The sequence below is a fragment of the Puma concolor genome, chromosome D4 (assembly GCF_028749965.1).
Source record: "Puma concolor isolate L17-30 chromosome D4, mPumCon1.1.hap2, whole genome shotgun sequence".
Lineage (NCBI taxonomy): Eukaryota > Metazoa > Chordata > Mammalia > Carnivora > Felidae > Puma > Puma concolor.
Genome location: NC_141679.1, coordinates 71,707,461 through 72,860,893, shown reverse-complemented (window position 1 = coordinate 72,860,893; position 1,153,433 = coordinate 71,707,461). Strand labels below are relative to the sequence as shown.

The 1,153,433-nt window shown below is 39.5% G+C and overlaps 10 protein-coding genes, 2 long non-coding RNA genes, 2 other non-coding genes and 3 pseudogenes across 25 annotated transcripts; 12 read left to right on the top strand and 5 right to left on the bottom strand.

Annotated features, from left to right (window-relative positions):
* Window positions 1–26,904: 26,904 nt before the first annotated feature.
* On the top strand, window positions 26,905–112,750 carry SHOC1 (shortage in chiasmata 1). Its single transcript, XM_025912656.2, has 28 exons — window positions 26,905–27,103; window positions 29,983–30,063; window positions 32,408–32,531; window positions 37,553–37,640; window positions 44,434–44,618; window positions 53,999–54,161; window positions 57,326–57,422; window positions 59,249–59,399; window positions 60,344–60,445; window positions 61,518–61,623; window positions 66,346–66,431; window positions 67,166–67,408; window positions 71,266–71,682; window positions 73,376–73,504; window positions 76,330–76,503; window positions 79,477–79,581; window positions 83,205–83,383; window positions 84,837–84,909; window positions 90,880–90,946; window positions 92,169–92,347; window positions 93,864–93,981; window positions 95,299–95,410; window positions 97,144–97,265; window positions 101,607–101,700; window positions 104,997–105,128; window positions 107,355–107,504; window positions 108,375–109,335; window positions 112,510–112,750. Exons 1-28 carry the CDS (start codon window positions 27,035–27,037, stop codon window positions 112,608–112,610), a joined length of 4,608 nt encoding a protein of 1,535 aa, XP_025768441.1. The 5' UTR covers window positions 26,905–27,034; the 3' UTR covers window positions 112,611–112,750.
* On the top strand, window positions 73,856–75,674 carry LOC147574995 (phosphatidylinositol 3,4,5-trisphosphate 5-phosphatase 1-like; annotated as a pseudogene).
* A 6,946-nt stretch (window positions 112,751–119,696) lies between the features above and the next one.
* GNG10 (G protein subunit gamma 10) lies at window positions 119,697–126,184 on the bottom strand. Its single transcript, XM_086683706.1, has 3 exons — window positions 126,029–126,184; window positions 121,668–121,799; window positions 119,697–120,641 (listed from the first exon to the last, which is right to left on the bottom strand). Exons 1-2 carry the CDS (start codon window positions 126,107–126,109, stop codon window positions 121,674–121,676), a joined length of 207 nt encoding a protein of 68 aa, XP_086539832.1. The 5' UTR covers window positions 126,110–126,184; the 3' UTR covers window positions 119,697–120,641; window positions 121,668–121,673.
* A 9,492-nt stretch (window positions 126,185–135,676) lies between these two features.
* On the bottom strand, window positions 135,677–155,530 carry DNAJC25 (DnaJ heat shock protein family (Hsp40) member C25). The gene is made up of 4 exons (XM_025912796.2): window positions 155,120–155,530; window positions 142,247–142,399; window positions 139,457–139,927; window positions 135,677–136,893 (listed from the first exon to the last, which is right to left on the bottom strand). The coding sequence occupies exons 1-4, from the start codon at window positions 155,450–155,452 to the stop codon at window positions 136,771–136,773; spliced, it is 1,080 nt and encodes a 359-aa protein (XP_025768581.1). The 5' UTR covers window positions 155,453–155,530; the 3' UTR covers window positions 135,677–136,770.
* Window positions 155,531–176,676: 21,146 nt separating this feature from the next.
* Window positions 176,677–176,749, top strand: TRNAT-CGU (transfer RNA threonine (anticodon CGU)). Its single transcript has one exon. It is a non-coding gene; the product is annotated as a tRNA-Thr (tRNA).
* Window positions 176,750–181,156: 4,407 nt separating this feature from the next.
* On the top strand, window positions 181,157–207,762 carry PTGR1 (prostaglandin reductase 1). 4 transcript variants are annotated; one of them, XM_086683704.1, is made up of 11 exons: window positions 181,157–181,290; window positions 181,627–181,783; window positions 183,829–183,944; window positions 185,340–185,385; window positions 187,335–187,391; window positions 191,780–191,947; window positions 196,016–196,133; window positions 196,856–197,011; window positions 199,880–199,988; window positions 203,626–203,744; window positions 207,511–207,762. In XM_086683704.1, the coding sequence occupies exons 3-11, from the start codon at window positions 183,839–183,841 to the stop codon at window positions 207,619–207,621; spliced, it is 990 nt and encodes a 329-aa protein (XP_086539830.1). In that variant the 5' UTR covers window positions 181,157–181,290; window positions 181,627–181,783; window positions 183,829–183,838; the 3' UTR covers window positions 207,622–207,762. The 4 variants fall into 4 exon arrangements, with proteins under 4 accessions (XP_086539830.1, XP_086539831.1, XP_025767856.1 ...); XM_086683705.1 differs by lacking the exon at window positions 181,157–181,290 and having other exon boundaries at window positions 181,626–181,783; XM_025912071.2 differs by lacking the exons at window positions 181,157–181,290; window positions 181,627–181,783 and adding an exon at window positions 181,951–182,204.
* Window positions 207,763–214,631: 6,869 nt separating this feature from the next.
* Window positions 214,632–236,536, bottom strand: ZNF483 (zinc finger protein 483). The gene is made up of 6 exons (XM_025925509.2): window positions 236,426–236,536; window positions 234,053–234,594; window positions 232,049–232,137; window positions 230,990–231,116; window positions 230,515–230,610; window positions 214,632–226,537 (listed from the first exon to the last, which is right to left on the bottom strand). Exons 2-6 carry the CDS (start codon window positions 234,438–234,440, stop codon window positions 224,988–224,990), a joined length of 2,250 nt encoding a protein of 749 aa, XP_025781294.1. The 5' UTR covers window positions 234,441–234,594; window positions 236,426–236,536; the 3' UTR covers window positions 214,632–224,987.
* Window positions 236,537–249,289: 12,753 nt separating this feature from the next.
* On the top strand, window positions 249,290–357,256 carry ECPAS (Ecm29 proteasome adaptor and scaffold). 4 transcript variants are annotated; one of them, XM_086683701.1, is made up of 50 exons: window positions 249,290–249,588; window positions 257,306–257,409; window positions 274,156–274,286; window positions 280,299–280,415; window positions 282,119–282,237; window positions 283,375–283,524; window positions 286,894–287,062; window positions 289,950–290,089; window positions 293,817–293,898; window positions 296,052–296,171; window positions 299,633–299,718; window positions 299,967–300,045; window positions 302,073–302,122; window positions 303,113–303,179; window positions 303,272–303,394; window positions 305,432–305,535; window positions 305,931–306,054; window positions 307,031–307,111; window positions 308,367–308,592; window positions 308,987–309,078; window positions 311,895–312,029; window positions 312,800–312,962; window positions 313,417–313,589; window positions 315,199–315,300; window positions 318,704–318,827; window positions 323,798–323,943; window positions 324,354–324,408; window positions 325,225–325,339; window positions 326,042–326,110; window positions 329,122–329,239; window positions 329,523–329,690; window positions 332,420–332,499; window positions 333,105–333,210; window positions 333,978–334,025; window positions 335,086–335,207; window positions 337,078–337,228; window positions 338,164–338,229; window positions 339,636–339,725; window positions 340,803–340,869; window positions 341,687–341,778; window positions 341,859–341,925; window positions 342,162–342,353; window positions 342,966–343,174; window positions 343,982–344,025; window positions 344,122–344,314; window positions 347,312–347,450; window positions 349,409–349,514; window positions 349,950–350,038; window positions 352,742–352,813; window positions 354,133–357,256. In XM_086683701.1, the coding sequence occupies exons 2-50, from the start codon at window positions 257,388–257,390 to the stop codon at window positions 354,270–354,272; spliced, it is 5,523 nt and encodes a 1,840-aa protein (XP_086539827.1). In that variant the 5' UTR covers window positions 249,290–249,588; window positions 257,306–257,387; the 3' UTR covers window positions 354,273–357,256. The 4 variants fall into 4 exon arrangements, with proteins under 4 accessions (XP_086539827.1, XP_086539828.1, XP_086539826.1 ...); XM_086683700.1 differs by lacking the exon at window positions 249,290–249,588 and adding an exon at window positions 249,810–250,207; XM_086683702.1 differs by lacking the exon at window positions 257,306–257,409.
* Window positions 357,257–370,278: 13,022 nt separating this feature from the next.
* LPAR1 (lysophosphatidic acid receptor 1) lies at window positions 370,279–732,768 on the top strand. 2 transcript variants are annotated; one of them, XM_086683698.1, is made up of 20 exons: window positions 370,279–370,456; window positions 407,762–407,975; window positions 425,359–425,449; window positions 428,171–428,333; window positions 432,708–432,761; window positions 445,265–445,338; window positions 446,940–447,046; window positions 450,006–450,139; window positions 480,429–480,582; window positions 482,844–482,941; window positions 483,033–483,081; window positions 483,684–483,755; window positions 484,312–484,384; window positions 512,004–512,101; window positions 521,721–521,871; window positions 585,542–585,696; window positions 639,674–639,914; window positions 650,131–650,290; window positions 674,406–675,153; window positions 681,842–683,331. In XM_086683698.1, the coding sequence occupies exons 18-20, from the start codon at window positions 650,246–650,248 to the stop codon at window positions 682,051–682,053; spliced, it is 1,005 nt and encodes a 334-aa protein (XP_086539824.1). In that variant the 5' UTR covers window positions 370,279–370,456; window positions 407,762–407,975; window positions 425,359–425,449; window positions 428,171–428,333; window positions 432,708–432,761; window positions 445,265–445,338; window positions 446,940–447,046; window positions 450,006–450,139; window positions 480,429–480,582; window positions 482,844–482,941; window positions 483,033–483,081; window positions 483,684–483,755; window positions 484,312–484,384; window positions 512,004–512,101; window positions 521,721–521,871; window positions 585,542–585,696; window positions 639,674–639,914; window positions 650,131–650,245; the 3' UTR covers window positions 682,054–683,331. The 2 variants fall into 2 exon arrangements, with proteins under 2 accessions (XP_086539824.1, XP_086539823.1); XM_086683697.1 differs by lacking the exons at window positions 370,279–370,456; window positions 407,762–407,975; window positions 425,359–425,449; window positions 428,171–428,333; window positions 681,842–683,331 and adding an exon at window positions 730,326–732,768 and having other exon boundaries at window positions 432,742–432,761.
* On the top strand, window positions 371,305–373,454 carry OR2K2 (olfactory receptor family 2 subfamily K member 2). Its single transcript, XM_086684708.1, has one exon. The coding sequence runs from the start codon at window positions 371,352–371,354 to the stop codon at window positions 372,342–372,344; it is 993 nt and encodes a 330-aa protein (XP_086540834.1). The 5' UTR covers window positions 371,305–371,351; the 3' UTR covers window positions 372,345–373,454.
* On the bottom strand, window positions 399,501–400,137 carry LOC112849640 (uncharacterized; annotated as a pseudogene).
* Window positions 732,769–733,595: 827 nt separating the features above from the next.
* LOC147574991 (uncharacterized) lies at window positions 733,596–746,933 on the top strand. 2 transcript variants are annotated; one of them, XR_015242950.1, is made up of 3 exons: window positions 733,596–740,158; window positions 745,528–745,690; window positions 746,565–746,933. It is a non-coding gene; the product is annotated as an uncharacterized LOC147574991 (long non-coding RNA). The 2 variants fall into 2 exon arrangements; XR_015242949.1 differs by lacking the exon at window positions 746,565–746,933 and having other exon boundaries at window positions 745,528–746,529.
* Window positions 746,934–749,454: 2,521 nt separating this feature from the next.
* On the top strand, window positions 749,455–887,277 carry LOC147574990 (uncharacterized). The gene is made up of 5 exons (XR_015242948.1): window positions 749,455–749,999; window positions 751,856–752,021; window positions 789,191–789,358; window positions 844,437–844,517; window positions 886,761–887,277. It is a non-coding gene; the product is annotated as an uncharacterized LOC147574990 (long non-coding RNA).
* On the bottom strand, window positions 779,209–877,013 carry MUSK (muscle associated receptor tyrosine kinase). 3 transcript variants are annotated; one of them, XM_086683696.1, is made up of 15 exons: window positions 876,577–877,013; window positions 865,783–865,909; window positions 860,272–860,423; window positions 855,067–855,194; window positions 853,665–853,806; window positions 834,345–834,374; window positions 827,184–827,308; window positions 817,018–817,177; window positions 808,848–808,854; window positions 799,090–799,353; window positions 795,733–795,908; window positions 789,155–789,356; window positions 788,471–788,662; window positions 786,379–786,527; window positions 779,209–785,180 (listed from the first exon to the last, which is right to left on the bottom strand). In XM_086683696.1, the coding sequence occupies exons 1-15, from the start codon at window positions 876,653–876,655 to the stop codon at window positions 784,498–784,500; spliced, it is 2,616 nt and encodes an 871-aa protein (XP_086539822.1). In that variant the 5' UTR covers window positions 876,656–877,013; the 3' UTR covers window positions 779,209–784,497. The 3 variants fall into 3 exon arrangements, with proteins under 3 accessions (XP_086539822.1, XP_025782162.1, XP_086539821.1); XM_025926377.2 differs by lacking the exon at window positions 834,345–834,374 and adding an exon at window positions 795,043–795,066; XM_086683695.1 differs by lacking the exon at window positions 834,345–834,374.
* A 34,438-nt stretch (window positions 887,278–921,715) lies between the features above and the next one.
* Window positions 921,716–923,299, top strand: LOC112850429 (S-formylglutathione hydrolase-like; annotated as a pseudogene).
* A 21,134-nt stretch (window positions 923,300–944,433) lies between these two features.
* On the top strand, window positions 944,434–1,149,868 carry SVEP1 (sushi, von Willebrand factor type A, EGF and pentraxin domain containing 1). Of its 2 annotated transcripts, XM_086683693.1 has the most exons (48): window positions 944,436–945,484; window positions 971,177–971,432; window positions 974,426–974,602; window positions 1,003,373–1,003,531; window positions 1,004,880–1,005,059; window positions 1,013,871–1,014,050; window positions 1,020,230–1,020,427; window positions 1,026,044–1,026,162; window positions 1,029,321–1,029,450; window positions 1,032,605–1,032,712; window positions 1,033,693–1,033,824; window positions 1,034,677–1,034,871; window positions 1,038,191–1,038,312; window positions 1,040,205–1,040,313; window positions 1,044,294–1,044,458; window positions 1,045,020–1,045,253; window positions 1,047,140–1,047,301; window positions 1,048,768–1,048,929; window positions 1,056,168–1,056,329; window positions 1,056,733–1,056,824; window positions 1,057,908–1,058,004; window positions 1,059,640–1,059,753; window positions 1,060,804–1,060,917; window positions 1,061,725–1,061,926; window positions 1,065,190–1,065,347; window positions 1,066,201–1,066,402; window positions 1,068,219–1,068,394; window positions 1,071,683–1,071,807; window positions 1,072,865–1,072,988; window positions 1,074,194–1,074,364; window positions 1,075,356–1,075,529; window positions 1,076,658–1,076,777; window positions 1,078,184–1,078,360; window positions 1,078,587–1,078,671; window positions 1,079,572–1,079,763; window positions 1,080,696–1,080,863; window positions 1,098,177–1,098,849; window positions 1,106,895–1,109,686; window positions 1,111,625–1,111,850; window positions 1,114,084–1,114,239; window positions 1,126,915–1,126,978; window positions 1,130,200–1,130,373; window positions 1,132,266–1,132,442; window positions 1,136,159–1,136,329; window positions 1,138,147–1,138,242; window positions 1,140,142–1,140,237; window positions 1,145,054–1,145,147; window positions 1,149,708–1,149,868. In XM_086683693.1, exons 1-48 carry the CDS (start codon window positions 944,954–944,956, stop codon window positions 1,149,727–1,149,729), a joined length of 10,713 nt encoding a protein of 3,570 aa, XP_086539819.1. In that variant the 5' UTR covers window positions 944,436–944,953; the 3' UTR covers window positions 1,149,730–1,149,868. The 2 variants fall into 2 exon arrangements, with proteins under 2 accessions (XP_086539820.1, XP_086539819.1); XM_086683694.1 differs by lacking the exon at window positions 1,132,266–1,132,442 and having other exon boundaries at window positions 944,434–945,484.
* On the top strand, window positions 1,145,367–1,145,476 carry LOC112851748 (U6 spliceosomal RNA). The gene has a single exon (XR_003222811.1). It is a non-coding gene; the product is annotated as a U6 spliceosomal RNA (small nuclear RNA).
* Window positions 1,149,869–1,153,433: the final 3,565 nt, after the last annotated feature.

The following is a 1,153,433-nucleotide window of genomic DNA, read 5'->3' as shown; positions in this document are numbered from 1 at the left end:
GATTTTGGCTCCTGGTTTTCAAAGACAAGCTTCTGAACTTAAAAATACTTTCACTTTCAAACAGCCCAATGATTACAATTTAAAAGTCTGCGCTTGCAAGCCTGTTTTCTCTGCTATCGATTTCCACAGGCTACTTTAGAATTCAAAGCCAAGAATTTGACTTTTTGTTCTTGGCTGTATAGGCCCATCCCTCTAAAACAGTACCTTTGGAAACAATTGCTGCCACCCAATAGTTTGTTCAAGAAAGCTAGGAAGAGGGTAGCTTGTTCAAAAAAGTACAAGAATCAAAAGGAAAACAGCCTTCAACATCTCAAACTATTTTACAGCTGTTCTCTTGGCTGTAACACAGATCATGGATACAAAGTGTGTTACTTAGTTACTGGGGGTATGAAACCAGTCAGCCAGAGAAAAGCCTGAGATAGTTTCTCAAAACCAGAGTACAATAGAACATCAGAGAGCTCCAAAAGCTGAAAACTCAGAAAAATAGGATACTCATGCATCCTGGGATCAGGATCCTAGCTAGGCAAATACCACTGGCATTGATAGCTGGTACTGGTGACTGACTTTGACCTATTCTCTATGGGCTGGTCAGGACACAGCATGGAAGTGAACTGCCTTACATCTTAAAGTGTTCCTGGTATCTCTCTATATAACATCTTAGCCTAAAGAGACTCAGCAGGACCACATACTTTTGATGCACTTATCCTTTGATTATCTAAAAGTACTTATTAGTAGGTTATTGTTTAGGAAGGAATTTTCTCAATAGATTGTGTGTGTGTGTGTGCGCACGTGTGTGTGTTTGAGACACACGCACACACACAGATAGAGAGACAGGTTGATTGTAAACACGATTTGCTCTTGCATAGCAAGAAACAACAACAAAGCCCACTTCTGAATACCACAAGCACAAACATAGGAAAGAACCATAAAATTGCTAATGGTTAACAAAGGTTGACTGTACAAGGCAATTGTGATTTGAGATTCAGAGTTTATTGAATTCTAGTCTTCATCCTTGCCCTTAACTTGTTGTGGCTTTGGCTAGGTCACATTGTTTCGGTGCTCATGTTCCTTCACTTGAAAAATGAGGTTAATTATGAGTGCCAGCCTCACTTTCAAAGTGGTTTGTGGTTGTTGACTATTTGATTAGCAAGCCTTTCAGTACTAAGAATGATCAATATAAACCATCTATATTTTTTACTAGTAACTGTATGGGTGGAGATGTAAATATCACATATCAGAAGTTTTTGACAAAAAGAAATTATGTGAGGGTCACTCTCCTTCAAGTGCCAGGTCACCAGAAATAAATGTTCTCCCCATGAATGACTTTCTGGGAAAATAAAAACTTTAAATCTCAGGACCCTAAAAGGAAATGCAAATTGAGTTCATCATCTTCATAATATTAGTTTTTGTCATTCTTGTAATGTCTCCTGTGGCTTTGGGGAATCCTACCAGGGTCTTTGCTTCCCAGACTCTCCATGTTTCTAGAAAACAGGTCAAGAAACAGGAACTACTTTTCCCAAGCAGATAGAGACAAATAATCTTTTTTTTTTTGCAGGTTTATTTCGAGAGAGAGAGAAAAAGTGAGGGATGGGTAGGGAAAGAGGGAGACAGAGAACCCCAAGCAGGCTCTGCACTGTCAGCTCACAGCCCAGTGCGGGGCTTGATCCCACAAACTGTGAGATCATGACCTGAACCCAAATCAAGAGTCGTACGCTTAACTGACCGAGACACCCAGGCACCCCAGGACACATAATCTTTTTAAAGTTAATGGGCACTCATGTGAATGAATGTTCCATATCATGTGACATCAGGATGGCTAACTACTCCCTGGCCTACAGACAATGTTCACTTAGAACCAATTTTGTCATCTGAAGGCTCCCAGGGTAACCAGCACAAGAGGGAAAGGACCATTATGTGCCAGCACACTACTAGAGCTGGTGCATACCTGATCTCATTTATTTCAACAACAACCCTCGGACTATTTTGCATTTGAAGAAACTTAATATTACAGTTTAAGAACCTTCTTCCTATGACCACACAATTAGAAAGTGACAGAACCAGCATTCAGACTCAGACCTATAGGACTCCAAGCCCAGGTTTTTCCTGAGGTAATATATGAAAAGTATTTATAACAGTCCCTGATTCATAGTAAGTCCCATGTAAATCCTGGCTATTCTTTAAGTCATTATTACATAATACAGGGTTTCTCAAGGGTGCCTCCTCTTTCTTCTGACAATGATTCCCATGTGCTGGCACAAGTGTGGAGACACTACTTAAAGATGACTTCATTCTGTAGGGGAAGAAAAATTTCCCCTTCTTCCTTTCTAGGTTCTTTGGGTTGTCTAATGATTAAAATGATATAAGACATTAAAAAGAGAAAAACAAGTCTAATTTTGCATATACAGAAGCCCCAAAGATATGACATTTGAGGGCAAATCAAGCAGTTGAAGCTTATATGCTGTCCTGAGCTAAGGAATGGGATAAGGGCTTGGGGCTTCAAAGGTGAGGAGGGTAATTCACAGGATGATAAGAAGAGATGTTTGGCAATTAGATGTTTGCCCTGCCATACAGATAGGTCTTTTAGATAAAAAGTTATCTCTGGTAAAGGAACCCTCATGCACTGTCAGTGGGAATGTAAATTGGTGCAGTCACTGTGGAAAACAGTATGGAGGTTCCTCAAATAATTAAAAATAGGGACACCTGGCTGGCTCAGTCAGTGGCGCATGCAACTCTTAATCTCAAGGTCTTAATCTCAAGCCTCATATTGGGCATGGAGCCTACTTAAAATAAAAAAAAAAATTAAAAATAGAAATACCATACAATTCAATAATTGCACTACTGGCTATTCACTCAAAGAAAATGACAAAAAAATATATGCACCTTATGTTTATTGAAGCATTATTTAAAATAGCCAATATATGGAAGCAACCTAAGTGTCCATTGACAGATGAATGGATAAAGGAGATGTGGGATATATATGTATATGTACATACATATACATACATATACATATGTGTATATATATGTATATATATATATATTATGGAATATTACTCAGCTATAAAGAAAGAATGAGATCTTGCTATTTGCAACAACATGAATGGACACAGAGGGTGTTATGCTGAGTGAAATAAATCAAAGATGAACACCATTTTGCATTTATATATGGAATCTAAAAAACAACAAATTAACAAAACAAAAAAGCAGAAACAGACCCATAAATACAAAGAACAAACAGGTGCCTGGGTGACTCAGCAGGTTTAGCCTTGGACTCTTGGTTTCAACTCAGGTCATGATCTCATGGTTTATGAGATCAAGCCCTGCCTCTGGCTCTATGCTGACAGCATGGAGCCTGCTAGGGATTCTCTGTCTCCATCTCTCTCTGCCCCTCCCCTGCTCATGTGCACATGCATGTGCACTCTTTCTCTCTCAAAAATAAATAAATAAACATTAAAAAAAAAAAAGAATTGATGGTTGCCAGGGGGAGGGGTGGGGGGAGGAGCAAAATGGGTAAAGGTGCGTGGGACATACAAGCTTCCAGTTACGGAATGAATAAGTCACAAGGATGGAAGGTATAGCATAAGGAATATGGTCAATGGTATTGTAATAGCATTGTATGATGACAGATGGTAGCTACACTCGTGAGAATAATGTATACAGTTGTTGAATCACTATGTTATACACTTAAAACTAATGTAATATTGCATATCAACAAAAAAAGAATATACTACTTCAATAAAAAATACATTAAAAAGTTATTTCTGGTAACAGCTCTCCTTTTGGGTTAGGTCCCTTATCTAAAATTCTTTTGGATATTTAGGAGAAAGGTAAAAGTTTTTGAGTCTTCTGGGTCTTAACTGACTTCAGCTCAAAATAATCCATATTTTGATTATTTTGTGGCACATTCTGCTTCCCTTCAATTCCAAGATCCCATTCATATCAGGAACTTGAGAACAAGTATTTGTCCAATTTATAGGTAAATTTGTCCAATTTACAGTTTCCCACTTAAAAAGCCAGGTTCCCACCTAAAAAGTCAGTTTTTGAAAGTTGTTTGAAAGTACATCTTTTTTCCATCATTTGCCCTCCCTCTGACCTTTATGTCTGATGTGAAGTTAATGACATTTTTTTGAAGTCCCCAGAGGGCACTGGGCTGCCTGTCACAGGTTTACCTCTTCCTTTAACCTTATGAAGACATGATTATATCTTGTGACAATCATGGTGTGTGCATCTAAAACTTTCAGCATGGATATACAAATTTATGAATAAGGCAGATTTGTTCTCCCTTTGCTTGGCGGAGATATGAAAAGCCATGTGACTGCCACATAGGATAAAATCAAGAGTACTTGCACCACAAAAAAGAAATGGTAATTATGTGACATGAGAGAGGTATTAGCTAATGCTACAGTGTTAATCATATTGCAGCACATAAACGTATCGAATCAGCATGTTATACACCTTAAACATACACAATATTATGTCAATTATGCCTCAACAGAAAAAAATCAAGAATATTTTATTAATCTACAAGTTATTCTGCATAAAACTTCATGTGATTTCAAATGAACACGTTCTAATACTGTTGACTTTTTACACGCCAGAAAGGGGCCATAAAGTTCCTTCTCTAAAGGAAAATAGGGAATATAGACTAACTTTTTACATAAATGCTGTACCTCCAGCAGTCATACTGGTAGCCAGTCTGGAGTTCCCACAAAACTACATCTGTTTTGCTAGTAACTATAGAGAGCAGCTAAAGTTCAAGTATGTGTGAAACTAGTTTTAATGTTTTATTCACCTCATATTCTTGTAGATAAGAATTAGAAAAAGTGGTTGGGATATTGAAGGAAACAGAAAACCTTAGGGAAACTGGGTTGAGGAAGAAAAGTGAGAAAGATGCGGAGAGAGAAATTCTCCAGAACTACTCATCCTTCATTTGTGAAATCCTGACTCTGTTTACACAAAATGTAGTTTATAATTAGAGTAACTGTATTACCTGGTTTGCCTGGGACAACCTCAGTTTGTTCCTGTTGCCCTGGTGTGATTATGAATTTGCTTCTTTTGTTCTCAAAAGAGTCAGGTTTTGGCAATAAATTATATGATCACTTTGTTTATAATCTAATCTCCAAAATTCTGGTTTCATATCAATGTAGCAGTTTTTTAACTATCAAAGATTAAATTTCAGCAAGTCAAAATTTGTATTTACAGGGTGCCTGGGTGGCTCACTCAGTTAAGCGTCCGACTTCAGCTCAGGTCACGACCTCACAGTTCATGGGTTCAAGCCCTGTGTCCAGCTCTGTGCTGACAGCTCAGAGCCTGGAGCCTGCTTCAGATTCTGTGTCTCCCTCTCTCTCTACCCCTCCCCTGCTTGTGCTCTGTCTCTCTCTCCTTCAAAAATAAATAAACATTAAAAAAAAATTTTTTTAATTTGTGTTTACATCTATCCTTCCTCACCTACAGGTGATTACATAAATGTTGTTGGCACCATTCTAAGAAGATTCTGGCAAACATTCCTGAATTAGCTGAATTAATATAAGTTAAATAGCTGTAGTAGAACTTAGAGATCATGTACTGTCCTATCATACAAAATATTCTGTCTCCTTAGGTTGTCACATGAAATCCAAAGTCAAAATATGTAGAGGATTATTTAGGACTGTCTTCTTTTCTTTTTTGGTCTTGTCTTCTGCCTTCACACCTGACTGGTTGAGGGAGGATGGTGTAAGGGTTGAGAATAGTCCTATTCCATAAAACAGATGTGTCTGCTGGAATAGAGTAGTGCTGGATCAAACCTCAAGCAGACAACATAGCTTAGCAACAACAACAACAACAAAACGGAGTAGTAGTAGACAAACTGCTTCCGTAATCCTTATTGGACAAGGCCTACCTGCCTGGGATCAGCCTCTTATCGTTAGGTGGTCCTCAGGAGAAAATTAGTGAAATCTTTCAGCATTCATACTTCAACCTAAGGTACTTTTACCAAAGAGCCAGATCAAATTACTGTTGGCTAACAGGAACCTCAGTACTTATCAATCATGGGGTGATTATACTACAATGTCCTTTAAATTCCCTCAATTCTGGATTTAGTAGAAGTCTCCATAATTATAGGAAATCAGTAACAGGCCACCTGAAGCCTAAAGAAGCATTGTTTTCTTATTTTTTCCTAACCAGGGTTTTTGATTATTTTAAGATTTTTGCACTGAATTCTAAGGTATGGTTTTTCCTCCCACAACTAGCAATGTTCTGACACCAGCTGGGTAACCTACAACTTAATTCAATTCTGATGCTATCTACCCAAAGATAGCATCAGATCCCACATGTTAAAGGCTCAGATCTACAAGACTGCACACGCACCCCCCCAACACACACACACACACACACACACACACACACACACACACTTCAGACACCAATCTCAAGTCCAGGTAGTCACCTGTGCTTCTGACCTACTGGATATAGATTGGAGATTCCAACGACTCCTCCTTAGTTTCCATTAATTTGTTCTAGTGGCTCACAGAAGTCAGAGAAACATTTTACTTACTACATTACCAGTTCATTATAAAAGGATTTAAGTCAGAAATAGCCAGATGGAAGAAGTTGCATCGGGCAAGGTCTGGGGAAAGGGGCACTAAACTTCCATCCCCTCTCTGAGCATGCCACCCTCCCACAATCTCCACATGTTCACCAACCTGGAAGCTCTCTGAATCCTGTCCTTTGGGGCTTTAATGGAGGCTTCATTATGTAGGCACAGCTGATTAAATCATCAGCAGCTGCTGCCTAAACTCCATTGCCAGCTCCTCTCCCCTTCCCAGAGGTCGGGGAGGACTAGGCGAAAGTTCCTACCCTCAAATCACGTGGTTGGTCCCACAGGCAACCAGCCTCTAGCCCTAAGTGCTTTCTAAAGGCTGCCTCATTAACACAATACAAGACACCTTTATCTCCATCATCACAGTTAATTCCAAGGGTTTTAGGAGTCCTATGCCAGGAACCAGAATGAAGACCAAATATATATTTCTTATAAATCCCAATATCACAGCTGCATTCTTTCTGGGATATTTCATAGGGATATTTAGTATACATTTCCTTTGGGGAGAGCTATACTCTTCCTAACTTCCTCTCGTCTCAGGAATCTTGTATGTATTGACAATCCAATTAATTTTTCCATTGCATTTTTCAATCCTCTCCCTACACTCTTAAGACATCTGTACCCTGGTACCACTGATAATTTCCCTGAGGCTGTAACTGCTAATACTCTCACTTTGCTGCTTAAGTTAGAAGCAACCCATAATCTGTGTTACATAAAAGCAGAAAAGAATAACAGGAATATGAGGAGGAAAGTCAAAAGAAGAGGAATAGAAGTGGAAAAAAGTTCTTTTTTATTTTTTTTTTTACTTATTTTGAGAGACAGAGAGAGAGAGAGAGGGAGCACGAGTGGGGAGGGGCAAAGAGAGGGACAGAGAACCCCAAGCAGGCTCCATCCACAATGCCAGCACAGAGTCTGATGCAGGGGTCTTGAAAACTGTGAGGTCATGATCTGAGCCGAAACCAAGAGTCAGATGCTTAACTGATTGAGCCACCAAGGTGCCCCGAAGAAAAGTTTTTTAACAAAAGAATACATTGAGGAAAAAAGATGCATATATATATATATATATATACACACACACACACACGTACATATACATACACACATATATATAAGATGCATATATATATGATCCTAAATATGTATGTATGAATGTATGATGTCACTTATATGCAGAATCTAAAAAATAAAATAAAAAACAAACTTCCAGATACAAAGAACAGATTGGCTGTTGCCAGGGCAGAGATTGTGGGGCTGGTGAAATGAGTGAAGGTGGTCAAAAGAAACAAACTTCCAGGGGCTCCTGGGTGGCTCAGTCAGTTAAGTGTCTGACTTTGGCTCAGGTCATGATCTCATGGTTTGTGGGTTTGATCCCCAAGTCAGGCTCCGTGCTGATAGCTTGCAGCCTGGAGCCTGCTTCGGATTCTGTGTCTCCCTCTCTCTACCCCTCCTCCACTCATGTTCTCTCTCTCTCTCTCTCAAAAATAAATAAACATTAAGGGAAAATAAGATATAGTTGCCTGGGTGGCTCAGTTGTTTAAGTATCCAACTTTGATTCAGGTCATAATCTCTCAGTTTGTTAGTACGACCCCACGTAAAGCTCTGTGCTTACAGCTCAGAGCCTGGAGCCTGTTTGGGATTCTGTGTCTCCCTCTCTCTCTGCCCCTCCCCTGCTCACGCTCTCTCTCTCTCTCGCTCTCTCTCAAAAAAAAAAATTTTTTTTTTAAAGGAAAAAAAAGATAAAAAAAAGATAAAAAAAGAAAAAACTTCCAGTTGTAAAATAAATAAATCCTAATTTATTTGGATATAATAGGATAAAATTATTTTATTATCCTAATTTATTAGGATAATAAATTACGATATAATTTATTAGGATGTAATATACAGCATGGTGACTATAGTTAACAATACTGTACTGTGTATTTGAAAGTTAACAGAATAGATCTTAAAAGTGTTCATCACACACAAAAAATTGTAACTGTGTGGTCAGATGAATGCTATGGATGGACTTATTGAGGTGATTATTTCACAACGTATACAAATATTGAATCATTATGCTGTGCACCTGAAACTAGTATAATGTTACATGTCAATGGTATAAAAAAAAACCACACATACACAAATCATAAGACCCAGCCATTCACTCCTAGTTATTTATCCAAGAGAAATGAAAACACAGCCACACCAAGACTCGTACACAAACATTCATAGCAGCTATATTTGAATAGCCACTAAATAACTTACGTGTCCATCAATACGTGAAACAAATTACCATATCTTCATTTTATTTTTTATTAAGATATAACTGACATGTAATATTGAGCAAGTTTAAGGTGTACAATGTGTTGATTTGATATTTATATATTGCAACATGATTACCATCATAGCTTTAGCTAAAACTTCCAACACATCACATAATTATCATTTCTTTTTTGTGTTGAGAACATTTAAGATCTAGTCTCTTAGCAATTTTGAAGTATATAACACAGTATTGTTGACTATAATCACTATACTGTCCGTTAGATCTCCAGCTACTATCTGTATTGGTAGCAGAGGCAAAAAGCTAGTGAAACAAATGCTAAGTGAATGGGCTCATATTCCAATACTGTCCTCATTCTCTGACATTTACTAGCCCTCCCCTTGTCTGTCAGTGTTAGCAGAGCATGCTATTAGGTTAAATAGATCCAGAATATATGGAGATGACAATTCCTTCTTATTCGATTTCACGAGGCTACAGAAGGAGCAGTTTCCCTGTTAAGAGTGCCTTGAAAGCAATGTTACATTAACTAGAAAAAAGTACAGAGAACATAATAGAATGCAAGTAGATTTGTGAGGAAAATTTACATGTCTTTTGGTTACTTTTTTCACTTCACTTATTCCAACAGAAATTTGAGGAAGCATACCAATCAAATTATAAATTAAAAAACAAAGACCTGCTAAGTTAAATGAGAGCACTCAGGCTAAATATAGTTATTGCAATTGAAATTTTTCTCTGAAATCATAGGCAACTAAGTCCTAAAGGAAAATGTCCTAGGTTCGGTAGCCATTACAGGGGGTATCCTCTATTTCTCTGGCTTCATGTCTCCATGCAGAATTTCAGTTAGAATAAAACTCCTGGCCTTTCTCTTCACCTCTAACTTAACCATGGGAAGAGTGACTGACTAGATTAGTACTTTTGATTAATAAATAAATTAATACATTCTATTAATAAATACATTAGCATCTTCTAGGCTCCCGACAGAGGAGGTTAACACTAGTGTGTTCTCTACCATATGGTAAGAAGCTAGTGCTTTCCAGGGAGGTTGCCCAACTTTGCTTCCAACAGGAAAAGGAAGTTTGATTTTTTTCTAAGGTGAAATATTGAGAAGTCCAGTCTAGACATCAAAATCGTGTCCTCCAATACAGCTTTTTATAGTAATTGGCTAACATTTTTTATTTCCAGTTTTGTTCTGTGTATAACTCTCAGTGGATTTTGCCAAATATTTATATATCAGGCTTCCAAAACACAGAACTAAATTTTTTTTAATGTTTATTTATTTTTGAGAGAGACAGAGACAGAATGTGAGTGGGTTAGGGGCAGAGAGAGAGGGAGACACAGAAGCAGAAACAGGCTCCAGGCTCTGAGCTGTCAGCACAGAGCCCAACACGGGGCTCGAACTCACAAGCTGTGAGATCATGACCTGAGCTGAAGTCGGACGCTCAACTGACTGAGCCACCCAGGCACCCCAACACAAAACTAAATTGACTGTATCTCAAGAGTTCACAATTTGGTAGGGGAGACAAACAAGTTAACCAGCATTTATAGAACAGTATAGTAAGTCTGTAATAGAGGTAAATACAAGGTATTGTGGAAGTGTATAAGAGCAGTATCTTCTTAGCCTCAGGTAAGGCGGTGTCAGAGAAGGAGACCGAGATGACTTAAGTTGAGTCTTTAAAGAGAAGTAGGAGTTTCCTGGACAGAGAAGAAGATGTTCTAGGCCGAGATGATCAAACAAAGTAGCAAAGCAGGATAATATTAGGAGAAAAACGCCATGAAATATTTAAAGATTTACTTGTTATTTAGCTGCAAATCATTAGAGGCTCATGTCTTAATATACTGAGCTATATTTGCATTCCTGGAATAAAATCTATTTGGATCATAGTACATTCAACTTTTAAAATGCTGTTATATTCAATTTGTTAATGTTTTATTTAGGATTTCTGCATTTATTTCATTATTAAGATTGGCCTATAGTTTTTTCTTCTGCTATTCCTCACTAATCTGGTTTCATAGTTATGTTAGCTTTGTTTAATGAGTTATAATAAAGTTTTTCATCTTTTTCAATGTTCTATAAATAACATTGCTCCTAAAAGTTTTGAGAGAATCCATGTTTAAAAACATCTTGACCTAGTGGTAGAACTTTGGTAACATTTCCCATTTCTTCTATGTTGTTGACTAATTCAAGTTTTCTGCCTCTACTTGTATCACTTTACATAACTTATATTTCTTAGATAAGTTGTCAAAATTTTCACTTTATTGACAGGTTAAACTTTGAGTATTCTTATAATTTTTAAACTTCTTGGATATTTATGTTTCTGTTAATTCCTTTTTTGTTTTTACATTTTCAGCTGTTTTTTCTTTCTTCAGTTTTGCAAGAAGATTGCTTGTCCTGTTAGTATTTTCTTTTTTTATTATTTTTATTAAAAATCTTTTTAACATTTATTTAGTTTTGAGAGAGACAGAGTGCAAGTGGGGGAGGGGCAGAGAGCTGGAGACACAAAATCTGAAGCAGGATCCAGGCTCTGGGCTGTCAGCACAGCTGACACACGTGGGCTTGAACCCACAAACTGTGAGATCATGACCTGAGCTAAAGTCGGATGCTTAACCAATTGAGCCACCCAGGCGCCCCAGTCCTGTTAGTATTTTCAATGGACTAGTTGTTGATCTTATTTATCTTACTTGACCTTTCAAATGCATCACATACACATTTTCCTCTCATCACTTGGCTCTAAGTGACACAAAATTCTTAAAAAAGAAGTTATGAGAATGACAATAATTCACAGGAAAGGGGAGCCCTCTGGAGGCTGAAATTTCAAAATTTAGTGTTGATTGAGATTGCACTCCATAATCAAAATTAACAAAATGACCACCCATAAGAAGAGAATAGAAAAAAATCCCCTTTTTAATAATAGTATATAAAACACAAATAAACAAATAACAAGAAATGTGTATAGCATATATATACACATGTAATCATAGGTAGTACTTATGGAGTACTTACTATGTGCCAGATACTGTCTTCAGTGTTTTAGATACATTAATCCATTTAATCTTCATGATAACTCTAAGAGGCACTATTATCATCGCCCATATTATAGGAGAGGGGAAATAAAGAACAAACACAAAAAGGTGAAAGAACAGGTTACATGGCTAGTAAATGGCATAGCTGAGTTTGAAACTCAGGTGGCTGATTCTTGCATATAAGTACTAGAGCACTATATTCTACTGAAGTATGCATGCACATACACACAAACACAGAAATTGTAAAATTATAAAATTATTGCAGGGGTTCCTGGGTGGCTCAGTCGGTTGAGCATCCAACTTGATTTCAGCTCAGGACATGATCTCATGTTTCCTGAGGGAGCCCCATTTCAGACTTGGGGTTGACAGCATGGAGCCTGCTGTGGGATTCTCTCTCCCTCTCTCTCTCTGCCCCTCCCTCACTTACACACACACACACAGACCCTCTCTCTCTCAAAATAAATAAATATTAAAAAATAAAACAAATGTGGGGCGCCTGGGTGGCTCAGTCGGTTAAGCGTCCGACTTTGGCTCAGGTCATGATTTCACAGTTCTTGAGCTTGAGCCCCGCGTCGGGCTCTGTGCTGACAGTTCGGAGCCTGGAGCCTGCTTCGGATTCTGTGTTTCCCTCTCTCTCTGCCCCTCTTCTGCTCTCTCTCTCTCTCTCTCTCTCAAAAATAAATAAACATTACAAAAATTTTTTAAATAAAATAAAGCAAATGTTAAAAAAAAATTAAAGTAATTGGGGAAAATGACATAAGACTTGAGTAAATGGAAAACCATATCAGGTTCTCTGATTCTGAAGACTCTATATTAAAATGTGTCAATTCTCCAAATGAATCCATCACTTTTATTTCATCTCAATCAGAATCCCAGAAAAAGAAAATGTGGGATCTTGACAAAATATTTCTTATGTTTATTAAGAATAAACCTTAGAGGATAGCCAGGAAACTTAAAAAAAAATTTATTCGTTCCAACATTTTTTAAAGTTTATTTATTTTTAGAAAGAGAGAGAGAGGCAGAGAGAGAAGGAAACAGAGAGAGAAGGAAACTGCCTTGTCAGTGCAGAGCCCAACTCAGGGCTCGATCCCATGAACTGTGAGATCACGACCTAAGCAGAAATCAAGAGTTTTTTTTCCTATTTTTCCAAATTTTAATTTAAATTCTAGTTAGTTAACATATAGTATAATATTGGTTTCAGGAGTAGAATTACGTGATTCATCACTTACATACAACACCCAATGCTCATGATAACAAGTGCCCTCCTTAATACCTGTCACCCATTTAGTCCATTCCCCACCCACTTCGCTCTGTCAACCCTCAGTTTGTTCTCTATTGTTAAGAGTCTCTTATGGTTGGCTTCCCTCTCTCTCTTTTCTTTTTCCTTCCCATATGTTTATCCATTTTGTTCCCTAAATTCCACATGAGTGAAATCAAATGGTATTTGTGTTTCTCTGACTTGACTTATTTTGCTTAGCATAATACACTCTAGCTCCATCCACATTGTTGCAAATGGAAAGATTTCATTATTTTGATGGCTGAGTAACATTCCATTGTGTGTGTGTGTGTGTGTGTGTGTGTGTGTGTGTGTGTGTGTGTGTGTGACTTCTTTATCCATTCATCAGTTGATGGATACTTGGGCTCTTTCCATAATTTGGCTATTGTTGATAATGCTGCTATAAACATCAGGGTGTGTGTACCCCTTTCAATCTGTATTTTTGTATCCTTTGGGTTGGGTAAATACTTAGTGCAATTGTTGGATTGTAGGGTAGTTCTATTTTTAACTTTTTGAGGAACCTCCATACTGTTCTCCAGAGTGGCTGCACCAGTTTGCATTCCCACCAACAGTGTAAGAAGGTTCTCCTTTCTCTGCATCTTCACAAACATCTGTTTGTGGCCATTCTGATAGGTCTGAGGTGGTATCTCATTGTGGTTTTGATTTTTATTTCTCTGATGATGAGTGATGTTGAGCATCTTTTCATGTGTCTGGATGTCTTCTTTGGAAAATATATATTTTAGCCATCTGGATGACTTCTTTGGAAAATATCTATTCATGTCTTCAGCCCATTTCTTAACTGGGTTATTTGTTTTTTGGGTGTTGAGTTTGATAAGTTCTCTATAGATTTTGGATACTCATCCTTTATAAGATGTCATTTGCAACTATCTTCTCCCATTTCATAGGCTGCCTTTTAGTTTTGTCGTTGTTTCCTTCAATATGCAGAAGTTTATCTTGATGAAATCCCAATAGTTCATTTTTGCTTTTGTTTCCTTTGCCTCCAGTGACATGTCTAGTAAGAAGTTGCTCCGACCGAGGTCAAAGGTTGCTGCCTGTGTTCTCCTCCAGGATTTTGATGGTTTCCTATCTCACATTTAGATCTTTCATCTATTTTGAATTTGTTTTTGTTTATGGTGTAAGAAAGTGGTCCAGTTTCATTCTTCTGCATGTTGCTTTGCAGTTTTCCCAACAACATTTGTTGAAGAGACTGTCTTTTTACCATCAGATATTCTTTACTGCTTAGTCAAAGATCAGTTGACCATATAGTTGTGGGTCTATTTCTGGGTTTTCTATTCTGTTACATCAATCTGTGTGTGTGTGTGCGTGCGCACGCGTGCCAATAACGTACTGTCTTAAACTACAGCTTTGTAATATAGCTGGAAGTCTGGAATCGTGAAGCCTACAGCTTTGCTTTTCTTTTTCAAGATTGTTTTCGCTATTCGGGGTCTTTTGTGGTTCCATACAAATTTTAGGATTGTTTGTTCTAGCACTGTGAAAAATGTTGGTGGTATTTTAATAGGAAAAGCATTAAATGTGTGGACTGCTTTGCATAGTATAAATATTTTAACAATGTTTTTTCTTCCAATCCATGAGCACAGAATGTTTTCTTTTCTTTGTATCCTCTTCAATTTCTTTCCTAAGTGTTCTATAGTTTTCAGCATACAGATCTTTTACCTGTTAGGTTAAAATTATTCCTAGGTATCTTACTGGTTTGGTGCAGTTGTAAATGGGATTGGTTCCTTGATTTCTTTCTCTGCTGCTTCATAATTGGTGTGTAGAAATGCAACAGATTTCTGTACACCGATTGTGTATCCTGCAACTTTGCTGAATTTATGTATTACTGCTTCCAACATTTTTGTGGAGTCTTCTGGGTTTCCTACATAAAGCGTTATGTTGTCTGTGAATTGTGAAAGTCTGGCTTCTTCCTTGCCAATTTGGATGTCTTTAATTTCCTTTTGTTGTCTGATCACTGAGGCTAAGACTTCTGGTACTATGTTAAATAGTAATGGTAAGAGTGGACATCCCTGTCTTATTGCTGACCATAGATGAAAACTTCTCAGTTTTCCCCACTGAGGATGATATTAGTTGTGGGTCTTTCATATATGGCCTTTATGATGTTGAGGTATGTTCTATCTATCCCTACTTTGCTGAGGGTTTTTATCAAGAATGGATGCTGGATTTAGTCAAATGCTTTTTCTGCATCTATTGAAAGGATCATATCATTCTTATCCTTTTTTTACTAATGTAGTGAATCACACTGATCGATTTGTGAATATTAAACCACTCCTGCAGGCCAAGAATAAATCCCACTTGATCGTGGTAAATGAAAGAGGAGAGATCACAACCAGCACCACAGAAATACAAACAATTTCAAAAGAAGATTATGAAAAATTATATGCCAACAAACTGGGCAATCTGGAAAACATAGACAAATTCCTACAAACATACAAACTACCAAAACTCAAACAGGAAGAAATAGAAAATTTGAACAGACCCATAACCAGCAAAGAAATTGAATCAGTAATCAAAAATTCTCCCAACAAACAATAGTCCAGGGCCAGATGGCTTCCCAGGGGGATTCTACCAAACATTTAAAGAAGAGTTAATACCTATTCTTCTCAAACTATTACAAAAATAGAAATGGAAGGAAACTCATTCTGTGAGGCCAGTATGACCTTGATTCCAAAACCAGACAAAGACCCCACTAAAAAGGAGAGTTATAGGCCGAAATCCTTGATGAACACGAATGCAAAAATTCTCAACAAGATACTAGCAAATTGAATCCAACAGTACATTAAAAGGAATTAAAAGAAAAAAGAATAGTGAATGAGACTGCTGCCCAGAAATTAAAATTTTAATAATTAAAACCATGTAAATTAATAAATAAAAACAGCTCAGGAGTAAACCATCAACAGAATAAATTAAAACTCTGGAAGAAAACCTGGGTGGCTCATGGTTCACGAGTTCAAGCCCTGTATTGGGCTCTGTACTGACAGCGCAGAGCCTGCTTTGGGATTCTCTGTCTTCCTCTCTCTCTGCCCCCCTGCCCACCTCAAAATAAATAAATAAACTTTAAAAAATTCTGGACAGTTTATATATATGTAAGAATTTAGTATATGGAAGTATATGATAAAGATGTAATTTAAATCAGAAGGGAAAATCAATAAATAACTCATTGAACTATTTAAGAAAATATTAAATTAGAAACCTATTTCATGCCTTATACACATACATAGAAACACATACACATACTTAAACACAATCCCAGGGATTCTAAATGTAAAGAATGACATGATAAAAACAGTAGAAGAAAATATATTAGAGTATCTGTATAATTTTTGGGATAGAGGTGACCTTTCTAAACATGACCCAAAAAGTAGAGACAATAAGGAAAGAGAATGATAAATGTACCTACATAAAAATGAAAAACAAAAATTGAAAAATTATTCTGAATTTTTTCCTACTTACTGATTTTAAATCACATAAAAGCTTGTTTGTCAAAGTCATGTGGCACAGGTGTTCTTAAGTGGATAATAATACAGACTTCAACCTAATGTTACCTAAGATATTTTATCACAATGGGTGGGTTTGTTTTCTTTCTGTCTAAATGAATAATAAGTATTATGTATGAGTATGAGTCACATCCTAAAGTGCTCTTATTCTTGTTGGCCAAGAAATCTCTCATGACTTTCAACATCAAAGAATATGTTCTTAACAGACATTTACTCATTCATTCAGCTCATATTCAGTACTACTAAGACCAAGGCATAGAGCTAGGATATACTGGGGAATCAAACTTCTAAAGTCCTAAGTAGTATAGTAGAAAGAACCCCCAATTAAAGACAAAACTCTTGCGTTAGAGTTTGGGTCATCCTGGAATATTTCTGCCCTTTGGCAGGTCACTTGATCTCTCTGAGCCTCAATTTTCTTATCTGTTAGTAAAGTATAATAATACCTTGGAGAACTGCTCTGAAGATCAGACCCAAACAGGCAAACATTTATTGAGCTCTTGCTCTTTGCCAGGTTCTTAACATATATGAAAGAGTGCTTGTAAAATTCTACCCAAAACTATGTTACTATCACATAACAAGTTCCTGCTGTAAAGGAGGCAGGAATAGAGAATGAGCAAAAAAGCATATACGTAATTTATAATAACAAAATTTGTGAGAAAAATTTCACCAGGAAAAAACAAAAAAAGGAAAAGATCAGAGGTTAGGGAAGTCGGCTGGGAAGCTTGAGTTGGGCTTGAAAGTGGGTCACTATTTGGAACGCTAGAGCCATGTGAGAAGGATAACAAAGACAGAGGGTATGATATGAGTGGGAGCAAATAGGAGAAAAGAAAGCAAAAAGAGTATGCAGAGACAACAGTACTTTAACAAGAATATAGGGTGGATGAAGGTCAGCAGTACCTGGAAAAAACTTGGAGACAGATCACAGAGACCTGAAGGCCAAACTCAGGAATCTGGACTTGATTCCTTAGGGAATGAAGAGTTGTATACAGACTTTGACATAAGACTGACTTGGTTTTAAATTGGCTCCTCACTTCCTACCTAGCTATAGAGTTTTGAGAAAGTCACTTAACCTCTCTAATCCTCAGTTTCTCATCTATATGATGGAGATATTAATAACTGATTTAAGTCAAGTTCCAAGCACAGTATCTTGTAAATAAAAGATGCTTTATATGGCATGGTTATTATGTACAGGCATTGGTTGACTACTAGAGGACTTTGATGAGAGTAGTTGACAAAATCTAAATTCTACAGCACTATGCAGACTTAATTAGAGGCTGGGTGAACAGTTAGGAGAAAAGTATAGGAGTCCTAAGAAATACAGATAATTTAACAAAAGATCAAAAATAAGAGTTTTAAAGAACATTTTAAGATGGGATATAATTAAGTACTTTTTAGACACAGAGAGAATCCATTATAGGGGAGAGATTGAAGATATACATGAGAGGAAATAATCTATCAACTAAATTCTGGAGATGGTGAGTGGGTAGGATATAAAGAATCCAGAGGGAACAGTACTCTGATTTCTTATCTGTTTTATTCTGTGATACAGAATGCATTTTTGTCAGTAGCATAAATAATTTGGAAAATAGGGTAGGACAAATATTGAAAGAGATTAGTCTTGAAAAGAAAGAACAATACTTATCCAGAGAAAGAAGAAAATGCCAAATGAGACTATATAGACATTTTGAGACAAAAAAGTGAAAAGTGAAGGAACACAATTTCTCCTTCAAGAAGAAGGTGAACTCATCTCCAGGGAATGGGGTAAGTGGTTTATATATGAATAGAAGAATGTGGATATAGTTTAGTCTTTAATCAGTTAAGATCAGGATTTCTCAACCTTGGCACTAGGCCAAGGCACTAGGCACTAGGTTGACAGTTTGGGCTGGATAATTCTTATTTAAGGGAGGTGGTGGATTTTCCTCTTAATTTTAGGATGTTTAGCAGGATCCTGGCCTCTGCCAATAGACAGTAGCACCCCTTCCCCAAGTTGTGACAACCAAAAATGTCTCCAGATATGCCCAAATGCCCTCTGGGAGGCAAAATCACCTCAAATGAGAACCACTGATCTAGTTGTTGGAATATAACAAGGGGCCTAAAGATATGGACATTGTCTTGAGACTCTATTTCTCAAATCTCGAACATTGCTGGCACATACATATATACATATATATGTGTATATATGTGTGTGTATGTGCGTGTATGTATATATATATATACACACAAGGAGAAAAAATGATTGAGAGTTGGCATTGGAGGACAAGCTGAAGTTGCATAACATATATATGTAGTGGAACCAATGAGCCTGATATTATGGTTTTATTATTTTCTCCCCAAATTAAAGAGAGTCCAGATGTGGAACAGGTGAGAGAAATCAGGAAGCTAGAAGCCAAAACAGAAATATATTTAAAAGATGAAGTGGTCAATAGTGTTAGATATTGCTTCTGGCTATTATTTTTTTTTTTCTCTCCTGTAAAAGACAACACAAGTTACTAAACTATTAAGTTTGTACATACCAAGCACATAGTAGGTGTTCAAAATTTATTTGTTAAATTAACTTACATTGTGAGGTAAAATATTGGGTCTAAATTCAAAATATGAATTTTGACTGGGTGGCTCAGTCAGTTAAGTGTCCAACTCTTTATTTCAGCTCAGGTCATGATCTAACGGTTGTGACATAGATCCCCACGTCAGGCTCTGTATTGGGCTCCACACTGGGCAAGAAGCCTGCTTGAGATTCTCTCTTTCCCTCTGCCTCTGCCTGTCCTCTGCTTATGTGCGTAAGTGCATGGGCATTCTCTCTGTCTTTCAAAAAAAAAAAAAATGAAGTGGTGAGAATTGCTGTTTATGAAACAACATTAAGACTTCTTTTGGAGAGAAAAAGAGAAATAGTTTTCCCATCTCTTATAGGGATGATATTGGCTACCCTGGATATTTGTTATAACTTATTGTAGTTTGAATTTGCAGTTTAGGTCTTGAGAAGTTATTTATTTTATAAGTCACTTTATTTTCCATTAGGTACACAGTGGTGCTGTTATGTTTTTGTGGTTCAAACAGCTAGATTTCCCATAGGTGTGGTTAATCTGGTGAAATAGCTAAATGAGTTATCTACTCAATTACTCTTCTGTATCTCTCCAACTTATTTATTAAAGCAATAAAACATTATTTCCCTTTTAAGATCCTGTAACTCTTATGACATTAATTTCCTCAGGGAATAACTAGTTATTTATGAAAATATCTTATTTTCCCTGTCACATTGACAAGAGTAGAGTCATTTGCTCTCCCCAGCTAGCATATTCTTGGCATATAATATGTGCTTGAAAATAACTAATGGATAAGTTGATGACTGAACAATTTCACCTCCCTGTGTGGAAGTCAGAAGACCTGTGTTCCTGTCCCCCCTATGTAATTTTGGGCAAATGGCTTAATTTCACTGGACCATAAAATATAAGAAGCGTTAGGACAAACATTACCCAAGGGAAATGCTAAAGTGTAGATAGAGTTAGCTCTTCCATTTTTCAGAAGGAAATGGACCGTTTACTCCAGCGTAAGTCTTCTTTGAGGGAACAGAATCAAGTCTAAGCATGGATAAAGTTTTTATCCTGGCCAGAAGCTTAGCTTAAGTGAATTTTTCAATATGTGTAAAAGATATGATACACATATGAGATATGAGATTGCTCATAATTGGAAAAATTTTGAAGGGTTCAACATATGGAAGAGAAAGGTGATAGCGTTTAGAGAAAGAGATGTTTCAAAAGTAGGCTACAATAACATTTGGCTTCTGTATTTGAAAAAAATATAAACTACATGAATATGAAATATTAGGCTTCCCTTCTATACTTGTGAAAATTTCTTTACATGTTAATGCTACCAGTTTATCATTATATTCTAGTTTAATTAGATTAAATATGTTTTGCCAAAATATATGTCTCATCCTACTAATGTAAAATAGTCCCTTACTGATCAAAAGATAGTATGTGAGACTACACCCACAAATTAGCAACCACAAGACAAATTACTTATGCAACACATTTGTGCAATATTATTTCATTCCATATATCCAGATTTTCTGCATAATCTGATTCAGACTGACCTGCAACTCTGTCTCAAATTGATTATCTGCCATATTTATGTCATGTTCACTTTGGCTGATGTGTGTGTAATATTTCATACACATTAATGCTCCTGTAAAAATGCTGAAAGCCTATACTTAATACAAAATGCAAGAAAATTTTTGATTATTTCAAAATGACCTAGTGCCAAATTTTAAGTAGTGAATTAAATATCTATTTTAGAGCATTAAGGAATTATGCTAGTATTACAAAGTGTATAAAGATAATTAAAATGTGGTCCATGGTCCACAATCTGAAGAAAACAACAATCTGATAGGAGAGGTGGACATGAACAAAACAATTATAATGTAAAGTATGAAAACTGCCCAAAGTGGGATACTGAGAAAAACTATAAGAGTGCCAAAAAGGTAACAACTAATTCTAAGTGGGAGGAGGAAACATTCAAACTAAACCCTATAGAATAAATAGGGTTAAAATGTATGATCAGAATACAAATAAAACAGCAGGAACAAAGACCTGGAATTCAGAGGATCTGAGAGATATTCAAAGAATGGCCAATTGTTCAGGATTCCATAGTAAATGGGGTTGAGTAATTGTTCTATGCTAAGAATTTCAGATTTCATCCTGTATTTGATAAATTATGAAGTTTGAGCAGGGGAGTGATGTTCTCAGTTGTTTCAGAAATGTCACCCTGGCGGCAGTGTACAGAATTGCCTGAAGAAAAGAAAATTGAAAAATAAGAGCAACAGGGGTGCTTGGGTGGCTCAGTCTGTTGAGCGTCTGGCTTCGGCTCAGGTCTGATCTCGCCATTAGTGAGTTTGAGCTCTACATCGGGCTCTGTGCTGATAGCTCAGAGCCTGGAGCCTGCTTCAGATTCTGTGTCTCCCTCTTTCTCTGACCCTCTCCCTCTCACACTCTGTGTCTCACTCTCTCAAAAATAAATAAACATTAAAAAAATGAGAGCAACATCAAACAAGGATTTGTAAGCTTCTCAAAGGCTAAGATGTGTTTTCCTTATTTTGCATCTTCAGTGTCTAACATTGTGCCTGGCACAAAGTATGTTCTCAGTAAACCTGAAACATCACTACTTTGTCCTCAACAGCATAACATGTGAATACAACAACAAAGCCTGTATTATTATAAGACATTTCCACAAATGTGTGGAATTGATCTGAAGAGTAAAGGGTTTTTCCAGCTTCCTTTATGTCTCCTCAGCTTAGTTTATATTCAAGTGTTTTAAACATATTTTATTTCCATCTAGATACAAAATGAGGGGGGGCTGGGTGGCTCAGTCAGTTAAGTGTCCAACTCTCGATTTCTACTCAGATTGTGATCTCATGGTTGGGAGCTTGCATTGGGCTCTGCACTAGGCATGGAGCCTGCTTGAGATTCTCTCCCTCCTTCTCCCTCTGCTCCTTCCCCATGCATGCATACTCACTCTTGTTCTCTCTCTCAAAATAAATAAACTTTTAAAAATATATAAATAAATAAATAATAGATACAAAACAATAGTGCAAATAATGGTGCATTAAAATTTAATTAAAATTGGGGCGCCTCGGTGGCTCAGTCGGTTGAGCGTCCGACTTCAGCTCAGGTCACGATCTCACGGTCCGTGAGTTCAAGCCCCGCGTCGGGCTCTGGGCTGATGGCTCAGAGCCTGGAGCCTGCTTCCATTCTGTGTCTCCCCCTCTCTCTGCCCCTCCCCCGTTCATGCTCTGTCTCTCTCTGTCTCAAAAATAAATAAAATGTTAAAAAAAATTAAAAAAAAAATTTAATTAAAATTTATAGGGAAAAGTAATTGTTCTAAGTAAGATTCTTTTCAGATGCATCATTTTAGAAATGATGCAGATATATCTGAGGAAAAAAAATACCACAGATGACTTAGATATGATGAAATTCACTACAGATATATAAAGAAAACTAGTTCTATAAATTTCCAAAGATAAGCAGGAGGAAAATCTTCATAAAATACATGTCAGAACAAAAACAAATATTCCTTTTAAAGAGTCTATGGCCTAGCTAAAAGCATGAACTCTGAAATAGGCTACTTGGATTTGCAATTCTGTTTCATACTTTCTAGTTGTTTAATCTTGGGAAAGATACTTAAGTTTTCAATGTCCCAGGTTTTTAATCTGTAAACTGGGGTTTGTAATATAGTATCTAGTTTATAAGTAGTTGCAAAGTGTTTAGAATAGTGCTTGGCACATAATAAGTACTCAATAAAGTTAGCTATTTTTATTATTTTTAATGTGGCAGAAACTACTATATATTTCTCAAAAAAATCTGTTCTTTGCTTCTTATTTAATAATAGAATCTCCAAGTTGTAACTATGCACACAACTGTCCAGAATAAACAATAAATCTTTTAGCCTTTATTACAGCTAAGAGTGACCAGCTGACTAGGGCCTAACCAACAAAATGTAAGCAGAAGTGGCATGTGGCAGCTTATGGGAACTTTCCTTGAGAGACCACTAGATACTTAACATATACTCAAAATTAAATAATCTGAAGCTGCTAAAGGTTGGTAAGGTTACAGAACACTAGGAACTCTCAAACATTGCTGGTGGGAGTGGAAATTGGTACAATCAGTTTGGAAAGCAGTTTGCCATTATTGAATAAATGTGATAATATGAGCACTTGATAATCCCAGAAATTCATTCCTAAAATTATATTCCAGAAAAAACATTTATGTATGCTAGGATATATGTATAAGGATATTGAGAGCAGCATTATTTGTAATCACCCAAAACTATAATAATCCAAAGGTCCAACAACAGTAGAATGGATAGGGGCACCTGGGTGGCTCAGTTGGTTGAGTGGCTGACTTAGTTTTGGCTCAGGTCAGGATCCCAGCATTGTGGGATTGAGCCCCACATAGGGATCTGTGTTGAGTATGGAGCCTGCTTAAGATTCTTTCTCTCTCCCCATCTGCCCCCTCCCCCACTCCTGTGCTCTCTCTAAAATTAAAAAAAAAAAAAAAAGAGTTAAAAAAAGCAGAAGGAGGGGCGCCTGGGTGGCGCAGTCGGTTAAGTGTCCAGCTTCAGCCAGGTCACGATCTCGCGGTCCGTGAGTTCGAGCCCCGTGTCAGGCTCTGGGCTGATGGCTCAGAGCCTGGAGCCTGTTTCCGATTCTGTGTCTCCCTCTCTCTCTGCCCCTCCCCCGTTCATGCTCTGTCTCTCTCTGTCCCAAAAATAAATAAAAACGTTGAAAAAAAATTAAAAAAAAAAAAAGCAGAAGGAATAAATTGAGGTATGTTTATACAATGTATTCAGCAATGAAATTGAATTGACATATATACTTACCAAAGCATCCACTGAATAGAAGCAAAACCAAACTAACACATACAGCAATATTTAAAAATAAGCAAAACTATATCATTTAGAAATATATACTTGGGTGAAACTAAAGAAAAGAAAAGCAATGATTACCATAAAGTCAGGATTATAGTAATCTCTAGGTCTAGGGGAGACTTCCTCAAGGGAGAGCTGTGATTAGAAAAGGAAACACAGCTTCTGAAATTCTTGTAATACTCTGTTTCTTTACTTGACTGGAGGTTGCATGGATGTTTTAAACTACAGATTGTCTTACGCACTTTCTGTTATGAACATTATATTTCACAATTTTAATTACAGATATATAAAGAAACATTGCACCCTGGGCCTCTCCTCTTTTTCATTCCTTCTTCCATCTTGCTGACTGAACCATAAATACTGCCACCTGAGACCATGAAAACAAGGACCACAACACAGGAATATCAGAGTAATAAACTGGATGATTAAGTCCCTGAGGACCTTGTGGGGCACAGCTGTCATATCAGACTTGAACCTTTTACTTCTGTACCTCATTTACATGACAGAGAAATACATTTCATATTGCTTGGAAATTTTCTGTTATTTATATAGTCAAATGTGATACTAACTAATGTACCTATATACAAGATCTTCAAAAGACAACCTACTGAATAGAAAAATTGCCTGATATTGTACACACACACACACAATTAGGCAATTAATGGAATTCATGGAAGAAGACATCCAAAGGGCCCATAAACATCTAAAAAGTATTTAAACTCAGCAGTAATCAGAAAAGTGAAAAAACAATAATGAGATAGTATTTTTCATGTGTCAGACCAGCAAACATTTTTAAAGAGCAAAATGTTCATTTCTGTCGAGTATTCAGGAAAATGATCCCTCTCAGGCACTGTTAACATAAATTGCTATACATTTTTGGAAGGTAAATTGGCAATATCTATTAAATTGGCAATGTTCTTACCATTTGAGCCAGTGAAGCAACACAAATCTATACCACAGGAATAAGAGCAATAATATTCAAAACCGTATGTCTAAGAATTCTTATTGCAGCATTATTTTCAAGGTAAAAAAAAAAACCTAAAAACAATCTGTTAAATCCTTCAGTAGTAGAATGGATAAATTATGGCATATCTTTACTCTGAAATATTATGCAGCTGTTAAAAATGAGTTAAATATATATATATCTTGATCTGGAAGTTTCTTCAAGATGTATTGCTTAGTATGGAAAATAAGTCACCCATTTTTATATAATTGGCTAGACTATTTTGTGTGCACATGCCCATATAAATTTGTATGAACATGCAAGAAGGTATAAAAAGATACACCCCAGATTGTTAACATTGGTTACCTAAGAATAGGGTTAGTAATAGAGATTACTTTTTCTGTATTCACCTTTGGATGGTTTTACTGGTTACAATGAGTATAATTATGTGTTACTTTTGTAATTTTTACAAAATTATTTAATTCAAAATTAGTTTTAATAAAAGGTATACATCCAGGAATGCATAGTAATATACCCCAATGCCAAATGAACATCTTTATATTGATTATTGCTAAACATGAAATCCCTATCAGTGAAGCAAACCACACCAACCTGTGCAAAATAGAATGAAGTCTGTAACTTGAGAGAATAAGATGGCTCATCCACTGATGTTTCATGATTAGTACTTTGCTAACAATGAACTGGAAAGACACCCGTGTGTTAGTGAAATAAATACATGCTACCTCCTGTAATATTCTGGGAAGAAATTTAATGCCAAGCTATGTCACAGAAAGGAAGAAGGAGTTAAGAAATACAAAGAAAGAAACAATTCTTCCTTATCAGGTGGGTCTAGTGATTCCTAAGTGAGCGTGCTTGTGAAGGGGTGGCTATCAATCAAAGTGTACAATCTGCGTGTCCCAATTCTAGCTATGCTCCTGCTCCTCCTCAAATGCTCTTCTGCCGTCAAGGCATGGCCAACACCTAGCCAGACACCTGAGTCACGTTTGCCCCCTCCCTTTTCCTTTCCTCTCTCCCTGATTCTGGTGGCTAAATCTTCTCTGTTTTATTTCTGCTATGCTTCTGCCCTTGCTCTTCTTCTGGCCCTGTCCTGTTTGTCCAGGATTAGCTAGTAATATTGGAGCTGCTACTACTAATGAAGTCCAGACTCCTTTGCCTGGTCTTCCCTACCTTTCATACCAGCTCCTTCTAGCTTCCCGCCCTTCTCCACAGCCACCCTCCGCTTGGTGCCGCAAAGGTTTCTCTCGCCGGGGCGCCCGGGGCGGAAGTGCCTGAAACCGGGGGGGCGGGGTGGGGGCGGGGGCGGATGCGGGGGGCGGGACCTGGCCTGGCTGGCCAATGCCAGTGCTGAGCCCAGGGCCAGAGGTCACATGTTCAGTAGGCCGGAATTTTCTCCGGCGAGGGCAGGTACGCGGCGATTTTAGCTGAGGTAGAATCCCTGAGAGGCTTAGGAGACAAGGGAGGGAAGGTGTTCTTGAGCTGAGGGGAAGAAAAGCGCAGGATGGGGCTAACGTATGGCAGCTCCAAAATTTCTGGAAAACCTATTTTTGAGGTCCAGTTAATATGGCTCTGTGGAGACAAGACTCCAGAACCAGGGTCCACGTAACCTAATTAGGCGAGAATAGAGTGTGCGAAGGGCACAGAAAGGCCAGTGGGATTTCAACCCACTAATGAGAAGTTGTATAGATGATATAGTATGAGAAACTACGTGAACCTCGCTTGCTCTGGGATTTTACATGGTTAAAGTGTGGTTTTAGGCAATGGATTGAGGAAGGGGAGAAATCTCCATATGTCTTAGGCTGGTGGGAGGAGATGGGATGCCAGCCCTAAAATTCACATTCGCTTGTCTGTGGTCTTAAATAATTTTGGGAATAATATTCGATTATACATATGTACACTTTAACTATATACAATTTTTATTTCTCAATTACACTTCAGTAAAGCTGGGTGGAAAAAAGTTTGTGCCTTACTTCTCTGGCCTTGTGCATAAAAGCCTGACCTAATTATTTATATGCATTTCTATTTTGGCCCAGATACCTGTCAGGAGGTAGCACAAGAGACAGAAAATTTTCATAAACAGGTAAGGAAAAATATTTCAGGAATTGCTGCAATTCAAAAGTTGATTTTTTTTAATGTTTATTTATTTTTGAGATAGAGACAGAGCGTGAGCGGAGGAGGGTAGAGAGAGAGAGAGGGAGACACAGAATCCGAAGCAGGCTCCAGGCTCTGAGCCGTCAGCACAGAGCCTGACGCCAGGCTTGAACTCACCAACTGTGAGATCATGACCTGAGCCGAAGTCGGACACCCAACCGACTGAGCCACCCGGGTGCCCCAAAAGTTGATTATTTTAAAAATACCTTCTCTTTAACCATGATTTTGCTTGGTTTCAGGCCAATTTATCTCTCTTCCTATTTTTCCACTATTATAAGATGGGTTCAGATACCTGTAATGCAATGAAATAAAGTTGACAGGTGAAAGAAATTTTATGAATATATATGGTGTATAGTATCTTATTTAAGTTCTATATGTTCAGCATGAATTTAAACGATTAACTTCAATACAACAGTAATTATTATTTAAGGTAGCTGTTGAGAATGATGAATCTGAAGCTGATAGAGGTACTAGGCTTCACAAGAAAGGAAAATTTAAGATAAAAGCTGACAATAACTGAATGGATAAACTAAGTAGAGTTGGTTGTTTTACTTAAAAAAAATTTTTTTTTAATGTTTATTTATTTTTGAGACAGAGAGAGACAGAGCATGAACAGGGGAGGGTGGGAGAAAGGGAGACACAGAACCTGAAGCAGCTTCAGGCTCTGAGCTGTCAGCACAGAGCCTGATACGGGGCTCCAACTCACGGACTGTGAGATCATGACCTGAGCTGAAGTTGGATGCTTAACCAACTGAGCCACCCAGGTGCCCCAGTTTTAAATTTTTGAAGTGACTTCTAGAATGAGGCACAGGGGCGCCTGTGCCCCTCTCTCTGTCTCTCAAAAATAAATAAACATTAAAAAAAATTTAGAATGAGGCATAATCAGATAATGTTTTATGAAAGCACAATATCAAGAAGCGGAAATTCTAAATTAATATTTGCCTCAAAGATCAAGGACGGACTGTGTGGGAAGGGTATGGAAGTACAATGACTGGAAATATTTCCAGAGAAGTAATCACCAGTAAAAAAAAAAATGCTATGTTGGCATTGTTTAATTAAGAGTGAAAGAGGACTCCAACACTATTCCCTACATTTGTTGATACCACAGAATCAAACAATATTAGAAATAACCCAAATAACTTACTGGGTTTGTTTTCATTGGAAAGCTTATTGTAATATACAAAATGGCTTCTGATTCATTAATCAAATAAAGTAATTGTATTCACTAACAAGTTTGCTCTTAGTTTTTATAGTACAGTAGTTGAGTAGTTAAGAATGTTCACTTGATGATGATTGAAAATAATAGATTCATAGTCAATTAATGTAGATGTACTCTTAAGGTCTTCTGGTGCAGTACCTTCAGTATAGATAAGGAAACAGGTAAACCTTAAACAAATATAAAATAATAATGAAACTAAGGCAAAACCATTTGGATGAAAATGTTTATTTTACTCACTAAAAACTTACAAACAACCATATGAAGACTTCCTAGCTTACACCTGAATTCCCCAAAACATTTTAAGTGACTGATTAAAAGGCTGAAAACTATCTGATAAACTAGACTCTGTCCTAGAGTGACCCTTCCAGCCTATAACTGCTGTAGTTCACACATAAATGAGAATCATCTTAGACTCTTTCAGCATTCCAAATTTTACTTACTGTTTCATTAGATGAATTTGTTTATTTATCAATAATGACACATTGACCTAGGAATAATATGTCATAGTGGCTTTATTCCAAATGAGCTATTAGGAAATTCTAACTTCAGCCTTTTTTTTAAATTTTTTTTAAGTTTTTATTTTATTTTTTTAGTAATCTCTGTTTCCAGCATGGGGCTTGAACTCATGACCCCAAGATCAAGAGTTGAATACTCTTCTGACTGAGCCAGCCAGGTGCCCCTGGGCTTCTTATTTTTTACTTTTATTTTTTTTTTAAGTTTATTTATTTTGAGACAGAGAGAGAGAGAGAGAGAGAAAACGCACACGTGAGCAGGGGAGGGGCAAAGAGAGAGAGAGGGAGAGAGAAAATCCCAAGCAGGCTCTGTGCTGTGAGCGCAGTTGTCGATCTCATGAACTGTGAGATCATGACCTGATCTGAAATCAATAGTTGGACACTTAAAGCCATCCAGGTGCCCCATGGGCTTTTTATTTTTTAAGGAAGAGCAGAATTTCCCAAATTCTATTCCTCCACTTCAGCAAAGTTTTGCCTGTGGTTATGCTATTTCAGCACTACTTAAGAAATATGATTCTCTTGAGAAAACAACTGTACCAGTCTTGCGAATTCCTGCCTCTTTTGCAACAAAATGATCACAGTATATATTTCAATCTACCAACCAGAAGTTGTGTGGATTAAACAATATATGAACATATATGAAAAATATATGAACAATTTTATATCAACATGTTATTTTCATATTAGATTTAGATCATAGTAATAAATGTTATTTTTAGAGTTAACTTTTTTTTTTAATATAATTCAGCATCTTTTTAAAAATGAATGAACCAGGGGCACCTGGGTGGTTCAGTAGTTAAGCATTCAACTTTGGCTCAGGTCATGATTTCACGGTTTATGGGTTCGAGCCCTGCATCAGGTTCTGTGCTGACAGCTCAGAGCCTGGAGCCTGCTTTGGATTCTGTGTCTCCCTCTCTCTCTCTGTCCCTCCCTTGCTTGTGCTCTCTCTCTCTCAAAAATAAATAAACATTAAAAATAAAATAAAATGAATGAACCACAGTTTTGTGATTAAGAATGGTTTTCTACTCCTTGCTTTGCTATTTTACCAACATTTAACATTAATTTTTTTATTTCCAGATACTGAAATTTGAACGACTTTCAGAGAAAGAAGATATGTTTTCAACATTCAAATATTGTGCAATAGACTATTTATATGAGGTAGAGTGTTATTGGATCACTGACTACTAAGAATTATGATATAAAAAGTGCATTTATTACATGATTATGATAATTTTATAGTAGTCCTTAGATTAATCCTTATTCTAATTACTTTGAGATTTAAAATTTCTTCCCACTTTTTAATTTTTTTTAATGTTTATTTATTTTTGAGAGAGACAGAGACAGAATGCGAGTGGGTTAGGGGCAAAGAGAGAGGGAGACACAGAAGCAGAAGCAGGCTCCAGGCTCTGAGCTGTCAGCACAGAGCCTGATGCGGGGCTTGAACTCACAAACCGTGAGATCATGACCTGAGCCGAAGTCGGACGCTCAACCAACTGAGCCACCCAGGTGCCCCGCTTCCCACTTTTAATATACCTTTAAAATACCACTTTTGGAAAGAAATTATTGACAATGTAACTGAATTTGAAGCTGTCAGCAGAAGAAAATAGAAACTCTTGGCAAATTTGGGCTCCTTTTATGAACGTTCTTGAGTGATCTTTCTTGAAAAGAATGGAGGGAAAGCAGCCCTAGTTATCTTTATGAGAAAATAACAGTAACAGCGTGTATTGACCACTTAACTGTGGGACAGATACTTTGCTCTTTTCTTGGATTATGTCATTTGACCATCATAACTAGTCAAAGAGCTAGATGCCAGGATTACATAGGTTTTAGAATTTTACAGGTTAAGAAATTGATGTCTAGAGAACTTAAATAGCTTATACAAAGCTGAGATTTAAGTCCAGCACATTGTTAAGAAACTAAATGGAATAGTCATCATACAACAATTCATTGTTCTTAATGATCTTAATTGACTAGCAATATTTTGATTTTCTTTATAATCTTGACCTCATTACCAGGAAAAAAAATTACTCCAATATAATTAAAACTGTTAACGTTTTATAGGAAAAAAGAGATATTTGGACATTTTCAAGTTTTATTTTTTTGATAACTGAGGGAGGTAAATGTGTTGTTATAACATATACATGGTAGGGAATCAGAAGTCATTGTTAAACAAATATATTTATAAATATATTGGCCACTTCAAAATTAGTCTGTATTCAAACATCCTCAGAATTTATCCTTGTTTATGGTATCTTAGTTTCTTCCTGGTGGATCGCACTCCATGGTATAGTACAAATATGATACTAATCAATGGCAAATCTTGAAAAAGTTGTAGGATTTTGTAAAGTTCATGAAAACAGTGTTGAGGCACCACTTAAATAACAGGTAAAGCTATTGTCAAATGAAGATCTTGCAATATTAGATTAGTTACAGATAAGAGGAAGACAATGGTTTGAATATTAAAGGAGTCAGAGATGCCTTGGGAATATTTTGCTTAAATATTTTTAAAAAATATCTTCTTTATGATCAAAGGTAAAGTAATGACTAATATCATGCGTGTCATATAATATAGCTTATGGGAAAATTCTGACAAAAAAGCAATTATGATTATAAGCTAATTATAAACAACATTTTGTTTAGATATAAAATTTAATTTTTATAACTTTATTTCATTTTTTTTGGACAAAGTATAAATCAAGCTTTTTGGTTTTTTTACTATGCATCTTTGGTCTGCATTTTATTTAAATTACTTTAACTCATCTTTCCATTTAGTTTTGGGTGATCAAGACCTCTTATTTAATATGTATAACACCTTCAGCAAACTCTTGGGAAGTGATGCAAGAAACTATCATTTGTCCTAATTAAAAGAATAATGAATTCTGTGGGAGGTTGAGAGTCACTGAGGAAAAGCTTCATAGAGGAGATATTGCTTTAGATGGGCCTTGAAAGATAAATAGGATTTTGATAACCTGAGAATAGCAGGACATTTTTCCAAGGCACACTGTAGACCACAGGGTTGAAGAAATACTTTTTGTTTATTGATATTTTTTTAAAGATAAAGACATATTTGCTGGTTGTCACAAGTTTAATAATTTGTAGACATAGAAAATCAAATTAAGACAGCTATATTGTACTGCTAAGTGAGAAAAAAGCACATTGCTAAGTGGCATACTGTATAAATGATGTGGTCTCATATTTGTCCAACATACACACACACACACACACACACACACACACACACACACACACTCACACACACAGATTTTAGCCTAACCTACTAAGAGAATTTTGTGGAAAATATGCCAAAGTATAACTGATATTGCTAGGGACCTTGACTGTCTCAGTTATGTGTTTCTGTGTTATTTGATATTTTATAATGAGCAGGTATTGCTTTTAAATAAAAATAATATAAATTGAAAAGAATAGAGAATTTTAATATTCTGAACACTGATAGTTAAATCTGATAAACATATTAAAAGATTTTATAATCTTTCTTACATAGAATATAGTTAGAAAGAAGTTTTGCAGAGATGCTTTGTTGCTTCGAATCCCTTCATGTTTATATCAAGATGGAAATTATTATGCAGGAGTTATTGATAATAAGTATAGAAGGCCATGGATGAGAGGTATGTTTTATTTTTATTTCTCAAAAATCTATTTTAAAAATGATTTTAGAGTTTAGCACAGTAAATTATTAAGAAAATACAGTGCTTTCCTTATAAAATAAAAATGCATTGCATTTATTCATATCAGAACTCCAAGAAGGTTACAAATTAACATTTTTATGACAATTTAGGTGACAAAGTAGGGAATTGGGAAGCTTATACTAGATATGAATAGAACAAATAAAAAATATGTAGGTGATGAAATCTTAAAATATTCTAGCCTTGTAAACACTTATTGTATTATATAATAAGGTCTTGCTTAACTGTAGGAGGGCTACTTTAAAATGTAATGATACAATGAATATAAAACTATTTTTTTCTATTTTTTTAAATTTAATTTACATTCAAGTTAGTTAGCTTATAGTGCAACAGTGATTTCAGGGATAGATTCCTTAATGCCCCTTACCCATTTAGCCCATCCCCCCTCCCAGAACCCCTCCAGTAACCCTCTGTTTGTTCTCCATATATAAGAGTCTGTTATGTATAAAACTACTTTTAAATGTTTATGTACAAAATGTTATTTTTTGCTCTTATCATGTCATGGATTTAAGAAAGAGGAAGCCTTCCATAGAGGAGTCAAGTCAGTTAACAACATTTATTCAGCATGTATTATGGACCAGGCACTGTTTTTTGGGTGCTAAGGACAGTGGCTAATAAGACAAAAATAGCTCCTTCCCTTAGTGAGTTTTCAGACTGGTAAGAAGGATGCAGCAATAAAACAATTAAATATATACACTAATGTCTGGTATAAATAAATGTGTAGAGAAGACACAATAGTGTAATGTGATATGAAATTTGGTAGGGAGCACTATTTCCTAGGATAGTTAGGGAAGGGGGCAAACAGTTGAGTGGAGTTCTGAATGATGAGAGGGCAACAACCATAAAAAGATATGGGGGAGAAGGCTTTCAAGCAAATGCAAAGTTCCTGACTCAGGAATAAACTTGATGTGTGTAATAACCAGAAAATTAGGCCATTGTGACAAGTTAATGAAAAGGGGTATCTGAGAAGTAGGCAGCTTTTGAAAGATGTAAGATGTTGTAGGCTATAATATGGAGTTTATTTGTTTATATTATGGCTAATGTGGTAAATCATTTCCAGTTTTTTTTTTTAATTTTTTTTTTTAACATTTATTTATTTTTGAGACAGAGAGAGACAGAGCATGAACGGGGGAGGGTCAGAGAGAGGGAGACACAGAATCTGAAACAGGCTCAGGCTCTGAGCTGTCAGCACAGAGCCCGACGCGGGGCTCGAACCCACAGACCGTGAGATCATGACCTGAGCCGAAGTCGACCGCTTAACCGAGTGAGCCACCCAGGCGCCTCCAGTTTTTAAAAAGGGAGTGACATAACCTGATTTATGCTTTAGAAAGATCATTCTGGTTGTTTGGAGTATGGAAAGGCAAGAATAGAGATGGTAGAATCAATCAGAAAGCTGTCATATTGGTTCAGGATCTAGACTGCTTAGTAAATCTACCCTCTATATAGAAGATGATAGTGGCTTGAACTAGGCTTATAGTAATGGAGGTGTGAGAAGTGTTTGAATTGAGCCTATTTTAGAGGTCTAACCAACAGTGAGAGGATTAAAGAAAAAATAGAACAATAAAGAGTTTCCTCTAGGTTTTTGACCTGAGCAAGTGGGTGGATGGTAGTGCTGTTTCCTAAGATAAGGAAAGGCTCGTGGGGAAGCCAAAATGTGGCTGGAGTTAGTAGCTCTGCTTTGGCTGGGTCAAAATGCCTATTTAGGCATCTCAATGAAGGCATCAAGAAGGCAATTAGTTATATTAATATTGAGCACAGCTAGAGTTTCGGGTTGGAGTTATCATATATAGATTATACATAAATTTATGGAACTGGATGAAGTCACTGAAAGCATGAGTATGTATAGAGCAGAGAGCCTAGGACAGAGCCTCAGAACATTCCAACAGTTAAAAGGCAAAACTAGATTAGATGACAAGTGAGATAGAAAAACCAGATATTGTGGAATTCTAAAAAAAAAAAAAAAAAGTGTTTCAAGCAAGATTAAGTGGTCAAAAGTACTGGTTCCTGTTAAAGTATCAAGTAAGATGAAGATAGTGACCATTAGTTTGTCTAAATGTAGGTCATCGATGTCCTTGGTAAGAGTAGTTTAACTGGAACATTTGGTATGGAGGCCTGATTGGAATATGCTGAGCAAGAATGAGAAGTGGGATGTGAGGTGGTGAATATAGGCAAATCTTTTGAGGAATTTTGCTATGAAGTAAAATAGAAAACTGAGGCACTAGCTGAAGGAGAAGTGCAATAAAAAGAGGGTTTTTTTCTTCTTTTTTTTTTAGATGTGTGATTAAAAAAAATATGTGTCATAAGTAAAGAGACTATAAAATGTTTGTTTGCCAGTGGAAATGATCTTGGTAAAAAAGAGAGAAACTAATGATGTAGGAAAGAAAAAGGGTAGCTTAGTAAAGGGGGATAGTATCAAGAGCACAGTTGGAGGAGTTGGTATTATATAGAAGCCAGAATATTTCTTCCATTATGATAGATAGGAAGGCAGAGTTTGTAGGTACTTAGTCCAATGAGATGGTAGAATTGGTGGTAGAAGATGAGGTAGTTCTTCTCTGTATCAGTTTTCTATGTGAAGTCATGGCCATAGACTGAGACTAGGTAGGGGATGAGTATCAAAAATTTGAGAAATGAGGGGCGCCTGGGTGGCGCAGTCGGTTAAGCGTCCGACTTCAGCCAGGTCACGATCTCACGGTCCGTGAGTTCGAGCCCCGCGTCAGGCTCTGGGCGGATGGCTCAGAGCCTGGAGCCTGTTTCCGATTCTGTGTCTCCCTCTCTCTCTGCCCCTCCCCCGTTCATGCTCTGTCTCTCTCTGTCCCAAAAATAAATAAACGTTGAAAAAAAAAAATTTGAGAAATGAAAGTGTTACATAATTGTCTTTTTTTTTTTTAATTTTTTTTTTAACATTTATTTATTTTTGAGACAGAGAGAGAGCATGAACAGGGGAGGGCCAGAGAAAGAGGGAGATACAGAATCTGAAACAGGCTCCAGGCTCTGAGCTGTCAGCACAGAGCCTGATGCAGGGCTCGAACCCACAGACTGTGAGATCATGACCTGAGCCGAAGTCGGACTCTCAACCAACTGAGCCACCCAGGCGCCCCACATAATTATCTTAAAGAATGAGAAAGCCAGTTTGATTAGGAAGGCATACTATTATCATCTGTCAATGATGGATGCCTATTTGAAATTTATGGTCATGGGTGGCACAGTCAGTTAAGCCTCTGACTCTTGATCTCGGCCCAGGTCATGATCTCACATTTTGTGGGTTTGAGCCCCACATCAGGCTCTGTGCTGATGGCTGGGAGCCTGCTTGGGATTTTGTCTATCCTTCTCTCTGCCCCTCCCTTGCTTGTGCGTGCTCTCAATCTCTCCCTCAAAATAAATAAATGAAAACTTTAAAACTTAAAAAAAAATAAATTTGGGTCATAATCTGAAATGAGTTCATTCAGCATGACTGGATGACTTTTTTTCCAATAATTTTTAGCTGTCCTAGTGTGTGTACACAAGGTGGAGAGTGGGGGTTTTCCTGAGTGAATACAAGGGAAAAAGAGGCAAGGGAATCAAGAGTCTTTTAAAGGGAGTAGTTATGGGACTGGCTATGGAGACTAAAGTGTGTAAGAAACGAAGTGAGGACATGAGGGAGGATGAATATTGTAAAAATGGAATGAATCTCAATCAGACTGGAAATAAGAAGAAAAACAGTTTTCATGAAACTGCTTCTCTAAAAGTACAAAAGGAAAAAATTAGTTTATCATTTATTCCTATTTCTTTTCCTCTTTTTAAAAATATCAATAACATTAACAGCCAAAATTTAATGGATATTATTTATTGGATATTATTATTTATTTATTCGATATTATTGGTATGTCAGGAATTGTTCTGATAAATTTATATGTTTCATCCCATTTAATCTTCACAACAACACAATGAAAAGGCAATTATTATTATTTCTAATTTGTAGATAAGGACACTAAGATACAAAGCAGTTAAGAGATTTACCCAAGATCATACAGTTAATAAGTAGCAATACATGTATTAAAATCTAGGCAGGATAATTCCAGAATCTGTACTCTATTTTTTTTCTTTTTAAGTTTATTTTTATTTGAGAGAGAGAGAGCTGGGCAGAGGCAGAGAGAGAGAGGGAGAGAGAGAATCCCAAGCAGGCTGTGCACTGTCAGCAGAGAGCCCAGTGGCGGGGTTTGATCCCACAAACTTTGAGATCATGACCTGAACTGAAATCAAGAGTCAGATACTTAACCAACTGAGCCACCCAGGGGCCTCCAGAACCTGTACTCTTGACCACTACACTTTCATATATTTTTTTTAATGACATGCAAACTCAGACATTAAGTAATTTGTCTAAAATAATAACTAGTAAGAAGTAACATTGGTGGTAGAATGCAGCTCCTTTGACTCTTAACTTCACTCAGTCACTTCCTCTGACATTAGTATATGACATGATCCTTCTTTTAGGAAACCAAGGGTCGAATTTGAGAGACAAGCTATAGACACCTAAAATTTTAAAATATGGCTGTTGTGATTATGTACCAGAGTGAGTGCTACTGACAATATTATGGCCCTTCGAGGGGAATATATCAGAGTGAGCTGAAATGGTTAATAATAAAAGCTTTATGAGGAATAATACAAGTTGTTGAACAGGAATATCTAGGATGGTAAGGCTGTATGAGCAAAAGAGAGATTGTAAAGATGAGGATGGTATGTGCAGGTGGTATTGTTCTGACTATAGTTGAGGGGTTTTTTTGGGGGGTGAGTTGTAATAATGAGAATGATTATTTAAATCTCTGGAATCTGGTATAATTCTGGGAAAAATTACATTTGTGAACAAAGAAAGATAACACCATGATATAAAAGATTCATATTTAGCTTCCTTGTATTAAGTGTAAAAGAAAATTCTAGAAGCTAATATTTACCATTCTGCTTTCTAGCTTCAGCTGTTTCAGTGCCGGGAGTGACAGATCTCTCAGTCTTGGATCAATGGAAAGCAAGTCTCTTTGTGGAGGATTTTCTTGAGAAGTATGTGTCCTTAACCTCAATCTCCCTTTACATCTAGGAGATAAACATTAAGTTCTCCAGACTCCTGAAGAGAAAAGATCCTTTCCTTTGTACCCTAACAGATTTTATTCTTTTATCTGAAGAAAAAGCCCTAATCTGAACCACAAAGGGGGATTTATACCCTCTTTGAAAAATTTTTTTTTGTTTATTTATTTTGAGAGGGAGAGAGAGAGAGAAAGAGGGATCCCAAGCAGGCTTCTCACTGTGACAGCACAGAGCCCAATATGGGGCTTGAACTCACGAACCGTGAGATCATGACTTGAGCCAAAATCAAGAGTCAGTTTCTTAACTGACTAAGCCACCCCTCCACCCTGACTTATACCTTCTTTTTATCTTCTCATTTATCACATATTAACTGTTCTCTATGCACTTGTGTTGCAAAAGACACATGAAAATAAAGCAAATATGTTATGCTTTTAATTAGTAAGGAAACTTCTTATAGAAAATGTCTATAGAACACCTTATATTAAAACCAGTTTTTTGGGGGCACCTGGGTGGCTTAGTTGGTTAAGTGACTGACTCTTGATTTTGGCTCAGTCATGATCTCACAGTTCATGAGATTGAGCCCTGTGTTGGGCTCTGTGCTGACAGCATGGAGCCTGCTTGGGATTCTCTCTCTCCCTTTCTCTCTGCCCCAACCCTACTCATCCTCTCTCTCTCTCTCTCTCTCTCTCTCAAAATAAATAAATAAACTTTAAAAAATAATAAAATAAAGTAAGTCTTTTATCCTATAGTATAAATGCAGATTTAAGGCTATTTTCTAACATACTTTGTCAAAACATTACTTATTATTAGTTCAGTCATTCGTCAAATATTTATTATATATCATCCTATGTGATGCAAGTCTCTGCTCTCAAAGAACACAAGAAACTAGGGAGTAGAGATTTATAAACTAATTACAATACAATATGGGAAGTATAATGACAGAGGTAGGAACACAGAACATAATATACGGAAGAACATCTAACCAAGTCTACATTATTAATATAGACATAAATTAGAGATTCCAGTGCAAAGCTAAAGAGTTTGTTGCTTTACTTTGTACAAAGAGTGCTGATCAGGGGGGCACCTGGGTGGCTCAGTTGGTTAAACATTTTTGTTGTTGTTGTTAAGTTAGCAAATATACAGTGTAGTCTTAGCTTCAGGAGCAGATTCCTGTGATTCATCACTTACGTACAACACCCAGTGCTCATCCCAGCATCTGACTCTTGACTTTGGCTCAGGTCACGATCTAATGATTCATGAAATGGAACTCCACATCAGGCTCATTGCTGACAGCGCAAAGCCTGCCTGGGATTCTCTTCCTCTGTCTCTGTCCCTCCCCTGCTCATGTACATGCATGCATGTGTTTTCTCTCTCTCTCTTTCTCAAAATAAACAAATAAACTTAAAAAAAAAAGAGTGCTGACCTAGGAAGGATATAGTTATTATTCTTGTTTTCAGGTTTTTAATAATTTAAGTTGTCCTTAGTTGTGCTGGAAAGAAACAAATTACCTATTTAAATGTGTCCAGACTCAAAATCCTGAGAAGCCCATTTTTTTTTGAGAGAGAGAGAGAGAGAGTGTGTGTGAGCTGGGGAAAGGGGCAGAGAGAGAGAGACAGAGAGAATCCCAAGCAAGCTCCATGCCTAGCATAGAGCCAGACATGGGGTTTGATCCCACAACTCTGGAATCATGACCTGAGCTGAAATCAAGAGTTGGATGTTCAACTGACAGAGCCACCAGGTGCCCCCCAAATACCATTTCTATCATCTAGGAATTTAAAAGTCAGATTAGGAAGATAATATATAAACATTATTTGTAATTAAAAATTATAAATTAATTATAACAAAAATTAACCTTGTAAGGATTAAATGATAATATGACTATCATGAAGTCTATCACAAGGCCTAAGGCCAACACAAGGTATGTATTGCATGACTAAACTGAGCTGTGAGGAAGCAGGAAGATGTAGTTAAAAGAGCTCTGCTCCATGAAATCCAAAAGATGTGGATTTCAAGTCTTGATTTGAAACGTCAAAGTCAAGTACTACTTACTTTGACAAGTTCTTGTCTCTCTGTGACCCTCATTCTCTTTGTCATTATAATGATGCTGGAGCAGTGCTTCTCAAACTTTAATGTGCATATGAATCACCTGAGGATCTTATTAAAAATGGAGATCCTGATTCAATTGGTCTGTGTTGGGGCCTGAGATTCTGCACTTCTAATGTGCTCCTAGGTGTGCTAATGCTGCTGGCCCAAGAACCTACTTTAAGTAACAAGAAACAAGATGATCTCTAAGATCTCTTCACCCTATGAGTTAGATTGGTAGCGCTGTGCATTTATAAGCAGGAGAGATCAGCTTCACAAAGAAGTAGGAACTGAGCTTGAGCTGGACATTGAAGGAGAAAGTAACTAGAGAGAAATTATTTCAGCCAAAGGAAACAGCATATTTGAAAGCATATCAAGAATATACAGTAAGTTCCAATAAAGGCAGTGATCTGGCTACTTTGATTCAAACAAGATTCATGTATGAGAGAAATGGGAGGCCCTGAAAGAATGGACACCTCACCATATCTGACCTTACATTCATTTTGCAGCACCAAGATAGAGTCCATGACAAAGAAGGTAGACCTGTGGCACCACCTAGAATCACATTTACATTTCTTGGCTTCTCTGTAGCTAAACATAGCCATGTGACTAAGTTCTTCCCAATGGAATATTAAGCAAAAGAGGCTTATTCAAGCTCTGGGGAATGTCCTTGAAAGGAAGCAGCCGTGTTTTTCTCCTTCACTTTTCTCCTTCCCAATGCTGGAATAGAGATGTAATGACTGCCTACAGCAACCAGCTTGGATCATACTGACAAGAACTAAACGTAGGAGTCAATGAGTGGAACAAAAGGATACTGCATCCCCTCTACCACCACACCACTCTCCCAGCATTTCCATGTGGTCGCTAATCCAGAAGCTCTTTGAACCCCATCTTTTTGGTTTCCTATGAAGGCTTCATTATACACACATGTTTGATTAAATCGTAGATCATTGGCAATTGATTCAACCTCCAACCCTTGTCTCCTCCCTGGAGAGCAGAGGGATGGGTCTGAAATTCTAGCCCTCTGATCACATGATTGGTTCTCTGAGCAACAGGCAGTTTTCCAAAAGTCACCTCATTAACATAACCAAATATACCTTTATCACTTTCAATACTTAGGAAATTCCAAAGGCCTTAGGAGTTCCTTGCCATAAATAGAGATGAAGAGAAAATATACATTTCTTATTATAAAACACAATATGGGGCACCTGGATGGCTCAGTCGGTTAGGCATCTGACTTCGGCTCAGGTCATGATCTCATGGCTCGTGGGTTCGAACCCCACATCAGGCTCTGTGCTGACAGCTCAGAGCCTGGAGCCTGCTTTGGATTCTGTGTCTCCCTCTCTCTCTGCCCCTCCTCCACTTGTGCTCTGTCTCTCTCTGTCTCTCAAAAATGAATAAATGTAAAAAAATTTTTTTTTAAATAAAACACAATATGACACATACAATATGGGATCTTTTGTGCTGGCTTCTTTCACATAACAAAATGTTTTCAAGGTTCATCTGTGTTGTAGCATGTATTGACACTTCGTTTTTTGGGGGGCCAAATAATATTCCATTGTGTGGACATAGCACATTTTATTTATCCATTTTTAGTTGATAGACATTTAGGTTGTTTTCAGTTTTGGGCAAGTATGAGTAATGCTGCTATCAAGATCTGTGGATGAGTTTTTGTGCATACATATCATTTAATTTCTCTAGTAGTGGAATTGCTAGATCACATGGTAACTCAGTGTTTAACTGTTTGAAGAATTGCCAAATTTTTCAAGCAACTGTACCATTTTGCATGTCTACCCACAGTGTATGAAGGTCACAATTTGTTTACATCCTTGCCAACACTTATTGTTTGCTGTCTTTCTGATTATAGCCATCCTAATGGGTGGCTCATTGTATGTCATTGTACTTTGATTTGCATTTCCCTCATGGCTAATGATGTTTAGCATCTTTTTATGTAATTATTGGCCTTTATCTTCTTTGAGAAAATGTTTATTCAAGTTCTTTGCACATTTTTTAGTCGGTTTATATGTCTTTTTATAATTGAATTTTAAGGGTTTGTTATGTATTCTAGATACAAGTCTCTTATCAGATACATGATTTATAAATATTTTCTTCTGTGGATTGTCTTTTTGCTTTCTTGATGGTATCCTTTGGAGCGCATTTTTTTTTTTATTTTGATGAAGTCCAATTTATCCATTTTTTCTTTTGTCACTTGGGCTTTTGGCATCATATCTGAGAAGGCTTTGCTTAATCCAAATCATGAGGATTTACTCCTCTTTTCTTCTAGGACTTTGCCTGGAATTTTTTTTTTTAAGACACAAATCAGATCATGTTATAACTTACTGACCATATGCCATTGCATGTAGAGTAAAATCCAAAGTTCTTGCCAGATGTTATAATGTCCAACATGATCTTGTCCCTGCCTATGTATCTAACCTTATTCTGTTCCAGTCACCCTGTTCTTTCTGCTTTTCTTAGAATATGCCAACCTTGTTCCCCAGAGTACCCTACGATTATTCAGGTAGCTGTGGAATTATCAGCTCCTCACCTGGCCGTTCACTAACTACCCTCTCTAAAATATACCTCTTACCAACCCTCTGGCTGTTACTTGAAGTCCTAATATTTTATTCATAACAGTTTTCCCCCACCTGACATTATGTTATTTGTTTGTTTGTTTGTTTATCATCCTACTAATAGGTAAACTTCATGAGGGTAAGAACACTTTTGTTTTACCACTCCATTCTCAGTGCCTAAAATGGTGTTAGCACATTATAGATGCTCAGTAAATATTTCTTTTAGATTAAGGAATTAGTGAATTGGAGTGGATGAACTTACCCAAGTACCATGATATGGAAAGACAGCAAACACCATCTAGACTGGAAGCCTGGGAAATACCAGTATCTACAGGTTAGGCAGAGGAGGAGACACCAGTGAGCAAAGAATAGATAATATTGGACAAGGAGGTAGGAGGAGATCCAGGAAATACTTTTCTTCATAGAACATTTATATCTAGGGAAAGAGATTTCTCTGGGTTTTCTCAAAACGGTACTACCAAGGATTATTACAAAGTGCTCACCCTACCAGTAATATTTAAAACCAAAAGGATAACTGTGATATAAGTGCTAAACTTAAGTGTATAAAGATTCACATAGGAATCAATGGTCTTATGAGTAATATGGACCTGGGTGAGTTGAAAATTTTTTTCTTGTACCTTGCATTATCTTAAAGAGTAAAGGAGAAACTTTAGAGAATTTTCTATATGTGATTTGAAGATATGGCATATTCATTTTTCTCCAGTTACATTGGGGAGTTATATTGATTTTGGTTCTCTCAGTCTGTGTAGGGAATCAGTGAGGCTAAAATAGTTTAGGATATCAGGGAGAAAAAGGTATATTAGAATATATAGCTAAAAGGTGTATTAGACTGTGTAGCCAATAATATATTTATTTGTTAGAAAATTCATTAAAAAGATCTCTTATAAGGGGGCACCTGGGTGGCTCAGTTGGTTAAGTGTCCAGCTTCAGCTCAGGTCATGATCTCACAGCTTGTGAGTTCAAGCCCTGCATCAGGCTTGCTGCTGTCAGCGCAGATCCTGCTTTGGATCCTCTGTCTGCCCCCCCTCCTTCCTCCCCCAATCATGCTTTCTCTCTCTCTCTTTCTTTCTCTCTCTCTCAAAACTAAATAAACATTATTTAAAAAATCTCTCATAAGTCCAAATATCCCAATGTTACAGACAGTGACAGATATACCTGGATGAATCAGCAAACAGGCAAAGTATGGGCAAAGTCAAGGGAGACAAAAAATGTGCCCAGATTAAGCAACTACAGGAAGTTGTTAACACTCTAAGCTTGAAGCAGCAAAAGGACTGAGCAGTAATCAACCCAGTAAGAACTGCAGCTAGTTATAGGAGAGGGGCTGTCTGACAAGAGATGTAACCATTGGTAGAAGAATGCAGCCACTTTGAAACTGGCCCAGAAGAGAAGGATTTGGGAAGAATAATATCCAGACCTCTCTTCCCACCTTTGATCTCCTGCCAGTGCTTCCTATTGGCTTCCTATTGGCTGAACCCAACCAGAAGCCAGAGGGCAAGAGAGTTTAGTTTGGTCATGGAGATCAGCTTCCTAGTTTGAAGAACAGAATATAAAATGTTGGATAGTGATATGGAAAAGCAGACATTGAATACCCAACACTATGGCAATTTGGCAATGCATGGCAAATCTGCATACCTTTAACCTCATCATTTCCGTTTTTAGGAAACATTTTGAGAAAACAATTAGGCAAGTGCATAAAGATATTCCTTGCATTATAATAGCAAATGATTACAACAAATTTAAATTGCCAATAATAGGGAACTGTTTGAGTCAATTATGGTTTACCAATACAATAGGATCCTGTTCATGTGTTCAAAAATAAAGTGAGTGTACATTGATTGATATGTAAATGTACTCATATTTTATTGTTTACCAGAAAAGGCAGGTTTCATATGTGCATGAATCCACTTTTGTGTAAAAATATTCAAAAGTAATTTAAAAAGTACACAATTTTTTAAATCTCTTGAGTATTGGGGCTATGGGTAATTTTTCTCTGTGTCTGTTGGAATTTTGTAATTTTACAATGAACATATACTATTTGTTAAATAAAGATGCTTTAAAATGACATACATAAAATCAGTAATTTTATACTGTCATAGAAAAACAATCACAGGAATGGTGACCCAGATTAACGGTGAATTTGAGGAAGTTGTTCCAAGTTCAAACCCAAACTCTCAAAGTGAAGTAGAGGAAACCAGTTTATACACCCATGAGGACTACACTGAAGTCTTTACACTTGTCAGCGGTTTAGAAAAATATCCAGCACTTCAAGCACAGAATGAAGGTAAAACATTTGTTATTTCTATCATTATAAAACATATCTTAGTAACATACAGTTGTTCATTTTGGTGAATTTTTTTTAATTGGATTTTTAATTTTTCTATTTTATTAAAGGTATCCACCTGCAAAATTATAATTCCAAGCTTTGCCACATTATGGAAATACTTCTCTTTCATCTTCATCCCCTTTTTGTGAATTTGGTTGTTTTTGGAGTTTATGTGTGCTGGGCCTCAAAATAGCATCAGGGACTTGATCATAGTGTGTTCACATCATATTACTACAATGATATTAGCATCTGTGCAAGGATCTGATGACACAGCAACCTGGTATAACTTTAAAGTAGTAGATTATTAAATGATGGCTGTATTTTATTTTCCAAAATATACTAAAGATTTTCTGTCTCATCTAATTTATGTGAAACTATAATTCAAAGTAGAGATGGAATAGTTGCAGTATTAGATCAGGAAATTCACCTAGTTTTTACAAACTTACCATAAATAATAATTAAAGTACATTTTATCCAAATTATATTCCAAATTTTCATCTTCCTAAAAGGTGTTGAATTCTTCCAGCTTGCTGAGAACTACTTTTCTTGTATGTGGAACAGCCTATTCCCTTTTAAAATAAAAAGACTTAAAGTTTAAGGTATGCTATAGCTTGAGCTACAATAACCTAACCGATAAATAATATATAATAATTTGGTCCTTTTACTACTGTTTTTATGCAAATACATAAATTGTGTATAAGATTTTTAATGTTGGCAAACAGGTGTGTGATGATATAGAGTTAAATCCCTCTTATAGTTTGAGATGAAAGAGAGTAAGAAATTTCATTAAAGACTAAACTTGAGAGAATGATGTATTAGGAATAATCTGAATTTGGAGTCAGAGGATTTGATCATAGTCTGAATCTACTCTTAAAAAGTGGTGCAATTTGGGGACGGTTATTAAAAATTATGGTTTTCAATTTTCTTCTATAATTTCTTTTAATTCTTCTAATTTTCTTATAAAAATGTGGGGATTCAGGGGTACCTGGGTGGCTCAGTCAACTGAACACCTTACTCTTGGTTTCAGCTCAGGTCATGATTTCAGGGTTGTGAGATAGAGCTGTGTATTTGACTTCACGCTGAGTGTGGATCCTGCGTAAGATTCTCTCTCTCCCTCTGCCCCTCCTTACTGCTTGTGCACTCTCTTTCTCTAAAAATAAAAAAATAAAATTAAAAAAAATAATAGAAATATAGGGATCAACTAATATATATGTACATGTAAAGAGATGGTGTATAAAAATAACAGATACACAAACATAGCTATTATTATTAATGTGGAAAACCAGAAGTTGTTATTGGCAAACTTCATAATATCTACCATCAACTAGAGTCAGAAGCTTCTTTAACTACTATTCACTGAATGAAAATATGCTTGGGTCGGGTGCCTGAGTGCCTCGGTTAAGTGTCCGACTTTGGCTCAGGTCATGATCTCATGGTTCATGGGTTTGAGCCCAGTGTTGGGCTCTATGCCAGCTCAGAGTCTGGAGCTGGCTTCAGATTCTGTATCTCCCTCTCTCTCTCTGCCCCTCCCCTGTTTGGGCTGTCTCTCTCTCTCTCAAAAATAAGTAAACATTAAAAAAATTTTAAGAAATATGCTTGGGTTTCCTAAATATATATCCTATATTGCCTTTGGGGTCTTATGTCATTAGATATCATTTTATAAATTTACATTTGCAATTTGATTTATTTTCTTTGCAGCTATATTGATTGCTGCCAGATTTATAGATACTTTGGTCTCAATGTTTAAATCAAAAGGAATGCATTATGCTTTGAAATTCAGCTGCTACTGTAAATTCTCTGTCTTAAAAGAATGTCATTAATTACTAAATTATAAGTTGATTTCAAAACATATATTTCTTTAAGACAAAAACAGTGGGTAATTTTCTTTTATTGTTTGTTGGTTTGTTGATATGTAGTAATTTTGCTACAACATTCACATGTTATTTGTCAGTAAATGTAATAATTTTATGCATATCCTTTTAGACATCCCAGTAATATATAATCAAATGTAAATGTAGCTTTATTTTTAATTTAATGTAATATAATTTAATTTAAAAATTTCTACGTTTTTATTTAAATTCTAGTTTAATATTGGTTTCAGGAGTAGAATTTGGTGATTCATCATAACAAGTGTCCTCTTTAATACCCATCACCCATTTATCTCATCCCCCATCCACCTCTCTCCATCAACCCTCAGTTTGTTCTCTATTGTTAAGAGTCTCTTATGGTTTGCTTCCCTCTCTCTCTCTTTTCTTTTTCCCTACCCATATGTTCAGCAATTTTGTTTCCTAAATTCCGCATGTGAGTGACATCATATGGTAGCTGTCTCTCTCTGACTTATTTCGCTTAACATAATATCCTCTAGCACCATCCACATCATTGCAAATGGTGAAATTTCATTCTTTTTGATGGCTGAATGATATTCCACTGTATATATAAACCACATCTTCTTTGTCCATTCATCAGTTGATGGACATTTGGGCTCTTTCCATAATTTGTTTTTGATAATGCTGCTATAAACATCAGGGTGTGTGTACCCCTTTCAATCTGTATTTTTGTATCCTTTAGGTAAATACCTAGTACTGCAATTGCTGAATTGTAAGGTAGTTCTATTTTTAACTTTTTGAGGAACCTCCATACTGTTCTCCAGAGTGGCTGCACCCATTTGCATTCCCACCAACAGTGTAAAAGGGTTCTCCTTTCTCTGCATCCTTGCCAGTATCTGTTGTTTTCTGTATTGTTAATTTTAACCATTTTGATAGGGTGTAAGGTGATATCTCATCGTGGTTTTGATTTGTATTTCCCTGATGATAAGTGATATTGAGCATCTTTTCATGTGTCTGTTAGCCATCTGGATGTCTTCTTTGGAAAAATGTCTATTCATGTCTTCTGCCCATTTCTTAATTGGATTATTTGTTTTTCAGGTGTTGAGTTTGATAAGTTCTCTATAGATTTTGGAGACTCATCCTTTATCAGATATGTCATTTGAAAATATGTTCTCCCATTCTGTAGGCTGGCTTTTAGTTTTGTTGTTTCCTTTGCTGTGCAGAAGATTTTTATCTTGATGAAGTCCCAATAGTTCATTCTTGCTTTTGTTTCCTTTGCCTCTGGTGGCATGTCTAAGAAGAAGTTGCTCCAACTGAGGTCAAAGAGGTTGTTGCCTGTGTTCTCCTCTAGGATTTTGATGATTTCCTGTCTCACATTTAGGTCTTTCATCCATTTGAATTTATTTTTGTGTGTAGTGTAAGAAAGTGGCCCAGTTTCATTCTTCTGCATGTTGCTATCCAGTTTTCCCAACACCATTTTGAAGAGACTGTCTTTTTTCTATTGGATATTCTTTCCTGCTTTGTCAAAGATGAGTTGACCGTATAGTTGTGGGTCTATTTCTGAGTTTTCTATTTTGTTCCATTGATCTATGTGTCTGTTTTTGTGCTGATACCCTACTGTCTTGATTACTGCAGCTTTGTAATATAGCTTGAAGTCTGGAACTGCGATGCCTCCAGGTTTGCTTTTCTTTTTCAGAATTGCTTTGGCATTTGGGATCTTTGATGGTTCCTACAAATTTTAAGATTGTTTGTTCTAGCACTGTGAAAAATGCTGGTGGTATTTTGATAGAGATTGCATTAAATGTGTAGATTGCTTTGGGTAGTATAGATATTTTAACAATGTTTTTTCTTCCAGTCCACGAGCATGGAATTCTTTCCCATTTCTTTGTGTCCTCTTCAGTTTCATTCATAAATGTTCTATAGTTTTCAGAGTAAAGATCACTTTATTTTTAATTTTTTAAGAAAGTTGCACATGCATTTAGTTTAGAGAGGCAAATAGTTATTCAAAGTTTATAATAAAAAGCATCAGTCTCTGGCTTCATCAACCACCCATATATTTTTCCAGCTTTATTGAAGTATAATTAATAAATAAAAATTGTAATATATTTAAAGTGTACAATGTGGTAACTCAACATACATATACATTGTGAAAGATTCCCATTCATTGAATTAACACATCCATCACTTCACATATTCACTTTCTTCTTCTTCTTCTTCTTCTTCTTCTTCTTCTTCTTCTTCTTCTTCTTTTGATAAGAACACACTTAGGTTCTATTCTTTTAGCAAATTTCAGTTATACACTACAGTATTATCAATGATAGTTACCATGTTATACATCAGATCCTCACACCTTATTCTGGAAGTTTGTCTGTTTTACCAGTCTCTCCCTATTTCCCCACAGCCCAGCCCCATGGCAACCACCATTCTACTCTCTGTTTTCATGAGTCCTACTTTTTTTTTAGATTCAACATATAAGTCATACCATGCAGTATTTGTTGTTCTCTGCCTTGTTTATTTCACTTAGCAAAATGTCCTTTAATGTTCATTCATATTGCAAATAGCAGGATTTCCTTATTTTTTAAGGTTGAACAATATTTGTGTGGGTGTGTGTGTGTATAAAACATATTTTCTTTAAAGCACATTTTCTTTATCCATTCATCTATGGACAGACACTTACATGGTTTCCATGCCTTGGCTATCGTGAATAATGCTACAGTGAGAGTGTCTACAGGTATCTCTTTATGACATTGATTTTGTTGGCTGTCTGTTTCTGACTTTACATTTATATCTTTTTTTTTTTTGTCTTATTATGCTGACTAGGACCTCCAGTACATTGTTCAATTCAAGCAGTGATGGTTGCTGTCTTTGTCTTGTTCTTGACAGTAAAGAAGATACTCTAATGTTTCACCATTAAGAATGATGTAAATACCATTTCAGTGGTGAATCATTTACAGTGTTTACATCAGTTTCAATGGTGAAATGTTGAAAGAATTTATTGGGCTGAGGAAGCTCTTTCTGTTCTGAGTTTGCTAAGAGCTTTTGATCATGAATGAGGACTGAACTATGTTTTCTACGTCTATTAAAAAATATGTACATTCTAAATATATAGAATATCCCTTTATTAAAAACTTCCAAATCTATAATCTAAACATAAATCATTTTACTCTTGAGATCATATTTTGTCTGTATTATATTATTTTTAAATATTAACATTGGGAACATTTCAGCACATAGTTATCTTCAAAAGCATGGCTTTTCAAAATAAGTCAGACAAAGACAGATATCATATGATTTCATTCATATGTGGAATTTAAGATACAAAACAGATGAGCATAAAGGAAGGGAAGCAAAAATAAGATAAAAACAGGGAAGCAAACCATAAAGAGACTCTTAAATACAGAGAACAAACAGGGTTGCTGGAGGGGTGTTAGGTGGGGGGATGGGCTAAATAGGTGATGGGCATTAAGTGGAGCACTTGTTGGGATGAACACTGGGTGTTCTATGTAAGTGAGAAATCCCTAAATTCTACTCGTGAAATCATTATTGCCCTCTATGTTAACTAACTTGGATTTAAATAATAAAAAAAAGCATGGCTTTTAATGACCCCAGTTTTAAATCTTATGTATGTATCATACATCTCCCAATTTGAGGACACTAATGTTTTTTTTAGTTAAAAAAATTTTTAATGTTTATTTATTTTTGGGAGACTGTGCATGAGCAGGGGAAGGGCAGAGAGAGAGGGAGATGCAGAACCTGAAGCAGGCTCCAGGTTCTGAGCTGTCGGCATACGAGTTGTGAGATCATGACCTGATCTCACTGACCTGAACCAAAGTTGGACACTTAACCGACTGAGCCACCCAGGCACCCCACTAATGTTGTTTTTAATTTCAAATATGTACATGAACGTATGCTTCCATTTCCAATTCTTTCCTTGGAGTGAATTTGTGGAAGTGGAATTATCTGATATATGTATTTCTTTTAGCTATTTGTCCACTAGCATGATATGAGGATACCCTGTTCACAGCAACCTTATCATCATTGGGTATATTACTACTAATATTATGTTAATATATTTTAACCAATGTGATGGACAAAAATTATGTTTTTACTTGTATTTTAAAAATTATTCATGTTTACTGGCCATTTATATATTTTTATTTTGTGAAATGATTCTCACTTTTATCTATTTAAAAAAATTTTTTTACATTTATTTATTTTTGATAGAGACAGAGCACAAGTGGAGGAGGGGCAGAGAGAGAAGGAGACACAGAATCTGAAGCAGGCTCCAGGCTCCAAGCTGTCAGCACAGAGTCTGATGCGGGGCTTGAACTCACAAACTGCAAGATCATGACCTGAGCTGAAGTCAGATGCTCAACTGACTGAGCCACCCAGGCACCCCTATCTATTTTTCTATTATATATATTAAATATAAGAATAGAAGATATATTTGTTAAAAGATATATTTAATATATTTGAAATTAACTAGTTTCATTAGTGTTTTCTTTTAAGGTTTCTTTCATTGCTTTTATACTTAGAAAATTCTTCCTTAAATTAGGTAAATATTTATTCATATTTTCTTTAAGGTTTTCCTTAAGACTTTGGTATATCTTTAAAAGTACAGATATCAGGGTGCCTGATAGTGCAGTTGGTTAAGCATCCAACTTTGGCTTAGGTCATGATCTTATGTCTTGTGGGTTTGGGCCCGTGTTGGGCTCTGTGCTGACAGCTCAGAACCTGGAGCCTGCTTTGGATTCTGTGTCTGCCTCTCTCTCTGCTCCTCCCCCACTCATGCTCTCTTTCTCTCTCACTCAAAAAATGAATAAACATTAAAAATATAAATAAAAAAAATAAGAATAAAAAATGTTTTTTCCAAATGTGTTGGCAGTTGTCTCAGTTTCATTTATGGAATAGTCTTTCCTTTCTCTACTGTTTAGAATGCCACTTACAAAATATGCTAAATCCTTGCCCACATTAGAATGTTTCTGGATTTTCTATTATATTCTATTGATTTATCTGTAATTGTATCATACAGTTTTAACTATTTAATATATAATTATAACATGTATTAATAGTATATATGTTTTTGCTTTTAAAATTTTTTTCCCTACTCTCATGTCCTTATTCTTCCAGATTTACTTTCAGTAAATCGGTTTTCCACATTCCAAAACAGATCTCTTGACAAATTGAAATGTCATTGGGATTTTTACTTTTTTTTTTTTTTTTTTTTTTTTACCATAGTTAGTCTTACTAGCCAGGAAAATGGTTTATCTGGGCTTTTATTCAGTTTTTAATGGTCTTCATTAAAGTTTTAGTTTCCTGCATATACTTTCTTGCTCATTTTTGTTATGTTGCTTCTTCAATGTTTGTATACTTGTCACCATTATGAATGAATTTTTCCATTAATTTTTGAGGTTTTTATATGTTTGAAAACCATAGATTTTATTTTTTTTTTATCAGACACCTAGTGAACTCCTTTATTTGTTTTCATTTAGTTATCTTGGGTTTCCTAGGAAGACACAAGAATCTTCTGCCAAGAATAAACTTGTCTTTCGTGTCAGTAGACCTCTATTTTCTGTTGCTTTTCATAGTTAACTAGCTAAAATTTTGTTTCTTTATAACAATTTAACACTCTTTTACAATAGAAGAAAACAGTCTCCTCATATCCATGTTGGTACATAGAAGAGCTGTAAGAAAGTAAGAACTCCAGGAAATGTTGTATAACCTTAAGACTATAGGAAGTAGTACCCTTCCTAAAACAATTATTGTGTGGTTACAAAGAACATTGGTTATGGTGTGATGCTGCCCTCAAGTGGCTCTTTCAAAAAAGGGTGCTTGGAAAACAGGACTTCATAACTGATAGATGTTTCCATGCACTCACAGAAATAGTAGGATGAGCCGTTGGAAGGGAAGATGGCTAGAGGGCCTGTGTTTGGAAGTGCAAGGTGGAGACAGGGATATAAACAAATGCTGTTTGTGGTTTTGCTATGAATATGACTTCGTTAATACTTACAGAATGGATGTATGAATGAACAATCTTAAATGGTCTCACATAGGCCCTATTTAGACATTGAATTGATTGGGTGGCTTTCTTTGGTATATAAAAGAACTATGCCATGAAATTGAGAACTCTTGGCCATGAAATTATTAGGAACTTAACAGGTTCAGTAAGTAATCTCTTAGGGGGCCAGTTTATAGAACAAGTTTTCTTGGCATTTCAAGGTAGCACCAGGCAAAGGGATGTTTCCTGGCTGCCTTCTTAACACCACATATTTATTAAACATATGCATACCAATGATGTAATTGGTTATGGGAGACATCACTCCATGCTATTTGTCTCTCATGCCATTCTAAAAGTACCTAACTGAAAGGCCACTACCCAGAACAAGAGACTGTTGCTCCTCCCTCAGTGGGGCTTTTGCTTTTGAAATTTGGCTTTCTGAGCAGTTTTTCATCTGAACTTAGATTTTCCTTTTCCTCTTTCCACTCAGGATCTCACTGAAGAACAGGAGCAAGTTTTATGTTCTCTCCCTTGGCTCAGAAACTGTTTAAAGCACTGACACAGTTGGCTAAGATTTTAAAATAACTTGAACATCTTAGGGTGGGGATAGGAGAAATTTATTCCAGCAATTAACTGTTAGCTATAGTATTTCCTAATATATAATATGTATCACACTTCTCAAGTAGATCTTGCCATATAACTTCCGTTGTAAAATTGACTATAATTTTCTACTTCTAATTTACAATAGAAACAATTTTTTTTTTTTTTTTATCATTGCAATGATAGAATCTGAGTTGATCTCATTCGTAGGTTTTGTAGACCATCTCCATTCTCTACATCTCAGAATCTCTGGGGATGAATTAGAGACTTTAAGAGGTAAAATGATTCAGGGCACCCGGGTGGCTCAGTTGGTTAAGCTTCCGGCTCTTCACTTCGGCTCAGGTCATGATTTCTATGGTCTGTGAGATTGAACCCCTCATCGGGCTCTGCACTGACAGTGTGGAACCTGCTTGGGATTTCTCTCTCCCTCTCTTTCTGCCCTTCCCCCACTTGCTCTCTATCTCTCCAAGTAAATAAAAAACTGAAAAACAAACAAAAAAGAGGTAAAATGATGCAAAGAAAAGACTAGGTTCAGAAAAAGTCAAATGCTTTTATTTCTTTACAACTTTGCTTAGGCTACTCCTGGTTGTTTTGAAGCATAAGGCCGTAAGATATTTTCCTCCCTTGATTAAACTAATCTCTGTTGAAAAATAAAAAATGAAGCATTACAACTCTTTCAGGATGTTTGGTTACTACTCGGTGTACTAAGTAATACTAAAATCTATTGAGCTTTTACCTATATGCTAATCCTATGCAGCATGCTTTATATGCACAATACAATGAAGAACTAAGGACTTTAAAGTGTGTTTGAAAATCCCACCTATATCTAATGGCTGACTGCAGTAACTATCTAGATCCCGTTGTGTAACTTTTAGATTTTTTTCTTATTCCTTTACATGTCTTTTTTTTTCCAGATTTTTCTATTGATGAAGAAATAATTTTTGTAAATAGCTTGATGTCCTATAAAAGTCAGCTACCAACTTTGCATACTCTGTTGAGTAGGCTAAAACTATATTTGATAAATGACCCCATTTTAGATTTCAAAGGACAGATCTTCACAGAAGCTAATTTCTTCAGGTACTTAATTGTCCAATGTTGATTTTATATATATATATATACATATATATATATATATATGTATATATATATATACATATATATGTATATATATATTATATTTGGCATTTAAAAGAATTTAAGTTTATTGATTTAATTAAGATAGACCTGTCTTTAAAATTATCAACATTAAATATAAAACTTTTTCTACTTAAGTTTACCGAAATCAAAGAAGTTCATATTATCTCTGTTGCAATTTGTTAACAAAAATACAACTTAAAATGATTGTTAATACTGTCTCAAAAGATTTTATGGGTAATTGTTTTTGTTTTTGTTTTTGTTTTAATTTACATCCAAGTTAGTTAGCATATAGTGCAACAATGATTTCAGGAGTAGATTCCTTAATGCTCCTTACCCATTTAGCCCATCCTGCCTCCCACAACCCCTCCAGTAACCCTCAGTTTGTTCTCCATATTTATGAAGCTCTTCTGTTTTGTCTCCCTCCGTGCTTTTATATTATTTTTGTTTCCCTTTCCTTATGTTCATCTGTTCTGTGCCTTAAAGTCCTCATATGAGTGAAGTTATATGATATTTGTCTTTCTCTGACTAATTTTGCTTGGCATAATACCCTCTAGTTCCATCTATGTAGTTGCAAATGGAAAAATTTCAGTCTTTTTGATTGCCAAGTAATACTCCATTGTATATCTATATACCACATCTTCTTTATTCATTCATCCATCGATGGACATTTGGGCTCTTTCCATACTTCGGCTATTGTTGATAGTGCTGCTATAAACATTGGGGTGCATGTGCCCCTTCAAAACAGCATTCCCGTATCCCTTGGATAAATACCTAGTAGTGCAGTTGCTGGGTCACACAGGGTAGTTCTATTTTTAATTTTTTGAGGAACCTCCATACTGTTTTCCAGAGTGGCTGCACCAGTTCGCATTCCCACCAGCAATGCCAGAGATCCTCTCTTTCCACAACCTCGCTAACATTTGTTGCCTGAGTTGTTAATGTTAGCCATTCTGACAGGTGTGAGGTGGTATCTCATTGTGGTTTTGATTTGTATTTCCCTGATGATGAGTGATGTTAAGCATTTTTTCATGTGTCAGTTGGCCATCTGGATGTCTTCTTTGGAGAAGTATCTATTCTTGTCTTTTGCCCATTTCTTCACTGGATTATTTGTTTTTTTGGGTGTTGAGTTTGATGAGTTCTTTATAGATTTTGGATACTAACCCTTTATCTGATATGTCGTTTGCAAATATCTTCTCCCATTCTGTCAGCTGCCTTTTAGTTTTGCTGATTGTTTCCTTTGCTGTGCAAAAGCTTTTTATGTATGTATGTGTGTGTGTATGTATATTTATGTATTTTTGAGAGAAAAAGAGTGTGAGAGGGGGAGAGGCAGAGAGAGAGGGAGACACAGAATCTGAAGCAGGCTCCAGGCTCTGAGCTGTCAGCACAGAGCCCGATGTGGGGCTTGAACTCATGAACCATGAGATCATGACCTGAGCCAAAGTCAGATGCTTAATCTACTGAGCCACTCAGGCACCCCTATTTTTTATAATTTTTATTTTTTTAAGGTTTATTCATTTTTCAGAGATAGAGCATGAGCAGGGGAGGGGCAGAGAGAGAGGGAGGCACAGAATCTGAAACAGGCTCCACGCTCTGAGCTGTCAGCACAGAGCCTGATGCAGGGCCCGAACTCACGGACGGCGAGATCATGACCTGAGCTGAAGTGGGACACTCAACCAACTGAGCTACCCAGGCACCCCAGATGTTTTTTATTTTGATGAGGTCTCAATAGTTCTTTTGCTTTTGTTTCCCTGGCCTCTGAAGACGTGTTGAGTAAGAAGTTGCTGCAGACAAGGTCAAAGAGGTTTTTGCCTGCTTTCTCCTTGAGGATTTTGATGGCTTCCTGTCTTACATTTATGTCTTTCATCCATTTTGAGTTTATGTTTGTGTATGGTGTAAGAAAGTGGCCCAGGTTCATTTTTCTGCATGTCGCTGTCCAGTTTTCCCAGCATCACTTGCTTAAGAGACTGTCTTTATTCCATTTGATATTCTTTCCTCCTTTGTCAAAAATTAGTTGGCCATTCATTTGTGGGTCCATTTCTGGGTTCTCTATTCTGTCCCATTGATCTGAGTGTCTGTTTTTGTGCCAGTACCATACTGTCTTGATTACAGCTATGTAATACAGTTTGAAGTCCAGGATTGTGATGCCTCGTGCTTTTCTCCTGGTTTTCTTTTTCAAGATTGCTTTGGCTATTTGGGGTCTTTTCTGGTTCCATACAAATTTTAGGATTGGTTGATCTGGCTGTGAAGAATGCTGGTGTTATTTTGATAAGTATTGCATTGAATATGTAGATTGCTTTGGGTGGTATTGACATTTTAACAATATTTGTTCTTCCTATCCAGGAGGATGGAATGTTTTTCCATTTTTTTGTGTCGTCTTCAGTTTCTTTCATAAGCTTTCTATAGTTTTCAGTATATAGATTTTTCACCTCTTTGGTTAGATTTATTGCTAGGTATTTTATGGTTGTAAATATTTTTTTTAAATTTTTTAATGTTCATTTATTTTTGAGAGAGACAGAAAGAGAGAGAGAGAGAGAGAGAGAGAGAATGAACACCTGAAGTAGGAAGGAGCAGAGAGAGGGAGACACAGAATCTGAAGTAGGCTCCAGGATCCGAGCTGTCAGCACAGAGCCGGATGCGAGGCTTGAACCCACAGAATGGCGAGATCATGACCTGAACTGAAGTCAGACGCCCAACCGCTGAGCCACCCAGGTGCCCCAAGTTGTAAATATTTTTTAAAGGAGAAAATATTCTGGGCACCTGGGTGGCTCAGTCGGTTAAGCATCCAACTCTTGATTTTTAGCTTAGATCATGATCCCAGGGTCATGGGAACAAGCCCCAAGTTGGGCTCTGTGCTGAGCGTGGAGCCTGGGTAACATTCTCTCTCTCTCTTCCTCTGCCCCTCCCCCACTTGTGTGAGCTTTCTCCCTCTAAAAAAGAAAAATAAAAGTAAAAATATTCTTCATGTGCTCACAAGTCTAGTTGTTATCAATATCTTATCATTGCTTTACCTCAACTCCAGTTTTAATCATTGTGTAGTTTGATTGACTACATTTAGTATGTACCTTGCTTTTAGTAAACACTAACTTAATGTTTCATTTTTTGTTAAGGGAATCTTTCTCTTTTCAAGGAGATTTGAAAAATTTTGTGAAAGAAGATTTTTACATGGATAAAGAAAACTTTTGTCAGGAAAAACTAGAAGATACAGTAGGTTTAAATGAAACTGTAATACTTGCTTTCAGTAGTATTTTTGTAAAAGTTAGTAAAGCACACTTTTATAAATTTTAATACATTGACCATCTACTACTGTCAAGTTTAAAAAGATTTGGTAATGAGTTGAATATATTAATAGTGGAGTCAAATTTAAGATAATGGTTCTAATCTTTAGCCACACATTGGAATTACTTGGATAGTTTTAATAAAATACTGAAGCCTAGGTCCTACTCAGATATATTCTGATTAAACTCATCTGTTTTGCAGCCCAGGTATAATGAATTTAAAAACCTTCTTAATGATTTTAATAAATATACCTGGTATAAGACATTAGGTGGCCATGTTCTAATTTACAAAATGGAGACAAGCTATAATTGTTGATTTTGATTTATGAGTTAAACACAAAACAGCACACACTATGTAAGAGAAGTGATCTCACTGAAATAGTAAGAATAAATATAGTCTGAGACTTCATTTTAGGTGCTGCCAATGGTTAATAAGGAAGATAGCATCTTTCATATTAAAGATCAAATTTTGGGGCACCTGGGTGGCTGAGTCGGTTAAGTGCCTGACTCTTGATTTCGGCTCAAGTCATGATCTAATGGTTCCTGAGTCTGAGCTCCATAGCAGGCTCTATGCTGACAGCATGGAGTCTGCTTGGGATTCTCACTCCCTCTCTCTCTGCCCCTCCCCTGCTCACTCTCTCTTTCTCTTTCTTTCTCAAAATAACTTTAAAAAAAAAGGTCAAATTTCTCAAAAGCACCCCCTCTTTTTTAGTATACAGTTCCAATAGCACACAAAATTGTTATTATGATATTAGTACAAAGAATTTTAGCAATTGAGAGTAAAAACAGCTTTTTGCAGCATAGCAAACTCAAAAAACTAGGCCCACATAGATTAGGTGCATTTATAAAATTACTTTAAACATTTTTTTGAGACAACTAAAAATATTGTATATTTGGGGCTTAAAACATTCAAAGGAGATAGATATATCCATATCTTAAGGCATTTAAAGGGTTTCCTTACAATTCAAAATTTTAACACACATGGTGAAAATATTAATTCACTTATTATCCCCTTTCTCTAGTCCCCCTCTTCCTCACCCATTAGCTCTGAGAATTATGCACATAGAATCCAGTTCTGTAGGAATTAAAGAGAAGTGTATTTAATGAAGTGCAGTGAAGATCCATTCCATTTCATTTACCCCTTTTACTTCTCCCCAGTCACCATCTCTGATCTGCTGCAGTTATTGCTTTTAATGTAGAATTTTTAAAATTTGTTATTAACCCAAAAGAAGATATTTCTGCATCTGAGGATATTGTATATCACTAGTGTAATCAGTAGCCATAAAAGACATTACTCAGAACATTGCTTATAATACATTTTTGGCTAGTATACCTCTGTTTTTTTAAAGTGTTTGCATAACATTAAAATTTTTGAATGTTTAGTTTAAAATTTGGTATACCAATTAGGGGTGCCTGGGTGGCTCAGTTGGTTAAGTGTCCAACTCTTGATTTTGGCTCAGGTCATGATGTCACTGTGAGGTTGAGCCCTGCATTGGGCTCTGAACTGACAGTGCAGAGAGCCTGCTTGGGATTCTGTCTCTCCCTCTCTCTCTGCCCCTCCTCCACTTATGTGAAGATGCTGTCTCTCAAAATAAATAAATAAACATTATAAGTAAATAAATAAATCAAATTTGGTACACCAGTTAAAGTTATAAAATTATATAAATTTAATATAAATTATATATATCTGTTTATGAATCCAGAAATATTTATCTGGAAAATCTCCCTAAAAACTTGTTTTACATATTATTTCAGCCATCAATTTTGCTTGAGTGTGAATTCTTAATACCTACAAGCCTCAAACAAGAAGTTGATATTCCATCACTCACCAAACTAAAGGAATCGTTAAACTTAATGCCAGAAATAATAAATTATGTAGATGAAAATGAAAAGCTTTTCAAAAGAGGTGAGAATAAATTTAAAAGTATATTACTTGTAAAACTACTTAATAATGTTTGTTGTAAAAATGTGTTGATTAAACTGTTTTCTGAACCTCCAGATTTTTGAAGTGTCTATAGTTTACATGGTGGAATCTTAGAATTATTGTTGATGAGATTCTTTTCTCATTGTCTTTCTCTTTATATACTTGCAAACTTAAAACCTCTCTGAAATTAACCATGTCAAGATAATTATACAAATAAAGCTAAATCACCTATGACTTATTCTAATTTTTTAAAATTGTTTTCTTATAAACAATGACAAAGTACTAACAACTCTTAGGCTGAGTTTAGTTATATAAGGAGAAGCACAGAGTGAGGTTATGACTCATGGAATCAGATGACTGGGAGAATCATAACCTAAAATGTAGATGTTTTTATCCCAGTTAGATTTAGTAAATATTGTTGAATTCTTTCTAATGACAATTTAAGCCCAAATATTTAACTACCTTTTTATTTAATTCCAGTTGAAATCATCAAAGATTATAATATTACAAAGGAGGAAAGGGAGATTTATGATGTCCATTAAGGACAGGGATGCTTGCCATTAATAGATCATAGACTTAAAGGAATCCTTGCAGACAAGGCTAAATCAAGTGAATTACTGATCAATCTATAAGTCAAAGCAAAGGAATGAAAAGTCAGTCTAAGAAAGTTGATCAAATTCATACCAGAACTTGAAAACATAGTAGAGCTTAAAACTGCAGAGTGGCCCGCTGGCTTGTTAGGAGGACAAAATCTGTGAATGCTAATGTAAAGGACAAGTGACTTTACTGAAGTGTTACACTCCCAGCCTTCAGTTGGCTCTGATGGTATACTAAGTAAAACAGAGTCACTGCCACAGTGGAATGAGAAAGATTACCAAAAAACTGATGTAATAGTTATGCTGATAGTAAACTTTCTTCCTTTTCAGATCTTACTACCAAGCATGGAATTGGCATTGAGGATATAAAATGCAGCTCCACAGAGATTTTGGCCATTCAAAGCTATGGTGAACCGGAGTACAATCAACCAGGTAGAAATTTTGAATAAATCATTGAGTTTATCAGAGATTACCTCTATGTGATGTAAAAGTACAATACATTCACATATAAGGTCTACTATGAGACAGTTTTCACATTTAAAACTTGATTATTGCAATCCAAGTTGTCATTTTTTTCTCTTATCTATCCATTTACATTTGTTATGATAATTAACTCTATCCTTCTGGCATCAAAACTGAATAATATACAGAGGGAATTAAAAGATTGAGGAAGAATGGAGGAAATAGCATTAATATTAAGATCAGAAATCTTATAATATTATAGTTCAGTAAATAAAATTTTATATTTTATCTCAGTGTTAGTAATCTTGCTGACCCTTGTTATACTTTTGTAAATTTGACTTTTTAATCACCCAAAACAATCCTATCATTTTTATTATTATTATCCTACCAGATTTGGACTCTGAATCATCTTTTGTTCCACTGTAATGCCAAATTGTGTTGCTTCTTAACTATGTTGATGGTACTGTTATTTAGTTACATTTTGGAAGTTATATTTATGAAAGTGATAGAAACACACCGACTACTTATGAATAAATGAGTTTCAGTTTCTCAAGCCCACCCTATAAATCTGTAACTCTGTGTTGGGCCACCTAGACTCTAGTTGTATTAAGGTAAAGTATTAGTCGCCATTAATACTATTTACTTAACTTCACCAATATTTCGTATGGAGATAAAAGTAGTACTGTCTCTGTAGTACTGACAACATAAGTTTCAGAATTAAAAGCATTATTACATATAAGACTCTTAGAGTTTATTTCATACTATAAACTCAATATAGTTGTCAGTGTATTTTTTTTAAATCACCACTATCACAGTTGAGATACCATGAGATAAATGTGTAAGTCCTTATATGGAAATTTAAAACTATCATTTTGTATTTCAAGTAACCCAAATGTCTTTTTACTAAAAAATTATTTTTGAAAATTTTTATTGTAACAGAATGATCAACATAATAGTTATTTATAAAAAAAGTTCTAAATTATACCTAATTTTATTTAAGGTTTATGTAATTTGTTATTTTTTAAACTTTTATGTATTCTAGTCGAGTTAGAAATGCCACTAACTCATCTATATCAAACAAACCAACATTCTTCCATGACTTCATTAACAGGACTTCAGACATTTCCATTTTCTCCTAGTGAAAAAATGTAAGTAAAGAACTTACTACATTTTACCTACTAAAATGTAAGTAAAGAACTCAAATTGTGGGACACCTGGGTGGCTCAGCTGGTTAAACACCGGATTCTTGATTTCCATTCAGGTCATGGTCTCAAGGTCATGGGACTGAGCTCTGTGTTGGGCTCTGTGCTGAGTGTACAGAGCCGGCTTGGGATTCTCCCTCTCCCTTTCTCTCTGCCTCTCTGCCTCTCTCTCTCTCTCTCTCTCTCTCTCTCTCTCAAACTAAAAATAAATAAACATTAAAAAATATATATTAGCAGGGTTGGATTCATTCTAAGATGTCTTTCCTTGGCTTCTAGATAACTTCTTATGGTCTTTCCTCCGTTTGTGTCTGTCCTAATTTCCTAATCTTATAAGGACATCAGTCATATTGGATTAGTAGCCATCTTAACCACCCACCTCATTTTAACTTAATTACCTCTTTAAGTCCGTCTCCAAATACAATCACATTCTGAGGTACTGAGAGTTAAGGCTTCAGTATATGAATTTTGGTCACAATTCAGCCCATAATAAGCAACCAAGAGCCCTGAACTAGAGTCAGATTGCCTGACTGTATCACTTATTAGCTCTGTGACCTTAATTGCCCTGTGCCTCAGTTTCCTTATCTGTAACATTGGGATATTTATAGTATATACCTTTCAGGGTTGTTATGAGGCCTTTTAAGAGATTTTCAAAGCTTTCTGACCAGGAATAGCCAAGGACCACAGGGCAGTGTGGACAGGGGTCCCTCCATAGATTTGGCTGTCAAATTACTCCTCTAGGAGTACTAGGGGTCACATCCCATCTCTAATAGATGACATCCACTGACCTTGTTTACCTGCCAATGTACTATTGGTGTTGGGGGAAGTAGACATGTAGAACCAAGTATTGATCCACAAATCTGTTCAATTCCCCATTGTTTCTGTACAGTATAGTCTGTAATCTCAGAATTGACATTGTAGGGCTGGATCATTGTATTCTAGTTTGAGCCAAAATTGTATAGATAGCTTAATAGCCAGCATTTTTGCCCTCCAGGGGAGTCTTAGATACCTTTGGTTGTTATCTTCTACCATGTGGCATATATGTAACTTATTTTCTAAATTAGATTAATCTGCTATCCTGGAATTGTTGATCCATTCCCCTGCTCTGAGGCTAGTTACAAAACTAGGAGCATAACCAGTAGAGTCCCTTTGTTCCCCACTGTAATCCTGAAACTTAATGAGTGACGAGTCCAAAATAATATATTTTCAGAAAAATTACAAGAAAGTATAAAAATATCTGATGAATTGTTCCCAGAATGGACACTTTGGGAGCTGAGTATTGAGTTTTGAGTTCTTATACTGAGTTTTGAGTTCTTAGCTATGATTGACTGATATATCAGAGAACACTGCTGTTGGGTTACTTGGGAGTAACTCATCCCTAGCTACTCAAGATTTCTATTAATGGTCTCAGGAAGGTGTCACAGCACAAGATGGAGGCGTCTGGTATTGAGGATCCCAATTACCTTGTTTTGGCAAAGAATTGTGTCATTTGGGGGATAAATTGGTGATATACAGAACTCTACAATGAACCAGAACTGCCCATATCAGATATGAGCTCTAAAAAATAGCATCGAACAAGTACAGAAACTACATATAATTTGTTTAAATACTTTCAGTCCCTTTGCTGAGGTGCAGATATTTATTTGTAGGATGTAAACTGTCTTTTTTAGTGCTCTTTTACTCCATATACCCTAATCCATCTGTTAAGGCAGATTGGCAATCAGAAACAGAAACTAGCAGAAATTTAGTACAATCTTGAATTTCAATCTGATATTAAAAGTATTTACTTAACTATAATAAACTCCTTTTAATTACACAAGTTATAGATCTAATTGTTATAACTCAAATGTCTAATTAGAATTTATGAAACTTAAGTCTTTCCTATGTTTTATGCTTTCCCTAAAGTTAGAACAAAGAAGGCTTTTTTAAATTAGCCAAATGTTTCCAGTTTTCAAAGAGTTTGTAAGGAGAACATGAACCCACCTAGTCTAGAGAAAATGCAAACAAACTTGCAATGCTTCAAGTTGAGCTCTGTTGTGTTTGGGAGAAAAAAAATTTAACCAGAAATATATTTTACTTTTATGTTGTTAAGCTACAGATATCTTTTCATGTCAGTATTTTTGACTACCTTATCCTCTCCTTTTTAGCTGCTCAAACATAATTCACACACCATGCATGTTATCCATTTAAAGTATAAAATTCAATGGCTTTTACTATATTCACAGTTGTCCAACCATCTAATTCCAGACTTTATCACCTCAAAAAGAAACCCGTATCAATCAGCAGTCATTTCACATTTCCCAGACCTTTACCCTCACCATTAGGCAAGCGCTAATCCACTTTCTGTCTCTACAGACTTGTCTGTTCTGGACATTCAATAATTTTTTGTAGTTTACAAAATATAAGTTTTACAATTCTTGTGTTAAATTTACTCCTAAGTATTTTGTTGTATTGTAGGTTAAATAGTTTTCTAAATTTCATTGTCAGATTGTTCATTGCAAATATATAAAAATACAAGTGGCTTTAGTATATTGCTCATGTACTATACCTGCCATCCTGCAGAACTCATTTATTAGTTGTAATAGTTTTATAGTGGACTCTTCAGGATTTTCAACATATAAGATCATGACATCTTGCAAATAAAGTTTTACCACTTCTTCCTTTAAATAAATAAATAAATAAATAAATAAATAAATAAATAGCCCAAAGGTTCTAGGGCCATTTGAAACAACTTAAAGAAGTTGTCTCACCACTGCTACATTCATTAGCAAGAGATAAATCACTTTCATTTGGTTTATGAATATAAAAATCTTAAAATTCCTATATTCAAAAGAGATTTATACCTCAACTGTGAATCTAAAAACAAAGAAAAAAGTTAAAATTAAAAAAACAACAGAAGGAAAAAATAATATGTAATGTTATTGTGCTCTTAACTTGCTTTTATGTCCCCAATTACTTTTATTTCAGAACACATTTTTGCGGAAATAAACCCAGTTAATAAATATTTTGAGTGATTACCACATGTCAAGCTCTATGCTAGATTTTTAAAAAATTTTTTTCAATGTTTATTTATTTTTGAGAGGTAGAGAGTACGAGCGGGAGAGGGCCAGCGAGAGAGAGATACACACACAGAATCCGAAGCAGGATCCAGGTTCCGAGCTGTCAGCACAGAGTCCGATGTGGGGCTTGAACCCACAACCGCAAGATCATGAACCTGAGCCAAAGTTGGACACTTATCCAACTAGCCATCCAAGCGCCCTTCTATGCTAGATTTTATGGAGCTAAAAAGAAAAGTCTGTGTAGCATCAGACTTTATTTCCACACTGATTACTGAATTGTGAACATATTTTTATATATGACCAAACAATATATCAAATGCAGACATGTCTTCAGAAAGTTCCATTAAGAGTGAGAATATTTGTTTATATTATGGTCTCCTGATGGACTTAACTTGCTTTCCTTTTGTTTTAAAGTAATTGCTTTACTTTACTTGGCTCAGTTGGTTAAGCGTTCAACTTCAGCTCGGGTCATGATCTCATGGTTTGTGAGTTTGAGCCCTGCATCGATTGGGCTCTGTGCTGATAGCCCAGAGCCCAGAGCCCGGAGCCTGCTTCGGATTCTGTCTCCCTCTCTCTGTCCCTCCTCCACTCATTCTCTCTCTCTCTCAAAAATAAATAAACATTAAAAAATTTTAAATTAATTGCCAATAATCTGAGGTGTCTGGTTTTCAAAGAGATCTTGGTAAGGTTCGAGAATTATCTAGAATCTCACATTTTGCCACCACATGCTAAATTTTTGGATTATGTGGGTAAATTGGATAGCTTAGACATAAAACCTAGCTTTCTACTGCACAGGACTGTCAACTAGCAATACTTATAATTAGCATACTCACATATGTTTTGTATGAACAGAGAAACAGAATACCATCAATTTTTGTCTTGGAGTAAGAGATTTGCAGCCATAGATTAAGGGGTTTATGGATTAATGGTATCTTCCCTATCAAGGCTAGTAACTTCATAGCTACTGATAAACTGTGATATACACTAATTGTCATGCATATTTCTTCCTTTCTCCTCCTAGCACCCTGTAACATGCAAACAGACATAAATCATTCACTCACACACACACCAAGAATGAAGGACCTGAACTAAACTTTAGGACTAAACTTTTACCTTCCTGAGAAGGTAGAAAAGACAGAACTGTTCTTTCATTTCATAATTCTGACTCTCAGCCAGCAGAGGCTCCAGAATTTGTTTAAAATGGACTTGGGGACAAGCCCATTTTGTAAAAACTTGTGTTAAAGCTACTGTTTTGTATGGAAAACACAGTAATTTTACCTAAATTGTATTTTTATTTGGGGTGGTTTATAGGGTTGGTGCTGGCACACTTCATAGTTGGAAGTGTTCCACTGAGGGAGCTAGAGGAAGGAGTAAGTTATTGGCAAGCAGGAGCAATTCAGGTAACACACTGCCACACCTTCCCAGGGGGAGGAAAACCAAGTATTTGAAATTTGGCTTATGGAACTCTCTACTTAGCTTTACACACTTACAGAGTTAATTTTTCACTCCTTTCGAATGTAAAAAATACTTAGAAAAAGAACTTTCTTAAACTTTTCTTATGCAAAAAGCCTCAATATTATCAATGTATTAAGCTTTAACTCTTCTTTTTCAGTAGTTTGCTTACTGCTGAAGAATCGGCTACCAAATACCATATGGTGTGGCAGTTAGAAAGCTCTTTGAAACCATTTTTGCTTACAGGTAAAGATTAATTGACTTTGAATGCTAAACGAAAAGTAAAGGTGAAACCGTGTAATCAGTAGAAATGTATTGTCAGTTTTGTTATTTCTTTATTATTGTTACTGTCATTATAAAAATCACAGTTCTAAATTAAGGTTTCGAAATTTTTCATTTTAATTTTGGGTAGATGCTTATAATGCAGATAATAATATTAAGTAGTTGTGCTACTTTGATTCCTCCCTACATTATGATTTGCACTATTTAGTTTAAAGTAATGAGGGAGAAATCTCTGTGCCACAATATATAAGATGATAGCCATCATGAAATCTGATCAAATATATCTTCTTGTTTAGGTTCATTATAATAAATTAGAATCTCAAATTTAATTTAATTAATTAAGTTCTTCAAAATTAATTTAATTCTTCAAAATTTTATTAAATATATTAATTTAGTAATTACTAAAATGGTCAAAATAATGGTTCTATCTCCTACTAAATATTAGAATAATTTTAACTTCATGATATTTCCATAGATTGAAAAACATCCCTTATGTAACTTCAACTGCTAGAGTATTACAAATATTAGCATCTTGAAGACAAAATACTAGCTATAACTTCAATTTTGACTTTTTTCCCCAATGTGTGAAAATCTATTTCATAAGCAATTTTCAGTGTGGTTCTATTTATTGTGTTTTTCATCTCTTTTTCTCTGTGGACTGTCTCTTTTTGTTGTTTGGTTTGTTATTGTTTTGTAAGTGCCAAGAGCTGAAGAGCCCAATAGTCAATATTCAGTTACAGATTTGAAAAAGATATTTTCTATTGAAGAAGAAAGCCTTGTAGTTGATCCTGTAAACCCAGAGTGGTGGGAAAAAGAAGGACTAAATCTAATGGAGACAGAAACTTTGGAACATCTGAATACATATTTGTGTCATGATGATCTATCTGCTGATGATACTAAAATGGAGATATTTTTGCCTACAAAAGTACTTCAATTTGAGTGTAAGTACATAATAGTAAATATCACTTGTGTGAATTATTCAGAATGAGAAAATGTTTGATACTGGCTTTCCATTAGGTGATTGGGAAGATATAACTAAATTCCAGCATTCAGTATTAGTTCTGGCTCTGCCAGAATTTATAACTTTGAGCTTCACAAAGCCCCACTTTCTGCCTTGAAAAAAAATGAAGTTTGACTAGCTCATCCTAAAATCATTTACTGTCCTAAAATTCTGTAGTCTCAGTTTTTAAATTTCTAGCCATTTTCAATTAAAGTGACTTTGTTTCTTTTTATAAGTGATTAATTGCCAGCTCAATGTTTGTCTACATCAGCTTAGACACAAACCAGCACTGTTATTTTTTGATCTGACAGGGGAACTCTGGGTATTCAATAATATGTAGTAACCTGTGTTCAACAATATATAAGCTTCCTTTGTTACCAAAGAGTTTGCTCAACATTTTAAGTTACTTATACAATTATACAATTTAAGACAGCAAAAAATGTCTTGTAAGTACCTATTTTTCAAGTATTTTGGTTGCTATATGTGCCACTATAGTAAATGGAGTATTCTTAGTCTGAATTATACTTTTTTGAAGTATTTATGAATTATTTTTAAATCTTTGTGCAATAGTTACTAAATTTAGATCTTAAAGAAGTTGGTAAAGCTCACTTTTAGTTTATTATAGAGTAAATAATATATTTAAAAGTGAATTTTAGAAATTGTGTATATTAGGAGACTGCTCTAAGGAGATAGGAATTGGGGCAAGAATTGTTATCAGCAAAGAGATGTTTCAAAGACAGAAGACAGAGGGCTTTGGTAGAAGGGAGGATAGATAGACTATGTTAAAGAAATGCACACCAGTCTATCCTAAGGCCTAGATGATTACTCAGGGTAGAAGAATAATTTTAAAAGATATTAAGTCAGATTGCTAGACAAAGAAAAAGGAGAGGAAGATTTTATGGGGTCTTCAAATTTCCAGAATAATGTATTAAATCTATAAGACTAGTAAACTCTTTATTATGATATGTAACTATTTTGAGGTTAAAATAAAACATATGATTCACCTTGATATCCAATAGAATTATGATGATAGTTTAATTCTGAAGTCTAAAAAGCAGTAATAGTATCAAGAACTCATTACCAAGTTGTCAGGATAGGGCTGGTTAAACAGTAGAGGAAAATATTCAGAAAAGTGAAATGATAAACAGTTCATATTTGCCTACTAAACATACCAGGATATCTCTAGAAAATATCTCAGAGGTTGCAAACTGGTAGCACTCAGGTCCTGGTATTTTATTTAGTTACCAACATTTACAATTTGGAGGGTTACACATAAATGACATGTATTTTGAGATTGTCTTTAAAATTTCAAAGACCAGACCCTTAGTCTTATATGGCAACAACTGCCTGGAGCCAATAGCAGCTCACCACTTTAGACAGGCCTATAGCAGCTCACCCACCTCCAATTTGCCACAGTTCCCAGCACTCATAAATTGAGGCCAGGTGTTAATTGGCATTTAGCATTACTTTTGCATTTTTATCTTACATTTAGTGTAATTAAGAGGAAAGTAAAATGTTTCTGATACCAGTATCTCTAATAAAAGCAAAAACAAAAACAATTATTGCAAGAAAAAAGTTCTACATTTTGGAAGAAAAAAGTTCAAAATTTATCATCCTAAAGATTATGATTTAGGGGCTCCTGGGTGGCTCAGTCATTTAAGTGGCCAACTTTGGCTCAGGTCATGATCTTGTGGTTTGTGGATTCCAGACTCATATCCGGCTGTGTGCTGACAGCTCTGAGCCTGGAGCCTGCTTCAGATTCTGTGTCTCCCTCTCTCTCTGCCCTGCCCCTGCTCGCACTGTCTCTCTCTCTCTCTCTCTCTCTCTCTCTCTCTCTCTCTCTCAAAAATGAGTAAACATTTAAAAAAATTTCAAACATTTAAACATTAAAAAAAAGATTATGATTTAAGCATATACTTCCCTCAGTAACATACCTTATTTATCTGGGCCTATAGGCATTTAAGCTTTTTTGCAAATTTTATAAGATATAATATACATATAATTAAATGTACCCATTCTAACTGTACAGTCTTATGGATTTTGACAAATGTGCATACCAATGAAACTACCACCACAATGAAGATATAGACTATTTCTATCAACCAAAAAGTTCCCCGTGCTCCTTTGCATTCTGTAGTTCCCACCCCTCTCTTCTTCTAACCTTCACCCCTGACCCCAGGTAACCACTGGTCTACCTTCTGTCACTATGTATTAGTTTTCCGTATTCTAGAATTTCATTTATGGAATCATATAGTAACTCCTTTGTGTTTGGCTTCTTCCACTCAGCATAACATTTTTGAGATTCATTTACAATGCTGTATGTATCGCTATTCACTTCTTGTTACTGAAGAATTTTTCATATGGATGTACTCCAGTTTGTTTATCCACTCTCCTGGATTTATTTCCCAGGTTTTTACAGGGAAAGTTAGGAATAAACCTTCTATGAATCTTCTTATTGAAGTCTTTTTGTGAACATATGTTATCATTTCTCTTGAATGAATACCTATGAGTACAATTACTGGGTCTTATGGTAGGTGTATATTTAACTTCATAAGAAACTAGTAAATTGTTTTCCAACGTGGTTGCAAGATTGTGCATTCACATTAGCAATGTGTGAGAGTTCTAGTTATTCTATATCCTTGCCAACAGTTGGTATTGACAGTCTTTAATTTCAGCCATTCTAATGGTGTGTTGTAGTATCTCATTGTGCTTTTAATTTGTATTTTCCTGATGACTAATGATGATGAACATCAGTTAACATGGTCATTGGCCATTTGTATATCTTGCTTTAAAAAATATATATTATAGGGACTTCTAGGTGGCTCAGTCAGTTGGGTATTCAACTCTTGGTTTTGGCTCAGGTCATGATCTTGTGGTTCATGGGTTCGAGCCCTGCATTGGACTCTGCTGACAATGCAAAGCCTGCTTGGGATTCTCTCTCTCTCCCTGTCTCTGCACCTCCCCTGCTCACTCGCTCTCTCTCTCTCTCTTTCAAAATAAGTAAATAAACATTAAAAAATATATTATAGCTTTACTGAAATACAATTCAAATGCCATACAACTCTAAAGTACACCATACAGTGGTTTTTAGTATAGTCACAAAGTTGTGTAATCATCACCATGATCAATTTTAGAACATTTTTGTCATCGCTCAAAAGAAATCTTGTACCCATTAGCAGTCACTCCCCATTTTCTACAGCTGTGGAACCACTAATCTATTCTCTGCCTGTATAGATTGCCTATTCTGGATGTTTCATATAAATGGAATCATACAATATGTGGTCTTTTGTGACTGGCTTTTTTCATTTAGTATGTTTTCAAGATTCATCCATGTTGTAGCATGTACATATCTTATATGAAGTATTGTTCAAATATTTTGTCAAATTTTAAATTGGCTTTGCTTTTTAAATATTAAACTAGGAGAGTTTTTTATATATATTGGATACAGTTCTTTTCAAGTATATGTATTATAAGTATATTCTTCCGATCTGTCAATTGCTTGATACCTAAGTTTTTGACCTTTAGACTTAATTCTAAGCCTATTGGCAATAGGAATTTTCTGGAATTCTTTACCTGGTAACCTAACTCCAGTAGTAAGAAAAAAAGGTGCAGAAATTTTGCCCTTTTAAAAAATTTATTTTATTCAGGTCAAAATTGATTTTCAAAGCAATAAACAAAGTACTTTTAAGGATCAAATTATATTAATAAGAACCTATAAATAAAAGTTATCCTAATACCCTAGCAGAGCACCCATTTATTCATGGATGTCATTTGGATATTTTTATTTTCTGTTTTCAGCATGGCTAGAATATAAAAGTTGTTCCTCACCTATTGCACTTATTAATGAGAAATCTACAAATGATCGTTTATTGCTCCCACAAAAGATTTCATCTCTGGCAAAAGAAATACCAGACCTGTGTTTTTCTGATGACTATATATCTGTTAAAAGACCAACAAAACAAGAAAAACCAAAGAATGATCTAGAAGTAGTTTATAGAATAAGCCAAAATAAAGAAAATGAAGATTACTTGGAACTTAACTGCACAGTACCATCTATTGAATCATCTTCCTCTCCAAAAATTGAAAAATCATCTTTTAAACAAGGTAGAAAATGGAAGAATGATTTGGACCTTTTGAATGACTTTATTGTACTGCGAAATAAACATAGAACTTGCACCTCAAAGACTGAACTCACGGGCAGTAAAGAAAATGATGGTGGGTAACTTAGTAATAGTTTGACATAAATATGATAGCTTTAAGGACTAAATATATAATTTACTACAGAAGGTAAGGAAATAAAGCTCTTTCAAATAGAATATATTATTTTTCAAAGCCAAAGAAAACATCTTTCATTCATGATACTTATTGAGTATGGAGATCGATGTGGATATTTGTATATGTATTTAGACATAGATGTAGATACGAATTTTCCAAAAAATTTAAAAGTGCATTTGAACTTGTGAAAAAGTCACTATTTGTAAAACTTGATTCCTACAACTTGGCCATACAGATTCATGGTATTTCTAACTTTTGTTGATTGTTCTGCCATTGTTTTTTCTCTTTTAGCTGACAGTTCTCAGTATTATAACTTATAATGTGTACTTGAGAACATTTTGCCCATTTGATTGTTTATTACTCTTTTTAACTTTAACAAAGAGTTTCTGTCTGAGTTGTAACTGTTTTACATTCACTGCTTAAAACCATATCAAATGTAGTATGTGTCCTATCATTTCACTTCCGGTAAAAAAGGAAAAATAGGTATTCTAGAATATGTTTGACATAAGTTACTCAGAAGAATTAAGTACAAGAATATATATGCGTGAGAGTCACAGCATACTTAGGTCTTACCATCTTATATATTGTTAATGTGGAATTCTGCTGTCCACAGCCAGCCCATTTGATTCTCAAACTAAGCTCCTTTTTCCAACTTAGCCTTTGTTAGTAATAAAGGTAGTGTTTTGGTATATATATTTTACTTCTTCCCTTATTTTATAATTAATTCAGGGGCAACAAAGAATGTTACAACTTATTAGGCCCCCTCAAAAACTCTAGTAATTAGTATTATTTAATCATAACTATTCCAATTATTTATAGTTAATGAAAAATATACTTGAAAATAATAACATAATCTAGTTTAGGATATTTTATTCCATTGTTTTCACCATATATTTAAAGTTCATATTTTAAAATGTTTCAAGGTAGTATTATGTTTCTAAAATTATCTGGTAATCATATTATTAATAGATAACTTTGCTATCTAGTTAAAATAAGTAACTATAAATAAATTAATTAGTTATATATATTTTGTAATCCTCCACACTACTTAGAAAAGAAGGAAGACAACTGAACTGTATGCCAGGCACTAAATTACATATTAGAGATAAATATGATACTGTTGCTGACCTTGAGAAGCTTATAGGCTCAGAGAAAATGCCTGAGACCTAAAGGGTGAGTGGTAAGAATTGACCTAATTAAAAAAGGTTAGAGATAGGGAGGGCTTGGGGCATAGGAAAGAATTAATAGCAGAAGGAAGGGTATATGGAAAGTCACAGAGAAATGAAGTTGAGCTGTATGTGCCTTTTAGGTGTCAGGAACTGTACTTGGTATTTATTCCTTATAACAGTATTCACAATAGGTATATTTATCTGTATTTTACATATGAGGACACTGAAGCTAGTGTCAGAATTGACACTGAAACAGTGATTTGATGCCAAGATTCTTTCTGTTATGGTCATTCAGCTTCCTACCCAGCACTGTTGTTACGTCCATTGACCTGAATAGTTGTTCACTTTAATACTGACATATTTCAAGGAAGAACTTTAACAATTATGATCATATTATATCAAAGCATTTTAAGTAAAGTGACATTAAGTTTCCCTGAATAATGCAAATTAATATTTTTTATTAGAATTTCAAGATAAAGAAGAACATTCCTTGACTCTTCAAGAAGAAAGTCCCATTGTTTGTACTAATAAAGTCATAGAGAAAATAAGTCAGGAAAGGAAAGTAGACAAGGTCATTGAAATTCAAGCATCAGGTATGCTGTATGCTTTTAAAGTGCATTCAAATTAAGTGAACTTGAAGCCTTTTCTGAGTATCTAGGACATACCTGATTTTCCATGTTATTTTCTTCACTTGTTTCAGATGTTTCATCATGCCATTCCTACTTTCAAGTTATTCCTGGGCCTGGAACGCCCCCATTCACTGCCTCTGCCCCTTTCCATTGCCCTACTCCAGTCCACTCAGTGTTATTTCTCCCTTCGTTTAAACTTCTGCTTCTCTATATTCATCAGACAACAGCAGACTACAGCTGCTCACACCGTTCTGCCCAGTCTGGAAAAATGAACTGATGTTGCTTACTCCCTCTATTCTTTTACCCATTGTCAGCATGATGTTAAAAAAGCTACCGCCGTTGGGGCACCTGGGTGGCTCAGTTGGTTAAGCATCCAACTTTGGATCAGGTCATGATCTTGCAATCCGTGGGTTTTAGCCCTGCACTGGGCTCTGTCCTGACAGCTCAGAGCCTGGAGCCTGCTTCAGATTCTGTCTCCCTCATCCTCTGCCCCTCCCATGCTTGTGCATACCTCTCTTTTTCTCTCTCTCTCAAAAATAAATAAACGCTTAAAAAAAATTTTTTTTAAAGCTATTGTTTAAATGATTAAACAATACTGATTAAAATGTTTGCTTCTTCTGAGAAGAATATTCTTCGACTCCTAAAGAACAGCCTGCTTAAGAATATCATGCTCAGTCTCCTGCTCCCAGCAAAGTCACCCAGACTCTCCCCTCCCTGGAGTCTCTGCAGAGGCTGTTTGACCAGCAGCTCTCCCCTGGCCTCCCTCCATGGCCTCAGGTGCCTGGTGAGGCCAATCCAATCAACATGGTGGCCAAGGTTAGCCAACTGACGAGTATCTTGACCTCCATTGAAGACAAGGTCAAGGCCTTGCTGCATGAAGGCACCAAGTCTCCCCATCAACGTTCCCTCATCCTTCCTGTCACCTTTGAGGTAAAGTCAGAATCCCTGGGGATTCCTCAGAAGCTGCAGCTCAAAGTTGATGTTGAGTCTGGGAAACTGATAATTAAGAAGTTCAAGGATGGTTCTGAGGACAAGTTCTACAGCCACAATAAGATCCTGCAGCTCATCAAGTCTCAGACGTTTCTGAACAAGTTGGTGATTTTGGTGGAAACTGAGAAGGATAAGACCTTGTGGAAGGAATATGTTTTTGCTGATTCCAAAAAGAGAGAAGGTTTCTGCCAGCTTCTCCATCAGATGAAGAATAAGTACTTAGAGCAAGCAGAGCCAGACATGATCACCATCTTCATCAGCACCTGGAACATGGGTAACACCCCCCCCCCCCCAAGAAGATCACGTTCTGGTTTCTCTCCAAGGGGCAGGGAAAGACTCAGGATGACTCTGCCGATGACATCCCTCATGACATCTACGTGATCAGCACCCAGGAAGACCCCCTGGGAGAGAAGGAGTGGCTGGAGATACTCAGACACTCCCTGCAAGAAATCACCAGCATGACTTTTAAAACAGTTGCCATCCACACCCTCTGGAATATCCAAATTGTAGTGCTGGCCAAGCCAGAGCATGAGAACCCCATCAGTCACATCTGCACCAACAATGTGAAGACGGGCATCGCCAACACACTGAGAAACAAGGGAGCCGTGGGGGTGTCATTTATGTTCAACAGAACCTCCTAGGGCTTTGTTAACAGCCATTTGACTTCTGGAAGTGAAAAGAAACTCAGGCAAAACCAAAACTATATGAACATTCTCTGGCTTCTGCTCTGGGAGACAAGAAACTGAGTCCTTTTAACACCACTCACCGCTTTACCCACCTCTTCTGGCTTGGTGATCTGAACTACTGTGTGGACCTTCCCACCTGGGAGGCAGAAACCATTGTCCAGAAGATCAAGCAGCAGCAGTACGCAGACCTCCTGTCCCATGACCAGCTGGTGATGGAGAGGAAGGAGCAGAAGGTCTTCTTACACTTTGAGGAGGAAGAAATCACGTTCGTGCCCACCTACCGTTTTGAAAGACTGACTCGGGACTAATACGCCTACACTAAGCAGAAAGCCACAGGGATGAAATACAACCTGCCTTCCTGGTGTGACCGAGTCCTCTGGAAGTCTTACCTGCTGGTGCATGTGGTGTGTCAGTCCTATGGTCATGATCTCACGGTTTCATGAATTCAAGCCCATGTTGGGCTTTGTGCTGACAGCTCAGAGCCTGGAGCCTGCTTCGGATTTTGTGTCTCCCTCTCTCTCTCTGCCCCTCCCTCGCTCACTCTGTCTCTGTCTCTCAGAATAAATGAAAAATAAATTTTAAAAATTCAGAGCAAAAACAAGAATATGCTCATTATTAACATCAATAAGAAAATATGACACTTTTTTAATATCTTTTCATTCTCTTCAGTTTTATTTACAACCTTTAGATGGTAATGCAAATCTTTATTGACATTCTAGTGAAAACTAGAAACAATTTGTCATTGTTATAAATTTGTTTGGCTTAAGGTTGTAAGCTAATTTCAGTGGGGGGAGAAGAAAAAAATTATGTGGTTCTCTTTATATGGCTCTTCATACTTGCCATGCCAAATTAGTTAATGAATAAATATTTTCTAATAAGCAGGATAGTCATAAAATTATACTAATTCTACAGAGGGTTTTTGGTTTTGTTGTTATTAGTTTATTTAGAATAAATATTCTAAAATGAGCCTCTGTACAATCTCTTGATCTTTACTCAGAAAAGAATTAGGATGGAGTTCAGTTTTCCAAGAAGTGACATGTTTAATTGGTTTGTCAAAAAGAGCAAGCATACCATCCTTATAAAACACTATCTTTAATGCTTTTATTTTCACAGATAGCCAGTGCCAAGCATTCTGTCTCCTAGAAGCAGCAGCTACTCCTGTCTTAAAAAAACTTGTATGCCTCTGTACTCTCCCTGCTGCTAATTGGACATTTGCCACTGTCATTTTTGATGAAACAAGATTCCTCTTAAAGGAACAAGAAAAAGTAATAAGTGATGCTATTCAAGGTGAGTACAAATAAAAATCATACTATTTAAAAGAATATAAAGTTATGGATTATTGTATCAAATGAGTAAAAATTGAATATAGAAGGTATAGTAATTAGTCATGGATGAAGGCATAACTGTAATTCAGCATATGACAACCATAAACCAATACTGGAGGATCAGCTAAGTGAGGAGAAATAGGTAATGAATATCATCTGGCTTTGCTTCTCAGTGATACTTCTAATTGGCATATATTACTTGACAGGTTCCTATTGCCCCCAAACCAAATTAACCCTATTATTGTTAACATCTGAACCACCTAATTCCCTCCCAAAAGTGGGGTGGGGGGGAGGTAAAAAAATAGATTAATTAAAGTCACTCCTTAACTTTTGCTTCTGGACAAGATGGAGAAACAGGGATTGGATTTACCCTCCTTCAAGGAGGAAAAAAAAAAACCAAAAACAAAGGTGAAATACATGAAACCAGTTTTTAAGACCCTACACATCAGGCAGTGAGGCAGTGATTCCTGAGAGATGGGAAACAAGGTCAGCCCTACCATTGCCCTAGCTTACTGCCTTGAAAGAGTTGCCAGGCCATAGCACAGGGAGAGGTACCGGGGCAGAGTCAAGTGGACAGTCTGCACTGAGGAAACAGAACTGAGTGTCCAGGGAGACCAAAGGCCATGTAGCCTCTTGGCTAGAGGTCAAAGGATAGAATATTAGAGAACAGAGAGCTTCACACAGAGTATTCGGCAGAGTACTGATCAAAGAGTGTATATGAGGAAACCACTTGAGGTTGGGGAAGGAAACCATCTGATGGGATTAGAGGGAATAGCACCCTGCATTCACACAGGGCAGGGAATAATGCCTGCTACCACCAGCTAGGCTAGAAAAACTCATAATTCATGGGGCACCCAACAAGATAGAATTCACAGTGTCTGACATCCAATCAAAGATTATCAGGCATAACAAGAGACAGGAAAACACAACCCATAATGAGAATAATCAATCGAAGCAAACTCAGTACTGACAAAGATGTTAGTATTATTAGAGAAGTACACTAAAACTTTTTATAACTGTGTTCCATATGTTCAGTAAGTTAGGGACATATAAAGGACACAAATCAAGTTTCCAGAAATGAAACTACAATGCATGAGATGAAAAAATGCACTAGATGGGATTAGTGGCAGATTAAATATTGCAGAAGAAAAGATTAGTTAACTTGAAGACATAGCACTAGAAACTAAAATAAAACACAGGTAAGTAAAAAAAAAAATCTAAAAAAAGAAAGAAAAGAGCATCAGCGAGCTATGAAACAACTTCAGATAGCCAGACATAATAGCAACCAGAATTCTCAAAGGAGAGGTAAAAAGAGGGTAAAGAGAAAAATATTTGAAAAAATAATGACTGAAAGCTTTCCAAACTTAGTAAGAACTAAAACCCATAGATCCAAGAAACTCAGTGAACAGCAAGCACAAGAAACATAGTAAAGCCACACCGAGGCATATCATAATCAAATTGCTCAAAACTCGCAGTAAAGAGAAAATTGTAGGAGCAGCCAGAGGGAAAAGAAAAAGTATGTTACATAAGGAAAGCAAAGATAAGGATGACATAATTTCTTGTCAGAAATAATTCAGGTGAAAAGACAGTGGAGTAAAATCTTTAAAATACTGAAAGAAAAAAACCTTAGTTGTCTACACTAGGCAAAAACATATTATAAAAGCAAAGGTAAAATGAAGATGTTTTCAGACACATGAAAGCTGAAAGAATTCATCAGCTGCAGATTGGCATGATAAGAGATGTTCAAGAAATGTTCTCCTAAAGACAGAAGAAAAATGATACCAAATCTTGTTTCTCTGCCCTGTTCTTATCCATTCCAGGTCATGATTGACTTGTTTCCACAAGTCCTTAGAGGGGCTGAATATACTAACCCATAAATGGTTCTCCTGTTGCCCCTTGTTCCCAGTGACTACTTCTTATTTGCCTTGATCTTCACTAATTGATTAGATGAGCAATTTTCAAATTTTTCAGCAGAACGTTTTGCACAAATAAATATTTCATGGGATCCCATTATATAAAACATGGAAAAGTAGAGCTTCTCTGGTTGAATTGGGGCAGTGGGCCTAGACTCCTATCTTCTTGGTTTCACTTTTGCACATAGTAAAATCCAATCTATCATCTTCAGAAAGCTCTGGAACTACATGGAACACATTAAGTAGCCAATACATCTCTTGTATTGTAAATACACCTCTTGTTTGAGTCATATCTTTGGACAAATATTCCCAGGTGCCTACCTCCATTTCAAGGTATTGCTTTATGTTATGATCCCCATCTTTCTTTTCACCAGTTGGCAAGTTATGAGTTGAATTTGCTTTTTGTTTCATAACTGGGAATCACTGGCCTTTTTTCCTACCAAGAGTAGAAATAATTGAATATCCTTTGTAAGCAACAAGAATATGAACACTAAGGTTAGCTGTCTGGGTTTGAATGCCAGCTCCACCACTTATTTATTCACAAATTGACCTTAGAGGGGCGCCTGGGTGGCTCAGTTGGTTAAGCATCTGACTGTAGATTTCTGGTCACATCATGATCTCACAATTTCGTGAGATTATGCACTGGTAGCACAGAGACTACTTGGGATTCTCTCTCTCTCTCTCTCTCTCTCTCTCTCTCTCTCAACCCCTCCCCCACTCACGCTGTCTCTGTCTCTCTCAAAATAAATAAATAAACTTAAAAAAAAAAACAAAAACAAAGTGACCTTGGACAGTTACTTAACCTTGTTCAGACTATTTCCTCATCCATAAAATGAGGATCATAATAAACTTGTCTGATAGGGTTATTATTATAGATTCAATGAAATAACCAGCTTACCTACAGCCTGGCATAGAGTAAGCACCTGATAATGAATGTTAGCTATTATTGTTAAGCATTCTGATACATGTTCTAAAATTCTGATGTGTATCTTATGTTTTTAAATATATTTCTGCTTGCTTAGGTATGAATGATGAAAGAGAAATGACATACAAGCATGCTGCTCTCTTACATCTTCTGGTAACAATTAGAGATGTCCTTTTAACATGCTGCTTGGACACAGCATTGGGTTAGTGGGATAAATTTTTATTTCCCCTTTTAGTCCTATTGAAATATTTTTATTTCCTCTTTTACTTGCACATTAAGCACTATATACATTTTGACATAATTCTAATAGAATGTATATTTTATGCTGCCTATATTCATTGAAAGAAATCATTTGTAATAAATACCATCATTTAAAAAAATAGGTTTAGGATTCTCTAATCTAGGCCTGAATTGTAGACTCATAATGGCCTCAAGCAGATTTGATTATATAATCATTTTCATGCACTACTTTTTAATGTAAGATGATATTTTGGCATGTACATTTTAGGTCCTTATTGAATGTCGTGGCTTTGAATCTTTGCTAGGTGAATATAACTAATATAACCAAATTATTAGTAGTAAGATATTTTACAATTTTTTTAGTTTTACATGTAAATTAGGATATGAATTACTTGAGAAATAAAAATCAAACTATTTGAATATATTACAAAATGTTAAGATTTTGGAAATTATTTCCAAACTATCAAAATCATTAAAATATCTGTCTCAATACATTACTACTGCTTTAGGCCCCTTATTGCAGGATTATTTAGATTTGTTTAGTAATGGTATACTTATAGAATTGTTTTATAATTTAGAATTTCTAGAACCTATTTAAAATATAAAGTGAAAATAATTTTTCTCTGATCTGTGACCCAGAGGTTTTGTCTAATCTATGACCCAGACAACTATTTCTCTAATCCACGGTTTTGGTAAATACTGAGCAGCAATAAGTTACAGCTGTCCTCCCTCTAAGCACTGGAAATAATAATATTTGGCCAAGTATTGTATTAGTATTATCTGGTCAAGTATTATAACTATGTTACAGCTACCTTTAGAAATCCTAACATGTTGCTTTTCCTTTCTTCTCCAATTAAACCACATGGGTATTGATGCTGGATCAGGTTGTTTTACCTCCATCCCAAGAAAACTATGGATTAGGGACTCCAGCCCTAGTTTACAGAACCTGCAATTGGTGTAAGGGTGTAATGTCACATGTCCTTCTATTTAGTCATCTGTTTTCATTATACTTATCAGCTTCCATGAAAGGTCACCAGTCCTACCAAAAGCAAGGCTGATTATTAAAGCATAATAATAAGGCAGAATATCAGAATCTAAAACATCTGAGCTCTCCGTGCTATAGAGAGAGTGCAGTTGTGACTCACTGCTGCTCAAACTTACTAGTATTAGAGAATTAGAATTAGAGAAATAATATTTATGGAGGATTATTTGAAGTATATTCACCTTTAAGTACTCTTACGATCTACACAAGGATTAAGTGACACCATTAAGAACTATGTATTTGGGCTGAATGATTTTTGCTCCTCAAAAAAATACTTTTGCTCAATCAAACTTGGTCATTGCTATTTGGCTACCTTGAGGAATACTCTAGAAGTAAAATTAAAATTCTTGTTGGCAAGCAAACTTCTTAAGCCCTAGGTCCCAAGCCATAAGGAATAACCAAGACACTTTGGACATTTTTAGTGGAGAGATTTCTCACTCTAAACCTCTCAAAGTCAAAGAGTGAATTAGGTTGTCCTCTTTTCTTTTTTTCTTTGCATAGTGGCAGAGAAAGAAAGGTCCATGGGGGTCTGGCTGCCTGCCCTGTACCCTTCTAGAATTCTGTTTTTTTCTCCCAGCTGCCAATTTGTTACCTCTCCCAAGCTAGCAAGGTAATGACTTTCAAGATTAAAGGTATAGTCTCACTTCTGGGCTTTAACCCATAAATAAATTCAGTATTGTGTAATGGGTACTGTAGTAAAGATAGGTACTAATGATACAAAGGATGGAGACTGTTACCTTTAAGCTGAATGTTTATTTAAAAATAAATAAACTCGGGGCGCCTGGGTGGCGCAGTCGGTTAAGCGTCCGACTTCAGCCAGGTCACGATCTCGCAGTCCGTGAGTTTGAGCCCCGCATCGGGCTCTGGGCTGATGGCTCGGAGCCTGGAGCCTATTTCCGATTCTGTGTCTCCCTCTCTCTCTGCCCCTCCCCCGTTCATGCTCTGTCTCTCTCTGTCCCAAAAATAAATAAAAAACGTTAAAAAAAATTTTTTTTTTAAATAAAAAAATAAATAAATAAATAAATAAATAAACTCCTGGGTGGCTCAGTCTGTTAAACTTCTGACTTCAGCTCAGGTCATGATCTCATGGTTTGTGAGTACCAGCCCCACTTCAGACTCTGTGCTGACAGCTCAGAGCCTGGAGCCTGCTTTGGATTCTGTGTCTCCTCTCTCTCTGCCCCTCCCCTGTTCATGCTGTGTCTCTTTCAAAAATAAATAAACGTTAAAAAACTAAAAAAAAAAAATAAATAAGTACGAGTTTGCTAAGTAAATAAAGTATGAAAGGGTACTATAGGCAGAATTAAGAGCCCATAAGAATGACCCAGTGGGTGTGCTGCATACAGTTCCATGTAGTTAAAGTGAAGAGTACAAGGTAGAAAGCGGTAAGAACTAAGCATGAAGACATAAAAAAGAGCCAAATCATGAATAGCCTTGTAAGCTGCACAAAAGAGCTCAGACCTTATTCTGTAGATGATAGGGTGCCATTGAAATAGGGATGGTACTGGATTAGGCTTCTCATTCAGAAAGTTAGATCCAGAGAATCAGCAAGAGGTTTGGAGATTAGAAGGCAGAGAGAACATGGGACGCCTGGGTGGCTCAGTTGGTTAAGCGTCGGACTTCAGCTTAGGTCATGATCTCACAGTTCTTGAGTTCGAGCCCCGCGATGGGCTCTGCACTGACAGCTCAGAGGCTGCTTGGGATTCTCTCTCTCTCCCCTCTCTCTCTATGCCCCTTCCCCACTTTCTTGCTTTCTCAAAAATAAACTTAAAAAAAAAGAACATAAGTCAGTCTAAATTGCCCATCAGTCAAGCTGTACTAATGTAAAATTTGAATATGCATATAAATATAAAAATGTGAACATAAACATAATTTTAAAATATATTATTTATTGCCAAAATATTCAGTGAACACCTGACCTACATAAGTTACTATGCTAGGTGCTTTTCAGTAATTCACAGAACTCACTGTGTTGTGGAATTGCCAGGAGAGCTTTTAGGCAAAAAACCCCGGGATACAATCTAAATTTACTGAAGATGAACTTGCAAGGATAGGTCACAGGATTCTGTGTTTGGAAACTGCTTGTAGTGGGTCTGAATTTAGGCTCTGCTGTTTTTGCAGTTATACAAATAAATTATGCATAAATATCATGGATTTATCCCAAGAGCTTATAGGCTGAGATTGTCATATACATAAAGAACCAAAAATCAAGTACAATCTATTTATTCTACAGATAAAATACTAAGAAAATTCCAATGGGGTGGCATTTCCATAGGACTTGCATGTAAGTGTAGATCAAGCCAGAAGGCAGGAAAAGATGGGATATATTCGAGTATGTTGTGGTAGCTTAAAAGGAGACATTTGGTACATAATTTTAAGCTTTACTCAATTTTAAGGTTTCTATTAATCGATATCTTTGATCAAAATCATAAAAGGATTAAAGTAAATTTTAGTTGTTATGACTCTTGTTTCCTTTTAATTTTTACCATGGAGTTTCTCAAAGAATGAAAAGATATGCCTTTTCCCCCTACTTTTATTTTTAACAGGATATTTGTCAAATGCAAAAGATATCTACAGAAGCATTTTAGGCTCCTATCTGGACAACATTTGGAGACAGCTGGAGATTGTACAGTTTGTTAGGGAAAAAAAGCCTGAAACCAATTACAAGATACAAGAACTGCGATGCCAGATACTAAATTGGATGCAGAGTGAACAGCAGATTAATGTAAGTACTGGAATAAAGCAGATAACGGTAATCAGCTTAAGTAAGAATTGGATTGGTGATGGGCATGAAGGAGGGCACTTGTTGGGATGAACACTGGGTGTTATACGTAAGTGTTAAATCACTGGATTCTACTCATGAAACCAATACTACACAACACATTAACTAACTTGAATTTAAATAAATTAATTTTAAAAAAGGAATTGGATATAAGATAGATTTTTGCATTTAACTCTGCAATTATGAAGTAGTCTAGACTATTTGGTCCCTTGACAGTTTTCTCCTTAAGTAAGTTAACAAAACAGAATCAGACCAAGAGAAAGGATGATTTTGCATCATTGTTCATATGTCTTGAATTTAAAAATACTTTAATTTTTATTATACAGAGTTCTCTATGGATTGACTCTCCAAATCTCAAAATTGTTGTCTGGTACTTTTAAGTTCATGGGCATATACCAGATAACAAAACTACAATAATTTATTTTTAGATATTGAGCCAGAATCTCATCTCATATGATTCTACAAAAAAAGCTCTTAGTTTATGCCTTGGATTATATTGGGGATTTTTGCCCACGCTACTTCAAGCATATGAAGGTTGCATTACTAAAGATTTAAGAGGGGAAGCCTGAGTGCTTCAGTTGGTTAAGCACCTGGCTTGGGTCATGATCTCACAGTTCATGAGTTCGAGCTCTGCATCAGGCTCTATTCTGACAGCCTGGAGCCTGCTTTGTATTCTGTGTCTCCCTCTCTCTCTGCCCCTTCCCTGCTCATGCTCTGTCTGTCTGTCTGTCTGTCTCTCTCTCTCTCTCAAAGGTAAATAAACATTTAAAAAAAAGACTTAAGAAGAAATACTTTCTTAAATGTTTTCAAGCTGAAAAATGTTTGAAATACTTTACACAAAATCTGGATGTAAATGTGGCCTTCTTCTTCTTCTTCCTCTTTGCCCCTCCTATATCTTTATCCCCAACTCTGTGGTTACTTGGATAACTTGCCTAAGTCATTAAAATAAAGTAAAATAATCAGTAAGAAATTTAAAAAATTGAAATTGATTTATTGTCCTCCCCCCAACCCCGTGCCAAAAAAGAGCTGTGATGGTAAGTAGGAAAGTATAGCAGCAAATCATTGGTTTTCTCTAACAAATTCAAACTTGTCTGAGTCGAATTTAACACTAACAATGCAGGCAGAGACAACTTATATATACAATCACCTATATGGAAGTACATGAATGCTAAGAATGCCCTACCCTAGAATATTTTCCTCATTGATATTTGATCTTACCAGAATTTATTCCTCTGTGTTTAAGCACTGACATCTTTTATAACACATATTTACTTGGTAATCTTATTGTCATTATTTTCATGTAACCAGTGAAGCTTTTTTTTTTTTTTTGTTATAGTAGCATAACTATGAAAAGAATAATTATGCAGAGATATATGAAATTCTTATTTTTGACCAGGTGCTGATTATAATAAGAATGGACTCAGATGGTGAGAAACATTTACTCATTAAAATCCTTAACAAAATGGAAGGTAGGGAGATTTATTTATTTATTTATTTGTTTATTTATTTATTTATTTATGGCAGTTGGGAGTCTTAAATTATGCTTCATTTGATAACAAATGTTTGAACATATACAAATGTAGTGATCTAAGTGTTTAAGATATAATAACATACCATAAAATTCATCCTTTAGAAGTATATAATTCAGTGGGATATAACCAGTTTTGAAATAAATCTGGACTTTAAGTCTGCAATATAAATATACTGTAATGTACTTATACATACATTATATATCATATGTATTTATTATTATCAATTAACACCTTTTATTATCTACTAGTTGCTACATAATACTGTATACTTACAACTCTATACATCAGTTTTAGTAAATAAAGAAACTAAAATTCATAAAGGTGATGTAGCATGCCACATCTCATAGGTAGCAAGTAAGGGAATCAGGATTTCATCTAAGGTCTGTCTTGTTCTAGTGTCATTCTTCAACTCTTCTACGCATTATTGCCCCCTCTGCCAATTCTTTCCACCTTGTGCTATGGTTTACATATTGCTTATATTTAAACTCTTCTCCTTTTTCATCTCCTTGTCTTTTTTAATGTTTATTCATTTTTCAGAGAGACAGACAGAGTGTGAGTAGGCGAGGGGCAGAGAGAGGGAGATGCAGAATCAAAGCAAGCTCCAGGCTCTGAGCTGTCAGCACAGAGCCCGACATGGAGCTTGAACTCATGAACTGTAAGATCATGACCTGAGCCTAAGTAGAACGCTTAACCAACTGAGCCACCCAGGTGCCCCAATTTCATCTCCTTGTCTTAAGTGAAACCCTGCTTTCCCCAGATGATATGGCTTCCCCTGTATCCCTCTCATAAAAAAGCTGATAATTCTCTCATATATATGTGTGTGTGTATATATATATATATATGTATATTATAGCCTTCCTTTCTAATATATATATACACACACACATATATATACATATGTATATGTACACATATGTATGTATACATATATATGTATGTACACATACATATATATATGAGATACATGAGATATATGAGATATATAAGATATGTATATATCACAGGGATGAGAAGGTTAATTTCTTGTTTTATCCTTTCCAAAACATTATTCCTCTATCTCTGAGGTTATGCCATATTGCCACAGCATTTTCTACCATTCCAACTGCCATCCTCTAGTTACCACCTGAACATTCCCTGTCATCTGTGGACAGTTCTGCACCTGGTTCAGGGTATTCTTTTCACTCCTAGTCCTGCCATTATCCTAGGGGTCTTTAACATGAATGATGATTCAACACTCTGACCTTATAGTTTTGTTGACCCCCACAGCAAAAATGATATTCATTCCTTGGCTATGCCATCAACCTTGTAATAATGCAGAACTGTGCTACTTCTGAACTTTAAACTCTGATATATTGCTCTCTGTCTACAGCTACATTAACTCTTTCACGATGTTCAGCATCTTAGAGATCTGTAATCTGTTGACTCCTTTTTTGTTTCACTTTCTTCTCTTTCCAGACTTGGTGATGTGCCCATGACTCTAATCAGTCTTGTCCTTCTAATGTACCTTCCATTTAAACCTTAGCTCTGAATCCATCAAGACATTTAACTTCTCTGTTTCTATACCTGAGCTCCTGAGCATTATTAGAAAAAATAAAATAGTTTGGTACCACTACAAACTTATCTTCTCTGAACTTATATGGGCTGTTAATACCTCTTAACAACCATTCTGTATGTTCTTAGTTCCCATTCTTATCCACCTAATGGCTATACCACAAACCCCCACTATGCTACTCATCCCCTCATTATTTCTTCTTTTTACTTGAGAGAGAGAGAGAGACAAAGTGTGAGTCAGGGAAAGGGGCAGAGGGAGAGAGAGACAATCTCAAGCAGGCTCTGTGCTGTTAATGTGGAGCCCCATGTGGGGCTCTATCCCACAACCCAGGTTTCATGACTCCTCATCCCCTCATTTTTAAGAGAATTATGCAGGGTACCTGTGTGGCTCAGTTGGTTAAGTGTCTGACTCTTGATTTTGGCTCAGGACATGATCTCACAGTTCGTGAGTTCAAGCCCCATGTCATTCTCTGTGTGGACAGTGCAGAGCCTGCTTGGGATTTTCCCTCTCTCTCTCTCTCTCTCTGCCCCTCCCCTGCTCATGTGCGTGTGTCTCCCTCCCCCCCCCCCCCGCCAAAATAAGTAAATAAACATTAAAAAAAGAGAATTATGCTTTTTAATGTCCATTAATGGGGTAAGAATCTTCAGTATTCTTCCCTACCATCTACAAACTTACCTAATTTCTTCTTTTACCTTTTCCTCCTTTCTTTATAAAGGAGGTGAACCTCCTCCTTTTGAAAACCAATTTTTCATTTCTGCTTTGGATCCTATCTCTTCCTGCATCAGTGTGTTCCTTAAGTTATTCTATAGCCCAGCCTTCCTTTCTAATGACTCTCCCTTAATCTTTAAGCCCTCTGGTCTTCTTTTTTTTTTTTTTTTAAGTTTATTTATTTATTTTGAGAGAGACAGAGACAACGCAGGTGGGGGAGAGGCAGAGAGAGAGGGAGAGAGAATCCCAAGCAGGGTCCATACTGTCAGTACAGAGCCCAACTCAGGGTTTGAATTCATGAAACTGTGAGATCATGGCCTGAGCCAAAACCAAGAGTCAGACACTTAACCGACTGAGCCACCCAGGCACCCCAAGCCCTTTGGTCTCAAAAATAAAATAAAACACCACACTCAACCTATGTCATTCTTTTTTTACTATTTATTTTCCCTCTATAAATTGCATCTTTGACCATCTCCCAATATATTTCTTTGCTGTAACCCTACCAAACTTTATCATGCTGTTTCCTTTCTCCATGCCCTTATGCCTCCTGTTCTGCTATAATGGTGCTCTTCTCCCTTCTTTAACAGCTAACTCCTACACATCCTTTAAAAATCAGTTAAAACATTTGTTCAGGAAGCCTTGATTTAAATGCTTTCCTTTGTGATTTCAGGGTATTACGTGCATACTTCTAAGGCGCTACGTACCATCCTGGACTGTACCAACTGATTCTCTTGTCTGCTTTCCTCACTAGTATGTCAGCTTCTGGAGGATAAGCACTATGCCCTAATTTGTATTCCCAGCATCCACAAAAATGCCTGGAATATAGAAGGAACTTAATAAAAATTAATAACTGGATGAGCTAATGAATGCCTCTCTATATACCTAGTAGACTGGGACTAGTGAAAAAGATTAAACTGAACCATATACACATATTACAAATGTCTGCTTATCAGTGCAGTTAGCAAAATTAACTATTAAATTATAGTAATGTGAGAATGGAAGATTCTTTCAAGCAGAACTGTATTAGGTGCTATTTCTTTTTTTTTTTTTTTTAAGTTATTTATTTTGAGAGACAGCGAGTGGGGAGAGTCAGAGAAAGAGGGAGAAAGAGTGAATCCCAAGCAGACTCCTCACTGACAGCATAGCGCCTGATTCAGGCCTCAGACTCACAAACTGTGAGATCATGACCTGAACCAAAACCAAGAGTCCGATGCTTAACTGACTGAGCTTCCCAGGTTCCCCTATAAGTGCTACTTCTTGATGACATTATCATGTGTCTAGAGTCCAAATTTGCAAACTTGGATCTTATTATTTGTTCAGTTTTCCAGTCCTGGGCAGATGAGGTCTTATCTACTAAATTCACAAGATATTTCTAGTATGAAATTGGTAAAGCATTAGTTAACAATTGTGAAGCTGAACCTGCTACAACTGTCTGGAATCAGGCTAGTTGAAAACATTTTTTTAAGTTAGGAAAGTGATGAGCAATGTTAGCATTATAAAACCAAGGGATCTGGGTAACTGAAGGAATATTTTTGTGAAGAAGCTGAGGAAATATTTCTGATATTTCTGCCCCACAGAGAAGAATACTTAAACCTACTTAATGGGGCAACTTTCCCTTTAATACACCTAAGACACATGGACAAATTATTAGTGTATATGTCACTTCTTATCTAGGCTTCATGCTGAACATGCCTATTTCTTTGGCTTTTGGGATTATATCATCACTACTCTTCCAATTTCTTTCAACAAGGTCTACTAACACAAAAATATTAACTCTCTAAGCTGAAAAAATGTTTTTACTCCTTCTAACTAGCAGCTGTCCTCTCTGTCTAGGAGTAAAGACCTTTTTTTTTCTGTCTAGTGTTAGAAAATAGAACTGTGGTTTCATCGTCTATGTTTTTGGAAGATCCTAGCAGTTCACTTAGTAAGTAATCTGCTTTGGGATCATAGCTAAGACAAATCAGGTAAGGAGATTAGATTTTATTTTATTTTATTTTATTTTTAAATGTTTATTTATTTATTTTGAGAGAGAAAGCTGGAGTGGGGTAAGGGCAGAGAGAGAATTCCAAGCAGGCTCCATGCTGTCAGTGCAGAGCCTGATGCAGGGCTTGATCTCATAAACTGGGAGATCATGACCTGAGCTGAAATCAAGAGTTGGATGCTTAATCGACTGAGCCACCCAGGTGCCCCTGGAGATTAGATTTTAAATAATATGATCTTGGGGTGCCTGGCTGGCTCAGCCGGTAGAGCATGTGACTCTTGATCTCAAGGCTGTGAGTTCAAGACCCACATTGAGTGTAGAGGTTACTAAAAATAAAAATTTTTAAATAATAATAATACCTTGTAAATTTATATACAGAAGACAAATAGTACCCATCCTCTTCTTATTTCTACCAAAACTATTGTCATATTAAGCCAAGTAAACATGAGTAAGTAAGCATTACTTTGTTATTATTACATCATGCCTTTATGAACTTTACAACTGATGAAAGTATACCAATAGAGTGTAAGTTTTATTTTAACTGGAACTAGCTATTCCTAAACCAGTTATGCCTACCAAAAATAAACTGTATGTGTGGGTAAAGAATTTTTGAAATTAATTTTTTGTTAAGAAATTAGTAATATAGAAATTTAAGTTATAGTTGAGAAGCAGAAGTGAATCTAATGTGCAGGTGGCATCCAATAGATCTTCTGTTTCTTACACAACCAATAAAAAGGAAAAAACGGGGGCACATGGGTGACTCAGTAGGTTGAGCGTCTGACTCTTGATTTCAGCTCAGGTCATGCTCCCAGGGTCATGAGATCGAGCCTTGAGTTGGGCTCCGCAGTGAGTGTGGAGCCTGCTTAAGATTCTCTCTCTCTCTTTCTCTCTCCCCATCTGCTCCTCTCCCCTGCTTGTGCCCTCTCTTTCTCTAAACAAACAAACAAACAAAACAACAACAACAACAAAAACCAAAAAGTTAAGGTGGTAATTTTTTAAAAAGGAAAAAATGACATCAAAATGTAGTCTCTTGCTGTTTCATTATGTACTTAAATTTTTCAGTAGAGAAAAAAAGGTGAAATCAACCATGATTTTTAACAAATAAAATTAAATGTACAGAATTGATGAGTATCTTATTTGGTTACTTTAAAATTAAGGTTTTGGGGGCGCCTGGGTGGCGCAGTCGGTTAAGCGTCCGACTTCAGCCAGGTCACGATCTCGCGGTCCGTGAGTTCGAGCCCCGCGTCAGGCTCTGGGCTGATGGCTCAGAGCCTGGAGCCTGTTTCCGATTCTGTGTCTCCCTCTCTCTCTGCCCCTCCCCCGTTCATGCTCTGTCTCTCTCTGTCCCAAAAATAAATAAACGTTGAAAAAAAAAATTAAAAAAAAAAAATTAAGGTTTTGATCCACTCTATTATTTTACATCATAAATTCAGACTTTCCATGCTTATACACACAAAACATACACACATACCGGACATATTGCCCATGCGTCAAACTTTGATACCACAGACAGAAAAATAATCCAGAAAATTGTATTTTAAGCAGTTTCCTTGTTTACAGATCTTTAATTCATTGTTATGGTAGTGAAATATATGAACACCTAAAACTTATATATAAACAGAACACTGAAAAAAACCTTTTTTGTATTACTCTTCTTTTCTAACAGGTTTAACACTGACTGTCTTACAAAACAAAAGAAATGATTTTCTGGAATCTGAAGGTGTTTTAAATGGGTAAACATGTATTTATTCATCTATGGGAAATAAACATACCAGTTTCACAGATTTCTTCACAATTTCTCCTGGAATTTAACTTTTTAAAAAGGCTTAATAAAACCTGAAATTAATCAATATCTCTCTCCTCTTCCTGAAAAATGTATTATATTAGAACACTTGAACTCAGGTCATTGCCTTATGTATTATATATTATTGTTGTCCAGAATTTTAGTTCAGTCTTGTTTCAATATCCCTGAATTATCATTGTTATTTTTAGTACAGGAAGTACCCATTTAGACTTACCCTTGTTTATACCAGTTTTGGGGTTTTTTGCTCAGCATTGTTTCTTATATCTCCTTCCTTTCTTTGGAGTTCTCTTTCTTCCTGAAGTATATCCTTTAGAAATTTGTTCAGTGAGAGCATGCTAATAATAAAATTCAGTGTTGACATGTCTAAAAATGTTTTTATTTTGCCTTATTTTATGTAGAAATTATTTATTTCCAATACTGAGATCCAAATTATAAAAAGAGGTGTAAATCAAGTAGAAGCTCATAAAAGCACTTATGTCTATTATCTATCTGGATTGCTCTATATAGAGAATATCAGTAGAGATTTTTCATTATAGCAAGTGCTATTATATGGAATCTGAAGATGGAAAAGATAAACTTATGATATTTAAGTATCCATCTTTTGTTGTTGCTAAAGCATCTGTGAAGCTCACTGAGAAAAAGAAAAACCATTTCAAAGTTGTCAGATAATATTCTATTATATAGATCCTCAAAGATGAAAACCTCACATGTATAAGAGAATGAGATTGATTTCTCATGGTGATTTGTCTGTTATTGATAGGACTCAGTTAATAGTCCTTTGCATTTGGGGATGTGAAGTAGTCCTGTTTTTTTAAAAAAATGTATGACCATCAGGGTGCTTGGCTGGCTCAGTCAGAAGAGCATGTGACTCTTGATCTTGGGATCATGGGTTTGAGCCCTACATTGGGTGCAGAGACTACTTAAAAATAAAATCCTTAAAAAAAAAAAATGTATGACCATCAAAAGGAAAGATAAAGAGAGATTAGCACAACTGGAGAACAAATCAACAGAAAATACACCAGTGCCTTTCCAAGATAAGCAGGCACAGACTAGAGAAGAATAAACTAGCCAAAAACAGTTATCTTTTTAGCCTTCAAAGTAAATAATGACACAAATATAATTCCATTTTCTTGGCTTTCCTTTGTCTTCAGTACAAGTTCCTGTGTAGTTGCACATAATCAATATATTGGAGCAGATTTCCCCTGGAGTAACTTCTCATTTGTGGTGGAATACAATTTTGTAGAAAACTCTTGTTGGACTAAACACTGCGAGAAATTGAATATTCCTCACATGGCCTTTAAAGTGATTCTTCCAGACACAGTATTAAAGAGTAAGGATATAAACTAAAGTCCTTTTGTTGCTGAGGTAGAATGGAAATTGTCTGTTTTCTGTTTCTGATCTGTGGAGAGAGAATGAGCTATGGCATTAGAGGACTTGAGTTCAAGCTCTAACCTCACCACTCAGGTGTGACGTTGGGCAGGTTCTTTCCCTCTTACCTCATATTCATTTGTAAAGTAAGCTTTACTGATGATATCTGTCTTCATCTCTTTACCTTCTAAGTTTTATTTATAATAGCCGAATTTAATTATGATTATATCGCATTTTTTTGTATTTATATCGCATTTTGTATTCGTATCTCATTTATATCATATTTTTAATTGAATTTTAGGGGAAATTTTGTTGTAGTATGTTGACTGATTCAGAAAACTTAATATGCAACAAAAAGTTACACACAGACACTTAGAGAAGACTCTAAAACCACTTTGTATATCATTTGGCTTCTCTGTATTTCTCAGCAACCCTTCACATGACTCAGATTGTGAATTCTCACATCCATTAAGCTTCACATGACTCAGATTGTGAATTCTCACATCCATTAAGTAAAAAAAGCCTGTACATTTTTAGTCCCAGGGCATTCCTTTCAATACTTGCCATAAATTACTTTCTATCCACCTCAAATCTGAGTGGGAAGTTTGAATTCTGAGACATTCTAGTTCAATTCTAAAATACAGTCACCATAATGGTTACTTTGGAATTTTTGATAAACAGAATTAAATGTTAAATTGATTAAATAATTGAAACATGGCCCAAGAAAAGATAAAAGCATCCTAGTTTATAGGTAGAGGCTTCTTCCAGTCTCTTGAAGATGAACTTAATTTATTCAACCATTCCTTATTTGGAGCATTTACAACACTTCAGTTTTCCACTACTGTACTACAAGATTTATAGTAGTTTATTATATAATTTTATATACTGTTCTAAGAAGTGAAATGAATTGCTGGGTCAAAAGTATATACACATTTACATATTGTCAAATATCCTTCCAGAAATGCTATCTCAATTCATATTTGTGCAGAAAGTGTAAGAGAATCCTTTTCCCAATATCTTTATAGTAAGTAGGTATTATTATTCTAAGTCTTTGACAGAATTATAGGCAGAAAATATTTTATAGTTATATTATAGTTAATTAATTATAGATAATGTCTTGATTATCCATATCTTTTCATACATGAAATGATCTTATATAGCCATTCTTTTGTAAATTGCCTGTTAATGTTCTTTGTCCATTTATCTATTGAGGTATTTATTATTTTCCTATTGATCTGTATCATATAGTAGTTTTAGTAAATTCTGTTAACTGTGTTTTATTTCTAGGTAATAGGATAACATATGCTTTTTATTTTATTCTTCAGACCTTTCTTTATTCTGATTTCTGATTTTTTACAGTGAATATGTTTTATTTTTATACTGCTCCTTGAACATACACTTGTTATTCTCATGTTTAGTAAAAAAGAAAAAGAGCTGAAAGATGAGAAACAAATATTTATAAGCTTTCTCTCATTTAGGAAGAACCTTGCTGGATAGTTTTGGGGGCTTTCTTTTGGAAATTCAGGTTCCATATGTGTTTTTTGCATCTGAAGGACTTCTTAATACTCCAGAAATTCTTCAGTTGCTAGAATCCAAGTAAGTTATTGATTTCATAACTTTTAGCAAGGGTATATATATTCTAAATGACTAACCATTATGCTATATATGCAGTATTATTATTTCTCTCTGATTCAAGCCTGCAATTATATCATATGAATAGTTTTCCAAAGAGTTTATGTCAAGTTACACTTCTCTCCCTGTAGTACACCATCATAATTACTGAATGTTATCTTTTTTGGCAATATACATCAATCTTGTGGAGAAAAAAATGTTTCATTATTGTTTAAATTTATGTTTTAATTTCATTTCTTTTGTTACCAGCAAGTACGAACACTTTATGTGTCTTTTTCTTCTGTGAATTATATGGTCATATCTTTGGGTCATTGATAATATGGAGAATGAGTGTTCTTATTTAGAGGGCCTTAAATACTGCCTGGGAAATAGGACTATGAAGTTCTAAATAAATTCTCAAATTTTTAGACTTTAAGTACTGAGGTCAGACCAGCACTGAACATTTTAAAATCATATAAAACACTTTATCACAGCATACAAGTTGTCACAGAAATATTAGACATTGGGCTATATATCAAGGAGGAATAACTGAGCTGTGACCTTAATTAAAATACAGATCTAAAAATAAATAAATAAATAATACAGATCTATTTTCCATGCTTTTGTTTTTAAATCTCAAGGCTATAGGGCATTCACAGAAAACTATGAGCTTACAAAAGGTAGTTAAAATCTAGGCCAGTTTTAAGGAAAGAGAAAAGAAAATTCTGAAAAATGCAGAATGTTTTAGTCTATTACAAAGTGTTTTGATTTCATGAATTATTATTTAAAAAGCTGGAAGAAATTGGTCAATACATTTATAATAGTATTATGTGCAGTAATATTTAGTAAAATACCTACGGCAATGCATATCTTAACGAATTTTTCATATATACTGAATAAATCATAATTTAATTCCTCAAATTTATAAAGTAGAATAAATTGATATATGAAAGAAAAAGTGCAGTCGTTAAAATAATTTAATATGCAAGAGGACAATACAGACTTTCTTAAAGAATTTTTCTGGGACGCCTGGGTGGCTCAGTCGGTTGGGCGGCCGACTTCAGCTTAGGTCATGATCTCAGGGTTCGTGGGTTTGAACCCTGTGTTGGGCTCTGTGCTAACAGCTCAGAGCCCAGAACCTGGAGCCTGCTTCGGATTCTGTGTCTCCCCTCTCTCTCTGCCCCTCCCCTGCTCACGTGTCTCTCTGTCTCTCAAAACTGAATAAACATTAAAAAAATAATAAAACAAAAGAATTTTTCTTAGTCATTTCATGATGTCACCTAAAAATATGGTATTTTACAGCTATAATATCACACTAGTGGAGAGAAGCTGCAGTGAGTCACTGAAACTCTTTGGAAGTACAGAGTGTTATGTAGTGGTAACAGTTGATGAATACACCGCCATAGTTTTGCAGGTAAAACTAGACAGTAAGAAATACAAGCCAAATATCTGTGTAATTTATTATTAGCTCTACTATAGAGAGCTTAACTATAATATTAGTGATTTCTTCCAAAACTTTACAAATGGACCACAAGTACTAAAATCATCACTATACAAAATTACTATTACCAAACTTCTTCAATGCCTTGTAATTTTTAACATACTTTAAGAGGACAAAGCAAATACAGAATCTTTAATGTTATATATTGACTATTTTAAAATATATTTATAGAATAATTATAGTGTTGAAAACCTGAAAAATCAAATCCTAGCTACTATGCTTCTTAACAGGTGGTAGTATATTTTTTTTTTTCAACGTTTATTTATTTTTGGGACAGAGAGAGACAGAGCATGAACGGGGGAGGGGCAGAGAGAGAGGGAGACACAGAATCAGAAACAGGCTCCAGGCTCCGAGCCATCAGCCCAGAGCCCGACGCGGGGCTCGAACTCACGGACCGTGATCGTGACCTGGCTGAAGTCGGACGCTTAACCGACTGCGCCACCCAGGCGCCCCTACAGGTGGTAGTATATTAATCCATGATTAGTGATATGAGATTTCCTCTAAAGTAAGTGGGGGTTACCTATAAGTAAGCTGATTAAAAAAAAAAGATTCTCGTTAAAAAAATCCCTATAGTTTGGAATTTAAGATTTACAAATTCTTGGGGCGCCTGGGTGGCACAGTCGGTTAAGCGTCCGACTTCAGCCAGGTCACGATCTCGCGGTCCCTGAGTTCGAGCCCCGCGTCGGGCTCTGGGCTGATGGCTCAGAGCCTGGAGCCTGTTTCCGATTCTGTGTCTCCCTCTCTCTCTGCCCCTCCCCCGTTCATGCTCTGTCTCTCTCTGTCCCAAAAATAAATAAACGTTGAAAAAAAAATTAAAAAAAAAAAAGATTTACAAATTCTTGACTGAATCTCCTTGATATGTTTGCTTGATTGGAGTACAAAGAAATTAATTCAGTAGGGTGGGAGTGGGGAGCAGAAACCAAGTTTGATGGTATGGAGTATAAATTAATGGCAAAGATTATGATAACGTAAGTCTGATTTAATGAGCAGATGTTAACAATATGGAATTATATGATGGAAACACCAGGCTCTATTAGAGGGTTTCTTGAGAGATACCATGTCTTACATATTTGAAGTTTTTAAAAAACAATTATTTGGGGGAAATACTGTTTAGGAAAACTTTTAATTCAGTTACATAACTTACTGTCAGAGTAAGACATTTCCTGAATCATTCACTCTATAGAATTTAATTGTGTTAAAGGAAAAAGGGAATGATGGGCCATTAGAGAGCAATTCCTGGAAGTCCGTTGACTGCTTCCTTCCTTAAGTAATAAGCAATCAGTGCAGATTATCCCATGGGCTTTTAAATGTATTTTATTTTGCCCTTATGAGTAGCCAGATCTCTATCTATAAAGGACCTTGCCTGAATAGGGACACTCTGTAGGTGGCTTTCTTCGTATCTAGGACTTTGGGAGATTCATGAGCTGTCCTTGCTTAAGCTATCATTCGCTGTTTGACATCTACTACATAATTTTCCCCCTACTACTTCCAGTGTGATTTTAATTTCTCCATAAAATGGGAGCCCATACTCATGTTTCTTCTCAAGTTATAATTTATATATCATGGATTCTTAAAATAGGGTAACAATAACTTCAAAACAACTGTTCAACCTAGTGAACCTTTTTATTTTATTTATTTTCTGGTAGGACCTAAAAGAATTGAATTGTGAGAAGGCATCGGACAATATCATTATGAGACTGATGGCATTATCATTCCAGTACAGCTATTGTTGGATAATTTTATATACCAAAAAAACATTAAACTCAGAGTAAGTAAACATTTCTTTATCCAAAGTTACATTTATATTTAAGTTATTTGGTCCTCTTCTTTGAATAAAAATCGTTATGCAAATTTTCCACTTGCTCATCTAGTTCGCTTTAAGTCAGGGATCCTCCAGGTGGAGGAGCCATGCCCATAGGAATTTGGGATGGCCATAGGAATTAGGATTTGGGAGATGATGTATTTCCCCTAGACGTTCTGTGCAAATCACCCTCCCCTCCTCTACTTCACTAAGAATTGCAGCTTTAAGTGTCATGTTTTATTACTTTTTATTTCTGAACTTGTATGTTAAAAGAGGTCATTAAGTCACTCTCTAAAATCTTATTAAATATACCAACAAAATAGCATCTTTTGGGGCAGCTGGATGGCTTGGTTGGTTAAGCGTCCGACTCTTGGTTTCAGCTCAGGTCATGAACCCGCGGTTTGTGAGTTTGAGCCCCACATCGGGCTTTGTGCAGACAGTGTGGAACCTGCTTGGAATTCTCTCTGCCCCTCCCCTGCTTGCTCTCTCTGTCTCTCTGTCAAAATAAATAAATAAATTAAAAAAAAATTTTTTAAATAGCATCTTTCTATACTTTCTGTCATTGATGTGCTTAACTTAAAAATTACAAAAAAATCCATGCCGAGACACTGGCTTAATTTATCATTATATGTCTCTCCTTCCCCTCATCTCTACATTTTATGAACCCACTGCTTCCACTTCCTTTTTTTCTCTGCAGTCTGGCACTTCTTCCTACATCTGTACTCATCTCTGTCTCTCAGGGCAACTCATCATTCATGGCTCTCTCATGATCAGCTCCAAAAATATTTTCATCTTCCACTGCTCTAAAGCGTTTAAGCCTGTTGTCAGTGCCTTCTTACTCGAAGCCCTTCAGTCCTATGATGAGTCAATGTTTTGATCTTCCATCTCTCTAACTACTCTTTCTCTGTCTGTACCTCTTCTTCCTTGTCCCAGTCTTCAGATACATCTGAATTGTCTTCTTTCTTCTATTTGATCCACTGAAATCTTCCCCACTCCCATGGATTCAGTTACCATCATTCTGCATATAAATTATGATATATACATCTGCAGCTGCAGTCTCTCTTTGAAATTGCTGACATGTATCTCTAATTTTCTGTTAAATATTTCCACCCTGATATTTTATAGGCTCTCAAACTTAACATGTTCCACGGTGAATTTATTATATTCTCTATCCTCTTCAAAACAATATCTCCTCTTTTCTGCCCTTTAGCTATTTATGACCATTGCCTTTCTTTTAGTCACCAAGTTTAGAAAACAAATCCTATAGATTTAACCACTATCTCTTTTTTTTTTTTAATTTTTTTTTTTAACGTTTATTTATTTTTGAGACAGAGAAAGAGCATGAACAGGGGAGGGGCAGAGAGAGAGGGAGACACAGAATCTGAAACAGGCTCCAGGCTCTGAGCTGTCGGCACAGAGCCCGACGCGAGGCTCGAACTCATGGACTGTGAGATCATGACCTGAGCCGAAGTCGGACGCTTAACCGACCAAGCCACCCAGGCGCCCCATCTCTCTTTTTTTTTTTTTTTATTAATCCCCTCTCTCCATTTATGTTACCAGCATCTTAGTTCAGATTCTTATTATTTTATGTGGACTGTTACAATAGACTACCAACTGCTTTCCCACCTCCAGATGGCTCTCAGTGTTACTCTCCATAATCTGTCAGACATCCAATTAATATTCCTAAAACCAGGCTGTTAACTGTTTCACTCCGATAAAAAGCCTTCACTGACTTTCCCATTATCTACTGAATACATACATACTATTCACCCAAATATTCAAATTCTTCAGAGTATAATCTCAACTTATATTTTCAGCTTAGTTTTCACTGCTTTCCATTTCAGCTAGAAGGATTTCTCATTGGCTTGCAAATATGGTCCTGGTTTTCCTACTTCTACTTTTGCCAATACATTTCTCTCTTTCTATGATACTCTCTACTTCCTCTAACTATTTCATCTGGTGAAATTGTGCCTATTTTTCAGAAACTATCCCCAAATACCACTTTCTCTATTCAGTCTTTCCTTAATACCCGCCCCCCAACTCACACATACAAATAGATATTTAGTTGTGACCTCTCCATCCTTTGAACTCCTTAGCTCTTTGTCTTTTCCTCATCTTTGATATTTATCACATTTTGTTTTGTATTATCATTTTAGAGTACTTGCTTTATGGCACCTCATATTGTTTCATATGATAGATGCTTAGTAAATATTCCTTGACTGAATGAATGCATCTTTCCTACTAAATTGAAAACTAGTCTCATTCATTTTTTAAATCTCTACAGTTATCATGCAACACATACCACATCACTCACAGAAGTTTTAAAAATATTTAATTTAGTTATTAGAGAAGGTAGAGACATCTTACCTTATTTGACATGGCCTGTGTGACTTTTTTCTTTATTGACTTTTTGCTTGACTCCATTTTTGTTTATCTACTGTTCTGAGCTCTTTGTATATGATTATTATTAAGTGGAAATAAGTTTAAGTTAGAATATAAGAGTCCAAACTCCCTGGTTCTTATTCCTTTTTCTATTAACAATAACCTTTGGCAAGTCATTTAACCTTGCTTTTCCTTTCTACCAGAATTGAAAAAGAAAAATAATAATTTAGATCTAAAATCTTCATTTTGAATATTAGTAAAGTCTCTGAAGCATTTTAAGCTTGGAACTTGCTTATAAAGCATTAAAGCTTTATCAAGATCTTGGAAGTATTATAGAGATAAAACTGCTTTGAAAAAAATTTTAAGTTGTTTTTAGATTGCTTTCCACATATGTTCTAGAGGTGCAATTGAAGTATAAGCAAAAAAGAGGAGATTCACACTTATTCTTACCCAGATTTTCAGGGAAACAAACCCCACTAATTATGTAATAGCCTGAGATAGTTTTATGTTCAGGATGTGACGAGCTATTTATTCACAATAAGATGTTATTATAAAATGTAATTATTTTCAGACTTCTAGGTATCTCAGCTCTATATTTTTAGATTTATAAAAACATTTAAGAAGTATCTTAATCAACTGACCAAATGAGGAAAATTCAACATACAAAATAAAATTGCTTGAGTTACCTTAGTAGTTCATATCATTAGTTCCTGCTTGAAAAATGTGTTAGGACTCCTGAGGACTACTCCCAGGTTTGATGATTTGATAAGAAGATTCACAGGACTTGGCATAGACTTGGACTCATGGCTATGATTTATTATAGTAAATGGTTACAAGGCAAAATCAGCGAAGGTAAAAAGTGCATGGAGCAAAATCCAGAAGAAGCTAGAAGGAAGCTTCCAAGAATCCTAGCCTAGTGGAGTCACACAGAATGTGCCTAATTTCCGCAGCAAAGAGTTGTGACAACACTTATAAAATATCATCTGCCAGGGAGACTCACTAGAGACTCAGTGCCCAGGGCTTTTACTAAGGACTGGTCGAGTAGGCACTGTCTGCCTAGCACATACCAAAATTCTAGACTCCAAGAAGGAAAGCAGGTGTTCAGCAGAAACCACATTGTTTGTACTGTTTAGGCACAGTGAGTGACTCTTATTGGTCACTCTTATGAAATAGCTCACCTGAGAAAGAAACTAGCTGGGGAAACAAGAGCCAAGAAATTAAGAGAGCCCTTATCTCAATGATATTGAGACCCTGGATCCGACAGTGTCTTCCCTGGACTTCTTAGTCATATGAGCCAATAAATTTCCTTTTTGCTTCTTAGGGTATTTAAAGTGGATAAAGGTAGTAGAAATATCTATCCAAAGCTTAAGACTCACATCTGATCTGCTTAATAACCATAGAAGAAGAAAAAAAGTAGTTTTTTAAAAAATTGAGATATAATTGACATACCACATTGTGTAAGTTTAAGGTCTACAACATGCTGACTTTATGTATTTATATACTGCAATATGATTACCCATGTAGGGTAATGATCTTTTTAAAAAGCGTTTTTTTCTAACAGTTCAGGAAAAAAGAGCCAGGGAGGAGTCTAGTGAGCCTGGCTCTGGTCACATATTCATATCTGAACCTGGTACTTTGGCCAGGGAGATAGAATATTTTAGTTTGTGTCAGTCAGCTAGCCATCCCTGAGTCAGTAAGGGTATGAGTTAAACTCTCCTCAGACACACTCTCAGCATCCCCTAGATTTAACTGGATTGTTAAAGAATGGAGGTGGAGCCATCTTTTCAAAAGAATGCTGAGCCTACCACACTAGCATTACTTTAGCCAGATTATTCTAATAATATGAAATGTCAAAAGGAAATGAACTTCTAATAAGTAGAATCAGACATCAAATGAGTACAAGAATAGTAATATAATCTTTTTTAGGTACCATCTTACAGAAAAGGCACTTCATCATCTAGCACTGATTTATGCAGCTTTGGTTTCATTTGGGCTGAAATCAGAAGAACTGGATGTAAAGGTATTTTTTCTTACATGTTTGTTTTAATAAACCAAAATTATACTCAAACTCAAGTGCCCAGCTAGTAAACTAAAAAATTCTTAAAAGCCTTTTAACAGTTTTCAAATTAATAAATATTCTTTCCATTTAAACTTCTGTTCTAAAAGCCTTTAATGAATTTAAAGTCATATTTTATCTGTTAATTACTATTTGGCAGGATATGAATAAAAAATATTTGTTGATCAAAAATGTTTGCTTATGAAAGATACACTCTTTTTATCTGCTGTAATCATCTCTAACCAGTGTCTTTTCTTTGTTTTCAATGTCCCACTCTGAAATTTAGACACTTCCCCCAATTCAGGGCTCGGTCCTCTTCAGTTATCACTTTATACTCTTTCCTTAATAAACTCAGACATTCCCACAAATTTAGCTTTGATTTCTGAGTATAATCCTTAAAAATTTCCTGATTTTTCTTTAGATCTGTACCTGTATTCTAGCATTCTACTGGAAATCTTCACATGAATATCCCACAAGTGCCTCAAACTCTGCATTTCCAAAACAAAACTTCTCATTCTCCCCAAACTTAGTTTATGGCATTACTATTGTAACCTAATCAGTAGTAGGTTACTATTGTAACATAATCAGTCTTTAGAACATGTCCCTCTATCCTACTCCTGCTATTTCCCAAATTCAGGCCTTTGGAGTTTTAAGCAACTTCCTGACTAATGTCCTTATTTCTAGTTCTACTCCAGTGCATCATATATATTGACATCACTTATATTTCTGAAATACAGCTGTGAATATTTCACCTCCTGGGCTGTAAGCTCCTGAAGGAAAGGAAACATGTTTACTTGTTTTCATATATATTCCTGGCACCCAGCACAGTGCCAAGTACGTAGTAGGCTCTTAATAAATAGTTGTTACGTTGAATTTTCTTGCTCACAAGACCTTCCATAGCTTCCTACTTTATTGAAAGAGAGATCAAACTCAGCTGGTTTCAAATTTCACAATTTGGCCCCTAGTAATCCTTCCTTTAGCATCATTCTACTCACCATTTCCTGAATATGACCACACTATCACCTTTAAGCCATTGCACTAACATATCATCCCAGCCTGTCTCTTCCTTCCCCCTAACCACCAGCCTTCATAGTTCTGTCTGTTTTTGCCTGGCTCAAACACTACCTCCTTTAAGAAATGTGCCCAGTTACACGGCTCAGGTTATGATCTCATGGTTTGAGGGTTTGTGCCCGTCAGGCTTTGCACTGACAGTGCAGAGCCTGCTTGGGATTCTCTCTCTCCATTCTCTCTGCCCCTCCCCCGCTTGTGCTGTCTCTGTCTCTCTTAAAATAAATAAATAAACTTAAAAAAAATGTTCCCCAGTTATACCCTCTCAGGATAAATCTCTCCTCCCATTCTCCCAGGCGCACTTTATGCCTTTATTATAGTATAAGGTATTCATTCATGTACCTTCCACCCTGGAGGGTAAAAACTAGGCCCTTTTTCTTTGTAAAATGTATAGCATCTAGCACATTACTTTATAAACAGTAAAAATATTCAACAAACATCTACTAAATAAAATTAAATCAAAACACACTAAAATATGTCACCAATACTCAAGTCTCCCATTCTTCTGACTTAATAACATTATTACATAAAAGGGGCTCCCTAGACTCATATTATTTTAGAATATATTGTTGCTTTACCTCACTGTATTTAGTAGTATAGTTTTTGGCTTTTTAGAGCACATCAGTTATGGGTTTAAAAAATTTTTTTTCAGGCATCTGAAGAGCCTAGCCATAAAAGAAACATGAGGAAGTTTAAGTACATTTTCTTAAACTAAAAGAATATACTGCTATTAGTGTTAGGCTATGTTTTATTCTAATGTCAAAAAAAGGTCTATGTCTTTATGAACTCATTTTGCAGAAAAATGCATAGATAAACACATATGCAAAATTTTGAAAACAGTGTTAGGGGGTTTCTGAATCTCTCAAAGCCTAGCCATGAGCTCCAGAATCCTTGCTCTAATAAATTAAGGTAATATTCATTATCATCACCATAAAATTGTGCCTTTATACATTTATATAAATGTGTCAAATCTTCTCAAAACATCCAAAACTGAAATAAAATTAATTTGGAATCAAACAGTGTTGTTTCTATACACTCTATATGTACTTAATACAGTTTAAAGAAAATCCTTCTTTAGAATACATGTATTCCCTACAGGTATGTATTAACAGTCTTGTATTTGTTACTCTTCTTGTGAAATAAAAAATTGTCAGGGGCGCCTGGGTGGCGCAGTCGGTTAAGCGTCCGACTTCAGCCAGGTCATGATCTCACGGTCCGTGAGTTCGAGCCCCGCATCAGGCTCTGGGCTGATGGCTCAGAGCCTGGAGCCTGTTTCCGATTCTGTGTCTCCCTCTCTCTCTGCCCCTCCCCCGTTCATGCTCTGTCTCTGTCCCAAAAATAAATAAAAAAAAAATTGTCATAATGATTTTATAAGGTTTCTACAGTCTCTATTTCTTGAATTTTCACTACAGGACAGGGTGTTTGTATTTCTAAGATATGACTGTTTAGGGCAGTATTCTTTATCCACATTAAACTGCTAACCCATGGACTATACTTCCTTCAACTGAATCTAAAAGATGAAGGTAAAAATAGAACTGAAAGCAGAAGAAAAAGGCTGGCATTTCGAAAGAGAAGGGCCTGGAGGAAAACACAACTGAAAGACAGGAAGTAGGAAATATTAAGAAACTTTTTTTAAAGTTTAGTACACAGAGCATAGTATCAAATAAGCCAATATTGGGTGAACAATTCCCAAAATACTCTAAATCAAAACTTTTTTTCTTTTCAAATACACATCATCTTCATCTGTAAATATCCTTTTTTAAAAAAGTATTTGAAAAAGCTTGCAGTATATTTTTAAAATTCTTATTTTTGGTAACTATTAGAGTTAACTTGGAAAAGCAAAATATTAAATATTATTAATGATAATCTAAATTGCTTTGCTTCTAACATAGGTGAAATATAAAATCAAATATGTTATTTTAACAAATTATTAATAAATGCCAAATGGAAGTAAAGAAATTTAGTTCCAAAAATTGGAAAACTATAAAGATACCACGTTTAAAGAAGGGAAGAAAATTGCTTAGACTCACAAAATATGCTGGATTTCACATAGATACTTTAATAAGTTATATCTAAAATTATATTCAAAGGTTAAAATCAGGGCTTTTTCTTCTAATTACAAACAGTTTTTGCAAGATATATTTTGCTCCCTAATATTTCCTATAATCTAACATATAGAAAATATATTTTAGCTTGTACTTGCCCCAGGAGTGGAAGAGGCTGCACTGATAGTTCGACAAATTGCTGATCACAGTTTAATGACCTCGAAGAGAGATCCTTATGAATGGTTGGATAAATCCTGGCTTGAAGTTTCACCATCTAAGGTTCATCCCCTAAATGTGTAAATTAGATATTTGCAAAGCAAGTATAGATACATATACTTGAATTCTCTTTTTGGTTGCATATTTTTGTCCTATAATGTTTGCATAAGCATATAGAACAGTAACCATAATGTACAGTATTTATTTAGATCATTTTCCAGAATCATGGGTATTTTGCAACTTGACAGAAGTATTTTAATGAACTTTTAATGCCTAATATTTTTAAAACATAACTTTTTCTAATTCATAAATTTATACATTTAAGAGTGGTAAATATGATAATAGCAAAATTCCATCATTGCCTTTGTCAGTAATTAAGTTACATAATCAAAACTGAAAGTAGAGTTGTAAAATATTCGTAAGATTGAATAGTAACTTTTTAGAAATTCCTTCAGGTTAAGCATAATATGTCTAAGTTCTCATACCAACCTTATATCTCAGTTTCCTTTATTTTTTTAATATATTCAAATCATGAAACCATAAAAAAAGAATAATAGAGCTTTTTATTTACTAACATGGAATGACCTTTAAGCTATATTAAATGAAAAATGAAGTTGTGGCATACAGTTTGTATCCTACCACTTGAACAAGGGGAAATTAATATTTATATGTGTTTGTAAGTAAATAAAATATCTCTGGAAGAGATCATGATAATGCTATCAAGAAATGATAACATTAGTTATCTCCAGACAGGAAAACTGGGGTAATGGGGGGCAGGAAGATGAGAGTTTTTACTGCACACCTTTTTTGATAAGTTTATTTATATATTTTTCGAGAGAGACAGAGGGCACAAGTGAGGGAGGGGCAGAGAGAGAGAGGGAGACACAGAATCTGAAGCAGGCTCCAGGCTCTGAACTGACAGCAGAGAGTTGGACATGGGGCTCGAACCCACAAACCATGAGATCATGACTTGAGCCACAGTCAGACGCTTAACTGATTGAGCCACCCAGACACCCCTACTGCACATCTTTTAGTACCCTTTGAATTTTGAACCATGTGCCTATTTTGCCTATTCAAAAAATAAAATTATAAAGCAAATAAATATTCGTGTATTCATATACATTAAAAAATATTCATGTATATTAAATCACAGAATTTTTATATGCCTAAGCAAAACATAGTACTATTGGCAAGTATGGGTATAATTAATTATGGGATGTATATATGTCTGCAGTTTCCCTATTACCAAGGCATGTCTAATCTACTCACATGTCTGTCATTTGATTTTATCAAAGAGGGTGCAAAAAGCCAGTATATCCCAGAAAGAAGAGGGAATATGACAATAATAAAAGATGGCTGCTATATTTCTAGATTATTATGAGATCTCTCTGGAACACATTTTTAGGCCATCAAGGTCAGTTCTGGTTGATAGAAGTTCTTCCTCTATTCTTCACAGCAAGGCTTTCCTGAAACTACAACATCTGTTAGATATCATAAACATGGTTCATCTTAAATCAAATAGTGATAGTAACATATGGCCTACAAAGGATGAGCTAAAGAAATCTTGAGGTACTAAAGTCCCTGAAAACGTTTTCATTAGACAATTTACCATTAGAGGGGTGCCAGGGTGGCTCAGTCAGTTAAGCACTGGACTCTTTGGCTTAGGTCATGATCTCACGGTTCATGCTTGAGAATCTCTCTCCTTTCTTTCTGCCCTTCCCCAGCTCGTGCTCTCACTCTCAAGATAAACAAACATTTTTTGAAAAAAGAAAAGAAAATCTACCATTATATAATACAATTGTCATTTGAAGGAGATGAACTGTAACAGGTTTTTTGGATGAATGATTGAAATGAATGAACTTTAAGATCTTTCCCAATTCTGAATGCATATGAATCTTTTTTTCAAATATTTTCATTTATTTTTGAGGGGGAGGGGAAGGGCAGAGAGAGAGGGAGACAGTGGATCCAAAGTGGGCTCCATGCACAAAGCAGGCATCATACTGTCTCCATCAGCAGAGCCTGATGCTAGGCTCGAACTCATGAACCACGAGATCATGACCTGAGCTGAAGTCAGATGCTCAACCTACTGAGCCACCCAAGTGCCCCTGAGAGCATATGAACTCTAACTGACAAAGAAGTTTCTTTCCCTACTAGCCATATTTTTTCCCCAGCATCTCAAATTGAGTGGTAGGTGCAATGACAAAAATTTTAATCTTCTAGATTGAGCAGAATAAAATGGGTTATTTTCAAAGGACCAGTGGCTGATTTTTCCTTTAAACTCTTTTCTAGGAAGAAATGTACTTACTTGACTTTCCATGTATTAACCCATTGGTGGCTCAGCTCATGTTAAATAAAGGACCATCACTGCACTGGATATTATTAGCAACTCTTTGTCAGCTTCAGGAACTTTTACCTGAAGTTCCAGGAAAAGTCTTAAAGGTTAGTTATTTGAATTCCATATTCTTATATGAATGTATTTCCTTTCCATTTGAGTATGGATTTTTGCCATAAACATTTTCAAAATGGAGGTATCCAAGTTTAATTGTTTTTGACTTCACATATTGACAAAGAAATTATGTACTTGAGGGGCACCTGGGTGGCCCAGTCAGTTAAGCCTCTGACTTAGGCTCAGGTCATAATCTCGTGGTTCACGAGTTTGAGCCCTTCATCTGTGCTGACAGCTCAGAGCCTGGCGCCTGCTTCAGATTCTGTGTCTCCCTCTCTCTCTGCCTCTCCCCTACTTGCACACACTCTCTCCCTCTCAAAAATAAATTTAAAAAACTTAAAAAAAATAATTTACTTGAACTAAATTTCTTAGAATTCTCATTGACTGTCAATCACATTATACATTTAAACCTATCTTACATAGATAATTCAGTACAGTCCATTTATCACACTTTAAATTATTTTGAAATGTTATTGTGCCCACTAATATGCAGTCACATACTCTATTCACATGTGTTTACATGCTCTCTTCCAAACAATCCTGATGCCCTTCATTATAGTAGTAAAGAGAACTTTAACTTTAGCCTTATTGTAAAAACTCTAATTTTTTATCAAGCAAATGACATTCATGTATAATTTGTGTAACTAAAAATTCTATTACAAGTGATTAGAAAAGAAATACAAATCATAAGTTTTTCTTTTAATGGAGCCTAATTATGTTATGTTCTTATTATATGGATCACTGTAATACCCTACTTATTTATATTTTGCTTTCTTTCCATATAGATAAGTGCTGTTATTTATATTTACTTGACTGATGTGTATATTGTATTTGTATTACATTAATTTAAAAAAATTTTTTAGCATTTTTGTAGCATCACTTCCTTATTCAAGATTAGTTCTTCTTCCATAACAAAATCACCTCAAATTCCATCACCTCGGGAAAACGGGAATCAGGCTAGTACCATTACCTCCCAGAGTTCAGCTTCTGGCTCTTCAAACTCTGTCTTTCAAGAATATAATGAATACCAGAATTCAGACATAGGAGCCACAGTGCACAAAGACACAAACATCACTTCAAACTATAACTCTTCCCTTACGCAACTCAGAGAAATGCCATGCATTTTATCACCTGTGACTTCTTATAATCAGGCCAGCTACTGGAAAGACTCCAGTTGTAATCCTAATATAGTACATAATCCTTTCCTAATTAATATAGGATCAAGGAACATGGCTGGTAACTGCTTTCAAAACTGGAATGATTCAGAGTCAGATGTTTTTTCTTTGGATCTAACACAAATGAACTGTGAAAATATAATATCACCAATTGACACTCAGAAGAGAGTTGCCCCTACTTTTATAAATAATCAGAAAAAGGGAACACATGTTGCAAAAGGACCTATAAATAAAGAAGTATGTACCCCTAACTTTTCACTGGAAGGCTCTCAATCTCCTCTTCCCTGGAACTTCAAGAAAAATGTATGGGAACAACAGAATCACTCATTCAACTTAGAATATGGTGAAAAGCAGACTACATGTGACAAATGGTACTCTCAGAAAGATAATTTATTCACTAATCAGCAGAAATGTCTTTCGGATGAGGTAGAAAGCTTCCTTCATCAAAGTTCAAATGCTGGGACTAAAAAGACTTTCTGGAGAGAATTACCATCTGTCCCCAGTATGGATTTATTTTGCGCTTCTGATCCTAATGTAAATCAAAAAGAATTCAGCAGTCTTTATTTCCACCAAAGAGCTGGGAAATGTTTAGGACAGAAAAGGCACTCTGAATCTTCATCTAACTCAGGAGACAAAAAATCATTACCAGGTAACACTATCTAAAGTTAATAAAACTACTGGCAGATGTAATTTTAAAAGATAGAACCATCTCTAAACTAAAAAAAGAATTTTTGTTTGTTTGAATTACTATACTTAAAAATCTTCACTAGGGGCACCTGGGTGGCTCAGTTGATTGGGCGTCTGACTTTGGCTCGGGTCATGATCTTGCAGTTCGTGGGTTTGAGCCCCACATCGGGCTCTGTGCTGGCAGCTCGGAGCCTGAAGCCTGCTTCAGATTCTGTCTCTCTCTCTCTCTCTCTCTCTCTCTCTGCCCCTCCCCTGCTCATGCTCTGTCTCTCTCTCTCTCAAAAATGAAAAAACTTAAAAAAAATTTTTTTTTAAATCTTCACTAACTTTGGGGTCAAAAAGAAAATCAAAAGTCTAATTATAGACATCTAAGAAAATAAATGTAAACAAAATATGTCAAATTCTTGTAGCTTTAGATGAACTAAGCATTAAGGGCGCCTGGGTGGCTCAGCTCGTTAAGCGTCTGACTTCAGCTCAGGTCATGATCTCATGGTTTGTGAGTTCAAGCCCTGTGTGGCACTGTCACTACAGAGCCTGCATAGGTTTCTCTCTCTCTCCCTGTCTCTGCCCCTCCCCCAATCACTCATTCTTTCAAAATAAATAAATAAATTTGAAAAAAAAAAAAGTTAAAATAAATTGCAGTGATGACTTGAGGCTGTCAATCCTGAGTGCAATCACTGATAGAAAATAATAAAAGAGTACCTCCCAACTTGTATAGTGGACCCTTGAACAACACAGGTTTGAACTGCATGGGTCCACTTACACATGGATTTTTTTGATAAATACAGTGTGGTACTGTAAATGTAGTTTTTCTTCCTTTTGATTTTCTTAACATTTTCTTTTCTCTAGCTTATTTGATTTTAAGAATACAGTATATAATACATATAACTTACAAAATGTGTGTTAATTGACTATGTTATCAGTAAGGCTTCTGGTCAACAGTAGATTATTAGTAGTTAAGTTTTGGGGGAGTCAAAAGTTATAGATTTTGGGGGCACCTGGCTGGTTCAGTCAGTAGAGCATGTGACTCTTGATCTCACAGTCATGAGTTTGGGCCCCACGTCAGGTACAGAGATTACGTTTTTTAAAAAGTTACAGGGACTCCTGGGTGGTTGAGCATCAGTCAGTTGAGCATCTGACTCTTGATTTCAGCTCAGGTCATGCTCCCAGGGTTGTAGAAGCGAGTATGGAGCCTGCTTAAGATTCTCTCTCTCTCCCTCTGCTCTGCCCCTCTCCCCTGCTTATGCTCTCTCTCTCTCTCTCTCTGAAATAAATTTAAAAAATAAAGTATTTAAAAAGTTATGTATAGAATTTGGGGGGGGGCCTGGGAGCAGTCAACCTCCCTAACACCCACATTGTTCAAGGGTCAACTGTATAAGCCTCAGGATTCACAAAACTTGGATTTGGTCCTGTTTAATAGTCATAATTTGTTTTGTTCCTGATTTTAATGAGAAGTATTATCTCCCAAATTTTGTAAGAACTTTTGTGAGGAACAGATGCTGAATTTTATCCAAACATTTTTGGCACCTAGTGGGGAAAATCACACATGTTTTCTCCATTGACCCATTAATGTCAATGATTACATTAACAGGTTTACTAATATTAAATAATAATTGTCATTCTGTGATAAACTTAATTGGCTTTTGAAGAGTGATTCTTTTAATATGCTGTTGAATATGGTTGCTAATATTTATTTTTTTCATTATCTACATTCAAAATGCAATTAACCTGTTGTGTTCTTTATTTGTGCTGTCACACTCTGACATGAACTTTATTCCAGCTTCATAAATGAACTGAATGAAAATTCCATTTTTTTTTTCCATCCTGGACCAAATCAAGTATGTGAATTACTATATGTTCTTAAACATAGGGTATCCCAGTGTATAAGATAATCCTCCCATTTTCTCAGTGAGATCTTAGAAATTATTTCTAATAACTTTTTTTTAATGTTTTAAATGTTTTAATGAGAGAGAGAGAGAGAGAGAGAGAGAGAGAGAGAAATAGCAGGGGAAGGGCAGAGAGAGAGGGAAACACAGAATCTGAAGCAGGCTCCAGGCTCTGAGCTGTCAGCACAGAGCCTGATGCTGGGCTTGAACTGGTGAACTGTGAGATCATGACCTCAACCTAAGCTGGATGCTTACTGACTGAGGCACCCAGGCACCCCTCTAATAACTTTAATATTTAAACTTTTAGGGATATGGATGGAATAGTAAAATGTCTACCTACATTTTAATTCATTAACTTAGTTATAAATATATTTTCCAATCATATATTAAATAAATAATGGCTTAGAAATATTTTTTTCCACTTTCAAATTTCTTCCAAAAAATAATTTTATTCAAACAGGTCACATGAATCTTTGATACTAGTATCATTAACACTATGGAAACTTTTGACTTTTTACTGTGGTTTCCCATAGCACATCATTACCTTCCACTGTTTAAGATGCAACACTTTTAGAATTGATGTTAATGCAGCCCTAGACAATTTATCCAAAGCCATTGGCATAACCTCAAGATAATGTTCTATTTGTCTTATATTACAGATGTGTATTTGTGACCTCTATGATACAATTACCTACTACATTGCTTTTTAAATATGCTTATAATGGCATCCAAATCTTGTAATTATGAGATTATATCCCCAGGAATAATTACCAAAACAGTTTTAAATATTTTAGCCTACTTTTTTACTGATTTAATCAATCAGCCTCTGTAAGTATCCAAATCTAGGATATTTCAGGCTAATGTGTCATATTTAATACAGTCATAGGTGAGTCCATACATGATCACCACCTATCACATATCAGACCTCAGGATAAATTCTACAACATTACAGATTTGAGTTAAAGAACAGGCTTAATGAGTGAAAACTTAAATGAAGGAGTCTTAAATCCAGGGAGATTTAATGATTTGTGCAAAGCATGAGTATACAATATGTATACATGGCACTAATCAGTATTGGGCCATTAGGTACAGGTGCAGTTATGCTAAAAATGTAATTTTTATAGTCATTTTATCTCAGTTTGGAAATTTTAACACTTTGTAGATAGATGAAGAGATAGGATGCACTTGAATAACTGGAAAAAATAGCTATGTCAGAAATAAAATGGTTTTCCTTTTTCTCCTTTTAACAGATCTCATGTGTTCACAACTACCACAATTCAAAAAACGGCGTCTAGTGTATGAAAAAGTCCCTGGTACAGTTGATGGACAAACTCGTCTGAGGTTTTTTTGAAAGAAAGGACAGTGTTCTGTGCCACATTCCTTTGTTTTTGATGAAAATCCAGTAACAAAATGATAGATTTGCTCATTTATTAAAGAAAATTCTGTCGTTAGATGTTCTTGGTGTTATCCATATTAAAATTTCAAAATATATATTCTGCCCTATAGTTTACATCTTTGTAAGTAAAATATTCTAATTAGCATAATTGTCATAACATCCAAATATCTTCCAGATTCACCCGAACATTGCAAAGCTTTTTTTTAGAGCAATAGTTACAACATATATTTTTAGAACAATAGCAATATATACATTTTAGTATATATATATATATATATATATGGGATATTTAGTTGTCTTCTGAAAGCCATGCTGCTTCCCACCTTTCTTCCAGCAAGCCTTTTTAATTTTTTTTTTATTTTTTAATGTTCATTTATTTTTTTGAGATAGAGACAGAGTGTGAGCAGGGGAGGGGCAGAGAGAGGGAGACACAGAATCCGAAGCAGGCTCCAGGCTCTGAGCTGTTAGCACAGAGCCCGACGCGGGGCTCAAACCCACAAACCGTGAGATCATGACACCGGCTAAGCCACCCAGGCGCCCTTCTTCCAGCAAGCCTTTTTTAAATGAGCCTCCATCTCAGTCTGACCATTTAAGTCAAGAAGTTAAGATCACCAGAGTTGACCCTACATCACCAAGAAAGGGCAAAGTTAATGTTAGAGAACTTCCTATTTAAAGTGTTACCTTCAGGGGCACCTGGATCGCTGGGTGGGTTAAGTGGCCAACTTCAGCTCAGGTCATGATCTCATGTGAGTTGGAGCCCCGAATTGTGCTCTCTGCTGTCGTCACAGAGCCCACTTCAGATCCTCTGTCCCTCTTTCTCTCTGCTCCCTCCCTGCTCATGCTCACTCTCCTTCTCAAAAATAAACATTAAAACAAATTTTTTAAAATAAATAAATGGTTGCCTTCATAAACAAAAATTTAAAACAAATTACTAAGAAAATATTTGCTACCTACATAATAAAAAAAAGATTTACATTCCTAATATTCAAAGAATCCTACAAATTAATAGGAAAAAAGACAACCTAATAGAAGTGTGGGTAAAATATATGAATAGATATTACACAGAAGAAACAAAAATAATCAATAAACATTTGAAACAATATGTAGCTCCATTACTGATTAGGCAAATGCAAAGGAAAACAGAACACCTATCAGATCGGCAAAATAATATTCAGTGTCAGCATATTGGAGAAAGAATATTTTCCTATATTGTTAGTACAGTATTTTTGGAATACAGTTTGTAAATATATACTTAAGTTTACTTATTTATTTTGAGAAGAGTGTGTGTGTGTGTGTGCACACAAGCCAGGGAGGGGCAGAGACAGAGGGATAGAGAATCCCAAGCAGGCTCAGCGCTGTCAGCACAGAGCCCTACGTGGAGCTCAGTTTCACAAACCGTGAGAGCATGACCTGAGCTAAAATCAAGAGTGGGACACTTAACTGACTGAGCCACCGAGGTGTCCTTGTGTATTTTTTAATGGACAGTTGTAGCTTTCTAATTACTATGGTATTTATACTACATTGAATACTTTTTTAAAAGATGTAATAATTTTATTCTAAAATGTCAGAATTTCTAATAAAATTATATTCTTTGCAACTATTCAAAGTTACAATAAAACTTTTATATGTCATCTCTAAAAGAGATATAATGGGTTTTGACATTATTACAGGTGGTACACCAGCAAAAATGTTTGAAGACCATATGCATACTCTTGGTCCTGCCTTCTGAAACTCACCCTATTACTCCCAAAATTGACCTCTATCTTTTTAGATCCAAGAGACACTCAATATCACCTTACTTGACCTCTCTTCCATATTTGATACTGTTAATCACGTCCTCATTTTTTCCCCTAATGTTTATTTATTTTTGAGAGAGAGAGAGAAACAGAACATGCACCAGAGAGGGGCAGAGAGAGAGGAAGACACAGAATCCGAGGCAGGTTCCGGGCTCCAAGCTGTCAGCAGAGTCCCATGCAGGGCTCTAACTCAGGAACCATGAAATCAGGACCTGAGCTGAAGTCGGTCGCTTAACTGATTGAGCCACCCAGGTGCCCCATCACGTCCTCATTTTTGAAACAGGCTTAACACCACCTCTTACTTTCCTCCCACTACTCTCCTCTTTGTTACACTTTTTTTGCTTTGGGTTTTTGCTTCCGTATGTAGGGAGTGGAGACTTTAAAGAGAAACTATTTCTGGAAATCTAATTGGAACTTCTGTTCTACTTTCTTAAAGTTTTGGAAGGATTGCTTCTAAGGTAAGGCTAAGGTTTCTCAGCTTGCAGATCTCCTTTATCCTACTTTTAATCAGCTTCCAAAGGAGAGGAATTTCTTCATAGGCCATAGACTGTGGCAAACCTTGAGGTTAGGCTATCAACACCTACTTCCCTGCTTGCCTACCAAATGGAGTGGAAGTATGGGTCTTCCTGTGGGCATTTCTCAATGGCGCTTGCTGTTTAAGGACATATTCTGCCTGGGCCTTGGAACAGCCTCTGTCAGAGTTATTGGGAAGGAAGTTTTGTGTTAGGAGTCAGGGAACAGTGATAAAGTGAGCTCTGCTCCATCAGAGCAGTCCCTGGGAGCCACTGTCACATAACAGGTTGGGCTGATCCATGGAAGCCTGAAGGGTCTTCTTAGGCCCTTGTTAGGGGACCAAAAGTGTCAGTCCAGCCTCCCAAATACCCTGTTACATGGAATTGTTTGGAACAGCCCCACCTTCTCAGGTTGGTTCTTGCAATGGAAACTTCGATTTTTTTCTCTGAGAGCATTTCCCAGTGAGGCTTTTCATATTCTAAAGAGACTTACTTGCTCTTAGATCCATTGCTGGTGATAGTGCTGCTCACTTTTGAGGGCTTTTGAACCAACTTACTTCAGGTTTCTAGGTCCAGCCCTAACTGTATAGGCCTCACCAGAATATCAGCTGTCCCTTCCAACTGTGTATGGACATAGATACTCCTTCCCTTGCCACTGAGACTCAGGGTACAAATGGAAATCAACACCAGGGTGATCCATGCCTTGCCTCTCACAGTCATAGCTTGATTATCCTCCCCAAATAATAAGCCAGCCCTCAAACAAGGGATACAACAATTTCAATAAATAGAGCAGCCTCGGTTGGTGAGCTGAGGTGGGGTGGGAGGTAGTACAAACGAGCAATCCAAAATGAAGACTGAAAAAGTACATGTTTTTCTGATTTTTGCTTTTTTATTCAGTTTATGATTTTATCATACAAGATTTTTAAACTTAATACTTAAATTGAATTGCTTGTTTATTTAAGTTCATTATTTAAATTTTATATAGTCAAGTGTACACACTTTCCCCCCTCCTGGGTTTCCTGCCTTGCTTAGGGAGACCTCTTTTACGCTAGTTATATAACTATTCCCCTAATTTTTCTTCTAATGTTTTTGTATTATCCTTCTTTAACCTATGTGGATTTTTTTTTTTTTTACATAATACAGGCCAATTTTATTTCCTTCCAAATGGACAGCCAATAATGCCAGCACCATTTAAGTAAATGATACTTTCCTACTGAATAGACAAAAAATCTATTACTAAGCTGTTGCCTATTCCTATCCCACAATATTATTTTCTTTTTAATTTTTTAAAAATCATAGTTTTGATTCAGCATCTTGAAGTAAGTTTTAATACCCATTAAGGCATGTTTCACCCTCCCATGTTTTATACATGCATACACACACACACAGAGTTTTAAAAACTATTCTTGGACACTTCATTTTCCGTATGAACCTTCTGATATTTTAACTAATTTCCCTTTAAAAATATAGGAATTCCATTAGTTTTATATATGAGTTTTAGTAAGATTGCATTTTAATGGAATTGTTTTAATATCCCCAAATTTTAGACCCTGTTAATAAAACGTTTTATTAATCTTGCACTTTGTTAAGTGTATTCTTAAGTATTTTTATAGTTTTGTCCTTAAAGTCAAAATGGGATATAATGCCCATTTCCAACTAGCTATTGCCAGTGTAGAAAATGCTTTTAATTCTTCTACATAAACTTTGTATGCAGCCAGCCCCTCACACTCTATCACAAATTCAAGTATTTATTTTCTTATATCCTCATCAGTTTTCAAAATGTACAATTGTATATAATCCATAAATAGATATTTCTTCTCAAATGTTTACCCCATTTCATTTTTTCATCTCACTGCATTAGGTAAGACCTCTAAAGCAATGCTGAACAATAGTAGTGATAGAATGTATCCTTGTCTTGGGTGCCTGGGTGGCTCAGTTGGTTAAACGTCTGACTCTTGATTTCAGCTCAGGTCATGATTTCACTGTTTGTGAGATCACGCCCCATATTGAGCTCTGCACTGACAGCACAGAGCCTGCTTGGCATTTTCTCTCTCCCTCTCTCTCTACCCCTCCCCTGCTCTCAAAATAAATAAACGTTTAAAAAAAAAAGTATCCTTGTTTTGTTCTTAACATGCTGCTGAATGCTTCCACATTTCAACATGTAGTATGAAATTTGCCACTGCTGCTGATAAAATCTTTATCATCTTTCTTCTTCTTCCTATTTCACTAAGCCACGTAGTTCTTATCCAGAACAGCTATTGAATTTTGTCAAATGACTTGTTGGCATTGATGCTCTTCTTTAAACCACTTATGTAATGAATTATAATGACAGATTTCCATATATTGCACTAGCTTTGTCAGATTGTATCTTCTCTTGAATTTGATTTGCTAATATTTAGGACAAAGCTATATTCCTAAGTGAGACATCTATGGTTTCTTGTACTGTCTTATCAAGTTCTTGCTAAAGGAGAAACTGGAACCAAGAAAATATGTATGTATATGTGTGTGTGTGTGTGTGTGTGTGTGTGTATTACGTATCAACGGCTGTACATAATAATGTGTACAACTTAATGAGTTTGGGGGTAAGTGTACATTTCTGAAACCATTATCACAATCTATGCCATAAACTTACCCATCACCTCCAAAAGTTTCCTTCCACCCTCTTTTTATTTTTTAATTTTCTTTATTTTATTATTTTTATTTGTTACTTTTACTTTTTGTGGTAAAAACACCTATCATAAGATCTACCCTCTAGGGGAGCCTGGGTGGCCCAGGTGGTTGAGCATCTGACTCTTGATTTCAGCTCAGGTCATGGTCCCAGGATCCTGGGATCAAGCCCAGCGCTGGGCTCCACACAAAGCATGGGGCCTGCTTGAGATTCTCTCTCTCTCTCTCTCTCTCTCTCTCTCCCTCTGCCCCTCTCCACCACTCATGCTCTTGCTCTCTTTCTAAAAAATTAAAAAAAATTTTCTTTAAAGATCTTAGTAAATTTTAAGTATATAATGCAATATTTTTTATTAAAAATTTTTTTAATGTTCATTTTTTGAGAGAGAGAAAGAGTGTGTGCAAGCAGGGGAGGGGCAGAGAGAGAAGGTCACACAGAATCCAGAACAGGCAGGCTCTAAGCTATCAGCACAGAGCCTGATGCCGGGCTGGAACCCACAAATCATGAAATCATGACCAGAGCTAAAGTCGGACACTTAAGTGACTGAGCCACCCAGGTGCCCCTATAATGCAATACAGTTAACTATTGGCACTGTGCTGTACAGTAATCTCTAGGACTGACTTATCTTGTATAACTGAAAATTTGTTTTTTAATGGAGATTTTTTATTTATATTTATGTATTTATGAAATTTATTGTCAAGTTGGTTTCCATACAACACCCAGTGCTCCTCCCAACAGGTGCCCTCCTTAATGCCCATCACCCACTTTCCCCTCCCTCCCACCCCCTATCAACCCTCAGTTTATTCTCAGTTTTTAAGAGTCTCTTATGGTTTGCCTCCTTCCCTCTCTGTAACTTTTTCCCCCTCCCCCTCCCCCATGGTCTTCTGTTAAGTTTCTCAGGATCCATGTAAGAGTGAAAACATATGGTATCTGTCTTTCTCTGTATGGCTCTTATTTCACTTAGCATAACACTCTCCAGTTCCATCCACCTTGCTACAAAGGGCCATATCTCATTCTTTCTCATTGCCAAGTAGTATTCCATTGTATATATAAACCACACTTCTTTAGCCATTCATCAGTTGATGGACATGTAGGCTCTTTCCATAATTTGGCTATTGTTGAAAGTGCTGCTATAAACATTGGGGTACAAGTGCCCCTATGCATCAGCACTCCTGTATCCCTTGGGTAAATTCCTAGCAGTGCCATTGCTGGGTCATAGGGTAGATCTATTTTTAATTTTTTGAGGAACCTCCACACTGTTTTCCAGAGCAGCTGCACTAGTTTGCATTCCTACCAACAGTGCAAGAGCGTTCCCGTTTCTAATGGGAGATTTTTTTAATGCTTGTTGTTAAGACAAAGAATGGAACATGTTTAAATATTGACAGAAAGGATCCAATAGAGGAGTTGAAGATAAAAGAGAAAGGATAATTGACAGTGTAATGTCAGAGAACGTGAAACAGATCCAGAGAATAAATAGGATTATTTAATACACCTGAATTTTGATCAAATAGAAGAGACTCAGATCACTTAGATTTCGAAGTTTAGTGGCCGAAGTTAAGGGAGTTTCCATATGATGGCTTCTATTTTTTCTATAGTAACACTAATTATGCTAAAAGATATTTTCATTTATTTATTTATGGATTTATACATAACTATTTCAAAGTGCAGGGGTGCCTGGGTGGCTCAGTCAGTTAAGTGTCTGACTCTCGATTTCAGCTGAGGTCATGGTCTCCCGGTCCTGAGATTGAGCCCTACATCAGGCTCCATGTTATAGGCTGAGCATGAAGCCTGCTGGAGATTCTCTTTCCCTCTCCCTCTCCTCTGCTTGTGCTCTCTCCAAAAAAAAAAAAAAAAAAAAAAATTAAATATAAGTGTAAATGTTGCCAGAAATTGAGATTTCTCAGCAAGTTCTACATCTTTTTTTTTTAAACAAAGTTCTACAAGCACTTATAAACAAAAATTTCACTTCCCGCTTCCAGCACTCAATTTCACAAGGCAACAAAAGTCCATGAAGCCTTAAAACAAACAAAATCAGACACAAAATGTTGCTGCCATAGAAAACGATGAATTAAGCAAAAAATTTTATTTCCAAGCTCATCAAAGATAATTACAAACACAAATCAAGTATCCTTTTAAAAGCGTCCCAAATTAAATCAAAGGCACATCATCAAAGTAAAACCTACTTGTGACAGTAAGAATTCATTTAGGCTGTAATATTTTCACATTATTTTGTTTTTAATCATTTGCAATGTTCTGAAGATCACATTTAAACATTTTTTTTAAAGACCTAATGTATTTTTGTTTTGTTTTTTTAAATACAACCACAACTATAAAATAGAGGAACTTAAGAAGACAAAGACCAAATCTGGTTCATACACAGGATGGGGCAATCTCATACACAACACAACATGAATCTTTCCAAACAAGTTTGCTAAGAAATAGCTCCCATGTTTAGTGTTACAAATAAAACAATCTTCTCATTTAGGAAAATCAAGACATCATTTGATTGATAAAGCCTATTCTTCCCCTAGTTTTATACTTGCTTGTCTTTATTTAGAAACTGTAAATTCACAAGAAAAGAACAAGTTTTGTGGTATAAAAAATCTTAGGAACAACAAATTACAAATATTCATTTTTTTAACAAACAAAAATGTTTTCCTTCCCAAAATGTAAACATCCAGTAAATAAAACAAACATAATTTCCAGGTATAGAAACACCAGTAATTTGCTTATTAAAGAGGTGTATTTGGTGGTAACATTTTTGTCTTAAATATAAAAGAACTTTACCAAAAGAATCAGGCCATTATTATTTAAAGTCTACTCTTTCACCCAGTTTCCTTATCTGAGTAGAAATTCATCAATTTCTATAGAATTTTGGCTATAGGACCAGGCCATAGGAAAGGTATGAAATATCTAAAAGTCATTTGGCTGGAGAAAAGTGTTTTCTTGAGACTTGGAGGCAGTTATTCATCACTTTGCGCTTAAAAGCATTCCTCAGTGAACTTCTTCCCTACTGGAAACAGAATTGGGTAGGTTTTCACTTTAGTAAGATTTATACATAAAATTAACTAGTCATCATTTCAGGTCACTTTAGTGTTGTCTAAGTACAAAGTAACAATATAAAAAACATCCAAGCCACACCACTGAATGAGTAACATCCATTAAAGTGCTTTATAAAAAGGAAAATGCTATGCCAACATAAGACTATTAACACCATAAATGTGAACATTTTCCATCAAGAGGTACAATAGTATCCGATAGTATGATTACTTCCTTCTTGTTAATATGAATAATTTCCTTTTGCAAATATATGAAAAAAGACCTAAGATGATTACTCACTGTATGAAAACCCTCAGAACACATAATTTGAAATGTGTTGGCCCCAAAAGACTCTAGTAATCTATACCTTGACCTCTTCCAAAAAAAGGAAAAAAAACAAGTGAAAATGTGAATGAAACCCCATACAACACATTAGAACCTATGAAATTTCTAATATGCCACCAAAGAGAGGTGTTTTCATTTCAGTAATCAATTTTTAAAGTTCTTTTAACTCTACCCACACTTTTCCCTAATAGCTACATTTCTTCTTCCATTAAAACAGATCTATTGTGAAAGCCTCCAGGAAAGAAATCACAGCTGGCGGTAGGAACAAGACTCCACTGGGGAGTCCTTAGTCCCCAGAGCAGCAAGTCAGCTGATAGCACCGAGCATCAAATCACAACTCTGGGATGGTGTCAGGACAGAGATGGTGGGATTAAGGTCACGAAATTACTATCAGCCAACTCGGTTAAAGAGCTCAAGTACAGAAGGATATTAACATCTCAGGAGTTAGTACCAAAGAGGATTGAGACTCTCTTAATGAGATGTATTCCACAGGCAGCCACCTAGACTCACCTTCAGGGAAAGTTGTGCATTTTGCTATTTTTACTTTAATTCCCCCAACAATAGTAGATATTGAAAACTCTGTTGCCCAAGCCCTTGGGGAGCCCTGGGATAATGCCACAGCCCCTAGACAGCATGGTGGTGTATCATTACTCACCAGCCTTTAGAATAAAGCACAGGATCTGGGCTCCCGGAAGGGGTTGCTTCCAGCTGGAACACCTACCAGCAGGGCGTCCTTGCAGGCATTCTGCATGCAGTACTGTTGAAGCTCTGCAGCTGCCTGCGAGACCTGAAACAAAGGGACCACAGCTTGACATGCTGCTCACAGCCAGAGCCATCTGACAGCCATTTGATAGTCTGAGAAATGATCCCACAACTTGATAAAGGCCACACATCCTGTGATCTCCACAAGTCTCTTTTTTGATGAAAGTTCTAATACCTGAACTCGAAAGGGAAATGTTACCATTTCTATGATTTAGGGTTGCTTCTTCAATAAAGATAAAGCTGCATCTTTGATCCATTTACAATCCTAGTTTTGAGACTGAGTTTGAGTTTTGGTAAAGAAAATAGCTCATTCTAGCACATCTGTTACAAATTTTCACTTATATAAAAAAGCATGCATTGATATATTCAGGTTTGCCATGTGAGCAAACTGTTTAATGTTTACAAGGCTGGCGCCTTATCCAGTCTGCCCAAAACAAGTGACAAGTTTTCTCCACCATGCTTTTGAAGCAGGATAGCTTATTGGTTATAAGCACAGCCTCTGGAACCAGACTGCCTGGACTCAAATTCAGCTCCATCACTACCTGTAGGATCTTGGGCAAATTAACTTAATTTCTCAGTTTTTGTTTTCTCATCTGTGAAATGTATTTTGTAACAGTACCTGACTCAGTGAGTTGAGACAATTAAATGAGCTAAATGCATGTAAAACACTTAGAATAGTGCTGACACACAGTCAGCAATACATTGTGGTAGACTGCAAGAACAGTCACAATATTTTGCAGTTCCTCTCACCAAAAGGTAGAGTCTGTACCCAACCCTTGAATCTGGGCTGGCCTTGTGACTTGCTTTGACCAGGAAAATGTGGCAGAAATAATGGGCAAGTTCCAAGCCTACACTTCAAGAGCCTTTCCAACTACTCTTGCTGTGGTTTGAACTCTAAGACCACCATCCAATGAGCCCAGGCTAGCCTACTGGAGATCGTGTGGAGAAGAATCAGTGAGCCAGCTCCCACCACCTGCCTACCAACCTCCAGACATGTAAGTGAAACTATCCTGGATCATCCAGCTACCAACCAACCCTCCATTTGATTGCAGATCCATGGAAGAGCCCAGCAAAGAGCAAGCAGCAGAACCGTACAGCTGAACCCAGCTCAAACTGTAGACCTAAGAATTGTGAGTTAATAAATGTCGCTTTAAATCACTAAGTTTTAGAGAAGTTTATTAGCTTGCTTTTCCCTCACAAGAAGTTCTGACATTTTCATGTTAATTATAATTGGAACTAATGGTTATAAAATAAGTTATTTATTCAAAAGGAATTTAGAACCAATTATGCTCATGCTTACTAACTCTATATCAGAGGGAACAGATGAACTCCACACATGATGGGTAGGAGGAGACTACCTTCCTGGATCCCTGGAGAAATGGGACTAACTGGACCCCATCCTACAGAACATGGTCAAAAAGTTGAGGGGATATGCAGAGAAAAATAAGAGAAAATTAAAGGGTGCAGCATTTCTCTAGCACTTTTATAGAAGAGACTCTGGAGGGGGTGGAATACAAGCCCAAACACTTAGAAGTTGTCACTGCCATTGGAGGTGGGATACCCAAAGTATATGACTTTCCTTCATTTGAGTCCATGCTTACACAGCAACTTCTGAGAGAATTCTCCAAAACAGAGAAGGGGTCCTTGGAAGGATATGGAACATTCCAATCACTGGGAAGCGATGCCTTCCATTATATGCTAGAAAATTGATGTCCTGGTTTAATTACCAGTTAGCAAGTCTGCTCAAGAGAAGACATCTCTGGGTGTGCTGAGGGCATCCATTCATCACTGAGCCCTGAAATGAGGCAAACTAGACCTGGAATGTTGTGACTCCCAAAGGTGCTGCCTGAAAGAAGCCCACCAAACACCTGAAACCATACTACCGTGAGAACACCCCACAAATAAGCTTATTATCTGTGTGACCTTGAGCAATTGACTTGAATTCTCTCAGTCTGTTTCATCACCTATAATTATTTTTTAAATGTAGAAAGTATCTTCCCTGTCTAGTCCACAGGGTAGGCAGGCATCTGGCTCACAGGTCTCCTTTCCATCTCAGAGGCCAACATCATCTTGAACATTTTTCGACAATCCTAGTTTCAGTTCCCTGACCTCCTTTCCTCAAACAACCTTCTCCCCAATGCCAAGTTACAGCTAAACCTGTAACTGCTCCACATCTGAAATTTTACACTTCAACATCCTACTTTCTGATCACTATCTCTCCTACCCATCCAGAATGCCGCTTCCTTTCTTCTTACTATTCAAAGGGTTTTACATGCATTTAGCTCATTTAATTGTCTCATCAACTCGCTGAGTCAGGTATTATTACAAAAATACATTTCACAGATGAGAAAACAAAGACTGAGAAATTAAGTTAACTTGCCCAAGATCCTACAGGTAGTGATGGGGCTAAATCTGAGTCCAGGCAGTCTTTGACCTCAGGGAGAACACCTCCTCCCCTTTTGCCCTCCCCATCACCAGCAGGCTGACTCAGTTTCTTCTCTAACCAGCCTAGGTTCAGCCTCTTCCTGGCTAACCCCTCAAACTCCTTGCCCTACATCCCCACCTCCATCTTTCCAGCATACTTCCCCTGATAACGCACTACTTGGATCAACTACTATTCACCTTGAGTACTCCGAATCCCCAAGCAGGACAATCAGTCTCCAATCTCAAAGTAGCTGGGTCTTTAGAGTCATAAGGTGTCTACGGATGTGCCTGGTTGGGGATCCTCTTCCATTCCCAGCAGCACTTTCCCCACCCTCACTCTTGTGATTCCATTAGCTCCCTCCCCTCCGCCCTGGAGGTAAACTTCACAGAGAAAATCGTCATCCTACAAGTCCTTAAGTCTGTATGTCTAGAAACATCTATCTTCATACATGTCCGGATTTCCTTTCTTCCCATCTCAGAAGGTGTGCCTCCAATCCCATACCCCCACAGAGTGTCTCCTCTACCTCCAATTCTCCTTCTCTATTTGTTCCTCCTCAACCTAAAAATCGTTTGTTCCCTTCCCTCAGCCTCGAAATAAGGCTTTTCATTTTCTAAATTAAAAAAATAAAAGTTGTTTCCTCTTCAAAACCATGATTTCTTTTTTTAAAAAAGTCTGTCTACCCTATTACAATCTAGATTCTGCTTCTACTACCTATGTTATTAAAACCTCTTCTGTGGTCCGTAATTCTTTACCTTGTTCTATAATCTTCACTTATGGTCTGAAATTATTTTACTTGTTGGTTAACGTGTTTATTGATGATCTTTGCCACAATTATCAGCATATTCTCAGCACCTAATACAGTGCCAAACACAGACAAAAGGCACTATGGAGGTACTTGGAATATCACAGCAGGGTGTATTCATACATACGGACATACATTCTACATATGAACATAGGCTGAATACGTGTTCACGCATACAAACATACATACCCTCGTTGCTCAACACAATTACACAACAGATGCTTTCCAATCAACTGACTAAACACTGGCCACAGTGACTAAGATCCCAATTTTTGAAAATCCCTCTTTCCTCACTTCCTCTTGGTTCTCTCTCAGTCACATTTTGGCTGGTCCTGGGCTCCACACTCTGATTTCTTCGTTAATACACTGTTTTCACCCCCATACATTCTAATGACCTCTTTCAGCCTCTTGTTCTCTGAGCTGTGAGCTTCAAGCCCATGCGGCCCAACACATGGAAATCTCCGCAGAGTCCACAAGTCCAACACTGAACTCCATATTCCCCGATCCCGCTCTCCCTCCTGTCTGCCGTGGTGCAGGCAGGGCCGGGCCCTACACCCGTCACCACGCCGAAAACCTGAGCCCCGTCTTCCCGCTCTCGCTCTCGTCCCATCAACCCATCAGCGAGGCCGGTCCTCGTCGCCCCGCAGGCCGGCACCAGCCCAGCCAGGCGAGCCGCGCGGCGCGGGCATCCCGGGTCTGCGCGCGTGCGCCCCACGCCGCACCTCCTCCCACACCCCGAGTCACCTTCTGCGCCGCCAACAGGGAGACGCCCCCAGGGCACTCGACCCCGAGGGCGCGCCCGTCTCCCCCGACCCACCAGGCCCTGCCTCCTCCCTCGGGCCCGCGTCCCCGCCGAGCCGCGACATCTAGCCGGGGCCGGGCCGCCGTCCTCACGGCCGCCATCGCGACCGAGCCAGGGCGAGAGGCAACCGGCCTCTTCTCTCACGGCTCCCGGGCGGCGGCGGCCGCCGCAGGGAGGGAGGGAGGTCCCCGCGCCCTGACCAAAAGGCGCCGCCGCCCGCCTCACCTTGATTCTCTCCACGCCAGCCTCCAGCTTGAGCTGCTCCACCAGGCGCTGCAGGGCGTTCACGCTGGCCCCGGAAGACATGGCGGCGGCGCTGGGCTCCGAGGGCAGGGGAGCCGGGCTGCGGGAGCCGCCAGGCCCCTAGCGCGAGCACCGCCCCGGGGCGGGGAAGCCGCTGCGCCCGCCCCACCGCCCGCTGCCCCGCCTCTCCCGGCGGTCGCCCCCCGCTCGACCGGAGCTGCAGGTAAGCGGCAGTGTGGGGTTCCCGAATCACCTGACACTTAACTCTCTCTGGTCTCTAAACATGCAGAGTACCCGCTCTGAGCCTGGAAGCAGAGCCGCTCTGCGGGCCCACGCGGGGCTTCTGGAGGAGCGAGCGCGACCTGAAGGGGGGTGGCAGGGCGGTGGGGACCGGGAACGCGGAGACGCACCCCTGAGAAACCGGAGCCGTGACTCCGTGTGGCTGCAGCTAAGGTGGCAGAGGAGTTGAAATAAGCTCATGAAGGCTCCCATGCCACGCTGAGATATTAGCTGGGAGAGACCAAGAACGGTTGGTAGGCGCCCCATGAAGCGGTAACAGGTCTGGAAATCACCTGGTACCGTTTCACGGGAATCCCGCCAGTTGACTGGATAGGAAGTAAGGTCAGCAGGGCAAAAATCCCAGGCCCTGACATCTTTGCGGAACGTGTGGAAGAAAATTAAATTCAGCCCCACCCCACCCCCACCCCCGTCCCGTCTCACCATTTAGTTATAACCATTGTTTCTGTTGTGCTGCATTCTTTTTATTTTTTTCATTGTGTACCTGGGTTTGTTTTACAAAACTGGCATCATTCCTATGTGTAAAATATATGTTTTGTGTTAATCTTTTCACTTATTGTATCATGAATACTGCCTTTATTATACATCATTGTACAGTGGTAGATCTGTGAGCAACACGGGTTTGAACTGTGCGGTTGCACTTATTCGTGAATTGTTTTCAGTGCAGTACTGAGAAATATTTTCTCTTCCTTATGATTTCCTTAATGTTTTATTTAGCTTTGTTGGAAGAATGCAGTATATATTACATACAGCATACAAAATACGTGTTAATCAACTTTGTGTTATTGATAAGGCTACCAGTCAACAGGCTATTAGTAGTTAAGTTTGGGGGGAGTCAAAAGTTATATGTGGATTTTTGACCGCATGGGATCAGTGCCCCTACCTGCCCGCCTTTGATACAGTTGTTCAAAGGAACTGTATTTGTCAGAACCCACGTAAACTGAGTAATGCAAAAACATAATATATTGGCTTGTGTACCTGAAGAGCCCAGGCACTTTAAAGTAGTGGATTTAATTGCCCAAATAGTAGCTTTGGGGCTCTCTCTCTTGGCTCTGCTTTTTCTGAGTGTTGGCCTCATTTTCTTCAATGGTAAATAGACTCTATAAGAGGTGCTGTGAAGAAAGTTATCTGTGTTTTTATTGTCCTAGCCTAGCAGACTCAGGAGCAAGAGCGCCTCTTTTCTCGTTGTTCCAACAAAACCCCATACTGGATCTCATCAACCTTATGCAGTCATGTGCCCACCCTGAACCAGTTATTATTTGAAAGCAAGCATTGTGTAGTCAGAATGCTCAGATTAGCTGTGCCTGGCCAGGAGGAGGAGGAGAGATGCACCACCGGACTTCCCCATTTAGGACTGAGCCACTCATTCCCCCAGCCGCTGGGAGTAGCCACAGCTGATGCCTCAGCTAAGTCCCTCTCTGGGAACTGCCCTTAGCTGAGAACCATCCCTCCCAGTGTCAGCTCTCATCCACATTGACATGGGATGTATAAAACCCGAACCCCAACCCCATTGCCTCAAGTTGGAACAACACTGAAAGATGATCCACAGCTCCTTGCTGGGATCATCTGAGGTCTTTATGGCAACTACTTCACGGTTCAATTCCTCCCTTTGCCCAATCCCCACTCCCTAGACTTTCCCACAGGTGTTGATTTTCACACTCCCCAGTAAACTTTCTGCATGAATATCTCCATCTTAGAGTCTATTTCTCTGAAAAACCCAAGCTAAGATACCCAGACTACATGAACTGAGAAGGGTAGAGGAAGAGTGGTTGCTCAAAGAAAGAACAGGGTGCTGATACCAGAAGGGGGCCAGGAACAGTGAGAAAAGATATACCCTACATCCATTATTTTTAATGAGTGCATGGTATTCCATTGTACAACTGGATCATAATTTACCTACTGCCCTATTAACACTATGATGACCACCTTAAACATACAGCTTTGTGCGTTTTTTTTTTTTTTTGGTTGCATTCCTAAAAGTGAAATTGGTGGATTAAGAATATAAACAGTTTCTTAAACTTTTCCCTCCTGTATCCTCCAGAAAGTGGTAGTATGTGCTATTCCCACCAGAAGACTGCTTATTTCTCTGCACAGGCGCAATTCTACATTGTGGTCTTATCTTTATCAACCTAATAGATTGGTATGGCATCTCAAATCTTTTAAATATCTTGAGTGTTGAGACTGAACATTTCTTTGTGTGTGTGTGAACTATGTGTTTAGTTTTTCGGGTGTTAAAGTTTTTCTTATGATGAGCAGATTTGCAAATTTTGAAGCCCTCTCTAGTGACAAGTTCCCTCACCACAAAGAACTTAAAATACATGCTAGTCAAAAGGTGAAAATACATGTTAAAAACATTACTAGATTGATGAGCAATACAGAATAGAATGGTCATGGGTCAAAAAGATGTGGCAAAGAACTCAGAGCAAAGGTATAGACCGGAAGGATTAGAGAAAACTCCTCATAAATGGCAGGACCTAGACTTTGAAAATATGTGTCCTGCACAGGGCACAGGGGAAGGGGAAAGCATTTCAACAATGGGAGAGCAGGCCATGTACAAACGGAATGAATGAATGAATGAATGAATGAAGGCTCTAGGCAGTAATAGAAGATACACAGCTGTTAAGATTCAAAGTCACAGAAAACCTCAAAAGAAACAAAAGTTTGTGGCAAACAGTGGGATAGCCACAGGGTAATAACACATTTTAGAAGTATTAATCCAGGATGAGGATACAAAATGAACTGAAGTTGAGGAAACAAAATGACTTCAATAATGGCTTTTTGTTTTGTCTTTTTGGTGGAGAAAGTGGCTGGGATGAGGCCTTAGACAGGACTATGAAGGAAGGATGGAGAACAAATTCAAAAGACTAAATCAGGTGTACTGTATGGTGCTTATAAAATGCAAAGGAAAGGGAGGAAAGGGTTCTGAAGCAGAGTGGGCTAGAATTGGTGCCTGTAACAGATGTCAGGAAACAGGCCTAGGTTTGAAGAGAGGAGTAAAAAAGAGGAGTTTGGTTTAGGAGAAGCCAAGTCTTCAGCTGTAATGCTACATGCCTCTAGGCTGTTGGAAATGTTGTGGCAAGATGGTGATGTGGGAGACATCTCACAATGAAAGCTGAAGCAGTGAGATTATCTCTAATTAGAAAAGGCAGCTTTGGGGCTGCCCACACTGAGGGGACACATAGTACTTGTGTATCAGCCATAGGTAGATGTGTCCCACCTCCTTCCTTCATGCTATATACACCCACCATCTCTGCCCACCTCGGTATGACTGATTGTGCTGCTCTTGGAGAGTGGTCGAATGTAGAAAGAAACACCAAAGTTTTAGCATACAGCCTCCCACAGTGATCCACAGACAAGCAAGCTTGGTGCCACTTGTAATTGAGGAGGGCAGACCATCTGTGTTTTGCTTTGTACTTTACCAAAATGTCTTCTCGTCCATTATTTTTGCATCATGGAACTTCAGAGTGAAGAGACTCAGATAACGTAGTCCATCCCAATTATACTTATTTATTTTTTAATGTTTATTTATTTTTGAGAGAGTGCGCATGTGGCCAGCACAAGCCAGGCAGGGGCAGAGAGAGAGAGGGAGGCAGGGTATTGGAAGCGGGCTCCTTGCTGACAGCAGAGAGCCCAATGCAGGGCTCGAATCATGACCTGAGCAGAAGTCAGACGCTTAACTGACTGAGCCTCTCAGGCCCCTCATCCCAATTTTAGAGGTGAGGAAAACTAAGAGCCACTAAGGAAAGTGACTTAACTTGTATCTCACAAAGTGGGAGTAGGGAAAATAACTTTCATTTCAGCTTTCAAGAGAAGTCACTGCTCATCTGGAGGAGTAGAATCTGTTCCCACAGATGTAGTTATTTCTAGAGCTCTGAAAGGAGCTGAGGCCTGGGGACAAAGAATCCTTTCCCTCAGCTGAAATGAACAGATCACCAATTTATTATTTTAATTTTTTTAAGTGTTTGTTTATCTTTTGAGAGAGAGAGAGCACGCAAGCAGGGGAGGGACAGAGAGAGAAGGAGAGACACAATATGAAGCATGCTCCTGCACAGAGCTTAACGCAGGGCTCGAACTCACAAACTGTGAGATTGTGACCTAAGCCGAAGTTGGACATCTAACCAAATGAGCCACTCAGGCACCCCACCAATGTATTATTTTAAAGAATTTGTTACACATTTTTTTCTTGGTTAAAATAAGAATGTATAATACAAATCAAAACCACAATGAGATACCACCTCCCATCTGTCAGAATGGCTAAAATTAACACAGGAAACAACAGATGTTGGCAAGGATGTGGAGAAAGGGGAACCCTCTTACACTATTGGTGGGAATGCAAACTGGTGCAGCCACCCTGAAAAACAGTATGGAGTTTCCTCAAAAAGTTAAAAATAGACTTACCCTACAACCCAGCAGTTGCACTAAGTATTTACCCAAAGGATACAAAAATAGTGATTCAAAGGGGCACATGCACCCCAATGTTTATAGCAGTATTATCAACAATAGGCAAATTATGGAAAAAGCCCAGATGTCCATCAACTGATGAATGGATAAAGATGTGGTGAGTGTATACACACACACACACACACACACACACACACACACACATACATACACAATGGAATATTAGTCAGCCGTGAAAAATAACAAAATCTTGCCATTTGCAATGCCATGGATGGAGCTAGAGTGTATTATGCTAAGCAAAATAAGTCAGAGAAAGACAAATACCATATGATTGCACTCATGTGGAATTTAAGAAAAAACAAATGGATATAAGGAAGGGAAGAAAATAAAAAAAGAGGGAGGGAAGCAAACCATAAGAAACTTTTAATTATGGAGAACAAACAGGGTTGGTGGAGGGACATGGGTGGGGGACAGGCTAAATGGGTGATGGGGATTAAGACACCTGTTGTGATGAGCACTGGGTGTTATATGTAAGTGATGAATCACTAAACTGTACACCTGAAACCAATTTTACCATATATGGTAACAACTTAGAATTTAGTTGAAAACTTGAAATAAAATAAGAATTTAAAAATTTCCACTGTTTCTAAGAATCTCAGTACTTTTTAGAAGTGTCAGTGTTCTGGGGCTCCTGGGTTGGTTAAGTGTCCAACTCTTAGCCAGTTGGTTAACTGTCCAACTCTTGATTTCAGCTCAGGTCAAGTTGGGCTCTGCACAGACACCGTGGAGCCTGCTTGTGATTCTCCCTCTCCCTCTCTTTATGCCCCTCTCCTGCTTGCACTCACTCTCTCTCTCAAAATACATAAACAAACATTTTTTTTTTAAAAAGTGTCCTTGTAGAGGCAAATGTTTTGTTTCCCTTTTATGATGTACAGTTCTTCACCCTCTGACATGTGTTTTGTCACTTTTTTTTTTTTTTTTAACCAACAGTGGGTTATTTTTCCAGAAAAGGGGCTTCAAACAACTCTTCTCCATAAAAATAATGATAAAATGGGAAGGTACGTCTTTCTGCCAATGTTATGTCAAAATGACAATACTATATGCCTTCGGTTTTCTAAAATAATTTAAAAGAAACAGGAAAACACATCAACAACTGTATTTCATGTGACATAGTGTAATGTACCATAAAAGTTATTTCACTTCCTTATACCCATTGCATTATTTTTAGAACTTAGAACCATGAATCAGGAGCTAAACACTCACCAGCAGGTTTGTAGATTCAGCTTCTCCCAAGAAGATTTTCACAGGCATTTTTGAGACTTTAGGAGGCAGTGGAACTTAAGGATACTTGTCCTTTTGAACAGACATTCCAAGCATGCCTCTATATCTCATTGATAGTGTCCCTGTAGTAAAGGTAGGCGTTAAACCACCAAGTGGCTGATCACTGTTTGTTGTCTCTGAAAGTTTGGTTTTCTTTGAGTTGTCCTCTCAGCTGATTCACCCTCTATTCCAAAGGCAACAGGGTCAGGTAGCTGCCTCTAAAATCTACAGTTCCAACCCTGAGGAGCACTTTTTCACTCTAGCACAGTGCCTTGCCCAAGGTAAGGGATTCAGATACCCATTAAAGGAATAAAGAAACAAGGGGTTTGTAGTCATCACTAAATACTCTCCTGTTAACATAGATTTTGACAAATGAAAATGATTTCCCTGTTTCCTCTAAAGGCAAGAAAAAACTCATTTATTGAACACTTAATATATGCCAGCACTTTATCCCTATCTTGTTTAATTCTCACAAGAGTCCTGTGAAGTAGTTAGTAACCCTAGTATTAAAAATAAGAAAATGAAGTTCGGAGCTTACCCTGCCCAAAGTCAAGCTACTGGTCAGTTGCAGAGCCGGAAAACAAATCTTGGTCTATCCAGCTACAAAGCCTGAGCCCTGCTACTGCATCTGGCTCACTCTTCCTGAGGTTATAAAAGAACTGCCAAATGAGAGGGAGTTTCTCCATCCCCTAATGACACCCAAGAGGAGTCTGTAAAAAAACCCCTAAGTCACTGACTTAAGACCATGTGATCCATTCCATACATAATTGTCAAAGATACTCTGAATCCTTTAAGTACTAAGAATCTGATAAAAGTTTACAACTAATTATGTTCCCTTTTTAAAATACCCATAACATTTCTCAATTGCAGGCAATCTAATCTATGTCAGACCCTAAACCTGTATGAATTTGCAGGCTTATAGTATTTTAAATCCTAATTATCTAAAAGATCCCCTCATTTCACAGATGAGGAAACCAGAAAGGTTAAATAATTTAACAAATTTTATTTAGTTATTAGGTTCTAGATTTGGCCTTTCCCATACTTAAATATGAAGAGTATCACATTTTGGAAATAAAATACACTTTATCCATACACTAGTTTGTGTCAGTACTGATATTTATCTCCCTCAAATGTACAATTACAACTGAACAGAGATCATGTCTAATTTAATGTCTTAAAGTAGCTATATCTATTTTAATAATGTCTAATAAAAGCCATTTCTCTTTACTTTCCACAAAACCTTCAGTTTAGGGCCAGCAGACTGGTTCATAATACTTACTTGAATGTTAGCTTAGCTTAGCAATGGCTTCCTTCCACTCAAGCAAAATATCTCCAAGGTTTGGGTGTTAAAAGGTTTACTGCGGGGCGCCTGGGTGGCGCAGTCGGTTAAGCGTCCGACTTCAGCCAGGTCACGATCTCGCGGTCCGTGAGTTCGAGCCCCGCATCCGGCTCTGGGCTGATGGCTCGGAGCCTGGAGCCTGTTTCCGATTCTGTGTCTCCCTCTCACTCTGCCCCTCCCCCGTTCATGCTCTGTCTCTCTCTGTCCCAAAAATAAATAAAAAAAAAAAAAAAAAAAAAAAAAAAAAAGGTTTACTGCACTGTCCAAAAGGGAAAAAAAAAAAAAAAAAAAAAGAATCTCAAAGTAAATGAACTATGATTTTCTAAACATAAACTCAATAGTACTAAAATACTTGTTAATTCTTTCAACTATTTTTTCATGTGACACTTAAAAATCCTACCTAACAATCATAGTTTTTAAGATAATACACATGGTACCTACCTAATAGATGTGCTCTGAAACAGCAACTTATGATTGGCAGAACTTGGAGAATTCATAAAGAAATAAGACCACTGAGGAAAGGGTTAGTAGTGGAATCTGTTATGAAGATATTTGACATGAATATAATCCTAAGAATAATTTTAGCACAGACCTCAAAAGTATATGAAGTGATAGCAATGAATAGCTATGCACTATAGACATGTAAACGTCCATCAAAAAGAAATGGTTATAGCCTTTAGATGAAGCATAAGGAAAAATTTCTAACTACTGAGGTGGGATCCTCTACCCAGGATTCTTCTCCAGATGGTTCTAAAATTCAGAAGCTTTTGTGGGCTTTTTGGTGGGGGGTGGGCAGAGTATGGAGACAATAAAGATACCCAGAGTACTTGAATAACTCTTATAAAACAACTAATGGCTCTTTCTTCACTTTAGGATTTTGAAGCATAGTTCTTTTGTTGAGAGAGGAAAAGAGAAAAATCACAGTCCTTCTGTTAAGGAGAGTCCATTTATCTTCACCCATGCAATGATCCTGATTCCAAAAGAGCAGCCAAACTTTTACTATGTGAGCAGGCTTGTGGGGGCAATTCCAGAAATAGCTTTCTAGAAAGCCATGGAAAATACAACAGTCTAGCAGATATGCAAAATAATATCCAGGGGTGCCTGGGTGGGTCAGACAGTTAAGCGTCCCTTCGGCTCAGGTTCTCATGGTTCTTGAGCTCAAGCCCTGCATCAGGTTCTGTGCTGACAGCTCAGAGCCTGGAGCCTGGAGCCTGGAGCCTGTCTCAGATTTTGTCTCCCTCTCTGCCCTTCCCCCACTCACACCGTCTCTCTCTCTCTCTCTCTCTCTCAAAAACAAATAAGCATTAAAAAAATAATAAAAAAATATATCCAACAGTTTCTATCAGCCAACCTTTATGAATGCTAACATTTCCAGTCCTTTTATTATTCCTTACTACTAGGTAAGAAGTACCTAGAATACCATATGTTTCTTTGAAATTTTAACACAGGGGCAAGTACCTATATTTCTTTTTGGTCCCTACAACCTATGGCACATATTTCTGTTCTTAGATGATAAACACTATTGTGTGTTAAATATAATAATGAATTCTAAGACAGGAGGTCGCTAACTGCAGATAACCTCAGCATCTCTGAAAGACATTTATCTATGGTTGGGCATTTTTGAGGTTTGAAACATAGTTACCTATAATTTAGCTCTGTAATTTCTCCACCCTCCTAAAAATGAATACATGTATGAACCACTTTTATCTGAACACTTTTATCTAAAGTTTACAAAAATATAAATATTTCAGAATTTTAGAACTGTAAAAGGATCCTACTGATAACTAGTTAAGCTCCTCCCCCAATTTTCCATTTAATGAGGCAACTGAGGCCCTCACTCATAGGTTAAACGACTGACAAGGATAAAACCCTTCCCTCCTTGCCTCTTTGTATATGTCACATTTAGGCTGAGCTCCTGAAAGCACTAGTTTACTTTTGCTAGAAACAGAGACTTTGCATCTCTATTATCTACACTATTCTTTTAAAACTATATGATACAAAAGCAGTTACCTTAATCTTTGATTTAAAATGTCATACCTTGGGCACCTGGGTGGCTCAGTCAGTTGATTTCAGCTCAGATCATGATCTCACACTTCATGGGTTCAATCAACCCCCATGTTGGGCTCTGCGCGGACAGTGCAGAGTCTGCTTGGGATTCTGTCTCCTCTCTCTCTGCCTTCCCCTTGCTCATGCTCTCTCTCTCACTCTCTCTCAAAAACAAATAAACTTAAAAATATATATATATATATAAATTAAATGTCATACCCACAAACTTGTGACGTATTGCAACCATTTTATTAATATGAAGCACTGAGATACATCCTTTAACAGGAGTATTGATTCACTACCATGATTGTGTATCGATACTCTGATGCAGTATCATACTTGCTTCAGTCAGATTATGTGTGAATTGCTTTCACTTCCACATGTATAAAACATATATATTTCATTGTTTGAAAGAACAGCACACAGCCATGCACCTCCTCTTTCTGGTTTAAATGCATGTAAATACACTCATGTACACTGGATTTTTCATGGCTCAAAGACTTCATAATACATGAACAACTTTTCAGTACACTATTTCTGCTCCATCTTTTTTTTTCTTTAACTGAAGGGGTGGGGGAAGCAAAACTGTGGTACAAAAGACCTTTTTACAAGGTCTCTTCTGGAAAAATGTTTGAGAATAGTTTTAGTCCTATAATGACTGTAATCAAGATCATCCTACAAGGACATGAAGGTAGATTCACTCTCCTGGAGAGTTTCTGATCTTATTAAGAATAGTACGACAGGGGGAAAATAGTATAAACACATTCTGGCAGAAGACTCTCCTAGAGAGATATTTTGAACATATTTCAATCCTAGAATGACTGTAATGAAAATGACATGACAGTTGAAATCATTTTGCTGAAGTTCGTGTCTAAAGACACAGTGTATTTAAATGCTGTTGTAATTTTTTATGTTTTGTGAAAATATGAGGCCATGGAAGCAGAAAAAGGTAGCACTAGAACAAAGAATAAGGAAACACTTTTAAAGAATAAACACTTAACACATAAAAATTTTAAATGGTATCTAATAAATTTTCATGTCAAATATTTTAACTAAAGATACAAATTTTAAATGGCAACTAATAAATCTTCATGTCAGATCATTTAACAAAATCCACAAATAGATTATAAAAATTGAACAATCATAAATGTCTTATATATAAAGTTTTAAGGGAAAGTTTAAATTTCTATATTATTCTGTTTAATCAGATATTTGAGGAATTTTAAGTACTGCTGAGGAGCAGTTTTTACAATTCTAAAATAATTCAGCTATGAAAATAATATCACAATTAAGGTTTGGCACAGTAGCATTCCAGCAATCCTCAGTCATCCACAAATGTTAACCGTCCAGGCCCTTCATTCTTCATCCATCTCCTGTATCGCTTCCATCTAGGGTCATTTGCCAATTTTTTCTTTAGTTCTTCCTCTTGTTCTTGTTTATAAACCTGTAAGTATAAATAACCCTAAATGACTTTACTATCCAAAGGGAAACATGTGTCATTACTTTTACAGCATATTAATATTTTTCAAATATAACTTCAGGTAAAAGTTTCCTGTGAATATACACAGTCTTCTGAAGACCATTGCATCTAAAAATACTAAGCAATTAAGCACCTTAACATTCAGGGTTAAATTAAAAAAATTTGTACAAGAACTTAGTAATTTTTGTCACTGATTTCTGTAACCTGAGAATACATTCGTTTCCTTACTGAAATCATACATCAGCTGAGTTTAAAGGGTGTAAACATTTCCTCTCCACAATTAACATCCAATATTAGAGAACCACACTATTACTTTAATACAATACTCTGAAAATTTAACTGATGACTTTCAGTATTTGTTAATGCTAACGAAGGGAAAAAATGACCTTTTATATACACTTGTCTCCAAATTGAACTTACATCTACTTTTATCTTCGAAGAGAAGTTTTGGTTTTTCAAAATATTTTACTAAGGTTCCCAAAGAGGGCTAAATAAGCCACAAAGGTATAGAACAAAGAAGATCTTCATGGATGTCAGCTGAAGCTAAATGGACAAGTTTTCATAACCAGTTTCATCAAATTGTAGAAAGAAATGATTTTACTACCAAATTTTAGGAGGTAATGACTAAGATCACCTCATATAATTAACATATGATAATTCAGCCCAGGATAGTACTCCATGGAAAATATAGTTTTGTAAACTGGGCTGCTTACCCTACTTAAAAGAGAAAACTTTTCAAATAATTCAGGAACAAAACAGTATGTTACCTTCCATTTTTATGTTATTTACAAGCAAGCTAACTACATCTACTTGCGAAAACATTCTGGCAATTCATAGTAAGTTAAATATAATTCAGACTGGAACCCTGCCTTCAGTAAAATCTATTTAGGACACCACCTATAAAAAGGAATGTTGGGGTGCCTGGGTGGTTCAGTCAGTTGAGCATCTGACTTTGGTTCAGGTCATCATCTCATGGTTCATGAGTTCAAGTTCCAGTCTCGTGGTTCATGAGTTCGAGCCCTGCATCAGGCTCTCTGCTGTCAGCGCAGAGCCTGCTTTGGATCCTCTGTCTCCCTCTCTCTCTGCCCCTCCTCCGCTCACGTGTGTATAAGCATATGTTCTCTCTCAAATAAATAAATAAACTTAAAAAAAAAAAAAAGGAATGTTTATGAAACTAAAAAAACCAAACACACTTCAGATTTCTTAAGAAGGTCTCACTGTATTATTTTTTTGTTTTGTTTTAAGTAAACTCTACCCAATGTGGGACTCAAACTCACAACCCTGAGATCAAGAGTCACATTGGGGCACCGGGGTGGCTCAGTCAGTTAAGCTTCAGACTTCACCCAGGTCATGATCTCGTGGTTCGTGGGTTCTAGCTCCATGCCGGGCTCTGTGCTGACAGCTCAGAGGCTGGAGCCTGCTTCGGATTCTGTGTCTCCCTCTCTCTGTGCCTTCCCCCACTTGTGCTCTGTCTCTCAAAAACAAACATTTAAAAAAAATAGGAAGAAAAAGAGTCACATGCTCCACTGTGGTGCCTGGATGGCTCAGTCAGTTAAGCGTCTGACTTTGGCTCAGGTCATGATCTCAGTTTGTGAGTTCAAGCCCCATGGCAGGCTCTGCACTGACAGTGCAGAGCATGCTTGGGATTCTCTCTCTCCCTCTTGCTGCCCTCCCCCTTTCGTGCTCGCTTACTCTCATAAATAAATAAATAAATAAATAAATAAATAAATAAATAAATAAATAAATAAATAGGTAGATAAATAAGTAAATGAGTAATAAGTAAAGTTACATGTTCTACCAACTGAGCCAGCCAGGCACCCCATCACTGTGCTTTATTCTTATATTTAATAACATCAGTCAATTAATTTTACCCCAAACCTAATATAATATCATTATGATGAGATTACTAGTTCCTCTAGGACTTTAGCTAAGCAGCTGCTCACTTCAAGGTAACTAGTATAGATGACAATTATGTAGCATTTATTAAACTGCCCAAAATTTAGAGACATTTTTTTAAATAAAAGTTAACTTTTCATAATATGTTATTTATTATACAGAAGATTCTGTGCTCATTTATTTTGAAATGAAGTTATTTCAACAAAATTTCCATCTCTTATTCCTTCTCTGTTTTGTTTTTTTTTAATCTCTGGCTAAGTTTACATGACTGAAAGAAAATTTGGGGAAGAACAAATTTCAATTAGAGCAAATAACAGAAAGTTGTTGTGACACCCTTGCAAACATAAATATTATCCCACTGCAGTTTAACACAACAAATTAGACCCTTCTTAAGATTTTCAGCATGAGTCAATTAAAGTATTTGAAGTTCATCTTTTAAGACAAATTACAGGTTAAAAACCCATTGTCCCACTACCAAATATAGTCACACTTCCAATAAAAATTGAATCTTTATTATTTAAATCTTGGATTTCAGAAATTGGAGTGCATTTCTGTGATCCGTTCTCATACACCAAATTTTAACTTCAAAAGTAAGATAACACTAAAATCCCAGCAGAGAGTAATTACTCACCTCATAATTCTCTTTTATCCAGAGCTCCCGTTTAAGAAAAGTTTCTTTCTGATGATCTTCTAGACTATCAAACTGAGACTTTGACATCTTCATGGATTTACGTATGATATACAGTCTTTCTTCTTCCCCATATTCTTTGCCTTTGATGTTAAAGTTATAGATCCACCGGCAATACCAGACTATATATGAACACAGGTGAAAAGGTGCTAAGAGAATCTGAAACAGGAGAAGATCACATATCTGTGGTTTCTGATAGCCTCCCTTTATATCTATTTTACTTTTTATAATGTTTTTTATGATGCTCTCTTCCTTGTCACGAATTTCCTCTTTGGACTTTTTGTTTCTGCCCTTCTCTTTGGCTTTTCCAAGCAACCCCTGCTGCTTGGCAATCTCCATGGCTTGGATACGGTATTTGGGCACTGTGGCTAGGTAGCTGATTGCCTTGTCGTAGCTGTTCCACCAGCTGAAAAACTGGAATATTTAACAAAGAAAAATGGGTCATTTTTACTACCAAAATGCATCTTGGTGAACACCTCCCCCTCCCACCAAAGCCATTCTGATTAAAAATAGGGATCTCAAGGGGCGCCTGCCTGGCTGGCTTAGTCTGTAGAGCATGCAACTCTTGATCTCGGGGTCATGAGCTTGGCATAGAGCTTAACTTAATTAAAAAAAAATCGGGACCACAATCATGTTTCTCTGTAAGTAAAAGATAAAATTGAACAATACCCCCATGTACATGGGATCTCAGGCTAGATAAATCAAGTAAGCCCTGAGCTGGGCCAAAACAGCCATTAATTCAGACAGGAGATAACCAAGATCAGAAGATAAATCCATGGAATCACACCATACCTTTCATTTCACATCTTTACGAAATGACTTTCCCTAGATCACTATTAAAAAATCTCTCTTTCTCTCTCTCTTTTTAAGACTGTGAGACTGTGATCTACATTCTGGAGGACGAGTTAACTGGCAAAACTAGCCAGTGAGTAACTTGTTTAAAAAAGAGATCACAGGATATAGACTCAGGCAACTATATTCATTCCCATCTCTTTCCTAAACCATCTAGATATATCACAGCAATGCTCATTATATTCTGAAGTAAAAGATTCAAATATGTTTGAACTCGTATTTGACTGGAAAACATCTGGGACACCTGGGTAGTTCAGTTGGTTGAGCATCTGGCTTCGGCTCAGGTCATGATCTCTCTTTCTCTCAAAACTAAATAAACATTAAACACACACACACACACACACACACACACACACACACACACACACACAGACTGTGACTGTAAAACATCTAACTTATTTCATAAATATATACAAAGCATTTTGTTAATTGTCAGAAAAAGCCCTTCTCCTCACTATTCCACACATTTCATTTGCTGTTTTACTGAATGAATATTGCAGTTACACCAATAATATCTTGAAATATTATAGTAGCAATCTATTAGGACTAAGGAAAAGAAATGTTACTAGGATATCACATTATCTAAAACACAAAGGTAAAATTATCCCTGCTTTCCCCTTTGAAGGGAAAATACTTCTGCAAAAGCGGATACATTTAAAATGCACGTTAGTTTTCAACAGGATTTCTATTTGTCATATAAAGTGACTCTCATTTCTGGGAATTAAGCTGGAGCAGCAGTTTTCAGACTAGCAAATTGCTTCATTCTAATCATTTGACATGTTCTTTTCCTCTAGAGAACATAACAGGTGTGGTTAGTTTAAGAATAGTAGGAAAAACTCACTTCAAGCTGAAGTTAAATTTTTGTGACATTTAGAAGAACATGAAAAGTTACTACAGCTCTTTTAATCTGTTTCAGTAGTTTTCAGCCTAAGCAAGAGTGCCCTTAGTAGGCAGTGGAAATGTGTGGGACATTTTTGGTTGTTATAGTAATGGCAAGCACTTCTGGTATTTTGTGGATAGCCACCAAGACTTATTAGTTCATAATAAGAAGTTCAGGTTTGGGGGGCACCTGGGTGGCTCAGCTAGTTAAGGGTCCGACTCTGGATTTCAACCCAGGTCACGATCTCACAGTTCCTGGGTTCGAGCCCCATGTTGGGCTCTCTGCTGACAGTGTGGAGCCTGCTTGCGATTCTCTGTCTCCCGCTCTCTCAAAAATAAATAAATATTTTTTAAAAAATAAAGAAAAAGTTCAGGCTTTCCCTAAATTTAATGAGAAATCATTGAAAAGTCCTACAAAAATAATGATATGATCAGGTTAACATTCACTCTGGCTGTTGGGGGGGAAATACTCTAAATGGAACAATGAGAAAAAGATCTATTGTTGAGTTTTTTATAGTTAAATAATGACATTCATCATTAATTTCTTGGACTTCCCATTTACAATGATTCCAATGTTATCGATTGGTTGAACAAATGAATATTTTTCTAGTCTAAAAAAATTAGTCTCAACGGCAAGTAAAATTTTATAAGAATTTAGAAGTATAAGTTTTATAAGAAGGTACTTCTAGGGGCTCCTGGATGGCTTAGTCAGTTGACTGTTTGACTTTGGCTCAGGTCACGATCTAGCAGTTCATGAGTTTGAGCCCCGCGTCCGGCTCTGTGCTGACAGCTCAGAGCCTGGAGCCTGCTTTGGATTCTGTGTCTCCCTCTCTCTCTGTCCATCCCCTGCTCACACACACACACTCTCTCTCTCTCACAAATAAACATTAAAAAAAAAATTTTTTTTTTAAAAAGGTACTTCTAATTCAGTTTTAATGCCCAGTACTAGGCAATGTGCACTCAAGCACACACATGAAGACATACACCTCCATTAATACCAACCTGAAACACTGAAATAGCACATACACTGACCAAAATCACAACTCTAACATCCACTTTGGGGGCTAAGCGCCTGCTGTAGTAATGATAGTAATGGCTATAGTACTCTTCTGGGTGATCCAGCATGTAGTCATAATCTTTTCGTGTTTCTTCATCCTGTAAAATAACAAGATACTCAATTTCATAGGACATTTCATTAAATGGACTTAGTTTATAATCTGTTAAGTCAAACAGAATTTTATAATCATGTAAGATTAATCTGAATAAAAGAACTGAAACTATCAAAATAAAAAAATTTCCCACCACCCTTCAAAGGCACACAAAAATTTGTTTCTAGAACTTTAATATTAGGTATAAAGCATAATAAAAGTAATCTCTCCAAATTCGTAAGTATTGTTAGTCCTCCTGAAAAAATAAAAACATTTTAATAGCAATTAACCATGATGTTTTAGGCAGCGTTATGGTGCTAATAAGGATGTTGTCACGTTCTTTTAACTTCAGAACATGTTGATACCTACTTTCAATAATTATTCATAGGAACAAATGTTTATCTCTATTATAGATATTTGCCATCATTTTCCAGCCTTGTGTAGAAATTTTTCTGTTGAAAGCAATGATTAAGACAACAAAAAGCAGACAAAGCCAGTCTGTGCCTTATAAAACTGAATTATGCTCATCTCCAAGAAACACTGATGCAGTATAATGGTAAAAAGTTTAACTTTGTGACTTCAAGTGAAATCTTTAGCCTCTCTGAGCCTCACTCTTCCTCATCTGTAAAATAGAGATAATATCTACCCTTCTAATTTTACAGGGTTATTTCAACATCAAGTGATACATTATAAAAAAATGTTACAAATACAGAGTATTTTACTATTATATTGTCACAGCCCAGTTCATAAATAAGGTAACATACACAAACACGTTGAAAAAAAAAATCACAGCATTCTGAAATGCTGCTCTGAATGTTCACAAATAAAACATTTCTTAAAACCTCTAACTTTAATCAATTTCAAATAGAGATAAATGCCAATCTCTTACTGAGCTACATAGGTTGAAGAACTCTACACAGGGTTATGATTTGCTTCTTTATCACACAGGAAACCTATTTTGTCTTTCTTTTTTTTTTAAGTAAACTCAGGGTGCCTGGGTGGCTCAGTCAATTAAGCGTCTGACTTCAGGTCATGATTTCACAGTTGGTGGGTTTGAGCCCCACATCAGGCTCTGTGCTGACAGCTCAGAGCCTGGAGCCTGCTTCGAATTCTGTGTCTCCCTCTCTCTCTGCCCCTCCCCCTCTCATGCTCTGTCTCTCTCTCTCAAAAATAAACATTAAAAAAAAAAAAAAATTAAAGTAAACTCTTCCCCCAATGGGGGGCTCAAACCCATGACCAGAGATCAAAAGTCGCTTGCTCTACCAACTGAGCTAGCCAAGCGCCCCCTATTTTGTCTTATGTCCAAAGAATGTTAAAGAGTAAAACCACAACAAATTCTTTACTCTCTGTAAGGGAGGGAGTACAACAGAAACCATTATGAAAATTAAAAATCTTATTTAACCTAGAGGCTGTCTTTCTAGCATGAATTATTTAATATTCATAAAATTGTAAATTCTTAACTAAAGGCATTTCAAAATCTACACCCAGTGCTCTACTACCACAGATGAAGGCTCTGGGGTCTACTCAGGACCTCCTGACTCTTCCAACGTATAGTTTCTGAGATGTGAAATGAGTTTGCTAATGACAATATCTCCTCTGTACCCATTAAAATCATTATATGTTTTCTAATAAGAATTGTGAGTTTGAGCACATTCTCAGTGACAATTCTCTTAAATTCAGTACATTCAAACTATTTTTTACCTCTGACTAGAATTTGAAACCAAATAAACTAGTATCTAGTATAATGAAATTTAAATATATTCAAAGTCTACTCTATAGCACTATTTGGAGGGCCAGTATGAGAACTGTCTGTTATTTAGAGAGGGCTGAGTTCAGGCTGTTTTTATTTCCAAATTCACTCTTTGAATGTTCTTTTCTGTTAAAAAAAAAAAAAAAGATTTTCTTGTGGCAATTGGCACATGCCTCAACACATGGCATTGGCACATGCTGTCAATCCATTATTCTTTCTATAAGGCATATTTTATAGCTTCTAACCTAAAAAGGGCAAAACTTTATAGGTCATACAGATAGCTCTGAAGACTAAAACCCACATATCTTGATGTATCTCATTTTGAGTACTTTAAGGCATCTTTTAAGAATTTTTCCATTCTCCCTCTAGTTTTTGCTTTTTGGACTAATTTTATAGAAATGTTCTGCTTTTGGCCTGAAATCTTTGACTTTTCATTCAGCCTCCCAATCTTGGTAGATGCCTTTTGAAATGCATTTTCTTCAAACACAATTCTTCATGCTCCAACTCGATTACATGTAGTAGTTTTGAAACTAACTGCCACACTGATCAGATTCCTAAAGAACTCCAGCCAGCATCATTATCTACACAGAGCCCTTTGCCCAGCCTGACTGTACTCCTCCTGGTTAAAGTATACAGCACTGTCTTTGAGTGTGACTGAAATCTGCTATGTGAATGTCATGGGTCCAACAGTTATCCTCCCGTCTTTGTTCTCTTAGTGAAGGTCACAATCCATAGAATGCAGATATCCCTATTCAAACATTTCACCCAGATCTTCTACCACGGTCACCATCTTCTCACTGGTCCCTAAATTTGTGACTTACTTCATTGAATCCTGAGCTCTTCTAATAGGATGGTCAACTAATGTTCCAGCAACCAGCCACTCCAAAATCTGAACCTTGTGTCTGGCCTCTCTGCTGCAACCAGAGCCTGTGAAGTCTATTCAGAGCCCTCTAATGAGGTCTCAAATTAATTCCTGCAAAAGGTTTCAGGATCAAGTCTGACTTCACAGGATGGTTTTCTTTTCTTTGGGGTCACCATAAATTTATGACCCCGTTTTTGTCACAATTAAAGACAAGAAAGGTTGGCCACCTCCTTGTTATAGGATTTAATCAGCCAGAATCTTTACTCTTGGGTTTATAGCTTTCTCTCCAGATTGAAGAAAATTATCTTAGGCTGAGGTATGCATAATATACCTTGGAAGGTATTCAAGGTTGGCACAAATTGGAGAGTTAGTTTTCAACAGTCTAAGTCAAAATTCTACTCTCTAGTAGCCTACAAAGTTTAGAATCAACCTAGTAAGAATACTAGGTTACCAACGATACCAGGAATACTAGCAAAAAAGGATACCAGGAATACTAGCAAGGATACCTGGAATACTAGCAAAAAAGAAAAGACAAGAGGCTGAGACCCAATTGAAAGCTACAGGTACGTACATATTTTAAAACCATTATATTTATTTTTTCTCCCACCCATCCTGGAACTCAGTCCTCAATCTCCAGTGATTCCCTGTGGCTAGTAAGTTAAAATTTCTTGACATGCAACAAGGCCTCCATAACTAGTGCACTCTTACCTAGCAACATCTCATCACTTGCCCCTCTTTTGCCCATAGCAAACATCAGATAGTAATTTCTGAAATTTGCTGTGTTCTTCCAGTACAGCATGCCCTTTCATACCTATGTCTTTGAACATATAATTCTTTCTACCTCAAATGCCCATCCCTTTCTTCCAACCTCATGAGCTCCTATTAATCCTTTAGGACACTCTTATTACATATGTAACCTATTTATTATAGCACTTATCACATTGAAATCATTCGTTTTTTCTTTTTGCTTGAGTGAGAACTTCTGGAAGATAGGTAGGGTGACACATTAATCTCTGTATATCCAAGACCTACCATAGTGCCTGGCATTCAGTAAGTGTCATTTAAAAAATGAGTAAAATTTTGTAAAGGCTCTCCCTCACTATACACAGGTCTTCATCTCACCAGGAAGGCCGGTGATTATTTCACAAAAACTTGGGCTTAGCAGAAATGACTGCTTGATTTCATAGCTTATGAAAATATGCTACTGTGGCTAAAACAGCTTAAACCTTAAAACAGTTTAATGTCTTACCTTTCAATAAGGTAGTATTTTTTCTTTCAGCAATTTTGTGGATCTTAAGGTCCCAGGGTCAGGAGATTCCAACTTCTTTCCAAAACCAAAACCTTTATACTTGTTTCTTCCTCCTCTCTGTCCTGAGCCTTGACCAGCAGGGCAATAAGCTCCTTGTTTCTAATCTCTACAGGAAAAAATGGTGCTTCTGCTGGTGTCCACTCCACTCCCAATCCTCTTGGGCATATGCAGGAGGACTGGAACAGAACCACCAATATCTAGATCAAAAGTGAACAAGAGGAAACCCACAAGCAAAGAAAGCACTGAATCCTTCCTTCTCTTATGAAAATGATCATTCCCCCCCCCACCTCCCCAGAGGCAAAAATATATTATGTTCTTGCCCTTGAAGAAATAATGAACTGTTTGGTCTCAATATACATAAATTGCAATAATTTGTATTGCAGCCACTTATACATTAAAATTTTTCTGTTACACAGATAGTAGAAACCATTTTAGGTTGGATGTTAAAGGCCAGGAATCAATAGTATATTAAAAAAAAGTAGTAATATTTTTGTTCATTCTTAAAAATATATATTAATCCCATTTTAAAAGAAATACACACACACAAATGATCCTTTAAAAAAAATAACATCTGTTCCTACATTTTTATCCAGGCCATTACATCCTACTACAGAGGAAGGAAATTTACTGCTGTCAGTTTCATTTCTCTCCCTGCTTCCTGACCCCAGTCACTATGCCACTGTCTTCCCATGTCTTCTCTTCTTTCCACATGTGACCTCAACAACTTCCACGATTTGCAGTATCACCTACATACTAGTGATACTTGGATTTGCTTTTCCTGTGTCCTCCTATTTTCAAATGTCTCCTAAGCATTTCCTAAATATAACATAACTATCTCAAAACAAACATGCAAATCTGTCCCTCCGTGTCAGTTAATAGTATAGTATCACCATCTACTTGGTAACCTGAGCTTTTAAAAACCTTGGTTATTTTCAAATCAGGGGCATAATTACACGGGGCATTAAGCCTGTGCTCAATTCAAAGGAGGATAAAAAGACAAATAAGATAATGTCCTGGTCTCAAGAACTCTTCCATTTAGAACAATCTAGCAAGAAAAATGCAATTTGATGTGCTAAGGAAGAAAAGACTAACTCTGCCTGAGACCACTGGTAACAGAAACCACAGCAGAGAAGAAATAAGTACTGGATCTTGAAAAGCAAGTACAGTGTAAAATCTGTTCCAGCCACAGGTAACATCAAGTGTTGAAGTACAGAATCATCAATGAATTTAATGGATTCAGTGAAGGTTGCACAGTAGGGAAATTTAGGAAGAAAGTGTAGTAAATGTGCCCAGGAAGACAGATTTGGATAAGAACCATGGAGAGAACCTTGTATGCCATGCTGAAGTGCTAGAGTAGCATTGTCTATGCTATTCAAAAACAAAATGTTTTAAAGCATGAGAACAATACCACTAAGTAGAAGTGTTTATTTTTGAAAGCTAACTCTGACAATATCGTGCTTAATGGAATGAGGGTGCCTGGCTGGCTCAATCCGCTAAGCATCAGACTCTTGATTTCAGCTCAGGTCGTGATCTCATGGTTCAAGAGTTCGAGCCCCATATGGGGCTCCATGCTGATGGTGCAGAGCCTGCTTGGGATTTTTTCCCTCTCTCTCTGCCCCTCTCCTACTCATGTACTCTTGCTCTCTCTCTCTCTCTCTCTCTCTCAAAATAAATAAGCTTAAAAAAAAAAAAAAGAACAGGATATCAAGTTTAGAGAAGATGCTAGAGAAGATAGTGGAAGATTCTGAAAAGGGAAGAAAAAAATTACTGGAATCTTTTCAATTCTTGGAGCCTCCTGGGATTATCTATTCCTGAAGGAGGGTTGCACCTTTATAGGGACAGAAGTAACATGTAGAAAACTGGAAGTAATGCAGATAATTCTTCTTCACAGAAAGATAAATTGTGTCCAGTGGAATACAACTGACTATTGCCTTGTCATACTGGCCAGTTTTACAGGCACTTTAGTGTTCCCTGTTCGTGAATGTGTGGCAATTTTTCTCTTTTGAACTGATTTTAATATCTTAGTGGTTCCTTCATTAATTAAATAAAATCTGACAATGTTCATTTTGTGTTTATATGAGTCATAATTACATCCTCTTTTAAAATGTATGCTTTAACAAACATAACAAGATTGACTTCTCAAATGTCTAATTTTGGGTAACTATGCTACAAAATGAGACACAACTGAAAATATGAACCTAGAGAACACAGATTTTAGAGTTGTCACAGGTGTAGTTAAGTTTCACCAGGAAGAGATTAGAAAACAAAAATAAAAAAGAGTACCCAAAGGATAGAACTCTCAGGAAAAGCAATGTTTAAGGTGTTGGCAGAAGAAAAGATTATAAAGACTGAAAAGAAATGACTAGAAAGACAGGTGAAAAGGGAGAGAATAACACTGAGGGTGTTTAGGGAGAACAGCTTAAAGAACTATATGATCAGCAACATCAAATGCCACAGATCACACCAGGAGGGAGAAAGGAAGAGCAGCTCTCAGATCTGACACCTAGAGCACCACTGTTCACCTGAAGAACAATTCCAGTATGTGTGCTGATACACGTCAGTCTACAGCAGCTGGAAGGAAAAGGAGGTGAGGAAGTAAAGATAGCCAACAGTGAAAAAAGAAGAAAGATGTGACAGTAGCTTTGAAAGAAGCAAAATTAAGTGAAAGGAATGTGAAATGAACCAACTAAGAGATTTTCAAGTTACCAAAGAAGAATGACAAAATTCCAGAAAATGGTGGAAATGAATTCAGTCAAAAACCTCTCCGTCTTCCCTAACCCATTCTCAATATTGTTCTCAGAATTTTCTTACTGAGAGAAACATCAGGTTGTGTTATTTCTCCTCTTTAAAACCTCTGGTAACTATTTGATACATAAAGTTCGAATTCCTGAACACAGATTAAAAGGTTGTTCATTATCTGATCCCAAACTATGTTCCAGTCTCCTGAAACATCTCCTTACCATATGCCTGACAGGCTTCTAACCTAAAAGTAGTGGATCCTCTAAAATCTGTGAAAAATGCTATAAGGGTCTCTGTGCTGTGAATATCTCAAAATGTTCTTTTTACCCATGATAAATCTGCACAGGCTAAATTAAAATCTCAAGTGCTCAGTTTCTGGCCAGAATTCTATCAACTCAGTTGTTTTTGTGTTAATCAAAAGCTCTGATTGGGTGTTGATAACATCATGTGTCAGGTAGTCACAGAACTAAAATTAAATACATCTGGTATACAATCAGTCTTTGCCATAAGTAGGGAATAACAGTTGAAATTAAGGGATCAGTAAAAAATAAACTTATGGACTCACAGCAGAAATAGTGTGTGTGGTTCATAAGGTACCACACCCTTCTGGGCCCATGGGAGAAATCACTATTGAACATGTCCTCCTTCCTTCTCACTAAACCCAGACAAGATCTCAAAACCTTTACAAGTATTTCAGGGAGTCATAACCAATCAGAGTTGACATGTAAAATGAAAACTATCTGCCATCAAGCTTAATTAAGTTGGCTGTTTATCAGCATCACAACTGTATTCAAAATTTACATGTTTTTTATTATTTTTATGAATACCCAATTATTATGAATGATTGATTAATCTGGATAGATGCTAGGAAAGAAAAACAATAATTCTAAGAAATGCAGTTAATTGTTCCTCAAAACAAGGAGTACTTCAGAGAAATATAATAAAAGTGATCATTGGTGGAGAAAATACTATTATAATACCTTACCAAACTAGATCTCATTCCTGGAATGAGTCTTACATACTCATGACTCCATGTTTTTGTTGATCAGGTTTTCCCTCTACCAAAAATATCCCTTCACTGTCAACTGTTGGTGACTGTTCTAGATCCAGATCAAAGAGTACATTCTTCTCCAATCCCCAAAGAAGAAATAATTGTGTCCTCTCAGTGCTGCAATATAACCTACACATTTTATTATATAACTTAAATAAATAATAACCACACAATAAGTACCTGTCTCCTTGTTATGTTAAAAGATTAAAGGCAAGAACTGTGCCTTCTTCATTGTTATTGTCTCCTCCCTCAGCGCCTCCCTCAGTACCAGTTACAGAAAGGACTGAATAAGAGAATAAACTAAGGAAGAACAATAAACAGTCACATAAAAGGGTAGGGTGTTCAGAATCCCCCCCTTATGCCCAATTCTTCATAAGTGCTAAAGCTCTGCTACACCAACTAGACTGATAGAAAACTAAAGTGTTCTTGTGACTTCCCTGCCAAGACAAGGCTAAAGTAGTAAAAGGCTCTCACTACAGATCTCCTACCTTATCAGATAACATTCATGCCAAGATCTTTTGGCAATACTGCCAAGATCTTTTCTGTTCTTTTGTGATTTTGCAAAATGGTGTCAAATTCTATTTTCCCATTTTCTAAGTGCATTCTTTCCACCTGTTCCCTCATCTGCTTACTTCTATGCCTTCCGTATTCCATCTACTTCATCCAATTGTTATCTATATTCAAAAAGGGTTAATGTTTTCACTCAAAAAAACAGAATTTATCCTTAAAAATAGATGTGCATTTTCTCTCATGCGGGAACTTTTCATTCATAGCCATCCAATCTACTTTATCTATACCACTCTTTAAAACTACAGTTAATTTAGGGTAAAATACCAAAGTAGGCTTCACATAACAAGGTCACAATGTCAGAAATCCACTTTCAATTTCCATTCAATCTGAATCTATCTCCAAATATGAGTTTTCATTTAACAAACATTCATTATCTGATGTGCCAGACACTGAGCTAGGTTCCATGGATATACATACAAAAAGGCAAGGAGATGGTTTAGTGAAGAAAGGAGGGCTACTCCATATTTACAGTGCAGTGTGATAAGTGCTATATCCACATAAAAAGATTCAATGTTGACACAGCAAGTAAGAGTCCATTTACCTAACTTCCAAAGTCCACAAATTCCCTGAATCCCAGTAGTCGAATACACTAAATACTATTTCATTGTCTTAACTTTGCTTATATGATGAAGCAAATATAACACAGTGTGTAAAATCATAATGGTTTGACGTCCTGCTGAGAACTGCATTTTTAAGTTATTTGAAAATCTGAACTAAGCATGACTTGATGAAAGCATCTGACCAGTGCCTTCGCCTTCCACAATTACCCATCCTTCTTTTTCTGGTTTTCCTCAGTATCTCTGCGCACAGGTAGAATCTGTGTTGCTAAAATAACAATGACCAAGTGTGAGATCTCCTGTCTTACCAACTGTATTTAAATCCCATTAGTGTACTTATTTTTTTAACAACCGCCATCTTAAAAAGCCTCTCTCTCTCAAAGAGGTATTTATTTGACCAAGACAACTTCAGGCATAAATCCACAAGAATTCACAAATATAAGTTCCCATTTTGGTGACGTATTTTATTATCAACATTCAGAGATCCTTGGTTATTAGAAGTTTTGATGGGAAACCACTATAAGCTTATAATGAAGATATAATGTAGCTTCTTATATCACATATATTAAAAATATTAAGAGACTTGAACAGACTAATAATAAGAGAAATCAAAAGGTTATCAAAAAATTATGGGGGAAGAAAAAAGACTCCTAGCTCCAATGAATTTATAAGTAATCATTTCAGATTTCAAGAAAGGAAAAATTTCTTTTAGATACACTGTTTCAAGATGGAATCTACCTGTGCATTTTACAAAGCAAATATAAAATCAACTTCTTCCATATGCCAGGAATAACTGCACATGGCTATGAAGGAGGACACAGTCTTCCCAAGTCCCTTCCTCTTTCTGGCTGGCTTTGTACATAGTACACCTCTCACAGGGTTTACTGTTATTCTTTATGGAGAAAGATACAGCGCATACCAAAACTAGCAAACAGAAAAGAAGTGGTCCCAGGTAGGCATCTGCTACCTCCATGAGATGATACGTGGAATTCTAGATAGGCTTCTGCACCTCCTTATTCCAGAGCCACTGGAACCTACCAACTCCTCCCACTATTCTATCTGATCTGCTCTTAGCAAAGGCCATGTGAACCTCTTATCCCTCACAAGCCCTGATTCCAGCCTGCAGATATAACTCAAGTAGTAGTTACATCCCCATTGCCTCAAAGGGATAATTTGAAGGCTGAGGCTGTCCAAATTGGATGACCCCAGTTCACTAGATCTTTGCATTACCCAGAAATGAATTCTCTGGCCACTTACTCACAGTTTTTCATTATGACGGAAATAAAACCTGACCACCCTGTTTGTTTTTAATAACTTCCACATACAGCAAATCAAAGTCCTTTTCTTTATTCCAGGAGAGGGAATCTGCAATGAAGTTTGAAAAAGAAAAGTTTCTGGAAGTGTTCCACTTAGAAGTCCATCTCTATAACTGTAAAACTGGTTTCATAGAGCTGAGCTAGGTCTGATTTTCAGGGTCCAAACCATCCCTAGACATCCCTTTCCTCTGACAGTAACTCTGAATGGGGCTGGGGAAACTACTGCACATTCTCTCACTCCCTCCTCCATCAGCACAACTCCAATTGTTTCCTGTTTGGAGACATTTGTAGTACTGCAAACCTCTTGTTGGAATCAAAATTAAAAGTGTTACTTTTGGGGTGCCTGGGTCACTCAGTCAGTTAAGCGTCCAACTCTTGATTTCAGCTCAGGTCACAATCTCATGGTTCATGAGTTCCAGCCCCATGTCAGGTTCCACACTGACAGTGCGGGAGCCTGCTTGGGATTCTCTCTCTCCCTCTTTCTCTCCACCTCTCCCCAACTTGCTCTTTCTCTCTAAATAAATAAATAAACTTGAAAAAAAATTAAGTGTTACTTTCTCCAGACATACCAGTTTTTAACTGCCAAAAAGTGCACAAATTATTTCATTGAGCTTTCATTAGCTAACCAATCAACCCTAAACTGTAGGGGTAAAACCTTTTAGAGGCAACCAATGCAGATCTGCCAAATCAGCCTCCAAATATGTGTCTGCAAGAAAATGGCAAGAATAGTTAAGAATCTTGGGGTTCCTCCCAGCAAGAATTTATCTACCATCTCTCATTCTTGGTTCTCGTTTACTAACATGCTCACCACTCTCATGCCAAACCATCTCCAACCCCAGCATAAGGCAACAGTTGCCAGTGTTTCTGCTGCCCTCTCTTCTGGAAGTTCTCCATCCCTCCAGTGCTTCCTTATATGCCACCAGGTCCTTCTGCCCGTTTGTCTGAACCACTAGATTTCCTCACTGCAGAAAAACACAGATTGGGGCTTTAGATGCTGGGTTGTCCTGGATGGAGAAGTTCTTTCCCATTTTTGGGAAGTCTTTCTTCAATCACTCTATATCCTAAATAATAAGCAACTAAACCCTCTGGTATCTGCACTTTCCCCATGCCCCACTCATTTCTTCAGTTAATTGCCAGTAAGAATTACAATCTAAACAATGCTAGTCATAATTTAGCAAACTCAGCACACTCATTAATATGACTCCGTATTATATAAACTGCTCTGGAAAGCATGAATGAAAAGCCTTTAACTCCTTGTTTCAGTATTTTCAGCTCTGGGAAGCTAATCTATAAAAATAATCCATGGTTAAATTACAGTATACCCAAAGTAGTCATTAAAAGCAGACAACATAGCAACATGGAAAACTTTGACTCCAAAAAAAAAAAAAAAAAAAAAAGAGGGGGGCGCCTGGGTGACTCAGTCAGTTGATCACTCCACTCTTGATTTCGGCTCAGGTCATGATCGCAGGGTTGCGGGGCAGCTCAGAGCTGAGTGTGTGTGGAGCCTGCTTGAGATTCTTTCTCTCTCTCCCCCTCTACCCCACCCCCACCCACCGCAAACACACTGGTGATCTCCCTCTCAAATTAAAAAAAAAAAATATATATATATATATATAAATATATATAAAAGTATATATGTATATATACATATTTATATATATATTTTTTTAAGGCTGGAAAGAAGTACCTTACAATTGCTGTAAATTGCTGGTACATTTGCATGATGGGGCCCTTGAAGCAGTAACATTTCCATCCAATAGGAGTTATACTTGTGATTCCTTATATGGTTTGATTTTTGCAGTAGGAGAAGAGAACAGGATCAGGCTAAATCTCCCCATCCCCAAAGGACTCCATAAAGCCTTTGTCAAATGACTACACACATATTCACAAACTTTTCCTGTCAAAAATTCTCAGAGTCTTGAATCCCAAGTCATTAAGCACCTATTTACAGGTCCTATACAGTGGATTTCTCACACTTACTCATAATAACCCTCTGAGGAGGTATCTCGGCTTTACTTTTGCATATGAAGAAACAGCTACTGTGACATATTGAGTCACTATCCAAGGTCATACTTGGGGTGTAGGAGCCAAGAGTCAAATATCCGGTCTTCTGACTGCTTGTTCATTGTTTTGTTTTTCTAGATCCGTAAACCCACGCTAAATGGCACATTTAATACCATGCCCAGAAATCAAGTTTCTGTCATGTCAAATTGGCGCCATCACAGTCATTCAATATTGGAGACCTTTCCTGTGTTCTATCACAGATCCCGGTAATAACAACTACCTTGTTTTACAACTGTAAGCTACACGTTTTTAAAGCGCTTTCACTAAATCCTTAGATGCCCAAAGCTTTGCAAAACTGTAACAAAAAAGGAGAGGGCTGTCCCCCAAGGCCCGAGGGGGCTCCCATCTTTGTCAATGAGCCGTATGGGTTCTTTCGCGGGGCCACGTAGGAAATCACGAACATCCTAGATAGGAGTCGTGGCGGTGGCCGCGCCCGGAGTCGGGGTCACCGAGAACCCTGCTCCGCAGGCCAGGAGTCTTCGCAACCCATCTGCTCCCCCAGACCTCACCTTAAGAGTCTCGTAGGCTGTCGCCACCAACAGGAAGGCCTCTTCGGCGCTCTGCGGCGTCAGTCCCGGGCCCTCATCGCCAGGCTCAGGCCGGTAGCGGTCGGGGTGGTAGCGCCGGGCCAGCTGGCGGTAGGCCCGCGCTATCTCCGCCTTGCCTGCCGTGCGGCTCACGCCCAGCACCTCGTAGCAGTCGCGCGTGCCGCAGTAGAGCCCCTCCACCAGGGCCCCCGCGGGCCGCACCAGCAGCAGCACCAGCAGCAGGGGCGGCAGCAGCACCAACCAGCGCCGGCCGGCAGCCCCGGCTCCCCGGCGCGGAGCGAGCGGCGCCGCCATCCCGGCCTCGGCCGCTGCTCCACCACCCCAGCACCTCTGCCGCACACCGCCGTGCGCCGGGCTCCGCCTCCCCGACCTAACTCCACATCAGCAGGCGCCGCCTCCGCGCAGGCGCACTGGGCACTGCTGCGACAAGCACTTGTTTCGCGACCGTTGCTAGGGGAGAAGGACGCCTCATCCGCCGGGCCGCTTCCGGTATGCAGCTGACCTCTTTCCTAGCCTCAGCTGCTGGAGGATTTGTTGTTAGACTTAAAGGATGTCTCAGTGTCGCACGTAACCAGTGTGCGCAAAGTGCTTTACGTAACGTCCACGGTACCCTTCACACGCGATCTTTTGTACAGCCTTACTTCACCTGCGTCAGTTGGTAGTCTGGCTCTCTTACCGTATGGTTATCGCCATGAAGATGTGTGCACAGGGTTTTAAAGCGAGTCCCGAGCCCCAGACGCCTTCCTTTAGTCCCGTGCTGTCTTTCCCAAAGGAAGATGAACTTAGAGATTCTAGTCACTCTCTGCCTGCTGGGGACCCTTAAAGGGTTTCTCAGCCTCCACACTGGTAACATTTTGGACAAGATAATTATTTGCCAAGTAAAGGGCTGGCCTATGCATTGTAAAATGGTTAGCAGCCCTGACCTCTACACGCTAGTAGTACCACCTATCTGAGCGTGACAGTCAAAAATGTCTCCAGATATTGCCAAATGTGTTCTGGGTGTAGAAAAACAATACAGGCGGCTCACTTAAATTTGAATCTCTGACACAACAAATAATTTCTTAGTGTAATTGTATCCCAAATATTTCATGGGACTATACAACAATATGAAGAACTTTGCCTCAAAAAATGTGTTTCTATCATTCGCTTAGTACATATTTATTGAGTCTCGAATAGGAGCTAGGCACTGTTGGAGGCTCTGGGGACATAGTGGTGAGTAAGGTAGACAAAAGTTCTTGATCTCAGGGAATATATATTCTGGTGGAGGATGACAGACAATGAACAAGAAAATAAGTAAACTTTAAGATATAATAATTTCCTTTAAGAAAATGAAACAAAGAAAAGATACACATATATGTATGATATATAGCATACATACATAGAAGAGAGAGAGAGAATTAATGAAACACATAGGAAAGTCACCTAAGCTGAAATTATTAGAGCCAGGGTCAATTGTTAGGGTCAATTCCAGGACATCTAAACTGACTTTGAAGGACAAATAGAGGATGACTTGAGGAATGGGAGTTAGGGAGTTTTGGGATAAGGGAGTTGTGAAGGAAGTACCAAGAAGGGGAAAGAGACAGGCAAGAAGAGAACATGAAGCTTTTCAAGAAATAAAATATAGTCCATAGGACTGGGATGGGAATGAGGAGTGAAGGGGATGAAACCAGAAGCAGCCAGATTGTGAGGGGACATTTTATTCCATGTCGAAGAAGTTACTTTTTATCCTAAGAGCAATGGAGAGCCAGAGTGGAATTTTAAGTAGTAAAATGACACCTTCAAATTTGCACTTCAGAAAAATTACTTTGCTGAGAAAATAAGTTGGGAGATGTCAGGACGACCATTATGAGACAGTTTTAAGAGTCCAAGTAAGAGATGCTACAGGCTCATTTCAAGGTAGTACACTGAGAATAGAGAAAGCATAGTGAAAAGTTGAGGCACTTTCGTGAAACAAAATGGGCAGTTTAGGATCATTGGTTCTGGAGAAGCTAAGGAGAGGAATAAGTCATGATAATGCCCACATTTCTGGATTGGACAGCCAGGTGCCATCTCTAAAATAAGGAACACAGAAGGAAAGTGGGTTTATGGTGTAAGATGATGCATCCATTTGGGACATACTGTGTTTGAAATTCCATCCATGTCCACATCAGAGCATGGCACGTCCATATTTGAAACATTTGATGATTCTCATTGAACCTCACATCCCATGAGGCTCTCAGATATGCAGATTTCCCAGTCCACTTCCTCCATGCAAGCTCTTCTTATAGAAGCTCATTGCTACCTGTTCAGGCTCTCTTTCCCAACTGGAAGAACTTGCTGTTCTACCTTGAGTTAAAGGAAATTTTCTACATTACAAATGTGATAGTGTTACTCTCACTCGAATTTGCCCTCAGATTAGAGTTCAAATACTTTAGCAGGCTCTCAAGATTTATCTAGGGCCTCATACACTCTGCTTTTGCTCACACTGGTCTGTCTGTGTAAAATATCATCCCTCCCCTGCTGCAGTCCCCTCCAACCCCCTATATCCTGCAGGACTTAGAGATAGTTCTCTTCTATTTGAACTCTCCCCTTGTCGTGTCATAGTCCCACAGCTGATTTGGAGCTTTGTACTCAAGATCAAACTAGCAGAGGGAAAGCTCACTTCAGAGCAGACAGAACTGTGGTGGATATTAATTTAGTGCCTCTGAGTTGCAATCTCACAATTCCTTGCCCTGGGGAACAGGACTCTGCAGACTGCATTTCCCCCATGGCCACCTGACTGTTAAACTCTACCTACAGAGGGTGCTGGGGCACACTGCAAGGCTGGAAAAGAAAAAGAGCATTGCATTTTTTTTCTCAAACAGATCAATATACAAAATTCCCTGTTCAGCACCACTTTCTTTGCCACCATGTTGGTGATGGCTCCTACTATGGGTTGATTCATGTCTCCCCCCAAAAGACATGTTCAAGTCCTAACCTCTTGTACCTGTGAATGTGAACTTTTTGTTGGAAATAGAGGCTTTGCAGATGTAATTAGTTAAAATAGAGTCATGTTGGAGGTGCCTGGGTGGCAGTTAAGTCAGTTAAGCATCTGACTTGACTTTGGTTCAGGTCATGATCTCATGGCCATGGGATGGAGTCCAGAGGCTGACTCTGTGCTGATAACACAGAGCCTGCTTGGGATTCTCTCTCTCTCTCTCTCTCTCTCTCTCTCTCTCTCTGTCCCTCCACCTCACGTGCTTTCCCTGTCTCTCTTTAAATAAACTTTTTTTAAAAAATGAAAAAAAGAAAATGAAGTCATGCTGGATACAAGTGGGTTCTAATCCAACAACTCTTGTCCCCTTAATAAGAAAGCGGCCAGACACACAGGGAAAATGACCATGTGAAGACAGAGGCAGAGATTGGAGTTATGCTACCCCAACCCAGGGAATGCCAAGGATTGTCAGCAGCTGCCAGAAGCTAGGAGAGAGGCATGGAAAGGTTTGCTCTCAGAGGCCCCAGGAGGAACCAACTCTGCCAACAGCTTGATTTCAGAATTATAACCTCAAGAACTGTGAGAGAGTAAGGGTCTGTAGTTTTAAGCCAGCCAGCTCATGGTGATTTGTTACAGCAGTCCTAGGAAATGGATAAATCTCCAGTCAGGGTCTTAGTCACCACACGGGCGGCAGCTGTTAGCTTTCAGCAGTTTCTTCGCCGCAGCAGCAGGCAGCCTGCTTCGGTGATAACCACACTCTCTCCTCAGAGCCAAAGGAATTACAGTAATATATAATAAATGCATGCTTAATGGATGATGAAAAGTTCTGGAACTAGATCATGGTGATGGCTGCACAAAATGGCTAAGATGGTAAATTTTATTAAAAAGAAATAGTAAATACGGGGTGCCTGGGTGGCTCAGCCGGTTAAGCAACCGACTTCAGCTCAGGTCATGATCTCATGTTTCGTGAGTTCAAGCCCCACGTCAGGCTCTGTGCTGACAGCTCAGTAGCCCTGGAGTCTGCTTCAGATTCTATCTCTCTCTGTTTCTGCTCCTCCCCCACTCACACTCTGTCTCTGTCTCTCTCTCAAAAATAAACATAAGAAAGAAAGAAAGAAAGAAAAAGAAAGAAAGAAAGAAAGAGTAAATGCAAAGGGTAACAGCTACCCCTGAGGCTAAGGGGAAAAGGAAACAAGGAACTCAGAAACTCAGAGGAGTGTCTTGCCCCACATCTGAGATTAATTCTTTTTATTGAGGTAAAATACACATAAAATTTACCATCTGGACCATTTTTAAAATGTACAGTTCAGGGGCACCTGGCTGGCTCAGTCGGAAGAGCGTGCAACTCTTGATCTCAGGGCCATGAGTTTGAACACCATGTTGAGTGTAGAGATTACTTAAAATGAATTAATTAAATTAAAAAATAAAATTGAAATAGGGCACCTGGGTGGCTCAGTTGGTTAAGCATCCGACTTTGGCTCATGTCATGATCTCACATTCGTGGGTTCAAGCCCGGCATCAGGCTCTGCACTGACAGCACAGAGCCTGCTTTGGATCCTCTGTCTCCATCTCTCTCTCTCTGTGCCTCCCGTGCTTGCTTACCTGCTCTCTATTTCAAAAATAAATAAACATTTTAAAATAAATAAATAAATAAATAAATAAATAAATAAATAAATAAAATGTACAATTCAATGGCATTAAGTACCTCAACAGTGGCCTACAGCCATTTCCATGATCTAGTTCCAGAACTTTTCATCACCCCAAAAAGAAATGCTGTATCTGTTAAAGCATGCGATGCATTTACTACTTCTTTTGCTCTGTACCCGTTAGAGCTCTCTTTAGCTCCCTTTTAGTCACTATGGCTGGCACCATGAAGGAGTATCCCTAATCCAGGGTTAGAACTCCGAGGGAAGGTAAGGCAAACCAGAGGGCAGCCAAGGAGGGTCACAAAAAGCCAGGCCAGACAAGGGTCAGGGGGCTACATCCTGGTAAGAATTACCCTACTCAGAGAGGTGAAAAAGGTGCTCTAAAAGTGTTGACCCAGCTATGTCTCACTTCTTCTCTCTCACTATAGGAAACTCCATGAATCAGAATCTGGAATAAAATATCAGGAAAACTCCTATATGGGTAGTAAATTGGAAAATTTGGATGAGATGCAAAAGTTCCTAGAAATATATAAAACGCCAAGATTGGTGTTTATGTAAATATGAAGGAAACTGTAAAGTCATCAAATTTTGGGGGTTTGAGGCTGTTATTACCTGTGACTCAACTGCTTAGGTAAAAACATGTTCAATAAATCAGAAAAATCATCTGGGTAGGTTTGGTTGACCACTATAACCTATCTGAGTAATAATATCTTAAGCCAAAATATCCTTATTACTTAAACTCTGGCCTTTGGTTCCACTTATTATAGTCCAAAGTTCAATATTAGATGATCACAGATGGAATTTTGAGATGTAGTTTCTACAGACCAATTATCTGTACCTTGAATTTCTTCCTAAGGTATATGAAAGGAGAAATACTAAGCATGGTAAATAGTGATTTCTTCACAGATAACCCTTTGCCAAATGACTTCAATGAGTTAGTAGGTTCATAGGCTAACCAAGTTTGTGATTAGCAACTTGATGACAACTGTATTTAGGATTCTGGTAATTGAGATTGAACTCTACATCATTTCTAGGTTTTGATAAACCATAGTGGAAAGTCATATGGAACACAATTGATTTTATAGCGTCAGCATGGTCTTGAGACTTCCATAAACTTTATTTCACTTGATGTTAACTTGTTACATTTGGAATAAGCACACAAACTTGTTCCAAAATGTAAGTCTCTATTAAAAGTAACATTTGAGGGACGCCTTGGTGGCTCAGTTGGTTAAGCCTCCAACTCTTGATCTCAGCTCTGGTAATGATCTCACGGTTCATGGGTTTGAGCCCCACATTGGGCTCTGCACTTACAGCATGGAGCCTACTTGGAATTCTCTTTCCCTCTCTCTGCCCCTACCCCACTTGTGCTCTCACTCTCACTCTGTCTCTCAAAATAAATAAATTAACTTAAAAAAAATAAAAGTAACATTTGAAATTTTATAAGTACAAGCATAATTAATTTACACACATAGCAGAAAGTCTCAAAATTTAAATCACTCCCTTCAAAGTGGAGGAAGAAATGCCTTAATTCACATATATTTAAAAAATGAAATTATGGTTTAAAAAGCTAAGTCAACTGGAGTATGGTGGTGACTTAAACAATACGACACCAAAGATGCGATCCATGAAAGAGATAATTGATAAGCTACACTTCATTAAAATTAAAAACTTATGCTCTGTGAAAGCAAGCTCAAGAGAATGGATGAGCCACAAACTGAGAGAAAATATTTGCAAAAGACACATCTGATGAAGGACTGTTATCCAAAATATACAAAGAACTCTTAAAACTAAACAAAGAGAGGGGTGCCTGGCTGGCTCAGTCAGAGGAGCATGCAACTCTTGATCTTGGGGTTGTGAATTTGAGCCCCACATTGGGTGTAGAGATTGATTAAAAATAAAAATCTTAAAAAAATAAAACACTCAACAATGAGAGAACAGATAACCTGATTAAAAGGTGGGCCAAAGATCTTGACATCTCACCAAAGAAAGTATATCAATGTAAAATTAGTATATGAAAAGATGCTCTGCATCATATGTCCTCAAGGAAATACAAAACAAAACAACAATGAGATATCACTACATACCAATTAGAATGGCCAGAATCTGAAACACTGCCAACACCAAACACTAGCAAGGATGTGGAGCAACAGGAGCTCTCATTGGATGCTGGTGGAAATGTAAAATGGTACAGATGCTTTGGAAGACAGTTTGATGTTTTCTTATAAAGCTAAACATACTCTGGGACACTGGCTGGTTCAGTTGGTAGGGCATGCCACCCTGGACCTCACGCTCATGAGTTTGAACCCCACATTGGGCATAGAGATTACTTTAAAAAAAAAAAAAAAAACAGGCACCTGGGTGGCTCAGTCAGCTAAGTGTCCAACTTGGACTCAGGTCATGATCTCACTGCCCATGGGTTCAAGCCCCACTTTGGGCTCTGTGCTGACAGCTCAGAGCCTGGAACCTGCTTCAGATTCTGTGTCTCCCTCTCTCTCTGCCCTTCCCCCACTTGCGCTCTTTCTCTCTCTCTCTCTCTCTCTCTCTCTCTCTCTTTCTCTCTCAAAAATAAATAAACATTAAAAAAAAAACACTGCACTAAGTATACTCTTACCATATATTCCAGCAATTGCACTCCTTGGTATTTACCCAAAGGAAGTGGAAATTTATGTCCACACAAAAACCTGCACATAGATGTTTATAGAAGCCTTATTCATACTTGCCCAAATCTGGAAGTACCAAGCTGTCCTTCCGCAGGTGAAATGGATAAACTGAAGTACCTCCAGACAATGGAACATTATTTAGTATTACAAAGAAATGAGCTGTCAAGCCATGAAAAGTCATAGAGGAAGCTTAGATGCCTATCACTAAGTGAAAAAAGCCAATCTTAAAAGGCTACATATTGTATGATTCCAGCTATATGACATTCTGGAAAAGGCAAAACTATATATGGAGACAGTAAAAAGATCAGTGGTTGCCAGGCAAGAGGGAGGGATGAAAAGGCAGAACACAGAAGATTTTTAAGGCAGTGAAAATGTTCTGTATGACACTGTAATGACAAGTACATGTTATTATACATTTGTCCAAACAAATAGAATGTACAACACCAATAATGAACACTAGTATAAACTGCATTTGGGGCGATTATGATGTGTCAATGTAGGCTCCTTAATTGTAACCAATGTACCACTCTGGTAGAAGACGTTAATAATAAGGGAGGCTATGCATATGTGGGGGCAAGGTCCATATGGGAAATCTCTGTACCTTCTTCTCAGTCTTGCTGTGAACCTAAAATTGCTCTTTGAAAACGTCTATTAGGGGCGCCTGGGTGGCTCTGTCGGTTAAGAGTCCGACTTCAGCTCGGGTCATGATCTCGCGGTTTGTGAGTTTGAGCCCCGTGTCGGGCTCTGTGCTGACAGCTCAGAGCCTGGAGCCTGCTTCAGATTCTGTGTCTCTCCATCTCTCGGCCCCTCCCCTGCACATGCTCTGTGTCTCTCTGTCTCTCAATAATAAATAAATGTTAAAAAAATTTTTTTAAGTCTATTAAAGGGGTGCCTGGGTGACTCAGTTGGTTAAGCATCCAACTTTGGCTCAGGTCATGATCTCATGGTTCATGAGTTCTAGCCCCACATCTGACTCTGTGCTGACAGCTCAAAGCCTGAACCCTGCTTCAGATTCTGTGTCACCCTCTCTGCCCCTCACCTGCTCACTCTCTGTCTTTCTCTCTCTCTCAAAAATCAACATTAAAAAAATTTTTTTAAGAACTAAAAAAATTCTATTAAAAAACACTAAGGGGACACCTGGGTGACTCAGTCACTTAAGCGTCTGACTTTGGCTCAGGTCATGATCTCATGGTTCATGAGATCAGTCAGTGCAGAGCCTGCCTGGGATTCTTTCTCTCTCCCTCTCTCTCTGCCCCTCCCCTCCTCAAAATAAAAATTAACTTTAAAAAGAAGCCACTAAGGCCATGCCTTCTAATTCTTTGTATTCTTTTAGTGTCTTTATGTAATTAGCATTCAATAAATACATTTCAACTGATGCACAAATTGATTCATCTACCAGGTGAATAATCTGGGTAAAATAATTTAGAGTCGATTGGCTTTTTCTGTGTCTCCAATGGTGAAACAGTAAAGATAAGAAACTGCTCTAACTAGAGCAGTGGGGTGTTGTAATTCACACTCCCAGATAGATGACATTTGTACCACTATGCTAGATGACTACTGGTCAGTCTGGCCAAAAGTCACCTGAAGTGAGAGAAAACCTTGTTATAATTTCTGGTATAAGACTTTTAAAAGGTCTTCCCATTCAAACTGAGCATACTTTTTTTCACACTTACATTGAATTGCTTGGCCCAAAAGTTGACTTGAATTAAGTGAACAAAAGTTACACCTACATACCCCCAAATCAATAAATGGTTGAAAAACAACCATTCTATATACAACTTGGGATATTATAGTGTTTTAAAGTTCTCTATACTTCTAAGGCAAGGAATTGGTACTATAAGATCTTTTTAAAAGATTTTTAAGAATGTCCTAAAACTAGGAAGGCAAAAAAAAAAAAAAAAAAGGCTAACTCAAAACCAGCATTGCTCTTGAACTTCATTTTGGTCATATCTGTTAGCCCAGAGGTCTGGTCATGTGAGTGAGGTGATTTATGGAGTCAGAACACCACCAATTTCATTGCCAAACCCATTTTTTTTTTTAAGTTTATTTTTTTGGGGACAAAGAGAGACAGAGCATGAACAGGGGAGGGGCAGAGAGAGAGGGAGACACAGAATCAGAAACAGGCTCCAGGCTCCGAGCCATCAGCCCGGAGCCTGACGCGGGGCTCGAACTCACGGACCGCGAGATCGTGACCTGGCTGAAGTCGGACGCTTAACCGACTGCGCCACCCAGGCGCCCCGCCAAACCCATTTTTAAATTTTGTCAGACTCGTATGAATATACCCTCTCTCTTGTTTTCTTTACATATGCCTATCTTTTTAAAAATTAATATCTGTTTCTTCCTTATCTCTTCTACCAGCCACCCACTTGAAGAATGGGAGAGTGGTAGTATCTGACTGTATTAATTCTTGCTTTTTTAAACATCCATTTGCCTTTTAACTATTTAGCCCATTCAGTCACTAATGTGGAGAAACTCATTTTACAATTCTCCCCTCCTCTGTTATTCTTATTGAAGGCAAGGACAAAAATTACACAACACACACACCACACTCTTACTGGGCTTATATCCTGGACCTGCTAGGTCATCAGGAAGACAGAAGCCAGTTGTGTATTTGCTGACCACCAGGAAACCACAGATAAAATCTCATTGAGCAGAAATTCTGGAGAGAACTCAACCTGGCCCTGTACCTCTAACTGGTTCCAAAGCACCCAACAGAGACTGATGCCAGTTCCAAATTGTCCACTAGAGGATGCTACCCATTCATGCACAGTCTGTTATAAATGTCTGATGGATAAACCCCATAATTTACAATGGTTTCTGTTTTTCTTAGCCTTCCCTCAGAATTCTTGAATGAAGCACTTTTTTAAAACCAAGCATCTAATAAGGGAAACGAAACCTGATTGGTTGCATAGACAAAAGGGGAAAGCTAAACACAGTTCCAGCACCCACTCCCTGGCATGCTTCATAACAGGATGGTGGTTACGAGGATTTTGCACCAAACATAATTTAAACACTGGCATTGGCTCTGTTTTTAAAGGGAGGAAAAACATTTCCGATGTACAAACATATATCTATTTACTTTTTGTCGAAATAATGTGTAAACTTAGGTAAACAGTCACTTCAGAAATATTCTCCATGTTAAGTTTTTACATGGGAAGTTTAAGGACATATGAATTTACTAATTAGCATAATACCCACTCAGATATGGATGGCTCCTGAGTGGAAGCAGGGGATATAAATTTGAGAGCCTTTAGTCTACAAGGGGTTTTTGCCTTTTTATTTGTTGTCGAAAGTACTCTAGTTGATACAAGAGGTTGATTATGCAGGAGAAAAGAAATAACCTAAGTAGCCTAAGAAGTTAGAAGGGATGCAATCCAAGTTCATGAACCTTCAGTAGGAGGAGATGGCTTCCCCCATCATCAGAGGAAGAAAAGGGAAGATGTGTGCACATGCAGAGAAATTTGTAACTTTGACCATGAAAAGTCAAGGTCTCTGATCTAATGGTTTCTATTTTCTTAATGAAACCTAAGGTAAGATTATCTCTTATGGGATAAGACTTGAGAATAGAAGTGAAAATATAAAATTGTTATCACACTGTGTGAGAAAGCAAATTTACTGGAGAATGACTGGGATTGTTGGGTGGGGTTGAGCCAAACCACTGGTTGTGTGGTTTTCTCCAGTAATGTTTAGCTGCTCATGAGCAGATGTGAAAAAGGCAATCATTTTTACTCAGGGTTAGTATTATGCCAAGGTGACTGATAAAGGAAGAGAAAAGCAAGGAAGCTGAAGGCATTTGCTAGGCAGTAATTATAGTGAAGAACCTTGGAATTTTACCTGAACTAAGTTGGACTAAAATTCATACCCACTATGATAATGGTAATTAAAAGTCAGAATGTCAAAACCAGGGAAAGAAAAGCACATAAATAAAAGAACCCATAGGTTATTAAATTTGAGCTTTATGCCCTGCCGACTCTGCGAACGCCTCATTCCTTGTTCCTTTCCTGTCAAGAGGCTTTTCACGGAGCCTGACAAGTGTAGTGAAGGCAGTAGCAAACACCAGCATTGCATTTCAGCCTCAGCCAAAACAAACATGCCCAGAAGGGTCTAGCCAGAGCCCTTAGCCTCTGCTATGGGACCCAGCCAAGAGATGTTTCTTCTCCCAAGCCTTCCAGAAAGATCAAAGACCATAGACTGTTTGTTTGTTTTTAATTTTAGAGAGTAAACACAAGCAGGAGAGAGGGGTAGAGGGAGGGAAGGAGAGAGAGAGAGAGAGAGAGAGATTGAGTCCCAAGTAGGCTTCACGCTCTAGCCTAATGTGGGGCTCAATCCCACGATCCTGGAATCATGACCTGAGCCGAAATCAAGAGTCAGATACTCAACTGACTGAGTTGCCAGGTGCTCCTATAGGCCACTTTCTTACTGATTCACTTTTTCCTGGCCAAAGGCTTCTAGCTGGGCGTGTAGAACTCTAGCAGGGAGGTGGGTGTGTGTCATTAAACCCCACTCCCACACAAGCAGAATTTGGGAGGGCTAACATGGGGCTTGTGGGATGCAGGCAGGATGAGATTGTCCCATGGCCATGTGGAGGTGAGGATGAAAGGTGGAATTGGGTGGAGCAGACAGCTAAGCATCAGGGAGATGATACCCAGTACAAGATAAGGAGATAGCAATCAGAGACCCCAGAACAGATTACATGGCTTCAGAATTCCAGACAGGATTGGGAGACATTTCCTGGGATGATGGAGCAAAACCCACAATGATGTGTGAAGAGTATTAGGGGCTACAAGGCCATTTAGATTACACACACTCTGTCTCACACCCAGGTCATCATTAACAAAGCAGAACTTGTATTTCTGTGGGTTTCCCACATAGAAAGCTTTAACGCAATACTTCTCAGTCTGTAAAATATGCATCTGAATCATCCAAGAATCTTGTTGAAAATGTAGTTTCTGAATCAGTAAGTCTGAAGTGGGACCTGAAATTCTGCATTTCTAACAAGCTCACAGCTGGTGCTGATGCTGCTGATCAAGGGATCACATTTGGAGGGGCAAGGCTCTGGTGATCCATCCCCACAGCCATCCTCTGTGTACTGGGACTTACCAGGAGTCCAGCCTCTCCGGAACAACATTCTCTTGTTATCTATTCTGTGCCCTCGTTAAACTTGGCGTGACAAAGAATGGTAAAAGACAGAGTAAATACACTGGGATCCAAAGGGCTTTGGTCTGACAACTTTCATCATTTAAAGAAAATGTTTATTCATTTTGAGATACAGAAAGAGAGTGCAAGCAGGGGAGGGGCAGAGAGGGAGGAAGGGAGAGAATCCCAAGCAGCCTCCTCACTGTCAGCACAGAGCCTGCCATGGGGCTGAATTTACCAACTGTGAGATCATGACCTGAGCCACAATCAAGAGTCAGACACTTAACTGACTGAGCCACCCAGGTGCCCCCAACTTCCATCATGTTGAGAGAACTCAAGTAACTGTGCTCCTCCTTCAGGCTTGAAGATATGTAAATCATGATGGAAGAACCAGGCAGTGTCCACCACTTAGGTTTTCTGTCTGGAGCTAGTACCACTAATCATTGTTCTAATAGTGTTTGACACACACACACACACACACACACACACACACACACACACACACACACTCAGGGTTTCCTAGATGTCCTTCTTGGTGAGTTGTATTTCTTTTAGGCCTGGGTCAGCCATCAGGATGTCATTGGTACTGAGTGGACTGAGAAGTAACAGGGACAAAACTATATAGTTGCTCTGAAGTTGGGTGTTTGGGAAGAAGATACTAGGAATTGTGCATCACACACCAGAATCAATGAGGAAGGGGTCAGTTGAGATATTGGAGGGAGTTCAGAAATGCCAGTTCTCTTAAAACACTCTTTACTCTACCCCTTGGCCACCGATCAGTGATTTTGGATAATGGCCAGATAGATTTAGATTCCATGGGTCATTTGGAGTATCCTTCAAATCAGGAGATAAGATGGGGACCATAATTGTATGTGGAAGAAGCTGGATGGTGCCATGGTTGTACAGTAAGATAATTATGAATTGAATCCTTTAAATATTCATTTAGAGATAGGAGTGAAAAATGAAATTACTTTTTATAATCACTTTTGTTTGCCAAATTGTGCTTCCTTATATATGAGTGCATGCTTTTGTACTTTGTAATTGTCAGGAACCGTGAAGGGGTTGAGATTTTTACCTTTCTTTGCAAGCTAGCAAGTTAGCCTGCCACAGTTTCACAGATGATGGCAGAAGACACAGACTCCTTGGTCAGAGAAAAAGGACTTTATTATTTATAGCCCAGCAAGCAGCATGAAGTTCATGTTCACATTGGCTTCCCACCTGCACCCGACCCTAGCCCACAGGGGCAACATAGGGGAGCCCAGGTGAATACTGCACGTGCAGTGGCTTGATATCACAGCAGAGGAACTCTGAGCTTAGGAAACCCAGCTCCGTGCTGAATGTGGAGACTGCTTGGGATTCTGTCTCCCTCTCTCTCTCTGCCCCTCCCATGCTCACTCTCTTTCTCAAAATAAATACGTAAGAACTTTAAAAAGTTTTTTAAAAGATGGGGCACCTGGGTGGCTCAGTCGGCTAAGCTCGGGTCATGATCTTGTGGTTTGTGGGTTTGGGCCCTGCATCGGGCTGTGTGCTGACCACCTGGAGCCTGCTTCTGATTCTGCGTCTCCCTCTCTCTGCCCCTCCTCCACTCATGCTCTGTCTCTATCTCAAAAATAAATAAAACAAAACATTAAAAAAAATTTTTTTAAGTTTTTAAAAAGAAAATTATGCTACGTGAAATAAGCACATCACAAAAAGACAAAAGCTATATGACTTCACTCATAGAAGACATCTAAAGAGGTCAAATATGTAGACATAAAAAATAGACTTGTGGGTACCAAGGGCTAGGGAGAGATGGCAATGGGGTGTTGTCATTTGGAGGGTATGGAGTTTTAGTTTTCCAAAAATAGTTCTAGAGACCTGTTGCACAATAATGTGAATATAGTTAACACTATGGAAATGTACACTTAAAAATGACTTAGATGATAAACTTTATGTTTTGTGGTTCTTTTCCATAATTTTTAAAAATGTTAAAACCATTTTTTGCTTGCCAGCTATATAAAAATTGTAGGCCGGATTTGACCAGAGGGTCATACACAGTTTGCCAGCTCCTGTTCTAACCAATAGTACATATTCAGATCTCACCGGCTGTTTCTATCATGCAGTTAGAGCTGTCTTGCAATCCCCATTCCAACCCAGTTTCCTGCACTGCATCTAAGTGTCATGTCTCTTAGTTCTTTGATCTAGAAAGTCAATCTTTCAGGCTTTCCTTGACTTCCATGACCTGGACACTTTTGAAGATCACAAGCGAATTATTTTGTAGAAGGTCTTCTTTCAATTTGAGTTTTCTGTTTCCTCATAATTAACTCCAGGTATGCATTTCTGTCAGGATACCACAGAACCGATGCAAGGTCCTTCTCAATGGATAATATCAGAAAGAACAAGATAACATCTGTCTCATTATTGTTAATGTTAACTTTGGCCACTTATCTGCCAGGTTTTTATACTGTAAAGTTACCTTTTCCCCTAATAAATAATGTGTGAAGAGAAACTTTTAGGTGTATTCTTTTCTGAAACAAACTTTCACCTATTTGTTTTATCTTCCATGATTTTTGCCTGAACCAATGATTAATACGATGGTTGCAGAATGGTGACATTCTAATTTTGTCGTTCCAACCACATTTATTTTTAAAAATTTTTAATGTAGGGGCGCCTGGGTGGCGCAGTCGGTTAAGCGTCCGACTTCAGCCAGGTCACGATCTCGCAGTCCGTGAGTTCGAGCCCCGCGTCGGGCTCTGGGCTGATGGCTCAGAGCCTGGAGCCTGTTTCCGATTCTGTGTCTCCCTCTCTCTCTGCCCCTCCCCCGTTCATGCTCTGTCTCTCTCTGTCCCAAAAATAAATAAACGTTGAAAAAAAAAATTAAAAAAACAAAACAAAATAAAACAAAACAAAATTTTTTTTAATGTTATTTATTTTTGAGAGAGAGAGAGAGAGAGAGAGAGAGAGACAGACCATGAGTGGGAGAGGGGCAGAGAGAGAGAGAGGGAGACACAGAATCTGAAGCAGGCAGGCTCCAGGCTCTGAGCTGTGAGCACAGAGTCTGATGCAGGGCTCAAATCTGCAAGCAGTGAGATCATGACCTGAGCCAAAGTGGAACGCTCAACCAACTGAACCACCCAGGTGCCCCCCAACCACATTTACATTCTTACTATAAAGAAGATCTTTCTCTCGCTCTCTTTTTTAAGTTTATTTATTTATTTTGAGAGAGAGAGAGGGAGAGAAAGAATCCCGAGCAGGCTCCATGCCGTCAGCACAGAGCCCAAGCCAGGTCTCAATTCCACAAACCTCGAGATCATGACCTGAGTAGAAATCAAGAGTCAGATGCTTAACTGACTGAGCCACCCAGGTGCTCCAACGAAGATCTTTCTTTGCTTCTACATTTATAAACTCATGGAAACTTATTTTATGGGCAATAAAATATGTTAATTCCACTAATGTATGAATCGTTATTGTTAATCATATGGGTGCTAATCTGTCAATTTCATTACTTGTTTTGATGCTCAAATTGTCTTAGAATCGGCCAAGGGAAGCTCCTTTAAGATGGTTCTGTATCCTTTTAACATGTTCCATGTCCTTTTTTGTTCCCATCATATTTTATGTGTTTTCTTACTTACTGGTACCAAAAGGTATTTCAGGTTCATTTTGTATTTTCTCTGTCCCAGTCCCAGCCACAGCCTTCATGCGACAGAAAGGAGCTCTGCCACGGAATTACATCAGACACCAGCCAAGTGGAGAGGAAGGTGGGAGGAGGGACTAAGAGAGGAAACCAAGATGAGAGAGTAACATTCCAAGACAAGTATATTTGTATGTACAAAATAACATTACTAATAGTTGTTTACAGAGATCCCATAAGTGTGATCTTTCCCACATTTGTTCTTGCCTACAAGAGGAATCCATCTCACTTATATTGGTAGGTAACATGGAACAGTGAAAAGTGCAGGGCTTTGGAGCATGTTAACTCGGATTCAAATCTCAAGCCTCCTACTGACTAGCTCTGTGAGCTTGTCTAACTGATTTCACCTCTTAGAACTTCAGGTTCTTTAGGCTTCTGAGGAAGATAATAATAATATTTGCTTCTCTGGACTGTTATGAGGATTATAAATACTAGATACTGGGGTGCCTGTGTGGCTCAGTCAGTTGAATATCTGACTCTTGATTTCAGCTCAGGTCAAGATCCCAGGGTTGTGGAAAATAAACTCAAAATGGATGAAAGATCTAAATGTGAGACAGGAAACCATCAAAACCCTAGAGGAGAAAACAGGCCATAACCTCTTTGACCTCAGCTGCAGCAACTTCTTACTCAACACATCTCCAAAGGCAAGGAAAATAAAAGCAAAAATGAACTATTGAGATCTCATCAAGATAAAAAGCTTCTGCACAGCAAAGGAAACAATCAACAAAACTAAAAGGCGACCGACAGAATAGGAGAAGATATTTTCAAATGACATATCGGATAAAGGGTTAGTATCCAAAATCTATAAAGAACTTAACAAATAATAAAATAAATAATAAAAACAAATAATCCAGTGAAGAAATGGGCAGAACACATGAATAGACACTTCTCCAAAGAAGACATCCAGATGGCCAACAGATACATGAAAAGATGCTCAACATTGCTCATCATCAGGGAAATACAAATGAAAACCACACTGAGATACCACCTCACTCCAGTCAAAGTGGCTAAAATGAACAACTCAGGAAACAAGAGCTCCTGACGAGGATGTGGAGAAATGGAAACCCTCTTGCACTGTTGGTGGGAATGCAAACTGGTGCAGCCACTCTGGAAAACAGTGTGGAGGTTCCACAAAAAATTAAAAATAGAAGACCAATGGAATAGAATATAGACTCCAGAATTGGACCCAAAGATTTATGGCCAACTAATCTTTGACAAAGCAGGAAAGAATATCCAATGGAAAAAAGATAGTCTCTTTAACAAATGGTGCTGGGAGAACTGGACAGCAACATGCAGAAGAATGAAACTAGACCACTTTCTTACACCATTCACAAAAATTAACTCAAAATGGATGAAGGACCTGAATGTGAGACAGGAAACCATCAAAACCCTAGAGGAGAAAGCAGGAAAAAAACCTCTCTGACCTCAGCCACAGCAATTTCTTACTTGACACATCCCCAAAGGCAAGGGAATTAAAAGCAAAAATGAACTATTGGTATCTCATGAAGATAAAAAGCTTCTGCACTGCAAAGGAAATAATCAACAAAACTAAAAGGCAACTGATGGAATGGGAAAAGATATTTGTAAATGACATATTGGATAAAGGGCTAGTATCCAAAATCTATGAAGAACTCACCAAACTCCACACCCGAAAAACAAATAATCCAGTGAAGAAATGGGCAGAAAATATGAATAGACACTTCTCTAAAGAAGACATCCAGATGGCCAACAGGCACATGAAAAGATGCTCAACGTCGCTCCTCATCAGGAAAATACAAATCAAAACCACACTCAGATATCACCTCATGCCAGTCAGAGTGGCCAAAATGAACAAATCAGGAGACTATAGATGCTGGAGAGGATGTGGAGAAACAAGAACCCTCTTGCATTGTTGGTGGGAATGCAAACTGGTGCAGCCACTCTGGAAAACAGTGTGGAGGTTCCTCAAAAAATTAAAAATAGACCTACCCTATGACCCAGCAGTAGCACTGCTAGGAATTTACCCAAGGGATACAGGAGTACTGATGCATAGGGGCACTTGTACCCCAATGTTTATAGCAGCACTCTCAAGAATAGCCAAATTGTGGAAAAAGCCTAAATGTCCATCAACTGATGAATGGATAAAGAAGTTGTGGTTTATATACACAATGGAGTACTATGTGGCAATGAGAAAGAATGAAATATGGCCCTTTGTAGCAAGGTGGATGGAACTGGAGAGTGTTATGCTAAGTGAAATAAGCCATACAGAGAAAGACAGATAGCATATGTTTTCACTCTTATGTGGATCCTGAGAAACTTAACAGAAACCCATGGGGGAGGGGAAGGAAAAAAAAAGAAAAAAAAGAGGTTAGAGTGGGAGAGAGCCAAAGCATAAGGACTCTTGAAAACTGAGAACAAACTGAGGGTTGATGGGGGGTGGGAGGGAGGGGAGGGTAAGTGATGGGCATTGAAGAGGGCATCTTTTGGGATGAGCACTGGGTGTTGTATGGAAAGTAATTTGACAATAAATTTCATATAATAAAAAATAAAAAATAAAATAAAATAAAAAAAGAAGATGTGGTTTATATATACAATGGAATACTACTCGGCAATGAGAAAGAATGAACTCTTGCCATTTGCAACAACGTATATGGAACTGGAGGGTATTATTTCTAAGTGAAATGTCAGAGAAAAGACAGATATCCTATGTTTTACTCATATGTGGAATTTGAGAAACTTAACAGAAGACCGTGGGGGAGGGAAAGGGGAAGAAATAGTTTCAAACAGAGAGGCAAACTATAAGAGACTCTTAAATACAGAGAACAAGCTGGGGGCTAACTTTGGTGGGGGGGGGTGATAGGCATTGAAGAGGGCACTTGTTGGGATGAGCACTGGGTGTTTATTGTATGTAAGTGATGAATCGTGGAAATCTACTCCTGAAGCCAAGAGCACACTGTTTATGCTGTATGTTAGCTAACTTGAAAATAAGTTATATTAAAAAAAAAAAGATCCCAGGATTGTGTGATTGAACCCCACGTTGGGCTCCCCACTGAGTGTGGAGTCTGCTTAAGATTCTTTGTCTCTCTGCCCCTCTCCTCCTCTTGTGCTCTCAATCTATCTCTTTCTCTAAAATAATTTTTTTTTTAATTTAAAAAGAAGAAAGAAATACTAGATACCAAAGGCTCCTAGTTGGTGCTGCACCAGCCACACGTCATAGTTCTGTGTGGGAAGAGGCATAATTGTTATCTCTCCAAACATAGTGTCTTATGTTTATTAAGGGATTCTTTCACTTATGAGACTAATATTACTATCCAGTTTTCTAATAATTTCACAAGCCTTATCTCACTGGACCAATGCAATGGAAGTTGTAGAAAAGAAAGGGAAGACAGGTCTGTCTGTTTTTAAAGTGCATCGCCATAGAAAGCCATCAAGTAATTTCCACGAAACAGATAACGACTTTTGCTTTTTATGCTCTACACATCTGTATTATCTAAGTTATTTGCCCAGATACATACTCTTATTATTTGTGTGATTGTATTGTTTTAAGTGGAGTGTTCCCTCAGCTCGCTAGATCAGAGCTCTTTGAAACCTAACATCAGAGCACTGAATTGAGTAAGATTTTGTCCTAAAGCAAAGTAAGGGAAAATCTTCCTTAATCCTTTAAGACATATTCTAACTCTGTGTGATGATGTAACAGCCTTGATTGAGCTTAATCATCATGACACTCACTTCATTCATAAGCCTGAGCCACAATGACTGACTGAGAAAGAGATTCTGGTTGGCCCAGAGTGGTCACATCTTATCCATACCTTCCATTTAATGTCAAGAAAGTAAGTGTTCAAGGCAGACTTTGTTCCTGGCACTTTCTTTCTATAACTCTTATTTGCTTTACAAAGACTTTTCATACCTGTGATTTTATCAGCTTTTCCAATATTCAATATCAGAGAGTGTCTTTCTCATTTTTGAACTCTGATGTACCTTACCTGAAACATGCTTTGTTCACAATAGGTACTCAAGAAGTAATTTTTTTTTTAATTTGAGTATACTTGACATACTGTGTTACATTGGTTTCATGTGTACAACTTAGTGACTTGACACACTTATACATTATGCTGTGTTCACTACAGGTATAGCTACCTCTGTCCCATTACATCACTATTACAATATGATTGACTCTATTCCTTATGCTGTGCTTTTTATTCCCATGACTTATTCATTCCATAACTGGAGGCTTATATCTCCCACTCTCCTTCACCCATTTTGCCCAATGCTCGCCTCCCTCCCTTCTAGCAACCATTGATTTGTTCTCTGTATTTATAGTTCTGATTCTGCTTTTTGTTTGTTTATTCAATTTTTTTAGATTCCATCTGTGAGTGGAAGGAATCATATGGTATTTGTCTTTCTCGGTCTGACTTATTTCACTTAGCATAATACCCTCTAGGTCTATCCTTGCTGTCTCAAATGACACAGTCACATCCCTTTTTATGGCTGTGTAATATTCTGGTGTGTGTGTGTGTGCGCACATGTGTGCTGTTTTCCTTGTACATTCATCTATTGATGGACACTTAGGTTGCTTTTATGTCTTGGTTATAAATAATGCTGCAGTAATGTAGGGGTGCATCTGTCTTTTCAAGTTTGTGTTTTTATTTTCATTAACGCCCAATAGTGGAATCATTGGATCATATAATATTGCTATTTCTAATTTTTTGAGGAACCTCCATACTGTTTTCCACAGTGGCTGCACCAGTTTACATTCTTACCAACAGTGCATGAGGGTTCCTTTTTCTCCACGTCCTCATCAACACTTGTTGTTTCTTGTTTTTTTTTCCTTGTCTTTTATTTTATCCATTCTAAAAGGTGTCAATAAGTATTTTTTAATGGCTTAAAAAAAAAAAAACAAGATACAGAAGAGGGGAGGGAAATGAAGATGTTTTGGAGGCTTGCCACTTGCCGGTACTTTATGTCCCATGTCACAATTTTTTCAACAATCTTGTTTAATAATGTAGTGAGCACTGCAGATATTTCCCCAAAATCTAGTCCATGCATGCCGGGTAAGCTTTGGAAATTCTCACCCCACAGGCAGAAGGGGCTTCTTGACCAATAGTCATGATTGTCCTCTCTTTATCTAGAAGAAAGATAGCCTTGATAAATTCTCACGACAGGAGCATGGTGGTACAGGCTTATCTTGTTCCATTCCCCAGATGTAGGGCTGCATTCAGTGGTTCCAGAAACCAAAATCACAATGGCTTGAAAACCTTTTTATTTATTTTTTTCATATAACAAGGAGTCCAAAGTAGAAAGTCCAGAGCTTCTGCAACTGCTCAGGAAAACAGACACCTTTTCTCTTCTTCTACTGCTGTCTGTAGTGAAAGGCTTTCTTCCATAGTCACAAAATGTTTGTTGTACCACTGGGCAGTATCTCCACATCCCAAGCAGGAAGAAAGACCAAGGACAAAAGATGCATATCTGGGGGTACCTGGCTGGCTCAGCTGGTAGAGCATGTGACTCGTGATCTCAGGGTTGTGAGTTCAAGCCCCACATTGGGCTTAGAGCTTACTTAAAAAAAAATCATGTCTATTAAGTTTGTCCCTTTTCATCTTAATCAGGAAAACAATAACTTTCCTAAAAGCCCTACCCATTAGGTATTAGAGTTCTGTTTCTATCTTACTGACTAGAACTGTGTCAAAACCCCAGCTGCAGGGGAATCTGGAAAGCAGAGTTCTTTAACTGGGCACACTGCTACCCTGAACAAAATTAGGATATGTTTGTAGGAAAAATGAGGGGTAAGTGGATATTGGACAGGCAATACCAAGCATGAAATATTTTTCTAAGTGTTTATATCTGGCTCTTTGCCATTAATTGTACATGCTTGCCACTTTGGTTATTTTGCAATGTTTCCGTTGGATAATAGAGAAAACCATAAACTCTCTGCATCCCAAATCAGAAAGGATATGTTGCAATTGGATGTCACCATATGGGCCAGATATTTTAGAGGAAAAAGAGGGACATAGGTTGTCTTGTGTCTGTGGAGCTGGACTGTGGCAAAAGCTTTCTGTCACCCTGCTAAGAAGAGAGGTATCCTAATTTCTTCACTGTTCATATTTGATTTTGGACCTCAGGGCCCGAGGATTGAGTTCTTCATACTCATCATAATTTACGGTGTATCATCATCACTGGTCTGTCCAAAATTCTCTCTCTCTCTCATTAATTTATGTACTTAAAAGACCCGTCCTCTACTCTTCTCCTCCTTCTACTATAGACAATTAGAGTGGTGTGTTTAATGTATAGTTGTCTTTTTTTGTAAATGTTCTTGCATAATGCATATTGGAGGTTATACTTGTATTTATTTTTTATTTTTTTAAGATTTTGTTTTTAAGTAATCTCCACACTCAATGTGGGACTCAAATTCATAACCCCAAGATCAAGAGTTGCATGTTCCATAGACTGAGCCAACCAGGCACCCCTCTGGGCATATACTTTTAATTTGTAGAAATGATATTGAGTTATATGCCCCACTGTGTTGGGGCATATGATGTTCTTTTCTTAGGCAGCATTGGGTTTTTAGGATCCATCCAAGTTGCTTTATGTACATCTAACCCAGTGCTTCTGATTGCTGCATTATACCTCACAGTGTGCATCCATCTACTTTTCATACATACATTTTGTTATGAGCTGAACTGTGTTCCCCCAAAATTCATATATTGAAGCCCAACCCCAGTACCTGAGAATAAATCGTATTTGGAGATAGAACCTTTAAAGAGTTAATTACAGTTCAATGAAGTCATAAATGAGTGAGCTTTAATCTACATGATTGTATTTGGAGACAGGACCTTCAAAGAGATGAGTAAATTCAACTGAAACTTTTAGGTGGGGCTCTACTCCAAAATGACCTGTGTTCTTAAAGAAGAGAGACACAGCAGGGATGTGTGTACACAGAGAAAAACTATGTGAGGACACAGAAAGAAGGTGGCCATCAGCAAGCCACGAAGCATGGGCTCAGGAGAAACCAAACTTGCCAACACTTTGATCTTGGACTTTCAGCCTCCATAACCATGAAAAACTAAATTTCTGTTGTTTGAGCCACCCAACCTATGGTATTTTGTTATGGCAGTTCTAGAAATCCAACATACTTTCTCAGAGACACCCAGATTTCTTTCAATTCTTCTGTTGAAAGCCTTCGAAGCCAACAAACAAGGTTTCCTACAAAACTGACAATACTGTACTGCTAACGTCTGATTATTACTTAATGCCATTTTATGTTGAAAACTGAGAAGTCTTTCTCTTGGAGTTCTGAATCTTTCAGTGCCTTGTTAATTGAAAGCCTGGCAAAAGGAAAAGAGGAATCTTATCCCTGATGACATATGATAGGTTTAGGTAACCCAGGCCCAAGCTTTTCAGTCTTTAATTGGCCAGAGATTGGTTTAGAGACATTTCAGTCAATGAGAGGTAGAGGACTCTGGCTAGGAATTTTGTGACATGGTATTTTTCTTTCCTTTAGGTTAGTGGAGCTGCTGCAGCCATTCTGTTACCATAAGGGAAGCAAGCTTTAGGATTATGCTGATGCCACATAAAGCTGTAGGTAAGGATGAAATATGCCAGGTCTTGATTCAGACCAACCCTGAAGCCCATTCTACTTCTGCACTTTTCAGTCGCATGAGCCATATTTTTTAAGCCAATGTGAGTGAGTCCTCTGTAACTTGGAAGAAAAAATATTCTAAATGATACTACAGGTAGGTACAAGGGTACAAATGTGAATAAAATCAGATCTCAGCCGTTTGTGGGCATAAATTCATTTGCACTGATCAGTTTGGCAAAAAGTGAATACAACAATAACACCAGTCCTGATTATTGGCTTTAGGTAACAGAAGCTCACATACATTGATGGTAGGAATGTAAATTGCTGGGGCATCTCGGTGGCAACTCTTGATTTTGGCTGAGGTCATGATCTCACAGTCATGAGATCAAAGTCTCATGATCTCACAGTCATGCAGATCAGCCCGAGTTGGGCTCTGCACTGAGGGCATGGGGCCTGCTTGGGATTTTCTCTCTCCTCGCTCTCTGCCCCTCCCCCAAGCTCATGCGCACATGCTCTCTCAAAAATAAATAAATAAACATTTTTTTTTAAAGAGAGGAATGTAAATTGCTATTTATTTTTGGAAAACAAGGTTATTAGGCTTAACCTTTTGAAATTGTGATTTCTTTAGGTCACAGTGGTTGAGTATCAATAGTTTCATGTGATTCAACTCAATATATAAAAAACACATATTCTTTGGAGTGCCTGGGTGGCTCAGTTGGTTGAGCTTCTGACTTCACCTCAGGTCATGATCTCATGGTTCATGAGTTCGAGCCCCGCATCTGGCTGTGTGCTGACAGCTCAGAGCCTGGAGCCTGCTTCAGATTCTGTCTCCCTCTCTCTCTGCCCCTCCTCTGCTTGTGCTCTGTCTCTCTCTCAAAAATAAATAAAAACATTTTTAAAAAATTTAAAAACACATATTCTTTGACCTAACAATCTCAGTTTTGGGAAACTAGCCTATAAGGATAAAATCATTATAATATAAAGCTCTTCCTACATAGGCATTTATTGCAACACTGTTGATAGTGACAAAGCAAAGCAAGATTAGAAACCATTTCAAAAAAAAAAAAATCTCAACATTGAGGAATAAAGTATCATACACCCAAAGTATGAAATATTATCTAAGAACTATTTCAGTAATGAGTTATATCTGTATCTCTTTACTTGGAGACAGGTCCCTGATGTTAAATCAGAAAAAAAAAAGAAAAAAAGATGCAGAAGGAAAAAAAAGAAAAAGGAAAAAAGATACAGAGTACCATGTTGACAATGATCCCAGTGATGTCAAAACAGGGGAAAACGTCTTCTCTATGTATATGTCTGCCTGGCTACAGAGAAGGGAATGAAAGGTAAATACTGCACTGGTAACATGAGTTAGCTTAGTGAGAGGGTAATGGAGGAAATTAAGGGGTAGTTTTAAAATTCCTTAAACATCTTTGCATTGTTTCACTATTTACATGACATGGCTGGCAAGAATTGGGCTAGAAGATGGGGATACATGATTGAATCAGACACAATGTGGGGCTCCTGGGACTGACTTAGGGTCAACGGGGAAGTCCAAAGATTTTGTTACTGGGAGCTAGGTTTATTGCGTTTACCACACACCTGTGTGGTAATCTCTAAGCACTTGAGCTTTATGAACTCATTTTGTTCTTTAAAAAGAGGGGCGCCTGGGTGGCGCAGTCGGTTAAGCGTCCGACTTCAGCCAGGTCATGATCTCGTGGTCCGTGAGTTCGAGCCCCGCGTCAGGCTCTGGGCTGATGGCTCAGAGCCTGGAGCCTGTTTCCGATTCTGTGTCTCCCTCTCTCTCTGCCCCTCCCCCGTTCATGCTCTGTCTCTCTCTGTCCCAAAAATAAATAAACGTTGGAAAAAAAAAAATTTTAAAAAGACACGTAAGGGGTGCGTGGGTGGCTCCATCTGTTGAGCTCTGGACCCTTGATTTCCCCTTAGGTAAGATCCCAGGATCACGTGATCCAGCCCCTGCTCAGCACGGAGCCTGCTTGGGATCCTTTCCCCCACTGGTGAGCTCTCTCTCTAAAAGAAAAAAGAAACGGGGGAGAGAAGATATTTAATGTTCATAAAGCACTATTTTTCTTTTAATGTCTTATTTATTTTTTTAAACACCCAACATGGGGCTGGAACTCAGACCCAAGATCAAGAGTCGAAGGCTTTGCGGGGTGGGCAGCTAGGGGGAGCCCCCATAAAGCACTGTCTTATCCCCATTTTGCAGAGGGGTGAATTTAGGCAGGAAGAGGCTGAGGAACTCCCTCAAAGCTGCACCACTAGGAAAAGGGAGACACACCAGCTTCGAATCAGGGTAGCCCAAACCAGCACTTTGGCTTTGTGTACATTCCCTCCCTTAGACCACCTCTCCTCTCCTCCCCGAGTCCCAGAAAGGCCCTGTGAAGGGCTAGATGTTCTGACTCGGAGGTCGCCTCAGTGAAGAGCACTCACTCCTGCCTGGGGGAATCTGACCACAGCTCACAGACGTTGGGACCTTTGTATCGACTTGTGAAAGGTAAACAGGTGTTCATTAGGGAGACTTGGGGACTGGGCACGGGGTGGAGGTGTGGACACCAGGCAAGCTGTGATCTGAGGAGGATCCTGCGGATCGAAAGCAGCACTCGGCCAGACCTGGGCTGCGGCCGCCGGGGGACCCTGCGTTTGGCTCTTTCCTTCCTGAACGGTGGACGCCAAGGCTCGTTCTTCTAAACGGAGTCTTTCCACCGGATTGCCACTTAGGACGCTAGTGGAAGCACAGTTCCACCTGGGCAGGGCTCCAATAGAGGCCATTATCATTGGAATCACGCCCTACACACACACTTGTGGGTAATCCTGGCTTTCCCTTCCGAAGCCCTCTGCGGGCCCGGGCTCCACCACTCTTGCAGGAGCAGCTCCGCCCCTGCAGGAAGCCCCACCCCCTCCCGGGACACGCCTGGATTTAAGGTGGAAGGTCCGCTGCACAACCTCAAACACGTTCTGTGTCTAGGTAGTGGAGCCCGCGTATTCTCGTAAGTAAACATCCTCACCGTTTTTTCCTGCTGATTTTCTAGAATTCCCTATTGTGGAGCGTTTGCGCGTTGCTCTCCCTCACCTCTTGCTGCATAACCTCTGAGTCTTGGGCTAGGAGGAAACTAGAAAGCCAGTTGTCTGGATCGGTTCCTCCCAGTCCCAGCACGTTCTTGGAGAAATCAGAGACCTACTGGAGGGAAGGGCACGGCCTGTCTGCCTTCCGGGTTCTCAGCATAGCTGCCCAACCCCGGCGGCGGCTGGCCAAGTAACTTGTGGAACCGCGGAACTGGGACAAGTGTGGAAGGACAATTAAGATAGGGGTCGGAATTCGGTTAGTGGGCACGGGTGTGTGCAGGCCGACGAGGTGGGAAGCTAGGAGCAAGCGCGCCTGCGGACTCTGCACCTGGACATCTCCCTCTGGTGGGTGGGACTCCGTGAACTCTGCGGCCTCTTCGGCTACACTCTTTCCGGGGTGGGGGGGCTTCTGGACTGGCAGCGAGTTCAGAATTCGCTCTCAGCTGCCTTTTTGGGAAAAGAAGTAGAAGAGCAGGACTACGGATCCGCCCGCCGGGATCGCTCCCCTGGCAATGCAGAAATGTCCAGGGCCCTGCTGTTACCCCAAACTGGGGTCTCCTCTTGGTGGGTGTTCAGTGAAAAGACACAACCGAGCCAAAGAATAGGAAAAGTAGGGGGTATAGCTCAGGGGTAGAGCATTTGACTGCAAAGAATAGGAAAAGGAAGGATTTTATTTGCGAGTAAAGGAGAACACCAGGGATGTTTCCCAAAGTAGTGTCTCCCCGAACAAGAAAAGTGAGGAGGTTTTAAGCTAATGATACATGCATATTCATGAAGGGGCTCTGCAAAGGCAAATTCATTATGAATTGGGTCAAAGGTCATCCTGAGTCGACGCAGTCCAGGTCCTAGTTGATTGAAGTCTTGAGGGTCAGCAAGGGTGGGCATCGTCAGTTCTCTGGCTCCAATTAGCCCGGAATTTGAGTGCTCAAAGGGTTTCAATCTAGCAAAGAACAGCCCAACCATGTGCATGAGGTCAGTCTTTGCTTTTGAAACAGCGCTGGGAGCTTTGGCATTGATTTATTGTCTCTGATAAGGTTAGGCTATTCTCTGGCTCGGCAAAGACGATTTGTTTCCATAAAATCCTTAACTTCTGAGGTTTTTGCATTCCTTTGTAATTCTAACACCTCCTAGGAAATTCTGAAGGAGGTGCACTTGGGTAAGTAGTGTCAGGAGGGCCTAAAATGACTTCTGTGTCGGCAAAGCTCTATTTCAGCTTTTTATATCCGTCAACCCCTCTTTCTGCTTACATTGCTGGGGGACAGGCCTGTCAGCTGGCAGTACACACGTGAGGAAGGAGAGGCTCCCACATGATGCGGGGTAGATCGGTCCAAGCAAAATGTCCTGATCCCAAAGCTCAGGGCAGCCTGGATCATCTCTCTTGGTTCCCTGTGAAGGCAAGTTTAAACCCTGGATTTCCCTTTTGGTGCCAGAGTAAATTCACCACTGAGCAGAGCAGCAGCGCCACGCCGTGGTGTTCAGCAGGATGAGACTGTTTGCCTTAGAACGTTGCTTTATCCGGCTGAAAGATGTGAGTGTTCCTCCCTTCGGTTCTTTGTGTTTGACACTCTTTCTCAGGATTCGCTCTATGTGAGGTGAGAAACAGAATATTTGCACATGAGGTGGCTGTTGAGTGTCCTGGTGAAACCTTAGCGGTAGCTGAGAAGAATTTCTGTGTTGGTTTACATTTTCCCTTGCCTTGGAGAGTTCTGAGGAAGCCTCAGTTTCCTCATTGGTACTGGCAGTGACAATGCCTATCTAATAGGGAACTTAGGAGGATAAAATGAGATAATGCATTTGAAGTGTTTTGCACAGCAATGGAAATATAATAAATAATAAATGTGGTTGGTATTAAATGATAATGAAGAGAAGTAGATGATGAGTAGACCCTCCTGTCTTCATTGCAATGGCTAGGAAGTCTTAATAATCCAGTCACTTCGTGGTAGCTGACTACATCTTTACTGTGTTCCAGGAACTTCAGGATGGTTTATGCTAAGAGCTGGACCCTGAAGAAGCACTTCGAAGGCAGCCCCACTCATGGTAACTTTGAGCTGAAAACAGTTGAACTCCCACCCTTAAACAATGGAGGTAAGTCCTAAGATTTGAGTTGGAAAATACTGTATCAGTTAGCCTTTGCTTCATAACAAAAGTACCTCAAAGTTTAGTGATGTCAAACAGCAATCATTATTTGCTCACAATTCTGTGAGTTGGCAATTTGGGCTGGGTTAAGTTGGTGGTAACTCTTCACGTCTCATCTGGGCTGACTGTTTAATGTAGGATGGGCCCTCCTCATATGTCTGGTGGTTAGCAAGCTTTCTGCTGAGGTGTGTGTCTCAGTTCTTCTAGTAGGCTGACTTGAGCTCTTTGTTTTCACAGTGGCCTCATTGATCTAGAACAGTAGGAGTTGGCAGGCTCCAATGTGCAAGTACTTTCATGCCTCAAGTTATATCATGTTTGCTAATATGCAAAGCAAGTCACATTAGCCAAGTCCAGATTCAAGGATTGAGAAATAGACTTCTTGTTGGGAGGAGTGGCAAAGAGGCCCCACACAAAGAGATGGGAGGCATTTGTGACAATTTTGCAATCTGCCACAGAGACTTTTTCAGGGTGTTCTTGTGTGAAGCCTTCATGTCATGTGGGATCCCTCTGATTTCCTGAATAATTGAAACTCACGGTTGGATACATTGTTCATGACTTTGACCAGACTCTGGGGAGGATTTCCTCTCTGTCCTGGCAAGCCTGATGATGGGGTAAGCAAGTGGGGAAAGCAATACCTAGCAGCTGTGTGCAAAGCTCAGATTATCCTATACACAGACAGGAGGGATAAACCCTCTTCCTTCATTGAAGAGTCTCCCATCCCCTTAGGGAAAGTGAAAGGACAAGGTAAACCTAAAGAAATCTAGGGGAGAGAAATGGCAGCACGTGCCATAACATGTTTGGAGATTAGCTTTGTAGAACAGACAATAAAAGGTGTTTACAGGTAGGTAGGCAGGCTTTGAGAAAAGGACATGCAATCAAATAGCATGGCAAAGTTCAGTCCCATCTAAATTGGGGTAGCCAGGACTCAGATTCAAAATTCCAGAGAATGTGTGCATGAGGTCACTGCAACAGAATATAGATTCTTTAATACTGATGGGGGCTGTTAGTGAAACCTTATATGATCATTGTAACATAGTGATTACAAATGTGGCCCTGATCAAGTTCCTTAACCTAGGCCTAAATAAAATGAAAACAGTAATCGTTGAGAATATCATCTAGAATAATCCATGTAAAGCATGGAGTGCTGAGTAAATAACGTGATGATGATGATGATGATCTGGGCTGGACCAAATGTGAGAGCCCCTCTTGTCTCTTCCATAGAAAGTACTGATGGAAGGGCAACCTTGAAGCAGAAAGGTTATCTGTGTTTATTTAGAGTGCCAAAGTCAAGGAAGGCATCGAGTGTTGAGTATCTAATTGCCTATGGAATGCTTTATTTTGTAGAGGTCCTGCTGGAAGCTTTGTTCCTCACTGTGGATCCTTACATGAGGTATTATTTTCCTCCTAAAAATTCATGTATTGTGTTTGGGACCTTGTTTTGAAATAGTCCATCTTTTATTTAATTAGTTAATTGATTAATTAATTTTTTTAATTTAAAAATTTATAATGTTTTTTTAATGTTTATTTATTTTTGAGAGAGAGAGAGAGAGAGAGAGAGAGAGAGAGAGCGCGCGCGCGAGCGGGGGAGGGGCAGAGAGAGAGGGAGACACAGAATCTGAAGCAGGCTGCAGGCTCCAAGCTGTCAGCACAGAGCCTGATGCGGGACTCGAACTCACAAATCATGAGATCATGACTTGAGCTGAAGTCAGATGTTCAACTGACTAAGCTACCCAGGCGCCCCTGAAATAGTCCATCTTTTCAAATATCCAACTGATTGTCATTTCCCCCTGTTGTTCCAGTATAATATCAGCGATAAGATTCATGGATGCTCATTCTGCCAGCAAAGGTGTGAGAAGGTTGACGAGGGATTACCCTGCCCTGTATTTTACCATCATCTCCTATCTTAATGTACACAATTTGCCTCAAATTGCTTATCAGAATTGCTTCCCAAAAAATTAAGACAAATCCAATTTGTCCATTTTACTACTGGCACTTATTTGTGTAGAGGAAGATGGTAAGACTAAAATAAGGTTTTCTTGACTTCCATTTACCTGTATTCCTGTAATCAAATGTGTGTACTCAGGAAACAATTTGAGGGGGGAGGGAATAAAAGGCCTTTATGGGGCACTAACTTCTCAGTGGTTTTTGCCTAGGTAAATAATGTAGTCATCATTCTTTAAAATGATTTTCAGAGCTGATCAATAGAGATTCAAATTTAATGTAAAAAATGTTTCAAAATGTTAACTAGCATCCCTTTATGTGTGGCGAGTACGATTCTGCAATAATAATTCTAATTTGTAGGTTTTCCCCCCACAATACCAACCAATTCTCTGATAACCCCTGGGTGTCCTACAATTCGACTCAATTCTAACAGTACCTACAGTTAGATAGTGTCAGATCCCACACGTGAAGGAGTCAGTCCTACAAGACTGCCCCCACACACTTCAGATGCCAGACTCAAGTCCACATTGTTACCTGTACTTTGGAGTTTCCAACGACACCTTCCTTGCTAGAGTGGCTCATAGATAGAACTCATGAAGCTAGTTTACTCACTAGATTACTGGCTTATTATAAAAGGATATATAACTCAGGAAAAGTCCCATGGAAGAGATGCATAGGGCAAAGTATGTGGGGAGGGGTAAGGAGCATCCATGCCCTCTCCAAGGGCACTACTCTCCCCAGATCTCCTTGTGTTCACCAGCCCAGAAGCTCTCTGAACGTATTTTATGAAGGCTCATTACATAGGCACAGTTGATTAAATCATTAACCATTGGCAACTGATTTGACTTCTAGTCCCTCTCCCCTTCCTGAGATCTGGATAAGGGAAATGAAAGTTACAGCCCTCTAATCACATGGTTGGTTCTGGCAACCAGCTCCCATCCTTAGGTGCTTTCCAAAAGTCACTTCATTAACATAACAAAAGATACCTTTATCAGTCTCATTAATTAGGAAATCCCAGGGGTTTAGGTGCTCTGCCAGAAACAGGATATAGACAGAATATAATAATTCTAATTCTAAATCACAATATCACAGCTTGTGATTTGAGTAACAAGTACCCAGTGGTGTCTTTGTCATCTTTTAAGTCATTGGTAGAAACTCAACCCCAGTGGAATATGATGGTAAGATTCTCATGTTCATTTCCCAGAAAAATACTATCAGAATGCTTCTTTGGGGTCACAGAGCAGAACTACTTACTTCTAGCAGCTCTCCCGCATTTCACCCAGTTATATTACCTTCATGTATCAGCACACACTTTCCCACTGATTTTCCATTTGGCTTGAAACTCAAGATGGTTTTCCCTTGATGCTCTTATGTATTAAGAATTTTTTTTTTTTCCAGAGTGGCAGCCAAAAGATTGAAGGAGGGTGATACGATGATGGGGCAGCAAGTGGCCAGGTATTTCTATTTGTCCCAGCGCTTGAAAAATACATCTCTCTTTTACCTTCTGTTGGGTCCTGAGTCTGTCCATCGCCCCTACAGTTTCTTCAGCCTGTATGGTTCACTCACTGACCTTGGAAGCAACTTGGGACATCTTGCCCCTTTCCTGTGGGGGAGGGACGACTGTGAGATTGTCATCACTGCAATTTCACTTTGCTAGTCTTGCTTTTAATTAGTTAAAAAATTGCATTTGTCCAGTTTATGACTATAGTAAAAATTCCAATGAACCACAATTTTTTATTTTGGGAACTGAAAGTTCCTCCATCATCTGAGCCTTAGAGATGACTATTGTTAATGTATTCTTATTTCAAAAATTGTTCAGTACACAAACCAATGTCTATAATTTTTTTAACTAGCAGTATTATATGCCCTTCAGCAAATTTATTTTTCTCACTTAATATGGATATCTTTTGTTGATAGTATATAAATATACTACCTACCTTTTAATGGCTGCAAATTATTCCACTGTTATCTGTCATTTAAGTAATCTATTCCTGATAGCAAATGTTTCCTATTTTTTTCTATTACAAATGGTTCTGCAGGGAATATACGTACATCTTTATGTGCATGTCTGTGTATTCTTTGCCTACTTGGATAAATATTGCTTCACATTAAATTCCCAGAAGCATAAATTCTAGGTCAAAGGAGATGCACATTTTTAATTTGAGGATTTAATGTCAAATTGCTCTTCAAAAATATTGTATGAATATCCACTCCCACTGATAGTATTAAAGAACCTTTCTCATACCAAATAAATGCCCATTGCTTACCATCAATTTTGGCAATCTGAGGTGAATTCACGATACTTCATGCTTAGTTTAATTTCCATTTCTTTCATATTAGTGATGTTGACATTCTTTTTGTAAATTAATTATCAATTTTTTTCTGTGAATTATGTTTATGTCCTTTCCTTTCCTCCTTTAGGTCTTTTTATCTTTTATTAGTGATTTGTACAAGCCTTTTTATATGTTAGGAATAGGAGTGTTGCAAATATCTGTGTCTTTATCTTTATCTCTCCCCTGTGTCCAGTCATAATTTAAAATTTTTATGTGATACAATTATTAATATTTGTAATTGTGGCTTCTGGGTTTCATTTCATCATTAGAAAGGCATCCTCCCCTCCAAAATAACTAAAATATTTATTCATGTTTTCTTCTGGTATTTTATTTTATTTTAAGTGGACTGGCACTGACAGCAAAGAGCCCAATTCCAGGCTCAAACTCATGAACCATGAGATCGTGACCTGAGCCAAAGTTGGATGCTTAACCAACTGGGCCACCCAGGTGCCTCTCTTCTGGTATTTTATATGCTAATTTTTTATAATTAAATCTTCAGATCCTTTAATTTTTATTTTGGAATATGGGTGAAGTATTTACTTTATGTCCAAGTGACAAGCCAGTTATAACACCATTTATTGAAATTATATTTGGATTTTTGGGATTTCAATGACTTTATAGATTCATTTAGAGGAAATGTGTTATCTTTAGTACATTTTTCTCCAGGCACAAAGTATACCTCTCCATTTATCCATCTTTGTCTTATGGCCCATTAACAGTTTTCTTCATATAGGTCGTATATGATGATCAAAGATATGAACAACATACTGTACTGTATATGAACAACAGACAGTACTGAGGGATGGAAATGTTGTTATGATACGCTTATACCCTGAAGGTGGAAGCAAAAGTTGGCATAACCTTCTGGAAAAGAATTTGGCAATATGCATGCAACAAGAGTTAACAAATGTTTTAATAGTCTCTGACCTAGTAATTCCATTTATAGAAATATTGCCTAGGAAAATTATAAATTCATATTTACGAATATTAATTGAAGTATAATTTAGAAAATACTGGAAATAACCTAAGTGTCTAATACTGGTATAATAAATTCATCTCAGGTTTTTTTTAGATTTTATTATTAAAATTTTTTCTTTTTAACGTTTATTTATTATTGAGAGACAGAGAGACACAGAGCGTGAGCAGGGGAGGGGTAGAGAGAGGGGAAGACACAGAATCCTAAGCAGGCTCCAGGCTCTGAGCTGTCAGCACAGAGCCCAACATGGGGCTGAAACTCACAAACTATGAGATCATGACCTGAGCCAAAGTTGGTCACCTAAGCAACTGAGCCACCCAGGTGCCCCTAGATTTTATTATTAAGTAATCTCTACACCTAGCGTGGCATTCCAACTCCCACCTCCAAGATCAAGAGTTGCTCACTCTGCTGACTGAGCCAGAAGGGCGCCCTGAAATTCATTTCAATTTTTAAAGGATTCTTACTAACATGAGAAAAAGTATAAGTCATATATGCTAGTGTAGAGAGAGAAAAGCTGGCTTGCAAAACATAAGGTGATTTCAATTATGTAAATATATATAATAAACATTTTTAAAATGCACTTATTTTCTTTTCAAGTATAATTAACATACAGTGTTATATTAGTTACAATATAGTGATTCAACAATTTTATACATTACTCATTGCTCATCCCAATAAGTGTACTCCTTTAAAAAAAATTTTTTTTTAATTTTATTTATTTTGGGGGGCCTGGGTGACTCAGTCGGTTGGGCACCTGACTTTGGTTCAGGTCATGATCCCACAATTTGTGGGTTTGAGCCCCGTGTCAGGTTCTGTGCTGACAGCTCGGAGCCTGGAGCCTGCTTCAAATTCTGTGTCTCCCTCTCTCTCTGTCCCTCCCCTGCTTGTGCTCTGTCTCTCTCTCTCTCTCTCTCTCAAAAATATTAAAAATTAAAAAAAAATTTTTTTCTTTATTTTGAGAGAGAGAGCAAGCAGGGAAGGGCAGAGAGAGGGAGAGAGAGAATCCTAAGCAGGCTCTGCACTGTTAGCATGGAGCCTAATGCGGGGCTCAATCCAATGAACCAGGAGATCATGACCTGAGCCAAAATCAAGTCAGATGCTTAACCGACTGAGCCACCCAGGCCCCCCAATAAGTGTACTCTTAACCCCCTTCACCTATTTTACCCATCTCCTCACCCACCTCCCTTCTGGCACCATCAGTTTGTTCTCTATATTTAAGGATCTATTTTTTTGTTTGTATCTTTTTTTTCTTTGTTCATTTGCTTTGTTTCTTAAATTCCACACATGAGTGAAATCATATGGTATTTGTCTTTCTGACTGACTTATTATTTCACTTAGCATTATACCCTGTAAATCCATCCATGTTGTTGCAATTGTAAGATTTCATTCTTTTTTATGCTGAGGAATATTCCATTGTGTGTGTGTGTGTGTGTGTGTGTGTGTGTGTGTGTGTGCGTGCGCGCGCGTATCTTATTCCATTCATCTATGGAAGGACACTTGGGTTGCTTCCATAGTTTGGCTATTGTAAATAGTACAGCAGTAAACATAGAGGTTCATATATCTTTTTCAATTAGTGTTTTCCCATTCTTTTGGTAAATACCTAGTAGTGGAATTACTGAATCATATGGTAATTATATTTTTAATTTTTTGAAATTCTATACTTCTGTCCACAGTGGCTGTACCAGTTTGCATTCTTATAATACACATTTTAAAATATATCATTAAGATTGCCATAACATATCCCAAAATATTAGCAGTTATCTTTGTATTATGGGATTAGAACTGATTTTTTATTTTATATATTATAACTTTTCTAAAATAAATGTGTTACATAATTTTATGATCAAGGGAAAGACAGTAAAAAAAAAAATGGTAACAGTGGGAGAAGATGGGAGAATAAGAATCAGCAAATGAGACAGGAAAGGAGCAGCTTAGAGGGAGAGGCAAAAAGCCCAGTGAAGGCAGTATTGTGGAAACCAATGAAGAAGAGTTTGGGTAGCCCAGAGTGCTGAATACAGTTGAAAGGTGAAATCAGATGATGAGTGAAGAGTGTCCACTAGATTTTGCAATCAGAAATTGTGACTTTAGTGGAGTAACAGGGGTGGAGGCCATGTTGCATTGGGTTGTCAAGTGATTGGGCAGTGAAGAAGTTTGAATATAAAAGGGAAAGGGGGCAGTGGAGAGGACAATGTTAAATATTCAGGAGAGAGGAGGGGCTAGGAGATGGAGGGTGGCCCCTGAAGAACAGAACAGAACACCTTGAACCAGAGGATGTACACCTCTTGCTTAAAGAGAAGTGGGTGAGGACAGAGACAGATGTTGAACCAGTTCAGAGAGTTCCTCCCTAATGGCCCATATTTTTTTCTCAAGGAGGAGGAGAAACCAATGGCTAGGAATAAGATGGAGAGATGTGGTGGGGTATTCAATCATGGAATATTAACTTCCATGCCCTTTTAGGAATACTAACCATGCAGCATCCTAACTCCCTTGAAAGAAAAGAGGTTTCCCACATCTTAATGTGCTTTATCTTTCAGAGTTGTGGAAAGTAAAAACTCAGCCTTCCCAACAGGAACTATGGTAGTGGCTTCTTCAGGCTGGACAACTCACTCCATTTCTGATGGGAAAGATCTGGAAAAACTGCCTGCAGAGTGGCCAGACACATTACCAGTGTCTTTGGCTCTGGGAACAGTTGGCATGACAGGGTGAGTTTCATGGGTATGTTTCATTTATTTGAATATCTGACATTCTGGTTTTCCAAAATAGTTTGTCTAGAATGTGGTCAACAAGAAGAGACCCAAGACATTCTAGGCTCAGGGGCTGGTTAGAGTAAATGGTGGGACTGAGAAGGGAATAAGATGGGTTAGAGTTGGCCTTGGACTAAAGGAAAGAAAGGGAAAAATCCAGCCAGAGACCCTCAGAACCAGAGAGCGGCAGTGAGAAGCAGCATGGGGCATGATCCCTCTTTAGCAGCTGGCAAATGGTAACACAAAGGGACCAGCTCCTTTTGTCCCTGGAAGAGTCTTGGCTTCAGGGTCTCTGTCTCCATTTCAGAGTTTGAAAAGGGGAAGAGAATTCAATATACCTTGGCTTTTCTGCGCTGTCTCTCATTCCTCACCTTTCCCTATGCACATCTGAATCTCCTGAGGTATAAAGAGATCTGAAGTTTAAATGAGATGAATCACAAGTATGGTTGCACAGTCACTCAGCTGGCACAGACTTAAACTCCACAAGAGTCCTTTGGCCTTGTCCCTCAGGAAGACTCCTGGTCAGTTCATCCTATCTCAGCTGTACTTTAGGCTCCAAATTTCCTTTTGTGGCCTGGAGAAGCAAGGTCAATTGAATTCCTTTTGGAATCCCCCAAAACTTTTTTAGCCTGAAATTCATGTATTTCCTTTCTTTCTCTAAGTTATTTGATCTCTTCCTCCCTCCCTCCCTCCTTCTTTTTCATACTTTGAAGGACTTCTAAAGAATGAACTGGATATGTATACCTCACATGATCAGCTTCTAGCAAAAACCAGTCCCATACACCCCAACTTCATATTGCACTCAGATTATGACCTCCTTAGTATTGCTGTGACCAAGAGGCAATGTTGAAATTAATGTGAAATTATAGGGTGCTTAATACCTTTTTGCTTTTTTTTTTTTAGTCTTCTTTTAAAGTTTATTTATTTTTTGAGAGAGAGAGAGAGCATGAGCAGAGGAGGGGCAGAGAGAGGGAGAGAGAGAATCCCAACACAGGGCTTGATCTCCCGAACCTTGAGATATGACCTGAGCCAAGATCAAGAGCGGGACGCTTAACTGAGCCCCCCCAGGCGCCCCCTTCTTACTTTCAAATAAGCACTGAATAGAATTATAGCACTTCCAGGTCCTGCCTACCTGCCCCATAACCTCTACGAGGGAGAACTTCTCCTCCCACCTTGTTATCCCACCTGTCGTTCTAAGTTGTGAGCCAGGTGTAGGAATGCAGGGGTGAAGGCAGACATGAGGAAACCTTGGAGCAAGTCTCCCATGACTTAGATGGGGAGAAAGTAATCTGTAAAATATTAGGAGATTTGAATCCTAAAACAGAGGATAACTTACTCATTTGTGTGTACTTCTCATTCACCCTGTTCCAAACCCCCAAGGAGTGCATTTTTACTCCATAAACAATCAACTTCATACCATTGGTTCTCACTGATTGAGGGAGAGGCATTATCCCATGCTTCTAACCTTCTCTAGTGACACACTGCCCATTCTTTGAGCAATTCCTGCCTTCTGGACTACTTACCAGTGGGATGGGTCGGCCCTTCAAGAGTGCTAGAACTTCTGCTATAGACCATAAAAGAAGTTGAACTTTAGGGTGCCTCGGTGGCTTAATGGGTTGAGCGTCCAACTCTTGATTTTGGCTCAGGTCGTGATCTCATAATTTGTGAGACTGTGGGGATCTCTGCTGACAGTGTGGAGCCTGCTTGGGATTCTCTGCCTCTCTCCCTGTCTCTTCCCCACTCCTCCCCCTCTCTCTCGCTCTCTCAAAACAAATAAATAAACATTATAAAAAAAGAAGTTGTGGGGCGCCTGGGTGGCGCAGTCGGTTAAGCGACCGACTTCAGCCAGGTCACGATCTCGCGGTCCGTGAGTTCGAGCCCCGCGTCAGGCTCTGGGCTGATGGCTCAGAGCCTGGAGCCTGTTTCCGATTCTGTGTCTCCCTCTCTCTCTGCCCCTCCCCCGTTCATGCTCTGTCTCTCTCTGTCCCAAAAATAAATAAACGTTCAAAAAAAAAAAAAAGAAAATTAAAAAAAAAAAAAAAAAAAAGAAGTTGAACTTTGAAACCTAGGGTGCCTTTCAGCTGTCCAGGCTCCAGAGATTTAGCATTCCCTCCAGGTTTGCATTATTTCCTTCAGTGGACCTCTGTTTTCTCAGTTAAGCTGGAGGAGTTCATGTGTTTTGCTCTCCAAACTGTTATATGTTAAGTCCCCCCTTAGTCCCAAAGGTACCTTTAATTTTTCCTCTAAGATTGCTTTACTGTTGGCTTCTCCATTTTACTTCTAAAAGGATATGATGTTTGGGAGAGGCCTTGTGTCTTCTAGGGCAGTATGTCTAATTGAGAGGTGATTTTAGGGTTTCTAGAAGGGAGATCGGGGTTGGGGGGTGGTAACGATTGTCATGAGTGGAATGATATAATCAGAAAATGCACCTTCTGCTTCTCTTTTGAGGTTATGCTAGCTCACCCAGTGTGCTTTGGTTTCGGCATTCATTAAGGTGGTGGTTCTCAGTTGCTTAAATTCCTAAGAATCACCTACTCTTATGAAATTCAGATGTTCATGTCCCAGTATTTCTGGACCAGTGGGTCTGAGGTGGGGACTGGGAATCTAAATTTTTAATAAAACTCCGGGTGATTCTGAGGCAGATGGTGCTCCATTCATCTTTTGAAAATTACTGGGAATATTAGCTTTTGGATCCTCAGAAAATGTGTAGATTTCTATGCCTTTCACTGCCTTGCCTTTAATGTCCAACTCTAATGGGTCCCCGGATATAGGCAAAGGCTAATGTATAGTTTGTTTCTTATAGAAACAACTTTACATGAATTTGTCTGAAATTTTGCAAGTGGCTTAGCAATTGCCACAGGGGATATAGATTTCTTTGACTCAGACTCAGGGGCGTGATTATAAAACTCAAAAATTTTTCTATTGCTGTACTTCATCTCTATCCCAAGCCTGCATCTTGGCTTGTGTAGTAAAACAGAGCCTCAGTTTAATTTAGTGATTTCTCACATTGTTCAGGTTCAAAACTCAGAATTTTCTTTTTCTTCTCCCCAAGATTGATGCAGAGCTTCCAAGGCTAACAGATTCCATGTCAACAGGGGGGCGACAGCAACTTCTTGATCTTTTTTTTTTTTTTAACTTATAAAAAATGTTTATTTTTGAGAGAGAGCGAGTGCAAGCGAGGGGCAGAGAGAGAGGGAGACAGAAGATTTGAAGTGGGCTCTTTGCTGATAGCAAAGAGCCCAACGTGGGGCTCGAACTCATGAGCTGTGAGATCATGACCTGAGCCGAAGTTGGACGCTTAACCAACTGAGCCACCCAGGTGCCCCAATAACTTCTTGGTCTTGATCTATCTTAGTCTTATGCTGTTCTCCTGCTTCAAAGTGTGACTTTTCCCACTGAGTCCTCAGTGACATCCCCTTCCAAGCTGGCCATCCAAGCTGGTGGTTTCTTCACTCAGTTCTTGTCAGTACTCTCTGAGCTGCATCTTTGCAGACCCCATAGTTTTTTCCCTGCAAGCTAACTTCAACATCTCACTTAGGATGAGATGGGGAAATTTCAGAAGCTCTTCCATACCACTTAGGAGCCATGGAAAACTCAAGGTGTTTCTCTTGGATCCTCTCATCTGCTCTATGGTTATGGCACCATGATGACATGGAGGCTTTCCCCATGAAGTTCACCATCTCCCCAGGGCGTATATAGGAATGAGGCACAAGCCCTCTATTCTAGGACCCCCAGAGTCCTAGAATCTTCTTTTGCTCTTGAGACTTGGCCTAGGGATAAACAGGGTGCAGCGCCTTTCCAACCAACTCTCCATTTCTTCTCTGGTTCCCATCATATTTATTCCTATCTAGGAGCGAGGAAGGAGGAGGTGGACCATTAGTGGCTGGTAATATTCAATTCCTATATTTTCTGTCTTTTATTGGACCCATGGCACTGGGCTGTTGAGAAGGCCTTCAGGATATATCTGAACAACTTATAAGAGAAAGCCACAAATCAACCCACATATTTTTAATTTTCTTCCCTCAGGCTAACAGCCTACTTTGGCCTACTTGACATCTGTGGTGTGAAGGGTGGAGAAACAGTGATGGTTAATGCAGCAGCAGGAGCAGTGGGCTCTGCTGTGGGCCAGATAGCTAAGCTCAAGGTAAGTGTCTTCTTCCATTACCCAACATTTACTCAATACCCACAGTGTACACTGAGAATACAACAGTGAACAGAGCAGACCTTCTCTGATCTCAGGGAGTTTTGTTTAGTGGGTCTTGCTTGGAAGTTGAAGATACATTAAGAATGCAAGAGAGATTTCTGAAGTGCTACTCTCTGTGTACCAATACAATCTCTAGCTCATCCTGAAAGTGCTTTTCAGAATGCTCTCCAGTTCCTCTATGGTATGATTAGACAGGTTCTATCTAGTCCAATGCTTGAGCCCAAATCAAATAATAAAGGGGCAGTCACCAGGAGAAGTGACAAGATGGCTGAGAGTTCCAGAGCTGAGCCCAAATTATAGTCTAAAGCACCACTGTTCCAAAAGATAGCATGCAAGTCACTGCAAGAGAAGACCCAAAATAAAGAAATGAGAGTCAGATGAATAGGTTGTCAAGTCAGTAAGTTGAAACGAGCTGTAAACCACATAAACATAGACCAGAATCTGTTGGTTGGTCAGAGACAAGCTAAAGTTAACGTTGGGTTGTAGGCTGATTCAGGGACCAATTTCACCTATGGGTCTGTTGGCCCATTATGGTATCTTCATGTATGTGGTTCAGCACCTAAGAGGGTGTTCTTGGGGAACCTGACCATACTAGGCTAGGAAGGTGAGTTAGTCCATGCTTTTGGCTTATAAATGGTCTCCATTTTTTTCTCCCCATTTAGGGCTGCAAAGTTGTTGGAGCAGCAGGGTCTGATGAAAAAGTTGCCTACCTTAAAAAGCTTGGATATGATGTTGCCTTTAACTACAAAACAGTAGAGTCTTTGGAAGAAACTTTGAAAAAAGCCTCTCCTGATGGTTACGATTGTTATTTTGATAACGTAAGCACGAAATGGACTTAATATCTTATTTACTAACAAAGTACTATACAAGGGAATAGCCTTCTAGAGTTCCATCTAAAATATATAAAGTACATATGCCTTTAATAAACAGCTTTATTGAGATATAATTCACCCATTTTGAAGTGTTGAATTCAGTGGTTTTTAGCATATTCACAGAATTGTACAACCATCACCACAATGAATCACCACCCATTTCCCCCCCAAAGTGCCTTTTGTGACTGGCTTCTTACACTGTACATTAGCATGTTTTCAAGGTTCATCCATGTTGTAGTATGTATCAGTACTTCATTCCTTTTTTATGGCTGAAAAATAATATTCCATTGTATGGATATACCACATTTTATTTATCCATCAATCGATTGATGAGCATCTGAGTAATTTTCACCTTTTGGCTATTACGTATAATGCTGTGAACATTCATGATCTTGGGTATATGCCTATAAGTAGAATTGTTGTATCATGTGATGACTCCATATTTAACATTTTGAGGAACTGACAAACTATTTTGCAAAATGGCTGCACTATTTTACATTCCCACCAGCAGCGTATGAGGGTTCCAATTTCCCTACATCCTCGCCAGCACTTACTATCATTTTGATTATGGCTATACTAGTTGGTTTGAAGTCGTATTTCACTGTGGTTTTGATTTGCATTTCCCTAATTGCTAATGGTATTGGGCATCTTTTCATGTGCTTATGAGCCATTTATATATCTTCTTTAGAGAAACGTCTACTCAGATATTTTGCCCATTTTTCAATTTGTTGAGTTTTAAGAGTTTTTAAAATTTGTTTTAATGTTTATTTATTCTTAGAGACAGAGCATGAGTGGGGGAGGGGCAGAGAGCAAGGGAGACCTAGAATCTGAAGCAGGCTCCAGATTCTGAGCTGTCAGCACAGAGCCCGATGTGGGGCTTGAACTCACAGACCTTGAGATCATGACCTGAGCCGAAGTCGGTCACTCAACCAACTGAGCCACCCAGGCACCCCAAGAGTTCTTTTTTTTTTTTTTTTAATATATGAAATTTATTGTCAAATTGGTTTCCATACAACACCCAGTGCTCATCCCAAAAGATGCCCTCTTCAATACCCATTACCCACTCTCCCCTCCCTCCCACCCCCCATCAACCCTCAGTTTGTTCTCAGTTTTTAAGAGTCTCTTATGCTTTGGCTCTCTCCCACCCAAGAGTTCTTTATAAGAGTTATGATAGGTCCCTCATCAGATACAGTCAATTCTCAGTATTCCTGGTAGTTATGTTCTATCAAGTCACCACGAACAACGAGCATTGCTTCTAGGGCAAGTATGTACATACATGTATATATTTTACCTCCATTGCAATCTTAAATCCTAGAAACAACTCTTCCTACAGCTTTTCTTTTCTTCATTTTTTAAAAGAGAAAAGGAGGTTCAGAAGTGTTAAGAAGTTTGCCTACGGCTGCCCCACAAACTGATCCTCCCAGAGTTGGGATTCAGACCCCATCCAACCAACCCCAGAGCTGGAGCTTTTTGAACTACTCTGTACTGTGCCCTTCTGCCTTCCCCCCTTGGTAATCTCTGGGAGAGGTGAAAAAAGGAGAGAGAACCTCAACTTTTTTTTTTTACTTTAGCTGGGAACTTTGTGCATCTTTCACTGCTTTAGGCACGTCTGCAAATGAGCAGGAAAGCCCTGTGAGTGTTGATTTGAGGGATATAAATAAATGTTAGCAAGTAGTCTCTTTCTCAACTACGGAATATACCAATAATAAGGATTGACTGAATATGGTTTGCAATAATTTTCTCCTATTCTGTGAGTTGTCTTTCACCTTCTCTTTTCTTTTCTTTCACTTTCTTGATGGTGTCCTTTGAAGCACAAAAGTTTAAATTTTTTAAAAATGTTTATTTATTTTTGAGAGAGAGAGAGAGAGAGAGACAGAGCGCAAGGAGGGGAGGGGCAGAGAGAGAGGGAGACACAGAGTTCAAAGCAGACTCCAGACGCGGAGCTGTCAGCACAGAGCCTGATGCAGGACTCGAACTCACAGACCACTAGATCATGATCTGAGCCAAAGTCGGGCACTTAACCAACTGAGCCACCCAGGAGCCCTGTAGAAGTTTTAAATTTTGATGAAGGCTGATTTATGTCTCCTTTTGTTGTTTGGGCTTTTGATGTCATGTCTAAGAAGGCTTTACCTTATCCAAGGTCACAAAGATTTACTCCTATGTTTTCTTGTAAGAGTTTTATGCCTTTAGCTTATACATTTAGGCCCATGATACATTTTAAGTTAATTTTTATGTATTGTGTAAGGAGGGGTCCAATTTCATTCTTTACCATAGCCAGTAATTGTGCACCAGTTGTTGAAAAGACTGTTTTTTCCCCCTATTTCATTGTGTTGGGACTTTGTCAAAAATCAATTGACCATAAAGTCAGAGTTTATTTCTGGACTCACAACTTAGCTCTGTTGATCTATATTTCTGCTCCCATGCTGTCTTGATTGATACAGTTTTGTAGTAAGTTTTGAAATTGTCAAATATGAGTCTTCCAACTTTGTTCTTGATGTGTCTTCCGACTATTTTTTTCCATGGTTTTAGATAGGGGCAAAGAGATTATTGAACTGGTCAGAAAACCCCAAAATATAATAAAGTAAAATGTATAAGTTATATATGGTACGTTCCTACAGTAAAACAGAAATGTCCAACCTCACATGTCCCTTTCAAGTGCAATTTTCTGCACTGTTGTGCTAATTCAGTCTGATTTTTTTCCTTCTAAAATAAATGTTATGAAATGGTAATTGTGACTTAATGATTCTCCTGAATCTTCTAGTGTTCAGATTAAAGTGGATTGTTTTTTGTTTTTTGTTTTTTCATCCTGTTTAGGTAGGTGGAGAGTTTTCAAACATTGTTATCCCCCAGATGAAGAAGTTTGGAAGGATTGCTATTTGTGGGGCCATCTCTGTGTATAATACTACTCGCCCACTTCCCCCAGGTAATGAGCTCATGCACACGACCACAGATGTAGAAAGACTGGAAAGGAGAAAATTCACGGATATGGTATATAGGCCAGTGACTATCAAAATATTAAAAAGACTTCCTGATAATAATTTTCTTTTTAAAAAATAATTAAAAAATAATTTTCTCCTTTTTCCTCTTTTTAAAAAATTTGTTTAATGTTTATTTGTTTTTGAGAGAGAAAGAGAGAGAGAGAGAGAGAGAGAGAGAGTGTGTGTGTGTGAGCAGGGGAGGGGCAGAGAGAAAGGGAAACACAAAATCCGAAGCAGGCTCCAGGCTCTGAGCTGTCAGCATAGAGCCCAACCTGGGGCTTGAACTCACGAACTGTGATATCATAACCTGAGCCAAAGTTGGACACTTAACTGGCTGAGCCACACAGGCTCCCCAGACTTCCTGATATTCTTGATGAAGTAGTGTTTATTAAACTAAAACTATGTATTTTTATATGTTTGTGCTAAATAACTTATGTTCGATTTTGATATAGAGAAATAACAGAATCTGAAAATAGGGAAGAACTGTTGATAATTGTTAAAAGTTTTAATTGTTTACCTATTGTTTTGGGCAAAGTTGTGAAAAGACAGCCATGCTTTGATTTAGAGACAGAACACCTTGGCCTGGCTGGTGCAATATCAGGGTTCTTTAGGATATTCAGAACATTGCTGGAGGAATGGGGATTGGAGAGGATGACTCAATGTGGGTGAAGCAAACAGCAGGCCGCCATTTCCTTCCGACAGTGGAGGGCAGTGCCTCCTAGAGCTTCAGGACACACTGGCTCCCCCAGACTGACAATTTCCATGGAAAGGGAGAGGAGCATGCATTTCCCCTCTGTTCCTGGACTGTCCTTATTTTGTTTCTTTTGTGCATCCATCTCCACTTCTCCACTCTTCCTATGCTGAGACTGCCTGCCCTCTGCCCTCTTTATACCCACAAAGGTCTAAAAGCAGTATCAACTAGAGAACTCTATTTGTGAAATCCTAACTCTCTGAGAGATGTTGTGCAGGCCTCTTGTTTTATGAATGGGGAGATGAATGGGCAAGAAGGCCAGAGGCTCTTTAAATCCTATTAGTAAGAGACTCAAAGACAGGCCTTCTGCACTCCTCGTACAGAGTCCTTTCCTACTACAACGATTTTGTGCTGTTGGTGAGATTATAGATTGACCTGTGGTCCAAAAAAAGAAAAAAAAGAGCAAAAGGAATCTTAGAGATTATCATCAAGATCTGGGATGATAACCATAAATAAATTTGGCTTCTGTGATGGGCTTCACTCATGGGAATGAAACCCTACAGCCCTGCTAGTTAACAATCCCACAACTGCACTGAGATAGGTGAGCGAGAGTGGAAGGGACTGAGAAAGGACAGCTTGCAGACTCCCTCTTGGGCTGGGAAAAATCAAAGATACTACCATCTCCAAAAAGACTCCAGGTGCACTTGGCAGTCTTATTGCTATGGACTTTTCCCCCCTCTATTTTTCTAATTGAAGCTAAGCTAGAATCCTGGGAAATCTTCTGCCTGTCCGTTGAGCAAAGCACCAGGATGCATTTTCTTGACCATAGTCCAATAAGGTACAGCCAAATATTTGGGTCCAGTAACTTGATCTTGTCTTGTTAGCAATTAGATTGGAAGTTGAAGGTCTTTGAGACGTCAGCTGGCCTTGTCCATTCATTTTAGATGAGATCCTGCCCTTCCTCTGAGCTCCAGAAATTCTAACATATATCACTGTTAGGATAGCTCAGAGGTAATTATTTGCCCCAGCATTAATGCCACATTCAAATGCCACATTCTTCTTGCTCCCAATAAAGAAACTATATTCCCATCAGGGTGGATAAGCCCAAAAATGGTATTTCATCCTCTCCCAAGATGAGGAAATGAGGATTCCAGTTCTTAACCTAAAGAGAAATATGGTTGGTGTGCATCTCCTAAAGAAGCACCCTCTCTGCAAGGGCAACCTGACATTTGGACATGCTGCTGTCTTGTGTCACCCTCATATCTCACTCCTCTTGCACCAGTTTCTTTTGGTTCAGGATAAGGCCTTATTTTTCTGACTGCTAATGTGACTTTCTCCAAAGTAGGGAGTAGGAACTTTCAGCTTGAGCGATGCCAGTTATCAAGGATGCCGCAAATAAATTCTGCCAGTCACCTTGGCTCATCTGGTGCTGAGGTTTCAGGGGCATGTTTACCTGACTTACTGAAACTTTTAAGACTATGTTCAGGTGTCATTCCCTCAGTTTCTGGTCACTCAGGATCCTTGGGAAAATAAGCCAGGCAACCAACACAACCTTTTCTCTCTCACACAGAAAAGTACTACCTTTTTTTTTTAATGTTTATTTACTTTTGAGAGAGAGAGAGAGAGAGAGAGAGAGAGCGTGCGCGCGCTCGCGCGTGTGAGTGGGGGAGGGGCAGAGAGAGAGGGAGACAGAATCCAAAGCAGGCTCCAGGCTCTGAGCTGTCAGCACAGAGCCCGACATGGGGCTCGAACCCATGAACCATGAGATCACGACCGGAGCCGAAGTTGGATGCCCAACTGACTGAGCAACCCAGGGGCCCTGAGTACTACCTTCTTGATAGGCTGCAGAGTAGGCTGGTACTTTTTCTAGGCTGGTGGTTCTCAAAGTGTGGGCCCAGGACTAACAGCATCACCATCTCCTGAGAATTTGTTAGAAATATAGATTCTTGGGACCCATTCCATAGCCACAATCAGAAACTGGGGGAGGGGCCAGCAATCTCTTTTCATAAGCCTTCCATGTGATTCTGAAAAAGAACATTCTACATGTCGGGAATATCAGGGTATTTATGGTTGATTAGCACAGGAACATTTTCACGTTATCTTCAGGACCCACTTCTGTTCCATAGAACACTGTTCTATGGACTGCCATTGGGCAGTGTTTGGTGGGCCTTGCTTCTGGCATGTGCAGGCTGAACATTCCCTGGCTTCCTTGCACAGAAGCCTGTGCAAGGACTGAGTGTGTATTAGTTTCCTATTGCTGCTGTAACAAATTACCACAAATTTAGTGGCTTAAAACAACACAGATTTATTGCCTTATAGTTCTGGAGGTCAAAAGTCTAACATGGATCAGCAGGGCTGAATTCTTTCTGAAGGCTCAAGAGGAGAGTCTGTTTCCTTGCCTCTTCCAGCTTCTAGAGGCTGCCTGTATTCTGTGGCTCATGGTCCCTACCTCCATCTTCAAAGCCAGCAGCACAGAATCTTCCAAAGTCTGTCTTTCTCTCTCTTTCACTCTAATCTGTACTTCCATCATCACATATTTTTTCCTGACTCTGACTTTTCTGCATCCCTTCCAAGGACCCTTGTGATTATATTGGGCCCACCTGTATAATACAGAATAATCTCTTCATCTAAAGGCCCTTAACTTAATCATGTCTGCCAAGTCCTTTTTGCCATGTAAGGAAGCACATTCATAGGTTCTGGGAGTTAAGATATGGCCACCTGTGGAGACCATTATTCTGTCTACCACAGAGGGCATGTTGATTTTTGGACAACCTCGTGGATCAGAAAAGAGTGGAGAAATCTAGAACAGTGATGTGACTTATCCTGCTTGTGTTTTCACCACGGCCACCTCCCTGGACCCTGGCACCTAAATGTGTCCGCCTTTTTCACAGGCCCACCCCCAGAGAATATCATCTATCAGCAACTCCGCATGGAAGGGTTCATTGTCACCCGCTGGCAAGGAGATGTCCGTCAGAAGGCTCTGAAAGACTTGCTGACATGGGTCTTAGAGGTGAGGAGCTCCAGAGCCACTCCCCCAGTTGTACACTGGATCCCATTCTCTTCTGACATGATAGGCTTCATTTCCACTGCAAATCCAGGTGCATCTCACTGTTCCCCCTTTTAGAACAAAATACCAGGAAGTGTTTGTTTTTTAATGTGGTTTTTTTTTTTTTTTTTTTTTTGAGAGAGAGAGACAGACAGACAGACAGAGTGTGAACAGGGGAGGGGCAGAGAGAAAGGGAGACACAGAGTCTGAAGCAGGCTTCAGGCTCTGAGCTGTCAGCACAGAGCCCCATGCAGGTCTTAAACTCAGGAAGCATGAGATCATGACCTGAGCCCAAGTGGGACACTTAACCAGCTGAGCCCCCCAGATGCCCCAGGAAGTGTTGACACTCAGTGTCTGCAGTTCCTCTCTTTCCATTCTCTCGTGAACCCACATATCAGGCTTTTGTACTCTTGCCGCTCCACCATAATTGCTTTGGTCAAGGTTGACGATGTCCTGATTGTGAACTGCAGTGGTCAGTTCTTAGTATCACTTGGCTCTGGGGGGTGTTTGACAGAGGTGATCACATTGTCCTTGGTACACTTTCTTCCCATGCCTTCCCTTGTCTCTTGGTTTTCCTCACAGATTTGTCCTTCTCAGAGGACCTCCTCCTCTGCTAACTTCTTTTTTTCCTCTGCAGATCAATAATAGAGTGTCCCAAGGTATGGTCACTGGACTTCTTTTCTTCTCTGCCCACAATCTGTCTATCCCTTACTTAGCTCATCCAGGCTCTTGGCTTTAAATATCATTGGTATGCTGACAGCTCCTGAATGTCTGTCTCCAGCCTGGATCTCTCCCCAGGGCTCTGGGCTGCTCAACAGCTGCACTTAGATATGTAATACACATCTTCGACTCAACACGTCAAAAACTAAATATGTCTTGATCTTTCCTGCCAAATCCATTCCATATACAGACCTCACCATTTCAGTGACGGCAATTCTATCCCCACCCCCACCCCCCCAGTTGCTCAATCCAAAAACCTTGAAATCATCTTTGATTCCTTTCTTTCTCTCAGACCCACATTTAATCTGTTGGGAAATTCTGGTGGCTCAGCCTTCAAAATATACACAGAATCTGTCCAGCTCTCCCACCTCTACTGCCACCACCCTGGTCCAGGCCACCTTCTTATCTAGCCTAGTAGCCTCTGTCTGGCCTCCCAACTTTGTGCCCCAACAGACAATTCCCAACACAGCTGCCAGTGTCATCTTTTAAGGCATAAATCAAACCATGTCATTCTTATGCTCAAAACTCTGCAAAGCTCCCCATTTCACTTACAATAAAACCTACGAGGGGCGCCTGGGTGGCTCAGTCGGTTGAGCGACTGACTTCGGCTCAGGTCTTGATCTCACGGTTTGTGAGTTCGGGCCCGCATTGGGCTCTATGCTGACAGCTCAGAGCCGGAGCCTGCTTCTGATTCTGTGTCTCCCTGTCTCTCTGCCCCTCCCCCACAGGCACTCTGATTCTCTCTGCCTCTCAAAAATAAACTAATAAAAAAAAAAAACCTACGAGATTGTACATGATCTGGCCTCCATTACCTAATTTCATTTCTTAGGGTTCACTCCTTGCTTTCTTTGCCCAATCCCTCCCCACTTCCCTCTGCCGTCTGTAACTGCTTCCTTAATTCACTCATCTCCTTCAAGTCATAACTACATTCTGAATGAGGCAACTTTTAAAATGGCCCTATTTTATTTTTTTTTATTATTTTTTAAATATTTGTTTATTAAATATTAATAAGAGAAAGGGACAGAGTGTGAGCAGGTAAGAGGTTAGAGTGAGAGGGAGACACCGAATCCGAAGCTGGCCCCAGGCTCTGAGCTGTCAGCACAAAGCTGGATGCAGGGCTCAAACTCATGAACCACCAGATCATGACCTGTGCCAAAGTTGGACGCTTAACTTGACTAAGCCACCCAGGTGCCCCATAATGCCCCTATTTTAAATTGCAGTCCCCCTCCATTCTTGATCCTCCTTATCTTACTTTTACCCATAGAAATTATTATATTTTAACATGATGTATACTATAATTCATGTATATTTATTGCCCATCGCCCTCCTGTGAGAATGTAACCTCCATGAAGGCAGCAACATTCATGCGTTTTTTTCTGATGTATCCCCACCACCTAGAATAGTGTCTGAATCAATGTAAACTCTAGATGAATATTGTTGGATAAATGTTGGAGAGGCATATATTTGGGGCTGTGGCTCTTCCAGGTCCCAAATTGGCATCTTCCTATAGCCATGGCTTTCAATCCACAGGAAGAAGCCAATCCTGTCCTATGTTGTGATACTTTTCCCATCTTTCACAATTTGCAGTTTTAGTCAACAGAATTCTGAATAACCAAGGAGCATTATTTTAGTTTTGGAGGGGAAAAGTGATATCACACTTCTAAACTCTTGGCTTTATCATCCTTTCCCAATTCAAATAGATTGCTCCTCTGGCAGCCACTGGAGCTTGGTGTTTTTCCCAGTCCAACGCTTGGAGTGCTGAGCTGGGCTCTTTCCAGGAAGCTGGGAAGAGCTGAATGATTTTCAAGCTCCCAGTGTGGAGCCTCTTTGTCCCTGTTGGTGAAATCTGATCTAGCCCTCCCATGATGGCAACTGACAACAAGAAACCACTGTGCTGGTCTTCCTAATGCCTCCTTCTAACAGAGTGGACCTAATTACAGTTTTGTTTTCAGTAACTAGTGAATTGGCCTAATTTCTCTCTCAACTACTTATTTTTTTTTCTCATCTCTTTTTCTTCTTGAAAATATACTTTTCTTTTAGAATAGTTTGAGATTTATAGAAAAATCACAAAGATGGTACAAAGGGTTTCAATATGCCCTGTATTCTGCACCTTAATTTACCATATTATTATCACCTATATATTAGTATTCATCCTCTACTTTTAACTTATAAACTTTTGATTACAGCATTTGCCCCTTTACAGGTTCTTTGCCTCCTTTAAGAACAGAAAAGAGCTGGGGCTTCCTAGTCAAGGCCTCCTCAAATCCCAGCCTCCGTACTTATCAATTAGTTGAGTGACCCCAAGCAAATTGTCCCTCCATAAATTCATAAAGGGTACTAAGCCATCACTGGAATATGTTAAGAAAATAAATGGTATCCGGTAACGCCAGTCTCCACAGAAGACCCTTTATAAAAACCTTGAAAATGTAAATTAGTTCCACTTAGTAGACTGCCTTGTAGCAGAGAAATGGAAAAACCCTCACTAAATAAGCCCTTCCCTCCCACATTCCTAAGTGAATGTTCAACACATATTGAAAGAATCTGGGCTTGAAGGGAGGACGAATTATTAGATTGCCATGGTATTTACAATTCCTGAACAGGCTCTGCCGCTTCAGGGGTCAAAGAGAGGTAATGATGCTACATCATGAAGCTACTGGAAGGATTAAAGTGGATAATACTCTGGAAGGGGGCCCCTTTTTCCATCTTCTTCCACCTCTTCTGAGATCATTACATTATTAAACTTTTCCATGTGATTTACTTATAAATTGCTTAATCACTTTCCTGTAGCATTTCTTCTATTGTTATACTGTGACCTAACACCCGTTACCAAACTTTTATGTGTACTTTGTGGCTCATGCCACTAGATTGACTATTCGCTCATGGTGGATTGGGCCTCCCTCTTAGATGTCCAAGATAATGATGTTCCTGATAAATTTGTTGCTATGATGAGAAAAGTATATCATTCAGAATATGAAATTAATCTGTTCTATTTGTTGTCATTTTGATACAGGGTAAAATCCAGTACCATGAATACATCACTGAAGGGTTTGAAAACATGCCAGCTGCGTTTATGGGAATGCTGAAAGGTGAAAATTTGGGGAAAACAATAGTGAAAGCATGAAAAAAAAAAGACACATGGAATCTAGAATTCATTTGGATGATTACCACGTCTTTTTAACCATTTAGTAAAAATACATACTGCCTTCATTATCTAAAAATTGTAATGAGTTTGATCTATCTAATAAAACACATTTAAGTGGTATGTAATTAGCAACAGAGAGTGAAAATTTCATAGTGAACAATGGCCAGTCATGTCACTGCCTACTACAGCTCCTTCTAGGTTAAGGGAGAAAATAATGGCTTAGAGGCCAAAAGTTTACTGCCTCTGTGACTTTGGAGTTTTTTTTTTTTTTTTTTTTTTTTTTTTTTTCCGATCTGTAAAGTGAGGATAGTAACATCTGCGTTATGTACATATTATAAATGTATTTAAAATACCAGCATAATGCCTGGCCTATATTAGGTACCCAGTAAGTGTTAGTTATCTCCCTGCAGAAATCAGTGAATTTGAAGTCATAAAATTATCACTCTTATTGCTTATGATTACATGAGCAGAAATAATCATTGCTCATGGGGGTCTCAGGGCAGCCCAAACTGGTTCTCTGCAGCTGAGTCTAATAATATGACAGACCAAGGAAGGGATTTATCATTCCCAACAGCTACAAAAAGATAGCACATGGGGATATAAGCCTCCAAAGTGATTGAGAGTTAAATGAAGACCACTTTCAAGTTCTTTTTTTTTTTTTTTTTTTTTAAATATACTCTCTACACCCAACGTGGGGCTTGAATGCATGACCCTGAGATCAGGAGTCAGAAGCTCTATTGACTGAACCAGCCAGGTGCCCACCCACGAACACTTTAGAGCTTTAAAGCATTACTGAGGAACACAAAGACTTAAAATTTGGAAAGGTACCATGCTTTTGGATAGGAAGATTCAGAATTATGAAGATGTCAATTCTGCCTCCAAATAGGGTAAGGGGTAAATTAGACCACAGTGAAAAATGGAAGGGAAAAAATGGAAGAAGAAAATGTGTGTGTGTGTGTGTGTGTGTGTGTGTGTGTGTGAGAGAGAGAGAGAGAGAGAGAGAGAGAGAGAGAGAGAGAGAAACCTCAAGAAGGATGTAATAAACAATTGATAATATGATTTGTCTCCAGAGAAGAGAACTGGGGAGTGCCTGAAGGCAAGAAACTTTACACTATATAACCTTTTGTACTTTTTGAATTCTAGGTCTTACAAATTATCCACTATTTAAAATACAATTAAAAAATAAAAATCTTCACCTTTCTGGGTCCCCCATACAGGGATGAGATAAAACTCAGGCAAGTGTGGGGGTATCCCCAAGATGGGCACCCCTGCTTTTTTTGTTTGTTTGTTTTTTTAACTCTCAAAGATATCCAGACTGAGCCTCCAATAATTCCTCAATTATAGTTTAAGTTTTCCTGCCATGGGACTACTGGTTCCCATGGAGATTTCTGCTCTTGGGCTTTGACTCCAATCACATGATTCTCTGTGTCTGTCTGACTTTCTAAATTTGGGGGCAGCAGTTTGTGACCTCAGTTCTCTGCTGTATCTAAAGAGAGTTGATTTTTCAATTTCCTCAACTTCTTTCTTGTTAGGACAGAGTGATGACTTCCAAACCCAACATGGGCTGGCCCAGAAATTGGAAGCCAAGAGCATTTGTTTTTAATTTTGAAAATACTTATCTTTTTTTCCTTTATGGTTACTGATTTTATTTTTTTTTATTTTATTTTAAAGATTATTTATTTTGAGAGAGACAGAGACAGGGTGAGTAGGGGAGGGGCGGAGAGAGAGAGGACCCCAACCAGCTCCACACTGCCAGCAGAGCAATGCAGGGCTCGAACCCATGAACCATGAGATCATGACCTGACCTGAAACCAAGAGTTGGACGCTTAACAGACTGAGCCACCCATGTGCCCTGATGGTTACTGATTTTAGTTTCTCGCCTAAGAAATCTTTGCCTAGGTCAAGGTCATGAAATTTTTCTCCCATGTTTTATTCTGTAAGTTTTACAGTTTTAGCTGTTATGTTAGATCTGTGACAGCAGAGAATAGGGGATTGAGGCTGACTGCAAAGAAGCAAGAGAGAATTATCTGGGGGCGATTTCAGTGTCCTGTTGGGGGTGGGTATTACATAAGGGGAGACATTTGTCAAAACTCATGAAGTGGTACATTTAAATGTGCATCTTATTGTATGTAAATTATACCTTACTACAGTTAATTTTTAAAAGGAAGAAAATATGTCCAGTACGAAAGGTAGGCTGTAAGACAGGAGCTTGCTTGCTACCAAACCGCTGCAGACTCCTGACTTACGTGCAGAGAGAAAGAAATATGATAAACAGCCAGCGTAAGGCCAAAGTCTGTAAGATCTACAACCACAAGGTATGTACTTTGTGGAAAAGCCTCCTAAATGGGAATTAATATTTTCAACTTAAGACAGGATGAACACAGGTCTTCATGTTTCCCCCACTCCCATCTACTTCTCTGTCTGGAATTTATCTTGGTCCCCACTGTAAGATACATATCCCTCTTTATTTTTTCCAAGTTAGGAGCCAGTTTTTCCTACATCATTTATGGAATACTCCCATCTACCCTTCACTGATTTCAAACACATCTTTTACTGTGTTTTCTATTCATAGGTACTTGGTTCATAGCTAGACTAACCCGCTCAACTGATCTTTGTGTTTCATTATTTTGTCACTACTGGGAATAGGATTTTTTCTTATTACACTTTTTATTAGTTATTCCTATAGCTTGGGAAAGTTTTTCTTTTTTTAATGTTTATTAATTTTGAGAGAGAGTGTGTGCACGTGCACAGGCAGTGGAGGGAGAGAGAGAGGGGGAGAGAGAATCCCCAATAATGTGGGGCTCAGTCTCACCGTGAGATCATGACCTGAGCCAAAATCAAGAATCGGACGCTTAATCGACTGAGCCATTCAGATGCCCCAGGGCTTGGGAAAGTTTTTAAATAATCTGTCAATCTATGCACAGTTATGCATTTTTGTAATAGGGTATTACAAGAGTGCTCCTTTTTAAAATATTTTTTAAAATTTATTCATTTATTTGAGAGAGACAGAGACATGGTGAGCAGGGAAGGGGCAGAGAGAGAGGGTGAGAGAATCCCAAGCAGACTCCATGCTGCCAGTGCAGAGCCCGATGCAGGGCTCGAACCCACAAAACCATGAGATCATGACTTGAGCTGTAACCAAGAGTCAGATGCTTAACCAACTGAGCCACCAGGTGTCCCGAAAAGAGTGCTCTTTTAAATACAGTATTTCGGATTAACTTATTTAAAATCATCACTGCAGTGTTTTAGCCTGATGCTAACAGCATAATCCAGAACTGCTTCCAGGTAGCTAATTGGACTTGATATGATACAACTGATTGCACCAAAAATGTGCTTTTTTCCAGCATGTAATATGTTCTGTGAACTTGTGCATATCCCAGGAATAGAATTTTTTTCAGTGAAATTTCAATAGTAAAGTGACAGACATTTCCAGATGAAGAACCAGGCAGGACATTACCACTGACAGCATATTATTAGCCCAACTGAAAAATTTTAAGATCTATAGGGCTTCTGGTTTTAAGGGAGTAAAGAATTCTGCTTTGTCCTCTGGAAAATCATCCAAAATAACATAAGGCATAACAAAAATACAAACTCCAGTGGCACCCGGGTGGCTCATTTGGTTAAGCATTCAATTCTTGATCTCAGCTCAGGCCTTGATCTCTGAGTTTTGAGTTCAGGCCCCACATTGGGCACTGCACTGGGCATGAAGCCTACTTAAAAAAAAAAAAAATGCAAACTCCATTTAAGAAAAATAAAGAGGAACCAGTAGGATTTTTGTAACCAATTGTTACAAAAAAGGTTAATAACAAGTGATGGCAAAGAGGTAAAAAATTGATTCTAGCAGTACTCATACATTGCTGGTAGGGATGTAAAATGGGGTGGCTGCTTTGGGAAATAGTTGAGCAGTTCTTCAAAATGCTAAACAGAATTGCCCCATGAACCATCAATGTGACTCCCAGGTATGCACCAAATAGAACTGAAAACATATGTCAACACAAAAACTTGTACACAAATGTTCATAGCAGCATTATTCATAACAGCCCGAAGAAGAAACAAGCCAATGTCCAATATGCTATAATGTGGCATATTTATAATGGAATATTATTCAGCCATAAAAAGGAATGAAGTACTGATACATGTTACAACAGAAGATCTTGAAAACCTTAGGCTAAAGTGAAAGAAGACAGAAACAAAAGGCCATTCATTGTAGGATTCTGTTTATATGAAATGTCCAGAACAAACGGGCACATTTAGAGACAGAAAGTAGATTTAGTAGTTGTACAGATGGGACCGGGAGGAGTAGAAAGTGATGACTAATAGGTATGGAATTTATTTGGGGGGAAATAAAAATATTCTTGAATTATATAGTGGTGATAGTTGCACATCTTTGTGACTATACTAAAAACCCCTAAATTGTACACTTCAAAGAAATGAATTTTTGCAGCATTATTCACGATAGCCAAGGTATGCAAACAACCTAAGTGTTTGTATCCATATGAACGGATAAACACACACACACGCACGCTAATATCCTTCAGCCATAGAAAAGGAAATTCTGTCATTTGCAACAGTATGCATGAACTGGAGGGCATTATACTAAGTGAAATAAGCCAGTCAGAACAAGACAAAATACTGTGTGGCATTACTTATATGTGAGGTCTAAAAAAAAGAAAAAAGTCAAACAATTTTATTTATTTATTTTGATAGAGAAAGCACAAGTCAGGGAGGGGCAAAGAGAGGGAGAGAGAATCCCAAGCAGCTTCTGCACTGTCAGCACAGAGCCTGATGCGGGGCTTGAAGTCACGAACCATGAGATCATGACCTGAGCCAAAGTCGGACATTTAACTGACTCAGCCCCCCAGGCGCCCCGTAAGTTCTGAGAACCCAGTGTATAACATGATGAATATAGTTAATAACACTGTTATTATATAATTGAAATTTGCTAGGAGAGTACAACCTAAATGTTCCCATCAAAAACTGGTAAATATGTAAAGTGATGGATGTGCTAATTAACTCGGTGGTGGTGGGAGGAATAACTTCACAATGTATATGTACACCAAATCATCACTTTGTATGCTTTAAATATCTTACAATTTTGCTGATTTTTACTTCTATAAAGCTGAAAAAGTGAAATTTTGATGTGAATTATATCTCATTAGAGCTGTTGTAAAAAATTACACACATGTAACTGCAAACAATATTACATGAAGACACATGTTGTTTACAGGAACTTTTGTTGTCAGCACAGAAAATAAGGCACACCTGCATTTTTTAAAAAATGTTTTTATTAAAAAATTTTTTAATGTTTATTTTTGAGAGATAGTGTGAATGGGTAAGGGGCAGAGAGAGAGGGAGACACAGAATCTGAAGCAGGCTCCAGGCTCTGAGCTGTCAGCACAGAGCCTGACGCAGGGCCCGAACTGATGAACTGTGAGATCATGCTGGGGAGGGGCAGAGAGAGGAAGAGAATCCCAAGCAGGCTCCATGCTGTCAGCACAGAGCCCAATGTGGGGTGGATCTCACCAGCTGTGAATGACCTGAGCTGAAATCAAGAGTCTGATGCTTAACTGACTGAGCCACCCAGGCGCCCCAATGCCTGCATTCTTTCAAAGGGTACTGATGAGACCTATAAAGATTTGGGAAGTGAAGGCATCAGGTTCTCTGGAAGTGAGGAGGCAATTGGGGGCTAAAATGAAAGCTAGTGCTTAAAAATATGTGTAAGGATAAAAAAAATTAAAAAAAAAATATGTGTAAGGAGCAGTTCAAGCTCACAATGCCACTCCTACCTTACATGGTAAATGATTATCCATCCCTCCATAAACCCCCCAGAAAACCAGTATGATCTCTCACCAAGTGGAACTTGAGAGGCTCTTCAGTTGGATCCCCTGGCCCTGGAGGAAGGTGGAAATGAAATGTCAGGCTGCAAACAGATTAAGTGGAAGTCTATATAAGGGGGGTGAACTCTCAACTCCCATCCCACAATGCAGCATTTCTTCTGCCTATTCCACAATAGCCAGGTGTGTAGCCCCTGGCAGAATAGCTCCTTCTCTGGAAAAACTAGGTCCTTCTGGAGAAATTACACTGCTCCAAGGATGACTAACAGACACTGACATTTGGGCAATTTCCCCGAGGCGAAACCTAAGTGAACACCCAATCATCTTTCTGTGAAGCCCACAAATTGACCTGCTGCTCCCAGGTACTCAGTTTGTAACCCAGAGCCCCTGGACTTCAAGGTGTGAACACTCATCAACAGACTTTGGATTATCTCCCTGGGGGAAAGAAGGTATGTACTGGGCGGGGGTGGGGGGGGGGGAGCAGGAGGGTGGGCGGGGAGAATGAAAGGGTATAGTGATCAGGACAAATAGTGGCAGAAGCAATCTATGTACTCACAATGAGGGCAAGACAATTTCCCAGCCTCCTTTGCAGTTAGTGTCATGTGACTGATTTCTGGCCAATGGGAGAGCAAGGAAGTGATTTCTAAGCTACATGTTCCCAAAGTTTCTTGGTTAGAGCATTCTTAGCACCACAATCGTCTTTTCACAAGAAAAGAAATACCAAACTGTCCCATGTGCTAAATAAGTTCCAAATAATAAGACAGTAGTATCTGGTACTATGCCCAATAGTTGTATCTGTGTTTCTCTAAAATTTAAAATATCCTGGAATCCCCTAAGAATTCTCTACAGTGACCTGGGACACAGTGGCACCCATTTGGGACCCATGTATATAATGCTCCCCATTCTGGCTTTCTCTGCTTCTGGGACCTCCAGATGGTACAGCTACAAAACACTGGAATGCAACACAATGTAGGATGCCTGCTTGGGAAATGAACGGTTATCAGTTAAGCACTTTGATCTGCTGGGCTCTCTGTGGCTAGTACTGCTTACTCTGACTCTGTACTGTCCAATATGGTAGCTGCTGAAGGCTTCTTAGGACTGCAAGTACAGACAGTGCCACATTCTGAGGCTTAAAAAACTGAAGCAGAGTCAATGTTTTTCCATTAAACACAACTTTATTGTTTTTGTAGAACTACAATTCACTTTAACTGTTGCATCGCATAGGATGTTGTACTGTAATGCTTGTAGAGGGACGTGCATTATTTCTAGTATTACAGATAAACACTTCAATCTACACAGTTATCAACGGATTGTTTCAGTTCAGATGATTTTCTTCTATGCACTGAAAGAACATCACAATGTGTTTACTTGGGCATGTTATGTAGCTAGCACAAGTTAAAGCATACCTATGCAGACAGCACAGTTACAGTGACATCTATGCAAATCCTAACCACCAACTGAGATACTATTTTAACTTTTTTCTAGATAAAAAAATAAGGGAAAATATTTAAATTTCAAAATGAAGGCATGTTACTGAGGCAGAATTCAGTGCAATACAGAAGCTAGTACTACAACTAGTACAGGAAAGACAAAAGGGGGAGAGGGTATAGTGCACAATCGATGAATGGCCATTGCAACTTACTGCAGGCACAGCAAAATGAAGAAGCTGTTTGTTGTATACAAATGTGTTAGATACAGTAGACAATATTTAAGACAATAGCTAATATTTGTCATTTTCAGCAACAATCTAGTGAGTTTAAGTATTCTAACAGCAAAAAAAAAAAAAAAAAAATTCCACAAAATTAGTTATATGAAATGAGCAATTTCCATCAAAAAAATTTAAACAGTTTTTAACAGGATTTTGAACTTGTCAACTTGGCCAGCTATGCAATAGTTGAATTCTTTAACACATACACAAGAAATCTTACATGGAGAGACGATAAAAAGAAATTATGTTAGTTATGGTAATTTAGAAATTATGAAAGACTTAAAAAGACATTTACAAAAATTGAAATTTTCAATTAACTCTCTAAACAAAGTTGTTCATAGAATACAAGAAGTTTCTAATACTATCAAAGATCAATTGATTTAAAATTCAGAAAGTTCCAAGTATTTACTTTTAGCTTTGGATGAGTCATGTACTAAGACAGTGCCCATTGAAAATCTGGTACATTCTGTCTCAAAGAACATCCAAATTTACAAAGAAATGTCAATTCATTGCCTAAAAACTCAAACTCATGACAGGTATTTTTGACGTTTTTCCATCTGTCAAAGAAGAATTTCAGCTAGAGACAGAAAAACGAGTTTCTATCATAAGAATGAGACTCCAGCTATGTTAAGTCAAAAGACCAGCTGTATTAGAATTTTAAAGCAAGAGAATGATGTTTCCCTCATTGCTTTGTTCCAGTGTCTGATAACTCTTGAAAATATTTGTGTTCAGTTTTCTCAAGGAGACTCTTAAAGAGAGTCAAGAATACAGATGTTAAAATTCTTCAGTATATAATGTGCAAATGCTACAAAATTATCATTGCCAGGTTATGGAACTGGTGAGGATAATGTTTTTAATGATCTTGTGTTCTCTACCAATGTTCCTTGGTTGAGTTAGAAAAGAATTTTTACAAAGATTTCCTGTACTAGGAATTTCAATTTAAGGTTTTCTTAAAATGAAAGGAATGCTTGCCATATATTCAATAATCATGGACAAAAAGTGGCAGTGTGATTCATATTTCTCCTTAACTGAACGCTGCATGTGAATGAGCTAAATATGAAACTCCTTAGAACAGGAAAAACTTGTACCTACTTAGGTAAAATAATTTAGTTAAAATTGAAACACTTCATAATACAAATAAAAAATGACAATTGTACACATTTTTCTAACATTGGTCAATATGTAAATTTTAAATGTAATCAATAGTATTCTGTGTAAGTTGGATGCCAAAAAAGAAAAAAGCAAATGTGAAGAATGGTTTGTTGATTGGATAAAACTTAGTTTTATTTCCATTTCATGCAATTATTTTGCCAAATTTGATGTTCACAATACTGAGTGGACACAAGAGTTAGTGAATTTACTTAAATAATTTTCAAAATGATTGCTTTTGCTTCAAAATCAAATCAATTCTTCCAATAAAACAATGAGCAGTTTTGTCAATGTGGATGCAAATATCAAAGTAATGTTTTTGATATTTGATCCAGTTATTGGAAAACTTTAAGTACATTTACATTAACATCAAGATATGTTTGGAAGAACTAGGTGAATCTACTTTTCAATGCTAAGTTTTATAAATCTAAATATAGATCAAGTACTTCAAAGGAAAAATTTAGTATATGAATTAAGATGTGCTGCAACTTTTATACAATATACACTGGGTTTTGGAGACAATGCAAAAAATATGTCTCGTCAATTTTTACACTGGTTGTATGTTGAAATAATATGTCTCTAAAATATATTGTTCACCTCATCTGCTTTGCTTTTTAAAAGCAGCTACTAGAAAATTTGAAATTACATGTGTGGCTCACATTATGCTATCGGACAGTGCTGCATGCACTAAATGAAATACCTTCCATTCAGCTCTTTAGAGCCCTCTTCTTAAATGCGAATAGTCAAAGCTCTCCAGACATTTGAGGAAAGCCTCCAATGTGAAAGAGAGAAAACAGATTAAAAGCAACTCAGAGCAAAGACAGATAATGCAGGGAGCAGAAGAACATGGAATAAAGACACTATATTAGCATCCTCAGAGAAAAGAAATTCACCCATGAAACAAAAAAGGAAAATAGAATCAGAAAATGCACTTAGAATTATAAATGCGACAACACAAATAAAACATTCAAAACATTTAGTAGTAGAGTTGCAAGATAAAGCTAAAGAAAATTTCCAGAAAGCAAGATAAAGATCAAAGACATGAAGGAAGTGATGACAGGGAAGATGGCGGAGAAGGAAGAGCCAGGAACCCATCTGTGCACGTAGACAACAACTGTACTGGAAAAAGGTAGCTAGTGAGAATTCTGGAATAGAGGAAGTCTATTTTAAAACTTACAGCTCCCAGGGGAACTCCTGACTGGTACACTGCAATGATTAGTGGTGGATTCTAGCCTTCAGGACAGTAGGAGCCACTCATTCTCTACTGGCCAGCCCAGGGGGAGGCAGCTGTGGAGACGAAACCCACATCTGTAGTTGGGCTTGCTGGTGCCAGAGGAAGTAATAAAAACCTCTGTCTCTAAATGTCGGAGTTCTGGGTTCGGACTGTGGGTGGCCGCTTCTGATCATGAAGGAAGAGCACAGAAGCCAACTACCATTCTTCCAACCCCCACTGGCTCAAGTAGCTTCCAGAGGATTAAGGGACAGGACCTGGGTTTTTTTTAGACATTGAGAAAAAATTTGATATATGGGAGAATTTAGAATACCATGGACTCCTCCCAGGGAAATACAGAGTCAGAAGAGAGCTGAGAAAAGTTTAAGCATTCACAGACTGATCCCCAGCACAGAGACATGCTAAAACAATAAAAAAGACAACTCTGAAAAGAGGGAAAGCCTGATTTCCAGAGCTACCGTACTGTAAGATTCAAATGTTGAGTTTTCAACAACAACCAAAAAAAATCACAAGGCATACAAAGAGACAAAAAAGTATGACCCATTCAAAGGAATAAAATAAATCAACAGAAAATGTACCTTGGAAAGCCCAGAGGTCACACTTGCCAGACAAGACCTTTAAAACAATGGTCTTAAAGATGCTTTGAGAGCTAAAGGAAGGTTCTGATGAGGTTGGCAAATCCAGTGAGAAAAATGAAGATTCTTCAAAGAGAAAAAACTAGGGATTATGCATCCATTAATTACTACTTTAGAGGAATGCTCTCCTTGGTCTCATTTCATATGGGACATCTTGACAAACATCTTGAATACCAATGGCAAAAAACCCCAGAAAAGCTGCAGATATTTAGCAAAGCTTGTAGATTATCAGAACCACTCTGTAGGGGTAGAGACCTGAAGACTCTAACCTGGAAGGACCTCTCAACCTTAGAACCTATGAGAGAGAGAGCCCAGCAGAGAGATCTCACCAATGTTCTGAGGGTAGGAAATATTTTGCCAGTAATTTGCAACTTACTAAGCATCAGATTAACTCAGGAGAGACATTTCACAAGTGCCCTGGTTTGGGGAAAAGATCCCTTACATCAGATCATAGAGACATCCATATTTCCACAGAAAGGAGAGACCCTATGAACGTGCTATCCTGTATAGACAACAATTTGACGGTGTATTTCCAGAATCTTAAAATTTTTGTTTCTCTCTTTGCATCAAGCTGTTCCACAACGGAAAAACAATTCTGAGGAAAACACAAAACAAAAAAAACAGCAAAAACAGAAGTTCTCTATCAGCAAACACATGCACACATGAAGAACCTCTACTGGTTCCCCACTGCCCTGGTAACAAAACACAAACTCCTCACCAGGGCTGGAAAGAAAGGTCTTTACAATGCAGGGCCTGCACCGTGGCAGCAAGGAACACAACGGACTCCTATCCCCAAGCATCAGAGCCACCTTTCCTAGGTGTTCCCACGTGCTATGTTTACATTTCATTTTTAGCAATGAACACAGTTCATTTTCGCTGTTAAATGCAACCATACTGTGACCTGCAACCTACCTGCCCTCCAACACACATCAGTCTTACACATAAGACTGGATTTCTGCAGGAATATTCTGGGGAATATTCATTCATCTCATCTCTTAAAGTGCACTGTATATATGAAGCCTTAATAAACGTAGCATTTGTGAAAACGAACCGAGGCATATCTCATTTAATTGTGCTTCACAGATTGTGGTGTTTTTTGTTTTCACAGAGTGAAGATCTGTGGCAACCTGTGTTGAGCACGTCTACCAGCACCATTTTTCAAACAGCATTTGCTCGTTTTAGGTGTCTTATTTTGGGAATTCTCACAAAATTTTAAACCTTCCCATTATTATTATAGCTGTTATGGTAAACTATGATCAGTGATCTTCAATGTTACTCATGTAATTGTCTTGGGGTGCCAAGAACCACACCCACATAAGACAACGAACACCAACGATAAACGCTGTGCATGTTTCTGACTGCTCCATCGACCCTCTGTCCCCATCTCCCTGTCTTCTGGCCTCATTATTCCCTGAGACATGATACTCAAATTAGGCCAATTAATAACCCTCCAGTGGCCTCGAAGTGCTCAAGTGAAAGAGTCACACATTTCTCACTTTCCATCAAAAGCTAGAAATGATTAAGCTTAATAAGGCAGGCACGTTGAAAGCTGATAGGCCAAAAGCTAGGCCTCTTGCCCCAGTTAGCCAAGTTATGAACGCAAAGGAAACGTTTTTTGAAGGAAATTAAAAGCAGCGCTCCCATAAGTACATGAATAAGAAAGCAAGGCAGCCTTACTGCTGATATGAAGATCAAACCAATAACATTTCTTTAAGCCAAAGCCTAATCCAGAGCAAGACTCTAACTCCCCTCAATTCTCTGAAAGCTGAGAGAGGCGAGGAAGCTGCAGAAAGAAAAGTTTGAAGCTAGCAGGAACTGGTTCATGAGGTTTAAGGAAAGAAGCTGTCTCCTTAACAGCAAGCGAAGCAGCACATGCTGATGTGGAACCTGCAGGAAGTTATCCAGGAGATCTAGCAAGACAATTTAATGAAGGCGGCTACATTAAACAAATGATTTTCAATACAGACCAAACAGTCTTATAAGAAAACGCCACCTAGGATTTTCATAACTAGAGAGAAGTCAGTGCCTGGCTCAAGGGAAAGGCTAACTCTCATTTGGTGACTAATGCAGCTGGTGACTGCAAGTTGAAACCAATGCTCATTTACCATTCCAAAAATCCTAGGGCCCTTAAGAATCACACTAAATCTTCTCTGCCTGTGCTCTATACATGAAACAACAAAACCTGGATTGCAACACAACTGTTTACAAGATGGTTTTGTTTTGTTTTTTTTGTGAGCGAGACAGCATGCGCGTGCGAGCGGGGGCAGGGCCATGGGAGAGGGAGAGAGAATTCCAAACAGGCTCCCTACTGTCTGCACAGAGCCCCATGTGAGGCTCAATCCCATAACCTTGAGATCATGACCTGAGCTGAAATCAAGAGTCGGATGCTTAACCGACTGAGCCACCCAGGCACCCCTACCACATGGTTTTTACTCAATTTTCTAAGTCCACTATTGAGATCTGCTCAGAAAAAAAAAAAAAAATTCCTTCAAAGTATTACTGCTCAAAGACAATTTACCTGGTCACCCAAGAGCTCTCACGAAGATGTATAAGACTTGTTTTTATCACTGCTAACAGTATCTACTCTGCAGCCCCTGGATCAAGGACTAATTTCAACTTCCAGGTCTTATTATTTATTTAACAAACACGTTTTGTAAGGCTATAGCTGCCACAGATAGTGATTCCGCTGATGGACCTCGGCAAAGTAAATGGAAAACCTTCTGGAATGGATCACCATTCTAGATGCCATTAAGAACATCTGCTTAGAACTAGGGACTCTATTTTATACCACTAACGATAGCCAAAATGGTGGAAACAACCCAAATGTCCGTGGATGGATGAATGAACAAAATATGGTACATCCATACAATGGAACATCATTCAGCCTTGAGAAGTAATGAAATTTTGACACATGCTGTATCATGAACCTTAAAAACATTATGCTAAGTGTAAGAAATCAGACACAAAAAGACAAATATTCAAATTCAGAGAGACAGCAAGTAAAATAGTGGTCACCAGGGGCTGTGGGCAGGACAGAATGAGGAGTAACTGTAATAAGTGTCCATTTAGGATGACAGAAAAGTTCTGGAGATAGACAGTCATGAAGATTACACAACAATGCGAATGCACTCCATGCCACCGAATTGTACTCCCAACAAGGGCTAAAAGGCTCAACTTTATGTTCTGTGTATTTTACCACACTAAAAACTAACTCAAAAATAAGTAAATAAAAGTAGACTCACTGACAGGAGAAGCTTTTATCTTGTCCTGTGAGCTGAAAGAAGTTTCTTCAACAGAAACTCCGTAAGAAGAAACATTTTTAAAAGCAAGATCTGCATTTTAAATTAGAATGTGTTAAAGGGCTGATTTTAATACCCATCAATGTATATAAAAAGCATAAAGTCAAATACTGGTTAATAAAAACAAATCTATAAGGAATCAAAAAAAGTTTAAAATCTCTTGATGAGCTGATAGGGCATAAAAATGAATTTAAGTACTTGGATGATGGCCCAGATCAAATATCCTTTAGGCAATTACACAGAAGTAGTTACTGAAAGCAAGCTTTTGATAAATACCATGCAGCAGGGTTTGAGGTCACTCTCTGTGGCTAGTACCTGGTATTTAGAGAGTTCATGCCATGGCCGAGAAGACTTTTACGTAGACTAAAAACCATGACAACTCAATAAGGCAATTTTTTTAATGGAAAAAAAAAAACACTTGAATAAATATTTTCCCAAAGATTTATAAATAGTTAAAGAACACATGACAAGACTCTCACCATCATTAGCCACCAGGGAAATGCAAATTAAAACCACAAAGAGATACCATTTCAAATACCTAGGAGGGCTCTCATAAAAACAGATAATATAACCAGGGTTAGTGAGGATGTAGAGACACCTGACAGACTCAAGGCTTCAGCTGCCTCATCAGTTAGAAATTATTATTCAGACTCTGTCCATGAAATTCTTAAGAAATAATCCACTAACATCTACACACTCTATTCCTTTGAGGTGTAATTTTACAATGAAAACTTAACTGAAGAGTCACTCTGTATGATTTTTACATTCTTTTCCTAAATTTTTCTGTCAATGGAATCTCTTTAGATTTTAGGATCTGTATTTCCCAGATTGTATGGGACCATACAGTGCTGCTCAGAAAGCAACATGATGTACTCGCTTGAGAAGACAATTTGGCAATTTCTTAAAAAGTTAAACAAAAATTTACCAGATGAGTCAGCCACTCAGGCATCTACCTAAGAAAAATGAAGACATGTCTACACAAAGACTTATACATCAATGTTCAAAGCAGCATTCTTTTTAACAGCCAAAAATTGTAAACAACCCAAATGTCCTTCAACTGGTGAATGGACAAAATAGGGTATACCCATAAAATAGGGTATTATTTAACAATAAAAATAACGGACTGATACACTATAATATGAAATTAGAAACATGTTAATGAAAAAAAAAGACCACATATGACCCCATTTGTATAAAATGTCCAGAAAAGGCAACTCTACGGACAGCGTAAACCGATTAGTGGTTGCCTGGGACTAAGAGTAGGCATAGGGATTAACTGTAAACAGGCACGAGGGATCTGAGGTTATAAAATGTTCTAAAAATGGATTACGGTGATGATTGCACAACTCAGTGAATCTGCCAAAACTCAATTATACCCTTGAAATGACTTTTATATGTAACTTACACCCCAAAAAACTTGTTAAAAAAAACTATGTTCCAGATTCCCAACAATGGTATAAAACATCCTCTTATGAATGTTGGAGAATGTTGGTAAACATCCTGGAACAAGCCTCTTCTCAAGAATTTTAAATACTTCCCTTCACATACTCTATCTTTTCAGAAAAAAAAAACCAAACCAGGGTTTATATATGTTCACAAAAAACACTGAGACCAGATTGAATGATTCTCATAAACCATATTCCTTTCATGGCTAGAATGTCTCTGGTTGGTCCACTGAGCAATTAACTATGCAGATCAATTTACCACTCAGCAGTATCTGAACTACAAGCTTTGGGGTGGGGAGAGTTGGGGTACAAGGAAGAAACCAACAGTATAATCCAGAGGTAGCACTGCAAACCCACACCTATTAAATCACAGCAAATATTGCTGAGTCTCCAGTAAGCATGAAAGTTCTTCTTCCATAAGCCAAAAGTTTTCTGGTTTCATTCTCTTTCATATAACAGCTGCCTCAAACTTCAACTTGAGGAACTTTTTAGTACCACTGTTGAATCAGTAGGGCACCTCCAGAACCCTATCACCTGAGACGTAACCCAAATGGACTCAGGGCTCTAGTTCCTTTTTCAGTTAGAAATTGTTATTCACACTCCACCAATGAGATTTCTAAGTAACAATCCACTAGTATCTGCACACTCTATTCCTTTCAGGTCCAGTTTCAACAAGAAAATGTAACTGAAAAGTTTTTTTTTTTTTTGATTTCTACATTCTTTTCCTGAATATCCGTATCAATAGAGTCTCTTTAGATTTTAGGATCTGCATTCTCCACATGGTAGAGGATCATAGTATCAAGTTCCTATAGTGGGCAAGTCAGGTCCTATAAATGAGAGAACTTGGCAAGTAGAAGAGTGGATTCCCCATGTAAAGGCAGCAGGCACCACACCAAACCAGCTGACTACTCCACTGAAATATGGGCCAGCGTGGTCACCCCTTGCAATTTTTCAAGGCAAGCCTTTATTTTTTTAAATATGAAATCTAATTTTTAAATGGTGACAACTCCACCAACATACATACACACATCCCTTATCGTGCAGACCAACGAAACCATATCAAATGGCCCATTCTTAGCTCGTGACCTTTGCCATACACAATGTTTGCACTCCAATTACAAGGAGCTATACTTACTATAAGCAAACTTTTAAAAAAATATAATTCTATTTTGCAAAAGACAATCCATCCAGAATAGCTCTGCTTTCAGCACCCATTTCTTCCCCTACCACCCCCCTCCCCAGCCCCCAACCTATTTTCCGAGGACTGGTACTCTCATGGCTGAGATGGCTCCCACGCATGCCCTCTAGATTCCTAAGCCCCTTACTCAAAGTCCAGAGGAAAAAACAGGTTGGGATACTTTGTCCAATTAAAATGCTCCCTGAAAACACACCTGCGTGAGCTTCACTGACTTGTTCCTGCTGACAGTCTAGGGATTTGGCATCAAGTATTCCAAGAGTATACTTCGTTCTCACCATGCTAGAAGCTCAGGCTCTTGAGTAATTTCCTACCACAGAAACTTGAAAATTCCAACGAGCCAAGTGTTTAGCTTATTCCCACAGCTTCAGAGAGGATCAGAGGTAAACTCAGAAATCATGAGCCTCAGCCACTTCATTGTACCAGTAAAGAAACTCAAATTTAGAAAGGGCAAATGACATACCCCAAGGTGATATAGCGAGGTGGTTGGCAAACTGGAACAGAATTCGACCAGTTCTTGCTAGAAGCTAAGAGAAACCTCTTGAAGAGAAATGGTTAAGTGGGTCTTGTGCACCGCTTCTTGCTTTTTAAATCTGCGTTTGGCCTTTTAGAATCATTGCCCATCTCGCCTGCGTTCTTCACTTTCAATGTGACTTTGCCAACCCAAATTAGGATTTGCCAAAGAAGCGTGCATGGGAGAAAGTGTTTTTCCTAGCTGCCAACCCATCAAAGTTGTGGCTGCAGATCAAGGCTGTGGTAGTTTACACCCCAGGTTTTTAATAAGGGACAATTTGGTGAGATTCCACCACCCCCACCCCCCACCCGCACCCCCTTACAGTATTTCAAGAACTACTCTCCAGAGTGAAATCCCCGATGTCTGATGAGGCCTGAGTTACTCTTAAATGTCTTTTCACATTCGTTACATTCATATTCTCTCCTTCCGGTATGAATTTTTAGGTGTTCTACCAGGATTGAGCTGCGGCTGAAGGTTGCTCCACAGTAGTTACATTCATAGGGCTTCTCTCCAGTATGAATTCGATGATGTTCATTGAGAGATGAACTCTGACTGAACGATTTTCCACACTCTTTACATTTATAAGGTTTTACACCAGTATGAATTCTCTGATGACGACTGAGGAGCGAATGGGTAGGGAAGGCTTTCTCACACTGGGTACACTTGTAGGGTTTTTCTCCCGAATGAAGCCTCTGGTGATAAATGACAGATGTAAAATGGCTGAAAGTCATCCCACAGTCATTACACAAATAGGGTTTTTCTCCAGTGTGGATTCTCTGATGTCGAGTAAGGCAAGAATTCTGTCTAAAGGCTTTTCCACATTCACCACATTTATAGGGTTTCTCTCCAGTATGAATCCTCTGATGTTTGGAAAGGGATGAGCTGTGACTGAAGGACTTTCCACAATTGTTACACGTGTAGGGTTTTTCTCCAGTATGAATTCGCTGATGTTGAATAAGAGATGAACTGTCACTGAAGGGTCTCCCACATTCTTTACATTTGTAGGGTTTTTCTCCAGTATGAACTCTCTGATGTTTAATGAGGTGGGCACTCAGGGTGAAAGCTTTTCCACAATCATCACATTTGTAGGGTTTCTCTCCACTATGAGTTCTGTGATGTGGCGTGAGGGATGAACTGTCACTGAAAGCTTTTCCGCATTCATTGCACATATAGGGTTTTTCCCCTGTGTGAATTCTCCTATGTTTGGTCAGGGAGGCACTATAGCCGAAGGCTTTTCCACATTTGCTACATTTGTGGGTCTTCTCTCCCATCTCAGCTCCCTCATCTTTATCTGAGGATGCATCTTGATGTAGATTTTTCCAACATTTTTCACATATAGTGCAGTTTCTTCTCTTAGTAAGGGACAAGCTTCGTGTAAAGGCTATCCCACAGTTACTGCATTTCTGGGCCTTCCTCCCCAAATTCCTCCCCATTTTCTGATGTTTCTGATGTTCAGTAAGAGATGAAGAGTGACCTAGGGCTTTCCTGCCTTCGTTACATTTCCGTGGCTTTTCTCCAGTGTGTTCTTTGCGGTTCATAAGGTCTGAATGAAAACTGAAGGGTTTCTTGCATTCATTATACTTCCGAGATTTCTTCCTTAAGTAGACTCTCAGATGTTTAATTATGTCCGAGGTTTGTTTGAAATTACTTCCAAAGGGGCTCTTATCTGGGTCAAATTCCTCACCCTTACTGCCTCTCCCATGAGTTTTCTTTTGTGTGACTGCGCCTTGTGAATATTCCTTACTGCTACGCTTCCGGGATTCTCCCATTAAGCCATGATCCCCACCCATTAGGCATCTTTCTATTATTTTATTTAAAGTTGATTCATCCAGGAGAGCATCTTGATTTTGAAAGGATTCCTTCAATTCACCTCTAGGTTCACACTCTAAAAGAAATAATAAATAGGGTATGTCCTGTTGCAGTAAAGGGAGCTATCATATTTGGGACTGAAACAGGAATACAGATAAATAGTAAGGACTATGAACAGTAGGTACGTGGCTTGGACAGTTCTCAGAATCTTACAAAACAGAGAAGAGAAAAGTAATATAGGAAAACTAGGTAAATATAGGGATTAGGAAAAATGTTGAGGAAAATGAAGAATTTATGCTTTATAGTTAAAATAAAGCTGCATGTTCTCACCCTCATTTCAAATTTCTGTAATATGTTCAAACTCACTCTCTCTACAATCTACCCTTTTTCCAAATAATGGCGACAGTGCAAACATTTATTGAATACTTAGTAAATGCCAGGTCCCACATCCGGCACTTGTATTTCACTTAATCTACACAGCAACCCTATAAAGTAGGTCCTGTCATTATCCCTATTTTGTGGATGTGACAACCTAGGCACATGGACTGTAAGGAGCTTACCCAAAGTCACATGTAAGTGGCAGATTTTAATCTAGTCTGGCTCCAAAGCCCATAATTTATTTTTAACCATTTTATTTATTTTTTAATGTTTATCAAAGCCTATACTTTTGATCCCTATACTACACTGCTTCTCAAAGCAGCCAAATAGCACTAAGTTTATAGAAAATGTTAATCACATCACAGACATGTAACATCAACTACGCTAGACTTTCACACGTTACCCCAGTCTGGCCCTATCAATCTTATGGATACACTCTACTCAGGCATCCATTCGCTGTCCCTACACACTATGGTGGTGTTCTCAATCCTATTCTCTCAGTCTTTGTACTACCTGAAATGCAATCCCAAGCATTCACTATTCACTATTCAACTATTCACTGTTACAAACACATAAATTTGACAGGGCCTAGGGTTCAAGTCCCACAATCTCCACAGCCTTCTCTAATACCATATTCTATTTACACCCTTCTCAGAACTTTGAATTCATTTACTAGCCATCATCATTCAACTTGGCTCTTAATCATAAGATCACACTGTCACTTTCGTAAAACTATTATTATTTTAATGTTTATTTATTTTGAGAGAGAGGGTGAGCACGAGTGGGGGAGGGGCAGAGAGAGAGAGAGAGAGAGAGAGAGAGAGAGGATTCCCAAGCCGGGCACAGGGCTCAAATTCAAAAACCATGAGATCACGACCTAAGCCAAAACCAAGTCAGACACTTAACCAATGGAGCCACCCACATACCCCTCATGAAACTATTTTTCAAAGCACTAACTATAAAATACAAAAATTCTATTACCCAGAAGCTAACCAATGTTAAAAATTCTGTGTATTTTTTAAAGACACTTTTCTCTATATTTTAAAATAAATCTTTTGTATACATTTAAAAGTAAAACCATGTATAACATGGCATTACTTTTTTCATTCATAATTCCTTCCCATCTCATGGATAATGCTTCGTAAGAATAATTTGAATCAGTAGTAATTCATCATTTAGATGCATTACAGTTGAGACATTCCCATACTGAATGTTTATCAAATGATTAATATATATTCAGAAAACAGTCATAAAAGTGGAGTTACGGAACCAAGGGTAGAAAGGTTTTACCACCATATGAAAGATGATGAACACAAGTATTTGAGTCCTCCTCTCTGGTCAAATGATCTTTCTTTAAATCTTTACAAATTTGATGGATAATAAGTAGATCTGCTGCTTTAAATGTATATTTCATTTTTGACCAGTGACTGGGAACATTTTTTCAAATTTGCAGGTATTTAAATTTTAGTTTTGTCAGTTATTTTTAATTTTGTCAGCTATCTGCTCAAGTTCTTCACCCATTTTTCGAACAGACTCAGCATTAGAAAAATCAGTTCCTTGCTGATTTACTTAAGTATTTTATGAATTATAACTACTGTCTCTGCTTTGTCCGTCATCTCCAGTCTGTTGTAAATAACTTTTTAAACAAGGTGTACATCTACATGATGGTTCTGGGGTGGAGAGGTACATATTTATATCATTTATATTAAACATAATATTCTTTATTTGTGTATCTATACTGAAAAGAGCCAACAGGTTGACTTTGGTTAAGATGGAATAGAGGGGCACCTGGGTGGCGCAGTCGGTTAAGCGTCCGACTTCAGCCAGGTCACGATCTCGCGGTCCGTGAGTTCGAGCCCCGCGTCAGGCTCTGGGCTGATGGCTCGGAGCCTGGAGCCTGTTTCCGATTCTGTGTCTCCCTCTCTCTCTGCCCCTCCCCCGTTCATGCTCTGTCTCTCTCTGTCCCAAAAATAAATAAAAACGTTGAAAAAAAAAAAAAAAAAAGATGGAATAGAGATGGGGCGCCTGGGTGATTTAGTTGGTTAAGCGTAGGACTTCGGCTCAGGTCATGATCTCATAGTTCGTGGGTTTGAGCCCCGTGTCAGGCTCTGTGCTAACAGCTTGGAGCCTGGAGCCTCCTTTGGATTCTGTGTCTCCCTCTCTCTCTGTCCCTCCCATGCTCACGCTCTCTCTCAAAATTAAATAAAAATATTAAAAATAAAATAAAATTTAAGAAGATGGAATAGAGGTAAGGGGCACCTGGGTAGCTCAGTCAGTTAAGCATCCAATTCTTGATTTTGGCTCAGGTCACTATCTCATGGTTTTGTGAGTCCAAGCCTGTCAGGCTCTGTGCTTACCCTGCAGAGCCTCCTTGGAATTCTCTCTCTCTCTGCCCCTCCCCGCCTTTCCCTGTCTCTCTCAAAATAAATAAATTATATAAAATAAAAGGTGGAACAGAGCTAAGTGAAATTATTTAATATAAAAAAGTATTGTAATAAATTATTTTTAAATGTAAATTTAATACATTTATTGTTAAATATAAAGGAAGGATAAAGAAAAAAAATGTAATCCCTCAAAGATAACCAGGGTGAACATGAAAGCTCTCCAGACATTAAAAAAAGCTATCCATAGCTATATACTTAATACCTGTACATGTAACATTTTTTTGCTTTTAACAAAGATGAGATTATACTCTACATATTGTCCACTGGATGAATTCCTACTTTTCCTTCAAGATTCAACTTAAACGTGAAAAAAGCTGTCGCTCCTGTATTTCCCACTGTTCCTTACACATGCATTATTATAGTACACATCCCGTTACTAACACCTTTTGTTCTGATACCCATATTATAGCATCCACACAGATGCACTTCACACATCTCCAACTCTGGGACACTTACTTACCAGTCCCTGAAGCTGCCCTGAATATCCACCACCACATTCATGCCAAGGCCACTTTCCCATAAGCCGCTCCCAGTCCATGGCAAGTACAGCAGGGACACTTGGGCAAGTCCATTTCTTGTGAGACTCAGGAATCTGACGGGCAGGTGATTCCAGTTTTTGGCCTTGCCAGAGCTTTTTTAAGTTTATTTGTTTGTTTATTAATTTATTTATTTTGAGGGAGAGCACAAGTGGGGCAAGAGCAGGGAGAGAGAGGGAGAGAGAGTCCCAAGCAGGCTCCGTGCTGTCAGCACAGAGTCCAATGCGGGACTCGAAATCACAAACAGTGAAATCAGGACCTGCACCAAAATCAAGAGGTGGACGCTCAACCAAGTGAGCCACCCAGGCGCCCCCTTGCCAAAACTTTCTTAAGCAGCACTGCAGTCTAAGATACTTCCTACCCAACCTTTCTCCCTTCCCTCTCTCACTCACAGACGTTACAGTCACACTATGCTCTTGAAAGCTCCTCTAGCCTCTTCCAATAATCCCCATTTTCCTTCACTGAAATTCTCCCCAGTAAGTCTCTGGCATAGCTAATCGTGTCTTGGCATCCACTTCTCAGAGGACCTACACCAACAGTCTCCTCACTAAAATGAATATTCCAGGAAGGCAAGGGGTATATTCTAATCACCTTTCCATTTTAGCATCTAGCCCACCCAACATTTCAAAAGCTCTTCACAAATGACTTGGCTAAACAACCGTTTTAATTTCTTTATCTGCTTTTCACCAACTCACCTGGTCTGGAGCCTTTTGAGACTTCTTTTTCCAGTAGCCATGGCAGTTCAACCCACTTAAGCTGGGAAATCAAATCTAATTTGGACACTGCAAAGCCTGCTCATAGAGAAAAGAATACCAAATGACTGTTTTCTGCATAGAACAAAAATGTTCCAACATTCACACACAGCCTCTGGTTCTCTAGGGAAAAGAAGCTTTCACATACAGACATCAACACTGGAATATGAGGAGGAAACCAAGGAAGGTATGCCCCTTGATGACAGCACAGTGATACTCAACATTTCCAGCTCAATAAAGCAGAACTCTTTTTTTTGGAGAAAACATTGCAGAAAGTACATTTTCAGAACACACTTTTAGGATCAGTCATGGTCAACCCTGCATGCCTAGCCAAAACAGTTAATAGCATTTACCTTTCAATAATAGTGAACAAAAAGATACACAGCTTGTATGTTAGATCATGAAGAGATATCTTTACCCAAAAATTCTAGGTTCCTAAAGTTCTCCAGTAGCACTTCCTTAAAGAGCTCCTTTTGATAAGGCTCCAGTTTTCTCCACTCTCCTCTGGAAAAGTTCACAGCCACATCCTTGAATGTTATGGACTCCTAATGAACACACAAAACACAGTCTTTTTGCATCGGCTTAACATTCACAGGTCCTGGGGATTAAGAACTGGGTATGCTTTTGCGAGCTATTATGAGTCTATTTTAGCGGTATTATTTACTATTGTGAATAAGAATTTTTTTCTAACCGATAATTATTGGTCTATAGAAAGCTTATCGACTTGTAACCAGCCACTTTTCTCAACTATTACGAGTTTTAGTACTTATTCAGTTGATACTCAGAGGTTTACAAATAGACCTTGTCATCTGCAAATAACACACGTTTGTCTCTTTCACACCAATACTTACCTCATTTCCTTTTTACCTTACTGCATTGGCTAGAATATTCAAGAAATACTCATTAACAGCAGCATGATTAGACAGCCATATCTTTTTACAGGAGAGTTGCTTTTTGTTTTCCAACACTGTTCAGCTAGAGTTTTACTGTGTTAAGAAAATATAACCCTATTTCCACTTGACTAATTTTACCAAGAATAATTTAAGAATTTTAGTAAAAATATTTTGTTGGTTTTTTTTATAATTTTTTTAAATGTTTATTTATTTTTGAGAGAGACAGAGTGCGAGCAGGGATGGGCAGAGAAGAGAGACACACACAGAACCTGAAGCAGGCTCTAGGCTCTGAGCTGTCAGCACAGAGCCCAAGGCGGGGTTCAGACTCATGAACCATGAGATCATGACCTGAGCTGAGGTCCGATGCTTAACCGAATGAGCCACCCAGGAGCTCCACAGAGCTGTTATTTTCATTAGAGTCAGACTTGTGACAAATTCTGGTAACTGAAATAAAATAGCATCTGAAGAATGAGCTCGAAGAATATGAAGAAAAGGGAGACTGTCTTCTTTAATATTTTTATACCACTCTGTAGGACCTCAGTAAGTACTCACTAAAGAATGAAAACCAGTGAAGGGAAGCTTACCCGGGACTCAGCACTTGGAAGGACAGAAACCATTTTATTTTCTTCAGGGTTCTCCTCTTCAGAAATAACAGACTCTTGAGAGGCTGGATCTAAGAAGGGGAGAGAAGAACACTCTGGTCTTTCAAATGTGTTCCTCAGACTAGAATTTCTTACAGGTCTCTCTGGATAAAAACGTCAGAAGAAACAGTTTTTCCCTACTCTTTAAAACAGAGATAAAAGCCACAGATACACTCTTAAAATCCAAGCTCTTGGGGTGCCTGGGTGGCGCAGTCGGTTAAGCGTCCGGCTTCAGCCAGGTCACGATCTCGCGGTCCGTGAGTTCGAGCCCCACGTCAGGCTCTGGGCTGATGGCTCGGAGCCTGGAGCCTGTTTCCCTGTTTCTGATTCTGTGTCTCCCTCTCTCTCTGCCCCTCCCCCGTTCATGCTCTGTCTCTCTCTGTCCAAAAAATAAATAAAAAAACGTTGAAAAAAAAAATAAATAAAATCCAAGCTCTTTCCCCTACCCCATAAAAAAGCCTTTCGATTCCTAAGCTCACAATAACTGATTTCATTCAATCCATACACCTACAGTTTTATGAATTTAAATGGCATACTAATTATTCTTTTAAAATATTCATAGGATGTTTTAAGGTAAAAAAGCATTTTGTTTTATGTGTTAATTTGTTTTCTTCACAGTCCTAGCACAATGCCTTGTAGAGTCATTTATTGAATGAGAGAACCAAGATGGTCTCAGGAACAGACCCTTCTTCTGGGGTCACCAGCAGATTCCTAAAGACTGAAATCAGGAAGCCAAACTATCAACTAAATATATTACATACCTGGCAATGTCAACAGCTCTTCTAATAAGAGAAAAGTATTTTTTAAATCATGCTTCACTTTCTTATGAAAAGAATTTTAGGCAGCTTATTGATTAGACAATCAACAGAAATTAAGAATCAGAATTATATAATCAAAGAGAAAGAAGGGACCATTTTAAGGAAACTGTTCTTACAGAAGGCTAAAGCAATCAATTCATGAACTTCTTTACTGCAGGGGCTTCCATATAGAGGCCCTAATTTTGGAGAAGCACCACACTGCAATGACAGACAAGTGAGAGGAAAGTCAGGAAACCCAAATGTTGAATATGCCTTTAGCTGTGCAAGCACAATTCAAGTCTGTGGTGGTAAATGCCACTTCTGTGGAACTCTGGGTAGAATACAAACTTGTACATATGTGTTGAGAGTCTTATGGTAACTCATATGTTACACATATTTGGAACATTGTAGGATATTAGAGGGATTTTATAAAAGCTGAACCACATGCCCTCAAAGGGCTATTCACCCTAGAAGTCTTTTTATCCATATCTTACAATGATAAGTTATAATTCATAGTTTATACATTTATAATAATGTAGGCATAAAAGTATAAGTCAGCTGTTCCTCCCTTAAGGCTGTGAACTGCATTATCCAATAGGGTAGCTGCTCACCACGTAAGGCTATTTAAATTTAAGATTCAATTCCTTATTTGCCTTCGCCACATTTCATATGTTCAACTTGAAGAGCAAAACCGTGCAGAACACATTTCCATCATTGCAGCTATCGGGCAGCCCCGTTCTGGAAACGTGCTCCTGCACCCGCTGAAGGCAGAAGTTGAGGCCTGGGCAGGATGATATGCTTGTGACTCCAAACACATTCAGATAATTTCCTTCTCTCCCATGTTCTAAGAGTCCCTCTTACTCAAGGGGAAGAGGAAAGAAATTAGTATTATGCCTTGACCTGTTTAACCCTCACAAAAGACTTAGAACAGACAGGAACCCCTTTTTTACAGATTAAAAAAAAAATGAAAGTTCAGAGAGGTTACATAGCTTGCCCAAGATTCTACAGTAAAAGGTGAGGCTGATCCAAACCCAGTCCCAACCCCAAACCTGGACTCCTATTTTAGCAATCAACTGCTTTCTTTGGAGGAGTTTACTTTCACACCTTGAGGAAATTACTCCCTCTTCCTCCCACCATCTATGATTCTCACCTTCCTTTTCTTCAAGTGTTTGGGTCAAATCCTCTATGAGGGTCACTACTTCCTCACTACTCTCAGGACGTTGTGACTTTACCCATATCCTGATCTCCCCAGGCAAAATGGTCAGGAATTGCTCAAACACCAAAAGCTCTAAAATCTGTTCTTTCGTGTGGATGTCTGGTCTCAGCCACTGAATGCAGAGCTCCCAGAGCTGATTCAGGGCTTTTCTGGGTCCAGCCACTTCTGAGTAACAAAACCACCTGAACCTCTGTCTAAAAGTCTCTGGGTCAGTCGCATCTCCTCTCCGGATAGCTTCTTGATCCCCAGGAGTATCCATTCTTAGGACCTTGTTTGGTTCACTTGAGGCCAGAGTTTGAGGGTCCGGGGAGATGGCTGTCATCTCGTCCAAGGTACTACAGCTTGCAAAATGTATCACCAGCAGGAATACAGTCCCCTTCAGGCTCTAGGTGAATTAACAGTACAGTCCACCGACAGGCACTAGGGACAGCAAAATATCAAGGATTCCAGGCATTCAGCTTATGGTCTTGCAGAAACTGTCAAGAAATAAAAGATATTAAACAGGTAAAACAATTACTTCTAAAAACATTGTTCTTGGTATGGTTCACAGACATAAACGTACATAGAGGCCAGCAACAGCCCTGCCCAACTGCTACATTAAAGAGCAATTTTCTTTGTGGGGGAAAGGCTGGGGAGTTAATTTAAGGGTAATTAAAGATACCCACCAAGAAAACGGTTTCTTCAGACTAAAGACTCTTCATAAGCAAAACACATCAGAAAAGGCACACTGCTAGAAGAGAATCCAGTCACAAATTTATTCTATTCCTCCTGTCCTGTTGCAGTGAATGGCCACATATTCCCAACAGGTGTTCAACTCAGAAGCCCGATTTCGTATTTGCCTCTCAAACTTCTCACGTAATCAACAACCAAGTTCTGGCAGTTTTATTTCTTAAAAACCTCCCCATTCTACCTTTTTTTTTTTTTAATGTTTATTTATTGTTGAGACAGAACATGAATGCGGGAAGAGCAGAGAGAGAGAGAGGGAGACACAGAATCTGAAGCAGGCTCCAGGCTTCAGCTGTCAGCACAGAGCCTGATGTGGGGCTGGAACTCACCAACAGCAAGATCATGACTGGAGCAGAAGTCAGACCCTTAACCGACTGAGCCACCCAGGTGCCCCGATCCTACTTAAACTACAAATGTACGGGTACCTTCAATCCAGTCTCATGCTGCAGCCTAAGGATCCCTTCTAATTTGCAAAATAGGGACCTATCACTCCCCAGCTGTCTCAGGGTGAAATTCAAATGCAGAGGCCATGTATTGATGATCTAGAGACCTGCCCTGAGAACCTCACCTCTTGAGCTCTAGCTGCCCCTGATGGATGCTGCAGCCATAAAAAAAACAAAAAACAAAAACTATATCCCCTTTCATCCTTTGCACTAGTGCTGTTCCCTCTCCTAGGAATGCTGTCTTCTTTCTCTGCTACCAAACTTTTACTCATCCTTCAAAACGACTCCTTTCAACTGTCACCTCTTGCACAAAGGTTTCTCTGATGCCCAAGTGCTCTTTTGCACAGAGCCTATCGTGTGTTACACGCATGCTTTCATTCTGCAAATAACTGGAGATCAGGAAACTATGACAAGCGTGGAGAGATCTGGTGGGGTCCTCACCCTCAGAGAGCACCCAGGAGATGAAAATACAGTCTGAGATGTACTACATTGCGGCAAGTGAAAGCCCTCTCCTCCTACTGCAAGTATACCAATAATTTCCCCACCTCTGAGCACAGAGCCCGGCACACACGAATGCATGACGTCATTTATTCCTTCGCCAAATATTAGGCACCTACCACGTACCTGACGCCGCTCTGAGCACCTGGGGCTCTGTGGTGACTAAGACACTCGTCTAGGTCTCCAGGGAGCCTACAATAGAAGCTCCGCGAAAATATGACGCAGGCAGGCAGAAGTTCTCAAAGGGGGTGGGGGGCGGATGAAGACGTGGTTATCACGACTGGAGGAGGAGTGCTAGTGGTACCTACCTAGCGAGTAGACCTAGGGATGCTGCTAAACATCCTGCAGTCACCGCAATGCTCCCTTCCCCCACGCACACACATAAAGGAATTTTCCCGCCGAAAAAGTCCGCGTACCCAAGTTAAGGGAGAATGGAAGCAGGGAGGGGATGGAGGAAAGCTCCGTCATTCAGGACAGTGCCCACCTCCCCCAGAAGCTGCAGCATCGGGAGTGCACTGGGAGATCGCTCGGCTCCCCACCCACCCACCCACCCCACCAAGAATGCACCCAGCCCGGGTGCATCCTTGCAGCCGGCGACCTGGCCGCGGCCGCCAAATCAGGGGCCCGGGACAACCACTACCTGCATTAGCACCCGCAGTCAGGACCAACGCCACCGCAATGAGCTTCTAGAAGCTGGTCCTGCAGGAGCTGCGCGCGCAAGCCCGCGAAGAGCCACTGCGCCTGCGCAAGGGCGCAGAACTACGATTCCCGGAATGCGTTTGTCCTGCTTTGCGAAAGTCCTGTGTTTTCCATAGGCTCCCACCTGGCCTGTTGCGCATGGTCATTGGGAAACGGCTGGTGGGCTCGGCCACAGAATTATTGCTGCGCCAGAGGCCTGAAGGCCTAGAACCATCTCAGGTTTTCAGATTTATGATGCTCGGTCTCCTAGGTAACCTCAAACCATCCCTCCTCCTTCCTCTCCCTACCCTTCCCTTAAATCCAGGCTGGAAAAACCCACTGCAGAATGCATATTAGTGATGCATTCTATGTAAGCCATAATTAATGCCACAACTCGAATTTAACAAATATTAATTTTATGACTTTCACACCTGCCACCATGGTGCAAACCACCATCATGCCTCCCCTGGATTATTGCAATAGCCGATTGAATGCACTTTTCTTCCCTTGTCTATTCTTTACACGGCAGCGGGAGAGATGGTTTAAAAACGTGAAACAGATTATGTCCCTCCTCTGCTTAAAACCCTGAAAAGGTTTCCCATTTCACTCAGAGTAAAAACCCAAATTTTAACAGTGGCCTACAAAGCTGGATAGAATCTGATCGATCACCCATAACCTCCCTGACCTCTTCCTGGACTTCCCTGCTCCGGTCACAATGACCTCCTTGCTCTCTCCTTCCAACCTGCCTGGCATTTCTGGCTGCATGCTCTTGCTGTAGGCAGCTATATGGCTCACTCTCCTACCCTTTCGTATCATGTTCTTGGTGAAGCTCTCCCACCACCATAATGCTTAAATTGGAACCCATCCATCTCCACTCCTGTTTCCCTTCCTAACATATAATTTTCTAATTTGTTTACTACTTACTGTCTTGTTTTGTTTTTTGTCTGCCTTCTTCACTAGAATACCAATTCCACAAGAGTAAGGATTTTTATCTTTTATCTTGTTCCATGAGAAACAATCTCCAGGCCTTATAAAACAGTACCTGGTGCTTAGTAGGTGGTCAGTAGATTTGTTGAATTTAGAAATGGGCGCTTGCACAGATTACTGGGGACCTTGCAAAAAGGGCTGAGGAACTCAGGAAGGATTGTTTGGAAGGTTCTAATGACTAGATGGCTTTTGGAAGGGTGGAGTGAGTTAGGAGAGAAAAACATTCTAGACTGAGAGAGCAGGGTGAGTCAGGGCCCTGAGACTTTTTTTTTTTTTTTTAATTTTTTTTTTCAACTTTTATTTATTTTTGGGACAGAGAGAGACAGAGCATGAACGGGGGAGGGGCAGAGAGAGAGGGAGACACAGAATCGGAAACAGGCTCCAGGCTCTGAGCCATCAGCCCAGAGCCCGATGCGGGGCTTGAACTCACGGACCGCGAGATCGTGACCTGGTTGAAGTCGGACACTCAACCGACTGCGCCACCCAGGCGCCCCATAGGGCCCTGAGACTTTAAAAGGACAGAGCAGGCTCAACTAATTGAACCACTGGGTTCATCTCACAGGCAGCAAGGCAAGCTGAAGAAACTGCCCACAGTCAAAACGAAGCTATCCCAGTCCCAGGTCTTGAGTACATACTCTTCTCCTCTACCCACCTCTCCTTGTCAGGCTGAAAATGGGACATCAAGGAGAAGCTGGAGAAAACAGAGGGACATGATATAAAATTGGCTTGCAGGTTTAACTGGGCAAGTCAGAGGAACTTTAATTAGTGGTTCTCAAACAATGTGTACCTTAGACACACATGATATTCTTCATTTGAGTACAAATTTTGGGACCTTCCCCTCCACAACTATTGTAGGTGATCCTTGGACTATACTTTGAGAAACACTACACAAGTTGAAATGTTCTGTAATTAAGTGACATGCTGCATATGAATAAATTACTAGGAAAAAATGATTCCTTGGAACTGGTGACCAAACTAACTTTTGATTAAAAGCAACCATCGCGGTAAAGAGTGATGGGTTGTGCATCAGTAAAGAAAGAGAAAAACCACATATCAATGAGTTTCACTTATAAGCAATCTGGTGGGATCTCTAGTCAGGATAAGCACACAAGGGAACACTTAACCAAATAAGTGGGCTTTTTTGTTTGCTTGTTTTTTAGCTGTTTTAGCTTCAGGATGGAGAAGAGATTGGAAAGAGGTAAAGCTGGAGGCAAAAAGCCTAGTTTTGTCAGGACGTTGTGCAATAATCCAGGTGGTTCGATGAAGGTGGTCTAATTGGTGGTGAACTAAAAAAGACCCAGGACATAGTAGTAGTAGGACTTGGTGATTTATTGCAAGTGTGGATAGGTAGGAACAAAGAAATGATCAAAATGATGCACTAAATGGTAGATAATATTTTGTAAAGATGCTTGCAATGATATCTAGCCCATCTAGAAATATATTATTACAATGTGATGTTGATGTTGAAAGGAAATACCTGTTTCTGTCCCTTCAGCCTTGAGTGTTGCAACAAGCTGACAAAATAGTTGCCTTCCTTTTGGCAATTCCTTCACATGTATTCACTTTTAATAAACGTCAGAGGATACAAATGAATATGGAATGAGAGCTGAATGCAATTGGATAATAACGGTCAGGACAAAAAATGGATCACAGTGGGTTACTTAATGCTTATCGTCTCATAAAAGACAGCATAGAAGTTTCCCTGAGAGTCAAACATTTTTCTGGTACTAAATTCCAGGAAAAGGTATTCCTTGGGTATAGGAAATTGGAAAACATAATGGTCAATTTCTTCAAATGGATTTTTAGAAATGTGAAAAATGTTACTAATGAAGTAAAATAGCTCTGTTAGCCTGAGTAAAATCTTAAGGGAAAGCATTACCTCTGAAGGCCAGTGGAGCTAGCTGAGCTGAAGGAAACGCATTGTGGAAGGTAGAAAAAAATTGAACAGTACCTTTGAAATTATGAGGAGCGGTTTTTCCAACCTGGAATTCTATTCTAGCCATCCTGAGTATTTAAGTTGGAGATTAGAGACATTTTTAGACATGCAAGTCCCCAACGTTCATTTCCTAGTCTCCCTTTCTCAAGAGGCTCCTAAATGAGACATCAGCAAACTACGGTCCCTAATCCAAATCAGCCGTTTTTGTAAGTAAAGTTTTGTTGGAACATGGGCAAGCTCCTTTATTTATTTAGTGTTTATGACTGCTCTCATGTTATAATGGCAGAGTTGAGTAGTTGTGAAGGAAACTCTATGGCGCACATAGCCTAAACTATGTATTAGCAAGCCCTTTACAGGAAAAGTTTGCCAATAGGGTGTATTTAAAGGAGTAGAAAGGGGAAATGATGGAAACAAACTTTAGACAGATGGAAGAAAAATGAATCAAGGGTGACAAGAAAGGGTGGAATTGCAAGAAATGTTTAATGTTTGATGTTTGAGAGATGTTAATGAGGCTAAGCTGTCTTGAAAAACCACTAAAATATACTATAAGATGGAGGAGTATGCAAAGTGGGTGAATATGGCCAAAAGGTGCAAACTTCCAGTTACAAAAAAATAAAGTCCTAGGGATATAATATACAGTATGGTGACTATAGTTAAACTGTAGGGGCGCCTGGGTGGCTCAGTCAGTTAAGCATCCGACTTCGGCTCAGTTCATGATCTCATGGCTCTTGAGTTCCAGCCCTGTGTTGGGCTCTCTGCTAACAGCTCAGAGCCTGGAGCCTGCTTCCGATTCTCTGTCTCCCTCTTTCTCTGACCCTCCCCTGCTCTGTCTCTCTTCCCTTCAAAAATAAATGAACATTTAAAAACCCCAAAACTGTATGGTATGTTTGAAAGTTGCTAAGAGAGTAGATCTTAAATATTCTCATCACAAGAAAACTTTTAAACTATGTGTGGTGATGGATGTTAACTGAACTTATTATGGTGATCATATAGTAATACACATATATTAAATTATGTTGTACACCTAGAAGGAATATGATCTTATATGTCAATTATATCTAAGTTATAAAATATATATGCATTAATAAATTCTTTGTATTTATAATAAAATACATACAATATAAAATATATGTATAAAGCATATGTGTATATACATATTAAATTTTAAGAATTAAAACATAGAGGGGCGCCTGGGTGGCTCAGTCGGTTAAGCGGCCGACTTCGGCTCAGGTCACGATCTCGCGGTCTGTGGGTTCGAGCCCCGCATCGGGCTCTGTGCTGACGGCTTAGATCCTGGACCCTGTTTCAGATTCTGTGTCTCCCTCTTTCTCTGACCCTCCCCTGTTCATGCTCTCTCTCTCTGTCTCAAAAATAAATAAACATTAAAAAAATTAAAAAAAAGAATTAAAACATAGAGAAGGGACGCCTGGGTGGCTCAGTCAGTTAAGCAGCAGACTCTTGGTTTTGGCTCAGATTTTGATCTCATGTTTCATAGGATTGAGCCCCATGTCAGGCTCTGCACTGACAGCACAGAGCCTGCTTGAGATTCTGTCTTTCTTCTCTCTCTGCCTCTCCCCCTACTTGAACGTGCACGCATGCACTCTCTCTCAAAATAAGTAAACATTAAAAAAATTAACGGGTGCCTGGGTCGCTCAGTCAGTTAAGCATTTGACTTGGGCTGGGATCATGATATCACAGTGAGTGTGAGCCTCTCCTCGATCCTCTGGCCCGTCTGCCCCTGTCCTGCCCATCACATGCACGTGTGTGCATGTCCGCTAGCTCGTGCGTGCGCTCTCTCTCTCTCTCTCTTTCTCAAAAATAAATAAAACATTTTTTAAAAATTAAAAAAAAAAAACCTTAGAGAAATCATGGTAAACCTCCAGAGTAACAGTGATCTTTATTAGGGTAAAGTGAAGAAGACACAAGCTGGAATGCAAAGGATTAAAGGCTGAAGACTTTTTACCAAGAGATGCCTTGGAGAAAGTAGACTAAAGCAAGTAATAGAGAGGAAGTGGCAGATTAGAACCATTTTAAGGAGAGTGAATATTTGCTATTTAGATTAGCGGGAGGTGGTTACTATTGTTTGTCTTATTGTTCAACTTTCCCTTTCTCCTTCTATTAATAGTCCCAGGGGCACCTGGGTGGCTCGATCTGTTAAGTGTCCGGTTCAGGTCATGATCTCACGGTTCATGGGCTTGATGCCCTCTTTGGGCTCTGTGCTGACAGCTCAGAGCCTGGACCCTGCTTCGGATTCCATGTCTTCCCCTTTCTCTGCTCTTCCCTGGCTGGCACTCTGTCGCTGTCTCTGTCTCTCTCTCTCAAAAATAAATAAACATTAAAAAAAATTTTTTTTTAAATAGTCCCAAGTCTCCATCAGTGGGGACAAGTGATCCAAACTAAATCAATCAACTCTCCCATCCCAGGATTTTAAACTTGACACTGTCAAAGGAATCAGACTTTTTTGTGTTTGGATCAGCTATATCTTACTTTCTCCAGGTATGAGAGAGAGTCATTCGAAATACTCTTGATTTGACAAAAGAACCCACACAATATATATAGTATGCCTAAGATTAGTTAACTCATTTATAGCACGAATGAGATAATTCGATTACATAAGATGGTAGTCTCTTGTTTTTTATGAAATATTAAAGAAGCAATAATCATAAAAACAAGAAACAGAGCAGATCTAGATCTGAAACCTAAACATGACCTCTGCCACTCACGAGTTGGTCTCTTATTTAGTATCTCCTCTAGGCATCAGAATGTGTGTGTGTGTGTGTGTGTGTGTGTGTGTGTGTGTGTGTGTGTGTTAATCATCTCTTTTGTTGTTGAGAAACAACAACAGAATAGACCAACAGAATACTTTGGGTTCCCAAAGAATTTATGTCAATAAAGTTATTTACCTTTCATCTACTATCATTTGCCCCTATGGTTTCTTTTATTTTTAATCAAGGTTGAATCAAAGTTTGGAGCTTATAATTCTTATTCCACAACATCCAGAAATGAAAGGCTGTGCTGTTGCTGAATCATCTGGTTGCAATTCCCTGAGGGATGATCTTCAAGTTCCTGGTCCAGAGATCCTGGTTGCTGCCCAGTTCTTATCCTTTTGGAACATATTTGTTTCATTATTTCTTGTTTCTGTGAACTACTCCAGTACTCTTCTTCAAATATTGTTCTACTTACATGAGTTGGGTTCTGTGCTGGGAACCAGAGAAACCCTGACTGATACTACTCAGTGACAATCTGCAGATAGTGAATAAAAGTGAGGGAGAAAGTAGAATTATGGGTTACTCTCACGTCTCTGTTTTGGTCAACTGAATGCTGGTTTCACACACTTTGAGGGATACAAGAAGTTGGTTTGAGAAGGAAAATATGTTCAGTTGTGGATATATTGAGTTTGAAGTGCATGTAGCACATTTAGGTGGACATGTCCAAGAGAACTTAACTGGAGAGAGAAAGTAGTTATATAGTAAGTGAAGATGAGGGAGTGGGGAATGCAAAGAAAGAGCGGGTAGACTGTCAAATGGTCTGAGATTAAAACTGAAGTGAAGTGCCAACTTCAAAGGGGTGGCAGAGAATGAGAGGACAATGAAGGCAACTGATAAGTGGAAAAGAATCAGGAGGAAATTGTGTAGGGAAAACCTAGCAGAGGGGAGTTTTGAAAGGGAGGATGAGTCCATAGTTCAAACAAGATCAGGATGAAAATGTCCATCAGAGTTTGCTATTGATTAGTTTCAGGGAGGTCCAGTGGGTTGAGGACAGAATACAGGAGCGGCTTGAATATGAGAATGGGTAGAGAAGGGTGGGGTAGGTTATTTTTCTAAGGAGAAACTAGGGACAGAGTAGGATAAGAAGAAAGAACACTCAAGATGAACTATGCTGAAGCTATGGTCCCCTGGGAGTAGGGAGGGATAACTTGGAATACAAGGACATGGATAGTGTTAAGAGAATCAATCTGTAGATCATATACATTTTTCATTTAATTTGTTTTGCCTAAGAATGCTGTAAAGTCAAGGTGTCCATGGGGTGCCTAACTGGCCCAGTCAGGAGAGCATGTGACTTTTGGTCTTAGGGTCATGAGTTTGAGTCCCACACGGGACATAGAGATTACTTAAAAATAAAATCTTAAAAAAAAAAATAGAGTCAAGGTGTCCTATTTCACAATGGCCCTTCTCTGACTTTCCAAAACAAGCCACACCTCTCAGCTACCTCCAGTCTAAGTATGGTTGATTACCCCCAGGGAAGAGCTTCAAGTGACATCAAAGGGACAATTTGATATACTAAATTAGGTAATGAGGAAGTGAATAACTATACCTAGATATTTTTTTTCTTTCCAAAAGCCCCTACCCCTACAACTCTCAGAAGTTGTAACATAAAAATATGCCAATCACTAAGAGTTGAAACCTCTAAAAAATTGTAATATATTTATGTTGTTTTGACAAGTTGTGTACTACTATTAATTATGGTTATTCAATCATCATAATTCTTTAGATGGCCACAGAAAAAATTTAAATACTTTTAAGTTATATATCATTTTTGTTGAAGAAAAGGGTACTTTCAAGGACTTTCAAGGTTAAAACTATATTGCATTAGTATAAATTATCATGGGAGGTGTACCTCAGTGGCTCAGTTGGTAAAGCATCTGACTCTTGATTTTGGTTCAAGTCATGATCTCAGGGTTTGTGAGATGGAGCCCCACATCTGGCTCTGTACTGAGCATGGAGCCTGCTTGGGATTCTCTCTCTGTCTCTCTCACTCTCTCCCTTTCTCTGCCTCTGTTCCTCCCCTGCTCGTGTGCGTGCCTGTGCGCACACACACACTCTCTCTCTCTGAAAATAAATACATAAACTTAAAAAAAATAAATTATTGTGTGGGAAGAAACATGTTGGTGTAGAAGTTCAAGGAGCAAATGTAATTATGTAAAATTTCTGATTATTAAGAGCTTGTTCATGTATTTTTTAAATGTTTATTTATTTTTGAGAGAGAGCGAGTGCACAAGCAGGGGAAGGGCAAAGAGAGAGGGAGACACAGAATCCGAAGCAGGCTCCAAGCTGTTAGCACAGAGCCTGATTCAGGACTTGAATCCACGAACCTTGAGATCGTGACCTGAAGTCAGAGGTTTAACTGAGCCACCCAGCACCCTATTCATGTATTTTTAAATAGAGGATAGTAGGCATCAAATCAATATCTTAATTAGATCCTATATATATGTACTTTTAAATAACGGAAGGGTTTTTATTTTAAAATGCTAATATTGGGGTGCCTGGGTGGCTTAGGCAGTTGAGCCTCAGAATCTTGATTTCAGCTCAGGTCACGATCTCAGGGTCATGGGATGGAGCCCCACTCAGCGTGGAGCCTGCTTAAGATTCTATCTCTCACCTTCTGCCCCTCTGCCTCTCTCCCCCTGTTCTTGAGTGTGCTCTCTCTTAAAAAAACAAAACAAAACTAATATTTACAATAGAATCTGTTGTCAAAGTTTCTCCTTTTCAACTATTTATAAGGGAAAATTTGAGATGTCAATCTAAAAATGTGAAAATGGATTACCCAAATTTCAAAAATTTGGGGCAGGAGGAAGAATGTGAACCAAAAGGTTTGAAACCACCATCTAAAGAAAATCAGAAGATCTTCTGGTATAGGGATAAGTTTTATCCGTAGAGAAAATGTTGCCTTATCTTCTAAGATGCAAGGTGTAGTACTGTATTGAACCAGGTCAGCTTTTTGCCTTTTTCCAGAGATATTTGGGAGGGAAAAATAAAGTGAATGATAAGATTTGCCAAAGGTTGGGGATCGATTGGCACTGTATTTTTAAGATAGAAACCAAGGGAAGAAAGACTTGAATTCATTACCATCTTTGGGGTTCAGACTGAGAGTGGAGCACATGATACTTAGAGGAAACACAGACCAGAGAGTAGTGGAAATGTTTGAGGCGATGGGGAGGATCCAAAATGTACTTTAAATCCACAGGAAGTGGGGAGTACAACAGTGGAAGGATTCTACATGGCAGTTAGGGCTGATGTTTTGGAGTTTGATTTTTAGAAAACAGAATTTTTTGAGCCATGACATGGTTTTATGTGTAGTGAAACATGTTTTTAATAACTGAAAAGAGCAGAGATGAAGATCATTAGCGTTGTGGATTCTGTTGGCAGACTGGACCCAGTATCCAACTTCTTCGGCAACCAAAATGAATACTGTATGAGACACATCTCTGCAGAACTTTGGCTTCTCTAGAGATCCTTGGGAATGGATCATTGAATCATTTGGGATAACTAGATTTTCTAGATAGTTTAGAATCAATCCTTTTAGGCATCTAAAATTGCTTATTAGAATCATTTTGGATGAACAGCTTTTTAAGATATACTCTGTACTTCCTTGATTTTTGATGCTGATATAGTAGACATCATTTTACTGTTTCTTGATGTCAGGATGATCACCATGAACATCAGTTATTCAGGTGAAATGACGTCAGGGCCTCTTGGGGGTGGTGCTTTTTGTACTTAACAAATAACACCAGCATGTTTTGCTTTTTGAGCTCTTATAGCTTCTATTTATAGTTTTCCTCCTTTTTCTCTTGTTTTTAGGGTGTCTAGTAGCTCTTCTGTCTTCCTAGTACTTGCCCAGAAGAATGCTCTCTAATACTCTGTTTCTAATTTGCTTTGACTACGGAAACAAGACTATTTACTTTGTTAGAATTATGCTTGCATTTAGTGTGATTAGGGCCTAACAGAGGGAGAGGGGACTTCTAAATCTAAAAGATGTAAGTTTTTAGTTCTTGGATTTTTTTTTTTTTTTTCAACGTTTATTTCTTTTTGGGACAGAGAGAGACACAGAGCATGAACGGGGGAGGGGCAGAGAGAGAGGGAGACACAGAATCGGAAACAGGCTCCAGGCTCTGAGCCATCAGCCCAGAGCCCGACGCGGGGCTCGAACTCACGGACCGCGAGATCGTGACCTGGCCGAAGTCGGACGCTTAACCGACTGCGCCACCCAGGCGCCCCAGTTCTTGGATTTTGTGATACATTATTTTGGCTTCCCAGGGGCCTCTTCTCTGCCCCTCCCCCCCCCCCCCCCCCCCCCCCGCCGCCATTCACCCCCTTCCACAATTCCTTCTTGTCTGTTTTGGAAATTGAAGTAAATTCTAGATAGGAAGTACCTCAAGGCCACTATTCAAAACCAAAGTGTGTAGTAAGAATATGAAGCTATTTGGTGGGGAAAATAAACTACAACTAGTATGAAGGGGGAAAGCAACTATGAAAAAGCTTAGAGACTATTTATTTATTTATTTATTTATTTATTTATTTATGGGAAAAGCTTATAGCTTTAAACTCTAGCGATTAGAAGCAGCATTGTAAATTGCTATAAAGTACTGTATATAATGAGATGTTAAAGGTGTCTTTTTTTGCCTAACAATCCTATCTCTACATATTTCTGTCTCTCTATATAACATGTGACTTAGCTGATATATGTATAAGAATTTTTTATGGTAGTATTTGCTTGCAATAGTAACAAAAATTGTTGACAACCTAAATGCTCATCAGTAGGGGAATGATTAAATATTGTCATGTACTCATCATGCAGCCATTTAAAAGAATGAAGTAGGGGCACCTGGGTGGCTCAGTCGGTTAAGCATCTGACTTCACTCAGGTTGTGGTCTCGCAGTTTGTGAGTTTGAGCCCAGCATCTGGCTCCCACTGCTTGGGATTCTCTCTCTCTCCCTCTCTCTCTCTTCCACTCCCCTACTTGCACTCTTTCTCTCTCAAAATAAATAAATAAACTTAAAAAAAATAAAAGAATGAGGTAGTTCTTTTTTAAAAAATTGTTTTAACATTTATTTTCAAGAGACAGGGAAAGACAGAGTGCAAGTGAGGGAGGGGTAGAGAGAGGGGGAGACACAGAATCCTAAGCAGGCTCCAGGCTCAGAGCCCGATGTGGGGCTCAAACCCACCAACCATGAGATCATGACCTGAGCTGAAGTCAGACGCCCAACCAACTGAGCTATCCAGGCACCCCAAGAAGAAGGTAGTTCTGAACAGACCATAGTGGTGAAGAACGATTCACACTGCCTAGGTTCAAATTCCCACTCTACCCCTTTCTAGTTTGTGGCATTTTAGATTTGTTCCTCCATGATCTGGTGTCATTAAAAATCCCTACTTCATAAGATTGTTGTGAGAACTAAGTGAATTCAACCATGTAACCCCCCCATGTTTATTATTGAGAGAGTGAGGGGGGAAAGCAGGCTCCATACTGACAGCAGTGAGCCCCATGCAGGGCTCAAACTCACAAACCGTGAGATCGTGACCTGAGCTGAAGTTGGTTGCTCAACTGAATGAGCCACCCAGGCACCCCAACCATGTAAAACACTTTAAAACAGTGCCTGGCACAATTAGTATTAGCTATTATTGTCACTACTGGTATGGAAAAATACCTGTGATATCTTGTTTGGTGAAAAGAAAGTTACATAATAGTGTATGTAGTAGGATTCCATTTTTGTTAAAATAAACATAAATCTGTGATTTGCACGTGTGGACTCTAAAAATTTCTACATAGAACTTATGAGATGCTAGTTTTGTCTATAAGTTAAAATTGCCTAGCAAACTTTTTTTTAAAACTTATATTCTATGGGTTTTTTTTTTTGTTGGTTTTAGAAGAATCTATTTGAAGTTACGAGACGTCAACATTTCTCCAAACCAATCCTTAGTGCAGCTACTTTATATATTCATAGTCGGAAAGTTTGGGTGCATCAAACAGGATTCTTTCCAGGGAGTAGGATGAGGGGATGGTGGACAGTGAGATGGGGGACAGCCTTTATTTTATACACTTCCATATTGTAGTCTTGGCAAATAGTTTGTTATGCAGTGACTTTGTGCCAACATCGAACTAAAGAGCCAAAATGTCCTCAAAAAAGGAATTGGTTAATTTAACGTGCTATGAGGTCATTAATAAAAAAAGAGTAGTGATGTAGACCTTTTTGAATTAACATGGAAGATTGTGTGTGTGTGTGGGGGGGGGGGAAACTGATGCAGAACTTCATTGTTGAGTATGGGCCTGTCTCTATCCTAGTCGCTTTTGAGGGTGTAGATATGTGGCCCCGGAGCACTCGCGCCCAACTGTACCTGTTAACCACATTTCTCTCTGGGGAGAAAATGGTGGGAGAGGAAGGGATGTGCAAGAGGAAGGCCCTTCACTTTTAATTTTGTGACATTCTGAATCATTTGAAATGTTCCCAAAGATCATGTATAATTTCCTTATTAAAGCAATAAAGGAAATAGATGTCTTTAATGTCGTATAAGTACCTTGTACTTGCCTCAGTACAAGGCAAGTACAAGATGTACTTGCCCACATCTGGAATGACATATAGTCATTTTTCAAGACAGTAACCAGGGCTTTATAGATTTCTTTTAGGAATAGACGCAATTTCAATCTATTTAGGGTCTTGATTTCTTCCTTTTATACAAAAAAAAAAAAAAAAAAGGGATCTGATCTTGTACCTAATTTGTTGTGACAGTGCCACCACTTAAAGTACAGCAATTATGCAACCCCTTAATTTGAATTGCATTTTGCGAGTGTTTTTCACGTACACGACCTCACGGACCAACTTAAGCCGTCAAGTTAAAATCGGCATATTGAAAATAAATCACTCGGGCTACCTAAAAGAACGTAGGTATTACAAATAAAAAAAAAGTTCATGTAAGCATATATACTTGAATTTGAACTTTAAACATATAGGTTCACGTAACTTTTGGTAGGGTTTCGCGGCTTTCCTTCACTCGGCGGTCCTAGTTCTGAGAGGATCGAAAAAGTACACTTTCTCACTGCCTTTTAGTGAGAAGTGGAGCCGGGGGAGCCGGGTCCCGGGCGCTCCACGCGCCGGGGCCGAGAAGTTCGCGGGAGGCGCAGGGCGGGGCTTCCTCCCGCCGACTCGCAGCCCGGCTCTACTTCTCCGAGTCCACGTCTCTTCCTTTGGACAGACGTGTTTCTTCAGGTCGGGACCGGCCAACGTGACAGCCGCAGACCTTTCAAAAGGGAGCTTGGGCCCTGCCTCGAGGATCTCCCCCGGCCCCGGCAGCGCGGGCCAGCCGGTCAGGCCCCTCCCGGACTGCGGCGCGCGGCCCCTCGGGCCCGAGCCCGCCGCCGCCTCGCCTCCGGGCGCCCACCTCGCGGCGCCGCGCGCAGCATCCCCGGCATGGAGACCGGCTCGGATTCAGGTCAGAGGCCCGCGCGTCCGTGCCGAGCCACGGCCGCCGCAGGCTGCTACGGCGCGGCGGGGCGGCTAGGCCGGGCCGCCCGCGCAGGCCGCCGCGTGCCGGGTCCGCGCGGGGAGCGCTCGCGGGGCGGGCGGCGGCAGGTGGGCAGGACGAGCCGCGAGCGAGCGAGCGAGCGCGGGCGGGCGGGCGCGCGAGGGGCCCGGCGGGGGGGCCGCTGGGAGGATGGCTCAGCTCTTTCTAAATATAAAACCGGCGTGAGTTGGACGAGCGCGGCGCGGAGCCGCAGAGCCGCCGGGCGGGCCGGGCGCACCGGGACTCGGCCGACAGACGGCGGCGGCTCCGCAGAGGCGCGAGGCGGTGGGAGCGCCCGAGTCGCGAGCTCGCGGGGGACCGCGAGATCGACGCGTGCTGCGAGGAGGACGCAGGAGGCGGCGGCAGGCGGGCCTCGTGGGCGCAGCGCGGCCCGCGCCGAGCGACCGGAGGCGGCTCCCGGCCCCTGCCGCACCGCGAGCGGCGAGCCCCCCGCGCCTCGCGTCCGCGCCCTCCCGCTCCGGCCCCTCCCTCCCTCCCTGGCGCAACATGGCTGCGGCCGCCGCCTCCGCCTCCCAGGACGAGCTGAGTAAGTGCCACCGCGAGCCCGCGGCCGCGAGTCGGAGCCGGCGCTGCGCAGGGCCGGGGGCGGCGGCCGGGGCCGGGCGGGCAGGCCGGGGCGCGCTGCCTCCCGCCGGGTGCCGGGTTGGGTGGGTGGGCGGGCGGCGGCCGCGGGGGGCTGGGGCGCTCGGGCCTGGCGGGCGGGCGGGGCGCCGGCCGCCGGCGCTTGTAGGCCTCAGGTTTGCACCGTCACGTTGCGAAATTGAAACCGGAGCCCCGGGCGGAGCCACCTCTGCCCGCGATCCGCCCCGGCCCGGGGGTGGGGGCAGCCCAGCCCCCTGCTCGCGACGCTCGGGCGGGCGGACCGGCTGGGGGCCCAGGGTGGCGGGCAGTGTCGGCCCGTCCCGTCTGACCCCGCCGTGGCCCCGAGTCCCAACTGTTTGGGGAGTTCTAGAAATGTAGATTTGGCGGGGAGGAAGGGAAGAAGGTGCCTTTCTGTGACACCTTAGAAATCAGCGGAAAGGTCAAGAATAGGCGGTGACCCTCAGGTGGAGCAGGAAGGACGGGAGGGCGGAGAGAGGGTCGCCGTGCTAGACGCAGGAGGAACCGCGGGGTGACAGAGGTTTCAGAAAGGAGAGCCAGCGCACACTCGACCGTAAACGGTGCAATTTTTCAGGGGCCGGCGATCTAGGTTCGGGGAGAGCTGTGGCCACCCTGTATCCCAGGCCGCCCCGCCCGCCGCCCGGGTTCACCTCGATGCTTTGTGGGAAGTGTAGTTCCAAGGCGCCGCAGGCCCACGCTGGGGTCATAAAAATTGAATTTTCCTAGAACATGTAAGATGATTTCTGATTGCGTTTGGGGGTGGTTAGATGAAATGCTTACGTTGAGCGTTTGTTTCCTCAGCGCTGCCCTTCAGTTCATGACAAAAACAAGAACGGTGTTACTTAGGGATGATGCGAGTTTTAAATGGAATGTACCATGGGCGAGGTGTCGCAAGCCTTGTGAAGTTTTTGTTACAGTCCCTTCGGAATTTCCATCCGAAAGTAGTTATAAACATAATAATTTCTGTTTCTTTGGTGCTTGGCAGTTTGAAGCTACTTTTATATGTACGTGATCTCACTCTTGCCCTCATAACAACCTTGTGAAGTAGGTAGGTAGGAATTATCCTTGTTTTAAAGAGGAGGCAGGTTTAGAGAGATTAAGTTGCTGCTTTGACATAAAACTGGTGTAGGCGGAGTAATGTTTGTTCATTTTGAAGTTGAAATACACAGTTGGTGTGACCCTGGGCGTGATGGAGAGTCTGAGTGGACAAGGTCTCCTGGTGTGTTCAGAGATAGACGTGGTTTGAGAGCCAGAGTTGATTGTTCCTCTGTCAATTCCAAGCTGGAGCACCCTTCCAGGCCTCCTGGGGAGATCAGGTCCCTGATTTTTTTCTTCCATTTTTGTTGTTGTTATTGTGGTAAAATACATATAACATAAAGTTTACCATCATAACCACTTTTAAGTGTGCAGTTCAGTGGTGTTAAATACATTCATATTGTGCAACCATCACCACCATCCATTTCCAGAATTCTTCTCAACTTGCATTACTGAAACTCTGTACCCACGGAACCTTAACTCCCTATCCCACCCCACCTTCCTCCAGCCCCTGGCAACCACCATCCTGCTGTCTCTGTGATTTTGACCTCTCTAGGTATCTCATACAAGTGGAATCATACATGGTTTGTCTTTCTGTGACTGCCTTATTTCACTTGGCATAATGTTCTCAAAGTTCATCCATGTTGTAGTATGTGACAGTATTTTCTTCATTTTTAAGTTGAATGATACTCCATTGTGTACATATATCACATTCTCTCGTCCATTCATCTGTTGTTGGACACTGGGGTTGCTTGTGCATCTTATCTGTTGTGAATGATGCTGCTATGAACATGGGTGTACAAGTATTTCTTTGAGATTATGCTTCCAATTCTTTTGGGTATTATATGCAGAGGTGGGATTGTTTGATCCTATGGTAATTCAATTTTTAAGTCTTTGAGGGACCACCATACTTCCACTGTGGTTGTATCATTTTACGTTCCTACCAACAGTGCGCAAGGGTTCCAGTTCTTCCACATCCTCACCAACACTTGTTATTTTCTTCTGTATTTTTGAAAGTAGCCATTGCAATGGGTGTGAGGTGGTCTATTTAAATTGTTATACTGCATGGTATCTGGGTTCCTGATGTACCACTAAACACTTAAAATCTGAATTACCATTTGGAATGGAGGACACAACTAGAAGAAGAATTGGGTATCATTCTGTATGGCTGATGTACATGTGTAGATGCACTGTGCTTCTGTATATTAGGTACCTGTTAAGGTGCTAGTAGTCCTTCTGGTTAAGGAACTTATGGTTTTAGCAGCTACTGGAAAAGTTAGGAGCAAATAATTCCAGTCCTTGCTTTTCCATTTTTTTGTTTGGTCACATCATCAATCATCAACCACAAATGTCTGTTGACTTGGTTTCTGTACTTCAGAAGAGATTAAATGCTTGGCAGCTGGTACCTTAGAATAATTTAACTTGAAATTAAATACATAAGTAAGTGGCTAAGAAGTTTCAAATAAGCCACTTTTAGTTTTAGAATGGCTATAATAAAAGAGATGGCTGATGGAAAGATGCTTTATAAGATTTTTTAAAAAGGAGCCAAGAATCTGAATATTTGCTGGTTATTATTTTTCAGTAGTAGATGAAAATAAAAGTGAACTATTGGATGTCTGCATTATTTTTTCCCCTAATATTTTATTGTAAAAATCTTCAAAAATACAGAAAAGTTGAAAATAAGCATTTATATATTCACTACCTGGGTTCTGCATTTGATATTTTATTAGCTTTATCATGTATCTGTCCAACTTTCAATCCACCTTTACAATTTCACTTTAATTATTTTATTTTTTATTAAAAATTTGTGGTAAAATACACATAACAAAACTTAATCATCTTTATACAGTTGAGTGGCATTAAGTACTCAATCCATCCTTTTTAGATGCATTTCAGAGTAAATTGGAGCTATTTGTAAACATCCCATTCAGTATTTCAGGACTAACATTAAGTGCTTTATGTATATTCTTTTATTTGTCAAAGTAATCCTAAGGGGTAGGCAAAATTATTATTGCTGTTTTATGTAATGGAAAACAGACTTTTTAGGTTCCCCAGGTCCTGCAGCAAATGAGTTGGAATTGAATCCCAGGTGTCTCAGACTCCAGTGTGCACTCAACCAGGCTTTAGGCTGTATTACCTCTGTGCACCATAGAGTGTTCATGTGGACAAAAAGATCTAGTCAGATGGGCTGCTAAAAATCTTAGCTGGATGTTACTATTACAATTATTTGACTACTGTTTAGCATTGCTGTGGGGTGCAAAAGAAACACCACAGTCCACGAGTGGAATTATAATACTGCTGAGAAGAAGGAAAAATAACTGTAAACAACTATGTTAAGGACCAAAATGTATGCTTACATAATATAGATAATGCTAAAATAATGCTATCTGTGTTTCCTATGTCTGCTATTTAGAGATGTATGGCTGGTAACAGTGGGTTTCTATAGATTTCAAATCAGTATTTTCTATTTTTGTATTTGAGGTGACATGCGTGCCATAAATTTAAATTAAATCTACAGGTGCTTTCAGTTGTATCTGCCACCGCACTTTGCAGGAGCTCCTGAGAAGCAGAACTGTTAGGTTTCTCTTTTATTTCATTTTTATTGATTGATTGGTTGATGAGTATCATTGACACATGAAAGGTAAGCAGGACAGTCTTGGGCTGGGATATCTTAGAATCTGTTATTCTTTCACAAATATCATGTAATTGTCACTATGAGTCAGGTGATTGTAAAGCTTAATGTTTACCAAAAGCTTACCATGTGTTCTAGTCACTTTGTACATATTAAATGAATCCTTGCAGCAACCCTGTGAGTTTAGTCCTATTATTGTCTCAGTGGTGGAACTTCCTTCATGTTACAGAGTTAGGACTTCAATTCAGATTCTCTGATTCCTGTTTATATGTTAATTCCGACTGACTGCTGTATTACCATCTCTGAAAGGGAGAATATACAGTTTATAACAAGAGCAACATGTTTCCCCCCCCACCCCCCCACATCGTAATAGCCTCTGGAAGAAATCTGCTGTAGTGTATAAAATGTGGTAGTATTCTGATGTTTATTGAATAGAAATAGTAGATTTTTGGGTGAGATGCAACCACGGAGAACAGTTAGTTCTGATTGTTAAAGAGAGTTCTGAAATCTAGATTGTAAATTACTTGAGATCATAGTCTGTAATTTTTTTCTTTATATTCAGGGTGCTATAACTGTTTGGAATGAAATGAAATTCAGTGCAGAGCATGTGGGCTAGTTTTTCTTCTAATATCCTCTGTCAGTTCATGGAAAAGTTGACATTGTAGTTATATTGCAGGAGTGGATAGGGAGACTTCTGATAGAAGGAAGGAAGCATTTGTGACTTTTCACCTGGTCAGCAGTTGAGGGGTTTCATATTCTGGGCTTCATAATTATAGGGCATCCTTAGAATCTGATCTTCATTGGGATAAAGACAACTCAAGGAGTAATGACCTGTAATCTTAAGGCACACTGACACTATTCAATTTGACCATTTGACATAACCATGGGGCACTTCACTTGCAAAAGTTGGCCAGATAATCAACATGTCAGATACCTTCTGAGAGAGGCTCTGCCAGTGCCAGGAATCCTAGTGGCTTTTAGAGGATGAGATGTGGGAAGCTGTCTGTGTAGGTGAACGTGATTCTGTGGTCATACTGAAATAGCCCTAGAGACAGCCATCCATGCAGCTGAGCTGATCTTTGTAAATCAAACCTGTATGGTTTAAATTTTGGTTACTTAGTCACATATGAAAAGTTAAAGTGAAAATAATGATATTTCTATTTTTTATCAACTTCTAATTCTTAATTTTCACCCCATTCTGTTTTGAATTAAGCTTTCAATAAACTAATATTTAATAAAGGCCAGTGTCAGTGAGAATAGTTGGCACAGGGACATTCGAACTTGTTCAGAAGATAGATGTTAAAATTGTAGGCACTTCCAGGGTGCTCAGATGGTCTGATCCAAGTTTCTGGTCTCTGGTTTCAGGCCTGGCCAGTCTCTGCCTTGATGCTTGTCATCTTATGTGGCTTGTTTTCCCCACACATTTTCCAGTTAAATAAGACTTTAAAAATTGACCAACTTCTGGTCTTGTCCTCATAGGGCTTATAATTCAGTGTAGGGACAGGTTTATATATGAATATAAATAACTCATATGAGGCATAATATGAAAAATGCCTAACACAGTTCTTTGGAAATTTCAAGTGAGAATAGCATTCCAAGTTAAGAGAAAAATAGATTAAGCTAAGACACAGAGGTTAGAAAATGTTGTGCATTTTCAGAGAAAGTGTGAGTGAGTCTGATGTACTGGAGTAGGCGTGCTATGGCTGTGAGGTGCTGGGAAAGGAGATAAAATTTGTAGTTTGATACTTGGCCCTTTTTACCTTTTATGTTCTTCTTACAATTTGGGATCTTGGACAAATAATTTTACCTTTCTAGGTCTCAGTTTCCTTCTCATAAAATTGGGATAATAAGAAATACTCATAGTGTTGTTATGATTAACGTATGTGAAAATGCACTGTCTAAACAATTAAGCTATATATAAATTATTATTATTATTCAGGGGGGGTGCAGTAGGAGATGGAGCTGGGAAGATAGGTTGGGACCAGCTTGTGTGGGAATGCCAACATAACTAGTTTGGACTTTGTTCTGTAGACAGAAGAGGACCATCAAAGGCTTTTAAGCTGGAGTGTAACATGAGTAGATCTGTTTTATAAGGATAACAGGTGGCAGTGGCGTAACATTGATTGTAAGAATCCAGAGACCAAGAGCGCAAGACTGATTAGGAGGGTATCACCGTGGCCAAGTGAAGGAAACAAAGGGTCTGAAGTGGGAGAGTGAAAGTGGATTTGGCAAGAAGGTGATATATCCTACAATCCCTAACGTAGGCAGAAATTATTGGCCAAGTAGATGAGCATTATTTAAGAGAGGGAGGAGTTAGAGATGATTCTAAGAATCTACTGGAGAGATTGCGGTGGAGTGGAGATTGTAGTATTTAGACAGATGTAGGGAGGTGGAAGTGGAGAAAAGAGAACAGGTTTGTGTTCAACAGAGTATTTGTTGAGTGAGTAAGTTGAGTTACTGGGGCGCCCATGTTATGTTGTTTGGGGAGACAGTTTTCAACAGTAACAAAAACATCTGGTGTTGGAGTCAGAGATGGCTTTGAATCCTGGCTCTCCTGCAGTCGATTAATGTCCTTGAACAGAGACCTAACTTCTGGGCTTTGGTTTTCTCATCTGTAAAATGGGTTAATAACAAAATCTATTTCACAGAGTTGTTATAAGAGGGGGAAGAGATAATACATGTTAAGAACTGGGCATAGTGCTAGGCTTGTGGATTCCTGTGTATAGGAACTTAGGTTCTGAAGCTTGGTAGAGTGTGGGGGTGATGGTAGAGTCATGGGAATGGACACATTGTCCTGAGGACAGCTGTCTGGTGCTATATGTAGGGGTGAGAAGAAGACAAAGAAGAACCAGGGAAGGGGATCAGGAGTGCTGAGTGAGGGCAGAGGTTCCCAGGGTTATGAATATTAACCACTTACATCCTCAGTTGTAATGTACTAATAATGTGTACCTACTAATACTCATCTTGTAAAAATGTTATATAATTACACTTTCTTCTAATTTTAATGTAAGGCTTTGTATGCTGATGATTTATATGTATATGTACACATATACATATATGATAAATGTTGTATTGGTATTCCAGTTTTTTTAGTCTTCTGTGAATAATTACCAGTGTATTTTTTTTTAAGTATTCGCCTATTACTTCTATACAATAAATTTTGTTTGTGGACATATTCCTTACTCCTTCTCCAATTTGATAATCACTGTAATTTTTTTCCTCCTCATTTTGAATTTACAAAGCAGGGCATCAAATTAGATCTTAGCATAGAAATGAAAAGTGCTTTTTTGTTTTCTTAATGGTAGCTGTGAGTATAAATCTTTTAATTGTTTTCTTTCCTGGTGTTCTAAATAATAGATTCTTTATACAATTGCATGTGTACGAGTGGATGAACGTACCACTGGTGATCCAGAGGATTTTTGTCAAGACTGGATAAACCATGTATCACATTGATTGTAGAGGTTAGTAGTTCCTTAGTTCCTTAGGATGTGTGCGTTTTTTTGTAGTAGCATTTAAAAATGCATAGGTTATCAAGTAGCATTTTCCTGCCAAGATCTTCATGGGTTTTTCTCCTTTTCTAGCTATCTTAAGAGAGTTGGTGAAGTTCATGTTAGTTTATATATTCCTGAAGCCTCTATTCTCTGTCATTGCACAAACATAAATTTAAAAAATCAGCAAGAGAGAGAAAAAAGATAAAACTTGAAGACATTGCTTAGCTGTGTGCACAAGGAAAAATCTGTATGAGTGTTCGTTTACAAGTGGTATTGTCTGCCACAGCCACAAAAGATGATTTTACACGCTGCAGGAATATTATCCTGGAGTTAATTGTTTTATTTGTAAAAAAAAAAAAAAAAAAAAAAAAAAAAAAAAAAGGCGTTAAAAATGGCATCATGATAGTAATTGGATATTCCTAATTCTGCCTTTTTGACATCTGTGATAGAAAAGCCACTTAATTCTACTTCATTCTGAGGCTGAATACGTATGGTGTCAGTGTCCTTCTTGGATGATATTGGATAGTCCTTTGATTGAAACTCTATATGTTCACATTGCAACTCTCTGATCTCATGAGCTCAATATCCAGTGAGTACCTGGGATTTTGTGGCTTCAACTCAAAGTTCATTTTGTTGCTGTCTTCTATTGCATTCCCCTTCCCCCAGTGCATTCTGTTTTTCAGTATGTATATTGCTGATGATGTGTATGATGCCTGAATTCATTTAGGTGGAATTTTGAGGGATAGAATGAATGGAATATTTTATAAATCAAAGTTCAACCTCAGAGTCAACTTTGGTTTATTTTTGCTATCTTGGTTCCATTTTAGAGAAATGGAAAATTGGGAGGTTGGAGGAATTGTAGAAGAGAAATGGGGACATTGTTCATTTGCTTCTAGATTCTTTCTCTGTCAGTGTTTTTGGGCCTGTGACAGATGTGTTAATGAAATTAATGATCTACTGAAGGCAAGCAGTATACCACAAATGCTGGAATTTAAATAGTGACTTAAATAAGGAATATTCTAGTGTTTACACATCCAAATGAGCATTATCCTAAGTAATTAACTGCTTTGGGTGGATCTTCACTGTCACATATTTGACTTTTATGTAGTTTGACCTCTTGCATAGTATATTGTCTCCTCCAAGCTGGCTTTCATAAGCTGAACTAATCTTTCTGTTCATCAGTTTACTAACACTGATTTCTAAGTGGACACCTGCCAGCTGCTGTTTCTGGGGGAAAGGACTTCCTTGGGAGGTGGGAGTGGTTGTGGAACTTAGTGCATCTAGAATCTGACACTTATTCATTAAATCTAGGTAATAGATGAGGGCTTCTGTCTCATCACTTGGCCCAACCCTGCCAAGCTAACCTAGTCACTTCTTCCTTCCCTCCGTGTGTGTGTGTGTGTGTGTGTGTGTGTGTGTGTGTGTGTGTGTGTGTGGAGGGGGTAGTAGAATGTGTATGTGAGAGCAAGAGGGGGTAGCCTTGCTTTGGGCTATGCTGGGTTAAAGTAGCCTGACGTCATATGCAGGTGGCTAGGACTTCTGAAGTGGCAGGAGAAGGAAGACTCCTTTTCCCTTTCCTGCTCAGAATGTAGTCCATAGTGCATCCTGGTGCAAGGCTTTCAATATTGCACTATCTGCCTGGGCCCTGGGGGGTAAGACTGGTGGGCTAGGGGACAGGAAGATGGTCTGTCTGATTGCCTTAGTTTGGGGGTAAGGGGTACCAGCAGGGACTGTGTCAGCAGGAACCTTTTGCTCTGAACCTTGTTGCTTGCAGAGATTTACATCTGTCACCCCTTGGGGCTGCCCTGGCTGGAAGGAGGCAACTCTTGCAGCAGCCATGATGGAATGGGTCCTCTCCCCACCACCCGACCTTTATTGGTGTTTACTACTGGACTTCCTGACATTCTCCTTTTAATTTAAAAAATTTTTAAGTTTATTTATTTATTTTGAGGCGGGGAGGGGCAGAGGGAGTGACAGAGAGGAATCCCAAGCAGGCTCCGCACTGCCCAACATGGAACTTGGACTCACCAACCATGAGAGCATGACCTGAGCCCAAATCAAGAGTCGGACACTTAACGGACTGAGTCACTCAGGTGCTCCCTGACATTCTCCTTTTAAGTACGTTTGCATTTAATATGTTTTTTTAAAGGTAGAGAATGAGGGCAAACATATTTTTAAAAACCTAGGAGTAGAGATCAAAATTGAAAGCATTACTTCTTGCTGGCCTCATTTGGATTTGGTCAAGTATTAGAGTGGCATTTAGTGAATCAAAATGGCATATAGAAATTAATAGATGATGTGGACTTTATCAGTTAGTATTTGGTTAGATTTATACTTCACAGGATTGATCTACCTGAAAAGATTATTACATATAAAATCTAGATGGCAGTTAGGCTTTCCTTCCTCATCACAGTTTTATTTTTTTATTTTTTATTTTTTTATTTTACAATATATGAAGTTTATTGTCAAATTGGTTTCCATATAACACCCAGTGCTCATCCCAAAAGGTGCCCTCCTCAATACCCATCACCCACCCTCCCCTCCCTCCCACCCCCCATCAACCCTCAGTTTGTTCTCAGTTTTTAAGAGTCTCTTATGCTTTGACTCTCTCCCACTCTAACCTCCTTTTTTTTTTTTCCCCCTTCCCCTCCCCCATGGGTTTCTGTTAAGTTTCTCAGGATCCACATAAGAGTGAAAACATATGGTATCTGTCTTTCTCTGTATGGCTTATTTCACTTAGCATAACGCTTTCCAGTTCCATCCATGTTGCTACAAAGGGCCGTATTTCATTCTTTCTCATTGCCACGTAGTACTCCATTGTGTATATAAACCACAATTTCTTTTTTTTTTTTTAAATTGTTTTTAACGTTTTATTTATTTTTGAGACAGGGAGAGACAGAGCATGAACAAGGGAGGGTCAGAGAGAGGGAGACACAGAATCTGAAACAGGCTCCAGGCTCTGAGCTGTCAGCACAGAGCCTGATGCGGGGCTCGAACTCACGGACTGTGAGATCATGACCTGAGCTGAAGTCGGCCGCTTAACCCACTGAGCCACCCAGGCGCCCCAAACCACAATTTCTTTATCCATTCATCAGTTGATGGACATTTAGGCTCTTTCCATAATTTGGCTATTGTTGAGAGTGCTGCTATAAACATTGGGGTACAAGTGCCCCTATGCATCAGTACTCCTGTATCCCTTGGGTAAATTCCTAGCAGTGCTATTGCTGGGTCATAGGGTAGGTCTATTTTTAATTTTCTGAGGAACCTCCACACTGCTTTCCAGAGCGGCTGCACCAATTTGCATTCCCACCAACAGTGCAAGAGGGTTCCCGTTTCTCCACATCCTCTCCAGCATCTGTAGTCTCCTGATTTGTTCATTTGGCCACTCTGACTGGCGTGAGGTGATATCTGAGTGTGGCTTTGATTTGTATTTCCCTGTCCTCATCGTAGTTTTAGTCTCAGACTCCTAACTGCAGAAGTCGTCAAAGTCCAGAGGTGGTCATCCTTCCTTCACTACCGCATCCCCCTGCCCCATCACATCCTATTTTTGTACATGTCCTATACTTACGCTTTTCTTAGCTGTTAGGGTCCCATTTCTGAAAATGATTATTTTGGTTCCACTCATGTAAGCTTGGACGTGAAAAATACCTGTTTTCACTGGTTTATATACACGCATGTGTGTGCACACGTACACACACACACACACACACACACACCACACACCACACAATCCACTTTCGCAAGCATTTCAGTAATTTAAGTTAACTCTAGAAGATGTGAGTCATGGGGAAAGGCCTTGCTGTAGAGTGCTGGACTTCCTGTTCTTTCACTGGTCCTTCCTCCCTCTCCATCTTTTTCTCTTTTCCTCTCCTCTCTGTAGTAACTACTACATCATTCCTGATTTGGAGCAGACCAGTGCTGCCACACAATCAGACCTTCTGGAATTTACCCCACCTTTCTTTTTTTTTTCTTTTTTCTTTTTTTTTTTTTGGTAACCTTAAGCACTTGTCGTTGTATTAAAATACATATAGTCCCCTTTTCCGGAAATTCTGATGTCAGATACTATAAATTGCTGCCAATCCCCTCCTTTCTCTTGCTAGACATTAAATGTATAAACTTCTAAATGACTTTTTTAATGCATGAGGAATTAATATTTCATGCATTCAACAGGTATTTGAGCAATTACTCTCTGCAAGGGCCTGAATTAAGTGCCGGTACACCAAGAAAGTTAGGTCACAGTTTCTCAACCTGAGGAGTTCTATAGAAGGACAGAGTGTATGAGTGGGTAGTCAGGTGGAATCAGATTGAAATCACACCTAGAAGAACTGCTTTGGTTTAGGGAAGAGAAGATTGGGCAGTTACATAATGTATAGCAAAAGACAGTGAGTGCCAGGAGAGATGTAGAAGAGGTCTGTGAGAGTTTGTAGGGCCCAAATGGTACGTACAAGTTGTGGAGCATGGAATATTTGAGCTGGACCTTGAATGGGAGGATTTGGCTGTGTGGAGATGGAGAGATAGGAGAGGTTGGGAGAGTATTCCTGATTGGGGGACTTGGTTGACCAAATAATTGGGCAGGAAAACATGGCGCACTTAAACGATTGCAATTTGGGTGGCTGTTGGGGAGTAATGGGGTACATGGTTGAGAAGGTTCTTTTGGGGCTAGATTGGCCCACTCTTAGAAAGGACTCCCTCTCTGATCTAATTATTCACACTAGGCTTGTGCTAGCTGCTAATTTTTTAATGTGCTTTTATGAAGGAAGTGCTTCTTCCTTGTCCCCCATTGCCCCTTTGACAAAGACCTTCCATTTGTATTTGGACCCAGTTGTAAGCTGGCTTAAGCAAAAACAGGGTTCTTACTATAAGGAATCAGGGAGTTTTATGGAAGTAAGAGGAGCCTTCAAGAACTAGAAATCATCCACTTCTTCCAGCTGCTGTCTGTGCCTCTGTGACCATTCTTTCTTCAGACCAGACTTCTGATTTTGTGTTCCAAAGGATAGGCTAAAGATGCCCATGCCATATCCACTGGCTTATTCTCATAGGTCCAAGCACTCAAGGGTGGCTTGACTTTCTGGTGCCAATTCTGAATTGCTGCGGAAGGTATGAATTGAGCCAGACCCATGTCTAGTAGGCCTTTGTATCATTTCCATCCACTTTCTCTGCTTCATCAGTGCTGCAATTTAACATGCAGGCATGAGCATTGTGTTTGGAGTTGGACTGGCTTGGAGTTTGAGCCCTAGCCCTGCCACTTACTACAGTTCTGATCAACATTCTCTCTCTTTTTTTTTTTTTTTTGTAAATATTTTAAAATATTTTTAAAAAAATTTATGTGTTTATTTTGAGAGAGAAAGAGAGCGTGTGCATACAAGGGGGGGGAGGGGGAGGGAGTGGGCAGAGAGAGAGAGAGGGAGAACTTGAGAATCCCAGGCAGACTTTGTGCTGAGCGTTGAGCTGGATGTGGGGCTCAAACTCACTGTGAGATCATGACCTGATCCGAAATCAAGAGTTGGACACTTAACTGACTGAATGACCCAGGTGCTGCGATCAACATTCTTAATAAATATTAGACTGTTTCTTCATTTGTAAGTTGGAACTAATACTCCCTTCACTAAATGGTATTTTAGAGGGAGGTACTGCATTCTAGTGTGTTCTTGGAGGGTAAAGATCTCTTGAGGTTCAGCTTACGATTCTTCGTCTTATTAGATTGATGATGATGACCTTTGGCAAATCAGATCCAGAGCCTGTTTTTTTAATTATAAATGCAGACAACAGTTGTCCACCTCACAGTGTTTTTTGAGGCTCAAAAGGCCATGTGAAACTGCTTTGTGACTGTGCGGATATATATGTATTAATCAGAAGAAAATAAATACTATTAGGAAGGATATTTCCTTGTGATATTATTCCATTATAGTTTAGTATATTTCTGTGGTAACTTGACAGCTCTTTCTCAAAATATCTTGTAGCTGTAGAGTATTAATTGATTTTTGGTGCAGTTGGCAGTGGTCTAGGTATTTTCAGATTTCCATTTCAGTCACAGCTTCCGCTAACCCAATTTATGATTTATAATTTAAAATTTACTTTCACATTCAGAAAAAATAATGTTCTTTATAGAAAACTTAAGCAACTTTAAAAACATTCCTAAACCTGTTACCCTGAAATAACTGTTTTCTCTTTCTGGTTCATACAAGTAATTCATGCTCATGAAGTAAGATAGTAATGACATAAAATTAAGCCAAAAAAGAATCCTCTGAAATTCCACCACATGGAGATAACCATTACCTTAAATTTAGTAACTTTTCCTATTCTTTTTGATGGTATATGCTTGCTTTGCATACTTTGTAAGGAATGTTTTGACGTTCAAGTTGTTATGAAAAGATGATACATCTGAGGAAACAGATGTATTGCTGTTTTTTGTTTTTTTTTTTACTTTTTTCCTCTAACTGATGATGTAAGTGACAAACCAGTATTTACCTTTTCTAATCCGATGGAAAAGTTGCCTTTCTTCCTTAACCCAGAAGTCAAAGTTGCATTTTTTGGCGTAATCCAGAGAATGAGTGATTTGTGTAGATAGATTTGTCAGGAAAAATTAACACGTTTTCAGAAATATCAGTGGCTACTGGTGGATAGCATTGAAGTGAAGTCCTTGAACCTTTACTGGTTATTTCTGTTTTGGGTGGGGGTAGAAGGAAGGAAGGGCCCTTTTCTTTGTCTTTACATAGAGAAATGAAAGGCAGGTGAATAATATGGATTAAAGAATTATTTAATGAAGAGTAAATCAGTATATTTATTTTTTCCTATGTGAATGGAATAGTAGACATAAACTAAGCTGGAAATTGTTTTTTGTTTTGGGATTGAAGAATTTCAGTGTTTTTGAAATTATTTTTTCAAAATAAGTTTTTTTTAGAAAGACTTTTTTTTATTTTTATTTTTAGCAGATTTAGGTTTAGGTTTCTCATCCTCTGAGAAGAAAGCACAGAGATTTCCCACATAAGCCCTTGGCTCCCATCCCTCCCCCACAATTACGCAAATTACACGGCCTCCCCCATCACCATCACTCACCAGCATGGTGCATTTTTGAACCAAGGATAAACTACATTGATACATAATCACTTGAAGTCCATGGTTTATATTACAGTTCACTCTTGGTGTCCTATATTCTGTGTGTTTGGACATATAGCCATGATTTTAATACCATTTCTTTTTGGCACTGAAAAATATTGTTTGTATCAGTTTACTTATCCACTCACCTACTGAAGGACATCTTGGTTGGGGCTACTCACCTACTGAAGAGCTTTTAAGTGTTAGCAGTTATGAATAAAGCTGCTGTAAACATCCCTGTCCAGGTCTTTGTATGGACATAAGTTTGCAGCTCCTTTGGGTAAATACCAAGGAGTGCAATTGCTGGATCATATGGTAAGACTATGTTTAGTTTTTGTTGTTTATTTATTTATTTTGAGAGAGAATGCATGCATGCAGGTGGGGGAGGGGCAGAGAGAGACTCGTTAAGTGTGGAGCCTCACACCGGGCTCGATCTCACAACCTCTAGATTATGACCTGAGCTGATATCAAGAGTTACATGCTTAACCAACTGAGCCACCAGCCACCCGGGACTGTTAGTTAGTTAGTTAGTTAGTTAGTTAGTTAGTTAGTTAAGTTACTTAAAAAAAATTTTTTTTAAGGTTTATTCATTTTTCAAAGACAGAGACAGAGTGTGAGCAGGGGAGGGGCAGAGAGAGAGGGAGACACAGAATCCGAAGCAAGCTCCAGGCTCTGAGCTGTCAGCACAGAGCTCGATGCAAGTCTTGAACTCATGGACGACGAGATCAGGACTCGAGCTGAAGTCGACCTTTAACCGATTGAGTCACCCAGGCGCCCTGGACTGTTATTTTTATAAGGAGCCTCCAAACTGTCTTCCAAAGTGACTGAACCATTTTGCATTCCCACCAGTAAATGTTCTTATTTTCATTTTTCCATATTCTTTAAGGTGCATTTTAAGCTTTAAAATTCTGGTGTTCCTTGTGCTTATCTTTCCCTCGGAGAGTTTTTCTCCAGGGCGGTGATACACAAAGTATGGTCTGAGGGTGGGAGAATTATTTTTTGCAAATAGGGAACTGTGGAAGAATGTAAAGTAACTATCATTGTTATTTTACTTAACATTTCTTATCCTAGTAAGATAGGATGAAGGAAGAGTGTTCCTTATTTTTTTCTGACTGGTGACAGTTTGCAGCTGGCTTACTTTGAGCAGAACTTCCTTAGGGTTTGTTACCCTGGAGTAGAATTGCTAGAAATTTGTTTTCAGAGATTGTATGGGTGTACACCCCATCAACAGTGAACTCAAGTATCTCTTGGTTTGTTTCCAGGTTTTGCCAACAATTGGTAGTTAGATTGGTAGTTAGATTTGCAAAGTTTTCTGATGTGAAAAATACGATACTGTATCTTACTGTGTTAATTTTGCATACTTCTGACAAGTGTAATTGAACATCTTTATATGTGTTATTTAGTCTATGGGTCTCATCTCTGAATTGCTTGCTTATATCCTTTTTTATTTGAAAATTTTGGATTAATTTGCTTTTTCTTGATTTGCATGTTTCATTCTGTATTCAAGTCCTTTTCATTTAAAAACATCATTATTTATAATGTATCTTTTTATTTTATGGTGTGTTTTCTGATATTTTAAAATCTTAACTGATTAGTCTTTTATGTTTTGTGTGTGAGTTTTAATTTTCCCTTCTCAGTTTTATTTTAAAATCTTTAAAATCCTGGGGCCCCTGGGTGGCCTGGTCGGTTAAGTATCCGACGTTGGTTCAGGTCATGAGCTCGTGGTTCAGGAGTTTGAGCCTCGAGTAGGGCTCTGTGCTGACAGCTCAGAGCCTGGAGCTTGCTTCGGATTCTGTGTCTCCCTGTCTCTCTGCCTCTCCCCCACTCATGCTCTGTCTGTCACTCTCTCACAAAAATAAACAAACATTAAAAAAAATTAAAAATCTTTAAGATCTTACTTTGTACATATGTCATTAATCTACCTGCAAGGGATTTTTAGGTTATTTCTTTTCTGTATGGGTAGACACTTTTTTTCCAGTTTTCATTGACTAGTTTGCTTTTTCTTTCCCTAGTTCTTTAGATGCAATACTCAGTTTTCTCCTTATTTTTATATACTGCCTATCATTTCCTTTTTTGGATTCTCTTTCCTTTATCCTTAAATGCTATTGTTTTTTAAAAAATCTTTTTGTTTAAGGTTTATTTATTTTGAGAGAGTGTGAGCGAGAGGGACATGGGCAGAGGGAGAGGGAGACAGAGAATCCCAAGCAGGCTCCACAAGCGGGCTCCACGCTGTAGGTGCAGAGCCTGATGTGGGGCTTGAACTTCTGAACCGTGAGATCATGACCTGAACCAAAGTTGGACATTTAACAGACTGAGCCACTCAGGTGCCCCTAAATGCTGTTTTCTTGAGCAATCTGTCTCTGACCTTCTATTATGTTCTTTCAGCATGCAACTAGCATATCCAAGTGTGGTAATCCTGTGCTACATCCTTGCCTTTTCCTTCTTAACTCTGTTTTTCCATGGCCACTAAGCTCTGACACAGACTGAGGTTTCAGTAAATATTTGAAAGGGTACATGACTGATCTAGCCAGAGTAGTTAGTGCTTCACAGTGGAAATAGGAGGGTACTGGGCCTTGAAAGAGGAGAGAATTTAGATGAGCTGGGAGAAAGAGGAAGGGTGAATTGCACCTTGACACATTTGGTATTAGCTTTTGATTTATAGTGTTGAGCTTTCTCTAGTGTTTTTTTTCTTTTTTTTTTTTTTTTTTTTTAGAGAGAAACAGGGCTCGTGTGTGAGTGGGGGAGGGAAAGAGGGAGAGAGAATCTTAAGTAGGCTCCACACTTGCTGAGCATGGAGCCTGACGTGGAGCTTGACCCCATGACCTCAGGATTATGACCTGAGTTGAAATCAAGAGTTGGTTGCTCAACCAACTGAACCACTCAGGTGCCCCTTTCTCGTGTTGCTTTTTGACCTTTGAATTTGTACATTGTTCCATATTGTCTTGACTACCACTTGAATGAGACAAAGTCTCATGATCTTTTGGTGATGCTCTTAAACAGGGCTCCCTGTGTATGATGTAGTATATGTAGCATAGGTCCTTTTAGAAAATGGGACTATTGTTGCAGACAGTTGCACAGTGTAGGCAAGGTTTTTTCGACTGAAGGTCAGAAGACCTCATTCTAGTTCTTGTGCTGCTGCTAATTACCTCTGTGAACTTGGGTGAGTCCCTAAAACCCACTGTTTTTTATGCTAGTCTTTCAGTCCTCTCCAGCTGTGAATTCAGTAGAAATCTTTCTTTGTAGTACAGGTTTCAGGGTGATAGTTTCATGGGTGTTTATAATAATTCATTAAAGTGTACACTTACATTTTGTGCATTTTTGTAAGTGTTTAATTTACATTGAAAAAGATTTTAAAAACCCACAGAAAGGGGGCACCTGGGTGGCTCCGTTGGTTGAGTGTCCAACTTCGGCTCAGGTCATGATCTCACGGTTCCTGAGTCTGAGCTCCGCATCAGGCTCGCTGCTATCAGCACAGAACCCACTTGGGATCCTCTGTCCCCCGCTCTCTCTGCCCCTCCTCTGACTGTTCTCTTTCTCTCTCTCAAACATAAAACTAAAACCTTAAAAAAAACACACACAAAAAGACTAGGTTTCAAAAAAAAGAAAGACTAGATTTCTTACATCCATGTGCTACCCCCCGCCCCCCAAAAATTCAAGCTCAATTAAAGACTTGAATGAAAAAAGCAAAATCATAAGGCCAGGAAGAAAACATAGATAAATATATGTGTCAGAGGTCTCCAAGGCCACCCCAGCTTCAGTGATTTGTTAGGAGAATTCACAGGACTCAGCATATATTTGTATTCATGTTTAAGATTTATTACAGTGAAAGGACACAAAGCAAAATCAGCAAAGGGAAAAGGCGCATGGAGCAAAGTCCAGAGGAAACCAGGTACAGGCTTCCAACAGCCTTTTCTGGGGAGCCCCAAAGGATGTGCTTAAATCCCTCTAGCAATGAGTTGTGACAACATGTGTGACATGTTGTCCACCAGGGATGCTCTTTAGAGACTCTGTGCTGAGGGTTTGTATTTATTGTTTATGTATATATGTGTGTATGTAATGTATTTATGTATTTTTGTTTTATATAAACTCCTTGCTACACATGGGGCTTGAACTCACAACCCCGAGATCCAGAGTTGTATGTTCTACTGACAGGCATCTAGGCACCCCTCAGTGCCGAGAGCTTTTAATCAGTGCTGGGTCATGTTGGCATCTTCTGCCTAACACGTACCAAAATTCCAGATTTCAATAAAGAAAGCAGGTGTTTGGCATAAACCATATTGTTTGTGTGAAGGGTTTAGGCACAGTGAGCCACTCTTACCCGTTCTAGGAATGGAGGGAACTGTCCTGAAACCCATTTCCAAATGCTCAGTCAAGGGCCAGCCTGGCAGGCAGGCATTTCTAAGGATAGCAGTCTCAGGCCTGCTAACACTTTTCTGCAGAATATACTATTTTTTATAATCTTGGAGTAAAAAAGGCATTTCTAAGTATGACTAGAAGCTCCAAAGCCATAAAAGGAAGGAAAGGTAAATTTATATTTAAGAACCTAGATATGAAAAGCAAGTGCTATAGAGTCACAGGCATACTAGGAGAAAAGTATTTATGATGTGTGGTAGAATGGAGGAGATTTTTCCCCAATATGTAAAAGCTTTTACAAGTCATCAACTCAAAAGAATAATGAGTAATTTGCTGAAGAAGATATTTCAAAAGACCAATAAATATTTGAAAAGATACTTTACCTTAGTGATAAAATAGGTATGAATTAAGACAACAGAGTGATCTTTTTTCATCTACCATATACAGCTAAGATTGACTACTTATAATCTTTGTAAAGTTGATTACTCAGTATAGGAGTGAGCATAGGGAAATTGCAACTTACATACGTTGCTAGTGGTATAAATTAGCACAAAATTTTCTTTTTAAATTGTTTTAAATTTTATTTCAAGTATAGTTAATTTACAGTGTTATATTAATTTCAGGTGTACAATATAGCAATTCAACACTTCTTTTTTTTTAAATTTTTTTTAATGTTTATTTATTTTTGAGACAGAGAGAGAGACAGAGTATGAACGGAGGAGGGTCAGAGAGAGAGGGAGACACAGAATCTGAAACAGGCTCCAGTCTCTGAGCTGTCAGCACAGAGCCCGACGCGGGGCTCGAACTCACTGGCCGCGAGATCATGACCTGAGCCGAAGTCGGACACTCAACCAACTGAGCCACTCAGGCGCCCCGCAATTCAACACTTCTATACATTAGTCAGTAGCACAGGGTATTTTTCCAAAATCTGTTAAACCTGACGACACTCCTACCCTTTGACTTAGCAGTTCTGTTGCTAATGTTTTAGCTTACCGAAACCTGTGCAAGTGCACAGATGTATGGGTAGGAATGTTCTCTGGAGTATTGTTTGTGGTACTATAAGGCTGGTAATCGCACAAATAGAGTGTTAGTTAATTACATTACTGTATCTATAGACATAGTTACCATGTAGCCGTTATCAATTAGATTTTTATTTAGTGCTACAGAAAGATAAAGTTTTATACATATCCAAACATTTTAGTGTTCTTTGGTATTTAAAACCTGACCTGAATGGATATACAGTTCCTTATAATCTTTGATTATCCCACTGAGTATGAGTGTGTGTTTTATTACAGAATATGAATGTATTTGGTTGTAGGTACTGCTCTAGAACCCACTGGATGGGTAGGGTTATTTGAAATACAGTATATACACTATGTCACTATATTATCATTCTAAAATCTGAAAAGTTCTGAGACATATATTGCTCCAAAGGTTTCTAGTAAAGGATTTGTGTTAATCAAAAGGAAAAAAAAGAGGGCAAACTGTAAAATACTGTATGCCATATTCCAGTTTTTAGGTTAAAGTAACATGAGTGTATGAACAGGAAATACTAGTGCATAAGCTGTTCTCCACATTTAACAGTGATTATCTGAGGTTATGGCAGTTCTTTAATTTCTTCATAAGTGAAAACAATTTGGATGAGTTTGTGTACAATATGTAATGTAACTGGAGAGGATGGAACTTGCTTCTGACTTGGAAGTAGTGTTTGTCTTACCTCAGATACTGTTGCGGTGACCTGAAGGATCTCATTTCCTGCAACTAAAAACTGAGTCTGTGTGAAAGATGAATTTAAGTTTTGGATTCCTTTTGAATTTTCAGAACTTTTGGTTACAATCCTTCTTGTTTCTGAATAGTCACTTTTGGGGTCCCAGGCCTAATTTACTTTCTTGAGGTTGTTTCCAGGGTTGAGGGTAAGGGCACAGAGTTCACATTCTTTCTGTGCCTCTAAAAACAGGATTCAGGGACCATACTACTGCTAAACCTTTACTTTTTATTTTGTTAACTTTGACAGGTTGATAAATTTAGTTCTTGATTATATCAGCACTTATTTACATTTCTTTTCATAAAGCTTGAACATGATTAATTCCCTTTTATTTAAAGTGTGGTGTGTAGCTACAGATGACATACAGGTGTTAACACCGATCCCAAAGGCTGTAGGAGGCTGTTACTCTTCCTCGGGTGCACTTGGCCTGTTTTGGTGGGACCCCACATGATGTTTGGGGCTGTTTTTGGCATTCCCACGTTGCCATCATAAATAATTTTATTGCATTTAGGAAGCTCCATTTTCTATTCTAGTGAGGAAGAGAGAGAAGTTTAAGGCACTATACTGGGAATATATAGGAAGAAACCAAATGGTTATGTGAAAAATGAAGGAGACCAGATATCGCTTGGTTTTTTAAGCCTTTGGTCCAGATTCTCCAGGTCAGTTTGTTAGGAAGAATTGAACTTTCTGCCTTCTTCCACAGAACAGTTTTTCCGCGGTTTCTGTAGCTAAACTCTACGGGCAGTTTCTTCTGACCCTGGTCTGTAAGGTGCCAGGCAGAGCCTCCTGTAACTGGCACAAATATGCGGAGTGAGCTCCCTGTTCCTACGAACTCCTTTCACTACATAGAATCATCTGGTCTGCTTATATTTCACAGTCATCCTGCCTGCTTTTCCTTGCTTCCTTCTTCCTTATTCTTTTCTTCCTTTGTTAGTCATTTTAAAAGCTAAACTTGAGACTTATTTGGATTTCACCACTTTTCCCCATTAATGTCCTCTTTCTGTTCCAGGATCGTACCCAGGGACCACACTGTTTAGTTGTCCTGTCTCCCCAGTCTCCTCTGGTCTGTGACAGTTTCTTAGGCTTTCCTTGTTTTTCATGATCTTGAAAGTCTTGTGCAGTACTGGCTGGGTGTCCTATAGAAGGTTTTCCAACCTGGGTTTTTCTGTTGTTTTACTGATAATTAGATGGAGAGTTTGGGTTTTTGAAAGAACATCACAGAGGTGAAATGCCTTTCATGTCACATCATATCAGGGATTGTGATATCCATGTGACATCACTCATGTTGTTAACTTTCATCACTCAGTTAAGGTAATATTTATCAAGTGTTTCCACTGTAATTTTCCTCTTTCCTTATTCTGTTCTTTGGAAGCAAGTCACTAAATCTAGTCTACCCTCTCAAAGAGGGTGGAGGCAGAAATTAAGCTGTACCTCCGGCAGGGGGAAGTATCTACACATAAATTGTTTGGAATTATTTTATAAGAAATTCATGTTTCTTTTCCTCAGTGAATTTAATCATTTAATCATTTATATCATATGGATTCACGTACATTTAATTTATGCTTTGGGTTTAATACAATACTGTGTTATTTATTTTGTTCCTCAAATTATTCAGCCTTGGCCATATTGGAACTCTTTTGGGGTGGTTCCTGTAGACCTTTGATATGTTCCAGGCCTCGTTTTCTTCCTAATGTTACAAGATACTTCAGGTTCATCATGCTTTTTTTCACAGCTCCAGCCCTGGAATTAGCCATTTTTTCAAAGAGCCTGGTTCCTTTTTTTGAAGAATGGTGTTTAAAAACCAAGATTTGGGTGCAAGGTGTGCTTGCTGCTGCCAGGGTGTCATTGCCTCTAGGTTCTCTTTGTGTGTGTGTGTGTGTGTGTGTGTGTGTGTGTGTGTGTGTGTGTGTGTATTTAAAAAAATTATTATGGGGGCGCCTGGGTGACGCAGTCGGTTAAGCGTCCGACTTCAGCCAGGTCACGGTCTCGCGGTCCGTGAGTTCGAGCCCCGCGTCGGGCTCTGGGCTGATGGCTCAGAGCCTGGAGCCTGTTTCCGATTCTGTGTCTCCCTCTCTCTCTGCCCCTCCCCCGTTCATGCTCTGTCTCTCTCTGTCCCAAAAATAAATAAACGTGGAAAAAAAAATAAAAAAAATAAAAAAATTATTATGGAAAATTTCAAACATATGCAAAAATATAAATTCTTAGTATCTATCATTCAGCTTGTACAGTTATCAGTTAGTGGCCAATCTCGGACAATCTTGGTTTCATTTATATGGCTTCTCCTCATTTTCCTCACCCCTCGGCCCCCAATTATTATTTTTTATGAGTACTAAAATGAGGCTGTTACTTTATTTATTTTTGTAATAAGGTATACAACATGATTTGATGTACATGTGAAATGATTATTGGAATTAACATATCTTCTCATGTAGTTACGTGTGTGTGTGTGTGTGTGTGTGTGTGTGTGTGTGTGTGGTGAGAACATCTGAAATTTCTTTCTTAGCCAATTTCCAGTATGTCCCTGGTTATTTCAAGTAAATCCTGTCAACTATGTTATTTTATCTGGATATTTCAGTCTTGATCTCTGAAAAAATAAGGACTCTCTTAAATAAAACTTTTAAATTGAGGTATAATACAGTAGAAAGTATGAAATTGTAGAGCTTGGTGAATTTTTATCAATGTATATATTTCTGTAACCATCACCCGGAATGAGATGCAGGACATTTCTAGCCCCCTAGAAGTCCCCTTAATCACCACTGGTAATTTTTAGAAGAACCTTTAAAAACAAACATAAACCACATTCCCATTATTATACCTAAAAAATTAAAAGTTAATTCCTTAAAATCAGATATCCAGTTGTTTGCAGTTGGTAGGTTCCCCTGTCACTATTCCTCCTCCACCTTGTACTGTACTGGTTACTTGTTCAGTACTTTGTCACAGCCTGTGTTTTTCTGAGAGAGTCCCCTTGGTATTTTTTTTTTTTAACGTGTTTCTCTCACAGTGACTTTCATGGTTGCAAATGGTCTCTCACATTCTGGTTAGGTAATGCCAACACAATAATGGGCAGTGGTGCTGTCTTTGGAGAAACTGCATCATCAGTAAGATGGTTTCACCAAATATATATTATCCCTGGTATCTGATTAAAGTTCTCCTGTTTCCCTCTGCTGGCTAAATCTAGAACATTTCTTCAAAAATTTTATATTCTTTTCAGTATACAAATCCTTTAGAAAGAAGGAGTAACTTTGTATATAGGAGAGACTTTTGTTATTCTTGGCTTTGTTTTTCCTCCTTCTAGAGGTTAAATGACCGGGGACAGTTGTAAGAAAGTATAATTAGCTGGTAAACCTTTTTAGTGTTTCCCAGCTGGGTCAGAGTCATCTACCTACTAGTTGTGATTAATTATGACTGAAGGATCCTCCAGTACAGAAAAAGGATTAAGCTATGAAAATACTTAGTTTTGGTTGTGTTTGTTTTGTTAAGTTCTTCTTTTTTTCTTCTTATAGATCAGCTTGAACGGGTCTTTTTACGACTTGGCCATGCTGAAACAGATGAACAGTTACAGAATATTATATCTAAATTCCTTCCTCCTGTTTTGCTCAAGCTGTCCAGCACCCAAGAAGGAGTACGTAAAAAGGTATGCATGTTGGGACAGTGGTGGTAATTACATGATGGGTAAGTGGTACATATAGGAAGTGAGTTTTCTGTTCCCATTATTGAAATCTAGGTTCATGATCCAAATCTGGCTTTTCAAGATGGAAAGTAAGTCTGGGACCAGCTTACGTGATTTAAAATAGCTTTTGTATGCTAAGCACAGCTGCATTTAGTTTCACCTGTACACTGGCATCAGTGCAGTGAAATAATTGAGATAATTATTCTAAAATATATGGGGGCTTGATCTAAAATCCATGCTCTTGATTCCAGTATGAAAGGGGGGAATGGGCCAAAATTGTTCTTTAATCAGTGGCTAACTGTGAATAAAACCTTCATTAAAACTAAGCAAAATAGTTGTTTTAAACACCAAGATATTGTTGTGTAGCTCCTGTTTTAGGATTCTGTAAAGTATTGTTACCAAAAGTTGGGTAGCCATCATAGCAAGATTTTCTTTCTTTCTTTCTTTCTTTCTTTCTTTCTTTCTTTCTTTCTTTCTTTCTTTCTTTTTTTTTTTTTTTTAAGATTTTAATTTTTAAGTAATCTGCACACCCAGTGTGGGGCTTGAACTTACAATCCTGAGATCAAGAGTCATATGCTGTACTGACTGAGCCAGCCAGGCACCCCTCAAGATTTTTTTAACCTAAATGTTCTACAGGGAACATTTGCCCCCTTCATTTTTAAAATAGTTCAGTCTTCTGGTGTATGTATGCTAGACCTTCAGGTCTTTGAGCTGTCATCGGGTTTCATCCCTTGGGCCACTCTGATTGATTGGCAATGGGTTCTTGGAGGTCTGCCCTAAGAGGGATTCTGAGACCCAATTTGGGTTCATTGGAGAAAGAGTATCTTTAAGAATGTCTGTTATGTTTGCAGGAAGGAATAGGGCATTCTTGTCATGTATTTGACATGCCTGTTGTTAACACTGCCTTGCTGAGATAAATATGTATTTGATCCTGTCACTGTCCTATTTAAAACTCTTCTGTGGCCTTCTGTTACCCTCAGCATAGCAAGGTATGATAAAAGGCACTTCATGAGTTGGTTTCTGCTTTCTTATTTAGCTCCATCAGTCTCGTTATTCATTTGGCAAATCCTTACCAGGTGCCTTCTACCGTATATACCAAGTGTTAGGGACATAGTGAATGAAAGAAACATGTAGTTGGGAAGACCAGTTTTAAACAGGCAAGGGGCGCCTGGGTGATACATCTGAATTTGGCTCAGGTCATGATCTCACTGTTCACGGGTTTGAGTCCCATATCGAACTCTGTTGACAGCCTGGAGCCTGCTTCAGATTCCGGGTCTCCCTCTCTCTCTGCCCCTCCCTGCTCATGCTCGCTCTCTCTCTCTCTCTCTCTCTCTCTTGCTTTCAAAAATAAACATCAAAAAAAAAAAAGTAAAAACAAAACAAAACAAAAACAGGCAAGTAGTAACTAGTTATAAATTGCAATAAATGCCAAGATAGAAAAGGGTTCTGGGGTGCCAGAGTAGCTTGGTTGAGCATCTGACTTCGGCTCAGGTCATTATCTCACGGTTCGTGGGTTTGAGCCCCACCTCAGGCTCTGTACTGACAGCTCAGAGCCTGAAGCCTGCCGTGTCTCCCTCTCTCTCTGCCCCTCCCCAACTCATGCTCTGTCTCTCTGTCTCTGTCTCTCTCTCTTAACATTAAAAAAATACTAAAAAAAAAAAAGCATTCTATGAAAGAATATGTTTGAGGACTTGATTTAAACAGAATATGGGGCATTAGGAAGGGCTGTGTGGTGTGTAGCCAGACAGAGAGATGGGGAGACCGTTGAAGACATGAAGGCCCTGTGCAGGCATTCTGAGTGGGAACAGAGTATGACGCCTTCAGGGAGCTGAGGACCACCCGCTGCATCTAATGTTAGGAGTGATAGGAGGTCAGGCACTGGGGAGAGGAAACAGTGATTCCAGTGGGCAGCGATTTGAAAGTTCATGTATAAATAATTTTAATATGTGAAATTTTGTGATTGATGAAAACTTGTATTGACTTTCAGTTGTGTAATTTTGGGATTCCTTTCTATGTTTTGTGATGCACATTCGATTCAACCAGGATATCCTGCAAGATAGCTGGTAATTTGTGGATAAACTGAATGAAAGAGAAATTAAAGTTTTAGATTTCTAGTGACATGTCCTTAGAGTACATTTGCTATTTTAAGGAAAATGAGTTTTGTTATGTAGGTTCTACTTTATAGCCAAATTTATGTTTAAACTCATTGGAATAGCTAAAGATTAAAGACTGACCATACCAAGTCCTGACAAGGTTGTACTGGAACTCTCACAGATTGCTGGTAGGAGTGTAAATGAGTATAACCACTTTGGGAAACTGTTTGGAAATATTCTGAAGCCGATCATATGCATACTCCATGACCAAGCATGGTCATAACAAGCAAGTTATATATAACTTGTTATATATATATATATATATATATATATATATATATATATATATAACAAGTCCTAAGTTTATATATAACAGCACTATGTATATATGTGCACTAAAAGCATATCTAAGAATGTTCATAGCAGCATTATTCATACTAGGCCAAATTGGAAATTATCTAATGTCTATCAGTAGGAGAGTAGATAAATTATGGTGTTTTCTTTCTTTTTAAAAAACATTTTTTTAAATGTTTATTTATTTTTGAGACAGAGACAGATCATGAGTGGGGGGAGGGGCAGGCAGAGAGGGAGAAACAGAATCCAAAGCAGGCTCCAGGCTCTGAGCTGTCGGCATAGAGCCCAACTCGGGGCTCAAACTCCCAGACCGTGAGATCATGACCTGAGCTGAAGTTGGACGCTCAACCGACTGAGCCACCCAGGCGCCGCTCTTTTTTTTTTTTTTTTTTTTTTAATTTTTTTTAATGTTTCTTTTTGAGAGAGACTGAGTGCGAGTGGGGGAGGGGTAGAGAAAGAGGGAGACACAGAATTCGAAGCTGGCTCCAGGCTCTGAGCTGTCAGCACCGAGCCCGATGTGGGGCTTGAACTCATGAACTGTGCAATCATGACCCGAGCTGAAGTCAGATGCTTAACTGACTGAGCTACTCGCGCACCCCTACTTGTGGTATTTTCTTACCAGAGCAATGAAGGTAAACTGTAGCTCTGAGCGACAACATGAGTGAATCTCATATATGGTATAGAATAAAGCATATTCAGACACATGGGTTCACCCTATGTGTTCCATTTACATAAATTTAAACATGGTGTTTGAAGTCAGGACAGTGGTTACTTTTGGGAAAGAGGGGTTGGTGAGTGGAGGGGCATGGGATACAGGGTTTTTATGCTTCTGGTGTGTTTAGTCTATGAAGTTGGGCCATGCCTACTCTTTGGGCCATGCCCTTTCAGTTGTGCACTTTAGCCATATGCTATACTTCAGTTAAAAGTTATTAATGAATAAATGAATATAAATGAATGAGTAATAAGAATTGGTATGCACAGGACACTATATACCCAAGGCTAGTGATTCTGTAGGTTTACTGATAGGCTAACTGTTACCTAGTTGGCCTCGGGGAAGAACTGGCTCAGTTGGTTTTTTTTATTTTTATGGGTTTATAGAAGATTTCAGATAGTGGATAACTAAACAGGAAATTAACCAATATTTAAGATGATGATATTGTTAGAAGAAAATTAGTCATTAATTCATTTAAAGTAAAAAGAAAAGATAAAAAAAGAAAGTGCAGGGTGCCTGGGTGGCTCAGTCAGTTAAGCGTCTGACGTTGGCTCGGGTCATGACCTCATGGTTGGTGGGTTTAAGCCCCGCATCGGGCTCTCTGCTGTCAACTTGGAGCCTACCTCAGATCCTCTGTTTCCCTTTCTCTCTGTTGCTCCCTCTCTGTCTCTTTCTCTCAAAAATAAAATAAACAAAATTTTTTTGTAAAGAGTGCGTGATTGTGGACATGATTGTCTGTCACTAATAATGATTTCCCAAGCGTCCTTCTAGGAAACAGCCTAGATTAGATCGCCAGAAGAGGGCTATTGCTTTTAGGCTGCTTCCTCCTGTTTCTTTTCTTTGTTGGTTAGCTGTATCACAGGTCTGGACAGCTAGGAAGTTTGGATGAAATATGTGTGGTAATGCATGTTTCTAGGTCTCTGTAAGGTATCATTGGTCCCAAGGATGTCTCATGGAGACAGGCACTTTAGATGAATTGAGCTCAACTGGCAGTGTTGGGAGGGGTTAAACAGATGGGCTCTGGAGTCACATCCTGACTGTGCCACTTAGTGGCTCAGTATCTCCTTGGACAGGTTACTTCAGTTCCCTGAGCCTCGGCTTCCTCACCTGTGAAATGGGAATGACAATACCACTTCTCTGGTTGTTGTGAGAATCAGATGGGAAATGCAGAGTGCTGTGCACAAGTGTGTTCTGTGTAGAAACTGCTTGATGAATGTCTCGTATTTCATTATTGTCATTCATTAAACGGACATAGATTATAGATTTGTTGTCATTTTTTAAATATAATTTTTAAAAAATGTTTATTTTTGAGAGGAAGAGACAGACTGTGAGCAGGGGAGGGGCAGAGAGAGAGGGAGACAGAATTTGAAGCAGGCTCCAGGCTCAGAGCTGTCAGCACAGAGCCTGATGTGGGACTTCGACCCATGAACTGTGAGATCATGACCTGAGCCGAAACCAGATGCTTAACCAACTGAGTCACCCAGGTGCCCTGATTTGTTGTTTTTCTTAAAATTCATATTTCATTATTGCTCTAGATTCATTGGAACTTTTGTTGCTGCTGGGAGAAGTCCTACAACTCCCTTTAATACTTGCCTTGAGGCTGGAGCACAAATTTCAGAAATGATGGAGAGTAGTGTGGGCCTGGTCCTCCAGAATAGATACCTTAACTCTTTGAGTCTTTCTTAGGTGAGACTTTCTAAAAATGTTATTTTTCAGTGCTTAGTTTCTTACTTCTCTCTTAGCAAGATAATTTCATTGTTAGAGTAAGATCGGGGCCATTTGACACAAGCCTCTTTTTTTTTTTTTTTTTTTTTTGCTTTCCACCCACAGGGACTATTGACTTGCAGACTTCTCTTTCTGCTCTTTCCCCACTTGAAGGACAGAAAGCTTGTTATTACTTAAAGCTCTTTAGTAGAATTAGATGATCTTCAGAATAAAGTAAAAGTTCTCTATCTAGCATTTTACCTGAGTCGTTTTATAATCTAGGCCCTACTTTTATCCTCATCAATCTGCATGTCAGATTGTGTTACATTCTTTTGGACCTCTGTTCTTCTTGTAACTGATTCTCTTCTTGGAAATTCATCTGGTTGTCAGCATTTAGTGTTCCTGTGACTTCCTCTCTAAGTCCTCCTTGATTTGGCAGAGTTTTTCTTTTCAGGAAACTCACAGTATCTTGTCTGTTTCTTTTTTTGTCATGTTCACCGTGTATGTCAGTCCATTTGACTGCTGTAACAGAATACCACAGACTGGGTGACTTAAACAGCACTTTATTTCTTCCAGTTCTGGAGGCTGTGAGTCTGAGGTCAGGGTGCCAGCAGGTCCGTCTCCTTGTGGAGGGACCTTCCTGGTTGACAGAGGCAGCCTCCTTGCTGCATGCTCAAGAGGGGAAGAAAGAGAGAGGACTCTAATCCCTTCATCCCCTTGTTAGGACACCAATCTCATTGGGGGGGACCCCACCCCCATGATGTTAGCTAACTCTAAGTACCTCCTAAAACCAGAAAACTGGGGATTAGGGCTTCAACAGATGAGTTTTGGGGAGACACAAATGTTCAGTCCGTGGTGTAGGGTGTTACAGTCATTTATTTGCAGGTCTTTTGGGGAATAGTGCCTCAGTATAGGCTCAGCTGGGATCCCAGCCTTGGGGGGCACAGCATTTTGGAACAGGACCTTGATATTGTAAATTCTCTTTCTGGAATGTTACATTTATGTCTTTTAAAAGAACAAAGTAGCTGCTATTCATCAAATTAAGTAATGTTGGAAAAATGAATTTGTTTCAAAGGTATCAATAATTTCAATTCATATCTTTCTGTATCTTAGGTAATGGAACTGTTGGTCCATCTGAATAAGCGTATAAAAAGCCGCCCCAAAATACAGCTCCCGGTAGAGACACTATTGGTTCAATACCAGGACCCGGCTGCAGTTTCCTTTGTCACAGTGAGTGTTCTTTTGGAATGTTGTCTGATGTAAGTTTTCTCTCCTAACACTTACTAGATGCCATCACTATATTGGCAAGTTTAGAACCTCACCTTAGACTAATTCTAAATGGAATATGCGATGTTTTCCTTTAGATGACACACTGTTTTTCCACTGAAATGGTAGGAATAGGATAAGGCATGGTCATTTCCATGGGGCAAAGGAAGGTTGGTGAAATGACTTGTCAGGTATGCTGTATATAAAGGAATGATTGGATTCTTTTTTTTTTTTTTTAACGTTTCTATTTATTTTTGAGACAGAGAGAGACAGAGCATGAACGGGGGAGGGTTGCAGAGAGAGGGAGACACAGAATCTGAAACAGGCTCCAGGCTCTGAGCTGTCAGCACAGAGCCCGACGCGGGGCTCGAACTCACGTACTGTGAGATCATGACCTGAGCCGAAGTCGGACACTCAACCGATCAAGCCACCCAGGCGCCCCAGGAATGATTGGATTCTTAGCAGAAGCTTGTGTGAGACCAGTCTGAATAGAGAGAAGAAAGGGTTATGTAGCATAGGCATGAATAAATGATAATAGAAGAAGGAAACGAAAGGGTAAATGGTAAGGATAGGAAGCTGAATTTTTAAAAATTCTGTTTCTGATGTGTTCAGAAAGGTATCCTTTTTAAAAGTGAAGTAAACTGAGCCTGGTAAGAAATACTCCTATTAAATTGTTGTCTTCATGAAAAGTAAATGTATAAGAGTGTGGATGCCATGTGATGTCAGATGATCTCTTCCTGGCCTTGTTGTTTCTAGCTTTGAGGCAGAATCTATTGGGTCTTATCTAACATCTGGATTCCAAACCTTGGGAGCCATGTACTGGTCCAGACATCTTTCTGTGCCTGCTCTGTACATACTGCTTCATTACAGATGTCCCTTTCTTTAAGTAGATAGGAACATTAGGTACCAATAAAAGTGCCAAAGAGAATGTCTTCAAAGGAGTAACCTTATGAAGCCTCCTTCATAAAGTGAAGACTCCTTCAGAAAAGCAAATCTTTAATTATGCGTGGATCCAGATACGCATTTATAAGTTTGCTTACAGTGAGGCATTCATACAGATTATAGCAATACAGACATACCCACAGCACTCAGTTTGCCTTGGTTCATCATTCATTTGTCAGTTGTCCGGGTGAGGAACCAGAGCACTGCCGTGTACTAAGGAGGCTGTAGTAACTGACCAGTTGGGAAACAACAGCCTAGGATTTCACAGTTGGTCTCCTCTTAGCTTCAAAGGATTAATGCTAATGTGTAGCCTGTAGGTTCAGATTGGCCAAATGCTTACTTTTCCTTTTCAGCGAACATTGCATATTTGAGTGCTGTATTCCCCCCACCCCGCCAACTTTATTGAGGCATAATTGACAAATAAAATTTTATGTATTTAAGGTGAAAAAATGGAATGTTTGATAGATGTATGCTTGAGTACTTTCGATTAGGTCATGCTCCCTCACGTGAAGCACATCTTAAAGCAAGCATTTTGACTAAATAGGGCTGGAATTCTTCCTGAAATGTACTAGTTGATCAAGCTGTAATAAACACCTGGTAAATGTATGGAGAGAGAATGTAATTTCTCTGTTACGACAGAACTCCCTAAGTTATCAACCGTGTGTTTTCTTTGAAATCCCAGAGTATTTCCTTCACACTCACCTGCTTTTCTCTCATTGCATTAGAATTTTACTATAATTTATGTTAAGATGGGCTATCCTCGCCTGCCAGTGGAAAAACAATGTGAACTGGCCCCCACGCTTCTTACTGCCATGGAAGGGAAGCCTCAGCCACAGCAGGATAGGTACGGTCTCCTCAGTTATCTTACCTCTCACCTGCATGAGTCTACAGCTACCTTTCAAAAAAATAAAGTCACATGTTTTGTTTTACTTGGGCTAATGTGAAGGCTTGAGCTCTTTCAGGTGACAAATAATTGAATTTCCTGTGTTATTTAATTGTTACTGTTTTGGTAATTATGAAATTTCTTGATGTGAGCATATTGAAAATGTGCAGAACTAACAATGTGTTTCTCAATCTAAATGCATTTATTTTGTTAATTATTTTGAAGAAGCTAATTTCATGTGATTGCCCAAATTAGTTATAAAGTGCTTTTCATCAAAACATTTTGGAGGGTATGAAGTCTTAGAGCAGTTTTCTTAAGGAACAGATCACTTGTTTATATTAATATGGGAATTGGAGGGGTGAAAAGGTTTAGATAACACACTTAGTGTCCAGGTTTGGCTCAGAGTTCTGTAGGGTTGCCTGGTTGTAGTGAGCATCGTCAGGAAGAGCACAGAACTGTGGAGGAAAGATGGAGTTAAGTGGTGGTTTTACTTTACTTTTTAGAGTGTGTATATTTTTAAAAGAGAAACTGTAGTCCACATATTTACAAATACAACTGATAAACAGTGCAAGCACTCTTTGAAGTTTTCACGTGTTTTTAAGAATAGCAAAAGGTGTAATGAAAGAATTACGGAAGGCGTGTTACATAAATTCACACAGTGGACGTTTATTCAAAATATTGACCCATTGCTTTTTATTTTTTTTAGCTTTAAAATAACTTTAATTAACTATGGAAAAGAAAAAAAAAATATTGAGGGAACATGTTGTAAGTTGAACTACCTAAAGTTTAATAGAAAACTCTTTTGGTAACTTCAGATACTAACACTGAGGTCATATTTTGTACATTTGTTTCTGGTGTTTTTGGTGATGAGCCAGGTTGGCTAAATGGCAGTCTTTGCTCAGTATACTGAGGTTTCAGTAGCAGAGCAAGCTAGGCTAGCCCCTGGGTTTAGGACTTTGTAAATTGGTGGTGTTGAAAATGCATGGCCCTTGCTACACTTGCCACTTTATGTTATATGATTTTTGTTTTGTCTGTTATTTGCATGTTATAAAAACCTTATTTTTAAAGTAGTTGCAATAAATGTAATTGTTTTTTCAGCTTAATGCATCTTTTAATACCAACCCTTTTTCACATGAAATACCCTGTTGAATCATCAAAATCAGCTTCTCCGTTTAATCTTGCTGAGAAACCAAAGACTGTGCAGCTGCTTTTGGACTTCATGCTAGATGTCCTTCTGATGCCTTACGGGTAGGTTAAGAAATCAAAACAAAGCAGCCTTATTAGTAACTGCTTTTACTGTGTGGAGTGAAGTACTCTTTTATTTTTTTTTTTATTTTTTATTTTTTAAAAATTTTTTTTTTCAAGGTTTATTTATTTTTGGGACAGAGAGAGACAGAGCATGAACGGGGGAGGGGCAGAGAGAGAGGGAGACACAGAATCGGAAACAGGCTCCAGGCTCCAAGCCATCAGCCCGGAGCCCGACGCGGGGCTCGAACTCACGGACCGCGAGATCGTGACCTGGCTGAAGTCGGACGCTTAACCGACTGCGCCACCCAGGCGCCCCTGAAGTACTCTTTTAAATGATTCAGCTTTTGCTTGAAATTGGATGTCTCAGATTTTCATGTTTGCTGCAGCCCTGACCTCTGCTAAGCCCCAGCTCCGCTGCTCATTGACCTCACAGGTGTGGACCTGCTGTAACCATTTCGGGCTCAACCTGTCCAAGCTGAAATCAGTTTTTCCCCATAAAAATAGATCCTTTTCTTTAATTGCCATCAGTGCTGTGATGGTTCTCATAGCTGAGTCGGTATAGTTATAAATTGCCTCCAGCTTTCCTTTTCCTTTTAGCTAATACCAGTCCCATAATTCCCCCTCTGTGCTCCCTGATGCATCCTGGAACCGCTCTCACCGCTGCCCGCTGCCATCTACTTTCGTCTCTGTTCAGCTCTTGTCACGACTTTCTCACCAGCTGCTCTTCTTCAAAACTCTCTACACTGCCAGAAAGGTCCCTGATTTTTATGCACGCCTCTTACCAGTCACACCTTAAAGTCCTTGGGATATCGTTTTCCAGTCGTTACTACTCATGCATTTGATGCGCTCTTATGTGTCCTTGCCTTTCGTGTTTTAAGACCGTACAGTTCTCTCTGCTTAGAATGCTTGCCCATCAAAAAAGCAGGGAAGAAAGAAAGAAAGAAAAAGAAAACAACAGCCAAAAAAACTGCTTTGAAAAAGCACCTCAAACTAGCTTAGACGTCAGCAGTGTGTGTCTCTGGCATGAATTTCTTTCCCTGGGCAGAGGATGCCATTTTCCGTGTCCTTAATGACACTCACATCCATCTGTATCACCACTTTGTGTATTTATCACACTGCTGACACGTCTGTCTTCCCTAATGGATTGGGACTTGTTAAAGCCAAGAGCTGTTTTACCTAGCTCTGGTCCCTGGCACAGTGGCCCAGGTTGTGATCAGCTTCTGGCCTAATTATTTTCTTGCTTCCAGAGATATTGATCTAAAATGCTGCTTTTCTTGTCTCTTCCCTGATCAAGAGTAGAACATATACTATAAGCTTACCGTGCGGAGCCCCATATCAGCTGTCCCTCCATCCAGACACAAGAGGGTTCGTGCTGTACGATTTCCTTCCTTTCCAGTTTGCTTCCTTCCCACCCCTCTTGTTTGGTGGCTTTATTTTTCAGACCTTGAAACACTTCCACTACCTCTATCTAGTACCTTTCATACCATTTCTTATTTTTCGGTGGTTTCTTTGCCCTGTGATATCATGTCAAACGCTGTTATATGTGTTATTATTTCAGCTTGCTCCAGATGGCAGGGACTCAACCTCACACCTCTTGGTATGCTTCTGACTTGTGCTTAGGATGATGTTTTGTGTAATGTTAGCTGTTTGGTAATTATTGATTAATTTACTGACCACCACCAGTCTTGCTTATAACTTAGAAATAAATGAAAACCTCCTTTTTATAATTGTTAAACCAGGAGGCAGCCAGAATTGGCAGGTGATGATGGCTTTGGTAAATAAACTCTGAAATCCAAATTTAACTTAGGCACATGATGTACTCAATCCAGTTTTTCTTACCAAATCCAAATTTAACTTTGGCACATAATGTACTCAATCCAGTTTTTCTTACCAGTGAGAATTTGCCTTATTTTTATAAAAATATTAAAGTGGTTCCTTAACAGGTTTTTTTTTGTTTTGTTTTGTTTTGTTTTTTATTTAAAAAAAAATTTTTTTTAAAGTTTATTTGTTTTTGAGACACAGAGAGACAGAGCATGAACGGGGGAGGGTCAGAGAGAAGGAGACACAGAATCTGAAACAGGCTCCAGGCTCTGAGCTGTCAGCACAGAGCCCAACGCGGGACTCGAACTCACAGACCGTGAGATCATGACCTGAGCCAAAGTCGGCCGCTCAACCGACTAAGCCACCCAGGCGCCCCTGTTTTTTTTTTTAGTAGATGGATTTAGGAATTGAATGGATATAGCAAGTAAATAATATAGAATAATTTACTATACCATCAGGATCCAAGTGTTTAATTTCTTATTACAGCGAGTATTTCATTAAAAAAATTTTTTTTTTAAGTTTATTTATTTACTTTGAGAGAGACAGAGATAACACAAGTCAGGGAAGGGCAGCTAGAGAGGGAGAGAGAGAATCCCAAGCAGGCTTCGTGCTGCCAGCACAGAGCATGATGTGAGGCTCGAATCCACAAAGCCATGAGGCCATGTCCTGAGCCAAAACCAAGAGTTGGACATGCAACCTACTGAAGCCATCCAGGTGCCCCAACAGCGAGTATTTCATTTTAATGTTCAGTCATAATAAGTCAGCATAGAACTTTAGAGTTTGGAAGGGACTTGAATTAAATTTTTTTTTTCAAAATTTTCATTTCCTAGATGAGGACTACCAGTTTAACTGGATCAAAAATAATTTACCAGAAATCTTATGTTTAATCTATAGAAGCCAAAAATGGAAATAGGATGGTAAATTAATAAGTAGCTACAAAGGGCTTTGAACATACAATGGGAAAAGCTAATTGTTATGACTTTTCCTCTTTGGGTTCTTTTGAATTTTTTTTTTCCTTTTTGGGGTGTTAGGTGTTTGGAGTGTATGTGTTGGAGGTTTCAGTGGGTTTTCTAATGCAGGGATATAAGGAGAATTGGAGGTGGATTGCAACTTAACAAAAATGGGACTGACTAAAAATGTTCTGTGCTTTGGATATAGAATAATAATTTTTTTTTTTTTTTTTTAGGCCCTTCTTGCAGTCAGCTAACCTTTCTCTGTTATTGTTCAACCAGAAACTCAAAATGCAGTGGGCCCATAGTGGCTCTTGAATAGTTGTATTTATAGATTGAAAGCAAAATATTTATACTCATTGTTGGTAACTGTAATAGTTCATTTGTAACAAAGTTGAACAGATGGACTCTTAACAGTTAATTTGTTAAAGATGTAAATAGGTTTTTTAGACACCTTTAGAATTTTTCTTTATGATGAAATTGTAATTTCAAGTATTCTAGAAAAGTTCTCTGGGAGAAAAGTATATAACTGATTGTATTAAATATGCATGTGTGTGTATTTGTTTTAAGAAGGAGGTTAAATTTGTTTCGTTTTCAGATATGTGTTAAATGAATCCCAGAGTCGCCAAAATTCATCTTCAGGACAGAGTTCTTCTTCAAATAGTGGGGGAGGTTCTGGAATACCACAGCCTCCTCCAGGAATGAGTTTTTATGCAGCTAAGCGAGTTATTGGTGATAACCCGTGGACACCTGAACAGTTGGAACAGGTATCGTACACTGCTTGTTCATAATGGAACCTCCCCCTGTGTACCAGCCCCTGTGAAGTCCATGGAAGCATGTGTAACATAATTCCCACGTATTCAGGCTCTCTAATGAAATATGTTTGCAAGGACCGATTGATGTAATGTGCTCTCTTCATGGTGTCAGTTATTTGTTAAAGCCCCAAGGGAAGGGAGGAGTGGGAAGCGCTCTTCAGTTTTTCTAACATTGTGTACATAGTTCAGGGGTAAAATACAGCCCCCTTAGAGACTATGTCTCACTTCTTTCATTTTAGCTTTTAATTATAGGTTTAATAATCATCTAGCTATTTTGGTGAAGTTAAAATACAATTTATCTCAGGTTATTCAGCTTTTTAGGGCTGTACCTTTTGTGTAAACTGAAGAACTCCTATACTCATATGTGACAATATGGGGGAAAAGCATGACTCCCTTTTATATTTCTTCCTGGGAATTTAAAAATTGGCATTAAGAATTTTATTCTGGATTTAAACAGGACACAGATGTTCTCTGAGCAGCTTTTAAAAAAGACTGGTGCTCTCCAGAGAAGTTGCCTCACTGTGTCTGTGCCCTCAGGCACCTCAGGGAAGAACAGATGAGATCAGTATGTAATTATTTTGGAATTCAAGCAACATGGGTTAGTCTTCCAATCCTTCCTTTATCTCTCCATGGCAGTCTAAATGATTTGATCTTTTTCTTTTTGGGAATGTAACTGACCACTGATCAAAACAGTGTTCCCCAGGAGAGGGAAAAAGGCAAGCGGGGCATTCCTGCCACTCACAGATTTATAGAATGATTTGTTCAGTGAGGGTTATGTTTGAGTAGATTTACTTCTTCATGTGTTATAGATCTTTTTTTCCCTCCTCAAACCAGGATGTAAGTAAGAAAGAAAGGTAAATAGTAGTAGAGGCTACTCTTTTTTGAGTGTGATCTATGTGACAGGCACTGTGCTGAGCACTTTGAATACATTGTCTCATTTAATCCTTACGGCGACCCAGAGAGGTAAAGAAATTGTTCCATTCTGTAAAAGGAACTGAGGTTTTGAGATGTACCATGGTCTCACTTCTAGCTCTAGGCTTTGACTCTAGGTCTTTCTGAGGGCTAAAGCTCTAAGTGCTGGCGAGTAGTTGTTACCATTAAATTGTAATATCGTGTCAGTAATTATTTGCTAATTTCTAAGGGCCTATGTTTTTTGTCAGTTTTATAGTTTGGTGTTGAAGTGAATCATTTCATATCAAAGATGAAACAAAATTTTGTTTTTATTTCAATAAAAATGGTTTTTATTTTTTCTAATGATGAAGTCATGATAATGTAAAGATTCAAACAGTACAGAACATTATAAAGACAAATTAGAAATTACCTGGAATCCTGCCACCCTAGTTTGTCATTTTTTTTTTAAACATTTATTCATGAGAGAGAGAGAAAGAGAGAGAGAGAGAGAGAGAGAGAGAGAGAGACAGAGACAGAGACAGAGCATGAGTTGGGGAGGGACAGAGAGAGAAGGAGACACAGAATTCAAAGCAGGTTCCAGGCTCTCAGCTGTCAGCACAGAGCCCAATGCGGGGCTCGAACCCATGAACCGTGAGATCATGACCTGGTCTCAAGTCAGAAACTTAATCAACTGAGCCGCCCGGGCGTTCCCCCTAGTTTGTCATTCTTACAACCTACTGTGTGTGTGTGTGTTTGTGTGTGTGTGTATACACTATTACAGTTTTACACATTTTTATATTACATTGTACATTTATATATAATATATGGTTTGTAGTTTACTTTTTTCATTTAACAGCATATCAGGTTTTTTAAAAAAGTCATCTTTTTAAATGTTTATGTAAAGTTATGTGTAAACCACATAAGGTTTTAACTAGTCTCCTATTGATGGGCATTAGTATTGTTTTCAGTTTTCTTTGCACATTTTTTTGTTTATATCTTTGTGTAGTTAATTTCCATAATTATTTTTCTATGGCTTAAGTGTTTGAGTGCTTTCTGTTGTAGCTCTTATTACAAGTAGGTTGTGTTGAACAAGGGGAAGGAAGGCAAGCGTTTTATGATCTGTTTATATATCTTTTTAAATTGAACCCATTGTCATTTAATAATTATAAACTCTATCAATCTTGATTCATATACATAATAACTATTATGTAACTGGCTTTTAGGTAAAGACAGTTTTACTCTTCAGGCACATGTGTCCTAAATAGAATTTTTATGAAATTCGTAGCTCCTTCACATTGCATGAAATTCAAATTAGAATCCCTCTTCAGTCTGTGTTTCATTTGAGCCATTCAATTACATTGAATAGTGTTTGGTTAGAATTTCACTTGCCTTCATTAGAGTGTGTTTGAAATCCTGTTGTTTTCAGTATGTAAGAATATTGAGGACAGAATGAATATGTTAACAATAGAGTGGAACTCTGTGGAATGTGGTTTAGTTCTTTTTGAAATGTCAAAACAATCCATGGAGCACTTTATTCATAATGTTCCACTCTCTTATCTGCAGGCTCCAAATTTGGACTTCAGTTCAAGGCTTTATCATTCTAGAGAGACTGTAACCTAAGTAGGAAGGCTGTGTATCATAATGGTCTTCGAGTTGGAGAGACTTGGGTTTGAATCTTGTTTTCATCACTTACTATGTGTCTAAATTCTTAAGCCTTGCCTCAGTTCCCTCATCAGAAAAATGGGTATAATATTGCTTATCTCATAGATTGTGAGGGTTAATATATATCGTATACAGTCCCTGACACGATGTAAGCCTAAACAGGAGCTGCTCCTGTTGTTACTGTTGATCCTTGGTATATGACCATACTGATCTGTTAAACAGTATTTTTGGTTGGGGGTCTTTGTTTCTTTGATCACTGTTTCTCCTTCCCTTCATTTATCTGCAGTGCAAATTGGGTATAGTGAAATTCATAGAAGCTGAGCAGGTGCCTGAACTTGAAGCTGTTCTCCACCTGGTGATTGCTTCTAGTGACACACGCCACAGTGTAGCGACAGCAGCGGACCTAGAATTGAAAAGCAAGCAAAGGTAAACTACATCTCTTTTCACCTTTAAAAGATGAAAAGAGGCTATATTTCTAAAAGTTCACTGAGCACAGATTTCTTCTTTCAGGATTCTGTAATGAGACCTTTGATTTAGGAGATTATGAAATGTACTTAATTTTTAATAAAGACAGTTTGCCCAAGAGCAGGATTCTGTATAAGACAAAGAAGAGAAGCTGTTTGGAGATGCAGTTTGAAACTGGAATGGATTAGAAATATTACCATAAGAAATGAGACCTTTGGCAGCTAGGTAAATTGACTTAAAATAATTAATGTTAAGAAAAATGCCCAAACCCAGAAATTACTCATTTTTGACTCTTCCTTTGTGTGAAACCAATTGAGATTGCTTTTAATAAAGGATATGTACATATGAGGATTAATATGGTAAAAATCAGGTCCTGTGAAAAGTGGTGCTGAATAGATCTTAATTCACATGTGAAGAAATACAAATACTAAAAGGCTCATAGAAAATTAAAAAAAAATTTTTTTTAATGTTTATTTTTGAGAGAGAGAGAGAGAGACAGAGTGTGAATGGCGGAGGGGCAGAGAGAGAGGGAGACACAGAATCTGAAGCAGGCTTCAGGCTCTGCGCTGCCAGCACAGAGCCCATTGTGGGGCTCGAACAGACTGTGAGATCATGACCCTAGCTGAAGTTGGACGCCCAACTGACTGAGCCACTCAGGTGCCCCTCATAGGAAATATTTTGTATGAGAAATCAAATCTGCAAAATAAAACACTGGTGCACCAATTTGTACCCATTGGTAAATAAAATTGTGTAATAGTTGAAACTCCATTTAGTTTCTGTTGAAACTGCTATTTTTATATTCTGTTGATTGGCATTATAAGCTAAAATAATTTTTGGAAAGCAGTTTGAAGTATGCAGTGAATCATAAAAATATTTATAATCTTTTATGTAAATCTTCTGGGAATTTATCCTAAGAGAGTCATTCAAAAGAAGAAAAATATATTTAGAAAAATGTTATAGATTTGCTCATTATACCATTTCCTACAATTGTAAGAAAAATGGAAACAAATTATTTTCGCTATAGGGAAATAGTTAAGTAAATTAACTCTGTGTCTATATGGAATATTATATATCTGCCGAAATAATTATAAAAGTAATAAAGCAACATGGAAATTGCTCCCAAGGAATGGCAAATGAATAAAGCAGAATACAAAATAATGTGTGTACTGATTTAAAAAATGAGATGTGTGAAGACTGAAAAATGACATGAAAAATTGAAGTTACTTGGTTGTAAAAACCAAATTATGGAATAATTATTAAATTTGTTTCAATGCTTAATGTAATAACATGCTAAAAGGCAGTGGAATGCATATTGTAGTTTTCCCTTTTCAAAGAAACCAATACAAATAGGTATTACAGAATAAGGAAGTTAACTTCTTTGTGTCTTTGATAATATGGTTCCATTTCAGTAAGTAAGCTGCATGTATGGTGATGGTTGGGAACAGCTCACTGCTACAGGGCAGGGGAGGTGGCATATAGGAGGAGCGGATTCTTACGCAGTTAGTTACTTCTGGTCATGCCTCTCACTGATTGAGTATGGAGGACTCTCATAACCTCGCCAGATCTTGGGCTCTGTAAATAAGAAAGTTGGACAGAACTGTACTTTGATATTCCCTCCCCAGGTCTGAAATTCCTTCATGCTGCTTGTAACTGCCTTTTCCTTTCAAAGACTTTTGGTTTTGAAGTATCAGAAAATCTTTCTTTAAAACTTCTCATTGTGTTTGAACTGGCCCCAATCTTTACACCATGTAGTGGATTGGATTGTTGGAAATAAAAATGTGGTCTAGAAGTATCCTAATTAGTTTTGGCTTTGTCTATTAAAACAAGTGTCCATTTTTTCAGAAAGAATAGTATGAGATTTTTAAGAGATAAAAGGTAAGTTGAGAACAATATGTAGATATTTTCCCATTTTGTTAAAGAAAAATCCTGAAGTATCTCTCCATGTGATCCATTTATCTATTGATCTGTTTATTTCCCTACCTGCCTGCTGTACCCACCCACCCATTTTACATGCATAGAAAAGAAGTCTAGGAAAAGAGACACCAAAATTAGTGGCTACTGAAAGGGAATAGAGAGGGATATGGTACCGATTGATTATACATTTCTATACATTTTTGAATTTTCACATCAAACGTGTTTATACATTTCTAAAACTATAAAGATGGCAAAAGGAAAATATAAGATACAGTAAAAATTATCCTTATTAAAGTGTTTAGTTTGTTTTACTGTTAAGTTTTACTTCATTTTACTAATGTGTGTGTGTTTTGTCAAAATATACCTGACGTATTTATAGAAGGGAAACAGAGGTAGAGCTTGAGGATTAGTTAGTAGCAATCGGCTGAGGAAAGATGGAGGTGAATAATAACTAAAATAGAATCATGGACCGTCTTCAAGGATAGTGGAAGAGGCAGATTGATACACTATGAAAGAAGAGGCGGATAAGAAAAACCGTCAAAGCAGCATCGTAAACTGTGTTTACACAGATACAGTATAGCTTGAAGCAGAACCAGTGTCAAAAGACAGAAGACAGTATTGTTAAATCTTACTGATACGTGAAATGCAGGATTGCAGTGTTGCTAGGTTTGTAAAATGACAGGGAGGGGCTGCTGCAGAGGGCAGGTGCCCACCACCAATCAACACTGTATTCTAATTCACCTGCTGGTGGAGCTCACTAAGGAACAAGTCTCAGTGACTAATGGCAGCATGACTGCTGTATAGAATTAGATGATAAAGCTGCAAATATGTGCTGATAGATAAGGAAGAGAGGGAGGCTGGGAATCACAGTGACACAATTTAAGAGAAATGGGAGGGGCTTCTTAGGGTGTGGATTTAATGGATAAATTTTTTTGTCGCTTTCCTTGTCACTTTTGAATTTCCAAATGGTTAAACAGATGCTTGGCTCAGGGCTCTTTGAACAAGCGTAGTCTAGCTCTGCTCTGTCAGAACTGCTCCATGGCATTGGCCTTGAGAGTGAAATGCAATCCATTTTTTCTTGTGTGGTGTCAAATTGGACTGTGGATATAATGATTTTTTGAGTCAGGGTGGGATAAGTGACTTACTGTGTTTTTTTAAAGTTTATTTATTTAATGTTTATTTTTGAGAGAGAGAGACAGTGCATGAGCAGTGGAGGGGCAGAGAGACAGGGAGACACAGAATCTGTAGCAGGCTCCAGGCTCTGAGCCATCAGCACAGAGCCTGACACAGGGCTCAAACTCATGAACTGCGAGATCATGACCTGAGCCAAAGTTGGATACCTAACTGACTGAGCCATCCAGGCGCCTCAGTTTATTTATTTATTTTTGAGAGGGGCGGCGGCGGGGGGGGGGGGGGGGGGGAGGCGCAGAGAGAAAGGGAAAAACAGAATCGCAAGCAGGTTCCACGCTCTCCGCACAAAGCCTGATGTGGGGCTCGATCCCACGAACTGTGGGATCTTGACCTGAGCTGGAATACAGAGCTGGACACTCGAGCGACTGAACCACCCAGGTGCCCATACTTAATGTATTTCTGTTTAAAAACTAATTTTGATCTAAATTAATCCCTTTCCTTTTCTTCTACAATGTCAGTTGCCCAGTTCATTTGTGTATTTCTAACATTTCCTTTGGTAACAAATATTGGGGCTGTGTGTTTTTTGAGATAATTGAAGTGGGAGAAAAATAATTTTAACAAGCTGTGTTGAAACCTTCTGTAGCTTGATTGACTGGAATAATCCTGCCATCATTAATAAGATGTACAAGGTATACCTTGGAGATATACCACTGAAGACGAAAGAGGTAGGTTGTTTTGATTTATTCTCACATCATAATAAAAAACATTTGGTTGATAGGAGCTCCATATTTTTGAATTTTTTCTTCCTAGTTATTTTGATTTAAGCTGAACCTGTACTGTAGGAAATATAGGAGGAAATTTTAAGCCATGCTAGTCTGGGTGGATTAAAATTTTCTGGTAACTTAGTTTATTTGATCTGGTAGTTTCAATTCCTGTGCTTAAATAATGATGATACACTGTGTAGATTAGGGATCCACACCTGTTTTCTGTAAATTATTTAGGCTTTGCTGGCCATGTGGTTCTGAGGCAGCAACTGTTTAACTTTGCCCTATCATGGAAGCAGCCATAGGCAGCACATAACAGAAGGAGCATGGCTGTGTGCCAGTATATCTTTATGGGTACTGAAGTTTGAATTTCATATAATATTCGTATATTATAAAATATTCTTTTGATTTTTAAAGAATCATTTGAAAACATAAACATATTCTTCACTCATATCAAGACAGATGGTGGGCCAGATTTGGCCATAGGCTCTAGTTTGTTGACCTCTGGTCTAGAATCTAGAACAATAGGTGGGTTCTTCTGAAGCCTCAAATTAAGGCGTTTGCTTAATGACCTAAGTTCTGTTTGGTTCACTGTGTTTAAAAGTGTTCTCAAGTCCATATCCAGACATACAAGGTTTATTATTTGTTTGCTTGTCTGCTTTTTAAGCCATAAATAGTTATTTTAAAAGTCATACCATTTCCAGTTAGGTTAAATTGAGTGTCATGTAGCAGAAAGAACAATGAATTGGGAACTGGGGGCCTCCCTGTCACTCTGGGTTCTGGTCCTGAGTGGCTGCACATAAATGTTGTACTGGGGAGGAGGAATTTGGCTAATTACAGAGCTTTTCTTGGCTCATATTCTTCATGTGGAACATGAAAGGGTTGGATTAAATCTGTGGTGTTTAGAATGTGGTCCATGCACCCTTGTTGGGTCATAGGGAGACTTTTTTTTTTTTAAACCATGTTGATATTTATACTGATGGTGCTAAAACAATGATGGGTGTCACTGCTGGGGTCTTAGCACAGACCAGAACTGTGTCACTAAATAGCGTTAGTAGTTATTCTGCTCTTTATCGTCAGCACTCATGGTTAAAAAAAAAAGAATAAAACTCAGCTTTACTTAAGAATATCTTTGATGAAGCAGTAAAACTTATTTTACCTGTAGACAGGGCAACTATGGTTATTGAGATGGTATTTGGCAGATATGTTCTCCAAAATGAAGAAATGAGGCTTCAAGAACAGTTAATATAGTTTATTGCCAGTGGTAAAAGTTGAACTTTCAAGCAAAAGTTAGAATTTAGGGAAACTTGAATCCCATCACAATGAGCCTGACTGCTTGTTAGTACCTACAGATTTTTCTGATGAGACTGTTGGTGATATTAATGTGTGATTTTTAAAAATGCTTTATAATGAGATGTTTGCTTAACTCAGTGAGCCACTATTTTCCAAATGACCGGTGATGTTATAGAAGTGTTAAAAGGTTATAGCTCAGTGGAATTTAGTATGACACAATATGCAAAAGTTCAGTGATAATGGTTTCAAATCCAGATTTTAATCTTTAAGGTGCTATTGTTTATTAAGTTTTGGCATAGTATCAAAGAATATCTACAATTACCTGAAAAGGCTAAAATCATCCCAAGTTTTCCAACCATGTATCTTTTTTGAAACTGGGTTTTTTTTTTTTTTTAAATGTAATTTAACCAAAATAACATAAGCACAATAGATTGAATGTAGAAGATAAAAGAATCCAACTCTCTTCTATTAAGGTGGACAATCAAGATATTTATAGAAAAACATGAAACAATGTCAGTACAGTTTTTTGTCTGGGAAAATATAGTTAATTTTCTAAAAAATATGTTATTAAAATATATGATAGGTTTATTAATATAATTTTAAGTGAATATGTAAAAATTCTCAGTTTAGTTTTTAATGTAGCATATGGTGATAGGTGTTCCAATATAAGCAAAAACTCTGTGTGTTCAGTAGTTTGTAAGAGTGTAAAGTGATCTTGAAACAAAAGTTTGAGAGACTACTGATTTAGATGATCTCTCATGACTTTTTCAGCACACAGTAATTTTGAAATGCTGAGTTATAATTAAACATCTTTTGAACAGGGAGCAGTTCTGAAGCCAGAGCTGAAGAGGGACCCAGTCAGTACAAGGGTCAAGTTGAAGATTGTCCCCCATCTCCTTCGTTCTAGACAAGCTGCAGAAACGTTCCCTGCTAACATTCAGGTAATTTGTTCTTTCCAGAGAAAAATGGCCTGTTTACAACTTTTATGTCTGTTTAATTAGAGAAAGAAATGCATTAATGGATATTTAGGAGATGCATTGACGTATTAACAAGATTAATGAGAATCCATCTTTTTTTTCTATCTCAAGCGTAACTGCAGAAATGATTTAAAAAATTTTTGTTGTCGGGGCGCCTGGGTGGCGCAGTCGGTTAAGCGTCCGACTTCAGCCAGGTCACGATCTCGCGGTCCGTGAGTTCGAGCCCCGCGTCAGGCTCTGGGCTGATGGCTCGGAGCCTGGAGCCTGTTTCTGATTCTGTGTTTCCCTCTCTCTCTGACCCTCCCCCGTTCATGCTCTGTCTCTCTCTGTCCCAAAAATAAATAAAAACGTTGAAAAAAAAAAAAATTAAAAAAAAAAAAAATTTTTGTTGTCGAGTGTGTACTATATATAGTTAACATCCAACTTAAATGTATGGTGACTGTCCTTTCAAACTAATGTTTTTCTGAGTTGCTCTTCTCCAAAAATGTGGGGTTTTTTTGCCTTCTTTTTCTGTCTTCTTTTCCCTTCCCTTCCCTTCCCTTCCCTTCCCTTCCCTTCCCTTCCCTTCCCTCTCCTTTTCTCCTTTTCTCCTTTTCTCCTTTTCTCTTCTTTTTCCTTTTCTTAAGCTTACCTATTTATTTTGAGAGAAAGAGAGAATCCCAAGCAGGCTGTGCGTTGTCAGCACAGAACCTGACGTAGGGCTTGAACCCATGAACTGTGAGATCATGACCTGAGCCGAAATCAAGATTGAACACTTAACTGACTAAGCCACTCATGTGCTCCAAAAATGTTTTTAAGTGAACAAGTTTCTACCAGTCAGTTAAGTGGAAAAGAAGCCCATGTGATGACAATGGCCAAATCCTCTTGATTCTGCCTTCTTAATGTCTTTATCTCCCTATATTTAATGCTGGTGTTAATTGAGACTCTCCTTTCTTATTTTGGTTATTCCAGTAATCTCCTATCTTGTTTCCCTTCCTCATGCCCACAGCCATTCTGTTTTCTCTGTTGCCACCAGGGCTTTTGCTGCATTGGAAATCCTTATACTCTGTTTTGATGTGGGATGAGTCCCTCTGCAAAAGCTCTTACCTTTTTTTTTTTTTTTTAATTTTTTTTTTTTTTTCAACGTTTATTTATTTTTGGGACAGAGAGAGACAGAGCATGAACGGGGGAGGGGCAGAGAGAGAGGGAGACACAGAATCGGAAACAGGCTCCAGGCTCCGAGCCATCAGGCCAGAGCCTGACGCGGGGCTCGAACTCACGGACCGCGAGATCGTGACCTGGCTGAAGTCGGACGCTTAACCGACTGCGCCACCCAGGCGCCCCAAAAGCTCTTACCTTTTATCCAAGTGGTGACCAGCAGAGCTCAGGAATAGAGAGATTTGGGTATAATTTTGTCATTAGTTATTTGCTTTTGAGCTTAAATCAGTGTCAGAGCTTTTCCTGTTTTTCTAAAAAAATTCTGTTTCCACCCTAATTGCACCCTAAATTTCCACCCGAAATTTTTTTCCCACTAGCAGTGAGTAGTTCTCATTCAATTATCAGGTTCCTAGTAACCGCTGAAAAGTTAGCAGTTATTTATCTTCCGGTCTCCTCTCTTGCCCCCCACCCCCACCTTACCCTGTACCTTAAGCTCCAAAAAAAGTGTTCCTCTTGAAATATACTGTTTTCATGGCTCTGTCTCTGCTCAGAATGTTCCCTTTACCTGGCAGAGCTCCTCTTCCCCCTTTAGCTTGGTAAACATCTACTCATGTTTCAGGATGCACTCCAGTGTGCTACCTCCCGTCTGAAAAATGTTCCCATTTCCTGCCACCCTTCTCTTTCAGTCCCAGAATGAGAACACTCTCCTTCGTGTTCACTGTATGGTGCACATAGACTTCTTAGCATCTCTCCCTCTTAAAGCCTATTTTGTATCAGTGGCTGCTTCCTCCTCTTAGATGATAAAACTTGTATTCTCCATATCTGGCACTCTAAGATTTGAGTAACTTTAAAGTATTGTTTTGTGTCTCCTTAAACATAAAACTATCACGGAGCTTCTTTCATTTCTTTTTCATGATTGGTGTTTTATAATTGGTATTCCCAAGCACTGTTTCCCAGACAGTGTCTTGATAATTTTGGTTCAGAATATTTGGTTGTAGTAACACTATGTTACATAATAAGCAGCTAGAATTTTGTGACAGAGTATTCATAGATATCCTGTAGGCGTATAATTTATTTGTAGTTATTTAGTGTTTTCAAAATAAATCTAGCCGAAACTTTGTATATTCAAAGACAAACTCCTTGTTCATCGCACACATTCTTTGTTATATTCCTGTTTTTAATGATTGCATATTACTGTTCTACATAATTGGCCCTGCCCACCCCCTCCACCTTTCAGTCATAGAATCCTTCAAGGTATCATTTAGATGAGCCTCTTCTTTCCTGATACCAGTGCCTTTAATTAGTCATATGTTACCTCATCTTGATTTTGAACGTAGCATAATTCTTTGCATACAATGTAAGCACCATGAATTTTATTTTTTCTGACAAAACATTAGTGTTGATTATTCCTTTTGCCTCTTTCATTTTACCATATTACTCTATATAATATAGCATTATCAGATAAATTTTCTAAAAGTCTTTTCCAAAAAAGTAGCATGTGATTATATATTGTCCTATATCATTTTTAATGTATGTACATTTTGACCCCTCAACACGATCGAGTGCCTCGGGAGCGATGCTGCCCTCTTTGTATCTCGCAACACCTTACATAGTGTCGGTTACCCATTAGAGGCTCAGTCCTGTTCTGTGTTCAGTCACATGTCGTTGTTAAGTAAGATCAGAATACTACTAGTAGTTTTAGGAACCAGTGTAAGGAGATTTTTTTTTTAAGTGTAAGACTATCCCATAAAAAGTAGAAATTTGGGAAATTTAGATTTCTTTGAGCCTTCTGGATGCTGCACAAAACTCATGTACTGTGTGCTCTTTTGCCACCTAGACATGACTACACAATACATGGAGCACCTATGTCCCGACTGTCCGCTTGTAGAATGCTTTAATCTTGGTATTTTCTGTGAAGTTTTTATATAATCTGTTCAGAATGACTGCATGTAATTGAGGAACTTAATACACCCAAAGTGGTTTTATCTGATAGTGTCCCCTGTGTGGTACAGAGTGGCAGAGAGGGGGCCTGCTGTGAGTTCTGTTGCTTTCTGGTGGTAGAGCCACAAGTTTTGCAGACTTGTAAGGTCAACCTTTGTGTTTGTACTTCATGGACTACTGACTGGAGCCACTGATTGGCTGGCTTCCTATGGTGGTCAGCTAAAATGATTATAATCATTAATTTTGAAGAATGAGGGGTGGTGCACAAGATCTGCTGTTGAAGCCTAATATTTGAAAATAGTAAATTGCTGCTATTAATTGGTATTGTCATTGTCCCTTTCTTGTAGGTGGTGTATGACGGACTTTTTGGTACAAATACAAATTCAAAATTGAGAACGTTATCCTTGCAGTTTGTGCATCACATTTGTATAACGTAAGTTTTTTCAACTATTTGACTGTAAGATTTCAAGCTGTTGGAATGATCAGATGTTTCAAGTATTTCTTTCCTATCCAGAAAGAAATCCATGTTTGCTCATCTTAAAAAAAAAAAAAATTGTAGGTTTCAATAGATTATTTTAATTTATTTCAGTTGTGTCTCATTATTTGAAGTAATCATCTGAAAAGATAAATAATAACGAGATTTTTATTTTGCTTTGTGTATGTGTGCTATTTTTTTTAAAGTTGTCCAGAAATCAAGATTAAGCCCCTAGGTCCAATGCTTTTGAATGGCCTGACCAAGCTAATCAATGAATATAAAGAAGTAAGTGACTTGTCTTTTACATATTGTTAACAGCTTCTATTTTAGAATGTTATCCACCTTTCTGGTCTACATGTTGGTTTAGTTAGTTACAGTTTGCTGTTGTTCCATCATTTCTAGCATTTTTACTTGAAGTGGTACAAATTTCAGAAATTGCTGCCACCTTTTGCTTTTTTTTTTTTTTTGGTACTAAGTGTTAAAAAAATTGATATGAATTTTGAGAGGTCTTATCTTTTTTAAAGCATTTGCACTTTATTCTGCTTTTAGGCACTATGCAAAAATGGAATGGAAAGAACTAAATTTTATTTTATGATTTGTTTTCATGTGGATGTTTATTTGGATTTGCTTAGATTCAGAAATAGTGTTAACTCTTAAGGGCTGAGCTTTTACCTATTCACAATTCTGTAACAACATGCATTCAGTAAGTTTTTGATTCCTTAACCTCAGTGAGATGAGGCTTCCTTGAAACCAAGTGTTTTGAATCCTGTTTGTCCTGGCTGTGTCCCTCGTGCCATGCCGTCTTCATTAGTTCAGGTGAATTTGCTAAAGAAAGTAAGATTTGAGAACTCCAGTTAGCGTTATTTTCCTAAATCTGAGCTACACACAAATGCATGTTTGCAGTGGTATAGTCACTAAGATCCTGGCATTTGGAGTTAGAATTGAGTTTGAATCCTAGTTTTGTCCTTTGATGAGTGGCTTAAAATCTTTGGAGCTCTGCTCTTGATTGGAAAAATAATACCTCTTCATTGGATTATTGTGAAGATTAAAGGAGATCACACACCATTATCGGCACACTGAATGCACATTAACAGGTATTATTAGTGAAAAGCCATTGTTTGGTGTGCAGTTGTGTTTGGGGGGCTTGGCTCTCCTGTCTTTTATTGAGTAGTATTTGTGTGGTTTTTGAGGCCTAAGGAACCTTCCAGGTTATTTTTATGGCATGGATAGTCAGATGCTTGGGATGGTCGGTAGAAATAAAAGTGCTTTTGGGTTTTTAGGGGAGAATTTGTATATTTAAAAGTAGATTAGAGGGGCGCCTGAGTGGCTCAGTCGGTTAAGCGTCCGACTTCAGCTCAGGTCACGATCTCACGGTCTGTGAGTTCGAGCCCCGCGTCGGGCTCTGGGCAGATGGCTCAGAGCCTGGAGCCTGCTTCCGATTCTGTGTCTCCCTCTCTCTCTGCCCCTCCCCCGTTCACGCTTTGTCTCTCTCTGTCTCAAAAATAAATAAAACGTTAAAAAAAAAAAAAAAAAAGTAGATTAGAGAGGCCAGGTGAAACCACAGGGCCCCGATCCCTGTACTTGGAGATGACACCTGCCTGTCTTCCCAACAGATGACTCCTTAAGAGTGTCCATTTAGGTGCAGAAGAGTGAGCCCTATGCTAATTGTATAAACTTCAGCTCACAGAGGGGTTACTTTGTTTTGAGGCATCAGACTATTGGCTTTCATAAAACGATGTAAAATTCTGTCTGTCTGAGGAGGGAACCTCACTCTCTTGATGACTGTGATCCCTTTAATTTTTTATAATGGAAGATATGAGAGGAAGCTGTTTGTTATCATGCCAACTTGTAGGTAATTGTTCTTCGCTTAGCTTATCACAGTTTTGGGTTAGAGATGGAGGACGCTAGTGTGTGACCAGTGGTGAATTTTCTGCTAAGTTCAGCTGTTTTCCCAGTGTGTTGAAGGTGAATTTTGGTGTTTGCAGGTTACATAGTGTTGCAAATACCCTGAACTTAGCACAACTAAGAGAACCCTTTCATTTATGACATCTGCATTTCCTTTTGGAGAGAGTTGGGGATGCAAAGTTTCATTTTTGTTTTTCCTTTTCCTTTTAGTAGTGTGATGATTCTGGGTTTGGATTTTTTTGTTGGTTTGTTTTGTTGAGATGTTAATATCTTGTAGTTAGGCAGAGTGAGACCAGGTTTAACAAGGAGTAAAATAATGCATGTAATTGCAGCAAAAATGTTTTGCTGTTTACTGTATTTTTTGTTTTGTCTGTTTTTTGTTCTTTTTTTTTCTTCTTAATTTCAAGGACCCTAAGCTACTGTCAATGGCATATTCAGCTGTTGGAAAACTCTCCAGGTGAGTAAACTCTTCTTCAGTGAGAGATATCCTGTTGGTAAACTAAGAGAAATTATGTGGCATTTAATAATAGATGGAGAATAATTTTTTTTCTGATTTTGAAAGGAAATGTATTTAAGCCATAGGTTGTTTAGAAATGTTTTCCTTGTAGTAGGAAAATGATGTGAGATGTTTCAATTTACATTTGAAGGTATGTTTCCATATTAAATGGTAGTCTTGAAATGATATTTTGAACTGGATTGTGTCATGATGGGTTACTTTTTCTTGCACCCTGGAGACATTTGTTTGATCTTAAGTGTTCTTGTGGCTTCTTTATTACCAGTCTTTATAATTCCAGTCATCAAGGTTTATCTCTTTGACTCTCTTTTCTGATAGTGCTATATTATGATTCTGGGTGGCCCTGTTTCCAAAGGTGGATTTTTTTTTTTTTCAGGCTTAGTATGATTTCCTTTTTCTACTTCCTCCTGGTTTCCTCTTCCTTCACTATATTTCAAAGCAGGGAGATAGAGGTACAGCACCCTCAGTAGCACCATATGGTGCTTCTGTCCATGGTACAGGTTTTGTACTGGCCCGTGTAGATTGGGTCTTGCTCTTCTGTACTGTGCAGGGAAAGGATCTTTGGGGCTCAGAAAAAAGCCACCCTAGATCCCCCGATACCGCACTTGTCCGATAGCCTTTAGTTTAAATAGCAGTTTAGTCTTAATTGTGTTTTTTTCCTATTAAAATCAGAAATGCTAACTGAATGCATGGAATATTGTAAAGGGAATATCTGGACAGTATGTATTTAAATCATGGTTACTTGGATTAGACAGCTGAAGAATTAAATATTCGCTTTAAAAAGTATTTGGCTCTTTGGGGGAGGTAATCTAATGATGCTGACATTGTGTTCAGAGATGAAAATGCAATTCAAGAAAATTTTCATTTAGTTGCATTTTCTTTCAACCTTGTGGAAATGTATGATCATAACAATGGTCTTATATTCTCTTACAGTCGAATGCCCCATTTATTCACTAAGGATATAGCTCTTGTGCAGCAACTTTTTGAAGCCCTGTGTAAGGTAGGGAAACACCTGGCAAGTTTATGCTTTCCATTTGGATGCTGACCTGGACACCTGACAGGAGGGAAATGCTATTTTTATCATACTTATAGGAAGAGCCTGAGACTCGGCTTGCTATTCAAGAAGCGTTATCTATGATGGTTGGAGCTTATAGTACTTTGGAGGGAGCACAGCGAACTCTCATGGAGGCACTTGTGGCTTCATACTTAATAAAGGTAGGTCCAGCTATGTGAACTGGAGAGGTTGGCAATATAGACATTTTACATTTTTAAGAACAAAATTTGAATTGCTTTTCTCCTTAACTATCTTGACAAGTAAGAAGAATATTTGCTTTCATTTGGGCTGTGCTTTATGATTGATTTTTTTTATTAAAAAAATTTTTTTTAATGTTTATTTTATTTTTGAGAGAGAGAGAGAGACAGAGCGTGAGTGGGGTAGGGGTAGAGAGAGGAGACATAGGATGGGGAGCAGGCTCCAGGCTTTGAGCTGTCAGCACAGAGCCTGACATGGGGCTTAAACTCATGAACTGTGAGATCACAACCTGAGCCGAAGTCGGCACTTGATTGACTGAGCTACCCAGGCGCCCCTATGGTTGATTTTTGGTACTTTGTGATGGGAATATGATTTTAGGGAAGAGGGAGTGGTGATATTCACAGAGGCTTTATGTTTAAAGCCTTTCATGTTGGGAAACTGTTCTTAATGTTGTGTTTTCCCAAGTTTTCTTTTGTCTTACTTGGTAGTTGAACCCTAGAGTCCACTGGCTAAGCAGGTGAGAAAGACAAATTTTATACATTATAATGAGTGTGTAGGAAGTAAGCCAGTACCATCACACATACTCTTCTTCCTTCTAGACTTTATTTGGCTGTCATGGTGGTTTGTAGAGAATTTTGAGTTATCTATATGTACTCAATATGTACATGCAATATGTATATGCAATATATATTATACAATAAAAAATAATATGTATTTGCTGTGGTCAGTTCTTTGTCCTCCATTTCTAGGAGTAGAAAGGGAGATTAGAAGAGGGAATGATGTCAAAAAGTCTTAGTGTGATTAATATGTTGTGTCCTACTGAAATGTGGCTGGCATATTTAATATATTCATATCGAGGGAATTACTGAAGGTTCAGAAAGGTATCTGGTTTCTATTGAAATATGACAGGATTATTATATACACTTAAGAAAATTACTGTATGTAGAGTTCCATTGTCAGATGCTCTTGTACATGGTTCATAGTCATATATTGTGGACAAAGAAGTGCAGGCTTTTTGGAAACTCATTAGAATACTTAAGACTTTCCCTAGGTAACCTTACAAGGATGCATGATGCTTGTATAATGCATGTGGGTGCTGGTTGTACCTACATGGATAAAATCATGTAACAGTATTACTACAGCAAAGCTAATTTATATCCTTAGACTACACTGAAAGCAACCAGACTGTAGGCTAAATCATACGAACTAGTCCTTAATATCATTGCTGTTTATTGTAGCTCAAGGAATGATAAAGAGCAAGATAGACCTGAATGTAGGACAGTATCTGTTTCTTACTATCGCTCTCCTCTCAGGATGTTAGGTTTGTGACTAAGAGAAGGACCTGGGGCGGGGGAAGTGCATGAGAATAAGGCTTTTCAGAAGAAAGATTCTTCAACTGCTTCTCCGGTTGAACTTTGTATTCATAGATACTTAATCTATTTAAGCTCATTGAATATGTTTACGTAGTTGAAACTGCTTTGGCGTCTGTTTTAACTAGAGCTAATCTGAAAAATTTGGACATATTTTGCTCCAAATTTGTAGAGATTCCAAGTAACCTCTGTTTGTGTTCGCTGCAGAATGTCTTAATTTCATTCATGTGACTAACAGTTTGAGAATTGGGGAAGCAGGGGTGATGGCCAGAAACTGCAGTGACCTTGGTCCCAAAGTTGGGCTGAGGATGTGCACGTACAGAGAGATTCTCTGGCTATGTATGGTCTTGGTGGGTCTTCCTGCTTTACTTGGAGGGTCCTTTTAGATCATAAAAGTACTTTTTAAGTGATGTCACTTTCCAGAGCTTCTAAACAACTTGATTAAAGATTTTCAACACATGATTTGTCTTTATTTATTTAGACATACTTCCTAAAATAGCAGTTTTAATTTTGATTGTTTACAATTAAGATGACTTATCTTGACTGGAATGAATTGTTGCTAATTGAGTTCTTCTTCTTTTTTTAAAATCCGTATGTGTTTGTGTGTACATGAATTCATGTGTCAAATAGCCTGAAGTTCAAGTTCGACAGGTGGCTGTGAAATTTGCTAGCACGGTGTTTCCCTCAGATCATATACCGTCCAGATATTTGCTCTTACTAGCTGCAGGAGATCCGTAAGTTTCAAAAGGTGTTAATTTGAATTTGGGTTCATTTAAAATTATTTGAAAATTACTAAAATTTATATTGTTTTTAATGTTGGTCTATGGAATTTAGAAGCAATTTATTAAAGAGTTAAAAATATGGCCCTTGATATGATAGAGACCTGTAGTTATACCCTATCTTGTTTATTTCTGGGCAAGCCACATAACTGTTCAAATCTCAAGATATTTCCAAAGAGAAGTAATTTCTTGCAGTGTATTTTAGGACTTTTTTCTTAGATAGCCAAGAACGTATTTAAGACATTTTCTCAGAACCCCAGCTGTCAAATAAAATTGCTGTTCTTAATCATCAAACGATCATTTTGCCATTATTGCAATTAATTTTTTATTTTTATTTGTCTTTCTGAAAGACGAGAAGAAGTTCATGGAGAGGCACAGCGAGTATTAAGATGTCTTCCCGGTAGAAACAGAAAAGAAAATGCTTCTAAGCAGATGCCTTCTTTCCCAGAAATGGTGTATTATATTCAAGAAAAGGTATGGCATTTAACTTCAGAAAATTAGTGTGGGTCATATAATGAATGATAAAAATAAACGCATTTTTAGGTGACACATTTGAAAGGTCATTGCTAAATGTTGAATAGTAGTAAGGTTTTTAACAATGTTAATATTTACAGTAGAGGAAGAGAATACACAATGAAGAAAATGTAATTCTCAAAATTGATTTGTTTTGCCCCATTCTGAATTACTTATAATTCCTTATATGCTCTTTAACATTCTGGCTAGGTTTAAAAATTTTCCCCTTGGTATGACATTCTTAAACATAGGTCTCCTTTTTTATTTTTTGAGAGAATTATTTAGGAACCATAAGTTTAAGAATACTTCAGGAAATAGGTCAGATTTTTTCCACTCTGATCATAGGAGGGCATCACATCTGCTTTTGCAAACCTCCCACGTGTGCGCAGTTCTCTCTGCTGGTGGATCAGACAGAGTGTTGGCTATCGTGACCCCCCAGTCCTGATCCTGTCCCTCTTTTTACATCAGTGTTTCTTTGAGTATGCTGGTAGTCCTAGCTTTCTGCTCAGACAGATATCTTAAGGGAGTTGGAGGTCAGGACTAGGTAGCCATAATTCTCTATAGCATAGTCACATTTGTGGTCAGAAGATGCTTTTGTGCACATATTTTCCTCTTGCTCCATTAGTAATGAAAATAACAGGCCTGCAGTGGCCCGAGGTGACTGTTAATAGATGCCTGGAGCAGTTTATTCTTTTTAAACAAGCAGTAAACACGCCAGGAGAAAAGGAGAGAAAAGCCAGGAAAAAAAGCACCACACCTGTCATTTAGGGTTTGAGGGACATGTGCAGTCAGCATGATTGATGGAAAAATGCTGTGACTAGAAAAAAACTGTAGCAAACAATAATGTAGTTAGAAATACAATTGTGTTTGAATTGAGGAGGGGCACATGTGCTCCATTTTTTAGTAATAGTGTTTGTTTTTGGCTTATTTTTATCAGGCTTCCCATCGAATGAAAACTCCAGCCAAGTACATGACTGGGACCACTGTCCTTCCGTTTAACCCAGCGGCCTTTGGAGAGGTGGGACTGGGATAGGTTTCCATTTCTCTCTCTCTACACATTCTGAAAGATCATGTCACACCCAAAGAGATGTCCGAACTTTTTTGTGTTCTACATAAACCCATGTTGTGATGTCATTGTTTTTCACCAGGTTGTTTATTAGAAAAAAAGCGTTTGGGTAATTGGTATTATTTTATTATTTATTTATTTATTTAAGTTTTTAAAAAGTGTATTTATTTTGAGAGAGAGAGAGAGTGAGAACGGGGGAGGGGCAGAGAGAAGGGGAGAGAAAGAATCCCAGGCAGGCTCCGTGCTATCGGTACATAGAGCCCGATGTGGGGCTTGATCTCATAAACCGTGAGATCATGACCTGAACCAGAATCAAAAGAGTTACGATGCTTAACTGACTGAGCCACCCAGGTGCCCCTTGGTAATTGGTATTATTTTAATTCATGGTGGAGTCTTTAAGTATATTTAGCTCAGTGAGATTCTCTTTGTGGAGGAACTGGGTGCTCTGCATTGATTATTGTTGTTATTTTCAGCAAATTATTACAGCAAATTAGATTTGAATTTAAAGCCAACAATATGCCGAGGTTGTTTGGGTTATCTATTTAGGTCATTGACTTGCACTAATTAAACAACAGGAGGTAATCTTGTTCAGAGTGAGTAAGAATACCCACCGTGGAATTGTCACCTGTCCTATTTTAGCTCTCAAGGGAAGAACTTCCAGAGGACTCCTTGTTAGCCAGTTTGTATCACAAGTTTTTATGGTGTTGTCTCTACTCTTTGGTAGATGGTATGAACCCATATTCTCAAATTCTTACGTTGGTAGAGGTTAAATACAACTGGAGTTCTACAGGAATAGATGATTTGCCCCAGGTTTCTGCTCTCTCTCTCTCTCTCTCTCTCTCTCTCTCTCTCTCTCTCTCCCTCTCTCCCCCCCCCTTTCTCTTTCTCTCTCCCCCCCACCTCTTTTAAAAAATAACGATTTTGTTGTAATTGTTTAGACTTTAAAAAAGTTGAGTTTGCATTTTAACTCCATTAAGCTCCACTAAAAACACTCTTTGGATTTATAAAAGCTTGTTATGTAAACTGTGCTGCATTACTGTAATTTCAGTTAACTTACTGAGTCATGTTTTCCAGCTTTTGTGAGGATTGTCAAATAGCTTTATGAGGGAGGGTGGGGAAATAAAGCTAGGAAAGTGTCCTTTTGCAGTACACCCTCCCACACTGACTTCTTGAGGAGCTTGACTGCTTTTCCTCCTTCTGCTTTCAGATCGTCCTGTACTTGCGCACGTGCCTAGCGCACAGTGCAGGAGTGGTGCCCACCTCCCAGAGTTTGGCCGATATGCAAGATCACGCCCCGGCCATTGGCCGCTACATACGGACTCTGATGTCAGGTAGCCAGGTGACATCCTCATCATCTTCTTCCAAGAGTGGAGAGACCAACCCTGTTCAGATCTACATTGGCCTGCTTCAGCAGCTGCTGGCAGGTGTTGGAGGTAGGTGGTTGTGCGGCTGAGGACAGATGGTAAAGCACTTAGGCAAAAATCTAATCTTAACTCTCTTCACTCCTGTACCTGAACATTAGTCTTTGTTTCTTTTCTAAACTTACTTGATTCATCCTGGATGCACTGTTACTCCTTCAGAAAGAAATGCTAACAATAGATAATGTTTTTTACTTTGGAAGTGGGTATGAAGAATGGTATATCTTTTTATAGGTATTTAGTCTGTAAACTTGCTGTATTGAATCACATACTGGATTTAAGTTGATTTTTGTTTTGTAGAACTGGGAGATGCCTTCCAAAGCAGGGGCCTTATACTTAAAAGGAATTTAGTGAACCCTGTGTGTTTACCACTTCTCTTGAAGCTAAAACGGAATTCTATCTCAATTAGGTTTGCCAGTCATGTACTGTCTACTGGAAGCTGTCTCTGTGTATCCAGAAAAACTGGCTGCCAAATTTGTAGACAAAACAGAATGGATAAAGGTACATCCTATGCATGTACATTTCTCTTTGATTCTGTATATTTTTCACTGTAGTCTTAGGATTTCGTCTTCCTGCTAGTGTTGCTATGACTATTCCTACCTTTGGGCCATTTTGAAAACTCTCCTACCAAACACTTCCTGGGAAGCATGTTAGGTTAGTGTATCTCAATGATCCATCTAGATGAGAGTGAGAGATGAATTGAGAATCATATAGTTAAAAAAAAACTATGTTTTACTGTTTTAAAAGTTAAAAAAAATAGATTTGTAGTTTAAATAAAAAATATGTGGGGCACCTGGGTGGGTCAGTCGATTAAGCGTCTGACTCTTGATTTCAGCTTAGGTCATGATCTCAAGGTTCATGGGTTCAAGCCCTGCGTCAAGGCTTCACGCTGACAGCACAGAGACTTCTTGGGATTCTCTCTCTTCCTCTCTCCCCCCACCCTCCCCTCTCTCTTTCGTTCTCACTCTCACTCTCCAAATAAACTTAAAAAAAAAACAAAACTGGTTGCCTTATGATAGTGGAATAATAGATCATTTAAAAAAATATGTAAACTGTCTCCTTTCTGTAACTGTCTCCTACTTACCCAAATCTCCCTACTTCCTGCCCCTTCCCCTCTCACCTGATATACATAGGTCATCACTTATTTATATATGGTGTACTTTCTCGAGTATACTTACACACATACGCACAGATAAAAGTAAGCATTTTTAAGTTATTTCCTTCTTTTACACAAAAGGTGCATAGTTTTCACACTGTTTTATTGTTGTTGTTTCACGTTTTTTTTTAAATTTCACACCATGTTGTATCTTACTTCTTTCGCTTAAAGTTAAAATGTGTAGGTACTCCTGTAGAACTACAGAGAGGATATCGTCTTTAATGGCTTCATTTTTTCCATTATATAAATGTGCCATAATTTATTCTAGAGCCCCACTGATGGTCAGTTAGGGTGCTTCCAGTTTGCTGCAGTGAACAGTCTATCATTTTGAATATAAGGCAGTATATTTTTTAGATGGATTCCCTAGAAGTGGAATTGAGGACATAGGCTTAGCATTTTTGAGGGATACAAGCATCCTGCATATGAGCAGTACCAGTTTACACTCCCACCAGCCATGTAGGAGAGTGTTCTTGTCCCATGCTCACACCAAAAGCGTTGCCAGGTTTAACAAAGAAAAATTCAAGATGCTCAGTTAAATTTGAATTGCACTGCAAAGTGAAACATTGTTTTTAGTACAGGTATGGCTCATACAGTTTCATATACCTCTTGTGCCACCTAATGCAGTTCTTTTTGGAAAATGGAACTTGAGTTATGGTAAAATGTACAGATTTTCTCTTAGTGTGAAAGCATGAATGTAATATACCAAGAGGTGTGAGTTTTGCACTTTTCTGGAAAATCTGGTCTCATGAAATCGCTTCTGGCTTAAAAGGTTTTTTTTTATTCCTTGTGAATATTTGCTGATTGTAAAATGATGTCAGAGTTTCTGACTTTTGATCATGTAGATCAGGGGTCATTAAGCTGTGGTTCATGTACCAGATCTGGCCTGCCTCCTGTTCTTTTATGGCCTGCAAGCTTAGAATGGTTTTCATATGTCAGTTTAAAAAAAAATTTTTTTTTAAATTTTTAACGTTTATTTATCTTTGAGACAGCGAGAGACAGAGCATGAACAGGGGAGGGTCAGAGAGAGAGGGAGACACAGAATCTGAAACAGGCTCCAGGCTCTGAGCTGTCAGCACAGAGCCTGACGTGGGGCCCAAACTCATGGACCGCGAGATCATGACCTGAGTCGAAGTCGGACACCCAACCAGCTGAGCCACCCAGGCGTCCCTAAAAAAATTTTTTTATGTTTATTTATTTTTGAGAGAGAAAGTGCGAGTGGGGGAGGGGCAGAGAGAGAGGGAGATACAGAATCCGAAGCAGGCTCCAGGTTCTGAGCTGTCAGCACAGAGCCTGACGCGGGGCTCGAACCCGTGAGTGTGAGATCATGACCTGAGTCGAAGTCGGATGCTCAACTGACTGAGCCACCCAGGCGTCCCTTCGTATTTTAATTTTTTAAAAATTATTTTTTTAGAGAGAGAGAACGTGTATGAGCAAGCAGGGGAGGGGCAGAGAGAGATAATTTTAAGCAGGCTCTACACTCAGCATGGAGCCCAACACCGGGGCTCTATCTCATGACTCTGGGATCATGACCTGAGTCAAAATCAAGAGTGAGAGGCTCAACCGACTCAGCCACCCAGGCACCTCAGTTTTTAATTTTTAAATAGTTGAAAAAAAAAAAGATGAATAACATTTTCTGATACATGAGAATTATAGAGTCCATAAAGTTTTACTGGAACACATATATACCCTTTCATTTATCTGTTGCCTGTGGCTGCTTTTGTGCTACAGTGGCAGAATGGAGTTGTTGCAACACAGATCATAGGTCTCACAAAGCCTAGTTGGTCCTTTACAGAAAACATTTGTTGATCTCTGCTTTAATTTTTTTTTATTTAAGTAATCTCTACACTCATGACGTTTGAACTCATGACCTGGAGATCAAGAGTCGGATGCTCCTCTGGCTGAGCCAGCCAGGCACCCTGACCTCTGTTTTAGATCATCTGTGTATAAATTCTTTGTGTTTTATGTTTTATATTTTTGATGAAAAGGCATAGGACATTTTGATATATAATTCAGCTTTTACTTTTAAATAATAGCCTATTGTGTTATTTTCTTGCAGATACCAATAGATTGAATATATCGTATTATAAATTTTAAATGTCAGATGTTGTCAGTAGGAAGATGATTGCATATGATGTATATATTTGTTTCTTACACCACTCAGAGTCTGATGAATAGCAGTAAAGAAGAGATGCGTGAACTGGCAGCATTGTTTTATTCTGTGGTGGTGTCTACAGTGTCTGGAAATGAGTTGAAGTCAATGATAGAACAGCTTATAAAGACTACAAAAGACAATCATGTATGTTACCAGTTTTGTCTTTATTCTTTTTTGGGGGAGATGGCAGAGCTTTCCAAAAGCATCTGTTTTTAGGTTTTGTCTTCTCATTTCTAAAAGGAACTTTTATGATTGTGAAGAGTAAGTGAGATAGATGATAGATAATACATTGATTAATTCATTTTGTGCAACAACTTTGAGTGCCTTGTGTCTGATTTAGGTGCTGAATTTTAGGTGCTGGGAATTCAGTAAATACATGAGGATCCCTAGTACTACAGGTGCTCAGAAATGTTAGTTCCTTTTTCTTTCCCCATCTACTGGTGCCTCTCATTGTGCCTTTTCTATCAGAAAGCATGTGCTTGCAAACATTCAGACCTCAACTTTGTGTTTAGAGGTTTTAGCAGTTAGAAATAGTATCTGCTCATTGTATTTTGTTGGCGGTAGGGAGAAGTTAGGCTTAAAGATTGTGGTAATGTAGTTACGTAAGTGCTCTAAGCTAGAAGAATGTATGGGTGCTACAGGGGGGCCTGCAGGAGAGCCCCTTCACACCGACATGGAGTGGGTGAAGGATTAGGGAATTACTTGAAGTGAGTCAAGACCCAGCTTGCCTTCTTAGAATTCTTGAGTGTTAGAAACCCCAGATTCATTAGTATTCGGTCGAATCTCAAATGATCACTTTGTTGTCTGGCCTTATGTTTTATTGGAGATGACTGTAAGAAACATAGTTATTTCGGTGCATTCTTGCATGTGTGAGAGAGTGACAGACACGTATGCTGTTGTGTGGTTAAATTCAGAGCCCAGAGATACAACACGGATCCTTGCTTGCATTGGGGTTCACAGTAGGAAGATATTTGGCTAAGAAGAAAATGAGAATGGCCGAACAACAAGACCTGGAGACAAATGCCGATTTCCTGCCTGACCAGGAGGAGCTCATTCAGAGCGCCACCGAAACGATAGGTAATGAATACTCTCATGCTGACTTGGATGTTGCAGTGTCTGAATTAGGTTAAAATTTAATACAGCATTTTAGTTTCTTTTTGCAGCATTGCACTTTAAAGGCACACGCCTTTTCACAATACCTTACTTAGTGTTGGATAAATTCTGTGTTTTTAATAGCAGTGAAAGTACTCTAGTTTTTCTGTATATTTTTTCCTATACATAGGTTTCAGTATGACGGAGGTGATATTTCCTCATGGGAAAAACCTTAAACATTTACCAGAGTACAGTGCTGTCTACCTAATTTCTATGTTGTTTTGTTACTGAGTAAATGCTAACAAATTATCAACTAGAGGGAAATGTAGTCTTTGATTTGTTGTGCTCTCTTTAAAACAATCTCAAGTACCTTGCTGCTTGCCCTGGATCCCAAGAGCAAAAGTGTATTCTTCTCAGTTTTGTCTCAATGTGCTTTCAGGCTCGTTTTTGGACAGTACGTCGCCCCTCCTGGCAATTGCTGCCTGTACAGCTCTGGGTGAAATTGGCAGAAACGGTCCCCTCCCAATCCCCAGTGAGGGATCTGGCTTCACCAAGTTGCATCTTGTAGAAAGCTTACTGAATAGAATACCCTCCAGTAAAGAAACAAATAAGGCAAGTTTCTTTTTTTTCCCTTCCTTTCTGAAATTCTATTTGTAGATACATAAATGAGCAAAAACATAGTTGTAATGAGCATAGAGGGCCATGCAGCTGGAGGAAGGATTTAATATAAAAGAGAATGATACAGGAAGTCTAGGTGACTGTTTAATTTTGAGTTAAGGGTGATTTTGTTCAGCCTTTCTGCATGCACCATTTGGCCAAGCTGCTCCAGTGTAGGCCCATACCTGTTAGGATTTGGGTAAAGAATTAAGTGCATCAGGTAGTTCTTTTGTCCTGCAAACAATGGATAATAAAGTGTTAAATAGTTTGTAAAGTGTTAAATAGTTTTATCACGTTTGTAATTTTAGAACAACTCTAAATCTTAATCTCTGACAGCCGATTTGGTTTTAAGAAATCTGGGCATTAGTAAGAGGGGTGAGTAATATCTGAGGAGAGGGAATTTTATCATTTTTAAGTTTCAGATAAACATTTTCATAAAGTTAAAAACATTATAATTGTGATCAGAGTACCTCAGTGTTGAAGTATAATATGATTTAATGAGCAGATAAATCAACTTGCTACAAATTTAATAGACACATAAGCTTATTCTTTTTAAGTTTATTTATTTTGAGAGAGAGAGAGAGAGAGAGAGAGAGAGAGAGAGAGAGAATGAGTGGGGGAGGGGCAGTGAGGGAAGGAGAGAGAGAATCCCAAGCAGGTTCTGCACAGTCAGCACAGAGCCTAATTCGGGGCTCGATCTCCCCAATTGTGAGATCAAGACCTGAGCTGAAATCAAGAGTCAGATGCTTAACTGACTGAGCCACCCAGGCACCCTTTTTATTCTTTTTTTTTAGAGAGAGAAGGCACAAACAGGAGAGAGAGAGAGAGAGAGAATGAATCTTAAGCAGGCGCCATGTTCAGCACAGAGCCTGATGCGGGGCTCAATCCTGTGGTCCTGGGATCATGACCTGAGCTGAAATCAAGAGTCAGATGCTCAACTGACTGAGCTACCCAGGCACTCCCATAATCTGATTCTTGATCTGGACACCGTTTAAAACTTCCTGAGAATGTCACAGTGTAGTTTTTGTTAGCTGTTATTAACTAATTAGTGATTATCAACCCTTGGTGAGCACTTACAATGTGCCAGGTGTGTGCTTGAGTGATTTGCATACATTAATTAATTGAATTCTCTGAAAGGTCTAGTGAAGTAGGTACAGTTGTCATCTCTGTTTTCCCAGATGAGGAAATAGAATCACAGAGAGGTGGAGTATCTTGCCTAAGGTTACATACCTGTAAAGGCTGCTAAAATGGTCAAGCTGTGAGTTGATTTTAGGTCACCCAGGCTCAGAAACCTACATTTATAGACAGTTTGAAGGATAATAAACCTACTTAGAGGCTTTCTTCTTTCTTCTTTTGCAGCCATGGACCCTTAACTCAGTTTTATGTCTTTCTACCTCCAGTGTCTTATAAACATAATTATGTAAAATTGGATACTTTTAAGAAGAAACTTGCATGTATAAGTGCTTTAGCCAGCCTACTCCTCCCTGTCCTCTCATTTTGGAAACACTGTTCTCTGATAAAGCTGTTATGTACTTTGTTTAAAAAAATTTTTCTGTTCTTTTAGATGAAAGAACGAGCAATCCAAACACTGGGATATTTTCCAGTTGGGGATGGAGATTTTCCTCACCAGAAGCTCCTCTTGCAAGGTCTGATGGACTCTGTGGAGGTATTTATATTGCTATCTGATTGTTATTCAGAAAAAGGCATTTTTTTTTTTTTTTTTTTTTAGCTGGAGTTTTGTATGCTATGAGATTTTAAATTAAACTTTTATTCATTTATTCACCAAGTACTTATTGAGTACAAACCAGCCTTGGGCTTACCACTTCGGTAGGCATAGCATTGACTAAATCACCTATGTGGGAAAATCCTCTCCTCATAATTATTGAGTAAAGCCCAGTGCATTGTGGGTAGAAGAGGACACTTAACCCAGTGAACTAAATGTGGGAATTGGATGCTGGGTATTCCAGTTGCTCTTGAGTTGGATGGCCTAGCTTCTGTCTTCTGGATAAATTTCTAGGGTAGTTGGGAAGACCAACAAATGGGCAGCTGCTAGGCCTGTGTCATGAATCTTAACAAGACCTGATATGGACCCTCATCTAGGCTTGATTCTCGTCACTTACTCACATTTTTGTACACCAGACTCTTTGTCCTTCTTTGCTCTGAGCTTTTGAAAGACTAATACTTCCTTTCTTGGATTGCGCTGAGCCCCTTCAAAGCCATCAAACTAGAGTAGATCCTTCAGTTATTGGGCTCTCATTCTCCAAACTTTGTCTTCACAGCATTTATCACAGTTTCTAATTGTCCACTAGACTGAGGCAAAGTCTATTTTGATCCCCATTACGAAACAAATGCCTGGCAGTGTGATTGGTAGTAGTAGGACCTCAATAAATGAACGAAGAGACATTTGCATAGAAGCCAGTAGACTTACAAAGGAGGGTGTGAGTACTTCTGTTTGGGAGACTTATGTTAGGGTTTTGGAGGTGAGGTTCCTTTTGGGCCTGGAAGGATGGCAGGTAGACAGGAAGCTGATTGGGGTGAGGACTAAGGCCACTGAGTGACAGAGCCAGTGTTAGGATCCAGGTCTCTGGAATCATAATCCGGTATTTTTTTTGAATTTTTTTAACGTTTATTTATTTTTGAGAGAGACAGAGCATGAGCGGGAATGGGGCAGAGAGAGAGGGAGACACAGAATCTGAAGTAGGCTCCAGGCTCTGAGCTATCAGCACAGAGCCCACTGCAGGGCTCAAACTCTGGAATGGCGAGATCATGACCTGAGCTGAATTCGGAGGCTTAGCTGCCTGAGCTACCCGGGTGCCCCAATAATCCAGTATTTTTAATGTGAATTTTTTTGAGTATGAATTATACCCACATTAGGTTCTCCCTGGTGTCATTGACATTGTAACCTCTTGGGGAAAAGCTTACAGTGTCTGCTTTCTTACCTTTTTTTCTTTTTAAAAAATTCATGGGAGAGATGGATTTCCTCTAGTTTGATTGATTTTTGAGAGAAAGGGAGCATAAGTGTGGGAGAGGAGCAGAGAGAGAGGGAGAGAGAATCTTAAGCAGACTCCATGCTGTCATGGAGCCTGATGCAGGGTTTGATCTCATGATAGTGAGATCATGCATGACCTAAGCCGAAATCAAGAGTCGGATACTCAACTGACTGAGCCACCCAGGCGCCTCTCTTCTAGTTTTATTTAGATAAATGAAGGTTTGTTTGGATTATTAACTTGTTACTGAAGTTATTTTTTAAGAGTGTAGAAGGACAGAGATAATACGAAACACTAGAAACATGATGGAGAGATTAAAGTTTAAGAATAGTGAGAAAAGGGGTCGCTGTATGGCTCAGTGGGTTAAGCGTCCAACTCTTAATTTTGGCTCAGATAGTGATCTCATGGGTTGTGAAACTGAGCCCTGCATCAGGCTCTACACTGACGATGCAAAGCCTGCTTGGGATTCTCTCTCCCTCTTTCTGCCTCTCCCCAACTCACGCTCTGTCTGTCTCAAATATAAATAAACATTAAAAAATACATTTAAATATCCCAGAAATAAAGGATCATGAGATGAGATAAAAACAGGTACATGGGGATTCATTATATTAGTATTATCTTTACTTCTGTGAGAGACGGAGACAGAATCTGAAGCAGGCTCCAGGCTCTGTGCTGTCACCACAGAGTCCATAGTGGGGCTCAAACTCATAAACTGTGAGATCATGACCTGAGCCGAAGTCGGACACTTAACTGACTGAGCCAGCCAGGCACCCCTATTTCTGGAATATTTAAAGTAAAGTCTGGGTATCCTATCATTCATAAATGGAGTTAAGGAATTTTGTTTTTGTTTGTAATGCCAGTTATGTTGTTAGTAACAATGGGAAAAACGTGTAATAAAGGGTACATTAAAATGAATCCTTACTATGGGATCCTCTGTGTTGAGATACCTTTTCTCTGCTTAGAATTGCCAAAGCAGCTTTTGACCAGGAAAGCTGTAGAACTGAAGTCCTGAAATTCTTTTTCCTCAGAGTCAGAAGCTCTCAGCACTTGACACCCCACCGAGACCAGAGCATTTAGTTGATTGAGCTTAGGAATGGCTACACTGGTCTGTGTGCCAAGTTCTCCCAAACGTCGCTATTTCCATGCTCCTCACGGGGACCCTCTGTTCTTCATTCTCTTCTTAGTCCCCACATTCTTAGCTCTTTTCCAGTTTACAGTAAACAGAAAAATGCTGAAGGGAGCTAAGACAGGCCCAATTCCATGTTGTCAGTGCAGTGATTCATGCTTGTGAAATGTGTCAAAATTTCTAAACCAAATTAAAAAAATTTGAGTATATACTGTATAGAATTTTTTTAATGTTTGATTTTTGAAACAATTTCAAACTTACAGTGCAGTGTAAGAATGATATAAAGAACTCCCATATACCCTTCATCTAGATACACCAAAATTTCACATTTTATCACATTTGCTTTATCATTCTTTTTTTTTTTCTGAACCACTGGAGAGTAACTTGCAGACACCATGTAATTCAGGAGTGCAAAGAGGGAGGTGCTAATGAATTAATACATTGTAATGGCTGCTGTTTGTAGTGCAGTTACCGCACATGAGGATCCTCTGGAAACCTTAAACATATTACCGTCATTCCCTCCTTGCAGCCTGATGAGGCAGGTGATGGTCTTATGCCCGCATTATACACAAAGTTGAGACTCAGAGTTTAAATATGCCTGTGTGGCTAGTGAGAGACAGATTAGAATTTGCCCCGAGATCTGTGTGGCTTCACAGTCCGTGCCCTTTTCCCCAAAGTTACTGGTATCACTCTTCCAGCAGTTAAAAATCCCTGCTTAGTGGTTCTCTGCTGAGGGTGAAGAGTGCAGTGTGGTGTTGAGGTCATTCTCTACATTCTCCGTTCCCTCCCCTCCCCACCCCTCCCCTGTGAGCCACCAGGTTAGGTGAGAGCAATCCAGTAAAAAGCGTAAAAACAAAGCACGTTGACAGGGTTGATACCAAACAGCCTTTGTGTGGAGATAGACGTCTTTGGGAAATGTTCTCGCCGATTTGCGGCTTTTGTTTCCTTCCATGCAGGCCAAGCAGATAGAGCTGCAGTTCACGATCGGGGAGGCCATCACCAGTGCTGCCGTAGGAACGAGCTCTGTGGCTGCCCGCGATGCCTGGCTGGTGACTGAAGAGGAGTATACTCCCCCTGCTGGTACGGTACCTGCAGTTCATCCCTTCAGAATCCAGTAACCCTTTCTGTTCTTGTTTGCACATTTGAAGCAAAAGAAAAGATGTATGCGTTCCATTTTAACTTTTTATAAAAATATTTATATCATTTTGGTTCAGTCAAGAAAAATAGTTGGTTAAAGGAGAGTGAACACAAAATGAACAAGAACTTCTTTGTTTAGTCCTTTGGCAAGCAAAGGAATTCGCTATGTTGTACCTTCAAGCTTAGGCTCTTTTCTGGAGGGTTGAGGTATTTAGCCAGTTTCAGAAGTCGCAACACAGTTACATTGCCAAGCTGTGTGTCCCTTAATCCTTTATCACATAATGAAACCTCAGGGTCTTCTGTTGGTGTTCCATGTACCTCTCTGCCCGGAGGGTCACTGGCTTTCAGTGACTATGCAGGAGAGGGAGGGTGTGGTTTCCGACTACGTGTCATAGATACTATGGTTTCATACGTCTTGTGGTTCGATTTCAGTTTGGAATTGAAAATGAATTCTGTTTCAGATACTGAAATATATTTTTAGTCATAAAAACAAAAGAAAAGTCACCTGATGTTTTATATGTTATCTTCTCGGTTAAGGAAATGGTAGTGTTTTCATGGTAATTGTTGCATTATGAATTGTATTTTATCATGAATACACTAGTTTTGCATTTTGCATTTTTGCATACTTCCGTGTTCACCTGTTTGTTAACCACCATAAAGAAATGTAAAGGGAATGGAAAGATATACTTTCACTTGCTATCTAATTAGGAGAGCTATAACTTGACAGAAGCTGATAGGGCTAATTCTCTGAGGCTTCTCTCAGTGGGTATGAGGCCAGGTAAGGAGGATTGTCTATAAAGGGGAGAAGATACTAAAGGAAGGGAAGTGACGGTTGTTAACAGGCAACCAGACTGGAAGTAGAAACTCGGAGTTTGCACATGAGGGGTGATGTTGGAGGCTTGATAGTAGTGAGGGCTCATGACGCGGAAGAGCAGATCTGCTGTAAAAGCCATGTTTCTGATCCATGCATTTCTCTGTAGTGACTTAAGCAAATGAAGATTAATAGGTACCTATGCCCGTCTTCAGACTTACAAACTTCCTATGTCTCATGCTCTTCTTGGAAGAATTTGTTCTTTGGTTGGCTTGGCTCTTTGCTCATCCAAAAGAGTCTCAGTTAAATTGTCCATCAAGTGTTAAGGTTTGCTCCATCTTTGTGTGTTTAGGGAAAGGAGAGCATAAAATCCTGTGAAGTGGGTAATGATGACTTTTCGACCTGAATTTTGATCATGCATGTTTGTCATTCTCCTCTGAGTGCTACTCAGCTTTTTTGATGTCTTTTGTTGTAGTGTACTGATCTTGCTTTGAATAGAAGATACAGTACTGGAGAAGCCACTTAGGGCCTAGGTCTTAGCCATCTTAGCATCTCAAGCATGTAACACAGTACCTGGAGCAGTGTGGGAATCTAATCAGAGCTTGTTTACTTGGTGATTGCAGCTGCTTAGGTGGCAGACCTACAGATAGCTGGAATTGTGGTTTTGGGAAGGTAAAGGAGAGATTGTATTTGCCTCTGAGACCTAGATTTATTTATTGAATGAGAGAGAGAATGCATGGGGGAGGGGCAGAAGGAAGGGGAGAGAGTGGATTCCAAGCAGGCTCGACGTGCAGCACAGATCCCAATGCACAGTGGAGAGCCCGATGCAGGGCTCGATCTCATGACTGTGAGGTCATGGATGAGCTGAGCTGAAATTTCGAGACAGACACTTAACCAACTGAGCCGCCATGCAGGCATCCCTGAGAACTAGATTTATGTGACCAGTGAGGAATTAATAGCACCTGCCTCTGTCTTTTTTTTTTTTTAATGTTTATTTATTTTTGAGAGAGAGAGAGAGAGACAGAGAGAGAGAGACAGAGTGCAAGGAGGGGAGGAGCAGAGAGAGGGGGAAACACAGAATCGGAAGCAGGCTCCAAGCTCTGAGCTGTCAGCACGGAGCCCAATGCAGGGCTCGAACCCATGAACCATGAGATCATGACCTAAACCGAAGTCGGACGCTCAACCGCCCGAGCCACTCAGGCGCCCCTGCACCTGCTTCTTTCTGTATCTGAATTCCTATGAAGAGGGGGATGTCCCCTAATAGAGCTCTACCTTTTTCAGGCCTTTTGTTGGCTTTGTGGGAGTCCTATTCTGGCTTGCTTTTTTTTTTCCCCCTTAGGAATGTTATCATTCTAGGGTCTTCTTCTAACCATTTCCTTCTTTCTGAAATCTTGTCTTACCTGTATTCTCCTTTCTTTTTGGTCCGGTTGGTTTGCATTTTCACCCAGTCCTTTACCATATCCCCAGCACTTTCTTGGAACATTTTTCACCTAGGTTTTGCAAGACTGTGTTTGCCTGTGTTTCTTCCTTACCTCTGACCTCTTCTCGTTGTCCTTCACTGGTCTTGTTCCTGCATACTCCTCACTGTGCTGGGATGTCCCAGTTCACTCACTCCAGTATATGTTGATGGCCCCCAAATGGATAGCTCATCCTAGAACCATTGTGTTGTACTCCAGAACTATATTTCCATTAGGTGTGTCCATACACAGGTCCCCTAGGCTCCACTGTAGCTAGATGCCTGACTCTGAAATCACCTCTTCCTCCTGTTGGCTTCCCAAACCGTTTGCCCTCTTTATTTCCCAAAACTATTCTCTCTTTAGTCCCTATCTCAATTAAAAGTAACACTGTTTCTATCCAGTTTCCTGGGTAGCTGAAAATCCTGCTCTTACAGAGCTTTATATTAAGTGGGGGAGTTGGCAAAAAGCAAATAAGAGAAACACACAACATGCTAAATGGTGACAAGTGCTATGGAGGGAAGTATAGCAGAGAAAGTGGTAGATAAAATTTGGGTAGGAATTGAGAGTGCACGGGGCACCTGCTCTCAGGGAGGTGTCATTAAAGTGAAGACCTGAAACAGAAGAGCATTGGAGGCAGAAGGAGTAGCAATTGCAAGCAAGGCCCTGAAGCATGAGTATGTTTGAGGTCAGTGGGACTGGAGTAGAGTGTATGAGGGAACGGGGAGTAAGAGATAACATAGAGGGGCTTTGTAGGCTACCGTGGGGGTCTTAATAGGAAGCGGTTATAGGAGGGCCATGGTCTGACTACATTTTAAAAGGGTCATTTTGGGGCACCTTGGTGGCTCAAGTGGGTTAAGCATCCAAGTTCAGCTCAGGTCATAAAACTGCGGTTTGTGAGTTCAAGCCCCATGTCAGGCTCTGTGCTGGCAGCGCAGAGCCTGGATTCTGCTTTGGATTCTGTCTCCCGTCTCTCTCTCTCACTTTCTCCTCCCCTCCTCACACTCAGGCTCTCTCTCTCAAAAATAAACAAACATTAAAAGTAAATAAATAAATAAGTCAGTCAGTCAGTCACTCACGCACTCACTCAGTCACTCAGTCATTTGTATTTTGTTGAAAGTAGTCTGGAGCAGGGCCAGGGCAGAGCAAGGAGAATAGTTAGGAGGCTCTGGCAGTATTCCAGGTGAGAGAGGATGGGGACTTTACTGGGATGGATGTGAAGAGTGAGAGGAGTCAGGGATGACCTCGGAGGTTTTGATGTGAGTAGCTGAAAGAATGGAATTGCCATTTAACTAAGATGGGGGGCTGTGGGAGATACAGACGTGGTGGGTGCAGGGAGAAATCTGCTTTTCTGACTCTTCTTCTCACTCCTCCCTCTCAGTGTTGGAATGCCCCAATGCCCCCATAGGTGAGTTGTAACCAGTATCTTCATGGACATATCTGGAAGTCAGTTGGATATATGAGTATGGCATTTTGAGGAGTCACAGTTTGGAAAATATTTGGGAGTATCATGTAAAGATAGTTTTTAAAGCCATGTGTTATGTGTAATCGCTGAGGGGTAAGTAGAAAGGAGAAGAGATCTAACAGCCAAGCCCTGGGGTCCCCAGAGTTCCGAGTTTCAGTAGATGAGGAGAATTCAGGGAAGGACACTGAGAAGAAGTGGCCTGAAGTAGGGGGCCCTGGAAGGGAAGTGAAGAAAATCTATGTAGAGGGGAGGGAAAGGACTGGGATGGGGATCAGCCAGGTCTCACACTGCTGAGAGATCAATTAAGATGAACACTGACAAGTGATCATTGAACTTAGCAACAGGATGGTAATTGGTGACTTTTATAAGAATTTCTGTGGAGTGGAGAAGGTAAAAGGCTGATTTGGAGTGGGTTCAAAAAAAGAGGAGAGAAAAACTTAGACTATTGAGTATAGACAACTACTTGAAAGGTTTTAATGAAAAGCAGTGATTCTTGACTGTAAGAGGGAGATTTTACCCCGTGGGGGACATTTGGTAATGTCTGGACACTGGACAGGGCGGGTGCGGCTGGTCTCTAGAGAGGGGAGGCCAGCAAGCTGCTGAACATGCTGCAGTGCACAGAATGGGCCTGCAACACACTTGCTGGCCAGAAATGTCCAAAGACTCTGAAGTAATAAAGGAGAAGAAAAAAAGGCACGAGTAGCTAGAGGAGGAAAGTCAAGTCTGAAGAGTTTTGTTTGTGTGTCAGTTTTTAGATGAGAGATGGAAAAGATGTGGTAGAGAAGGAAAAATTGCTAAGACCAGAGAGAGTAGGGATAATTTTTGTTTAAATTGGCTTAATTTTTTAAGAGAAGGTTTAGATTCACAGCAAAATTAAGAGGAAGATACAGAAATTTTCCATATGCCCCCTGCCCCTTACACCTACATAGCCTCCCCCGTAGTAGGAATAAGTTTTCGTTCTAGGGAGCTAAAGTTACCAGAGTACCTTTGAAGGTTTATTTAGCTTATGTTGGGTTCTGAAGTAGATGATTACCAAAATTCTTTCAACAACTTAAACACCTTAGTCATTCAGATATTTATATGTTATAAGCTTCTTGTGTTGAATAAATATTAAAATTTAATTTTTCAGGAAACTCTATTTAATTATTTTAATTACTTCTATCATTCCTTTTTTTCCCCTCAGGAGCCAAAGTGAATGATGTGGTCCCCTGGGTGTTGGATGTGATCTTAAATAAACATATTGTCAGCCCCAACCCACACGTGAGGCAAGCGGCCTGCATCTGGCTCCTTTCCCTTGTGAGGAAGCTAAGTACCCATAAAGAAGTGAAGGTAAGCCATGCTATACATGTGCTCAGCACCTTTGGAAATTGTTTATGAAATATTTATAATTGAAAGGTGGTAGGAAGAAAAGTGTATGAAGGGGAGGGCCACAAACTGATAACAGATATTTTGAAATAAGCTGTACATGAAAGATGACAGCCTGATCTATATCAGCTAGAAGATGATTCTAAACTTGAAGGTATAAAGTCAAATGGTAAGGATAGGGAGGCTGAGAAGTGGTCCAGCCTTCAGGTAATTTGGCTGCCTTCAGAGACCAGAGCATAACATAATAGGTAATGTGGCTGCCTGGGGTTGGAAGACTCTAACAAGGTGTTGTGTACGCTGAGAAAAGATTCTTACCCTCCCTTATCTACCAAGAGGTAGAGTTTGTATTCTAAACTCCTTTCTTCTTCTTTCAGTCTCACCTGAAGGAAATTCAGAGTGCATTTGTTTCCGTTTTGTCAGAAAACGATGGTAGGTTATTGGTAAATATTTGATTGCCAAACTTCAGTAAACTTGTATTTTAAATTTTGAAAAAATCTAGATTAATGAGCATAAAAGAGGGACAAAGGAAAGTCGATTCTTATTGACTGATTTGATTAATTAGATCATGTTCTTCAGTTTTGCATTTAAAAATGGAGCTGAGGCCTTGGGGCACCTGGCAGGCTCAGTCAGTAGAGCATGCAACTCTGGGTCTTGGGGTTGTGAGTTGATACCCTATGTGTGGCATAGAGTTTATTTAAAATAAAAAAAAATTAAAAATGGAGCTGAGGCCTCAATGATAGTACTTATAAACAATCGCTTTCTTTTACTTCTGATTCCTTTCCACTTTGTGATGTAAGCCAGGGGAGGGTGAACGTGTTAGACATTGAAATAAGTAGCTCTGTTTTAGAAATTGTTTCAATATAATAGGGTCTCGTATTGACTTTTCATTTAAAAAACATCGGACGTGGATGTGTTGAAATCCCATGAGGCTGTTGTACTTCGCATGAGTATGCCTTGTAGCGCCCTGATCCTCTCTCACAGTGCCTGCATGCCCAGGCCCAGCAGTGTGGACTTGGCTTGTGAATTGACTCTTGTGAATGTAGTTCTCCTTTACAGGGACTTTTTTGGTGCCATGTCCCCTGAGATGATTTAGTATGTTTTAACAAAATAAGCAGATTGATGATGTTTTCATATCTTTACTTTGATATTATTTTGGATTTCTGTTACAGCTTTTTAAAAAATCTAGTGATGGCCAGAAGACAAATTTCTCTTAAAGTAATACTATTCTGTCTGACTTGTGTGCAGAACTTAGCCAAGATGTTGCCTCAAAAGGTCTTGGGTTGGTGTATGAACTGGGCAATGAACAAGATCAACAGGAATTGGTTTCAACACTTGTAGAGACACTCATGACTGGCAAAAGGTACAGTGAACTTGAACATTTCACATTTAAACATGTACAGCAAATTTTGCACATACTGAGAATATGCAGTGGAAGAAGGAAACGTCAGCTTTTGGTGTTCCTGTTTATTAAGCTCTTGTAGATTGCACGTCAGGGATTGTTCTGCAGTGGAGAGTAGTTTAATTACTCAGTGTATCCTTTTAGACAGTAAAGTGAAAGAAACCAAACTACTGTTCAGAAACATGCCAGTAGGTTGGGCTTTGAAAGTTGAATGCTCTCGGACAATCAAAGCATCGGATTACAAAAATACCATAATTGCTGTTGACTAAATGAACATGAAGATGTGGAGAGGAAGCTTGCATGTCTTTCGTAGCTTGATCTGTGAAGAGGATGAGAGGGGCGATCATTCTTGTAATTGGTCACTGCTTTATGTCGCCTTCCTTACAGGGAGGATAGTTTTTAATGGGTGACCACATTTAATGCAGTTTAACTTGACGTGGGATGTCTTTTATGTCTCTTTGTTCATCCTAGAGTTCATTTTACAAAATTCTTAGGCTTATTGGAAAGGATTTAGGTGACTTTTACATCTTGCACATGGTAGATTCTTGCTGTGGAATTTGATGTTATCAGTTTATAGAGGAAATGAATCAGTTAGTTGAATGAAAAAATTTCATTGGTATGAAAAAATTGAGGCTAATTTCAAGTCTTATTGTACTGCTTTAGAGCGAAACATGAAGTTTCTGGAGAGACAGTGGTATTTCAAGGGGGAAGCCTTGGCAAAACACCCGATGGGTAAGTGTGCCAAATGCATTGATTGTTCATCATAAACACCTTTAGTCTTGTCAATAGAGCGCTCACAACGCTGATTCCCACCTTCCTAGGAAATGTTGTATGTTAATGGAAGAAGAAAACGTCTGTGGAGAAAGTGTAGTGTCTCAGCTTGAGGTTCTTGGGAAACAGACTGTGAGGTGGAGGTTTGTCTGCTGGAACCTGAAATGAAGAGTGCCCCAGCCTTATCACCTGTGGGAGCAATGAGGCAGGAGAGAGGGTTGGTGGCCCAAGGAGGAGCTGACCTGCTGCTAATACTTAAGCAGATCCTGAGCTCTGGAGATGGGCTGGGCTGGCCCTTCAGAGCTGTCCTGCTTTGAGGGGCCAGGCCTTTACATCCTCTCATTAGACTTTAAATCCCCTCGGTGACTAGGCATCAGTGGTGGGCCTCTCTGGAGAAGGACCTGACCTTGCACTGAGGGCAGTTCTGTTAGCTCCCGGGCGGCTGAGTCCTGAGGAGGGGTCTGGCAGCACAGCTTGGCATCCACTGCATTTCGTTTTTTGGGGGGAGCAACTCTACTTGGTATTGTGGGGTCTACCAAGTTAGCATTTCAGATTAGTTCCTAGAGCTTTACCCTCTTTTTGTCTTATCATTATTTCATTGTGGTTACGCTGCTGCTTTTCCTCAGAAAACCCTCAGGTCAGACTGCTCAGCTGGCTGGGCCTTGCTGTGACATCACACAGAGCCCTGTTTCAGTGTTGTCTACAACACGAGAAACCAGTTGTTTGTTCTGTCCTTGACTTTCTCCCATAGCTCACTGTTTCCACATTGAAAGTAATTTTTTTTTTTTAAGTTTATTTATCTTGAGAGAGTGAGTGAGCACTATCAGGGGAGGGGCAGAGAGGGAGAGTGAGAATCCCAAGCAGGCTCTGCACTATCAGCACAGAGCCTGACTTGGGACTCAGTCTCACAACCAGTGAGATCATGACCTGAGCCGAGATCAAGAGTCGGAAGCTAACCAAGGCACCCAGACACCCCTTGAAAGTTATTTTTGTCCCACTTACCCTCCCTGTAGACTTTTTTCTGAAAAAGTGCTCTTTTCACAGAGTAACACAAATAATCGGGTCTTTGAGTAAATGTTATTTGTTCAGAGGAAAGTTAACAAGACTCAAAAGAAGTTATCAAGATTGGGGTGCTGCAGTACTACAATTTGTATGGAATCTCAGAAGACCCTGCATAGCCAAAGCAGTCTTGAAAAAGAAAAGCAAAGCTGGAGGCATCACAATTCTAGACTTCAAGTTATAGTATAAAGTTGTAGTCATCAAAACAGTACGGTACTGGCACGAAAATAGACACATAGATCAATGAAACAGAATAGAAAGTCCAGAAACCCATAATTATGTAGTCAGTTAATCTTTGACAAAGCAGGAAAACATATCCAGTGGAAAAAGACAATCTCTTCAACAAATGGTGTTAAGAAAACTGGACCACTTTCTTACACCGGACAGAAAAATAAAGTCAAAATGGGTTAAAGTCACAAATGTGAGACCTGAAACAATAAAAATCCTGGAAGAAAACACAGGCAGTGACCTTTTTGACATCAGCTGTAGCAATTTCTTTCTAGATATGTCTGCTGAGGCAAGAGAATCCAAAGCAAAAATAAACTATTGGGACTATATTGAAATAAACAATTTCTACACAGCAGAGGAAGCAATCAGCAAAACTAAAAGGAACCCGTAGAATGGGAGAAGATACTTGGTAAATGACATATTTAATAAAGGGTTAGTATCCAACATGTATAAAGAACTGATAACACCCAAAAACCAAATAATCCAATTAAAAGATGTGAATAGACATTTCTCTGAAGAAGACATACACAGATGGTCAACAGACATGTGAAGAGATGCTCAAACGCCACTAATCATCAGGGAAATGCAAATCAGAACTAAAATGAGATACCATCTCATACCTGTCAAAATGGCTAAAATCAACAACACAAGAAACAGCAGTGCTGGCAAGGATGTGGAGAATAAGAAACCCTCGTGCACCATTGGTGGGAATGCAAAATAGTGCAGCCACTGGAGAACAGTATGGAGGTTCCTCAAAAAGTTAAAAATAGAATTATGGTCCAGCAATTACATTCCTAGGTATTTACCAAAGAATACAAAAATAATAATGCAAAGCGATGCATGCACTCCTATGTTTATAGCAGCACTATATACAATAGCCAAGATAGGGAAGCAGCCCAAGTGTCCGCTGAGGTAGATGAATGGATAAAGAAGATGTGGCATATATATGCAATGGAATATTATTCAGCTGTAAAAAAGAATGAAATCTTGCCATTTGTAGTGAAATGGATGGAGCTAAAGAGTATAATGCTAAATGAAATAAGTTAGAGAAAGATACCATGTGATTTCATTTATATGTGGAATTTAAGAAACAAAGCAAAGATCATAGGGGGAAAAAGAGAGGAAAACCAAAAAACAGACTCTTAACTCTAGAGAGCAGACTGATGTTTACCAGAGGGGAGTTGGGTGGGGTGACGGGTGAAATAGGTGATGGGCTCAAGGGGCGCACTGGCTGTGATGAGCACAGGGTGTTGTATGGAACTGTTGACTCACTATATTAGTGCACATAACACTCACTGTGTGTTAACTAACGGGAATTAAAAAAAAACTAAGAAAAGATGGGCTGCTGTAGCTTAGAAAAGGCTTAGGGATGATAGAAGTTGTCTTTAAGTGACTTTAATGATTCTGAGAGATTGTTGCACAATGTAACGAAGTGTTACCCGCCTCCTGAGGTGGTGAGGGCTCCGCCCCCATGGGAGTCACAGGGGTCTTCAGGTCATTTATCTGGCATTGTCGATAATTGAACCAGGTGACTTGTATATTCCTCTCACCCTGGTTCTCTGCCTCAGTGGTGATGAGATTGAAAACAATTTTAAAATGTCCTACTAATATTGGTGAAGTAATTTTTACTGGGCTGAAGGCAGAGAAATACATTATCGTATGCTTTGTGTTTGTTTGTTTCCAAGCCAGGGCCTTTCTACTTACAAGGAGCTTTGTTCTCTGGCAAGTGATCTTAGTCAGCCAGATCTGGTGTATAAATTTATGAATTTAGCCAACCATCACGCAATGTGGAACTCTAGGAAGGTAAGTTCCTATCACTGGATGGTTTTTACTTTTTACTTCCAAAACCAAACCTGCTACGTTGGCAGGAAGTGGCAATTGATATGCAATGTATTTTGTAAGAATCTGGGATGAGAGAGAGCCAGGCCACCACCCAGGCTCATTGGTAAAGCTGGGACACCAATAAATCAGGCTGTATTCAGGGACAAGTTTGGGAGGGGTAATTTTGTGATCTTTATATATTTAATGTATTAATATTTTACCACAGTAGATGTATCTGAGTCACTTCATCTTTTTATTTTTCTAGGGTGCTGCTTTTGGTTTTAATGTGATTGCCACCAGAGCTGGAGAGCAGCTGGCTCCTTTTCTGCCTCAGCTAGTTCCTCGTCTTTATCGTTATCAGTTTGATCCCAACCTGGGCATTCGACAGGCCATGACAAGTATTTGGAATGCACTGGTCACTGACAAATCAACGGCAAGTATCTGTGAACCCTTGTCTAAGATTGCCCAGTGCTCATCTTTCTTTCTACTTCGTATGCTTGTTTATTTTTTTTTTATTTTTATTTTCTTTCAATATATGAAGTTTATTGTCAAATTGGTTTCCATACAACACCCAGTGCTCATCCCAAAAGGTGCCCTCCTCAATACCCATCACCCACCCTCCCCACCCTCCCACCCCCCATCAACCCTCAGTTTGTTCTCAGTTTTTAAGAGTCTCTTATGCTTTGACTCTCTCCCACTCTAACCTTTTTTTTTTCCCCCTTCCCCTCCCCCATGGGTTTCTGTTAAGTTTCTCAGGATCCACATAAGAGTGAAAACATATGGTATCTGTCTTTCTCTGTATGGCTTATTTCACTTAGCATCACACTCTCCAGTTCCATCCATGTTGCTACAAAGGGCCATATTTCATTCTTTCTCATTGCCACGTAGTACTCCATTGTGTATATAAACCACAATTTCTTTATCCATTCATCAGTTGATGGATATTTGGGCTCTTTCCATAGTTTGGCTATTGTTGAGAGTGTTGCTATAAACATTGGGGTACAAGTGTCCCTATGTTTGTATGCTTGTTTAAACAAATGAGCTTTCTTTCATCTTTCAATGTATCAAAGATGCTCGTGGCAACATTTATTACAGTCTTAAAAATTGAAACAATCTAAATGTCCATGGGGTGGCTGGCTAAGGAAATGGCAGTGTATTCACACAAATAGAACAGTGTGTAGGTACTGGTGATGCAGTAGAGAACAGGTCATAATAGTTCCTGCCTTCAAGGAGTGCACTTCATTGAGAAGATAGACAAGGAAACAGGCAAATGCCAAGTATGGTTTTCTCTCTTGTATTTCTGTTATCTGGCTGCTTCTCATACTCAGTTTCACTTTTAATTTTTTTTTTAACGTTTATTTATTTTTGAGACAGAGAGAGACAGAGCATGAACGGGGGAGGGTCAGAGAAAGAGGGAGACACAGAATCTGAAACAGGCTCCAGGCTCTGAGCTGTCAGCACAGAGCCCGACGTGGGGCTCGAACTCACGGACCGTGAGATCATGACCTGAGCCAAAGTCGGACGCTTACTGACCAAACCACCCAGGCGCCCCACAATTTCACTTTTAGATATTAGGATTTATCAGGGCTTGCCTCTGAGTACCTTTTACTCTCAACTTTATTTTCCTAAATGAGCTCATCAGTTCCAGTGGATACAAATGTCATCTTTGTTGTGATGGTTCCCCATCTTATAATTTTGGCCGAGACACGACTTGCGTTTCTGACTTGCACATCCAAATGCCTTCTTGACGTCATCACTTGGATATTGTTTCAAGATACCTTAGACTTAAGAAGTCCAGAACAAGACTTAAAAAAACAAACTTTCCCCTCTCTTGTCAGCATTTATCCATTTACCCATGCCAAGAAACTTGGTATCATCTTGGTTTTTTGTCTGTCTTGCCCCTACACACAGTTGAATCCAGTAGCAAATTCTGCTGATTCTGCATCCAAAGTATCCCTTGAATCCATTCTCTTCTTTCCCTAATTCTTTCCTGATTAACAGGGTATCATCTTTCTCTTTTCTTTGCCTTCCTTCATTTAATAAGCAACCAATTAAAAAAAAATTGGATTGTGCCATTTTGGGTTAAATCCTTTATTTAAAGTTAACTAAAGGAGTTAGTCCCTGCACATGTTGTGGCCTTTTCCTCTTCCTCAGTTTGGTATCAGGTTGAGTGTGCTCCTGTTCATGGTGATAGGCACTTGAGGATTCAGCTTTGAAGGCTCTAGGAGAGTATTTGGCATCCCTGGGTCAGTCAAGATCTAATAGGCCAGTTGGCTTTACAGATCTGAGTCCAAGGCACAGGCTGAGGCTCTTGAGATGTATCATCTCCTTATAAGCAAAAGGTGATATAGAATGTTTAGAGGTGGACATTGGAAGATGTCAGCTTGTTAAATCATAGGTGAGTTATTCACGTCTGTCTTGGATTTTTTATGGGTAAAGGAGGGTAACAAAACCTCTTCTACCTACAAGAGTAAAAGTGGAAAAGCCATAGTTTTGAGATTCTTTGGATCAGTATAAAAACTGAGTCTATCATCGGTTGGTTATTACCAAATATATCAAATAAAACAGGCATAAAAGATTGAACTCACCTTTCAATCTGAGCAGTCATAATCTGTCTTTATGTGCCAGACACTGTACCAGGGAAGCGAAGACAAGTGAGACCCTGTCCCTGTCTTTGAGGTCTCAGTGTGATGAAGCAGCGTAGTTGTTTACAGTCTGATATGCCGTGCCTAACAAGGTGCTGTGGGAAGTCAGAGGAGAGTAGCCGGTCTTCTCTGCAAAGGTGATGCCTGATTTGAATCTTGAATGACAAGTAGGAATTAGCCAGGCAAGCAAGACATGGAAGGGGATTGTAGCGAGAGGTAGTATGTACTAAGGAATAAGGGCGAGATGGCACACGATACCTTTGGAGCTAGATCGGTCACAGAGGGCTTTGTATCCGTGTCCCAGTGGCTGGACTTTATTCACGTATTCAGAATCAAGTTTGCATTTTTGAATGATCGTTCTGGTAGCTGGCAACAAGCAGAGTGGGGAGAGACTTGTAGACTGAGAAGCCTAGAGACACTTAGGCTGTGACCTTCAGGGATGTGGTCAGTATGGTTGAGAGGTTAATAATCTGTGGATGAATTTCACATTTTAAATCTTACCTTTTTCTTTCATTAGGTGGATAAATATTTGAAGGAAATTCTTCAAGATCTGGTTAAGAACCTTACCAGCAATATGTGGCGAGTTCGAGAATCTAGGTACCATTTTTTGGAAATATAAGACTAGTCAAATAGAAGTGACTTTTTTTTTTTTTTCTTCAGGTTTCCAAGCTTTATACTTTTGCAAAAGGAATAAATTCATGTTACTAAAAAGCATATTTTTGGTTGGGTTAGACAATCTATGTTTAACTATTTAAAACTCAAAAAAAAACCCTCTAGTTAGTGGTGTTTCTAACTTGTCTTAGTTTACAGAAGTATGACATTAAAGAAGATCACTTGTTAAATTGGCACTGTCAAGACTTTGTAGGGCATCATTTATTTATGTATTTATATGATTTATTCAGTGCCTGCTGTGTCCTTTCACTTTGCTACCCACGTAGGGATACACTGGTAACTAAAAAGTGATGTATCCTCTCAAAGAGGTTGTATTATAGTTGTGGGACACAGACATTTGATGAGTGCAAATGTCACATGCCTGTGGTGTGTGCGGAACTAGGGAGAGAATAGGTATTGCTGTCCAGCAGTGAGGGGGTAGGAACTGGAAATACAGGCACAATCCCTATTCTTGTTTGGTAGGACTGTTTCATAGTAGAAGATTGAACTACCTTGATCTTATATTTTAAAACCAAATTGTTTCTTTTCAGCTGTTTAGCTCTGAATGATTTATTGAGAGGAAGACCCCTAGATGACATCATTGATAAACTTCCAGAAATTTGGGAAACTCTTTTCCGGGTACAAGATGATATCAAGGTATTATAGAAATAGTCTGCATTTATTCATGGAATAGGTGTAAATGGATTGTTAAAGTACATATGTTAGGTGTTTCACAACTCACTCCAGACAGTTTTAAGAGACTACAATTTCTTCCCGAAGTTTCAGTCTTGATGTGTCTGTGAAGTTACGAGGGTGGATATCCTTAGATCTAAATTGAATTGACTTTAAAAAAAAAAAAAAAAAGTGGCTACAGTCTGACTTTCTTTCAATAGAGATTTAATGATGCTGTTGATTAGGATAAATAACAGTTTGGAAATAATCCAGACTACCTCTACTTGATCAGTTTTATAAATTGGATCAGTCACTCCCAAATAATGGGACTAATTCTTTTGAATTTTTCCTAAGTGATTCAAATTTTAAATACTTGGGATATCTCACCATTAGAATTAGGTACTTCAGTTTTACCTTTCTTTTTGCTTTATTCATTACAGACTTTTAAAAGTCTTCCAGAATCCTCACATAGATATCTATATGTTTGTGTTAATAATACATTTAGCTTCTAAACTGTTATACTTATAATAGCCATGTTTTTGCAAGGTCACAATAGGTCCTTCCTAATTCAAGGAATATATGCTGTTATGTTCCTTGATGGACAGGGAGCCTAGTGAAACACTATTTTTACCTGGTATCGAAAGTAGGATTTTTCACTAATCTGTATAGAGTCGGGGGCAGTTAAGTACACATTGTGGGGTGGATGAGAATGAAACGAATCTGTATCATGCCATACTTTTCCTCATTTTTAGGAATCTGTACGGAAAGCTGCAGAACTAGCCCTGAAAACCCTAAGCAAGGTGAAAACTCCTATCTTATCTCGAGGATGAGGTGGGGCAGGGTTTTCTGAGACCAGGACAACAGTGACTTCTTTTTTGTCATATAAGTTGACATTGAGTTGCAGTGACATGAAGTAATTGGCTTCATGTTCTAGTTCACAGTTCTTAGAGTGAATGAGAAACTGGGTGCCATTATACTAGAATACTAGTAGTTGTGACAAAGTCTCTGTCTGATCTCTTTCTGTGGTCAGCTTCTCTGGGCCTTTACATAAGATGTGACTTTCACTGGACCCTTGTAGATCAAGCAGCATCTGTCTTGTCTCTTACTATTGCTATGGTTATGTGTTAATCTTCCTTGCACATTTACGAGGTTGCCAGGCTTTTTGAAATAAGTTTCTTACTTGAACTTGATTTTGTGGTATTTCAGGGACTTCTACATTCTAGCTATGTAAACCTTGCCATAGGTTACATGTAAGTAGTAAGTAGTAAAACCAGGTTTTAAATCCAGATGTTTCTATTTATTTATTTAATTTAGAGAGCATATGTGTGACTGAGCGGGGGAGGGTTAGAGAGAAAGGGAGAGAGAGAGAATCCCAAGCAGGCTCTGTGCTGTGTGCTGAGAGCCCGGTGCGAGGCTCAATCTCACAAACCCATGAGCTCATGACCTGAGCCGAGATCAAGAGTCGGACACTTAACCAACTGAGCCACCCAGGCGCCCCTAAAACAGGTATTTCTTATTTCTCATTTGTGTTCCTGACCACTGTGTTATGCTGCCACCCAAAGTTATTGATGATGATGCTAATACCTTAAGCCTTCTGCAAAGTGCTTTCTTACACATTTTCTCATTTTATTTTCGACTGTTTCCTGTTGGCCTGAGAAAGCCAAAGCTTAGAGAGTGGAAGCATTACCCAATTCCTTTTAGTTACTGGCAGACAGAGGACTCTTTCCTGTTTCTCCCCAAAGTATCATGGAAAGTTGATTAACTTACTCTTTTCTGTGGCTATGGGAAATATTTTGTTAGAGGAATGCTTTACTGGGTAAGAGGTCATTGTCACTAATTTCCACACTCTGTGTATGTGAGGTTTGTGTGAAAATGTGTGACCCTGCCAAAGGAGCGGCTGGCCAGAGAACCATCGCTGTCCTTCTGCCTTGCCTTCTGGACAAAGGAATGATGAGCCCTGTGACAGAAGTTCGAGCCCTCAGGTGTGAATCCGCTGATTAAATGAATATATTGGATTTACTTAGTTCCTAGCCATTCAGCAGAAATAGTGTGTCTCTGAATGTTAGATTCTTAGAGTATGGAGAAATGAGTTGAGGATAGCCTATTGAGGTGACCGAAGAGCATTTGTGAAAAGTTGTGAGGTAGACCATTTTTGCAGAAACAGACATTCTCATGGGGACCTTGCTTTGGACCGGCATTCTGCCGTTCTGCCTTGACCTTGAGTTAGGTATCTTACTGTGTTGCCATCAGCCTCTGCCCCCAGCAGGCACACATTTCTGTTATGTCACAGGTCCTTGGGAGTTATTGGTTATATCATTTAGTTAATATTTCGCAGATTACTAGCTTTAAAATAAACTGTACCACCTGCAACAATGAATTACTAAAAAAATGCACTCACATGTTTAGACATATATGGCTATTTTGTAAAATTCAATGGTGAACGATTCTAGTTGTATTGTTTTTTTATTTTTAAACTAGACTCCTATCTAGGAATTTTATCTGTCATTTTAGTTCAGTCTTAAAATTAGATCAAATTAATACTACCAGCATAGTACCATACTTATAATAACTGTTTCATACTACTAATAATAAAATAGCTGAAGGGAGTTTTTTTTTTTTTTTTTAAAGATTTTGCATGACAAAGGCAAGGGAATTATAAAATTAAGATATTACCATTTTGCTATTCTCTGTAAGATAATCTGCGGTAATGATCATTAGTAGCTTCTAACTCCACTGGTGAAAGGCTGATGGGAAACTAACTGAATGGTTAGGTCAACCAAACTTGAATCCACTGATAACTCTTCACAAAAAAAGACAAGCAATGAGGAGGGCACTGGTTGGGATGAGCACTGGGTGTTGTATATAAACCAATTTGACAATAAATTATATTAAAAAAAAAAAGACAAGCAGACATTACATGCATCCTGATGTGATGGAATAGGACATGTACACCACCACCTGTGAAAGATTCGTATTAAAAAAAAAATTGAACCTGATGTAGCCTGCAGATCTGTACAGGGGACAGAGGAGCATGTTAAATGACACCATTGGAATACAATTGATGAGAACAGATTATAAAAAAAAGGGTAGGGACGATACTGTTAAAAAGGATTTGGGAAATGCAGTAAATTGCAATGGGTGGGTGGGCTCTGGATCCAATTCCAACAAACCAACTTTTTTTTTTTTTTTAAGTTTAATTATTTTGAGAGAACAAGGGAGAGGCAGAGAGAGGGAGAGAGAATCCTAAGCAGGCTTTGCGTTATTAATGCAGAGCCAGATGTGGGGCTTGATCTCACAAACAATGAGATCATGACCTGAGCCAAGATCAAGAATTGGAACACTTAACTGACTGAGCCACTCAGGTACCCCAGCAACAAACCAACTCTTAAAGACACTTGTGAAACAGGGAAATTTGGATATCAGATTATGTGAAAAATATTATTAATATTTTCTAAGCTTGAAAATGGTATTTTGGTTGTAGTGAAGGATCCTTGTCTTTTAGGGACACATACTGAAGTTTAGTTAGGAGATACTTGAAAGTAATATGATGTCGGAGAGGGGAAGTGTGCTTGTGTGTATGGAGGAGGTATAAATGAAACAAAATTGGCCAAAAGTTGCTGGTTGTTGAACCAGGTAGAGAATATGTAGGATTTCATTTACGATTCTTTTCTTCTTTCACATATGCTCAAAAATTTCTATAATAAAAAGGAAAAAGGTAGTGTTAGGACCAGACTCTAACCAGGCGAATGTATTCCTGAATGCAATAAACTACAGAATGTCCCCATGATTAGATTTGTAGAGCTTCTTGCTTTTGTTAAAAGGACTTAGGAGTTGTGTTCTGTGTGTCTGTAGCATTAACACCCTTGTGAAGATTAGCAAAAGTGCAGGAGCCATGTTGAAACCACATGCACCAAAACTCATCCCAGCTCTGTTGGAATCCTTAAGTGTGTTGGAACCCCAAGTTCTCAATTATTTGAGCCTCCGGGCTACAGACCAAGAAAAGGTGAGTTGACAACAAGACATGTTGGTCATGGTCAAGGAGGAAAAGCCTTGTTAAGGTCCTGAGTTCTGTCTGAACAGTCTTTCTGGTGTTCCTAGACAACTCCATGACTCAAATGATACCTTCATCACTCTTGAAATAACTCAACTCCTGTGACTACATGCAGTGTGTTTTTTGGAGGGGTGGGAGGGTGTATGAGGAGTGCTCATGTACTATTTTGTGAATTGGATGAAAGCTAGCACTTCCATTAAAAAATGGATTTATGTTTATATAACACAGTTTTTTGTACATGTTTCGTTTTTTTTTTTAAGGGGTGGGTTCCACACCTTCAGAGTCCTTCTGTGGACCACTCCTGCCCTTATAAGAACAGAGGATTTGTATCTAGACTTGGGCATAGTCCAAAATTATTCTGCTCTTCAGATATACTGTAGGTGCCTAGACTGATCAAAGTTTTTTAAAAATTGTAGGTGAAACATTTGCTGTGAAAAAATAATGCAGAAGGGTAGACAGTAATCCCCTAGGAGCCCCCTCTCCCTTGCTGGTATAGTATCACTTCCTGAGGGTACCCACTCTCAGTGGTTTCCTGGGTCTGTTTTGAAATTCCTTTGTAGTCATAGCCTACAAACACAAACAAGCACACGAATTTGAAAATAGACGATGAATGTTGTTCTACAACTTTCTTTTTGTTATTGACAATACATCATATCTGTAGATAGAGCTACTTCGTTCTTTTTAATGTGTGTGTCATATTTTATAGTGAGGTGATTGCAGATTTTTGTCAGATTATGCAGCATCAAAGGTTGTGCCTGTTCCTTTATCTATGTATTATAAATCTTTGAAAATTTCCTCTAGAAACAAAGCCCTTTTATGGGTGTGTGTGTGTAGGGGTTCTTCTTAATTAATTGTATGTGCTGAGTGACTTGAATTTGTGTTCTCAGGCTGCGATGGATAGTGCTCGACTTAGTGCTGCCAAATCCTCTCCCATGATGGAAACAATCAACATGGTCAGTGCCTAATGTAATAGCAATGTTTGGCTACCTTAGAGTGTAATTTTTCAGTCTTCAGGGTCCATCAAGTGATGTAGAGATTTAAGGGGTGAGTCAAGCACCTATTGTGACTCTAGTTTTTTCTTAGTATAGTTTTTTCTTCTTCTTCTAGATTGCTAAGTGGAATAAATCATTTTCTAAATACCAACATCCATTAGTTCAAATTTGTGTTATATTAAAAGATCCCTCAAATGTGTATTTATTTTGGCCTGCCTGTTTAGAAAGATTCAGATAGTTGTCTCTGCCTGAGCATTGTCCTTGGGAGGACCTAGGAAGGTGTAAGCTGGAGGTTCAGTAAAGGTAGGCGGCATGAAAGAGAGGGAAAGAGAACTGAAGCAGTGCTGAAATGTTTTGGTCGTGGAAAGGGATTTGCAGAAAAGAGCTGCTTGGCACTGAGGTTCTAAATTCTAAAGATCCTAGAGTCTGGGATTAGGGGTCACTAAAGTCTAGAGCCAGCTCTGCTATGCAAACACTGGAGTGCTTAACTGACAAATTGTGAGCTACTGGAAGTTGTTTCGCTAAGCAGAGCGCAAGGCTGGACAAGAGAAGAAGATATTCTTTAGTGCTTATGGGGGGACTATCACCAAATTTTGGTCTAAGGATATTATGTCTTAATTGGATTATTGAGGGGAAAAGAAATCTTAAATAAATAGAAACGGTTAGCAAATACCTTACAGATACGCTCATTTATAATAGAATGTGTGTCATTGCATTTTTAAAACATAGTATTCACCTAAGAAGTTGACTTTAATAAGATGGTTTGGTTGGGCAGGCCCCCTGAAGCCAATTCATGTGTTTTACACTGAACATGAATTGGGAAAGAGGAAGATAGGCCCAGAGAAATCCTTTCTTTTTGGGTAATCATAATTCATTTTCTCCTGTAGTAAGTAAATGTTTTTTTTTGTTATTTTTGTTTTGCTTTTATTTTTATTTTTTTAAACATTTATTATTTTTTTTAAAGTTTATTTATTTTGAGAGAGCACCTGAGCCGGGGGAGGGGCAGAGAGAGGGAGAGAGAAAATCTCAAGCAGGCTCTGCCCTGTCAGTGCAGAGCCTGATGTGGGGGTCGATCTCACCAACAGCAAGATCATGACCTGAGCCTGAGATCAAGAGCTGAACGCTCAACCGACGTAGCCACCTAGGTGCCTCTTGTTTTGTTTTTATTGTTGACCCACTGGTAAATGGTTTTTCTGCTTGTAGTACAGTGGTGGTTTTTACGTTGAAATCAGTGCAAAATCAAACCAGCAATTTTCAACTTCATGTCAAATCCAGCAGGTAACATATTTGACATGGCAGTTTTAATTGATGTGGTATTGACTTCATCATTTTCTGAGGTTAACTTTGTGTTTATTCTTTTCCCAAAGTGCCTGCAGTATCTTGATGTGTCGGTGCTGGGTGAGCTAGTTCCTAGATTATGTGAATTGATCAGAAGTGGTGTGGGTCTCGGAACTAAGGTAAGTAAGTGTATTTTTTCACAAGAGGAATTTTCATCTTCATTAGTTTGGGCCACAAAAATGTAACAGCTATCATACTGAAATTTATAGTTCTCTGTAACACTTAAGAATATCTTATATTAACTATTTTGTTTCTATGGTTGCACTAATAAGTTAAAACCTGTAACTCAGAATATAAAACATGTGCCTTATCCAATAAATTGTATCTTGCTTTTTTTAGTGGAATCATTTCTGTTCCCTGATTGCCATGTACATGCTCTCTGGGTCCTCATCATGATCAGTTATTAATGGAAATGCTTCTAGATATCGAGGCACGGCAGTTTTAGGTGGTGATTAGTATTTTCACAGGGGCCAGCAGGTGTCTGGTTAGAAAAATGTCTTCCTGTTTAAGATCTTTCAAGGATCAGACCCAGTCCCCACACTTTCAAAACAAACAACTCAGATTTTTTTTTCTCCTGGCAAAAGTAATACTGCTTGCATTTAAAAATTTTACCATTTATAGATCAGGAGGAAGTTAAAGATTGTCCACTAAGTTTACATGCAGAGGTGATTGCTGTTAATGTTTCACAGTGTTTTCTTCCACTCTCTTTTCCGGGCCTGTGTCTTCTATAGCATCCTCTTTAATGACCATAGGGTACTCTGTTGTGTGGCTGTAGCATCATCTACTTCAGTCCCTCAAGGAACATCTGATTTCAGCCTTTTTGATATTAAACAAAGCACTGTGATGAATGTCTTTGGACACATCTGAAGCTATTTCCTTTGGTTAAATTCTTAGAACTGAAAATGTTAGAACCAGGGTGGCCAAGAGGACATGTTACCCTCCTGAAAGACTGTACCAGTTTTCTTTCTTTCTTGCAATGTATGTGAGAACACACATCTTCCTACTGAAAGCCTTGAAAAAGATCTTTGCTTTGCTAATTTAAAATAAGGACCTTCCTCTTTCCAGATTGAATCCTGCAGGGGCTGTTAGGCTTCATATATTTCTCATCTTTAAATCATTGACACCTAAGACAAAGGGTTTGAAAGAAAGAACATTGTGACCATCAAATTTAGACCTTTGCCTTTGTAACCCTGTAGGGAGGCTGTGCCAGTGTCATTGTGTCATTAACTACTCAGTGTCCCCAGGACCTAACACCTTACTCAGGTGAGTTTGTCAAAACCTTGTGTGGTGACATTTTGGTATGGCCATGTCTTGTGTGACAAGGTTTTTAAAAAAAATTATTCAGACACGCTTGTGATCTTCTGTATGGTTTTTCTCCCTTTGACCCCCCCTTTCTGCCTTTGTTTCTTTGTTTGCAACAAGGTGCAAGGATGATCAAGTTTAGTTAGTGTTCACTGTTTTATAAGTATTGGATCAATTCTTACTGGTATAAGGAGGTGAAAGTATCTGTCATTTTGTAGGATTTGTTTACTACTTATGTCTAATTTTTTTTTAAAGTTTGTTTATTTTGAGAGAGAGAGAGAGAGGGAGAGAACAGCAGGAGAGGAGCAGAGATAGAGGGAGAGAGAGAGACTCCTAAGCAGGCTCCATGTTGTCAGCATGGAGCCTGATGTGGGGCTGGAACTTATGAACCATGAGATCATGACCTGAGCTGAAATCAAGAGTCAGACGCTTAACTGACTAACCAAGGTGCCCCTTTTTATGCCTAATTTTATGTTAGCTTTTTTCTCTTCTTAGATTGCCTTCTACATGGGGCAAATGAACTTTATAGTACCTAGCTCTCATTTTTGCAACGTTTCCTACAGTATTCTAGACACAGATTGTTTAATTTTATATCAGGCAAAGGAAACAAGTGGATAGTACAAATGTAACATACTTGGGTTCCAAACTAGTGTGGAATAAATCAGATACTAATTACAGGATTAAGTTTGTTTTTGTCCTGGGAACAGAGCAGAACGTTTTTCCTTGTTGTTTCTGATAGGTAAATAAGTGTCATGTGTTTCTCCGTTACTTCTGATAGGTAAACTTATGAGTGCTTTGCTTAGTGGCCTGACAGATCGGAACAGTGTAATTCAGAAATCCTGTGCATTTGCCATGGGCCATTTAGTTCGGGTGAGTTGAATTTTGTATTTAATTAAGTAATTGTACTTTGGTAATTATAAAGCAATAAATAGGGTTGCTTTCTCTCTCAGACTTCACGGGATAGCAGCACTGAGAAACTCCTACAGAAACTCAATGGCTGGTACATGGAGAAAGAAGGTACCTTTCTTTTCCTCTTCTCTACTAGTTTTAATTTAGATGTTAGCAATCTAGGAACACAGTACAAATCAGGTCTTGCCCTCTGATATTATGCGCTTTGCTTAGGAACATTTCGGACTGGTTTTACGGATTTGTTTTGCCACGGTGCAAGCTGAGCTAGTAGTCTGTTGAGATCAGTCACCCTGACTGACAGCAGCAAGCATGATGAAGATTATGGTGTTTCTGCTCCTCTTTAGAACCCATCTACAAGACCTCTTGTGCTTTGACTGTTCATGCTATTGGACGATACAGCCCGGATGTATTGAAGAACCATGCCAAAGAAGTTCTGCCTTTGGCATTTTTGGGCATGCATGAAATTACTGATGAGGAGAAAGCAGAGAAGGAAGAGTGTAACTTATGGACTGAAGTGTGGCAGGAAAATGTACCTGGTTAGTAAACAGTGCCTGTGAATTAAACCTGTTTCTTAAAAACCACAGCTGGGGTTTTTACTCTTACTTTTCATCTATAAACTCTTGTAGTTACTTTCCCAGGACTTTAACATCATGTGTCCCATTTGGTTTTAAACCTGTCCAAATTGCTACGTTCTCAAGGTTGGCCCTCAGACCTCTTTGCTCTCTGCCCTCATTGCTGCCCACGTAACAGAACAGAACTCTGCCCAAGCAAAGTAGAGCGGTACCTATTTGAGTTGGGAGTGAATGGTGATTTTATGTTGCCTTAGTGTATTATTTCAGAGTAATGCTTCTTCATTCTGTACTTCACCTTCACGTGTGCAAATGGATGGTGACCATTTGCATGACACCCTCCTGTGGGCATATTCAGGTTTATAAAGTCTTACTGTTATAAAGGTATATCACAACACTCCAACACTCCCCTCTTTCTCTCTCTTTCAGAGAGTGGTATGATGTAACTGTTGAGAACATTTATTGCTGATGGTCACTGCCTTTTTCTTTTTCAGACTTAGAAAAAAGTTGATTTTTTTTTTTTTTTTTTTTTTTTTTTGTCATTTAAAAGTTGCTCTAATTTTGCTTTTCATAACCTAGGTTCCTTTGGTGGCATTCGGTTATACCTGCAGGAGTTGATTACCATTACCCAGAAGGCTTTGCAGTCCCAGTCCTGGAAAATGAAAGCCCAGGGTGCAATTGCCATGGCATCAATTGCAAAACAGACCAGCTCCCTAGTACCTCCATATCTGGGAATGATACTGGCCGCATTACTGCAAGGCCTGGCTGGAAGAACATGGGCAGGAAAGGTAAAGGAACCATTCATGCCCAGTTAAATTGAAGGTATCCTTAAAGGATTATGATTTCATCTTTCATTTTCCATAAAAATTAGAATCTGCTTTTGTGGGATGTCAGGTGGATTGTTTTATCTGAACCAGCTTTTCTAGCCAGTGGGAAGCTCTGTGTAAACTTGGCCTGATTAAATATGATGTTTCATGAAAGTGTAACCCACATGTTTTTGAATACTGCATAGTAATGCTGGAGATTGATTTTTATCTATCACGTTTAGCTTTCCAAGAGAAGTCTTAAATCACCTGGTTGGCTGTTTCATACCTGGTGACCTCGTGAACAGATCAGGATTTGGCACACGTGAAATTGAGTAGAAAGCAAGTTGTGCCTAAACCTGGAGCTGAGGGTGCCCATCGCCGAGGCCTGTGAATTAGTCACTTCATACACACGGGTGATAGTAGATTACTTAGAGTGAACACTCAGCGGGGAACATGACATGTGGCAGCATGTAACAATCTACTTGCTGTGGTCACAGTCAGTGGCGGCCAACACAGTACTGTAGAAGAAGTGCTGGACTGGGACTTCTGTGATTGACCTTGGACAAGTCAGGTCTCTAGGCTTTCTAAAGTGGAGATGAAGACACTTGTCCTCCCTCTGTGGTTTGTAGTAAAACTCTGTGGATGTGCTTGTTAAATAGTAAAGTGTGTTAAAGATACTATGACTCTGGCTAAGTTATTAAATACTCCTCAGGTAATGCAGTCATCGTATATAGAATGTCAGTAACACACATGTGCTTAACAGTATTCCCTCATCTTTCAACCCTTTAGGAAGAGCTGTTGAAAGCCATTGCCTGTGTGGTGACAGCATGCAGGTAAATGTTCTTCCAGTGACGATGCCATTTCTTAAACAGAACCCGAGAGCTGCATTCCTTACTAACTGTCCTGATTCTTTTGTGTGGATCCTCTAGTGCACAGCTGGAAAAGCCTGTGCCCAATCAGCCCAGCACAAATGAAATTCTCCAGGCTGTTCTGAAGGAGTGTTGCAAAGAGAATCTTAAATATAAGATCGTAGCAATCAACTGTGCGGCGGATGTCTTAAAGGCCACCAAAGAAGACAGATTCCAGGAGTTTTCGGACATTGTCATACCTCTCATCAAGAAGGTAACCACCACCTGTAAACCCTTCTGGTTTATTTTATTTTATTTTATTTTATTTTATTTATTATTTATTATTTATTATTTATTTTTAAATTTATTTTTTGACATTTATTTATTATTGAGAGAAAGAATATGACTAGCGGAGGGGCAGAGACAGAGAGAGAGATACAGAATCCAGAGCAGGCTCCAGGCTCTGAGCTGTCATCACAGAGCCTGATGTGGGGCTCAAACCCACGAACTACGAGATCATGACCTGAGCTGAAGTTGGACGCTTAACTGACTGGGCTACCCAGGTGCCCCCATTCTGGTCTAGTTTATAAAAACTAAATTTAAAAAGATTAAAAAGAAAAATTTTTTAAATTTTGAAACTTAAAAACTTAAAAAATTTAAAAAGAAGGGAAAGAAAGGAAGATTTTCCACGTACCCTGTTTACATATTTTATTAGGATTAGTGTAACTGCAAATAGTGGAAAATCCCGCAATATCATGGCCTCAAACAAGATAGATGCTTTTCTGTCACCTAGGAGCCTAGGCATTCTGGCTGATTATGCTGTGAGCTCTGCCTTCCCTACAGTGTGCAGGTGTAACTGCCTTCCAGGCGGGTGGTGGCAGAGGAGATGAGGAAATGATGCAGGATCCAAGTAGGCATGGCCATTCTCTCTCAAGGAGAGTTCTTGGACACTTTGTGGCACTTTGACTTGTATTTCCTGGTACTTAGCTAGGTGGCCACACCTGGCTGCAACAGAGGCTAGGAAAGGTAGTCTTCTAGGCATCCATTTGCCCTTCATGGGAGAAGGGGAGAGTGTGTGTTTTGTTTTGTTTTTTAAACAGAGCAGAAAGAGCAGTTTATTGCAGGGATTTCAGCCCGCAAGCTGAGAAACTCATGGCTATGGGAACAGTGAGTTGCAGGAGTGAATGTTGGAGCAAATGGACAGTCTCTAACATAGTGGTGATGTGCTTTTGCCTTTTAAGTGTGTGCAGAAGCCATCCTAGTCATCCTAGAATGAAGGCAGGGAGGTCAGTGTGTCACTGTTTTGTTGTTTTAATTTTTTAATGTTTTTTAAAAAATTTTTTTAACGTTTATTCATTTTTGACAGAGACAAAGTGTGAACGGGGGAGGGGCAGAGAGAGTGGGGGGCACAGGATCTGAAGCAGGCTCCAGGCTCCGAGCTGTCAGCTCAGAGCCCAATGCAGGGCTCGAACTCACAAACCCCGAGATCATGACCTGAGCTGAAGTTGGACACTTAACTGACTGAGCCACCCAGGCGCCCCAGTGTTTGTTTATTTCTGAGAGAGAGACAGAGTGAGAATGGGGGAGGGGTGGAGAGAGAGGGAAACACAGGATCTGAAGCAGGCTGCAGGCTCCAAGCCGTCAGCACACAGCCTGACACAGGGCTGGAACCCACAAGCCGTGAGATCATGTCCTGAGCTGAAGTCAGACACTTAATTGACTGAGCCACCCAGGCGCCCCCTCAGGGTGTCTCTGTTATTTGTCTCTACTGTATATTGAGGGGACTTTGATGAAAAAGACTTAGGTGTCATTTGGAAAATGAAGTACTCATTTTTGGAGATTAGACACTGGTTCAGAGAGAAAAAACTTACGGCTTATCATTTTTTTAAGAAACATGAAATGTTTTAAATAGGATTTGTATTTCTTGTGTTGCTGCTCGTTGGTTTTCTTTTAACAAAAAGTAGTTTAGATAATTTCTGTTATATACTGATATATGGGTATACATGGATTTAGTTAGGAGACTGTGTTTTAAATACATTATTTCACCAGCTAGCTGCATGAGTCACCTCTCAGCTTGTTTCCCTTTCTTATTAAGAAAGAGTTTGGATTTAGATGATTACCAGGTTCTTCCATTTTTAATCCCATGACTCAAATGCAAATCTTTTTGTATTATGCTTAAAATACTACATATACAGGGGTGCCTAGGTGGCTCAGTCAGTTAAGCATCTGAGTCTTTTTCTTTTTTCTTTTTTGTTTTTGAGAGAGAGAGGGTGCAAGTGAGCGAGAGGCAGAAAAAGAGAGAATCCTATAAGGGACAGAGAGAAGTGGGGTTCACCTGAAGTAAGGCTTGAGCTTACCTGAAGGTGGGGATCATGCTCACCCGAAGTGGGGCTTGAACTCACGTACCGTGACATCATGACCTGAGCCAGAGTCAGATGCTTAACTGACTGAGCCACCCAGGTGCCCTTTTTTTTTGTTTGTTGTTTTGTTTTTTTTTTTTTTTTTACAGTTTATTTGAGAGAGAGTATGTGAGCATGCGCACGCACGCAGGGGAGGGGCAGAGGGAGGGAGAGAGAATCCCAAGCAGGCTCCCTGCTGTCAGTGCAGAGCCCAGATAGGGAGCTTGATCTCATGACCGTGAGATCATGGCCTAACTGGAAATCAAGCGTTGGATGTTTAACTGACTGAGCCACCCCGGTGCCCCATGTGTCTCTCTCCTTTTTTTTTTAATCTTTTTTGTTTTTATGTTTCATATTATTTATTTTTGAGAGAGAGGGAGAGGGAGAGGGAGAGAGGGACAATGTGCGAGCAGGGGAGGGACAGAGAGAGAGGGAGACACAGAATCTGAAGCAGGCTCCAGGCTCTAAGCTGTCAGCACAGAGCCTGACGCAGGGCTTGAACTCATGAACCATGAGATCATGGCCTGAGCCAAAGTTGGAAGTCTGACTCTTGATCTCAGCTCAGGTCTTGATCTCAGGGTCGTGAGTTCAAGCCTGCATGCCCAGCGTGGAGCCTACATAAAAACAAACAAAGCTACATATACAGCATATTTTTCACCTTTTCTTACAGATTGCTTTAAAGGATTTTCCAAATTTATTAGAGAGGTGTAGTATTTCTGTAACAAATTCTTTTTTCAAAAAGGAAGACTCATGATAGAGAATTTAGCATTTAATTCTCAGTTAACATTTCCTACTCTGGTACCCTGGTTGTTTTTGTAGTACACCTGTAACTCAGAAGGAAAAAAATTAAAATTTGCTTTCTTATATCCTAGAACTCACCTGAGAGCACTGGCATTCGGACAACCAAAAACGAAGATGAGAATGAGAAGGAGAAGGAGCTCCAGCTGGAATGTCTGCTGGGAGCCTTTGAGAGCCTGGGCAAAGCCTGGCCCCGGAACGTGGAGACCCAGCGTAAGCACTGGAATCTGCGTGTGAAGTGCTGTAACCAGAGGTTACTTGGTGGGAACGAGGATGTTCTGTGTGGCAGTTGGTAGTTGTTGTTGCTTGCGGAGCCTGATTCATAGTAGGGATTCACTGTAAACTGTCCTCCTACCTCCGCAAACAGTCTCGTGGACACCCGTGTAGGGTCTGCGAGGGCTCCTGCCACGACACAGTAAGACACACTGGGCGTACTAAACAACGGAAATTACTTTTTCCCAGTCCTGGAGGCTGGAAAGCTGAGCTCGAGGTGTTGGCAGTGTGGGCTCTTCTGTACCCTCTCTCCTTGGCTTGTAAATGACCATCTGTGTCTGTGTCCTAACCTCTTCTTATAAGGACACCAGTCAGACTGGATTGAGGCCCACCCTAATGGCCCCTTTGAAGATCCTGTCTTTCAATACAGTCACATTCTGAGGTACTTGGGGTTAGAACTTGAACTGATGAATTTGGGGGACACAATTCAGCCCATAACAATCATGATAAATTTTATGTATTTTGACCATAAAAAGAATTGTTACTCTTTATGGTGCTCTTTTCTGGGGAATCCATAGAATTTATTAGTGAGCTCTTTTCTTCAAAACTAACGGCCTTGTTACCAAATCTTCAATAAACAGGTGAAATCTGTATTTCACTGAGAAACTTGGAACTTTTTGAGAGATTTTTTAAATTGAATATATATTTCCAAAGGTTTAAGTAAAGAACCAATAAACCTTTACTCTTGATTTAAGTTGCAGTTAGTTCAGAGGGCCTCTTGGGATGACACTGTGCTCCTGAGTTTGCCTTATGCTGGTTCCTGCAGAGCACCCTGCTGAACATGTTAATAATCTTGGATACTGTATAGAATATTGTTGATTACTCATGATTGCATATGTCTAAAATCAGACTTAAGATTGTCTTTGAGCCTTGACTGTTCCTTGTGTGACCTTCATACAGCATATTTGCTATGTATTGGAAGAATTTTCCATAAGACAGAGATTTGTTAAGTAGTCTTATTTCTTCATCTTATGTTATGGGCTGCAGTGAAAATCCACTTCATTTGACACCATTTGGACTCCTAACTTTTGCTTGATAGACAGGAAAAATTAAAGTAGGGAATTCTATAAAAAAGATCCCACACAAAGCAGTACATTATAGTGTAGGGCAATGGAATGTACATTCATTTGCTAGTTATTGAGGAGACGGCCAAGGTCTGAGAATTTAATTGTTCCACATTGGCTTCTTATGTACATCTTACTCATAATGTAGCATCTACAATTTCTGGTTTATGTTTGTTTATGGTGGAGAAAGAAATTATAGTCTATTAGAAAACAAGTCAGGTGCAGAATTCTTTTAGATTTTTATCCCCATGCATCTTTACATTGGTGAATCGTACTAAATTCAACAGCATTTAAAAAATAACTACTTTGTTGAGTTTTATCATCCTTTTCATCATTGAGTGTATTATTAATGATATAATTATAACAAGTGCAGTTGGCATAACATGTTGGAATAAAGCATTGTTGTCTCTTGATAAGCCTGTAATATGCAGGAGCTTGTGAGTGTCCAGAGAGGAGTTCCCTGCCTCCAGAGTTCTGCTTTCTTTGGCTGTGACTCAGGGTATTTTACAGGAAAAGGGAGTGTGGTTAAGATTCTCTGTTAGTTCCTTGGAGAAGGATATTGCTTTGAAAACGAACATTTATGAGCAGTTACATAGGACCCTGGATGGGGGGATGTCTCTGGTCTGGGAAATTTGGGAATTGGGCACAAAGTTACGCTCAAGTTTCTTGAGATTTCATGGCTTTAATTTAAAGGCGTATGTTTTATTTTTTCCTCTTTCCTACCCTCCCTATCCTTCTGTGCTCCGGTTTCTGTCTGTCCCTCGTGTGTCCCTCTCTCACTGTGTGTCTTATTCCTGCACTCTGTCTCGCTTTGTCTTGTTCTGTTTGCCCCAGGTTGTTACCGTCAGGAGCTGTGCAAGTTGATGTGTGAGCGGCTGAAACTCAGCACGTGGAAGGTGCAGCTCGGAGTCCTACAGTCGATGAATGCCTTTTTTCAGGGGTAATTCTGCTTCACACACAGTTTAGTCATTTATTTTGCCTCCCGCATCCACTCAGCATTTTAGATCTAATCAAGGAATTCTTTCAAATTTCATTTTTTTAAATTTTTTTAATGTTTATTCATTTTTTGATAGAGACAGACAGAGTGTGAGTGGGGGAGGGGGCAGACAGAGAGGGAGACACAGAATCCAAAGCAGCCTCCAGGCTCTGAATTGACAGCACAGAGCCTGATGCGGGGCTCGAACTCACAGACTGTGAGATCATGACCTGAGCTGAAGTCGGACGCCTAACCGACTGAGCCATCCAGGGGCCCCTGAATTCTTTCAAATTTTAAAACCAAATAGCTGAAGTGACATTGTAAAGTGATAACATGCAGATAGAAATTGTGCCAGAGAAGTTTCTTTAATAACTGGCACTTGTATCTTTTATTGTACAGATTAATGCTTTTGGAAGAAGAACATGCAGATCCTGAGGCTTTGGCTGAAATTCTTCTCGAAACTTGTAAATCAATCACATATTCTTTAGGTGAGTGTGGTGAGCTGATGTGGATATAAGGAGTCCTAACCTTAGAGCTCAGAGAGTGGAGCTTCAGATACTCCCTCCCTTGTGCAAGGAGCCTCATTCACAGAACAGCTGCTGTAATACTTCATGTACTCGACATGTGTCCCCAAACTGGCATGTTACTCTGGAACTAACCCCTAGGTTAGGAGAACCTTTGTGATAAGTATTTTTATTTAACTTTTATTTGGAAAGAATTTCAAACTTACAGAAAAGTTGCAGAAATAGTGCATATAATACGTGTGTATCCTTTACGCAAGGTCACCTGTTAATATTTTGTCCTATTTACTTCATCATTTGTACTTCTGTGTACCTATGTTTTTTCTTGAACCATTGATGGTATGTTGCTGACATCGTGCCCTTTTACTCCTTAGTTTGCCACGTGTGCTCTTTGATGTAACACGTGCAGTTACCAGCTGTAGGGAGTGTAACACTGATGCAGTAAGTTTAGTCAGATTTTTACCATTCATATTCAGGGTTTTCAGTTGACTTAACTATGCTCTTTTTTTTGTCTTAATGTTCTTATTTATTTTGAGAGCGAGAGAGAGAGAGAGCATGCGTGCATGTGCGCAAATGGGGCAGGGGCAGAAGGAGAGGGAGAGAGAATCCCAAGCAGGCTCCATGCTGTTAGTGCAGAGATTGATCCCACGAACTGTGAGATCATGACCTGAGCCAAAACCGAGTCTGATGCTTAACTGACTGAGCCGCCCAGGTGCCCTCAACAAAGTTCTTTCTCCCCTCCCATTAGTAAGGATTCCAGTCCAAGATCATTTACTGAACTTGGCTGTCATGTCTTTTTAGTTTCCTTGAATCTGGAACACTTCCTCAGCCTTTCTTTATCTTACATGACATTGATAATTTTGAAGAAAAGTCTTCCCCCTTCCCCACTCCCCCCCCCCCCCCCCCCCCCCCCGTTTTTAAAACTAGAATGTTTCTCACTTGGTGTTTCATGTTTACCGGTGACTAGATGCAGGTTATGAATTCCTGGCTGGGACACTCTGTGAGTGATGTATCCTCGCACTTCCAGAGGTACACAGTGTTCATCTGCCCTGATTGGTGATGTTAGTTTTGATCACCTCCTCAGGGTACTACTCACTTTTCTTTATTCTTTATTGTGTCATTACTCTTTTTCTCCCTTGTGTCTGATAAGCCTGTGGGAACACACTTTAAGACCATTCAAACAACCTGCTCCTCTTAACTGTGTTTAACCAGCAGTCCCAGAGAAGGTACTTTAAGACCATGCAGATAAACCACCCCTCTTCAAAATATCCTCTTTGGACTTAGCATGCATCAAGGGTTTTTCCCTGAACCAGTGTTTACGAGGGTGATTTTCTACCTCGGGGCACTTCCTTCACGTTTACCATGTGGCCATCGGCATCCTCTTATAAACAAGATGCCACCTCTCCCTCTCTTTATATTTATCTCATCAGTACGGATTTGTGGATTTCCTTTTCCCCCCATTGGTTTAAAATTAATTATTTTCCGGGGCGCCTGGGTGGCGCAGTCGGTTAAGCGTCTGACTTCAGCCAGGTCACGATCTCGCGGTCTGTGAGTTCGAGCCCCGCGTTGGGCTCTGGGCTGATGGCTCAGAGCCTGGAGCCTGTTTCCGATTCTGTGTCTCCCTCTCTCTCTGACCCTCGCCCGTTCATGCTCTGTCTCTCTCTGTCCCAAAAATAAATAAACGTTAAAAAAAAAAAAAAATTAATTATTTTCCTTAAGTAATTTTTTACTCAGATGGTTCCAGATTTGGCTGGTGGAGGCTTCTTTAAGCTGACTCCTGGGTCTTACTGACAGGTCGCTAGCATCCTTTCAGGCACCTCTGTACTTTGTAGCAAAAAAAGGATGTTATAAGCTCATCTTGTGCTTTCCTTGCCTCAGGCTTGGTTGTCTGTTAATTTTTTTGGTAGACGGTATCACCCTGAACTAGATCCTGTGTCTAAAATAGACACCAGGGAAGCATGTTTCAGTTGCAGTTCATGGAGGTAGAATGCTTTTGAATAAGAACTGGCAGCCAAGGGGCGCCGGGATGGCACAGTCAGTTAAACGTCTGACTCTGGATACTGGCTGAGGTCATGATCTCATGGTTTGTTAGTTCAAGCCCTGAGTTGGGCTCTGCACTGATAGCGTGGAGCCTGCTTAGGATTCTCTCTCCCTCTCTTTCTGCCCCTCCCCCGCTTGCACACACACATGCTGTCTCTCTCTCTAAAATAAATAAATAAACATTAAAAAATGAAGAAAAAAAAAAAGGAACTGGCAGTGAAGACGCAGGTGTCCTTGATTGTCCTTAACCCTCTGGGTTACTAATGTTCTCTGATAAAATGAGGAACTCATCATGTAAACCTAAATACCTTTCTTAGGTGTCATGTGAAGACAACTCTGAGATAGTGTCGTTTGATTTCTCACTTCTAAAACGGGTCCTTCAAATACTGGCATTGGTATATTTGGCTGACAGTTTGCTTTTTTTTTTTTAAGTAAGAAATACGGACATGTAGCATATTTTAAGTATTTGATGATAATAAGCAAAAGGAAGCTTACTTAAGAACAGGTATATCTTTCTCTAAATTTATAATTTCTGAATATCTTTCTTCCAGTAACACTAATTTACTCTTGAAGGTTCTGTTTGTAAGGCATATAAAACAAATAACGTGAACTATCTGATTTTCTTCTTAGAAAATAAGACCTACTCATCTGTGAGAACGGAAGCTTTATCTGTGATAGAATTACTGCTTAAAAAACTTGAAGGTGAGCTCTTGATGGTTCTGATCAGAGGATCAGAAAGGCAGGATACTTTATGGCATATAGTTTAGGAATTTTTTTCTGTTTTTGTTTTTAATAAGTGTATAATCTAAAATACAAATTAATACATGTGCGTGTAAGTCAAATATACAAAGCTAAAACCTTTAAATTTTATTAAGTGTTTAAATTTGGTACTCTTTTACTTTATATACTTTTAATATATTATGAAGCCATAGCTATCTTGAGGGCTCTCTGTACATACACAAAGAAACAGTGATGCACTAGGGAGTGGAGTTGGGAAAACACTTTAACAGTTGAGTCATCAAATTTGATAGCAGTTTTCTTAATCCTATTTTTTCCCGTTTTTCTTTTTTTTTCTTTTTTTTTAAACCTTTTATCAAGAAGCAGATGTCTTCTAAAGGTCTGTTGTATCAGTGGTAAAAGAAAACCACTAGCATTTTCTCCAGTGGGGTTTTTCAAAAGGAGGCCTCTTTTCTTTTTTCTCTTTTTTTTTTTTCATTTTTCTAACCCCGTAGGTTAAGAATGGAGAAGATGGAACAGTTTTCTCGAGAGTCTTAAATATTTTCTATTTCTCCTCTCTCTCTGCCTAGCAATTAAAGCACCCCTCCTAGGATTCCATGAAGCAGGCCTTTTAGACTCAGTAATGCTACACATCTCATAATCTTGTTTTTCCTTGTTGAAATAAAAGAGCTAGGAACTTAGTTACATTACTGAATTTTCACAGTCAGATGTGTAGAAATAAATTCTAGATGAGGAAAACGAGGCTAAACAGTGAAACAACTTGTTTGAAACCACGTCACTAGAAAGTGGCAGAACCTGATAGACAAGATTGAGGATCTGGTATACTTTCTGAGTTTCTAAAATTTCCAGTATGTGTATAGGTCTCTGGTGCCTTCAAGAAAGTCAGTCTGTTCAGACTGACTTTGCAATTGTGAAGTTTATTCAAGATTTTTTTACCGAGTGTGTTTTATAAAGAGGGCTTTTGTGTTAAGTGGCTTGTTACTGTGTGCTTTGCCTTGATTCTTCCTACTTCCCGCTTTCCTCCAGCATCATTAGATCCTCTTTGTTCCACTAGTGTGGGGGAGGGGGGGGCAGAAGATGAAGTGCTCTGACATATTCTCGGGTTATTTGTCAATAATTAGGTTTTGAGACTACTGTTGAACCTGTTATCATATGTCAAACTGTCATCAGGGGGTTGCTTTGCATTTATTTGGGGGATACGCTCTGTGGAGGAGAAGCAGAAAGAACAGTTTGAGGGTTTTTTTGCTTGCTTGTTCTATAAAGATTCTTCTTTTTCCATTCAGAATCTAAACAGTGGGAAAGTTTGACATCAGAATGCAGAGTGCTCCTAATCGAGTCTTTAGCTACTATGGAGACAGACAGCAGACCTGAGCTGCAGGAGAAAGCATCATTACTGAAGAAGACACTTGAAAACCTGGAATAAATTAGAAGGGGAAGAAAGCAACAAGTGCCATGTTCATTGGGGGTTGAAATGGTGGTATTCTTTGAAAAACCAAGTGGGTAAAAGTAAAGATTAATCTGTAGCATGCATCATTCCTTGGCTGAAATAAAAAAAAAAAAATGCCTTAAATTTTGTTCCTTATTAGCTTTATTTTACTTGATTTTTAAAAGTGTCTGGGCTGAGTGAGCTTAATGGGACCTTGGATGTTTGAGAGGTGGTCAGAGGTGAAACTGATGGAAATAGTTATGAAAAGAATTAAGGCTGTAATTAAAGGAATAGGCAGAGTTGCAGAGCAAGTGGATAAGAATCTTGGAACTGCATCCAAATTAAATAAGGTTATTTCAGGAAGGGACTCTGTAATTCACTTATTTTAGCCCCCTTGCTTTACACCTGAAGAAATAAGCTAGCAGATGACTCAGCTTCTGATCTGAAGCCTGTGCCAAGGCTGGGACCCAGGTGTTTGAAGACCTGCCCAGTATACTTCTTTTATAAGCTGCTGCCAATCAGTGCTACCCCTGGCCTGCCTAAGAAACTCCCAAGATGAGGTGTATACTATAGTCCTTGAACCAGAGCTGAACCGACCCGTTATCTAAGTACTATTGGATTCTTGAATTCAGAGGCTGAACGTTGTCTTGTCACTTGTTTAGATGATCGGTTTTTAGAAAATGATTGGTTACCATCTTCACGGGCTGAGAGACTTTGCTCTCCATGTGATAATTCTGATCGCCCTTTTACAGGCATGTGAAAGGAGATTAGGACAGGATTGCTTGTTCTGTCTGTATCTGTAGTTTGCGTATTTTGCAAAAGCCAAAAACCAACAACAAAATCGTGACTGCTCTGTTTTAGACCATTTATAATCTCAAAACTGTGAAGACAACTTAATAAAGTGCCGCCCATTCTTATACTAACAGTATGACTCTAGAAATAGAAGGCAAGCGTCTTCATTAACCATTTGGGAATAACCTATCACTGAAAGTAAGCAATTGCAGCTAGGGTTTCTTTTTTTGTTGTTGTTCTGCTCATACCCCTGCCATAGGGTATAGGGTAAGGGGAAGAACCAAGTCTAACACAAGTGTTTATGGTAAACTGAGAACTCTAGCTCACCTTGGATTCCAAGCACAAAATTGGTGTTACAGTCAATACTGACCGCTTACTGACATTAACACCAGGGTGGAAACTCCATGGTTGTTATTTTTGGTGGTCTCTATAGGCCATTGTATTGACTGTGACCCATAATAAAAGTAACTTCTTACATCTTGACCCAGAATTGTGTATGTGTGTATGAATCAATATAAAATCTTTAACTCAAATCAATGTTTTGTGAAATAATACACATACTCTTAACTATGTGTGATCTACTTTGATCCCTCCTCCCCCCCCCCCCCCCCACCATTTTAGATTCTTTTCAGACCCACTAAATTCATTTCCTGTCTTACAAATGGGTTGCAATTCACAGTTTGAAAAACATAGCTGAAAATAGTACTTAGGCTTGGCTGGATGTACTGTTTCGGAGTTGCTTCCTATTTGGAAAGGGAGTCTACAAATGAAAATATAGGTGTTTATTATTAAAACGTCCTCTTAGCTGATACTAAATATAATTGTGGGTTTTAGTAGCATTGTGGATTGTAAGGAGCTTCTCATGGACTTCAACTTAAGAATGGCTTTTACTTGGCGGAAAATCAACTTTGGATATTTTTCAGAAGGCATATGGCCTCATAGAATTTGGTGTTTTTCCAGACCAGTATTTCCCCCTCTGCTAAGTGCCCTCTTTCATTTACAGGACCTGGGACATGCCTCTAAGGCAAGAATGCAGTACAGGTCGGCTGTTTTCAGAAAGAGTGTAAGGGCAAGAATTGTGCTCTCGGCCCATGTGGAGTGTTATACCTCATCAAATTGTATGCTTTTTAAACCTTTTGTTATTTACCGTTGGGAATTTCCCATGGTGCTGAGAGAGTGGTGCTGACACTTGAGCCTTTGCGCTCAGCGCTGTTTAGTTCATTTATTGTCGCTTTCTATAAGCACAGTTCCAATTTACACTCTTAATGCCTTCATCTCAACCAGCCAAGTCATTTGCACAACTAGTAATGTGAAATCATGGTCTCCCAGTGCAGCTCGTGTGGGGTGTGCACGGGTGCACATATCTCCTAAAAGGGTTACTAACTTAGTCTGTAATTGTGGGATGGTTCTGGTGAACAAATGGCAAAAGGACCCATGCATGGTTATGTCTTTGGCCCTCATTTTCCAAAGCTGTCTGGAACTGATTTTTTATTATTTTTTTTCCCTGAGAACACTCAGTGCTACCGATCATACAAGTGGCTGTTTTAGAGTCTAATTACTGAATTCCTTATTCCTGGAATTAGGGCACTAGCTAGAGCTTCACAACTCTATTGATAACGTGAGAAGGAGGGACCTGAAGTTTGACCATTGGAAATCAAAACAATGAAAGTAGTATAAAATCGTGTTTTTGGTGATAAAGAGCGGCAGTTTCTTTAATGTTTGTGTCCAATTTGCAACTGCTGGCGTGTCTGCCTGTGGCAGTGTACCTGCCAGTAAAACTGACTGCCACCAAATCCCCATTGCTTTCCCCTTCCACCTTTTCCTTGTGTATGCACTAACAAGAAAAAAGAAAAAAGATGTGACCTTGTTGATCTGTGCTCTCGTAGCGGTTGCACTGTGTGAATACTGTTTGCCCTTTGCGGGGCGTCTCCACCGGCTGCCGCCACAATATATTCATGCTGCTTGTTAAGTACAGGGAGTTCTTTTGACATTGGCACTCATTGTAATGTACAAATGTTGTTAAATGGATGTATATGTAATAGATTTTTGTATTTTATATGCAAAGTCTTCATAGAATCCTTTGCAATTTGTGCTGAACTAGTTAAGCATGTGATAGTCTTATTTGAAAGGAAAACTCTACCCATGCCCAAGAAGATAATACGTGGTAAATAAAAGCTGCATGATCAGTTCTTTTGAAGTAGTGCATTAATTTTTACTGGTTCTCGTGGAAAATAGTTCAACTTCCAGGGAATTGGCTAGTTACGTTTTAAAAACTGAAAAGGCTCCATTGCCTGCCATATCCTGAGGAACTTCTAAGCAGACATTTTTGGCTTAACTGGAAGTTCCAAGGCAAAGCAGAAACGCAGGCAGGATACCTGAAAAACTGCAGTCAAATACTTGGAGAAACATAATCACTGAAATAATTATTTTTTTGAGCAAGGTAATCTCAGATGAACACATAGAAGCAATAGACCAATCTTTTGACTAAGTTTTTTTTTTTTTAATTTTTTAATGTTTATTTTGAGAGAGAGAGAGAGAGAGGGAGACACAGAATCCAAAGCAGGCTGCAGGCTCTGAGCTGTCAGCACAGAGCCTGATGCAGGGCTTGAACTCATGAACCGTGAGATCATGAACTGAGCTGAGGTTGGACGCTTAAGCAACTGAGCTACCCAGGCGATCTTTGACCAAGATTAATGTACATAGTTGTGGACATAAAATGTCCAAAGTACAGGCACAGCCTACCCTAAACTGCCAAATAAATTTTTATGCTGTGGCAGACAGGCTTAAAAGGTGAGAGACCCTTATTTTATCTGTAGTAGCAGCCAACAAGCCTAAGTCATTCCCCTCTGTTTCCTTTTCCCCTAAGTGCAAGTCCCAGATTGACTGATTGGATTAACAATTTGTTTTTAAAAAGAGGAATTTAAATCATAATGTTACAAAAAACCTGGAAATAATCAAACTTCCCAACAAGGCTTTTTTAAAGAAATGACATTTCTTTTATATTTAAGAACTGTTGATAAAGCTGCCTTAAAAAGTTTAAAGGACAGGGGGCTCCTTGGTAGCTCAGTCGGTTAAACATCCCACTCTTGATTTTAGCCCAGGTCATGATCTCACAGTTTGTGGGTCTGAGCCTTGTATTGGGCTCTGTGCTGACCATGTGGAACCTACTTGGGATTCTCACTCTCCCTCTCTCTCTGCCCTTCCCCTGTTTATACTCTAAGTCTCCTTCTCTCTCTCTCTAAATAAACATTAAAAAAAAAAAAAGTGTAAAGGACAGGGAGAAAACAGGTAATGGTTGAAGGACACCTAGTTTTTGTTTGGATATTCCTGAAAAGAATATTTTAAAACCGATTTTGGGTGTTAGCAGTTAGATACATTATTATGCTGCTTTTGACTTTCAGAACTATCTTCAAACACAAAATCTTTTCTAAATAATCATTTGAAGCAAATGTTTTTTGAGTATTTATTTCAGAACTATAAAGATTTCTACTGTTTCTAGCCCCCAAGATCCCCAGTGTGATAACTGGTCATTCAAGCTGTTGTTTCCTTAGATGCATCATTTTTTTTCTGGCTTCTTTCATGATTTTCTTTTTGGATTTCAGCACTTTGACTACGATGTGCCAAGGTGTACTCTTCTATGTATCCTGTTTAAGATTTGCTTAGATTTTTGAATTTCTAAGTTTTGTGCTTCACCAAATTTGGGATATTTTGGTCAGTTTACTCAAAAGTTCTGTTTTTGTTTTGTGCCATATGCTCACTCCTCTCCTCCTGGGACTCCAATGACAGCTATGTTAACTCATTTGATACTGATGTACAGACCTCTGAGGCATTTAAAAAAATCTGTCCTGGGGCACCTGTGTGGCTCAGTTGATTGAGCTTGATTTTGGCTCAGGTCATGATCCCAGGGTTGTGGGATCGAGCCCCGCCTTGGGCTCTGCACTAAGCGTGGAGCCTGTCTAGGATTCTCACTCTCCCCCTGCCCTTCTTCCCCACCCCCCTGCTCACGCTCTCTCTCTCTCTCAAGCAAACAGAAAACCCCACAAAAACCCTCAAACGCTTCTGTCTTTAATTCACTCACTTTTTGTTTACTATATCCATTCTGATATTAAAGACCATCCTGTGAAGTTTTATTTCAGCTCTTGTTTTCACTTTTAAATTTTGACTTCTTTTTCTAATATTTCCAATCTTTTCATTCATTAAGAATTTTTTTAAAGTTCACAAAGCATACCTATAATAACTGATTTTAAGTTCTTGTCTCATAGTGTCATATCTGGGTCACCTCAGGTTTAGTTTCTGTTCATTGTCCCCTTCCCACCCCCTGCCACCCCACCTTTTCCTGGTTCTTCATATGCCCAATGTTCTGGGATTATAGTCTGGACGTTGTGAATGTGGTAGAAATTCTGGACTCTATTACGTGTATTCCTCCCAACGAGATGCTTTTCTTTTAGCAGGCACTTAGCGGGCTTAGACTTAAAACTGCAAACTATCTTACCTTTGGTGGTGGCAGCCCAGATCTCAGTTCAGTTATTATTTATTGTTATGTTTCCTTCACAGCTGTCTGCAACCTGCCATGCAATGTGTGTGCTTTCAGAGGTCAGCCACAACTCGGGCAGAGCTTACATGTAGAATGGGGAACTTCCCCTGCTGCCTTGTTTTTTTCTTTTTCCAGAATTTCCCCTTCACTTTCTGTCTTGGGCTCTGCCTCCCTTAGGCCAGAAAGCAGTGTTTTTTAATGAGAACATCAGCCCTTCTTTGCTCTGTTTTGGCTGTGTTTCACTTTAGACAAAAGCCCAAAATCCAGGGCTTTTGGGCTGTGTTGATCCCTTCCATGTTTTAGCTCTTTTCTAAAGTCTGCCTTTGTTGACTCCAGAACCGGTTTTGTGTTTTGTCCAGAGTTTAGTTGTTACATTATGTGGAAAGGTCAGTCTTCTGGAAAGTTTATAAATTACATTAAACTAAATACACCCTGGGCGCCTGGGTGGCTCAGTCGGTTGAGCATCCGACTTTGGCTCAGGTCATGATCTCCTAGTTTGGTCTGTGAGTTCGAGCCCTGCTTCGGGCTCTGTGCTGACAGCTCAGAGCCTGGAGCCTGCTTCAGATTCTGTGTCTCCCTCTCTCTTTCTGTTCCTCCTCCGCTCACGGTCTGTCTCTCTCAAAAAATGAATAAATGTTAAAACAAAAATTAAAAAAAACAACAAAAAGTAAATATACCCCCACCATGTGATCCGGCAGTCAAACTCCTTGGTATTTACCCACATGAATTGAAAATTTAGGTCCACACAAAAACCTGCATGTGGATGTTTATATCAGCTTTATTCATAAAAAATTTCCAAGAAAGACTTGGAAGTAACGAAGATATCCTTCAGTAGGTGAATGGAAAATTAACTGGAATATCCAGACAATGGAATATTTATTATCTGGCACTAAAAAGAAATGAGCTATCAAGCCATGAAGAGACTTGGAGGAACTTAAATGAGTATTACCAAGTTAAAGAGATCCGAAAAGGCTACATACTCTTATGATTCCAACTACATGACATCCTGGAAAAGGCAAAACTATGCAGACAGGAAAAAAGATCAGTGGTCGCCAGGGAGGAGTGTGGTGAAACTTCTGTATGATACTATGATGCTGGTGTAGGACGCCAGAGTGAATCCTAATGTACACCTGGAGTTTGGGTGATAACAATGTAGCTGAGGTTCATCGATTATAACAGATTATAACAAACGCGTTGGTGCCAAATGTTGACAGTGGGGGAGGTTGTGCGCGCTTGAGGGCAGACGACATACGGCGGCGAATCTTTGTACTTTCTGCTCAACTTTGCAGTGTGAACCTAACTAACATTGCTGTAAAAAATAAAGTTAAGAAATAAATTATTTTTTAGGTAAATCTAAAAAGATAGGATTTTATAGATTTGTTTTGGATTACAAAGGTAACAAATGCTTTTTGCACATATAACAAAACTAAAGATGAAAATAAAGATCACCTATCTGCAACTATTCAAAGATAGTATCTGTTAATATTTTAATGGCTACTCTTCTAGGAATAATAACAATGACATAATTATTAATAAACATAATAAAATGTTACTAATTTTTAACTTAATTTGTTTAATGTTCGGCTACTATTGACCTTCTGATGCTGCATTAGAAGGACGGTCCTCTGCTTCTGGACCTCGGTTGACTGTGGCCAACTGAAACAGTAAAAAAAAAAAAAAAATGTGGTATGGGGCGCCTGGGTGGCTCAGTCAGTTGAGTTGAGTGGGTCTTGATCTCACAGTTCGTGAGTTCGGGCCCCGCACCGGGCTCTGTGCTGACAGCTCAGAGCCTGGAGCCTACTTCTGATTTTGTGTCTCCCTCTCTCTCTGTCTCTCCCCCACATGCGCTCTGTCTCTCTCTGCCTCTCAAAAATAAAACTAATAAAAAAAATTTTTTTTAAATAAAGAAAAAAAAAAAAAGAAACATGGCTCAGGGGAGGTAGGGGGAACACAGCCTGTCACAAACATTACCTTTAAATAGTCTGAATTCCTGATCCAGACATCCACGAGATAAAAGAAAATGGCTAAAGGCACTGTTTTTGTTACTTTGTTATGCAGTAAAAGGACTGATAGTTAAATTTTTATACCATGTTGGAAAATCATTTCACACCATCTACTAAAGGTGACTTAAGCATGTTCTGTCACTCCTAAGTATATATCTATCCTATGTGTGCATATCATGTACCAAAATACATACACATGCAGGGTTATTACAACATTAGTTGAAATAGCCAAAAAGTGGGGCCAATTCAAATATTTCACAATAGAACAAATAAAGTGTGTTGTGATTGTAAAATAGACTATTGAATACAGCAATGAAAATGGGCAAACTGTAGCCACACACATCAACATGGATCTTGTAAGCATATTGTGGAGGGAAGCCAATCATGCCATCTGGCACACTATATGATGGCACAAAATCAGCAGGTAATGTTCTGCGTGCACTTGAGAAGAATGTGTGCATGTGCGTGTGCGTGTGTGTGTGTGTGGTTGGGTAGGGAGTTCTATAAATGGTATTAAGTGTAATTGGCTTGTAGTGTTGTTCCAGTCTTCTCTCTCTTCTTGATAGGCTATCTAGTTGTTCTATCAATTGTTGAGAGCTGAGTGTATTAAAGTCTTCAACTATTATAGTTGAGTTGTCTACTTCTCCCTCTAATTCTGTCAGTTTCTGTTTCAAGTGTTTTGGGGGCTCTGTTTTTTAAGTGCATGTATCTGTATTTACTACTGTTAAGTCTTCGTGATGGATTGACCCCTCTATCATTATTAAATATAGGCTATCCTTTCCTGTTCCTTTGCATGTCTCATATCGATTCCCCTCATGCCAGACTTGTTGCTGTTTTCTTTCTTTCTTTTTTTTTTTTTAACGTTTATTTATTTTTGAGAGAGAGAATGAGACAGAGTGTGAGCGGGGGAGGGGTAGAGAGAAAGAGGGAAACCCAGAATCTGAAGCAGGCTCCAGGCTCTGAGCTGCCAGCACAGAGCCCGACATGGGGCTCGAACCCACAAACTGTGAGATCATGACCTGAGCTGAAGTCGGATGCTTAACCCAACTGAACCACCCAGGCGCCCCTCTGTTTTCTTTTTTAGTGACTTCCTGAACGATTCTGTAAAGCGTCAATTCTTTATTGTATGTGACCACGGAATGCTCTGCTCAGTTAGCTTAGCAATCAGCTATTAATTGGACAGAGATCTCTTCAGATGCCTTTCACCCAAAAGTTCTCTGTTCTGGTAGCTATTCCTGTTCCTCTGTTCCCCAAAGCTCCATTACTCAAGAGTGTTGTGTTTATATGACTATAACTGAAATTTTGGGAGTCATAGAGGGAGTAGAGCATACCTAAGACCAGCCAACAATCTAAAGTTCAAAATGAAGGATCAGTATTTTAATAGATCCCTAGCCTTCCCTGCTACTAGATATTTTTCATTGGTTATTACTCTGCATTCCTTTTAGTCTTCAGGGTTTCCAGGCTTTCTTCCTAATACTCTCTCCACTCTCCTGTCTTCCAGTTTTCCAAACCCTTCTCAGGAGCCAGGACTGAACTGTGCAATCCCATAACTTCATTTTTAAATAGAATAATTCAGTTATCTTTATCATAGCCTTTTCCCATTGGCATGAGCCAGGGCCCTGCTTTCTCAACAAAACAGCCCCATGGAGGTGGTTTTCTAAATGAAAGAACCACATAACCAGGAGATGAGATAATGCCACTCTTCTGAAAGGTAAAGTGGCTGGAGTCAGTTTTGCTATTAAACAGCACTTTTTCTTTTGTTTGGTTTTGTGAGAAATGATTATGAAAGCCTCTTTCATGTCTACCATCTTTTGTAGAAACTCCTGCTTCAATTTTGAAGGTATCACTCTGACACAGTGATTTTGTAGTTTGCCAGCAAAGAATTATTTTTTTGTTCACTGATCAAAATAACACAGGTGAACTCTAGATTTTGCATCAGGATTCATTTAGTTTACTGGTTATGGAACTACTGTTATAAACTTCTACTGTTTCCTTCATGTAAGTTCTGCACTGTTCTTGTTAGAGTCATCCTAAGATTTCTCACAATTTTAATATGATTGATAATGGCATCTTTTTCTGGTCAGTATATCTGCCAACTGGCCACAAGGAAATTACTGATTTTTCTTTATTTATCTGTTATTATGGCAGTTAAACTCTTTATTGATGGGGAACGGTTTTAATGGGTCCTCGTCTTTTTTCTTGCACTATATGCTAACTTGGATGTAAAATTTAAAAAACAAAAATTAATGTAATTTTTATAATTATATAATTTAATTATAAAAACATAATTTTTATAGAAATTAATAAAAATAAAAATTAAATAAAAATTAATTAATAAAATTAAAATAAAAAATCACATAGTTTGGAAGTGATAATTTTATCTCCTTTCCTCCAATACCAGTGCCTGTTTTTTCTACTTAGTATCTAATTGTCAGTCTTCTAGCAAAATTATTGTTCCCTTGTTGCCTGCTGATGGAGAGACTTATTGTGAGCACTGACTTTTAGGAAAGTAAAGTTTCAAGCTGAATATTAAAACTGTGAAGTCACTAACTCTATGTTGTTTGCTGTTTTACAATCAAACAAGCCCATTGGGTGCAGAAGGTTTAACTATTGCAAGCTTATCATGAATGGGTCACTCCAGCCCATCATCCCCAAAATGTTATTCTACAACTTAATTAGCTCTATTGTTAATTCTTACATTAGTCTATTTGTTACTTCTTTTCCTAAGAAGGAAGAAAAAATCTGCTTATTCATGTGGTATGACCAAGTTTTCCTGATCATCCTTTATCTGGAGAGTCCATTCGCCCTTGGTGATCCAGAGTATGGGAACTGTCATAAGGACACAGGAAACTGTGTGGGAACTGCGTATCTTGCAACAAGAATGTGGTAATACATGTACCTGCTCTCCACACACAACTAAAGTAAACTACTCCCCTCCCCCCAACAAGATCTGGTTTATTGTGCCTTGGGAAGGTGGTTCTGAGGGTGACAGGTGCCACCCTGTCCCAGGGGGAGGCCCCAAGGACCAGTTAAGGCTACTGGTGGGAGAAGTAGGGCAGGGAGGCAGCCCCTGGAATGTGGCGAGGCTAGGCTGAGGCCTGGCATTGGCCAGGACAAGGAAGGGCCCTTGCTGCCCAAGGTGGAAAGCACGGGGCTGGGCCCGGCTATGCCTACAGGAGGATGCGGGCACCCCAGGAAGTGGAACACAGGGTCACATGACACACAACATGAAATACAGGCGCATGACTCATGAGTAGGCATGGAGACAGCGTGCACAGACTCACAGGCCTGAGAGACGCCCAACTTTGCTGGACACATCGCACTATGGTGATACTATTCAGACTGCAGGGACACATGGAACACGCGGACTTGGTGGCCACAGGGGTAGTCCCAGGTCACAGAGTGTACTGGAGGAGAGGGACGTCCGGGCCGGTCTGGAGGTGCCCGGGGGCAGGGCCCATGCAGCCTCACGGGGCTCGGTCTGCCGGCCATACCTTGTTGAGCAGCTTCCCCGTCTCCCCGTAAATGATGAACGCGATGTCCACGTCCAGGCTGACCCGGCGCACGGGGTGGAGGTGGGGGCAGTTCCCTTGCAGAATGCCTCGAGCCCCTCATTCCTCAGGCTCTGCGAGCCACACCTCCACGGTTCCGGTGTCCCTGTGCCTCCAGGCCCTGCCCTGGGGCTTGCTCACACGCGCAGGTGTGGTCCTGAAGTCATTACTTGCACCTGTGCGAGCGTGCGGGCTCAGCGGGTTCACGCCCCTCGGTACCAGCTGCGCTGGGAGGTCGTGAGGAAGAAGCCCGTGGCCTGATGGGGGTCCTGTTTTGGCACGGTGGCCGCGAAGCCCGCTGTGGCCCCTGCAGCCCTTGTTCCCCGCCCCCAGTCTCCCTGTCCCCGCGGCAGGCTCCTCTGTACTTGGCTTGGGAGAGGGCTTGATGGTGGACGCACTGCACTCTGATGGCCCCGCCGCGCCCGCACGTGGCTGCTGAGCCTCAGGGTGACGCCGCAGGTGGGGCCGGGGCCTGGAGACCGGACAGGCCCCGACGCCCAGGCTGCGCACTCCTGCCTCTCGCCGCCCAGGGCCCGGCTGAGCCCCCCCCTCCCCCCCCCCCCCCCCCCCCCCCGCACCTCCAGCCGCCACTGCGTCACCGCCTCCTGGGTGGGGACTGTCACGCACCGCGGGATGCCAGCCCCCGCAGCCTGTGGGGCCAGTCCAGGTTCCCCAGACCCCGCCCGCCCCTGCCGCCCAGGACTTTGCCCCAGGAGCCGAGGGGCCACATGCAGCGCTAGACCCTCCAGAGCGAACTTTTGAAAAACGAATTTTTAATGGACTCTTTGAGGGTAAGTTTAAGATATTTTGCCCCTTGGACACTAATTACTAAAGTATGTTGGAACAAGGACGTTCTCTTACATAGCCACTATGCAGTTATGAAGATCAGGAAATTTAACTCTGATGCAATACTGTTATCTAATCTACAGCCCATAATAAAATTTCGTCTACTGACCTAGTAATATCCCTTAGAGCTATTTTTTTCCTGGTCTAATACTTGGTGCTGGGTCATGCATTGCATTCAGTTGTCATGTTTCTTTAATCTCCCTGAACATTTCTTAGCGCTTTTCCTTTGTTTGTTTCCTGACCTTGACAGTTCTGATAAGTATAGACTGGTTATTTTCAGAATGTGCCTTAATTTAAATTTGTCTGGTGTTCCCTCATGGTTTGATTTAGGTTATGTATTTTTTAATGTTTATTTATTTTTGAGGGTGGGGGGAGGGCCAAGAGAGGCAGGGTGGAGGTGGGGAGAGAATCCCAAGCAGGCTGCCAGCTATCAAACCAAGAGATCATGACCCGAGCCCAGATCAAAGAGTCTGTTGCTTAACTGAATGAGCCACGCAGGTGCCCCTGGGTTATGTATTTTTGACAGCAAGCCCACAGAAGTGATGCTATGTCCGTCCTATCAGAAGGCATGTGGAGTCAGTTTGTCTGGTGGTTGGTGATGTTAAGGTGGCCATCCTCCAGGTCTCCCTGCTGTAAAGCTATTATTATCTTGTTTTTGAAATTAATAAGTGGGATACTTTGACACCATGTAAATATCCTGTTTCTCATTGAACTTTTACCTCTGATAACAATGATGCTTCCATTTACCTGCGATCAGTTTAACCTGCTCTAATCTATTACTACAACAACCTTTAATGTCTTTCTAATGACATCATTTTTTTATATTTATTTTTTTGGCATCCTCCTGTAAGAAAGAGTTTTTCTTACTTCCTTTCAGAAGAACTCATGCACTCTTATTTTATTCTATGGATTATAATGTATTTTAACCATTATTTATTTTGATGCTCGAAATAATCTGTCCCAGATTTGGCCAATGGAAGTCTTATCAAGTGGGATTCTATGGTCTTTTGAAATATTCCTGTAATTCTTTGCATACTTCCTTATATTCTAGTGCAGTACACTACTCCAGGCCAATTTTGTCCTTTTCTGGCTCCAGCCTTGGAAAGAGGAACTACATTTCCTTTTATATGAGAACTGTATTTAGAAACCAAGATCTGAAAACTGGAGGCATCACAATTCCTGACTTCAAGCTGTATTACAAAGCTGTAATCATCAGGATAGTATGTTACTGGCACAAAAACATGTATGCAGATCAATGGAATAGAATAGAGAGCCCAGAAATGGACCCACGAATATATGGCCAACTGATCTTCAATAAAGCAGGAAAGAATATCCAAAAAAGACAGTCTCTTCATCAAATGGTGTTGGAAAAACTGGACAGCACCATGAAGAAGAATGAAACTGAACCACTTTCTTACTCCCTACAGAAAAATAAAATGGATGAAAGGCCTAAATATAAGGCAGGAAACCATCAAAATCCTAGAGGAGAAAACAGGCAAACTCTTTGTGGCAGCAGCAACTTCTTACTAGTCGTGTCTCTGGAGGCAAAGGAAACGAAAGCAAAAATGAATTATTGGAACCTCATCAAGATAAAAAGGAAGGAAACAATCAGCAAAACTAAAAGGCAACTGACAGAATGGGTGAAGATATTTGCAAATGACATATCAGATAAAGGGTTAGTATCTAAAATCTGTAAAGAACTTGTCAAACTCAACACCCTAAAAACAAATAATCCATTGAAGAAATGGGTAAAAGACATGACCAGACACTTTTCCAAAGAAATCATCCAGATGGCTAACAGATAAATGAAAAGATGCTCAACACCACTCATCATCAGGGTAATACAAATCAAAACCACAATGCGATACCACCTCACACCTCTCAGAATGGCTAAAATTAACAACTCAGGAAATAACAGTTGTTGGTGAGGATGCAGAGAAAGGGGAACACTTTTGCACCACTGGTGGGAATGCAAACTCGTGCAGCCACTCTGGAGAACAGTATGGAGTTTCTTCAAAAAACTTAAAAACAGAATTGCCCTGTGACCCAGCAATTGCACTACTAGGTATATATCCAAAGCATACAAAAATGCTGATTTGAAAGAGCACATGCACCCTAATGTTTATAGTGGTGCTATCAACAATAGCCAAAGTATGGAAAGACCCAAAATGTCCGTCAACAGATGAATGGGTAAAGAAGATGAGATATATATATATATAATGGAATATTACTTGGCGATCAAAAAGAATGAAATCTTTCCATTCACAACAATGTGGATGGAACGATAGTATATTATGCTAAGTGAAATAAGTCAGTCAGAGAAAGACAAGTATTTCATTCATTCATATGTGGAATTTAAGAAACACGACAGATGAACATAGGGGAAGGGAAGAAAAAATAAGATAAAAACAGAGAGGGAGGCAAACCGTAAGAGACTCTTAAATACAGAGAACCAACAGGATTGCTGGAGCGGTGTGGGGTGGGGGTATGGGCTAAATGGGTGACGGGCATTAAGTAGGGCACTTGCTGGGATGAGCACTGGGTGTTATATGGACATGATGAATCACTAAATTCTATTCCTGAAACCATTATTATGCTATATGTTAACTAACTTGGATTAATTAAAATAAAAAAATAAAATTCACTAGATGTAGAAATAAAATAATTAGATTTATAAAAAATAATAAGATTTATTAAAAAAAATAAAAAGAAACTAAGATCTGGGTGCTAGGTGTGTCCATTGCTGCTGAGAGTTCATTGCTTGAAGGCCCCCTTCAATATGTATGCATTGAATAAAATTTGAAATTTCTGATCCCTTGTTGGGACAGCTGCCTTAAAAGAGTAAACTTTGAAAACTAGGAGTAGTTCCACAAATGAAAAAATGTGTATCTTAGAATTCTAGGGAGAACTTTTCTCTGTAGACTGTTAAATATTGTACACTTTAATCATTCAAGAAAAAAAAGATGTAGCAAGGATAGACAGGGAGGAATAGAAGACTTTGTTTTTATGAGTTCTTTGAAATTATTTTGGGAGAACTGTGGGTTACTCTCGGTTTTTCAAAGTTTGATATAATTGGATCATTGGGACATTATCCCTCAAGGACCTGAAGTTTTAAATCTCTGTATATTATGGCTGCTGAACTTTAAATTGTTCAGGGACAACAGGTATTCCCCCAAAACAACAGATGATTTAAATTTATGTAGTATGTCACTTGCTATCCTTTGGCACTTTTAGCTATGGAGGTGACAGTCAATACTTTTGAAAGAAATGAACTGCAGTGTTGATTTTCATATAATATGTTTAACATTTTTAACATGGATACATTCATTCTTTTCTTGCACATAGCTAACTTCACATAGTACATCATAAAACAATATTTTATTTGGAGTTGGTGACAGGGAATTCAGATGCGAGGACCAATTTTTCCTGGCTACCATTTTTTAAAATATTTTTTTAATTTTTATTTTTAAGTGATTTCTGCAGTCAGTGTGGGGTTCAGACTCACAAGCCCAAGATCAAGAGTCACATGCTCCACTGACTGAGCCAGCCAGGCACCCCCCCTGACTACTATTTTTAAACGGTAGAAAAATATCAAGTTCCAGGCAACCGGGCTGATTTTTCATTCTAAAAAATAATTGTCTTTTTTGCCAGTCTTAAGAGTAATACACACTCACACACAAAATTAAGTTTCTTTAAAATAATCTCTTACAATAATAAGATAAAATGTTTGTACCGAGTTTGTTAAATATAAAACCTGGCAGAGAAGTTCCTAAGAAATAATCTGTTAACTAACAAACGGATAAGAACTATCTCTTGTGATGTAGGAAAAATGAAGCTCTTAAAAGGAAAAGCAAAAACTCTGCACGCTCAACAAGTCTCCGCAGAGGAAAGCCATACTGGTAGGCTTTCCCTAGAATGCTAACAGCATATTGAGCGTTAACTGATAATGTTTGAACCTACAATGCAACTACTTTGGGGACAGATGAGGAAAACAGAAAACAACGGCGGGCTTGATAATAGGCTAAGAATGAGATACAGTGAAGCAGAAGTCACAGAGAATAATGTAATATAATGAAAACTATTTGAAAAACGTTGCGCTCCTGTTCTAGGGGCATGGTATAAGCTGTTGTCCCCAACATGATTATTTCCACCATCCCCCTGCATGCCAGTTTTTGAAACGTGGAGAACTGGGGGGCAAATGATAACATTGACGGAAACTGGGAAACCGAGAAGGAACACCAGTGATAAGAAAGTGAACAGTGAAACATTGTAAAGTGAGCCACATCATTGAGGAATTTGCCTATGAAAGAAAGAGCAAAGCCTATGGCAGTGCAAGGGAAACAGGACAAGGGAGGGAAGTTTTCAGAACAAGGATATCTGAAAATAGAAAGGAAAAAACTAGTGGGAAAAGGAACACAATTAAAGGTGAAAAAGAGCAATCCGTGCAGAAGGAAGGTAAGTTTTTGTCTTTTCTTTTTGTTAACGTGAAATGTGAAAAAACCCCCAAAACATTCAGCATCTCGTTTATAATTAGATGATCTATAATATTCTTTTCCAAGAGATTTTAAGGTAGCTTAAAAAGGGAGTTCAGTTTCTGCATCTTCTAGATCTTCATGGGTTGTAATGTGTAAGAAGAGTATTGCCTGCGTATAATTTTTTAGCACTATTTACATGCTCACAAAAGGTATGGGTCCCAGTAATGAATGACACTGTCCCGTGGATGTGTCAGTGTTTAAAGAAGGCGGGCTATTTTGTGTGACTTGTAAACTGGTTCTTAAGTATAATCAGAATGGGTACCTACAATGCTTTAAACAATGTCATCATTTCTGAAGTGTATTGACCTCCAAGCTATTTGCTGGAAAGGAAAGAGTTCATTTAGACTCAGAACTTCGTAGGTGTTAGTTTAAAATTCATTTATTTGCTTCTTTCAATATCCCTCCTCTTCTTTCAGTGAAGATCACTGCTAGTTTTTATTGTACAAGTGTGGTTTCTTTATCTCACTTATCTGGCTTACTTTTCTAATCCATGCTCAGTTTATTCAGTGTTTTTTCATATTTTTTGGTCACACGGTACTTTCAAATCTACTGAAAAACTACTGCGTGCCGAGCAAGATAGTAGGCTGAGATTCAGGTATTAAATATGTTTATCCTTCTTTTCAAATTTACTCTTTTCTAAATTTTGTTGTGGAAGAACCAACTTTTTATGTAGATCAAACCTGTCCCTCCCCCTTAGATCAAACGATAAGTCTTGTGATTTCTTGTGGTCAAATAGAATTGTGTTTATACTAGTGAATATAAGTTTGAGAAGTGTTCTCCTAACTAAATGAACATTATGCTTGATCTGTCTCTTTATGTCCTCAGATGAAATGAAGATTAATATTAGAATCACTACAGGTGCAAAAAAGGAGATGCAAGGAGAAAACCTCACCATTTGGAGCTTTTTTTTCCTGCAGGGTTTTTCTAGATACCCAAAGTTAGAGATTGTTCTCTTTGCCTTCAGTCTTGTGATGTATCTGATAACCCTCTTGGGCAACAGCACTCTTATTTTAGTCACTGTCCTAGAGTCACGCCTTCAAACCCCCATGTACTTATTCCTCGGAAATCTCTCTTTCATGGATATTTGTTACACGTCTGCTTCTATTCCCACGTTGCTGGTGAACTTGCTGTCATCCCAGAAAACCATTGTCTTTTCTGGGTGTGCTGTACAGATGTATCTGTCCCTTGCCATGGGCTCCACAGAGTGTGTGCTTCTGGCTGTGATGGCGTATGACCGCTACGTGGCCATTTGCAACTCACTGAGATACCCCGTCATCATGAACAGGCAGGTCTGTGTGCAGATGGCCGCTGTCTCCTGGGTGACGGGTTGTCTGACTGCCCTGCTGGAAACCACTTGCGCCCTGCAGATACCCCTCTGTGGGAATCTCATAGACCACTTCACGTGTGAAATTCTGGCCGTGCTGAAGTTAGCTTGTGCACATTCCTTGCTCATGGACGTGATCATGCTGGTGGTCAGCGTGCTCCTCCTGCCGATCCCAATGCTCTTAATTTGTATCTCTTATTTCTTCATCCTTTCTACTATCCTGAGAATCAGCTCAGCAGAAGGAAGAAACAAAGCTTTTTCTACCTGTGGTGCCCACTTGACGGTGGTGATCTTGTACTATGGGGCTGCCCTCTCCATGTACCTAAAGCCTTCTTCCTCAAGCTCCCAAGAAGTAGATAAAATCATTTCACTGCTTTATGGAGTGCTCACCCCTATGTTGAACCCCATAATTTACAGTTTAAGAAACAAAGAAGTCAAAGATGCCATGAAAAAACTATTTTATCGAACACATGAAAATCTGTGACTGGATGCCCGCAGTTTTATCAGGGGGGTGTGCTCCTGGCAGAGTTCCCCATAGAAATTCTATACCGTACACTCACCCACAGAACACTGATTTGACCTTGAGCCCTATACTTTTACAGCTGTGAGGGATGTGTATCTCACAGTGACTGCAGAAGTGACTGCCCGTGGACAATAGCAGGTTCCCGTTTGCATTTGGCAACATTTGCTGTCTCTTGTGTTTCACGGTTGGAGAAGTTTTAGGCTGCAGAGTCCTGACACATTGGCTCCTGAAAGAAATTTGGATAAATTTACTCAGTGATTGTTGGTGCCGGAAAAATTTTGGATATGTTCTCTGCCTTAAATCCTTTCTAGAAGGAGGTGGGACCATAGGGAAACAAACGAATAATAGAGATTGGCCTTGATTATGCAAACGAGAAAATTAAAGAAAAATTAAAAGGCTCGCTCACCATCACACAGTTGCAGAACTGGAACTACAACCCCATTATCCCTTCATCTTTGGAAACATGTTGGACCACAGCGTGGTGGCTCCCTAACTGCCGTTCCTCGTTCAGAACTCCTGATCAGAGCTTCTGACTTTCTGAGTAAGGCATCCAGTACTCATCTGCCAACCTTGATTTGCTCACCTGCCAACCTTGCCTTTCTAACCACATTGATATTTGTGTAAATTTTATCTGTTTCTTTGCCAGTATACCACCCATATGCTAAGTCTTTTTGTGTGTTTGTCTTCTTTCTTCTTTTTGGGTGATTGACTTCGGAAGGGCAGGGAAACCTATTCTATTGTACCTTTCATGTTTACAGCAGTCATTCGGTAAACTAATAAATTTACCAGCTTTAAAGTAATCTGTTTGAGAAGTAAGTCCCCCTTGAGAAAATTAGGAAGAAACAGTATAGGGCAATGAGGTATATTGCTTTATAAATAGCCAAAGATGACAGAGACAACATTTATATCCACGTTTGAGCTTTTATTTGTCTAAAAATATTGCTTGTTGAAAATGTGGACTCTAGGCCTCTACTCCCAGAATCTGATTCAGTAGCTCTGACGTGGGGTCCTGGTATTCTGCATTTATGATAGATCCCTGAGAAATTTTGATACAGATTTTGAGATGACCAGACTTTGGGAGACATTATTTCCAGCAAAAACTGATCATTCCAAAATAAATGTGGGATTAGTTCTCATTTCTTCCCTTTTTCCTTTTATTAAAGAATTAAAAAAATTTTTTATTGTGTTTATTATTTTTTTTGAAAGAGAGAGATAGAGTGCGAGTGGGAGAGGGGCAGAGAGAGAGGGAAACACAACATCTGAAGCAGCTCCAGGCTGTGAGCTGTCAGCACAGAGTCCAATGTGGGACTTGAACTCACAAGCTGTGAAATCATGACCTGAGCTGAAGTCGATGCTCAATCAACTGAGCCACCCAGGTGCCCCTAAAAAAAATTTTTTTTAATGATTATTTTTGATATAGAGAGAGAAACAAACCATGAGCCAGGAGGGGAGGGGCAGAGAGAAAGGGAGACACAGAATCTGAAGCAGGCTCTAGGCTGTCAGCACAGAGACCGATGCGGGACTAAAACCATGGACTGCAGATCATGACCTGACCTGAAGTGGGATGCTTAACTGACTGAGCCACCCAGGGGCCCCTACCTTTTTACCTTTTAATTTTGTTTTCCCTTTCATTGTTTGTGCCTCCATTGTACCTCCTCATTTGCCTACCTCCACTTCTAGAGTAGGGAAGGGGGGAGGGTTTTGAGTGGAGGAAGGTTAGCCCACTTGGTAAATTTTACCATATGAAAGACCCAAGAAGTTCTAGTAGTGGATGTTGAGTTTGGATTATTTAACTCATACACCTTTAGATCTAGGGCTTTCATGACGTGTTTCTGGATGTGTAACCCCCATATAAAGACACTTGAAATAATCACCCAGCAAAATTCTAGTGATGCAGCAAGGAGACCAGTTTGATGCCAAAATTGCTAAGAGATGTTTGATAATGGAGGATGAAGACAAGCCCTGAGTAAATGGCTTTGGGGTAGTAGAGGAGAGCTGACCAGGAGGCTTTCATCCCTGACGTGATTATTCTTCTCTTTGGATACCTCAACCTTCACAACCAGATACCACATTCATTTCCTGGTAATTTCAGAGTCATTTTGAAGTGCCCTTCTGTGGGAGACTTTTATTAGAGTGGAGCTGGATTTCATGTTAGAGTAGAAGTAATGGCCTCCCAGAATTAGCTGTAGTCTGTGTAGTACCAAGTATAAACAGGAATAACCAAAGTTCTAGAAACAGCTGAAATCTTTTCTTCAAAGAGTGAATTATGAGAACTTAAAGACACAGCAACTGAGTAACCTCTGTAATTAGTGATCAACTTTGATGCAAGGAACTGAGCAAATTGACACGGAGACTAGAGTTTCAGAATGGGATATGGATCAGAATGGGATGCTGAAACAGATTAGAGATGATCCAGATGTCAGAAAAGGACCCACAAAGGGACCCAGGCAAATATCTCTGTAACAGCTCTTGGTTCAGATATAAGAGATTAGGAGTTATGGTAGTCACAGCCATATGTTATGCAAAGTTGCTGTGAAAAACAAGTGAATATAAATATAAATGTGGTTTATATAATATAGGCATATATATATCATATATCTATATGTCATATCTATATATCATCTATCATATATATATCACATATATATCATATATCATATATATTCCTATATATATCACATATATATCATATATATTCCTATATATATCATATATATATCATATGTCATATGATCATATTTATATATATATGCCTATATATGCCTATATTATAGGCAATCCTGAAGTTAATTATTGGTAACTTCAATAGGAGTGATGCATTCCTTCATTTGGATTAGATTCCATCTCAACCAGTACTAACTACAATCATTACTTTTAGAGAGTCTCAGGTAAGGGATCCTTTTCAGGTATTGTTAAAAAGAGGAGTAAGGTAAAAGTATGCCTGGCATATCATTTCCTGGATGATTGCATAACCAGATTTATGCTGGAGAAAAATATGATCATGTCACTTCCCTGCTTAAATCCTTTAGTGGCTTTTAATTACCCTAAAAAAACTTGAAATCCTTAAGATGACATTCCAGGGTTTTCTTAATATGATTGCCCACCATTTACATCCTTGGCTCTGGGAACACACAACTCCTTTTGGTTTCATGGAAGTGGTATCCTGTGTCTTGCTTCTTCTCTTATTAGGAATGCTTATCACAATTTGTAACTTGATCATAATTTGTGGGTTTGCTTGTTTAATATCTATTTCACTGGTCTGTAGGTTCATTGAGGCAAAGGCTGTATCAGTTTCATCGGCTGTTGAATACCTAGGGCTTAGCACAAGGTCTGGCACAGAGAAGACATTTTGTGCATACTTTTTGTGAAGGACCAGCTGTTCAGTGAACATATGTTGAATAAAAATATGCATGTAATAAACCTTTGATGGCTATTGAATTTGGTGCTTGATCATCCCTGAAGGTGTCCCTGGTGACCTCTAGGTGTCAAAGAAGGCTGATAGTGGGGTTGGAGGGTAAATCATGAGTTGTATTTTAGACATGTTGAATTTGTCATTATTTTGAGATCTAGAAGTAGAAATATCAAGGAGTCAGTTGGGTATGCAGGTTGTAACTAATGAGAAAGATCAGCCTGGAGATACAAACTTGTGACATATTTGCACATATGTAATTAAGTGATGAACATGGTTGACGTGAACTTAGGGAGAGGGTATAGAGTGAGAAAATAGCCTAAGATGAAATTAGAGTAACACTAATATTTAAAGCCCATCAAATAGGAAAAGCCAACAAAGGGGGATTGAAAAGGAGCTAACTCTAAGTAGGAAGAGGAGCCAACAAAGGGGGATTGAAAAGGAGCTAACTCTAAGTAGGAAGAGGGCAAAAACCAGGACACAGATTCCAGTTTTGATCAAGATGAAGTAAACGCACGCCATCTTGTTTCTCCCACTGAATGAAATTAAAAACTCTAAAGCAGCCCAAATGTCCACTGACTGATGAATGGATAAAGAAGATGTGGTGTGTGTATATGTACACACACACACACACACACACACACGCACACACACTGGAATACTACTCAGCCAAAAAAAAAAAGAATGAAATCTTGCCATTTGCAATGACATGGCTGGAGCTAAAGAGTATAAATGCTAAGTGAAAGAAGTAGTCAGGGAAAGACAAATACTATATGATTTCACTCAGATGAAATTAAAAAAAACCAAAGCATATGAGCAAAGGAAAAAGAGACACAAACCAAGAAAAAGACTCTTAACTATAGAGAACAAACTAATGATTACTAGAGGGGAGGTTGGTGGGGGGATGGGTGAAATAGGTGAGGGGGATTAAAGAGTGCACTTGTGATGAGCACTGGGTGATGTATGGAAGTGTTGAATCACTATATTGTGCACCTGAAAAGAATATTGCACTTCATGTTAACTGTACTGGAATTAAAATAAATACATACACACGCATGCTCTAGACAGAATGTGTGGAGCAACTCTCTGAGGACTCTGGAAAATAAATGCTAGCAGGCAGACCTGGGAAGGGAACTACCTTGCAAGCTACCAACAAACTCATGGTGAATTTTTTGCCTCTCCTCTCCCTGCCCTGCTATCTCTTGGCTTTGACTGCAGGGAAGGCTGAAACCCAAACCTGTGCACTGGGATCAGATAGAAAGATAGAAAGAGCTCCAGGTGACATTCCCTTTTCTTTTTTGGTCTGGAAGAGAGAAATGGGGCTCCTGTCCATCAGAAAGAGTGAAGTACATTCCCTGATGTTTTTCTGTTATCTCTTGCCCACATCCCCGGGCAGTCCTGTGGGGACAGTGGCGATACCAGCACTGGTGAATGGGCAGGCAGCTGAAATTCTTAGGAAACAGCACTTCTTGACTGGGGGACTGTGGTCCCAAGAGCATGGGAGGACCTTATATTTTCTCCTCTCTCTCTATCTTCTCACTGTTTGGTACCTGAAGCAGGGACTTTTAGCTTCCAGAACTGTAAGAAAGTAAATTTTTTCTGTTTAAGTTACCCAGTCTGTGGTCTTCTGTTATGGCAGCTTGCATAGACTAATAGGTGGCCCCTTCCTCCATCTCCAAAGCCAGCAAATGAATCAAGTCTTTCTCATATTGCATCACTCTGACCCTGCTTCTGTCATCATATCTCTTTCTTCAATTCCGTTCTGTCTCCTCCTCCCACTTTTAAAGGCCCTTGTGATTATACTGGGCTGAGGCAGATAAGCTCTCTGTTTGTTGTAAGGTCAGCTGATTAGCAACCTTAATTCCATCTGCAACCTTATCTCCTTCGCCAGTTTGTATACAACACATTTTCTTTATCCATTCATCCATCAACGGACAGGACATTTGGGTTTCTTCCACCTCTTGGCTATTGTGAATAATGCCTTTGTGAACATGGGTGTACAGATATCTCTCTGAGATCCTGCTTTCAATTCTTTTGGATATGTAACCATGAGTGAGATTGCTGGATCATATGATAATTCTATTTTAAATTTTTTTGAGGAAAACACCGTACATTTTTTCCCAATTTCTCCACATCTTTGTCATCACATGTAATTTTCTGTTTTTCTTTTTTTTATACATGAACCGTCCTAATTGGTATAAGGTGATATTTCATCGTGGTTTTGACCTGCATTTCTTTAATGATTAGTGATGCTGAGCATCTTTTCATATAATTTTTGGACATTTGTATACTTTACAGAAATGTTTACTCAAATGTTTTGCTTATTTTATTTTACTGTCTCTATTATGTCCTTGATTAAATGGTAAGTTCTTTAACATGGTACCTTGGCTCTCTTAAAATTCTTTTTTTCATTAGGCTTTAATTTTTTAGAGTAGTTTTAGGTTCCCAGTAGAGTTGAAGGGAAGGTACAGAGATTTCCCATACACTCCCTGTTCCTGTGCCCACAGCTTCCGCCATTATCAACACACCTCCACAGGAGGGGTATATTTGTTATTCAGCTGATGAACCTACGTTGACACATCACAATCACCCACAATTCATCATTTACAGTATGGTTTACTCATGGTGTTGTATATTCTGTGGGTGTGAACAAATATATAATGACCTGTAGCCATCATTATGGCTTCATACGGAGTATGAGACTTCATGGTATTTGCAATATATAAAATAGAGTGAATTTCTTAAGCTTGAGAGTAATACTACTCTTGGACCCTTTCATGAATACTTTAAACTGTCTCTACCTCTCAATATTTCACTCTTTCTCTTAAGTAGAGATTACTTTACTTTGAAGGTACTTCAAATTTCCCTTAGGAGAAACTTTGTAAGAAGAAAACTTCTCTTACTAATAAGTCTCAGTTGGATTTTCCCATGTTTGCTCTCAACCCCCTGCCTACCTAGGGGGCTGGGTCTCACGGTGTCTCATTTAACCTGTGTGCACTTCCAGAGCACCAGCGCCACTTGGGTTCTAAACTATAATGAGTCTCGACAAAGCACAGTTCCCTCCAGGGCAGTGAGAACCAGCCTGTGACTTGTACCCGTGTAGTGGGAATTGTGTCATGATGAAGAAGTGAAGTGCTGCAGACAAAGAAAAGCATTATGACTATTTTGGTTAGGTAGGTTTTGTCAACAAAGGCATTCTTGCACCATTGAAGAGTTGAGCCAAGTAGCTGCTTGTCCCAAAGGGCCATGGGAACATCTCAGAGGGTGATGGAGAATATGGAGTAAGAGAAGTGGAGTGGTGTGCATGCATTTTCCTGCCCACTGAGCAAAGAAGTACCTTCTCAGTGTAACCCTCTTCTTATCTTCTATTTCTTTTTTTTTTTTTTTAATTTTTTTTTTTTCAACGTTTATTTATTTTTGGGACAGAGAGAGACAGAGCATGAACAGGGGAGGGGCAGAGAGAGAGGGAGACACAGAATCGGAAACAGGCTCCAGGCTCTGAGCCATCAGCCCAGAGCCCGACGCGGGGCTCGAACTCACGGACCGCGAGATCGTGACCTGGCTGAAGTCGGACGCTTAACCGACTGCGCCACCCAGGCGCCCCTATTTCTTTTTTTTTTTTTAACATTTATTTATTTTTAAGAGACAGAGAGAGACAGAGCACGAGTGGGGGAGGGGTAGAGAGAGAGGGAGACACAGAATCCGAAGCAGGCTCCAGGCTCTAAGCTGTCAGCACAGAGCCCAATGTGGGGCTTGAACCCATGAATCATGAGATGGTGATCTGAGCTGAAGTTGGACACTTAATTGGTTGAGTCATCCAGGCATCCCTTATCTTCTATTTCTGTACCTCAAATGGGCCTCGTGTTAACCAATACAACTTTTCTCTATTTTTTTAATTTTCCCTATGTTTTCTCTTTTTTTTAAAGTAGTAAATAAGTCTTAGAGATTTAATGCACGGTATAAATATGCACACCAATATTGCATTATAATCGAACTTGTTGAGAGACTAGAACTTAATTTTTCCAACCACTAAAAAGAAATGATAATTATGTAATGTGATGGAGGTGCTAATTATCACTACAATGGCAATTGCTACCTTATAAAAATCTATCATATTAACATGTTGTACACCTTAAATTTATACAACATTGTAAGTCAAAAATATTTCAATAAGAAAAAGGAAAGGCAATTTTAAGATAATAAACTAATAGACACATATATATGTATAAGCAGATATATATGTGTGTATAAATATAAATATAAATATAAATATAAATATAAATATAAATATATATAAACTGAAAAACAAAGATTAGAGTCAACTATCTTTGGCTTCCATAAAATGGTTCCACTACTTGCCTGTGATGTGTTTAATGTTTTTCCAAGTCAAATCACTGAAAACAATTTTATTTATTTTTTTTAAAAATTTTTTTTTTTCAACGTTTATTTATTTTTGGGACAGAGAGAGACAGAGCATGAACGGGGGAGGGGCAGAGAGAGAGGGAGACACAGAATCGGAAACAGGCTCCAGGCTCTGAGCCATCAGCCCAGAGCCCGACGCGGGGCTCGACCTCACGGACCGTGAGATTGTGACCTGGCTGAAGTCGGACGCCTAACCGACTGCGCCACCCAGGCGCCCCTGAAAACAATTTTATAGAGCAACCCAGGAAGCAGAGCAATGATGTCATCAATTGAAAAGTTGTAGGGGTGCCTGGGTGGCACAGTCGGTTAAGTCAGGTCATGATCTCACAGTTTGAGTTCGAGCCCCGCGCTGGGCTCTGTGCTGACAGCTCAGAGCCTAGAGCCTGCTTTGGATTCTGTCTCCTTCTCTCTCTGCCCCTCCCCACTTGTGCTCTCTCTGTCTCTCAAAAACAAATAAATGAAAAGTTATTAAACCTTATTTGCATTATATAATTATTAATATTAATAATAAGATACACAGGCATATCTTAAAGAATAGCTAACCCATTGGCAATGAAGACAGACTGTCATTTGCCTGACTTCTATATTAGAACTGAATTCAGGGATGCCTGGGTGGCTTAGTCAGCTACGCATCCAGCTCTTATTTTGGTTTCAGGTCATAAACCCAGGGTTGTGGGATAGAGCCCCATGTTGGGCTCCACGCTGGGCATGGAGCCTGCTGAAGATTCTCTTTCTCCCTCTCTCTCTCCCCTCTGCCATGCTTTCATGCATTTTCTCAAAACAAAACAAAAACTGAGTTCAATTTACCATTTCTAATATTATTGAGAGAGCTTATTAGAACATAAGACTTTGATGACAGAGACCCAAATCTTTTTTTCCCCCAGAGTTTGCTAGTCAAACATGAATTCTTTTTCATACTTCTATAAATTCCTAACCTTTTTAGTTTTAAAAAAACCAAAAAGCCACAAACTAAAGTCTGAAATTCGTAAGTTCCATTGTAATTATTAGCCTCAGCCTCCCCCATCAACATTTAGCCCAACTATGTATTTAATCTTCCTTTTTTCTTCACTCACCTGTATCTTTCAAAATCTCCCAGCGTTCAAAAAGACAGTCTTCTCTCTGATTAACAGCGCACAAAACTCTCACAAATTGCCTACTTTTTTTCCCTACAGTTTTATTCTATTAATTTGGGTTTACTTACATATTATATTGTAAAACATTTTTTTAAAGCTTATTTATTTTGGGAGAGAGAAAGAGTGTGCGCGTGCAAGTTGGGGAGGGGCAGACAGAGAGGGAGAGAGAGAGAATCCCAAGCAGAGCCCGACATAGGCTTGATCCCACAAACCGTGAGATCATGATCTGAGCTGAAATCAACAGTTGGGTGCTTAGCTGACTGAGCCACCCAGGTGCCACTATAAAACATTTTAAATCAGCCTTTTCATTGGTATGTTGTTAACTAATTTAGAAGAAGTTCAAGTCCTGAAGCCTTCTGTATGTATGGTAGGAGCACCAAAACACACCACAAAATATATTTTGTATTAGACATGGCTTTTTCAGTGAAGTAGAGCAGCTGCGCTCATCCAGTTAAACAAGTGGCCAATGGTGAACTGTAGAGTGAGGGGTCAAGGATCCAAAATAATCACATTCTAAATAATTAGTGAGATAGGAATATGTATGTTCCAAATGCCTATGTTTTATGAAAGTGTGTTACTGACAAAGGAGAACTAAAACAATTACTATTATTATTGAATTTATTTATCTTGAGAGAGATAGAACACATAAGGGGGAGGGGCAGAGAGAGCAGGAGAGAGAGAATCCCAAGCAGGCTCTGCACTGTCAGTGAAGAGCACAGCTCAGGGCTCAAACTCACAAACCATGAGATCATGATCTGAGCTAAAAGCAAGAGTCGGGCGCTTAACCGATGGAGCCACCCAGGCACCCAAGAACTAGCAACAATTACTAAAGGACAAAGCGGCTAATTCTAGACGTTGGCTATACCTCTTGGCTGTAGGTGTGCGTTCTCATCTGTTACTCCTCATCCATGTCCTTACCGGAACTGCTACAGTGGGAGGGATCCATAGGTCTTCCATTTTTGCCAGAGCAGGCTACAGCTCTAAAGTGCATGCCTTTTCCACATTCTTTGACATCTCCTCTTACCCAAAATCCTCGTTGAGACTCCCTTCTGCCTCCTAGAAGAATGCAATCTCACCAGTTTCCCTAAGGTTGAGATAGAAATACGTCACAAACGCAGAGTTCCATTTCCACAAGAAGGTACAGGTCAGAGCCTTGGCATTTCTCCTTCTTCTCACCTTCTCCCTCTTCCCTGTGGGCTGTCGCCATGGACTTAGGGCTGTTTCACAGTTCGTGGAGCAGGGTGTCAACTTGGACCACGCTGTGAAGTTGCAGTCATCTCCACTGTGCATTCTCGCACAAGGGGAGGCATGCCATTTGTCTGCTTGAGACATTCTGTCATTTCTGCTGACTGGGTATCATCAGAGATGCAGGACACCAAAATTCTTGGGACTCTTGAAGTCTGACATCAGTTTCACAAGGCTGAAATCAAGATGTCAGCAAGGCTGGTTCTTACTGGAGGCTAGGGAGAATCAAGTATCTCACCTTTTCCAGCTTCTAGAGGCCACCTACATCCTTCACCGCTATGCCCTGGCTCCAGCTTCAAAGCCCACAGTGTAGTAGCAGCACACCTCCACCTCTCTGTCCCTCGACACATCATAAAAGAAGACTGTTTCCCTGACAGAATGTGAATAGTAGCATAGTGCCCAGAACAAATTAAGGCTGTGGGTCAGAGCTATGCCTTCAACATCTGTTGGTTTTTTTTTTTTCATTTTTATTTTTTTAAATGTTTGTCTATTTTTGAGAGAGAGAGAGAGATAGAGAGAGAGAGAGAGAGAGAGAAATACAGAGGGAAGGAGTGGGGGAAGGGCAAAGAGAGAGGAATACAGAGGATCCAAAGTGGGCTCTGCACTGACAGCAGAGATCCCAATGTGGGGCTCAAACTCACAAATGGTGAGGTCATGATCTCAGCCAAAGTTGGAGGCTTAACTGACTGAGCCACCCAGGCACCCCAATGTCTGTTAGCTCTCGAGAACATGTACCATCTACTCTAATTATCCAAGCAGTCCTGGGAGGCTCCATCCACTATCACATTGCCTACCAGCTGTGCTTCAAGGAGAGGAATTTTAGTAGTTCATCAAAATTCTTTTTAATTTCCTTTCTAGCATGTGCTGTCTTTCAGCCACAGGCAATAGTTAGCTCGATGGAATTTACGTCTGGAGAACAACATTCCAATGTAAGAGAGACATTGATAAACAGGGACTATGTCGTATTTTATGCACATACTTCCCGAGTACATTTTCCTTGAAAAATTATTTTGTCTTTTTTTGCATAGTCAATGAATAAATACATTCTCGTGAAAACCATTAAAGCACAACGATTTATCAGGCTGCTCCTTTGGATATATCCACAGTTCATCCCACTCTCACCACCAGGGTTAATTCTTCTAATCAGACCTTTCTTATTCTTATTCAGTACTGTGGCAGTACTCAAACTTTATTGTGCTTAAGTATTACCTGGAAAGCAAGTGGTGAGCAAGCAGCTTGATTCCTCATCCCTACTCTAGAGATTCTGATTCAGTAGGTTTGGGGGGGAAGTGAGAATATGTTTTTCTGATTAAATCTTAAATGATGTTGACGTTGCTGATCCACAGACCACATTTTGAAAGGCACTGCTATTGGCATATGGTATAGAAGTGGTATAGAAATATTTAGTATAATTTTGTGTATATGGTGTTATGCAAATATTACACTGTTTATAATTTGCTTTTAAAAATTAATGTATCTTGGAAACAGCATCATGGCAAGAGTATGGGTCTACCACGCTCTTTTAAGCTCCTACAGAGTATCTTATATTTCCTTCTGTTTCATTAGGTGCTTATTATAATTTGTTAGGATTTCCTTTCTTGTACAACAATTTGTGTTGATACTTGTCTGTTTAACGTTTGGTTTTTAATGTTCTTTTTATTAACTGAAACACAAGCACTAGCCAGAGGATGTATATCTTCTCTAAGTATAGTCACACACTTTAACTATTGTATTTCATCTTTTAAAGAAATCTTTCCTCAGAGACTCCTAACTTGCTAAAGTCTTTCCTGGTCATTCTCTAGACTTGGTATAGAATCGTGATCTCTATCAGTAATCTGTGGTCTCTATCAGTAATCTGGGATTGCTTTTGCTTCTGACTTGAGCTGTGTTCCCCAGTTCCTGATTTGATATTTTCCTCTCGCCTCTTCCCAAACTGCCTTGTTTTGTTAGTTCAATAGCTTTCCAGAAAAGGGTGCATGAGTGGTAATTTTTTTGTGACTTTGAATGTCTGGACATATCTTTGTTCTGTTGATGGTTTGGCTGGCTATAGAATTCTCAATATTTTGAAATTTCTTAATGATGTGTCTTTGTATGGATTTTTTTTTCAGCCACAGTTTGGGTACTGCTTGGAAACTTTCAATCTGAAATCTGATTGATTTCAGATATATATCTACATATATACATACTGTGATGATTTCCTTCTCTTTATTTTCTGGACTTTTAGTATTATGTTGGAACTTCTGGATTGGTACTCTAATGGGCTAATCTCTTGTCTTTCTTTGTGTTTTTGCTCTATCCACTGGGAGATTTTTGTAACTTCATCTTCCAACTTTTCTGTTTAGTTTTTCCTAGTTTTGACCTTGTTTTTACTTTCCAAGAGCTATTTTTATTCTTTGAATGATTTTTAAAATTTTTTATGAATAAAATTTATTGTCAAATTGGCTTCCATACAACACCCAGTACTCATCCCAACAAGTGCCCTCCTCAATGCCCATCACCCACTTTCCCTTCTCCCTCACCCACCCTGAGTTTGTTGTCTGTATTTAAGAGTCTCTTGTGGTTTGCTTCCCTCCCTCTCTGTACCTATTTTTTTCCCCTTCCCTTCCCCCATGGCCGTCTGTTAAGTGTCTCAAGATCCACATATGAGTGAAAACATATGATATCTGTCCTTCTCTGACTGACTTATTTCACTCAGCATAATAACTTCCAGTTCCATCCACATTGCTGCAAATGTGGATGATTTGCATTTCATCCACATGATTTCATCTGAATGATTTTTATACACTACAACTTCTTTATCCACTTATTTGTCAATGGACACCTAGGTTGTTTCAACATCTTGGCTGTCATAAATAAATAATACTGCCATGAACATGAGGGTGCAGATATCTCTTTGACATAATGTTTTAGTTTCCTTTGGATACATTCACAGAAGTGGGGTTACTGGATCATATGGTAGTTCTATTTTTATATTTTTGAGGAACCTCTATATCATTTTCCATAGTGGCTGCACTAATTTGTATTCCCACCAACAGTATACAGGGTTCCCTTTTCTACACATCCTCACCAGCACTGTGCCTTGTCTTTTTGATGCTAGCCATCTTAGTAGATGTGAGGTGATATTTCATTCTGGTTTTGAATTAATTTCCCTGACGATTAGTGATGTTGAGCACCTTTTGATGTACTTCTGTTGGTTATTTGTATGTCTTCTTTGCAAAGATATCTATTCAGATCCTCTGCCCATTTTTAAATTAGACTGTTTTTGCTATTGAATTGTGAGTTCTTTGTATATTTTTGAAATTAACCTCTTATATATAATTTGCAGATGTTTTCTACCATTCCACAGGTTGCCTTTTCATTTTGTTGATGGTTTGCTTTGCTGTGCAGAAGCCTTTTATATTAGATTTTGATTTATATATTTCAAAGCTGTGTAGTTAAATCTATAAAATATCACGACTGTTGTGTCTTTTTGATATATTGAAATGTGCTTGCACAGTTATTAATATGCAATAGTCCTCCTGGGTTACTCTAATAATTTTCATCTTGTATTTATTTCAATATTAATATTGTTATGGTTGGTTTTCCTCTAAGCATTCTCTTGATATACCATTTCTCATCGCTTTATTTCAACATTGTCTTGTTATTTTAAGCCCATCTTTTATTTATTTATTTATTTTTTTAATATTTTTTTTTTCAACATTTATTTATTTTTGGACAGAGAGAGACAGAGCATGAACGGGGGAGGGGCAGAGAGAGAGGGAGACACAGAATCGGAAACAGGCTCCAGGCTCCGAGCCATCAGCCCAGAGCCTGACGCGGGGCTCGAACTCACGGACCGCGAGATCGTGACCTGGCTGAAGTCGGACGCTTAACCGACTGCGCCACCCAGGCGCCCCTAAGCCCATCTTTTAAATAGTTGAGTTTAATTTTAACCTCCTCAATCTGTGAGTCTGTCCTCTAAAATGAATTTTACTTATTAATATTTATTGTTATTTTATATTTAAGCCTGTTTGTACCCCTTATTTATTTGCTCATTCTTGCTATTCTTTTGTATTATTTTTTACTTTGCTCCCCACCCCCATTCTATTGTTTGTTGAAATGGTGATTTCTTTTTTTTTTTTTCCTGCTAGTGTATTAGAAGAAATAATGCCATACACATATTTAAACTTATATTTTCTAACAATGTCTATATGTTAATACCTACATCTGTAGGGGCTCCTGGGTGGCTCAGTTGATTGAGCATCTGACTTTGGCTCAGGTCATGATCTGGTGGTCTGCCCCTCCCCTGCTTGCACTTTGTGTCTCTGAAATAAATAAAAGGTTAAATAAATTAAAAAAAAAAACCCTACATCTGTAGAAGTTAGGTACTGTTATAATGATGTTTTGTAATATGCTATCCCCCAGATAAACCCAAATAATAGCAGTCTTTTTCACCATTCATGCATCTATGTAGTGGCTGAGGTTCAGCTGATATAGGCTGGGTGTGTTGACATAGCTGTGCTACTCATGGTGGCTCAGTTGATTGGTTGGAATACCTGTGCTCCATGTGTCTGTCATCCTCTCCTTGGAACAGCAGGCTGGGGCATGTCTTAATAGCAATAGTGTAGGCACAAGAGGGTAAGCTTAACTCTGAAAGCCCGTTTTAAGTCTCTGGTTGAGTCATAGCTGCTAACATGTCACATGTTCTAGCACATGGTGAATAGATAAGGATATATACTCCAAGGCATTATGAGGGCATTGCAAAATTACATGATAAGGAGTGTGGATGTGTGATCCCATTACTAAGGAGAGAGAGAACAGAGTAAGGATCCAGTCTACTAGGACGTTCTTCCCTTTAACAAGATGACCTTTAAAAAAATTTGTACAGTCCCTCTGTTTTTCCTCCCTACCATCTTCTATGTATATATTTGAGATTTTTGTTATTTGATATTGCTGTTATTTTTAATTTAAAAAATGTATACTTATTGAGACAGGGATATCCAGGGTGCTGCATGGATCTGAGTTCTGGCAGTGGCTGCTATGATGCACTGATCAGAGTCTCCATCAGGAAAGAGGGACTCTCAGCTGTGGGGATGTTGCCCCCATCTAGACTGTTCTCAACTCTCAGACACTGTCAGGGATTGCCTTGACCGAAGAAGGTGCCTTGCCAAGGCCATGCCCTCTTCCCAGGTGGTCCCATCCAATGACTGTTGAGTATGTTGAGTATGAGGATATCAAAGTCTGGCCTTTTGCTCCAGTTTAGGGTGGTCCTCAAGGTTCATCCAACTTTTGGAACTCCTCAGAGAATCAGCTAAGGCTTCTTCTTTTTTTTTTTTTTTAATATGAAATTTATTGTCAATTTGGTTTCCATACAGCACCCCGTGCTCTCACCTAAGGCTTCTATTGCAATACATTGTATCACTGCACAGTTTCTGCCTAATCTTGCTCCCTTACCCTCCTTTCTCTTCCTGAAGTGTTGATTCTCAGAGAACTCCCAATTAAGCTTGTTTACATGCTAATTCCTATTTCAGATAACTTACCTGGGAACCCATCCCTGAGAGTTGACGTGGGTGGTCCCCCAAACCCAAACCAGATCAAAACAAAAGACACATGCTGGGATAAGATCCTGGAGCAGAACCACACATTACCTGGTTGGCAAAGAGAACTGTTACTGGTGGTAGCGGGAGCATCACGAGACCCTGACAAAAATAAGCAGTATAATTGTGAAAAAATCTACTGTTGGGCAATTGGGACAGTGGATCAGTGGAAGGTAATGTGTTAGCAGGTACAATGTGTAAAGCAGATGGTAAAAATGAGAGAAAAAGCAACTATAAGTATAATAATATTGAATGTTTATTGCTAAACTGAATTGAAACTTGGAAAAAGATAATGAAAAGTTAAGAAAGAGCAATTAGAAATTACAAGCTAAATGTGAAAGTCAAAGGGCCTACTTGGTATCATATGCAAATGTTCTCATGCCCTATGGCTGGAAAGCAGAGAAAACAAAGGACCAGGGTCATGAGATTAATTGTGAGTAGATGAGCCCTAAACCAAGGTATATCTGCAATGTCAAGGTTGGGAAACAATAGGACCCTGCCATCTTGGATGGGGACAGTGATATTAATGCATCCTAAAAATCTTGAATCCTCCAGATTTTTCTGAGTCTTTGAGCCTGAAGAAGTGACCCACTTTCTTATAAGGGCTAGAATTCCTTCCTTGCTTGAAGATGATGCAAAGGCACATCTCCCTTACCCCCATCAGGATGTACACCTGTCTCCCTTCCTGGCCCAAAGCCAAATCTCCCTTCCTGGGATTAAGTTATAATATCACCCAGGAGAGGATGTACTAGATCTGAAAGACAGGAAAAGAACACAGCCTCAAAGGAGCCGTAGTATTTAGCTAGCATGTTTCAGCAAAAGCTGGGAGAAACATGGGGTTGGGTTTTGAGGGTCCCTGATCAAGAGGAGAGGAACAGGATTTAAGGTAGAGGAAAGGAGAGTGTGTCAATTTGAGAGCACTCTGTCGGGAATAGGATGTATATAAATAATATATAAATGTTTCAAATATGAATATTTTTTGTGTTTTCATGTAACATAACTTTTCTTCATTTGAATACAGACCTCCATCATTTTCAGTCACTGCATGGTGTTCTATTATGAGGCTGTGTCATAATTTTAATGTTGTTTTGTGTGTCTCTGAATGAACACTGCTTTTCCTTTTTTGAGTAATTACATTTTGTCCATTGGTCAAGCAGCAAATTTTGTCCTACTGTTCTGTTACTCAGTCTTGCCATATTGTTTGCACTTTGGATGTCATTCACTATTCTTGATCAGCTTTTCCCTCTCTCTTTGGAATTGCTTCACATTTGTTTACTTTAGTGGAACAAAAAGAAAGAATTCTCAGTGATGTTGCTTTTACTAAAGACAGTTCTGAAAATACAGCAGCTTTTAATAAGTCTTATTTCCTCAAAACATGCAGACTCTTTTAATTAAGAATTTTGTGTTGGTCTGAAAAATGCAAAGTTCTTTCACTATTGTGCCTTGTGGTTTTGTGATATAGAGAATGTACACAAAAGTAAAGATTAATTCTATGAAGACACACGGGTCTGCTCACCTGTTTGCCTCCACATTTTGGAAACCGGATAATCTAATAGGATAGTCAAGTGTGACTGGCTTCATCAAAATGTATTTCCAAAGCAGTACATGGAGGAAGTCTTTACATTGAACCTTTTGAAATGCCGTAATGGGAAAGAAGTGTACAAAATCTCTTAAATGGTCAACTTAAGGAGGATTGTATACAATAAACATATACATATATAATGGGGTCCTGATATTAACTTACAGTTGGTGTATAACTATGAGTGCTTTCCTTATTCTGTCAGGCTTAGACTTCTCAAATAATTTAGGTTCTCTTGATGTTTTTCTATCTAGTGGTCATGAGGAAGCTTAATTTGCATGATATATTTGAGGACATTGAGATAAAGTACTGGCCAAGGAAGATTTCTTCAAAGCAGTGAAGGGAATGTTGAGGACAATAGAATTCAAACAAAGAGCGGATAAGAACTCTACATACGTTTTTGGTGAAACAAAGAAAGAATGAAGACATGAGAGTAGAAACATTGGGTGAATTTGCGGATATCAGGTGGATCCAGCAAGGGGAAATTCTTTTGGGCACAGATTCATAGCCAAGTACTCCTCACTCATCTGAGTACCTTCTTGCTGGGTTTCATGGCATTACTTCTTTTCATGATCCCCAAATGTTGTAAACCCTCAGATATCAGAAACTTTTGGAAAAAGCTATGATCATTTAAGCAGAAAAAACTAACTTCCAACTTTAGGGGCCGTGGTGGAAAGCACCAATAATTGCATAGACGTATGAAGACCTTTGATGCTACCAATGGTAGCTGGTGGGCAAGAAGAACATTGATGATAGGAGTTCTTTTATTTTTTTTAAATATAATTTATTGTCAAATTGGCTTCCATACAACACCCAGTGCTCATCCCAACAAGTGCCCTCCTCAATGCCCATCACCCATTTTCTCCTCTCCCCCACCTCCCACCCACCCTCAGTTTGTTCTCTGTATTTAAGAGTCTCTTGTGGTTTGCTTCCCTCCCTCTCTGTAACTATTTTTCCCCCTTCCCTTCCCCCATGGCCTTGTGTTAAGTCTCTCAAGATCCACATATGAGTGAAAACATATGATATCTGTCCTTCTCTGACTGACTTATTTCACTCAGCATAATACCTTCCAATATCATCCACGTTGTTGCAAATGGCATGATTTCATTCTTTCTCATTACCAAGTAGTATTCCATTGTATACATAAACCACATCTTCTTTACCCATTCATCAGTTGATGGACATTTAGGCTCTTTCCGTAATTTGGCTGTTGTTGAAAGCGCTGCTATAAACATTGGGGTACATGTGCCCCTATGAATCAAGACTCCTGTATCCCTTGAGTAAATTCCTAGTAGTGCTATTACTAGGTCATAGGGTAGTTCTATTTTTAATTTTTTGAGGAACCTCCACACTGTTTTCCAGAGTGGCTGCACCAGTGTGCATTCCCACCAACAGTGCAAGAGGGTTCCCGTTTCTGATAGGAGTTCTCTTATGAGGAAATTAACAAAGGTGGGTGTTGGCTCAGAGCAAAATGCCATATTATCATTATCCAAGTTTGTGATATTCCTTCAAGTTGGTATGCTCTGGGGGCAGTAAGAGTCTTTTTCCACCTTCTTCTCCTCCATCTTCCCTTTCTTTCTCTTTCTTTAAAAATGTGTCTTTATCTTTTGCATTATCTCTTTCCACATGCCTTTGTGCCATTTCCTTCCCCCTGAATCTGATCTTTCTCAATGCCCTGTTTTTATTTGAAAATAATTTATGTGTCTTGTTAAAGTAAACAGGTTCATTCCGAAAGACCGATTCCTGGATGATTTAAAGGGATAAATTCATTAATGTCTTCTAATTTACTTTTTTCCAGCCTGATTTATTTTGCATCTTGGGCTCATGCTAATTTTTATAGGTGCACTAGGAGGCACTGTTGAGTTTTAAATATCCCAGTAGTGTTTTCCTGGTTTATATTAATGCTGAACTTGCAATTCCTTTCATTTATGTCAGTATTTCACCTTCTGTGCTAGCAGTAGGGTATGAAAAAGATGTGTAGATTTGCTTCCAGTGCAGAAAAAAATAATGATGATTTAAAACAGTGCTTGTTGAAAGTTAGGGTAAGAAAAATGCATATTTGTGAAGGAGTATTGATTTTTTTTCTTTTGGCATTTATGGGTTACAAATTCACATTAGTGATACAGCCAATATACAAACCACAGTTGTAGCAACCAGAGAAGGAAACAGGATATGGCCCCTTTTGTAAGATGCTCATAATATTCCCAAGGAGGCAGGGGAAAACTCCATTCATCTGCAGTTTATTCAGAATGTTCTTTTCTTTCGCTTGTCATTTTGGGATGGATTTAACTGCTGGATTTAACTGGATTTAATGGATTTAACTGTTGCTAAAAAGTTACAGGAACAACAGCCTCATAGCTAGAAATCATCTGTTTCTTCACAAAACAAGTTCACCCAGATCAGTCATGTGACCTCCCCAGCAGTGCCCAGCCCTCTGACCTGAGTCTTGTTGGAACAGCATCTCTTTGGGATTGAAAAAGAATTCATGTTCTAAGTCTTTCCTGCTATTTCTCTCAAGTTTGTTGCCTGCTGTAATGTCTAGTCCTTTTTCCTTTTAAACCACGTACTGCAAAGTAAACCTAAAAACCCAAATCCTTTCGACAGAGAATTCAATGTGTGGATTTGGGATAATATAAGCCACAAATGTCTGATCAGTATCTTACCACTACACAAGTTAAAAAAATTGATTAGGCGTGGTTTGAGTTTTCTCATTGGTAAAGCAAGGTTAGTTGTGTGAACATTTAAACTGTTTTTAGTATAATTCAAGCTGAACCTCAGAAGATTCTTAAATTTATGTTTGATTTTTTTGTGTATTAACAGAATCAAATCTAAGTCTGTTTTTTAAAATCTGCATTTAATACATTTTCATCAGTTTACAAATATTTTGGGAATGATTAATTAATTTCCCTTAAAAAGCATTGATTAAAAACACATTTGTTTATGTAGTTACTATGTGCAGCTAATTACTTGTGATTCTTGTTCACCTGATGTCCGCACTCCACTGAGGCACCAAATATATCTGGATTTGCATCCGGCTCTCTTGGACAACTTATTTGATTCTCTGAGTATCAGACTGATGAGGACAAAAATACTTTCATCATAATGGCTTTGTAAGGATTAAATGAGGCACTGATGTTAAGTAGTCAAGGTAGCAAAGTGTTTGGTGGAATCTAGCATCTTCCCTTTTGTATCTACGTAAGACCAGCAATGATGCAACAGGCAGAAACAGCAAGAGTCCAAACTGCTGCCTTGTGGTGTGTTCCCACATCATGCTGGAGAAATCTCACAAAGGTGAAGAAAGTAATACAAAGGGGTATGCACATTTCTTGCACTATGGCGTCAAAGGAAAAGTATAGCTACTGTTCAAAACCTAGGATAAATTTGAGCTATTTATAATATATGCTGCACTCCAGAGTATTTTTTTTAAATTTTTTAAATGTTTTTATTTATTTTTAAAGGAGAGAGAGAGACAGAGCATGAGCGGGGGAGGAACAGAGAGGGAGGGAGACACGCATCCGAAGCAAGCTCCAGGCTCTGAGCTGTCAGCACAGAGTTGGATGTGGGGCTCAAACCCATGAACCGTGAGATCATGACCTGAGCCTAAGTCAGACGCTTAACAGACTGAGCCACCTAGGCACCCCTGCACTCCAGAGTATTTAATCAAAGTTCTTGTGAATGACTTTGGATCAAAGAAATGAATCAAATAATCAATGGAAGTAGAGCCTCTATTTCCTTAGCGCCGTATATTCGTGCTTAGAATATGGCGCCTTTGAAAATTTATGTTAAATTTTTTTTTTTAAGAGATACCAGGGCTCAAAGCCCAAGAAGTGCAAATGAACATAACTAAATATAAATCACTCTACTCTCATTGCCCTTCCTGGGGTCAGCCTCTGCTACATTCTTGGGCATCTTTCTATTGAGAGTAAATAGGCACATGATAGATAGATAGATAGGTGAATGGATATGGACACAGATATACATGTAGTTACAATCTTTTCACTCATTGGGATATAGCTTTAGGATACATTACTAGAAAAGGAATTGCATCAAAGGCCTTGTGCGTTTATAATTTTTATATTGCCAAATTGCCCTCTGTAGAGAATATATATATATCCTCCCCATATATATATTATCACCAGTGTCTATATTCTTTTTTTTGTTTGTTTTTAACTTAGGAAAAATTGGTATATAACATTATATTAGTTTCAGGTGTACAACATAGTAGTTTGATCTTTGCATATACTACAGAGTGATCACCAGAGTAAGTCTCATAACCATCTGTCACCATACAGTTGACCCCCTGCACACTTTTTGCTCACTTCCCAGCCCCCTTCCCCTCTGATAACCAACAATCTGTTCTCTGTATCTATGAGTTTTGTTTGTTTTTTTAGATTCCACATATAAGTGAAATCATACAGTATTTGTCTTTCTTTCTCTGACTTATTTCACTTGTCATAATACCCTCAACAATACCTATATTCTTCAGCAGTACCATTTATTACTTTTTGGATCACAATTTGATAGGTAGAAATGATCTTTCAGTGCAGTTTCAGTGAAGTGTCTTTATTATGAGTGATATTATTACATTTTAGGAGCCATTTTTATTTTTTTCTGTGAATTGTCTTTTCATATCATTCACCTATGTTAGATTGGTCTCTTAGTCTTGTTATTAATATATTAAAAATACACTAGGAAAATAAGACCTTTGTAAATTGAGTTGTGATTTTTTTTCCAGCTTTTTATTTATCTTTTGTCTTTTTTTACATGAATTTTCATATGCAGGCATTTTACATTTTTTCTGTAATGTGGTCCCACTAAGATTATAAAAGCATAGAATTTGCCACATACTGAATTCCCATGTGTATTTTGCTGTGTTTAGAAAATTGCATTTTAAGATAAAGTTTACTTTTTCCTGGAATTATTATCTTTTATGACAGAAGAAACATAATGCTATTTCTTAAATTTTTTTTTTCAACGTTTATTTATTTTTTTGGGACAGAGAGAGACAGAGCATGAATGGGGGAGGGGCAGAGAGAGAGGGAGACACAGAATCGGAAACAGGCTCTAGGCTCTGAGCCATCAGCCCAGAGCCTGACGCGGGGCTCGAACTCACGGACCGCGAGATCGTGACCTGGCTGAAGTCGGACGCTTAACCGACTGCGCCATCCAGGCGCCCCATTTTTTTTTTTATTTAAAAACATTTTTTTTCAACGTTTATTTATTTTTTTGGGACAGAGAGAGAGCATGAATGGGGGACATAATGCTATTTCTAAAAGAGTTGGAGGAGACCAATATGGGTTATAGAAAGGGATTGTATTAAAGATTACATAATATCTAAGACTAGATAGAGTAAGGCACCTTAGCTTATTCAAAACCTTTGGAGGTCTTGCCTGGTGAATAGAAACAAATGATTTTAATCAGCACATTCATTGTATGCCTGTAAATGGATCCTTCTAAAAGCCTGAAACTAGTCCTTCTCTTATTTGGTTAAGACAATTTCATTTGGTGGGAATCTCTGTGAGCTTTAGGAATATCCCATTTACATGGCCAATTACTTTTTAGCATTCCTGGGCATGTCTGTCATAGATGACAGGCGTATCTAGTCCAATAGCACAAAGTTACACTCTTAATATAAAGTTAGAGAAATGTTTTTTTCAATTAGCTTGCTTACATGATTGATATATGTATGTGCATGTGTGCCTTAGCAGAAAATTTCCAAAATATTTCTTATAAAACAGTAGAGCCCAACCTGATGAAGTTTCTCTACAATATTTGAAGAACTTCAGACAATCACGTGCTTATAATTGTAAACATTTAAATAGTGCCATTGGGAGAAATTTTGGTTTGTAAAAAGCTAGTGTAGAAATGTACTTGAAAACAATTTACATAATTGTAAAAAAAATTCTCAGTGATTAAAAATGGCTAAAGAAAGGCAAAGAGTGGGTTTCTTCCTAGCCCCTCTTAGAAGTCTCTGGTTTGTATTACTAAATGGCTACCTACAGCTTTACTCAACAGTTGTAACTTAAGGCCGCCAAGGCTGATTTCTTTGAGTGAAGGTTGCTGGATTGCTCTTTTTCCAATAAATGTAGAGTCTGATTTATTTCATGTTAAGCAGACAAAGATTCCCTTTGAAATATGTAGTCTGAGCGCCAAACACTAGACCCATTGTCTCTGAAACAATAAGCGCCACATTCAGGCCTTGGGAATGGTGAGCGATTTGCTTGTATTCCAGAACCAAAGAAGTTTTACACATCTAGAAAAGTGATGCACAGCTGAGTTTTCAATAATGCTAATACTGTGTGTAAGAGTGCGGATATACACTGTGTGTATAGTGTTGTACCCTGGCTGGTATATGCCACTCATGGATCAGCCTTGCACTGACTTCTCATGATGCATTATTTATATATGTGTATGCTAATAGAAACCAATCACTTCAAATGGAAGTAGAAAGGATTTCTATTCATGCTCCATTTTGCAGATGAGTATATAGAATTAGATTATATTTGTTACATAAATTCCAGATGTAATGTGGCATTCAAAATTAGGGATTGCCTTGTGTCAGTTTCTGCAGATGCCAACCCTGAACTGAGTATTTATGTGCAAATGATTTATTAGGGAATTGCTCTCAGGAGCAACAGGTAAGGGAGTGGGAGAAACAGATCAGTGAAAAGAAGGAATCCAAGCAAGGGTACAATTCCTGGCACAGTTTTAGTCTCAGCTGGATTGTACAGGAGAGCTTTGGAGAGCAAATTAGCTCAGATTTTGTCCCAACTTGAAAGAGCTGGGCTTTCATAAGTCGCTCTTTGGCTCAGAGCCACCCAAACTAAGCTAAGGGGTACCTCATCTCTCAGATACTTCCAGCTTTTTGCACAGGTGTGCAAAGTGGTGTCTGTGGCTGAGGGCAATCTTCTGAAGATCATCACAAATGGGAGTCCATAGAAGCAAAAGCACAAAGAAGCTGGGGATGGGGGGTGTGTACAGAGAAATGGCTCAAGGGTTTCAAGGGGATCTGGATTCAGTATCAACTGTTATTTGCTATAGGGATCACTTATTAGTTCTGATTAAATGATCCTAGTCATTAAATGAATAATTCATATAGTGATTCTAATACATTCCTTTTATTTTATTTATTTTTTAATATGAAATTTATTGTCAAATTTGTTTCCATACAACACCCAGTGCTCATCCCAACAGGTGCCCTCCTCAATGCCCATCATCCATCCTCCCCTCCCTCCCACCCCCCATTAACCCTCAGGTTATTCTCAATTTTTAAGAGTCTCTTATAGTTTGGCTCCCTCCCTCCCTAACTTTTTTTTCCCTTCCCTTCCCCCATGGTCTTCTGTTAAGTTTCTCAGGATCCACGTAAGAGTGAAAACATATGGTATCTGTCTTTCTCTGTATGACTTATTTCACTTAGCATAACACTCTCCAGTTCCATCCACGTTGCTACAAAAGGCCATATTTCATTCTTTCTCATTGCCAAGTAGTATTCCATTGTATATATAAGCCACAACTTCTTTATCCATTCATCAGTTGATGGACATGTAGGCTCTTTCCATAATTTGGCTGTTGTTGAAAGTGCTGCTATAAACATTGGGGTACAAGTGCCCCTATGCATCAGCACTCCTGCTAATACATTCATTTTAAAAGAATTGTCAGTAGAATGATCCTGATCAGTTATTAGCTTAGCCAAGTGCTACAGTATAGGGAATCTTTCTCCTTACTATTTCTCAAGCACACCAGATGTACTTCTGTCTCACAGACTTTGTACTTGTTTCTTCTGCTTGGGTCTTACCCCATGGACTGATTTTTGGTAATAGGTGAGAAAAATATGACTTTGTGATGGAGGCATTTGGCTGTTTCACCCTGATCCAGTCTTGCCACCATTGACTAGATGTCATGTACCTCTTAATGTGATGTAATATGAAGTATATACAACATCCTCACAAAGTATTCTTTCCCCAAACTAAACAGAATTTGATCAAACCTTTCCCTAACTTCTGGTGTACGATATAAATATTATTGTTTTAGACAGTCAGTGTCCCTTAGGGACATTGGGTTTGCCCAAGTTTTTACCATTTGTTTTGCTCATCCTCTCTTCTTGCATCTCAGCCATTTTACCAGGAATAATCTTCCTTCTAAGTATGTCTCTTAGCACTGTGCTGACCAATATGGTAACCACCAGTCATATGGATATTGAGTACTTGAAATATAATTACTAGTCTGAATTGAGATTTGCTGTTAGTATAGAGTGTGTACCGGATTTCAAACACCAGGTACCAGAAAGGGTGAAATATCTCATTAATGGTTTTTATATTGATTACATATTGAAATTATTTTTAATATATTAGGTTAAATAGACCAGTATTAAAATTAATTTTACCTTTTCATGCATTTAAAAATGTGGCTTTATGCCAGAGCATTTAAATTTACATATTGCTCATTATATTTCTATTGGACAGCTTAGTTTTAGAATTTTCTTTAATGATGGTCCAATGGTGACAAATTCCTAATTTTTATTTTGTCTGAAATGTCTTTATACTTGCTCTCGAAACCTTTTTTAAAAATGTGTATCTATTTTTGAGAGAGAGAGAGAGGGAGGGAGGGGTAGGGGTAGAGAGAGGGAGACAGAGGATCCAAAGCTGGCTTGGTGCTGACAGCAGAGAGTCTATAGTGGGGCTCAAAGTGGGACACAAACTCAAGAACCATGAGATCATGAGAACCATGAGATCGTGACCTGAGCCAAAGTTGGATGCTTAACTGACTGAGCCACCCAGGTGCCCCTGGATTTCTTATTATTTATCCTACTTGGAATTCACTGGATTTCCTGAAACTGTGTATTAGTTTCTTCAGTCAGTTCTGAGAAGTTACTGGTCATTTTCTCTTAAGGTATTACCTCTTCCCCATTCTATTTCATCCCTCCTTCTGAAATTCCAAGTAGATGTATGTTAGAAATTTACTTTATCTTCTGTTTTTTTACCTACCTATTATGTTTTCCGTATTTTTTCTCTAGAGGGTGCATACTGAGTTAATTCTTTATAACTACCTAACATTTTGCTACTACTATTATTTGTGTCCAATCTTCTGGTTCAACTCTTCCATGGACTTTGTTAATTTCAATGATTTTATTATTATTTTTTGTTACTAGGAATATAATTTTGTTCTTTTTAAATCTGCTTATTTTTGTCTTAGTCTCTTCAGGCTGCCATAACAAAAATACTATAGATTGGGTGGTTTAAATAACAAACATTCATTTCTCACAGTTCCAGAGGCTGGGAAGTCTAAGATCAAGGTGCTGGCAGATTGGTGTTTAGTGAGAGCCTGCTTCCTGGTTCATAGATGTCTGTCTTCTCACTGTGTCCTCACATGGCAGAAGAGGTGAAGGAGTCCTTTGGGGTCTCTTTTTTAAGGGCACTAACCCATTCATGAAGGCTCCACACTCATGATCTAATTACCTCCCAAAGACTCCAACTTCTAATGTCATCACATTGGGGGCACGTTTCAACATAGGAATTTTGAGAGGGCACACACATTCAGTCTATAGCATTTTTTAATAGTCTCTTGTTTGTAATCATATTTTATTTTTTATTATTTTTATTATTTATTTATTTTTAAACTATTTTAAAACAGTTGATAATTTTCACATCTCACAATACAAATGAAAATTGCTTTTTTTTTTTTTTTTTGGTCTCATTACTCTTCTGCCAAAACTATTCTTTCTTTAATAAGAAGTGGGGGGGCAAGTCTTCCTTGTCATGCTGTTAGAAAACACCCAGAGTCACAGCACCATGATCTCCTAGTGAAGTAGAACAAGTAATATAAAATGGATATAAAGAAGCTCCCCTCTCTCGTTATTTGCCTGGTTGAGGCATTCCTGGCTGAGTGGGCACCATCACGGAATGGGTGGGAGGTCTCATCACTGGGGGCCCAAGTGCCATTGGCATGTGGCCTCCCATAGGTGGCCTCATTCCGGGAGCAGGTCACACTGGCATTGTCCCTGGCGGAGGAGCGCCTATCATCATGGGAAGGGCCTATATCATGGGAAGACCCAGCATATGGGGAGCTGGCATCATACCAGGGCAAGGAGGACCCAGGAAACTGGTGGGAGGCGGGATCATTGCCCCTGCAGGAGGAGAAGCAGAGAATGGAGTAGGAGGCATCTTGCCTTGTTGATATGCAGTGGTTGTTTTGTCGATCAGGCTCTGAGACTGCTTTCCCATCCATTCTGATAGCATTTCACATTCTCTTTGTGTTTCCTACCTCTGTGGTGTGTCTTCCTCACAGATGGAGAGTCATGGGTGAGGTATGTGTCACTGGAGTCACAATAAAACTTTGGCTTATAAAAATGTTGCTCTGCAGGCCACTGGCCATTCCCCAGCCCCTGAATCATATTTTAAACACTTCTTCCTTTTTTGTTTTAAATGTTTATTTATTTATTTTGAGAGAGAGAGAGACAGAGAGAAAGGGAGAGAAAGAATCCTAAGCAGGCTCCAAGCTGACAGCACAGAGACCCAGATGGGGATCCATCTCACCAACCGTGAGATCATGACCTGAGCCGAAACCAAGAGTGAGTGGCTTAACCAACAGCCAACACTTCTTTATTTCTTTAAATATCTTAATCCAATATACTTTTCCATATTCTGTGTCTAATAGTTGCAATATCTGAACTCTTTGAAAGTCTGCTTTTGCTCTCTACTATTACTATAGATTTTCTCTTCTGGTACCCTCTTTCCTTGTATATTTTGTGATTTCTTACTGTATGCTGTTTATATTCCTTGGATTTTTTTGGGGGGGGGTGAATTCTTTGAGGCCTGTGTTGAAGGTTGGTTCATTCCAAAAGGATTTCTGTTTCCTTCTTCCAGGAGCCTGGGGGCATTAGTAATCCAGTGGGACAACTTTACAATTTCAGTTCCTCAAAATTTCAGACTCCTGTAGGGGTCCACTTGTGGAATGAGCTTTCCTTTTAGTTCATCAGAATATCATAAATGGCAGTCTTATGATTTCTTAAAAATAAAGTTCAAAAAATACTTTTCAACTTGTTCTACTTCATGGTGAGGAATTTATTTAGCTTTGGCATTCTCTGTCCTTTCTGTGATTTATTCTCGTGGAATTATTCCTAAATAGCATTTTCTTTTAACCAATGAAAGTTTCCTTGCAACTTCTTTTTTTTTATTGGCTTTGAGTGCAACTCAAAAATTATATTTACAATAAGTTTTGTAGTTATTTTCTGTGTCAAATTGTTTTCTATACGTGCTGACAGCAGTGCCTGCATATTTTGACTGTTGACTTCTGAAATCCTCTTTTGACTTCCTCAGCTATAGAATGTACTTTAGGACATTTCTATGAAGGGTGTACATTTGTGGCATTCCTACTGACTCCTTGCATGAGAAGTTCTTTCTGTTGCTTTTGTTTGTGAAGGAGAAACTAAGTTTGGTATTTTGGTTCACTAGGATTTTTTCCCTCAACATTTTACAGAACACCTCCATTTTATAACAGAATTTAAATGTGTAATGGAGACTGGGGGAAACTTGAATTTCTTCCTTTCTAGGTAAGCTTTTCTTCCTCTTATATCTTGTAGTACTTTTCTTTAGCCACATAATTAAAATAGTTTGCCTTTTTGTGTCTAGCAATGGTTTCTATTTCAATAACTGTTCCTGGAACATGATGAACCCTTTGTGTTTTTTTTTTTTTAAATAGATTCAGGCCTTTTAATTTTTTTTTAGCTGGAAAAATGTTCTTCGTTTTCTTCTTTCTTTCTTTTTTAGTGTGTTCTTGGGTCCTCATATTTCTTATTTCTTTCTTCAAGGCACATCAATCTTAGGTTGGATTTTATTCCCTGTTCTTCTGTGTATGTCTGTTAAGTTCATCTGGTCAGCGTGTCATTGAAGGCCAATGTTTCGTTGCTGGTTTTCTGTCAGGATGATCTAGCCAATTCCATGTTCTTAAAACTTACTATTTTTTCCTGTCATAATTAACATTTTTGTTCTCATTTCCTCTCTGTGTAGTGATACCTTCTCAAGTTTGTCTTCAATATATTGTTCCAGGTACATTAATGTCACTTCTGCTTTTGACCTCCTTCAATGGATTTCTAGTTTTGTTATGATGTATTGGACTTTCTTGTACTTTTTTCTAGCTTCTTCAGCATCTCTTTCCTCATTAAGCTGTGTTCTTCATTAAAAGTTGCTATTTCTGTTTTACAAAAATCATATCTTCTGTGTCTTTGGGAACACTAGTTGCTAGAGTTTTTTTTTCTCGTTCTTTTAGAAATCATTTTATTATTTTTAACAGTATTTCTAAGTGTTTATTTATTTACTTAGAGAGAGGGAGAGAAAGAGCACACAAGTGGGAGAGAGACAGAGGGAGAGGGAGACGGAGAGGGAGAGGGAGAGAAAGAGACCCAACCAGGCTTCATGCAGTACTGAGCCTGATGTGGGGCTCAGTCCCGTGGCCATGAGATCATGACCTGAGCCAAAATAGAGAGTTGGATGCTTAACCAACTGAGTCACCCAGGTGCCCCTTTTTAACAGTACTTCTATTCTGAGGTTTCATGCCTTATGGCTGGCTCCTTTCTTTGTTGCAGTATGTTTTCATTGATTCTATGTTGACTTGTTCATATACTTTTTAATATTTAGACCTATCCAAGCATGACATGGTCTACAAATCAGGGTAGAACTTGTCAATATTTATAAGGTATTTAAAGAATTCAGATTCCTTTAGTACAAGTTTTTTCAAAATGTGGTCTACAGATTCCTAGATTTCTGGAAAGGTCCTTCTGGAAAGCCTCAATGAGCACGAGCCCACCTATCTGGGTTCTCCCACCCCTGAAAACAGAGCCACTTACACATCAATTTTTTTTTTGTAATTTGACTTTATTTTTTATTTTTTAAAATTTACATCCAGATTAGTTAGTATATAGTGAAGCAATGATTTCAGGAGTAGATTCCTTAATGCTCCTTACCACATCAAGTTTTTATATTAGACACCATTTGAAGGAAGGGGCTAGCTGTGTAAGATATTTCTGAAAACTACTTTTTTGATGTATGAATAACATCTTAGGCTAAGTTAGTCATTTTTGGAAGCTTTACTGTTTTAAGATATTAGGATACCAAAAAGTATGAAAGCTGAAGGAAAGATGTCCCAAGAGAAAATAATGGATTAATAGCTGCCTGTTAGGCTTATGGGAGGAGCCAGTGACGTAACAAGAGGAAATGGATGTAAATTACTTTTACAGAAATTAGCCAGCTACCATGAAGAAGTGCTTCACTAAAATGAAATATGACTTGCAGGTGAATTCTGAGATCATGAGTAGGTCAGCTTAGGGGTTGATAAAGTGGCAGCTCCTTTTGTTTCCACTCCTTTGTGAGTGTCTAAAATATAACTGTTCCTCCACTGAATGCACAAGGATGTTGGTAATTTCTGTTAAGGGTACACAAGGGCACTGATTGGTTGTAGGGAGGGCAGATGACTTCAGAATGTCCACGGTAGGAACATCAGTGGGATTAAAGTCTCAAGATGGGAGATGACACTTAAGGAACCTCCAGACCACTAAGAACAGGAGTTTTCATACTAGTGTGCTTATTATGTGATGGTGATTGAATGGATTGAAAGTACAAGATTAAAATTTGAGGAAGGGCCTACAATGAACATTAGTATAGAGTTTGGGAACATGGTAGAAGGTGTAGATGGGAGTGTAGTTTTGGGAACTTGATCATTTCGTCCTTGGATTTTATAGTTAGCTTCTGCTGGACTCAGCCAGAGTAAAAAGATGTATTGCATTTCCTCCCCCTTCTCTGTTTTCTTCTTCCTGTCACCTCATATATTGTCTTATAGATATCATAATCATAAACCTTTAAAATGTTTTTGTTTAAAAGCTTTCTCTTCCTATGCAAAGGACCGATTTTTTTTTAAAAAGGAATGAATAATTTGACATAAGACTTTTAGATGTCTATCTGTCTATCTATCTATCTATCTATCTATCTATCTATCTATCTATCTATTGGAACACTAACTGTAGAGTTTATGAATTCTAAGATATGTGGAGACTAAGAGGCCAGAAATGAGTTAGCTACCTTGAAGGGATGGTAGTTACTTACTCAAGATTGCCTTCGAGGCATGGAAAACTTTTTCCAAGAGTCTGCTGGTGTGTTGATGCATTCCAATGCTCCTAGCTTGAAGCAGTTGAGGCATGGGTTGAGGATGGGGAAGATCAGCAAAACACCTGGAAGTGTGTGCTTTCCTCTTTGAGAGAGTTGGCTTCTCTTCTGAATGAGTGCTGGGAATGCTATGAAGCCAGCCAGGCCCTCTGCCCCTCAGGCTGTGTCATTAGGAGGCAAGTGAGCCTGCACCATCTTGAGAACCCTTCTTTCTCAGGAGAGAACACTGCCACTGTCTCCAAAGGTGGCCCAGGCTGCCCAGAGGTACCTGTTCAGCTGGAGTCATTTACACCCTTCAGCTAAACCTCACACAGTCCATGATGGCTTTTAGTAGCCTTTTCTGATATGGCACCACATAGAACATGGTGCCTAAACTATGTCTGTGTAGCAAGATCTAGGAGGTTGTAGTTTAAGTAAGTATTCTGGTGATTTTGGTATAGAGAGACCAGCATTCTTTCAAAAGATGTAGTTTATGGGATGAGTGCTGGGTGTTGTATGGAAACCAATTTGACAATAAATTTCATATTAAAAAAATTAAAAAGGCAAAGAGAGATTAAAAAAAAAGATGTAGTTTAGAACCCCTGATTTAGTGCACAGACAACTGTGATATTGCATCTGCAGAGAGGACAGACCTAGGGGCGTATGAAGTAAATAGCCCTACCCAGTCTTGAAACATGAACTTCCCTGGGGCACCCCCATAGAATTTGTGTAGCATTAAGAAGTCCCTCTAATTCTTTATCCAGAATGTCCACATACATAGCAGTAATGACTTGGGACCACATTATCCCTTTTCTCTGTACCTCTGTGTAAGAGCCTGTGGGTTGCCTTTTGAATATCTACTCTTCTTCCTTGCCAACAGACCTGCATTTTATTGATGTTAGTAATATACCCACCTGAAACACTACAAATCCCTGCCTTCCTTGATCATGGGGTAGCCTTTGACTTAATTCTACCCAATGAGATATAAGCAGAAATTGTCAGGTGGGGCTTAAGGAAAAGTTACTCATGCCCTTCTCTTTATTTCTGCCTGAAACATAGACATGATGGCTGGAGTGTTGGTAGCCATGTGGAAGGCAAGGATTAAAGTACAAAGCCAGAAGGAAACTGGGTACCTGGAGAGTGCTACTGTGAAGTTTTTGGGCTTCATAGAACTGCCAAAATAGCTTTAGTCTGCTTACCTCTGGACTTCAGTTATGTAGCAAAGTAAACTTTAAATTTGATTAATCCACTGTTTTTGGTTTGCTATTAATAATCACTAAACTACAAGGTGCCTGGTGGCTCAGTCAAGCATCTGACTTTGGTTCAGGTCATAATCTCACCATTTGTGAGTTCGAGCCCCACATCAGGCTCTGTGGTGACAGCTTGGAGCCTGGAGCCTGCTTTGGATTCTGTGTCTCCCCCTCTTTCTGCCCTCCCCTGCTTTCTGTATCTCTCTTAAAAATAAATAAACATTAAAAAAATTAAAAAAAAAATCACTAAATGAATTCTTAACTTTAATAGCTAAATAGTTAAAACCTCATAATATCTACATTATATCAGCATTTGCCTACTTTCTGGAGAAGCTTCAGGACATTCTAAAGAATCTCCAAGACATGCATGTGACCATTAACTTGTGCCGCAAACCAGAGGGCCACCCCTTGTCAAACCAATAGAGATCACCAATTCCATGGCTTTTCAGCTCCAATTGCAGCTTCTAACTCTCCATACATAAGCAGTGTGCTTCTCCACTCCTAAGCTTGAACGTCCAACCCTGATATCTTATGATGGGAAACCCCACATATACTGTGGGGAATACCAGAACCTGGGGCCCTGGCTAAGAGTGAAACTCATGGAACTCTGTATCCCACCTCAAGGATATCTCTCTATACTTCAAAGCTTATGGCTAGGCAAACCCAAGGAAACCTTGACTTTACTCCATGATGGGAGGGTAGGTTTCAGCACTTTTATGATTTTAGGTACCTTTCCTATCTAGCATGCTGCTATGAGCTTGTAAAACTTAGGCAGAGACAATAGCTCCTATCTCAGGTGTTCGGTTATTACTGTTCGTTGCTTCACCCTTTACTTTGGTCTCCATTTCTCTGATTTTCATCCTCTAGCTCCAGATATTGGCTTTTGGTCATCCTTTATGATGTTCCCTTCAGGCTCCCTTCCTCTGGTTTCCTGATCCCATTCTCCTGCTCATCTGTGTCTGGATGCTTGACTATAGTTCTGGGTAAGGGACATACTCATCTAGCTTTTGTGCTCGGCCTCTCTGCTGCTCAACCTCCTTATCAGAAATGGCACTTAGGCATCGAAACTTCTTAGGCATTGAAAACTTCCTTGTTTTCGTAGGATTTTTTGCCTACATGCTCCTCTTAGAGTCTTTCCTCAGACCCTTCTCACATAGGCATGGGTGGAGTAAATTACCTGATTTAAGATTTTGAGAAAGGAATGGGGCATGCATAACTCAGCCCTTTATTTCCTTCCTTTTCTTAGAAGCAAACTTTCTGAAGGAAGCCCCCCATACCAATTGGCTCTTCTACGCTGTACACTCTACAAGTACAGGCCCCAATGTGGAAAGGGCTGAGATTGTCTAGTTGGTCTGTGGTAAGGAGGCAAGCCTGCCTAATTCTGGGGGTACATATTATATCAGAAGGCCCACTTGGCAGATAGACTGAAAGCCATGTCCTTCCCTTATCAAAAATAAAGGAGATATTTTTGCCCTCCTCTGCTCACTTTTCTGTCTCTCAGTAGGTGCAGAATTCAGGCAGGAAAAGAGGAGTGCCATTTATTTGGGATCACTCAATTCTATGATATTTGAAGACAGCTTTTCTAATAGCCTAATGTACTCTGAAATCCTAATGAATTATGCAGATCGAGTGCAAATCCACATCTTCCTCTATACACTTCCTGAGCTTTTTCTAATGCAAAAGAATATGAGCCAAACATGAGACATAAATTGTGTACATATTTGTACTTTCTGGTATGCAGAGCTCACTTTGCTAAGGAACTGTTATGGTAGAGTGAAAAGGTCACATTATGGTGTAGTGGCATCATGGTATAGTAAAAAAGCATAGGAAAATCATCATAATCAGAGAACTCTAGGTGTAAATAATACTCCATCCCCCAATTGTTGAGTTACCTTAGACATTTTACTTACGCTTTCCTTATTTCTTCTTAAAATGAGAATAATAATACCTAGCTCTTAAGATTATAGTGATAAGTAGTGTGCTTGAAGGACTTGCCATGTAGAAGGAACTCAAAGTGTTAAGTTTCTACTTCCTGTGTGGATCCAAAGAAATAGATCTCCTGTAAACTACATTGTTTGTGCTAAATTTGAATGCTTTCTAAATGATATTCCACCATGTCTAGTAAGAAATTTGGGATATTGTTTTACTCCCATTATCCTATGGAAATTACTCCTTTGAATGCCTTTTTTAAAAATGTGGTTTACCAAGGTGAAGGAGTAAAAGGTACTCATCTGCCAAACAAATTAGCTAAATACTATTGTTGTCCTTTGTGCATGGCCAGTCTTATGAGTAGACTTGGAAGATAGATTAAAACTAAAGTACAGAAAAGTACCTTTAAAATTAAGTTGGACTTCACTGTGTTTCTTTTTATGTCAATAGTTTACAAACTTTTCAAGTTTGCAATGTCATTTTTCCCCATCTTGGTTGTATTTTAGGGTATCTATCTGTTGAAAAGGCGCATATGCCCTATCAGTTTGTACAGTCCTTGCATACAATTTGCAGCCCCCACAGTTTCAGATCCCTCAGATTGGGAAATGCTGCCTTTTGGGAGACGTTTTAAGGTTGAAAGGGTCTTATTTAGATCAGGTAACTCAAATCTTTCCCTAGGCTTTATGTTGATTTATTTTTTCAGGACACTGTGCTTCCCTAAACTCCAGATGAATCTTCAACATTAGGATGATGGGCACCAGATTCAGCACCCTGAAGGTTCAGCATTCAGTTGGAGTCAGATAGAAGGGCACTTTCATATCCACCTACTTTATCTGTAATCTTCTATGGCACACAACATCTCCCAGGTGTATCAAACAGTTAATGGGCTCAGAGTTAGCTATTTCTTCAGTAAAAAGGTAAGTAGAAGATTATATATTCTCAGGTCAAAGTGATGACTAACAATACCTTCTGTGTGTGTGGCGGGGGGTGAGGGAGAGAGAGACAGAGGGGAACTTATTGCTTTGTCTAATTTGGCTCAGTGGGACTGATGATATGTAAAAGTGTTCTTCCTCTTACTATAACACAAATGTTGGGACCCATCTGAGAAATTCATTCATGTAAAAATCAAAATAAAATACAGGTCTAACTCAAAAACATTAAAAAAAGATGTTGGTTTTTACTGTTGCTTTATCATGGATAAGGAAGATAGGATTTCAATGTACACCTTAGAACAAAACTTCTTAAAAGTCCTCCTCAAGAATGTTTCTTCCCTAAAGTTTCACTCCATATGGTGGCTTTTACATCTCTCCCTTTCTCTTCTTCACCCTTTCCCTGAAACTCTTCATCTCCTTTTTCATCCCTTATAGAATTCTACCAGCATATATTATTCAGGCACCCGTCAAGAAAAGGGCCACCTGAAGGCAGTGAGCTGAATGAAAACCCAATCCTGATCATTCTTGTCCCCCAGGCATGCCCACTGGGAGCCTCTGTTCATCTTACAATTATATCATGGAATAGCACAGTGCAATGGAACAAGCACTATATTAGGACTCAGAAGACTTCTGCCAGCAGCCAGTGGTGTGGCTTCAGTCAACTTTTTTTAATGCTGAACCCCATCTTTCTCATTACAAAATGGAACTAGTAATATTTACCTTACCAACCTCCAACGGCTGTATGAAGGTCAAATTTAGTGGTGCATTCAAAGGAAGTATTTTAAGAATTAGAAACTACTTTGATGTTGCTATGAGTTCAAGAATGAGAATGTGATAACTGGAAGGGGACTCGGAGTCATCTAGTCTTACCCTTCACTTTAACAACAGGGAAGTTAAAACCCAGAAAGTGTCATGACTCACTTAAGCCCGTAAAGTCAGGTAGAAGCAAAATCAGGTTACAGACAGTATTCCCAATGTTGGAGACTGGAGTTAGAATGAGTTTTCAGGGGCGCCTGGGTGGCGCAGTCGGTTAAGCGTCTGACTTCAGCCAGGTCACGATCTCGCGGTCCGTGAGTTCGAGCCCCGCGTCCAGCTCTGGGCTGATGGCTCAGAGCCTGGAGACTGTTTCTGATTCTGTGTCTCCCTCTCTCTCTGCCCCTCCCCCGTTCATGCTCTGTCTCTCTCTGTCCCAAAAATAAAAAATAAAAATACACGTTGAAAAAAAAAATTAAAAAAAAAAAAAAAAAGAATGAGTTTTCAATTGTTCAGTAATGAATTCACCACAGATTGATCCACTGGTTGTCAGTGCTGGATGCGATGCCAGTAGATCAAGGATGTGAAGGAAGAATAGAGTCAGAGACATTGCTGATCGTGGACAGCAAGGGAGAACAACATAAAGTCGGGTGTAGGAAAGGGTGATGAGTTGTCACAAGAGGGTGGCTAGGAACTTGAAAAAGTCTGTAGAATCTGTTATTCTACCTATTCTAAAATGCTACACAAAGATATGTTTTGTTTGGAGTACCTATTTATTTTGAATGATTAATGATAGATTATCCACTCAAATTGAGCCAGTCTTAATTATGGCTATATAACAGCTGTGGATATGTGTCAGAAATTCATTTACTGGAATGAGAAAATTTCCCTTCCCCATGAGTCATGAGAATCTTCTTTCCACTGGAGTTTTATTTTGTTGAAGCCAGGGATTAAGCAATTGGTAAGTTATTTGGTTCATGATGTCCAGAATCTCATAATCTGTCTACACGTGTTGCTTATCTTTTAGACTTGGGTTCTCTACCACTCGTGTGAATAAACCTCAGATGAGGCAGATGGCCAGAACATTCTCTTCCTTGTAACTGGCAATATCATGAGAGGTCCAATGATGAGATAGCTGTTGGGTAGGGAGCTGGCACTCTCTAGACATCAGATCAATACGTGTTAGGAATGAAGTTAGTGTGTTTACTCTTCTTTTATTTTTGTTTTTGTTTTTATTTTTTTTGTTTTTTCCACTTAAGTGTCACATGGTGTGCGTTCTTAAAGATTATTCTATTATCAAGTGTTACCATTTTTCTTAAGCAATTTCTTCAAGGGAAGTTTCATTACCTCTTTCTTTGAAATGATACTCTCCATCTGTTTTTTGTTGGCAACACAAGGAACAATTTCCAGTACCCAATTAAAGTTATGCAGGCTGACTTTCATTAATATGTCACCAAGCATTTCTAACTGTTGTGCATTATTTTCTTAGAGAATACAAAACCAAGGGCCCTTGATACTCAGTTTCTGAACTTTATCTAGAGTTTACATATATTCTTAGGCCCTTCTTTAGAGGTACTAATGCTTTTTCTTGTTATGGAGAGAGCAGTGTTTAACGTGAGAGACAGTTCCTTGGAGAACTCTATGTTTAATAGGTGATTTAATAAGCTCATTTAGGTTCTTACCATGAATATAAGTAGATGGCTGTGGTCAAAGTGTGTAACTTTAATACACATTCATGGGTTAGACTATCTTCTTATAAAATTTTGACATTCTCATGTCCTAAAGCACATTTCATTCATCACATCCCAAACTCTTGAACCTATTCTCAGGATGGACTTTTGTACAATATGAATATCTCTCATTGCTAGATTTGCAACTCAACACAGTTGATCTTATTGGAAGCAAAACAGACTCTGAAAGGGACTTTTTCAATTATAACATGGTTGGATTTTTTCCAGAAAAAAAAAAACAAAAACAAACAAACCATCCCTGGAGAATGAAAAGGGGGACGGATCTTGAGAATGAAAAGAAGTGAAGTATTCTGCTCTTGGGAAGTAGGGGTTTTGTGGGGAGACAGAAGGGAGGAGGTGCGGGTGGAGGGAGGGAGGAAGAGAGGGAGCAGAGAGGAAGGAAGAGAGAGAAAGAGGGAGAGAGAATATGATAACTCTTAGCAGATGCTGAGATCTGAAATCCTGGATCCAGTCATCCCAATCCTGACTGTGTCTTGGGGAAGATGGCTGCTTGTGCATATGGATAAGGCTGAAATAACTGAGAAGCAAAATCGAATTTGGACGATCTGTTGAAATGTCCAGAAGCCCATGGACCCAAGTGACATGAATCCAGTCAGTATAGCGTGGGGGCTGTGTTTACCACCCCCCTTTTTTTTTGGCCTTGGGGTTTTATTTTAATGAAACCAATGATTGATCAAGTGGTAATTTATTTGGTTCATGAAGACCAGATTCTCATAGCCTCCCTTCATGTGTTGCTTATCTTTCAGTCTTTTGTCCTCTACAGGCTGGTTGAATAAACTTCAGGTAAGTTCCATTCCCATTGGTAGAAAAGCCTGAACTGAAGGAACTCTCCCTGGTAGTGGACAGTTGTCATAGAGCTGATGGGTTGAAAGATTTTTGGTGGAGGTGTGTGCCATTTTGCCATAAATCTGTCAGGAAACAAGCTGGATCATGCATAAGTGATAGAACTATCTGGGTTTCAACAGGGACACCATGTGAAATGTCAGGCCCAGTAGTGGTAGAGAAGAGAGTTACTTGGTAGATGAAATTTTCTCTCTAAAAGGGACTTATAACCAGGAATGAGGCCTTGAAATGAGGAGTCAGTTCCTGGTGTTGGTGGGCTTATCTTGGATGAGGCAGTGGTGTGTGGAGAGAGATGAAGTATTCAAAAATGTGACTTTGTTTTCTGTCCACAGCTGTTAACGCATGGAAATATCTATTGCACAATACTGATTCTATGGGATTTTCCTTAACACAAATCTATCTGGGACATACTTTGATAGGTATAAACAATATTTACAATTCTAGGGTCTTAGTATTTATATTGTGTTTGTCTAATTAGAATCTTATTTAACTGCACATATTCCCAAACTAATATAGAGTTTTTAAAAAGCCATAAAATTATACATCAAAAAACATACATTATGAATGTTAGACGAGAGAGGAAATAGGAGTTTTATGATCTTTTAACTCATATGACTTACCTTACAACTCCCTAAGAAGAGCACTGTATGGCAAGACCATGACTTTGAAATTATGCTGATCAAGATTTGAATTATTTTTTAGTATGAACTTGAGCATCAATTTCCTTATGAATAAAGTCTACTTTGTTATAAGTCTTTTAAATAAAATTCTAGGTACCTGGTAGTTGCCTAGTTGGTAACTATTATTAATATGCATCATTTTTGTTCATGAATTATACTTTTATGTATATACATTCAGGTTCTTACATAATTAAAAAAAGATTCTTACATTTTTCGCCATCTTTTTTCCATCTTTTTCAGAAATTGTATGCATCGTATTTGTAAGCCTTGGCAATTTACCTTATCAGTAACAAACACCTCCTTGTTCAAGGCTGTAGGATTATAAATCTGTAAGTTAAGCATTGTTATATAGATACCATTTTACATTAATTTATAACCTGCATCTATGATTCTTTTTCTACTTGGGCATAAGGTCTCAATATTGGATTCAGAGTTATCTAAAACCTATGGAAAATTACTGGAGAGGGAAGTGAAGTAGAATTTTATTTTATTATTTTATTTTATTAAAACATTTTTTTTTAAATGTTTATTTATTTTTGAGACAGAGAGAGACAGAGCATGAGTGGGGGAGGGGCAGAGAGAGAGGGAGACACAGAATCTGAAACGGGCTCCGGGCTCTGAGCTGTCAGCACAGAGCCGGACGCGGGGCTCGAACTCACGGAACGCGAGATCATGACCTGAGCCGAAGTCGGCCGCTCAACTGACTGAGCCACCCAGGCGCCCCTTATTTTATTATTTTAGAGAGAGAGAGAGAGAGAGAGAGAGAGAGAGAGAGAGAGAAAGTGGGGGAGGGGCAAGGGGGAGAGAGAACCTTAAGCAGGCTCCATGCTCAGCACGGACCCTGGTGCAAGGCTAGATCCCAGACACTGGGTTCATGACCTGAGCTGAAACCATGAGTTAGACACTTAACTGACGGAGCCACCCAGATGCCCTTCAGTGAGGTAGAATTTTAATGGACAAAGGAAATGAAAAAAATAATTAAGAAAGATAATGAAGTTAAATAATTGTGGGGAAAAAAAATCTCTGTTGGAAATGAAAGAAACAAGTAGATACCATTTCCCATTTAAAGAAGTAGCAAAGTGGGGCGCCTGGGTGGCGCAGTCGGTTAAGCGTCCGACTTCAGCCAGGTCACGATCTCGCGGTCCGTGAGTTCGAGCCCCGCGTCAGGCTCTGGGCTGATGGCTCAGAGCCTGGAGCCTGTTTCCGATTCTGTGTCTCCCTCTCTCTCTGCCCCTCCCCCGTTCATGCTCTGTCTCTCTCTATCCCAAAAATAAATAAACGTTGAAAAAAAAAAAAAAAGAAAGAAGTAGCAAAGTAAAGAAGAAAATGGTCAACCAGAACTTGAAGTTTTTTGTTTTTTTTTTTAAGTTTACTTATTTTTGAGGGGGGAAGGGGGGAGGGGTAGAGAGAGAGGGAGAGAGAGAGAATCCCAAGCAGGCTCCGTGCTGTCAGTGTAGAGCCCGAAGTGGGGCTTGAACCCACAAACGTGAGATCATGACCTGAGCTGAAATCAAGAGTTGGATGCTTAACCAACTGAGCCACACAGGCACCCTGAATTTGGAAGTTTTTATTTATTTATTTATTTATTTATTTATTTATTTATTTATTTTAACGTTTATTTATTTTTGAGACAGAGAGAGACAGAGCATGAACAGAGGAGGGGCAGAGAGAGAGAGAGACACAGAATCCGAAATAGGCTCCAAGCTGTCAGCACAGAGCCCGACGCAGGGCTCGAACTCACGAACTGTGAGATCATGACCTGAGCTGAAGTCGGACGCTTAACCGACCGAGCCACCCAGGCGCCCCAATTTGGAAGTTTTTAAATGACAACATCAAACATTTGAAGAGGGAGTAATGAAAATGATAATTTTTTTTTGTTTTTGTTTTTAGTGATAGTACCTTTTGCGGTAGAAAAAGTGAAATTGAAAAACTAATTTGATTATATTTATCTATTAAGACTCAAAATTATTTCATCACATTGACTCACTATCTAACCCCTTCTGAGAATTTAGAATGAGTCAGGAAAAGGCTGAATATTCTCCTTACAATATTGGAAACAGCTTAAATGTGTAAATCTCGGGGATCGTTCAACAAATTTTATGGTGAAGAAATATTCAACAAATATTATGAAGCCAGTGGAATCAAAATGAAGACCAGGAGGCACCTGACAAATTGCTAAGGATAAACTTTCAGGGAGAAAGGAAAAATGTAAAGAATGAATGTATGCTGTGGTAACAAGTGGAGAGATCTGCAATGTCCCTTCTCTGTTCAGGTGGAGGTCTGGCTTACTTCTCCCGCCTTTACATCCTCAGGTCTCATGGGTGACGGCCTCCCTTGAGTCCTTATTTCCCATTCCTAGTGTCCACTTGCTGCTTAGGGAAAATACTGTTTGCCCTCCCTCCCATCCCTTTGGACCACACTTCATTCCGCATTAGGCTGAATTCTTTAGAGGGGAACTTCACCTAGTGCCTCAGTGGAGTAAGGGAGTTCTCAGCCCTTTTATATTTACCATTTACTGCCCACAGGGCCCCAGCACAGGTCCTTAGTGGAAATGGATGGTGCTGGGACAAATCTGAACAGAGTACACAAAACTGAACTGCAGAGGACATCTGACTTCTTGGCCGAAGGATGTATGCCCCTTGTACCCTTTTCTTATGTTGTTGTTTTTTCTTAATTTCAGGGAGAAAGAGAGTGCAAGAGTGAGAGAGCACGAGTTGAGGAGAGGTACAGTGGGGGAAGAGAGAGAGAGAGAGAGAGAGAGAGAGGAGAGGGAGAGAGAGAGAGAGGAGAGGGAGGGAGAATCCCAAGCAGGTTCCACACTCAGCATGGAGCTTGATCCCATGACCCTGGGATCGGGACCCGAGCTGAAATCAAGAGTCAGACACTCAACCGACTGAGCCACTCAGGTGCCTCTTTTATGCTTTTTTTTTTTTTTTTTTTAAACAAAGGAGCTTTTCACTTTTTAAGAGTACATAGCCCTGGATAGGCCACTGGATGCCCAAACCCACCTCAGTTTAGAACGAGCACATTCTAAATGTTGTTATACTGACACCACTTGCACTCCCTCATCTCTCACACAAACTTCTGAGAGGTATTTGTACAGCATATGGTGAGCTTTGAGTGGACTATATAATTATGTAAAATCCTGACACTTTTTTTTCTGAATTGCTTTGGTATTTACAGGATGGTTTTCACTGGATGGATACATTTATTTTTGTTTCTTATACAATGTAGTTCTAGTTCTGCTACTGAATAGTTGTATAAACTTGGGAAACTTTCACTCTGAATTCTGAATTTGTGAAAAGGGCAGGTAGATATTGATGTTATTAAGACTCTCATTAGAAAACTCTGGGTGTCTTGGTTAAAGTTCAAAGTGAGTTTCCTATGGGCCTTTAATTTTCTGCTCACTCAACTTGATTTCCTACTTTTCTCTCTTGGGTTTGTATAGTCCTCAGATTTTTTTCTTTTTTTTGGTGTAAACTTCAGTATTTTCAGATCCTATTTTCTTTTTTGTGTGCTGAAAGGAGGCAATTATGTCTTTATGGCTTTGAGTTTTACTGTTGTGAGAAGACAGACAGGGTAGAACTGAAGTAACAGTCTAGGAAGTTAAAAAATCTTCATAGTTATGTTCCTGATCTGTATTGCCCAAGTTCCTTTTTAGCATGATAGCTGGAAATGTCTCTTAGATGGTGCTAAAAGTTGCTTTTAGATAACTGAGCTTCCGAGTAAGCTACTTAGAGTAAGTTACCAGGTCTGGTAGAATTTTCAATTCATATTTTAGTCTTCTTTAATTTATTATTTTCATTTATTGTCTACACCTCTATGTCCATGAGTCAATCCATCTGTTTGTTGTTTTGCTAGATTCCCTTTTTAGCTTTATTGAGGAATAAATAACAAATCAAATTGTAATATATTTAAAGTATACAATGTGATGATTTGATGATTTGATATAGGTATATACTGTGAAAGGATTAACATCACCTCAGTATTACCTTTTGTGTGTGTGTGTGTGAAACATTTAAGTTCTACTCTCTTTGTAAGTTTCAGTTAAATAATATAGTCATAATATAGTTATATAATACAGTATTATCAATTATAGTCACCACGTCATATTTAGACCCTCAGACCTGATTGATCCTATAACTAGGAGTTTGTATTCTTTTTTAAAGTTTATTTTTATTTATTTTGAGAGAGAGCAAGTGGGGGAGGGACAGAGAGAGAGGGAGAGAATTCCAAGCAGGCTCCACACTGTCAGCTCAGAGCCTGATGCAGGGCTCGAACTCAGAAACCATGATGAGATCATGACCTGAGCCCAAATCAAGAGTCGGTTGTTTAACCGACAAGCCACCCAGATGCCTCTAAAAGTTTGTATTCTTTTATCAGCCTCTTCCTATTACCCCCACCATTTTACTCTGTTTCTTTTCTTTTCTTTTTAGATATAGTGATACCATACAGTATTTGCCTTTCTCTTGTCTGGCTTATTTTACTTAGCATCACGCTTTCCAGGTTCATCTATGTTGCGGCAAATGGCAACATTTCCTTCTTTTTAAGGCTGAATAATATTCCATTATAGCGTGCTCTGTCTCTGTCTGTCTCACTCACACACACACACACACACACACACTCTTTATCCATCCATCTGTTGACACATACTTAGGTTGTTTCCCTGCCTTGGCTGCTGTAGATAATGCTGCAATGAACATCCAAAAATTCACTGCCAAGACCAATGTCAAGAACTTATCCTATATATTTTCTTCTAGGAGATTTACAGTTTCAGGTCTTATGTTCAAATCATTAATCCATTTTGAGGCGATTTTATGTATGGTATAAGAGAGTGGTCCAGTTTCATATTTTTCATGTGGATATTCAGTTTTCCCTACACCATTTATTGAAGAGACTATCCTTTCCCTAATGTACATTCTCAGCTCCTGTGACACAATTAGTTGTCTAGATATTCATGGGTTTATTTCTGGGGTCTCCATTCTTTTCCCCTTAATCTTTGCATCTATTTTTATACTAATACTGTGCTATTTTAATTACTATAGCTTTGTAGTACAGTTTGAAATCAAGAAGTATGATGCCTCCAGCTTTGTTGTTCTTTGTCAGGATTATTTTGGCTGTTCAGGGTCTTTTGTGGCTCCATATAAATTTAATTGTTTTTCTATTTCTGTGAAAAATGCCATTGAAATTTTGATAGGGATTGCATTCACTCTGTATATCACTTCAGGTAGTATGGACATTTTAACAATTTTAATTTGAATATGGAGTATCTTTCTGTTTATTTGTGTCATCAGTTTCTTTCATCAATATTTTATAATTTTCAGTGTGTAGATCTTTTACTTCCTTGGTTAAATTTATTCCTAAGTATTTTATTCTTTTGATGTTATCATAAAAGGCATTATTTTCTTAATTTCTTGTTCTGATAGTCCATTTTTAGTATATAGACATGCTACTGATTTCCCCCCTGACTTTTGTGTATTGATTTTGTATCCTGCAACTTTACTGAATTTGTTTATTAGTTCTAACAGTTCTTTGGTGGAGTATTCAGGTTTTTTTACATATAATATCTCATCATCTGTGAATAGAGGTAGCCTTTCTTATTCCTTTCTGATTTGGATGCCTTTTCTTTCCGTTTCTTGCCTCATTGCTCTGCGTAGGACTTCCAGTACTATGTTGACTAAAAATGGCAAGAGTGGGTATTCTTGTCTTGTTTCTGGAGCTGTAAAATTTGGGGCACTAAATGTGTGGTCCAAACCCTTTGTTCCTCAGGGAGAAGCTGGGAGTTAGGGATTCCCTCCCAACTGTATAGCACTGAGATAGGAGTGGGGTTTATGGTGAGACTGTGTCTCAGCCTTTCCTATCCATTTCTGTGTAGGTGTTTTCACATTTGTTGGGCATGTAGGAGTCAGTCAGCTAGTTTCTGGACTTTTCTCAGAGGGAGTTGCTCCATGTGTAGCTGTAGATTCAGTGTGTCTGTGGGAGGAGGGACATTGGGGAGCCTCCTGTATCACCATCTTGGTCTGGAGCCTCTCAGAGTTTATTGTTTAATGTGATAAACATAACACAATTGTGTACAAAATGAAGGGCAGCACATTGGAGAGACTGACTAATTTTCAGGAGAGACTTCAGAGAGAAGATGATATCTGAACTAAGTCTTAAATAAGTAAGTAAGTAAATACATAAATAAATAAATACATACATAAACCAATATTTTTTCCAAGAAGACAAGGAAGCACAGAGAAATTCTAAGCAGAGGAAACTACATGGAAAAGCACAGAGATATGAAATAGAGTGGCGTGGGCCATAAGGAGAGGTCAGTGGGGTGAACAGGAGTTGCATCACTAAGAGCTTTGGGGGTCTTGCTAACAAGTTTGGATTTAATATTTTTGAGAATGGGGAGAAATTGAAGCATATCAGTCAGAGGTGTGATCTTTTTTGTTCCTTAGAAGGCACCTGGGACTTGTCAGTTAAGGTCTGACTCTTGATTTCAGCTCAGGTCATGACCTCACAGTTGTGAGATAGTGTTGGGCTCTGCACTGGACAGGGAGCATACTTAAGATTCTCTCTCTTCCTCTCCTTCTGCCCCTCCCCAGCTCACACACATTCTCTCTCTCTTTTAAAAAAAAGATAAAGAAATGTAGATTGACAGCAAGCAAGGCAGGAGGCATGGAGAGAAGCCATGAAGATGTCTAAATCAGAGAAGATGGATGCAGGCATTATCACATGGGGTGGAGAGCAAAGACAGACTTTAAAATATTTAGGAGATAAATTTGACATGAATTTATTTTTGTATTTTTGGTATTGGTATTTTTGGTATTGGAAGTGAGGAAGAGAGAGGAATCAAGGGTTACTTCCTGCTTCTGGATTGGGAAACTCAGTGACTTTTGTGGCCATACACATAGAGAGAGGTGCTACAGGAATAAAAACCTTGCAATAGGATTGCAGATTAAGCTGCTCTAATAGAGACAAAACATAATTGCTTAAAAAAAGATAAAGTTTATTTTTCTCTCCTGTAAATATCAGCGTCTGACTTCGGCTCAGGTCACGATCTTACAGTTCATGAGTTCGACCCCTGCATCAGGCTGTCCACAGATGGTCTAGTGAACTCAAAACTTTTGGAGATCTAGTCTCCTTCTCTCTGGTTGCTCTGTCATTTTCAGCATGTGGCTTCTATGTCAAGATCTAAGATGGCTGGGCCATCTTTGGCCATTGTGGATACATATTGTGCACATACCTTCCCTTCAAGGGCGTGATTCAGAAGCTGAACTTGTCATTTTTGCTTACATCCATTCTGCTCATATCCATTGAGCAGTCTGAATCACAGGGCCATAGCTAGATGTGAAGAAGGCTGGAAAAAGTCTTAGCTTGGGCAGCTCTGTGCCAGTTAAAATTGTGTTCTATTATTTTTTTTGAACTTTGTGTATGTATGTATATATGTATGTATGAATGAAATCTCTACACCCAGCATAGGGCTCTAAACTAACAACTCTGAGATCAAGGGTCATTTGCTTTTCCAACTGAGTCAGCCAGGCGTCCTGGTTGTATTCTATTATTAAAGGAATAAGGGGAGAGTGGATAGCGGAGAACTACCAGCAGTGCTTGCTGTATGCATGTTGATTTTCAAGTGGAAATGTCCAGTCTAGACTTGGCATATATAGGTGAAGATTAGAAATGGGGTCTGAGCTAAAGGTAAGGAATTTGCATTTAAGGCAAAGGTAAGGAATTTGCATTCTTCCCCAGTGGCAGAGACTGCAGATTCTCTTCAAGTAGCCATTCTCCTTATCTTCCTATTAGTAATAGGGGTTTTAGAAGAGCAAGTGGCTGCTTTGTTGGAAACTGGTTATTAGCTTCTTTTGCAGATAGATGTTGTCATGTGATGAAGGAATGGACTTTTTAAAAAATTGTTTTTGTATTTTTTTAATATGAAATTTATTGTCAAATTTGTTTCCGTACAACACCCAGTGCTCATCCCGACAGGTGCCCTCCCCAATATCCATCACCCACCCTCCATTTCCTCCCACCCCCCCATCAACCCTCAGTTTATTCTCAGTTTCTAAGAGTCTCTTATAGTTTGGCTCCCTCCCTAACTTTTTTTTCCCCTTCCCCTCCCCCATGGTCTTCTGTTAAGTTTCTCAGGATCCACATAAGAGTGAAAACATATGGTATCTGTCTTTCTCTGTATGACTTATTTCACTTAGCATAACACTCTCCAGTTCCATCCACGTTGCTACAAAAGGCCATATTTCATTCTTTCTCATTGCCATGTAGTATTCCATTGTGTATATAAACCACATCTTCTTTATCCATTCGTCAGTTGATGGACATTTAGGCTCTTTCTATAATTTGGCTGTTGTTGAAAGTGCTGCTATAAACATTGGGGTACAAGTGCCCCTATGCATCAGTACTCCTATATCCCTAGGGTAAGTTCCTAGCAGTGCTTTGCTGGGTCATAGGGTAGATCTATTTTTAATTTTTTGAGGAACCTCCACACTGTTTTCCAGAGCAGCTGCACCAATTTGCATTCCCACCAACAGTGCAAGTGGGTTCCCATTTCTCCACATCATCTCCAGCATCTATAATTCTCCTGACTTGTTCATTTTAGCCACTCTGACTGGGATGAGGTGATATTTCAGTGTGGTTTTTATTTGTATTTCCCTGATGTGGGGTGAGGTTGAGCATCTTTTCATGTGCCTGTTGGCCATCTGGATATCTTCTTTAGAGAAGTGTCTATTCATGTTTTCTGCCCATTTCTTCACTGGATTATTTGTTTTTCAGGTATGGACTTTGGTGAGTTCTTTATAGATTTTGGATACCAGCCCTTTGTCTGATATGTCATTTGCAAATATCTTTTCCCATTCTGTCGGTTGCCTTTTAGTTTTGTTGATTGTTTCCTTTGCAGTGCAGAAGCTTTTTATCTTGATGAGGTCCCAGTAGTTCATTTTTGCTTTTAATTCCCTTGCCTTTGGAGATGTGTCAAGTAAGAAATTTCTGTGGCTGAGGTCAGAGAGTTTTTTTCCTGCTTTCTCCTCTAGGGTTTTGATGGTTTCTTGTCTCACATTCAGGTCCTTTATCCATTTTGAGTTTATTTCTGTGAGTGGTGTAAGAAAGTGGTCTAGTTTCACTCTTCTGTATGTTGCTGTCCAGTTCTCCCAGCACCATTTGTTAAAGAGACTGCTTTTTTTCCATTGGATACTCTTTCCTGCTTTGTCAAAGATTAGTTAGCCATACTTTTGTGGGTCCAATTCTGGAATCTCTATTCTATTCTATTCTATTGGTCTATGTGTCCGTTTTTGTGCCAATACCATGCTGTCTTGATGATGACAGCTTTGTAGTAGAGGCTAAAGTCTGGGATTGTGATGCCTCCCGCTTTGGTCTTCTTCTTCAATATTACTTTGGCTCTTTGGGGTCTTTTGTGGTTCCATACAAATTTTAGGATTGCTTGTTCTAGCTTCGAGAAGAATGCTGGTGCAATTTTGATTGGGATTGCATTGAATGTGTAGATAGCTTTGGGTAGTATTGACATTTTAACAATATTTATTCTTCCAATCCATAAGCATGGAATGTTTTTCCTGGAATGGACTTTTTTTAATGAAAAAAAATTTTTTTTTGAGTTTTCTTATATCTTAAATGCAACAGGAAGAGAGAACCTGACTTGACATCCTGGAGCAATAGGGGAGGACAGAATGTTGACAACTCAAGGCAACATAATTTGGTCTGATGCCTCCAGCTTTCATGTTTAAATTACTTTTCTTCAACTGTTTTAGTTCTTTTCCAACCACCAGACTCAGAGAGCCTTAAATTCACAGGGTTACATAATTCCCATGTAACCAGGAGCAGCACCCTTTTGTATAAAAACATTCTTTAATGTTCACTGTCATTTACATTTAATTATTTTAGGGAAATAATTCTAGCCTTCTTTTCCTTCTGCCTTGTACTATAGTTATGTATCAAATTGTGACAGTTTTCACTGTTGAACTTAGAGTCCTTAGACCCATATCAACTTTACTCATTTTTGTACCTTTATGCCTGTCATGCTGTAGGTTCTGTAGAAATATATCTTGAGGTGAAGACACTACTGCTGGCCCAACCAACTGGTCAGAGCAGCAGCTCTCTTATCTCGCCTTCTCCTTCTTCCATCTCCATTGCTATCATGTTTATTTGTTGGAAAAAGCAAAATGGAGGCATTTAAGAGACTAAGAGAACAGATGGGGTGCCTGGGTGGCTCAGTCTGCTAAGTGGCTGACTTTAGCTCAGGTCATGATCTCACAGTTCATGAGTTCGAGCCCCGCGTCGGACTGTCCACTGATAATGCAGAGCCTGCTTGGGATTCTCTCTCCCCCCCTTTCTCTCTGCCCCTCCCCCTCTCCTGCTCACTCACTCTCTCTGTCTCTCTTAAATAAATAAATTTAAAAATTAAGAAGATATTATTTAAAAAGATCAAGAGAGCAGAAAGCTGCTTTAGAAATTGTTTGAGTCCACAGGAGGGAAGCATAACAGGAGATGAGATAATGGGTTTGATACACTGCGTAGTAAGTGTAATAAACTCCAAGCTGGGCAGACAGCAAGGGTGCTCTATGTGGGTTAATTGGTGCCCTGCCTACACTCAAGAGGAAAATAAATTTTCAACCACATCAAAGTCTTCTCCAGAAGAAAAAATGCTCATTAAAAATGCCACTTCCAGGAACCCTGGCAGCCAGACAATAGGAAGTCTGAAAAATCACCTTTGTTTGCCCTGCTGCTCCCTCAAACCTTGAACTATTGCCTTGAGAAGAACAAAGAAAGTATGTAGGTAATATATTTAAATTCAGCTTCTTAGAAAGTGGAGTGATTTCACTAGAGTTGGCTTCAATCCGTTTGAGGCCTCCCAAAGCCTCAAGATTTATTACTAGGAACATGTAAAAATTCACCCTTGGATACACACACACACCTCCATCCCATTCTTATGAAATGCTTACAGCTTAGGACATGGGTGCATGCAAGGTCATACCACTTGCGGGGAGGTAAAATGCTGAGAAAAAGCAGATTGGTTTCTATATTTAATCCTGATAGAAAATTCCGTGGTTCGTGGATTATTTGACTATCTCCCTCATTTATCCTAAGGCTGTGGGTCATTGTAAGATCTCTGAAGGCAGGGACCATATTTTATTACCTTTAAAACCTTTTTATTTTGGGATAGTTTCAGATATGTGGAAAAGTTGCAGATATTATAGATAATTCCCATATATCCTTTACCTAGTTTCTTCCAATGTTGTAACTATGGTACATTTTTTATTTAAAAAATTTTTTTAATGTTTATTTATCTTTGAGACAGAGAGAGACAGAGCTTGAGCGGGGGAGGGACAGAGAGAGAGAGGGAGACACAGAATCTGAAGCAGGCTCAGATTCGTGGGGCTCAAACTTGTAAAACGCGAGATCATGACCTGAGCTGAAGTCACTTAACTGAGCCACCCAGACGCCCCAATGGTACATTTTTTAAACTAGGAAAGTAACATAGCACAATACTACTAACTAAAATAGAGACTTTTTCCAGATTATATCAATTTTACCACTAATGTCCTTGCACTATTTCATAATTCAATTTAGGGTACAGATTACTTTTAGATCTTACTCACTTTTATTTTCTGGCATGCAGGGCAGTGCCTGATACGTGCTCAGTATGTGTTTGCTGAGAGACCAAACTGGAGAAAACAACTAGAATTTAACAGTCAGATACTTAGGAGGGGGCCCAAAGTGGGAACCATGGAGGTATCTGTTGCACAGAATTTAGGTTGGGGGCATCTGGGTGGTTCAGTCAGTTAAGCATCTGACTCTGGATTTCAGCTCAGGTCATGATCTCATGGTTCATGAGTTTAAGCCCTGTGTCAGGCTCTGTGCTGACATTGTGGAGCCTGCTTGGGATTCTCTCTCTCGCACTCTCTCTCCGCCCCTCCCCTGATTGCATGTTCTCTTTCTCTCTCAAAATAAAAAAATAATCTTAAAAAAAAAAAAAAAGGAATTTATGTTGGGGGATGGTTAAGCAGTGGACCCTGGCATGGCAGCTGGTGAGTCATGGCAGACATGTGTTTTGAAAGCATCAGTAGAATGGTGGGGGCAGCAGACAACTTCAGTGGGCTGAGGAGTGAGTGGGGGTGGGACAGTGAGTGTAGAGAGCTTTTTAAGGAGTTTGTTCATGAAAGCGAGGGCAGAAAAAGCTCAGTGATGGGGAGAGAGAAGGGTCATGAGAGAGTTTTAGGAAGGGGAATGGTGAGCTGGCTTGTAATCAGAGAACGAGAAATTTGTTACCTAAGGTAACGCCCAGGAAATAGCCGAGGGAAATATGATTTGGAATCTCGGTGGAAAAGCCATCCTTTGGAAAGGATAAGAATAACTTCCTTCCATAGAACCAGGAAGAAAGGTGGGGATATGTGGCTGAATGTCATGCGTGTACTAGCCCAGTTTCCCTCTCTTCTTTCTCATTTGGTTTAATGTCTTCTAATATTCAAAGAGAAGTGGAAATACCAACCTTGGATAGGGAAGGAAGCGGAACACATTGTAATAGAGGCTCTTAGAGACGGATAAATACTGTTGGAGTATCTGCTATGGGGTAAGGAAAATGAAAACAACTCAGAGTGGAAAAAAAGTATGATAAAGCATCACTGAGGGCCCAGAGATCATCAGGCTATAACATTTTGGGTCTGGAGCTAATGATACATTGGTGCCACTCTTAGGCAACCAGACTCCCCTGAGGATACACTAGCTTTTTAAAATTCACTTTTCCATTTCCTTTCATATTGTTACATCATTGGACAAATTATTTACTTTGTTCTAAAATTCTAAAAGTAACAGACTGTATTGAACTAATAATGAATAACTTTTGTTTTGTATTGTGGTTTCACAGAGTAAACTGTCATAATCACAAGGGATTTTTCTACTTTGTTTATAGTAAATAATTCTAGCAGTATTCTTTTTTTTTAAGAGCAGTTTTTTTAAGTTTATTTATTTTGAGAGAGAGAGCAGAGGAGGGGCAGAGAGAGAGAGAGGGAGAGAGAGAGAATCCCAAGTAGGCTCCATGCTGTCAGCGTGGAGCCCGATGTGGGGCTCGAACCTACGAACCATAAGATCATGACCTGAGCCAAAACCAAGAGCCAGATGCTTAACCAACTGAACTACCCAGGTGCCTCTAGCAGTGTTTGTTCTAATAAAAGCAATAACTAAATCAGAATTTCTTGATCTCTTCTTATAGCACTTTGTAGCAGACGTTTTACATATATCTACAAGGCATCTCAGTTTCAATGCGGGAACTGAGTCTTGGAGAGATTCATTCTTCTGACAAATATTGACTAAGAGCTCTTTATGTGTCAGGTTCATTTGAGGCTATTGGGATACATCAGTGAATGAACTAGACAAAGACCCCTGACCTGTGAAGTCACATTTTAGCAGAAGGTATAAGTGGGTAAGTATCTTACTTTGGGCTGCTATAATAGAATACCATGGACTGGGTTGTTTAAAACAACAGAAATTTATTTCTCATAGTTTTAGAGGCTGGAAGTACAAGATAGAGGCACTAGCAGATTTGACATCCGGGGAGAGCCTGCTTCCTGGTCCATATACAGCTGTCTTTTCACTGTGTCCTCACAAGGCTGAAGGGGTGAGGGGCTTTCCCTCTGGGCGAACTCTCTGGGGTCTCTTTTATGAGGGTACTAATCCCATTCATGAAAGCCCCACCCTCATGACCTTATCATCTCCCAAAGGCCCTACTTCCAAATATCATCACATTGGGCACTAGATTTCAACATACAAATTTTGGGGGGACATGAGCACTGAGTCAATAGCAGTAAGTGATTTGCTTAAATTCACACAGATAATAAGTAGTTGCAGAGACCGTTACTAACTTTTAACTGCCTTGTGCCCATTTCACCTTTTTTGGTTAATTTTTTGGGGAAAATTTGCTACTTTTCCTATTTGATACAGTTTTGTAGTATTGTTGGTCAAAGTGTCCTCTTATTAAGACTAGACATATAACTAGTCTTGACTAGGCTGGTTGACTAGGCCAATTGGATGCTTTTTTCCCCCATAAATGTGAATCCTGTATAAAGAAACAAAGTACTGAGAATCACTGAGACTTGTCCGTCCTTCTGGTTTCCCAAAGACTTTTCTGAAATGAGATTCCCTGACGTGTCTATAGTTTTTGTCTTTTCCAAGTCTGTTTGCCAGCTTTCCCTTCAATTCTGAGAGCTTCATCATAATGTTGCTCTATCATCATCATCATCATCATCATCATCATCATCATCATATTTGCTTAAGTTAGTTATTTTCTGTTGCTTACCATCGAGGAACCTACATTTGTCTGATTTCAGAACCTATTCCTTTAGTGCACTAAAGTTTCACTTAGCATACATTCCACAACACATGGGAATTCCTGAGACATTGTTCCAGGGATTTTTTTTTGTTGTTCCTACACATATTCTGATTTGAAAAATTTCTGTATCTAGACAAAGTGAGACACTGAACCATATGTGTCTCTTGATATGGAGTTTGACTTAGAAAGGATGATCCCTGCTTTATTTCTCTTGGGGATATGTAGAAAGATGGACAGAATACCAAATTAACTTTTGCTCAGTTGGCCCTCCTATCATTGGGAAGTACTTTGAGGGTTTGCAGTTGTCTTGTGACAACTACATGTGCTTCGTTTGACATTATTCTAGTCCCATAGTTCCAGTCAACAGTTCCTACCAACTCTGGAGATTTACACTGCTAGAGTCTCATATTGGCTGGCCCTGGCTGTCAGTATTTAGCAGATGTTATAGGTACAGGAGGAATAACTGGTGCTGCTGTCACTTGCAGGGGTCATCTATATTGGTGGAAACATAGAAATGCTGTTCCTAGCCTCCCTGTAGGGCTGTAGCATTGTACAAACACTAGGGTACCACTCACATGGTAAGCATCACAAATGGCACTCCCAGGGGCAAACAAAGAAGTGTCTCTGACTCCTGGTGTGGAATTGGCTTCTTGCCTGTTTCTTCCTACTTGGTGTATACTCCTGGATGCTGGCCCAGACTTCTTTCTTAGAACTCTTAGGATTGAGAGCTGTTTCCTTAGGCCTTTGCTAGGAGTTTCAGATTCAGAACTTAGCTCTACCCTCTGGGTGTCTTTTTCTCAGATGTTTTACATAAGAATTAATTCCTGCATATGCTCTGTGTGTGCAGAGACTCTCACTACTTGCTCGCCTGCCTCTTCTAGCTTTCTCTATAGAGTGCCACTAAAGAACCAGTTCTACCACTTAACAGCTTTCTGTAGTATAAGAGCAGTCCCATTCCTCAAATTGGCAGAGCTCAGTGCAAAGATACAAATGAGTGCCCGCATATTATGATGACTAAATATTTATAAGTTATACTTTAGGCTAACACATTGTTACATAAAATATCTTCTATTCACCTACCTTGACTTATATATCTTCATAATGACTTAGAAGGTCAAGTTTCTTGGACTTCTAAGAGTTCTACATCTGAAAGTGGCAGCCTGGGGGAACCTGCACTCCCAGTCCACAGTTAGATCTTCTCTTCTCTCCCCTCCCCTTGTCTCTTCTTTTCCAACCTTTCCTCCCCTCTCTTCCCCTCACTCCCCTCCCCCCCCACCCCTCTCCTCAATGTGGCTCTGTGGATCATGTGCATATGTGTAGGTAGGCTAACCTACAGGTAGAAGTGCCAACCACCTCACAAACAGGCATCTCTTGGCCCCTCTTTGACTGTAGGGACATTCTTTTCATTGGTATGGTCTGCTCTTAGGAGGAAGGGCCCAGAGAAAAGGCCTGCTCTGGCTCTGAAAGTGACTCAGGGTAATTTTGGCAAAGGATTCAGGGGTCCAGGTGCAAGAAGCATGGTTTTGAGGGAGAAATGTAGGCTGTGGGTGACCATGAACCCTTGGCTCTAGGCAAGCCTTGGTCTATGAGAAAGAACATGGTCACAGAAGGCCAGGGATTCTCTTCCCAAATTTAAGGGTTTAAGGGTAGAGGATTGAGCCAGTCTCATTCTACTATAGTGCTGGTAGTGTATGCCAGTTCAGCCATGCTCTTTCTTCATAGGGAGCATTTGGGGCAGTAAGTAGATAATAGTTCTCTACATGTTTAAGATGGTGAAAAAAAAGTAATATATGATGTTTCTGACCTACTTCTTAGAAAGCAATGAACATGGAAGGACTCTCATTGTCTCTGGTTCTTCGGGTACATATGTGATATGACAAGTTTTTTCTGAATAGCGCTATGGACTAAAAAGGCAAGCATGAATGAGAACTCAAATATCACATACATGGAAGAAAGCTTCATGCAACCCAAAACATCAGTGAGTATTTCACTCTGAATTCCATGCAAGAATTAATGACAAGTTGCCTTCCAGCCACTCTGTCTTTTTTTCATTCAGCAAACATTGAACACCTATTCTGTTTTGAATTCTGGCTGGATGGCTAGAGAGAAAGGAGGTAAAATTTGAGCTGTACCTTGAGGGATAAGTAGGTTATTACTGGATGAGCAAATTGGAAGATGTCATTCAGGGGCAGGTTTCCTAATCTGTAATGTGGAGATAATAATAGTGGTTATCTTATAGGGATTTTATGAAGATTAAAAGAGTAATAAAGGAAAGACACATCGATCATAGCTCATACTCAATAAACATTCATTATCCCTATTATTTTTTTCTGGGGAGAACAACAAGACACAGATAACTTGCTTAAGACACTGGGAGAAGGTTTTTGCATAAGGATAGTTTACACAAGAGGGGTGACAAGAGATTGGTTTGATGAACTAATTGAAACTATACTGAATTACCCAACAGAGTTCAAATATTGTTTGATAGGCAAGGGGACTCACTGATTGGATCAAGGGGAATCTTGAGAGGCCTGACATGGTGAGACTGACCATTTTAGAAAATTCACTCTTATGGTGTCATAGAGGATGACTGGGAAGAGACTTGAAACAGGATGATCTGTAGTAATTCAGATAACAAAGGAGAAGGACTTGCATTAGGCTGAGGTTGCAGGATAGATAAGAGAGGTCAAATGTGTCAGTGAAGTTAGTGGTGCTTGGTGCAAAGGGTTAGGAGAGCAAAGTGACAAGGATACTTGAAGGTTTCTGGCTACTGTGGTAGCATGGATGGAGAGACTGTTGGTTGAGATAGGGGATGAAAAACTAGAGAAAGATTTTGGGGGTTTGGGGAAACCTAGAATTTGAGACATAGCTCTCTGGCAGAGACATCTAGTTGGCCATTGGTCACAGAGAGATCAGGTGGAAATACAAATGTGGAGTCTTCTTCACTTGTGTGATAGCTGAGGTCACGGGCAATGATCAGAAATGTCAGTGATATTACGGAGAGAGAGAAAGGAGGCCTAAAAACATTCAGTAGAGAGGATAGGAGGAGGAGCAACAAAGGAAGGAGTGAAGGAATAATGAGAACGAGAAGCGATGGCGCAGAAAGCGTTACTGGAGCTGCAAGGAAGTGGGGTTAAGGTTGGCGAGTGCAAAGATAAGATGCTAAAATAAGGTAGAGGTTGAAAGGTGGCCATCGGGTTTGCCAGTTGGGAGGTCACTAGTGATCCTAGTGGGGCTGAGAATTGAATAGGTGGCAACAAGAGGAAACAGCCAGTCAGACCTTGTTCTTGTGAATTTTGGGGACATTTTTTGTTTGTTTGCCAGATTTGAGTGAATATGATATTACTTTTATAAAAACAAAAATAAAACCACATATATATATTCGTGCATGGATATATTTATATATTTGTTTCTCATAGAGATTATGGAAAGATAATACTTTGTGGTTAGTCATGTTTGCCTTAAGATAATGAGAATGAAAGGGTGGGGGAGAAGGATGAGTGATATTTTCTTCATAAAATTTGTGTGTCTTCAGTGTTCATGAGTATTTATGTTGTAATAAAAATATTTAAAATATGGCATTGACTAATGGTTGACAACTTGAAAAATTAGATTTGTGCCTACCCAAAACTAAGGTGAGAATTAGTAATAATAGTAAGAAATAAAACACTGAGCATAAATAAGCCACCCAGGAAAATAGGATGAATATGCCTCAAAGCTCTGAAGTGTAGCTCTAAGCTTGGAAAAAAGTAAAGCAGAAAGTCTTGTATCTTTATTATGCAGAGTCAGGCACATGTAGGCTGTTATCAGATGGGTGAGGGCTTCCAGAAACTTCTGGTACAGTATTTCTGCAACCTCTCTGTTTTCTCTCTCTCCTTTGAAAGTTGATCAGGCAGGAGAGTGTGAGAAGTGACCCCTGAGTGTGCTTCCTGTGTGTCAGATTTTAGTACAAGAGAGCAATTGTCTTTTTTAATTGGACTCACCCTCCTTGAGAACCAAGAGTCTTTTTGTTCTGCTTTGTTTTTTGTTTTGTCTTGCAGAGTGCCAGGTTGGTCTTGCTTCCTCTCTGAACCTCGAAGCATTTAAAAATAAAATGACTGTACTTATAATCTTCTCGACTTTCCAAACTTCCTTGACTCGAAAATGTTAAAAGTCTCACTTCACCAAAACACCTCAATCCACTTAAAAATTTTTTATTTATTTTTTAAGATTTACCTCCAAGTTAGTTAGCATATAGTGCAACAATGATTTCAGGAGTAGATTCCTTAATGTCCTTACCCATTTAGCCCATCCACTCCCACAACCCCCTCAGCAACCCTCTGTTCTCTAAAGTCTCTTATGTTTTGTCCCCCTCCCTGTTTTTCTATTATTTTTGCTTCCCTTCCCTTATGTTCATCTGTTTCATATCTTAAAGTCCTCATGTGAGTAAAGCCATATGATATTTGTCTTTCTCTAAGCTCGCTTAGCATAATACCCTCCAGTTCCATCCAAGTAGTTGCAAATGGCAAGATTTCATTCTTTTTGATTGCTGAGTAATACTCCATTGTATGTATATACCACATCTTCTTTATTCATTCATCCGTTTATTGACATTTGGGCTCTTTCCATCCTTTGGCTATTGTTGATGGTGCTGCTATAAACATTGGAGTGCATGTGCCCCTTCGAAACAGCACACCTGTATCCCTTGGATAAATACCTGGTAGTGCAATTGCTGGGTCATAGGGCACCTCAATCCACTTTTGAGGAGTTCTTAACAAAGAGGTTATGACTTAGGATGAGCTTTTCCAGTTTTCAGATCAAACCAGTCATTTATCCTGGTCTCTGAAATCATGCTAAAGAAGAACTTCCAAAACATTTTAAAAAGCAGAGAAACCAGACCCAATGATTTTCAAAGCTTAGAGTCCGAAGCATTCACAGAGGGAGCAAGACTCAAAAGGACCTCCCAAGATACCTTCTCTGTGTATCATTTAATAGTGACATAGGAAGAATAAAGCTTTAGTAAAATAGGTTTCTTACCTGTTTTGACTCTTTGAGCACCACCTCTTGGTTCTAAGAGTCAAGCAGTGTCCGAGTACTTTGCAGTATATGATAATTTTTATGGGACTTTTTGAGGATGACATAATTTGTCAAGAGTCCACATGCTGAAATAAGCACATTGCTCTAAATTGGGCACATCCACATCTAACTACGTGTAAAACATTGTTAAATGGGATTCTCATATCAGTTCAAGTTTTCCATGCTTAGTACGTGGCGATATCCCTTAGAAGTTGAATAATTTGGTTCTGATCCAGCCTAGCATCTGAAATTGTGTTTCTTCATGTCTGCATTAGAATGTCCTTTGCTTGTTTCACGTGTCACATCAGGATTTGCACACAGTTCTTAGGTTTGCATCTATGAACGTTCAAAACTTACTTTCTGTACAGAGTTTTGCTTCTCTACAGTTTTCCCAGTAAAATGCTCATCATATGCTTGATGTTAACTTTGGGGGTAGGTGTTAGTCTGTTTGCTGAATCTAAAGGTCTGAGGTTCTTGGTGCTCCATCCTGTTTTTAATTCTCTCTGCTGGGAGTTTTCAGTCCAACAGTCTACAATAGCATTTCTGAACCCTGGATTCCCCTTAGAATCTCTTGGGGGATCTGTTAAATATAGATTATGATTAATCTATAGGGGTGAGACTTGAACATCAGTGTATTTTCTAAAGTCATTTTATTTAAAAAATGGTTTTTAATGTTTGTTTATTTTTGAGAGAGAGAGAGAGAGAGAGAGAGAGAGAGAGAGAGAGAGACAGAGTGCGAGTGGGGGAGGGGCAGAGAGAGAGGGAGACACAGAATCTGAAACAGGCTCCAGGCTCTGAGCTGTCAGCACAGAGCCTGACACGGGGCTCGAACTCACGAACTGTGAGGTCATGACTTGAGCTGAAGTTGGATGCTTAATCACTTAACAGACTGAGACACCCAGGCGCCCCTAAAGTGATTTTAATGTGCAGCCTGGTTTGAGAAATATTACTCTAGAGTTAAAAGGGGACATTTTTATGCTATTTCTTTTGGTAGGAATTTACTTCCTTGTTGGATGCCAAAAGTAATTAATCATCTGATTCTATAATGCAATGATACTTCCTGTGTGGCTCTGTTAAATATCTCCCTAGCAGCAGTAGCTTGTGAATATGGCTCTTTCAGCATTTCACCTTCAATATTATGTAGGCTGGTAGCTATCATTATTAGTATAGGAGAGCCTTCTCTAAGACTTGGGCTTCTGGTTGCAGTTACTTGTAAGTTGACTTTCATAGGGTATGTGGGCATCTGTCATCAATATTAAGTTGGAGAAGGACTAATAGACTTTTCTTTTTATTCTAGGTCTGGATTTTCTACGATATGGTTTAAATCTACAGGGTTTCTCAGAGATGCCAGGTTCTCTTTTTTTCTATTTCTCTGATCCCTATACATGCAAGGATTTGAAGGTGCCATATCATCTACTATCTTCATACACAGTGATAGGTTGAAGCTTTCTGGAATAATGCCTGATTTACACTGTCCTGTAGGGGAGGCTAGCTTGGGTCGTACTATCTCTTTCTCCTAGCTGTTGTGTATAGAGCCAGTGGTTGAATTCTGAGGGACAATGCCCTATTTGAGACTGAGAAGCATGTACAAGATTGGCCATAAGAGCAAGAAGCTGGCATGAGGCTAGATTTAAAGGCCTACACAGTTCAACCTTGAACCCAACTCTGCGACCATCCAGAGTTTAATGAACTAGGAAAAATGACAAGTACGTAGATCTCAATGAGTGAATGTGACGTAGCTCTGAAGAATTCTGGAGATAGAGGTCGGTGATTCTAACTACTTTTTTTTGTATTGTTAGGTTAGGTATCTCTGTGGGGAATACTATTTACTGGTGGCTGAGATGGGATAGACACTAAAGTAAACATTCTCAGGGTTATTTTGTTTGAATGGTTTGCTACATTCCAAAAGTATTGATATTGTTTGTGCAAGCATCAATTTTGTCTCTGCCTCAGTTGTAATGGATTTCAAATTAATATAGTGAAAATGATGTTTTAGTGAAGTTTATAAGGCTCACAGTTTGTGACCCTTGTGAATTGAAGACCATTAATTCCTTCATTTCTTCACTCAGCAAACATTTATTGGGTGCCTGTCATATGCTAGGTTTAGAATATAAAATTTATAGAACTCATCTTTACCACTTAAAAAATCTTTACTGACATATAATTCATACACTGTAAAATTCACCCATTAAAAGTATACAGTATACTTGATTTGCCCATTCTGGACATTTGCCCTTACATCTGCCTATTCTGGACATTTGATATAAATGGAATCATAATAAATGGTCTTTTATGTCTGGTCTCTTTCACTTAGCATAATGTTTTCAAGGTTCATTCATGTTGTAGTATGTATCAGTACTTCATTACTTTTTATTGCCAACTTCCATTCTATTTTATCGATATATTGCACTTTATTATCATTTGTTGACGGACATCTGGATTCTTTGTACTTTTTGGCTATTATAAATAAAGCTGCTGTGAACATTCATGTACAAAGTTCTGGGTATATAGCAAGGAGTGGAATTGCTGCGTCATATGTTAACTCAAAGTTTAACTTTACGTTGAAAAACTACCAAACTTTTCCAAAGTGACTGCATTACTTTATATTCCTATCAGCAATGAATGAGGGTTCTAATTTCTTTACATCCTTGCCAACTCTTGTTATCTGTTTTCTTGATTGTAGACATCCTAGATTTTGCTACTTTTACTGACCTCAAGTGTATGGTGTTTACAATCTTTTGGGTTTTCACAGTTGGGGTTTACAGATAATAGTATGGAAAATTATCTACTTTTAAATTGTGTTTTTCCATGGACAGTTTCATCGTGGGCTGTTTTAGTCTTTAAAAAAATAAAATGCAGTATGAGAATCTTTGCAGCAAAACAAGGTGGACTATGTGAGATCTATCAACTCTGAATGAACCCCATGAGTGAAAATTAATTCATACAGGAACAAGAGACCTCTGGCCCAGCCAGCTCTCAGCATTCTGAGAACCAGGGCTGTTCAGTGAGGCATGAGCCAGATCCTTGCGGTTGTTTGTCTGATCCCCATGGGAGAATACAGGAGGTCAACACAGCCTCTCACAGGCTTTCTCTTCAAAAATGAAAAGTGTGATTGGCAGGAGTGAGGAAAAGCGCCAGGATTGAGAGCCGGTCTGGCTCCGGATTCTAAAACTGAATAATGACCTCTGGATTAGGACATGAGAACAAGAGAGCTCTGTATTGCGAGTATTGGACATAAGGGGCATGTTCTGTCCTGGCTGGCAATCTTGTACTGCAGGTAATATCTGGAGGCAGGAATGGGAGACAAACCTGCCAACCGCGGTGGCTGCTTACTGTCTGCCTGCCCAGAATCACACTGACAGTAGAGTTCCAATCCCGCCAGGCCTCACATTCTCACCAGCTGTGGCCACCCCTCAAAATATAAACTCTTCTTGTCACCTGATCATTTACATTCTTGCATTCTGATGGTGTTGTGTAAGTGCTCTTGCTTGACCCAAGTTCACACTATTCCTTTCCCTTTCCCACACCTTACCTGTGCTATCTTCGGTCTCTTTTCTGAAGGATCCTCCCACCTCCTGCTTTAACTGAAATCAGGCTCTCACTTGAGGACATACCGCTTTCCCCACAGCCCTTGTGAGTGGAGGCTATAGAGCCTCATCTAAGTTTCAGGTACTACACAGAACAATGGTCTCCCCGATCCCTCTGCACCATTCCCATTCCTCTCTTGGTTCCATTGGAAATTTTCCCTTTGGTGAAGTTCATCCTACCCAGCTAAGCCCCCCTCTAATTCCAGACGGCTGACGTCGCCCATGACTGCTCCTTCCCCTATCCATGTATGTGATCCTTGGCTCAGTCCTTACAGTGTCGGAGTAAATACCATGCCGCGACAATGTTCCAGAACCCGATCTTCAAAGTTCTTTGACATTTTAAACTCTAACGACTCTTAGGCACCTGCTTCTAGAATTATACCTTACCTCCCCCATCACACACGGTGTGCTGATCTCTTAAATCTTATATTCCAACAACCCACTGTCTGTCATAATCTCCTATTCAGCCTGCTCCCTCTCTTGCATGTTCTATGCCTGTTCTCTCACCTCATTGTGGACCTACTTTCTCTCAACCAAAAATCTAGAATAGTGGGAAAAGTGAGGCTTTGGTTTCACTTTGCTGGTTTTAAGCCTACGTTTATTGTTCGTTAGCTGTCTTTATTTTTCTTATCTCTTAGTTATTTAGAATTCCTTTTTGAGTTATTTTCAGGGAAGATCAGTTTGGGGCCTTTGCATACCTGATTTATTTTTTATTGCGTTTTCTCCAAAAAACTCAGAAAAACATTGTTGCAAAGCACTTATTGTTGTGGGTCAGTATCTGAGGCCAGACTGAGTTTTCTTTGTTGTGTCTAGCAATAGACTGTGGTAGTTAGTGTTTTCCCCATCCAGTTCTTCTGGTTCCTTTGGGAAAATCCACATGGTTCTGTTGAGTCTGTTAATAATGACGCCATGCAGGCTCCTTCCCCACTCCCCCTCCCCACATAATACAGGCTGGCTGATTAGGCAGAGTGGTATAATCACTAGAGGTAGTGATTGCTTCTCAAATGGGATCCTGACTCAACCAGAACTCAATCAGAACTCACCGGGGATTGATATAAGGAACTGAGAAATAATTGTTTCTGCTAGGTTTGGTAAGTGAGCAATGTGAGTCAGAGCTGGTAGCTCTATCTACCTATCTGTATACCTACCTACTTACCTACCTACCTATGTGTGCATCATCGACCTACCTACCTACCTACTTATCTATTATCCATCTACCTACCTACCTGCCTATCTATAGATATAATTACATATCTACCTATGTATAATATTTCTATATAGATATAATAAATATATTTATAGATAGATGATAAGAAAGGTAGGTAGCTACCAGTAATCTTCATAACCCCAGACTCACATGCTTCCTTACCAAATCTAGCAGAAACAATGATTTCCCCTAACTTCTTATACAGATGTATCTAAATAGGTATGTAGATAGATACAGATATCAATGGATAGATATAGAGGCAGAGAGATTGAGAGAATGAATATGAATATGAAGGTAGGCAGAGGCACACAGAACTGCAAAATGGAAAGAGAAAGAGAGCCTGAAACCAAATTTGTCCTGAACTTCCCAGAATACATGAATCAAACTTTTTTTTTTTTTTTTTTTTTTGCTTAAGCTAATTTCTTGTCTTTAATCTCAGTTTCTTTTGCTTATACTTGAGGGACTTTTAACAAGTAGTAATGAATCCACTTTTTCTCTGAATATTTGTAGGATTTTTTTCTCACCCACGAAGTTCAAAAATGCCTGAAGAATATGGTTAAGTGGAGGTATCTCCTTAGTATCTTTGCCTGAATCTATAAAAAAAAAAGCCGTTTCTTTTATATCTCTTAATACTTTTGTTCTGTTTGTTCTTGTCTCTGTATGTTGAGTGTATTTAAGACCAATGATCCGTATTTGTCATTTCTTGACATTTCAACCTGTTGATCTTTTTCTCTGTAGCCTGGGAAAACTTCCAGTGTTGTGATTTTCAACATCGTATGTTCTGGTCTTCACCTCTCAGGAGGCAGGAGATTTTGCCTCCTGTTGTATTGTTTTCCCCTCTACATTATTACTGTTACAAACTTCAGGTTTATTTTAAAATTTCCATCTATTTCTCAGCCTCTGCCTTTAAGTCTGTAATTTTAACGAGTCTATATTTTCTCAAATTTCTGGAAAGTACCAAGAAATTCACCTCACTTTTTTTTTCCTGTTACACGTCTTTTTCAAATGCATATGCTTCCTCTGCAGAATATTTTCATAATCATAGGCTCATATATTTTATAGACTCCTTTTTTCTTCTATTTATATCTTCGTGAATAAAGTGAGGTCTATTTACCTTTGGTGTTTACCTGTTTAAACAAGATGGCTGAGTTATCTTTGGATCTCCTCCCTGTATGTCTGATTACTATTAAAATAATAATAATAATAGCTAAAACAATATTATTTTTAGATTTTAAGCTGGAAGACTGACTGGCATATATTTACATTACTGGCAGATTAAGATGTGTGGAGAAGGAGCAGAATCCTGAACTATCACATGGGCAAGAATTTAGTTCTTCCTTTGAAGCTGTTGTACTGGATGCTAACTGTTCGTGTGTGGCCCTCCATATGGCATGGCTTTATCTGTCCTCCATTCTTGTCCTGCTGACCAATGCCTCAAAATGAAACCTTGCCTCACTGGGGAGAAAGCGGTACTGTTTCAGAGGAGTCTTGCTACAGTGTCTGGAATAACAGCATGCTGCCGGGATCTCCTTGAACAGCTTTTTTGGAATGGTACTGATCCATGGCTACAAATACAATTCTAGGGAGTGTTTTCCTTATGTTCACTGCTACCCTCCTCCCAGCCCTTGCTCCTCCTCCACATTGGCTGGTGTTAGTAGGGTTCTGCTAGGATGTTGTCTGCTCGCTTTTTTTCTCATTAGCAGATCATAAGTGTTGTCTCTCCATCTGGTTTTATTAGAACCATTCAGAGGCCATACAAAACATCCTTCTCAATTTTTAGCACAGATGCAAGTTTTCTCCCATTTTTATCACCCTTTTCCCGTTTTAATGGGGTCTGGGAGGGGGGAAGAGGAAAGTTGGGCCCAGTTTCTCCAACTATCTCTTCAGTCTGTCCCTTTTCTTCCACCCCCATTGATACTGTTTTATCTTGTATCCCATCATGTCTAACTCTGTGTGTGTTTTTTTTTTTTTTTTTTTTTTTTTTCACAAGAGTCCCCTACTGCATCTTTCTACCTCTTTTTTCAGGACTGCTCTTTTGGTGTTGACACCCAGTTGATTAGCGGCTTCACTCCAGGAGATATTTTGTTGTATTAGAGTTGTGTTTAGTTTCACATAATCAAAACAACTCTACTGTAGCTGAAGCAGAAAACAAGAAGACCAGAGGTGGTCAGTCTAGGACTGGTTGGGTGACTCAACAATGCCATCAGATGCAGGCTCCTTCTGCCCTCCTGCCCTTCCATTTCTGTGAGGTCTGCTGCACCTCCAGGCTGGGCCTGGGTTCCAGGAGGGAGAAAGGTAGAGAGGAAGATGCAGCACCAAGAGACTTCTACTTCCATTTCTTTGGCTGGGAATTGGCTCATTGCCACTCATAGCTGACCAGAGGCAGGGAAATTGAATCTTTATCTTTTACAGACTCTATGGCAGAGGCAGGTGAGGAGGAAGGGAGTTAGAAAAGCAGGGAGGTCAATTAAATTCTGGTGTCTGCCACCTTCTTTGTTGCCAACATCTGTTGGTCAGAGGAAACTCTCGCAGCCCAGCACAGTCCTGGCCTCAGAATATTGTTTTTATACAGAGGGGAAAAAATTGGTTGGAGGGAGTATAGCTCTAAGTGGGTATTTTTTTTCTGCATCTACCACCTCCAGACTTCTGTTTCTCTAAATTAGGGAATATTAGTATTTCCCCTCAAATTCTATCTGCTTTATTATACCGCACTACACCCTTAGTCAAGGAGAACAGTGATGTATGGATTCAGTGGTTGTTGAGATTTGCACTATGAGGCTGGAACTTTTCCTTGGATTTTACATGGATTAGTTTTAATGATTGTGCTTTCTTTTTTTAAAAAAATATAGTCTGCTTTCTTGATGGGAGATTTGTAAACATGTATGTATGTCACCAGCTTTCCCAAAGGTGTCCCTGTCTTTTTGTTTTTGTTTTTTGTATTTTTGGGTTTTTTTGGATGAAGGCAATTTTGTGGCCCCAGATCTTTAGGGTTCTTGCCTTCTTTACTTCTAGTAGCCCAGTAGGGCCTATTTATTTCTTTTCTTTCCTTTATTGGGTATGGCCTGGCCGCTCCTTGGCATTTTGGATCACTCTAGACATTAAATGACTTTTTCCATTTCTTTTGTGTGTCTCAGTGGCCACAGCAGGTTCAGAGCTGCAGCCAGCTGTGCAGAAGGTCAGAGAATGCTAATGGGACATTTAGCACCAAGCAATCCTGCTTGCCTTTCTGTGGAAAACAAGACTGAATTGACAGAGGAGGAAATGCAATTCTAATTTAATGTAGAAGACAGTCCCAAGTTAGGACTGCCCGTTATATTAGTCATTGACAGATATAATTAAATATATTACTTCACAAGAAATAATGAGGGAGTGGGAGATCATTATGGTGTGTGTCACCAGACACATTCCGTACCAAGTACTTCTTTTGTAACATTGAAGATAGATTTAGATTGTGCTTGATAAACATACAGTAATTTGTGCACGTTAGAATTATGTTGAAATTTGAATTTTGGGAATAAAAGTGTGATTTGGGGATGTATGCTAGTACAATTATAATTCGAAAGACTTTTAAGCTACATACCTATGGAAACATCTCTCCTTCTAAATGTTATTCTGCATTCTCACTCTCCCCCTGAGGCAGCTGGATTAATTGGAGAAATCAGGTAATTTGGAGTTAGAAGTCCTGGATCATTTACTAAATATGTCATTTCAGAGAGATCACTTGGTTCTTGACTCTCTGTTTTGTCACCTATAGGATGGTGATAGTGGCATATTTCAGAGTTGTTGGAAGTATCACACAGCAGGATGTACTTTGTAAATAGCAAAGTCTTACATATATGTAAGTATCTACTCTTTTGTAAACTGGTTTTTCATGTAACAGTTACAACACACTTTTTAATTGGATGGATGGTATTCCATTTATATGAATGAGTCATATAAGTGGTTTAGGTTGTTTTGTATATCTATCTGTCTATCTGCCTGCCTATCTATCTATCTATCTATCTATCTATCTATCTATCTATCTTCCATCCCTATATATACATATGCTCTCTTAGAAACTTTTGAATATACAATTCAGTATTAACTTTAGTCATCTCTCTGTAACTATGGGTGCAGTTTATTGTTGCTGCTGCTGCTTGTTTTAAATACATATATGGTATTTTATGTGTTATTCCAATTTATTGTAATGATCACTTATTGTTTGTACAATTGTGAAAAACTGTTCTGTGGTAAAACCTCACTCCCAAATTCTGCAATGCAAAAATTCTACAAATAAGATAAGATGGCAAAAGATTGACTGTCAATGTCTTTTTACAGCATATATGGCAAGTAGGCTTATTTTCTTAATACATGAAGAGCTTTTAAATAAATCAACAAAAAAGTTGAAAACCCTAATATAATTTGGGTGAAGAACATGAATCAGCAGTTTATGGAAAAGAAATACAAATGGCATATATGTGAAAAGATGCTCATTTCTTTTAGTTAAAGAAATGAATTTAGATTCAGAGTGCTTTTTTTCACTTATCCGATTGGCAAAGAGGCATAGAAATGCTTTATGGGCATATAAATTGGTGTGAATTTTTAGCAGTCAATTTTGCAATATTTTAAAACATTTCAAGGCAAATTTTGGCCCATCATTTTCACTTCTAGGATTTCATCTTATACAAATAACTGGTGAATATAGAAAGATGGCATAAGGGTGTTCATGGTGACATTTTGCATATCGATGTGTCAGCTAAACAAATAACCAAACTGTAAAGTACCTGCATAGCCTGTATATCTCTCACTGTAGTACTGTTCAAATTATGTATATTCATAAAGTGAAATTTTATATAGAAACTAGAAAATGGACTGATCTCTATGTACTCATTTGAAAAGAAATTCCTGAAATGTTGATGACTGAGAAAAGCAAGATCAGACTTGCTTTTCATGCTTTAAAATTTTTATTTATTTATTTATTTTTATTTTTTGGGAGACTGCAGGCAGGGGAGGGGCAGAGAGAGGGGAACAGAGGATCTGAAGCAGACTCTGCACTAACAGTGGTGAGCTGGATGTGGGGCTTGAATTCATGAACCCTGAGATCATGACCTGAGCTGAAGTTTGACGCTCAACCAACTGAGCCACGCAGGCTCAGCCCCAAGATTTGTTTTTTATGCTTTTATGCACTTATGTCATATGTATGCAATCAAGTAGAAAAAAAATGTGATTGCTTATGCAGAGACAACTTCTGGAAGAATATATAAGAAATTGTTGAAGGGGTTCAACTGTATGGTGATGGACGGGAACTAGATTTGTGGCGGATCACTTTGTAGTGTGTACAGATGTTGAATTGTAAAGCTGTGTGCCTGAAAATTACAAAATTAAAAAAAATTGTTGACAGTGATTATTTTCTGGGAATTAGATTCAAGTAAGCAAAAGGAGAGGGGAGGAGTTTACTTTTCACTCACTTTCTGTACCTTTGGAATTCTTCCTCCCCAGTATTTTATTATGAAAAAATGTACATTTTCAAAGTTTGTTTATATTGAGAGAGAGAAAGAGAGAGCATGAGCAGGGGAGGGGCAGAGAGAAAGGAGAGAGAGAATCCTAAGCAGGTTCGGCACTGCCAGTGCAGAGCCTGATGTGGAGCTCGAACCCACAAACTGTGGGAACATGACCTGAGCCGAAACCAAGAATCAATCACTTAACTGACTGAGCCACTCAGGCGGCCCTGGAAAAATTTTAAAGTACAGAAAGTTTAAAGAACTATTCAGTGGACACCAATAAATTCTCCACCTAGGTGCTATAATGGTTTGTTATAATTGCTGTATCACTTAATTACAAAACAAGGATGATGAATTATTTTTACAATTTAGTAGGAAGTCAGAGTTTAAGCAAGAAGAGTACATTAGAATAACGAAATAGAAAATCAAAGAAGTACATAAATCTACTGAAAGAGAAGACTAAATAGGATGATGTGACAAATATAAGCAGCTGTTAGGAGTACAAAGTTCAATGGAACAATTCTATGCAAGAGGAAAAGACATAGAGGCTCTGAAACAGGAGGAAATGGTTTCCTGCCTGCAGTTCTTCAGGTCTGAGGTCAAGGGAGAGTGGTCCCAGAGCTGAGAAACTCCAGGGAACAGGTAGCTTTCCATCTCACATGAAAGGCCCTTTACGTGTGCCATGGTGATGGTCTTCAGACCCTGAAGCTCTTCTCACACTTCAGCGAATATTAATCACCAGGAAAACTTGCTGACACATATTTGACCCTCACAAGCTCTATCTCTGTCCTTGTGTGGAAATGAAAGGTCTCACAAAAGAGCTGTAACCAGTTAAGATCCGAGGGAGGCCTAGAGAGGAGAGTTTTGTTTTGTTCTAAATTTCCTAGTTTCAACACTGAACCACATCTCTGTGTGTAAACATTGATTCAGTAGAAAAGAGTTGGGGTTCCCAAATCTGAACTCGTAACAAGCACCCTGGGTAACATGATTGCAGGTAGGTGCTGCAGAGTATTGTCCTTCTCGAAGGATGTGGGGTTTTTTTTTAGCCCCCATGAAGATCCAGCTGCTCCAACACCCTGCAGCATCCCTTTGCCAGGAATGCCTGTTTGCTTAAACAGCTCTTATTCATTTTCTAAATGATCTTAATTACTGAGTTCCTAAGGGAGTGAATCATAAAGAGCTTTATCTCTTGGTGCAGGTGAATGATCTCACCCACAGTGTTGTAAACCAGCTTGGACGGGGGTGGGGTCTAGAGAGAGGAGGTTATTATGATTTTTTAACTTTTAGTTCTTTGATTTAGCCCTGGTGCTGTGCCCCTCGGTGTAAACCTTCACTGGGGCATTTGATGCCATCTTCTCTAACCTCTGATTTATGGGGGGGCAGGGGAGGAGGTGGGTCTAACAGATTCATGTGTTTTAAATATTCACTTTTCCAAGGGCTAAAGTCACCAAGTCCCTTTCCTGGTGTTTTTCCTTGGAAGCTTTTCCTTACTGCTATCACAGAGTATTCGAATTCTCATCAGTTTTCTTGTGACTTTTGTGGAATGTGCTGGTAGAATTGCAGCTGTCACATTGCCTACTTAGAACAGGTTTCCCTCCCCTGAAGGATTAGTAGGGAGGCAAACTATTTGCAGTTGCCTCGACCCCACCTCTGACAGTTCTGTAACCCCATGAGAAAGAACAACCTCAGAGCTTCTCAGTCTTTCTGAGTGACATGTTTCTCTTCCTTGTCTATTCTTGCCGTCTCTTTTTCCATTTTGGTTGGTCAATGTAAGTTAAAAAATTTGTTTCTATGGTGGCCCATCAGCTAAAAGAAAACATGCTGTCTCAAGTGATGAGTAACTTAATATTTATTTGTTTTTTTTAAATACAATGACCATTTCTTGAGCTCATCCTGTGTACCAGGCATTGTGCTAAATGCTGGAGACATGGGCGAAAAAGCAGACAGTGGCAGACAAGTCTCCCAAGAACCTTGACAAATCCAGGTTGAAAACATCCATATAATGGGGAACAGCCTGAGTAAAAGCCTGGGAGTAAGTCTGTAGCATGGAGGCTATTCAAATGTGGTTGGGATACAAAGTGCTTGATGGGAAAGAAAAGATTTTTTGAAGACCTGGTATTACTGTCAAAAATCTGAACATTAATCAATAGGAAATTATTTCTTAATCAGTTTTTTTTTTAAATAAAGCTACAGAGGACATATCATTCTAACATAAAAATGCAGTAAGTAAAATAATGCTTCTATTTTCCTTTGTAATCAGTGAGGTGAGGGAAGTATGGCAAGAGCTGAGGAGGGTAGGGATGATGAAAGGAAAACGGGAAGAAATTCATATTGACAGATGGTCCAACAGCAAGGATCAGCAAAGACAAAGCTACATAGAGAAGAAGGTAGATGGATGCATATCCTGAGGGCCTGGAATAGTACCTGGTACATAGTAGGTGCTTATGAAATAGCTACTAAGTGAAAAACAGAATGAATGGCATGGGGAGAAAAAAATAAAAGGAAATAGACAGATAGTGCAAGGAAAATTTGACAGTACAGACAGAAACATCTATATTCCAAGGAAGCAGATTAGAAAGGAAGCTTGGGAGAAAGGACAGGGGGGACCCAAGGAGGCTCATAGATTAGGTGAGAGCTATTGAGCAAATGAGCCTTCACATACTCTGTGTCTTAGACATTGTGCTGGGTGAGGGCTGTAGGTCTGGGGAAAGTCACTCAATGCTTTTGAGTCTCATCTGTTAGAAAAAAAAGCATTGAAAGGAAATGGAATAGAATATAGTGTTGTAAAATGTTACAATCTGAGGCAGTTAGGTGGTGGGGATATGGGATTTTTGCTGTACTATTCTCTGTATTTAAGTGTACTTTTAAACTTTTTCATAAAAAGATCTTAATAAATAATAGGAAGGCTAATGAACCGAGCATGGGCCCATCTCATTCCCTCCTCCCTGTAAAGTCACTGGAGTCACAGTAGTCAAGACATGGCCACAGACTGGATATGGGAGGGCAAATGGCAGAAGGTCACGTTTATTCTAACAGTTGGTGTCCTCATGACTAAGTGGGTGATTGTGTCTAATGGAATGACAGGTTTGGGAGGGAATCCAATAAATCCACTTGTCAGTAATGTTGGGGGAATGCTCAAGGAAATATTTGTAGACCAAAGGAAGTTCGTTCCTTCTAGAGTTGGGGTTTCTACAAGGCACTGTGGGGAGGCTCACAGGCAGGGAGGCATGGAGGTGGGAAGCAGGGGTGGGGGGACTGGTTGGGAGGGGTGAGAAGAGAGACTGGGGGCCTTGACTTACAATTTTTAATAGTGAAGAAGGAGGAACCTTGAGTGGAAGCCTAGATGGAGGGTGTGGCGAGGAGAACAGCTGAATTTGTTGAATTATCCAGCCACAGCGTCCCCGGTGGAATGTTGACTTGTTGGCCTCTGCAGAATTGTTGGCCTCCCAGGTGCTGGGCACAGTTGCTAGGAGCAGCTCCTGAGGGGAAGGTCAAAGGGTCAGGAAGGAAGGAGGTCAGAGGGGAGAGCTAGAGATACCAGGCTCTACAAAATGCACTTATTTTTCTTGGCATCTGACAGGTGGATTAGATGAAATCTAGCTGCGGGCCTAGCCCAGTCAGGCCACAGATTCCCTGAACTGTTCTCACCACCCAGTAAGTTCCTACCTTTGTAAGGTATCTCTTCCTCACATTTTTTTCTCTTTTGGTGGACATTCTATGTCAGTGTTTATTTGCTAAATGACAGTTTAAGGGAATAAGTGTAATAACCTATTTGACTAAAGTGGTTTTTGAAAGTGACAAATCAGTTTACTTAATAAAAGAAAATTTGATGTTATTATGATTTCCAGATATTTAACACTCTTTTTTTGGGGGCGGGGGAAGCCTAACTCATTAACTGAATTAGAGAAAGATTTTTTTGATGTCTGAGATTGAGGCAGATTTTTAATTTTGTCTGCATGAAGGAAGATTCCTAATGCAATGATTGGTTTAGAAAATCATAAAACCACTTTGTAACATGTTCATGACAAAAAACAAAGACTATGTCACCATGGATTCCAAACAAAATTAATATCATGTCCCAAATAAGTACTGCTGTTTAGAACATCATAGAGGGGGATGGGAGAACACAAGCTTAATTAATTATTTCCTTGGTTGGAAAACAAAATCTTTGAACAAAGAGAACATTATCTCTATAAGACACTAACATTTCTAAGATTCCACCCCCAGTAAGGCCAGCAAACAATAAAGGCAAGCCTCTAACTGGGTTTCGAATCACTCACATCTCACATAAACTTGGAAAATTACAACAGAGAGTAATTGAGAGATTGTGTCTAGATAGTTGGAGTCAAAAGACTGGTCTGCTCCCTTTTCTGTATTTTCCCCTTCAGAGCATACGAACCAGGGTTCCTGTCCTTTATTTCTCTGCATCCACCCAGTCATCAAATCCTACTTATTATGATACTTCCAATATCAGCTGTACTCAAACTTAAAATGTAATGGAGTGAGGGCTTTCACCAGAAGGGCTAAAATTATTGACTTCCAGGCACTGTCACGCACACTATTTTGGTCCTTCTGGCAGCGCTCTGGTAAGGCCCTGTTAACTGTTGTCCTCATCAAGGTTTCACGGATGGGGAAACTGGTTCTCAGATGTGGCTGCCCATTCGCATGGCTGGGGTAGGGGTGGGGCTTTTAAAACTGTCAGTGCTCAGGCTACCATCCACTTGGACCAATTAAATCAGACCCTCTGAAGGCAAGACCTAGGCTTCTATGATTTTTTAGACCTCCTCAGGTGATTACCGAATGCACCAAAGGTTAGACCTACCGACTGTTAGAGGAATTGATTAAGCAGCACAAGGTCACAGGGATGACTGAGTGAAGGAATAGGGGTTGGAATCCAGGTCTGTTAGATTTTAGAGCCTCATCTTAACCTCTCCACTATATTGCCTCTCAAAGTATTTAGCACTTCTGGGCAGGCACCGAATATTCTTGCGTCAGGGACATGTATAAGAATATTCATGGCAGCCCTTTTGGTAACGGGTGGAATCTAGGAACAAACAGAAGTGTTCAACAACAGTAGAATGGGTAAACTGTGGTGTGTACTAAGACTGAATGTTTGTGTTCTCCCCCATCCCAAACTCATAAGTTGAAGTGTTAACTCCCAGTGTGATGGTGTCAAGAGGTGGGGTCCTCTGAGAAGTGATTAGGTCATGAGGGTGGAGCTCCCGTGAATATAATTAGTGTGTTTGTAATTACAGAGACCCAAGAGAGCTTCATCATCCCTTCTGCCATGTGAGGACATCTTTATCAGACACCAGATCTTCTGGCACCTTGATCTTGGACTTACTTCCCAAACTCCACAACTGTGAGAACTTAAACTTCTGTTGTTCACAAGCCACCCAGTGTGTGGTATTCTGTTATAGCAAGCTGAATGGGCTAGCACAGTGTGTTAAGGGAATGGAATACGATACAGCAATAAAATAGAATTCCATCTTTTCACAAACATGAAACCATACAATTGTGTGTTTGGGTACATAATCATATTTGGAGAAATTTTCATAGAGAAGCAAAGCAAAGTTCATGAAGCAGAAATTGAGGGAAGGTGTTGGGTTATGGAAGGAGCACATAGAAAGCTTTGAATATAATGTTCTATTTCTTAAACTGGGTGGTGGGTAGGTATAAAGGTATTTTTGAAGTTTTTTTATATTCTCTATATGTTTTATAAACATTCCTTTTAGATCTGTTAATGTTTTAAATGATAAGAAAAGAATAATTATTGTTTTTATGAAATACATTTTATTAATGCAATTCCAGAAATATAAAGTACTAAGCAAAAAACTAAAGACAAAAAAGAAAAAGCCCCACCAAAGATGTCATCACCCAGAAACACATATTAAGTGATAATCATTTCACAGTATTTTTTATGCAAACATACAGAAAGGACAGATATGTAGACAAATGAATTAGGATTGCTTCAGTTATCTAGTGTGTGTAACAAACCACCTCTAGAGTTAGTGGCTGTGACAACAAAACCCAGTTATTTACTCATGATTCTGCAACAGAGCAGAGCTTGCTGGGATGCCAGTCTTCACTCCACGTGTTGGCTGGAGTTACTTGTGCAGTTGTATTCAGCTGGGAACGTGGGTGGGGTTGGAACATCTAAGATCACTTCCATGTTCAGAATCTCTGCCGGGATGGCTCAGGGCCTCCTGGCTAGGTTTCTCTTTTTCCATGGGTTCTCATTACCCCATGGACCCTGAGACAGAGAAAGCAGAGGCTACAGGTATTTTAAGATCTAGGTGTGTAAATCCCAGAACATCCCCCTCCCATGCATTCTGTTGCTCAAAGTAAGTCACAAGGCCAGCTCAAGCTCAAGGGAAAAGGGAACAGACTCTCCCTCTCAATGTGCAGAGAGACATGGGCCTATAGGGATGGAGGGAAAGTTGGAGGCTCTTAGGAAATGATCTACCACTGTGTCTGTAATAAGTAGGCTGCTTTTCATAGTCTGTTGGCAGAAAGCTGGGTTTTCATGATGTTTTGAACAACTTCATTCAGTAATTATTACTGAATATCTACTATGTGTCAGGGACTGTTTTAATCATCATAAGAGCAAAGAACCAAGAGACAAAAACTACTGTCTTCATGGAGCCTACATTTGAATGATTTAGGCAATCATTCAGACTATATGCTGTTTTATACTAGAAATCAATAAAATTTGGCTAAAGGAAGTTTGGTTAATTTAAATAAAAGAATAAGAACAAGTGATAGCTGCTGACCTTAGTGGTCTACCTGAGCTCCGATAGAACTAATAGAAAAAGTTTCCAGAAATAGAAATCTTCGTGGGATTCCATTCAAATGAATTCAGCAAATATCTATTGTATACAGAAATCTTTCCTGGCTTCCCAGCATGGGAGACAATTTTGGAAGCATTTGATTTGATTCAGTTAAGGGTTTGATGGATATATATGTGAGGTGCCAAAGGACATACACAGGATTAAAACACAGGATACCTTCCCTCATGGTGGCAGCTATGTTGAATATTTGGTTTTTTGTTTATTTATTTTTTAATTTTAGAGAGAGAGCATGCGTGAGCAGAGGAGGGGGTGAGAAACAGAGAGAGAGAGAGAATGCTACCGTAGGGCTGATCCCATGACCCTGGGATCATGACCTGAGCTGAAATCAAGAGTCAGATGCTTTCTTGGCTGAGCCACCCAGGTGCCCCCATGTTGAATACTTACGACTATATATCTACGGTATAAGTACCACAAGTTGCTATCAATGTGGTGCTGAGATCTGATAGAAGCCAGTATGTCATTCATTTCTGGGAATCACTGAGTCTTCATGAAGGAGAGAGAATTTAAGCTGGTTCTTGAAGATTTTTGTAAAAATATTTTTAATGTTTATTTTGGAGAGAGGCAGAGTGTGAGCAGGGATGGGGCAGAGAGAGAGGGAGATACAGAATCCGAAGCAGACTCCAGGTTTGGAGCTGTCAGCACAGAGCTCGATGTGGGGCTTGAACTCACAAACCACGAGATCATGACTTGAGCTGAAGTTGGACGCTTAACTGACTGAGCCACCCAGGCGCCCCTGGTTCTTGAAGACTGACAACATTTTCATGTGGGTGGATGCTAGCAGGCCTGTAGAAGGCCAGAATTATCTGATGTACCCTATTACCATCCGTTCACATGGTGAGTGCATCTTTCCCCTTTGTTTCTAGCTGAAGCAGGCTGGTGTGGGCATTAATGGTTCTTCAACGATTTCCATTTTCTACCTGAATTCATTGTTTAAATGACCTGTTTACATTACTACTCTGGGTGACATCTATGCCTAGAGATGTCTGCTAGTTGAAAATGAACAAACAGTAGCTTGGTGTTTCTTATCTCTAATGGACGTTCTGCAAATCCCTTAGCTTTAGCATTTAATGTGCAATGGATTTTTTTTAAAAAAATGAATAAAAGGAATAGAGAATGAAGGGCACACACATCCAGGTGCTGTGTGTAAACATCATGTTATTCTTATGTCAGGTGACTCTAAGCAGAGGATATGCAGTTCGAATGCAGTTGACATCACAGAACTGTGTGTGCCTCTCACTGACTTGGTATCCTCTTTGGGAAAAATGGACTTGTGTTTGAGGTTGAACTTATTAATCTCTGCTGTATTGAAATTCGTAAAACCATTTTCATTTGGATACTTCTTTATACAAAAGGCTAAAATGAGTCTAATTGCCCATGTAAGTCATGTCTTCTCTTTTGGTGCACTGTGTTCTCAGAGTAATATTTGTATTATTATCATTAACATATTTCCCTTTTTCCCTTCTCCAACAGATATTCATTTATTCATTCATTAAACAAATAAAGATATATTAAGCAACTACTATATCCCAGCCACTGTTATATGGCCTTGGAATACATTTATCAAGAAAACAGACAATACTCGATTGGGACTTACATTCTAGCAGGTGGGGACATAAAACGAATAATAAGCTCAATAAACAAGGAAATTATATAGTGTGTTAAAAGGGGGTAAGTGCTATGAAAAAAATAAGGTAGGGCACAGGGCTAGGGATGCATGTGTGGGTTACAACTGGAAGTAGATTTGTCTAGGTGGTCCTCATTTAGAAGTGTGTTAGCCTCTGGTCATGTTAGTGTGAGAGTCTTTGGGGAAGAGGCAGCCACCAGGCCCAAAGGGACTTTGTCCAGAATGTTCTCGCAATAGGCGGATAGGTTAGTGTGAATGGAGCCCAGTGAGCAAAGTAGGGAGAATAGAAGGAGAGGAAGTGAGAGAATTAATAGGGACAGATGGCATGGGGATTTATAGGACTTTGTTAGGATTCCAGCTTTAACTCTTAGTGACATGTGGAGTTAAATGTGAAGTTCTTCAGGAGATGTGGCTCTCACTTTCTTTGTGATATCATTGCCATATATTTCACTTCTATTGTTGTTATTCTTTGTGCTTTAACCATGAGTTGACTTTTTTGGGGGGTAAGTTTTGGATTCATGCTTGCACAATATATCTTTTCTTCATTCTTTTATTTTACTATTTTTATTTTTAAATTACTATTATTATTTTTTAATTTCTTTAATATGAAATTTATTGTCAAATTGGTTTCCATATAACACCCAGTGCTCATCCCAACAAGTGCCCTCCTCCCTGCCCATCACCCACCTTCCCCCTCCTGCCCACTCTCCATCAACCCTTAGTTTGTTCTCAGTTTTTAAGAGTCTCTTATGGTTTGGCTCCCTCCCTCTCTAACTTTTTTTTTCCTTCCCCTCCCCCATGGTCTTCTGTTAAGTTTCTCAGGATCCACATAAGAGTGAAAATATATGGTATCTGTCTTTCTCTGTATGGCTTGTTTCACTTAGCATCACACTCTCCAGTTCCATCCACGTTGCTACAAAAGGCCATATTTCATTCTATCTCATTGCTACGTAGTATTCCATCATGTATATAAACCACAATTTCTTTATCCATTTGTCAGTTGATGGATATTTAGGCTCTTTCCATAATTTGGCTATTGTTGAGAGTGCTGCTATAAACATTGGGGTACAAGTGCCCCTATGCATCAGCACTCCTGTATCTCCAGGGTAAATTACTAGCAGTGCTATTTCTGGGTCATAGGGTAGATCTATTTTTAATTTTTTGAGGAACCTCTGCACTGTTTTCCAGAGTGGCTGCACCAGTTTGCATTCCCACCAACAGTACAGGAGGGTTCCTTTTCCTCCGCATCTTTGCCCACACTTGTTTCTTATGCTTTTGATTTTAGACATTGAGACAGGTGTGAGGTGAGGTTTCATTGTGGTTTTGATTTGCATTTCCCTGATGATTAGTGATATTGAGTATCTTTTCATGTGTCTTTTGGCCATCTGTATGTATTCTTTGAGAAATGTCTGTTCATGTCTTCTGCCCATTGTTTAATTAGATTATTTGCTTTTTTGGTGTTGAATTATTAAAGTTCTTTATATATCTTGGGCACTAATCTTTTATTGGATATGGCATTTGAAAATATCTTCTCCCATTCTGTAGGTTGTCTTTTAGTTTTGTTGATTGTTTCCTTTACCGTACCGAAGATTTCTACTTTGAAGTATTCCCAATAGTTTATTTTTGCTTTTGTTTCCCTTGCCTCAGGAGACATGTCTAGAAAGATGTTGTTATGGCTGATGTCAGAGAAATTACTGCCTGTGCTCTCTTCTAGGATTTTTATGGCTTCAGGTTTCACATTTATGTCATTAATCCACTTTGAGTTTATTTTTGTGTATGGCGTAAGAAAGTGGTCCAGTTTCATTCTTTTGCATGTAGCTGTCCAGTTTTGCCAACACCATTTGTTGAAGGGGCTGTCTTTTTCCCATGTTATTTTTTGCCTCCTTTATTGAAGATTAATTGACTATATAATCATGCACTCTCTATTCCATTCTCTTGATCTATGTGTTTATTTTTGTGCCAGTACCAAACTGTTTTGATTGCTACAGCTTTGTAATATAACTTGAAATCTCGAATTGTGATACCTCCAGTTTTGCTTTTCTTTTTCAAGAATGCTTTGGCTGTTTGGGGTCTTTTGTGGTTCCATACATGTTTTAGGATTGTTTGTTCTAGTTCTGTGAAAAATGTTGATGGTATTTTGATAGGGATTGCATTAAATCTGTAGATTGCTTTGGGTAGTATGGATATTTTAGCATTTGTTCCCCTGATCCATGAGCAGGGAATGTCTTTCCAGTTGTTTGTGTCATCTTCAATTTCTTTGATCAATATTTTGTAGTTTTCAGAGTACAGGTCTTTTACCTCCTTGATTAAGTTTATTCCTAGGTATTTTATTATGTTTGGTGCAATTGTAAATGGGATTGCTTTCTTAATTTTTCTTTCTGCTGTTTCATTAGTAGCATATAGAATAGAAATACAACAGATTTCTACACATTGATTCTGTATCCTACAACCTTGCTGAATTCCTTTATCAGTTTTAGTGGTTTTATAGTGGAGTCTTTAAGGTTTTCTATATATAGCATCATGTCATCTGCAAATAGTGAAAGTTTTACTTCTTTATCAATTTGGATGCCTGTTATCCCTTTTTCTTGTCTGATTACTGTGGCTAGGACTTCCAGTACTATGCTGAATAAAAGTGGTGATAGTAGACATCCTTGTCTTGTTCTTGACCTTAGGAGAAAAGCTCTCAGTTTTTCTCTATTGAGGATGATGTTTTCTGTGGGTTTTGCATATAAAGCTTTTATTATGTTAAGGTATGTTCCCTCTAAACCTACTTTGTTGAGTGTATTTATCATGGATGGAATTTGTACTTTGTCAATTGCTTTTCTCTGCATTTATTGAAATGATCTTACGGTTTTATTCTTTCTCTTAATTGATGTTATGTATCAGGGTGATTGATTTGTGAATATTGAACCACCCTTGCATGCCTGGAATAAATCCTACTTGATCATGGTGAAAGATTTTTTTAAATGTATTGTTGGATTCATTTTGCTAATATTTTTTTATTTTTTATTTTTTTTTATTTTTGGGACAGAGAGAGACAGAGCATGAACGGGGGAGGGGCAGAGAGAGAGGGAGATACAGAATCAGAAACAGGCTCCAGGATCCGAGCCATCAGCCCAGAGCCTGACGCGGGGCTTGAACTCACGGACCGCGAGATCATGACCTGGCTGAAGTTGGACGCTTAACCGACTGCGCCACCCAGGCGCCCCACATTTTGCTAATATTTTGTTGAGGATTTTTTTTCATCTATGTTCATCAAGATATTGGTCTGTAGTTTTCCTTTTTGTGATATAATTATCTGTTTTTGATACCTGACTTCTATGACTGGCTTCATAGAATGAATTTGAAAGTATTCTTTCCTCTTCTATTTTATGGAAAAGTTTGAGAAGAATAGGTATTAATAGGTTTTTTAATGGTTTGGTAGAATTCACCTGTGAAGCCGTCTAGTCCTGGACTTTTGTTTGTTGGGAGTTTTTTGATTACTGATTCAATTTCATTTCTGGTAAGGAGTCTGTTAAAAATTTCTTCCTGTTTCAGTTTGGTAGACTATATATTTCTAGGAATTTATGCATCTCCTCTAGGTTGTTCAGTTTATTGCCATCCAATTTTGTCTTTTATAGTCATTTACTGCTTGTTCTCTTTTTTTTCTGGAGCAATTCTTTTTTTTATTTATGTTTCCTGACCTTGATTTTTTTTGAAGAGTAAAGACAATTATTTTCTAGAATGTTCTTCAATTTAGATTTGTCTCATGTTTCTTAAGGCAATATTCACATTACTTATTTAAAATAGAGTCAACTGGGGTGCTTGGGTGGCTCAGCTGGTTAAGTGTCTGACTCTTGATTTTGGTTCAGGTCATGATCTCACAGTTCATGGGTTCAAGTCCTGCATTGGGCTCTGTACTGTCAGTGCAGAGCCTGCTTGGGATTCTCTGTTTCTCTCTCTTTCTGCTCCTCTCTACTCTCGAAAATAAATAAATAGGGGCGCCTGGGTGGCGCAGTCGGTTAAAGCGTCCGACTTCAGCCAGGTCATGATCTCGCGGTCCGTGAGTTCGAGCCCCGTGTCAGGCTCTGGGCTGATGGCTCGGAGCCTGGAGCCTGTTTCCGATTCTGTGTCTCCCTCTCTCTCTGCCCCTCCCCCGTTCATGCTCTGTCTCTCTCTGTCCCAAAAATAAATAAAAAACGTTGAAAAAAAAATTAAAAAAAAATAAATAAACATTAAAAAAATTAAAATAAAATAGAAGAAATTTGGAAACAACTTAAATTTGGCATTTTAGGGGTTCAATTAAACAAATTAAATATACCTATACTATGAGATAGTATGTAGTCATCAAAATTATAGTTATTGGTATTTAAATATTGACATGAAAAGTTGTTCTAAAGGTATTGAGTGCAAAAGGCAGTGCACAAAAGCAGTCTGTACAGATGGTGCAATTTTTGTAAGCAAATTTATATTTATTAACATGGGCAGACTTGCACAGGAAATAGTGTAAAAGGAAATACACCAAGTTATTAATTCTAGGTGTTATTGTTTCTAGGTGATAACCCAGAGATTTTTCCCGCTTTTTTCCTTTCAAAGTTTTTTTTCTTATTTTTCTGTAATGAAGATCTATTGTTCATGCAATTTTAAAAAGGAGAAAGGTTTTGTTTTTCCTTTAAAACTAACAACCTTTTCAATTTTAAAATAGGAGTGCCTTTATTTTTCCAGGAAAAAAAAAAGAGAGAAAGAGTTAGATGAAGGGGCATTATGGTTTAATGGGAAATACAGTGAACTGAGATCAAGACCTAATATTTCCATTTACTATTTATAAGATCTTGATCAGGAGCTTTATGATTTTTGGTTCTCAGTTTCCTCATCTTTAAAATGGTAATCATAGTATGAATTTCCTGTTTGCTTTGCAGAGTTGCTTTGAGGATCAAATGGGATAATGTGTGTTGCTGCTCTTTGTAATCTTTATAAACCAGTACCAATACCAATAAAAGGCATTCTTATTTTATTTTTCACAGAAAATATTCCAAGACCATTGCATGCCAGAGATGAATGTTCCCCAAAATTATTTACAGTAAAAAAAAAAAACCTCATCAAACTACCAGGGATTTGAATGTCATCCTTAAAAGTTTCCAGTGTTACTAATCTTTTCATCTAGTGGAATAGAAAGAGCACTAAGAGGAATTAGCAGTTCAACCACTGTAACATTTATGGCTTATCCGTGTCTTTAGCTCAAATAATTTGGTTTTCCATTTCTGCTTCAATTTTTTGTTTTTTTTACTTATTGTATGATCAGTTATTTCTTAGCTCTGAAAGAATGTGTAAAGTTCTCCTTTCCTCTTTATGGAGTTCTGATATGGCATATCCTAGGAAGTAGAAATAAGAAAAAGCTGTTAATGAACATGCAGTAAAACCCAGATGCTTCTGGAGTCTCAAGGTTTCTGACAACAGTACAACCCATTTCTGTGATGGGAATGCCTCACTGTCTTTTGCTCTTACTGCTGCTTGGGACTGTAGAGCAACAGAAGTGGCAGGGACTAGGAGAGGCAGCAGCCATGGCTGAATGAGACAACCTATGAGGAAGAGCTTTGGCCATAGGCAAGAGACTTCTGGAGCCATCCAGGAATTTTGCTGGAAACCCCAAGAGCTGGGTAAGAGGAGGTGTAAGGAAGCAGGAGTAAGACTCTATCAACTAGTCTTACAAGATCGCAGATCTAGAACATTGGTTTTGGTTCTGCCTATTTATCTAGATTCAGAGGATGGTCTTAGGCTAGTGGTCTGTCATGCCACACAGTCGTGTATATTTTCGTTGTGAATGTTAAATCAGTATTTAAGAAATAATTGTCGTTCACATAATACAGTTTGGAGGCCAAGTGGGCTTCTTATATCCAAAATATGGATATTCATTATGTTGCACAGAGTTCATTAGGAAAGAATTCACGATGGCAATGCAAAAGAAACCATTTGCAAGCCCACAACACACAGGATCCAGAGGTCACTGATTTACTGTAATGCATGGTTCAGCTGTTTTTTTTTTTCTTAAATGAAGGCTTAAAATGTGTCCCCAAAGCAATCTAAACAGTTTAGACATTATCATAAACCACTTTGTGAAACAATATATTATAAAAATGAATTTTTTCCCTTAAAGACAAGGCTGCTGAAAAATGAAATCTTTAAGGCTTCTTTTAAAGATCTTCATTTTTTTCTTGTAAATTTAATACTAAAGAAAGAAATAGATAATCAAGTAAAGCAATTAGGTCTATTTATTAAAAGCATGGCAGATTTATCTCCATCATAATCCAAGAGCCTTTCAATGCTAATTGTCTTTTTATTACGTAGGCCTTTGGTGTCTATCCTAATCCTGCAATGTTTTAGTAATATTGATGATTTCAGTGGTATATGGACTGAGTCTATACTCAACATGCAAATTTGGGAGATGAGTCAGGCTCAGTTCAAGTACATAATTTAGCTTTTTTTCACATCTATTTTCCTTTGTGATTCTTCATAGTATTCTGATATCATGAGATAATTTTTGATGGAATTAAATGCAAACAGCTCAAATTGACACAGTAATTGTACCCTACATAGTAGGAGTGATTAAATGGCAATGTCAGTGGCATACTTACCCCAGATATGATGAATGGGTTTACAAAAGAAGCATCGTAACATCTTTCAGGCACATAATGAGGAACCCAAAGGAGGATTTATATTATTTTTTCCATTGCCCCAAAGGATGATCATGGGGTTAGAAAGGACAGAGTTGCCTATGATAAAAAGCTCTTGACAGGGTAAGTTCACAATAGAGACACAGGGAGCTGCAGCATCACGTAGCCTCATTTGGAAGTATAGGACAAATAACTATTTTTTTGTCTAAATATTTAAGAGGAATGTGCCAACTTGATGCTCTGTTAACCCCTTCAGTGGGTGGGATGGGCTGAGTAAAAGTCCTCAAAATTCCAGTTTCTAATCTCTGGAACCTGTAAATATTAGATTATAGGGAAAAAGGACCTTTACATGTGTGATTAAGTTAAGGGTTTTGAGATGGAGAGATTATCTTGCATTATCTGGGTGGGCTCCAAATGCCTTGACAAATGTCCTTATAAGAAAGAAGCAAAGGGAGACAAGACAGACACATATACAGAAGTGGAGGAAACAGTGTGACCACTGAGGCAGAGAGTATAGTGAAGGGGAGGAGGAGGATGAGGAAGAGATGTGATTTACTTTTGATTATTTATTTATTTATTTAAAAAAAAATTTTTTTTTTCAACGTTTATTTATTTTTGGGACAGAGAGAGACAGAGCATGAATGGGGGAGGGGCAGAGAGAGAGGGAGACACAGAATCGGAAACAGGCTCCAGGCTCCGAGCCATCAGCCCAGAGCCTGACGTGGGGCTCGAACTCCCGGACCGCGAGATCGTGACCTGGCTGAAGTCGGACGCTTAACCGACTGCGCCACCCAGGCACCCCTACTTTTGATTATTTAAATGGATTTCTATTTCTAGTCCTATCATGTCTGGCAGATAGAAAATCTATCTTTAGCTTTTGTGGGTTTGACTCCAACTCTCATGGGGTTCATGAGACCTCTGGGATTAGTGGGAGGCCCCTGTGCTCCTTAAGCACTGGGCCACTCAGGCCAGGACTGAGAGCCCCATATTTTCTGCATAGCCTCTTCCAACCAGGAATCCCCTGCTTAATTGCTATATTGGGGGAACCACATGGCTCTCTCTGATGCTTCTGGGCCCCACTTTGGAGGTAAGTCCCAGGCAGACTTCCTTCCCTCTTCACTCTATCCAAGAGAACATGATTCTGATATGGGCAGGCAGCAAGGAGAACCCCATACTCTTCTTTCTGCTATTCCCAAACATTGATTTATGAACCTAATCTTTTTTTAAGTTTATTTATTTATTTTTTAGAGAGAGAGTGCCCAAGAGTGGGGAAGGAGCAGAGAGAGAGGGGGAGAGAGAATCCTAAGTAGGCTTTGCGCTGTCAGCACAGAGCCTGACACAGGGTTCAAACTCATAAACCAACTGTGAGACCATGCCCTGAGCCAAAATCAAGAGTCGACACTTAACCAACTGAGCCACCCAAGTGCCCCTATGAACCTAATCTTTTAAGTTCTCTTTTTATTTAATTTTTTTAACATTTATTTATTTTTAAGAGACAGAGCACAAGCTGGGGAGGGGTAGAGAGAGAGAGGGAGACACAGAATCTGAAGGAGGATGCCGGCTCTGAGCTATCAGCACAGAGCCCGATGTAGGGCTTGAACCTACAAACGGTGAGATCATAAGGTGAAGTAGGACACTTAACTGACTGAGCCACCCAGGTGCCCCTTAAGTTCTCTCTTTAAATGCTTGAACTATTGGAGGACAAAAGCCAGAGTGAACCACATGGTTTCTCTGCATGCCAAAAAGAACATTATTTTTTTTTTTTTTAATTTTTTTTTCAACTTTTTATTTATTTTTTGGGGGACAGAGAGAGACAGAGCATGAATGGGGGAGGGGCAGAGAGAGACGGAGACACAGAATCGGAAACAGGCTCCAGGCTCTGAGCCATCAGCCCAGAGCCTGACGCGGGGCTCGAACTCACGGACCGCGAGATCATGACCTGGCTGAAGTCGGACGCTTAACCGACTGCGCCACCCAGGCGCCCCAAAAGAACATTATTTTTAAGGTGAAATGTGACAAACTGAAATAAACTCTTCCCTCCTTCCTTTTTTCCTACTTCAGTCAGTAATAATTCTATTTACTTAGCACAGTGCTTAGCAGGTGATATGGATTTAATAATTATATATTGAATACGATAAAGACCTTGCCAAAGGTTAGCACTTGCCAACTACATGATTGAGCCAACTCAGATGCCTAGCCAGGCAAGTCTTTGGGTGACGGCAGCCTCAGGTGACATCTGAATGTAGTGGCATGAGAGACCCCCAAAGAGAGACTTAGCAAAGCCTGTCCCAAATTCCTGACCCTCAAAATTGTGAGCAAAATCAAATGATTGTAGTTTATACCACTAAACCATGGGACAATTTTTATACAGCAAGAGTGACTATAACAATCATGTGGCTTCATGCATTTTAAGGAAAAATAAAAGCAAAGGTTTCAAGTGTCATTACTCTGCTATGCAAATACCAAAGCAGGCAGTTCCCTTGCCAGAATTCAGTCTTCCATTTCATACATTGCGCCCTATCCCGTCTTCTCCCTTGGTGTCCCCCTATAGCCCTGCACCATTGTCCCCAACTCTTGGCAAGTCAGGGTGGTTCAGGATTTTCCTAGACTTGTTCATTATTCCAGTAGTCTTCAGCTCTATAAATTCTACTGTGTGAGGAATTCTTGTCCAAATCTAACAGGAGAAAGGAATATGTGTTTTGTTCAAAGCCACTGATTGGATTTTGAATTATTTTGATTCTCTCTGACATTCCAAGAACAAGATGCTTGTTTTTCCAAGATTCTTTCCTGCTGAATAACAGGCTACAAATCACAACGGAACAGACTTTTGTTGTGAACGGGCCACGTGGGCTCAACATTCTTTTTCCCTTCTCCCTTTTTGATTTTGCTTATACTTACCTTCCTTAGGTTACCATGGAGGCAGGAGGAACATGTAAGAATTCAGATTTTTCTTGAGAAATGTATAGACTTGTCACCTCTTGCCTTCATTACACTGACTTAATACTGCTCTGGCCAAAATTTAAAGAAAATCTAATGCATGACATAGGGAAAGTTTTGCGGACCAATAACAGAGAGATTTCACAATTCAACAGCAATTTGAGGAGATGCAGTCCATCCTTTCTTCCTTTCTTTTTGTTATTTATTTATCAATACAAGAGAGTTTGTCATCTCTGGTATTTTTCTTGCCCTGGAAACAAGTCATTTTATTTTTTCTGGTTCATTTATTCATTCAGCAAACATTTATTGAGCACCTATAATGTGCTTCCCACTCTTCTAGCCATGGGAACCCATGGGTAAATAATATAAAGTCCCTGGCCTGATGGAGATTGCATAAATTAGATGGTATAAAGTGCTAAACAAAAGAATAAAATACAGTGAGAAGCAGAAGCATAGGTTTAGGGATGGAACAGAAGCTCTTTCTGTTTTATTTAGGTGTAGCATTGTCTCTTTGATAAAGTAACATTTGAGCAACATCTGAAGGAAATTTTGTAGACAGAAAAAATGCCCTCTCCAAAGATTTCTATGTCTGAATCTCTGAAACTTGTACATATGTTACCTTACATGTAAAGGGGATTTTCAGGTGTGATTAGGTTAATAACGACCTTGAGATGGGAAGATTAGGCCCACTGTAAGGGATTGTTACGAGAGGGGGGTGGGAGGTCAGTCAGAGAAGGAGATGCAACATGGGGAAGTAGAGTCAAGGAGATTTGAAGATTCTATGCTGCTGGCTTGAAGATGCAGGAAGGGGCCGTGAACCAAAGAAGCAAAGCTGCCTGTGCAGCTTCTAGAAGGTGAAAAAGGCATGCAAACAGATTCTGCTCTAGAACCTCCAGAAGGAGTACAGCTCTGCTGGCACCTGGGTCTTAGGATTTTTGACCTCCAGAAGTATAAGGTAATAAATTTACATGGGTTTAAAATTTTTTTTTAGTTTATTTATTTTGAGAGGCAGAGAGAGGGGGAGAGGGAATCCCAAGCAGGTTTCCTACCATCAGCTCAGAACCCAACATGAGGCTTGGTCTCATGAACTGAGAGATCATGACCTGTGCCAAAATCAAGAGTTGGATGCTTAACCAACTGAGCCACCCAGGCGCCCCTAAATTTATGAGGTTTTTAAGCCACTAAGCTGGTGGTAATTTGTTACAGCAGCAATAGGAAAGAATACGCAAAGGCAGAAGCAAGGTTTGCAGGTAAGTGGGAAAAGAAAACCCAAAGGAAAGCAAAGCAAGGGCTAAGGCATTGAGGTAGAAGCAGGGTGGGTTGAAGGACAGGAAGGAGTTCATGTGGCCAAGAGTTGCTGGGGAGGACATAAGCGTGGGGGAGATGAGGCCACAGAATTGCTGGGTTATATGGATTGGGACCTTCTCTGTGAGCTGGGAATACAATAAAATATAAAGCATTCATTACAACTAACACGATATTGCTCAGTTTATTTGCTCTTTGTTTCCCCTAATTGCCAAAGCTCTTGATTTTTATGTTATTGAATATGTTAAACTTTTCCTTTAAAGATAACTCTATTGCTATATGCTTAGAACTTCCTTTCACACCTCAAGGTCAATTAACCAGTTGTAATATCTTCCAGTTTTTAATGGTTTCATATGTACATTGAGATGTGTATTTCATATGTACATCTTAAATCTGGCTTGTTAATTTTTATATCTAGTATTAAGTAGGGCTTTCAGCTTTATTATTCTTAACTTTTTTTCCTCAGTGGAGGCCAATATTCTTGCATAATATTTGTTAGATAATTAATTATGTTCCCACTGATATGTGACACTTTATAGCATATTAAATTCTTACATATATTAAAATCTGTGTTCTCGCTATGTGTTCTGGTTTGTCTGTTCTGGACCAGGCCCTTCAGGCCTAAAGCAAAGTGCATAGAAATATAGATTAGTAAATATTTTTTGAACAACTTGCAGAGGTCTGGAGGTAAGAAGGAATTTGACTCTTTGGGAAGCTAAAATCAATTGTTCATGTGGTTGGAACATAGGAGAAAAGAGGAGAGTAGGCAGTTGGGAGGGGGCAGTGTCTGGAAATGGAGGCACATGCAGGATTTGTAAGTCAAGCTGAGTAATTTACACTTTATTACAAGGGCAATGGAAAAGTACTTATTAAAAGGTTTGTGGCAGAATGAGCAGACACTTTTCCAAAGACATCCAGATGGCCAACAGACACACGAAGAGATGCTCAGCATCACTCATCATCAGGGAAATACAAATCAAAACCATAATGAGATACCACCTCACACCTCTCAGAATGGCTAAAATTAACAACTCAGGCAATGACAGACATTGGTAAGAATGCAGAGAAAAGGGAACCCTCTTGCACTGTTGGTGGGGATGCAAACTGGTACAGCCACTCTGGAGAACAGTATGGAGTTTCCTCAAAAAATTAAAAGTAGAACTACCCTATGATCCAGTAATAGCACTGCTTGGAATCTACCCAAATGTTACAGGAGTGCTGATGCATAAGGGTACATGTACCCCAATGTTTATAGCAGCACTTTCAACAATAGCCAAATTATGGAAAGAGCCTAAATGTCCATCAACTGATGAATAGATAAAGATGATGTAGATAAAGAAGATGTGGTATGTATGTATGTGTGTGTATATATACATATACATATATATATATGTATGTATATGTACACACAGCACATATATACACAATGAAATACTATGCGGCAATGAAAAAGAATGAAATCTTGCCATTTGCAACAACGTGGGTGGAACTAGAGTGTATTATGCTAAGTGAAATAACTCAGAGAAAGACATATATGTGATTTCACTCATGTGGAATTTAAGAAACACAACAGATGAATATAGAGGAAGGGAAGAAAAAATGAGATAAAAACAAAGAGGAAGGCAAACCATAAGAGACTGTTAAATACAGAGCACAAACTGAGGGGTTGCTGGAGGGGAGGTAGGTGGAGGAATGGGCTAAATGTTTGATGGGAATTAAAGAGGGCACTTGTTGGGATGAGCACTGAGTGTTGTATGGAAGTGATAAATCACTAAATTCTACTCCTGAAATCATTATTACATCATATGCTAACTAACTTGGATTTAAATAATAATAATAATAATAATAATAATAATAATAATAATAATAATAAGGTTTGTAGCAGAGAAGTGACAGGATCAGATACAGCACATGCCAAGGCAATCGTATTCTAAATGAACTCAGTGCAGAGCTAGAGTCAAAGCCAGAGATAACTGCAGGAATTTAAATTCTGCAGGAATATGTGAAATCTTGGGGGAGGGCAGTGGACTTCTGACCAAATGGACATTTGGATCACAGGTAATAGGTTAGATAAATGGTGGCACATCCATAATTTATTATTCTCCATATTGGAATGAAGTCTAAGTTCTAATCCCAACATTGTAAATGACGCTATAAGAGAATTTTAATGAGATGGGCAACAATTTGTGACATATTGCTAAATAAGCCTGGAAGGTGATTTATAGGTGGTTGTTATCTTTCTCTTGCTTATTTGAATATTATGTTTTGAGAGAGAGAGAGAGAGAGAGAGAGAGAGAGAGAGAGAGAGAGAGGATCCCAAGCAGGCTCGATGCCCAGTGTGGAGCTGAGGTGAGGCTCCATCTCACGACTGTGAGATCATGACCTGAGCCAAAATCAAGAGTCAGGTGCTTCATTGACTGAGCCACCTAGGCGCCCCTGAATATTCTTTTTATTTTATTTTTTTATTTTTTTTTCAACGTTTATTTATTTTTGCGACAGAAAGAGACAGAGCATGAACAGGGGAGGGGCAGAGAGAGAGGGAGACACAGAATCGGAAACAGGCTCCAGGCTCTGAGCCATCAGCCCAGAGCCTGACGCGGGGCTTGAACTCACGGACCGCGAGATTGTGACCTGGCTGAAGTCGGACGCTTAACCGACTGCGCCACCCAGGCGCCCCTGAATATTCTTTTTATAATACATTTGTTACATACATTTTATAACTAAAAAGGAAAAATTTACTCTAAGGAAAAAAGGCACTTGGATTCTGTATTTTCTGGGCTTTGTTTAACTGGAATGATGATTTTTTTTCTTTCACACAGGAATAACTACTCATGTGGAAATAATCTTGTGTTAGAGCTTTACCTCCAGAAAATCCTATGGACTTCTCTGTTTTGTTTTGCCTTCTTTTTATTGAATAGAATTTTGAGGCCAGCATAATGTCATAATGTTGGAGTTTGTTTTTAGTTGTTGTTGTTGTTGTTGTTGTTTTATTTATAATTTTTTAAAAAATGTTTATTCAGTTTTGAGAGAGAGACAGAGCACAAGCAGGGGAGGGACAGGGAGAGAGGGAGACACAGAATCTGAAGCAGGCTCCAGGCTTCGAGCTGTCAGCACAGAGCCTGACCCAGGGCTTGAACCCGCAAACCACGAAATCATGACCTGAGCCGAAGTTGACTGCTTAACTGACTGAGCCACCCAGGCATCCTGTTGTTGTTTTTAAAATTTCCTTTGTGCCCCTGAAGGCTTGTAGGATATTTTCTTTATCCTTGTAATTCAGAAATTTCAGCATGGGTCTGTTATTGGTAATTTCATTTAGAACGTGTTAATTACTTTTGATATGAATAATCTTTATGTTTTTAAGTTCAGAAAAGTTATATGACTTAAAATTGTTCTGGTCTTGTGGGTGTGACCATCATTAATTCCTTGGTTAGATTTTCAATGTAAGTCCTTGATATTTAGAACTTCCCACATGAAATTATGTCATGTCCTTTACAGCTATTCTTTTAGAAGACTCTTCAAGTTGTTTCCCACATTTGCTTTCTTTGCCACATCGTTTCTTCTCTTTGCAGATCTTAATTCTGCTATTTCAGTATCAGTTTCCTTTTTGTTCTTCCTTCTTTCATTCCACCCCCCGTTCCTCTCTAATTTCTGTCCTGGCGTCTCTGTTGGTTGCACTATTTTACCTGTTCCTGTTCTCCCTCTTTCATATTTGCTCTGTCATTTTGCAACCCACTGAAGATGCCAAGTTTTAAATAATTTTCCTTTAGCTTCCCACCCAACATCATTTTCAAAGATAGGAGAGTCTCTTTTAGGTCTTCAGATTGATGATATGTTTTCTTTGCGCTACATCATCTTTTCCACGGGGCTCCTTGACATTTTTTTTTTTCTTTTTAGGTTTTGGGAAAAATTTGAATGTGTAAGTTTTTACAAAAATCTAAAATGAATTAAAATTGAAACAATTTTAATTAAACATAGAAACTAAAATATTTTAGATTACAAAATTGACATCAAACATTTTTTTCTTCTTTTAATAAATGGAAAGACCTAATCAAACCTGGTGTTTACCTATATCATCAGTCAAGATGAGAGGATTCTCTTTGAGTCTTGGCACTATCTTATTGGGCGTCCCTTAGCCAAAATGCACCTTGTTCCATACATTTATAGAGTGCATTCTGCTGAAACAAGGCATGTTTTTCTCTTACTTCCACTCTGTGAATCGAAGAGCATGTGAAACATCACAGTTGGCGTATTGTACATTCTTATCAAGGCTCTTCCTTTTTCTGCCCTTGTGATGCATCTCTCCTTGTGTGGAGTCAGAGAAGGAGAGCAGAAGGATGAAGTGTCTGTACCGTCGTCTTTCAACTAAGCAGAGCTCTTTCTTTCACTTGATGAGGCTTGAGAATCTCTGAATTATTTTTCCTCAATCCAGCTCCACTGACATTTTAGTCAGTGATCATTCCTTTCCTTCCACACATTTCCATCATAGTGTCTATGAATCTTATTGCTGCTCTCAGAGATTTTACCACAATGTTACCACTGCTAAGCAGATGCCATTTGATACCAAAGTCTTATATTTCCCTCTATTTGGTGGAAATATCTAAGTCTTGTGTTTGATTAAAATATGTTTCCTCAACATAGTTTTCTTGCATAATTACTTATTCTACCACATTCTTACAATGTCTCTGTTAGTCTTTCCTTTCATTTCTTTTTAAGTCTCTTAAAATCCTTTTTGGAGTCTGGAGGGACATCAATAATAAATGAATACATGAAATGGGTCTTTATTTTAATAAAAGTAGCCAAATTACCAAGACTAAAATAATATATAACTTCAGAAAGTAATAATACTCAGAATTTCCAAGCCAGGTTGCAAACAGCGAATGCTTCCTGTATATGATTAGGCGAATTGTCCACTCAGCATCCTGGGTAACCGCTATCACATTTATCCTTGGGCCAAGAATGAATGAACTGTGACCCTAGAAGAATTAATTTGATGTTTACACTGCACTCTTGTTTTGAAGCAGCTCATGGCTATTTGCAGACTTTTCATTCATTTTGTAATAGTATCCTTGAGGAAGGAAGTGTTTCTATCTCTATAGACAAAGGGTTGGCGGGGGCTTCCAGATGGACATACAGGCATTCTTGACTGTATGTTTTTCAGTCCAGACCTGTCTATCTCCAAATTCTTTGTTTTTTTCTCCATGTTATGCTGCCTCAGTATTGCCAAATAGTCCTGTCCTAATAACAAAGATTCTCTCTCTCCTGCAGGAAACTGATAATTATACTCAACTGCAAATATTTTTGGTGCTATCATAGTTGCTGTGAAATCTTATTAGGTCTAAATTCTCAAAAGTATGATAGATGTTCAGAGAGCATTTCAAGACTACAGGAAATTTCCAGACAGTTCTCTGTGTAAAATAATCTCCCTTCCCCAGAATTGTTCAAGAATGTAAAATGATATAGATTATTTCTTAAAATGTGTGTGTTCCACACACCATTAGGCACTCTCGATCCTAAAAAATAAATAAGGCTAGTGAATAATTTTTCCTAGTTTTATAAATATTTGATCTGGCCTCCCTAAATACCAGATTAATCTGGTGAAATCTGATGGGACTGTTACAAGTCTCGGAAAATTGTTTGAGAAATTGATGTTTCAGGTTCATGCATTGCTATGGTGTATATAACAAAGGGAGTAAATCTCTTTCCAAACATATTTTGGGTTCTATCATGCTTAATAATTGTGTGTACATTGTTTAGCTCGGGTCTTCTTCATGTTCCCAGTCTCTGTCTTTTATAAAGAATGTTGTTAATGCTCAGCCAGAAAGCTTTGTCACAGAAGAAGGTGGTAGACCACTGGAATTTCACTCTAGCAAGACGAAATAGCATTTGTGCTACACATTAGCTCCTTCCAAAGAGCTGAATTATTGAGCACCAGGAAACATGCCATAAAAACTAAGGACCATATATTTTACTTTGAAATAATGCTGGGGGAGGGAGGGAGTGAGAGAGAAAAAGAGAGAGACACAGAAAGAGATTGTTGATAGAAAATACTACTTAGGGAAGGATAATTTTAGAGTATGATTGATTTAAAACAGTAACATCTAATTGCTTCATTAAACTGATTATCAAGTCATTTACATTTTTTGTCTCCTTTATTCTGATGACAAATATACCATTTTCCCATCTTGTGCCCTAGTTTTCTCATCTATTTTTACAGCCAATGAATGTTGCTGCATACTTGTGCATTCTCTCTTTTGTTAGTGTTTTATTATACACCTCATACAAGACATGGTAGAAGATTGTTTCTGGTCCATGTCTTCACTGTGCCCCAAGAGTGACAGGAGACCCTAGAGAACCAGTAGTTCAGAGAGAGATCATTCAGATGAAACATGAGGTCGTAAAAAATGCCAGCAAGAGAGCTTGACGCAGTCACTCACACTATCCTAAAGATACCAACCATACCTCTCCGTACAGTGAATTTTACAGATTCCACGTATCTGGATTGGGTAGTGAAGAGTCTAGAATCAGACTGTCCGGGTTTAAATCCCAGTTCTACCACTTCTTAGCTGTGGGATCTTGGGTAGGTGGCTTCACCTTTTCTGGTGGTGGCAGCAAAGTCTGCCAGACTGGTTCTCTGATGTGATGTTGGCTGGGGTTGCTCAGCCTGCCCTTGTTCTGCTAGGTGAAAACTTCCCAGCAATTTTAATAAACTTCTTATCACTTAATTCAGCCATAATTTATTCTGTTGCTTGTAGCTAATGCCTCTAAATAGACACAGCCATCTAAAAGTAGCATGACCATGTCTCCATACATTTTAGTTCCCTTCTACTACTAAACTTCCATTGTATTTATTGTCCTAAAATGGACATGTAACATTCCATACCAAAACCAGTGGTGCTGTAGCCAGCCATTCAGTGTTTACAGTGCCATCTGCTTTATCTATAAAATAGCAGTCTACAATTATTTGATATTTCTTTTGCCTGTTCTACCAGCAAGTATTTATTGAGTACATAACAATGCTGGATCTACGTTAGGTATTAGTTTCATTATTTTTTAATGAATTTTTATTGCATACTTAATATAGCAATCTATTCTTTTTATTAAAAGTTGGAACGTTACAGAGTCAAGGCATGTCCCCTCAAGGCCTCTCCACACCTTCATTAAAAAAAAATTTTTTTAATGTTTATTTATTTTTGAGATGGAGTGCCAGTGGGTGGGGGGGGAGGTGCAGAGAGCGAGGGAAACACAGAATCCAAAGCAGATTCCAGGTTCTGAGCTGTCAGCACAGAGCCCGACATGGGCTTGAACTCATGAACCGTGAGGCCATGACCTGAGCCGATGTCAGACGCTTAACCCACTGAGCCACCCAGGCGCCCTTCCACACCTTCTTAAGTGTAAATATATTTCAAGTTTAAAGTAATTTTCTAGATATCTTTCTCTACATATAAAAAATAATAGAAACTAGATGGAAAAATAGAAAGCCACTCTACGTGTTCTGGGTGTAAGGACTTAAGATAGGTAGTAGGGACTTACACAGTCATTGGACCAGAAGGACTAGAGGAATGAAGGGCATGCTACTTCTAAATGGGTTTATCAGTTAGAGGGATTAGTTGTATGCAACAGAAATGTCTTTAGCTGATTGAAGCAGAAAAAGTCCTTATTAAAAATGATTAGAATGTTGAAATAATAGAAGAATCTTCTGGGTATCCTCTAATGAGCAAAGGACTGTTCAAAAATATACAACCAGCTCAGACCCTGGGAAGTCCATCTCTCTGCCTCCAACATATTACCCACTCATGCTGGCGAATGGGTACATGCTACCGCGTCCCTAAGGAGTCATGGTGGGAGTTGCCAATCCTGCAACCTTGGGAATGCAGGTGCTTTTTCCATATAAATCCACCCCATCTTTCACTACTTCCCGTTCCTTCATCCCACCAAAATCTCATTTTCCACTTAGCAACCCTGGGACAGAGTATGGAAAAAGTACACAGGGAAATCCTGGAATCATGATGATACACTTGGATGAATGTGGGGACTGACAGAACAGTTCAGAGACTTTAGGAATACTGTACAGTGAATGTTTCTTATGTAATGTTCTGTCTCCACCGAAAACATTACATAATCAATGGGCACTTGTGCACCACTGCCCTAGGAAACTTTCTGGTTTCTGCCTCATGAATCCCACTGACCATTCTTGTGTGTGTGAGTGTGTGTGCGTGTGCGTGCGTGTGTGTTTATGATATTGGAGCATGTTTCCAACTTTGGGTAGCACAGTATTTAATAGTGAAAAGAGTAAAACAGATTCAGAACAAGAATTCTTGATGCCACTGTTAGTATATAGTCCTGTAGAGGAATTATTGCCAATACAATAAAATCCAAGCAGTCCGAGAGCCCTTATGAACTCTTCACCTTCACATCTTCTTTTTTTTTTTTAATTTTTAAATTTTTTATTCATTTATTTTTATTTAAGAAGTTTTAGTTAACATGCAGTACAATATTGGTTTCAGGAGTAGAATTCAGTGATTCATCACTTACATACAATACCCAGTGCTCATCACAACAAGTGCCCTCCTTAGTATCCATCACCCATGTAGCCCATCTCCTACCCACCATCTCCCTCTATCAACCCACTGTTTGTTTTCTATCATTAAAAGTCTCTTATGGTTTGTTTACCCCTCTTCCCTTTTTTTCCCCTTCCCTTATTTATCTGTTTTGTTTCTTAAATCCCACGTATGAGTGAAATCATATGGTATTGGTCTTTCCCTCCTTGACTTATTTTGCTTAGCATAATACATTCTAGCTCCATCCACATCATTGCAAATGGCAAGATTTTATTCTTTTTGATGGCTGAATAATATTCCTTTGTATATATACCACATCTTCTTTATCCATTCATCAGTCAATGGACATTTGGGCTCTCTTCATAGTTTGGCTATTGTTGATAATGCTTCTATAAACATTGGGGTACATGTGCCCCTTCAAATCTTTTTTTTTGTATTTTTGTATCCTTTGAGTAAATACCTAATAGTGCAATTGCTGGATCGTAGGGTAGTTTTATTTTTAGTTTCTTGAGAAGCCTCTGTACTGTTTTCCAGAGTGGCTGCACCAGTTTGCATTCCCATCAGCAGTGCAAGAGTGTTCCCCTTAATAACTATAAATAAGGCAACTATTTGTGTCAGTTTCCCTAGGAATGTCCTGGTTTACCATTGTTGTCTCCAATTATCAATAGTGTTCAAGATTGAATGAAAAATTCCATAATCACCCTGTTTATAAAAGATTCCCTCCCTCTGGGAGTCATTATCCCAGTAAATCTCTATAGGGTTTTAAATCCCTAACTAGTTTAGCCATGTTCCCTAATGTTTGGAACAGATGTTTTCTGATTTCTTGTTTTCCACTCATGCCTTTTGAAATAATACTTCGGATTTCCCATTGCCTCTCAAGCATGCCCTCGTCTTGCTGACTTTGGTTACCTTTTTCTCTATGAGCATATTAGCAGGCAGGCACTATGTTCCTTTCACTCTCTATTCTATGATTAGAATCCTTGATGGCCAACACCCAAAATTACAAGGTTGGCAGTTTCTGGAAATTTGTAATGGCTAAGGGAAAACTCATGATGTAATGTTAAGCAGAAGAAGGATATACAACTATTTCCATGTGTGTTACTAATTATGATTTTTTAATAGCTATGACTGGAAATAGTAATTTGAACTGGTAACTTTTCTTATCACCTCATGAGAAGATTATGAATCAAATATTATTTTGCCTTTTCTTCATGCAAATTATTTTTATTCCACAATTCAAACAAAGTCATATCATATTTTATAATCAGAAAAGGGATGTAAAATTAATGCAAAAGTGTTAGTGGTCTCTTTGGCCTTAAGAAGTTCAATGTCCAGAAAGTTCTAGAGGTGCTCCATCAATCTTTTAGTGGATGGATTTTATTTTTATTTATTAAAAATTTTTTTAGTACCGTTGATACACAATATTACATTAGTTTCAGGTGTACAACATAGCTATTCAATTTTTCTTCTGCTATGCTCACCGCAAGTGTAGCTACCGTCTGTCACCATTCAAGGCTGCTACAATATCATCAATTATGTTCCCTGTGCTGTGCCTTTTATTTTCCTGACTTATTCATTCCATAACTGGAAGCCTGTATCTCCTACCTCCCTTCACCTGGTTTGCCCATCCCCCTACTTTATCTCCCCTCAGGCAACCAAGTAGATGGATTGTAGATTAATGACAAACTCCTCTACTTTTCCTTATTGACATATGAAAAGAGACTCTGCAAGACAGATTTTTAGGGCTTCTGTACAGAGTCTTGTGTGTTTCCTCCAGAGGAAGTAGAGTCAAGGTCTCCTTTGTTTTTCAGAAAACCTCTCATTAGAAACTTTCAGGAACTCCTAAATTTGTCAAGCTTTGTATTAACCCAGTTCGCAGTGAACCAGGGAAATTTGACTGGAGACTTCTGCATCACTGGGACAGATGGCTGGTTCTAGGCCCAGCTATTTCCTCTTCATATTCCAAACATTGGTTATATTATTTAATCCGGAATAAGACAATCAGTTAAGCATTGTGGAAGATCTCTGAATAACTTGACCTTGTGAGAATTCTCATCTCTTCAGAGATGGCCAGCATGGTGTTGTGAAAAGAATATGACTTTCCAAATCAGGTTGGCCTTCGTTTGAATCTTTAATCCACCACTATCAGCTTTGTGTCTTTGGACATTATTGTTTTAAAACCCTTGTGACATTATTTCCTTAGAATAATCACAACTTGTCATTGATGGTTGGGAACATTTTAAAAGTTTCTTCTATGGTGCCTGATTTTGTAACAGGTACTCAGTACCTGTTAGGCAAATGATCTGCTCTAGCAGCTGGGATACAAAGATTGGCAAGTGTCCTAATTTCAATTAGTTTTCCATGAATGCAGGGCCACCCCCAGTCCAGAGGGTGTCAGTGTTACTTCTGAATGCATGCAGGGGAGAGAAGGGGGACCAGCAAGTGGAGTAGGATTATTGGTGTTACTGCTTTCATTTTTGTCATGTGTTGTTGCTGTTACAAGGCTAGTCCTGCTCAGCTGGATGGGTGCCTGTCTACAGTTGAGGAAATGATTTTTTTAATTAAAAAAATTATTTTAATGTTTATTTCTGAGAAAGAGAGACAGAGCATGAATGAGGAGGGGCAGGGAGGGAGAGGGAAACACAGAATCTGAAGCAGGCTCCAGGTTCTGAGCTGTCAGTACAGAGCCCCATGTGGGGCTCGAACTGACGGACCCATGAGATCATGACCTGAGCCGAAGTCAGACGCTCAACTGATCGAGTCTCCCAGGTGACCCTAGGAAATGGTTTTGAAGGTTTGGATTCCTGCCAGTGTCCTAGTGGTTCCTGGCTGGGCTGCTGTGCTCTGTCCTTGGTCACATTCTTCAACCAGCTCAGCACTATGATAGAGTGGCCAAGTCTCCAGGACTTATTGCCCCTAGCCACCAGCTGCTTTTCTCCCTAAAACCTAGCCTTGTCTTGAGGCTCCACCACCTTCTCAAGGAAAATCAACCTTTTTTGTTTTCTCTCAATGACTTCTCCTTTCTTGTACTTGTCACTTACTTCTAGCATTGGCACCCTGGTTCATCCCATGTTTCCCTGATCTTGGATTTTTAGGGGGACAGGGACTGCAGTCTCCATCCTTTCCTCTTTGTAGATTCTGGGCTTCTAATGCACGTTGATACATTCCCTACCTAGAGCTTCCAGGGAAGATGGACAGCCTTTCCCCAGGTGAAAAATGACTGCTGGCTTTATAGTTGCATAATCAACAGTAGCCACAGAAGTGAACTTTCACAGAACATAGACCAGGTCACAGGGGGCTACTTTCTGGGTGTCTTCTGCAATCAAGATGTGACTGCAGAATAAACACAAAGCAAAGCAAAACAAAGCAAATAAAGCCCTTGTGCTTCATCAGTCACCTCTATTAGAGTTGTATTTGGTCAATTCTAAGACAACATTAACAATGGATGCAGCATTATTTTAGTTCCACTAAAGAAAATACAAAAGCAAGCAGGTAAGCAAACCAAAAAAACTTTTGCCGATAAAACCACAAAGCATCATTGATTGTAAGATCCATCCCAATTGCAGAGAGGGCAAAATATGAAAACAAAACAAAACAAGGACAGGGGCTTCTGGGTGGCTTAGTCGGTCAGGCGACCGACTTTGGTTCAGGTCATGATCTCACAGCTTGTGGGTTTGAGCCCTGTGTTGGGCTCTGTGCTGACAGCTCAGAGCCTGGAGCCAGCTTCGGATTCTGTATCCCTCTCTCGCTCTGCCCCTCACTCGCTCATGCTCTGTCTCTCTCTCTCTCTCTTAAGAATAAATAAAACATTAAAAAAATTAAAAACAAACAAACAAAACAAGGACAAAAACTGAACGCAAGAAAACAAACCTGAGACTTTAGAGTGGATGAAAGACGATAGATGACTTTTCCATCAGTGGGAATAAAGGAACCTCCTCCCTCAGTCAGTGGTTAGGAGACTACCCAGGCCAGACAGCATCCTGCAGATTCAGAGTAAGGCTAACAGGTTTGGGGTAAGGAGGTCGGGAGGAGGGAATAATGAGGTGGCTTTACTTGGTCTGCATTAAATGCAAGCATGTTAAATTCATGAGTGAACCACTCCCCCCCATTTTAAGTCTTTGTTTCAAACTTAGAATATATATATTTCTCCCTTCTTTCCATCTGGACTTTGTTGAAAACCTCAGGTCAAGCCAGCTTGAAAAAAAATACAGTGGAGTTACCTTCTAGAGTATGACATCATGTCTCCTCTGTTTCTCATTATAAAGTTGAGTTTCAGATGTTAAAATCATATCCTCCTCGCCCTTCTTGGCTTTCTTTCTCCCCTCCCCCCACAACTATCCCATCTTGTTGGAGTTCCATTGTTTTTACAGTTGAACCACAGTGCCAGACACACAAAATTATTAACCTGACATTGGGAAAACATCTTCTGACTAAGAATTCAGCCTCTGTAGTTTTTAACTCTACAGGGTTTTTCGTATGTTTTTTCACCAGCTGCAGGTCTACATATCATTTTTAACTTTCCAGTTTTGCCTGCTCTACAAGACGCTGTACTTATAAAATGAAAAACTTTGGATTTGTTATAAAACATTACATAGTTTTTTGGGCAACATTTGAGATTATAACATAATTTATAAAATAATGTATACAGTTTCATTTAAATTTTATAAAATAAATACTGATATAATTTTTAAAAAATTTAAAATAGTGGAAATATGCCACAATAATGGAACAGTGCTTTTTATTAACACTGGAAGATATAGGAAGACTATATAAAAATTTTGGCTATCAGCACAGAACCTGACATGGGTCTTGATCCACAAACTGTGAGATCATGACCTGAACCAAAATCAAGAGTTGGACGCTCAACCGACTAAACCACTTAGGAACCCCTGAAAAAAAAATTTTTAGGAACAAGAATTCATAGTGAAACTACAACTTGAAATATAGCCCAAGTTATTATTTGAGTAAGTGTAGCCCCTACTATTTTATTAAAGAGGCATATTTGTCCAAGGTACCTATAAATATTAGTGAAAAATAGCAAACTAGCCACTTCTAAAATAAATTACATTTTACAGAATTATGACAGTGGTATATATGAAGCTATCATCTACTTCTCTGCCATCTCTAAGCATCTATTCAGAGAAGCTGTAGAAAACTAGAAAGCAAGTAAAAGGGAACTAGCAAAAGTGTTGGTTGTGGAAGGAATATAACCAGCAGGTAAAGTGCTTTAGGTAAGAATAGACAGGGAGAAACAGATGGGAAAGTGGATTTATAAATATGTATAAAACTTTGTACATTACAAAGGGAACACATTTTTTTCATAATCTATGGATATTTAAAAATATATGATCATCTATTAAGGTATAAAAATTGTCAATATGTGTGGAACCACAAAAGATCCTGAATAGCCAAAGCAATCTTGAGAAAGAACAACAAAGCTGGAGGTATCTCACTTTTTCAAGATAACTACAAAGCTGTGGTAATGGAAACAGTATGGAACCGGCATAAAAGTAGATATCTAGATCAATGGAATAGAGAGCCCAGAAATAAACCGACAGTTGTATGGTTAATTCATCTACGACAAAGGAGGCAAGAACATACAGTGGAGAAAAGATAGTCTTCAATAAATGCTGCTGGGAAAACTGGACAGCTACATGCAAAACGACGACACTGGGCTACCTCATTACACCATATACAAAAATAAACTCAAAACTCATGAAGGACCTAAATGTGAGACCTGAAACCATAAAAATCCTAGAAGAAAACACAGGCAGTGATTACTTTGACATTGGCCATTGCAACATTTTTCTAGATAGGTCTCTTCAGGCAAGGGAAACAAGAGCAAAAAGAAACCATTTGGGCTATGCCAACATAAAAAGCTTTTGCATAGCAAAGGAAACCATGAACAAAATGAAAAGGCAGCCTACTGAAAGTGAGAAGATATTTGCAAATGATATGTCCAATAAGGAGTTAATATCCAAAATATATAAAGAGCTTATTTGATTCAACACCAAAAACCCCCCAAATAATCCAATTAAAAATGGGCAGAAGACCTGCACAGACATTTTCCCAAAGAAGGCATACAGATGGCCAACAGACACATGAAATGAAACAGACACAGATATAAGTGAAACCACAATGAGATATCACCTTATACCTGTCAGAATGGCTAGAATGAAAAGAACAGGAAATAACAAGTGTTGGCAAGGATGCAGAGAAAAGGGAATCCCCTTGCATTGTTGGTGGGGATGCAAACTGGGAAAGAGTATACAGGTTTCTCAAGAACTAAAAATAGAAATAGCATACAATCTAGTAATTCCACTACTGGGTATTTATCCCCAACCCCCAACAAAATTGAAAACTCTAATTTGAAAAATATATGCACCCCTATGTTTATGGCAGCATTATTTACAATAGCCAAGATATGAAAGCAACCCAAGTGTCCTTCAACAGATGAATGGATAAAGAAGTGACACACACACACACACACACACACACACACACACACACACTGGAATATTACTCAGCCATAAAAAGGATAAGATCTTGCCATATGGACAACATGGATGGACTTAGAGGGTATTATGCTAAATGAAATAAGTCAGAGGAAGACAAATACAATGTGATTTTACTTATATGTGGAATCTAAAAAGCAAAACGAATAAGCAAACAAAAACCAGAAATAGACCCATAAATACAGAGAACGAACTGATGGTTGCCAGAGGGGAGGTGGGTGGATGGGAGAGGCAAAATGGGTGAAGGGACGTGGGAGATACAGGCTTCCAGTTGTGGAATGAATAAATCACAGGAGTAAAAGGTAGAGTATAGGATAAGTAGAGTATAGTAAATGGTATTGTAATAGTGTCATATGGTGTATGGTGACCGATAGTAGCTACATTTCTGGTGAGAATAGTATAACAGATAGCCTTGTCCAGTCACTATGCTGTATACTTGAAACTAATGGAACATTGTGTGTCAAGTGTACTTCAATTAAATCAGTTATCACTGAACTTAAATACTAAAAATAATTCATATCCCATTGTTTGATCCACTGAAACAAAACTAGAAATTAAAAATTAAAAATTAAATCAGCTCACTGGAAACATTTTAAAAACTGTCAGATGCTGATTCTTTTTCGCTGTTTATGTGTTCTCCCATTTTATATAGTAATAGAATTTTTAATTTAGCACTTGGCCATCCAGCAAAAGACTACATTTCTCAGGATCCTTTGATTCTAGATGTGGCCTTGTGACTAAATTCTAATGTGGATGGCAGTGATATGAGCAATGTATACTTTGCAAATCCTTTCCTTCCCTCTTATGCTTCTTCTGTGGGCTAGAATGTGGATATGATGTTAAGAACTACTTCAGTGATCTGAAATCATGATGTGGAGACCACATACTGTGGAAATTGGGTGGTAAATATCTTAGCAAGATAGAAAAAGGTTGAGCTGTCCTCAGCCCTAGCCTCCTACATGGACATTTACCTTATTTTAACCACTCTCCGCTAGGGCCTCTCACAGCAGCCAAACCTGATTTCTAACTAATTTTTCTCTTTTCTTGAGTTAAGTAGGAAAAAAAAATTGCAGCTAGGATTATTGAAAATGATGATGAGAACACTGAATGTAAGTTCTTTATTTTAGCAGGGGAGGGACAGAAGGAGACGGAGAGAGAGAACCGTAAGCAGGCTCCACCACGGCTTGGAGCCCGAGGTGGGGCTTGATCTCACAACCAGGAGATCAGGATCTGGAGATGCAAAATTCTATACCCATCTGTGATAAAATTCAAGGAAAACTTAAGGATAGACAGAAATACCTTAATATGAGAGTAAATCTCTCAATCTAACATCAACATTCTGTTAGTGGCAAATGCTAAAGGCATTTTATCAAGAGGACAGGAATATTAGCTCTCATCATTTTTTTCCTTTCAAATTTTTTTTAACGTTTATTTATTTTTGAGACAGAGAGAGACAGAGCATGAATGGGGGAGGGGCAGAGGGAGAGGGAGACACAGAATCGGAAGCAGACTCCAGGCTCTGAGCCATCAGCCCAGAGCCTGACGCGGGGCTCGAACTCACGGACCGTGAGATCATGACCTGAGCTGAAGTCGGACGCTTAACCGACTGAGCCACCCAGGCGCCCCTCCTTTCAGTTTTACTGATATGTAATTGACATATAGCACTGTATGACATATTTCCTCATTTTTAAAAATAGCTTTTTGGTAGTTCAAGCCAAGAACAAGGCAACACTGTCATTATTTCTTAGTGATATGCTCAGTGAAAAACAAACAACAACAACAACAACAACAACAACAAAGCCTAGACAGAAAAGAATAATGGAAATAAGGAAGTCAGTTAAAATAACTATACTATGATTTTGCTATATATGAGAAACAACCCACTGATGAGTATGATGGAAAATAAATATAATTTCTACAAAAGTAATTTTTAAATTAACTAAGGAAGAAACTTAAAATGATATACAGAGAGTGTTCAAATACAAATGAATAAATGGAGGCATAACGTGTTTCTGATAGATTGACCCAATATATTACCAATTCTTCTTGGGTTGAAAAATAAACATTTTTAACATTGTTTTTAGTGAGGCGTAATTAATATAGTAAAATGTAAAAATTTTGATTTTATAGTTCAATAAATTTTTACAAATGTATATACCCCTTATGACCACTACACAAGATATAGAACATTTTCATATCCCTAGAAAGTTTCCTTATGTTCCTTCCCAGCCAACATTCCAACCCAAAAGTAATTACATTGTGGTATCTGTTATCGTGGATTAGTTTTGCCTGGTATTGAAATCCATAAAAATGCAACTCTACAGGAGGGTCTTTGACATATATCATTTTTTGTTTCTTTTCCTCTGTGGGGGAAAAATAATCTTAAAATTTGAATAGATTTTTAAATGATAATTTAAAAAGGAATAAAAAAAAGTAGAGAGTGAATTGCCTACAACATAGCTAACATGAAGTACTTCACAAACCTGCTTTGCTTCCGTTCAGTCTACTTCACTAGCTGATTTTTTCTGTGCTCATTTTGTGGTACTAATTTTAATAGTGTTCCTTTGTGTAAATTGATTTTCCCAGAACTCACCAGACCATAGGTCTGGATAGGGTGACTGTAGTAATAAATTCTCCTGGCACTTGTGCAAGACTAACAAAGAATGTCCAGGCTTTTAAAGTCTTACCTGGTTATTTTTGTGGTGTCTTACTTTAGCTCATGTTGTTCTTCCCTATGCACTCTTTTGAATATCTAATGTTCATGAAACTTGCCGAGAATTTTAAGTCAGCGTCATCACTGCTGCTGGTGTCCGCCATGATGACATTGATGACATTGCCAAATGACTACATTTCTTTTCCTTCCTTGGGGAAGTAGCTCCTTTACCTCTCTTCTGCTGTCTACTCCAAGGTACTAGGTATGCCCTTTTATTCCATCCCAGTTAGAGAGTAGTCTCCCAAGCAAAGTTCATTTGAACTTTTTCCAGACACAAATGAATGCAGACAAATGAATGCCTAAGCCACGTAGTCCACCTCTTATGTGTCATGTCCAAATATGAATGAATCTTCCTTAGGCTCATCTATAATACCCAAGAACGCATTCCTAGGCTGAGTTAGAAGGGATGGTACTCCATTCCATTATCAATTTTCGCATTTTCCTTCACACAAGTGGAAACTCTACATCAGCAATGACTGTATTGCTAATACTTGTTTGACTTCAGTTAAACATTTGGCTTAATGGCCCTCATTTCCTTTCTTCAAATGACAAGTCACTATCTTTCCCTATATTCCAGTGACACTGAAGCACAACGGATGGACTCTAGTGAAACAAGTGGCAGGGAGGCCCAGGACAGACATAGTGAAAAATCTTGACTCTAAACCAATGAATCAACTAAAGAGGCAAAAACCTCCCTAAGAAAGAGGACTGACCTTCTGAGCTTTTGCCCCTCAGGGAATATTAGTTTCACCTTTCCTGCTAACGTGATGGCAACCAGGCTGGGAACTTGGGATAGATTATTTATTCAGTGTGACAGCCTCTCCTCCTCTTTCTCTCCCTCCTACCCTTTACCCATGACCTTTCCAGACTCTTCAAGGTTTCATAAAACAAATGTCATCAAAGAATCAGACTTAGGTGGTTAGGCATTGATCACCTGAGTTACCTTTGTTTCCCTTTGTCTCAGAAAACAAAACTAAACAAAACACCCCACTCAAACAAAAAACCACATTTAAACATTTCCCAGGCGCTCTTTACCTATAGAAATTAATGGCAGCAACAGCAGCCTTTTAAAAATGTTAAATTATCTCACTGATTCTCAGAAAAAACAAAAGTGCTGTAGTTCCAACTGCCTGTGTGGTAGAAAGAAAGATGAATTCTTGAAAAAGGCCGGTTGAGTACAGCTTTCTCTTGTTAAAAGAGAGATTACTCAATGGGAACTGAAAGATCACAAATCTGCTTTTGGAACCGAAAGATAGAGTTATAATACCTTCACAGAAATAAAACCTCCTCCCTCATTGAGCTACTCAAACATTGCACTGCTTGAATAATGTGCTAAGTTAAGTAGGGAGGCCTGTGATGCAGTAATTACCCCAAGGAGGCTGCAGGGAAAGGAAAGTACATTCCAGACACCTAATCATTTACAATTGAGTTTAATGAGGTAGTAATTTACAGCTTTGGGGGTGGAAGTATGGAAAGGTCCCTGCCAGTAACTGGGCAGACTCTTTTAAAATCCTGAAGTTTAATGAAGGCATTGGAGGGTGGAATCATGCGGCCAACCTTGTGTAATTCCATCTGCTCTGTGCTTGGACAGGAAGTAAATGACAGGGCACTTGGGACCTACATCTGGAAACAACATGTTTCAAAGGATTTTATAAATCCTGAAGTAAAAGAAGAAGAAGAAGAGAAGAAGAAGAAGAAGAAGAAGAAGAAGAAGAAGAAGAGGAAGAAGAAGAAGAAAAACAGAGGTGAAAGGGCATAGTTATGCGGGGGATGGGGAGGCACAACAGAGAAGGGTCAATGCAGGTTCTTTTTAGTTGGAAGAAATAACATTTTCTAATGTCATGGTCAGTCATTGATAATAATTGACAAAGCATGCTCACCAAGCCCTGTATGCAAACACAATGGACTGAGCTTTCCTTTTTGGATAGGATTTGGGTGAAGACTACAAAGCAGTCCAGGTCCACTGAACTTACCCGAACACCCCTTGTCAGTCTTTCAGTAATGTTGCTGGCACCTTCTTTACTGTCATTACTGAATGGTTCATAGTTTACTGGGTTAATTGAGTTGTTCATTGGTACTTTTTAAATGCAGCTAGCACATGAAGGGGGTTTATCTTAAAGAGGCCGAAAAGGCTCAAGGCACAATTACAGAGCACGGGGGCAAAAAGTAGCTACTAGACTGGCTTTTCAGTAATTATACCAATGATGGACATATACACAAATCAGGATTTGATAGTGTTTTCTTCTCACTAGGGATGGCTGTTCTTCATATTTTATTTTACATTACCCCGTTTCAACTCTCCCAAAGCAAGCCTCGTGCTCCCCAACATCCAAATCCTCCAAAACACTCTCCTGTTTGTAGCCAAGTTTTCTCATTCTTCTCTAGATGTTTCTGAAAGTAGGGAAGAAAGTGGATGGAATAATGAGAGTAGATGAAATGAAATAGAGGAGAGTCATTACATTTCTTGAATTTTAAGAGCATGGATCCAGGTTCAAACTCCTCTTTCCAGCAGTCTATCACAAAATATTTAAGAAGGTATTATGTGCCTATGCGCCAGGCAGGCGAGTGGTGTTAAAGGGAAACCAGACTTACAGCAATCGATGCTACTTATCATGATCACAATCACATTCATAATTGAAATCAGTGCTTGAGAACTTACCCCATGGTAGGTGGTTTCTGTGTATTGTTTTTTGATACTTTCTGAAAGTATGAAACAGGCCATACTTTTATCCCATTTTGCAGATGAGAAACCAGAGGCTCAGAGAAGTAAATAGCTCAAGGATAGGAAGGATAATAAGTAGAATGGAGAATTCAAACTCAAGTCTCTGATTTGAGAGCCTGCAGTCTTAATTCCTTTGTTATAGTGCCTTCAATGTTATATGTTTGGATATCAGATTGTAGGGACTTTAAAAAGATTTGGCCACAAGGCAGAGTGAGGGTCCCGATGGCATTTAGGAAACCATTCCATTCCCCCCAAAGCAAAAATTCAATCTTTAAAGTATCTCATATGATATTTGAACTACCGAATACAGGAAAAGAAGGGTTTTTTTCTCATGTAATATATATATTTTTTACCATAGCTTTTTGAATCTGGCTCAGAAGAAGGGGGAAATTAGTGGGAAATTAGTTTTCCAAAGCTTTATTTTTCTATTTTCCAGAGAATGAATTGTTTTTCATGTCTTATTTTGAACACAGTCTTTTTCTGATTAAAAATCATAAATAAGTTTTTTAGTTTCTCAAGATCTATAATCTACCTTTTGAAAGTCTGGGTAAAATCTGCACACTGGAATAATAATTATTCTTTGGAAAGCTATATGTGCCTATTCACAATAGGAAACATGTGACAAGGTGTTTAGTTATGGTTTCAATCCGCATGAACTGGGGAGGGCTTTCACGTTAAATAAATCTTCACATATGTGACAAAAACAAGCTTCTATACACCACCGGTAATGCCAGCAGTGAAATCTGAGACCAGAAGTGCTAATGAGGGTGGAAAAAATTTGAAAATTTTAATATTAAGCTCTTATTTCTCTTTCTTTTCAAGCCTGCAGAGTTAAAAGCCTGATTTTTGGAGTTTTCTTTGGTACTGCTAATTTATTTCCAGTTTTAAGGACATTATACTGCTAATCTTAGAAAAACAAATCTCTTACTTGGAAAAAGTATACTTAGTTAGCCACAAATAAGACTATCATCACTCTATAGAAGGTCATAGAACTATTAAGTCAGCAACTTCCCATTCCCTGGACCAGTGGGTACCAACTTGTCTTGGATTGTTGATATCAGATATTACTCTCATGATGCAAGTTGTGCCGTATTTATCACCTCTCATATACCTTTGGCATGACTCAAACACAAATTGAAAATAAAAATTAAATCCGTGTATCTACTAAAATTCACTTTGATTCTCTTTTTTATCCTTTGGAGAAGGATACCAATGTCCCATTTGTTTAGCATAAATGGGGGTTGGGCTCTTCTATTAAATAGATTTTCTTGTTTGTTTCTCCAGAAATTTTACCTCTTCAATTGCAGGCTTTAAAAACTTGCAGCCAGATTCTGTGGATATCTCTAAAATGTATGAGTTCCTTATCTACTTTTTCAAAAAAGGTACTGAATGCAACTCAGTCGTATCCTCCCAACCTCCGATCATTGTTCTAAACACGTGTCTTATGCTGCCCTGTATTCGGACATCTTGCAGGAGAATCACTGCTGAGGCGTGAAGGGCTCTGGAGGTGTGAAGGGCTGTGGTAAGGCTGAACAAAACCAGACTAGGTCATTTATGTTCTTGTAAAGGCTTCTGGAAATTGTGTGTGTGTCTATGTGGGAGTGTGCTCTCTCTAGTACCTCACCGTTGGTCGCTTTTAAGCTTCTGTGGTTGGAATACCTAACCCTAAACTTGTGGCTCTGAGAGAACCCACTAAGCTTCTTGTGTGTAAGCTTGGGTTTTGTGACATCTGCTTGGGTCATTTAGAGGCTGTGGTTGTTCCATTTCTCATTCTGGATTGTGTAGTAGATATATGAGATTGCCAGATTACTCACCTCTGAGTAGGCAATTTCTCTAATGTTATGCTTATTTTGCCAACTATTAAATGATTTCACAAGTCTCCATGGCAAATCTTCCTTCTATTATAGACCCTACTTCACTAATGATACTGCCATCTATTTCAATCACCTCATCAGAGGCACAGGTTGTGGCATGAGGCTTTGGGGTACGTGATTTGAAAGTCAGGTAGAGCTGACTTTAAATATATGCTCCCTAACTGGATAATTGCATCATCTTAGGCATGGTCATTTATTTATCCCACTGATCCATTTAACAAAAATTTATTGAATATTTGCTATGTGCCAGGCGATGTTCTGGGCCCTTAGGGTGGAGTTCCTGGAAGCTATAGATCAGTTGGGGACAACAGGCAACAAACAAGTGAGTGATTATATGGTATGTCAAATGGTGGTGGGGCACAAGGGAGGTTGAGGACAGGGTGTGAGAGAGGGAGACAGGTCAGAGGATATTTACGAAAGCTGTTTCAGTGGAGTGCTTGGGAAGAAAGCCTAACAGGAATGCATTCGAGAGAGAATGGGAAGAGTGGGATTTGAGACACTCTGTATAGTCAACATTTCATAGAATTTTTGCAGTGGGGTAAGGCAGAGATGTATTTGGTAGCTGGGAGGGAATGTGGGGTCAAGTGAGGGTCATTTTAAGATCTAGCATTTTTGTGTGCTGTTGTGAACGACTCAGCAGACAGAGGGAAACTGAACAAGCAGGGGAGAGAGGAAACAATTGCTGAAGTCGTGTTCTTGAGTTGGTGAGAGGGATGAAATCTCCCACACAAGTGGAGGGCTTGGTCTCAGCTCGGAGGCCATGAGTTTATCCACAGCCACAGGAGGGATGATGGAGGATCAGGGCACACATGCCTGTATGTCAGCAGACATGGTGGGGAGTACATCAAAATCTTTTCCTGTTGCTTCTGTTTTCTCAGTGAACAAGCAAGCAGTCTCAGCATCCGAGAGAGAAGGGGAGGAAGCGTCGGACATGTGAGGACACAGAAAAAGGTACAAACTAACCGTGTAGAGTAGGCAAGTGAATGAGCTACTTACTTAAATACAGTTGAATCACCTGGAGGCTATAAGGGACCATTTGAGATTAGTGATCATCAGTGTAAAGCTACATGAGTTAGTGGAAGCACTGGATATTTCTGCCTCCATCCTCTCCTCTACTATGTATGAATTTCTATTCCCAGCCCCGAGTACACTACCTTCTTATTATAGATTTTTTTTTTTTTTGGTAAGTACGTACTGAATGGAGGAAGGAAAGAAAAATAAAAATTCTGCCTCTTATTTCCGCATTCAGTCCTTATAGATACGCTATTTCTGGCATTCAAAGATTAAAAAGCAAATCACTCTATACTTTGTATCTCTAGAGATAGATTAACAGTGATTTTTCTTTGGATTTACTTTGGAGATTCCATTTATTTTACTGAATATTTCTTATTTTTCTTCTGGTATGTCCGAATGATGAAGAACATTTCTTGGCACCCCTTTAACAAGACAAAGTCAGAAAAGATTTATTTTCTAACAACTGTTTCCCTTCCAGATAATGGCAAATTACATAAAACATTTCTAGGTCAACCAAGGCAACTGAGAAATTTTGACTTTGACCACGGCTGAGGCAATTTGCTGTGGAGATGGCTGGAGGCACACACAGCCTCCTGAAGCCAGTTGGGGGGCTCTAATTGATTTCAGATGTGCTCCAAATAACACCGAAGATAAATGTCCCAGAGGTAGATTATTGGAGAGCTCTTTAGCTGTTTCTAATAAAACTTTCTTAAAAATTCCAAGTTTTTTTTTTTCTACAGATGCATATAATAATTCTAGCATGAACTAGAGGGCCTGAATGCAAACTACACATGTTTGTTAATAATTTTCCATTTCCCCCTAATAATGAAAGGAATTCATGGTTTTGGTATGAAAGCTGAAAATTATGGATAACTTTAAAGAAGAAAATAGAAAGAATCACCAGATATTTACATACATATATTTATCTAGTTGTGATCATATAAAATGAAGTTTTGTGTCTATTAATTTTTATGTGATATATTATGAGCCTTTGCTCTCATCATTACAAATTTTTTGAAGTATGAATTCAGTAGTCTCATAATATTGTATAGTGGTGTCTTTTCTTCTCAGTTTTCCATGTAGCCTTGGGGATTCATAGAGGTGTCTTAAGGGCCACCACAGGGCTTGGGAGAAGCAAGAATTGGGAGAAGCAAGCCCAATGGATTCCATGGCTTCCCTTGCACTTTTCAAACAGGTTCACAATGAACTACTTTAGATACTGGGCTTCTGCACAAAATTCTCCTTAAAGAAGAGTTCCCAAGCATATCAAAATTTGAAATCAATTACCGGTGAGCCATAATTTATTTAATCATTTGGTATTTCATATTCAGTTTTTCTTTTTCTTTTTTTAATTTTTTTTTTCAACGTTTATTTATTTTTGGGACAGAGAGAGACAGAGCATGAACGGGGGAGGGGCAGAGAGAGAGGGAGACACAGAATCGGAAACAGGCTCCAGGCTCTGAGCCATCAGCCCAGAGCCTGACGCGGGGCTCGAACTCACGGACCGTGAGATCGTGACCTGGCTGAAGTCGGACGCTTAACCGACTGCGCCACCCAGGCGCCCCTCATATTCAGTTTTTCTATAGTTCAAGTCATATCATGAACAATTTTGTACATACATATATATACATTCACACATAATTCCATAATATAGATATATTAAATATAATAATGTATAAAATATATGAATAAATATATATATTAAAAATGTATAAAGTATGGGGGCACCTCAGTGGCTCAGTTGGTTGAGTGTCCAATTCTTGATTTTGGCTCAGGTCATGATCCTAGGATTGTGGCATCAGGCTCTGCACCGAGCACGGGGTCTCCTTAAGATTTTCTCTTTCTCTCCCTCTGCCTCTCTCCCCCACTCGCACACTGTCTCTCTCTCTCTCTCTCTTTCTCTGTCTCTCTCTCTCTGTAAAAAAAAAAGTATAAAGTATATAAATATATAATTATTTTCTGGGGTATGTAAATAGATAATGGGTATATAAATAGGTATATAAATGGACCTGGATAGTGAGTCAGACATAGTATGTTAGATTGTGCTCTGTAAATACAGCCCAGAGTACGGTTGTGTATCTTCAACTCCTAATGGCAATGTGGGAAAAGACTTGTCTCATAGCACACAAATTGCATTTTCCTGGTGTTATTTTCCATTTGTTGGTGAAAAAGTAACACATCACTGTTATTTTAATAAGCAATTATTTTATTATGGTAACACTAGCCTTTATTCACATGATTATAAGTGATGTTTTCTTACACAAATTTTCTTTGCTACTATTTTTATTGGGAGCAGTGGTGTTTTTCCAATGGCTTTTAAGACTTAGAAGTATGCTTTGCATATTAAGGGTATCAACTTTTTGCCTTATTTGTGGTTGTTTTTCCAGTACATCACTTAAGTGTTATGATAGTTTTTATATCATTTAACATGCTTTATGGAGTCTAATTTATCAGTTATTTGCTTTATGAATCTTTCATGGCCTTTACACTTGGAAAATCTCTTTCCATTTACTTAGACATTCATCTATAATTTCTGATATTCCAAAAGCTTCATTAAAACATTAATATTGGGGTGGCTGGGTGGCTTAGTCGGTTGAGCATCCAACTTCAGCCCAGGTCATGGGCTCGTGGTTCATGGATTTGAGCCCTGTGTCAGGCTCTGTGCTGACAACTCTGGAGCCTGAAGCCTGCTTCAGATTCTGTGTGTCCTTCTTTTTCAGCCCCTCCCCTGCTCATTCTCTCTCTCTCTCAAAAATAAATAAACATTAAAAAATATTTTAAAAAATTAATATTAATTCACAGGATTTCCTTGGGATCAAGATATGCTTTGTTTTAAATTTATAATAGCTAATTTTAATGTTATTTTTTTGAATAACCCATACCAGCTTTATTGGATTATTAATGTAGGAGAATGCACTGATTTTATATATTGACCTTTTATACAACAATTTAGCTAAATTGTGTTGTTTGCTCTGGTAGTTTACGTGAAGAGTTTCTTGGAGTTTCTGAATGTTAAAAAATATCATCAGGAAATAATTGTTTTGTTTCTTCCTCTCCAACCTGTATGCCACTTATCTTTTCTTCTTTCCTTACCCCTCTGGCTAGGGCATCTGGTACAATGTTGAATGGAAGTATTGATTGTGAGTACCCTTATCGTGTTCCTGTCTTTGAAGCAATGCTGACTTCTCACCATTCAGGGTTACTGTTATAGGTTTTCAGTAGATTCTGTTTATCAGGTTAAGGAAGCTCACTTTTACTTTTATTTGCTAGGAGTTCTTTAAAGTCACGAATTATTTTTGAATAATAAAAAATAATTTCCCTCATCCATTGATATGTTCATTTCTTTCCTATTCTATTTTGTGAAAGTGTTTAAACTAATTAGGTTTTCAGATGTGAACCCATCTGCAATTGAACACCATGTATTATTTATTTTATACACTGCTGGATTCAATTTGATAATATTTTATCTAGGTACTTTTTGATTTATATTTTTAAATAAGACTGGCCAATTCTCCTTTCTTGCAGTAGTACCTCCTTATACCTTGGAATCAAGGTTATATAAGCAATACAAAGTGAATTGGGGAGCATTCCTTATTTTTCCATCTTTTGGAAGAGAATATTTGATAGAGTTAGTCTGCAAAACCAAATGGGCCCAAGTAAACACTCGGTGTATGAGTGTGTGTGAGTGTGTGTGTGCATACATATTTCACAATAATAACAAATTTATTCTGGCAGGTTGTCTGCAGAAGTAGACATGAGCAATGGGACAATGTATACACATGAAGTCCTCCAGTCAAGAATTAGTCTATTCACCGTTTTTTGAGCGTGGGCTGGTGTGCCTTGCTTTGGCCAATAGAAGCAGCTTTGGTTGTGCTGTGCTACCTGTAGGCCTTTGAAGACCAGACAGCTTGGGTTCCGGTTCTCTTGACATTATCAGCCGCTGTGTAAAGAAACTCACACTAGATTACCAACAGAATTCAGGGGGAGAGATATTGATGGTGGGGGAGGGAGAGAGATGAGTGTGTGGGAGAGAGAGAGAGAAGAGAGGAAGGGAGGTGGGTGGGGGACAGGGAGGAAGGCCTAGCCAGTCTCAGTCCAATCCTGCCACCCCAGATGAAGCACCAGACACATGGTGAAAGCCATCTTGGAACATCCAGCCCCAGCTGAGGTGCTGTAGTCCACACAATATGAGGTGGAAATAAACTGCCTATTCAGAGACATACCAAAATTTCAGAATCATGAGAAGCAATGAATGCTTTTTTTTTCTTTAATTTTTTTTTTTAACGTTGATTTATTTTTGAGACAGAGAGAGACAGAGCATGAACGGGGCAGGGGCAGAGAGAGAGGGAGACACAGAATGGGAAGCAGGCTCCAGGCTCTGAGCCATCAGCCCAGAGCCCGATGCGCGGCTCGAACTCGCGGACCGCGAGATCGTGCCCTGAGCTGAAGTCGGACGCTTAACCGACTGAGCCACCCAGGCGCCCCAATGAATGCTTTTTATACTAAATTCAAATGTTATCCTTGGGTCCGTTTCTGTCTCTTATCATTTATGGGACTGGTATCATCGGGCCTTTTTTCCTGCCCGTCTCTCACATTGCTGTTAATATTATTTCATTACATATTTTACTCTGGTAGTGCAATTCCCTTGTTTTATTCTGGATTAAAAAAATTTGTAGCTATTCCTGTCTCTTTTTTCATTCAGGTGAACTTCAGAATATTTTTGTCAATTTTCTAAACCCTTGGGAATTTAGAATTACATTAAAGTTATTAGTTATTTTGGGAAGGATATTTGCATTATTATCTTTACAACCCAAATCATGATTTGTCTTTTCATATTTTCAAATACTTTTGCATTCCTTAGTAATTATTGTAGTATTTACATTTATTACTTAATTCTTCACTCACTCATTCATTACTAATTCAGAGGGTACATTTCTTTCTTATTTTTTTTAAGATTTTTTAAATTGCAGTGTGGTTAACTCACAGTGTTATATTAGCTCCAAGTGTACAATATAGTGATTCAGCAATTCTCTACATGACTCAGAGTTGGTCATGATAGGTGTACTCTTAATCTCCATCACCTATTTCACCCATCACCCCACCCACCTCTCTTCTAGTAACCATCAGTTTTCTATAGTTAAGGGTCTGGATTTTTTTTGTTTTGTTTGTTTTCTAATTTTGGTTTTGTTTTGTTTTGTCTCTTTCTCTTATTTCCCCCTTTGCTGCTGTTTTTTTTTTTTTTTAATTTCTTAAATTCCACATATGAGTGAAATATGATATTTTTCTTTCTTTGGCTTATTTCACCTAGCATTTTGCTCTCCAGATCCATCCGTATTGCTGCAAATGGCAGGATTTCATTCTTTTTTAATGGCTGAATAATATTCTATTCTATTATATATCTATATATTATATATATTCCATTATCTATATAACTATCTATTTACTATCTGTCATCTATCTATCACATCTTCTTATCCATTCATCTATTGGTAGATACTTGGGTTGCTTCCATAATTCAGCTATTATAAATAATGCTGCAATAGATACAGGGTTGCATAAACCCCTCAACTTATTGTTTTCGTGTTCTTTGGGTAGATAACCAGTAGTGCAATTACTGGATCATATGGTAATTCTATTTATAATTTTTTGAGGAACCTAAATACTATCTTCCACAGTGGTTGCACCATTTTGCATTCCCATCAACAGTCTGCAAGTGTTCCTTTGTCTCCACATCCTTGCCAATACTTGTGTCTTGTGTTTTTGATTTTAGTCATTCTGACACGTGTGAGGTTATGTTTTGTTGTAGTTTTGATTTGCATTTCCCTGATAATGAGCATCTTTTCATGTGTCTGTTTGCCATCTGTATGTTTTAACTGGATTATTTGCTTTTTTGGTGTTGAATTATTTAAGTTCTTTATATATCCTGGACACTAATCCTTTATTGGATATGTCTTTTAAAAATATCTTCTCCTGCTCAGTAGGTTGTGTTTTAGTTTTCTTGGTTATTTCCTCTGTGGTACAAAAGTTTTATATTTTGAAATAGTCCCATCAGTTTATTTTTGCTTTTGTTTCCCTTGCCTCAGGGGACATATCTAGAAAGATTTTGTTATGGCCAATGTCAGAGAGATTACTGCCTGTGCTCTCTTCTAGGATTTTTATGGTTTCAGGTCTCACATTTAACCAGGTCCTTAATCCATTTTGAGCTTATTTTTGTGTATGGTATAAAAAAATGGTCCAGTTTCATTCTTTTGCATATTGCTGCCCAGTTTTCCCAACACCATTTGCTGAAGAGGCTGTCTTTTTCCCATGGTATATCCTTGCCTCTTTTCTCGAAGATTAATTGACCATATAATTGTGGGTTTATTTCTGGACTCTCTATTCCATTCTATTGATCTATGTATTTATTTTTGTGCCAGTTCCATACTGTTTTGATTGCTACAGCTTTGTAATATAACTTGAAATCTAGACTTGTGATACCTCCAAATTTGTTTTTCTTTTTCAAGATTGCTTCAGCTCGTTGGGGTCTTTTGTGGTTCCATACAAATTTCAGAATTGTTTGTTCTAGTTCTGGAAAAAATGCTGATGGTATTTTGATAGGGATTGCATTAAATCTGTAGATTGCTTTGGGTAGTATGGGCATTTTAACAATATTTTTTCTTTCAATACATGAGCATGGAATGTCTTTATTTGTGTCATCTTACATTTGTTTCAGCCGTGATTCATAGTTTTCAGAGTACAGGTCTTTCACTTCCTTGGTTAAGTTTATTCTTAGGTATTTTATTATTTTTGGTGCAATTGAAAAGGATTGTTTTCTTAATTTCTCCTTCTGTTGCTTCATGAATAGTGTATGGAAATGCAGTGAATTTCTGTACATTGTTTTCTATACATTCCTGCAAACTCACTGAATTCCTGTATCAGTTCTAGTAGTTTTTTGATGGAGTCTTTGAGGTTTTCTATATATAGTATCATGTCATCTGCAAATAGTGTAAGTTTTACTTCTTCCTTACTAGTTTGGATGCCTTTCATTACTTACTCTTGTCTGAGTGCTGTGGCTGGGACTTCCACTTCTGTGTTGAATAAAAGTGGTGAGAGTGGCCATCCTTGTCTTGTTCCTGACCTTAGGGGAAAAGCTCTTAGTTTTTCCCTGTTGAGTATGGTGTTCACTGTGAGTTTTTCATGTATGGCTTTTATTTAAAAAAAATTTTTTTTAATGTTTATTCATTTTTGAGAGAGGGAGAGAGAGAGAGAGAGAGAGAGAGAGCGAGCTTGAGCGGGGGAGGGGAAGAGAGAGGGAGACACAGAATCTGAAGCAGGCCCCAGGCTCTGAGCTGTCAGCACAGAGCCCAATGCAGGGCTCAAACCCATGAATCATGAGATCATGACCTCAGCTGAAGTCAGATGCTTAACCGACTGAGCCACCCAGGCACCCCTCATGTATGGTCTTTATTATGTTGAGGTATATTTCCTCCAAACCTACTTTGTTGAGTGTTTTTATCATGAATGGAATTAATACTTTGTCAAATGTTTTTTTCTGTATTTATTGAAAAACCGTATGACTGTATGGTTTTTATCCTTTCTCTTAATTGATGTGACGTATCACATTGGTTGATTAATGAATGTTGAACCACTATTGCATCCCTTGAATAAATTCCACTTGATTGTGGTGAATGATTTTTTAAAATGTATTGTTGGATTCAATTTGCTAACATCTTGTTGGGGATTTTTGCATCTACGTTCATTAAAGATATTGACCTGTGGTTCTCTTTTTTTGTGGCATGATTATCTGGTTTTGGAATCAGGATAACGCTAACCTCATAGAATGAATTTGGAAGTTTTCCTTCCTCTTCTGTTTTATGGAAAAGTTTGAGAACTATTTTTTTTAATTGAATTTTTATTTATTTTAAGAGACAAAGAGAGCACAAATGAGGGAGGGGCAGAGAGAGAGGGAGAGAGAAAATCCTAAGCAGGCTCCATGCTGTCAGTGCAGGCCTGATACAGGGCTTGATCTCACGAACTGTAAGAATGATTCATAACCTGAGCCAAAATCAAGAGTCAAACACTTAATTGACTGAACCACCCAGGAGCCCCAAGTACTGTTTTTTAAATGTTTGGTAGAATTCCCTTGTGAAGCCATCTTGTTCTGGACTTCTGTTTGGAGTTTTTTGATTACTAATTCAGTTTCCTTTCTGGTAATCAGTCTGTTCAAATTTTCTATTTCTTCCTGCTTCAGTTTTGGTAGGTTATATGTTTACAGGAATTTATCCATTTCTTCTAGGTTGTCCAGTTTGTTGGAATATACTTTTTCATAATATTCTTTTAAGATGCATTATATTTTTGAGATGTTGGTTGTTATTTCTCCTCTTTAATTTCTAATTTTGTTTGAGTCCTCTCTCTCTCTCTCTCTCTTCTTGATGGACCTGACTAGAAGTTTACCAATTTTGTTGATCTTTTCAAAGAACCAGCTTCTGGTTTCATTGACTTTTTTAAGTTTTTATATCATTTATTTCTGCTCTAATCTTTATTATTTCCTTTCTTCTGTTGGTTTTACATTTTGTTCTCCTTTTTCTAACTCCTTTAGGTGTAAGTTTAGGTTATTATTTAGGGTTTTTCTTGCTTCTTGAAGTGGGCCTGTATTGCTATAAACTTTTAGAACTGCTTTTGCTGTGTCCCAAAGATTTTGGACCATTGTATTTTCATTTTCAGTTGTCCCCCATGCATTTATTTCTTCTTCGATATCTTAATTGACACATTTATTGTTTGTAGCATGTTATTTAACCTCCATGTATTTTGTGGTCTTTCCAAAATTTTTCTTGTGGTTGATTTATAGTTTCATTGTGTTATAGTCAGAAAAGATGAATGGCATGACTTCGATCTTTTTGAATTTGTTGAGACTTGTTTTGTGGGCTAACATGTGATCTATTCTGGAGAATGTTCCATGTGCACTTGAAAATAATGTGTATTCTGTTCTTTTAGGATGGAATGTTCTGAATATATCTGTTAAATCCATCTGGTCCAGTGTGTCATTCACACACTGCATGTTTTACTTGTAGATTTTCTGTTTGGATGATCTGTCCATTGATATCAGTGAGGTGTTAAAGTCCCCTACTATTATTGTATTACCATTGATTAGTTCCTTTGTTTGTTATTAACTGCTTTAGTATTGGGGTATTTCCATGTTGAACGCATAAATATTTACAATTATTATGTCTTCTGTTGGAATGCCCTCTTAATGATTATGTAATGTCATTCTTTGTCTCTTGTTACAATCTTTGTTTTAAAGTCTACCTTATCTAAGTATTGCTATCCTGGCTTTCTTTTCACATCCATTTGTATGGTAAATATTTCTCTACCCCCTCACTTTCAATCTGCATGTATCTTTAGGTCTGAAATGAATCTGTTATAGGCAGCATATAGGTGGGTCTTTTTTTTTTTTTTATCCATTCTGTCCCCCTATGTTTTTTGATTGGATTGGAGTATTTAGTCCATTTATATTCAAAGTAATTATTCATAGGTATGTATTTATTGCCATTTTGTTATTTGTTTTGTGATTGTTTTTGTAGATCTTCTCTGTTCCTTTCTTGCTCCCTTCTCTCACCATAAGTTGGCTTTCCTTTCTCTTTATTTTCTTGAATGTATATTACTGGTTTTTGATTTGTGGTTACCATTTGTTTTGTATATAACATCTTAGGCATATAGCAGTCTATATTAAGTTGATGGTCACTTAAGTTTGAGCCCATTCTTTACTCATCCCCTCCCCACATTTTAGTTATGTGGTGTCATACTTTACATCTTTTTATTTTGTGAGTCCCTTGACTGATTTTTATAGATAAACTTATTTTTACTGGTTTTGCACTTCCTACTTTGCTTACTTTTACTTATGGTCTTTCCTTTCCATGCAAAGAGTCCCCATCAACATTTCTTATAGGGCTGGTTTAGTGTGATGAATTCCTTTTACTTTCATTTTTTTGGGAAACTTGTTATCTCTTCTATTCTGAATGATAGTTAGCCTTGCTGATAGAGTATTCTTGGCTGCAGTTTTCTTCCTTTCAGCAATTTGAATATATCATGCCATTCCCTTCTGGACTGCAAAGTTTCTGGTGAAAAATCCACTGATAGCCTTATGGGGTTTCCCATGTATGTAATTATTTTCTTTTCTCTTGCTGCTTTTAAAATTCTCTCTTTACCACTATTTTTTAGATTTTTTAATTATTATGTGTCTTTTTGTGGACCTCCTTGAGTTAATTTTGTTGGGGTATCGCGGTGCCTCCTGGATCTGAATTTTTGTTTCCTTTGCCAGATGAGGAAAATTTTCAGTTATTATTTCTTCAAATAAATTTTCTGCCCCCTTTTCTCTCTCTTCTTCTGAGATCACTTTAATGCAAATGTTATTAGTAGATGGAGTCACTGAGTTCCCTAAGTCTATTCTCATTTTGCATAATTCTTTTTTTCTCTTACCTGTTCAGTTTGATTAGTTTCCATTACTGTATCCTCCAGGCTGCTGATTTGTTCTTCTGCTTCCTCTGACCTGCTGTTTATTCCATTTTGTGTATTTTTTTTTTTAATTAAAAAAAAAATTTTTTTTTAACATTTATTTATTTTTGAGACAGAGAGAGACACAGCATGAACGGGGGAGGGGCAGAGAGAGAGGGAGACACAGAATCGGAAGCAGGCTCCAGGCTCTGAGCCATCAGCCCAGAGCCTGACGTGGGGCTCAAACTCGCGGACCGCGAGATCGTGACCTGAGCTGAAGTCGGACGCTTAACCGACGGAGCCACCCAGGTGCCCCTGTATTTTTAATTTCAATTGTGTTCTTCATCTCTGAATGATTCTTTTTAAAATATCTTTGTGAAGGGTCTCACTAATGTTCTCCACTCTTAACTCCATTGAGTATCTTTATGATCATTACTCTAAATTCTCTATTAGGCATATTACTTATCTCTGTTTTGCTAAGGTCTCTTGCTATAATTTTGTCCTGTTCTTTCATTTGGGACATATTCCTCTGTCTCATCATTTTGTCCAGCTCTCTGTGTTTGTTTCTGTGTTAGGAAAGTCAGCTAAGTGTCCTGCTCTTGAAAGTAGTAGGTGGGGCACACACTATTACTAGGTGGTGGTGGTCCTCTGCCAGAGGCTAAGCTATAGCCAATGGAGGCCAATATGCAAAACATGTATGGGTGTGATGTGCAGGGCCTGCAAGTTTTACAAGCTGGTTCTCTGCCACAGGGGATGTGCAGCTGCCACTGAGACCAGAGCTGGCTGGGCCCATCTGCAAAGTATGTGGGGGCAGGTATACAGTTTTAACAAAGTGTGCATGTCATCCATGGGAGGTGACTGGTGGCTGCTTCTGGGACTGAAGCCCTGCAAAGCAGGCAGTTGGGAGACTTGGTGTTGGCAAGGTTTGTTCAGGTCTTCTGGGGCAGGTGACCCACAAAGCCAGGACTGAGGTTAGCTGGCTGCACGGGGTGGGGTGCTGTGTAAGCAAGTTATGTAGTAAATGCTGGTGCCACGCTGGTTCCCTGATGTGGCTGTGTGTTTGTGCTGAAAGGGGGGTGAGTAGGGGTGGTAATGGCACCTGCCATATCCTTTGTTTCTGGAGGTGTCTCCCAGTGATCTCTGTCCTTCTGGGATGGTAAAGAATTCTCCCTTCCCTATGTCCCAGGCATTTCTCAAACTGATACTTGTATGCTGAATTTCTGTGGGCTGTTGTGCTGTCTCCTTAAGAGTGGGGACTTGGCTTCCTATCATCCTCTCTTTCCCAAAGCTGAGCTGACCAATTGTTAAAGTTCCCAGCTTTAAGTCACTGGTTGTAAGAACTCATGAAATTCGGCCCCTCTAGTTTTTACCAAATATTGTGGGGATTCATCTTCCCTGTGCAGGCTACCCAGTGTGATAGTCTTTTTCTCTCCATACTGGCAGCTCCCTCCCTCCTACAGACAGGCCCACATGTCTGTTTAGCTCCCTATCAAGTCTCTGTCCTTCCTACCCATCTGATGTGACCTCTTCTCTACATTTAATTGTGGAGCTTATTCTTCTAGTCTTTGGGCCATTTTCTGGGTTATTTGCATGAATATGAGTGTTACCTAGTTGTATCCATAGGAGGAAGTGAGCTCAGGGTTCTCCTATTCTGCCATTTTCCCTGGAACCAAAGGACACATGTCTCATTGAGCTCAAATTTACAGCCCATTACTAGCGAGTGTATAGGACTTTATAGAATGTGCTTTGGATACTAATCCTGTCACCTGGTATTATTTTATTCTCTACTTCACCCACTTTTTTATTTCATTTTTTATTTTATTGTGGTTCTGATATATTAGGGCTATCTGGAATCATACTGCAATACATTAATGACTGAACTTTTATACCCACACCTTGCTAGGTCATTGGATCCAGCCTGCCCCATGATGGGTATGACCATGGAGAAAGCAGTTCTAGGTAGAGGAGGCTGACCCTGAAGTTTCTGTCAGCTGGAGGCTTGCTACTGACCACATTCCTCTTAGCTGAGCAGTGAGTCCATTCTTGAAGGGGGACCTGGACAGTGTATTGCTGTGTTCAGCACAGTTCTGAGAAACTTGGGAAGGTCATGTCTTTGGCCATGCCAAATGGAGGTGGACAAAGTGGTTCTCTAAAGTATCTGCTGTTTCTTGCTGTTTTAAATTCTCTGTTTCTCTCAACCACAGCTTTTCCTCTTTTCCCTAATGGGTGTTTATTTAACTTGCTTTAAAGTCACTGGAGAAGCTTGACTTACAGCTTTGATGTAAAGAGTGACTGCAAGACCCTCAGCATGTAGCTGTTCACACATAAGCCACAGCAAGGCACAGCCCTGACAGAGCAAGAGGCCCCATTTCTGGCCCTGGAAGGAGATTCCAATTAAATAGTATTCATGGCCTTACATTTAATTGAAACCTTTTGGCATGCCATTTTCATTGTTTCATCTTTCTATAGTGTTTTTGTGGCTTGAAGATTTGCATGCAGTGCTAACTCCTAGACTTTCTGTAAGTAAATAGACCTAAACTTTCATTAATACATAAATTGGCTGCCATTTGCATTTCTCTCCATCTGGAATATGATGTCTCTTATATTTCCAATGGACATTTTGTCCCTGAAGCAATTTAATCAAATTCATCTGATGCCATCATTTTTTAAAAAATCCATAAATTAAACAAAATTATTTTTCTCTTTTTATATTACGTGTTTCTTAAATCTCAATTAAACATTTTCCTTAGGATCGTTATCTACGGAAAGGAAGACAAATTTTGAAATGGATATAAAGGGGGGCACCTGGGTGGCTCAGTCGGTTGAGCTTCCGACTTCAGCTCAGGTCATGATCTTACCGCTTATGAGTTCCAGCCCTGCGTCGGGCTCTGTGCTCATGGCTCTCGGAGCCTGGAGCCTGCTTTGGATTCTGTGTCTCTCTGTCTCTGTCTCTCTCTCTGACCCTCCCCCTCTCACGCTCTGTCTCTCAAAAATAAATAAACATTAAAAAATTTTTTTGAAATGGATATAAAGGTAGCAGAACCCCAAACAGGTTTTTTAAAATTAATTATGTAAATAAACAAGTTATTTACATAGTTGTATGCATTGAATTTCCAAAGAAATATAAAAATCTATTTACAATGAGATATTCTCAGGAACTAATTTAAAAGAGAAATCTGTGATTAAGGTATTTTAAACAATTAATGGCAACTGTTTAACAATGCTTACTTAGATATGGTGCTGCCAAATATGCTTTTACTTATTTTTTCTTATTTTTTTAAATGTTTTTTTTTATTTTTTTATTTTTGAGAGAGAGAGAGACAGAATGTGAGCGGGGGAGGTACAGAGAGAGAGGGAGGCACAGAATCTGAATCAGGCTCCAGGCTCTGAGCTGTCAGCACAGAGCCTGATGTAGGGCTTGAACTCACAAACTGCGAGATCATGACCTGAGCCAAAGTTGGGACCTTTAACTGACAGAGCCACCCAGGTGCCCCCAAATTTGCTTTTAAAACACAGTGAGTGATATGCTCTTTCCCATTATTTCATTAGGCTCTTGTTGGTATGTAACACTAAATAAATAAAGACCCTAAAACCAAACCAAACTAAATGAATAAAGCCCCGAGAAACTACAGGTACTAGGAGACCACATTCCAAAGAACAGAAGGAAATTCCATCTGCTGCTGTGGCACAGAAGCTGGGTTGAATCTAAAAGATCATGACCTCTACCCTCCCCTACTAACGCCACAGTGCACGGCAGGTGGGAAAATACAGCAGAAGGAGACTTTTAGTCAACTCCAGTCTCTGGCCTTAGCTCTGAGACATGGAAGGCTTGCAAGCTGACCCTCTTCACCACCTCATATATATGCACTTTTTGATAAGGGTGCCAAGTATGCTTCTCTCTCTCCAGTTCCTAGCCCCCATCAGTATCTTCTCTTTTTCACTCATGGCAGCAACCTGACGGTTTCACAAACTAAAGGAGAGGAATACAAGGATGTGTTGTTTCCCAAGAGGTGTATTTACTTCAGTTGAGAGGTAATAGGTCAGGGAATAAATGGAAAGAATGTGGAGGGTGGTAGGAAGCCTTTCTGGGTAGTAGACCTGAACAGAGTAAAACCTCAGGCTGTAACCAGAGGCCTAGAGCCACACTAGAAGGTGGGGTACATCAGTGGGTCTGAGGTGGAGATCCAGTCAGGATGCAAATAAAGGGAAGAAGAGTGAAGATAATATTCCTATTCTAGTGGAAAGCAAAAATAAGGTCCAAATTGATGTCTGCTTAGGCATGAAAAACAAAACAAAATGACATGCAGCCTATGAAATGTCCTTAAATTTGCATTTTTCATGCCATTACAACACAAGCATTTAAAAAATGTTATTAGAAAGTTACTTGAAACATATTTCAACGGCCATATAGTACACTGAATGGATGTACTAATAGTCTCTTAATCTCCTAGTCTCAGGTATTTGTATTATTATTTTTCACTAACATAGACAAAAGTGTAATAGCCAAATCGGTGACAAAGATCCTATTGTAATCAATTTTTTTATTAGAAGGGAATTCTAGAACTGTGATTATTGGTAAATTACTACTAGTTTTTAAATTATCTTACTATACACTATATGGTTACTTTCCAAACACTGTAGCACTTTTTGCCACCACCACCAATTTATGAGAATGCTTATCTTAGTGGACAGCTACCGTCAGTGGGCTCTTGTGTTTGTTTTCTTTTAACAACATCATGCCTGAAAATATTTATATATTATCATTGTAATAATTTCCTTAATTAATAGGAAGGTTGAACATTCACAGTTATTGGAAGCAATGATTATTATACTCTCTCTTTTTTTTTAAATCTACTGTTTATTTATTTTGAGACAGAGAGAGAGAGAGAGCAAGTGGGGGAGTGGCAGAGAGTAGGAGAGAGACAATCCCCAAGCAGGCTCCATGCTGTCAGTGCAGAGCCCGACATGGGGCACAATCTCACAGAACGTGAGATCATAACCTAAGCCAAAATCAAGAGTTGGTCACTCAACTGACTGAGCCACTCAGGCGCCCCTATACTCTCTCTTTTTTGAAATCTCTTATCATATATTTTCATTTATTGTGCTAGCACTAGGAAAAATTTTAATGGTTTAATTTTCTATCCAGGTAAAGGGGGAAGACAGTTTTGTGATAGTCAAATTATAGGTTATATCACTAAATTAAACGATGAGAGCCATAAAATCCTCAGTATTTTTGAAAGCCTATTTTTAGAACTTAAATATCCATGATTTAGGGTGCCTGGGTGGCTCAGTCAGTTAAGTGTCTGACTTAGGCTCAGGTCATGATCTTGCAGTTCATGAGTTCGAGCCCCACCTTGGGCTCTGTGCTGACAGCTCAGAGCCTGGAGCCTGCTTTGGATTCTGTGTATCCCTCTCTCTGTGTCTCTGCCTCTCCCTCGCTCTGTCTGTCTGTCTCTCTCAAAAATAAATATTAAAAATTTTTTAAAAAGAACTTAAATATCTATTATTAAATAGTAATAATTATAGTAATATTAATGACATATTTATTAGTTTTTGCTATGTATTTTAAGTATTAAATAAAAATTGTTTTAAGGTAAGAACTATATTTTATTTTGTTAATAGACAGGAAAAGCAAGACTTAAAGGGACAGAACTAGAATTCAAATCCGTATGTGATTCCAATACCTAGATTTCTACTCTTTGGACATAGTCCTTTATCACATTCACACCTGCAAGTCCTTTTTGGAAACATTATACTCTCTTGTTTAGCTCTCAGGATTCTGTAGCCTTTAGCTGTTTTTTTTTTTTTTTTAAGTAACACTTTTAAGAATGGAAATATAGTCTTAAAATTAATCATTATCCTAGGAAAACATAAATTTTGCTGGGTCCGTAGTATAAATTATTATAATGACAGTAATTGAGAATGTTTGTAAGATATTTCATATTTTACACACTATCTCACATATCCATATTTGCAACATATTGTGAAATAAAAAAGGAATTTATAAAACAGCATGTATCTCTGATCCTAATTTTGTTGTAAAATATGTATGTCTTCACAAATATCTGCAAATATATGCATTGTCAAAATACAAGTGTATATTCTAAAACACACACTAGTGAGTGAAGTTATGAGTAATTTTTAATATTTTAAAAACCATGACATTATGTATTCTTTTTATACATCTTATTCTTTTTATAATCATTGTGCTTGATTATTTTTTATATTTTAAAAGCAACCTAAAGAGAATTAAAGGCAAATACCAGACTTAAAAATTTTTATGTATGATTAATATATTTGATATATAAAGAATCTATATAATTTCATCAGACACAGATAGGAAACCTATTGTAGAATGGTAAAACATTATGACACTCGATCCTTATAATAATCTAAGGTACATAGGACAGATTTTTTTAGACTAAGAAAGTACAATTTAGAGAAATTGGAGTGATTTTTTTTTCAAACTCAAACAATAATTTATGAAGCCAGCACTAGAATTAAAACTTTCTGAATATGAATAGTCAGCTGTAAACTCTTAAATCAATTAATATTCCATTTTTAAGGACAAACATAGCCAAATAAAGCAGCTGCAGTTCCTTGTAACCAGAAAAATAAGAAGAAAATGCCTTGGAGAAAATGAAGTCAGAACTTGGAAAATCAAGTGGTGATGGGAACCCCCCAGGTTGCTATCTGATGGTGGGTGTGCTCTTTCATAATGGAGCCAGTAGTGTGAGGACACCCTGAAAATCCAGGGGTGTGGTGCCCATGGAAAATAATTCCAGCTGGCCTCTGGCTTCCCACACTGGAGGGCCAATCCTTGCTGGATGCACTCCAAATTACGCTGAGAGGCACCAGCCACAACCGTGCTAGTGTGTCAGCTTCAGAGCCAGATTTTCTCCTGACTCACATAAACACGGCCCAAATGTGCAGCTCCAGAGCCAAGTCTCCATTCCCTACTCACAAATTTCTGTTGAAATTGTTAGTTATTTCAAATACAGTTGCTTAAAATGGCTTAGTCTGCTCCGCAGACTTTCATTACTCTCCTGTGTCTCCTAAGTGGCTCTCCTAAGAAGCAATCATCCCAGAGCATTCCTGTACTAGACAGAGTGGAACTCAGGTGGATCAGGTTAGTTCCTTGGGCTTCCTTCAGTTCTGATATATTGTTGGACAAGCAGTTGGACTGAGGTCCCATCTTCACCAATATCCAGAGAAGAACTTCCCAGTTATGAAATAGATCCAAATATACAAGCTGATATAGGTTTAGATACACTAGTGTGGGATCCGCGATGTGACCGAGAGAAGTCTTAAATCCTTAGCCAGCATTGGAAGTGAGTATAAGGAGATGATGCTTCTTTATGAAATTTTGGAATCTGGGCTGAGAAGGGGAGCAAAAAATGGAACCTAGGAAATTTTGTTGGAGATTTTAAGATAGCCACACAGTTGGAGTGACCAAACTCCATGTTTTCATGGAAGTGAAAAACAGTGATGTTCAAGTAAATAGTATGGTATCAGTGTCTGGTAAGGGTGACAGAATAACGTAAGTGCACTGCACTCTTTGTTTTGGTCAGCTTTTTTGTCTTGTTTTTTTGGTTGTTCAGCACCTATTCCAGTATCTTTTGGAAATGATCTTTATTCCCATTAAATACAGTTTAGCGGGCCAGGAAGCCTAAGTGGAAGTTCTGTGCCTGAAGTTTGAACTAGAAGCAGAATGATGAAAGGCTATTAATTCTTGGAGTTAATTTATTATGGCCTCAGCTCCTGGGGCAACAGTATGCTTGCTTCCTAAACTCTTTGGAGCAGTCTAGTGTCTGTATGTTCCTTGCTTGGTTTCCAAACGTTCCCTCCATCTGGTGAGCTTCCCTGTATCTTTCCAGTCAATTCCCTGCTTGTTTTTGTTTTGTGTTTTGTTTTTTGAGAGAGAGAGACAGAGGGAGGGCTAGAGAGAGAATCCAAGCAGGCTCCGGGCTCAGTGTGGAGCCCAACATGGGGCTCAATCCCATGACCATGGGATCATGACCTGGGCTGAAACCAAGAGTCAGATATTCAGCCAACTGAGGCACCCAGGCACCTTTCCTTATTTGTTTAAGTTAGTCAGTATATGGTGATCACAGCCAAAGAAACTTAACTTATACTCGAATATTCCAGGTGAGGCAAAGTAATTCAGTTTGAGCCTTGTGATGGTCACAGTACTAGCAGTATCCTGAGTCATTATAGGCAATTCTATCTTTGAGAGAAGAATGGAGCTATAATTCCAAAAAATTAAAATGATCAGGAGTGAAGGAGATTACTGAAGGCAGACACAGCAAAGTAATAAATTTACTTCATAATTTATTTAGAGCTAGGATGGAGAATGCGAGTTGATTTCTTTTTCCCTACAGCATTTTGTTATGAAAAATTTTAAACATACAGCAAAGTTGAACAAATTTTACAGTGAACACCCCTATGTCTGCTATCTACATTCTATTATGAGCATTTTACTCTACTTGGTTTGTCACATGTCTGTCCAACCATCCCTCTATTAGTCCATCTTATTTTTGATGATGTAATTCAAGGTAAGTTGCAGACTTCAATATATGGATATCTGTGTATTGTATTCTGTATGTCATTAACACGATTGAATATTAGTTTATGTAAAACCTACATACAATGTAAGTTTTTTTAATGTAAAACTTACAGTGAAATGTACAAGTCTTAGTTATTAATTTCCCGAGTTTTAACAAGTGCACATACTTGTTTCTATGGGTCTGTAATTATAGGGGTACTACAACATTACTGGAAATGTAATTATATGGAGAAAATTGTATTTAACACAGCTATTCTCGGGGAGAGTTCTATAGGTTGTTGAAGAGTGTTTTGCCTACATAGCCTCTTGGGGTGGGAAGAATTGGCTGCTAGAAAGCAAGCTCTAGTCACAGTCAGTGGGTCTGTGATTCCAGGGTAGTGTAGGCTGAGGTTCTCCTGACCAGCATTCAGTTGGTTTCTCCTTTAGGTAAAGGATGCTCATATACCTAAATAATATCCATTTGAAGGTATACAAATGATTAGCTACCTGTAGTGTGAAATTATCTGTACGAATCCTCAGATGTCTCTGGGCCTGAAGTGAAAGGAAAATGCATGCTGACTAAACGTATGACAATTCTTTTTATGTCACTTTAATTACTAATTAGGAGACACATATTAGGTCTTAGTTCTTGTGCCCTTGCTACAGAATACTTGACTGAGAAGACTGGCAAGAGGGAGGAACAGTGGGTAGAGTTTTAAATTCATGAATGGTAGGCTCTGGACACTGGAACGGGATGGGCTAGAGTCTGGTTAGGACAGAATAAACTCCCTTTCCTCTACTCTTTGTTTTTCCTACAGAAGAATCTGTAATTGTCTGTGGTTGTCATGAATTAGTAAAACTCCAGATTCTGATATAGTCTCTCTACGTTTCTACTACCATTTCCTGCCATTGACAGAGGAGGTGATCTGACCACTTAGCATAATTCAATTTTAAGCTTGACCCCACAGGGGTCTTTCAAAGGGTTGCCTTCACCTGGAAATAAAAGAAGTATGTGGTTCAATGAGACATCACCTCATAGCAGTTAGGATGGTTATTATGAAAAGGACAAGAGATAACAAATGTTGGCTAAGATGTGGAGAAAAGGAAATCCTTATATACTATTGGTGGGGATGGAAATTGGTTGCAGTCGTTATGGAAAACAGTATAGAGGTTCCACAAAAAGTGAAAAATAGAATTCCCGTTCTACCATATGATCTACAATATGCTCCAGCAATCCCACTCCTGGGTATATATCTGAAGGAAACAAAATCACTATTTTGAAGAGATATCCCCGCTCCCATATTCATTATAGCATTATTCACAATAGCTGAGATATGGAAACAACTTAATGTCTTTTGGTTGATGGATAGATCAAGAAAATGTTGTGTATGTATGTAATGGAATATTATCAGCCTTAAAAAACAAGGAAATCCTGCCACTGGTGACGACATGGATGAACCTGACGGGTGTTATGCTAAACGAAGTAAGTCAGATAAAGACAAATACTGCATAGTATCACTTGTATGTGGCATCCTAAAAAAAAGCCAGTTTCATAGAAACAAAGAATAGAATGGTTGGCTGGGGCTGTGGGTAGGCGAAAATGAGGAGATGCAGATTAAAGGGTACAAACTTTCATCTGTAAGATGAAGTTCCGAGGATCTAATGTACAGCATGGTGACCATACTTAATAGTATGGTATGGCACACTTGAAATTTGCTGAGAGTAGATCTGAAGCATTTTTAACACATACGCACACACACATGCACACATGCACGAGAGTTAACTACGTGAGGTGATAGGTACACACTTAATTATCTTGGTCTTGGTAATCATTTCACAATGTCAAATCACAAACAATATCAAATCATCAAGTTGTATACTTTAAATATATACTCTTTTTCTTGTGGGGATTTATTATTCATCTCTTCTATAAGAAAATCCTGTTTCTGGTGACCCTCTTTAAAAACTCAATACGGTTGGATCAAGATGGTATGCAGACATAGGGGTTCTGACTCTTTGGGAGCACACACCGAAACTAGGGCTGAACATGGGAATCTCTAGGTGCCTGGCTGCCACAGAGCCCTAATCACCTTGAGGTTTTTCTGGCTACGGGTCCAAAAATTATGGAAGCAGCCAGTTTTCACAATATATTTTCATATATAATTTTTCTTATAAAATTAACTTCACTGTTCCAAAAAAAAAAAAACCAGAAAAAATTCATAACTTGTCATCTTAATTGCTGCTAGCATTTTGTTAATGTGTTTCCTCTCAGCATGCTTTATAAATATGACTTAGGCTGGGGCACTTGGGTGGCTCAGTCAGTTAAATGTCAGAGTCTCGGTTTTGGCTCAGGTCATGATCTCATGGTTTCATGAATTCGAGGCCTGGATGGGGCTCTGCGCTGACAGTGTGGAGCCTGCTTGGGATTCTCTCTCTCTCCCTCTCTCTGCCTCTTCCCCATTTGTGCTGTCTCTTTCTCAAAAAGGCATAAAAAAATTAAAATAAAATATGACATCTGCCCATTATGTTTGTATATTTTATATTATTTTTACCTTTATTATTCAATCTTAAGATGTTTCCCAGGGCGCATCTTTTAGAGTTAACTTAAAATTTAATTAGAAAATTATTTTCTGAGGATTCCAAAGTATTTCAGTGAGTTAACTGATGATGGGATATTTAATGATTTTCCAATTCCTAGTCATATTTAGGTTGTCTCCATATTTTACTGGTGTAAATAGCACTGACATGGGTGCTTTTTTGTACATAATATCACCATGCTTTCACGCTCATGTACAAGTAGGAATGGAAGTTACTACTAAGGGCTATTACCATTTGCTGAGGAATGTGTATGTCCTATCGTCTGCACATGTAAGAACAGGTCACGAAGGGTAAAGAAAGAGAGAAAGCTAGCTCGTGAAGACAGTATAAATGTCTCCACTACCTGTGCAGGGTTGGCTAACTCTCCCGTCTACCAGCAATCTAAGCCAGGGAGCCTATTTTGTAGCGAATACACACTTCTGCCCTTATGTAACTTAATATTTTAAATGTTGAAATACTTTTATTTACTTATTTTTTAAATGTTTATTTTTGAGAGAGAGAGAGAGAGAGAGAGAGAGAGAGAGAGAGTGAGCAGGGTGGGAGTTGGGGGGGCAAGCAGGGGAGGGGCAGAGAGAAAGGGAGACACAGAATCTGAAGCAGGCTCCAGGTTCTGAGCTGTTGGTACAGAGCCTGACGTGGGGCTTGGATTCACAAACCCCGAGACCATGATCTGAGTGGAAGTGGGATACTTAACCGACTGAGCCACCCAGGTTCCCCTAAATATTTAAATACTTTTAATTGCTTAACCTATTATTTGCAATTTTGCACTCATGCTGCTACTTATTTTACTTATGGAATTTTATATATGATTCCAAAACTTTTATACTGATAATGGCATAAATAACATACATTTCTCCTTATCATTATTATCAGCATCATCTCTGTCAATGAATGAATATTTTTTGCTTTTCAGCCCAAAGTATTAAGGCATTTTTTGTAAACCTGAAGTTTATTTTGTTTGTTAACCCCTTTTTGTGCCTTCCTTTACATTTTTTATTATTTCAAGATGTTTTCATTAAGTAGAATTTCTAGGTTAAATTATGCAAATATTCTGTGGCTCTTTATTCGTGGTACCAGATAAAGATGCTGCATTTGTTGTAGCTTCATCTACATTCAGTGTTTTTAAAAATCAAAACAAAACAAAATTGACATTATGTATTTTGAAATAGAACTTTAGAACAGTAATCACAGTGCTGTGTAGCAGGAAGTTACAAAAGCATCTGGAAAAGGAGTTTCTGTCTCACTGACTGCCTATTAAGTGAATTTATTAGTATGTAACCCAGGGGTTGCTGACCTCTCCAGTTGTCAGAACTAGCACTTCCCTCTAATTCTGAATGAAAGGATCTGAGCTCTCATTATGTTTGGCCACAGGAAAGTTAGACTTTTCTCATTTTCCCCTCCCCAAGGTCTCTGGGACTCTCTATAGAATATTTGAGTGTTTCCCAGATCAGTCCTAGATTTCACTGCACGCTCGGGCCAGCGACCTCCCTCTGGCCTGCATCTCTGATCTTTGGATAATAACTTCTTATTATTTCTGAACTGGCTTCCGAAGGCCACTGCAGCTCACTCTGGAGAGCTGCAACCCAAATGGGGAGATAGGCCCATCGATTAGCACCCAGAAGTTAGCTGAGGCTGAAACATTTAAACAAAACTCTACTCACAATACGAGATACCTAAATAATACTAGATGCAGTATAGAGAAGAAAATGCTGGGTATCAGATATGACTATTTCCAGGATTCATAAATTAAACCTATTCTCCATTTCCTAGACCCTCCAGGGCATCTATCTTGTTACCCTCACCCTATTACCAAGTTGTAGGAACTGGCTCACATCCCCCAAATGGAGTGTCTTTGACCTGGTGCCCTAGGAGAGAGTCCAGACCTCTCAGTTCTTCTACAAAGAAGAAAATCCTTTCTCTCCACTCAGTTTTAGCCCAACATCCCGATTAAAAAATAAAATCTGTAGGTAAACACCTTTATCTATAATGAAGCCTCCAGAAGTTCGAAAGAGCACATGCTAAAAGACAGAGAGATTGATTTTTACAAACAGATTAAGCAAAAAACCCATCCATAAGGAAAATTTTAAAAATACTATACAAAATAGTATTGATTCAAAATTGAAATCTAACGACCAGGAATGAATATGAATAATATAATAAGTGATAAAATATAACGGTGTTACTTAAAGTGTAAGTCATAGTCTTTGTGATTTGGAGAAAAATCTACACAATACATCTAAAAATTACTAGAATTAATAAAATAGTTCAGTAAAGGGTCTATAAGAAGAATATGTACAGAATTAAATGGTTTTAATTATTTACCATAATAGATAATGAAGAAGTATAATGAGGAAATGAAAATCCTACAAAAAGGAAATATTTAATGATAATTCAAGAAATGTGGGCATCCAATGAACAAAGTTATCAAATATACTAAGTGATTGAAAATTGACTTAAAGGTAGAATCCTATTATTTATGCATCTATTCTTTAATTCCACAATTATTTTTGCATGTGTATATTCCAGGGATAACGTTTAGCACTGGGAAGGAATACATCAGTGGGCAAGACAGATACATGCTCTGCCTTCATGGGGATTACTGCCTATTATGGGAGATACATATTTTTAAAAATGTGCATACTTAACTTAATTAAATGACTGTGCTAATTACAGTATAGAAAGTAGGGGCTACCGACACATGTGTAAACCATGAAGTGGGAGTCAGTGGCACATTTGAGGAACTCCGGGAAGGCCATGGCAACTGAGGGCAGACAGAGAGTAAACTAGAGTTGCAGAGGGAAGGGAGCGCCGGATCACATGGGGCCTTGTTGACCATATTAAAGATTCTGACCTTTATTCCAAGAGCAATTGGAAACCATTGAAAGGTTTTATGAGGGTTAAAAAAATATTAATGACAGGAAACAACCTATCCAACAGAAAGGAGAAGGCTTTAAAAATTATAACTAGGGATGAAATATTTTCCATAATGAAAAATGTTTAGTGGGAACTTTTAGTGACATAGAGAAATGAAGGTAACTAAAATAAAATTTAATAGTAAGTATGGTATCAACTACGTTAATAGATGTACATGAATAGGAAAGGTCAGCAATGGTAAAATCTACGACTGAGGGTTTTAGTGAATCTTATTTCTTTAATATTTTTCTGAGTTTTCCCCATTTTCTGTGACAAATGTGCATTAATTTTACCCCTTGAGAAAAAAACTTTATGATATTTTAATTTCTGATCCCTTTTGAGTTGGTCACTTCTGGAATAATTTATTTGGGGGCCCAATAAAAATGAATTTTAGGGTAAACTTCATGCATTTACTTTTCTTTGTTTAACTTTATTTGGGTATGAATGAGACTAATGTGTGTGTATGTGATTCCTATATCTGGTAACATGATAACTTGTACCCATGTGTGCAGAAAAGAATTAAGAAAGCAGGCTAGAAACTGCTATCCTTGGAAATGCCAATTTGCAAGTTGGCACTTGACTGGCATCTGGAAACTTGGATTTCTGGAAAATGGCCACCATTCACAGAACTGATAAGAGTGGCTCACTGTGCGTAGACAGTTTGTACAAGCAATGTGGTTTCTGCTGAATGCTTGCTTTCCTTTTGGGAATCTGGAATTTCAGCACATGCTAGGCAGAGGGGGCCTGTGTGACCAGCCCCCAGTAAAAACCCCGTGTGCTGAGTTTCTAATAAACTTCGTTGGTAGACAACATTTTACATGTGTTGTCACAGCGCGTTGCTGGGGAATTAAGTGCTTCTCTTGTGACTCCACTGGGAGAAAACTCTTCGAAGCTTTCATGATTCCTCTGGTCTTTTCTTTGATTTTGCTTTGATATTTTTGCTGTAATAAATCATAGTCATGAGTATGGCCTTGTGCTGAGTCTTCTGAGTCCTCCCAGCAGATCATCAAACCTGGGGTCTTGGGGACCCCCGACACAATAAGCCACCAACATCTTCATGTTGTTGAAACTCTTATGCCAGAATTGTGTTTTTAATTGACTATTAAAAGTCATTTAAATGTGGAAATTTAAGTGCAGAAGCATGCTGACCCCATATCAGTAAAACGTGATAGTATATTTATATTTGCATATGACACTTAGAAATAGTTAAACTCATGCTTATTTATGGCAAGTATATTATTGACTTGGTTTGGGTACTGATGACTCAAAATAGCAGCACAGTTATATTTGGAAACAAAAATTTCTAAATAACTTCCAAATATTATGCAAGTCATCTAAAACCAAATAGTTGATACTTTACCATATTTTCCTATTTACCTCAAAGTTAATAGAATTCAACACAGCATATAGTTTTAGCTTTGGACTTCATGAATGAATGTGTGTGTCTATGTGTAGTCTTGCTTTGTTTCACTGATCATTAAATTATGAATAATTTCATATAAGAAAATATCCCTTTAAACCAAAATCTCATGTGCCACAATGTTCTATCTCATGCAAGTTCTACATAATCAACTAATCTCATCTTATGATACATTTACACAATTCCTCAATTTTTAGTATTTGAACAATACTAATTAACATTCCTGATCCAGATTTTTGAAGGATTATATTTTTAAAGAATTATGGGAATATATAACTGATAAAATGATATATAAAATTTAAATATATAAAACATAAAAGATTATATTCTAAAGATAATATAATTGAATATTTACATAATCTTGGAAGAAGATATTTAAAGCACGGTTTCTTTTTTTTTCAAGTTGATTTATTTATTTTGAGAGGGCGGGGAGGAGCAGAGAGCGACAGGGAAAGAGAATCCCAAGCAGGCTCTGAGATGTCAATGCACAGCCTGATGCAAAGCTCCATCTCACAAACCGTGAGATCATGACCTGAGCCGAAATCAAGAGTCAGGTGACTAACCAACTGAGCCACCCAGGCGCCTCAAAGCATGGTTTCAAACAATGGCAGAAACCATAATGAAAAGATTGTTGGCTTTGTCTGCATAAGAATTTGAAACATATTTTCTATAAAGGAGAAAAATCATAAAAAGGTTAAAAGACAACAAAGGGGAACAGAGAAACAGAAAATGGAGAAAACTATTTGCAACCCCTATAACATTAAATATAACAGTGATAAATTACATGTTTATTAGAAAAAATAAGCACAGCAACTTATATATGGGAATCAATGGGGAATTTGCAATGGCCCAAGAAAAATATGAAAAATATTTATCTTCATTATTGAAGATAATAAAAATATAAGTTAAAAATATGCAAATATATTTATTCTATCTTATCAGACTAAATACAAGGAAGAATTATGAGACCCAATGTGAACATGGGTGCAAAGAAAAACTCTTACCACAGGTGGGAATATAGATTAGCATAATATTTGGCATATACTAGTCCCCCCTCCAGATATTTGGTCATTAAATAAAAATGTATGAAAATAAACTTCTAGGATTGATTATTAGGAAAGGGTTTTTGAACACAAAGGCAACATTGTTCATAAGAAGGCAACAGGGGTTTTCTTGCACATTAACTCTATTCTCTTCTTTAACGTAGAGCCAAGTGGTGGGTGGAGTAAACTCAATAGACATTTTATCTTGCCTTCAGCAATGTGTATGACATGACCTCTCTGATATATTTATAATCAATAAAGAGAAATATATAGACTTAGTTAAATCTAAATGTAGTTCTGTGGATGTTAGTTTTAATTAGACCTCATTCTAAACCTATTGAATCAGAATCCCTACAGGTGAGCCCAGAGAATTTTTAAGCTACCCAGGTGACTTAGGTAAACTACGGTCTGAGCACATTTGGGCTAGATGTCAGATACAGTGGGAATTAACTAATGCATAAGGAGATTTTCATATTATCTTCAGTCTGTGTCCCCCAAGATGCCCTGATATTCTTTTCATAAATGACTCAGATCATGGTCTAAGGATCGTTCCTTACAAATTTTTAGATATCATGGAGCTGGAGGAGTTAATGAATACCTTGAATGATTGCATCAAATACAAAGGATTGGGACAACTAGATCAAGATGAAATTTGATGGAATTAGGTAAGGTCATATACTTTATTCCAAATATCACTGCACGTGGGACAAGATGATAAAGATAGTTTTTGGCTTAGCAGTACTGATTATGAATAAGACATGGGGCTTCAGGCACTCGTCTTTGACCCAATATCAGTAAACTTTGTGCATTAACTGCCCCAAAGGGGTAATATGGTTTTAGGATGCATTTATGTAAATGAAATAACCAGAATAACCAAGAAAATAAATGTTTATTGTGTGCCAATAAGTCCACGTTGAATGTATTCAGGTTAGGTGCCAAATTCTAGGGAGGCTGTTCATAAATTAACCTATATTAAGAGAAAATCAACAAGGCTGAAAAAGTGACTTGAAATTATGCAGATGCAGATACATTGGAGAGGGATTTTTAGCCTAAAATAGAATAAACTAATAGTGGAGAAGGAGCTACATAGATTATTTATTTTTTAATTTTCTTTTTTTTGCTTGATTTACTGTTTTATTATTTTAAAATTAATATATTTGCATTATTTTAAAAATGGAAAATTGAAAAATATCTCTCTGCATATGCCTTTAGACGTTGTAGTATTTGGACACACACACAAATAACATCTAGGAGAGCTAATTCAATGTCAAACAACTTAAGTTTTGTAATATTTTGCAGATTTTTGAAGATGATTCTTTCATGTTTATTTTCTCAAAAAAAATTTACAATCATTTTGTCAAGTGAAAAAAAAGTCCTATTAAGATTTTTTTGGACCTCCATGAATTTTATGGATTAGTTTAGGGAGTTTTCCTGTCCCAAAGAAAACAGCCTTTATTTTACATCTTACTACAAAGTTCTCCAATTTTAAAATTGAGATATAATTCAAATACCATTAAATTTACCCCCATTAAGTGTATAATTCAGTGGATTTTAATATATTCAGAGAGTTATATAAACATCACCATTAATTCTAAAACATTTTCATTTTCCTAAAAGAAGCTCCCTATCCATTTCACTGAGCATAATGTTTTCAAGGTTTGTCCATGTTGAGGCATATATTAGTACCTCATTTCTTTTTATGGCTGAATAATATTCCATTGTGTGTATAAACCACATTTTGTTTATCCATTCATCAGTTGATAGACTTGGGATGATTTACACTTTTTGGCCATTATGAATAATTCTACTATAAATGTTGCATGCAAGTTTTTGTGTGAATATATATTTTCAATTTTCTTGTCATATACCTAGGAGTGGAATTTCTGGATCATATGATTAGATTTTTGAAGAACTGTCAAACTATTTTCTAAAGTGGCTACACCATTTTACAGCCCCACCAGCAATGTTCAAGCGTTCTAATTTTTCTATATCCTCACTTGTTATTGTGTATTTTTTAAAATTATAGCCATACTATTGTGTGTGAAGTGGTATCTCATTATGGTTTTTATTTGCATTTCCTGATGGCTAATGACATTGAGCATATTCCCATGTGCTTATTGGCATATTTATATGTTATCTTTGGAGAAATGTCTGTTCAAATCCTTTGTACATTTTTTCAGTTGGGTTATTTGTTGAATTGTGAGAGTGCTTATGTATCCTGGATACAAGTCCCTTATTGGGTATATGGTATGCAAATGTTTTCTCCCATTCTGTGGATTTTTTCACTTTCTTGCTAGTGTCTTTTGAAGCACATATGTTTTACATTTTTATAAAGTGTAATTTATGTGGGTTTTTTTTCTTTGTTTTTGGAGCTTTTAGTGTCATATCTAAGAATTCATTGCCTAATCCAAGTCATGAAGACTTGTGCTATTCTTTCTCCTAAGAGATTTATAGTTTTAGCTCTTACATTTAGGTCTGTGATCTGTTTTGAGTTAATTTTTAATGTGGTGTGAAGTAGTGGTCTAAATTCATTCTTTTGTATGTGAATGTACAGTTCTCTCGGCAATATTTGTTGAAAAGTCTATTCTTTCACATTGAATTGTCTTGGCACTCAAAAAAAAAAAATCAATTGGCCATAAATGTATTTATAGCTTTATTTCTAGACTTTCAATTCTATTCTATTGATCTGTATGTCTATGCCAATGTAAGTGTCATACAATTTTGATTACTATGGCTTTGTAGTAAGTTTTAAAACTGGAGGAAGTGTGGGTCCTCCAACTTTGTAGTTCTTTTATAATGTTTTGACTATTCTGAATTCTTAGAATTTTCATATGATCATTTTGTTAGTTTCTGCAAAAATAGAAGGCAACTGGGATTGTGTTAGGGAATTCATTGACTCTGTAGATCAATTTGTAGAGAATTTCCCTTGTAACAATATTAAGTCTTCCAATCCATGAACATGGAATGTCTTTCCTTTCATTTTAATGATGTGCTGTAGTTTTCAGTGGTCAAATCTTGAACTTCTTTTTAGAAATGTATTCCCAAGTATTTAATTTATTTTTTGATAATATTGTAAATGGAGTTGTTTTCTGTAAAATAATTCCATTTATCTTTACTTTTTTTTTTTTGCTGTTGTCATCATATATTTTGCCTGTATATATGATATCAACCCTACAACACAATGCCATTATTTTTGCTTTTAGTTGTCAATTGTCTTTCACAGAAATTAAGGGGAAAAAGTGCTAGTCTTTATATTAGCTCAAATATATATCATTCACAGTGTTATTTATTCCTTTGTGTCAACACAGTTCTTTCTCTGATATGTCATTTCCTTCAGTCTAAAAAACTTCTTTACCTTAGCATTTCTTATAGTGCAGGTCGGGATACAAATTCTCTTATATTTCTTCTATCTGAAAATATCTTTATTTCATTTTTGTTTTTAGAGGATATATTCACTGGTTAAATAATTTTAGGTAGGCTTCTTTTGTTTGTTTAGCATTTTAAGATGACATTCCTTTGTGTTTTATCCTCCATAGTTTATGATAGAAAATCAGACATCATTTTTACCCTTGTTTTTCTGTATTTAATGTCCTTTTTTCTTCTATAGCTCCTATAAAGTTTTCTCTGTAGTAGTTTGACTGTAATATACCAGGTTTGATTTAAATTTTTTTTTAGTTTATACTACTTGGAGTTTGCTGGGTTTCTTAGATCTGAAGGTTTATGGTTGTCACCAATTTTAGAAATTTTTAACCATTATGTTTTCAAGTATTTTTGACCCTTGCTCTTCTTATTCTTAGAATGTGGTGTTTACTTAAGGTTATGGTCCTTGTTTCTAAGACATGACATTTATGGCATTCTTAATAAGGCATCTCCACACTGGCTGGACTAGGAATCTCATATCTCTCAATTCTGTATGATCTCTCTTGCCTCCAGTCAACCCTCAGCCCTGCATTATCTATGCTTTGCTGGACATTGTGGAGTCTCATCCTGTGAATATATAGCCTAGCCTTGTCCAGTAACCCACTGGGCACCCCATGCAGACTTCAGGACCCCTCCTCTGTGCAATTACTTCTCTTGAACCATGATGCAAATTCCAGCTGCCTTAGTAGCTCCAAACTCTGGTTCCTACCTCATTAGCTCAGTGAGACTGCTGTGCTCTGCTTGGACTTCACCTCTCTACTCAGTCATCTGGAAATTGTCTCCAGGCAGAAATCTAGGGAAAATATGTCATTCATCTGCATTTTCCTTCTCTTAAGGATCATGATCCTACATTGCTTGTGGTTCAGTACCTGAAAGCAGTTGCCTTATATATTTCTTCTAATTTTAGATTTGTTTAGGGTGGTTACTCTGTCATGGCTGAAAATGGAATCTGCCTTTTCTTGTTAAATACTGTCGAGTACATAAAATATGGAGTCAGACCCATTTAGTTTAAATAAGGCTAGCAAATTTAGATGCCCACAGGAGTAATGCAATAACATTAAAAACAAGTAAGGTGGTCTAGATAGAACTCTTCTAGCTACTGACCTATACGTATTTCCTTTGAGAATGTGAGAGCCAAACAAAACATTCAAATTATGTTTCCAGCCTATTACAGTTCATGAGCCACTGGTAGCAATCTCTGTTAAATTTTGGATCCTGGCTTTGCTATGTTAGTCTCTTTAAGCCTCTGTTTTCAATTTGTAAATTTAGAATAGTTATACTTAACTCACAGACTTTTGTAAGGTTTAAGTGAAATCAATACAAATAATACTTGGTACATAATATTCTTTTAATAAATGGAAGCTCATCCAGTAGCTAGTTTTATCTATAGGTTCTGGATCCACCATCAACTCAGTCAAGTGAGTTAAGTCTTCTGGCTACTGTGACTGATGATTGCCTTTCTCAGAAAGACTGTTGAGACCTGATCCTTCATGCTTCTCATTCCGTTGTAGTCAGTTACAGCATAGGTTAAATTTCTATTGTACTTGCTGCTTCCTTACTTTCGAACTAACCACTTATTTCTTCACCTCCCAAACTATTTTGCTGTTCTTTCTAGAATGGCTGCTCCATAGCCAGCAACACCTATCCTCATATTTTCAATCTCTTGCCTGAGTACTCCTCTACTTCTTTGCCTTTAATGAAATCTGGGTCTTTCCTGAGAAGACCTGAAGCTCTTATAAGTGGCTGTGGCTGTTTACTTTCACAAAGCTTATGCACCTTAGGACCAGAAGGTAGTGTTGGTATCTTTCTAGCTTACTATTGCCACCTCCATTTCTCCACCATCTTATAAAAACCTTCTCCACTAGGCTTTTTCCATTTAAGCTCATTACCCTCCGCCCTACTGCTTGCTGTCATATACCAACTTTCCTGGTCATTTCCCCACCATCCATCTAAAATATTAGCACTTGGCTAATCTTCTCCATCTCAGTTCCTCCCATCTTTCCACATCATCTATGGATAATGATTGTATGGATGATCTGTTCTGTGCCATTAACTCTACATTTTTAAAAGTAATCTCTATACCCAACATGGGGCTCAAACTCATGACCCCAAGATCAAGAGTCAATGCTCTACTACTGAGCCAGCCAGACACCTGTCTCCTTTGTAACCTAACATTCATTTCCAAAGGATTTTTCAGTACATTCAATTCTTTTATCACAACTATGCTTTACCCACAACAACCATGTCAATTCTCAGTCAATCCTAGACGACTTCAACAATTAGCTTTCTGCATTCCTTTTCCTGAGTTGCCAAGCCTTGTTGGAAAAAATAGCATAGTTCTGCAAATTTGTATTAGTGTAAATTCATAGATGTTAAATTTAACATGGCACTTACTGCCATTCAGCAGTTCTTTGCTTGTTTTCTAGACAATTCCTTTTATAGGTAGCAGGTTGTATCCCAATTCTACAATTCACTAGGCTGTATGACCTTGGGAAAGTCTTTTAATCTCTCTGATTCTCCATTAATTAATTTCTAAAATGAGAACAGTGGTACCTACATCAAAAGATTGTTGTAAGGATTAAAAAATGTATGTTAAAGAAATTTATCCACTGGATGGCACATAGTACTCAGTTAATGCTTGCCCTTTTTTTAATGGCAAATCCCAAATTTTACTGCTCTCTTTATGTCCTTTCCCTTGCATCTGCTTTCTTCCCCATTGCTCTCTACTCTTAGCAATTGCCTTGCCTTTGTGGACAATAGAGGTCAATGCTTGTGGGACTTCTGCTTTCCCTTCATCTCCAGATAGATCAGGAACTGTATTCATTTTTTTTACTCTAAATGACTAGCACAGGCTTGGCACATGAAAATATCCAATGTTTGTTCCATTGGATTTAAAATGTCCTTATTTTTATGATCCTTCCATGAAATTAGGAAAAGATAAGGTGGCAGGAATCACAATGCAATAATAAATTTGGAAATTAGGCTAAATATTTGCTTGTGATGGTTGGTGAAAAAAAAAATCCTCTGGTATTCAAAATTTGCCTGAAGGAGACTCAAGAATCAGAATCTGTCTAAACGAAAACACTCATTTAACTCTGATAATTAGTAACATAAACAGAAAACAGATGAATAAGCTGGATTTATTAGTAAACAACTATTTATGATCCAAATCATTTCCCTCCTATGATAGAGACTTCCCGGCTCAATATTGCAATATCTCTCAAATGTAAATAGTAAACCCAAATGGCTATCGACAATGATCAATGTGTTTTATGATAGCAGTACGGAAGGAGAATAAACATTCCCCTGCCAACTAAACACAACCAACCAAGCAAAACCATTTTAACCTTTCTTGGGTCAGGATTGGAGTCTAATAATGTTTTTTCAACATACACTCAAACTGAATTTCTGTGGCCAATTCTGACATTAAATTAACTTACTTTTCCTGAAGTAATCTTGGATTTAGGAGAGAACATTAAGATAATGTTATTTTCTTGAGGATATTTATTTTAGTGCATAAGTGTTTTAAGCTAAGATCTTGGTATAGAAATCTGAGATGGGGAGTTTTGGCAGAGAAAGCTTGTGGATTCAAACCCCATTGAAAAGTCATTTTCTCAACAACTTTTTCCCTCAAGAATATCCATTTTATTTGTGTTCTCCCAGTGGGGAGTATGTAGACTTTCATAAGGGTTTGAGAAGGGAAAAGGTCTCTGGTAGTTTCTGAAATGCGAGTACACTGAGAAAGTAAAATCAAACTAGTTGTGAGTCAGACACACTGCCAGGTAGGAATTGAGATAATTCAAAGATTGTCTACCTTCCACATGAAATTTAATGTACAGTTGCAGTGATCTATTCCTAGAATTGCTTATATAGATATAATAGGTTTTCTCCTTTTGTAGTAGAAAAACTGTAGCACACTTATCTCCCAATTTATTTTCTTTGACTCCTCTCCGTTCAACCAATATATGTAATGTTCTTTTTCTTTTCATTAATTTCTCATATTTTTTTCAAAAAGAATCACCTGAGATTGAGAAGGAAACATTGATACAAGTTCAAATTTGTATGATATATTAATGTGTAAAGATGTGTTAAATCTAACTATGCATTCATAATGATGATCTATTACTTAGAATTCTAGGTAACAGAAACCAAACTCCAGGGGTGCCTGGGTGGCTCAGTCGGTTGAGCGGCCAACTTCGGCTCAGGTCATGATCTCACAGTCCGTGAGTTCAAGCCCCGCGTCGGGCTCTGTGCTGACAGCTCAGAGCCTGGAGCCTGTTTCAGATTCTGTGTCTCCCTCTCTCTGACCCTCCCCTGTTCATGCTCTGTCTCTCCCTGTCTCATAAATAAATAAAACGTTAAAAAAATTAAAAAAAAAAAAAAGAAACCAAACTCCAATTAAACTTAAGGAAAAAGTGACCCTTGAATAACAGGGAGGTTAAGTCTGGTGATCCTGCATGCAGTCGAAAATCTGTGTATAACTTTTGACTCCTTCAAAACTTAATAGTCTACAGTAGACTGGAAACCTCTTGATAACATAAAAAGCAGATCAACACATATTTTATATGTTGTATGTATCATGTACTGTAGTCTTACAAGTATGCTAGAGAACAGAAAACATTATTAAGAAAATCATAAGGAAGAGAAAACACATTTACAGTACTGTGCTGTATTTACTGAAAAAAAAATTCCTGTATGAGTGGACCCGTGTAGTTCAAACCCATGTTGTTGAAGGATTCTAGGGAATCTTATGGGATTCAAGGGCAATATGATGCTGTACTTCAGGAATAAACTGCGAAGGAATTGCTTTCTATGTCTTCTTTCTCCATTTTTTCCCATGTTCTCACTGCACATCTGCATTATTCTTGACCCTACTTTTACTGGCCTATTCAGCTCTTCAGACTACATAGATGGACTTGTAAAAGGAGGGTGGAATTCCCAGAAAAGGTGTTGGGTTGGGCTAACCAAACTAGTTGTTCACTATAAATCACTATGAAAATAACTTGTAGAAGTATCTTCATACAATGAGTGCTACACATTATAGGTAGATCATTAGTTTAGTCCTTGTTATCTGAAAGCAGGGCCACATAAGCTTTTTGTTTATGCATTTCTGTGCTGATTATTCTGTCTCCTCACCCTTATACCCATTGTCTGTCTTCTCTGTGTTGTTGTTTAACCTAGAAGACTAACCTTTTCCCACTGTATCACCAAGACTATGTTGTCTCACTTCAAATTGGATTTAGCTGATGGAGGTCAGAAAGTGGTATGAGAGACATATCAGAATATTTATTCCTTGATTCCAACTGCTTCAATGCTATATCTTTGACAATAGCTATAACTGTGCATGAGTACAGTTCGATACTGGTGACTCTCTTCTCACTGGGCCCCAGTAACACTAGTTCCTCCCCTTGTCTCTCAGCCAAGGGTGGCAATGGCTCCCTATTAATGCTAATTTCAGAGTACCTTGACGTTTCTTAATACTTCCCATATATTTGTAAGTAGCACTTTCATTAAAGTCTCATTTGAGCTACTGGGGAGAATTCTGTTTATTGTCAGGACTCTGGTATTTGGCACAAAAAGTAGCCCTAGAATCAGACCCTCAGCATGGGAATTCTTGTGCAATGTTGCCCTCTCATTTAAGGAAAATAACCTCTCAGCTTGACTGTAAGTGGAGAATGAGAAAATGGTAAGAGGCTGTATGCAGTGGTATTACTAAAGTGGACTACTAAACTTACCATCAGTGGTATCTCTGATTGCAGCTGATATTCCAAATTTGATATTTCTGCTGGAGGAAATGAATATACTTTCTGGTGTTTAGTGAGTTATATGCATGCCAAATGGTAGGAATAAACTCTGTTCACACTGTAGGTCTGGGACTTAGAACAGAATTGGTAATATGAGATATGTGGATGGACCTCACAGAATGGCCAAAGAGTTTGAAGATATTTGTATCTCATCAGATAGTAACCACTATAGAGGAAGATCTCAACAATCAGGTAGACAAGATGACCCATCCTTTGGATATCAGTCTCTGCCCCCAGTCCTCAAATGGCTTGTTTGGTGGGTTTATGCACAAAGTGGCCATATTGGCAGAGGTGGAGGTTATGTGTGGACTCAGAAATGTAGATTTCATTTTATCAAGGTTAATTTGGTGGTTACCCTGATGATAGTCTACCTTATCAATAAGTGAGACCAATGCTGAGGCCCTGATAAGGCACCATTTCCAATGTGACCTGCCATCACCATCATAGAGCATGCAGCAATTTATTTTTAAAGAATACATACAGATTTCTGACAGAGATGTGCCTCACCCTGACAGCACTCCTCTGTGGATTTATAGACTGGACTGTCCATTGTCATGGTATTCCATACAATATTTCATCTGACTAGGAATGGTAAAAGAAGTATGTCAAAGACCTGTGCCTAAGAAATTCACTGGTGTTACCATGTACCTCATCCCTAGAAATAGTGAATGACCTAGAGAAGGCAGTTGGGAGACAAAATTCTGCATGATTGGGATATTATTCCATAGGATGCAGCATATGCTTTAAATCAGCATGAATATTTGATCACACAACTCTTCAGGCTTTTAAAACATCTGGGCACTCTTTCTTTCAGAACTATAAGATTTAGCTTATTTGAGGCTACCCCTTCAGCTGATTTGAGGATCCTTCTGGAACTTTTATTCATATAGACTCAAAATCACTAAAGTACCTCAAGTGCCATATATTGGTCTCAATCAGTAGCAACAGCTTGTTAAAAGTTTTTAGTAGATTGACCAAAATCGTGCTAAAATATTTCAATACTGTTGTGCTTATGTTAGTGTTTATTTCTTTTTGTGTTTTATTAAAATGTGTAAGGAAGATGGCGGCGTAGGAGGACGCTGGGCTCACCGCGCGTCCTGCTGATCACTTAGATTCCACCTACACCTGCCTAAATAACCCAGAAAACCACCAGAGGATTAGCAGAACGGAGTCGCCGGAGCCAAGCGCAGACGAGAGGCCCACGGAAGAGGGTAGGAAGGGCGGTGAGGCGGTGCGCGCTCCACGGACTGGCGGGAGGGAGCCGGGGCGGAGGGGCGGCTCGCCGGCCAAGCAGAGCCCCCGAGTCTGGCTTGCAAAAAGCGGAGGGGCCTGACGGACTGTGTTCCGACAGCAAGCGCGACTTAGCGTCTGGGAAGTCATAAGTTAACAGCTCTGCTCAGAAAGCGGGAAGGCTGGAGGACAAAGGGAAGGAGAGCTGCTGAGCCCCCGGACGACAGAGCTCAGTTTGGTGGGGAACAAAGGCGCGCGCCAGCGCCATCTTCCCCGCCCATCCCCCAGCCAAAATCCCAAAGAGAACCAGTTCCTGCCAGGGAACTTGCTCGCTCCGCGCAAACACCCAACTCTGCGCTTCTGCGGAGCCAAACCTCCGGCAGCGGATCTGACTCCCTCCTGCTGCCACAGGGCCCCTCCTGAAGTGGATCACCTAAGGAGAAGCAAGCTAAGCCTGCCCCTCCTGCCCCTGTGCACCTTGCCTACCCACCCCAGCTAAGACGCCAGATCCCCAGCATCACAAGCCTGGCAGTGTGCAAGTAGCCCAGACAGACCACCCCACCCCACAGTGAATCCCGCCCCTAGGAGAGGGGAACAGAAGGCACGCACCAGTCTGACTGTGGCCCCAGCGGTGGGCTGGGAGCAGACATCAGGTCTGACTGCGGCTCCGCCCACCAACTCCAGTTATACACCACAGCACAGGGGAAGTGCCCTGCAGGTCCTCACCACGCCAGGGACTATCCAAAATGACCAAGCGGAAGAATTCCCCTCAGAAGAATCTCCAGGAAATAACAACAGCTAATGAGCTGATCAAAAAGGATTTAAATAATATAACAGAAAGTGAATTTAGAATAATAGTCATAAAATTAATCGCTGGGCTTGAAAACAGTATAGCTGACAGCAGAGAATCTCTTGCTACAGAGATCAAGGGACTAAGGAACAGTCACGAGGAGCTGAAAAACGCTTTAAACGAAATGCATAACAAAATGGAAACCACCACGGCTCGGATTGAAGAGGCAGAGGAGAGAATAGGTAAACTAGAAGATAAAGTTATGGAAAAAGAGGAAGCTGAGAAAAAGAGGGATAAAAAAATCCAGGAATATGAGGGGAAAATTAGAGAACTAAGTGATACACTAAAAAGAAATAATATACGCATCATTGGTATCCCAGAGGAGGAAGAGAGAGGGAAAGGTGCTGAAGGGGTACTTGAAGAAATAATAGCTGAGAACTTCCCTGAACTGGGGAAGGAAAAAGGCATTGAAATCCAAGAGGCACAGAGAACTCCCTTCAGACGTAACTTGAATCGATCTTCTGCACGACATATCATAGTGAAACTGGCAAAATACAAGGATAAAGAGACAATTCTGAAAGCAGCAAGGGGTAAACGTGCCCTCACATATAAAGGGAGACCTATAAGACTCGTGACTGATCTCTCTTTTGAAACTTGGCAGGCCAGAAAGAATTGGCACGAGATTTTCAGTGTGCTAGACAGAAAAAATATGCAGCCGAGAATCCTTTATCCAGCAAGTCTGTCATTTAGAATAGAAGGAGAGATAAAGGTCTTCCCAAACAAACAAAAACTGAAGGAATTTGTCACCACTAAACCAGCCCTACAAGAGATCCTAAGGGGGACCCTGTGAGACAAAGTACCAGAGACATCACTACAAGCATAAAACATACATCACAATGACTCTAAACCCATATCTTTCTATAATAACACTGAATGTAAATGGACTAAATGCGCCAACCAAAAGACATAGGGTATCAGAATGGATAAAAAAACAAGACCCATCTATTTGCTGTCTACAAGAGACTCATTTTAGACCTGAGGACACCTTTAGATTGAGAGTGAGGGGATGGAGAACTATTTATCATGCTACTGGAAGCCAAAAGAAAGCTGGAGTAGCCATCCTTATATCAGACAAACTAGACTTTAAATTAAAGGCTGTAACAAGAGATGAAGAAGGACATTATATAATAGTGACAGGGTCTATCCATCAGGAAGAGCTAACAATTATAAATGTCTATGCGCCGAATACCGGAGCGCCCAAATATATAAAACAATTACTCATAAACACAAGCAACCTTATTGATAAAAATGTGGTAATTGCAGGGGACTTTAACACCCCACTTACAGAAATGGATAGATCATCTAGACACACGATCAATAAAGAAACAAGGGCCCTGAATGAGACATTGGATCAGATGGACTTGACAGATATATTTAGAACTCTGCATCCCAAAGCAACAGAATATACTTTCTTCTCGAGTGCACATGGAACATTCTCCAAGATAGATCATATACTGGGTCACAAAACAGCCCTTCATAAGTTTACAAGAATTGAAATCATACCATGCATACTTTCAGACCACAACGCTATGAAGCTTGAAATCAACCACAGAAAAAAGTCTGGAAAACCTCCAAAAGCATGGAGGTTAAAGAACACCCTACTAACGAATGAGTGGGTCAACCAGGCAATTAGAGAAGAAATTAAAAAATATATGGAAACAAACGAAAATGAAAATACAACAATCCAAACGCTTTGGGACGCAGCGAAGGCAGTCCTGAGAGGAAAATACATTGCAATCCAGGCCTATCTCAAGAAACAAGAAAAATCCCAAATACAAAATCTAACAGCACACCTAAAGGAAATAGAAGCAGAACAGCAAAGGCAGCCTAAACCCAGCAGAAGAAGAGAAATAATAAAGATCAGAGCAGAAATAAACAATATAGAATCTAAAAAAACTGTAGAGCAGATCAATGAAACCAAGAGTTGGTTTTTTGAAAAAATAAACAAAATTGACAAACCTCTAGCCAGGCTTCTCAAAAAGAAAAGGGAGATGACCCAAATAGATAAAATCATGAATGAAAATGGAATTATTACAACCAATCCCTCAGAGATACAAACAATTATCAGGGAATACTATGAAAAATTATATGCCAACAAATTGGACAACCTAGAAGAAATGGACAAATTCCTGAACACCCACACTCTTCCAAAACTCAATCAGGAGGAAATAGAAAGCTTGAACAGACCCATCACCAGCGAAGAAATTGAATCGGTTATCAAAAATCTCCCAACAAATAAGAGTCCAGGACCAGATGGCTTCCCAGGGGAGTTCTACCAGACGTTTAAAGCAGAGATAATACCTATCCTTCTCAAGCTATTCCAAGAAATAGAAAGGGAAGGAAAACTTCCAGACTCATTCTATGAAGCCAGTATTACTTTGATTCCTAAACCAGACAGAGACCCAGTAAAAAAAGAGAACTACCGGCCAATATCCCTGATGAATATGGATGCAAAAATTCTCAATAAGATACTAGCAAATCGAATTCAACGGCATATAAAAAGAATTATTCACCATGATCAAGTGGGATTCATTCCTGGGATGCAGGGCTGGTTCAACATTCGCAAATCAATCAACGTGATACATCACATTAACAAAAAAAAAGAGAAGAACCATATGATCCTGTCAATCGATGCAGAAAAGGCCTTTGACAAAATCCAGCACCCTTTCTTAATAAAAACTCTTGAGAAAGTCGGGATAGAAGGAACATACTTAAAGATCATAAAAGCCATTTATGAAAAGCCCACAGCTAACATCATCCTCAACGGGGAAAAACTGAGAGCTTTTTCCCTGAGATCAGGAACACGACAGGGATGCCCACTCTCACCGCTGTTGTTTAACATAGTGCTGGAAGTTCTAGCATCAGCAATCAGACAACAAAAGGAAATCAAAGGCGTCAAAATTGGCAAAGATGAAGTCAAGCTTTCGCTCTTTGCAGATGACATGATATTATACATGGAAAATCCGATAGACTCCACCAAAAGTCTGCTAGAACTGATACATGAATTCAGCAAAGTTGCAGGATACAAAATCAATGTACAGAAATCAGTTGCATTCTTATACACTAACAATGAAGCAACAGAAAGACAAATAAAGAAACTGATCCCATTCACAATTGCACCAAGAAGCATAAAATACCTAGGAATCAATCTAACCAAAGATGTAAAGGATCTGTATGCTGAAAACTATAGAAAGCTTATGAAGGTAATTGAAGAAGATTTAAAGAAATGGAAAGACATTCCCTGCTCATGGATTGGAAGAATAAATATTGTCAAAATGTCAATACTACCCAAAGCTATCTACACATTCAATGCAATCCCAATCAAAATTGCACCAGCATTCTTCTCGAAACTAGAACAAGCAATCCTAAAATTCATATGGAACCACAAAAGGCCCCGAATAGCCAAAGTAATTTTGAAGAAGAAGACCAAAGCAGGAGGCATCACAATCCCAGACTTTAGCCTCTACTACAAAGCTGTCATCATCAAGACAGCATGGTATTGGCACCAAAACAGACACATAGACCAATGGAATAGAATAGAAACCCCGGAACTAGACCCACAAACGTACGGCCAACTCATCTTTGACAAAGCAGGAAAGAACATCCAATGGAAAAAAGACAGTCTCTTCAACAAATGGTGCTGGGAGAACTGGACAGCAACATGCAGAAGGTTGAAACTAGACCACTTTCTCACACCATTCACAAAAATAAACTCTAAATGGATAAAGGACCTGAATGTGAGACAGGAAACCATCAAAACCTTAGAGGAGAAAGCAGGAAAAGACCTCTCTGACCTCAGCCGTAGCAATCTCTTACTCGACACATCCCCAAAGGCAAGGGAATTAAAAGCAAAAGTGAATTACTGGGACCTTATGAAGATAAAAAGCTTCTGCACAGCAAAGGAAACAACCAACAAAACTAAAAGGCAACCAACGGAATGGGAAAAGATATTTGCAAATGACATATCGGACAAAGGGCTAGTATCCAAAATCTATAAAGAGCTCACCAAACTCCACACCCGAAAAGCAAATAACCCAGTGAAGAAATGGGCAGAAAACATGAATAGACACTTCTCTAAAGAAGACATCCGGATGGCCAACAGACACATGAAAAGATGTTCAGCGTCGCTCCTTATCAGGGAAATACAAATCAAAACCACACTCAGATATCACCTCACACCAGTCAGAGTGGCCAAAATGAACAAATCAGGAGACTATAGATGCTGGCGAGGATGTGGAGAAACGGGAACCCTCTTGCACTGTTGGTGGGAATGCAAATTGGTGCAGCCGCTCTGGAAAGCAGTGTGGAGGTTCCTCAGAAAATTAAAAATAGACCTACCCTATGACCCAGCAATAGCACTGCTAGGAATTTATCCAAGGGACACAGGAGTACTGATGCATAGGGGCACTTGTACCCCAATGTTCATAGCAGCACTCTCAACAATAGCCAAATTATGGAAAGAGCCTAAATGTCCATCAACTGATGAATGGATAAAGAAATTGTGGTTTATATACACAATGGAGTACTACGTGGCAATGAGAAAAAATGAAATATGGCCTTTTGTAGCAACGTGGATGGAACTGGAGAGTGTGATGCTAAGTGAAATAAGCCATACAGAGAAAGACAGATACCATATGGTTTCACTCTTATGTGGATCCTGAGAAACTTAAGAGAAACCCATGGGGGAGGGGAACAAAAAAAAAAAAAAAAAGAGGTTAGAGTGGGAGAGAGCCAAAGCATAAGAGACTGTTGAGAACTGAGAACAAACTAAGGGTTGATGGGGGGTGGGAGGGAGGAGAGGGTGGGTGATGGGTACTGAGGAGGGCACCTTTTGGGATGAGCACTGGGTGTTGTATGGAAACCAATTTGACAATAAATTTCATATATAAATAAAAAAAAAAAAAAAAAAAAAAAAAATAAAATGTGTAAACACTGTTATGAATATTATTCATTTTAAATAGATCTTTTATTAGTATGAATTGCTTTTTTAGACCCAATTCGTGTTTTTTTTGCCTTTAATTCAAATTTATTTGATATTAATATTGTGATCATTGCTTTGTTTTTGCTAGCAATAACTTCATATCTTTGACCATGTCTTTATTATAGCCATTTTAATATTACTTTTGCTTTGAATTTGTTTCATAGAAATGGAATATGGCTGTACTTTGTTTTCTGACACATCTGAGAGGCTTTTTATTTCCTAGGGAAAGTGATTCAATTTCCATTTTATTATAGTTAATTTATTTTTTCTTATTTCTGGGATTTTCTATACTTTCCCATTAGTCTTTTTTTTTTTTTTTTCGTTTTCTATCTTTTGCTCTATGGACTATGTTTTCTTTACTTTTACCTTTGCAATGCTTTGGAATATTACAAGTGATTGTCTTGAAATTCTTATACTGTTTTTCTCTGATTATCATAGAGTTGGGTATGAAACAGTGCGCCCCTCCCATTATTTTACTTCTTTTTCTCCCTTGTGTTAGCTGTTTGTACAAAAATCATATGGAGGTATTAATGCAAATTTTTCTGAAAACAATTTTTTGGATGTACATTTTCTGATTGTTTAATTTTTTTTAATGTTTATTTATTTTTGAGAGAGAGAGAGCACACAACGGAGTGAGACACAGAATCTGAAGCAGGCTCCAGGCTCTAAGCTGTCAGCACAGAGCCAGATGCAGGACTCAAACTCATGAACCGTGAGATCATAACCTGAGCCAAAGTTTGACACTTAACTGACTGAGCCACCCAGGAGCCCCCATTTTCTGATTGTTTAGATATTTGGAAGTGTGAATTTCTTGCCTCCACTCCTGATAGGCAATTTGGATATAATCATTTGGATATAATCACTGAGTGTCTTCTGACATTTTAGTGGGCAGTGGGCATATGTGAAGTCGCCAGTTAAGAAAAAGAATGACCACAAAGAATCCAAAAACATCTTAAATTCTACATATAAGGACAGAGAGAGGGGGAGAATTAGGATCATGGAAAAGCTCATCAATATAGTGCAATACAAAATGGACATGTTCCTGCAGAATGTACAAGAAAAGGATAATAATGTAAAAGAAAAATGATAGGTATGGAAGACAGACCCAGAGCTTCCTCATAGGTAAAGCCTGTGATCCTGCAGAAGAGACCCAAAACAAATGTAACAGTAGGAACAATTCAACTGCAGGACAGGAAAATGTTCCTGAAGAAAATTAATCAAAAGAAGTTTACGATTAAATTCATTCTGGGAACACTTTTAATGATAATGATGAAGGACAAACATCCTGTATTTCTAGGTAGATAAAAGAATTAATCTAAATGGGAAAGTACTTATTTGATTTAGTTTTGGTTCATGATCAGTTTTCACCTTTTCCCCAGTGTCTTCACAGTCTTTCTAGTAAGACATGGACAAGATAATTGGGGAACTGATGGCCAGATGTCACTGTAATCCAGAAGTATTTTACAGAACTTTGAATAATCAGGCAAGGATGGGGCACCTGGGCAGCTCAGTGGGTTAAACGTCTGACTCTTGATTTCAGCTCAGGTCATGATCTCATGGTTCCTGAGTTCAAGCCCTGTGTCAGGCTCTACCCTGAGAGTGTGGAGGTTGCTTGGGATTCTCTCTCTCCCTCTGCCCTCCCCTTCTTTCTCTCTTTCTCAAAATAAATAAATAAACTAAAAAAAAATCAGTCAAGGTTTAGTTCTTTTGAACTCTTAACTGTCCCAGATCCAGCCATTGCTCCTTGTAAGTAGACGTTACTGACCAACAAAAGATGTTGGTGCTTCGTTACTGTCTCAAGCTCTTCTGTGTCTTGTGTGTGTTTCATTACGGAGATGCCAGTTTCCAGTTGGAAGCTTGGGCTGCTACACTCCAATCAGAGGAGACTCAAACTCTATTGGAACCTTGAACAATCAGCTATAGACGAGGAGAATAAAAAATATCGCCTTTTATATAAATTCTCTATTCTTGTGTGCCCTTGTATATTCTAGCCTGAAGTAATGTTATGTATCTTGGCCTTCTTGAGTCAGTTACCACAAGGATTTTAAGGCAGGTTGGCATACAAGTCATGGGTCAATGTTTTGGGTCTGAGTCTTCACAGGGGTGGGGTCTGAGTATCCTGGAATAGTCATGCTTCTTCTGAGATTTGAAATGCCATTCACTGGATGGGAGTTGTGTCTGCTGTCCTGGGGAGCCAGGTTTGCAGCAATTCGGCTGCAGGAGTTGCTACTGACCATCAGGGACTTGGAGAAGATAGCTCCCTTCTAGTGAAAGAGAGCAAACAAATAAAAAGTTGTCTCAACCCTCTGGGCTATCTTACCTCTGTGCATTTTAGCAAACAACTTGTGTTGAGGGACACGAAGGGCATAATGTTTGTAGGTGGAAACCCAAGCCCTATCATCCCTTCTTACAGAGCTTTAATATCTGAAAACAAAATGCTTTGAAATTTCAAACAGTCTGATAGAAACTGAAGGTGATAGAGGTCCCTCCTGCACCCTGCTGGGCTAAGAACGAAACTATGGCTCAAAGGCAGTAAGTTATAGAATGTAACCTGGCTTGGGATCCGAGCACTGGGGATCAAACTAAGATCCCTAAGAACGAAACTATGGCTCAAAGGCAGTAAGTTATAGAATGTAACCTGGCTTGGGATCCGAGCACTGGGGTCCAAATTCTGCCCCTAAATAGCTGGAGGTACCAATTCACTTCTCCTTCCTTCACCTGTTTCCTCATCTCTAAAACAAAATGGTTGATCTTGAATCATATAAGGATCAAAGTAAAGAAGTAAAACATGTACAGTGCTTAGCCTAGCAGGTATATAGTAAGTGTTGTTAGAACTCGCTCCTCCATTCAACCTCCTGAGAAACGTTCGGGATGAGAATGCTCTTAGCTAATTACAGAAACCACTAGGAAATTGCTTCCTATGGGTTAGACTTCAAATATTTGTTTGTTTTGTAGAAACGTATTGGGCTGCTTTCTGTATGTGTCTGTTCTGACTCAACACTTAATTATTGGGCAATCCAAAGAAGAAAGAAGTTGGTCTGTAAGTTATGTGGGTAAGGTGACCTAGAAGGGGAACTGAAAAGGAGCACCCAAAGGTGAGCAGCTGTCTGATAGTTAGGTCAAGACAAGTGCAAAAGAAACTTGAATAAATGTGGAAATTGATCAGTGAAAGGGAGGAAGCTTATTCATGTTTAATATGTCAAGTCTGGCACGACTTCCAATACTGCCTAATACATTTTTTTTCCAAGCAATATTTAATGAACACTTACTTTCTGTTGGCAACATAGATAGAACACAGATACTGGTTCCTGCCAGTAGGCTGATTATAATCCAGGGAGTTAGGGGAGCAAGTAAACAAACAACTGCAAATCACGAGGGTAGGTGCTTGGATAAATATGCGCACAAGAAACTTTGATTGTACACAGGACAGCTGTGTGTGAGGGACTGCTTCAGGGCATTGGGGAAGGCTTCCTGGAGGCAGTGACTCCTGAATCTCAAAGGGTGAGCAGGAGTCAGTTAATCAAAGGAATGGATGGAAGAAACTTAGGGACGGGCACCATTGGAAATATGTGGACAGATTCTGGCAAGTGTGCTATATGAAGCATGGATGGACTGGGCTGTTTAAGTGTCAACATGGGCATATCTGCCAGGTATAGGGTTCAATAATTGTGAATTGAGTGATTGAATGAGAGATTTTGTCATGCGTCCTACTGAAGCACAGATAAGTGTTTTCTACTGCCTTTTCCCGATCAGCCTATCGTAAATCTGTTAAAAGAAAAATGAGATTAGTTTACCATGGCTCATTTTATGGAACCATAACGGTTGTAGTGATCATGGATTTCTTTTTCAGTGGTTACAAGTTGCCCTCTTGATAAGAGTCAGTAATAAAATTTCTTAGTCTAGGGTTTGCAGAACTTACCTTTTTAAATATTAGAATCACATTTTTTCTCACATTTTCCAGAATTCAAGGATGAAGTGACTTAGAGATTTCATTGGTAGGTTCTCTCTGTAAACTGGTATATAATAATCACCTCCCCTTAACCAGCAGATTCCTCTGTGTTGGTTAGAATTAGGTTCCAGAAAGGGAATACTTTTGTAGAATAATTAAAAATATGGATTTGGGAATGAAATCAAGCCTAGCTTTGAAGCTTAGTTCTCCCGCTCAATAGCTGTGTAACTTTGGGCAAGAGTATTAAATGTGACAACATCTGCAAAAGCAATGATTAATTTTCCTTCTCTGTCCTCTCTGCCTAGTTCGTTCTATCGATCTCCTCTTTTTTTTTCCACAAACATTAAAAATCTTTAAACAGATAGTTTTTCCCAGTAGCCCTATCTTAATATAGAGTCTGTTTTCATTTTTCCATATTCAATTTTAATTCTTCTAGGTACTCAGATCCTTTATTATATTACCCGCTTTCACAATAGCACCTCAGCACTTGGATTGCTTCATAAATACAGTGTTTCGATGAGGTATATTGAAATTTGTTAGCTGGAAATTTTTTAAAAATTCAATAAATTTAGAAATCATCTTAGAAGTGACTTGCAGACTTTAATGACAAATTGATCATCACTCTGTATAGATGATGTAAAGGTCTGATAATGGTTTTCTTCTCTATGTGTATAGCTACATAATATTCTTTATAACCCACAAAGTAAATATCCTTGTACTCCTTTTACAAATGGAGAAATTGAGGCTCAGAGAGATTCAATAGCTCAACCTATGGTGTATCTACAAAGTGACAGAGCTGGGATTCAAAACCAGGTTTTTTTCCCACAACATTGTACCATGACACCTTCTATCTGATGACATTCATTAGTCTCATGTTTTATGCCTTTACACTTCTTATGAATTCAGCAGTAGCTTTATTCCTAAGGTTTTTGTGGCTGTTCTTTTTTTTTTTTTTTTAATATAATTTCTTGTCAAATTGGCTAACATACAGTGTGTAAAGTGTGCTGTTGGTTTTTGGGGTAGATTCCCGTGGTTCAGCTGCAGATGACCTCTATACCCTATTAATAGATGTTAATAATGTGTCATGGTTGCTTCAGATAATTTCTTCTGTTAAAGAAATAAAATGTTACTGATAACAACAGAAGCTCATCTTTTCTTCCCCCGTCCCTCCTAGGAATGAGCTAGTACCTCAGAGTGCTCATGTATGTCTTAAATCTTCGACCACAAACATATATGTGTAAACATAGTATTTAATTAAGAGTAATACAGCCATTCTTTTATATATGTTTTCATATTTGAAAGAAGCAGACATCATTTCAAGATGACCCAATAAAGCCAATGTATCACCTAACAAGAATGTGGGAGGAAAAAAAATCTACCCAAAGCAGTATATTTAAAACAGATGCTCTAGTATCTGAACTGATTCAAAGAAAAGAATATTTTTAAAGCACAGGGTAAAAAAGGAAAAATGGTCACTGTCAAAAAATTTGTTGTTACTTTATATTTCAGGAGGGAGATATGTTAAAATATTTACTTTGGTTAAAACTGGTCAAGTAGGGAAAAATTGATACTAAAGGAGGAAATGGAATAAAAAGAAACCCAATGAGGCTTCTCTACACTTTGCATCCTGAGGACTGTAAGATTTCCGGCATGTTAGTTAAAGGCTCTGTAATTGGAGAGATTGCCTAATGAAACAAATTAGTACAGGGTATTTCTCCTTTGTCTTCGTAAACTTCCCAAATCATGGAATTTAAGTTATATGTGAAGATGCTCTGTCAAAATAGAATCTCCTGCTTCTTAAGTAATTGAAAGCACCTGGATGTTTGACCCTGGCTCACAACATCTGGGAAACATCCATCTTATTTTTTTTCCAAATGTACATTCACAAAAAAGCAAATATCTCTATGGTTTCCCAGGTAGATTTCAAAATTTTCCCTCATTCAATCTTTTGCTGAATTTTAATTCGTCGCTAAAATGATGCAATAGACATAGCAAAATAAAATCAAGGTGAAGGGAAGCAGTTTAAACTTGCCTGCAATTCTTGGATGTTTTCACCTGGGCCTTATGCTTACCGTGGCTTCAGGTCTATGCCAAGACCCTAGCATTTCAGGGTTATTTCACTTGGATTTAGGATTCCTCTGTGGAATGTAGCCTCTGAATCGTAGCCCCTGGGAGCCAGGAAAAATAGGATGGAACTCAGGTGAGTTCTGCCTCAGATGTTGAGACATCCCCAGGCAATTAGTCTTCTGAAGCCAGGGAGTGCTTTCCAAACCCCTGGGACTATTTAATTCTGCATGATGGGTCCCAGTCCTGACTTCCTCTTATCATGAGCTTGTCAGGTCCCTCTTTTGAAGTGAGGTGGAAGCAATTACTATAATTGCAGGATACAAGGGATCTTAAAATTTACGTGTCTGTAAATATTTTGGTTGCTCATTAAAAACATCCATAGAATTTGTAGTAGAAATAACTAACTCTATGCTGAAGCCATAAACCCCTGATTTTCAAATAAATATCTCATGTTTGAAATAATATAGAGCGATCCTGTAACCATTTTAGAATACTTAGGCAAAAAGGAAAGTAAATCGTTAAACTCTTTAAAAATTTTTTTTTTAATTTTTTTTTTCAACGTTTATTTATTTTTGGGACAGAGAGAGACAGAGCACGAACGGGCGAGGGGCAGAGAGAGAGGGAGACACAGAATCGGAAACAGGCTCCAGGCTCTGAGCCATCAGCCCAGAGCCCGACGCGGGGCTCGAACTCACGGACCGTGAGATCGTGACCTGGTTGAAGTCGGACGCTTAACCGACTGCGCCACCCAGGCGCCCCTAAAAATTTTTTTAACAGTTTTTTATTTATTTTGAGAGAGACAGAGACAGTGCGAGTGGGGGATGGGCAGAGAGGGGGGAGACAGAATCCCAAGCACGTTCCGCACTGCCAGTGCAGTCCGACGCTTAACCGACAGAGCCACCCAGGCGCCCTAAACTCTTAATAGTTAAGTTGGAATATGTCCATCCAACAGATATGTTTGAGGTGGCTGTTGGTAAATATGACTTTAGAAATAGTTTCTAAAGAGACTGATTTTTAAAAATGGCTTTGAACAGCAAAAGAATAGATTTTTAAAGAAAAAAAGAAACCTCCCTATACAATTGGTAGGGTTTTAGCAATATAAACAGAACTCAAGCTTTGAAATCAAACAAGAAAGCTAAAAGTATATCAGGAAAAGACTTACTGATTTGTAAGCTCTATATCATGCAAAAGAAACAAAGGAAAGACATCACGAGAGGAAGAAACTTTTAGACATAACTTAAAAACCTCAAATTTTACCAATAATTTTTATTTTATTATTTTTTTTCTTTAAGAGAGAGACAGAGTGCATTCATGCATGAGGGAGGAGGGCGGAGGGAGAGGGAGAGAATCTGAAGCAGGCTCCATGCTCAGCACCACCCTATGCAGGGCTTGATCTCACCCCTGTGAGGTCATGACCTGAGCCGAAGTCAAGAGACGCTTAACTGACTGAGCCACCCAGGTGCCCCTCATTTTTTAATTATTAAAATTTTTAAAATTTGGGTAGAGTTGGCACATAATGTTACACTGGTTGCATGTGTATAACATAGTGATATGTGAAGCTGTCCTGTATGTCTATATGTTAAGCTACCCTCACCACAAGTGTAGCTACCCTCTGTCACCATATGAGGCTATTACAATATCATGGACTATATTCCTTGTGTTCTGCCTTTTATTCTTGCGACTTCTGCATTCTGTAACTAGAAGCCAGTGTCTCCCGCTTCTTTTACACATTTTGCCCATCACCCTACCTGCTTTCCTCTGACAACCTTCAGTTTGTTCTCTGTACTTACAGGTCTGATTCTGCCTTTTGTTTATTCATTTGAGCTTTTTAGATTCCACACACGAGTGAAATCATATGGTATTTGTCTGTCTCTGTCTGACTTATTTTACTTAGCGTTATACACTCTAGGTCCATGCATGTTGTTGCAAACGGCACGACCTTATCCTTTTTTAGGGCTGTGTGGCATTCCATTGCAAACAGAATGATTTTTATTTTTATCCTGAGTATTTGTCCCTAGAAGAATGTCTGCATATTAAGAGAAACGTGCTACCTACACAGACAAATTTCCAAGTCTCTGCAAAAAATCATCTCCTTCGTTGGTCTGTCACTGTCATAACCACCCTCCTCAGCTCTACTAAAGTTCCTGCCTGAGATCATTATCACTTAAAACCTCTTTGGAGAATTAGACAATTCATGAGAAAACATTAGACTAAAATTACCTCACATTAGACTGAACTGTTTATATTTCATAACTTCTCACTGTTCTCTCTTAATGAATTCTTGCTTCCTCATTCTTCAACTCCCAACTTGAGGACCTTGTCCATGAAGCATTTAATAACATTCCCGCATGCTTCCTATGCAGATGGATGAATGGCATCTTCTTTTGTGCTACTTCCACGCCTTGTGTAGACCTTAACTGCATGTTTATGACCATTGAATCACACTCGATTATTGACACACTTGTAAAATATACTGTGAGATCTTTAAGAATAATAATAGTTTTTTCTAAGCCTCGGAGCATTGCAAAGAACCTGTCGTATGGTAGGCTCAATATAATCCATGTTTCATGAGTAGACAATGGGAAGGTGAAGAAAAGTCCTGGGGCCCCACTGTGTGGCATATCGGTTTAGCTGATTATGGCTCTAGAAGCTTGAGAGAAAGGATTACCTCAAAACTAATTTTGAGAGGAATGGGGAGTGGTTATTTAATAGGTAGAGAGTTTCAGGTTTGCAAGATGAGAAAGTTCTGGAGATTGATTACAGAATTTGAGTGACAAGAAAGAGGACATATGAACCCGAGAAATCATAGGTGGACCTAAAGCTCTCGTGACTGTGTCAAGTGAAGGTGATAGCCATGTTAACTGATTACTCAAACATGTCTTTTTCCTTTTTGGTACATAGTGTTTTGCAACTTAAATCTTGCTTGATTTTCTTAGCCACCCTGTGAACAGACACATTTTTAATCCTTTATTTTAAAGGCCAAGAGACTAAGATAAAAAGAAATGAAGTGATTTGTGTGAATTGAGTGGGAGGATCCATTGAGCCGAGCTGCTGAGGTTGACAATCAACAGTCCTGTGTTAACCAGATGGGCTGGGCACTCAGTCTCATGATGACTGGTCTCACCTATCGTGTACTAGGCTCAGAGGAAGCCACCTGCACCCACCTTCTACAGGGGCTCTCTGGTGGCTGGTCCAACAGGGTGCTTATAGGAGGTCATCTTAGAGCAAACAAGAGAGGAAGAGTTTTCTCTCAGAGATGGCAGCTGTCCTTTGTCAGGACCTGAGTTCTCTGAAGCAGCTAGTCTTTTGGTGGTAGACAAATTGAAATCTGTGGTATGGTCCACTCTCCATTCATGTTCCTTTGATGCTAACAGAAAAGTAACATGGGCCCTGGTGGATCATGAGAGCCTGAGTGCTTTGACTGTACAGGATCAATGTTTGTACCCATTTGTTCTTGTCTTCTTGGCCAGCCCTCACATTCAGCTGTTGTATAAGGGGATATTTGAGTGGGCATATGCCCCAGCAGACATTATTAATGGCACTTTCCAACCCAGCTTCAGCTGAGCCTATTGGATCAAAGCATTGATCTACCACCAGCTTCCAGGCTTCTGTATTGCCCTAAAATTATCCCAATTCGTCTCAGTGCTGGCTACTATAACAAAACTACCTTTATACCAACTCTGAGAAATCTCTCTTTGCATGGCCCCAAGATCCAGTTCTGGGAGTGTGACAGAGACCTCAAATTCCTCCCTTCTGGCTTCCCAGATGGAGACCAGGGTTCCTAGCCCCTGGGCAATGGGATGTGGCCATGGAACTGAGTGTTGGCCAATAGACTGTGAGCAGGAATAGTACTAGCAACTTCTGGATTGGCTCTGTTTAAGCAAACCACTTTTCCTCTGCTTCTCCTCTGCCCTGTTCCCAAGGACTTTCCCAGTGAGCTCGCTTCAGTCGGGCTGACTTGGATGATAACCCTAGAGCAGAAATTCTCATTTTTGTCAGTCTCAGGACCTCTTCCCACTCTTAAAAATTATTTAGGACCCCAACTAGCATTTGTTTCTATGGGTGAATTTACCACATTTAGAAAGTAGAACTATGAAAATTTTACTAATTGTTTATTGAGTCATTTTAAAATAACTATAATAAAACTATTACATATTCACATAAGTAGTATATTTTTATGAAAACAATGTATTTTGCAATAAAAATTTAAATTGTGTATTAATTCATTTAAAATAATTGTGATATGCCTAGTATATGTTAATATAAGTAATATTTTAATTAAAAAACTACATTTTCTAAGATAAAACATTTAGTGAGAAGAGAGTGATTGTTTCATACTTTTGCAGATCTTGTAGTGGCTGGCTTAACAGAAGACAGCTGGATTCTCACATATGCTTCTGCAGTCAATTTGTTGTGATATGTGATATGTTTGGTTGAAGTATATGACGAAAAGCTAGCTTCATGAGGATTCGTAGTTGGAAAAGGGAGGAGTGTTTTAGCAGCAATTTCAGAAAATTTTATTCTCCTTTGATATTACACCAAATGACAAGTGGTAGGTTTCCTTCCTTCCTTCCCTCCCTCCTTCCTTCCTTCCTTCCTTCCTTCCTTCCTTCCTTCCTTCCTTCCCTCCTTCCTTCCTACCTTTGAATTCAATAAAAAAATTTATTTCAACAGAAAACCCTAATAATGTACTATACATCAATGTGCTGGCTGGTCTAACTTTAAACTTATGACCACAAACCACAAGTGGACCCTTGGGGCTGCCTAGCAACCCTCCTCCTTTCTCTGCTCAGTTCCCTCTCCCTTCTTTGAAGCTCTTGCCTCTCGTTTCACTGAGAACATTGCTATAAGGACATAGTTTCTATATCCTCATGCTTCTTCCAAGTTTATCACATTGTCTCTATTTGTCTCCATATAGTCCACCTTCCTTTCTATTGCAATGGATTAATTATCTATAATCCTAAAAGCAATCTATCCATCCATGCCTGGGAGCCTACACACAGTCCTTACTCCAGAAATTAACCCTTGACAAGTGGTAGTATTTTTTTTTTGAAAGAGGAAGACTGAGTGAGCACATGGGGAGGAGGGGTAGAGGGAGAGAGAAAGAATCTTAAGCAGGCTCCACGCTCAGTGCAGTGCCCAACATGGGGCTTTATCCTACAACCCTGGGATCATAACCTGAACTGAAATCAAGAGTTGCAGGGCGCCTGGGTGGCGCAGTCGGTTAAGCGTCCGACTTCAGCCAGGTCACGATCTCGCGGTCCGTGAGTTCGAGCCCCGCGTCAGGCTCTGGGCTGATGGCTCAGAGCCTGGAGCCTGTTTCCGATTCTGTGTCTCCCTCTCTCTCTGCCCCTACCCCATTCATGCTCTGTCTCTCTCTGTCCCAAAAATAAATAAATGTTGAAAAAAAAATTAAAAAAAAAAAAAAAGAGTTGGATACTTAAGCAACTGAGCCATGCAGGCACCCCAACAAATGGTAGATTCTTAAAGATTAGCTGCATTGTGAAATCTGAAACTGTATCAAAGAACTCAGTTTCATGAAAAGTCTATTGGTCTACTTGGTATTTTGAATGGATCTTTTGCCCATTCATGATGTTATAGTATTGGTTCACTGAGTTATCTAGATCTTTAAAATGTTGACATATTTTGTGATACAACATCAAAACATCCCAACTCTTTATATCTGTACCAGTCACAGAAAAACAATTTAAAAAATTTTTGATGTTTATTTATTTAAAAAAAATTTTTTTATGTTTATTCATTTTTGAAAGACAGAGAGAGGCAGAGCACAAGCAGGGGTGGGGCGGAGAGAGAGGGGGACACAGAATCTGAAGCAGGCTCCAGGGTCTGAGCTGTCAGCACAGAGCCCGACGCAGGGCTCAAACTCAGGAACCGCGAGATCATGACCTGAGCTGAAGTCAGACGCTCAACCGACTGAGACACCCAGGCGCCCCTGATGTTTATTTTTGAGAGGAAGAGAGACAGAGCACAAGTGGGGGAGGGGCAGAGAGCGAGGGAGACACAGAATCTGAAGAGGCTCCAGGCTCTGAGCTGTCAGGCCACAGCACTATACAGGGCTTGAGGCAACGAACCATGAGATCATGACCTAAGCCTAAGGTGGACGCTTAACTGACTGAGCCACCCAGATACCCCTCAGAAAAACAATTTAAACAACTTAAAGATAGAAACATCTTTAAGTGCTGGGTAGCTGTCAATTTCATGACACAGGTAAAAATATTCTGAAGTTGTAATTTTTGCTTAAAAGCTCAAATTTTGTAATTGGCAACAAACACTGTGCATTGTTTTAATTAAAGTTATAGACTCACTTTTTAATTTTCAGAAAAATATCTGTCAGATACCCAAATATGAACACACATATTTTGATCTTTGATCTTTCTTTCAAGTAAAAATCATGCTTCAGGAAAAGAAAAAAGTAGCTAGCTCAGCTTGAAACTCAAAATTGCACAAGTGTGTTTCTTGGAGACAAACGTGTTACTTTCTATGCGTTAAGCTTCATGCATACAGCCAAATTCATCCGACAGAATTAAAAATTCTGAATTAAAAGAATCAAGGGTTGGGGTGCCTGGGTGGCTTGGCCGGTTAAGCGTCCGACTTCGGCTCAGGTCATGATCTCATGGTCCGTGAGTTCGAGCCCCGCATCGGGCTCTGTGCTGACCGCTCAGAGCCTGGAGCCTGTTTCAGATTCTGTGTCTCTCTCTCTGCCCCTCCCCTGTTCAATGCTCTGTCTCTCTCTGTCTCAAAAATAAATAAACGTTAAATGTTTAAAAAAAAAAAGAATCAAGGGTTAATGAAGGTTCTACTTTTTACTGCTTCTTCAAAGACATTTTAAAGTGAAACTGGCTTTCCCTCCTGTGAATGTGTGGCAGTGAAGGGTGCAGTGACTACTAGGCTCCTGGTACGCTGGACAGTCCCTGCCTTGATTTGTGCCAACAGTTTTATCTACCATTGCTTTTGTCCCACCAGCCCAAATATGGGTGCAGTGAACAAGGCATGATATCTTAGTATTATGAAAATAGTTTTGACCTATGGATCTCCTGAAGAGATCTCAGGGACTCTAATGCTGAAATATTGGGGAAGGCTAAAGACCTTCATGTTCTCGGATATCTCTCCAGTGGCCATATGGAGCTGTCACAAAATGTTAAATGCAATGCCACAGTGAGGGCTACCCACGAAACTTAGACTTATGATCTACCGTTCTGAGTATTCTTTCTTCCTAGCTGAGTTAAGCGGTCAGGGATGGGAAAATGAGCTCCTTATGAAACCTTTTCTCAGGGCCTGGGAGGATGAGATAGGAACAGCAGGAGATATAGACTGGTGGTTTGCCAAAGTCCCTGTAGCCACAAGCTTCCTGGGAAGCATAACGGACTGTGCTGTTCCAATCTTCTGAAAACCCGGGTGACAAGGGATGTCAGAGGTTACTTTGCCTTGGAACTCTTCTACCAAAGACTGTGTAGCTTCTATAGCCCCACTTGGAGATTACAACCCATCCCTCTGTCTACTGGTCCTATAAACCACCTCCCCCATCCCACCTCAGCTCAAGGTATCAGAGGAGGCTAAATGCTGCGTGGGCTTTCTATGCTCTTTTCGTCTGCTCCACAGGGCTAGCAGGGTCCCTACCAGGCTTTTGGTGGCCTCCCTTGAAAAACAACACTCTTATGACTGTAAATGAAGCTTGGTTCAAAGTAAAGAACATATGAGGGAAATGGGGAAGCCATGTCTTATCCCCTTTGGAATGGGAATTCTGATGGCATTTTGGGAATTCTGTTTGTGGCAAGGATCTATTTGTGGTGTAACCCTGACGGTGACCTGACTTTCCTCATCGCTCATTTAGGATTCACCTTTCTTGGGTCTGCTAACTTGGTTACCATTCATCTGCCTGCAGTTTTAGCTTCCAAGAATCTGCTGCTATTATTTTACTCTGAGTCAGCTCTGGGAGGGTGACAATAGACCCCCTTCATCTGGTGCTATGGTGCCCTGTGGTCATGGTCCATACCCTAACAAATTTGCTGTATTTCATCTGTAACTGAGAACCCAGGGCCACTTTAAATAGATGTAAAGTTTGTCCATGTGACAAAGTTGCCTGACCCAAGGAAGAAATGGCGGGTGACATCTAGCCCTGCTCTGCTCATCGAGCTATGCTCCCGCAGATGGATCTGTCCAGAGTGGGCATCTTTTTCTAATGTCTCTACAGAAGGGTTGCCTTTCTATAGCTCGTACAAAGATACTTTCATAGAGGCTAGTGGCCCTCTGGGCATATATGTTGGCCCATCCTGGATCCTATGGATGGTGCTTCTTCTTCAGGATCTGTCCATGTAGGTTTTACCTGCAAGAGCTATCTCTATCAGGCCTTCCAGATACAAATACAATTGTTTGTGTTCTTTTTACCCAAAGGAACATGGCCCTGGAGGAGTGGCCCCCAGACTACACTTCTTTCTAGTTGGACAAGCTGGCCTTTCTTCTTTCCACCAACTAAGTTGCAATACCTAAGTTCTTCTACCAATCAATCTTCCTCCCATATCCATATCTAACACATACCCTCGTATGCTGCAAAGGAAGAAATTTTTTTTTTTTTTTTTTTTTTTTTTTTTTTTTTTTTTTTTAGCTGTGTGAATGTAGGAAGGAGTATCTGATAAGCCAGAGACCAATATGCAGCCGGTGGGCACCCGGTACTCACTGGGAGACCATGTGAGTGAGCACGCAAATGTGGTTCTGCTCTTATCACAACTAGATGATGCAGACTATGACAAGATCATGCACAGTCCTAGCAGCGACCACTCCTGTTGCTGCTATGGTTCCTGTTGTGCAACTCTCTGTCCAGGGCGACAGCACACAAGCAGAATCTGATACAGATATTTCTCCCCTTGCCACTGCCCCTCCATGTCAGATTGTTCTATTAGCTTTCTGCATTTGCTGGTCCTGAAGTGCCTCCAAATCCCTGGGTTCCCTTCGTCACAGCCTAGGTCACCAGTTCCTTTATTAAAAAGTCTAAAAAACTTTCATCTGGGAGTATGGTAGTTTCCTGCCCTTGTCTGGTACCCTTGTAATCATGAAATTACAGAACTCTGGCAACAAAGAGAAAGTCCTAGAAGCTTGGAGGTAGAGGGGGGTAGCTGGGTGAAGATGTTGGCACTACATGACTTTGATTTTCTTAATAGCAACAGAGAAAGGTAGAAATTTTTTTTTAATTTTTTTAACATTTATTTATTTTTGAGACAGAGAGAGACAGAGCATGAAGGGGGGGTGGTCAGAGAGAGAGGGAGACACAGAATCCGAAGCAGGCTCCAGGCTCTCGGCCGTCAGCACACAGGGCTTGAACTCACAGACCGTGAGATCATGACCTGAGCCAAAGTTGGATGCCCAACCAACTGAGCCACCCAGGCACCCCGAAAGGTAGAAATTAATAGAGGCTTTTCTTATAGACTCTGAGTGAAAATTATTTTCAACCAAGATTCTATTCTTAGGAGAATATCCATTAAATATGAAATAGACTGAAGGTGTTTTCAGACATGTAGGGTCCCTGAGAATTTACGATCAAAGCATCCTTTCTCTGGAATTTATTGAAGGAGATGCTCCACCACAATGAGAGAGTAAATAATAAAAAGGAAGACATGGGACTGGGAAACAGGAAATCCCATGGGAGACGGAGGTGAAGGGCATCCTCAAGGCAAGGGCCCAGGGCGGCAACTGTGTAGCTGGCAGAGGGGAGCAGTGGACCAGTGAAAACACAGCAGCTGGCTCCAGGAGATAAGGCTCCAAAGGAAAAAATTAACAGTCTTTTAAAAAAAAAATTTTAACGTTTATTTATTTTTGAGAGACAGAGCGTGAGCAGGGGAGGGGCAGAGAGAGAGAGGGAGACACAGCATCTGAAGCAGGTTCCAGGCTCTGAGATGTCAGCCCAGAGCCCGTCGTAGGGCTTAAACCCATGAACTGTAAGATCATGACCTGAGCTGAAGTCGGGCACTTAACCGACTGAGTCACCCAGGCACCCCAAAATTAACAGAGTCTTAAAAGGAGATTTAGACAATGGAGAAGCATTTGAAAATCCATTAGTGATGAATATATAGAAAATAGAGCAAAATACAATTATTAATAGTGTAGAAGGCAGAGTTGTTTAAGAATGAAACGAGTAATTATAGCATACTTCCTGGCTCAACTGTAAGTAATGTAAACACTGACTGTTGTTCTAACTAAAATTAATACATAAACATTTTGAGAGTACAAGGAGATAGGACATCTGTGATTGTGTGTGTGTGTGTGTGTGTGTGTGTGTGTGTGTGTGTGTGATAGTGGAAGTGGGGGAGAGATGCAAAGCAGTGTAGGCAAAGGTGCAGCCATCCAATAAATAACTGAGAAATCAAGAAATATTATGATAAGCATGCTATCGAGACATATAGAAGTAAACATTTAAAGAATAAGCTGAGGACTTTTTCAAAAAAAAATTTGTTTATTTTTGAGAGAGAGAGAGGGAGAGAACACAAGCTGTGGAGGCACAGAGAGAGGGAGACAAAGAATCCGAAGTGGGCTTTGCACTGTCAGCCCGATGCCTGAAGCAGGGCTTGATCTCACGAAATGTGGGATCATGACCTGAGCTGCAGTCAGATGCTCAACAGACTGAGCCATCCGGTTTCCCCTCAAGTGAGGATTCTTTAAAGCAGTTGTCTTTGGGCAGCAGGACATGGGAGGGATCTCTGGTACAAAGGTTTGCTGTTTTATTTTTTTGTTTGTGATTTATTTTTATTTTGGTAACAAACATTATAAACTTTGAGTTTTGTGCAGGTGTAATTTTGAAAAATATGAAACTAAATTTAAAATGCAGAGAGTATATTAACATAATGGAAATATAACAGATTTTTCTTTTCTCTAAGTTGCCTTATTAATAAACAATACTTCATAGGACAAAACCAAAACCATTAACAAGTGGACCTGAAATGAGAGAGCTGGGCAGAAAAGAGTGTCCCCCTGATCCCCTGGGCTTGCTGGAGGCCTCTCACCAGATGGCATGCTCAGCACCCACACAGCTCTTGTCTCTGACCCGCAGAACAAAATCCCATTTCCTTCCTGACCACGGTCAAAGTTCTCTGTTTTCTAATCACACCTCACCTCTTGACCTCTCTTACTCTTGACTGTTACAGTTTGTTGACTGTAGTTTGTAGTTGTGTTTCCCAAAAAGATATGTCCAAGTCTTAACCCCAGGTACTTGTGAAGGTGGCTCTAGTAAGAAGTAGGGACTCTGCGTTAAGCATCTCAAGATGAGATCATCCTGGTTTTAGGGTGAGTCCTAAGTCCACTGACTGGTGTTCTTATACAAGAGAGGGAAATTGAGACACAGAGACACAGAAGAGACGTGGAAGAAGGCCACGTGAAGACACAGGCAGAGACAGGAGGGATATAGCCGGAGGCCAAGGAACAGCTAGGGCTACCAGAAGCTGGAAGAGGCAAGAAAGGGCAAGGAAGGGCAAGGAAGGGCAAGGAAGGGCAAGGAAGCTCCCCTGGAGCTTTTACAGGGAGTGTGGTCCTGCCATCACCTTGATATCCGACTTCTGGGCTTCAGATCTTTGAGATAAGAACTTTCTGTTGTTTTAAGCCTCGAAATCTGTGGTAGTTTGTTAGGGCAGCCCCGGGAAGCTGATGCTCACGTTTGTTTCTCAGGTATTCCTCTCATTGACCAAACATTTACTGAGCACCTGCTGTTCGTTAGGCCCTGCGCTGGGCCTCAGGGCTGGGGGGCAGTGTGTGGAGGCACAGGCTGCTTGTTTGATGAAGGCACCGTGGGCTGCATGGAAGCATCTGGGCTTCAGCTCAAACCGGAAGAGGCCACTTGAAGGATTGGAAAGCTGAGTGCTGCCCTTTGGAAAAAGAACTCAGGAGCTTTGTGTACAGGGAAACTGGGTTACAATGGGGACTTGGGAAACCCCAGTCAGTTAGGGCTGGGGTTTTCACATGGGGAGCTTGGGTCCCGTCACTGAGGAGACTCAGGCAGGTAGGAGGAACTTGTGATATTGGAAACAGGAAATTCAGCATGTCTATTGAGTTCATAATATCAATTACAGGGGTGCCTGGGTGGCTCAGTCGGTTAAGCGTCCAACTCTTGGTTTCAGCTCAGGTCAGGATCTCACAGTTCATGAGTTCGAGCCCCGCATCGGGCTCTGCACTGGCAGCACGGAGCCTGCTTGGGATTCTCTCTCTTCCCCTCTCTCTCTGCCCCTCCCCAGCTCATGCTGTCTCTCTCTCAAAATAAATAAGTAAACTTAAAAAAACAAAAAAATAAAAATAAGAGCTTAAAAAATATGTCAATTACAAGAAAGCCAAGCACAAGAAAATCTTGGCTGGTGGAATTATCAGAAGAGAGCATGACCAAACGTTGTAAGGCGATGTATTTTAAAAGGTTAATAATAGTATACCTAATATTTTCTGAGTATTCTACTATGTACCATGCCAAATACTTTTTACTTGTTATTTCACGAAATTTTCCAACAGCCCTGTGAGGAGAGTACTGTTATTACCTCTGTTTTAATCATGAAAATTTGAGGCTTCTGTCTGGGGGAGGTCACACAATTTGTAAATGGCAGAGCTGGGACTCTAACTCAGCGGCTTTCCACAATGTTGCATTCCCTTCGAAAAGTTTAGTTAGGTGGATAATAGAATGGGCCAGAAATTACAAAGTTTTGAACAAAGGCAGTCACAGTCAGTATGGGTGGGGAAAACAGAGGTGATGCCTATTTCAAAAGTTGTATCCAATAGGACTTTGGTGACAAATTGAATGGGAAAGGAAAGGGGAAAAAATGATTGGTCCCACAAGCAGAGATGTTATTCACGAGGGTTTTTTTCTGCTTTTAAAATGTCATAATATATTCAGAATGTTGTGTTTTCAAATGTAAGAGTTTTGGAGAATAAACTCAATACAATCTGCCTAAAGCAGTTCACTACATCTTAAGGTACAAGAGACACGGGCCAAATCCCGTCCAAGCCACAGACAAGATGTAATGCCACTCACTGTCAGTGAGTTCTGTAGCAAAGATGATATAAAACCCAAGTACCCCGACAAGCTTCTCTCCTGGATTGTCAGACTTCTGTAGAACTTAGTAATTGATTAACAGATTTTTACACAATACAATTGTGCATCATCAATACTCTTAATCATAAAATAAGGCTGATTTTTTTTCCCATTTAACTGTGTCTTGGGAAATCCTTGGCACATATTTTATACCACATTTGTAATTGCCTTATTGGTTACTAGGGCTGCATAACAAAACATCACAGCCTAGGTGACTTAAACAACAGAAATTTATTTTCTCACAGTTCTGGAGGCTGGAGGTCCAAGACTAATCAAGATGTCAGCAGGTTTGGTTTCTTCTGGGGCCTCTTTTCTTACCTTGCAGGTGACCACTTTTCTGCTGTGGTCTTCGATGGTCTTTCTTTTGTGCACATCAGCACCCAAATCTCTTCTTATAAAGACACCAGTCATATTGGGTTACTGTCCACCCTAAAGACCTTATTTTAACCTAATTACCTCTTTAAAGACCTTGTCTCCAAATACAACTACCTTCTGCGGTACTGGGGGTTAAAACTTCAACATGTGAATTTTGGGGTGGGGGTGGCAGTGGACAGTTCAGCCCATAATGTGGCCCAAGATTAGAACTATACTCACACCATAGTAAGCCATTTCTTGAGATGATGGGATCCAGTCTCACAGGCCATTTGTGCAATCGGGACACAGCCAAATGTGACTTCACTACAAGACGCTTAGGGAAATGACCTCCTTCTTCCTTATTGTGTGGCCTGTTTCCCAGGGCTAACTAGGGGGTTCAGTCATTCTTTGGCTTTATTGCTGGCCATGGGGAAATCTACATCTGATATTTGAAAGGGATGAGAACATGGGTGGTGGAAGTTGAAACTGTTTGTTTAGATACAAGTACATGGAGGAGCTGAGTGAAATGTTGTGATCTCAGAGGGTGTCTTGGAACTGTTGGGAAACTTGGAAGGTCAGTCCTATGGGGCTTCTAGAAATATGCCTCTTTTTCCCTAGTGCATCTCTCCCTATGAAAGGTCACCACACATTCATCAGTTTGACATCATGGAAGAAAGATCTCCTCCAATCTTGTTTTCCCATATATGTGGTTCAAAGTCCATTTTTTAAGGGGAAATAGTGTGGAGGTTTGTATATATTTCCTAATAAAACAAAGGGAGGGGGAAGTTTTTTCACTACATTTTAATTGAAACACCTATTTCCAACTAATTACCTTTCTAATAATACAAAACACTATAATGACCTTCTATTGTTTAAAACTCCTCCTCCCTCTCCCCAATGGAAAGATTCTTCTGTTCCCCTCTTCAGTGAAGGCCCTTCTATATTTGCCTCACCTATGGCCTCTCATTAAAGACTCAGAGCTGAAACTACTGCCTTGAATTTTCTCTTGAGCTGTAGAAGTCTATTGTCAGCTCCCTCTAGGTCTTGCCACTTGACAGCTTGATAGGCCCCTTATACTGAATATGTACAAAACTGAACTTCTTAGTGTCCCTTGGAAATCCGCTCATCCCTCTATGTGCCCCATCTGGGTTCATGAACTTAATCACCCATCTCCTCAAAGAATTTAGGGGTACATTTTCTTTCTTCTCAGCTCTCACCTTCCACATCCAGACCCTGAATCCTACTGACTTCTGTCTTAAAAACATTTGCTTCCTGGCAATGCTTTCCTCTTCATTCTCTTAAAATTAGGTCCCAACCAAGCCTAGTGCACTTGCTTCCCTGAGTGTCTCACTGTATTCCATCTCACCTCCTTCTCCTTTTGTTGGCACCCTAAGCCTATAAGAGGAATCTCAACTTCCTTAGCCAAACATTCCAGGCTCCCATCCTGGGCCTTAACGATTATCCAGCAACCTATCCTGAAATACATCCTTTGCCACAACTATTTACAAACCAACGTACTGTTGCTTTTACATAACCTGATGTTCCCTGACTCGAGGTCATGAGCACTTGTGCACTCTGTCCTTCTGGCAAACTCCCATTTTTCTTGCAAGTGTTACATCCTTGTGATGCCTTGTGTGGTCCCCACAGCCCAGCCTTCGTGCCCTTTTGCTCTTTTCTGTGTGGCTCACGGCATATTTTGCAGCTCCTTCATTTTACTTATCAACTGAACTGGACCAGTTTCCTAGTCTGCCTTTTCAAAAATGTTTATTTATGTTTGAAAGAGAGAGAGAATGACACTCATAAGCGGGGGAGGGGCAGAGAGAGACGGAGACAGAGGATCCCAAGCGGACTCCACGCTGACAGCACACAGACCATGAGATCATGACCTGAGCCAAAGTCGGACACCTACGCGACTGCGCCACCCAGGCGCCCCATCCCTGTCTGTCTTACACATCAGATTTCCAGTTCCTTATACTCAGGGACAGTTTTATTCATCTGCGTGTCTCCCTCCAGACTCTAGTCAGTGCATGGCACATAGTAGTCCCTTTAAGTATAGTGAGTAAATGTGAAAATACTTTGAAGGGTTTTTAAGTTTGATGGAAGTGTAAGGAATTTTGGACAATGTTGTTACTTCAACATCTGTAATGAGTTATTGTTTTATTGCAAGAGTGATGGAATCAGGGTGAGAAGTGCCAGTCTGTGTCTATCTGTAGTAGTTAATTTCCTCAACTGTAAACCAAGAATAGTGATACTATCTAAGCCAGCTGTTGTGACAATCAATGGTGATAAGGTGGGCAAAATTTATTCCTAAACTATAAATACTGTTTTATGAAAACATGAGCTATGAGCTAACATCAGCTATGCTCAAGTCTGTCCCAGACTGAACGTATGGATTTTTATTTGTATGCACATGTATGTATACAAACATAAATACATGATTTTTTGTACTTTGTCTTGCTTGACAATTTAAAATAGGTCTCCACCATCTGTGTCACATTCCCTTGAATGATGAGACAGTAGTTTCCTCATTTTTGAAGGAGAATAGTAGTTTGGGTTTTTTTGTTTTGTTTTGTTTTGTTTTTTGGTTTTTTTTGGTCAGATTAGGTCTCCATGAGCTGCTCATCATCTATCAGTGTAATTAAATATAGAATTACCTATCAACATTCAGTCTGTTCTCAGAAATTATAGGAGAGAAATTGGATCCTACTTAGGTTAAGAGAATTGTTTCAAGTCAGAAAAATCAGTGGTTGAAAGACCTAAGCACATATTTTTATTTTACATGAAAGAACCAATTGGTTTTACCAGAACCTTTTGGTATTTTGAGAATAGGTGGGAGTTAGCACTGAGTTTTGAATCGAGGAATGATGAACAGATCTTTTACCCACCCCATTGGTATTTTCTGATTTTATATCAGGTATACAGACAGTGCCCATTTTGTTTACGACAGTCCTGGTGTATCCTTTCGTCTTGGTAGAAATAATGAAGCATCTTTTTCATTCTCTAGACTATCCCCATTTGGATAATAAATCATATATATGTTCATCCCAACCATAGTATATAGTGATCGATGAATGAATGAATTCCTAGCTTCATCCAACATGAAGGAAACAGAGATAAACATTTCAACTGTAGCATTCTGCATTGCATTATCCAGCAGTATTTTGCCTGGAAGCATAATTCAGCTATAGAAATAGATTCAGGTTCCCTAATATAGAAAAAGTAAAAAGATTCCTCTTCCCTCCCCACTTGTCCTTTCTCTAAACTTTCTCCATTTTCTTGTTTAAAAAAATTAATGTAGCAATAAACCCTGACAGTGCAGTGGAGCCATCAAAGTTCAGGACAGGGAGAGGCTGTTGTGATAGAAACAGAGAGAATCTAAGGATTTCAGTGTTATTTTCTTAATATGTGTGATTCTAACTTTAACCTGGTGATTAGACTTATAACATTTATTTGTAGAGTTAATATTGGTTCTATTTGATCAATAATTTGAGTTGCTTTAACCTGACTTTTAAAAATGGGATTCCTATTATTATAGTTATGGGTTTATTCTGCTTGTCCTTTGACCTTTCCATTTCAGAACACCTAGAAGTCATGGGAAAACAAGTCCTTTAATGTGGCTGAAATAAACACCTGCTGACCCCTCGGGAGACTGGCTGGGCATAAAGACACATTTACGGAAGTTCTTTGAGCAGGAACTCAGTACTCCTTTGGCAAGAGCTCAGGCAGGCAGAGCAGCATCTCTCCTGGGGACAGAAAGTGTGACACAGCAGTCCAATTAGCATTAGTAGAAGCTGTCTGGCCAGGGAGCCTGCTGTGGACTGCAAAAAGCGTTCTCAAGCTACCGGGCGATCTCCTTCCCAGGTATTTACTTAAGCACCCTTGAGCCAAGACAAAGGGAAGTTCATGGGGTAGGATCTTGCTAAGGGAACAAATGCCTAAGCGGATGGAGGAAGCTAATTAAGGAGGAAAATCAGAATCCTGCTGGGATTTCATTTCCTTAACTGCTCCAATCGTTGGCTGGCTTACCTGGCTTTGCGAATGTCATTTTGTGGTCCTCTGGGTGCAAATCCCCACCAAATGTCAGCCCCCCCCCCCATATTGGAGAACACCTACAGGGACAGCTAGTGTAATGGGGCCTCCAACCTCCACCCTGGGATGCAGCAAATACAGGTAGGGTGCCATGACTAGGAATGAAGGGAGGGATCATATGATCTTATTTATGTGTGGAATCTAAAAAAAAGTGACTCACAGAAACAGAGACTAGAATGCAGGTTGCCAGGGGCTAGGGTGGGAGAAGTGAGGAAATGCTGGTCAAAGGGTACAAAGTGCCAGTTATCAGATGATTAAGTTCTGAGGATCTAATGTACAGCATGGTGATTATAGTTAATAATAATGTATTATATACTTGAAAGCTGCTAAGAAAATAAATTGTAAATGGTCTCACCAGACACAGATACACACAAACATGTAACTGTGTGAGGTGGTGGATGTGTTAATTAGCTTGATTGTGATGACCAATTTACAATGTATGCATATATCAAATTATCCCATTGTGGCTGTGCACCCTTCCCAGAAGAAGCACCGGGGGTCTGGCACCAGGGCGTCTGTAGAGTCAGGGCTGCTGATGGGCACAGGGTGCCTAGGGTGGAAGAAGACAGGCAGGTGTGAGTTCAAGTTGGTAGGACAGAGGCTCAGACTGTTAATGGAGTCCTCCAGTGAGTAAGTTGAGGATCTTCTAGCTCTGCCTGACACCCCAGCTCATCATTAAGAATGTTACTTCATAAAGAGGTAAATCAGGCTCAGCTGAACTGAGAGGTCTCTTGAGCCCCTTAATGAATAGCTGGTACATTTCCAACTTGTTTGGAACCTGACTTTTAAGAAAAAGAGCTTTACATTCTGTAACCTGAGATTGGTTCAGGGGGTAGAGGTCTCATTTTAACTTTGCGGAGTGTCGCCTTACAAATAACTTATCTTTGCATATTTTGATAGTGTGGCAAAGTAAACATTTGTTGGGACGCTTAGGAAGGGGAAGGTATAGAGTGGTTGCAACCTGGTGTAGGGAGACAGACCCAGATTTTAGTAGTTGCTTTGTCCTTTTCTGGGCCTTTCCCATTAATGAAGTGTAACTAATAACAATTAGGGATTTCATGAGATTTAAATCCCTGTGCTTTTGCAGTAAGCTCTCATTGAATGAGACCAAATGGTTTATGAATGGATTTGTTAGGGAAAAAAGAATCAGTGCTGTTCTACTCACTTCCACCGTCTCTAAGGAGTTATCATTTGGTCAATCATTGACAGACTGTGGTTTTGCCTGATTGTGTTCCTGTCTGCAAGCTCTTGTATAATAGACATAAATCTTATAAGCCTTCTAGGACTAGTTATGACCCCGGAGGTGGAAAGGTATAGATTGGACTTCTGAGGTATGGATTAGACAAATTCCATCATCATAGTAAAAATAATATCTAACATTTAAAAAAAAATTTCTAGGTACCAGGTACTGTCCTAATGTGTTAAATGCATTTTCCCATTTAACCCAGTAATGACCCCCTGAACTGTTAATATTAAATATATGTCCTTCATTAAGAAAATCAGATAAGCAGAATTTATCAGGAGATTTTTTTTAAAATTGCAAGCCTTTTCCCCCTGCTGTGGTGATTTTTCCTATCAGCTTTATTGAGGTATAGTTGACAAATAAAAATTGTATGTATTCAAGGTATTCAATATGATAATTTGATATGCATATACATTGTGAAATGATTGCCACAATTAAGCTAATTTACATATCCATCACCTCACATAGTTACCTTTGTGTGTGGGGAGGGGTGAAAATACTTCAGATTTATTCTCTAAGCGACTTCCTATGATTGTTTTTAAGTTTTATTTTTATTTATTTTGCAAGAGAGATAAAAAGCAAGCAAGGGAGGGGCAGAGAGAGAGAGGGAGACAGAATTCCAAGCAGGCTCTACACTGTCAGCATAGAGCCTGATGTGGGGCTTGAACTCACGAACTGTGAGATCATGACCAGAGCCAAAATCAAGACTCAGATGCTTAACCCACTAAGCCACCTAAGCGCCCTTCGACTTCCTAGTATATAATATAGTATTAACTGTAGTCACCATACTGTACAGGAGATCCCCAGAACTTATTCATCTTATAACTGCAAGTTTATTACCTTTGACCAGCATCTCCCCATTGCCCCCATTTCTACCTAGCCCCTGGCAATCTTGTCTAATCTCTTTCTGTGAGTTGACTTTTTTAGATTCCACATATAAGTGAAATTATAGAGTATTTGTCTTCTGTGTCTGGCTTAGTTCACTTAGCATAACGTCCTCTAGATTCATTCATGTGAACTACGGTTGCAAATGATAAGATTTCCTTTTTTATGGCTGTATAATATTCCATTTTCTTTATCCATTTATTCATTGATACAGGCTTAGGTTGTTTCTATATCTTGGTCACTGTGAATAATGCTGCAATGAACATGGGAGTGCAGATATCTCTTTGAGATACTGATTTAACTTCCTTAGGATATAGACTCAGAAGTAGGATTGCTGGATCATAAGATAGTTCTATTTTTAACTGTTTAATGAAGCTCCATAGTATTTTTTATAAAGGCTGTACCTTTCCACTAATAGTACACAAATGTTCTCCTTTCTCTACATCCTCACCAATACTTGTTGTCTCTTGTCTCTTTGATAGTGACATCCCAGGGAGCCTGGCTGGCTTGGTAGAACATGCAACTCTTGATCTTGGGGTTGTGAGTTCCAACTGCATGTTGGGTATAGAGATTACTTAAACAAATTTTTTTTTAAATCTGATAATAGACATCTTAACGGGTGTGAGTTGATATCTGATTGTGGTTTGATTTGCCATTTTCTGATCATTAGTGATGTTGCGTAAGGATCCAAAATATCATTTGATTTACAAGAACTCAACCTACAGTTGTTCACACACTTTGCTTCTATAAGACAAAGTGCATTGACGGGTTTGGGGTTTTCAACAGTGTTCTTTCAAGTCGGGTTCTTCTGTTTCTTCTAATTCTTAGTCTGGTGGGTCAGAAGGGACAAGGAAAACCTCAGGAACTCTGGGAAGCAACAGTTAAAAGCCTACATTGTCTCCCTGTCTTGAGATTTCCAAGAGGATGCTCATTGCACTTAGGCATGCTAGTGTTCCTCAGGCAGCACGGAGTTGCCGGACAGGAAGTAGCCTGTACCCATAGCCTTGATCTCCACGGCTCATTGCTGGGGATTGTGCCACACCGTTCCATCTTTCTCTCAGTGATCTTTGGGGCTCCATCTTTCGCTTTGCCTGCATTACTTCTCTCTGCTCCCTCACCCTGTACTCTGGGGACTTAGGTGTTCCCCTTTCTCTCCTTTTCCCCCCGTCGAAGTCTATTCTCTGATTCTTCTGCCAAGCTAAAGCAGTGATTTTCAAACTATGACACAAAGACCACACACATCAGAGTTCCAACTGGGGCTTGTAAAAATTGCAGATTCTGGGCCCCATTCCCGATTTACCAAAGGAAACTCCCTGAGGTTGAGATGCTTGGAATCTGCATTTTGAATAAGCAATGCAGTGGCTGCCTTCACACATTAACGTTTGATAGCCAATGCCGAAAAATAGTCTTAACTATTACTTCTTCCAGGGGAACTAAATTTTTAACAGAAATTGTCACTTTACACCGAAGGCTGTTACATTAAAAGAAGAAAAAATTCTCTTTCTATAGCAATGGCTCTCAGCACTGAGTGTATATTAAAACCCCCAGGAAGTTTTTTTTTTTGTTTTGTTTTGTTTTTTTTGTTTTTTTTTTTTAATGAAAAAGAGGTGCCTATTAAGGTGACTTAACAGTTGGTTAAGTGTCCAACTTCGGCTCAGGGCATGATCTCACGGTTCGTGAGTTTGAGCCCCATGTGGAGCTCTGCACTGACAGTGTGCAGAGCCTGCTTGGGATTCTCTTTCCCTCTCTCTCTCTGCCCCTCCCTAGCTTGCGCACACTTATGTACTCCCTCTCAAAATAAATAAATAAACTGAAAAAAAAAAAAAAGAAAAATAAACCCACCTAAAACCATGCCTGACCCACACTTTATCCGAATCTCTGGAGGGAGGACACACACATCAGTGTTTTTTAAAAGACCTTCCAGATGATTCTAATGTAAAGCCCAGGGTAAGCATTACTCTGAAGAATGGAAGGAGGATCAGTAAAGTGGAGCATGTCTCACACTGAGTTTGCATTTGAGTTACGTGTGAGTTTTATTAAAAAGTGGAGATTCAATTCTGTGGATCCAGATGTTGCCTGCGATTTGCATTTCGAACAAGCCCCTCAGACCACACTTCATGTAACAAAGCAGTACAGACCTAGTTCTCCAACTTCGCTGCACTATGAGAATCAGCAGGGGACTTTACACTAAGCTGAAGCCCAGGCTCACTCTAGAGCCACTAAGTCAGAATTTCTGGGAATGAGTCCCAGGAATGGGAAGTTTTTGAGGCTTCCCAGGTGATTCCATTGTACATCAAGGGCTGGGAATCCATGCAGGAGAGGGTTGGTAAATTCATCTGAATCCCAAAGAAGGCGGGAGGTTTTAACCACACTGACCCTGAACAGCAGAAGAGGTTTAACCCTTAATTGATGTTGTCACAATCTAGCATCAGTGAATTTTTAAATCTTAATTTGTTTCACTTGGTTTTTGGGAAATTTATTCTCCCTGAAGATTCCCACACGCACCTCCAGGCACCTCCCGTGTTCTGCCCTCATGGTGAGCACTCACGTGCTTCCGCGATTTTCCTGGTCCCCAGCACGACTGGCGTGGGCTTCAGACCCAGTTCTTCCGTCATATCATGTTACTTTGCTCAGACATGGGCTGTGCTGACTTTCTAAGTAAGACATGAAAGGTCCAAAAACTGAAAAACATGTGAGGTCATAGGAAATCTTTTTAGAACAAATAATTTGGTGCTCATGGAAACAAGAAGCTTAATGACATTGTCTAAGAAAGTTGTCTGGAGAGACTTCCCACAGCTCTCAAGTGCCTCTTGGTTATCAGTTGCTGGAAGCATCCCAACTGGCTGGAAGGAGATCAGTTTGATGACATGTAAGGGCTGCTAGACGGAGAATTTTAGAATTTCGCTCCATGTTCAGCTCCATAGGGACAGATATTTCACTTTTTTCTCGGTGATCTAATAGAGAATTTTTGATTTGCAAACAAGTCTAAAAATAAATTCATATACCAACACTATTTCTCTTGACCTTCATTCTTTCCCCAGTGTGTGCTAAGATGGGTCTCATCTAGTTCCTTATGTGAACCCTATTGCTTTTCTCCTGAGATTATTCTAGCATGTGACATAACCAGGGAAACCTTACCTAGTGATCCTTGTGTCTCCTGTAGGAAGTGACACGCAAGCTTTCTGCTTCCTTGTCTGAGTCTTTTTGGGTCTTTGTCTTGGGATAAATGTCTCAGCACTATATTCCTATTTAAGATTTATAGTTGTTTTCTGTAGAAGGGAGGGGACTTACTCTGCTGCAACCTGAAGAATTCTCCCAATTATCTTTTAAAGAAATCTAAAAAACAGAAAAGGTCTTTTTTTTAATTTTTAAAAACTTATTTATTATTTATTTGAGAGAGAGAGAGAGAGAGAGAGCATGCGTGCACAAAGGAGGGGCAGACGGAGAAGGAGAGAATCTTAAGCAAGCTCCATGCTCAGTGTGGAGCCTGGTGTGGGGCTTGATCCCACAACCCTGAGATCACAATCTTAGCTGCAGTCAAGAGTTGGATACTCAACCGACTGAGCCAGTCGGGTGCCCCCACCAAAGGTCTTTTCATATTTACCGCCACATTTGCCATTTTACTTCTGTATTTGCCATGTTTACTTTGACTGCCCTTTATATTTTGCTGTCTTTTATATTTACTCTCAAATTTGTCATGTTAAATACATAAGGAATCATTAGGTTCTCAGCCAGAAGCACCAGCTAATTTACTCTTGAATTTCTGATTCTTGGAAAATATGAGATAATAAGTGTTTGCCATTTATGCTGCTAAATTTGGGGTTAATTTGTTACACAGCAACAGATAACTAATGCAATAATTTCACGTAGTTTATAATTACTGTTTTAAAGTCCTTATCTGCTTATCCCGTCGTCTCTTTCATCCAGGGATTTGTTCCTATTGTCTGATTTTTCTCTGTTTTATAATACAAATTCCAAACAAGGGGGAAAAAAAACCCACAAGAATTTTCCTACTTCTTGACACATATAGTAATAATTCTTAAAAATTGTGGTAAAGCAGGGGTGTCTGGGTGGCTCAGTCGGTTAAACTTTGATTCTTGATTTCAGCTCAGGTCATGATCTCACAGTTCCTGAGATCAAGCCCTGTGTTGGGCTCCATGCTGACAGTGTGGAACCTGTTGGGTATTCTTTCTCTCTTCTCTCTCTACCCCTCCCTGGCTCTCTCTCTCTCAAAATAAATAAATAAAGATTTTTTTTAAATGTAGTAAAGCATACATAAAATTTTCCATTTTAACTATTTTAAGGTGTACAATTCAGTAGCATTAAGTATATTCACAGTGTTTTGCAATCGTTACCTCTATCTAGTGTCAGAACAATTTTTTTCGCCCCAAAAGGCAACATATACCCATTAAGTAATTATTCCTGATTTCCTTTTCCCAGCCCCTGGTCACCACTAATCTGCTTTCTGTCTCTGTGTATTTGCTTATTCTGAATATTTCATATAAATGGGATCATAGAATATGTGATCTTTTGTGTTTGGCTTAGTACAATGTTTTCAAGTTTTCATGTCATAGCATGTATCAGTACTTCATTTCTTTTCATGACTAAATAATATTCCATTGAATGGACATACCACATTGTGTTTACCCATGTATCAATTGATGTACATTTGAGTTGTTTCTACCTTTTGGCTATTGTGAATAATGTTGCTATGAGCATTCATGTGCAAATTTTGTTTGAACATCTGTTTTCAATTTTTTGGTATATATCTTGAGGTAGGATTGTTAAGTCATATGCTAATTTTATGTTTAATTCAATGAAAAGCCACCAAGCCATTTTTTACAGTGTCTGTTCCACTTTACATTTCCATTATAATGTGGGAATTTTTCCATACCTTTGCCCTTGTTATTTTCCGTATTTTCATATTATGACCATTTTAGTGGGTGTGAAGTTTTGATTTACATTTACCTATTTACTAGTGATATTGAGCATGTATAAAAATTTTTATTGGATTCTGGACATTGTGATGATTACCTTGTTGAGTGTCTAGATTTTGTTGCTTTCCTTTAATCAGTGTTGGATTTTATTTTGGAAAGCAATTAATTTACTTCTAGTTATTTTTTTTTATCATTTCAAGGCATTTTTAAAGCTCTGTTTGAGCATGTCTAAGGTAGTCTTTGTTCTAGGGCTAAGCCGTATACTTAAAGTATAGACATCTGCAGATTCTAATGAATGCTATGAGTGTTCAGTGAGGTTTCTCCGCTTTGGCTGGTCAGATTGAAATGTTTCTTAAAATCATACCATTTGCAGCAATGGGGTTGGAACTGGAAGGTGTTATGCTGAGTGAAATAAGTCTGTCAGAGAAAGACAGATATCATATTTTTTCACTCATATGTGGATCTTGAGAAACTTAACAGAAGACTATGGGGGAAGGGAAGGGGAAAAAATAGTTACAAACAGAGAGGGAGGGAGGTAAACCACAAGACACTCTTAAATACAAAAAATAAACTGAGGGTTTATGGGGGGTGGGGGAAGGGGAAAATGTGTGATGGGCATTGAGGAGGGCACTTGTTGGGATGAGCACTGGGTGTTGTATGTAAGCCAGTTTGACAATAAATTATATTGAAAAAAGAAATGTTTCTTAACTGTGAAAGTTCTGGTAGTTGTTCAACTTATAGCTTCACATAAGTATTCTTTTGTAGTCTCACCCTATACATAAAAGCTTATTATTTGGTCAAACATTCAAGGTGATCCCCATGCAGATTTATGGAGCAATTTATCCATGCACCTCATTCCTTTCTTGTGCTCCATAAAAATTCTAGCCAGTTTGGCCTCCCTGAGCTCTGGTCTCTGTGTCCTCAGCTTATTAAGACCACTGTGCTCTGCTTATATTCCTCCTCCTTCTGTCGGTGTCTAGTAAATGCCTCCATGCAGAAAGCTGGGGTAATCCATTGGATTCAACTCATTTGTTTTTCTTCTATCAGGTGTCACAATCCTGTGCTGTCAATTGTATGGTGTCTAGAAATAGTTGTGAGATATATATTTATATATATCTCCCAGTTTTCTAGTTGTATACAATAGGAAGGCTAGTCTGGTATTAGTTATTCCGTCATGGCCAAAAGTAGAAATATAACTTTTTTTTTTTAGATACTAGATCATAAAAGCTAGGAAGCTTCTTTCCCAAAGCTCCAGTTCACCTGCAAACCTCCAGTGCCTCTCATTAGTGACAGTGGGGTAATAAATTTGCTTGTTTCTGAACCAGACTCTTTGGTTATCTGATTATGCTCATTGTAAATCAATCACTATGGCAAGGTGGTCTGGAGTCCTTGATTTCCTTAATCCAATCAAGACTCACCCTTGACACTGAAGATGTAGTCAGGTGACCTCTAAAGTATTTGAAATCCATGGGGCAGGTGTGTATTCATAAATGAAAATTATGGGGTAGGCAATTTTAACAAATATTTGTTACATCCATGTTATAAATGTTAAGTAGAAGTACAGAGAAGTTAGGTGATCTGATCCAACATCCCAGGTATAGTCAGTGACCAAATTAGGACTTAAAACCCTAACCGATTTGACTCCAAAGGCAATGATGATGGCAGAGCAATATAATTAAATAGACTTCATAAATTATAAAACACTTTCACGTACCGTCTCTTGTTTTAATTTTTCTGTCAATCTAATGGGTTAAGCAATGCAGACATTGGCCCCATTTTACGGATGAGGAAACTGTATCTCAAAGAAATAAAGTGACTGATTCAAGAATGCATGGCTTGTGCAAAACTGGAACTGCAACCCACACCCTCACGTTCTTTCCGTGGAATACGATCATTCCAATATTCCTTTTAGTTATTTAGCCCAGTTTTTTGTTTTTTCCATTTCCCTTACCTGTTAAAGAGATAGATTCCAGAACTTCATCGTGAACCATTTGGTTTTCGTTTCTTAATTTTACAGCTGAGTTCCTTTCACTGGGAGTCACAAACCACATAACGAAAGATAAAACACTGTGTTTGTTTTATTCTTTTCTTGGTGAAAGGTCTTGGCTTGTGGGATAAGTTCGCTTTGTTTGGCAACTTGAGATAATCAGAAATTGATTACTTGAATCATTTTAATCTCTTTATCATTTTAATCTTTTCATGCAGAATTAAAGATGGTCATAGGTCAGAGACTACAGGCGAGAAGATTGCCGTACATGCTTTTTCTAAAAGTAAAGAAAACAAGTGGAAGACAGTATCTTGGAAAGAACAAAGGCTTTGGAATCTGGGAGACCTGAATTTAGTCCCACCTTACTACTTAGTCACTTAACTATTTTAAGCCTCAGTTTTTTCATGTATAAAATGGGGATCATAATAAGTACTTGGAAGGGTCATTTTAAGAATTAAATGAAATAAAGAAGGTTCCTAATGTCACATAGTTAATGCTCAATAGCAGTGATTACCTCAGTTATTGCCTTATTATTGCCTTAGTACTATAGAAAATTCTCTGAGAATTTTCTGAGAGCAATATATTAACATTTTTATCTTTATCAGATCCTTTCTCCCAGGCTTATCAAATGCATCGGGAAGAGAATCAGGGTCCAAAGTCTTAGAAAAATGGGTTAGGCTGAAACAGTCACTTTCTCTTAGCCTGAAAACCATAGTAGACTTGAACAGTTGTGTGTAGAACAATTTGTAAGGACCCTGGAGCCAGAATGTCTGAGTTACTCCCTGGCTTTGTTATCTGAATACCTTTCTAAGCCTCAATTTCAACATCTATAAAATGAGGATGATGATAATAAATGTTAAATTAGTTAACAATGAAATGAGATAATCTATATAAAACACTCCGTGACTGACACCTACTAAAAACTCAAGAAGGGCTGTTTCATATTGCTCAAATTGGATAAGTACCTGAGGTAGAGAATGAAGACAATTTCTTGGTTCTCCATGAACTCTGCATTTAATTCCCAATATGTAGGCTTTCCCAACCAGTGGAATGCCAACACCACTTTTTTTCTTTTTCTTTGTTATTATTTTTTTAGTCTCTCAAGAGCTGGACTATCTCTGGAAGCTAGATTGTAGAGAAGGTACTGAAAGTGTAATGGCCAAATGTTACCTGGGGCAGATTGATTCTGGTCAGAGGCTGTGAACCCTTAAAAAGAGGATGGGAGGAGCGCCTGGGTGGCTCAGTCAGTTAAGTGTCCGACTCTTGATTTTGGCTCAGGTCATGATCTCACAGTTTGTTAGTTCAAGCCCTTGTTAGTTCAAGAGCATTGGGCTCTTCACTAACAGGGCAAAGCCTGCTTGGGATTCTCTCTCTTCTTTCTCTGCCCCTACCTCACTCTCTCTCTCAAAATAAACTGAAAAAAAAAAAACAAAAAAAACAAAAAAAAACAAAAGAGGATGAGAAAAATTACTGAGTTAGAAAATGCAGCCAGCAGAAGAGGGTGAGAGGCATGGAGTGGGGGCCAGAAGGAATTTGGGGAAACAGCATTCAGTGCAATGGTGTGGAGCAATGGCTTGAAGAAACTTTGAACAGATCTATGGCTTCAGGGGAGGAATAAGAGCATATTTCTAGGTCTGAGAATGGAGAAGTGGGTAAACAGTCTTGAGGTCAGATAACACATTCATCTAGTGGCAACCCAGTGTGATGCCAAGTGGGAAACAGAAGAGTCCCCAAAGGGTCCACTGCCCAGACATCTCAGAAGGAGATTCCATTCACTGAGCACATCTTATAGGCCGGTCAGTGTCACATATATGTCATGTCAGTTAATCCTCACAGCAACTCTGTGGGGCAGGTACTGTTATCCAATCCATCCTAGTTCTAGAAATTTCCCCATGGTCACCTGACTAGTCAATGTTAGAACTAACCATCTTGTGTCATTCAGCGTAACTTACGTTACCTTGCCCTCCATAAAGCCCATGGAAAATGATACCACTGGAGATGGCAGCGTATTTATATAAGCAAAAATTAGGTATATTAGGTATTAAACATCAGTAAGAGACTAAGTACAGCTGACAAAGAGAAATGGAGAGTGTAAATTTAATATAATGAGAGCAATTACTGATAAGCTAGGAATCATATGCACTGTAGATGCCAACTTGGAAACAGTCTAAAATTATTTGATTGTTCGAATGAGGACTCCATGTGTTAAAATAGTTTTTAATACAAAAATCTATGCTTCTTCCCTTCCCCCTGCCCCCAACATGAGAGTACTCCTTACCATATCTGGAGTCATAGGAATCTAGGTTTACGGAGCTTTTTTAGAACTCTTAAGGAAGCCATATGGTTCAGTAAGCACTTGCTACAGTTTTCCGCCAAACCCCAAGGAGCTCCTGCTGGTCACATATGGTGGCCTCTGTGAGCTCAATCTCTTCCCTCCACTTCCACCAAGAATGGGTGAAGGGTATTTATCAGTTTTTAAAATCCATTGGGTACTTGGCTTACCTTGGAATCAACTCCTGCCTCAACAAATTCAGCCTAATGAGAGAGATCTGGGCCAAGGCATTCAGATTCTCTGTCTCCATATGCTCTAGGAAGTTGGCCGGGCGGGGGGCGGATCTTTCACCCCTAAGACTTTCCTTTTAACTGGTTCCTTCTCTAAATAGCTGCTGGTCTGACAAAGTGACCTCAACATTGGCTTGAGGCCAGCAGAATATCCTCCCAAGAGAAGGCTGCAGCCCTCCAAGTCATCGCTCTCTGGAAAGAGGTCACATAGATCCTTCCGAGGATCTCTACAGACCCTCGGGGTAGGCATTTTCCATCTGATCTCGCAAAATTCTTATCAACGAGGTCAACTTGGCCTTTTTACTTTCCTAGGGGTCATGAGTAATGTGCTATCCGTTCTTTTTTTTTTTAATTTTTAAATTAAAAAAATTTTTATATATAATTTATTGTCAAATTGGCTTACATACAACACCCATTGCTCATCCCAACATATCAGTTCTCTTTTAAAAGCTACCCTACCCCCTCAACCAAGTTCATATTTTCCAGTTCTGTAGCACCTGCTCTTTGTCTGGGTCAGTTTCCAGAAGCATCTTCTAATTAAATTGGGGGTTTCTTTAGCGTTTCCATGTCTCTTCATAAATGCTTAAACCACCAGGTAACTAACTGTTCTCTTAGAGTAAATATGTCCCTCTGAGATGGATTTCACGGCCACACCATTTTATTTCAGGATGCACAACACCTTTCTCAGTGACTGCTTTCTACCAGTTGCCCCCAAATAGGGTTTTCCTGTTATTGATAGCTCTGGGCATTTTCTGCAGTTCTTCTGGCTTCTTCCTTTGTCCCTGGACAAGGACATTAATTATCACAATGTCCTACCCTCTATCAGGGTGTTAGTGGAAGGGAAAGTATTGGATAGAAAGAGTGCTGTAGTTTCTTTACAGTAGGGTATTACTGGTCACATTCTTGAATAACTTTTCCCCTAATACCTAACTCATCTGGAAGATATCCAGAAAATCAGCTGCCCCACTGAAGTCTTCTACCAGGAGGATTTTGATGTGTCCTTGATTTTGTACTTCAGAGCAGTGTTTCCCCATGATATGCCTCTGAGAGAACAGAGTTAGGGATGAGAAAGTTGGGATCTTATTCCCTGCAGCAAAGGAGCTTTGTGGAATCATGTTGAGGATATATATAGGACTAGGTTCATTCTCATGTGTGATTTAGCATTCCCCCCGCCACCCCCCCCCCCCACCAGGAAATAGGATGCCTAACACTAAAAACAGTGTTTGGCTTTTATAAGTCACTCTAAAAAATTTAATGAGACTCTAGTACTGAGATTATGTGCCTAGTGCTGAGGTGATTTCTTTTAGTCAATGACCAGTCCCTGTGGGCAGGGTTTGGACTGCAACCCCTGGTGAGCAAGAAGAGGAAGTGAGTAAGAGAAAAAGCTGATGAGGAGAGAGAAAGAGTGACAGGTTCCAGATCCTCCTTTGGTTTTCTTTCCTTTCCTTTCTTGAGCGCAGGGTGGGAGGGAAATAATAATCATCTTAGAAGTCTATAAGTGTTACTACCTTAAGGCAACAGATACAGAATCCTTAACAATAAGTACAAATCACTGAAAGTAGACATCTTTGGAAAATTTCAATTCAGGGAAAGTACAGAGACAGTTGTAGGATTTCTTTTCCACCCTACCTGAAGTAGTCCTCTACTACCTTCTCTTACACCTGCCAATTCTTTTAACCCACACTCTTTAAAAAAATTTTTTTTTAGTGTTTATTTATTTTTGAGAGAGAGAGAGAGAGAGAGAGAGAGAGTGAGCGAGCAAGGGAGGGGCAGAGAGAGGGAGGGAGACACAGAATCAGAAGCAGGCTCCAGGCTCTGAGCCGTCAGCACAGAGCCTAACGTGGGGCTCAAACTCATGAGCCCCGAGATCATGACCTGAGCCGAAATGAGACGCTTAACCAACTGAGCCATCCGCATACCCCGTCTCCACCAACCACATTCTAATAAGTGGTACACTTCAAAGTAAAATTGTTCAAATACAAAACCCACAATGGCACAGCAGCATAACTAAGGTCAGATTTGAGAGTTACCTTTCTCCCACATTCTGTGGATTTGGAAAAAAAAATAGAAGTACAAAAATTGTGGAGAGATAAGCGTCTTGACGTGAGAGTACATTTAAACGGGGAGAAGAGATCACACACCCCGGGATTTCCTACCCAAGGAGATGGAAGAGGCATCCACTTCTTCGTCTCCCCTTGTCAGGCCGAGCGCTTCGCTAAAATCATCTTTTACTGAAAGTCTGCCGAAGGAAGGGGATCCTCAAATTCTGGAGCTTGATCCCTAACTAAAACACTGCGGGCTCAAAGTTCCAGCAATTCTTTGCTTTATGTGTGTGTGGTGGGGGGGGGGGGGGGGGGGAAGGGGAGGAAACATTCCTTTGTTATGGGAAGACCACCGCAAATACCTGATTGGGGTTGGAAAGGAGGGAGAACATGTAATTCCCAAGAACTAAACTCCTCTGCTATTCCTATAAAAGGTTGACTTCATTGTGGGCAGAGTTGGATCTTTGCAGATTTTGTTTCCTCTAGGAAGATGCTGCTTTTCTAAATATGATTTAGACTGCATTGTTATTGAAAATTATTTGTTATTCTTATGAAGTGTGTGTGTGTGTGTGTGTGTGCGCGCGCGTGTGTGTGTGTGTTTTCACAGTTATCCATGGGCTATCCATACACAGTATAATATAATATACATTAGTATTTTATATATGGTATATGTTGCATATATTGTTATCTATGGTATATATTATATATATGATACATAGAAAATATATAGTATATTCTACATGTAGAGTATACTGTATATTTTTACTCGAATACAATTTGCTTAACGAAAATCAATTGTTGAGTAAATCAGTGAGGGGTCGGGGAATTGCTATGCTTATTTTAACTTTTTCTGAACAGACCTCTAATGAAGGCTGAAATTTTAAGAGCTCTTAGCACACAGAAAAGGCTCAGAACTTGACAAAGTACTGGGGGGTGGAGCGTAAGCTGATAGACATCAAAGATGGGAATGTGGGAATATTGGAATAGGAGGGTAGCAAGAAGTTTAGCCTGAAAGAAATGAAGTTATGATAAGAGTAGCCTGGTGAGAATTAAAAAGGGGGAATTAAGCAGATAGTGCTGGACTCCATTTGCAGCGAGCTATGTGAGTTGTATAAATGAATAGGTTTGAAGCTTGGAATCTGTAATAGGATCCGTGTTTTAAAGCTAGAAGGGACTTTGGAACGGAAAAAAAAAATTGTCTATCAAGCACTAACTATGCACCAAGCATAATGCTTTCATGCACGTATTTTGCAGGGAGGTGATAGCTCTGAGGCTAGTTAGACATAGATTCAAATCTGGGCTCTTCCACTTTTTTGCTTTGTGACCCTCAGCAAATTAATTAACCTTTCTGAGCTCCAATGTCCTTATGTAAACCACAGGGAAAGAAAGTCTTCCTTTGGAAGGGTTTTGTGTAAATAAAAATTAAAGGGTTCTCTGACGTGCATGGAATATTGTAGCTACTCTGTGAATGTTAATTTTCTGCTATACCTTTAATAGTTTAGAACATCGAGGCTTAACGATCAGGTGCTATCTTTGGTAAGGAGATTTGGCCAAAATCAGGTATCCCTTTCCCTGGTCTGATTTTTCACTCCCATTACACTTTGTCACCACTCCAATTTGAATGACCTCTACTAGGCAACCTGGACACAGCTGGTGAGTCCAGGTCACCAGGCGGCTTCTAGGAAGGCAACTACTCCTTTCTGGTTCCTAGAAAAGCGTAAAAAGCAGGACTACTATGGAGACAGCAAGGCAGATGGCCAATCAACTGTCCCTGAAGGTACATAATTTAACCCAGTGGTTGGGTTAGAGAGAAAGGAACGATGAGATGTTGTACAGTAGTAAATGGCAGGCACTCAGCAGGTCTGAGTAGAACAGTGCAGGCATTTATTAAGGAGAAAGTGTTTCTTGATGAGCCGCTGGGAGAGTGAAGCTAAGCTTTGGAGTTCTTGTGGGTATAAGATGAAGCTATTTTTCAACTTTGAGATAATATTTCCTCTGTCATTTCCTGGCACAATTATCTGGACATTGACAAGACACATGACTGAACTTTGAACTCACTGATTGGGATTCACAGGGAGCAGAAGCTCCAAAATATCTGTGAGGTGGCTGTCCGCTCTTACCTACGCTGAGGCTCCAGCGCTGTCTTAGTCACTCTGGAGAGATCTAAAAGGGCGCTGGTCCAAGCTGCTTCTCTTTTCCCATTTGTTTTCTATGGCAAAATTTACAAGGATGATCATGTCTGCGTATTGTACAAGTTAAGAGCCATGTGACTTGTGGTTTTTTGAACTTAACTGGTAGCTCTTTCCAATGTGTAATATCCACCCTAGGAATACACCCTAGGAGCAGATACGTAGATCTGCTGATGTGCAGACATGAGACATCGTACCCTCTATTGGGGCTGTGGTCTTGGTGGGCAGACGGGAAACAGACACGCTGAGTGCTGTGTTCTCAGACAGTAACTGGAAGGATTGATGTCATTTTATAGTCCATATTTCACAATAAGGCACTAAGCCTACCTCTCTGTCCTCTCAGAACTGAACCATGTGCACGAGCCTAAAAAAGGAAAACTAAAAGCAGAACATGAAGAATATGTTCCATTATAAGCTTAGGAGGGAGGTGAAAAGTTTAAGCAAATGAAAAACAGGATCATTGTCAACGGTTGGATATTGTGATTCAACATACAAATGCACCCAGCCATTAAGCAACTGTCGACTGTCTTTTGGGGGCAAAAGAGAATGCTACAGGTTATAAGATAGATGCCTAGCTGTTTTTCCTTAGCATGATAAAATGCAGGCTTTCCCCAATTCTTATGTGCTACGGAGAGAGAGGTCTAACGGAAATGAAAGAGCAGATCCTGCCACAGGGACATGAAGTTGGTATAATCAGAGCAGGGAAAAGACCATAGTATTTAGAATAAACAAGAAGGGGAGAGCCATTTAATTGGTTCCTAATGTTCCATATAACACAGGCCAGAGCTCTTAAAAACCTAGTGGCTTATTTTTATTTGTGAATAGGCTTGATTTTTTTAAAAATGGGTTTTCCATCTGTGTTGGTAGAATTCCAGTCAAGAAACTAGGATTCTGGCCACTTTGATCTTGTGCTCACCTTTCAAAGCCATTAAAAAAAAAAAAAAAAGTCTTCTTTTTCCTTTATGTAAAAGTACTTCCAGCCAATATTTAATATGAAAGAGATGTTCATCAGACTTGGGATGGGCATATTGAAGCCATTCAGGGGTTGGCTCCTTCTTTCTGTCACTTCTTTTTCTCAAAGCCTACTTTTCTTCCCCACCCCGCCCCCCACCAGCCTGGATCCCTCAACGTATATTTCCTGCTGTGAATTTGTACAGCAGAGGGAGGTATAGGTGTCAATTAATCAAGTTATTATAAAAGTAAGTGAGAAGAATAAGGATTAAAGGGAGATTGCTGTGTAAGGGAGAAATGTGCATTAATTCAATGGCGAAAAGCTTTGACTGACAGCGGGCTGTGATTATTCCAGAGAGCTGACAATTTCAGTACTGTGTCTGCCAGATCTTGATGTGAAGTCCAGACTTAGAGGCGGTATTTGGAAGATAATTCTCAGTGGGCACTGCTGATCCTTCCCCCACCTTCCTATCTCTAGGAAAGCTATCTGTCTATAAGTTACTTACATTCTGCAAATCAAATAGGTCTCTTTGTCAATTTTTGCAAACAAAACATTATTTTAAAAAGCAACCATTGATGATAAAATGGATCTTTTTTTTCAAGTGAAAGACCTTTTCTAATTCCTGGACACAAAGCCTAGTCATCTGAGACAATGCTACTAACCAGTTAACTTACATGAAATCAGCATTTTTCATGGAAGGTCAGCATGGGTATAGCATTTGTGCCTTTCCCAACGTTTAAAGGAAAACACTCAGGCAGACAGAAATGTCTCCACTTTAAGGAAAATGGATTTTTAATCAACCTTAATGTGCAAAAGAAGATGAATATTTGCATAGTAAAAAGAAGTCATTATTTGACCAAAAAAATTACTACAAGTTTCCTTTAAATCACAGACTCTGGGAATACATATAGTTTAAATATACTTTATTAACCATAATTTCATTAATATACAGCTCTTTAGTAACATTGATCACAATAAAAACAGTAAATTTCTAAACAGTTTTCTTTTAGCGTTTTGTTTTTAATAAAACAACAACCACAGACTGCCTGTGTTACTTCTGCAGGCAACAGGTTTTGAAGAGATTTTTTTCATATTCTAACACAGAACTCTAAAAGCATATGGAAGAATGAAGACTTTTTATATAAGGCCCATAGGATGGAAACTCTCTGGAAAAATAATTAGTGAAATTGTGGTAAAGGATAAAGGAGGCAGGACAATGTCGGATTTTAAATATCTATTTTCACACATTCCCTGTGATGGAAAAGAAACACTGGAGCGATAGGTCAGCTGTTTTAATGTCTCTCCCCAAATCAAAGAAGGAGGGGACTTTATGGATCCCAGCTGTGCTTACTTTTGGATTTCCTGGCTCTTTACCATTCTGTAGTTTGTAGTCTACGTGTCCAAAGCTCAAGGGAGATTTCAGCCCAGCAGCTCTTGCCCAACTTGGTTTTTTCCCTCCCTTCTCCTCCCTCCCCTCCCCTCTCTTTCCCTTTCTTTCTCTTTCTTTTCCTTTCCTCTTTTCTGGTAAAGAGTATCAGATACTTGCATTGTTCGGCCTACTGCCATGATACACGTTAAATGCCAGAGCAAAGCAGGGTAGGATAGGAGAGAGAGACAGAGAGAGGATGAGAAAGAAGGCAGGAAGAAAGAGTAGAGGGAAGGAGGAAGGCTAAAAACCAGAAAGTGAGTGCTCTGTATCATATTAAGTTCCAAAGAAGGAAAAAAGGAAGGGAGAAAGGAAAGGAGCCAAAAAGTTGAGTGGGCTGAAAGTCCGATCTATTTTTTTCTTTATTTTTTACTTCCTAAGGTCTAGTGTGCATCACAGTCATCTAGAAAGCTTTTTAAAAAATGATTTATTGGGGCGCCTGGGTGGCTCAGTCGGTTAGGCGGCCGACTTCGGCTCAGGTCATGATCTCGCGGTCCGTGAGTTCGAGCCCCGCGTCGGGCTCTGTGCTGACAGCTCGGAGCCTGGAGCCTGTTTCAGATTCTGTGTCTCCCTCTCTCTGACCCTCCCCCGTTCATGCTCTGTCTCTCTCTGTCTCAAAAATAAATAAACCTTAAAAAAATGATTTATTTATTTATTGAGACAGAGAGAGAGGACACATATGTGTGTGGGGGAGAGGGGAAGGAGGAGGGGCAGAGGAAAAGGGCGGGAGAGAATCTTAAGCAAGCTCCACACTCAGCACAGGCTCAATCCCCAGCCTTGACTCAGGGCTCAGTCTCACAAATAAGAGATCATGACCTGAGCCAAAATCAAGAGTCAGACACTTAGAGTGAGCCACCCAGGCACCCCTAGAAAGCTTTTAGAATGAAGAATCCCAAGACTTGCTGACAGTTTCTGATTTGTCAGAGTCCCAGGAATCTGCATTTTAACAAGAAACAACGTAATAGCCGTAATGTTGAAAAATAACAAAAATGTTGAAGGACAGTTCTTCTCAGGTGTTGGGGCCTATAAATGTTGCCTGAAGATGGGCTGTATGGACACAATGAAGCCATAGAAGCAATAGAAGAATGAACATTTCAGAAGGATCATGGTCAGGGAAGTGAGTAATGAATGAAACAGAAGTGATACTAATGAGACATAAAAGATGGGGTGAGTAGTTACAAAGATTCTTTTTAGATTGTAACATCCAGATTTGCCCATTGAGATGAAATACAAGACAAGAAAAGGAGAAGAAATAGAAGATGACCAAGTTGTGTTAATTAAATTAGCCAAAACTCGTGGCTAAATTCCTTGATTACTTGGTCAGTCATATGTCCCAATGTTTCTCTCTGAGATACCTCTTGCACAATAAGGACGTCGTAAGAAAGCACTGTCAGAAATAAATGACTGATTACATTTACTGCCCTTATTCCCAGAAGTTCTGCTGAGGAGGCTGCCTTTTTTTAGAGAGGAAGATGGAATTTTAAAATAATTTAAAGGAAAGGGGATCCAGAAGAGATAGGATCTAAAATTGCCAACAGAAAGATGGAAGCCTGTTATTCCCTGCCTCAGAAGAGACAACTTCAAAACTTCAAAGTTCAAGTGCCCAATTTAAGAGTTGAGAGTTCAAAATGGTATTTGGTTTGCCACTGGTGATTGCAAAATTTCTGTATATGAGGGAGTTGGAGACAGCCATACTGTTGGATGGAAGCCATCCTACGTAAGATTGAGAAAGTCAGCTGTTCATCTCAGAGAATAAAGGGGAATAGAGATTATTGGTGGTAGGGTGGGGTTGCTAAAGCCATTCCAGTCTCTTTTCCGCTGTGCCAATAAGGAGACTACTGTTCCCTGAAGCAGACTCACTGAAGGCCTCCCTAAATATCTATAAAACCACAGAGAAAATGAAAACATGAGCCTTAAAGAGACTGATAAGCTATTGCCTGCATTCTGGCGGGGGCTCTGTTGGCTACAAAGACCTTGAATTACCTATGTACACCCTACCATCTGACATGAAGCCAGGTACAAAATCCCCACCACCGCAGACTCTTTGTTTCAACAACAGACACTCACTGGTCTGCCAATCCAATCGGTGTCCTCGGGTCATCCATACAAGGTCCTCCCTGGGAATGTCTGGTTCCCCTACGTGGCACGAACTGGTGTGGGAATCCATCTTTCCAGCCACCTCCCTGTGTCCATGTGGCATGGTAGGTCTCCCACATTGTTGAACAGTGAATGAGCCAAGTATTGATAGGGCTTCCCTAGACCCCGGGAAGCAGTCCACTAATTCCAGGGTCCTCAGTTTCCATGATAGCTTTCCAACATGTTTTTTACTGACCTCTACAATGCAAGGACAAAAATGAGATCACTGGCACCTAACTTCGTTGTATCTATTCTTTTTCTCCAAACTCTACTGTGAAACAAAGGATGGACTTTAACTCCTTCCTCTATGTCAGGGCCTTTGCTTCCTGAGTTCTCTGTGTTATACTTGCAGTGGAACTCTATGATCAAGTTAGCAATTAAGTAAGTGAGAGCTTAAAGAATTTAGAAAATCCTTGTCTTTCTGAGCAAAGCCATTTGACAGTCAGAAGCTGAACATTTACTGTTTTCTTTCTCTTGCATTCCTGCTGTTAACAGTCCTAATTACCCCTGACGGTCATCCAAATTAGATGGATGCTCAAGAAAGGGAAACCACATTAAAATACTTTTCATATTTTACAAATATTTACCCAGTTGATCATTTTTTAAGTGTTGCTTGTTTTTATTTGTAGGCTTTTTAAGGTGGTATGTAATCCCCTTCTTGAATAAGGGGAGAAAAGTACCATCGGGGGACAGTTGTACTTACCTTCCTTGCTACCTGGAGTGCTCACCTCCACCCCTTCCACACCCCCTTGTCTGCCTTCCTCAGGTCTCTGTCAAATGCCATGTTTCCAAAAGGTCTGACCATTCCGTCTCAATGAGTGCTCCCTTAATAACTCTGCATTCACTTTTCTCTCATCTTCTTTATAGCTCTTACTGCTACCTGATGGGTAATTTGTTTATTGGCCGATTTTCTGTCTCCTGCTGGAATGTCAGCTCCTTGAGGGAGAGCTATGTTTTTTTTCACTGATGTGTCCCCAAGGCCTAAAGTGGGACTTTTCTGTGTTGGTTAAGATGCGTGTTTTTCTGCTTTGACCTCATTTGGGGATGACTTATAACTGAAATTACAAATCACTTTTAAACCCCTAGAAGTAATTTTATGTAGTTATTTTGAAATCTTATGCTATTGCCATCTGTTTTATACTGTTCCAAAATATTTATACTTCCAAAATATTTTCATCTATATTTATAAGTCCAATTGATTTGTACTTTCTTTTACTGTATGAAAACCTCCCTGTGCTTCTAATAATGTTTGCATTAGATGGTTAAAGCAATATTCTTTGAACACAAAGTTTCATTGCTATATCTTTTGATAAATTATAATATCTATTCATATGAACTGTCCATCTTAATCTCACTTAAGTTTTTCCCTTGAATATTACTTATTCTGAGCTTAATAGTGTTATCCATGAGTTTTAATTATTTATTATTTATTTATTTTATTATTTTCTTAATGTTTATTTATTTTTGAGAGAGACAGAGACAGAGTGAGAGCGGGGGAGGGCAGAGAGAAAGGGAGACACAGAATCCAAAGTAGGCTCCAGGCTCTGAGCTGTCAGCACAGAGCCCAATGTAGAGCTTCAACCCACAAACCATGAGGTCATGAGCTGAGCTGAAGTCAGACACCTAACCGACTGAGCCACCCAGGGGCCTCCATGAGTTTTTAAAGTATCATTTGCATAACTTCTCATTTTGCTTATTTCCAAACTTCTATTTTCTTTTTGTTTTTGGCCTGCTTCTTTTATTTATTTATTTATTTTTTTAATTTTTTTTCAACGTTTATTTATTTTTGGGACAGAGAGAGGCAGAGCATGAACGGGGGAGGGGCAGAGAGAGAGGGAGACACAGAATCGGAAACAGGCTCCAGGCTCTGAGCCATCAGCCCAGAGCCCGACGCGGGGCTCGAACTCACGGACCGCGAGATCGTGACCTGGCTGAAGTCGGACGCTTAACCGACTGCGCCACCCAGGCGCCCCTGGCCTGCTTCTTTTAAACAATGGATAATTGTTATGTTATTCAAACACTCCGCTTTTAAAAAAAAACTTCTAAAATTTTGTTCATTGATAGCTGTACCTATATAAGTTTTCTGATTATTTAGAAACAATTGTCAGACATCGTATTATTTTATACTTAAATACTTCATTATGTATCTCTAAAAGAATATAACCCTTTAAAACATACCATAATACTATTATTACACCTAAAAATTAATAATTTCTTAATATCATCAATATCCAGTCTTCAAAATTTTCAATTATGTCATTTTTTAAAAAAAATTGAGGGGTGCCTGGGGGGCTCAGTTGGTTAAGCGTTGGACTTCAGCCCAGGTCATGATCTCACAGTTCGTAGGTTTGAGCCCCGCATCCGGCTTTGTGCTGACAGCTCAGAGCCTGGAGCCTGCTTCGGAGTCTGTGTCTCCCTCTCTCCTTGCCCCTTCCTTGTTTGTGCCTTGTCTCTGTCTCTGTCTCTCTCTCAAAAATAAACATTTAAAAAAAACCAAAACTTATTTGTTCGAATCAGAATCCAACTAATGTTCATACATTGCTAATGTTCATTCATATTGACCATATGTCTCTTAAGTTCTGTTACGTCTAAAGTTCCATGTCTCTCCCTGTGCTTTTTTTTCTTACTGCTCTACCTTTCAGTCAAATCCCCCAAATAAAACCTTTCTGAGTTTTCAAGAGAGAGACTTTGGACTTGACAATGAATGGTATTCTTCACTGATAGCCTCCTACTTATTTGACATTTCTCAGGTCTTCACTGATATATAGGACTGAGTCAGGTGCAATAGGTCATCTGTCCCGGCTGCTTCTGCTATGTTCACTGCTCAACAGCAGTTTCACTAGATAATATGTATCATCAGTGAGAATCACATAAAGTCATTTACATAAACTCTCTGAAAATCCTCATCTTTCTACTTTCTCTCGTTATATCCTGAGGTTGGGGGGAAAGGGTTATATTAATGGCTAACGACCATTGTGATATCTTTTATTATACCATATAAATCTGTCCCCACTGGTTAGTACCTCTCTTTAGAAAGTGTGTGTATGGAATTTCTTTATTTTCAGCTATCAACCTGAGTTACCATTTTTATAAAACTGGAAAAGTTTACTCAACATTCTATCAGATACATATAGCATCCAGTCTCCTCTATTTCTCTTCCACATTCTTTATCTTCTCTATTAAGAATTCCACTGCTTTAAAAATAATATAAAAACAGGGAGAGGGACAAAACATAAGAGACTCTTAAATATGGAGAACAACAGAGGGTTATGGAGGGGTTGTGTGAGTGTGGGGGGGGGGGGCGGTGGGCTAAATGGGTAAGGGGCATTAAGGAATCTACTCCTGAAATCATTGTTGCACTATATACTAACTAACTTGGATGTAAATTAAAAAAAAATAAATTTAAAAAAAGAAGAAGTAGAATTCCACTGCTTTGGGTCACCTGGGTGGCACAGTTGGTTAAGCGTCTGACTTCAGCTCAGGTCATGATCTCACAGTTCGTAAATTCAAGCCCCACATCAGGCTCTGTGCTGACAGCTTGGAGCCTATAGCCTGCTTCAGATTCTTTGTCTCCCTCTCTCTCTGCCTCTCCTCTGCTCGTTATCTGTCTCTCTCTCTCTCTCAAAAATAAGTAAACATTAAAAAATTAAAAAAAAAAAAGAATTCCACTGCTTTGCTTTTTGCTGGGTGTTAATAATGATAACTAACATTTAAGTATTTTATGTGTTGGGCATTTAGATTTTGCATAAATTACCTCATTTAATCCTCATGGCAATCCAAGAAAAAAGGCACTATTATTAGCTCAGCATTCTATATGAGGACTAGACACCTAGAAAAGTTAACTAAAACAGCACAAGATGAAATAGCTAAAAAAGGGAGTGGAGCTACTACAGATTGAACTTGGGGCACCTAACTATGAAGTCCATGGTCCCATCAAAACACTACCTTGTGATCACACTGTTCTAGGACAAGTCCAGCAGTGGATCTAACCAATTAATGTAATTTCCAGGAGTGTCCATTTGCTTTTATTTATTTATTTTTGACAATCCTATATTTAAATCTATAAGAATTTGTTCTTGCTTTCCACTTACTACTTTCTGATACAATCGAACGGTAGCCTGTTCTCATTTTATCTATGCATTATCCTTTAAATCTCATTGAAAATATCAGTTAGAATGTTTTTTAAAAGTTCTATTTTGTTTCCACCATTACTGCTGTTAACTGGGGACAATTTCTCTGATTTTTCAGAAGAGAACCACTCTTCTTTTGGGTGGCAGATTCTTTTCTTTTGTCTAGTCATTTTTCACCGTCCACTCATTAAGAACGAAGGGTTAGAATGACGAACAGCAGCCTCCATGGGCTTTGTCAACAGTCTTGTTGGATCACATTTCCTTGGCAGTTCTCTTCCCTCCACTTCCCTCCTTGGGTAAGGCAGATACGTGTAAGGATCTTGGATGAAGTGAATTGGCTGGGCTGGGCTGGAAAAGTCTCTTCTTTTCAAGATATGCAAGCTAGAAGCCAATCTAAAGAATGGCCGCAGAACTGCTCGTTTAGTGAATTATTGGGTGCCAAAGCCCCACCTAGTTTACCCTATTAGTTGCCTCAAGTGAAGTTCAGGCTGAATGATGAGCCAGTCACTTTGTACATGGGGTACTCCAGGTATGCTTTCGACATCCTATGGGTTACTCTCTAGTGACTGATCTTCAACTTGCCTATTCACACAACCTTTGATCATGGGATTCCAGGGACATTGACATCTGCTTAGAAATGTAGTTGCTGGTAGGGGCGCCTGGGTGGCGCAGTCGGTTAAGCGTCCGACTTCAGCCAGGTCACGATCTCGCGGTCCGGGAGTTCGAGCCCCGCGTCAGGCTGTGGGCTGATGGCTCAGAGCCTGGAGCCTGTTTCCGATTCTGTGTCTCCCTCTCTCTCTGCCCCTCCCCCGTTCATGCTCTGTCTCTCTCTGTCCCAAAAATAAATAAACGTTGAAAAAAAAAATTTAAAAAAAAAAATAAAAAAAAAAGAAATGTAGTTGCTGGTAAAAAAACAGCAAGGGGTTACTAGGGTGACGAAGCATGAGTGGGGTTTTATTGAAATACTGCCCTATTTCCCACCCCCCCCCCCCACCTCCGTGTGGTTTTGTGGTGGAAACTTTATTTAGCAGATTTTTTTTAAAAAAGGATTTAATTCTAGTATGGTTAACTTGCAGTGTTATATTAATATCAGGTGTACAATATAGCCTTTCAACATTTCCATATATCACCAGGTGCTCATCAAGATAAATATACTCTTAATCCCCTTCACCTTTTCACCCATCCCTGCCACCCACTTCCCCTCTGGTAAACCTCTGTTCTCTATAAAGAGTCTGTTTCTTGGTCATCTCTCTTTGTTTTCCTTTGTTTGTTTTGTTTTGTTTTGTTTTGTTTTTTTAATTCCACATAAGGGTGAAATCATATGGTATTTGTCTTTCTCTTAGCATTATACTGTCTAGCTCCACCCATGTTGTAAATGGCAAGGTTTCATTCTTTTTGTGGCAGAGTAATATTCCATTACATCTCTATATATCTTCTTTATCCACTTAGGTTGCTTCCAAATTTGGCTATTGTAAATTATGCTGCAATACATTTCCCTGATGATGAGCGATGTTGAACGTCTTTCCATGTGCCTGTTGGCCATCTGTATGTCTTCTTTGGAGAAATGTCTATTCATGTTCTTTGCCCATTTTTAATTGGATTATTTGTTTTTGTGTGTGAGTTGAGTTGTATAGGTTCTTTATATAGTTTGGATATTAACCCTTTATTGGATATATCATTTGCAGATATCTTTTCTCATTTAGTAGGTGGTCTTTTCATTTAGCAGAATTTTTGACTCCATTCTCTACTTTAGAAGCCTGCTACACAGAACTGTCCATTCTATTTATTTGAGCTGTCCTCACCAGATGAAATAGGGTGATAATCAGGCAGTGGCAGGAAGAATAGAAAAGGGTGTAGGGAGAGAAGTCTTGAGGTACTTCCAGGATCATCATCAAGTTAATGTTATAAAGAAGCAGAAAGCATTTCACTTAAATATAAGACTTATAATCAAGGGTGATGAATTCAGCTGATAGTAGGAGAAACAAGAAGACACAGAGGGAACAGAGACTGAGATAGCAGCTGAGTCACGTGTAAGGTGTGCTTTAAAGTATCTATCAGCCTGCTGCTCTCAGAGATCCGGTTCCATCCTCATGAGATCTCTCACAGCAGCAGAGGGTATCTGGACTGAGGTACATCTGTGACAATCATACTGTCTGACATTTGGGGGAAGATGATTGGGGTCTTAATCATCAAACCACACATACTTCTGAAGGTGAGAAAATAGAAAAGTATTATATATTTTATGGAAAAAAATTCTCAACTTTCATTTTTTTTAACTCTATTTGATGCACTTAAAATTATAGGGAGAGATACAGTATTTTTTGTTCTGGAATATTCGTGAAAATCATTAGCAGGATGAGTGATGTCCTCCTGATGATTAAGAATGACACAGACATATCCCTCACAAAATCTAAACAGTCAAGTCTTAGAAATTAATTAACATGAAGTTTTAATAGTTGAGGGGCTTCCCTCTTAATATTTAAGCGAGCTGTTTTCTCAATATTGTTTAATAAAAGTTTCAGCTTTGTTGTTAGAGGACAAAGCTGTAAGATGATGGCTGTAGTAGTGTAAGACTGAATACATTAGAAGACCCTGGCCAGATGGAATATAATTAAGGAGACATCATGGAATGGAAATTACCTGTTATGAAAAAGTGGAGAAGGAAATGGTGAAGGATTCAGAAAATAGGAGTAGTAGAATAGGTGCTAAACTGCTATATAAAAAAAGAGAACTCCAAAATACAGGGGCTTAAATGCGTAGGAATTTATTTCCCTGTCAAGTAACAGTCTAGTGGTAAGTGGTCCAGGATGGTGGGAGCTCTCCTGTCTTGAGTTAGTCATTCAAGGACATTTTTTCTTTCATCTTCTTGTTTCTCCAGTCTCTGGGGTACTATCCTTGCTAACTGAAATTGAATCAAGCTAGAAGGTGGAGGTCAAGCAATTTCCTTTTAAGCAAATGATATAGAAATTGCACCCATTTCTCCCACTCATACTCTTCCACTTTCATTGGTGAAAACTAATCACATGATCATAACTGGTTGCAAAGTTGGCTTAGAAGTGGCGGCTCCGGCTGAACATCCATGTGCTCAGCTAAAATTCTACTATTAGGGAATGAGAAAAGTAAGGGTTTCTGGTGACCACTAGTAGTTGGCCACACCATGCTAATCCCTGTATAGGGAACAAATCTCTTGACAAGCATGGAAACCCAGGTCAATGCCTTTCCCTAAAGCACAAGGCATCTTTGTGGGTTACTGGCCAAAAGGCAAATCTCTGAAATCTGTCACAATAACACAAATGGAAACTTTCAGTTACTACCTGTTGAAAATGTTTTTTCAACTTTATCCCCAAGGATTCTGTGTGAAAGTACAAAACATTTTCTTTGCCTTTCAAAAAAGGGTAATGTAGACCCTCTCTTTTAATACCCTAAGAGATTAGCTTTGCTCAGGGATATCCTTAAATCCCAACCTTTTTGTTTTTCTCCAGAGCCACCTTCAAGGGCTCCATTGTTTCCCCCTACAAAGGAACACAAAGCAAACTCTCTCCAAAGGGGCCAGGGACTCTTAGTTCTTTCCTTCTGTCAGAACTCCTTGGGTAGCTCAAAAAACTTAAATAAGATTGGAATTGATTGGCTTATGAAAGTTAAAGATTTGAAGGACAGACTATAGATATACCTTGACCCAGGGGTTCAAATGATGTCTTCAAGATATTGTCTCACTCCCTCTATGTCTCTGTATGCTACTTTTCTGAGTGTCGGCTTACTCCTTTGGCAAGTTCTCATTCATGGTGCCCTCTAACATTTTAGGCATCTAGTCTCAGAGCTCCACTTAGAACAGGAAAAGAGAATATTCTCCTTTCTCAGCAGCTCAAGCAAAATTACCCAAGATTGTACATCATTGGCTCTGATAGCATCACTGTCTCATCTTTGAATTGCTCAATTCGACGGTGGAATTGAATGCTTTCAATGGCCGGGACCACATCATAGGAGAAGGTTAAGTCAACAAAAAACAGTATAAAGGAATATCAGGGTGTTGTTAGCAGAAGGGAGCATGGATGCTGGGGCAACAAAATAACAGCAGATGTCCAATACCCCATCCATTTGCCTATGGAATTGATGAATGAGAACTAGTCTTAGGATGACTTTTAAATACTTGCCTTTGAGTAAAGATATTTTGTACAGCCCTTTAAACTACTTGGTTTCCCTGAGACATCCTCTTACAGTGCCATAGTCCAAATGTTTGTTGTTATCGCGTCCCCATGTCCTTTCACCTCGAAGGCGAGCATGTGCTTTCTCACTAGGACCTATCATGAGTTATATCACAGTAATTGCCATCTTGCAATTGTAATTCCATGTAGTTTTGATTTTATAGCCTGCTTCCATTTCCTTCATGCTGCACTTTATTTCTAATGCAAGTGAGTTGCTTTAAAAAAAATCATGACCCACTTTAAGATAATGGGGGGACACCAAGACTAGAGCATTCATACCAAGAATAATTTGTGAAGGATTTCAGGAAAGAAAATCTCCTTTACTTCTTAAACAGAATAATAGGTCTCTCCAAGATATAGATTTGATTGGTCCTACTGATAGGTAGTTATAGACACTGGCATATTCTCTAAGGTTTGTAACAGATAAGACATTTGCCACAACCATAGCAAGACCCTTTCACATTAATGAGGACTAAGTAAGGAGGAGGGAATCTAGTTTTCTCATTATTGTCTTGGAACAAGCTATGTTAGTCGGGACTTCATGTAGTGTGAGATGGGGTGGTCAAGAACACAGACTCAGACTTTTTCCCGTCGGTTGACATCCTACTTCTACCACTGACTTTTTTGACCTTAGGTAAGTTCCTTGATTTCACTATTCCTTGGTTTCTTCACTATAAAGTGGCAATAATAATAGTATTGACTTCACAGAGTTGATGTGGTATTTATACTAGTTAATATATATAAAATGTATAGAATAGTTCAAACTGAAAAAGTATGTAAGAGCCACAGAAGTGCAGAGCAAGAGCTTTGTTTCCTATTATTATTTAATTTTTTATGAATCATCATATATAAATATTCAAGTAACAAACTGAGGGAAGTGTTATTCAGTAGCACGTTCCTTGAAGAGAACAACCAAAGCACAAAATCCACATTTTCTTTTTATGAATCCTGCCTAAATTATCCACATCTGAGCAAGAAAGTGGGAATGACATACTAATGGAAAAACAGGCTAATAAGCCTCCCCTAGTTTCATATTCAAGGGGTGGAATAATTTATGGGAAACCTCTCAAGGCTTCTAAATGCTGCAATCAAATCACTATATGGAGAAAGCTACAAAATCAAATTCCAAACAATGAAAACATCAGTTTCTTAATGGAACAGCTCCAACCATCTGGCATTCATATGTTGTTTGCAGGGGCAGTTATTGTGCAGACATAATGGCCCAATCCCACTTCTAGGCAAGAAGCTTTCATGAAGGAAGTTTACTCTGGCCATTTGTGGCTGGTTAATATTACCAGAAGAGGTGTTTTTTTTTTTTAAACTGTTCCACGGTTAATGTTTCAAATTCAGACTTTTTTTTTTTTTTTTTGAGAGAACACAAGAAGGAGCTGCAAATATATTTGTAAAGTATAAGAGAATGGGCAGATTTCAACATCTCAGAAATAAATTTTCTTCAAGGCAATTTTTAAAAAAGAGGTGCCTTCACATAGACCAATGGAATAGAATAGAGAACCCAGAATTGGACCCACAAATGTATGGCCAATTAATCTTTGACAAAGCAGGAAAGAATATCCAATGGAAAAAAGACAGTCTCTTTAACAAATGGTGCTGAGAGAACTGGACAGCAACATGCAGAAGAATGAAACTGGACCATGTTTTTACACCATACACAAAAATACACTTAAAATGGATGAAAGACCTAAATGTGAGACAGGAAACCATCAAAACCCTAGAGGAGAAACAAGCAACAACCTCTTTGACCTCAGCTGCAGCAACTTCTTACTTGACAAGTCTCTGAAGGCAAGGGAAATAAAAGCAAAAATGAACTATTGGGACCTCATCAAGATAAAAACTTCTGCACAGCAAAGGAAACAACCAACAAAACTAAAAGGCAACCAACAGAATGGGAAAAAATATTTGCAAATGACATATCAGACAAAGGGCTAGTATCCAAAATCTATAAAGAACTCACCAAGTCCATACCTGAAAAACAAATAATCCCATGAAGAAATGGGCAGAAGACATGAATAGACACTTTTCCAAAGACATCAAAATGGCCAAGAGACACATGAAAAGATGCTCAACATCACTCATGATCAGGGAAGTACAAGTCAAAACCACACTGAGATACCATCTCACACTGGTCAGAGTGGCTAAATTTAACAACTCAGGAGACAACAGATGTTAAGTGAGGATGCGGAGAAACGGAAACCCTCTTGCACTGTTGGTGGGAATGAAAGCTGGTGCAGCCACTCTGGAAAACAGTGTGGTGGTTCCTCAAAAATTAAAAATACAATTACCCTATGACCCAGCAATAGCACTACTAGGAATTTATCCAAAGGATATAGGAGTGCTGATTCATAGGGGCACATGTACCCCAATGTTTATAGCAGCACTTTCAATAATAGCCAAATTTATGGAAAGAGTCCAAATGTCCATCAACTGGATGAATGGATAAAGAAGATGTGGTTTATATATACAATGGAATACTATTTGGCAATGAGAAAGAATGAAATCCTGCCATCTGCAACAATGTGGATGGAACTGGAGGGTATCATGTTAAGAAAAATAAGTCAGAGAAAGACGGATATCATGTTTTCACTCATATGAGTGGAACTTGAGAAACTTAACAGAAGAATGTGGGGGAAGAAAAGTGGAAAAATAGTTCCAAACAGAAAGGGAGGAGGCAAACCCTAAGAGACTCTTAAATACAGAGAACAAACTGAGAGTTGATGGGGGTTGGGGGAGAGGGGAAAGTGGGTGACTGACATTGAGGAGGGCACTTTTGGGATGAGCACTGGGTGTTGTATGTAAGTGATGAATCATGGGAATCTACCCCCCAAACCCAGAGCACGTTGTATAGACTGTATGTTAGCCAACTTGGCAATAAATTTATATTTAAAAAAAAATTAAAAAGAGGTGCCTTGTTACATAGGCTGGATGCAGTCTTGATAATCAGTTATCTCTTCTAAATAGGTTTAAATTAAATATTGAGTAATTCTCTTCCTGTACCTTAAAAACTGATTTTGAATAAAACTTGAAACATTTTTGATTGAACTGCCAATTTTGCTGGCATTTCCTCTTCCCCTTTGCTACAGAACTTGCCCTACAGTCAAAGTTTCATTCATTCACTCAAACTTAGTTAATCCAATAAGTATTTACTAAGTGCTAGATACTGAGTTAAGCATACACATTTAATAGAGGGTAAAAAGATGGGCTTTTAAGAAATGGGAACAGGTGCATTATGAAAAAGGCAAATTGATATAAAATGTTAAGAGCATGATAGGTTTTTGTTAAAAAAGATGATTAGAAGAGATGAAAAAGAAGATGGAAAACAAAAGGGAAGTGTTCAAGAAAATTTAAAAATAAATGCAAATAAAATCTATATTGGAGTGAAAAAATGCTACAGATAATAGGATCAATAATGTGGATTTAACACACTATAAGCTCTCCTAGGATGCAGGGAGAAAAGGCAAAGACATAAAAATGATAAGAGAGTAAGTGAATGAAGAATAGAGAACAAAGAGCCATTGTGTGGATAGGGCTGTTCCTGAAGGAGATAAAAACAAAAAACAAAAAACAAAACTAAGCAAAGGCAACAATTAACTATGTAGTAGAAGAAAAGTTTCCTGAACCTATTTTCTAAAGGTTTGCAAACCTGTTTATAAACCTATTATATAAAGACCTATTTTTGTAGATTTGAAAGTGTTTCTAGGCTACACGGTAGTTCTATTTTTCTTTATCAAAACTTTTCATTAATTTTTTTACATTTATTTATTTTTGGAGAGACATAGAGAGACAGAGCACAAGTAGGGGAGGGGCAGAGAGAGAGGGGGAGACACAGAATCGGAAGCAGGCTCCAGGCTCCGAGCTGTCAGCACAGAGCCAGGCGTGGGGCTCGACCTCACAAACCATGAGATCTTGTCCTGAGCTGAAGTCGGATGCTTAACCAACTGAGCCACCCAGGTGCCCCCTTTATCAAAACTTTTTAAAAAAATGTTTATTTATTTTGAGAGAGTGCACATGAGTGGGGGAAGGGCAGAGAGAGAGAGAGAGAGAGAGAGAGAGAGAGAGAGAATCCTAAGCAGGCTCCAGGCTATCAGCACACAGCCTGATGCAGGGCTTGATCCCACGAACCATGAGATCATGACCTGAGCTGAAATCAAGAACTGGATGCTTAACCAACTGAGCCACCCAGGCACCCCAAATTTTTCTTTTTTTGGAAGAGAACAGAAAACAACCAAAGGCATGCAAAGACTATAATATATAACACCTGTAAAGTCTTGTTGAGAAATGTAAAAATTAGTCCAGGTGACCAAGTTATAGACCAAGTTGAAAGCATTTAAAAATTATTATTAAAAGGAAAGAATAAAATAAATTAATTAAGCATTCAGCACCAGAAACTAAAGAGAATTACAAAATAAACCTAAAGAAGTCAGTAGGAATGATTTCACCGTAAACAAAACAGTTAATGAGATGCCCACTAGAAAATGAATAACATTGATAAATAGACCCTAGATCTGTTTTGTGTGTGTGTGTCAAAAGTAAAAAAAAAATACCATTAGCAAAGCAAATCATCAAAAAAATAAAATAATAAAAAAAAAAAGAGGTTAGAGTGGGAGACAGCGAAAGCATAAGAGACTCTTTAAAACTGAGAACAGGGGCGCCTGGGTGGTGCAGTCGGTTAAGCGTCCGACTTCAGCCAGGTCACCATCTCGCGGTTCGTGAGTTCGAGCCCCGCATCGGGCTCTGGGCTGATGCCTCAGAGCCTGGAGCCTGTTTCCGATTCTGTGTCTCCCTCTCTCTCTGCCCCTCCCCCATTCATGCTCTGTCTCTCTCTGTCCCAAAAATAAATAAACATTGAAAAAAAATTTTTTTTAAACTGAGAACAAACTGAGGGTTGATGGGGGGTGGGTGATGGGTATTGAGGAGGGCACCTTTTGGGATGAGCACTGGGTGTTGTATGGAAACCAATTTGACAATAAATTTCATATATTGAAAAAAATAAATAAATAAAAACTTGAAACATAAACAAATAAAAAAATTAATTTACAGTACTGGATAAACAAGAGTAAATACCCTATCAATTCCATTTCAAGCAATTTGAAAGTCTCAACAAAGTGACTATTACATGGCAATTATTTAAATATAAGTAGTAAGATAATTTTAAAAAGACAGTAATTGTGGAAAATATTTGTTACAGGTTGAGTTCTCTGGGAAGTAGACACTGGGGCTGAGTTAGGAGTGCAAAGGGTTTATTGGGGAGTGACATCTATGAAAGAGGTAGAGGATCAGGATAGGAAAAAGTGAGCCATCAGACCATGATACAGAACCAACAAAATTTTTGTGGGCCCAATACGGCTCTTGGGAACAAAGATGGTCCATTAGAGAAGTCCCACATTGGACAGTAATGACTAGGGCCTTGTATCACTCCCTTGCTCAGTCATTGGCCATGGTCCACTATAAGAAGAACATACTCTTGGCTATCACTTTGCTCCTTTGTTGGCTGACGGGATGCCCCAGGGAGAATGTGGCCTCGCCTCAAAAGCTACAGAGGACTCTGAAAGCACTAAAAGCCATGGGTTATCTTTGCAGGTGGTCAAGGAATTCTTTCTTGAAACAGATCTGAATGACACACCATCATGTCTGCCATAATGTACTCACTCTACGTGGATCCACTTCTGCAAACTTGTTGAGGTAGCAGGTATCTGGCGGGCCTCTCTTCTTGAAGATGAACTTAGAAGAGGGAGGTTAGTGCAAACTATAGCCTTTATCACTGCAGTTTGTCTCAGGACCACAACTGGGACTTCACTGCTCCCCTACTCCTCTGCTTCCCACCCCTCATACATTCTAAATTCCCCTCGCATCAGCTAACATCTCTGCCATGCTTAGTAACTTACCTCATGGTATGACTCAAACCCTTGTTTCTCAGGTGTCTGTGTCCTTGGTAACCACATTCTTCTTTAGTTGCTATATTTGTCCATTCATAGTCGTAACTTCTTGTCTGCTGGTCTCTAGACACAAGGACCCCAAACTGCCTAGGCAGAACCATAGCTTGTATAGTTCAATAGGACTTTGGCTGTAAGACTTTTAACCCTGGTAAGAGTACAGAACCTTTACCTTCTAGATCCCAGAATTGCATGGACAGAAGGATAAAGTCCTATAGTGAGTCACTGAGAATGATGGTGAGTGGGTTCACTTCTTCTTCTACCCTCTAACTTCTGGGATCTGTGTGTTTTTCTTGTTGGTGATGAAGCATCACATAAAGGTCTCTGATCTAATCCATACACTGCATCCTGGTAGATAGTTCCCCATCCTTGCAGGGTACTGTCTCCAAGTTGGTACTTCAGCTGTGTTCTTCAGCAGGACATTCCATCCCTCCACAGGAAGCTTCTGGGTGGGGTGATTTGTGATGAGAACACACAATGCACCTCCTTCATGGTAAACAAAATGCCTTGGCGGAATATTGTACAGGATTCCATGCCTGTGGATCTGGCATTTCATAACTCCTGGATAGTGATGCTGGCTGAGGTCCTGAGGGCAGGAAAAGCAATGCTATATCCAGAATAGATGTCTATTCCTGTGAAAATGAAACACAGGCCCTTCTAGCATGGAAGAGGCTCAACCTAGTCAACATGCCACCAAGTTACCAGTTGGTCTCTTCCAGAAATAGTCCATACAAGAGCTCAGAGTTGGTCCATGCTTTTGTCCACACCTGGGGCTTTGAATAGGTCTCTGGGGCTGATGGTTTGGACATTTAGAAGCAGCATGAGAGGGGTCAGCTTTGGTAAGTGGGGAGTGTGTACTGTTGGATCCATGCATAGACCCCTTCTCTGTCCTGGTGGCCACTTCATTCATGTGTCCATTGTGGTGTTGACAAAGGTTGGTTCAGCATTCCTTCTGGTGGAGAAGTGTGGGAATTCTACCTCTTCCCTCTCCTTTACGAATTGGAAGAATTATGGAAGCAGGAGGATCATGTTTATTCAAGTTAATCTTAGACTAGATTATGATACTACATATAATTTACACTTGCCAAAACCTATCCTTAATGGGTCAGATCCATGCTCTCTAGTCCTAAATTGCTACAAGTCAATGCCAATCTCTCTCTGGGAAGACATCCAGTTATGGTCGTTGTTGTTAATCTTTCAGAAACTTAAAGTCCCAGAAATGGGTTTTAAAGGTAACTTTTCCCAGATATTGTTCTAGACATTTTCTTGGATATTAGAGATAAGTTAACCTCATCAGAAAATTCTATCAAGGCTCAATTGTTATTGCTTCCTTCCTTCTGATCATACTGCATCTTCCCAAGAGTTTTAAGATGTTCAATGTTACTGTTTCAAACTCCTTACGGTCCATCTATATTGTACAAATTTGCAGTGACTTCTGGCAGGTTATCTCTTGTCTGCATACTAATCGTCACAAGGCTGTGGCCACATCTTATATCAAATCTGTTCCTATTCTAAGGTTTGTAATCTTTCCATGGTGCCTGCATGAGGTGGCCGAGGTTCTTAGAAATCGTAAATAAGAACTCCAACTTTAGTAGGTGTTATGGGCTGAATTGTGTCTCTCCAAAATTCAGAAGTAGAGGCACTAACCCACAGTACCTCAGAGTGTGACTATACTTGGAGATAGGGCCTTTAAAGAGGAAATATAGGTGAAATGAGGTTCATTTGGGTGGGTACTGGTCCAATAGGACTAGTGTCCTTATAAGAGGATTAGGATACAGACACACACGCAGACTGAGGGAAGACCAAGTGAAGACATACAGAAAAAACTGTCATCTGAAAGCCTAGGAAAAGAGACCTCAAAAGAAACAGCCACACCAACACTTTGATCTAGAAAAATACATTTCTGTTCTTTAAGCCACCCAGTCTGTGGTAATTTGTTCTGGCACTTCTAGCAACTATTGAATCTCAGTCAATGAACTTAGATATTCCAGAAATATTTTTCTATATTTCTGATTAAATTCTTACTCTGGATCTCCCATTCCTCGGGGTAGGTGGGAAAACATGAGCTCAGTTCTTTTGGAGTTTTTATCCATTCTTGGGAAGTTAATTAGACACACCTATCCATATTGGTCATCCTTCCAGAGTTTTGTATAATGTCTGTGTGTTGGAAGGGCCCATCTACCATTAGTCCTTAAAGCTTGCCTTTAAGACTTCCTTTGTCCAAGTTCCTTGTTGGTATGCCACCCATGAGACATGAACATATGTTACTAAGCTATTCTGGGTTCCATCTACCTAAACACACCTTGAGGTCTTTTCTTCTCCAGAGTCTTGCTTGGAACAGTTGCTACGAAGAAGGGCAGAAGTGCCCTCCATTCTTGGGATACACAAAGCTTTCTTGGTTGCTCTCCTACTCCAAGAGTATTATTTTTCTTTTGGGTCCATACATACTGCTCTATCCTTGTAAATCCCTTTATCCTAAGAGCTTAGGCTTTCTGCAAATATTTTTGGCTCTTTTGTTCTCTGTTTTGCCACACATTTTCCTGGGCAATGAGCAGAGAACATATGACTATTCAACAATGAGAGGGAGGAGAGTGGAAATACAAGGATAAGAAAACACCAGATAAAAATCTCAAAATGTAGTCTGTCATATAATTAGTATACCCCACTAAGAGCGGAAGAAATTATACACTATTGATTATAGAAATATGTTTTATGGTTACATAGAATTAGAATACTAGCTACAGAAAATCATAGGCTTTATACCTAGAAATAATCTACTGACTTGTTATAAAGTTAATTTTTCTCATGATATGTTTATTGTGCGTCTTGGTTTTACATAGGCGTACAATCATTTTCTGCTCTTAGGTGTGGTAGTGTCTCTATGTAATCACAACAGTAGCTCCCAGAGGATGTGCTGGCTGAACATTATTCCATGTTTGTTTTAGGAATATTTTGTTAAATGTTTATTATTTATTTTTGAGACAGAGAGAGACAGAGAGAGACAGAGCATGAGTGGGGGAGGGGCAGAGAGAGAGAGGGAGACACAGAATCCAAAGCAGGCTCCATCCAGGCTCCATCCAGGCTCCAAGTTGTCAGCACAGAGCCCTACGTGGGGCTCGAACTCACGAACCGCGAGATCACGTCCTGTGCCAAAGTCAGATACTTAACTGACTGAGCCACCCACGCGCCCCAGGAATATTACTGTAAGGATAGATCCAAATCATTTCACTTGCATTTAAAAATATATTATTTAGGCATAATTTCCAAACAATAAATTCTAGCAATCTTAAATGTTCAGTTCAATGAGTCTGGCCAATTATATACACCAATGTTACCACCACACAAAGCAAGATACAGGACATTTCCTTCACCCAAGGAATTTGGTCAATTTCTATTCCCTAGGCAATCATTGCTCTGTTTCTAACATTATAGATTAGTTTTGCCTGTTCTAGAATTTCACAGAAATGAAATCATAGAATATACACTGTTTTGTGTGTGCCTTCTTTTGTTTAGCATGTTTTTGAGATTCACCCATATTTTTGTGTATATCGGGAGTTTGTTCCTGATGTCGCTGACTCATCTTGCATTCATGTCCATTTTTTTAAACCTTTGGAATTTACCCTGTCTCTGCTTCTGGCAGAGTATATGTTGGCAGAGCCATGCAGTTAAATGTAATCAGGGCCTAATCAAGCAAAGGTGTAACGTCTCTAACTTGCCTACTTTTGATGAGTGCCCACTCCAGAAGGCAGTACATCAGAATTTCTTTTTTTCTCGGATCGGTCCACAATCTAGGTATCACTGAACCCCTGAGATTACAGTCAAAATGTGTGTGAGCGTATATAATAGTTAAGCCAAGGTAAGTGATAGATTCCCAAAATTTATTGGCTCAAAGAACACGAAATTTCTTTTTCAGGTGAAAGTCCAGAGAGGGTGTTCACATCAGTAGATAGACTCTCCCTCATATGGACGCTAAGGCATCAGGACTTTGGCTGCCTGTCATCTTCAGCCCATGGTGTCCAAAGTTGGTGTGGGCATCACCATCCCAGTCAACCAAAAGGGACAAAGACCATGACGAAGCACATGTGAGAGAATTTTATAGGTAGTCCTAGACTTGGCAGATGTTACCTACGCTCAAATTCTACCGGAGAGAACTCAGCTACATGGCCTCAACTACCTCCAAGAGAGGCTTGGAATCTAGTCTAGCTGGTGCCCAAGAAGGCAAGAAAGAAGACTGTAGTCAGAGGCCTCTGCTACAATAGGTACCCTCTACATTTATCCGTAGAGCAGTTCATAGCTTTGATTACGTTCTGAAAAGGATCAAATCCAAAAACGTTTCAGAGGCTCCTGTACCACCAGTACTGCTGTTTCTACCTTGCTCTCGAAGGTATAGTAGACAATGAGGTCAAAACAACAGAAACGACAGAATATACACAACTTAGGAAAACTCTCTGCCCCACTTTTGCACAGGGCGGCACAGTACTGTTCATATTCCTTGCAATACTCATTCCAGGGCTGGAGGCAGATATCATGTCAACCACCAGAACTCACAAGAATCCAGAATATTAGAATTAGTCATATCGTTTTTTGAAAGAAAGGAGCAGGCTATGGTTTGTGCTTTTTGTACCTGGTGTAAGAAATTCTTCTCTGCTCTGAAACAATGAAGATAGTCTAAAAATATGGAGGTTTTGCTTTGCTTTTAAAATCATTAAGAACTTATTTTTGTTCATGGTGTGAGGTGGGGATCCCATTTAAAAAATATAGAGAGTGCTAATTATCTGAGCATCATTAACTAAACAGAGTGTCTTTGATTTACTAATTTGCATTGACTTATGTCATTTATATGAATGGTTCTATTTCTGAACCTACTTCCTTATTTTTGTTCATGGTGTGAGGTGGGGATCCCATTTAAAAAATATAGAGAGTGCTAATTATCTGAGCATCATTAACTAAACAGAGTGTCTTTGATTTACTAATTTGCATTGACTTATGTCATTTATATGAATGGTTCTATTTCTGAACCTACATTTCTCTTTCACTAGATTATTGGGTGAGACAATAGGCCTCGCAGGTCTCTGTGGCTCTGTTTCTGAACCTGCTTTTCTTGTTCATTAGATTATTTACCAATTACTGTACCAGTACCACATTATTACAATTGGTGAAGCTTTTGATATCTGAAGGGAAAATTTCCCCTCCCTATGCTTCTTCAGAACTGTCTTGGCTATTCTTGGCCTCTTCCAATTCCACATGAATTTTACAATCACTTTGTCAAGGTCTATGAAAAACCCTATTACGATTAGGAGTAGATTGAATTGTGGTCACGGAGTCTTCTCCTCCGTGAACATGATGTATCTCTTCATTTACTTAGGCCTTTTTCTGTATTTCAATAAAGTTTTATATTTTTCTCTATAGATACCATACTGTTCTATGAGTTTTTATGCAAGTTATAATAAAGAGTTGTTGCTATTATGAGTGAGACCTTTAAGAATTTATAATCTCTAATGGGCTGTGGCTTCTTTGTATATTGACCTTTTACTCAGCAATGTTGCTGAACTCTTATTTGTCTTGTTAGTTTATTAGATTGGCTTGAATTTCTTATAGATAATGACATCATCTATAAATCATATTTTCTTGTTTTCTAACCCTTATGGCTTCTAAATTCTCTCCCCTCCCCCGTGTGTGTGTGTGTGTGTGTGTGTGTGTGTGTGTGTTAATGGCAAGGGGCTTCAGTACATTGCTGAGTAGAAATGGTAAAATGGTAAAGCTATCCTTGTTTTGCTCCTAACTTTAATATAAAAATGTTTAATAAATTAAAATTAAGAGTAATGTTTCTAAATTTTTTTTTTTTTCAACGTTTATTTATTTTTGGGACAGAGAGAGACAGAGCATGAACAGGGGAGGGGCAGAGAGAGAGGGAGACACAGAATCGGAAACAGGCTCCAGGCTCCGAGCCATCAGCCCAGAGCCCGACGCGGGGCTCGAACTCACAGACCGTGAGATCGTGACCTGGCTGAAGTCGGACGCTTAACCGACTGCGCCACCCAGGCGCCCCAAGAGTAATGTTTCTAGAATTAGGTTGTTGGTAGCAACTCTTTATTACGTTTCCTTTCCTAGTTTGCTAAGATTTAAAAAAAATAAATGAGTGTAAATTACTTTATATTTTCTAATCATCCTTACATTAGGGTATCAATCTCATGTGCTTATGTAGTACATCTTTAAAATACATGCTGAACTGGGATGGGTAATATCATATGTAAGAATAACATTTTTTAATGCCTTTCAAGATTGGCTAATAATTTTCCTTTATGTTTTCTTTCTGACTTGGGTATCAAGATTTTATTAGCTCGTAAGGTCATTGAGATGATTTCCTCCTTTTTCTATTCTTTGAAACCATTTGAATAGAGATTGTCTGTAAAGATTTCATAAATCTTTCCCACTAAATCTTTGAGCTTTTTTACAGGTAGACTTAGAAATGGGAATTCAGTTTATTTAATGATTATAAATATATTCATGCTTTATTTATTTATTTTTTTTAGTGTTTATTCTTGAGAGAGACAGAGAGAGAGAGAGGAGAGAGAGAGAGAGAATGAGTGGGGAGGTGTAGAGAGAGAGGAGACACAGAATCTGAAGCAGGCTCCAGATTCTGAGCTGTCAGCACCGAGCCCAACCCTGGGCTGGAACTCATGGAGCTCGAGGTCATAACCTGAGCTGAAGTTGGATGTTTAACTGACTCAGCCACCCAGCCATCTCTATATTCATATTTAAAATTTTCTGAATCAATAATTTCTGTAATTTATATTTTACTAAAAATATTTATTTTAGCTAAGCTTCTAATGCTCAGAATATTCTTAATATTAAAAAAATTCTACTGAAACTATCATCATAATCTCATTCATCATCTTGTTTTTCTCTTTTTTTCTCCACTATCATTTTTGTAGCAATTTGCCTATTTTTGTTTTATGATCCTTTCTATGATTTCTTTGTATGTGAGTCTATTGTTAGCTCAAAATTATATATGTAACACATACGCATATTTTTTTCTTCTTCATTTTCTTCTTTTTCCCCCTTTGCTTTCTAGCAAAGCCTTTTTATTTGGGTGAGAAAGACTGCAGGAAAGGATTTGCTTGTCCTTAATCTACTTCAGACTACCCAGATTACTCGTGCAGAAATGTGCGATAGGAAGCAGGGGAGCACAGAGGTCTCCATAAAGGACTTCCATTTTACTGCAGGGTGGTCCTCATACATGGCTGCTGTCCATACAATCCCACCTTCCACTCCCCATTCCTGGAGTCTCTGAATGCCACTTCTACCCTCAAGAGTGTTATTTTTTATTTTATTTTATTTTTTTACTAAATTGGGTTGCCTCACCCACCTCTGCTACTGGCCTTTTAAAATAGAAAGGTTTCCTAAGGAGAATGCTTTCTTTCTAGTCAAAGGAAAAACACCAGACAGGCACTAATACCCCGTTTTAAGAAGGAAGAAACCTATGCCCCGGAGGCACCTGAAAAACTTTCCCAAGCAGGCTGAATTCTCTCAGGGGATTGTTTCACCAAAATGTATTTTTTGAATCAGTATCTACATTAACAGATTGGAGGGAACGTTTCCAACAGATCTTTCTGTTGATAGTTTTGATTACTCTCTTGTAGAAAATTTCAAAGGCTTTGTGCCAGACAGGAGGGAACATGGGGAGGCAGAGAACTGGCATGACCAGCAAACCCTTCTGAACAAATAATACAGCCAAAAGCAGTGACAGCCAATTTTCCCTTCCTAAAACGCTTCGTAAATTATAGCCCTTGGACCACTCACTAGATAACATCAGGAATCTAACGAAGTCTATAGTATTCTTTAAGATATTAATGTAAACTGTACTTGAAACATTCCTCATTAAGATTCTCTTCATTTTGCTGAAAAGATTTTTTCTCACATCTGACAGCACCAGCTGTCTTTGAGTCTTTGGCTCTGCTGAAGTCATTTGAAGAAACAAATCTAGAGAAACACTGCTTGGCAGACGATAAGAGAGAAAGGTTAAGGCAGAAAGCATTTGGATGACTATCCAAGAAAGGGAATAGCCAGGACGGCAAGAGAGCCACAGGCAGGTAAAAAGCACTGAAGAAAGTCTATCAAGGTATCCTTCATCTCTTTTGAAACAACACCATCCATTTTAATGTTTTAAGAAGTCTGTTCAAATATATTTATTATCTTACTTTGATAAAGACAATTTGGAACCCAATAAAATAGACCATACTGGTATTATTATCCCATTTTACAGATGAGAAAACTGGCTCATTTGGAACATAGTACTAGTTTTGATGAATTAATCGCTGTGCTGAACTCAATTCTGTCTCGGACTTCATTTGGTCTCTCCTTTTACACTGGGCACACAACCTACACTGGATTTGAAAGTTATTGTCCTAAAGCTGGCTGCAGAGCAGTTTCATTCAGACAGGTCCACACTTGTCAGAAAGACAGGTCTGTCTAGGCTGACCTTGAATTTTGTTCTCCATCTCATGTTAGGCCATAGAAGAACAAATAAAGAGGAAATAAAGTGTTTTACAGCAAACAACTTAGAACTCTTGAATACATATGTCTTGTGTGGACAGAATTCCCCATTTGATGTTAGAAAGGACCAGTGTAGTTAAGGCAGTTAATATATAATCAAAGCAGAAGCAGCAATATTCCTTAAGACAGTAAGAGATAAAATCAATGTATTTGAAAAAAATTCAAGCTGAGTGGCCGGCAAGTAACTCATTTATACTTTGCTTTTGATTTATAAGGAGGGGCTAAACATTGAAATAATTTTTAAATCAATTAAATAATCTAATAATGTTTATTGATAAAGCTAATACTTTAAAAACTTAAAATATTCTTTTCAGTAGATATTAAAGTTTTGCCATTGAGAAACCTAGCAGTGAATAACAAGAGGGTGTAGTAAGGAGACAGGAAAATTAGCTAAGTGACTTTCTGAGTTGGGTAGAGCTGTGGTTGAAAACAAAAGCCCTTAGAGCATGTATTCTCTTCTTATCAATGCATACTTTGTATTAGACTTTATAGTGGATATTGTCCTATTTGTCCAATATAATATGTTTTAGAGTTTAAAGTCAATGGCTCTCATTATTTGTGAGATAAGAGTATGTATATGCATTTCTGCACTGTACGTGAACACATTAGCACCGTGCATGTATTAACATTTCTAATTTTTTTTCACACTGTAAGTGGATCATTGTAAAATAAATCACAAATCGGTAGGAAAGGAGAGGAAGAATTGTTCGAAGTTGATTTTTTAAAAAAAGGAGGTGCCTGACTCGGTCGGCGGAGCGCGACTCTTGATCTTGGGGTTGTAGGCTCAATCCCCACTTTGGGTGTAGGGATTACTTAAAAAAACAAAATCTTAAAAAAAGGCGTGTGGGTGGGGGGTGGTATTTGATAGATCATGTTAAAAAGAACCCGCTTCAAGTAGTAACCCATAGCAGACAGGTCTTAGCCTTGAGTATCCACAAGGCGAACACAGTCAAGGTCCTAAGCAGTGACGGGCAGGAGATGGTCACGTTCTCTTACAAGGACACCTACCTGGAAGCTTGAAAAGTTTCCATCCCTTACAAGAAGCCTCCCCCTCCCCGCCCACTGCGGTTTAAAGGGACCTCTCCTTTCTGAGAAGCCCAAGATTACCGAGTGTCTACCACCAACGCAGCCCCCCACTGCTGTTCTGCGATTCTTTCTCAGACACAGTCATCCGTCCTGCCGAGTGAGTCCCCTACCCTATAGCTATCTTGGTCTCCTATGTACCGTTCCAGGCAAGAGCTCCCTCAGCTTTTACCCCTAAACAGCTACTTTTGATGTGTGGCGGCTTTAGCAGCGGAGCGACAGGCAGAGAATTGCCCAAAGTCCGGAAATCCTGGGAAGCCAAGGGTGGGAAGTGGGAGGTGGGTAGGAGGTGGCGCGGCTGGAAAGCCCCCGATGGACCGGGTGTGGCTGTAGGACCTGAGAGCGAACCTCTGTGGCTGCCACTTTCCTGAGAAGATCCCCAGGCCTCACTTAGTCCAGCGCGGCTCCCGCCCACACCTCCAGGTGTGCATTCCCCGCCCTTCATGACTCTCCTAAAACTGATAGTTCGCACTTGTAAAGTTTCACTGGGAAAGCGGAAGAGACGTGTATAATCCTGGCTATGGAGAACTAGGGGAGCACGGTCACACTTGCTTTGGTCTGCAGACCAAGTCAATCGAAAACTCAGAAACAGAAACGTGTGCACCTTTCTAGTAGAGAAGTCAACTCTTCGTTCTTTGCAGCCTCCTGTTAAAGGCTGTGCCGGGAGAAACTTTTATGTCTCCTGCAAAGTTCAGAAACTGAACTACCAGAGAGAGGCCATACTTCAGGGGTTTTGCGGGCCCCGCGATGTTTTCCGGAGCTTTTCAAGTGGGAAGAGTAGAGCGACAAAACGAAAATGCACCGTGTGGGGGAGCCCACCCAGCCCAGCACGCTGGCGGGCGCTGAGGTGAGCGCGCGCGGGGCGGGGGGGGGTGGGGGGTGGGAGGGGGGTGGGGTTGAGCATCCGAGCCAGCGCCGCGGGTCTCCCGCCGCGGGTGGGTAGCACAGGGCTGTGGGGGGCGGCTAAGGTCGTGATGGGAGGCTTAGGTGCCCCTCCGCCCCCCGCCAGCCTCGGGGAAGGGAAGGGCAATGAATGAGGGAGGAGGAGCGCTGGGGGCCGGGGGGCCGGGGGCATCACGCCAGGTGAGGGAACGAGCTGGGGGAAGCAAGGAGGAGGGAGTCGGGGGTGCGGGAGTTGCTGACTTGTGCTACGTGGAGCGGGCAGTAAAGAAAGGCGGAGGAAGAAGAAAGGAGGCTGGCGTTCGCGCCGCTGCTTCGGCCCTCCCTCGGCGCCCCCTCCCCCGCCGCCCCGGCCAGCGCGCCAAAGCGCGAGCAGTCGGCCCGAGCCGCGGCTGGCGCTCCCCGGGCTGCGACTCCTCCGTCCGCTGCACAGCGCCGCCCGGATCTTGGGCGGCCTGGACCCCGGCGCCGCGGAGCCCTCCCCGGCTTCCCGGCGGGGTGGGCGCAGGGGGCGGCCCCGTTCCGGGCGACCGCCGAGGGGGCGGGCGAAGGGTCGGGCGCTGGGAGCTACCGCGCTGCGGGAGGCCAGCCCCGGGGCGGCGGCGGCGGCGGCGGCGGCGGCGGCGGCGGCGGGCGCAGGTAAAGGGGAGGGCGCGGCGCGGGGCGGGGGACGGCGCCCCCTGGGCGCCGAGCCAGCGGCCGCCGAGTCGCCTGAGCCGCCACACGGCGCGCTCGTCTCGCGCCGTCCCGGGGCAGACGGGCTTTGTGGCTTTGCGTGCGAGTGTGCGAGCGAGTGTAAGTGTGTGTGCGCGCGCGCGCTCGCCTGTGTCGGCTGTGGGTGGGCGTGCGCGCTTGCGAGCTGGCGAGCGGGAGGCGAGGCTCCACTGGTCTCCCCGACCAACCAGTTGACCGAGCCCCGGGAGGGAAGTTGCCGCAGCCGTCCGGGCCGCCGGCCCTTCCGTCCCCCGGACAGGTCAGTGCGCCCCGGGGCCCGCGCTTTGTGCAGCGTCTGCGGCCCGGACCCGCCCAAGTGACACGTAGGTGGCCTCGGGTTACCTGGGTCTGGGTGGGAGCGCGAGGAGGCTTGCGGGGATGGGGGGACCCGAAATTGCCCCAAAGCCGGGCCCAGGTGGACGTGGAACCCTGGGGCTCCCCGCGCCCCGCAGCCCGGAGCGCCCGCACTGCTTGCTTCTCACCGACTGCTTCGTAGTGTCTCCGGGGCTGCGGACTTTAAACTTAGTTTCTGTCCGGCCGCCTAACAAACACGCTTAGCAAGTAACTGGGAAATTGAAGGCAAGGGAGGGACCTGGCTTTGAGTTGGTGGTTTTGAAACCGACAGGCTCGTTTGGTTTGTGTAGGACTAGCTTGTTATGAATGGATTTAAATTTTTTTCTTGTTTTTTTTCTTTGCTGCCATTTGGCCTTTGATATGTAAGGGATGACGGCACCCAGGACTTGTTGCTGCCTTCAGCCTGGGGCCTGAGATTGTTGTTCTCCGTTGCTACTTCTCTTTCCTTTCTTTTTTGCTGAAATCTGTGGAGTTTTCATAAGTGTGAGTTTTCAGTGAGTGCTCGCTTGTTAAAGTTTCACTGTGAATGCGTCGTTTCCCATTGGAATAGATGCATATTTGCAAACCTGAGTATTGGAAACATGTAACTGCAGTTATTAGAGTAAAATCCTTTATTCCTTCAGGCTCTAACAGTCCGTGTTTTTCACGTATTTGCGTAAGTGTTGTTGGCCCAGCCTAAGCATAACTGTGAAGCCAGTGGTCTGTGACTCAAAGCCTGTGATTCTGGTTCAAGTAAGACTACATGGGGGTGGGGGGGAGACCTAAGTTCTCCTAGGAAGTGATTCCCTTGTCAAACAGAAGAGTGAGCCCGAAGGGAAAAGAGTATATACTGGAGTTAGGGGCTATGTGGGCCGAACTGAATTACATTAACACTCACACTCTGCCATCTAGTTGTTTCTGCCCTTGGTTCTCTAAAAAGGGGTAGGAGTGAGCAAATTTGCCCCAAATGCAAAATTGTGAATAACGACTAGCATCGTAAGTATGTTAAGGCTGTGTTTTCTTGACACCGGTTAATGTCAGGGTGAAGAGCTGAGTAACAAGGGAAAGAGGGTAGCTGGAAGGCAGGGGCGGAATGAAGAGCCGGGCGGGAGGAGTGGGTTGTCATGATCTGAGCCCCTTGGCGCGCCGCGTCCCCTAGCGGTTCCACCTCAGCCGCTCAGGTCAGCTTGTCCTTCATCTCGGAGTCCTCATCTGGAAAATGGAGGGATGTGATGATCTTTGCTGTTCTTTCCAGCTTCCCCAAGTAATTAGAAACTGGTGGTTGGTTACCCCATGTTAGAACCATAGGAAAAGAGTAAGGGAAAGTGCGGACGGGTTATTCCAGGAGGGACGTGACAGGACAAGAGGGCTAAAGGTACAAAACCTGCAGTGGGAGATGCTTGGAGGGGGAAGAGCCTTGACAGGGGGTTGATTTGCCTCTGTTGTTTCTTTCCTTCTCCAAAAGAGCATCAACAGGACTCCCTCACCCCCATTCAATTTTCCATTATCCTATTAAAGTGAGTGAACCTGCTTAGCCGTCAGGCTGATATGAAGGTGAGTGATGTCTGTAGTCCAGCCTGACTGACTTCCCGTTTACATCATTGTCCCCAGATCAGCAGCTGCCCAGTGCTGTGAGCACTCGAGGATCTCAGTGTCCCTGTGAGTGATGGAGAAAAATACACAGATGGGAGCTTACAGGGCAGCCTTTTCAACAACTTGCATTTTGAAGCTTCTGTTTTTGCTTGAAGTTAATATTTACCGAACGGTGATTTCATTTCTTTTTTAAAAAAATTATACCCCAGACTTTTCGAGGTTTGAATCTGTTCTGTTAGACCTATTGGAAAGTTCAAAGAAAGTAAAACTCTCACTTGCTGAGTCTTTTTGATACATAATGGCCTTCAGTCTGAAGTTAGTGATTTTTAGGGCCAAGAATCTTATTTCAAATGCTTAGTAAGGAAAGTTGCAATCTGGGCAGAATACACTGTATCATTTTCACTGGGAAGCCCCAAGGGTTCAGCAAATAGCAAGACTTGAAATTTAGTTTGAGGTCAAGATTTTAATGTCTGTGCTTAATGTGTGGCTTGTTTTCCTTCTCTTTAGTTTTTTTGGTACCCATATTCGTACACACTTGAGGAACATGATTTATTTTAAAAGTGAAGTGTGATGTCATAAAACTGGGAACATAAGCTGTTGGCTTAAAGTCTGAAAGTTTGCTCTGGCCTCGTTAACTCAGCATCATACTACTTGGTTTCTTATTTTTACATATCATGTTACCCCGTCCCCCCCCCCACCCCATCTCTATTGTGTTATTATTTAAATATCTCATGGAGGAACTCTTATGGATGTCTTAGAAAGTTGGGAGAAAAAGGAGGAAATTTTAATTGAATAAGCAATTACTGAATTCCTTCTATAGTGGCAGACACAAAGATGATGAAAAGGAGGCTCTAGAAAGAGCTGCATTGCAGAGAAAAAGCATGTAGCTAATTCCATTATGTAGTAGCTGGATGGTGGCTGTAGAATCTAAGAACCCTTGAGATGCTAGGGAATGGAAGGCGAACTTCTGACTCGGGAAGACTTCGCAGAAGGGCCTTGAAAGATGAAAATGATATGTCTCTTGAAAGACAAATGGTTGAGAGTGAAGATGTAGTTGGAGTCCGGGGTAACGAAGGTTGGAAAGGTTCCAGGCAGTAAGTTGTGGGGAGTGCAGGAAGCCAGTGAGTGACACCTATTGGGGCATTGCGAGGGGCGGGATGTTTCAAAGGGCTGAGCTTTTATTCCTTTCCATTTTTAAAAAACGTTTATTTTCAGAGAGACAGAGACAGCATAAATGGGGGAGGGACAAAGAGAGAGAGAGAGAGAGAATTCCAAGCAGGCTTCGTGTTTGCCAGTGCAGAGCCCTGTGTGGGGCTCAAACCCATGAAACTGTGAGCTCATGACCTGAGCCGAAGTCAAGAGTCAGTCACTTAAACGACTGAGCCACCCAGGCGGCCCTATTCCTTTCCAATTTGTTGTAATTCATGGCTAGTGAATTTCAGGGCGATGCTGCCTGCTTATCCAAATTATAAACAAAGTATAGGATAAACAATACGTAGTTTCTTCCTCCATAGTCCTGCCAAACTGGTAGTGTGGTCTTTTGAGAAATTTAATTTAGTAAAAATTAATGATGGTGGGATGCCTTTTGAGCATGTGAGTTAAAATCACTCTCCAGGCACAGAGCTGACCAAGAAAGCATTTTGTTTTGTTTAGGGAAGGGCCTGCTGGTTAATGCTAATTTAAACATGACTGTAATGGCAACCAACATTCTTGACCCTGTTTATGTTATACATAGTATTTAACGACAGTGGTTGAATATTTGTGGCACAGAAGAGAAAGAATTATTATTAGTTTCAAAATGGGGCTCATGCCCTTGTAAAGGGTCGTGGGGGGATGATCCAGTGAGGAGGTGGGGAGAGAGCAGCACTCTGGGTACTGCAGTGAGGGCTGACACAACTCTGAAAATTCTTTAAATTTAATTCCAGTGGAAGTAGCTTAATGGTGTAGACTGATACTTTTTTAAGAACCTCCTTTTCTGATCATCTGTTTGTCTCCTTCTAAATCTCTAGAGCTAAGGTGTCTAGTTCATTACCTCTCTGGATAGGAACAATCTCCATGGGATCTATTTGAGAGACAGGCATTCTGTGCATTTCTTTTCACACCACAATAGCCTCATGTCACAGGTGGGAATGGGTGGCTTTTCAGCTGTGTGTCAAAGGTGGGACTGGTTGGGGCAAGTCTTCTAATTGCCTTGAGTCTGGAGGTGCTGGGCTGCCCAGCCACCCTACTAAGGGGAGATGAGGTCAGCTTCTTTCTTACTGTCTTTTTTTTTTTTTTAATTTTTTTTTTTTAACATTTATTCATTTTTTGAGACAGAGCATGAATGGGGGAAGGTCAGAGAGAGAGGGAGACACAGAATCTGAAACAGGCTCCAGGCTCTGAGCTGTCAGCACAGAGCCCGATGTGGGGCTCGAACTCACGGACCGCGAGATCATGACCTGAGCCGAAGTCGGACACCCAACCGACTGAGCCACCCAGGTGCCCCCTTACTGTCTTTGAATACAATTTGAATGAATGATCCTCCACCAGGTTATCTTTTGCAGGGCAACTGGAATTTGGCATGTTTAGTTCATTCATTTGAAGGAGTCCAGGATTCATATATTTCATTTCTTAGAAGAATGCATTTTTTGTTTCTTTGATTTTTTTGGGAGTGAAGAGGGAAAGGGGGGTGGTGATTGTGATTTTATTTAAATACTCCCCCCCCCCCTTTTTCTCCCTTTCCCCTGCAGGGTTAGTATGGATTCAAAATCGTGTTGTTATTACTGACTTATGGGGGTGGGGCAAAGAAAATTATCTTAGTACTTTGATGTTAACTCCTGTTATCTGATCAGTGCTAGAAACTTTAACCTTGAAGTTCATGTAAAATTCAAATTTCTTTCAGAAATGAAAGTGGACTGTTTTACTGTGTGCATGGATTTAGGTTATAATTTATTTTATTTTCATAGTACTGTTTTTAAAAAGTGCTATAATGATAGGGCAGACTCTTAACTTTAGTCCAGAGCTAAAACAAACGTGTACAAGCCTGAATGAGGTAGATCAGGCTGTGTTTGTTGTATTTAATATGGAGATAAAACAATTTCAAAACCAGCCTGTCTCTCTAAAAGAGAAAAAGTTTGACCAATAACACCTCTGACATGGATCTCTTTGCAGGGCAATTTCCATGATGGCCGTGATGGGTGCCTATGCTTTTGAAGGTTTAGGACTCTTTATGCAGAGAGTGCTCCTGTGGAGCATTTCTTTGTAGCAAGTTTCCCTTTATCCATCTTCTTAAATATCAAAACGATGGACTGGATTTGATATCATGTAAATATGCTATCCTCAATTTTCTTTCTCCATGTTGAAGTGGTTCTCCTTGACCAATCCCTAAGCTTCCTTCATTCTGAAATTCTGCCCTAAGAGAAGGATATTCCTGGCTCTTTGGAAGGAGAAATGATTGAGGGGCAAAGGAGACCAGTTCTCTTCAACATGAGCAGCACTGAATTGACTGTTGTATAACAAACATTGTGCTAGGTACTCAGTGCTGGGAGTGGGGATAGGACTCCTACCTTCCAGGAGGTACAGGCGTGTTAACAGATTCGTTGTAACAAGCGTTTCAGTGCCGCAAGTGTGAGGAGCAAGATGAACACATGGCACTATGGGAGCACCAGAGAGGGACACCTGACCCTCAGAGGTGTGGCGGTGGTGGTAAGGGCCAGGGTCAGGGAAGGCTGCTGGAGGGTTAGGATCTGAAAGGACCCTAGGAGATACATCAAGAAACCCAAAAGAGAAAAGAAGGGATCAAGATAGAGGGAATCACTAGGCTTCGTATTTACAGATTTGCTATTGTCGGGTAAGTCAAAGTTTTTCTTTTTGTACTGTAAAATGGGAATAAGAACTGACATTATCTGCTAATTCTAGTTTTCATTTACTTGTTCCTTGATTTAATCTTTTATTCATTTATTCACTCCATATTCAGTAGATATTTGTTGCACTCCTACCATATACTGGGAAATTGTAGAAAACAAGACATGTGCGATTTCTTTTCAGGGAGCTTGCATTCGACCATGTTATTTTAATGGATGTTCTTTTGAAATGCTTCAAATATCGAGCATGTTTGTTGAATTCTTCTTCTACTGGAGTCTCGGTGGCTTCGAGTAAGTTAGCTTTTCCCTTGGAAATGGGAGAAGAAGGAGGTAGAGCCTGGTATTCTCATTGTCATTTTATAAACTTGAAGTGTTTTGCTAGGATTTACCTGTTCATGTCAAGTCTAGAGACAGATGGAGCTGTGCCGTATCCATAATCTTGGCCTCTTTCCATCTCATTTTGGATATTCTCGATTTTGACCCAACCTGTTTGAGTTTCTAGATTTATGACTTCCTAGAATAATCCAAATCTAGTGTTCATTCCGAAATCAGACTTATTTTGAGGTCACGCGATGATGGTTCTTTGCTGTTAATGCATTTTACTTATCTTGTTTAAATCGCCGAGGGAATGAACACAGTAGGAAGTGTTCTAACCAGAAGAAGGGTGCTGCGTTCATTTACAAAAAGAACTGGGTTTTGTAATGATGCAGATGGTGTAGATGTGTTTAAAGCAAATGCAATAACCTTCCTCTGCTCCTTTAACCTTACCCACGTGATGTACCTCCTTTGTCAACAGTTTGTTACAGAGCCTTCTGGACTTGTAGTGTTGCTTGCACAAAGCTACAAACATGTTTGTGTATGTACATATTTATATGTGTGTGCACGGGTATGTTTGCGTATACCCAAACACCTGTTTGTACGTGTGTGTGTGTGCACACACTCGCTCCTGCCTTGTTCCTTCTAGAGAGTCTCCTTGAGGCTGCCACCATGCCTCAGAAGTGTGAAGTCCCAAAAGCACGTGTGACTCTTCTTGACTCTAAACGTGGTATTACTCAGCGAAGTTTCTGTCAGAGAGAGATGAATGTCTGGCTGTTATGAACGGGAACAAGAAAATGATTTCCAGCTGCGTGACAAGCAAGACAAGAAGTATCCTTGCAGAGAATGTTATTCTCACAAGGACTCTGCTTCATCTGGGTCTCGGGTGTGGGGGGAGGGGCGGTGCGGAGCACGTGTTTGGCATGTGCGGACCTTTTGTTAGGTGGCAAACAGGGCGTCTGTGGCGGGCCCCTGACTACACTGAACAGAAGGCAGGTTTCATCGCACCAGTGTGCAGTGAGGACCCCTCTGAAGTCGGTGATCGGGTGGTGAGGGTGGCGGGCTCCTGCTCAGGGAGCATCACAGCTGAAACAGAATCGCCTTTTGTGAAGGGGCTGCTTGGCCATCTTGGGCTGTGACTTGTTGGAAGAGGGGTTATTGTCCTGTTAAGAAAATGAGGCATTCATTGTGGACTCCTCGGTGTTTATTGTACTTCCATACAGAACTGCTTGCTGTCCTTGGGGGAGACACAGAGACCTAGAGGTTCAAAGGCTAGGGCAGGATGGCTGGCTTCCAAATCCAGCAGAATCTGTTCTCTCGTCACTTTATCTGAGACCCTGTCAATTCAGTTGCATGCGGCTTCTGTGGTTAAGTTCTTCTCACGGTCCGCTGAGGACACTAAAACGCACACGTGAATGCACGCACACACATACATACACACACGCACACACACACCCCAAGAAAGTGTGGTCCCTGCTCTCAAGTAGCTCATAAACAGAGATAGCCCTGGAAACAAATCCCTCAGATCGGGTAGACAGTGATAAATATTTTCAACTGTGGTTTAAACAAAGTGCCATCTGAATATCTGAGGGTGGAGACAGTATCTCTGCCTTGGAGTGAAGGAAGGAGTTGCAGTAGGATTCTGGCCTCGGTGCACAAGTTGGCTGAGAAGCTCGGTGCACAGGGAACAGCAGAAGGCCCAGGCACTGAGTGTGAGTGACAGGTTAGGGTTTGTGGCAGAGTGGTGGTATGCTTTGGGACAACCTTGCAGTGCCAACAGAAGGGCGTAAAGCCACTGGGACCATTAAAAAAAGAAGAAAAAAAAGGACATTTGTTGCCATTAGCAGGTGGAACATGACAGTATGAGGATTCTTCCAGCGAGGCATGTTGGTTTTAGGCAGAGATTTTCAGTGGACAGGTGGAAATTTGAGTTGGAAGCTTAGCTGAGAGGTCAGAGCTTGGCAGTATTGGGGGGTGATTGTGACATGTCAAAGTCAATTGTACCAGTGAAATTTATGGGATAAGCTGAAGAGAACTTTTAGAGTGAGAAGAGCAATATATGGTTGGTGGTTTTTTTTAAAATATAACAAAAATCTCCCCTCGCCCCTTTATTGAGGCATAATTGACAAACAAAATGGTAAGATATTTAAAGTGTACAGTGCGATGATTTGATATATGTATACATTGTGAAGGGGCCCTCCTCCCATCAATATATTTGGTGTTTTAACAAGGACAAGATGTATTTTGATTCTTTAGGCTATTTTTTCTTTCTAGTAGGTGATCGAAACAGACTTCTTGGTTATCAAGCATTCACTGAACACCCACCGTGGATTCTCTTGATGGGATGATACAAAGAGGGTAGAGTTCCAGCTTGATGTTCCTGTGGGTGCATAAAAACTCCTGAAACCATCAATTCCAGAAAGGGAAAGACAGTTCTGAAACTAATTAGAACACTGGTCGTGGTTTGGGGGCTGAAAGGAATTGCAAAATATAATTTTAATTTACTGTAGGAATAGCAGCAGTGAAAGCCCCATTACTGTCATTGCTACAGTAAAAGACAAGCCGAGAAACTCAGCAAACTCTGGGAACCCCACTATCTTAAAGACCTGACAGAGAAACTCCCGACAGGTTTGTTGTGGGGATTTATAAAATCTGATCAAGTAAATGTAAGCTTCCGTTACCTAAGTAAGGTGTAAGTAGGATATGGTATAACTCTGCTGTTTTCTTGGTTCAAACAAACAAACAAAAAAACCTTTTCCAATTAACAGCGTATTTCCATTTTATACAATTATGTTGGCATGGCTTCTTGCATGTAAGAGAACAAAGATAAATCTGTTCTTAGTTGTTTTCTTTCTAAGCCATTATGATTCTTTAAAATTATGCTCTTTTCCATTTGATAGTAAGAACAGAACATGCTCATTTTAGAATTTGGACAGTACAGGAGACTCATCCATAGTTCTGCCACTCAAGAATAACTTCCTCATTTCAGGGTGCCTGGGTGGCTCTATCAGTTGAGTGTCCAATGCTTGATTTTTGCTCAGGTCTTGCTACTGTGAGATCAAGCCCTGAGGTTCTACACTGAGCATGGACCCTGCTTGAGATTCTCTTTCTCTCTCTAACCCTCCCGTGCCTGTGTGCGCTTTCCCTCTTTCTCAAAAAAAAAAATAGATTAAAAAAATAAAAAATTAAGATGAAAGAATAATTTCCTCATTCCATTTTGGGAAAATTTCTTGCAGTTTTTCAAATATTTGACCTTATCAAATATTCAGTAGCATTTTCTGCATTGTATCGTAAGTACATCTGCCATTAACATCTTTCATTTTTAATTTCCAGTGACTACATGATATTCACAGTATTTAATATGTATTGTGTTTAATTATTTCTATCTCTGTTTGCTTCTTTTCTCTCTTTTAAGGGTGTGTGCTCCTCCACCATCTTTAAGTGCTGGTGTTCCCAGAGCTCTAGGCTTCTTCTAAAGAGTCTCCATGGTTGAGCTGATCTACACAGTGGACTGTGGTTTCGGGCCTTTGCCACGGCCAGTCTCTTCTGCCTGGAGTGCTCTGGTCCCTTGTATCTGTATGCTGTTCTCTCTCCATTTTCTGGTCTCAACTCAAGTGTCACCTTCTTAGTGTGACTTTCCCTAATAGCTACATTTAAAACAGTAAGACTTTCCCCATTTTTCTGCCTTGCCTGATATTTTCTTCTCCGCTGTATTTCCTTTTGACTTTTTAAAGGAGGGAAATTTATATAATTTCCATTATAGTTACTGCTGTTTTCCCAATGTATAGTGCAATGCCTTGCACACAGTAAAACTCAGAGTTCTTGAATAAAATTTTTTTGAGCTGACATGTTTTGAATTAAATATTGAATACTTACCGTCGACTGAGCGTGTTTTCATACATAAAATATGGTCTTGGCTACCTGAGATTTACAATCTAGAGAAGGAGGCGACCATGAATAAGTAACTCCAAGCATGATGGGAATTACTGAGCAAAGCAGGGTATCCTGGAAGAGTGTAACGGGGAGACTAGCTTTGGGAGAGTGGGAAGAGTTTCTCCGAGAAAGTGGTATCTATATCGGGGCTGGAAAGATGAGTTGAATTCGTTTAGTAAAACTGGGGGGTGAGAATAGAAGAGGAAAGAGATGTTGATAAAGAAAAAGAAGGGCTAATTTGACTGGAAAAAAATTAGGAAAATGGGCAAAAGTCTCAGCCTCACTTCTTGAATTGGAATTAGGTCACTTGTTTTAAGTGATGGAATTGCATAAGGGTAGAGATTGATTAACTTTGGCATTTTTGATATATAGTACTTCATTTTCAATAATTTTGAATTATCAACAGCATTTTTTACAAATTTTGTCAGTCATTGAGGGAGGAGGAATTTTCAATCTAAAAGTAACAATGTTTTTTTTTTTTTAATTTAAAAAAAAATTTTTTTTTCAACGTTTTTTATTTATTTTTGGGACAGAGAGAAACAGAGCATGAACGGGGGAGGGGCAGAGAGAGAGGGAGACACAGAATCGGAAACAGGCTCCAGGCTCCGAGCCATCAGCCCAGAGCCTGACGCGGGGCTCGAACTCACGGACCGCGAGATCGTGACCTGGCTGAAGTCGTACGCTTAACCGACTGTGACACCCAGGCGCCCCAAAGTAACAATGTTTTTAATGGAACCAGCTTAAATTCTGTTTTGGGCTAATAAAAATTGCTGTGAAAATGTAAAACAATACAGGGAAAGTAATCATTCTTGTTAATACTTGACTTCATGGGAACACTACTGGTGGTTCGCTATGACTTGGCTGATTATTGCTTTATTGTGTACATGTAAACTTTTGTATAAACTTTGGTTTATTTATCATGGTAACTAAGTGAGGTTTGTATAGTTTCTCTTTCTGGTTGAGAGTTTCTGTGTCGTGATTCTTGAAAAGAGCAGGATGTTCTCTGGGTGACAAATACAGATATGTTACTAATTCAACCACTATAATATAATTCACATTCTCTGTGCCCTGATTCTATACTTGAGCTGTCATAGGCTGATAATTGTCCTTTAGTCTCTATTTACAAATGGGCTTTTGTTAATTTCTTTATGGCACTTTCTATGTGTTAGCATAATATTAAATAAAGGTTCCTGCTGGGCCTTTATTATGTGTTTAGTAATGTAAAATAACCTTCTGTGCATTTGGAGCTACATCCTCCTTTTTTCCTGCAACTAATGTTGTCAATACTCTTTTCTTTTTTGTTTTTGAGAAGACTTCACTTATCCTTCTGATTTTAAACTTTGGGTGTCATTTTACTTAATGTATTTTCCCTATAAACAGCATTTAATTGGATTTTGTTTTTACATACCCCCATAGGAAACTTACTGCTTTTACATTTATTGTTACAACTAACATGCTTGAACTTATTTCTTACACTTCTGTTTTTTCTTTGTTATGAAAGGTACTATAGCCTTGAGTACAATGTACTGGCTTGCCTTTTTCCACCAATATTCAGCCACATGGGCTTACATAGATTACATGAGGTCTCTAAGTCTATGGATTTCTATTTGTAAAGAAACAACACACACACACACACACACACACACACACACACACACATACACACACACACACACACCCTGAATTAATGGTTTAAAAATGGTTGGCACACTGAATGTGTCAACTGCTGTTATTTTCATTGTTGATAGCTTCAGTCATATGAAATCTTTGGTAGTTGACTGCTATTGACTTTTAAAAATGGCAGTTCTGTATGGTTCAATCTAATATCCTTCCTACCTTTATTTTCTTTTTCTGTGTATTGTTTGTTTCAGTACATCCATAGTATTTTGAAATGGCCAAGTCTAGATTTCAGTTTTACTAGTGACTGCCTCTGTATTTCCAAGCACATTCCTAAACCTGGGTTTCTTTGTTCTCAAAGTCAAAGAACTAAATAACTTTTGATCCCAGTCCTCTGCACAGCAAATAATTTAGTATGCCTTAATTTTTCTTGCCTTCTTTTCCCTTCCCGATTTCTGCATAAATTTATATACATTTTTCCTCCTAAATTTTAAGTATAGACTTCAAATTTTTGTCTTCTATTTTGTAATAAAATCTGTCGCTGTATTTTGTACGTGTCTATTTTGACCCTCATTAGCTCTTGGGGACATGTAGGCCACTTGCTTTAGCTGGCTTGGAAGGTGTCTCCTATGTAGTTGGGGGATGTCCTCATATTTATCTGGCCAATGCATTCCTGAGCTAGACTTAGGAATTTTTCCTACATTAATCAGAGCATCTATCTTGTTCAAGTTCAAAAGATGCAGTGTGCATCTTTCAGATTTATATGGTCCAAGAAAGTGCTTCTTATCCATCTTTCAAAGAGTGTGGTAGAAATAATGGCTTGATTTTTGGCTTCTCTCCCCTCTTTTTAGTACTATTGCTGACTTTTCCCATTTTGTGCGCCTTCTTGAGCATTTTAATGGAAATTGGGAGGAATTGTATTGATCTGGTGTAGTGTGTAGTGGCTTTCAACCTTTTTTTTTTTTTTGGTCCATGACCCAAGGTTACGAATGGTCATATACACGAATGAAACAAGTTTCATGCAGTTTAACTACATACAGTAAACTATAATACTTTTTGTTCCTATATTTTCTGTTATAGTCTGTTCATTTTCAGTAAAAAGTGCCGGTCGTAACTCAGAAATTTTGCAAACATTGATTTGGTCTTTTGCTGTTCCATGTGGAATTAGGGCCATTCATTATTCAACATGTCTTTATTGCATCCAATACCAGTTCCTGGGCTAGTAGCTGGGAATAGAGTGGTGCATAAAGCAGCCATTATCACTGGAGGCATGAAGCCTAGAGTCTACTGGGAAGGGGGATATTGACCAAAGGATCACCCGAATGTATATGTACAAAATGTTACGGATATTAGAAGGGAAAAAGAACAGGGAGTTTCAAAAGTGATTAAATGGGGAACCTTATCTGACTTTGGGGTGAGTCAGGATTTCCCAAAGGAAGTGACATTTGATGAGATCTGCAGAATGAGAAGGGGTTAAGTCTGCAAGGCTGAGGAGAGATGTGTGCACATGAGACAGTAGAGTCATAGAAGAAATGAGTAATAGAAGCGAAATAGAGCACTAAAAATGAATGACAGATGGAAAGCAAGCGTATGGTTGGGTGAGTTGGCAATTTTTTGTGATACTTAGTGGGCCTTCCTACTTGTGATTCCCCCTCCTCCCCTGCCACTTGACAAAATTCAAGTAGGAATGGAAAGAATATTTTGGAGGCATAGATGTAGATATATGTTGAAGCAGTTTTGTATCATAGCAGTTTTGTGTATTGCTAAAGAATAATATTTGTTGTAAGCTTGTTCTTCAGTAGGAACTGTACAAAGCTCTGCATGGATTTGTAGATGTAGTTTTGGTTGGATTCAAAAATACTTTTATTATATAGTGTTGTTACCAATTCAGTAACTATGCATAATTTGTGAGAGTGTGAAGCACTGAAGTTAAGATTTGGTAAGTGAAGACCAGGTGACGGGATAAGTGTTTCATGGCTTCTCAGTAATTTTTTTTTTCAATAATAGTTAGGGATTATTGCTATTAGGATTTGATTTTGTGGCTTTTTTTTTTTTTTTTTTTTTTACTTATTTTGCCATAATAGGATTTTAGGGTTCTCCCCTCACCCTTTTTAAAAAGCTGTGTGAAGAGGTTAAACAAAATCAAATGGAAATCCATAAAGTAAGTTTGAAACTAAATGAGATGGATGGAAGATCAGGATTCAGGTGTCCGTTTTGCCACTGTCCATGGGGCCTTTAACGGTACCCGCACTTCCCAGGCCGTTAGGTCCTTGTCTAAAATAGATGACTTGGGGGCACCTAGGTGGCTCAGTCAGTTAAGCATCCAACTTTGGCTCAGGTCACGATCTCACAGTTCATGGGTTCGGGTCCCACATTGGGCTCTGTGCTGACAGATCAGAGCCTGGGGCCTGCTTTGGATTGTGTGTCTCCGTCTCTCTCTGCCACTCTCCTGCTCATGCTCTGTCTCTCTCTCAAACATTAAAAAAGTTAAAAAAAAAATAAAAACAATAGAGGACGTGGTCAGACTGAGAAAGATAAATACCATATGATCTCACTCAAAAGCAGAATCTTAAAAACAAGTGAACAAACGAAAGCAGAATCAGACCTGTGAATACAGAGAACAGACTGGTTGTTGTCAAAGGGAAGGGGGTGGACAGATGAGCAAAATGGGTGAAGGAGAGTAGGAGATACAGCCTTCCGGTTATGGAATGAGTAAGTCACAGGGATGAAAGGTACAGCGTAGGAAATGTAGTCAGTGTAATAGCCTTGTATGGTGACAGACGGTACCTACCCTTGTGAGCATATCCTATAACCTACAGAGAAATTGAATCACTGTGTTGTACACGTGAAACTAAGATAACATTGTCCACTGTACTCAAGTGAAAAGTTAAAAAACAGAGGACTTGGAATCTATTGCACTAATCATTCTCTTATTTGGTGACTCTGGACTTCTTATTTTCAACTTTGCTCTGGCTGTTTAATATTCAAAGAGTTGATGACCCCATGCCATTGAGCTAATTTAGTGTAAAAACTCCAGGTATTTACATCCTTATGTGTATTGTAAGGTAAGGCTAATGCTTCCCTTGGGAACATGGAAGGGGGGGGCAAAGATTAGGACTTTCCTGAGCAGATCCTTAGGGCTTTAACATCCTGGTTTGCTGTTTGTCCACACTTGAAATTAAATTTGTTTTTTTAACCTTTGAGAGTCCGTGAAGATGAAAAATCATTATCTTTGGTTTATATGCTGAGTGTTAGCTTTGGGGGAAATGTGCACTATCTAAGTTATATATAATCCACATTTTATAAAAGCCCACTGGACAGTGAGTGATGTTATTTCAAGGAGATTTAAAGGGCTAAGGAATCACATGGAGGACTAATTCAGTTTTAATGACTATTCCAGGTTTAAGGAATATTTGGTAAAGAATGGGTCTTATGTGAAACAGATGAAAAGTACTTGACAACTCTGTTTTTCTTATACAAATATTAAGTCAGTTGATTAAATACATTTTTTTTTGTAATTTCAGAATAATTTTAAGTCCTTCTATTTCTCTTAGTGCCTTATATCACTTGTTCTTATTTTTGAGTAAAATATATTTGAGGAAAAAAAAGACAAGATGCGTGCTTTTTCTGTTTGAGCTTTACCTAATTCCTCATTCATGATAAATATTTATTCAAGAAGTCCAGGTAACTGTGGGTATTTTACTTAGTGTGTTTTGGTGCTGATTCATCAGCTCCTTTTCCTTTATTTGATGTTGAATATTTTCTCCTTAAGCTGATACCGTATGGAAGCCTGGCCAGGACCTCAGGGCTCCTGATCTGGGACAAGGCAGGGGTAGGGTGTGCAGTTGGTGTTTGGGATCTGGATTGAGCTTCAGTCCAGGCAGGTAATAGGCACAGGCATTGCTCAAGGCTAGTACTAGAAATAAGTTGGATCAGAAGGGTTTGGAGTTAAGGAGTTAAGTTCAACGCAGAGAAAGCCAGGAGGAGGCACAGAGTGTTCTCATGCACCGCCTGGTGTTCTAAGGAGAGGCATTGAAGAGAGAAGTTGGGTAGACAGAAATCTAAAGCTCCCTGGAGGAATTTTATCTTCAGGAATGGGAGCATCATTTGAACGTCTCTGCTTATTCAAGGGAATGTCAACCCTTGTGTAGGACTTTGTCACCGTGACCTTGGGAAATGCAGTCTTGGCAACTCTTCTTGAGTGTTTGGCCACCTCAGAGTGGAGGACCACAAATCACAAATTCTTATCTGATTTAGGAATTAGAGACCTTGCTGAATATCTTCTTTAGGAGTAAGGATCAGCTCAGGTTTCATGTCTAAAAATATTATTCCTGTAAGAGTTACTGTAAAACATACTTAACATTCCATTAATTTTGGAAAAAAGTTTTAAGCATGTCCATTTTTGTTATAACAGACATTAGTGGACTATTTAGGGCTTATTCTAATACAAGGAAAATGTACTTACCCAATTATTTGCTTACCTAGATCCTTTCCTTTATCGTCCCATTTTGATAATAGAATAACTCAGCTAGTAAAAATTTTTCAGTAAACATATCTTAAAGAATTTAAAACTGTTCAACTCTTCTAAAAATATGTTTCTTAGTGTAAAAACGCTGATTAGAATATTCTCTAAAATGCTTAAAATGTTTCTGAAGCCAGACATTATGAAACCATTGCATTATGGCAATATTTAAATAACAAACCCACTCACGTTTGCAGTTCCCCATTTTCCATTTAATCATGTTAATTTATGGCCTGTTTCCACTATGGTCTCTTTTATGGTCTACTTCTACCTAGAGTTAACAAATGTGTTTTTGTTTCTACTGACCATTTTCTTTAAAAAAAATTAATTAATTTTTTAATTCAAGAATAATAAACATCCAGTGTTATATTAGTTTCAAGGAGGTTGGACTTGAGGCAGTAGGGAAATGTAGGAACAGTGTTGGCATGCTAGATTGCTATTTCAGGGAGGCGCTTCTCCACACAGCCAGGAGAAATGGTGGTTGGTGGAAGCGACTGGGATATCCTAGGGGGGATAATGAAGGCCTGAATTAAGGCAGTGATAGTGGGTTTGGAGGGAAGGAGGCAGATGTGAAAGATATGTAATAGTGGAGTCACCAAACATTCACCAAGATGGAGGAATAAGAGCGAGTAAGGAGGGCACGGGAAGTGTACGAATTTGCTAGGGCTGCCATAACGAAATGCCACAGACTGGGTGGCTTAAACAATGGACATTTTTCTCACAATTATGGAAGCTAGAAGTTCAAGATCAAAGTGTTGGAGGGTTGGTTTCTTCTGAGGCATCTCATCTTGGCTTGTAGATGGTCACCTCCCTGTATCTTCACATCTTTCCTCTGTGTGTACATGTCTGTGTCCAAATTTCCTTTCCCTGTAAGGACACTAGTCGTATTGGATTAGGGCCCACCCTGATGACCTTATTTTAACTTAATTACCTCTTTAAAGACCCTGTGTCCAAATAAGGGTAGATTTTGAGATAGTAGGATTTGGAACTTCAATGTATGGCTCTTTGGGGGACACAGTTTAGCCCGTAACGGGACGGCCACCTGGTGATTCTAGTGTGCTTCCAAGTTTGAGAGGAGTGGTCTAGAGTGTGTGTGGTGGGTAAGCCAGAGAAGACACGTGCAAGAATGGTGCAGATTATTCCAGTGATGGGCTATAGGGGAGAGCAGGAGGGGAAGGGCAGAATTTAAAGAGGGTTCTTGCCTGATACTGACTTCTCCATGATGGATGCAAGAGTTACGGAGTCTATTTGAAAGGATTAGAGGCTTAGAAGAAATTCCATGAGAAATGAAAGAGAGCAGAGAGAAGTGGCAGCATTAATGGCTGCTGTTGGGGGCTCTGCTGAGATTAGAATACATTGATATCTTCATCTTGTCCTTAAGTTTTCTCCATGGGACCCCTGGAGGCTGTGAGTGGAAGCAGAACAGGAGTTTGGAGTTTAATCAGAATTGGGGTGTTAAAGAGCAGAAAGGAGCATAGCAGGCTGGTGTGTGGGGAGCTCAGGGGGTGGACTGTAGCATTTTGACTGGACAGGGCTGATGAGCCAGGGAATTGGAGGGGTGGGAAGCTGGGTAACTTGATCCAAGGCCAGATGTGTGATATGTAGAACAGCTGTATGGATGTCCAATTCCAGTTAGAAAGGGGGATTTTGAAGTGTCATGGGGGGAAATTCTGGGTAATGAGGGGCTAAGCAGAGAGGTCAGACTTTTGAATATGTTGAAATTGCCCTTGATAATGATTTGCTTAACGATTGAGTGTTTTGGAGGAGGGAATAGAGGGTAGGGGCGATTTACTAGATAATCTTTAAGATCCTTTCCAGCCTCATGATTTAAGAAATGTCATTTTTCTGAGTCACTATCTTCACCGCCCCCCCCCCCCCCCCCCAGCTTTTGGTATTTTAAAATCAGAGCAATCTAGAAAGTACCCATTTGACAATTCCAGTTTTATTGATCCCCTTGTAATTGTAAATGTTTGACAGATTATGGAATCCACTAATGCCTGGTTCGTAGAGTTCACACAGGGTGAAGAAGTACATTGGTCAGAAAATGTCTCCACCAAACTGCTGGCTTTTGAGGCCTATCATGGGCAATTGTAACAGGAAAGAGAGGAGTTACTGAAATTCTTTTTAAGGTAACATTAATTGGATTCATCTTTTACCACATGGTAAGGGTCATCGTTATTACATTTACCATTTCGGGTTTGGAATTTAGCCTCTTTATTGTGGATTTGTTGGTCCTGGGCATTTTCAGATTTAGTTTTGTGGTAGGATGTTTTGTCTGCAGTCTGCATCTGTATTTGGCAGTAGAATGAAATGTAGTTTTAAAAAACCAGAACCCAAAACAACAGAAAGAATTGTATGGGCCCATTTTGTGTTCAGTGTTAGGATTTCTTCTTGATATGTGAGGAAAGAATGCACCCCTGCATATAAAAATGATTCTTGAGTTTTTTTTTTTGTTGTTGCTCACGTTGCCACAAACGTGGACATCAACTACTTTGATGTCGAGGTTGCTTACCTGGGGAAGAATGTATTCTCGGTTGCATAAAGCTTAGTTTGCGTACAAGAAAACTTGACAAAATTCTGAGAGAGAAACGAGAGAACCTTCGCAGAAGCTACAGGCTGAATCCAAGTGGTGTTTCCTGCAACCCCTTTCTCTGTTGGGATTTCCTCTTTCTGTCCTCTTTTGGCAGGTTCCTCCAAATTGAGCAGTTCTCAGCTTTTTACCACTTATCTCCAAGGATCAAGTGTGAATAAATAATTGCTTTAGGCTGTTTATTTCCCCAAATTTAGCCCCACTTAATACTCTGCCCCTTTCCTCATTCTTCTACTACATCCCAGATACTGTTCTCCTTTTTAGGGACAACCTTGGACTGGAACTAAGAGAAGAGATTACCATTACTTGGTTCTAATCCCAAGTTAGCCATCAACTGAAACCAATTTAGATTATACTGGTCTTTTCGTTTCTGCCTTTATGGACTGCCAGGAGTTAGAGGGTGAGGGAGATTTGTGTGTGGCAAAGCCACAATAATTGAGCAATCATGGGGTAGGGCATTGGTGCTCACTCATTACTTTGCATCACAATCACCAGAGAATGTATTTAAGATGCAAAGTCCCAGGTCCCCTGACAGTGGTTCCGATTCATGCAATCTGGGAAGGATCCAGGACTTGGCATTTTTCAGAACATGTGGGCCACATGATCTTGGAGAAACAATGGATTACAGGACTTCAATTTTTATAATTCTTAGATTCATAGTAATAGTATTTTCTGAAGCTGGGCCCATTTGAAATGGCGATTCTACCAAAATGTAGACTTTATTTCATTGCAGTATGTTCTCTAAACACCTCATATATGAAAATTAACATGAGTGCAAGTGAGAGCTTGGTTTCACCGTATTTTGGCTTGGACAGAACCATCCAGCAAGGGTTCTGTACTGTCAATAGTTTTAGATGCCACCCTTTGAGAATAGCTGTGTTCTGAGTGGAGAGTGAAAAGGAGTTCTCTGAAGGATCTGTGAAATGCGTTGTGAGAGAGGAAAGAAAGAAACGGATGACCTGATCACTACCTTCCTCTGCCTGCTACACCAAGTGTTTGAAGGATGAGATTCGGTGTAATTACAAAAAAGCAGCAACTACATACACCAAGAGAGAATTTCTAGTGAGTAGCCTGCCCAACGACTTCATGGCTGGCCTTGGAAGGTAGTGAGCTTCCCATCATTGGAAGTCTGCAGCAGCTACGGGAGAATGTAGATGAGACTAAAACATTGGATAAGAGGTTGTACAAGATGACCTCAGAAGTTTCCTTTCAATTGGGAGATGCTATTAATTTTACACACAGCACTCTTAAAAGTTCTAGGACACTATTCAAGAATCCAAGGCTAAAGAAGACTAGGTAAACTATAGTTGGTCGATTGATTATACACACATACACTTCTGCACACTGATGATAAATGCCAGGCTAGTTTGGGGTTGCTTTTGAAGTTTATTATTTGCAGGTGTAGAACCTCTTAGTTTTCCCTTGTAATGTTTCTGGAAGCAAAGTGCTCTCTTGAACTGTCTTTGATGATTTGATGTTTATACATCAAGTCTGCTGTGAATTTGGAAAGCACTGCAGAATCACTCCTTGAGAGATCAGAGGAAGACTGGATAGAATAAATTCAAAGTTTTGTCCTGAGACTTTGTATTCCTGTTCTTTGGCTTGGGATCTGCTTGTAGGAAGAGAGGGGGAGTCATGACATTTTGTGTGAAGTCAACCAGGCAATGTGAGGTTTTCCTGTCATTAGCTAGTAATAATGCATATTGAAGTCTCATAAAAGTATGTTGCCTATGATAAGAATCTTTATTTCTGAATAAATTAGAGATTCAAATCTGGTTTCTAGTTCGAAGGCATTACATACCAACACACAAATCGTGTATCTGATGCGGATTTTGATGTCCTTAAAGAGAAGTGATAGCTGCCATGCAGTGTTAGCTTTGCCCCCTTTTCTTGTTTCACTGGTCTTTTCTCCTTATATTGAAAGGCCCTAGTAAATGTTGACTTTTCCCCTCTAAATGCCAATAATTGTAAATTTTAATGTGTTTTAAGATAGATGGTTTTAGTTCCTGTCTTATTTTCCTGGTTCTCGTTTCCACTGCTCTGATTCCCAAGACTCAAAATTGGGGCCAGATGTGTGTCAACATTGAGAAACCCTGACTGGCCCTCTTGTTCTCTCCCTCCCCTGATATTAATGCAAGAAGGAAACGGCACCACCAGGGATAGCCACTGTTAACATTCTTCTCTTATTTCTGCCAGTCATCCCCCTGCAGATTGCTTATGAGCTCTGCGCATATTTTTGTTGTGAGCTTTAAAATTGTAACATTTAAAGGCCACGCTTTCCCATAACATTGTAAGTCTCTGCAAACACTGTATATAAATGTGTGGATATGCCACATATTTATTTTCAATTTTGATGATTTTAAAATGGCGTTTTCTTGCACAAAGTTCTACCAGAATTCTAAGACACCTGCTTCACCCATGTATCCATATGCATATGTTATTTGCATATTTTGAAACAAATGGAAATGTATAAAATGTAAACAACCCTAATAAAATAACAAATGAAAATTTGTAAAATATAAAAATCATAAATCACGTAGCAATTTAGCATCTATAGTAAAACCACTGTTAAAATACCAACTCTTTTATTCCATCTATATTTATGCATATAATTTGTTTGATCATGGATTAGAAACTATAAGTAAAAATCATTCAAATTCTTACAAACTAGAAATATTAGCTGTTAGCAGTTTGGTGTGTTTCTTCATGTACTCAAATACATAAATATGTTCAGCACTATTTTAAAAAGTTTTAGTAACTTTTCTTCTTATAAAAGTGACATATAGTTCCTTGAAAAAGGTTAAAGAGTATAAATAAAAATTTTTTCCACTTAAAAATAAGCATAAACTAACCATTTTATTTATTTTTTATTTTTTCAACGTTTATTTATTTTTGGGACAGAGAGAGACAGAGCATGAACGGGGGAGGGGCAGAGAGAGAGGGAGACACAGAATCGGAAACAGGCTCCAGGCTCTGAGCCATCAGCCCAGAGCCCGATGCGGGGCTCAAACTCACCGACCGCGAGATCGTGACCTGGCTGAAGTCGGACGCTTAACCGACTGTGCCACCCAGGTGCCCCTAAACTAACCATTTTAAAAACCAATTCTTCCTGGGCACCTGGGTGGCTCAGTCAGTTGAGCGTCTAACTCTTGATTTTGGCTCAGGTCATGATCCCAGGGTTGTGGGATTGAGCCCCAATCAGGCTCTGCACTGATTATGGAGATTGCTTGAGATTTTCTCTTTCTCTGTGTTTTCCTCTGCCCCTCTCTCTCATTCATGCTCTCTCTCTAAAACAAAACAAAACAAAAACTCCCAAACCCCTAGTTCTTCTAAGTATGTACACATGTCTGTAAACCCACACTTCTTAAAAATGACCCTAGAGCATATACTGCTTTTTTTTTTTAATTTAAACATTTTTGTGTCAATAAATGCTCCGTTTTGGTGTGGATTTCTTTTTGATTTTTCTATTTCTTGAATCTGAGAATTCAAATCTACCACCAATTCTGGGGCATTTTTGTGCATTATTTCTTTGACTAACATTTTATTCCTGTTCTGTCGGTCTTCTGGTTCTGGATGTCTATTTAAATGTTCGAAACTTTTTTGTCATCTTTCCTACCTCTAACCTCACTTTCAAATTTCATCTGTCTGTTTCTGTCTTCCATTCTGTGTTATTTCTTTGTAGTAATGTTCCCATTTACTAACGTTCCTGTTGGTTGCATTTAATCTGCTATTTCATTCACTCATTGAGTTTCTAGTTTGAAATACTATGTTTTTCATTTCTAGAAACTGGATCTTTTTCAGAGTTGCATGGTCATTTTTTAATATATCACACCTTTATATATCCTCTTTGATTGTTAAACATATGAACATTTTTATTTTATAGGTTGTATCAGATAATTCCATTATCTATAGATTTTGTAGGCCTGACTCTACTTGTTGTTTTTAATGATTCTTGTATGTGTTGGCATGCTTCCTCATGTGTTTTGTGATTTTTTTTTTAAATGTGATCTCATGCTTCTAGGAATTTTTTTTTTGGGAATTCTTTGAGAACTCAAAGTGCATCAGTTCGGAAAGAACTTGTATTTCCTTCTACTGGATGACTTGAGGCTGTCGAGTCCTGTCACATCAGTTTAAATGTTCAGCTTGAGCTTTCTTGAGTGGCCACGTAGATTGTGTGAATTCAAGCCCCCAGTCTACTAAAGATAAGTGTCTGGATGTAAATTCTCAGGGGGAGACTCTCTCCTATTTATATTCAAGTCTGAGACAGTCCTATTTCCTCACGCACTTCCTATGTGATGCGGGTCAGTATTTTTTTCCCCACAAGTCACCTGTGTGGGTGGGATGTCCTAAGTTTTTGTAGAGGTCTTTGATCTGACTTCGATTTTTCATTTGCTTTATGCCTGTGAATTCATCTGGGATTGGGATGTAACTGGTTACTCGGTTCAGTGTTCTTTTCACCTTCACTGATTTCCTAAAACGTTTTGGCTTTCCAAGAGTTTCATGACTTTTTTGGGCCAACTTGGCTAGGCATTTATGAAGGCAGGGGTGTGTGTGTGTGTGTGTGTGTGTGTGTGTGTGTGTGTGTGTGTGATGCATATGTGTACATACTCAGCAGTTTTAGATGACTTTGTACTGGAAGGGTGTTCAGGATATTTTGTCTTCAGTATTCCTGGCAAGTAAGTCTAAAGTGGGACTTTTTAATAGTAGGACACGTTTCATCCTTCAATTATATTTTTATTTACTTAAATTATTCCCTTCTTTGGAACCATAGGGTTGCTTTCAGTTTCTCTGTTATAAACATTGTTGTTGTAATGGATGTCCACATATATATGTCTTAGCATACGTCATTGATTATTTCCCCAGGATAAATATCTTGAGGCAGAATTGCTAGGTCAAAGATTATGCTTGTTTGGTTTTTGATAGATGATAGCAGAGTCCTCCTGAAGGATCAGGATGATTGTTCCGTATTGAAACTCATGTTCATAGTACTCGAAAGTGCCATGCTTTATTAATACTGAGTGTTCGCTCATCATTTCTTTGAAAGGTGAATTATAACTTTTTCTTATGCTTACTGACCATTTGTATTTCTCATATAAATTTCTGTTCATGTTTATTAATTGTTTTTCTATTAGGATGGTTATTTGTAGGTTTACTTTATTTGTTTAAGCTATATATATCATACATAATTCTTTTAAAACTTTTAAAATGTCAGTGGCTTTTCATATGATCTAAAACATTTTTCCAGTGCGCATTTCCTTTTTTTTTTTTTAATGCAAAGAAGCTTTAAATGTTTAGTCACCTTTATCAATCTTTTCTTTTATGGTTTTGCTTTGACATTACGCTAAAATAGCCTTCTCTTTCTGTACAATTATATAAATGTTCTGTTATGTTTTAGGTCTGTTAAAACTTTATTTTTTATAGAAACTGTATTTGTTTATGTGATGTAAAGATCTATCTCTCACCGTAGACCACTGTGAATTTTTATTCATGTCGATTTGCCTTGGTACCTGTTTGGAGGTATGAGTTGGATAAAGCCAAATTATTTGGAATTTTTTTCATATTGAGACTGTTACTTTTGGAAATAGAATTGGCATAATAATGGAATTGGTAATGTAGATATTTATACAGGCAATGTTAACTCCAAATTCAAAATGAAAAGAGCAGGTGAGTGTGTTGAGGAAGAAGGAATGAGCTAAGGGATGTGTTAAAGTAGATTAAGTATAATGCTTAACCACCACAGGGTCATCTTTCTACCAATTTGTGTATATTTTTTTCTTTATCTTCCTAGTGATCATTGGGAATAGAATGTTTGGGGTTGACCAGCAAGGCTCTTGCATTGTTGGGGTTTGCAGTGATTTGAGAAAGCTGAGAGGTCTCTGTTACTAGCACATTGTTTCTTGTGTGATGACCTTTTGTGTGTATTGGGTGGTCAATAAACATTTGTTGCATGGATGAATGAATGAAGGAGATTCACTGGTTAGGAAATATAGTTAAGTTGTATTTAAATACTTTGCACTTAGGAGTAAACCAGTTCTTTAGTTCATTCTTCATTTCTCATGGCCATATGTCCTCATTCATTTTTCCTTTCATTATTCATTTCATTATTGAGGACTGTCTGTCAGGCACACTGGGCATTAGTATAGAGAGAGAATTATGGTGCTGACTTTGTCCTCAGGGAGCACAAAGTCCAGCAGCTGTGTCATAAATCAATAGAGTTTAATGTGATGACTGTTATCTTTTGTGTACAAGGTGCAGAGATGATGGCATATACAAGGGCGCACCAGCTCTCTACTGGTGGTGGTGGTGGCGGCGTGTGTGTGACTAAGAAGACTTCTGAGACTTGATAATGAAAGATAAAGAGGAGTTAACTTTGTGGATAGGTAGTGGAAGAGGGCATTTTAATCAGTGAAAATAGAATATGAAAAGACATAAAATAATACGGTGTTTTCTACAAACTTTAAGTGGTTTGGTTGGTAAATAATGGAGGACTTGATCATGCAAGAGGCAGAAGCCAGATTATGGGGGATCTTGTGGAGTGTGCAGATGAATCTGAGTTTGTCTACTCCCTCCCAGTTCTTGACAATTGATAGGATTTCCACAGTTTTTTCAGATAGATCACTATGGGAGGCTAAATTGGAGAGGGGGCAGAGAAGTGAAATAAGATAGAGATAGGGATTCTTGCAATTGTCTAGGGGACATGACCTGAACTAAGTAGGTGATGGTGGGCACTGGAGAAGAGAGAATGGCTTTGATCTATTGGAAAGTGTTCTCGCCAAGATTTAGTGGCATGCTCAAGATAGGAAATAGGAAATTGGATTTGGGATATTTTAAAATTTGAGGTCCTTAAATTACATATAGGTCAGTTGGAGTGTGGGAGGATGTTCTGGAATGAGGATGCATATTAAGGAAGCATCAGCCTGCAAATGTCTGTGGGATCCACTGGTATGAAAAAGCTGGCCTAGGAAGAGTGAGCAGAAGAGTAGTAAAGGGCTGAACAAAGAACTCAGGGTTGCACCAGCATTTCCAGAGAAACAGAGGAAGAGGATCTTGCAAAGGTGCCGAGGAAGAGCTGTCAGAAAGTTGGTTAAGAATCAAGGGAGCATGGTGTCATAAGTAGGGCAAATGAAACAACAAAAATAGTGAACAACAATGTAAAATTCCTTTTCCAGTAAGATAAGGACAGGGAAATATCCTTATTTAGAGGAAAGTGATATTTTATCAAAATTTTGAGTGGTGAGGGCAGAAGACATAGTGTATCATATAAGGATGCAGAAGCAATGAACACAAGCTCTTCCTTCAGTATTCTTGGCCTTAAAAAGAGAGGGTGGTGGAGGAGACAAAGGGGGGAAGAGGAAAAAGTAGTAGCTGGGCTTAAGGGAGTACTTGTCTGTTTTCTTTTTAAAATCAGAATCATGTTTTTATTGAGGACTGGGAATGGAGGTGAGAACAAAGCTGAAGGTACAGAAGAAAGAATAAAAATGAAGCAAACTTTAGTTCAAAACTAGAGATGGCCAACTGAGGACTAGGATGGATGGGGAGAAATGTCTTCCAAAGTCAGTGTTGGCCAAAATGACTGTTACTGTCATTGGAAGATGAAGGTTTTCAAGGCATACATTTACAAATGTTTATGGGCACAAAGAACTATGGCAGCTGCCTGCTGGGTGTATGAGAGAGCCTTGATTATGTCTTCATGGAGCATTTAGTTGGCTCTTTCCTTCTAAGTCTGAATTGTTGGCATAAACTTTATTGGAATCATTAATGAGACTATGACATTACTAACAGTTTAGGAACACTGTATAAAAACAACAGTTGGCACAGTGTTCAAAGATATATCGGTTGCTACTTTTGGATTATTTTTTTGGCCTTATTCTGGTTTCTATTACATTCTTGTTTCTGTGAGCCAGGAGAACCTGAAGTACAATCAGAGGTGTTGGGGAATAATGAAGATCTGTGGCTTTCACATCTTGCCTTCACTCCCATAAAGACCAGGTTAGTTTTGGGGTGCCTGGGTGGCTCAGTTGGTTGAGCGTCCAACTTCCGCTCAGGTCATGGGCTCATGGCTCATGAGTTCGAGCCCCTTTAAGTGTAGTGCCTGCTTCGGATCCTCAGTCTCCCTCTCTCTCTCTCTCAAAAATAAAGAAAGGAAAAAGAGACTGGGTTAGTTTTCATACTCTAGCTCACAGATGGCTGCCTTCAGATGGATGGTGCTCTTGGGAAGGAAGGAAGCTCCTGGTCCTACCACTTTGCATGGACACTGGGGTGACTCTGCCTGTTCTGTGATTGCTGCCACCACTTTTAGTCCCTGAATCCCAAATACTAGTTCACGTCACTCCATCTCCCCGAAACGGAAGGAAGTTTTCCTTCCATGTAGGAAAACTCTAAGGCATTCTCAGAGATGCCTTCACATTCAATGAGCGGCACTTCCCACTAAGCAAATTTTATATTAGGTTTGCCCAGAGGATAGGCTCTAGATGATTTGTGTGCCATCCTGTTTTTCTCGCTTGGGCCAGCCTTTTTCTGAAGAAGCACCTGTGAGTGTATGCTGTGAACTCTCTTCTATCTTGGAGTATTCTGGCTTGCCCACTAAACTCTACGGATTGCGGCAGCCATAGTCTGTCCTTTTTTTGTTGAGAATCTACTTCTGTTGTTTAAATACTTTCCTATTGATTCCATGGGGCATGGGGATTCCACTTATAAATGGGCTCCTGATGAGCTACTTGGATTTCCAGAGTTCCTGATGTAGGTATGCAAATTGGGCTTCCTGTAGCCAACACTCCATATTAAAATTTTTTTAATGTTTGTTTATTTTTGAGACAGAGAGAGAATGAGAATGAGAATAAGCAGGGGAGGGGCAGAGAGAGAGGGAGACACAGAATCCGAAGTAGGCTCCAGGCTCTGAGCTGTCAGCACAGAGCCTGACACGGGGCTCAAACTCACGAATCTTGAGCTCATGACCTGAACCAAAGTCAGATGTTTAACTGACTGAGCCACCCAGGCTCACCCCGCCCCCACCAATACTTCCATATTTTAAAGAGAATTCGCACACCCCTCATGGTTTAGACTTTGGGTAGACAAATATTTCTAGAGCCTGGCCTTTGTATTCCTCTTTTACTGACAGTTTTAATTGTGTTGTTCTATTAGCCTTGGCAGGAACAATCCTATCTGTATTTATGGCTTTATATCCTCTGGTTTATTTAACTTTGATTAGGGATAAGAGAATGCTCACCTATTTGGCTCTCAAAAGCTGATGGATATTGATTTGCATTTATTCTCACTATTCTCCTGTTGTTAGTTACCTTTGTGTGGCACTTTTCCTCATTTTTAAAGATAAGTTCTTTCTGAAAAGTGTTCTGGTTTTGTTTGATTAGCTTCGACATACAATGAATATTGTCTGGTAAAATTAAACTTATTTTGCCTTAAAGTAACTACAACATATACTCCAGTATTACAGTGATTTATTGTTTGGCGTGCAGAGTGAGGTGGCTTAGAAGTTCAAAATTGATTTCTCAAGGGAATTTTACAAGGACAGCATAACAGAGCAATGTGGATGAATATGTAATTGGAGCCTGATTCTTTTTAAGGAATTTACTTAGGACAGCTCAGCATTTCCATGCATTTACTTTAATGTTTTAATGTATTAATACTTTGATGTATTAAAAATGAGGAAAGACAGTGAACAGCAATAGTGGATTATGAGCTTCTTATCACTAACATTCTTAATGTATACTTTGATCTAGCTAGATCTCATTCTGACTCCAGAATGACAGAACTTTCTGGAGACTACATTTTGTAGAAGAAAATAATCCTACTTCAGTTTTCATTAAAAAGTAATAAAGCTTTTTTCCACTTCACAATTCTTGTGGACAGCGTGCCAGCACTGTCCAATAGAAATGTTTGCAGTGATGGAAATGTTCTATTTTTGCACTTCTCCCCATTACGACGCATGACCATCATATTGGACGGTGCAGGCCCTGACCTTGGAGTTAAAATCATCCCCTGTTATGAGCTGTACGGCTCCACTGGATTCAAAAGGCTTTGCCTTTTGGGCAGGCACAGTTGCATGCTCAGGCATGAGAGTATGGTTGGGTGAGTGGTTCGGGACTTGGTGGACCCTAGCCTTGCCTCTCCCCTAGCCACACACCCTTCTGCAGTGAGCAAATGGCACCATTGGCGAGGATGGTTCCCCTGATTACCTCCAGAAGCTCTGTCCCTTAACTGCTGAAATGGAAGAAAATCCTGGCCCCATACGGCAAAGAAGTCTCCCCACTCAAAGTGGGGCCCATTCTTTCCCAAGTTATAAATCAATACTAAGAGACTTGGCTACGTGTAGTAATAGACAAGGAGATTCTTCATGTTAGAATTCTTCTTGTACCCAGATCTCTTTAGAACAGCCTTGGGTTCTCTCACATTCAGGAGGCCATGAACCTACCAATAGATTCTTTATTGTGCTCGCTGACTTACGAAAAAAGTTCTTTCCACAGACTTAGAATTATTAAAAGTGATGGGAGAAAGGGGAAATATGGATTGCTACCTGGTTGTTTCAGGAAGAAAAGCTGCACAGTACAGGGCTGTTCCCCGTTCTCTTTGGAACCCACTCTTTGTGCTGGAATAGGAGGTAGAGTGGAGGATGTCTGAACCTTCTCACTTCTAGTTCTTTTTCAGCAAAGCATTCACTGGACGTTGACTGATTTTAACTTACTCCACCTTCACTGTACTTAATAGATATCACTCCCAGGATTATTATTATTATTTTTATTAATGGGAGGCTGTTATCCTTGGTTTCAGAGCCGTGTTGAATTTTTGCTTGTCTTTATGTGCATTTTAACTGGAAATTGGGTGGAGACATATCAAGGAATTTGGGCTGATGTCATCTTCATTCAGAAATCAGTTTATGACCACTTGCACAATTTATTGATTTAACCAAAGCTTTTGATCCCAGTGAAATGGTTCTTGAGTTGAACTGACCGATATCAAAGATTTTAGACTTCAGTGTTTAAGAGGATGGATAACAGCCACCTTGAGAAGCATGTAGTATATAGGAATTTTCTTTTGACAGATCAAATTCCATTTCCAAGTGATATAAAACCTATCTGTGTCCACATCCCTCTGCCTTTTTAAAAAATTTATAATCAATAACTTAGAAACCTTTGTATGAACCAGATATTTCTTTACAGTGGAGCCATGGTAAGGTCTCACGCTCATGAACAGGAAATGAATTTAAGAAGCCTCAAACCTGTTGGCTGATCTTTCCTTTTAGGAGAGCGTGCTGTTGACTTTGTCCATGTGAAAGCTGTTGGTTTTGGCATGCACCTTTCACCATTCAGATGGACAGCATTAAATTGCTTTATTCCACAGGTCAATTCATATAATGGTGTGGTGTGTACATTTTTAGCTCTCTTATTCTTGTGGACACACACTGGGATTGAGTCCTCAAAAATAACACGTTCTTAGCAGCTTCACTGAGTATGTTTTGTTAATGTTCAGGATTTATAAATGGTAACACCTGCACTCAGATCTTTTCATCAGTGGTCTGTGGAGTTTCAATTAGTCTTTATTGAAATAATTCAAAAGGTTCTTCCTAAGAAAATTTCTGGAAGTCCTCATAATTGAATAGGTAAAGTAGTCTTCATTTTTTCCCCCTTTTTTAAATTTAAATTTTAGTTCACATACAGAGTGATACTGGTTTCAGGAGTAGAATTCAGTGATTCATCACAAGTGCTGTCTTTAGCACATCACCCATCTAGTTCATCCCCCACCCACCTCCCTCCTACAACCCATAGTTTGTTCTCTATTATTAAGGGTCTCTTGTGGTTTGTATCCCCTCTTCCCTTTTTTTTCCTTCCCTTCCCATGTGTTCATCTGCTTTGTTTCTTAAATCCCACATATGAGTGAAATAATATATTTGTCTTTCTCTGATTGACTTATCTCACTTAGGATAATACATTCTAGTTCCTTCCACATTGCAAATGGCAAGATTTCATTCTTTTTGATGGCTGAGTAATATTCCATTTAGATATATAACCACATCTTCTTTTTTTTTTTTAATGTTTATTTATTTATTTTGAGAGAGAGATAGTGAGAAGGGGAGGGGCAGAGCAAGAGGGAGACAGAATCCCAAGCAGGCTCCTCACTGGCAGCGAGGAGCCCAATGCAGGGCTCGAACCCACAAACTGTGATATCATGACCTGAGCCAAAATCAAGAGTCAGACGCTTAACTGACTGAGCCACCCAGGTGCCCCAATATAACCACATCTTCTTTATTCATTCATTAGTCGATGAACATTTGGGCTCTCTCCATAGTTTGGCCGTTGTTGATAATGCTGCTATAAACACTGGGGTGTATGTACCCCTTCAAGTCTGTATTTTTGTATCCTTTGTGTAAATACCTAATAGTGCAATTGCTGGATCATAGAGTAGTTCTATTTTTAGTTTCTTGAGGAACCTCCATATTGTTCTCCAGAGTGACTACACCAGTTTGCATTCCCACCAACAGTGAAAAAGGGTTCCCCTTTCTCCATGTCTTCACAAACACCTGTCCTTTCTTATGTTGTTAATTTTAGCCATTCTGACAGGTGTGAGATGGTATCTAATTGTGGTTTTGATTTGTATTTCCCAGATGATGAGTGATGTTGAGCATCTTTTCACGTGTCTGTTAACCATCTGGATGTCTTCTTTGGAAAGTGTCTATTCATGTCTTCTGTCCATTTCTTAACTGGGTTATTTCTCTTTTGGTTGTTGAGTTTGATAAGTTCTTTATAGATTTTAGATACTAACCCTTTATTCGATATGTCATTTGCAGATATCCTCTCCCATTCTTTCAGTTGCATTTTAGTTTTGCTGATTGTTTCCTTTGCAGTGCAGAAGCTTTTTACCATGGTGGGGTCCCAGTAGTTCATGTTTGCTTTTGCTTCCCTTGCCTTCAGTGATGTGTCTTAGTAAGAAGTTGCTGCAGCTGAGGTCAGAGGTTGTTGCCTGTCTTCTCCTGTAGGATTTTGATGGTTTTCTGTCTCACATTGAGGTCTTTCATTCATTTTGAGTTTAGTTTTGTGTATGATGTAAGAAAGTGGTCCAGTTTCATTCTTCTGCATGCTGCCATCCAGTTTTCCCAACACCATTTGTTGAAAAGACCATCTTTTTTCCATTGGATATTCTTTCCTTCTTTGTTGAAGGTTAGTTCACTATATAGTTGTGGATCCATTTCTGGATTTTCTGTTCTGTTCCATTGATCTAGGTGTCTGTAATTGTGCTGGTATCATACTGTCTTGATGACTGCAGCTTTGTAATATAGCTTGAAATCTGGAATTGTGATGCCTCCAGCTTTGCTTTTTTTTTTTTTTGAAGGATTTATTTGGCTATTACTGGGTCTTTTGTGGTTCCATACTTATTTTAGGATTGTTTGTTCTACCTTTGTGAAAAATGTTGGTGGTATTTTGATAGGGAGTGCATTAAACGTGTAGATTGCTTTGGGTAGTATAGATATTTTAACAATGTTTTTTCTTCCAATCCACAAGGATGGAATGCTTTTCCATTTCTTTGTGTCCTCTTCAATTTCTTTCATAAGTGTACTATAGTTTTCAGAGTATAGATCTTTTACCTGTTTAGTTAGGTTTATTCCCAGGTATCTTACTGTTTTGCGGAGTGATTCATTGATTTCTTTTTCTGCTGCTTCATTATTTGTGTATAGAAAAGCATCAGATTTCTGCACATTGTTTTTATATTCTGCAACTTTGCTGAATTCATGTATTCTGGCAATTTTTTGGTGGAGTCTTTCAGATTTTCTACATATCTTGTCATCTGCAAATAGTGGAAGTTTGATTTCTTCCTTGCCAGTTTGCATACCTTTTATTTCTTTTTGTTGTCTGATTGCTGAGGCTAAGACTTCCAGTACTGTGCTAAATAGTAATGGTGAGAGTGGACATCCTTGTCTTATTCCTGGGGAATGAATAGGGGAAAGGCTCTCAGTTTTTCTCCATTAAGGATGATATTAGCTGTGGTTCTTTCATATATGACCTTTATGATGTTCCATCTATCCTTACTTTGTTAAGGGTTTTTTTTTTTTATATCAAGAATGCATTCTGTGTTTTGTCAAATGCTTTTTTTTGCATTCATTGACAAGATCGTATGGTTCTTATCCTTTCTTTTATTAATGTGGTGTATCACATTGACTGATTTGTAAATATTGAACCCAGGAATAAAATTTGTAAACACTGGAGCCCAGGAATAAATCCCACTTGATCATGGTGAATAATTCTTTTCATGTACTGTTGGATTGAATTTGCTAATATCTTGTTGAGAATTTTTGCATCTATGTTCATCAGGGATATTTGCCTGTAATTCTCCTTTTTAGTGGGTCTTTGTTTGATTTTGGAATCAAGGTAATGCTGGCAAGTAGTCCTCAGTTTGGATTACAGTGTAACTTATTTTATTTTTTTTTTTAAAGAAAAGACCAAATTTGCTTTTTATGCCTAGTATCATGAGCCTGTTTTTTTAATCAATAGCTCTGAACACTTATACTTCAGACACTGGTTTACCAGAGACTGGAGTCCTAAGTTATCTACTTTCTAGTTGTATCAAAGACCCATTGAGGTAACTAATATATTAAAAGAACAGTTCAGTGAGTGATTCTCAAAGTGGAGTCCCTGGTACAGCCCCACCAGCATCACTTGAGAACGTGTTACTAAGTGCAAATCGTTGCCCCATCCCAGACCTGCTGAATAAGAAACTCAGTAGGTTGGTGCTCAGCCATCTGGTGTTTGAACAAACCCTCCAATGAAATCTGAATGTTGCATACGTAGTTTGAGAACCACTAGTCTAATACAGTAGTTGACACATCTGGCTTTCAACCTAGGCTCACTTTAGGCACTTGTTAAAATACGGATTCTTGGTTCACATCCACACAGAATCTGATTCAGTAAGCCTCAGGTAGGGCCCAGGAATCAGTGTTTTTATATTCTGTGGCAAAGCCTGCTTTGGGAACCTCTGCTCTCACCTTGTATCATATTAGATCGCTCAGTAGTATACATGTAGAATATAATGCATTGTCTATAAAGACAAATGTCTTTATAGAACTCTGATTTAAGACAGTGGCTTGTAATCAGAGATTTACTTCAGAATTATTTAAGAGGACTTTAAAAATTTAGGTGACCGGAGTCTACTAAAAAGCTCTGGTTAGGGGTGAGGAGAGGTGTTCATTCTTGTGTATGTTCCGGGCTTAAGATTCTCAGCCCTCTGAGAACCATGGATTTTTAAAAACAATTTTATTTATTTTTTATTAAGTTTTAAATTTTAATTCCGGTATAGTTAACATACATTGTGCTATTAGTTTCGGGTGTACAATATAGTGATTCAGCAATTCTCTGCATAACTCGGTGGTCATCGTGGTAAGTGTACTCTTAACCCTCTCCACCTAGGTCACTTACTCCCCCACCTGCCTCCCCTTTGGTGACTAGCTTGTTTTCTATAGTTAGGAGCCTGTTTGCTGATTTGTCTCTCTCTCCCTTTTTCTCATTTGTTTCCTAAATTCCACATGTGAATGAAATCATATTTGTCTTTCTCTGACTTATTTTTTAAAAAATATATATTTAAAATTTATTTATTTATCAGAGAGAGAGAGAGAGAGAGAGAGAGAGAGAGAGAGAGAGAGAATCCCAAGCAGGATCCATACTGTCAGCACAGAGTCCGACGTGGGGTTCCATCCCACCAACCGTGAGATCATGACCTGAGCCAGAATCAAGAGTTGGACACTTAACTGACTGAGCCACCCAGGTGTCCTGATGCCCCAGCTTTATTGAGCTATTATCAACCTATAACGTTATCTAAGTTTAGGATGTACAACATAATGATTTGCAACTTTATGTTGAAAAATGATTACCATAATAAGGTTAGTTAACATAACCATTATCTCACATAATTACCTTTTTTTGTTTTTGGTAGTCATAACATTTAAGATCCACTCTCTTGGGGCGCCTGGGTGGCTCAGTCAGTTAAGCGTCCAACTTCGGCTCAGGTCATGACCTCACGGTCTGTGAGTTCGAGCCCCGCGTCGGGCTCTGTGCTGACAGCTCAGAGCCTGGAGCCTGCTTCAGATTCTGTGTCTCCCTCTCTCTCTGACCCTCCCCTGTTCATGCTCTGTCTCTCTGTCTCAAAAATAAATAAACATTAAAAAAATTAAAAAAAAAAAAAAGATCCACTCTCTTAATGACTTTCAAGTATATAATACAGAATGTTAGTTATAGTCCTCTGTACAGATCTCCAGAGCTTAGTCATTTTATAGTTGGAATTTTGTAGCCTTTGACCTACACCTCCCCATTTCCCTCACTCTCTGGCCCTGGCAACCCCCATTCAACTCACTATTTCTATGAGTTCACTGTTTTAGATTTTACATGTAAGTGAGGGCATACAATATTTGTCTTTCCCTGTCTGACATATATCACTTAGTATAATGCCTTCAGGGTCTATCAGTGTCACCAAAGGCAGGATTTCCCCTTTTTATGGATGAATAATATGCCATTGTACATATATACAGCACATTTCCTTTAGCCTTACGTCTGTCCATGGATAGTTCGGTTGTTTCCATGTCTTGGCTACTGTTAATGTTGCCATAAAAATGGCAGTGCATGTATTTCTCTGAGATAGTGATTTTATTTCCTTTAGATATAAGCCCTGAAGTGGTATTGCTAGATCATATGGTATTTCTATTTTTAATTGAGTAACCTCCATACTGTTTTCCACAGTGACTGTACCAATTTATATTCCCACCAAGAGTGCACGAGGGTTCCTTTTTCTCCACTGCCTCTTGTCTTTCTGATAATAACCATTCTGTAGGCATGAGGTGGTATCTCATTGTGGTTTTGATCTGCATTTCCCTGATGATGAGTGCTGTTGAGCATGTTTTCAGGTATTCATTGGCCATTTGTGTGTCTTTGGAAAAATGTCTATTCAAGTCCTTTTTTTTTTCAAGTCCTGTTTTTAAAATCACATTTTTTGTTTTGTCATTGAGTTGTATGAGTTCCTTATATATTTTAGATATTATTCCCTTACCAGATGTATGCTTTCCAATTATTTTTCTGTAGGTGCCTTTTCATTTTGCTGCTTGTTTCTTTTGCTGTGCAGAGATTTCTTAGTTTGAGGTAGTCCCACTTGTTTATTTTTGCTTTTATTGTTTGTGCTTTTGGTATCATATCCAAAAATTTGTTGCCAAGACCAATTTCAAGGAGCTTTTCCCTTATGTTTTTTTTTGTCTAGTGCTTTTACAGTTTTGTCTTCTATTTAAGTCTCTAATTCATTTTGAGTTAATTTTTGTGAGTAGTGTAAGACAGGGGTACAGTTTTATTCTTATTTTTGTATGTGGATGTCCAAATTTCTTAGCACCAAATTTCTTAGTTGAAAAGACTATCCTTGCTCCCACTGTGTATTCTTAGATTCCTTGTTGTATATTAACTGATCATAATTAATCATTAATTGTGGTCTTATTTCTCAAGCCTTAATTCTGTGTCAGTTGCTTATGTGTTTGTTTTTATGTTAAAAGGATATTATTTTGATTACTGCAGCTTATAATAAAGTTTGAAATCAGGAATTGTGTGCCTCTGTTTATTGTTCTTTCTCAGGACTGCTATGGCTATTTGGGTCTTTTGTGGTTCCATATGCATTTTAGAATTTTTTTCTATTGCTATGAAAAATGCTATAGTAATATTGATAGAGAATGCGTTGAATTGTTAGATGGCTTTTGGTAGTGTGGACATTTTAATAATATTTATCCTTATCCTCAAACACAGGATATCTTTAATTTGTGTCTTCCAGTTTTTTTCACCAGTCTTCTAATTTTCAGCATGTATTTGCTGCCTTCGTCAAATAATAATTCTTAAGCATTTTGTTGTTTTTGATGCCATTATAAATGGGGTTGTTTTCTTTGTTTTTTTGAGGTAGTTGGTTGTTCATATGTAGAGACAAACAATTTTTGTTTACTCATTTTATATCCTGCAACTTTACTGAATTTATTCTAACAGATTTTTGGTGGAGTCGTTCAGATTTTCTGTGTACAAGTTTACATCATCTGCAAATAGAGACAACTTTCCTTCCTTTCTGACTTGGATGCCTTTTGTCTTTTTGCCTAATTGCCTTAATTAGACTTCCAGTACTATATATAGGAGTGGTGAGAGTGGGCATCCTTGCCTTGTTCCTTATCTTAGTGAGGAAGCTTTCAACCTTTCATTGTCAAGCATAGTGTTAGTTGTGGGTTTGTCATATGTGGACTTTATTATTTTGAGGTGTGTTCTTTCTGTTCCCAATTTGTTGAGAGTTTTTGTTATGAACAGATGTAGATTTTGTCAAATGCTTTTTCTGCATCTGTTGAGAGGATCATTTTTATCCTTTATAAATGTGGTTGTATCATGCTTACTGATTTGTGGACATTGAACCCTCCTTGCATCCCAGTGTTAAATCCCACTTGATCATGGTGTATGATCCTTTTAATGTGCTGTTGAATTGGGTTTGCTAAAATTTTGAGAATTTTTTCACCTGTGTTTATCAGGGATATTGGCTTATGTGCTTTTGTAGTGTCCTTACATGGCTTTGGTATCTGGGTAATGTTGGCCTTGTAAGATGAGTTTGGGAGTACAGTTTTTTTGGAAGTGTTTGGGAAGGATTGGCATTCATTCTTTTCTCAGTGTTTGGTAGAATTCACCAGCAAAACTATCTAGTCCTGGCCTTTTCTTTGTAGGGGGGTTTTTGATTACTGTTGCTATTTCCTTGCTCCTGTTGGGTCTGCTCAAATTTTCTATTTCTTTATGATTCCATCTTGGTAGGTTGTATGTTTCTAGGAATACATCTGTTTCTTCTAGATTGTCCAATTTGTTGGCATATAATCATTCAAACTTATGACTCCTGTTCTTATAGAACCTTCTGCAAGCTGGATGAAACTCGTTTGGAGATGGATAGGGTCCAGAAACTGTGTAAGTGATGGAATATCTGCCCTTTGCTTTGAAATAAGCTCATCTGGAGAACCTCTCCCAGCTCTGGGTCCCTGTCTCCTTTGTATTTTCCTGCATATAGTGGGTGTACTACAATTGTCAGTATCCTGGTTGTAGAAGAGTTAATGTTTTCCATTACCAGGCACTGACATAGGCAGTAGGGGAAATCTGGTTCATTTTGTTTCAAAATACACCATACCTCAAATAAGTACAAACAGCTGCAATGCGGGATTGGGGCCAAAAGAAATCAGTGTGGTGCTACAGACTCCAGCTGAGAGGAGTTCATGTAACATGGATCTGAGATCAGGCTCCAAAACGAAACCATCAGGCCCCAGCAGGAGAAGAGTCCTTGCTTGTCATCCCGGTCGCCTCCACAGCCACCACTCAAACAGGGATGGCTCTTGAGAGAGGTGACCGTTTCCTCTTCCCTCTGGAGCCGCTCCTTTGCCGTGGACTGAGCACACCACACTCAGTTTCCGGGAGCCCAGAACCACAGTAGGGTAAAATGAAGAAATCTTGGAACACAAAGGATTTATAGATATGCCTGCTTATTTTATCTCCATGACTTGGCTGAAAACAGCAACCACACTAACCCCGGCCCTACAGCACACTCCTTCCTTTTTAAGCCCCAGGAAATTCTTGGTCAGGTAGAAACTGCAGCCGCCGAGTCTGGTTGGTTGTTTTTCCTTCTCCCGGATTTTTCAGGTAACATCAGTTTAGCAACACTGTTTTTCTTTTTCTGCTTCCTTTTATACCAGAATTCTCTTTTAAATTTTATGCTGCTTTCTCTTCTCTTTGGCCTAGCCATACAATACCTTTCTACATTAATGAGACTTTTTCTGAATGACACTCTCCATTCTTTACATATTTGGATTTCCCCCTGTGATGTTTCTGGACAAGTAGGACAGCATTTTTCAGACTGATGGTTAGATGGTCAGAAGTCTTTCAAGTGGTATCTCACAGCTGTTTTTAGGTCTCCAGCTGGTTTTTAGGTCACATCTCAGGCATTGGGGTTTTGCGGCTACTTTGTGGTTTTATTATCTCGTTGCAGTTTATGAAAAAGGCTTCTTTTCCTTTCCATTTTCTGCTGCTTTCGTGATAAACAGCTTCACAAATACTTTTTTAAAGATACCCACTGTCACATTTAAAACCCTTTCATAAAAGGACAAGAGTTAGACTACCATTCATGTAAGTTAGGGAGGGGCCCTTTTTTGTTTGTTTGTTTTCATAGTTACTAAATCATTGTGAACTGAGCAGGACCATTTAATTCCCTTTGCTTCACATTCCTGATTTCTTCAACAGAGATGATAATATTTGAAATGTTACTCATAAAATTGTATTAATGAACGAGGCCAGCGTTTCCTCACTGACCTCTCAAGTTGGCAGAAACACCTTCGTGAATTCTCAGGAAAGGAAGGTATTTACATATCCTCAGCCCAGCTGGGAATAATTCACGCTGTAGCACAATAGCAGTGTTCTCGAGGTTTCCCTCTATACTTACTGTTCTAAAGAAGTCTGTTTTAAAGAGATATTGCCAGGAGGGACTTCGCTGAGGGAAAGTGGAGTATGTGGAGAGCAGGAAAGGAAATTAAATTAAGCGCCTCATTTTTCCCATGGCAAAGTAGATAACTAGTATTGTATTCAACGGCCTTTATTTTTTTCCCCTCCTCAAAACTTTGGGCAGGATGTCTAAGTCTAGACTTAGGACGTACAGGGTTTTTTTTTTTTTTTTTTTTCTTCCTTTTCCCCAAAGGTAACTTACCTCCAGTTTAATTAGAAATTAGTGAAGGAAACTAGGTTTCTTATTTGGCTCTTGGAAATTCGAAAATAAATAACACGTTCGTATTTTTGAATAGCACGTTGTGGGCCAAACAGCATCTGGAAGCGATTATTCTTGCTGGTAGGCAGAAGAAATTTCATAATCCACCATCTTCAAAGAACGTGGTCCCTTGTCACATTTTCCCTATATCCTGGACACAGAAGACGTCTTAAGGCCACATTGCTGGGATATCTGCCTGTTTCTTTGTTTTGTGTTGCATGTAAATGTATCTCTTTGATACTATAACATCTTTCGCTTTGAAAATAAAGCAAACCTTGGTCGTATGATGCTGCCTGCACTGTTTGCTGTGGTCCAGACTTCTCCTTTTTCAAAAGACCTATTTGACTTTTGGCAACGTGCCTCTTCTACTCAGCCATTTGTCTGAGACGTCTTTTCCTGTCTTCTCTAAAATCAGGCGCATGTGTGTCTGGGGTAGTCATGTAATTTGTAACAATGACTCCTGACCAGATTAAATTTTGAAAAATTCAATTTCTTCTCGGGCATGTCTATTTGTATGTTAAACGGTGACACAGGAACACTTCCTTCCAATTAGACACATTTTCTTTTCTATGGTGGGGCTTCTGCTGCTCCTGCTTCCCCCCCACCCCCCTTTCAGACTTACAGAAAAGTTGCAAATAGAGTACAGAAGTACGAAGGGAACTTTTATCTCACTGAGTCAGTTAAGAGTGAATTGCTGACATGATGCCTTAACACCTCAAATACTTTATATTTCCCTGCATACAAAGATGTTCTTCACGTAGTCACAAAACCACCATCAAAATTAGGAAACGAACATCATCATTGTCATTATATGCCAGCTAATTTTCAGATCGCTCCGAATTGTCCCCAGGTTGTCTCAATAAGATCCTTTAAAGCAAAGGATCCAATCCTGAATCTTGGGTTGTATTAGTTTCTCATGTCTCTTTTTCGTGTCCTTTAACATGGAACATGGAACAGTTTCTCGGTGTTTTTCCCCCTTTTGTGACCTGATCTTTTAGAGGTTATAGGAAAGTTATTTTGTAGCATGTCGCTCGGGTTGGGTTGAACCCGTGTATCCTTCTGATTAGGTTCAGATTTTGAAACTTTGACAGGAGTGTCACAGAAGTGATGCTCTGTTCTTCTTATCGGGTCCTGTCAGGCGGCACATGTCAATTTATTTCAATTTCCCGTGATGTTCACTTTGATGACTTGATTAAGGTGGTGTCTTCCAGACTTCTCCACTACAAAGTTACGGATTTTCCTTTGTAATTAATGAGAATCTTGTGGGAAAGTTTTTGGGTTTATGTCAATATCTCATTTCTTGCCAAACCTCTATTAGTTTATTTATATTAAAATGAACTCATGGATTTCTATTTTATTTAAAAGGTTATAAATTTAACCTTTAAAGGGTTATAAATCTGTTATTGTCATTTATTTTGAAGCTTAAAATTTTTATTTTGGGTCGGGAGGGTGCCCTTCAAGCAAATTTCCTTGTTCTTTTAACATGTGCCCATAATTCTTTGAGTGCTGTCTTATTTTCTGGCAAAACAGGATATTCTGAGTGATCAGTACCACCTCAGGGCTTAATAAATATATATGTATTATCTTTGTATGCTTTTCAAAATGGGGGGATATATAGATATATAATTTCAATACAATTTAATTTTTATGGTATAAAAATTGTATACATTTTTATCATATAAAATTAAATCGTATGTAAACATTGTTTTCATAACTCGATTGGCAAGTATTGTAGTACTGAGTGTTTAGATTGTTTCTGAAATTTGCCATTCGTATATGATAGTCCATTAAGTATCCTTGTAGCAAAATCTTTGCCCTTAGTATTAGTTCTTTACACGGTATAAATTCCTAGATGCCCCCATTGACAGTAACTTTTGCTGTTACAAACTGTTATTCTGGGTGGAATCACTTTTCTTATCATAGCCATAGACTTGTATATTCTGGCCAGCTATTTGGATACTTTGCCCCCTCTCCGATTTACTCTCTTTTCTTCCCTTTTTCCCTTCCCCTCACCTCTACTAATATGAATATGTATGCTCACATTCCTTCTAAGCCATTTGGGAATTCTGATTTTAGAAACATGCACTTGCTCTTAGAAGAAAATATCTTCTGTCTCCTCCATTGGCTGTATTTGGTGGAGTCCAGCTTGGCCCGAGGCTTGGTTATAGAGGTTGTAATTCTCCTTGTCTTGAAACTTACATACTGTGAATACTCCAGCTTGGCGCAGAGGCTCTCTCCTGAAACATTCCTCAGTAAAATTTATCTGTGCTATGCTTCAGGGTATTTCCTCTCTTGGATGCAGATCCTAAATCCCATTAGTCTTTGCACTAGTGTGGATGTTCTATACAAATGACTGAGGGTCCTGGTGTGAGATAGCAAGACCAAGAGCTTAGACATTATGGGTGTTGGGCTGTGGAAAGAAACAGGGTAGCAATAAGTCTGTCCCTTATCCAAAGAGAAATTTGTCCTACCTCTCAAGAGGATTTTCTTAGTCTTTTTAGTTTACTTTTCTTCCTTCATTTCCATCTCTTTTCTCCCTGCTCTCTCGTGATTGAACACACTCACTTACCATTTTTCTCTAACTCTGAAGTCTGTAATTCTAGCCCATTCCTGATCCACTATTACTAAACTACCCCCCTTCCCCCTTTTTCCAAGAATAGGACACAAACTAGCTTGAGTTTGAGACTATATACGGAGTATGGCCAACACATCTCTCGCCTTAGTAGTGACAACGATTCTGAGATTTTTCTGCCAATTGTGTTCTGACAATTCCTGGTTCTTTTGACACATTTCAGGATAGTGTCCCTCCCAGTCAAGAACACTGTTCACAAGTGAAAACTGTATGCCACTATATAGCATTTGAAATCAGCACGGTGCGTTTTTTTTTTAAATAATTTTGGGCCAGTCTCTTCAATCTGTAGAATACTGGACTCTGAACTGATAAGATCCATGTAAAATAGGGCGATTGTGATGCTTTTGTTTCTCCTCCTGCAGGCAGCGTGTATTCCTTCCTTGGAATGCGTCAGCTGAGTGCCATATGGAAAGAATGATAGACTTTTAGGCCAAATGTAGAATGAAAGGTCTGATTGAAAAGCTGGAGAAGCAAATGGAAAAACTGATCCTATATGTAGGAAAAGACTTCAGAACACGAAATATATTGTCTTCAGTGAATATATTGAAGCAAGATCTTGGGCCTGATACTTTGAAGAGGAGAGGAGAGTTTCTGCTGCCACAGGTAGAGATGGTATTTTAAAACAAAACATGAGGAAATGATTTGGTTTCTCAAGTGCTTTTCTGATTTCTTTGTTCTAACTCTGCATGCGAAGCAGATGGACTGAGAGTGATCACAGCTTTCTTCGTCCCAGCTGGACCATTTGCCTCACTGGTTTTATGGGAAGCAGTGGTAAGGATAGAAAGTTCAGATAAAAAACATAGCATGGCCCCATAGGCACCCTTTATAGGCTTTTGGAGGCTGAAATTCTCCTTTTATTGACTTTAGAAATAAGACAGTATTGATTGACTCTCAAAAGGTGAAGAATGTTTTCCTTTTTCTTATGATTTTCTGGAGTTTCTTATGGTTTATATGCATTTCAGTTTACATTCATTCCAGTTTATATGCATTTCAATTATGTGGCTTTTCTTTTGATAGTTTTAATAACTTCATTTTTTTTTTTTTTTTTTTTTTTGGTCCTGTTATGGTCACAGGTATTCTGTGTTGACACGGACACCGCTTATGCTGACTCTCCTGAGCACATTATTTTGATGTTTCACATGATTAGTTGCATTATGTCATCAAGTGGATTTTTCAGGGTGAAATAGATCCTGATTATATTGAATAAGAGTGCCTTGTTCTTGCTGTTGCAAGTAAATGATGGTTTGGGTGAACGCATGCTTTTTGAGTCATCCTATATTTCTGACAAAATCATGAAAGTTGCTACCATCTTGTCTTCTCTTGTGGCCAGGGTGGGTCACAAGAGAAGGTGAGCCACCAATGGGTGGCTACGTCCAGTCCATTTGTTCCCCCCTGTGATTTGATTCTTTTTCATCAATTGGATTTTTTTTTTTTAAATGGGAATTCTTTTAACTCTTGCAGTCTACTAACTTAACAAACTTGTGTTTTGATTGTAGGTAACGCACTTCATATTTTTCCTGGAATGTGGTGAGCTCTTTCCCCCCCCCCCCCTTTTTAATTGTGGTCACCTATATATATAACATAAAATTTACTATCTTAACCATTTTCAAGTTTAGGTAGTGTTTAAGTATATTCACATTGTTGACAGATCTCCAGAACTCTTTTCATCTTGCAAAACTGAAACTCAGTACCCGTTAAACAACAAGTCCCATTCCCTCCTCTCCTAGACCCTGGTAACCACCCTTCCCTCTATGAATTTGACTACTCTAGGTGTCTCATATAAGTGGAATCACAAAGTACTTGTCTTTTTGTTACTGGCTTATTTCACTTAGCATAATGCCCTTAAGGTTTATCCATGTTGTAATATGTGTCAGAATTTTCTTCTTTTTTAAGGCTGAATACTATTCCATGGTATTTCTATACTACACTGTTCATCCATTCACTTGTTGATGGATCCTTGAGTTGCTTCCACTTTTTGGCTATTGTGAATAATGTTGCTACGAACATGGGTGAACCAGTATCTCTTTAAGAACCTGTTTTCAATTCTTTTTTTTTTATTTAAAAAAAATTTTTTTTAATGTTTTTATTTACTTTTGAGACAGAGAGAGACAAAGCATGAGCAGGGGAGGGGCAGAGATAGAGGGAGACACAGAATCCAAAGCAGGCTTCAGGCTCTGAGCTGTCAGCACAGAGCCCAACGTGGGGCTCAAACTCACGGACTGCGAGATCATGACCTGAGCCAAAGTCGGATGCCCAACCGACTGAGCCACCCAGGTGCCCTGATTTTTTAAATGTTTATTTATTTTTGAGAAAGAGAGAGACAGTGCATGAGCAGGAAAGGGGCAGAGAGAGAGACACACACACAGAATCCAAAGCAGGCTCCAGACTCTGAGCTGTCAGCACAGAGCCTGATGCGGGGCTTGAACTCACGGACCACGAGATCATGACCTATGCTAAAGTTGGACACTTAACCGACTGAGCCACCCAGGTGCCCTGATTCCTTTTTTTTTTTTTTTTTTAATGTTTTATTGATTTTTGAGAAAGCACAAGTGGGGAAGGGGCAGAGAGAGAGGGACAGAGGATCTGAAGAGGGCTCTGCACTAACAGCAGCAAGCCTGATGGGGGGCTTTAACTCACAAACTGCATGATCATGACCTGAGCTGGAGTCAGACACTCGACTGACTGAGCTTCCTGGACGCCCTCAACTTTTGGTTATATATCCAGAAGTGGAATTGCTGGGTCATATGAGAATTCCATGTTTAACTTTTTGAGGAACCACCATCCTGAGCTGAGCCATTTTACCAGCAGCACATACAGTATCATCAGCAGTAAAATAAAGGCTCCAATTTCTTCACATCCCTGCTAATACTTATTTTCTGCTGTTTTGGTAGCAGTCATTCTAACGGATGTGAGGTGGTATCTTGTAGTTTTGATTTGCTTTCCCTCATTATTCAGATGTTGACTGTATTGGCCTGTGTCTTTTGGCCATTTGTATATGGAGAAATGTTCAAGTTTTTTATTCATGTTTTAATTGGGTTGTTGGATTTTTTTTGTTGAGTTGTAGGAGTTCTTTATGTATCCTGGATATTAACTCCCTTTTAGATTTAGGATTTGCAATATTTTCTCCCTTTCCGTGGATTGTATTTTTACTTTTTTTTTTTTTTAATGTTTATTTTTGAGAGAGTGTTAGTGGGGGAGGGGCAGAGAGCGAAGGAGACAGCAGATCTGAAGCAGGCTCTGTGATGTTAGCACAGAGCCCAACGCGGGGCTCGAACTCACAAACCGTGAGATCATGACCTGGGCCAAAGTCAGAAGCTTAACCAACTGAGCCACCCAGGCGTCCCTGTATTGTTACTTTTTGTTTGTGTCCTTTGCACAGAAGTTTTAAATTTTGATTTAGTCCGTCTCATCTGTTTTTTTGTGGTGAGCTCTTTAAGTCTACGAATTTAACATCTTTTAAGAAAAGTTTGCTTTTATTGTGAAATCACTGTTGTGCCATTTGTCCTTCTCAGATATACCAGTTATCCTTAAATTGAATCTCTACTTTCAGTGCTCCCTAGCCATAACATCTAAGGAGTCTAGTAAATTCTGTTATTATAAGTGCGTGTGATTTTTCTCAAGCTCATCTTCCATGGCGTCAACTTGATTTTCTGTAGTGGCATTTCTGCCTGCTGTAGTTTTAAACTTACAGTGTCAGCGGTGATATTATTTTTCTTCTTCTTATTTTTTTTTGCTTTTACTTTTTAAAGTTACACATGGTTGCATTTTTTTTTTTTAATGTTTATTTATTTTGAGAAACACAGAGAATAAGTGGGGCAGGGGCAGAGAGAGAAAGAGGGAGAGAGAGAATCCCAAGCAGGCTCTGTGCTGTCAGTGCAGAGCCTGACGCAGGGCTTGATCCCATGACTGTGAGATCATGACCTGAGCCGAAATCAAGAGTTGGACACTTAACTGACCGAGCCACCCAGGTGCCCCTAAAGTTTTACATGTTTGTGATGTAAAGTGTCAAGCAGCTGTATGAGGCTTGCTCAAGAAAAGGAACTCCTTTCTCCCTACCATTGTACCCTTGCCATAGCTAGCATTTTTAATTGTTTTAGTTACTTTGTTCAGTATTTGCATTGCACCTCCGAGATTTTTTACTTCTACTTTTTGACATATTAGTTTTAAATACTTATGTATATCCCACGTGGAAGATGTGCCTTACACATATTCCCATCTATACCTCTCCATCCTAATATAGTTAGGTCGTGATTTTGATTAGGCCACTACTCAGTGTTAATGCCATCATGACCTTGTTAATGTTAATAGTCGAGCCATCTAGAATTTTAGAAAAAGAGTCCTTTTTCCTCTTCTGCAAATTCTTACAAGAGGAAAAAAGTTTTAATCATTCTTTTTATATTTACTTAGTCTTCTGTGTGCTTAGCATTCTGTGTACTCATTCAGTCCTAAACTCTGTCAGTTCTAGAAGTCTCCTCTCAATAGATCCAGGTTGGACAGTTATTCCATCAAGGCTGCTTTTTGAGTCCTATTACCTGTCATCCATTTATGCCAGAAATTCCTTTTGTTTTACACTCCTATTCCTGTATTACATGCCTTTCTTTTTCTCATTTTCCTCCCTGTTTTGCCAAAGAACATCCTCCAATAGAATTGGAGGTTGTAAATCACTTGCCTCATTGTCTTTTAGCTTCCTGGTTGCTGTTGAGAAGTCCAAAGACTTTCTGATCCCTAATTCTTTGTTTATGAGCCTCCCTCACCAACCCTCCCCCTCACCCCCCCCCCCCCATTTCTGATTGGTCACAGGATTTTTTTTCTATCCCTACTGTTTAAAAAGTTTCCATGATGGTGTGCTTAATGTGGGCGTATTAAAATCAGGTGGGCAGATAGGCAGGCACTCAGTAGACCCTAACAGTCAACAAACTTAAGACTTTCTACTTTAGGTAATGTTTCCAGGTATGTGACCCTCCCCTCCCCCACCCCTCCCCACCCTGTTTCCTTTATTCTTTCATTCTGGAATTGCTTTCGATTTAGCCTTTGGATCTCCTGGGCTGCTCCTCTACCATTTTCCTTCTTACTGTTCTCTTTTCCTTTGTTTTTTGCTCTACATTTTGGGCAAGTTTCTTAACTTGATATTCCAATCCTTCTACTACTGCATTTTGAATTAGCAGTTTCTAAGTATCCCGCTTTTGTTTCAGTGGGTGCAGTGTCATCTTTCTGATGTTACTACTGCTAAATGTTTTCATCTGCTCAGATTCGAGAGCAGAGTCTTAGTCCTTAGGTGAAGGACTGAAGCCTGGCTTCAGATGGTGGTTAGCTTTGGTAGGGGGAATAAATACCAAGACAAGCTATAGCTATGACCTCCCTGTATCACATCTTCTTGTTCTCCAGGTTTGAGGTTCAGAGTTTTTTTCTGCTTGGTTTCTGCCAGACTGTAGAGCTCTCTGCAGAAGGATACCACAAATTTCAAGCCTGAAAAAATTTCCTACTTCATCTAAAAGCTTCTATTTATGTGTAACACTTTTCTAAAACTTTGAGGATAAATTTATTGTTTCCTGGTTTTAGCACTGATGACTTCTTTCCCCCTTTAGTACTTTTTGTTCATCTGTTATGTTTTGGGGGATGACAACTTTGAAATCTTTACCCCTGTAAGCCGCCCCGCCCCCACCACCCCAGCTTCATTTTCTGCTTCACAAAAACTATTTTTTGCTTTATTTTTATTCTGTTTTCTGATTTATTCACTACCTTCATTTAAGTTCATAATTCAGAATTTTTTCTTTTTTCTTTTTTTTTTGGTTAATGCAGACTCATTCTAATCACATAATTTTTAAAGTTTTTTTTTTAATGTAGTACACCTATTATTAAGTAAATATTTGCTCTATCCTAGAATCTTCCCTTCTCTTGAAGCATAATATTTTTCATTTGCCTGGTGGGTTTGGATTTTTCTCTGTTGCTTATCCGTAGAGAGGGAGGTCTATGCATGTGCAGTATTGGGTATTGCCCTGTGTTCTTTCAAGAGACCGAAATGAGTCACTGTTTGACTCAAGTCCAGATGGAGGAAAATGGTTAGATTTATAGTAGATTAATTTGCCAATTAGAAATTCATCTTCCTTTGAGGCCGAGGGAGCCAGCATCGGCTACAGAAGTAAACAAAGGGGAGTTCGCCTCAGAACCAGACTTTCTTTTAGGTATTTGGTGTGGCACTCAGCAGTTAGTAATAAGGTCATTGTCACTTAGTAACGTTGGCCATGTCGGAAGCCAGCTGGTAGAGGTTTCCCCCCGACATGTTTTCTGGGGGCAGTCCTCATGGCCACATGTAAATCAGAAGTAAATACAGCCAGAGATAACTTGTTCAGCTGAAGCCAGGAACCCCTTTTAAGGAGTGAGTGTATTTTAAATGTACTCCAATGCTTCCTGGCTTTGTTCCATCCAACTCTCATTCCTCTGAACTAGGAGTGTCATTATGAGTCTGTTAAGGTCTCTTTTGCTTATTTTCTGTCCATTCAGTGTAGTTTTGCATGAAGGGGATATTGTACCTTCGTCCATCCGTCAGCTTCCCATATTAATTCTTTCTAGTCTATTTTTCTGAAAATGTAAGCCAGTTGTTCCATCTATGGCTTCTAGGGCTGATTTCAGGATAGTTCCTATTTTTGTTGGTTATTGGTTATTTCTCTAATAATCTGGCGCAGGAGGAATGAGCCGATGTAGCTCTCTTATTTGTGGATTGTGTTTTGTACATCTGTTTTGAATTGTAGGGAGGGATAATGAGGTAATTCATACCCAATGACTACAGGGGAATAGATGAATGGACCAGTAAATAAGTAAGTGACAGCTGATCTTGTGCAAGTGAGGAGCATGAGAGGTGGTTTGTGGTTTTGTGAAGAATGGCACAGACCAGAAGAGATGCCTAGGACGGAGAATGAAGAGGAGAGGAGGGGCAACAGTAATGACCCAAGGGTAGCTGGGTTCAATGGGGCCAACCCCTATCACTCTGTGGCTGGAGCACAGTCTTCCAGCTCAAGCAAAGGAAGCAGAGAGCTGGGTTGATGGCAGATTGGAAGAACTACAGGACAGGCATCCAAATGCTTGGGAGAGTTTGGAGAGAGATGAATTTCTATAGAAATCCAGTTAGTGCTGTGGTTGCCATTGTGAGGCTCTGGGAAAGCAGGGGACCAACATGTCTAAGTGAGCTGGCTTACTTGCTTAGGGACTGAATGGAATTATTCAAGATGTCTTGTCATCTTGTCTAGCTCCCCCCCCCCCCCCATGATTTGTGCAGTTTGGTAAATAAGCTGGGAGGTAAGTCTTATAAATGTCATTTTAGGACTTCACTCCCACGAGACAGCTGATTGATATCCTTTGAGGTAGTATTGCTTAGCCCTTGTTTTTTTAGAGTTAAGTCACCATATGCCATTTCATAAAGGGCTCCTATCATGTGAGAATAGGTTCGACAAAAGCCTCCCAACTAGACAGGTCTGAAATGCTTTAGGAGAAGGCAGTTAATTTTCTGCCTTATTTTCTTTCTTTCTTCTTGAATAGATGAAGCTACCAGTCTGGGCTATCTATTAGACAGCTCAAGGACATGTAATGTACATGTAATGTACATCAGAACTAGGAACACATCATTACAGTTTTCTACAAAGGAGAGCGGGTGGTGCAGGATTCTCTGTTTCAGAGTTTGGGGAAATTAGTTACCCTGTAGGACCTCTGACTTCCATGCTGCTGTCTTCAGGACTATCTGAAACTTTTGCTTAAGAAAACTCTAAGCCCTTTCTCTCCTTACTTTGTGTTCACGCAGGGGGCTAGTCTGCAGAAAGAGCATGGCCTGGCGTGGGGCCTGGTTCAGGTGTCAGCTCCCTTATTTCTGGGCTGTGAGGCTTTGGGTGTGTGCATGCTGCACAACCTTTCAAAGCCCCAGGGTTTCTGTCCATGAGATGAGTTAACAGTGTCTGTCTCAAACTGTATGTGAAACGAGTTCTTCAGTGCTCAGCCTCTCTTTGGCTTTCATTAAAACCCAGTCTTCCACCTTCCCTCCTTTGCTTTTTTTTAGTGTTTTATTCATTTTATTTTTTTGAGAGGGAGAGAGAGAGCGCATGTGCACGTGAGCGGGGGTGGGGCAGAGAGAGAGGGGGACAGAGGATCTGAAGTGGGCTCTGCGCTGACAGGCTGACAGCAGCAAGCCCAATGCAAGGCTTGAACTCACAAACTATGAGATCATGACCTGAGCCAAAGTCAGATGCTCAACCCACTGAGCCACCCAGATGCCCCTCCCACTTTGGTTTTTAGCAGGGATGCCATCTGGCATATTCATCATATGTACTTCTATATCCTTTTCTGCACTACAGGCTAGCTGCCCACTATTCACCTTTCAGGCAATTCTCTGTACTCTGAATATTGAAAATATTTTAAGTGGGTATTGCTTAACGACTTAGCTTGGCAGAAATGATAAGGCCTGAGCACATAGCATGAGTCTTTAAGAATAGAATCTCACTTGCCTGCTTCTTTTCGGCGTTTTGGTTATCATGCTCTTGATACATTCATCCGTCCACACAAAACATGATAGGGCAAGACAACGTGAATTAGAAATACATGAAAAGGATAAAAGAAATATAAAAAGATAGGGGTGATAAAGATAAAATGATACGAGGACAAAACAGCGCACCATAGGGGTCCCGTAATTTCCTCAGTGTAGGCTTGGCACTCGAGCAGAAAGGCACTCCCACGTACATATACCTTTCTCCCAGGCTGCTCACTTAAATTCACAGTACAGTAAACAATGCCCCCCGCCCCCAGCCCAAAGCTACGGCTAAGAACATCAGTGTTATCTGAGGGCACCTAAGGAATTTTGTGTTGAATGTTATACCAAAGTAGTTTGACAGCTTTACTTGTTAAGAACTATAGTCTCTCTAACAGAGGGAAGAAAATAGGAAGGGGCCGCAGTTCTAAACAAAAGCTTAAAGCAATTGAAACTATAGTATGAAGGATAATGTGCAGTCAGAATAAAAATCAGAATTTAAAGTTCATAGAAGTTGCTGCCAAACCTAGATTATTTATTAGGAAGCAGTTGCGAGGTTTTGCGACTTACCCAGCATCATCAGCTAATACAGAGCAGTGCCAGAGGGTTTGGGGTTCAGAAGACTTGGGTTAAGTATGCAGCTCAAGACTTAAATCTTTACTTTTACTGTAATGAAAAGTATCATTTTCCAGGAGTTAAAAGTGTTCAGGTATCGTCTTGCATGCTAGTGAAACTAGAAAGTACATTTCCAGACAAAAGCGTCCTGAGGTCAGGGCAGGCTCAGTTTTATTCTTTATGCTCCTGGTTCATGGTAGATGTTCAATAAATATGTTGTCAATAAAAGAAAGGATATTGTTAGGTGCTATGAAAGCTAAAAATGAGAAATTTTCTTCAAATGGAGGAATTGTCTTAAATTCTTTTTCTAAAATTTTTTTAATGTTTTTATTTTTGAGAGAGAGACAGAGCGAGTGGGAAAGGGGCAGAGAAAGAGAGGGAGACATAGAATCCAAAGCAGGCTCCAGGTTGTCAGCCCAGAGCCCGACGCAGGGCTCAAACTCATGAGCCATGAGATCATGACCTGAGCTGAAGTCGGATGCTCAACCGACTGAGCCACCCAGGTGCCCCACAGTTGTCTTAAATTCTTAAAAAAAATTCCCTCTGGACTGAATTGCAGTGTGGAAACAGTCACATCAGTCTTGTGACAGAAATTGGGCCACGCTTTCCTGCAGAGAACTCAGCATCTTTTTGAGTTTTCTTAACATATTAATATCAGTAGGCGTGTTTATATTTTGTGCATATCTAGCGTCCTCTCTCCGAGGATGTCACAAAGACTGTAGAGGTGCACTTTTCCCCCACTCCTGTGCGAGACTGACTCACGAAGCCCTCCCACCTCCTCCCACCCCCACCACCTTTTGGAGTACTTACTTCATTCTCGTAACTGACTCCTATAACATTAGGATGTCTTGCCTTTTTTTAAAAATCTTAGTGGTGACTATGTTTCCTGAGGAAATGTAAACATGGAACGTACTCAATTGTCGTATGTTCCATACTAGACTGGGACTTGATTGTGCCTCTAGTCCTGGTTCTGTCATGAATGAAATGTATGGCTAGTTTCTTTTCTTCTCCACACCTCAGTTTTTTCATCTGCAAGCGGGTATGCTTGGACTGGGTGATCTTTGAGACACTTGATGGTATTATTCTCTTTGCCCTTTCTGTTTAAACTGTCAGTTATCAATCGTGGGTCACCTGCTTATTGTTGAATGAAGAATGGGCTCTCCCCTTGGCCCACTACCCCCAGCTTTATCGCTTGAAACTGCCTCCCCGAAACATGTAGCCAGCAAGGAGACCTGGATTCAGACTTCTGACTATGCATCAGTGTAACATGATTTGGGTGAATGGTACAGAAGTGCTGGCTCTGAGATGTTAGATGCTGTCTACCGGATTCTTTTCTTTTAGTGTTTTTCTTACTGTTTTTTTTCTGTTGTGAGAGAGAGAGAGTGCGAGTAGGGGTGGGGGAGCAGCAGAGAGGGAGAGGGAGACACCGAATCCGAAGCAGGCTCTAGGCTCTGAGCTGTCAGCATGGAGCCCGACACGGGTTTTGAACTCATGAACTGCGAGATCATGACCTGAGCCAAAGTCGGATGCTTGACTGACTGAGCCACCCAGGCGCCCCCCTCCCCCCCACAACTGGATTCTTCTTTTCATTAAGCCAGTAGTTGGCATATGCAACGGGGGATTTTTGCTTCCTCTGGCCAGGAAGGAAGTGCTCGTCCTTTGAGGCTAAATGTGGGTTTTCCTCTCTTTTTCCAGGTACACAGTTTCTCCTAGCATGACCGTGATCTGATCAGCAGCTAACATAACTTGACTCCTGTGTCTGGTGCCACTGTGCTGGGGCCTGGTCACTGCCCACAACTACAGAGCTGCCATGGTGACCACCTTTACTTCCACCCCCGCAAATTCACAGCCCCAGGTAAGTGATTCAACCTGGTATAAGTTTGGGCTTATTAATCTTAATTTTGTCAAATATTTACACTGAGTTTCCGAAAGTACGTTTCACTCTAGGGATGGTGTGTAGCCTTCTAATTGTCATTTGGTGGGCATTTGGCTAATAGTGCTTTTATGAAGGAGGTTCTCTTTAGTTCAAGAAGCAGCTGGGACGGTGAGCAAGTGATTATAGCAAGCCAGCCTCTGTTGGTACGAATCTGGGTTTTCAGTGGTTAGAATGTCTGGCTATTCCTATAGGTATCAAACTCCCAGTCAAGATGGTCAGTTGTAAATCCTGCTGCTCTCCCTCTCTTGGCTTTCTGTAGGGTTTTAATGAATATCTCAGGACAGAGCTAATCTTACACCAAGTTTTCTGAATGTGGTCTCTAGGTCTTCTTCCTGTAATTATTTTGAACTTCTAGGAACTTTGAAAGGAAGATGTAAGTCCAGAAACTTCTGAACAGTAGTCATGGGTTACTTTCTCTGTCCAGTGAAGAAGAACAGTTGCATGGCAAGAATATTTTCTTCAGATTATTTTACAGTCTGATCTATTAGCGTATTAACCAGATTCTTTCAGTTTTAGCAGACAGTGTGGTACAGTCGGGGAAAAGAGCCTTTGGATTCGGTAGGCTTGAATTCACATCCTGATTGTTGGATAGCCTTAGACATGGTAACCTCACTCCGCTTCAATTTCTTCTCACGTCACCATACTTCGCAGGATGGTTGTATGGATTAAACGATAGGATATATACAGAACTCATAGTAGGTACTCAACAATTATAGTTTTCCATCTGCACTTCCTTCACCTTCTCCCCCTCCTTTTAGAGTGTAATCCCCCCCATCTCATTCATGACCATCATTTTTAAGCCATGGTTAAAGAAAAAAACTATACCTTTGAAAAAGAGCCGTATTGATTGAACTTTAAATCTTGATGCAGAATATTTTTTCACCCTTCTTTTGTCCATCTTTTGGACATCATTTTTCAGGCTACTAAATTCTGTATGCATTTCAAGTAGGGGTATTTGGAGGAGGGTTGAAGGAGGAAGGGGTAGGGAAAAGGGAACATTTTTACTTCATTTACTATAAATGCTTTTTGTCTCTTTTAAAAAATTTAAAAAAAGACCTTGGAATTTTATGATATGGATAAAGTCCTCCTTTATTTACCATTTTATTTTTTATTTTTTAATTTTTTTTTTAATTTTTTTTTTTCAACGTTTATTTATTTTTGGGACAGAGAGAGACAGAGCATGAACGGGGGAGGGGCAGAGAGAGAGGGAGACACAGAATCTGAAACAGGCTCCAGGCTCTGAGCCATCAGCCCAGAGCCTGACGCGGGGCTCGAACTCCCGGACCGCAAGATCGTGACCTGGCTGAAGTCGGACGCTTAACCAACTGCGCCACCCAGGCGCCCCTATTTACCATTTTAAAGTGTTTGGTATTTTCCAGAAAGCTTAGTGTTACCATCACCATGTGTGTTTCTCTTTCTGGTAAAAGGATCTTGTGTTTTTAGCATTTTCATTGACCTTGGCTATTTGGTTTCCATTCCCCTCGATAGGTTTTTTGGTGCTGCAGAGACTTTGTGACTGGGTAACGAGATTTAGTGCCCACTGACTAGGGTCACCATGTCAGAGTCTGCTTCAGCTGCCTCCAGGCTATAGCCCTTCTTAGTTAGGCCCTAGCACAGCTTTTCTGGGCAAGGATTTTAACACCTCAGTCTTGGTGTCACCATTTGTCCAAATCTCCAGTGGGAGCCTCTTATCCACACATCTCTTTCCTCTCACACAAACTACTATCAGCTGGTGAGTAAGAGAAATATTTCTCAATGACTCATTTAATGAAAATGTTTAACATTGCCCAAGGTAGAAAGAGGTTGTATTTAATATAAACACTTGGGAAAATATGTACTCTTCTAAATCCTCTGTGGGAAGGTAAATTGGTTCAGTCTCTCTGGAGGGCAATTTGACAGTATCTATTCAAATGATATCCCTTTGCACGTACCCTCTTCTCATCTTGGTAACTACGTTAGAAAAACACTTGTACATGAGTCCAAGGAGACATGCATAAAGATATTCATTGAAGGGGCGCCTGGGTGGCGCAGTCGGTTAGGCGTCCGACTTCAGCCAGGTCACGATCTCGCGGTCCGTGAGTTCGAGCCCCGCGTCGGGCTCTGGGCTGATGGCTCAGAGCCTGGAGCCTGTTTCCGATTCTGTGTCTCCCTCTCTCTCTGCCCCTCCCCCGTTCATGCTCTGTTTCTCTCTGTCCCACAAATAAATAAACGTTGAAAAAAAAAAATTAAAAAAAAAAAAAAAAAAAAAAAAAAAAAGATATTCATTGAAGTGTTAGTTGAAGGCCAAGAAGTACAAAACATTCTGAATATACAATAGTGGAATGATAATAAATTCAGGCATGTTGAGATTTAAGTACCATGCAGCAGTTAAAAAAAAATACATATCTCAACACAACTCTATTTCCCTAAGATAGCTGACAGAAAAAGAAAGTAAAATGCAGACTAATTCAGGAAGACATCATTCAAACTGTAGAACCATATGTATTTAGGGATAAACATATGGTACATTAATGTAAACACATAGTGAAAGGTCTAGAACATACATTGCCAACGTGAATGATGTTTTCCCCAAGAGGGCAAAACTTGGATCTTGGGAGATTAAAAAAAAAAAAAAAAAAAAATCCCTTCAAATTTAAACCTACCTGACAATATCTTATTTTTTAATATTTAATTTCTCTCATTAGGGAGAATTGAAGTAAAGTTTTCTCACTGAGAATCACCAGTGGGGAAAAAATAAGTCAAGCACTGGGCTGGATGTACAAGGATCCCCGTAGTCACACTGCCCGGGTTTAAATCCTGGCTCCAACATTTATTGACTGAGCACTTGAGGGTGGAGAAAATGTATCCACCCTCTTAGTCCCTGCATTTCCTCATCTGCAAAATGAACATAATAATTACAGAGCCAATTTCATAGGATTATTTTAAGGATGAAATGAGATATGTATAAAACTTAGAACAAAATCTAGTACAGAGTGCTCAAAACATCTTAGTTAATACTGTTCAGCAAGCTCACAGTGGCTGGCCTGGGGATCCAAGAATAAATAAGATACACAAGGCTTTTGCCTGCAGGGTTTAGAAAATGGAGTGGGACACAGAAAGATGAACAAGAAATTCCAGTGCTGTGTCACAACTGCTATGATGGAAGTATGGCTACTCTAGGAGTGGAAGGGAAGCCTCCAGGAAAGACTTGGAGGACCAGGGGAGGCTTCTGGAAGGAAGACCACCAGGCTAGGAGCTAATGTATCTTGACTTTGACAAGGGAGAAGAAACAGCGTGTGTGAATGTCGAATGTCCCGAGGGAAGAGAGAGAGCGCGCACAGCATTTGGAAGTTAGTTTGGGATAGTTGCACTCTGCTGGGGTGTGAGGTTGTAAGCAGAGATGTGCTAGAGCCTGCTCTGCCGGCGCAGAAGATCTGATTGTTCAATTTTCAGGAGTTGTGTGAACCAGTTGACTTCATGCTTGTAACTTGAAATCAGCCAGGGTGGAGTATTTAACCATGGAAATTGGCTAACACAGTCCCTTACTCTTAAGAGCCCATTGTTAGATATTCATCAGCATACTTCTGGTGGTAGAGGAGGTAGATGGGTTAGGTTACAAGGTTGGAGAAGATTCTGCAGGGCCTTGCAAGCTACACGGAGGAATTTGACGTTAATCTTGAAGCCTGTGTAGGTTTGGAGTTTTGGGTCTGGCTTCAAACCCTGACTTGACAATTTTGGTAAGTTTATTATTTAGTCTCAAGCAGGGTAGTGAGTCTCATTATTCTTAACATATGTTGGGAACAGTAGCCTCTGATAGTTGGAGGCACCCAAGCCCACTGGGAAGGAGTCAGCTGTCAACTAATAGGTCCCAAGGAGAGGGAGTTTGCTCTTCTGGAGAGATACAGACCATTGTTGGGTCACTTAGTTCCCAAGATCCTCTGGCGAATGATGGGCCTCCTAATTACCTATATGTCAATTCTTCGCATGTAATTTGTGCTGTCAGATTTTCATCCAAGGCTGACTTGCCCTAGCCCCCAAGTCTGTATTGATGTCTACTCTTCCAACATCAAGGTTTCTCCAGGTTCAGAGAAGATAAAAGTAATTTAAATATGGCATCTCTTCAGGCAAGGCGTAATAAGCATTTCACTCCATCAGCTTAGCCTGGTATTGTCTGGCACATCAACTTGCATTCTTTCAGAGTGAATTCAGGGACCTGTGTAAAGATACACCCACATTCAAGTGTGAAAGGCCTGACAATCCTTTTCTAAGGCAAAAACAACAATTAAAAAAAAAAACAAAAACCCTTTGGTTTTGTTTTCCTCTATTCATTTGGTAACAAAGAGAATTTTTCTAATCAAGGCTGCCTAATACTAGATATAAGCTAATTAATATGGACAGATAGCCTGTGATTGTTTCAGACAATAATAGGGAAGAAAGCTTCCATTGTCACCCCCGCTGGGGTTGCTGCTTAGCGAGTGAAAGATAGGCCTTGTGCTTTGAAGTGGGACAAGTTTGTATTCCCTGCTTTCCTCCCGACTAGACGGTAAGGCGGATTTTTGTTTTCTTCTGTTGAGAAAGCACCTTGTTCTTATGTAGTTAGATAAATACAGAGGCGAAACTGGACTAGCGGCAGCAGGGAGGCCGTGCGTAGCTGATTTATAGCTGTGTTAGTCCAGGCACCGTTAAAGAGTTCCTTACCCAAGGAAAGCTTCAGGGATGAACAGGAACATGTCATCATTAGGTTGAATTAACGTGTTCATGTCCTGCAGATATGGGCGTGGGGTGGAGGTGGGATAGGAAATCAAACAACTTGCCACTGTAAATGGTCATTTTCTGTTTCTAGAACTCTGTTTAGCATTACTTTAATTGTGCTTCATCCAATTACTGTGGGTAGAGGATGGATGAAAAGTTTTATTTTCCTTTTGAATGGAAGGGTCAGTAGTTCAATACATGCATGAATGGTTTGGCCTCTCTCAAAGCCAGGACCAGTATTGAGAATTTCAAAGGTATTCAGATCCTACACCTGGGATTCCAGTAAGGGAGGACTGTATGGTATCAGTTATTTATAAGGTATTTCATTCTGCTCTCAATTGTGAAGTGACCTTCTTGGTTTTAAGCCCAGGAAACAAAAGCTGTTTTCGAACGTCCATGTGATTTCCTGTAGCTGTCATGTCAAAGGCATGAATTTGGGTACTCAGTGTCTTGACAGAGTGCTCCTCTAGTTCTGATCCAGCCTTTAGATGTGACACAATGAGGTCTCTACTTAAGGAAGTCTCTATTTGTCATCTGGTGGAAGACCAGCATTTTTGAACATCATTACCAATAGGTTACTCTGACAAAATCCATCATATTTCCAAAGTTTGGTTTTAGAGGTTTACTTCTGGTGTCAGAGACTAGATACTTTTGGATTAAAGCAATTCCATGTTTAATGGGTTGCATTTTGTCTTTTTTTGTTTTGTTTTTTAGACCTTTTTATGATGGCAGTTTTCAAACATTCACAAAAATAAAAAAGGATAATGTAACAAATACCAATATAGCCATCACCTAGATTCAACAGTTGTTAGTATTTTGCCATACCTGTTTCACTTCCTCCCATTTTGGGGGGAGGAGGAACCGCTGTAAAGCAAATGCATGGCATCGTGTCCTCTCACCTCAACCCTTGTACATCAATATGCATCTCTAAAAATAGTTCATTTATATAGCCATAATACTGTTATCACACTTGACAAAATTTAATTGTTTTCTTAATGTTTATTTTTGAGAGAGCGAGATAGAGCGTGAGCAGGGGAGGGGCAGAGAGAGAGGGAGACACAGAAACAGAAGCAGGCTCCAGGCTCTGAGTTACCAGCACAGAGCCCGACAAGGGGCCCGAACCCATGAACTGTGAGATCACGACCTGAGCTGAAGTCCGTCCGGTGCTTAACTGACTGAGCCACCTAGGACCCCACACACTTAACAAAATTTAAAACAACTGCTTAATATCATTTTATACTCCTCCATATTCAGATTTCCCCAACTGCTTTTCTAAGAAGTAGTTTTGCAGTTATGTTATCTTCTAAAAACATTGGTCAGATCAGTTTTCTTCTCCACAAAACCATTTGATGACTTTTTAAGATTTAAAAGACAAGCCCAGGGGCGCCTGGGTGGCGCAGTCGGTTGAGCGTCCGACTTCAGCCAGGTCACGATCTCGCGGTCCGTGAGTTCGAGCCCCGCGTCGGGCTCTGGGCTGATGACTCAGAGCCTGGAGCCTGTTTCTGATTCTGTGTCTCCCTCTCTCTCTGCCCCTCCCCCGTTCATGCTCTGTCTCTCTCTGTCCCAAAAAAATAAACGTTAAAAAAAAAAAATTAAAAAAAAAATAAAAGACAAGCCCATATCCCCCCTTTATTCTCTAAGTCGGAAATAGATTGACCTAGCAACCAGAATGTTTCACCACTCAAGGATAGAAAAATTAGACCCATACCGAAGGTTCCAAAGTAAGAGAACGATTATAAGTGTTAAATTATTAGTCACAAACGTAAGGAATTGCAGATACCTTGGTAGTGCTTTCAGACAAAAGCGTGAACAATTTGAGTATGAAGTATGTTTCCAGGGCCACACAACAAAGACATAGTGTGGTCTGGCTTCATCAAACATGGAACTGAGGAAAGAGCATGGGCTTAGATGTAGGTGAATTTTGGCTCAAGTCCCATGCCCTCCTAGGGCGTGTTTCAATATAGGTATCTTTTCCAGTTTTATTTCTTTTAATCTCTAGAATTCAAACTATACTGTGCTCCCAAATGTAAATGGCAAAATATCCATTCGGCATAACATGGCGCCTTAGATACCTGACATGAAATCATTTCCTTTCTCTCCCTCCCACCCCCCCATAATTGTTCTAAGAATACTTTACAGGGAGAAGGTGGTTACCTCTGCATATGGTGTGTGTAGATGATGTGCTTATGTTGTATGCCAGAAGATCCATCAAAGGAAAGCCAAGTTAGATAAACAGTCTAAGGAAAACTCCAATGCATTGCCAGGAATAAATGCATGTGTAGATAAACACTGAGATTTCTGACTTACTCTATCTTGAACCATGTTTCTATTAGAGGTAAAATTTGTTCTCATATTGCAATTTAAATTCATCTATGCTCCCTTTTGTGTTTATAAGCTCAGATAAAGCTTGAGAGGATATTTTATTTCAGAGCATGAGGGCACATTGTTTTGGTTTTTTTCAAACTAAGTAAAATAAAGGTGGGGGAAGAGAGATCTAGAGTTAATTAGCTCACATGAGAGGAGGTCATGTGATTTTTATTTAGACTGAGTCCAGGCGGTGGTGATTGGGAAATGTTTAACAATATACTCATTAAGTTTTTTTTAGATTTTAATTCCAGTATAGTCAACATACAGCGTTATATTAGTTTCAGGTGTACAATGCAGTGATTTGTCCGTGCTCATCATGACAAATTCTCTCCCTAATCCTCACCACCTATCTCACCCAGCCCCCACCCACCTCCCCTCTGGTAACCATCTGTTTGTTCTCTATAGTTAAGAATCTGTTCCTTGGTCTCTCTCTCTTTCTCTCTCTCTTTTTTCTTTGCTCATTTGTTTCTTAAATTCCACATGTTACTGAAATCATGTGGTATTCGTCTTTCTCTGACAGCTTTCCTTTAGCATTATACCCTCTAGGTCCATCCATGTCGTTGTGAATGGCAAGGTTTCATTTCTTTTTATGGCTGGATAAAATTTCATTGTGTATACACATCACACCTTCTTTATTCATTCATCTATATGAGGGCACATTTTGAGTTTTCTACTCATAGAAGAAAATTGTGCAAAGATACCTGGGGTAAACCACAAAGGAGACCTTTCACGTTTGCTTCTTTTTCTTTCTAATAAATTCTTTCTAATTAGTTTAGTCTTTAGTGATTAAAGCTTGTCCCTTTATCCTTCAAAAGGGACATGGTTTTCTCCCTCTTACTGCCCATTATGGTGCCATTTGCCCATTTTCCTCTTCATGTGCCTAGCTTCTCCAGCTACGTTTCTTTGAACTGTCACTGCAGCTTTTCCATGAATAAACACCAAGATGAGGGCAATGCTCTGGTGTGTTTCCTAGCAGAGGAGAGCATAATCATAGAGTCCAGGAGATTTCTGTCTTTGGAGAACTGTACCTTGCTATGTAATAAGACTGTCATTTAAAAAAATCAGCCTTCATTTGCTGTGGGTGATGATATTGCCATTTCATAATTGCATAGCAGCACTTAAGAACTGCCCTTAAGTTAAACTTATTTCATAAATGGTAATTCCAGGCAGGCACAGGCTGGGAGAAAGTGAAAGTGGATTGTTACTTTTTCTTTAGCATCAGACAAAATGTTTATGAAAGGGTCATGGAGTAGATTAGTTCTCGAAAGGCTAGGTTGGCAATATAGTAACTTTCAGAGATTCAGACCCCTTTGGGAGCAAGAACCTCCACTTTTGCAGGAAGAAAATAGGATATGGTCGAACTAAATAGCTGCCTGGTCTCAGAATATGTGCACTTAGATGAACCCCCATCAGCCAGCTTTGGGTGGTTTTGGAGCCTTGAGACCTCAAAAGAAGGTGCATTCATCTGGATTCATCTTTGTGCCCCAACGCTAGGGGCTTTGCATACTCCCAAACTCCGTTTAGCATGACTTTAATTGTAGTTGATCAGGTTACTAAAGAAACCTGGCAAAAACAATGGAGGGGAGGACCCAGAAGAATCCCAGCCCTATGGCTTATGTTCAGGACTTCTCTCTGACATGCTGGATTATATATGAGTGACCAGTGGGAACTCAGGACTCAGCAGTCATGGTCAGGCAAAGATCCTACCTCTGTGAGCCACGTCAGGATGGAGACTCAGCTCATCAGCCTACTGTCTCTTTCAGGATTAGCTTGGCAAACTAGGGCTGCACAGCTTGCAGATGGGGCTTCAATTCGGTGACAGTGGAGAAAGAAAAGGTGAAAGAAACAAGGTGGCATGATAGGAAATCTGTGAGGATTATAGTTGTAGTTACGCCATGATGTTTAGCTTTCTCAGATGATGTATCTGGAGCATGCGTTTATTCTTTTGAGAACTTTTTTTGCATATTTTCCTTAAAATTAAAAAAAATAAATCAATACAGTATTAAATGCTGCTGCTGTTTTTGGTTAGACATTTTATTGCCTTTTCTAAACTAGTCACAGAAAAAGAAAGCAGACAAACTCTTTATAAGAATAAAAGAGTACCTAAGTGTAGGTAGTAGAATACAGCAGACTTAAATAGGTATGCAGTCCTGTCTTTTAAAAACTAAACACCTGAGGGTTTCCTGGGTGGCTCAGTTGGTTAAGTGTCTGACTCCTGGTTTTGGCTCAGGTCATGATCCCACGGTTCGTGAGTTCAAGCCCCGCATCAGCCTCTGCCCTGACAGTGTGGAGCCAGCTTGGAATTCTCTCTTTCACCCTCTCTTTCTCTGCCTCTCTCTCTCTCTCTCTCTCAAAATAAATAAATAAATAAATAAACTTTACAAAATTGAACATCTGATATATATCCATTATATCTCAGGAATGAGAAACAACTGTTAGATGGAATATTATCCAGAAAAGCTGTATATAAGTGTGTGAAAAGTTATTAAGCACCTAGGAATAATAAGAAAATAGGTGTAAGAGCTCTTTGAGATTGTTTATCAAACTTTAATAGACATTAGAGATGACTTGGGACACCTGGGTGGCTCAGTCGGTTGAGCGTCTGACTCTTGGTTTTGGCTCAGGTCATGATCTCCTAGTTCCTGAGTTTGAGCCCTGCATCGGGCTCTGTGCTGACAGTGAGGAGCCTGCTTAGGATTCTTTCTCTCCCCCTCTCTCTGCCCCTTCCCTGCTCATGCTCTCTCTCACTCAAAAATAAATAAATAAAAACAAAACAAAAGAGATGACTTAAATAGATAACTATCAGTAGATTGTAAGATTCATTGATTTGATGTGAGTTCCCTGCAAATGCATTTTATAGATTGAATGTAATCACAATAAAAATCCTATTTTTTTTGGAAGCCTCACAGGCCAGTTGTAACACTTATATAAAAATACAAAACATAAAAAAAAACCCAAAAACGATATAATCTTAAAGGAGAAGAGCAAGGTGGGAAAAGCTGCACTTCCAGGTATCAGAATTTATTATAAAGTTATAATGAATAAGGCAGTGGGGTGTTTGTGTAAGGATAGATAAACCATCAGAAGAAATAGACACTAATCTACACACATACCATTATAAAAAAATTGGGGGGCGCCTGGGTGGCGCAGTCGGTTAAGCGTCCGACTTCAGCCAGGTCACGATCTTGCGGTCCGTGAGTTCGAGCCCTGCGTCGGGCTCTGGGCTGATGGCTCAGAGCCTGGAGCCTGTTTCCGATTCTGTGTCTCCCTCTCTCTCTGCCCCTCCCCCGTTCATGCTCTGTCTCTCTCTGTCCCAAAAAAATAAATAAACGTTAAAAAAAAAAAAAATTAAAAAAAAAAAAATTGGAACATGGTAATAAGGAAACATTCTGCTGTTAGACAATTTCGATGGGCTAATGGGAAATAATTTTTCATTTTTTTCATGGATGAATTACTATTTTCATCTGTGAGTTCAAGAAAGGTGTGTTTAAAGGTGGTGGTTGCTTTATGAAAGTCAAGCTCTCTGGGTTACTGAATTTGAAAGTTTCAAGAGAACAGATAATACAAAAACTGAGTAAGAAGTACTCAATCCTTACAAGTAGGTGATGTGTTTCTGTCCCTTTTATAGATGAGGAAACGAAGTCCTGGGAGGGGGGTGTTAGATAACCAGCATTTCAACTCAGGTCTCCCAGATTCTAAGGCTTCAGCTCACCTCCTCTGCAAATCTATGATGGTGCTTCCCATGCCCCTTGCTGTCTCCCGGGAAACAGGAGTCGCCAGTGAAACACCCTCCCATGTTCAGGTTATTCAATAATCACTCCTTGGGCCTGGTGTAACCTGGAAGGGTGTTGCTACCCTTCCCTCTCCTTCCTTCCCCTCCCTCTTTTACTGACATCACAGCCAACTGGCTGTGACTCAGAATGAATTAGCCGTTTTGTTGTTGTGGTTGGTTTTTTGTTTTTGTTTTTGTTTTATGTTAAGTAGACGAGCATAGAGTGGTGTAACACAGTCATATATCTGTTACCTGGCTTTGTGAAATTTGAGCACTTTGATGTCATTGCTTCCGAATCTTTTGGTCTTTAATAAATGAAACAAATAATCACAGATAAAGCTGAAGCCCCTTGTAGTCTGCCAAAATATGACTCATTAGCCCTCTTGGCTCAGATCATAAGTTGATATTTGTCATCTCCTTGCATATGTTTGTGGGTATATATACTTATGTGGGAAAATATAAACAATATATAGTATTTTTGCAAGTTTTAGGTTTACTTATTTTGAGAGAGAGAGAGAGAGAGTGCTTGTGTGCATGCACGCACGCACATGAGGCCAGGGGAGGGACAGAGAGAGAGGGAGAGAGAATCCCGAGCAGGCTCCACCCTCAGCAGGGGGCTCAATCTCACAACTGTGAGATCATGGCCGGAGCTAAAATCAAGAGTCACAACTTAACCAACTGAGTCACCCAGGGGCCCCTATTTCTGCAGAGTTTTAACATTCTTAAAAATGGTGTACTGCATTGTACTGAATAAAATGCTTGAGTCCTCAGCGTATAGAAAGCTCTACTTTGTTCATTCTCACTGCTTTATAGCATACCTTTCTGTTTATATTGCAATTTACCCGTTTTCCAGTTGACAAATAATTATGTTGCTTCTGACATTTCGGTCATAAGAAATACTCTCTTATAGAAGAGTAGCGATGAAAAGTCTTGGGCATGACTCCTTAGCACATGGGTGAGTTTTTCTAGGCTTAGACTTTCTCAGTCATGTGTATGAATGTGTCCAACTTTAGTGGTTTTTGCCAAATAGTTTTTCAAAGCAAACGTGCTAAATTTTACTCCCACCAACAGCGAATGACCATCCTCACCAACTGTTGATATTTTCAGACATGTTAATTTTTGCCAAGCCAGTGGAGATAAGTTGTATCTGACTGCAGTTTGTGTTTAACTCTCTCTTACTCCCTGGAAGAGTAATCGTTTCATGTGATTATTGGCCATTAAGTTTCCTCTTCTGTGAATTGCCTATGCTTATCTTTGTCTATTCTGTTACTGCATTGTTTGGCTTTTCCCTTTTGATTTGTAGGAAGTTTTTACATTTCACTGTAAGTCTGTTTTGTGTGCATTGCCAAAATTTCTCCTAGTCTCCAGCTTCTCTTTTCACTAATTATAAAGTTCTGTTGCACAGAAGTCTTAAATTTCTAATTAGTCATTTTGTCAGTGTTTTGACCTTGTTTAGAAAAATCTATTTATGGGTTACAAATAAATGCCTTATTTTCCTTTCAAAGTCTTAGAGACTTATTTTTTCACATATTATATTTTTTCACATATTTATATTACCTGAAATTAATTTCTGTGTATATGGCATAGTTTATTTCATTTTTTCATACAGATGAACAGTTATGCCATTTTCTCCATTGATGGGTAAAGCAAGTCTCTAATACTGAGTTTCTGGCGCTCTGTTCCTTTGGTCATTCCTATATTCTGGGGACAACATCACAATGTCTTAACTACTGTCACTTTCAATAAAATGTGGTATTCTATAGGGCAAAGAACTTCCAAGTTTTCCTGGATATTCAGATTCTTTTATAGCTCCATATCAACGTTTAGGAAACTTGTCAAGCACCATGAAGAACCCTTTGGGATTTTTTTTCATTTTATCACCCTGAATTAATATATTTATAGTGGGAATATTGGCATCTTAATATCTTTCTTTACCCATAAAATATTGTCTCTATGGGAACATAGTTGATTCATGTGGCTTGATGTTAACCCAGCAAACTTGCTAAATTCTATTCATACAGTTATCTTTGTATTTTCTGTGTAACGGATTATCTCATTTGTGAAAAACAATAAGGTTTTTCTTTTTCAATTCTTTTTGTTTTTTGTTTTTGTTTTGTTTTTCTTACAGTTTGGCTATGACCACGAGTACATGCTAAAAAGCAGTTGGTAATTTGTTTCATTTGTTTTTTTTTTTTTTTTTTTAATTTTTTTTTTCAACGTTTATTTATTTTTAGGACAGAGAGAGACAGAGCATGAACGGGGGAGGGGCAGAGAGAGAGGGAGACACAGAATCGGAAACAGGCTCCAGGCTCTGAGCCATCAGCCCAGAGCCCGACGCGGGGCTCGAACTCACGGACCGCGAGATCGTGACCTGGCTGAAGTCGGACGCTTAACCGACTGCGCCACCCAGGCGCCCCTGTTTCATTTGTTTTAAAAAGGAGTACTTCCATTAACTATGACAATTGCCACAGATCTTTTATCAAGTTAAGGAAGCTCCCTTCTACTTCTAGATTGCCAAATTATCACAAAAGGGCACTAAAACTTACCAAACACATTTATTCATGTCTGTTGAGATGATCATTGGCTTTATTTTCTTACCTTGAATTTGTGTGGTGAATTATATTATTAGATATTTAAATGCTAGATCATGTTTGCATTCTGGAATAAACCCTGTTTAGTCTTGATATATAAAGCTATATTTGTATATTTTATATTTGTATATAATTATGTTATATAATTAGATATTTTAATATAATTACATATAAACATGTATAAATATATAATATGTAATATATTATATAACATATTTAGGAGCTCTCATGTATGTTCCTTAAAAATATTGGCTAATAGCTTTTACTCCTTTTTAAAAATATTTATTTATTTTGAGAGAGAGAGCGTGAGTGGGGGAAGGGCAGAGAGAGAGGGAGAGCCCAATGTAGCGCTCGAATCCACGAACCATGACCTGAGCCGAAATCAAGAGCCAGACGCTTAATTGACCCAGCTACCCAGGTGCCCCATTAATTTCTTTTATTCTTAATCTCCTTGTTTTTTCTCATAGTTATGGTGACTTCATACAAAGGTAACCAAATAAACTTTGAAAATATAAAACCAAAACAATAATATCAAGTAATTTTTGGTAGGTTTGATAAATGGAAGCACAATGCTGAGTGGCGGTAACACGACACATGGGAGCAGAGGCACTGGAGGGAAGGCTTGCATCAAGGGAAGAGGGTCACCTTTAGACTTAATCAAGAGTGCATGTTCAAATATTAAGAATAAGCATTAAAGAACAGAAATAGAAAGTATGGCTGTTGAAATCTTTGAAGTGGAAAGAGGGAAATACAGAAGCTCTGTCTGTTCAGTTCGGTCTTCCATCTGATGTTCTTGGGTCTAATCCTGCTGTGGACTTTGTCCTGGTTCTCACATGTTATTCCTCCTGTGCCCTTATTCTTCTGGATAACGAGTTTGTCTTGGGTGGGGGCTCCTCTGAGAGAGTGCGACCTGTCTGGCCGCACTGAGATCCGGCCCTCCGGAGAGGTTTGCTGCTGGCTAGTGCCAGACAATGTGGAGCAGGAAGGGGGAGGGGCTATCCCAAGCTCAGGACCATGGTTTCTGGCAATTTCTCCTTCTGTGGCTTCGCAGACTTGACAGGTAGTTGAATTTCAAATCGCAACTGTATGTGATTTATAGGCTTGGGGTCATGACTCCTTTTATCTGTTTCCTAGCCTGGAGCCCAAGCTAAGACAGACAAACTTCCTTGTTTTCCCCAGAGCAATTGGGTAATTTTTTTTGTTTTTTCCTGGTCTACTCTTTTACTGATGTGGAGATCTTGAAGACTTCTAGCTTAGTGATTGTTCTCAATTCTAGCTCACTGCCTCCTACAAGGCTGAGGGCTCATCTTCTTTGGCCTGGTAATATTTAATGCCCAGTCTCCATAATCTGTCAATGTATTGCCAGGGGGACCTATTGCCTTGGCTTGTGGTTCCCTTTTAACTCAATAATGCATTGAGAAGACTATTACATTTTCTCCATAACCTCTTAATGTTTTAATGATTTTTGTTTTCATTCCCTCCTCTTAGACCAACTCAAATTTTTCTCTGGAATTTTGGTAAGTAAAATGTTTCTCACTTTATCTCTGCCCATTACGAGGGGCTGTAACAGATATAAAGTATTTTCACGGAAGTACAATCTGCTTTCCCTAGTTTCTCTTTACATATGGACACATCTTATTCACATACGTTGTTACTTTATAAGAAGAAGTAGTATCTTGTGTACCTTTTCAGGTAAACTCAAAAAATCTTGTAGTTGCCATTCTTCAGCTACTCTAAGAATTCTAGCTTTCAAACATTTTCAGCTTCTATCAGCATTGTTTTGTGGCCCATTTTCTTTTTTAAATTTTTTTTTTCAACGTTTATTTATTTTTGGGACAGAGAGAGACAGAGCATGAACGGGGGAGGGGAAGAGAGAGAGGGAGACCCAGAATCGGAAACAGGCCCCAGGCTCCGAGCCATCAGCCCAGAGCCCGACGCGGGGCTCGAACTCAGGGACCGCGAGATCGTGACCTGGCTGAAGTCGGACGCTTAACCGACTGCGCCACCCAGGCGCCCCCCATTTTCTATCTCTAGTGGCAGATGATCTCACTTTTTTGTTTGTTTCTAATTTGAGGCTCCAAAAGCGGGTGAGAACAATTTTGCTTAATAGAGACTTAATGGCATTTAATCCTGTGCTCTTCTCTCTCTCTCTCTCTCTCTCTCTCTCTCTCTTTTGGAAGGGGGAAGAAATGTGTAGAAGGTCTGATTATTTTAGATTGAAGAACTTGAATTGCAGGGGTCTAAGAGAGCATCCACACCTTACTTTATGAATAAGAAAACCAACATTCAGAGCAGTTATGGGATTTACTGGAGACCAATTAGCTGGGGAGCATCAGAATCGGGAAGAAGTGTTCACTCCATTGTTGTACTTTAGCAGGAGTGGGAAACCAACTCAGCTTGATTTATATCTTATTACTGGTCATTTATCCAGCATAGATTAAAATCTCTCTTTTAGCATGTTGGTTGCATACATACTCACATTCTTATCTAAATAATTACTAAATCACATAAGTTTAATCACCAGTCAGTTAGCTTGTGCCAAGCATTCCCTTTTTCACTTGGTCAATGAATATATTGTGTTTCAGGAGATGAGAAATCACACTGGGTGGACTGTGAGAGGCTCTACAGTGGGGGCACCAGGGGTCTGGTACCCTTGTCAGGTGTAGTGTAGCCCGGTGCCCCACCCATACCTGGCCTTCCAGGAATGTCTGTGACTGTGCAAATAATAAATGAAGTGCACAGTGAAAATGAACACCATATGCACCTCTCTTGAGTGCGGGCTCGGCAGAATTGTTATGACTTCTTTTGAGATCACATGCTAGGGTGAGGTCAACTTCTGAGATTTGGAACATCTGCTCTGCAGAGCTCCAGGAAGCTCCTCCCTCCGCCCCATCATCCTGAGATGTGATTGGTGGATGTGAAAAAGGCATGGACGTGGGCTTCTCTTTTTAGCAGTGAGGACAGTATTTTTGGAATAATCCTGTTTCATTTACATCTTTGTTCCTTGGGCAGTGCAGAATTCTGTAACTTCTCTCATTACAGACAGATTTCTAATTATGCTGATGGGGAATTTAGCAGAATAAAGTTTAAAAAAGTCCTGAGTTTTGCCTGATCATATTTTTGTTTCCTCTAAATTTCTTACAATAAGTAGGATAATGATTCAACGAGGTGGTTTTTTCAAAATTTTGAAAATTATTGTTACAACTGTAATGATGTGTCTTGATTCTTTCTTGTGTAGTAAGAGAAAATTAACACATTCTTCTCCCACATTTCAAGTTCTTATCTATAAAGGGGTTTTACTTCCAGAGTAGGTTATTTTTATAAGTATGCTTTCAAGAATTATTGTTATTATTATTACTATTATTTTTTTAATGTTTACTTTTGAGAGAGAGAGAGTGCGAGCAGAGGAGGGGCAGAGAGAGAGGGAGACACAGAATCCTTAGCAGGCTCCAGGCTCTGAGCTGTCAGCACAGAGCCCGACACGGGGTTCGAACCCATAAACTGTGAGATCATGACCTGAGCCGAAGTTGGATGCTTAACTGACTGAGCCACCCAGGCACCCCTAAAGAATTATTTTTGATATTTGCTCTAAGTTTTGGAGCCACATGAAGAGCACTTACTTAGACTCCAGTGTTTTGGAGGGTTTTGATACTTTGTGCCACTGTTTCTGCTCTATTGTGTTTTTTATTTTTACTTTTCTCATGGCTTACTTGCCTTTGTAGTTTTTAGGAAGGAAATGTAGATGTTCTTTGGGACTGCCCACATTTTTGAGACCATTGTATATTATCCTCATATGGGGAACATGAATATGGTTGGCTGTAGAATTTATGGACCTCATTTTCTCCTTGTGATGGAGATTCTGATCGCTTGTGTTCTGTCCTTTGGAATTCTATGGCAGTAGCTTGATGATACCCTGTTCTGTCTCTTTGTTTAGATGTTGATTTGTTTGCTTTTTGTTTATTTTTATTTTTTTGTACTTAAAGATTTTTATCTTTACCCTTGAGATTCCAAAATCTAACCAAGCTGTATCTACATTTTAGTTGTTTTTAATTAGCTCTGTTTTGTAATTTATATAAATGTAAACCAGTAATCTGAGGTCTTTTCTTTTTTTTTTTTTTTTTTAACGTTTATTTATTTTTGAGACAGAGAGAGAGCATGAACGGGGGAGGGGCAGAGAGAGAGACACACACACACAGAATCAGAACCAGACTCCAGGATCTGAGCCATCAGCCCAGAGCCCGACGCGGGGCTCGAACTCACAGACCGCGAGATCGTGACCTGAGCTGAAGTCGGCCGCTTAACCGACTGAGCCACCCAGGCGCCCCTGAGGTCTTTTCTTCTTAAGCAGGAACTTACGTTTCAAGCCATATTACTTCAGCTTTGTCCTAATCTTTCTTGGAGTCCTAGTATAACCACACGTTTCCATCTGTGTGCCTCCTTTTCTTATATTCCTGCCATCCCTCACCTTCTCTGAGCGCTGATGATTTTCTTAAGTATGTCTTCAGCCTGCCATTTCTGTTTTCTGGAATTTTTACACTCCATTTCACTGTTTGAATTGCTGTTTTTAATTCAGAAATTGTTTTCCATCTCTTTGGTGGGCACAATAGTGGTTTTTCAAAGATGTCCGATACTTAGTCTCTGGAACCTGTGAATATGCCTTGCTTGGCAAGATGTGATTAAGTTAAGGATTTTGACATGGGGAGATTGTCTCGGGTTATCTGGGTGGACCCTTGTGGAATCACAAGGGTCTCTAAATGTGGAAATGAGGTGGGGCCGGGGGAGCTGGTGTTAGAATGAGGTAATGTGAGAAAGACTTGATGAGCTATTGCTGGCTTTGAGGATGGAAGTAGGCCATGAACCAAGGAGTGTGGACAGTCTCCACAAGTTGGAAAAGACAAGAAAAATTCACTCTAGAACCTCTGGAAAGGAACACAGCTCTGCTAACACCTTGATTTTAGCCCAGTGAAGCCCACTTTGGACTTCTGACCTCTAAGACTATAAAATAATAAATTTACATTTAAGCCACTAAACTTAATAATGGTTATTTGTTACAGTAGCAATAGGAACTATTACAATCTCTATGTAGTTTTTACTGGTTTTTTGTTTGGTGGTTTGTTGTGTTTTTTTCATTTTGGTCTTCATGATGGCTTGTTTTATTTTCAGTGCTAGTACCCTAACAAAGTACGTTGAGAATCCTGTAACTTAATCTTTTTCTTTTTAAACACCCCCCCCCCCCCCACCATAAACCTGCTTCAAGGGGAGGTGTTTTCTGTTCTTCAGAATGGTCCTCTCCTTTGCGGTTGCATTTTTGTCTTACCGTATTTGATAATTTTTTGCTGTTTGCTCTGTCATTATAGGCATGACTACCTGAATGGGTTCTAGTCCAGTCATAGTTAAGTTAGATTCTCCAGAGCTTAGTGTGGGTTTCACCCTAGGTCCCTTTGGTCCTGAAGAAGTAAGAAAGCCTGTGGCCGTTACCCTATTGGTGGCTCTGCCAGGGTCTCCTTCACTTATTCTCCAGCCTTGCTTCTGCTTGTAGATGAAAAGAGAGGGGATTTAATTCTTCTCTCAGTTCAATCCTGTTTTACATTCCTCTTTTTCTCAGGTATATTCTGCCTTTTACTACTTTAATCCCAGGCACATTTTATACTGTCTTAGTATTTAGCTGGCAATTTTTATGACATACAAAGTTGTTATCCAGAATTTTCTTAGTGTAGAATTTTAAATCTGAGGTTAACCTTATGTAAAATTTAGCTCAATCTTCTTATTTCACAGATGATAAAATAATCGTGTAAGTTATGTCGTTAAAGGTGGTATGGCTTTAATGATTCAGTTTTTGAAGGGTCCGAGATGGCAGAGGATTTGGTCACGTGCCATTTGCTAATGCAGCATGTGGGATACTCTAGAGAATATCTGTCAGTTTCACTCTTCTTAACACATCGTGGCTTAAAAAGACAATTTGCGCTTTTTTATATGTTTTTATCCTTAGTTTAGTTTTTCTAAGTTGGGAAAAGCGAAGAGGCTGCCTGTATCACCAGTTGACTTTGTTAACAGTTGGTGTTCAGAAGTTGGAATGCCGTGAAGTACTATGTGCTTCGTATTTGGCGTAAAAATGTAGGTGTCCAGAAAAAGTAAATGGTCATAGGAGCTAAAGGAAAGAAGGCAGCCTTGCATTTATAGTTAGAATATATTTTTTGTATATTGTATATCCTTTCCAGAAAGGAAAGTTATGAACTGTAAACATCTCTGGAATTATCTTTAATGGATTAATGCAACCTATATATTTGGCATCTAATCTGTCTAACGGTTGGATGCTATACGACAGTGAACAAGAAGGTGAGAATCTCTGTTCTGATAGGGTTTATAGCCTAGTATGAGGAAGAGTTAATTGAGCAATTATTAATATACGGTGTGGTGAGTGCTGTTGTGGGATAAATATAGGGAATTGCAGTAGAAAACACCTTGCCTAGACTTGGGAATGGTTAGGGAAGTTGAGTAGAAAGAATAACCTTTCAACTGCACGAAGAATGAAAAAAAGGCAGCCAGGTAAAAATAGAGGGAAGATTGTTTGGGGCCAGTGGAAGTCAAGGTGTGGTCCCTGGACCGGCAATGTCAGTATCGCCTGGGGCCCCACTTCACATCTGCTGAATCAGAAATTTTCAGAATATGCCAGTAGTCTGTATTTTAAAATCCCTCCAATCTGCGTTGTCTCCAATCTGATGTAGAAAACCACTGCTCTGAGAAACGGAGATGAGAGAGAGCACAACACATTACATAGAGCTGAAGCAGAGAGTTGGAAGTCATTAATAGTTTGAGTTGATGTTGGAGGGCAGGTGAGGCCTGATAAGGTGGTTGAAGAGTTTAGATTTTTATCTTAAGTGCACTTGTAAGCCATTGGAGCATTTTCAGTAGGAAAACAGCTTGGTCAACCTTGTCTTTTAGAAAGATCACTAGAGAGGAGATGGGCACTGGGTAGAAAGAACACTTAGTAATCCCCTGTAGTAATAATGCTGGTGGCCATGAGGATGGAATAAAGTATGCAGGTTGAGTAGATGCTTAGGAAGGAGAATATACAGGGTTTGGTTATTAAGTGATGAGAATAAGGGGAGAAGGAATTCCCAGGGTTAGCCCTCAGGCCACTGGGGAGATAATGGTTCTCCAGGCTCGGGAATAGAGAAGATGGCAGTAGCAAGTTGGGGATCATGAGGGAAATTGTGACTTTGTGTTTTATTTTGAGCACAGACACTGAGTACTGAGTGCCCTATGGGGTAGTTAGTCAGACATACCAGTAGGCAATTTGATATTTGGCTAGAGCTTAGGAAAAAAGTATATGTTAAATTTGGGAGTATCGCTGGTATATAAGATAATTGAAATCTTGGGGGACATATTAGAAAACTCAGTGAAAATGTGTTGACTGAGTATATAACCAGTGTAGAAAGATCAATGTTGTACAGAACGTGGGGAACCCTCAGAAATAACTAAGAAGGACCAGCAATAGAGATGGATCAAAATCCAGGAGAGTATGATGTCATGAAAGCCAAAGAAAGAATTATCTGAAAAGAGCTTTTCAGCCATGTGTCTAATGCTCTGAAGACAAGACTGGTGTTACTTGGGGAAGTTATATGGAACTAAAGAATTTAATGGAGTGGATTTGATGGAGGGGTTGGGATAGAAGCCCTACTATAGTTAATTGAGATGTTAGTGAGAAATGAAGTAGTTGGCTATGAAGGAGAAAAAGGATCAAAGCTGCAAGGTCAAATCGGGTCATGACAGACCTGCCTCTTTCTTTCTCTCCTTCTCTCCTCCTCTCCTCTCCTCTCCTCTCTTCTCCTTTCCTCTCCTTTCCTTGCAGAAACTAAACTTACTTGAATGTAGATAGGAAAGATTAAGGGGAGAGGGAGAGAAGGAGGAGTGAGGGGGAGATACAAGGAGGAGAAAGGAAACAATTTATAGAACAAAGTTCTTGAAATAGTAGGAACACATAACACTTGGATGATAAAAGGTATACTCCTTCCATTGTAACAGAAGGAGAAAGGATGGATTCTTGACTAGGTCTTTTTTTGCTGAGAGAAGGGTGAAGGAGTCCCAGTCTGATGATTTCTGTTTTCCTCCTGTGGCAATTGCTGTGAAAAGAGGGAAGATGGGACTCAAAAGAGAACAGTAGGTGAGCTTAAGTTAGTCACTATGGAGAAAGTAGAGAATAACAATTAGGGAGAAAAACAGACTTCTTGTGCTACTGAAGTCTCAGATGAGGTTAGACTTATGAATTTATGTCAGAACCAATCTGCCAGATGTGTTGATTTTCTCTAACATTGCTCAGAAGCCTTGCTGTCGGTGTGGAAGTGGCAACCAACTGCACTCATCCAAGACTGGGGTTGCTCCAAGAAATTGTTGTGGAAGTATATCCAGGCAAGTAGATTAAAAGAGAAAGGTCTCTTCTTCCTTATCTGAAGTTACAAAATTCAAGAAGGGCCGAAAACTGAAGATTTTTTCAAAAGTCACCTAGTGGCAAAGCCTGCTCAGAATGAATTTATGTGAGGCTATTTATAACCTTTATTTATCAAATTTGTATATATTCATGCATTTTGCTTTAGAAAATAATGTGTGTGATTATGGGATGATGCTCTAAATTTTGATGGGGATGTTACATCATCTAAGGGTGATCTACTGTGTACCTGTTCTTAAACCCAGACAAATTTTGAATTCTGAAGGCTATCTGACCTCAGAATCTTCAAGAAGGGAATGTGTTCCTGTGTTAGCAATAAAGAGGCTGAAACATACTATGAAATCTAAGCCATATAAAGAAAAAAGGGGAGATGGGGAAGGTAATCCATTAGGGATCCAAAGGTAGGATGCTTAAGGAAATAGATGAATTTGAAGAACTGATATATTTGGGATCAAATGAGAAAATTGGAAAAATGGGAAGTGTGGTCAGTAATCAAATGTATAATTTATTTCCAAAGGGAGACAGTTCTGGGTGGTCACAAAGTGCAGGGTGTGACCATGGGAATGGGCAGCTGAGTTGTAATGGAATAGAAGAAGGTCATTAGAGATGAGGTCAAGAAACTGAGAGGCAAGAAAACTAGATGAAATAGCCAGAGTACTGGCAAGATTTGGGGTGGAATGGGACACTGCAAGCCAGGTCCTCAGATCTCCAGTGAACGAAACTTTTGGAAGGTACATCAGATACCAAAATGTGTAAGACAAGGTCTTCTTTCCTTTCTTGGGCGACAATCTCAAGAAACAGGTGATAAATAACAATACACGTGGTAAGTGTAATGACAGAAACATGATCTAAGAGCTATTAAAGTCTAAATAAGAGGCTTTAAATGTCTGGACAAGTCAGAAGACTAACCATTTAATAAGCATTTCACACTGTTCCAGAATGTTCAGCGTTCGGTAGACATTTATGCGCAAACCTGTAGATATTCAGTGGAACATTTGGTCAAAAATGGTGGTTGAAACTGTCGTATTTGCTAAGTCATTTATTAAACGTACAAGATAAAAAAGAAAAAGGATGTGAGCTGTCTTAAATAATTTCTGATTCTAGGAGTCTCGGAAAAACTGAAGGCTTCAGGCAAAGTGATTTATTCTTTTTGATGTGTAGTTTTCTCATGTCTCCTTTATGCTACTTTATCTAATTTTGTTTCAGTAGTTTTATTGACTACCTATATTCTGTTATACACTTGTTCAGTCCTTTTTTGGATTCAAGTGAGTATAATTAATAAATGAATATATTCGAATTGATGTTGCAAAATAAGAAAAGACCCAATAAAACATGATCACTTCACATTTTAGAAAAACCTGAAGCACGCTTCACTTTTTGTAGAGCAGTGTCAAAGTGTCAACTGCTCTTTGGAGGTTACATCAGATAACATATTTCTTGTGTGCTCCAAAAAGAAAAACGTCCTCCAACGTCATAGATTGGTTGACAAATGCTATTCTGGGGATAGGGAGTCATGGGGGTAGACAGTGCTGACCACAGGAATGTCGAACAGCAAATGCTGGCTTTGGGCTAAGAAGCTTTGATGCAGAGTGACCTCTTTGAAATGTTGGTGCTGATGGTCTTTGTGGGGACTTGCATTACAAAATGTTTGTTACAGATGGAACATACAACGTGAGAACAGAAATGAAGAATAATAGGGCAATAATACCCTATCTGTAAACCAACTATGTTTATAGATTCCCTAAATAACAGGTCAAAATAGGTTTCACTATGGTAAATATTCCAATTGCAATTCTCTGCAAAGTTTTCATCTGTCTCATGTATTTTAAGCAAGATTTCTGGGCCATGTGGCTTTTCTAGTAGACTTCAATGACATACAGCCACCAAGCACAGACCTTGTCATTTTTTTAACTCCAACTCTCTTTAATCTTGAGGGCAGTAATACAGTGAAAAGCCTTGGGGTTTCAACATAATAATAGAATGTTATGCAGGGTCAGATTTTCAAATTCTTTGCTTTTTTTTTTTTTTTTTTTTTTTTTGCCACATTTACCATACTATACATCTTTAAATTTGGATCTGTGGTTTCTTCTTTCTTTCTTTTTCATCTTTTTTCCCCTTCTCTTTTAGTTCACAGCCATGAATGAACCACAGTGCTTCTACAATGAGTCCATTGCCTTCTTTTATAACCGGAGTGGAAAGTATCTTGCCACAGAATGGAACACAGTCAGCAAGCTGGTGATGGGACTTGGAATCACTGTTTGTATCTTCATAATGTTGGCCAACCTACTGGTCATGGTAGCAATCTATGTCAACCGCCGCTTCCATTTTCCTATTTATTACTTAATGGCTAATCTGGCTGCTGCAGACTTCTTTGCTGGGTTGGCTTACTTCTACCTAATGTTCAACACAGGACCCAATACTCGGAGACTGACTGTCAGCACGTGGCTTCTCCGCCAGGGCCTAATTGACACCAGCCTGACAGCGTCCGTGGCCAACTTACTGGCTATCGCAATTGAGAGGCACATTACGGTTTTCCGCATGCAGCTCCACACACGGATGAGCAACCGGCGGGTCGTGGTGGTGATTGTGGTCATCTGGACTATGGCCATCGTTATGGGCGCTATACCCAGTGTGGGCTGGAACTGCATCTGTGATATTGAAAATTGTTCCAACATGGCGCCCCTCTACAGTGACTCTTACTTAGTCTTCTGGGCCATTTTCAACTTGGTGACCTTTGTCGTAATGGTGGTTCTCTATGCTCATATCTTTGGTTATGTTCGCCAGAGGACTATGAGAATGTCTCGGCATAGTTCTGGACCCCGGCGGAATCGGGATACCATGATGAGTCTTCTGAAGACTGTCGTCATTGTGCTTGGTAAGTTTTGTCTCGACTGTTAAACTTACTCTGTGGATTTTCAGTGTCTTAACATAAACCATATTAATTTAGGATAATGGTAGACAACAAATGAGCATCACCAGGTGTGTGTGTATATTCAGGAATTACAAGGGGATGAGGTACTTTATAACAAATGTCTGTGGTGAAGTCAGCACACAAGTCTTTTTATAATTACAGAATTGGTGTTAGGGAAATGTCTCAGTGGTGTGCTAAACGATGATGATGTGAAAGGGGCCATGAATGAGTTTCGCTATCAAATATTGAAAATACCAGCTTTCAAAAGGTTTCCATACAGCCCAAATTATGTTACTTTTGCCTGGTGGTCTTTTAATTATAGGTTTTCAGATAGAAAGTGCTTTTATGTAATATACATATGCTTTCATGTGTAGTCATTTTTATGAGGCCATTTCTTTTTTTTTTTTTTAATTTTTTTTTTTTCAACGTTTATTTATTTTTTTTGGGACAGAGAGAGACAGAGCATGAACGGGGGAGGGGCAGAGAGAGAGGGAGACACAGAATCGGAAACAGGCTCCAGGCTCTGAGCCATCAGCCCAGAGCCCGACGCGGGGCTTGAACTCACAGACCGCAAGATCGTGACCTGGCTGAAGTCGGACGCTTAACCGACTACGCCACCCAGGTGCCCCATTTATGAGGCCATTTCTAAATAAGTTATCTTTCACATTCTGTAGTTGTTGCTACATACATGGAGGTAAACGTATCAAGGTTTTATATAGGTTTGCTGCACAAAATGGATTGGAATTAATAGCATTCTATGACCATCTTTGTAAAAACTTATGTTTTATTCATTGATTTTGTTTTTAGTGGTGGAAATTAATTCATATTTCAAGGTGAAGAGCAAGATTTTATTCTTTTATATACACTCAGATAACTTTTGCCTTTATTGTTTTTCTTAGATTTAAACTCATGGTAATGATCAGAGGAGTGTATTTATTCATTTCTGTACTCAGAAAATAGTTCTGAGCACCTAATAAGTTCCAGGCCATGTGCTGACCCTTGGCACTGTACCCAAGAAGTGGACAGGCATAGGAAATTTCTTCTTTTTTTTTTAATGTTTATTTATTTATTTTTGAGAGGGAGAGAGAGAGTGCATGTGCACAAGCAGGCACAAGCGGGGGAGGGGCAGAGTGAGAAGGAGACACAGAATCCAAAGAAGGCTCCAGGCTCTGAGCTCTCAGTGCAGAGCCTGATGTGGGGCTTGAATCCATGAACTGTGAGATCATGACCTGAGCCAAAGTGAGACACTTAACTGAGCCAGCCCCCAGAACATTTTTTTTTAATGTTTATTTATTTTTGAGAGAGAGACAGAGAAAGACAGAGTGTGAGCACAAGAGTGGCAGAGAAAGAGGGAGACACAGTATCCAAAGCAGGCTCCAGGCTCTGAGCTGTCAGCACAGAGCCTGAGGTGGGGCTTGAACCCACAAACCATGAGATCATGACCTGAGCTGAAGTCAGACGCTTAACTGACTGAGCCCCTGAGGCAGGCGCCCCTCAGAACATTTCTTTTTAAGCTTAGAGTACCTGTTTTAAAAGTTCACCCAGTGAGAATTTGTTTAAATAATTACCCTATTGAATTACATTTTCTCCATAGACTACATTCAAGCTAATGTGTGATCACAATTTGAAAACCTTTTTAAAAATCTTCAGCATTTCACCTTTTCCCACGGAAATTCAGTGGAAAGTTCCTCTAATGCTCTTGCTTCAATTTGTAAAGCAGATTGAATGAATGTAACTTGGGATTGTGTGGCTTCTCTGAAACTCTGGGAGTTCTATGAATTTTAGTCACTGGAAAGAGGGCCCTAATTGTGGCTAAATAAACTAGCATTCTGGTCGATGAACTAGTTCCATCTATTTTGGTGAAAGTGAACCCACCAAGGAGATCATATCTGAGTATCCTGCTTGTGACCCTTTGGTAGACCGGTAGGAACAAAAACAAAACCTTGACATTGCTGACACAATGCCCTGCAGACATGCCCTGTCTGTTTTAGTTTACCGTGGATGTTATTTTTGTGTGAAATTAAATAACATGAGATATTTTACTTCTGTCTTGGTCAAATATTTATTTACTGATGTTCTGCATGTTGGCTGAAACTTCTCATGTGGGTGCACTTTTTCTATTATTATCTCAAGTGCTGCTTATAGGTCATAGAACCGCCAGTAACAAATGACCGCTGAACTTGGACTATGAACCTGCCAAGTTGTGTTTTAATTTTGCCCTTTGTATAATGCCTTGCCCATTCTGGTATGTAGTAAGCTTTAATGATTCATATAGAATTAACTTTTATGCCTCATTGGATTATTTTACAGGTTAAATGAGAGGTTTTTTTTGAGAGTTTATGGGGCAACAATTTCAGTGTAGATCTGCCCTAAGTGCCCCTTCTGCCCCACGATGCCAACCCCAAACATGAAAATAACAGAAATAATGTTGCCCGCTGAGGTTTAAACTAGTAGCTTCTACAAAGCTTGAATATGTGTAACTACCTCTGAAATAAATAGCATTATTTCTATAGGTGCATGCTGGAAGAAATTTTAGGACATGGAAAACTCCAGGATGATAGCTGAAGAAATTTGGTGAAGCAAGATGTGTATGTGACTGTAATACAGGAAGGAGAAATTAAATAAATGGACTGTAGCCCTTTTGAGAAAAGCAGTAAGAATGAGAGAACGGGTGAGCTGTAGGGGATGGGTGCTTGCAAAGCTTAGAATAGAGAATTCACAGTCCTAAACAGTCAGATGTTTGCCAGGTGACGCCTGATACCATTCATACAATGTATTCCTCTGCTTGAATCCTGTGTAGTCATAACTATTTACATGGAAGACATGGCTTGGTCTTCTAGACACAGATCTAGTCTATTGGAAACTCTTCTCTTCGTGAATTAGCTTATCGACAGTCAGGCTTTGTGGGTGCACATTTGGTTTTTAACATCTGCCCTTTCTGCCAGATTGCCAGCTTTGTGATGGCGTTGTAATGATGTGTTGTCCGTTTCCTCCACATTACCTGTCCTAGTATCTGGCACAAAGGAGGTGCTTATTAAGGTGCGTATGAATGAATGAATGAATGAATGAATGTGGTACCAAACCAAGTTGTCGAACCTTCAGAACTGAGGACCAGAGAAGGTCAAAGGGGCTTCACTAAGTTAATGCCACTGTATTCAGCTGTGTGGCAGAAGCCAGACCTAGCTACAATCCTGTCCCGTGCCTTCAAATCAAATACCGCAGCCTGGGAAGTGACTGGCCACAGTGGATGCTTAATAAAAAATGTGTTTATTTTACTTGCATTTACTGTGGAGATGATTAAGGTTTAATGACCTGTGTTAAAAACCTTCAGTTTCCATTTCACCATGTCAGAATGACCTCTGGGTTTCAGACCCGTTCAGTTTCCATGATCAACAGAAGGATGTGTTGGTCAGTAAGTCAGACTCTTAGGAGTCAACATAAAATAAAGATCTCTTTGAGATTTATCATAGCAATACCAGTACCAATTTTTAAGCACCAGATTGCATATAAACTATTTTGAATGAGTACTGGATCTTAACATTTTTATTTGTCAAATACTTATATACCATTAATCATGTACCCAGCACTAGTCTACCTTAGAAATTAGTATTTGTAAAAAAAAAAAAAAAAAAGACCCTGCTGACTATAAGTACAAGTAAGTACCTGTTATATTCCAGAGGTAAAAACTGAGGTACAGAGAAGTTAGGTAATTTGCCCAAGGTCACACAGCTAGTTAAGGACAGGAGCTAGAATACATTTCAGACACTTTGGTTCCAGAGCCTTTGTGTGTGTGTGTGTGTGTGTGTGTGTGTGTGTGTGTGTGTGTGTGTTTACCTCCATACCATCCTGCCTCTCTATAATAAAAACAACTACCAGTGCATGCTGTATTTTGTTATAAAGTTCCAACAGCGCTGTGCTATTTAATTGAAACATTGTGATCCTGTTTGTTGCCATTGATACTTCCTAGCTATTTGTGTCCTCTTTCCTGGGGAGAAGAAAGCTTGAAGGGAACATTCCTTTCCTCCTTTTGCTTCCTTTAATGATGCTCATGGCTGTCATTTCATTAGATCCTTTCCACTGCTTGGCGTTGGAGTATCGGTAACTGACTGCTTCTGATTGAGGAAGTGTTTTGCTCAGGGTGTCGTTAACTTAAGGGTTCACAGTCCCAGTAAGAAGTCATGTAATCCTTTCCCAGCCTTGAATTCTCCCTACTTGACATTTTACCAAGAATTCCTTTTCAGTGTGTTCCACAGTTGAATCAGACTGGCAGTCAAGAAGTTCTACCTTATTTGACCACAGTCTATCTCGAGTTGTAAGTCCTTGCCTTTCTTGCTGTATTCCTTGTGTGGACACTTGTGTGGGGGATAAGAAGAAAAGCGAAGAACCAGGATTTGGAAGGAGAATAGTGGTTATTGTGTGGAGGTTTTTGCATCTTAGTCCTGGGACAGGGTAAGGGGCCAAATAGAAATATATATAAATCCAGGTGGGGCTTGTCTCTTTGGGGAAGAAGAAGGAGCCCAGGTTTTCCTAGTTGGATCAATTCTGGCTGGAAATGATCACCATTGAAGCCAAATTACTACTCACTACCCGTGTCCACCATGCCAGGGTCAGTGCTTGCACTGCTCTCCATCCACCTTTTAGAAAGTTGTGTTTCCCCCATTTTATACTGAGGGAACTGAGTTAGGATGAGGCAAATAACTTGCTCAAGGTCATTCATTTTGTAAGTGGCAGAAGTGGAACTGAGCTGTGAGGTTGTTGTAGACCATGACCCATGACCCACAGGACACTGGCCCTCCACGTATCATATAAGAAGCTGTTCCTGGTGGTAATAATGGTGGTGGGCAGATGAGTTTAAGTCCGTTGTTTTTGCCCGCTCGGATGGAAGACAATGTAGCCAATATCCTGTTAGCAAATCTTTATGTACTTCTCAATTTAATGCAACAGACATGTTGAGTGCTAATAATGTGGTAAGGGATAAACAGACAAATATGGTAAGCACTGTCTTTACAGAGTTTCGGGTGGAGTAGAGGACATAAAAAGCCGTGAAACATTGGGGTCCATGTGCTAGGAGAGGTCTGGGCAGAGTATCCCAGGGGACCTCCTGGAGGAGGCAATACTGAGCTGAGGTGTTGATGCATGTGGGGGAGCCTGCCATTCTGTAGGATGGGGGTGGAGGGGAAGCTGAGCAGTAGCGGGAGCAAAGCTCGTCACCTTGAACCGAAGTAGTCAGCTGTGATTAGCATATGGTGGGTGTGCTAGATGGAGTTTGGCCTGCAGAGTCAAAGCCTTCATAACATACTAAGGCATCGAGGCTTCTGCCTGTAGGTGATCCAAGTTGGCGAGATTCACCAAGATTAAGAAGGCCAGTTCCTTACAGGGGTAGCCATATAATTTATTGTCCAAACTGAGATGCTTTTGGTAGTGAAAACAGGCACTAACTAGTTGGGACACAGGGACAACAGGCCTAAACCAAGTCTGGTCAATGCCAGATGTGTGTCAGTCTGCTTCATAGTTCTACTTTTTACTTGTTTATATTCTTTCTACATTTTCCTTTGGCTTTTTAAAATGCAGATTTCAATGCTGGATTTAATTCACTGCGTAGATGGTAAAGAACTTCTGTTTTTTGGTTTTTGTTTTTTGGTTTTTTTTTTTTTAAAGCAAGAATCTGTCCGGATTTAGAATTTTAGAACTGAAAGAGTCCTTGTAAATTACAAATAGTAAAAAACAGAACAAAACAGGCCCTACGCTATCCAACTCCCTAATCTTACAAAAAACAAGACTGAGGCTCCCAAGTTAATTGAGAAATTTAGATCTGAGTTATCTGGTGGCCCAAACCAAGATCGAGGTTTGCTGACTTCCAGGAAGGTTCTATGCTTATTGCATATGCCTCCGTCTTGTTCAGTTGTCTTTATGTTTTCTGTCATTTCCTTTCTTGTGAGCATCAGCATGTATTTATGTGGCTAGTGTTAGCATTGTGGCCATAAAGATACCTAGCACTCACAGAAAGGGTCCCCTTGAATCTGGCCTCATTATAACCACCTGGTAATCTCTCTAATGAAACTTTTGACAAAGTCTCTGGAAACTGAATTACTTGCACAGTATGTAGTCTTTACACATATTAGCATCCTGTCAGCTTTCTTAATAATAGCAATTGTATTGATTTTTCATTTATCTTGGTTTTTATCAAGTTTTGTTTTTAACCTGTAGTGTGTGTGTGTGTGTGTGTGTGTGTGTGTGTGTGTGTGTGTATTCCCACTTAATATTCATGGAGGTGGATGTCTCTGGGATCTGCTCCTGACTCTGCCATTAAACCATCTGGGTAATTCTGGGCAAGTTACTTTCTCTGTGCATTAATTTCTCCGTACCTTCATCTATAGGATTAAGTTGGCCAATTTGATTTCCAAGATGATTTACAGTTTTATTTATTGGCCTATAAATAAAACGATAAGGACATAATTATTGTGGATCAAGCACGTAGCGTTTTCTAGTAGAAAACACAGAAATAGAATTTAAATAATAGCAAGGGATTATGATTTTTCTTCATATCAGCCTCTTTAATAGTCAGCTTCAGACGTATATTCCCCATTTAAAGGAGTGGCACATTTATGGAAAATAATCTTAAATGAATTGATTTTGCTTTACTCTCCCATAGAGCACTCTGTGACAGGAAGAGAAGGCTTCCCAGCTGATCCCGTTGCTGGAGGAGAGGAGTGGATACAAGAGACTCTTATTCCCTGGCCGCTGGTGACCAGCTGCACATCCTGTTGCTCTGTAGGGGAACCAGAGCTGCCCCAAGTCTCCTCAGATCCCTGTGGCATCCCTGTTAAGACCTCTTTGAGGAAGAACCTAAGAGAATATTCATGAGAGCCCTGATTGTCTGGCCAGCCGTGAGGCTGGCTTGGCATCGTGGGTGTGGTCAGGAGGGACACCCTACAGAAGCCCCACAGTGCTGCCCAGACCCCAAATCCTGGGCCCTGGTCAGAAGCGAAAACAACTTTCAAATACCAGTTCTTTATACCCTTTTGTTGCCCAACTCCATTCAAATATTTTTACTCCGAAGAAACCTTTAAACAGAAACAAAAAACAAAAATACCACATGGACCTAACAGAGTTCCTTTTGAGGTGCGGACAGAGTGGCCAGAACATGAAGCTCTTTCTTATTTTAGGTCTGATTCAGACTTTGTATACCTGAGGCTCCTGTAAGTCCCCAGATGAATGCTGCACAGACATTTGTCCCTTTCATTAAGGATCTTAGAAGATGCAAGGATTCCTTGAACTGTGTGTGGTGACCATGGGGAATTGCTGTTACTTAGGGTTTGACAGTTTAGATCTGGAAGAAGATAGGCCAGAGTTTAGAATTCACGTTCTGACTCCTCTTTTAATAGTTTCATAACAATGAGTCAATGATTTAACCTCTCAGTTTCAGAATTAATAAAAGGATCGTAGGGCCTTTATCAAGTGATGGTGAGCACTGGATGAGCTGACTCATGTGAAGCTCACGTCGTGGCCCAGGGTCTGGTTCATGTAAAACGCTGACTAGGTGGTAGCTAATATCACCATTACTATTAGGTCTTGTCTGCACATGTACCCTCCCCTTTTGTCTCTTTCTTTCTGTCATACCCACCCTACCAGCATAGATACAATAGTAAAATTTGGTGGTTGAGCTAGTGTTTCCTGTTCATGACATGGTGTGAAAGTCGTACTGTGTTTTAGCAGCTGCTGGCTCCAATAATAGGCTGTACCTTTTATTCGCAGTGGCCTTTGCTTTTCCAAAGATACATCTGTGTTGTAGAATTACCTCCATCTTCCTTCTTGAGCCTCAGCCCTGTGTATTGAAAGTCCTGTTAGCATCATTACTAATGGCAAGTTTGACCTGATAACTCTGAAGATCATTAAACGGCATTAACCATTAAAATGTATTTTTAAATGGAACAGGCCACTTTGTCATCATCTATTAGAAAGGGTCATCAGTTCCTTCAGATGGACCTTCTGTGCTTAGGTAACAGCTGGTAGCCCAGCCACCATTTAGGGCACCATTCTGTTTGCTTTTGGTCTGCAATGAAGGACTAAGACTGGCATAAGTGGAAGAATGGCCAGGGGATGGGGTCATGACATCTTATTGCTGCTCCCCAGTCATCTCCAGCTTTAAATTTTTTTTTTCTTCAACGTTTATTTATTTTGGGGACAGAGAGAGAGCATGAACGGGGGAGGGGCAGAGAGAGAGGGAGACACAGAATTGGAAACAGGCTCCAGGCTCTGAGCCATCAGCCCAGAGCCTGACGCGGGGCTCGAACTCACGGACCGCGAGATGGTGACCTGGCTGAAGTCGGATGCTTAACTGACTGCGCCACCCAGGCGCCCCTGGTCATCTCCAGCTTTAGAGAGTGACCAGCTATGATTCCTTTAGTGGGGGCCACTATCACTGTTTGCCTGGAAAGAAAAGGATAAAGGGTATTTGGCTACTTTCCTAATCTCTTAACATCTACTTCACCAATCTCCTTGGAATATCATTATGGACATTCCTTGATGGCAGGACTATATCTTATTTGCCAGCACCTAGAACAGGGCCTAGAATTTAGCAAACTCTAGATATTTGTTGAATGAGTAAGTGAAATGTACCTTTTATTCCAGATAGAATTTTACCAGCTTCCCTGATAATAATAATTATTATTATTATAATAATATATAAAATATACCTGTATACCTTAAAATCCAGTGTAATTTAATACTGAGTCTCATTCAAAGTAGCATTTATTATAAGGTAATTATAATAAGGCAGTTCCACATCCTGCCTGTCAAGGACGTCTTTTTAGGCCAAGTTTCAGCGTGAGCTTATTAATAATAGTTTATTTTGTCAGCAAACATGTATTGAGTGTCCTCTGTTAAGGAGTAGGGATGCAAAGATCAGTGAAGATATGGACCCTATTCTCAAGGAGTTCTCATTTTAGTAGATCATGATAGATCATTTAAATAAATACAATAAAGTATTATAAATAAAATAAGGTGCTATAGGAATGCTGTCTTCTGATTGGGCAATGTCAGGAAAGACTTCATGATGGTGATTAGGAATTCTGTCTTAGATAATGTGTAGGAATTTGCCATGTGAACCCAGGCAAAGAAATAATTTCTATTAGATATTGTTAGTACTCTGTTGGATTAAATATTCAGTCACCTCCTTATATATTGCGATTAATATGTCACTTAGATATGACAATAACCCCTGTTAGGTGTGCAAATCTCCTGAGGGTGGGAAGGAAATCTTGCATAATTTTAAGACAATATTGTGCTTATCATCTTTTGCCTACATTTTGCACTGGTACAATACATTCTTTTTTTTTTTTAATTGACTGCAGTTAGCAGTTTCTCATCGAATTGGTTGTGAAGGAAATGAGTTTGACTGATTACCTATAAGGAAAGGGATGAATTTCTATATGTGCAAATTAACATCCTATGGGAAGTAAGAAGGGCTCTGTAGTGACATGTATGTTTCAGGACCTGAAAGATTATTGCCAGGAAATGTTGACACCTACCACTTACAATAAACACACATGTGTGCATGGGAATTACCAAATTTAGCAAATAAAAATAATTGTACAGGACATACTAACAAAAGTACTCATTGTTCATCTGAAATTCCAGTTGAACTGGGCATCATATATTTTATCCGGCAAGCCCAGCACACATCAGCGGTGGGGGGGAAATAAAGCATTTTAGATGCCTGTCAACTCTCTCTACATAGATTTTTCTCTTTGTCTTACATGTTTCCATATTATCTTGGCGATCAATTTAAGTTTACAAAGGGTTCCACTTATTCAATATTTCTGAGGTTTATTTTGAGTTGTCTAGAAATGGACATATCTGGCTTATAGAATCTTATATTTATTTCTCAGAATTTATGTATGCTTACGCACAGGCAAAGTGGTATATACATCCACTTCAAAACTGGATCATTCTCTCCTTTTACATATGGCTTGTCACGCTCTTTGAAAAAAGTATTTTAACAAAGTTTGTTTTTCCGTATAAACAAAAGTGTTTTTTTTCTCTTGTGTTTGTACCTTTGATATTTTTTCCTTTGAGGTCTAAATTACAGCCTTATGCCTCCAAGAAGCTACTTTTTATTCATGTATTTTAGCGAAGATGATAGTGTCTAGACTGAGTGCGGTCATGGCTTTACTTAAACCCTGGCAGGTCTCCTCCGCCAATAGAGGAGTCATTGTGATGATCCAAAGCAAATAAGAAGTTCTAATAGGGTGACACAGCAATAACAGGGTCTTTTTGAAGAAGTGGGATTTAATCTGGCATCGGGAGACTGGAAATTCATGGCTTCACCTATTCATCCTGCCCAAGCAGACCTCTGTTGACACAAAGGACGCTGCATTTTAAGTAGGGTTTTCCATGAGTTCATTCTAAATGGGTATTTCTGCACTTCAAAAAAGCTTCTCTTCATGCTACAGGCGTGAATTCATTCGCTCGAGTTATTTTCCTTTCTTTTGGGAGAGGGAAGATACACTTAGGAGCCCAGCCTTACAGGACCTGCCCAGGAAACTGATGAAGTGAAAAGTTGACAGGCTTTCGCTGCAGCCAGCAAGTGATTCACCATATTATGCTGGAGGGATTTGCTTTGCTAACCTTGCTGAGCACGTGGTGCCCTGGAACGCTCTTTTGTATATTGCTATCCCCACCACCCCTCCCCCCTGCCCAAAAGGAAAAGCCAGACCATAAATTGAGGAGCTGGAATCAGCGAGTGAACAAAAACAGGAGTTTGTATTTTGGACATCCTACAAAGTACATATGTAATGATCAAATACACAGAACTTGTAGAGATTAGAAACACTAGCTTTGTTTAATTTGGCAAATGCTAAAGTCTTGGTGGGCGTAGGGGGCAAGAAAAGATGTTTTCATAAAAAGACATTTCCAAGGTACCATGCATATAGTCTAGCATATTTGCAAGTACCACTACATAACAGTTTATTTAAAATGCAAGAGGATGCTGTGGGAACTAAATTGGAGTAGTACATCTAACAGTAGTGTAGATTATTACATTGCTGGGCAAAGATGATAAGACTGCTATAATTCTATAATGGAATTTCTTAACATTGTAGCCTAATCTGATTTGGTCCTGTCACTTTTCAAGTGAGAAATTTGTCGCTAACGCCTACATAAATTTAAAAGACATTAGAAGCAGGAACAGAAAAAATTAGAAACAGAATTAGAAAATACATTCATTTAGGGTGCCTGTGTGGCTCAGTCAGTTAATCGTCTGACTTCCGCTCAGGTCATGATCTCACAGTTTGTGGGTTCGAGCTGTGCTGACAGCTCAGAGCCTGGAGCCTGCTTCAGATTCTGTGTCTCGCTTGCTCTCTCCCCCTCCCCTGCTCATGCTCTGTCAGTCTCTCAAAAATAAACAAACATTAAAAAAATACATTTATATGTTGATCTGTCTATGTAATACTTTACATAGTAAGTGATCTGTTACATTACAATATGTTACATATCCAGTGTGTTGTGCCTCAGCAATCAGACTTACAGCTTTACTGATAGCGTTGCATGTAACTGTATTACTCAGTAATTTATTGAGGTTATGGGATATTTTGACCCATTGTTTTATGTAGACCTCAAAAAAATTTTTGTACTGTCTTTATAGATACTGAAATCAGAATTAGAGTAACATTTAACTTTTGTTGAGAAGGTATTTTCTGGAGTATATATTACTAATCTATTTTAATTCTTTCAATGATGTAATATTTGTCATAGTTAAGACATTTCTAGTTTGCTACATTTTTGTTCAGATTTAATGTAACTGAAATTTTCATGGGAATCAAATATGTTTGCATAGATTGTAAAATGAATTTATCAGTTTTTTTTTGGAACATCTCAGATTGTAACAAATGTCTGCCATTGTGAGTTTTCATTTTTCCTCTCATGTTGACTTTACCTTGGCCTTACTTTATAGCTAAATTTTATCAAAAGTATTTGATTCGGAAGGGTTAATTAGTAATAAGTGTTATTAGGGTTTGGGTTTAATTTTATTTTTAATCAGGCTTTTCTACCAATTTTAACTTTTCCTGAATCAGTATTTATCGTTTTGTTTCAAAAAAAAAAAAAAGATGGTTAACATTTGAGAGCTTACTAGTCATCAAAACTCATTAAATCCTACTGCTTTGCCCCAAATATACATAATATAAAAATTTCAAGCAAGAATCTTAATCTCTCTGAACTTCAATTCCCTCATCTGGCAAATATGGATAATATATTTTTGTGAAGATCATATATGATAATGATTGTGAAAACTCTTTTTTATAGGGGCTGTCACATAAATGTAAGTGATGAATGTTTTTGCAGCTGCTGCTGATAGAGCAGTGAGCAAAAAGAGTTTGGAATGCTAGGCAAGAAATGTGACGTCGTGTGGTTGCAAAGGCGTTAACTATATTCTGACTTTGAATTTGCCACTTACTTTGGGCAGTCCACTTAACCTTTATGATAGTTTCTTCATCTGTACCCTGAAGGGCTTCGCTATGTCAGGGTCTCTCCACGTGTGGTCCAAGGACCACCCGCGTGTGAATCACGTGGGATGCTGTTGAACAGGCTGATGGCTGGGCCCCAGCCTAGACCTACTGAAGCAGAATCCCTGTGGTGGCATCCAGGCATCCAGTTTAGTTACACAGACCTGGCATTAAACCTGTCCTTGCTCATCTCCAAAATCTATTGTCCACCTTTCCTACTAAAATAAACACGTTATGGGTACCACTCACACATGCGTTAGGACTGGCGATTGCCCCCACACTTGTGTATTTGTACACTTGCTTTGTGAAAGATAGAATGAGAGGAAGGTAAGGGAGTTGGAGTTAGGGAGAAAACGGTGTTACTAAGATAAGATTCTTAGCCCTTGAAAAGTTTACTATAAAGAAAATTGATATTTTTGCACTAAGTAGACTGTATTCTCAAAATACGTGGAATAACCACACTAATTATTGTCACCCAAGGAAAATATGCCACCTTTAATTTAAAGACTGCAAATGCATTTTAATGGCTTATTATGAAAATCCCTTGAGAAATCATGGCACATTGAAGATTTTTTTCAGGTAGGCATGTAATTTTCTATTCTGAGGAAAAACTTTTTTTCTCCCCAAAAGAGGAGGTAAGGCAACCATGTTTGTTTTTTTTTGGTGGGGGGTGTTTAACCTGATGCAGTTGTGTATGTCTTCATGGAGACCTTTACAGAGAAGGACAAATCAATCACTTAGTTGTTCATGGGCAACATAAAGAGTTTTCTTCCCCCTCCCCCCTCCCAGTCCTTCATTTTATTCTGGAAGTAGTATGGCATAAAGAGCTTGGGATTTGGATTGATATGTACATGAGTTAAAAATCCCAGTTCAGCTGACATATAAGCGTGGACCTTGAGCAATATATTTGACCTTTCAGAGCTTTTGTTCTCTATCTATGATTGGAGAGAGCATTACTTATCACTCTCTCCTCAAAAGGGGAGGTTATTTTGAGAATTAAATGAGATAGGTTAAGTGCTTAGAATGTTGTCTGGCACCTGTTTGAGTGAACATGAAGTTCTCATGCTTTACCTATTGTTCTGCATTCATGAAAGTTCCACCTGTGAGTGGTTGAAATTGTTTGAACTGTTTCCCCAGCATGGTCATTCCTTGGATCCATTCAGCCACTTTTATAGGTCTGTATTATCGTTGGTGGCATTTTCCCACTATCTGCCCATAGAAATGGAGCTGAGGGTGATATATGGGGATTCAGCCCATTAGTTTGTGCATTCATCTATCCATGTATCTCTTAATTATTCATTCAACCAATGAATGTAGAATCCTAGAAACTTGGTGTGGAATGAGCCTTACAAAGATCATGGTATTCACACTCTTCTTCTGAAGCTGGAAGGACGTATGGTCTTTCAGCCTCTGCTCAACCATCTTGGAATTGCAGAACATTCTGATGTCTCTAGAAACCAGACTGTGTTTGGATAAAGATGGAGGGTTACAGATATTTACCCACAGTCTGGGGTGGAACTATTTTCTAGGGTGCCACTTACTAGATCTAGTTATTTCTCTTTAGTGCTATAGAGAACACTGCAATTATTTACAAACCAATTCAGTTCAAGTGACCTATATTGCCTTTTGTGTGTTGGCATAACAAATACCAAAATGTATAATCCCCACTCATTTACCAGTATGACCCAACTACAAGGATGGGAGTAAGGCTGATAATAGATAAAGTTATGAAGCTAATAGGGCCCTACCATCTTGAAGCCTACAGTCTGCTAGGAAAGATGCCACCTGTATACAGATGATTATTGTAAAAGGCACGAGGTAACAAAAATACCTAAAAAAAAAAAAAAAAACAAAACAGTTCAGGTGATGCTATCTAAAAATTGAGGGAAGGAAGAGAATTCTATCAGTAGGATATATCAGGAAAACTTTCTGTAAAAGAGGTTTTTGAGCGTTACAGTGTAAGTGATGATGTAGGAATTTTGTATTGTTGGACTACAATTTACCTCTGTAGGTACTGAACCCCTTTTTAATATTTATGACTTTTTTCTTGATCACCAAAGTAATACATATCCATTGGGAGGAAAAGAGAAGAAAAGAAAATTAAAACATTAAAATTAAGAAAATTTGGAATTCTAAACCATTTGGAGAAAACCCAAAGTATTAAAATGAAAACGCTGTTTCTTTCCAATCCTTTGTTATAATGAATACTTTACAATTGAGATTATACACTACATACAGTTTTGTTGCACAACTTAAAAAAATACCCTGTGCTCATTAATGCCATTAAGTAATCTTTGAAAAGATTATTGAAGTATAACTAACGTACAGTGTTCTATTAGTTTTTAGGTGTACAATATAGTGATTCAACTATTCATTACTCAGCACTCATCAAGATAAGTGCATTCTTTTTTTTAAGTTTATTTATTTATTTTGAGAGGGAGAGCATCTGCGTGCGTGAGCAGGAGAGGGGGAGGGGCAGAGAGAGAAGGAAGCAGGCTCCACGCTGTCAGTGCAGAGCCTGACTCGGTCTTGATCTCATGAACCATAAGATCATGACCTCAGCCATTATCAAAAGTTGGATGCTTAACCAACTGAGCCACCCAGGCACCCCAAGATATGTGTATTCTCTTAATCCCCCTTATTTCACCCATCCCCCACCTGTGTCCCCTCTGGCAACCACCATTCTCAGTATTTAAGTGTTTGTTTTTCTGTGTCTTTTTTTCCTTTTTCATTGTTTTATTTTTTTAATTTCAGATATGAATAAAGTCACATGGTATTTGTCTTTCTGACTTATTTCAGTTAGCATTATACCCTCTAGGTCTATCCATGTTATTGCAAATGGCAAGATTCATTCTTTTTTATGGCTGAGTAATATTTCTGTGTGTGTGTGTGTGTGTGTGTGTGTGTGTGTGTGTGTGTGTGTGTACATTCATCTCTCAGTGGACACTTGAATTGTTTCCATGATTTGGCTATTATAAATAATGCTGCAATAAACGTAGCGGTGCATATATCTTTTCACATTAGTGTGTTCCTTGGGTAAATACCCAGTGATGAAATTAGTGGCTTATATGGTAGTTATATTTTTAATTTTTTGAGAAACCTCCAGACGGTTTTCCACAGTGGCTCCACCAGAGTCCTTCCGACCACCAGCCCATGAGGGTTTCTTTTCCTTAACACCCTCTCCAACACTTGTTATTTTTTGTAATTTTTATTTGAGTCATTCTGACAGGTTTAAGGGGATAATATCTCATTGAGGTTTTGATCTGCATCTTCCTGATGATTAGTGGTGTTGAGCATCTTTTCATGTGTCTTGTGGGTCATTTGTATGAAAACATGAGTTATCTACACAGACTTCAGACATCCCAAATGATAGATCAGGGGGCATTTAGGTTTTCTCTCCCTCTTTCTCTTTGCTATGGTAAATAACACTGAGATAAATATTATCTAATGTGAATCTTAACTCTCCTCACTGAGACTTTCTGAATCTTGATTATTTAATGTTCTCCATGAAGTATGTACCAATTTACACTCTTACACAAAGGAATGAGAATACTTTGTTACATTCGTGCCAGGATTTGGATGGCTTTTTTTCTTTTTCTCTCAATGGTGCCATGTTGCAACCATTTACATTATTTTTATTCATAAGGACAGACATGAGCAAGCCTCGAAAAGCGATGGGTGCTTTTCCAGCACTGAGAAACTAAGAGTAAACAAAAATAGGAATGCATTTAATAGTTAAATATCTGTACTGCTTTAAAGCACTTTGTTCCATGTAAAGGTCTAATGTGTATTTATTTCTTTAGAAACTGAAAGGCCTAACAACTGAACAGTATAGCGCAGGGATAATAGTGTTACCTCTGAAGTGCCAACTGCCTGGATTCTAACCCTAGTCCTACCCCATAGCGTTGTCAACTTGGGCCGTGTATTCAGTTGCCCCATGCTTTTGTTTCCTTGTCTGTATAACAAGAGGTAGGGCGGAAACAGAAAAGCCTCAGAAGATTAAGATGATTATGTAAGATGCCAGGATTGTAAGTACTTGGTAGATACTATTATAAAATACGTAACTTGGTGTTTGTATAGAATGATCATACTGCTGTGTCGAAACTGAAAGTCCCTGGATTAATCCTTATTGTGGTGCCTCTTCATTCATTACATTGTGAAGAGGAGGACGAGAAGGATCGGGACCTATTGTGCATCCAGGACTCAGTGGGACAGGTTTTCCTTGGACTGGGTGTGGCCTTCCTCACAAGGGATCCTGAACGTCTCTGAAAACAGCTCAATTCTGAGATCCCCCGCTTTTCTGTCTTCCTGAGATAACTTTAGTCCCTAATGCAGAGGTTCCCATAAATTCTCAGTGTCCTTATTTCCATTTTTTCGGTGCCAAATAAATACATAAGAGTCTAATTGATGAAGCAGTTAAATCAACTTAATAAGTGCGCAGTTCCTAATAATCTAGCAGACATTTTGTAAAACAGCAACAAAAAAATAAATTGAAAGAAAGATCATCTAATTCCTAACCACAACTGTGTGCCTTTTGGGCACTGTACAACTTAGAACTTGGACTCAGATCAAATATTGCCATCCTCATTTCCTGTTTCACAGTGAGTTTTAGGCAATATTTGATTTTTATCATAGCAGACAATATCGCAAAAGCGTGTCACAGAAAGGAATTTAATGCCATCTAATGTTGAAACGGTGAACTACTTCGAGCTGGCAGTTTTCACATGGTTTCTCACAGATGCTGAATGTCACTGATGCCCTCGAACTTAAAATATCCGGCAGCGCTCTTTTTAAATTAAGCGTGGAACCCTAAGGTGCCTTGGGGGCACAGTTTGGGAACCAGGGCCCTACTGTATTTCTGTTTTTTGGTTTCACTTTACTTTTGTTTTCTTCTGGGTAGTTGCCTCCTCTTGTTCCCTAGTTCCTGTTTTTATTTATTTCTTGGTTCTAGCTGCCTCATTTCCTTCCCCTTTGCAGAGGGCCATTCTCCGTCTAGTCTCCATCAAGCAGCGGCAGTCTCTGTGGCTGCTCCAGGACCTTTGCAGCCCTAGACGCAGCCCTGGAGGTCCCATTATGGCTTTGTAGCTTGCTGTAGGTCAGCTCTAAATCTTACAGGACTTTTTCAGTTCACAACTCCAGGGAGCGTCCTTTCCACTGTAGGCTGCCTAAATGGTATGCCAGCGATGTGGCTTATCTTTAAGTGTCCGTCTGTGGCACTCTCCCATGGATAGACCCCCACACCAGACCTCCCAGCTCATCAGGGGCAGTCTCTGCTTCATACCGACAAAGAACTGCTCAGACCACATCTCCCTGCTGCTGTTCCAGGCCTGAAAATGTATTGGAAGATGTATTTGAAACATTCGAGTGGTTAACTTCGGGCTCTGAATTAGACTGCTTGCTTTTGTGTCCTGGGTTTACTGCTTACTGCTCAATTTCCTGAAACTCCGTATTCCTCATCTATAAAATGGAGATAATAATAGGTCTTAATTCATGTGAGAACCAAATGAGGAAATGCATTAGTGCTCTTAGTGCAGTGCCTCACATTAACGAATGTTATTAAAGCACTTACTAAATGTTAACTGTTAACTTGTTTTTTCTGTCAGTAACTAGAAATTCACTCAAATATTTTAATTTTTGTTAGGAATAAAGTAACAAACCACTCATTTTTTAATGTTTGATTGATTGATTGATTTTTTGAGAGAGAGACACTGCATGAGCAGGGGAGGGCCAGAGAGAGAGAGGCAGGGAGTCCCAGAATCTGATGCAGGCTCCAGGCTCCGAGCTGTCAGCACAGAGCCCAACGCGGGGCTCGAACTCACGAACTGTGAGATCATGACCTGAACTGAAGTCAGATGCTTAACCCACTGAGCGACCCAGGTACCCCAAACCACTTATTTTTTTAAATTTAATGTCTGTCTCTGCCAGTTTATGAGAGAAAGCATCAATTATTAAAATGAAGAAGCACTTGACGTTCTTATAACATTTGGTTTAGATCAACTAACGTGTCTTCATAAACCTATATGATCTCTTAAGATTCTCATGACATTATACATGTATGCCTCATAGGTTTGACAGTGCAACTAATATCATTCCCATCTTAGAGGTGATAAAACTGAGTCTCAAGAGACTATGGGAATTGCTGAAGGTAACTCACTGTTTGCCTGGAGTCTACACCCTCACGCAGGATTCCTAATTTCAGAACTAGCACCCCATACTTGCTATGTGGCTACCTTTTAATATTTCAAAAGTTAAAAATGAAAAAGGACGGAAGGGAAAAAAAGGGAAGGAAGAAAGGAAAGGAAAAGTGGCTGTTACTCTTTGATTTTTGTAAACAATGAAAATTTGCCATTTCTGTGTCCAGTACACCTCAGTGTGGAAGTGGTTTCAATTGGCGTATAAGAATCACAACAGTTTGAAAGAACGTTGTCAGTACTTTGCTGCCAGAAATAATTCCAAAAGAGAAAATGCTTGGCCTTTGAACTGCATACCAAAAACTTGTATTCACCACACAAAAAATATATAATACTAGAATTTTTAAGTTCAGTTTCTGATCATCAGAAAAATGCTTCCGAAAAAGAGACAAACATCGTCCTCCCCCCTTCTTTTTCCCCCAAATGTTCATAAGCCTAACCCTTTAACCCATACTACAGCCACTGCTGCCTAACTGCTTTTTGGACACAGTGGCATGGAAATACATCACTGGGGTATAATTTTGCACAGAGCAGAGAGAACATGGTATTTATGGAACTGAGCCTTGGCTGGGTAGCCTGGTGGAAGGCTGTGTTTTGATTTCAGTGTTCAAATAGAAGTGAAACCTAGGCTCCTCCTTTTAGGTCTGTAGGAAGCTTGCTGGTTCCATGTTTGTTTGGTAGTTTTCATGTCCCAGTGGCAGGTGAGGGAGAAGAAATGGTCTTCTAGCTCCAGGCTTGAAGTCCTTGACCTGAATGTGCTGAATCACTGTAACAATCTGGAAATGGAGCTTGATTCTCTGCTGGCTGACTAGAAAATTGTGGAGGCCTCAGGCTGGCCAGGCTAAACATTTCCGGGCCCTACTGGAGGCAGATTTCTTTAGGCAAGTAAGCGCCAAATCCTCCCAAGGACACCATGCGGTGGTCTTCCAGCCAAGCATCACGGGCATGGTGGAAGCAGCTTTAATTTAGGTATCTGAAACATTTAATGTGGGAGAGGTTGGCTAAGGATGCTGTGGACAGTTAAGAGTCTTGATGCTTGTTTTAAAAGCATCATTATATTAAAATACAATAATGCTTATTTTTTAAAACAAGCATCAAGGCTATAAAAAAAGAATATAAGTGATATATATCTAGCAACTCTTGAGGAAAAAAGAGTCTGAAGTCTCCATTCCACTTTTTTTTTGTTTAGTTAATACTATAAACAATTCCCATACAAACTATCTTTTTTAACAAATAGTTTTAAAGGCTTGTTTATTTATTTTGAGAGAGCGAGCAGGGGATGGGCAGAGAGAGAGAGAGAGAGAGAGAGAGAGGGAGAGAGAGACTCCCATGCAGGCTCTGTGCTGTCGGCACAGAGCCCAACATTGGGCTTAAATGCATGAACCGTGAGATCATGACCTGAGCTGAAACCAAGAGTTGGACACTTAACCTACTGGGCTACCCAGGCAGCCCCCAGACTGACTATCTTTAGATGTTGGATTTGTTTTCTGTGCTGCATAACAGATTGCCACAAACTTGGTGGTAAAACACCCATTTATTATCTCCGTTTCTGCAGGTCAGAATTCCAGGCACGCCTTAGTGGGTTCTGTGCTCAGGGTCCCACCAGGCTGAAATCAGCATGTTGGCTGGGCCCTTTTCTCATGGCAGGGCTAGACTAGGGCAGGATCTGCTTGCAAAAGTCCTCAGGTGGTTGGCAGCACGCATTTCTTTGTGTCTGCAGATTTCACAGCAGCTTGCTTCTTTCAAGTCAGCAAGGAAGAGAGAGAGAGAGCGTCTCTGTTGCTTCCATTCTAGTCTCTGGCCTCTAGATTCTTTTTTAAAAGAGCTTACTTGATTAGGTCCAACGGACCCGGGATAATCTCCTTTTTGATCAACTTAAAAGTCAGTTTAATCACATCTGAAAATCCCTTCACCTTTGTCATATAATAGAACCTGCTCAACTTCTATAACCATTGCCATATTCTGTTTGTTAGAAGCAAGTTACAGGGCTCTTCCCACACTCAAGGGGAGGGCACTATAGGAGGGTATGACTCATTGGGGGTCACTTAGGGAGTGTATCCACCAAGGATGTGCATGTGTTTTAATACGATTACAGCAGAAGAAAAAAGGAATCATTGTCGGGGTGCCTGGGTAGCTCAGTCGGTTAAGCGTCCCACTTCAGCTCAGGTCATGATCGTGAGGTCTGTGAGTTCAAGCCCTGCTTTGGGCTCTGAGCTGTCATAAGAGCTCAGAGCCTGGAGTCTGCTTCAGATTCTGTGTCTCCCTCCCTCTCTGCCCCTCACCCGCTTGCACTCTGTCTTTTTCTCTCTCAAAAAAATAAGCATTAAAGAAATTTTTTAAAACAATCAGTGTTATTGAATGAAAGACTAAAGGACGTTATGTATTTAAGTCTACATTTGAAAAAAAAAAATATTTACACCAGAACTATATGCCTTTCCTTAAAGAATGCGTCCATAAACACTTCCATCTTGAAGTTTTCTTTGCCTCTGGCTGCTGAGACATTACTCTTAACTGGTTCTCTTGCCTCTTGCTGCTTTCCTTCACATGAACATCTTCCACTCTGTTTGTTTGATTTTGAAATGCCACACCTCTAACCTGACAATTGCCTTTATCCACCTACCTCCAGGGGACCTAGAAGTCTTACACCCCAACCACTCACTTCCTGAGCACAGGGGCACGGAAACAGCTAATCACAGTGTAACTGCACGACTCTGTTGGGGTCCGGTTGTAATCTGAGTGTCAGATGAAAGGCCTGTGGGGTGACAGACCTGAGGCTCATTTGGACCTCGCTGTTTAAAAGAGAAATGAAAATTTATTTTCTCCCTTTTGGTCTCTAGGAGACATGCTGGTTCCATTCATGCCGGGTGGTTTTTATGTTCTAATAGCAGGATTCTATAAACAGTCTTACAGACGTGTGCAAAGTGTGTGCCTGTGTTTGTTTACACTTTGCGGGGAGAAAAAAGAATTTAAGACAGCTTAAAAAGATGCGTACCATTCAGAGGACAAAGTTTAAAAATAAGCAAGAAAAAGAGAAAGGGAAGACTATATGCCAGAAAGTGACACGGAGTCAGATAAGGCCATGCTTTCTGGCAGTTCATGCAGACATAGACACAAAAACATTCATGATTTGGTGGCCATAAGGTAAAATCAGAAGAAATAGCTTCTCTGAGTGCTGAGCCCAAAGAGACGTTTCTCCTATGGGTCTTCATTTGGACACGTTGGCCATGATGTGGCACATTGGACAACTTAGTGTTCACATGCAGCACCATGTTGCCTAGATCGTTTCTTAGAACATTCCTCCAGGAAGGCTGGTGGCCCGCTGTCACAGTGCGGTTCAGCAAAAGCCTTCTGTGGGCCTGGACTTTCCCATCTATTGGTTGACTCAATTTAGAATGAAAGGTGGCACAGTAGTTCTTAGTCTCTTTAAAACTTACGGCCTTGCACCCAAAAGTTTAGGAAATTTTTACGGTTTTGCTTTCCATCCCTTGGATTATGTTTTGAAGTGAATTTGGTTTATCTTCGAACTATAAAGTCTTTACTATTGAAAATGAACATACAGCCCGAAGAATTCTAGATCTTTTTCCAGCTGCCATTAAGAATCTTTTAGCTCATGGGGAGAATGAGTTATGTGGTTCACTGTGCATATTATATCATAGCCCTTTTTAAAGTTTTTTTTTTTTTACAGATAATACTTCTTGATAACTTCTGGACCCTTTTTTACACCTAATTAAGTATAGAGTGAAGTCAGTGGAATTTTTTGTTTTATTTATTTTTTGGTGAGTTGTGTGTGTGTTTGGGGGTGGGGGGAGTGGTAATTAACATTCTCTAGAGAAACCTGAGGAGCTTAAAAGGACATCTGTCTCATTAGAAGACTGTTCTACATCAGTTACAAGGAAAGGAAAGGGAGAGCCCATGGCCAAGCGAAGGATCTCTGTGTAATTATGAAGGGTATTTTGCAGAGCAAGGGACTGAGCAATCTAAACCTCATGGAGCTGAATCACAAAGATTGCATGTGATCTTATTAACTAATCACTAATTTGTTCCTGATTTTCAAAGTAAATCCCATCCAGTGTCGTGGTTTTGTCATATATGTAAATAGTTGAGAAGAATACAAAACTCATCCTGAATTTGACCACCACCATTTTGACATATTTCTATCTCGTGTTGTTTTTCTCTATGGCAATGTAGCTTTGTGGCTCTGAGTGAGGGCCTCTGGAGGCATTGAGATCCCCAGACCTCACCATTTGTTAGCTGAATTGCCCAGAGAGGTTTCTTGAGCTCTCTGAACCTCAATTTTCTCATTTGTAAAAATAGAGATAGTGAGAGTTCCCTGCTCATAAAATAGAAACCATGAGTTATTCTCACAGACAAGATTGCTCTTAAATTTTGGTAGAAACTCATTTATGAAAGTCATTATAAACACAATAATAAAACAGTTGAAAAGCCAGGGAGATATCTACATAAGAAAACAAAGGGAAACATGATTAGAATCTATAAAGGACTAAGGGGCTGTAAATTCTTGGGTGTGGGACTTGCTTTCCCCTGGGAAGAGGCAACTTTTGAGATGATGGCATTTTCTGTGGGCAGGAACAATGGAAAAAAGCAATAGGGGAACTTCTTTTAGTCCTTCATCTCCTGCCAAAGATAAAGGACTTGTTATTGTTAAGTTTGGACGTGTCTCATTAATACAGTTTAGTAACAGCCAGCCTTCCCGTGGAGGAGTATAGCAGGTGCCCAACTGAACGTCGTAGCTACTCTTTCCACCTACAGCATCTTCTCTTTCCTCTCCATCCTGCAAAACAGTCACAGTGATCTTCCCAAACAATAATTCAAATGGATCCCCACTGCCTAAGAAGGAAAGCTGAAATCTCTTGCCCTGATATGTTCATTCTTCCAGAATCATGGAAGCCTGTTCTCGAGACTGGTGTCTCCTAATTCCCCTTTGCTTTCTGTGTCCCATCCAAAATGGGCTATTGTTCCTTGGGGATATTCTGCAGATTCCTAATGGTCTAGTCTGCTTATTACATGGGCTTGTTTATCTAAAGCTAAAAATGGATATACTTACTCAAAATATATTTAAAAAGACCTTTCACCACTACTTTTGCAAAACTTGGACTTAAAGACTTTTAGAGTCAAAGTGTGTGTGTGTGTGTGTGTGTGTGTGTGTGTGTGTGTGTGTGATGACAAGTTGGTGCTGATTTTCACTTCTCTTAGGAGGAACCTTTCCGATTTGGCCCTATGGTAAATACTACTTTGGCAAACGTGTGCTTAATGTAGTGGCTGCTCTGTCTGTATTTTCTGTGTGATGTGGTCTGGGGAGAAAATGTCTTTGAGTCAGATAGGTCTACACATTATTTTTAGATAGATAGATAGATAGATAGATAGATAGATAGATAGATAGATAGATGTCACCTTTTGTATGCCAGATGAATTTCTGGGTCTGAGAATACAGTGGTGTACCTGGATTTGAACACAGACTTGAGTTTGAGTGGTAGTTTGACAAGTTAATGGCAATCAACTTTAGGTTCCTCATCTGAGAAATAGGAAGACTGATCCTACACTGTGTTGAAGAATAAAAGCAATGTGTCTGCCATGAAGTCTTCGTTCAGCGCTTGTCAACATCCTTGCCTCATTTCTGTGCTAGACCTTCTGGAGGCTGAAAATCTGACCTTGCAATCCCCAGAGAGGCGAGATTAGCACCCTGTGAACTAAAAGCAGCCCTCTCTCTTCAGGAGTGTGACGAAGGAAGGAAAGAGTGTTTGGGTGACATTTAGAGTGGAATCTTTAGCCCTCCTCTCTGGGTAGTTTCTGAGTAGTGAGAAAACTATGATGTTGAGACATTGTCTTCAGCAAGAGACATTATGGCTCTGTGTTAATAATTGGTTCACATTTAGACTATGCTAGTTTCTATCGTTGCTGAAAACCTGAGTATCTAAACATTAGCTCCATTAATAAGATTTCAGTGCTCCCTGACTGAGGAATGTCTGAAAATGGTTTTATTGTGAAGGGAGAAGCTCATTTAATTTGGCCTCTTCTCTCTTTGCTTGTAGAAGTAAAAACAATTAAATGAGAACTCTGCTGTCAGCAAAAAGGCCTTTGACCTCTATTAATTCTCTCTTTTTTTTTTTTTTTTTTTGTAAACTATCATTAAAAGACTAGAGTTTTCCTTTTTCAAGGTTTTATGTTCTGTCCCTGGGTCTGGGATCAGACGTTTGCGTCTGTAAAGATGTCAAGAATTGCCTTTGAAGGAGGGAGATTCTTGGCAATACCCCGGCTTCCAAGTTCCAAGGTTCTGTGATAGAAAGTTCTTCTACTCACCTCCATGAGGGAGAGGGTCACAGCAAATAAGCCTAGCCTTATGGGTGGTCAAAAGTAGGGTGTGTTTGGAAAGAAGTTGTGTTTTTCTTTCCATCATCTATTAAGTATTTAAAACCTGTGTTTTAACTATTTCATTTTTGCATTGCTTTTATGTTTTTCTCTCTCCCTTCCATGGTCCACAGGGACCCAGATTACTTTTCATCTGTCCACCTCCTCTCTCACTCCAGGTTTTCTACCGTTGATCTTCTTTAGACTGATACAGTGTCTCCCCAGCCTTTCTGCTTTCCTGTCATCCCTGATACAAGCACCTAGGCCTTTGTGTCTTACTGAGGAAGAGGAAGTAATAGGAGTAAGAGGGAGGTCCAAAATGGGCTCCACCACTCTGGTGTCTGGTCTTTGGTTCTCCTGTCCCTTCTGAAATGCAACCTAAAAGTCCCACTGAACTTTTCCTTTTTATGGGGCACACCGCCTCTCCTTAAAGGATGCTGGGCATGCCCGGCCTGTCCTTCAGCATGGTTCTTCCAGTTCCATGGGCTTCCCCACTCCCTCAGCAGCCATCTCTGAATTTTTGAGGCTTTCTGGGAAATTGTATCCAGGTGAGGGAGTTGCTGGTCCACAGAGGAGAAGGCATTTCTTCACAGTGTCTGGTTAACCAGTCTACCTAATGAGTCTCTCTGGCAGACTTGAGTGTTCTATTCAGCGCAGTTACTAAAATGTATGTATCCACTTAATTTATTATTCTACTCTATTTCCCTCTGGGTTTCTTTCAAAGACATTATGTGATAAGGCATTAATTTATATAGGAGTATCCTATTTTAAAACATTAATAATTGAAATTAAGCATTTATAATTAAGATATTTTAATAGTAATTTTTAATAGTAAAAATAGTTTATCAATATTTTAAGTATTGATAAATCATTGTATCATTTAAAATAACGTCTTAAAATATTTTAAAATAATAAAAATTGATTTTAAAATAGCTTACTGTTTCTTAAATATTTAAATACTAAATATTTAAAATTAATAGTACTTTAATTCCTAGTTTAAATGGAAAATGTTCTTAAAATATGCTTAAGGAGAAAAATGTGAAAAACCCACTGATTTGTTATTTCCCAAAAACTAATAAATAAGGAACCATTGATGGGAGGCTGAATTACTCAGAATAGAAAAGAGTTTAGCCTTTGTTCACTATAGTATAATTTTCTTAAGAGTCCACTGAAATCTGAACAGTGATGTGTGTGTGTGTGTGGTGGGGGGTGGGGTGGTTTAAGGATAAGTCTTTCTCTTTTTTTTTGGAATGAAAATTTTAGAACAATTAAGCAGATACATGTAAATTGAAAATCTCAAATATCCTTTGAATAGCGAGCCATTCTTCTCCTCTCTATAGTTCCTGTTCTGCCCTAATCTCCAAATTATCATAATGTTGATTTCCTTCCATTGTAAAGGTAACATATGATCAGTACAGAACATGAACAAATCAGGAAATACTGAAAAAGAAAGAAAATAGTCACCATCACACAGACATTAATGTTCCCTTTATCTGAGAAGGTCTTTCTGTCGTCCTGACATATGAACGGCAGAGGAGAATACAGAATTAATGGATCAAGACATTTCCTGCAAACGCTTATAGATGTGGCCTGACTGGTCCCTGATGTGGAAGAGTCTGAGGTCAGTCTGACTATTCTCCCCTTACAGATAATCTGTTTATTTTGGCCTCGGTAGTTGTATGATTCTTTCTTTACGTTCCTTTCTCTGTACTCTCTTCCACCAAAGAGCCTATGCCATCGGAGGCCTGAACATGACCCCTCACCTTTTTACAGTGTGAAGGGGGTTAGAACCATTAGTGCCTTGAAGCCTGCCAGGTCTCTAATGAATCATTCTAGATTGTTTTCCACCCATGTCTGTTAGTCTTAGCTTCTCTCTACCCTTCCCTTGATAGTTCTGTGATGTTACTCACTGGACAGCATATTATCAGGAACATTTGTTGTCTGTGACATCATTGCCATCAAATTCTTCAGTAAGATTATAATCGCTTAGATTTGGTGCTATCCTTTCCTCCCCGTTGTCAGAGTGATACCCATACATTTTTAATATTTTCAGGCGCATATTAGCTGTTATGACTAGGTATCTATATTACAATAACACAGACTATATAGATATTTGTAGGAGTTTTACTAATGTTAATGTCTTTAAATTACAAAATTATGAAATACTAATCTAAATTCATTCTGCATCAGTGATGGATTTCCTCATAATTTTTAGAAACTTAATTTATCCTTGAGTTGGCCCTTAAAGTGATTCCAATATCACTATAGACACTTCAGTCTTACATATATAATTGATATATTTTATATCATATATCTATTTGCTGAATAGATTTATGTGTTATATATAGAAACACATTTTAATTTAAAAAGTGTTGTCCTAGAAGAGGCCTAGAAGAAAACTTTTTAAAGTACTTTGATAATAGGTTCACAACTCTAACAGTTGTGAAAGTCAAATCCAAGAACAATATTTAAATATGAAAAAAAATTTTATTGCAGCATGACTGGAATGCATGCTTTTATTAGATAATTTTCTGAGGTGACCATTTTGGCATCTACTGGGTTGGTATTAGGAAAAGAGAAGATAAATTTGCATTTATACTATAGGCTAAAATTATGAAGATGATATTCTTAATGGTTGCTTGTCTTTATTCAGAAGTTTTCTCTCAAAGAAAAGAACACATGGCTTGAAATAAGCTTTAAAAAAAAATCACCAGTGTCAGAGTCCTATTACACAAGTGAAGTAGGATTTATTTTATGGAAACCCTATTTTATGGAACACATTACACCGAGTGTGGAAGAGGTTACCACCGTCCTAATGTAGGAGACAGAGGATGACTCAGCATTGTAGTCATGTGGTAAGTAATCTCTGAGTCCCAAATAACACAGGAGAATTTTGGCTTCAGAAATAACCACTCTGTTGACTGTAGAACTTGATGTGTTTTTGTGCCGTAATCCTAACTAATCTGACCTCTTGAAATGCTTCACATTGTTTTCGAAATTATGTTTACCTCTGACAACTAAGTTTCTGCTGTAGAATGCTTCTATGCCAAGTGTTTCACATATGGGTTCCTACAGCAATCCTGTAAACAAATGAATCCTTTACAAATGAAGAAACTGAGGCCCAGGGTATTAAACCAGGCCACTCAGCTGGCAAGTACACAAACCAGGGTGTTTGATCCCAGGTACATAGAACATCAAAGCTCAAACTCTTCACCTGTAAGCTTTCACTGCCTTGTTGAATGACTGCACCTGATTCTGTTTAGGAAAAATAATTCATTGTGGTCACAGAACATAAGAGATGGAGGGAAATTTATAGTCTTTTTAATCCTTACATATTACTGATAGGAAAATGGAGGCCTTTTTTACCTTTATGGTAAAACTGTGGTGTTTATACTCATTTATAAAACAGACTGAAGGCATATTTTTGTTTTAAATGCATTTCTTTGTCTAGTGTACCAAACTATCCATACGTTGCCTAGCACTTCCCAAAGGTAAATTGCCTTGGGGCCATTTATACAAACAGAATATGGTAGCATGATGAGCTGAGGAAGAAGTGAAAGTATGTTGAGTTGATGTACTGTGATAGGTATTGGCCAATTTTCACATAATTTACCTAGTTTTCAGAGATTTGATATAGATTGATCTCAGAGGAATGCTAAATAAACAGCAGTATATAGTTGACTCTGCCTTGCTTACTTCTCTTCCCTCCCAGTGATGGCAAAGGAATGAATCATTCCACTAAGTGGAAATGGTCTGTGCTCCGATAGCATATGTGACATTTGAAATCTGTCTCCTCTGTGCTTTGCGATCTGCAAGAGCCCTGAGTATGTCATACAAATACCTTTTTTGTTTGTAGACTTTCTCATAGTTTTTAGAGCACTTTTAGAGACAGCTGAATCATAAAGAATAATTTAGGATGGGTGAGAAGAATGGAGATTCGTAACTTCTAGAATAACCAACTTTTATCACTGCAAATGGCCCAGTTTGTCTTTTGGATGTACCTCTCCAGCCACTTCTCTTTCAAAAATGTGGAAACTGAGGCCTAGTAAGTTCTGGTGATTTACATTCCCAGGTAGATTCAGATATACATCTATCCCAGAGTGAGGTGGTGCCTAGTTTTGGACTTTTCCCTGAATGACTTTATACTTTTATATACATTTAGGTATCTGGTGTGCAGAATCCCAAGTAGATATTGGGGCTTTTACGATTGCATCTCAATTTATTTACTCTGTGTGTGTGTGTGTGTGTGTGTGTGTGTGTGTGTGTGTGTGTGAGAGAGAGAGAGAGAGAGTGTGTGTGTGTGTGTGTGCGCACTCACACGAGTGGGGAAGGGGCAGAAGGAGAGAGAGAGAGACAAAGAGAGAGAAAATCTTAAGCAGGCTCCATGCTCAGCTGGAGCCCAACACAGGGCTCAGTCCCATGACCTGAACCTAACCAAGAGGCGGACGTTCAGCAGACTGAGCCACCCAGGCACCCCTTATTTACAGTGTTTTTGAGTGTATCTCTTTGTATTTTTTTTAATGGTTGCTCTGGCTATGACAGTGTCTATGTGTGACTTAATATAGTGTAGTGATACCAATATTTTACCACTTTGAAGTGTGGAAGCTCTACTTCCTTTTAGGTTCCTTTACCTTCCCCACTTTTAAATATCATTGTTTTGAGTATCAGGTGGTGGTATAGTGTTTCTTTCAAATATCTAATATGTTTTATAAAACTCATGAGGAAGATTGTCTATTGTAGGTAGGCATATTTCGTTCCTTTTGTTCTTTTCATGTTCCAGGATTCCTTCTTTTACCATTTTCTTTCTGTTTGAATTCTTTTTTCAGCCATTCTTTTTTTAAAATTTTTTTTTTCAACGTTTATTTATTTTTGGGACAGAGAGAGACAGAGCATGAACGGGGGAGGGGCAGAGAGAGGGAGACACAGAATCGGAAACAGGCTCCAGGCTCTGAGCCATCAGCCCAGAGCCCGACACGGGGCTCGAACTCACGGACCGCGAGATCGTGACCTGGCTGAAGTCGGACGCTTAACCGACTGCGCCACCCAGGCGCCCCTCAGCCATTCTTTAAAAGTAGGTCTGCTAGGGGTGCCTGGGTGGCTCAGTCTGTTGAGTGTCCGACTTCAGCTCAGGTCATGATCTCACAGTTTGTGGGTTTGAGCCCCACGTCAGGCTCTGTGCTGACAGCTCAGAGCCTGGAGCCTGCTTCAGATGCTGTGTCTTCCTCTCTCTCTCTGCCCCTCCCCTGCTCACACTCTGTCAATCTCCCTCTCAAAAAATAAATAAACATTAAAAAATTTTTTCTAAAGTAGGTCTGCTAGCAACAAATTCTTTTAGTTTTCCTTCATCTGAGGATGATGTCTTTTTTTCCCTTCATCCTAAAGATAGTTCTGCTGGATATAGAATTTGAAGATGACAGAGTTTTGGTTTTTGTGTTTTATTTTTTTTCCAGCAGTTGGAAAATGTGAGATTTCTTCTGGCGTCCATAGTTTTCAATAGGAAATTTGCTCTTATGTGAATTGATGTTCCCTTATGGATAATGTGTCATTTGTCTCTGGATATTGGCAACATTTTTTTTTTTTTTGCTTCAGTTCTCAAAATTTAATTATGAAATGTCTTCGTGTGTTTCTTTGGGTTTTTCTCTTCTAGTTTCATGCAGTTTGGAAAGTTTAAACCATTTATTCTAATATTCTTTTAAACTCACTCTCTTGTCCTGTTCTTCTGGGACTCATGATATATATGAAGTTGTACCTTACTGTCCCAACCCCTGCCATTGGTTTTGTTTGTTTTGTCTTTTTTCTCTCTGTTGTTCAAATTCACTAGATTCTATTGATTATCAGATTCATTGATCTCTGTTCTCTGTCATTTCTACTATTGGACCTACTAAGTTTATTCTTATTATCACATATTTATAACTTCAATTAGGCCCTTTTTTATAACTTCTAATTTTTGCTGAGATGTTTCTATTTTTTTTCATTTGTTCAAAGAATTTGCAATTGTATATTGAAGCAATGTTTGATGACTGCTTTAAAATCCTTGTCAATAATTCTAACATCTAATTCATCTCAGCATTGCCATCTGTGGATTCTTTTCTCAATCAAGTAGTGATTTTCCTAGTTTTGGGTGCGATGGGTGATTTTTCATTATATCCTGGACATTTTGGCTGTTATATTAGTAGGTTGGGATCCTATGTCAATCTTTACTCTTACCAGGCAGTCATCCTAGTTAGGTTTAGCATGCAGATCCCGTCCTAATTTTGTAGGCTGTTGCTTCCAATGACGATTACATTTCAGAGACTTTGTGGTACTGTTTTGATTGGCCTGGTTTATCTGGGGTTGCTAGGGATCCCACCGGTCCCTGTTGATTTCACCTGAGGGGATGGAGGAGGGGTTTCCCTGGGTTGGGCCTCCCAGTGCCTCTGGTGAGGGTGAGGAGAGGAATTCTTTGGCCACTGAAGACAAACAGGCTTCCTGGCACTTGTGTTGTTCCTGTCTCTTCCTCCCCACCCCCCTCCAGATTGCAGGGAAGGACAGCACTTCCCAGGTGAGGCCTCTTTTGGGGGAGTCTCCCCTTCGCTGGGGCTGCCAGCTGCCTGTTGCCTTTCATTGTGGGAAGGGAGTCTTAGGCCTAGTGAGTAAGGAGAGTGCTCTCCCTGACCACTTCTTTTCTGGGGAGTTCCTGATTCATCCCCCTTGTCAGTGCTGCTGGCTAGCCCAGTGGTGTTGATGTGACTCTGTTTGAGCCTCGCTGGGCTGCCTCCTGTTGCTAGGTTCAGGGCGTGGAAAACCTGGGGTTGGTTGGCCTTCTCTTGTTAGGTTGGAGATCGCAAGACCATTCAATCATAGGGTCTCTAACTGTGAACCTTCCTTTTTCTGCATTTCAGAGGGTGGTGTGTGTGTGGTTTTTTTTTTTTTTTTTTTGGGGGGGGGTGCGGGGGGGTTGCTTCTTCTGTTTTTCCTGCCAGGGTTTGTATTTATACTTAGCTGGGAGCCTCAGGGAGAAAGTAGTCTATGCCATCTTGTCTGGACCAGAAATCTTATTAGGGGACTTTGCAGTGTTCAGAGGGACCCCCGAAGACTACCTGTAATAGAAAAAAATGAATTTGGTCCGTGGCTTCATTTCAGCAGAAAGTATTCTGTTTCTTTACGCTTCTGCCTCTTGTAGTTGCCTGTAAACGAAACCAGAACCCAAAACTATCCTCCCCCCACCAACCCCCCCCCCCCCCCAACGTCCACTTCTGTAATCATGCTGCCACCACAGGCTTCTATGAATGGAAGTTCTCGTACTTTGGAGAATGTGGAAGAAGAGTTAAATTGAAGCCTCAATTTCGGTTTGCCACCCTTTGTGGTGGGAAAGTGAGTCAGCAGATGCTCTATTCTCGGGCTACCACTTCTCCCTCTACCTTCCTCCTCATCGCCTCTTGTCGACCTCACCAAGCTTAACTTCCCAAGCCCGGGAGAATCGGCTCTTAAAGACAATCAAATCTTGCACATCAAACTCAAAAGGGGAAAGAAACTTCAAGTGTAGATGCCATCTGGCTTTGTTAGCCACCACTCTTCTCTTTCAGAAACTGATGAGCAGATATAGGCTTTCACTCTAAAGAGCAGTTTCTAGAAACAGACTGAAGAAAGTATTTGTTTAAAATTCTTTTGGGGATACCTGGGTGGCTCAGTTCGTTAAGCATCTGATTCTTTTTTTTTTTTTTCTTTAATGTTTATTTATTTTTGACAGAGAGAGAGAGAGAGACAGAGCATGAGTGGAGGAGGGGCAGAGAGAGAGAGAGAGACACAGAATCCGAAGCAGGCTCCAGGCTCAGAGCTGTCAGCACGGAGCCAGACGCAGGGCTCGAACTCCCAGACCACGAGATCATGACCTGAGCTGAAGTCGGACACTCGACCGACTGAGCCCCCCGGGTGCCCCAAGCATCTGATTCTTGATTTCAACTCAGGTCATGATCTCAAAGTTTGTGAGTTCAAGCCCCGTGTCGGGTTCTGTGTGGACAGTACAGAGCCTGCTTGGGATTCTCTCTGTCCCTCTCTCTGCTTCCCTGCTTATGTTCTCTCTGTCTCTCCCTCTCTAAATAAATAAATAAACTTAAATTAAAAAATAAAAAAATTTTTTAAATGATAATTATTTTAGCCACTCATTGTTCTATAACTGAAAATGCCCCAGCCCTTGGCACATATGAGCTAAAAATCTAGAAATTACAGAAAAGGTCGCTGGTGGAGATTTTGGATAAGGGTTCACATAACCAAATACTTCTTTTCCTTTTGAAAGAAATGGAAAGTTGAGGGGAATCTAAAGAAGTAGGAAATATAACTGCTATAATTTGAATGTGCCCCTCTCAAATTCATATGTTGACAGCTACTCCCCCCCACCTCCCAGAGGTGGGTTCTTTGGGAGGTGCTTGGGTCATGAGAGTGGAGCCCCCATGGGTGTCACTAGTGTCCTTATAGAAGAGACCTCACTGAGCTCTCTAGTCTCTCCCGCCATATGAGGATACAGTGAGAAATTGGCCGTCTACACCCTGAATGAAGGCTCTCACCAAAACTTGATCATGCTGTCACCCTGATCTGGGACTTCCAGCTTCTAGAACCGTGTGAAATACATTTTTGTTGTTTACAGCCTGCCTAGTTTGTGGTGTTTTGTCATAGCAGCGTCAATGGACTAAGACAGTCACTGTGTACATACACAAATGGAATTCTGAACTTCTGGAAATCATGCAAAGAGTTAGCAATGAATGATATTTTCTCACTTGGGTGTTAAAAATGTAATTTTATACTAGTGATCTCAACAGGGTTGGGAAGGCATGAGGCAGTGCATGAGAACTATAACATCAAAAGTGGGAAAATGTGACATACAAATTTTTATGTAAATAGAAAATGTTATTTCTAGGTATGAAAGTGTTTGCAGCACAGAATTCAATCACAGTTTTGCAGGACTTTAGAGGAAGATTTCATCTTAAATTATTTTAGGTATGAAATTATTGACTGTTTTAAGTTTTCATTTTCGTATTATGGTAGTGAGAAAAATGGCCCACCAAAAGCATCCATGTCTTTCTTCCTGGAACCCGTTAACATGTCCCCTTCACATGGCAAAAGGGACTTTGCAGTTGTGATTAAGTTAAGGACCTTGAGATGGGGCAATTATGCTGGATTTTTGGCTTGGAGATGTAAGAAAGTTCCATGAGCCAAGGAACACAGGTGGCTTTTGAAAGGTGGGAGAGTCAAGGAGAAACGGGTTTTCCCCTAGAGCTATCCAGAAAGAAAATTCAGCTCTGCCAACCCTTTGATTTTAGCCCATCTCAGACTTCTGACCTCTAGACCTATAATATTATAAATCTGTGTTGTTTTGCACCACTAAGTTTGCCTTAATTTGTCACGGCGACAATAGAAAACTAATACAAATACCTGGTTACTGTTAAGAATGTTGCTGTTGACTTCATACACCTTTCTGTCTAAAAGTATTATCTAGACCACTTATTTTGTCTCCTCCCCTGACCCCCCTGCCACCGAGGACATTTGACAATGTCTAGATTATGTTTTATTTTCATGACCGGCGTGTACTACTGGCATCTAGTGGGTAGAGGCTAGGAATGCTGCTAAACATCTTACAACAGAAGACCACCCTCCACTCCCCCAAACCCTGCCCAAGAAAGCATTATCCAGTCCACAATGTCATTAGTGCCCAGGTTGAGAAATCCTGAACTAGGTTGATTTACCTACTCAAAGCATGCAGGAAGTTGAGGCCCCCTGTGCAGCTTGCTCTGAATTAACTGCCTAGTCTAGACCTGCCTGTCCAATTGGGTGGATATTAGACATGTGGCTATTAAGTGCATTACAATTAAATAACTTTTAAATAGTTTCTCAGTCACACTTGCCATATTTCAGTGACTACCATATTGGATAGCTCTGATACAGAACATTTCTATCACCATGGAAAGTTCTATTGGGCATAAAGATCTTCTAGACCCTTGCTACCCAAAGAGTTACATATGGACAAATAAAAGCAGCATGACCTGGGAGCTTGTTAGAAGAGCAGACTCCCAGGTTTCACCCCAGACCTATTAAACTAGAGTCTGTATTTTCATAAGATTCCTATGCACATTTAAGTCTGAAAAAACACTGGCCTATGTGACTTTCTCTTGCCTTCTTGTTTCCTTTCTTCCCTCCTCTGTTGGTCCCCCCTGTACTGTTTACCTTTTAGTCATGTAAACGCCTTTCTTTCCAACCTCAGCTTCTAGGCTCTTTCAGCCAGAACTTGGTCTTATCTCATCTCTACATTCCACCCCCAAAGATACTTAACACATCGTCTTGCACAAAATAGCTGCTTGGGGGGTGCCTGGGTGGCTCAGTCATTAAGCATCGACTCTTGATCTCAGCTCAGGTCTTGATGTCAGGGTCGTGGGTTCAAGCCCCGTGTTGGGCTCCATGCTGGGCGTGCAGCCTACTTTAAAAAAAAAATAGCTGCTTGGTATTATTGTTTCTGGATTGAATTTTGTTGAACTAACTTCTGAACAGTCTTAGTGTAGGTTGTTTTCCTTTTAACCAAAAGAATGGATGTTTTCATCTTTTACTTTATAATTTAATTTGGGCATTTCCTAGAGTTTCAACTATGAAAAAATACATAACCTTTACAAATACCTGGAAATTTCATAGTGAGTTTAAGGTTACTACTGATGTTGTGATGTGAAGAAGAAAATGCAGCCTCAGTATGCTATATTTAGATTTTTCTCTGTAACAAAATGTACCAGACCCTTCCATTCTTAATATTAATTGCAAACATCTTCAGAATCATCATTTGTTCTGATGGAATAAGGCTTATTGCATTTTAAAAAATTGCCTAATGTTCGTCTGAGTCATCTGAGGGTTATCAGGTTTTTTGGTATAGATCAAAATCTGTTACTTTATATGACAGCTAAAACTACAAGGAATTGTTCTTTCTTTGCACTTATACAATGAAAACATTCATAGATTGTTTTGGAGGTGAGGAGACATACACTACATGAAAGGTGTGATTTTGAGTATTGTAGCTAATAGCATAAATAAGAATTAACTTCTATAGAAAAAGGGGGACATTAAACTTCCAGTTTAATGGAAAACTTTTCAGGCTGTAAATGACCTTCTTCCTTTTACAAGTAAGGAAACCGAGGCTCAGAGAAGTAAGAGTGGGACAAAGGATGGAAAAGGCAAGGTTGAAGACCTTTCTTCTAGACTTCCTTATCTTTATCTCAGAAATGTCTGCCGTAAACCAGATGATCCTTGAGTGCCTCGTAATTTTAAAAAAAAAAAAATTTAAACTTTATTTTTGAGAGAGAGAGAGAGAGAGAGAGAAAGAGTGAGCGGGGGAGGGGTGGAGAGAGAGGACAAAGGAGGGCAGGGAGACACAGAATTCGAAGCAGGTTCCAGGCTCTGAGCTGTCAGCACAGAGCCTGATGTGGGGCTTGAACTCATGAACCATGAGATCATGACCTGAGCTAAAGTCGGTCACTCAACCGACTGAGCCACCCAGGTGCCCCAAGGGCCTTGTAATTTTTAAAACATTTTAAATCCAGCTGTCTTCATTTTAAATGTAGTGTTGTTTTTATAGCCTCATACTGCCTCTCTCGTGGACTGTTTCTGTGGAGAGGCAGGAGGAGGGAAGCAGTGAGTAAAGAGGGGGAGGGGAGGAAGCCCTCACTACAATACTAGCACTGAAGTGAGATTTAAACCTATGTTTTTTTAATTTCTGAGAGAGAGAGAGTGAGAGCGAGAGTGAGAGCTCACACATGCACAAAGGGGAGGGGTAGAGAGAGGGGACAGAGGATCTGAAGGATCATCTGCGCTGACAGCAGTGAGCCTGATGTAGGGTTTGAACTCACGAATTGTAAGATCATGATCCCAGGCAAAGTCAGACACTTAAGTGAGCCACCCAGGTGCCCCTAAACCCCTGTTTGTTTGTTTTTTTTTTGTGCATGTATCAACCTACAAGAAAGAATTTTTACTCCTCATGTGGATGAATAAGTGTCAAATTATATTAATTCTCTGAGGTCATCATTCTGCAATTCCACAACTACTAGACAAAATTAAACATTTTGTTAAATTCCTGAAAGCATCACCAGCACTGGAAAGAATTATTCGGTCCAGAAGTTTGGGTATGGATTGCTGAGAATTATAAGTAAAATGTTGTTTTAGGACATATTGCCTCTGAGGATAGGGCTATGGTTTTCCTTGGACTCCTGAGGGGTTGATGTCACAGAAATGATTAAGCACCACCAGTCTGTTCAGCTCCTGAAATATGTCTGGAGGCCAGTGAGAAGTGACTTGAACAAGACTCCAAGTCTAATTAGTAGGATTTCTGGAACTCCTTGTTTCCCCCATCCTTCCTTCAAAAATTCTGTGATTGAGGATTTTATGTAATCTTTATGAAATAATCCCAAAATTTTCAAATTCAACAATAAGTTGTATAGAAACAACAATCACTAGTAAGCGTAGTGTGGCTATCTGCTTCGTTAAAAAAAATATAGCTAATTTTAGTGAATACCCAGTTTCTTTTTCTTTCCATATACCCTCAAGTTTCTGTCTTTCTAGAATTAATTCTCCAGTTGTCTTTTTTGTTCTACCTCAACTCTTTGAAGAAAGTGCAGCGGAGGTGCTCTCAATTGAAGGTGCCTAAAACATGCACAAGAAAGCTAAGTGACATTCCATTCTCAAATGACGTGAATGTAGAGTTTTCTCCCTGTGTGATCTGTTTGCAATTCCAGTCCATCTGAGCTTTGCAAGTATACTAAGGGTGTTGAAGGATAAGAGGACAGGATGCAGGAAAAAATGTTTCTGCCTGATTAAAAAGTGGCATCTTCATATACAGCTTACGGAACCCAACCCCCAACTTTTAAGCCTTGTTTAAATGTATTATGTATTTGTTAAATGTGCTTATAGTACTTGACTCTAGAAGTCTTCAAACTCCCAGCCTCACTCTTATTTTACTATTATAATAATAATAATTTCATCTTATGGAACTTTCTGGTCCTATAGTATTCCATCCTACTGTGCAATTCTTGCTGGTCCTTTGCTTTCTTTTTCTTACCTACTTAAATGTAAGGCTACTTTCCACATCGTACCTCAGAACACGATGGGGAATTTTTTAAAAATCAGATACACGCAAACCACAAAACTAAATTTCACTTTTATGAGATGCCTTTAAATGTTCCACTCATGGGTTGCCCTGATAAGTGCAACCAGGCGTTATAAGAGATACTGCGTAAAAATGCATTTAAAGGATGTAATTGCACCTCAACACTTTACATGGTTAAGATAAAAAGACTACAAAAGACTGGAAGATACAGCAAGTGTCTGAAAAATAAAGGTTATTTAACAGGAAACGATGGGTAATATTTATGAAAAATGAGAACCCTAGAGAGTATCAGCAGAGTTTTAAAATCTCAAGTGGTAACAAGACAGATTACAAATTAGACTTGAGGGTCTTCAGTAGCATCCTGTCCCTGGATTAAATTGAGAAAGCCCAGTTCTCTCTCCAGTGTAAATGGAAGCAGACATTTCACTAACCCTTTGGAGCTAAAGGTAGGCCAATGAATTGCCACAGCTTATATCTTCCCCAACATTATTCTCCCTGTGAGCCTGATCTGATTAAGATCTTTGATTAAGAAAGGTCTATGAAGTGATGGGTAACTGGTGAGAAGAGCAAGAGAGATGTCCAGGTGGTTCAAGGGTCCCCTTCCTAACAAAGCAAAAGCGGAGCCCCTCTGGGCTACATTTGGTTCCTTGCTGTTGCTGCTCTATTTTTTAGGAAAATTATTTTTTATCTGTTTTTTCTCCCCCTGTAGCCAAGACTAGGCTGCGATGGGAATTCTCTCAGCCCTGGCCCTCTCCCAGCAGCCCAACTGTTTCAGGAGGGTGGGGTCCAGTCCCACAGAGGCTGGAGCCCCTCCAATGCTGAGCACCACACAGTCATTGCTTATATTGCCTGATGAATCCCCACCATCCCCTCCTAAACTGTAACCTGTGAAAAACAGAAAGCTGAGGCCAGTGTCTACTCCCTAAAGAAGTTCCCTCCCTGCCTTATCTGTTTTCCTCAAACAGCTCAGCTGGGCCAGACCCTGTCATTAAAAAACAAGTCCATTTCATCCAGTTCCCCAGCTAGGAATCTGGCCTCTGCCTTAGGCCTCGATTGGGGGGGGGGGGGGGGGGGACAGGGGTGGGTCTTAGTCCTGCCTTTCCTGACTGTGGGCCTACATTACAAAGTAGCCGGGCCCCAGCGTCTGCCCAGAAACTCCCCTGGCTCTGGCTGGGCTGTGGGCAGCTGCCCCTGCATCACAGCTCTGAGCATGCTCAGAGTCACTTTTGTCACTTTTTTTTTTACCGTGTTCCCAGGCTCTTTCTACAACACTGGAAGGGCATAGCGGGCCGAGGGAGCCCATTACTGTTTAGCGACTATTCTCCTCTGTCTGAAGCACAGTTAAAAGCAAGGATCATTTAAACTTGTTACTAATTTGTCTCTTAGCTCGAATCCTTTTCCAACTTAAAGTAGAAAGAGGGCCGACCCTGAAATTTGAGAGCTCATCAAGAAATCCTGATGAATGCTCTCAGAAGTTTCTTAAACAGGAAGAGGACATTCTAGTTAGTGGTCACTCTGTGGCTAGAGTGACCTTTAGGCCTGGAGAACCAATAATAGTTCACTCCACATATCTGTATTTCTTGTAGATTTATTCCATGGGTTTTTCTGAAGGAAGAGGAAAGAGGAAAAGAACGAAGGGAGCCCGTCAGGTGGCCCGTTAGCCCACAGGGGGGTCTCCTTCAGTCCTCACAGCAGTGCTGAAAGTGGTTTCCGCATTTGACAAAGAAGGAAATTAAGGCTCAGCAGAATTGTAGGAGCTGTTGGATATCTTGCCAGTAGTCAGGGAAAGAAACAGTGTGTGTGACCTCAGGCCTATCTCTTTTGTCTACTGAAGTGTGAATATTAAGACCCTTATCACCTTCCAAATCACACAGTCGGGGTGGGAGATTGAAAAAAATTTTATCCCTAGGAAACCTCAGTCTGTCTTCCCCCCCACAGCTAGCTTGTTGAGTTCCCCGGGGGAATAATGCCTGCATATTGTCACCTGTTTCCTTACTTATTAAATATACTCTTTATTAAAAAGAAAAACACTGAAAGTTACAAAAATACAAAAAAATACAAAAATTTTAAAAAATGAATTACAATAAAATTTAAAGTCTATACACCACTACCGTGAGCCTTCGAGCTTCACTACTGCTAACAGTGTGATGTGTATCTTTCTAGACTTGGTGTAGTGTGTGGAGAGAATATATGTGTGTAAATACCTGCAGCAATCTTATAGCAAATGGTGGGTGGTATAAGTTTACAGATGTATATTTCACATATCTTCCTGTGTGGATAAACAGGGCCGATAGACAGAAGATTGTTAAGTTTAGAAATTTCACCATATTGCCCTTCAGAAAGACTGTCAAATGACTTTTTTGTCAACAGCATGTGGATGTGTCCATTTATTTATTACTCATCCCGTCATTAGTAGGATTTTATTTTTTTTTTAATTTTTTTTTAACGTTTATTTATTTTTGAGACAGAGAGAGACAGAGCATGAACGGGGGAGGGGCAGAGAGAGAGGGAGACACAGAATCTGAAACAGGCTCCAGGCTCTGAGCTGTCAGCACAGAGCCCGACGCGGGGCTCGAACTCACGGACCGTGAGATCATGACCTGAGCCGAAGTCGGACACTTAACCGACCGAGCCACCCAGGCGCCCCCAGTAGGATTTTAAATCTTCCCCAAACTGCTGGCTATTCTTTTAAAGATAAGAATGTCATATTTAACATTTAAGAGCTTTAGTTCTGAAGTCAGAAGGGCTTGCTAATATTGCATTCCTGGATCAAAAGACTTAGCCACCGACCCACAGACAGTACCCACAGACCCTCAACCATGGGCCTCCCCAGCACGAAGTCTGTACCACTAAGGTTACTGCTGCATGGTTTTGAGTGGGCCTGACTATGCTTTCTACCAAGAGATGGGAAGAAGAAACTAAAGATGGTCCGTGCTAGTCTTGGTCAGTCTCTTTCTTAATCTCAATCACTTTCTCCCCTCCCACCCATCTTTCTCCCCTTTCTCCTTTATTGAAGTATAATTAGCAGTAACAAACGGTACATATTTAAAGCATACAGTTTACATATAATTGACAATTTTTGGTGTAGCATTCTAAAAGTGCTATGTACAGGGGCACCTGGGTGGCTCAGTCAGTTGAGTATCTGACTCATGCCCCAGGTCATGATCACATGCTTTGTGGGTTTGAGACCTGCCTCGGGCTCTGTGCTGACAGCTCAGAGCCTGGAGCCTGCTTCGGATTCTGTGTCTCCCTCTCTATCTGCCCCTCCCCCGCTCATGCTCTGTCTCTCTGTCAAAAATAAAACATTAAAAAATTTATTTAAAAGTGCTCTGTACGTACATGAGCATATATATGTGGGGGTGGGTATGCACCTATGTATACATGCATAGTGTGGACCTGTTAACTTTCTCTTCACCAACATGATTGTTAACAAAACTTGGTAAAACATAACAATTAAATGCCAATAGTCGCTTTTCTCCTATCCACAGCAAAACTGCCTAAAAGCAATGTCTATCCTTGCAGTATCCAACTTCTCCTGTTCACTCTTGAATCTACTCCAGTCATGCTTCCATTCTCAAGACCCACTGAACTCTCATCAGTGAACTCCTTGGCACTAAATCCTTTATTTTAGTTGTTTGCAGGCTTCCTGACTTGTCCCTCTGCCTCTCTCTGTCTCCAGCATCTATTCTATTAGCAAATTAGATAAGCTTTACTATCAACATATATCTGTGATCACCTTCCCTTGTTGAAAGCCATCATTATCTCTTTTCTGGACTTCTGCATGTGCCTCTAACTGCTCCCCTTGCTTCCACACTTGCTCTCCCAGTCCCCAAATGCTATCCCCCTCTACAAGAAATTTAAGTTATTTTGTTGTCTTTCAATCCCTTCTAGAACCTAAGATCAAAGAGAGAAGAGATTTTTTTTTTCCTTTTTGATTCGCTGTGGTATCCTCAGTACCTAGAATAGTACCTAACACATAGTACATAGTACACATATATATTTAGACGGATAAAAAAGGAAGTTAGTAGACTATAGCCTTAAAGCCAAGTAATTCAGCTCCTGACAGTTACCAAGAATCGATTTATTTTTGCTCCCCAAACTGTTTATGTTGTATAATTAATTAAATATTACAGTATTGATATTTAAAAATGAGAACAAGAATATGTTTCTGGGAAAACTAAGGTGGATATTTTGTTAATACTTAAAGCAAGTTGCAAAAAGAAATTGCTTTAGATTTGCTGATGAGAACAACTAAGTTTGAAGAAAACCATAAAAAATCTGCAAGATTTTTGTACTCAAACTGCTTTACCAGAATTTTAAAGTTCTGACTCCACTCTGAAGGAGCCAATTTGGAAGTAACATGTGATACTTTATTGGTGTGGCTTTGCGTGGAAGATGATGCCGAGCTCCAATTAGCAGACCCAATTCAAATATAAAGGCTTGACTCTGTATTAAAGGATTGGCAACTTAATACAAATTGGTATTTTAAGTTCAAATAAAACATTTAAGTATCATTTTTATAATTTCATGTTCTAAACATTTTTAAAATTTATTGATAGCTTCAATTGGGGCTTATTATAGACATCTGTGTGTTTGCCCATGCCTTTTTTGGTTGCTATAGTTAAAGCATAGTAGCATATTGTACATATTTTTCTAGATCTTTTTTGCAGTGTATCTTGGAGATCATTTGGTATCTGTCAGGATAGAATATCTGAAGAAATGTAAGAAGTTGAATAGGATTCCACTTTATGAATACAATGTAACTTATTTTGCTTTTCTACCAGTGACCATTCTCTACCTAGACTATTTACTTCTCTATTCTCTACCTAGACTCTTTCTTATTTTTAAAAATAAACAATACTGAGAAACAAGTGTTGGCAGAGATGTGAAGAAAAAGAAACTCCTGTGCACTGTTGGTAGAAATGCAAACTGGCATAGCCAATGTGGAGAGTTGTATGGAGGCTCCTCAAAAAAAGTAAAAACACAACTATCATATAATCCACTAATTCCACTACTGGGTATTTACCCAAAGAGTAGGAAAACACTAATTTGAAAAGATATATGCACCCGTATGGTTATTGCAGCATTATTTACAATAGCCAAATTATGGAAGCAGCCCAAGTGACCATCAGTTGATGAATGGATAAAGAAAATGTTGTGTGTGTGTATATACAATGGAATATTATTCAGCCATAAAAGAGAATGAGGGGCGCCTGGGTGGCTCAGTTGGTTAAGCGTCCGACTTCAGCTCAGGTCATGATCTTGCGGTCCGTCAGTTTGAGCCCCGCATCAGGCTCTGTGCTGACAGCTCAGAGCCTGGAGCCTGCTTCAGATTCTGTGTCTCCCTCTCTCTCTGCCCCTTCCCCACTCACACTCTGTCTCTGTCTCTGTCTCTCTCTCTCAAAAATAAGTAAACATTAAAAAAAAGAATGAAATTGGGGCTCCTGGGTGGCTCAGTCGGTTAAGCGGCCGACTTCGGCTCAGGTCATGATCTCGCGGTCCGTGGGTTCGAGCCCCGCGTCGGGCTCTGTGCTGACAGCTCAGAGCCTGGAGCCTGTTTCAGATTCTGTGTCTCCCTCTCTCTCAGACCCTCTCCCGTTCATGCTCTGCCTCTCTCTGTCTCAAAAATAAATAAACGTTAAAAAAAAAATAAAATAAAATAGCTTGCTTCTAACCTCTTAAAAAAAAAAAAAAAAGAATGAAATCTTGTCATTTGTAACAACACAGATGGGATCTAGAGAGTATAATGCTAACTGAAATAAGTCCGTCAGAGAAAGACAAATACCATATGATTCCAGTCACATGTAGAAGTTAAGAAATAAAACAAATGAACAAAGGAAACAACAAAGACAAACCAAGAAACAGAGTCTTCACTCCAGAAAACAAACTGATGGTTACCAGAAAGGAGGTGGGTGGGGGGTTGGGTGAAATATGTGCTGGGGCTTAAGCATATACTCACCATGATGAGCATTCAGTAATATATAGAATTTTTGAATTACTATATTGTACACCTAATCACTTCTTGGCCTTTGGCTAAGATCAAGTGTACTCTATTGTACACCTGAAACTAATAATATAACACTGTATGTTAACCGTACTGGAATTGAAATAAAATAATGCAAAGAATTCTTTGCACATGTGCAATTGTGTGTAACTGTATTTATAGGATAAATTCCTAGAAGTGATATTGTTGCAGTTTATTTTGAAGGCTGTACAACTGATAGACTTTTGTTCAGGATTTATGTCTGAATTTGCTTTGTAATTTTTAATCTTAGGTTTGAGCAACCAATATTTTACTCTGAACTTGTAGTTACATAATTGAAATTCATATAGAAAAATTTGTTTATGATTTTCAATCTGGAATTCTTTAGCCTAAATACTCACTTCCCAATGGAATGATTGCTTGTATACTTTTTTTTTAACTTAAAAGGTTTTGATAATGAGAGATATCTTAGGCACACAGCTATCATATTCTAGCAGTTTGTACATCCCTCCTATTCTGCCAAGAATCTGTGCTTTGTAAATATCAATCCAAGACATTTAGCAACCGTAGGAGGCATAGCCGATATTGAAAAGAATGATTTATATTTAGCATTTCTGCTGTTCCTCTTTTCGTGTCATTTGGATATATACATGTGTAGGCATGTTTTAAAAAAAACTAATAATTTTTAGGTTGGAAGAATATTTCACAGAATTTTCTGAATTTGCTTTTGGGTTACATTTTTCCCCATTTTGTTAATAAAAAATGAATTAGAAATGAAACTTTCTTTACATTTCTTTGTCCTTGAAGTTGGTCTCTTGGTTAGTACATATCTTGCTGATCCGTGCAAGTAGTTCATGAACTGTAAAGAATAAAATCCATAGGATTCTGTCAGCAGCTACATTCTGTGAATATTTTCAACCAGATTTTAGTACTCATTTTTCAGACTTAATGTCATTTGGGGAGAATCTTAATTCATAGCTGAAAAACTAAATATGTTGCAAAGCCAGTGATAAATTCCTTGTTTGTGTTGCAAAACTAATTATAAATTCCTTGTTTATGTTGAACTTTTGCTAGGGAAAGATTCTGGGGGGTGGATTTTATTTATCTTTTTAAAGGAATAAATATTATTCAAATCACCTTGGTAACAGCTGGACCACAGTCATGCAATATGTTTAGTATCACTTTCTGAGTTAGTTGACATTGGTCTGGAGTTGACAACACTGATTTTCAGTGAGATAGAAGATTTATCATTTTTAAAATAAGAAGTGAAATTTACTTTTTAAGAAAATTGCAATCACTAGGTTTAGAAGGCAAAACAGATTTCACCATTCTGAGAATGGCGAATTATTTTCTATGTGAAGAATATGTTAAGTGGCGGCCTTTTTGGTTGGGTCTCAGAGTCTACTACATGTGAAAGAAAATAAATCTCATTGTTTTTTTAAAGACACTAAAATGTGATGACTGTTCTCAATGTATGTATGAATATCCGTGCACATACAGATGTGTGTTATGTATACACTCATACAGTGTGTGTGTGCATATATAAAAATTGTATATATTTTTATAAGGGTAGAAACTGTCATTTGAAAACAGTAAGGACTTGCAAGAAAATCTTTTGGTAGGCATTGGGAGGAGCACTGTTTTATGGTTATTGGTGGGTGGTAATGCTCTGGTGAGCCAGTCTTCCCCTCAGCTATTTCACACCAAGACAGAGCTGGGTAGAAATCACGCAACCCGTTTAGGGAGGAAGGGGTGAGATGGTGACCCATTTTAACATAGTTTAATATGTAATGGTTTTGTCGAACGTAAAGTCAAGCATTTCCTGTTTCACATGCTTATAGAGTCCTTAGCGGTCATATATTTCTCTGGGAGAATGTTAGCTACAGCTGAAAGTATGGCCGAGGATGTCTAAGGACATACAACTTAGTGCGTCTTTGTTTGGTAGCTGTCTCTTGACTTTTTTCGAATTTGGAGCTGAAAGATAGCCATGCTGTTTCTGTATTATCTGAGCATTATTGCAACTTCGTTTTCACCATTCATAGATAAGAACTTTCAGAGGAGTCTACTTCTCTCTATGTGATTGTCTAATGGAACTTTTCGCCCACCCATTAGATGGCATCACTGGATATTGTAAGTATAGGAAAATGCTGGCTTTGATGGCAATTCATTTCCCAGAGGGTCCCCTATTCTGGAAAGTCTCCTGCATAATGAACACACATTCCCTGAAGCATGGTGTCCCTGCAGTGGATTTGTGAGTATTATAGCGTCTAACATTGAAACAGAAGTACTCTAGGAAACATAAAACAGCCTCAAATAAATTACAGTTAATATTCTCACAGATTCAAGAGGATGTTGTATTGAACAAATTAGGATACATTACTACATAAAACACCAATTGGATAACAAAATAATGTTCCTAGAGATAAAAAATCTACTTCCCTACCCTTCCCCATCACTAATAAACAGTCATTCAACATTAATTTCATATGCAATCAGAAAAAAGGCACACATTTAGAATTCAAAGCAACATTTCAACAGTGCAAAATCATATACTAAAGTATCTCTAGACTGCAGGACTCTAAGTAATTTTTAAAATTTCCTATTTATACTTTTATGCATTTTCCAAACTTTCTATAAGAATAAAGATAATTCAAGGACTTAGCTTTATACTATTATTTAGACATCAGTTACTGAAAGGAAAACAGCTGATATGCTAGGAAGAAAAATTAGATTAATGAGAATTATCCTTATCCTCTCATAAATTATGAGTCTTCCTTGAGTCAAGTAAGCTATTATAAATTATGGGGACATAAATATGTGAAAACAGTACACCAATTTGAGTGCCTATAAAAAAGGCAGGTTTGACACTTGAAAAAGACTTGTGAATATTCACATTTAATATTATGCCTGGACGCTGATTATGGTGATAAGTGATTAGAAGTATACTTTATATTCTAAAAAAAGGTAAGACAGTATATGCCAAAGGGTGGGATATATTCTTTCGATACTCCCTGAGAACTAGGGCATGGGTATGAGACCTAGTCATGGCCAAATTCCCCTGCATGGAACTTTGGATCCTGAGGGATTAACACAAAGGTGTGTTGGGTCAATAAGTGATTTTTTCTAGGTAGCTATTGCAGAATCCAGGGTCTGATGAAGCATCATCATCCTATTGAACCATTCCTGTAGCAGGAACTTGGGTAATGCCATGTCTCCCTTCATTACTGAGCCAACATGGTTTTCCAGAACTCAGGAGATTCTATAGATAATCTGATACCCATCCAGATTGTTAGCAATAGATTTATTTATGCTCCAGTAACAAATGCAGATATGGTGAGACTTTTGCATATATGATCCACCTCATGCCCTCTGACTGCCTTGTAGTGCCCATTCAAAGGGTGCTATCCTTGTTTTGGATATGTCTATTGGGCAGTTACCTGTGACTGATATGTGACAGATATATTGAATGCCCGCGGTATGCCAGCTACTGTTCTAGATGCTGGAGATACAGACATGAAAGAGACCACATTTACTTATTTCACAAAGCTTACATTCTCATTGAAGGAAGATAGAAAATAAACACGTTAAACCAGTGAGATAGTTTTGGGTATAGTCACGAGATATGAAGATGATAAAACGGGAGAGTGTAGTGAGGAGAGTGTGCAACATTAGGTAGGATAACCAAGGATGGCTTTTGAGGAAGTGATATTTAATTGTGACTAAGCAGATGGGAAGGTCTACAGAAGGAGTATTCCTAGGTAATAGGACTATAAATGCAAAGGTCCTGAGACAGAAATGACCTTGGCGCACGTGATTAGAATCTAGTGGATGAGTGATGAGTGGAACGAGATGAGGTTGAAGAGATTGACAGGCCAGTCATATGGGGCAAATCCCAGTAAGGATTTCAAGTAGGAAGACTGTAGGATTTTAAGCAGGAAAGTGATGTAATATGAATTGATTTATGCGTATGAAAGATCATTCTGTCTATTCTGTGCAAGCTTTGGGGAAGAAGCATGAAGGAAGAGGAATTGGTTAGGAGCCTGTTGCAATAGGCAGATAAAAGGTATTGCTTACTTGGCCAGGGCTGTAGCCATGGAGAAGTGGTTTCTACCGGCTGTTCTCAAGCACAGATGTTCTATGAGAGATGATGCTGGCATGCTAGCCACTTCGGCATGTGCTTTCCAATGTACAGTTGCAGATGAGATTTAGAGTCTGTTGTAGGGTACGGAGCAGGGGTGTGTGTGACACTCAGTGTTTAACGTGAAGGAGAGTATAAAATGCCAAGAAGCAAAGCAGTGTTGGCATTCTCCTTTGTGTGGGAAAGCCAGCATTGTGTTGCTAAAAGACAGAATTAGCTAAAACTTTCATCCAGGAATATTCAAAAGAGAACTGAATGAGTATTCTGTTCTGCTTTGAGATCTTATGTTTTTTTGTTTATTTTTTAAGATTTTATTTTTACATAACCTCTACACCGAGCGTGGGGTTCAAACTCACAATCCCGAGATCAAGAGTCGCACGCTTCACCGACTGAGCCAGCCAGGCACCCCGAGATGTGTATGTTGTTAATGTCCTTTAAAGGATAAACGTTGGGGCGTGTGGGCGATTCAGTCTGTTAAGTGCCCGACTTCGGCTCAGGTCATGATCTCGCGGTTCATGAGTTCGAGTCCCACGTCAGGCTCGGTGCTGACAGCTCAGCCCAGAGCCTGCTTCGGATTCTGTGTCTCCCTCTCACTCTGCCCCTCCTCCATTTGTGCTCTGTTTCTCTCTTTCAAAAATAAATATTTAAAAATTTTAAAGGATAAATGTTGCCCTCAGGGGTGAAGGAAACGTCAGAGTACGTCACACAATGAATGAGATCATGCAACTATAAACGTACGAAGTGTTTACTATGACCATGAAGAAGTGGAATTGCATTGATTTTATCTTTTCAGTGTTCTAGGAAATGGATTTTATAAATAATCTAGGTTGCTCTTTTAGAGAAAAACTTTAATTTCAAAAAGGCATTTACGTCTTCATTGCAGCGATCCCTCAACTGCTAGACCTAGGCATAAGCCTTTCACCTGCGGCCTGTTATCTAACACAGCCTCTTTTAAAATATGTAATTTCGGGGGCGCCTGGGTGGCGCAGTCGGTTAAGCGTCCAACTTCAGCCAGGTCACGATCTCGCGGTCCGTGAGTTCGAGCCCCGCGTCAGGCTCTGGGCTGATGGCTCAGAGCCTGGAGCCTGTTTCCGATTCTGTGTCTCCCTCTCTCTCTGCCCCTCCCCCGTTCATGCTCTGTCTCTATCCCAAAAATAAATAAACGTTGAAAACAAAAAAATTAAAAAAAAAATATGTAATTTCGAAGGGTTTCCTCACTGGCTGAATCATTTCTGTGTACCTTAGTAGCAGAAATCATAATACAGCTACAAAAATTGGACTGAATTCTGGGATACCAAGCTGCTCCTTCTCTGAGGAAATTCCAATTTAGTGGCCGTGGAGGTAGTGTATGTTTTTGAACACCTATATCCCCCCTCAGCCTCTACCACAGGCCTCTGAGATTGGACTATCTCGTAGATCCTTTGAGAAACAAGAAATGCAGGGCCAGAGGAGAGGTTGACTTGAACACAGCACTGGTGTGGAATTGCGTTACCTTGACTTGTCTTGGATCTGTGGGTTGTCTTGGTGTGTATTTTTGTTTTTGTTTTACCTGTTTTGTTGTTTTGTTTGTTTGTTTGGTAAAAACACAAATTTGCCAGCCAGACTGGAAATGTTTTCTGGTTTTTCTTCATCAAAGGGCGCTCTCCCTAGCGGTCTTCTCTGCCAAGGACTTTCTCTCTTTAACTTTGGTTGAAGCTTGGTTATGTTCCATATGTAAGCAGAGTTCAACTGATTAGGGAAAAGTCACTCTAGAGAAAAGACTCTAATTGTGAGACCAGATGGTAAGCATTATTCCGCTGATGGGGTTGTGTAGATTTGAGGGAAGGTGTGGTAATACGATCTCATTCTGCAGCTGTGACCTGTTGTTCCAAAACAGCCTCCTTCCTCCCTGCTTTTTACGTCTACATTCCAGCATCTCTCCTTCCATCTTTGTGGGCATCGGGGCCTCACAGATTGATTTGACAGATGCGTAAGACAGGAATGAAGCTTGCTCTAAGAAGAGCAACTTCCGCTATTCATTCTAACCCATGGATATTTTTTGAATATCTGTCTCCCCCTGTTACATGTAACATGGCAGATTGTGCAGAATGTAGCCACTCTTGTTCAGCACGCTGAGAGACAGTTGCCCAGGACTCAAATTGCCATGAGCCTATCCTGTCTTTAAGGCGTCTGCAGCTGAAGTCTCGCAGGTGCCTCAAAGTTAAGATCAGTAAACTCGAGGGCATTATCTCTGTTCTCCTCCTCTCCCCTCAGAAAACGCGAGCCAACCCTTTCTCCTGTGTTTCCTCCTTCAATGAAAGGTAGCGACTTTCTTCCTTCACCACCCCCTCCAACCCCCACCATGGAAAATCTCGAGGCGCATCTAGACTCTTTCCATCTTCCCCATTTCATGCAGTCCGTTTCCTAATATTGGCACTGCTCTAATTCAGGCTTTCTGTAGTTCTCTGGAATTTGGAAACATCTGATGTTTTTGTCTTTATTTTTATCCAAATTATTTTCTTCCTTCCACTGTATTAGAGCATTCCATGTTCAGTGAGACAGAGACCCGTGAGGCCAATGACGTTAGACTCTCACAGAGGGAAGTGTAAGTGAAAATCTTTCTTACAAGCTCTGTGGGTTTATTGTAATAGGCCTGAGAACCAGTGCTGTGCTGGAGAAATTTCAAATGTCTTAGCCAGGTGCACAAGGCCTTCATGACCTTGGCCATCTTATCTTCTGCCACTTCTGCTTCTGACTTTAAAATCAATAACCATAAACTACTTATGATTCCTTTTTATTTCCCTACTGTTGCATACCATTCCTTGTGGGAATACATCCATCAGAAATGTCCTGGAAATATACAAACTACATAAAGCACTGTCCCTATCAAGTACTACATCCAGTAGCGTCCCATCTTGGTATAGGTGTTGAGCTGACCCATGAGAACCTCCAAAATAATGTGGGGCTCCTGTGCTTCCCTGTGTTCCCTCTCTTTTCCTTCTTCTTATCTTCCTTGGACTCAACAGCAAGTCCTTGGAATCTCAAAACGTGCTTCCACATTGTGCCCTTGCAGGAAATCTGCTCTGGTTCTGTGCTACACCACCCTTCACTTATTATGCCACTGACATTGGCGATAGGTAGTATAGTCCAGTAGATGTACAGGGTATAGAGAGCTTTTACATGTTGTATCTCAGAGTGATCCTCAGCACTCCCTATGGAGTAGGCAAGGGGCTGTTACTTTTCCACTTTACTGATGTGGAGATGAGGTTCTTTTTACTCTTACTCGGCATGTACTCGAGTCTCTGCAGATTAGGTGTCAATAGGGTCCATAATGCGCATCTCAAGTCCCATCACCCAATTGAATTATGGTTGGCTACTTATTACTAAAGGGGCCTGGGTGTAGTTTTTGTTTTTGTTTTTTTAATGTTTTTATTTATTTTTGAGACAGAGAGAGACAGAGCATGAGCAGGGGAGGGGCAGAGAGAGAGGGAGACACAGAATCTGAAACGGGCTCCAGGCTCTGAGCTGTCAGCACAGAGCCCGACGCGGGGCTCGAACCCACAGATCGCGAGATCGTGACCTGAGCCGAAGTCGGACGCCCAACCAACTGAGCCACCCAGGCACCCCTAGTTTTTGTTTTTAAAAGCTTGAGGGTAGGGGCACCTGGGTGGCTCAGTTAAGCGTCCGACTTCAGCTCAGGTCATGATCTCACAGCTTGTGAGTTTGAGCCCCATGTTGGGCTCTGTGCTGACAGCTCAGAGCCTGGAGCCTGCTTTGGATTCTATGTCTCTCTTTCTCTCTCTCTCTCTCTCTCTCTCTCTCTCTCTCTGCCCCTCCCCTGCTGGTGTTCGTTTTCTCTCTCTCAAAAATAAACATTAAAAAAATTTTTCATTAAAGAAGCTTGGGGGTAAATTCATAGTTGGAGCAAACTTGATTTCATAACATTCACTCACTACTGTTTATTTTATCTTTTTTTTCTTAATTTTTTTTTAAACGTTTATTTATTTTTGAGACAGAGAGAGACAGAGCATGAACGGGGAAGGGTCAGAGAGAGGGAGACACAGAATCTGAAACAGGCTCCAGGCTCTGAGCTGTCAGCACAGAGCCCGACGCGGGGCTCGAACCCACGGACCGCGAGATCATGACCTGAGCCGAAGTCGGCCGCCCAACCGACTGAGCCACCCAGGCGCCCCATGTTTATTTCATCTTTTAAAGATTTTATTTTTAAGTAATCTCTACACTCAATGTGGGGCTCGAACTCATAACCCTGAGATCAAGAGTAGCATGTTCTACTGACCGAGCCAGGCAGGCGCCCCACTCACTATTGTTTAGAAGCCTCACCTCCTTGGAATGTTCCAGGCCCCCATTTTCCACTTCTGTGGTCCATCTTCACTTTTGGTCAGTGTGGTCCTTGGCACCTCTGTGAAAGAGGAGGGAAGGGAGAAGAAGGGAAAATGGTATGATTGGTTTTAGATGTTGATTTTTGAGGCCTGTACTATGAGTCCCTCGAATTACTCAAGTCTTAAAGAACCAAGCACAGAGTATTGGGACTGTGTGATTGGGCCTGTGACCCTAGTACTGAAAACAGTTCCTTTCAGTGAAGAAGGGAGAGGACTCCAAGTTCCTCAATGAAGCATCCACATATATTAACTCCTGTGTCAGGATGGTGTTTCCCACTTCCTGTCTCTAATCTAGCAAGTCTCCTTGCCTTTTTTTTTTTTTTTTTTTTTTTTTTTTCGGTCTAAAAGTAAGGCCTATGGGCTAGTTTCTGAGACTATGGCTTTTATTAAAAAGATCTTGCTCTTTTTGAATTTTAAAAGTTGGAAGAAATTATAAGCGACAAATGACTATAGTTGAATTCTGTCACTTAAAGTCCTGTGGGAATAAGAATGTTCCCGTTTTCTGCCCAGGAGGAGAAAAAGATCATTTTATTTAAAATAAATCTGTTGAGCTGCATGTTGCTGGTATCTAATCAAGCTCTGAATTTGAGTTCAATTAGAGCTTTGATAAAAAAGGGAAAGGAAACTTGCAAGAATGCTCTCCCATTCATGAAGGGTCTGCGTGTTTTTAGTTTCCAAGTAAATGGAATAATGGGACCATGCATTTTCCATCCAAGCATTTTCCACCCTGAGAATAATTCCCTTCCTGGCTTCTCAATGAATAATGCATTATTTCTGAAACCCAAGAGGCAATTCCTTTGATTTCCCTTTATGTTTAGCTTTCTGAGTGATTTTCAAGCAAGGAAATTCAAGGACTTGGAATGAATGCTTTATTAACATTTTTACTTGAAGTTCAAATAGCTCCTTGGCTATTATCTCCTGATATTTGAAATATTTTTTTTTCTAAGGAGAATCTAAGGTATTGTATTTATTAGAAAATGAAGCACCTTGGACAGTCTTCAAAGTGAATAGCAGTTGAAAGCCAATACACATTTGCGTTTTAGAACAAAGAGCTTTATGGGGGTACTTTTCTTCTTTATTTTCATTTCCCTGCTGAACAGGCTCAAAAAAGAAACCTCACATTCAAAACAGGGCTGTTTGGATACCAAATCTCATGTGTTTATGTTTTACAAAACTCAACCCTTGAGGCTAGTACAAATCCACAACCCCAGTCCAAGCCACTTAGGCCAGTGCCATTTAAATCTGAAGATGCTTCAGTGGTCATCCTGTTCCCTGTCTGTTCACCGCGTGGCCTGATTGCACATACGGGTGAGCGATGATGGGATGGGGTGGTGCCCACCGTTTGTGTTAGCCCATGTCCTCTTGGCCCAGGATCCCCTGCAGACCCTGGAGTGCCACGGTGGTAGATTTTAGTACTATTTCACAACCTCTACTTTCCCTGGGAGTCAAATGAGTGATTTCAGCAACAAAATCAACTGGAATTAAGAATTTCCATTCTTTTTACACGTAGAGTAAAAGCCCAAACAATTCAGAACAGTTGGGGAAGAAATGAAAGTTGATCTAAATTAGTAAAACACCTAAACCATAAAATTTGGTTTAAAATATTTAATTTTCTTAAGTTCAGGAAGCAGGAATATAACATAGCATTTCCCTAGTTCCTTCACCTATATGATGGGATAATGGTTTCTCTCCCCTATGGCTATTAAAGTGCTGCTAAAATTAGTATTTGTAAGGCCTATAGAAAAGCACCTTTTAAGTGATTGTTGAATAGAAAATAAACACCCATCTTCCTGTTGGAAATTTCTCTTTCCAAGTAGGCCCGTGATACTGAGCAGATCATAACAGTATTATTGTTGATACTGATAAAATATACTTAACGATTATTTCCTCAGCACCCATTTACTCCTTACAATAAACCTGATGAGGTAAATGTAATCATTTGTATTTTTCACATTAGAAAACTGAGGTAAGAAAGTAATTGCCTAATCACTCAGTTTTCTAAGTAGCAAAGCAAGGATTTGAGTTCATTCAGCCTGAATTCAGAAATTGTGCCTTAATCAAACATTAAAGGACATTTGTCACAGGTTTCCCTTCTGCTCCAAAACAACATCATACTGCTAAAAACCCTATCTTTGTAAGGGTTGAGGGTTGTATCCCCAAGTGTCTCAATTTCTTAGCAAACTGTATGTTTTGCTCAAAGTAGTCATCATCTTTATCTCATAAATACTCAATTTCAGTAGGGTTTGAATCAATGAGATTTTATTAAATTATTTTCTCACTAAATTTTTTTTTTATTTTTACAGAAAATGAACATTTCATTTCAGATGATGATCTGGTGGCTTTGAATCTTAGTATTTTTATGTTGAACCAATATCAAATTCACATGACGGTTGCTTGCTTCATAATTATATATATATATTTTTTGTTCTTCCATTGTAAAATCCTCTTGATCCCTGTCCTTGTAGGTGCCTTTATCATCTGCTGGACTCCTGGATTGGTCTTGTTACTTCTTGATGTGTGCTGTCCACAATGTGACGTCTTGGCCTATGAGAAATTTTTCCTTCTGCTTGCTGAGTTCAACTCCGCCATGAACCCCATCATCTACTCCTACCGTGACAAGGAGATGAGCGCCACCTTCAGACAGATCATCTGCTGCCAGCGCAGTGACAACACCAGTGGCCCCACAGAAGGCTCGGACCGCTCGGCTTCCTCCCTCAACCACACCATCTTGGCCGGAGTTCACAGCAATGACCACTCTGTGGTTTAGAAAGGAAACTAAGATGAGCAGCCAGCCATCATCGATTGAGGGATGAACGGCCTCCCCCTACCCAAATGCCAGGGCAAGGTGGGGTGTGAGAGAGAGAGGAAAAATAAACTCACGTACTTAAACACTAACCAATGGCAGTATTTGTTCCTAGACCCCACAAGACTTGAGATACGTGGAAAATTAGCTTACGTGACAACCCTCATCCTGATCCCCGTTCCTTTTGACAGTAGAAAGTGGAGATCATGCCATGGAATCCATAATAGACTCCAGGGTGTCCATTTAGACTACACTAACTAGACTTCAAAAGATTTTGTGTGGTTTGGTGCAAGTCAGAATAAATTCTGACTAATTGAATCCACAACTTCATCTACATACAGGCTTCCCTCTTTTTATTTCTAAAGGATACATTTCATTTAATAAACATGTTTATGCCTATCAGCATGCTTGTGATGGATAAGACTGTAGGCTGTTGTTAAACTATTGTAACTCCATTTTTTTCCTTATGTAGGAAAATTGTGAATTAGAATTTTTTAGAGAGCATGCATGTAATGTATGTATGCAGTATGCCTTACTTAAAAAGATAAAAGGGTATCGATTTTAAATCTTCTAGGAAATAGAAGAACCTAGATGTCAAAGCCAGTATTTAGGTTGTGAAACATTGTTCTAATCATAATATTACCTTCTTGTCAAAGTGTTATAACACATCTAAAACAGGGAATGTAAGTTTATTACCAAAAGAATACGTAGTCTAAAAGAAGTCATAGAAGATGAAGCACATATTTATAATACCCAAGTGCATTCTAATTATCAGTACATCAGAAGAATTTTTAATAGCCTGTGTTTTTCTGTATTATAAAATAATACATAGTCATTGTAGAAAACTTGAAAAATGCAGAACTGTGTAAAACAGAAAAAATAATTACTGGTAATATCGTGACCCAGAAGTAACCACCGTTAACCACCGTAACCACAGCTTTTCCCCCGTGTATGCCTCTATGTATATCACATGCCTTTTTATATAATTGGGATCATACGTAAACAATTTTATAACCGTTTTTTTTTCCACTGCAGAGTTGCCACATTTTCCTATGGTGTTAAAAATTTTACAAAAACATAATTTTAGTGGCTATATAATATTCCATTTAATGGATGCAATTCCGTTTATTTAACCATTCCCACGTTGTTGACTACTTAGGTCATTTCTGATTTTTGCTATTATAAATAATGTTGCAAAATTTTGTGTACATAAAACTTTGTCCATATAATTGATGATTTACTTAGGACATATTCCCATGAAGGATTTTTTTTTTTTAAATGTGAAATGTCTTTTTATGCTCTTACCTTTTATAAAAAGGGATTTCCTGCTTTGCACCACATGGGTGGCAATTGTGAGGAAAGCCAGTGAAGTTACCTTTTTACAAAGGAAATGCAGTGGTCACTTTAGTTGAGAGTGACTTTTTCTCTATAACAAGATGGACTAGAAGCAGTCAATTGTCACAAATAGCCAGGACCCCCTAATTAATATGTCTAGCAATCCCAAATTTTGTTTGAGGAACCGATTTCCAGCTCTTGGTCGCCACGGCTGTAACGTAGAAGTGAAGACAATGCGAATAAATCAAACATACCAAGAGAATAAAGGATCTTCGCATTATGTAGCTTGGGACCCTCGTGTAGCAAATGGGTTGAGTGTGTCAGTATGTGACTGGATACTGTGTATTCTCTGGGAATCACCTCTAATAGATTCCCACCATAATGGGTGATACCTGTTTAATGAATTGTCCAGATGAACTAGTAATTGTACCAGTCTGTTATAAGTAACCAGTAAAGTCACAGTCATGAAGCAGGTATGGGAAAGTTGGGAGTACGTTTAAGAGAAAGATGTCCAGAAGAATCATTGTCTAGGAAGGAAGAGGTCAGCATTTGAGCAGAGGGCAGACTTGTAAGGTGCCCACGGTGGAAAGAACATGGGGAACCAGTTAGCAGAAACGTGTTTGCACATACTTTATCCAAAGTACAGAGCATTTTATGTTGGAAGTGAAAGAAATGAACTTGGACTTTCATGTGCATATATTCTGGACTATTTGAGTTAAAAACATACTAATTGGATCTTAATAAATTCATTTTCAATCAGTGTTTGGCAATGTGTGGTTCTGGTCCGTGTTGTTTCTGTTGCTCAGGAATCTTCCAGCTTGCATCGCAAGGTGCCTTCCTTCTGTGGACAACTTCATGTCCCCGTCACCAGGCCTTCTGACCTCCTGGGGTGAAGCAACCATATGCTTCCCCAACTCAGAACTGCTTTTTTTCTGTCAGTAATAAGTCTTACTCTTAACATGAGTTTCTTTTGGAAAAAGTGAGTTTATAAAAACATTATGATGACTTTATGAAAAACTTGGAGTTTATAAAATCACAGTGATCTTCATGCTTATCAATTTTAATAACTAACAAAAGTCATAGGTATCTTCCAATGATATGCTAATTATATTCTTTTTGTTGTGTTGCTAAGATGTTAAGAAAAGTTAACATTTATTCAAAGGAATGAAGGTCTCCATGACATTTGGAAGAGAGTTCTGAACCTTTAAATTTAGGTGGATGTAAGATTGTTAGAAATCAGATATCTTAGAATTCTTCTTCACAAATTATTCACCCCTCACATATTCCATTTTTTAAATTAGTGAAACCATGATTTCTTAGTCTTGAAACATCAGCCGATATACAATTAATGAATCATACTGGTTTTCCCATTTTCTTTCTCAATTAACCATTAGGTTCCACTGTCCGTCTTCCTTCTAATTTATTCTGCTAGTCCCTCAACTTTTGAAATATAATTTTGTGATCTTGTTTCTGCTCTTTCTCTTAAACCCAGCTTGTGACTCGTGCTAAATCAAAACTGTAGAAACATGTCTTAATTGGGTCCCTTCATTACACCAAGGTAAGAACATTTTTCTGGCAAGACTTTTTGAAACAAATCACTCATTTTTAACACCAAGTGAGCTTCACCTGACCCTAAACCCTCAGAAGGATTGGGGTTTGTTTGTGTGTTGGGACGGGCTTGGGTTTAGGTGTCATCTGACAGAAGAAATGTGTATAACTGAGGGCCAAAATGGGTCAGCACTCTTCCAAAGCAGGGTCCGTGCATCCTGTAACATTCACCTGTAACTTGATAGTCTATACCTAAAATCTCAGGTTCTTCTGGGAAATTTATAATTCTCATATCTATAAATTATTTACTAATAATGTGCTTAAAAATGTGGTGTGTAAAGACCCTTTTAAAATCTAAAGCAGAGGTTGGCAAACTAGGACTCATTGACCAAATCTACCAGTTTTTGTATGAACTAAGGATGAGCTTTACATTCTTAAATGATTGGAGGGTTGAGGCAGAGGAATATTTTGTAAGACATGGAAATTATATGAACTTCAAATTTCAGTGTCAAATAGTTTTATTGGCATTCAGCCACACTCATCAGTTTATTGTTTATGGCTTTTTTTGGTACTACAACGGCAGAATTGAATAGTTGCAACAGAGATCATCCCTCAAAGTCTAAAGTATTTACTATCTGACCAGTTGCAGAAAAACTGTACCAACCCTTGATTTAGAGAATTCCATTTTCACTCCTGCTGTCCTTCTCATTTGACTATATATTGTTTATTGGAAAAGGAAGGCGAACTTGAACATACTATAATCTCTTGAGCTCTAGACTGCAGAAAAAACTATCAATTGCATTTCTCACACTAAACATAATTTTTATTTTGAAACAATCTCAAACTTAAAGTTTGCCAAATTTATAGAACATTTTTCCTGAACTACGTGTAAGTTGCCAACACGATGCCCCATCATCCTTGGATACTGTGTAATTCCTACAGGCAATATTCTCTTTCACAACCTCAATACAACCAATCAAAATCAGGAAATTATCACTGATAAACTACCATTTAATTCACAGCCCCATTCAAGTTTCACCGATTTTTCCACTAATATCCCTTGCAGCAAAAGAATCCTGCCTGGGTCGCTGGTTGTATTTAGTTACCACGTTTCTTGAGTCTTCTTCAATCTTGAACAATCCCTAACTCTTTTCATGACCTTGTCATTCCAAGATCACAGGTCAGTCACTTTGTAGAATGTCTCTGCATCTGTGTTTATCTAATATTTCTTTATAATTAGATTCATGTTTATCTTTGGTAAAAGAACACAGAAGTGCTGCTGTGGTTCTTCTCACTGTATCCTGGCAAGTAGCCAACCATGTTGATTTGTTCCCTTTCTGATGATGTCAACTTTGATTACTTAAAGTGTTTCCTGTCAGTTTCTCCACTGTGAAGAAAACTACTCTTTGTTTGTTTGTTTTCTTCTTTGTAATAGTAGTATTTTGTAGGAAATATTCTATTCCTCCTGGAATTATAATGTCTAGTCTTCGCATCCATTGGTATTTCTTGGATGAATGGATCATTACTCTGATAGTTGCCAAATGATGAATTTCTAATTCTTTTTTCTCACAATTTTTAGTTTGCTTTCTACTATCAGGAAAGGTTCTGTCCTCTCCCATTCATTTATATCAGTATGGGCTCATGGATCCCAATTTTATTCCATTAGTTAGAACGTTGCTAACATTTTAAAATTAAACTTTCCTTTTCAGATTATTGTAGATTCCAATGCAGTTGTAAGAAGCACTGTGGACAGATTTCTCTACCCTTTACCCAGTTTTCCCAGTGAAACTGGGACAATGTCTTGCAAAACCATAGTATAAATCACAAGTAGGATATTGACGTTGATCCATGTATAGAGTGGTTCTACTATCACAAAGATCCCTCCTGTTGTACTTTTGTAGCCCCAGTCCTTGGGGCTCACCCCCATCCTGACCCCTGGCAATCACTAATCTGTTCTCCGGTTCTTCAAATACATTCTAACTATTTTTCATACAGAAACTTTTAAAACTTCTTTATAACAATAGTTTCGTGGGGCTGATACTTCCCTAGAGGTTGTGCGTGTATGTTAAGAGAGACTTTTGTGATTATAAAAATTATACAAACTTATAAATAGTTCAAGGAATACAGAAACGAATAAAGTAGAAAGTAAAAATCTCTCCTGATGGATGGAAGCTAGGCCACAGATCTCTGTTGCACATATTGCCTAATAAACAGAGACCCTCACAAAGTGATCTTACATTTTGTTTTATGAAACTCTCAAATGTCTTCGCACTGGCATCAGGGAAGCCAGAATTCATTTTGCTTTGTATAATATTGTTTATAATGGGTTTGTATTTAATCCCTTGCACCTTTCAGGAAGGAATCTTAGTTTACTTTGTATTCTCCACCTCACATAACACAGTATTAAGTAGTACTTAAAACTCGCTTGTTTAAATGAAATAAAATGTGTCAACCACAAATAAAGGCACTCTTGACCAAGAAATGGCTCCTTAGTTCCACAACCCTGATAAAGGTTTCCCCCACATTTAAGAATACTGCAGTTAAATAGGAACAATAAAAAAAACAAGGTCAAGCCTTCTTAATTAATATTTTATCAATATTAGTTTGTGCTTTCTGAGCATGTCTTGTTTAACGTGACTTGGTATGCTTTGGAAAGATTTTTAATATTAGCATATGTTGAATTTATAATGTCACCTGCAGCTTACAGAAGACCCTCATATAATTTGTATTTTGGTCTTTGCAAAGTGCCTGTTACACATGAGGAGACTGGATCTCAGAGGCAAAATCGGGGACCTAATAGTTGTTGTCTATAGAATTATTTAAACATAATTACATGTATATTATATTGCAATCCATAATTCCTCATATGTCCTTATCTTGGCTCCCCAAACAAATTACGAGTTCCTTGAGCCGGACAGTATATTGCACTATTTTAAGCCTTTAAAGAACTTAACGCAGTAAAAGCAATAGAAGGTAACAGGTCATAAACAGGTGCATGATTTGTTCTGCGGGGTGCTTGTGCTTGTATAGACATGCAGGTGTGCCCATACCCCAAACTAGATTATAAATTCTTTGAGAATGAGATAATTTGTACTTTGTGCCTCTTTTTTATGATCCAAATGCCCGGAACAAAACTAAAATACGGTGCTGTTTACTAAATGGTTTTTGAGAACTGTAAAACCATAATTCAATGTGATAGTTGTCATTATTCATTCTTTATTCATTCACAAAGACCTTTTGAGAACCCTCCATATACTAGCGCATATGGGACTGCTGTGAGTGAGATACAGAAGTTATTTTATAGAGCTTGATTAGAACTTGGGGCGCCTGGGTGGCTCAGTCGGTGGAGCGTCCGACTTTGGCTCATGGTTTGTGAGTTCGAGCCCCGCATCGGACTCTGTGTTGACAGCTCGGAGCCTGGAGCCTGGAACCTGTTTCAGATTCTGTGTCTACCTCTCTCTGCCCCTCCATGGCTCATGCTCGGTCTCTCTCTCAAAAGTAAATAAACATTAAAATAAAGTTTTTTCAAGAATTTAGTAGGAGGGAGGGAGAAAGCGGGAAGAAATAAATAAGTTAAAAATAAATCACAACCAGGACATTACACAAATTGTATTGAGCTATAAAGGGAACTATGGCATGATAGAAATTAAAGGAAAATAAAAGGGACAAAAAGGTGGTAAGAGGGACTACCTTTGTCAGAATAGTCTAGTAAGGTTCCATTTTAGGATAGGAACTGTCCCCTCAAAGCCCTCGCCTTGTGGCCTGAGTCGTATGAAGGTGTGGCTCTGCCAAGCTCCTGAGTTGCATCCACGCTAGTAGCTCATCCACATCAATACCACCATTAGGAAAAGGCCACACATGGAGCACAGGTAGATAGGCATTCCCGGCAAGACGTGTAAACGCTTGGTGAGAGACGGCACGCCATTTTGGAAAGAAGAACAAGTGTAGATTGTGAGATTGAGCCTTGGAGGGCAGGCAGGCAGGCATGATGTCTTGAGCAATTTTGAGAGTCATTTCATCCCGATAATTATGGGGAATCGCTTAAAGGATTTAAGCAAAGGAGTGGCACAGTCTCGTTTACATTTCAGAATACATTGAAGACAAGGAAGCCCGGAGCCGAAAGACAGTCGGTGGCTGCCACCTTAGCTGGGATGAAAGATGAAGGTCGTAATGGGGGTGCAGAGAGAAAGAGATGGCCGGCTTCGAGGGGGCTCGGGACCCGGAGATTGTGTGCCAAAAGTCATAATTCAGGTAATGCCCTTGGCCACTGACAGATGCGGATATGACGCGGTGAGATAAGAAACGCAGATGAGGGGCACCTGGGTGGCTCAATCGGGTAAGCATCTGATTTCTGCTCAGGTCGTGATCTCAGTTTGTGGGTTTGAGCCCCACGTCAGGCTCTGTGCTGACAGCAGGCTCTGTGCTGAAGCCTGCTTCGGATTCTGTGTCTCCCTCTCTCTCTGCCCTTCCCCTGCTCTCGCTCTCTCTCTCTCCCAAAATTAAATAAACGTTAAAAAATTTTTTAAAAAGAAATGCAAATGAGGAGCAAGGTTACAGGAAAATGATACTGAGTAAAATTTGAGCTCTCCATGAGCTACCCAAGGAGAACGATGCAGGAGCTAAGTGTCCACGTGATCCATGAGGCCCAGGGCATCTCTCTGGACCGAAGATGTAGATTGTGGAGTTTGAGGTCTTCTCCTCTCGTCCTACCACATTCCTCTTCAAAATAGGAGGCACAGAGCCTTTGATATGTTTGAAGAGGAAGAAAGAAAAGGAAGGAAATAGGGAGAAACAAAAAGAGCAGAACTTAATATCTGAAACTATTGTCCAGGAAAATGTGGAGATGTTTCTTTTAAACAAAATGAAGTTAGCTATCTGGAACATATTTGGGTTTTTTACTTGGTGACACAGAGGTATGTCCAAGGTTGGTAAATCTGTATCTGCCTCACTGTGTAATTGAAGTAGAGATTTTTAGAGCTCATCCATATTTTATTTCCCCCTCCTTCCTGGACTCTTGGAAAATGACAGCTCTTCTAGACAAGTCCATGGGACTAACCATGACCTGCGGACTCTGTGTGGATGTGACAAATGTCATGTCTAGGCTGAGAAAGTAAAAAGTCCTTGTGGTACTCTCCAGATCTTTTCCCTGAAAGCCAAACATGGAGATGTGAGAACATGAAGAGAATGAAGTCCCCATCCACCTGAGACCTTGAATGACTATGCAGAGTAGAATCCCTGCCATTCATACTGAATGAACAGCATGGTCAAGAAATGAACAAGAAATAAACATTCGCTGTGTTTTGCGGTTCATTTGTTAATGCAACATAACCTAACTTATGTTGACGAGCAGTATTAAATTTCGAGGAACACTAGGATTGTTTCTAACTTTTTCTGGATCATAGGGAATATGCATTGAAATTTTTAACTTTGGTGAAGAATACCAAAATATATTCCAAAAAAATTGTACCAGCATATAGTCCTACAATGTATATCCATACAAAAATAGGAAATCCAGACTCAGTCTTTACACTCCTCACAAGAACTAGCTTAAAATGGATCAAAATTTAAATGTCATATACAAAACTATAAATCCCCTAGAAGTAAGTGTAGAAGTAAATCTAGAAGGCCTTGGCTTTGGCAATGATCTTTTAGATACAACGCTAAAGACATGATCCAGGAAAGAAACTGTCGATAAACTAGACCTCACTAATATTAAAAACATCTGCTCTGTAAAAGACACAAGAGAATGAAAAGATAAGCCACGGGCTGGGAGAAAATATTTGCAAAAGACTTATCTGAGAAAGGACTGTTACCCAAAATGTACAAAGAACTCTTAAAACTCAACAATAAACAATCCAGTTTTAAAATGGGCAACGGACCTGCACTGGCACTGCGTCAGAGAAGACCTATAGATAGCAAATAAGCACCTGAAAAGATACTCCTCAGCCTCTGCCATTAAGGAATTACACAAGTAAGAGAAAAATGAAATGCTGCTACACACCTATTAGAATGGTGAAAATCTGACACAGGGACAAGATCAAATTCTGGTGAGAATGTGGAGCCATAGCAATTCTCGGCAGGAATCCGCAATGGTACAAGCCACTTTGGAAGACACATTGGTGATTTCTTCCAAGACTAAACTTCCTCTTAGCTTACCACCCAGCAGTCAGCCTCCTTGATATTCCCCCAAAGGAGCTGAAAACCGCACAAAAATCTGCACATGGATGTTTCTAGAGAGAGACGCAGAGGTAACACCTTTTAGTTTTTGAGAAGCCCTGCTGTCTGGATGGTTCTTGGAGGCACCGACCTAGATCTTTCTGACATCTGAGGGAAAGATTTTGTAGTCAGTCGCAAGCTGAGCTTTGTTGATAGACCGTGTTTTCCTGACAACGCCCTCCATTTGTTCTGTGCCTGAAGCCCTTTATTTTGCTCAGCATCATTTGCCGCTTTTAGGAACGGACAGTTTTCAAACAATTTTGGACCCTTTATATTTAACAGTCCTTTCTTTAGCTCAGCTGTCTCCGGTTGCCATTTACTATAAATGACAAAAAGAAGACAAGCAAAAGCTTCAACACTCAACCTGGAAATCTAATTAAAGCACCCAGTTCATAGGTACGTTTTCTCCTTTCTATGTTGCTGTAGGTGTCAGTGTTACTAAACTTTCTGCTGCTATTTTAAAAGGATCCCTTTTCCTCCAGTTTCCCATACTATGTTTCTCACCGTCTTCTAAGTCTTCGGCAACAGCAGCCTTAAAGGTCACATTTAGGACGCCACCTTTGGAAATTTCACATGGTCACTTCTTTGGTGTTACTGGAGTATATTATCAAATCAGTTCTTCTGCTGGGGTCCCCTAAAGCTCAGTCATGTGCCTGTTCTCTTCCTTTCTAGTATTTTCTTGCTAGGCACACTCATCTCACTCCATGATGTTAAAAACATCTAAAAGGGGCACCTGGGTAGGCTCAGTCGTTAAGCATCCGACTCTTCATTTCGGCTCAGGTCATGATCTCATGGTTTGCGTGATCGAGCCCTGAGTCGGGCTGAGTGTGGAGTCTGCTTGGGATTCTCTCGCTCCCTCTCTCTCTCTCTCTGCCCTTCCCCCACTCACACTCTTTCTCTTTCAAAATAAATAAACCTTAGCAAAACACATCTATCAACTGACAACGCTTAAATGTTTATCTGTGACTATTGCACAGGCTCTGGACTCCCCACCTTAAGGCTCCTCAGGACGCAAGAAAAATTAAAGCCCTAATTAGTTTTTCTGGTTTGTGTCCATCACAGCTGACTGCATTTCTAGTTGCCTATTCATTATATTATTTACCTCTACTCATGTTTTCAAAAATAGGATCATACTTTACCTTACCTTTTCTAAATTCCTTTTTAATATTTTTGTGCTTCCCCAGTGAAGCATCTGTTAAGCGTTATGTTGTGTTAAAACTTCTGGCACATATTTGAGAAAGAGCGGTAAACAAAGCAGATGTAGCATGTATCTTCACAGAGCTTACAAACCAGAAAGGAGGGCGACCATTGGGAGGGTCGTTATTATAGGTGAGATGAATATTATGGGTGGGACGGGGATTGAGCCCCAAGCAAGACTTCCATGAGAAAGTCCCTTTAAAAATTTTTTTTAAACTAAAATTGTTTGTTTTTATTGTTTAAATTTAAATCCAAGTTAGTTAACATATAATGTAATGATAATTTCAGGAATAGAGTTTGGTGATTCAGCACATATAACACCCAGTGTTCATCCCAACAAGTGCTCTCCTAAATGCCCATCGCCCCTTTAGCCTTTCCCCAACCCAATACCTGCCAGCAACACTCGGTTTGTTCTCCGTATGTAAGAGTCTCTTATGGTTTGCCTCCCTCTTTTTTTTTTTTTTATCTCATTTTTGCTTCCCTTATGTTCATCTGTTTTGTGTCTTAAATTCCATATATGGGTGAAATCATATGATACTTGTCTTTCTCTGACCGACTTATTTCGCTTAGCATAATACAGGCTAGTTCCATATACGTTATTGCAGATGGCAAGATTTCATTCTTTTTCATCGTCAGGTAGTATTCCATTGTATATAAATACATATATTTTTACCACATATTCTTTATCCATTCATCAGTTGGTGGACATTTGGGCTCTTTCCGTACTTTGGCTATTGTCGATAGTGCTGCTATAAACATTGGGGTACATGTGCCCCTATGAATCAACATTTTTGTATCCTTTGGATAAATACCTAGCAGTGCAATTGCTGGGTCGTAGGGTAGTTCTATTTTTAATTTTTTGAGGAACCTCCATACTGTTTTTCAGAGTGACTGCACCAGTTTGCATTCCCACCAGCAGTGCAAAAGCGTTCCTCTTTATGAGAAAGTCCCTTTAAAGTTCACAGCTGGGGACTGAAGAAGCTGTTTAGATAAAGGAAGGGCAGGAAAGGTTGATGGGACATCATGTGTAAACGCTTTAAAGCATGCTCTTAAGTACCTGAAAGATTATATACATGGGACATGAGAAAAGGGTGGGGGCCAAGAGTGGGATGATTATTAGGAACGATGTCAGGTGGAACCCTGTAATTCGTGCTCAGTTTTTCTTTTGAGTAAAGGGCAGTGAGCCACCCAAGAGTTTCAAGGCAGGGAGAGAAATGATGGGATATGTTGGTTCAAAAGTTTGCTGACTGGATAATAGTTTAGATGGGGACATAGGTGGATGAAAGAGATCAGTAGGACGCACTAACATGAAAACTGACGTTCCCCTAGACTAGGGTGCCGGCAGTGAAGATGGAAAAAAGTGGGAATATTTTAGATGTATGTAGGAGATGAAAGCAATCAAGATTTAGTTATGTGCTGGAATGTGTATTGTAAGGGGAGATAAATAAAGTCTTGCCTCTGACTTACCACTACTTACCGGTAAATTGTAGCGACGCCATTTACTAAGACAGGAAAACTAACAGTTTTGAGGTGAGGGCAAGGAGAAAAATAGGAGTCCATTTATAGATCCCAGGCTACCTCTGGGATATCTACGAGGAGGTCTGTTTACCTCTGAAGCACTGGGTTGAGTGTGTGGTAACAAGTTTCTCTTCTTAAAAGATATTTTTTAGGCAATGCTTGATATACATCACACATTTATGAGTGACTATCCCTCTGAAATCAGCAACAACATTTTAAATTTTTTTTTTTTCAACATTTATTTATTTTTGGGACAGAGAGAGACAGAGCATGAACAGGGGAGGGGCAGAGAGAGAGGGAGACACAGAATCGGAAACAGGCTCCAGGCTCTGAGCCATCAGCCCAGAGCCTGACGCGGGGCTCGAACTCACGGACCGCGAGATCGTGACCTGGCTGAAGTCGGACGCTTAACCGACTGCGCCACCCAGGCGCCCCAGCAACAACATTTTAAAAAATGATGATCGTACCCTCTGGTCAAGCAGAACTAGCAACTTTCATTGAGAAAAAAGTAGACATCTGTTAAAAACGTAAAAGATACCGCTTTTTATATTCGTTATATTCCCTTCTCACTCTTAATGTATTAATATTTCCTTTACTTCTTGATGAGCTTTGGTAGAGGTTGTGAAATGTTTAAGTATCTTCCAGGCAACAGCTATCGGGTTGTGTCATTCCTCCTACTATCCTCCTATTACCTTCTTATATTTGAATTTTGTTCTTGATTCTATTTCTGTTAGTTTTCTTTTGGTATCCTTGCCTTATTTTATGACATGTGAGTTGAATGCTCCATTTACATACAAAACACTTTCAAGATGTGACTTTACCCTGAACCCTGAATTCCGATTTGGAAGAATCTATTCGATTTTTTTAAAGTTTAATTTAAAAGTTAATTTATCACGTAAAATTTAGGGGTGCCTGAGTGGCTCAGTCAGTTAAGCGTCTGACTTCAGCTCAGGTCAAGATCTCGTGGTTCACGAGTTCAAGGCCCTGCATTGGGCTCTGTGCTAACAGCTCAGAGCCTGGAGCCTGCTTCGGATTCTGTGTCTCCTGCTCTCTCTGCCCCTCCCCTGCTCATTCTCTCCCCCTCTCTCTCTCTCTCTCTCTCTCTCTCAAAAATAAACAAATAAACATTAAAAAATAAATTAAAAAAGTTAATTCATCATGTGAAATTTTAATCACCCTTTCACACAGAAGAATGGAGAAAGGAATGATATATTCAGAATATAGAATCATGTGGCTATATTAAATGAAGGTACTTTTAGTTTGGGAAGTGCTATGGAAAATGATAATCATTAAGAAGTATGTACCCTAAGTGTTCACTAGATTAATTTATACACGAACATTGGAGTAGAAATGGGATGATTTGGCATCAGCCCCACGCAGGCCATTTAATAGAAAGAATCCTGGGACTCACCATTATGGGGAAGGCAAACCCAACTGAAGCCCAATGTTATGGTCTCCACTGGAGATATTTTCTCTCCATAATGCCCACAGCACAGATCTTAAGAAGGAAGCAGAATGGTGTAATACAGTGGCTCTTAAGACTATCCAGAGCCAATACTTCCCTTTTATTGACAATTTTTTTGTTTAAAAGTTACTAGCCTGAAATGAGATTCCTAAAATAACAATCTACCTAATTCAGAATTAAAAAAACCAAAACAAAACAAAACAACTATGTAATTCTTTAACTGCAATGTAATGGAAAACATAGAAAAGGAAACTAATTTACAGTAAAACGATGTACGGAAAAGCACTACAGTAGAGGAAAGAAAGGAGTTGGATGTTTGCACTAGTTCTGCGGAATAAGTTTAGGTTTTAGAGAAACAAGATATTCTTCAACCAAATATAGTAAATCCCACCAGTAATATAATCAGCGAAGCCCAACAGATTTAATTACATTTGACCCAGTAGCACATTATTTAAAGGTCAATGAAATGATTAAGGCAGTAACTGGAAGCAATGAGCCTTCTGAGATTTTCTGGGGTTGCCATTTCCTCCCAAGTGTAGTTTGGAGCCCCCTGGTGGTAGTTGCCTTCCCCCAGCTCAGTATCCTCGGGAAGAATTCCGAATCCTGTTCTTTGTGTTCTTTGAACTGCGCTGTAACATTACTGGTTGGTTCCCTTATTAAATAATGAGCTCAACAAAACCTTTGCCATGTATTCGTTTTATTTTTCTATGAGAGTCATCACTTTATCTCTTAAAAAAATAGCCACTTAGCACTATCATCCCCTCAAAAAACCATGTTGTTTTGAACAAATGCTAAAAGACCTGGTGGGTGGAAAGAGGCTGAGAGAAGGTAGACTGTGCATGAACTCATGGTATGAGGACATGTGCGGAACCACAGACAGCAGCACTGGCTGCCGCAAACACACAAAAGCAGGACAAGACCTGCCACCCCTGGGCAGAACCCCAGATCCAATCCTCTGACATCAGGTGGGACCAGCGTGCAATCCTTTTGAGTCTCAGAGATAGACCACAACCGCTCCTGCCAGTGTGGGGACATCCATGAGCTACCTTCTGTACCCAGATGCCTCCGAGCAGAGGTTTCCAAGATAAAATCAAGGAAAACATGGAATGAGGAGGAAAATTCCCAGAAGAGACTGGGTTAAGCTTCAATGAACTAAGTTTTAAAATAGTTTTCGAAATATTATTTTGAAGTTCTTCACTTTCCCTGCATGATTGAGATTGATTTTTTTTTCTACCACTGAAGGGAAATAGGACCTCAAAAGATTGAATTCAGTTACAAAGACAAAAAGTCACGTTTTTACACCTACAAGAGGGAGCTATAAATTTTAACTACATCATGCAAACATTGGATCGTGGCATACATATTCTATCTTAACTTGGTTCTTCCCCCTAATTCTGGACAACTTTCATGCACATGGGGACACGTGTATCTCAACTTGTAAATTGCTGCATGATATATACCATTGCATGTATTGTAATTAGAATCATGCTGGAGAACCACTGAAGTTTTTACAATTCTTCCCCCAGAAAAAAATGCTGAGATAAGAATCATATAACTTTGTGCGCTTGTCTAATTACTTCCCTAGGTAAATTTCTAGAAGTAAAATTGCTGACACAACAATGGGATATCTGTGTTCAATTTTTGATACTACTTCCTGGATGTCCTTGGAGATTTCCAGTTACTAGTCCGTTTCCTTATGGCTTCATCAATATTGGTACTGAGCAATCTTTTGATTCTTAGCCAAACTGGTATGTGTTTATTTCACATTTTTGTTCTCATTTTGATTTCTTTGTTTTGCGGTGAGATCAAGAGTGTTTTCATAAGGTTATTGTTTTTCTTTGCCCATCCTTTTTCTATTTTTTTTATGATGTACTGCTCATTTTTATTTGGAGCTTATTTATTTGTTACAACAGCCCTTTGTTTTTCTTACATATGGTGACTGTTTTTCCTAGCTTTGAAAATGTGTTTGGCCAGATAACCGTTCTTCCCTTAATTCTATATTATTTTCATTTCTGGCTTCTGAATTTTATGACAAAATCATTTTATTTGTTCTCTTTCATTTTACAAATGTCTTTAACTACCTTTGATGCCATTTATTTTGTACTTCTATTATTTTTAGTGGCTAAGTATTCAATCTCACTGCAATTTATTTAAGTGTATGATAAGAAGTAGAAATGTACCTTTGTTTTTTCTAAGAAGAAAGCCAATGTTTCTAACACCACTTATTGAATTGTTCCTATGTGTATATATATGTGTGTTATAAATTTATGTGCATTTGGGGAAAGAGAAAGGATAAGAAAGAGAAAACATAGATTATAGATCTCAACTCTTCGTTTAACCACTTACATATGGTAATTTAATATTTTAATTATTAAAATGGTAAATTGGTTTAAAATATGACATGGACACTTATCCATACTGTTTCTTTGTGTCAAGATTTTTGTAGGTATTCTTATGCATGTGTTCTATTTACAATTTAGAATTAACGTGTCAGACCCAACAAAACCTTGAAAAGTTATGTGAGTTTCTTGCTAGATACACAGATCTGTGTTTTCTTTCTAATAAAGTTTGCGATTGATATATTTAATTTAATATATCATAGTTTATGCTTTTCCACTTTAGGTGCCAAATTCAGGTAGCTTTTCACAGTCTCTCATTATGATTGTAATTTCGGCCAAATGGAGTGCTGACGGCTTCGACTGACATTGTTGAACATTTTTTCATTTGCTTGATAAAATAGAATTTCTTGTTTGTTTGAGCTGAGACTTCTCAAAATGTTCGTATTTCCAAGCCCGCTGTTTTCTTCTTTGTGTTTTCATTTCCAACTCGTCGTTATTTTGTTTTGGGCATGTAGCTTATCAACAGCAGAGAACTTGGTTTTGCTTTACTATTTATTCCACAAGGCCTTCTGTAGCCAGATTACTACATTCATTTTCTTTTTTCTCTTTATTATGCTTTTTTGTATCTTTATTTTCTCAGTTCTAATTTTCTATCTTGAAATTACTTCTCAGTTTCTTTGAAGTGGTACATTTAAGAATGATTTCTGGAGGCATGTTGATGTCTGTGTCCCCTGCAGCACCTGCTTCCAAAGCTCCTAAATTGTCTGCCTGTGGGGCCCCTGAGCTGACTGCTCCAGATTTGAAACTTCCGGAAAAGAACGTTCCGGCAGGAAAAAAGGAGTGCTTGCTCCTGGAGAGATGAGTTGGTGGGCTTAAGTGAAATGAAACCAATGGGCTACGATTCAAAACCAGTGAGAAACTTGTGAGAAATCCAGCCTGGTTGTATGTCTGAGAGACTGCTACTGTCTCAGCATCACAAAATAAAGGGCTCTGGTAGCCCCTTAAAAAACAAATTAATTGGGGCGCCTGGGTGGCGCAGTCGGTTAGGCGTCCGACTTCAGCCAGGTCACGATCTCGCGGTCCGTGAGTTCGAGCCCCACGTCGGGCTCTGGGCTGATGGCTCAGAGCCTGGAGCCTGTTTCCGATTCTGTATCTCCCTCTCTCTCTGCGCCTCGCCCGTTCATGCTCTGTTGTCTCTCTCTGTCCCAAAAATAAATAAAAACGTTGGAAAAAAAAAAAAACACAACAAATTAATTAAATTTAAGTTTAAAATGAAGTGTTTTCCAAAAATGTTTTAACCTTCTATCAATAAAAAGAATGTCCATGTCTATTTCCCTTTTTCAAATTCAGAAATTTACCAGTTTTATTTCCTTCCTACCCTATTCCTCCAAGAAATTCTTCATATATCTTTAAAAATCTACATATTTGGGGGCACCTGGGTGGGTCAGGCGGTTAAGCATCCGACTCTTGGTTTGGGCTCAGGTCATGATCTCACGGTTTTGTGAGCGTGGGCTGGCATAGGGCTCTGTGTTGACATCACGGAGCCTGCTTGGGATTCTTGCTCTCCCTCTCTCTCTCTCTCTCTGTCCCTCGCCTGCTCACACTGTCTCTGTCTCTCTCAAAAATAAAAAAATACTTAAAAAAATGTGCATATTTATTTTCAGATCCTTTTCTCATAATGCAGTTTCTCTTTGAAGGATCTTTGCTAACATATGCCAATAAGGCCTTAGACTGCTCTGCTGATTATCTTGCTCATTAGGATTTTTTTATACCGTATCTTCCTCTTTCTTTACCTCTTTATGCCAAATCGTTTTTCTTTTGGCTGCCATGCATGATTTTTTTCTTCCAGAAAGCATACTTTGTAACTGATTGTACGTGGGGAAACGTATTTCAGTCTCCCCCCGCCCTCCCCCACATGAACATTTTTTGGCCCAGTTTACAGTTCTTGGGTAACAATCTTTTTCTTAAGAAATTTTTAACATTGCTCAGCTGTCTCTAACGTTGAGTGTTGCAGGCATGATAAATGTTGCCAGCATGGTACATTATCATAGTGGGGCATTTAATCTTGGGATACAGAAATCAGAAATCTCTATCTTGGTATCTTTCTCCTAAATGTCTCTTGAATGCTTGAGAAGACCTAATATTTTGTAATGGTTGGAGGCAAAATTGGATATGTTTCCGTTAGATCCATCCTATTGATGATGGTTTAAGACCTGTTGGTATTTTGCTCTTTTCTGTTTTCCCTGTCAACAACTGAGAAAGACATATTGAAATCTCCTTTGATGATACATTTGTCATTTCTCTTCCTTCGGAAAAAAATTCTATGAATTTCTATGTTACGTATTTTGAGGCTATTTTATTGGGAGTATTCGTGTTTAAAATTATTTTCCTAGTGAATTAAATCTTCTGCCATAATGCAATGGTCCTTATTACCTCTAATAAGGCTTTTTAATGTAAAGGTTTTAAAATTTGATATTAATATAATTGAATGCTTCTTTAACTTTTTTCTTCAGGACTCGGCAAGACCTTGCGATATAAACCTCAGGTAGCTCAAAGAAATCTTTTTCTATATGTTATTATTATTTTTTCATTTGCTCTCAAGGCTCCTTCTGGAAGACTTAATTATGTAGATGTAGAACCACCTTCATCTATCATCCATATTATTGATCACTCCTCTTACCATTTCTATGAATGTCTCTTTTTGCTCTAAATTCTGGAATAATTCCCACTAAAATGAAAACTCTATGGGAGCAGGGATGCGTTTTCCTTGTGTATCCACAGTGTCTGGATGTGTGTGAGAACAGAGGGCAGAGAAGGTACTTAGGTATATTTGAGTAGGTGGGTGAATTCTTGGGGTGCTTGTTCTAACTTGTTTTCAGCAGTCCAGTGTTCCTTCTCCTATTTTTGTCCTCTATTATTTATTTTTAAATTACATAAATTATTTTTTCCCATAAGAACTCATTTATGTTCTCTGACTGCAGCTTTTCCCATAGCACCCTGCATACATTTTATGTATCCCTATGGTCTGTTAAATTGCACTGAAAATACCCATTATGATTTTTTAAGTTTATTTATTTTGAGAGAGAGCGAGAAAGAGCAAGTGTGAGTTGTGGGGGGGGGGGGGGGGGGAGAAAGAGAAAGAGAGAGAGAGAGAGAGAGAGAGAGAATCCCAGGCAGGTTCCATACTCATCCTATCAACACAGAGCCTGATGCAGGGGTTCATGGTTTGAGAGATCATGACCTGAGCCAAAATCAGGAGTCAGATGCTTAACCAACATATTGTGATTTTTAAAAAATATTTTTCCTGTTTTTGCTATTTTTCTGAGAGGAAGAACTCAGTATTGAGCCAGTGATCCTCTCTATCACAAGGTACTTTAATTTTTTTTTTAAGCAAGCTTTACAGCCAATGTGGGGCTTGAGCTCATGTCTCCTAGATCGAGAGTCACATGCTCTACCGACTGAGCCAGCCAGGTGCCCCATATTGCAAGGTGCTTTTGATGAATATCTGGTTCCTTTTTTTAACTTTAATTGTAATTAATTAATTAATTAATTTACTTTTATTTGTTTATTTTTTTTTAGCAATCAAAAGTAAGCTTGATCAATATTGGAGCTCATTTGAGCCTTTCAGCGATTACAGATGTCACTTTTTGACGTCCCCCATATGGCTCAACCTGACCAGTCACTGACTGGAGGAGTCTGAGAACCAGCTTTTCTCTGGGTATGGTTAATGGATGGAGATTCTGAAATTCATGCACTGTTGATTTATAATCAGGAATTATTAAACAAATTAACTTCATTGTTACTCTGAAAACCCTCTAAATCTCTCTATTGGTAAAGATGAATAGGGTTGGGGGGGGAAGAAGTCAACATTCAAAGCTTTGGGGGCACAGAATTTCTTAATGAAGTTCAGACCTTAATGCTGGGATGAAGTGTGAAGACACCCCTCTACTCCTTAAAGACAGAGCACCTAAGAGACAGGTAGGTGCCAGTGGGACTCACTAAGGCAGCCAAATTCTGACTCTGAATTGCATTTCTTTTTCTTAAAAAAATAAAAGCTTATTTACTTATTTAGAGAGAGAGAGCCCTGTGTGCGAGTGGGGGAGGGGCAGAGAGAGGGAGGGAAAGAGAGAATCCCAAGCAGCTTCCCTACTGTCAGCTCAGAACCTGATGCTGGGGTAGATGCTATGAACCATGAGATCATGACCTGAGCTGAAACCGAGTTGGAGGCTTAACCAGTGGAGCTACCCGGCCACTCCTGCATTTCTAATTCCTAACTGAAAGGCTCTGTCCACACTAATGTTCATTCCCTCTCTGGTGGGTCACAGGCCCCAGCTGGGGTGGAGACTCATTCCTTTGTTTAGGTTGCTGGGAAGAGCGCCATCTAGTGGTGTATTATCAGAGATACAACCTCCGTGCCAGACATTTGGGACAGAGCTCCCAGGGTGCCATCCAAATAATACTGAATTGATTGTGTTTGCCTCTCAGGAATTTGCCCATGTGTCAGTGTTTAGTAAGGAGGGGTCTATGGTTGTCAACCTGAAAGACATCAGATATCCCTAGTGGAAGAGAGGGGGAAAGCTAGACTATAAATAAAAAGAGTTTCTGGGATCCCACTTAATATTACAATATCGGTGTGTGTGTGTGTGTGTGTGTGTGTGTTGAGGGGTGAGTAACCCAAAGTTCAGAATTCTGCCTCTTTCTTGAAATGGCTCTCCAAACGGGAACCCTCTTGCACTGTTGGTGGGAATGCAAATTGGTGCAGCCACTCTGGAAAACAGTGTGGAGGTTCCTCAAAACATTAAAAATAGACCTACCCTATGACCCAGCAATGGCACTGCTAGGAATTTACCCAAGGGATACAGGAGTGCTGATGCATAGGGGCACTTGTACCCCAATGTTTATAGCAGCACTTTCAACAATAGCCAAATTATGGAAAGAGCCTACATGTCCATCAACTGATGAATGGATAAAGAAATTGTGGTTTATATACACAATGGAGTACTACGTGGCAATGAGAAAGAATGAAATATGGCCCTTTGTAGCAACATGGATGGAACTGGAGAGTGTGATGCTAAGTGAAATAAGCCATACAGAGAAAGACAAATACCATATGGTTTCACTCTTGTGTGGATCCTGAGAAACTTAACAGAAACCCATGGGGGAGGGGAAGGGGGAAAAAAAAGAGGTTAGAGTGGGAGAGAGTCAAAGCATAAGAGACTCTTAAAAACTGAGAACAAACTGAGGGTTGATGGCGGGTGGGAGGGGAGGGTGGGTGATGGGTATTGAGGAGGGCACCTTTTGGGATGAGCACTGGGTGTTGTATGGAAACCAATTTGACAATAAACTTCAGATATTGAAAAAAAAAAAAAAAGAAAGAAATGGCTCTCCAAGCCTTAGTACACAGATGTCTGACTCTGACCTCTCTGCCTCTATTGTAGGAAGAAGCTGTATTTGTATTTACTGCATAACATCGTATGTGTGTGTGATATCTTATAAAAGAAATTGATTATGGCAGAAAAACATATCTTTGCTTGCTTCCTCCTCCCACCCCCCACCCTATGTTCTGCTTTACAGTACAGGCAGTGCTGGGGATATTTGCACCAATATGAAGAATTCCTTTGAGGAATCTTCAACTTAATACCAGTGGGGAGATAGTCAAGTGGAGAGATTCGCAAAGACCCAGAAAAAATTCACTTCTTTCCTGAAAACAGCACCTTAGAGGTAAAGCCACACCGAACAGGTGAGCTCTCTTGAATAAAAGCCGACGGGCAGTTTTAGCATCAAGTGTGTTCAGGGTTTCCGTGAACACGATTGGGACCAGCTTCTTTCACTCACACTTGTTAAAAGCTAAAACAGGCTGCAGGGCGTGGGGCTACTGAGCAAAGGAGGCTTGGTAGTGGAATACCTCTGCCGATGAACTGTTTCAAAGCCTTCAGCAAAAGACCGAGATATGTCCCGTGTTTAATCCTGAAAACCGAGCATGGATGTGTAATGGCATATAATTGAAGTAAACAGTAATTTTCTCAATTGTAATGTATTGGAAGGACAGTAGGTCTGTGTGGAGTCTACAGACCTAGAGCCAAAGACTGACTCATTTATCCCCAGCCCGGTTTGGAGAGGGGGCTATGCAGGCTGGAATGAGTAATGAGCCCTCGGTGGGATTATCTCAATGGGGAGATGCCAAGGAGGTTCACATACTGCTTTGTTCCGGTTCAGTGCTCACTGAGAAATCTTTCTTTTTCAATTTTCAGTTTTTATTTGTAGGCATTATTTTATATGAGACATTTGTCATCTTTATCATAAAGTTATATCTTTACACTGAGCATTTAAAAAAAGAGAAACACTTCAAAAAAAAAATCACTCCGGGGCGCCTGGGTGGCGCAGTTGGTTAAGGGTCCGACTTCAGCCAGGTCACCATCTCGCGGTCCGTGAGTTCGAGCCCCGCATCAGGCTCTGGGCTGATGGCTCAGAGCCTGGAGCCTGTTTCCGATTCTGTGTCTCCCTCTCTCTCTGCCCCTCCCCCGTTCATGCTCTGTCTCTCTCTGTCCCAAAGATAAATAAACGTTGAAAAAAAAAATTAAAAAAAAAAAATCACTCCATTTCACTTAGGCCAACAACAATTTTTGGCACGTATTTTCTCCCAGTCTGTGTTCTACGAAGACGTATTATAATAATAGTGTGTAAACCGTCTTGTCTTCTGTTTTTCATTTAACGTTCTATCAGAAGCATGTCCCACACAGCTAAATCATATATATAACTACCATTTTTAAATATCTCGGCACAAGTATCCAAAGCTTGTCTATATTTACAACATAAAGAGAATTAAATATGAAATTTCTGGGCGACCATGTGAAAAGTTTTACTATAGAAGTTGTTCGTGACAGCCCTAATCAGATGCAGTGGTACCTTTTCATGAGTGTAGGGACTGGGCATCCAACTCGCCTTTCTCCAGACTCACACAGGGATTTTCTGCCTGCCTATTTGTCCAGTTTTGGTGATGAATTTGGACCCTGGGCCAGTCTTTTTGATCTGGCATCTCCCCAAGACCGTGCCTTTCAGATTTCTGTCTCACAGACATCCCTCTGATCGACCACCACCCTCGCAAGACATAGGCTTTTGGACTCTTGAGCCCTTGACACAACCCAATGTCCAGCATCTTTGCACGTGACAAAGAAAAACCCAGAGAAAAGCGTTGGAAAAATGGAAGTATTTTTACTTGCAAAGTTTTGCAAGTTACTCCTGAGTTCAAGAGAGCTGGGCTTCCAGAATAACTTAAAGTTAGCTTGTTGGTGGCAGGAAAAGCATGTCATCTTCACAATTTTGTCACACGATTGTCATCTGTACACAAAGGTTCACGTATATGTGGAGGCATAGGTCTTAGAAAAGTCAAGGGTAAAATTGTCTTGGTTGGAGAATAATGTAAAGGAAAGAGCTCAGTGTTTATTTATTTGGGGGAATAGTGCTGGGCAGAGTGTTCTTGCCGTTAAAAAAAGTTTTATTAGGATGCAGTTTTTCCCCTCTGACTGAAGTTGGTGATAGGCTTAGTATTAACAGCAGCAGGAACACAAGGCAGCTCTGCCTTCTCATTTGTCTTGGATAGAAACCAGGTGGAAACACAGAAGGATGCAATGGGAGGTCAGGGAAAGGACAAATTAATGATACACATTGGCTGTATCATTTATCTACAATATATCGCCTAACAGGCAGCCACAAAATCTCAGTGGTATTTAACAGCAAGCATTTTAATCTCACACACCTGTGAGTCCTCTGCGCTGACCAAAGTTGGACTTGGTTAGGTCGGTTCCCTGGAAAAGTTCTGCTTGGTGAGTTTCTTATGTTCCTTCTGGGACCAGCCCACTTGTTCTTCTTACAAGTGATGTCAGAAGTTTGTTTAAAGGGACTTGAAACTGATACATTATCATCCGTGCTTCCGTGCTGTTGGCCAAAGCAGGGCAAGGCCAACCTCAAAGATAAGTGTGGGTAAGTGTAGTTTGCTCAGGATAAGCCATGGCAAAAATGCAAATGCAGAGAATGGGGAAGAATTATGGCCACCAATGCAGCCTGTCACACTGGGGGTAAGGGAGGACTTCTTGGGAAAGGGACAAATGAACTGGTCCACAAAACAGCATGACGTGTTTGGGAAAAATAGAAGCAATTAATTGAGGTGCAAGGGATAGGGGATGGTGATTGAAGATGAAGGTCTATAGATAGGAACAGGCCAGAGCATGAAGGGCCTTGTGTACCAAGCAAAGGAGCTTTAATGATTTGGGGCCATGGAAAGCCTTTTTAGAGTCTTAGATTTGCCTTTGGTAAAGGTCCTTTCGGGTGAAGTATGTGGCACATATTGGCATGGTCCAGAAAGGTGTCAGGGAGCTCAGGAGAGAGAGTAGAGAGGCCATTGAAGGTGAGGTCATAAGATCTTAAATTAAAGCAGTGGAGATGGCGATAAGGCGGAGTAAAAGGATAGACATAAGGTAGAATCCGCAAAAGTTGATGAGCTGGTTGTTAGAGCTCTGAAAAGAAGGCTTGCTCCTCCTAGGGTGATGCACAGGCTGGTGGTATCAGCTTCACAGGAGGAGCTCGTTTTCTGATTTGGATGTTGCTGGGGGTGGGGGTGGGACAGATGTTTAGCTTAGCTCAGTTTGGAGCCTGTAGCCTTTTGGTCTCTGGTTTGTTCTGGTGTTTTGGTCCCTAGATGATTTGACCTGTCTAGAGTTCTAGGTCTCAGGATAAAGGTCTGGGACTTGACTCTGGATTTGGATGAGGCTTCCCAGGGAAAGGGATTGAAACCCAAATAACTGAATTACCAAATAATTGAGTACTGAAGCCGGATCCCAGATGCAAGGAGTCTGCTAAAGAATAAGGAGAAGAATCATCTGCCAGGTAGGAGGAAACCCAGAAAGGTTGTGTTATGAAAGCCCACGGAGGAAAGGTGTTCATCAAGGTCCAAAGCCATAAAGAAGTTAAGTGAGATTTTAATAAAAAGGTGTCTTGGGCTTGGGAACCAGCAGGTTAAAGGTGATATCCACGAGGATGATTTTAGATGAATGATGGTTTGAGTGGCTCAGCCAAGGTCACACATTCTACTTCTTTTTTTTTTTAATGTTTATTTATTTTTGAGAGAGAGAGAGACAGAGTGTGAGCAGGGGAGGAAGACACAGAATCCGCAGAAGGCTCCAGGCTCTGAGCTGTCAACACAGAGCCCAACATGGGGCTCGAACTCACGAACCGTGACATCATGACCTGAGCTGAAGTCGGACGCTTAACCGACTGAATCACCCAGGCGACCCGGCACATGCTCCTTCTCATGTGGGTTGTTTGGAATTCAGACCAGGGCTCTGCTCTGTCAGTTTCCCTCTGGTACCTCTCAGTTGCTGATCTATTTCTAAAGACGATGTATCGATTTCCTGACCTCTAGAGCTTCGAAGGAGGGAGGAGAGTAAAGAGGCATACATGAATGGTTTATCAAAAAGTGCCTGGTAAATGCGTTAAGCTGCAGCTCTTGGATATCCTCATAGACCGTAGTTGAACAGATAGATATACTTGGGCTCCTGGATAAAGCTGAGGACTCCCTTCAGCCTGGATCCCCGGTGACTCCAGCAGTCTGCGAGATACCCCATGACATTGTCACTCTGTAATTTCCTCACAGCCTCACGGACCTGAAAGGGCTCTGGGATTCTTTCTTTTTATTCCATGTAAGTGGAGGTTTTGACTACCCGGCCGGGGAAGGAGGAGATACATAATGTTGGTCCTTAGCTTTTCCACTCTCCCTTTGCACAAGTGTTTCCTTTCTCCGTGTGGGCCGTAAATCCTGTAACTAATAAAATGTCAAATCGCCGTAACCTAAAGATCCATGACAAATCTTCTCCTTTTCCTTCCAGTTAAAATACTGACACACAAAAATAAACTATGTCCAACATTGTGGTTTCAAGTATTTTTCCAGGCAGAATAGGCAAGGGAAAAGAATGTAAAGAATCTTAACGGGTATGCATTCTTGGGAGGTGAAGCAAGACTTCATGATTTCCAGTTTATGGGGGCTGTGCAGCATTAAAGACAGATTCGAGCTCCAACCTCCCTCCCACGACTACTCCCCCACATCTTTATCTTGTAATTTTATTTTTCACAGTCTTCCATTCAGTTTCTTAGATTACTGGAATGTCGTATTGCTGAAAAGGATTTGAAGCTGATAGTCTGGTATTTTCCTATTTATGCAATCTATTAAATAGAAATAATTACTTTGCATTTTCGTTTTCAAGAGAAATCTTTCTTTTTCTTTTTATTGACTTACTGCATTGGGTGAAACTTCCAGAATAAATTTAAGTTAGGGTAGTTAACAGCGGGCATGTTTTATCTTCGTTATTTACGTATGCCTTCACTGGGTCACTGCTACGTGTTATAGCTATTTGAGATTCGTCTGTCCGCATTCTTCCACACTCGTTTAGGGCCTTTTTTCATCTGTCTTTTTGTTATTTCTTTCCCCTAGAAATAGATATTGAATGCTATCGAATGCTTTGTTGACACATGCTTTTTTTTTTTAACTATAATTATTGACATATCCAATTACTATGTTTATTTAAATGGAACCATTCTTATATTCCTGGAATAACTCTTACTTGTTCATAAGTTTTCATTTTTGTAATAGCGTATGTTGATGGTGGAGTAACAGTAGGTAAGCGAAGTATTCTAGAGATGGATTGCCCGAATAGAAGTCCCAGGTCCCCTGTTTACTAGTTATGTAAACTTGTGCACACTTCTGTAATCTCTCTGTGCCTCAGTTTCCTCAACTCTGTAGTGGGGATATTGGCCCCTACCCTATAGGGATGTTACATGTTACAAGGATAAATAGATTATGCCAGTGAGGTATGGGTATAGCTAGCGTGCTTAGGGAGGGGTGGGTGGTGACAGCTAAGGGGAGTGGAATTTCTTTTTGGGGTGATGAAAATGTTTCCAAAATTAATTGTGATGGATACACACCTCTGTGAATATGCTAAAAGCCATTGAATAGTACACTTTAAATGGCTGAATTGTATTGTATGTTGACGCCCAGTTTATGTTAGCTAACAATATTGTTGCTGATAACAATATTGACGCTGGTAACAGTATTAATGCTGATAACAATATTTAGCGTCGCAAGTGAGAACTCGGGTTCTGTAACAGGATGACCTTACCCAGCACAACACCTTCCCCTCTGCACCACCTCAGGCAGGTTACTTAACCTGTTTTATGTGTCTTAGGTTTCCCCAGTGTAAAATGAAAATAACAATAGTAGTTATCTCTTGGGTTGTTATAAAGAATAACTATATTAATACATTTCAAACCCTACGAATAGTATCTGTTAGAGAGTAAGTTCCCAGCAAATGTTAACTTTTATTTAAAATATTTGTCAGTTAATATTTTACTTAGGATTTAAAAAATCTTTATTCTGAATGATATTTGTTGATTGCCCTCCTGTTTTTTTTGTTTTTTAAAAAATAACCTCTTGTAAGAAAAGGGATGCTATGTTATTATTTATCCTGGTAAGAAATTACCAGCAAGAAAAAAGAAATAAAATGAACCCACAGTCCCATTGCTATCACTTTGGCATACAGCCTTTTTGTTTCTTGCTCGTTCTCTCTGTGTCCCAGATAAATATGTGCACATATGTGTTTTGTTATATATTATAAATTAGATATGTGTATTTCATGTCATATACGTATTAATGCATCTAACACAATTTATAAGGATAATTCACAAAATGCGACTGTACTTTAAAATTAGTTTAAACACTTAAAGTAAACATGTCCATATCTTGTTCTGCTCTCTAATTCGGTGGTCAGTATGTAAATTATCCAAGGGTTATTTTGGTTTGTGTGAATTGATGTAACGCACCTCCTTGCATTGTACATGGCAGAAAGCTAAAACCTGCAGCTCCCACGCATCTGTGCAACTAGTGTTTCTGATGTGATTTAGATTCTGTGAATTGAGCATAATTATGTGAGACTTAACTTTGCCAGGGAGTTGAATGGGGAGAAAAGTGGGCTATGTGACATCCATTTCAGCGATACAGAAATCAGCAAAGGCAGTGTGTTTTCAGATCCAGCAACAGTAGAAAAAACTTAGCCATTTGGATGAACTTTTCTTGGGGCTTTGGGAGTCGTTTCTGGAAATACAGCCTATAGCCTATTTTTTTTTTCCAGTCCTTTTAGAGATTCTATAAGCCATTTAGTACCATGTAATAAATTCCTTCCTCCTTAAACTAGCTGGAGAAGATACGGGGTTTTTGCAACTGAATGTGATCAGTGCAAAACGAACTTTATTTTTCCCAAGTAGAATTCATTAATCCATTCTCTTCCCACTGATTTGAAGTGTAACCTTTATCACGTGCCAAATACTCATGTGTAGTTTAGTCTATCCCCCCCCCCCCCCCAGCTTATCTCCCTCCTTTATTGATCTCTGGCTATAGCAGGATTCTGGGAGACAAGGCCCGGGGGGCAAGTCACATGTGTCTCTGGCCGACATTGGTCTTTTTATTTAATTGAACTTTTTCCGTTTATTCTACTGCCAATACCACACTTTTTTGCTTACTGTTTTATGGCAATCTTTAATATGTGTTTGGATAAGTGCCCCTATTAATCCAACATTTTATAAACCTCATGAATATTTTTGTCAAATTCTAAATATATCTTCATTGAATTTTAATTGATTCAAGAGATAATTTACATCTTATAATATTAAATAGTCCTAGGTCAAAACATATGTCTCTCAACTTAAGCAGTCCTTATTTCCAGCTTTTTGTTGTTACTGCTGTTTATATAGATCTCACAGATTTATTTTCATGCCAGTTCCCAGATATTTTCTACTGGTTGTGATTGAGAGTGACATAATCTGTGTTGTATATTGTACCCAGCTTTATCTAGAATATATTGATTTGTACATGTTTATTTTTTATTTTTTTAATGTTTATTTATTTATTTTTGAGAGAGAGGGAGCAGGGGAGGGGCCGAGAGAGAGAGAGAGATTGGGAGACAGGGAATCCAAAGTAGGCTCTGAGCTGTCAGTGCAGAGCCCAATGCGGGGCTCAAACTCCCGAACCATGAGATCACGACCTGATCGGAAGCCGGATGCTTAACTGACTGAACACGTTTATTTTAACTACCTCCCTGAACTCTTTCACAAATTCTTGTGATTTTCAGTTACTCATAGGCTATCCGCCTTATCTGTAAAATGATGGCATTCCCTCCTTTCTAATATTTACACCGTATCTTGTTGCGTAAAGTTATACAGTAAAACCTTGGTTTGTGAGCATAATTTGTTCTGGAAACATGCTTGTAATCCAAAGCACTTGTATATTAAAGTGAATTTCAAGAACCATTGGCTCAGTTGTGATCATGTGACATTCGACATCACGTACTACTATCGCAAAACATCACGCGTTTATCAAGTTAAAATTTATGAGAAATGTTTGCTTGTCTTGAGGAACACTCACAGAACAAGTTGTAACCCAAGGTTTTACTGTAATTAATTCAGCATGATGGATCAGGTATCCTTTTGAAGGATCTTCTTTGAGCATCAGCAGGATCATGAGAAGGAGCCCTATGGGTTGGGCAGTTTTCTTGAGACTCAAGAGGTGTGTAGTGGGATCCATTCCTCCTAGACCATGATGCAACATACGCTCACCCACCCTTCTGTCCATTCCTTTCAAGATTCCCTTGCTTAGCATGATCTTACTATCCCATATTTAGCCACAAATGATCTCATCATTTTTCCAATGGAAGATAACACAAATTTGTATCAATAGGAGCACTTGTTTTCTGTGTCCAAAATCTTTTCTTGATATCCATTCCTTCTATATTTCTGTGGCAAAGCCATGGTGTGCAAAAGCTATTTCTGACTATGGCGGCCATTAGAATATAAAAGAGAATTTTGTAAAGATTTGAAAGAATGGAAATATCCAGAGTTAATAAAAGTGGAGCAAAACAGGACGCTATTGTTGAATAAATGGATCCCTATGAACTTGCTGGGGAACAACTTGGCAACATACTTCAAGATCTTTATAATGCACATATGCTATGTTAATTAAAATTCTTTGGTTGCAAGTAACAGGAAGCAAGTTGAATTGACCGAAAGGAAAGGGGTTGGGAGTTTATTATAAGAATATAAGAATACAGAATTATCACAGGCAATTCACAATTCAAAGACAGAGTTGCAGATGGACCTTAAAACAGTATTAGAACCAGGATATACAAGGTTCGTTAGGGACTCAGCTCTTGAGTCTCATGTCTTCCCGCTCTCTGCATCTCTTTCTTTTATCTGCACTTGCCTGTTATTCATGTTTGTACTTGCCATGGAGTTGGGTTCTCAGAGGTACTGTGGATGACTTCTGACACCTCCTATATACTCCTCCAAATTCTATGCCCTTGATCTTGAACATGCCTCTTTGCCTGTGGTGTTTAAGCTTCCCCGTAAGGCCACTTGGTGTTCTGAGCTCTTAATTGTAGACTCGAGACTGTCCTCAGCTTTTGCTCAGCATTTACATTTTGCCCTTCTGTCTGTCTTCTTCTTGGTCTGACCTTGGTTTCAAGGTTTGTTCCAACTGGCTTAGTAATAAGCTCTATCTGACATTGTATCACTAAACAAAGTGCCTACACTACTACTTCGACATGGAGATAAGTGAGTTTTACAACTTTTTTGTTTTTAACTACATGTTAATCCTCAAAATAAGTTACTGGTCTTTCTGTAATTAGGGTAAGTGTGTAAGTGTTAGAACAGAGATTTGGTGCCAGTTTTGGTGTGGGATCCGCTTGAAAGAGAAATTGGACCTGTTCAGGCATCATTCTGGCTGGGGCTGCCGGTCTCTGCCCTAAGATAGTAAGGACGCAAGCCGGCTGTGTCTCTCATTTCATCTTTCTTGGCTTATGATCATGAAGTGACTCAGCTTGGGAGTTTCTAAAACAATGAGTCGTCCCAAACTATAGACTGAAGCGTGGTACTTTTAAAAAATAACCTTAGTCATTACTGACTACTGCATCCCCCTTTCTCCTTCCATATGTTTACCTGTGATACATCTCTATCGCTGGTTACCCGTTCGTATTATTAGGTTATTGGTCTGAACGTGGAGTGATCACTACTATACTGGTCTTCTCTGGACAGCATGTCGCATGGAGTATATTACGTTAGTTACCTCCTGATTTTAGATAAGACAAAATAATTTCATAAACCAACATGTGTAACAGACCAACAGACTGAAGTTTAGTCTTTAAGGTAATTTCTACTGTGACTACATAATTTCAGCTACATAATTTCATCAATTTTCTCTATTACTCTGATTCTTTTTGGGGTCCTCTTTCCTGTTGTAAAATGCAGGGATGCTGCAATTCTGTCTGCTTTGTAATATTAATCGTTCTAGGGAAAAAAGCCGTTAAAAAATTCCTGAAGCTATAGTGGGAGAGGGTTTGGAGACTTTTTTGGCTTTAGGCAGGGAAAAGAGTATCTTTCAAGTTGAATGTTTCCTGAGATATTTGCTCCTATTAATTGGAAAGCCTTTCTTTTATGGTTGCTTTCTAGTTACAAATATTCAACAGCTTCTCGGCAGCAGGAGGTAGGGTTAAGAGCTGGGTACTTACAGGCCTTTTATCCCTTTCTGGGATAATGCTTCTGTTTTTCTAAAAATGAAAAAATTCACTAATGTCCAGCTTATTTGTAGTTTTAATCATCATATCATTGCGTGGGTTGATGCCTCGAATGGTAACATGTATGGGGGAGGATATTTCTAAGAAATATCTTGTTTCCAAGAAACAAGACAGGATGCTTAATACAGTGATGCTAATCTATTTTTATGTATGCTAGAAGCAACCAAATATAACAATTTGAAGTCATTAAAACTATTCTCATTCGTGCTTGATAGGTTTTCCAAAGGTCTATTAGCCGTTACCTTTATTTGTTCACTGAAAGGGCATTTATAGAAATCAACCATTTCTCTCTTGAAAAATTGGCTCTGATCAATAATCTTTATTCTTTTTTTTCAACCAAACAAGTGAAGTTTATTGTATTAGTTAGCTTGGTTAGCAGTTAACTTGCCATCTGTGGTTAACAGATTATTTTGTATGGAAAATTAGTTGCTTTATTCTTTCAACCAGCATTATTCTCCATGGCCCGAAAATTAAATTTCTTTTTTGTTTTTGTTTTGGTGAACTATCCAGGACACATTCTCTCCTAATCTTCTCATATGTGTGTCAGCTGCTGGTTCTTATCCAAAAGTGGAATTCATTTAACTAAGCACTGCCAGGGCCTTTTTTGTGGGATTCCCCCCTCCCTCCCATTTCTGGAGACTTCTATTCCTTCTGAATGTCCCTGTCTGGGAAAGATTATCTTGGCAAAGGAGGGGGACATTGGGAAATAAGAGAGGGCAGCTCTCAGTTGCCAAGCAAAGTAGTGCCTCACTGACTTCAGAGAAATGTGAGTGGGGCTGGTGGGAAGCTCAGAGAGTCCCGCAGTTTTTAAGAAGTGTAAGTGATCTCATTCTTTTCCTTAAATGACTTCAATCCCATGAAGCAAAAGGGATGCCTGACAGCCTGACTTTCAAGCTCTTTGTATGGAGCCATGGATACACAGATATGAGGTCCAACAATAGCAATGTGTGATTCGGGGGCACACAAGTGATACTACTGAGCCCTCAAAAATGAGTCACTTGATGGATTTGTCCAGTTTGCTGGGCTTTGTTACTATTGCACATTACACAGTTGTCCTAAAGAGCAGAGTGGTCTTCAAATGGTATGCACCAGGGGGCAACCCAGTTGCTAAAAAATTAAAATACTTCAAGGATCTTCTGGGTCTTCCCTAGATCCACTAACTAAAGTGTTATTCATCTGGCAAGATGGGAGGGGGGGGCGGGGAGCTTCCTTGGATGGTTACCTTTCTAAGCTATCAGTGCCTGGGCCATATCAGTTGGTAAATATTTTAATGATCACTCCTAATAACCAATCTTCTTTCCAGTTTTTAATCCTGACAACACATTCATTCTTTTATTCATTTATTCAACAAATACTTAACTGCTGACCCGCTAAATGCAAAGCACTGCTGTTGATGCCTGAGAAAACACTAGTGAATATGATGGCGAGGTCCCTAATCCAGTGGTGTTTACATTTGAGTAGAGACAACAATCAACATGAACACAAAGACGTAGATGCAATCACTTAGTAATGATGGGTGCTATGAAGGTGGTACAAACGTAACGACAAAATACAGTAGTCCCCACCCCTATTTGTGGTTTCCCTTTCTGCAGTTTCTGTTACCATGTCAACCGCTGCTGGGAAACAGATGCTCCTCCTTCTGACGAAGCATCAGGTGGTCAGTAGCAGCCTAACTCTACATCACCAGGCGTTCATGTCCTTTGGTCTCATCTAGTGGGCATGTTAGCACCTCACATCATCTAAGAGGAAGTGTGAGTCAGCACAATAAGATATTTTATGAGAGAGACCATATTACCATCACTTTATTATAGTATGTTGTCATAACTTCTATTTTATTATTAGCTGCTGTTGTTAATCTCTTACTGTGCCTGATTTATAAATTCAACTTTATCATAGGTATGTATGTAGGAAAAAACGTTATTTACAGGGTTCGGTACCATCCCTGTCTCAGGCATCCACTGGGGGTCTTGGAATGTATCCCCTGTGGATAAGGGGGGGCCAGTGTAACTGCCAAGGAGGAGTTCCTTAGGTGGAGGGGTCAGGAAAAGCCTTCCTGAGGGGAAGTGTTAGCTGAGACATTAATGTCTCATCTTCTAATGTCTGCTGGGCTCCATAGTGTGTCTAAGAGTTTTCAGGCTGCCAGCTGGGGCTCTACTCCACACACATCCAAAATCCTGGCTTAGGCATCTCAATGGCAACGGTAGCAGTGGAAGAAAGGGAACACGTTTTTCCAGATTCTTCCTATGTCACATTTGCTAGCATCGCTGGCTAAAGGAATTCACATGGACAAACCCAGAGACCAATAGGGGAAGTGCCATGAGGGTAAATAGCAAAGGAGGGGATAGAGTCAGAGGTGAAGAAATGGGGTCATTCGTGTAGTCAGTCAACCATACATTCTTCTGTGAAGTTTTCTATTTTAGCCGACTATTTAAATTTTTAAAAACATACTGTTTTTCTCTCCATTTGTGTAGCAAATGTCCTTATAGTTGTGGATGCAGTATCTTAGTATCTTCTCAAACTTCTTGGAGAATACTAATTAGAATATTTTTCTTAGATTTTCTTAGTTCTGTGAAACATGGCTTTATTCTTAGGGGGTCATTATTTTTTTTTTTAATATGCTCATACCGCTCATTGGTGTGTGGTTTGTCTCAAATGTCTGCTGATGCTTGGGTCTCTGTTCCCTGTTGTGAAGGATTGATTTGATTACCATAAGGTATAGCTGTGAGCTTTTCTGGCCAGCCTTTCCTCCAATGGCCTCTCCCCTGAGTGGGAGAGCAGGCTGCAAATTCGTTACACTTGGAAGGCTTCAATTTAGAGAATAAAAGCAGGAAAATATCCAAAGGAGGATCATTTTACTCTGAGGTGTTAGTATCCACATGGGCAACCTTGATTCTATCCATATTTAGAAATGGCTATTTTAGAGAATAGCCTCTCATTTCTGTTGAGGGTTCAATGCTGGTCTACCCAACCTTCTGCATGGCCGGGGGCCTGGGAAAGGAGGGAATGGCTGAGGGCAGCAGCTGTTGCCATGACAGAAAGAGATTTCTATTTTTCTTTGCCTTTTGATTCTTTATACCTACCTCTGCCTAATCAGAGCCTCTCAAGGGGTTGGCCAAGGAGAATGGCTTCTCTCCTCACTGCATCATTCTCTTGTTTCTTGTGCTCTGTTGCCTGTCAACATCTGCTTTCCATCTTCCATAAGTTTATCAAATCTGTATTCTACTGAGGCTCTGGATAGTGAGACAAACACACGTTTCGTCATCCATCTTGAACTGGAAGCTCATCTAGACATTGACAGCCTCTCCATAAACCCTTCCCAAATTAAGATTACCAAACATTAAATCCTCAAGTTAAGGAAGAGAAGTAAATTGATTTATATTAATATTATTCACTTTCTATCACTTCTAGCACCTTATCGTTCAATTTTTCCTTTGTAGCCAAAAAAAAAAAAAAAGATATCAATCATAAAGATATCATTTCAAAAGGCACATACTCCTAAAACCCACTCTTGGCTGCCTTTTGGTGCTAGCCATTCCAGAAGCAGATTGTCCAAAGCAATTTCGGGCTCAATGTGACTTCAACTAAACAATCTTTCCCTTAAAACTGTTCATTGGCTCTTAGAAACTGCTTTAATCTGTCTGGGGAAGACACATTGAGACATACATGAGGACTGTTTTGAAATCTCTCTGTTGGAAATAAAACCTCAAGTAAAGTAGACCCTTTTGCCCCAACCCTCAACCCTTTCCACTTGCCCCCAGCAAAGAAATTTCCTGGAGATACACTGTTCTTAAGCCAATGATTCTGTCCAAGAGATTTCAGGCTCCCAAGTACTTCGGGCAAATTGTCCACCCTGCACCCTGGCCAGCGGCCAGGGGTTATCCGACAGCACAAACCTCTAGTTTAGTTGCCCCCATATTTGAGGTTTAAGATTTAGGGAGGGTGACCCACTCTTTCAACACTTTGCCTTGAAGTTTTGGTGGGAGGCTTCTTTTTTTTTTCTGGCTTGGAGAAATGAAAATCTTGACTGCATCCATCCAGTGTCATTGTAAATGGTTCTAATCGTGTTCATAATAGCATGCCTTTTTTTTTTTTTTTTTTTTTTGCCCCTAGAACCCTGGAAAACTTATCTCTGGCTGGAATTTTGTTTGACCATTGAATCACGAAAGGCATATAATTATAATTCCTGGAACTTAAATAGAAAACATTTGGGCTTGTTTTGGAATTTATTAACGTCAATGAACCAGGACATGCTGAGGGAAGAAAAGAGCATATATTAAACCAATTAGTCCTTTATGCATGAACATCATAACTGTAACACTGCTGTGGATAATCTCACACCCTCAATATCTTGCAGTGTTTGAACTATTTCCAACCGGAGTCTTCGATTTCCTTTGAGGGTTTGTTTGTTTGTTTGTTTGGTCTACAATAGGTACCAGGTAGAAGTTCTGGAATGAGGCCAAATAATTGACACCAGTATCTCTGGTTGTATATGCTAGTATTAACAATTGTGCATGCCCCAGTGGGCACCAGTGCGAGGGACAAACAGACAAATTTTCTTCTGTAGGGACCAGCAAGGATCCAGGGGCGCCGCATGGAATCTTGGACACCCTTTTCTTCCTTTCATGAGGCCACAGTCCCTCTGCCACTTGCTCAGATCCCATCCTGGAAAAGGGCCGAGGATGAGCGAATCCACCTGAGAGCCAGAGAATTTCAAATGAGATGATGGAGCTCCTGAAGGACTGTTTCAATAACGTCAGTGGAGCAAGTTTACTGTAAACCAAAAAAGAGGTTTCCTCTCTACGCGGCAGGTGGGAAAACACGGGGACGCCATAAGAAAGCTTACATTTTCTCTGTACCGTGGCGTGAATCAACCTGTGACTGTGATAGGATATGTATTCAGTGACCTCTTTCTCCAGACTGAGGTACAAACGTGTTCACGTTTCTTATTTTTCCAGTTACGAAATCAAACCCCCACAAATTCTTCCTCTCGAGTTCTCTGCTCCTGCATCCTCAACTGTCCAAGGGGGCCAGCTCTGCCTTAGCGTTCCAGAGGAGAGAGGGAACTGGATGAATCAGCCCATCGGTCGTACTGCTGTAATTGATGCTGTTCCCTGTTGCAGTGATGTCTTTCCTAGTCCAAGTCTATCCCTGGGTTGGGACCTTTGCACGGGCCACTAGTGGGTCCAGGGGTGCTTTTCACTTCACCCTCATGCTGTTCTAGAACCAGCCTCCCCTACCAAATGTCATACCCCTACGTTGGGCTCCAATACCATCCCACACTTCCCCTTTCTTCTGGTGAGTGTTTTTGTGGGGCTTTGTTAGTCTTGTCAGCAGAACTTGGTCAGACCATCACAACCCATTCTGAAAAATTCTCCAACTTTGAATCTCAGCACAAGGAACTGAGTTTCCTCCAGGAAACTGTTGGCTTCCTGAAAATTAGTCTATCCTGCCTTCAGGGTATATGAAGGGAGCAGTTTCTGGAAAAAGCAAACTCCGTGTGGTAACAAAGGTTCTCCTTTGCCCTTCAGCCATGAAATGAATAACCTCATTCTATGTTTGTTTAAGCTGGGCACCTCAATAATCTCCTGTTTCTGCTATTTTAAATTCATCTCAAGAATAGAGGCACATATACAATGATTTTCATAGCGCTGTTTAAAGTGTGCAAATAATGCAACCTGTGTAACAAGTCAAATACTGCCTACGTGATCGTTTGTTAAAATATCACTTCTTATTTTCCTTCTGCTGCTGGAAAACTCAAGAGATATTTAAGATAGTTTTCCTCTCTGGATTCTGTTCCCAGTTTTAAGGCCTTTGTTTCCTTTGCCACGGATGTTTTTGCAGTGCTCCTTGACCAACCCCCCCAGCAGAGAGGCGTGCGTACAAAAACAGTCCACTCTGTGATAGAGGGACTCAGGACAGGGCCTACTAGTGCTGAAATTCTAGGGTATTCTAGAATTCTAGGGTTCCATGCCTGGAACATGGTTTACAAGGAGCCATAGAGGCCCTAGTAGACATGTCTCAGTGGCTCCATGGACCTCTCATCACATAGACAGGGTCATCGCTGCAGAAGGACCAGAGTGAGGCACTCGTAATTGTGGGGCCTAAGTCAGGGCCCCCTCCTGCCCAGGTCTATGGCTGCTACTGGTCTCTGCTGCAGAGTATTCATAATGAATGAGACTCACTGGTGCCAGTTGATAGATTACATTGTTTTGTGCCAAGCTTGAGATTTTCCTTGCTGAGAAGCCCTTTTGTGGTGTTTGTGAAAAATTGCCAAATCGGCTTTGAGAACTTCTCCAAGGGTGAGCAAAGATATGAAATCCTTGACAATGGGAAGAGCTATGGTTTAGCAAACTTCAATTGGGACACTTTCCCTTTCTCATTTCCAGCGCGTTGGAGGCATAGACCTCCAGGAATGTTCTTCATCAGAGCTGTGGGAAACACTTGATTCCTTCAGTGCTGAGAATCCCGGTTGCGTCTGTGATAGAAATCAGGGACACGCTACGGGTTGTAAATTGTAAGGACGACAGAAAATTGTCCTCCTGCTCCTTCTCCTTCCTCTTTCCTTGTCTGTTCTCAGCATTTGTGACACTTGGAGGACTCCAAAAGCCTGGGAAAATGTGCAACCCCTATGACCAGGGATCAGTAGTAGCTTTCTTGCAGGGAAGAAGATTTAACTGATGAGCTAAATGTGTGCTGTTCGTGGCCCATAGAGACAAGGTGAAACAGGGAGTTTCCATCTCATTTCTTTGGTAGTCAGCTAAGGTGGAATTTGAAGAGTGTGTTCTTTCCCCTGAACTTCAGGTTGGTCCCGGACCAACCAAAAGGATTGATTTAGTTACCAGGATTTATGCCATATCTACTAGCGCCAGTGAGGGAGGTGTTCGACATAAAAGGCGAACGGGTCATGGTTCTTTAACAAGGGGATTGTGTCCACAAAAATAAGCCCAATAATAAGGAATATTTCCAAATTGAAGAGTTCAGGAAGTCAGTGAAGTCAGGCTTCGAATTCAAGGAAGTGATTTCAGCATACCATTTAACCCTTTAATGCCTTTCCCTGTTCTGTATTTTGATTGAGTCCAACAAAAAAATCCGGCGACAGGAAACATGGTATTCGCAATGGAAACTATCATCTACAAGTTAGAAACTTTGAGGATATTTTTGGAAGACAGGAGTAGGTGAATCTGGGTTGATGACTCATGATGGAAGACTGTTTAAGAAGCAGTTAGAAAAGGTCTTCATCTAGCAGAATTCTGTAGACCCCTTTAATCCAGAATGGCAGAGCTGAAGATGACAGTGGTTTAGCAGATGCTGTAAAGCTCCACTCAGATCTCGTTTCCCAGGCCCAGAAACCCAGCCTCCAGCTGCTACCCATCACCCTTCTCATGGGGACTTTCCTCCAATGACAGGAGCTGCCTCATATGGGGTTGCCTGAAAGATTACCTGCTACAACCTCCTTCCCCCTGCCCTTACCCTGGGGTGGCTCCTGGCCAAAGGGACAAAAGCACAGGCACAACAGTTCAGTCTCTTTTGCTTTTGGGGAGGACCAGCTCTGTGGTAAAATTCATGCTCGTGACTGCCCAGTGCGGTCAAGCTGAGCCACACTTCAGCTGAAACCACCCCTTTGCCCAACTCTTTTGTTGCCCAATCCTGCTTCCCTCCCTCCCTGAGGATTTCCCCTGAGAACACTCCCTCAGTAAATCACCAGCACAGGCATCTTCACCTCAGCCTTGGCTTCTAGGGAACCTGACTTAAAACACAGGGACCTAGGAGCATATACTCTAAGGATGGGATTCTAAACTCAGATCACTCACAGATAGCAACAAGGACCACATCACCTGGGGTAAGTAGAGTATCGGTAGCCCTTGGTATGGTTGCAGCGAAGTCGCTAATAAATTTATTTGTGGTGAGCAGGTAGAAGTAAATACACTGTCCAATGTCTTGGCCTCGTAGCACTCATTGTTATTTGGAATTGGCTTGTTTAAGTCTTTATTTTCATGTTTTTGTTTGTTCTCCGCTAGAATGAAAAATCCACCACATCCCAGGCCTCATCCGTCTTCTTCACTCATGTTTCCCCAATACCTACAACAGCGCCTAGCATTTAGTAGCTATTAAGTGACTATTGGTTAAATGAATGAAAAAAAAAAAAAAGATTCATAGATGGGTTGGAAGAAGGAAGAAGAAATGACTAGAAAGGAGATTGGTTATTAGGTGTGAGGGTCAACATATTTACTGATACGGGGGCTCCTGGGTGGCACAGTAGGTTGGGCGTCCAACTTCGGTTCAGGTCATGATCTTGCAGTTCACGAGTTCGAGCCCCACATCAGGCTCTGTGCTGACAGCTCAGACCCTGTATCCTGCTTCAGATTCCATATCTCCCTCTCTATCTGTCCCTCCCTAGCTCATGCTCTGTCTCTCTCTCTTTCTCTCAGAAATAAATAAACATTAAAAAAGAATTTAAAATTTTTTTTTTCAACGTTTATTTATTTTGGGGACAGAGAGAGACAGAGCATGAACGGGCGAGGGGCAGAGAGAGAGGGAGACACAGAATCGGAAACAGGCTCCAGGCTCTGAGCCGTCAGCCCAGAGCCCGACGCGGGGCTCGAACCCACGGACCGTGAGATCGTGACCTGGCTGAAGTCGGACGCTTAACCGACTGCGCCACCCAGGCGCCCCTAAAAAAGAATTTTAAAAAAATGTACTGATATGGCCCAGGCCCTGACAGTAGATAAATCACCATCCATAAGGCCTTGAGTCCTCCTCTTGCCAGCTGATAACACTTTAGTTAGTAGACCTAGGGAAATAGTCTCTATGTAGCTTCTCGAGGGTTTAGCCAAGAAAAATGATTTCTACCTCCACTATATCGTTCTTTTGTTTCCTGTGTTCTGTGTTCCGTCAGCATGGCTCCATCTACTAATTTTATCTTCCAGAAATGTATCAAAATCTCCAGTTCCCTGAGGCCCCAAGTGGTGAGGCAAACACATGTGCGGCCTCTCCTATCTTGAACTGGAAGCTCATCAAAACACTTAAAATTCCACAATAATTACACTTAATGTAATTATTAACATGTTAGGGCTCAGGTCTGCCATTTTATTTTATTTTATTTGTTTATCATTTTTTTTGAGAGAGAGAGAAAGACAGGGAGAGAGAGCACGCACATGCAGGGGAGGGGCAGAGGGAGAGGGAGAGAGAGAGTCTCAAGCAGCTGACTCGTGGCTCCATCTCATGACTGTGAGATCAAGACCTGAGCTGAAAGTAAGAGTCAGATGCTTAACCAACTGAGCCACCCAGGCGCCCCCAGTCTGCCATTTTATTTGTTGCTTTTTGTTTGTTTCTCTGTTTTCTTTTTTCCTGACTTCCCATGGGCTAATTGAAGTTTCTAAAATTTTGTTTTGATTTATCTATAATGTTCTTAAGCATCTCTGTTTGTATAGTATTGTTATGGTTGCTCTAGGTATTACATGTGCACAAAGCTGTCATAGACTATGGGCACCAACATTCGGCCAGTTCAAGTGAAGAGTGGAAGCTTTGGCTTCCTCTCCATCCCTTTAGCCTCCTCTGTTTATAATATAATTGCGTTCAATGCTTCCTCCACACACATTCAGAATCCAGTGGGGTTGGACTCAGACTTTTCTGACACTACTTGGGTAGGGTTTGAGTATCTCATTATGATCTGGTGAGGGTGGGAGTTCAGGTCCCCACTTGGCCTTTGCTGGCCTGGGTAGGGGTGAGGTCAGTTTTTCTGCCATGGTTGGCTGAAGTAGAGCCATTGCTGTTTAAACATTTTCTGTCTTGCTAGGCTGCCCTTTTCTTGGTCCTTTGGTTAAAGAGAACATACTTTACTTATGGCTTTCTTTGTTTTTTGTTTAGGTATCTGTCCATTGGTGTTTCTGGTTTGCCAGCTTTCTCCGCTCCATGTTTGAGATAGTTGAGGCAAAAGGAAAATCTAGGGAACTCACCATGTGTCAGACCTTGGGTCTGTCCTTTTTTTTTTTTTTAATTTTTTTAATGTTTATTTACTTTTGAGAGAGAGAGAGAGAGTGTAGGGGAGGGGCAGAGAGAGAGGGAGACACAGAATCTGAAGCAGGCTCCAGGCTCTGAGCTGTCAGCCCAGAGCCCGACATGGGGCTTGAACTCATGAGCTATGAGATCATGACCTGAGCTAAAGTCAGACACTTAACCCACTGAGCCACCCAGGCACCCGGGTCTGTCTTTTTTCTTTTCTTTTTTTTTTCTTTAGCCAATCTGCCATCTCCCTATTATAATCTCTCTAAATTTGTTTTATACATGATGTTCATGAGCTTTGGTTGTATTTAGTGGGAGGCACACAGAAAAGCATATCTACTCTATCTTCCTGGAAGTAGAAGTCTGCCGTATAGATTTTTATAACCTTTGGATGTTGACCTAAGCAAATATATTACCTATTAAAAATAATTAAATAAGAATAAAAATAACGCCATGGAAACAGTAAAATGTGGATTGGATCCTTTAAATAAGTAACGTAATAAATTAAGAAATCGATTAAGCAGGGCACATGGGTGACTCAGTTGGTTAACTGTCCAACTCTTGGTTTCGGCCCAGGTCATGATCTCATGGTTTGTAGGTTCAAGCCCTGTGTTAGGCTCGGCACTGACAGTGTGGAGCCTGGTTGGGGTTCTCTCTCCCTTTCTCTCTTTCCCTTTGCCCTGCGAACTCACTGGCTCACTGTCTCTCTCAAAATAATAAACTTTAGGGGCTCAGTCGGTTGAGTGTCTGACTTTGGCTCAGGTCATGATCTCGCACTTGACAATTCACAAAATGACAAAGAGAAGGTTTTAAAGAGATCTGAAAGGGGCGCCTGGGTGGCGCAGTCGGTTAAGCGTCCGACTTCAGCCAGGTCACGATCTCGCGGTCCGTGAGTTCGAGCCCTGCGTCGGACTCTGGGCTGACGGCTCAGAGCCTGGAGCCTGTTTCCGATTCTGTGTCTCCCTCTCTCTCTGCCCCTCCCCTGTTCATGCTCTGTCTCTCTCTGTCCCAAAAATAAATAAACGTTGAAAAAAAAAATTAAAAAAAAAAAAAAAAAAGAGATCTGAAAAAGTCCATAAAAGCTCTGGAATTAAAAAGAAAATCAAAGTAATGCAAGGGGACAAATTTTCTCCCTTATCAAACAGGCTAACTATTAAAATTCGATGGCACTCTAAGTTAGCCAGAGTGTGAGAAATGGGTACCTTCACACATTGCTCTTGGTTGTGCGAACTGCTGCAACGTTTTTGGAGGATAATTTTACAACATACGTTAAGATTCCTAAAAACGTTTACTGGGTCTGACCCAATTTTTTCAATTTTATTACTTTATCCTTAGGAAATAGGAAAAAGATACGAGCAATGATTCAGTTTTCGTATGGTTCATGGCAGCCTTCCATATAATGGTAAAAATTAGACACAATTTTAAAGCAAAACCCTTGGAAGCATTTACTGGGCATCAGGCCTTTCCTAAGCCTCGTCTACATATTAACCCATTGAATCCTTCCAAAAACCTATGAATGAAGTGTTACTATCATTCTCATTTTGTAAATGAGGACAATTGAAAGAGGGATTAAGTCAATTGCTGGGATTTGAGTCAGTGCCTGAGTCCATAACTTCTCTGTCACATGAATATAATGGCTTGTTATACAGCCATTAAAATAATGTAAATGTTCGTATTTGAAATGTAAAAATATGTTCCAAATTGATTGTTAATGGAAAACTGGCAAGTTATGAAATAAGGCAATCTTAGCGGAAAAATATAAGTGTAGATTTTCAATTGTTTTTTAATTTTTATTTATATTTCAAGAGAGACAGCATGAGTGGGGAGGGGCAGAGAGAGACTGAGACAGAATCTGAAGCAGGCTCCAGGCTCCGAGCTGTCAGCACAGAGCCCAACGCGGGGCTCAAACTCATGAGATCATGACCTGAGCCAAAGTCAGATGCTTACCTGACTGAGCCACCCAGGTGCCCCAAGTGTAGATTTTTAAAGTGCAGCGTCTAAGTATAAAAGATTCGTGTCAAAGGATTAATGGTTTTTTCCTTTATTTATTTTTATTATTTTTTAAAATATTTTTTTAAGTTTATTTACTGAGAGAACGAGCAGGGGAAGGGCAGAGAAAGATGGGGACAGAGGCTCTGAAGCGGGCTCTGTGCCAACAGCGGAGAGCCAGCAGAGATCAATGCGGAGCTTGAACTCCTAAACCGCGAGATCATGACCTGAGCTGAAGTTGGTCGCCTAACTGACTGAGCCACCAAGATGTCCCAATGGTTTTTCCTTTAGAGCTGTGGTGCCTTGGACTCATTTTGTTGTTGTATTATAGATACAATGATTTACCCAGTAATGATAAGTTGTGGTCAAATGCCAAATAAATTCACACTTACTGCTAGAGGTCTTTCCAAAGAAAAAGTGAATTTTCTCTAAATTTCTGTAACATTGGGTGAATGGATGCATACTCCCTTCCAAAATTGTCTTAAGTATTTTAAAATTAAAAATTATGTTTTCAGGGGCGCCTGGGTGGCTCAGTCGGTTAAGCGTCCAACTTCAGCTCAGGTCACGATCTCGCGGTCCGTGGGTTCGAGCCCCGCGTCGGGCTCTGGGCTGATGGCTCAGAGCCTGGAGCCTGCTTCCGATTCTGTGTCTCCCTCTCTCTCTGCCCCTCCCCCATTCATGCTCTGTCTCTCTGTGTCTCAAAAATAAATAAATGTTAAAAAAATTATGTTTTCATAAAGCTCTACAAAACTGATCTCATAATTGGAAACTGGGTTTGTCAGCCATAGAAACTGAGTAAATATGTTTTCCTTACTGTATTAGAGGCTTATTATTTAAAATTATCTTGGGGATCCTGGGTGGCTCACTAAGTTCAGCATCCAACTCTTGATTATAGCTCAGGTCATGGTCCCGGGGTCATGGGACTGAGTCCTGCAATGGGCTCCATGCTGAGCATGGGGTCTGCTTGGGATTCTCTCTCTCTCTCTCTCTCTCTCCCTCTCTCCCCCTCCCTGCTCTCTTTCTCTAAAAAATAAAATAAAATAATCTTAAAAATTGTGACTCCTCAGGCATTTCCTGGTTTTCTTTGCCTTCTTAGAAACTGAATTTATTTGTGGTTCTTTGCTGTCTCAACGTCTCTCCTCTGTAAGTGCTTCTCTCCTTCTTCATTGTTTTTATTCCTCACTGTCTGTCACTTCTAAGAGACCTTAGGGAATGGAATGAAATCAGGGCAATTCTTTTTTGAGGCTGCCATAAACAAAGCAACCCAAGAGGAGTGATACCGGACGGATGATCTTGAGAGTCTCCTGGGAAGGCGATTTAAGTCACTTACATGAGTAAAGATAAAATGAACGAATACACGACACTCATGGACTCTCTCAAGATCCTTAAATATAATGCATCCCAGTGAGTGAAAAAAACCAAGGTAGCAAAACTGGAGTTGACGTTAAATCGCCTGTTGGGTCCCTACTTGTGTGAAGCGTCAACTGAAACAAGATGGAGCCTTCTACTAACCACCACGGGGCCAACACTGCTAAAAACGAAAGTCAGAAATTAGTGTCATGCCAACACTTCTAATTTTAATCATAGCTCTGAATAGTTAAGAGCACACCCAGAAAATGACAGTGTATATCTAAGTCTGGGGTTTTTTGTGGTTAACATCTCCCTGACCCAACCTTAGATAGTGCAGGTGGTTCCTCTTCTTATGGGCACAATTCTAAATATGGTGTATACTTTCCAGACGCTGTGGTTTGAGAGAAGAGTAATGATGGCTTCTTGTGTAATTACAGGTATGATGATGCAGCTTATAAGGAAAATATCCTTTGTGAATCTCTTAGTGTTTAATTAAGAGGGACTCCGTAAGGAAGACACGTAAAGGTTTAGAAGTTGTGTAATTATTTTCCTTCACCTGCAGTTTGTTTGATATTGGAGATGACATGCTCTTTCAGAAGGCAAGGCAACCATCTAGACACGTATTTTTTGTTACTTATAATGATAAGAAATGCACTGGCAAAGACATTTTGTTTTTTAACCAGACGCTCTTGCCTGTGAGTCTCTGTTACTGGTGTAGCTTCTGAGCCTTCGTATATATAATGACTCAGTACTGAAAACTACGTGTTTCTACGGTCATCTATACCAAAGTAAAGGTTCATAAGTGCATGTATCTTGGTGAGTGTGCTACTTAAATCGACCTGAAACAAATACAAGAATGGTGACCTGAAATGCATGTGCTGTAAAGATTTGAACGTGCAAGGTCAGGCCAACCCTCCTCACGAGGAGGTGGGCTGTGGTTGAAGACATGAGTTGAGTACAGCATCAAGTGCCCTCCTCCGGGATCCCCACAGAGTGATGCACAGACCACGTTAAAAAAGGAAACACCCACATCGGTGCTGCAAATCAGGGATGGGTAACAGCTACCTTCAAAATACTGGTGAATTTCTGCCAGTCGTAATGGGAATGGGGGAGGCTGTTGGAAACTCTTAAAACAGGCCAGATCTGCCCTCTCGAGAATGAGTTTCTGAGTCAGCAGTACCAGGACACTAAGTGTGCACTCATTCTGGAGGGGCTCTGGGTCTCCACCCTGACACAAGAGGCAATACCAAGCTGTGAAGTGGTTTTCGGCTTTGCTCCTAGATCAGATCAGCCCCAGAGACAGAGCAGAGAGGGAGGGGAGGAGGATTTAAAGCTCTTTTCTAACAGGTAGTTAGAAATATGAGCATGAAGCTGCGGAGAGAGGATTGAGCTAAAGATAAAAATTTCAGCGTATTGTGGTATTTTTAGCCTTGCATGAGACGTCCGGATGAGATCACTAGAGGAGAAGATAGATAAGAGAGAGACGCTGCCCAAGGATTGGGCGGAGGCGTGTTCCAATATTCAGAGGCTGGGAAAAGACGGAGGAAAGGCAAAAACAACATAGGAGATTAAGGAGGAGCAGGTAATTTCTGAGCTATTAAAATGATTCCAGAAAGGCTTCTTGGTCAAAATGGTAGGCCTGAGCCTTTTCCTTTCACCCCAAGATTTCACTGATGTGACAGTAAAAGTATGTGAATAAGAATAAATGTATATACATGCTGAGACCAACCTAAGTGCCATCATTTTGAATATTCGGAAAGCAGAAGGTATCTAACGTTCTTATTCGTGAATAACGCAGGCACAGGAAACCGCAAAGTGCAGCCTGCAGTACACGAGGGCCAGCTGTCAGGAGAGGTGGGAAGTGATTTCACCAGAGTAGACAGAGAGTCCGGGCTCTGAGTCAGCAGATACGGAGAGCAGGGATGGGCTGTGGGTTGTCTATCTGGGTGGTTGACGCGAGGCTCGCACATAGAACAGGTGGACTGAGAGGCTTTGCCACCAGCTGGAGCCCCCGGAAATGCTTTCTGAATGGACTGGAAGATTTGCCTGGTAGGGAAGCAGAGTAGAATATGGGAAGAATCTCAGACTCTCACCGGGGATAAGAGGGGTGAAGGAAAAACCGCCCCCTCCAGGAGTGAGACATACTGAAGTATTCAATCCACAGAGTAGAGGCTTTTCATCATTTTGGCAACTGTGGGAGTGCTCACTCGGCCTGCTTCTGCTCTCCCCACGAACCACATACTCAGAGCCCATAGGTGCAGCCATCCCATTGAAGAGAGGCCTGCTGCATAAACAGACCAACAAATCAGCAGAAGCCCACTCCCGCTCCCCATATGAATCAAAGCAACTCTTATTTGTAATTCTCTATGTTGAATCAGTGACATTTGTGGAAAACAAAAGCATGAGAGAAGAGAGGCAGAAGAAAGGAAGAAAAAAAATAACAGAAGAGAACTTAAAAACTTGGTGATATTTTAAATGATATATTATTTATAAAAAAATGCATATTAAAATGCATTATAACATTAAAATTGAATATCATTTCTTTAGCAATGCATATTTACATAATCACATTATTATATTGTTCCTTTTCTTCATGATTAGAACCAACCTATTGTCAATACTCAAATCTTAATGTGTTGCAGAACCAAATGCAAATATAGAAACAGGGGTATAGCTGACAGCATGCAGCAATATAAATATATATATTTAAAAATTTTTTTAACATTTATTTATTTTTGAGAGACAGAGAGAGAGCATGAGCAGGGGAGGGGCAGAGAGAGAGGGAGGGAGACACAGAATCCAAAGCAGGCTCCAGGCTCCGAGCTATCAGCACAGAGCCCGACGCGGGGCTTTAACTCACAAACAAGGAGATCATGACCTGAGCCGAAGTTGGACACTTCACCAACTGAGCCATCCAGGCGTCCCTGTGTAAGTATATTTTTAAAAATATAACGATAAGAGGGGCGCCTGGGTGGCTCAGTCAGTTGAGCGACTGACTTTGGTTCAGGTCATGATCTCACAGTTTGTGAGTTCAAGCCCCGCGTCGGGCTCTGGGCTGACAGCTCAGAGCCTGGAGCCTGCTTTGGATTCTGTGTCTCCCTCTCTCTCTCTTTCTCTCTGCCCCTCCCCCACTCATGCTCTGTCTCGCTCTGTCTCAGAAATAAATAAACATAAAATTTTTTTTACAAATATAATAATAAGCAATATAAGTGATAAGAAGTTAATTAACATATCTCAGAAATTCGAGAGGAGTTTGAATAAAAGTACTCTGAACTGCCCATCGTTTAGGAAGGGAGCTATTACATAGCTTTTCTAATTGATCAATTCAGAAGAATATTTGTTATAAAGTAAGTGTATTTATTAGAATTGCAGTGATAATCACCAGAAGAACTGAAACCAGAAATGGGTAAAGTGGTTTGCACTTAAACTAGGACTAGAGATGAATTGGATGAAGGGATATTTAAATTTATTTGTACCCTTCTTAGGAGTGTTAAAAAAAACAGGTGTGCGTATTGCTATTATTAATAAGTAACCATTATTTTATTTTACTTTTAATATTTAAAGTTTATTTTGAGAGAGAGAGGGAGAGAGAAAGCAGGGGAGGGGCAGAGAGAGAGCGAGAAAGAATCTGAAGCAGGCCCTGCACTGACAGCACGGAGCCCAATGCGGGACTTGAATTCATGAACCATGAGATCGTGACCTAAGCCAAAACAAAGAGTTGGAGGCTTAACCAACTAAGCCACCTGGGCGCCCCAAGCATTATTTTAAAATAAACCGACCAGGATCATAGAGGAAGAAACTCCTAAGTTTTTGAAACTATCATAATGCTAATACCAAATTCTAACAAAGAAGAAAATGGTAAACTTTTAATTTTATGAATTTATAAATATGGATGCAAATAAATGTTAATAAAACAGGTTTGGTAGTAAATTAAAAGTTTAATGTGACACATCCAAAGAGAGTTTATTCCCAGAACATAAGGATATTTCAACATTTGGAAATCAATTCATATATTTCTACTTATTAACAGATTAATGAAGGAAAAAGCCACAATTATCTCAAAAGACTGAAAATTCACCCTTCTTTCCTGTTTAATAAATTCTTATAGTAAAAGACAAATAGAAGTATGTATTTTTGACATGATAAAAGTGGTTAAAATGTGTATGACAAATTTTAGCTCCTTAATATTTAAAGTGCTTTTTACAAAGCAATAAGAAAAAAGATACACCAAATAGAAAAATAATAGGAGAAGGCAAATCACAGAGTAAATCAATTGTCCCCAAAACATTAAAAATATATTCAATCTTATCTCATTTAAAGAAATATAAGCATAAGCTACAAAATAGAATTTTAAGCTATTATACTGGCAAGTATTAAAATGCTCAGTATTGGAGAATTTGAAAGAAACAGGCTCATCTCTCATCTAGTTGGAAGATGTGTATATTGATAAATTAATTCTGGAAGATAATTTGTCAACATATTCAAAAGTATTAAAAGGGTATAGATAATCTTTGTTCTAGAAATTACATTTCTAGAAGTTGTATCTAAAGAAATCACTTGAAATAGATATTTACAAAATTTAGCAAGAAGATTAATAATCAAAATATTGTATTTACAATGAAAAATAAAAATAAATGTCCAACAATGGAGTAATAGTTAAATATTATAGGTCCGTATGATGGAATATTTTTCAACCACCAAAAATGATGAGGCACATGAATACTTCTTGATATGTTGATGATTCATTCAGTGAAAAAACAAAGCTCAAAAGAATATAACAGTATGATCTGGTTTTCATTTAAAATGATTGTCTATCTCTATCTATCATTTATCTATTTGCCTACCTGCCTATACACTTATCTGAAAACAGCTGGAACTTTATTTATCATGCTGTTAATGTTAGTTACCACTGGTTGGTGTTTTTTCATTTTCCCCATTATTTTACACTATGTGTTGTTATTGCATATTATTGCTTATTTTCTTTTCAAAAGATTATGTATTGCTTGTGCAATAAAGTATTGCTTGTGCAATAAAAAAGTAAATGCTATTTTAAGGTAAAAGCATGTATATATTTTCCCTTTTGTGTAAAGTATGACAACGTTTCAATATTTGTTTTATAAAATGACTCTTGCAAGTCAATTAGAGAAAAGAACAACACAGCAGAAAAACAGGCTATAGATGATTCTCAAAATAAAAACTATGAGTGACCTAGAAACAAGAAAAATTCAACTTCACTAGTAATTTAAAGCATAAAATCAAAAGGAGATCATCTTTTTCTATCACCAAATAGACAAGTCTTCTAAAAAAAATAAGAGAATTAATTCTCTGTGACAGTAAATTTTTAGGGCTACGAGATCTCTTGTACAATGCAGATGGGAACAATATTTCTAGAGAATATGATAATACCTAACAAAAGCCTTAATGTTGTGCATGCCATTTGGCCCAGACATTCCCTTTCTCACAATTTCCATAAAGAGATAATTACGCACACATGCAAATAAGGACGATCATCACAATATTGTTTGTAATAGTGAAAATTAGAAAAACTCAAATGTCCAAAAATAAATTAACTAAATTATGGTAATATTCATAACATGGAACCTTATTCAGAAATTAAATTGGACTTCTAGAAGAATAGCTAATGACATGGAACAAACAGTTTATAATACACTGTAAAGTGGAGAGAAGTGTTCGTTTTCTGCTTCATCACAGAACCAGGGAATATGTTCCTTTGGTGCCACATGCATTACCCCGGTATTCTTGTCACATTTGATATTCGACCACTTAACACAGCTTGTTGGTGCCTGTTCTGACGCTTGATAACAATGGTACTGTGAACGTCTCTCTCTTGTCTCTCCTTATAAATTTATACAGTGATTTTACAATGGGAAAGATCTGTATCTAACAAAGAAAACAGTACTGGTAAATAACGGGTCCATGTTCCTAAGATACAGAACCTGAAGGTGAGCACTAAGGAAATAAGGTAGTGACCTTAACATAACCTGGAAATGCACTTAGAACTGACAAAAAAGTAAACACGCCATTTATTTGACTTTGTGACTGAATCAGCAATCCCCAAATATACTCTTTTTGCTATTCAAGACTTGGAGAGACAATTAATAGTATAAGGGCTATAGGGTGTCCTTAGAAACTACGTACAAATTACAAATCCCGTCCATATAGTAATCAAGATTCAGTTGTTCCCTCTGTACTCATCTGAAGCACCATAGTGTCGTGGTTGAGAGCTCAGCCTCTTTTGGTCATAAACCAGGCTCTGTTGCTCTATGTGTTTGGGTCACTTACATAATCTCGCTTTGCCTGTGTACTCACATAAAGATGGGCATAATGATAGTACGGACATCACAGGGATAGTGTGCTATTAAAGTTACTATACTTAGAGACCTTTGAATATACATGGTAAGCATTCATTAAGTACTAGCTGATGGTATTTTTATTACTACCATTATTATAATGGGATTTTTGCTGATTTTTCAGTTACTGCAAGTATTTAAGAAAATCGCGTGGTTTCCCTAATACTTGCTTGCTTAGTAACTCACTCATTCTCTCACTGTATTTCCCTATATCTCTGCGCTTTGTTTGCTTTGGGATCTTGACTACCAGAGCCCCAAAAAACACACAGAGAATCCATGAGGCTGTAGAGGCCGCGAAGAAGAGTCAGGAAAGTTAAGGGCAGTTATTCAGCGGCAGGGAGGGAAACAGAGAATAGCTCGAAGTGGTGAACAACAGAACCAGAGCTGTGGACACCCGGTTCTGAGACGGGATGCCTGCAGCATGAGCCATACGTTGGGTACTCGGAGTTCCTGTCCTGACTCTGATTTTCTTTGGGGTAGCTTTTCTGATTGGCTTGGCTCCCATGTCTTTCTTTTACAATGAAACTTTCTCAGGGGCGCCTGGGTGGCTCCGTCGGTTAAGCGTCGGACGTGGGCTCAGGTCATGATCTCACGGCTCGTGACTTCGAGCCCCGCGATGGGCTCTGTGCTGGCAGCTCGGGGCCTGGAGCCTGCTTTGGATTCCGTGTCTCCCTCTCTCTCTGCCCCTCCTCTGCTCAGGCTCTCTGCCTTTCTCTCAAAAATAAATAAATAAAATTATATAATAAAACTTTCTCAGCTGAGGAAATGTGAGGACTTCTTTGAAGCTTGCACAACATATATGACACGCACGTGTGAACCATTTAAAGTATGCCATGGATATCCACACAAAAGATCCACACTGGATGCTGGGCCTCTCCAGCTTTTCGGCTTTGTTGTCCTCTTGGCCTTTTGTTATGGACTCGGGCTGCAACCTTATTCTTCAGCTAGCCCTTTGGATGACTGTCTCAATTTTGGACTTACAATCATGACTTTTATCTAAAGCACCTCTCTAGGTCTCAGTCCTGAGCTCTGACTTCTCTGTTATATGAATCAGAATTGTGAATAAGCATGTCCTCACGCTGTCATAGCAATGGAATCTGCTTGGGCCTGAAATGGAAGGAAGGTTGTGATAGAATCTGTAATAGTCAGATGGGCTGGAAGGAAAGGTACATGAGCAGGAAGGAGGGTTTTAAAAAGTAAAATTGATAGAATATCAGGGAGGAAGGAGTGGGTAAAATCCAGGGTAATTTCTGATGCTCTTGTCTAGATTACATGGAGGGACTATGAACAAGAAATGGCAGGTTTTTGCAGCAAAGACAACAAGTTGTTGCATGAAAGAAAATTTGATTTCAGTTGGATTCTTCCAGCAGACAGCTGAAAATTTCCTTTTAAAAATTCATTTCCCTAACTACCAATTAGTTTGAATTAAAGTAAGTTGGTCTACAGTAGATTGTAATTTTCTCTTCCCTGTTTATTTGCTTTCCAGGAGTATTTGGGTTCACATCATTTCAGAAATGAATTCATTTTATTCATGTTGACCTTAGAAAAACATATATCATGGGGGGGGGTCCTCTCAAAAATCTGTGTATCAGGGATCTGAATTCGAGAGGGTTTTTATTTCTTAAACAATCATAAAATGTAATAAGTCAGGGTTAATAGTCCTACAAAAAAGTTGGTAACCAACACTATATTAATGCTATTGCCTGTGGAATTGTTTTCTAGAAGGAAAAAAATATCAAAGTGCACAAAAACATCAAGTTTGAAATAACTTAGAGCCATAAGACCATCTTGAGAAATCTCCTAAACTATGGTTTAGGAGATTTAATGGACTGTGGCAATACATTAGTGGATGACAAATTTGAAATGTGTAGCTTCAGAAGCAAGTACAGAAGAAAATAGTATTACTTTGCAAAAGTTATATACACATTAGTCTACGGTGTTAGTTTAAAAGTTATTATTTCTGCCTGGGTATTCATTGTATATATGAGATGAAAAGAAAAAAAAATAAATAACCAAAACAGGACATAAAGCCCTGCAAAGTGAAAGAAATAAAATGAAAGCAAAGATACAGAGAAAATTTTCAAAGAAAAAGATAAATACAAAAACGTATTTCAGAAAAACTGTAGGAATAAAATAAGCAGATGAAATTTAGGACAAGTGCCCACAAAGGAAAAACTTCCAAAGGAGAAGCAGCATAAAGACAGAAAAGGAAATTAAAAATCACAGTGGGGATATGGCCTTACCGATTTATCATTTTATTCCTTAGAAGCCCTCTATCAGTAAAGTATAACCACAACTCTGGAGAACACAAACAAATATAAAATTATGCACAAATGCAAGAAAGAAATTCAATTAAAAAAACAAAACAAAAACAACTAGCACCCGTCATCTTTGGGTGGGAGACAAAGAATGGTTTTTTCTTCCTAGTGTTCTGTATTTTACCTAAGTGTCTTACAGAAAGATATACTACTTTCATATGGACAGGAGTAAACTCTATTGAAAATGAAGCTCTGTATCACATTTCATATTAAAATTTAATCCAGCAGAGTCTCACTCTGCTGCCAGGCGAGTCAGGAACTGAAGAGGATGCTCTGCTTCCCCGTAAACCATGTCCTAGTCAGCCCTTCCTAGTTGGAGTGGTCTACGGGATGAGCTCTGCACTTTGCTGTTGGTGAGAAACTGACCTCCCCGCTACTGGCGCGTGGTGCTAGCCGCCCCGGTACTCGCGCGTATCCGTCCGCCGTGCTGTCGTCCAGGTGGGAGAAGCGGCTCGGATTCCTGCAGCTCCCAGAGTCTCAGCCAGGCCTGCGGTGCGTCCCCCGTAGCGTCCCCGCGCTCAGACGCCCACTGTTCCCTCCGCTCTCTCGCACATCCGCTGCAGAATTCGGTGAATGCTGGGGAAGCTGGGTCTGTCGGCGGGCAGCTTGCTCCAGCACAGGCGCATCAGGTTGTACAGCTCCAGGGGGCAGTCCTCAGGCCGGGACAGGATGTGGCCGTCGCGCACGTAGTAGATGACCTCCTCATGGGCCATGCCGTAGTAGGGCTGCAGGCCGTAGGAGAAGATCTCCCACAGGACCACGCCGTAGGCCCACACGTCCGACTCGGTGGTGTAGCGGTTGTAGAAGATGGACTCGGGGGGCATCCAGCGGATGGGGATGGCGTCGTTCTCGTTAGCTTTGTAGTAGTCCGCCGAGTAGATGTTCCGGGAGAGGCCGAAGTCGGCGATTTTCACCACCATGTTCTCGCCCACCAGGCAGTTCCTGGTGGCCAGGTCCCGGTGCACGAACTTGCGCTCGGAGAGGTAAGCCATGCCGGCGGCCACCTGCCTGGCGATGCACAGCTGCTCCGCGCAGGAGAGCGGTGGCGGGGCCGGGCTGGCGGCCTGGGCCCTCCCGGACAGGTCGCTGTGACTGAGGCTACACACGGGGTGCGGGGACATGCCGCGGAGGAACTCGTTGAGGTCGCCGTAGGCCATGTATTCAAAGAGCAGGCACATGGGCTTCCCGACGGCACACACGCCTGCAACCGAAATCACGGCCCTCGTTAGGGTGGGTGTCTCAAGTGACACGGGGGAAAGAGCGCTTCCAAAGCACTTGGTGGCCACATCAGAAAATAGGGGCCCCCGTATTCTGTGGACGACATCGCACTCGAACCCTGATCCCATTTGTTTGGGTGTCAACGTCGGCCTATTTACGTTTTAAGATTCAGCTTATCCATCACTCCTGCTAAGTGCCTCCACTGTAGACACTGCCTGTATCAGATTTGCCTTCTATCAGCCTTTAGCGGAGGACCTACCGTCCCGTGACAATCGTCCATTTGTTTGAGGTTTCTCCTCCAACATTTTAGAGCTCTGAAAGCAGAAGTCATGTCTTATTCTTTTTTTAAATCCCACACACCTACCACGTGTGCGGCACAGCAAGTACTCGGTACTTGTTTGCCGAGTGAATTTACAAATGGCGCTTGCTTTGAGCATGTAAACTACTTGCTCTTCCCGCTCTTTCCATGGGGAAGGATGGTAAAGAAGATGTATGAGATTTGGAAAGGATAACACAATCCAAAATCTTAGGTAAAGTGCTCAGTAAAATTTTTCAAACTTAGCTTTTCAAACTTAGCTTTTCAAACTTAGCTTTTCAAAATTTTTCAAAACTTAGCTTTTAGGATGTTCATTCTAGAAAGAAAAAAAATGTTAACATAAATGGAGTCTCAGGGTTAGTGCCAGGAGGACATTTGCAAAACTTAAATTCTTGCTGTATTTGAGAGGGAAATAGGACACCTTGAAATATTAGGTCATTTGGGTGCAATTTCACATCACTGTAAAAATAGATTATTAGACCTATTATTCTTTTTTTCAGGCAAAAATTAGAAGTCTTTGTTCACAAAGGAAGAGAAATAATGAATGCTATTATCTTGGCTTATTTATATTGGGCCTGGTTTTTAATTCCAGGGATTTAGCAATCAGTATATTTATACATTCTAGAGAGAAAATTAAATGACAACATACTTCTCTGAGTAATTTAAAAAAAAAAGCGATGTTTTGAACTGAGGTTATTTAACGTAACGTTCCACTCCTTGGTGCAGAAAATATATGGGAAGGAACAGGGATGGCTCTCTGACAAAGAAGTGAAGGAAAAAAGCACAAATGTAGGGGTAAAGGAGGAAACCTTGGGAAGCTTCTGTTTGGGGGATGCAATGCATTTCTTCATTTCTATAGTCATACCTAAGAGTTTCACAATGTTAGGGTTATCAAATTCTGCCATGAGGGCTGCCTCCCTCTGAAAGTCGGCTTGCATGTCTGCTGAGGCTTCTTCTTTGAGCATCTTCACTGCCACCATTGTGAACGGTTCATAGGGAAGTAAGCCCGGAGCCCTGAGAGATACATTTGTTTAGAAAGAAATCAAAGATCGGGAACACCATCTACCCACATTACTCTACCCACATTCATATACATTCCCTCCACTTTTGCAGCCTTTCCCAGAGCCACAGAATCAGAGTAAGATGCCAACAGTAGATCGTACTTAAAACTCTGTGACTCCAGTTAATAAAAATCACTGGGACTATTTTCAACACAGATTAAGTTTGAAAAATACATTATTTGTACATTTCAGGAATTCTAAAGTACACAGATCCAATGAGATTGTCATTACCATCCTAAACCCTTAATGTCTGGCCAGACTCGAAATTCTGGAAGGCAGGGACGATGGCTTATTCTTTATATCCCTCTAAAGCCTCAAATGGTGCCTTGCATATTTTTGGTTCCCAGTACGTATTTGTGTGAGGTTTTCATTAATTATGTAACCTCCATACCAGGGCTACTATGAGTGGAGTTGAGGTTGTGTCCTGCCCAAGAACACCAGGACAGAATGACAATTAGTGATTAGAACCAAGTCCACATTCTCTGGCCCAGTTGTGTGTCTTGAGCCACATCCATGCATAAAGGGTATTTCCTTCCAGTTCACAGAAAGGCAGTAAATGGGCTAGCACTGACCCCCATATGTACTCCTTCCTTGAGCTCATTATGTTCTGGCATGTTTGCATTATTTTTTCCTTTTTCTATTTTTGCCATTCCATGGATATCTATTTATTTATTTATTTTTTTTTTTAATTTTTTTTTTCAACGTTTATTTATTTTTGGGACAGAGAGAGACAGAGCATGAACGGAGGAGGGGCAGAGAAAGAGGAAGACACAGAATCGGAAACAGGCTCCAGGCTCTGAGCCATCAGCCCAGAGCCTGACGCGGGGCTCGAACTCACGGACCGCGAGATCGTGACCTGGCTGAAGTCGGACGCTTAACCGACTGCGCCACCCAGGCGCCCCTATTTATTTATTTTTAAAATTTTATTTTTTTTAATTTACATCCAAATTAGTTAGCATATAGTGCAACAGTGATTTCAGGAGTAGATTCCTAAATGCCCCTTACCCATTTAGCCCATCCCCCCTCCCACGACCCCTCCAGTAACCCTCTGTTCTCCATATTTAAGAATCTCTTATGTTTTGTCCCCCTCCCTAGTTTTATATTATTTTTGTTTCCCTTCCCTTATGTTCTCTGTTTTGTCTTTTAAAGTCCTCATATGAGTGAGGTCAAGCAAAATTAGTCAGAGAAAGACAAATATCATATGACTCCATGGACATCCATTTAATATCTACACGTATCAGACTCTGAATTCTTCTTTTTTAAATTTTTTTTAGTGCTTATTTATTTTTGAGAGAGAGACAGAATGCAAATGGGGGACAGGCAGAAGGAGAGGGAGATGCAGAATCTGAAGCAGGCTCCAGGCTCTGAGCTGTCAGCACAGAGCCTGATGCGGGGCTAGAACTCAAGAACCATAAGATCTTGACCTGAGCTGAAGTCAGACGTTTAACTGACTGAGCCACCCAGGTGCCTCAAGAGTCTGAATTCTTAAATGGAAACACTAGTTCAAAGTAAATTTTAGATGAAGTGAAGAATATAGCAATAGAAAATGGAAGAGAAGTAAATTTTAGAATTATTTACTAAAAACAAGGCAAGAAATTATGATTAAAATGTGTGATAAAATTATTTCTGAAAAGGAAATATAATTAAACTTTGCTAATTGCTTATAATTTGAATACAGCATAAATGAAGGTTCTCTCCTTCTGCCCAGCCCTATTTTCCAGCAGAGAGAAAAAATTATTAAGATTCAGAGTGTAAGTACTCCATGAGATGAGGTTAATGATGTGAAGAATTATTTGATAATAGGTATCATACATTCAGCGTAGGCATCAAAGGAGCGGTCTCATAGCCTTTCAGGTACAAATTCGGTGGAAAGATTTTTCACATGGGTAACTTTACCTTGCTTGAAAGACCCTTCCAAATGCTCCTTCGCCAATATCTCTCACATATTCAATGTTATTCCTTGGGTACTCCAGGCTCAGCAGTTTGGGATTCAGCAGGAGTGGCATCCTCTGGTACATGGGGTTGGGATGAAGTCTGTCTAGTAAGAGCTCAGAGGGAAGAGTAGTGAGGGTTACCGCCGCTGACTCTCTGCAGGTAAGACAGGCAAGATTGATAATGAGCTCAGGGTCAGGTGAGATCTTTGTACTCAGGCTCGGGTTTTAAAGAGAGAGGATGCTAGGAGGAAACAAAACAAATTATACTAAGGCAACTGAAGACCTTCAGTTTTAGAGCAAGAAATATTTCGTTTGGTCTGGAGTCAAAAAGCACATTTTTTGCGGGAATTTTGTCACTATCCAGTTGGCATAGCAATGGGGCTGAGCTGGAGTAGCCATATTCTTCCAAATTATTGTTTAGATTCTCTCTACTGTGAAAAGTTAACATTAGGACATGTGATCCTTTGCAAAAAGGTATTGATATTTTTAAAGATCATGGTGGGGTCTTGATCTTAAAGCAAGGCATTAGACGTCCTAAAGAGACTGGCCGTGTTGTATAGATCCCTCTTCCCATCCCCAATTCCCATGTTAAGTTTATAGGTTTTAATATATTACTACATGTGATTAGCTTCAATTAGAATCTCACCTTTTCTTATTTTTCCATTGTTTTCGTCTCCGGCAGCAATAAAGAGTAGTTACAGTAAGAAGCACAAATATTGCAAAGCTGGACATGATGGAGATTATTACAGTCATGGAGTATGTAGGTGAGACGGACAAGGAGGAAGAAGAAGAGGAAGGCAGATTTGGAATGTCCACACTTGGCTTTGAGGACGTCATTGGTGGGAATGCTGTAAGTGAACAATAATTTTTTTCATTCATTCTTAAACTTTTAAGAAGCAATGTTTGTAGTCAAGGAATCTTCGCTAAAGTCAAGCAAGTTTAGTAAGCCAAATTTAATTTTAAGAATATGTTTTTATGGATCAGGTCATCCCTGGTTATATATTTCTAAAGTCCAAGTGTAATAATCCAGAGGTGCAAGTAAATCCAACTTGTAGAATCACAGAATTTTAAAGATGAGACCCAGAGAAAGGAGCTGTTTTTTTCCAAGACAAATGCAGATCCTGGGTTAGTGCTGTTCACACTGCATCATGTTTTTTATGACCTGACAACAGTTATGGAAATTGTTAGGTTATTAAATAAAATAATTTCATGAAATTATATTTGAGGACAGGACTGTCTAAAGTTGAGCTTTTATACACATTTACTGTTGATTTACAAACAAAACAAAAATAATAGGAGATGAAGAGTGGAAATATTAGACACAAATGAGAATTTAGTTCATCTAAAAATTGAACTGTCAAACTCCGATTAAAAAGGTCAGTGCAGAGGCGTCTGGGTGGTTCCATCGGTTAAGCATCTGACTTCGGCTCAGGTCATGATCTCACGGCCCGTGAGTTCGAGCCCCGTGTCGGGCTCTGTGCTGACAGCTCAGGGCTGAAGCCTGCTTCAGATTCTGTGTCTCCCTCTCTCTCTGCCCCTCCCCTGCTCACACACTCTTGCTCTCAAAAGTAAATAAATATTTAAAATTTTTTAAAAAAAGTCAATGCAGTATGAAAACAAGGTAAAATCTGCATTTCCCTGGAAACCGACAGAAGCCATGTTCATATCACTCTGTAGAGTACAAAGTCCACTGTGTATCTGTGAAAACAACTTTATTAATTTATATTCTTTTAATTGACTGGTAAAGACAAAAACACAGATACAGGGTATTTTAATAATATTGACAAGAATGTTCTAATAGCAAACAATATCCTTTGTACCCTACACAGAAAGTAGCCACAGTGACAGATTAGAAAATAGTTTGCTGATAGAGGATGCGAGCTTTGGCCAAAGCCGTCCTCAATGGTAAACTCAGTGTTGTCTCTTTCCATTAGATAAAAAGGATGAAAGTGAATGAACTAGACGTTTAACTCAAGACTTTGGAAAAGAAACAAAAACTACAGAAAACAAAAATAGATGATAAAGTAACAGCCAGGTACAAGCAGTAATTAATAAGTTAGAATACACATACCACAAATGCTAGAATTTAAAAATAGGTCAAGGTTTGGTCTTATCTTTATTAAAGTAGTCTGGTAAGTAGGATTTTAATTTTTAAAAGATAAAAGCATAAACATGAAATTAGGAACGGTAAAGGAGTTATGATAGTAGAATGTAATTATGCAATAACAGTTTTTAAATCTTTAGAAAAATGATAGGACCACATTGCCAAATTGGAAAAATCAGAAAATCTGAAGATAGTCATAACCAGGACATTTAAAAGTCTTTATAGAATTACAGAGACATTCTTTTGGTCTCAGAAGAAATAAAATTCCCAGATTTTAGAAAATGTTACAGTAAGAGAAAAATCTATGAAATTATTTTAGAAAGTTATTATAATACTAATATCACACCCTGGCAACATTAGCACCAAAGAAAAGTGCGTTCCTAGATTAAGGAACATAGCTTTAAACAATCCTAAACGAAATGTTAGAAAGTGGCTACAATATAGCAAAAGAATTATATGTTTGATATACAGACATATATTAATATAACACATCACAAAATCAAAAGAAAACTTTTATTGCAGCAGACGCCTGAAGAGTTTGAAATAGGACACTTGCAAAAGCAGAGATTACAAGGGGTGTCCATGTAGGACTTCTTAGTGTAGCAGTGGACACAGTTATTACGGCCTGAGCACTGGTAGCTGGCAAATGGCTTTAAAGCCCATGGAGACCAAGTTTGGTCCCTTCTGTGACAGGAAGAACATCAGCACAGGACTGGAACTGGAGGAACAGCACAGCAGTGCATTTCGGAGCAATGACAGCATTTCTCATCAGGTGTCACAACAACAGTGGACTTAGCCTTCCCAGGTTCCTTTATGATTGGCTTGAAAGCCGATCTGACTTTCTTTGGACTGAGTCATATGAAGGTTTTTTAAAAAATCAATCCAAGATGGGTGCGGAGGGGAAAGCTAGATTTCCTGCTAATAATAAAGTAGGAGTAATCATTGAAAGGCAGAAAGAGGTGACTATTTTTGTATCTGGATTTTATAGGGCAGTTCATACTTATTTAACATGGAAAGGAATGCAATGTAATTTGTAAAATTGGTAGTATAATCTCATTAGTAAATATAAGGATAATTTTTTTAATCAAAAATATCACACATATTGGGGAGCCTGGGTGGCTCAGTGGGCTAGGTGCCTGACTTCAGCTCAGGTCATGATCTCGCGGTTTGTGGTTTTGAGCCCCACATCAGGCTCTGTGCTGACAGCTCAGAGCCTGGAGCCTGTTTTGGATTCTGTGTGTGTGTGTCTCTCTCTCTGCCCCTCCCCTGTTCTCACTCTGTCTCCGTCTCTTTCTCTTTCTAAAAAAAAAAAAAAAAAAAAAAAAACACACATATTAAGAGAGTGATCCATGAGGACTTAGTAAGATTTATTTTCAAAATGCAAAAATTGGCATTGTTTGAACAATAATTTTGCTTTATGGATTTAATTATATCTTCCTTTCTGGCTAGTTTTGTTATTCCTTGTTTATTGCCTCTGATCTGTTTGCTGTGGCCTTCCCTAGAGGGACATCGATGATCTCTTTGAATCTAAATTATCAATCCAGATCTCCAGCATCTTTTTATCTTTGTCTTCTGTCATCAATTTTACCTCCACCCTTTTCCTTTGAACATCAGGGGAGTTTTTATTCACTCATTCATCCATACATTAAGGTAGTCATTAAGTTAGTATTGACATTGGGTCTCAAGAGTACTATGGTGGACACGACAAGTCTTTGTGTTAAGGTATTTAGCTAGGAAATAATTTGTAAACCGATAATTCTAATAAAATGTAACTATAATAAAATGTTGTAAGACTGATAAGCTTGTGAACGGCCTGGGACAGCTCAATTCTAGGTTTAGGCAAACTAGGGAGGTTTTCTGGAGTAAGTGTTTAAGTTGAATAAAAAGGGAACAAACAGTCGAAGGTATGTGTGTGTGGGTGGAGTGGGGGGGGGGGCAGGGGGCAAGTAGGGAGGTAGTGTTCCACAAAGAAGGAGTGGCATGTATCAGGGTCCAAACCAAGGAGTCGGCATGCTTCCCTAAAAATGCATCTGAAAGTTTCATTGTTGAGTTGGGGGAGTGTGTCTAGGTAAGGCTGTGGATACCAGGTCTGGGTCATAAAAGGCCTTGCATGCCCAAGTACATAATTTGGACTTGGCCCTGCAGTAAATGGAGAGAATCATCAGAGGGTTTTAAACAGTGGAGTAGCGTGATCAGCCTTTTGCTTTAGAAATATCACCTGCCTGCAGCCTGACCTCCATGGCCGATTTCAAGCTACGAAGACAAAGAAGGTCCTGAATGCAGAGTTGGAAAGAGATGTTCCGTGACGCCCCATTACATAGGATTTCCACTATGCGGATAACAAGGATAAAGAGAAAATCCTCGAAGTTGCTTTCAAAACAGAAACACATTGCTTATAGGAAAAAGTAAGCAGACTCATACCAGACGACCAGTCATTTCCAAACCTAGAAGCTGGAAAAGAGTGAAATCACATCTACGGATTCCTGAGAGAAAAAGAAATGTCACTCAAGGCTATGTCCAGCTCATTTAACTTTTAACTATGCAGGTGAAAGCAAGCTAATCTGAACATTGCAAGGAAACAGAGACTCTGTCACCCACAAAGCCATCTGAGGAAACACACGAAGTATGTGCAGCCTTGTGGAACTCAGGAATAGTGAGATGTCTGCTCAGCAGACAAAGTAAATAGTACAAAGACATCGCGTGTTCAAGCAAAAAAAAAAAAATCTTCTGTCACCCTTCTAAGTGAACTGGCAATACCCTTTATAGAGTTTACTCAGAAATCAAGAAACTTCAAGAAATATTTGAGGGCTTTATACATTCCGTAAAATATGGACACTCGACTGAATAAGGATGACTTCTTTGCTTAGCTAGCAACCTGCCTGAGAAGCTCAAGCCGGTTTCTTCAGTAATAATTGCATTTAACCAGGGAGCATACTTTTAGACAATTCTCCATGACATGGTCAGGTGAAATGATCCGTTTATGACATTTGGAGTTCATTTTCTGACATGTACCAAAGATTTCATAAAAATAGGTTAAGAGTAGGAAATTGGTTTATTGTTAGCTAGTTGTAGCTAACAATTTTTAGAATCAGTATACAAGGCAGAAACATGGATGCTTTCTCTGTGTGTCCCTGTCTGATCTAGGACTGAAGGTCGGCACCTTCCACATGGTAAACCCCCAGTGAGTGCTTGAATGGATGAATGAGTAAACAAAGGGTAACAAAGACCACCGTTGCCAATTAAAAGTCCAGTCAAAGTAGGCTTTAGCTACTTATATGACAAAGGATTGAAGCATTTCTTTTTCATTCCTTCAATTTGGAAATAACAATTTGACAGGCTTGCAGAATAATAATTTATAGGGTTTCCATACCTCTCTTGTTTATTAATGCTGAGTGATTCAAGTGGGACCAGTAGCATTCTTTCTTTTTATACTTTTAAGTCTTAGTTCTTGAAGGAAGCTGGTAAAATCAAGGCCTGGCACTTTGCCAGGTGCAGAGGCAATTAGGCCCAGAATATACCTCATAGGAAATGAGTATGATTGAAGCCCTAGAAAGCTCAAATCAGAGGAAGTTAATTGAAATGAAAAACTCTTCCAATTTCATTCTGAAGATTTCTGCATTCTGGTAGGGTTAAAGCATCACCTGATTCAACTTCGTGTCTAGGCCTCTCTTTGCAAGCAACCATCTTGAGTTCCTTCCTAGGGATTTGGAGGCATCCACTTTTAAAACCATTTGATTTGGGGGCTCCTGGGTGACTCGGTTAAGTGTCTGACTTCGGCTCAGGTAATGATCTCACAGTTCATGGGTTCAAGCCCTGCATCAGGCTCTATGCTGACAGTTTAGAGCCTGGAGCCTGCCTCCAAGTCTGTGTCTCCCTCTCTCTCTCTCTGCCTGTGCTCTGTCTCTCTCTCTGAAAAATAATTAAACATTACAAAAAAACCCAAACATTTGATTTGACCCTGTAAACTTCATACTGGAAATCAGATGTCTTAAAAAACATATCTTCCAAAGGAAAGATCTCTTGTCACAAATGAAGATCATGAATTGGCTCAATGAAGAAATAAATACTTGTTTTCATCTGTAAATAATTAGATGGTATAAAAATCAAGAATGCAAAATCAGAAGGTGGCATTTTCAGTTGCTTATTTTGTGGCCATTGAAAGGATAAAGCAAGTTATAACCTTGGGGTAGGGGATCTCATTTGTATCATTCACTAAATATGCTGCTCTTCATGGCCTGATTAGAAGCTGTAAGCTGAGATCTCTGATGATCTTCCTTCATGTTTTACCCCAGTAAGCAGAGGAAAACAGCCTTTGAGAAGGGACGTACATCCTGTTCTGGACATCATGTAGTAGGAGTGTAAATACGCATGCACGAATCCAATTACATACACATAAGGAAGGGTTCAAGGGCACAAACAAAATTACTTACTTGTTAAGTTTTCTTTTTTATAATCTGAGGGGGAAAGGATAAAAATTTGTTTTAAATGAGCATCCAGATATCTCACATATTCTGTGAGAGAGTGCTAAGAAATGCAAGTTCTCTTTCAGCTTTTCAGCATACAACTGGTCAACATGCTTTGCATTCGAATGAGAAGGGATTGTGTCATTGAAATTAAACCAGCTGTTAGGGCTAACAACATAGCTCTTTACAAACGAAGTTCATTAAACAACATGCAGCGATTCAGCTTTGTTTTGTGAGATCAGCACTTTCAACCATGTGGCTTATTTTTGCATGCTTAGAAATCTGCTTCGTTGGCTAAGAAGGGGGACTTTATTCTTTTATTCCACTCATCTGACATAATATGAGGTTTCTTAGCCATTCTCTGCACATTCCAAAAACCGTTACAAGCTTTCATAAGATCCCCTTATGAAATAAGATCTTAAGCAGCAGTTAAAAGTGCTCTTTAATTTCTTTTTGAACCAAATGGAGTAAACTCTTATGCTGACCTGTGCAATTAGGGTGGACAGTAGGATTTTGTGATTAGGTCTCTAAAAAGGGCAGAACTCAAAAAATAAGTTAGAAATGCTTAGAAATATTAGGAGATTTAAGCTCACAACTTAGTTTCTTCAAAATAGTAAATTTGCCGTAACCTCTAAAGTATCGAGAGAACTCTGTTACCTAAATATGGCAGTCTGGTGCAGGCCGTGGGGTCCCAGTGCATGCTGGGGAGTTTGGTGCATTCTGGCACAGGGAGCAGGTGCATCCCAGATCTGTAGAGTCCTCTGTGAGTCTTCTCTTCCATTGCCAGCCATTCTTTTGCACAGAAGAGCTCCTTTACTGCCAGGCAGTATTCTCTAAAATATTTTAGGGAGAACAAAACTTGATGAGTCACAGCATGTTAAAGCCAAATTTGTGGCAGAGCCTAGATTCTGTATTTTCAAAAATATCATCACAGTACATTGTCTGCTCTTGCAAAAGCATTTTTTAAAGGATCCTTTATCGTAAATAATGTGAGACTTTATGAAATACAGTGTATATCCCTGAGACGAAATGCTGTCTTGTTTGGTTTTCATAGTGTAGCTAACACTACTGAGGGGGAAAAGAATTTTTAAGCTCAAAAAGGAATCCCTGATATGCATTCCCTCATATTCATAGTAAAATAATTACAAAGGCACAGAAACAAGGTGCATGGAGTTTAAAAAATACACATAATAAAAGTCATAGGTCATTGTCAATCAGTGTCTAGCCTGAGAGATTCTCCTGTAATCTCAGGGCTAATGGGCAGGGACTGAGGGGCACAGTTGGCCTGTCTGAATGCTTTGCCCATCAGAACAGAAGACATCACCTTCCTGGCAGGTTACAGGAGGGCATATGGGTCCTATCCACCCTGGCCTTGGAGAAGCCACCCCCTATCCCATTTCCGCATTTGCTTCCATCTGAGAAAGTCAGGGTAATGTCTACTTGAATATGAAATGTTATGTTCATTCATGTGTTTTATTGTAAATGAAGAGACTGAAGAAAGACTAGTTATACTAATTATAATTTTGTGCATTAATACTTATTCAAGCTTATCTTATAAAAAATAGGATAAGACTACATAGGAGAAACCTGGTTAACTCCAAAGTAAGACATTTTGGATTAAAAATAAAAGGAAATTAGAGATTATTAAAGAAATTAGAGATAATAGCAATGTTGTTCATTCAATAGCTAAAGGATTCAGCGAGGAAGGAATTTGTGGTTGTGTATGTATGTGTGTGCATATACATATCTGTGTCATAATGGTGTCTTTTTAAAATAGTCATGCCTACACTGCCACTTTTCTGGGCAACCACCTGTCAGTAAGGGCCAACTGAACATGTGTGGAATGAAAGGGCTTTGCAGATGACTGTGATAGGGTACAATAGGAGTCATGAGAACAACAATAGGATTTTGAGTTCTTGATGTGTCCGCAGTGGAAGGGAGAGCAGTGAGGCTTTCAAGCCTCTGAAAACCAGAGGAGAGCCTGAAAAACCAGAGGAGAATTACTTAGCTTGCTTCTGCTTATGCCTTGGCCCCCCCACCCTGGGATCACACAAACACAACTTTCTGCATTCATACAGCACAGTTAAACTGTGCAAAAATCAGTAGGGGGCAGGTGAAAGAAACTCCACAGCCCACATCATGTGCAGGAAGCAAATACCCTGGAAAGCTATTTTTTATTCTAATCGGAAGAACGCATTAGAGAAAGGTTTGTTTGTTTTGTTTTGCTTCCGTTGCCATGTATTAAAGATGACCCCTATAGAAGAGTCTTTTGCAAGGAAAAAAATCAGGATGAAATGGAAAATAAACTGAAAACTAAGTTAACTGAAGAAAATAAAGACCACAAAGAAGTGAAATCAACACCAAAAGTAAAATTGTCATTAAAATCAGTAAAGAAATGTCACTGTAAGACATTGAGCAAGTAACAGAGGAAAACTTTACAAGTCCAAACTGAATGCAGACAGAATGCATGAACAGTGAAAATGATGTATGAGGAGACAGCTGAGATGGAAGAGCCAGGAAGAAACCCAGAGTTCGGATAATGTTTCCCAATAAGAAAACTAGAGCACAGAAAAAATGGAAAATACTCAAAGATATACTAAAAGAAAACATTGTTAGGACAAGAAGGAGGTAAACCTGATAATTAAGGTACATATCCATTATTTTTGTATTAATTATAGGAAAGAAAATAATGAAAAAAGAATTACTCCCAGATGAATTTGACAAATATTGTGAATCTCAAAGATTAAAAAAGAATCCTCCTACCATTTGCCAAGAGAAAAATATTCCCTACAAAGGAACAAAATTCAGGATTGCCCTATATGTTCTTCATTACAACACAGCCAAAAAAACAATTAGAGTGCACAAGATTTTGAGGAAAACTGAATGTAACATAAGACCTAAATAAATAGTCAGTGAGAAATACACACACAGACACACACACACACACACACACACACACGATCACAACATTATGGTGAAAAATGTTTACATGTAATCTTCTAAAAATCATCTACTCTAGCTGAACAAGAGATGAATCGAAATTGAGAACTTAAGAAATTGAAAGATTTTCTATAATATAAATGACAGTGAGGATGAGGGATAAATAACAGAGATCTCTACCAGGTAGTTGGATATATGATGATGCAATCATATGTAAAAGCTAAAAATAATGGCCTGGTTTTATCAAAACAGAGGTGGTAGTTTTCATGTGTTTTCTTCAAAAGCAAACAATGTCCATTTCTAACATATACCATGGGTTCAACTGATCTTTTAATCCTCTCTCTTTTACAGATGAGGAAACTGGTTAGCCAAGGTCACATGTATCTAGAAAGAAGTACAAATAGTGTTTGAAAACAGTATTCTATTTGGCTCAAAAGCCAGATTGCTTCCTATCTTTTCTCCATAAGAAGTAAATAAAGGCAAAGATAATTCTATCAAATATGGATTTATGAATTTCCATGTTTAAAGAGTATGCGGGTTTTAAAGAAATAACTATTTATTACAACCCCCCCCCCCCCCCCCCCCGTGAGAAAGGGTGTTAGTACTTCAGTAAGAGCACTGGGTGGAATGTATTTTAAAATAATATACATATGATATAAAATAATATTCTGAAATGCTCACCAAGATCTCCTATTCATTGGCAAATAATGCTGAAACATTTGAAACGGACATTTTCTCTTCGCTATCTTAGCTTACTCATGAGGTCCATGTTTGTTCAGGTTGTATATATTTATTTCATAGAAAGTAGGGATATTTATGAATATGACAACAATATGAAAAATAGCAAGTATGTGAGAATATTGTACCTTTTATGACATTTTCTAGAAGCTTAGAGTCCTTGTATTATAGGAGGTCATCAGGGAGTTAGATGGTAGGAATTCTGTCCAATTAATTACCTTCTGTTTTGGGCAAAAGCCATCTTTTGCCTTTATTGTTGCACATGACAACTTCTTTTGAAAACTCTTCCTGTTGCAATCAAAATAATTTTCCCATTTCTTTCTTCTTTTATTTTACCTGCAAATGGGTGTAGGAGTAGGTACTGCTCCAGGGTTGCATTCTTGGAAGATGTGGTTACACAGCAAAGCCTCAGCAGCTGGCCGGCAAAACGGGCTCACTGCTTTCAGTTCATTCCAGGCCGTGTGAACCAGTAATTCTTGGGCCTCCTCAGGGTGTGCATAGGAGTTGTTGAAGAAAACAAGAGCGTCTCTGGCCAGGACAGCATTACATACCTCCCCTCTGTACTGGGCGCAGTAGCCTTTGTTATCTTTCTGTAATTTACTGAAAGAAGAAATGAACAACGTACCCAATCAAATGGTGTTTCTTAGCCTTCAGTCCATTTTTTTTTTTTGATTTCCACCTCTGCATCACAGAAATAGGAGAAGATTGTACTAGCAAATTGGCTGAAATGTTCTATCTGAATACTGATTTCATTTCCAGCTGTAATTATATCACCTCCAGCTACTCCAGAGGGTTATTATAAGATTGTATGTGAAAATGGATGTGGACAGCTTTGAGAACTATCAAGGACTGAATAGATTTGAGTGTTTTTATTGTTTACACTATAAATAGAACTTAACTACTCTTAGTTAAGCCACCTCATATGCTTCTTACAAATGGAGCTGATTTAAGCGAGTAAAAGACATCTGAAAAACATATTCATTGTGATGATTAACAAATGATTAAGCATAATAATTGTGGTGAGCCAGGTTTTTGAACATAGGTTTATGTGTTATGATTATTAAATACCTGAATTTTGTGGAACACATGCATCTTTGCAACACCTTCTATCCTCAGATCCTCTCACTCAGACGTCTTCCCAGCATTTCATTAAAGAAGAAAAAGAAAGCCACATAGGGAGGAGGAAGCTTGGATATGGCTTTCAAAGGAGCTAAGTAGCATCTTTAGCTTTGCTGTTTTCTCTTCACATGATTTGGGGAGAGTCATCTGATCACCCAGAGCCCCAAGGTTCTAATTTGTTGAGTGATGTAAGGAATTATTTGGAACTCAGATTGTGTGTTAATGGGTAATATATGAAGAAAAAATCTAAATTCTATAGAGCTAGCACAAAAATAAGGTTAAAAGCTTATCTGCTGTAACAACTGAGGAGAATAATAGGCAGAATGGAAAAATACTGCTGGTACTCTCTGCACTCATCCACTGCCCCCTAGCGGAATGCTGGGAATTAAGATAATAACTCCTATACTTCCCCGTCACATATTTATTGAGCACTTATTATATATAGACACTGTGATGGTCTCAACATGTTCTTAGGCTTTCCATCAGATCTATATTGTTAACAATGACAGAAAACTAAGTTGTATTCTCATTTAGATGTGTACAACTGTTGGAACTTCACATTTCATTATCTTTCAACGTTTATTTATTTTTGGGACAGAGAGAGACAGAGCATGAACGGGGGAGGGGCAGAGAGAGAGGGAGACACAGAATCGGAAACAGGCTCCAGGCTCTGAGCCATCCGCCCAGAGCCCGATGCGGGGCTCGAACTCACGGACCGCGAGATCGTGACCTGGCTGAAGTCGGACGCTTAACCAACTGCGCCACCCAGGCGCCCCTCATTATCTTTATATAAAGGATTTTAAGAAAATTAAGTTGGAATTTGTGGGAAATTTTTTAAATTGTGAAGAGACCCCATTTGAATTCAAACAATTGATACTTGGATTAGAAACCATCATTGACTAGTGTTTAAAGAAAATCTATTAAATGGTATACAGCTCATTCAGGTAAAACAGTGAACTTTCAAGAAATATTATACTTTGAAATAATGTTTTATAATATAGAATCTTTCTCTAATTCATACTAGCCTTTTACTAATTAGCCAGCATGATTTTATTGCATTACTTCTAGTTCGTAGTTCATTTTAAAAATGAAGGCCTGGGGTGCCTGGATGACTCAGTTGATTGAGCATCTGACCTCATCTCAGGTCATGATCTCCCCACTCCCGAGTTCAAGCCCCACATTCAGCTCTGTGCTGACAGCTCAGAGCCTGGAGCCTGTTTCAGATTCTGTGTCTGCCTCTCTCTGTCTCTCTGCCCTTCCCCCACTCACGCTTTGTTTCCCTCTCTCAAAAATAACTAAGTATTTAAAAAATACTTTTATTTTTATTTATTTTTTTAAATTTTTTTTTTAACGTTTATTTATTTTTGAGACAGAGAGAGACAGAGCATGAACGGGGGAGGGTCAGAGAGAGGGAGACATAGAATCTGAAACAGGCTCCAGGCTCTGAGCTGTCAGCACAGAGCCCGGTGCAGGGCTCGAACTCACGGACGCGAGATCATGACCTGAGCTGAAGTCGGCCGTTTAACCGACTGAGCCACCCAGGCGCCCCTAAAAAATATTTTTAAATGAAGGCCTTGAATAAGGAAACAGAAAACTCTCATGAAAACTTGGGCCAGATAAGGTTGAGCTAACACCCAAGGAAACTTGGCCTATGGTAACACTAAGAAAGTTCAAGAGAAGCAAAGATGCTGGGCTCTAAGAAACTGAAGAATAATACCTAATACCCAGAAATACTTCAGACTGGTTTACCAAATGGTGTCACATATTAATATAATACCTTGGTATAATACCTTGGGGGATAGATAAAAGCAGGCAGGATTCTTTTCATTTAAAACAAAAACCATGTCATGTAAAAGTTAGATATTTCCCCTAGTGTTTCTTGGCTGAGCATTATTCATCCAGGTTCTGCCATCACGTATTAACCATTGAATGACTCTCTTTATTTTTCCATAGGTAGTTTTTGAATTAAAAAATTCATGCTTTTTCCTTTAACTATATAAGCAAAAAACCAAACAAACAGAAAAGGTATACAAAAGAAAAATTAATAAAAATAGCCTCAGAAATGAGGATTACTGGCAATTAATAAGCAATCTCTTTGTGTGTATTTCTGCTGGCTGTCTTAATAAAAGCCAAGAAAAATCTTTGAAACAACCTCAGTTGGCCCGATAGTATTGAGTCCTCATTTATTTATTAGTTACCTAATGTGAAAGAAAAAAGAAAAAACAGCAGAATACGTATTGAATAGAAATGAGATCTTGGTCGTCATTTTGGTTCTTTCTACCAGCTTGCAGAGAAGTAACCTGTGAAAACCCTTTGCCTGCTGGGAAAAAAAACCATACAATACAACATATATGGTTCTTACTAATTATCTGTGCCTCTGTGATGTTCCTAGGGGCATTAAAGACTTAGCTTTGGAAATACATCTATGCTAGGATTAGCTGTACAAGGTCAAGGATATACAGGACCAAATACATATGTGTTATGTATAATAATATATACACATACACATATACAGAGACTGCCCAGAGTTTCAGAGTTTAAACAACTTTTCTTTTTCCTCTCTCTTTTGCAGACTCATAAACCTGTAGTTTTTTGTGGTGATCAAATTTTAGAGGCAAGAGCCGGAGGCACGTGGGGCCATTGTTCCTCATCCTCCTAACCCTATCACTTAAACGTTTTAACAGGAGCTCATGGCAAAAACTGGGGGACGAGATGAATGCAAAAAATCTCCACGGGTATCTTCCGCTCTCTTTTGCAAATGACGAGACCCCTCCCTGTTCAACTGAAGTTGTGTTTCCCTGCTCACAGCTCTGGGGACTACAAATGGAGCAACCCCGAAAGCAGCGGGTCCTGTCTGTCCTACGAACAGTGGGGCAGAGGTCACAGGGATCTGTTCACAGAATGCTGGTTATTTTGGAATGGTCTGCCGGACAAGCTCCAAAAATGCTGGTTCACGTTGCACGTGGTGCCAGTCCCTCTCTTGCCTCTTGACAAATGAAACCTGGCTGACCTCCCTTTCTGTAAAGTTTTTCCTTTTCAGAGACAGCAGTGGATATATGATCTCAGGTCCCTCCTTTAACTTAAAACACACAACTCTGCTTGGTCAAACTGAACACTTAAAGGAGCCTCACTACACCTTTTATTCTTATTTCTCTCCGCTTTAACAGAGAGGAATCACATCCAGTAGGGCATTTTTTTTTTTATTTTACTTTTTAAAATTTGCATCCAAATTAGCGTATAGTGCAGCAATGATTTCAGGAGTAGCTTCCTTAATGCCCTTACCTGTTCACCAACAATGAAGCGACAGGAAGAGAAATCAAGGAATGGATAGAGCACTTTTAAATGTGATCTTGCAGTTTCTACGAAGGAGACCTCTTCTCCCTTTGAACACACATTACTTTGCCCCGGGGGCACCTCCAGAGGGCCAGCTGAGTCTAGTTTGGGTTAAGGCAGCCCCGCTCCTCCAGTGGAAACTCTCGCACGTTTCTCCACCCTCCCTGGGCGGGGCACGGCTGAGAGCTCTCCTCTGGGGCAGCGTTTTCCTCCTTATCCGAGGTTTTGCTTGTCCTGGTTTCATACCTGCGGTCAGCCAAGGGCCAGAGGCAGATGCTCCTGCTGACGCAGCAGCAGAAGGTCACAGGTCACACCACACTTTCACACCTGCGTCACTCACCTCTTTTTGCCTCCCCTCCTAAGCATTTTGTCCTCTCGCAGCATCACAGGACAGGTGAGTGCGGCAAATAAGATAGTCTGAGAGGCCACATTCACAACTTTCGTTACAGTATATCGTTATCATTGTTCTGTCATGTGATTACTGTTGTTAATCTCTTACTACGCCTAATTTAGAAATTAAACTTTACCACAGGTGTGTATATACAGGAAAAAACCATAGTATATGTAGGGTTCAGGCCTTTCTGTGTTTCAGGCGTCAACTGGGGGGGGGGTCTTGGAACGTATCACTTGTGGATAAGGCGGAACTGCCCTGCAAGTGTTCCCTTATGTAGCAACTGCACTTTCCTAACAAGTGTGATGGCGGGTTCAACACCCCTTCCACTGTCCAAAGCAAACTGGAATATTTTTTATTCTTTCCTGCCTAGTATCTCTGTATATCATTGATTCTCTAAGGTGGGGGTCAGCAAATAGAATCCACAGATCAAATTCTGCCTACTGCCTGTTTTTATACTGCCTGTGAGCTAAGAATGGTGTTGACATTTTTAAGTGAAAAAAATCAAAAGAAGTGAAAATTACATGAAATTCAAATTGCAGTATCCATAAGTAGCATTTTTTGGGAACAGAGCCATGTTCAACCATTTATGAGTCACCCACGGCGCTTTTTACCCTGCAGCAGCAGAGCTGAGCAGTTGCAATAGAGACTGTGTGGCCACAAAGCCAAATATATTTAATATCTGGGCCTTTATGGAAGACATTTGCCAACCCCTGCTCTGTGACATAGATCAAATGTCCTTTTGCTGAAATGCCATATCCAGTGTCCTCAAGAAGGACATGATGTCCTCTGAAAAACACCTCTTGTAGTTCTCCGGATTGAAATTCATGCCTAGTTTTTGTGTATAATAAAGATGTAAGGAATGATGATGTAAAGAAGAAAAAGTTTTTAATTAAAAATTTGAAAATTAGTTATATTAGCCAAATATATAAACACTGTGTATTTTACATATTTGTACATATATCAGTTATAATCAGTAAATACATAAGCATATATAGTGTTACATATACTGTGTATAGTGTATGTACATAATATATAGTTGTATATACAGTGTAAGTATATTTAGAATCATCCTGTAAGTATACTTTTGTATCCTGCATTTTAAAAAATTTATTTTGAGAGAGAGAGGGTGCACGCATGTGCATGGGGCAGAGAGAGAGGGAGAGAGAATCGCAAGCAGGCTCCATGCTGACAGCCGATGTGGGGCTTGATCTCACCAACCATGAGGTCATGACCTGAGCCGAAATCAAGAGTCCGACGCTCAATAGATTGAGCTGCCCAGGCACTCCTATATCCTGCATTTTTACTTAGCCTGATATTATAAACATTTACCTGTTCCATTACAGTTTTTCAAAAGCATGGTTTTTAATCACAACAGTTTCCCTTATTGGTAGATACTGACATTACTCATAAATTTCACTAATAAATATAATACCGTTTTCAATTTTGTTGCTCATACACTTATTATTTTCTTAAAATAGATTGCTAAAAGTGGGTTTATCCAATCAATAGCTACAGCCGTCTTAAGGTTCTTAATAAAAGCTGCCAAATGCTCTCTAGGGAGGTTACAGCAGTTTTCCCTCTACCAGCAGTTCGAGAGTGCTTACGTTACCACAGGTGAAAAATAGTATGGACTTTTTCTTTAGCTTTAACTTTTTCATTTGCATTTACTTGCATTTGAATGATTTATTTCTGTCCTTGAGTCCTTGGAATTTGTTCATGTTTCCATTATTGTGTTGTCTTGTAATTAATCTTTGTGTGTGCACGTACACCCCTAGTAAAATGTAAATTCCTTGGGGGCAGTGAATACATGCAAGTTGTTTTGTTTTTCTGCATTCCAATATAATGTCAGAAATAGAGTGAGTGGTTTAAAAATGTATAGGAAGGGACGCCTGGGTGGCTCAGTTGGTTGAGCGTTTGATTTTGGCTTAAGTCATGATCTCACGGTTGGTGCGTTTGAGCCCCATGTCGGGCTCTGTGCTGACAGCTCAGAGCCTGGAGCCTGCTTCAGATTCTCTGTTTCCCTCTCTCTCTGCCCCTCCCCTGCTCGTGCTCTGTCTCTCTCTCTCAAAAATAAATAAACATTAAAAATAAATAAATAAAAATGCATAGGAAGGACAGGAGGAATGAATGGCATGTGAAGGAAAGATGGCATCTCTTTTCTTGGTAGCCCGTGTTTTAATTTAACTTTTACCACGTTTATGTTGTATATCTGTTCAGTAGATACTCAGTTTCACTGTAGAATCCTTGGGGACAGGACTATCTCTTAGAACTGTGATAAGGCAATGAATGCATCAAAACTGCATGAATTGGCACAAGATTGAGAACTAACCAAGTTTTCTAATGCAATGACTTATTTTATTCCATGGAATTAGAGTCAGTGGTTGGAGTTCTAGGTCCTGCTCAGTAACTGTGCTATCTGGGTTAGTAGAGTAGTTACCAGTCTAAGTTCTTGAGTCTGTCTACCTGAGCTCAGATTGACAGCTTTATAGTTGGCCAGCTGTGTGGTCTGGACAGCTCCTAGTGTATCAGGTTCCTTCTGTTAAAGAATAGGAATACTCAGAGGTCTTGGCCTATAAAGTCACTGAAATGTTAATATGAAAAAAAAAGTGGTGATCATAAATGTCACCACAACACATGTATTATAATTATCAGTATTATTAATTGATAATTCTGAATTTCAGTTTTGCTGCTTGTAAAATTAGATGAAAAGTTATGACACTTCAGAGTTTTATGAAAGTCCATCAATTTTACTGAAAATAAAACACTGTAAGTTGCAAAATATTGTATTACAAGGTGATACTTTCTTATCTACAGGATAAAACTATGAGTGGAAATTGGGAAGTCTGTTCTGGGTTCAATTTCCAAGCCTGTCACTTACTATTTGTATAAGTCACTGGAACTCTCCAGTTCAAAGAAACTCTCTTAGTTCCTATTCTGTACGCTAGGAGTAATAATAGTACCTATTTCATAGGGAAGTCCTGAGGATAAATTTAATTTTTTTAATGTTTATTTTATTTTTGAGAGACAGAGACAGAGTGTGATGGGAGAGAGGCAGAGAGAGGGGGACACAGAATCCGAAGCAGGCTTCAGGCTCTGAGCTGTCAGCACAGAGCTCGATGCAGGGGTTGAACCCATGAGCTGTGAGATCATGCTCTGAGCTGAGATCAGACGCTCAACCAACTGAGCCACCCATGTGCCCCAGGATAAATTTAAATAATGCATGTAAAGTTCTTAGCACAGTGTCTGATGCATACATAGTAAGTATTCAATAGACTTTACCTATCTTCATTAGAAGGTTTCTGAAAGATTACAGTATTTGGCAAATAGCAATAAATGGCAAACAAAAAATCACAACAAAACATGATGTGACAGAGATATCTTACCTCCATTCTATTAACAGGAAAGGAAGGCCCCACAGGAAATCACATTAAAGGGGAAAAGAAACAAAAGTTAGTACATTGTAATCTTAAGATTTGCAAGAAATAGCTTTGATATCTCTAATTCCTAAGTTTCTGGAAAGTTCTCTTCAGTTAGGATGCCAGACACTGCATTAACAGGCATATTTGGAGGAGATGAAGAGCAAACAGGGTCTCCAGGAACTATCCTTTTCAGGCTGGGTCCACCTCAGCCATTATCAGCCCAGGCAGCTTTAAATTCCTAGCCACCAAGGACTTTGTATCAAGCCTGAAGATGACAGACCAGCCTATATAAAGCACCCACGGGACCCAAACCACAAGACCACTCTGCCACTGGGCAGATAGAAAAGAGGAAAGGAGACATCAGGAAATTCTTCTAGAGAAAATGGGATATAATTTGGAGGGGTAAAGGCAGGTTCTAATAGCAGCTGAGCAGAGAAACCTGTTGAAATACCAGAGGCCAAGGTTATGTATGTGAAAGAGCCCTCAATTTGAGATATAAAAGGAGGATTCAATACCGTGAAGATGTGCCAGTCAGTGCCAAAGAGAACCCAGCCATAGTACTTGGGAGGAGGTACTCAGCTTAGATAGGCTTCTATTTTGTGGACAAGCAAGGAAAGAAAAATGAAACTCATTTAAGGATGCTTGGTTGTCTTGAGAATATTAAGAGAATCAGAGGGCCTTCCATGTGTTTCTAACAGATATTCCCCCAGTCACATTTTGTTTTGGGGGGAGGGTGGGGAGCAGGCGGGGATTCCAAGAACGTTGTAATTATAAATAAGTGCTTTGATTTCAAAACTAGATTTTTTTAAATTCCCAAAATTTCCAACAGTCGTCAATATGTTCAGTATCCTTAAATTTATCTGGAAAAGTCAGTAAAATTTTGGCTGTCTTCTAAAACACACAGTAAACTTTAATATGAGAAAGCTGCCCAATTGTAAAAAGAATGCTCGCCCCTTAGGCCTAACTGCAGGACAGCTGGTAGCAATTTGGTGTGGCTACTGGCTGTTACTCGTATATTCTTTTCCCTTTCATTTCAAACAAAAACAAACACCTTTAATCAGTTTGAAACCAGATAGCCACCACCAAGCACGAGGGCACAATGTCTATTTTGTTGGTAAGAGCACTCTACCTATCCTGGATGAAGCACTGAGTGATAGAGGTGGTCATGTGCCCCTACTCACCACCATGTGTCTCTTTATTGGGAAGAACATTGCAGGGACACGGGAATGTGACTATAAGACATGAGAGAGACCATGATCCATGGTAGTTAGTACATTCAGTTAGCTATATCCATTGTGAAAATATTTCAAACTTCCTTTTTTTTTTTTTTTCAGTAATAGTGTGAAACATCAACTCCTAAAATACAGAGTCGAAAAATATGTGGTCCGTTGTGGGCGTGGGGAACTCCAATACTATCACATCGTATTTCTCCCTATGCCTATTTTTGGATATGCTACATATATTTATTTGAGTTTTAAATTGAGTGACTGGAAACCCCAGACCCTGAGGTCAGTCCAAAGAAGGGGCATTGCAAATGGTGGGGATTAGAATGAGTGGCTTATATTAGAGGAGGGATGGGAACACAGACTCATTCCTATACTCTCAGGCTGGCTAAAGATAGACAGAACTCAGAACCTCAGTCTTACAGGAGGGACCTGTTGATGCCACTGAGAATGGAAAATACAAGCTTTTCTCCCCTGCACCCCTGGGTCTATTTTTTTGCCAGCTTTATGGAGATATAATTGACATATGATGTTAAGATGACATATGATGTTAAGGTATATACTTATATAATGCAAAATGATTACCATCTTAGCATTAGCTAACACCTCCATTCTGTCACATAATTACCATTTCTTTTTTGTGGTGAGGACATTTAAGATCTATTCTCATAGCAACTTTCAGTATAATACAGTATTATTAACTATAATCACCATATGTACAAAGATTCCCAGAACTTATTCATCTCATAACTGGAAGTGTGTACCCTTTGACCAACATCTGTTTCCCTCCACCACCCAGCATGGAGTAACTACCACTGTATTCTCTGTTTCTATGAGTTAGACTTTTTCAGCTTCCACATATTAGTGATATAGATCTGTCTTTCTCTGACTTCCATCACTTAGCATAATGCCCTCAAGTTCCATTCATGTTGTCACAAATAGCCAGATTTCCTTCTTTATCATGGCTGCATGGTATCCCATCGTATGTATATATGTATATGAGATACTAGAAGATATATGATAAGATATTATATATATGTATATATGTTCCTTATCCATTTGTTGACAGAAGCTTAGGTTGCTTCCGTATCTTGTAACTGGTATCTACTGTTTCGATATACTGTGAATAATGGTGCAACAACTACGAGAATGCAGATACCTCTTCGATGTCCTGGTTTTTTTCCTTTGGATGGATACCCAGCAGTGGAGTTGCCGGATCACATGTTACCTCTATTTTTAATTTCTTGAGAACCTTCCATTCTGTTTTCCATAGTGGCTGAACCAATTTACATTCCCACCAACAGTGCACAAGGGTTTTCTTGTTTCCACATCCTTGCCAACACTTATTAACTCTCATCTTTTTTTGGATAGTGATTCTAATAGGTATGAGGTAATACCTCATTGTGATTTTGATTTGCATTTCCCTGATGATTAGTGATGTTGAGGACCTCTTCATGTACCTGTTTGCCATCTATATGTCTTCTTTAGGAAAATGTTCAGACCCATTGCCCATTTTTTTAATTTTTTTTTTTAATTTTTTTTTTTTTCAACGTTTATTTATTTTTGGGACAGAGAGAGACAGAGCATGAACGGGGGAGGGGCAGAGAGAGAGGAAGACACAGAATCGGAAACAGGCTCCAGGCTCTGAGCCATCAGCCCAGAGCCTGACGTGGGACTCGAACTCACGGACCGCGAGATCGTGACCTGGCTGAAGTCGGACGCTTAACCGACTGCGCCACCCAGGCGCCCCATTGCCCATTTTTTTTTAAATGGAATTGTTTGTCTTTTGCTCTTGAGTTGTAGGAGCTCTTTATATATTTTGGATATTAACCCCTTCTCAGATACATGATTTGAGAATATTTTCTCCCATTTCATAGGAAGCCTTTTCATTTTGTTGATGGCTTCCTTTGTTGTACAGAAGCCTTTTAGTTTGATGTAATCCCATTGGTTTATTTTTGATCATTTTTTTTTGCTTGTGCTTTTGGTGACATATATCCAAAAAGACATCACCAAGACTGATGTCAAAGAGCTTACTGCTTATGTTTTTTTTCAGGTCTTATGTTTAGGACTTTAATCAATTTTTAGTTGCTTTTTGTATGTTGTATAAGGTAGGGGTCCAGTTTCATTCTTTTGTATGGTTATCCAGTTTTCCCAGTACCATTTATTGAAAAGACTGTTCTTCCCCCATTGTGTATTCTTGGCTTCTTTGTAGTAAATTAATTGACTATGTACATGGGAGTTTATTTCTGGGCTCTTGAGTCCATTGGTCTGTGTCTGTTTTTATGCCAATTTCATACTATTTTGAATTTTATAGCTTTGTAATATAGTTTGAAATCAGGAAATGTGATGTCTCCAGCTTCCTTGTTCTTTCTCACGATTGCTTTGGCTGTTCATGATCTTTTGTGATCCCATACAAATTTTAGGATTGTTTGTTCTATTTCTGTGAAAAATGCCATGGGAATGTTAATAGGTGTTGCATTGAATCTGTAGCTTACTTTGAGTGATATGGACATTTTAACAATGTTAATTCTTCTGATTCATGAAATAGGATATCTTTTCATTTTTGTCTTAAATTTCTTTCATCAAAATCTTTTCTTTTGGTTTTCAGCATTCAGATCTTTTACTTTCTCAGTGAAACTTATTGCTAAGTGTTTTATTATTTTTGATGTCATTGTAAATGGGAGGATTTTCTTTTCTTTCTCAGATGTTTTGTTGTTAGTGTATAAAAACACATCTGATTTCTATATGTTGATTTGTATGCTGCAACTTTACTGGACTTGTTGATTAGTTCTAATGGTTTTTTGGTGGAGTCTAGGATTTTCACTATGTAAGATCCTGTCATCTACAGACAGATAATTTTACTTCTTCCTTTTCTTTTTTTAAATTTTAAAAGTGTTTTATTTATTTTTGAGAGAGAGACAGAGACAGAGAGAGACAAAGACAGAGTACAAGTGGGGGAGGGCAGAGAGAGAGGGAGACAGAGAATCTGAAGCAGGCTCCAGGCTCTGAGTTGTCATCACAGAGCCCAATGTAGGGCTTAAACTTGTGAACTGTGAGATCATGACCTGAGCCAAAGTTGGACGCTTAACAGACTGAACCACCCAGGTGCCCCTCTTCTTCCTTTTCAATTTGGATGTCTTTTATTTTTTTTCATTGCCTAACTGCTCTAGCTAGGACTTCTAGTACTATGTTGAATAGAAGTGGTGATAGTGGGTACCCTTGTCTTGTTCCTGATTTTAGAGGAAAAGCTTTCAACCTCTCACCATTGAGTATGATGGCTGTGGGTTTGCCATAGATGGCCTTTATTGTGTTGAGGTATGTTTCTTCTATATCTAGTTTGTTGAGCATTTTTATCATGAAAGGATCTTGCACTTTTTCAAATGCATTTCTGCATCTATTCAGATGATCATAGGGTTTTTATCTTTCCATAAATGTGGCGTATCACATTTATTTAATTGCATATGTTGGACCATCTCTGCATCCTAGGGATCAATCCCACTTGGTCATGATGAGTGCCTTTTTTTTTTTTTTTTTTTGTATTTTATTTTGGAGAGACAGAGCAAGCAGGGGAGGGGGCAGAGGGAGAGAGAGAATATTAAGCAGGCTCCATGCTCAGCACAGAGACTGATGTGGAGCTCGATCCCACAATCCTAGGATCATGACCTGAGCCGACATCAAGAGTCGGATGCCCAACCGATGGAGCACTCTGATAAGTGCTCTTTTTAATATGTTACTGAATTTGACTTGCTAATATTTTGCTAAGAATTTTTGCATCCGTATTCATCAGGGAAAGTGGTCTGTAGTTTCCTTGTTGTATCCTTTAATCTGACTTTGATGTCAAGGTAATGCTGGCCTTGTAAAATGAGTCTTGTAGCATTTCTCCCTCTTCAGTTTTTGGAAGAGTGTGAGAAGCATCGGTGATAATTCTTCTTTAAATGTTTGGTAGAAATAGTACCTGTGCCTATTTTGGTGGCACCTGGCTCAGAATGATGCTCATTACAGGGATCATGGGCTGTCTTGTTGGTCTCTGTCATAGGGCCGAGGGTTCTAATGACAAAGAGAAGGCACCTGGCCAAATACCCAGCATCCTGGTGATTTTAAATTGTAACTTGAGCCTTTCAAGGTTGTGGCTGGAAGGAAATGCAACTTCCTGGTTCGTAGGGAGAGGTTCCAGAAGTTCTCCTGACTTCGTTTGATGACTAACAGCAAATGTAAATGAGTCAGAAAGAAGTCTATCACATTTCTCGAACAACACATAAGGATTTGGACATACACATGGAAGAGTTTTGGGAAAATGAGGGCTGATCTTTATTTTTTTGTTTCCCTTCACGCGCTAGAAATATCATTAGGCATAATCCTGAGCACCAGATCAGATTTTTCCATTCCCAGTCTTCCTGCTGGGATGAGTAAATAAACAGATGGAGTAAAAGCTTCAAAGTGAAACACAGAGAATGTGACAAAGGAGGCCGTTGACTACAGGACACTAGGGGAGGATGGGGATGGCTGACATGAGAGCAAGGAGAGTTTGGGTAAGGAAGCATTGCCAGAGAGTCAAAAGGAGTCACCATGTCTGACTCAAAGCTCTGCACCTCTGAGGCCAAAGGAGGGGGGCTGAAAGCAGGAATGCAGAAAGCAGATGCCGTATCCAAGCGCCAGGAGGTCTGGGGAGCATAAGACCATGCTTCTTTAAAATGATTCTGAATTAAGTGGCTCCGTGGATCTGTTTTTCACCAACGTGGCCTCACTTTCCTGCAATATTGCCTCAGGGAGCACCCCAGGATTGAGAGGTAGTTTTCAGTGATGGCACTGGGATCATCATGAGGCATCTAGCAGACTTAAGTAAAAAGAATGGGCCGAGGAGAGGAAGAGAAAATGGCAGATGTCTCCTGGGGTTCAGAGTCCTATTCCCTTGCACTCATGAGACACTCTCATTAGATCTGCCTGGGGAAATTTTAGGAAAGGTAGGGGAGCTTCAAGCCTCATAGTCAGTGGGACCCAACAGGAAAAACAGATCAGGGGATGAACAGAAAGATCGTGTCGTTTTTTTTTATGAATTAGCTCCTTAAGGGAGTCCCTCTTCACTCATTTTAGTCACATTTTTCTCCCCATGTGCAGAAGGGTTCACATCGGTTACAGCACCTAACACTTGCTAAGTATGCATTGCCAGGCCCATTGGCTACAGTCACGTCCTTGCTGGTTACAGTCTAGATGACTGTTACCCCTACTTAGGTCACTGCTTCTCATCTGCTTTCAATTCTGCTGCTCTAGGAGATTTCTAGTCCTCTCTGCTGCTGTGTGCCAATCCATGCATTTCCACAATCTTTTTCCTCATGCAGATACTTCTGCTATTTCCCCCCAGGCTACCATTGCTGATTGCCTCCATCCTCACTCAGTACTGATGCCTAAGACCACTTCTCCCTCCATCCCGAGACCCTGCCTTTCTCTGCCGCTTGCCATAACTTAAGGCTCTTTTTACCACCAGCAGATATCATTAATTTTTTAGTATTACAGTCTCCTCTGTTGGTATATTCCACTAATTAATGGAGTTGGATCAGGCTCTCCTTAGAGCTAGGTCAGGGATGCAGGGGTGATGTTGCTGTATACAAGATGGTAGCAGTCATGCTCTGTAGTCATTTCGGCATTTGAAGATCATGTCCATGCAATGAATCTGCCTTGGTGTGATGTAGATATACCCGTTATACTAGGTTCTCCTTCTTTATTGCCCTAGCATTGCCTTCACCCTCATCTTTGTATTTATGATGATAGGCTCTGAAGGTTGCTACACTAAACAGGAGTCCCTCCAGCTTGGTATGTGGTGGAAAGGAGGAAGGTAGAGGAATTAAGAGTTCACATATACATTTTATAGATTCCTTTCTCTGACCGAAATCCTAGAAGGGCGGTATAAATTAAGGAAAAAGCCAAAGCAGAGGGAGTTTTCCTGACTTATTTGGAACTAGAAGCAGGGAACGTTTTAGGGATCCCTTGTTCTGACATGGGATGGCCACGTTTGTGTAAAAATGGTAGCATGACATGGGTGGGTAGACAGCAGAGCTGGGTCAATCAGTCTGACTCTCTTGGATTTTATATAACATGAATGTGATCCAGAAGTTACTTCAGGCTCCAGATAAGGAAGGAGCTGACTTGGAATTCAGCAGGCCCGCCTTCGTAGGGAGAGACAGGGTGACCTCGTTGCCGAGGTTGCAAAGTAGACTCTAGAGAGGGGCTTGATGAAGGATGTGACTGAGATGTAGAGGACTGTGCTGTTACAGGAGGAGCCTCAAAGCCTCAAAGGTGCCGAGCCAGCCAGGGGGATCCTCTGGGTCCTAACAAAGCCAAGAGATGAGATCACGAGTTCTCCAGCTGTAGATTTCACCAGAGAATGGGGTAGGGGTTTGTTCCAGAGGACGCCACAGCATGTATCCAAGTCCCTTTTCCCCTGCCGTCTAGGGAGAGGCAGGAAGAAGGGAAGGAAGAGCCCTGGCAAGGAGTGAATATGTGAAAGACTGAATAATTATCTCAAGATTAGCAACATTAATTTTTCTCTTCTACCCTGTGGAGGTATAGGTTAAACTGGATTAAATCCGTTTATTTTATTTGATTTGAGTATTCATATGTAAATGTCTCTCTCTCTCTCTCTCTCTCTCTCTCTGTCTCTCTGTCTCTCTGTCTCTCTCTCTCTCATTCTCTCTCCAGGGTGGATAGATACTATAAATAGGTATTTATTTATTTAACATTGGTTTTAGATCAAATATCAAATAAAACATAAGATAGACTAGAATAATCCCAGGTTATTCAAATGCATCAAAAATTTTAATTCTTATCTCCTGGACCTCCTCATGGTCTTGTTTTTAAATTTTTTTTTATCCATTATTATTTGTCTTCGACACCTTCCTCAAGCTGTCACATCTTGACGCATTCTACTCCACTGCTACATTCTAGCATTTAGCTCCTATGGTTTTATCCTGACAGGTCTCCTGTATCTGTCTTCCCTGCCCCAAGTCCTGCAGGTGTTGTTCAGACCTTCGTTATTCTTCCAGACTCCGGAATAGCCTCCTACCTGCACACGTGCCTCCTACTCTTTTCCACCCAACATCTGTTAACTTGACAACGGATATATCTGACCATATCGCTGGTCTCCTTCCTCTAAAATAATGAGATGACTTCCCACCGATTGAAGAACACGTTTAACCTACTCGGGCTGTTCACACCTTGGCCCGAGCCCACATTCCAAACCTTTCTTCCCATTCTCCACCTCACTCCCAGTCTCCATCGTGCTCCAAGCCTGCCAACCCACTTGCCGTTTCCTGAACACAGTTTAACCTTTCTGTCTCATGCTCCTGTCTCCTGCTTAAGTGGTTGCTCTTTCCCACACTTAAACTCTCTCTGTCTCTCTCATTCTGCTCTTATACTCTGTTTATGCTTCTGCAATAGAACATGGTCTGTGCCATAATGTATATGGGTAACTGACTTCCTTTCTAGATTGAGAGTCCCTTGGAGGCAGGCACCCTGTTGTTAATTATCCCATTTGTTACGTAAGTGTGCATCCTGTATTCTGCCTAATGATGGCCTGGATCAAGTAGTTAATAAATGCATGCAAGAGTATTTTATAAACAAGGTACTATATATAACAATAATTGTTTCCTTATTACTTGTTAAATTGAGTTGAATGTACTTTTAGAATTCTCACCATTCTCTGGGAGAAATCATTTCCCATCAGTGAAAATTCTAAAATAACTGATATGCTATATCAAGGTACTACAAGCAGATATATCCCTGGAGAAGAAGGCAGAAGGAATCCTTGAATCTTCTTACTTCACAGGCATGCTTTAGAAGGCCAGCCTTGTCCAATTCTCCCTGTATAGTTCTCTGTGGTCTCTATTCCCCTCATGTTAAAATCCCAAACATTACTAGCAAGTTCCCCATCGTGGAAGATCAAAGAAGTGGCACAGCCATAAGAAATAGCAGGATCTGGGGAGCTGGCCCTGGGCACAGGTTCTGCCAGTGCCTGCCTTACATGTGAGGCCAAGCATCTCTGCTGACCCTTGGGCAGTAGACACATTCTGAGTGTAACATGCCTGGCATTTCCTGATACAGGGATTATTTCCATCTCTAGGAATTCCACAAATGTTCTCAGAAGCCTTTGGGGGCATTTATATTTTAAAAATAAACCTTTATAACTCAACACAAATATTCTAGAAATCCATATGTCAGCTCTTTTCCTTGAAAACACCTGTAAGCCTTGCTATCACTTTCATGAAACAGGAGAAGGAAAGGCCACAAAGTAGATCAAATACTCATAAGTAAAAATGCCCTCAAGAAATAGCCATGCAGAAATTGGCACAACCATGTTAAATATCTGCCAACTTACTCTTTGAGAGCCCTGGAAAGTGTGATTGGCTCTATGAAAGAAAAAAAAAGAGGGGGGGGGGTGGGAAGAGAGAGAGAGAAGGAGGAAGGAAAGGAAAGAAGGAAAAGGTAAAACAGGAAAAGAAGGAAGGAGGGAGAGAGGAAAGACAAAAAGGGAGGGGGAAAAAAGAAATGAACTCCTGGAAGCTGTTACCCATCACTAGGACAGGTATCTGAGGATTTCATTTTCGAGGTGATAAATCTCCCATTGTCAATGATCTAGATCAACCTCTGGAATGTCCCCAAGGAGGAGAAATAGCCCAAAGGGGACTGGAGTAAGAAACAAAACAGATTTCCCCCCAAATGTTGTGTGGAATAGTGCCAACTCTCCCTTCTCCCAGAGCAATGCAATTACGAAAATCCATCTTACCTGCTATGCTAATGGTGGCCGCAGCCTTTGCAGTGCTAAATTTCTCTCCGTGCTTGTTAGTAGCTATGCATGTGAAGAGTCCTGGCTTAGTGATAAGCAGCTGCAGTCTTGAGTCAATCACTCGGTCTTTCACACTTTCCTGAATGGACCCAGAGGAAACCTGGTGGAGTAGAGGGAAAAAAGCAGATAGAATTAGGTCAAGGATTTCCTAATATGATGCACCAAGTTGACTTGAAAGAGAAAGTATTAAAGTGATGATCAAAAGGCACGGGTAGGTTGCAAAAATAGCCAAAACCTTTGTAGCTCTTCCCCCATAAAGTAGCGTCTCTCTCCATGCTTTGAATCTAAATTGGCCTTGTACCTATTTTAGAAAATCAAAAACAGACTTGTAAAATTCTTGCGCCCTGTGGCTTACTTTCTTGTTGCTCTTGGAGCCTGTGACCTCCTATGACCAACCCAGAGCTAGCCTGCTTGAGGAAGAGGCACACACGGTCCAGTTATCCCCACTGCCCCAGCTGGGAGCCAAGAACAACCACCACATATACAAGTGAGGCCATTCTAGATCAACTAGCTCCCAGTCTGCATGCCAGTCACAGGAACCAGATCAGCCACGATCACGAAATCCCGGCCCAAATCAGCAAAACCACCCAGTCAACCCACACACTTACGAGCATTATTAAAAGGTTAGCTCCTGTTCTGTCCTCCACAAATGCACAACAGATAGATGGATGGTTGTGAAGAAAAATGGTTATAAAGCCAAGCCTGTTTCTGAGGCATGACTTGCACCCTGTCATACTATTCAAATCATAAAATCAAATGTCCTTGAAGAGTCAGGGTATCAATATTAACCTAATTGGCAGGTTAGTTTATGTGCTTGTTTATTATCATCATTTCAGCTCTGTGGGAAAGACAGCTGCCTAGCACTTTCTGTTAGGTTGCAGAGTTAGAATTTGTGCCCCAGTTTGATCCCAAAGCCTGTGCTTTTAATTGTTATGTTAGAGTGCCTTCCCTAGCACTAGAAGAGAACATATGGAGAGTTATTAGAAAACAAGAATGCCAACCTCAACAAATCACCCATAAACAAAACAAATGCATGGCTTAAATGTCACTGTGAAGGTGGTGGCATGTTTTAAAGTGGCGATTCTTCACTATTTTTTTGAGCACTGTACCATCTTTGCAATAATTATTCGTTAATTGTCACTGTCCGAGGGGAACATGCCAGTTGGAAGGAAATCTGAATGGAATGACAATCAGTCAGTGATTCACCTTGACCTTATGTCAGAGGAGTGGCCTTGAGAGATCTCTCTCTGTCCCTTAGTGGGAAATGAGGCTGGGAATAAGAAACTTGGAGCCAGTTATTTTGCTATTTTGCCTGTTTTCACGGGTAGACCAGCAAGGGGATGGCAGCCCTGGGGTGAAACCAGCTTTATTCTTTCTGCTGCCAGGTATCTGGCTAGCCTTGGAACCAAATACACTCTGTAGCAATTAAGCAGGGAAGTTTGCTCAATTAGCTTCTTTGACTTTTTATTCCTTCTATGCACTACTGTTTCCAACCTTTACGATAAAAATATCATGCGAGCATCAACTTAAGTCAGATCAAGTATTGTGGTAGTTTCCCCAGAAAAGCAGCCTGGACGCTGTGAGAAATTGATGAGGCAGAGAGAAAAATATCTTTAAGAGACATACAATCGGTTGGGAATTCAGATGAAATTCATCATCATCATATTTATCAGCAGTGCAACCTCTTATGGATTTGAGTTTCCAAGTTAAACAGAAAAGACTGAGTAATTTGAAATGCAATGTTGGATTCTCCCTGAATTTTAGGAGCAAAGCAACACTGAGAAAAAAACCAAAGACCTCAAACCTCTATGCTCAGTCAACATGCTTTATGCTGTTGAGATGTTTCCTTTATAAAGACAATCCCTTTCCACTTGATAGAAGTGAAGTCTATAGAACGATTGCCTTCTCCCTTTGCAAGCTTAATCCGTCCTTCAAGAGGTGTGCACAATGCCTGGGAGATGACTTGGGAAGGAGTCTTTTCCCCAAGGTTGACGAAACTAGCGTTATTTTCATGTTCACACCTAAGAAAGTCATTCCTAAACTCCTCCTCAAGGTTAATGAAAACATTCTTGGTAGAAAAGAGGATGAGTTTTAAACTGGCTGACCTCTCTTCTGCTGGACTTCATCCGGGTGTTGAAGTAATTCAGCAAGGAGACCAACAAGTTATGAGGCCCATTGCTCGATTATGGCATGGCTCCTAAATGCTTTTCCTCCTGTTTTCAGAGGCCTTGCTTGATTCGGGTTGTGACTCAGGCACAGCAGGCCTTGTTAGTCAGAGTGCGAATTTGTTTTTCTTCCCTCATGGGTCATCCTGACCAACAGTTTTGTATTTTTTGATGACCTAAAAATAAAAACCACCCCTTGCCCTCCATTTTGGTCTTTTTGCTCCTCAGGTTCAGATTATTACGAGTTTTGACCAAGGTATGTCTCGGCAAAACCAAGTACTTAATTGAGGTGACTATATCTGGGATTTACAGTAAATATGTTATTTTCTGCAAGTCTGTCAGGCATACTGCCCTGAAGTTGCTGGATAAACAGCTCTGCTGTGTATGTGCGGTTCTCTTTCTGAGACAGTGACCTCAAAAAGAGGCAGGCAGACAGGAAACCCTGTCATAAATAGGCACCTTGGTTCACACCTGAGGTGATGTGTGTAAAAGCTTTTTGAAAGTGGCAAAGTAGTATTGACCTGTGGAATATTTTTATGTATCATTAACACATTAATAATGCTGTTTTGAGAGGATCTATTCACAGGTACGAATAGTCTCATCACTTCGTCATGAATTGGCCTTAGCATAGGAAGGCCTCTGGCTTCAATGGCTCTGTCTTACAAACAGTTCCAGCTTGCTGAGAATGCCTCATGGAGCCGTCGGGTATGGCCCAGTAGGGTCCATGTGTAGGGAGTTGGAATAATGTCTGTATGTGCATCATAGAAAGAGGGCTAGGGGCACCTGGGTGGCTCATTCGGTTGAGTATCCAACTCTTGGTTTCGGCTCAGGTCATGATCTCAGGGCTTCATGAGTTCGAGCCCTGCATCAGGCTCCGTGCTGACAGTGCAGAGGCCTGCTTGGGATTCTCTCTCTCCCCCTTTCGCTCCCCCTCCCCTGCGCTCTCTCTCTCTCTCTCAAAATAGATAAATCAACATTTGAAAAAAAAGAAAAGGGGGTAAGGGAATGAGAAAATCTTCCACATTGTTTCTGACCAACATCGCCGTAGTTGCCTCTTTCAATCTGGCTACTGCCATGTTTCATGGAATATATTCCAGCTGATACATGTAATTATCTTAATTAACACAGCTAGTAAGATGAGAAGACTCCAAAGCTCAGGTACTTCAAACCAAAAATACTACCTCTTAAAAATACATGTAAAGGTGAGCTGACCTTTAAGAAAATTCAAAAGCACAATCTTCCACATAGATAGTTTGGCTACTTATTTGTTATAAAATTCTTCTAAAAAAATTAAAATGATCCAGCTTTTAAAATCCTTTAGGAACTGTGTTTAATGGAGAAACAAGAGGGGCGCCTGGGTGGCGCAGTCGGTTAAGCGTCCGACTTCAGCCAGGTCACGATCTCGCGGTCCGTGAGTTCGAGCCCCGCGTCGGGCTCTGGGCTGATGGCTCAGAGCCTGGAGCCTGTTTCCGATTCTGTGTCTCCCTCTCTCTCTGCCCCTCGCCCGTTCATGCTCTGTCTCTCTCTGTCCCAAAAATAAATAAACGTTGAAAACAAAAAAATTAATGGAGAAACAAGAGAGACATGTAATTTTTCTACATTTTTTATTTGAATGCGAAAATAATGGAGATATTACCAGTCTAACTTGAAGTCACGTCTGGTTATCGGAATAGAAGTTTGTTTTCTTTAAGAGAAGTGAGCTCTGCTCTATCCATGTGAAACTACTACTTCCAATGTTGTAAAACAAAAGGAATATTACTCCTCGTTCTGAGGTTCATCTGAGACTACAGATTTCCATGAAAAATGAATGACATTTGTGTACAAAGAGAGGAAAAAATAATTCTTGATCACTTCAGGGCATGTGGCTTGCCTTTCTCTTCTTCTTTGGTTTAACCATTCAGGCTTTTAGGTTATTGATGTGTTCACAGAGGCGGGGGGAAAGGAGTCGTCACATCCGTTAGAGTACTCACTGTTCTCAGGAGTGTGTTAGTGAAGTTAGTTCATGAATTTGGAGTTAGTGAAGAACCACAGTTTAAACTCTGTTTTATTCTGTGCCAATTAGCTCCCAGCTCTGTATTCATCTTTGTTCAGTCCACCCCAGATAATACCAGGGCTGTGGGCTCTTCCTGTTCCCAGTAGAATTTTCTGGTTGCCCCTTGTGCATTAAATGCCTGAGATTGCCTCCATTTCCTGTGATTTGTGTCAGCATGAGCAAGATCGTCTCGGTTTCTGTTTGGACGTGGGTCGTATCACCACGAACGAAACTTGGCTATAAGAGCAACCCTGTCTCTGACCATAAGAACCACGGATGTACTTCTGCTTTCTTCCAGAAGAAAGCCACTATTAGTTTGTTTTATTCCTGTATAAGAATCAGAGGCAATGGGTCTAGTTTGCTTCCTGCCTTTTGTGAATCACATCTTGAATCTTGTGAATCACATCTTTCTGTGAATCACATCTTGAATGATTAAGTTGGGGTCTCGGTAGGACCCAAACTAACTCAAACCATCATACTCTTTTTTTATTACTCATGAACTCCAAGAGAGACTAATCATGTATCTTCCAGTTCTAGACTATTATGAGCCTTTGAAAACCCTGAAGGTTTTGTAAAGCATGTGTCTTTCCATTTTCTTTATTCCTGTTTTCATAGAGGAAGACAAATCATTAAAGTCCTATCATCAGTTCCCCAGCTTTCTTAGGACATATTTTTACACTACCTTGAGAGGCTTAAGACAACTACAGTGACTTCCACAGAAGAGCCACAAAACACTGCCAAATAAGACTTGAAATTTATTTTACTTACTTAGAGAGTGCCAGCACAAGTTGGGGAGAGGGGGAGAGGGAGAGAGAGAATCTTGAGCAAGCTCCATGCTCATTGTAGAGCCCAATGCCGGGCTCGATCCCACAACCCTGGGATCATGACCTGCTGAAATCAAGAGTTGGATGCTCAACTGATGGAACCACCCAGGCGCCCCAAGATTTGAATTATAGATGACACTTTAATTAGAGAGCTAAAGAAGAACAGGAACCTCAAGTTATTTGATTGTAACTTAACAAAAATGGAGAACTTTAACCCTGATGTCCTATTAGGGATCATTTTCTCCAGCCACCTGACACCTCTATCATTAAAAATATGGGAAAATCTGTGTCTGAGAGGTAAGTAGACTTCCCTACAATTACATTAGCTAGAGAGAGCCATTTCCAATTTAGTCTGCCAACCCCTCACCTATTCTTATTTCTTATACCTCATGTAGAAAGTCTGTAGAGTGACATTAATTCATTTACTGTATTTCGAAGAGACAAGTTAAATTGGTTTTAAACACAAATGATGAGAAAAGTGGTTTTTTACAAGCATCAGAAAAGAAAAACCAACCCTTCAGCAAAAACAGTAGTGAAAGCAAAGTAATAAATGAGTTGTAGGCCGTAAAGAGTCTGCTTTTGCAGGATGACATTATTAGTTCAGGTAGGTGTAGAATCTGGCATCTTTTTCCTAGTGAACCACATCCACCAGAATTTCACACATGGACATGCTTTGCTTCCCACACACCTCTCTCTCTTCCCTTCTTCCTTCCCCATGTCTAGTGTCCTACTTCTCTTTCCCATCCTCGCCTTCTTTTCCTCTGTTTCTTTTTTTCTCCTCATGAGAACACTCCTTTGACTTTGAAATGTTGCTGTTAATATTTTGTGATACGACAACATATGCACACTGCAACCAAGATATGAAACAGTTGGAGAGAGACTATCCTGGGGGACGTGAGAAAGGAAAATTGTTGAGGCCCCTCTAGATGACTCCTCAAGGTTTGAGTTGCTTAGCTGTAGTGAGAGCCATCCTCACCCCACCCAAGGAACTGGTTTGAAAAAGTACCCCATCTTCTTTTTAAAAAAAAATTTTTTTTTAATGTTTATTTATTATTGAGAGACAGAGCATGAGCAGAGAAGGGGCCGAGAGATGGGGAGACACAGAATCTGAAGCAGGCTCCAGGCTTTGAGCCATCAGCACAGAGCTTGATGTGGGGCTCCAGCTCAAGAACTGTGAGACCATGACCTGAGCCGAAGTTGGATGCTTAACCGACCAAGCCACCCAGACGCCCCAAGAACCCCATCTTCTTAAGGCATGAAAGAGGGTCTTCAATAGGACCACCTGAAGGATTGACGTATGTCCCCAGCTGTGTAATAAAGGGTTAACTTATTGGACTCGAGGTGTTCAAACCCTGTACTCAAACCCAGAAAGGACTGGCCTTTGACTTGCTTCTAAGAGATAACCTCTCATCCTTTGGAAAATTCTGCCTCGTAAGAGTGTCTTTGTATATCTGAGACCATGAGCCATGCCAGATGGTTTATGTTTGAGTGCGAATTATGGTGAATAGCTCTTTTTGTTCAGCAGGGACTCTAGGCTATGTTGTATCAGTTTGACCTTTGGAAGGGCTAGAGATTAGCTAAGGTCAGTCATGTGAGCCCTCCATGCTTATGTAACTGACCTTCAGGAAAATCCCTAGACACCAAGGCTGGATGAACCTCTTTGGTACAAGACGCCATGTAGGTTGACATCATTGCTGGGAGATTTAGGTGCTGTCCATGGGATTCCACAGGGAGAGAACAACCGATTACCTACTACTGAGTTTAGTCTGTATCCTTTCACTGTAATAAACTATAACCATAAGGATAATGGCTTTTCTGAGTTATGTGGGTCCTTCTAGTGAATCATCAAACTTGAGGGTGGTCTTGGGGACCCTGACACACCTGCAATTTGTTGACACAGCCAAGATGTATCTGATAACCACCTGTCAAATCAAAAGGGCAGAGCCGGGCTGCCTAACAACTCCAATGGAAGGAGAAAAGAGGGGGTAGCTCTGTTCAGTGGTCTGGATGCAAGAGTTTGTGGATACAGAGGTTTTATAGAAGATCTGGTTTGGAGTCATTTTCAGTCTTCCCCAAAGATCTTTTGGGGGCACTGATGGGACCCTGACAGAAAGGCTTCCCATCAACAAACAAATTAGGGGCTAAGAAGGAGATGGCTGCCCTGAGGAAAATGGGTCATGGGGTCATCTTGAATATCCCTTGATTTCTGAAGAATCATGAACGTGTCCATGATACTTGTTGGGCACAGTGGTGTAAAGCCAACTTAAAAGAGTGTCATTTAAATTAGAACTTTTCCTCTTCAATTACTGCTCCTCCCTCCTTCCAACCCCAAAGCTGTAGGAGTCTTAAGTAGCAGTTAGGAAGTGGAGGAAGAGCGAATGAATGAGTGTGAGAGAAGAAGCTAACCACAGGACTGTTGTGGAAGGCAGGTAGCATGCATGTGGTAGTCTTAAGAAAGGGAGGAAGGTGGGGCACCTGGTTGGTTCAGTCAGTAGAGGGTGTGACTCTTGATCTTGGAGTTGTGAGTTCAGGCCCCACATTGGGTGGAGAGATTACTTAAAAAGGAAATCTTAAAAAAAGGGATGGGGTGGGGGGAGGGAAAGGTCCCATCTGTGAATTGCATTTGGAAGCTTTGGTAATTACTCAGGTTTAGGCACTTAAAATTACTAAATTGGGATGGTATTAGTGATTTAAAATCACCTAAGAGCAACCAGAAAAGCCACAGAGCCTGTGTGAGGTAGCCAGTAGTGAGAAAAGAACTTGCCCTACTGAAGACACTTGATGGGCAGAGAAAATACTAAATAAGGTTGTATTACATGGAAGTCATGCTTGGCCAACAGTTACAATGGTAATCTCAGCCCACATGTTTATTAATTAACTCTCTGTTTTCCACCTGAATCCCAAAAGGTAAATAAAATCTAAAATTAGGAAAAATAACTCCATAGAAAGGTAGAAGGGTGTCATAATCAAAGGGCCAGAAATTTTCAGCAATTTCTGTAAGATACAAAGAGATGTGATTGGGTTGATAGAAAAATTAATATCAGCTAAGTTGCTGAAATCTAAACGTTCACTGAGAGGAGAATGGATAAATTTTCCCTGTAGAGTCATGGAAAAATCCAGAGTTCAGATAGCAGGGCTGTAAGTAGGAGCCAACTTTGAGAGAGTCAGTAAAGTAGCAGAAGAGCGTTGTGAGCTATTATGTGTGCATATAGCACTAGGCTGAGACATTTGTCCATCTAAGACTTTCTATAGTAGGCTGAAAAAAATTAAAATTGTGGAGAAATACTTTTAGCCAATGTAGCAAACTGAGAAGCTTCTATTTTCCCTGACAGTTTTCCAACCCAGAAAAATTTGTTTCCTTTGGATGGCCTTGAAGAGTGAGGAGACAGAAATCAAAAGTCAGGTTCCATAAGGGTAAGAAGTCTAATAAGAGATACAATAAACTAACATCTCAAAGAACCGGATATCAGGGACATACCGATGTGAACTACAAGCGACATAGCCTACATGGAATTGAAGACTGTGTTACAATGATCTGGGATGACCAAGGAGCTTCAGACTTTGAACTTAGTTTAAGATGGTCCAAGATAAGTAGTTGCCCCTGGTCTTTAGCAAAAATAAACAAAAATTCTTTCTAGACAAAAGTACCTTTATCTAGACCTCGTATTAATCCCTGCCTGACCTTTCTTCCCCCAAAACAATGAGCAACAGGTAGTCAAAGATAAGTAGGCACACGAGGAAACAAAACACAAGGAACAAGAGTCAGCAGGAAAGCAGATAAGAGAAAGAGACCTAAAATGGCATCCCATCTCACTTGATTAAAAGCCAAAATTGTTTCAATACTCTACATAAAGCGTGTATGATCCACAATTCCTAGACATACCCCTTACCTCTTTCTTCGTTTCTCATTCACCTCTCGTCATATAACTTGTTATTCCTTTGATGTATGGCGTGCACCTTTATCTCAGAAACTTGCCCCAGTTTTCTTCCCATAGTTATCTACTACAGATAACTATAGTTATCTTACAGTTATCTCGTCCTTACCTCCTTCAGATCTTAGCTCAAAAGTCTTCATCTTTTTTGAAAAATTTATTCATTTTGAGAGAGAGAAAGAGAGAGAGGGAGAGAGAGAACATGCTTGTATGCGTGTGAATGGGGCAGAGAGAGAGAGGGAAAGAGGGAATCCCAAGCAGGCACCATGCTGTCAACACAGAGCCTAATGTCAGCTTTGGTCTTATGAACCGTGAGATCATAATCTGAGCTCAAATCAAGAGTTGGATGCTTAAACTGACTGAGCCACTCAGGTGCCCCTGAATTCTCTACATCTTAATGAGGCTTCCTTGACCACTCTGTTGAAAATGGAATCTTTCTCCTAAGGTTGCACTTCTGTCTCATTTTCCTGCTTTATTTTCCTCCATAGTATTTGACACTATCTGCATAGAATATTAGTTTTATTTTTTGTTTGTCTTTCCTCATCATAGTGTCAGTTCTTTGAGGGCAGGGAACTTAACCTGTTTTGTTTGCTCCTATATCTATAATGCCCAGAATAGTGCCTGACACCTGGGAGATGCTCAGTAGATATTTGTGGAACGAATAAATTTATGTGTATATATGTAAAGTGCTTAGAACAGCTCCTGGCACATAGTGATCACTTAATATATGTCAGTTATTATCAGTATGAAAAAATGAATTAAAGATGGTTAAACTGACAGTCATGGGTTCTAATTCTGGATTACTTTTCATCAAAGTACCCTCCAGGAGTGACCTAATTCTTGAGCTGGTGAATTTTGTGAAAATTGTTTTACCTGTGTGGGAAGGAATTGCTACCATTTCCCTTTTACACAAAGGCATAAAGGAAAATTTGATTTTCTACTCTTCCCCATGATACAAGGAAAGAAGCAAACCCATGGGGTTCAATTTCTAAGGCAGTGACTGCTAGGATGAAAATACTGGAAGGCTTTGAAAAATAGAGGTGCAGGTGGGACCAATGACAGAGATCAGGGTAACTTTACAAATATGTGGCCCATCCTGAGATTCCTCTCGAGTGATCTTCCCCAGACAAGTCCCCATAGCGATGGCACTCACGGCATTTCCATTTTCAATCCAGGTGATGGTGGGGACAGGGATGCCTGTTGCTGTGCAGCGCAGGGTCACAAAGGAGCCAAATGTGACATTGTGGGATTCAGGAGCCCGCAGGATTCTGGCAAAAACTGTTAGGAAAAAGAAGTGGTGAGTGACTCTCCTATAGGGAATGCTCAAGCTGGAGTGGTCTTTTAAAAATGCAAATCAAGTCACGTTCTCCCGTGTAGAACCCTTCCGTGTTCCCTCCGTATTACGGATACGCCCTGGCTTCTAAGCCATTTATGCTTTAACCCAACATTTCTCACCACCCATGGATGCTCCGGGCTTATTTCCACCTTAGGAGCTTGTCCATGCTGTCCCTCAGCCGACAGCACTCATCCCCCAGATCTCCATGCGGCAGTTCCCTTGTATCATCCAGTCTCTGTTTGAGTGGCATTTCCTCAGAAGGGCCTTCCTCGACCACGCAACGTAGAGTGTAACCGTCCCCCATTCACTTTCTCATCATCCTGGCTTACTGTCTTTCCAGACCTTACCACTATCTGAAGTTATATTTCATTTGTCTAATGCCTACCTCCTCCCCGTCCCCCCCCATCCCCCAGTAGATTGTGAGTTTTCAGCAACCAGAAACCTAGCCTGTCTGTTCACTACCCAGAAGAGTGCCTGACCAAAGTAATAGTATTTAATTAAGTAAGGAAATGATTAGTGCTTTATATCTTCAACTGTGTCATGGTGGGAAGACAGACAAAAGCTGTCAAACTTTTTAGAGAATGCGATGGGCACATCGGGCCCCAAAGAAACATTTTAGGCCAAGTGTGAGCAGGGGAATAGGTAATTAATATTCCATTCTGAGACAGAATCCCTCCTGATTAGATAAGAGAAAGTTCAGAGAAGATATGATTTGACAACTGGATGTTTTTGGCGGATTCTAATTTTATTATTTATTTATTTTAATTGTACATGCTTATTTATTTTGGGGGCGGGGAGAGGCAGAGAGAAAGGGAGAGAAAGAGAATCCCAAGCAGGCTCTGCCTGGGCAGTGCAGAGCCCAACGTGGGGCTCAAATTCACGAACCATGAGACCATGACCTGAGCTGAAATCAAGAGTCAGGTGCTTAACCAACTGAGCCACTCAGGCCACCCTTGCAGATTCTAATTTTAGATTTGCAGGTTCAGATTAATTCAACTTCCTATTTTTTGAAATTGAGGACTCTAAGAGATGGAATCTAGAAGAGCATGTTAGAAATACAATGTTGGGCCCAAAAGCCAGAAGAAAGGAAAAGCAAGGAAGCCTCCATCTTCAAGGCATGAGGTGGTTAAAAAAATGCTCCAAATGTTTAAAATACAGCTGAATCTACCCCCAACATCCCCATCCCCCAACCCCAAACAAAACTGAGCCGCTTTTAGTAAGTCCTGTGGTCTGATTACCAACCTATAAAAAGCCGAGGTTAAGGAACATGTGAAACAACACTATGGGGATGCAATTCGTTCAAATCCAGAATATAGACAGTTCCGCAGAACAAATTATTTAGTTTTCTCAATAAATAAAATGTATCAGGAAGTAAAAAAGAAAGAGGGAACAATCATAGAGTTAAAAAGACTCAAGAGGCATAACCCCAGATGCAATGTGTGGATCTTATTTGGATTCTTAATTCAACAGGTCAGATGTAGAAAGATATTTTGATACATTTGGATAAAAATTACACAGTCCTGGTAGTAAATGGTACTGAGAAATGAGTGCTAATTGGGGATGAGTGGAGTAATGAACATAGCATTATATCTTTTAAGAAAAAAATCCTTACACTAATGTACGTATTGGTTGATTGAATTAATGTCTGGGATTTGCTTTAAAAGAAACCAGCAGCAATAAAATAGTAATGGAATCAAGGAAACAAAAAATGGTACGCTGTTGATCATTGTTCCCCAATGGGTAATGGGAACATGGGAGTTCACTATATTACTGTAACTACTTTTTTGTAAGGTTGAAAATTTTATAATAATATTTTTAAAAAATGCTGTGGAGCCTACCCCACAGCTCCAGAAAACATGTGATGAGATACCCACTTCATCTGCTATTGAAATAACATCAAGTTTTAGAAAACCCAAAACTGAAGAAAAGTAAGGCTCTGAGAAGGAAGATTTGGCAGAGGCATCTGTCCTAAGAGCCTCAGAAATATCTACAACAGTTTTAGATCAAAATTCAATGGGGGATGATTCTAAATTGAAACAAAATGTGGGACTCTGAAAAATTTCCTGACCAGCTGAAAAATTCCATAGCAAAATGAGTGACAGTAACCATCGTGGTCCGCAGGGTTGGCTTCAAGTGTGAGTGGCCCTGTGTAGTCTCATAGGGCACCATGCTAAGAGGGCCCCATGCTTGGTTTGATTTTCTGCTGTCCATGTCTTGAAGTTACTAGTGATTTTTGAATTAAGGGCCCCAGATTATCATTTGCACCTGGCCCACAAATTATGGAGCCAGTCCTAAAATGGCTGCCTTAAAAGAGAGGGTGAAGTCTGTACCTCTATGGGAATCCCAGAAAAGCAAGGCTCCAAGGTGAAATAGGAGATAAAAAGTTGCAGAATGCAAGAGTCCGAAGGAAATGTCAATCAAGACTAAGTGACAGAGGCTGTGCACATTGGAAATTCTCAATTTTTCAAGAAGGCCAGCCAGCTAGGAGGCGATACACATTTCTTCCAAATATACCAGAGTGACACATGGTGACCCATCTGATCACTTGATGGGAGATTTCTCCCAGCTCGGTCTTAGCTCACAGGTTGTGAAGTCTTGACAACTGACAGACTGGCATCCCAGCAAGGGCGCTCCCAAGTATTCTCTCCTTTTCTAACATTTTCTGCAAACAATAATGGACTCCTAGATTGCACAACATATCTGAATCCACGTTCTTCATTTGGTTGAAATAACTTGTTGGGGTTGGGGCGATACTTGTGTGTCTTACATTTTTTTGAGTGTGAGACCCATCATCTTATGGGTCCCATTGACTCTCAGAATCTGAAAAAAAGGAGGATCCTTGACAGATTGGGGGTGGGATTATTTTAATCCCATAGGTGCTAGAAAAGTGTAGCCAGCAGCCGCTGCAGATAATGCTTTTACTCGTAAACCTGAATGAGAGCCTTCTGGCTGAAGAGGAGAATAAGAAATTGGAAAAGAATGAAATCTAGACCCTTCTTTCTGCTTTAATTTATAGAGGCAAGAGTTTTCATTTGGGAACCATAAATTCTTCCTGGAAATGCAGTAATCAGGGAGGGTTTATTTTGCTCTAATTTACAGCTTTTTTTTTTCTTTTGGCTGGTATTATTTGGAATATCACTTGGGCTCATTGCAAAACTTTTAATGATCTATATTGCACAACACAGCTAAGCATAAAGTGACATGGTAAAGAAAATAGAGTCGATGACCATTTGAGAGCTCAATAGGACCCTGCAGTGAATTTACTTAATATACTGCTCTGTCCCATATCAAAACCTTCTGGGGGGTCCAGTGGTCACAGGATGGTACATAAAGGAGAACTATTAGCATTTTCAATGACTTCATGAAGGTGTGACTGTGCTGACAAACAACTGGTCTTCTCCTCCAAAAGAACAAATATACCCTTGGCTGACCGTGGGTTTCATTGTGTGATTAAAAAAAAAATCTTTTGAAAAAAACCAAAAAACAAAAAACTTTATTTTTCTGAGTTGGTGTCTCAAGATTTTATAGTATGATAACCCTGCTACACCCAGAGTCTAGACATTTAGATAAGGACTTGAGGTTAGGACGTCCATCCTGAGTTCCCATTTTGATCTTCCTGGGCACCTTTTATTATTATTTTTTTAATGTTTTATTTATTTTAGAGAGAGAGACAGAGCATGGGTGGGGCAGGGGCTGAGTGGGGCAGGGGCAGAGAGAGAGGGAGACACACAGAATCGGAAACAGGCTCCAGGCTCTGAGCTATCAGCACAGAGCCCGGTGTGGGACTCGAACTCACAAACTGAGATCATGACCTGAGCTGAAGTCAGACACTTAACTGACTGAGCCACCCAGGTGCCCCCTGGGCACCTTTTAAAGTAACCACTTAAAGTGAAGCTGAGAAAAGTTAGTGACGTCTGCCCCAATCACCTTATAAATATAGGTACTTGGTACCCTGCTCTCTGTCTACTCTGTGACCTGGGTCAGAGATCTGCCCTTCCCTAGGCTCAGGGCATGCTCCTCAGACCCATGCTTCTGGGATTTGTAAATAATAAAGCTCGTGATTCTGCTTCCTTCGTGTGGATGTGTTGAAACTATGCCTTTGATCAAAATGATCCCATGGGTTTCACTTCCCCAAAGTGGGAGCCGGGATGCTGAAGGAGCTACTTGCCAACCCCATGTGGGTGGCTTGTGCCCCCTCATTTGTCAGGTCACGATCTACCAGCTTCTCAACACACATTAAGTCTAGTGCGGTAGGAGGGGGGAAAAAAAGGCCAGGAATTAAAGGGAAGCTGTTCTCTTCTACATGCCTACATTCTTGCCAAAAGATAAAACAGGAACTTGCCCCCTTTTTTTCATTATTGAAAGATGGCTTCCACCGTTCTTGCCAGTTTCCTTCCCCCAAAGAAGGTCACAGATATCTCCTTATCAAAATGTGTCTCAATACATCTCCTTACCCTTGTTTGTGTTTCTTCGTGGCACTTACCACCATGTCGTAACTATCGATTTGTTTGTTTGTTAGTTGGCTGTCTCTTCCTCTGGAATGTAAGCATCACAAGGCCAGAGCTTGCTTTGCTCAGTAATACAGGCTGGTTGATAGACAGCCCTGTGTGGCACATGGTAGGCATTCAATAAATATTTGGTGAATGAATAAGTGAATGAATGACTCTTCTGATTGGTGAGACTGGAGAAAAAGACTTGTCTGTGTTAGGAGTATATCAGTCCTCTTGGGGCCATCATTCTCCCAGCTACTCTAAACAAGAAGGGTATGGGGTTAATGTGCGGTGAGGGTCCCGGGTCAGGGCTTCTCCATCCTACAATGTTAAAGAGTGGGGAGGGGTTGAGGAGGATGAGGAAACAAGTTATGTTAGTCGAATTCTTGGATGAAAAACTAGAAAGTTTTATTTTTTGATTCAGCTTTATCAGCCATAAAACTGGTATTTTTATACCCATCTGCGTTTGTTACCAGTTCCAAGCATAAGAGGTGGAGGAGGGATGAAAGAAATTCCACCATATTTATCAGACATTGGAAACAGTAAATCCAGTTGTAATTAAAAACAAATGCCAGCCTAACCTCCATGGATAATAATACACTGGTAATAATAAAATTAAATGTAATCCACTAATAAACTCCCATTATCTTAGTGATAGTCCCAAACCAAAAATGCATTCTAGGTCATCAATTTTAAAAGTAATATATTTCATATCAAGTAAATGTCCATTGTATATCTCTAACTTGGGTTTTTTTTTTTTTTGCATGCAAGACTATGTTAAAATGTTTTTGTTACATGAACAGACTACTTAATAGAAGGGGTATAACATTACTTAGTAATTTGGAAAGTGTTTGCAACTGTTTTGATACGGATTTTTCACATGATGCAACTCTTCTTTCTGTAGATAGTCATATGCATCATTCTGCAATTCACTGTAAGCTCTATCACACTTGCTTTCCTGTGGCAAACGCATTATTGTTCACCTGCATCGTGGGAAATACACATGGGCAATCTATTTATCCCTGGGTTTTCTCTCATGGGATTTATTCATGAGTTTTGGGCTTTAATTTCTCTTGGGTAAGTTTACAGCGCTAACTGCAGGTTGAGAATCCTATATTCAAAATTGGGCTGAAGCAGCCACTGATTCCAAAGTCCTTTATATCATAACCATATTATATTCTCATCCATACCTCCTTTCTCCCTCCCCCCCTTTCCAATTTCTAAAGCACTTTCAGAAACATAATAAATGTTATTGCTGATTGTCATTTTAAGGGGTAATTTGAATTAGTAATAAGGAGATAGAGCTATTACTCAGTCTGAAATTGCACACTGGTGCAATGGAAAGCCTAGGGCAGGGGACCCAAATTAAGTCCTGAAATTAATGACCAGTTCGGCTTGAGATGAATTACTGCTTTTGTCTTGTTAAGGGAGTATGACCAGAGGAATACTTAGGTCTCTTATAAATTCTGTTTCAGAGCAATTATCTCAAAAGGACACAATGAACTCACATGGATTTTATTTTCTCTCATTTTTTCCTTTATTAATGTTTTTCTAGTATCCTTTAAAGAGATTTTTTTTTCAGGTTACTTGGTTCTAACCAGCAATGTCTGATGGAGGGAAATTTAAAGCAAGCAAAAACAAAAATTAAAATCACACAGGAGCTGGTGAAATGGTTTTATCTAAATTTAGTTGTAAGAAGCCTGATGTTTAGAAGTAGAAAAGCATCTCAAATACCTTATTTGAGATACTACATAAGGAGGTGCTGTTTCAAATAATACTAGCCTAAGGTTTATTCCTAAAGCCAAAACTGTATTGCATGAGAACTTGTGAATCTGATCCAAAAAATATAAAGCACAAAGTTGGAATCTTCATGAGGGTAGAAGGTGCTTTCTTGGAAGAAAAACTGTTATTCTACAGTCAGGTTTTTCCCCAAACAGATTTGATTTCCCGCTACTTTCTTGTAAACGTATCCCACTAAATATAGGTATATGTCTGTGTGCAATTAAAACTAATTTAAATTTGATTGATTTGATTTGGTTTGGAGCAGTTGCATAATACTTGCCCTCTTGAAGTAATAACAATAAAAACCTAAGCTGGCATCTTGACATTTTTATATCTCTCCAAAAATTGTAACACCCTCCCTCCCCCCACGTACTCCCCTGAGAAGCTTTTTCCTATTCCAATCTCTGTGAGATTTCTATTCCCATGCTGATTTACGCCATTTTGTTTGCATTTTCAGAGTTGACTTAATAAAAAGTAAATGGTCGATAAATACATTATAAAATAAAGCATCGCATCTCATAATACTCTGTTAAATGCTGACAGTATTCCCTGTACATCATTTTATTTCCTAAAAAAAATAACGGCACTTAGACTTGTTTATAAGGTCAGCAAAAAAAAAAAAAAACAAAAAAAAAAAACAAAAAAAAAAAACAATTGAATAGAACCGTACATTGGAAAAGAAACAGTGCAGAAAGAAAAAAAATACCTTTAGTATCTTGTTCAGGTTCACTTTCTTCTATTAATAGAAACGAGACAAACACACACAATAAACACACAAACAAAAACAACACATCATGAAAAGGGAAAATCTTTGAGCATGGAAATATCAGTTGTGCAACAAGATTAATTAGAATCTGCTTGTTTCTTATTTCAGTAAGAAACATGCAATCAAGGGAGACTGCTGACCTTTACAAGCAAACTATTAAAGGACATAAAATTTCAAATTGCTACTTTTAGTCGGGCAGTACTACATAGAACATAAACTCCAGCATACCCAACAACATAGCTCATTCATGCATTTTTGTTTTAATGTTGACAATTACCCTTTCTTTCAAGGCAACAGACTGCCTACTATTCTGATAAATTGTGTTTTCCCTTTGTTAGCATGGCTTCTCCTTTTACAAGGTCCTGCTGTGAAGGCAGTGAGGTTGACTCTGGGATCTCAACTATCATTTCTATGGCAATAGACTCATGTTGTGGTAAACAGAGGATTAGGGGGTTTCTGCAGAAGAGAGTCCACCACCAGCGGAGATGGTCTCCTACCAACTCCAGGAGGCTGCTCAGAGAGCAGAGAGGAGCAAACCATTATCTCGCGTAGGAAACTACCAGTGGAGCAAGCGACAAAGAAAAATGTAAAAATGTCTACATCCGGATGCAGAATTGAGATTTATAATGGTTTTAAATCCTAGAAGAGAAGACAACCAAATTTAATTGTTCCAAAATGTTTAACGTAATACTGTATCAGGTGCAGATCGCATATGGAGCTTTCATTTTTCTTTCCTGAGAAGTTTGTGTCAATTTAGACCTTTTGAATTAGCGACAAGCCAATTGCAACATTTGTTTAGAAGTATAACATAGCAATACTTAATGATAAGATCTTGATGATACATTTGCGTAGTTCTTCACAAGTTATGGATATTTTCATGTACATTATACATTATCTCCTGTACCCAGATCATATCCCTGTGATTAAACCTAATTGATTCAATAGGATTCAATTAAACCTAATTCAGCCCATTTTCCAGACAAGGAATCTGAGACTCAGGGCTTTGCTGCAGGTACAGAGCCAGAAATGCCACTTCAGTTTTCAAACCTCAAGTTCTGTGTTCTGACATAGCATCATCATAAGAAGCCCTCGTTTTTTTGCACTTAATACCCAGTCCTAAATTTAAATGAACTTATAATTTCCTATTTCGATTTTACTCTGACTGAACATTCCCTGTCTCCACCACCCAGGCCAGTGGCACATTCCTGTTTTATTTTTTCAAAGTCTACTTGAAAGTTGTAAATTGAGGGATGTCGGGTTGAGTGTCTGACTTCGGCTCAGGTCATGATCTCATGGTTTGTGAGTTTGAGCCCGCGTCAGGCACACACACACACACACACACACACACACACACACACAAAAGTTGTGAATTTAATACATTTATGGTTAAAAGGACAGTTAGCGGTTTTCTGTCAGATGGACCTAAACAAAGACAATCGTTTTTTACAACACCCCCAACAGTGCCTGGTTTTAGACACCAGTTTTTTCATACTGAAAACTGGTCATATGGACACTTGGAATAGCAGTGACCCCCTGTTTCTAACATAGACGTTAATCAGGAAAAATCAGTGAAGGTCCATGCTTGGGCCGGATTAGACCTGAAAAATTGTGTCTGAATGCCTTTGGGCTAGGCATGTTTTCCTAGTTTCTCAACACAATGGTGCTTATTTCTAAATCTTGTTGTTGTTTTTTTTTTTCCACCAGCCGAGTAACTATGAGTGGCTGAAATGGGCATGCACTCCTATGGGAATATTAAGTGTCTTCATTCCCTGGCTGCTATTATCTCCAAAATGTTTTCCACCAAAGTTCAAAGGCCTCAGTAAAATTTGAGAATCTTATTCCCTTTTTTTTTTTTTTTCCCTCTCTTACACTACTCTTTTTCGGGTCCCGGAGCAAGTGCAGGTAAATTCTGAGTCTCTTTCAGTTTTGCTCCAGTGGTCTTTTACTGGACCGTTCTTCACAATAGACCGTGAGGACTGTGCTGATTTCCCTGTGTGATCTTTCACTGTGTAGTTGTTGTCACTGCTTTCATCTTGCTTGATTGGTTTGGAATTGGGAGCAGTGTGACGTTTCGAAAGAATGTACCCATTTCTTCCACTGTGGATCTACAGAACCGATTCAGGAGATGAAAGATCGTCTAAGATCTGCTGTTTTCCTAGGAGTAGGCTTAGCAGTTCTACCGGAAATTACATGTTCATAGAGAGACTGTCAAAGTTTCTTTCTGTGCGCGAGAGCAGATATGCAGCTCTGTATGTGTATATTGATATATGCTGATATATTCATATACACTTGCACCGTATTCACACATGTACACACACAATTGAGATTACTTTAAATAAGAGAAAATAATGCAAGGATAATCTGCAAAACCTATCTAAGCTTGAGTACACTCATTCAGTATATGAGATTGTTGGTCATTTCAAGGTCAGACTGTAGTCCTAGTTTTTTCATGTGTCTTGCTTGCTTAGCCTATGATCCCTCTTGACCTTGGAACTTACTGTTTTGCCACCTATCAATTTGTAAATATTTGGCTTCATGGTCTTTATTCTCATTTAACTGCTTTATATGTAATGCATCAGCCTTGTCTTCCAGACTGATGTGTAATCAACCTCCTTTCCAGGGCAGAGGCAGGGAGTGGCACAGAATACTTTTGTTGTTTTCTTTTCTCCCTAAAGTTTAGCAGTGTCTTGTAGAAAAAAGAAAATACTTAAAAAAGGACCTAGGCAGTGATTCATTTCCCTTCTCTGCTTTTTGGGACTTGTTCAGTAAGACATTTAGAATAAAGAATCATAGCGGTGCCTGGGTGGCTCAGTTGTTTAAGTGACCAGCTTCGGCTCAGGTCATGAACGTGTACTCTGAGTTTGAGCCCTGCGTTGGACTCTGTGCTTGACAGCTCAGAGCCTGGAGCCTGCTTTAGATTCTGTCTCCCTCTCTCTGCCCCTCCCCCACTCATCTTTTGTCTCTCAAAGAATAAATAAACATTAAAAAAATTTAGAACAGAGAACCGTGGACTTCTCTTAAATTGGAATAATCTGAAATATAAACAACATCCAAGTTAAATAGTATATCCATTATTTTTTTGAATACTTTGAATTATGGGCAACTCAGTACACCATAGCAACCCATTTAAAATACTCTGTTAAAAAAAAATATACATATATATACATATATATATATATGCATTTATATATTCTAAATCAAACCAAAATCAGTCTCTTTATGATTACCGCGCACAAGATTTAGTTTCTACTTCTATCCACTGGACTAAAAAAAAAAAAAAAAGAAAAAATCCTTCAAATATTTTCATTTTTCCAAGCTTGCTAGCCCCAGTTCCCCATGTTGATTGCTCACTTTTGAACTTTCTTATCGTACCTTCTTTTTTAAAAAAAATTTTTAATGTTTATTTTTGACAGAGAGAGAGACAGAGAATGAGTGGGGGAGTGGCAGAGACAGAGGGAGACACAGAATCTGAAGCAGGCTCCAGACCCTGAGCTGTCAGCACAGAACCTGACGCAGGGCTCGAACTCACAGACTGTGAGGCCATGACCTGAGCTGACACTCAACCGACTGAGCCACCCAGGCGCCCCTCTTTTTTTTTTTTTTTTTTTTTAATTTTTTTTAATGTTTGTTTATTTTTGACAGAGAGAGACAGAGCATGAGCAGGGGAGGTTATCGTACCTTCTTAATTTACCTGTTTGTGGTCCCCAGACAGAAACTAACACACACTTAGAGAGTCCCACAAATTCAAAGAATAGTAGGACTCTTTGTAATATTCTACTTCTGTGACTATAAGTTTGCTTGAGTTTTTATTTGCATTTATGTAAAAACACAGCTAGGTCATATCCCATTGCAAATCATGAATATCCAACACCAAGAAATGTTTTTCCTGCGTGATTCACTGTATTAGTTGATAGGAGAAGAAATTTGGAGGGGAAATGTATTGTTCTGTAGGAGGAAGGGAAGCCATCAAGATTCCCTTGCATAAATGAACACATTCAGTGTGATGATGTAGGTCACCAAGATCTTGTGGAAGAAAGAAATGGACCAGAAGAAAAAACAGGCAGTACTGCGGGATGGCTCCCATCCTTCAGACTGCACGAGTGAGGAGAGCCAAGACGATCATAGGATTTTGGTCACCTAGAGCTGAAGTCTCGATGGAAGCTACAATAGCACATTCTGTGCTCTTTGTAGAATGACATTGGTTATCATTTTCTTCATCGGCAATACCTTAAAGAAATCTCTGACCATCTGGTAATGTCAGGACACCATTTTCGGGCTTTTTCATTTTTGTTTTTTTTTTTAAATTTTTTTTTCAACGTTTTTTATTTATTTTTGGGACAGAGAGAGACAGAGCACGAACGGGGGAGGGGCAGAGAGAGAGGGAGACACAGAATCGGAAACAGGCTCCAGGCTCCGAGCCATCAGCCCAGAGCCTGACGCGGGGCTCGAACTCACGGACCGCGAGATCGTGACCTGGCTGAAGTCGGACGCTTAACCGACTGCGCCACCCAGGCGCCCCGCGGGCTTTTTCATTTTTGAATGAAGTGATTTGCACAAAGCAGTTAATGTATCAACTAACACACAGCTGGAAAGTACTGGAAGCTCATTTTGAAGCTGGGTCTTCTAGCTTGCTCTTTTATTTATTTATTTTTTCAGAGCTATTTCCATCTCTATGGCATCTTCCTGGCTGATGAAAGCTGTTTCTCCAACTGCCTTAGAAGAAAAAGCGCCTATTTCATTTTTAAATTTCAATCTGCCTTAACGAGCTATGTTCCAGATACTTACTGCGTTGAGTACCCTTTGTGTTGGTATTAAAAGCATGTGCTGAAATCTATTCCTCACTGAGAAGAGAGGAATCATTCTGTGGAAGGAGAAATCCATTCTCCAGACCTTATTAAGACATGGATGCTAATCCATACTAGATTATGGAGTCTGTTCTTAAGTCTGCTCCGTTCGTCTCCTAGTCTAGCATCCTATTTCAAAACTGTTGTGTTGGAGATGCCTGGTAGAAGACAAGTACCACAAACAGCAAAAAAGGGGGTATTTTGGTTGTTTTCTTTTTTATTTAAAATTGGCCCAGAGGACTGTTGAAAAGTAATCCTGTTAAGGCTCTGCGGTACTCTGTTTCTGAAGAGAGTCTTCTTTTGGTTTCCAATCATTCAAAGAACATGTGACAATAATAACAATAAACCTAAGTAAATACCTGTTTTCCTTTTCTGACTTCTTGGTAGCTAAAGCAAAGAAACCCGACCCTGGTGTGCTGCCGCTGTTTACATTTCTGTCTCCTTTGAAGCACAGCATGCATGAGGGTTATCCACTGTGGCTCCGTCTCCGGAGGAATCCGAAGGCACGCTCCTTTAGAAAACATACACAGCGCCCTCACAAACAGCCTTCCTTTGCATCTTCAAAGTAAGGCTGGCCTGGCTCTGTGACATCATGATTCTCTAAAGTGGCTTGGGCTGGGAACATTTCTGTGGCCTTTGAGATAATAACATTTTCCAAGCTTGTAAATATGGATGGTGAATAATGAGTCTGAGCAAGGAGTGTTTATCAAAGTCCATCAGATAAGAGCCACACGAAATTAACTTGTTTTTGCTTCAGTCCTAGATGCAGATAGGGCAACTATTAAGGACGCTTTTGTTAAAATGGTTCTGAAAATACATTAGAAGTTTAGCCATAAGCCAATGAAAAAGTTGGACATCCATCGTGATTCATGTTTTTCATTCTTTGAGAAAGTGTATATTCTGGTTTTAATGGGAGGAGATGCTAAGCTACTTAGTTACCAGGACAGAAGCCTTTCTTGGTATACCCTTTTAAAAGGTTTTAATTCTAGGCATGCCTGGGTGGCTCAGTTGGTTAGGCATCTGACTTCAGCTCAGGTCATGATCTCACGGTTCATGGGTTCAAGCCCGGTGTTGGACTCTGTGCTGACAGCTCTGAGCTCAGAGCCTGGAGCCTGCCTTGGGGTTCTGTGTCTCCCTCTCTCTCTCTCTCTGCCCCTCCCCCACTTGCATTTTCTCTCTCTCAAAAATAAATAAAAACAATAAAAACATTTTAACGCTTTTAATTCTGAAATGATTTTAGATTTACAGAAGAGTTGCAAAGATAATATAGAGGGTTTCCAGGAACCTTTCACCCAACTTCCCCTAATGTTAACATCTAATGTAACCATGATACATTTATCAAAATCTTGGAGTACTTTTAAATAACATTTTGGACCTAATCTCATGAAAAGGAAGATACTTGAGCTCTGACAGCAATAGAAGAAGGTAAAGTATATTAAGAACAAGAATTTTTTAATTTTTAAATTATTATTTTAGTTCACCAGAAATTTTAGCTGAGAAAAGAAACAGAAGGCATAACCTTAAGCGTAAGTGACACCGTATTATCCTCGTTGTCTAAAGTGGCTTGGGGGCGTTTCTGTGGCCTTGGGGTTGGAGTTCCAGATGCCCAAGTAGGATCACAGACCTCCCAACTGTAGGTCCCCAGGCTAGCGAGATAACCTTTGAAAACCATGTCTAAGAAAGGATACCAGGGGTTATAATCTCAGTGTTAGTCTGTGAATCAAATTGCAGCCGGTTCTTGTTCTCATGGAATCCCAATAGATACTCTCTCATACTCCCTAGTCTGGCTTTTACTTCCTGACTCAGTGGCAGCCTGTTCTCTCGTGAAAAGCCTGCATCCCGCGTACCCCCTCACTGTGATATATGATGTGTACCGTGAGCTGCTGTTCACTGATCAGAGCCTTGTTGGACCTCCCCTCTCTGAGGTTCCCTGACCTCCCACCATCTCCCTGTCCTGTGTACGCATCCTGCACAAACTTCTATCGTTGCAAATAATTAAACTTTCATTACTGTAATTACTTGCTTGTCTGCGCATTTTCCTCACCGAATTTGAAAACTTTTCAAGAAATAAGCATGTCTTTATCTCCATTTCCTTAGGAATAGCCTCATTCCATGAAATACAATAGGCACTCAACAAATGAATACATATGAAGCTCATTTTAACTCTTGCCCTCCTAATTATGGATAAGCTAACTTCTTCCTTAAATTTTCACGCTTCGTCTGGAATAAGGACATTCCAAGTAGAAATCCTCAAGTTAATGTTTCTCAGTGTGTGGGTTGTAGACTACCCGGGTGAGGATCATTTGAGAAATGGTTAAAAGACCATAACACAGACTTATCAGATCTGAATCTCTGGGGAATGCACCCTAGAGCTATTCTTTTTAATAAGATTTTCAGATGCTTTTGATGTGCACTGAAGTTTGAGAACCCCTACCTTGGAGCAGGAGTTTCATTAATCCATCAACTGGGTTTTTTCCATCCCTTTCCAGCCGTGGAGGTTTTGAAGTGAATATGATCAATCATATGACAGTGAATTAAATGAAATAACAGCCCATTAGTAGCAGGGAAGAGGAGACTTCTGGTTGGTTTGGTGTAATAGATACTATGACTTAGCTCCAAGTTGGATTCTGAGATACATGCCAGATAGGGCAAAAGAACAAAGTAAAAATAAAGTACAGCACTCTCACTACAAGAAGGGAAACAAAAGGCCAATTTCTCAGGAGAGACCATTTCCCCCCCCCCATGTGCTGAATTTTTAAAGCAATTTCTCACTTAGGATTGACCTTGAAGCAGTGAGTGATGGAATGATCGATATTTTCAACAGGATTTTTTTGGCAAACAGCTATTTCTGTAGTGAGCAAAATAGGCAGTAGCTCAAGATGCACGCTAAGGTTGCTTTGACTCTCCTGTTGTGTAGACTATGTTTTTTGTACAGGCCGACTCTGACCAGCCCCTTTCCAGTTTGCCAGTAAGGGCGTGTCTTCACACAGCTTCTTAGGGAAGCTTTCTCCCATCACTTGTCACAGTGGGGCCAAACCAAAGTTATAATCTCTAACAAGTACCAAGCATGCAGGTATAAAGCATTGCTGATTGAGGGTAGATTTATGTGCTTTGGAAACAAGAGGAGCAGTTGGTAATGTTGACATTCTATTTGTGAAATACGAGAAGGCTAACCAGTAATATTCTCTGGGTAGAATGTAAACCATGTAAACAACAGGCAACAATACCAACAACAGCCAATATTTATCAAAGAGTTACCATGCGGACACGGTATATATGCTCTCTTAGTCTACTTGTAAGAACTCTACACTCTAACTAATGGTGCCCCCATTTCACAAATGAGGACATAGACTTGCAAAGGTTGAGGAAATTGTCACGTGACTAGCAAGAGGCAGAGTCAGGATTAGCACCCAGATCTGTCTGATGCTGAAGCATGTGGGTACTCCGGCATGCTGGTCTGTGAAACATAAACATAGAGAAAGGAAAAACTCAAGAATGGGGCAGTGGAAGATATCCTGGCCTGGGAACCAAGACGTCCAGGCTCCTTGCTAACTTGGGAAAAAGTACTGATTATCTAGTCTCAAGTTTCCTGATCTGCAGAATGAGGGACTGGATTATGACTTCAGGTTTAAAATCTATGATTACTCTTCTGATGGAACCAAAATTAATAAAAATTGCTTCTGTTTAAAGAAAGATGTAGGGTTTTGTTTTGTTTCGTTTTTTTTGTTTTTTTTTTTTTTGCCATTGAATTTGATTGCTTCTACCTCAAAGATAAATATACCACATAGAGTAAAAAGCTGTAACTATCTCCACAAGTGTTTTTAAATCAATGCTTCCATTGTGCAAAAGTTACATTAGTCCTAGAACTAACACTGAAAACTAGGATCTGAGTGACTGCTCTGTGTGATCTAAATACAACATATAAGGTACAGAGTATTACTGAGCTCATTTTACAGGTGGGGAAACTGAGGCACAAAGAGACTAAGTAACCTTCCTGACATTACACAGGCGGTGAGTGGTAGAGCCAGGATCTGAACCAGGGTCTGAACTCCGGAGTTTACTCCAGACTCTGGAGCCCATGCAGCTTTCAGGAGAATCTAGAGCCCATGTTATCAGCCAGAACATTGAAGTTCACTCCAAAAATCATGCTTGACTAGTTTATCATTCCTGGAGATGAATATACTAATTACAATTTGAAAGTCATATATTTGATTTCTGAAGGAAATAACTGAAGGTAACGTTATTTGAATTCCGTATTGCCGTGGAAGTTCTAATAGCTTTCCATTATATCTTTTCATGATTTGAAACTGTTACATTTTGAAATTAAGGCTAGTGAAGGCATGGCCTTCTCTCTCTGTCTCGCACAGTGTGAGATGAGTCTGTGTTGGATGAATTAATGCATTAAAGGGAAAGAACTTTTTTGTGTATGTATGCTTGAACTTGTGTCTCTCGTTTTAATACCTAAAAAGTGAAAATCAAAGCTCACTCTAATTAGAGTATGCATAATTAGAGTATGCACAGTAACTTTTCATTTCAAATAATATGCTATCCACATTATATTAAACAATTTGATCAACTTAAACAATTTAAGACAAATCTTTGAGTCACATTTTTTTTCCTTCACGCCTGCAGTTAAAGAGGGCCACCTTGTTCTTTAACTTGACATATTATCTGTTCAGTGCTATGATCATTATAGAACCTCTTCTTTCCTTAGAGAATTTCACTGGCAACTCTTCAACTAAAGGACCACTTTACCAGTGTTTCTTGAAAGCACCCAAGAGCTTTTGAGGTGGGAATACAACATAATAGTCCCTCAAGTGGAAATCAGTGGGTAGAACTGTTCTTTTAGAGCATGCACCTTACTAACCATGCAGATTTAATTTTCCCCACTGTCACCCGCGGGGATAGCAAAGGTTTATGCCTTTTTCTCTGGCTCAGTGTTTAGACACACAATGTACTCATGACAGCAAATCAAACCTGTTAGTGGCATCAAGCAAGTAGAACTGATGCCGGGAACAGGGCCACCGCAAATTTTATTAAAACTGCAATCACTGAGAACACAGCACACACGTTGGGATTTAAATACCTCTCTCTGTGGCATTTGTCATATTAAGAGCTGCAGCATAAACAAAGGAAAAAGCAAATCAAATGGTGTGTAAACATTACATGATCGCTTCCACTTTTCCAGGTGCAGTAAGGAAATCTGATGTCTAGGAAAGAAGGCAGACAGAAGTCTAACATTTTGGAAAATTGTGCTGATCTCTTACAGGTACGTCTATTGATATTTGCCTCTGGGACGTCGCATATGTGTGTGTGTGCGCACGTATATGTGTGTAGGTGTATATATGCATATATACAGATGTGTGTGTATGTATATATGTATATATATATATATATATATATATATATACATATATATAATGTGTGTATATAATAATTTGTTTTTATCTTTTGGGATTCTACTGTTGTCTGATATACTGCATATGTCTGCAAATAATCTTCCAAAAAAAAAAAAAAAAAGCCTTTGAAAGACCAAATCAGCCCTAACGATAAAGCCTTAGACTACAGGGAAGCAGACTGACAGCCCTCAAGGGCCCTGACAAGTGATGGAGATTCATTCACCGAGGCCACTTACATTGGCCATTTGGCTCACCCTCCCTCCTCACTCCCTAAAATGCCTCTCTCCAGTGCTGAGACAGGGTTCTGCTTTCTGAGGCTCCATGCACATGAGGTCTTGTTAAACATTTGGGAAGCCTGCACTAACCCTCTCCCTCAGAGGGTTCTGTTCTTGGTCTTGGTCTGTTTCTCGAGCTCTCATTTGCAGTTTTGGACTGGTGCTAAGCTACCTTTTCCCACTGGCGATTGTGGACGGATAACCCTCCCTTGCTTCCAGCTCCTCTTCTGCCCAGTATTTTCCTTCATGGCTTAAACCTCCAGGGGTAAACAAGGTAATAGTAGAAAATGCAACTGACAGGGAATCCAATACATCCCAACATACATCTATTTTAAATCGAGCCGCAAACATTCTACACTCAACCAGTTTCCCTATGCAAAGCAGAACTTGTCTGAATGTGAAATTCACGGAATGTAATAAAATCCACACTCAGCTCCAAATAAGTAAATCATTTCAAAATAGTTAAGTCAAAGAATGTAAGGGAAATACAAGAAAATGAGATATTTGTACAATTTTAAGTGGATCTCCTCCAGTGATTAGAAACTTCGTAACAGCGACCTCTCTGCTCTAGCTAAAAAACAACCAGAATTACATTATCATATTAAAAGTGTTTAATTTCTGTGGTATAGTGTTTATTAAACACGGTTTTTTGAAGGGAGAGTATCCTTCTGATTGAAAACAGGAAAGTAAAAATCAGCGTCTTCCACTTCAGAGGTCATCTGAAGCCTCCATGATGCAGCCTTTCCTTGAAAATCCCAGCCGTACCATCCAAATCATCCTATTCATTGCCACATTCCTATGCCACTGTGAGTCTATCTTCCTGGCCTTTAGGGTACTCAGGAGAAAACTGTTTCAGTGAAGGTACAGGAGAGAAACAGTATGGATCATTCTTTGGATACATACATACCTAAAGTAGAACATGGAACAGGTTAGACTGCCTCTTGACTTAGAAAATAATTCCTTCGACTTAGAAAATAATTCCTTCTATAGGGCACTGAGAAATCACTTTGTCTCTGTCTCCAGCCTAACAAAACTAATATGCAGCAAACATAATTGTGGTTGGTGGGGAGACCACATGGAACCCTGCCACTGAAAATGATGCTTTCACCTCTGTGAGGAGCTGATTGAAAGAAACGATCTCAAGCAGAAAGAATATTACTAGTTAACCATGAGGAAATCTTTACGAGCCAATACAATTGACTTATTTCTGTTTTATCATTAAATATTCTCATATTTGGAGACAGCTAAGGAAAGATCTCAGCTTCACGGAAGAAACCGCAAACCAAATGTGATTGCCTTTAAGACCAATAAGATAAATCTGAATTTCAGAGATATTAAAATGCACACAAAAAAAAAATAAATACTGGCCAACGATGATTGTAAGAAACCGAGATTCACCCCAGATACGGTAAATATTTAAAATGAACATCTTAGAATCCGTGAAATATGATGCGGAGATTTCTCTGGCCCTCATTACCTGTCCTAAAGGCCACTGTCACAGAGGTACATGAGACAGGGGTTAAGCCTTTCTAAGAAAGAGCCTCCACAGCTGCGAGATTGACAACTCTTTGCTACATTTCAAGTGCCGACGGAATTTGGGAAATCACAGATACTTCCCACCGATCTTAAAGCAGTATATCTGGATAGTTCTCACCTAGCGTAGTCCTTCACTTTTCCATGGGACCTTACCTTTGTTTATTTTATGAGTCAGTTAACACCCAAACGTTTGTAGGAAATACTCATTGAGAAATCAGAACCCAAGTTGGATTTTATTGTTCGATCCACCAAGCACTAAGGGATCGTAAATTCTGGGTCTGCTCATAGTAAGAAAGAAGAATCAGTGGGGTTGGGGGGCAGGGGGGAATCCACCGGCAGGTGCTATTCTCTCAACCCCTTCTCTTCCCACTCCGTCCAGGTGGCTCCCTTACTTCCTCTTGCAGGTCTCAAACTTACTGTCTTTATGGATGGATTCCTTCCCCAAGGAAATGGCATACTTTGTGTTCTGTTCATCAGGACCTCCCCCTCAACCCCAGAGCCTCAGCCAATAGCCAATGTTGTGAATATCTAATCAACATAGGAATCAAACACTTTTGTTTTTGATTCTAGTTTGAATCTAGAACTTTTGTTCTAGAACAGAATGGAGCAAGAGAACTGCAAAAGTAGTATGTCAAATCACTGAACAGAAAGGTTGATGCCATTTTTATCAAAATAGTGTGATGTTTTGAGGAAATCACCTCTTCAAAAGCGTAAGTACATGTATGGATTCTTCCTAATTATGAAGGTCTCTTTGTAAAAATCCAAAAAGTATAGCACTGTATAAAGTATATGATAGATGTTAACCTCCTATGTAATTCTACATGCAGAGATGATGGCTATTAACAGCTTGGTTATCCACTCTAATATAGAATATATAAAACATACTGTTCTGTAACTTTTTCACTTATGAACACATTAGTATTTCTAATGAGTTAGTATTTCTAAGGACAACAGTACCTTGCACATAATAAGCGCTATATAGGTACTTAATAAATAATAAAAAACAGCAAATAATTATATAGTATTTGCTGTGTGCCTGTATTAATTCATGTAATCGTTGCAGCAACCTAAGAGGTAGGTGCTAGGCTTTTTACCCCTCTTTTAGAGGCGAGAAAACTGAAGGTCAGAGATGGAATACAGACCCAAGTTACATACATGGTGGTAATTGTAGAAGTTAATGCGTATAGATCGATCTCATTCTTCTTAATGGCTGCATGGGACTTTATCACATATTTTATCAGTCTCCTATTGATGCAAATTTAAATTCCTTAAATATTTTTGCTGTTATAAAAAACTTTGTGATAATCTTTAACATACACTTGTGCAAATAATTGCTTTAGATAAATTATCCGAAGTTAAATTATTGAGACGAATGTATACATATTTTAAAGTTTGATTTTTATGAGAAGCAAACAAAAAGTTCTCCACTAGATGATACCAAATAATGGTTTCCTCACACCCTCTTTATTGCTTTCATCCTAATTGTCTTTTAGAAGTAATCTGGTTTTTTGCTTCAATAGTTTAAGATCACCTCTTTTTGTTTGATGTTTATTATGATGCATCTGGGGGTGTAACTATTTACATACGTGTTCTTTGTTTTTACTCATTGGGACTCCATGTGCTTCTTGTACTTGAAGATTTAGGTCTTTCATTAATTTTGGCAATTTCTTGGTCATTGTGCTTTTGGGTATAGCCTCTCTTATATGTTCTCTTTTCTCTCTTTCTGCAATGCATATCCCTAATTCTTTCTTTAATTCTGTTTTATCTTTTCCATTTCTCTGCACTGAATTCCAAGTTCTGAAGAGATGACTTCTAATGTGTACATTATCTCCTTATCTCTAGCATACTGTTACTCATCCACTGAATGTTAGTTATAATCCTATTTTTTCATTTGTTAAAATTGTGTAATTCTGCTTTTTTTCTTCTAATGTCTTTTTCGTTCTTTTTTCTCCTTTTGTGTCTTAATTCGTTTAAACATATTTAATTTTGAGTCTCTATTATATTGTGTTAGCTAAATTTCCTGGGCTTTTGATCCCTTTGTATATTACATCTGCTGACTATCACTTAAGGCAGTTTGTTTTCAGTGGGTGCTGTAATTTTGCCTTGTGAACTCCTCCTCAGTATGGCTTTCAGTATGAAAATCCTATGTAACCTGGGTCAGGTATTTTTTTAAGCTTTTTGGTTATTAACTTTTTTTGGCCTGGAATCAATTTTTATGTTAATTTCTCTAGCTGCGGAACCCCAGTCTCTGCTGGCAGTATGAATTCAATATCAGACCTACGTGAGATATAGTCCTGAGCACTGAATACAGATTGATTCATTTAAAAATGTGGTGGTTTGGGGGCCCTGGGTGGCTCAGTTGGTTGAGTGGCCGACTTTGGCTCAGGTCATGATCTCACGGTCCGTGAGTTCGAGCCCTGCGTCGGGCTCTGTGTTGGCAGCTCAGAGCCTGGAGCCTGCTTTGGATTCTGTGTCTCCCTCTCTCTCTGCTCCTCCCCTGCTTGTGCTCTGTCTCTCTCTCTCTCTGTCTCAAAAATAAATAAACGTTTTTTAAAAAATGAGGTGGTTTTCTCCCTCACACCTGCAGTGCAGAGACAGACAAGCCTCTTCATTGTCTTTCTGTCATCAAATAGAATTTTTCTGATCCATCTTTTTACTTGTGTGATTCTAACCTTTATAGAAGGTTCCCAGTGCTAACCTCCACTTTCCAGGGGCCCAAGACCTTGTCTCCTGTTCCTTTAAGAGTCTTAAAATCAATATTCTAAGTTATAGATATGGGCCTCTGTGTCATTACCTCCAGGACGATGCAGAACCAGCTCATGAGCTTAATGCTGTGTTTTTTCTATTCCTATTCATTCCTGGCCTTTGGACATTTAATTTTATTCTTGTGGATTGTATGACTAACCCAGCATTTCTGGGTGTTCATAGTAGGAAGATGTTTATGTTATCCTGTCTGTCATATTGCTGGCGCTATAAGTGTCTAATGCTAGATTTGTATTTTTGGTACATAAAGATAATTCGTTGCTGTAACCATTCTCTTGCAATAATTCCCAAATCCTTTGCCCTATTGTCCTCCCTGGCAAACTCCACAATGGTATCTTGCCTTTGGATGTGCCATTCTCCTTTTTCTGAACTTCTGCTTTTTCTGCCACTCCACATTCACAGTCCCATTCTTTGCTAAAACTTTCATGTTACCTAGGAGTCCTAGTTCCCCTTGTGAGTCATCTCTCTCATACCCCACAGCTATTTTAAAATCTTTCCACTCTCCTCAGCCCTCCACCCCCCTTTACAGAAGTATTTTCAGCAGATAAACTTACTTTCTACTTCCTACAGGAAATAGAAACCAACAGAGCTTTCTCATATTCCATCCACCAAACTCATTAACTCGTTTATACTGGAATACACCCCTTTCTCCTTCCTATTACAAGGAAGGAAGTTCCTTCTTCCTAAGTGTGGTGATCATATAATTTATTATTGAAGCCTGGATACTTTTGAAAGTAAAAGGAGGACTCTATTAATAATTATGCCAGGACAACAGGTGTGAACCAGAACTGTCCTGGGCAAACTGGGACAAGTGGTCACCCTCTGTCTACGGTTTATCACTCTACGTGTCCCCTGAATGTGCCGTTTTTGCCTTCTCAAGCACCACATTCCCTTGAATATTCCCCCTCTCTCCTTTATGTTCAAATGTCCTTTTCTCGGAGGCTCTTCTCATTCATATTTTAACATTTTCAGTATTTTTTAATATTTTAATCTTTTTAAAAAAGAAAGCTTGTGGGGCGCCTGGGTGGCTCAGTTGGTTAAGCGCCAACTTTGGCTCGGGTCATGATCTCGCGGTTCGTGAGTTCGAGCCCCGCATCGAGCTCTGTGCTCACAGCTCAGAGGCTCGAGCCCAATTCCGATTCTGTGTCTCCCTCTCTCTCTGCTCCTTCCCCACTTGTGCTCTGTCTCTCTCTCTGTCTCTCAAAAATAAGTAAACATTAAAAAAAATTTTAAAGAGAAATCTTGCCAAGCAACATTACCTGTAAACCATATATACCTCTAGCTCCTGCTCACCTTTTTGCCTTTTCTCTTTTCTGTGCCAAGTTTATTGAAAAATTTGTTGACCCCCACTGTCTCTTTTTTTCAGTTCCCATTCTCCATCATTTACAGAATTTTGGCTTTTTCTCTCGCCCCTGTTCTGACTCTGCTCTTGGCAACGTCACATGTGGTTATCTGTTCTCTGATAGAACAGACGGTATTCAGCATTAATCAATCTCTTAGACACGTCTGTGAGTTAGTTGTCCTCTCTTTTTCTCGGTTTCGTAGAACGGCACAATGATAGGACCTTCCTCACCGACTGTTAGTGAGGATTAAATAAAGCGATCCACGTAAGCATCTAGCATTTTAAAATGTTAGCCTTCCCGGGGCGCCTGGGTGGCTCAGTCGGTTGAGCGTCCGACTTCACCTCAGGTCACGATCTCGCGGTCTGTGAGTTCGAGCCCCGCGTCGGGCTCTGGGCTGATGGCTTAGAGCCTGGAGCCTGCTTCTGATTCTGTGTCTCCCTCTCTCTCTGCCCCTCCCCTGTTCATGCTCTGTCTCTCCCTGTCTCAAAAATAAATAAACATTTAAAAAAAATAGAAAAAGATAAGATGTTAGCCTTCCCGTTGCTCACCTTTTGGAAAGACGTCCATGTTCGGCTGTGCATGAGTGAGATGGTTTCATTAGTAAATTTGTATGTCACTGTTTGAACCTTTTAAGATAGGACAGAAATGTGGGATTTCTTCATGTTGCCATCCCAGACATCCAGCAGACTGAGAATAGCAATCTGGAAAGGGAGCTTTACTTTTGGGTTGAAGGGTGTTTGATGTTTGTTATGGCAGCTAAGATTTAGTGAGCATGCTCCGCCAAGCCCATAATTGGTATGCTCCTCATTAGAAGCTGGCAGCATCGAGTGACATCATGGACTTCTCATTTTAATTTGGTCGAACGAATTTTCAGAGGTACTGACACAGTACATAACGAATGTTCATCTGCCTCACCGGCTATGGCCCGGCTTTATCTTCAATTCTACTATTGCCTAGTTAGTAGGCATTTACAGACACTTTTGGGGTTGGGCCAGTCGCGTTTCAGTTGGTTTTTCACCTGTTCTGAATTGTAGGTTAAATTGGCCTTTCCTTTAAATAGATCACGTCTGCATTATATCTTGTGGAAATGCCTGAACTGTTTCTTGAAGTGGAAGCCAACCTTTCGAGCTTCAAGAGAAGCTACACAGATTTGTTACAATTTTTATGTTCTAATAGTAATAATTATAATTGATGCCATTTATTGAATGCTTATTATGTACCAGCAACCGTGCTAAGCATGCCACGAATTTTCACATATATTAGCTGCTTTAATAGGGACTCAAATGGAATAAAAATAGATATGTGCTAAAACGATCATCTTACTGTTAGAGTGACTTTAAATGATATCATGAGCTCTCAATACTAGCAAGTTTAATAGAAACCTCTCTGTCTATTAACTGTTAAGGCGATGAGCATGACCACTTAAATGTTAAGAAGAAAGAAGATAGTATTTAGTTCTACTGATAGGTGTGATGCAAAATTAAGTGACAAGGCAAGGCCAAACTATGTAACGGACTCCAACTAATTGTGATTGTGTTAATTTTCCCTAGGTCACTGCTAAAGCAAACAATTTCAATATCTATGAAGACAGGGACTTAAACTATCAGAATTCTATGTTATAATACAAAGGGCTTATATTTAATGTCTTAAAGAGGAAAATCTTTATGATATTATATACAAATGGATAGCATTCATTCTGTGTCATTCCACATACAGTTCAAGGAAATACGGAATCCAGGCAGATAGTCAATGTGTCTGAATGTAGGTATGTTTATTTTTCACTGAATAAGTCACATCAACTGGTTATAGCATACTGAGCTTTAAATACCATTGCTAATGCAGAAGACACTAAATTATAGCAGCTATGCCGAGAATACATCTTTTTTACGTCTGACAGTCACTATTCCTATCATCCTCATTCTTTTCTATGAGAAGTTAATAGAAATTCTATGAGCAATTGATGCAATGACATAATAAACATGTCACCTCAACTGGAAGCAAGTGTGGGAAATAAGATTATTAATGCTGTGAGAGAATGGCCTAGCTAGGAAATAAAAATAGTCTAAAAGCTAATAGAAAAGTGTATGATGGAGAAGGAAGAGACGTGAGCTTAAATGAGTAGGAAGAAATCAAAGTAAGCCATGGGGAGCTCTCAGAGTCTGTCCCCATTGAGCTATAATTTGGGCTAGTGTGTGACAGTCCAAACACTTTATCAATCACATTAGAGAAAAGCAGAAAAGTAGGTGATGATTCTTACAGTCAACATTTACTGAGTGTTTACAAAAGGCCAGGCACTCTGCTAGATACTGTCAACACCTTATCTCACTGACAACTCCTAACAACCCCACTTTACAGATGAGAAAAGTAGGAGGGGTTCTGTAGCATAGAACAGGAGGAGCTGGGGAGAGTTTTGTATTTGTTTTGTTTACCTAGCACAGGCATGCCGGTAGTTTCTATTTGTAAGCAAAATGTGATGCAGTTTTGGTGGGTAGAGCACCAAGTCCTATCTGCATTATGATTTCTCAGTGACGACCTTGCCAACCAGCTGCTGAATTGGTTGACTTTAAAAGAACATTTTAAAAAATTGAAACTAGTTTGACAAGGTGACTTCATAGGGCTAGGAACATTTTTAGTCAGACATTTGGAGTCAGTATTGTATTCTTTTTCAACCCTTTGTGATAGAATACAATCTGAAGTTACTTATTTTCTTTTGATGTTTTAAAAAGTCATGTCTCTGGGCTGAAAGAGATAAAAGGAGGCTTTTCAAATTCATAAGCCAGGGAGAATTGTCCAAGCCAGACCGAAGTTCTGAACTGGTGTTCTACTGTTTTAGTATCTTAGTGAATTCAGTCTGGTTTTGTTAAAAATTACCAGTGACTGTGGGCAGTAGATGGGATATGACCTATTATACTGGTGAACACTTCGTTCTCTTTTCAGTTTTTTCTTTCCATAGTTTTGAACTTATGGTGTCGGATGAGGAACAGTGGAGGGGACTGGTCTAGCCACATCTCTGCCTTTGCAAGCTGACAGTCCAGCCGTCAGAGTAGAATGGGCGGGTCCCTCGAACAGCACCAGAATGGGAAGGAATGCAACTCCTTACCCTCAACTTCCAGCTTCACCAATTTGGAATATGCCGTCCCGAGGCTGTTTTTTGCCACACACCGATAATGTCCTGCATCTTCCTTTTGCACATTATGAATCCTTAAACTCCCAGATTCAAGAACTGCAATGCGGGGATTCTCCTGCCAGGGATAGGGACATGAATTTTAAAACATCCATGGCTTTATCAAGGATACATGTGCCTCATTTCATCAGGTCATTATCATCGCTGCTAGCATCAAAAGCATCATTTGAACATTTGGCATTTATTTTGTATAACATACTGTATTAAATGAGACAGTATAAGATTACCTAAACGGAGTTTAACAATGGTTCTATAATATATAGTTTATTTTCATTGTCCTTCATCATATGAGGACAGTAGGCTTACTTGATTTCCTAAAAGTTACACCCAAGTCTCTTTGATTCAAAACACTCTATGTGGTATCTTTAGGAAAATATATGTTTTTTGAAAGTTGGGAAATTCTACAAATAATAAAAAAAGATGGTCTTGGAAGTTAAAATACCACATTTACCTTTGGGGACTCTAAATTCAGTCTCATACGAAAATTCCTACTTTTTTATTGTAGGAAACCCACTGATATTTATAAGAAAAGGAAAGTCAGAAAATTACCTAGGTTACCTTAAACAGTTTCACGTTATTTGTCTTACGTCAAGTGAAACCAAGCTAACTGATTTTATACTTCATTCCAGTTGATGGACGCATGTCAACACCTGTGTATTCTGTGTGGCATATTCTGGGCAGAGTAGGATGAAAAACCTCACTGCGTTCACAGTTAGGAGGTGACAGTAATGACACAGTGTCATGATTTCCCGGTAAACGTAGGTATGAGATTCCAAAGCAGTGCAAAACGAGCATGTAAGCACTAGGTTTTTAATCTGACTGCTGCGTGACCGAGGAATTTGTCAGGGTGTTAGTTCACTGGTCTTGAGTGTTGCTGTTCTAACTCCACTCCGGAGGTTCTCCCGTCCATGCTTCCAAACCTCCTTTCTCTCTCTCCTCCCAGAAGCTGTTTGTCGGGTCTAAAACCTGGATTTTTGTTTCACCTTTTTTGTCACCTGTGTCTCAGAGATTCAATGTTAAAGCCTGCGTGCGCCAACCACCCCACCAGCCAACAAACCCCACTCCCGTTGCTTTTGCTTGGCCTCCTTTTTCATCCCTCAAAAGAACCGTTGGTTCCCGTCTCTTTTTTCCCCTAGCCACCCCCAACTGGAATGCCTTATAGTTTGTGTGTATGGGAACAGGGATATTTACGTGTGGTTGAAATGTTACCAAAGGGGAAATTTTATACTAGAAATTTGGACTCACGTAACTGAGTTTGCAAAAAATTGCCCTACTTGAAAATATGTTGTATAGACACGTTTTCGTAATGAGGACTTACCCTGAGAGCACTGTCCCCCTTAATCCATGACACTGATGGTTTGGGATTGCCCATTGTAGTACATGGTAGAACTGCTTTCAGTCCTTCTATGATTTTTACATTTATGGGAGGACGAGTTATTTTCGGTTCTAAAGGGAAATAAAAATTCAAAATTAAAGATGCAATATGGCTGCATTAAGCTTTCTCTTTTCTATTTAGTTTTAAATATCCACTCTAAGAATAATTGATTACATTATAGAATTTATCAAATGCTGAGGGGTTTTTAGCAGGTATCGACAGAAATCATTTTTCAAAGTTTAGGTTATGTCTGTTTTATTAATATCTTATTTGCAAAACACAAACTCATGAAACATATTAGGAGTTTGAGGTCATAGTGTTCTTCACTTTAAAAGATAGTTAATAAAAAGTTGACTAGGTATACTGTCACCATAACAATCCGACGTTATTTAATTCATACCAACAGACATGGAAACATTTGAAGAGACATTTTTGATCTATTTTTCATGTCATTCTCAGTTATGACCTACTTTCCCTGTAGTTTCATCTTACTTTGACCTTTAAATTTCGTGACTAAAAATTAGTTACATTTATCCTCTAGAAAGTAAAGCAGATGTTATTTATATTAGTAATTGGAGAAATCCTGTCATAGAATTTAGGGTAACTGTAGTCTGCAAGGCAAACTTTTGTAAGTTACTGTGCTGTGAAAGACTCTTAAATCAATTCTTTCAGAAGAAATAGATTATGCCAGCCTCTGTTTATTCTCCAGTAGTAAGATTTCAGAAGTTATTAAATCTAATGTGTAGAAGAATTTACAAAATCAGGATGCCTGTTCTTTTACTACTTGAAGGATTCATATAGAATGAAAACTACACTTATTTCCTTACTAGTCTCGTGTTACAGTTATAAAACAGAGGACTGTCTTTGCAGGAGGGACTACTGAGAAATGGATGCATTCTATTTCTTTTAGGTCATGTGCTGTAATCAGTGTGCTACTTTGACAGAAGAGCATGGAATAAGGACTTTTTTCCTTCTACTTTAATTGTGCGTGTGGGGGTTGATGGGAGTTGGAAGTGATATTTGCAAAGACTTCATGGTCTACTGATGTCTAATCTAGGCATTTAGTGCCATTTCGAATTGGTATGATCTTGCATTGTGACAAACAAAATACAAGACAGGCTTTAAGCATGTTATAGGAAAATATCAACGTTGTCACTTTGCCTGCTATTGAAAGCACACAACTCTCCTAATCAACAACAGTGAACCCTTGCATTTAGATGATGGTGAGGCACCTCATTTGTGAGTGGGGTTGTCACACAGCTGCTGGCAAAAGCTTAGCTTAAAAGTTGATATTCCTATGACATAGTCAAAGAGAGTGTTTTCCATTCCTTCCACTGGTTTCCTTGAAGATCCCTATGGCAAATGTCTTAAGCAGATAACCTCTGTTTAAAGCAGTTAACTCCTATCTTCTCAGTGAAATAGATATCTTGGTCATGTGTTGGGTGAGAAGTGAGAAGAACCCTTTTGGGAAGTTGAACATAAAGTGCACTGGGAATGAGGTGAGCACTGATGTTGAGTCATGGATTCCCCACTGTAAGGGAACACTCTTCAGGTGAAACCATGAACAGTGACTAATATGAGCTGGTCATCTGGCTACAGCGGGATGCTGGAACTTCATGCTGTGCCAGCATGGAACCATTTTCTGATGGGTGACAAGGAATTTGGGAGAGGGAGCTCCTGGGAGTGATCCTTGGATAGCTGGAGTAGTGATGGGACTGGGGGTCTTAGGCATCTCAGGAAGAAGCTCTGTACCAAGTGGTGTGGGAGCATTCTAAAATGGTAGCACCTGGGATGGCCACACCACCGTATACCCACATGACTGGATGAGCTTTCCTAAAGAAGAAAAAAAGAGGAGATTTGGGATAGAACCGAAGTAAAGAACATTTAGTGTCAGAGAGAATATGAGAAACTCTCAAAGAAAAGGTAGCAATGAAATACTTAAATGTGCTCTGTCTTTAGAATCAAGCCTTCATTATGTTGCAAAGGAGAACTTTCCAGTTTCCTCACTTGATTTCCTCAAGTAAGGAATGCCTTCTTATGGGCACATCCCTACCCACTTACAGAAGAACCCCCAGACCAGCTTCCCCACAATGTCCCACTAGCCCTACTACATTCCTATTCTGATGAATCTAGGATTTCATTTATAAGTCTGACCAAACATAAAAGATTAATAGAGGTTTGAGAAAAAAAAACAAAAACATGAACATAGAAGCAAAGAACTGAAAGAAAATAAAAACTTATGAAGAAAACAGAAATAAAGTAAGGAAAAGAAGACAGAATTTTTTGAGGGAGAGAGAGAGAGAGAGAGAAAAGCTGGGCTTACCCAATGGTAAGAAAAGGTTTGAGCTCACCTGATGCGGGGCTCATGATCACCTGATGTGGGACTTGAACTCACGAACCATGAGAACATGACTTGAACCCAAGTTAGATGCTTAACCAACTGAGCCACCCAGGCGCCCCAGGAAAAGAGGAATTTTTTCTTTAAATGCATTAGTGTTATCCTTACAGAGAGGAACAAATATTGCATCATGTAACACGTAGAGTTTGCTATGAGGAAAAAAAGGAGCAGAAAAATAATTCCTAGAAATTAAAAACATGGGTTTTTAAGATCAAAAGTACTCAGTGTTAAGTGTAGAATAGTAGAATGGTCATATTGAAGACTGAGTTCATGATATAGAAGGAAAAGTTAAAATAAATCTCCAATAAGGTAGAATATCAAGATAGATATGTAGAAAGTATGAGGAGAAAAAAATGGGGTCACGAAAAATGGAAAAAAAAGATCTAATATGTACTAATTAAAAATTTAAGGGGCACCTGAGGGTGGCTCCGTCGGTTGAGTGTCCGACTTCGGCTCAGGTCATGATCTCACAGCTTGTGAGTTCGAGCCCCGCGTCCGGCTCTGTGCTGACAGCTCGGAGCCTGGAGCCTGCTTCAGATTCTGTGTCTTCCTCTCTCTCTGCCCCTAACCCACTCACATTCTGTCTCTGTCTCTCTCAAAAATAAATAAACATTAAAAAAAATAAAATAAATAAAAAATAAAAATTTAAGAATGAGATAAAGTAAAGAGGAAGAAAAATTAAAATATATACCTCATTTTGAAAAACAACAACAAATCCTTATTTTTTGGATTCAGAAGGCCTCCTAAAACTCAGTAGGAATAGTAAGAGAATACATTTAACATATTCCTATGAATGTGAAAATCTTATGAATTCTAGAAATAAAGAGAAAATAGTAATATTTTTTTTTTAATTTTTTTTCAACGTTTTTTTTTTTTATTTATTTTTTTTGCGACAGAGAGAGACAGAGCATGAACGGGGGAGGGGCAGAGAGAGAGGGAGACACAGAATCGGAAACAGGCTCCAGGCTCCGAGCCATCAGCCCAGAGCCTGACGCGGGGCTCGAACTCATGGACCGCGAGATCGTGACCTGGCTGAAGCCAGACGCTTAACCGACTGCGCCACCCAGGCGCCCCAATAGTAATATTTTTAAGAGAGATAAACATTGGATTTACCTTTAGGAATAAGAAAAAGCTTTCTCAGCTGCAGCATGGCGTGTCATATGATAGTGAATAATTGTTTAATAAAAGCTGAGGGAAAAGCCTTTTGAAATTCTTGTCTGTACCTGGACAAGTTTTTATCCCGGAGCAAAGGCAGAGACTTTCAGCGATTCAAAGAATCAGAAAACGTATGCTCAGATTATATATGATCACATGCTCACACTTTGAAAAGAAGCAGCGAACTCAACAAAAACAATGACAACACAGTAGAAAGAAGATATGAGAAATAGTGATGCTAATCAGGAATCACAGCAAAACTTGCAGTAAAGTTTCTGAGTGGAACTGGACCCTGCTGATTCGTATGTGCCAGTATGGCTGTTTTGTGATTTTTGCCCTCAGCAGCGTGATGTCAGAGAGAAGAAAATAAAAGTTACATTATTACAGGGTAGATGATTTGCAAGCAGCTAGTGCTTCCAGCACAGGAGGTCATGAGGTCTGAGGGTGCTAAGAGTGCTCAAAGATACACCATCAGGTGCAAGAGAAGACTAAAAGAAGAGAGAACTGAGTAAGTCCCGACGGGGGTCGGTGGAAGGGAGAAACGAGGAGAATGTGAACATGCGGTGATGGCTCTGCAGAGGGAGTAGGGGAGGGAGAGAGCCTGACTCTGGTTCTTAGCTGAGAAAGAGACGGATGGAGGCACATCATGAGTGTGGGAAAGTGTTTTCTTCTTGGGACAGCGCTGGGAATAGAAGTGTCCGTGTTCTGAGTATGGTATACCGGAGCTTAAGATTTTAAATACGGACCATTTCCTGGGGGTGACAAGGTCATTGATGGGATAGGTTGATAAGAAGTTAAGGCAAATATCACTGGACTTGTGGAGGTCAGGAGCTGTAAGGACAAAGTGGCCAGAGGCTGTTTCACGGTTTGTTAAAATCCCTTAGGATGATGGCAGGAGTAGGGATGGATAGACCGAAAGATATGATCGATAGGAATCAAAGTCTTTGGTAGATACTGGGCGGGGTGGGGGGTGAGGGGGAGTACCTGGAAATGAGTAGGTGACTTGAATAGAGTTACAGGAGAGAATGGTCAGAATGGCACATGCCCTCATGAGAAGATTTTGCACAGCAATATAAAGGTATTGGCTTAAAAGCAGCAATGAGAGCTAGGAGACTGACCGCGAGTCTTGCTAGCCTTGTAGACAGGAAAGGTGGTGAAAAAGTAGCCTCCAGTGAAGCAGAAAGGCCACTCAAGTTTGAAAAGTCACCCAAGAAAATCAAGTTTGAAATAAGGCAAAAGGGTAGAAGTGTCTGCAAAGAAGTTAGAGATAAAAAGCGTGTCTGGTTGTAATGGAACCGGTTCAAGGGAGCAGGCAGAAGATTTTAGATGGAAGTTCCCCGGTGGAAGGAGTCAAGGTGGAGCAAATAGGGAGCTGTGTGCAGGCAAGGAAACGGGAGAGCCTAGAGAACTGAGGGGCTTGCCTGTAGTTGAGGACAGGAATACATGGTCTAGAATTCACTGCCTCAGGGGTGTGATTTGAACTTGAGCTTGGCTGACTGCCGAGCCTCCAAGCTGTGCTGGAGACTGTTTAGTGCCTGCTTCGGAGTGTACCGAGTCAGCTTTAACATCAAGAGCGGAGGCTCTCTCCCACTCACTCATCTTCACTTGCAGAGCCCCGCAGCTCTCCGCAGCACCCCCCACGCCGTTGTTGGCCGTGCAGCAGTAGACGCCATCGTCGCTGTCTTCCACGCTCAGGATGGTGAGGAGCTGCCCGTTCTCGCGAATGCTGTACCGGGTGTCAAAGAGCCTGCAGGTCGCAGACAGAAATGGCAGGTTAGGACCTCCTGTGTGACTTTTTTTTTTTCAGGCTGTGATTAACTGATCAGTAGATGACTTGTCAATGGAAGAAGCAGGTTAAAAGCAAAAGGAAACTTGGATGGGCTCTGAATAATAGAATCACCTTTTTTGGTAATATAAAGCTAGCATTACATTCTAAGATTAGAATGCTGTGCTCCAATAGATTGGTCCTATGCTCCAATGATCAAAGCACCTGAGTCCTTCAAAAATGCTTTCCGGGGCACCTGGGTGGCTCATCCGACTCTTGACTTTGGCTCAGGTCACGATCTCATGACTGTGAGATCAAGCCCCACGACAGGCTCAGCACAGAGCATGGAGCCTGCTTGAGATTCTCTGTCTCTGTCTCTCCCCGCCCCACCCCCCATGCTCATTCTCTCTCTCTCTCTACCTCTCTCAAAATTTAAGAAAAAAAAAAAGTGCCTTCAAAAGGTGATGTCTGTTGATGAGACCAAACATAAAATTTACTTTATTCAGGAAAGTATATTACTACCAAGGTATATGAGTCTTCTCCCCACAATTACTAGAATGTAACAGCTAGAGAACAAACACACGCACATAAATGTTACCAGTGGGAAGAGATAAATTCTTATAGGAGTAACTAACAATTAGCTGAGTATTCATTTATTAAGTATTTGTTGAATGCCTAACAAGTGCCAAGCACAGTTCTACTTCCTTGGAATATAAAAGGAAGCAAAACAGCTTCAAACTGTGAGTGTATGTGTTACATATATTATCTCATTAAATTACATGCTGTTTGTCAAGAAAGGAATTAGGGAAACAGAAAAATTTGAACGGAAGCATCAACATAAAAGTGGGGTTTTATGACCAAATAAAGATTCTTTATGCAAAATGTATACATGAGGCAGAAAAATGCCCCCCACCTCAATCTAGGTCTTAATCCCCTGAACCTGTGAATATGTTACCTTACATGACAAAAGAGATGTTGCAGATGTCAAGGATCTTAAAATAGAGTATCATGGCTTATCCAGATGGGCCCAGTGCAATCACAGTGGTCCTTAAAAGATGGTAGAGGGAAGCTGAAGGATGATAGGAGATGTGACAGTTGAGGCAGAGGCCAGAGGGCTGTGATTGCTGGCTTTGAAAGTGGAGGAAGGAGACAAGAAAGGCAGGTAGCCTTCTTGAGGCTGGGGGAAGGTGGGAAATCAGATTCTTCTCCGGTGCCACTAGAAAGAATGCAGCCCTGTCAACCCTTGCTTTTCACCTTGAGAGACTGATTTCAGACTTATGACTCCCAGAACTGTAAGATAATCAACCTATATTGTTTTAAGCCACTAAGTTTGTGACACCTTCTTATAGTAGAAATAGGAAACTAAAATGCAAACAAACAGTGGAAAAGGAGTGGTTTCTTGATGTTCTAATCTCTACAGGTGCCCACCATCACTTCCTGATACTAAAGGGAATGAAAGCATGTAGTAAATTTTGGTCTCTTGTGACTGAGGATAGTATAATCACTGGGTAGTTCACAAAATAACAATAAATAATTGTGGAAAGCCATGATACTCAGTGTCACATAATGTTGTTTTGCTACGTTTTTCATTTTTCGTGGGAAAATACGTACATTGGAATATTTCACAGATATACTTGTGGACCAAGAGTCCAGCCACTCTGTGAAATAGAAAGTTTCCAAATTTGTTTTTTTTTTTTAATTTTTTTTTTTCAACGTTTATTTATTTTTGGGATAGAGAGAGACAGAGCATGAACGGGGAGGGGCAGAGAGAGAGGGAGACACAGAATCGGAAACAGGCTCCAGGCTCTGAGCCATCAGCCCAGAGCCTGACGCGGGGCTCGAACTCACGGACCGCGAGATCGTGACCTGGCTGAAGTCGGACGCTTAACCGACTGCGCCACCCAGGCGCCCTGAAAGTTTCCAAATTTGTAAGCTATTGCATCAATGTTGCTTAATTTGAGTAAATTGCTTGTGGGTGGTGAGGACGCTCAAGTCTTTATAATTTTTTTTTTAATGTTTATTTACTTTTGAGAGAGACAAAGACAGGATGCGAATGGATTAGGGACAGAGAGAGAGGGAGACACAGATCCAAAGCAGGATGCGGGCTCCGAGCTGTCAGCACAGAGCCCGATGCGGGGCTCCAACTCACGAGCTGTGAGATCAGACCTGAGCTGAAGTCGACCGCTCAACCGACTGAGCCACCCAGGCGCCCCAGGTCTTTATAATTTTTTTTTTAATTTTTTTTTTAACGTTTATTTATTTTGGGGACAGAGAGAGACAGAGCATGAATGGGGGAGGGGCAGAGAGAGAGGGAGACACAGAATCGGAAGCAGGCTCCAGGCTCTGAGCCATCAGCCCAGAGCCTGACACAGGGCTTGAACTCACGGACCGCGAGATCGTGACCTGAGCTGAAGTCGGACGCTTAACCGACTGAGCCAACCAGGCGCCCCAAATCTTTATAATTTTTAAAATAGAATTCATTATTCTCAGTATTTAAGAGTCTCTTATGGTTTGATGGGGGGTGGGAGGGAGAGGAGGGTGGGTGATGGGCATTGAGGAGGGCACCTGTTGGGATGAGCACTGGGTGTTGTATGGAAACTAATTTGACAATAAATTTCATATTTAAAAAAAATAAAAAAATTAAAAAATAATAATAAAATAGAATTAATTAGAACAGTTTTAGATTTACATAAAAATTGAAAAGACGATACTTTCCATATACCTCTTTCCATCTAGTTTCTCCTGTTGTTAATCAGATTAGTTTGGTACATTTGTTACGATTAATGACCCAATATTGATACTGTTAACTAGTTTATATAAGTCTTAGCTTATTCAGGTTTGTTTCAGTGTTACCTAATGTCTTTGTCTCTTCCATGATCTCATCCAGGACCCTACATTACATTTATTTGTCATATCTCCTTAGGCTCCTTTTGGCTGTCACAGTTTCTAAGACTTTCCTTGGTTTTTGATGACCTTGACAGTTTTGAGGAGTACGTGTAAAGTATTTTGTAGGATGCCCCTCTACTGGAGTTTGCCTTATGTTTTTATTATGATAAAATTTGGTTTGTGGCTTTGGGAGAGGAAGATCACAAAAGTAGAGGGCCATTTCATCCCATAAAAAACAAGGGTGCATGCTATCAATATGATTTCTCACTATCGATATTGACCTTTATCACCTGGCAAAGTAGTGCTTGTCAGGTTTCTTTGGTAAAGCTATTCATTATTCCTAAAAGGGCACACAAATATATTTTCAAAATGTAATTTCTTCTTATTTCACAGATCCTTTGACTAACAGCTAACTATTCAAACCTGTAACTCCATTTATTTCTTATTTATTTGTAACATTTTTGCCTTATAATAAAGGGAAGATTCCAATTTATTAAGTGACTTTATTCATAGCATTCTTATAATGTTGATTTTCTTTGTGTAATTAAAAAAACTCTTCCATTGTCCATTTCTTCATCTCCTTATAATATTGAGAAAGAAACATCTGAGAGGATTGTAAGGCTGTCTTTTTCAAAGCTATTTAATGATATAGGCATCGCACTTCCTTCCCAGGCATGGTAGAGGGCCATAGTGGAGAGAATAATCTTTGATCATTGACCTTTGACTATTGAATGTTGCCTGTCTAACAACTATTATAATTTCAAAGTAGGGAAGTGCATGAATCATATGCCAAGATATAAGCAACAACTGTAATGTAATACAAAACTCTGTAACTTCTGTGTTGCCTTCACAGGTGCTTTTATGACCACTGTTATTCATGATGCATATTGACAGTGAGGTTTTTCTGTATTATTTAAAGACATTTAATTTTATTATAGAAGATAAAGACATAAATAATAGACAAAACTCATGAAAATGTTGAGCATATAAATTGTAAAGCTAGTAGTGTGTGAGATATTAGCACAATGACTCGTGTTAAATGGAGCCATTGAGGAAGAGAGTCACTTGTGGAACATAGCTAGAGCTGGTAAGATGTGCTGAATATAGGCCATAAGTGAAATAGCAACCTGCCAAAGATTGATGGAATAAATAGAAAATATGATGGAATAAAGAAGAGTATCAGAGTAGAAAGGGATGGAAAGACAAGCTTATAATCATGCCATCTCTAGACTGACAGCTCTGTCACCCCTAAATCAACCACCTGTTGGTGATATACAACGTGGTCCCTTTATGGTCCCATGCACGGTCCCCAAGGAACACAGATAAAATCCATGGCTGTTCAGCAGGCTAATTGGCAAGCTATCGTCATGGCCAGGTGCGCTTGTCCTTCTGTTTCTCCAACAGAGCAAGTATATGTCCTTAGCTTTTGTGCCTTCCACCTGTGGGCTCAGACTTTACTCTGGTCCTTGTAAGAGCTTGATACAGTGGGGAAGTCTGAGGCACAAGAGCAACTGGCCATATAAACATTGAGTGAACCAAGATTCCTGAGTACATTGACTTATCCCATTTCTTTTCCCTTGTTCTCTCTAGAGATTTCAAATGGATTTAATAAATTGTATTTCAAGCATCTTATTTTCAGCCTTCCTATTCCAAGACTTCTGTAGTAGTTTTCCAGGTAGACGACCTGAGGGTGACCACAGCACAGGGTAATTTCCCTTATTACAACATGTGTAATTGAAGGAAACACTAAATTTCATTAGAGTTTAGTGCAAATAAAGACATAAGTTTTCCTCATGCAGGTTCATGGACCCGAGTGTGTAGATACCAGCTCAAGAATTCTGGTCCTACTGCAAGCTATATTGCCTGCTGAGAAGCCAGTGGTTCCCTTTGTTACAGATTTTTTTTGGAGTATTTTTGATCAGATAGCTATTGCAAATGAGGAAAAGATAGCATGACCCTTTCATGTCAAATGGGAATTTTTGTCTAAGAGGCTGCCTCATTATATATTAGGAAACCCTTCTGATTTTCAGAGGAAAAAGTTCTGGTGACCAAGAGGTCAGGTTCTTAGACAAAATAATTTACTTTATTGGAATAGAAGTAGAGATGAGTCTGGTCCCTATTAATTCCCCAGCATGTCCTGGAACATGTGTCCTGTACCCCCCGCCTTAGGATATCATCGTGTGTCTTAATTACTTGAAACTTCCTCTGGGTCCTAACCTGGAGTCCATGAAATAGCCCTGACATCCCCAGGTCAATTAAATCAGTGTTTGGCTTTAGGCAATTCTCTTAACCTCATTGACCTCCAGATCTTACAATTATAAAATTAGAAAATTTGCATTTTACATATTTTAGAAGGTAAGCTTTTGTCCTACCAAGAGCTGTGATTACATTGATGACAAAGTTAAATTGCAAGGCAGCCATGGGCAGCCTTACCAGAAAAAGGCAGAATACTTACTTAATGAGAATTTTATTTCTGGTCCAGGAAATTTCAGGCTGGGGATAGGATTCCACTGCACACATAAATGTAGCCACTTCTTCAACTAAGGCATCCACTGTTTCCAGCGGAGTAGTGATGACAGGAGCTATAAGGAGAGGAAAAATCAGATGAGAACATTCTAGAATGCTGTTTACTAACCCTCTGTGAGCAGTCAGAGGCTGTCACCTGCTGAATGATAATTATATTTCCCCATAGCAGAAAATTGCCAAAAGGAAGGAAGATTGTATGTAGAGAATTTTGTTACTACTTCCGAAATAGATGTTTGAGAATCAAAAGAGAAGGCTCTCAGTAGAGTAGGACTTAGAATTTAGTTTATATAAGTAGGGGCAGATCCAGCTTTTATGAAGCCCAAAGTTATATAATTTGAGTACACACATTGAGGAAAAAAAAAATTATAAATACAAAATATCCGTGGCCACCCAACATGGATCAGCTTGAAGGGAAGAGAAGTCAGAATGGAGAGAGAGATCTTAACAGTTGTTTAAAAACAATTTTTTCTAAATTTCATAATAATATATGTTCATATTAACACATTGCTAGAGTCCACTGAGGGTCTTAGATGGGGGCTCCTGCAAATAAGAGATTTTATAAGCTTAAGCTTCGTGCAATTTATAAAAAATCAGATCTGCATGTGAATGGAATAGAAAAAGAGTACATAAAATGACAAAAAGCCCAACTGAAAAAACTGGGCAAAGATCTGAATAGACATTTCTCCAAAGAATTTGTACAAATTTCATTTGTGTTGGAGACACAGCACATGAGATGATGTTCAGTATCATTAGCCATTAAGGAAATGCAAATCAAAACCACAATTAGATACCACTTCATATCCACCAGAATGGCTCTAATCAAAAAGAAAGATAACAACACCTCTTGGCAAGCAGGTGGGTAGATGCACCTTTGTGCATTACTGGTGGGAATGTAAAATGGCACAGCTTCTGTGGAAAACAGTATGTGGTTCCTCAAAAAATTAAACATAGAATTACCATATGATCCAGTGTTTCCACTTTTGGGTATATACCCAAAAGTATAGAAAGTAGGGACTCAGATATTTGTAGATATTTGTCCATAGTAGCGTTATTCACAATAGCCAAAAGGTGAAAGGAGCCCAGGTGTCTACCAACAGATTAACAGATAAACAAAATTGGTATATCCATACAATGGAATATTATTTGACAATAGAGAGGAATGAAGTATTGATATATACCACAACATGAATGAACCTCGGAAACAATAAGCTAGGTGAAAGAAACCAGTCAGAAGGACACATATTGCATGATTCCACCTATATGAAATGTCCAGATGGGCAAATCTACAGTCAGAAAATACATTAGCGATTGCCTAAGATCAGGGGAGCAAGATGGAGGGATTAGGGGGTAAGAGATGGCTAAAGGACACAGGATTTCTTTGAGGTATAATGAAAATGTTCTGCTTAATTTGATGATAAATGCACAACTCTGTGAATTGTACACTTTATTTTTTAAAGTTTTTCAAAACTTTATTAGCGTGTGTGAACACAAGCAGGGAAGGGGGAGAGAGAAGGGGAGAGGGAGAGGGAGAAACCTAAGCAGGCTCTGTGCTCAGCAGAGAGCCCAATGCGGGACCTCATCCCACAAACGGTGAGATTATGACCTGAACTGAAATCAGGAGTCAGATGTTTAACTGACTGAGCTACCCAGGAGCCCTAGTTGTACACTTTAAATGGGTGGAGTGCATAGTATGTAAATTATATCTCAAAGCTGGTTTTGTTTTTGTTTTTTATTGTTTGTGTGTATGTGCCTCTGCATGTGTGTGTGTTCCACAAAAAAAAGAAAATAAGAGGGGCTTTGACATTGATCCTTCTCTCCTCCTGTCCCCCCATGAAATGAGAGTCGCTTGGATTATAGGAGTTAGAAGGACAAGGAAGTTAAGAAGGATGAGAGTTGGTTAGTAGTAGGATGCATCCCTCTTTAATCATTTAGGAAGCCTGTGAATCTACCAGAGCAAACGGAGTGCGGTCCTGGTCATCTCAAGGGCTGGATGGTGTGGGACAGAAAGTGTCAATACCTGTATTTGCATGAGTCTGGAAATCTACCCCATTGCATGACCTTATTGAAAATAATTATCATCATTACCACTTTATCGTTATTATTATTTATCAGAGATTTGTTTACTGCTTTCCGTGTAGCAAGCACCAGGTTGACTAGAAGCAAAAAGATGTGTAAAGTCCATCGCTGCCTTAGAAGAGCCCACAGTCTTTCTCATTGCCAAGTAGCATTTCATTGTATATATAAACCACACCTTCTTTATCCTTTCATCAGTTGATGGACATTTGGGCTCTTTCCATAATTTGGCTATTGTTGAAAGTGCTGCTGGAGGGTATTATGCTAAGTGAAATAAGTCAGAGAAAGACAGATATCATATGTTTTCACTCATATGTGGAACTTGAGAGACTTAACAGCAGACCATGGGGGAGGGGAAGGGGAAAAAACGATTTCAAACAGAGAGGGAGGCAAACCATAAGAGACTCTTAAGTACAGAGAACAAACTGAGGGTTGATGCGGGGTAGGGGAGAGGGGAAAATGGGTGATGGGCATTGAGGAGAGAGAGCACTTGCTGGGATGAGCACTGGGTGTTGAATATTAGCGATGAAACAGGGGCGCCTGGGTGGCGCAGTCGGTTAAGCGTCCGACTTCAGCCAGGTCACGATCTCGCGGTCCGGGAGTCCGAGCCCCGCGTCAGGCTCTGGGCTGATGGCTCAGAGCCTGGAGCCTGTTTCCGATTCTGTGTCTCCCTCTCTCTCTGCCCCTCCCCCGTTCATGCTCTGTCTCTCTCTGTCCCAAAAATAAATAAACGTTGAAAAAAAAAAAATTAAAAAAAAAAAAAAAAGAATATTAGCGATGAATCACGGGAATCTACCCCCAAAACAGAGCACACTGTATACACTGTATTTTAGCCAACTTGACAATAAGTTATTTTAAAAAAAAGATTTTTTGAAGTATTTCTAAGATCATGGGAAAATGTATAAATATGTTTTTAAGTGAAAAAGAAGATTTGAAATGATACATGTATCAAGAAAACAAGCTTGTAAATAATATGAATGTGAATATAAGTATAAATATTTAGGAAGAAGAATAGACAATAAACCATTAAAAGGTGATTTTTCTATTGTGGTGTTTAAAAAAAAAAATAAAAGAGCCCACCATCTAGATAATAAGGATGGACGGTTACATAAAACGATCAGCTACAATAGTTACGCCTGCTCCCCTGGAATAATTGGTAGTGCCCCCTGTATTCCAAAAGTGCCCGAGTTTGGACAGTCAATTATATGGTCGTTTTAGATAAAATGCAAGGTATGTATCAGAGCCAAGTAAGTAGTGTGAACAGTATTTTAGATGCAGGGTAGGGGATGACAGCCTCATGAGACACCTAGGACAGATCGGCACATTGGCCATAAAACACGCATTCACAGTCTAAACAAACCTTATTTTTTCACTAAACTCAGAGACAAATTCATGGGCTGAGAGTAAGGGAACCTGGTGCTTGGGAGTGTCCCACTGAGCCCCCATCTTCCTCCTTAATGTGGTTCTCGTCTTAAGATGCAGTTTAAGTAGCATCTTAGCCCAGTTTCTCAGACTAGCTAGACAGAGCCAAATGCCCTTTTCCTTATGGGTCATCCTATAAATGTCACTCTTATAGCACTTGGCACACAGATGCTATTAAAATGATACGCTTATGTCTTTATCTCATACTCAGTAATAAAAACCTTGAGCTTTGGGGCCAAGGACCATGTCCTAGACCTTTTTCTATCCCTAGGGTTAGCAGATTTACTGATATGATGTTTAAATAAGCTGTATTTCTGAGGCCTTTATAAAAGGCATAAATTTTTTTTTTCATTTTTTTTTTTCAACGTTTATTTATTTTTGGGACAGAGAGAGACAGAGCATGAACGGGGGAGGGGCAGAGAGAGAGGGAGACACAGAATCGGAAACAGGCTCCAGGCTCTGAGCCATCAGCCCAGAGCCCGACGCGGGGCTCGAACTCACGGACCGCGAGATCGTGACCCGGCTGAAGTCGGACGCTTAACCGACTGCGCCACCCAGGCGCCCCTAAAAGGCATAAATTTTTGAAAAGGTTGAAAGCAAATAGTTGAAATAAGAGCAGAAAATTTTTAGGTGAAATGACATCTTTTATACGTAGGCATCAGGGCTCTTGTGGATGGAATAAGCAATCAATTGCAGAGTCATACAGATAAAGAAATAAAAACACTGAATATTGAGTTTGTGAGATGCAGATAATGATGGACCCAAAGGTAGAATTGATGATAGTGAATGCTTTCGTTGTTTAAAAAGCAGGAGCAATGAGCAGCCAGACAGAGGTGCTAGCACAGGGCTTGAGTTCAAATCCCTGCTCCATCACTTCCTGATGCACCAAGTCACTTAGCTGGTGCCTAGGCATGTTCAGCTGTAGATGGAGATGATAATAAAACCGCTACATAGGCTTGTCATGAGGATTAGTTAAATGAATACACGTAAAGCATTTAAAACGGTCCTTTCCCCATATGGGACACTGTGTGTTATTTGATTCTGTAATTTAGAAACAGAAGCCCGAACTGTTCAATTGTTCGCCCAGTCTCTGGATTACTTGCAGATTTACCATTAATATTTACTTCTGGGAATCTACCCCAAGGAAATAATCTCAAGGCGGAAAGCCACACAGATGACTTTCACTGTACAGAACAGATGAATTGTCCTGGATCGTACTAATCGTGCTGAAAGGGAGGAAAGTTTCGGCACACACTTCTGCCTCATAACTGCGGTCTGCTGGAGCTGGCTTGTACTGGCTTGCTATAGCCAAGTGTTAATTTTTCCGGAATTCTGTGAGACAACTGTTAAATACAGCCATTATTAAAAACTAAATTATATACATTTAGGGTGACAGATGGTAGCTACCTAACCTCTAGAGAAGCTCAGTCACTAGGCTGTACCCCTGAAACTAATGTAACATTCATTGTGTGCCAACTATACTCAAGGTAAAAAGTTAAAATAAAAAACTTACAATTCAATAAATTATATTAAAAACTAATAATACTCGAAATTTATCACTTCCTAATTATGTTACTACCTATGCTCTTGAAGTGATTTATACCCAAGGTCACCGTATGGTAGAATTAGTGTAGAAAGCCACGTTAGTGTACATCCCTCCCAGTTCAGTGTTCATTGTTAGCTTGAAATCGACTGTGGTTGGAGTCAGAAATCAGCAAATGCAACAAATCAGGGCCTTTTGTTTTTTTGTCTCAGGGAGGCAAATATTAAGCATATGTTAGCAACTCTTACCTAAACAAGATATTATTCACATAATCACTGCGAATGGTATTTTTAAGAGGATAAATAAAATAGAATATGCTCATGCATTCATGTGAAATAGAAATGGCAGTTAGCAGAAGTATATGAACAGTTATTTATGATACATAGAAAAAAATGGAAGAAAATATATGCTCAAACAGTCTTGGAAGTCAAGGTGACTTTTTCTAGTCTGAGGGTTGTTTTTTTTTTAAGTTTATTTTGAGAGAGAGAGAGAGAGAACCAGCAGGGGAGAGGCAGAGAGAGAAAGAGGAGAGAGAGAATCCCAAACAGTCTCTGCACTGTGAATGCAGAGCCTGACGTGGGCCTCGATCTCACGGTTTGTGAGAGATCTGTCTCGTGAGAGAGCATGACCTGAGCTGAATCAAGAGTCAGACACTTAACCGACTGAGCCACCCAGGTGCCCTCCTGTTTTAAGCTTTTCTGTATTTTATAGTTACAAAATCATTCTTAATGGCCATGTATTATTTTTATAAGAAAATAAACTTAATTCATTAGTTTCTTCTCACCTGATACTTCAGAAGTGACAGAGGTAACAGACATATGTTATTAATATTTTTACAAACTGTGGAGATCAGTTAAGATCAAGAAAGTAAATCTGAGAATGTCTTGACACAGTTATGGAGAAATACATGAGGTGTTACTAAGAACTTTATTAGAGTAACACCTTCCCACCATGTGCAGTGGCGTGATAGTCTTGTGCGTCGTTTGATTCTGTTTTTAATAATTTTAGCATCCAAAATTAAGAACCTGCCATGGGCCAGGCATTATACTTTTCATTCATTATCTCATTTAGCACAACAAACATAAAGGTAGATACTATTATTATTCTCATCTGCAGATGAAGAATGGAGGATAAGAATGGTTAAATAGCTGTCTAAGCATAACACAAGTAGGAAATAATAGATTTAAACTTCAAGGTTAAGGTCGGTTTAAAATTCCTATCTTTTAACTCTAAGCAATTCCATGCCTTGAGCATAATACTGATTACAGACAGAGGGGAAAAATAAGGTTTACATTAATATCAATTTATATAGGCAGGGTATAGTTGGCTAAGTTCACTTTGCCCATCTTTCAAAATTACCCAAACAAATCCACTTTCAAATTGTTACTGGCAAAATCACATCGTTGTATTTAATGATATTTGTTGACTCAGCAGACTGTCTCCTGTTTACTTTCATTCTGTTATCCAGCTTTCATCTCAGTCAGAGTCTGTTTAAACTAGGGCACTATTTCTCCCCTCAATCCAAGGACCACATGAATAACAAATACATGAAAATGAGCACAATGCTTTTCTGGACCCAAAGAGTAACTTCACTTGAATCCTAGCTGCTTGATGTGAAGGAAAATGATATTAACCCTTTTATGGGCTCTACCGCATGGCCATTGACAGACCAGCTTCTGATTGACTAGTTGTTGACGAACATGACCAAATGACTGAGTAAACACCAAGAAGTCAGGTGAATTTGCTCCTTTCTGTTTTAGTAAAATTAGAGCTCAGACTTGGGACATATTCGTGTTTTTTTTCTAATATCATGAATACAGTATTGTTTTTTCAGTATGAGAAAACACTTTGGTGTTGGAAAATTTTCAGATTCCCCAAAGAAAGAGGATATTCAGTATTGCTCATCATTTGGCTTATCTTAGAAACTGGCACATTTATTCTACTGGTGATACAATAAAATATAAGTTATTTTTTTATTATGATGCCTTTGGAACTTGTAAGCTTCATTGATAATCTCAGCCACTTATTAATATTGTATCATTCATTCTTTGTCACAGAACACACTTTGGGTCCTTGCCTTCAGGAATGGTACTGGGCATAGACCGGAAGGGGTTTAGGTTCATCCTGTTCAGAATTTCTGAAATTGCCTCTCCTGGGTGAATTCATTTGGGTTAAGAGATAGTCCCACAGAGACCCGTCTAAAATGTTCATGTTACCCAAGAGCGATCATTTCAGCAATCACTGACCATCTTTAGCATAGTACCTAATGTTATATGTTGAGCCCTAGTACGCACTTGTTCATTTTATGAGGAAATGGAGGCTCACAAATACTACGTGCCATCCCCAAAGTCACACAGAAAGACATTGGAGACTAGGAAAAGGAACTTGATCTTAACACTCTCTTCCAGGCCTTAAATGTCCTCACTTCACTGCCTTCATTATTCTGCCTAGACTGCACGGTATGTTGCTATATAATCTCAGCTCCCTTACTCTCTAGTCCTTCAGCTGCCCTGACCCTGGGAAGCACCAACCTTGAACTAGTCTCACCCGCTGTCCTCGCTTGCCTCTATGTTCATATAGTATTGTTAGATGAAATGAAACACTGGTGCAAATCAAGGCCACTATAAAGGTTAATTCCCAACCCCAGCTGGGCCCTCAGCATGGCCCATGTAGTTCCTCTGCATTACTCCGGTCTGCTCTTTGCTCACTTTCTTGAATGGGGCCACATCCTTCAGGTCCCATTCTCCCCCCTCACCTTGACCCTTTCTCCCATGACTTAAGTCCTAGTTCACTGAGAAGTTGCCTACTACTCTGGAAATATGGCAGAAGTCTTGACGTTTCTGCTCTTTCTCTCTGTTCTTGAAGGGCAGTATTATTTAAAGCAACTGTGTTTCCCCAAACACGCAATGAGTTGCTCTTTCAATGTACGTCAATATTCATCCAGGACTCGGTGTCCTGGATTTCAATGACAGCTGTGCCTGCTCTGACTTAGTCATATGTTGAATCTGTGAACCCTATCTTTGTATGCATACGATCTAGAAGAGGAAGTTACTCAAATATATCTGAAGATAAATCACTTAGGCTCAAACACTTCTAGGTATGGGAGCAAATGAGGTAATTTAAAAAGGTGGAGTTTGGACAGGAGTTCTTTGTGCGTATTAAAGAAACTCAGTACTGCTTACGTGAACTCCTGTACTTCTACAGAATTTAAATCCCACCACACACTTAATATTCCCTGATAAAGCACTCACTGTTATTGAAATATGTGGTTAAGGCGAGTATTCAATGAAACGTTGGTTACTTTCATACGTGATGGTTTGTAAATTTCTAGTTGTGGGTTATGATATTGAGCTCGTCACTGAAAGTATCACTAGTCGTAATTATTTAGAACAAGTGACTTTTCCTTTTGTCTTTGAACATTAGGAATCTCCAACTAAAATTAAAACAAGAAACTAATAATTCTACAAAGTCTATTATTAATTTTATTGAGGAAATGGTATGTGGAGAGTTAGAAGAGAATCCACTAAATACCTTGTGCTATTTAAAAATCTGTCATTTTGTAACACATTATTGTGCAGATTCCTTGATCCATTCATTTTTTAAAGGACTTAGGAAAAAGACATCTGGCTACAGAACACTTTTTATTCTCTGTCAAGAATAGAGAAAGTAACTCTGAGATAGTTTGGGTGGAACATCTTTATTATTTCCAGCAGTATGAAATAATAGTATATTACTGTTTTTTGTACCAATATATTCCATGAACTCTAACATTTCAAAGTTTAAGGACTGTTTTTATGGTAATGTTTATTCTCAGAACTGGTGTGTGTCGTTAATGAATGTTTGTTCTACTAGGCCTGGTGTTCTGGGCTAAGATTGGTGTTAAATCTGTAACTAATTTAAATTTTACCGTAAATACAGTAGACTAGGCAAAAATATTCTTTTAATTGTTTGGTTTTATAATCTAATCATAGCAATAAGTTAATTATAAACAAAGTCAGATTAACAATCTGATTTTTTTATTCAAAGTTCAAGATGTTTGGTTTTATCTTTAGATCACCATATTTTGAATTTTTCGAAATAGAGATGGTGTGCATTTGAATTAAGGGCTTTACCTGTAAAGTTTGGAAACTGTAAATCATTTCATTCTAGAATATAAATTAGGAGTTGTTTATACAGGGAGGTGGGTTTGTTTATTTTTTTTAATACACCAAATTCTGATTTGAACCAGCAAAATCAATTGTTTTGTTCCTTATAAGACTGAAGTTTAATAAATGTTAGCGTTTACCCATGTCACTTTTATGTAACTTCATGGTTTAGGAGAGCACAAATAAGACTTAACAAACAATCTGTAAATGTGAACATTCAGGTGCTACCTTACCGGACATCCGTTGTATGATCAGGAAGTATTAAAATAATCCAAAGCCAATGTTAAGTCTTTCTGGCTATTATTAGCTGTTTGAAAAGATCTAGATTCTTCCTTATCTGGAGATACCTTAACCTATTAGTTGGCAATTAAATGTTTAAATATATCTGAAGATACTATTCTACTTGTGTAAGATGGAAAAAGAAAGCAAAACGTAAGTCTCCAAAAATCAGATTGTTTGTGAAGAAAGCTATATCTTATTAGCATGTGAATCTTGCCCCTGTGGCTCCAGAAATTCTAACGACCCACAAAATCTAAAGCTGTGTTTCCCATCTACATACACATACTACCTTCACTGACCTACGCAATACAAATGTGTTCGGTTCTTTGGGAAAGTAACATAAAAGGAAAATAATTAATTTGAGCGTATCATAAAACGCAGAACTCTTACTCTAATACATTAAATCTGAAAACTCTTTAACTGACATCATTCAGTCTTTTTCATGTCTTTAAAAAATTTTTCAGAGAAACTCTCAGTCGCTTTGTAAATCACATACTTTCCTGTCTTTCTTCCTGATTTGAAATACACTAGTCTCCGTTTTATAATGCACTGGCCAGAAACCATATCACTGTGGACATTCTTGCTGCTGCAACAGGTGTTTGTCAGTTTCTTAAGTTGCTTTCCTTTCCCTGAGGTGGTGTTATTTCCGGTACATTCCAAAGGCTCTGAAAAAAAACTTTCACAGTCTCTTGTTGAGCCAACTCATGCCTCCAACCTCAAAGTTATTGAGAACTCATTGTCTTCAGGCTTTTGTTATATAGGCAAATTGTGTGAGTCTTTCTGTAATTCCAATTTTTAAGAACTAAAATATTTACTAAGAATCTTGCAAAACTGAAACTGAAAATGGAAATGACTTTTGTTCAGAAGCAAACAGTCTGGACATCTGGGAGTAGGGTTGATTATATTCCCAGCAAACCTAATGTGAAAAGGTTTTCATCATCCATTTAGACCACCCTGAAGTTTGACACACGCATAAACAAAACGGACCTTGATAACTTGCAGTCTACCTGCTGATGTTTTCCTACAAGTGAGGGCTCTGCATGCCCTGTGTGGCTACACTTTTTATTGCAGAACTTAAGCGAGGGAGGGATACTGGTAGAAAGGAGATCATCAGTCAACTGCTCCTTCTCCATACATCGTACCCCTACTTCACCAAGTAAAACCCAAGCCCGCCATAATATGAATCGGTCGTGATCAGAGCACACACATGCACTTTAGAACTGTGACAAGGCAACAAGAAGACAAGATTCCTCAAACAAACCTTTTGGAAGTTTCTCAGTCCCGCTGAAGGCAACCAAAGTAAGAATATGTACCAGTGGAATGTTGACGAGCTCTCTCATGATTAATCCAGGCTCAGGCAGGAGAAAGTTCCTTCTGGACAACGCAAGGAAAATGCCCCCAACAGTTTACATTTTAAAGCACAGTTTGTTACAAAAGGGTCGTCTGCTAATGACTGTTTGTGTCAGCAGCTCCACAGGCTCTAAGTATAATCAGGAATTCTCAGTCTTGGCTGTAGTGATGGACACGGCCAGCTGGTGAGTATCCACTTAGGCCAGTAATGCAAGTGTAGTGCTGGAGGAACAAGGGAAAGAAAATCCCTTTAGAATCCCTTTTAAGACAGTGGCAGAAGGACAATACCAGATGCCTTTGCAACCATCACTGTATTCCCTGAGGTATAGGTTTCCTGATCTGATTCGGTTCACCACCTCTCTCTGCTCACGCCAGCACCCTGGGTGTATGTAATCAGGCTCCTCCCCATCTCTCACTCCACCTCCTACCTCCAGCCCATTACCAGTTCCTACAGATGGTACCAACTCCATATTCCTGCATTTCTTCCCCTCCGTTGATTCCAGTTAGTATAATGCTGTCCCAGTCTCCTTTCCAGACATTCATCTTCTCTGAATGATGGCGATAGCATCCTGTCTGTTCTCCTCTACTGTGTCTTGTTGCCGTCTGATCTCTTCTCAGAGATCTCTTCTCCTGCTCAAGAGGCTTCTGTGCCTCTTGGCCGCATCAAAACCTATTCAGACCTCTCTAACATGACATGGGAGGCCTTGCTGGCCCCTGCCTGTCTTGTTAGCCTCATCTGTTACAATCCGTGCCTCTATCTTAATATTTAGCAACCTGTTTCTATATGCAGCTTTCTTCCCTCTGTGAATTACTCAGGCTGTTCTGCCGGCTTGGAATTCTTTCCCCTCTCTGCACTCATTAACATCCATCCCAACTTGATCATGATCTCCTCCTGGGAGCCATCCCAGACCCAGAGTTCTATATCTTCCCAAAGTTGCATTGGGTTTGCCTCCTCTGTGTGTGTGTGTGTGTGTGTGTGTGTGTGTGTGTGTATGTGTGTGTGTTGTGCACATGTCTATCACTGCACTTACCACATTGTTTTAAGATTTTTGCCTTATTGGTGCATCCTCATTCTTTGGCCTCATGAGTCCATGGATCTGGAAGCTGGGGGCTGTCAGCCAAATTAGTTACTTACAGCAGATCTTCCTAAAGGTGCACCTCCATGGCTTCCGAAATGTTCTACTACGCAAATTGCCTTTTCTCACTGAATGATATGTCTTGGAGACTTTACCATGCTACTACATACCCATCATTTCTACCGACAATATAATTGTCTAAATTATGAATGTGTGATGGTATATATTTGCTTCCCAGCAATGTGTTGAGAGGACCCATTTCCCCACACTCTTATCAACATTTACCTTTGAATTCTTACATTTAAATAGAGTAAAAATGATACTTCATTGTTTTAATTTATACTTATTTCATTGAATACTATTGGTAATGAGAATTTTTCATATTTTTATTATTCATTTTCCTCTTCTGTGGCTTTGGTCTATATTCCTCTTACATCATTTTTATTTTTCTTATTTATAGGAATTTTATTTTATTTTTTATTTATTTATTTTTTTTTTTTATATATGAAATTTATTGTCACATTGGTTTCCATACAACACCCAGTGCTCATCCCAAAAGGTGCCCTCCTCAATACCCATCACCCACCCTCTCCTCCCTCCCACCCCCCATCAACCCTTAGTTTGTTCTCAGTTCTCAACAGTCTCTTATGCTTTGGCTGTCTCCCACTCTAACCTCTTTTTTTTTTTTTTTGTTCCCCTCCCCCATGGGTTTCTTTTAAGTTTCTCAGGATCCACATAAGAGTGAAACCATATGGTATCTGTCTTTCTCTGTATGGCTTATTTCACTTAGCATCACACTCTCCAGTTCCATCCACGTTGCTACAAAAGGCCATATTTCATTTTTTCTCATTGCCACGTAGTACTCCATTGTGTATATAAACCACAATTTCTTTATCCATTCATCAGTTGATGGACATTTAGGCTCTTTCCATAATTTGGCTATTGTTGAGAGTGCTGCTGTGAACATTGGGGTACAAGTGCCCCTATGCATCAGTACTCCTGTGTCCCTTGGATAAATTCCTAGCAGTGCTATTGCTGGGTCATAGGGTAGGTCTATTTTTAATTTTCTGAGGAACCTCCACACTGCTTTCCAGAGCGGCTGCACCAATTTGCATTCTCACCAACAGTGCAAGAGGGTTCCCGTTTCTCCACATCCTCTCCAGCATCTATAGTCTCCTGATTTGTTCATTTTGGCCACTCTGACTGGCGTGAGGTGATATCTGAGTGTGGTTTTGATTTGTATTTCCCTGATAAGGAGCGACGCTGAACATCTTTTCATGTGCCTGTTGGCCATCCGGATGTCTTCTTTAGAGAAGTGTCTATTCATGTTTTCTGCCCATTTCTTCACTGGGTTATTTGCTTTTCGGGTGTGGAGTTTGGTGAGCTCTTTATAGATTTTGGATACTAGCCCTTTGTCCGATATGTCATTTGCAAATATCTTTTCCCATTCCGTTGGTTGCCTTTTAGTTTTGTTGGTTTTTTCCTTTGCTGTGCAGAAGCTTTTTATCTTCATAAGGTCCCAGGAATTCACTTTTGCTTTTAATTCCCTTGCCTTTGGGGATGTGTCGAGTAAGAGATTGCTACGGCTGAGGTCAGAGAGGTCTTTTCCTGCTTTCTCCTCTAAGGTTTTGATGGTTTCCTGTCTCACATTCAGGTCCTTTATCCATTTTGAGTTTATTTTTGTGAATGGTGTGAGAAAGTGGTCTAGTTTCAACCTTCTGCATGTTGCTGTCCAGTTCTCCCAGCACCATTTGTTAAAGAGACTGTCTTTTTTCCATTGGATGTTCTTTCCTGCTTTGTCAAAGATGAGTTGGCCATACGTTTGTGGGTCTAGTTCTGGGGTTTCTATTCTATTCCATTGGTCTATGTGTCTGTTTTTGTGCCAATACCATGCTGTCTTGATGATGACAGCTTTGTAGTAGAGGCTAAAGTCTGGGATTGTGATGCCTCCTGCTTTGGTCTTCTTCTTCAAAATTACTTTGGCTATTCGGGGCCTTTTGTGGTTCCATATGAATTTTAGGATTGCTTGTTCTAGTTTCGAGAAGAATGCTGGTGCAATTATAGGAATTTTAAATGTGTGCTCAATATAAATAATTTATGTCCTTTGTCTGTTGTATATATTGTCAATATTTTCCATGTGGAACACCTCTGCTACCGAACCATAGAGAGCTTGTGTTAAATCAGTTCTTCCTTCCTAGATCAGGACCTGTGAGGACCAGGTTATCCAGGGCTGTTGGAAGCTTCTGTGCTCCATTAACAAGAAATAATGTGCAAAGCCAGATCTGTCTACTGGACTTCTTTGTTATTTAAATTAATAGATTCACCCTTTGGGGGAGCTTGGCTAAACATGAGTTTGAGTCCTTAAACTGCAATCAAAATAATGCTAGTGTAATTTTAACAGAAGACATATAGATTTGATTAGGTTTCTGCTGAGAACATCCTGTGAATGCTGTGTATTTCATGAGAAATTTGAATGTCAATAAGATGAGCACATTTTTTTATGTGAAATTTAGGAATCAGCAGGATGAACAGTGTGGCTACCTATCATTTCCGTAAATAACACTAGAGAAAGTGCAGGGTTCTGGAAATTTGGTCGACTTTGGATTTGTGAGCCCCCCAAGGTCCCTCTTCCTTCAGATGTCCAGGAGGAGGACTTATAAGGGAGCACTCTTCATCCCCTTTCCCCTAAAATAAAGAACAAGCAATGATGACACCTGTCTTGAATCCAGTAGGAACTGCCCCCTCTAGGCCAGGGACCCCAGGAAGTTATTTCCTACTTCATATTCCACCATGACCTGAGTCTGAAGGTGACCGCAGTACCGTGCAGGGTTAAGGGGAGACAAAACCCCATTGAGGGAAAATTGAAGCTAGAATTTGAGGGAGAGTGCTGGCTCAAGATGAAGCAGTCATTGGCTGAGAGAAGCCCATGAGGAGTGTGGTTTAGGTAGGGACACCACAGCAGGTTCCAAAGTGTGGCAGCCAATTACATTCCTTGCAGCAATTTCTTGTACCCCTGGTATGAAATGGCCTTCTATCCTACAGTACAATCTGCTGTGCCTTACAATAGCAGACTTAGTCAGCCCTGTGGAGTGAGACTGGGCACCAGTCCTCAGGGCATGAGGAGAGTAGGTGAGGCGGATGGCCAGTCTTCCCCATTAATAAAATACAGTCAGGGGCGCCTTGGTGACTCAGTTGATTAAGCGTCTGACTCTTGATTTTGGCTCAGGTCATGATCTCACAGTTTGTGAGTTCGAGGCCCGCATTGGGCTTTGTGCTGACAGTGTGGAGCCTGCTGGGAATCCTCTCTCTCCCTCTCTCTCTGCACCTCCTCTGCTTGCTTGCTCTCTCTCTTTATTTTAAATAAATAAATAAACATTTAAAATAATAAATAAATATGCCAATGAAGCTTGCCTGGCTACCTCTGCTATCTTTGCTTCTTCATCTCAGAAGATGGCCCAAACTCCCAGGAAGTAGGATCAAAGAGCGAGTAGCAGCGTTCTGAGCCACATCTCGAACTAGAGACTGGCATTCAGCTGCACAGCAGCTGATGACACTAGCCCCATTCGTGCTGGAGTCAGCACATCACCAAGTTAGTGCTTCTGGTCTGCACCAGGCTCTCATACATCTGGTGAAGCTTGGCAAAGAGCCCCTTCTAATTATCACAAAGGGCAATGACCTAATTCTTTGCCTCACTGGTCGGCAGACAACGGGTCATGAATGCCACATGGATTGCCCTTTCCAGAAAACTCCTGGGGAATCAAAGCGATAGTGGTAGGGTTATATTTTTTTAATGGATGGGATCTCCCCATTAACTGTGAGGATAGCTATTAGAGGTGCATCAGGATTTTTGGAGCCTATACCTTATAAAATTGGAAAGGTCTCTTGAAAGAAAATGTTCAGTGAATGAATGAATTATACTGAATACCTACTGTATGTGGGACATTCAGCAACAAGAGATGGGGCTTGATGTCTGGTGAGGGAACGAATAACAAACAATTACATAAATAAATAAATACATTAGAATCTGGAGAGATACACTACATTGTAAGATTATATAAAAACTGAGCCTGAAAAAAAATGAGCCTGGCCTAGTTAGGGAAGCAAGAAATGCTCTTCTGAGGAAGTGCCACTGCGGCTCCCCGCTGCAGGATAACTCAAAGTCAGACAGCCAGACTCGGGAGGTGTGGGCGTAGACTCTAACAGGCAGTGGGAGAAGAATGTGGAAATGGCTGGGGATATGGAGACCATGGTGCTGTGATAGAAATGAAAATTGTTTGGAGTGCAGGAAGGGGAAAGGTACAGAGGCAGATAGGGGAGATCACTCAGGGTTTTGTATGTCTCAGTAAGAGCTTCATTCTACGAGAAGTGAAACGCCCTGGGAATGTAGATTGCAGTGCAAGCTACAGACGTGAATCTGATATGCTGAAGGGAGCACGTGAAAGGAGAGGAAGCCTTAGATCTGAGCCATGACACGTTCCAACCTCTAAATGCCAGTGAAAGATAAAGAGCTAGGAAAAGAGATGGACACAGAACAGCTAGTTGGGTAGAAAGCTATATACTAATAAAGTAGAGTGTCACAAAAGGGAAGGGAAGAGAGCATTTCTAGAAGGCGAGCATGGAGTATGTTGAATGCCCCTAAGCGGTCAAGTAGGAAGGAGTTGAAAGGTTTCCACTGAATTTAGCATCATAGAAGTGGTTTATGATCTTGGTGAAGGGCAGTCCTGGGGAGCAGTGGGGAAGGAGCTAAGACCCTGGAGTGGTGTATGCAGACTGGAGAGTGAACAGGACGTGAGGAAATAGAGACAGTATGTGGGGAGGATTCTCTCAAGAAGAGTGACAAGGAGAAAGCTAAGCAGCAGCTGGAGGGAAGGGTTGGACAGAGACAGAATTTATTCTTTTTTTTTTCTTTTTAGTAGGCTCTATACCTAACATTGAACTCACAATCCCTAGACCAAGAGTCTCATACTCTACCAGCTGAGCCAGCCAGACGCCCCAGAACTCATTCTTTATTTATTTTGAAGGTGTGCTGTGAGGGATCCTGTAGAGAGAAAGACGTTAAAGACACAGAAAAAGAAAAGATAATAGGTAGTTCAAGGTCTCCAGGAAGGCAGGAGGGACTGGAGCTCTAAGCACTGGATCTTGTAATAGGAGATGATGAGGGAGGGGTAAGTAGGCATATTTGTAGGTGAGAATGGGGAAGAGTTTACTGAGCCCTCATCTAATGACTTCTATCATCTCTGTGAAGTAGAAGGTGAGGTTGAAGAAGATTTATAACAGTTATTCTGGAAAATAAGAGAGCCCACAGTTGAGGTTGTTGGTATAAAGTTATGCTGATATCATACACCCTAGTGTGTTTTTTTTTCTCACCAGCCCTTCTCAGCTTCACAAATGACAGATGTTAAATGATTAGGTTTATTTTGGGGGGTGGGGGGAGGAAAGGGTATTTGTTAGTGATACATTAGTCCAGGGAAGCAGCATTCCAGAAGAGAGAGGGAAATGCGATGCTAGGGAGCAAAGTGGGTATATTGAGAACAGACACAGTCAATAAGTGGTGATACTGGCAGCACAAAGAAGGTAGGAATGTGGACAATGGAAGGAGCAAAAACCGGAAAGAGAGAGATTCAGTGATGTGGGGTAGCTTCAAGTCAATTCAGGGGTCCACCTGGGGAACATGGCCCATGACCTGGGGCCATTTTGCTTATGTGCAGTTAAGTTCATTTCTCAGAGGGGAGACCAGCTCTGAGTCCACTGTTCCTGCCCATGAAGGACAATGAGGTGGATGGAGAGGAAAGGGTAGATTGGAGACAAATATGGAAAAGATTGGGCCATAAAGTTAAAACGAACACCAGATTTTCAACTTGAAAAATTCAGTGGAGTTGGGCTGCTGGAGTGTGGAGACCCGGTGAGCCTATTGGTGGGTGAGCAGGCGACGGGGTGGGGGTAGGTGGAAGAAAAATCAAATGAATGTAGAAAGTGGAGTCTTCAATTGTATGCTAGCAGGAACTTCTGAAAGGAAAAGAAGTCTACTAAAATGATCAACTTGTATCATATAAAATTCATAAATTTATATCTTAGGCTGCTGTCTGGGTCCCAAAATGAAATAGATGGCCTGCTCAACTAGAATAAAAGGAGATATATAGGTGTAAGGTGTTCGGAAAGTGCAAGAATTAGTGTAGAGACTGTGAACCACCAACAGGTGCTCTTTACCATCTCTAGGCCTGAGGGTTGAAGGGGCAGAAAACCACTTATCAGAATCTAAAGACTAAGTCATGGGAGAGCTTCCTATTAGGAGCTAAGACTTTTGGTTGAGGGATTCAGGTAGCTCACGAGAATGCTTTTGATTTCTGGCAGATCCTCACCATTGGCCAAACCCAGTAAGGAACTGGAGGGCAAGAAAGCCCATTGATAGAGTTCATAGAAATCAGTTTCCACAGGCACAGAACAGGGGACAAGTAGATCTGGAGGACAAATGGAAGGAGACCCCAGCTGGTCTCTTTAAAGAGTTCCAGCTTCTCCCAGAGCACAAACCACACACCAGAGGAGACTTCACGCCGGTTCTCCGATTTGTCTGCAACAGTTACCTCTGCAGTCATTCGATCAGCATATCACACTTTACCCCGCCTCTCTGCTTACCCCCAAAGACTAAACTGCTTTCTCGGTCATACCACCTCTGGTCTCTCTGAAGTATATCTTTGGTACCCCAGCATGTTATAGGGGGTTTTCCAGAGTACGGGTCTACCTGTCTGGATTTTCCGTACTCTCTATTCTCTGAGACCTCCAACCTGTTGGTCGCCTGCATGAACACAGTGCTTCTTCCGGGTTCATCCAGCCCCACTCTCAGTCTGAAAACCCAATGGAAAATGCAGACGTGGCTACAGTTCAAAGACCCTGAAGTTCACACATATGGTATAAATCATTCTGAGGGAAGAAGCCCTCCACCATGCTTCCCGGGGAGGTCTGTTCGTTCCATTGGCCTCCGCCAGAGAAAGCCGCGCGGTCACTGTTGTTCTTGCAGGTCATCCACCCTGCCTCAGTCTGCTGGCACAGGCTGTTTGGACCCTTGATGCTGCTGCCAGAGGGAATTTTTTTTAATTTATCCACTGGGGTACCTGGGTGGCTCAGCTGGTGAAGCCTCTGACTTCGGCTCAGATCATAATCTCACTGTTCATGAGTTTGAGCCTGCATCGGGCTCTGTGCTGACAGCTCAGAGCCCGGAGCCTGCTTCGGATTCTGTGTCTCCTTCTCTCTCTGCCCCTCCCCCACGCACACTTTGTCTGTCTGTCTGTCTCTCAAAAATAAACATTACCAAAAAAAATTAAAAATTGTCTACCACTCACCTATTAGAATGGGCAAAATCTGTAACACTGGCGAGGAGGTGAAGCAGTAGGAAATCTCACCCATTGCTGGTGGCAATGCAAAAGGAGTCTGCCATTTTGGAAGACTGGCAGTATCTTACCAAACTAAACATACTCCTACCATATGATCCAGCAGTCACACTTCTTGGTATTTACCCAAAGGAGTGAAAAAATGTTGACACAAAAACCTGCACACAGTCGTTGATAGCAGATTTATTCATAACTGCCAAAACTTAGAAGCAACCAAGCTGTTCTTCAGTAGGTGAGTGGATAAATAAACTGTGGCACATGCAGACAATGGACTGTTATTCAGCTCTACAAAGAAATGAGCTAGGGCACCATGAAAAGACGTGGAGGAATCTTAAAAGCCTGTCACTAAGTGCAAGAAGCCAATCTGAAAAGGCTACATACTATATGATTCCAACTATATGACATTGTAGAAAAAGTCAAACTATGGAGACGGTAAAAAGATCAGTGGTTTCTGGATGCAGTGGGAGAATAGGCAGATAAGAGAAGAGTGCCTGAATAGGCAGAGCACTGATTTTTAGGGCAGTGAAAATACTCTATATGATATAATAAAGACAGCTATATGTCATTATACACTTGTTCAAATCCACAGAGCATACGATAGCAAGAGTGGACCCTAAGGTAAGCAGTGGACTTTGGGTGGTGATGATGGGTCAGGATAAGTTCATCTCTGCCAAAATATGTACTACCCTAGTGAATGATGTTGATAGAGGGGGAGGTTAAGCAGGTGTAGGGATAGGGAGAATAGGAGAAATCTCTGTACCTCCTCAATACTGTTGTGAACCTAAACAGCTCTCAAAAATAAAGTCTTAAAAAAAGCATCTGTAGCTCTGTGCAATAGCAGTGTTATAGCCAATTAGTCAATGAGGCATGACTATTGCTAATTGAAAAAATATATATATAAGGGTCCAGTACAATGATATTATTCAATTTGTTTTAATTTTTTTTTAACATTTATTTATTTTTGAGACAGAGAGAGACAGAGCATGAACGGGGGAGGGTCAGAGAGAGGGAGACACAGAATCCAAAACAAGCTCCGAAACAAGCTCTGAGCTGTCAGCACAGAGCCCGACGCGGGGCTCGAACTCACGGACCGCGAGATCATGACCTGAGCTGGAGTCGGCCGCTTAACCGACTGAGCCACCCAGGAGCCCCTGTTTTAATTTTTTAACGTTTATTCATTTTTGAGAGAGAGAGAAAGAGACAAAGCATGAGTGGGAGAGGGGCAGAGAGAGAGGGAGACACCAAATCTGAAATGGGCTCTAGGCTCTGAGCTGTTAGCACAGAGCCCGACACGGGGCTCAAACTCATGAACCGCGAGGTCATGACCTGAGCCAAAGTTGGACGCTTAACCTGACTGAGCCACCCAGGCACCGCTCAGTTTATGTTTTCATTAAAGTTTTTATATATAAAAAATTATGACAACTACAGATGGCATATTATAAGCCAGTACAAAGCATAAAATCTTCTTTGCCAGGAAGGCATTATTCTCTATAGCGAAGTCATTTTTGGTTTTGTTTCTTAAACTGAGTATCCGAAACGTTTCGTATGTTTGTATGGATTTTGGAAGCGGCAGGTCCCAGCTCTGCCTCTGTAAGCTGAGAAAAACGAATACTTACTCTCGTGGACCCTGATAGGTGGATACAGATGAGTGACCTCAGCTCAGCCAATCAGACACGTCTGCTGGGACTCTGAATTTGGAGCAACTGACACAAAGAAGGAGGTAGTGAGAATTCATTCCAGTGGTAGCGGCATCACGCGTTCGACGGCATCGGAGCCAAGAGTAGCACGCAGCCACGGCGGCGCCTCAGCAGTATCCAGTGTCCGGTGATGGCAGCGCTGGTGGCCATGCCCAGCGTCAGCGGGGGAGCTGCGTCACCCCGACCGGGCTGTTCCTCGGTCGAGAGCTTGGCCACGGTGCTTGCCACCTGACTGCCTTGGTTCCTGCCTGCCTCTCCGGTATTCCTGTGTATTTTGTAAGCTGCCCAGTAGCCTTCCAAAACATTTCCTTCCTCCCAAGTTAACCCTTTCTCTCGAGTTACATGATACATACACACACACACACACACACACACACACACACACACACACACTTATTTGTAGGAAATATATATACACCTAAAATATAATTAAATGAATAAATGTATAATATATGAATATAATGTATTTTATTTAATTAATTTATTTAATATAATGTATGTATGTGTGTGTGTATATATATATATATACATATATATACATATATATATATGTATATATATATATATATATTCTCATGGAAAAACCTTTAATAGGACACAAAACCTAGAAGTCATATAAGGATGACTCCATTTGACTACATAAAGTTTTAAAATCCACCTGGGGGAAAAAGAAACATGTTGCCAAAGGTTAAATATCAAAGTGAAATTAAAAAAAAAACAAAACACCCAACTTGCTAAGCTAATAGATATGTGCACACATACTCATTATGTATCTTACTTGAATTTTCCTCAACGTGTGAAAGCATTGGCCATTCTTTTTGCTTAAGATTCTTCTTCACTTGGCCTTTTTATGATAGAGTTATTTCCTGGTTTTCTTGTTGTTATTTTTTTGTTGTCCCCTTCATAAATTCCCCACCCTGCCCCATTCCTTCATGCAGAATTTAAATGTTTATTTTCCCAAGTTAAGTCTTTGGCACACCTCTCCTGAGTGTGCCATACTCTAAGAGTTGTTTCAACCATTTTACAGCGTTAGAAAACATCTAAATCTGTATGACTCTTACCTGTAGCTCTGAATTAAATCTCTCTCGGAAACACCTGTATAACTAGTCGTCTGTGTGGCTAGCTCACAAGCAACTGAAACTCAAGATATATAATATTGAGATATAATATTATTAATCTTAAAAATGTTTAATATTTAACTAGAATTAGCAATGCAATCAGAGAGGAAGGACAGGAAACCTTCAAACTTTGCTTTCTCTCCCCATTGCTGCAAAAGTCTCTCTGAGACAGAATGCCACTTTCACAGGCCACAGCTCTAAAATGGCTTTCTACTGCTGTCATTGAGCTAAAATATTAGCTGGAAGCCAACATGCCTCCACATACCGTACCCGGTTCCAAGCACCTGTAAATGAAGGTGTCAGCGGGAAAGTTGGAAAATACACACTTTTTCTTATTGGCGAGTTCTATGAAAACAGGTACTTCAGAATAGTGACTGGCACATGCGATGTGTGTAATAAATACGAGTTGTGCATAAATTCAGAGCTTTTTCAAGTTGACAGGGCTCTCGGTTGACTTGTAACACATGATTCTCAATGTTCAAGTGCTCTCAGGGATAAGATAGGATGAGAAAAGAGCTAGCCCAGTAGAGCTAGCTGCATCTCCACCTATGGTGTTCTCCACTGTTTGTTCCTCGACTGCCCCAGCCCTATATGGAAGAGGGATGTAGTTATGGGGAGTTGTGGGAGACAGCTTGGGAAGGTATTATAGTCTCAGAGCTGATGAAATTCAAACTTTTATTCCAAGACTCTCAAGACCTAGAGCCTAAATTTCTGCTGACCAAAGAATCTGTCTTAATTTAAATAAATCCAAGATGCTAGTACCTGGAGAAATTGATCCTAAGTCCTACAACCTCAATATGTCCAATACTAAACTCATCATCTTCCCTAAAGCCTGGGAATTCCTTTTTTTTTTTTTTTTTTTTTTTTTTTTAATTCCTTTATCTCTTGTTTCAGTGAATATCACATCTTCTATTCGGCTTCCTAACCCATTGAGCTCTGAGTCATCCCCGACACCTTTCTTTTTCCTTAACCCATCAAGTTTACATTCTGAAGGCCTGTCTGGATTGTCCCTTTCTCACTGCCCTCCCCACGCCACTTTTAGTTCTCATTAATTTATGGTCTGCTTCCTAAGCTGCAGCGAGTGGGTCTCCCTACCAATCAGTTCTCTACGCCGATGTGAGAGCACTCCTTCTAGTATATAAATTTGGCCACGTCATTCTCCTGTTTAGAATGTTTTATGACTTCCTGCTGCTTTGGGGGCAAACTCCACGCTCCCTTTGTTGGCAGTCCTCTGCTGCCCTCTCCTCCCTCTTTCCTCGCCTTCCCTTCCTCACACTCTTTGTTCAAGGAGTAACTGTAGTGCCTCGGAATCACCACCACACTTGTTCTGACCTCCATGCCTTTTAACATGGTTTCCTTTCTGCTGGAATGTCACTCTCCTGTTTTCTTTTAGCCAAACATGGCTTGTCCTTCAAGATTCCACCTGGTTCTGGCCTCTCTGAGAAGTTTCATTGGATGCCCCAGTCTAAATTGCATGCCCCCTGCTCTCAGCAGAAGCTCCCACTCTGGGCTCACCTCTTTCTTAACCCACAGCACAGGTAGTAGAATTCTTAGCTGATCTTGACTCTTTCTCTCCACAAGAAGGTGAGCTTATTGAACACTGATTTTTGTGTTCTGTATGTCTGTGATTCCTGTGCCTAACAGAGTTCCTGATGTATTGTAGCCCCTGGTACCTATTTTATGATGAAAGACTGGATAAATGAAACCACATCCTTCTTTCTCCCTAAGAATTTTAGACCTTGCTGGTAGATTCTCTTGATAGGGGGGATGAAGCATTAAAGAGATTTCCTTGGCTTATTCCCTTAGGTCTTCTCCCCCACCCCCCACCCCCCGCCCTTTTCTTTATAGTAGCATGTGGAGTGCTGAGTTGCACAGAGCTGCATTTTGCAACTTGGGGAAGCCATTGTTGGGAGGCCCACTGAATGCTGGAGAGAGAGGAGAGCTGGAGTTACAGAGTGCTACATATTTGAAGTCTATGCTTTGGTAGAGAAGAAAAGTTATCTGTGTTACTCATCTGGTTAAATTAGGAGGGAAGTGGTGAGCAGGAATTCAAAGCATATTCTGTGTACAGGAAAAGAGTATATTTGATTTGGGCCTTCTTTGGCCTTTGTCATTTGGGGACCTGAGGGTAGCGGTAAGCCAATGCCCTTCCTTGGTTCCTCTTATGATAAAACTGGTACCTGAGTCCCCTAGGGTTTTCCCTTCTATAGCCTCATCTTTTCTGCTTCCCTCAATCACAAACCTCATCCAGAGTTTCCTGAATCATTATGAACAGACACAGAAGACTGGAAACCATTGTGGAAGCTCCTATCAGGATGACAGATTCGTCCCTCTTTCTCACTGCTTGTCTCCTTTCTGCATCTTCATTATAACTGGAGTGTTCCAGACTCCTACCACATATTCCCCAAATATGTTAGATTGGTTTTTAGGGCACCGTGAGGTCACCTCCAAAGGAAACATCCCGTCCTAGGAACTTCATTTCTCAGTTTAGTCCCAGCATTGTTTATATCTTCTAACCTGGCTTAGAGATGCCCAATTCAATTCAGTTCAGCAGGTCATGGCTAGGCACTAGGCCAGGCCCTGGAGTCCAAAGGAAACATCGACAACTGCTTCCAGTAGGCCATGTGCAGTGTAAGGAGAGAAGCTCTTGGCAGGGTTCAGAGCACTGCCCAAGGGTCAGAGCAACCCTCGCCAAGCCTGCCCTGGCAGTTGCTGGAGTGGTGCAGGCAGGCTCTAAGATGGCCCCCAATGCACAATCCTCATTCTTGGAGTGTGGTCTGGATTTAATGACTCACTTCTGAAGACCAGAACACAGCAAAAGTGATGTTATTTCACTTACGAGATTAGGTTCTAAAAAGATTCTTCTTCTATCAGGGGGTTTCAGAACAACAGGACTCGGTGAAGCAGAAGGAGGAACAGAAATGATGTTGAGGTTTTGGGATAGAATAACTAGGTGGATGTGTATCAGGAACTGAGATGCTGAAGATTGGATTAAAAACCAGTTTGGGGGGGGGGGAATGTTCTTAATGATGATTTTCTATTTGGATGTGAAGTTTGAGATGGTTATGTGACAATGCAAATAAAAATGTCTGCTAAGTAGGACCAATTTAGGTCCGAAGCTCAGAAAAGAGGTTTGGGCTTGAGTATAAACTGGGGGAGTTGTCAGCACACTGATGATGTTTAATCATGAGACAGCACAGATTGTCATGGGCGAGTACGGATGGAGCCAAAGTGAGGAGCCAGGATCGAGCCCTTAGTAATGTCAACTGCGAGAGGCCGTATTGAAGAAGAACACGTTAATGAGGCAGGAGAGAGTGGTCAACAGCTGCCAGAGAAGCTGGAGGAAGTCCAGGCATGTGCATTCTTGTGGGAAAGAGAAGGAAGTTCCCTGAGAAGATGGGAGTGGTCAGCTTGGTCAGAGGGTTTTGAGTGGGTGAGGGAGTTTAGGAATGGGAAGTGGCCATTAAAATTGGGAAGTAAACATTTAAAAAAAAAAAAAAAGAAAAGAAAGAAACCTAAAGCATGATACGTTTGAATTGTTAACACCATAGTTAAAGTAGCTTGGTAAATTGCTTCCCAAAATGACTAGCCCTAGTTTTTGCCATAGGTTGAAAGATCAGAAAATGAATATAGTCAACTTGCCCTTCACCTTACCTAGCAGCAATTGCTAGTTGCACACACAGATTATAAAAATGCTTCTTTACATGCTTGAATTCAGCCATCTTCAATGAATTCTAGATGCTAGATGCATCTTCTAGCATCTTCTATAAATAATGCAGTACACTTACAGTGACTATGTTAGATAAATAAGGGCTCAGGAAGTGTGCATGTATGTCAACACTGCGTGGAAGGGAATTTTCCAGTTTTGAAAACTATACCACCCCAGGGGAAGAGAATCCTTCATGTAGCCCCTCAGCAACTCAACGGCTCAGCAGCACAAAATAACACTAGGAAAATTATGCTGCACACTGAGTAAGCATGACGTGGTCAATTTATTCATAGTCTATTTTTGTAGCGATCTCTTTGAGCTATGCCAGGATTAATAAATGTGGTTTATGCATAGCCATGATGCTCTCGGGAGACTTAATTTAATAAAAATATAAACCCCCAGATAAGTCTTATTTTTGTAATGTTCTGGTAATCACAGGATTAGGGTAGGCAACCCAGCAGTGCTGCTGGCTCTTTCTCAAAGCCTGGGTGTGTGGCCTGCGGACCAGACTTAGGGTTGCTTTAGGTTAGTGCAGGGCAGGGGCCGGGCTGAACTGTGCTGACTAGGGAAAGTCCTAGAGATTTTGAGATGTGATTTACACAGGACTTTATGCATTGTTACAACACATACTCAAGGGCACACACATTTTCTGTGGTTTTCTATCTTCATGAGCAAAGTACTATTTGGAGATGTTTCTTTGGCAATAGTCGAATAAGTTGGTTGCTGATTGTACGTCTCTGGATCAAGAAATATTTGAAGATTGCAATAAACTGATGTGATTTTAGGCACTCTTTGTCCTCTGACATTTTCTTTTTAAAAATCTCTTGCTGATTTTAGCCATGCACTGTAAAAAATAAGAAGAAAACAACCATAAGATATTGAGAATAAAAATAACAGTCAATTCACAGACATGCCCAGACTTTAGAAAACAAGCATTATTACCATATTTGTACATTTATGTCCTAACTTCTATCATATTATATGTACAGAAAATATGTTAAATAAAATATGACGCACGCTGCACATGGTTTCGTGTACATTTCTACCATCATTGATTATTACAGATTTTATTTTAATGTACAAATACACTATTATCTGTGTAGCCATTCTCCTGTTGTAGGTAGTTCTGATTTCTAACTATTAGGAATAAAATGTCAGCATCTTATCCCTTCTGTTTCATGTGATGCTGTAATTATGGCCTTCCAATCATTAAAGAAATGGAATTATTGAGTCAAAGTGTGTGAATATTAATGAGGCCCTTGGTATGTATATTCAGATTTCCTTCCAGATGTTTTTGCCTATGCACACTCTGTCACGACATTCTCATTTTTGAACCCGTTATGGTAATTTGATGGGCGAAAAAGATGTCTCATGTTTTTTTGTTGTTAGTATGAAGTGTATCCTTTTGCAATATACGTGTTTGCCATTAATACTTTGTCTCTTGTAAATTATTACGTTGTTCTTAGTTTATTTTTCCTCTAGGATGTTTGTTTCTTATTTAATTTAGAAGATATTTATACATTAAGAACTTTGTTATATGGGGCGCCTGGGTGGCTCAGTGGGCTTAGCATCCGCCTCTTGATTCCGGTGCAGGTCATGATCTCACGGTTGTGAGTTTGAGCCCCGTATTAGGCTCAGCGTTGACAGCACGAAGCCTGCTTAGGATTCTCTCTCTCCCTCTCTCTGCTCCTTCCCTCCTCGTGTTCTCTAAACAAACAAACAAACAAACATTAAAAAAAGAACCTTATTATGTACACTGCTAAACTTTCCCTTATTTTTTCAGTTTGTTTTTTATGACTGAAAAAAAGATTTTAATTTTTATAAAACCTAATCTATCAGACTCTTTTCTTATATCCTCTCTCTGTTTTGTGGTCATAAAAGCTCTCTGAACCCCCAGAAAAGATCATTTTCACCCATGTTCTCTTTTAGACTGTTCAGGAGTTCATAGTTTTTATATTGAAGTTTTTGGTAAATCCAGAATTATTCTTACTTTACATGGAAAGTAGAAAGATGACATTATTTCTTAAAGCATAAGTTGTTCCACCTCTATTTATTGAAGAATATTCTATTCATCCCATTGATCTGAAATCTCACCTTTTTAGACTATTCCAGCCTTTAGGGCAATAAATTGGTAGGCCAGGGAAAGGCAAAAGGAATTAGTTTGAGTGACAACTAAGATGATTGCATAGAATGGTACGCTAAAACATTCTGGAGCCATGTGAGAGCAGACTAGAGTGCCATAATTGATTACTGATGTCTCCCATGAGCACATGAATGGGAGGGTAATAGTAAACATGCTTTATATTTGTACATTGTGTTTTGTTAGTATCTGTTCCTTGTTGACGCACTGTCATGTACTATAGCTTTATGCATCTAATTATATAGCCCCAATAAACATGAAAGAAAAATTTATAGAATTGCTATGAGAAATTGGCAAATCTATAGCCTCTATGGAAGAGTTTAACATACCTCTCTACAATTGATAATTTAAGTGGAAATGGTTAAGTTTTCCCCAGATTTATCTATTATTTATTTATTTTTTAATGTTTATTTATTTCTGAGAGAGAGAGAGAGAGACAGAGACAGAGACAGAGCATGAGTGTGGGAGGGGCAGAGAGAGAGGAAGACAAGAATTTGAAGTAAACTCCAGGTTCTGAGCTGTCAGCACAGAGCCTGATGTGGGGCTTGAACCCATCAACTGCGAGATCGTGACCTGAGCCGAAGTCAGACGCTCAACCGACTGAGCCACCCAGGCACCCTACCCCCAGCTTTATTAAGGTTTCTTTGGCAAATTTATAAGGTGTTTAAACTCTACAACTTGGATGATTTGATATATGTATGTATTGTGAAATGATTCCTACAATCAACGCATTCGTTATCTCACATAGTTACCTTTTTTAAATTTTATTTTTGGTGAGAATGTGTAAGATCTATGGTCTTAGTAAATTTCAAGTATACAATACAGTATTATTAACTATAGTCACCATGACATACATTAGGTTCTCAGAACCCATTCAGCTTATAACTGAAATTTGTACCCTTTTATAAACCTCTCCTCGTTTGCTCCCCGCTGCAGTTCCTGGCAACTACTATTCTGCACTTACTTTCTATGAGCTTAACTGTTTTCTTTTAGAGTCTGCTTATAAACTATACCATACCATAATGTATGGCTTATCTCATTTAGCATAACACATTCCAGGTTCATCCATGTTGTCACAAATGGATTTCCTTCTTTTTTTAGACTGAATAATATCCCATTGTATGTATATACCACCTTTTCTTTATCCATCCATCCATTAATGGACACTTAAGGTTTTTTTTAAGTTTATTTATTTGAGAGAGAAAGAGTGAGAGTGTGCATGCGTGGGGGAGGGGAAGAGAGAGGGAGAGAGAGAATCCCAAGTAGGCTCCACACTGTCAGTGCAGAGCACAACACAGGGCTTGAACCCACAAACCCTGAGACCATGACCTGAGTCAAGACCTAGAGTCAGATGCTTAACTGACTGAGCCACCCAGGCACCCCACTGAGGTTGTTTTCTTATCTTGGGTATTGTGAGTAATGCTGCAATGAATATGGGAGTTCAGATGTCTCTTTGAGATAATGATTTTGTTTCCTTTGAATAAATACCATAAGTAGAATTGCTGGAATGTATGGTAGTTCTGTTTCGAATTTCTTAAGGAGCTTCCGTAATGTTTTTCATAGTGGCTGCACCAATTTGTGTTCCCACCGAAAGCATTCAGGCATTTCCTTTTCTCCACATCCTTGCCAACACTTGTCACCTCTTGTCTTTTTGATGATAGCCATTCTAATAGGTTTGAGATGGTGTCTCATTGTGGCTTTGACTTGCATGTCCCTGATGCTTTGTGATATTGAGTACCTTTTTATGTACCTGTTGGCCATTTGTATGTCTTCTTTGGAAAAATGATATTCAGTCCTCGGCCCATTTTGTAATTGGATGGTTTCTTCGTTTTTGCTATTAAGTTGTAGAAGTTCTCCATATAGTTGGGATATTAATCCCTAATCAGCTGTATGATTTGCAGATATTTTCTCCTGTCACATAGATTGCTGTTTCATTTTGTTGATGGTTTCCTTTGCTGTGCAGAAGCTTTTTAATTGAATGTAGTCCCACTTGTTTATTTTTACCTTTGTTGCCTTTGCTTTTGGTGTCAAATCCAAACCATCTTTGCCAAGACTGATGTCAAAGAGCTATTCCACTATGTTCTCTTTTCGGAGTTTTACAGTTTCAGGTCTTATGTTTAAGTTTTTAATCCATTCTGAGTTGATTTTTGTGTATGGTGTAAGATAGGGGTCCAGTTTCATTCTTTTCATACGGATATCCAGTTTTCCCAACAACATTTATTGAAGTAACTGTCTTTTCCCCATTGCGTATTCTTGGTGACTTTATGGAAAATTTGTTGAACTCATACGCATGGATTTATTTCTGAGTGCTCTATTCAGTTTCATTGATCTCTGTGTTTATTTTTATGTCATTACCATACTGGTTTGATTACTGTAGCTTTGTAGTGTAGTTTAAAAACAGGAAATGTGAGGTCTGCCATTTTCTCTTCTTGCTCAAGAATGCTTTAGCTTTTTGGGGTCTTCTGTGGTTACATACAAATTTTAGGATTGTGTCTTCTGTTTTTGTGAAAAATGCCATTGGAATTTGATGGAGATTGCACTGAATCTACAGATCGCTTTGGGTAGTATCGACATTTGAACAGTACCGATTCTTCTAATACATGAATATAAAATTTTCCACTTATTTATGTCTTCTTCAATTTCTTTCATTAGGTTTTTTTTTTTCTTTTTTTCTCTTTCTTTTTTTGCAAGGAGAAATTCAGCAACAAATGAGTAATTGTGTAAGATCTTTGAGTCTGGCCCAATTCTGAGATTCAGTATCTTAGTTTAATCTTTGGGATATTCACGGGGACACAGGTAAAGTGTTACCTTATGGACTAAAAACACTAGATGTCCTATATGAGGGTGTAAGAAGATGGAACAGAGAGAAGATGGACAAATCAAGGCTCAGATATAGAAAGGCACATCAGAAAGGCCTGATTTGGGGTTTCCTATAGTGACATTAAAAGTAAGGAAGAGGTGTGTTTTGACATAGATGTGTTTTAATTTCAAGTAAATAATGCTCAACTGTGTATGAAAATAGGCTCTTTGAGTATCACCTACAGCGAATGATCGAAGGACACACGTCATGTGTATGTAGGGTTGGAGGAAAAGGAGGTTGCCCCCACATTAGTTGTTTTAGCAGTACATTCTCACACATTATCATTATCAGCATTTTATCATTGAAAATAGCAGACGGTAATATATTAAACGTTTATTTAGTGTTTGATGACTGGAATACCAATTCATCAAATAATGGAGTCCTATTTGTATCATTCTTCAGTTCAAACCCAAAATGTTATAGACCACCCCTAGTGTAATGGCTGGCACATATTAGGTACTCAGTAAATACATGTTCACCAAATGAGCCAGGGACCAAGATTCTAACAACCATGCAAGTTTTGTCTGACAACATTGTAATATGTAATTGTTAAATATGGTACTTTGCCCCATGGTATTTAGCAGTAAAGCCTTTAAAACCAAATAAGACAAATACCGTGATTACCTCTGTTGTTATGGAATTGTATATATTTATAATGTTCTTTTTTTACTTTCTAAGTGTTATAAAATATCCACCTTGAATATTGTTGTCCGTAGTTCGTTGTTACAGAGATGGCTGTCCCAAGAACTTGGAGATAAGGATAATACAGCTGCCGTCAGAGTTAAGCTCTGATGTTCATGCATGATGGATCAGTAGATAGACACAAAACATCATGCAAAGAAGATAAAGTGGGTTCCAGGCTGGAAGGGCTTGGGTATAATCTGTTTTAATATATTCACCTATTTAATTGAAGTATTCTTTTTTAAAAAAAATATGTATCTATTTTTGGGAGAGCACAAGCAGGGAAGGGGCAGAGAAAGGGGGACAGAGGGCCCAAAGGGGCTTTGCACTAGGTTGACAGCAGTGAGCCCAATGTGGGGCTCGAATTCACAAACCATGAGGTCATGACGTGAGCTGAAGTCAGATGCTCAACCAACTGAGCCACCCAGGTGCCCCTGAAGTATTCTTTTTTTTTTTTTTTAATTTTTTTTTCAACTTTTTAAATTTATTTTTGGGACAGAGAGAGACAGAGCATGAACGGGGAGGGGCAGAGAGAGAGGGAGACACAGAATCGGAAACAGGCTCCAGGCTCCGAGCCATCAGCCCAGAGCCTGACGCGGGGCTCGAACTCACGGTCCGCGAGATCGTGACCTGGCTGAAGTCGGACGCTTAACCGACTGCGCCACCCAGGCGCCCCATGAAGTATTCTTAATCAGAAATATAGTACTGCCAAACCATGAAAAACATGAATAAATATCTTCAGAGGTTAGTATTAATCATACCCATCCCAGGAACATCCCAAGGAAACTGAGTTTTAGCAGTCAGGCTTCACATTTTTCTTAGAGTTGTCCTTTACAAGATAATATGAAGAACTGACTCTGCTTGAGTGTTCACTTTGTGCCGGTCACTGTTCCAGGTGTTTTGTATCAATTTATTTAATCCTTATTAGAATGCTAGGAGGCAGGAGCTGTCAATGTCCTCATTTTTTTTTTTTAATTTTTTTTTCAACATTTATTTATTTTTGGGACAGAGAGAGACAGAGCATGAACGGGGGAGGGGCAGAGAGAGAGGGAGACACAGAATTGGAAACAGGCTCCAGGCTCTGAGCCATCAGCCCAGAGCCCGATGCGGGGCTTGAACTCACAGAGCACGAGATCGTGACCTGGCTGAAGTCGGACGCTTAACCGACTGCGCCACCCAGGCGCCCCTCAATGTCCTCATTTTATAAAGAATCCGATTTTGTAACTTGTTTAAGCTCACACAGTCACTAAGAGGCAGAGGCAGGATTTCAAACAAGGAAGCCTGAATATAGCACCTGTGCCCTTTGCCATTACTCTGCCCAGCTCCTGGATGCGCTTTCATTAGCTCATTTATCAAGTAGGTCCTGAATGCTTTCAGAGGAGCCGGGCACTGTGGTTGGCCCTGAGGAGCTAGTGGGACTCAAAACAAACGTGGTTCCTGCTCCCCTAGAGTTTACAGTCTAGAGGCAGACAGATCTTACAGCAACAGATGAGTAAGTGAGGTAAGTGCTATAAAGGGAAATTACAGAGCGCTCTGGAGTGTTCAGTGGGGACCCTTTCTTAGATAAGAAGACCAAAAAAGGTGTCTCTAAGAAAGTGATAATGAAGCTAAGATTAGATGGATTAGTAAAAGTTAGTGAAGAATGGGGAGAGAATGTACCAGGCTTTGGGAGAAGCATGGCAAAGTGTTTCTAATCCCTTTGACAAGGCTTCATAGAGAGATGGACGTATCAGGCTCTCAGAGCCATTAAAAATAAATTTCTCCGTGTCCCCTTGTTCTGACTGTATGTTCACGAAAAAATTTTATTATACTTTGGCTTCACACATACTTTGATAATAATAAGAGAATGCACTGATTGTGCAGACTTGTAGTGTTTTTGTTATTATGAGAGTCCTTTCTCCTCGTAAATTACTAAATCCACATTTACATCACTCTCCAGTACACGGTCTTCTTCTTACCAAATTTGTCAACTTCAGACGCTGAGCTTTCCCAGTAGAAGACCAAATCCTCACATGGAATGACCTGGATTCCAGGTTGAGCTCCCACCAAGCTCCAACCTGCCTTTCCTTTGATAAGTTAATGCTAATATCCAAGCTCTCTCATTTGTGAAATTTTATTTATATACACTACTTAGTAAAATAAAAGAGAGTTGAATGGTTTAAGGAAAAAAAAATAGATTTAGCAAGCACACAATCCATGATTATTCTGATTAGTTTAACTGAAAAGGAAGTCCATCTGGGAAAGAGTCTGAATGAAATCATGTTTTGAATATTTAGGGAATAAAACAGACACCATCTTGTCTTAGCAGTCATGTGCTGAGTGAGTAATGCTGGTATTCTTTTATGAGATTGTTTCAGTTTAAGACTGTAGTAAACGGTGCTAGTAAGTGTTTCCCCACTACAAGCATGGAAACGAGACTTACTCATAATATTTATTTCTTCTCCAGAGTGCCTTTGCAGACCTGAAACATCTGAACTAACAAAAGGCCTCCAACTTATAATATAACACAGCTGCTCTGAGGATTGCGTGCGTGCATATGTGTGTGTGCAATGGGAGGGGATTTCCTTGTATTTATTCATTTATGTGCCCTCTGGAGAAGGGGCAAGTTTAGTCCAACTGGAATTCTAAGTGTCTTTTACTGGGCATTTGTTAGATGTAAAAAGTTGGCTCATGTCTAAAGCATCTTCCAGGCAGTGTGCAGCTGAGAGCCATAAAACACAAGATTGTATATCGTTTGGGAGCAGTGGCACTAATGGGTGGCATTTTCACAGTGAACAACTTATTTTCTTATTATAGTGCATGTATTATAAAGAGCTGGGATTATGTGGAGCCTATTATCAAAAGCTATGTTGTATTGCTATTTGCTATTAATAACTATTTACAATCAGTGAATTAACCCAACACACGCACTATGTTTTTAATAGGGCGTAAGTGAAAAATAGTTATCAGCTCCAGTAATCCAGCTCTTTCTTTATTCTTCACATTTGTCTTCTCAAATTGGTCGAACAAAAGCGTGGGAGAACTTCAGTGGTACCAATTTAAGAACAATCTAGAGGTTTCAGGAAAACGCTCCTTCTTGACTCTTTTGTCTCCTTCCCAAACCTGTTTATTCCTTTTACTAACTGAACTGGACCCTGGGAGTACAGTGACGGGTCCATCTCTATCTGGGAGCTCACAGTCTGGGTAGGGAGATGAGTGAATACATCAACAATTAGGATAGCATGGATAAGTGCTAGAGAGGCATGTTTAGAGCACTCTAAGGGAGCACTCTGGGCACTCATGGGGGCTCCGGCAATGTTGAGGGCAGTCTAAGATGACTCCCCAGAGAGGGTAGCATTTGAGCTGAACAGTTGTTAACTAGGTAGATGTGAGGGCAGGAAGCAAAGCTCACAGGAAGCAGCCTCTCGAAGAGGTGGGGATATGAGAGAAATGTGCTATTTCCCTTCTTGCCCAATTCATTTCTGCCTCCTGCCTTTCTGTCAATGCCAAAAGAAAGTAAGGAGACAGGAATTCAAAGGAGGAGGTGAAATAAAATATAACAAGAACAATTGCAGATCACGTTGCCATCTGTTGGACAAGTTGGCTACTTGACAGCAGATGTCCAGCATTTCCCTCCCGAGTAACTAGGGGAATCAGCCAAGAATGGAGAAACAACTACATTCATATAAGAAACTAGGGAAGGGTACCATCCAAATGCTAGAATTTCTAATTATAAGGCACATGAGACTTGTTTAAAGAAGATTAATCAAGATTGACTTGCAAATCATTTGCCTTAGAAATTAGAGCCTTCCAAAAATTAAGAATTCTAAACATACATTATTTTACATGGTCCGTAGCTTGAGTTGGAAATGGACCATGGGAACATAGGAAAATCCTCTTCCTGGAAGGCCTTTGCCAGCTGCTGCTTACCAGACTTTGATGGTGTAAGTGCTGTAGGGGAGTCCAGTAGGGCTCACGAGTAACTGTCCCGAGAGTTCTGAGCCTTGGAAGTCTTCATCAAGTCACTGGCTGCTAACAGTGGTGACGTTAGAAAGCTTTGGTCAGGGTCTAGGCCGCTCACTGTTCAGAGGGCTGAAATAGGCATGGGCAGAGGTGGGGAATAGTCTCCTGGAGGTGGCACAGCTTCTGCGTGGGTTTCCACAGCTTATGCCGTGACATCCAGCCACACAGGATGAGGTATTTTGAGAGACACAGATGAGAAGTTCTCCAGAAATGAGATTTACCTACCAGGACTTAACTACCCCACATCCCTCTGCACTCAATTTGGACTACTGGATCCAGGAGCTAGAGATCAGCCTTACTTGGGGAAATCAAGGAGGGTCCAAGCACCCTGTTTCTGGGAGGTATACCAGGTGCTTATCAAAAGAATGAACAAAGAGAAGATATTTGTTTCACCAAAAGTAGGAAAAAAAAGCAGACCTTAAGAAATATCCTTTTCAAAACAAATTATTGTGGAAAAAAGAAACAATTTTTTTTTATTGTCTAAGTAACAAATATCCAAAATGTTTTAAAAATTTCAGGTATAGAACTTCATTGCTGATGTGTGTGTGTGTGTGTGTGTGTGTGTGTGTGTGTGTGCGTGTGTGCCTGTTTTCTTTTTCTTTCTCTTTTTTTTTCTTCTCCATTTTTCCCCCTGCTACCTACCCAACACCCAGACTTTCTCCCTTCCTACTCTCAGGGATTCTCTAAGGAGTCAAGGCACTCCTCACACTAAAGAAGCCTAAGGTTTCAGATTCTCCCCCCTTGCTTCCAAACCAGGCGGGCACATGAACAGCATCAGCCAATCAGATGCTCCTAACCAGGAATTTAAGTTCTAAGAATAAAACGAAAGCCAAGGATACCTTAGAACTTATTCACTGTCATGGCACATGGCAGCCACAGAGTTCAGGACAGAAGTGCGAGGGCCAACGTGTCACCAGAGCCCGAAGTCTCCCGGGCCCTTGCTTTGAGACGGTGCCTCCCACCTAACTTCCCTTGGTTTTTACCCATTTTTCAAGTTTGATCCTCTAGGCTTCGTGTGGATTCTGTGAGATTCATGATCTTCTTCCAGTAATTGTCCCCTTCAGTTAGGCAGAGGTGGTATTAATCAGTAGCATCTAATACAACAGATAAGGAATTTTTTGTTTTAAGTTTTACCTCATAAAAAGGTACTTTTGCACTCTCTCCTGGGCATTTAGAATTTTCACAGATACCAAATGTGAAAACTTCTTGTCATAGCCCGTGAAGGTTCAGTGCTGGCATCTCCCCCAAGGTTGTGTCCTGCTGGTTAGAGCTCAGCTACCCTGGTTGTACATGCCTGTCCTGATAGATGTCTGGCTACCCCAGAACATGTCACCTCGGTCACAGGTTATCTGCTTTCCCAACATACTCCTTGGAATCAACCACCTTCTGCATGCTGAGTTGATGCTGTATTCCTCTTACCTGGTTGAAACCCCTACTCCAACAGTTTTTATGATCATGACTTAAGTGCTAGGCCCCGTGGAACACCTCACAGCTCAATAAAGTTAAAAATGTGACCTAATTAATTGTGTGGAACAAGCAGGTCCGATTTCTCTTTTTGAATATCAGCCAATCATACCTCTCACACATGGGTGCCGTAAAAGCGTTCGCAAAACCTTCTCATGGCTCGAAGAGAGAGATGCCTGATTTACGATTTCTTGATAGCCCTTAACATTTCATTTGGATTTAGAGATGACTCTAGACACATCAATCAAACAAGCTGTTTGCAACTCTTTCTTCTCAGCTGTTACTGGTGCCAGATTGTCTAACAAATAGAGGCACAAACAGATGTAATTTGTGACTGGTGGTGACCGTTCTCTGTCATGCAATAGGCCAGCTGGTAGCACAATCCGCAATACAGTCTATGGCCTGACTCACAGACTCTTCATACACATGGACAGTGCTTAAATATTATAATTATAAAGTAATAAAAGCTGTTGTAGGAAATCGATTTAGACATTTGCTTGCAAACTTAATAGCTGGAAAATAGTATTTTATGTTATGTTGTGGATTATATCATGTATTCACATAATCAGATCGCGCAAACCAGAACTTTCCTTACATGATTAAAAAATATATATGGATTGCATGGCAACTATACTTTATTTGCTTTTTAATTTTTTAATGTTTATTTTAGAGAGAGAGACAGAACATGAGCCGGGGAGGGGCAGAGAGAGAGGGAGACACAGAATCTGAAGTAGGCTCCAGGCTCTGAGCTATCAGCACAGAGCCTGACACGGGGCTCGAACTCACGAATCATGAGATCATGACCTGAGCCAAAGTCAGACCTTAACCAACTGAGCCACCCAGGCACCCCTGCTTGTCAACTATACTTTAATGAAAAATATATATATATGTAGTTAGGGTAATTGACAAATAGAACTTTGGTAAAAGTATCAAAAGAGTATGTAATTGACAGTCCAGAGACATGACATATACTAATATGTGGGTAAACACGTGCATATATATATATATATATATATATATATATATGTATATATACACACACACACACACACACACATATATATATATATACACCCACACACATATGTATATACACACACATATATACACACACACACACACATATATACACACACACATGCATAACATATACATAAACATACACACTCACACATAAATATATGTTATATTATGAAATTATAGCAATTTTGTGAATAAAAAAGAAAATTTAAAACTTGCCAGGGTGTTTTCTTAATTATTTAGAAAATAAATCTTCCCATCTTTTGTACATAAGCTAATTTCACATGAATTTAAATAACAAAAAGCCAAACTATGTAATAGCTGGATGGAATATATAGATAAATCTGAATGGTCTTAGCATGGGTAAAGATTTTCTAAGGATAAAAGCAACCTAAAGAATAAAAAAAGAGCAATACATTTTACGTCCCCCAAATTAAAATATTTTATATTATAAAAAAAACATTAAGAAAACACCAAATTATTGAAACTCAAATTGTCCAATAAATCGTACCTCTCTACTCTGTCCCATTTCTGAACCTATTGAAAAATAAAAGAGATCAGTCAGTAGAGACCCAAGATATCACCTTTCTTAGTAAGCTAATCTTGGAGGGTGTTGCTGGATAGTGATAGGCAGGTGTGTGCTAATATAAAGTCGCTGAATTAGGTCGATATACCCATCCACTCACAGCTAGCCTTGGACCAACCAGAGCCTTCACAAAATACGGGGGGCCTGCCCCTATCAAACTCACAGCATGAAAGAGCAGAACAGAACTTGTTTTTCTCGTCTCACTGGAGGGAAGTTTGCTCCCAAACTCATCGATGGGATCATGATGCTTTTTCTCCCTCGAAAAGAGTGATAACAAGGTCAAGATATCCAGGGATTTTATGCAAATAGATTCACACATAGACATCAAGAATGAGGTAGAACCTTTCTCTACTGAAGAGAAATTAAGGGTAAATACTTGTTACTGAAATCGTAATTGATTACTAACTATAGCACATAAAGAGCTTATGTAAACTATGTAAAATAAGAAAAAAATTCCAATTGACTATTCAGCAAAGGACATAAAAATTCACAGGCTTTTCTCCCTCTGGCATGGTTGTGGGAATAAAACCACAAACTCAGATATTTTTGTAGTGTGGGTTTGGATCCTGGATGCTTTACCTGAGGGGAGTAATTTAATGTCTTTCTTTCTTCATCTGTAAAATATTGTAATAATAATACCTACCTTGTGTGGATGTTTGATAAGGAAATACACCATCCTGTGCTTAAAGATTTTAAATTATTCCTGAAAACCCTGTCATTAAGTGAATGACTATTATTTTTTAAAAAGCCATTAATTTAAATGGGAATATTCTATTCCAACTAAGCAGTTCCCTAAGCAGTGAGTACATAAGAGATACTCACATCCTTCTTTATAGCATTTATATTATGGAATTCAGACCCTTATAATACATAGTGTGTGGTGACATTAATCTGTGGTAGGGCTAGTTTGAAGGGAGACATTGAAAACACCTAGAAAACATTATCAATACAATGTTTAAGGCTACTGAAAAGATCAAACTCTTCAACCACTTAGAAGTATCTATTGATTGATATATTAATAATGTACTAATTGATACATTAATTAAGAAGTGTACTAAGTAGTATAATTTGATATTTAAAAAAAAAGAGAGCGAGAGAAAGAAGCAACTGAAATAGGGTGAAGAGCTTTTTTTTGAACCCAAATGCAAAATCTACACAATATGTTGATTATGAGCTTTCATGCACCAAATAATATAATGAGAAAGCAAAAAAAAGAAAATGAAAAGAAACATAACTGTTTTTCCATGAAAAACCAAGTGGTCAAGAAATAAACATTATGTAGAGGATATGAGAAATATACCAGAACTATAAATTTTGAATTCTATAGAATGCAAGTATAGACTAACTCTTTTCATAGCTCCTGTGGACATTTATTAAAATTAATCCTAAAATAACACTCAAAGAAAAATTCGATAAACTTTAAAAGTAAGAAATATATTCTTTTTAAAGTAAATTAATGTTGTCCTACATTACTTTTGGGTTAACGGTATTGGGATATTTAGGATAACCTTAATGGCGATGATAACCTTAATATGTCAAGAATCCTTACAAAATAAGTAGAGAAATCATGAATTATTCTGTTTTTTAAAAAGGGATAAAAGACATGAACTCTGTGAAATTCACAAAAATCAAGCAGGCCATAAACCTATAAAAAGTTTGAAAATATTTAATCAGACAGAATTTTTTAAAAGTTATACTTTAAACTTACTTTGAAACAAATGTATTTTAATATAGACTATATGTAAATCAAAGGGAAAAATTGGTCCTGGGACCAATTTAAAGATAATACTTAAAAAATAGAGATATATTTTAAAACAAAAATTCAACTTTTAGGAATTTATCTTGTGGAGACAATTAAGCATGTGAACCTGTAATTAAGGAATTAGGCAATAGGATGTTCATGACAGTGTTATTTATGAGAACAGGAAACTGGAAATAATCCAAATTTCAGACAACATGTAATTGGTTAACTAAATTATGATATCCTTTTACAGCCATAAAAAACCGGTTTTTGAAATATGACAAGGCAATTTGTTTATAATACGTGGTTCATTTGAAAAACCTGGTTACAAAGCTCTTGCAAGATATATTCCATTTTTGTTAAACATGTGAATAGAAAACTCGGCTGTGCACTAAAATGTTCATAGTGATTTTATCTGTAATTATGGATTTTAAATTTCTTCCATCTGCTTAACTTTATTTTCCCATTCTACAATACACATGTAAGCTGAAAACAATAGTGTCTGTTAATAGTTTTAAGAAGTCATGTCTCCAGTTTTTAATGCGTCTAGAAATTGGTTCTTCAAGTTAGCAGTGCCATCTGCTGTTTCTTCAGAACAACAAGAAATTTCAGAATTTGGGAAGTCAGTAATTCTTAAACATTGTGACATACTTAAGGGAAAAGAGGACCATATATGAAGAAATCTTACGAAATTCACTTAGTTTAACTTACATATGGTGCCATTAAAATGGTTTTCAAAATCTGAATATGGGCTCTGTCATTCTTCTGTCCCTTTGTTTTACTTTATAGCTTTATCATCTTCAATTTATAGTCATCCCTTTTCTAGAAGTAATCCAAGAGAATGTGAATTCTAGCCAGGTGTCACTGCTAGCCAGAAAATTGTAATGAATGCCAAGGCTCAAGGCAAAGTCATAAATGGGAAAATGGAACAGGTCAGAAGCTGGGGTAAAAACAAGCAAGGATCAGATAAGGGAAAATTGGTGAGGACAACAGTAGTGAGAAAGAAGGTGTTGATAGGCCTCTTTTGTAGGAAGGAATGAGTCTGTCACAAATATAAGTCTAATAGCTTATAGGAAACAGTAAGGAACATACAGCCTCCATTTTCCCATTCTGTCCCAAGGGGTGTAATAAAAGATTTGTCAAATGTAACCCCACATCCAGATACATTCATATTTACAACAATCCCCAAATCTAGCTATGCTGTCAAAAAAAAGTCTAGATAACCTGATAGTACTTCTTCACAATAAACTGATGCTCAGCCAGTGCTTCACATGTTATCTTTTTAATAGCCATTCTATAACACTATTTTAGGCTCAAAATCAAAATCGCTATAATTATCTTACCTAATCTATCTTTCATGTTGAGAAAACTCCATTTACCCACTTGTAATACCCTTGCAACTGTCCCATGTCCCCTTAATGTCTCAAAGATGCTTAGTAGTGAGTGATTCAGGTATTTCGAAAGAAGTTTCTCCTTGAGCAGAGGCCTGAAGACGTCAACATGTCTCCTGCTGAGGAGCATTTATGCAGCTTTGTGGGATTTTTTGCTTAAAAAATACACATTATTTTCAAAGTAACTTTTAATTAAGTTGATGATAATATGTTAAAATCCACCACTTAAAATTGTGGGAGTCTGAGGAAGCCAAAGCAAAGACAGTGGTGTAAATTCAAATCTCCCAACATGGCCTCTTAAAAAAAATCAGAATAACAAGAAGAACAAATAAAACTATGCAAAACTCTTGTAGTAGAGAAGGTCCAAAGTTTACATGTAAAATTAGAAGACTAAAAAGACCAGTGAACTATATCTCATACTCATGACAGAAGTGTTCTTTGAGGTCAACAGCAGCCCATTAAAAACTGCGTGAGAGAAAAAGAGAAATGTCAGTGGACCTAAGATTGATCTAAAAATTACTTCCAGAGAAAGGAAATCAACCCTAAGTGTAAAAATGCTGAAAAAGGGTAGTAATTTCATGAAAGGGGCTTAAAAATGTATAAGAGGATATAAGAAAGCAATTGGAAGAGAACAAATTTTGGTGAAAGATAAAGGTTAAAAAGGTGAGAGAGACACGTCTTGAAAAATTCAGCGTATGGGGCGCCTGGGTGGCGCAGTCGGTTAAGCGTCCGACTTCAGCCAGGTCACGATCTTGCGGTCCGTGAGTTCGAGCCCCGCGTCGGGCTCTGGGCTGATGGCTCAGAGCCTGGAGCCTGTTTCCGATTCTGTGTCTCCCTCTCTCTCTGCCCCTCCCCCGTTCATGCTCTGTCTCTCCCTGTCCCAAAAATAAATAAACATTGAAAAAAAAAAAAATTCAGCGTAAATGAGGAAAAGAAGCAAAAGAAATTTAAGATCCTGAAAGACAAAAGGAAATAAAAATGTCAAAGAGCACACATTTTCTTTACTCTCTACAGAAAATCAAGCACCATCTAAAAAGAAGTTACACTTTGTTATACTGACAGAAGAAGGTGTTTTTGAGTAAGAATCTCATAAGGGGCACCTGGCCAGTTTAGTTGGTAGAGCATGAGACTCTGGATCTTGGTATTGTAAATTCGAGCCCTGCATTGTGTGTACAGATTACTTGAAAATAAAACCTTAAAAACAAAAGAGTCCCAAGCAAGGACATAGTCTTTGTACAAATTACTGTTAAGAGAAAACAAAAATGCAAATCGAGTTTATCTGATGAACTTTTCCTCAAACAGAAGAAGAGCAAAGTAGGAGGAAACTATAACACAGTGCTCCAAGCTGAATTAAATATTCTTAAACCAGTCTTTTGGAATTAAAACAAAAAACAGGTTACATCAAAAATCCAAGAGTTAAGAATAGAAGGAAATGAAATGGGAATTGATTGAATTGGAGGGGGAGGGGAATCATATAAAAAATAAAGACTAAATTATGGAGAACCCAAGGAAGAAAAGATGTGAGTGAACACTTAATAAAGTGTAATGAAAAATAGTAAGAAAACAACCTTGTGAATGAAAAATAAAGAAGAGGTTTTTAAAAGGCCAAAGAAAAGTGACTGAGATGGTATTCAAGCAAAGAAGAACTAACTTACGTATAACTGCAGTTTCAGAAGGAGGAAAAATTGACCCACCAGGGAAAATTGAACCACAATGATAAATGCTGTGATATACCCTATTAGACCTATTAGTCTGAAACTATTAGACTTTAAAAATTAGGAAAAAGAGGGATGCCTGGGTGGCTCGGTCGGTTAAGCATCCAACTTCGGATCAGGTCAGGATCTCATGGTTTGTGGGTTCAAGTTGCACGTCAGCCTCTGTGCTGGCAGCTAAGAGCCTGGAGCCTACTTCGGATGCTGTGTCTCCCTGTCTCTTTCTGCCCCTCCCCTGCTCGTGCTCTGTCTCTCTCTCTCAAAAATAAGTAAACATTAAAAAAATTTTTTTAAATTAGGAACAAGCTTCTCAAGGCCACCAGGTTAAAAAAAATAAAAAAAAGTTACAAGGACAAGATAATGAGACCAACATCAAATTTCTCAGAAAAGCATAAGTAAAGCGAGGCATCAATTGACAGCGTTTTCAACCAGCTTAAGGAAAGGAGGTGTGAACCAAGAATTGTAGAAAGGCAAGTTGCCTTTCAGATATTGATTGTAATATGCTAGTGAGCAGCTCATTCTGTACCCAACGGCCCTTCCTGAGAAATCTACTAGAACAGGAGCTTCTCATAACTGAAGATATGACTGAGGAAGCTTCAGCAAAAAAAAAGACGGCATACATTTAATATATTCAGTTGTAGATCTAAGTAAGATCAAAACAAAAATGGAGACAGGCATGGTAGAAGAATGCGTTGTATGCTGTGTAAGTTATTCTTTGACAAATATAAACAATGCAACTAAATTATGGGAGAAGGGACAGCAAAAGGGGAAGGTAGAATAATTTTATTCTTTTATAAAACTTTTTTAATGTTTATTTTTGAGAGAGAGAGAGAGAGCACAAGCGGGGGAGGGACGGGAGGGGGGAACACAGAATCTGAAGCAGGCTCTAGGCTCTGAGCTGTCAGCACAGTGCCCGACTGGGGCTTGAACCCACGAACCATGAGATCAAGACCCAAGCTGAAGTCGGATGCTTCACCAACTGAGGTAGCCAGGCGCCCCGCTAATTTCATTTTTTTTTAAAATATAGAGAATGGAGGAGAGTAAATGGATATCAGAAATAACTAATAAAATGCTGAGTTAAAAGTTAAAGAAGGAAGAGAGAACTAAGAGTATTAAAAAGTACGTAAGGATAAGGATAACACTAGAACTTTTTAAATAGAGAGAGATTTTAAAAGGTAAAAAACAAAACAAAGAAAAGCTGCAATGTATAGAAAAAAAACTCAGCAAATGTACATTGTAATTATGAAATACCATGATAAACTTGAGACCACGAATACCAAGTTGATAATAAAAGCTCAAGGATATATAAAGCTTCAAACTCTGTTAATAGAGTGTACCTACTCAAGTGCACATGGCAGTCACAAAAACTGATCATATGTCATGAGGAAAATATCAATCATTACCATGAAGTAGAAATGTTATACATTATCTTATCACAGAGCCAACAAATAAAAATTATTGACAACAGAAGTCCAGCTGGAAAATTAAAAGCCTTCCATTCAACAGTTCTTGCTTAATAGGTGATGGGGGAATACAAACTGAAATTACAGAAATTTTGAAGAATAATGACATGAAAACACTATATATCAGACTCTATTTGGTATATTTAAAGTACCGATCAGAGGAAGCTTCATAGCCTTAAACACTTTTATGAGCAAAACTTAAAGAATGAAAATAAATAAATTTCCAGCTCAAAATGCAAGAGGGAAAAAAGAAAGAAAAAAAAAAGATAAAGCAAACCAAAGAAAGAAATAAGAAAGGAAGTAGTAGAGATAAAACCAGGAATTGTTGAGGTTCAGAATAGAAAACAGTAGATCTAATTAATAAATAAAATCCCCATTTTGTGGCAAAATAAAACACTAGACAAACACTAACTTAAGGAAAAAGAAAGTTAAAAAATACTAAATGAGAAATTGAGTGGAAACAAACTGAAGCAGAAAGCAATTAAAAATCACAGGGGACTGCTTTATAGATGTCTATACATGTAAAAATGTAAAACCTTGATAAAATGGATAATTTCCTAAGGAAATTGTATTTGTGTCCTATGGCTGCCATAACAGAGTCCCACAAACTTGGTGGTTTAAAACAAATTCTCATTGTGTTCTTGGCTCACTTTCATTGCCACAAAAATGTAAAGGCTACCACGGTTCAGTTGTTTCTTTTTCCTTTTGTGTGTGTCTCCGTAAGGTCTTAAGGACACATCTTCTTAATTCATCTTTTGTACTTACAAACCAAGCTTGATGTCTTTGCTTCTCAAACGCGGTGCATTTCTGCTTCTGAATTCCCCTTCTTGCTTAATAATGCCCATTGACCAATGAAATTATCTTAATGTGCTAGTCTCAAATATATTCTGCTAATAATTGATGGGGACTGATAGACTAGAGATGGTGTTATGTGTTAGATTTCATTGCATTACAATAAATTGATTGGAGATGTTTAAGAAATTGTATGAAAATATGCGCTGAAGTTTAAGGCACAATTGGATAGTTTATTTATTTTTTAACATGTATTTATTATGGAGAGACAGAGACAGAGCATGAGCATGGGAGGGGCAGAGAGAAGGGGAGACACAGAATCCAAAGCAGACTCCAGTCTCATCAGCATGGAGCCCGATGCGGGGCTGGAACTCACACCGCGAGATGATGACCTGAGCCGAAGTCGGATGCTTAACCGACTGAGCCACCCAGGCACCCCCACAATTGGACAGTTTAAAGTCCTCATTGTTATAAGAATAATGAGAGTTGGGGTAGTTTTTGGTTACAGAGTCAGATTGTCATTATCTGACAACCTCATTGCAGATAAAATCACTGTTATTAGCTCAGAGTATGTTCTTTCAGACATTAAGTGTACATATACATAACACATAAACATACACACAATATATGCACGCACCTTCATTTCTAAAAATGGGGGAAAATACTGTTTGTACTTAGTACTTTGTTTTTATGTTTTAACTCCCAAAATCTCTTATAATTTTAACTTTCACTTGGTATTTTAGGGACTTGTAACAAGCAAATGAATAATTAAATTAAAACTTTGAATTCCTGAATATTACTGCATTCTATGATACTATTGAGTTTATATCATACATCTCTTGGACATTTATTTTAGTTTATTATTTTTTTAATGTTTATTTATTTTGAGACAGAGATGGAGGGGGCACAGCACGAGTTGGGAAGGGAACAGAGAGAGAGGAGAGAGAGAGAATCCCAGGCAGACTCCATGCTGTCAGCACAGAGCCCGACGTGGGGCTTGAACTCTTGACGCCGTGAGATCATGACCTGAGCCATGATCAAGAGTCAGATGCTTAACTGACTGAGCCAGCCAGGTGCCCTTATTTCAGTTTATTTTTTTAAATGCTTCAGTTTTATAAATAAAAAACCTTTTGTGAAAAAACTATTCTCTTAGGATTAGTTCTAAAAATAAATGTTCTTTTATAATATTGCCAGTATTATAATTGAAAACAAGTTGCTAAATTATTGTGATGTAAAAAGCACAAAAATGATACATTTGCTGAATAAACCCAAGAGCTTATGAAAATATCAGTGAAATACACACGACTCTAGTAATCTGAGAATAAGAAAAAATACTCATTATTATGAAGGATAATACCACATACTTCCATAGTACTGAAAAGGAAGAAATTGTTCAAGTAAGAGACAGAAGTAAGAGATGGAAAGTAAAGACTAAAAAAATACAATAAAAATAAATAAAAGTACATTAAAAGACTCTAATTCAAAAAGATAGACTGCAGATGAGCAAAAGGATAGAAATAATCACCTCACCTGGAGGTATGGTGGCAGACGAGGAAAGAATTGAGAGACTCCTTGGCTAACACTAAAAGGATATTCCAGAAGAACTACAATAACAGGGGAAGATAAACACATTAGGAAGTCATGTAGAAGATAACTCAGTTGGAGATTGTTGTCTAAAACCACAGGATGAGGCCGGAAGCAGGATATCTAGTAGATCATAGCTAATGTCAAAGCACTGAGACTGAAACAAGGTTTCAGAAACAAGGTTTCTCTAGAAACAAGGTTTCTTCCTGCGATCATTCTACTGACCAACTACCTGAATTCAGGATATAACCCCCACAGACCAAGGCAATATAAAAATACGGTTCTAATGTTCACCGATTGTGGCGCTGATATTTGCTGATGGTGTTCGCTGCTAAGTTAACATTTTTCTACAGTACTACACCAAGATGATACGTAAGTTTAAGAGTTCTGGGCTGCTCCTTAAGGTGTACTATGGATGCGAACCTTCATGCCTAATGGCACTTGACAACACTATCATGCCTTTGTATCTGAACAAGGGGCCAGAACGATTTCTTTTTCTTTTCTATTTTTTTAATGTTTATTTATTTTTTGAGAGACCAAGAGAGACAGAGCGTGAGCGTGAGCGGAGGAGGGGCAGAGAGAGAGGGAGACACAGAATCCGAAGCAGGCTCCAGGCCCTTAGCTGTCAGCACAGAGTCCGAGGTGGGGCACAAACCCACCAACCAAGAGATCATGACCTGAGCCAAAGTTGGACGCGCAACCGACTGAGTCACCCAGGCGCCCCCAGAAATTTCTAATAAAAGAGTTGCAATTATTTTCATTATTATCAGCACAGATTCTTACTAGAAGTTTAATGTGGTGACACAAATGAAAAATCTCTATGAAGTATGAACTTACAAATATTCGTGTTTATTGACCCCATCTGTAACTATTGCTTCAGTTTGACCTTCTTCAGGTGGGAGGAGACGGATAATGCATTTGATCGTGACCTACCAAGGTAATATCACAGAGGACGTATATAAAACTTTGTCCAAAATGAATACCAAGCCCCCAAAATCTGAACAGTCAATAGTCCCTTCAAATAAGGATCTGGGAATGGAAGACACTTGATTTTCTCTTTTGAAGTCTTTCAGAGTTAAGCCCGTGAGCCACTGGAGGGCAGCAGAGACAGAATTTTAACACCAAGGTCATTTACCATTCGTTGACCAATTGCTGGATTTCTTCATTTAACACCTAAGGAGTGCCTACTATGTGCAAGGCATTTACTGTTTATTATGGCCAAAGTCATATGTAAACTGTTCCATTAATTACTTCTATTGTGAAAGAACATTTGCCACGCATTTCTGTAGGGATCTGGATCCCTATTGTGTCTAGTGTAGACAAATCTACATATGTGTGCATAGTACATTGAGAAGTCATAAAATTATAGAATTTTAAAGATAGCGAGAAACTTACAGACCACCCATACTTACTAATTTCTGTTTGAATGATGTCACTATCTTTTCTGTTCATTCCTGTGTGTAAGCATGTTTACTGGTTTTCTTTTTGACTTGCTCATTGTGAAAGTGTGGGAAAATATAGAAGAGTGAAAAATGAAAATAAAATTCAACCATAGATAACTGTTGCGTTTTGATCTAATCCCTCCCAGTCAAATATACATAGATGGAGGTTGATTTACTTTCCAGATTTGATCTTGGAATCTATAGATATAGCTTAAGATTATGCTGTAACACTGAAGTGCCATATCCATATCAATAAATATTTAAAGAAAAATACCAATGACATAAAACATTTTAAGAAGTTCAGTACTTTTTATGTGCTACACTGTGCAGACCACAACAATTTATTTGGACAGAGTTCTTTTTATTTTTCTAGATTAGTTCATTTTAATTTCCACCCTGCTTTCAAAAGAAAAGAAAAAAGCTTTAAGTTGATTTTGGAGATGCCTTGTATTTTGATCCATCATAAAACATAGAGCAAGAAGAAGTCACGGAATATTCTCAGTGGGAAAGATTGCGGCATTTATTGATTTCAGGATGAAACATTTTAATGATAAATTAGAACTAAAATGTGTGAGGGAGGGGAAAAGGGAATATGTTCAAGTGTGTGCATTTACCATCGGATATCTCAATTCATGTAGTCAAGTAGTGAGGCTGGGGATAATTTCCCTTACCTCCCACGGCTGCCACCGTCAAATGGTCTTACCAAAATCAAGGGGAAGAATACACGGTTTAATTTTCCACTTACTTAGCAAATCATCACTAAGATGTGCCAAGGCTCTATTTCACATCAGGAGATTTCCAGAGCAAATGAGGGGATATTTCCTGTCCTTGAGGGATATATAGTCTAATAGGAGGCAGGCAAGTAAATCACTTGCTGTGTTAGGGGCTACAAGGTATAAGGCCTGGAGTGTTATGTGGTGCATAAGAGGTTCACCTGCAGGGGGCGTCTGTGTGGCTCAGTTGGTTAAGCATCGGACTTTAGCTCAGATCATGATCTCCTGGTTCCTGGGTTTGTGCCTGCGTTGGACTCTGTGCTGGCAGCTCAGAGCCTGGAGCCTGCTTTGGATTCTGTGTCTCCCTCTCTCTGTGCCTCTTCCCTACTCGCACTGTCTCTCTCTCTCTCTCCCTCTGTCTCTCAAAAATAAAATAAACATTAAAAAAAAAAAAAAGGTTCACCTGTGGGTATAGCTCGGGAGTAGAACATTTGCTGCCTAAGAGGCTCACCTAACCATGTTTTAGTCCTTGGAGAAGTTTTAGCCAAGGAGATGTTTAGGTTAGAAACTGAAGGTCAGAGGAAAAGGGTGAGACAAGGAGAGGAGGAAAAGCATTTGGCCAGGAGAAACAGAATGCAAAGGCCTGACTTACTCTGTGAATGGTTAGTAATTCATTGTGATCAGGGAGCTAGGTGGAACAGCAAGGCAGAAGAGGTAAGCAAGAGTCAAACCATAAAAGTCTTTGTAAACCATATTGGGGAGTTTGAGCTTAACCAGGTAACTAAATTTTAACTTTACAAAGTTAATTTTGGCTTGTATGTGGAAAATGGATTCAAATAGAATATACTGGAGGAAGGAGGTCCAGTTGCATCTACAAGCTGATGAGTAAATTTTGTTATAAATTCTAAGAAAATGGTTGATTCTTTCCAGAAACTGATACAGACTCTAGATATAACAGGTGTTCAATGTATATTGAATACTGACTAAAAGGATGAAGCTATACTTGGCCTATTGTTATTCCACCTATGACCATTTCAATATCACTATCTTTTTTTTTTTATTTTTTTTAACGTTTATTTATTTTTGAGACAGAGAAAGAGCATGAAGGGGGGAGGGTCAGAGAGAGGGAGACACAGAATCTGAAACAGGCTCCAGGCTCTGAGCTATCAGCACAGAGCCTGACGCGGGGCTCGAACTCATGGGCCGCGAGATCATGACCTGAGCTGAAGTCAGCCGCTCAACCAACTGAGCCACCCAGGCGACCCAATGTCACTATCTTAATACCACTTATTTATACTTCTAAACCAGTATCACCCACTTGGAGTTGCACACACTGAAGATGTCAGCTGATTCATCCTCTCTGACCACTGTCAAAAATTGGAAAAGTCTGATTTTGATCTGAGTGTATGTTTTACATAGTTTTACATACATCTGAGTGTATGTGTTGCATAGAGGAAGACTCTGTTTACTTTGTTGGATTTCTTTTACCGGTCTTATTGCTTCAGTCAACTTCCCTCGGAGAATTTATTTTGGCAGTCTAGTCATTTGTTGAATGTTTATCCATAAAATGGATGAGGCTACTTGAAAATTCACCCCATTTTATGGTTCAGATTATAAAAGTAGATCTGCATATTTTAAAGGAAAACTGTTGCACAGATTGTGTACATAGCACATAAAATATTGTTTCCTCGGGCACCGTGTCGCCTTAGGGTCAGAGGGAGAATCAGAAGGGAAATGTCTGATTATAACAAAATATTCATGTAGTCACAAACTTTCTCCATCTGCTGTTTGTTAAGAAACAAGCTGGGGGAATGGAAATTCAATTTATTTTCTTCAAGAGACTTTCAGGCAGTAATTTCAAAACTGCAGTGTCCGGGAATAAAATGTTTTAAGCGTGGCAAAGTAATACAGGAGTAGATGGTACCAAAGGACTTTTTTTTTTAATATGAAAGAAAATTACATGCAGACAAAAGACAGTGTTAAGTCAAGGAAACATTTGAGTCATTTACAGCTATCCCTATCTTCATTTGATCATTTGATATCTGTGGTGTTCACGTGGAACGGCTTAAATATATTTCAAGTTTGTCTTTTGAACTGCAAGTTAATTGTCATTTGTGGTCAGAAAAATGGAAAGCAAATTGAGTAAGTAGCATTCCTTCAATAATTTTTAAAGATGCAAAAAAATAGTTTTCACATATAGTCATCAAAAGCACGTATTTCCAAGACCCAGATGGCTTGAATGAAAATATTAACATTTTCTAAGCCAGAAGTAAAAAACATATAGAGATAGTTTTATACTTAAATTCATTCAAAGATATTCCATCATTTTAATCACACAAAAGTAGATTTGAAAGAGCCTTAAAACAGTAGCAACTCCCCCCACCCCGCTGGGATAAGTGGATGTTATTCTTCCTACTTACATATGCAGAAAATGGCGTTTAATGAGATAATACCACGTGGATCGATGAACGTAGGGGATTCTGAGTTTCACGTGGATAAATTAATGAAGGTGAATAGTATGGGGTAGCGCGCAACATCAGAGGTTAATTCTTTATGGGTGAATGGCGGGAGGGAAGTGGATGATTCGGGAAGTAGAAGGATTGTTGAAGCTGATAACTTTATTTTGGACGTGTTGAGTTTGAGATGCCCGTGGAAAACCAGATGGCCGATCCAAGTTGTAAATGATTAAACAAGTCAAGAGGTTGGAAAGAGGTCTGGGCTGGGAGTGGAGGACTGCGAGAGACTGGATGAAGTCACTCAAGGGGAATGTGTAGGGCATGAAAATATGAGGCCAGAAAAAGGAATGTGCATAAGGAAAGCTTTTGAGTGGTGGAAGGAAATGACAGAAGCTAGAAGACTAAAAAAAAAAAAGAAAGCAGATGATCACAGGATGAGCAGTTTCCATTACCTGCTGCCATTAATGGCAAATATTTACCAAATAAACGTGGGCATGATAGTCTTTACAAAAATGGTGTTCTTTTCTTCCCAGCCTTGCAATGAACATTTGGAAGTGGCAGTTTTCTAGCTAATTTCATATTTAGCATGAAACCAGGATGAATGAAAAAGAAAACAAGGTACGCATGTATAAAACATAGAATAAGTTTCAGTTTATGACCCAGGTAGCTGGTTTTGGGGAAGAGCCAAAGCTAATAGGAAAGCCAAATGGCAGTGTTGGAGTTCTGCCATGGAAGTGACAATTCTGGTCGGAATGGTGTATACAAGGGCTCAGATGGCCTCTGACTAGCAGCTCCGACTTTACCGTGTCCAGAGTTCACATTAAAATACTGACAGAGCCAGAGGATAATGGCAGTCCGAAACAACAAACAGTGAAAAGCAGTATTAACAGACTGTTGTTAGAATCTGGAAGAAATTTTCAGTAATTCCTGGGGCAACGAAGATGGCTTTATTAAAACAATGATTTGTGTTCTACACATTCTTCCCTTCACGAAACAAAGCTGTTCCTGTCCCACCATAGACTGTGAGACCATTGGGAGTTACTAGAATTCTGAAGTTCTTCATTAGTAGGAAGGATTTGTTTACTAAGATTTGTTTGTATTACATGAGCTAATGCAGACTAGTTGCTTATCAGAGTGCTTGGTACAAGGTCATTAATAAATCGCCAGTAGTTCTTACATAGATCCTTTCCCAAGTTGCCAAAAATTATTGATTAAAAACAGAAAAGAATGAGCATTCAAAATAACATATCAACAGTATAGGCTGACAGCCTGTTGCCAGAATCTGGGAGGAATTGTCAGTAGTCACTATCCTAAATGAAACTCCATTTATAAAATAAGTGGGTTTTTTCCTCATTCTTCACCTCGTGAACCAAAGCTATTTATTTATTTATTTATTTATTTATTTATTTATTTATTTTAACATTTATTCATTTTTGAGACAGAGAGAGACAGAGCATGAATGGGGGAAGGTCAGAGAGAGAGGGAGACACAGAATCTGAAACGGGCTCCAGGCTCTGAGCTGTCAGCACAGAGCCCGGCGCGGGTCTCGAACTCACGGACAGTGAGATCATGACCTGAGCCGAAGTCGGATGCCCAACCGACTGAGCCACCCAGGCGCCCCCCAAAGCTATTTATTATCATCATCACCAACATATGTAACTTATTCTATGCCGAATTGTGTGAAGTCTATGACTCACTTGGGCTCCAGGCACCCTCACCCATTAGCCATCTTCAGGGCATCTGGAATCTATGGAATTATGTGCAAATTATGAATTTTTCTGAGGAGAGGATCCATAGCGTTCGGAAGGTTCTCAAAGCATTAAGAAGCTCAAAGCCACTGCCCCCATAGACTAGGAAACGGTGTCAGGTAGAACCTTCTTGTTTTACAGAGAGCCCAGATGGGGTGTCACCCCAACCTGTCTGGTTCACTTGCATTGATCCCCGAAAGCCTCTATACCTTCACCCATGAGCTCTCAGCCTGGTGAAAATAATCCTAATTTGCAAGAGAGAAATACACATATTACTGATTTTATTTTCACTAACATCCGCTAAGTATCTTATTCCTATTTTTGAAAGATGGCCTTATCAAATTCTTTATCATTTTCTGGTATTTCTTGCCATTTTTGTATCTGTCACTGCCTCTAAAATCCAGAACCTTAAGTCTGAAAGGTTCGGTTATCACACTACGATGCTGTTTTATTTGGTTATGCACATAGTTTCTCAGAATTTGGAAGTCTGACATTCAGATGTTTCCCAAAAAATCCATCAGTTCCTGAAACTGAAGCCATTGCTTTAACGTGTGCCTGTGAAGTACACAAAAGAAACCAAATGTTCTCTCTCCACCCTATAATAAGACCTTCATTATCCAAAGAATAGAAAGCACTAAACAAAATTCAGGAATTGATTCGTCATTTATGTAAAAATGGATAAACACTTGCAGACTAGAAGGAGCATAGAAATTGTTAAGCCTACTAAATTTAAGCATAGAAAATAAAAAAAATGCAAAGTAGTTAGCAGAAGCTGAATTATGAAATTGTAACATTAGAACTCTTCTGTGAAAATGGCCCCCAGATCATTATTCATGAGCCTGGTTGTTCCAATCGTCACATTTAATAGGTACTTTTCAGGCACTGATTTTTAATAATGGCCACAAGACTTAGGTTTTTATTCCAAGGTTCTTGGCATTTGCTTTTTTCCTTCCAAATGAACTTACCTGATAGCGTTTGGTCGGAAAACTTGTCAGGCCTCGAAAGGGATGGTGGCAAACTTTAGTAAGGTGCTAGCTGTACATGTTCAAGTTCAGGAAATGCACTTAGAGCTGTAGAAGCTTGTCACTCCAGATAAGAAAATTAGGAAGGTTCACTAGGGTGGTGGTAAGCCAGTTACATCACAAACAGAATCTCATGTGTTCCTCCCACTTCTCAGAAGAGCCAGAGTGAAATCTGATACTTCTTATGATGTACTTAAAAGCATAAATATGGGTTACTGGTTTACTCTTACATTCTTGGTTAGGGCTGATAATTTTCCCTTGAAAAAAAAATGAACAGATATAAAAACTGGATATTCCTTTTTTTTTTTTTTAATTTTTTTTTAACGTTTATTTATTTTTGAGACAGAGAGAGACGGAGCATGAACAGGGGAGGGCAGAGAGAGAGGGAGACACAGAATCTGAAACAGGCTCCAGGCTCTGAGCTGTCAGCACAGAGCCCGACGCAGGGCTCGAACTCACGGACCGTGAAATCATGACCTGAGCCGAAGTCGGACGCTTAACCGACCGAGCCACCCAGGCGCCCCTGGATATTCCTTTTTTTAAATATAATTTATTGTCAAATTGGTTTCCATACAACACCCAGTGCTCATCCCAACAAGTGCCCTCCTCAATGCCCAGCACCCACTTTCCCCTCTCCCCCAACCCCCATTAACCCTATTTATTCTCAGTATTTAAGAGCCTCAAAAAACTGAGTATTCTTAAATATCACCTGAAAAAAAACCTGTCTGTGATGCCGACAGAATTATATAACGGAGAAACAAACATAGGCTAAATGAAAGAAGCCAAGCACAAAAGACCACAGTGTGATCCTAGTTATAGGAAATGTTCAGAATAGGTAAGGACAGAAGGTCGATTAGTGATTCCCAGGGCTCACAGAGTAAGGGAGACGATGGGAATGGCAAGTGACTGCCACTCAGTAGGGAGTTTCTTCTAGAAGTAATGAAAATATTCTAAAATTAGATCATAATGATGGCTGCACAGCTCTGTAAATGGACTAAAACCATTGAATTTTGCACTTTAATTGGGTGAGCTTTATGTAAGTAAATTGTATTTTAGTAAAACTGACAAACATATATATTACCAATGTTTTGAGAGGCATTCTGGAGCATTAGACACTTTTACCTTAAAAAGACAGAGCAGAGGCCCCACCTTTCCATTCCAGCTGCTGCTTCTTTCCCCACCGCCACCAATCCCAGATCTGTTCTTTAGTGCAGACAAAAAAGCAGGTATCAATAGGTCAGGAGAAGAATGACATTCAAACAGATTTCCAGCAACAAAGGCTTTGGAGGATTGTAGAAAGGTTTGGAACATGACAGTGTTGAACTGAACTGCAAAATAAAATTGGCTATCTCCTTACTGATGTGGGCAACAAAGGCAAAAGAAAAAAATTAAGTCTCCTGACGATTTACAGCCCATTGAGGAGTCCTTGAGACTGGCAGAGTGACATTCCTGTAGGAGGTCAGCTGCCTCCATGATGACACTTTGCTGAGGGCAAAAGACAATCTTAGCTTAACATTATCCTGACTTCCAGGTTCCTCTAAGTCTACTTTAACATGTAAAAATTCCTTTGGAAACTTCCCCCAAATGTATGTTGGCAATCATCCTCCAAGCATATGCTGATATACATCTGACAGGTCTCATGACTTGAGCATTTACTAAACAGAAATAAATGACCTCTTCCTAACACAGCTAGCCCTGTCAGGGTCCTGGAAACCTTGCTCCCAAGATTCCTTAGAGAATTACACTATCCCCGGCCTCCGCCCAACTTGAAAGTGCATAAGCAGTCACCCATCACAACCCCAGTGCAGCTGTTTCTGCCCACGGGTTCTGTGCCTGTGCTTTAATAAAACCACCTTTTTGCACCGAAGATATCTCAAGAATTCTTTCCTGGCCGTCAGCTCCGAACCCCAGCATTCCCACATCACTTACTACCAAAGGCAGAAACTGGAAAATCCTCTGCACTGAGTTGGCTGTCTGGTTTAACTTGCACAGAACAAAATTTTGTATCAAAGTCTGGTTCTCATCAAGCTGCCTCAGAACATGGCCTTGTCATTGCTCCAGATACCAGCCCTCGTGTCTGTAATTTTAAAGGAGAAGGCTAGAGCTGGGACTTTGGCAACGGTGCTGGGCTTTATGTGGATGCTATTGAAGATCCTTGGAAAATTACCTATAGAATGTATTCTTAGGTAACTGAGGAGCTGCCTAACTCATAAATGCCCATATTCCAATGGACCCACAAAGGATGTCAATTTCTGGCCATTCTGTGGGAGCACATGAATCTCTAATCTGTACTTTGAAGAATCCTGGAAAGTACAAATCTGTGTCAGCATTTGCTCCAATTTGCAACCCAGTGCTCTGTCTTTGGGACACACACACACACACACACACACACACACACACACAAAAGACTTTAGTGGATATTTGGGAAGAGATCAAAGTAAGTGGAAGGCTTATAATGCCTCTCATCTTTTGAAGTCCTATCCAGGTTCTCAGCTAGACGTGCTAATTGACCAAGGAAAAGATGACCAGTTCCTTTCAGATGGACAGTTACTACCTGGTAACTTCATAGCTGTTTGTACAAAGTCCCTGTTGTTTTCAGATTACAAGAGGGTTATTATTATAGCTACTACTTCATTGCAACCTTTATTACTGATCATATCAGACATCATCCTGAATGCTTGAATGCATCAATAACTTCAGGTAAGAGAGTTTCTTCAGGCCTATAGAATTGTAATGAACAGAATTGCAGGGGAAAAGGATTTGAAAACTCTGGATTTCATAGTGCTAAAAATGCATCATTCCATAGTTGAATCACTTTGAGAATAAATATAAAAAGCCTGAAAAGAAAGTACTTTTGGTTTTCTTATTCTGTGACATAAAACAGGTTTTGTTGTCATTTCTCAGAGATCATGAAGTTTTTCTAATGTATCCATGTAATAATATTGAAACTACAGTTGAAAACTTGCTTCAAAAGAGTGCTTTGGTACTAAATTTTTCCCCTGCTGTTTCACAAAATCATATGTATTTAATGAATTCCCTGCTCTAATAGTTAACTACCCATACTCTAATCTTTTGCTGTATCCAGTATGGTTCACAGATTAGCATCATTAGTATCTCCCGAGAGGTTACTAGAAATGCAGAATCTCTACTCCAATCCGGCTGAATCAGGCCTGCCTTTTAACAGAATCATAGGCGCAAGAAGGTGATTCATATGCACACGAAAGTGCTCTAAAGTAGGGCTTCCCACAGAAGATCTCCAGAGCAACTGCCTCAGCTGGGGTTTTGTTACAAATGGAAATTCTCAGGCCCCATCTAAACCTAGCAGACACGCTAACAATCTGTGTCTTATCAAAATCTTGGTGGTTCTGATCGTGATAAATTTGCTGCACACGATAAAATCGTTCTGTTGCAAAATAGAGTCACCCGGGGAACTTTAAAAATTCTTGATGTCTAGGTTGCAACTCATGCAAGTTAAATCAGAGTCTTCATGCCTGGGAATCAGGTGTTAGCGTTTTTAAGAATTCCTCCGGCATTCAAATTTGAAAATCTGCATTCTAAAGGAGAAAAATAATATAAATTGATTTTTTTTGATTGATCAAACTAGCTGTAGTTCTCAGAATAAGTATGACTTATTTGATGAAATTATGTTCTGGCAGAAAACAATTGACTGGCCTTTTGGTTCATCTGTTGCAGGAGAGTTTTTTAAAATTCTTCATTCAGGGGCGCCTGGGTGGCGCAGTCGGTTAAGCGTCCGACTTCAGCCAGGTCACGATCTCGCGGTCCGGGAGTTCGAGCCCCGCGTCAGGCTCTGGGCTGATGGCTCGGAGCCTGGAGCCGGTTTCCGATTCTGTGTCTCCCTCTCTCTCTCTGCCCCTCCCCCGTTCATGCTCTGTCTCTCTCTGTCTCAAAAATAAATAAACGTTGAAAAAAAAAAAATTCTTCATTCACCTTGAACTCTGTGTTTTTCTTCACTTAATCTGTTACAAATCCTCTGGTGACATTTGTGCTACAAATGTGGAAAATGAGTGAAATCCAAGCCCTAAATGTAATACGCCTAGGGCTTTAGAAAAGGATACAAGAGAACAAAAGAGGGAAATACCTCTTTAAAGAAGGGGTAGCGCAGAAAGAGGTAATTATGTGTAACAGGGACAGTAGGCCATGCCTGCTAGCTGTTGAAAGACAGGAAGAGGAGAGCAGACGTTGCATTTTCTTAAAGAAGCACATGCCACAGGTTTTGGTTATAAAAAAACAGAAAAGACAGGGCGAGGGCTTCAGGTATTTCTGCCAAGTTGGGGATCACTTCACTGAGAAACTAGTAGTCAGTATGTAACTAAGAGGAGAAGTCCAGTTTGGGAGACACCATAAAGACCATGTCCTTCTGGTCTTAAATCATAAGGAAGATCCTGGATGGGATTCAGAATTCCCAGGGAGTGTGGGAGAGGAATGAGGCCCAGTTCTGGTGGTTTCAAGAAATTCATATTAAATAAGGGGGAGGCTCTTGGGAAGTTCAAACATTGTAACTTTTTGGGCTGCACTACTGAATCTATTACAAACTCCATTGCTCCTGTGTTCTCTCAAAATATTGCCAGGAATGGACCTGTCATACCTGTCGAGGCAGTGGCGAGTGCTGCCTGAGAATAGATACCTGTCCAGTATCGGTATTAGTTTGGAGATGCCACTCCAAAATTATAAGAAATTGATAAAAGTTACTTAATCATTTTTCAGACAGAGACAAGAATTATGCTTTTGGTATATGTATTTTCCAGCATATTATACACTCACACAAACTAACTGGAAAGCTGACAAGAGAGGAGGGGCCCTAGAAGTTAATCCATAAACCAGAATCTACAGACGTAAGTTGTGTAAAACACATTGAGTTCTTCCTTAAATTAGAAGGAAGAGCTATAGCAGATGTCCTTTTAGTGTCCTAATCTTACCACAATTATTTGAACAAAGAGCTTAGTTCCTCTGAGGACTCTGTGGGTCCTTTTAAGCAGGAAATAAAACGCTTGAGACAAATCACATGCTCCTGAAAACTGGTTGATTTGGGGAGCAGTATGGCTAGATGAAGAAAGGCCCTTGACTGAGGGCTTGGCCATGTACAGAGTAGCAAGCAAGTGCTTTGAAACTTTCTGAATGTACCCTAATACAAGTGCACATGTTGCTGCTGAGGAAGTTTTGGCAACAGATAATAGGGAGAGAGGGGAGGGACTCCTAGAAAGAGAAGGTGATCAGACACTCTTCAAAAATTTCCCTGTGGAAGCCTACGCTGTCCAAGATTCCAAAGATTACATCAATTCTTCTCAATAAAAATAGCCTGGGGAGGGCAAAGGTATGAAATTAGAAGTTTCTATAGAAAAGGGTAGACTGGAGAATCAATGGCCAGAATTTGGGACTAAACTTTGATGGTAGCTGGAGGGTGGAGATGGGAAATCAGCTTGAGGCTGGAGAAACAGCACCTGGGAGCAGGCAGTTGTCCTGAATAAAGCCTGGGGAGTTTTTTGAGATGAACACCTTCCAGTCACCGAAAATTTGGTTTGGGGTGACTTTTGGTAGTTTATAGTTTTCAAGAAATTGGTCCATCTCATTTAAGTTGTTAAATTTATGTGCATAGAGTTGTTTGTAGTATTCCCTTCTTGACCTTGTACTATCTGAGGGATCTGTAGTCTTATCTCCCCTTTCAGTCCTGATTATGGTAACTTGCATATTTTTTCTTCCATGTTTCATCTGGCTAGAGTTTTGTTTTGTTTTTTTTTTAATTTTTTTTTTTCAACGTTTATTTATTTTTTTTGGGACAGAGAGAGACAGAGCATGAACGGGGGAGGGGCAGAGAGAGAGGGAGACACAGAATCGGAAACAGGCTCCAGGCTCCGAGCCATCAGCCCAGAGCCTGACGCGGGGCTTGAACTCACGGACCGCGAGATCGTGACCTGGCTGAAGTCAGACGCTTAACCGACTGCGCCACCCAGGTGCCCCTGGCTAGAGTTTTATTAGAGAACTACTCTTTGGTTTGATTGGTTGCCTCTACTATTTTTCTGTTTACCACTCCATTTGTATCTGTTCATATATTTGGAGAGTGCACTTCCATAGTAATGTGTACATTGTCTCCTGCCTTCTGCTTATTTTGGGTTTAACTTGTTCTTCTTCACTAGTTTCCTCATGTGAGGTTAGATAATCAACGTGAAATTTTCCTTTTTTTAATATAAGCATTTAACTTTACACATCCCATAAATTATGATACATTGCATTTTCATTTTATTTCTGGTAAAAATATTTTCTAATTTCCCTTGAGTTTTTTTTTTCTTTTGCCCATGGGTTAGTTTCTAAATGTTTTGGAATTTTCCTGATGTCTTTATGTTATTCATTTCTAGTGTAATTCCATTTATAGTGAGCCATACGATGTAGGGCTGTGTGTGATTTCAACAGTTGTAAATTGGTTAAGACTTGTTTTATGACCTAGAATATGATCTGTCTTGGTGACAGTCCTATGAATATTTGGAAATAATTTGTATTCTGCTATTGTTGGATGGAATGTTCTATAAATGGCAGTTAGTGTTAAAACTCCTATATCCTTGCTGATTTTCCATCTGGTTCTATTGACCACGGACTGTAGATATCTTCAACTATATTTGTTAATCTGTTCTTTTAGATGTATCAGTTTTTGCTTCACATAGTTTGATGCCTGTTATTAGGAGCATATGTATTAATATTATTATGTCTTCTTAGCGAATTCATCCCTTTATTAGTATTTAACAATAAATTTAATGTCCTTTGTTATCCTGATAATATTTCCTTGTTCTAAAGTCTACTCTATCTGATGTTAATATGGCTACTGCAGTATTCTTTTGATTGTTTTCATAGTATATCTTTTACCTTTTACTTTTATCGATCTATATGTTTATATATACAGTGGATTTCCTGTCATCAACATATAGCTGAGTCTGGTTTACAATCTAATATGCCAGTTTCTGTTTTTAATTGGAACATGTAGAAATGTAGAAGCCTTACATCCACATAAGTCCCTTTCTACTCCTTTCTTTGTATTCTAGTTGCAATATATACTCATACTCACAATGAAAGGCTCACCAGACAATGTTACACTTCTTGCATTTGATAGTTATATTTAAAGGACTCCAAGGGAGAAAAGTCACCTATTATATTTACCTTGATATTTATCATTTCTGTTACTCTTTATTTCTGTAGTTCCATGATTCCCTCTGGCATTATTTTTCCTCATCTTTAAGATCTTCCTTTAGTGTTTCTTTTAGAACAGGTCTGTTGGTTCCTAGTTCTAGTTTCCCATCAGCCAAAGATGTCTTCATTTGCCATTACTCCTGAAGATTTTTATTGGATATAGAATTTGGGGTTAACAATTCCTTTTTTTTGTTAGCACTTGGAAGTTATTTTACTGTCTTTGGCCTCTATGGTTTTTGATGAGAAATCCATAGTCGTTCAAATTGTTTCCCTGTGTGTTTTATGTAATATAAATATATTGTCTTTATACTATATATATACTATATATATTATGTTATATATATATATATATATATATATATATATATATATATATATATAACATATTATATATAGTATATATATTTGGGTTTTGGTAGTTTGATTATGATATGTCTGGCTAGGCATGGGTTTTGTTTTGTTCTTTAGTTTATCCCATGTAGGGTTCTCAGAAATTCTTGAATCGGTAAATTTATGTCTTTCACAAAACTTAAGAAGTGTTTATACATAATTTCTTCAAATGTATGCATTTTTGCATCAATCAATTTCTTCTTTCCTTCTGAGACTCCAGTGATGTGAATATTAGGACTTTGATATTGTCCCAAAGGTACTTATGACTTCATTCTCTTATTCCTAATAATTAAAAAAAATTTTTTAATGTTTATTTATTTATTTTGAGAGAAAGAGTGAGAGAGTGAGCACGAGTGAGCATGATGGGCAGAGAGAGGGAGAGAAAGGATCCAAAGCAGGCTCCGTGTCACTTGAACGTACAAACTATAAGATCACGACCTGAGCCGAAATCAAGAGGCGGACACTTAACCAACTGTCCCACCCTGGTGTCCCCCCTTTTTTTAAAATTGTTTTTTAATGTTTATTTATTTTTTGAGATGGGGGAGGAGCAGAGAGAGAGGGAGACAGAAGATCTGAAGAGGACTCTGCGCTGACAGCAGAGAGCCTGATACGGGGCTTGAACTCATGAACCATGAGATCATGAGATCATGACCTGAGCCAAAGTCAGATGTTTAACTGATTGAGCCACCCAGGCACCCCTTTCCTAATCTTTTTTTGATTGCACTTCAGATTGGATCATTTTTATTTATCTGTTTTCAAGTTCACTAAACATTTCCTCTGTCATCCCTTCCTCCATTGGAGCCATCCAGTAATTTTTAAAAATTTCAGATATTGTATTTTTTAGTTTTTAAATTTCTATCTGGTTCATTTTAGTTTCTCCGCTCTAAAATTCTACTTTTCTATGCGTTTTCAGAATGTCTGCCTTTCTATGGAAGAAATGCCTCTATGTAGGTAAAGTGTTATCTCTGCTGCAACAGTAAAAGCTAAGGGGAAAAAACCAATTTGAACACAAAGGCTCTATGGAAGAAATACCTCTAGGTAGGTGAAGTGTTATCTCTGCACGCAACAGTAAAAGTTAAGAAAAAAAAAAGAAAAAAGAAAAAGGGGAAAAAACAATTTGAACAAAAAGGCTCTATGGAAGAAATACCTCTAGGTAGGTGAAGTGTTATCTCTGCATGCAACAGTAAAAGTCAAGGAAAAGAAAAAAAGAAAAGAAAAAAAAAACAGGAAGAAAATTCACCTTTTCTTTAGGGAGCATGGGTATAATGGGTGCTTGAACATCTTCGTCTGATAACAAATATCTAGGTGATCTTTGGGTTTGTATTTGTTGCCTGTCTTCTCCTTTGAAGAGTGGTCAGAATTTTCTTTTTCTCTTAAGTAATTTGGGGCTGTATCCTGGATATTTTGGACATTACACTGTGACATTCTGGGTCCTTTTAAAGTCCTCTGGAGATGTCCGTTATTTTTATTTTGCTTTGTTTTGTTTTGGCAGGCCATCAATCCAGTTAGGTTTAGACTACAAGTTCTCTCTTTCTGTGGGTGGTGAGCCGAATATAAGTTTCGTTTTCAAAGACTTTTCTGTGTTGCTTGGGTCTGCTTCGTCCATGCCCTTTAGAGGGATTAGTCAGGGCTGCTAGTGGTTTATGTTGTTGTTCGGTTCTCAAAGCCATGCTTCTCCGTGTCTGTTCCACTCACTTGTGATTCATGAATGAGAACAACTTCCTCCAGTGGTCTACTCCCTGGGATCCTCCCTACACTTTCTGCCCCTTGTGGTTCCTTTTCCAGGTCCTCTGACTAGACAGCCAGAGTTTCTTTCAGAGTTGGATCCCCCCCACTCTGTGTGCAGACTGCTACCAGGACTGCCCTCAGGATGAAGAAGCAAGAGAAAAGAGAAAATAATAATAATGCTGATTGCCTCCATACTCTTTGGACCACAGAGGCCCTCTTCTTTGTTCTATAGTCAAAGACATGAGCTTTCTTTATGGATCCTAGTACCCAAATTGCTGCTGCCGTGGCAAATTGCCCTAAGATTTAGGGCTTTACACAAGAAACATTTAGTATCTGACGTTTTCTGTAGTTTAGGAAGTTAAGTGTTGCTGAGCTGGGTTTTCTGGTGCATAGCATCTCACGAGGTTGCAGTTACGATGCTGCCTAGGGCTGCAGTCATCTCCGGGCTGGGCGGTGGGAGGCTCTGCTTCGGAACATACGGCCATGGACAGGCTTCAAAAGTTCCACTCTGAAGGTCGCTACATGGCTATTGACAGGCTGCTGGTTCTTGCTGGCTGTTGGCCAGAGACCTGAGTTCCTTGCCACACGGACCTCTCCATAGGGCATCCCGTGACTTCTCCTCAGAGCAAGTGAGGGAGAGAGTGAAAGAGCGTGAGCAAAATGGAAAGCAGAGTCTTTTGTAACCTAATCGTGAAAGTGACATCCCAACACTGTAGCCATATTTTATTTGTTGGAAGTAAGTCATGAAGTGCAACCCACATTCAAGGAGAAAGAATTATAAAGGGCATGAATATCAGGAGGGAGGGGTCTTCAGGGGCCATTTCAGAAGTTGCCTACCACACTTTCCTCAACCAAATGCCTGGTGTGCATGATCTTAAAGAGCATATTATATCTTCAGACCTCACCCATGTAGCATGGAAGAATATAAAATACTGTCGCATGTTTGGTTTTCTTTTTTTCCTGGCAAACATAGATTCCATCTGGGTTCAATAGAAATTAAGGATGTTGAAAAATGCAAGACAGATCTAGAAAGAGCCAAGGATAGGGAAAATAAATGTGGGTATGTTTGGTGCATCATTTTAATGCTAGAATCGTTTCCTAGTCTGAATATTGTTAGGCAAATGAAGTATAAGAAACATCTGGCTAGAGGAAAACAAGGCACAGATTAACAGGATGAACAGAAGTTAGTGGAGTATGTTATTTCATTTTAAACTGTTCAAGTTTGCAAACATTGTAAGTCTGAGATCAAATCACATTCCATAAGGGATAAATTAAGCTACTGCAAATTGGTCCTTTATCAAGTAGTGAAATAAGAGAAGTTCCTGTTTTTTAGACTTTACATCAGCTTAAGACACATTGAGTACATTAACGCTCTTTGAAGGATTAGAATCCTTAGGAATGAGGCTGGCAAGATGAAGAATAGCTAAGATATCTTTAAAAGTCACAGATTTGCAGGGCACCTGGGTGGCTGAGTCCATTAAGCATGTAACTCTTGATTTTGGCTCAGGTCACAATCTCACAGTTTGTGGGAGTTCCAGCCCCACATCGGGCTCTGCGCTGACAGTGTGGAGCCTGCTTGGGATTCTCTCTCTCCCTCTCCCTCTCTGCCCCTCCCCTGCTCTCTCTCTCTCTCTCTATCTATCTATCTATCTCAAAAATAAACTAAAAAAATAAGTGACATATTTGCTTCTAATACTGAGGGACAGAGTATAATTTCCAAAGAGGTCCACAATAATAATTTTCATTCCCCATGATCTTCTGTGATGTGATCTCACTACTTCCCAATCAAGAGGTAGAGTGTATTTTTCCACCCTTTGAATCTAGATAGGTTTTCTATCTGCTTGACCATTAGAATATGACAGAGGTAATGCCATGCCATCTCCAGTCATCACTCTTAACAGATCCAGCAGTTCTGCTTCCTGTCTACTGAAGCTGTGAGCCACCATGTAAAAAGTCTGGGCTATTCTTTTAGAGCAAGAACTACGGAGAGATGCACTGAGTTTCATACATGTGAGTGAAGAAGCCATCTTGGACGTCCTGTTGACCCTCTAGGTAACTCCAGCCAGAGCCTCTGTCTAATTGGAATCACATGAGAACCAAGTGAGACTCAGTCAACTGATCCCAATTAACCAATACAATCATAAAAAATAATAATAGTAATAATTTTAAGACATTAGGTTTTAGAGTGGTTTATACACAATAGATCATTGGAAACCATTACGTTTCCAGAATTTGAAAAACATTTTTGTATTAGACATGGACATTTTGAGGGGTGCCTGGGTGGTTAAGCATCCAACTCTTGATCACGGCTCAGGTCATGAACTCATGGTTTCTGGGATCGAGCCCTGTGTCAGGCTCTGTGCTAGTAACACAGAGTCTGTTTGGGATTCTCTCTCTCCCTCTCTCTCTGCTCCTCCCCCGCTCACACACATTCTATCTCTCTCTCTCTCTCTCTCTCTCTCTCTCTCTCTCAAAGTAAACAAATGAGCATTAAAAAAAGATGTAGACATTTTGGGAGGTTTACAATATTAAATTACTTAACCATAGCATACCGCTGATACATATTTCATAATATCTATGTTGTTGGTTCACAAACTTGGAAGTTTCCCAGGAGTATCTGAAACTTGCCCCTAGGCATGGAGGGCACAAAGAGATCTAAGAAAGAGGCAGACCACTCCAGATTGATAGATGGCAGGTTCAATAAGTGAGCAAACTTAGGTATGAGACTTGCAGGCTGAAAGATAGTAGACCTCTGCACCCACCTGCCAGAATCTTAAAAGTTTATATAGAGGCCTGACCTGGGTTTAGTCACATATACCATCCAGAGGGCCTCAGCAACACTTTGCTCTCTCAAGGCTACTTCCTTGAAAATGCTTCCCACGGTGGGAATGGTAGGTAGAAGGTATATTCCAAGGACAGGGCAGGTGGTGGGGAACCTTCAGTTGCCTGGATCCAGCTCAAGGGCCAACTGGCAGTTACAGCCTCTGTATGACCTCCTCAACACTGTCTGGATATGGACACAAAGGTATAGTCTGTGGCTTAAAATACAGCGAATAAAATAACCATAGCAATTGCTCTATCCTAAGATGAACGTTATTACATATTTATGTGTTTCCTTGCATAGTTTTTTTCCTATGTGTATTTTTTTTGGATTCACATTACACAAGTGTGTTTCTTGCCTCCCCCCTCCCAATTTAGCAAGACGTATTGAGCATTTTTATAGCATTACACTTTTTTGAAAACATAAGCATACTAATTGTAAATGTTCTCCGTATGCATTGAATGTGCTTTAACCATTCTCTTATTATTTTACTTTAAGGTAATTGCCAATATTCCCAGCATTTCACTTTTGTAATTAGTACTCTGAATTTCAGCCTTGTACATAAATGTGTGTTCATCTTTGATTATCTACTTAGAGAGGATGCCTGGTTAAAGGATATGATCATTATAACTTAAAAAGAAAATCATAGGGGCGCCTGGGTGGCGCAGTCGGTTAAGCGTCCGACTTCAGCCAGGTCACGATCTCGCGGTCCGTGAGTTCTAGCCCCGCATCAGGCTCTGGGCTGATGGCTCAGAGCCTGGAGCCTGTTTCCGATTCTGTGTCTCCCTCTCTCTCTGCCCCTCCCCCGTTCATGCTCTGTCTCTCTCTGTCCCAAAAATAAATAAACGTTGAAAAAAAAAAATTTAAAAAAAAAAAAAAAAAAAGAAAATCATATTGGGGTGCCTGGGTGGCTCGGTTGGTTGGGCGTCCGACCTTGGCTCAGGTCATGATCCCACAGCTTGTGCTGACAGCTCAGAGCCTAGAGCCTGCTTCAGATTCTGTGTCTCCCTGTCTCTCTGTTCCTTCCCTGCTCACACTGTGTGTGTGTCTCTCAAAAATAAGTAAACATTTAAAAAATCATATTATTGAATCAGGCTGCCAAGGCTAACCATGTATAACAGGCACTTTCATCAAACTTTAGGGATGGCAGATTGATTCCATCTGGAGTACTAGCATCAATGAGTTAGTAGTGGTGACCTGGTCTTCCTTTATGAGAAGGACTGGCTGTAAGACCACATGTAGTTTATCTTTAGCAGTTAAGGATGCTAAGATAAATTAGTGATGTTTAACTTCAGTGAAGGATGGAAGAATAGAAGCACATATGATTTGTGTCTGCTACTCAGCCTTAGCCAGTCTGGGGCTGAGTATATATTCAGTAATTTTTGCCAACATGAAATCCAAAAAAAAAAAAGTTTTTTGTTTTCATTATGCCTATTTCCACAATAATAAATGTGGTTGAATGGTTTTTCGTATGCTTGGTGACCATCTGAATTTATTCTTTTGTGAATTGCTTTTCCATTATCCTTTATCCATATTTTCAATTGTCTTGCTAATATGGACTCACAAGAGTGCTTTATATGGAAGGATAATGAGATTTTTTTCTGCCGTGATCCAATCTTTATCCATCTAATTTATGATATTTTATGATTATGATATTTTATGATGAGTAAGGGTGTTCGTTGCTATGTGGTCAAACAAATTTATGTTTCTCTTCGTGGTTTTGTCTTTTGTTTGCATGTTTAAAACATTCCTTCCTACCCTAAAATCTTCTAAATGTTCATCTGTGTATTCTTTGGTCTTATTTATGATTTAATTTATATTTCTCTCTCTAAATCCATCAGAAACCAACTATCCTCATAAGGCACATCAAAGAGAGACAGACTAAAAGAGGGGGTAAAAAGATTGAATAAGAAAATATCGAGAAAATTGTGGGGCACCTGGGTGGCTCAGTTGGTTGAGCATCTGACTTTGGGCTCAGGTCATGATACCGCAGTTAGTGAGTTCGAGCCCCCCATCAAGCTCACTGCTGTCAGCCTGTCAGTGCAGAGCCTGCTTCAGATCCTCTGTCCCCCTCTCTCTACCCCTCCCCCACTTGCAGTCTTTCCAAAAAATAAGTATTAAAAAAAGAAAATATCAAGCAAATTGAAAATAGTGATATTGATGATAATAATAGTAATAATTTTAATAAAGCTGAGGTACCATCCAGACATAGTAAAATTCAAAGTGAATATGCTAAATGAATGAAGGCTACTTTTATGTTGTTAAAGTTTGAGGTTACTTTGGTAATGAGCATATCTTTATTCATAGAGAATATATAGCCATAATGAACATTTATGCATATGCCTTAATATACCATAAAACTATAAGGCAGACCCTAAAATACAAGTATAAATTGTCAAAAAATGGCTGTACTAGAATTTAACACACTTTCAGTCTTGAACAGATGAGCTAGATTAAAGTGAATAAAGATACAGAGCATTTAGATAATGTGTATGGTAAAATTGATTTATTAGAGAAGAATTTATATCTTACAACTAAAAACGCTCGTTTTTCTCAAAACCTAATGGTATGTGTTACTATATGACATAGATTAGGTCACAGAAATGTTCAGTTGAGGACAGTCCTATTCTCTGGCCTCCGTGAAATAAACTTGGGAATTAATTTTAAAATAGTTTAACAAAACATACAAACACTTGGAGTTAAAATGATCACGTAAGAATAAAATAAAATATGGGGTGCTTGGGTGGCTCAGTTGGTTCAGCGTCCGACTCTTGATTTCGGCTTAGGTCGTGATCTCACTGTTCAGGAGTTTGAGCCCCATGACAGGCTCTGTGCTGACAGCCCAGAGCCTGCTTCTGATTCTCTCCTTGTCTCTCTCTTGCTTGCACTCTCTCTCTTTCTTTCTCTCTCTCTCAAAATAAATAAATAAACTTAAAAAAAAAATAAGATCACCCATTTCAATAATTTCTTGGCCAAAAAGGAAATAAAAGTCCAATTATAAGGTGTTTAGAAAATAATCATGCACTACACATGAGATTGAGTGGAAAATGACATCTATAAGAGCTCTATTTAAAAAGTCGAATAAATGAAAATAAATGAACAAAGGATTCAAGTCAAAGAATGACAAAAGAAATGGTTCAGGATAAAAGCATAAATTAATATATCAGAAAACAAAAAGCCCACAAGTTTTGGGTCTTCATAAAGCACAACAAAATAGATTAGGTGTTCACACAAGTAATCAAGAGAAAAAAAGTAAATTGACCCAGGTATAACATTAGAAAGAAACTACCTGACACCTTACATACAGAAGAGAATATGATAATTGGAAACATATGCTACTTAAATCTCTGTTAATAAATTTTTAAATTTGCATTTAAATCAGGACAATTTCCTAAGAAAATGCTAATTACTATAACTGTCTTAAGAAAAGCTATAAAACTTGAAATGAACAAATAACTTTGGAAGAGTAACGGAGGAAAATTAAGTTGTTTTTCAAAATATAAAGTAATGTTCTAATTCTGCATGAGTTGGAGTAAGTTTACTCCACCCTGTCTCTCCCACTGATAAAGTCTGTATGGGAGGCATGGAGCCACTATTTGAGAACTCAGAAAAGTTAATAGTAGCAGGGGACTTGGGAAGAAGACGAATTCAGAATGCCACTGAACCAACAATGAGTTTATCATTTTCTTCCCCTCCAGGATCCCCCAAGGTTGAATGCAACAGTCTGAAACCCAAAAGTAGGCATTGATACCGAGTGAGCTCCGGAGAAGGCATTCTAGTTCAGGCTTAAAAAGGGAGAAAGAGAGTGTTTGTTTTTCTCCTCTCTGCTTTCATACTTCCCAAACTTCAGGCAATCTCTTGAGCACTGCAGTGATGGCAGAGACTGTAATGCAACAGGAATCTGCAGAAGCCAAATCTTGGAGGAAGAGCCTTCCTCTCTTATCAGCAGAGCTGTAAATCCGGGAGGATGGGGCAAAGCCTTTCTGTCTTCCTGCTGTTTGGCCCAAATGCAAAAACACAGTCACAAAAGTGTGCAGGAGAGCAGGGTAACGAAGTTATCAGCTTTTTGGAGAGAGGACTGAAAAGAGGAGCCCTAGAAAATAGGAATGTAATGGGGAGGTCATGGGAAACAAAGGGCTTGGGATCTTCTTGGCTGCTCGTGCATGGATTTGATTTTGATTTGTAACTGGACGCCAGCCACCCAGGTTCCAGACTGACCACTGGGGAGCTCACCCATAGGAAAAAGTCCTAATAGCATTGCAGAAACTTTGGAATCTGAACTAACATGGGAACGAACACCCACAAAAGGCCAGTTGGATCTTGTGACCTGAACCTTGTCAGGTTAACTGACAACTAAAACAAAAATATCAGCCCTTTCTATGGGATTTAAACAAGATCCAGAGTCTCATAACATATCTAAAATGTCCAGGATACAATTAAAAATTTCCCACCATATAAAAAAAAAGAAGCCACAGATTGCATGGGAAAAGATGACATATTAGAATTATATACTTCCAATTCACAAAGACTTCAGAGAAGGTATCATAGAGATACCTCAACACTCTATGTTGAGGTTATAAACACTCTTGGAACAAGTACTCTTGAAACAAATGGAAAAACAGATAATCCTAGCAAATAGAAGATACAAAGAAGAATCAAAGGAAAATTTGAGACTTGAAATACATAATAACTGAAATTTAAAATTTAAATGGGCCCATCAGTAGACTGAAGATAACAGAGAAATGGGGAGTACTAGCAATCTAGAATTATACGCAACTATGTAATTACATATGTAAGTGTATCTATATCTATTGTTCCAGATATAGATATAGATACAGGTTTTTATATAATCTGTATACTTTTACATATGTATTATATACATATCCAGCAAAATATCCTTCAGGAATTAGGGTGAAAAAAACACATTTTCAGATGAAAGATAACTAAGACGATTTGTGCCAGCAGATCTGCTCTACAAAAATTAAAAAGGAAGTTCTTCAGACAGAAGGAAATTTGAAACTTGAGGAATGAAGAAAGAATAAGATGTTCACTAACCATTTGTAAATGCAAATTAAAACCATGATGAGATACCACTACATACTTATTTGAATGGTGACAATCACACACACACACACACACACACACACACACACACACACAATCAAATGTTGGATAGAATACACAGCCACTAGAACTCTCACACATTTCTGTTTCTATTGTGAATGAGAAATGGTACCTGCACCACCCTGAAAACATTTTGGCAGTTTCTTATAAGATTAAGTATACTTTTCCCATATAATCTAGTAATCCCATTCTTGGGCATTTGTCCTAAATAAATGAAACCTTAAGTTTACACAAAAACCTGTATACAAACTCAGAAGACTCTCAACGTTATTATGCTAAGCGAAAAAAAAAAAGTCTCCAAAAAAATACATACTGTATGACTCATTTATATGATTCTGAAAAAGGTAAAACTATAGGGATACAGAACAAATCAGTAGGTTGCCTGGGGACTAGGGGTGAGGAGAGGGCATAATTACCGAAGAGTTTTTTGGAGTGAATGGATCTGTTCTGTATACTGATTGTGGTTGTAGTTACATGAATCCATATAGGTGTCTAAATTCATGGAACTGTATACACATGAAGTCAACTTTACTGTATGATAATCTTTAAAAAAATTTTTTTAAATGTTTATTTACTTTTGAGAGAGACAGAGAGCATGAGAGGCAGAGGGGCAGAGAGAGAAGGAGACGCAGAATCTGAAGCAGGCTCCAGGCTCTGACCTGTCAGCACAGAGCCTGACGTGGGGCTCGAACCCACGGGGTGCAAGATCATGACCTGAGCCGAAGTCAGCGGCTCAACCAACTGAGCCACCCAGGCGCCCCGACTGTATGATAATCTTAAAAATAAAATTTATAAAGTAACCATATTATAGGTGCCTCTAAATGAGAGTGATGGTGATATACTTTGTCAATAGGAAATTAATTATCTTTACTGATACTTTCGTATTTCACACACTGGTAGGAGAAGGAAAAGAGATAAAGAAAAATATGCCTTTTTAAAACTTTTACCGTCATTATTATTTGTTACTAGCAGAGCAACCTCCAGAATTATGGTAGAAATCACCAATAGAGTTGGGTTCAAGCCTTGACCTTGGGGTGTAGCAGTATCCCATGTAAGATTCTCAACACATGTGCCTTTGCAAGTTCAAGATGCAAGTCCTGCAAAGTTTAGCCAAGGATAACCCCAACTATTGTTTGCAAATATGCTCATGGAACTCAGGTCTCCTGGATAAGAACACCTGCTCTTCTAAAGACTGTTTTGAGACCAAGCTACTTTTCATTTGGAAAGGGAGGCACACGAATAAGGAGATGGGCCAGGAGACAATCCAGACAACTTCCACTGGACTTCAGCCACCCAAACACAAGGCAGAGCGATGGTGTGACATGACCTGTGTCTTGGGACCATTTTCTTTGAAGCGACATGTCTGAAGAGATGAATTTCATCATGCAAAAGGACCAATTAGTGACCGCATATGACAGGCTTGGGGCTGGGTTCCAACAGGCTGGCACAGCACCCCATTAAGGCAGAAGGGAAAGGGACTCATTGGATAATTTCCAACACTGGATTGGCTGATGTAGGGGTAGACTGCCAGATCAGAACTTTTTTGATTCCTTCTTCTGGGGTTGGTTAAAGGCTCAGGTTTAGCCTGTGGGAATCAGAGACCAAATTATCTGAGGGCAGTACATCATAGATACAAATGCAGAGATTGACACGAATGATATAGTAATGCACCACGTTCACTGCAAGCTTGCATTGCTAACAAAGCACAGCACGTTGAACATGCCATGCATTGGAAGGTGATAGCAATAAACCACTTATATCTTCAGGCTTTATGGGCATCTTTACAGTTCTATCACTTCACCTATAAAAATGGAGTAACCATGATATTTATTTCAGGATTTATGGAGGATTAAATGAGATAAAACACATAAACAGGATGCTTAAAAATTTTTTTTATCTGCATCTAGTGTTGTAACCAGATTTACAACATTTATTAGGAAATTAATTATCTTTGCTGATACTTTTGTATTTCACACACTGAGCTCTGTCTTCGGGTAATTCTACTTAAAGAAATATACAAGGTGGTATATTTTTCCAACCTCTGTGTGTGGGAGACTGTCTTTGTTAAACTCACAACAAAAAGATATTCTTATAGAAAAGAGTCACAAGGGGGCATCTTCCTCCTGTCCTTACTGTCTGTCGCTGTGATTAGCTAACGTTGTGTTGCAGATTTTAAAACAAAACCAGACACTTTTCCCAGCGCACGTGGAATCTGAACATTTTCCCGCTCCCCTTCCATTTACTGGACTCGATTCTTGATGTCTCAGAAGGATCTTTGCCAGCCTAACTTTGCTCCCTTTCTTAGTCCCCTCTCCATGTTTCCCCAAACACACATGCGTCCTGTCTTTTTCAGCACTTGCTTTAATGTAGAAAGATGGTTGCCACCGAAGGGTGGGATGGAGGTGAGTGTCCTCTGTCACGGGTCAGTGGACAGACAGGGATGGAAGTTCAGTCTCTGGTTGATCAAACCACAGGACTCTGAGTCAGGGTGAGAGAAATATAATGCATCCCTCCTCCCCGACTGCACCAACACACTTTTCTTTCACAGAAATCTTTATTTCATGAGATGAAGCCAGGGTAGTTTTTTTCTCAGCTGAGTCATTTGAGTAGCTTTTGGTTGCTTCTCAATCTTAGTTTTTGGGTATAGTGAAAGTTTATCATTTTCTGTGTCCGTTACTTATTGTTTAAACCCTGTTTAAGTCAGGATTTCTGAACCTTGGTGCTATGGACATGTTGGTCTGGATGATTCTTTGTTGTGGGGGCTGTCTGGTGCATCCTAGGATGTTTAGTTGCATTTCTGGCCTGTCCACCAGATACTAGTAACACTGCTCTCCGCCCCGCCAAATAGTAATACTGCTCTCCCCCTAAATAGTTACAAATTTTGCCCAATGCTCTCCGCAAAGTCAACCCCCGTTAAGGACCACTGCTTTAGACTAGAGAGTAGAATACGTAGAGAGCTTTGAGGAGTAGTGCCCAGATTGGAGCTGGAGTCTGAATAACGTTCCCTGTGCCCCCACTTTCTTACCATGAGGACGATGAACATAGTCCTGACTGTTCAGCCTATCATAAGAACACGACGCTGTGTTGACTTTATATGCTCACCCCTAGGGCATGTGTCAGGATCATCTAGGGAGTTTCAAATGTGCCTAGACCCACGCCAAATACCTCAAAATACTGTTACCTTCATCACTGTTTAGAAAATAAGGCATTTACAGGGCCACCTGGGTGGCTCAGTGGGTTAGGCATCCGATTCTTGATCTCAGCTCAGGTCATGATCTCATGGTTTGTGAGTTTGAGCCCCACGTTGGGCTCTGTGCTGACAGTGACGAGCCTACTTGGAATTCTGCCTCCCCTCTCTGTGCTCTCTTCCCAGCCCTGCTCTCTCTCTCTCTCTCTCTCTCTCAAAATAAATAAATAAACTTAAAAAAAAAAAAAGAAAGCATTTATAGGACAGTTGACACATGTTATTTAATGTGATCATGAAGAAGTACATGTATTACCACATGACACATTTAGCTTTAAAAAATATTTTAGTTAGGGGCACCTGGGTGGCTCAGTCAGTTGAGCGTCCGACTTCGGCTCAGGTCATGATCTCACAGCTCGTGAGTTCGAGCCCCGCGTCGGGCTCTGTGCTGACAGCTCAGAGCCTGGAGCCTGCTTTGGATTCTGTGTCTCCCTCTCTCTCTGCTCCTTCCCCACTCGCATTCTGTCTCCGTCTCTCTCAAAAATAAATAAATATTTAAAAAAATTTTTAAAAATATTTTAGGTAACTAACTTGAATCTAAAAAAATCCAAAAAACCTTAGAATAAAAAACATTTTAATAACCATATTTTAATATAATCCAGTGTTTTTATGCACAGAAAGACAAAGGTTCCTAGATGGGCTGGGGTGAAAAACAGAGAAAAAAAGATTTTAACCTAATGCCCATGGCTGCTCAATTAAAACTCCTGTTAAAATCGGGTACCGTTACATAATTCACCATAGTTGTATGTAAATATAGCAGTCATCAGATAAACTTACTGTCCCAAACCAAAGATCAGAAAGCTTCCAGAAACTGATTGATAACTCTTTCCTGTAGGAACCTCTGAAATGTTGGGGTAGGCTAAGCTTTCCAGGCTTTTATCTCTCCTTTGCTTTCTGGTTTTTTTTTTTTTTCCCCTTCCCCCTACCCACTCTTTCTCCCCTCCTTTGCTTTGTGAAGTCATCTGTCTTCTCATTGTCACGTGACTCAATATGGTAATTATTTGTTCTTTTCATCAAATATTTCTAGCTTTCTACTTACTGGGAATATGGTAGGATTATACTTCCCTATTCCTTTTTGGAATTACAGATGGCCATATAATTTTCTTTGGCCAATGAAATGGAGAAGTGATGTGTATCACCTTTGGGGACAACTTTGGGAGGCCGTGAACGATTCATTATGTTCTCCTTTTTTTCTGCCACAGCACTCATGTAAAGCAAAGCCTGTTTTGAAAGACAGCCCTTGGCTACAGGTTTGGGTTTATCTGTCAGGATCCAGTTCAGCTGCATGTGACAGAAAGGTCAATATCAAGTGGGTAGATGGGAAATCTGAGATAAGTACAGTGATTCTGCTCGGCCCATCCCCTTGATCACAGAGTGGGTTAATGGATGGGCATATAACCCACGCCTGCTCTAGTAGAGACCTTCCTTAAGGTGACGGTGGTGGTTGTGTTGATAACTTTTTAAAGTTAAACTTGAGAAGAAGAGTCTTTCCTTCTCAGATCACAAATCTGAAGATAGAGACTAAATCTAACATGCAAAGAGAAGCAGAAGGAGAGAAAAATGGAAGATCTAAGTAGTTTGTGATTTCCTTCCCAAGCCTTTTTGAGACCAGCTCCGCCCCCTACCCTTTCCTGTGTGAGCCGAGAAATCCCTTTTTGTTTAAATGAGGAGAAGGCGGTGCCTATTGTTTGCAACCAAATAATCCTAGAGCAATTGTCTACCTCCCTGGATTTTTGTGAAGAACACATGGGCTAGTACACATAGTAGTTGCCATGGAGTCTGACACATACAAGTCCTGAAATGTTAGCTCTTAATGATGTGTTTGAAATAACACAGAGGAGATACAATTTGGAAAAACTCTCTCTTTTTTTAAAGTCTCAGCTCACATGAGGTCTTGCTCCCCCCCCCCAGGAGGATTCAGGCCTTTCTCCTTCCGGCTACCCCTTCTCCATCCCTGCAGTCATCTTAACTGCTCTGTAACTGTTTGCAAATTACGTTCTCTTCTGATATCCTCTGAACTTCTGGAGGACTGGATGGAACTGGGTCTTATTCAGCTTTAAAACCTCAGTATCTAACATCCTGGTGCATGATAGATGGTCAATACATATTGTTAGAAAAATAAGAATTTGAAGAACCTTCATGATGAAAGATGGCAATGACAGAATCAGCAATTGTAGAGTACACACTATATTCTAAGCACTGTCCTAAGAACTCTAGGTGTTTATGGTTAAGTCCTTATAATCACCCTAACAGACTGTTTTTATTGCCCCATTTTACAGATAAGCAAACTGATGTCAAGGTGATACATTAGTGAATGGCAGAGCCAAGATTTCATCCCCGGCAAACTGATTCCAGAACCCTAACATTTCGGCCAATGCCCTGTGATATCTCTCATTGAAGGAATTTCAATAAATATAGATGGAATTAAATCACCTGATGTTAGAGAGCGAGGAAACTTTAAGATCATTGAATTCTAGCATGAAATAGATGCAGCTGATGCCAAGAATTGGTGGTAACTTGGTTCAGGTGGTTTATGTAACTGCCAGGACTTTCTCCACAAGGCTCCCGACTCCTAGCTGGGATAGCTTAATGAAGGTCTCTCTCTCTCTCTCTCTCTCTCTCTCTCTCTCTCTCCAATGCAAAGTGTGCTTTTACTTTGGGGATCTTGCTTTGGAAAAACCACACCCAGGTAGCAACTATGTTTCACAGTAGCTTTGTGCTGACTACCGCTCAAAGTCAAGGGAGTAGACCTCTTTGGGTCCTGCCTGTTGAAACGGACCACAAGCACAGGAAAGGGGACTGGGGGGAAAGGACCCCTGCTCATTCTCCAGATTTCAGCATAAATGTTCTCAGAGGTTTTCCTGACCTCTTCAAGGTCGAGTCTGCCTACTTAAGATCTCCTTCACAGCACTTAGCATGGAGGACTGTAACTATAGATGTTGTTTGTGGAATATCTGGCTATGGTCACCTCACTTGTTACCCTTTAAGTTCCCTGGGGCAAAGATCCACACCAGTTTTTTGTTCCTCATTATCTTCCTGGTGTCCTGGCCCCATAATAGGTGCTCAAAGGTACTTGTTGAATGAATGAACAGATGAATGAATAAATAAATGCACGGATGAAGCAGCGGGACAAATCATCTCCCTGAGGTGCCTGGGGGTAGATGCAGTCCCTGATACGGCGGGGTCTGAGGGGACCTCAAGAGTCTGTACACGCACACACACCAACTGATCAGAAATCCCCAGCAGGAAAGTCACACATGTATTTGGTGAGGGTTTGGGGGCACCGGAGGGGGGGCGGGGAAGAGACACACAAAAGGTGAGCAAGCAGTTTTCAAAGGATGCTTTCAACTCTCTGGCCGGTCCGTGTGTGTTTTCCTCTACAAAGTGTTTCCAATTACTGTGGCACTCTCGGTATCTGGATCCATCTCCAGTGAATTCCTCTGCAGCTCCTGCCAGACATATGGGATCAATCAGGGCTTCGGCGCTGGTGCGCTTGCTGCGGGAATGTTGACAGCCTGACAGACGCGGGGTTCTGGTGTCATGGAATCTCCGAGACTTTGGCTGGATCCCGGGAGGAGAATGAGAGGGGGAGGAGAGAGATAGAGGCAGAGATAGAGGAAGGAGAGAGGAGAGGGGAGCGGGAAAGACAGAGGAGGAAGAGAGGGAGAAGGAGGGACGCGGGAGATTTTTCTTGACTGCCCCCTTTCCTTCAAACATTTTATAGGCTTCGGGGAGAGAGGGAGGAGGAGAGGGGGAAGAAAAAGGGCGAGAGCGCGAGGGGTAGAGAGCGCGCGCCGTTCCCTGCGAGCCCCCGAGGCGCCGGAGCCCACCCGTAGTCCCCCGGCTGGGATCAGGGGGCGCCGAGGCTCCGGCCGCCGCCCCGCGCCCGCGCCGCGCACGCCCCTCGGCGAGCCGGGCGGCCGAGCGTCTCTCCGCGCCGGGGCCGACGCCCGCGCTCCGGGCCGGCCGCTCCGTCTCCAGCGCAATGTGGCCGCGCCTGGCCTTTTGTTGCTGGGGTCTGGCGCTCGTCTCGGGCTGGGCGACCTTTCAGCAGATGTCCCCGTCGCGCAATTTCAGCTTCCGCCTCTTCCCCGAGGCCGCGCCCGGGGCCCCGGGGCTGCTGCCCGCGCCGCCCGCGCCCGGCGAGGACGCGGCCGAGAGCAAAGTGGAGCGGCTGGGCCAGGCGTTCCGGCGGCGCGTGCGGCGGCTGCGGGAGCTCAGCGAGCGCCTGGAGCTCGTCTTCCTGGTGGACGAGTCGTCCAGCGTGGGCCAAGCCAACTTCCTCAGCGAGCTCAAGTTCGTCCGCAAGCTGCTTTCCGACTTCCCCGTGGTGCCCACGGCCACGCGCGTGGCCATCGTGACCTTCTCGTCCAAGAACAACGTGGTGCCGCGCGTCGATTACATCTCCCACCGCCGCGCGCACCAGCACAAGTGCGCGCTGCTCAGCCGCGAGATCCCGGCCATCACCTACCGTGGCGGCGGCACCTACACCAAGGGCGCCTTCCAGCAAGCCGCGGTAAGGCGCCCGCCCTCCCGGCTCCGGCCCTCGCCCCCGGCCCTGCCCACCCTTTGCTGCCCGCTCCCCTCCAACCCGGGGTTCAGCCTCGGGCGAGCCACAGCCTCCCCAGGTCAAGTTCCCGTGCACAAAATCAGAGTCATACCTAGCCTCCCATTGTTGGGGGGGGGGGGGGGGGCGGGGAAGGTGGGAGTCCTCGGGGGTCATGGATTTTAACCGCGCAGCGTGATGGCACGGAGTGGTCGTCTTTGAGGGAGTGGTCTTCTTTGAGGGCCTTCTTAGGAAGGGATCCTTAAGATGCGGTTCGCATTCACACTTGTAAGGACAGGCCATATCCGAGCTGAACAGGTGAGTGTGTTTTATGAAGTGTCTCTGAAGGTAAGACGTAGAATAAACGGAATAGTTTCTCAATTCCTTTTTATGTTATTTTATGCTTGTGCTGCCCTTGCGTGCCTTTCCTTTTTTTACTCTGAGACCTTTACAGAATTTTTAGCATCTGCAAGAGGAAGTCCGTTTTAGATGATGGAGTTTTACACCATTTAACTTTTTCTGATTACCAAGTGATACATATTCAGTTGAAGAAAATTTGGCAAATACTGACATGCCTGACACATAATAGCAAGCCAGTGTTTGTGGCATGAATGAAACAGAAAGGAGGACAAGGGGGGGAGAAAAACTGTAACGCCATCACCCTTACAAAACCACTGTTTACGTGTTGTTGGACAGTTGCCCGGTATGCACATTTGTGCACACTTTTCACCCAATTGATGCCTTGCTGTTTTGTAGCCTGCGTTTTTCATGTTATATCAAAATGATCTACTTTAGTATATTATATATCTAATATAGGTATTAGATATCAACATTAGTTGTATAATATTCCATTGAATACATACACCATAATTTACCTGTCACCTATTATTGGACACTTAAGGTTTTTATCAACTAAGTTATGGTAGACACAAATATTTGTGCACCCTTTTAACTACTTTAGGAGGCATTTCTATAGAGGTTCCTGAATTAAAGAACTTGAACGTTTGTAAACTTCTTGATACATATTGTCCGATTCTCCCTTGGAGGGTTGTCTCAATTTACATTCCCACCAGCAGAGTATCACAGCAGTTAGTTCGCCACATGGTCACCAATAACATGTACTATTATTTTATTTTTTTTAATATACAATTTATTGTCAAATTGGTTTCCATACAACACCCAGTGCTCATCCCAACAGGTGCCCTCCTCAATACCCATCAGCCACCCTCCCTTCCCTTCCACCCCCATCAACCCTCAGATTGTTCTCCGTTTTTAAGAGTCTTTTATGGTTTGGCTCCCTCCCTCTCTAACTTTTTAAATATCTTTGCCAGTTTCACAGGTGAATAGAGGTATCATTTCAGCAAATTCAGAAACTAAAAAAGTTTTATTGAGGATGAACATGTTCCAGTATGTACTGGGCATTTGTGTTTTTCCTTTGATAATTACCTGGTCATAATTTTTGCCCATTTTGCAATGACAGTACATGTTTAGTTGTGTGTGTGTATGTGTGGTTTTAATGATTTATAGCAGCTCTTTATATAGTAAGAGTGGTGACTCTTTTTTGTCTGTGCTGCAAATGTTTTTCCAGTTCACTGCCTTTTACTTGTCTTTATCGCAGTGTCATTAGATGGATGATTTAACTTTTTATATAATTCAAACCTATCAAACATTGTCCCTAAGATCCTGTATTTGCTTATACTCTTAGAATGGTCTTTTCATTTCCCAAGTTGGAGACATGGTTTTCCATTTAACAGTTTAATCCATCTGGACCTTATTTTAGTGTATGGCATGACAAAGATGTCTAATTTTATTTTTTAGTGAATAGTTAACAAGTTGTCCTCAAATGATTTGCTTAAAAGTCATCCATCCTTTTCAAGTTTAATTGAACATCACTTTTATCATGTATTAAATCTTATGGGTATTTATCTTCTCCTGGCTTTCTATTAATTTTTACTATATATTTATTATTTTTTAAACTTTGCAAAGGTGATTTAATTATTATAACTTTACAATATATTTAAATATATGGTAGTGCAAATTCTCCCTTTTTCTTATACTTCTAAAATCAATTTTTATGTATTTATTACTTAATATGAATTTTTAATTCATTTTCACATATTTCAAATGAAAGCACCCAGGATTTCCATTTCAATATGGAAAAATACTAGGTGGCCGGTTAGCTCAGTTGGTTAGAGTGTGGTGCTAATCAATATGGAAAAATACTGAACTAAGTTGTGAATTACTTATATTTTATAATAATAGTCCCCCCAAGTCAAAAATATGGCATGTCCATACATAACCAGTTCTTCTTATATTGTTCAGTAAAGTTGTAGATTTCTAATAAGTCCTACATCTAGTTCCAAATTTAGATCTAAATATATTCTATTCAATATTGCTACCATGAATAACACCTTGTCAAATTAAATTTTAAAGAATTATTCTTGATGTACAGAAACGTTATTGGTTTTCTGAATATATCTTCTGTATCTGGATTCTTGTCGAAGTTTCTTTGATTCATTTTTTTTCTTTTTAAATATGTTTTATTTACTGATGATAAATAGTTATTATTATAACCAGAAAATAAAATAATCAGACAAACTTTCTGTAAATACATTGTAACATTATGACACACAGCCTTCTTGGCTTTGCAGTTATCTAGGTAACAGGGATGATTTTGTGCATGTATAAACAGTGTTTGCCCCCAAAAGATCATGTTGTATGTTCCCTTTTGTAACTTGACGTTCTGTTCCACCATATTTTCAGTTTTCTTTCCATAAAAAGAAATATACTTTTGGGGCACACAGGTGGCTCAGTCGGTTAAGCATCTGACTTCAGCTCAGGTCACGATCTCCCAGTTTGTAAGTTCAAGCCCCTCGTCAGGCTCTGTGCTGACAGCTCAGAGCCTGGAGCCTGCTTCGGATTCTGTGTCTCCCTCTCTCTCTGCCCTTTCCCTGCTTGCACTCTCTCTCTCAAAAATACATAAACATTAAAAAATAAAAATAAAAATAAAAAAAGTATTATACTGTATCATATTCATTGTCGCTTAGTATTCCACTGTAGAACATGCCTTTGTTTTTACCACATAAATACCTATTATTATATATTTAGGCTGTTAAAAAGAACGCTGTGTTACTAAATTTTTGCTCATTTTTTTGAAGTTTACTTATTTTCGACAGAGCATGAGTGCATGAGCAGGGTGAGGGGCAGAGAGAAAGGGAGAGAGAGAATCTCAACCAGGCTCCACTCTTAGCACAGAGCCCAGCGTGGGGCTAGAACTCACAAACTGGGAGATCGTGATCTGAACCGAAATCAAGAGTTGGACACCTAACCGACTAAACTGTTCCGGTGTCCCGAGTGTGCCCATCTCTTAAGGCCTTTGGTACATGTGCCAAGTTTCCCTGCAGAAAATCGGTACCAGATTACACAGCTATGTGCAGTTATCTGGATCGGTACCTAGGATGAAGCCAACATAGGTTAATGTCATTTGAACACGCCCGCCCTCTGCCCCACTTTCTACGTGAAAAATGGAATCCCATTTTGACTTGCATTTCCTTATTAGTGAGGCCGAACACTTTGTTCATATATGATTTGCCGTATATAGTTCTTCTTTTTTGAATATCCATTAAAATATTTCGGGACTGGGGCGCCTGGGTGGCGCAGTCGGTTAAGCGTCCGACTTCAGCCAGGTCACGATCTCGCGGTCCGTGAGTTCGAGCCCCGCGTCGGGCTCTGGGCTGATGGCTCAGAGCCTGGAGCCTGTTTCCGATTCTGTGTCTCCCTCTCTGTCTGCCCCTCCCCCGTTCATGCTCTGTCTCTCCCTGTCCCAAAAATAAATAAACATTGAAAAAAAAAAATTAAAAAAAAAAAAAATATTTCGGGACTGTTACCTATTTTTTATTTGAGGGTGGTTCTTATCGATTTACAAATGCTCTTTGCATCGTAATGGTATTAACCCTCCTGCTGCTAAGTATGAGGCAAATAGTTTTTCTCAGTGTTTCACTTGCCTTCTAAATCTGTCACTGAACTTATTTTTCTTTTTATTTGTGCTTTTTTCATTTCCTGTGATGTTTCAAAAGCTTTTGCCTCTAAGAGATGAAATAACTCCTTAAAGATGCTCTCTTTTTATTGGAGTTGTTTCACCAGTCAGGGTTCAGTTTTGCAGATCCAGTCCTCTGTTGGCCTCCACTCCAAGGACTCATGAGGTCCTAAGGCTGGCCTTATTCCTGATGTCACCACCCACGCCATCAGGGAAGAACCCTGCTGCATCAGGGAAAAACTTGCCATATACCCGTTCCTCTGTTTAGCTTGGCCAGGTTGCCTTGGGGCCCCTGAGTACGTTGATCCAAAGCAGTTATATGGGTAATGAATCGAGTACACACTGCTTGCCTCCAGACCTACTCTGTCTTCAGCTTTTTTCCTTCCAAATACTACATCCTGTCTTGGAAAATGAACTTGCCAACAAGGTTCCCAGTGCCTTAATTCAGCCTAGATCCATTTGTAATTAACAAGCAGAGACTTTTCAAAAGTTTTTGTTAACTCAACTTCCCCTTGATTTTATTTTTCTTTTCTCATTTTGATTGGGTTATGACAAGGTACAGGAGAGGGTCAGCTGGACTCCCTCCCTGTCTAACCTGGAGACTTACATGTCTTTACTGTAACCTTTCCAAATCCCTGTTGAGCATTCTTAGGTGTAATTAAAGTATGCCGTTTGGAGAAAATTGATTAGAAGGTGACTGATGTTTGAAAATGACATTAGTAGAGGTTTGAATATGGATTCATTGCATGGGGATCAGGGAGGCATATTTCATTGGGGAATTAGTTTGAAAATGGTTAGCTCTGTCGTTTGGGTTTGGATATGAAACTTAATACATTTCATCATGGAAATGAGACAGTTCATCAGATTCCCATGTGTGTGTACAATGGTATTACTGGAACTGATTGTGTTTATGATCTGGGAAATTGAAAATCATAGGGGCAGTTCTGAGGTTGTTAATTACTTTCCCCAGAAAAATTAGTTTTTCAAACGTTTCCACTTGTAACTGAATGTCCACACAATGATACACAGACACAAACACAGGCAGACAAATACACAGACACATAAACGTAGATATAGGATGTGCCTGTAAGCACACAGCTACCCCTCACAATTCACACACCTTACTCCTCCTCTGTAAAAATCTCAAGATACGGAATCTCTTCTGCCAACGCAAAATTTGCTGTTATATTTCAGCACATATGACTTTTTGACTAAACAAAAAGATAACAGTGGGCTTCATTTTTATTTGGTATCAGAATTGGACAGCTTAATGGAGAGTATATGTGTGGACCCTTATCACACTTTATTTCAAAGAGTAAACCGCAACGTAGACCTTTTCTTTTTAGACACCATCTCCCGGCACTCATCAAAGAGTACAGGACTAAAGCAGTGAAATCTACTTAGCACAGATCCTTCCAGAAGCACAACCAAGAGAATGGGGGTAAAATTTAGCACCTTGAACTTAATTATGTGAAAACCTTTTACGAAATAAACAGAAATCTCTTCAGATTTTCCTTTTCAAGGAGTGACAATTTCATAATGACTTTTCTTCTTAGTTTTTCTCCCCACCGTGTACTTCTTATAAATTGCCTTTCCTAAACTGCATATTTTGGATCAACCCCACTATGACTGCAAAGCTCTCCACCTCTTCAGCATTTCAAGTCATAATAAAATCTCCTCATTCCTACTTCACTTTTGCTAAGTATCTCTTTTTTTTTATTTTTTTTTAACTTTTTTTTTTTTATTTATTTTTGAGACAGGGAGAGACAGAGCATGAACAGGGGAGGGTCAGAGAGAGGGAGACACAGAATCCGAAACAGGCTCCAGGCTCTGAGCAGTCAGCACAGAGCCTGATGCGGAGCTCAAACTCACGGACCGCGAGATCATGACCTGAGCCGAAGTCAGCCGCTTAACTGACTGAGCCACCCAGGTGCCCCGCTAAGTATCTCTTAAACAAATAGCATGAAGCTTCCTTTGAAAAAAAGTTCTGCTTTCCCCATTGTTTCAGAGTTCCAGAAACAGGATCCTTTGGTGGGGAATGTGCTGTCTCACCAAAAATTCCAGCTTGAGATGGCCAGAAGACTGGGAATGGATGGGGGCAGCCCTTCCTAGCTGTAGGTAAAGAGCATCATTGCTATATGCCCACAGTAGTACACATTCACACTGTTACCAGGACACGAATCTGCTTTGTCAGCCTCATGGGAAGAAAGGATCTGCTTTTACGTTTTCTAATAAGATCTGGAGATGTGTGAGATGGCCCTAGATTAAAACCCTGATGAATAAAATTAGGGCCATTTTGTTTTCAGACAATAAGCTGATAACAGCCATTGGGCATTTCCCAGCAGTCTTTCTGGTGGCCCAACTGCTGAAGGAATAAGGAAGGTTTGAATTTTCCTTTCCTTTGGGAAAATGCGGGGGCAGCCATACAATCTGCAGTAGATTCAGCTGTTCCAAACTGAGAGCATGATTTAGATGTCAAGAGTTGCTCACTGATGCAAAAGCTAAGTTCTTTTTCGATCCTGAGAAGATCTATTTCTAAATGTACTTCTGGAAATGTTCTCTCTTTTGTGCTACTTAAACTTTTCAACAGTTCTCCTATTGCCTTGGTCTTCTATAGGAACTTTAGCAGCATGAAAGAATGAATGAATGAATGAATGAATGAATGAATGAAATGAGTCCTCAGTGCATAAAATAGATCCAGACCTCATGTATATTTCCCAGGCAAAGATGGTTCCAGAATTGTTCATTTGAAGAGAGAGAGCAAATAATTCTCAAATATCGATTGCATCCAAAGTTCTTAATTCCCCACTTGCGTATATTTTATTTATCCTTTTGCTTTTCCCAGCATACAGGACACTCTATTATTATTATAGGTATGCAATAAGAATGTACACCTCCTGCTTCTGTTAAAGACACTTACCATTATTGGCTGCCAGTATTACGTTATGCTTGGCTGAAATACATCTTGAGAACTCTTGGTCAAAGGCTTGAATGCCTAGACACAGAGAGAGGTTAGACTGTTCTGTCCTACTTCACTTCTGTGGTCAAAGGATAGGAAAGTCCCTCCCACCCCCTACTCCCTGCCATGTCCTCCTGGTACAAACGTGCTAAGAGATGATCTCTCTTAATAGTGGCCATGGGGGCGCCTGAGTGGCTCAGTTGCTAAAGTGTCCGACTTCCGTTGAGATCATGATCTGAGGGTTGGTGAGTTGGAACCCTGCATCAGGCTCTGCGCTGACAGTATGGAGCCCACTTCTGATCCTCTGTTCCCCCTGCCCCAATTTGTGCATGCACACACTCTCTCTCTCAAAAATAATTAAACCTTAAAAAATTAAAAAAAAAGTGGCCATGAAGTTATTAAATGCATCATTCTTGACCAAATATACCTTTAATATGTAAAGTGATTTATAATTTACAAAGTGCTTTCATATTACGATTTACAGTCAGTTTTACAGATTTACAGGAACAGCATCAGATTCTAGAAGTCAGGTAACTAAATGCTAATCACAAAGCTAAGTAAACGCCACAGACAGAGTCAATCCAGCCTTTTGACTTGTCATCTTGTCTTTTTCCTTGTGTCCCCTGCCATTTCCCACATTTTACTGTGTTACTGCCATGTCCTGAGTTATATCAAAAGCTAGGGAGAAGTGGAAGATTCCATTTCTGAAGCTGAAGTGTTACATAAGATATAAAGCCAAACATGTTAACCCAGAAGACATAAACCATGGCTTTCAGGCCTTTTCATTCTGCGGGTGCATTTCAGTTGGAGATATGTGTATATGTTCATGTTTGTGTTCAAATATCCATTTCTCTCTCTATATAGCATACATACAATACATTTTTTAACTTTAGCAGAAATTTTAAAATCAGAAAATAGCATTTTGTAAAAAATCTGACTTTCTGGCCTCCCTTTAACAAATTGTAGTATGTAGCAATTCTGGGTGTGATCTGTCTCAATTCATCAGAGACCTGGCACAAGGAATTTCATTTCATGGTCCTTGATTGCTCTTCCATGGTCTAACATAGACTAATCCTTGGCAGAGCCTGAAATGGCCTAGTCCCTTCTAATTTATCTTCTGAGCTTCCTTTTTTAACCAGTGAATTAGCTAGGAGTAGGTTTAGCTGGATGTAATTGAAAAATCTCCAGTACCACTAGCTTAAATCCAATAAACATTTATTTCTCTCTCGAATTGTTTTAAGTAGAAAATTCTAGTATGGCAAGTCTGTGATGTCTTCTGGGATCTGGAGTCTTTCCTTTGGGCTCTCTGCTCTGTCATCTTCAGGGCACCTCAGTGGTCCAAGATGGATGCTGGAGCACTTACTAAGACATCAGGGGCTTGCTCCAGACTCCAGGAAGGAGGACAGAGCAAAGAGAGTTACACCATTCTTTAAGGAGACTCTGAGAATGCGCACAACACTTCCACGTAGGTCTCATTTGGAACAACTCGGGTTCATATCCATCCTTGGGGAGGGAGGAGAGAGTGGATGCTGAGGAAGTTATAAGCAGTCTTTGCCACACCAGTGTGTCAGGGAGAGCTTGTGTCTAACTGGGGAAATTTTGGAAATCCCACTTCATTTCTTCCTTAGTGGCACTGGCCTGATTCAGCTCAAGATGGGAGAGTCAGGCCTCGCCTAACTTATTCCTTATACTAGATTCCACTTCTTTTAGTAAAAACCATCAATGTTCCAGAGCAATCCATTTAAATTTTGGCATGAAAAGCTACTTATGTAATTTTCCCGGGAGCCAGAAGCTTCTAAATAATATGGCATTAACTCCCAAATAAAATATTGTACTGAAAGTGATGGGGGAAAATGCACACAATAAAATAAAATTAATATTTTAATTTTAATATTTTGTCATTAATTAAGTAAACCCAAATGAACACTTCTCAGGAAAACATGGTACTTTGGCTTTTCTTAGCGTAAGCTGTCAGGTTAAGAGAATTTTACATTAAAAGGAATGTCCTGTTCTGTATTGTGGCTGCCTTTCCCATAGATTTTTTGAGACTGTTCTCTAAAGCTCCCCAGACCATATGAAAAGTGGGTTTCTGGCATAGACTCTGCTTATATCCAGTAACCTGCTATGATTTGGAGGCCAAATGTGGATAGGAAAAACTGTGTGAGAGTTGATGATGTATGTTCAATGTTGCTACAGCTCTTCACATGAGATGAGCGATAGTGCAAATGAAATCTGCAACACATTAGTAGGTAGTTTTCTTATCAATATTCATAAAAAGATTTTTATAGCATGTATCTCCTTTGTTATCAGTCCTTCTCATGAGGTCATTCAAGCAGTTGCTATTTTATTTTGTAGTGTTAAACAGTAAGGAGTTTTCAAATTCAGAGCATTTAGTTCTTTCGTAGATGGAATAAACTTGAAAGCTATAAACCTGAGGACAGGTTCTCATTACTGTATATGTTGAAATAGTGATAGTTACCTTGTTTCACGAGAATAGCTATAATTCAAAACTAAGGGGGAAATAACTTCCCACAATATTGATAGAAACATTTTAAAGAAAGTTCTTAGCAGGAGCTATTACATGATTGAATCATTTGCTAAGTAAGGTTACTTAGTAAACTTAGTCATTTAATTAGTAAAGTCCAAGTTGGATGGTTTTTCCAGTTGTAAGTTGTTGCTAGAGCATATAAAATATACTTTGTGATACGTGCATTTGATGCACTATTTTCTTAATTCCTGCTGAACCATTCCTGATAACCTTCATTATTTTAATGTCCATCCTGTAGCACCTGGTTATAGGACGTACTAGCTGCCGATGCAAAATGTAGTTTTTATTTTTTACTTTCAAATATGATATTTTAAATGCATATACATTTATGTGGTTAAAATACATATGCTTCATTTTCTCAGGTATGAACTCTTTCAAATTTTCACTAGTTCCTCTAGTTCCACAAACGCAGCGTGCATCAATGCTTCCTTATACGTATTAGAGTAAGGGTCTCTTCCCTCAGCCAAGGAAGACCTCCCACCAAATATTTCCCCTTCTTTCTTACATCTTCAAGATCTTCCTCCCAATGGAGAGCATTCACAATACATCTGTGTGTTTACAACATGGTAGCATGTTTCCAGAGCAGTAGGATAAATTGTCAGTATGTTTACAGGTCTTCAAAGTAAATATCTTAAAACTAAGTAGTTACCAGTCAAGGAGTTTCTTAGAAAATAATAACCCAAGACATAGTGAAAGATTCCTCTAAAAGGATATTCATCCCAGCATTACTTGGAATAGGGAAAATTTAGAAACAGTTTGGCTGTGGTTTGGGAAGGCTCAGTAAATTATACTTTTCTTCACCTCTCTTGAGTTCCAAATCAATTGCATTACAATGCAACGGAAAAGGCAGGTGGAGAATCAAACATGTCCTTGTCTCCTGCTAATGGAGAATGTGGCTTAGGTGCACAGCTTTCTAATACTGAATCTTGAAATTAGATTGACTTGCCTCCCCAGGAAAGACAGTTCTGGGCACATGGGAGCTTGCCCCTGTAAAACCTAGCTGTTTCCTGGCAGCCAGAGGCCAAAGAGAAGGGGGCAGAGAGGGGCTGGGGAAACCCTCTTCCTCAGGAGAAGAGTGAGAAGTGGTGTGTGTGGGGGGGGGGGGCAGAGGGTAACTGTAATAGCTGCCACCCCACACAGAAACTGGAGGCAGCAACCACCAAGTTCCCACAACTCAAGACAATTTAATCAAATATCCTATCCACAGTGAAATGTCTCATAGTCAATAAAATCACATTTTTGAAAACTACCTAATGATGTAATACATTGGCCAAATAGCATATTAAATGAGCTGGAACTCTGTGTGTGTGTTTAGCATCAGTATATAGAACTGCATTTATAACATAGAAAAAGAAAACTGGGAAGAAAAATTTTTAAATGTTAACAGTAGTTATCTATAGGAATTATATTATTTCTACTGCCTTTGAAAAAGTAGTTACAATGAACATGTATTATATAACAGGAAGTGAAATCTCAATGTCTACCTGGGCACAGGTGATTGAAGACGTACCTTGGGGGCATTGGAGGCATAGCCTGAAGGGATCGGTCTCAAGTATGAAAGTCCTTTTATGGCTCAGCTTTTCTCTTAAATATTCAGGAGAATATGGTGTTCTATCCCGCAGCATAGCTCTGCCTTATGAAATGAAAGGCGCTTTAGCTAATTATCAAGAAACTAAAATGGTATAATTCTAGTCTTATTTTCGCCTGATGCCAAGTACTGTAGCACTGAGTCTGTTAGGGCTGGAGAATCATACTGGGTTGAAAGCACTGACCCTTCAGACGCTGTCACCCCACCCCAGCTGTCCTTCTCCTCCCTCCTGGTGCCACACTGGCTCTTGAGAACCCAGATTCCCACACAACTGTGCACACAGATGACAGTGGTTTTTTCATTGCTTGGCAAGCTGCCTTCAGTTATTTGCTGAGGAGATGAGCCTGGACAGCTGGCCATGAGGTGACACAGCGCAGGGTGTTGAGGCTGCGGATGGTGGAAATAACTGCCTCCATCACCTCTCAGAGAGGTCGGGAGAATGTGGCCTTCCTCTGTCTTGTCACACACCGGGAGGGACGCCGTGCCCACTGCTCTGTCAGCATCTCTCATCCTTACTGGTAATGCTCATCAAAGAACATTCTCAGGGAAGAAAGCCTGTAACCCTCTAATGTTATCACATGTAAATGAAATGGTTGCCTCAAAGGACCCGTTTTCCCACAATTCATTCTCTTTCTGTAGCTCTCACGCTTCATTTTTTATTGTGAGTTTTTTTTTTTTTTTTTTTTGTCCTGTGCAGTAAAAGACCGTCTGTGTGCCTGCTGTTGTTGATGGAGAACATTCAGGCACATTCAGAGGTGTTGTTTGATAGTGTATTTTGATCCTGGCATTTCTTTCAACTTGGCTTACATATTTTGACCTACGCCAGTTGAGTCATATCTGCAAGTAAAGCCTCATCATTTTAACCCTGTGTTATAGGCTTCACCTTTCCAATTGAACCTGAAATTCACTCTGAAAGAAGCGAAGCAATTTTTGTTTATGTTTTTCACATTACTCTTTCTAGCCAAGATTGCTCTTTTTTTAGTCACAATTTCCTTCAAAATATGTGTGCTTGGCTTTTAAATGGCGCTTCAAAAGTCATCATTTGAGACCGTTGTTGTTGGACTTTTCTAGCAATAAAGATACCAAAGTTTAGGCTTTGTGCATCTGGTCAGTAGTAAAAATCTGTGTTTTAAATGCTCATCTGCAACAGGATGTTATGTGGGACTCTCTGTTGCCCCAGATTTTGCACCAGGACCCACGGCTTAAACGAAAGAACACTGAGCATTCCACATTTTAGAGCCACCAATAACCGAAAGTGATTTATTCGCTCAGAGTTCACAGACTGTGCAGCACAGACCTTATAAACTCAATCCCCCTCACCTCCTGCCCAGCATCCGACTCTAGTCTGTACCACCGGACAGAGAATTTGGGAGCAAGAGATAAACAGTGAAATAGAGCAGCCATTGGGACCCTGGGGGAGAGCAGCGTCCGTACTGAAAGCAGATCTCTTCTGTCCTGTGTGCAGTTCTTTCCTTTCCAGCAACTTAGCAAAGAAGAGACCGGCATTCTGTATACTGGTTGGAAATGTCCTTGGGCAGAAGCTTTCATTTGTCCCCGTGCCTGTGTAATGGAGAAGAAGCAAGCCAGAGACAACGGCCAATGTCTCAGTTTTGGGTTTGCCAGAAGCAGAACCTGAGATGAGGATTCAAGTGCCAGTTGTTTGTTTGGGAGGTGATCCTAACTAAACACTGAGGACATGAGACAGGGAAGGGAACCAACAGCAGAAAAGCTAATAGTGGTTAACTGTACCAGGGGTGGGGGGCACTGTAGAGTTCAGGCTTTAGAATGACCACACCTGAGAGGGAAGTGTGGCATTTATAGACCTAGTCTCATCTGTCGCTGTCGAGATTTGCTCTCTGGAGGGCGTCAATTCTCTGTCACTGTCACCTCCCCTGTGAGTGGGCAGAGCGGTCTCCAGGCACCAAAACAAGCCCTCAGATGAAGAGATACAGATGCTGGCAGTTGGAAGTCTGAGATATGGGAACAGGGAGGGATGGACAAGGTCCGCTGTTGCAGGCAGAAAGGGGGCTCAGAGGAACGGCCTGCCCTAGTAGCACTTTGTAAAGCCAAGAGGTGTGACTTTTCCACGGGTGAAGGACAACCACAGAAAGTATCTGGAATTGAATCACTTGGTTGCCCATGAAGCAAGACATCTCCAGTAGTAAGTTGTGGAGTGCTCTCCTGGGAGCTGGATCTGAGTAAAGGTGCGGAAGTCTCCAAAGCACAGAGCGTCTGGTGGTCCACAAACCCAGAAAGCGCCAACACCTTTTTCTTTATTTCTTTTCGCATTTTGCTCTTTCGAAATTTCCATTTTCTCCTACACCTTCAAGGCGTAAGACCCATTATCAGAATTTACTAGGCAGAGATTGATGAAGTCCCAGCAACAGAGAACCTTGCAGGGATTTGCAGAGTAATCTTCATTCACTCATTTGCCATGTTCCCAAAATGTGGAGAAACACTGTAAGGACCTATCTGATTAAGGAAATTACAGGGAACTGTGGCAAATAGCACTTGTCGTGTGATGCCTGTCTCCCCTCTACTTGTGGAGGACAAAAATTACATCTTACGTGATTTTCATCTATGCTCCAGGACCTAGCAAACGACATTCATTATAACCCTGGCGTTCCGGAAAAGACATACCTTCGTCTGTTTAGCATTTTAAATTTTAGTATATCAAGGGTAGTACTGTGCTCTGATTTCAAACTAAAATGAGGATAGTTAGGACATCTTCTCAGAGGACCATTTAGGGGATGCTTGACTTTTGAAATGATGGATTATAATAATTCTAGCAAATTTACCCTTCAGACCACTTTCCCAAGGAAGCAACATAAACTGTTGAATAGAATCTCAGGCAAGTGTGAATCCCTACCTCCCCGCCCGCACACCCACACTAAATCTGATCAAGGGGGGCAAACCCCACAGCACCTCTGCGGAGAACTCCATGCCGTGAGTTCAGAAGGGAATCTGCAGGCCTCTGCGTTGTGAATTCACATCCTCCCTCTGTGTCGATGTCCACACTGCCCTTTACCAACCTTGCAGTATCATCCTCAGTAACTGCAAAAGTCAGGTTATTATTTTTTTCTGGTCTTCTGCCCAAAGCATTATCACCTTCTTCTTGGCTCAGGTAGGGTTGGTCTTTGGTTACAGAATATTAATTCTCCTAAATCCCCTGACCCACTTTGTCAGCTCCTACAAATACGATTACTTGTTTTCATTCACAGCTTTGGACAAAATGTTGGTTCCATTGTATGGTTTATCTGCTTGACAGACATCCCGGCAATGTGCTAGCAGTTTCTTTTACTCATCATGATAATGGTAATGAGTAATCAATCAGTGCTTATCAGGTACCATGCTAAGTACTTTCCCTGTATGAATTCAGTAAATCCTCACAACAGAAAAATCTCCCCCTGTAGGCTAGTATTATTATCCCCTAAGTACAGATGAGGAAACTGAGGCACAGAGAATGTAAGTAACTTGACCAAAGTTATACTGCTAGTAAGTCCAGGTATTAGAATACACATCTGGGCAGTCGGAGCCAAGGTCTAAGTTCTTTGATCTGCTCTACAGTTTTTTTAGATTCTATATTGTTTATTTCTGCTCTGATCTTTATTATTTCTCTTCTTCTGCTGGGTTTAGGCTGCCTTTGCTGTTCTGCTTCTATTTCCTTTAGGTGTGCTGTTAGATTTTGTATTTGGGATTTTTCTTGTTTCTTGAGATAGGCCTGGATTGCAATGTATTTTCCTCTCAGGACTGCCTTCGCTGCGTCCCAAAGCGTTTGGATTGTTGTATTTTCATTTTCGTTTGTTTCCATATATTTTTTAATTTCTTCTCTAATTGCCTGGTTGACCCACTCATTCTTTAGTAGGGTGTTCTTTAACCTCCATGCTTTTGGAGGTTTTCCAACCAAGGTCTAAGTTCTTAACCACCATGTAGTACTACCCTATGCTGTACTGTCAGAAGATCTAGTAGGTACAAGGCCCCCGGATACATACTTATCGTTGAAGTTCATTGCGAAGACACGAGGCAGAGAGGGCAGCCATGACGGGCCCTAGGTATATGGGTGACGGAGCAGAAGGCCACATGGAGCAGATGCAGGACCAAGAGGAGTGAGCATTTGGAGACTATCATTTGAATGGATGCTCTCTCACTATCTGGTAGTCCCAAGTGATCACCTTGACCCCCCCCCCACCCCTCTGACCCCCGTTCAGCCCAGGGAATTACCTCTCATGTGCCATTTGTATACAGTATACTTTGATTGGCTAGCACCTCCCGTTTTGTGTGCCTTAACTGATATGTCTACCAACCATTGCAGAGACCAAGGAAGTGAAAGATCATCTTCTATTTGCAACACATCTGTGTCTGTCCTCTTCATTTATCTAGTTTCCTGAATGAATTCTTAGGTTTCTGTAATCCATGGTCAGTACTCAACCTCACACTCTCCACTAAACTAAAAATATAACTCAAAGAGAATTCATGTTTCCAATCCTAGGTGCATCTAGTCCCTTTCTCAAATTACCATACAGCCTAAACTTAAGTTTATAAATGTTTATGCCAAACCTCCATATAAAATTTGGTCTTCCAACTAAATTCCGTATGTCCCAATCTGGGATACACAGTGTTCCCCCCTGCATCATAATATTCCTTGTTTGTTTGTGTGTTTGTTTGTTTGTTTGTTTCCATACACCATCCCGTTTCACAAAAGAAAAAAAAATCTCCCTTATGACTCTTCTAGTAGTTTCTTCAGGTAAAAAGAATGCTCACTTTAGCAATCAGCTCCATGATCATCAGTGTTTAGAAAAATCTTTTTTCAAACCCTTTAGGTAATGAACTAGACTTACTTATGTATCCAGTGCATATTTAGGGAAAACTGTCACTGTTGTAAGTGTAAGCATGTGATTAAATGATAAGAGTTGGCTAAAATTAAATTATAAGAGTTGGTGCCTGGTTGGCTCAGTTGGTTAAGCGTCCAACTTCAGCTCAGGTCACGATCTCACAGTTCATGAGTTTGAGCCCTGCATTGGGCTCTGTGCTGACAGCTCAGAGCCTAGAGACTGCTTCAGATTCTGTGTCTCCCTCTCTCTTTCTGCCCCTCCCCTGCTTGCACTTTCTCTCTCTCTCTCTCTCTCGGTCTCAAAAACATTAAAAAAAGAAGTTGGCTAATCCACCAGAGTATATTTTTCTCAAAGTAATTTTAAAAGTCAACATCTTTTGGGGCACCTGGGTGGCTCAGCAGGTTAATTGTCTGACTCTTGATTTCAGCTCAGGTCATAATCTCATGGTTCCTGAGATTGAGCCCCATGTCAGGCTCTGTGCCAACAGCACAAAACCTGCTTGGGATTCTCTCTCTCCCTCTCAATCTGTCCTCATGCCCCTCAGAATAAATAAATAAACTTTAAAAAGTAAAAGTCAACACCTTTGAACACTTACATATGTAAATATTACTTTGAGTCATTGATTATTTAAGTATATAGATACAATGAATCTTTTAATTTATGCAACCTTAAATTATTTGGGCTTAACTTCAGGTTTTCTTAAGCTATGAAACACAGAATCTTTTGCCCTAGAATGGTAATTGATGCGGTCATTTATATAAACTAAAACGCAAAACAAACAAAAAAAAAGAAAAATGAAACAACATGTCATTTATTTGGAATGCTAATAAATGTCCCAATTAAAAGTGTTTTTTTGATAAATTTTGGATAACGGTAACAAATGAAATACACAGTACGTTCATGAACTTGAAGTTTCCCCTCAGCCTCTGCTCCCTGTGAATTCCCACGTGTCAGTACATTTGATTTGAAGCATATCTGGCTTTTTGAAAAGTAAGGTTGTTCCTGAAGCCCAAGTGTTTGCCACATAATGGTTAGATTCTCCGTGTCTTTTATATATTCTAAGCTCCTGATAAATTTTTCCCTCATAGTTACTATTAGTATACCTAGTAAGACAGTGTTTCTTTGCTGACAGCTTTGAATCCTAAAGAAGATTTTTCTCCTTTCTGAGGAAAATGTTTACAGTTGACCTCTCCCAAATCTCTACATCATTTCCTGGCATTTTGTGCTTTTCTAGAAAGAGAATTTGCGCTGATACGCTTTTGCAACTATTTTTCTACTGGATAAATCCAAGCATAGGATTCAATTCTTTCTTCTCCTTGAAGCTCATTTCTTCTGTAGTCCCTGTCCGTCAGCAACCATTTTCACTGAGAACCACACGCATGTCAGTCCTTTGCCCAGCCTAGAGAGGCAATCCTTTTCTGTTGGGGGGGGGGGGGGGTGTGCAATCTAGAGGTTGAGATGGATCATTTATATTTTTTCTCCTAGGAATTTAGAAGAGGGGACAAAGAGCTCTGAGAGCATAGTTGTTTTTTGTTTTTTTTTTTCTTTTTTGCCAGTAGGTAGGGAATATAAAGTTAAGACTGTGCACAGAGAACCAGAGGAATGCCATCAGTGTTAGGAGTGAGTGAGGATGTGTTGACAGAAACTGAGACAAGACACAGCATGGCCGCAGAAGCAAACAGGCAAACAGATGGAAGGCTGAAGGGAGTAGCCACTGGTTCCTGTAGCTTGGTTGGTCCTCTTGAGGCCCAGTTCTTCTCCCTGCTCTTGGGTTTGGAGGGATAGTCCTCTCTGTTTCCAATAAATTCCCATTTTGTTGAAGCTAATAAAGCAGATATCCAATTTTTACTGACAACCAAGTGTGGTTAAGACATCCTTCCCTAAATTTTTATCTTGAAACTGTGCAAATACCTGTTTTTAAAATTTAAATTAGGGGCGCCTGGGTGACTCAGTCAGTTGAGTGTCTGACTTTGGCTCAGGTCATGATCTCACGGTTTGTGAGTCTGAGCCCCTCGTCAGGCTCTGTGCTGACAGCTCAGAGCCTGGAGCCTGCTTGGGATCTGTGTCTCCCAGTCTCTCTCTGCTCCTCCCCCGCTCGCACTCTATCTCTCTTTCAGAAATAAATAAACATTTAAAAAATTTTAAATTTAAATTCAAGTTAGTTAACGTATAGTGTAGTATTGGTTTCAGGAGTAGAACCCAGTGACTCATCCCAACAAGAGCCCTCCTTAATGCCCATCCCTCATTTAGCCCATCCCCCCACCCACCCCCCCACCAGCAACCCTCAGTTTGTTCTCTGTATTTAAGAGTTTCTTACGTTTTGTCTCCCTTTCTGTTTTTATCTTGTTTTTCCTTCCTTTCCCCTATGTTCATTTGTTTTGTTTCTTAAGTTCCACGTATGAGTGAAATCATATGATACTTGTCTTTCTCTGAGTGACTTATTTCACTTAGCATAATACACTCTAGTTCCAGCCATGTTGTTGCAAGGGCAAGATTTCATTTTTTCTTGATCACCGAGTAATACCTTTAATTCAAGGGTAACCATTCAAAGTCATTTAGCCCTCTTTCATTTTTATTTGGATTCTGATGACTTGACTTTTCTTCATTTTCTTTATTCCTTGTGTGTCTATAGAATGGATAGTGGATGGAATTCAGCATTATTGGAAATCTGTTTGGGCTTTTGCCTATTTATTCTGTTGTTTTTTATAGTCTGGATTGGGTCTTCTACTCATCAACTCCTGTGCACACCATTTCCCAATGTGATGTACTGTCCCTATGGGTCCATTTGAAAATGATTTGTGTCCATGTTTAATAACAAAAACATGTATGTGGGTGGAAAAATTCTATGACCATAAATCTGAGATTAAGTTCTTTTTGACCCTCTGGCTCTTCTGTGATTTGGCTAGACTGTAACAAATAGCCTAAATGTTATTTGAGCCAAGATTTTCTTTTCATGCTAGAATTTCAGTCTGTGAAGCCTGAGTAAATACTTAAAATAAATGAGACATATTAAATACCTAAATATGATTTATTTGGTATTGTAATATAAATAGGAAAACTCAATTACTGCAGGATACTCTTGCCAGGTATACTTTGTCATTGTTTTAGTTTGGGCTTGTTTTTAGTTAATGGTTCTATTGTATCATCAAATAGTACAATTAAAAACCCTAGCACAGTGCCTCATATATAATAGAGGCTCTGCACGGATTTGGTGAAATAAGTTTAAGCGTAATCTTTATAAGAGTTTTCATGTCACAATTAACAGAAAAGGATTTACTGTAACAGTAGCGTTTGGCTTAGAACTTATTTATTCTGCGTGTTAAACGTGTAGCTAGTGAAAATTAAGGCATTTGTTTATTGATTTTTTTTCATCTCCTGGTTGCATAGCCCTTTTTTGATCATCAACAGAGTGGAAATGTAAGAATCAGTCTTTGCCATAGAGAATCTTGCAGTTAGCTTAAGGATGTAGCCAGACAAGTTACCTATAATTTTGATGGGGTTAGTGTAATGGCGTGCTGTGGGATTGTTGAATTGACTTAATATTTTCTGTACAGCAGAAGACTTGGGGAAAGTTTCAAAGAGAAGGTGAACTTCGATCTGGATTTTGAAGGATTGATGAAGGTATAGACATATTAGGAGATGAGAAAGATTTGTTAAAAACTTCAGGTAGAGCAAACATAAGGAAAGAATGGTATGTTCCAAAACCTTCAAATAGACCTGCGTGGTGAGGACATAATATAAGAGGTAGGTTGGGGAAGTAGGCTGGAGATGGGGTGCGACAAGGGATGTGGCTGGAAGTATTATTTAGGGCTGAATTGTCTAAGGACATGTAAAGAAATTTAAACTTCAGAGACAGGGAAAATAATGAAAGCCTTAAAACATGATTCGATCAATATTTTAGAATGATAGCCTTGATGGTAGGTCAGAAGATGAACTTGAAAGGAGCAATTTCAGCAAGAGATGCTGAAAACACCTCTTGCTTTTCAATAATCCAGAGAGAAGTACCTGAACCAAGGCTGGGGCAATAGGATTTCAAGGTCGGGAGATATTTCAGAGGTGAAAGGTATAGGTCTAGATGGATTACTAAAGGTGATAGATCAGAAAGGAGGCATCATAATTGCTCTTGGATACAGACTTGTATAGTTTCTGGTGCCATGTTTATGGGATAGTTTATGGTGCCACGTTTCATGTATCTTGAAAACAGGAGAAAGGAACCTTTACTTTTGCACGGAGAGGATAGGTTGAGTTTGGGAGTACTATAAAACATTCAGGCAGAGGTGTCCACTGGGCCAATGGAACCTCCCTTTGAGAGTTAAAGAGTTCAATTTGACATAGATTTATTTAGGAGTCATTATCTATAGGTGAGATTCAAAGTTCTGAGTTCACATGACATTCCCCAGGGAAAGACTAGAGAAGAAAAAGTAAAAATTTAGAAATGATATAACACTACAGAATACGAGTCAGTAAAACTTCCTAAATATACTGCCAGAGACAGTCAACATTTGGATGTCTATACTTTCAAACATACTAATACATACATGCCCATACATGTAGTACGTGTACACATACATGCACAGGTAATGTAATAAAATCCTTGTATGTGGTTGCCTAGTTTTAAAATTTGTTATTACACAACAGTAGCATTGTAAGGATCATTCATGATTGCCCTGTAATTTATTTAACCTGTACCTATTGTTGGAATTTTATACTCTTTCTATTTCTTTATATTGCAAATTATTTTGGGATACACATGCTTTGCAATCAATTTTTCTGTGTATCCATGCTTATTTCTTAAGGCACCCCTACAATTTTATAATTAAAAACATCTTTGGCTAGGGGAGCCTGGGTGGCTCAGTCAGGTAAGCATCTGACTTCGGCTCAGGTCATGATCTCGTGGTTTGTGAGTGTGAGTCTCTGTTGGGCTCTGTGCTGACAGCTCGGAGCCTGGAGCATGCTTCAGATTCTGTCTCTGTCTCCTCTCTGCACCCCCACCCACTTGCACACACACACTCTCTCTCTCTCAAATATAAATAAACATTAAAAAACATTACGGAAGATTTCAATGGGCCTGCTCTTGGCTTTTTGTAACTTTTCCTCCTGGGATGAGGTTATGTCTATCTTGACCTGCACTATCCAGTAGAACCCCTCTCTACCTGGCTTCTTTGAAAGGCTTCTGCTAAATAAAATAAAGATAGAATGTAAGATACAGATAAAGCACAAGAATTCACTACACAGAGCAGAACCAAATCCTAGAAAGCGTTTGTTCCATGAACTTGAGTAAATAAAACACTGAAATAAGATGAGAAATGAGGGAATAGACAACAGACTGAAATGAAAACAAAAGTGGCCAAGAAGCTGCAAGGAACAAAGAGAGAATGTGCAAGAGGAAGAAATATCGTCACAAGAAAAATAAAATGCGAGGCCAGCATCAGTTCTTAGTCAGAAATGCAAAGGAGGAGACACGATCGTGCATCTGGCACAAAAGGTGATAGGGAAGAAAAACTTCAGACATTTCCACCAAATTCAGAAGGGCAAGAAGATGAGATAAAAGTGGGGGAAAAAAAAAACAGGATAAAATCTATGAAGTCCAGAAAATGACGAGCCAACAGACGATAACCTCTTTCCCCAGAGGTGTTATTCAAAGATGCAGAACAGTAAGCATTCCTTGAACTGAAGAATATTTGAGTCTTCAGATTAAAAATATGAAGTACCTAACAGATGAGGCTTGGTGAAATCTTAGATTGTGAAGTATGAGGACAGTGTTATAAGTAGCTTCCAGTGTCTTGTTTGTCCTTAATGTTTCCTAACGAGGAAAAAAAATACATGTGCAAAACCAGTTGAAACACTGACAGTATTTACTAACTTCCTGCTCGCTGACTGAGAGCGGCCCCGAGAGAGTCACGCCAGGCATGGATTCCAGTCCACGCCTTTCAGGGGTGACTTCTGAGCTTCTCTCGTTGGTCTCCGCAGTTAGGTTGGACCACAACCGCAGGGCTGTGCGACAGTTGGTATTCTACCGACATGTATTTTAATTAATGGAGGCCAAGGGCAAGTATTGTCGCCACGTCAGATTTGTTGTGACTTCTCCTTTTCTTTCAAGAGTATCTTTCCAAACAGTTCCCTTGTGGCCCGCCTTAGGGGGTAGGGGTGGCGTTGCAGTCTTGTGTAATGGTGATGAATCTCGGGTGTTAGAACAATGTTACACAACCCTGCATTTTTATCATTTTAATGACTTTTGCTGGACAAGGGGCGCTTCCTTCCCTGCCAGATATTTATACAAGCTAATCAGAGGCTTGATACAATACAGATGGTGATAACCTTTGGCCGTACAAAGCCCATGTCGAGTTTTTCTTTGGCAGCAAAGGGCTTGCCTCATTCCGTATTCTGGAGCAAAAAAAAAAAAAAAAATTCTATTTCTTAAATGCCTTATAAAGGATAGCAGATGATGTAAACGATTTCAGGAACACCAGAAGGAGAATCGAGTGCTAGGCCTCTACGACATTCCACAAACATTACCAAAGATCTATTTATTTCTTAGATCTGTGGGATGAAAATGTTCTTATTGAATTATGTTTTTATTCAAGTATGATGGAGCAGAAAGATTGGGGGAAGGGGACAAAATATTTTCAGTAAATCATCCACTCCTCCTCTGTCTTTTAAAGTGCATTCCAAACCCAGATCTTGTGTAATTCTTTGCTTGGACTAGTAGTCCTGCTCTTCTCCTGACTGTTTTAAGCTTAATATATTGTCCTGCCAACAGATATAATGGTTCCTGTAAATACTTCCCAGTTCCCTGCAAGAAGAGAAGAAAAATAGAATTACAGCTTAATGTGTCTTGCACGTAATGAATCGTACTGCAAGAAATGTCTGCTAAATCCCTAAATCCTAACCTGAATGTTAAGGAATATTACCGACATGAGCTAAAATTAATATTCCAAAATAGCATTTGTTTATGTCAGAAGGACAGTAAAGGCACAAAAAGAAACTTTATCTTTTTTGTACAGAACTCTGCAAAATAAAGTACGCGAGGGCACACAGACATTCTATACATTCCTACTGCTCCCTCAAGACCAGCTCATTCAAGTAACTGCGTTCAGGGCATCCTTCCGTCTATTCACCCATCCATTCTTGGATCCATTCATTGAGTAGATATTTATGAACCCATACTCTGTGCCAGACACTGTCAAGAATACCAGACCGAAAAAGACAATTTACTTGTTTTCTCTCTTCTTTCTGCACCAGTTCTCACTTCCTTAGGGTCTTGCTTCCGGTTTGCTCCATGGTCTCCTAAAAGAGAGAGTAATGGAAATGAGCAAAAGCTTAGCAGAGTGTCTGCGGAGGTTAGGTTATGATTTCAGAGGGGAACAACTCAGAAAGAGAGAGTTTATCACGTGGTTAAGAGCAAGGCCAGTGTAAGCACAAGTTGCCACGTCTCAGAGTGCTGGAAGTAGGAGTTACCCTTTGAGTCCTGATGTCTATTTTTAAAGACAAATAAAATAATATCTCATTTCATGCCACCTGTAACAAATCATTGGATTCCCCTCAGAGGTGGTACTGAATGAAGAAAGTGCCTCTGTGTGTGTGTGTGTGTGTGTGTGTGTATTTCAGTCCATTCCAATTATTGTTTATATCGATAGGGCTTTTCACCTGGGGTGTGTACTAACTGAAAATATAAATGTTTATACACATTTAAAGGTAAATGTTTATGATAAAATGTAAATATATATGATGCATTTAAATTCATTTCAGTTATTACTTTTACTGGTACTCAAATTGCCCTTTGGCCAGAAGGAGCTTCTTTAGGCTGGTTTAATTCTTTTTGTCTTTAGTAGTAGTAGGCTTTTGAGAGAAGGGGGTGACATGTTTGAATCCTTCTTCTCAAATTGCTGCCTTTCCAGATGTTTCCAAAGTCATTTTTAATTTGTCTTTAAAAAAAAAAAAAAGATTTTATTTTTAAGTAATCTCTACACCCAACGTGGGACTCGAACTCACAATTCCAAGATCAAGAGTCACATGCTCCACCAGCTGAGCCATACAGGCGCCCTTAATTTGATTGTCTTTAAATTCAGGTTTAACAGCTTTATCTTTAGCTCACAAACAGGAATAAAATTTGCTAAGAGTTATTAAATTAGAATCAATAGCTATGAATTATATACTGATGAAGACATGGATCTTATTAGCTGAGAGAGTCTGGAGCTTAGAGCTGAAGTCTGCCCCTTGAAGTGAATTGAGGCAGTGAATGAGTGTTTTTAATCATATCATCCCCTTTGAACTTTACAAAACATAGGGTATAATTGTTGCTCTTCCTCACTACCTCCAGACTGTACTTGAATTATTGCCTAATAGACATTGAGGTCTTCTTTCTAAGAGCTTGCCAGAAAATACACCCTGGCACTTCTTTTCCTTTCCTACCCATTTCTGGTAAAAAGCAATAACAGTTAATTTAATTATAATGCCAGAGTGACCACTGGATTCCTTGTGCTTTTACAAATTGATGTTATAGTGCATCAGTGGCAATAAATAGATGCCTTTTAAAAAAATTTTTTTTAATTAAAAACAATTTTTTTTAAATGTTTATTTATTTTTGAGAGAGAGAGAGACAGAGTGTGAGCAGGGGAGGGGCAGAGAGAGAGGGAGTCACAGAAACCAAAGCAGGATCCAGGCTCAAAGCTATTAGCACAGCCAGATTCGGGGCTCGAACTCACAAACTGCGAGATCATGACCTGAGCCAAAGTCGGACGCTTAACGGACTGAGCCACCCAGGCGCCACTAGATGCCTTTTTTTAAATGTTTGTTTATTTTTTGAGAGAGAGAGAGAGGAGGGAAGGGGCAGAGAGAGGGAAACACAGAACCTAAGGCAGACTTCAAGCTCTGAGCTGTCAGCACAGAGCCCAATGCAGGGCTTGAACTCATGAACCGTGAGATCATGACCTGAGCCAAAGTTGGATGCCAAACCGACTGAGGCACCCAGGTGCCCCATTAGATGCCTTTTTTGAAAAAAGGTTTCATTTTTTTCTCTTCTTTCTGTAGAGGAAGGATAGCATAATAACATTATAAAGCTTAACTCACTTGCCCTAAAATAATAAAGCCCAAGTGTTAGATTGAATAAATCAGTATTTTCTCATAAAGATAGGACACCACCAAAACCAGCTGATTTTGTGCTAATACTGGGTGGTCCCGAAAAGATGAAGGATTGAATCAGTTCTACAGCTTTGGAGGAGCAGTGGAAAAACAAACATGGGAAGTAGGTTGGCCATTGTTAACTCTGGAAGAGACATTTTCTATTAAATTTGCATCTAATCAGGCTTTTGATATATGATCACAAGGGGGTTCAGCTAAGTGGATAGATGGGCAGCTAGCTGGATGTACTTGATGTACTTGGAAATAGATATGTAGGACTCAGATTTGGTTCCTGTTTTGAGAGCCTGGAAATCCATAAGAATTCCACAAATATTTGTTGATGATAATGCTGCTGCTGCTGTTAATGATATCTTTTAAGTGCTTTTAAGGTTTTTGTGGGTCTGTGCGGAGACCGTGGTAGGCCCTAGTCTGCCTGTTTCTGTCTTACTCTCATTGATCAGTGTTTGTCCTCACTCTTGCGACATGCTGATGATCCTCACAAATACTGTTTTACGTAAGAAAGGAAGCATGTAGTAGGCCAACACCATACAAACTCACGCTAACTTTGTTTCATTACAGCAAATTCTTCGTCACTCTAGAGAAAACTCAACAAAAGTTATATTACTCATTACTGATGGATATTCCAATGGGGGAGATCCCAGGCCAATTGCAGCATCTCTGCGAGATTTTGGAGTAGAGATCTTCACTTTTGGCATATGGCAAGGGAACATTCGAGAACTGAATGACATGGCTTCCACCCCAAAGGAGGAGCACTGCTACCTGCTGCACAGTTTTGAAGAATTTGAGGCTTTAGCTCGCCGGGCATTGCATGAAGGTAATGGAAACCCAGTGGCATAACATGATGCAATTAAGGGGGGGAGGTTCCTTCACTTTTACTGCTTGAAACCCATTGGAGGGTAATACCAGACCCTGTGATGTCTTCACTGAGCATGATGCCCATGTATCCTTGGTGTTTTGTGAGCTGTGTTGAACTTCATAAATAGAAATGACAGTCTGATTTGCAAGAAGAATATTTGGGGTTTTTGTTCTGTTTTGTTTTTTAACAGTTGTGATGGATTTTCACTAGAATATCCATAATGCTCCCACCTAGGAACTGTTAGAATCGATGGAATGAATTTAGGTGTGTTTTAAGGCCACACACAGAGTGGGAAGCCTTGACTTAGATCTCATTTACAGCTATCTGGAAAGCCGAAGTAAACATTCAGAGACATGCATAGTGAATCTCACCAGAATGTTTCCAGAAATACACATGAAGATATAGGGACAATAAATACTAGCACATACTTCTTGACTGACTGAAGACACATAATGCTTATGTAGAAGTTCAAGAACATTATCCCAACAAGGAATAAAATCAGTAACTCCATCATTAGAGTTCTTTATACACTATTTGTAAGGATGTGTAGTTATATGATTTAGATTAGATGAACTTCCAGGCATAATAGGGGCGTGTATCTTGGTAAGCCACAAGAGAAAGTGTAGATTGGGAGGAAATTAGAGGAGATCCAGCCTCAGACCAAAGCCATGCAGCAGGTGAGGCTTGATCCTTGCAGGTATCCATGTGGAAGATTTGGTTTGATGGGCAAATCGGGCCACACGAGGTTTCAAGCAGTTAGTGATGTACATAACGACAGATCAGCCCTATCAGAGTTCCAAGGGAAGCGTTTAGAACAGGGTCTCAGACTAGCCGTGGATACAACAAAAAAATCTTACTCACCTGCTTGCTGTGTGACTTTTGGCAAATTATTTAGCTTTTACATTCCTTAGGTGTCTTGTTAATAGAATAGGGAATGAGAATAGTACCTATTCCATGGGATTGTCACAAGGATTAGATGGGTTAATACATATAAAGTGATTAGAAAAGTTACTGAGGGCTTATTATCCGAAGCCCTCAGTAACTGTCCACTGTTATTATTACCTTAGGCAATTTATCTAACGTCTACAAGCCTCACTTCCTCTACTTTTAAGACGGAGACACTATAATGTGTACCATATGGTTTTATCAAGAGGATTAAATAAAATATTTAAAATTTACCAAGTATAGTGCTGTCACTTGATGGAAGTTCAGTAACTATGGGGCTTCCTTTGTTTCTCCTTTTCTCATGGAAAAGTGGTATGTTGAGTGGGAAGGCACGGTGGCTGTTAATAGATGTGATTCTGAAATCATGGTGTTACTAGCTATGTTGTGGAGGACTAATTTCCAGTCCTGTGATCCCTCTGCTTGTAGCGTTGGGGCCTTCTAGAACCCTAATGCCAAGTTGCCCCAGAAGCTGGGTGGGACAGAGTGTTCTCTTGGTTACAGTATTGCAACAGAGTTTTGGAAGGCATCACTTTTATTACAATAAACAAATATCTAGAATGCATAATTCTCTGATCAAGTTTCTGGATTTGGTAAGAAAAAATCCTGTTCCCATTGCAAAGACACAGTCAAATCGAAGGAAATGAGCATCATTTTCCCTGCCTCTCTGTCCTCTGAAGCTACTTTCAATTTGGTTGGATCCACTTTCGGTCTCAAGACCATCCGTTTTTCTGGCCATCTTCCATAGACATAGCTTGCAGAATAATAGCTTGCCTCCCATAACACGTATACTTATCTCTCTCCCAGACATGAATGCCAGTGTACCAGTCTTGGTAGCTAGATCTTTCTTGCTCCTAAGTTGCTCTACCGCCAAATAATCCCATGGCCCAGTGCCTCAGAACTAAGTGTGCATGTTGCAGACCTTTAACCTACACCACAGTCTGTTAGATGGAGCTTTAATAGGGTACCTGATTGTGCTGGTCTCTTTCCCTTGGGGCTGGAGTCTTCTCCTTACTTTGCCCCTGTGTATTTATTGTTCAGAGTCTTAATGCATAGAGACAGATGTTCCATAAAAGAGGCCACTACCAATCTTATTTCCAGGTATTCAATTGCAGTGCATGTTTCTTGCTGGAACTCATGCATTCGAGTTCCTATGACGGGCCCATCACTATGTCTGGGCCCAGCACCATGGACCTACCTCTAGGATTTGGGTTAAGACTTTTGAACTTCCTCAACAGAGTAAGTGGAACTTATTGTTTGCCTGGTTCTAGGCCATTCTTTCTGGGTGGGTCATATTCAACCTTACCTTACCCAGTTAAGTCACTTTCTGAACAACTCTGCCTGAATTATTGACTTCCCAGCATGCCTCACTTCAGAACATGGCTCACGTAATGAGTATGATCTCCTGTCACATAAAACATGATAATTTACTTAACATTGAGACATAAGCCATATTCTGGTTCTATTATTAAACTTGTGTGGCGTTGTGAAGTCTTTATCAAATAACTATAGAAGTTACGGGATTTATTCTTAAGTCAGTAGCTCATAATCAAAATCCTTTTGCAGCAATCGAGATTGTCATTTTATTTATTTATTTTTTGAAAAAGCGTTTTGGAAATCTCGTTACTGCTGTCTGACCTCATAGTGAGGCAGTGGAACGCTGCTTGTGTGGAAGCCAGGGAAGTGACCTATGGAATGGACTACAATACTTCCTGCTGCATCTGGAGATTCCTTGTTAAAGTGCTTAATTTCTGCCTGACCCTGCATGGCCCCAAGAACTTATGATGAGGTCCCAGACTGAAATAACTTAACTGGCTGAAGCAAATTCCCAGCCTGTGCTAGTGCAAATAACACGCATTCATATCTGGGTGGGAGTGGGGTGCAGCTGGGAATTAGACGGATATGAAAAGATATTTTCTGCAGCTTGCACCTACATTTTAGTAACTAGAGAATGTAACATTGATCGGCGAATTTGTTTTTTATTACCCTCTGTCATATGTCATTGATAGATCTGCCTTCTGGGAGTTTTATTCAAGAGGATATGTCTCATTGCTCCTATCTGTGTGAAGCCGGCAAAGACTGCTGTGACCGAATGGCGAGCTGCAAATGTGGGACACACACGGGGCAGTTTGAGTGCATCTGTGAAAAGGGCTATTATGGGGAAGGTCTGCAGTATGAATGCACAGGTGAGTCTCCAGTTTGTGCGTCATCGTGTCAGTTATCTGTTTCCGTGTAAAGAAAAGATCCCCAAACTCAGTGGCTTAAAGCATTGATTTATTACCGCTCATGAGTCTGTGGGTCACTTGGGCAGCTTCTCTGGTCTCAGCAGTGCTGGCTTACGCGTGCATTTGTCATCAGCTGTGAGTTGGGTCGGCTGCCTCGCTGGTCTTAGCTGGGTTTTCTTACCTGTTAGGGCATCAGCTGGCTGGAGTCTGGTCTATAATGACTTTGTCTAGGACCACTAGGTTGACCTTCGTGTGACCTCTCAGATTCTCTCAGGCTGCCCGGGCTTGTCCCTGTGGGGGTGGCAGAGGTCCAAGAGAGAGAAAGGAAGTTTGCGAGACCTCTTGAAGTCTCGGTTCAGAACTGTGAAAGGGAAGATTTGGGGTCTTTCATTTGTAATCAATCAGTAACCAAGTCTGTCCTAAGCCAAAACATGCTGTCGTCTTTGTAGGAGATTGAAGCCAGTGGGATTCTGGTCCTTAGGCCTCATATAACTTACAGGATCATCACAAAAATTGCAACTTTCACTTGATGATCTTTCACCTCTTCGCAAGCCTCCACATAGGGGCCTCATAAAGCTTGACAGCTGGGGCACCTGGGTGGCTCAGTCAGTTAAGCATCTGACTTCGGCTCAGGTCATTGTCTCACGGTGTGTGGGTTCGAGCCCCGTGTCGGGCTCTGCACTGACAGCCTGGAACCTGGAGCCTGCTTCAGATTCTGTGTCTCCCTCTCTTTCTGCCCCTCCCTGCTCACGTTCTTTCTCTCAAAAATAAACATTTAAAATAATTAAAAAATGAAAGCCTTAAAAGTGACATCACTTCACAATGGGTTTCACTTCATTGACATTTGTAATTCTACCTGCTCTAGATTTCCTGACAGGAGAATCTTTATGTTTCTAACATTTTATTAGAAAAGCCAAGAGAGCAACTTAGGATTCTGGTATTTTACATTGTATTTTAGGAACTACTTCTAAATCATATTCTCCTAATCTTTAGAAGTAGTATGTGGCTTTCTGTGATAGCATTTTCTTTGTTCTGTTTTAGCCAAAAGGCAACATTTGCTATTTGGGAAAGATACATTCCCATGGAAATTAACAGCCACCAGGAAAATGTAGGAGCAGTAGCTTAACTTTATACTGCACCATGTGGTCTTTTACTGCTTGTTTCATGTGAACATTATTTTATGCTGACATTTGGGAGGTAGGTAGGCCTGCTCTATAGCACAGAAACGTGGCCCTTCTCTGTCTACGTGACCTGCTGTCTCTTTCCTTTTTTCTCCTTCTCCTCATAGGACATTTCCTCTTGCATTCTTCCTTTATTCTCTTTTACTCCTGTTGCCCCTCAGTTCCTCTCCTTTCATTTCTCCTTCCTCCCCTGGCCTGGGTCCCAGCGGGCAGACACATACTTCGTAGGTCCAACCATCCATGCTCACCCAGCAAATCACTCCTTTCTTGGCTCTGCTCCTACCCCACCCAGCAGGAATTCTCATTTAAGCAGAAGAAAGGGGGGGTGGGGATCAACCCAACTGCCTCTGAGTTGGCAAAATGCCTCCCCTGGAATCTTCCCACACTTTCATCAACAGCCCAGCTTGGCACTCTCCCCAGCACCCCCTTCTCTCCCCTCCTCCCACCCAAGCCCACCAAACGCAGGCAGAAGCTCTCATTTTCTTTGCTCCGTGCTGTAGTCAGCATGTTTGCTTTCCGTGTGGTCGTAGGCCGAACTGCTCCTTGCCAACAAGCCACTGCCATGTGGCTGCCCAGCCATGCTGGGCTGCAGCCTCCTCTGCTCCGCGACCCTATAATCTCGCATCCTGAGGGAGAAGCAGCAGAATGAGAGAGGGGGCAGTTCACAAACCCACTACCCCCCAGATCCCCAAGTAGCTGCGGCTGCTACTAGTCATGCACTCCAGGCTGGAAGGCACGGCGACAGCAGTCTGTAAATGTGTGAGATTGGGTGGGCTTGTCAGTAGAGCTTCCTAGAGGGGCCAGGAGTACTTTTGCAGCTGGATCTCGCCAAGAGCACCAACACAAAAGGATTAATTTATCCATCCCTTCTCTTAAATGAGTGAGCCTCAGCTTACTGCTTCCTTTCACGCAAGAGTTAAATTAGATTTAGTTGCATCGATAGAAATGTTCATACTGTCATCTTCAGTATTTGTTTCAAAGGGATTAGGAAAAGGAGTGTCGGAACCCCAGTTTGTATGCTGTGATTTGTATATTTGTAGGAGGCGGCACTCATCACTGGCTTCTCCTACACGCTAGGAACTAAGAGAAAATAAATTAATTGCATCTTTCCTGTGGCACGAAAGACTCATTACCGGACTCTTTAGGCAAGGCAAAAAGAAATATTAGCCCTAAATCATCCAGCACTGAAAACGTGGAAGCCGTGATCCTCCTTTTCCAGTCTGTTCAGTCGACAAATGGCATTGAGCATGTTTTTCACGCCAAGCCCTGTGCTAGGCACCAGGCAGGGGTTCGATGGTGAGCAGACAGACATGGTCCTCACCTGCTGAGAACTCACAGCCTCCCCACACAAGCCAATTTGTAATCACGCACTGTGATTAAAGAAAAAGGCCTGTGCTGTAAAGAAGGAGCTGCAGGGAAGGCTCTACTAAGATACTAAGATCGTCCCTCTAAGTAAGATCTGAAGGTGCCTTGATAGCAGCTATTGTCTTGCTCCAGGAGAGGATGTTACCTTTCGCTCTGAATACTTGGAATTCCCAGTAGTTTTCCTCATTGTAGAAACAGTGCCTTTCAGAACCAAATCATTCCTCTTCAGAGCCAGAAGAAACCTTAGAGGTTATCTGCTTGAAATCCCTCATTCTACAAGAGGAAATTGAGGTTTCAGAAAAGATGAGTATTTTACTTAAGATGGCATATCCAGCCATCAGCAGGACCCCAGTAGGGACCCAGGACACTTTTTATCTAAGTTCTATGTTATTTCCAAGATAGCACGCTGCTTATTTTGCCTTTTTGAACATATCTTCTTATATACATTGCTCTTCAGAGACCATAGACACCGAACTGTGCTCAAAGTGTTTAAAAACATAGGAAGATCTGGCTCACATTCAGCCTCTGCCAATTACAAATGATGTGGGCTTGATAATTTCTTCTGATTCTGTTTCTTCTGTAAAATGGGCCTAATACTGGTGTATGTATGTATACCCGATAATGGTATATATATGCGTACATATACACACACATATATCTTTGTATATAGAAATACACAGATGTGTCTGTATGTGCATATATATGTGTCTATTTTACATATATTTATATATTTTATAGCTGTATATATATTTAGGCTAATTGAGAAAATAGACTGCTTAGGATGGTATCTGGCCCATCAATTCCTAATCATACTAATCCTAATAATACTTTTATGATTAATCATTATTGTGCGATGATATAAGTATTATTATGAGAAAGTTAACGGGTGGGTATTTAAGTAGTTACCTCATGTGTGAGATTCTTGAAGATGAATGACACCGTATATTTTATAAAACTTTGCCATGGGAGGATTAGGAAGGTCGATGCATGCAGGTGGACAACCATCAAGAAGGCTTACACGTACTCAAGGTAAAAGGACTGTTGGGAATGCAGTTTTGACCCGTGAGTATCCAGTGCAAATCAAGAATACCGAGTGGAGAGAAGACAGTGAGATAATGTGCCACTTGATGTTGAATAAAGTTGAGCTTGTTTGCTTTGATTAGGAAAAACTATGCTGAGGTAACTTGTGTTTGCTAATTTCATAGACCAGAATGCTAGAGCTACCTTACCTGTGAGAACTTTTCTCCCTGCTCCCTTGGGAGATGAGGAAATTCAATCCTCTGGTCATATAGGAAATAAGTGTCAGAGTGGAAGCCGAATGGAGGTCTCCCAAATCCCTACGGTCCTGCCTTTATACTAGATCATCTTCACTGGTGCTGTCAGCCTTCAAAGAAAGCTGATAACTGTAGGATGAGTGGGCTCTTCTCTTTTTCTCTGCTCGTTCTGGGTGAAGGGCAATCTAGGTTGCTTGGGCTCTCAAACAGTGACTTTCTAAAGCTCTGTCCAAGGCAGTAGCTTTGCTTGAAATGGCCTGAGCACCACTGTCACAGTAAGCAGCTGCTTCACGGACAAGACCTTGATGCCCAGAAAGATCTTAATCATTGGGGATCCGTCCCATATTCTGAACATCTTAGCTTGAATGCAAGCTTGAAGATATTCATTAGAAGTTACTAACAAGTAATGCTCTGACAAAAGAGTTCAATTTTGTGAGACGTTGCTTAATATGTTTGAGCCGGTTTCTAATTTCCCTTGGCTCAAAACTTTTTTGAGTTCGTCTCAAAATAATCACGTGCTTTTGGCTGGTGGTCTTGGAGGGTGTGTGCTAATAGGTTTTACAGAAGTGAGGACTATATAATAAATAGATAATCCAAAGTAGAATGATGCTTTGTTCGTGTATGTCTCATTCATTTGTGTAATGGCCTTGACCACAGAAACCATATTTGATAGAAGTTCAACTAATGCTAGAAAACCTGCTAGGGAAAGAGAATTTGAAACATAGTTGTAATACTTACAGATCCATATTCCCAATACTCCAGGCTCAGAGAGGCATTGCAGGAAAAGAAATCCAGTGTAGCAACCAAAATAGATTTCAAAATAGTGCAAGTCCTTTGCTCGATTTTCTCTGACTCCAAAATAGGGATTTATAGACCCAAGCAATTCTTAAAATCTCCCCTTTTTAGTCATCCTTTCCCTTAGAAACCATAACTCTTCTGTGCTTATCTCTTCAAATTCCTCCCTAAACACACACACACACACACACACACACACACACACACACACACACACCACTCATACTCAAGCACACATATATGTACCTTACAAGACCTAACTCAAACTCTGCATCCTTATCACTCTTTTCCTCCTGCATCTGCATCACCCTCTGGGGTACCAGAGAGGGAGAAAAGCCAAGAATACTTACATATCAGTACTGTTTGTTGTTGTCATAAATCAGTGCTTAAGGCCTATGATATTTTGGTTTTGTTTAAACCTACATAACTCAGTTTCATTTACCGTAAATATTTTGTGTGATTCAAATTCAGGTGTGGGGTTTTAATGCCGCATGTTTATATTTAAAGGATTGAAAAGACATTCCTCTAGGATTAGTAATTGAACTTCAGCTAAGGGAACTGTACTGCTTAACTGTGGAGTCTAGTGAAAAGTAGGTGTTGCTTCCATTTCTAGCTCTAGTATTCCTTTCTTCATTCTGCATCTTTGACATTGGCTTTGACGGTGATATGGATGATGATGATGATGATGATGATGACAGCAATAATAACTGATAATAATTAACTAATATTTAAAGAGCACTTATGATATTCCAGGCACTCACTTTCCCAAGCATTGAGATATATATATATATATATATACACACACACACACACATATATATATATAATTGATATATGTATCACTATATCAATATATTGATCAATTATATTGATATATCAATATATATCAATATATATCAATACACACACACACACACACACACACACACACCAAGGAAGAGCCAAGGAAGCTAAAAATTGGAGAGGTTGAGTCACTTGTCCTGAGTCACATAGCTAGTAGACCTGGGAGGTGAACCTAAGTTGTCTGGCTCTAGAGCCTACAGTCTGGCCATAGAGATTGGTATTTAACAAACACGCAATTAAAAATATAATTTCAAATTTACTAAGTATTAGTTGGACCCTCATGAGATCTTCAGTATTTGATCATTTTCTACCCACAAAATAGTGTATGTTTTAAGTGAATACTAGGAAGGAAAAGAAGAAAAGGAGTTATATAAAATGCAGATCTGCTTAATGTTTTTTAATTATGGCTCACTCATAGAATAAACTTCAGGCTTATTAGCATAGCATAAAGGCTTTGCCTGAGTTGGCCTGTCTTTACCCTTTGAGCTAAAAGCTGGAACTAGTTATAGTTTCCACCAAATACCGTGCTATTTCTTTCCTCAGACCTTTTTTCATGCTTCTTCTCGTTCTCTTTTCCACCACACCCAACTATTTTCTTTGTCCTACCTCATCCAACTAGTGATTCTAACAGGCACTGAAGGACTCATTTTGTATCCCCACTGCCTACCTTCAGAAGAAGAGTAAATGCTAAAGAAAAAAGGATGTAGGTAAGAGGTCAAGTTTAATACCAGAATCTTAAGTAGACGAGAATTCATTTTTTTTTTTCAACGTTTATTTTATTTTTGGGATAGAGAGAGACAGAGCATGAACAGGGGAGGGGCAGAGAGAGAGGGAGACACAGAATCGGAAACAGGCTCCAGGCTCTGAGCCATCAGCCCAGAGCCTGACGCGGGGCTCGAACTCACAGACCACGAGATCGTGACCTGGCTGAAGTCGGACGCTTAACCGACTGCGCCACCCAGGCGCCCCGAGAATTCATTTTTGAAATCTCAGTCAAGGCATGGTTTCCATATCTGGCTTGGGGACCACAGGATCCCTAGCCCAAAGGCACATGGTAAGAAAAGTTCAAGAATGTATTTTTTTAATGTAAAATATTTACATTTGGTTAAACTTTGTCAACAATAAATCAAATTCAGTCTATGGTTGATATCTGGATTGGTCATTTTGGATGGCTAGGTCATCAAATCAGTTGTGAATAGCCAGTGAACTCTCATTGTAAATCCATGCAAGGGCAGCTGTTCTAAACTTTCCCCTGAAGGGATTTGAGAGATGCAGAGTATGAAGACAATAGGCATCTTGAGGACACTGCTCCTCTGCAGACATTGACTCTATTTCAGTGAGTTTGGAATGATTTGCAGATTGGAAATTACAGCTGGATAAGGGCCAAGGCTGAGGGCTTGATAAAAAGCGGAAGCCCCAGTTACATTATTTTTCATAAAAGGAGAATACACCATAGAAATAGAAACACTAAAATATTTGTGTGGAAATATCTTATGCATGTAAATATATGCACATGAATCCCTACCCCCTACTGCACACAGATATTTTCTTGTCTAAATATTATGTCATTTCTTTGGAAAGAGAGAGGACAGAGAGCTCTACAAATTCTTGAATGAAAACCAAAACATTTGGAAATCTTGTTCTCTGAGCAGAGCTTAGCTGACTTTTTTTTTCCCCAAAAAACATCCCCAGCAGTGCCTAATAATGGGTTTGTAAGGTACAAGGAATTTGTACAATGTATTCCTATTTGCTTTTTATGAGAGAATATTGCTAGCAGGTTGACACTGATTCCCACCAACTTAAGGTTGCTGCCTAGAATAGTTTAGTTTGTTCAGTTTTTCACTGAATGAGGTAGGTATTCAGTCCTGGTGGTGCATTTTCCAGTCTATCACGATTTTATAACAGGGAAATGCATAAAATTAGATGCCTACAACCATAGGTGTGAAACACCACCAAACTCCCAAGTCAATAAATTGTATTTTCAGCTCAGTTATTGTATTCTTCCGGTCTGTGACTTCTGTTTGGTACTTTCTCATATTTTCTGGCTCTCTGTTGAAGTCCTCACTGTGCTCATCCATTCTCCTGGGTTCAGTGAGCATCTTTATGAACCATTACTTTGAAGTGCATCAGGCAAATTAGTTATCTCCAATTCATCAAGGTTTCTTCTCCTAAAGTCTTATATTGTTCTTTTGTTTGAAAAATATTCCTCTGGGGCGCCTGGGTGGCGCAGTCGGTTGAGCGTCCGACTTCAGCCAGGTCACGATCTCGCGGTCCGTGAGTTCGAGCCCCGCGTCGGGCTCTGGGCTGTATGGCTCGGAGCCTGGAGCCTGTTTCGGATTCTGTGTCTCCCTCTCTCTCTGCCCCTCCCCCTTTCATGCTCTGTCTCTCTCTGTCCCAAAAATAAATAAACGTTGAAAAAAAAATTAAAAAAAAAAAAAGAAAAATATTCCTCTGTTTCTCCATTTTGCTTGACTCTCTGTGTTCGTGTCTATGCATTAGACAAAACAGCCACCTCTCCCAGTCTTGAAGCAATGACCTCCTATAAGGAGATGAAACTTAACTTTGGTTGTCTCTCAAACCTTTGCGATTGTCCAAGCAGCCATTTTTATTTTTAATGGCTTTCAGTTGTTAAGGGTGTGCCAAGACCTGACAGCATCCCAAATGGGAGGAGCGCAGTTAGCATCTAGATACAGATTGATTAGAAGCCAGACCCTCAGGAAGCAGCTTTTAAAGTATGGAAATATACATAGTCTTGTGGGAATGCTTGCATAAGCCCTGGCATTCCGGGCCACTAGAGCCAGGTGATCTAGAGGTGTCCCCTGGGTGGCAGTTGGAAAAATTGAACCTCCAGTGGAGCGTATATGCTCCTGTGGGGGAGATGTTGGTGAGCTGTAGCAGGCGGAGGGAGAGCACCAAGATAGCATCCACCTGCCTCTGTTCCCTCTCAGCAGGAAGCATCTCTGTGCCAAACCAGAGGCTGCGCTTGCAGGCCGAAGCTCCAGGACAAGCAACAGGCCTCTGAAAGAAAGACAGGGGGTGTTGTCTCTGCAGTGCCCTGGCGGTGGTAGCCTGCCAAGAACTCTCCCTCCCATTGATACCATCTGTGGGACCCAGGAGCACAAGCCCGTGGCCACCAGAGCCAGGTGATGAAGGGGCAGCCTTTATTAGGCTGCAGCTGCAAAGCCAGGGCCCTTAGACCGGAGATACTGTCACCATAGAATGTGGCAGAGAGACCTCATACAGATGGCACGTGCTGGGAAAAAACCCTCAAAAACCTCGCATTTGAAACAAACAAGATGGTGCCCGTTGGCTAGCAAGCGTGAAGATGGCGCCTGCCAGCCAGCAGGCTTCTAGCTGTGAGCTGTGCGAGATGCCTGCCCACCAGGCCGACCCTTTAGGGTTAGCAAATGAGCCTCATCATGTGAGGTCTGGGTGCCTCCGGATTGGCTGCAGGTGGCTGGGTGGGGGCAGGTGAATCGAGGGATTCCTGAGAGACCTGCTTCTGGGTTGGTTATGGCCCTGTGCAGCTTGTGAACACAAGCCTTGAGCCTGAGTTGGTTTTCAAAGCTACATGTTTTCTGGGCTCATCTCTCAGGTGTAGGTCTCAAAAGTTCAGGTGTCTGATGTAGGATTCAAACCCTTCACTCTTCAAGGAGATGCCCTGGGCTTTGAGTTTCCTCCCATTGGTGGGTCACCCCAGGCAGGGATGGGGTTTATGATGAGACGGTGTCCTAGTCTCTCCTACACACCGAAGTGGGCCTTCTCTTTTTTGTCTGATACGTAGTGGTTGCTCAGTTTTTAGTTTCTTTCAGAGGAAGTTGTTCCATATGTAGCCGCAGAGTCAGTGTGTCCTTGGGATGAAGTGAGCCCAGGATCCTCCTATATCATTATCTTGAACTGGAATCTCCCAAAGTCGGTATGTTGTGTCTTTTAGGAGTACTCATAAAAATATATCCAGTATTCTAAAATTGTGAAAATAAGGATTATAACCTTATTAGAACCTATAGAATCTTACTTTTTCTCCTTCTGTTTCCTAGCCCCATTATAAGTAAATTCAGTAACAAGAAAAAGGATGCAAAGAAAAACATTTAACATATGCTAATTGGTAGTCCTTAAATATTTTGCTCATGTCTCCCCTAAAATAACTAAAAACCCATGTACCCCTTGTTGATTTTTTTTTAATTTTTTTTTCAACGTTTTTTATTTATTTTTGGGACAGAGAGAGACAGAGCATGAACGGGGGAGGGGCAGAGAGAGAGGGAGACACAGAATCGGAAACAGGCTCCGAGCCATCAGTCCAGAGCCTGACGCGGGGCTCGAACTCACGGACCGCGAGATCGTGACCTGGCTGAAGTCGTACGCTTAACCGACTGCGCCACCCAGGCGCCCCGACCCCTTGTTGATTTTTAAATAGCTATCAAAAAGTTTTCAGCAAGATTTTTAAAGATGGTATTTCCATAATTCAGTATTGCCTTTTAAAATAAAAGTGTTATATCACTTTTAAATGTACCCTTTGAAATCTCAATACTATAACAAATTTGATTCCTTCTGGTAATATTCGTTTGTGAAGCAGCTTTTTTCAATGGAGAAACTTTGCGTGGTTTCTTGTTTTCTTAGATCTCTTCCCTTCTCCTGGTACCATGTGATTCAAATACAGTAAGTTTTTATTTTCTAAAGCCTTTTATTGATCACAGAATTCTACTTCTCTGCCATGAAAATTGTGGATATATATTGAAATTAATTTTTACATTTTCTGTGATCAAAATTGATGTTAGATATCAAGTATTAGAGTTATTATTATACTTGTTATTTGTATATAATTTCTCAGAGCTATTACTCCTTTTGATACTTACTCCCCATAGAAATAAGATGCTCTTGGAGATTTCATCTTTTCATGGGATGGATCATTAATTAATTCATGTGCCCGTGGACTTCTGCTATAAGAATAAAGGCATATGTGACATCAATTTCATTTCTCTTTTTCATTTTTGTAGGTCTTAGTGCTGAAAACCTTCATACAAATGTGTAGATGGAGCTTGAAAGAGTTGTGTGACATTGACGTCACTTCATTCTTTGAGTTCCTCCTGAGTTATGTGCCAAAAATAAATGAGTGATCTATCATCAAAAAAATATTGGAGATGATTAGCTGACTGTTCCCTTTGGTCCTTTTCAATTTTATTGAAACTGAAGAATTGGAATGCTTTTGACTTGCAAAAGTAGTTGTTACCCAATCATAACCATTTGCTTTTTCACAAGTTTCTGGGAAGTCCCCTAGAGACTTTACTAGGACACGTTAAAGGACAACCTGTTACTATTTCATATGGAAGAGCTTTGTTTAATTATGTCTGGGAAAATCAAAACAATACAAATTTCGATAAACTTTTAGCAATCCAGTAGTTTCTGATAAAATTATTTTACCTTAGAATGTGCATTAATATATCCTTACCAAAATCTTGGAGCCATAGATTTAGCTTATTTAATCTATGGACAAATATCTATATATAACCTATTTGTGAAATGGTTCACACAGTTAAACCTATCCTCCAAATAGTTTCTGAGAGAAAAAGGCTAAATAAACTAATGCACATTCCAGTGGCCAGCATATTGCTTTAGATTTCCACAATTGATGAATAAGGCAGAGAGCCTGCTCTTGAGTCTCTCAGCTGGATAGAAGTTGCTGCTGCCTTCAGTATTTCCCGTCGACATTTTCTTCCTTGCTTTGCCCTCATTGGACTCTTCTAAAGAAGTGACATATTCTTTGACAGCAGTCAGGAAGTTGGAAAGAAAAGGTGGTAAATGAACAATGCCTTTACTGGTACTTTCCCAACCTACAATGTTTCTGAATTCAGAACATCCCAGAAACGAGCCAAAATACTCCATTTCTAAGGTCAGGAAATATTGAATGATATTTAACTGGGATATGTGAAAAACAAGGAACATTTCTTAGAGGACTTGCTTATGGTACCTTAATTAAAGAAAGGTTTCCAGATATCAAGATTTTTGAATTGTGCTGAAGGTTTGCCACCTTGGGACAACGCGCCGTAGTAAGATTCAAAAGGGATGAAAAGTACACATTTCTTTTGAAAAAATGAATGAAGGGCAGTTGTGAAGAGGTGCTGTGGATGCTTTCTTTGGTACATCAGCTTAGGTAAGAGTACCTGTCAATGTTGAGGTTCTGGAAATTGTTTCTCTAAAAAGATTCGTGCTACAACCGCATGCCTCTTGCAGTTTTTCCCTATTTACGTTCCTCATTTGTAGAAGAGGAAACAGTGTTAAAGAATTTAAGAAATTTTCCTAATGCCATTCAACCATAAAGCAGTTAGCATGCGCACCCAGTTCTCTCAGATCCTAGTGTCCGTGTTGTCTCTGAGCCATTAGATTGCCCACGATCCATCCATAGCACTTACTGCATGGTCGTTCTCCATCAAAGAAATGATCCAGCAATATTTTGATGGTCTTTCCAGGTTGTATTTAAAGGCAACTCTTGCTTCCAAGTTGTAGCTCAGCATCCCAAATGTTTGGTTCTGTGGGGTCTGCGCGGGGTTGATACTTTACTGAACGATAGATGATAAGCCAAGTTTGGGTGATAGCCACTGTTGGCAATTTGAAAATGACAGCCCAAGCTAGAGAAAGTGAGACTCGCTAAAATCATGATGTGCCCCATAGTATGCTAAATGCGTATATATCTGTCTTACTTTTTTTATATATGATATATATAAATCTTAGCATCTGTATATATCATACATGTATGTATGATATCTGTATGTATAGTTCTTGAGGGCAGTTAGTGGCATTAATCTTACTCATAAATCCTAGTTCTGTCACTTACTGTGTTTTTCTGGGCAGGTTTTTTCACCTCTGGGGACCTCAGTTTTCTAGTCTATAAAATGGGGCTAGTAATAGTAGGATTGTTATAAAAATTAATGAGATAATGTGTGCAAAAAGCTCACTAGGAGGCTTGGCATATAGTAAGTGTTTGCTTAATTTAAATTTTTTCTATTTTTTTTTTTTCAACGTTTATTTATTTTTGGGACAGAGAGAGACAGAGCATGAACGGGGGAGGGGCAGAGAGAGAGGGAGACACAGAATCGGAAACGGGCTCCAGGCTCTGAGCCATCAGCCCAGAGCCGGACGCGGGGCTCGAACTCACGGACCGCGAGATCGTGACCTGGCTGAAGTCGGACGCTTAACCGACTGCGCCACCCAGGCGCCCCAATTTTTTCTATTTTTTAACAGTTATTCGTTTTTGAGAGATGGAGAAAGACAGAGCATGAGTGGGGGAGGGGCAGAGAGAGAGGGAGGCGTGAAATCACAAGCAGGCTCCGGGCTCTGAGCTGTCAGCACAGAGGCCGACGAGGGGCTTGAACTCACGAACCGTGAGATCATGACCTGAGCCCAAGTCAAACACCTAACCTACTGAGCCACCCAGGCGCCCCTCCCCCCCCCTTTTTGGCTTAAATTATTACAGTCTATAGTATGATTCTCAACAGGGAGCGATTTTGCCCCCCCAGGGGGTACTTGGCAGTGTCCAGAAACAATATGGTTTGTCCCAGCTGGAAGGAGCTACTGTCATCTAGTGTCTGGCAGCCAGGGATAGGGCTAAATATCCTATAATACACTAACCATCATCAACAAGTCCCAAATGTCAATAGCACTGGGGTTGGGAAACTGTGCTCTGTACTGACAAACTGAGTTAATGCTTTAACATAAGATTCAAAAAGCGTTACCGGATCTCTTTTTAAACTTGTAGAGGAAACATCAAAGCCACGTGATTCTACTAGGATTAAATTATCTCTTGGTTACGAACATTGCAGCATCTTCTCCTCCAGCTATCTCAAACCCTTGCGGCTTCTCACACACGTCAAGGCCTTTCATGGCTCCAAGTTTGTGCGTTTTGGTCCCCTTTGCCTAGAATATCCCACATCTTTTCTATTTCTTACTGGTACTTCGGGGTTCACAACAAATTCACTTCTCCCGTGAAACTTTTCCTTTCATCCCTTCTTGCATAGATTCATTGCTCTAGCAATGAGTTTGGGTTAGAGTTTTTGTTTTGGTTTTTTTAATTTTTTTTTCAATGTTTATTTATTTTTGAGACAGAGAGAGACAGAGCATGAACGGGGGAGGGGCAGAGAGAGAGGGAGACACAGAATTGGAAACAGGCTCCAGGCTCTGAGCCATCAGCCCAGAGCCTGACGCGGGGCTCGAACTCACAGACCGCGAGATCGTGACCTGGCTGAAGTCGGACGCTTAACCACTGCGCCACCCAGGCGCCCCTGTTTTGGTTTTTTTAAATACCTCTCTCTTTCTGTTAAGACCCAGCACATGGTATTATCATTTGGGGTAGTTTTTTTTTTTTTCTTTACTATTCTATGAATTCCTTTAAGGCAGGATTGTATCTATCTCTCTCTCTCTCTTTTTAATAACCTCTGCTACATGGCACAGGGACTTAGAGTAAGCATTAATAAACTTTGAAGAATGAATGAATAAATAAAGCGAACTGTATGTTCAGATACTAGAACACAACATATGGAAACTCTGCTTGGTTCCCAACTTCCTGGGAATTTTCCATTCCTTTTTTGGAGAAGTGAAGGTGAACAAGTCTACTGACCCTGAGAAGCACTGGCTTAGAATCAAAGCAAGCCATCTGGAAGGCTGAGTTCAACAATAGGAAGTGGCTAATAACACATTTATCTCTTTTATGTTATCTAGTTATTGGTATTATTTCCAAAATCCAGTCCTAAAACAATGGTGTGTGTGTGTGTGTGTGTGTGTGTGTGTGTGTGTGTGTGTGTGTGTGTGTAAAGCTGTTTGAATATATTGATGATTGATAGTTTGGGAAAGTGTTTTAATTCATCTAGCAGTGTAAGACAGCATTCCGGGATGATGTGGATTTTTACCACTTTAGCTATCATTTAACGAATATATAAAGCAAATCATTGTTACTATGTGTAGGATAATGTTAGCGGTCAGGAAAATTTCCATTGAAACTTGAGATTTATAAATTTTGTCAAAATATGGAAGCAGGTATATGAAAATATGTCATGAACTATGGAACAAGTTATAAGAAAAGACAAATCAAATGCACATTATATGTGAAATACTGAAGGCACAACCATAAACATTAATGTTGAAGCAACATTCAACATCTGTTTCACAATCAGTATTTAATATTTTAAACAAAAAAAGAGCTGTTTTACTATTGTATGTAGTATTATTCTTAACCTAGAAAATACAAGGAAGTAAATTGGAAACCACTAGAATTAATAGATTTATAAACTGACAAAATAAAATACATTAAAATTGATAAATTTTTATGCAGAAACTTTTGGTTTAAAAAACCTTATCAGGGGCGCCTGGGTGGCGCAGTCGGTTGAGCGTCCGACTTCAGCCAGGTCACGATCTCGCGGTCTGTGAGTTCGAGCCCCGCGTCAGGCTCTGGGCTGATGGCTCAGAGCCTGGAGCCTGTTTCCGATTCTGTGTCTCCCTCTCTCTCTGCCCCTCCCCCGTTCATGCTCTGTCTCTCTCTGTCCCAAAAATAAATAAAAACGTTGAAAAAAAAAAAAGTAAAAAACCTTATCAAATCTCTTTTATAATAATAAGGAAAATATATATATTTCCTGAGAATAATTTGAAATAGAATTATGTGACCCCCATGAGGAACTGTAAACTTTTATGGAAACCAATTATGAATAAGAAGGTCAATTTATGACTTTAAGCAGAAGGAATATGAGTTTCTAGTCATGCTAGTGCTCACATACACTGTTCATGGTATTCTGTTTCACAGATCAAGGTATCTGTAAAGCAATGTTAGCCATGAAGAAATACCTCCAACCACCAACCAACCACACCTATGTAGTGTCCTGGTACCCCAGACTTTAAAATACAGTGTCTTGATCTTGGATATTCTTGGATGTACCTTGAAATTTTGCTTTTCTGCCTTTTGCTTTTTAATTTTTATTACGTTTTTAATTTTGAGATCATTGTAGTGCCACATGCAGTTTTAAGAAATAATACAGGGGCGCCTGGGTAGCTCAGCCGGTTAAGCGTCCAACTTCCGCTCAGGTCATGATTTCATGGTTCGTGAGTTTGAGCCTTGTGTCAGGCTCTGCGCTGACGGCTCAGAGCCTGGAGCCTGCTTTGGATTCTGTATCTCCTTCTTTGCCCCTCCCCTGCTCATGCTCTGTGTCTGTCTCTGTCTCTCTCTCTCTCAAAAATAAATACACATTAAAAAAAAATCTAAAGAAATAATAAAGAATAGGGTGCCTGGGTGGCACAGTCTGTTAAGCATCTGACTTCAGCTCAGGTCATGATCTCATAGTTCATGAGTTTGAAACTCACGTCTGCCTTTGCACTGACAGCTCAGAGCTTGCTGTGGATTCTCTGTCTCCCTTTCTGTGCCCCTCCCCTACTCATACTCTCTCTCTCAAAAACATAAATAAACATTTAAAAAAAGAAAAGAAAAAAAAAGAAATAATACAGAGCAATCCCCTATATCATTTTCCTAGTTTCTCTCCGTGGTAGCATCTTGCAAAACTATAGTTAATATCACAGCGCAGATACTGACATGGATGTAGTCAGGATACGCAACAGCCCCACCACCACAAGGATTCATAATATGCTCTTGTAGAGCCCCAACACTTCCCTTCTACTCCTAGTTGCCCTCACTTTGACCTCTTGCAAATGCTAATCTGTTCTCCATTTCTATAAGTTTCTCATTTCAAGAATGTTAAATAATCATTCGCTCAGCAGAGAAAGAGGGATGATGAGCATTGCCTTATGCCTGCCAAGTGAACATAGATATCTACATTCCTCATTTTGCTACTAGTGACACTGATACGAATGTGTGTGAGGGGGTTCTCATTACTGCTGGCTGCAGATGGGATTTCTGGCTCTAGAAAGGCCTCCTTATTGCTCCCCAGTCACTACAAAGAGGGGACCTCTTTGCTGCTTGGTGGTGATGAAAGTTCTGACTCTCCACGGGCTGGCTTTGACAGCACTCCAGGGGGCAGAGGAAAGACCCTTTGCTACTTTCTGGTGGGTGTGGAAGTGAGAGACAGTGCTCACCTCTGTGGTCTCCACTGGTGTGAAAGACTACTTGACCTTCTCTGATACCACCTGCAGAGGTGTTGGGGTGCCTTGCTAGAGCTTTGTAAGAGTAGAAATCTAGACTTCCCACTTGGTCTCTGCCTGGTATGGCTGCATTGGGCCACAGTTTTGTTTTGTAATTTTATTTTATTTTATTTTATTTTATTTTATTTTATTTTATTTTATTTTATTTTATTTTATTTTATTTTATTTCATTATATTTATATTTATATTTATATTTATATTTATGTTTATATTTATATTTATATTTATATTTATATTTTTGTGTGTGTGGTGTTTGGCTGGAATAGAGGAGTTGAGTGGCTCTTGTCTAAAAGTGTCCTAAGTTGCTAGGCGTCTGTTTCTTCATCCTTTGGCTGGAGAGGGCAGTATTTTGTTGTTTTGGGGTTTTTTTGTCCATTCCCATTGGTGTTCTGGATTGCCAGCTTCTATAGCCCTAAGTCTGGGATATGTGAGGTAAAAGGAAGCCCAAGGGACTCACTGCCATGTTGGGCTTTGGTTCTCAAGGTCCCTAGCTGGTCTGCCTTTTTATCAGTGTCATTTTATGTTTATTTTATATGTAACATTCAGAGGTTTTAGTTGTACCACTAGGAAGACTGAGAAAAAGTGCACCTACTCCATCTTCTCAGAAACAGATTCCTCCGCTTTTTGTGTGCATCAGATCTTCTCTAGGGACAGATTTTTCCATGTTGGTTTTATCAGTCCGACTGTGGTATTACTTTTTATGTGTTGACTTACTTAGGGACACCTTTTGTGGAAGCACAGCGGTATCAGTTTTCCCACATATTATACCCAGTGATGACTTTGTTTCTACTGAAATCAAAAGTGAAATGGAAAAAAAATAATTAAAGATCAATAAATAAAGGCTAACAATTTTAGAAAAAGCTATAGAGAAAATCTTGATTTTTTGCAGTTAAGCAAAAAAGAAAAAAAAAAAACATTCATCAAAGCTCAAAGTTCTTAAACGATCCTTACATATAGGGAAAAATGGAAGTGACTGAATCATGCCATGTGTCTGAGAATGAAATGTTACGGTCCTTCTGAATAGGTCTCCAGAAGTCACCCAAAGTGATCTTGTCACGTACCTTAACTTAAACATTGTCATTGTTCTTACTGTTCTAAGGATAAACTCCTAGGTTTCGAATGTGGCCTACCCAACCTTCATGGTTTTGGCACTCACTCTCTTTTCTGGCCTCTCTGTACTCCAGGCAGAGTGAACACGTGTATTTTCAGGCATGTTCTCTCTTGCCTCTGGGCCCGCACATGTCGATGCCTCTGTTTTGAATGCCATCGCCCTCTGCCTACACTTCTCACTGGTGTGCATGGTTCATCTGGTCTCGCTCTGAAATCGCTTTGACCAACAAAGCTTACCTGATCACCCCACCCCTGCTTCAAGTCTAGGTAGTGTCTCTCTTATGTGTTGTCATGTAACATGGCACTTTACCCCTCTTAATCATCTGTGTCAAAGTGGAATGACTGTAAGGGTACAGATGGAGTTCTGTGCTATTCCCTGTCCCCTGTAGCCCATTACCTGTCATACCCTTTTCATCTCTACAGAGGGTCATGAAATTTTGCAAACATGATCACCCATCGTGTCATGATGGCAAAACAAGTTCTTCAGTTGGTTATATAACTTAGAGAAGGGCAGACAGTGTCAGAGCCAGTAATAATTAGCAGAATTCTCATCCAAGGATTCTGCACTTGATCCTTCCCACCACACCCTGCTTTAATGGATGAAATGGGAGAAAGGTGATGACACAGTGAAACTTGCAATTTTATTTACACACAGATTATTCAGAAAATAATCCAAACATTTTAACATGGGAATATGGAAGGAAAAATATTGCTTCATGAGTGGACTACTTCAAGGTGCAGTGACTGGACCACACAGATATCAGAATGAATGCCAGGTGGAATAAGGGTTTTATGGAAACTCCAGAAGGAAATCATTTCAATCTATCCATTGACTCCTTTAACTGTCAAATATCTTTTAGATATTTTGGAAGATATGATTATTGCCCCAAACTTGCCTTAAAGTACCTTATCATGAAATGGAGCTATAACTATAAAGAAGTCAGAATGTGTGTCATGAACAAAGTGTTATAGCTGATCCAGTTCTAAGCAACTGAGATTGAATGAAAATTAAAATGCTGTGACATGTATGATACACAAAAGGCTATCACTGTTCTGAAAATATTTAGTTATGAAGGTAATGGGATTTTCACCGGGTTTGAATGATAGGACTTGGACCGTTAGAAATAGGAGATACCACTGTGGAGAACAGAAAGTACAGACCCGTGATGGGGACTGGTGATAGCTTGTATGGATGGATGAACGGGCTACATCTGTGAACATAGTGGGGTTCAGAGCAAGAAAGGTAGGGAGAAGGAACTAGATTCTACTCGGGCTTGAATTCCATGCTACAGAGATGGCCTTTGGTTAACTGACAACTACAAGACATTGAAGATTTTTGAGCAGGAAAGTGGCACGTTCAAAACGATGTTACAGGAATATTAATTCGGCATCTGTGGACAGAAATCACTGAATGTAACCTAGAACAAGAGTTGTATGTATGGAGGTTACAGGATCAATCATATCATAAAATAATTAGGTATAATTACTGTAACAACAGTGAGCATGGAAAACAACAGGTAAACACATTTCCAAACTACCAAAGATCTTAAAGCCTTATTGAAGTGAGATAGAGAATATGAGGTAAGGAAAATATCAAAGGCGAGTGTGGCCTCAGACTTTACTCGTCACTTACCACTCCTTGTAAGACCACAGGGAAACAAATTTGACACTAAACACAAAACCATACTCAGAGCTTTCTTCCTTTCTTACTGCCAAGGTTGTTTTTAGATTCAACTTGCACCACTGCTCTCTTTCCTTAGGAAAGGCTAATATTCAGCAGCTATGCATTAGTCCAGTTGTAAAAGTTGTTGAGATATTGAAATACTTATGTACTGACTGGTAAATGGCTACTGCCCTAAGTCTCTTGAATTTTCCTTCACTGATCTAACCCCTTTTCCAGGGTCACTGGCACCTGTCCCATGGTCCAGCACGTGTAGAGGCAACATCTGGCAGATGGGTGGGCCTGCAGAATTCTGCATGATGCTACAGCTAATGTCTCTTGTCAGTGATCAGTGTCGTGCCACTGAGTTGTAATATTTTGAATATCACCCCTTCCATGGATGGTGTTTTCTCCCAAAACGTTCTCATGTTCTTCAAGCAATAGACCTACACATATTTGAATCTCAGGGGCAGATCCACCCTAAGTTCAAGTTGAAACCCTGTTGCACTGAAACTCATAGGATTTCACATTTAGATAATTGATTAATTGGTTATTTTATTTTTTAATAAGAGAACAAATCTACACCTATATTTACTTTTCAGTAAGTTTAAATCCGTGAGGGGTACAGCATCACGTGGATTCTGTGGCCGTGGCCTTAGCAGGAAGACTGCTTTGTAATCTGGCATGAGCCATGCCACTGGTTTCCATGCACAGAAGTTACTTTTCCCCAGATTACTCTGGTTTTTGTCAGTTTGCCACCAGGAGTCACTGTGTTGTTCTTTGTTTTGCACACATAAGCACATCTCTTGCCTAAATAGAATTCGGTTTCATCTCGAGCATAAACACCTTCAACTTTAAGAACTGTGTGCTCCCAGCAAAAATGGCCTTGGACCACAGCCTTCCAGACATGTTTGTCATTTTAGGAGTCCTGTTCCCAGCAGGCCTCTGCAGGCTCCAAAATGGCCTGATTAATTAGTAATTTTAAAAAAAGTTAATACCCAGTGTTCATGAGAGTACAATAAGATATATACTTTTAGCCCTAATAAAGTATTTGACTTTAATTCAAATATAAAGTAATATAAATATAGAAATATAAAGTAATTCGACAATAGTCTAATGAGTTTGAAAAGTTAATACTATTTTGCTTAAGAGAAGAGATTTTCAATGGATGAAAGAAATAAGAGAACAAGATGATTGCATGAAAGTTATTTATAATTATTAAAAAACTGGATTCAACTTAAATATCAAACATTAAACCAATTTGGTTTAGCTTACAGTAAATTTTATTTTCTTCTTTATATGATTCTGAGTCATTAGCTATTTTAGAAAGAATAAACAAGGTTAAAGATAATTTTAAAATCCCCAGTGGCCTCTCCTAAAAGTGTTTGCCCACCAAGTTTTCATTATAAAACTTAGGATGATCTCACATTTCTCGTCTAGACAGTAGACACCTTAAGACAATTAAGAAGACAGAATTTTCAACCCAAAAGACTTTGTATTCTGTACTCAGCCAGGTCATATTTACGTGTGAGCGTGTGTGTGTGTGTGTGTGTGTGTGTGTGTGTGTGTGTGTGTGTGACATATATTATTTCTTAATACATAATAATAACTTTGCTGATGCATCCTCTTTTGGACACAGTCTTTTGAGGCTTTTCGTTTTTGTTTTTTGATAGACTTGTCCTGATCCATCAGTAATCTCCTCTCTAGCCTGAGCAGGTGCTTCTATTTGCAACATGGCGTCCCGCCGCGAGTGTGCCATTTGCTCCTTTGGCACCACACAGTTACTCGAATTTAGTTGAGTCCAAATACGCTGCACTTCAGCCAAATGAGCTACCCAATGGCAGGGAGATTGACAGGCTCCTAATTCGTTTACGACAGATTCAGTTGTGCAGCATCCAAGGCAGTTAAAAGTCTCCTTATCTAATTCATTAATGAAAATCGGAAGGATCTCGGCTCTCTGGTAGAAGCGTCGTTCTTTGTATGCATGCCCACGTCCTTGTCTTGTAGTTATGACAATATTGGCTCGGCATGGGGAAAGAGAACTGGTTCTCTTCTAGGGCGGTGGATCCCTGTGCTCGAAATTTGAACAGAACTCTTTGTAGGAACATTTTCCTTATTCAGACCATATCCATAAAGTTGAGGAGGAACATGATGTTGTAATAATAAAGAACCTTTCTCTGGGAGCCCAGACATTTGCTTGGTGCCCTTCATAGATAGAGCAGAACCGGGGTGGCACTGTCATCTACCTGAATGGGCACCCTTGGGGTGGTGTAGCACACAGCCTGAATGCAGCTGATGTAGCTACCGTACCACTATATTCTTTAAAGGAATTCGTTAACCTTTAAAGATGAGTTGTGCAAGGAAAAGAGGCTCTTAACAATTATCACAGTTTTAAAAAATTAATCTTAGATTATGTGTAAGAAGGAAGTTTATAAAATATTTGTTACTGTATAACGGATGTTATTTATTCTAGCTAAAATAGTCATCTAACAGTTTAATATTGTGGATAAGATAGAGTAGAGAGAATGGAGGCTCCCTTATATTTTACAAATTCCAAACTGGCTGATGTTTTAATTAGCATCAATCAAAGGATTCCTCTGTCAGCCGAGCAGAAGACTAATGTTAGCACAACATGATAATTTCAAGAATCACACTGCCAGTAATAGTAGCTGATAGCTGCCAAGATGTTTCTGAAAAGAGAAAGTGGTTATTTTAACAACTAAAAGAGCAATTAAGAAATAATATTTGGTACATTTCCAGGAAGGAAACATTTCATGAAAAAAAAAAAGAACATACCTGGCCCTTTACCACCACTTGTGAAACTTGTTCAAACCATGGTTTTATTTAGTATTTTCAACTTTTGCTTGGTTTTAGATGAGGAGTTTTCCCCCTTGGGTATCAAAGAAGTTGATTACACCTCTCCCACTAGAATTGTGCAATGCCTTTAAATAGTTCTCCTAAAGTCTGTTTTCCATTATCATTATGAATTTCACAATACATTTCCAAATGTACTTTTGGATATTTTTATCCAAAACACTGTTCTCCAATGTTATAAACTCTTGATTACTCAAAACAGTTTGGAGAGTAATATTGTTAAGATTGCTTCCTTTTTATGTAATATTATTTTAAAAATAAATTGTAGAATCTGTAAACCAAATCTGATTGCTCCTATGGAAGATTTCTTTAACTTACTTTCTAGTATTATTTCTATTTCTAGAATCATCAAATGTTAGCATTGAAAAGGTCAGGGCCATCATCAGTTGTAACTTCTGTAGTTTGTAGGAAAAGAGAAGAAAGTCACTTGCCGGTGACCCTGTCCCTTGTCAGCAGAAGAGCCAAGGTTGCATGCAACTCGGTGGTCTTGACCCCAAGGTCAATGCCTTCACATCACCTGATTGTTATTCTCTTTGACTTTAGTCCTCCTTCCGCACTAACCTGCCCTGCACCTTCCAACACAGCTGTTTGCCCTTGCCCTTCTTTGATTGAGTGACTTGGTCAGGCGATGCAATGGCTAATGGCTAGGTCAGATAATTGGAAGACTCTGAACATACAAGGGCATGTTCATATTACTGAAAGAGACAACTGCATATTTTACATACAGTGTGACATGTGCCAGAGCAGAGGTAAGCATGATGTACTCTGGGGGCACAGAAACGAAGGCAATGGAATCTGTCTGAAAAAGTCAGAGGAGCTGTGAAGAACGAGTTAGTCATGAAGGGTGCTGGCGCTTCACTCAGACAAAGGAGAGCTTATGCAAAGGCAAAGCTAACTGGAAGATAAAAGAGGTAATATTTGCCAAGCACCGAGCACCCACCAGGCACAACAAATCTATAAAAGATGGATAATTATCTGTTGAGAAAGTTAAGAGTTGGAGACCTTATTCTAAAATTTACTGAATGCTAACTACACGCCAGGCATTTACTCACATTATTTCTGCTAATCCTAACAACAAAATTTATAAGGGACATACTACTAATGTTATGCACAAAGAAACCAAGTCTCAGAAAAATTAAGTAATTGCTCAAACTCCCAAGTCCAGTAAATTGAGATGGAGGAGGTATGCAAGACTAGGCTCTCCTTGATTCTGAAGCAGGTTCCAACCAGGATGTGAAATTGCACTGATCCCTTGTAGGAGACAGACAGAAATGTTACAGACAGATCAAAGATCTGTGAAGATCAGAGTGAAGAGAGAAGGCCTTACCCTGTCGGTGCAGTTTTTAGGTAGAAAGTGATTTGATCACATTTCTATTTTAGAAAGCTCTTCAGGCACAGCATTCATGGTGGAATGAAGAGAAGAAATGGAGGCCAAGAGACCAGTAAAGAGCTGTGTAAAAACCCAGATGAGAGATAATGAGTTCAGATCTAAGATAAGGCAATGCTGATGGAGGGAGGGGGGAAACGCAGAGGATTTTGGAAAGAGAAATATCTGAAAAACATGGTTTCCATTTGGATATTGGAGAAGATAGAGGGAGAAGGAGGAACCAAAGTGATCTCCGACGTCAGAGAACCAGCAACCTTATGAAATACAGCATTTGAGACAATGACTTTCTTTTACATATAATTTTTATTTACTTTTAATTCTTTTTGCACAGGTAATACCTATTCAGTGTAGCAAAACTGGAAAATACTAGATCAACAAAAATAAACCTGAAAGTCTCGTAATTCTACCATGAATATATACCATGTATACATAACCTTAAAGATCATATCCTTGAAGTTCCCTATATGTATTTATTAACCCAAAAGGCTCATATAAAACATAGTGTTTGAAACCTGCATTTTTTACACTCAGCTACATAATTTGAATGATTTTCCATGTCAAGACTTGTATTTTTATGGCTACTATACCATTGGATGGAATTGTCATAAGAATTTAACAAATCCCCCATCTCTTGACGTTTGTGTTATTGCCACTGCTGAGTGTGTAAATGGTTAACAACAATTATACATATGTTTTTACTCATCTTTACTTGGAACGTATTCTCAGAAATCAAGTGATTTATCAAAAGGAGGGTTCCACTTGAGGGTTTTGGCGTCTGCCCCCAGGTTGTCCTACAGAGTAGGAGAGAATGTTTGTTCACATGCTTACTGGCAAATGACTGTCAACATCCTTTAAAAATTTTGCCAAATTAAAATGTAGCCATCACTATGTATTTCTTTATTATGAGTGAGGTTAAACTGTTTATCCTGTGATTTTTGGTTATTTTCATTTCTCCTGTAGGAAATTTCTAGTTCTTGTTCTTTGTCAACTTTTCAATTGGAGTATTCATTTTTTTTCATGCATTGGATAAAGCTCTTTATGTATTAAGTTTCTATTTCTTCTTAAAGTAGTAATTTATAGGTTTTTGAAGTATTTAGTGTATCTTTGTACATCCAATGATTTTTGACCTGTAGGTCTGGCTTATTTTAGGTGTGTATCTTATCAACAGGGTTAAATTAGTCCATGAATATTATTTATGATAGCTGATGTGTTTGGGTTTTCTTCTGTCATGTTAGTTTATGCTATTTTGTTTTTCATTCTTTCTGTTATTTTTTTTAATTTTCCTAGGGTTTTTCTATCTGTATTCTTTGGCGTTTTTTTTTTCCCTCTTCCACTGATTTGGAGGTTATACAGTCTTTTTCTGTTCATAGTTCCTTGCTTTTTTCAGGTACAAATTTGATCCTCTGTTTTTCTTTCGGCTTTATCATATCAATGTACCTAAAAAGAAATGAGAACCCCCCCTTGTTCCTCTTTCCACTCATCTCCCAATTTCTCTCATATTTTAAACCTTTCTTCTTTATATTATGCAGATTATTTTCTTCTTTAGATCATATGTCTTTCTTTTTTAAAAGAAGTTTATTGGGGCGCCTGGGTGGCGCAGTCGGTTAAGCGTCCGACTTCAGCCAGGTCACGATCTCGCGGTCCGTGAGTTCGAGCCCCGCGTCGGGCTCTGGGCTGATGGCTCAGAGCCTGGAGCCTGTTTCCGATTCTGTGTCTCCCTCTCTCTCTGCCCCTCCCCCGTTCATGCTCTGTCTCTCTCTGTCCCAAAAATAAATAAAAAACGTTGAAAAAAAAAATTAAAAAAAAAAAAAAGAAGTTTATTTATTTTGAGAGAGAGAGAGAGAGAGGAGGAGGGGCAGAGAGAGAGGGAGAGAGAGAATCCCAAGCAGGCTCTGCACTGTCAGCTCAGAGCCCAGTGTGGGGCTCAATCCCGTGAACCATGTTCTGAGACACTTTTCAAAGTGATTCAAAGTACAAAATGTACACTACGTGAATACACACATATTCCAGACTTTGTGCCTCTAAATACAGCCCATAAAGGTATGGCTTCATGACTTAAAAAACTAAAGGTACTAAAATGAGATTCTGCTTCTTAGCTGGAAAACCACAGGATCTATAGATCAAGAGTCAAACACTTAACTGACTGAGCCACCTAGGCACCCCAGATCATCTATCTTTCTTTTTAAAAAGATAGATATTTTTAAATAGATAGATTTTAAATAGATTTTTTTCATTTTTGCAATTTTAGCAAGATATTTAGTGATTTACTGTATGTTTTACTAGTTTCTTAATCTCAAGCTGTTTGCTAAATACCATTTTTCCCTTGCTTGAGTTTTTAATTTTGATTTCTTTTCAGTCACTGAAATGTGTCTTTATTTCCAGAAGCTATGCATATCCTGGAATGTCTTTCTCTTCCTCATATTTACCAATAGCTTGCCTAGATATAGAATTCGGGGCTGATAATATTTTTTCCACATAGCTATGTATCTTATTTCCATTATTTCTCCTGCCTTTTGTTTTTGCACAGGAGAAATGGAATATCAGTTTGATTTTGCATTTATAAATGCTTGCTTTTCTTTCCTAGATGCTTGCTATACTTTTCTTTTATCCTGGGTGTCAATCACTTTTTGTTAATTTCACCTGAAACTTGAGGGGTTTGTTTTTTTTGCACTAAATCTTCAAGTAAGGAATATATTCTCGTGTTAGTATCACAACTAGTACTTTTCCTAGGTGTACTTAGTTCTGTTGTTATGGAATTTTATGGCTTCTTTTTACTGTCTCAAAGAAGTTTAATTTTGCTGTTACAGTTTGTATTTTCTTCTCCATCTCAGTGTTCGTCTTAATCATTTTCTCCTACAGCTGCTGACTTCTGTTTAAAGGAGACCATGTTCAGGGTGCCTGAATTGTTCAGTCGGTTGAGCATCTCACTCTTGATTTTGGCTTAGGTCATGATCCCAGGGTCATGGGATCAAGCCCCACGTCAGGCTCTGTGCTGAGTGTGGAGCCTGCTTAGGATTCTTTGCTTCTCCCTTTGGCTCTCTCTCCTGCTTGCACTGTCTTTCTCTCCCTCTCTCTTAAATAAAATTTTAAAATAATAATAATAAAAAAATAAAGGAGACCATGTTGTCTTGCATCTTCTTGAAGACTGGTGCAAATATTTACTGAACTTTTCCTAGAAAGAAATACTCAGTAATATGAATAATTCAATAATAATTCGACATTTAATACTGTGATGCTTTGATTGCAATGTTCTCTTTCTGCTGAGCTATTTTTCATAAGTCACATATCATTATAACTATTTTTATAATGTTTCTCTCAGTCTTAAATACTGTCACAGATCTAGCCAGTCCTAGAATTTTCTACTAAATATCACGGGGAAATGTTACCTTCTGTTTATAAATATAATCAAGAATTTCAGAAGCATGGTTATTTTTTTCTAATAATTACATTATGTTGTGAATCTTGTCTCTTTTATATTTTTAGCCTATTCTAGTGGTTAAAACAAGGACTACAGCATCCAAGAGACCTGGTTTTAAGACACAGCAAGTGTAGGGGTAAAGAATCTGGACTCTGGATACAAACTATCCAGGTTCAAATCTCAGCTTTGCCACTTACTGTGTAACTTTGGCAAGTTATTTAACCTCTTACTCTCTTGGTTTTCTCACCTATAAAAGGAAATTAATAATATTAGTTACTTCATAGGTCTTTAAGGAGATAGAAAAACTTAATATTTATAAAATATGTAGAACAGTCCCTGGGACATAGTAAGTACCATATAAATATTTACTTTAAAATTCTAGCTCTACCCTTCCTCTCAATTTTGTTGTAAACCATATATATATATATTTTTTTAAATAAATAAGCCAGACCTTATCTTCTCAGAAACAGAGCTTAAACAAATGACAACAGGAAGGGTAAAGGAATGTGCTACCATTTAGAAATATGTGACTTGCTAATTAAGAACAAGATAAATGTAACTTTGATTTTTTTGTCATAAAAATGTAGCAAACCAATGTTAACTACTAAAGAAAAAATTCTAGCTGTATTACCTCCTCAGGAACTTCACTCAAGTCAGCAAATCTCTCTAAGCCTCCATTGTCTCATCTTTAAGGTGGCAAAAATTAAATGCACATATTAATAACACTATCAATACTATTGACTAATACTTTGTAGACTGAGATGATTTATATAAAATAGTATCACAAGTATATATTACTTGTTTCTACTATTTTTAAAATTATTTTTTTAATGTGCTGTCAGCACAGAGCCTGATGCAGGCTCAAACCCACGAACCCACAAACGCGCGAGATGGTGACCTGAGCCGAAGTCAGAAGCTTAACCACTGAGCCACCCAGCCGACGCCTTTTGGCAATTTCCTTACTCAATTTTGAGTTATTTTGTAGTAGATGTGTAACTCCAGAGAGTAAGTCACAGATTCAAAGTGACATTGTCAGTAAAGAGCATGTGTGTGTGTGTGTGTGTGTGTGTGTGTGTGTGTGAGAGAGAGAGAGAGAGAGAGAGAGAGAATGAATGAGATTTTCTGAGCCAGGGACAGCAGGGTCTTAATAATTCTTTTTTCTTCCAAGGGCCTATTTCCCATCAGTTGGATTATTTCCCTCTTTTACTTTCTTCTATCCTTAGACAAGTGCTTTGAACAGAAACAATGGGCTCCTTGGTTTTTGCGTATTTGGCTCTTCTCCTCTGCTGGCAGACGATCCCAGAGTGTAGTAGGGGAGGTGGGGCTGCACAGGTGGGGGTAGGAGAATACGGAGTCAACAGTATTTATTAAGAATTTTTATATGTCCTGTGTCACTGATTCCTTTTAGTCCCTTAACATGCGTCGTTGTTTTGGTTTTTCCCACAAATAAGCCCAGGCATCTCATGCTGGGTTGTGTTGTAATCGTAACTAACTGTGGGACTGAAGAGGCCACATCCTAACCTGTAAATAACAAACTACATTATTCTTTAAAAAAAGAATCTCTGCTTCTGTCCTTGCTTGAATTATACTATTATTTGTATGGAAAGCTATTATTGGGATTTTTTTCTGCCTACTTAGTCTCAAAAATGTTAACTATCACTTACCATCAATTAATATAAAATGGACTTCCCCAGCTTGCCCGTCAGGGACATACAAACCAGAAGGTTCTCCAGGAGGAATCAGCACTTGCCTTCCATGTCCTGATGAAAATCACACCTCTCCACCTGGAAGTACGTCCCTGGAAGACTGTGTCTGCAAGGAGGGATATCGGGCATCCGGCCAGACCTGTGAAGGTAAGCCTCCCACATTTGGCAAATGGGAAATACAAAAGCTGATCTCTTAAGAAAAATGATGCTGATATTTCCATCCAGTTTATTTTAAATGATCTCTAATAATTCTTTCTCTAATCTTATTTGGGGGAAGTTCTTTTTTTTTCTTTTAATTATAACCATAGGCACCAAGGTGGCTATATTTTTTAAAAATATTTTTTAATATTTGTTTTATTTTCTATTTTTGAGAGAGAGAGAGAGAGAGAGAGAGACAGCATGAGCGGAGGAGAGGCAGACACACACACACGCGTGCGCGTGCGCACGCGGAGAATCCGAAGCAGGCTCCAGGCTCTGAGCTGTCAGCACAGAGCCTGACATGGGGCCCAAACTCACGAACCATGAGATTATAACCTGAGCTGAAGTCAGACACTCTACTGACAGAGCCACCCAGGTGCCCCCCTTTGCTTTTACTAAGTAGCATTTCTTATTAATGCATACACCCATATCTTGCTCCAGAGAAAATAGATCTGAGACCCCAATAACTATGAAACCAGAAAGATTTAGTACTTGAAAAAGATCTAAATATGAATCTAACAGCCACAAATTTAACAAAAAATGTAACAAATGAGCTAGTTTGGGCTCTGGTGATATTTATATCCATTTAAGAGAATGTGTTTATGAGTAAAGTGTCTTGATGTTATTCATATCAAAAATTAAAACTGTGTAATTAGCCTGTAACGTGTACAAGAGGCTGTGGCTCTTGGGATTTGTAGCAAACACGCTTTGTTGAATTTATTCTTTGTTTTATGCCACCTTAATTAAGGAGGAAAAGAGGGGCGCCTGGGAGGCTCAGTCGGTTAAGCGTCCAACTTCAGCTCAGGTCATGATCTCATAGTTCATGAGTTCAAGCCCCGCATTGGGTTCTGTGTTGACAGCTCAGAGCTTGGAGCCTGCTTCGGATTCTGTGTCTCCCTCTCTCTCTCTCTCTGCCCTCCGCCTCTAATGCTCTGTCCCTGTCTCTCTCTCAAAAATAAATAAATATTAAATAAAAGAAGGAAAATAGGTTATGACCTGTGAAGATCAAGAACTAGAAAATTTCATATCCACATAGATGTCAAAATAAAACATTTTTAGGGCTTAAAATATATTTAGTCTGTTGAAAAAATTGGAAGTAAATACATACCTAATAGGAGTGAGATGTAAGGGTTCTTCTTTCAAATATGCACTTAGAAATTGAGATGCAGTAAATTGGAATGATGTGGGTAATTTAGCTGTGTGTGTAAAATGTCCTCTTAAACAAACACAGGAAAGGAGGCCGTTTCATAGGCAAAAGGCTAATTTTGCTTTTTTATTTTCTTTCTGTAAATGTTAGTTGTCCACTGCCCTGCCCTGAGGCCTCCCGAAAACGGTTACTTTATCCAGAACACTTGCAACAACCACTTCAATGCAGCCTGTGGGGTCCGATGTAACCCTGGATTTGACCTCGTGGGAAGCAGCATCCTTCTGTGTCTACCCAATGGTTTGTGGTCCGGTTCAGAGAGCTCCTGCAGAGGTATGCAAACTGCCAGTTCACATTGTTTATTGATTGCCTTGCTTGATTTCCTTGACTTAACCTTTAATGGACCAGTGAAGTTCTTTGTTTCTTTTGATTTCATAGACCACAGACCACAGAAAGAGAAAAAAATTATAGGGACATTGGAAGTCAGAACTACTAAGTTCAATTGACCACATCATCGTAAACTATGCCCTCTATGTTTCTTTTATGAACAGACAGAGAGCAAAGAAAGGGCCTTCCTGGGAAGGAAATGGACAGGTTACCCCAAACCTCAGATTTCAAGCAGCCAAAATAGGGTGCCAAGGAGAGGGTTAGAATGAGGGCTTTGAGGACTCATGTGATTGGAGGACTCAGGGAGCCACATGAGGGTCCGGCAGTGGGAGCAGTGAGCCAACTTGTATGTCTCCAGCCTTTGCTTGGAATAGACAGTGTGCTGTAGAGAGTGGGGATTTGCCAAAGTGAGATCACAGAGTCTAGTCAGGCCAACAGAAATGGGGACTGCACCTCGAGTAGAAGCAGAGGCTCCCACATCACACAGAGAAAAGACAAATATTATGGTAGCTTAGTTCACCTCCACTCTCGCCATCTGTAGGATCTCCTTTCCTTCTTCTTACAACTATGACACACAACTTCCTAAGGTTTCACAAGTAGGGTTGGAAGAGACGGCTATCTAAGAAAAGAGGGGAACAAGCCAAAGGCCTTGAGAATCCCTCCTTTTCAAGCTTCTGAATACAGTATGCACCCGCTACCTAGAGTTGCCAGATGATATACAGGGGACACCCAGCGAGACGAGAATTTTAGATAAGCAACAACTTTTAGTGTAAGTGAGTCCCATGCAAGATGTGGGATTTACTTATACTAAAAATGAGGTGTTGATTTTCCAAAACTCAAATTTAACTGGATCTCCTCATTTGTTTGTTTGCTTTGCTAAATCTGGCAACCTCACCCCCCACCACATCCCCCAGGCATCCTTTGGCAATACACTTTGCTGAGGATTTGACTGCTCCAGGACCCCACATCACACAGCTCACTGGAGTACGGTAAGGAGTTTTCTCTTGGCTCTTGCACTCATCAGGGAAGCCCACCTACTCAGACTCAGGTCGTTTGTGAGCCACAGGAGACAACCACTGTGGTTATCACCTACCGGTTTTTACCATCTGCAAGTATGAGTCTGCTTAACTCAGGTCCCAACCCGTCCTCTTCTGTGTACCTACAAAAAAAGAAGAGGCACGCCTGTGCTGAGGTGGCTCAGTTCAGCCTCCAACCTCGGCTCAGGTCATGATCTCGCGGTTCATGAGTTCGAGCCCCACGTCAGGCTCCGTGCTGACAGCTTGGAGCCTAGAGCCTGCTTCGGATTCTGTGTCTCCCTCTCTGTCTCTGCCCCTGCCCTGCTTGTGCTCTCTCCCTGTCTCTCAAATAATAATAATAATAATAATAATAATAATAAACATTTTAAAAATAAGAAATCAGCAAAATTGAACAAGAGAGTCCTGAAAGAAAAGGGAAACAAATGGAATCACTGAGATTCTAAGGCAATTACAGTGCTTAAATAAGGCCAGGATTCCAAGAAATAGGAGATCTCTGAAAACAAAAGGATTTCTTAAGAGGAAATAAAAGTTTGCAGACGCAATGAATAGATGTAGTTAAAAGCCAAATTAATAAGTTACAAAATCAACTCAAGAAACACTTCTGAAAGGGGTGCCTGGGTGGCTCAGTTGGTTAAGCCTCCGACTTCAGCTCGGGTCATGATCTCACAGTTTACGTGTTTGAGCCCCGCGTCGGGCTCTGTGCTGACAGCTCAGAGCCTGGAGCCTGCTTCAGATCGTGTGTCTCCCTCTCTTTCTGCCGCTCCCCTGCTTGTTCGTTCTCTCTCTCTCTCTCTCTCTCTCTCTCAAAAATAAAACATTAAAACTTTTAAAAAAAGAAACTCTTCTGAAAGGAAAGCAGAGTTTCAAAGATTAAAAAAATATAAAATGATAACGTGACATGCGAATAGTCCCGGGAAATAGACTCTTTTCATATTTGGAACCTAGAGAGAGAGTGGAATGAAAGAGAACATAGCCCCAAGCGGAAATCTTGAAAATATGTGCAACGAACATCTTTGATATTCAGTTTAAGATCACTTAATGAGTGCTAGAAAAAAAATTACTGAAAACAGATCCATGTCTGGAAAGAATCGTAGTGAAATTTGTGAATGTGTTGGAAAAATAGAAAATTGTGCCTGTTTCACAGTTAGAAATAAATAATATTACCTACAGAGGAAAGAGAATCAGACTTGAGCCTCTTATTAGCCATTCTAAATATGAGAAGATAAGGGTATGTTGCCAGGAGTCTGAGAGAAAAGAATCAGACCCTAGATTTCTGAGCTCAGATCAGCTACTGTTTTATGTGGGAAGGCCAAGGAAAGACATTTCCAGTCATGCAGTCTCAAATGGTAAAAAAGCCACGTCCCATGCCTGAAAAAGTTAATCGCAGAAAGCCTCTTAGATATATTCCTATAAAGTCAACAGTTATCAGCTCTGTGTAAAATCACTACCCCTTCTTCCAAATACGTCATGGCAGAGGGTGGAAAACATTACATTTTAACTTTTCCACTTGCCGGTCTTCCCAAGAAGAGTGAGAAAAGCAGGTAGACGACGCCTTCAGGGTAAGGTCCAACCCCTGCCTCTTTACCCTCCACAGTCTACGCCCTGAGCCTCAAATCCTACACTAAAGCCATAAGAAATGGCCATGTCCTCTCGGGAAGCCATCCTTTGACAAGTTGTTACCACAGCTTTGCGTGCCTGATGGCCCTGAATTTGCTCTTTGTCTCTCTATATAAACCCTCTGCTGTCATCAGACTTCTCAGCCTGGATGGGATGACCTCAACTTCTGTACGTGTGTCCACGCATCCGTTCTCCCCTCATTCTAGAGCCTGTGCTCTGTGTGTCAGGCTCAGTCAAGGAGGCACAGTGACCACGAGTGTCATGGGATGAGGGATCTATTTTAGGAATTGGACCTTATGCAATTTTGGAAGGAGCTGAAGGCAAACTGAAGATCTAGAAGAGAAGTTGGAGCATCGGAGGTATTTCTACCAACTCAGTCTATGAGACCAAGCCTGCCCTGCTGCTGGGGTGGGACTGAAAAGGAGAAATGCGTTGAGAGGTCTTAGAGAAGCTTTCCATGGTTCCACAGCCAAGAGCCTGGCAGCAAGCTTGGGGCTTCCTCAGGCCAACACAGTCAACAATTGGGACATGGAATAGAGGCAAGCAAAGACAAGCTGGGATCCGTGGGACATGTCTACATTTGTCCAACACCGTGTCTGGCTACAGTGGCCCAGGCTGCTTTCCAAAATCCAGGGCACGTTCTTCTTCTGACCAACCCTAGCCTGGCCTTATAGTAAGGGGAGTCTGACAGCTTGTTTCCCAGCTTAACCAACTCGATATAATACAAACCAACACACTTAACTTTTATTAATCAGCTTGTCTGTCGCCTCTGCTAGACTGAGTTCTTTATGAGCACAGAATGTATCTTTTCTTCTCAGCCCTTAGTTATACCTCTGGTGAATGATCAAGAACTTGATCAATAGATGTATTGGTAAGTCCATTGATAAATAGATATACTGATGGTCGGACTGCGTCACTTCCTATTATGCATTCACATTGTTAAAGAGCATTCTTGTTCTTATTTATGTGATTTCAGTTGATATTCCAATGTAAACAAAACAATGTTAATCAAAGATTAAAAGATCCCTTTAGTTTCATTCCCAAAGCTACACATAACTTACTAGTGTACAAAGCTGTCCCGAATGAAGATATCTACTCCCTTCCTCTGGCGCATCATTTGTGACTTTAATTACTTGAGATATTGCTCTTTGAAAATATATACCATATTTCATTAATTATAAAACACTTTCCCCCATATTTTAACGTCTCTAAAAACTCAGATGTACCTTAAAGTCAGTGGCATGAAATCCTTTCATAGATATTACTGTTTCTTTATTAGTGGCACATAAAATAACGGTGTGCCTCACAAATGGGGCATCTGGCATTCAATGAAATATGACAGCTGCATTGGGATTCACTTCTGTTTCAGGGCGGATAACTGGAGAAAGTTGTATTTTACATTTCCAGGTGAAATCTAATGGTACGAACAGAATCGTTTTAGTTATGTCATCTCTTTCTTGCAAATCTTCCTGAAATCGAGACAGAAATGAAAGAGCAGTTTCAAATGTAAAGCCTTGGGGCGCCTGGGTGGCGCAGTCGGTTAAGCGTCCGACTTCAGCCAGGTCACGATCTCGCGGTCCGTGAGTTCGAGCCCCACGTCAGGCTCTGGGCTGATGGCTCGGAGCCTGGAGCCTGTTTCCGATTCTGTGTCTCTCTCTCTGCCCCTCCCCTGTTCATGCTCTGTCTCTCTCTGTCCCAAAAATAAATAAAAAACGTTGAAAAAAAAATTAAAAAAAAATGTAAAGCCTTTTACAAATTTCATTTTGCATCATTAATGTTTTATAGTGTTAAGTAATGCTTAATAGGCTTGAGCCTTCTTCCTCCTCTGTACTCATCATAAAGCATTTATACTTTTTGTTCAGTTTTCTCTGAATTATACATTTATTTCTAAACTAGGAAGGGTTTTTTTTTTGTGGTTTCCTAATGATAACTAAGCCACAACATCACAGTAAATTAAATTTTGCAATAGCAGGTTTCCTCAGAAAATGGCTCACACAACAATAAGAATCCTACACTTAATATCAGATTTATTTTATTTTCAGTATAGATGCTATCACAATTTGGGTTTGACAGGAATTATTTATATGGATGGAAATCTAATTAGTCTTTAAAATCAGAACCAGAGCAGGTCTCATAGTGTCTACTTCTTAGTAGACTGTATTCTTGAACGATTGCTATTTTCTAAAAAGACCAAATGAGCATTTAAAGTTGCTTTGACATGAATGTGAATCAAGAAACGTTTATTGCACAATTTGTCAGCTTGTTGAAATAAAAAAAATTTTTATTGAAACTAATAAATGAACATGTTCCTATTAAGAATGATAATAAATGGTCATTCCTGGTTGAAAAGGAGTATAAAATGTTTAAGGGCTAACTAGGAATCCTTGCATATGCTTTGTTTTCTCAGAGGAGCAATCAAAGTTTATTGAAAGCAACATTTGAGAAGCAATATAATTTGTATGTGTATGAAATACCAACTCTAATTTACTATCAGTACTCTTGAGAGATGTTGCGAATCCATTTCATTTTGAGTGGGAAAGCTGGAGTGATTTCATCAGTGCTTTAAATCTAAAAGCAGTTGTTTAAAATATGGCTTTCCAGATTTTATACATTTTGATCATAGGGATTTATCTTACCTTTTAATTCCACGTGGCACTTGGCATTGTGTTACATATGGTGGTCACACTGAGTAAAAACCAAACTGTGGAAGGCAAAATATTTCTATGCCCTTGATGCACTCAGCAATGATTCTACTTACATGATGGGCACATTCAATAAAAACCAAGATGTGGAAGGCAAAATGTGTCTACTCATTTGTCATTAGTAGTTGATTTCGGTCCAAGCCATCTCAGGGACTGAAAGGCAAAGGCTTATGGTTTAACTTCTAATTTGATTTTTGTCTTTTCTCTAAGAATGATCAATCCTAAATGTATGTTTAATGCACCCAATATTTATGCTCTGCCGACTAATATCATTTGAATGGGTTCCTTCAGAATAGATCCTGCCAAGCGGTGACGTCAGTTGGATATGCACTGAATGTTTTGCCCCAACTTCATTTCCTATTATTATAAAGTTAAGCTTTCATCATAAATATGTGCTTGATATGAAAAACTGCAAAATACAGAAATGTGGAAGAAAGAAAAATGCATCCTACCCAGAGTCCTCCAAAACATTCTGAGTCCCAAATGATTTTGTTCAAGAATATTTAGAGATTGTTATGTTGTCTTCAGGCCTTTAGTGTTGCAGAAGTGCTATTGTTGATAGTAGAACTTTGTTCTTCTGTAGGGGTTATTTTTTTGTGCTATTCCTGATGCTTGTAGGATTTTATCTGTGAGCACATGAGTTTATGTGACCATCCTTTGGCATATCTAGCAGAAATGCACCCTCTTTTCCTCTCTGTATTTCTGTTTATGACAGGGATGTCCATGCTGTCTGACAGGACAAATTTCCACAGGGCTGGACAGCCTCCCCGGTCCCTCTTTCTTCCCCTTTCCCTTCTTCCTACCTTACCTTCTCCTCCCTATTTTTCAGCTTCCTCTCCCTCCTCTACACTGTCCTTCATACCCCCTTTCCCTTTTCTGTCCTCCCCTCCTTCTCTTCCCTTTCTTCTCTCTTCTTATTCTCCCATTTCCTTTCTCCTTTTCCCCTTGCCCTCCTTCCCCTGATTGGAAATCTGAAGGGAGTGGGTTTAAGCTAGAACTGGAGAAAAAGAAGTAGGGAGAGTATAAATTCTTTAGAGATGATTTTATCTACAGAACACACAACATATTGTAGAGCCCAGTAGGGTACAGAAACTGATGGAGTTGAAGCCCTTCAGCGAGTGATCCAAGAAGACAGGACGTTGTTGTCAGAGGGTGGGATGTTAGCTTGGTGATGGCAAGGTCTAGAGGATAAGGCAATGAAATAGGTGAAGGATTTGGTTACTGCAGGAAAGGAGGTGAAGAATATGACCCCACAATACTGGAATGATCATCTACCCAGACAATGAAATCATCAATGTGTGTGTGTGTGTGTGTGTGTGTGTGTGTGTGTGTGTGTGTCTGAGAGAGAGAGACAGAGACAGAATAAAATCTTGGAAGAATGAGAAGTGGCCCGGAGGTCAGCAGACAGTTGGGGGGAGAAAGATGTTGAATATTTAATATGACACTTTGACACTTCGTGGGAGCCAGAAGGTTTTACAGAGAAGGGAGGAGGAAGAGAGAATAATCTGGGAAGGCATGAGGAACAAAGAGGACATCTTTTTCTCCAGGCCTTGTCTATAAGAGACCATTGGATTCTGATTAAGATAAGAAAGTGAGAGAAACGTTCACAAGTGAAGTTTAGGTTATGAGGGGATTTATTGAAGACTGATTGTGTATTCCAGAGGGGAGGTGCCAGAGTTTGTGAGTTAGATTTGGATTAGACGTATATGAGGATGACCCTGATAGATGAGGGATAACTTTGGAGCCTTGGGCTTCCTATGAGATTGTCAGGAACAGAAATATAGGGCATCATGGGATTAATTGAGAGAGACCCTAAAACACATTATGGGATTTTGGTGGGCTGGGCAGCGAGGAAAATCTTGCCAGGAGAGCTCAGAGCACAGATTCCATTTGGGGACCTATAGAGGCAGAATCAGCATGCGTACTCTCTCGTAGCTTCTCTGATGTAGTGTTGAAGCCATCAAGTTAGAATTTGCAGTACTAGGAAAAGGCATATGTCTCTGGACACCCCGTGGGACTTCTGCTGGTGGTGTTGAGGCTGACTGAGGCACAGGGGCATTTCCAGCATTGAGGGGTTAGTAAATACCCCTTGGCTACTCTCTCAGGGTGGTTTTGAAGTTGGTAGAAAAAAGGATCATGTCACCAGTTGTACCTGCTCACTTCTGAGCCCAGGGAAATGTGATCCTAAGTCACATGCTCTTCCTCTGAGCAGGGCTGGAGCACACACAAATCCCATGAGCTGAAAGAGGGGAGAAACCTTTCCCTAGGAAAGTAGCAAAGGAGGAGTGAATGGATGCTGGGCACAGGAAATTAGGAATTGTGTACAGCTGCTGCTATTTCAAAGACCCAAATAACAATGTCTTAAAGCAATTAAGAGTTTACTTTTCTCTCATCTAAAAGAAGACGAGAAGCTGGTATGATAGCTCCATTATCATCAGAGACCCAGGCTTCTTTAATTTTTTTTTTGCTGTACCCTCTTAGTACTTGATAGTTATTCTATAGTAGTATCCCGTACTTAGACGATAATATGCTGGGGTACCATCCCTCATGTCCGTATTTCAGGACAACAAAGGAGGAAGAGGGGAAGGCAAAAAGTACTCTCTCAATTGAAAGGGTCTCCATTAAAAAGCTTTTCCAGACATCCCGCACAACTGCAGCTTATATTTCATTGGCTGTCAATCATAGTGATGGAGGTGGGCAGTTGTTACCTTCTAACTGTGCATATTTGGTGCTGAATAGAACTGGGAAGAATGTTATCGGGTGCACAACTGGCACTCTTTGCCAAAGCAGCAAAACACACAAACAAAACAACATTAGCGCGTAAGTCAAGATTAGCATCATGAAGTAGAGTTTGCAGCAAGTGTCTTGGAAGAAAGGAGTGAAAAAGCCAAAAGGAGCAGAGTTACAGTCAAGGAGTAGGATACTGAAATTGAAGATTACAGAGGCTGGGGTCATTAAAAGCCCAGGATGTACCCATGAGATCTGAGAATTGAGTTAATCGTGAACCTGAATCCCTGTCCTGGAAAAGACGTCCTCTTTTTGTTGGAATGTAGCCTGGAGAAGCTCAGCAGAGGCCCAGCTGAAGGTTGAAGATCCTTCCCTTTGTCAGCCACCTCCAATCTACAGGTATCATCGTCCATCTAGGACCAGACTCTTTAGACAGGTTAAGTTTCCCACTTATGGGCAGGAGGTTGAGTGCCGGGATCTTACTAGGGCAATGCATTTGATGAAACACATGCCTTCAGTTGTCCCATACTAACTCAAAACATAATGATGTGCTATTTACTATTTGCCATTTTAAGAAAAGGTATTTTCTTGCTTGCAATGTGTAGGCATTGTTAGACTTCCTATTTTTGTCTTTATTTAGTAAAATGTGACCCAATGTTTTTCATTTTATATAGTACGAACATGCCCCCATCTTCGCCAACCCAAACATGGCCGCATCAGCTGTTCTACCAAGGAAATGTCCTACAAGACAGTGTGTTTGGTTACCTGTGATGAAGGGTACAGACTAGAAGGAAGTGCTAAGCTTACTTGTCAAGCTAACACCCAGTGGGATGGTCTAGAACCTCGGTGTGTGGGTAAGTCATGGAAGGCATGGTGCGTTTGGTGATTTATTTCTCTTGCTCTCTGATTTCTCCTTTCTTCTGTGAAGGCCTAGAACTTCTGTGAAGTTGATTCATAATGAATATAAATCCACATCCATGTATACAGATGCGCGGAGACACAGGTATACAGGTACATAAACGAATGTGCAGTTTTATTCCTCTCCACTGATAAAAAGACACCAGAATCCCATTATCCGAGTCACTGAAGTTTACAGCTTGAAATGGTGATGATGTTTTTTTTAACTGGGGCCAATTTGGATGGATTTTTTTTTTTTTTTTATTTTTTATTTTTTATTTTTGGGACAGAGAGAGACAGAGCATGAATGGGGGAGGGGCAGAGAGAGAGGGAGACACAGAATCGGAAACAGGCTCCAGGCTCTGAGCCATCAGCCCAGAGCCCGACGCGGGGCTCGAACTCACGGACCGCGAGATCGTGACCTGGCTGAAGTCGGACGCTTAACCGACTGCGCCACCCAGGCGCCCCTTGGATGGATTTTTTAAAGACCAAATTCTGTGTGATTCCCTTGCTTTGTTAAACGGAAGTTACTTTTACCTTGTTGATAAAAGGACAAAATTATGAACCAGTGAACCTTAGGATAGACCATAATATTCTATTTCATCAGAAGATTTTTTTGCCTTGTCCTTCTCAAAGAGTTGTGACATCTCACTACTGAAATCAGGTCCAGAATGAATAAATTCAGGAATCTTTCCAGTTTGCTGCTCCTTATACACTGTAAATACAAATGATAACGATAATGATGATGGTGATGAGAATCCTTATAAAATGTCAGATGTAGTATACAGAGCTTGGCAGGTAGATAATTAAATAAGCAACTTCCAAAAAAGGAAAAAGAAGAACTATATGTAAGGAATAAATTGAAATATGCCAGGACCCAAGATGGGAAAACTAGGTACTATGAATCTGTCATTTCCTTCCAAATTGATTTACAGGTTTGTTCTAGTATAATCTAGTACTCGATCCGTGGTTGATGAAGGTATTACCAGGAAGGTTGTTGAGCTTACAGGGTATGGGGGGATTCACTTAACAGTCCAAAAGTTGACCCTCACTGTTTAAGCTAAGAAAAACTGACATTATCAAACTGAGAAGAGATTAATCTCTCCTGGATGGGCAAGTGAAATTCACTCTTAAGCAAAAATTCAATTCATTAGCAATGAGATGCCTACTATTATGGATATTGTAAGACTTAGGCCTGGAATACATTGTATTTCCCTGTAGACAGAAGCTGCAAGGACACCCAAGTCAAGAATACACTTAGTTTGTATGAAACCCAGACAAAGGGAGATAGCCCTTCAGATATTCCACAGAATTAAATGAGGTAAAAATGATGGGTCTTCCATCATAGAGAGGTGCCTTTACGATGGCACAATAAATGTCAATGAACTTCTTTAGTTGGGATATTGTCTCCTTACACTAGATTTTCTATGTAAGTACTAATGTTTACTCCCAAGAATCACCTCTTACCCTGCTTCCATGGCTGATCAACTCCTCTTCTGAGGGACCCAATCTTTTTTTAAAAATAGTAATACTGGGGTGCCTGGGTGGCTCAGTCACTTAAGCATCAGACTCTGCATTTCCGCTTAGGTTATGATCTTAGGGTTGGTGAGGTCAAGCTCAGAGTTGGGCTCTGCACTGACAGCACAGAGCCTGCCTGGGATTCAGTCTCTCCCTCTCTCTCTCTGCCCCTCCCTGACTTGTGTGCTCTCTCTCTCTCTCTCTCAAAAGTAAATAAAATAAAACTTAAAAAAAAATAATGCATCTAATAAGGTTTTCCTATTCTCAGTTCTTTTAAAAATCATTGTGTGCATTTCTGTAATGATTTAAAGCATATGCAAATCTTGGTGATTTATGTAACCATCGAAGGGAGATTGCATCCCTTTTTACAGTTTATTGGAGAACCACTCACTGTAGCCTCCAAATTCTGACAACAACCATAATTACTATGATAATTCTGATTTTTAAAAAATTGATATAAATGAATAGGATGTGTGTTGAAGAATAGACAGGTACAAAACAAAAATTTTGAACATGAGGTAAAATGAGGGAGAACTTATTCTCACCATCATAAAACAGATTGTGCACCTACAGTAATTAAAATAGCACATTAATGGTGCAAGGATGCACAGAACAATGGAGCTACACATGACTAAATATGGTACAGAAACAAACATTAGTTTATAGAAGAATATAGCACTTGGTAAAGGAAATTTCAGAAATCAATGGGGAAAAAGTTTATCTAAAAATTAGTCTTGACTCTCACTACACACCCACAAAAAAAAATCACTAAATTAAGTTAATTAGTTAAATTGGGCAAGTTAAGGGGTGAAATGTAAGAAAAGGTACAGATTTTTATGAAGGGGAACTTTCTAAGAATAAAAGACAATCTGAATTTTTAATGGGGAAGAATTTCCTAAGAATAAAAGGAAAAAAGAATAGATTTGAATACATAAATATTTAAATACATAAAGATTTAAATATTAAACAGTAACTCTTCAAATGAATTCTTTACATCACTAAAAGGCAAACAGTGAAAAAGAAAGGTTACTTGAAACCCACACAACCACGTCAATGTTATTAATGATTGTCCTTAACATTTTCTAAAGTATGAAACTAGACAAAAACACAAAAGTGTATAGACTCCAATACCAAGAGTCATAAAGGAAGTGAATTAAATGGATAAAGGAGAAATTTAAAAATACAATTTTTAGGGGCGCCTGGGTGGCTCAGTCGGTTAAGCGTCCGACTTCAGCTCAGGTCACGATCTCGCAGTCCGTGAGTTCGAGCCCCGCGTCGGGCTCTGGGCTGACGGCTCAGAGCCTGGAGCCTGCTTCCAATTCTGTGTCTCCCTCTCTCTCTGCCCCTGCCCCGTTCATGCTCTGTCTCTCTCTGTCTCAAAACTAAATAAAACGTTTAAAAAATTTTTTATTTAAATTAAAAAAAAATACAATTTTTAGAAAATAAAAAACGAGTAATTTCTAAAACCAGAGTTACGAGATATGGGCTAAATTACACACTGATGTAATTTTATAGTTATAAATCCTTTCATTGTTAATCAGGGAAGTGGAAACAATTAAACATTAAATTCAAAAGTTAGGAAAAGAAAGATTGCAACGGAAGTTGAAAGAAATACATACTAATGTTTGAGTAAAGGAAAATGAGCTGTAAAGGGAGGTGGGATGCCATAGAGTGAGTAAGAGGGAAATCTTTGAATAAAATAATGGATTTTTAAAGTATAAGTAAGAAAAATGCAAAAGTAAAATTATTGTAAGAAGCTCTAACAAAGAATATAAGAGGCCAGAGGTTTTTCAAGGAATAATAAAACATCATACATAAATATGTGCACATAAAATAAAAATCGTTGATATTTTATGTATGATTTTCTATGAAAATGAAAGTTTTTAAATGAATCAGGAAAAAGTAGAAATGCAAGTGTATAATTTGTCATAAGTGGAAAATGTTATCAGAGTTTTAATTCTCCAAAAATGATTGAGGGACGAATGAAACTCTTCCAGACTTTTCAGAAACAGTAACTCTATACTGTATAATTTGGCCCAAGTAATGGGAAGCTAAACAGGTTATATTGACAAATAAAATAAGGTTATTTTGTTGGCAACCCGATAGCTATTACCAAAAAACAGATAATAAACTATGACAGCAAATATGCTACCAATCAATATCTGAAAGAATAGCCTGTCAAACAAGTAGGGTTTATCCCAGGAATGCAGAAGGGCTTAAAATAAGATATAATCTATCAACGTAATAAATTACTTCACCATAACAAATAGGAAAAATTCACATGGCTGCTTGGTAGAAGATAAAAATGCCATTCATCATCGTTTAAATCACATTTTCAATACAATTCTGAGGAACTCTTGTTGATAACTGACATAATAAAAAAGATGTCCTTAAACCCCCAGCCACTTATGGAACAATATAGGCAGTCTTATTAAATCTGGGAAGAGAAAAGGGTGCTGGCTCAGAATCATCCATTGTTTAGTATTGTTCTCAAAGCTGGAGCACTTGTAATAAATCTTAAGATTAGAGCTTTGGGCATTTAAAACCATCATCATTTGTAGATTACATGTCTTAAAATTGAATGAATCTACTAAGAGAGTTGAGAGTTCACTAAAGTCATAAGAATACCAAATAAAGAACTTTTCCGTATACAGTGATAAGCAGAATATATAGTGAAAAATCACATTCAAAAGATTTGTGGAAAATATAAAATATGTAAGAATAATCTTAAACAGCAGTGCATGGAACCTGTGTCGCACAAACTAGAAAATGTTACTGAGAAGCAAAAAACATACCTTAATATTTTAATAAAATTGTATAAAAATGAAAGTTCTCTCTAAATATATGTATAGGTAAAAGCCAATCTCATTTAATATCCCAACAAAGCTTTTCTTTTTGACCCTCTTTTGGAATTAGGAAGTGATTCTAGAGCTTATCTGGAAGAATATGTAGGCAAGAATCACGAAAATAAGATTGAAAAGGGAAGAGTAATAAAGAATAGTAAAGAGAAAGTAGCTCCTACAGGGTTTTAAAATATATACTGAAAATACAAAAATGAAGAGTTTTGCAAGTACTGCCATATAGATCAAGATGATTGAATAGATCCTGAAACTTACGAGTTTCATGTATTACTAAAGAAGCATCACAGGTCAGTTGCAAAGAAAAGATTTATTCAATTTATAATATAGAAAAATTGGCTGGCTCTTTGGGAAAAACAAATGAAACAAAATGAATTTCTCATATGTCTTTAATTCATACCAGACACTGACATTAATTCTTCATAGATATTAAAATATAAAGAAAAAAATAAAACCGTAAAAATTAGAAGACAGTATAGTTAAAATAGGTGAGCGTTAGCCAATTTCAGGACTTAAGTATAAAAGCAGCAGACATAAAATCAGCAGATTAGACTATATAAATAATTAAAGACATATTTACCCCAAATACCGTAAGCAAACAATAAAAAAGAGAATATTAATAGGGAACAAAATCTTAAACAATTATCACAGCCAAAAGAATAATTTTCTTAATTTATGAAGAGCCATCCATAAATAAGGGATGTTGAACCCCACGTAGTCATTACATTTGAACTGCAAATTTGGCTCTGTGTTTCCTCTTCATCACAGCCGAACAGCAAGGCTGGGCAGTCATTTGGCACATACTGTGCGAAAATAAAAGGAAGAAACTAATTTCTCAGGAACAATTGCATTTGCCGGCACAGACGGTTAAAAGAAATTTCAGGGAGGAGGCCTGGTGGTGAAGTGTTTAGGGGTACAGAGAGTCTGCCACTTAGCTGCGGGGTGACCTCAAGAATGTAGACTGTGGGTAACTTCCCCATAGTTGTGCCTTGGGACTCTTGTTTGTAAATGGGAATGGTAACAATACCCCTTAGTGCATAGGATTGAATGAGTCGATGCTTGTAAAGCACTTAGAACAATGACCAGCACATAGTATATACATGTTAGCGATTATTACATGGGAGATGCAAACTAAAGATGTTAGGACTGCTGCCGGGAGAATCATTCCTACAACAAATAAATGTGCATATGGGCAGGCACACACACACACACACACACACACACACACACACCCTACATTAAGTCTTAGTCTTGGTTTTCCATTTTGTTTGCATTCTGCCCCCTTCATTTGTTATTCTTCATTGATTCCAAAGATAACATTAAGGGTCAGGGCCCCGATTATGACACAGTGATTGGAGGGAGGGAATAAAAACTTTTCTCATAATGTGCCCACTTAAATAGAGATGGAACCAATAAAAACTCATAAAATGGAGACTGCTGAATATTTTGCTTAATCCATGAACGCGGAACTCTGTTTACTCTTTCATACTTCAGAACCTTAAATGTTCCACAAACTGAAAGTGATAACAGTCACAGTTGGCATTAATTAAAATATAAGTTTTTCAAGGTGTTGATGCACTGGCAAAATAACATGAGATAACCAGAGAGAGAACAGCTTAGCGTTGTTTATAATCTATCATAGGTTCAGTGTCATCAACAGATACCGTTTAGTGACTTACATCAGTTCCAAGGCAGCACAATTGTATTTTTCTTGAAATTTGTGGAAATGCAAGTAACACTCTTTCATTTCCCTACAATAGAACGCCACTGCCCGACGTTTCAGAAGCCCAAAGGTGTCATCATCTTCCCGGCCAGCTGTGGCAAGCAGCCTGCCAGACTTGGGACGATTTGTCAACTGAGTTGCCGCAGAGGATTCATTTTATCAGGCGTCAGAGAAGAAGTGAGATGTACTACCTCTGGAAAGTGGAGTGCCAGAGTTCAGACAGCTGTTTGTAAAGGTAGGTCCCCTACATCCATCGGGCTGAAAACCAGATTCCTATATAACAATATATTGGTACAGTGTGGGGCTGTGCCTTGTTGCAGCTTTTGCTGCAAACCCATGATACAGTGGTGGGTATTATCCTAATATGATCTGTGAGGGTTTCTGTTTCAAAATGATGGATTTACAGAATCCGATTATAATATGCCAGGCAATGACAGAAGAAATAGAAAAATAAGGATAATTTTCAAGCTGGAAATCAGGTAAGTTTTCCACCAGGAGATGGAGATCTTTGAGGAATTTTAATGGCCCATGTAATGCAGGACTAAATCAGTTTAAAGAGGCATGAGTTAAAAAAAATAAAAAATTAAAGAGACATGAGCATCCCATTACTTTCATAGAATATTGCCATCTGACTGGCAGCAAGAATAGCCTGCTACATAAAAGGGGGTTTTAAAAACAAGAAAGAGTTCTTAGAAGTAAAAACATCATAAATATTTCTAAGAGAAGGATAAATAAAGTGGAGTGGATATTGTTGAAAACAGTATTAGCGATTTGAAGAACCAAACTGAGAGTTCCCTCAGAACGGAGAAATAATACACAACGAACTTGAATATCCCAATGGATCAAACTAAAAAGATGGAAGTTAAGAGATACCAGTGATAGATTTTTAAAAACCCAGTATTCATTTACTAACGAGTTCCAGAAGCAGAGAGAAGAGTATATGGAGGAGAAAAACTTTCCTACCAGCAGAAGGAAGTTTCTCTGGGCTAAACTTGAGATCAATCATAGCCCAGGACGGCAGCGTATTTTCACTACTGGTGAAATTTCTGAGTTCCAGAGTTTAACAAGAAAGTTTTATATATATGTATGTATATATATATATATATATATATATATATATATATATATATATGTATATATATATATATACACACACACACACACACACACATATATACGTGTGTGTATATATATATATATGCACATATATATATATGGACACACATATATACATACATATGTATAGATATAATATACATATAAAGTAGATATATATATGTATATATGTATAATTTATTGTCAAATTGGTTTCCATACAACACCCAGTGCTCATCCCAGCAGGTGCCCTCCTCAATGCCCATCACCCACTTTCCCCTCCCCCTCACCCCCTATCAACCCTCACTTTGTTCTCAGTATTTAAGAGTCTCTTATGATTTGCCTCCTTTTCTCTCTGTAACTTTTCCCCCCTTCTCCTCCCCCGTGGTCTTCTGTTAAGTTTCTCAGGATCCACATATGAGTAAAAAAATATGGCACCTGTCTTTCTATGCCTGACTTATTTCACTTAGCATAACACTCTCCAGTTCCATCCACGTTGCTACAAATGGCCAGATTTCATTCCTTTTCATTGCCGCATAGTATTCCATTGTGTATATAAACCACATCTTCTTTATCCGTTTGTCACTTGATGGACATTTAGGCTTTTTCCATAATTTGGCTATTGTTGAGAGTGCTGCTGTAAACATTGGGGTACAAGTGCCCCTATGCATCAGTACTCCTGTATCCCTTGGGTAAATTCCTAGAGGTGCTATTGCAGGGTCATAAGGTAGATCTATTTTTAATTTTTGAGGAACCTCCACATTGTTTTCCAGAGTGGCTCTACAAGTTTGCATTCCCACCAACAGTGCAAGAGGGTTTCTGTTTCTCCACATCCTTTCCAGCATCTATAGTCTCCTGATTTGTTCATTTTAGCCACTGTGACTGGCGTGAGGTGATATCTCAGTGTGGTTTTGATTTGTATTTCCCTGATGAAGAGGGACATTGAGCATCTTTTCATGTGCCTGTTGGCCATCTGGATGTCTTCTTTAGAGAAGTGTCTATTCATGTCTTCTTCCCATTTCTTCACTGGATTATTTGTTTTTTGGGTGTGGAGTTTGGTGAGTTCTTCATAGATTTTGGATACCAGCCCTTTGTCTGATATGTCATTTGCAAATATCTTTTCCCATTCCGTTGGTTGCCTTTTCGTTTTATTGATTGTTTCCTTTACAGTGCAGAAGGTTTTTATCTTGAGGAGGTCCCAGTAGTTCATTTTTGCTATTAATTCCCTTGCCTTTGGAGATGTGTCAAGTAAGAAAATGCTGCAGCTGAGGTCAGAGAGGTTTTTCCCTGCTTTCTCCTCTAGGGTTTTGATGGCTTCCTGTCTCACATTCAGGTCCTTCATCCATTTTGAGTTTATTTTTGTGAATGGTGTAAGAAAGTGGTCTAGTTTCATTCTTCTGTCCTTCATTCTTACTGTCCAGCTCTCCCAGCAGCATTTGTTAAAGAGACTGTCTTTTTTCCATTGGATATTCTTTCCTGCTTTGTCAAAGATTAGTTGGCCATACATTTGTGGGTCCAATTTGGAGTCTCTGTTCTATTCCATTGGACCCAAATAGATAAAATCATGAATGAAAATGGAATTATTACAGCCAATCCCTCATAAATATAAGCAATTATCAGGGAATACTATGAAAAATTATATGCCAACAAACTGGACAACCTGGAAGAAATGGACAAATTCCTAAACACCCACACGCTTCCAAAACTCAAATGGGAAGAAATAGAAAATTTGAACAGACCCATAACTGGTGAAGAAATTGAATCAGTTATCAAACATCTCCCAACAAATACGAGTCCAGGACCAGTGGCTTCCCTGGGAAATTCTGCCAGACATTTAAAGCAGAGGTAATACCTATCTTTCTCAAGCTGTTCCAAAAAATAGAAAGGGAAGGAAAACTTCCAGACTCATTCTATGAAGCCAGCATTACTTTGATTCCTAAACCAGACAGAGACCCAGCAAAAAAAGAGAACTACAGGCCAATATCCCTGATAAATGTGGATGCAGAAATTCTTAATAAGATACTAGCAAATCGAATTCAATAGCATATAAAGAGAATTATTCACCATGATCAAGTGGGATTCATTCCTGGGCTGCACAGCTGGTTCAATACTCACAAACCAATCAATGTGATACATCACATTAATAAAAGAAAAGATAAGAACCATGTGATCCTGTCAATCAATGCAGAAAAAGCATTTGACAAAATTCACCATCCTTTCTTAATAAAAACCCTCGAGAAAGTCAAGATAGAAGGAACATACTTAAACATCATAAAAGCCATTTATGAAAAGCCCACAGCTAATATCATCCTCAGTGGGGAAAAACTGAGAGTTTTCCCCCTGATATCAGGAACACGACAGGGATGTCCACTCTCACCGCTGTTGTTTAACATAGTGTTGGAAGTGCTAGCATCAGCAATGAGACAACAAAAGGAAATCAAAGGCATCAAAATTGGCAAAGATGAAGTCAAGCTTTCATTTTTTGCAGATGACATGATATTATACATGGAAAATCCGATAGACTCCACCAAAGGCTGCTAGAACTGATACATGAATTCAGCAAAGTCGCAGGATACAAAATCAATGTACAGAAATCAGTTGCATTCTTATACACTAATAATGAAGCAACAGAAAGACAAATAAAGAAACTGATCCCATTCACAATTGCACCAAGAAGCATAAAATACCTAGGAATAAATCTAACCAAAGATGTACAAGATCTGTATGCTTAAAACTATAGAAAGCTTATAAGGGAAATTGAAGAAGATATAAAGAAATGGAAAAACATTCCGTGCTCATGGGTTGGAAGAATAAATATTGTCAAAATGTCAATACTACCCAAAGCAATCTACAAACACATTCTATGTAATCCCAATCAAAATTGCACCAGCATTCTTCTCGAAGCTAGAACAAGCAATCCTAAAATTTGTATGGAACCACAAAAGACCCCAAATAGCCAAAGTGGTAGTGAAGAAGACCAAAGCGGGAGGCATCACAATCCCAGACTTTAGCCTCTGCTACAAAGCTGTAATTATCAAGACAGTATGGTATTGGCACAAAAACAAGCGAGAAAGTCTTAAATGAGTTTCCAGAGATAAAAGAGAAATTGCACAGAAGAAACAAGAACCAGACTTACATTATACTTCTCATTTCCAGCTATAAATGCCAGAAGGAAATACAGCAATGTCCAAAGAATACAGAAAGAAAATGGATATAAACTTTCAATCCCAAATCCAGTTAAAGTATTAGTCAAGTATGAATAAAAGTCAGCTACTCTTTTAGATTTTCAGAGTCAATATGTTAATGCATATTTGTGGGGAAAAAGTGTCCAAGGATAAGCTCCCTCCAGGAAAAAAAGAAAATATAAATTGTATGAAGTTTCAAAGAAACAAGAAGAGACACAGATTGTATCAACTCAGATATATTCACCTGCAAGTTACAGAAGACCTAATTTAACATAACATAAAATAAGGGATTTTTTATATTATATATTCAGAATTTAGCTCTATAGTGACTGATGTGGATTATGTTTATGTTACCAGCTCTAACTCAGTATTTGTACCATAGAGTTTCACACTGCAAAAAATACATTGGCTTTAATTTCTTGTTTTGACAGTACATGTTAGCACCGCTAATTAATTCTACTTGACAGCCTTGTTTTCAAGCGTGGTTCTTTCCTGCCACAGTCAACATTTAGTTTTTGTTTGTTTCTTTTTTGTTAATTTTTAAAATATTTATTTATACTTGAAAGAGAGAGTCAGAGACAGACAGACAGAATGCAAGCAGGGGAGGGGCAGAGAGGGAGACATAGAATCAGAAGCAGGCTCTGGGCTGTTAGCACAGAGTCCGACGCAGGGCTTGAACTCACGAACCGCAAGATCATGACTTGAGCCACAGTGGACGCTTAACCGAATGAGCCACCCAGGCGCCACAGGTTTTTTTGATTGTTTCTTTATTTCATTCAAAAAGTATCTATCAGGCTTCTAGTGTGTGCCAGGCACTATGTAACACAATGGGACAAGAGATACCCTAGCCTTCAAAGAATTTGAATTCTGTTGGAGGAGAAACTCAGTTTCCTGATGGCAAGTTGTCTAGTCAGGAAGGACAGAAGGCTGTGGGGGCCCCTTTGGAGGGAGCACTTCCTGAGGAGATTGCGTCTAATCTGTGAACTAGAAGACAAATAGGAGTTATCTAAGTAAAACAGGAAGAGGGCACTGACTCAGGCACAGAGACGAACATGGGCAAAGGCTCAGGTGCAGGAAAGACCACGGGGTTTCCGTGGGAATGAGACTACCCAGCATGGAGAGTGAGTTCCAGTAGGGGAACCGTGAGAGATGAAGCTAAGAGGTCAGCAGGTTTCAGTTCAGGAAGGGCCTCATAAGCCATGCTGAAGGCAGTTGTACATTCCAAATTAATCTGGAATTGCGGTGTAAAAAATGAGTCACGCGTGCCTGGAGGGCTCAGTCACTTGAGCCACTGACTCTTGGTTTTGGCTAAGGTCATGATCGCATGGGTCACGCGATCCAGCCCCGTATTGGGGCTAGACAATTGGGGCTACTCTATGCTGACCGTACGGAGCCTGCTTGGGTTTCTCTCGCCCTCTCTCTCCCTTTGCCCCATCCCCACTGGCGTTCTCTCCTCTCTCAAAATAAATAAAAACATGAGTCACAGAGTATTAATATATTTTTGCCTCTTTCCTAAATGACTTAGAATTACATATCAATCTATATATCGATTTGTGCATTTTCTGAGTCAGATGTGGAGGCCCCTCAGATCAGCTGTCCCAAGGACATAGAGGCGAAGACCCAGGAACAGCAAGACTCCGCCAATATCACTTGGCAAATCCCCACAGCTAACGACAACTCTGGGGAAAAGGTAAGGTTTGTGCAAATATTTGCATCCTTTTCAAGTGGATTCTGAATGCGCTGCAAATATGTGCGATATTGAAGATTTACTAATACCCTCATGATAGTACTTTCTGTATAAACTCTACTCATAAATATTAATGCCTCATTGGATAAAAGAATGATTCACCTTGAATTTTTAGCTAGAAATCAGAAAAAAATCTCTAAAACGGAAACTTTTATTCCGTGGACTTGTTGTATTGTATATCCACTAAGATTACTTGACTAAAAATTCTTTGCCTCTTACTAGGCTCCAGTGATCTTTTAAGAAAAAGAAGATATGGAAACGATCTTAATTCCTATTTATGAACATATCTTTTAAAATATGAGCCCCAAACGACTGCATATTGGCCAAGCTGAAGGAGATTTCAGTGTTTTTTGTTTTTGTTTTTGTTTTTTTTTAAATTTTTTTTCAACGTTTATTTATTTTTGGGACAGAGAGAGAGCATGAACGGGGGAGGGGCAGAGAGAGAGGGAGACACAGAATCGGAAACAGGCTCCAGGCTCTGAGCCATCAGCCCAGAGCCTGACGCGGGGCTTGAACTCACGGACCGCGAGATCGTGACCTGGCTGAAGTCGGAGGCTTAACCGACTGCGCCACCCAGGCGCCCCGAGATTTCAGTGTTTTTAATTCAGCATTTTCTAACACAGTATTTTACTCAGAATACAATATTTTAATATTACATATACAGTAGCTTGAGATAATTATCCATCAGATGTTGGAAAAGAAATTAATTTATGATTTAACTCCCCTTGAACCTGTACTGTTAGTATTCACATACATGAAGATACTTTTATGGTACATTGTTTTCACAGCTGCATATAAATATGTACAAATCATGGCAGACAGGATATACTGGGGTGGGGCCCACAACACACACACAAAACTGTTCTGATAGTTGTGTTAAATATACTTATAATCAAGGTAACTTAAAAAAATTAACTATAGGTTACATTCTCAGGATTGATTGAGTGAGTGTGTGTGTGTGTGTGTGTGTGTGTGTGTGTGTGTGTGTGTGTGTGTCGTGTAAAACCAGCTTCTTTTTTTGTGTGGGGGGAGGGTATTTTTTTAATGTTTTATTTTTTCTAAATGTTTATTTATTTATTTTTGAGAGAGGCAGAGAGAGAGGGAGACAGAGAATCCCAAGCAGGCTCTGCACTGTCAGCACAGAGCCTGATGCAGGGCTCGAACCCACAAATTGTGAGCTGAAGTCAAGAGTCGGGTGCTTAACCAACTGAGCCACCCAGGCACCCCTATTTTTTTTATTTTTGTTTACTTTATGTTATTTACTGAGTGCAGTATTGGTTTCAGGAGTAGAATTTAGTGATTCATCAATTATATACAACACCCAGTGCTCATCATAACAAGAGACCTCCTTTTTCTTTCCTTTTTTTTTTTTTTTTTTTTTTTTTTTTTTTTTTTTTTTGTGCAAGAGAGGGCGCAAGTGAGCAAAGGGCAGAGAGAGAGAGAGGGAGGGAAAGAAGCAGGACTCACCCAAAGCAGAGCTCAAGCTCATCCAAAGCAGGGCTCGAACTCAGGAAGCGTGAGTTCATGATCTGGGCTGAAGTCAGATGCTTAACCAACTGAGCCACCCAGGCACAAGTGCCCTCCTTAAAACCCATCACACAGCCAGCAGATTTATTTATTTTATAAATGGAAGTTTGTACCTTTTGATCCCCTTTGCCCATTTCACCACCCCCACCCCTACCCCCATCCCCTCCTCTGACAACCACCATCTCTTCTCTGTATCTATGCGTTTGCTTTTTTGTTTTCTTAGAGTCTGCATTAAATGAGATCCTATGGTATTTTAGGTAACTAAAGACAAGGTAACTTTTACATGTGAACTTAAAAGTGCAAATGTGGTATCTAGTAGGTGATGTAAGTGTTGAACGATCAGTCCGTCATGTGTGGTTTTTACTTTTCACTAAAAGACCCATGAAAACATGGATGCATTGTTGTTACCTTCATCATGATCGTCATCAAGCTCTAAGAAGAGCACAGGGACACATTTCAGGATCTCATGAGAAGTCACACTAAATGCAGCACCTGTGTGTTGAAATATTTTTAACATTGCAATTGAAAAGACCAGGGTATTTGACTACAAAAGTATTTCTAAATTTGCATTTTTAAAATTTTCTAAATTAAAAGGCAAATAGCAAACTTGAAAAAAAATGCTTCAAAAGTGTCAAAAGTGAAGAATATGTACTACCTAACATGTTCATGTTATGTTATAACATAATTTTCAAAGGGACTAAGAAGGCAAGCATATCACTCAAAAAGAAAAGAACAGGGGTGCCTCGGTGTCTTAGTAGGTTAAGCATCCCACTCTTCATTTTGGCTCAGGTCGTGATCTCTCAAAATAAATAAACTTAAAAAAAAAGGAATGAATACGTCCATATTTCCATATCATGCAAACATGTGAGATTTTAATCTCGGTATAAGGCATTAAGAAACTGTGAATTAAAACAACAACCTGGTGTCATATTTTTGAGTTACCAAAAAGTAATGGTATTTAATATAGGTCAGAGAACTTAGAGTGGGAACTTTCACATTGACTCTCAAATACTGACAAATGAGAATGCAAATTACTACCGTGTTTTGGGAAAGGAATTTTGTATTATCTGTCATTACATTGTTAATGACTTCTGGTTAGTAATTCTGTTCTGGAAATGTATTATAAAGACATAATAAAAATATTTTAGAATTACCTGTTCAAAACTGTCCACCCCAGTATTGTTTGGTATAGTAAAATTTGGGACCAATTTAAATGTCCTTCAATAGATTTTTTTTAATTACCATATATTTATTCTATAGAAAATTACACAGACATTTAATCTTGAATTCTAAAGACTACGTAACAGAATAAAGAGTGTTTTAAGATATTATGTTTAAAAAACAAAGAATAATACTCCATGTGTATGTCAGCTGCACAAACTATGTAAATAGTAGTCTGGAAAGAAACATGCTAAAAGGCTGTGTCTGATTTTTTTTTCCGTTTCACTATATATATGAAATATTGATTGTGCCATTTAAAATTTTATTTTCCCTAATAATATTTAGATATAAGAACAGTAAATACACTGTCAGTATTACCCTTAACTTTCAAAATATTTATTTATCTCTAAAAGGTGTCCATCCATGTTCATCCGGCTTTCACCCCACCTTACCTCTTCCCAATTGGAGATGTTGCCATCACCTATACAGCCGTTGACCTATCCAGCAACCAAGCCAGCTGCACTTTCCACGTCAAGGTTGTCGGTAAGTCACAAAATTGCTTGAGTGGGATTGCGAAAATAATCCAGTAGCCCAAGGGCTTGGCTTCTCCTTTATCTTCAACAACTCCCTCCCCCCGATTCTCCCGGCTGGCTTTGAAACCTGCCCATGCCACTCCCTCCTTGAAACCTACATCCTCTTTAACCATTGCTGCCTCTCTTTGATTTCTTCCAATACGAGCCTTTGGAAAGGTTCCCAGTAATTGTCATCTGTTTTGTCTCCACAGCCATTTATATTCAAAGTCACTCAAGTGACTCTCGTCCCCTTCACTCACACACAAACTACTTTCATCAGGGGCATCACTGGTCTCTAGAGTTATTTCTACTGCACACTTTTTCGTTCTTATATCACATAATCTTTCCTTAGATTTTATCACCTTAGATTTTATTAACCACACTCTCCTTATCGAAACTGTCTCCTTCCCCAGCTTATCTGACAGCAATCTGTCTTGGTTCCACAACCTGTTTTTCTCATTTCTCCTTCTTTATCTCTTTCCTACATGGCTTCTCTTCCTCAGGCCGGCTCTCAAATGTGGATCATCCCCAAGGTTCCAGCCTTAGCCTTCTTTTCTTTCTCTCTCTCTCTCTCTCTCTCTCTCTCTCTCTCTCTGGTTTTTCTGGTGATTTTGTTAACTGACAACTTCCAGAATTCAATCTGAAGCTTAGATCTATTTTCTGAAATTCAAACCAATATATAGAACTGCCTATTCAACATTCCCAGGTAAATGTCTTACAGGCATTTCAGACTCACCCAAACCTAGTATATTTCTTAGCTCAGAATGGCACAACCAACCGCCTACCTACCATGCAAAAATCTGGAAGTCATCCCTGACTCCTCTCCTTCCATCACCAACACTCAATTATTTCTCAATTCTTCTGGTTTCATCTACATATTGTTTCGGAAATCTGCCCTAGTCTCTTCACCCTCACAACCACTGCTGTAGATCAGTCCTTATTTTGGATGGGGTGCTGGTTCATTTCTTAGTCTTCCAATTGCTCTTTGTACTTTCAATCAATTCAGTAGATATTCAATAGATACCAGGTACCCACCACCAAGAAGTAACATGTGGAGAAATAGGATACGTAGCAGCCTGTAGTGGTCAAGAGCACAGACTCTGAACCCGATCTGCTTCATCCAAAAGTAGAGTATAGGGTTATTGTAAGGCTTTTAATTAGTTAAAATATACAAACCACTCGAACTAGTGCCTAACTCACATTAAGTTCTGTGTAAACATATTGACATTTAGCAATATTCACCTCATATATTTTAATCTGTTTGTTTAAAATTTCAACACAACAAGTTCATTTTATGTTAAGAATTTTACATAACTTCTTGAAATAACTAATGTATAATCAGACCGGCTCCTGACCCTAGAAATGATAGGTTTTGGTAGAAGTGCATAGAAAGAGACTCAAGTAAAAATCCGTCTACTTCATTTCAGAGTGCTTAGGTATTTTAAATGCTTTCTCACTTGTTTTTTTTTTTCCCAACGTTTATTTATTTTTGGGACAGAGAGAGACAGAGCATGAACGGGGGAGGGGCAGAGAGAGAGGGAGACACAGAATCGGAAACAGGCTCCAGGCTCTGAGCCATCAGCCCAGAGCCCGATGCGGGGCTCGAACTCCCGGACCGCGAGATCGTGACCTGGCTGAAGTCGGACGCTTAACCGACTGCGCCACCCAGGCGCCCCTTCTCACTTGTTTTAAGCATGAACTTGGCCAGTCATATGTAAAAGATGCTGGATTCATTTTTTGTGGTGCTGTGATCTTAAGCATGGCATTGTGGTTCAAGCATTTGCCAAGTTTCAATGTTTCGCCATGAAGAGTCAGCACAGTGAAATGTAAAATACGTACTCAAGTGTCTGACTAGACACTAGCTCAATTTTCAAAGTGTGACAGAGAGAGGTGACCTGGGGAAGACGAGGAAGCGGGAGAAGGTGAGAGAAAGGGAGACGAGGCGAGAGGGAGGGAAGAGAGAGAGAGAAAGATAAGAGAGAAGATATTCTAAAGCCTGCATTTTCTTGTTTCCTCAGATGACAGGGTGTGGGTGTCTTATTGGTAAATGAGAGGAGGCAGGAATGCTTTGGGTTAGCTTTCCAGGGAATACTGCCTCACTTGCTTTGAAATGGGCTTTCTCTCTCTCCTTTGGACACCACGACTCCGCTGGTACCTCGCATTCTTTTGACAGTAATTGACTGAGTCTTAGCACCCTCTCGTACCTGCGGTTCGACTTTAAAATATTCGTCTAGAATCAGATGAGTGTAGAAAATCTTGGAAAGAACCGATTTGCAATGTCTTTGGGAAAATAGTAAATACCACCAGATTCTTCAGTTTAACTGTAAATGGTCACTCTTCAAGCGCACAGACCTCCACTGAACATTTTTTTTTCACTTTTTTCTTTGTGCAGCAAGTTTTTCTGAGCCTGTGTGACAGGCCAGGTGCTGTGCTATGCAGTGGAAACCTAACTGTGAGCAAGAGAGACTTCGTCACTGGTCCCCAGAGTTTACAGTCTAGAAAAGGAGTCAAACCAAAGGTGCTAGACCAATGAAATGACAAGCATGAGGAAAAGAGAAATGGAATTTATTCATAAGACGTAGTGTACAACAGAAATCTCTACATTCTCACGGATACAGCTCATTTAATTTCGGAGTGTGTGTTTTCATATATCATGTAAAGAAACACCCTGGTCTGGATGCCTGCGGCTGCAATTTTCTAGCTTAGTGACCTCAGATGAGTCCCTTTATTTGCATACTCTGAGATTTGGTCATTTCACTCCTTCCGCTTCTCTGGGAAGGTTCTCTTCACTTCCTGGCCGCATCTAGAATTGCCTTTGACACCACTGTGATTTTAGGTGATCACAGTGATTTTAGATTTAGTGATTTTAGTGAATAGGGTGATTTTAGACACCTAGCATTTCTTCTTCAACAGGCAGAGGGAAGTATAGCAAGAACCAGCTCTCTCTCCTGCCTTGAGACGAGGGATAACAAACTCTCATTGTCAAAGGAGCTCCAGGGCCAGCCTTGTGCTAACAAGGTCAAGGCTCTCTGCCAGCACAAGTAGACTTCAGTTCTCTTATGCAAACCTCCTCGTCATTTTTGAATATCAGTTGTGACTTCTTTCTCTGCTTTCCTGTCTTTTAGACGTGGAACCGCCTAGCATAGACTGGTGCAGATCCCCACCTCCGATGCAGGTCTCGGAGAAGGAGCATGCTGCAACCTGGGATGAACCTCAGTTCTCAGACAACTCAGGTGCGAGCCCAGGGATTTTGTGGTCAGCATGGTAACACTGAATTGTGTTTCCTTTTTAAAAGCTTTTTTAAAACGTTTATTTTTGAGAGAAAGTGTGAAAGAGTGATGGGGGCGGGACAGAGAGCGAGGGGGCCAGAGGATCCGAAGCGGGCTCTATGCTGATAGCAGACAGCTCCATCTGGGGCTTGAACTCCTGAACCATGAGATCATGACCTGAGCTAAAGTCGGACGCTTAAGCACCTGAGACCCGCAGGCACCCCTTAAAAGCTTTTGAAAGGATAAAAGAAATGAAAAGCAAATTACGTCTTGTCTAAGTGGTATGAATAATCACATAAGGTAATATGTTTTAATCTAGGATAATTACGTGTCATTTAATATTATTAATCTTACCCATTCTTTAGGTTCCCTGCCTTCATTCAGTATTTAGCGGACATTTATTAAACCTGTACTAGGAGGACTTGAAGATTTCTATAAATTCACTGAATCTCTAAGCTTATATTGTCCTGAAGGCATAAACTATGCATTTTATTCGTATCTTTAGTACAGTTTATGTATTCATGCCCATTTCTTAAACATATGCCCCCAAAATGATAAAAGTTCATAGGACAGCAGAAAAAAAAAAAAGAGCAAACACAACTGAATTTCATATTAAAGGTTTCACTAACGCCCAGTAAATAATAATAAAAAATGCAAATTACATAGATTTCTTAATTAAGTTTCTCCAGGGTCCCAACAGACTGACCCATTCGAGGAAAATCACTTATTCAGCAAGAATGCCTTAGTCTAACGAACCTTTTGAGTCTACCACTTCTGCGTTGTAGCGTAACATCGTTTGTTTTTCACTAGTGGCCAAATCAACGTAAGTTGCGTGCCCATCTGGTTTACATAAATAGAAAATGAAAATTCAAATCAAAGCAAGTGAGAAGTAAAGTGACTGCAGACCAGTCACCCCACAACTAGATCCCTTCTTTCCCTTCTAGGGGCTGTATTGATCATCACCAGAAGCCATACACCAGGAGACCTTTTCCCTCATGGGGAGACTGTAGTGCAATATACAGCCACGGACCCCTCAGGCAATAACAGAACATGTGACATCCACGTTGTCATAAAAGGTATTCTCTTCATAAGCCTCGAAAAATCTGGTTGACATTTGTTACGTTTAATTGCTGTGTTTTATGGCAGAAAATAGGCTGTGCGAAGCAGGTTTGTGAATTTAGAATACTGACAGATTTTATTTACGTTTCTGATTATTATTGCTTCACCTGACGATAGGTAGAAATATTTTCTTCCAGGGTAGTCTTTTTCAGTTTATTTTTTTTTAACCTTTATTTCTTCATTTCGAGAGAAACGGAGACAGTGTGAGTGGGGGAGGGGCAGAGAGCGAGGGAGAGAGAGAGAGAAAGGGAGAAAGAATCCCAAGCAGGCTTGGTGTTGCCGTCGCAGAGCCCAACGCAGGGCTCGAAGTCACGGAACCATGAGATCATGACCCAAGCTGAAACCAAGAGGTGCACGCTTAACCGACTGAGCCACCCAGGCACCTCTTCCAAGGTAGTCTTTAATTAACGCTTCGTTAACATTTGCACTAAAGGTACAAAATACTATGGTCATAATTCTACTTCAAATAACTGAGGAGACAGGTTCTGAAGATGTACTTGCTACGTAATGTTATCTACTTTTCACTCTTGTTAAAAGAACGCCACAAACAGCAACCCCAACTCAGAAATAACTTTTAGCATTTCATAAAATTTGCACAGCCTCTAATTCTGATTACACATAGGTACAGCTTTTCAACTGTGTCCACCTCGGAACCAAAAAGTGTCCGTTGTCACAAGGATTTATGGTAAAAGTTTTTCTAGGAATAGTGGTGGAAAGGGAATTCTTTTCAAACATCACCTCAGACTCATGGAATTTAATTTATATTGTTTATACCACTGTATATAAATAGTATCATTTTTTTTATACAGGTTCTCCCTGTGAAGTTCCATTCACACCAATAAATGGGGATTTTATATGCACTAAAGATAGTGCTGGAGTTAACTGCACATTAAGTTGCTTGGAGGGCTATGATTTCACAGAAGGGTCTACTGAGAATTATTACTGTGCTTATGAAGATGGTATATGGAGGCCGCCATATTCCACTGAATGGCCAGACTGTGCTAGTAAGTTTTAATTTTTTTTTCTGGATTCCTTTCATATATGTGAGTATGTGTTTGGGTGTGTGTACATTTTTTTAATGTTTATTTATTTTGAGAGAGAGAGAGAGAAAGAGGCAGAGAGAGAGGGAGACAGAGAATCCCAAACAGGCTCCTCACTGTCAGCACAGAGCCTGGCACAGGGTTCCATCTCACGAACTGTAAGATCACGACCTGAACCGAAATCATGAGTTGAACACGTAACCAAATGCACCTAGACACTTAACCAGGCACCCCTGGATGTGTGCACATTTCTGACCATTAAAGAGGAAAACTGCCTTACAATAGGGATTAGGAAAAAATGGTGCCATGAATTTGAAATGTCTGTGGATAAGAGAAATGTTCATCCCTTGATTTAAAATGTTAGCCCCCGCCAGAGACTGGTTATTGGTTGAATTGCTACAGGACAAGATTCAGTTTAAAGCAAAACCATCTTGGCCCTCTTATTGTTATTTATCAGAAATATCTGAAGAGACTTACTGTTCTTGATCTATAAACATGAACTTAAAGTATAATCTTATAGTCTGCAGAAGAGCTTATATTTAAAGTAAGGTCCCACCAACAATGAAGCGACAGAAAGAGAAATCAAGGAATCGATCCCATTTACAGCTGCACAAAAAATCATAAAATACCTAGGAATAAATCTAACCAAATAGGTGAAAAGTCTGTACACTGAAAACTAGAGAAAGCTTATGAAAGAAATTGAAGAAGATACAAAAAAAAAAAAAAAAATGGAGAAAGATTCCGTGCTCCTGGATAGGAAGAACAAATATTGTTAAAATGTCAATACTACCCAAAGCAATCTACATATTCAATGCAATCCCTATCAAAATAACACCAGCGTTCTTCACAGAGCTAGAACAAATAATCCAAAAATTTGTATGGAACCAGAAAAGACCCCGAATAGCCAAAGCAATCTTGAAAAAGAAAACCAAAGCAGGAGGCATCACAATCCCAGACTTCAAGCTATACTACAAAGCTGTAATCATCAATACAGTATGGTACTGCCACAAGAACAGACACTCAGATCAATGGAACAGAATAGAGAACCCAGAAATGGACCCACAAACGTATGGCCAACTAATCTTAGACAAAGCGGGAAAGAATATCCAATGGAATAAAGACAGTCTCTTCAGCAAGTGGTGCTGGGAAAACTGGACAGCGACATGCAGAAGAATGAACCTGGGCCACTTTCTTACACCATACACAAAAATAAACTCAAAGTGGATGAAAGACCTCAATGTAAGACAGGAAGCCATCAAAATCCTCGAGGAGAAAGCAGACACAAACCTCTTTTATTTTGGCCGCAGCAACTTCTTACTCAACACGTCTCCGGAGGCAAGGGAAACAAAAACAAAAATGAACTACTGGGACCTCATCAAAATAAAAAGCTTCTGCACGGCAAAGGAAACAATCAGCAAAACTAAAAGGCAACTGACAGAATGGGAGAAGATATTTGCAAATGACATATCAGATAAAGGGTTAGTATCCAAAATCTATAAAGAACTTATCAAACTCAACACCCAAAAAACAACCCAGTGAAGAAATGGGCAAAAGACATGAATAGACATTTCTCCAAAGAAGACATCCAGATGGCCAACCGACACAAGAAAAAATGCTCAACAACACTCATCATCAGAGAAATACAAATCAAAACCACAATAAGATACCACCTCACACCTGTCAGAATGGCTAACATTAACAACTCAGGCAACAACAGATGTTGGCAAGGATGCGGAGAAAGAGGATCTCTTTTGCATCGTTGGTAGGAATGCAAGCTGGTGCAGCCACTCTGGAGAACAGTATGGGGGTTCCTCAAAAAACTGAAAATAGAACTATCCTGCGACCCAGCAGTTGCACTACTAGGCATTTATCCAAGGGATACAGGTGTGCTGTTTCGAAGGGACACCTGCACCCCCATGTTTATAGCAGCACTATCAACAATAGCCAAAGTATGGAAAGAGCCCAAATGTCCATGGATGAATGAATGGATAAAGAAGATGTGGTATACACACACACACACACACACACACACACACACAATATGGACTAGTACTCGGCAATCAAAAAGAATGAAATCTTGCCATTTGCAACTACGTGGATGGAAGTGGAGGGTATTATGCTATGTGAAATTAGTCAGAGAAAGACAAAAATCATATGATTTCACTCCTATGAGGACTTTAAGAGACAAAACAGATGAACATAAGGGAAGCGAAGCAAAAATAATATAAAAACAGGGAGGGGAACAAAACATAAGAGACTCCTAAATATGGAGAACAAACAGAGGGTTACTGGAGAGGTTGTGGGAGGGGGGATGGGCTAAATGGATAAGGGGCACTAAGGAATCTACTCCTGAAATCGTTGTTGCACTATATGCTAACTAATTTGGATGTAAATTTAAAAAAATAAAAAATAAAACAAGTTAAAAAAATAAAATAAAGTAAGATCCAACATGTGTGATAGAATGAATGATCAGTCACATTCTCTTTAGATCTGATTTGGATTTAGAGTTATTCTATAATCTTAAATATGTGTATTGTTATAAAGATAACCAATATCTTTGTCTAGTGTAAATATTCTTTGGAATTAATAGTTGATCCAGTACCATAGATGGAGTTTAAATGCCAGTGTCTTGGAGAAAGGGTAAAGCCTGCTTACTTGAGCTATTTTTTATCCCAAATGAGGGAAGTAATTAGAAGCAGTATCATTCACCTCTATCACAGATTTGGGCAGTAGGATTTTAATGCTGATACTATTAGGAGGCATTGTCTCTGAATATTTGGAGACATCTTGCTAAGGCTAACCATGCAAGCTTTTGATCCAAGGAGAAATTCTCTGTGGAAATTATACTTTCAAGGAATTATTTTCTCTAATATTTAGAAAAATTTCAGTGTCTATTGGTTAAAAGTGTAATATAAACATGTATGATACAAATTTATATAAACATAAAAGATTTCTTTGACCCAGGCAGGATTTTTCAGAAATTCCCAGAAATACAATTTAAAAATCTTTACATCTCTTTTTCCCTTAAATACTCATTTTCTTAATGTGGTTGTAAGCTAAAGAATAATTTATCAAAGCAAATTCATCACTGGGTAATTCGGTACAGTGCTGCTTGGCTCGTGGTTTATAATGCCTAGAAACTTTTCCTGTCATCTCCTGTTTTTCTAATGATCCCACAAATTGTTTTAGAATTAAAATACTAAGTTATCATTACTCCAAAGACAATTAAATCTTTGGGTTGGAACACCAGCTAAGTGAAACTGTTTTCTCTAACATTTTCCAGTAAAGCGTTTTGCAAATCATGGGTTCAAGTCCTTTGAGATGCTGTACAAAGCAACTCGTTGTGATGATACAGATCTGTTGAAGAAGTTTTCTGAAGCATTTGAGATTACCCTGGGGAAAATGGTATGTCAGTAGTATTGTCTGTCATATTTTAAAGGATACCGTTGAGCGTTTTCGTCGCGTCTCAGGGTAACCTGCCACTGGAATTCCTTGTCCTGATGACTTCCCTCCTCTATGTAATCCAGACTTTTCCCTCATATTTAGAATTGGTCATAGGTTTTGGACATCTGGAATGAATTATAAGTGAATCTTTATTAAAACATTTTGAACTTTTTAAAACATTCTGAGTCAGAAAGCCAGAGAAGCGTGGGGTCCATGTGGTTTGAAAATGTCTGCTTTGTTATTTAAAGTATGACAAAAATGCCATTGTAGGCTGTATTTATTTTAGGATGGGATAATTGAACATTGAAAGGGCTTTCTTTTTCATGCATTTTTGTTGAGGATTCTTTCAATGTTTACAGGAAAGCAAAACAATATATTTAACTTGTGTTGAGCATCTCAAAGGCAGGAAACGTGTTCTATACGTATTTGAATCCCTAGTGGAGTAGGCAGCTTAGATTTGGGATAGATTCTAAGAGTGGAATTGGTGGTAGTAGATTTGATGTGCAGTGTGAGAGAAAGAGGGGAGTCAAGGAGGCAGAGTGCCCAGGAACACGGACGCACGAATGGGTATACATGGCTGGAAGTGTGTCAGAGGTTCTTTTCTGATGTCTCTTCTTTTCTCAGTGAACAACGATGCAGAATGATCAGCTGAGAGAATAAGGATGGGAAGGAGTTGTTGAGGTTTGGAAAGAGAGGTGATGGTACCAAATAATTTTCTAGAAAGGCACAAATGAATGTGCTAAAGAAAGGTGCTAGGATTGGCCAGAAGCAGGTGTGTGTTTTCTTTCAAGCTGTAATCAACCATGTGGGTGGGTGCATGTGTGGACAAAACAGAGCAATCGGTTTAGGGTTAAGGGTTCTGCAGACAAACAGGTGAAGAAGGGTGCGTGTGAGAGAGTAATTCAGGAGTAATTCATAATAAGGAGGTGAAGAGACATCAGGCTGAGAGACGGTGAAGAGATGGAGGGGTCAACGGATTATAAATCTGATGAAGTCAAAGAATTCCAAGAGGAGGAGAGGGTGCAGTTACCGGGCATGATGAGGTCTGAGGGTATGGCCATGAGAGCAGGTGACAAAGTAAGGCTGGAAGACATTAGGAGAAAGAGAAAAAGGAAGTGAGAAGCCAAGGTGAAGGAAGGATTAGCTGGATGGATACAGAAATCCCCAACAATTATAGCAGGGAAAGTTACTGGATGTTCTTAGAAGGAGCGGGTGATGCAGAATGGGGAAAGGCTGTTGGTAGCGGCCACATGGAGAGGCCATCTACTATACCATGAGCTTCAGGACTGTGAGGCTCTAAGGAGGGGTGAGGGAGCATGATCTGGAAACAGCAGGGAAGAGTGAGGAAGATACTTCCTCCATCTCTATGCCCATAGTTAGAGAAAGCTGGAAAGTGAGATGCCATTGAGAGCAAAGGTAAAAGGAACAGAAAGAAAGGAGATGAAAAAAATAATAGGAGATTCGCTGATTACTGGCTGTGAGTTCCAAAGGGCAGAGGAAGGTTCTGAGGACTTGGAGATGGGTGGGAGATAAAGTCAGAGGAAAGGGATCTAAAGAGCCATATGGGGTAAAAGATCAGAGACAAGAGATATGCCAGGAGTTCTGGGCTTCTGGGGATCAGTGATATAAACAGAGACAAAAAGGCATGAAAATAATTGTGGTGATTCACAGACACGGGAGGCTGTAAGGGGCGGGGCCTGGAGGAGGACCAGGAGTCTGTCCAGGAACATGCAGGGCTCTAGCCCTCTCCTCTCTCCTGTGGATAGAATTGTGAAGGTCAGGGGAAAGAAGGGCTTATCCAAAGCACACAGAGATGTGATTTACATTTTATACTTTTCATTTTTTATTTGCAGGTCCCATCATTTTGTAGTGATGCTGATGACATTGACTGCAGATTGGAGGACCTGACCAAGAAATATTGCCTTGAATATAATTATGACTATGAAAATGGCTTTGCAATTGGTAATTATATTATGTAGTGTCAGTAGTTTGCAAGACTGATCTGCAAAATAAACTAATTCCAGAAGAGTGGGGCAAATTAGAAAAATTAACTTTTTTTAAGCCACAAAACTCTTGAAGTGATAAAAAGAAGAATAAGTCACATTATGATTGTGATCGTTTAATATTTATATGATAGGATAGTACTAAAGCAGTTTTTATATGGCATTCAATTAAAATTGCAATTAAGCCGTGAATTTAAAACAGTTACACATGTAAAATGCTCCGATTCCTCACCAAGAATATGTTAAGACCCAATCTGTTCAGGTCGGATATACCTTCTGGTTGAATTTTGATGTTTTCTGCATGGCATCTCTAAACATTTTTATTAAGGTTATTCCTGCGTCTGGTGTGTGATTTTTTGCTGGCGTATTTGGCCATTTTGCTTACTGCTTAATATTCCTGGGAGATTTTAGTAGTCACTCTTGGGTCTTTCATTAGCAAAATCATCAACCTTTCCAGTAATTATATTTCTGATTTTTATGGCATTGTTATAAAACTGCCAAACACTTCCAGAATACTGTTTTTAAAAATAATAGTGATAACAAAATAGTGTCATGGTTAAGCACCATGGACTCTAACACCAACTTCTTACATCCAAATTCTGGCTCTACCACATGCTAGCTTGTGGTCTTGAGCAAATTTGTACTCTGTGCCTTACTTAGTCTTCTCACCTATAAAATAGGTATATAAGAATTCTAAACTCATATGGCCATTCTCAGGATAAATTGAGTAAACACAGGTACAAATAAAGTCCTTAGAAGGTTATCTGAGACAATATTAGTTGACATTACAGCAGACATCCTTTTTGTTTCTCGCACTAATCACATATATCATATTTTTAGTGACTTAGCATGAAGAGTGATGTTGACCTTTGCTTTATACTTTTTCAATTTTAGAAATATTATTTTGCATATATGTTTATTGCAAAAATTTGAAAACTGCCAAAACCCAAAGAATGAAATAAAGATAATCCACATAAATAATCCTGTAAATAATTCCATTAATGTACTAATATATGTATACATAATATACTAATGTATATGTATACACACATATAACTGTACATGTATGTGTGTATATGTGCCCATATTATCTTATTAACCTGAATTTTTAGTTAACATTTTATTGAAGACATTTTTCCTTTATTAAATATTATACTTCAGTTTCAGGGGCCACATATTATTATTTAATCAATCAATTGCTGTAACTTAGGTAAACAACTTCCGGTTGGTAGACTTTGGGTTTCTCTCCATTTTAACTATTATATAAAACTTCTCAGCGAAAATTTCGGACATTAAAGTTTTAGGTAGAAAAATATGAAGTGGCATTGGCAGTGGCATGACTAGAGTAACAGGCCTCTTCTGCCACACGTGACCTAGGTTTCCCCTCCCACGTTACTGAGGTAGATTATTGAGGATTTAGGGATACACACAGAGAGAATCACTTGCCGTCAGAAGACTTTGAGATAGGCAATGTTTGTCATCCAATAAGGATCAAAATAACAGTTTTCTATATTCAGACATGGACGGATGGTACCACTGATCCTAAGAGAGAAGCCTTCATCCTTGAATGCCTTTACAGTGGAGAGTCCCAAGATTAGCATAATATTTATTTAAAAAAAAAACATTTTAATTTTTAAAGAGAGAGAGAAAGAGCATGAGTGGGGAAGGGACAGAGAGAGGGAGACACAGAATCTTAAGCAGCTCCAGGCTCTGAGCGGTCAGCACAGAGACCCACACGGGGCTCAAACTCATAGGCCGCGAGATCATGACCTGAGCTGAAGTCAGACGCTTAACCAACTGAGCCACCCAGGTACCCCAAGATTAGCATAATTTTTCTAACAACTTGATGAGTCATAATGTATGAAAAATATACTATATATATATACTTTATATATATATATATGTATATATATATATATATATATATAAATGGTTTGACCTCATGATAGTCTTATAAAATTCAAATGAAAACTAAAATGAGATGCCATTTTCAACCTGTCAGATTAACAAATTCAAATAAGAATCATAACACCCAAACTTGGCAAGGGTATAAGGAAAAAAAAAGCATACTCACATATTGAACACAGAGGAGAAATTGGAGGACAATGGACAATATGTGTCAAAAGGATTAAAAACACTCAAGCCTGAAATTCTCCTTCTAAGAATATTCCTCAAGGTAAAAACCATGCCAACGTGCAAAGATGTACTCCATTTCATAAATTCTAAGGCGTTCATTTTTCATCTGAACATCTCTGAAATTGGAATATGTCTTCTCAATAATGGTGCTTACACTGTATGAAATCCTATATGCACAAGGATGTTCAAAATTTTAAAATAACCTAAAAGTCTGAAAACAGAAACCTGGTTATTTTTTGGTATATAGACATAGAAGAGAATATTATGAAAACATTTGACACAGAAATGCCATAATATACCATTGATAAAATTAGAAAAAGATTACTAAATAATATACACATAGTATAATCTTTTATGTTTATATCTATTCCACTGTTACACGTATCTGTATGCATAAATGTGTATGTGTGAGTTTATATATCCATAGAAGAAAATCTTGCCTAAAATGCTATAGTTGTTACTTCTATGTGGTGGAATTATAGATAATTTACACTTTTTTTTTTTTTTTTGGTCTTAACTCATCTGTTTTTCGATAATGGCTACCTAATACTTGTGGGAAAAACACTTAAGTGAAAAACAAAATTATTTACAAAATTATTTATCGTAGGCAATTTTAATAGCCCAAAACAAGTTAAACAAAAAAAATTTTTAAGCAGCTTATTTTATTTAAAAATCTATTTTAAATTTTATTTAAAATTTTTAAACAGCCTACTTAGGTGGACAGGCCTGTATAAATATAATTTGATATTTATAATTTTTTTAATGTTTATTTTTGAGAGAGAGACAGAGCATGAGTGGGGGAGAGCAGAGAGAGAGAGAGAGGGACACACAGACTGTGAAGTAGGTTCCAGGCTCTGAGCTGTCAGCACAGAGCCCGACGTGGGGCTCGAACTCACAAGCTGTGAGATCATGACCTGAGCCGAAGTCGGACGCCCAACTGACTGAGCCACCCAGGCACCCCAATATAATTTGGTATTTAAAGCACATAAGTAAGCAACAACAATATACTCAGGCCAATAGTCGCATCATTTACTGGGGTTTTAGAGTGAGTCAAATACTGAGCTAGATGGTTTATGTATATTGTCTCAGTTATCCCCCAGACCTGTGCGGTAAGAATAGTGACCTCAATTTATAAAAGGAGAAAGTGTGGTTCAGAGAGATGAAAGTAATTTGATGAGGACTGTACGCCCTCACATCATGAAGCTACAATCTGAATCCATGCAGGGAATCTAAAGAATCTCAAGTCTCCATGTCACATCCTCCAGCGTGGTTACATCACGTTTAACTTACATGCTATCTTCAGAAACTGACCCCACTCTAAAGTATGATGTAGCTATCTTGAATAATCCCCACAAAAGGAAACCTGCTCATGTGCATTAAGTTCGTAAAGCTGATATTAACATTTTTTAAGAGAATGGAACAAACCCTGAAGGGAAATGGGAATTTATTAAAATTCTGCACCCACATCCTATTTACCTCTAAAGCTGAAGTAATTAACTATTAGCTCAAAGACAGAATGGCTTACAGGCATAGGTAACTCCATTGAGACTTTTCTTTCTTCTTTTTGGTGTAATTCTTTGGTAATTTAAATTTAAAGTGATGTGCCTAAAAATTATAAAATTATAGATGAAAACTATGAGGTTCTAGAAGAAACCCTGTATTCAGTTCATTATGGACATCATTCAGTTCATTATGGACAATTTAAGAAATAATCAAGGGTGATCTGACTTGTGGCTTAACATTAAAATCTAAATGCTGCTAGAGACAACTGTAGAATCTTGTTTCTCTGCCCCAACTGTCTAGGACCTGGTGGCTGGGGCGCGGCTAATAGGTTGGATTACTCTTATGATGATTTCTTGGACTCCGTGCAAGAAACACCCTCAGGTGCCAGCAAAGCCAGATCTTCACGAATGAAAAGAAGCGCCCCGTTATCTAACCACAAAATTAAGTTAATTTTTAACATCACAGGTAAGGATAGACTGTCTATTTGAAAAAAACAATATTGTGGGGAAGTCTTGAAACCTATTTCAAGTGTGGAAACCTTGAAAATAGGTGTGGAAACTTATTTTGCAAATTTTCCATGTCTTATCATTCTTAGGAAATAATCCTGGAACCCAAAACTAGGGACAGCACAGTCCCCTAAATTTTGTCATTCTTTTCAATTTAATATCACAGATACATTTTATGATTCTCACAGCAACAAGTAGCCTTCTTTGTACTCATTTTGACATGACACACTGAGGCATGTTTTTAAAAAACAAGAGCTTGCAGAAATTTAACATGCTACATGGGAGAACTTCATAAAAACAATCTAGATCCAGCATATAAGAGAAGGATTTAAACAAATTGCATTGTTCCTAATATTGTCCACGTACTAGTTGTTCAGTAAGTAGTGACTGAGTTTGAGTTTATCTTTCCTAGAAGATTCTAAATATGCCATTTCTTCTTGCTGAAGAACTAACTACAAACAGTTTCCTGAAACACCGTGTGTGCCGTGTTATGTTTTATTTCATCTTGTTTTTATCTCAGCTAGTGTGCCATTACCCAGTGAAAGAAATGATACCCTTGAACTGGAAAATCAGCAACGACTCATTATGACTTTGGAAACCATTACAAATCAACTGAAAAGGATCCTCAATGAGGAGCCCATGTATTCCTTTCAGCTTGAAACTGACATGCTTGTAGCCGAGAGCAATTCGTTGGAGACTGAAAAGGCTTTCCTTTTCTGCAGACCAGGCTCAGTGCTGAGAGGGCGGATGTGTGGTAAGACTTTTCCCTGCAATACAAAATACCTGGCGCATAGTGGGTCAGATGAGATGCACAGAGCTGTTTTACAACTATACAGGGATACTGAAATGAAACATTTCGCTCTTGCTTTGTGGTCCTTACTACCATTCTGTCTGAGGAGTCTAAGTAACCACTATTGTTCAGGACAAGAAAACTATTTCACGTATGGGACTCAGATCCTTAGAGTTCACAGCTTTCAACAACATCTCCAGTAATAATAATAACGAATACTTTTGGACCATTTCCATAGGCTGGCTGAGCACCTCTCGTGTTTAATTCTGTTTACCAATTCTGCGAAGTGCTATTATTATTAAGCACATTTTATGGATGGCAAAACTGAAGCCGGAGAGAGAGGCTAGGCACTTAGTAAGTCTTACCCCTTAAGACAGTAAGTGGTGTAGCTAAGATTCCCACCCAGGTAGCCAATGCCAAGTTTGCGTGGCATAGAATCAGCCATTTTAAAGTGTACGAGTTCATTGGTATTTAGTACATTCATGATGTTGTTCAGCCATCACTGCTACCAAAATATTTTCATCACCTCCAAAGAAGATCTCATAACCATTAAGTAGCCATTCCTCATTCTCCTTACCCCCAGCCCCTTAATTTCTAACCCCGACTGCCACAGTCTGGATCAATTCCAGCCTGTTTCCCGTATAAGCCGATTGTTTATAGATACTGGAAACTCCTCTAACCAGGTTCTGTACACTCAACTGGACCAAATGACATGAGTCTGGTGCCAGTCTCTCTGTAGGCATGGGATCTTGCCTCCTGGATGGAAAACCTTCCTCAGCAGTTTTTATTGCTTTTCCCAGAGCTCTGTTGGGTGATCAATTCAGCCCAGCAAAAGCACATTAAAGTGGTCATTCTGAGCCTGCTCTTGTTTCCTCCCTACCTTGTGAATAAAAATTAGAAGTCACCTTGACCAGTGTTCTGCATTTCTCAGTGTGTTCTTGAGACTGCCTGTAGCAGCAGCATCTGAAGTGCTTATCAGAATGCATCTTGACTCAGGTCCTATCCCAGAACTAATACATCTGACACTTTGGGGGCAGAGCCTTGGACTCTGAATTTTTAGTGAGTTCCCAGGTAATTCTTATAGACTTTAACATCAGAATCCTCTAGGTGCTAATTTCAAATACTCTCTCTGTGCAAATACTAAGTTTGCAAGCAGCCTTTTAGTGGGCTTAACATTCCACTGTGGTCTCAGAAATCCTGAGTCACGTCAAGTCCGCCAAGTAGTAGACCAGATCTCCAAGGAAGAAGGTCCTGACATTGGCCTGTTTCCTGGGAACCCTTGAGTCTGAGGATGCCTCGGACTTGCCTTCAGTGGACAGTAATTCCTGTAGGCAGAGACAGGGGTCTGCTTAACTCATCTCTTTTACTCTCACAGCCTTTTCCTGGTTTTGTTTCTAAAAATGATGCTGCAATGGACAAGCAGTCCATTTCATAAGGGAGCCATTCAGAGCAACAGCTAAGGAACTGTTTTTCAGATCTTGAAGCCTCAAATTAACCTAAATGTGCATTGTTTTATCCTTTTCTTTCAGCAGCCTTTTCTTTGTTAGCTCTGTGTTTCCCGGGATGATCTTCTTTAATCCACACTTTAAAGCCCCTATCATGGAAGCCTGAAGCTTGGGCAATAAGAATTTGCATTTTCTTAAACAAAAAAGAATCTACTCTTGGTTTCTAGAAATACATTTCTGGAAGGTTTATCTTGTGAGTAAACCTCTGACAATAAGATTTAACACATAAACAGTAGTACTTGGAAGCGTGCTTAATTATTTTCGTGCCTTAGGAAAAAAGAACCCAAATATGTTCCATTTCTCTAGTTTACTGTATTCAGTGTTTCCTGTTTGTTTTCTTTTCAGTCAATTGCCCTTTGGGAACCTATTATTCCCTGAAGCATTCTGTCTGTGAAAGCTGCTTCACGGGATCCTATCAAGATGAAGAAGGGCAACTTGAGTGCAAACTCTGTCCAACAGGGACTTATACTGAATATCCCCATTCTAGAAGCAGCTCAGAATGCAAAGGTAATGGCTTAGTGCACATTTTGACCAGAAGCCTGAATTTGATCTCCAGTTATGAAGTCTCAATGGCAGATAGGATTATTTTTGTCTTTTGATTTTCAATTATTATCTTAATGTTTCCCTCACTTTAAAGAAGTCTATTTTTTCCCCTTTGGAACATTTTATTGCTCTAAGTCAAATTTCACTGTCAATAATTCGAACCCACATTTATCAAATAACTCAGATTTTTTTTTTTTAGTGAATCTCACATTAATTGGTGGCAAGGACTTCCGTAACACTTAGCAATCATATTAGAATGATACTTGATACGAGATCAACTCTCCATTTACTTGGAAATTAATGACTATAGGTACAGATGCATGTATTCTTTCTAGTAAAGTATCTCAAGATTTTATAAAAACATTTTATTGTCATTCTCAATAGACATTCCTGATGGGAATGTTCTCTTTCATGGTTAAAGTTATAATAAGCTACACCTAGAAGAAGGAATTTCAGACCTGCACCCCTCACTGTTGTTGCAAATGCAGATGTGGTTGCTGAATGACAAATATAAACGTGAGAGTTGCGCTAGGTGATTAGAAGTGCTAAAAACATTAGCAGTGCTGGAAATGAGCATCATTTGGAGGACGAAGGCAGAAGGAATGGATGGTGAACCTGGGGGTTGAGGATTCTGGCCCTACCACAAAGCCACTGCTTTGAATCTTAGAAAGTTGCCTAATCTCTCTGGGCTTCATGCTAAGACTACTTTTATTCTCTGCTCTGCCAGCCCTCAGTTGGGGTCTGTAGGTAGGAGGGCAGAAGAGGGCCAGTTCTCAGAGCCATGAAGGTACCGCTGTAATTATGCGGTTCTAGCCCAATTTGAGGTTTTGTTTTCTGTCACTCCAGAAGTAGTGTACAAGCTGAGAACTTATACAAGGCCAAGTCCCCCTGTGTACAACTTGTTCTTATGACAGTACCTTTCTGAGATGGGATTTCTAACTTCACTCAAAAACCACTTATTGGCAGGGGCCTGGGTGGTTCGGTTGGTTAAGTGTCCGACTTCGGCTCAGGTCATGATCTCACGGCTCATGAGTTCAACCCCTGCATCGGGATCTGTGCTGACAGCTCAGAGCCTGGAGCCTGCTTCGGATTCTGTGTCCCCCTCTCTCTCTCTGCCCCTCTCCCATTTGTGCTCGGTCTCTCTCTGTCTCTCTCTCAAAAATAAATAAACTTTAAAAATTAAAAAATAAACAATTATTGGTACTTTCTAGGTGGCTATGCTAGGTAATAACGAAAGTAACTAGAAATCAGTCTAAAACTTACTAGTACAGAGAAGCATGGGGCAGTCTAAAATACAATCTATATGTAGTTCTTTGTGTCCCTCATTGTATCCTGAATAAATTAAAATGCAGAAAACCTTACCCTATCGAGTGCTAGTTTTGTCTAGCTTAATGTCATTGTTCCTAACCATATTACGTTTTTCTCTTCAGCTCAGTGCAAACAAGGCACTTACTCATCAAATGGCCTTGAGACGTGTGAATCGTGTCCACTGGGCAGCTACCAGCCAGCATTTGGTTCCCGGAGCTGCCTCTCGTGTCCAGAAAACACTTCAACTGTGAAAAGAGGAGCCGTGGACATATCTGCTTGTGGAGGTAATCGAAGCCTTAGAAGTTGTTATTTCTTTACACCTGATACAGGCTCTATACCTGGAGGAGTGGAATGTTTTCAGCAAAACCGTTATGTCCACTGTAAGCAAAGAAAGTAAATGACTGTCTCTTCATGGAGAGTTTCCTTTCATTCAGCCAGTCAACACTTAAGTCTAAACACCGGCAACACAAACACCGTGCTCGTGCCTTAGGATCCCAAAAAAAGGTGCAAGACTTGGTCTCAGGATTCAGTATTAATAAACATGTGCCTCCATGATATGGAAGAAATATATCTCATCTAGGAACTTAGTTTCCTCCTTTTTGAAGTGAGGTCCTATCTCATGTTCCTTGAAACTCTGAAAAGACATTCAATGAATTATGACATTTCATTTCCTGTAGTTTGAGGGTTTTTGTGAGCAGTTATCCACTCTGGCTGTACTTTGGAATCATCTGCACATTTACATCAACATTTTAAAAATACTGAAGCCCTATCTCCTCTCCAATATTCTGATTTAACTTGTCTGGTGTTCTTTTTAAGTTCTATACCCTTCCCCAAGTGATTCAAAAGTTACAAGGGGGCACCTGGGTGGCTCAGTCAGTTGAGCTTCTGACTTTGGCTCAGGTCATGATCTTGCATTCGTGGGTTCGAACCCCGCATCAGGCTCCGTGCTGACAGCTCAGAGCCTGAGCCACCTTTGGATTCTTGTCTCCCTCTCTCTTTGCCCCTCCCCTGCTTGCACTCTGTCCTTGTCTCTTAAAAAATGAAATAAAACATTAAAAAAAAAAAAGTAACAGGAAAAGTTGAATATGACTAATTTGGGGTCTCACATGTCAGCATGGAGGGCTTCAAAATGAAGATTGCAGGGTCCCACCCTTAGAGTTTTTAAGTCAGCAGGTCTGGTGTGGGGCCTGAAAATTTACATTTCTTTTTTTTTTTTCAACGTTTATTTATTTTTGGGACAGAGAGAGACAGAGCATGAACGGGGGGAGGGGCAGAGAGAGAGGGAGACATAGAATCGGAAACAGGCTCCAGGCTCCGAGCCATCAGCCCAGAGCCTGACGCGGGGCTCGAACTCACAGACCGCGAGATCGTGACCTGGCTGAAGTCGGACGCTTAACCGACTGCGCCACCCAGGCGCCCCGAAAATTTACATTTCTAACTAGTTCATTAGTGATGCTCCTTCTACTTGGTCCAGGGACCATATGTTGAGAGCCACTGGTTTGTTTGTTTGTTTGTTTGTTTGTTTTTCAGTTTATTTATTTATTTTGAGAGAGACACAGCATGAGCAGGGGAGGAGCAGAGAGAGAGGGAGAAAGAGAATCCCATGCAGGGCTCAAACTCATGAACATTGAGATCATAGCCTGAGCTAAAACCAAGAGTCGGTTGCTTAACCAACTGAGCCACCCAGGTGCCCCAAGAGCCACTGGTTTAAACAGAAATAAAAAGATTAGGGCTCCAGTTTTCAAATATTTCTAACATCCCTACCATGTACAGTTTTCCAATACAGCATAAAGACTAGAAGATGCAAACAAAACTGAAAAATGAAAACTTAAAATGGCCATGACCCTAAGGCTGAGAGCCCTGCTGCCAGGAACTCCCAACTCCATGCATGTACTTTGCAAAGTCACTGAAACTTGTTTAAAAATAAAAAAGTCGCTGGCCTACCTCTGCTGCATCACTGGGAACAGAATAAGCATGCTGGTTGAAACATGGCTTTTTAAAAATAGTGGATCCTCCACTTTCTCTACACCCTTATTTAAAAACCTAAGGTCTACGGCCATCTGAAAATTTAAAAACTGCTCCCTTAGTAAATAATACACATCTGTATCCAATTAGAAACAAATTTTTGGAGAACAACTGTATAGGACATTTTCCTTTGGTGCTGGGACATTCCTTTGTAATGTCCAGCATTACATCGTAGGATCTGCAGTCCTCATAAGACGGTACTGCAGGGAGAAAACCAGGAAGCATGCCATAATTACAGGTTTTATATACTGTGCCAGTTTCGCCAGTTTAAGTCGTCTCAGTCAGGTGGGATCGCAGTACATAGAAAAGTCTGTTAGAACTTTGGAACCGGGCAAGCAGCGTTCATCAACCTGATATTTCACTGAAGAGAAGAGAATTTAACGGCGACCTAATTGAAGCTCATAAACCATGTCTGTTACGTCATACCAGCTTTAAGGATTCTTTTTTTTATTAAAAAGCAAATCAGGGGGCGCCTGGGTGGCTCGGTCGGTTAAGCATCCGACTTCGGCTCAGGTCATGATCTCACGGTCCGTGAGTTCGAGCCCCGCGTCGGGCTCTGTACTGACATCTCAGAGCCTGGAGCCTGTTTCAGATTGTGTGTCTCCCTCTCTGTCTGCCCCTCCCCTGTTCATGCTCTGTCTCTCTCTGTCTCAAAAATAAATAAATGTTAAAAAAAAAAATTAAAAAAAAAAAGCAAATCAGGCTTCACATTATGGTTGAAATAGATCTACTAAGGACTTTTTTTTTTTTTTTGTCAATATACAAATGAGTTTTGGAAGAAAGTCTACAGTAAAAAATTCTCTTTTTCTCCCTCACTCCCTCCAACCACAAAAGTAACTAGGATCTTTACAGTGAAACAAATTCATATCTGACGATTTTTCCTTTTAGCTTCCCAAATAAGCCTTGAGGTTTGTCTAACACCAAATTATTGCAATAAAGTGATTATAATTCCCAGAAAGTCTCTAATTAAACTTCTGGTAACTGCCATATTTCTCCTAATATTCCCAGCATAAGTTTTAACCACATTCTGTTCATCATAAGTGAGTTAGGCAGAGCTGAACTCAACATTCTTCTGTGGTGTTAAATAAATACCGTTTTACTTTAAACTTACATGTGTATGATTTCTAAAATAGTCTCATATATATTTGTCTCAGTTTTAAGCTCCTTCCTTCCTCCCTTCCTTATTTTTTTCGTTCTGTAGTGATTTATTTTTAGGTATATGTTTATGGTTTACCTACTCTTTTACTAAAGTATTACTTTTTGCATTCTTTAGCATGTTGAATTTAAAGTTATTTTTAAGTATATTACTATATTAAAGTAATATATATTTCATGCATTTCATGTTTTATCACCACTTAGAATATTAAATACCCTTAGGTCTGTGGCTACAAACTGAAGAGTCTGAAATTTTTCATTTTTTAAAAGTGACTTTCAGGGGCGCCTGGGTGGCGCAGTCGGTTAAGCGTCCGGCTTCAGCCAGGTCACGATCTCGCGGACCGTGAGTTCGAGCCCCGCGTCGGGCTCTGGGCTGATGGCTCAGAGCCTGGAGCCTGTTTCCGATTCTGTGTTTCCCTCTCTCTCTGCCCCTCCCCTGTTCATGCTCTGTCTCTCTCTGTCCCAAAAATAAATAAAAACGTTGGGAAAAAAAAAAAATTAAAAGTGACTTTCAGGGGTGCCTGGGTGGCTCAGTCAGTTAAGCATCCAGCTCTTGGGTTTCGGCTCAGGTCATGGTCTCATGGTTTGCGGGTTCAAGCCCCACATCAGACTCTGTGCTGGCAGCAGGGAGTCTGGCTCAAGCTCTCTCTCTTACACACAAAATAAATAAATAAACTTTAAAAAATGAAAATTAAAAAATTAAAAATTACGTAGACTTTTATCAGAAGAATAAGTCCCACAAATGATTTTTTTTTTTTTTTTGGTGATGGTGTTGTTTACATACGGTCCTATAGGAAAAGGAAAGATTATTGCTGAACCGGGATGATATTTCTTACCCCGGCCCCACAGAACGAAGTTAAAAGGAAGCTTAGGATAAGAGTCTCTGACCCCTGAATTTGTTTTAGGAAAGCCATTTATTTTATTTCATATTTTTTTAAGTTTATTTATTTTGAGAGAGACAGAGTGAGAGCGCGTGCGCTCACATACAAGTGGGAGAGGGGCAGAGAGAGAGAGAGAAAGATAGAATCCCAAGCAGGCTCTTTGCTGCAGGCCTGCAGTGGGCTTGATCCCATGAACCAGGAGATCATGACCTGAGCTGACTAAGAGCCTGCCTGACCTCAAGCTCAACCGCCACCCAGGCGCCCCAGGAAAACCATTTAAAATGCAAAATTCACTTGGCTCCAGGGCTGTCTGTGTTATCCTTAACACCATCAGGGAACAGACGTGTGGGATTACATTTTTCAGGTCACTTCAATGCACTATTTTTAATTCTATTTTAATATCACTTTTGGCATACTTAGATTTCTCTCTGTCTCCAGTAGAAGAGGTTAAAAGGATCTTGTCCCATTTTTCTTGACTCAGAAACCACAGCTGCTTTGACCAAGATTCAAAATGAAACTTTTTCCCCCTCTCTTCTTACAAAATTAGACCATGAGGAACTGCCTGTGTATAGGCGCATGTGTGTATATTTAATACTGTATTGTATACTACATATAACGCTATTGTTATGTATGTTATGTTTACATTTACATATGCTATATGTGTATATGTATGCTTACAACATATATATATGTATATTTACTATATGTATCAATAATATATTAAGTACTGACTGTCCACTCCTGGAAAGTATATTTCTGATGACAACTGTCTCCCTTTGGAATATAATTTAAGCTCATTTTCACATGAAAAGTCACACTTTCTGTGCCAAAAAGCAAAGTATAGGGGCACCTGGGTGACTCGGTTGGTTAAGCATCTCATTCTTGGTTTCAGCTCAGGTCATGATCTTGCACTTTTGTCCGTTCAAGCCCCATGTCAGGCTCTGCGCTGGCAGCACAGAGCCTGCTTGGGATTCTGCCTCTCCTCTCTCTGCCACTCCCCCACTTGCACTTTCTCACTGTCTCTCAAATAAGTCAATAAACGTTAAAAAAAAAAAAGCAAAATATAAACATCACTGTTTTGAAGAGACAACTGACTTGCTGATTTTTAATCTTAAGATTTTATTATTATTGCATATTAGTATAATTTTTGACATTCTGTCAGTTTCTAGGGATGTAGTCTCTTTTTCTTTTTGAGGGTAAGGTGCTGAAAAAAATGTATGTGCAAAACAGTTTAATTCATCATAGCATCTTGGTTTCACTGACAGAATTTATATTTTTACCTTATCATACACACTCATATATCCTCTGAAGCAGAGTTTTATACCTTTATTGGTGGAAGATCTATGCCTCCAATTAACTACTGTAATTAGCTGTTTGGAGGTACCTTTTCCAAATAGATGACAATTTTTTTGGAAACTTGACATTCAGAAAACCCATTTTAAACTCAGCAACTTTATAATATGTTTGTGCAAAGCCCTGTCTAGAACTCTGAGATCTAGCAACAAAGAATAGATTAATTTATTCTTGGTGAGCAAAGGTATTTATAGTTTGAAGTTTTAATATACAAATGTTTTTGTTATAACAGGTATCTTGTTTCACTAAGATACTTACAATTTAAAGTTTTAATATAACAAATGTATTGAGAATATTTGTTTTTTTTTTTTTTTTTTTAACGTTTATTTATTTTTGGGACAGAGAGAGACAGAGCATGAACGGGGGAGGGGCAGAGAGAGAGAGAGACACAGAATCGGAAACAGGCTCCAGGCTCTGAGCCATCAGCCCAGAGCCTGACGTGGGGCTCGAACTCACGGACCACGAGATTGTGACCTGGCTGAGAAGTCGGACGCTTAACTGACTGCGCCACCCAGGCGCCCCAAGAATATTTGTTTCTAAATAAGCATTAATATCTATGATATCTTCTGCCATCTCTTGATTTGACTCCTGACTTTTTGTCAGAGGGTGTGTAAAGGAGCACTTTTGCAAAAGATGTGACTGGCTGTTGCTGCTTAAAAACTTTGACCTAAACCTCTTGAGATGACTGCAAATGCTTTATTGCTTATTTAATGTTTATTGTCATACCAATAAAAAAGAGATGCCATTACCCAGAATATCCTGCTCCGTTGAGCCTCAAGTTGCATTTCTAAATTTTTCAGTCATATTGCTAATTATTTCTGCCATACTGATTTTTATTAACAAAAACCCAAAACCTAAATGGAAAGTATGCTGAGATTCCCCAAAGCTACTTCCTTGTGTTTTTCTATATTTAAATTTATGCAGACACGTCTTGATAATTTTAGTGGTTTTCTCAGTTTGTAATGGTTTTAGGACTCATGCCCATGACACCAGTCAGTGCACATAAGAACATGCTCTGGATGAATTCATCTTTGGGTCACAATCTAAAATCCCAACCCAAAGATTTAGTCGTGGCTAGTCTGCCCCATCTTCCCTCTGCCAAATGCAACCAAAATTTATTGAAGAAAATGCAAGTTCGTGTCATATTTGAAGCTATTTCTTGTTTGGTTACCGTCCCACCAATTAGCAAGATTTGGATAAATGACAATATTCAACTGGATGTTGTTTATAAAAAGCATGTCTAACACAAAATGACATTAAGAGGTTTAAAAGTAAAAAAAAAAAAAAAAAAAAGACCCTTCCCCATAAATACCATAAATCATGGATAACTATACAGGAGAAATAAAATTTCTAATAACATGAAAAAAGCAACTTAAATCATCATCAAAATGTAAATTCAAGTAACAGTGCAATTCCATTTTCACTTTCAAATTGAAAAAATACTTAAGTGATCATTATCAGTAGTGATGAGTACGTAGCAAGAGCAATTCCATACACCACTGATGGGGCTGTAAGTTAAAATCTTTTTTATTTATTTATTTTTTTAAGGATTTGACATTCTGTATTAATGGCTTTACATTTTCCATTATCTTTAGATCTATAGATTCAACGACTCAAATTCAGCTGTTCAAATTCAACTATTATCCCAAGGAAATAATCAGAGCTGTATACATAAGTTTATGTAGAAAATTTCACATCAGCAATATTTATAATAGCTAACAAAGAAAAGCAACCTAAATGGCCAGTAGTAGAGGAAATGTTAGATCGTTTATGGTCTGTCAATGGCATGTAATAATTTTCTTTTCTTAAAAACCATGCTGGTTAACAAGTTGGAGAATGATTTGCGAAATGCTTAGGATATAATGTGAAGTAGAAAAATCAGAATACAATATTACAAGGTCAATTCAAATTTTTATTGAGTTAATGTGTGTTGTTAAGGGGGGGGAACAACAGAATGTTTGGGTGATAACATAGTGCAAGCAGTAGATATGTGCAAGAGAATATTTTCACAATTCAGTAGCTTTCTTATGACTGAAGGTTGATGTACTTCTTTTCAAAATAGAGCATGTTGCTTCTGACTCACAAATGCTTTGTTTTTACCCATGCAGTACCTTGTCCAGTGGGAGAATTCTCTCGTTCTGGATTAACACCCTGTTACCCATGTCCTCGAGACTACTACCAACCCAATCCAGGGAAGTCCTTCTGCTTATCTTGTCCCTTTTATGGAACTACAGCCTCCTCCGGTGCCGGATCGATCACCGACTGCTCCAGTAAGAAGATACACTTCATTTCTTACGTAATCGCGCATGTTGGCGACTTGCGTTGTCTTGTGGTAACCGTGATTCCGAATATTACTATTCTCAGTGGATGTGGGTGTCGGGACTTGCTAAATTGTCCTTTGGGGGCTTTTTGATGACAGTGACTCAAAGATTCTTATTTTGGGAGCATTGAACTTGATAACTTCCACATCTCTCTCTAAGAGTCTAGGATTTAGTTATATATGTCATCCATCTATATGGTCTCTTTTTTACTGTTCCTAAAACAAAATATGTGTGACTTTACCCACTTTGATAACCAGAATATTGACTATCATATTTAGGTAGAGTCTACTTACTGGCAATATCTACGGCACACTAATTGGAAAATCTAATGTTTTCTTATAAATCTTATTAGGTTTTAGTTCAACTTTCTCAGCAGCAGAGGAAAGTGTGGTGCCCCTTACTTCTCCTGGACATATCAAAAAGAACTATGAAGTCAGCAGTCAGGCAAGTCCCTTTTATACTTCTAGAATCTTCTCCAGTGGAATGTTTGGAAAACATGATGTCATTTTACATGCCACACTCGGGGAGATGGCCAGATTTGAAACCTTAAGTAATCGTCTCATGGATATTATCAATGAATAATAGTATTTACTTGTGACTTCTAATAAGAACTTTAAAAAATGCAGTATCAGAAATTCTGAGTACCAAAAATTGGGAATTTTCCCCAGCAATGTCTGGCATAGAGAATGTGTGGGTAAGGGGAACCTCTAAATTCACTAATAACTAACACTTATCACAAGCATAACCCATCATTTGAGTAAGGGGCATTTGGTTAAACCAACGGCCTTTTTTCTGATTGGCAGGAAGAGTTACTCAACTTTCATGAAAATTATTTAAAATTTTTGTCAGAGAAAAAAAGAGATTGTTTATTGGAATAAGGTATAGTTTTTTAAAAATTAAGAGATAGAGCTCATGAACATAACTAGATTAATTGTTTGGTAGATTTAGCCATTACTCTGAATAGACCTTGTCCAATGTCATGATAAATTCTTTGGCTCTAAGTATTTTTAAGGAGGATAATAAGGTTGTATTTCTTATTTCAAGTTTCTGCAGTCTCGTCCAAACTTGTAAGGGCTTCATAAGTCACATTTGAAACTGAGCCCAGCAGACATAGAAATTTGTAATAATAACCAGAGAAGTGACTACCAACCCTGGAGAAGTATTAGAATCCTCTGGCCAAATTTAAAAAATAATGATGCACAGATCCCCAACCTCCAGAGGTTCTGATTTAGCTGGTCTGGGTGGGAGCCCTATCCTGTGTACTTTTAAAACACCTCAAATGGTTTCTGACATGAAGGCAGCATTTGAAAATACTTACTATAACATCACTTAAGGATAATATATATCATATATGTCCAACGTGGCAGGCACCAACATGATGCAGGCAACAGTCCAGCTGGCATTGTTGCGTGAACTCACCCAGAAACAGGAACCTAACACTGCAAACATCAAACTCCCTAGTCAGGATTGCTTTGAAGTGATTGAGTGTTTTGTCTCTGATAGATTTCTTTTTTTGCCACCCGGTAGGTTTTCCATGAATGTTTTTTAAACCCTTGCCGTAATAGTGGAACCTGCCAACAGCTTGGGAGTGGTTATGTTTGTCTCTGTCCATCTGGATATACAGGTAACATAGAGGAATGCAACTTTCAATATACGTTTCAAATTAAATCATTGTGACTTGCATATCAGACTCTGGGATGCTAAAAATAAACCCTGTGAGATACATTAGACTGTATCAATGCACAAAAATTTGATTAGGCTTGATAAACCAAGGTGAAAAAAGTGCATAAATTACAAATTACAGTTTTCTTTGCACATTTTGGAGGAAGAATAACGAATCATCTTCTCTATGAAAAAGTTACATCATAACTCACAATTTAAATAGGAATGCAGTTTCAGAGGCCATGGCCAAGGCTCCATTCTAACACAAATTAAATGTATGATACTCAACGTAGAACAATTTGTCCAGCATAAACATCTTTAAACAAACTCCAGTTTCTCTCATTGGCCTCACACTAGTGGAAGTTATTGTGAATAGCTGTGATTTGTTGCTTTGTTTCTGTCTTTCTGGAAGCTATGCCTGGAAAAACAATATGGCTTTGAACTTGATTACGCAGGAATTATGTAAGAATTATGTTTTCTTGCAGTTTGAGTCGGATTCTAGTTCAGTCCAGAAATACAGTTTTTGAGAGGGAAGTGAACTATATCTTAAAATTATAATTTATTTAAAATAGTTTGCTATTTCCTCCTAGAAATGTAGTTTTTGCATTTTTCCCCACTTTTATGAAGCCAACATAAAATATCTTTTCAATGAGGAAAATGGTATTGAAATAAAAGAATTCACCACAAAATGAACAAAAGGAAAGTTGGAAAACAATGTAGCCCAAGCCTATCAAGAATATGGCATTCCACTTATTTCAACTTGGGTGTGTGTGTGTGTGTGTGTGTGTGTGTGTGTGTGTGTTTCAATTTTCACAAAAATTTTGTCCCAACATTCCATAAGAAATAATAGATCTTATCCTAGAATTTTATAAGCGAGTGGTGGTTGAGCAAGGGCGTAATACAGAACGGTGGTTCTCAAATTTTAATGTGCATCGGAATCATTTGGAGGGCTTCTTAAAACACAGAGTACTGGACCCTAACCCAGAATTTCTGATTTCAGTAGATCGAGGGAAGTTTTGATCATTTGCATTTCTGTCTCATTCCCAGGTAGTTGCTTATGCTATTGGTCCAGGGACCATTTTGAGACCCAGTGGTGTAGAGGAAGAACATGGGTTTCTGGCAGAGCTAGCCCACCGATAGCTTGTGTGCATCCTATGGAAAGATGTATCCTCACTCTAGGACACCTGGTATAGGAGCTGAGATCTGGCAAGACTTGGCCCCACCCCCTCTTCTCAGCCAGTGGTCTTGGTGGAAAGTATACATGACTTGGTGCTTTTCACTTTGGAGTTAAGCTAATTTCTGGCTCCATTTTATGCTCCCAGGTCTTCCCCCTCACCCTTCCCACCACCAACCTCTACCTTGGGATTTTTTGTCTTTTATGTATTTTTATAAGGATATCTTAAATATCTTTAGAAAGAGGCAGTGCTTTCATTAAATACTTAACTAGACGGTAGCACTTAAGGGATATTGCCCTTTCTTTCATCACCACCGCTCCCTATAAATTCAGATGATTGAGAGAATTATCTTTAAATGATCATGGTTCTGTTTCTGTGAATCCTTCCTTTGATTGTCCTTCAGTGTTTGGTTTCCATTTTAGGCTTAAAGTGTGAAACAGACATTGATGAATGCAGCTCACTGCCATGTCTCAACAGTGGAATTTGTAAAGACCTAGTTGGGCAGTTCGTTTGTGAATGCCCATCTGGTTACACAGGTAAGAGGAGAGTTTGTTGTCTTTACAGTATAAACATTGAAATCATTGAAATTTCATTGCTGGAAATCAAAACCACAAATAGTATCTTACACCTGTTCGAATGGCTATCATCAAAAAGACAGGAGGTAACAGTCTTGGCAAGCACATGGAGAAGAGGGAGGTTTTCTTGGTGGGAATGTAAACTGGTGCAGCCTCTAATGGAAAAGAGTATGGAGGTTCCTCAAAAACTTAAAAATAGAACTACTGTATGATTCAGCAATTCCACTGCTGGGTATCTATCCAAAGGGAATGAAGTCACTGTCTGGAAAATTTGTTCATTGTAGCATTGTTCACAATAGCCAAGATATGGAAGGAAGCTTAAGTGTATCTCAAGGGATGAATGGATAAATAAAAGGCGATCGATTTATATGTAGTGGAGTGTTACTCAGCCACAAAAAAAACCAGGAAATCCTGCCATTTGCAACAACATGGACAAAAAATGGAGGGCATATGCTAAATGAGATAAGTTGGACAGAGCAAGACATACTGTATGATCTCACTCATATGTGGAATCTAAAAAAGTCAAACTCACAGAAACGGAGTGTCAAATAGTAGTTTCCAGGGGCTGGGTGTGGGGTTATCATATATGTCATTTAAGGGTACAAACCTACAACTACTAGATAAGTAAGTCATGTTTAAGGACTCGGGGAATAAATTCAACAGAGAGGTGAACAACTAACAAATAATATAAAGTTTTTAAAGCAGGTCACACTTATCGTCCTAACTATAAATAAATATAAAAATAAATAAATAAGCAAGATATTCACGGTCATCATTTTCCGTCCTATGCTGAAAATACCAGATTTCCTGCTAGAAATGTTTTGCAATAAGTAGAATGGAAGAAAACATTTTACTGCAATATATTTGGCAAAGAGCAACAATTTTTCACAACTATATTAGCCACAATTTCTGATTCTTCTGTTCTTACACCTGAATGGCTTGCTTGAAAACTATTAGTCTTAAATTCCTTTCAGGTTTTCTCTGGGTAAAATATTCTGTTATTCTCTGCAGGTCAACTATGTGAAGAAAATATAAATGAGTGTAACTCTAGTCCTTGTCTAAATAAAGGAACCTGCATCGATGGCTTAGATGGCTATCACTGCTCCTGTGTGAAGGGATACACAGGTAAGATGTTTCCAGTTTTCCTTCATTGTCTCAAAGTCCTGCAAAGCACCACAAGGTACTACGTTTTTTTTTAACATCATGCTATGTTAACATTGACTTTCTGATTTTGTAACTGTGCTATTATTATCTAAGAGAAAGTCCTTTGAGGAAATTCACCCTGAAGTATTTCAGGGTAAAAAGGCATCAAGGGTGCAATTTAGTCTCAAACAGTTTAGAAAAATGTGTGTGTGTGTATGTGTGTGTGCACACATATGTATGTGTGTGTAAAGGGAGACACGGAGACAGAGAGAGAGAGAAGACCAGAGTTTTATGCTAAGATAAACATTCAAGAAGGAACCGGAAATAAATTGTATAAGATCGTATTGCAAATTGATGCTAAATAAAATGATGTAGTATATATAATTTATAAAGAGAAATTTCCAGAAAAATGACCAGTGAAGGAAAAGGGCAAGGTCAAAGAAACAGAGTAAAATTTTGAACTAAATTTGCTAGTTTTATCTTTTAACATTATCTCAATTAGATGTCCCTTACTAATGTTAGCTTCAGGAAGTTCTAAGATAAAAACAGAAGATTACCAAAAAAAAAGAAAAAAGAAAAAAGAATGCTAAAATGACTTACAAAAGCCAACGCTCATTCAGGAGTGGATCTCAAAGCAGTGTGACAGGCCAGTAGTTCTAACAGCTTCCCTTCCAGGAAGGGAATCTCCTGCTTCCTTCAGGAGCAGCATCCTCCAAGGAGTCAACACTTTGATCATGGTTTCGAGAAGGTTAACATTTGGGCTCTTTCCTCGTCCTCTTCCATCCCCAGGCCTGCACTGTGAAACAGAAGTCAATGAATGCCAGCCAAGCCCATGCTTAAATAATGCCGTCTGTGAAGATCAGGTCGGGGGATTCTTGTGCAAATGCCCTCCTGGATTTTTGGGTACCCGATGTGAAAAAAACATGGATGAGTGTCTCAGCCAACCGTGCAAAAATGGAGCTACCTGTAAAGACGGTGCTGGGAGCTTCAGGTAAAGCCCTAAGTCTGGTGCTTTGCACTATTTTCATTTTCTTAACCATTCAGTCATGCTGCAGTCTTTACCGAGTATTGCTGTGAGTCCCGAGTCAGCCATTCCCTAATTCTAGCCCAAGAATAGACTACAGTAGACTCTCCCCACCACCTGAGGTTCTGATTCACTAAGTCCGGGCTAGAGTCTAGGCAACCTGTATATTTTAAGTTCCCCTGTGATTCCGATGCACAGCCAGACTTGGAAACCACTCTTCTATACTTGGGAGGTCAAAAGATCAAAGGAAACAGAGTAACGCAGAAGCAAATACCCGAAGCACGAGACAAAACCTCGTTTTTAAACGTTTTATATTTTAGCTGGAGGTTTTACACCAGCTAAAGTCAAAGGAAATTGTGCAATCATGCTGTCACAGGGCCAATCGACAGTCTCTGTGGCTTTCAAACATTTTTTTTTAGCTCAGTAACCCTTGCTTCATAAGAAATCTAATATGAATGTAAACAAGTAAAAAAAAAATAAAGAAAAACCAAACTTTTGTGTTCAGAAACAGTAATATTTGTAGAGAAGAAACACTTTGTCTTCCTGAGGCAGCTCTTGGGGTGCCAGTGGGGTATCATTTGAAAACCAACACTCTCCTTCATCGTGATCAAGTCTGCCCTATTTCATCCTGTTCCCCGTGCAGGGTGTATGCCTTCTGTAGTACAAATACAAAAAACAGAACTCGTCTCACTTGCAGAAACTTAGGAAACTTTATTGTCCTCAACATGCCACTGTCTCTGTAAGTTTATAAAAGTTAAAAGAAAAAAACACCCTACCCCAATTCCAGCGTTTCCCAGTCCTCTTCTGGTTCAGCAACCCCCCCCCCTTGTTACTGTCCCCCAACAAAATAGCCAGGGCACTATCCAGAAGAAATAGGAAGCAAATTCTGCCAGTGAGACTTTCACTCTTGATGTGGAAATGAAATCTTATCAGTGTAGCTTCATCTTTCATAGGCTGTTTACATCTTCTGCCATATAGTGCCTACCCATAGGAAATGAGAAATTTCCAGATAAACGCAGAGTTCTAAAGTCTCCCCAGCATCAAAAACAATTGCTGATTACCAAATCTGTCTAAATCCTAACTAGAGGAAAGGTGAAGGTAAACTCTCCTAATTCCGAGGAAATGTTAGTTGTCACCACAGTGACCCTGTTTCACAGACAAGGATATTGGACTGCCGTGATGATGTCAAACATGGGCAGATAAAGAGGAGTGAAATTCTAGCCAAAATAGATTTATTGCCAAATGGAGAGAACTCCGTAAAGATTCCCCCCCCACACAATTCCAACTGACATTTTCTCTTAAACCCTGAAACACCATTTATTCTTAGAGGTCCCCGTGTTAACTAGCAATGTTAACTATCATGTATTGGACTGATCGTTTTTAATTAAATATTTCAGACATACAGAAGGTTACCAAGAACAATAAAAGTCACACACTCATCACAGCAATTATCAAACCTTAGCATTTTGTCATATTTGATTCACATCTTTGGGTTTTTTTTTAATGTTTATGTATTTATTTATTGAGAGAGAGAGAGAGAGCATGTGTGAACAGGGGAGAGGCAGAAAGAGGGAGAGAGAGAATTTCAAGCAGGCTCCACGCTGTCAGCACAGAGCTCGACACAGGGCTCAATCTCACGAACTGTGAGATCATGACCTGAGTTGAAATCAACAGTTGGATGCTTAACCGACAGAGCCACCCAGGGGCCCCCACATCTTTTATTTTAAAGAAATACCTTCTGAAGATAGTTTTGGAGTCCCTTCAATACACACACACACACACACACACACACACACACACACTCCTCTTTTTCCTCAATAGTAACCACTATTCTGAAGTTGGTGAATATTTTTCTCATTCAGATTTCATTTTTTACTACATAAATAGTATATAGTATAATTTTACATATTACATAATTGGTATTATACTATATCTATCCTTTTGCAATTTAGGTTTTGTTTTCACTCAACATTATGTGTTGTCAAGGTTGATACATTTGGCTCTAGTTTATTTATTTTAACTGCTGATTAGTATTCCAGTGAATGATTATACCATGGTTTATTTTCCCATTCTCCTTTTCATAAATATTTAAAATAATGCTTATGAATATTCATTACATGTGTCCTTGTGCACTGGTGCAGTAATTTCCTGGAGCACGCTAAGTAGAAATGGATATACAGGGATATACAGCCTATGGGAATGTAAACTCTCAACTTCCCTTGACAATCCCAAATTGTATTTCTACTCACTATATGAGATTTCCCATTTCATGACACCTATATCAGCATTTGACATCATCAAATATATTTTCCATTCTGACAGGTTTAAATGATTTGTTGCATACCACAGAGACCGTATGGCATGATGATTAAGAACAAGGCACTAGATTGAGTTTAAAATCATATTCCAGAGGCGCCTGGGTGGCTCAGTTGGTTAAGCGTCTGACTTCAGTTCCGGTCATGATCTCACAGTTTGTGGGTTCCAGCCCCACATCAGGCTCTGTGCTGACACCTCAGAGCCTGGAGCCTGCTTCCGATTCTGTGTCTCCCTCTGTCTGCCCCTGCCCCCCGCTCACACTCTGTCTCTCTGTCTCTCAAAAAAAAAAAAAATTTAAAAAACTTTTAAAATGATATTAATTAATTAATTAATTAATTAAAAATGATACTCCATTGTTTAATAACAAGGGAACTTGGGCAGATCAACCTCTCTGAGCCAGTTTACTTATCTGTAAAAGGGGAATGATAATAATGCTACTTCTTTAAACCAGTAAAGATTGGTTTAACGTATATAAAGTCTTTAGAATGGCACGTGAACTTTTTATATTTTTTCCTAGCACTTCTATGGGGAGAGAACTCCCAGTGTGTACATAATACTTCAACTGGATCAGACCTACTTCCTACACTATTTTTGCTACTACAACACTCCAAATATATATTGTCTTAAAGAGGTTTAATCAAAGGAACTAAAAAAATAAAGGTGACTAACAAAGTATTGTTTTTACGTGGAACATGTTTCAGCATTTCAGAGTATTTTACCCAATTTATTTAAACTAAAAACAAACAAAACCCAATTCACCCATTTTTGCCATATCACCTCCACTGTGGCAACCACCCATCTGTTCTCTGTATCTATGAGTTTCAGTTTTCAAAGGCTTTTGAGACAATATTGTCATAGATGGGAGACTTCTTCTGATGCCTTTCTATGTGTTAGTAACATTTTGTTTCTTTCAGGTGCCAATGTGCAACAGGCTTCACGGGGCCATTCTGTGAATTAAACATCAATGAATGTCATTCTAACCCATGTAGAAATCAGGCCACCTGTGTGGATGAATTAAACTCATACAGTTGTAAATGTCGGCCAGGATTTTCAGGCAGCAGGTGTGAAATAGGTATATATGAACTCAGTGTTACTCATAACAGCACTAAAATTATTGATATCATAAAAGTGTCCATTTTTACCTGTTCCAAGCACTGTCTACATACCATAACCTATGCTAAGCATTTTGAATTTACTTAATCTTCATAGCCATCCAGCAGATGAGGTAATATTCTCCCCCATGGCAAAGGTGAGGAAACTGAAGCTTAACAGGGAAATAGAGAAAATGGAACATAGTAGAACTCTTCACATTCTACATGTTTAGAAAGGACGCTTGATTTAGGAGGACTTGGTTTCAGAGTCCGTGGACACGAATGAGAATCGGTGCCGAGCAGCTTTCTCGGGACGCTGGAGTCTCTTAGCTCTAGGACTTTTGTTTTGTTGAGTGTGGTATGCAGGATTGGGGCAGAGCTGAATTGCTCATGAACTAGGGAAGAGCTAGGGGCTTGAGTAGAGGCGGAATGTGGCCCTTGCAGTTATCCCTCCTCCTCTCCTGCAGCATCAATTACCCCGTTCTACGGAGTCATCCCATCAGCATATAGACATGCCTTAGTGTCTCTAAGTAAATGCCAGCTTTACTAACTTCCCAATTCCACCTCTCCTTCTAGCTATTCCCTATTTCTCTGCTTCCTGACACTACTGAGTGCTCTCCCTATCTTAGATACCCACTGATTATTCTATTTAAAAGAATGTGTTCTATATTTTATAAATAATATATATTTAATGTTGAAACTGCTTCTCAGATCATCATATTTACTGAAACGGGCTGCTTTGACAATAGTACTACATGATCTGCTGATCACCTTAGACAGTTGAAAAATGCCTCCCAAGTGCCACGGGCCACACACTTTTCTTATTTGTTGCAGACCAGTCTTCAGGTTTTAACCTGGATTTTGAAGTTTCGGGTATCTATGGCTACGCCATGCTAGATGGTGTGCTTCCACCTCTCCATGCTGTAACCTGCACCTTCTGGATGAAATCCTCTGACACCACTAACTATGGGACACCGATCTCGTATGCGGTCGAGAATGGCAGTGACAACACCTTCCTCCTGACCGATTATAATGGGTAAGCAGAACCATCAGGAAAGCCCTACTCTGGATCTTATCCCGGCACCAGGTAGAACTGACATTGGGGATGGGGGACAGAGGAACAAGGGGGTCAGGTGCCCCAGCAGGACAGCAGAGTGACAATAATCAAACAGAACATTTGGGCAAGTTCTGTAAGAAAGTTTCAGGGATAGTACCTTCTGCATGTACTATGTTTTGCTATTTTCCAAGTATCACTTCATTTGATCTTCATAGTGACCTGAGGAACTCGTTTTACAGGTAGCAAAACAAAGTTTCAGAAGGACTAAATGATTCGCCCAAAATCTTACACCTTGGGAGTGGAAGAGCTAAGTCTCAGACTCTGACTCTTAACACTGACACTCTTTCTTTCACATATCAGAGCCTCTGTGGGTTGAAGGATTTCAGTGGCATTACTGACCCATGCGAGACACATATACTGAATATGAATCCACCTACAAGTTCAGGTGTACAAAATGATATTTCTTTATTTCCTTTTGGATCAATTAATTCCAGCTGCAGGGCCCCATCACTCTGGGCTGTCAGAAAGGCCATCCTCAGCTGTCTCTGCCTTCTTTTTCTATTGAGCACTTCCCTACCTTAGATTTTTGCAGATTGTCAAAACCCCACAGAGCTGTGTTAAAGAGCCACAGACTTGGCCAGGACTTTTGTCATCGGTCCTTTGTCCACACTGCTCTCCACTGGGCTGTGAACTGCCCCGGCTTCCGTGGCTCCTTCAGAATCACAGCTCTTTGCTGCGTGGAATCCTTACCTTCAATCTAGACAGATTCTGTGGTGTCCTTTCTCTGTCTGATCCCCCCAAATTTCTGTCCTGTTGCTACTGAGCAGGTTGCCAGCCCCACAGAGCTCCCTTCCCTCTCCTCAGTCCATGGGACGCTCACTATTCTGGTGGAAATCGCCCTGTCCTCAAACCCTATTCTTCTTAGTGGACCTGAACTTTCAGAAACAAAATCCAAGGTATTTGCAAAAAACAAAAAAAAACAAAACTCTCCTGAGGCAAAATACATATAAAGAGAGAATCTGTTACCCCCTTGAATAGCAGAAGGAAAAGGGGAAAACACAAAGGGGAAACAATTAATATTATAAAGATACCATTTTTTTCCACAAACATCTTTGAATAGGGACTAAGAAGATGCAGAAAGAGATATTTAACGGATTCTTGTCTTCCTTATGAGTTTTCCCTAATTTTTTCTTTTTCTCCAATTGCTTTTGAAGATAGTGTACTTTAAGCTGCTTCTTACCTTTGACATTCCCCAAAGTGACATGGTTGTTGGAACCCTCTTGTAGTTGGTCACCTTTGTTTAGTGCCAATTATGGTTTCTTTTGGAGCGACATACGTTGTCTGCCCTGTGACAGCTTCAGCAGCCCAGAGACAGAACTTCTTTCTGAGAGTCATCTGAAGCTTGTTCCTGGTCTTAGGAACACCCATTCAGAAGGAAGGAAACCAGTCTGACGTTTGTACAACTCTCATTCCTTCCATACTTGATTCACCGTCTCCAGGATAGACAGTTGGTGAATTATCTCACATTGGATCAGCTTCTCACATCATCCTAAGACTTCTTCCTACCCCTTCATGTTTAAGAAGCATAAATTAATTTTCAATGAACTACGATAAAGTATAATTTGTAAACCAAATCTGCCTCAATGAAATATGGCTAAATGGAAGAAAAGAAGTAATGTTTTTGCTGGAAGTGCTTAAAGAACAAAAAAAGAAAAAGAAGAAAAATAGGAACATGTCTTACAGATGAGATTACAACATATGACTGATGACTCTATTGCCTGGAATCTTTTCACAGCTGGGTTCTTTATGTGAATGGCAAGGAAAAGATAACAGACTGTCCCTCCGTGAATGATGGAAGTTGGCATCATATTGCAATCACTTGGACAAGCGCTAATGGAGCCTGGAAAGTCTATATCGACGGGAAATTATCTGACGGTGGTGTGGGCCTTTCTGTTGGTTCAGCCATACCTGGTATGTCTTAGCTAAAGGAATGTAATTCTGTTTGACGCCAGACGTGCGGGTGCTTAGATGAACATCAAGTTTGCTGGTTTTGTTGTCCTTGGTTCTACACAAAGGTCAACAATTATCTCTCGATTTCTACTCCCTGATTATCCAGACTGTGAATTATTAGAAGCTTTTCCTAGGTGAGCTGTGGGACTCCCTGTGTAAGAAATGTGACTGGGGACTTAGAGTAAGACTAGCAAGATCCATGCCGAGGTAACAATGGATGGCTACTAAACTGTCTTCCAAGGAGGAGAGGAGTTGCTGGTGTGTTCCATTTGCTTATTTAGTTTCATGATCATGTACGTAGTATACAAGTATATCCAATATATAAACTGGAGCACTGCTAATAGTATCTCTCTTTAATGCCCTTTTTCACGGTGAGCCCAGCATCCTCCTATGCCGCCATCTTCCCAGCAATCCTTTAATGCCCTTTTTCAAATGGAACTCAAACTCTTTTCTAAAAGTACTTTTTAAAAGGTATTCAGAGAGTTTTTGTTTGAAGGAATGCAGAAGTATTAGGTGATACGGGGTTCTCAGTATTGTATGGGGCAATATGCTTGCTCTATCTGGATCCTTCTATGACATATATGAAGAGGAAAGGTTGGAGGTTCCCTGTAGTAAATAAGGAAAAATTAAAAGTGTTTCAACAGGAAGTGGCATTATTATCAGGTGAAGTGGCGTGTTGTTCCCTTTTTGTGTTTAAGTATTCTTATGTTCAACTATCTCTTCTCTGGATAGTGGGATTGCAGGTGGCTTTTATTTTCTTTTTTATTCTCTTCCCATATTTCATAATGAACATGTATTTCCTTTATGGTAAAAAAAAAAAAAGGATTTGTATATTTAAAAAAAATAAACCATGATAAAAGAGAGAAAGTAGGTTAAAGGAATAGGAGAATAAAACCTGGAAACTGTAATAGTAACCACCCAAGGAGATGGTTGTCTGCCCACATCAGTATAAATGAATTTGAGTCCATAAAAATTGCAGAGCTCCAACTGACAGAGCTTAGTGAATAGATGGCTTCAGTTTGGGTGACTAGGTCTAATGAAGAGTCTCTTAGCTGAGAAAAGAATTCTAGGAAGAAGGACAGTTATCAGAGCAGAGGTTAGGAGTGAGGTAAGATTTTATATCTGATTTTAGACATATTGAGTTTGAATTCTAATCACAGGAATACATGCAGCTAAAAACATAGGTGTTTACCATTTTATATCAAATTGACAGAGTTGTTTTTGATGATAGGATGTGATTGGCAAGGATTCAGCGTGGCAGACTGTTAGAGATTGCTGATATGAAAATTGATACAGCCTTTCTGGGAAGCATTTTAGAAACTTTCGTCAAGAACGTTAGAGAAACCCTGTGCATACAACCAACAATTCAACTACCAGGAATCAGATTAAAGGAAATAATCAATGATCTGAATAAGTGCTTATGTATCAATATATTTATCTCAGTGAAACTTTAGCACCAAACTTGGAAACAACTCCAGTATCCAATAAGAAATGGTTAATAATTAAGCAAATTAGGAACTGTTGTACATTCATTAAAACTCATGAAATGAGAGCATGTTGAAGAAGAAAAGCAAGATTATTTTTTAGCTCAGTGTTGAGCGTCCGGCTCTTGATTTTGGCTCAGGTCATCATCTGATGGTTCATGAGTTCAAGCCCTGCATCAGGCTCTGTGCTAACAGTTCAGCGCCTGCTTGGGATGCTCTCTCTCTGCCCCTTTCCCACTCACTCTCTCTCTCAAAAGAAATAAATACACATTTATAAGTAAATTAATTAAAAAAGAAGAAAAGCAAGATTCGAACATTGTATATAGTATGATCCTTAGTTGTGTGTATTAAAATCTCTCTCTCCCACACATACAAATATACTAAAAAAATAATAAAAAATAAATTCTAGAAGGAAATACACAAAACTGTTAAATGTTTTTTTTCTGGGTTAGTAGAATTCCTTATGCTTTATTTTTCCAAATCTCCTTCTGTGCATGTATTAATTTTTAATGATTATTGTTATAAGAAAAGGATATAGTTTGGGAAGCCTTGAAAGGGGGTTCTTCACATACTAATTGGCAGGTGAGTAAGATTAGATGGGGAGATTGTTGAAGGAAGGAGCAAGGAGGCCAGGGGTGGAAGCCTGGGTGCATCAGCACCTTAAGAAGCAGGCAGACAAGAGAGATGAATGAGCAGAAAGGTTCGAGGAGAACCAGGAGAAGATGCTTTCATGTTCACCAAGTGGAATCAGCCTGGCTCCTGGCAGGAAGGGTAGCACACGCGAGGAGGATAAACTGACAAGAATTTAAGGAAGGGACTGTTTTCAAAGGCGTGGTCAGGATTCAGAGAAGCAAAACATGACAATAAAACATCCATGACTAGCAACAATGGAATGGCACAAGAAGTAAACTCGAAGTGGCAAGGAGTGGGAGTTGTTGCCAGAACTTAGGCAAACCTGTGGTGCCGGAGAGAAATCACCCAGCAGAAACCATGACATTCAATAGAGGAAAACAGCCTCCTCCAACCTTTTGCCTGGGACAAAGGCATCCAGGAAAACTAAACTTTTCTCTCATCCCTGAGAAAAGGTCCTTCCATTGGCCAGGGATAAACAGAAGCCAGAGGAACAAGGCAGCCAGGTGGTGCCATCGATAGGTGTCAACCTTTGGGGGCACAAAGCAGAGATGAGAAGGGTGGCAGGTGTCTCTGGAGGAGCAAACACAGACCATCCAGTGCGTCTAGGAAGGACAGTTCAAAAGAATGAAATAAATGTTCAACCACAACAGATGATACAGTGAAATCACCAGAGGAGAATATTAAAGACTTTCCATTGAGTTTGGTGATTAGGTAGGCCTGGCAAATGTAGAAGTTACCTTGGAATTGGTGATAGAAATGTAAGCACTGTAGGCTTAAGAAGAAAACAAAGAGCAGCTACTGGAAGCTTCTGGTAATTTCCCGGAAGAAAGGAGGAAAAATAGGACTTACTGATGACACAAAATATTACATGCATATTATGTATATATGTGGTTCTTAATAGTTAAATATTTGTAAATCTAATATTTAAACCTTCTCTGACTATGTTCTAAGTTGCTTTATATAAAATACTGAATTTTTCCTTATTGGTAAAACACACAATAAATGTAGGTAATTTGACTTTTCAATAATTTTCCCTGATATGTTTATATTGGCAGTGCTTTCATTAATTTGGCATTTCAAGACTAACAGACATTAAGGTCAATTTTCCTCCCTATTTCTCTTGTCTCTTTAGGTGGTGGTGCATTAGTGCTTGGGCAAGAGCAAGACAAAAAAGGAGAGGGATTCAACCCAGCTGAGTCTTTTGTGGGCTCCATAAGCCAGCTGAACCTCTGGGACTATGTCCTGTCTCCACAGCAGGTCAATTCCATTTTCAGTGTATGACAGTAATGAGATACAAAGGTACAAACCTAGTACAACTGTGAACAGACTAATGATGCCATATCTTATTGCCACCTCTGGGTTTTCAAACTTGACCACCGAGATCATTTGATGCTACTACGGTCGTAGACTAAGCCAGGCAGAGGTTATCTACACTGACTTTCAGCGAATCCCCTTTTCGGTTTCTCGGTGATGTTTTTAAGTTTTATTAGACGTGATTATTTTATGATGCCTTGTAATTTCAGGACTGTAGGGACACCCCCTGGTGGTCTAGTGGTCAGGATTCGGCGCTTTCAAAACTGTAGAGAATACTGCTTCAAATTCCTCTGTTGCAGAAATTGAGGGTTGGCACAAGATCATGCATAGAGATTAACAGATGAGCTAGTGGTTAAAGACAGTCTGGAGTCCAAAAGCCTGGGTTCAAATCCCAGTTCTACCACAGACGTGTAGTGATTATTTTGAACGTGTTACCCCATCTCTCTGAGCTTCAGTTTTCCATATCTGTGAAAGATGAACAAGCAAGCTTCAGTTTCCTTATCTGTGAAAGATGAGCGAATAGCATAGTACCTAGTAGCGTTTCGGCAGGATCGAACACAACACGGCATATACAGTCATGGTCTTGTTTGGCACAGAGCAAGGGCTTCATAAATGTCTGTCCTTATTACAGTGGCAGAACTTGCCTAGACCTCAGTTTACCCGCCTCTCAATCAGAGACAGAAAACAGGAGGATGAGGAATGGGAAACCTCTACAACACTTCCACAAACTGTAAAGCTTTACACGAGAAATTCTATGTGCAGAATTTCAGGATTTCTGGCAACTGACGTATTTGGGAGAAGGAATGATGGGGTGGAGGAGAGAGAGGGAGGGAAGAGGCTTACCTGTTATCCCTGAAATCATACTGTACAAAAGCCTCCTTCCCTTTACCCTCCCCGCTAAAATCTGTGAATGTTTTCAGCAGGACTAAATTAAGACATAATAACTCTGTCACATTGAGACAAGTAAGGTTGATCTAAAGACGTGTGTTTAAACTTTCAGGTGAAGTCACTGGCAACCTCATGCCCAGAGGAACTCCGTAAAGGAAATGTGTTAGCCTGGGCTGATTTCCTGTCTGGAATTGTGGGGAAAGTGAAGATCGATTCCAAGAGCATATTCTGTTCTGGTTAGAATTTCTTTCTTCTCTAGACTGCCATCCCTTGACCACTCCCAAGACTTTATGGCAAAAGGAGACAATTCCAAATTCCATGTTGGTCAAATAGTATGTGCCTGTCAGTCTGTTGTTTAACTACGAATTCGTCTTCCCTCTAACCTTTATCCAAAGGATTCATTTTTTAATTCTTAAATACATGCTGTATAAGAGAGTACGAAATTCATCATGGAGGAAACTTGGACAATGGTAAAAGAAGATGAGGAAAATAGGACGAGAGGAGGGATACAGTTAATTTTTGAAATGCCACCAAAGTCCTGTCCTCCTGTTTGAGATGGGGTACTCTCTTGACTCCACACTTCCTAGCAGCCTACTTTACAAGGAGTAAAGCAACGGACATTATAACCCATACACTGAATAATCAAAGTCTCAATGATTGTAAAATTCAGTGTATGTAAAGAAGTTCCTAAAGATGACCTAGAATTGGGGCACCTGGGTGGCTCAGTTGGTTAAGTGTCCGACTTCAGCTCAGGTCATGATTTCACAGTTTGTGGGCTTGGGCCCCATGTCGGGCACTGTGCTAACCGCTCAGAGCCTGCAGCCTGCTTCAGATTCTGTGCCTCCCTCTCTCTGCCCCTCCCCTGCTCACACACACTCTCTCTCTCTCTCTCAAAAATAAACATTAAAAAAAAGATGTCCTAGAATTTGTGGGTTTTGATAGATTTCATTAATATTCCTAAAATACCACTTCTTCCTTTCAAAAAAAATACTCAGTGGGGAGCCTGGGTAGCTCAGTTGGTTAACGTCCGACTTCTGCTCAGGTCAGGATCTCACAGTCCATGAGTTTGAGCCCCGTGTCAGGCTCTGTGCTGGCAGCTCAGAGCCTGGAGCCTGCTTTGGATTCTGTGTCTCCCTCTCTCTCTGCCCCTCTCCCACTCTCTTTCTCTCTTCCCTCTCTCTCTCTCTCTCTCTCAAAAATAAACATTAAAAAAAATTTTTTTTAAATGTTCAGCTGACCTCTGCTGAAAGAGGAAAAGTGGTTGACTCAAATAGTTTTTTTGAGTAAATTTGCTTGTCAGTGATCTGGTCACGTGTTACCTTGTTTTAGTGTCAGTGGAGTGGCCTTTGGATGCTGCACAACACGTGATTTGAAACTCTTGACCTAGCGATGCTGTTACAATGTTGCTGACGAGCTCTGGGCCTCTGTTCTTTGCCCTCAGATTGCCCATCTTTAGAAGGAATGGTACCTCATCTGCGAACTGTATCAACAGACTTAAAGCCAGGCTCCAAAATCAGTCTGTTCTGTGATCCAGGCTTCCAGATGGTCGGGAACCCTGTGCAGTACTGTCTGAATCAAGGACAATGGACACAACCACTCCCCCACTGTGAACGTGAGCTGCCTTTGTTGAAGGCATTTCAGTAGCTCTTGAAAGATGTTGGACCATAAGAGATGTTTCAGGAATGCTGCATAAAAGCCTGGTGCACCACAGTAGCAAATACAGCAAATGTTCATTGAATAGTTCCTTCGTGTAACGAACTGTGCTGGCCACCATGAGGGAAATGGGTGGTGGAAATCTAAAGAGACACCCACCTGTGGCTGTACCCCAGGTGCAGCAGGGAACTGGTTGGGAGGGAAAGACAGATCTGCGACCTGGAGTCCAAAGGGGGACGGGTTATGGCCGGGTGGGAAATAGGAAAAGATCCCTTGAGTTGGGCGCGTCCATTCATTTCTTTATTCAGCAATTTTAAAGCACCTACCATGTGCTAGACACAGGTCTATGTTCTAGGGATGCAGCATTGGAAGAAAGTCTCTTTCATGGAGTTTACATTGGAGTAGGAGAGACAGAAAATAACAAGTATTTTTTTAAGTTATAATAAATAAGAAAAACAAGGGCCAGAAGTAAGGACTATGGAGAAGAATGAAGCAAGGCAGGGAAATACAAAGTGAGGGATTGGGTGGAGGCAGACTGCTGTTTTAGGTAGGGTGATCAGCAGAGTTTCTCCATAGCATCTATTCTCACTGACTTACATATTTATCTGTGGCTTGTTTCTTTACTCCCACTAGATAGTAAGCTCCACAGGGCAGGAGTTTATCTCCGGTTCGTTACTGCAACGTTAGCGCCTCTGGCAGTGTCTAGTAGGACCTTCGTGAATATTTCTTCCTAACGAATGAAGTGCATGCCCACCCTGAGCCAGAGAGCACGCTAGATGCCGAGGGCACGGGCATGTCTACTGCCTGCTCCCCCTCCTAGCAGACTCTCCGTCTACGTTTGTGTGCAATGAAAAAGTCATGCTTAACTGAACTACTAGTTTAATATAAACAAAATGTCCTTTGAGCATGTTTCTCCTAACGTAGTTCTGTTCTTCCTGGTCGTGTGGCAGGCATTAGCTGTGGGGTGCCACCCCCTTTGGAGAATGGCTTTTATTCAGCCGAGGACTTCCATGCTGGCAGCACAGTGACCTACCAGTGCAACAATGGCTACTATTTGTTGGGTGATTCGAGGATGTTCTGTACAGATAATGGGAGCTGGAATGGCATTTCACCATCATGCCTTGGTGAGATAAATCTTGGCAAGTACTGTGTGCGTTTATTCCAGCTCCATGAGAGACAGTCACCCCAAATCTCTGAGGCTCTCTTGTGACATTCCTTTGTTAACTTCATCTCATCCCAAGACACCCTGGACAAGCCATAGTGACCAAGCAGCTGTCCCTAGAGGTGCCAAAAATATTTTAAATTGTTACCAGGCTCAACATCAAGACTATTTTTATCTCTCTGTTCTTCTAGTTACCCACCTACAAACTGGGGAAATAGGTTTTTTTACTGTATGTAATTAACATACAGTGCAATATTGGTTTCAGGAGTAGAATTCAGTGATTCATCACTTACATACAACACCCGGTGCTCATCCCAACAAGTGCCCTCCTTAGTACCCATCACCCATCTAGCCCACCCCCCACCCACCTCCCTCCATCAACCCGTAGTTGATGTCTCTTGGGGTTTGTTTCCCTCTCTTCTCTTTTTCCCCCTTCCCATATACCCATCATTTTTGTTTCTTAAATTCCATATATGGAATATTTTGTTTCCATATTTTGTTTCTTAAATTCCATATGTTTCTTAAATTCCATATGGTATTTGTCTTTCTCTGATTGACTTATTTCACTTAGCATACTGCATTCTAGCTCCATCCATGTCATTGCAAATGGCAAGATTTCATTCTGATGGCTGCGTGATATCCCATTGTATATATAAACCACTTCTTCTTTATCCATTTATCAGTTGAGAGACATTTGGGCCTTCCCCAGTTTGACTGTTGTTGATAATGCTGCTATCAATGTTGAGGTGCATGTACCCCTTCAAATCTGTATTTTTGTATCCTCTGGGTAAATACCTAATAGTGCAATTGCTGGATTGTAGAGTAGTTCGGAAATCGTAGCTTTGATTGCGTAACTGCAATGTGATCATTATTACTATATTTAAATTTTATGAAAATATATACAGTGTTATATGTTGATTTAAATATAAAAAATATAAAAATATGATATATTTTATATATAAATTACATATATATAATTACATATATATAAATTATATACATATATAATTTATATATAAAATATAAAAAAATGCTTAATACATAAGAAAAATCAATCAACTTCACTACCTGTAAGCTGTCTTCATTTTAGATGTCGATGAATGTGCAGTTGGGTCAGATTGTAGTGAGTATGCTTCCTGCCTGAATACAAATGGATCCTACATTTGCTCCTGTATCCCACCCTACACAGGAGATGGCAAAAACTGTGCAGGTAACTAGTACGTGTGTAATTGGGAAGATTATTAATTTTTTATGTTTTTTAAAAACACAACACTATTTTCAAGTTCAAAGGACAGGTGGAGAAGATAAACCATCTTTAAAAAGACCCATAAGTAACGACTAAAGGAGCTTTACCTTAGCACTGTGCTATGCCCAGCTTCCCAGTCTCTGAACAACAAAAGCCAACTATATCACCAGAATATTGAAGCAATATCTGCATAGTATGAGAATAATAGAGGGGATTTAGAACTATAATCTGGCCTCTAAAGCCTCAATTGGAGCAAAGAAGATACTTTGCCATCAGTATCTTTCCTCTGCCTCAGCCACACAGAATTATATTGTTGAAAAAAAGGGACATCTTGCCTTATCACATCTCTGTATTTTGTGGTAACTCTGATAAAACGAGCCCATCCCTCAACCCACTGATGTCTTTCTGCATTTATTGAGAGAAAGCAACTCCCAGAAAATAGTAAAACAGGAAGTGAAGAGGAATTCTCAAAATCAAGTCTTATAATGGCATTTACTTTCTCAGAGGCTTTAAAGTCCTTGACTTACATAGCCATAATGACCTTTAGAAAGATTGAATCAATGTATCTTCCCCTTTTGAGAATTTGAGTATTATATTTACTCCTATCCAACTCTAGCCTCAAATATCGCTTTAACTTATTTCTCTCCCTAGAAGAGGTGACCAACCTCAAATCTGTACGTAGGAGGGGTCTCTGACCCATAGCCTGTTTGGAAAGGGAGTTTGAGAACTTTCCTCAAATATGCTTAGGTATTGCCTTTACATCAATTTGAGAGAAAGTCAGTTGCGCTTAAAAAGTAGGTATGAGGTTGGGCGAGGTAGGAGGAGCTAACGTTCTTCTGATAAATGCCCTGGTACCACCGCTACTTCCCCAACAAACTCCCTTTGCAGCCAGATCAATTTTTGTATATTTTTGTTAGTCATTGATGTTCCAAAATATTGTTGTTTAAATGCCTATTAAATATATGTTCTGTGGGTTTGCCTGGGTGGCTCAGTTGGTTGAGCGTCCAACTCTTGATTACGGCTCAGGTCATGATTCCAGGGTTGTGGGATCAAGCCCCGCATTGGGCTCCATGTGGGGCCTGCTTAAGAATCTTTCTCTCTCCCTCTGCCCCTCCCCCATTCGCTTATTAGCTCTCTCTCTTTCTCTTTCTCTCTGTCTCTCTCTGTCTCTCTCTCTGAAAAAACAAAAACAAAAACGTTCTGGTCTAATGTCCAGCATATCCCACACCTCCATGCATCTCCGTTCAAAAGTTTTTTTCCAAAAAATTTAACTGGTACTTTAATGGTAGTGAAACTCTTTTGCTATGAGACCTTGCATGGTTGTGTGAACACCACTTATTTCCCCACAAAAACTTGTTCTTCCTTTCAAGAACCTATAAAATGTAAGGCTCCGGGAGATCCAGAAAATGGCCACTCTTATGGTGAGACTTATACAGTGGGCGCCGAAGTCACATTCTCGTGTGAGGAAGGATATCAGCTGATGGGAATGACCAAAATCACATGTCTGGGGTCTGGAGAATGGAGTCATCTGATACCATATTGTGAAGGTATGTGTAGTAAATTCACCATGTTCGTGGCATTGGGCAGCACTAGAGATTTAAAGTGTAGAAATGTGACGTGTTAAGTGTATCAATATTCTTCGTATTTAAAGCCCAACGATTAGGTTCATCTTTAAACGTGACAAGATAACCTAGAGCTGCCCTGGAGCTTTTAGAGATTTTTGTACACACTAGCAAAGAAAAACAGTACCTTCTTTGTTTTTCCACCTTTAAGCTGTTTCCTGTGGTGTACCAGCTATTCCAGAAAACGGAGGCTTTGATGGCTCAGCATTTACCTATGGCAGTAAAGTAACATATCAGTAAGTGCATAAGATTAAAACTACATTGTAGGGGGCACCTGGGTGGCTCAATCAGTTGAGTGTCCGACTTCGGCCCAGGTCTTGATCTTGCCGTTCATGAGTTCGAGCCCTGTGTCAGACTCTGTGCTGACAGCTCAGAGCCTGGAGCCTGCTTCAGATTCTGTGTCATCTCCTCTCTGCCCCTCCCGTGCTTATGCTCTGTCTCACTCTCTCACTCTCTCTCTCTCTCTCTCTCTCTCAAAAATAAATAAACACTAAAAAATTTTGTTTAAACTACATTGTATACATTGTTGATGACATGCTGGCTGTGATATAATGCTGAAAGAAAGGGAGAAGAAGAATCCCAGAAGATGTTTTTGAATTAATATGGAATTAATTTAATTATGTCTAGTATGAAGAAATCTAATTTAATAACCTAATGGGTAGTCCTATCTAGAATCCTTAAATCCCTTGACCAGTCACCTATTCTTGTCCCCAGCATCTCCTTGAGGTGTTCTGAGAATGGATGTCATAGAGGAAGGCCATGCAAGCTGATGAATATTCTTGGTTATAAGCTGGAGTTTTGTCTCCAGACCCAATATCTCAGGCACTTGTGCTAAATCAGACCATTCTCAAATTAGGAATTGTCTGTTTGTAGCTACTAATCCATGGCACAAACTGGAGGCAAGCCAAATTCTTTATTTTTCTACTTATCACTCAGCAGGGTCCCTGGGGGAAGATGTACAATATTCAACCTTAAAAAAAAATAATTTCAAAGCATTATTTCAGTAGGAAAAAAAAAAGAACTCCTCCAATAAATCATAAAGTGTAAATCCTCAATATTTTTAAAGGTTCTGGTGCTCATAAAATGATGCAAAATAAAGCAAAGTATATTCAGTAATTTTCCTTTATCTCCTTTAGGTGTAATAAAGGATATACTCTGGATGGTGCTAGAGAATCATCCTGTCTTGCTAGCGGTTCTTGGAGTCATTCTCTTCCTGTGTGTGAACTGGTCAAGTGTTCTAGCCCCGAAAACATAAATAATGGGAAATATATTTTGAGCGGGCTTACCTACCTTTCTACTGCGTCATATTCGTGTGAGAGTGGATACAGGTAAAGTCTGTAGACACCAGCCAAGCTGCCTGTTACTCGTTATTCACTCAGTAGATTTCATTTGTATATGACTAGCTGACTTTAAATACAAATTTCTAAATGTAAAAGATTGTCTCAAATTTGTATGCTTCCTGAAGACTAGTTTATAGTGCTAGGAATGCCTAGAAAAATACTCCACCTAACTTTGACTCTGGGAGCTCTAGGTCAGTTACTATAAGCATTCAATCATTAAACATAAAAGCAAAAAGCGTTTGCGAAGCAAAACACAATACCTGGATTTGGGGGGGGGGTGGTAAATAACTTACCACGCTTATACTCAACATTGCATGGAATGTTCCAAAAAACATGTCAAGGTAAGGGCCCGGGTTCTTAATACTGTAAGAGGTTGGTTTGATTAATGGTGTGTGAGGGGATGTATGTGCGTATGTTCAAACAGAAGGGACAATAGAGGTAGTAGTCATAAACTTGGCCAACAGGATCTGAAGTGAAACATATCCAGTGACCAGAAAGTAGAATGATACAGACAGTCAGAATCAGGTTGGCAAGCAAAGGTGGGTAAGCCACGCCCTTGGGATGTAAGGTTTGTAAATCAAAGGAAGACCAGAGGTCAGAGTCGTGAGCAATGCACGGTCAGGTGCCCAGGCTCATGCCCGTTGACTTCAGTTACCATGACTTCCTGGGTGTCTGCCTCAGTTACTGCTGGATCCCAACCAGCCCATTAACCCCTTCTCATCCCGGTAACCTATTTGTGAGGTCTGGAGTGCCCTATGCCACCACCAGTGAGCACATTATATTTTGCAACTGAGACCCTAAGCCCATTCATTATTATAAACACCCTGGAGCCTGCTCGGGTTTCCCCTGCTTTTATGTAATCCTCTCCATAGCAGTGAATTATTAGCCAATGAAAGAGGTGGCATCATTCTTTCCTGTAGCTTACAGGGCCCTTCTGTCATTGAATGCTCGGCATCAGGCAGCTGGGACAGAGCGCCACCTACCTGCCATCTTGTCGTCTGTGGAGAGCCGCCGGCAATCAAAGATGCTGTCATCACTGGGAGCAACTTCACTTTTGGGAACACTGTCACTTACACTTGCAAAGAAGGGTGAGTAACCCTATGAGGGAAAGAAACACTGGGAGCCTCGAGGGAGCGGACGCACCCCCAACTGTGGAGATGGGCTCCATTGGACACTAAATTAAATTTCTTGGCAGCCAAAGCCACAGAGAGTTTTATGCTCTTGTTTCCTGACAGCAGAAAGGGAGCATATTCTCCTGTGGGAACAGTGTTTTCCTGGAATTAGAGTAATTTATCAAATTAGGCCTTGAATAATGGATATTGGGCAGTGCAGTGGAAAATATCTTTATACCTTTCTTAGAGATGAGAAAAACACATTTAAATAGGCAGTTGCATATTTATCTTCTGCAAACCTGCAGGCAAGACTTTAAGTCACAACATAAAGGTGACATGTCCACAGGGACAAAAGATAATAGAGTTCAGGTTTTTATATTTTTAATGATCTCGTATCATTCGGAGATAAATTTTGAAAAACGAGGAAGCAGGTTACAAAGAGCTTTCACACTCACTGTTTCATATGATCCTCCCAAAACTGTGGAAGTGCAGAGAAAGGGGGGGGCTCACTCTGGGAGGGTGGTCTGCTTAAGATCTCAGGCAGGCAACAAGCAAGTGAAGGAGAATCCCGGCTCCTCTGACGTGCATTTCATTGCTTGCTTCCCCCCCTTGCTTCTTCAAGAAATATTTTCACCATTAATAGTGCTTTCACGCTCCAGATTTACAGCAGGTGTTTTTCACACAGTTGGAAGCAGCAACAGCAGAAGAGTTGCTGCTTTCTGGATTTGCATCTCAGCTCTGTCATTCACTGTGTGGCTTTGGGGAAAAGCTCTGGGCTTCAATTGTCCTACATAAAAATAATCTCATTAAAGGCTCACACTTCTTATGGATACTGTGAGGAATAAAATGGTATCATGCCTAGCGTAATCAGAAAAAACAAAAAACAAAAAAGGGTCACCTGGATGGTTCAGCTGGTTAGGCATCCGACTTGGGCTCAGGTCATGATCTGTCTGTGGGTTCAAGCCCCATGTCAGGCTCTGTGCTGACAGCTCAGAACCTGGAGCCTGCTTCAGATTCTGTGTCTCCCTCTCTCTGCCCTTCCCCTGCTCACACTCTGTCTGTCTCAAAATAAAAAATAAACATTAAAAAAAATTCAATTAAAAGACAAAAAGAAAAAAAACTTAAGTCAACAAACCTTGCCATTATTATGACTGGAGCACAAATGACAGTGAAGTTTCTATTCTACCATAGAAGCTGAAGTTCATTTCACCTGGGTTGAAGACAGTCCCGGGAATACAGGACTGCCAGCAGGTGGCGACAATATTTTTTTTTGCAAAAAGCTCCTGAGAGTCAAACTCTTGAATAGCCGATAGAGATCCCAAACCTGGACACCTTCTTAAGTAAAAAATATATTTTAAAAAATTACCCAAAAATAGGGATGCCTGAGTGGCTCACTCAGTTAAGCGCCGGACTTTAGCTCAGGTCATGATCTCACAGTTCGTGGGTTCGAGCCCTACATTGGGCTCTGTGCTGACAGCTCAGAGCCTGGAGACTGCTTTGAATTCTGCCTCTCTTTCTCTCTCTCTCTGTCTCTCTTTCTCTCTGCCCCTCCTCCATTCACGCTCTGTCTCTGTCTCTCTAAAAAATAATAAATAAACATCAAAAAAAATTTAATTACCCAAAGGTAAATGGTAGTAGTTACTGTATTTCTTCCCAGAATTTTGTCTACAAATATTTTTCAATATTAAAGATCACTCTATAGATGCAAATTAACATTTTTCTTCTTTTCTTTACGAATAATTCACCTAAAGTATGTCACAAGAGTTCTGAGTCTGCCTAATGTTAAGTCTATATATTATACAAAAGGATTTTATTAAAGGTGCTATAGGCAGTAATAAAATTTACAACAAATCCATACATTCATAGAGGGTTTACATTCCTCAGACGACTTTCACATGAATTATCTCATGTGCCCCCTTCTAAACAATGAAAGTTTGGCAGAATAAATAGTATTCCAGCTTTATAGTTAAAACATGAAGGTATTGGGCCACATTATCTTACCTATTCTTCCTGGTTTAGGCAAGTGGACACTCTGTGGGAGATTTCATCCCATTGAAAAGATGGAAACCGAATCTACCCACCTAAATCGCATAGCTGTTAGAAGGCCTGAGAACAGTTTTAAGAAAGTGCTTTAAACATGCATGAAGTGCTATGTGTAAAAATGGCTGTTTTATTTTCTCTGTCACCATTATTGCTGTATACAGTGATAACATTTTAATAATTTAGGGGGCAACTATCTTAAATAGTTAATCAAATTAATAGAAAGTACCTGCAGTCACAAATCACTGCCCATCTACATTTTGTTCTAAACGAAAAACATCAAAAACTATTAAGAGATAGTTTTCTTTTTTTTTCTGAAAGCCAAAGTTTGGCGAGAGGAAGAACATTGATGCCCTTTTGCATACCCTCACTCCTCTTTGGGATGCTACAGGGAGGGCCAGATAGAAAGAAAGCCTTTGTACTCCTCTTTTGTCTGGCCAAATGGCCAATGAGACATTTGAAATATACAGAAAACCACAAAAAGTCATTAATCTCTATTTAAAGTTACTGGGCATCCATTCTTGAGAGACAAGTGCATATTAATTTTTTTGCCATAGTTACAATAGCTTTCTTTTCATGAAAGAAATACAGTATGAAGTAAAAATAATACAGTAAAGTATCTCAAATGTAACGAGAAGCCGTCCTCGTCACTTTCCCATTCTCCCCGAAGTAACAAATGTTCATTTTCCCCTTATTCCATATGTATGTCTCCATAAACAATGTTCTATTGATTTATGTCTTTCAATTTCTGAATATGACTCTTAGTACTCTTAAGTGTCTTTTTGAAGCTTGAGTTTTGCTTACCACGTGTTTTACACTCTCCTCTATTGATACGTGGAAATTAACAGAATTCATCTTGACTACTATAAGGTATTCCCTTGGAAGAATGAACTATCTGTAAGTTACCCGTTTCTCTAGTGGTAGAAGGTTGATTTGTTTCCACTTTATTTGCTGATGTAACCATTCTGAAGTAAATATCCGATGCACATGTTTCTTGGTACATATGAGTGAGACTGTTTCTGGCTCAGACACCAAGAATTAGTGTTGTGTCATGAAATATGCATATTTTAAACCTTAGGAGATATTATTTGATATCTATCAGTTGTTTACTTTATATTTGTGTGTGTGTGTGTGTGTGTGTGTGTGTTTGTCAAATTTAAGGAATCATCCCCACCCTGAGGTCATACTGAATATCTTTGCCTTTCTTCTGAACAACTCAAAGATCTTGGAAAGCATGAATAACCTGTCTCCCCTCTCATCTTAAACGTCTTATCACTATATTTTATTTCCCTTTTTTTACAACTTTCCAAATTAGTAATTTTTTAATATAGTCAGTGCTTATTTAGGTTTACTCACATTTGTTAATCTCTTCATCACCATTGCTCTTTGCATCCCATTCCTTAATTCTGGGTTTAATATTTCTACTTCCTAAAGTATATCCTTTATGTTTTTTTTTTTCACCAAACATATGTTCTACAATCTTTGTCTAAAAATAATAGTACTTTACCTTTGCTCTTGAATTACAGTTTAGCTGGATATACGAGTCTACACTAATAGTTTTCTTACATACACATTTTTGAAAATATTATTCCATTGCCTTATGACTGCTAATGTTGCTATTGAGGATTCCATCATCAGTCTGCTTGGGGTTCTTAACCAGGGGCAGTGTTGCCCACCAGGAACATTTGGCAACGTCTGGAGACTTTTTTGGTTGTCACAGTTGAGGGGAAGGTGCTCCTAGCTCTCATGGATAGAGTCTAGGGATGCTGCTAACCAGCCTGTAACGCATAGACCAGCAGCCCACAACCCAGAAGTGTCCAGCCCAAAATGTCAGTAGTGCGGAGATCAAGAAATTCTGAATGAATTGTTGTTCCACTATAAGTAATATCTTTCCCCTTCGGCTTTTTTATTTTTAATATGTCTTTGTTGTTTTAGTATTTCCTGATGATATGACTAAAAATGTGTTATATTGTCATTCATCTTGTTCAGGACTCATTGTACTTCTTACCTCTGAAAATTCACATCTTTCACCAATTTCGGAATATTCTCAGCTATTTTAACTCCAAATATTCCCTCCTCTTCACTTTCACTTTTCTCTGTTTCTTTAAGCCTTATGTATTGGACCTTTTCTTTCTCTCCCCGTGTTTATTAGTCTGTCACATTTTCCATCTGTTTATAAACTTGGGCTGCAATTTGGGTAATTTTCTCACATATATCATCTAGTTTACAGTTTCTGCTATCTGTAATCTGCTTTTAAATGAGTCCATCCATTTTTTTAAAAATGTACTTTATATATTTTTGCTTCTAGAATTTATATTTGTTTATTTTTCAAGTATTTCTTCTTGAATATCTTTTAAATATCTTTTCTTTTTAAATATCTTTTCCTTTTTTGATAGGATTTTGTCTTTTTGTCCTGAATTATTTCAACATACTTATTTCATATAATTTTTTAATGTTAGAACTTTTTTTACTGTCTCAATTTGTTGGTACTCTAATCTCGCTGTTTGTTCTGCCTGCTGACTGATTCATGATGAAAAACATGATCATGTATGTTTTGTAATTTCATATTGAGTCCTTAGAGTAAGCAAAACTTGTTTTATCCATGACAATCCCTTATGGTTTAAGTATGTGGATTATTTTTTCTATCAGGAACCCAGGGGATATCACCAGATAAGAACCCAGTTTTACCTTAATTTACAAATTTGAAGGCTTTCCATATAAAGTAAATAGTATAAATTCTAACATCAAATCCACGTGAGATGAGACCCAGGGACTACTACCTTAGCAGGGACTTTTTATTTACCCACCCAGGGCCCCAACAAATACAGAGATCTCACTTTTCCCCTCACTGGGCCTCTAGGTGGAATTTTTCTAGTGAATGTCCTTTCAATGAATGTCCTTGTAGGACAAAGATCCATGTCCGATACTTGGCTGCTCCCCTGTTTCAATTCCAAAGTTATATTTCCTACCACCTCTTCTTCCCTTCCCTGTCCAATCCATGGCAATTGCAGCATCCAGTCACAGGCTTACTTCTCTGTTAGTTCCCTCCTTATTTCTGGCGTGTGCATAATAACTTTTGTTATATTCCGTCAAATATGGTAGAGGGAAGGTTTCAGACCGTGGCATGGCCAGAGGTAGAAGTTCTGTCTGTGCGCTCCTTTTCTGTTTCTTCCCCCAAGGAATTGATTGATAGGCCAGCATGCACGGTGTCTTCCAGGATGGCATCACTGTGTGCAAGTGATGGCTTTTGTGCGATGGGCCTGTTTGGCGGTCTCTTTCTGCTTCCCAAGATACTGTTGGCTTGATATGAGGATGAGAGCCTCTTTCTTTCTCCAGCTGCCTCAACTCCCACTGCCCTGCACACTGTGAGCCACCCAGGCCTGCTTAGTGAGTCCACATACACACATTCTTGCTTCAAGTCTCAGCGTTGTTTCTTCTCATATTGGTGTTGTCCTTTGTACAGACCTTTCCTTGAAATAAGGGGGAGTGAACCGCTCTCAACTCTAGATGGAAGAGCCGATACTTTAGGAGACAGGAGTGGTAAGATGAATGTCAGGGAAAGAAAGAAGCAGGAAGTGGATTTCTGCCTCCTGCCCTAAAATTGGTCTTTAAAATTCACCTTTTATCAAAATACTGGGCTGGAAGTGTTCAGCTGTCTGCCCAAATTAAAAAAATGGTAACTTGTCTCTCATTTTCCTTTTCATCCTTATGTGTCTGTTCTTTTGATAAGAAGCTAAGAGGGAAAGAAGAGTCACTGATATCCTAAAATCCTAATAGAATGTTTCCCTTTGGTTCGTCTTTAATTATAAAGATTTTTAAATTCAATTACTGAATATACTAAGATAAAAATTTTGATCATTTTTAATTGGAAACAGAATTAACTGCTGATGGAAATTTATACTTTCCACCGTTCTTATTAAATTGCGGCTCTTTACATATCTAGTATGCTGCTATTTTAAGGCTCTTTTAAGGTTCTTCTTTTAAAAAGAGAAGAGCTAATAATCCACTGGGGAGCTCTCTCATAAAGCTTCACACATGCTCCCTTAGTAGGCTTCCACTCAGTGTGTGAATCAAGTCACTGAAAATTGCATCTGAAGACTACTCTGCCCATTTTCAAAGAATTTTTCAACATTATTCCAGAAAGATGCTAATGAATTACAGCAAATGCATCCTGGAGTATTCCCTTCTATGACATCACTGTAATACCAGTGGGTCATTTTTCCTTGGAATTACAGAGTAAAACAATTTGTTATATAATACATAGGCCCTGATTTTTAAATGAGGGTCTGCAATAGTGTCCCCAATGTCTCTTGAATGAGAATACAATATGTCACAGAATATTAAATATTCCAGCACTTTAGATTTGTGCCAATTCCAATTTTCCTGCTTTGCTGGCCAACATTTATAGGGTGTGTGTCATCATCTGTACAAAACTGTTTGTTTTTTAAATGATTCTTTTAAACAAATGAGCAGGTGAAATATGTTCCCCAGAAATCATAACACACCTTCAGACTCCAAACATAAGGAAGTAATGCAGCAGTTGGATCAGAGACCAATTATAATTCAATCTAGACAATAGTTAACTCCTCTTTTTTTTTGTCATTTGGAAAATATATCCTTCTTTAGCATCTTGAAAGACTACCTGACATATTTTGAAGATCGTTTTTTTTGTTTTTATTTTGTTTTCAAAGAGAGGGTGCATGTGAGCAGTGGAGGGGCAGAAGGAGAGGGAGAGAGAATCTCAAGCAAGCTTCATGCTGTCAGCGCACAGCCCCATGCAGGGCTCAGTCTCACGACTGTGAGATCGTGACTTCAGCTCAAATCAAGAGTCAGACACTTAACGGACTGAGCCACCCAGGTGCCCCGGAAGAGTTTTTTTTTTTTTTTTTTTTTTTAATAAACCTCAACCCCCATCTTTATTGAATATATTATCTGTTCTCAAGTACTAGCTTTGGTTTCACTTCTTGAAACTACTCAGCATAAATTTTTCTGCACCTTCGAGTATTCATAGCTTGGTCCTGAGCTTCTCCCACAAAGGGATCATTAGAGCTAATGGGGAGTATTCAGGAAAAGATCCCAGCCCTTCACACATCTCCTGACTGAGAAAGGATCCCTTACTCTGGTGCCGAGAGACAGACATTTCAGCCAACTCAGCCTCCAGTCTGCTCTTGTTCCTCTTAAATGGTTGTGATTACAAGCCTGTTCCTCTCAGAGTCACTCTCTGAGCTTATTTTGTAGATCTGCAGTCCATTTTCAATCTTGGTACCCAAAGCCATAATGCACACTGACACGTGCAAATTAGAACATAACAGAGATAAAAATGCCAAATCGAGAGGCTGACACAGACATACAAAGATAAAAATGTATTTCATTTCTCTTCTCTTTCTAAATAAATGAGTTTCTAGAAATCAGTCATCCCTTAAGGATGTCACCATTGACTCATTCAACTTACATTCAGTGAAACACTAAAGACTCGTATTGGCCGTCATCAAGCCGGGTTTGCCATTTGTGCAGGTTTACTTTACTGTGTATGTGCAGGACCTTTGCCTCTTATCTTTGTTAAGTCTTATACTTGTAATTAGAAACATTATTAGAACTGGACTATAAAAATCCTTATCCCCCACCCTACTGTTATGTGTTTCTTGTAAACTGATGCACCATAGGGATTGAGGACAGAGTTTTATGCATTCACAAGATATGAAACTCCCAACTTGCTTATTTCTATGAATCAGTGCTCTTTGGGTCATCCAGGTAATACACCACCTCAGTATCTTTCTGCTCTAGCAATATTTTGTCTGCCAAAACCTGAGTATCCTTGGAAAAGACACTGTCAAAAATCATATCCTGTTCACTTGCGCCTGCCACAACACACAAGATCCTAGTGATCCCCACTTCCTTCTTCCGGTGTTCATATGCCATTCCTAACTATTTGTAAGTTTCCAGAATGCCCCACCCATATCATACTACTAGCCCTTTGTTCATGTTACTTTTCAGCCTTGAGTGACTCCTTTTCTGCTCGTCTCCTCTGATGATTCCTCTCAAAAGCCATTTCAACAGGGAAGGCTTCCCTCCTCTTTCCATTCTTCAGGTAGAATCCATCGTTTCTCCTTTAAGCAACTTCTCTAGGTGTGAAGGGGCCTACAGTACGCCAGGCAGTGGAGGGGGTAAGGAATACAGGATGGACACAGATGCATAAAACAAGCAAATGCATTAGCTTTGCATTGTGTACTAAGGAAGTGACTCTAACGCATAGCATGGTCCTTAAGAATTCTTTAATGAAGGACTAAATGCTGATTGAGAGTAATAAAGAAAAGCTAAGACCTTAGGTCAGAGAAAGAGATATTGTAGGTTCCAGGAAATTATGGGTAGTGTTGAAAATGCATTGTTTACATTCATTTATTCATAATATATGTATTTGGTGGTAATCTTCCACTACTTTACCGAAGAGCTTTGCTGTGATTTTTCGTTAGGGAGGAGTCGTTGGTGGAGATTTTCCTGAAGATCAGGGGTCAGAGGCCTAACAAAGTGCTGCCAAACTGCTACACACAATTTTTTGTATCCTTAAGAGGCTTCAAAGAATAAGGAAGGTTCTGGAGGCAGATGCTTCTGCCTCAGAGTAGCTGGTCCCATGAAATAGAGGAAGCATTTTATAGATGGCCCGGTGGATCCTAATAAATCAGGGATGTCTCAGGTGACGTCTGTGAACTTCCGCCAATGAACTGATGCTAGGAGCATCAAGGGACCCATGGAAATAATGATGCGTGGTTCAAAGTGCACAAAGGATGTAAATTGTGCTATAAAAATACAAAACTTCAGGAGCCTCTACAAATGGAATTTCTACTCAGAGCACATTCAACATAGAAACAGTGAAATCTGGGCACTCAAACCTGGGATAATGGATTTTTTAAAAACATTATGCCTTTACATATTGTCTTTGGATACTTTCCTGTATCCTTCTAGACAGAAGCCATCTGAAAACTTAGTAAGTTTGATTTCTAATAGAAAGAGCAGAGCTTATCGATTGCCATGAACTGTAGCAGACCCTGCGCTTAGTTGTTAGGGATGTCTGTGTTTCCAGACCACTTCTGTCCACAGCATGATATATGGCCGTAAGCAAGGTGGACGCTCACATCTCTGCTGATGCTGTGCCTTTTTCTCCTTGATCCTTGTTTCCTACAGATTTCATGAATCTTGACAGCGAGGGCGAAGGGATTCAAAGCTCTCTATCATGGCAGATCCCTCATAAAACTAAAAGGGACCTCAGGGGAAATGTTTGCTAACTAATGACTTGAGAATCTCTGCCGAAGGGTGGGTCAAATAACTTGTACTAGTGACACTGCAATGCAGTTTCCACGGGACACCTGCAAATTGTGATCTGCCTCATTTTAAAAAGAAACAGGAAGGGAAACAGAACAATGTCATGGAAAAGGTATAAGTGTTAGAATCTAGTAAATCAAAGGCAGATTTTTAACTCTGCTGCTTGCGGCTGTGTGACTCCAGGCAGGTCTTTCAACCTGCGGAACCACCATTAACTCATCTGTAAAATGAAGAAATTTGTATGTCTAAAAAGGATTATGTTAATTGCCAAATTATTTTAGTCCTTTTATCCTTCATTAGTAGCAAAATGACGGACTGATCAGGTGTTAGACGTTCCTTTATATTTTTTATTTATTTATTTTTGAGGCGGGGGGGTACAGAAGGAGAGGGAGAAAGAGAATCCCAAGCAGGCTCTACACTGTCAGTGCAGAGCCTGACGTGGGGCTTGATCCCAGAAACTGTGAACTCATGACCTGAGCTGAAATCAGGAGTCGGAAACTCAACTGACTGAGCCACCCAGGTGCCCCAGACATTCCTTTAAAACTCTGTATCTTTCTCTTCAAAAAGAAAGAATCAAGATCAGGACGACTCCAGGGGCGCCTGTGTGGCTCAGTGGGTTAAGGGTCTGACTTGAGCTCGGGTCATGATCTCACGGGCTCTGTGCTGACGGCTCGGAGCCTGGAGCCTGCTTTAGATTCTGTGTCTCCCTCTCTCTCTGCCCCCTCCCCCACTCATGCTCTCTCTCTCTCTCTCTCTGTCTCTCAAAAATGAATAAACATTAAGAAAATTTTTTTAAAAATAAGGATGACTCCATTATAATTATTCTAATGCTGTATATCATGATACTTTGTTCCACTTTGTTGAGAGAGCCCTTGAGAATAATTTAAGGTTTTGCAAGTCATTAATCTGTCATCATCTATGGGAAAATATGTTAAAGGCAGAAAGAAAGACTGAGACTTATTAAGCAAAGTTGATTCATACTGGTTGAATAGCAGAGCCGTATGTGGAACACAGCGCCAAACGCTAACGCTTGGTTGAGGGTTTAGGAAACACTGCGGACTGAAATTATAATTGCTGCTTTAAATATCATTGAATATGAGTAAAGGCATGAATTATGTGTGGGCCACATATGGTTCATTAGAGTTTTTGTTTCAAAGACTAGTGATAAAATCAACCAACTAAAACCATCTGTAGACAGATGATGTTCTAAATTTAAACTGACTCATTCTTATTTTTAAAGAAATGTGCAACATTTTTTAGAGTTTTTTAAATAGCCAAAATTGTAAGTCCACTTCCCTTACTTAAACAAGCATTAATATTAATATGAAGATATATTTCTATATCTTAAAGGAGCATCATTTGATCAGTAAGCTCAATATTCAAGCAGTAAATATTATTTTTTGTCTTTCCAAGTTTTTATTTAAATTCCAGTTAGTTAACATACATAATGTGTAAGTTTAGTTTCAGGTATAGAATTTAGTGATTTGACATTTAATGTACAACACCCAGTACTTATCACAACAAGTGCCCTCCTTAATCCCCATCACCTATTTCATCCACCCCCCTGCTCACCTACCCTCTGGTAACCAGCAGTTTGTTCTCTATAGTTAAAAGTCTTGTCTCTTGGTTTTCCTCTTTTTTTCTCCCCATGTTCATTTGTTTAGTTTCTTAAATTCCATGTATGAGTGAAATCATATGGTATTTGTTTTCCTCTGACTTACTTCACTTAACAGAATACACTCTAGTTCCATCCATGTCATTGCAAATGGCAAGATTTTATTTTTAAGGCTGAGTAATATTCCACCACGCACGCGCACACACACACACACACACACACACACACACACACAGACACACATACACACACACCACATCATTTTATACATTGTATCCATTCATCAGTCAATGAACATTTGGGCTTTTTCCATAATGTGCCTATTGTTGATAATGCTGCTATAAATATCAGGGTGCATGTATCCCTTCGAATTAGTATTTTTGTATCCTTTAGGTAAATACCCAGTAGTGTGATTGCTCGATCATACAGTAGTTCTATTTTTAACTTTTTTTAAAGTTTATTTCTTTATTTTGAGAGAGAGAGAGAGCATGAGCAGGGTAGGGGCACAGAGAGGGAGAGAGAGAATCCCAAGCAGGCTCTGCACTGTCAGTGCAAAGCCCAATGCAGGGCTCAAACTCACAGACTGTGAGATCATGACCTGAGCTAAAATCACGAGTCAGACACTTAACGAACTGAGCCACCCAGGTGCCCCTATTTTTAACTTTTTTAGGAACCTCCATACCCTATCCCACAGTGACTTATACCAGTTTTCATTGCCACCAACACTGTAAGAGGGTTCCTCTTTCTCTGCATCCTTGCCAACACCTGTTATTTCCTGTATTGTTAGTTTTAGCCATTCTCACAGGTGTCAGGTGATATATCATTGTGGTTTTGATTTGTATTCCCCTGATTTGTAATTCCTGATTTTTGAGTATCTTTTCATGTGTCTGTTGGCCATCTGTATGTCTTCTTTGGAGAAATGTCTGTTCATGTCTTCTGCTCATTTTTAATTTGCTTTTGGGTGTTGAGTTATATAAGTTCTTTATATATTTTGGATACTAACCCTATATTGGGTATGTCATTTGCAAATATCGTCTCTCATTCCGTAGGTTGCATTTTGGTTTTGTTGACTGTTTCCTTCACTATGCAGAAGCTTTTATTTTGATGTAGTCCCAATAATTTATTTTTGCTTTTGTTTCTCTTGCCTGAGAGGACCTGTATAGAAAGGTGTGACTACAGCTGATGTCAAAGAGACTACTGCTTATGTTTTCTTCTGGAAATTTTATGGTTCAGGTCACACACTTAGGTATTTAGTCCATTTTGAATGTATTTTTGTGTATGGTGCAAGAAAGTGGTCCAGTTTCATTCTTTTGCATATTGCCATCCAGTTTTCCCAAAGTCATCTGTGGAAGAGATTTTTTTTTCCATTGGACATTCTTTCCTACTTTGTCGAAGATTAATTGGCTATATAATTGTGGGTTTGTTTCTAGATTTTTTTGTTCTGTTCCATTGATCTATGTGTCTGTTTTTGAGCCAGTGCCATACTGTTTTGATTACTACAGCTTTGTAATGTAACTTGAGGCCTGGAATTGTGATGCCTTCAGCTTTGCTTTGCTTTTTCAAGATTGCTTTGGCTATTCAGGGTCTTTTGTGGTTCCATACACATTTTAAGATTATTGGTTCTAGGTCTGTGAAGAATGCTGGTGGTATTTTGATAGAGGTTGCATTAAATGTGCAGATTGCTTAGAGTAATATAGACATTTTAACAATATTTATTCTTCCAGTCCATGAACATGGAATGTTTTTCCATTTCTTTGTGTTCTCTTCAATTTCTTTCGTTAGTGTTCTATAGTTTTCAGAGTACAGATATTTTACCTCTTTGGTTAGGATTATTCCTAGGTATCTTGTGGGTTTTGGTATGTTTGTAAATAGGATTAATTCCTTGATTTCTCTTTCTGCTGCTTCATTATTGATGTATAGAAATGCAACAGATTTCTGTACATTGATTTTGTATCCTGCAACTTTAATGAATTCATGTATCAGTTCTAGCAATTTTTTGGTGGAGTTTTTGGGTTTTCTATATAGAATATCATGTCATTTGCAAACCGTGACAGTTTGACTTACGCCTTGCCAATTTGGTTGCCTTTTATTTCTTTGTATTGTCTGATTGCTGTGACTAGAACGTCCTGTAATATGTTAAATATCAGTGGTGAGAGTGGACATCCCTGCCTTGTTCCTGACTGTAGAGGAAAAGCTCTCAGTTTTTCCCCATTGAGGATGATATTAGCTGTAAGTTTTTCATATGTGGCCTTTATTATGTTGAGGTATGCTCCCTCTAACCTTACTTTGTTGAAGGTTTTTGTCATGAATGAACATTGTACTTTATCAAATGCTTTTTCTACATCTATTGAAAGGATCATATGGTTCTTATCCTTTCTTTTGTTAATGTGCTGTATCTTGTTGATTGGTTTGCAAATACTGAATCACCCTTGCCACCCAGGAATAAATCCCAAGTGATCCTGGAGAATGATTCTTTCAATGTATTGTTGGATTCAATGTGGTAGTTTTTTATTGAGAATTTTTACATCCATGTTCATCAGGGATGTTGTTGTGTAGTTCTCTTTCTTAGTGGAGTTTTTCTTAGTGGAGTTTTTATTGGTGTCAGGGTAATGCTGTCCTCATAGCATGAATGTGGAAGTTTTCCCTCTTCTATATTTCAGAATGGTTTGAGAATAGATATTAACTCTTGATAGAATGCATCTGTGAAGCCATCTGGTCCTGGACTTTTGTTCACTGGGAGATTTTTGACTCCTGATTTAGCTTCTTTACTGGTGATTAGTCTGTTCAAGTTTTCTATTTCTTCCTGTTTCAGTTTTGGTAGTTTATAAGTTTGTAGGATTTGTAGGATTGTAGTTTATCCATTTCTCCCAGGTTGTCAGATTTGTTGGCATATCGTTTTTCATAACATTCTCTTATAATTGTATTTATGTGGTGTTGGTTGTTATTTCTCCTCTCTCGTTTGTGAGTTTATTTGAGTCCTTTCTCTCTTTTCTTTTTGATAAGTCTGGCTAGAGGCTTACCAATTTTGTTGATTTTTTTTTTTTTTTCACAGAATCAGCTCCTGGTTTCATTGATCTGTTCTATTGTTTTTTTAGTTTCTATATCATTTATCTCTGCTCTCATCTTTATTATTTCCTTTCTTCTACTGGTTTTAGGTTTTGTTTGTTGTTCTTTTTCTAATCCTTTTGGTGTACGTTTGGGTTGTTTATGCGAGATTTTTCTTGCTTTCTTGGGGTAGTCCTGTATTACTATAAACTTCCCTCTTAGTACCACTTTTGATGCATCCAAAGATTTTGAACTGATGTTTTTTCATTTTCTTTGGTTTTCCTATATTTTTTTATTTCTTCTTTTATTTCCTGGTTCACCAATTCATTATTTAGTAGCATGTTATTTAACCTCTATGTATTTGTGGTCTTTCCAGATCTTTTTCTTGTGGTGGATTTCTATTTTTATGGTGTTGTGGTCAGAGAAGATGCATGACATGGCTTCAGTCTTTTTGAATTTATTGAGGCTTGTTTTGTGGCCTATATGTGACCTGTTCTGGAGAACGTTCCATGTGCACTCAAAAAGAATGTGTATTCTGTTGTTTTAGGATGGAATGTTCTGAATATATGTTAAATCCATCTGTTCCCGTGTGTCATTCGAAGCCATTATTTCCTTGTTGATTTTCTGTTTAGATCTGCCCATTGATGTAGGTGGAGTGTTAAAGTCCTCTACTATTATTGTATTACTGTCAATTAGTTCCTTTATGTTTGTCATTAACTGTTTTATGTATTTGGGTGCTTTCATGTTGGAGGCATAAATATTTACAATTGTTAGATCTTCTTGTTGGATAGTCCTCTTTATTATGATAAAGTGCCCTTCTTCATCTATTGTTACAGGTTTTGGTTTAAAATCTAGTTTTTCCAATACAAGTGTTGCCACTTCGGCTTTCTTTTGATGCCTGTTTGCGTGATAAACAATAAATGTTTCTCCATCCCCTCACTTTCAATCTGCAGGTGTCTTTACATCTAAAATGAGTCTCTTGTATGCTGCATATAGATGGGTCTTGTTTTTTAATCCATTCTTACACTCTATGTCTCTTGATTGGAACATTTAATCCATTTGCATTCAGAATAATTATTAGAATGTATTTAATGCCATGTTATTATTTGTTGTTGTTTCTGGAGATTTTCTCTGTTCCTTTCTTGTCCTTGTCACTTTTGGTCTTTCCTTTCCACTCAAAGAGTTCTCTTCAATATTTCTTGCAGGGCTGGTTTAGTGGTCATGAACCCCTTTAGTTTCTGTTTGTCTGGGAAACACTTCATCTCTCCTTCTGTTCTGAATGATACCCTTGCTAGATAGAGTACTGTTGGCTGCAGGTTTTCCCCATTCAGCACATCGATTATATCATGCCACTCTTTTCTGGCTTGCCAAGTTTCTGTTGAGAATCTCCAGCTAGCCTTAGGGTTCTTCCCTTGTAAGTTAGGGGCATCTTTTGTCTTGCTGCTTTTAGGACTTTTTCTTTTTCCAAATTTAATTACATGCATTGGTGTTGACCTGCCTTTTGTTGATTTTGGTGGGAGTTCTCTGTGCCTCCTAGATCGATCTGGCTATCTGCTTCCTTCCCCAGATTAGGGAAGTGTTCAGCTATTATTTCCTGAAATAAATTTTCCGTCCCCTTTTCTCTCTTCTTCTTCTTCTGGGACTCTTATGAATGTTATTACATTTGATGGATTCACTGAGTTCCCTGAGTCTATTCTCATGTTCCATAATTCTTTCCCTCTTTTGTTCAGCTTCCTTATTTTCCATTATTTTATCTTCTAGATCACTTATTTGTACCTCCGCTTCTTCCAGCCTTGTGTTCACTACATCCCGTCTATTTCCGATCTCAGTTACTGCATTTTTCATTTCTGACTGCTTATTTTTTAGTTCCTTAATCTCTGTGGAGGGCCTCCCTAAAGTCTTCCATTCTTTTCTCAATCCCAGCAAGTATCCTTATGATTGTCGCTTTAAATTCTCCATCAGGCACATTGCTTATATCTGTTTCAATAAGATCTCTCTGGCCATGACCTTATTATGTTGTTTCCTTTGGGATGAATTCCTCTGTCTTGGCATTTTGTCTGGCTCTGTCTTCTTCTCTGTGTTGGAAAAACCTGTTACGCTTCCTGCTTCTGAGAGGAACGGCTTTGTGAAGAAGAGGTCATATGGTGTCCAGGGCCTGGGGCTCCCGGGGGTGTCCAATGTGTGCTGAATACACTCTGGTGCTATGTTTTAGCTGCTCTGTCCTTTAGGCCAGTCATCTGCTGAGGCTCTCCTTGCCTGCTGTGGGCAGTGTTTGGTCCTTGGCCAGAGTATAGTGAGCCTTAAGTAGATGTGCTCTGCTTGTTCAATAAGACCTGATACTACCTCCACTTCTTGTCAGAAGACATGATGTGGGCAGGGGTTTGTGCTGGTCTGAAAGGGCAAGGAGCCCACTGCATCGGTGCTGGGGCAGACTTGCCCGAGCAGGGCGGTAGCAGCAGAGCTCGGGGCTGTGGGACCTGGTGTAAGCAGGTCAGGCAGCCAGCATCGGTGCTGTGCTGTTTACTGCCAGTGGCTCTGCATTCATGCTGTGGGGCAAGGGGGAGAAATGGTGCCTGCCGGCTGTTTTGTCCCTGCAGAGGTAACTCTGTGAATGCCACCTCCCATGGATGCTGTCCAAGAAGAGCAAACAGTCTCCTCGTGTGGCTTAGGTGTTCTTCAGATCGCGCCATCTGCCCCTGGGCCGCTTGCCTGCCTTCTCTCCAGGAGCAGGGCGGCGTCCTCAGATCTCTACACCAGCCACGCCTGCCGACCTTTAAAACTCCAGTCTTCAAGCCCTGCTGGTTGCAAAAACTCACGAAAATCAGCCCCTCTCATTTTCTCAGCCAATCGCTTTGGGGAAGCACTCTCTGTGTGCATTTCCCTGAGGGCTTTCTCTGTCGCCTTTGTCCGCCACCAGGGCTTTCTCCCCTCTGCAGCACCTGTGATCCATTTCTTCCCCAAACCGTCTCTGCACTTTCTTGATGTGGCCTCTTCTCACCCTCTAGTTGTGCAGTTTGTTCTGTCCATCCTCAGGTCGATTTCTTGGTTATTCAGAATGATTTGATAGCTGTCTAGTTGTGTTTGAGGGACGAGATGAGCCTAGGGTCCCCCTACTATGCCTCCATCTTAGCAAATACTATTTTAAAGAATAATAAATGAAAGCAAAATCATTGTTGGAAGGATAAAAAAATAAAAACAGAATATACAAAGATGCAAATACCTTTTCTCAAATATTATGCTTAGTTATTGTTCCCTTCCTCCCAATCTCATAGCTATACCCTCGCTGGTCCTGACACCATTGAATGCCTGGCCAATGGCAAGTGGAATGGAAGTAACCAGCAGTGTTTGGCTGTCTCCTGCGATGAGCCCCCCAACGTGGAACACGCCTCTCCAGAGACTGCCCATCGGTTATTTGGAGACATTGCATTCTACTATTGCTCAGATGGTTACAGCCTGGCAGACAATTCCCAGCTCCTTTGCAATGCCCAGGGCAAGTGGGTTCCCCCAGAAGGTCAGGCCATGCCCCGTTGTATAGCTCATTTCTGTGAAAAACCCCCATCTGTTTCCTATAGCATCTTGGAATCTGTGAGCAAAGCAAAATTTGCAGCAGGGTCAGTTGTGAGCTTTAAATGCACAGAAGGTTTTGTACTGAACACCTCAGCAAAGATTGAATGTTTGAGAGGCGGGCAGTGGAGCCCTTCCCCCATGTCCATCCGGTGCATTCCCGTGCGGTGTGGAGAGCCACCAAGCATCCTGAATGGCTATGCAAGTGGATCAAACTACAGTTTTGGAGCCATTGTGGCTTACAGCTGCAACAGAGGGTTCTACATCAAAGGGGAGAAGAAGAGCACCTGTGAAGCCACAGGACAGTGGAGTAGCCCCACACCCACATGCCACCCTGTGTCTTGCAGTGAACCACCTAAGGTTGAGAATGGCTTTCTGGAGGTAAGAGACTGATGAGTGAGTAGTTCGCGGCTTTTGTCACTGACAGCTGGTCCACTGCAGCTAACCGGGGATTCGGAAGCAGGGCATTGAACAAATTAACTGTTGAAAAGCAGAAGTGGCTAACCCTATAGGTAGTGAGTATTGGCAAGAAGTTGATAGAGGTTAGGAATCCTTTTAATGTAGAGTTTCTACCTTCTGCTGGCGTAGAGACATTTGAAGTGCTTTGTAGCAACACCTTGGTCCTAACTATGAAGTTAGAATAAACCAATTTTAATACAATATTGTTTTGCTTTGTAGAAGAAGTTATTCCAAGATGGATGTATATTTTGTAGAAAACAAGGTCTAATGGAACCTGTAGACATCTGGTATCGTTTCTAATTTTTAAACAGCAGATGGCGTGAACCACCCGTTCACTATAATGCAGCTTCTGCAAGTTTCTTTCAGCGGACCCAATGGTAGATTCACCAGGACAAAGAGCTCTCTCAGATCCACACATATCTTCCTTTCATATTAATATGTGCCTTCTCATGAAGTCCATCAAGAAAATGGTAATAAGAGGCACCTGGGTGGCTCAGTCAGTTGAGCGTCCGACTCTTGGTCTCAGGTCTTGATCTCCTGGTAATTAATTCAAGCCCCGTGTTGAGCTCTGCACTGGGCATGAAGCCGACTTAAACAAAAAAGAAAACAGTAATGAGGATCTATTTCCAAGGGCCATTTTAAAGAGACAATATTCGAGGAGAGGGAAGATGGCGGCGTAGGAGGACGCTGGGCTCCCGCGCGTCCTGCTGATCACTTAGATTCCACCTACACCTGCCTAAATAACCCAGAAAACCGCCAGAGGATTAGCAGAACGGAGTCGCCGGAGCCAAGCGCAGACGAGAGACCCACGGAAGAGGGTAGGAAGGGCGGTGAGGCGGTGCGCGCTCCACGGACTGGCGGGAGGGAGCCGGGGCGGAGGGGCGGCTCGCCGGCCAAGCAGAGCCCCCGAGTCTGGCTTGCAAAAAGCGGAGGGGCCTGACGGACTGTGTTCCCACAGCAAGCGCGACTTAGCGTCTGGGAGGTGATAAGTTAACAGCTCTGCTCAGAAAGCGGGAAGGCTGGAGGACAAGGGGAAGGAGAGCTGCTGAGCCCCCAGACGACAGAGCTCAGTTTGGTGGGGAACAAAGGCGCTGCCAGCGCCATCTCCCCCGCCCATCCCCCAGCCAAAATCCCAAAGAGAACCAGTTCCTGCCAGGGAACTTGCTCGCTCCGCGCAAACACCCAACTCTGCGCTTCTGCGGAGCCAAACCTCTGGCAGCGGATCTGACTCCCTCCTGCTGCCACAGGGCCCCTCCTGAAGTGGATCACCTAAGGAGAAGCAAGCTAAGCCTGCCCCTCCTGCCCCTGTGCACCTTGCCTACCCACCCCAGCTAAGGCGCCAGATCCCCAGCATCACAAGCCTGGCAGTGTGCAAGTAGCCCAGACAGGCCACCCCACCCCACAGTGAATCCCGCCCCTAGGAGAGGGGAAGAGAAGGCACACACCAGTCTGACTGTGGCCCCAGCGGTGGGCTGGGGCAGACATCAGGTCTGACTGCGGCTCCGCCCACCAACTCCAGTTATACACCACAGCACAGGGGAAGTGCCCTGCAGGTCCTCACCACGCCAGGGACTATCCAAAATGACCAAGTGGAAGAATTCCCCTCAAAAGCATCTCCAGGAAATAACAACAGCTAATGAGCTGATCAAAAAGGATTTAAATAATATAACAGAAAGTGAATTTAGAATAATAGTCATAAAATTAATCGCTGGGCTTGAAAACAGTATAGCTGACAGCAGAGAATCTCTTGCTACAGAGATCAAGGGACTAAGGAACAGTCACAAGGAGCTGAAAAACGCTTTAAACGAAATGCATAACAAAATGGAAACCACCACGGCTCGGATTGAAGAGGCAGAGGAGAGAATAGGTGAACTAGAAGATAAAGTTATGGAAAAAGAGGAAGCTGAGAAAAAGAGAGATAAAAAAATCCAGGAGTATGAGGGGAAAATTAGAGAACTAAATGATACACTAAAAAGAAATAATATACGCATAATTGGTATCCCAGAGGAGGAAGAGAGAGGGAAAGGTGCTGAAGGGGTACTTGAAGAAATAATAGCTGAGAACTTCCCTGAACTGGGGAAGGAAAAAGGCATTGAAATCCAAGAGGCACAGAGAACTCCCTTCAGACGTAACTTGAATCGATCTTCTGCACGACATATCATAGTGAAACTGGCAAAATACAAGGATAAAGAGAAAATTCTGAAAGCAGGAAGGGGTAAACGTGCCCTCACATATAAAGGGAGACCTATAAGACTCGTGACTGATCTCTCTTTTGAAACTTGGCAGGCCAGAAAGAATTGGCACGAGATTTTCAGTGTGCTAGACAGAAAAAATATGCAGCCGAGAATCCTTTATCCAGCAAGTCTGTCATTTAGAATAGAAGGAGAGATAAAGGTCTTCCCAAACAAACAAAAACTGAAGGAATTTGTCACCACTAAACCAGCCCTACAAGAGATCCTAAGGGGGACCCTGTGAGACAAAGTACCAGAGACATCACTACAAGCATAAAACATACAGACATCACAATGACTCTAAACCCATATCTTTCTATAATAACACTGAATGTAAATGGATTAAATGTGCCAACCAAAAGACATAGGGTATCAGAATGGATAAAAAAACAAGACCCATCTATTTGCTGTCTACAAGAGACTCACTTTAGACCTGAGGACACCTTTAGATTGAGAGTGAGGGGATGGAGAACTATTTATCATGCTACTGGAAGCCAAAAGAAAGCTGGAGTAGCCATACTTATATCAGACAAACTAGACTTTAAATTAAAGGTTGTAACAAGAGATGAAGAAGGACATTATATAATAGTGACAGGGTCTATCCATCAGGAAGAGCTAACAATTATAAATGTCTATGCGCCGAATACCGGAGCGCCCAAATATATAAAACAATTACTCATAAACATAAGCAACCTTATTGAGAAGAATGTGGTAATTGCAGGGGACTTTAACACCCCACTTACAGAAATGGATAGATCATCTAGACACACGGTCAATAAAGAAACAAGGGCCCTGAATGAGACATTGGATCAGATGGACTTGACAGATATATTTAGAACTCTGCATCCCAAAGCAACAGAATATACTTTCTTCTCGAGTGCACATGGAACATTCTCCAAGATAGATCATATACTGGGTCACAAAACAGCCCTTCATAAGTTTGCAAGAATTGAAATCATACCATGCATACTTTCAGACCACAATGCTATGAAGCTTGAAATCAACCACAGAAAAAAGTCTGGAAAACCTCCAAAAGCATGGAGGTTAAAGAACACCCTACTAACGAATGAGTGGGTCAACCAGGCAATTAGAGAAGAAATTAAAAAATATATGGAAACAAACGAAAATGAAAATACAACAATCCAAACGCTTTGGGACGCAGCGAAGGCAGTCCTGAGAGGAAAATACATTGCAATCCAGGCCTATCTCAAGAAACAAGAAAAATCCCAAATACAAAATCTAACAGCACACCTAAAGGAAATAGAAGCAGAACAGCAAAGGCAGCCTAAACCCAGCAGAAGAAGAGAAATAATAAAGATCAGAGCAGAAATAAACAATATAGAATCTAAAAAAACTGTAGAGCAGATCAACGAAACCAAGAGTTGGTTTTTTGAAAAAATAAACAAAATTGACAAACCTCTAGCCAGGCTTCTCAAAAAGAAAAGGGAGATGACCCAAATAGATAAAAGCATGAATGAAAATGGAATTATTACAACCAATCCCTCAGAGATACAAACAATTATCAGGGAATACTATGAAAAATTATATGCCAACAAATTGGACAACCTGGAAGAAATGGACAAATTCCTGAACACCCACACTCTTCCAAAACTCAATCAGGAGGAAATAGAAAGCTTGAACAGACCCATAACCAGCGAAGAAATTGAATCGGTTATCAAAAATCTCCCAACAAATAAGAGTCCAGGCCCAGATGGCTTCCCAGGGGAGTTCTACCAGACGTTTAAAGCAGAGATAATACCTATCCTTCTCAAGCTATTCTAAGAAATAGAAAGGGAAGGAAAACTTCCAGACTCATTCTATGAAGCCAATATTACTTTGATTCCTAAACCAGACAGAGACCCAGTAAAAAAAGAGAACTACAGGCCAATATCCCTGATGAATATGGATGCAAAAATTCTCAATAAGATACTAGCAAATCGAATTCAACGGCATATAAAAAGAATTATTCACCATGATCAAGTGGGATTCATTCCTGGGATGCAGGGCTGGTTCAACATTCGCAAATCAATCAACGTGATACATCACATTAACAAAAAAAAAGAGAAAAACCATATGATCCTGTCAATCGATGCAGAAAAGGCCTTTGACAAAATCCAGCACCCTTTCTTAATAAAAACCCTTGAGAAAGTCGGGATAGAAGGAACATACTTAAAGATCATAAAAGCAATTTATGAAAAGCCCACAGCTAACATCATCCTCAACGGGGAAAAACTGAGAGCTTTTTCCCTGAGATCAGGAACACGACAGGGATGCCCACTCTCACCGCTGTTGTTTAACATAGTGCTGGAAGTTCTAGCATCAGCAATCAGACAACAAAAGGAAATCAAAGGCATCAAAATTGGCAAAGATGAAGTCAAGCTTTCGCTTTTTGCAGATGACATGATATTATACATGGAAAATCCGATAGACTCCACCAGAAGTCTGCTAGAACTGATACATGAATTCAGCAAAGTTGCAGGATACAAAATCAATGTACAGAAATCAGTTGCATTCTTATACACTAACAATGAAGCAACAGAAAGACAAATAAAGAAACTGATCCCATTCACAATTGCACCAAGAAGCATAAAATACCTAGGAATCAATCTAACCAAAGATGTAAAGGATCTGTATGCTGAAAACTATAGAAAGCTTATGAAGGTAATTGAAGAAGATTTAAAGAAATGGAAAGACATTCCCTGCTCATGGATTGGAAGAATAAATATTGTCAAAATGTCAATACTACCCAAAGCAATCTACACATTCAATGTAATCCCAATCAAAATTGCACAAGCATTCTTCTCGAAACTAGAACAAGCAATCCTAAAATTCATATGGAACCACAAAAGGCCCCGAATAGCCAAAGTAATTTTGAAGAAGAAGACCAAAGCAGGAGGCATCACAATCCCAGACTTTAGCCTCTACTACAAAGCTGTCATCATCAAGACAGCATGGTATTGGCACAAAAACAGACACATAGACCAATGGAATAGAATAGAAACCCCAGAACTAGACCCACAAACGTATGGCCAACTCATCTTTGACAAAGCAGGAAAGAACATCCAATGGAAAAAAGACAGTCTCTTTAACAAATGGTGCTGGGAGAACTGGACAGCAACATGCAGAAGGTTGAAACTAGACCACTTTCTCACACCATTCACAAAAATAAACTCAAAATGGATAAAGGACCTGAATGTGAGACAGGAAACCATCAAAACCTTAGAGGAGAAAGCAGGAAAAGACCTCTCTGACCTCAGCCGTAGCAATCTCTTACTCGACACATCCCCAAAGGCAAGGGAATTAAAAGCAAAAGTGAATTCCTGGGACCTTATGAAGATAAAAAGCTTCTGCACAGCAAAGGAAACAACCAACAAAACTAAAAGGCAACCAACGGAATGGGAAAAGATATTTGCAAATGACATATCGGACAAAGGGCTAGTATCCAAAATCTATAAAGAGCTCACCAAACTCCACACCCGAAAAGCAAATAACCCAGTGAAGAAATGGGCAGAAAACATGAATAGACACTTCTCTAAAGAAGACATCCGGATGGCCAACAGGCACATGAAAAGATGTTCATCGTCGCTCCTCATCAGGGAAATACAAATCAAAACCACACTCAGGTATCACCTCACGCCAGTCAGAGTGGCCAAAATGAACAAATCAGGAGACTATAGATGCTGGAGAGGATGTGGAGAAACGGGAACCCTCTTGCACTGTTGGTGGGAATGCAAATTGGTGCAGCCGCTCTGGAAAGCAGTGTGGAGGTTCCTCAGAAAATTAAAAATAGACCTACCCTATGACCCAGCAATAGCACTGCTAGGAATTTATCCAAGGGACACAGGAGTACTGATGCATAGGGGCACTTGTACCCCAATGTTCATAGCAGCACTCTCAACAATAGCCAAATTATGGAAAGAGCCTAAATGTCCATCAACTGATGAATGGATAAAGAAATTGTGGTTTATATACACAATGGAATACTACGTGGCAATGAGAAAAAATGAAATATGGCCTTTTGTAGCAACGTGGATGGAACTGGAGAGTGTGATGCTAAGTGAAATAAGCCATACAGAGAAAGACAGATACCATATGGTTTCACTCTTATGTGGATCCTGAGAAACTTAACAGGAACCCATGGGGGAGGGGAAGGAAAAAAAAAAAAAAAAAGAGGTTAGAGTGGGAGAGAGCCAAAGCATAAGAGACTGTTGAGAACTGAGAACAAACTAAGGGTTGATGGGGGGTGGGAGGGAGGAGAGGGTGGGTGATGGGTATTGAGGAGGGCACCTTTTGGGATGAGCACTGGGTGTTGTATGGAAACCAATTTGACAATAAATTTCATATATAAATTAAAAAAAAAAAGAAAAAAAATAATAAAGAGACAATATTCTAATTAAACACTATGTAAAACCCCACACATACATAATACCTTTTCTCCTTTATATTCTAAAACAACAGTAACAACCTTCTGTTTGACACCTTTGCTCAGCTGTATTAGCATTCCATTGGAAGAGGGTGTATATAAGATAAGGGAGCTTTCTTCATCTGTTTCTTTGACAAATATCTCTGGAGCTCCTACTAGGTGCCACGTCAGCATCGGAAAGCTGGTATTTAACAACACAGCTTAGGCCTCTGATGGTATGGTGCTTATGTACATGGAGGTGGGTGCCCAAGAAATAAATGCACAAAACAAATAATTACGTCCACTAGAATGAGAAGTTCACTATAGCTTGGAAGCTAGACATTACCATGATAATCCTTTTAAAGGTTTCATAACTAATTCGTCTTTCGTACTGCCTGACAATGATCTGTTATTGGGGCACCTGGGTGGCTCAGTCAGTGAAGTGTCTGACTTTTGATCTGAGCTCAAGTCTTGATCTCAGGGTTATGAGTTCAACCCTGTACTGGGCTCCACACTGGGTGTGAAGCCTACTTAAACATTTTTTAAGAAAGAAAGAGAGAAAGAGAGAGAGAAAGAGAGAGAGAGAGAAAGAGAGAGAGAGAGAAAGAGAGAGAGAGACAGAGAGAGAAAGAAAGAAAGAAAGAACGAAAGAAAGAAAGAAAGAAAGAAAGAAAGAAAGAAAGAAAGAAGGAAAGAAAGAAAGAAAAGGACTTGTTCTTGTATTAAGCACTTCCTTATTTAAATGTTGAGATCATGAGTATTAACTTTCTATTTAAAAGATGAAGTATTACTTTTTATTTCCCATCCTCAGAGCAGCAATTTTTTTGAAGTATGTTAAGAATGAACACAAAAAACTCTGATGGTACTGTTAGGAATATATCCATGAAACATGTTTTGTTTGCTTCTTTTTTTAACAATATTAACAAATAGATGTATGTTTGTATGGGTATGTTTCCTTTTCTGTGATTAAAGCAACACACTCCAGCATTGCTTTGGTGAGCAAGATTTTTTTGAACTAAGTAATTTATAATTTTTGGTAGTGCTCCATCAAATCATCAATTTTAAACAGTTGGTCTTTTACCAATTATGGGCTCAACCCTATGGTAAAAATTTCTGCAGTAGAGATTACCTAATTTGACCTATCTTTTTCGCTTATTAAAAATAGAGTGGACCTATTGAAAAAAAAACAGAAGTCTACATTTACTTATGCCTTAATGGATTCATTTTAACATAGGTATTTTTAGTTTAATTTTTAAATTATTATTCACAGTATTTAGTCAACCATATGATTTGTTATGCAAACTGTGCTTAATTGTTTTCTCCCTGTTATACAGCATGCAACTGGCAGGATCTTTGAGAGTGAAGCAAGATACCGATGTAATCCAGGCTACAAAGCAGTTGGAAGTCCTGTATTTGTTTGCCAAGCCAATCGCCACTGGTACAGTGAATCCCCTCTGTCATGCATCCCCCTCAACTGTGGAAAACCTCCCCCAATCCAGAATGGCTACATGAAAGGAGAAATTTTTGAAGTAGGGTCCAAGGTTCAGTTTTTCTGTAATGAGGGTTATGAGCTCATTGGTGATCATTCTTGGACATGCCTGAAGTCTGGCAAATGGAATAAGAAGCCAAACCAGAAGTGTGTGCCTTCCAGGTGCCCAGAGCCACCCCTCTTGGAAAACCAGCTCGTCCTGAAGGAATTAGCTAGTGAAGTAGGAATGGTGACATTTTCTTGTAAAGAAGGACATGCCCTTCAGGGCCCCCCTGTCCTGAAATGCTTGCTATCACAGCAATGGAATGATTCTTTTCCTGTTTGCAAGATGGTTCTTTGCCTCCCACCTCCCCTAATTCCCTTTGGTGTCCCCGCTCCCTCTTCCAGTCTTCATTTTGGAAGTACTGTCGAGTATTCTTGCGTGGATGGATTTTTCCTAAGAGGGAATCCTACCACCTCCTGCCAAGCTGATGGTACCTGGAGTTCCCCACTGCCAGAATGTGTCCCAGTGGAATGTCCCCAACCTGAGGAAATTCTCAATGGCATCATCGATGTGCAAGGTCTTGCCTATCTCAGCACAGCTCTCTATACCTGCAAGCCAGGCTATGAGTTGGTGGGAAATACTACCACCCTTTGTGGAGAAAATGGTCACTGGCTCGGAGGAAAACCCACCTGTAAACCCATTGAGTGCCCAAAACCCAAGGAGATTTTGAATGGCAAATTCTCTTATACAGACCTACACTATGGGCAAAGCGTTATATATTCTTGTGACCGAGGCTTCAGGCTTCAAGGTCCCAAAGCCTTGACTTGTTTAGAGACAGGTGATTGGGATGTGGATGTCCCATCATGCAGTGCGATCCACTGTAATCCCCCACAACCCATTGAAAATGGTTTTGTAGAGGGTGCAGATTATAGCTTCGGTGCCATGATCATCTACAGCTGCTTTCCTGGGTTCCATGTAGCTGGTCATGCCATGCAGACCTGTGAAGAGTCAGGATGGTCAGGCTCTATACCAACATGTGTAACCATAGACTGTGGTCTCCCTCCTCATATTGATTTTGGAGACTGTACTAAGGTCAAAGGTGGTCAAGGATATTTTGACCAAGAAGAGGACTTGATGGAAGTTCCATATCGGACTCCTCTCCCTCCTCATCACCTGGGAGCAGTGACTAAATCCTGGGAAAACACAAAGCGATCTCCTACTGCACACTTAGCACACTTTCCACATGGCACCATGGTTTCATACACCTGTAATCCAGGATATGAACTTTTGGGGAACCCTATACTGATCTGCCAAGAAGATGGAACGTGGAATGGCAGTGCACCTTCCTGTATTTCAATTGAATGTGACTTGCCTGTTGCTCCTGAAAATGGCTTTATGCATTTTACAGAGACTACCATGGGCAGTGCTATACAGTATAGCTGCAAACCTGGGCACATTCTGGTGGGCTCTGACATAAGACTTTGTCTACAGAATAGAGAGTGGAGTGGTGCTTCCCCAACCTGTGAGGCCATTTCATGCAAAAAACCAAATCAAGTTATGAATGGCTCTGTCAAAGGAAGCAACTACACCTACCTGAGTGTGGTGTTCTATGAGTGTAATCCTGGGTATGTGTTGAATGGCAACGAGAGGAGAACATGCCAACAAAATAAAAATTGGGATGGGAATGAGCCGATCTGCATCCCTGTGGACTGTGGTTCACCTCCAGTCTCAGCCAACAGCCAGGTGAAAGGAGATGAATATACATTTCAAAAAGAGGTTGAGTACACTTGCAATGTAGGGTTCTTACTCGAGGGTGCCAGGAGTCGTGTTTGTCTTGCTGATGGAAATTGGAGTGGAACCACTCCCCTCTGTGTGCCTGTCAGATGTGCTACCCCACCGCAATTGACAAATGGAGTGATGGATGGCTTGGACTATGGCTTTGGGAAGGAAGTGGTGTTCCACTGTCAGGAGGGCTACGTGTTGCATGGTGCTCCAAGACTCACCTGTCAATCAGATGGCAACTGGGATACAGAGTTTCCTTTCTGTAAGCCAGTCAACTGTGGCCCTCCTGAAGATCTTCCCCATGGCTTTTCTAATGGCTTCTCCTTTTATCACGGGGGGCATATACAGTATCAGTGCTTTCCTGGTTATAAGCTCCATGGCAGTCCTTCAAGAAGGTGCCTTTCCAATGGCTCCTGGAGCGGCAGCCCACCTTCCTGCCTGCCTTGCAGGTGTTCCACACCAGTAATTCAAAATGGAGCTGTCAACGGGACAGATTTTGGCTGTGGAAAGGCAACCCAGATTCAGTGCTTCAAAGGCTTCAAGCTCCATGGAGCTTCTGAAATCACCTGTGAAGCCAATGGCCAGTGGAGCTCTGTCTTCCCACACTGTGAACACGCTTCTTGTGGTTCTCCCCCACCGATACCAAATGCATTCATCAGTGAGAGCGGCTCTTTGGAGGAAAATGCGATAACTTACAACTGCAGATCCGGATATGTCATCCAAGGGAGTTCAGATCTGATTTGTACCGAGGAGGGGACATGGAGCCAGCCTTATCCAGTCTGTGAGCCCCTGTCCTGTGGACCACCCCCATCTGTCGCCAATGCAGTAGCAACTGGAGAGTCACACACCTATGAAAGTAAAGTGACACTCAGGTAAGACCGTGGCTCTAGAATCTCCAAAGGGTGCAGGCAGGAGGGCGGTAAAATAAAAAGCACTCGGTCAAAAATTTAGCAAATTGGGAAAATACCACCTCTGGACTGCTCTCCCAAAACTGAAGTTTTTAACCCCTTGGCCTTATTCTATTCATAATTATGTAGAAGTCCATTGTCTATAAAAACTAAACTACATTTTCAGATTGTAGTTCCTAATACAAGTATCATGATTATCATATTCTGTTGATCTTCATGAAACAGTAAGATTCTCTAGCTAGCTTTCATATCTCTTAAGTCACAAGGTTCTTTTTTCTTTTAAACATCATGCTGGTAAATTTCTTTATGATACCACTTTATGGTTATATCCATACATGCAAATTGGACATATTAGGCAAAAGCTGAAGAATTCAGGTCAAAAAGCATATACCTTCACTGATCAATATAAATAGGGAGATATCTTAAGGAACCTTTCAGACTTCGCAATTTGAACAAACTAAGCATTTAATGCACAAATAGTGAGTTTTTCTGTAAAGTTCCCTATCTACAATGCATTCTTAAAAAGAAATGAGAGAATACAGAATAAATCTATAAATTAATTTTTTTTATTGGAATGAATGTCCCTAAATATATCAGCCCTCTAAATCAACTTAGATTTGACTCACGTCTGTGAAGGAGTTATGGATTATCTTTCACATATTGGCTTCTTAGATGTTAATAATTCAGTAACTGTTCTTGTGGGCATTTTAGCCCTACCTTCCTTTTCTCCTAATTGCGGTAAGAGTAAACCCACAGGAGGATCCTCAATGACAAGAAAGCCAAAGAGTAGTATATCATGCACCAAGAAGAAAAACAACAGTTATCCCTTGCTTTTGAAATATATTTTCAGCTTTCTCTTTGGATGTTGATGTGTGAGATATCTTGAGAAATCCCGGTATCACCTCTTTCTCAAGACCCCCCTTGTTTGTTCTTCCTTGTTGTGTGTTGATGATGTTTCAGATCTTGTAGTAAACAGATTACAAGTTTGCAAAAGTGAGTCCTATCCAGCTTGGTGATTTGTGAAATTAAAAAAATATATATATCCACCTAGTCAATGTTAGTTAATTAAATGGTTCAACTTAAGCGGCAGTGTAGTACGGCAGTGAAAGCATGGACTCTGGAACCGGACTCTGGAACCAGACTGCGTAGGCAGGAATCTCAGCTCTGTCACTTCCTGGGGTATCTCTGGTGTCAGTCACATCATCTGCCAAATGGGAATAAAGATGATAATCATACCTACCCAGAGGGTTGACATTAAAATTAAATCAATTAATATTTGTAGAGCACTTAGAACAGTGACTGGAATGTAATAAGTGCTATGTGAACATTTGCTGAATAAATAAATGCAAATTCTAAAAATCAGAGTATTTTAGAGCCAGTTTGATTTGAGTTTGAATACCAAACTCATGGTTTGTTACATAACAGTATCTGCCTTTCAGGATTAAAAGAAATGCCCTCTATCAAGGACTTAGAACAGTGCTTGGCACAAATAGATACCCAATAAATATTAATTATGTCGTATTCTTGTTAATATCTGAGTCTATTTTGGACTTTGTCTAGAATTTTTAGAACTGTTAGCTATTTTCAGAATAAAAGTGAATTCAATGTTAATATTACCTGCAAGAAAGGTAAATAATGTCAACAACATTTAAATCAACTGTAGCCTTGGTTAATCCTTGGCGTGGACAACTGAGGACTGATCTGATTGTCCTCGTTCTGTTGTTTTTTGTTTTGTTTTGTTTTGTTTTTTGCATGGCAGCGCCATTCCCTTGAGCTTTGAATCAGTTTTAATATGTCACATAAAATCTCCACTGAGTGTTGGAACATCATCTTAAATCCAAGAATAAGTCACCAGCTGTATTGTACTCTCTTTAAGACACTCATTTGGCTTTTCCATTCCAGATGTCTAGAAGGTTATGTGATGGATACAGCTATAGACACATTCACCTGTCAGAAAGACGGTCATTGGTTTCCTGAGAGAATCTCCTGCAGTCCTAAAAAATGTCCTCTGCCAGCAAATATAACACATATACTTGTTCATGGGGATGATTTCAGTGTGAATAAGCAAGTTTCTGTGTCCTGTGAAGAAGGGTATATCTATGAGGGAGTTAACGTATCAACATGTCAGGTAAGATTCACTGCCTTAGAACATGTATTTGTAACTCATTTACATATATTAAATGTGTGTGTGTCCACACAAGCAGTATTTTGCAGCCCTGAAAAAAAAAATGTCTCAAGTTTCCAAGTGTGTCAAGAATTTGAGAAGTTTTTTTGGTAGAAATATAAAGCATCTTTCTTTTCAATATTCCCATTTTTAAACCAAGAAAATGCCAAGAGTAGATAAAAAGTGCCAAAGTTAGATAAAGTGTTCAAATATCTATAACGAAATATTCATGAAAAATTAACCATAAGTCAGGTGGCTCATACATAAACCCTGTAAAGGGTGTCTTTGTGTGGGAACTGAGCCCTGATTGAGAGCAACTGTCTCTAGTTTTAGTAGAAAAAACAAAAGTCGCAGAAACAATAGAGTCAAATGCTGTCTCTGCTACCTACCACTTGTATGACTTTAAGAAAGTTACCTAAAATGCCTAAGCTTCAGGTTCCTTATTTGAAAAAAAAAAATGTGTATAATAGTGTGTGTCTTGTATGATTAGAACAAAAAACTAGAGAATTAATGGGGGAAAGGGCCTAGATCAACACCGTAGATAGAAGATATTCCTAGCACATCCCCTTCTCCTAGCTTCCATAAGATGAGCCAGAGAAAGAAAAAGAAAATGAGTTATTGATATATTCTTCTGTTTCTGGAGTTGGGGGAGGGAGGAGTTGAAGGTGGGGAGCAGGCTGCATGGTCTAGAAATAAGTTTTACCTTAAACATTCCTTTGAACTGCATCTCAGTATTTATAGGCTCTGTGGCCTTATGTTCCCCCAACTTGTTTTATTTGTAAATCAGTAATTGCAAGGATTTAATTAATGTTAATAAAGCATCTAGTACATGCCTGACATTTAGCAGGGACTCAAGAACTATTTCATTCTCCTCCCAGTTTTCCATTTGTAAGTCATGCATACTCAGTGATTGGTTTCTGCCAAACCTAGAACAGGAACATCACAGGAAGCAGGCCAGATGACTGGCGGGGGGAACCACGCTCTCAAAATTGGTATCGTTTCCAGGTTATCCCTTTTAGATTTAGAACTGAAGCAGTTTGAGGGGAAGCGTTTTCAAAGACCCTGAACTGTTTGAAATAAGCTAATGGGAAATTCGTCCCACCATGTTTAAGGGAATAATTCGATGTTCTCCCAGAGCTTCTCCGGGTTGGGTGTGTGAACAATCGTGGGACCCCAAATACTGGTGACTTTGCTCTTTTTTTCTGAATCAGTAATTTATTTTTGACAACCCTCCTCACTTTCTCTACACAAGGTATGACCCCTAACCCTCACACAACTGAGTTTTGGGTTTGAATTTTGGTCCCAAAGGTAGAATAGACCCTTTATAAGTGTTTAGATGCACAAATTGTGTAACGCTATGTTCAGTGCCTAGAAATATTTTATCTTGATAGAGCAAAATGATTCTGTCCTTCATAGAATAAATGGATGAGAAGATCACTATGAAGTTTGAAACATGAGTACAGGAGGTCCAGCCTTTCCTGACATGATGACATATTACAGAATTACAAAGGTCCTATCAGTGTGGTATTGGTGTAGACTCAGCAGAAAGGGAAAAATTAGATACAACTAACACTTCCGACACTAAGGGAATGGTTAGTGATGAGGCAGACATATGTATAAGATTAATTCTGCCTCATATATAGAATAAAGGGTTTAGCCTGAAGTCCTGTTATTGACTGTTAATGAGCTCATGCACTGTTTCCTCAAGGAAAACAGAAGAATATTAGCAAGAGAATAACAGCCTTTAAGGGAAACATCTGTGTATGCCTCACTTCACTTAAATAGAAGGTTGAAAAATGTTAACTCTGACCATGGCAGTGGGAAATAAAGAGAAAAGTGAGGATAGATTGGTATCAGGATATAAGGATGCCCTGGAATATTTGTATCAACCATCCAGTCCTCATGCATCAGAATGAAAACACACTTCTTGGCGTTCTTGATATTTTAATGGTGTCTATTAGGAAGAAAATGCTTGTTTTATGTGTTTGAGAAATGTCTAAAATTGTTCAGTGATAACTAACAAGGGCATCTAATAACTAATGTGTGTTTTTTAAGGTCACAGACTATACGTATCAGAAGTAGAACCAAATTCTAGGATCATCATTTTAGGGATTATTCTGCTCTGCCAATATTTGCAAACTTCATTCATATGTATTAACTCTTACGTGTAACTTCTAATCTGTCATTTGTTATTTAGCTTGATGGCACCTGGGAGCCACCGTTTTCTGATGAATCCTGCAGTCCAGTTTCTTGTGGGAAACCTGAAAGTCCAGAACATGGGTTCGTGTTTGGCAGTAAATTTACTTTTGAAAGCACAGTTATTTATCAGTGTGAACCTGGCTATGAATTAGAGGTAAGTGAACAAATTGTTTAACTAGAATCAATTTGTTTTTTGAGTATTCTGGGAACATTTTTAGTATAATACCAATTTGTTTCACTGGTTCTGGTCCTAAAAGATTTTTTTTATACTTTGTTACCTTACATCCTAACACTTTCCAAGAAATATTTGAAGTGACTTATAATTGGGGAGCCTGGGTGGCTCCTTTAAGCGTCCAACTTCGGCTCAGGTCCTGATCTCCCAGTCCACAGGTTCAAGTCCCACGTTGGACCCTGTGCTGACAGCCCAGAGCCAGGAGCCTGCTTCAGATTCTGTGACTCCCTCTCTCTCTGCCCCTCCCCTGCTTGCACTCTGTCTCTCTTTCTCTCTCTCAAAAATAAATAAACATTAAAAAAAAAAAGTTGGGGGCGGAGCCTGAGTGGCTCAGTCGGTTAAGCGTCCAACTTCACCTCAGGTCATGATCTCTCGGTCCGTGAGTTCAAGCCCCACGTCAGGCCTGTGCTGACAGCCCAGAGCCTAGAGGCTGCTTTGGATTCTGTGTCTCCCTCTCTCTCTGCCCCTCCTCCGCTCACACTCTCTCTCTCAAAAATAAACGTTAAAAACATTTTTTTTAATTTTTTTAAATGACTTATAATTTTAAAAAAACAAAGTAAGTCTCAAATTACAAAAGAATCAGAGCCATAAAAAGGAAGAGGAAACTAGTATACCAGCCACAAGACTTTCATTGTTACTTTAGTTGGCCATTTAAACTTGTGTTTTGGCCTCTTGTTAATCCTACTGTGTAACAGGCCAGTCCATCTGTCACTGTGGGGAGGTAACCATAGGGACTGACGTACGCAAACTAGGATTTCCTCAAGCAATGGGTTTAAATACTTTGGAGAGTTCTTGGTGGAGATGCTAGGTTGCCACCTGGCAGGTGTGGCCTGAAAATCCTCAGAGCAGTTCTAGCTGAATACCAAGTTAGTCTCAAGACCACTCCTGGTTTGTAATATTAAAACCCCATCAGCAGCATCTCTATCTTCCTATTTACTTTGGTGGGAAAGCTGCATTTTTTTTTAAAGTTTTTATTTTAATCACCCAGTGATCATCATGACAAGTGCACTCCTAATCCTCATCACCTATTTCACCTGTTCCCCCCACCTACCTCCCTCCTGGTCACCATCAGTTTGTTCTCTATAGTTAAGTGTCTGTTTCTTGCTCTGTCTCTCTCTTTTTATCCCCCTTTGTTCATTTTTTTTGTTTCTTAAATTCCACATATGAGTGAAATCATATGATATTTGTCTTTCTCTGACTGACTTATTTTGCTTAGCATTATACTCCCTAGATCCATCCATGTCATTGCAAATGGCAAGATTTCAGCCTTTTTATGGCTAATATTCCATTCCATTCCATTCCATTCCATTCCACAAACTCACCAATACCTGTTGTTTCTTGTGTTTTTGATTTTAGCCATTCTGACAGGTGTGAGGTGATATCTCATCGTAGTTTTGATTTGCATTTCCCTGATGATGAGGGATGTTAAGCATTTTTTCATGTATCTGTTGGCCATTTGTATGTCTTCTGTGGAGAAATGTCTGTTCATGTCTTCTGCCCATTTTTAATTGGGTTATTTGTTTTGGATGTGTTGAGTTATAGAAGTACTTTATATATTTTGGATACTAACCCTATATCGAATATGTCATTTGCAAACATCTTCTCCCATTCCATATGTTGCCCTTTAGTTTTGTTGATTATTTCCTTCACTATGCAGAAGCTTTTCTTTTTTTAAGATTTATTATCTTTAAGTAATCTCTATATACAACGTGGGGCTTGAACTCACAACCCCAAGATCAAGAGTTGCATGCTCCACCAACTGAGCTAGCCAGGCACCCTGTAGAAGATTTTTATTTTGATGTAGTCCCAATAGTTTATTTTTGCTTTTGTTTCTCTTGCCTGAGGAGACCTATCTAGAAAAATGTTGCTATGACTGATATCATAGAGACTACTGCTTATGTTTTCCTCTAGGAATTTATGGTTCAAGTCTCACATTTAGATCTTTAATCCATTTTAAATGTATTTTTGTGTATGGTGCAAGAAAGTGGTCTAATTTCATTTTTTGGCATGTTGCCATCCAGTTTTTCCAACACCATTTGTGGAAGAGACTGCCTTTTTTCCACTGGATATTCTTTCCTGCCTTATCAAAGAGTAGTTGACCATAAATTGTGGGTTTATTTCTGCATTTTGTTCTGTTTCATTGATCTGTGTGTCTTTTTTTGTGTGCCAGTACCATACTGTTTTGATGATTACAGTTTTGTTATGTAACTTAAGTCTGGAATTGTGATGTCTCCAGCTTTGCTTTTTTTTTCAAGATTGCTTTGGCGATTCAGGGTCTTTTATGGTTCCATACAAATGTTAGGATTATTTGTTCTAGTTATGTGAAAAATGCTGTTGGTATTTTGATGGGGATTTCATTAAAGGTGTAGATTGCTTTGGGTATTATAGACATTTTAACGATATTATTTCTTCCAATCCACGAGCATGGGATGTTTTTCCATTTCTTTCTGTCATCTTCAATTTCTTTCATCAGTGTTTTATAGTTTTCAGAGTACAGGTCTTTCACCTCTTTGGTTAGTTTTATTCTAAGTATCTTATTATTTTGGATGCAGTTATAAATGGGATTGTTTTCTGAATTTCTCTTTCTGTTTTTTGGTGGAGTCTTGGGTTTTCTATATAGAGTATCATGTCTTCTTCAAACAGTGAAAGTTTGACTTCTTCCTTACCAGTTTGGATGCCTTTTATTTCTTCTTTTTGTCTGATTGCTGTAGCTAGGACTTCCAGTACTATGTTGAATAAAAGTGGTAAGAGTGGAGATCCTTGTCTTTTTCCTGACCTCAGGAGAAAAGTTCTCATGTTTTCCCCATTGAGGATGATGTTAGCTGTGGATTTTTCATATATGGCTTTTATTATGTTGAGATATGCTCCCTCTAAACCTACTTTGTTGAGGGTGGTTTTTTTTTTATTGTGAATGGATGTTGTACTTTGTCAAATGCTTTCTCTGTATCTATTGAAAAGATTGTATGGTTCTTATCCTTTCTCTTACTGATACGATGTATCATGTTGATTGATTTGTGAATATTGAATCATCCTTGCAACCAAGGAATAAATCCCAGTTGATCGTGGTGAATGATTTTTTAACATATTGTTGGATTTGATTTGCTAGTACTTTGTTGAGAATACTTGCATCTATGTTCATCAGAGATACTGGCCTATAGTTCTCTTTTTTTGTGATGTCTTTATCTGGTTTTGGTATCAGGGTAATGCTGGCGTCAGAATGAATTTGGAAGTTTTCCTTCCTCGTCTGTTTTTGGAATATTTTGAGAAGGTGTGGGTATTAACTCTTCTTTAAATGTTTGCTAGAATTCACTTGTGAAGCCATCTGGTCCTGGACTTTGGTGGCTATCAGTCTGTTCAAGTTTTCTATTTCTTCCTATTTCAGTTTTGGTAGTTTCTATGTTTCTAGGAATTTTTCCATTTCTTCCAGGTTGTCCAATTTTTTGGCATAGAGTTTTTCATAATATTCTCTTAAAAATATTTGTATTTCTGTGGTGTTGTTTGTTATTTCTCCTCTCTCATTGGTGATTTTATGTCTCTGAGGCCTTTTTCTTTTCTTTTTGATAAGTCTAGCTAAGTGGATTTCATTGATTTTTTTTCACAGAACCAGCTCCTGGTTTCATGTATCTGTTTATTTTTTTCATTGTCTATATAATTTATTTCTGCTCTTATCTTAATCATTTACTTCCTTCTGCTGGTTTCAGGTTTTGCTTGTTGTTCTTTTTCTAGTTCCTTTAGGTGTAAGGTTAGGTTGTTTATGTGAGATTATCTTGGTTCTGGAGGTGGCCTACACTGCTATAAACTTCCCTCTTTGTAAGCATTTTTGATGCATCCAGAGGTTTTGAGCTGATGTGTTTTCATTTTCATTTGTTTCGTTATATTTTTTATTTCTCCTTTTATTTCCAGGTTGACCCATTCATTGTTTAAAGCATTTTATTTAACCTGCATGTATTTATGTTTTTTCTAGATTTTTTTCTTGTGGTTGATTTCTGTTTTTATGGTGTTGTGATCAGAGAAGATGCATGGTATGACTTATATCTTTTTGAATTTGTTGAGGCTTGTTTTGTGACTTAATATGTGATCTGGAAAATGTCCCATGTGTGCTTGAAAAGAATGCCTAATCTGCTATTTTAGGAATGTTCTGAATATTTCCGTTAAATCCATGTGTTCCAGTGTGTCATTCAAAGCCATTGTTTCCTTGTTGACTTTTTGTTTTGATGATCTGTCCATTGATTGAAGTGGAGTGTTGAAGTCCCCTACTATTATTGTATTACTGTCAATTAGATCCTCTATGTTTGTAATTAACTATTTTATGTGTTTGGGTGCTTCATGTTGGAGGCATAATTATTTACAATTGTTATATCTTCTTGTTAGATTTTCCTCTTTATTATTATATAGTGTCTTTCTTTGTCTCTCATTACAGTCTTTGTTTTAGTCTGTTTTGTCTTATGTAAGTATTGCATCTCTGGCTTACTTTTAACACCCAGGTACGTGATAGTTGTTTCTCCCGTCCCCTCACTTTCAGTTCATAGGTGTCTTTAGGCCTAAAATGAGTTTCTTGTAGGCAACATATATAGATGGGTTTTGGTTTTTTTTAATCCATTCTGTCACCCTATGTCTTTTGATTGGAGCATTTATTCCATTTACATTCAAAGTAATTATTGACATATATATTTATTGCCATTTTATTGTTTTGTGGTTGTTTCTGAAGATTTTCTCTGATCCTTTCTTATCATTCTCTCTTTCATGTTTTACTGATTTTCTTTAGTAAGACATTTGGATTTCTTTCTCTTCATTCTTCGCATATTTATTAGTGGTTTTTAATTTGAGGTTACCATTAGGTTTGTATATAACATCTTCTGCATATAGTACTCTATATTAAGTTGATGGTCATTTAAGTTTGAACCCATTCTTTACTCCTCTTCTCCCCACATTTTAGTTATATGGTGTCATATTTTATATCTTTTTTATTGTGTGAGTTCCTTAACTGACTTTTACAGAAATACTCATTTTTATTGCTTTGTGTTTCTTACCTTCATACTTGTCATTTTTGGTCTTTCCTTTCCACCCAAAGAGTCCCCTTTAATATTTCTTGCAAGGCCAGTTTAGTGGTCACAAACTCCATTAATCTTTGTTTTTCCAGGAAACTCTTTATGTCTGCTTCTATTCTGAATGAGCCTTGCTGGATAGAATATTCTTGGCTGTAGACTTTTTCTCATTCTGCACTTTGAATATATCATGCCTCTCCTTTCTGGCTTGGAAAGTTTCTGCTGAAAAATTCACTGATAGCCTTATGGGATTTCCTTTGTACGTAACTGTCTTCTTTTGCCTTGCTGCTTTTAATATTTTTCTTTATCACTATATTTTGCCATTTTAGTTATAATATGTCTTAGCGTGGATCTGCTTTTGTTGATTTTGTTGGGGGTTCTCTGTGCCTCCTGGATCTGAATATCTGTTTCTGTCCCCTGATTAGGAAAGTTCTCAGATATTATTTCTTCAAATAAATTCTTTACTGCCTTTTCTCTGTCTTCTCCTGAGACTCCAATAATACATGGAGTCACTGAGTTCCTTAAGTCTGTCCTCATTTTTCATAATTCTTTTTTTTTCTCTTTTTTACAGCTTGATTACTTTTCATTACTCTGTTCTATGTCGTTAATTAATTCCCTTGCTTCTTCCAGCCTGCTGTTCATTCCATTAAGCATGTTGCTCATTTTGGTTTTTGAGCCCTTTGTCTGCTATGTTATTCCTTATCTCTGTTAATGTCACTGATGTCCTCTACTCTTTTCTCAAGTCCAGTGAATATCCTTATGATCATTGCTAAACATTCCATCAGGCATGTTACTTATATCTGTCTTGCTTAGATCTTTGGCTGTGGCCTTGTCCTTTCTTTCATTTGGACAGATTCCTCTGTCTTCTCATTTTGTCTAACTCTCTGTTCCAGTTTCTCTGTGTTAGGAAAGTCAGCTACATCTCTTGTTCTTGAGGGTAATGGCTTTATGAAGAAGAGGTCTGTAGTACCCTGCACTGTAGTGTCCCTTTTTCCCCAGGGCCTGGTGCTTCTGAGAGTAACTTCAATGTGTGCTGCATGTGCTCTGATTTTGTGTCCTGGCTTCGTTATACTTCAGGCCAGTGGTCTGCAGAGGTTCTCTTTGCTTATTGTGAGCAGTGTTTGTCCCTGACCTGAATGTGGCACATTTTAACTAGGTATGTTCTGGTCTGTTTGTGAAATGAGATCTGTCACCACCACCACCACCAGAAGTAAGGTTTTCCAAAACTCCCAGATTGAGAGATGAGGTGTTGGCAGGGGTTTAGACTGTTCCTCTGAGGGAGAGGTCTGCTACACTGGGACTGAGGCAAGCATGACTGGGAAGCAGGGTTCTTCTGGAGTATGGGATGGCATGGTTTGGTGTAAGCAAGTGAGGGAGTGAGTGTCAGCACTGTGCTGGTTCCTGCAAGTAGCTCTGGGCTTATGCTGAGGGTAGGGGAGGGAAATGGCACCTGCTAGTTCCTTTGTTCCCAGATGGGTCTGCTGTGAGCACTACCTCTCTAGGACATGCTCCGAGATAAGCAACTAACCTTCCCACTGTATGCCCCAGGCATTCTTCAGATCACTGTGTCCACACTGTATGTCCGAGGATGTTTGCCTGCCTTCTCTCTAAGAGCAGCCCCAACGTCCTCCAAGCTCTTCCAGACAAGCATACTGATCTTTAAAACTCCAGGCTTGGGGCACCTGGGTGGCTTGGTCAGTTAAGTGTCCAACTTCGGCTCTGGTCATGATCTCCCGGTCCCTGAGTTCGAGCCCTGCGTCGGGCTCTGTGCTGACAGCTCAGAGCCTGGAGCCTGTTTCGGATTCTGTGTCTCCCTCTCGCTCTGCTTCTCCCCTGTTCATGCTCTGTCTCTCTCTGTCTCAAAAATAAATAAGCATTAAAAAAAAAATTAAAAAAAAAAAAACAAACTCCGGGCTTGAAGCCCTGCTGGTTGCCAGAACTCATGAAATTAAGGATCTCTTGATTTCCAAGCCAATTGCTATGGGAATTTGTTTTCCCCATGCACTCCCCTCTATGCTGTTCTGCCTCTCACCCTTCTCTGTGACTGCAGCTTTCTTCCCACTGCAATGACCACAATCTGTTTCTCTCTCAAACTGTATTTCTTCACTTCCTACCTTCTTCCATGTGACCTCTTCTCTACCTTAAGTTGTGGATGCTGTTCTGCTAGTGTTCAAGTTGATTTGGGGGGGGGTGGCATTTAGTATGATTTGATAGTTATTTAGTTGTATGTGCGGGATGAGGCAAGTCTAGTGTCCTCCTCCATTGCCATCCTCCCCTCCTCTCGGGAGTCAGTTTTGCTGAAGATTGATTATATCATCAAACTTGAAATTTAAGAGACTTGTTTATATTTCATAATGCCATCATCTGGTTTTTCAGGAAACTTCTTTCCTGTTTTTATTATTGTAATGGTATTTAAATAGGGGTTTTACAGAAGTATTCATTGCCAGTGATTTGTTAAATTTGTATAGTATGTTCTATTATTTTTTGAGCATGCAATCAGAATTGTCATAACATAGGTCCATGAAAACTGGAACTAGACATATATGGATCTTATTTCATTTTCTTAAAAGATTTTAAAAAAAAGAAAAGAAGGAGGATAATGTAATGGTTGATTGCAACTGGAGAGTTTTTCTTTTTTTGAAATTTATTTCTTCATGTTAGAGTACTAATCTTGCATTTTCTTAAGAAGTAAAGTGGTATAAAATTTAAACTTAATAATTGAAATTTAATATTTAACAACTTGATGGGTCATTAAATTTGAGGAGGTAGGTAATTTACCTTAAAAATTTTTGGAAATACCTTAGTGTTAACTATAAAATTGAGAAGAAGTGCTATGGCCATAGTTCTCATTCTAGGCTACATGTTAGAAACATCTTAGAAACTTGTTTTAGAAAATTTTTTAATGTGTATTTATTTATTTTGAGAGAGAGAGCATGCATAAAAGTGGGGGAGGGGGTGAGAAAGAGGGAGAGAGAGAATCCCAAGCAGGCTCCACATTGTCAGCACACAGCCTGACCCGGAGCTCTATCTCATGAACTGCGAGATCGTGACCTGAGCTGAAATCAAGAGTCAGATGCTCAACCAACTGAGCCACCCAGGCTCCCCTTATCTTAGAAACTTTTAAAAATTGTTAATGTCCATTTACTATCAGAAATAACCAATGCCAGGTCTGGTACATGAAATATAAAAGATTAGCTAAGAAAACTTGTCCTGTGAGATAGCAGGGAACTTATCAAAAAGCCTACGTGTCAAAAAGCCTTGAGGGTCAACTGGATGAGGCTCCCACAGGCCAACATAAGACCATTTGGGCTTCAATAAGGTAGTAACTTAATGGACTGAAACACATCAAATATGTCATGAATAATAGTAGACTCATAATGACACTAAAGAAAATTAGTTGGTAACCAATATTAGAAGATGCTTATGAACAAATTCATTATTTTGAAAACAGACAATAAAAGAAGAATTGTCTTTTCCAGGCTAGCTGGATGACTAGAAAACCAGTAGTAGATGAGGGAAGCTTCCCTTTATAGAAGTATTTCAGTCAATAAATAGTAGGATTTAAATCTCAGAGTTTGCAGTTCTTAGGAACTAATGGATGTAGGTCATAATCATGGTTACTGGTGTTAGAAAAAATAGAAGCAAACAGATGTTATGTGCCTCTGGATGGAAAAACACACCATATGAAAAAGTCTCGCCAAAAAAAAATTTTTTTTTGAATTTGAATCTTATAAAATCTCTAAATCCCAACAACCAACACCAAAGACAGAAGGACATGCTATGTGATACCACCATGGAACAATCAGCAAAATTCTGTCTGTAGAAATGGCTACAGAACAAAGGACCCAGTTTTCCAGTTGCTAAAACAAATAAGTTGGCAGTGTAAGGGAGAAATAGAAGGAACCTATAGATTTAAAAAGGTACATAAACCAGGTAGACTTATTTTGGTCCCGATTCAAGTGAACTACAAAATAATCAGTTACAAAATTTATGCAACAATTGGAAGTTTGACTGCTAACAGGATTAGATTAATATTAAGGAATTGTCATTTTTAAGCTGTGGTAATGTTATTGGTTATTGTGGTTATAGTTCTAAGAACCCTCATCTTTTAGAGATTCATACTGAAATAATTACTGTTAAATGATTTGATATCTGGGATTTGCTGTAGAATAATGTGAGTTTTTAGGAAGGGAGTGGGGCTTAGAGGAAACAAGTTTGGCTTTGAATCAATTGTGTAAGGTGGGTGATGGTTATGTGGGAGTTTGTTACTCTTCTTTCTACTGTTACATTTTTCATGTGTTTGAGTTTTTCCATGAGACAAGATTTTAAAAGCTACCAATACCTACTGTCACCCCTGGCTAATTAATTCAGTACCTCTGTCGGTTGGGTCCGGGGCAGCAGCATCTTTTTAAAAGTTTCCCAGGTGATTCCAATGTATGGCCAGGACGAGGACAGAGAACCACTCTGAGACATCACTCCGTGTTTCTCAAAGTGCGGTCTATGAACCCATTGCTCGTGAATCATCTGAGAAGTTCAAAAAAGGAGTGTACATTCCTAGGCTGTGACCCTCTAAAAATAGGACGTACGGGTTTGCATTTTTAACAAGCACTCCAGATGGCAAGGGTCAGTGGCTGGAAAGTGGTTAAGAAGAGCAACATGGTCCCAGCAGACCTCTGTTACAAGTTCTGTCTCTCACTGGGCGAGAAGTATTAAGAGAACAAATCAAACCTCTCTGCCGCTGTTTCATCTCTGTTTTGTCTACACTAGAAATTTGATAGCGACCTTTGCAAGGTTACTGCAAGGGCTGAAGATTTAAAAAGTGGCAAGCACTGCCTTTTATGCATGGTTCCAGTTCAGTATAGGGCAATTACTGTGATCCCTACTACTATTTGTATTGTTACCCAAATCAGGCAAAGCAATTTGGACAATGTCAGTCATGTTAAATTCTTCCGCTTTGTAAGTAAGTTACTGTTTATATGTACAATAAACAACTTTCTTAAGCCACCTAAGTCTCAGAAATTTTACCACACGTGCAATCTTCTTGAAATAAAATTACTACAGGAAATTGAGGAATAAATCAAAACAAAGAACTCAAAAATGGGCTAGTCATTTTATAAAATCACTAGGGAACAATAAAGTAGTTGTGATGATTCTAAAACATTGTAAGTATCTAACCTAATGGTTGATCATGCAAAAACATTATGTCAAAAATAGCAACTGGATGTTAATCTGGATCTAAAACTCCAGCTTCATTCATCAAAAACAAGAGATGTAAAGGGACAGAGAGAAAAAAAGTCAAAAGGAAAAGTATGATGAAATTCGCAGTGTAACTGTGGAGGGAGCCCAAAGATAGCATTTGATTTTTTTTACATCAATAATTACAGAAAATAGATTTGAGTTTCTGTTGGAATTAAAAATTGGCATAGTCAAAACAGAATATTATTCAAATCTTTAGATGAAAGAGAAGGGAAAAATAGTGGGGAAAATGCTCAACTATTAACTGAAATTAACTACTTGACTGTAGTCTACTCTGGAAGTACCTAAATAGGGAACTGGCTTTAATGGCTTGTCATACACTTCCTCAAAATTAATAAAAACTCACAAACTAAAATAGCACATTTTCCTGTGCATACGTAAGTATATAAGTGTAGAAAAAGCATGGCAAATGTTAACAGTGTTTGTCTCTGGATGGAGAATCCTGAAAAACCCCATTTTTCATTTGTATTTTCCAAAATTTCTATAATCAACACACATAACTTTTTTCAATAAGAAAAAAAAAATAATGACTGTATATCAAAAGAAACATTTTCTTCATTGATTCAATTATTTTCTTGGAAAGTCAGGAGAGTAACCTTCCACCAAAGTCAACGGAATCTTTATAGGTAAAGATTTATCAATAAACTGATAGCTCAAAGAAAATATCTTTGATAAAGAATAAGGATGAAAGGCATCAGTCAGATCAAACCAAAATAGAGGCAATAGCTCGTTTTCAGACTTCTTGCTAATGTAGAACACAGCTTCAAGACAATATGATATCCACAGGGCTCTGAGCAATGAAGAAACAGGTGACAAAATCCATGTGCATATACTGACTTAGACCTAAGGTCCCTAAAACTTTACTTAGAACCTAATCTTTTTAAACATATATTACAACATTTTATTTATCTTATTTTTCCATAGTAGCTAAGGAATTTAAAGCATGGAGAAGCATTATCATTAGGAACACTGATGATTACAGTAAAAGATAACCAACAAAGAGGGAAGAAACAAAGACTCATAAAAATTATATCCAGAAGTCAAAGAATAGTAATCCTAGTCCAAATATGCCTATAATAACTGTAGAGGACCAACTGCCTATATAGCCATCAAGGGCTATGGGATATTGAAAAATATGCAAAAATATATTCAGAATAATAATCATAAAAATTTTCAAGTAAATTATATTCATTTTTTTAAATTATCCTTTATTTTTTTTAACATTTTTATTTATTATTGAGAGATAGAGAAAGACAGAGCATGAGAAGGGGAGAGGCAGAGAGAGGAAGAGACACCAAATCCGAAGCAGGCTCCAGGCTCAGAGCTGTCAGCACAGAACTCACAATCATGGACTCGAGATCACGAGATCATGGACTCAAACTCACAAACTGCGAGATCATGACCTGAGCTGAAGTCGGACGCTCAACCGACTGAACCACCCAGGCGCCCCATCATTTTACTTTATTTAAGAAGGCAGGGAAATATATTTTAGAAAGATTTTTACCCCAAATAAAATTTTGAATGCTTGGGCCCTTAGTAGGATAAATTTTTCTTTTTTTTCTTTTTTTTCTTTTTTTTTAAATTTTTTTAACGTTTATTTATTTTGAGAGAGACAGAGCGTGAGTGGGGGAGGGGCAGAGAGAGAGAGGGAGATACAGAATCTGAAGCAGGCTCCAGGCTCTGAGCTATCAGCACACAGCCCGATGCGGGGCTCGAACCCGTGAACTGTGAGATCATGACCTGAGCTGAAGTCGGATGCTGACCTTACTGAGCCACCCAGGTGCCCCAGGATAAATTTATCTTTAATGGTTAAGTTACATTGCCAAAAATTCAATCTTCATACCCATAAGATATCTTAACTTGTTTTATGTTCAAAACTATAAGGTGTAACAATGCCAATTCACATTCTTGGCCATACCTCTCAGGTACTGAAAAATAAATTTAATTCAAAATATTTTTAAAACTTACTAAGCAAATATACCTCTTTGACATTTCAAACATGTTTTTGATTGACCTTTGCTATTGGTTATAATCAGTTGTCAGGTCAGTAGAAAGTGAAATAAAATCTGTACTTTAATTACACTGCTCAGCCAGGGTATGAAGTTTGAAGTAATTTGATGAAAGCATTTTTGAAAGTCTAAACCTAGCCCTTAAAAACTATATTTATTTAATCAATTTATTTAGCATTCCAGTGCTGGAAGATTCAAGTTCATGGCCAAGATTACTTTGTGTCCCCTTATTATCTTTCCATTATGAGTCTAATCTTGTCAATGACCTTTTTCTCATCAATTCACAGGGGAACAAGGAACGTGTTTGTCAGAAGAACAGAATGTGGAGTGGAGAGGTAGCAATGTGCAAAAGTAAGTCAAATGACACTGAGAAGTCCTAAAAAAAAAAAAAAAAAAAAAGATACAATATCATGTGACACATGATAACAATGTGGCCACATTTTCTTTATAAATCAGTTTTTTAATAAAAAAAAATTTTTTTAATCATCTCCGTAAACTGTCGGAGAATCTTTTATGGGCTTTTTGCTCAAGGTCCCCAAGCCAATAAAAGGGTCAAAAATAATAGTAGAAACTAATGATTAAATTGGAATAGAGCACAAAATTACCAAATTGGGAATAGCAAACCTTTTGTTTCGAAATTAATTCATTATTGGATTTATTTGCATTCTTTTTGTGGGCTTTTCCCCCAAATAATTATAATTAGAAGGCTTAGCGCTATTGTTTTTTGGTGACAGTACTAGCCAAAACTGACAGTTTTTTAAAGTGATGTTGTCATCACATCTGTCACTTTGTGTGTGTGTGTGGAATTTTGCATTAACTCATCTTATGAGAACATGCAAGTCTATTGAGCAAGACATAAGTTCATTCACATGAGTTCATTCCCAACACATGGCCCATATGATCCCTCTGCTGGAGACAATGTACAATTGACCTCCTAACCAACCCGGGTTTGAACCATGCATGTCTACTTATATGTGGGTTGGTTTTTTTTTCAATAAATGTAGTCTGGTACTGTAAATGTATTTTCTCATCTTTAGGACTTTCTTCGTAACATTTTTCTCTAGCTTACTTGATTGTGAGAATACAGCATATCATACATAAAACATTCAAAATATTTGTTAATCAACTGTTTATGTCATCAGCAAGGCTTCCGGTCAACAGTAGACTATTGGTTTCTTAAGTTTCTGGGGATTCAAAAGTTATACATGGATTTTTGACCGCATGGGGTGTTGGCGCCCCTAACCCCCATGTTGTTCAAGTGTCAACTGTATTCAGATACAAGTAGTTACAAGCCTATCAAAGTGGCAGGCTTTAAACTTTTTTTCTTAATAATCCTGGGGAATCATCAAATTTTCAAATTAGAATTGGCCTCTTAGATTCTAGTCAAGCAGCTTCTTAGATGATTCAACTGGACTAGATTGGATTAAGTCCAAGATCAGATAGATTTATTTATCTCACTAACTAAGTAAATGGGGACTAGCAGAAGTGAAGTGACCTACCCAGTATCATAAATTAAGTTAGTGTCAAAGCTGCCGCTAGGACTCAAGGTTGTTTCCACATGTCTTCTGGGGTAGAGTAATGATTTGATTTTATATACACAGGAATCTTACATTCTTAAAGGAATATTGTGTGGTTGAAACTCAATGGAGAATATATGACTATTTTTAGTTCGCCAAAACTTGTATATATTATACAGAAAAATATTTTTTTTTTAAGTTTACTTATATGTCTTGAGAGAGAGAGAGTGCACGAGTGGGGGGCGTGCAGAGAGAGAGGGAGGACAGAGGATCTGAAGCAGGCTCTGCACTGACAGCAGAGAGCCCAGTGCAGGGCTTGAACTCATGAACCGTGAGATCATGACCTGAGTGAAGTCAGACTTTTAACTGACTGAGCCACCCAGCTGCCCCAGAAAAATGTTTTTTAAAGATATTGAGTGATATCTCAAGTCACAGAAAGGCATCATTGGGGATTCCTGATAATAGCTTTTTTTTTTTTTTTAAATCTCAGCTGTTCATGATTAAAATAAAATGTAGGAACATATTTGCAGGGAATGGGAGAGAGGAAAGAAAAGGAAACATGGAGATCTGGCATAGGAACCCACCATGGCATTGGTGAGGGAATTGTTTTAGTTCTGCAGCGGGTATGAATCAAACTGCAATGACAATGGTTCGTACAGTTGCTCTCTCTGAAATGCAAGATAGTAATAAGTTCTGTATGAATCCTATTATTATCTGTGGGTTTTTTTCTTTCTAAATTATTAAACACGTGACACAAGTTCTTGGCAGAAAGTTAAAAAACACAAATAAGCAAAAAGAAAATGATAGTTTGAATTCCACCACTCATGGATAAAAAAAAAAAAAACTATTGGTATTTTATATATTTTATTATACACCTTTTTTCTGAGGCATATAAAAAATACAGATATTTCTGTGGGGGAAAAGTGCTCATACTGAGCAACCTGATTTGAAAGATTCTCATATAATTATGGAATTGTTAAATATATTGATATCTGTATTATCAGTTTTCAGGGAAGCCTGTTCACATCAATATGATTCTCAAAGTGTGGCCCACAGACCAGCAGCATTAATAGCAGCTGAATCTTGTTAGAAATGCAAGTTCTTGGGGCCTGGGTGGCTCAGTCGGTTGAGCATCCGGTTTCGGCTCAGGTCACGATCTCGCGGTTTGTGGGTTCGAGCCCCGCGTCGGGCTCTGAGCTGACAGCTCAGAGCCTGGAGCCTGCTTCCAATTCTGTGTCTCCCTCTCTGCTCCTCCCCCACTCATGCTCTGTCTCTCTCCCTCTCAAAAATAAATAAACATCAAAAATATTAAAAAAAAAAGAAAAAGAAATGCAAGTTCTCAGGCCCTACCCTAACCCTGTTGAACCAAAATTTGCATTTTAACAAAATCCCTAGGTGATTCCTGTGCGCATTAGTTTGAAAGCACTGCGTTACTCCCATGGCTTTTAGCCTTCAGCACACTGGGACGCCCTAAGGGAGCTTTGAAAAATCCGTTGCCCAGATCAATCAGGTCAGAATCTCTGGGGGTAGAACCCCACATCAATATGTTTTTAAAGCTCCCAGCTAATTCCAAGGTACAGCCAAAGTTAAGATCCGTGGTCTCAGTATACGGAATACTCACCGGGCTGGAAGAGGCCCAGAGAAGTCAGTTAGTGTCTAATCCATTGGCTCTCAACCCTGAGTGACCATTAGAAATCATTTGGGGTGCTTTTAATACCAGAAGTTCGGCCACAACACAGAGATTCTGATTCATTTGGTCTGAGACAGGGCTTGCTCATTTATACCCCCAGCACTAGTAACGACAAAAGGTAGCAATAGACATAAAGACAGCTAGAGTCAATAGGCAAAATGCCAGTCTTGAATCACCTGCATGTATGAATCCAAAACTTAGACACGCTGGGGTTTTTTCTTCCTTCAAAACGTATCCTTGTATCTCACATATGAGCAGGCTATAATATTTTATACGATGCACTGAGTACCTTTAGCAATTGTAGCAGAAGAAGGAAAGAGGGTTGGAAGAAGCATGTAATATGAGGCTTTTATTTTTCTTTCCAGAGAGCAGGTGTGAAGCTCCTCTTGGGTTTCTGAACGGGAAAGCCAAAGTCGAAAACACTGCTGCTGGACCCAGTGTGGTATATTCCTGTAACAGAGGGTACAGCCTTGAAGGGGCACCTGAGGCATACTGCACTGAAAATGGAGCTTGGAGCCACCCAGTTCCTTTCTGCAAACGTGTGTGTTGACTCTGAGAGAGGTTTTAATCAGATTCAGTTTCATGATTAATTTCCCCAGTGTCTGAAACAGAGGAAACTCCACTGAGTGAGACTGACCCAGAGAAAGCCATCAGTGTATATCCAAACCAAATACTGTGGGCTATTTTTAAAACCCAGTTATATTATCTGAAATATCCTAAGAATTGGCTTTCGTCAGATTCCTTGGATGATTACAGGTAGTCCAAGGCACTAATAAAAAATGCAACTTAATGAAAAAATTTTGACACAAGTGTGTAATGAATCTGACTGGGGCTGTGAAAAGGGTGAAGAAAGAATATATTAATGTCTAATTTTAATATAATAAAGTATATACATATATATAATGAATGAAGATAATTTAGTTAGAAGCATTAGAATGAAAACAACATTCACATGTAAGATCTGAACTGAGGGAGCTCTGGTTATTGTTTCAAGTGTTATAATGCAGTAACTGAGCCTTCAAGACTCAGCTGATGCCTTCCTCACTCACAAACACCTCTTGTGTGCACTGAAAATCAGGAAAACCAAAACTGCTGAAATATATGTTAATATGTGTGTCACACACTTGCAGTGAGAAGTCTTTGTGCTATCATCATTGCTGTTTTTCCTTCAGACCTACAAAATGAATCCACTCTTAGAAATAAGCCTTGAAAACTCTACAATTTAAGTTCTAATATCCTGTTCATGGTAGTGTAAGTCTAAAGTTAATATCAGCTTACTTAGAAATGTCTGCCAATTCTCTGGGTCGTCCTTCTGTAGGATGTTCAGTTAAAGAGAGTAAAGTGGGGCGCCTGGGTGGCGCAGTCGGTTAAGCGTCCAACTTCAGCCAGGTCACGATCTCGCAGTGCGTGAGTTCGAGCCCCGCGTCGGGCTCTGGGCTGATGGCTCAGAGCCTAGAGCCTGTTTCCGATTCTGTGTCTCCCTCTCTCTCTGCCCCTCCCCCGTTCATGCTCTGTCTCTCTCTGTCCCAAAAATAAATAAACGTTGAAAAAAAAAATTTTTTTTTAAAAAAAATTAAAAAAATAAAAATAAAAAAAAAATAAAGAGAGTAAAGTGACAACGAGAAGCATTTACTCTGCATTTTTAATATTTTTTTCTTCATATATATAAATGAAAAAAAGGGGGGAATGTTGATGCACTCCGTGATTTCTAGCACACCTCTTGTTTCCCTAGTGTTGAGCCATCATTTCAAACAACTATTTAATTTCCCATCTTAGAATTTTAGGACAATGTGTGAGTGGTTGACTAACTTGGGGTTTTCAGACTTTAACTGATCTTATCCTTAAAAATAATGTCACGTGGACATTATTTGTCCAAAACAAATATTTTTGTTTTATTTTTTTAACACTACTTTTAAAAATATTTATTCATTTATTTTGAGGGGGTGTGGGGAGAACTGCGAGCAGGGAAGGGCAGAGAGAGAGGGAGAGAGAATCCCAAGCAGACTCCACACTGCCACCAGAGTCCCACGTGGGGCTCGAACTCACAAACTGTGAGATCAAGACATGAGCCACCCGAGCCACCCAGGCACCCCCCTTTTTTTATTTTACAGAGTGGGGGCAGAGAGAGAGAGGGACAGAGAAAGAGAATCTTAAGCAGGCTCCCTGCTCAGCATGGAGCCCGACGTGGGGCTCAGTCTCACAACCCTGAGATCACGACCTGAGCCAAAATCTAAAGTCAGGTGCTTACAGACTGAGCCACCCACCTGCCCCAAACCAAGGTTTTTTGTTTTTTTCTTAATGTTTGAAGTTCCATATTTTTAAGCCTCATTATCATAACTGTGAACCCAGCTCCTACAGGGCTCACCCCACTCTGCATTTGAAGAAATCAGAAAAGAGAATATCAGTAAGCATTGTTTTTTCTGTTTAACAGCAAATCCATGCCCTGTTCCTTTTGTGATTCCTGAGAATGCTCTGCTTTCTGAAAAGGAGTTTTACGTTGATCAGAACGTGTCCATCAAGTGTAGGGAAGGCTTCCTGCTCCAAGGCCGGGGCGTCATTACCTGTAACCCGGACGAGACGTGGACACTGACAAGTGCCAAATGTGAAAGTAAGTAAATGGAGATGGAAGCCATTTCATCTCATGAGTGCAGAATGTTTTCTCATCCTTGTGAGATTATTTTGAATCAAGTAACTCAAATGTAGATATTTAGGTCTCTGTCTTATCGTGGTTATCGGCTTCTGTGTTGACAATTTTTAAAATTAAAAAAAAAAAAAAGGATCGTTGCATTCCAAACATAAAAAGGAAAAAATCTTTCCAGAAGTAGGCTAAAACCTACCTGACCAGAATTCACTGAAGAGATTTTCAAAACATGCTCTTCTAGGAATGAGCAAAATATTAAATCTAAAATACATATTTTTTTCTGAGGTACCTGTCTGGCTCAGTGGGTAAAGCATGCAGCTCCTGATCTCAGGGTCCTAACGTCAAGCCCCACACCGCGCATGGAGATTACTGAAAAAAAATAAAATAAGGCACGCCTGGGTGGCTCAGTCGGTTAAGTGTCTGACTCTTGATCTTGGCTCAGGTCTTGATCTCAGGACTGTAAGTTCAGGCCTCATGTTGGGTTCCATGCTGGCCATGAAGCCTACCTTAAAATAAGTAAATAGGTAAATAAATAAAATACGTATTTTCCCCATATTCTGAGAGTCCCCAGACTATGGGCTGTGGATGCTTTACAATATGAAAATGATTCCACATTGGTTCTCAAACTTGAACCACCTGGAGGGCTTGTTTAAAACAGGTTTCTGGACCCCACCCTAGAATGTCTGATTCAGCGAGGCCCAAGAATCTGCCTTTTGAACAAGCCCCCAGGTGTTGCTGCGGGTCCCAGAACCAAAAAATTTGAGACCCTCCAGGCTAGCACCATGTGATACATCACACGTCATCTGGTGGCATCTCTTATTGCCTTGTGATAACTCTTGACATCTCTTCACATACACTTCCTGCACTTAAAACATCTCCCCTGCCCAACGTTCTGCCCTCCGGCTCCCTTGTACTCCAAGCTACTCCCTCTGCAGCAGTCAGTGAACAAATTCTCATCGAGTCTAACCAGATGCAAGACACTGGGCTATATAGTCGACAACTATATCATGCCTACAATAGCGTCTGTCTTTAGAACACTTGCACCCCAGTTGTGAAGTGTGAAGGCCATGGGGATTGTAGAGTCAGAGAAGACCTGGGTTTGAATTCTATCCTCAAAACTTTCTAAGTCGGAACCCACGCCAGTGCCCTAACTTCTCCGAACCTTCGGGCTCTCCTGTGTTAGTGACACCAATAATAGCTATCTTGTAAGTTTGCTTTGAAGAGTAAATGAACTGGTGTATTTTAGCAGTGTCCCCTGGTAGGAGGAGATGCACCAATGGCCCAAGTGCCTGGAGTTTCAACTAGCAGCCTACTACAGCATTAGAATTTTGATTTTAGGGCACCTGGGTGGCTCCGTCGGTCAAGTGTCCGACTTTGGCTCAGGTCATGAACTCACAGTTCCTGAGTTTGAGCCCCGCACCGGGCTCTGGGCTGACCGCCTGGAGCCTGGAACCTGCTTCAGATTCTGTGTCTCCCTCTCTCTCTCTCTCTCTCTGCCCCTCCCTCACTCACACTCCGTCTCTCTCTCAAAAATAAATACACATTTAAAAGATTAAAAAAAAAAAGAATTTTGATTTGACTCCAGGGAACATATACTATGCTTTTAGTCTTATAAAATCTACTCCAAATGAAATAGGAAGCATTCCGTGTGTATAAGCCTTGACCACCAGCCTGGACTAAAGCAGGCCAAGTGGCCTGATTTCTGCACGCATATCCTCACATCGGTCTTGGCTCCCTGACAAATACCACTCCGAGCACTGGAAGAAAAAGCAAGGAGAGACATGCACTCTGGTGCATGCTTAATTATTCCTCAATATTCTTGAGAGGATCAGGGGTTGCCTTGGAGAGAAGGAGACAGTTTCTACCATTGTTTGTTATCCTCAATCCCTCTTCTGCATTTTCTATTAAAGCAAAGCCTCTGGCTTAGAAGAAAGTATCTTCCCTGAGAGACATGAGCAACAACTTCCCTCATTTTTTTGTCACCTCATCCTGATATCTGTCCTTACGAGTCAGCGACTCAAATTCAGTGTGTCTAGGAATCACCAAGGGTAGTAAGATGCAGACTCATAAGCTAGAAGCTCCCAGAATTTGCACTTTAAAAAAAAATGGTAATGTTTATTTATTTTTGAGAGAGACAGAGAGACGGAGCACGAGCAGGGGAGGGGCAGAGAGAGGGAGACACAGAATCCGAGGCAGGCTCCAGGCTCTGAGCCATCAGCCCAGAGCCCGACATGGGGCTCGAACTCACGGACCGCGAGATCATGAGCTGAGCCAGAGTCAGATGCTTAACCGACGGAGCCACCCAGGCGCCCCCCAAAATTTGCACTTTTAATGTGAACCCAAGGTGATTCCCATATAGGTGGTCTGAAATCCATGCTTTGATCACTTCGGTGAACCAGCCGTGATCTTTCTACATGCTATTCACCCCAACCTGGAAGCTTCATGGCCTCCACTCAAGCTTTGTAGCCTAGTCCAAATGCTACTCTCACTGCGATTTGTATCTCGACAGTCCTGGGCATAATTAGTGACGTTCACCTTGATTTTCCCATAGTATAGTCTCCAAGCCTCTATGACAGCTGTCTCTTAAATTGCCCATCTTCCTCCCACTACTCTGAGTAAAGGGGCAGCATTTTCTTCATCAATTTCTTTTCCAGTTTCCAATAAATATTTGATTTAAGTATTTACATGAATACATATTTGCCATCTGATTCGTTTAATTAATGTCTGTAACCACCTTAGAAAGAAGAGAAAATTTAGAAAAATCGTACACATTGTTCATTTTCACTGACAAGTTCTCAATGGTATTATGTCCACGGTCACCTTTTAGAAGCCAATTCAGGGAGAGTCATCCAAAAAGTTAGACTTCTACAAACTGGGTATCAATTGGAGCACCAACTCTAATTCAACCCTTGTCTTGTGAGCCTCCCCAGAACGACTCTAGTTATCTCAACGCTTCTTAAAGCAAAATTAGTTACAAGATTTTTTATTGAAATTTACATACAGTACGGGGGTGCCTGAGCGGCTCAGTCAGTTGAACATCCGACTCTTGATTTTGGCCCAGGTCATGATCCCAGAGTCGTGAGATCGAGCCCCGCATCAGGCTGCTCACCAAACGTGGGGCTAGCTTGGGATTCTCTCTCTCTCTCTCTCTCTCTCTCTCTCTCTTAAAATAATAAAAATTAAAAATATACAGTATGCATCACTTTTAAAATTATCATTCATCCTCACACGTTTCATAAGTGACAAGTCACTGCTTTACAGTCTTGAAAAGAAGGAAACTGATGTGAAACCTTGAATGTTGTAAACCTCATCAAAGTGTGTAAATTGAGTCTCTAGAGGCTAGAGACAATATTCATTCATTTACTCATTTTTCAAGTTTGTTATCAAGAGCCCACTGCATGTCAGTTGCTACTCTAGGCACTAATAAAACAGCCTTGATGGAATCTGCAATACTGCAATTAATGATCTTTACTCTAACACAATAGACTACAAATAGTCCCCAGGCTTCTCCTCTTGTAATTTGATAAACATCCTGCATTGAAGTTCTCTTGGAAGCCACCTCTCTGGTGCTATTTGATCTTTGCTCTTGAAATTAATTCAGTCTTTGAGATGAGACTGTGTTCTCTCTCATCTGCTGGCTGGGTTAGTAGCACAGGCTCAATTGTGCTTTTGTTTTCCTGTAGAAATATCTTGCGGTCCACCAACTTTTGTAGAAAATGCCATCACTCGAGGCGTGCGTTATCAGTATGGGGACATGATCACCTACTCCTGCTACAGTGGATACATGTTGGAAGGTCCCCTAAGGAGTGTTTGCCTGGAGAATGGAACCTGGACATCACCTCCTGTTTGCAGAGGTAAGGAAATATTTGAATGGTTATTTCTCATTGAAACTGTAGAGAAACGTATACGGAAGCCTGGGGAGGCCAACAGCTAGGATGCCTGCTCTGTTCTTTTTCCTTGGCTTTAAATTTTCTCTTGGGGCCCCTGTGTGGCTCAGTTGGTTGAGCGTCTGACTTCAGCTCAGGTCATGATATCACGGTTTGTGGGTTCGAGCCCCGCATCAGGCTCTGTGCTGACAGCTCAGAGCCTGGAGCTGTTTTGGATTCTGTGTCTCCCTCTCTCTCTGCCCCTACCCCACTCGCACTCTGTCTCCCTCTTACTCTCTCAAAAATAAACATGAAGAAAAAATTTTTAAAAATAAATACGTTTCCCTTGACATCTGTGTCATTTTCCTTAACATTCTGGGTTTGAGTTTTAAAAGCTTTCACACAAAACTCTGGCCCAGCACACTGCCCCTTCCTGAGTCAATTATGGCTCCTCAGAGAAGTGCTTGTGCTCTCTTGGAGTGTTCTCCAGCTGCTAGGGGGAGCTGTGTCATGTCTGAGCCACGAGGACACCTCTCGGATGCTCAGGTGTTTCAGCAGATTCCAGTTCCACACTCGCATCCTGGGCAGACCCCTAGCCCCGCTGGGGACGGGATAGCCCGCCCAGTGGGCAGATTCAGAGGGAAGAGGTACCAGTCAGCCCCAGGGAAGCTGAGCCCACCCCATGGTCTCCCTGGCCACGCTGGGGGCTGGTGACAAGCACTCTGAGTTCATGTGAGCACTTCTGTCTCTTCATTTGGTGCACTGAATTGGCAAACCCAAGGATGAATTGTGTATGTGCACTCAATAAAATCTTCCTTGGGGTAAGAAGGTTCTGTGCTTAAAATTCGGCAAAATTGAAAGAAGTAGACAATGAGGCATCCTGGTATGTCCTAAAACTTATACTTTTCTAGTAAAACAGATTTGTTTTGTTTGTTTTGTTTTGTTTTGTTTTGTTTTGTTTTGTTTTGTTTTACAAATCATAGTGATTGTTCCATTCTACTGAAAGTCAGGAGCTATGCTAGTGAACATGACAAACATTAACTCAGGAACTAAAAGAATAATCTAATTGTTGAATGAGTTGTTCACACGGCCGCGTGAACAATGGTTGGATTTGTATTTGGGGTGAAAAGGCCAAAGTCTTTAATGACCTGTGGGGTTGGGAGAATTGAGAAAATCCATGAACGAATGGCCTCAAAAGAGGCAAGGGCAATTGCAAGAGCTGAAAGGAGATTGTCTCACAGCAGCAGTGAGAAATGAGATCACTTACAGGCGAGATGTAAGAGAAGGTACAACCTCTTCCTCATGAGAGGGCAGCTGAGGAGGTGACATCCTCAAAGAATAGCCCAAGTTTCCCTTAAAACCAGAAGGCAAATGAGAGTTGTGTGTTTGCTTTGCTTGCTTGTTTGTGTCTTCACTTGTTTGTTTTAAGACACTGAGTGACAGAGGCAGCACCAAAGAGCTATTGGCCATCAAAGGGCACCTTCGGAAGGGCATTTTCACATCTTCTGGAAGAGGCATTTCCCCTGGGGCAGACCAAAAGAGATTATCTTTGGTCTAAACCACCTTATCCCCTTCTGCTCTGAACCCCCAGGTTATTAAATTTTGAAAGCCATATTCTCAGAACTACCCAAGTTTATGCCTCTTTCTCAGAACCCTCACGTTAACCCCTCGCTGAATCTTGAGATTCGGTTTTGTTTCTCTTCTGTAAAACTTGACTCAAGGAAATATAAATAAGGAATCCTATCTTCTGACAGACACTCTTCTATAATTCCCTAGATTTGTGACCCATCCTGCTTCTTTTCCAGCTGTCTGTCGATTCCCATGTCAGAATGGAGGTATCTGCCAACGCCCAAATGCCTGTTCCTGTCCAGATGGCTGGATGGGGCGCCTCTGTGAAGAACGTGAGTCTCCTCAGACCTTACATACTATGTCCTTAAATCTTACTTTGAGTCCTGATACCTTGCCTGGAAGCTGCCAAATCAGGGGAGTTACTAGGAACTGGCTTTACTGGTGGAAGGAACTCATTTGCTTTGGTGGAAGCAAACTTTACTGGTGGAAGGAACTGGCTTTACTGGTGGAAGGAGCTCATTTGGTCCTGTGGTAGACCAGACAAGAGCATCTGGAGTCTATCCGAATATGTCAATTGGTTGCAGAAGAATTGGAATATAAGTGACCTTGAAAACACAGTTATCAAGAGCCATCTCCACACATACCTCCTGTCACAAATTTCCAAGAATCTTCTTGGGAAGGAGTTTATAATAGAGGGTTTCCCAGCCCCCATCTTCTCCTGCCTCAAGTCAATTTATATACTGTGTCTCTCATTGCTGCAGTTGGGATAAATTCACAGCACTGCATAACATTGTACTTTGTGTGTCGTATTTGCAACCCACCATTCACTCTTTTTCATTAGGGGTGGTTCTTCCCAACTTAAAAAAAAAAAAAAATAGGGGAAGCGGTCACTCCTGTGTCTACACAACGCTTAGTAAATGAATACAGAATTTTGATCCTTGTAAGTTTGAATTTGAACTTGCGGGAGAAAGTGAATAAGTGATTTTGAAAAAAAAATGTTAATGGCTAAACTATTCTCTGTTTTAATATCTTAAAAAATATATGTGGGGAAAAATTATTGCCTGTTTCATTGGGAGTGGTATATGGAAATCACATCCAGGGTCATTCATGTGATGGCTCTTGGCCTCTATCAGTTTTATCATTTTTTTGAAGGCCAGACATGTCATAAGAGATTCTAAAACTGTTTTGAGTGTAACTATTTCAACTAATCTAGAAAGAAAAAAAATATATACAATGGAAATAAATTTAGGCCAACAACTCACCAAAGCAAGTGTTCTCACACTGAGTAAGAAAGAAGAAGAATTATGTTTTTCCTCCCTCTGCTCTATCATTCTTTCCCATTTAGAGCTCCCAAACTTGACCTGCTTTAATGCTAAGTGTCCAAAGACCGGGGAAACATTTACCCTGGGGGACCCTGACAGCAGGCCTCGCTTGGTTCACAGAGCACGTGCCTGTGCTACTGCATTAGACCAGCGTTCCCCAAGCTTTAAGGTGCATACGCGCCACCTAGGAGATGTGAAATGCAGATTCTGATTCAGTAGTTCTGGGTTGGGACCTGCGATTCTGTATTTTGTAGCCAACTCCTAGGTAATGCTATTGGCTGGAGAACTGTGCTTTGAGTAAGCAAGCCAATAGACAATCTCACTCCTTCTAAACAGACTATTCCCTTTTAAAGAGCTTCCTAATTTCTAGGAAGAATGATCACTGGGGACAGTGTAGGAGAGGCCTCACTCAGTTCCCATCAGGCCTTTGCTTCAAGGAAATAAAGGATGAGCTGTTCCATCGCTACTAATGTGTTGCCAACACCGGCCTACAGAGAGCCCATCTGACCCGTTCTTAGATTTAATTCGAGACAATAAGAGAGCCTCGAGACGGCCAAACTTCTTGAGCACTTTATGTAATTTGAAAAGGAAATTTGAAACAATAATAACGGGAGAACATTCTGCTTATCCTGTGAAGAGAAAGCACAGCACTTAGCGGACATCGATCACGATGTATCCTCTCTCAAAGAGTGCATTTGGCACTTGAGTCATTTCATTAGGCTAAAGGTCCAGCCATACTGTCCTGATTGTGTTTTTCCAGTGATACTGATTAATAAACAGAACACATCCGGGGAGACTATCTAGTGGGTCATTCAAGGTTTTACTCCTCCCGGAAAACGGTTTGTGAACACTTGAACATATGTCTGAGTGTGTGTGTTTTGATTTAATCCCTGTCGATCTCCTTTCTAGCAATATGCATCCTCCCCTGTCTGAATGGTGGTCGCTGTGTGGCCCCTTATCAGTGCGATTGCCCACCTGGCTGGACGGGGTCCCGCTGTCATACAGGTAGGTCTTCTCTCTAGGTTTGTTTTCTTGGTGACTTGGCTCCATGAGGCCCTGGAGAACATTGATGAGTATGACTCAGATTCAGAGGTGGCAGTGAAACAAAAGGATGCCAAGGTTTTTCACAAATCCCCCAAGATGGTGTCTTGAATGATAGTCTCAATGCTGAACTCTACGGCTGCTTCGTAGGCACCTGTCAGGGTCATGAACCAAAGAAGAGCTTCTAAGTCAGCTCAACCGCCTGCCTTCTTCACGTCATCTGCTCTGTTTGCAGAATATCGAGAAAGCATGCGGAGGTTCAGAAGAATATTTATTTTAAACTCTGTGAAACTAAATTACTGTATTTGTGGTAACTAGAAAGAACACGACCCTGAATAAAAACCATTTAAGTTAAGGTGGAAATCTCCTCAAAGAGATGGTTCCTTCGTGGACAACAGTAACAAACTGTTGTTCATTGATTGGTGACAAATGTTGTCCCCTTAACCTTTGCCTGTCTCAAATATTTACTCTTCTGTACTTTGAGGTCTTAACTGATTATCGATCTGTCCTTGCTCCTCCTAGATTATATGCCACTTGAGGGCAGGGATGCTTCTTCATGATCTTTGTATGTCTGCTACCTAGCATAGTGCCTGCATATGATCAGTTTCTCATATCGAATAAATGAATCTGCTTGAAATGACAGGTTTTGGGGCGCCTGGGTGGCTCAGTCCATGAAGCATCCAGCTTCGGCTCAGGTCACGATCTCACGGTCTGTGGGTTCAAGCCCCGAGTCGGGCTCTGTGCTGACAGCTCAGAGCCTGGAGACTGCTTTGGATTCCGTGTGTGTGTCTCTCTGTCTCTGCCCCTCCCCTGCTCATGCTCTGTCTCTCTCTGTCTCTCATTAAACATTAAGTTTTAAAAAAATAAATAAATAAATGACAGGTTTTTAAAGTCTGAAATCTTTAGGCAACTGCTAAAAGAACAGAACTTGCTGTATTTATTTGTATTATGTCTAACACTCTACCATCCCTCGTGAAAGCAGTATTTATACCACCTCTCTGGTGGGTAAAACATCAAGTAGGACAGGCATATTGGCACCAGGGTTTGGCATGAACTCTAAGGCTCGGTGACCATGTAATTTAGCTTTCACACTAGGGCATTTTTTGAGTGAAAGGGGTACTATTAATAAGTAAACCAAGGGAATGGGAGTGAAACATACTGTCACAGGCAAAATCACACGTGTAGTCACCCTCCCTCAAGCCAAACAGCCACCCATGAATGTAGGAAAGGAAAAACCTACCAGAGGAAGCCAAATGTGAAGCTTTTGTTTGAAACTCTAAACGCAATCTGTATAGTGTTTGTTTCTAACCAGTCAGCTGTGATGTTTTATCTGCATTTCTCAAATTGAAGTCACATGCAGACGAGTCTGGCCCTTTTCCAGGCATCTTACTCTGCAGCGGGGGCACCGCTCTTCGAGATGGAGGCATCCTTGAGTCTCCTGCTCCTTCCTCTGCGATCACCAGTATCAGCCCCTTTCTGTTTCTTCCTGCACAGTATCTCCTACATCCTCCTCTGTCCTCGCTGTCACCAGCTAGTAAAAGATCTCTTGTTTGAATCACTGTCAGAGTCTATTGATTAATCTTTCTGTCTCCATTTCCCAGCTAGACATCACTATGTACCACTTTGGGCTTATCTTTTTGCCCTATTTAGGAACCTAACATGGTTCCCTATTGTCTCCATATCCAGCCCAAATTTTTCAGCCCAAATTCTTCTAACCTCCAAGGTTCTGCCTAAATTGGCTTCAGCGCACCTGATAAAACTCAGTTCCCATCCTGCCAATCCCATACCATCCCCCACAGTGATGGCTTCTTCATTACCCCCAAATAGTCAGTCCCTTCTCCCCACATCTCTCAGCACAAACTCACAGTCTCCCTCTTTCCCTTACCTCTTCAACGCTTATCCAACCTCAAAAACCCTGCTTAAGCTTCCTCTTATCCCCAAACTTGCTTTATACCACAATAATCTATTTTCTAGCATTCCATTTCTGTAGATACTACACAGTTAGTTAGAACCATGAAGTTTAAAGCTCCATTGATCTGCTTTATTTGTATTTCTTTTAGCTCCTTGGCTCCCTAACTGGAATAAGCTCCCTAATGATGCTGCATCATATAGTGTTCCTTTCTTGTTAACCTCGCAGCAGCTATCTTGGCACGTGCTTACACCCCCTACATAGTAAGCAGACAGCAGCGTATGAAACAGGAGAAAAGATGCAGAATGGCCTCTAAGTAGATAATTCTAGCTAATTGAATTCTCTAAAAGGGGCTCTGCCAACAGTGAAGATAAGTACACTGACCAAGTAAAGACATTCAGAAGTCTTCGCAAGCATAGAATCAGAAAAGCGAGAGTAGTCACCAAAAGATCATTCTAGTCAAAAGTGTGGAAGCGTAACACAGGTGTGTTCACCATAGCAGACTGAAGCCATAGAGGGAATGTAGGGGTGTGGCTGGAAATGAAGCTGTAAAGATGGACAGAGCCAGAGTAGAAAAATGCAATGGGTGCCAAGTTCAAGATGCTGGATTAGGTCTTACGAGCAACAGAAGCCACTGAAGGGTTTTAAGCAGGAAAATCATACGATCGGATTTTCTTTTAGAAAAGTGATTTTGGCAGCAGTATGGAAAATGGCAGAAAGTAATACTTGCAATAGGGAGACCACTTAGGAAGTTATCAAAGCAGAATTGGCGAGATGTAATGAATTCTGAAAAAATGATAACCAAAAAAGATGTATTTGAGAGAAGTTACTGTTTTGTTATAAATACACTGCAGTGGGAGAGGTCTGAGAAGAGTCAAGACTGATACAGCTTTGGGGCCCCTGAGGGAAAGGCGGTGCCATTTACTGAGATAGAGAACCCAAGAGGAGCAGGTGTGAATGTGTGGTTAAGGAGTTAAGTATGTACTTGTTGAGTTTGAGGAGCCCATGAAACCTGCAAGGGAGAGGTCTGATAAGGAGTTGAATGATGGTTTGAGTTCCCAGAAGATACATCTAGATTGAAGACAGTGGTATGTGAGTCATCACTGGAAAACATACACGAAGAAAAACGTAAGACGGTGCAGAAGGCACATAGCACGAGAAGGTAGCCTAAAATGGAATATTGGGGGCACCCATATTATAGGGAAGGAGGAAGGTGTTAAGCTATTAGACAAGGAAGTGAAATGAATGTGTTAGTACTGTCAGGAACCACTAAATCATCATGCTATTGAAAAGGAGTAATTTGGGGTGCTTGGGTGGCTCAGCTCAGGTCATGATCTCACGGTTCACGAGATCGAGCTGCCATCAAGGTCTGCACTGATAGTGCAGAGATTTATTTATCTCAAAATAAATATTTAAAAAAATGAAAAGGAGTAAATTTTTTATTAGCAAGCAGCATCTATGGAGAGTTAGTTTTCAATGATTGGGTTTTATTTTTGTTATTTTTAATTCTGCTTTGTCTCATAATTTCCTCTTTGTTATGTGGCAAATACATGCCTTCTCTTGGCCCATACCTACTCTTAACTCCCCAAGAGAGCTCCCCACGGGCAAAGATGGTTTTACCTTTGTCCTCGCTCTTCCCACCTGGTGCTTGCATATCAAGTGCTTGGTACTTTCTGGAGTGTTCCCCATGTTTTATAAATAAGTGATAAAAGAAGTGGCATTTGTGGGGTGCCCAGGTGGTTCCGTCAGTTAAGCGTCCAACTTCGGCTCAGGTCCTCATCTCACAGTCTGTGAGTTCGAGCCCCACATCGGGCTCTGTGCTGACAGCTCAGAGCCTGGCCCCTGCTTCAGATTCTGTGTCTCCCTCCCTCCCTGCCCCTCCCCAACTCACACACTGTCTCTCCCTCAAAAATAAATAAACTTAAAAAATAAAAATAAAAAAAAGAAGTGACATTCATGTATATCTTACCAAAGATGAGTTTTTCATCTGGGGAAGGCTACTTGTCCAAGCAATAATGAGGGTAAAAATCATGAGGCTGAAACTTTCTCATTTCCAACCTTCTTTCAACAAGAATTTTATTTTCTTCTTCCTCGAGAAAGTTCTTCTTTCTCTGTGATATATTAAACTTGCTGGTGGTAGGTCTTCATCAGTTTTTAGCATCTGTAAATTTTGTAGCAAGCAGAGTGTAGTTATGCCAAGATGGCCTTGTGAGAAAAGATGTCCATATAGTAAATCTTTGGATGTTCACTCAGGGTTTTACCTGTGGCTAACTTTTAATTCTATTCCAGGTTCTGCAATTCCAAGTAAAGCTGGTAAAAGCCATGAAAATTGTGTTTTCTAGCAAATACAAGGAGCTTTTGAATCATCTGCTATTTTTATTTATTTGTTTTTTTGTTATTTTAGATAATCTTTGTGTCTGATTATCATACGTGTCAATGTCTGGTGCAACAACGCAGTCAGTCATAGAATTCACTGCCAGCTCTCTCAAGTGATATACAGTCTCACTGAGCGCTTGAAAAATTTGCAGTTCAAAACAGTATACATCACATCGGTTGCATAAATAAAAAGAATTGCTGAGAAAAATCAGTGGATTTAATGTCATCAGCAGAGGTTTCAATACACAGGCAGGACTTAACCTGGGACTTACATTTGCAACTTGACTAGCTTGGAAGGGAAAGGGAGGGATGGTGGGTAGTTCACATGAGACCCAAGGTCAAACGGAGTGACAGGAATGTGTAATACAAATGGTCAGTGAGGAATGGGAGTGGCTGGAGTGGAAAACAGAATCAGATCTTATTCTACACCTCTTCATGGATGTTTTCCAACCTGCTAAATATTAATTAAATAAATGCATGAATTTTTCATCCCAGCTGTTTGCCAGTCTCCCTGCTTAAATGGTGGAAAATGCATAAGACCAAACCGATGTCATTGTCTCTCAGCTTGGACAGGACATGACTGCTCCAGGTAAGACCATTAGAAGAAACGAATGTTTAACTATAACACAAAGAGATCAAAATTCAAGTTGAGTGTGTCCCAAAAGCCAGAACGTATCTCCAGTTTAAGTAGAAGCTTTTATTTTCCAAAAATATCCGCTTTCCGGTACTCTTTAAATTTGAACTAAAGCCACACAAAGAAATGTTAGTTAAGGATTGACAAAAGGGTATCTCACAAATAAATAATCTTGTGCTCACCTTTGGCAGCGCATAAAGTCAAAATTGGAACATTACAGAGAAAGTTAGCATGGCCTCCTCCAAAAGGATTGCATACAAATTCATGCAACATTCCATAGTTTTCCAAACAAAAGAAAAAAGGTTTCATTAAACAAATAAATTAACTGCCTTCATGAGCAGAAGATTGCATCCTTCATATGTAAGGTTGTAAAATAAATAATAAACAGTACATTTTAATGATGTTCATTTGCATTCCTGATTACAAAAAAAAATACTATTGAAATTGATAAGAAATGTTTATTTTTAAAATCAAAACTCTTGTTTCATATTTTTAGTGTGTGTGTGTGTATATACATATATATATATATATATATTCAGTATTTAATTGACTAAAAAATTTTAGTGTAAAAATACATCTGTCAATTGGTTTCTCATTTCTAACCAGTAAGTATGTTAGGTGAGAAAAGATTATCACAAAATTAAGTCTAAGGAAGAAAATAGTTTAAAATAATGTAAACTTTTTTATTGAAGAATAATTGATATACATTATATTAGTTTCAGGTATACAATATAATGATTTGATATTTGTATATATATTGTAAAATGATTACCACAGTAGATCTAGTTAGCATCCATCACCATATATAATTACAAAATTTTTTTCTCATGGTAAGAACTTTTAAGATTTGCTGTCTTAGGAATTTTCAAATATGCAACACAGTGTTTTTAACTGTAGTCACCATGCTGTATGTTACATCCCCATGGCTTATTTATTTTATAACTAGAAGTTTGTACCTTTTGACTCCGTTCATCCATTTCACCCCCACCCCCTGCCTCTGGCAACCACCAATCCGTTTTCTGTATCTGTAAGGGATTTTTTTGGTTCTTTTAGATTCCACATATTAGTGAGACCATATGGTATTTGTCTTTCTCTGTCCAACTTATCTCACTTAGCATAAAGTCCTCAGGGGCCATCCATGTTGTTGTAAATGGCAAGATTTCATTCTCTCGTAGCTGAATAGTATTTCAGTGTGTGTGTGTGTGTGTGTGTGTGTGTGTGTGTGTGTGTCACATTTTCTTTATCCGTTTATCAATTAATGGACACTTACGTTGTTTTCATATCTTGGCTATTATAAATAATGCTGCAGTGAACATGGTACATACATCTTTTCAAGTTCGTATTTTCATTTTCTTCAGAGAAATACCCAGAAGTACAAGTAGAATTGCTGGACTGGATGGCAGTTTTGTTATTAATTTTTTTTCTTTTTTGAGGCGCCTCCGTGCTGTTTGCATAGTATGCAATTTGCATTCCGACCGACAATGCACAAACGTTCTCTTTTCTCCACATTCTTGCCGAAACTTGTTATTTCTTGTCTTTCTGATAATAGCCATTCTCCCTGGTGTGAGGTGATATCTCACTGTGGTTTTGATTAGCATTTCCCTGATGACTGATGATGTTGAGCACTTTTCATGTACCTGTTGGCCTGCTATATGTCTTCTTTGGGAAAATGTGTATTCATATCCTCTGCCTATTCTTTAATCCAATTGTTTGGGGTTTGTTTTTATTTTGTTTTGTTTGTTTGTTTGTTTTGTTATTGGGTTGTATAAGCTCTTTATATATTTTGGATGGTGACATCTTATCAGATATATAATCCCATTCAGTAGGTGGCCTTTTCATTTTGTTTGTTGATGGTTTCATTTGCTGTGAAGAAATTTTTAGTTTGATGTAGTCCCACTTGCTGATTTTTGCTTTTCTTGACTTTGCTTTTGCTGTCAAATCCCCCCAAAAAATCATCACCAAGTTCTATGTTTTCTTCTAGGAGTCTTATGGCTTCAGCTCTTATATTCAAATCTTTAATCCATTTTGAGTTAATTTTTATGTTTGGTATAAGAAAGTGGTCCAATTTCATTCTTTGGCATGTGGCTGTCCAGTTTTCCCAGCACCATTTGTTGAAGAGTTTGTTGTATATTCTTGGCTCCTTTGTCATAAATTAATTGACCATACATGCAAAGGTTTATTTCTGGGCTCTTTTTCCTGTCTTTCTGATCTCCATGTCTGATTTTATGGCAATACCATATTGTTTTGATTACTAAACTTTGTAATATAGTTTGAAATGCAAGAGCATGATGCCTCTAGCTTTGTTCTTCTTCCTCAAGGTTTAAACTTTTTTAAACTTCAGGAAATGTCAGACGTACTACCTCATACCACGGATAAAATATTTTCAATATTGTAACATTGTCCTCACAAATGTTGCAATGTTGGAATATTAACAGCTCTATTTTAAGGTTTTCAGTACGTGTCATTGTATTACATCACTTAGATTTGTATTATGTACATTTACTTCTGTCTTAAAGTAATCATTTAAAATAAATGGATATTTTCATATTCTCTTCAAAAAGTGGGAAATTCAGCCAACTGAAATCAACTCTAATTTTCCCATTTTTTAAAAGTTCGTTGTGATTAGAATACAAGTCAGCTTGCAAAGGCAAAAACCTATTTAAGTACACGCTTTATTAACAACAACAACAACAACAAAAAATCAGCCCTGGGCCAATGAATTTCTTCCTATCAAGTATATGCCAACTCTGCAGAGAGAAAACATAAACTCCAAAGAGCAAATTTGGATTATATATGGATATGTAGAAACTTCCAAGATAAAAATGATGGTTTTACATGAGAGCAGAGTTGAAAGAATTTTAAAAAAATGAGAGTCAAACTGCAATGGATTTCTGGGGGGAAAAAAGAAAAGAAGAGAGAGAGAGAGAAAAGAAAAGATAAAAGGACTAAGAATGACAGTGACTCAAAAAGGAACAGGAAGTATTTCTAAAATTCTTATAATTTTATACTTTCTATTTCAACTCCTTCATCTTCTAGATAAGAAAAGGAAACCCAGAGTTTGTGTGGTTCCCTAAAATCAAAATACTCCAGAGGATCTCTTTCTCAACTAGGGGAAGGATAAGTATTAGCTTATGTGAAGAAAATGATTAATAAAGAGAACAAAATCTCAATTTTTTAAAGCAAAAGTTTAATGAAGGAATCCAGATGTATATATTCAGCAAAATGAGTTAAGAGGCATAGCCCACATACGAGGAGAGGTTCATCTTCAACCCAGAAGATGGGGCAAGTCCCTGCCTCCTTGTACTGTGATCAGTTATTCTAGGAGATGTGTAACAGTCGGGACTCTCTTATTGCAACTCTAACTAGCTTTACTAAAGAAAGGAATATGTCCTCAGGCTAGAAGGACCTTGCACCCAAAGACATGAGGTGGCTGAGCATCAGGAGGACCAGACTGAGGACTTGAAAGCCACCTAAAACCTGTCCGCCTCTCGTCTCCCCTCCTCTCTCCAGCGTCTGTTCCATCCTGTCTTTTGCTGCAATGGGGTTTTCTCTGCTGCTCAGTTCAGGCGGAGGGACAGCCCTGCTTATAGCTTCCACATTTTACATGTCATCCCACAGTATCCACGCAAATAGGGCACTGACCCCGTTTAACGATCCGGAAGAACTGACTACTCCAGATCCATTGAAGGGCCCACGAGGGGTCAGTGAAACTGCGGCCCTAGGTTGAGTTCTGTTGTACTAACTTGAAGGGTCATTTTGTCAAAATCTCTACCTTACTTATGGGTGAAGGGGAGAGGCAGCTGGCAGTTCCCGGAAGAAAGAAAGGTGGAGTATGATTCCCTGAAATGGGGAGAAGAGAAAGCTTTTCTGAGAAATCAAAACAGTAAATGTTTCCAAGCAATTTTTTATTTCCTTCTCTCCCACAAGACTGAGTGCCTTGAAGATTGTATCCCTCCGACTTGGTACAGACACAAAAACTGGTGCTCAGTAGACACTTCTTCACGGATGGAGCGCCTTCCTGCCATCAGTGACGGCTGGGGGAGAAGCACCCCATGGCAACCATTAAATCCCTCAGCCTCTAACCTCCTCTGCTGATGAATAAGGCAGACCCCGTATCATTTCCAGTTCGTTCCGTCCTTAAGAAAGAGACTGGGTTTCCTCTGATCTCTATGTGCATCTTCAGAAAATTGACCCTAAGTAAATGCCGTAAACAAAAACCATCAACTGTTAATGCTTAAGAGACTTCCAGGTTCACAAAGTCCAAGCTCATCATTTTAGAGATAAGAGGATTATCAGACAGGGAATTGGTGAGAGGGACGGGATCAAAACCCGGGTTCTTTTGATTCTCCGATCTTTTCATAAGGTAGCACCTGTTCTCAAGGAACGACCCCCATCCCTACAAACCATGTCAAAGATAATGCCCAGGCATCTGAGACTTTCAATGCTGTTGTCATCAGCCCCTAAGCTCTTACGTCTTCAGTTTTTCTGTTGAATCTCTTTGTTTTTTTGTTCCAGGAAAAGGAGGACTGGGTTTTAACCACTGCACAACCAACCAGCTCTCCTAAAAGCAGGATCATCTCTTCCTGGGAGTCCTGGGCATCCTGGAACTTACGCAAAGAAATTCCAACACGGTGCTGGGTCTTGTTTTGTTTAGTAAACTTGTTATTTTGGGTTTACCTTTTTATTTTGTGTTATATTTTGTTATTCGTTGTGACATACTTTGTTACATGTTTCCATTTTTAAATATGCTTGTATTTTCTATATAAAAATATATTAAATACATGCTGCTCCGCTCACAAACTGTACATACTCTGCTGTCTGTTGGGAAAGTTCCTGCTACACATTTTTATTCCGTTACTTCAAGTGATTTTCCAATTAAAGTATATTTTGCTATGAAATAATAGTTTGCTGGATAGTGCCATTTTGTGAGCTGTCCAGGAAATAATGAAGAGGGTCATGATCTTTCATCTATGCTATTGGCACAGTACAGGATCACAAGCAGTGTACCAAGAAATCCCAATGAAGGAGACCCCTTCCTTCTAGCTCTTTCTTCTTTACAGTATGTGTAACAGTAAAGGTTTCCTTTTATTTAATCAGTGGGTAAGCATTGGACATACTACCCTCCATACAGAATGCTGTCCCGGCTCAGAGGGCAGCCTGGCTAATTCCTTTCCCAGCACTTGTAAAGCTGTAGGCAATCAACTTAGTGGACAGAGGAGGAAAGTATAATGGTCATGGTTCACAAAACAAAGCACTCCCTTTTCTTCTCGCAGCTGGAATAAGAAATGCACAAACCGGAAGATTAACAGAGAGCCCACTTGTGGGTCAGAATTCCACAACTCACTGCTTTGGGAGAAAGGAGACAGGAATAGCAGGACAGAGAAAGGGAAGGAAAAATGCAAATGGGAGAAGGTCCCCAAAACTGTGCTCCTGGTCTCACTTGCAAAAAAAGAATTGATGCTGCCCAAGGCAGAGCGGACCTGCTCCTCAGTCCCCGCTAACTCCATCACCGTGCTTCTGCCGGGATAAAGACTTCCCCAAACTTCTGGGGGAAAAAGACGCCAAACGCTAGGTTTTGTTTAAAATAGGAACATCACGATCACCTCACTTTCATCCTCTGGGAGAAATGTTCCCAAATAGGCCGTGGGGTGCATTGTAACACTATGAAGAAATGCAGGAATGATGAAAAAGATCTTCATTGTCCTAGTGGTTCTCTTTACTGCCCTGCGCGTACCGGCTGTTGACTTCTCCTTATTTCTCCTGACATTCGCTCTCGACCAATTTTACGTGCTTACAAGCATACCTCTTATTTAGCTTATCACTGTCCCGTCAGCTTCCAAACTATGTTGATCTTCATCATAATCAGAAAACTACAAAATGAAAGCCAAGTAACAAAAAGAAAGAGAGTACCAGAAAATACAAGCTAGGGAAAGCTACTGCAATTGAAAACAAAACTCACTTCTGAAAGTGTGCCTACTGAGTAGAACTTGTATTGGGTTACTTTGAATAGGTTAAAAAATCCATATTTCACAATAAGTCAAATTATCTGTGTTATGCAGACAGTAAGTAATATGAAATAAACCATCATACATGAGGTTTGCAAATCATATTTCCTATCTAGAAATGTGAGTCACAGAGTAACAACACTAAAAGTAGTTGAAGAATGTTCTTTTTTAAATTTTCTATACTGCATATATTCACAATGAATTCTTAACTTTCTAAAAAGGAAGTGAGAGTGTTTGTCCAGCATGCCAAAACCTATCTGTTCCAGACCAACTATAACCAGTCCTGTAGTGAGGTATTAAATGCTTCCCTTTAAAATCAGCAACAAAGCAAAAAAGCTGTCCCCACTTATCTTGGACATTATTCTGTGAGTTCTAGCCAAAACAGTAATACATAAATTTATCAAACAAATAAAAGGTATAAAGATGAGAAAATTAATAGTCACAAGTTTTATTTTGGCAGAAGGTGATATACCTTGTAAAATGAAAACCCAAAGGCCTGAAAATCCATTAAAAACAGAGTCCGGTAAGCTGAATTGTTACAGATAAATATACAAAAAGAGCTTTCCTGAATATTTATAAAGTGGAAAATATAGTGAAAAAGATCCTATTCACAATATCAGCATATTTATATAAAATATAAATATATTATAATTACATAATTATATGAGATTATATAATCATGACCTGAGCCAAAATCAAGAGTTGGGACGTTGAACTGACTGAGCTACCCAGGTGTCCCGGAAATTAAAATACTTTAAAGAAAAATGATGAAAAGGCCCATCTTTACTAAAATTCAAAACACTGAAAAGCTACAGTAAGTATGGGGCCCCTGGGTGGCTCAGTCGTTTAAGCATCCAACTCTTGACTTCAGCTCAGGTCATGATCTCACGATCTGTGAGTTTGAGCCCCACATCAGGCTCTGCGCTGACAGTGTGGATCCTGCTTGGGATTCTCTCTCTCTCTCTCTCTCTCTCTCTCTCTCGCTCTCACTCTCGCTCTCTTTCTATGCCCCTCCCCCACTCGCGCTCTCTCTCAAAATAAATTTTTAAAAATGCTACAGTAATTCGAATAGTGCATGCTGGATCAAGAGTCACAAAAGCATCTGGGGTGCCTGGGTGGCTCAGTTGGTTAAGCACCTGACTCGATGCCAGCTCTGGTCTTGATCAGGGTCTGAAGTTCAGGCCCCACACTGGGCTCTGTGCTAGGCATGAAGCCCACTTAAAATTTTAAAAAAATTACAAAAGCATCAATGTGATAGTTTATATACATAATTTCAAATATTCTACTTAAAAACTCATAAGTGACCAGTAGAATTTTTGTTGCCAAGTATTAGAAGGAGTGACTGCCATTAGACAATTGGTAAAATTTAGAGAATCTTTTAATTTGTATTTTCACCACAAGCAAAACTAAATTCAGGATGGATAGGGAAGTGAAATACCAATATTAAAACCATAAAAATGGCTTTGGGAATTAATTTTTCTTAACAGTTTGAAGGCTTAATAACCTCTCCTAAGCCTAGAAGTCAGAATAATCATGGTAGGAACGATGGGCAGATTTGATAGCATCTGGAAAGTTCTGGTGTCATTTAAAAAATCGTAATCAGATTTTTATAACAGACCAAGGAACAGTGTCTTTATTATATCTTTATTATATAAATTGAAGAAGATTTATGAATTCAAGAACTCAGACAACCCACCAAAGAAATGCAGTAAATTCATATACATGTGAGAAAATGTTGGGCCTCACAAATGTGGCATGTACATTCAAACAATAGTGAGAAGCCATTTTTTTTTTATTGGATTAGCAGTGACTTATTTTGAATGTTAATAAACAATGTGGGCAAATGTAGGAAATTTTATACATTGTCAGTGAAAATGTAAATCAGTATAATAACTTTAGAAAGCATTTTGACCATATGTATCCTTAAAAGTATTTGTACAGGGGCGCCTGCTGTGACTTCAGTGCATTAAGTATCCAACTCTTGATCTTGGCTCAGGTCATGATCTCGCAGTTCATGAGTTCGAGCTCCCTGTGGGGCTCCTCCTCGCTGACAGCATGGAGCCTGCTTAGGATTCTGACTGTCCTTCTCTCTGCCCCTCCCTTGCTCTCACTCACTCGTTCTCTCAAAATAAATAAATAAATAAACTTACGAATAAGTGTTTTTATACACTTTGAGCTAATATAAAGCACATTTTAGGCATAATTGAGTTGATCATAGCATTATTATTATTGGTTA

Coding starts and splice junctions, on each gene's coding strand:
- SHOC1 (XM_025912656.2), top strand. CDS start 27,035: ATGCATTTCTATTTTGGCCCAGATACCTGTCAGGAGGTAGCACAAGAG. Junction 32,532..37,552: donor TAGAAGGCCATGGATGAGAG/GTATGTTTTATT, acceptor TCTGCTTTCTAG/CTTCAGCTGTTTCAGTGCCG. Junction 90,947..92,168: donor TCTGAAGGTGTTTTAAATGG/GTAAACATGTAT, acceptor CTTTGTCTTCAG/TACAAGTTCCTGTGTAGTTG.
- GNG10 (XM_086683706.1), bottom strand. CDS start 126,109: ATGTCTTCCGGGGCCAGCGTGAACGCCCTGCAGCGCCTGGTGGAGCAG. Junction 121,800..126,028: donor CTGGCGTGGAGAGAATCAAG/GTGAGGCGGGCG, acceptor CCTTTGTTTCAG/GTCTCGCAGGCAGCTGCAGA.
- DNAJC25 (XM_025912796.2), bottom strand. CDS start 155,452: ATGGCGGCGCCGCTCGCTCCGCGCCGGGGAGCCGGGGCTGCCGGCCGG. Junction 142,400..155,119: donor CAGCCTACGAGACTCTTAAG/GTGAGGTCTGGG, acceptor GTTATTTTACAG/GATGAAGAAACACGAAAAGA. Junction 136,894..139,456: donor GGATAAAAGAGAATTATGAG/GTGAGTAATTAC, acceptor TTATACTTACAG/GTTTATAAACAAGAACAAGA.
- PTGR1 (XM_086683703.1), top strand. CDS start 182,380: ATGTCCAGGGCCCTGCTGTTACCCCAAACTGGGGTCTCCTCTTG. Junction 191,948..196,015: donor GGAACAGTTGGCATGACAGG/GTGAGTTTCATG, acceptor TTCTTCCCTCAG/GCTAACAGCCTACTTTGGCC. Junction 196,134..196,855: donor GCCAGATAGCTAAGCTCAAG/GTAAGTGTCTTC, acceptor CTCCCCATTTAG/GGCTGCAAAGTTGTTGGAGC.
- ZNF483 (XM_025925509.2), bottom strand. CDS start 234,440: ATGACAGCCATCTCCCCGGACCCTCAAACTCTGGCCTCAAGTGAACCA. Junction 232,138..234,052: donor AACACTTGAAGAAAAGGAAG/GTGAGAATCATA, acceptor TCCCCTTCTTAG/ATCCAGCCTCTCAAGAGTCT. Junction 230,611..230,989: donor TAGGAACCTAGAATTTTTGG/GTAAAGATATCT, acceptor CTCTATGAGCAG/GCTTTGCAGTGTCCAAATTA.
- ECPAS (XM_086683699.1), top strand. CDS start 250,168: ATGGCTGCGGCCGCCGCCTCCGCCTCCCAGGACGAGCTGA. Junction 343,175..343,981: donor GAAGAACATGGGCAGGAAAG/GTAAAGGAACCA, acceptor TCAACCCTTTAG/GAAGAGCTGTTGAAAGCCAT. Junction 352,814..354,132: donor ACTGCTTAAAAAACTTGAAG/GTGAGCTCTTGA, acceptor TTTTCCATTCAG/AATCTAAACAGTGGGAAAGT.
- OR2K2 (XM_086684708.1), top strand. CDS start 371,352: ATGTCCTCAGATGAAATGAAGATTAATATTAGAATCACTACAGGTGCA.
- LPAR1 (XM_086683697.1), top strand. CDS start 650,246: ATGGTGACCACCTTTACTTCCACCCCCGCAAATTCACAGCCCCAG. Junction 650,291..674,405: donor CCGCAAATTCACAGCCCCAG/GTAAGTGATTCA, acceptor CTTCTCTTTTAG/TTCACAGCCATGAATGAACC. Junction 675,154..730,325: donor GACTGTCGTCATTGTGCTTG/GTAAGTTTTGTC, acceptor CTGTCCTTGTAG/GTGCCTTTATCATCTGCTGG.
- MUSK (XM_086683696.1), bottom strand. CDS start 876,655: ATGAGAGAGCTCGTCAACATTCCACTGGTACATATTCTTACTTTGGTT. Junction 786,528..788,470: donor GGAAGGGTCTTTCAAGCAAG/GTAAAGTTACCC, acceptor TGTATCTCTCAG/GGCTCCGGGCTTACTTCCCT. Junction 785,181..786,378: donor TAACATTGTGAAACTCTTAG/GTATGACTATAG, acceptor TTTCGGTTGCAG/GCGTGTGTGCCGTCGGGAAG.
- SVEP1 (XM_086683693.1), top strand. CDS start 944,954: ATGTGGCCGCGCCTGGCCTTTTGTTGCTGGGGTCTGGCGCTCGTCTCG. Junction 1,074,365..1,075,355: donor ACCACTCCCCCACTGTGAAC/GTGAGCTGCCTT, acceptor GTCGTGTGGCAG/GCATTAGCTGTGGGGTGCCA. Junction 1,145,148..1,149,707: donor ACAGGACATGACTGCTCCAG/GTAAGACCATTA, acceptor TTTTTGTTCCAG/GAAAAGGAGGACTGGGTTTT.